This window comes from Ochotona princeps, chromosome 21 (assembly GCF_030435755.1).
Source record: "Ochotona princeps isolate mOchPri1 chromosome 21, mOchPri1.hap1, whole genome shotgun sequence".
Lineage (NCBI taxonomy): Eukaryota > Metazoa > Chordata > Mammalia > Lagomorpha > Ochotonidae > Ochotona > Ochotona princeps.
In genome coordinates this window covers 16743182-17769577 of record NC_080852.1, presented here as the reverse complement: position 1 = coordinate 17769577, position 1026396 = coordinate 16743182, and the positions used below count along the sequence as shown (strand labels likewise).

Genomic DNA, 1026396 nt, shown 5'->3' with positions numbered 1-1026396 from the left:
CAATCGGAAACCAGAGTGGCCGGGCCCTGGTTTAGGGGCGGTAAAGACTGAGCCGCTAAGCTGAGGTGATAAGGCTTTCTCTTTTCCTGCCGAAACACGCTTGTGTTGCTTCCTCACGACTTCGTGGTGTTTGGAATTGATTTGGTTTCCTTCCCGGTTCAGAGTCTTTTCTGATTATTTAAACTTTCCTTTATGTTCCTCACAGAAAACGAGCTTGCATTCCCTGACTTGAAACAGTGGACGACTGCACTCGGCTCTGCTTAGCACCACAACCTCCCCTTTCCCAGTCCTTTCTTGTGTTTCTGTACTGGTTTTCCCTATACACTATATTGCCAAGCAAGATGCAAAGTTTACTTATTTGTCCACTAGAATGCAAGATCCATACTGGTGGGGCTTTCGCATTTGGCCGCTGCAATTTTTCTGGCATCTAGGAAAGTGGCACATTTAAAAAAAAAAAATTTTTTTTTTTTTACATAATTGAACGAAGTTCAAAGTAACCTTCTCCATCAACATTTTCCCTTTCTCTGGTGCAATCAGTTAAACCCATCTCTAACTACCACGTATCCTTTCTGCTTGCTTCCTTTTTAAATTCAAAATCAGTGCCTCAGTGTATTCTGCACCAGATGACACGTGGGTGCTGAAGAAATCGTTGATTCAGACCCAATTCCTAATCTCAAGATGCTCTGAGTCTAGTGAAGTACAAGAAGTGAACAGAATTTTGCAGTAAATGCAGTGTTAAAATGCAGAATAGCTAAGTGGTTTTTATAAGCCTATGCACCACCTAAAAAGGGTCAATCCAGACGTTTTGACTTGTCAATGCACCATGCTGCTTTTTCTCTCTAAGATGCCCCTATTATTTTATTTCCTTTCAACCCTAGGTCCATTAAGGAGAGCAAGTTTTTCCCTTTTACATTTTAAAAGGGAAAAATGAGGAGCATTTACCCTTACACAAATACTGAGACAGTTCCATGCTTTTTTAAGTATCATTTTCTTCTCTCTCTGCCCGCCCCCCTCTGGCCCCGCGCATCTTTCTTTGGCTGATTCAGTTGGTTACACCAAAGCTTAGATTTTCATCTTTTCTGATGTTTGAATCCCATAGAGAAGCAAGGTTCCTACAAAGTGTTCTGGTGTGAAATACTAGTGTCCTTGGAAGCTTGGCACTAAGAGCATATCACAGTGGATTTTAAGTTATCATAGAAACATCGTGGCCACATAAAGTAGTAGAGAATTGTGAATAACAAGATAAAATTGAAAACAATCACAGTTAAAGCAGCAGGAATGTGATCGATGTGTGTGCAGACTAATTTTGTACATGGGGATTAAAACCCCTGCTCGGGGTTCCTCGCCTAATCTTCTGTCAGTTTGGGATTGTTTCCTATAATATACCAGTTCTTTCTAGCTTTTACAAGCAGACTTAGTCCAGCAGTCCCAGCTTTTCTCGAGCTGATCAGCATGAGAGATTTCAACATGTTTCAGCAGCCAGATGAAATGTGAAAGAAAATTACTAAGCCCTATGAAACCATATAACTCAACAACCACATTCTCCTTCTGAGAAAGTACCCCTCTATGATCTATATCTTCCACTTAACAATCACAAGATAAAGGTCATAAGCATGTTCAGGATCTAAACAATGATTTCTAATCATTATTATACCATTGTTGAACAGCCTAAAATGAGCTTATATTTATTACTCCAGCTGTGAATAATTGCTGGGCAACTGTTGCTGGGCATTCACAATCAAGCATTTAAAACATGGCACTTGCCTTGGCCAGAGGGCTTCCAAGTACCAAGTCCATCAGTGGGAAGATCATTCTCTGACCCGCAAGTTGCCTGACTAAATAATCACTTTACTTTGGATTCTCAGAAGCATGTCCTGGACAGATATTCAAATGCAAGTGAGTTATTTATGAAGTAATTATGGAAAACACCAATGACACAGTAAAAATGAAATAAGAAGGAAAGTCACACAAAAATAGCTGCCCTAAGGAGCAGTTGCTACTGCAGGCAACTGGAACTTAATCTTTCTGAGTAAACAATGTGGAATACATGGCTAAAATGTAGTTATCCCACCATGAAGACAAGAAAACTGGACTATTTAAACACCATGTGCATCAGTCAATGACTAGGCACTGTTTTCAGGGGGTATCATATCCCTGACTTGTCTGACATACTGCATGAATGTGGAAAGATGTTTCAATCACCAGGGAAAGCACAAGACACAGATAACTGCCTTTGGAAGTCAAGCAGGTACACACAGACATAAAAGAGAATAGAGGGTGCCAGCAGATGTGAAAAGTATCTATTTCAGTTGGCTTTGCTTTTCAATGATCTCAGGCCACTGAAATTGACAGAGAATATTATAAAATTAAGTAGGTAAATATTAACTACAAAAAAAATCCCACCAGCCTACTGTCTGGTGTGTATTAGTTCAAAAATTTAGGCTGTACTTTCTGAATCCTCTCCAGGACACAAAATCAATATAATAACAAAACCTTCATTTGTCCTGGAAATAGGAACTCTTTGGGGAATTGAGAGAGTTCCATGGGATTGGGATGGAATAAAGCAAGGAGGAAAATTTTTTTAAGGGGGGGAGGGAGACAAAGAGAACTTAAGAGCTATTGCTGAAGATGGTGTTTTCTCTTTATAGCCTTGAGGCAATACAAGAAAAAGGCTTGTAATTTTCTGAGATAAGAACTTAAATATCTAGGTGATCTTTAGACCTCAAAAAATTTTGCAAAACAAAATTTGGTGGGTTATGCTGTTGACAGTACTTCTCGTAACAAACCTTTACTTAAAATTACAGTTACCACTTGTCCCATTTATCACTTGTTTCCACACAATAAAATTTATGCTTCAGAAAGGCAAAAATGCTGTCTTTGTCTTACTCAGTAGGAGCCCTACATCAATATGGGACAAGTATGGCCATGAATGACTGTGTTATGACCAACAGAAAACCAAACAGGGTAAGTCCTCCAAGAGTCTGATATTTGTACCACTTGTAACAGTCAGCCAAGACATAAAATAAAGAGGCATAGGTAACCTCACAGCAACCCCTTGCTATCACAAAGCTTGTGGCCACCTTCCGTGTAGAAAGCCTCTTGGCCATATCTTGTATTACTATTCTTAAAGAGTACCAACAGCATCCTCATACTGAAGAGGACATGCGAGGGAATCTTTACCATGGAAACAGAATTTAAAAACTAGACCTTAGAGGTCAAAGAGTTCAATACTCTGCATAATTCACAGCAGTTGTATGTGACAGGTCATAATCCAGACTTTCAGACAAAAATCATGGGGGGAATTTACTTTTTAAAAATATTATCTAATATGAAGAAGCAAAAACAGTGCAGGAATTGTGTAACACAAAGTAGAGAAAGGTTGGGAAACTGAATTGTATCCAAATGCTCCCTTCTCCTTCAATAATTTCTTTATAGATAACTAACAAGGTTTTTGGCTGCTATTGGATAATTCTGGTTGTTGATAAGAACATAGGATGATATACTCAAATTCCTCTAAATTACACTTTAGATTATTTCTCAACAATTATTTCTCAATCATCTTGTTAATCCCTTTGGTTTGTGGTGCATGTATTTCTTGGATAGATTTGCTCATCAGATATCTAGCAATTGGTCTATTCCCTATAGTTAGTGCACATATGCATGCTGTCTCCTTTTAACTATGCCTCATAAATAATCACACTTAATCCTTCTTACTGGCATCTTTTGAAATCATCTTACAGTTACCTAGAACATAAGGTGCATAAAACTAGGCTTTGTGTCCAAGCTGTGATCTCACCAGGGTGACTCGGAGATAAGCAGTAATTTTGCATCACTCTCTTTCAAGAAATTATGTCTCTAAACACATTGCCCCGGTTTCACAGCATCTATAAAGGATTTCATATTTCTAGAAGATAACACTCATTCAAAACAATGTCTGACCATTTTTCAAGTATTCCATTAGTACAGCATGGTATGCAATATCAATTCCATTCAGCTTTTAATATACAGATGATTAATCTAGACTGTCCATGGTGCTAGGAGCTGGACTTCACCACAACATAGGACAGTTTCCAACAGCTGAATTGTAGTGAATACCATAAGCAGGTAAACAGATAAATTAATTAATTTGGTAAACAAATTAATATGAGGCTAGAATGAGCCAATTCTGCCATGCATAGTGGAATGGAAAGGGGTTCCAAGAAGCGTCAGCAGAACATGACATGCAGAGCTTAGCCTTCACCGTGTCTTCTGTATATTTTTCACCATTTTATCTTTCAAATATATGTATGGGCTAGAGTCAGTCATAGCATAAAAATGATACTGTATAGAGTGGAAAATCATTTTTAAATTCAGTATAATATGTATTTTTAAAACTTATAGTAAACTGTATCTTCTAATAGTTGAAAAGATTTCTTCTGTGTCATTTCAGAATATGTTCCATTCTCATGACTGGTGATATTTCTGGGGTTTTTTTGTTTGTTTGTTTGTTTGTTTGTTTTGTTTTGTTTTGTTTTTAAAGCAAATCTGTGGAATTTTTTTCTATTTTGAAAACAGAATGTCAGGCTTGTGATAAATACTTGCATGAGTGATATTTATAATGTATGCAGCCCCTAAAATATTTAGACATTTGAAGCTGAATTTCCAACTTCCCGATTTCTGACCACCCTCCCCCCCCAACAAAACTCAGAGAGATGTCTTGAACAGATACCATGCTTCATGGTGACTGTTACTAGTTGCCTGGCTGAAAACTGTAATTAGCCCTACCTCACTGATTCATTCCTGAGCCGTTTTGAGTTTTAATATTCCATCAGAATGTTAATGAACAGGAGTACAAAATACTCTGAGAAATTTTCTTTTTGTCTTGCTAAAGTATATATGGTAAGGGGCAGGGGAAGCGCACTTAAAGTAAATAATAAAAGCTTACCTCCATAGATGTATCCAATTATTCCCTTGGTTTTCTGAATAGTAAAAATAAGACTGTATAATTTATTGGTGCATCTTCTCTATAAAACAATGTAGTGATTTCATAAGCCTTCGTTTATAAAGCTTCATGACCCCTGCCTGGTAAATGTTAGTGAAACCCAGCAGTCGTAACTTCTTAGACCTATGCTCCAGTTGCCAGGTAAGAAACCAGCTGAGTAAGATGCACCCACTTTTTGGGAAACAAATTGTCATGAAACCAACATGTAGAGTTCAGATGTCAATGATGAGTAGCGTATTCTTATGAACCCAGTTGAAAATAAAAGTAATTTAGGGAAAACAGTATTTCAGCGCTGCCTTAACCTAGCAGGGATTTTCTTCATGAGAAAATTAAACCAAACACAAACTGGAAGTATGACTTAACTGTACCTGCTTCTACAACAAGGGTCAACAAAGCATACTGTAAATGAAAATCAGATTGCTTTAAAATCCAAGAACAAACTCTACTTTTGACCTTTAGAAAGCTCATGATGTATGTGCTCACAAAATAAACAAAATAATTTCAAAGTGCATTCGTTGAGCACACCTGACCTTTGAAGCAGAGCAGATGATGTTAATCAGATTTGTACAACGTTAATCTAGCTCAGCCTCCAGATCTCTGTGTGTTTTTAAAATATCATAAAGGAGAGTCTCACAATGAAATCTTTCTAATCAGAATAGATTTAGAAATGGAGCAGAATTATGAGCTGGCTTCAAACAATTAAGTATAACTCAAACATGTAAGCAATTAAGCATGATGACTATAAACCAATACACTAGGCTCATGATGACAAATGCCATTTTAAAAATATTAACTGAAGCCCTTTATAAGCAGCTTCACAATAAAATGTAATTTAGATCCTAACACTATAAGGTACCATTAGGGCAATTTTGATTAGAAAATTGCCTGCGTAGTATAAAAAGGGATTCTGTCTGATCATTCTGTGTGATCAATAGGATTTTTCTCCATCAAGATTACTTCTATCTTTTGGGCTTTGAATGCTTGAACCATGGCCTTTCCAGGGTACTACCTTCATAGTTAAACACTTGTTTTTCATTGTTACATGGGATGACTAAGCCTGTCTCTGTTCCATAGTCATCTTTCAGAGAAACGCTATCCAAAATACTCCATTCTACCTGGCAATAGAGATTGTTTAAATGAGAACACAACCCAAGCTGAGCCAACTTCCTCAAACGTTGCTAGAGCACAAAATCCCTCTTCAACTGTGATCAGAGTTGTAATGATGACACAAGTATAGGACTTCTGGCTATATAGCCCACCCAGGAATTAGGTTAAACAAGAGCAAGCACAATACAGAGAGGAACAGAGCCTAGCCGTGGCATTACCCAGTTTTGCCTGAAGCCACCCTTTGATTTTCCAGTTACATGAGCCCTTTCTTGTTCAACAGGATTGAGTTGGGATTTTGTTGTTTATAGTCAAAAGAATCATGATGAATCCACAAGTTCAGCAGACAGATAAACTCTTAAACTACCCAGAATAGATATGTGAGATGAATGGGATAATATTCTCCCATTGTGTTGTAATTTGAGAATTCTCCGGACCTGGATCCACACCAATCTCTGCTCTACCAATGACAGAACTGCACTTGAGACACCCTACTGACTTCTATGGGTCTGAAACAGTGATAAGAAAAAAGACCTGCACTCTTTGGGCTCAAACATGTGAAGAACTACTCTCTCTCTCTCTCTCTCTCTCTCTCTCTCTCTCTTTCAATTTCTTAAAAAGTTTATTTATTATTTAAAAGTTACAGTTCTAGAGAGGTGGAGGGGTGGAGAAAGAGAGAGTAGTTCCATCTGCTAGTCCACCACCCAGATTGCTACAGTGTGGTGCCATGCTGAAGCCCAGAGCATCATCCACGTTTCTCACATGGGTCACAGGGACCAAACACTTGGGCCATCTTTTGCTGTTTTCCTAGGCCATAAGAAGTAACTGGATCAGAAGCAGAGCAATGGGACATGAACTTGCATTCATAATGGATGCTGGCATTGCAGGAAACTGGTTTAGTCACTCTGCCACAACACCAACCCCCGAACATATATTTCTTAACAAAAGTGCTGAATTTATTCTGTGGAGTAAAACTCAGACCAACAAGTGCTTGATGCTGCAGGAATTTTTCTGTGCAAAGCAAGGGATTATTTTTCTAACAAAGAAAGTCATCATCATTGACATAATGGGCCTCCACGACCTCTTCCTCTTCTGAGAAGCTGCACAGAATGACATCTGAGATCCTGTTCAACTCAATGATTCCTTGATTCCGTCAGTGTTTGGTCATGGGAGTCTTGCTTGTAATTTGTCATAGAGTCACCTCGACCTTTCATCAACTTACCAATAAATACAAGTTGGTCATTGCAAAGGACACACAACAGAAAGAAAGTGTCAGAAAAGATTTCCTTGTGGGAATGATACTGGAACAATTATAAATAGAGATTTTCTTTGTTTTAAACAGCCTGTATTAAGCAGTGCTCCAATCTGCACTATTTCAGAAGTTGTTTGTTTTTATAATAACTCCTTTAGAAGTATGTGAACAGGGGCCCGGCGGCATGGCCTAGCGGCTAAAGTCCTCACCTTCAACGCCCCGGGATCCCATGTGGACACCAGTTCTAGTCCCGGCAGCTCCACTTCCCATCCAGCTCCCTGTTTGTGGCCTGGGAAAGCAGCCGAGGACAGCCCAATGCATTGGGACCCTGCACCCGCGTGGGAGACCTGGAAGAGGTTCCTGGTTCCCAGCTTCGGATTGGCGCAGCACCAACCGTTGCGGCTCACTTGGGAAGTGAATCATCGGATGGAAGATCTTCCTCTCTGTCTCTCCTCCTCTGTGTATATCTGACTGTAATAAAATAAATAAATATTTTTTAAAAATTTAAAAAAAGAAGTATGTGAACACATAAGTAATGATCTATTAGACTACAAATACATTTTCCATATCTTATTTTGTAGACATATAACTAGTAAGCATTAACACAGCAGTGTATACCAGAAGCTCTTTGCAAATGAATATGAGTCCTCAGTTATAATACATTTCTACTCAACCCAGAGCTGAGACTGTTTCATAATACATGTTTTTTGCTGATCTTTCCACCATTATTTTGCATACTGCCAATTTACTTTGTGTCCTCAAAAGCACTTTTGGCATGTATTGCTTTAAAAAGGTATGCAAGTGTTATCTGCATGTTAAATATGCCAGAAAAAAGTGACAGCACCATGCTAGACATTGCTTTTTAGCAAATTTTACAGATGCAGGATGCCTTCAGGAAATGTTTGAGAAGACAAAATTAGGGAAATGAGGAATTCAAATATATATTTTGGGATTATAAGAGGTAGCATAAACACCACTAAAGCTAGAAGGATAAAAAAAAACTGGAATACAGTCTACCTAGAAGACATTATAATCAGAAGATGATTCAGGAAGTTTTAACGAGAATCTAAGTGTGATTGGCACGTGAAAATCTGGAAGATATTTCCATTGAGACAACAGGAAGACAGAATAATGGTGATCACATCAGCACTTCCATTGTCAGGAATGGAGTACTCCAGGCATTCCATGTCCAAAAGAATAGTAACAATAGTCAGGAAATGAGTGAAATATGTCACTATCATTTACGTGTTTCCCAAAATATTCAATGGCATGCAAAATTGCATCCAGGATTCAAATTAAATGAAAAGCAAACTGAAAATTAAACATACTGGAGTAAACCCGGTCTTCTAAAAGGTATGTGTTTTAAAAAATTAAGAAATACAACAAAATGCAATCACTGTTTCTTTCAAGATGGTAGGATTGTGGGAAAATTTAATTTTCATCTTTGTTGTATTTTTTGTTAATTATCATAAACATGTACTAATTGTAGACAGTCTTAGGTAGAACCATTCAAAATTGTCTGATATGGATCAAGCTGTATCCCCAAAAATGCAATTATAAAGTCCTAATCTCCAATGTATTTGGAGGCAGAGTTTTTAGGAAATAATTGGTTTTAAAAAGGTCATAAAGGTCAGGGTATCATGATGGAATTAGAAAAGGAACAGATGCCAAGTTTCACTCTCTCTTTGAATACACACAAATAACAGAGCCTGTGGGAACACAGCACACTGGTGGCCATCTGTAAGCCAGAAAGAAGGTTCTCACCGGAACCTGGCCATGCTGCCATCTTAATCAGGGACTCTTACCTTCAAGAGCTATGAGATAACACATATCTCTTAGTTAAGCTATCCAGCCTTTTGTGTTGTATTCTATCAGCCCATACTGATTAATACTCTGTCAAAATTATCTCTAAGAAAAATGATAGTTCCATGTGATTCAATTTACAGAAAACGAGAAATAAAGGAAATAAGAGAAAGTGATTTAAAAAATACCTTTTCAGTGGATACCTAAAGGTCAGAACCAAAGAAATAGCATACAGAAAATAAAAACAGAAGATACAACAGTCAGTGAAAATGAGCCAAAATTTACACACTTTTTAAAAAACTGGATGATGGTAGTGTAACTTTACAACACAGGAAATATTCAGCAAAAGTCAGCTCTCATGTTGTTGGGGGGAACAGACAGTTATGGAGAGGCCTGTATGCTAAAGAATTAAAGTTAATAGACAAAATGAAATTGACAACAACCTTAAGAGAGAGGTCTTTCAGCCCTAGGTGAGTCTTTCAGTCCCAGTTGGGGCTTCTAACCCCAACTGAGACTTCATATGCGCACAGCCCTATTTAACATCTTGACCATAACCTAATGAGAAGCCTTGGGCTGCTCCATAAAACCAAACTGTGTCCAGGTTCCTGTTGCACAAAAACCATGAGAGGAAATAGTGGAGTTGGAGGGGGCAGGAGGAATTGTTATGCAGCAATAGATAATGAATATAACCAAATTTTTAATTAAACTACTAAAGAGCTGAATATGTCTTAAAGAAAGGCGTCCTGTCTTAACGCTGAAGTCCTATTGCTGCAGTGGTACCTGGTCTACATTCAATAAATATATATTGCTAACTGGAACCATAAGAAGGAGACTAGAGAAGGTTGCAAAGAAGTTTGGACACTTCTTTGGGGATCCACTAAAAGTTCATGAGACGTGACTACTCAAGATAAAGATTTGTTTGCAAAAGAATGCAGTAAATGACTTTTGTGCTTGATACTACTACTTTAGACTTGTATTGCTTTTCAGTGTACTTTAATCATCTTACATGCTTCAGAAGCCCACAAATCCCCAACTACTCTAAACTGTAGTGTTCTAAACATACAACTTCTTATCTTGTTGAGACACAAAGTTTGAAAGAAAAATTATCTAAAACTGTTCATGGAAAAAACATTAAAAATGTACGTTTTCACATCCATGTTAGTATCTCAGATAACTGGTAATTCTCTACCAGCTTTCTTTTGCCTTGGAATGTAACTGACCTTGAATGTTACTACAAACATAGCATTGGTGAAATTCGAATTTTTACAGGACATTTTTTTAAATCAATAATGTGATATAATAGTCAATCCAAGAAAATCTTATCTTCTGAGCTTCATTTATAACTATTCTATGTTGTGCTATCACCAACTGAATGGCCCCTGAAATACTTGAGCACATGTTAGAATTCAGGAGAAGGCAAGCATGAAATAAAGAAAGTCAGTCCATTTAAACACCAGGGTACTAATGCTGATGACTGGTCTCTCTGAAGTTCATTGTCTTTTTCTGAAATAATCTCATGAATACATATACACATGAACACACACGCACCACAGATTTGACAAAACTGAACTCATACTTTCTTCCTCACAATGGGCTAAATGAAAAATAGCACAAGTATATTTGTTGAAAATGAAGTCAGAGAAATTTGGGTGCTTTTAAAGTCCTTATTAACAAGTAATAAGGAAAAAAACCCTAGCTTTTTAGCAAAATGTAAGTACAGTTCATGTGACATATTTGGGTCTCTGGATGGAACCACAAAAGCAGAGAAAAAAGGGGCAAGAAGGCTAAGGAGTTAATACATCTGTCATCCCAGGAGATTCTACATCTTGGAACTCTATTCAGTTATTAAAGAGCCTACTTTCCTCTGATGTTCTCCCAGCCAAGCAAGTCTCATACTTGTGCATCAGAGACTTGCTTTTTTTTTTTTTCTTTTTAGATTTATTTTTTCGGAAAGGTAGATCTACAGAGAAAAGGAGAAACCGAGAGAAAGATCTTCCATCCACTGGTTCACTCCCCAAGTGAATTTTGCAAGGGTCAGAGCACAGTTGACCTGAGGCTAGGAGCCAGGAGCTTTCTCCAGGTCTCCCGGGAGGATACAGGGTCCCAAGGATTTGGGCCACCCTCTACCATTTTCCCAGGCCACAAGCAAGGAGCTGGATAGGAAGTGCAGCAGCCAGGATAGAAACCAGCACACTGGCAATGATAGGAAATCCCAGCACAGGCAGGTTGAGAATTTAGGTTATGGTACTGGGCCTGCATCAGAGACTTCTAATTAAGTACAGCAAATAAGAGTTTCACTCCCAGCAGATGATCACTTTTTCTGCTTTTCAATATAATTTCATAATTCAATTTGATACTCCTGTACTATTTCTGTATCATTTGCAACTTTTAAGCATTAGGAGATAGTCTTGCCGTGTAGGACTAAATCATAGTATTTACCTCCATTATTAACATTGCATTTTAATTATTTAACTTATCATTTCCAGTGTGAGAAGGTACAATAAACAAAATATGAATTGATGACAAATTCGTTCATACCAAAAAGCAAGTAACTAGGTATTGCTCTTCCTTCTGTAAAGTACAAAGAGAAGGATTCCTTGCTGTGTGACCTTTAGAAAACATTTCATCTTTCTGTGCTTTGGTTTGCTAATCCATCATTGGATAATAGCTGCTACCATGAGGATTAACTGGGGTTAATTTAGGATTATCAGAGATTATGTGACTGCTCATCACAACATAGATAGTATTACATGTAACATTCTCCAGAATCCTCCGGACTTCTTTTTTTCAAGATAATTTTATATGTGCTATTTAATTGGTGCCTATCACTTAAACACCACAAAAAGACAAATATGAAGTTTTAAAATTTGTTACTTTAATTGTAAGTGTCTTCTGAGTGGCAGTATCTTTAGATCCATGAAAGACAATGTACAGGCACACACATGTAGATTTATAAATAATCTCGACCTAGGTGGGAAACACCAATGATAGTGTATAGTAGAGAAAGGCAGAGAAACTTAACATCGAAGCGTTATTTATTTATCTATTTTCTTGATTTGGTATGAAGAAGACACTGTTATTCCTATGAATAATAAAGCTAAGAAAAGCATACTTCCTCTCAGCACCTATGGGCTCCCTGCTCTGCTGCAAAAAACAGTTATCAGTGACACGGAGCCTGTCAAGGTTGCTGCCTTGGCTTCCTACCCATATTATCTCTAAGTTCTAAGAGAGCCACCTGGAGAGAATCAGTTAAAGGCTTTACTATCATTGTACCACATAGCCTCAGCAGTCAAATCAAATCACCTCTGCTGCTCACAGTCCTACCTGCCTACAAGAGAAAGGTCATAACTACATCTCTTAATGAGCAGAATGCCAAAATCATCACATGAAAAGAATAAGAGGGATGGAAAATTATAGGGATAAGTTGGAGTAAATGCAAGCAGAAAATATTGTGCCGTTTATATCTTTAGAAGCAGTAATGTGTCCATTCATACTTTCAACAACTTTTGTGAGTGTGATGATATATTAAATATCAGGACCTAGGTTCTTGGGATATATTGATGAAAATCCTCATCATGATTGAATTTTCTTTTTAAAAGAATTATTTATTTTTATTGCAAAGTCATATATATATATATATATGTATATATATATAGACAGAGAGAGAGAGAGAGAGAGGAGGAGAGAAAGAGAGGAAGATCTTCCATCCAATGATTCACTCTCCAAGTGACCACAACTGCCAGTGCTGCGCCAATCCGAAACCAGGAGCCAGGAGCTCATCTTGCTCTCCCACGCAAATGCAGGGTCCCAAGGCTTTGGACTGTCCTGCACTGTTTTCCCAGGCCACAAGCAGGCAGCTGGATGGGAAGCGGGGCTATCAGGATTAGAACTGGCATCCATATGGGATCCCGGTGCATTCAAGGCAAGGACTTTGACCTCTAGGCTATGGCGCCAGGCCCCATAATGATTGAACTCTAATGGGGAGCTGGGTAACAGACAGTAGATAATACACCACTGGATAATGATTAATGTGCTGAAGAAATTTTTTAAAAACAAGAGTACAGAAAATAACAGAGTGTTAAAGTAGACATGCAAATTAGTGGCTCAGGCACCCAGGTCTGGGTGTTTCAAGGTCTGATTCCTGACTCCAGCATCCTGCTTAAGCAGAATCAGGGAGGCAGCACTGAGGGTCAAGTAATTTAGTTCCTGTCAATCACATGGGAAATCTGGTTTGAATTTCTAACGCCCAGCTTGAGCCATTGCTCAACTCCAGCTATTGTTAGCATTTTAGGAGCAAACCAGTAGATGGGAGCTGTGTATGCATGTGTATGTGCATATTTGAATATACGCATATCTCCAAAATAAAGAAGAATTTTTTGTAAGATTTATTTTCATTAGAAAGACAAATTCACAGAAAGCAAGAGAGACAGAGAAAGTTCTTCCATCTGCTGGTTTACTCTCAAAGTGGCCATAATGGCTGGAGCTGGTCTTGTCTAAAGACAGGAGATTCCCCAGGTCTCTCATGTGGATCCAGGGTGCAAAGGAGCTGAGCCATCGTCTGCGGCTTTACTGGGCCATAACAGAGAGCTGGACTGGAAGTGGAGCAGCCAGGGCACAAATCATCATATGGGAAAGTGGTGGATTAGTGCTTGAAAGTGGTGGATTAGCCTGTTGAGCCACAGTGCTGGCCCCGAGTTATGTCTCTTTAAGCTGAAATCCTAAATTAAGAAAATAAATTTTAAATTGCAAGGAAAATGACAATGGAGATGTTAGCTTGGATAGTGTTTTAAAAAGACTGCTCTAGGGCCCGGCGGCATGGCCTAGCGACTAAAGTCCTCGCCTTCAACGCCCCGGGATCCCATATGGGTGCCGGTTCTAATCCTGGCAGCTCCACTTCCCATCCAGTTCCCTGCTTGTGGCCTGGGAAAGCAGTTGAGGACAGCGTAATGCATTGGGACCCTGCACCCGCGTGGGAGACCCGGAGGAGGTTTCAAGTTCCCGGCCTCGGATCGGCGCGCATCGGCCCGTTGCAGCTCACTTGGAAAGTGAATCATCGGATGGAAGATCTTCCTCTCTGTCTCTCCTCCTCTGTGTATATCTGGCTGTAATAAAATGAATAAATCTTTAAAAAAAATAAAAAGTCTGCGCTAAGCAAACAAAGGCCTCAGTGGATGGATGGGCTGAACATGCAGGAGCTGCAAGAGCATCATAGGCAGCAGGAAGCATCCAAGAAAAGATGTGGCACTTGGCTTAGTCATAGTATGACAATGTACACACACAGCTAAAGCATGAAGATCTTGCAAGCAGGAGTAAGACCCTACTCACAGTAACTTCGGGTGAAAACAAACAGTGTGCTTTTCATTCAAGAGATTTTGAACACCACTCAGCCTTAATAATAATAATAATAAATTAAACCCTGTGTTTTGCAGCAAGATGGATGCAACTGGAAACCATTATGCTCAGTGAAATAAGGCAGTCCCAAAAATACAATGATCATATGTTTTTCCTGATATATGGCTATTAATAAAGAACACAGGAAAAGGTATAGGAATGAGCAAAACAATTGTGCTACTTCTGCTCTAGGACCTTATTCATACTCCTATATAACTGTGATATTCCTGCTTTTTACTTGTCAGTTATTATGGTTAATAGTAAATTAAGACTGTGATTATAGAGGGGATTAAAATTATGTGTTTGTAAAAAAATTTTTTAAAGGGTGGGAGGGAGAAGGAAGGAGAATTGAAGGAGGGAGGCCAGAGGAAAAGAAGTATGGTTTTGTATCAGAACTATACCTATGCAATACATGAAACATGTTTTCTTTATATTAATAAAACAATTAAAACGCAAAGAAAGCAGAGTGGTGAAACATACACGCCCCCCCCACACACATACACCACATAAGTTACAGTCTGGTCACTGTGAGAATACATGTTGTCAGAGTAGTACTTGTTCCAGTTGTCCAAATAAAATGTGGCAACGACTGTGAACAGTGGACTCCGACAGTAGTCAGATTTGAAATCTGAAAGATCAACAGGACCTACTGGTAGATTGGCTACAGGAAGTGACAGAAGAGGGATCTGAAGATAAGTATAAGAATCTAGTATGCATTGGAAATTTCTTATGAAGCATCCTGAAACTAGAGACAGTACTTCATGTCCCTCAACAGAAATTCAGGGTCATAGCATAAAGACTGAGCCAACCTTTCAATGACCTTGAATACAAACCAAGGGTAGAGCAAACGCTACATTGAAATTTGGTTAGCAGGGGAGAATTAAGCTTCTCAAGATAAAAACAGAAGAAGGCAGTTAGGGGGTGGGGAAGGAGTGCTGAGGGCTATTTTTGCAACAGCATTGGCACAAAGAAATCAAACACTCCCTGAGCAAATCACAATGAAACCCTGAGGAAATCAGGCCTACTAATTCCCTCAGAGCTATGGCCTTTGCTTCATTTATGCCAGGCACCCAGTGGGACTCCTTAAACAGCATTGACCACAAAAATGATGTTGTTGACTGGGCAGCACTGCTTCTCAATTGACCTACTATTTATGATCGTTCAGCTGATTTCCTACTCTTGCGATAGTCTTCAATTTTACTGCAAACACAATTAGTGCATGCCAACATAAAAGCTTTACCATAACAAAAATAGACTTTACCTCCCACTGGATGCCTTTATGCACTAAATTTGTGGCTAACCGAACAACTAACAAAGTCCCAGGCAGGGTTTCCTCTGGCTGCAGACCAGGACAGTTATAGAAAAAGTCAATAGATTGAAATCATCTCTACCAATGTAGGATGGACTCAATGTTTCACTCTTAGCAACTTTGATCCATCTGCTTCTTCCTTGGAACCTCCTATTATACATTCATTTCAAAAAGTGAATCTAAGTCAATCTAGAAGGGCAGTCTTCATAATATTTTTGTACTCTTATCATTTCATAGACAAGTCACACTGAGAAAAAGTATTTTGGATTATTTTGGATTGGACACGAACCAGCATCAGTATGAGATGTTGGCACCACAAATAGCAACTTTACTAAGACGTATCTTGTTAAAAGCCATACAACCGAACTTTTATTTTTTAAAGGATTTTTTTAAATTTAGAAAATCCGATATACAGAGAGGAGGAGAGACAGAAAGGAAGATATTCAAACCTTTATTTTTAGGCATGTATACAGCTTATCCCTTAGTAAGTACTTTCTTCATTATGGTTGTGGAATATTTTAATATCACAGGAATGTACAACTTAGACCCTATATATGCCATTACGTTGTCCACCAGACCCAAGTGAAGAAATACATGTTGACACCTACTGCAAATGCAAAGTGAGCATTAAAGACAAGCTGATTTTCCTTTATGTTGTGCTGTGTCCCTACACATCTCTTCCCCAAACCTGTCAACAAACACAATGCCAGGGAAAGTAATCTCCTGATATTTATTCTAAAACATATTTAAAGCCAGAAAATAACTGCAAAATCTTTAAATTAGAATATCAGGGCCAAATGTTAAAACATTTTGGACAACCCAAATATTGTTGATAAGTAAAGCTAATTTACATTTAATTTCTATTTCTTTGAGACTTATTAAACTATAGAATTTCTTCCTTGACTTTAAGACCTCTGAAGTACAACTTTGTTAAACAAACAACAACCCATATACAACAGACCATCCCAATTCCTTTTCTGAATGTGATGATCTAAGCCATTTCTCTCAGGCCTCATTACTAATCATTTAACTGTTTCTGTTTTTAGTTTTAGGTCATTGAAGAAGAAATACCTCATCTTGTTAACATTGGCTTCAAGTACCTGTGAGTGAGTTAGTAAGGTACTGATGTAACCAAATGTAACCAAATTTTGTAACAAAATTAACTATGTGGGATTCTATTCTCACTTTTTCTTCCTGATGCATAAAAAGTAATTTGTCGTCGTTTGAGGTACAGAGAGACAGTGTGTGCTCATAATGCTGACTCACTCCCAAATGCTAGCAACAGCCAGTCTCCATAATCCTCGTCTCCAACGTATGTGACTAGAAACCAAATGTTTGAGCCATAACCTCTGCCTCCTATCGGGTCTACATTAGCAGGAAGCTGGAGCCAGAGCCAGGAATGAAATCCAGGCATCCCATTCTGGGAGACAGCCCTCCAAACCAGCACCTTTACCACTAGACCAAATGCACACCATCATCTCAGCGAGTAACCTTTATCATCCCAACCAAACTCTCATTCCCTGTAAACCTGAAATCTCACTGTATTTAGGAGTTGTATATAAACAGTATTACCCTGAAAGAAAACATAGATCAGCAAGTCAGATTTTCCATAGACAAGAGTCATGATGTTAAACCACATCTGCAACATCTTTACATCCTTATTTTGAAAGTAGGGCGACTTAGAGACTCAGTTCTAACAGACAAAATATACAGAGGCGCCAATGTGTAACCTTCAAAATCAAATCATAAAATTCATTTCAGCTTCCACATGGCTCTCTCTTGGAACACTTCCCTTAGGCTGTGGAAGTGTGGCTCCTCAAAAAATGAAGGATTGTGACAGTGAAAACATTTAAAATCATGCAGAAACGGGATCATTTTCTACCATTTCTCCATTTGCCTGAAAGCAAGACAAAGTCTTCCAAAGGCAAAAGACCTCTGTCTGCACTCTACTCTGCCATCGAGAAGAAAATTCAACCAGAAAGGATAGCTTTTGACCCTTCTCAACCCTGCATACAGAAGAATTTTTATTAACAAACTTTTCACATACCAGAGAGGGAAGGTGTGATACCTATGCTAACCCATCAAAAGGATCATGATCAACACTCCTAAAACAAGACATGTCAACAAGAGAAAGCATATTAAATTTATTATATGATAATTTGATATGGCATAGTAACCTTCACAGTGAAAGAACCAGGGAAAACTGCCTATTTATTCATTTATGTTTGATAAAGAAAAGACAGCTGTGTAGAAATGTAAATTGCACAAAAGGGTGTGATCCAATTCTAAGAGACTGGATTAAACAATAACAACAACAACAACAACCACCCCAGGATGGTCTGCCTGTTGAGATTCACCTTGTCCTCCTGCATGGCATTCCTGCCACTCCAGTATGGGGGCAGGATCCCACTGGAATGAGGCTCCAAGAGAAAAGGGAGAAGTGGAAGAATGAGCTTTCTAAGTTCACAAGGCACTTTATCTGGTGGTATTATGTTCTGAACCCTGATTTAAACATTGGAATTCTGACTCCCCCAACCCCAACCTGCCCAAGCTAAGGTTATAACAGAATCAAGATCTTTAGTTTTGGTCCTTTCACTACTCTAAAGTGCACTGTTCTTTGTAGATAGTATGCAGGCATAAACTGAAATTGAAAGTAACCACTTGGCCAAGTGCTCATTCTGTAGAAGTCTTTCATGTCTGTCTGAAACACAGAAGTTAAAAGCATGTGTTTCTTTTTCTGGTGTTAATCTGTCAGTTTAACAGACTTTCCTTCCAATTGTGCCTCCCTGGGATATATTATTTCCTTTACAGGTTTAACCACTCACCATCACATAGACACTCGAACAGTCCTTTGGAAAAGCCCACATGATGAAGCACTAAGGCCTTTTACTAACAACCATGTAAACAAACCACCTTGGAAGTGAGCCTTCTAGTCCCAGTAAAGATTTTAAAATACAATGCTAACCAATGTCTTCTTGTCTGAGGGACAGAGACAGAGAAGGACATAGAGCCAGAAGGGGAAAGGTCTCCTTCATTGGTTCATTCTCCAAACGCCTGCAGCAGCCAGAACCAGACTGATTTGAAGTCAAGAATTGGAAATTCAGAATAGGTGTCCCTTACATGTGGGAGGAACCCATCTATTTTGGTCATCTGTGTACCTCCTAGGTATGTATTAGCAGGAAGCTGGAATTTGAGCCTGAGTCAGGTATCAAATCCAGGTATGCCTGAAAGAATGATCTAATAAATATGTGAACTTTGAATTAAAATACATATCTTATTATGCAAGACATCCCACCATTTTATCATAACAGTAATCAAGAGCCTAGAAATTATTGCATTATTGTCTTCACCCATCCAGGATGTTTTTACAGCTTTGCTAAAATAATGGAATATTTTTGATGTGGAAACTTAATCTCAGCTGCACCCGAAATGTTCCTCCTGTGGTGAACTTATTTTACATTATAATGAACTTACTAGTACCATAACTTATCAATTTCATTCTCTGTTACTCTCATACAAGCTATAAAAGTCTTAGTAAGTTGTTGTGGAAAATTATTTCAAATGTCTTTGTCATTAAGGTAAAGGAATGATTTTATAAAATCTATATAAATTTCTGAAATAATCTATGTGGAATTATACCCAATCCAAAAAATAATGTGACAAAATGTGAGCTAATTGTAAAATTTTTTTTTCTCAAAATACAAGTTTTCACATCAACAGTAACAATCAGAAATAGTTTCTTACATTAACAGGTGAATGATGAACTTCAATAAAAGTTAGTAACCCTAAGTGAATTATTTCCAGAAAGATATTATTGTGTTTGTTTCTGTAATTTCTTACTTTTTTAGTTCAATGGCTAAAAGGATTTTTTAATTTTCTCAACAATGGAGCTTACTGTCTCAATTTTTTTACGGGTATGATTCTTCATAGTAGCAGATTTTTTTCCTTCACATTTTAATTTGACACTACAGATTGTTCAATTTGCTGAAATACAGAAGGCTTAAGAAACACATTAATCTGTTTTTCCAAAACTGTGGAGCTTCTATAGTCTCTTCTTAAAATTTGCATAATAAAAAGTGCATTTGTAGTATTCCTGAGGCATAAAAAAATTTCCTGATTTAGCTATTAGGAAATTTCTTCTATACTTTTATGACAAAAGAACTTACTGAGAAATAAGGCCAAGAAAAGACAGGTACCATAAAGTCAGTTCCTCTACTCCCTCACTGAATTGCTATGGAATTATTTGTACACATGGCTTATTTTCTTCCATGCTAGATAAAAATAACTATATAAGCAGACCTATACTTTTACATGTTTAAAATTTCTTTAAGTCCCAACTGAATCTCTCAAATTAAATATCTCTCAAAATAAAACAAGTTTTTCACAGACTTTTAGCCATATAGGGCATGAGAGACTATATTAACAAAGTGAGTGATATGTGAAAACCTTAAAGCTTTTCATTTACTCATCCATTCATCGAAAGCATCTATGATTAGATTTTTGGTAAGTTTTCAGTCTTCTGTGATAGAATTATACATGAAATTTCACAAGTCTTTCTCGTAAGAAAACACACTTCTCTGCCTTGCTGATATCCAACTTGGTCAATGATATGGAAAACTCAAATGTGCTTGCATAATTTGCCTCGTCTCTTGCACTCCTGTTGTTCCCATGAGTTTCTCATGTGGGTATCTGCTATCTCAAATGGGGATATGAGAAATGTGGAATAAATTTGAACCCAATATGTTGGTTTGATTCAAGCTCAACTGGCTTTAGATAAGCACAACAAAACCACAGCCAAATGCAGATATGTGAGCAAAACAAGATGAAATGCTTTCTTTTGTCAGGAACTGTTATTGTTACCACAGCATTACGGTAACAATGAATGTTGTCCACATGACTTGTATATCCTACCCCATTAATTCTCATATCTTTGTTAAAAATATTAAGTGAGTTGTACCTTGCAAACATTCAATACGTGTTGGTTGTTATTCTGCCTAACCTGCCTTATGGATATAAGCTATAAGTTGTGAGATTCAAGATCCCAACTGCTCAGAAATATGCCTATTCCTCTGTTATAAAATGCCATTCACTTGTACTTACAATAGAGTATATAGTACATGGCACAGATGATTTCAGAGACAAATAAACTTCATTATAGGAAAATTGGGATGCAAGAAAAAAATCTAAGCCCCACTTCAAATGTTGAGAAATATATTTCATGGAATCACAGGCAAGTATATTTTTAGGGGAAACAGGAGAGTTAAAATAGATGATAACTATGCCTCTATTTATTAATTCCATTTCAAAAATCTACCTATAAAATCTTAAGAATGAATGTCTATTCTACCTGGACATTAAAAAAATATAGTTATCTCAGCATTGCTTTAGAAACTGACTGAAACAACAAAAATATGCACAGGGGATTCATAAAGAAATTATGAAATGGACATACAATAGGATAATGGGAAACTATGTAACTTTCCAGGTGTAGAAAACATAATGAAACATGGAACGGTGTCCCTTGTATGAGTTACAAACTGATAATTCCAAATTAATCTCTCTTTTTTTTGTTTTGCTTTAGAAAACACATGCTTAATAAGATACAAAGAAACCCAACTTGACAAACTTAAGGAAAATACAAATAAAAACTATATCAATGAGGTCAGTCTCTAGCCTAGATGTGAAAACACTCATCAAGATACCTGCATCCTAAACAAAGTGCCTAAGTTCTAATCCTAGCTTTGGACTCCAGTTTCCTATTAATACAGACCCTGTGAGGCAAGGTGCTGGTTTAAGTAACTGGGTTCTTCCTACTCCGGTAGGGTACCTGGATTCCATTCCTGCTCCCAGCTTTGACTTCAGCCTCTCTCTCTCTTTCTTCTCCCACCCCCCTCTCTTTCTCTCTCTCAAATGAAAAATAAAATAAGCTATTGTGGAATGCAGAGTCCCCAGCTAGATTTATTTCAGGTTTTGCCTCCATGTGAGGTTACCCTACAGAGACACTGATAAAGTGCAAGAACAGGAGCAGATTTAGAGAGGGGGGGGGTAAATGTGGGTAGCCCCATGAGGAGAGATGCTAGTAATGAGTTGAGAAGTACAGCCCACCTCATTATACGTTATGGTGTCTTCTCCCTGGAGGTTAAGATACGTCATGAGAAAGTGGGTGGACCGAACTGGCGTGGAAGACAGTGGAGTTAGGAGTACAGGGCTGCTAGGAATAAACTGCTAGAGACCTCTCTAAATTGAGGGCCCATATTTCTGCTTTTATCAGTTCATTAACAAACCAACAAATTTCTCTGTATAACGAATAACACTACAGGACTGTCAGAGCTAAGACAACAGCGATACTATTGTGCATGGAGCACAACATTTCTGATAGCCATGCTCTGAGATAAACCAAAAGGAAAGCTCTGAATACTGTGAATTTTCATGTTGATCTTGGGAAGATTTTCTTTTTCTGTAGAATAATCTAGGTCAGCAATAGACCTTCACAGATTTGCTCATATTAAAAGTCTACAGAAAGAAATTGCTTACATATAAAAGGCTGCACAATTTTATTCCCTTGATTTTACAGAGCAGACAACATATCATTCATAGCCTTGTATTTATCTTTAATATGTGGCCATTCAAAAGTGAAGTAGTTCAAATGGATTTTTCATTTGCTGAGTTAAAAATAGAATCTTGTCAAACTCAGTAGAGAATTTACAGAACACTGGATTGGTTTTACATTACAGGTGGATTTAACAACCTAATTTTTTGAGTCATAGCCAAACAATTCTCAGTTCTTATTCTTCTCACCTTGTAGCAATTGGGATAAAATTCTTGGCTTTCCTCCAGAAAAGACATATTTTAAGCTAAGCCTAAGTGAGGAGCACTGAAGTGAAATCATGTATCCGTAATGCTGTCCATCATGAAGAATGCTGAACCATCTGAATGGTAGATTCCCCTCAAGAAATTACCTTGGACGAGAAGAGGAAGTTACTTCCAAGTTCCTGCAGAAGACCTTTCATGAGGATTTTAAAAACCTGTCTACAACTTCTTTAACATTGATCTTAAGAGAGGTGATGTGTATGTCCCTTCCCTTTGAACCTGGACTGCTATTAACAGTTGGTGTGTAACCAGAAGGTACATGCACTAGAAGTAATACTGTGCAGTTTTGAGACTAGCTTAGATAAGGTTATGAAGCTGCTGCTGATTCCATTGACATATTCACACTGGGAAAAGCCAAGCGCCATGCAAGAATTCTGGTTACTCTGACATCACTACTTATGTAGACAGCCTCACTGAGCTCCCAGCCAAACTCCAGCATCAGCTCAACCATACAGATGAGTCATCTCAGATACCCTGCTCAGGCAGGTCTCCAGATGACTAACCCCTAAGAGTTCCCAATGGAGAACTGCCCCACCAAGCTCTTCTCCAATCTGTAACCTACAGAGAAATGAGAAAAGTAAAGCTGTTTAATTGTGAGTTTGTGTGTTAGATAACAATAACAATCACAGCACGCCTCCACACAAACCGTGGGATAAAAATATAAGATTTAAACCTTTTAATGTCTCTAAAATATCCAATCAGCAACCGACCTTTGGCCCTTACAAAGTATCAGATATCTTTCCAATCTGCTCTGATACTTCAGGGCTCTCAATACTCCATTGACACTCAAATCTGGAGCTTAAACTAGGTTTAAAAAGATTGGGCAGACATGCCAATAGTTTCAAGAACAATTGTTGGTCTCATTTACCAGCCAATACAATAGATTTTTCGTAAAAGCTGAGCAAATGCTACTTTAGCAGATCAGCACCAAGGAACCCATTGTTCAACACATGCTTAAGGGTCTAAGAATATTGACTATTTTAAACAAAGAAAAGAAAAACATCACTTGAAGGGACAGAATTGTGGTGCAGTGTGTTAAGCTTACTTTTACAATGCCAGCATTGCATATAAGCACTGATTCAAGTCCCACATGTTCTACTTTCAATACAACTCTCTGCTAATATATTTTGGAAGGAAGAAGATGATCCAACTCTCAGAACCCTTATCAACATGTGAAAGACTCCAGATGGATTTTCAAGCTTCTAGCTTCAGTCTCGCCTTGCCCAAGTCATTGCATAAATTTGAACAAGTGGATGGAAGACCTCTCTCTGTTTCTGTCTTTGCCTACACCTCTCTCTCTCTCTCTCTCTCTCTCTCTCCTTCCCTCTAAACTGTGTCTTCTAAATAAATAAAAAAATTTTAAACAAGCATCACTTACACACAAGCATGATCTTCATGTCTTCTCTTGTTCCTAAACACTTTTTTTTTTTTTGCTCGCTTTCTATATTAGTCAGTCAGACTAAAGTTTTGGTTTGGTTTGGTTTGTATTGGCATCATAACACAGACAGCCATTCTATTTTTTAAAGATTTATTTATTTTTATTACAAAGTCAGACATATATAGAGGAGGAGAGACAGAGAGGAAGATCTTCCTTCCAATGTTTCACTTCCCAAGTGAGCACAACGGCTGGAGCTGAGCCAATCCGAAGCCAGAAGCCAGGAACCTCCTCCAGGTCTCCCATGCAGGTGCAGGATCCCAAAGCATTTGGCCATTCTCCACTGCTTTCCCAGGCCACAAGGAGGGAGCCGGATGGGAAGTGGAGCTGCCAGGATTAGAACCGACGACCATATGGGATCCCGGTGAGTTCAAGGCGAGGACCTTAGCCACTAGGCCACGCCGCCAGGCCCCAGACAACCATTCTTTTTTTTTTTTTCTTCCCCCCACCCCCACCCCAGACAACCATTCTTAAGGTTCATAACATAGGGTACATCTAAAAATGGTAGAGTTTACGACAAAACTTAGCATGTGGTCCACAGTTCATCCACACAAACTGATAGTCACAGGACATTTTAAGCCCCTAAACTAAAATTATGCTACCTAAAGCTGGGATTATTAGACCTATTCAACAAGGTTTAGTTCTCACCTGATTTGCCAGTGAAGCTAAGAACTTCCTGAGATGGGTGAGCATTTGTAAATGATAAATGGCAATGCACCCTGACCACATGCATTTCAATAACCTTGATGTGGTGTTAGGATGAACTCAGGCAAAACAGACTGACTGAATTTTACAGCTCTGGGTCCAGTTCACTCCTGACACTTGTCTCATCATACTGATAAATTCTCAAGCAGATAAGCAGGGAACTCATACCTATATCTCAGCTGAGAAGTGATTTTAAGAATCTTTCCTGAGTTACAATATTCTATGTGAATAATGTGCTGCTTCAAAGTGTTCTATTGCAAAGAAAATTCAAATTCCTTCCTTACAGACATTTTAATGATTTTCAATCACCTAACTTCTTCCTAGATCACTTTCTCTATAAATCAAGTGAAATTCAAGTTACTGGATAGAAGAGGTCATTGAAAACTATTCAAAAGCAGAGGTTAATCAAAATTACAAATTGGTTTTGGTAATCGGAGACTCTCAAAAAAAGAGTCCTATATGCTCACAGTTATGCATATCATACCCTCTGAATGGTTGATACAAGACAGACATCTGCTACATTTTCCTGAACAGCATTTACTTCCCCTTATTATGGTTAAAAAAATCCTTAATTTCCTTGGGAATAAATATTCCTTCCTCATCTTTGGACACTGTATTTTATGCAGGCTAGATCCTATTCCTATCTCTAGTTTCATTTGTGGGACTGTGATACAGGTCTTTGTAAATCACAACTTTGTGGTAATAGTATCAGGGAACCATAGACAATGGTGACTGCACAGTGAGCTCTTTGGGCAGTGGAATTCAGGAGACAGAGTGAGGGATCGAACCCTAGGATGTCTGGACTTTGTTCTGGTGCCATCTAACAAGAGGTAAGGCAGGGAAGATACAAGATCTTTTTTGTGCATTGTGGTGAATGTGTGTCAGGGCTCAAGAAGGAATCAAGAATGCCAATTGGAAACTACTGTAGAAATCCCAGTACAAGATGTTTATGTCCTGAATTAAGGATGTGGTTAATGAGGATGAAGAAAGACAAAAAAATGCTAGGGAGGCATAAACTGACTGTTAGTTGAGGAGATGGGAAGACAGACTCTGGCTGCATATTAACAAATACTATTACATCAGCATTGTCTTGTGGTATAATCCATTTCTGATATACGTCAGTAGCATTTAAGGAGGTCTTGTTTGTGGGGCAGGTGTTTGGAACAGCATTACATATGCTCCTTGTGAAGTACATATCCTTTTTGGAGTGTCTGTGTTTGACATTCAGCTCTGGATCCCGAATTCAGCTTCCTGTTAATGCACACACTGGGTGGCAGGGGCTATGGGACAGCTTCCTGTTAATGCACACACTGGGTGGCAGGGGCTATGGGACAGCTTCCTGTTAATGCACACATTGGGTGGCAGGGGCTATGGGGCAAGAAGTGGGCGGGGGGGTCTCTATCACTCATGTGGGAGACCTGGATGGAGTTCCCAGTTCCTGTAAGCAGCCTGTTCCAGTCTGGTTTATTATAGGCATTTGGAAAGTGAAACAGTTGTTAAAAAGACCTCTGCTTCTCTCTGTCTTTGTCTCTCTCTGCTTTTCAAATACATGAAATAAATAACATCTACAAAACAAAGAAGTCTTACTTAAACCCAATGTAGGGTGATTGCCTGGTTTTGAGTCATACCTTTACCACTCATTTGCTGTGTAATTTGTACAACTTAACAGTAACCTTTGTGCCTCAAGTCCATAAAATGCAAGAAGGAAATAATCATACACATCTCACAAAATTGTTGTAAATATTAACTGAGCTATTCTATATATGACACCTAGGAGAATTGTGGAACGCAACATGAGCAAAGTCAGTGTTAGTTATCATTATTAATATCATATTTTTAGAATAAATATTATAATAATGAGCCGACATTGCCCCCCCCAAGTAAAAACATTCCGGAGGAAAATGAAAAGACACTCTGTCACATAATTTATCTTGGTTACCTGCTCCTTAGTGCTGAAATGAAGAGGGCTACAAGCTACTTCCTGTTCAAAAAATATTACAACAATATTTTAACAAGACCAAAACCAAATACCCTGACAGAATAAAAAATCACTATTAACAGGCCAGCGTCAAATTGGGAAAAGCAGGGTGCCAGCAGGCAAAAACAGAAGCACATGCTATTTAATATCTTTATTAATGATCTGAAGCACAAATAAATTGTGCATTATTCTTATTTGCAGAAGAATCATATACAGTGAAAAACAGTTCAACAGTATGGAATAAACCAAAGACCTTGGAGAGGCACACCAGTTTAAGTGTGATGAGTTCAATTTACAAGAACATAAAACAATACACTTTGGGAAAAATACCATGAAGCCCAGATATAAACTGAGAGTTCCTCTAAAGAGTAAAAATGCTTAACAGGAATTGAGGGTGATAGTCAACTACAAATTCACAAGAGCTTACAATGTTATACCAATAGAAAAAAAATAGGCAGAGGAGGTAAATATTCTAAAAGAGGAGTAACATGAAATTACTGGTATTGAGAATGAGGAATAATACATGTAGTAATCTAAGGTATTCTGAGGCACCCCATGGTTTCCCAGTTTCTGACTTGGAAAAGTACATAGTAACATACCCCTCACTATAAAAAAAAACAACTTTATATTTCAAAAATAGCAAAGAATCATAAGAAATAAACCAGAGAAAAGAAAAGCAAAAATAGTTCTTTTCACAGTAGAAATAGGGTTTCTAAATAAAAACAGTCCTTTAAAGAATTTGAATAAACAACAATACAACAGAGTTGTAAGCTAATTGGTTATGAAAGAGGTGATCTTTGTTCTAGACATTGAGTTTAGCGGTAGTTATCTGTAATGAGAAATCCAAGGAAAAGCAAGTATGCATACATCCATTTACTTACTCAGTAAATGTTACAGAGCAGCATTATAATAATAATGAAACCAGGTATTGTGCAATGCCTAGAGTCAGGGACGTAATAAGATAAAATTCACTTGCAACCGACAGTCCCTTTAGTTTTTTATTGTAATACAGTGTGGCAAACCCAGTGGTGGACACAGACTTAAGCACCCAGGCAAAGTGACTTCTGATCCCAAGTGACCAGAAAACAGGGCAAAGCTAAGGTGGAAGATACTTCAGGCCCTTTGTAAGACTGCAGCATTATTTTCGGGCTGAGTGACTTGAAAATAAACACCAAAAAAAAATCAGATGTTTAAAGGGTCACCGGAGTGCAAATAAAGGCAGGTGAAGAGGGAAGCATTTGGGGATTTTTACGAGGATAACGCTCGCAGCTAATGTAGAGTTGAGGTTGATTGAACAACTGAAAAGAACAATGGTGGCTTGGAGGCCAGAGACCAGGTGTGGGTTGCTGTCAGTGACAGCACCTCCTCCACAGGTGATCCCTTCCCTTTGGGACTGCATCTTCAGTTTCCTTAAAGAGTTTTCTCCACTGGTTACAGGCTTAAGGGGAAGACAGAGGCAGGAATTTTAAGCTATGCTAATCCCACTCAATTCAATTCAATATTCCATTCAAGCTACACTATTCATTTTTCTCTTTTCACTCAAATTTAGATCATCAGCCAAAGCACAAATGGATTAAAAAAGATTGGAGGCATTTCTCCATAACATGATCTCTGTTATCTGCACCCTTTAAATTTCTTTCTTGTGCTTCCACATGCCTTCTTGCTCCTGAAGCTTCAGCGTCTTTTCTGAATTCTGAGACCTTTTTCTTTTTCTTAAGTGTGCCAAATTTCCATTCTGTGTCTTGCAACCCAAAAAGGCAAATAATAAAGATCTAAGAATTATGAGCTAAAAGAAGCAGTGCATAATTGCTGTACATCAAAGTACTTTTTGATTAAGAAATATGATGAGGACTATAATCATAAAAAAACACCAAACTGCAAATATTAAAAAGTCCTAAAACTAGCACCAAAAAATCTTAGCAAGCACTTACAAGTTCTTCAAATGAATCACTGAAAAAATTTGTGTAATTTCCATTTTTAAGACAGAAATCAATTTAACTTTAAAAAACATTGGGTTTCCCCAATTAACATCCAAAAATATTTAAAGCTCTACTCCAAATCTGTTAAAATCATGTTGAAGAGGCACATAGAATCAAGTCATGACATCAGGAGAACTATTGAACAATGAGCTCCCCAAGCAGTTTCCCTTAGGGGAAATGGGTAGAGTACTTAAGATGATTTTTCCCATTAGGTATGTCAATGAATCAACTTGAAATTATTGAGTAGTCGACATTGTAACACGGAGAAATAATGTGCTGGAAGTCTCACTCAAATAACTGACATCAGATATTTGAAAATGAATGACTATGAAATCTGCCCACAGGTAAGATACCATGTATGCAATTATTCTTTCAATTTCAACTAGTGAGACATGCTTTTAAGCTTAAAATGAAAGTTTTTTTTAATTATACTGCCCATTGTACGTATAATTGTACAATGATGGACACTCTATTTCTCTTATAATGGAGTATATTAAAATGAGGACCACTTTCATCCAGGAGTCAGGCACCAGGTAAATACAGAAACTCTAGCCACACACCTTTTTGAAAATCTTATTCTTTAAAAAGAGAGAGGGATGGTGGGGAGGGCTGAAGAGGCGGGCAGCAGTGGAAGAATAGAGAATGTTTTTGATCTGCTGGTTCACTTACCAAATGCCTACAACAGTCAGAACTGGGCTAGAAGTAAGCCAGGAGCAAGGAACTCCATCCAGAGAGCCCACGTGGGTAAAAGGGACCCAAACACTTTGGCCAACTTCTGGTGATTCCCAGGAACATCAGCAGAAAGCTAGGTCTGAAGTAGATCAGCTGAAACTGCAACGAGCACTCTGGTATGGGGTGCAGGTACCTCAAGCAGTGGCTTAACCCTCTGTGTCATGCTTCTCACCTTCCTGCTCCCAAATTGAGAATTCTTCATTTTCTAAGGACAAGTCTGCACAGTTGATGCACAGCTTTCAAAGATACCCATCACCAGTCATCAGGGTACAGCATCCTTCAAATTCCAAGCTGAAGAACTCGCCAAAGCATTCATGGCCGTAATCTACTCTGGCCTTGCATTCCTTTCTTGTGTACATTCCCCCCCATTGCCATGATCTGTCTTCCTATCTATCCAAATCCAGTGAGCACTCAAAGTTCACCTCAAAGTGTATCACTTCTACCACGATCACTGCAGCCACCAAGTCCACCTTAGCTTCTTCCTCTTCCAACCCTCCTCCGAAACTTACATCATACCCTTCATTGGTGTTGATGGAACATCATCTTCTGTCTTTCTCCTGTTACCTGTTTACCCACCAGTGCTCTGGCTAGAACATACATTCACTCACAAACTAATTCCAAAATCACTACTATTAGTTGACATGATCCTCTGTACAGAGAAGTGAACGATAAGTAAATAGGACATAGGTGTGGACTAGTAAGAGGACTGATGCTTTTATTATTCAGACAATGTTACAGCTGAGAATAGAATTAAAGAGTCCATTAAGATAGCTCCGCTTGCAGTAATAAAAAATCTGCACTTCACATTGACAAAAACAATATGACTATGTGCCACCTCCCCTGGGAAATCCAGCAGCAGGTGGCTGTACTTGCTGGCAAGCGTGCCCTCCACTCTCTGTGGACTGCATTCTGAGGCTGGTTTCAAGATAACTGCAGCTGCTCTAAGCAGCTCACCATGGTCAGCAAAGACCAAAAAGATGAAGTTTCCTTCTCAATCCTCTTCTTAACATTAAGAAATACCATTGCCACAGTCACATAGTATACATCTTTTTTTTTTTTTTGGTCCCATTGGCCCAAATTGGATTATATACCAACCTTTTTACCTACAATATTTATTATGAATAATAAAATTCCCCTTCCCCAGGTCACATAAGAAGTAGTAGAAGAGGCTAGCATTGCTGTATAGCACGTTAACCTGCCGTTTGCAACATCAGCATCCCATATTGGAGAGCCGATGCAAGTACTGGCTATTATACTTGTGATTTAGCTTTCTACAAATCTGCCCATGGGACAGCAGCAGCTGTTCTATGTGCTTGGGACCTTGTCACTGATGTGGCAGACGCAGATGGAGTTTATGCCTTCTGGCTTCTGTCTGACTCAACTATGGCTGTTGTGATCATTTGGAAAGTAAATCAGGGCATGGATGGATGGAAGATACTTGTCTCTCTCGCTCTCTCACTCACTCTCTCCTATGATGCTCTCTGCCTTTCAAGTAAGAACAAATAAATCTTTCTAAAAAATGGCGAATACCTGGGGCCCGGCGGAGTGGCCTAGTGGCTAAAGTCCTCGCCTTGAACGCCCCGGGATCCCATATGGGCGCCGGTTCTAATCCCGGCAGCTCCACTTCCCATCCAGCTCCCTGCTTGTGGCCTGGGAAAGCAGTCGAGGACGGCCCAAAGCTTTGGGACCCTGCACCCGTGTGGGAGACCTGGAAGAGGTTCCTGGTCCTGGCATCGGATTGGCGCGTACCGGCCTGTTGTGGCTCACTTGGGGAGTGAAACATCGGATGGAAGATCTTCCTCTCTGTCTCTCCTCCTCTCTGTATATCCGGCTTTCCAAAAATAATAAAATCTTTAAAAAAAATGGCGAATACCTGTTAAAAAAAGTTTGTGACTAAAGAAGAGAGGTGATGATGAAGGATAAGTAGTCATCACCTGGGCCTGAAGCAGTTATCTATTAAGTATTGATTAGATCTGACAAAAGGAAGAAACGTGACTCCTTGAGAGGCAAGCAGGGGAAAACAGGACCTGGGATGCAGTACAATGAAGGAGGTGGTCACATGGGTAAGATATTCAAGAGGTAACATTGCCAGGTCTTGACAATGAATTGCATAGCACAGCTAGGAATTTGGCAATAGCAGAAATTAGCTCCAGAGCCCAGCATGGTAGCCTAGTGGCTGAAGTCCTCACCTTGCACATGCCGCCAGGATACCTGATGAGCACCTGTTCTTATCCCGGTAGCTCTACTTCCCATCCAGCTGCCTACTTGTGGCCTGGGAAAGCAGCCAAGGATGACCCAAATCTTGGGACCCTGCACCTGCGTGGAAGACCTGGAAGAGGTTCCGTGCTCTTGGCTTCAGATTGGCACAGCTCCGGCTGTTGCGGCTGCTTGGGGAGTGATTCAACAGAAAAAAGATCTTCCTCTCCGTGTATCTGACTTTCCAATAAAGATAAAATAAATCTTTAAAAAAAGGAAAAGAAATTAGCTCCAGCTTTCTGATTGGTATTTGCCTTATGTGTATTAGATGGATGCTGGGGCATTTCCTGAGATAGGAAATTCTGGAAGAAGACTACATAAGAAAATTGAGTCATAATTCCAATTCTATGCAAGTGCTATTTTTTTAATCCTTTGAGACATCTAAGAAGCAATGTCAGCAAGGTAGTTGGGTATATGATCTGGTCCTAGGAGAGTAATCTGAGATGAAAATATACATTTTGGGGGCCCGGCGGCGTGGCCTAGCGGCTAAAGTCCTCGCCTTGAACACGCCGGGATCCCATATGGGAGCCGGTTCTAATCCCGGCAGCTCCACTTCCCATCCAGCTCCCTGCTTGTGGCCTGGGAAAGCAGTTGAGGACAGCCCAATGCATTGGGACCCTGCACCCGCGTGGGAGACCTGGAGGAGGTTCCAGGTTCCCTGCTTCGGATCGGTGCACATCGGCCCGTTGCGGCTCACTTGGGGAGTGAATCATCGGATGGAAGATCTTCCTCTCTGTCTCTCCTCCTCTCTGTATATCTGACTTTGTAATAAAATAAGTAAATCTTTTTTTAAAAAAAGAAAATATACATTTTGGGGGCTAGAACTGCGGCATTTCAGACTAATCCTCCACCTGCAACGCCAGCATCCCATACGTGTGTCAGTTAATGTCCCAGATGCTCCTCTTCCGATTTAGCTCCCTGATGATGGCCTGGCAATGTAACAGAAGATGGCTCAATCCTTGGACCTCTGTATCCATGTGGAAGATCTAGAAGAAACTCCTGGCTCCTGGCTTCAGACAGACTGTTGTGGCCATTTGGGGGAGTGAACCAATAGACAGAAGAAGACCTGTGTGTGTGTGTGTGTTTGTGTGTGTGTGTGTGTCTCCTCTCCCTGAAAAATCTATCAACTAAAAATACATAATTCTTTAAAAAATATGTATGGTTTTGAAACATCTGCTTATTCAAACCACAGAGATAAATAAGATTTTTTTTCCAAGTAGAGATGGGAAAGAAGAGAGCTCTGGACTGAGACTTCAGGATCTCCAATATTTAATGACCCAAGAGAGAAGACAGCTGAAAAGAGGATGGAAAAGAGTTTCCTAAAGGTAGTAGGGTAGCAAACATGGACAAATACCTTTTCATGCTCAACTGTTGCTCCCACAATACCCAGCACATGCCTGACTCATCACAACCACTTCACTAATGCTTTGGTTTGGTTACAGTTACTCATCCATGTTAACTTCACTAATTAATGATCCCCAGAGTTCACACCTTTAAAACAAGGTGGCTGTTCTCCAGTTCTCACCAGTATACAAGTTAGCACTGCAGTCTACCCATACTTGCTGAAATTGTGAAAACCTGCACTTTCCCGGCAGTCAGTTGATCTCCTTTAGCATTGGCCAGCAGCGTAGCCTCCTTCTCTAGATCACGGCACCTTGTCCTGCCGACAGCAGCAGTCCTTCAGCGGATAGTTCTGGAGTTTACTTAAGTGGATTCTCTCACTTCCCACACATGTATAACATCCTTAATTCCAATGGAGAAGTCCTATTGTTCTTGTCCTGAGTTTGGAGCCAGGCCTACCTTACATTGTAGTAAAGCAAACTAAGATGAGAAACCCAACAATCCATTTCTGCGGTCGAAATTATAAAAAGATTTTTTTTAAAAACTATGCCTTTGCCATTTAATCTGCAGCTTCTCATTATTTTTTAACAGAATGGTTAATAATTTACCAAATAAAAAAAAATGAGGATTGTGACTTAGAAGAAACATGTCCCCCTCCCCTTTTTTAACTAGCTAATTGCTAATATCATTAGACTACTGTCAATCAATCGACACCATTCTAATTTTGTGCTCCTAAATGCATTAAGGTTCATTTATTCTCCATCCATTTAATGGTCAAGATTTGAAATTAATTTTGGAAGTTCAACAGAAAGAAACTTTGGGCTGCCCCACTAAGATTTATTTTACTGAAAGGCACAGTTATAGAGAGGGAAATAGGGAGAGAGGGGAGAAAAGAGAGAGGGAGGGAACGATGGAGAGAGAATCTTTCATCAGCTGGCTCACTCCCGAAATGGCTGTAACGCCTGGAGATGGGATGAGTCCAGGTCAAGAGCCAGGAGCTTCTCCCAGGATTCCCATGTGCGCTCAGGCACCCAAGAATCGAGCATGCTACTGCTGCTTTCTCAGGCACACTAACAGGAAGCTAGATGGGAAATAAAGCAGCTGAGACTCAAACCAGGGCCCATATGGGCTGCTGGCTTTGCAAATGCTGCTTTTACCTGTTATGGCAGCATGTCAGTCCCAGCTTCCCCACTTTTAAGAATTTGGGACATGTGGGCCCAGTGCGGTAGCCTAGTGGCTAAAGTCCTCACTTTGCAAGTGCCAGGATCCCATATGGGCACCGGTTCTAATTCCGGCAGCCCCGCTTCACATCCAGCTCCCTGTCTTTGGCCTGCAAAAGCAGTTGAGGACACCTCAAAACCGTGGAACCCTGCACCTGCGTGGAAGACTTGCAAGAAGCTCCTGGCTCCTGGCTTCGGATTGACGCAGCTCCGGCTATTGTGGCAACTTGGAGAGTGAACCAGAAGATGAAAGTTCTTCCTCTCTATCTCTCCTCCTCTCTGAATATCTGACTTTCCAATAAAATAAATAAATCTTTCAAAAAAAAAAAAAAAACAAGACTGTGATCCCCTAAAGAATATCACTCTTTCTTGCACTCTCCAAGAGAGACTTGACATTGGCAGTTGGTGTGTGAACCCACAAAACTGTTTTAAATAAAGAAGTAAACGAAACCTATGCGAACAGGAAACCTATGCAAACCTATGCAAAAGAAAATACTGCTATGTGATTATGATGAGGAAAATGTTCTGACATTTGTAGTCAGAAAGACAGGGCATAACCACTAACGCACAAGAGAACTGATCACTACCAATAACACGTTTTGCAAAAACAAAAACAAAAACAACAACAAAAAAACCAAAAACAGAAAGGAATTCCAGAAGAGTTCTTTCCAAGTCTCTGCTGGAACTACAGAGAAACATTAGTAAAAAACCTTGCGCCTCACTTTCACTGTTTGTGGGCTAAATGGGAAAGAGCTAGGTGTGTTAAATGAACTGCACACCAAACTGCACAATTTACCTGTTTTGTATCCTAAAATTTTGTGCCTAGTAGGCTGTCGGGCTGTCAGTCAATCAACCCATATTGAGAGCCTTCTGCAAGGCCATGTGGAGAGGAGGCGAGGATGGGTAGCAAGCTTCCCAATCTGGTGCCTTTGTCTTTGTGTCTCTATATTAAGATAAATCATTTCATGTCCAGTCTCTCCTTTAAAGAGTGACAGAACTCAACCACGCAATATTCATGAATTCCTTTTGGCAACTCCACTTCGTTCATGGAAAATTAGGTAAGTTCATGAGCAATTATTAGACAAATTATAAATGTCCAACTTTTCTTTTCACAGCATACACGCACACTCCTTGGTATGACTCCGCAGTTACAGAAAAAAAATAGTCAGTCGATTATCACATAAGAGTCAGTTTTCTGGTTGCAGCTGCTATACGTGGTGTGATAAACAACTGGGTGCTAGAACTTCTTTGTCATATTTCTTCTGATGTTTCTTCCCTGCAAAGCTGTATACATAGTCCTCATGTATACTTACCCAAAGTACTGGGGAGCTTTGGAGGAGGGAAACTATGTTTCACTTTTACATGACCACAGTTAATTTTAGATGTCAGCTTGACTGGATTATCGGATACCCAGATAGCTGGTAAAGCACTGTACCCAGATATGTCAGGTGAAGTAGTTTCTAGAAGAGACTTGGCATTCAGACCACTGGGTTCGGTAAAGAACCTGGGTCTTCATCTACTCTGGGTGAGCCCCATTCAATAGCTGAGGGCCCAGACAAAACAAAAGGGTGAAGGGAAGTTGAATTCGCTGTTCCCTTTGTCTATGAAGATGGACATTCTTCTGCCTTTGTATATCAGAAAAAGTTTTTGTTGGAGGGGGAGGGTTAGAATCTGATCCTGGCACCAACGATCCCCCCAGAACCTCAAACTCGTAGCATCAGAGAGTAACACCCATAGCCCTCCCTGGTTCCCAGACCTTCAGAGTCTGAGCCCTGTTTCTGACTTCTCAGGTTCTTTTGCTTGTAGATAACCTATCGTGAAACTTTTCCGCCTCTACTTACAAAAGCCAATTCTCCGTCTAAATGCCTTAAGCATCTGTCTAATCATCTATTCATCTGTCTGACAACTAACTACTTACCTATCTTCCTAGCTCATGTTTGTTCTGTTCTGTTTTGTTTGTTTTATTTCAGAATCATCCCCAATCCATATATTTTTCTGACCAGCAATTAAGAGAGAACTCTGCAGTGGTGATTGTGAGTGCAGGAGCAAAAATGATGAGCGCTCCAAGAACCCAATAGTCAAGTTAAACAATATTTTCATGCAACATTTTTTGAATGCCAATTGGTGTCCTACAACAACCTGTGATTTATAAAGTCTGGTTGGAACCAAAGCCAGCATTAGAGCGAAATGACTGAGTTTGTATCACACACATGCAGTCAGACTGGTGTTTTTATTTAAAACATTGATATTCTGTTCAGTATAAACTTGTCCAAATTCATTTTGAGTCCTCAAAGTATTGTAATGAAAAAAAAAAGTTATCCCTATCACTGAGTTGTATGATGTCCTCTCACTACCTTTGTCCTATTCTTGACATCGGTAGCCACCTGTGGTATTTGAGGTGAGATACTGTACCCACACTAGGCCTGTCCCTTGAAACTCTTCGCTCTGCTTCCTTTCATACTCATGCCTGCTTCACCCACTTTATTCCTCTGTGGTTACAGATTATCATCTCAAGTACCGAGGGCCTCTTTTTCTTCTCCCACAGAAAGAAGTGAGCTTGTACAACAAAAGGGTATGGTATTCTGAAATGCCAGGAATTTAATGCTTCTAGCAGGAACCCTCAACCACAGAAGCAGTAGTTTATTTTAAAAAAATGCCCACAGTCTATACATGGATATTTCTTCTCAAAGGTTGCTGACAAACAAGGAAATTGCAGGACTTGGATGAAGAAAACAGCAAGGCACTTGCCCCTGGAGCAAAATTTAAAGGGACAGAGGTACTCAAAATTCAGCATGGGAATGTATTGTATTTTAATGCAATTTCTAAGACACCAGGCACTGTAAAGCTTAAGGATCCTGTAGTGATCCACTGAGAACCCTCGGGTTGTTATGAAAAGTATTTTTCTGTGGAAATATTTGGGATTCAACAAATGTAGACAGAAAGCTTCTCACAGCTTCCCTTGTCTGAATGAAAGCAGAAACTCCTAGGAAATGAGACTGCCATGAATTCCCTCTTTGAGGCAGCTTCTACTGCTAGGAAAGACCACAAGGGTACACCTGCCATAAATCCCTACTCCAGGAGACTTTCATGGCAACGAAGGAGGAAAAAAGACCACTTGCCCCAGCATGGCCAAGCAATTTCACAAGCTTTATTAAATCATTTATTTTTCTGGAATTTCATCAGTCTGTCTTAAAGAACAGCATTTGATCCCTCTTTTCTCCCAACCACATTTTTGGTAAACTTCTGTATGCATATAAACAAATGAATTTTTCTCATGTTATGCTTTCTTTTATCAGTTAAATTCACAAGCCCTCAGGTAATAGACTTGATAGGACAGAAGAAAAGTTTTTCTCCCTCTTCTTCCACATTCAAATAAACATTGGGGGTCATCTTGTATGGGCACCAGTTCATATGCTGGATGTTCCGCTTCCCATCCAGCTCCCTGCTATTGGCATGGGAAGGCAGTGGAGGATGACTCAAGTCCTTGGAGCCTGGCACAAAAGTGGGAGCCCGGAAAGAAGCTCTTGGCTCCTGGCTCCTGGTTCCTGGCTTAGGACTAGCCACGCTCCAACAGTCGCAACCTTTGTTGCAATTTGGGGAGTGAGCCAGAGGATGGAAGGTCTCTTTGCTCTTCTCTATCTGGAACTCTGTCTTTCCAATAAAAATAAACATTTTTTAAAGAAAAGAAACATTTGGTTTAAAGAGATGAAAGTCTTAAGCTCTACATCAAAGCACTTCAATCTCAAAGTAGGGCTGGAAGCTTGAGTTTCGGAATGTAATAGAAGAGAAAGATAGGGAGTAAGAGTGAAGAAAGAAGTCTTGTTTAACATGAGATGAACAAAAAGATTCAACTTGCCAGAACTCTTTATATTTCCATTCCCAATATCATAACACTTTTTCCTAGCAGCAGATTACTTACTTTATATGAAAATGATGACCACAATAGCTTTGAAAAGCAGACAATGAGGTATAACCAAACACATTTGGCCCAAATTACATTTTTTTTCCCTGTTAGGCAAAAACATTTTTTTACTTCCTTGTTAAGAGAGGAAAATAAATCCAAATATGAAAAGCAAGGAAAGTACTTCTATGTATTTTAGTTAACTTGCTGCTCCTATTCAACCTCATTCTTAAAAGAAAGCCAAACAAAATCGTAAAGAGCATGGTGGAATGCCTACTTTCGTGTCTGTTGGAAGAACTCACTTTTCTTGTTTATCCTCCAAGTGTTACAACGTAGCAAATGGAAACGTAAGATTTTCTCTCCATAATCTTTCACAGCTACACAAGATTTTAATATCTCCCTTGTCCTTGCCAGTTTTACCTCACTTCTTCATTGAGCCAACTGCTTAGGAAATGTGTGGCAGTGCCAAGGGGGATTGGAGAGAGGCTTTCTGGAACAGAGATGCATGGGAACTGTAGTTTGCTTTGTATTTTGCTCCAAAGCTTCCATAAAAAAAACACTTTATCCTAAGGCAAACAACATACCAGGCTTGGAAATATAAAGCATCTGTCTTTGCCCTGTCAGAAGTACTGCATCTTCTCTTACTTTCAATCTCCGTGCTATTTTCTCAGAGAACGTTTATCCGCTTATGTTAGCATCTCACCAAACTGCTTCTGTTCCACCTGGGATATAATCTTCCACCCCCTTCTCATATCTGCATCTCACCAGTACTGCCTCTGTGATTATAACATGCACTAGCTAGCATTTTTTTTTAACTGTACTGATACCTACCAGTCAAACAGACATTAGGCTTCATTCTATTTGCTTCTTAAATCTAGAGGCACATTCTCAGGAAAGCCCATGCAGAAAATACTAATGAAAGTCAATAATAAGTACAAATAGTCTGGGTGGTCCACTAAAGTCAGCAATCCTCAGATAGCCTTCCTGGAAATAAAAATACGCAGTAAGGGGATGTTTTTCCTCTGAGTAAAATTCCAATACATTTTATTGAACTCCATGAGCAACTCAACAAGAAATTAAAAGATGAGCAAGATTTCTTATTTTTTCCCCTCAGCAAATATCATATCCCATTAAGCTACATTAACTGACTATAAAACAAATCCCATTTTAATATAAGTTAGATATCAAAGAGCAATAACGTTTTTAAGGATCAAGAAGTACGTTATTCAAAGTGCTAACCATATTGTGTGAAGACCAAGGAGTGGGTGTTGGATTGTTAAAAAGCATAAAAGTTCAAAGAGCTTACTCAAGCATAAATGTCGCCGCTGAAGAAAATATTGAAAAATTTTACACACCTTGAAATGTAAGTCATTCCAAAGTAATTTAAACCCTTGGTGGAAAACACCTGTTGGAAAATTAATCCCAAAAACAAGTAATGAACTAGTGCTATTAAAGTGAAATATTCATTATAAGAAATTGATCCATTTTTAGAAGATTGTATAAAAGGGTCATAGTGGAAAAGCTGTGTTTGTTACTTAACCAGTGTGCTTGCAAACGTAGAATTCCCTTTTAACATTTCAAAGTCCCTCATAAACATGTTTAAAAAGCAAATCCAAGGAAGGACTTACCACATTGCTCCAGGAATGACACATTCTGGTCAATTTAATTATCTAGAAATCTCTTTGCTCCAACCTTAATGTTGAGATCCTTACTAGATTTCTTTTTCAAAAAGAGTGTGATGTACTTCATCTAGAATTAAAAATCTGTCATATTGCCTACATTTAGAACTCTACTATCAATACCCACTGGCATGGATGTGGGAAGAAAGGTACCCTCCTTCACTGTTGGTGGGAGTGTAGACTAATACAATCACTAGGGAAGTCACTATGGTGAGTGCTAAGAGAACTGAAAATTGATCTGCAGTGTGACCTAGCTATCTCACTTCTGGGATATACCAGAAGGAAATGAAATTTGCATATGAGAAAGGGATCTGTAATCCTATATTCATAGCAGCACAATCTACAAGCAAAGACATGGAAACAACCCAGATGCCTATTCAAAGAGAAGTGGATAGAGAAACTGTGGTACATCTACTCCATGAAATACTATTCTGCCATTAAAAAGAATTAACTTTTACCATGTGCAACCATATGGTCCCAACTTGAGACTATAATGCTCAGTGAAATAAGTCAATCCCCAAAGGACAAATATCATATATCCTTTCTGATACAAAGCAATCTTCATGAGAAATACAAGATCATTAGCCCTTTCAATAATGTTTTTGCTATATCTCAGGGGATTTGATATTTTTGTTTTCATTAATTCATTCATTCAATAACTTTTTTAAAATTAATTTCCTCACTGACTCACAGGTCATACACTAGCATCATTTGCTTCAAGAAGATACTTGATTTTCTTCTTCATTTCTTCAGTGACACATTGGTCATTCAGCAGCATGTTATTTAATTTTGTGTTGTTGTTAATTTCCTATTTTTTCTTCCTGTTGTTGATTTTGTTTTGTGGGTTTTCATTTGAAGAGATGTGTAGTAACTCTGTAATAGAGACTATCACGTTCACATGTGAAAATATAGTGCAGTATTCATCTCTACTTTCAAATCAAAGATGGGCTCCCAATTAAGCTGATAAATATATCTCAACAATAAGATGCCGAACTCTCTGCCATTGTCCATACCTACAATGCCAAAACACACTTAAATAGCAAAATGACTGACTTATGACTGCATAATGAAGGATTATACTATTGTAATGATTTAGGGGAAATCAGTGGGGGGATACAGGTTTGGGGAGGAGGGTGAAGGAATTCCCAAAGCCTATGGAACTGTCTTATAAAATAATTAATTAATTAATTAATTAATTAATTAATTAAAAATAATCTGTCATGTTGAAGACCCAGCATGATAGCCTAGTGGCTAAATTCTCACCTTGCATGTGCCGGGATCCCATATGGGCAGAGGTTTTTATCCTGGCCATGCTACTTCCCATCCAATTTCCTGCTTGTGGCCTGGGAAAGCAGTCAAGGATGGCCCAAAGCCTTGGGACCCTCAGGATCAGCTTAGTTCCAGCCATTGTAACCACTTGGGGAGTGCATCAATGGATAGAAGTTTTTTCTCTCTTTCATTCTCTCTGCAAATCTGCCTTTCCAATAAAGGTAAATAAATCTTTGAAATAAAAATTTGGGGGGCTTTTCCTGCCAGCAGACCCCTACGACCAATGAGTAGGTGAGGTGATGATGTTCTTCAGCCACAAGAACAACTGGGGACAGTCTGATGGAGCAAGTCCATTTATTGTAAAGTGAGCACAACTCATATACACTAGAAAAGGGGATGGCAGAAGGGTGTTCCCCAGTGATCCTCCCACTTAACGGCACTGTCACTGGCTAGAAAGCGTGCCCATCTCTCTGGAACCTCCAGCCAAGTCACAGGTCATTTTCTGCAAGCACGGCTGGGAGCTGTGCCTCAGGTCACATTTATCACGTGTGGCTGGTGAGCAGGCTTTGGGTTGCATTTGATTTCTTACAGTTACTTACCAAAGAAGCTTCAGCACAGCTTGTCCAAGGACAGAGAAGAGAGACTGGGGTGCAGCTCATCACTCTCAATGTATGCCCAGTGAACATGCCAGGTTGACGTCTTGGTTAGCCAAAACCATTGTCAGGGGGTTTCCCCGGAGACAGTGTGCCATGTGCCTACGGCTTCCCACATGGACTAAGCAGGCAGAGATCCAGAGGTGATCTCCCACAAAAAAAAAATCTGTCATGTTGAATGCCTGAGTATTACACACAACTCTGAAATAAGCAAAGTATCAGTTGTATTACTACAGATACACTCAATTTAGTGGTATGGAGGAACATTATTAGGCCATACTTAGGCCCCTTCTTCTCCTTTGGTCCTATTGAAATATACAAACCTGCATAGCACAAAACAGGAGACAGTAGTGGGTGTTCAGTGCAGAGTTTAAGTCACCACATGAGATATTTGCATGCCACATCAAAGTCATGGGCTCCATGCTGGGCTCTGTAACTGACTCGAACATCAGACTGATGTGCATCTTGGAGGCCAGCAGGTGATGGTTCAACTTGGGTCCCCTCACATGACAGGTGAAACTAAATCCCTAACCCTTGCCTTAGTGCAGCCCTGACTGTTGCAGACTCTTAGGGAGTGAACTAATGGAGGCAAATCATTCTCTCTCTCTCTCTCTCTTCTCTCAGAAAAACACTCACATACATTTTTTAAAGGAATTGGATTTATTTTAAGGAATCGGCTCTGTTAACTGTGGAGCCTAGTAAGACTATAATTTGCAGGGTAGGCTAGCAGACTAAGCCTGAGGAAAGAGTTGCTATGGCAGGGTCCAACATCAATCTGTTTATTTCCCTCTTAAGACCTTCAATGGATTGGGTAAGAACAACCAAATATTAGGAAAATCATCTCCATTACTGGATAGCTACCAATGTAAAAGTCAATCTTTGAAAAAAAGAAAAAGGAAGAAAAGAAAACCTTCACAGCAACACTTACATTACTGTTTGATCAATATTTGGCTACTGGGAACTGTCTACATTGGCAAATGAAATTAATCACCATTAAGTCAGATATTCTTGAAAACATCACAATATCTTCATCAGGTGGAAAAAATACATAGAAGAGAAAGAGGGCAACTTCATTAGTTTTATCCAAATAGCAAGATAAGGGTAAATAAGACAGAAAGGTTGGTTTTATGCAAACTAGCCAATTTCTTTTCTTATTACTTGCCAGCTGGCTTAAGTATCCACTTAAATGCTGAAAGTATCAGTCCACATCAGCTACTCTTTGCTCCAGAGTGCTGCTCTGTAAATCCTGTAAAATGTATGACGTGTGATAACATGATCCCCAAAAGGGCAAAAGTTGCAAAAACTATTAAATGTTAGACTCTTTCCATGCATTACTTTATTTCACCCTGATAAGCACACATTGAAGTGATTATTAATGTATGTATCATAGTTTCAAAAATAAATAAATGGAGAACCAGAGGTATGAAATGACTGGATTAGGATTGCTTAGCAAGGGAAAGGCAGAATAGTAATTGACAGGCCCATGCAATTCCCAGATCCGTTTTCCCACATGCTATGTCACATGGCGTGTCTGGGTGTTTTGCTTTTTGTTCTTTGTTAATCCTGAAGCACATCTCAACTGTGTACTACAGATAAATTTATGTTATTCTGGCTGCAGACAAACAGGAAATGACAAGATGAGATTGTTGCTTGTCAGCTGCTTATCTGTTTCTTCAGTTTTCCTACTGAAGAAATCCAGCCAAGCAGTAGGTGTTGTGGGCCAGCTGGTTAAGGCATCACTTGGGATGCTCACATCCAATATTGGAGTACCTGATTTGAGTCCCTGGCTACTCAATTTTTAATCCAGCCTCCTGCTAATGTGCTTGGGAGATAGAAGAGGATGGCTAACTAGGTTGGTCCTTGCCATTCATGTGGGATACGGGAGTGGAGCTCCCAGCTCCTGGATTCTGCCTGGCCCAACTCTGGCTTCTACTGGTATTTGGGGAGTGAGCCAGCAAAGGGAAAAACCTCTTTCCCTCTCTCTTTTTCTTTTGTTCTGCCCTTCAAGTAGATTAAAAGACAATGTTAAAAAGAAAAAAACAGAAACAAAAACAAAAACCTCTACCAAACCATAATGCATGCCAACAGTGTTAGTCACTTGCATATATATTTCCATTACTGGTTACTGAGCAGTACAATGAAATCATCCCTTAGGCACGGAAAGGCAGTTCAGTTATACACTGCCAAAATGGCCCAGTGAACAGTATAATGTGAGGTACTATGGAACAGTATAAAAAATTTGCCATCACCCAAACTCTACATTGCAGATACATTCAAATAATTTCATTCCTTCATTCTCCACATAACAGTGAACTTAGCAAAGACACTCAGTTGTACTTTGAAGTACACACTTGCTGGAGAAACAACACTCACACACTTGTAGGAGAAATAAAACTCCAAAGACAAAAGAACTATTCCAATGAAATGAAGCACCAGAAGTAAATGTTTCAAAGGCTCTGAGGAGTAAGACAAGAAGATGTAGGTTAATAATTGCTCTTAATAATGTAGCTCCTCCAAGAAAACTCTGAGAAAAGCAGGATGCCAGCCAAAAGGTCGTGGAAAACACAGTCAACAATACCATTCCAAAGGGGAAAGCTCAGCCAGGGGCTTCATTATTGATGAAGTTCTGATGACAATTCATCAGAAAACAATTTGTCATGACTTCCTGAATAGCTCATCTGTACAAACTGTCTCCACAAGCATCATCTAAGGAAATACATCGTCATGAGTTTTGTCAACAGTAAGTGATACCATGGCCAGGTAGACAGTGGCTGCTGGCTCAGCTACGTAGCACCTGTGGATTTACACACAGTCCAGGGAACCCTGCCTATGTGTTCTTTCTTTTACTTAATGGCTTATTAAAAATTATGTATAGATAGATCAATTTTGATATATTTGAAAAGCAGAATGACAAAGAGGTCTCCCACATAGGTGATAGAGGAACAACTCTTTGTACCAGTTGCTTCCTGAAGTACACATTAGCAGGATGCCAGAATGGGAGCAGAGCCAGGTACGAAATCCACACTTTTTAGTGTGAGATATACATGTGTTAAGCAACATCCTAACTGCTGTGCCAAACACTTGTCCATGTGTGTTTCTGCCTTCTTGATGGCAGGCTTTGTATCTGCTTCTGCGTCTCTAGTGTCTCAAGTACTGCATGGCATACAGTAAGCACTTATTTAAAAATGAAGCCATTAATCAGATGAAAAATGAAAGTTATGGGAGGATGGTATTCACTGCTGTACATTCTCCCTTTGTCTTTGCAGTCATTTTGAAACAAAGTCAGACTTAATGTTACATTGTTTTAAAGGAAAATCTGAAGTTAGTGGCCATTTCTGTCTTAGATGAAAACCTGAAATCATCTCAGCAGTTTTCATGGTTTTCTGGAGATGATGGGGAAGACAGAAAGTGCCTAGAATGGCTGTACGAATGAAGAAGTTGTTATTTTTTGGGAAGATGGAGAAGCTGACAAAGAATCTTACAGAACCTGGATTTGAGGTCTATCTGGGGAGCTCTATGCTGGACACCAAGGGGTTTTTTAATTAATATTTTTAAATTTTATTTTTATTGGAAAGGCAGATAAATACAGACAGGAGGAGAGAGAGGAAGATTTTCCATCTGATGGCTCACTCCCCAAGCAGCTGCAACAGCTGGAGCTGAGCCAATTCAAAGCCAGGAGCCAGGAGCTCTCCTGGGTCTTCCATGTGGGTGCTGGGTCCCAAAGCTTTGGGTAGTCCTCAACTGCTTTCCCAGGCCACAAGCACAGAGCTGGATGGGAAGCAGGGCTGCCGGGATTAGAACTGGTGCCCATATGGGATCCCGGTGCATTCAAGGCAAGGGCTTTAATTGCCACGCTATGGCTTCGAGCCCAACACCAAGGTTTTACCTCAACTTCGATGTAAGCACTCCAAGTCCAAGAAGGTGATGCAGCCCAACAGAAATGGTGTCTGTCCAACATGTTCAAGCTCTTCGTGGGACCATGTGATATTAGGGAAACCTTGGTACAAAACCCAGGGTGGGGAAACATGGGGAAGAAAAGTGTCCCAGGGTCCCGGCAGCTGCCCAGCGGCTAAAGTCCTGGCCTTGAACGCCCCGGGATCCCATATGGGAGCCGGTTCTAATCCCGGCAGCTCCACTTCCTATCCAGCTCCCTGCTTGTGGCCTGGGAAAGCAGTCGAGGATGGCCCAAGGCATTGGGACCCTGCACCCGTGTGGGAGACCCGGAAGAGGTTTCAGGTTCCCGGCTTCGGATCGGCGCGCTCCGGCCCGTTGCGGCTCACTTGGGGAGTGAATCATCGGATGGAAGATCTTCCTCTCTGTCTCTCCTCCTCTCTGTATATCTGACTTTGTAATAAAAATAAATCTTTTTAAAAAAAGTGTCCCAGTAATGCCAAGAATGAAACTAGACTCACCCTGGCAGGATGAGAAGACCTGAGAAAAGATTTAAGGAAATTAAAATGGCAATCGTTCTTCCACCTATGAGGCCACAGATGCAGAGTCATACCTGCTACAGAAATTTGGTTTACAAATTGCAAACAGAAGTATAAAGCACTGAACTGGCATTTTTATCATCGGATGAAGCCCAGTGAGTTAGTAAACCATTTATCAAGAAATACATCCATGTAGAGCCATGCGAGGGTGTGTGGATGCTAACATCAAACCTACTGTGGAAAGGCCTTATGACCCTAGAGCTCTAATTGGGAACATTGGGGCAGGGAAGATCCATTCACAGTACATTCAGCATTTTCATCAGTCTCTTACCCTTGTGTGACTATTCAAATTAATGTCAGCTCCCAGGACTTATAAATTGTTTCACTGCTAAGGTTTTTGGTTCATCTTTTTAGGCGTACCATGGCCTACTGATTGGCACCAAACTTGTGCTACTCATAACAATGAAATCAACAAAAATCATGATGAAAATAACAGAAACAAAAACAGTGATATTATTCCATGCCATTCCAGAGTTTTCACAATCTTCCAGAAAATATTCAATCTCTTGACACACACACCATTGAGCTGAAAACAAAGGCTTCCTAAGTTGTCATTGTACACAGAAGATTCTTCTATGCCTGTTTTATAGTTGAGGAAACAACTTGTCCAGGAGATGGCAAATGCCAGATTACAATTTAGGAGATACGACTCCAGAGTCCAAGATCTTTTTTTGTGTGTTAGTTTTGTTGTAAGCACAGTTAACATGACATCTATCCCCTGAACCACCTTTTAAATGCACAATATAATGTTGTGTAGAGTTACAGCAGCTCTCTAGAATGCATTCATCTTGCAAAGCTAAACTTCGTACCTGTTCATTAGCAACTTCCCATTTCTAACTCCCACCAGCACCTGGCAACAATTCTATTCTCTGCTCCCATAAATTTAACTATTTTAAATACCTGATGTAAATAGAATTATATAGTATTGTCCCATGAGTAGTTTGTTTCACGTAGCATAATATCCTCCAGCCTCCCTCAAGTGGTTGTACATGATACGAGATCCCACTTTTGATTAAGAGTGAATTTTCTATTATGCATGTGGTATTTTTCTAAATTTGCTCATTGTCTGACAAACATTAAAAATGTTTTGATATGTTGTTTACTGTGAATAGTACTACAATAAACATGGGACTGCTAGTACTCTTCATGATCCTAGTATCAACAACCACAAGTGGGTTAGGTCTATGTCACTTTCATATTTAATTTTTAAATAACCTTTGTAGTGTTTTCCATAGCAGTTGTACCATTTTGCATTCTTACTCACAAACGCACAAGTGTTCATGTTTTTTTATATCTTCATCAGTACTTGGTATCCCTTGTTGTTGCTGCTACTTGGTCATTCTAACAGGTATGAGATACTAACTTGCGCTACATTTTCCTGATGACTGATGATATCAAGCACTTTTTATTGTATTGGTTGCTTATCTTTATGTCTTCTTTCGAGAAATGTTTATTCAAGTTCTTTGCTCATTTTGTAATTTGACCTTTTTTTTTTTTTTTTGCTGTTGACTTAAACAGAGTGTATATTGTAACTACTAAAAATACTGCCTTACGATTTATTAGCAAACCAATTCTAGGTACTAAAAGAAGGTTCCAGCTTTGATGTAACAAACTCTCCAGCTACGAAGAACCAGGGCACCAATTTTGATATAGTCCCTGTGGTCCCAGATTCCTGATGCTGGGGAGACAACAATCATAACCAACCTGTCTCCTTGCTTTCAGGTCAACTCCCCTAGAGTACTCCCTGCCCAGGCTCCTGGTACTGCATACTCAGAAAAGTTGGATTTTACTTGCTAGATCTAAAGTACTCTACCTTAGTGGTTCTCAAAAGGATTTAGGGCAGCTGGCCTGAGAAGAGACATTCTATCTGTAGGACTTGTAATTTAAATATTAAATATGGGCAGGCAGGGTGGCATACAGGCTAATCCTTCACAAGCAGCCAGCATCCTAAATGAGCACCAATTTGTCGTGGCTGTTCCACTTCTGATTAACCTCCCTATTTAAGGCCTAGAAAAGAAGCGGAGTATGGCTCAAGTGCTTGGACCCCTGTACTCATATGGGAGACCCAGTGGAAGTTCCTGGCTCTTGGTTCTGGATTGGCTCAGGTCTGGCTGTTGCAGCCATTTGAGGAGTGAATCAGTGGATAAAACTACATATTGTTTTCCTGTCCTCTTACATAAACCTATTGAAATACACTAACATTATCCTAGGCGATAGGAAGGTCTGCAAGATTGGTGATTTTCTTTTTTCTTTTTTTTTTTAATAGCCTCATTTGTTTATTTTGGCTTTGACTACCTGTGTAGATTGGTGATTTTCAAAAGATGTGGGGATAGCTTTGCTCAACAGAGTCAATATCCTTTATTGCCAGACCTTTTCTTTGAAGTGATCCTTGTCTCATTTTGGCTTTCCAAAATGAGAATAGTAAGAGTTACAAAGGGTTTCCAACGATCTCAGAAAGTGGCATAGAGAAAGAAAGGGAAGGAAGTCATACCAGCCAAGTCTTACTTCAGGAGACTATTTTGTCCCTTGCAGGAAAACTGGAGGTTGTGTGGATAAGGGGAGCAACATAGGCATCACCTGGGGATTTGCTAGAAGGGAAAATTCTCAAGCCCTATCAGTGACCTGCTGAGAAACTCTGCTTTCAGAGCGACTCTTCCTACAAAAACATGGGCATGAGTGGAAAGGACAGAGACACTCTCCTGCCATTCGTTGCTCAGGGCCCTTGCTCTCTCTCTGAATTTTCACATAATAATTCAATCATTCAGATTAAAATATCAATTACACATATTTGCACAGCAGTCACCTTATTAATCAACAAAGTTGTTTCCCTTGTTTAAAGAGCATCATATCATTAACCTAACAAGTCAGTAAAGCATAAGAATTTCTTAGAATTTTATGGAGACAATCATCCCAAATAGAAAATCAAAAATGGAAAAGCTGGCCTTCTAGTACAATCTGTACTGGTATCTATTTATATATTCATGAAAGGAAGCATAGGAAATGAAGATTATATAAATTTATTTTGTGAGTAATCCAATACAACTGCTTGGGAAGAATCATGATTGATGGATTTCTAAATAATAGCCTTTCTTTGTACCAATGTAGAAACACTTGCAAAACTTGGAGAAGAGCTACTTCATAAATGTGATTATTTAGTGCAACTCATTTACAAGCTGCCATATGTATGTAATGTAGCTTTTCTCAATTTTTGGTTTCATAGTTCCCCCAGAGTCCAAAGACTTTATGCTGCAATTTATGAGTTGCACAAATTCTTTATATTGCCACTTAAATTGCCATCGAAAACTGGTTTTTACCAGATATAGAAAACTCAACTTTTGTACTCACAATATTTTCCTCCAAATACTAGTTTGTAATTGAAAGCTTAATAGAATTAGATCCTAGATGGTCACTATGCATCTGCAGTTAAAATCATCATGTATATTTCAGAAGGTTCACCAGTTTTTCTTGAACAGAGTCCTTATAATCCACAAATATATTTAACACTATGTAGTAGAGATCAACCCTTGCTACTCATAATCCCTTGATCAGTAGCACTGGCAGCACTTTGGGGACTATTAGAAATGCACAATCTTGGACTCTATACGCCTCTTCTCCCATTCAAGTATAAATCAGGCCAAACTCTTAGTTTCCAAGATCAGGAGATATTAGGTACATTCAGAGTGGTATGGTCATTGACTCCATCCATACCTTCTGAGTTAGAATCTGCACAGTCCATCCCAGACAGATCTTGGGATAGACTCTAACGCCAACGCTTAATCACATGTGTTATTTAATCTACCCAAACTTCAGGATTCTCTTCTGTAAATGAAAATGGTCGTTTAAATCCCCACTTTAAAATTTTAAGACAGGGATTAAAAAAGGGAATGACACAAAAAGATGTGAATCAGACAGAACTCAGAGCACCCAATAAATATTAAAGAGTACATAGAAAAATCTCATTATTCAAGGTGGTTTTACATTTTAGCCAATAGAAGACACATGTTCAAAAATGCTCTCGGCTAGTAGTGCCTTTGATGTCTGGAGAATACACTTGATTTCCTACTAATTTGTTAATGGATAATAGACCCAATATTGATTTGCTTAATGGCAATGCGTAGCCTGAGAGTTTATCAAATTCTCTGTGCAGTGTAAGTAGAGTTCCAGAAACAGAACTTGAACTCTGCTTGACAGAAAAGTGCTTTCTGATTGCTGGTGAAACGAAGAGAATAAATTGGAAAGTCTCCAACCAACAAAATTACACTCAAAAGACAACATGATCCCTACAATTTATGTCTTCTCTTTAAAAAAAAACCCTAAAACATTTGGCTTATAGTGTAAAATGTGACATTGAGTCCATTTTAATGTGACTGAAATTAAGTCTCATGGATGGACTCATCACATCATTATGGCAAGTTCTCATATAACTGTCCTTTAGTCATTGAAAAATTTGATGATTTTCTTGCTTTCCAAGGAAGCTCCAGTTGAGGTTCTGAGAAGTCTCGCTCTTGTATCAACGAATCTGTGGGACAGACACTGTGGCACTTGAAGTTAAGCAAAGTGCCCCTTTCTATCATCAAAGTGCCTATAACAGAGTCCCAATCACACTCCCAAGTCTAGATTTCTTTTATGATTCTTGGGAGGAAGGGGGTGATGGCTCAGGCACATTCTTACCACCCATATGGAAGATGCAAATGAAATTCTTGTTTTCTGACTGTGACCTGTTCTCTGTCTGGCTGTTAGTTGGGCATTTGGGAACTGAACTAGCAGGAGAAAGAAATAAATAGACAAATAAACCCATACATACACAAATAAATATGTACATACATAAAATTCACAAAAGAAGGGAAACTGTTTAGGATGGAGATGAAAGTACTCAGGATAGTGATTGTTAGTCTCACTTTGCAACTCCTGTTCTGCCTCAGCATAATGATGTGCTTTCCAGGTTTCTGATGGGTTCACACACTTTACTGGTACTACTCGGAACTTTGCTTTCCTTCTAAAACTTGGATGACACAAAACTTCAAAATCTTTTATCAAAGAGACATATTTTCAAATGGAAACTCTCTCTTCTCTGCATCCTTTGAGAATTTGGTTAGCATGTCTATTAGATGAATGACAAAGAATCATTGAAATTCTGAAACATTTTATTCTACTCTTTTCCAGGGTGGACAAAAATTATTTTGATGTTTTACTTTTTAAGAACTAAAACAGAATAATTCACAAAACAAATCAAGCACAGCTGACTGCTATAGCAGGAACCACGCCTGGAACTTGGGAGGTTCCATAAAGATGTATGAAACAAAGAACTTTCTTCACTACACACTAGAAAGTCTAAGGATTCATTCCAGACTCAGAGATGTAATAAGTAAATACATCATGGGATTCCCAATTGAATCTGGATTGGAAGAAAAAGCAGTTATAAAACATATTATTGAGATAATTGGAAAAATTTAATATAAGCAATAAATTAGATAGGGATCTTAAAGTTAAATGCCCGCACACAACCATTGTATTGTAGTTATTTAAGAGGATTTCCTTGTTCTTAGAAGATGATCGTTGGAGTATTTGCTCAATAAGTCTCCAATGGCTCTCAAAAGTTTTACATATATATACATATATATATATAAACATATATATACACATTTATACTTGTGTATATAAAAAATAAATTAATTAAATGTGGGGGTGAGTGGCATAACACAGTGGGTTAATCCACAACCTATGATGCCAGCATCCCATATTGGAGTACGACTCCAAGGCCTGCCTGCTTTGCCTCACATCCAGTTCCCTGCTAATGTGTATGGGATTTCAATAGCCACAGCTCAGTTTTGCCTACTCTGGAACATCACATACATTTACTAGCCCAGAGTATACTCTTTTATTTATTGCTATTTAGCATGTGGTATACACTATGTTTTCCTTTGAAAGCACGCTAAGACTTCCAGTAGATTTTTGATTAGGTAGATTCCTAATCTCTTCCTGGAGTCTTTTCACTAGTACTTTTGTTACTGGAAATCCCTTGTCTTGTTTGTTATTCACTTTTTTGTTTCAGATCAATTTTCTGGATATGCTATGAAGCTAATGGGCTGTTTCTAACCATCTTTTAGGAACCAAGTGATTACTACTGTGTTGTTCTACTGAAAGAAAAAGCATGGGTGTGGGCATTTAAGTACATCCTCTAGAAAAAGAACACACAAGAGGCTGCTCGGCGTACTTATACAACCATCAAGCATTATTTTGCTATTCAAGGTTTAAAGTACAAATGTTTCCTTTTGGTGGAAACAAAGCCAAAAATCCAATTTTATAGAGTTTGGGGAAAAAGAATACTCAGTATGAAGAAAATATGGCTCCAAGAGATAGAGGTTGAAAGGGCAGAATTAGAAGAAGAAAAGAGGTAAGAAATTACGGTGAAGCTTTCTAAAGCCACAGTAAGACATTGTGCCCAGGAAAACTAAGACTACTCTTGCAAAACCAGGCTGAGAGTAGATAATGAAAGATGCCAGGGAGAGTGAATATGAAGTTACTATTATGTTTCAGTCTTTAGCACAGAGAAAGAAGGAAGCAGAAGCTGAGTGAGATAAATATTAATGAGTCTCTGGGAATATCAAGAAACAGAATTAATGAGAGGCAGGTAAAAGAATACTTACACAATTTAAATATTCATAAATCAGCAGAGCTGGATGAGATTCGTTTGAACATTTCCAGTGAACCGGCTAAGGCAGGATGCACCTCCAATACTAGTGTGTGAGGTAGAGACCTATGTACCAGGGACATTTTAAGCATGCTGATTTAATGTTCAAGATAAAGCGGCCAAAAGCAGGTCCGGGAAAAGGTAGGCTAGTTAGCGTATCCAAACTACCAGTCAAAACCCTAAATGAAATCATAAATCAGCCCAGGAGTACCTTGAGGAAAATAACATACTAACTAAGTAACAGCCAGAGAGGTTCATAAAAAATAGAGCCTGTCAAAGCAACTTCATCCATTTTTGTATATGCTAAGAAATCTGGGGAAGGTAAAGGATGTTATCAACACAGTTTAGGGAGGTCAGCTGAGGCCACTAGACAAGTCACATGGACCATTTCATTGATACAAAGACAGATGCTCTCATCATTTCCAGCATAGAAGGGCAATTTCATTCGCACATGTATTATGTAACGGCAAGCCTCTCTATTCATGCCCCATGACACTCCAAGGGGAAATTTAGCTAGTGAATAAAAAAGTCAACGCCCCAAAGTAAAATTGCTACAGCACAGTGAGAGATGTTGATATTTTTGGAGTAAACTGGACTGACAGCTTTTGCGAAAAAAGTATATATATTTTTTTCTTGTTTGAATTGTTCATGTAATTATGAAAATGAAATGCATGTGAAAACAAAGACCCTTTTGCAGAATATGAAGACCTGGTCATTTCACCAAGCTCTGCTGAGGCTGTCCAATAACTTCCCATTATACTTGGCCCAGCTTCTTTGCCTGCCCCGGTAACCTGCACCCATGTTTTGTTTCTCATAGTTCCCCTCACTCTGGGCAAGACAGATAGCTATTCTCGCTTTCTTTCAGTTTTCCAAGACTTCCTGTTGTTCATGCCATTGTGCCTTTCCACAGGCTGCCCTGTATGTCACCAGAAGAAACTCATTCTTCAGCTTTCTACTCAAATCTCTCTTTGGATTTGTTGGGAAGGAGACCTTCCTGACCTTCTCAGACTATCAGATTTTCATTGCATCTTGATAAAACCACATTTAATTTTCAAAAGTCTTTATTTTGCAATATAACTTTACACTCACTTTACACCATCCTCTGCCATTAGACTTGCAACACTACAAGAGTAGGGAATGAGAATTGTTTGATTAAGGATTGAATTCCCAAAGGGACCAGAACTGTGGCACAGCACGTCAAGTGGCTGCTTTCAACACAAGCATCACACAATGGTTTCCAGGTTTGAGTCCCTGAAGCTCAGCTTCTAAGCCAGCCACCCACCTGCTAAAGAACCTGGGAAATCAACAAATGATGGCACAAATATCTGGACCCTCGTTGCTTACATGAAAAACTGGATGGATTCCTGGCTTCTTGATTTGGCTTGGTTCATTTCTGGCTGTTGCAGGCATTTGGGGGGTAAATCAACAAATGGACGATAGCTCTCATTCTCTTTATTTCCATCTCTCTCTCACTCTCTCTCTCACTCTCACTCTCTCTCTTGTTCTCTCTCTCTGCCAGTCTGCCTTCAAATAAATAAGCAAATCCTTAAAATAAAAAAAAAGATTGCATTGGGCCCAGCACGGTAGCCTAGCAGCTCAAATCCTTACCTTGTGCGCACCAGGATCCCATATGGATCCCATTTGTGTCCTGGCTGCCCAACTTCCCATCTAGCTCCCTGCTTGTGGCCTTGGAAAGCAGTCAAGGATACCCCAAAGCCTTGGTACCCTGCACCTATATGGGAGACCCAGAACAAGCACGTGGCTCCTGGCTTTGGATTGGCACAGCTCTGGCCATTGTGGCTGCTTGGGGAGTGAATCAGCAGACGAAAGATCTTCCTATCTCTCTCTCCTCCTCTCTGTATATCTGACTTTCCAATTAAAAAAAAAAAAAAAAGAAGATTGCATTGGGTCTGGAGCGACAGCTCAATTGGTTAATCCTCCCAGGATTCCATATGGGTACCAGTTCATGCCCCGGCTGCTCTACTTCTAAACCAGCTCCCTGCTTGTGGTCTGGGAAGACAGTGGAGGATGGACCAAAGCCTTGGGATCCGGCACCCATGCAGGGATTGGAAGAAGCTTCTGGTTCCTGGTTTCAGATTCACTCAGTTCTACCTATTGTGGATATTTGAGGAGTGAAGACTTTTGTTTCTTTCACTCTTCTCTTTGTAAATCTGCTTTTCCAATAAATATAAATAAATCTTAAAAAAAAAAAGGATTGTATCCTCAGGACCTAGCACAACATCAAGTGCAATAAATAGCTATAATCAGACCAAAAATAAATCAATAAATAAATAAACTGATAAAGAACATAACTACTTCTATCTATGGGTAATGCACATTTCGATATCTCTATCTTTTTATCTATTTCTGTCTGGGCCCCCTTCGTAAAAGTTTAGCCAGAGGGCTCGGCACAGTAGCCTAGTGGCTAATGTCCTCACATTGAATACACTGGGATCCCATATGGGTACTAGTTCATGTCCCAGTTGTCCCACTTCCCATCCAGCTCCTGCTTGTGGCCTAGGAAAGCAGTTGAGGACGGCCCAAAGTCTTGGGCCCCTGCACCCATGTGGGAGACCCAGGAGAAGCTCCTGACTCTGGATCAGCTCAGCTTCAGTCATTGTGGCCACTTGGGGAGTGAACCAGTAGACGAGTTTTTCTCTGCCTCTCCTTCTCTGTATATCTGACCTTCCAATAAAAATAAATAAATTTTTTTTAAAAAGTTTAACCAGAAAGCACACTTTTGTATTCTGAACACATCATAATTGTTCAGTTTTCCTTTCAAGTAAAATAATAGGGAAAAGTTTTTAATGAGGTTCTTGTTGACAGAGGTGTAAACACACAAGGCAGGTAAAACTTGAATTGGTGAATTCTACATTTGCACATTATCTTTATCTCTGATGTATTCCAAAATTTCATTTCATGGTGATAATGAATGTGTGGTAAATTAGCATTCTATCATACAGGAGAGAGTTAGTGAAGATTTTTCTAGGCTAAGTATTGTGTAGAAAACAAAACATTTTCCACATGTGCAACTTTGTAATACAACCTTATTACCTTAACAATGTTCCTCTTCACACTTCATGTAAAAGTACACCTGGGATTGGATTCCAAGGTCAGTCACTGTCAGGGAATCCTTTCCTTGTACCATAATGCTTGGATGGTTATATTTTTACAATAGGAGTTTGTAAGTGAACAAAGTAACCAGTCCTCTGTAAGCCTAGTTTTGCTGTTTCTAACGTCATATAGACCAAGGTGCACTTAGCAAGGACTAGAACCTAGATGACCAGTTTCGGTTCATTTTTGTTTCCTTCATGCACACAGTAAATGGGACACTGGTTCCCAGGAATGACACTGTGCTGATCACAACAGAAACAAAGATGGAGAAACTGCCTTTGTCCATGTGGGATTCATTATTCACGGAGAGAGATCAAGCAAGAAGAATGATAATGCAGCTGTGGTGAACGTTGTTTGTATGGCCACTCCTAGTGCCCTGGGCTGCCTGCCCTCAGCTCTCGCTCAGTTTCAGTCACAGCTCTGGGTAACAGTGCCTGTGCCTGCAGACAGCTTCCTCCTGCACAGAGATTCCCTCTAGAGACGCTTGCTCACTTTATCCCAGGCAACTTAGACCAAGTGAGTGATTGTCCCTGAGAATACTCCTCTCACAGAGAGGGATGAGAACAGGTGGATCATGGCCCATACTTCTCCTCTCCCATCCTTCAGGAAGATAACACAGATGGTCATTACACATTTCCTGAAAGGGTTCTCCTCTACAATGACCTTCTCATCAGTGGATCTTTACTACCTTTTCCTCACTTCTGCTTGCTACTATCATCCTCCAGTCAAATTTCCTGCACTAAAGCCCTTGTTAAGTGCTATGATTTTAGGAGAACTAATGCCAATATGTAGCATTAGTGAATGAGTGTATGCGGAAGTCTCCTTACATTCATGATTACAAACTTCAGCATTCTAGTTATTTGAAAGATAGGTTTACAGTGAGAGAGGGAGGAGACAGAAAGAGAGGTGCTCTGAATGGCTGCAATGGCTTTCCCCAAGTTGGGTAACTGGGACCCAAACACTTGAGTCATCTTTCTCTGTCTTCCTCATGCAGTTAGCAGGGAGCTAGGTTCAAAGGTGAGCAGTCAGGACTGAAACTGGCACTCAAATGAAATGCAGGCACTGCAAACAGCAGTTTAATTTGCTGCATAACAGTGTCAATCCCATGGAGTTTTGTTTTGTTGTTGCTGCTGCTTTTATTGTTGTCTTATCTACTCGAAAATCACACTAAGTATTGAAAGTAGGGACTCAACATTTGAGATTCCAGGTTGGTGCTGAAGTGTTTCTTGACAAAAGCAAAGCAACTTAAGTGTAGAAAGAAACATCCAGATTTAGGAAGATTAGGCTGCTGCACAGATAGTCTAGGCAGAAGAAGCATATTGAAAGAGCAATGGGAGGCAGAAGAGACGGTGGGAAGGGTTGCATCTGGAGAATTGCTTTTGGTAAAGGGGATGTTTGGATGGTGCAGCAGAAAATCCCCTGAGCTTTTGCCATTAGACACTATGTGCCTCCCATGCTCTGAGGATCACGCACTCAGGAACATGACTTCAGAGTCGATCCACTCCTGGGAAATGCTGCCACTCACCAAGACTGTCATCAACAAAGGACAAGGATTGAGAAATCAAACAGCAAAGTGGAACAAAAAAGCCAAGCAGGGCTTGTATTGCTCAGACTAATTGTTTTTTTCTAGTTGTTTTAAAATTTACTTTGTTATTATTGACTTGAAAGAGAGAGAGCAAGAAAGAGATTTATCTTCCACCTGATACTTCATCCCCTGAATGGCTATAACAGATGTGGATAGGCCCAGTGGAAGTAGGAAGAGTGACATTCAGTCCAGGTCTCCCTTGTGGAGGGCAGGTACATCACTGCTATATCCTTGATGCACATTAACAGAAAGCTGGAAAAAGAGGCAGAGTAAAGACTTGAAGCCAGGTACTGGGATATTTGGATATGGGATGTGCACATTCCAAGAACTGCATCAAACACCAACTCTATTAAGCTTTTCCATAAAAATTATTACTTATTTATAAGTTGTGTTTTACAAACCAGAATTGAGATTTGGAATGAGAAGAATATGCCCAATCAAAATGAATCACATCCAGTTTCTTCCAGTGATGCTTCCCACTGCAATAGGATGTTATCGATGTTAGAACCCTAGCACCCAGCAAAGTATGTGGCACACTGAGTTTTCAATACAGACTTATGAAAGAAAATTGGGAAGAGGGCCCGGCAGCGTCGCCTGGCAGCTAAAACTCCTCACCTTGAACACCCTGGGATCCCATATGGGCGCTGGTTCTAATCCCGGCAGCTCTACTTCCCATCCAGCTCCCTGCTTGTGGCCTGGGAAAGCAGTCGAGGATGGCCCAAAGCTTTAGGACCCTGCACCCGTGTGGGAGACCCGGAAGAGGTTCCGGGTTCCCGGCTTCGGATCGGCGCGCACCGGCCTTTGCGTCTCACTTGGGGAGTGAATCATCGGACGGAAGATCTTCCTCTCTGTCTCTCCTCCTCTCTGTATATCTGACTTTGTGATAAAATAAATAAATCTTTTTAAAAAATTGGGAAGATACTCTGTTGGCTGTCTTCAGATCAGAGAGGGTATACCTAAGGAGCCGTTGAACTTGACTTGACAATAAGATGCTGGACTATATGTTTGGTATATGCTTGCAATGAGGGAATCTCAACTGAACTTGAACTGTGGTTATGCAACAAGGTGGAGGAATCCACCATGGTGGGAGGGTTTGGGGAGGGGTGGGGAGAATCCAAGTACCTATGAAACTGTGTCACATAATACAATGTAATTAATGAATAAAAAAAATTGGGAAGAAAAAGAAGGAAGGAATCATATAATTAGATGTTCAATCAGTAAGTCATCAACCAAAAGGTTCTAACAGCCGTGCAAACTCAAGATGAAGGACAGAACCCAGGCAATTAAATCAGCATGAGGATAAAGGGAATAATGCAATCCAGGATCACTCCGTATCCTTTTGGTTAGAAATGGTTATGGACTTTGAGAAGGGGCTGAAAAGGAAGGAGATTACATTCCCCCTAAGGAAGTGGGGAAGTTTTTTCTTCCTTTGGAAAACATAAGTAGGTAAAATGATGTGGTCTTTCAGGTAATGAGTTATGGGCTTCCTTCCAGAAAGTGACAGATTCTTCCAGCAAATCCTGGGACTTTTGATGTGAGCACTGCTAAGAAAATATCTACAGCAGAGCAAGCTCAGAAGAGAAAGTTGAAGAATATATTTCATGTTCTTCTGTACTGTGACTTTGATAAGCACAAAGGATTGAGTCCCTGAAGATGAACACTTTCCCCTGAGAAAAGCTTTGTTCTATATTCCCTATTGAGCCACAGTCCTGGTGAAGAGGTGATAGATAATTATAGAGTATTCTCGTTGTCCAGATATTCATTACCCAAATTCCCACAGGCAATAGGTTTTCAAGAAAAACAAAAGTCACATAACCCAAAAATGTTGACCAATGAACATACCATTCAGAATGCTGATACTGAGTTTAAAATTTCTTGTTAAGGACATATGTCTACATTGTACCACAAATTCCAAGTAAATCAATTACTAAGACAAACTGCAACTCTTATCAATGATACAGTTTCATGAAGTCAACTTCTGTGGTCATCTGAGGAGTGAGCCACCGATGAAACACCTCTCTCCTCTCTCCGCCTCTCTTGGTGCACACGTGTGTGTGTGTGTGTGTGTGTGTGTGTGTGTGTCCCTATCTCCATGTAGCTTTGACTTTCAAATAAACAAATACATCTTTTAAAAATTTGCGTTGAAAAATCATGCAACTCTGATTCAAAAAATTTTTAATGTATACAGTATATTCACTTGAAAGGCAGAGAGAAAGGTGGAGAGAGAGACACACACAGAGAAAGAGAAATAATCTTCCATTAGGTGACTCACTCCCTTGAATGTCTGTAACAGCAAGGCTGGGCCAGGCCAAAGCCAGGAGTTCATATGGCAGGAACCCACGTATCCAGGCTGTCACCTGCTGACTCGAAGGCACATCAGCTGGAAGCTATACTAGAAGCAGAGACAGAGCTCAATTCCAGACACTCCAGATACAGAATATGGGCATCTTAAGCATCAGCTTAACTTCTTAACTTCTGAAGCCTGCCTGACTCTTAAGTCATAGTTGGTGACTACAACCTAAATGCTTACTGATGTCATTAAAAACAGGAGTTTAAAAACTAAGTTTAGTCTTTTCCCCAATATTTTACTTGGAAAAGTGGCCCCTTTATTAAATGATTTCATTCTGAGTGGTTTCTTCAGATATACACTGTACTAGCATTAAAAAAAATACCTTTTCTCTACTCCTGCATGCATGGACATTTCTCGTTGGATTATCACTGTGGCCTCCTGTCACTCCCTGCTTCCCAGTTATCTTATCTCCTTCATCCCCAGTGTAACAATATGCCATGTTCTCACATGCAATTGGTGCAAGATCACTACCCTATCTGTAACTCTTTCATGAGACTCATTTGCCCTTATATGCACACTTCTTGGCATATTTTGCAAGATCCTTTACAAACGGGCTCCTTTCAATGGTCAAGTCTATTCTCTCCCCAGCATCTCAGCAACTGTTCTGTTCACTCCAGCTATTCCTCTTTCTTGAATTAACTACTGTCCTATAGCTCAGGCAGTTCTACCCAATTAATGCCTCCCCAGCTTTCAGTTCTGACGTTAGCGGCCACTTCTAGGGAGACTTTCTGGAGAATCTGCATTGTGTGTCCTTTTTTTACAACTCTGCAGCACTGTGTGCCAACTGATTATGATGAAGCTCTTATGATGCGGTATCATACTGTCAGAGGAGAGAACGCTTGACACTTCTAGTGTCTTGCTCATACAGGACCAGAGCAGACATCTAGTAAATGCTTAAGAAAGGAATGAATCAATGAATGAATGATGCACCAAGCAAACCCAAGAAAAATGAGTGAAACCATATTATGAAAAGAGTGAAACCACATAATTAATCTGAGACAGACTCAAGTCTCAAGGATAAGGAATCTGAAAATTAAGACATCAAAACTGTTCCTTGTGCTAACTTCTAAAGAGCCTAGTTTGGGAACTATGAGAAGGGAATTTCATCTTTGTACTTAAAATACTGAAAGCTTGTTTAACATTTTCACAAGTATCCATGTCATGATAATGAAAACATTTAAAGACAAGCATCTCTGATTCATTCCTCCAAAATGGCCCCAATATTGAGGACTGAGTCATGCTAAAGCCAGGAGCCAGGAGCCAGGAGCTTCACTGGGTATTCCAGGAGGGTGGCAGGGACTCAAGTGCTGGACTCATCATGTTCTGCCTCCTGAGGACATCAGCAGGGAGCTGTATCAGAAGTGCAGCTGCTGGAATTCAGCATGGGACTCCAACGTGTCTGGTGGTTTAATCTGCTGTACCACAGCATCTGCCCCTGCCATTAACTTAAAATCACAGGGGATGAGCCTCTGGTAACCTTCCACTTCTCAATTTGAACACTTGTTTTTGTTTTTCTCAAAAATATGAAAACTTAGAAAGAATACAAACTATCTTGGGACAACATTTGGCATAGCAGTTATAAAATCACTAAGGAAGCCTGAATCCATGTCTTAGCTCCACTTTCAATTCCAGCTTCCTGCCAATTCACACTCAGGGAAACAACAGATGATGATAGCTTAAGGACTCGGGTCCCTGGCATTCAAAGTTAGACAAAAGATTGTACTCCCAGCTTCTGGTTTTGGCCTGACCAAGCCCTAACTACTGCAAGCCATCTGGTACATACACTAACAGGTGGAAGATTTCTCTCCTTGTATTTCTCTCTCTTTGCCCTTGAATCTCTCTGCCTTTCAAAGAAATGAAAATTAAATCAAATTTTACGATACATATTGAAAAATTGTCAAAGAAACGAAATATTCTAGAAGTTTTAGCTTACTTACTTGTATGATATTTATGACAGCTCAAGAATCATTGCATGATTTGAAACTTGGGATGGTTCTAGAAATAATATGTCCCCAAAATTCAATGTTATTTCTTTAAGGGAGTGAGATCGAAAGAGACTTCAGCTTTTTACTCTGTATTTTTCTATACTTATCAAAATTTTTACAAGAAGCCCATATTATTTTTACAGTAAAACAAAAGATATTTAAAAATGCAAAAGAAAATATTGACGGGCCCGGAGCCATGGCCTGGCGGCTAAAGTCCTCGCCTTGAACGCCCTTGGGATCTCATATGGGCGCTGGTTCTAATCCCGGCAGCTCCACTTCCTATCCAGCTCCCTGCTTGTGGCCTGGGAAAGCAGTCGAGGACGGCCCAATGCATTGGGACCCTGCACCTGCATGTGAGACCAGGAAGAGGTTCCTGGTTCCCGGCTTCGGATCGGCGCGCACCGGCCGTTGCAGTCACTTGGGGAGTGAATCATTGGACGGAAGATCTTCCTCTCTGTCTCTCCTCCTCTCTGTATATCTGACTTTGTAATGAAAATAAATATATATAAAAAAGAAAATATTGGCAAGAATCTTTTAAGGCTTTTAAAATGCATTAAGGGGCCCGGTGTGGTAGCCTAGTGAATGAAGTTCTCGCCTTGCATGTGCTGGGCTCTCATATGGGTGCCGGTGCTAATCCTGTTGGCCCTGCTTCCCATCCAGCTCCCTGTTTGTGGCCTGGGAAAGCAGTCGAGGACAGTCCAAAGACCCAGAGGAGGCTCCTGGCTTCAGATTGGCTCAGCTTCAGCCATTGCGACCACTTGGGGAGTGAACTAGTGGATGGAAGATCTTTCTCTTTGTCTCTCCTCCTCTCTGTATATCCAGTTTTCCAATAATAAAAAAAGTAAATCTTAAAATAAAAATAAAACTGCATTAAGATTCTTGGTACCTCTAGGTGGATACTATCTTCAATTTAAAAATGAAGACAGCAGGATTCTGAGAGAATTTCTGCAACTTGTCCAAGGTCATAAAGTTAATAAGTGGCAGATTGAGGACTCAAACACAAATCTGACTTTAAACCAAGATATAGCTCTTTTAAAAATATAATACATAATCTTTTTCTTTGTTTTATTAAACAAGGAGATAGTGGTTTGCTTGGAGGATAAATGCGTTACTTTAAGGATGGAGAGAGATTTATTTTTCTTCGTTTATGGCAGAATAAAGCTTAGAGCTACAAAATAAATGCTTTCCTGGACTGTAGGACCAAAAGAGGAATCATATTAGGTGCCAAATTGACAACAAATTTCCTGCTAACACTAATAGTAGTATCTTAAGTATTATCATATTTCCTAAATATTATCTGCCAGCTCTGCCCACAAAACCTTAACCATACAGCCTTGCATCTAGGAAGTAATCAATGCTTATTTAAAATGTGTTTAAAGGTATGTGTGTATGAATATTTACATCCATATTCATACACGTGCAGATTTTCCTACGAATGCGTATTTGGTTTATTATGGAAAATAATACAATTACTTTTCATTGTTAATGTCATTGAATGATAAGCACACATTTAACTTCTCTGAAATGCCTTACATATTCTATATTGTCTACAAGGGATATTTCTTTCTTTTGTAAAAATAAAAATGGTAGAGCAGCTGTTCAAGCTAGTGGTTGGATCATCTGTGTCCCATGTACAACCCGCGTATGGAGAACACGGGTTCACTTCCTGACTCTTATTCTAGATACCCAACAATGCAGACTGTGAGAGGCAGCAGTTATCACTCCAAGAGCTGCCACCCAGGTGGAAGACCTGGACTGAGACCTTGCTGCTAGCCTCAAGCTGGCCCAACTGCAGTAACTGCAGGCATTTGCTAAATGAGCCAACAGACAGGAGCTTTGTGTCTCCTTCTCCCTTTTTGCCTCTCAAAATAAATGTTTTTTTTTTCTTTTAAAAAATGATCAAAGTAGGAATTTTTCTAAAAGATAGGAAGGACTACTATAAAACCATATTAATTTTGCCTGACATAGTAGCCTAGTGGCTAAATCCTCACCTTGCATTCCCAGGATCCCATACAGGTGCCAGTTTGTGTCCTGGCTGCTCCACTTCCCTTCCAGCTCTCTACTTTTGGCCTGTAGTAGAGGATGGCCCCACACCCTGGGACCATGCACCCCTGTGGGAGAACAGGAAGAAGCTCCTGGCTCCAGGTCTGATCAGCTCATCTCTGGCCATTGTGGCCAGTTTGGAAATGAACAAGTGGACGGAAGTTCTTTCTCTATCTCCATCCCTATGTATATTTGACTCTCCAATAAAAACAAATAATTTTTTAAATTAATAATTTGGTGCCTTAATTGAATAATAGACAAATTAAATAATGGAACAAATTAGAGTCTAGAAATAGGTATGACAATTGAATATATTACAATGGTGATGGTAGTGTGTGTTTAGTGGTGGGGGAGATCCAAGTGGAAAATTCAAAACACTTAACTGGAATAAAAGATCTGTTTTCCATAACAGAAAATACAATTTTGATTCACGACCTCAAATCATACTCAAAAGACAAACATATGCCTATTAAGAATTTGTATTAACAATAAGAATTAAGAATTAAAGAAAAGCTTTAAACTAGAAAACAGGAAAGCTGTAGAAAGACTTACTAATAATTAAAGAAAAGACTGCTAAATTCAACTCTATCAGAACAGTGAACCCACTGTAAGAATACCCTAAGGAAGGTGAGGGAAAAACCACAAGCAGGGTTTTGCAAGAGACACTTGCAATGACAAAACGAACTCCTATACATCAATACGAGAGGCAAGGAATTCATTAGAAAAAATGGGCAAACAGCATGAATAAAGATTTCACAGAAAAGGAGACACATATGGCCAATTCATACAAAGAAGGGACAACTTCTTTCAAATAAGACAACTACAGATCAATCAAAGCTAAAATGCATTTTTATGTAACCTATCTTAAGAAAAATAAGAATACCAAATGTAAGAGACAACATATTTCAATGCAAAGCTATATACAGTCTGGAAGGAGGATAAATTACTACAGCCACATCAGAAAACAATTTCATGTTACTTCTTAAAGCTAAATATTCATATGCCACCAACCTAGCAGTTCTACTCCAGGTGTCCATCCAAGAGACAAAGATCTGGTTCATGTCCCCATGAGGATGTTTAAGAACACACATGGTAGCACACTTAAAGTAAGAACAAAAATGGAAACAATCTAAATGTCTATTGACAAGAAAATAAATCAATATGCCTACAACAGTGCTTGGAATGTAGTAAACACTCATTGAACAGTAGCCATCATTATTAGGTCTGATCATATTTGTTTATGGATAATTTGGCAACAATAAAACTCATTCTACAACAATATACAAAGAATTAAAAAAAGGAACATATGTAAGCTGTTGGCACATGGAATGCATGTGGTAAATGTTATGATTTTCTTACAAATTTGAGACAGGGAGGGTGCCATCACGTTTGGATGGATGCAAGGCAATTTTACTACAAATCTAGGCCTACCATGTATTACACTTTCAGTGCTACCTGTTTGAGTCAACTGTTCAATGTTTACTGTAAAGTGGAAATCAGTTTCTGAGAAGTACTACTCCTCTTTGCATTTTAAAGAGCTGGGCCATTTTATACACTTGCAAACAGTGTTTGAGAACTGAGCTGACTTTATCCTGGTGTACCACTTCAGAAGGAGTACATCCAGACTTGAATTCATACTGTTTGGCCCATGAATCACTCGCAAAATCAGCATTCTCTACTTTCTTTATGCCAGGAGAGCTCAGTGCCATCGAGGGTACCTGTTAACCACTGTAGAAAGCCAAGAAAAAACTCAACTGACAGAATTCTTCTAATACTCAAAATCCCAGCCATGGGGTGTGTGAAGGTGTGTGGTGTGTGTGTTGGGGGTGAAGAGGTCTACCCAGATAGGCAAATTCAGTCCCCTCAGTCTTGACAACCAATGGGATAAACTGGACAAAACTTCAGGAGCAGAAGCTGCAAATAGTTAAAGGCGTTATTCCCTGAAGGGCATCAGAAAGGCAAGTAAGCAATTCTTGACCTTTCAGAAGCTATTATGAAGAAAACATAAAGAAACAATTTTGCAGGCTTAATGAAGGAATGCTGAGAAAAGTGTAATGGGCTATTTGTGCACATCTCAAAAGCATCGTATAATTTGGCACAACTGGTAGCCTATTCTTTAGCATGCCCAAGCAGGGTGTTGCTACTCAGACCAAAGTGCTTTGGCCAATTCAGGTCCCCACCTCCATCTTTTCTCTTACACCTAGGGTTTCTATGACTTAATTTCCAAGCTTTACACATCAGGTGCCAAAATGTGACATGGTACAAACACACCATGTTTCAAAATACGAGGCTTATTTTGGTTTGTTTTGGTTTTGTTCCTATATAAATATAGTTTTTTCTTAATTAAATTTTCAGGGGACTGGTTCACTAAATTGACTCAACTCTTCATTATTTTTGGCAGGGGCTGGTAGAAAAGGAAGGTAGTAAAATATGTCATTATTTTTCAAACTGGCCTTTGGCCATGTTTGGTTTCCATAGTTAATCCCAAGTTTCATAATAACACTTAGTATGCAAAGTCTGGGTATAAGATCATCAGTGGCTACATTATTAGCACAATGACACTACTGGAGTCATACTAGTCTACCATGGAAATAGTCCATGAACTGTACAAGTTTATAAGGCTAAAAATATGTACAAATATATTTTAACACTTTTCAGTAGAAAATGTATTCCTCATTAGGCTTCCTCCCCTTTTTCTCTGCTCCTGAACACACATGCAAAAATAACAAAAAAAAGCCAAGAAACAACACTCCCAAGTATGTTTAAAGCTAGGAGAAGGTTGGGGCAATAGTTCCACCAAAGCAATGATTCTCAGTTAGCCCTGGGGCTTAGTCTAAGTTTGGCTTCCATACGGTTTCTGTTGCACAGTCCCCATAGCCTTCTCATTCCCAATGCTTGAATATGGAACATGTGCACAGAAAAAGGAAATAACATTGCACTTTATAAACACTGTATCTAAGTGACAAATGCAATGTCTTAAATAAACCTATATTTTAAATTGGCAAAAAAAAAGGAAATAAAGGAATAGCATATGGCTCTGGGGGTCAAGGGTTTTCTGGCTTCTGGAGGGCTGTGTTATGACTTCAACATAGTGTTACTATCTTTGTGCTATGTGTGTGCCTATTTCAAGTTTTGGAACATATTGAAATTGAGTGGTAAAAGCAGGATGAAAAACCAGCACATGCATTTGCAAAATGCCGACCTTTGACAATCAGCTTCATTAAAGCATGGAAAACCTGACCTTGGATGGACAGAGATCACAAGGTGGAGAGCAAACTTCAATGCCTTCAGTGCCCCCCCCCCATGATAGACAAAAACAGCAGTGGAGTAAATTTAAATTACAACAGCAACATGCCCTGGACATCTGTCATTGCTTGATTTAGATCATTCCTTCCTAGCAGGACAGTCTTGCTCTTCACTTTTGGCACCAGAAGATAGACTGTGTTCTTAGAAACAGAATATTCAAGCTAATGGTATTTTTCAGACATCCAGAGAAAGGCATGTTCTAGGAGGAGAGCACCAGCCATCAGGATTTATCATCTGTCCCTGTCAAGACCCAAGAAGTGATGGTAGAAATCCATAACCAAGACAAGCCCAGAACACGGAGGGGGGCATCAGTGAATAAGATATCTCAGCACATTTCTCACAGATGGAGGGTGAAAGCTGATTCGTGTACGAAAACTAAAGAAAGGCAGAATTGCAGTGCATGTAGGAGTGACTGTAGAGAAAAGAAATAATTGCCCAGGGGAAGAGTGAGGATGGTCAGAGTCAGCACAGGATAGCAATGAGGAAAGGGGAAAATGGAAATGATCTTAAGAAGGATGACTTCATTCGCATTCACTCTCTTAAGGATTTATTTATTTGGAAGTCAGAGTTACAGAGAGAAGAATAGACACACAGAGAGGTCTTCCATCCATTTGTTCACAACCCCAAATGGCAACAGTGGCAGGGCCTAGGCCAGAATGAAGTCAGTGGCCAGGAGCTTCTTCCAAGTCTCCTATGTGGGTGCAGGAGATCAAAAACATGGACTATCTTCTATTACCATCCCAGATACATCAACAGGGAGCAGGATCAGAGGTGGAGCATCATGGACTCAAACTGGTGCCCATGCGGGATACATCATAAGTAGCAATCCAACCCACTATGTCCCTATTAGCTCCCTCTCCACCTTTCCTATTCCAAGCAATGCAACACTTGTATGACCAGCAACAGTGGCTCCCGTAGGCTTTCCAACCCCCAGCTGCAAACAAGCAGTTAGATTTCACTCTACTGCTACCACCTTGCATTTGGAGCATTAACTGCCAGGCTGTGAAACCACATGACTCTGTTTAAGGAGTTAATGTAACTGCCTGGCGAAGACAGAATGGTAGTGTGTATGCAGGCTCTCCAACAGCACATATTCCCTCGTTTCTAGTATTTGAGAACCTTTAGTCTAGAGGCCAGCTCCCCGCCAGGTCACTTTGAGATGAAGCCAGCTGAGCAATAATCCTTGCACACTTCCTCAGAGTTCCCAGGGAGCCTGTCTATTTATAGAATGATGATTCTGACACTTACATGGGCCATAGTTGGTCTTCACTGGAAATACAATTTAGCCTAGCAGTTAAGATATCCCCTCCCACAGTGGAGATCTGGCTCTGGATCCTGACTCTAATTTTTTGTTAATGCAGACCTTGGGGAGCATTAAGTCTTGTTAATTAAGACCCTGGATGGCTCAAGTCATTGGGTTCCTGCCATCCACACTGGACACCTGAATTGGGTTCCCAATCCTAGCTTCAGCCTTAACACATTCCTGGCCTTTTCTGGCATTTGCTAGGTAAACCAGTAGATGAGAGCTCTCTTGCTCTCTCTTGCTTTCTCGAACTTTTCCTCACTCCCTCTCTCCTCCCTCTTTCAAACACAGAAACATGTTTTAAAAATTCAGGTCATCCCTAAAGATGTTGGGGGCTATATCATAATTTTCCACCAATTTTGTAAATTAGCTGTTCTCTCCTGATAAAAAGCAATCCTGCTTCCCCTAATTCCTCCCAGCCAAGACAACACATTCCAGAGGAAGCTGAAAACTTTGGCACAGGTTCAGTTTAAAGAATTCTAGCCATGGTGTCTGTCCTTTTTCTCCATCTCCAGGTTCATCAGCAGATATGAAAGCCTACCTAGTTCTGGGTAGCAGTTTAGTGCAAATGATCACAAGCAAGGACCAGCATTTTTAATGCTCCATCTCACAAGAAACTGGGTTTTTAAAGTTTTTTTTAATAGTGTGAAGATTTGTTCAGAAGGTACATCTCACTCTCCATGTAAATCACTGTCTTTAAAACATGTGTACGCAGTGATGAAGAAAAGGGTATCCCAAGTTACGTGATTCCAACATTCCTAGAATTCTGTGTGGCAGACTTCGTTAAGGAGTTGGATTTATTTCCTCCAAAGGAGCTTGAATTTTGGGCCATCCTCACAGAAATGCAATATTTAACATTAACCTTATTACAGGAGGAATTCCTGGAATAAACATAATAGAATCTTAGAATTAGTGTAGTCAAGCTGGAGGTCACTCTAATTAAGAAAGTAAAGAGTAAATGGAATGCAAACAATTCTATTTCACACTAAACGGCTCAACGAGGGAAATCATTTCAACATAATGACTTAAGGCAGATTACATTCTCAGATGCACAGGCACAACCCCACTGACACTGGTGCGTGTCTAGAAACAGTTCTGGGCCTGGAGTCTGTTGAAATAAATTGTGGGAATCAGTTCAAAATACTTCCAGATGTGGGTTTTTTTTTTTTTTTTTTACTCTAAAGATGAAAAGACACTTGATGAGTATGGAGAAAAACCCGCAGTCCACTTGGCCAAAGAATAGCAGATGAAGTTTTATATATTGGGTTCCATCGACTTCCTTTCATATCTGACTATCTTTATGCAGAGTCTCCCCCACAATCTACAACCAGTTTCACTTTCCTTGGTTTGTTACACACAGCCAACTGTGATCAAAAGGCATTAGCATGGAAAATTCCAGAAAACAATGCACTCTTTTAAGTGGTATGCCATTTTTGAGTGGTGTGATGAAATCTCACGCCTTCCTGCCCATGTGGCATGAATCATCACTTTCCTCCACTGAATTTACATTATATATGCTATCCATGAGCTATTCACTTGATAACCTCCTTGGTTATTAAATCAATTCCTTCAGTATTGCAGAGTTTGTGTTCAAGTAACCTTTATTCTACTGAATAATATTGCCAAAGTATAAAAAACAAACAAAAACACCTCGTAAGCCAATGAGAAACCATAAACTGAACCATAAAGTGAAAAAATTAAAGTATATTATTACGAATGGATAAAAGCCTAACATATATAAGGTTTACTACTACCCATTGTTCCAGACACCCATTGGAGTTCTTAGAATATACCCCTTGCAGAAAAGGGTGAATGATGTCTGTCTGTCTGTCTTTTCTTTCTTTCATTTCTCTTCTTTTTCTTTCTTTCTGCATCCAAGAGCTGACATAATGACATAACAGTCTAATCCTCCACCTGCATTGCTGATACCCCATCTGGGCAACGGTTCCTGTCCTGGCCACTCCACCTCCTGATCCAGTTTCCTGCTTAGCCTGGGAAAGCAGCATAGGATGGTTCAAGTTCCTGGGCCTCAGCACACACATGGAATACTCAGAAGAAGCTCCTGGCTCTTAACTTCAGATCAGCTCAGTTCTTACCATTGTGGTCATCTGGGGAGTGAACCAGTAGATAAAAGATCTCTCTGTTCATCTCTTTCTGTGTGTAAGCCTGATTTCTAAGTTACATAAATGAATCTTGGAAAAACATCCAAAACATTCTTTCAACCGAAAGAATTTTAGAAGAACCCCTAATATTACAGAACTTTGAAAAAGCCAAAGATAAGTTAACATAAATTTAGATGTTAAGAACCTCTAATTTTGATTTAAAAAAGAAACTAGTTTCATATTGTCAGGATTAAATCAGGGCAGACATAAAGAAATAATCACAGAGGTTAAAAAAAAAAGTTGCCTCCAGGGATTTTATGAAAGCATTATTGTAGTGAGAAACTGCATTAGATATGGAATAGTTAAGTATTTTTTAACTACCTATTAGTGATGATAGAATAGTTTGCATCATTAAAAAGGATGTTGCAGGAACTATTTAAGAACTTGGAAAACTTGGAAAATTATTAGGTGAAACAGCACATAAATAAATATCATCTACAGTATTATTCCACTTTGGAAAGAAAAGAAAAATATCTTTACATTACTTTGTTTGCAAAAGGAAAAGAAAAATATTTATCAAAATATTAGTAATGTGTATTTCTCAGTGGTATAATTATGAATGTTTGTTTTTCTCTATTTTTTTCTGGCTAAACTATACTTTTCAGAATAAACATTCATTATTTTTAATAAAAAAAAAAGAAGTAAGTAGAAACAGTTTGGGTTTAAAAAAAAGATTTATTTCTTTAAAAGTCACAGTTACTGAAAAGGAATGACCTCCCACCTGCTAGTTCACTCCCCAAGAGAATGCTGCAGCAACAGCTGAGCCAGTCCAAATTCAGGAGCCAGGAGCTTCTTCTGGGTCTCCCACATGAGTGGGTCAACATGGCCGAAACACCTGGGCTATCTTTGGCTACATTTCCCAGACTATTAGAGGGAGTTGAATCAGAAGTGGTGCAATCAAACTAGCATGTACAGGGGATGCAGGCAGTGCAGATAGTTAAAAGGTATTTTAACTATCTTTAAAATACTTTACCTGCCATGCAACAATGCCAGCCCTGAACACTGAGCTCTAAGAAGGTATGGATAGAACAGAAAATATTAGAAAAGGGATAGAATGTATATTGAGACAGAAAAAAAATCAAAGAGTTGGGGGAAATTACCTTGGAGCTGGAAAGTGCAGAAAAAAATGAAAGCTAAGAACCTATCATGGATTTGTCACCAAAGTTCTGACCATGCCCTTTGTGGAATCTTATTCTAAAAGAACCATAGTCCCCTTCTGCACCCACATGCTCTGCTTCAGTGGATTATACCAACCACAGAGCAAAATAATTCAGAAAAAAATCCAGCCAGTACTAAACATGGATATATCGTTTCCTCGCTGTTATTCCTACATAAGATATATGAATTACTTAGACAGCATTTGCAGTTTACTAGCTGTTGTAAGAAATCTAGAGATGAGCTATATCAGCATTATGCAAAGTCATTTCTGGGATTTGAGCATTCTTGTATGTTTCTATCCTTGGCAGGTTAGAACCAAGACACTCACAGGATACCAAGGACTCAGTGCCTGCAAGGCTTCTGTGATGCATGATTTTGAAGAGCAACACCCATGCATAAATCACCCTCCACAGTGGTGCAACCTACAGGCTTGCAGGCAGTGTTCTCATTCTTCCTTAAACCTAACGAAAGAAAAAAGAGGCAGCCTGGCATGGTAGCCTAGTGGCTAAAAGTTTTCACATTGCTTGCGCCAGAATCCCATATGGGCACCGGTTCATGTCCCGGTTGCTCCACTTCTGTTCTACCTCCCTGCTTGTGGCCAGGAAAAGCAGTAGAGAATGGCCCAAATCTTTGGGACCCTGCATCCCCTTAGGAGACCTGGAAGAAGCTCCTGGCTTTGGATCAGCTCATCTCCGGTCACTTGGGAAGTGAACCAGCAGATGGAAGATCTTTCTCTCTGTCTCTGCTTCTCTCTGTAAATCTGCTTTTCCAGTAAAAATTTCCAATAAATCCTTTTAAAAAGAAGAAGAAAAGAAAAAAGAGGGTGTAAGGAGAGGGAGAGAGAGAAAAGGAAAGAAAGAGGGAAGGGCAGAGAAAAGACGGAAGGGAAGGAGACGGAATGGAAGGAATGGGAAAGACAAGGCAAGGCAAGGAAAGGAAAGGAAAAGAAAGACAAACCAGGGGAAACCTGACCAATACATTGCTCTAGATCAGTAGAATTCTACCAAGCTGCCTCAAGGGCATGTGATCAAGGTAGGTTTCTGAGATGGAATTTGAACTGCTCTGTCTCTCCCACCCACTCCACGCCCAGGAGTCACAGTCAGCTACACATTTTACAGGGTTAAAGGAAACTGTGAGCCCTCTCCTGCAAACTCTGGATATGAATGTGGTGGCAAGGGCAGGGGGTGGAGGTGTGTGCAAAATGTATGAAGGTATCCGGACTGTGCTACTGTGGCATAACAATTAGTTTGTGTTGTAGGCTGTGAAAATCAACAGGTGTCAGTTGAGCTATTGTTTCCTGCCTAAAAAGCAGAGATTCCTAACAGAAATCAACTCCCTGCAAGAATAGCCTTTTGTATCAGAGAATTAGTGGCTCATGTCACCAGGGATCAGATGTCTATGTCTGATAAGAAATCAGCTAAACAGACCTTACTAAAGCTAACTTCACCTTCCAATTAAATGCCCCACATTGGTTTTCCCTCCATCATTTCCTACCTTCTCTGGTCCCTTGAAACAGTACTCAATCTCATTAAGATGTTGTGTGAGCTTCAAATTCTACACACTTCTGTGAATCACATTTTTCTTTGAGCTCCCACGTACTAATATGAGTAAAAACCTGCCCTTTTTCTTCCTAATGTGTCTTTTAGCAGTTTAATTCCCAGGCTCCCAATTAATGAACTTAAGAGAATAGAAGGAAAGCTTCCCACCATGACAATTTTAAAATAATAATAATAAAAAAAAAGCTGTGGACAGGCATTTGTCATAGTAGCTAAGATGTGGCTTGAGATGCTTGTATCCCATACCAGAGTGCCTGAGTCCCAGTGTCCACTGTGCTTGTAAGCCAGCATTCTGCTGATGTAAACCCAGGGTGTAGCAAATGATAGATCGAGTGCTTGGGATCCTGTCATCCACGTGAAATGCCCAGAATGAGTTCCAGATCCCAGGCTTCGGCCTGATTCAGTCCTGACTGTTGTGGGCATTTAGGGGCATGAACCTGTCTCTGTCTTTCATTCAAATAAACAATACTGAATTAAAAAAAAAAAAGATTTATTTATTTTTATTCGAAAGGCAGATATACAGAGAGGAGGAGAGATAGAGAGGAAGATCTTCCATCTTCACTCCCCAAGTGGCCACAATGGCCGGAGCTCAACTGATCTGAAGCCAGGAGCCAGGAGTTTCTTCCATGCCTCCCATGTGGGTGCAGTATCCCAAGGCTTTGGGCCATCTTCCACTGCTTTACCAGGACACAAGCAGGGAGCTGGATGGGAAGCCAGGTTACCAAGATCAGAACCAGTGTCCATATGGGATCCCTGTGTGTCAAGGCAAGGACTTTAACTGCTAGGCTACCGTGCTGGGCCCACAATATTGAACGTTTATGGGCTTTCCCTATTGATTTGCTATCATGTTTATTTGTTTTCCTTTTAGTGCTATTCTAAGTAAAGAAAAATTAGGAGTTTAAATTATTAGCGTTAACAGTAAAGTTCATCTGTGTAATGTGCAAAGTAGTTTTAAATGTAAATGTAAGAGCATTTCATTCTTACACAAAATCAGCGAAATTATACAATTTGTAATTTGCAGCTTGTTCATGCATTATGTATTTAGTTCCTACAAGAACATCCATTTCTGTCAAAACACTGCACAAAACTGTCTCAACCATTTTTAAATTTTACTGCTTGATGTACATATATTCTACCAATATTCCTAACCAAGGACTTACAGATAATCAGGAAGAATTGCAGAAATGAAAACTACTGGTTGCTTTATCTTTCTCTTTCCCTTTTTTCATCATTTGCAGTGCAAGTGGAGGCTGACACAGAACAGCAACATGAAAAAGAAAGAGTATGATCAGGTTCCTTTGTTGTGTTGCTTAGAATCTCATTGTCTTCTGAGTTAGAAGCAAGTTTTGGTTCAAATACAAGGTGTAACTTTTAAGCCTCTATGATCTCAGCTTCAGAAGCAACATGCTTACTTTCTCATGGCTTTGAGCCTTGCTGAAATTCCACACATAGAGAATTCCACACTCTTTGGGCAGCAGCCAACCTTGCATGCATAGGGGGCAGCTATATGCAAATCGAAGAGCAAGAGATGGGCTTCTAGCATACCATACCCATGTGCTCCTGTGTGTTATTCCATTGTCCCCTTGGCTTTCACTTACAAGATGTAAATTTAAAACAGAACCATTAAAAACCTTGGGGTAGTGACAGCAGCCTTTTAAGCTATGCAGAGAACCCAATGAATGAGGGACCCCGTGCAATTGCACGCTAGATACACCCATTAAGCTGGCCCTGTCCACCTCCACCGCAAAGCTCCACATTGGGTTGTGCTTAAAATTTCAGCTGAAAAGTCAGATTTAAATAGTTTTTAAAATGGTAATCTAACTTAACTGACAAATTCAAATACCTATGGGATTGGGAAGGAAACACAAAGAGCCAAGTCATTTTATTCAGTCTCTCTGTGTATTGAGAAATGGGGAACATTTACTTTCCTTTCTTTTTAACTGTATCCTAACAAAAACAGAAACTCTAATGTTCCGACAAGCAGCAGCTAGCCCTCAGCTTCAGCGTCCTGGGACACTGGGGATTGTTGACGGACAAAGAGACCACAGTGGGCACTTGTTCTTCCAATCATTGCTCAGGTCAAGCTGTTGAATGTCATGGGAGAAGCAAGCCTGTGTTGTTAAAGCATCCAATTTTTCAAACAAGACTGGAACTCCAAACTCTCATGGAAAATATCCCAATTTTCCAATGTTATCAATTAATTAAATGTACTCTTCTATGGTAAACCTTAGCAAACAACAACCTGGCACCAGGAGCACGGTGCAATTCAGTGGGGGGAAAATGATCTGCTTAATAGATGTTGCTGGAAAAATTAGCTCATCTTGAGGAGAAAAAAAAATAGAATTGAACCCAGAGAAAAATAAAATTCAGCCTTGATGGGACTCTATACGTGAAAAATGGGACAGTGAACACAGAAAAAGTAATAGGAAAAAAGAAAAAGAAAAATATCATGGGTAAAGACCTCTTTAACAAAATTTCTAAAACATCCCTCATAGAAAAAATTGTAATTAATGAATATGATTACAACAAAAGCTACTAAGAACAAACATTGAAAGATTTATAACATATTAAGAGATAATTGGAATGGATAAAGCAACAAGAGTTTCATTTACAAAGCAACTCTGTCCAATGGAAGTATTATGTATAAGATACACATGCAATTTTACTGCTTAATATAGCTGCACTAGAAGGGTAACTAAAAATGCACATAAATTATTTTAAATATTTAGATCACTTCAGCATATAACTCCTACGATTTTTGAGATATTTTATCTTTTCTAAATACCATATTTAGAAAATGAAGTGTATTTTACACTTAAAGTATATCTCAAGTCAAACTAACCATGTGTGAATTATTAAAGGTTACATTTGGCTAACAGTTACCATAGTGGACAACACAGCTCTAGAACACATAAACATTCTTTTAACTAAATGATGAACCTTCATGTTAATTCCCATCAAAAAATGGGCAAAGTATATACACCGGACATTTAAAATACAGGAACTACTACAACGATGTAAAGAGCTATTCAAACTCACTACCAATTTTTTAAAAATACCAAATTATATCTCTATACACCTGGAAAAAATCACAAAGTTGGATAATGCTAATACTGGGTGGGCATGGAGTTGTAAAGTGTCCCCATCTATACTAGGAAGGTAGATGAATAAAGACTTTATGAATGGGTTTTCATCAAGACAAACAGATGGCAGCACTTCACCCTGCTACTAGGCACTGATCCTAAAGAAATTCTTGTCTTCTGCACTGGGCTATAAGTTCTGCAATAGCAGAGTGGTCTTCTATGTCCAATGTTGGGCTAGAGTTGAGACATAGTAGGTGCCTCTTAAAGATTCATAGAATGACTGGATTATGTCACAATCATTGAAGAAATTCAGCCAGGTATGTATTTCATAACAGAGGACTTGATGAAAATGGAAAGGACCCTTGACCAAAAGGCTAACATGTAGGCTTGGGGTATCCACATCACTATCCCAGTGACTAGGAATGAAGTTCCAAACCTCATTTCAGTGGGAATAACATGGAGCTTGAAGGACAATGGTTTTGGAGTCAGCACGAAGTTAGAATCTTAGTTTTCCCTTCCAGCACTGGGACATTGTGTGGGTTGTATAAGCATTCCAATCCTTAAGGTCCACAGCAATCAAATGAGGAGCCCAAGTGCCAAGGGGGAAACGTATTTGGTACAGAAGTCAAGCCTTCACTTGGGATGCTTACATCCAATCTCAGAGTGCTTGGGTTCAAATCTTGCTTCCCCTCCAGATTTGCTGATAATGCAGACCCTAGGAGGAAGCAAGTGATGGCTCATGTGCTCGGATCCCTGTCATTCATGTGTGACCTGGACCAAGTACCTAGTTTCTGGCTTTGACCTAGCCCAGACTCAGCTAATGCAGATGGGCTCTTTCTCCTCCTCTTTCTCTCTTCCCCTTTCTCTTCCTCTCCATCCCCGTGCCCCATCTGTTTCTGTGCCTCTCAAAGAAACAAATTTTAAAAATCTGAAGTACATGGAAAGTATAATTAAAAGATTATTTGAGTACAAACAAATTTCAAATTCATGCATAATTTGTTCATAATACACATTCCTTAAGAGTTTAGTTGAAAGTCCCTCATAGTCGAGGACATTAATACTCCAACATTGCATGTGTGGTCACCAGTTGAGATGGGATTGACGCATGGTCCAACAGCCAGGCTGACTCCTAGGCATTATCCATTCACTCTTTCAACTTTCCTCTTTGGGCATCTCAAAAAGAAAATCAATCTCCATTTTGAAAAGAGAAACCACATTATCACATTTGCAGGATTGAAGCTAGAATATGACTACATACAGACAAAAGCTATTTGACTAGGATTCTCTCTAAATTTCTTTAGATATTCTTGATCATGCCTTTATGGCAAACTTTCATTTTAAAGGAGGGGGAGGAGCATGAAAAGGAAGAGGAAAAAGAAAAGCGGAAGATGAAAAAACAGAGTGGGGAGGCAGGTAGGAAGGAAGGAAGGAAAGAAGGGAAGACTTCGGAACTGCAATACACATACAGCTTTTGTTCTACACAGATTTATACGTTTAATAACAAAACAGGCAATATGCAATAAAAGTAAGTCACAGCTTCATTTAATGGTTTTTTGTTGTTGTTGTTGTTGTAAAGGCTTAACATTTACCCACCTGCTTGCACACTTGTTGGGTTGCTTTCCTGTTCTCTTCTAGCTTTGATGAGTTGTCTTCAGAAGATTATTTGAGTACTTGCCTCATTTTCTCAGTTCTTTTGGGCCCCCCATTCCTTGGCAGGTTTCACCCTATTTGGGTATAAGTACCCATTCTGTATCTCTTCTACATTTGCTATTTCATGAATAAGTGCTAACTAACTTTGTAGCAAAACAAATCCATCTGGAAATTGGCATTTCCGTGAAGTGTTTTTAAAACTGCTGTTCATCATTCCCAGCATGTACGCATGTGTGAAAAATTCAGAATACATTTAAGCAAGAAGCTCTGGAAGGGCCTGGTGCACATTTAGAAGCCAGAATGCCTGACACAAAAGCAGGCCGTGCTCTCAACACTCTGAGAGTTGACAGCTGCTTGTGACAGGCATGCTAATATTTGACCATTTTGACCAAATGCTATTAGTCTGAAATATTCCACCTCCTCTATCAAAATATTATCAAAGTATTATTTCAAAGTATTATCAAAGTATTATTTCCCAACTGCAAAAGGACTACAGTCATAAAGACAAAATACACCCATCTTTTTGTTCATTAGTTAGCTTACAGATACACAACTCTTCTAGTTGCAAAAAGGGTTTGATATACCTTGTAAGCAATTTCATGGAGTGGATTACCATGGGGAAAAACTGCTTTCCTGTGTGAATTCGTATTTCCAAGTGAATGAAAGCAGTAAAACTAAGAACAAAGTAACGATTCGGAATCACTAACATGCTTTGAGTGTCTAGCAATGCCGAGGCTTTCCATACATCTTCTCTTTTAACCCTCACAATCTTTTGATGAAACACAATGTGGATCCCACTTCATAAACAACAAAAATCAAGTTTATACAAGTCCAAAACAATGTGACTTCTCAAGGAAGAAGTTGAGATTGGAAGCCAAGCCTTTTTCAGTAAGTCTCCACCTCAGCAACCCTTGGCTACTTTTTTGTTGGAAGTTTTCCTAACTACTAAAAAAGTTCCTAGTCACATGAGTCAAGTGACCCTTCAGTGACAAATTACAGGAGATACAAGACCAGGACTGAAAGTACTGAGACAAAACACACAATTATCGGGCCCAGCACAGTAGCCTACTGGCTAAAATTCTCACCTTACGTCCAATGGGATTCCATTTGGGCGCCAGTTCATGTCCTGGCAGCCCCGCTTCCCATCCAGCTCCCTGCTTGTGGCCTGGAAAAATGGTTGAGGACGACACTATGCCATGGGACCCTGCACCCACATGGGAAACTCAGAGGAGGCTCCGGGCTCCGGGCTCTGGGCTTCGGATCAGCGCATCTCTGGCTGCAACGGCTACTTGGGGAGTGGATCAATGGACTGGGAATCTTTCTCTCAGTCTCTCCTCCTCTCTGGTGTTTGACTTCCCAATAAAAATAAAACAAAATTTTAAGTACACACACATACACACACACACAATTACCTGAAGCTGGCTGTTCATATCCCATAGTGGGGAGCAAAATATAAGTAGCACCTATGTGCTCTTGTTACCCAAGCCTTTCCTAGGACCTTATGCTTATGATCAACCTATTTTATTGCCATATAGACCCAATCCATTGCACACACTTGGTATCCAGTAAGTGCCTATTAATCTACTATTAAGTCTTCCAACTCAGAAAAGAAACCTTTTTAAGAATATTTAAAGAGCATGTCTGGAGAGATACTACCTTCGGAAACTAAAGCCTGGAGCAGGCGGCTTAAAAAATTCATCTTTGATTGGCCAACTTGTAGATGGCAGCCTGTGATCCCACCTCTGGATAATCACTTGTTATTTTACCTCTTCTTCTTGATGATAAGCCAGACTTACTGATTTAGTTCTAATAAATAGAATACAGCACACATGATAGAATGTCATTTCCAATATTAAATTTTAATAAGACTGTAGCTTCTGACTTGCACTAGTTCCCCCTCATCCATGAGGAATAAGTTCCATCCACCCCCAGTGGATGCCTTGAATCGTAGACAGCACTGAACTCTTTCAGAAATGTGACAGCAATTTCCTCATCACTATATGCAGCCTATTCGGTCATTTTTATATTTTCAGTCCAAACTATTCCTGAATTTGTATACCATCCCCTACAACAAATGGTCTCATGTAACTCATTTCAGGAAATTCCTTGCTAAAGTCCTCCTACAGGCTCAATGTTTCAACACATTGCTCTCAGTCAGGCACATTTTCTGTTCATGTCTCCCACTCATAAATGTGTGTCTTTCCATCCTAACCAAGCATGGATCGCACACTGCGGCCATGACAATTTAAATCTGAGATGTGATAGTAAAGCCAGCATGAAATTCTGCTTCTTTGTTCACAATTTTATGGCTAGAAGATCCATTCTAAGTGGTGATGGTACTTCTTAAATTGAGAGCTTTTCCTTTTCAAGTAAAAAAACATGAGGCAGCCTCTCTGGCATAGCCAATTTGCCAGCATCACACATCTTGCATTTAGGGATCATTATTAAATAAAACAGGGATTACTCAAACACAAAAGCTATGATATCGGGATGTAGACTTGCCAACTAATATGTTAGCCAAACAGCCAATACGCAGATAGTATATGAAGTGTGACAACACTGGACAAAGGGGGTTATTCGCGTCCTAGAGGGCAGCAAGCAGGACAACATACGATCTCATCACACTACTCAAAATGGATTATACTTTAAAATTTAGGGCTTGTTTTGGTAAACATTTCCTCACATAATGTTCAGACCCCAGTTGATGAAGATAACTAAAACTTGTAACGCAAGTTCAAAATTGTTGAAAACCATGAATTGCTGCAATCTCTTTCTGTTTCTTTCTTTCTCTACTTTCCCCTCTATCTCAGCCTACCAGTGTCACATTATGTGGACATCCAGATAGCCAAATGGAAGAAGTCTGCAAACAAAACAAATAAAAAAAAAAACACATAAAAAACACTAAAGCCTGCAATGTTAGCCAGCAACCAGATAAGGAAACTGAGCAGTAGATCCTAGCAGACCTGTCAGGGACAGCAAGCATACACTTGGAAGTGGATATTCCAGCCCCCATAGGTGCCTTGCAATGACTACAATCTAAGCCGTAGACACGCTGTCTACAACCTCCCAAGACACTGAAACCAGATGCAATCAGACAGCATGGATTCTTATTCCTGACCCACAATAACTGTGAGACAATATGTGCTTATTCTTTTCAAGCTGGTACGTTTTGGAGGAATCTGTTATGCACCCATAAACGACAATTATTTTCTGATAACTTCCAAGGAAGTGAATCAAAGAATATCTGTGAAAAACTACAGCTATGAAATGGATTAGGAAGACTTAATAAATTTTGTTTGCTTCTTTCTGGTTGGTTTCCCCATGCTGATTAGCTATAAACACACAGGAGGAATCATGTGCGAGGGAGCAAAGAAGTGGGGGAAGGCTGAGAATGTTTGGTCTCATTCCACAAGATGGGCCTAAAAAGAAAGGATATTCACAAAAATGAAGGTGTATTCAGTTGTGGAAAGGCAGACTGGAAAACACAGAGAACATGCCCAGAATTTAGTTAGTCCTGTGAAAAACTCACCTTGTTTTCCCAAATCTTCTAACACCAAAGTTGGGTGATCTATCAATTAAGATTGGTTCCAGTTATGTGGTCAATAAGACCCTGAACAATAATGAAAAAGGAGTGTAAGGGAAGTCATGTGAGAATTGTTTCTCTCTCTCTCTTTCTCTCTCTCTCTCTCTCAAATCCTGTGACTAGTTATTGGCATTCTTCTTCCACATCCAACTTGCCTATTTGGTTCTTGCACTTAACCCTCATTAATCAGTAGATGTGGAAATAGGCAAAGAATAGCACATCCATTCTTCGAAATGGACCCAGTGCGGCTGCCTAGTGGCTAAACTCCTCGCCTTGCACATGTCAGGATCCCATATGGTTCTAATCCTGGGGGCCCCACTTCCCATCCAGTTCCCTGCTTGTGACCTGGGAAAGCAGTCGAGGATGGCACAAAGCCTTGGAACCCTGCACCCACATGGGAGACCCAGGGGAGGCTCCTGGCTCCTGGCTACAGATTGATGCAGTTCCGGACATTGTGGCAGCTTGGGGAGTGAATCAATGGATGGAAGATCTTCCTCTCTGTCTCTCCTCTTCTCTGTATATCTGACTTTACAATAAAAATGAAATAAATCTTTTTAAAAATAGACTGCTTGATGTCCTACATGATTTGTTCCTATCTCACTACCCATAATTTACTCAAATGATATACTTCATTGCAAAGGAAGCTGAGAAATCATACTAACTGAAATCTAAGTTTCCATTACCAAAATGAAGACAGACAATAGCAATCGGTTCCAATTTTTGATGGAATTATACACTAATGAGCCCATCATTGTGGGCTGAAAATAATATAATTTAGGGGTTGACATCGAAAAATGGATGGAGCCACCTCTTGGGGTACCCACATCCTATATTGGAGTGTCCAATTTGAGTTCTTCTTGCTCTGTGCTTCCAATGTACGCTCCTGCTTCAACTGCCTGGGAGTTGTGTCATGGGAGGTAAAGATGGTCCAAGATTTGGATTCCTATCCCACATGTGGGAGATCTGGATAGAGTTCCCAGGTCCTGTGTCTTCAGCCTAACCTAACCCTGCATGTTGTATCCATTTGGAGAGTGAACCAACATGTGGAAAATTAATTGCTTTCTGCTTCTGTGTCATTTTGCCTTGCAAATAAATACATCTTTAAAAGGAGAAAGTAGGGCCTAGTGCAGTAGCCTAATGGCTAAAGTCCTCACCTTACATATGCCTGGATCCCGCATGGGTGCCAGTTCAAGTCCCGACTGCTCCACTTCCCTTCCAGCTCCCTGCTTGTGGCTTAGAAAAGCAATAGAGTACGGCCCAAAGACTTGAGACCCTGCACCTGCTTGACAGACCTGGAAGAGGCTCCTGACTGCTGGCTTCAGATAGGCTCAGCTCTGGCCACTGCAGCCTCTTTGGGAGTGAACCAGAAGATGGAAGATCTTTCTCTCTGTCTCTCCTTCTCTCTGTAAATTTGACTTAGCAATAAAAATAAATAAATATTTTAAAAAGGAGAAAACACAGTAAAAATGTATTTAATTCATAATGGCTAAGCAACATAGTGCATGTAGTATGGCGATTTATTCCTGGGACTCCGGAGCCGCCTGGGAGCTGAGGCTCAGTGTTCCTGCCCAGCATCAGGAATGACTATTTACCACTGATCACTAGTCTGGGAAAAGAGCAAAAGGCATAATTTAAAGGATGACTCTACTGAGTGAAGATGGTGCAAAAGCATCATCTTGAAGTTACAAAATGTTCATTTGAACCACTGTCATTTGGGGCTACAGTAAGCTCTACTTCAGTTCACAAGAATAAGAATACCAAAAGGCTTGTCACTGAGCTCACCATAATTTGACCATCTCGTGTCTTCAAGTAGTCCTCTGCTTTTCAACTTCATCACACAGGATTCGACACCATTCTCCAAGCACCCCTAAGTTCACACCTTTGCTCTGGGGCTCCTGTCACCTACATGTACCCAGCTCTTTTTTTCTTCACCTCGTTCCTCTGGAAACACACTGCATGATTTGCACTTTTATCTAATTTAATATGTAACATTTAGTTTTCAATGACGCAAGAACGCAAATGCGAGTAAGATAAAGACCCAATCTTCAAAAACCCCACAAAAGTCGATCAATGTTTGTTGAATAATGGGTGGTTAATCAGCTTTACAGTGTTGTAGCAAGTTTTATAAAGGTGTTGATAACCCCACGCATCACAGCAAGCAGACTGTGTACCTTGCACATCCATTTCAATAATTCTGAGATACTTGACATAATATTTCACATTTGATCATCCTGTCCCTCATTCACACATTTATTTAGTATACACTATGTGCCAGATGTGGTACACAGCTCTGAGCATAAAAACAAAGGCTTGCTCCCTTCCCTTGAGAACTTGGAGAGGGACTAATAATAATAGCAACAACAAAATAGAGCATCACAATGCAGTAACAACAAAACCAAGTCAGTGAGACATAGTGATTAAAATACCCTATTTTAGAAAAAGTCATGAAAATTTCCAGGAAACAATAACACTTAAGAATGAAAGAGAAACATGATTTGATCAAGCTTAGAAGAATTAGAACTGCATCCCAGGGCAGAGGGAATATCATCTATAAAGACACAAAAGGTAGAAAACAAAATAGAACACAGAGATTTTTATAATGCAGAAAGTAATTTAAGCAGCCAGAATTCAGCACATCAGGTAGGGAAGAAAGAGGACAATATTGAAGACAGAAAGGTGTGCCAAAATCAATAAGGACCTACACTAAATTGGACTGGACTAACAGATTTCCCATGAGAGTGCTTTAAATGAGCAAGTTTTTGCTACAACAAAGACTTCAGAGTAAGCAGTCCACAGTTTTGCATGTAGTCACAGTGCCATGAAGGACTTAAGGTCTTCCCATTGCTCTGCTCATCATGAGCTTAGTATGTTCTGGATTCTTGTGGTTACAAGAATGTGCGGGGGGAGGAAGTAGGGAATAAAGCAAAAGATATATGCCAGCTGAATCTTCTTACCCATCATAGAATTCTGATCTTACTACTTATTTTCTATTGGCCAAAAGAATGCCAGTTGTCCGCAGCAAGAGCAGCAACTACTGCCAATGCATTTTTAGCTGGGCTGTTGCCCATAATTACCAGGGCCCTTCCAGAAGAAGGAGAGAAGGGATGATGGGGAGAAAAACATTCCTGTGTTCTCTAGCTGCTCAAGGAGAGCCTTGGAGGTCCAGAGGGTGGGATCCAAGAAGTAACTGACAAGATTTGCATTCTGTACAGGTCTTGAACATTAAGTAAACGGCAGATTGGAAGTCAGAATAACAAAAAGAGTCAAAGATGATCATCAGGAAGCTGTTGTACGAGTTGGCGTCATGGCACAATGGGTCATGATAAATTCCATATCACACTACCAGTTTGAGTCCCCATGCTCTATTTAAAATCCAGCTCCCTGATAAAATGCCTGGGAAAGCAGAAGATGATCCAAGTGCTTGGGTCCTGTCACCCATAAAGGAGACCCTATTAGAGTTTCAAGCTACTGGCCTCAGGCTGGCCCAATTCTGGGCATCACAACCATTTGAAGAACGAAACAGAAGAAGGAAGATTTTCTTTACTCTCTCTTTATCACTCTGCTTTTTAAATAAAATAAATAAATCACAGAGAAGAAGGTGACATTGAAGATAGAAGTGAAGGCAAAGAGGGTCAAGGACACAAGCAGTTTTACCTTAGATCTACCAGAAGGAACCAATGATTTCCAGACTCTGGAAATCACTCCTGTCATTAGAGCCACTGAATTTGGGACACTTGGTTATAGATGCTCTAAATAATGATACAAGTTTTAAGAAAAATATTAAGATGCAGCATGAACAGGACAGAATGGGTGCCAGAAGAGACTGGTTTCTGATCTGATCAACTGGATGAATAGTGTTGGTACTTTCAATGAGAAAAGGAGCACAGGGAAAAAGACAGCACTGGGAGAGAAAAATAGATACTGCTGCAAGCGAGTTGCTTAGGAGGTGCCTAAGGGACACACAAGGACAGATCTGCAAGGGGAATAAGTTTCAGCTATGCTTGAAATTATGAAAGTGGATTTTGTCTCAGGTTCCGAATATTTTTCCAGTGATATGAGACTTACAAATTGAACACAATTCACAAACTTGTAAGAGATGTGTTAAATTGCCAAAATACCAGCTATGACTATTTCTACATATTAGAGGAAATTAATGGAAGGTGGATAAATGACCCACACCCTACACTAATGAGCAAGGTTGTTTCAATTTTATTATTAATTTGCACAAATCTGCAAGAACTTCTGATCATAGAGGCTGCTCCAACCGAAATTCTTTCATCACAGGTGCAGATGCTTGCAAGATGTTAGAATCAAAAAGGTTATGTCCTGCCCAGCCTCCATCCTTTTCATAGAGAACAGAGAGACTTAAAGGGAAAAGTACTTGCCCAATGTCAGTAAGAAGGCCAAGTAAGATCGCAGCTTAACCTCCACGTGGAAACTGACATGATAAAAAACAGGGAAAACATCACCTGAAAGACATTGAGGTGTGGTGTGATCTACAAAAATGAAATGATGCAGAAAATGAACAAAAAAAGCAGTTGTCAGTCTATGGATGCCAAAAGACTTGGTGCTAAATTCAATGTCACATAGGTATATTAGTAAGGATGCTTATGGCTTTAAAAAGCATCAAAAAGAGAAAATTATTGCTTGTAATAATTGAAAAAGCCCAGTGGCAGGGAATGCTCTGAATGTGGTTTGAGAAGGCATCCAATTTTGTGGTTTGAGAAAGATTGTTTCCTAGGCTCTGTTCTTCTCTTTGTAGCTTTATTTTCCCATAGCAGCCTTACATAGCTCCCTCTAAAAACTTCATTGTATTTGAAGGGCAGAGAGAGAGGGAAAGAGAGTGAGCCAATTGATGACTCACTCTTCAAATGACTGCGAAGTCCAGGACTGGGCCAAGGACTGGGCCAGGCCCAAGCCAGTAGCTTCTTGTAGGTCTTCCACAGCAGTCTAAGTACTTGGGCCATCCTTCTTTCCTTGGCACCTTAAGAGGAAGCTATTAGAGGTGGAGCAGTCAGGACTTGAACACCATATGTGGTATCCTTGTCAGAGACAGTGGCTTTACTCACTACACCATAGTGCCAACCCATAGCTCTCTCTTATCACCCAGAACACAGAACATCGATACAGTAGTGACCCAGGAGCAAGGAATTGAGAGATGTGCCTCCTCAGCACAGACAATAAGGAGGTGCATCATCTGAAGAGAATTTTAAAACAATAAAATGAACCGATGTCTGTCAACAATGATCATTGGCATGCACCAAATCAGAAACAAAATGTCCCTCCCAGTAAGACCAAAAGCTGCCATACTCATCATTTAGCACACCATTGGCCTATACGCCAGAACTTCCAAGCAAACTCATACTGATTAGATTAGATTAAGTCACATGCCTGCTCTTAGACCAATCATAGCAAGCAGCCTGGAATGTGCTGATTGGCCTAGCTTGACTCCTGAGCTAATCCCAAAAGTAAGGTAAACTTTTCCAAACTCTTAAGATCCTGAGTCCTGGGACTGATAGTGTTAGGAAAGACAACTAGGTATTGGTACAGCCACCACACACAACCAGGAACAAGTTGTTAGATTCAAATCTGATATGTTCCAGGCATTCTTCTAAACATACCGCAGAGTTAGAACCTCATTTAATCCATACACTGGTGATAGGATATAGCTACTCTGATTATTGTAGCTACTCTGATTATCCTTACATGTCAACTGAAAGTCTACTAGATAACAAACAGCACACTCAAGGCAAAAAAAACTTTGACAAGAGGTTGGAATTGTTGCACAGCAAGTAAGGCAGCTGTCTGTGAGGCTGGTATGCCATATGAGCACTGGTTTCTGTCCTGGCTGCTCCAGTTCAAATCCAGCTCTCTGTTCACAGCTTGGGAAAGCAGCAAAGGATAGCTCAAGTGCTTGTGTCCCTACCACTTACATGGCATATGTAGATGAAGTTCCTGCTTCTTGGCTTTGGCCTAGCCCAGCCCTGGCTATTGTGATCATTTGAGATCACTGATGCAATAGCCAATGGCTAAATCCTCATCCTGAAAGGACCAGGTTCCCATATGGGCATGGTTCATGTTCTGGTTGCTCCAGTTCACATCCAGCTCTCTGCTTGTGGTCTGGGAAAGCAGTCAAGAATGGCCCAAAATCCTTGGAACCCTGCATCTGCATGAGAGACCCAGAAGAAGCTCCTGGATCCTGGCTTTGGATCGGCTCTTATCTGGCCATTGAAGCTATTTGAGGAGTGCACCAGCAGATGCAAGATCTTTCTCTCTCATCTCCATCTCTGTAGATCTGCCTTTCCAATAAAAATAAATCTTTTTTTAAAAAAATCACTTTTACAAGGGCTTGTTTGTAAACAGGCTAGGTATAAAGGTGCTGCTTGGATATATGGAATTGCAAACAAGTGTGCAGGAACTTGAAGCAAGGTTCAACGGAGCAGTGACTTTCCTTAAGCCTGAAGGTACAAGAGATGAGTCGTAAAAACACAGTTGTAGGTTTGGCCAAGGGCACAGGCAACCTGATACAGGGGGACTAAGTAGTGAGAAATGTAGCTGAAAGCTTTTCCCCCTTATTTTTGTGTAGCACTGCATTCTAATTCCAACTCTAACCCCTTGCCTGTAAGTCCAGTATAACCAACTTCCCTTGATGTGCCAGTGTCTCACTCAGGACATGGCAGGAGTAAACACTATCATCCCGCATGGAAATTAAACTCCATGTGGAGGTGGCATGAAATTTCCAGAAGCCTCAGTTATCCTATATTGCACCCTATTTGTACATTCAATTAGCCATCACCCTTACCCGTTAAAGGGGATATGTGGAAATGATCTTTCGGCTCTGGATCTTGTAAATGAGTCTCTCCCTTCCTCCCATGTTCTTTCCTATGCAACTTCTGGCCCCCTGAAGTTGAGTATTTTTCCACGTGAGGTTGCCCATGCTTTTGCACATATGTATATTCACTCTTCACTTTTAAATAGATCCTGCTGTCAGTTGTGCACTGTTTTTATGCTTTGAATTCTTATTTCTATGAGGGCAAAGACTTAAATAAAAATTGATATACTTATGCCCATAACAAACTCACTATAATATTAAGGAATGTGAGAACCCCAGAAATAAACATTGCATTCTCCTGACAACCCCTTGGCTATAGAAGGCATTCCACACTGGTGCACCAGAACAGGAAGCACGGGGTACAGTCATCTGCTGGTGACTTCCATAGGATGGAGCAGAAACTTGAGGCAGAAAGGGTGGAGAGCCAATTTGGAGGAGGCAGAGAGAAGACATCCAGAATATTCCATTTGGCAGACGAAGAAACTCAGATCTGAGAATGTCAAATCAATCCTCTGGTACATATGTCCTTAATCACTATACTATGCAACCTCTCAAAGCAAGCAAATGCTAGGCAGAGTTCCTGATATAACATATACGCTTCACAGATGTTCTTTTCCACTTCATTTTAGCTTCCTCTGGCAAAGAGAAACCATTGATAAAAACCAATGCCCAGACCTTCACCAGGCAGGGTGCTCCCCCCAGCGAAGACACTAAGGCTTCTCTTTCCAGCCCTGGGGAGTTAATTCACATCTCTAAGTCTGCAGGGCTCCACAGCACCTGAGCCAGCACACTAGAAATGTAAAAGACATGCTGCTCTTCCTCTCTGTGCTTCTAAGCTAACTTGAACTGCAGACTGAGCCATGAAAATAAATCAAAAAGTAAGAGTCTGTGAACAGTTCCCATTCAAGATTCAATTGATTTGTTACACAAAGCACACATGGTAGCCAGAGCCCCACACAGCCTCAGTAAACAGAGTGACTGACAATATGCACATATTCCTGCAAGCAGAGCCTGCATCTCCGCTCTCTCCAAGAAAATCAAAAAGTTCGACTTGCTTCTTCCGAATCCAATTCATGCTAACTGCACTCTTGTCAAGGAAGGTGGGTGGTAGATATTATTTATCATGCTAGTGTCACTGGTGGGCTCAGAAGAGTGACATGATTTACCTATTGTCAAACAAGTTTTCCTTACAACCTAACTCTGCTTGACACGTTCCTTTTAGCAAACAAAATATGCTGTCGATCCATACCTTGAATGTGTCAAAAGAATTCACAAGTGACACCCACATCCCTGTCCCATTTGATAGAGTAGGGCTAGTCACTTGGGAGAATTGATGCAAAGGTTATTCAGAGAAGAAGAATACTGAAAAATTGGAGCTACAGGGGTTTCCTCTTTCATGGCTGAAGCTGATAATTATAATCCTGCTACATATATAGTGCTAACAACGGATATAGAACAGCTACAAAGCCCTGTGCTTCTGTGAGCTTCTTAAAAGCTCACAAGTATCCCAGGAAGAAGAAGTCCCACCTTTATTAGGTTCCAGGAAGGAAAGTGAATCTAAAGAGATTAAATAACTTGCCTGAAGGAAGGACCCTGTGACCTTGGAATGGACCTGCTAAAATTTTCAATAACTTTTTCACAAGGGGACCAATATTTCCCAATGCACTATGCACATAACATAGCTGGTCCTACCTGGAGGTACATCTTCACAAACACCCACATAGAACATCTTGGGCACTGTACTAAACAGAGGGGATCAAAAGTGAGTAGACATTCAAGCTTTCAATTTCATGGAGCTGCCTTTGCACTAACAGGGAAAGAACTACAAAAGGAGCGAAAAGGTGATGATGGATTTTGAGGGATGCTGTGAAGAAACTTAAGTGGAGATAACGAGGAAAAGTAAGCGGGCATAGAGCTGTGCAGCCATGGGAAAATCTCAGGAGAAGAAGGGTCAATTAAACAAGAGGAACACTCAGAGGAGCCAACCTGGCAGGAATGTTGAGTATGGGCAAAGGACGCATTGGATGAAAGGCCAGAGAGGAACCTCAGGTAAAAGTGTTACCTGTCCGATAGGAACTAACGCACAAATACTTAGGCATGTGTTGTATAGATGGAAGAAAATCAGCCCATAGCTGGCACGCATTCTGGACAAAAGTTTATAGAGCTAGTAAGTGGCAGTGTCAGGAGAAACTCTGCAATCATCCAGCTAAAGATCTTTGGTGTAAGTCAAACTTGGCAAAGTGGGTTGGTCTACTGTGGCCATGGGCCACATCCATTCCTTTGTTGATTTTTGTAAATTGAATTGTATTGGAATGTAGGCATGTATTTTCACTTTTTTCTTTGAGAGACACTGTGGGAGTGAGGCAAATGATTGACAGTGAGAATTCTCATCTATCTGCTAGTTCATTCCCCCAACTGCCTATTACATTGAGGACAGATATGCGAAAACCTGGGTCTGAGTGAAGCCAAAGACCAATCATTCAATCCAGGTCTCCCAACGGGTGACAGAAACCAAGCTACTTTAAACATCACTTTTATACCCTAATGTTTGCATTAAATTGGGAGCTGAAGCCAGGCACTGAGCCCAGGTATTATGAAGTGGAATACAACCATTTTAACTCGTGCCTTAACTACCAGACTAAACATCGAACTACTCCTGTCCATTCATACTGTCCGCACTTCTTGCTATACCAGCACAATTGAATAATTAGGGATGGCAGTCACCAAAGGACCAAGAAACTCTAAAATATTTACTACCTTGTCCATTATCGAAAGTTTGCTGACCTCTATTCTAAACTATCATTCTACAAAGCATAAATATGATATGCAGCTATTGATTTAGGCACTAGGGTTATGGTAGCAAACAGCACTAAATGAGGATCCTGCTTTCACAGTGCCAATCATTAAAGAAAGGATTTGTGTGTGCACAGTGAAAAAAAAAAAACAACCATTCAAATATAGATAGTCCCTGACACCTTACTCTCTTCTTTCTAATAAAAATTCAGTGGCAGCATATCCTTAGGTGTCTTAAAATGACTTTGGTGGGGAAACTGGTAAGATTTCAGGGACTTCTGCTTATAGGTAAGAAACAAAGAACGTGGCTGTAATTCAGCAGGATAATTTTTGCATACAAAAATATACATGCCTATTAAAAGTGTAAATTTGGCTCATGCTTAGCAAGTATGATAATGATAGAATAAATAATAGAAAAATTACTATAATTGGTAAATCTTTATAATAACCCAAACTGAGCTTACAACTAGAAAGAAGACCTGGGTAATATTGCAGCAGTTAAATGGTTCTGCGTCAACTCGAATCTGCAATGATTACTTTGCCCCCTCATCCTCAGCAGATTCTGTTAAGAATATATGATTGTCAAATTACCATGGCAACCTGTTTGAGAAGGGCTGCAAAAATATCCCGATAGCTGTCATTCACCAATACTGCTTATCTTTGACTAAATGGATAAAGTATATAACCTCTTGATGCAAGCTAGACCAAAACATTTGATTTGTGGGTTTTGTTTTATGGTCACTTGTTTTTGGCAAAATATCAGATAATTAAAAAATTCATTGCATTCCTAACATGAGCCGAATCCTCTAAGATGTCACATTTGTAATCAAAACATGTTGAAAATCCATCAATAGGCAATAGTTTGCTGATCATATTATCTCAATTATTGACTGAGTGATAGATGACATTATCAGTCTAAACACACATTTTCTTCTCTTTTTAAAAATTCACTCTGGAGCCCGGCGGCATGGCCTAGTGGCTAAAGTCCTCACCTTGAAAGCCCCGGGATCCCATATGGGCGCTGGTTCTAGTCCCGGCAGCTCCACTTCCCATCCAGCTCCCTGCTTGTGGCCTGGGAAAGCAGTCGAGGACGGCCCAATTCCTTGGGGCCCTGCACCCGCGTGGGAGACCTGGAAGAGGTTCCAGGTTACCGGCTTCGGATTGGCGCAGCTCCAGCTGTTGCGGCTCACTTGGGGAGTGAATCATCGGATGGAAGATCTTCCTCTCTGTCTCTCCTCCTCTCTATATATCCGGCTTGCCAATAAAAATGAATAAATCTTTAAAAAAAAAACTCACTCTGAATTCTAACTTGTGGCCTTCCTTCTTGAGTTTTGAGATCATTAATTTGGATTTGTGATTCAAATTAAATCAAAATGTATTGAGTACCTACAAGGTGCTACCACAGGTATCTTTCCTTTAATTCTCTTAGCTATGCAAACATTTTGAGAAGGAGGTCTCATCATAAGTAAATCTGAGCTCAGAGGACTTCAGTAACTTACACATGATTACTCAGCAAGGAAAAACCTGAACAAAGGTGAACACATCTCTATTACTGACATCTCCAAGCCCAGATGATATCTACCAATGGTTAGCAGCATTTTCTTCAAAGATTTCAGATCTAGAATGGAGGGTATTTTAGCTATGAAAATAAGTGAACCAATTATTTTTGAAATATAACTTCTCTACTCATACCCCTAAAACATTTGTGTTTATGAATAAGCCTGATTCAGTAAACTAATTCAAAAAATTTTCCAGGCGGTATTTGACATACTGTTTAAGTTATTTGATAACTTTGAAAGAAACTGCTAAGTATCTTTCAAAAGTACTATCCCCCTTTACAGCTGTATTCTGTGCTCTGGGAGGACTTTCTGGCCCAACAAGGCTTTCTTGTCCTCTGGCTTCCTAATAGGTTCAGTCAATGGGCTGCACCTTTGGAGGTCAAAAGGTAGAAAGTTACTCAGGATGGCTACTAAGTTTCTGGCTTCTGTCCTGTGCATTGGCAGTGGTTAACATTTCTCTAAAAATAACAAGGTTCTGTCACTCCATTTCATTCTAAAGTTAGAGTTCTTACAGGGTTCCTTAAAAGATCTCTTCCCTTGTGCCCTGAGGCCTAAAAGTTGCTGCATTTTCTACTGATGCTGAACTTGAATGCTTCACAATCCCTTGCTGGTTTCCTTTAAGACTGCTCATCGAGTTCTCTTCATTCAAGACATAGGTTATTGATGTGTGACTTCCCTCTTTCCTAATACAACATTAAAGCTATAGATTTTCCTCTCAGCACTGCTTTTGCTGCACCCCGCATATGTTGATACGCTGTGTTTCATCAGTTCATTTTTTCTTACAATTTCCCTTGAGATATTCTCCTTGACCTGTGTATTATGAAGAGGTGTATTGTTTAGTTTCAAGAGATGCTTTTGTTTTCTTTGTTATTTATTTCAGTATGAGTTCATTGTAGTTTCATAACACATTCTATAATGTTTATTTCTTTTAAACTTTTTGAAATGTGTTTTATAGCTCACTGTATGATTTATTTTAGTATATGAGTATACATTGTGAGTACATTAAAAGAATATGTATTCCACTATTGCTGGACAGAATGTTCTATAAATGTCTAATAGGTGCTGTTGGTTGATGGTATTGTTGAATTATTCTGTAGTCTTGCTGATGTTTTGTTGAGCTATTCTATGAACTGTTAAGAGAGGGATGTTGAGGTTTTTCACCTTCAATTCTGAATTTGTCTATTTGCCTTCTACTTCTATCCTTTTACTTTAAGCATGGTTAGTAGCTATGTTGATTGGCACTGTAATGGCAGACTGTAATGGATCCTGAGTTCCCACTAATTTTTGGCTAGTGGGGGAGTTATGTGTATGAGACAATACATTTTTTCTGTGTTAGTTTCAAATTATATGAAGCAGTTTATGTACAAGACAAGTAAGTATTATCTATTCTCTTAAGGGAGTGACTTCTTTGAATGACAGATTTTTTTCTAATTAACATAGCAAACTGTATCTGACCCTACTAGTATTGGAAGCCCAGTACATGAAATTATGCTTCAATTGTCATTAAAAACAAAATTCAAGAAGGAACTAAACTTCAAGTAGAGGGGAAGAAATACAGCACCCGTAGCTTATTAATAATGTACAAGGATGGCCAACACAGCACTTGGATGAGATGGAGGTGACTAAAGTCAATTAAAATCTTGCACCAGCTTTTGAGATACGGCATATTAATTAGAGAAAGCAACTGCAGAAGACTGGCATAACCAGACACACATTTGAAATCTTGTTTGTAGCTCAAGAAGCCATTTTTTTTTTAAAGAGCATTTGAGAGACTGAAAAGATGCAACTAGAAAGAAGCAATTAAAATAATTCAGAACTGAAAGATGTTAGGTCAACTTGGCCTGTGTAATTCCAAAGGATACGCTGGTCAGCAGGGCACTCCAGGAAAATGACTAGGACAGCTACTTTCACTTCCATCGGATTCTTTAGTACTTTTGTGGTTTTTGTTGTGTGGGTTTTTTTTTTTTCTGGTAAAGACCACTTGGAAAACACAACCATGCAAAAGGCAGTTACAAGCATATAGTGTCACAAACTATTATGAATTGCCTCTTTCAAGCAGAATTGAATGAAAGGCCATTTCTGCTCTGGTTAAGCAAATCATATTTGTCTTCAATAGGATTAGAGATGTCACAGACTTGGGTATTTCTGTGACAGGATGTCTGCTGTGTGAAAATAAAAATAACATCTTTTAAGAGCCTGCTTGTGTATTAGGCACTGCAAAATGCTTTCTAAATAGTTATTTCTTCCAGAAAGTATGCTACGTGAAAGCAGGGTATTTTGCTTGTTGGGAAAAATACTGTATCCCTCATATCTGTCACACAGTAGGCACTCAGTAAATACTTTCACCAGTGAATGGTGTGTGCCTCATGTTTTAATTGTCTAGGTCTGTAATACTTTCAGAGTTGAAAAAAAAATAAATGATGGCTGACCACTTCTTAGAGGTTGTGTCCTTGTGAAAGCTCTTGTCCTGGAGGTAGGCAAGACCCACTGGTCCAATGAAAACAATACTGAAAATTAATGGGATGTCACTTCAGAGATTCAGTGACAAAACGACTCTGATTTTTATCTTGCCCTCTCCTCCTTTTCCACCTGCTCATTCAGATGGAAGTCAGCTACCACGTTTCAAACTACTGAGTAGAGGCCCATGTGCCAGCAAACGCAAGGAGGGCCCTGGTCAACCACCACTGAGGTACTGAAGTCACTAGGAACTGGATCCTACCAGCAATCCCATGGGGGAGCACGGGAAATTCTTCAGCCCATGATGAGCTATGAAGTGACTGTGGCCCTGGTCCTGTAACCTAGTGAGAAACTCAGAGCCAGGATTTCCTACCCAACCCATGTCTTTATTCCTGGCAAACAAACTATGAGATAATAAATACAGGTTTGTTATAAGCTGCAAATTATATGGGATTCACTTCTTACATAGCCATAGATACTTAACATATAAATCTACAGAATAGTGTTTTTCTTTTTTTGATTTGATGTTTTTTTTTTTCTAATGGCATTACAAATAGACTTTCTGAGGTAGCAGAGTATCATCCCGATCAATTAATTAAAAGCTCCAACTTGACTGGACAATAAGATGCTGGACTCTATGTTTGGTATACGCTTGCAATGGGGGAATCTCAACTGAACTTGAACTGTGGTTATGCAACAAGGTGGAGGAATCCACCATGGTGGGAGGGTTTGGGGAGGGGTGGGGAGAATCCAAGCACCTATGAAACTGTGTCACATAATGCAATGTAATTAATGAATTAATAATAATAAATAAATTTTAAAAACAAAAAAAACCCAAATAGACTTTCTGTTCTTCATGGAAAGTATAATTGTTTCTCAGGAATTGACCCTGATTTGGTAATGTGATAATAGCTGCTTCTTCCATGACTAAGGAAAAAACATTTTGACTGAAAAAAGGTTTTCCCATTCTAATACGACAGCCAAGCATACTGATAACAGAGCCTTGAATGATTCCAAGAAAATTTTAAATGAGTTGAAGCGGAAAAAAACAACACTTTTTTTTTTTTAAAGATTTTATTATTATTGGAAAGCCGGATATACAGAGGAGGAGGAGAGACAGAGAGGAAGATCTTCCATCCGATGTTTCACTCCCCAAGTGAGCCGCAACGGGCCGGTACGCGCCAATCCGATGCCGGGACCTGGAACCTCTTCCAGGTCTCCCACGCGGGTGCAGGGTCCCAAAGCTTTGGGCCGTCCTCTCCTGCTTTCCCAGGCCACAAGCAGGGAGCTGGATGGGAAGTGGAGCTGCCGGGATTAGAACCGGCGCCCATATGGCGCCCATATGGGATCCCGGTGCGTTCAAGGTGAGGACTTTAGCCGCTGCGCCACGCCGCCGGACCCAAAAACAACCCTTTTAAATCCATTAGGTTTATTCAACACAGCATTGTGCATTCATAATGATCCTAAGTCCTAAAATTCATTTCAAAGTATCTTCCTATTGAATTTGAATGGATGGATCTCCATCTAATTGTGTCTATGGCATTCTCTCTCTCTCTCTCTCTCTCTGTCCAATAGTCAGACAACAACTATGTGAATGAGTTCTGTAGATTTATATCAATTCACCACTCCAGTTTAAAAATAGTTAATTTGGGCCTGGCATGGTAGCCTAGTGGCTAAAGTCCTCGCCTTGCATGTGCCAGGATCCCATTGGGCAACGGTTCTAATCCTGGTGGCCCCACTTCCCAACCATTTATGGCCAGGAAAAGCAGTCGAGGACAGCCCAAAGTCTTGGGATCCTGCATCCATGTGGGAGACCTGGAAGAAGCTCCTCACCCCTAGCTTTGGATGGGCTCAGCACTGGCTGTTGTGGCCAACTGAGGAGTGAATCAGCAGACAGAAGATCTGCCCCTCTCTCCTCCTCCTCTCTGCATATCTGATTTTCCAATAAAAACAAAATCAACCTTTAAAAAAATAGTTTATTCATTTTTTGTCCCTCAAATTCCAAAGACTTCCGGCCATTATAGCTAACACAAAATTCTATTGGATATATATCATGCAATATTAAAAACAAGATAATGTATTCTCTTAGCTCTTAGGAGCTACGATTATGTATAGCATGTATACACCTAACCAGTTAACATAGACCGCTTACTTAACTTTACATTGGCCCTTTCACTCATCTTCCTTCAGAGTGTAGGTCTTCTGTGTTATCACTGAAGAGCACCTGGCTTAGAGGAGACACTCAAAAGTATAAGCCTAATGAGCCAGCGTCAGAATTCTGCTCTCATTTGTTCATTCAACAATACTCCAGTGTGGTCTAGCATTAGTAGACAGAGGAGCAAATTCACAAATATTCATGATAGTAATTACTCTGGAAAATATTCAAAATTATATATTGGAGATTTATTTAAAGATATGCAGATTCTCGAGCTGTGGTCCCTGGATGAGAGATTTCATTTAATACTAAATGTTTAAACTTAGCATAGTTTATGAGCCATGGCATAGATCAGAGGTTGGCAAAGTTTTTCCAGAGAGGCCTAGATACCAAATGTTTGGGGCTGTGTAGGTCACATAATCTTCACGGCAGCAACTCAATTCTGCCATTATATTACAAAAAGCTACTACAGACTCTAGATGAATGAATGGACATGGCACCCTTCCAATAGAACTTCACAAATGGTCATTGAAATCTGAATTCATTATACTCTGCCAGCTCTACCTTCAGACCAGAGTTGGTCTTCCCAAGAAACCGTTGAATTTATCTGGACAATAAGATGCTGAACTCTATGCATGGTACATGCTTGCAATGAAAGAATCTCAACTGAATTTGAACTATAACACTGCAACAAGGTGGAGGAATCCATCATGGGGGGAGGGTTTGGGGAGGGGTGGGGGAAATCCCAGAGCCTATGAAACTGTCACATAATGCAACGTAATTAATTTAAAAAATGAAATTTGAATTCATTAATTCCATATAATTTTAACACATTATGAAATATCCTTTTTAATTTCTGACAAACTTTTAAAGATGTAATAATCATTCTTGACTTTTGAGCTGTAAAAAAATGACAGCTTGCCATGATGTTTGGACCACTGACCATAATATGTTGACTTCTGGCATAGATGAAAGATCTCGGACTCGGGGATCTTCCAGACCAAAGCTCATGTTCCCAGCACCGTCCTTCAGTAGTCGGTGACTTGAGTGAGCTACTTATGCCAACTGAGCTTGTTTATTCTTCATCTGAAATGTGAGGAACTCCAATAATAAGCACTTTATCCTTGAGATGTCAAGAAGTTGAAGTTAGAAAACCAAAAAACAGACACAAAGAGAAAGAGGCTGGAAAGCATACGTGCTGAAACAACAGCTAAGCTGCTTAAACTATCATAGTCAACATGTTTTCTTTTTACATGCCAATCAGGGAACTAATTTGGACATGGGATTTAATTAAATGCAGTTGGCTGCATCACTAATATACTCCTCTCTCTTCATCATATTCTATTATATAGTAGTCACTTCATTTTGGCATTTGTTAGTGCAATGTGATGAGACCTCAACACAACGTGTCATGGAGTGCGCAGGAAGCATCTTTTATTCTTATATGACTAGGTTTTAATGGGATTTCACAATTTAGTTCTAGGATGTCTAGCCTGCAAAATCAGTCAGCAAATGCCAAGGAAGTTGTCTTAACTAGCACACAGCAAGAAAACGGTTCAATTTAATACATCATAAAAATAATAAAAAGAGGGAAATACAACGGACAGAGGAAAAACTATTTTGGAAGAAAGCCTGGCTTTCTCCTAAATTAAGATTTTAGGAAATAAATTTTTTTCCTTTTACTTATGACAGGCATTACAGCTATTGCACTGCTAGTTTCTCTCTACCATCACTCCCCTCTTCCCAAAAAAAGACACATTCAGAGTTTAATCACATTTCTTTTAGAATAGGCCTAACAGGTGGTCAATCACCCAACTGTATTTCAACAACTTTTCCCTGAGAAAAGAGAGTCATGAAAGAATTATGCCTTAAATGGAAAGAATGACTACCTCAGCAACAGACTAGAGGCAAAGTGGGCGATGCTGGGCATAGTGAAGCAGTAGAATGGTCGCTAAAAAACAAGCCCACTGCTGTTATTTGCTCTCCTGGGCAAGAGAGCAAACAGCAACCACAGAATATGCTGAGAGAGAAAGTAGGAATCAATCCAAGTCCCACCCTAGACTCTGTAGTCAATATATGAGTTGTCCAGCTTGAAAGCTTGAAGCCTGCTGGACCCTATGCTAGCACAGATACGCTTTACAGAAAAGGATGCTAGATCTAGGCTCAGAACCAGGACATCCAGGTAATGTCTGCAGTAAAAAACTATCAGAACTCATAATCACATCCAGCAAGATTTCAGGAAATAAGACCAAATACAAATATCAACTACTTTTTTTTTACAGCAGCAATGAACACTGAAAACCAAAACAAACAAACAAATGAGTATCATTATTGTTTCTCAGCATTTTGAAGAAGATAAATTGCAAAAATGAGTGTCGAAAAGAGTAAAATACTTAGTGCAAGTTTCCACTGCCTGTGGTGGTATCATATATGTGTTTGTTTGAATCCCAGCTGGACTCTGAATCCAGCTGCTTGCTGATTTATTCAGGGAAGCGGCAAATTCTGGGACTGCTGACACTTCCAGAAGCAGGTTGACCTGCTGCACCACAAAATCAAACCCCATATTCATTCTTCAGTCATAAAATTATAAAACTCTTTTAAGAAAACACGGTAATAAATCTTAAAGACCTTGGCTTAAGCCAAGTATTTTTAGATGCAGTATCAAAAACACAAATAGCTAGGTAAACCAGACTTAATCATAATTAAGACTTATGTGCTTCAAAAGGTACCATCAGGGACAAATAACAACCTACAGGATGGGAGAGAATATTAACAACTGAAGGTTGGCAGAATTTACCTCTTCAACTTATGCTACTCTGGGATAAGGATTATTTAGACCTGAAGGCAATTGAGAAGAAGCAGATAACAGAAAAGCTCTCTTTCTTCCCCCTGTTCCCTAAACGCAAGACATTTATACAGAAGTCAATCATTCACAGCCATAGAGCCTTATCAGCTAAAAGATGCAACCAGAGGGCTCCATGTGGCAAACTTCGGGGACTAGCCCTTACCCTACATTAATTCCCATATACTTACCTTCACACATTTGCTATGGTAAACAGATAAGGCCCTTCTTCTTTGTAAGTTCTTTGACAATTCATTGTCGTTTGTTCTTATAGTTAAGATGCTGTGTAATCCCACATTCTAGGTACCTATTCCAGTCACTTAGACTTCTTCTTCGTGTCTATGAAACTTATATGCGAATATTCTGTTTACATTACTCATGTTAATGTCTTTTGCCACACAGTCCCAACCTAGAAACCAAAGGTATAAAACTGGTAAAAAATCTTTCTCTCCACCTCCTATACAATTATATATCTGATAAGTGATATGTGTCCAGAATATATTAAGATTTCTTACAACTCAAAAAGACATTGTTTTGAATATTTTTAACACAAAAGATATTTTAAGTGGGCAAAGATTTGGCTAAACATTCCTGCAAAGAAAGTTTAGAAATGACCAACAAGTTATTTACTAGGGAAATGAAGATTCAAGTCACAATGGTATACCAATTCACATTCATTAGGAAGGTTATAATCACAAAAACAGCAAACAAGTATTGACAAAGATGTGAGAAAATTGGAAGCCTCATACATTTCTGAGTAAAAATGTACAAAGATGCAGCCACTTTGCAAAAACATTGCGGCAGTTCTTACATATCCCAGGAACATGGAAAAAACATACCCACATATACTGAACTTCAATGTTCATAGTAGTGTTATTTATAACAGGCAAAAAGAGAAGACAACACTGATGTTCACTAATTGATGGGTGGACAACGGAATATTATTTGCTAATGAAAATGGATGAAGAATTAACCCAGGCTGTAACGTAAATGGACCTTCAAAAAACCTGAAAGAATTTATTTTCAAGTAAGTAAAAGAAGCCAGTCACAGGTGCTAGCTTTGTAATGGCCGTGATGCCGATAACCAACATGGGTGCTAGTTTGCATCCCAGCTGCTCCACTTCTCATCTAGCTTTCTGCTACTGGCCTGAGGCAAAAAGAGGATGGCCCAAGAGTCTTTTCCCCTGACGTTCATATGGAGAAGGGGACAAAGCTCATAACTTTGGCCTGGCCCAGCACTTGTAGCCATCTGGATAGTGAACCAGTGGGTGGAAGATATTCTCTCTTTCTCTCTATTTCTGACAATAATGAAAAATAAATAAATATTTTAAAAGAAGCTAATCACAGATACCAGTGTTATGGTACACAGGTATAAGCCACCACCTGCAAAGCTGGCCTGTCTGCTAACATGCCAGGGAAAGCATTAAAAGAGGACCAAATGCTTGGCGCTGGCCACTCACTTGGGATACATGGATAGAATTCTCAGCTTCTGACACTGACCAATAAAGCTAAATGTGTAATGACCCAGCACTTGGAAGATCCCTCTTTCAATCTCTACCTCTCTCTCTCTATCCAGAACCCTTTCAAGTAAATAAATAAATATTTTTATTTAAAGCCAACCACAAAATACCACATACCATATGATCCTATTTATGTAAAACATCCAAAATAGGTAAATCTGTAGAGATGAAAATTAAATTTGTGACTGCTTAGAACTGAGGAAAATGGGGAGGGATAACGAATGATTGTTAAGACGTGCAGGTTTCCAGGTTTCTTTCTCTTTGGGGTGATAACATGTTCTAAAACTGAGATGATGGTTGCAGAAGTAAAAATCCACTAGAAATCATCAGACTTAAATGGGTAAATATTTCATGCTACATAAAAATATCTCAATAAATTTGTTTTTAAAGAATTGTACCAGAACTGGCATTGTGGTACATTGGGTAAAGCTACCATCTGTGATACCAGCACCCATATATGAGCACCAGTTGATCTACCTGCCATCCAACTCCCTGATACTGTGCCTAGGAAAGCAGCAGAAGATGACCCAAGTCCACAGGCCTCTGCATCCACATGGGAGACCCAGAAAAAGCACTTGGCTCTTGGCTTTGGACATACCCATGTCTTGCTTCACAGTCATTTGAGGAGTGAACCAGTGGATGGAAGATATCTCTCCACAACCAGTTCTGCCACATCTCTCCCTCTTTCTCTCTGTAATGCTGCCTTTGAAACAAATAAATCTTTAAAAAAAAAGAATTATATAATCACCCAGTTATCTGAGGAGTCCTCTACAAAGACAGCTGCTTAGAGCAACTCAGGAAACAACTTGAAACAAAAGCCATCATGGCTTTCAGCCACAGTGATGTAGTGAGCCAACGAGTTGCCCTGACTCTCACACTCCTCACCCATGCACATGGCTGAAGATCAGGTATTTTTTATTTTAATGTATTTAACTTATACTCTATGTCAACCTAAAGCGTCTAGGACATCAATCGCCAAACATCTTAAGAAGAAAAAGACAGTAAGTATTTTAGACTTATAAACCATACATAGATTTATATAGTCTCTGACTAGGAAACAGTTTGTCAACTCTTGGTCTAGTGAACTAACTAACTAAAAAACTATAAGACATAGACAGTTCTGGGAATAAGAATTTCAACCTGGAACTCTAATTACACAACCTTTGACCTTCACTAATGTGGGTGGCAGACTATGCTAGAACTGTCCATGCCACTGATAGAGGCTCTCAAAAATTGAAGGGAAGGAAAGTAGATCCTTTAAAAAGTTAGACATCCCCAAAATCAGAGAAATTGAAAGACTCAGTGAAGACAATGACCCATGTCCCATTCCCACACAGAAGCTGATGGGTTCACAAGCGATTGGATAGAATGTGTGAGTCTCTGAGAACTAAACACACAGATTAACACTAGTAAAAGATGGCATGAGGTCCCAGCAGCCAAGTCCTACAAGGAAAAGGAGGAAGTGGGGTCCTCAGAGCTACCCTTACTTCCAGGGATCCAGTTAGGGAGAAATAGAACAATCACCACTAACTGGTTTTACTTGTCCTCACTGAGTTCCTAAGACCATTGTTCAACCCCTGAAAAAGTGCTGAAGTATGAGTGGGATGTGGTTTCATTTGAAAAAAAAAAGGAGTTTTCTTGTAACCAAAGAAGAGCAAAGAGAAACTGTAGTGATAAATCCCAAATAAGAAATATTAAATAAGAAATATAAATTTCTTATTTAAGGCAGAGAGGACCATTGAAAAGATTGATTTTGAGGGGTACATGGTAGAGAACAATTGAATTTTATGATAAATCTTTCTACACAAATAGCTTTATTAAAAACCATGTGTGCATGCTTACTAATCTGAAAACTAAATAAAGTTTCATAATATGTATTAGTTATTAATGTAGTGATTACTAGGCCATTTTCCCCAACCAAAGAAGCTAGCACTTGTCTTTAAGGATTTAGCGCTAAAATTAATATAATAATGAATTAACAAACATCACAAGCTGTGTCTTCCATTTGTGTTGCATTCACATCAAAGTCACAGGTTAACAGGAAGACTGTACAGGCACAGAGATGAGACCAAAGAATAAATAGTATTTCCAGGGTCTATGCATCCTTCATCTGTCATTCAGGGATTTCCTGGTTAATGATTGTCTATGAAGTAAGCTAAATGAATTTAGGATTGGACCCCAATTCTACCCTCCCAACCCTGCCTGCTTCCACCACACACTTTCCTAGCCAATTCTTACACTTATTTCTCCTTCAAAAAGGAAATAACATAGGAGAAGTAATTCTTCTTGTACCATAGACCTTTTCCTGGGTCCCAATTACTTTTCATATTTAAGCTTTAGAGAGGAAATTCCCTTTTCAGATTGGAAACCACCACACTTTCTGTTTAGCTGCATCTTGAATTTACATATGAAGCGCTTTGCTTTGAGGGTTCAGAAAATACCCTGGATTGATAGGCCAAGCAGTTTCTATCTAACCTATCCTCAATAATACAGGAGAAGTTGTGATGCTGCTGTTTCTCACATATTATATCTAGGTGGTATGAGAATTTTGGTCCTCTATTTCCAGGAGGAAAGCAGAAGAAACCTTTGGAGCAGCACAAATCCAGGCAATAATAATGAACTTGTTTAAGGCAATGTATACCTGGCACTGCAGGAGCTTTTAAAATCACACATTTGGAAATGCTCAAATAGCTTCTTGTTATTTTTATTTCATCACTTCATGAGATCATGAAACTTGTAATATTATATGCCATCTTTAGTTTCTATAAAAGGAAGTTTTCCTTAAACATAAATAGTAGACATCATAAATACAACTGGGAAAGCAATTCAAGGGAGTTTGTGGAAAATAAAATTTAAACATAAGTATATTTTGGTGCAAAAACCATCTGAAATCCATGCACTAGCAAGAATTTTCAAAAAGTTCATGATACATGCAAATTATGAAATACACATGCACAGATTTCAATTTTTGTACCAATTATGTTTTAATTCCATTTTCCACAAACTTTCTAAGCTATTATTAAAAACCATAATGATTACAGTGATTGCTAATAATCTTGCCATGTTCACTATGTTCTACAATTGTGTTATCCATTATCCGGGCATTATTTTACTTAATTCTGAATTCATCATTACTTCGAGAGACAAAAAAACTGAAGAACTCACTCAAGACCAGAATGCTGGGTAGAAGAGGTGACCATAGGCTTATACCTAGCTGTGTCTCAGACCTGTGATAACTAAACCTCTTAGTTACTGATTGTTTTCTCTTTGTCACCAATACAAAATCAAGAGAAATATTCAAATTTTTTTCCCAAAAACTAGCAAGGGAAAAAATGCAAAGTTTTGGGACTTGCATGGTGGCTCAATTGGCTATTCCTCCTCTGGAAAACATCTGTATCCTGTATGGACACCAGTTCATGTCCTAGCTGCTCCATTTCTTATCCAGATCCATGCTAGATGGAAAAGCAGTAGAGGATGGCCGCAAAGCTTCGGAACCCTGCACCCACAAGGGAGATTCAGGCAGCTCCTGGCTCTTGGCTTCGGATTGACTCGGCTGCAGCAGTTGTGGATCATTTGGGGAGTGAACCACCAGAGGAAAGATCTTTCTCTCTGTCTCTCCTTCTCTCTGTAAATCTGCCTTCCCAATAAAAAATATAAATCTTTCTTTTTTTTTAAGATTTTATTATTATTGGAAAGCCGGATATACAGAGAGAAGGAGAGACAGAGAGGAAGATCTTCCATCCGATGATTCACTCCCCAAGTGAGCCGCAACGGGCCGGTGCACGCTGATCTGAAGCTGGGAACCAGAAACCTCTTCCAGGTCTCCCACGCGGGTGCAGGGTCCCAAAGCCTTGGGCTGTCCTTGACTGCTTTCCCAGGCCACAAGTAGGGAGCTGGATGGGAAGTGGAGCTGCCGGGATTAGAACCGGCGCCCATATGGGATCCCGGGGCTTTCAAGGCGAGGACTTTAGCCGCTAGGCCACGCCGCCGGGCCCAAAAATATAAATCTTTTACAAAATACAAAGTTTAAACTTTAAGAACTTCTAATAACCTTTTGTCTCCATTTTCTTAAGAACAGAAATGTGACAGCTTAAGAAAGTGGGCTTGGGAGAAGCAAACACCCTGAGATAACTTATTCAAGGCTGGAAAAGCTGTTACATATCACTTAATCCTGTCCCCTCACTTCTTCTTATTCACCTGATACTGAAAAAACACCTGCCACACCACCTTTGTTATCTCTTTATCAGTCTCAGGAGGTTCCACCAAGAAAATTATGTAGGCAGAATCATAATATTTCTGAATTTATATTTCTGAATATTTCATGAATTTACTTCTTTAACTTAGTACTCAGAATGTAGTAGAAAGAGTCAATAGGCATATATTCTTGGGAGTCAAAATTATTTAAACAAACTCAATATTTCCCTTGTGTATATATGCAACCCATCAACATCTTGAAATTGGCTGGAAAAAGATCTATACCCTGAACATCTCAGGTAAAATAACAGGTCATGGGAGATAAACTACGTCAAACCATGACAATTAGCGCACACTCAAGAAGCATTATTCTCTTCTATTATTTGATATTGGGCAAACTTGGCACTTCATTTATTTAGATAAGCTTTCACATTTCTGTTCAAACTCATTACAGCAAAAGAGACCTTGAGGTCCCTCAAGAAAATTGAGCATCACAGACTCTAAATTCAGAGGCTCTGTGTATTCTGAGACCATGGAAGTGCCTACTGGACAAGCTTTCTCCAAGATTTGGACACAGAAGACACAGGACCCATACTTTGAGAAATACTGTTGTGAACCACAGTGAGTATGAGCTCTAGGATGGTCCCTATCTTGTTGTGAATGATCGTCTTCACTCAAGGACAGGGTGTTCTTCGTCAAGCAATATATCTCTTGGTCTCAATTTTTATACCTAAATGGGGAGGATAACAACAGGTGTCTTTAGAATTGCAGAAAGAATTTTTTTAAATTATGTATTATGGAAATACAATTTATTAGTTCAAAGGACAGATCCTCAAATCTCTATGGGCAATTTGCTGGCTTGTTTCCTTTATAAATTCTCCTGCCTCTCCTCTCAAAGAACGCTTGTTTGTCTTTGGATTTTCTCATAGTTAAATATTCCATGCGTTCATCTTAGCTTGCTTTGGATAGGATGTCCCCACTTTCGTAAAAGCCTTATTAGGTATTCAAACAGTTGTCTACTTTTCAAAATGTTATAAATCAAGAGAGCTTATTGCCTAATTTGGGTTTAGTTGGTACAATAATTGTAACTCCTCTCACCAGATCTGCTCATGCAGTGAATAAAATAAATCCCAAACCACAGAAGACCAATTAAATTGATGCAAAAGTATTGTGCAGATGTTTTCTAATAAAAATATTCTACATAGCTATTTGGTTGAAAAGACACACACACACACACACAGACTGACACTAAACTCTCTTATCTTTTAGTACTCTGTTAGTTGGATTTTCAGTTTCTAAAATGTACAACAGTATTTGCAAAAATCATTATGCAATAGTTTTGTAATGGGTGAAAACATTTTAATAGCAAAATTTAGATTTTCAGGGGATTTGCCTTTTTTACTTTTTCATTGGAATACTTGTGCAGCAGTCACACAGTTAACATCACAAACCTTAAAGGCACTGCTGAAAGAGCTGCTACAAAACGAGCACACTCCTGTAAACCTTACAGAGATTCAGAGCTCGAACACTACCCACAGCAAAGACGTCTGCTCCTTGTCCTTCTCCATCATCACCTTCCATACAGCTTAGTATTACTCAGGCTTTTACCGCCAATGAAAAATTCCAATTATTTGTAAACTTTGGACAAATAGAGTTACAAAGTATGTACTCTTTTCTGTCTGCACTTCGCCATCAATGTTATGTCTGTGACTTTCATCCACGTTAGCTCATTGTGTCATCAATAGAAAATGTTCTATTGTGTGTCTGATCACAGTTTATGGCCACAGAGGTTGTTTAAATTTGGAGTTAGGATGAATAAACTGATAAGGAAAAACTAAGTTTTTGGTGCACATGTGTAGCTAGACTAACCAGTACAGTACCTATATTTAGTTTTAGTTGGCAGTGCCCTCTTCCCAAATTTAAATACAATTATTTTGTCATTTCCCAACCAATAAGAGTACACTCCTATAACATCTTCACATCTTGGCATTTTCTGTTTCCCTTGAAACCACAGTCAAAAATGTATAATGAAAACACATTAAGATTGTAACTTCAATTTTCCCATGGTTAATAAAGTTAATGTCTTTTCTTGTCTGTACTGAGCATTTTGATGTGTGTTTTTTGTTTGTTTGGTTGATTGATTGGTTGGTTGGTTTTTATGTTCCTCTCAAAGTTTTGCTCTGTTTTCTTGTGAGTTACCTAACTTTTTCTTTCTGAACAGCTTGGGGAGGATAATGTTAGATTTACAGAAAACTGATCATAAAGACAGAACAAGGCTTTTCTGTATACCTACTTTCATCAAATGCTAACATTATACATTACCACAGTACATTTTTCAAAATTTCAAAATCCATGTTTGTGTTGGATGTGCCTTTCTCCGCTTTTCTTTCTGACTGTAATATCCTTCTTCTCCCATAATCTAATCCAACATATCACATCACACTGAATCATTGTATCTTCTTGGTTTCCTCTAGTCTTTAGTAATTTATTAGTTTTTTTCTTATTTCTCATGTCCTTGACGGATTTGGGAATTACCAGTCAGGTGTCTTTTACAATGTTCCACAATTTAAACTTGTCTGATTTGTGTTCATATTAAGATTTTGGAAGAAATATCACACAGATATTTATCTATGTTTGATAAATATATTTCATGTATTTTATATATCATATAAGTGAACTTTTTAATAACATCCCTGTTAGTGTTATATAATATCAATATGACACCACAGGGATATTAGCTTTGAACTTAACACAGTGTTTACTATAATTATGCTTCTCTGCAAAGTTACATTTTCCTTCTTACACTCTGTACCTTCAAAGGGAGTCATTAAACATAGCCAACTCTGAAAACCTTTTCCTTGAGTTGTAATTTTTAACTTCTAAATATGAATCCTGTAATATTTGATGCATACATGTTACTTATCCATATTATGCACAATGAGAAAGTAAATATATTATTTCAATTCTTTGACATTTGTCAGTACTTTCTTTATGACTATATGTGATTTATTTTAAGAAATGTTCTATGTACACCTAAAACAGATATATGTGCATTTTTCAATTGTTGGGTAAAGAGTTACATCACACACACACATTTATTAATAAGGTAATAGTCTCTACTTATCTGTGAAGGGTACACTGCAAGACCTTAAATGGGTGCATGAACCATAGATAATACTGAATTCTATATATATTATGTTTCTTCCTACATGCATCTTACGTTTGTCATATAGTACCACAGTTCATCTCTCTTTCCATGTTTTATGCTCTGGGGCCTCATTTCCATCAATATTCTTGCAGTCTGAGACCATTATTAGGTAAAATAAACATTAATGAAACAGTAACACTGTAACATTATAATAGTAGATCGATAACCAAAGTAACACTAAGTGATGAATGGGTAGTGTACACAACATGAGCATGATGGACAAAGGGATTGTTCATATCTCAGGGGAGCTGCAGTGACACATCATTCAGAATGGTGTACAATTTGAAACTGAAGAGTTACTTCTGCAATTTACCATTTGATAGTTTCAGACTACAATTGACTGAAAGCAATTGAAACTGTGGAGACTGGAACCTCCATGGATGAGGAGGACTGTTGCTTTGTTCAATTATTCTCTATCCATACTTTTTGCCTGGGGGATGTGCTGAAAGCTGTCATGAAGACTGCCATATCTTCTGATAATCACTATGAAATAATCCTCTTAATAATAATTTTTGTCTCAAAATTTACTTTGTCTACTTTGGCTATAGATAAACCACCTTTGGTTTAATGAGTATTTTTATATTCCATATAATTTTCCAACCTTTGAATTTCATCTTTTGTAAGTGCTTATGTTTTAGGTATGTCTCTTATAAACCTATATACCTGATACCTTATAGCCATTTTAAGGTATACAGCAGCCGGTCCTGTATATAAACTAAAATTGAAATGTCAATGAGCTGATCATAGGTTGTGGTTAGGACTTGCTTTTTTAAAAAAAAAAAAAATAAATAAACCTATATATCTGGATTTAAAAAATTCAGTCTGACAATCTTTCCTTCAGATAAAAATTTCTTGTTCATTTACATTTAATATAACTACTATTTTCTGCATTTAAATCTGACATTCTTACTATTTTTTGAGTTCCTTTTTTCTGATTTCTTGCATTCTTAATAATGAATCAAGTGGTCATTTCATTTTCTTCCTTCTGTTAGATTGCCAGGAGGATTTTTTGGTCCATTTCATAGGCAGCCTGAATATTGTTATATCTACCTTGGATTTATGAATCTACCTTGAATTCATAATTATATTACTTCCCAGTTATTTTTTTATTAATTACATTGCATTATATGACACAATTTTATAGGACTTCCCAGTTATTGTAAGAATGTCCTGGTACTCTAATTCCAATTACTGCTCTTCTACCATTTGTGCTATTTTAATTCCTCATGTAGTTTAAACATGCTACACCTAACTATTGTTGTTGTAAAGAATCAACATTTGTTTAAATCTACTTATATATTCACCTTTTCTACTGTTCTTTATTCCGTATCATATTTCCAGGCTTCCATCTAAGATCAGACCCTTCCTACTAAACAACATTCCCTCTCCTTTTCCTAATGTGGGTGTGCCAGCAATAATTCCTCTCCTCTTGTTTAAATAAAAATGAATTTATTTCGTCTTCATTTTGGAAGGACAGTCTCACTAAAGATTCACAAACATTTGGTCATTTGCTTAAGCTCTTGAAGATCTAATTCCTGCAAAACTTCCTATTTTAAAATCTCTTTTACCTATTAATTATATCTAATTTAACATTATATTTCTGTTGACCTCGATACATACTTACGAGTCAACTACTATTGCTGTATTATTTACTTTCTTGGCTTTTGTCATCTGATTCGATTTCCCAGCAGAGCTGGTATTTTGACAAGGAATCCTGACGTCATGCCTGAGTGACTGGAGGGACCCTGGAGGGTGTTATAACCTCCAGAGGGATGTGCTTGTCTTCTCCCTGAGAATCAGGAGATGCGGATCCAATCACAGACTGAAATCATTGGAGGCTGTTTTTAAGACCTTGTGGAGGCTGATCTATTACTGATTTATCCCTCTCATCAACCATAACACCTAGAGGTCTGATTTTAAAGCCTGGGGAATTTGTTGGAATCTTTGGCAGGTTCTAAATTATCATTTTTGTTTCTCCCAGCACTGTGAGACTGCCAAAAGTTCTGATGAGCCTTTAACCTTTTAACAACTTTTTTTTCCTGAGTTTCTTAGCTTCTCACTCCGTTCGTTCCCAGTTCAGGAATCAGTTAATTTCTCCAAGGGAAATTGGAGAGCAAAACCTTGGGATTCCTCACCAGCAGGATGCTGATTACCTCCAGTCTGAAGCTCTGGTTTGATTGCTTCATCCTGATGAAGTTCCTGCAGACTCTAGGTCTCTACTTTCTCTTCAATCACTCTGTCCTGAAATGCAAATGAACAATTGTTTCAAGGACACAAATGTTAGTACACTTAGGACTCACCTTGTGTTTGTCCTTTTTCTGTGAGAGCTTGACCTCCCAAGTCCTGGCTAACTTTTTTATTGCCTGACGGCTTCAAACAGCTGTGATGTTGTATTTTGTTGAGATTTTATGATTCTTCTCCGTGGGAAGCTTACTCTAATCCTAGGGAGCTGAGTTTGAGTTGCACAGTTCAACCACTAAGGAAGTGGAAATCAAGCTTTTCAAAGGGTGATTTAATATCACAGATGTTTGGGATGGGTCCGGTACTTGCTTTTTACCTAAGAGTATTTTTTACTAACATCCTCTCTCACTTTCCAAAGTGTCCAGGATGTGCAATAAATTTCATAATTCCTTAACGCTAAGTGTGAATTCTCCTCCTTCCTGTATCAATTAAAATAGCTATTACTTACTTTTCAGGAATAACAAAGCCACATGTGTAAATCATATAAAAAAGAGAGATTTCATTATTACGTGTGCATGTCCTAGAATTAGCCTAAGTGTTGTACTATTGTGAATCCAACCAAATTCACTGCTAAAGATCAAAGAAATATTCAAATCTTCAATTAGATAACCATTTCCAATGTCTAAAAGCTCACAATTTCAAGCACTCAAATAAATATAGCAATTAATACAATCTATACCTATTCACAAAGGTTAACTGTTTTTGTGCCTGTATAATTTTTCAAAGGCTTTAGATTCAAAGAACCATCTCTGTCCCTTTGCACAGAAACATTTAACTCCCCCTAATTAGTTTATGAAGACATAATGTATACATCCAACATCAAAGACAGATCCTAAAAATCATTTGTTCCCAGTATGACGCAATTTCCTTATTAAATATTGCCCCGCTAGTTTTTTCCCTATAAGCAAATTCTTCCTACTCCTACAACAATAAATATTCCCTGCTTCCATTTCCCCTATACAAGGACAAAAAGATTTGTAAACCCTTTCATAGCAATATATAGAAGACAAGATATCTACTTCCTTCAAATTGTCTCAAGTAGCCATCTATATTTTTACTCATATTTTTTCTGAAATATCTGTTGGATAGCCCCCAAGGACTCAGAGATGCAGATGGTTCATTAGGATTCTTTGTTTATCTCAACTGGAAGAATTTACAGAACATGTGATTTATTAGGTAGCTGCAGTAGACACATCTGGTGCCCTGAGTCACATTTGCCTAGTCTTACATCTGGTTGGAACAGATAATTCAAGACAACCCTAGACGTGTTTATCTGATAGCATCTCACCTCTAGCCCACAGGGAACATCTTTAGTTTCTGTGCCACATCTGTCCTAGATTTTAATAGCAGGGATTTTAAAAAAAAAAAAAAAAATTTGTTGTTGTTTTTTGTTTAGCCCATACACATGCACAGAGAAATATCAGGGAGAAATCTTTACTGAAGGACAAGAACTAATGAGAAAACTTCCTGTCTGTAAGCCATTGTGTGTATGCTTGTAGGGGATGTTGCATATGCTTGTTTGAATGTTCTAGTAATATCCAGCCCTAATACCCTAAGCAACATTCTTAAAACATCAGCCTCATGTTTCTCCTTTGCTTTCTTTCCAATCACTTTCTAGCTGTTCCCTTATTCCTATGCCCAGTATCACCTTTTGGGGATAACCCAAACCACATAAAATCCAAATATTAACTTCTAAAACTCTCAAGTCTTCTATCTTCAGTGAAAGCATCTCCTGGGCTCCTGTTTCTATGGCATGTCTTCCTAGACAGCAAAGGATAATAACTACAATAAATGTGTTCTATTATAGTGCCATCTAGTGGCAAGGATGAATCAAAGTTCATGGCATCTAAGTGAACATGGTGTAAATATTCAACACTGATAATTTCACATTAAACAAGATGGATAGGTGCACTCAAGAGCAGAAGATCTTACTACAATTCTACTGAAGGTCAAAAAGATAAATGTTTGTGGCATAATGTTAAAAGGTGGGGATAATTTTATGATATGTAGGCAGTATAAGCTAAGATGATAAAAAGATAAAGACTCATGCATGAAACACCCAAAGTTAATCACAGACAAGGTCAGGTAGAGCTTTACCTCTGTGCTTTGGATCAGCTGAGCAGAAAACCACGTTAAACACTCAAACATGGTTCTCACAGTACAGAACTCTGTCCAAGCAAGCAGTACTAATGAAACATCAGGACAGAAAGCATTATGAAGCCTTATGAAGCAATAACAGCAGCTACCATTTAATGAATGATTATTTCGTTCCAGACTCTATGCTAACCATTTTATCCATGTGATCTCATTTAATTTATATTACACAGCTACCCTAAAAGGTAGACATAATGATAACCTTATTTTACAGATCAAGGAAAAGGGAAAAAGAAGCTTAAAAAACATAATAAAAAACTTAACACTTCCCAAACCACACATTCAGTAAAAGGCAGAAAGGGGTTCAAATGTGATCTATTTGATTATAAAGTTTATCCACTTAACTAATTCATATTTCATTCTGCATCACAAATCATAATTAATTCCATCCGAAGTACAAGTGTATTGTTAGTGATCAGTGTTATCTATAATTAGGACTTCTCCATTTAGTAGATGGAATACTGAAGTTGCTACAGTTATATGTTGCCTTAGGTCAGTTGAAAAGCAGAGGTCTACTTGAATTATGAGTTTTTGCTCACTGGACCCTCATCAAAATAGATACACTTTCTCTTGACTGACTTCTGCCAGCAATTAATTTATATCCTCAAGCAAAAGCTCTGATTGCCTTATCTTAGATTGTATAACTGAAAATGCTATAAATAGATAAGATTTTCTCCAAAACTATGGGAAAAGTCTATTCCAGAGATTTCAATTCTTTTACCACTATTTGACAGTGAGTTCACAGGTCTGCCAGCATACAGGCTCCTAACAGCTCACCCTAATACTAGAATCAGAGAAGGGTTGGATTTACCATCACAGCACATATGAGCCTGATCACGATATGAAATATAATCTCCCCAGTTACAAACTTATCTTTGTTTTAAAGAAAGATGAGAAAAGTTTTGGGATTCAGTTGAGTAACCATTGGTGCAACTTTAGATGGGATATTCAAACTTTCTGAGATTTGATTTTTAACATCTGAATATGAAAAATAAACTTCACAGAGAGGTATTGGGGATTTATCTACATAAATAACCAAGAACAACATAATGTATAAAGTAAAACTAAGACATTCCTTTTCTTCTCAACTCCATAAAGAATTTGAACTTCCATCAGTCTAGAAATTAAGATATTGCTAGGTTGGGATATTCATGGCGCATATCACAGGCTTCATTGGCTCCATTCTCAATTCCAGTTTCCCATTAACGTGGATGCTGGGAGGTAACAAGTGATGATTTAAGTGGACCCATTCCTGCCACTCGTATGCAGGATCAGGACTGGACAGCTGAATGCCAACTGCCACGTGACCCTGCCTTGGGCATAGCAGATGCAAGCAGAATAAACTAAGAGATGTCTGCTCTTTTTCTCTCTCCAATTAAATAAAATGTATATGTTACTCCTCCCTTCCTCTGATTCAGTGAAGAAAAGTTCTTAAAGCAAGTTGAACAAGCCTACAGGACTTCATTAAGAAAAAAAATATAAATAGCATGTTACCAACACTTATAAATGGAAAACAATTGAACAATATTTGACAGATTGGAAATGCTAAGACTTTTTATTTTTATATCTTTTATTATTTTCCATGATATGATTTTGTGTAGGTATAGGGAGTCCCCACCAATTTTTCTTCTTCTCTTCCTTCAAAAATAGTCACAAGCCCAACTTTCTACTATTCAAGTGTAACATGGCATTGTAGGTGTAGACAAGAGCAGAAAATCCAGTATCACATTGTTAAAATATATTTAACAGTTTCATTGGGAGTTCTCCTTTTATTGGTAGTAAAGATGCATACTGCAATTTATCTTCACTTCCCAGTATACTAGTCTTCATTACACAGTTCATCTATGAGAATATGTATATACATATTTACCTAAATACTTTTTGGTTTGCATTTTGCATGAATGTTGCCTTATGTCAGAGGGAACATATAATATCTGTCCTTTTGGGATTGGCTTATTTCATTGAACATAATGGACTCTAGTTGGGGCCAACTTGCTGCAAATGGTAGTATTTCATTCTTTTTAACGGCTGAGTGCTATTCCACGGAGTAGATGTACCACAGTTTCTTTATTCATTCCTCTTTCACCAGGCATCTGAGTTGTTTCCATGTCTTTGCTACTGTGGATTGTACTGGTATAAATATAGGGTTGTGGGTCACTTTTCATATGCAGATTTCATTCCTTTAGATATATTCCCAGGAGCAGGATATCTGGGTCATGCAGTAGACCAATTTTCATTTGTCTTAGCACTGTTCATACTAACTTCCATACTTGCTGCACTAGCCTATGCTCCCACCAACAGTGGAATATAGTACTGCTAAAGCCTTTTGATCTAGTAATTCTATGTGTGGTAATTATCCTAGATATCACTGATTTTTGTACAAGGTTATTCATGACAATACCACTTTTAAGAGGAAATTGTGTGTGTGTCTGTGTGTGTTTATCCCCATATGTTTAACATTGCATTAGGTAACAATGTCAACAAATGGCAAGTACCAAATAATAATAACAAAGAACTGAAGAAAATAAGCAAACAAAAAATCAACTACTATAATTTCAAAAGGAATTTTTTGTTAAATCTGAGAACAGAGTTCCAGTTACACAAATTTGGTACAATATGACTTTATAAAGGGAATACCATGCAGCACCAAGAAATGCCAGGATATATTTTTAAGTGATGAAGGCAGAGAATGGTAGCAGCACAGTACGCCACATTATACAAAACAAGATGCTTGTTCACACTCGCACAAAGAAACACTAGAAAGATTTATGAAAAACGTGTGGCTTCTGGTGTGCAGCAAATGGGAATCAGGAGTGAAACAGCTAGAGAGAAGATTGCCACTCTATTTCACCATTTCTCAAAAACCAATAGCAAAAATTATTCAAAGTAGTAGAACTTTTAAAATATATTTAACTTGGCTTTAAGTTGCAAAACCTATGAAAACTTTGAAATACATGTTATCTCACGGAGCTGCTGATAGACAAGTGGCCATTCTGAGCCATTAGCTACTAGATTTTCCACATAAATCATCACATCCCCACCACAAAGAGCTACCCATGTCTAAGACAAATCCCATTTTTTCCATTTTCATCACAATTGTATTTTCTGATGTTCTTCCAGAAAGAGAATTATCTCATTGCCATTCTTACGAAGAACACAGTTTCACCACTAACTTTCAGCATAACTGACAACACATGCCACACACCAATTAGCTCCTCGTTAGTCCAATTTAACACAATGAAACTGTGAATCACATTACTAATCTATGAATACTGCAGAATCTTGCACTTGCTGTGAAACAAAGCTCAGAGAATTCCATGGCAGGCCATCTTGGGATGGTATGTTGTAAGACTTCCTCCTTTTCCCTTCATGTGATTTCAACATGAACAGTATCTCCACTTGGAGATTCTGGAGACAGTCGTTTCTCAACGTTAGTAATCACATACATCCATCTCCCTCAAAATGCACACAACTCTTTTCTTGACTTCTTACACTCCATTTGTTGCTACTTAAAAATTCCCTGTGGCTATACAGCACTACCATTCACACAGTCATTCAGGGGAAAAATCTTGGAGTTTACCTTAATTACATGCTTTCCCTCATGCCCTTTATTTAATCTACTAGCAAAACTTGCCAACTCAATAATAGAATATAAAAACCATAAATTTGGAAATTAAACAATATACTTCTAAATACTCTATAGATCAAGGGAGAAACTTTTCATATTTCAAATCAAAACAAAGAAAATTTGTGGGATCCAATCATAGTGCTAAGAGGAGAATTTATAGCTTGACAATGACACTAAAAAAATTTTTTTTAACCCAATGATTTAAATTTTCATCTTAGGACTCTAGAAATCAAGCAATTTAAGTCCAAAATAAAAACACAGAAGAAAGCAACAGCAAAAACAAATTAATGAAATAGAATACTGAAAAATTATTAAAATTAAAAGTTCTATGAAAAAACTAATCAGATAAATAAGGTTTTTGCAGGATGGATGAAATAAGAAAAAATTCAGAAGTCATTGAAATCATGAAAAGTTTTCACAAAAGTCCTAGAAACATTAAAATAGTGAGATTATCACTAGCTATTTAATGTCCATACTTTTGGCAAGATACATAAACTAAAATTTTTTATTTAAAAAATTTAGCAAATGATAGAGAAAAAATAAAATTCTGAACACCTCAATATCTAGTACAGAAACTAAAATTAAATCTATAAAAAAAAATCTTTTCATAAAGAGAACACTAGTTCCAGATGGTTTAGCATTCAAGCGTTTAAAAAAAAATCTTAAATGAAATTTTAAAAGTAGGAGAGGGAACACTTTGCAACTCATTTTAAAAGGCCAATATTACTTGGATATTAAACCCTGGCAAAAACACCACAAGAAAGAAAAGCACAGGCCAGTATCTCTTATTAGTACAGATGTCAAAAATCTTCAACCAAATACATATGGCCCCTGACTTAGTATTAGACATATTTTTTGAACTCTTGGATACTGTGAGAATCATGAACACTCAGTGAAACTGATACGTCACATTTTAAATGCTGACTTCTTCTGAGGGTTGTGACAGGCAGTAGGCTACGTGTTCATGCCACTGGTTGGCAACAGCAAGCAGTATCTTCCAGTCATTAATGCCTTCACCAATGTGTACTTGTGTTGCTAAGTCTTGATATTCTGTGGGTTAGGTATACTAAATTCATTTTTTATTTAATAACTGCAAACTGAGTACCATCTGTATTTGTAAATTAAGCCTAGAGGTACCCAGAAAGAATTTCATAATATGACCAACCACATGAAGTTCATCTCAGGAACTTCAATATTGGAATATTCAAATACTGGAAAAGCAAGCAAAAAAAAATCCTACAATTCTACAAATTGAGTATTGCAGACAATTCTGTAGAGGGGTCAGCAGACAAGGAATCTAGGAAACCTGAACTTTAACTTCCTGGAGCATAATTAAATAAACAGGACAAAAACACCAAAAAATGAAATGTAAACAATATAGGCCATGCTTGCGAGATCTCAGTAGGAAACCTTTATAGAAATTGAAGCAAAGGCTTCCTTTCTCATCCCACTGAAAAGAGCTTGACTATTTGATTCATGTCCTATGGTTATCCAGAAGGAATTATGTAGGTACTTTTGACCACTTTCAAAGCAACTGAGAGCAAAAGCAAACAGGGCGAGGAAAATGAAAAAACTCACAGCCTCGCAAGGCAAACAGCAAACAAGGAGAAAAAACAACCCTATAGATCTCAGATGGGTCTACGGCCATAACACCCTGAACGCGCCCGATCTCGTCTGATCTCGGAAGCCAAGCAGGGTCGGGCCTGGTTAGTACTTGGATGGGAGATCTCAGACAGGCCAGTGACAGCCATTGTCTAAGGCAGAAAGTGAGAGGCCAGCATCCTCTCCACAAGTGCAGCAGTGAAATCACACGGGCAGGCCAGAGAAATCAGGGACGAGCTACATCTAAGGGAGGAGGTTGTGACTGAGGAACAGGGTCAGATCTAACAACCACAGAGGGAGTTGGGACGACCCAAGTGGGAAGAAGCTGCGGGCACTAGAGCAGCTTACTAACCCTGGTCTTCCAGGGGTTGGCCCACTATGATCATTTCACAGCTTTCCAGGGCCTCACAGGTTGGACAAGACACACCTCTGTTCCCACGCTGAACCACTGGAATAGAACTTACTGCATTCAACAGGTAGAGGACAATGAGCTATGGAAGAGGCAACAGAAAACAGTATGAAAAAGCAATTAAAAACACATTCAAGTCCTGCAGGCCTTCCTGGCTTCGGGACCTTTGCACTTTCTATCCTTTCAGCTTGGGGTGCTCTGCCCACTGCAATATTACTCTCAGTGTCTTGCTTTTGGTCCTTCCAGACTTCCTTTCTCCATAACGGCCACACCACCATGTGGTGGTGTGTATTTGATGCTCTGTGCTCTGCCTCCCATGCTAGGCTGGTTTACCTGTGCCTACTCGGCTTCCAAATCGGGCCCTGCAGTGTAGGTAATCAGGGAACACCATCCAGGTAGAAGAATGCTCAAGACTATCAACATGTCTCAGATGGAGGTAAGAGCTGGGTTTTCATTTGTCTTGTGTAGTTTTTGCTGTGAACTGAGTCTCTGGTATATGCCTGACACAGCAGGGAGGGAGCCCAGAGAGACAGAGTGAGGTGACACCATGGAGGGGACATACAGTGAAGCTAACACACCGTGACAGAATTGCTGAGGGCCATGAAGACCAAGTCAAGCTCAGGGGACAGGCATGCAAGGCTGTGCTGAAGTGGGCTGAGATTGGGCTGAGATGGGGCTGCAGTGGGATAGGAGATAGCAAGGTCAAGGACTCTGTGGCTACTGTGAGGACTCTGGGTCATGAGGGGGAGCTCAGCAGGTGCTGGGCAGAGGGAGCACAGGACCTGAATGCCATGAAGAGAATGAAGTGAGTAATCGGGAGGGACAGCTAAGGTGAGGAAGTTTATTGCTGTAGATCAGATAGGTAGGGAAGGTTTCTCTGAGGAGGGAGCGTTTGGCGAGAGTCCTTGGATTGACCATGTTTCTTGCTTCTCTAGGCATGAAGTTTAAACATCTGTCCTAGTTGCAAATCATAGACTCCACTGTGGACAAACCAGTGGTCGACATGGGTCTCCCTGGCTCCCTCATCACCCTCTGAGGCCCCCACCTGCAGTGAGCCCACTGCCTGCAGGTGTACTGCTCAAACACAAGCCAGTCAAGTGTCCCTCCAAGCCCTTCCTCCATTATGCTACCCTGGTGGGGCCACTCTCCCTTGGCCTTGTCATCATAGTGCAGGAACAGACCACTAGGATAACTTTTGTCTGGAAACATTTGCTCAGCCTGGACCCTCCTATGCCTGCTCATGTCACCAGCCCTGTACCTTTCCAGGGAAGCACAATAAATGTTCCTGTCCTCCGTCCCCTCTCCCTTCTGTCTGCTGCAGCCAAGTAGTTATACAAATAAAGAATATCTATATCTATACGATCTATGTTATATATCTATCTATACTACTTGACCTTTTGGCTAAGATCAAGTGAAGGATATATAAGCACTAAATCATGATTTCAAACCTGTTTTAATGTATGTGTCAGTTTTGTTAAATCTTTACAGAGTTGAAAACTTGTGACTTTACTCATTACAAAATTTTTTAAAGGGCACCCATTTTTCATAATTGAAAATAGACTAAGCAGAGCTGGCTCATGAATCCACTGGTGTGCACAAGATCTGGCACTGGGAGAAGTTCTGATGGAAGAACTTGACAACTCCTCTGTCAGGACACAGATCCTGCAGGTGAGTGCAAGAACCAAGGCTGGGAGCAACCTGGACCAGGCCAGGGAACAGTACCCATTAGGATACATTTGGCACAGGTCGGGAGTGAAACAGGCAGGGCCAGTTCATATCCCCCACTGGCGAATCTGAGTTCAACACAAGCCAGTTCACATGAGGGCCAGGATGGGGGCCAGCTGGGCTGGGCTAGGCTGTAGCCCCTACCAGTATGAGTTAAAATTGGGGGTGGACCAGGCCCAGCCAGGCTACAGCACCCACTGGCAATTGTCAAGGAGAGGCAGGTCATGCCAGACTGGGCCGCAGCACCCAACCAGCAGGGGAGGAGGCAAAGCCAGTAGGGGGGATGTTGAGGCTCCCCTGCTGGACAACAAGTCCCACTGGAGAACATGAGTTGGGATAGGGGAAGAACAGGCCGGGAAGGGCTATTCCTGTAGGCCTCATGTGGGCTGGATCAGGGGAAAGTCAGGCTGAGTTGACTATTCCTGCTAGTGCATGCATGAGTAAGAGTGAGTGTGGGTTGGTTGGACTTTGCCACAGCATCAGCTGGCAGATGCTTGCATGGGGAGCAAGCTGTGGGGGGCAGGTTCAAACTCTGTCAAGTTAAACTACAGACCACCTGGACAGTACAAGATCCAGGAGTGGGAGTGGGTCCAGTAGGGAAACAGTGGGCACCTCTCTCTTGGATTGCCACTCCAACTGGTGAACATGAGAACCAGGACTGGTGGTGGACATGGCTAGACTTGGCAAGGAACCTGCCGGTAGGTGTGTGGACTGCATAGTGGCGCTGGTTGGACTGAACTAGGTTTCAATGCCCATTGACATGTATGAGAGCTAAATGGAATGTGGGATAGACTGGACCAGTCTGTTGTACATATAGGCAAATACAGGAACCAGAACAGTGGGCAGGCCTGGTAGGGGTTATTGTGAGTTGCTCCGACTAGACTGTAACTCTCACTAGTGTCTGTGAAGGCTGAGTGTGTGGTGGACAGAACTGGGCTGGGCTGCAATACTCATTGGTTTGTGTAAAAGGGCTGGAGACAGAACTGACCCAGCAATTCCAACTACCAGCATTTGCATAAGCTGATTGGGGCGATGGACTGTGCTAGACCCTATAAAGCACACAGGGATTACCTCAGATAGAGTTTCTATAGGGATCCCCCCAACTTAATTGCTGGCCTCAGAACCCCAACCATGAAGAGAATTGCAGGTTCCATGACCTCACCGTGGAGTGCATGTCAGAGCTGGACCTCCTTAGTGGCTTAGATGGAGCAGTGCACAGCATATCCAGGAGCACATGGAGGATATGGCAGTACACTGGAGTCTGCAGAGGACACCTGGTAGCACAACAGAGAACATATGGCAGAACAAATCGATCAACGACTCCAGCCAAGTATTGGCAGTGAATAACTGGGCAGAGACTCTAAGGTGGACTATGTCAACCAGTGAGTTCTGTAGAGATTTCATCATGCTTGGAGTGGCGATATCAGCAGTAATTTGGAACTGTTGATCTATCAAAATCTCATGAGCAGGACCCTCAGAGCATGCCCCACATCAGGGACCCTGGGGTGGTGCTGGGTGGCAGTCCTCCATCCAGGGTGCAGAGGCATTTGGGAGGCTGGGTGTGGTTTCTCTCCTTGTCTCCCCTCTCCCCCCAGATGCAGGAAGGAAAAGAGAATGTGGAAATGGTGATCTCACCCACCTTCCTGTAGCCCTTGACCCTAATCATCCTAATCAACTATGTAAAAATCATCAAGAATAAAAATAATTCATAATTTTTTTAAAAAGAATGAACAAGCCAACGGAAGATCTCTGCCCTTCTCTGTGCATGTATGTGTGTGCTGTACACATGTTTGTCTGCCTTCTAAGTTAAAAACAAAAACATATTTTCCTAATATCAGAAAACATTTCAAAAATAAATAAAATTGGAGCTTGCATTGCAATATGGTGACTAAAGCTATACCTGGCATGCTAGCATCCATACAGGTACTGATTCGTATTCTGACTGTTCCATTTCCAATTTAGCTCCTTACTAACAATCTGGGAAAAAACAAGCAAGCAAGCAAGATAGTTAGATAGATAGATAGACAGACAGACTGCAGTTAAAATGCACGTGACATAAAATTTACCCTTCTGTTTTAAGTCGCACAATCCAATGACGCCTCCAGGTCACATAAAGGGATGGTTCCAAACACTGTCAATGCAGCTCATTCTCTCTAGCTTGTCTGCTCTTGTTCTTTGAACGCGTACTTTTGCTTTAAATACATTTTGCTTCTCTACTCTCCTTTGTCTATGTTTCCTGAATTATGTCTTGCATGTAACAAGAACTGAGTTCAAGCCTAGCCAGGGGTCACCCCAAAACAGTACATGAAAAATATTCCTCATACATTTTTGAAGGAAATTAAGTTTGAAATGTTCAATCATGTACTTAACAAAGATGCCACTTGCATGTCTGCTCCGATTGTCTTCTGATGGTTATCTGCAGCATTATGTTAAGACGGATTCTGAAGCCACATAGACGCCTAGCATGAAGGAGCATTAGAACTAACTCACAGTATAAGTGTGTTGTGGAAAGATCTATTTCTAGCATGGGTGCTAATTACTGTAGCTCTAACATTCCATACAGAAAAATGTCAGTAATTTTTGCCTTCAAACTGCATCCTTAATATTTTAGTCTAAACCTCTTATCTCTTCTTTATTAGTAAGTTAAATGTAACTATGTTGCAGAATTCACTGGATAAACATACACACAAATATTCCCTCTTTAGTCTACATTCATAGTCCTAGAGCTTACCAAGATCAAAAGTTCCTTGCAGAATTCTTCATGGCTTTTACAAATCAACGTAATTTTATGATAATATAAGGCTGTTAGATTTGAAATGAATCACACTGCTTTCATCTGGGGATGCATTTTTATCCAAGTAGCATTCAGAGACAAATATATACAGCCCACATTTTCATTTTATTTCTAGTTTTATGTCTTTGGTTTTATTTATAAAAACCTATGCATTGTTCAAAAATGAAAACCACTTGAATATGTGCTATTAGATTATTTTTCCTTTTTAAGCGGACAGTTACTTACTAAGGAATTACTGGCTATACTAAAAAAAATTAATGATGTCTCAGGAGGAAGACTAACAGGACACTTTTGATGGGAAATCTACAGTTGTTATAGCATCCGCTCCAGAGAAAAAGACCAGATAACTATAAATTAAATGTGGGTATGTTATTATCCAGGTGGGTGACATAATCTGTTGGTTTGTCACAGTATTAATTTACCAACAGACTGAACAAAATGTGCTGAAATCGGACTGGCAGTGTTGCTCCCAGAGAGACACTTTCATTCGTGCTGTGCACATTTCTGCAAGGATGACAAGAGCTAGCCTCTTCCTTAAACTCACCCCAGAAAGGAGTAGAAACAACAAATGAGGAATTGAAAATCTAAGTTATACCGCCTTCATAAAGGAAGAGAAACAATTACAGTTTCTTGAGGCTAGGGAAAGAATACTACTATAAACGCATTTGTCACATGCATATATGTGGAGAGCAGCAGATAAACAATGAATAGGACAGAAAATAATTTTGCAACCAAGACACACAAAAAAATATTTTTCCCTGAACTTTATAGCACTTCTTTTTTTTTTTCTTTTTTAAAACACGCTCACATCCATTATTTCATTTTATCCTCCCAAGAAACCTGTGAAGCAGGTAAGTCAGTTTTCATTATCGCCAAGATTTATCTAACACTCTCACCACCATGACTTTATTATAGGGTTCATGGATCCAGGGAGAAGTATTACTTGTATTATGGCTGTATCTGGTGACTCACAAGAACTGGAGAAATGAATTAGCTAGAATACATTACAAGGACCAAGGACACTCTTTCTGACTCTGCATTCAGATTTCCTTCACAAACATTGTATCAGAGCAATTGGTGCTAAACGTATTTGTTCTACTGTATTGAAATGAGGATTTCCAGACAAATTTCTTTTGATTTTCCATAACGGGAGACACTAAGATGTGATCTCAATGATTTGTAAATATACTGGCCCATAACTCTCTACATTTTTCTTAACAGTGCCTCATTTTTAACTCTTTCTTTGGTCTCTAAAAGCTTAAAAAGCAAAAGGTAAGAATAGAAACTTTTTGGGTGAAACGATACCCAGTGTCGAATAGAACTCGTATTTCCATTAAAATTAAGTATGTGTTGAAAGGCACTGTGGCCTAGCAGGTGAAGCTACCACCTGCAATATCACCACTCTATATATGTGCCTATTTATGTCTTGTCTACACAGCTCCCGCTCCAGCGCTTTGCTAATGGCCTGTGGAAAACAGCAGAAGGTGGCCCAAGTGTTTGGGCACCTGCATCCAATAGGGCAGACTCAGAAGGAGCTTCTGGCTCATGGCTTTGGCCTGGCCCCATCTTATTCAGTGTGGCCAGCTGGGTAGTGACGTAGTAGATGAAAATTTTTTCTCCTTTTACCGCTGTCTATGAAACTCTTTCAAAGAAATAATTTTTAAATTAAAAAATCAAATATGCCTATTATTTTCCATAAGCCTTTTTAGAAAAAAAAAAAAAAAAGAGAAGTGAAAGACGCCAGCACAGTAGCAGAGCCTGTGACACCAGCATTTTATACAGGACTGGTTCGAGTTTCAAATGTTCCTTACTGGATCCAATTCTCTGCTAATGTGCTTGGAAAACCAGCAAAAGATGGTTCCAAGATGGTCCTCACCCCTGGTTCATTCTGGTCATTGTGGTCATCTGAGCAGTGTCCCAGTGATTGGAAAACCTCTCTCTCTCTCTCTCTCTCTCTCTCTCTCTCTCTCTCTCTCTCTGTGTGTGTGTTATGTATCTCCTTTTCTCAGCTTGCATGGGGGGGGGGGGGGTGAGGGGTGGTTGTTGCTCCAGGGTCAATTAGGTTCTGAATTCCTAACAGAGTGCCATAGCCATGAGGATGTCATCTGTCCTGGATCTGAATATCAAACTCAGCTCTTTGGCACTAAGACTGGGTATCATATTACATAATACTACTCAAGTGTAAATCTGGCAACATTACAGGATTCCTCCACTGACTACTGCTGTGCCATAACTCAGCAGTAGCTCTGGCTCCCACATTCTTTTATACGTATGGCTTAAGGAAGAGCTTGTTTAATTATATTCTGAAAATGTGTAAAGAGTCCAGGATTGTACTTCAAGGACGACAATGTCAAGGAAAGTGAGCAATGATCAAATAGTCTTTGGGTCGTTCACCTGCCACTGACTCCAGAGAAGTTTTACTTTTATCTGTTGTATATACTGACATCCATATGTGAATTGCTTTGATAAAGAGTTCTGTCAGAAAGAAAAAAAAAAATCAGGGCTTATAGTGTCAAGGCATCCAAGGCCTCATTATGTCATCTGGGAAGGCATCATGATTGTTTTGCTTGAAGGAGAAATATCGTAAGAAGGATGGCACTGGCTCTCCTATATCAAAAGGCGGTCACCCTATGGGTCCAGAGAATCAACAGAACGCAGATTTCAATGTGAGAGACAGATGGAGACGTGTTGCTAGGATTCCAGCTCTGCCTCCAGCCATTTTTACTGGGTGCACTGCAACCCTGATGTTTCTAGAAACTTCCTAGCAAAGGTTTTAGGCAGTGAGGGTAAATGCAAAGTGATTGTCTCTCAAGGATAGCATGGTGAGTTCTGGTGGCCAAAATGACATCAAAATTTTAAAATTCTGTAATTCTGAACAGCACAGCAACACTAATGTACTATGCCGTGGTGAGCTTCTTAGTGAAATTTTATGCCTGTGTTTGATTCCAAGAGTGTGGCTTTAAAAGAATGTGCCATGCGGGAAATGGGCAGACATTTCACAAAAGAACAAACCCAAATGGCAAACAAGCATATGAAAAAATGCTCAAGTTTCCTGGCAATAAGGGAAATCCAAATGAAGACAACAATGAGGTACCACCTAACTCCAGTAAGGATGGCGCACATACATAATACCACCAACACTTGCTGGCGAGGATGTGGGGAAAAGGGAACCCTTCTCCACTGCTGGTGGGACTGCAGACTTGCACAACCTCTATGGGAATCAGTATGGTGAATACTCAAACAACTGAAAATCAACATTCCATATGATCCAGCAATAGCACTACTAGGGATATATCCAAAACATCTCCTACTCAAGAAACCAACATGCACACCTATGTTCATAGCAGCACAATCTACAATCGCAAAAACATGGAAGCAACCAAAATGCCCATCAATAGAAGACTGGATAAGAAAGCTATGGTTCATCTACTCTATGGAATATTACTCAGCTATTAAAAAAAACGAAATGCAGTTCTTTGTGGACAAATGGGCCCGACTGGAATCCATCATGCTAAGAGAAATGAACCAATCCCAAAAGGTTAAATACCACATGTTTGCCTTAATCTGAGATGATAAGATGACAACTTGGAAGATAGTACCTGTATATTGTAATAATAGTGCAATCTATAACAACCTGTATCCAATGTAATAAGCTAATGCAATGTAAACTATAAACCAACAATTAATGTCAAAATACTTAAGATCTACATTGAAAATCGGTAACACCTACTTTACCCTCAATACGCTATGTTAATCCGTGATGGGGGAAATGCAGGGAAGTCTTTCAGGACCACAAAAAGAGTGAGGAAAAAGTACAATATAGCCTATCAAGATCAAATCTGGTAATTCATAGACAACAGACTCAAAGTGGCACTAAACAACAATAAAACTACTATAACAATGCATGAGGGGGGAATCGGGTGCGATCCTGACAACCTCTTAACAGGAGGTCATGTGCGTGGAGCAGGGGGGCACTCCAGAGTGGAGCAGGTGGTAAGGAGGAAGCTTGGATCCCAACCATGAAGACTCCCAGACCTTCACCACAAACTATTAATACGAGCAACAAGGACTATATCCCAACTGCCAAGGAGGCCACAGGGAATTGGATGCCCTCGGAGGCCGAGTACTCTGAGGTCACCCACCCTCAACCGGAGCTTCCACAGGGGATGGAAGAAGTCCAAACACTACCGTGCGGAGGCCAACATCATCGGAAAGACAACCAGAAGCCCTGAGCGGTTCGCAGAAACAGAAGAACGATAAACATCCTTTGGGACCAGGGAGGAGAGCTTTCTCTGGTCTGAACCTGGCTCCACCTCTGGACCCCCACCCTCTCTCGCGAATGACCATCGGGATCGCTCCGAAAACCCCTCATAGCAAACAAACAATTATACAAACTAAAAAAATCTAAAATAAATAGACAAACAACAAAAAGTAGAGCCTGGAATCTGACACGAAAGAGCTGGCGTGGATTGGCTCATGCCTCGCTGGGTGGGACACAAAGATTAGTCACTCCTCACCATGGTGTTGGGGATTTCCCTGCACACCCCCCCCCAAAAACAAACAAACAAACAAAAAAATGTTCAGCACCTTAATTGTCGACAAATGTCTTGTTAGAGTTACAAGTCAGTCTAGATTACCCTAAAATCTGCCAAGATCAGCAAAATTATACTTCAACACAACAAATGGCTAAATACTAAAAAGAAATAGACACGAGACAGCTGAATGGTACCTTATAGCCATTTTAAGGTATATAGCAGTCGGTTCTGTATATAAAACTAAAACTGAAACGTCAATGGGCTAATCATAGGTTGTGGTTAAGAACTTGCTTTCTTTTTTTTTATTTATTTATTTTTTTTTTTTGGTAACACACTGGTTACTCACAACCATGTCAATTCCATAATGTTGCAAATTGCTGTTGATGTTATGTCGGGACTCTTGGTTGAATGGGATGATATTCTGCCAGCTCTAACAACGGACCAGAAATGGTCTCCCCAAGAGACTGTTCAACCCATCTGGACAATAAGTAGCTGGACTTTATACTTGATATATGTTTAGAAGGAAAGAATCTTGATTGAATTTGAACTGTAATACTGCATCAAGGTGGAGGAAGCCACCAGGGGGGAGGGGCGTGTGGGGGATTCCCAGAGCCTATGAAACTGTAACATAATGCAAAATAATTAATAAAAAAAAAGAATGTGCCATGGGCAGCTTCATTTTGAGTTAATTTGATGTTTAGGACAAAGTTTTGAAAACATTATGAAACTTTTTCAATATTCCTCCTGTAGCTTTTCTGATTGCTAGCATCTTGCTCCACTACGCCACAGCACAGGCCCCTGGAGAATCTACTTTCACTACTAAAATTCCATTAAAATGCTGAAGTCTGGACAACAGCACCAAAGTCATCAACAAATGAGTTCTCACAAGGATATATGTTAATAAATTGTAAGGGAACCAACACTGCAGCACAGCAGTTAAGCAGCTGCCTCTGATGCCTGCATCAAACTTCTCTGGCTCTGGTAACTGTTGTACTTTCAGACACATAATCCTAAGGATGATAAAGACTCCTTGTGTTGAAATACCTGGGAGACTACAACATGTGAATTTCCCTAATCTATGTTGATCACCTGGAAAATAATCCAACTCTTTCTGAAGTATCATGATTCCAGGCACCATCTAACACTCTGACAGACACAAATTCAGGAGGACAGCAGCTGTAGTTTTACTGTATGACCCATAATTTATACATTAACTCAAATTTTCACATTTACTTTGTGACATAAGCATTGTAACTTCCTGTATGACAGATGAGAGAATGGACACTCAGATGTAACTTGAACAACATTCCACTGCTGTTAGTAACCTAACTGACATGAGAAGCAAGATTTTACTGGTCATGGTGGTTGTCCAAGATACCTTATTCCTGTCCTGGACTAAAACTTCTACTCTTGACATCTAATAGTTATGCTTTACAAAGCAGCTGAAATGTTTGGTCTATAGATCTAGTAAAACTGTTATGAGAAGCCAATGAAATAATAAGCTAAAAAAAAAAAAAACAGAGAAGAAAGTTTGAGTAGAAAGTCTTGCAAGGAGCTGGTATAATTGGTTAAGTGAGCCTGAAGAGACCCCTTTTGGCTTTCCTTCATTTCCCTGCCTCCTTGATAAACTCAGCAATCTCAACACGAGGCGAGACATGCAGACCATCATCTCTCCTCTGTTCATGTCACAGACAGGAGCGAGTTTTAGAAACATGGGGAGTGACTATACAGAAGCAGATGCAAAGTGTTTGATTTAATGCATTGTAGGTAAAAGGTAACAATATGAGAGAAAGATCATTTGGCTGGGGGTGAGACCCCAGAAGAATTCAATCCACTTCTCCAGCTCTTTTTTCAGTTTGTCCACCTGCCCCCGGCTTTTAGTCTATTATTTAACTGGAAATTTCAATAGACAATTGTGATTTTCCCTGTCTACCTGCATTCTCTTTTCTTCAAACTACAAGACTTGCTTTCCATTTAGGGGTGTGTTCCTCCCATACTTCTCATCTGTATGTTTCATGTGGGAATCTATCCTCCAGGGAAAAGCAGGTGACCCACACTAAAGCCATATATTCTGACCATTATAGTTGCCCTATAATAGGGCACTTGGTCAATTAAAAATGAGACACATTTGTGAGGCTCAGGGGCAAAGAGGTCACTAAGTTAGTAAGATGGCGACTAACAGTACAGGTCACTAGCGGGCAAGATGGCAGCCAAGGACTGAGCCCTGGGCATGAACCAGGGCAGAAGTAATGTCGTTTCAAAGAAATAGCGACTGGCCAGGGCCATTTCACTCACCTACCCTGGCCTATGGGAGATGGTTTCTGCAGTCATGCTCCTAGTAATTGGCTCCTAGTTTCTCCGCTCCTAGAATTCCTGAAATTCCTGGTCTGAGGCTATCCCTTACCCTATATAAGAATCTGAATTTCCCCAATAAATCGGAACTGCTTAGGCAGAACCCCCGTCCATCTGTTTGTCTCTCGCGGGCCGGGAGGCTGGGTGGCAGGCAGCAGGCTCATCCCCTCCAGCAACGGGGTGCTAGAGAAATCTGTGGGGGAGACCCTGCACACAGTGTATTTTTTGCTTAAAAGAATCAGAGAAAGAAACAGTAGGAACTACTGCTTCCATATTACCATTGGAAGAGAGAAACTTGAGCCTGAAAATGAAACTAAGCTACCAGAATACAATTTGGAAAGCCTTGGATTTAGCTGTGCCTGAAGATGGCACTGGGATTGTACTCTGTATTTATTAAGCCAAAAAATTTTGCATTTTGTCATATCACAAAGAATCCCAATATGAATAATGAGTCCACACATTTTTCCATAGACAAAAGTCTGAATTTAAAAATAAATAATAGGCATTTTTGCAGTTACTAAAAGCTGTTCCAGAGCTAAATTGATCTATCCTGTACCCCTTGAAGGAACAATGTTAGTGATAGTCTGGTATAACAAAAAGGCAATTCACGTGATAATCACCTCTAAATGGAATGATAGGGTGGTTGAGGTTTGTGTTTTTAAACACAGTCTTGTACAATTACTTCCCTATGAAGTTTGTATAGCAACCTGAGATTGGGAATTAAGACTAATCTCATATAACGTCTAAATGACTGAGTAGAAAATTAACATTACAAGTGAATTGACAATGTAACAAAATTCCAATATAACTAATTTCCAGTGGTTGATTCTTTCATTATTTCTTTAAAAGCCATTATTTGAAAATGTTGGAACTGTTAGTCACTCATTGATTAGCTGTTATTTAAATCATTCTTTAAAAAATATTTATTATTTATTCATATATTTATTTCAATGGCAGAGCCAGAGAAAAAGAGAGAAGTTCATCTGCTTGTTCACTCCCTAAAAGGCCATGATTCTGATGTCTGAGCCAGGATGGAGCTAGGATCCAGGAACTCCACCTAGTGCTGTCTTTCCAGGTGCATCAGCAGAAAGCTAGATTGGAACTGGAGTGGCTAGGACTCTAACTAGCTCTCCAGTATTGGATCCTAGAGAGCCAAGTTGAGGCTTAACTTGCTGTGTCACAGTGCTAGCACCTAAATGCTTTCTGTTCAATATGATTCCTAAATTTTGACTGTTTGAATTTTAGAATACAAATGCTGTCGGGCCCAGCGCGGTGGCCTAGCGACTTAAGTCCTCGCCTTGAAAGCTCTGGGATTCCATATGTGTGCCAGTTCTGATCCCGGCGGCCCTGCTTTCCATCCAGCTCCCTGCTTGTGGCCTGGAGAAGCGGTCGAGGACTGTTCAAAGCTTTGGAACCCTGCATCTGTGTGGGAGACCTGGAAGAGGTTCCTGTATCCTGGCTTCGGATCAGCACAGTACTGGACATTGCAGTCAATTGGAGAGTGAATCATAAGACAGACGATCTTCCTCTCTGTGTCTCCTCTCTGTATATCTGACTTCACTATAAAAATAAACCTTTAAAAAAAAGACTACAAATGCTGTAAAATAAGCCAGCACTTGTTTTTACTTGGAAGATTTACAACAATTTTTTTCTTGAAGCATAGTAAGACAAATTGTTCTGTGTTTTTCACACAAGTTCACTGAGGTATAACTACAAGGTGTCCAACATATGGCCTTGGATTATTAATAAACCTACACAACCATCACCACTGTCTAATTTTAGTACATTTTCATCTTTTCCCAAAGAAACCTCATATCTATGAGTGCTCACTCCCTATTCTCCTCACTTTGGATCCTGGCAATTCCCTATCTAATTTATATGTCCATGGATCTGCCTGTTTGAACACTGCATAAGGATGAAATCACACAATAGACGGTCTTTTGTAATTGACATCTTTCTCTTAGCGTAGTGTTTTCAAGATTGATATATGATGTGGCCATCATTCAGATGAGACTTAGTGCACTGCTGCTAGTAGCTTGGTCTCCAGTGTGGTAATATGCAGAGGCTTGTGCGGTAGTTCAACAAGCCAATCCTCCACTGGCAGCACCACTATGGCATATGGATGCTATTTCTAGTCTCAGCTACTCCACTTCTGATCCAGCTCTCTGCTTATGATCTAAGAAAGTGATAGAGGATGGCTCCAGTCCTTAGACCTCTACACCCACATGCAAGACCCAGAAGAACCTCCTGGTTTCAGATGGGCCCAGCTCTGGGCATTGCAAACATTTGGAAAAATGAACCAACAGATGGAGGATCTCTTTCTCTATCCTTTCCCTCTGTGAATTTGTCTTTCAAATAAAAAGAATTTTTTTTCCAAAAAAAATAAGAAGTGGAGCAGCCAGGACTCAAGCCAGGGCACCATTATATGGGATAATGTTGTCTCAGGTGACAGTGTAAGCTATTGGGACACAAGACTGGTCATTAGACTGGTTTCCTAAACAGGGGATGAATAGATGGAGCTTCAGTCTGCCTTCAGCTTAGCTCATCACACCAGTCTACCCATCAGCCCTGACAGGTGCCCTCTTCTCTTCACTCAGTTCCCAGTCATACTCCTTCCAGTCAAATGTATCTCTCCATTCCATCCCCTCCAGCCGCAGCTGTTCTTCTGTCTCTTTTGGCTAATTCCTTCAGATTTCAACTCAAGTGTCACCTCCTCAAGTCTAGGTCGTGCTCCTTAATTACTTTTCTACCTAGCATTTATTCAGTCTGTACTTATGCCCTCAGTGCTGTGACTATTTCATTAAATTTTATATCCCCCAAGTAGATCATAAAGTTCCAGGTTGTAGAGATGATGTCTGCATGGCTCTTTTTTTTTTCTTTTCAAATCACCACTTTTAGCACATGGAAGTGCTCCCTTTGGCTGAAACTAAAATATTTTAGCTTTGTTTTTATGACTTTTGAGTTTATTACTGGAAAAAATGCCTTGAATTCTGAAAACTGTCAACTAGCATATTGGTTTAACTTTTTTTCTGACCAGGTTGTGTAACAGAATTTACCATTCTTAGTTTAATGTTAACCATGCTGACCAGTAATGGTTACTTAGAATCTTGCTGAGAGCTAAGAAAATGTGTTAACAAGAAAAGCCCCTCAAGTTTTGGGTTAAACATCTCCATGTCTTCTCTCTCTCTCTACCTCCTCTTCTCCACTCCCACCTTCTCCCCTAGCCAGAGAACAGCTTCCAGATTAATTTTTAGACCTCTTTCATTTGCAAATGAGAATCACCACATGCATATGTTTTTTAGAAAACAACCCTACATTTTTATAGAACAATAAATGACATGATCTCATCTTTTTACAAGGTAATTATATTAGAAAAACACTTAAAAGTTTTATGTACAGGCTATTTAAATGCCTTTACAAACATTATGAACTATGGCATATTTTTCCTACAAGGGCTAATTAGTATCCCGAGGGACCAAAAGATATGTTATGGGAATTTCTGCCATTACAGATATTACACAATTCAACACTGACACTGAATATCATTTTATACCACTAGACAATCCCACCTTCCTCATCCCCGTCTCTAAGAAACTTAGGGAAATGTTGGGGATCCTTTTTTGTCACAAATAGTAGGTACAGGGAGGTTCTGTCATCAGTTTGGTAGAGGCCAATGACACCTCTAAATACCCCACAATTTTCAAGACAGCTTCCCCAACAAAGAATTGTCAATACAGCCAAAATCAAGACACTGTGGTCTGTATCTAGTGAGTATTTTGAGCAGCTGTTAAGTGGTGATTTATTGAGCAGGCATTTGGCACCGTGGTTGAGATGGCACTTGGAATGCTAACATCCTGTTATCAGAGTGCCTGGATTTGAATGCTGCTTCCATTTCACTTTCAGAGTACTGTTATTGTATACCCTGCAAAACCGCAGGTGTTGGCTCAAGTGCTTGAATGCTTGTCACCCACAGAAGAGGAGACAGGTGGAGTTCTGAGCACCTGGCTTCTGCCTGTCCTAGATCCGATTGTGACAGGCATTTATGCAGCGAATCAGAGGATGGTAATATCTCTGTGTCTGTCTCTCTGCCTGTCAAATAAAAGTGAAAATAAATAAATAAAACACTTAAAAAGTGGTCATTAATTCCTTTGCTAAGGACCACTTTATGGAAATTCTAGAGTAACAAAATAAGCTTTTGTTTAGTCCAGCAGCATTTTTAAAAACAACTTACTTATTTATCATCTTACTGAAAGCTAAAGAAATGGGGTATTAAAAATAAAAACCCCTCAATTTTTGGGTTAAATACCGTGTCTTCTCTGTCTACCTTTCTCTCCTCCACTCATGCCATAAGCTTAGTTAAACACTACAAACAATTTAAAATACATGAAATTTACAACTCAGCTACTTCTAGTTAATAAGACAGAAGAACTTGGGTTTTGATATGCAAGGGTGATTAAGAACGCAGCATAGTTGGGATATTTTCCTTACACTTAAAAAGAGCTTCATCACCTGAGCTTCAAAAAAGTTTCTTGGAGGACATGATACACACAGAGCACTTCCTGAAGGTGGATAACATTTAGACAAGGGAAGAAAGGGCCTGTCTGGCCAAGAGACGACCAATTGAGGGGGGGTGGAAGTCAGTAGCAGAATCAACGGTGCAATGTGTTTGTGCTAACAACATAGCATTAAAAGTAAAGAGAGGCAAGAAATAAAGCTGAGAAGATGTTTAAGGTAGGTCATAGACAGTCTTGGATGGAAGTTGAGAAAATGCAGAGAAGCAGAAGTGAGATACAGGTTTTAAGCAGAGGATCAACATCCAAATAGGCATTTTATGTCAATATCTCTAGCAACCTTGGAAGGGATGTATGTAGCAGAGTGAGGTTGGATGCAGGGAGACCGATGAACAGCCATTACCTTGGCCACGAAAAGATGACCAGTGCTCAGACTTGAACAATGGCAATGTGATGGAGGAGAAATCCTGGGTTGAGTGATATTAACAAGGCAGGATCTGAGGGCTGAGGAAGACCACCATCTCTGGGAGGGCTCCCAGGTTGCCGGTGTGAGTGAGGTTCTCAGTGTGCGTTTGGGATAAAACAGGGAAAGCTAGTGACAATTCTGTTGACTACAAATGATGCATCCTTCTGGTATCATATGAGAAGGCGTTGAAGGGTCAGAACTAGAGCTGTTGATCTGGGAGTCTTCAGTGTAGACTCAAGAGATAAACTCAAGAAAATATGAATCTGCATAGACATGTCTGTGTCTCCTGGGGCTGCAGAGCCAAAGAGCACATGCTGGGGCTTAAACTCAAGTCATGTGTTTTCCCACAGTTTTAGAGGCTGGAAGATCAACATATCTGTTAGCATGGTTTCTCCTGAGCCCTCACTCCCAAGCCTGCAGATGGCCACTTCACTGTGTCCGCTTCTGGTCTTTCCCTTATTTACTGTAATCCTTTGTGCTTCCTCTTCTTAGAAGGACACAATTATATGAGTTTAAGGCACCTACCTTTATGACTTTGTTTCCCAACCCAAAGAACCTATCTCCAAAAGCAAACACTGCAGTGGACCAAATATTTCTGTTCCTCTGGGATTCATGTGTTGAAACCCTCATCTGCCATGTGATGGCATAAGGAAGGGTGATCTTCGGTAGGATATCAAGTCATAAAGGTGAAGATCTCACGAGTGGGATTGGTCCCCAAATAAAAGAGACTCCCGGGCTCTTTTCCTGTCTCCTTCATGCAAGTAAAAACATCAGATGTGGGCAATCTGGTGCCTGGAGAAGCACCCTCACCAACCATGTCAATGCCCTCTTCTGGGGTTTTCAGTTGGCAGAACTATGACAAGTAAATCTTTGCAACTTAAGCCACCTCACCCCCGGTGTTGGTAGTTTGAGCTAAAATAGTTACTGGGGAGGTTAGGGTTTCAATGTATGAATTGGGGCACAATTCAACTTATAACATGGCACAAATAGAGAGGGCATTGGCATATGCCGTATTGCTTACAATGCCTCTTGAAAGTTCCACATTCTATATCAAAGGGCTTGGGTTTGAGTCCTGACTCTGCATCTTATTCCAGCTTCCTGTTAATACGGATCAACAGAGGCAGAAGGGATGGCTTAAATCTTGGGATTCCTGCCACTCATATGGGAGATCTTAATACTGAGTTCTCATCTCCTGGCTTGAATCAGGGCCAATCCTGGCATTTGGGTTGTGGGCATTTGGGGAGCAAATCAACAGACAAAGTCTCTGCTTCTCTTCCTTTCTTTTTCTTTCTGGCTTTTTAATAATATAAATAAATAAGTAAATAAATTTTAGAAAAGAAGACGAATAATAATTTAAAGATAGAGACCCTAGGGACTGGTTCTGTGGCTCAATGGGTTAATCCTCCACCTTCAAGTGCTAGCTTCCCATATCGATGCCAATTCATGTCCTGGCTGCTCCACTTCCCATCCAACTCCCTGCTTGTGGCCTGGGAAAGCAGTGGAGGATGGCCCAAAGTGTTGGAACCCTGCACCCTTGTGGGAGACCTCAAGAAGCTCCTGGCTCCTGGCTTTGAATCAGCTCAGCTTCGGCCATGGCGGCCACATGAGGAGTGAACCAGCAGATGGAGCTATTTTTCTCTGTCTCTTCTCCGTAAATTTGCCTTACCAATAAAAATTTTAAAACTAAAAGAAAAAAGGAATAACCTTAACTTATGCATACATACCCACCCATGAGAGCCTTTTAAAATTATTCTCTGTGATTCCAAAATCATCTATTTTCCTCTTCTTGGGAAACTTACATGGAGGGACTGTGGAGACTCAGGCCACTCACCACATATCCTCACCTGGTCACTAGTCACTGGCCACTCTACAGCCCAGGGGTCATCTGCAGAGGCCTTTACATGGCACCCATTTCAAACAGTTGGTCCCTCCAGTAAACACTTTGCATACAAGGACATTTCAAAAGGTTTGGGGGAAAACAGAAATGAAATTTCAAATCCATGTACACTCTTTCCATTACTGGAATTTTTGAGGGGAATTATGTGAAAGCCAGAATTAATTTAGGGAGAAATGACATCCTGATAACATTAAGTCTTGCAACCCATAAGTGTTTCATTTACTTTTAATTTAGCAAGATTTTATAATTTTTAGTGAAAGGTTTTAAATTTCTTTTGTTAAATTACACCTAAGCATTCAGGTTTTTAATGTTGCTGTAAACAGTCTTGTTGTAATTTTAATTTCCATTTGTTTATTCCTAGTAGATTCTCTTTTTCATTCTTTGTTTCATTTCTATTTAAGAATATACTCGAGGGGAGGGGAGAATCCCAGTACCTATGAAACTATGTCACATAATACAATGTAATTAATAAAAAAAAAAGATCTCTCTCCCTCCCTCTAGCTCTTTCTCTCCCTTCCTGTCTGTAACACTGCCTCTCAAATAAAATAAATCTTTTTTTAGAAATCAAAAAAACAAAAATAAAAAAAAAGAGTATACTTGAAAAAGCCCAATTATCTCTTAAAGTGCTAGACTAAGCCCGTAAGAAATGAGTCTATCATGTGGTCGATCCTGGAGAAGGTGCCATGCACTGCTGAAAAAAATGTATAATCTGTGGCCTTAGGGTAAAAAATTCTATAAATGTCAACCAAGTCCAGTTGTTCTATTGTTTGTATGAGCTCTGTTGTTTCTTTGTTGAGTTTTTGTTTTGTTGATCTGTCTATTGTTGTTAGTGGGGTGTTAAGATCACCCACTGGATAAGAAAGCTATGGTTCATCTACTCCATGGAATACTACTCAGCTATTAAAAAAAACAAAATGCAGTTCTTTGTGGCCAAATGGGCCAAACTGGAAACCATAATGCTAAGGGAAATGAGCAAATCACAAAAGGTTAAATACCACATGTTTGCCTTAATTTAAGATGATATGATGTTATGTATAACATGTTATGTTTTGAATGTTATATGTTGTGTATAAACTAAAATTGAAGTATAGGTGAGGTGGTCACAGAAGGTGGCTGGGAACTCGTATTTACTTTCAACATGTTGGTTACTCATTACTATGTCAATTAATTCCATAATGATGTAAATTTTTGCTGATGGTATGATGGAGCTTTCAATTGACTGGGATAATACTCTGCTAGCTCTGTCTTCAGACCAGAGAGGGTATACCTAAGAAGACGTTGAACTTGACTGGACAATAAGATGCTGGACTCTATGTTTGGTGTATGCTTGCAATGGGGGAATCTCAACTGAACTTGAGCTGTGGTTATGCAACAAGGTGGAGGAATCCACCATGGTGGGAGGGTTTGGGGAGGGGTGGGGAGAACCCAAGTATCTATGTAACTGTGTCACATAATACAATGTAATTACTGAAGTTAAATAATAAAAAAAAAAAAAAAAAAAAAAAGAAATGAGTCTAGTCCAGTGAGTTGTAGTTTGGTCCAGAGTCATACACTACAGATCTTGATTCTCTCCTGCTTCCAAAGTCTGCCTAGGATCACTAACCGTCAAGAGGGACAGTCCTTAACTAACTCACTCCATACATGGGGTAACATCATCACTAACAACTCCATAAGAATATTTAAACAAAGTGTTAATGTTGTGTTTTCAGGTACTACAGCAGGAGATCTCTCTGTGGCTGTGGGGCGGGGGGGACCAATTAAAAAAAATCTCACACTAAAAGTTAAGTATTTATTTCTCTTGGTGTCTCTAAATACGACCATATGGTTCTACAGGCCAGAGTGTTACAAATTCCACCTACTACAGGAAAGACTCAGTTCCTAGGAGACCATATGTCTAATGATGTCTCTCAGCCCTTTAATTTACACTGTGGTCTGTCAACAACTTTGCTTTCAACTGGTCTGCTGAACATGGAAGACAGTACAGTTCAAGCGGTGCACAGTGTAAACAAGAGGGATCTGTGCTGAGCATGTATCATAGAGAAAAACTGGAATTTTGTGAACAGGCCACTATCTACAGAAAAGTACATCTGGGCTGTATGGTCGTGTTAAAGACAGGCATTTAAAACTCTAATCAACTTGGCTAATAAGGATGTGTTTCACATAGTTTTTGTCCCTTGATTTTGTCTTTTATTTTCTTTTGTTCATTCAACAAATATTCATGAGGAAATTCATCGAGTCTCAACGCAAAAGAGTCAGCCTAGAAAAGAAAATGCAAAACGTACGATGCAGAATTCTCATTTTTAAGTAGAAGACGCACATAGGCACACCAATATAATATGGATAAAGATACAAAGTGAAATATTTGACATAAAATTTTGTAAGATATAAGGCACAATCCTATGTCTGTTATTTGCAGCTTGAAAGAGGAGAAAACCTTCAGGACAGTAAGGAAGGTGTCACAGCAGTTGGGAAGGCACTGGACCTGGTTCTGCTGGTGAACGGCATTCCTTTACCATGTGAGAGGACATAGGAAGGCCTGTTTTGTTGGTCCACTACTCCAAAGAGTTTAGTGCATTATAGTTAATAGAAAATGGAAAGGAAAGTCTGACTGTGAGGTCTGCCCAAGAAACCGTTGAACTTATCTGGACAATAAGATGCTGGACATTATGCGAAGAATATGCTTGCAATGAAAGAATGAGGATTGAACTTGAACTGTAATACTGCAACTAGGTGGAGAAATCCACCATGGGGGGAGGATACAGGGAGGGGTTGGGGAAATCCCAGAGCCTATAAAACTGTGTTATATAATCAAATGTAATTAAAAAATAGTAAAAAAAAAAAAAAAAAATGCCTGAAAGCATTTTTGAAAGACACAATAGTATGCAGACATGTAAGCAACATTGAAAAATGATCATATCACAATATTTGCAATAGCTACAGCCATAGCTAAAAGGGAAACAATCAAAATTTAATAAAGCAACAGATAAACTATTACAGAATACTATGCAGTTTGCTTTTCTCAAATGTTGGGTAAAATGAAACATTCCCAAGACTTATTTTAGCTTATAAAAACATCTTAAAAGCAGTTGTTAGATATTTGTGCTTTTAAACAAGTCTGTAACAATTAAAATATTATCAGGTCTTCAAGAAATATGACTGATTATAAATTTTATAGGTAATCTTCAGCGAGGATCTAATATGTGTGAGGCATCATTTCTGTTTTTAAGTCCTCTTGTAATATATATTTGAGAAACAAAGCATTTGGTTAACAATTATCAAATAAGCTTGAAGTTGAATATTTTCTTTTGAATATTTATTTGTTTACTTTCATTTCATCTGAAAGGAAAAGATGCCAAGACAGGCAGACACAGGGAGGCGTTTTGTCTGTTTGCTCATTTCCCAAATGCCTATAACAGGCCAGGGTAAACCAAGCAAAAGCCTAGAAGGAATCTGGAACTCCAACTAGGTCTTGTACTTGTGTGACTGGGACTTAGTCACCTCAATCATCACTCACTGGTTCTCAGGATACACCTCAACAGGAAGCTAAATTACAAGTAGAAGAGCTAGCTTCCAAATCCAGGCACTTCAACATAGAATGTAGGTGTCTGAAAAAGTGTTTCAAATCTGTGCCTGATGACCACTCCTATAAAGGGAATTGATAATGATACTTTCTGCTGTGAAAAAAGTTCAACTTGAGGTGGGTGCAGTGGTTAAGACACTTCTTGAGATAACTACATGCCCTCTTGGAGTTTTTGGGTTTGAGTACCCGCTCTGCTTCCCATTCCAACTTCCTGCTAGTGCACATTCTGGTAGACAGCCGTAATGACTCAAGTACATGTGTCCCTGTCTCTGACTTGGGAGATAGGCTGAGTTCCCAAATCCTGTTAAAGAGCCAACCTAGGTCAGCCCTGGCTGTTGCAGGCTTCTGAGGCATAAACGTGTAGATGAAGGATCTTTTTGTCTCTCTCTTTCTCTGACACTATGCATTTCAAATAATTGTTTTTACTGTAAATATGTTACAATATCCATTTTCTCTCCCTACTTCTTGGATGCATTTGCTTCAGCTCATCATAATTTGCTATGAATTAGTTTAAGTCTGTCCTAGACATAAAAAAAAAAACTTACCATCAACAATGAGGACAAAATGAGAGTAGAAAAATTAGTGATAAGCTCCTCCTGGAGAGAGTTTCCATCTCATGCTGTTTCTTGGTTGTATCTGGCCTCCCTGAAGACCCTCAGCTCTCAAGCAGGATTAACACTACACACACATTTGCCACTTGAAATGGGGACAGCGCCAAGCAAGGCGTTATTTCCCTCCCGCACCTCCTCCTTTTCTCTGACAGCCCAGGGACTTAGGACTGATTTGAAATGTGGACGGTGGGAGAGTGGGAGGTGTTAACCAAAATCCACCCTATCGCTCCCCCTCCATTTCTGCACTGTGCCACTGCATACATTATGCCCCCCGCCGCTGTGCACCATCCAAGGCGAGAGCATATGGAAACTCCCAGCGTGTTTTATTCAGTTCTCCCTTCTTTCTCACGCTCAGGAGGAAACCAGTAAGGTTAGATAAAATGGCTACTTAATAAGGGGTTACTGCATGTGTAATTGCTCCCAGAGTGTTTTTAGGCTGATGGTCCATTTATAGCAGTCAAGCTTACTATAAAGAATCTCGCTAAACTGTCCAAAGACTGTGACTCTGTTCGTTGGCAGTTATGTAAGTAACACATCAAAGACTAAAGAGCATCATAAACTAAAAGCCTTTCCCTCCCACCTCATCTCAAAAAGGTCAACTAATTCAGAAATTCAAGGTCTCCTTCCTTGGATTCGGGAATGATTGGGACTGAAGTTAGTGCCAAGATTTCTTCAGAACCGCAAGAAAATGTAATAAGCAAGTAGATAGGATATTTGTATTAATCTCATGTAAATTTTTAGAGCTTAAGTGAGCTTCAGAATCAAAACCATGTTCACAAACTAGATCATCCAGTTGAGTGCAAAGTTCTGCCCAGTACTGACCTGCTGCTCTTACTACGTTCTCCCAGGTTGGGGTGTGGCCACATCTGACCTGTGACACAGGAGTCGAGGAGGGATGGGCACAGTGTGACTCAGCAAATAGCTCTGTCAAGTTCACACTTGGCATTACTATTTCTCTTTAAAGACTTACTTGCTTGATAGAGTTACAGACAGAAGAGACAGAAAGAGAAATAATTCTTTCATTGCTGGTTTATTCCCCAGATGCCTGCAACAGCCAAGATTGGGCCAGGCTGAAGCCAGGAACCAGGCGCTTCTTCTAAGGCTACCATGTGGACCATCTTCTGATGCTTCTCCAGGCCATTAGCAGGAATCTGAATCAGAAATGCAGCAGCCTGGACTCAAACAGGCACACAAATGGGGTGTTGGCACACAGAAGTTTTACGTGCTGTGTCACTATACTAGGTTCCATTGTTTCTCTTCATGAAAATGTTGCCAGTTTCCCATTTTCCTAGTACTAATAGGATGTTTTCCCCTGCTTCCCCCATCTTTCATTATTTTTTTTTAATTTATGTATTCTTATTTGTGATGAAGAGTAACTGAGAGAACAGAGAGGAGAAATCTTTCATTCACTAGTTCAACCCTCAGACACCCATAAAAGGCAAGGGTGTGCCAGATCAAAGCCAGAAGCTAAGAATTTCATCCTGCTGTTCCATGTAAGCGGCATTGATTCCCAAGTAGCCCAAGTGATGGCTTAACCCATTGTACCACAAAGTCTACTCTCTATCTCCCTCACATAGTTGTCCTCAAGGTTTTCCATTCAATACAAAAATCTAAGGCTATCAGAAGGAGATGGGCTAGGTCTTTGTATTTTCTCATGAACATTCATGGAGGTCATGTGAATCCCTCAGTGGTGCATGCTTCCCTGTGTGATTCAATCACCTGAATCCACATCACACCGTCCACCAGTACAGAGCTGCCTAGTACAGAAATGAGTGCACTCGTATTTCCTGGAGTTTTTTCACAATGGATCATGGAATTCCTACTTCCTCAGGAAAGGCAACCTAGTCAGTCATGCTCACTTCACCTTCTTTCCCAGGACCACACTCAACATGCTTTGATCAGGACAGCAATAAAAATAAGGAATCTCTTGGAATGCTGGGTTCTCCATATTCGATTGGTGATATGTGTTAGGATTTTGTGAACTCTACGGTCAATGTTTGAAGTATTGGAAAGATAAAAGCCAGCCTCAAACCCAGCACCATCCTTCCTCTCACTTGAACCTTGGAATGTGTTTTTCCTATTGATATTTCTTCCCCTGGTGCTACTATTCTGGGAGTGTATTATCTATGAATGAAAATTCTCACAAAATGACAGGCAGCATTAGAAAAGAATAACCATCCACCCTGTGATGTCAGCATCCCACACAGGGACCAGTCCATGGATACTCCACTTCTGATTCAGCTCTTTGCTTATAACCTGGGAAAGCAGAAGAAGATGACCCAAGTCCTTGGGACCCTGCACCTACATGAGAAACTCAGAACAAGCTCCCAGTTCCCAGGTTCAGATCAGCTTAGCTCCAGCCTTTGCGACCATTTGGGGAGTGAACCACTAGATGGAAGGCCTTCTCTATCTTTCCTTCTCTCTGTAAAATCTGCCTTTCAGATAAAAATTGTAAAAATCTTTTAAAAAATAAAAGCAATCTACTCAAAGGAACTCAAATGAAAATAGGCTGTGGGGGTGTCTTGGGATGCTCCTGTATTTTTGTAAGAAGAGGCAACAAAGGAGACTTGGACATGGTACACACAAGGGAATTGAGAGCAGAATAATCACTGCTTCTCTGTGTTGCTCTCCTCCATTCTGTATCTCAGAGTCAACATATTCCTCTTCCTTTCACTTGGCTTCTGCTTACTCATATGGTCCAGGTGTGATGTGCTAAGGCCTCAGGCAATAAAACTTGTCTGCTCTATTTCCCATCTTCAGTGATAACTGGTTTGACCAAGTCTCTGAGCAAACTCACCTATTCTGGGCTAGTGTCTCAGAAGCCACAGGTTGTTGCCCAACTAATGAAATACAAACTTTTCAGTCCAGTGTTCATCTCCAAGCCTATCTACAGTGGTCAAGGGCAAGGGGAGTAGTAGACATATCACCTAGAAAGCTTCAAGGAAAACAGTGAAACACATCTAGTACTTTTACACCTCACATAGTCTACAAACTCGACGTTACAGACACAATTTGTTCCTCTTTGCATACCTGACAACTAATACAGGGGCTGGTGCATGGTAGATATTCAGCAGTTCTCTGGCGAACAGCTAAATAATATAAAGATTATATGGATGCCCACTAAAATTGTAGAAGAGAGCATGGCACACATACAAAATAGCTGTCATCAAAAAGACAGAAAAACTGAGCCCCCACGCACTGATAGCAAGAAGAAAAATGCTACAGCCTTTTTGAAAAAAACTGTAAGTTTCTTTAAATGTTAAATATAAATTTACCATATGACACAGCAAAAATCATTCCAAGGTGTCTAACCAAGAGAATCGAAAGCATATGTCCACATAGTAGCTCACATACAAATGTTCATTATAGCATTATTCACAAGAGCCACAAAATAGAAACAACTCAAATATCTATCAACTGAGGAACGGAAAAACAAGATATACTAAATTCACAAGGAAACACTATAAAAATGAACTATTGATGAATGCTACAATGCAGATGAACCCTAAAAATGTTACACTCAGTGCAAGAAGCCAAATCCAATGGCCACTTACTGTATGATTTCATTTATATAAAATTTTCATAAGAAGGAAATCTACAGAAACAAAAATCAGATTCTTCATGGCTGCCTGAGGATGAATACGGAACAGAGTACAGTAACAAACGGGCATTTCTTTTGAGAATATATCTGGCAAAAATGTTGGAAAATTAGATTGTTGTATAGTGACCCAATCATAAATTTACTGAAAATCATAGGATAATATACTTAAAATGAGTGAATTTTATGGTCTGGAAATTTTACCTCAATAAAATTCCTATCAAAAACTCTATGGGATTGGGCCCAGCACAGTAACCTAGTGACTAAAGTCCTTGCCCTGCATGTGCAGGGATCCCATATGGATACTTGTTCACATACTGGCTGCTCTACCCCCTTCAGCTCCCAGGTGTGACCTGGGAAAGCAGTAGAGGATGGCCCAAACCCTTGGGATCTTGCACCCATGTGGGAGACTCAAAAGAAACTCCTGGCTCCTGGCTTCAGATTGGCTTGGCTCTGCCCATTGCGGTTACTGCGGAGTGAATCAGTGAGTGGAAGATCTTTCTATCTCTCCTCCTTCTCTTTGTACATCTGACTTTCCAATAAAATTATATAAATCTTTGAAAAAAAAATCTATGGGACTAAAAATGACCTTACAGGCTATCTGAGATAACCAGAACATTTGGCTGAGCCTTTATTTTATTTTACTCTGCGTGGGGAACAGATTTACTCAGTTCACTTTTCATTTTACATTCTGTGTGCAATCTAGCTTGTGCAAAAGTGATACTGACAAAGTAAGAGTGGACAGACCACTCATTTGGGGCTGTAAAGGGCAACTGAATTGTGTCCAGATCATATCACCAACTGCAGCTGAGATAGTATTGTTTGCAGTAGCCTGTTATTCATCTTCATGGCCTGGATGCACAGTGAAACCATTCCCCACAATACAGACATCTTCCTTATTTGGGAAGGTATTATACACTGATACAATATGGGCCATTACAGCCATTTTTATATAGGGCCAGCTGGCCATTTGAGGCATCCATAAAGACTATACTGTAATTGCTCAATGAAGAACAGAATATTACCGTATAGAGAATTCTTAATAGTACACTTTTTTTTACCAATACATATCGTCCTATATCCTCTTTAACAAAATTTCCATATGGAAGCTGTTAAACGATAACATGAAAAATATAGCAATAATCAAATCCTTTTATAGTCAACAGCACTATTCTTTTTTCTGAGTGTTAAAGGAGGGTAATACTCAGTAAATGACATTTTTGAAAGATTTATTTTCATTCTTTGAAAGGCAGAGCTCCAGAGAGAGGGGGGAAAAACAGAGGGGCACAACAGTGGAAGAGAGAGAGAGAGAGAGAGAGAGAGAGAGAGAGAGAGAGAGAGAGAGACCACACTTCCATCTGCTAGTTCATTCCCCTAATGGCTGCAACAGTTAGGCCTGGTCTGGACTTACACCAAAGGCTTCCTCCGTGCCTCCCACACGAGTCATCTTCCACTGTTTCTCAAGCTCATTAGCAGAGAGCTAGATCAGAAGTGGATCAGTCAGGTCTCAAATCAGAACCCCTATGAGACGCTGGCATCACAGGCAAAGGCTTATCCTCTGTGCCATAATGTTGATCCCAGAAATAGCAGTCATTTAACATAATAGCAACATGGAGCTGGCATTGCCCAGGTTAAAAAAGCTAAACCATCTATTAACAATCCTGGCATCCCATATCAGTGTGCTGGTTTGAGACCGGCTGCTCTGCTTTTGATTCAGCTCCCTGGAAGGGTAGTAGAAACTGGCTCAAGTACTTGGGGCCCCTACCACCTGTGCTGGAGAGCCACTTGGAGTTCCTCAAACTTGACTTCAGCCTGGCTCAGATCTGCCTACACATTTTTAAAAAAATAACAATAGCATCATTAGAACTTCATATATTTCTTAGCTTTCAGACTTTAAAAAAAAATGTACACATATGCCTTCAAGAGATCACAATTTCATCCTTGTCATTCACATGGAGCATGTATGCAGGACTCTAAGTGAGGAATCATCAGACAGCTCGACCTTTTCTACTGGTCTCCAAAGAGGATTTTGCTGAAACACCTTTTTAAAGCTTTTGTCCAATTTCTTGGCTACAACACAAATTATATAAGATACAATGTGAATTAAACTGACTTCCTTATTTAAAAAAAATATTGGGCCCGGCGGCGTGGCCTAGCGGCTAAAGTCCTCACCTTCATTGCGCCGGGATCCCATATGGGCGCCGGTTCTAATCCCGGCAGCTCCACTTCCCATCCACCTCCCTGCTTGTGGCCTGGGAAGGCAGTCGAGGACGGCCCAATTCCTTGGGACCCTGCACCCGCATGGGAGACCCGGAAGAGGTTCCTGGTTCCCGGCTTCGGATCGGCATGCACTGGCCCGTTGCAGTTCACTTGGGGAGTGAATCATCGGACGGAAGATCTTCCTCTCTGTCTCTCCTCTTCTCTGTATATCCGACTTTGTAATAAAAATAAATCTTAAAAAAAATATTGATTCTGTAGACAAAATGACTAATTTATTTCAGAACATTTTTTTAGGAATTTTTCCCCCAAATTGGAAAGTCAGATATAGAAAGCAAGAGAGATAGAAAGATCTTCCATCTGCTGATTCACTCCCAAGTGACCACAGCAGCTAAAACTGAGCCAACCTGAAACCAGGAGCCAGGAGCTTCTTCTGGGTCTCCCACAGGGATACAGGGTCCTCCTGTATATATAGGCTATCCCCACTGCTTTCCCAGGCTACAATCAGAGAGCTGGATGGGAAGCGGGGCCGCCAGGACACAAACCAGCACCTATATGGGATCCAGGCATATGCAAGGTGAGGACTTCAGCCACTAGGCTACTATGCTGGTCCCAAGGAAGTTTCAGTTATTTATTATTTGAACGACAGAGAGAGAGAGAACTTTCATTTCCTGTGAGTTTTCATTTACAATTCCCACAAAAATTGTGAATTTTCATTCACAGTTCCCACAACAGTTAGAGCTGGGCTAGACTGAGACCAGAAGTCCAGAACCCAGAGCTTAAGCTGGGCCCACCATGCGCATGGCAAGCATTACTCAAGTTGTTGCTGCTTCGCAGGATACATGATGGCAGGAAGTTAGAATTGGGGCTCAAACTCAGGCATTGTAATACAGACTGCAGGAGCCCTATGCAATGTGTTAACTATTGTGTCAAAACACTTACCCCTAAAAAGCTTTCATTGATATGAATATATATATAAAGGTTTGTACCGTTTTCACACAACTCTAGATGATGTAATATCACTGTCTGTTCTTTGATAAGCCAATTGAGCCACTTAATGCTTGTCCATTACCAATAGGAAAGTCACGGGCACACTATAAAATAAAGTCATAGACAGAAAAGATAGTGATAGAACATCCTATTTAAGCAGATGACCTTAAGTCAGCAGGATGCAGCCAGGTACCAAGCAGAAAACAAAGTAGCACCAATAGAAAGTGAAAACCTAAAAGCTTCTGGCCAGCAAAGAGTTAAGGATTCTTAAATGGAAATAACATGATAAAATGTTTCCTGATTAACCAGAGCACTTTATAGGAATTGATTCTAACTTAGGAAAATAATAAACACATTCATCATAAATCAAGGCAGAACATAATTCTTAAGGCATGATGAATGGACAAAAATGAGCTGTATTTCTTAAAAGTTCAATGCAAAAATAAAGAGATTTCAATAATAAATGATTTATACTTCCTGTTTATCATGTGATTTCTTAAATGACATAGCTCTTGAAGTGCATTTTTCAGAAGTGGAGATACTAATCTTACAAAACTAATAGAAAAAAAAGAAAAGACGGAAGAAAAAGGAAGGGAGGGAGGAAGGAAGGGAAAGAAGGAAGGAAGGAAGAAAAAAGGGAAGAATCACTCAAAATATTTCATGACTCAATATCTTAAGGAGATAATGAGAGCATAAATAATGAGATTTTGATTCCAATTTTTATTTTTGCTTTAAATAGAAAAAAGACTGAAATTGAGGTGTCTGCCTTTAAGAGTTTACGTGCAGGATGGTTGTCTTTATCATGGTCCTTTTAAAAATATCTTCGCTCAAAATAAACAGCTAAAAACGATCGCACGTTTGAAAACCTAAACTAAGAGAACAACGTTTTAGTCATGTGAAATAAAAAAGTAAATATTCAAGTAATATTCAAGTAATATTCAATATTAATTTGAATTAATCAGAATGAGACCAGTCTAAATTAGTAAAATATTAAACAGACAAAATACTTAAAAGGGAAACAAATGTGTCTTTCCACTACAATCCTTTAAAAATGAAAACAAACCAAAAAAAGTAACAATGCGCTTGACCTGATAGTATGGTTGCTTTTAATTGATGAAATTTGTGACTATTCATTAACCTGGTTTATGTGGCTGAATCAATCAACTCTTTCTGAACTCTCTCTCTTCTGTTAACTGTCTGGGAGGTGAAAGTAAAGGACTTTGTACAACTGGCTGCTTTTTTAGGGAATCATTGAAGTTACTGAGTGACTCCTCAATTGGTGGAGTAAGTACTTCAAAAAAGTCAGAAACTCCCTCCCCTCCCGGCTCACATTGCAAAAGCAACACATTTCTCAGAGACATTGTTAGGGGCATTTGTTCCCTGCCCTCTCCTCCCATGATACTCGCAGCAACTCTGAAGGAAGGCAGGATCTTTCACGCACGTCCAGCCGGTCTCCTCCAGCATCTTCAATGGTTGCTGTTCTGCTTCTGTCACCACCTTGACCCCTTCTCTCGGAGCCTCCACACTACAATGGCTGAACCATATTGTCATTTTAACCTTTCCTGAAGTCATAATTGTAACAATATGCATTCCTATATGCCAGCCTCTGGGTTAACCTGCTGTAGTAGCCACACATCTGTTTTTTGCCTGAGGGCTCCGTTTTCCCTTACCCTTACCCTGCCTACGGACAATCTTTCCCTTGACACAGATGCATACTTACAGCTCACATGATTTAAGTCACTGGATATGTGACTCAGGCTGGATTTCTCAAAATAGTTCATCTCCCAGACATAGTTATTATTCTGATATGATGCAGAATGATTCAATGGGAACTGGATTCAGTTTCACTGAAACTATTGACAATTAGAATGTAACAGATTGTAACTAGATTGTAACTATTGACAACTAGATGCCTAGGGAAGAATTAAGTCACTAGGTAGCACTTGTCTCCCATTTGGAGAACCTAGGTCCCATACCCACCTCTAATGTCTAATTCCAGTTCCCTGGATTCAGCTATTCCTAAAATACACTCCTAGAACTTCCAAGCATATGAACCATTACAGTCTACTCTCTTTTTTGATTATGTCATTTTAGGTTCTGTTTCTGACCCCTGCAACTAGGAATATCTATCTAATAGACAATTGATCTCATTTCATTCGCGTAGCAATCCTCCAGAGAAAGATACTAGAATCACCCATACCAGAAATCAAAGGCTTGAACTTTTCCCAGTGACAAAGCCACTAAGTGACAAAGTCACTACTCAAATCTAAGTGCACCTAACATCAAAGTCCATGATCTTAATCCCTGAAGTCATCTTCCATGATGCATCATTTCTCTCAGTGACCTCAGGGTTGAACTCGGGCTATGACATACCCCAGGGCCCCATTTATATTTTAGGCTTAGTTGACATCACAAGAGAGATGAAGAGGCTTTCCTGACTAATGAACAAAAGCATATAATGAAATAGCTAAAAGAAAATAAATTGGAACATGGCATAAGAGATGGAGGAGAGAAATAAGGGAAAATTTAACCATCAATCAGATTTAGGAGAAATCCTGGAAAGCAGCTCAGCTAAACTCATTAATTTTTTTTTATTCTCAAAAGCGGGTTAAACATATACTTATCGCATATTATTTAGCTGATGCATTTACTAAAGCCTGCTTCAAAGAAAATACAAAAACAAACTTCAGAATGGTGAAATTTATCTAAGTTTTTAATTAATATGGCAGATCAACATATTTTCCACAATATTTAAGACAAACCTTTCCATCATGCTAAAAAAATTCAAAAATGACATGATTTCTTTTTTTATTAATGACATTGCATTATGTGGTAATGCAACAAGGTGCAGGAATCCACCATGGGAGGAGGGTTTGAGAAGGGGTGGAGGGAATCCCAGTACCTATAAAACTGTGTCACATAATGACATGATTTCTTTTTTAACTCACACTAGTTAGTGTTCCCAAAAGAACCAAGTTTCTGTTCATGTTCTAAGACGTGTGATGCTTATCTGAGAACAAACTTCTTGCAGAGTTCAAACGGAACTACCCCCACATATGCTCTGTGGAATTATGTAGCAAGACAAGAAACAGCTTCTTAAACAGGAATTCAGACACATGTGTCCTAATTAAATAATATCCCACGTAGTCTCTAGCTTCATGGTACCACAAGATGCAGCCCCAAACACCACTGGCCCCAAAATATACACAGACACATGAGGGCCAGGACTGCAGAGCAAGGCAAAATCGTGCTGTATGAAAAAGGCTGCCAAAAATATATCTATATCATGGATCTCTGCCAAGAATGACTGACAAGCCTCACTTGTCTGTTTCATTCGTGCTTTGCAGGTCTGAGTCTATTAGGCAGATGATGGGGGAGTGAGGCTAAAGCAAACTGAAGCCATTAAAACTCTACATGTCCATGAAAATGGATGATTGCACCAAGACTCCATCCCAAGTGATAACCCAGGAAGCAAAGAACTCACTGAGAAACCCTATACGTCGCCTTTATTATTTAACATATGGAAATCTCATGAAAAATCCCATGAAATCACCAGACAGGGTTGTTAAATTGGCATCATGCCATTTCCAAAGTAAGAGTTAAGTAACCTGTACAAGGTCACACACCTTGTAAGTGACAGGATGGGGTTCAATTTCATGCCTAGCTGTCTCGGGAATGAGAACATTTAACCCACTGTGTTATACCATCAGCACTAAAACTCCACACACTAAGATGTTCTCTAAAAATGTGATTTCATTCAATTGCACTTCTTTTGATCTTTTTATCATCATAAAAAATACATGATATAAAGTTTCCAATTATAGCCATTTTTAGGCATACAGTTAAAGAGCATTAAATACATTCACACTGTGGTGCAGCCATTACCGCCTTCCATCTCCAGAATCATTCATCACCCCATGCTGAAATTGCACACATTTCACAAGGACTCCCCATTTCTCCCTCTGCACAGCTCTCCCCCCATATTCATATTCAATTCCATTCTCTACCTCTATGAACTTGACTCCTCCAGGTCTCTCACGTAAGTGAAAACATAAAAGACATGCTCTTTTGCTTCTGGACTTTTTAACTTAGCATGAAGACTTCAAAGTTTGTTCACGTTTTAGCATGCATTGGGATTTCATTCCCTTTTAAGGTTGTATAGAACTCCACTGTGGATAGTGCACATTTTGTTTGTTCTTTTCATCTGTCGATGGAAATTTGGATTTCTTTTGACTACTGTGAATTGCACTGCCATAAATATCAACATACAAATTAAAATCTGAGTCCTTGCTTTTACTTATCTTGGGTATATACCCAGAGAGGGAATTTCTGGATCATACGGCAATTTCGTTTAACTTTTTGAGGAAACTCTGAACTGCTCTGTAGTGGCTACACCAGTTTAATTCCCACTATCACAGACAAAGTGTTACACTGTACCCACATCCTTGGCAATATTTGCTGTCTTCTGAGGGTTCTGTTTGGGGGGGTGGTGATGTTGAAGTGATTGATATCTCATTGTGATTTTTATTTATATTGTCTCCCTAATGCATTACCATGTTGAACATCATTTTGGATACTTATTTGTCACTGACATATCTTTGAAGAAATGTCTCTTCAGGTCTTTTATTTTTGTTACTATGGTTGAATTGTAAAAGTGCTTTATGTATCTTGGATATCCATATTAGTGAATTTTTTGCTTCTGCAACAAATACATGATACAGACTTTTATGAAGCAAAGATTTTGGCGCATGATTTTAGATGCTCCTGATTTAAGATCAAGCAACTCCTTTGGTCTGGCATTCGATGAGGATGGTAGATGTGGAATGCATTCAGAGGAAGAATTACATGCCAGACAAGAATAAAAAGACAGAGAGTACATTGATCCATGTCTAAATGGTCTCTCTCTATAAAGCCACCATGATTCTATCAAGGGGACTCCAGCTCAATAACCCAATGCATTACCACTCCTTTCCAAAAGCCTCACCTTTGGGGACCTTGATTAGATTAAGTTGCCACACTCAATCCATTAACATTCATCTATGAGCCATTAACATAGGACTTTGGGGACAGCGTCTTTAGCACCTGAGCCTTTAGAGGACACTCAAACAGATCGCTTACTATAAATATGATTGGCATTTTTTTCCTCCCATTCTGTGGGTTGCTACTACCTTAGATATAAAAGAGTTGTCCAATTGCACTTTAATGAAGACATGTTCATCACATACAAACACAGCACTGTGATCAGGAAGAGATGGTAAGGTGGGTGACAGAAATCCTGCCCTTTAAACAATCAACTACCTAAGCATAAAAAATACTGTTAAGGCCAAGTGGAAACATAAAAGGTGTTTGGAACAGGAGGAAGAGAGTGGCGGCTCATACCAACACTATTATTCTGAAACGCCTTCCAACAGTCATCTCAGGGAGGAATTGCTGTGAAGAAGAGAGTATAGGCAAGGCAGACAGTTGATGGCTATACAGGCTTTAGCAGGAATGTGGTGAAGGAAAAATTGGAAGAATCTGTTGAGAACTGTACAGTACTGCTGTGTACTCTGGTTGATGTTTGTGGGGGGTGAGGGGAAGTCTAGACTTAGCATGAAAAGACCAGCAATGAAGTCCAAGTTCTACCGGGAACCAAGTGTGAGGTCTAGACCAGTCATATAACATTTCCAATTCTAGTCTTCTCTTCTCAAAATTGGGGCAGGAGAACCTATTCCATCTACATTTGGGTTAGGTGAGGTCATACAGTCATAAATCACAACACAGCATGCTTATAGAACTGTCAAAGGCAAGAAAAAAGAAACCACGTAGGACAGGTTCAACTGTTTAATACTTGACACAGAGTCTAAGAATGGAAGACAGAGATGTGATCATCTAGAAGTGCTCAGAGTCCAGGCAAGCTTCACCAATGGCAGAGCAGTAGAAAGCAGACACCCTAGGTGGAAGAGCTCCTAGGAGCAAAAGAACTGAAGTCCACTGAAGTGGAGAAAGTTTTCAAGCTATTTGCTGATGGTAATTTGGGAAAGAAGGAAGATGGTGGGAGAGTTACTTTCCCCAGCAATCCCATAATGGATAGATCCTTGCAAATCCAATCCCATAATTTGAATGATATAAAGTTATCCTCACAAGAATCTTTTTTTTAAAAAAAAATCTTTATTAAGATAATGTACACAGCATAAACATCATTCACTTCTACCTGCTTGGTTTTAAGGTTAGAAAAACTTCAGAGGAAAAATAACACTGGCTTGGTTATACAATGAATCACAAATAGGATTCTGTTATGCCACACAAACTAGCTTCCTGGGAAGGCATGTGGCTAGCCACATAGGAACTAGACATCTTAGGGCTCTGCATTTTGGTTTAGTGTCCTGGTATCACAAATTCTGATAATCTTAATCAGTTCTAAATAGACACTATCATTTTCATTTTCCATAGCATCTTGAAAATGGTATCACTGATACTGGTACCACTCAGCCTCCCCAACTCTACACATTACCCTGTTCTGATCACAACGTATTTCAAGAGTGTAATTTTCAATCACCTTAGCACACTCATATTATAGAAGCTGACATTAGAGCAGCCTCCATGTTTGAATTCCAATATCCTTTAGAGTCAAAGGCATACACTTTTTGTACTGTTCTAGCACAACTAAATTTCTCCAAGGTTTAACTAAAATAGCTATAATTTTGTTTTTCCTGTGATTTAATCATTCTCAGCCCAACTGTTGTATTTGTTTCAGATTTCACATTTCTCCAGGACTGGTAAAACATAGGAAAACGATTCAGTAATTCTGAAGTTTATAAATTAGGGACAGGTTCTTTAAAGTGGTGTCTATTTTTAAAACATCTTTCTGTGGTGATAATTGAAATGAAAGCATCATAACAGAACCAGGCTTGAGGCAAGTCATTTTTAGCAAAATGCTGACCACAGATTAAGTTGCTTCCTCCAACCTAAAACTCTGTCCAAAATAATTAAATCCACAAAACTGAATTTAGGATGGTCTGGTTTTGTGGCATAGCATATGGGTACCAGTTGGTGTCCTGGTTGTTCCCTTCCATTGGAGCTTCCTACTAATGCATGTGGGAAAACCACAGAAGACAACTTAAGTAACTTGGACCCCTACCAGTCATTTGGGTGACCCAGCAAAAGCTCCTCGTTTCAGGTTTCACCCTGACCCAGCCATGGGTGTTGCAACCATTTAGGGAGTGAACCAGTAAATAGAAGATCTCTCTTGGTATCTCTCTCTTCTTTTCTCACTCTCTCTTTCCCTATAACTCTACCTTTTAAATAAAATAAGTAAAACTCCAAAAGGCTTTTGAACTTAATATATACAAAAAGAAGACAAATTTAATCACAGGTGTCAGTACTGCCTCCCGTTAACACATTCAGATCATGTTTGATTTTTATGTGGCCTAGGATCTTAAACTGTCCTAAAGCATTTTAAGTAGCTTTTTCTTTCTTTCTCATTTGCTTTCTTTCTTTCCATCCCTCTCTCCCTCAATCCCTCTATCTTTCCTTCATTCCTTTCTTCCTTCCTTCCTTTTCCTTCTCTCTTCTTCCTTCTTCCCTTCTACCCTCTCCCCTGATTCCTTCCATCCTCTTCCTCCTTCTTTCCTTTTATTCTATACCTCTCTCCTTCTCTCCCTTTTCTGCTTTGGAACTTTTGCCATTTTTGTGAATGACCACAGTAAATGCTTACTACAGGATATTTCTGAAGCAAAGGTAAAGGAAAATAAAAACATAAAACAACCTATCATTTACCACTCACTGGGAACCATGGTTAACATCCATTTTCATCATTACTAACATTTCAAATATGTCTTTTCTAGTCATTTTGCTCTGCATACATAAAACTTTTAAAAACAGAATCTTATTATGTACTGTTAAAAATTTGTTTGTGAATATATTCCCTTGTCCTTATTGCTCTGCTACATTGCCATTTTAATCACTATAGTCCACATCCTTTATTTAACCAATTACCTCTTGTTACGCTTTGGTATTATTTTTAACTTTCAGCCATTCAAAAAAACACTGCAATGATCATTGTCAGGCATATTGATGTATACACCTGCGGTTTTTTTATTTCATTTTACATTAAAGGCTGAGAGAAATCGTTTTTGATGTCTGTGATTACACAACATCTCATTTCCATAACACTATTGACAAGGGAGCTTGGATAAAAATATACTCTCATATATAATTTCAAACAGTTGCCTAGCGTGGTACCTACATATAGTACTTGCTCAACAAGTGATTACATGAACAGTATCAAGAGACCATAGCCTCACTGGCATCGAATTCAAAGGGAATTATTCTTGTATGCCATTTATAAACCTCAATAGAGCCCTTTTTAAAGAGAACTTAAACAGTTTTTTTATCACCTCTTAGAAATGCAGGTTCCATTATTTTAACACTTGTGTGAAAAAATAGAAAATTGTTTTATTCCACTTTTATTTTAACATCCTTATCATCCTTAGATCTCAAGATTGAATAAATCTGTCTTCAGTATCAGAAAGATTTACAAACATTTCAATATTTATAAGCAAATCAGGACATGTTCATCTATAGAGTTCCTTTGCTATTATTCTCTACTATTATTATTACCCTGAAAGGCAGAGAGATAGAAATTTCCCAACCACTAGTTTATTCCTCAATTGGCTGATATGGTTGGGAATGGGTCAGACCAAAACCAGGAGCCAGGAACCCAATAGAGGTCTCCCACTTTGGTTGGGGGGTACCCAGCTCCTTGAGCATTCATCACTGACTCCTCATTGTGAAACCAAACAAGAAAATGGAATCTGGAGGGCATCTGGGACTTGAACCCAATCACTCCAAAATTACCCAAAGACATCCCGGGTGGTATTTTTGTAAAGGAATTTATTAATATACTAGATTCTCAGGGTTAAGCAAATGCTTGACAATTATTACAACATAATACTCATCAGTTCACATGCTAATGTGATAGTATTACAAAGAGGACAAACTCAGTAGTTTGTAGACACAATTTTTTTTTTAAGATTTATTTATTTTTAGTAGAAACTCAGATATACAGAAAGAAGGAGAGACAGAAGGGAAGATCTTCAGTCTGCTGTTGCATTCCCCAAATGGTTGCAACAAATGCAGCTGAATCAATCCAAAGCCAGGAACCAGGAGCTTCCTCCAGGTCTCTCACACAGGTGCAGGGTCCCAAGGCTTTGGGTCATCTTCAACTACCCTCCCAGTTCACAAGAATGGAGCTGGTTGGGAAGTGCAGCATCAGGGACACAAACTGGTGCCCACAGGGGATCCTAGCATGTGCAAGGCAAGGACCTCAGCCACTAGGCCACTGCGTCACGCCCCACCTAGACATAATTCTAAGGTTATAATATCTCCCTCTCTTCCTCCTCTCTCTTCCATCTTTCTCCCTTCATTCCTTCCTTTCTTCTTTCCTGCCTAAGCGCTGCCTGAACCACTGTACCAAACACCTGTCTCGCTATTCTTTTTGAAAAATTGTGAAACTTGCAGAAGCAAAGATCTAATCCCAACTTAATTAGGATTAATAAGTGGAAAGGATTTTCCATTTTTATGTTAAATACATCTAAGATACGTTATTACAGCTGGCAGGTAATTTTAATTTCAAGAAGATAGATAAAGTTCTAATAAGAAGAATACTACATTTCCTCCCTGCTTGTTCCAATATTCTACAACAGACTTGAGTCTTTTAGCCTTTCCAGCAACCAATCTTCAAACATGGCAAGTTTTCATGTAAGTGACAGCAGAAGCGTCCTGTGTAACAAAGGTTTTCTAAACGTGTCTAAAATAATCATCTAATACACATTAAAGATTACCTTGTCTCATGTTGTAGTTTAGCACACGATTTAAAGCTGAATATATTGATTACAATTTAAAAAGTACTAACAAGGGCCCGGCGGCGTGGTCTAGCAGCTAAAGTCCTCGCCTTGAAAGCCCCGGGATCCCATATGGGCGCCGGTTCTAATCCCGGCCGCTCCACTTCCCATCCAGCTCCCTGCTTGTGGCCTGGGAAAGCAGTTGAGGACGGCCCAATGCTTTGGGACACTGCACCCGCGTGGGAGACCCGGAAGAGGTTCCAGGTTCCCGGCATCGGATCGGCGCGCACTGGCCCGTTGCAGCTCACTTGGGGAGTGAATCATCGGACGGAAGATCTTCCTCTCTGTCTCTCCTCCTCTGTGTATATCTGGCTGTAATAAAATGAATAAATCTTTAAAAAAAAAAAAAGTACTAACAAAGAAGTGAATAAATCAAGGTCAGCAGGTATCGCTTTTGCTGTTGATAACTGGGATAACTTTATTGGTTTACTTAGAATCAACACTAATTCGTAACATTTCTTGAGTCTTCATCTATAAAATGGAAATAGGGTCTCAGAGAATTCTTGTTCAGTAATTTACTATATATACAGTATCTGCCACCAAGCATGGCATTTAAAAAGCCCTTAGCAAACAACGAGCAGATCCTGTAAGTAGTAGCATAATCATCATCATTGCCCCATCATCATCTTGCTCCCATCATCACTCTCACCATCCTCATCATCATCTGTGGATGTGAATTCCATCTTTCCTGGTCCATTTTTAAGTTAGGAATAAGCTTTAGTTTCTCCTTGACAAAAAAAAAATTAGTCTACTAGAATTGAGTTTTCAATACATTCCTTTCCTGAGGGTACGATGTAAGAGGAAACAGATCATGAGAGCAGAGGGAGAGAAGAAGCCTGTTCATTTGGGAAAAGCAAGATGTTCCAGAAAACCTTGGCCTAGTGTATGAGAAAAAAAAAGGACTTAGCAATTCTAGTTGATATGAAACTTCTGTTTTAGGAAGCCAGAGGCTGGAACCATACAATAAAACAATTCCAAAATATCAAAAGACCACATTGGGTAGCTTGCCAATGGATTATAGATATGACTTTTATATTGAGAGGGACTGTCTGGCACTCAATCAGAGGAATTATATGATTTGAACAGCGGGGTTTCAGCAGCTAGTTTGGTTTTAAATTTAAAAAAAAAATCAAAAGTAGCAAATCAGTATAGCATAAGAAAAACCTAAGAGATTTGTTTTGTAAGGTGTAAAGGAAGAGCAGGTCCTATCAACATCAAACTCTGCAGGAGAATTGCTGGGGGTTTTCTTTCTGTCACTTCTCCCAGTGCAATGAAATTTCTCATGGAAAAAACTGATTTCTAGGAAGACATTTAACATTGCAGTCGGGATGGGAACATTCTTTGAGGTAATTTAAAAGCAAATTCATCATAAAAGCTCATTTTCTAATTATCAAGGGGAAAGTAAAAAAAATTGCAGGTTGGAATGAGATGTGTCAGTGTCCAGGGGAGGGAGAGGAGAAACTCCAATTTCCTAACAGGAAAACAGGAGAGTAATGTAGACATGTCCTTTGAAAACTATACCTCCAAAAGCTAATGAAAAGCTAATACATCTACACAGATGTCTACTAAATAACTAGTCTTAGATGTTTATTGGTTCAAAATGGAAACAAAAGGATGTACACACTCTAGCCCTAAGCTGCTGAGTCCAGTGCTGCTTCCAGAACTCAGTTGCTTGCTGCCCCACTCTTGAAACAGATTACCGAGCCGTGTCCAGTTCAAGTTCTAAATTCTTTTTTGCAGCAACCACAGCCATTTTTCATTCACAAGAATGCAACATGTACAAAATGTACAAGCAGCAAAATGGAATTCTGTTTTAGGATGTTGAAGAGCCAAGCCTTCTGTTAAAGCAGGTAAATTATGAAATACAAGAGGAAATCAGCACTCAAACTCAACACAAACAATCCATCATTTCTCCCTGGGAGCTTTCAAAATGATTCTGTCAATGAGTTACTTGAGGCTAACAAAGAGCACACTTCTGATCACTGTAGAGGGTGTTGCTGCATGTGCAGAAGGCTTCTTCAGGAATGGATCGTTAGGTTACGAACACTTTCACTGTTTAGGATTGGAGTTTGATCTACCTGTGGGGGTTAAACATATAAGACAAGGGACACTCTTTTGTGCTACCATATCTTGCAAACAGAACCTGTCTGACTGGAGATGCTTCTTCTCCTGACCTTTCAATTATTCTAGAGAGAATGTGTGAGTGACTCCTTGATTGTGGCTAATGATCTCATCTCCTGCCATATATTTATACACTTTTCTCACTCAGCTGAGACTAAGCTTTCCATCACCAATCTCACTTCATCCTGTTAGTCCTACACAAGCAATAGATGTGTTCTAAGTCATATTTAATCCCAAAATCTCAGGATCATTTTTTTAATCAATGACAAACCTCTTACTGAATCTAAAATCTTGATAACCACTTTTAAGAATGTAGATGTTGGGCATTTTGTAAACACTCCATTAATTTTTGTAACAACTGTAATACTTTTAAATTGTTAAACCAACATTTTTAAATTTCTCTTAAAGCACCTATACTGTGGCTCTTCAGTGACTGAGCAAGCAATATTAGTTTTTCCTGAGTACAGCAAATACATGCTGGAATAACTGTTTTCAACCAGATATAATTAATCCTTCAGGGGACATTTGGCAGTGTCCGGAGATACATTTCATGGTCACCCCAGGAAGGATTAACCTTCATCAAGAGAGGGCATCTAAGCATGCTGCCAGATATCCCACTGAGGCAAAGGACAGACAAAAACAAATCAGAACCCATAAGAAAATGGGGCAGAGTTAAGAAAATCTGGGGGGCGGGGAATAAAGAAGATATTTTGCAACTATGACCATGAAGCCCAGGTTTAGAGACTCATACTACAGATCAGAAGCCAGAGATTGATGGAGTGGTGCTTCTTGGAATTGCCCTTGACTTCATTTAGGATTACACCAAATACTAAAGGAGGAAACAGAACACCATGCTGCCAAGGAGGCACACCTGGAGAAGTTGACTCTTCAGACAGCTTTTAGGCAGAAGAAGGGGTAAAAAAGGAAGGGGTCAGAAAGAGTTCACCAAAAAATTCAGAGTGAATGACATTGTAGTACACTGTGCTAAATTCTCATGTGAGGCGCTAACATTCCATATGAGAAGTAGTTTACACCCCAGCTGCTCCACTTGTGATCCAGCTTCCTGCTAATGCACCTGGGAAAGCAGGAGGAGTTGTTCCAAGTGCTTGGGCCCCTGCCATCCATGTGCCAAACCTCTATAGAGTTTCAGGCTCCTGGCTTTGACCTGGCCAAACTATTGATGCTACACCCATTTGGGAATAACCAGCAAATGGAAAATCTCTCCGCATCTCTATCCCACCTTTCAAATAAATAAGAATTACAAAAATAAACAGCAAATTTTCCCACCTAGCAGACTTCTCAGCACAGGAAGCCTAATCCTGTACTGACCAACCCCATGAAGATAAGGAGGTCCTGAGAAGCCACTCTCTGTAAGCTTATACTGACAAATTCTTCTGCCATTTCATATTCTAACACCCTCCAACTTCACCTCTTGGTATAGTCATTCATTACCACATCTTCAGCACAAAGACACACTTGGGAGCCAGGCTGAGTTAACGTGGGAAAAGGATTGCTATAATCACCCTTTTATATATGTCAAAAGTCAAACCCTAAGATCTGAATGAGCTTTCCTTTTCTTTTTTAACCTTTGGAGATGGGCTATGACATAAGCTAATTTCACAAGTGTCCAGACAGGAAGTATAGTGTGTCTGCACGGTACAGAATTTGGCAAGAATGTGGAGGAAAAGGAAATGTCAGGCACAATGGTACTGACTTCCCTACAGGGTCAAAAGTCCAAGTGGGGAAACTGAAACACAGCAAAAATATCACAGAGCATGAAGGAGAGGGAGGAGCCTCAGTGATTTGGGACCAATTTCCCAGTTACACTTCCTGAAAGAGGTAACTTTTCAGAGTACCTCTACAAATTTGCAACAGTGAAGGAAAAGGAAATGTAACATGTCCTGGGCAGGGAGATGGCCTAGACGGATCCAGAGATTTCTACAGGTACCCAACAAGAGATCAAAAACAGCTCAAGGAGATGTGATTTTACAATAGAGGCTAGGTGGACAGACTTTGGATTCAGAGGCAGGCAGCAGCTGAGACACAAGAGATCCACATCAGAAGGGCTCACATCCACATGAGAAGCGAGAAAAACAAAGAAAACTACCCAGGAAAATAAGACAGGTGTTTTACTACCTCTAAAATTCCATGGCGAGGGTCAAGCACATCCTCAGGAGGCCAGCAAAGACTTGAAAGAACCAGCCTCATGGACAAGGAGTCCAGCCCCAGTCTATGAGAAGGCAAGCAAGACAATCACAACCTTAGCCTAAGAGGAGGAAAAGGAAGGGCAGATCTGATACATGCAGGTCTCTTCCAATGTCTGAGCAGCAATAAGGGGATGGACTGGCATGAAGTTTAAATAGGTGATAAGAAATAGAAATACTGTAATACTAAATTGTATCTAAATTGTATTGACTTTCTTTCCACCAGGAAGCTTGAGCCAACAGAGTGCAATTATGAGGAAACTGAAGTCCAAAAACATAATTGAACTCGCCCAGGGTCACAGAGCCAATAGAAGAGCAGCCCTGGCTCCAAAGACTTAATCTGCCTCTCCTTATCACAACATCCAGCTCACCAGGAACAGTCTGGCCCCACCCTACATGACTGACCATAGCCACCATTTTCTCCCTTGGCTTTACTCACAGATTATTTCTCAAACATGCCATATTTCTCTCCTGCATGATTTAAAACAAGTTTTATTTGTTATGTGTTGCTTTGTTGTTGCTGCTTCCACTAACATCAGAATTACTCTCTTCCCTCCCACAGTGTATTTTCCTTTCTAACCATCTTAACACTTTTGGATAGGCAAGAACTTTGTTGGTGGCAAAAGATGGGAAACACTGAAGACAAAAGTTCAATGTTATCCCACGTGATACAGGTTTCCTCTGGATACATGTGCTGCCAGCTTTAGCAAGCAAAGCAGCGTGGACTAACAATTACACACTTGACATTTACTGGCTGCAACCATATAAGCATTCAGATCATCATTTCCCCAGCTCCGAAGATCACTTCAACTCTTCTGTATGAAAGACAGACATCTCCATGACTTTTAAATCCTGTTCCTCTTCTACACACCTTCCCAATTTCTCCCAAACTTTCAACCATGCTGAAACTAGCCAGGACACCCACAGTTCCTGTGTATCTTATTTGCATATGGATTTTCTTGCGTCACATCCTTAACATGAAATGAAAATCTCTCCAATAGACTTAATGAGAAGTGCCTCAGTTGGATTGATACTGTGACACAGTGAGCTAAGCTCCTGCCTGTCTCCCATACGGGAGTGCTGGTTCAAGCCCCACACTGCTTTGCTTCCAGTCCAGCTCCTAGCTAATGTGCCTGAGAAGACAAGACATGGACCCCAAACAACTGGGTCCCTGATATCCACATGAGCGACTGGAATGGAGCTCTAGGATTCCAGTTTCAGCATAAACCAGATCCACCACTGTAAGCATTTGGAGAGTGAACTAGCAGATGGAAGCTCTCTCTCTCAATCTCCCTACACCCCCACCCCGCTCTCTCTCTTTTTCCAATAAATCTTCTGTGATGATAGACTGACTACTCTATGTCTATGCTATTCAATGAAGGACACAGGTGGCTGAGTCCTTAACAGTGTTAATAGGGATTAAAAGTTAAGTTTTATTTAATTTTAATTAATTTGAATGCAAATATCTAAATGTGCTTGGAGGCTATAATACTAGACAAGCACAGGAGTATAAGTATATGTCTAACAATGCAACACATAGACTATTTCCAAACATACACATCCACCATATACATTTGTATGCCTACTAACCAGTCCATCTAATATACTTTGTACTTAGTATGGTTTCCATCCGCCAATACAGATTTCCCTTTTGTTAAATATTTATCAGCTATTATTGCCAAGCCAAAACTTATTCCTTCAAGAAACCTTTCTCATTATAGAAGTAGTTATCACTCCTTTTCCAAGACTTACCCAGCATTTATTTTTGTATCATAGAACCCATAACATTGTATCAATTCAATATTTATGCTATTTTAATTACTTACTTTGTGATTGATTTGAGATGCAGAGACACAAAGAGAGATCTGCGATCTCGATTCACTCCCCAAATGCCCACAATAGTAAAGTTTGAGCCTTAGGCTAGAAATTCAATGTAGGTCTCCCACATGAGTGGCATAAAGAAAACCACATGAGCAGCATCAACAAAACCACATGAGCCATCACTGTTGCCTCCTAGGCTCTGCATTAACAGGAAGCCACAGTCAGGAACCAGGACCAGATATCAAACCCAAGTAATTGATTAAATGCTCAGCCTGTTATTTGTATTTTCCTCTGATTCTGTTGAATTATGCTCTCTGTGAAGGAGAGGAGACTCTCTTTGCCTTTATGATTTGTTACCATATAGGGCAACCATGGACATATATTTTATACAACTAATGGATAAATAAATGAATAAAATAGCAATAGATTTGTAGAAAATCTACAACTATTTAAGTAGGCATTGGAAGAGTAAGAATAAGCTAGGACAGAAAACAAATATTTTATCATTTTTGCACTTTTTTCTTTCCACATTTCTTGTTATGGAAGTCACTATAATCTATTTGGTGGGTGATGCAGAGTTCTAATCGCTAATGATGCCTCTGAAGAGGCCAGCATTAGACACAGTATTTAGTTATCAGTTATCAAATGTTGGTAGCATATGTGAGACAACATGCCTGGTGGAACAGTTCTCACCACAGTTGTCATCTGTGCACACATCAACCCAGAACATGTTTCTGCCGGCTTCTGAGTCACAGTTACTCTGCTGAGTGTTGCCGTCACTCCGGGGCCCCTCCAAATCCTTCTCCAACCACTACTTCATTTTGAATTTAAATGCAAATGCTGCTGAGCCATGTTCATGACAAAATCCACTTTGGTCCAAACTCTTTACCATGAGCTACAGGAGGCTGAGTAATAAGACAGCCCACCCAACCCTTGGCATCATCTCAGTTCACGCTCTCTGTTTCAGCCGCATTGGCCTTTCCTGGAGACCTCATGGTCACCATGAAGGTCCTTCACTATCAGAGCATATACACTTTGAGCTCACATTCCCTGAAATGTCTCTTCATTCTCTCTTTGCTTAGTTAATGCCAGCTCATCCATCAGCTCTCATCTCAGACATCAATTAGCAGGCGACAAATTTCCTGATATCTGAGCAAGACCATATCCTCCTCTTATAAACAACACTTACTTCTTCATAACATGTATCACAAATGAATTCATGTGTATGCATGTATATATTCTGTAAATTCTGTAAATATACATAATATGTATAATATATTATAAATACATATAAGTATAGTCTGTAAATATATGAACACACACACACACACATATATATATATATACACATGAATATTTAACACATTTCAAGCTCCACTGCAAATGATTATTTCCATGTGGACCTGAGCTATGTTAACTTATATGTACCATGTGACTCCCTGGTCTTTAGCCCCATCCTCAGCACATAATGGACACACAATAAATATATAGAGCATGAATGGAACAATAAATTAATTCATCATTAATATAAATATGTTCCCTTAGCAGTATAGTCTCAACATATAAATATTGCTAAAGATCACAATGCAGAGTACCATAAAGAATAAACAAAGCAATCATGGCATGATTATTAATGCAAAGCAACAACAGTATCAATCCCTCTCCATAGAATAATAATAAGGTATAAGGTCCCTTAAGAGAGTCTAATTCACTAGAAGTGAGTCAGACTGCAGAGATAATAGACCACAATCTGCAATGACAAGTCCAATCCTCCTCAGGTACATGAGAAGCATCAATGTTAAAATACCCAGAGATTATCACAGTGGATTTTACTTAAGTGGTTAAGAGTATGCACTTGTTTCGCTTAAATGTTTCTTAATTGTTGAGACAAACCCAGGAAAATGGAAAGTTTCACTTTTTAATTTGTTTTTTTCTTCTTGTGAATATATTACGTACTCTCTTTTTAATTTTAACAAAATCAATCTATCTATCCATGATATTCTTCAAACTATGTCTCTTAAGTTAAAGTTCATATCTGTTACTTCCAACTCAGGAAAATTGTCATTGAAAAGATGACAAAACAAGTTGAGAAACAATGTCAGAGCAGCTAAAAGACAGCAATTAGGACACAACCCAATTCTAGAGCCCTCTTCTCTTCTTGGAAAATGATGCACCCCATAGTGCTGTGGTTCACAGGGTAAATTCCAGTGGTTTTGTGCTCTCTCAAAACTTTACTAATGTGCCAACATCGCTTGAAAAGCATCCACTCTTCCTGCTCTTTATCAATGGACTCGAAGGGCTTCCTAGATTACAGCATGGGAGTGTCTACAAGGAATGGGTAGCAAGAGATTTGTGAGTCGAATCAGTCAGAACCTCTCAAGCATCTATAACTATCAGTTCAAACTGATATAAAAGTAGATGAATGGTCACTGGCAGTTTCATAGGGTACTACTACCTAGAAATGACCTGGGAACCAAATCAGCTTCCAGCCTGAATGCTGCCCCTAGATTTTTCTCTCCTGTTTCCTAGCCAGAGGTTTGTCTAGTTTGGAAACTAGACAAACATGCATCTATACCTTTGTACCAAAAGCCTCTTGCACAAAGTCTTGAAGTTTTCGTGGTCAATTCCAAAATGAATGACAACCCTGGAGGAAGATAATGGCCTCCACAGAATAAGTGAGAAAGAACAGAAAGAGGGACATCACTCAGTGAAGGTCTTACTGTGTCTCATGACCTTACCCTAAAGACACACAGTGAAACTTGTGCCTTATAAACCCATAAGCATCTGAACTGTGTATGGAAATATACTACTGAGTTCGGTGAAGAATCCAAGAGCATTTCTTCGACTGTGTTGGTTATGAATTTCTCACACATACAATAACAAGTTTCTAGCTCCTCTGGCACATATGTTTGAGCAATGTGTTGCTGTATCTATGACAGTTGGTGACATTTCCTTGCAGTCAGCAGGATTCTACAGAGGATGTGTGTCCAATGAAGAAATTAACATCCTGAGTCCTTCAGTTTTCTATTTGTCATCATTGATGTCTTTATCCAAAAAAAAAAAAAAAACCCACTAAATACTTACTGTTTGCTCAGCCTCACCAAAGGTGAATCTGAAGTAGTCATTGCTCCCTCAAAGAAACAGGACATACTCTTAAATAACAGTTCAGCTCAGTGATAGTATTAATACACACAACAGTAATTAGCATTTATTTGAGGCCTTACTCTGTGCCAGCAATTTTACTGTTTTGCATGGGATATGTCTTATCTCTCATCCCTGTGGCAATTGTGTTATCATATCCATATAAAGATCAACAGAATTGAGAAGTTATGTATTCCCAATATCACATTAGTACAACAAGAACAGGAAAGATGTTGGTCTGAGGAGGTTTGCTGTGAAGGTAGTGTGTGCGTGTGAACATGTCTGCAATTACATTGTATTGTGAGCTAGTGTTAAGAAAATGTGAGTGAATTTCTTCACTCAAAAATCATTGTGAAAAAGAAAAGAAAACAAAGAAAGGGAAAGGAGAGAAGTGGAGGAGGAGAGGGAAGGGGAGGGATCCTGAGGAAAAGAGAGGAAAGGAAAGCAAAGGCATTAATGTGAATCTACCTCTGTCATCTCAGGATTGCTTATGAACCTGCAGGTAGTGATAATAAAGAGGTTACAATTATACTGATCTCTTTTCAGTGCTCAAGAATGTGCATTATGTTGGTCTGCTGTGTTTGAGTTCTGGCAATTCTGTAAATTGATTAAACCAAATGAAAATTCTGCCAGAGAAAAGGTTAATAAAAAAAAATCTGGGGCCCGGCGGCGTGGTCTAGCGGCTAAAAGTCCTCGCCTTGAAAGCCCCGGGATCCCATGTGGGCGCCGGTTCTAATCCCGGCAGCTCCACTTCCCATCCAGCTCCCTGCTTGTGGTCTGGGAAAGCAGTTGAGGACGGCCCAATGCTTTGGGACACTGCACCCACGTGGGAGACCTGGAAGAGGTTCCAGGTTCCTGGCATCGGATCGGCGCGCATCGGCCCGTTGCGGCTCACTTGGGGAGTGAATCATCGGACGGAAGATCTTCCTCTCTGTCTCTCCTCCTCTCTGTATATCTGGCTGTAATAAAATGAATAAATCTTAAAAAAAAAAAAAAATCTGATACTTAATTTACCTTTTGGCCAAAACATTATTTTCAACTGGGTAAGACTTTAGATACAAGCTGATCTACCACTTTCAACTTCAAAATAAAACAATAAAGGTACCTAAAGGTAGAAAGGCTTGTCCAAGTACACAGACTTCAGATAGAAGCCCAAACTGACCCTCTTCCCTCTAATTCCAACCCAATGTCGCTTCTTAAATAGAAATGAAGCTATTTTCTATTTAAGAAAAAGACTTTATTCAGTGTAACAGATACATGAAGTCATGATTGACGTATACACATTGATTCATTTTGAAAATATGTGTTTACCTGTGAAATCATGACCACAATAAAGATAATTATTTCCATTCTGCTTAAAAACATTTTGTCTTTGTATCCTTCCTTCCACCTCTATTTCTAGGCAATTACTGATCTCTTTTCTGCTACTCTAAATTTGCATTTTCATCAAATTTATATATATTAAATTATACAATATGTACTCTTGCTGATTGGCTTCTTTTGTTCCTATAACTGCTCTGAGGCCCATCCATGCTGATACAACATCTTGATTCTTTCTAGCTGAAGAATATCATAGGGCTAGGACACAGCTGTATACTCACTCATCTGTTAATGAATGCTTGAGTGATCTGCAGTTTCCAAGTATCATGAATGAAAATTTGACAAACATCATTGTACAAGTGTTTATATAGATACAGTTTCATTTCTTTTAGATTAATATCTGGGAATAGACCGATTGGCTCAAAAGTGTATAACTTTTAACTACCAAATTATTATCCAGAGTTATCCCATTTCACATTCCCACTAGAGTATATATGAACTCTTGTTGCCCCATACCCTCTCCGGTATTTAGAACCAATTTTTGTTTCATTGTTACTTTCATAGGCTAGGAACAATTCCCTTGATAACTAGCTAGAAAAGTCCAATACTGCATTAAAAAAATAGTGAGGTCTGGCATGATTTACTTACACCTCCACACTTTCCTTGGCTCTACTCAACAGTTTTTAGGGGGATAGTTCTTGGTAAATTATAATTTTAAAAGAGCAGATGTTTCTACACATGATGTCATTATGCTTAACAGAAGTGAATATGAAGAAACAGAACTGTAACATTATCACCAAACCGGCATTGCAAGCAGCACTCAGAATCTCCAGCACTTGGTGTCAAGATCCCAGAGCATGCAAGCAAGGGACTCAAAAAGGAGGCTCTGGGGCCCAGTGCTATGATCTAGCGACTAAAGTCCTCGCCTTGAACACACCGGGATCCCATATGAGTGCCAGTTCTAATCCCGGCAGCTCCACTTTCCATGCAGCTCCCTGCTTGTGGCCTAGGAAAGCAGTCGAGGACAGCTCAAAGCTTTGGGACCCTGCACCTGTGTGGGAGACCTGGAGGAAGTTCCTGGCTCCTGGCTTCAAATTGGCGCAGCACTGGCCATTGCAGCCACTTGAGGAATGAATCATCAGACAGAAGATCTTCCTCTCTGTCTCTCCTCCTCTCTGTATATCTGACTTTGCAATAAAAATAAGTAAATATTGAATAGTAGTGGAGAAAGTGGACATCCCTGTTTTGTTCCAGATCTCAGTGGGAAGGGTTCCAGCTTTTCTCCATTCAGTATGATGCTGGCGTTGGGTTTTTCATATATGGCTTTAATTATGTTGTGGATTTTTCCATCTATGCCTACCTTGATTAGGGTTTTTAGTAGGAAGTGATGTTGGATTTTGTCGAAAGCTTTTTCTGCATCTATTGATACTATCATGTGATTCTTGTTTTTCAGTTTTTGGATGTGGTGTATCACATTTATAGATGCATTCCAGGGATGAATCCTACTTGATCTGGATGAATGATCTGTCTGATGTGTTTTTGAATTCTGTTGGCTAGGATTTTGTTGAGAATCTTAGCATCAATGTTCATCAAAGAGATAGGTCTGTAGTTTTCCTTCTCTGTTAGTTCTCTGTCTGGTTTTGGGATTAAGGTAATGTTGGCTTCATAGAATGAGTTTGGAAGGGTTGCCTCTTTTTCTATTGTTTTGAAGAGTTTGTAGAGGATTGGGGTCAGTTCTGTTTGGAATGTTTTGTAGAATTCTGGAGTGAAGCCGTCTGGGCCTGGGCTTTTCTTTGTTGCCCATCAACAGAGGATTGGATAAGAAAGCTATGGTTCATCTACTCCATGGAATACTACTCAGCTATTAAAAAAAACAAAATGCAGTTCTTTGTGGCCAAATGGGCCAAACTGGAAACCATAATGCTAAGGGAAATGAGCCAAACCCAAAAGGTTAAATACCACATGTTTGCCTTGATTTAAGATGATATGATGTTATGTATAACATGTTATGTTTTGAATGTTATATGTTGTGTATAAACTAAAATTGAAGTATAGGTGAGGTGGTCACAGAAGGTGGCTGGGAACCCGCATTTACTTTTAACATATTGGTTACTCATTACTATGTCAATTAATTCCATAATGATGTAAATTTTTGCTGATGGTATGTTGGAGCTTTCAATTGACTGGGATGATACTCTGCTGGCTCTGTCTTCAGACCAGAGAGGGTATACCTAAGAAGCCGTTGAACTTGACGGGACAATAAGATACTGGACTCTATGTTTGGTATACGCTTGCAATGGGGAAATCTCAACTGAACTTGAGCTGTGGTTATGCAACAAGGTGGAGGAATCCACCATGGTGGGAGGGTTTGGGGAGGGGTGGGGAGAACCCAAGTATCTATGTAACTGTGTCACATAATACAATGTAATTACTGAAGTTAAATAATAAATAATTTAAAAAAATAAATAAATAAATAAAAATAAGTAAATATTAAAAAAAAAAAAAAGAGGAGGCTCTGGTTGGCCCATTCCAGGTGCTCTTCACCAAGCACACAGTGACTTTCTTTCCCCAGATCTTGAGAGTAAACATCTTGTCTTGGCCATGCACATTAGCAATCCATAAATACATGGGATTAGTTATTTAATCATCATAATCATTGATTAACTAACAGGATCATGGGTCACAAATTGGGCTATGAATTTCACATCCATTGTCACATTTTAATGTTCAGAATGTTCATTTGAGATTGAGATGACAAATTCTGTTTTACACAGAGGAGAATGAGTCATAGAGTCACAGGGTATGATCCCCAGAGTAACCAACCAAGCTCAATTTGAATCCAGCATACAGAGGGAAAATTAAGAGAGAAAAATTGAGAGAGAGAGAGAGAGAGAAAATCTTCCATCTGATAGCTCACTTCCCAGATAGCCACAACAGCCAGGGCTCGGCCAGGTCAAAGCCAGAAGCCCAAATCTTTTCCCAGGTTTACCATATGGGTACAGAGGCCCAAGTAGAGAGCTAGATAGTAAACAAAACAACCATGTCTCAAAATAGCTCCCATGTAAGATGTCAGCATCACTGGGAGAGACTTACTACACACAATGCCTACCCAAAACTGATGGTTTTAACCTCTGAATTCACCTATTTTTATATGATTGAGTATAACATGAAAGTTGCAATACAAGTAAATAGCAAATGAGAATGAAATGCATTCTAAAGCTAACTTTCTCTAAGTCTATTCTGTACTATCATTGATTGATGGCAGTCCTTGATTATCAATCATTCAAAGAATTTTTGCAGTCTTTCAATGGCCACCAAGAGCAGGTCTGTTTTCCATGTTCCTTCTGGAGAGAAGAGGAATCGATGTTTAGAACCTTGATAACAGATCACAGCAGTCTTGTCAACTCCAATGGCTGACAGGAATCCAAGTACTTAAGCTGTCACGGCCACTTTTCAATGTAAGTATTGGCAAGAAACTGGAGTCAGGAGCTGAAGCTAGGAGTTGTACCCACACATTCTGATTTGGGACACATGTATTTCTAACATGAGGCTAAATACTCATTTCCTGCTCATCAGTTTAATGCTCATAACAGTATCATTACCCCAGTATATCTCAGACAATTTTGAAACAAATGAATCCGCACAGGTCAGCCACTGAGAAACACTGCTCTTACTTTCCAGGGTTTTCTTACTTGATCATGTTGGGAAAGGATACGCTACTACTACTAGCACTATCCAGTCATCAATTCTATGTAAGTGAACTTGTCAAAAATTTTCAAAAATTTTTGTAACATCTTATTCTTCCTCTTTCACATGTGTGTACTCATTGCATTTATTGTGGATTTTTTTTTCCACATTCACTATTAAGTTCGAGCTCCAAAATACTGCTCTTGGACTGGCTAACTCAAAGTTATACTTGCTAGTTTTTCTATAATTTGTGTATCTCAAGAACCTCTGCTAGCCTAAATGTAGAAGAGTTGGGAGAACCAAGGAGACATGTGACAAGCCACTAATTAGCTTCCTAGTAATGTGTTATTGTGGACCATGACCTCAGTGGACTGATTATACTGCAGAGATGCACAGGAAAGCTTGGAAAACCAAAAGAGCACCATTATTAGCAGCTTTGTATGAAATGATGACATTCCAATGATAGCAATAGATGCTAATTGTCCCCACAAAGGAAGTTTCTATGGTAATAAACCACGGTCACGGATTTCTAGATAAAGAGTTAGTCATTGCCGAATAAATTATAGCAGAAAGAATAAAAGCTGTGGCCATTTTTTCCCCAGCTAAGACCAATGGACATCATTTGATGTCATCTAATGTCGCTAACAAGCAAGTTCTAGATGCAGCAGTAATGCTGATCTTCAGATAAAGGGACATCTGGTAGGAAGCAGACTTTTGAGGCCTGTGTCTAATAATTCTGAGAGTGGCATTTCAGTATAGGTCTGGAACAGTTCCATTCCAAGATCACAGTCCATATAGTTTCAATGGGATTAAAATCATCTCCTTAGCTCCAGGGGTGGACACACATCCAGACCTCCTGAGTTAGGACATCAATTTCCCTGGCCACACTGATGCAGCCAAGATGGACAAATGACACATATCAGACAAGGGAGGCTTAGAACTGCGTTTTTACTGAAGCCATTGGAGAAGGTGTTTTCTTCTGAAATTGTTTAGCTAGTCAGATCATTAGGAGACAGTCCACTTAAGAATTAATGGCCAGAAGACTGTAAGGCCAAGAGACTGAACAACACATATCCCTGATGTCAGTATCTGAGCCCTTGAATCCAACCATGAGTGAAATAGCACTGCTCACTGGGATTTTCAAATGCACTAGTTGATAGCTATTTTGGGATTTCCCTTAAATTGTTTTTGAATTGAATTTCTGTCACACACAACCACAAAAATCCTAACACAGATAGGAAGCAATTGAATGACCTTCACATGGGATTTTTGATGAGGAAGTTAGCCTATTTATCTGGAACCTTCTGGATGATTCTTTCAGATCTAGGAGGAAAAGTAATAAAGGCATGAGAAAAGGACAGGAAGCTTATATAATGCCACCTTCTTGATGCAAACACTCTCCGACACATTTCATAAGCTATGCAGCAAAATTCTGTTTCCTTGCCTTCCTTACACACAATGTTTTCAAATTCAGAACATATGCTGAAACATTCTAAATGAACTTGACTTCTTCTGTTTCCTTTTTGGGAAGCCATTTTATTTTTTGTGGATTGAGCAGATTCTCCGAGCACTATGATGCCTTCCTTCCAGTAGTGATTTCTTCAAGAAATCCTAGCAGGACAAGCTCAGGTCAAGCACTGCCATTCCACACCTGAAACAAGTCCTCCATCAGAATGAATCAGAGAGAAGACAGGTCAGGGTTGCCTACATGGACTCATTCTGTTGTACATACTCTGCTCCTAAATAAATTCACACCCCAGAGAGGGACTCTAGCATATTCATATTTAATGGCCTTTATGATATGGTGTGATAGAACTCTCAGCATCCCAACATACCTCACTAGTGTGAAGTTATAAAGTCAATTTGCAGCTTATCACCACCCTTGACTTCTCACAAGTGATTTATTGCCAAAACCCTGTGATCTCTTTCTTCAAGGCATTTAAAATGAAACTCAAGTGAGTTAAAGAAAATTCACAGAGATTTTTAACACCAGTGGTTCAGGGTGTAAATGACCCCAAGATCATCTGCTTTAGATAGGATTTTATAAAAACACTAAAAACTGTGTGGACAATGGCTAGAGTCAAAGGAGAAAATTGCGGAAATGTAAATGAAAAATGGGGAGATTATTACATTTGTGACTTCAAAGGAAAATGCCAGGAGAGAATCATGTTGGAGTTTCCTGCTTGCTTAGGAAATTAGACATGAAGTGAAAGAGAGCCATGAATAATATCTGCCAAATTTTTTAAGTATCACTTTGGTTCACTACAAATATAATAGTGGTTCATTGTAAAAACTAAACTCATGCTACCCATGGATGAACATAATTTCATTAATAAATTTCTTTTATGCTTAGACAGACACCTGAGTTTATATGATTTGTTACAATCTGTTTGTTTAAGCATAATTTTTCCAGCATTCTTGCACATCATTAATAATTCTACACATGACTTAAAGTTTCCTCTTCTACTTAGTCAACATTTCAGACATACTAAGACAAATAAGGAATGAACGTTCAACTTGAGAAAGGGATCACTGTACACACAATTGAAGTTTTACATGCCTTCCTGTCATGTGGATTTCTATTCTACAACGGTAACCACTTGATCGTAGCAATGATTTCTTCTGTTTTCACAATATTCCATCAAAAAATGCACCATAATCTATTTAGCCTATTTCTTATGGTTGGGCATTTGTCTTCATTATTAGTAACACTGCAATGAAGTCATCATGTACACATTTTTTGCACACCAATCTATTTTTACTTCCTTAAGGCAAAATCAGAGAAGTAAAATTCTTGTTGGCTGGAGGTAGTACCATTTTGTAGCCTCAATTACCATTGATGTGCCCTCCAGGAAAGTTCTAAACAAGCACATGCCCAGCATAATCTCCACTTTATGAATCAGCTTATAAATTGCTGCATCTGGAACATGGGACAAGCCTCATAAACTGTGTTTGTAATTCACATGTTCCATGAGCAAATAGTGTCCATTCTGTGCCAGGCTGTGTGTATACAAAGGCAGGTGAATCCATCAAACTAGTGGAAAAGAACAATATTGGAGCAGGTAGCCTCATACAGTCTTTCAGGGTAATAACTACACACCTGCAGCTTGGACAAATTATTTAATTCCCCTCTGCCCTAATTTCTTTATCTGTACAATAGGAGTCATCAAACTTGTTCAGCATAATACTTAAATCTAAAATCCAAAAGGCACAATGCACAGTGTAGTTCACTTAGGACATACTATTAACTCAATTATATGCAAAATCTCTTAGCAATAGCAAAGGATAGCAAGAGAAGGCTGAGAAACTCATCCAAGTCTAAAAACAAGCAGGAGAGCAAAAAGGTCTGTGTTCATGGCACAAAACACAATTACCATCCCAAGCAAGAAGTCCCAGGAAATGTCCTATGCCAGGTTTCCTGTGTTCCTGTTGGTATGTGGACTCCAAAATGGATTAGCAAAATGCTTCCTGACTGTGATCCATTCAGCCTGCCTGAGGCTGCATCTGAGAAATATAGAAGTCAAGTCGCTGAAGAAGCCTGGCCTACTGCACAGAAGTGTGTGTTTGCTGTTGCCAAGAAAGAAGGAAAAATGCTTTCTCTCATCACACATCCAGCATAATCTATGTGTACTGATGTATCCCACATTTCATCACAGAGAGAATAGCACATTGCAGACATCACACTGCAACCACTTATCTATACAAGGAAGTTTCAAAAAATGCATGGAAACATGAAGTACATACTAAGCTTATTTTGCTGCAAAAATATTGAAACTCAAGCATAGTTTTTCAATAATATCCATTTTCCATAACTTTATGCAGATTCCTCACACATATAAAAACAATAATTCATATATTTATATGCTGACTCATAAAAAATATTAATCATGTAGCAAGGGCAATGCTAAATCCTGGAGCATATAATGGGAACAAGAGGATACTTCAAAACTTTCAGGGAAAGGAGAATTCTAAAATGAGTTTATTTTGAAGCAAAATAAATTTGAAATTAAGGAATACAAGGGATTTTCAGAACATTGATGAGGAACACACTTTACAAAAAACAGACAAGGATATCAAAACTTTCTTGCAGCTAAATGGGCTGATCTTCCAAACATATCCCCAAAACACCTAGTTTCCTTGTAGAGTTCTTGCCCTCAGTAACTTTCCATTCTAGCAACAAAAATGGACAATAGGTATTTCTAGATTGCAATAGTGTTTGATATTTTTTCTGATAATGATTAGGTATTGTTAATGTAATAAAAATGTTGTAGATTTGAAATGATTAGTGCTCTGCAGTAGGTACAAGACAGAGGCAGACAAAAGATGAAAATGCAATAAAGTATTATCACATCAAACAACAATGACGTAAAAAGGGAAAAACAGGGTGGAGAGTTTGATCCAGTGGTTAAGATGCTTGGGAATATACCTGTATCCCACATCACACCCACAGCCCAGTGCCTAGACTCCACAGCCAGCTCCAGGCTCCCTGACAACCATGTAGAAGACACGCACTGATTTCCTGGCTTCAGCCTATGCCCCAATCCAGATATTATTGGCATTTTTGGCTTGAACCATAAGATGGGATATCCATCTCTCCGTCCCTTTTCCCTAAACAAACAAATAAATAACTTTTTCAAAGTACAGAAACATCAGGAAGGACAGTGAGTTAAAATGAATTTAAGGGCCTAGCGCAATGACTCGGTGACTGGATCCTTGCCTTACAAGTGCCAGCTCCACTTTCCAGCTGCTCCACTTCGCATCTAGCTCCCTGCTTGTGGTCTGGGAAAACAGTAGAGGATGGTCCAAAGCCTTGGGACCCTGAACCCACATGGGAGACCCAGAAAAACCTCCTGGCTCCTGGTTTCTGATCAGCACAGCACTGGCTGTTGCTGCCACTCAATGTGTGAACCAGCGGATGGAAGATCTTTCTCTCTGTCTCTCCTCTCTGTAAATCTTCTTTTCCAACAGAAAAAAATTTTGATACCCTTGCTTGTTTTTTTGTAACACATCCTCCTCATCAATGTTCTGAAAAAAATAATAAATCTTCAGGAAAGAATAGTTTCATTTAATAATCTGTTCTACAACAGGAATCAGTAAACTTTTTCTGTAAAGGGCTCAATAGCAAATATTTCAGGAGTATGCAGTTCATTGGATGTAACTCACATAAAATCAACCAGACAACCTGCTAACAAACAGGCAAAAGATAGGAAATTCATATAATTTTCATGTGTCGCAATTATTATTGTTTCATTTCATTTCTTCTTTTAGTGATTTAAAACTATAAAAATCCAGGGAGTCACAGACAACCAACCCCTAACTGAAGGTGCAATATAATAGTCCATTCTGTAGCTTTTCCAAAATATTTATTCACTCCTTGGTGACATTTTGACCATTTCTAGCTTCTACCTATTGCACAATGCAGTGACAGATACCCTTATGTGTGTATTTTTGCACTCTTGAGTGTATAAATGCTTATCTTCTTCCTGGCTCAGAATCCACACCCATGTCCCCCATCTCAATCCATTTGGAAGGATTACTTGGGAGGGGATCTTGGGATGAAGGTCCCACTGAACTGGAAATATAGAGGCTCCTTAATGGCTCTTTTATTCACCAACCTAATAATTCTGTTTTTAAAGGGCTGTCACATTGCCCGACATGAGTTATTCCTCATTAACCTGCTGCTTGTTTTCGGTGATTCATCGTCCTCGATGTTTATGAAATGTTCTGGGATGCACCAGAAGAAGCTCAGCAGGCACTGCTGGAAACACTCCTCAGCCATGAGTAACGCTGGCTCGCAGAGGAGGCCTTCTCCCAGGCTCCCCACCCTACCCTCCTAGTAACTACTCAGTGTGCTGTAAGGTTTCCTTCCTGCTGGCCCTGGGACGCAAATACTTGAATTGGCATTTGGGACATTAGTAGAGTTTTCCCCCCAAGAATCCTGAATTTCTATTTATACACATAGCTATCTCTGTCCTGTTTACAAGTCTCTAGTATCTTTTTTCCTTTGTCCAAATTACTTGATTTTTTTTATTTTTTTATTTTTAATTCATTAATTACATTGTATTATGTGACACAGTTTCATAGGTACTTGGGTTCTCCCCACCCCTCCCCAAACCCTCCCACCATGGTGGATTCCTCCACCTTGTTGCATAACCACAGTTCAAGTTCAGTTGAGATTCCCCCATTGCAAGCATATACCAAACATAGATTACTTCTGATTTTTAAACAGGTTCCTTTTAAAAGCATTTTGGTAAAAATATAGCCTTTTTGAAAACAAACAAGAAACAGATAGAAGCCCATTAACACCACGAAACAGACTGAAAGACCTCCCCACCTATAGCCCTACTCCACACAGACTGCAAAAACTGCTTATCGGTGTGAACTTGGCCAAGTCACTTCAGTTCTCTGAGACTCAAGTTCTTGATCCAACACGGGAATAATTCTTACTAAAAAACTCAGATGGAAATCCTGCCTACAAGCATTCGGCATTTAGTTCAAATGTATGCGTGTACTAAAATACTCAAAAAACAACAGCCAGGTTAATAAAGCCATTAAGAGTTTCATATTAACCTTCTTGTGTACAAGTGCTGTCATAATATTTAGCATAATGTAGAATAACAAATGACATCATTCTATGCATGTTTCACTTTTTTATTTCTTTTGGTCACTTCTCTCTTTCTTTTTTTTTTTTTTTAAGTCTGGAATGCCTGGCTTGTTTCTAATCATGACTATAGAGTTCAAATGCATTGATTCTTCCTGACTTGTTTCTTCATTTCACTAAGTTTTCAGTTCATATTTTCAATCCTGAAGAAAAAGTTCCTGAAAATACAAGTCTGGGGGCCCAGCGGCGTGACCTAGCAGCTCAAGTCCCCGCCTTGAAAGCCCCGGGATCCCATATGGGCGCCTGTTCTAATCCCGGCAGCTCCACTTCCCATCCAGCTCCCTGCTTGTGGCCTGGGAAAGCAGTCGAGGACTTCCCAAAGCTTTGCGATCCTGCACCCTTGTGGGAGACCCGGAAGAGATTCCAGGTTCCTGGCTTCGGGTTGGCACAGCACTGGCCATTGCGCTCACTTGGGAAGTGAATCATCGGACGGAAGATCTTCCTCTCTGTCTCTCCTCTCTGTACATTTGACTTTGTAATAAAAATAAATAAATCTTAAAAAAAAAAATACAAGTCTGGGACTTTATAGGGGTATTTTCTTAGGATGAATTGCCCAAAATAGAACCGCTATATTAATGTATATAGATATATCTTTTTAGTAGTTATGGCAAAAGATTTGCTCATGTTTCAGAATGTTGCTAGATTTCTGCTTCCCTGAGCTTTAGAGGGCTATCCTTCCTGGCCTCTTGCTTACAGAAAGGTCTTGTGACCTAGCCAGTAATTGCGAGCACAGGGAACATACATCATCACCATTTTCTTGCCAAATTGAAACCTTCCAGAACTGCCTCTATCAGTTGCCACAATGTTCAGCAATGCTCCAACTAGCAACTGTTCCACCTGTCTGAGTTCTATAGTGAGGGTCTCATGGGACAGCGCCTCAATTGACCTGCCCAGGCATATGGAACAAGCAAAAAATAAAAGCACATTACGACACCCTCATTTGGGGGATGTTGCATTCACCGTGACATAGTCTGAGTGTTGCTCCATTAAAAGCTCCTCCCCCAAAACTGTATCACTCAATCCCCATCCCCACTCCAAGCCTGCTTGCTGACATTTTTCCTTTTAGTTATTTATTTATTTTTGCAATTTTTCTTCATTTTGCAAATTTTTCCATTCCATTAGTCTTATTGGGGAGGATTAGGAATGAAGGTGTGAAATACCTCAGTCACTTACTGAGGACCCATTAATTTCACGCCAATTCTTATTTATTATCAAATTCCATTTTCTCAAAAAATATCTCTCCATGCTCATATGCAGCTAAAAGCCCTTCTCATGCTCTTAATTGCTTTTTTTCTCTCAAGATTAGCTAAGTTCTCTTTATTTTTTTTGCTGTGCTCAATCAACAGCTTAACAAGTGTACTGTCACCCTGCCCCATATCTCTGCTCCCTAGCTTAATTTTCTACCCACACATAAAAGAGCAGGAGTGGTACTTTATATATGACTATGTTGAAGAGTCCTGTTGAAAAACTCATGTTAGGGTCCAGTGCAGTAGCCTACTGGCTGAAGTTCTTGCCTTGCCTGCGCCAGGATCCCACATGAGTACCAGTTCATATCCCTTCGGCCCTGTCTCCCATCCAGCTCTCTGCTTGTGGCCTGGAAAAGCAGTCGAGGACGGCCCAAGATCTTGGGACCCTGCACTTGCAAGGGAGACCCGGAAGAGGCTCCTGGCTTCAGATTGACTCAGCTCAGCAATAGGCCAGTGTGGCTAATTGTGGAGTGAGCTAATGAATGGGGAATCTTCCTATCTGTATCTCCCTCTCTATATATATCTGCCTTTCCAATAAAAATAAACAAATCATTTTTAAAATGAAAGAACGAAAAACTCATGTTAAATCCTCCATGTCTCTAGTTTCATAGCAAGGGAAAATAGGTATAGATGTCTATGTTAATGATTCGTTAGGGACTAGCTCCAATGCTATCTACTTCATGAAGTTGTCCCCCACCATCCTCAGCTTAAGGCAACAACTTCTTCCTTGAAATCTTTATGTGCTTTTCTCCTGTTGGCATCACTCACTGTTTTGACTCACAGTTAGAAGGGTCTGTCCTAGGTCCCTGTTACAATCACATCATCTATTTACAAGGAACAAATTTCACTAGCATTGCATCACAAAGCTCTATCACTGCATAGCAGCTCCTGCTGGGCGCTAGGCAAACATCAGAATGCCAGTGTAAAAGCAAGATCTTCCAAAAGATCTGGAAAATTTTTAAAGCCTTAATATATGGATGCTCAAATTCTCAAACCCCAACTGCATTCTTCATTTTTTTTCCCCTACAAACTAAATGATTCCTCCATCAATGAAATCCATCATGAAGGGAAACAGAGGACATAGTTTACAATCAACTTTGGTGTGTAAACAAACTCTCTCCTTTGGCATATATCTGTATCCGGCTCAGAAGTACCTGGCAAGACACCAAGGATTGCCTGATTCGGGTCACTTTTCCTGAGGACAACTACTAGGGGTTCTCTTTTTTAAGGATTCTTTAGTTATTTGTTTCAAGGGCAAACTGACAGAGACAGCATGAAAGACTGTGAGAGATTTTCCACGGGCTTATTCACTCCCAAAATTCTAGTAGCAGTCAGAGGTGGGCCAATTAGAAACCAGGAGCCAGGAACTCCAGTCAGGTCTCCCACATCAGTAGCAGGAATCCAGGTACTTGGGCCATCTTCTGCTACCTCTTCCCCAGGGTATACATTACTAGAAAGCTGGTTCAGGAGGGAGGTGGAACTCAGTCCCACTCCAAGCATCGTAGGAAATATTTTCTCCACTAGAAGCCCTTATATAGAATGTTATTACATAAAATGCAAATTCTTATATATAAAATGTACATTCCCAGAAGGCATACAGTAGTTGTTTTGTAATTGTTTAATATATAATTTAGTAGACTACCTTCATTGCAAACTTCATTGCAATAAAAATGAGCCTAGTACCAATCTGTCACATATTCATTACATAAGCATACATCAGATAACAGAAATTAAAAGTCACGTGGCCTTGTTCAACAAATTCTCAGCTGTCTGCCCTTCCATGTAGCCAGAGCACTTTTTGCACAACACATTCTTGAGACAGACACAACCACATTCATAAGGCAGAGTTTGGCAAACCACATAGGCAGCATCAAGTAACCAGAAGTCCCTCAAACTAATGGAAGGAATCAGGAGCATATTAGAATCAAGCTGGAATAACCATTCCAAAAGCTGGAGGGTAAAAAGCTGTCTAGAGTTTTGTGTCCTGTTCATGAAAGATTGGGAAGTGTCTCTAGAACATTTTTTGCACGTCTAAATATTTTTAATGCCAGTCATTTAACCAATGAAGACTCACTCCTAATATTTATTAAGCTAATTAACAAGGCTAAGAAGAGTGAATCACCTGTGCTCAATTCAACTGCAGAGTGAACTGAAGAGTAAATGCAAACTGGCCACCTTTGGAGTATATTATCAAACTGGGAGACAGTCTGCCTCTCGGGTATAGATTAAAACTAACCAACCATGTATTAGATCACACACTCTCCACTGGCATAATTTTCAATCAATTCCAGAGATCAAAACAGACGAGGTCACTCAAGTAAGATTCTCTTTGATTGCTTTTTTAAAAGAAGCCTCTGTTTGCTTTTGGGCATGAGCTCTGGCAAGTCATAATCTCTTTTTCCCCTAAGATTGATTGATTTACATGGAAGTGTGACAGAAAAGAGAAATCTTTCATCTGCTGATTCACTTCCCAAATGGCCATAAAAGACAGATCTGAGCCAGGCCAGAGCCAGGAGCCAGGAACCCAATCCTGCTCTTCCATGTAGATGGCAGAAGCATCAGTACTAGGGCTGTGCCTTCCCAGGTGCATCAGTAGGCAGTAGGATCAGAAGCGGTGTAGCCAGGACTCGAAGTGAGACTCCATACAGGATGCCAGCATCATAAGCAGTGGCTAACCACACTGCACCACAATATCAGCCCCTCACATAAGATTTTAAAGCACAACAATTAGGATAGGATTGAATCCAGCCCTCATTTATCCTGTGGTGACCAGTAAGAGGCTCTTTAGTTACCTCCCTGTGCATCACTGGCCATATTCACTTCTGTGACCATGCAATTAAAAGAAGTTCATTCTATCTGTATATATAGTGGGGGCCCCTGCCAGGTGAGCAACAAGACCCCATCTCTGGCAGGGAGACTCCACCTTATCCCCAACACTGTTTCACAAACATAGGAGCAGTAAAATGCACCAAACTTAGACTGAACATGAAAAGCAGTAGACAATGTATTCCTTTTTTTTTAAGATGTTATTTTTTAGAGCTATTTTAGTTATTTTTTTTACAGTATCACAGGGAGTCATTTTATCACCCTAAATTTCTCTGTGCTTTGTCAATTCACACCAGTGATCTTGTTAGCTTCTTCCCTTTTACATTTTCAAAAATGTCATACAGTTAGAATCAGTCAAAACAGAGAGCTTTCAAAAAGTTTGTGGAAAATAGAATTGAGGATAATGCTAATTTTTGATAAACATTTTGAAGCCTGCCCATATGTATTCTCTCCAGACTAGCTCCTCTAGTTCCTTTGTAAGGGATATCAAAAGGGGAAGAGCTCTTGGGCCCTCATTACATTCTTCATTCTCATCCCAAATCTGCATCTCACTTTCTCAATACCACATGCAGTTGACACAGATGTGGAGTTGAAAGAGGGGGTTCTGAACAATCCTCACTGTCCTCTCAACCCTCCTCCTCCCCATCACAGCTTTTCTCACTAAAGAATGTCGTTCTGTGGCCATGACATTTCATGCAACATCTCTCTGTATCTCCTTAATTCCTCCATTAAGGCAAGTGTAGACATTTGAAGGTACAAATGATGGCTCATGGCCTTTTATTATTTCTGTAGTATTTACATAATGCCTGTTAAGTGTTTTCAAAATGTGCTTTAGGTCAGTGTTAATGGATTTAAAAAAGTGTTGAATAATGGCTCTCAATAGGTATCTCAGTTTTTCACAATAATTCTTATGGAAATCATTTTCCATTATAAATTCTTGTATTTTTCAAGGGACGTAACCTGAACATGTGATTCAGAGCTACTCCTCTCCCTTTCCCCCGCATACACACATTTACAGGCCTAACTTATCTCTCCATTAGAAATGGGATCTGTAGCTCTCTCAAGTCTGTATGTTCAACATCTGGCTCAATGTAATGGAGCATGACAAACCTTGAATAGTTATTTCTTAAGCAGGCAGATGGGTGCTTGGGTGATCACGAGCAACCGTTGTCTGTATGTGCTTAGTTTGGCTGCGCTTCTGGCCATCTTTAGATTTACCATTGTCCTGAAATTAAGTTAGCATTCTAGTGTATTTAATGATATCCTAAGGACACATCAAAGACAAGTGGAGCGTAGCATATTTTTTTCTCATACTACTTTTTCAATTTTACAAAAGGGTGGGTGGTGGGCATTATGCCAACCTTACAGAATTTTTGCCTAAAATTAAATCAGTTGTTGCCATTTTTTAAAGGACTCTGAATCACAGGAATTGGTAGCTAAGCAGCTTTAGAACCAGAAAAAGGCCTCAGATAAGGGTAAGACTGGCTTTATATTTTGTATACTTAGTATGTGCCAGGTTTTGTGCCAAGTGTCCCCAAGCATGATCTCATTTTATCCTTTTATCTTTTGGTCTCAGGCACCAACATGACTTGGCAGAGATCTGTTATTGAACCTTCCTTTATCAAAACTATTGATATATCATACATCACACATTTGTTGTATTAACATAATTTTTAAAAATACAGTACAAAAGCACTATACATTTAGCCTAGAAGTTAGGACAACCGCATACTACATTTGAGTCCCTGGATTCAATTCCTTGTTCTGGCCCTAACTCCATCATCTCACAAGCACAGACCTTGGAGGTGGAAACGATAGCTCAAATAACTGGGTCCCTAATGCTACAAAGGAGACCTGAACTGAGTTTACAACTCCCAGCTTTAGTTTGGCCTAATCCAGGCCATCACAGATACTTGAAGAGTGAACCAGAAATACAGCACTCTCTCTATCTTTCTGTGTCGTGTGTGTGTGTGTGCGTGCATTGACCTCTCAAATTTCTGAAACTCTCAGAAATTTTAAAATGTATATTATTTATTTTGATTGCTGCTTTCTTGCCCTTCACCTAAAGCATATATCCTGGAAATGGATTTAGACGGCTGACACTACAGACAGGGAATTTGTTCCAAGATTTCATACCTCAGATACCAACATCCCTAGATACTCAAGTCCCTTACATAACATCATGTGATCAGGGCTGTTACTGTGGCATAGGGAGTAAAGCCTGTCTTCCAAATAAATAAATACATTTTTTTTAAAGTTCATTTGGGAGGGCCAGCATTGTGGTGAAACAAGTTAAGCCAGGCTTGCGACATTCGTATCCCATTTCAGTACTGAAGTTCAATACCCAACAGCATCACAACTGTTCGAGCTCCTGGCTAACGCACCTGAGAAGACACCAGAATCTGGTGCAGGTTCTTGCTCCACACCCTGCTACAGGGGAGACCAGCATGGAAGTTCTTGCTTCTGGCTTCACCCTGATCTGGACTTGATTGTGGCCATTTGAGGAATGAACTAACAGAGAATCTCTCTGTGTATGTCCCTCTCTATTGCTCTGCCTTTCAAAGGACTGGGTATTTTTAATTTGTTTTTTTTAAGATTTAGTTATTTATTTGAAAAAGCAAAGTTACAGAGAGAGGGCAGAGGTGAGGGGAGGGACAAAGAAATTTTCTCTTCACTGGATTACTCCCCAGATGCCTGCAACAGCAGTGCGGGGCTGGTCTGAAGCCAGGAGCTAGGAGTTTCATCTAGGCATCCCACCTGGGTGCAGGGGTCCAAGCACTTGGGTCATCTTCCACTTCTTTCCCAGGTGCACTAGCAGGAAACTGATTCAGAAGTGAAGCAGCTGGGACACAAACTAGCACCCTTACAGAATATCCCCATGCAGGCAGCAGCTTTACGTGCAATGCCACAGCACCAGCCCAAATAAGTCTTTTTTTTTTTAAAAAAAAAAGTTCACACTTAAACTTTTTTTCTTACCATATTTTTTCCCCTCAACGCCCCCTCATGTTTAATTATCTATCTTGTGCCTGCATGAGCAGAGACTATAAAAGAAAGATGGAGTGGTGCATTATGATTTGGCAGGTTGAAGTGCCACTTGGGACATCAGCATTCCATATTGGAGTTCCTGGTTAAAGTCCCAGCTGCTCTGATTCTGATTGAACTTATTCTTAATGCTTCCTGGGAGGCAGCTGATGGCGGTCCAAGTGCCCCGGCACCCATGCTAGAGACCCAGGGAAAGTCCCTAGCTCCTGGCTCCTGGATTCCGTCTTGGCCAGCCCTAGTGCGAGACTGTAGAACTAAAGTAAGAGCTTAGTAGTCCTAAAGTATGCTGAGCGATAGCTGAATCAAGAGAACAGTGTGTTAAGTAGTAGTAAAGAGTACTAGAATGATAATAATAATAAGAAATAGTATTAGGGAGTAGTATGAAGAAATAGTTCAATAATAAATGAATATCTAGCAATAAAGAAAATAAAGTTAATGGCAAAAACATGTAAATGTTAAAACATTCGGTAATTATAGAGATTAAGGTTAAAGATAGCAACTAGTAAAGAGTTGGATGAGTAATGGTAATTAAAATATAGAATAAATGATATTAAAATGATGCTGATCAATTAATTGCTAAGCTAACAGCTAAGTTTGGCCTCTGTAATAAGTGCTTCGTTTGCTACAAAGGGAAACCAAGATAAAGCCATGACAGGCCTCAGGCAGGCGTTAGACAGGCTAGGCCTAAGTTTCAGTCCCTAGGATTGAGGCATCCGCTTCCCTGAAGTGGGCCGCCACACACCCTGGTCAGAGGCGACCAATCAGACGAGACTTGACAGGTGCCTAGTCATCAGGTGGTTATGGCAATACAGGATGACCACTGGGATGGGCAGGGATAAGAGAAACAGACCACCAGAGTGGTCACGGTGATAAAAACTGACCAATTATAATCTTGCCAATACCTTGTTCGTAGAATCAGTGGCCCATTGCTGGAGTTGCAGCCAAAATCCTGTATAAACTATGTGAAATGTGTGGTGGGGGTCCTCGTCAAGACTCCACTATGTTGGATGAGGCTTGGACCCTAGCGCGCTAGCAATAATGTTCCTTTGCTTTTGCGTTATGTCGTGTGGAACTCCTCCGTTCAAAGCAGTGGGATAAATTCCGGACCCAACACTGGTTGCTGCTGGTATTTGAGCAGTAAACCAGCACGTGGAAAGTCGCAGTCTTCCCCTCTCTCTTTCAACGAGACAAAATAACTAAACACTTAAAAAGAAGGAGAAGGAGGAGGTAGGGTAAGTACTTCTAACTTACAAGTATGTCTTAGAATTTAAGTAAGGAAATAAACGATACCCTGCCAATATGAGGTCTTAAGAGCTTGTTTTTCAACTTCCGGGCTGCTTTACTGGAGTCTTATTTTGCGCCTCCGCGGGCTCTTGGCGTGACCATTCCTCCCTGTGGGAGCTACAGGGATGACCCGAGGAGACCCGGGGGCCTGGCAGGGTGAGTTGTCCTCATGGGGTATTCAGATAAGGGCTTGTGAAGAGGGTGAAGTCGGCGGGGCGGGGACGTGGCTTACCTCAAGTCAGTCCCGGCATTCAGCTACCTCAGGTCAGCGCCCCCCCAACCCAGAACTCACCTACCTCAGGTCAGCGCCCCCTCCCCACCACCCCAGCGCTCGCCTACCTCAAGTCAGCTCTGGCATTTAGCTAACTCAGGTCAGTGCCCCCGACCCCCGCACCCCGAAGCTCACCTACCTCAGGTGAGTGACCCCCCAACCCGGAGCTCACCTACCTCAGGTGAGTGACCCCGCAACCCCGGAGCTCACCTACCTCAGGTCAGCACCACCACCACCCGCGCTTACCTACCTCAGGCATGGGCAGTAGCTGGGAGCTCCGGGTGTGTGAGTTCAACCTGTCCCGGGCACTCTCTGAGCAGCCCCGGCCCTCAGGTGCGTCTCTTGCAGGGATTGTTGGTGAGGGAGGCCGGGCGCCGTCGCGGGGGAAGCTGGTCGGTGGGGTGAGGGGAAGCAGGGGCCCCGCCCTGGCACGCTCTCCACTCGGCCTGGCTGCGCTCCTCGAGTCTGAGTGAGTTTTCTGGTGCTGAGAAGCAACACCTCTGGCCAGTGAGTCACCTGGACAGCCCTGTACCTTGGCTGAGAGTTCTGGGCGAGGCTGAGGCGTTGTCAGGGATTCCCGAGGAGAGCAGGGCAGCCTCAGTATTCTGTTGTTTGCTCCATGAATCAATAGTCTTCTTCACAAAAGGTTGTTCTCCGTTTGTGAACATTTTAAGGGAAAGAAAAGCAGAAAACTACTGAAGATCTGATATAAAACGAGAGATTTTTGCACCCTCATTTTTACCTTGTTTACGTTGGAACTTTTTGTCAGAATGTGTTTGGATTGAGGTCCCCCCCTTTTTTTAACATTTAAAACTATTTTATTTTGTTTTATGATGTAGTTCTATAGGCTCTGGGGTTGCCCGTGCCCCTCCCCAAGGTCGCTCACCCCCACCTCATTGATTCCCCTCTAGTTTTACAATAGGTGTCTTTCATGAACAGTCACAAACCCATCATGCTGTCACTGACGTGTTCCCCAACAATGTAGGCATACACATTATCAGAGAGTCCATCTTCTTACTGTTAGGATGTATTCAATTCTTTCACTGGGCGTCCATCTTCATGAGGGGGCCAGCGCTTCCCTCAAAAATGCACAAAAGGTCACTTCAATCCTAGAGTTGCAGGATAAAGATAATGAGGATCTCCCAGATAGAGAACACACACACACAAAAAAAAAGGTCATGAAACTTCAGAGACAATGAAAAGCGTTGGGTTCCCCTTTCTTATCTGACAACTGGTGTGTCCTTGTCTTATTCCTTATGGTTTCCTTGTCCTAAGCTCAGATTTGTGTTGCCGACAGCTGCATTTGTGATGGGTAGTGGATGCCAGCATGTTGTGTACTCACTCAGAGTGAGTGAGACATGAGGCTGGGCAGTTCAATCAGGCAGCCAGAAGTCCTGAGCCTGAGTGGACTCTCCTGATACTCCCCTAATCTAACGACCTAACTCCTGGAACAGTGGTCTGGTCTAGTCCCACTCATTGGATCTAATTTGGGAGTGAAACATTAGATGATAAGTGGATGTGTGTGTAATTGCATCCCAAATAAATCTGAAAGTAATAATAATCATAAAGACCTAATGGCTTAGAACGTTAGTCTTTTCTTCTGGCAAAAAAAAAAAAAAAAAAAAAAGGAATTTGCTATTCAGTCTTTTGCTAGTTTAATCTGGAATAATAAAGCCCCAGTCCTAAAAAGTTAAATGTAGGTATATATAAGGGCAATTCAACAAGTCCATAGAAAATGGAATTAAAAGGTAAATTTTAGGTTAAGTTTTTTTAATAGGTACTAAGTTGTAAAAGTAAGAAAGTCTGATGTTATATTGGACAGTAAGATAACTATAGATGAAAATAAGACACTATAGATTTTAAATTTTCAGAATAAAATATTTTGAATGTTCTTACTATAAAATGTTTAGTTTTATACATATATATGTGTCAACTGACAGACCATGATATAATGCATTCATGTATAAAACACCAAGATATCACACAAATATATGTAATTTTCACATATTGTTTGTAATATTTAAATTTACTTTTTAAAGAAGATAAGTTCGTTTGAGTGGAAAAATTTTGTGGAATCTATGTATATTTTTTTCATAATATGCATTTTCTTGAACTTTTGATCCCTCATATTCATAGGCTTCCAATTCTTTTGCACCAAAATAAAATCTTTTAAGAGCCGGTGCTATAGGCAGGTAAAGCCCACATAGAGTACCAGTTCCTGCTGGTCCATTTCTGATATAGCTCCCTGCTAGTGGCCTGGGAAAAGCAGCAGAAGATGGCCCAAACACATGGGGCTGCCACCCACATGAGACACCTGGAAGAAGCTCCTGGCTTTGGCCTGGTTCAGTGTTGGATGTTGGGCCATCTGGGGAGTGAGCCAGTGGACAGAAGATCTTCTCTCTCTGTAACTCTGAACTCCAAAATAAATATTTTTAAATTAACTTTCAATTCCATGTTACATAAACTTTCTAAAACACCCTCATATATGTTCTGGCTCCGACGCTTGGATAAATTACTGAAGTCTTCAAATGCATAAACACACCATTGCTTCATCTGAAAATCAGAAATGTCCATAACATCCAGGCTAGCAAGTTGTCCTGTTGATTAAACCCAATGATAAAAGCCATGGTAAATGTCCATAGGTGTACCATCAAGGTAGAGCTTGCTGTAGAGCTGTGGGGATTCAGAAGCAGACAACCCAGAGGTCAGTCCTCTGGTTTAGCCTCAGCTATAGGGAGCCCCGACACAAGGTCAGGCTCTTCCCTGTGTAGCCCAAACCTTGTGATTTGTTCAAGATGGAGCAAAGTATTAGTATAAAGGGGTGGCTGTCTCAATATAACACAGACCATCTGAGCGTCAGCATTCAACTCAGAACTCCTTAGCAGGGCAAAAGTTTTCAAGCTCCAATCAAGTTCAGCTTCCTCCTCTACCTTTCCCAACTTCCTCCTCTACCTTTCATGGTGTTAAATACTTTGTGCTCCAAACTCCACCTCAGTCTCTGCCTCCAAAGAGCCCCAGCAGAGACATGTAAAGTGCCCAGCACAGCACATAACACCTGGGTCTTAAATATTCAACAGAGACTTACTCAGGGGCCTACACGTTAACTCATCACCTGTGACACCACCATCCAGTTTGGTTGCCAGTTTGAAACCAAGCTGTTCCACTTACAATCCGGCTCCCTGCTAATGCGCCTAGGAATGCAGCAGAAGATGGTCCAAGTGTTTGGGCTCCTGAATTCACATGGGAGACCCAGAAGAAGCACCAGGCTCCTGGCTTCAACCTGGCATGGCCTTGGCTGCAGTCATTTGGGGAATAAACCAGTGGATGGTAGAATTCTTTTGCTTTTTTTCCCCCTCTGTCTTTCTGTAGCTCTGCCTTTAAAAAAAATGAATCTTAAGAAGTTATTCTGTATAATTACCATCCTCAGTATCATCATACCTAATGGAGAGAGTAAAATTTTTGCTTGTTCTCAATAGGATTTTCTTCAGTGTCCTGAGATGATGGTTTTTTATTGTTGTGTCAAGGATGTTTGAACCTAATCCTCTTTCTGTAGAACTGTGGATTGACTCATTCATTCATTTAAAGTATGACTGACTACTGTGAACCATGCTCTGAGATAAATGCTAGAAAGAAGATACAACTAGTTTTCCAAATGCATTTTAATCCAAATCAACTGATCACAAAGGCGAGGACGACACTTAGTGCTCTACCCACGTAGCCTTGTGCATGTTTAGCTGCTTATCCCTGAAACGAGAGTCTTCAAAGAAAATGAAGAGAAAAGATAGTGTAGGTGAACCACAGAACATGGCAACAGCACATTTTTGCACTTCTACTGGCAGAAAGGGAAAAGCTGTAAACAGCACAAGCAGGTGCGTCTTTTACTGTTTCCAGCACTTTACTCTAGTACTTATACACAGAGGTGGAGAAAGCACACAGCTCAGAGAGTGAATGAGAATTTTGGTTTCAGCAATGACTCACATTGTAAAAGAATAAATGTGGCTATGGCCCAAAATATATAAGACCCATTGTAGAGACAGGATCACTTCTGAAGTAACCAGCTATTTCATTCAGTCATTTCCTGAGCGTATTCAAGGCAAAACCCAGTTATGACACTGGAAGTTAGAGACACAAAATAAATGAGAGGATCAGACTTTAGTCTCCAGAGGCCAACAATCTCCAAGTAGAAAGACCTATGCAGACTATGTACACAAAACATAGAGCATCCTAATGAATGTTTGAGAAAGAACACCAAATATGCATAAACATAGAGATTTTAATTTCCTTTCAAAAATTTATATGCCAAAAAAAGAAATGAGCCTTAAACCTGTGTTCTTATCAAATCTCTCCTTTTTTCCTAACTAGTAGGGTTTTTTTTTTTAGATTTATTTTTTGTTGGAAAGGCAGATAAACAAAGAGAAGGAGAGACAGAGAGAAAGAACTGGTTCACTCCCCACATGGTCCACTGGTTCACTCCCCACATGGCCACAAACACTGGGCTCAGTCAATCTGAAGCCAGGAGACAGGAGCCTCTTCAGGTCTGCCACACGGGTGCAGGGTCCAAGGCTTTGGCCCATTCTCTACTGCCCTCCCAGGCCACAAGCAAGGAGATGGATGGGAGGTGGAGAAGCCAGGACACAAATGGGCATCCATATGGAATCCTGGCACATGCAAGGTGAAGACTTAGCCACGAGGCTATCGCACCAGGCCCCTGCATTCAAATTCTCAACTTGGCAAATGAATCACTAAGCAAAATATGAACTTCAACATGCTGCTTCAGAATGACTATGGGGGCTGGAAGGATGTGATCATCTGATTTTTTAAAATTTTTATTTAAATAATACACTAAACATAGTTTTTTGTTGGTGATTTTTTTTTAAGATTTCTTTTTATTTGAAAAGCAGAACAGATTACAGGGAGAAGAGACAGAAAGATTTTCTATCTTCTGATTCACTCCCCAAGTGGCTGCTAACTGGCCAAAGCTGAGCTGATCCAAAGCCAGAAACCTGGAACCCCCTTCAGGTCTCCCACACAGGTGCAGGGTCCCAAGGCTTTGGGCCGTCCTCTACTGCTTTCCCAAGCCATAGTCAGGGAGCTGAATGGGAAGTGGAGCATCCAGGACAGAAACCAGCACCCATATGCAATCCCGGAACTTGCAAGATGAAGATTTAGCTATTGAGCCATCAATCCAAGCCCATGACTTTTTTTTTAAATAACTAAGATTTAAGTCAGATTTTAAAACCTTGCCTCGATATACAACCTCATAGATCCAAGAGCCAGATTATCAACAAATCTTTGCAAGGCCAATTTATAAAACACTTCAGGACCTGCATGACAGCAGGGCAGATACAAGATACACAGCAATGCTGAACTAAATAAGAAAAAAAAAACTGAATTACAGACATAAAATGTCTGTTTAAGCATTTTGCTGGGCAAAGAAGGAGTGATTCTCAGGATGCCGAGACCAGAAAAAGGAGGTTCCCAGGAAGCACTCTGCTTTATTTTTTTAAATTTATTTATTTATTAATTTCATTGCATTATGTGATTCATTTTCTTTTATGCCCTGGAATTCCCCCCGCCCCTCCCCAAACCCTCCCCCCACCCACTGCGGATTGCTCCACCTTGTTGCATTTCCATAGTTCAAATTCAGTTGAGATTCTTTCATTGGAGGTTTTGACCAATCATAAAGTCCAGCATCTTATTGTCCTGGTAAGTTCCATGGCTTCTTGGTGAGACCATCTCTGGTCTGAAGGTAGAGCCGGCAGAGTATCATCCCAATCAAGTAAAAAACCCAACATAATATTTACAACCATTTACAACATTATGGCATTAATTGACGTGGTATTGATTAACCAATATGTTACTAGGGAGATGCAGGTTCTCAACCGAAACCTGTGACTTCCTCATAGACATTTCAGAGGAAACACTCGTCTAAGAAGAATGACCTTGAACTTTGGCACAAGAAGTTGCTAATACTGAGCACCTGAGGAGCTAGGGTAGAGTGAGATGCTAATTTGTTATTCCCACAAGAAGTTGACACCATTCAGTACAAGCAGCAAGGGAGAATACACCTACTTCATTGGTGGGAACCAGAAGAACAGAGTCCTGGATAAGGCAGGTAAAAACAATTACCCTGAGAAATTGTAAGTGTTCAGCCTTCACTTGCCTTCTGTGTTCTATCATAATGATCCTCAAATATTTCTGGAATAAAATATAATAGAACACAGGATGGGGTAATTTAAGGTTATATCTTTTTCAAACATAATACTACAATAATTTTCAAAAATATTAATGTCTTTGTTACACATGCATACTAATCAATTATAAAAGAAATACACAGGGCCCGGCGGCGTGGCCTAGCGGCTAAACTCCTCACCTTGAACGCCCCGGGATCCCATATGGGCGCCGGTTCTAATCCCAGCAGCTCCACTTCCCATCCAGCTCCCTACTTGTGGCCTGGGAAAGCACTCGAGGACGGCCCAATGCATTGGGACCCTGCACCTGCGTGGGAGACCCGCAGGAGGTTCCAGGTTCCCGGCTTTGGATTGGCGTGCACCGGCCGTTGCGGCTCACTTAAGGAGTGAATCATTGGACGGAAGATCTTCCTCTCTGTCTCTCCTCCTCTCTGAATATCTGACTTCGTAATAAAGTAAATAAATCTTTAAAAAAATAAAAGAAATACACAAAAGAAAAATGATACTAAAATGTTCAACAAACTCTAAATATCCATCTGAATCAACAAGAAACCATAAGGGCTGGCATTGTGGTTCAACAAGGAAGGGTTAAGCTATCACCTGCTTATACTGGCATGCCTTAGCAGAGTGCCATTTCAAGTCCTGGCTACTCTGTTTCCTAGCCAATTCCCTGCTAGCATTCCTAAGAAGGCAGCAGATGATGGTCCAAATAATTTGGCCTTTGTCACTCAAATGGTAGACCAGGATAGGTTCAGGGCTCCTGGTGTTGGCTTTAACTAGCTCTGACACTTGTAAAAATTTGGGAAATGAACCATCAAAAGCGAATCTCTTTGTCTCTTCTTCTATCTCTGTCACTTTGTCTTTCAAATAGATAATTATTTTTTTAAAAAAGGAAGTAGAAACCATAGAGTTTTAAAAACAATGTTAGCAAAATGCTTTAAGGTGGAAACATGTTTAAAAAAAAAAAACAACCTGTTATAATTAATTTGCTCAGCTTTTGCGCTTCTATTTTTATTTCATACGGCAAAAAAGGAAATGTTTGGGAATATGTTGGAACAAACTGACATGATGTTGCTGGTTAGTTAACTAAATTAATGAAAAGAGATAATTCTCTTAAATGCTATCAAGAGGCAAGCTCCGCAAGAATGACATAGGACTACCCCTGGATGCCATGGGACTGAACCAAGCACTTGACATTGAGAAAATGTCAAAAGCCTCTACAAGATAATGGGCAGAAGAGATTCTAACCTGGTAAATACTGAAATCACTCAGGAAAACAGAAAGAAGACAGTTCCATGAACACAGTCATGCGTTTCTCTAATCATCAACCCCCAGTCTTCCAGATATTCAGATTTGCTTTCATTGTGCAAAGTAAGCTAGCAAGGTCCATAAAGCACATCGCTTAAGTAATCAGGCTACAAATTTCATCCAAGATGGGTTTTTTAACTCTCTTCCACTTTCACCTCCCTATCAACATTTTTGTGCACAAATTCCTCCTATAAAGACTATCAAATAATTTAAGCATTGCCGTAAGTTTAGCTGTTGACAGTGAGAAGAGACAAATGGTTATTACCAATGCCTAAATAATCAGAAACTCTATTAGGGGACTGGTATTCAGCTTGAACTGATTTTAACTTCCACGTCAAAATGCCTTAATATGGTTCCCTTCAAGTCATGATAATAGGTCTGCCTAGTGTATCATTAAACATCATGACACTTGTTTGATAAATCAAAACTAATCACCTTTCTTTCTGAAGGATGTCTTTAATAGAAAAAGTTGGAGCCCACCCTCTTAATTTATTTTCAGGCAATCCATAATAAGTGGGAGGATGACTGTTCTCTAACTAAAGTCATATTTCTAGACACACTCACCAAAAGCTGGCAGAAAGATTACACCACACTGAAATTTGAAAAACATTAAAAAGAATTGTACCTGGAAATACAAAGCAGTATTTTGCAGAGAAACATTTCTTGGTATCCTCTTCTGCATATGTTCTAATCTTCTTTAACATGACCTCATATTTCTCAAACATGAGTTTTGCTTAAAAGGGAACTTTCCCAGGAATCTAAAGGTAGGCTTTCACTTGCTTGTGTCAATCAGTGTACCCTTTTCTCAGAGTGACTTTAGGGATGAATCCTGAGAAAAATGTGCCCTGGCTTTCTGGTGAAAACTACCAAGAGAATACATTCTCCATCTCTGATACAGCAGAAAACTATTCCCCTTATCCTAATAAGGTAGCCTAATAAGGTAGCCTTTTATGACTGTGAAGGATGTCAGTCTTTAAACAAAATTAATAATGAAGATGGAGATGAATAATTATAAAAGGAAATACGGTCTCTAGTGATAGAATTGAGCCGATAATTCAAGCTTGACCTACCACTGCACTAAATTCCTCTTTATTTTTTACATGTGTGTCTGTGTTGAGTGGTTTGCTACTTGCAACCAAATCATTCTCATTCATTACTAATGGAGGTTGGGCTTAGGTTAGACAACAGCCGTCATTTGGAAGGGTAGGGGGAGCATTGAGATGCAATGAATTAACCTGCCGCTTGAGACACCCATATCCCTTACTGGAGTTCCTGAGATCAAGTTTAACCTTTGCTTCCAGTCTGGCTTTCTACTAATTTACATGGGGAGCAGCAGATGATGGTCCAAGTTCTTGGGTCCTGGCCACCCATGTGGGACACCATTATGGAATTACTGGATCTTAGATTTGGTCTGACTCATTCCCAGCTTTGTAGGTACAACTTTGTGTCACTATGAAAACTATATATATCTTTTTAAAACAATTAATTTAAAAAGATAGGCATCCTTTTAAAAGATGCTTTTTTAAATTATTTTCCATTATACAGTTTTGTTGTTATAGGTCCTCCCCTCTTTCCCCCTTTACCATTCCCCCCCTTTCCATTTTATTATTGCAATAATATAATCCTTCAGCTGCATAAAAGATAGAGTTTAACAAGATTATATATTTTAAATATTCATAACTTGGATGGTAAATAACTGTAGCATGGTGCTTAGTAAAGCTGAATCTATTACAAAAATTTTCAATCTGAAATTTAGAAAAGTCTATTATTGTTGGCAGAGTGACAGATTTTGTTAAAATGCTTCAGCATGGAAAAAGAGCTGAGGCTAATACCTCAGTCCATTTGTATGCAAAGGCTTCAAAAGAAGGAAAAGAAAGACCAAGATCATCTCCAAAACAATTTACACATTCTCCATCATGACATGTTATTCAACAACACTGTTTGTTAGTTTTTGTTTTAAGAAGAAAGATATCAATGCACAAAAATATTTTCACACAGTCAAGATGCAGCAATTTTGTTCCCTTTTCCCTTTCCTATAGAATGGTGCCAATAAAGTGGCTCCTTCTGAGATTTTCTTGATATACTATATACATCTCAGTGAGTCTAGCTATACATCTGTCTCCCTTTCTTCCATCCACGGCAGACCAACATTGTTCTCCTGGCAGCTCTGATTAGTTAACAAGTCGCTGTCCAATGGCTTCAGGTTATTGGATCAGGCATAGTTACCTGTTCCATTAAGACATACAATCTCTTTCCCAGAAGTTAGAATTTCAAATAAAATGGTATGAAGTTCTTGCCCTAGACTCCAGAAGCTAAAGTTAAAAAAAAAAAAAAAAAACAAGCAGGAAGTCAGTAGGATTGAGTGGTCATTTTTAAACTGTGTGGATTGGCAAGTTAATAAATGAGAATTCCAGTGATGTGCTGTAATAGTAAAAGTCCAAGAACAAGCAGTTACTAAGTGCTTACTAACTGGCGGGCACTACAATAAAAACCTTTAATGTATAAACTACTTAATGCTCCCAGCTACCTATGAAAAAGCTGCTAATATCACATCCATTTTTATCACATCCACGTGATTAAGTAAAACCTCCAAAGATCAGAGGTCTAGGGTCAGAACAAACGTTCAAACTCCCCCCATGTGCTTTCAGACCACCAAGTTCCATTCTTGATGTCATCTTGTACTTAAGGTTTAGATGTGCCGCTCTGAATTCTGTAAAATCACTCATTATTTCTACACTAATGTTTCCTTTTAGCTTAGTTTAAATTGGCTTCTGTTTCTTGGAAGCAAGAATGTCCTAAGAAGTACATTACTGACAATCAAGAACAAATATTCACAGTTCCCAAGAACTCAGCTAACAGTGGGCAAGTGGAAAAATGAACACCACAGAGTCCCCTCTGCGGTGAACTGCTCAGCGTCGCCATTCACGCCAACTTCAGACTCAGCCACTGAGCAATGCCTGTTGTTTGTGCCCTGCACACAGCAGATGCTCCATCTTGGGCCTTTTGGGTGTAGGTGGATGATTTCCTGGAACTGGAAACATGTTCTGAGATGAAGCACAGACAATGCCTTCCCCTACAGTCCTGGCATTTTGAAGGACAGATGTAAGACTCTGTCAGTACTTAGTATACACAGGAAAACTACATGGAGGTTGAATTTTTGAAAAATAGAGCCATACTACTTATGGCAACATTAGTGCAAGGCTGAGAATATGGCTTCAAAGTCAAACAAATCTGAATTGGGAGCCCAAGGCAGCTCCAAACCAAACAGTTTTGTGGCAGTGTACATCTTACTCCGTGTTTCTGAGTCCTACAATTTTTTGGAATAATACTTTGGGAATTGAAAAATTACCCAAAGGATGTATAAAAATGGAATCATTTCTCCCAGTATGGTCATTATGTCTTAGTATTTTTACCTTCAATTTCTTAGCACTTCTCATTAGGCTAGTTAGCTGAGAGATGAAAAATCATATAATAATACTAATAAAATGATACACATTCATTATGAAGAATCCAAATAATGCAGAAAAGTAAGAGGAACACTTACATTAATCACCCAAATTCTGTCATCTATGAATGACTGTTATCCATATTAGGTAAGCACTATTACAGAAATTTTTGTGTGTACAGCTAGAGGTTTGACCAAATAAATAAACTGGTAAATAGATTACGCAGATGGGTAGAAACATTCTTCACTAAAGAGCTACTTAAGTTTTTTATTTTCCTTTTAAAAGTTTATTTACTTGAATGAGAGGGAGAGAGTCGTAGAGAGAGAATGAGATCTTCTAGTTATTGGTTCGCTCCCCAAATGCTGCCAATAGCAAGGGCTACGCCAACCTGAGGGTAGAAGCCAGAAACATCATCCAGATGAGTACAGGGTTCCAACAAGTTGAGCCATCCTCTGCTGCTTTCACAGGCCATGAGAAGGGAGCTGGATCAGAAATGGAACTAGGAATTTTCCTGGTTTTCCACATGGGTGGTAGGAACCCAAGTACTTGGGTCATCATATGCTGTGTCCCAGGCACATTAAACCGGAAACTGGATCAAAAGCATAGATCAAATAAGGCACCCCAATATGCAATGCCAGGATGCCAAGAAGCAGTTTATCCCACTGTGCCACCATGCCTATCCCTCCATGGTTTTTAAATGAAACATTAACTTCAATTTTTTTTATTTCAATTGTTTTTGAAAAATAAGCTGAAGAACAATAGCATGTTATTGCTGAACAACGTAGTTTCAACTTCCTTTATTTGAAGTCCTAACTGGGGTTAATGCAGTGGCCTAGCACACCTATCCTCTGCCTGTGGTTCAAGCATCCATTAGGGACACCAGTTCATATCACAACTGCTCCACTTTTGATTCAGCTCCCTACTAATGACCTACAGAAATGGCAGAGGATGGACCAAAGGCTTGGGCCCTAGCACCCATGTGGGAGATCTGGAAGAAGCTCCTGACTCCTAGCTTCAAATCAGTACACTCGGGTCTTACAGCCATTTGGGGAATGAACCCACAGATGGAAAATCCCTGTATCTCCTTCTCTCTATATAGAACTATACCTTTACAATAAAAATAATTATTTTTTAGATAGGGTCATACAGTACTGTCACTTTCTGTGTTGAGTTTTTTTCATTTAGCACTTTTTTCAAGGCTCATTCATTCATGTGATGGTATCTACTTCACACTTAATGAGTGAATAATATTTCATTGCATGAACATCCTATATTTTGTTTATCCATAAATACTATCAGTTGATGGGCTTTTAGTTTATTTCTATCTTTGGGCTATTGGTAATGAAGCAGCTATGAATATCCACATATCAAATTTTTTCCTAAGATTTTATTTATTATTTATTGGACAGACAGATTTACAGCAAAAAGGAGAGACAGAAAAAAAGATCTTCTACCTGCTGATTTCACCTCCCAAGTAGTGGCAACAACCGCCAAGGAACAATTCCAAAGCCAGGAGTCAGGAGCTTTCCCAGGCCACAAACAGGGAGCTGGATGGGAAGTGGGACAGCCAGGACATGAAACATGAATTGGTACTAATATGGGCTCCCAGTGCATGCAAAGCAAGGATTTATCCACTAGGCTATGGCTCCGGGCCCCATATATCAACTTTCGCTATTTTCAGTTCACTGGGGATATATACCAAGGAGTGAAGTTTCTGAATCATATGTTTAACATACTAGAAAAACAAAAAACTTTTTTCAGTAGCAATTTCTCTATTTTACATTCCATGGTCTCTTTTTTCATCATTCCTTCCACACCTTCAAGGACTTTCTTTTAGAATAAATTTAAAAAAAAACCCTAAGGCCAGCTCCAGTCCCAATATCAGTTCTAACCATATTTTGTATGTCACATGACTGTTGTCACAGTCTTTTAAGCAAATCTTACCCAAATGTGTGTCCCTTTTCTATCTAATTGGCCTGCCTGAGGCATACACTGCCAATTGCTTGGCCCCTTCTCTAATCTTAGAGCAGCTTCAGAATTCCCAATCTTGTACCCCTAACTGTCAGTGAGGAACCTTATAATTTAAATGTTTTGTTCACCTTGCCTTAAGCCTCCTGTTATCCTGTGATGGTGAAGTCTTACTGCTCACTTGGAAAATTCAACCTGCATCCTTGAACTCTGACGGCCTCATGTTAAGACTCCAATTAGACCCTCACCATTTTCTTAAGCACTCCAGGACCCCTAGTATGGACTCCCAGAACTCCATTTGCCTGTACTCCATAGTCAGTGCCCATTCTGTACCTCTTAATGTTGACGACTATAGGTACACACGCTCCACAACTCTTATGCTCCATGGGTTCAGAGAGCGGAAGACAGTCAAGCAAAGTGAGTAGAAACTGAATCAGATGAGTCAGGTAGCACATGTCTTGAACTGCACACAGTCAGCCACAAGACAAATCCACTATTTCACCTCCAAGAGCCGTGTCCACTTCATCTCGTTGACATGGAGAAGAAGCTGCCATTTTAGATTATCCTCCACTGCCTGCCCACCAGACTGCATTTCTAGAATGATGTAGAAGCATGCAGAATTTTACCTCATCAAGTCCAACACAAAACTGTATATGAAGAAGAGGCATCAATGAAACTGTCTTTAGCATAATATTTTTTTTAAAAAAATACCTATTTCTATTTATTTGAAAAGCAGAGTGACAGATACACATTGAGAGAGAGAAAAGAAGAGAGACTGATTTCCACCCACTGCTTCACCAGTCAAGTGACCACAACTACCAGGGCAGGGCAAATGATGAACCCTGAACTCCATCAGGATGTACTGCATGAAAGGCAGAGGACCAGGGATTGGGCCAGCATCTGCTTACTTCCCAGGCAGATTAGCAGAGAGCTTGATCTGAAACAGCAGCGGGACCCAAGTCAGCATTCAGATATGAGATGTTGGTTTCACAAGCAGGAACTTAACCCCCTGCACCACGAAACAGGCCCCCAACATAATCTAGGGAAGAGAAGTGAAAATGAAATGCCGTAAATGCTCACATACCGCCCTATTTAAAGAGTTTCACCAGAATTTCGGTAGTGCTGATGAAACTGTGTTAGTCCAATGATCAAGTTTTCACTTCCTCTTCTCATGAACGTTGATAAAACCCAATGCAATTGTACAGTCTTTGAATCAGTTAACTGATACTTATAGAACACAATTCTGTGTGAAGTGCTATGTTTGGCAAAGTATCCTTGAAATCTGTTAGAAGAGGGTTTATGCATAGATTTCACTAAGAGATGTATCAAGTGTTTCTCAAAATCATAAAACTTGCTTCAAACATTATCATGTTCTTCTAAATAGAACTGGTAATTAGGTACTAGGAATGACGTTAAAGAGAGACAAGTTTTTATTAAAATTATAACACTTTCATCAATATTATTATAATTTGACTAATATTTATCACTCTTCCCTTGTGAAAATTAAATGTCTTCACCATCAGGAGTTCACATATATTTTTTTAATCAGATCAAGATGGAATAACTCAAACATGTTGTTAGAATAAGAACATATGGGGGCCCGGCGGCGTGGCCTAGAGGCTAAAGTCCTCACCTTGGGCGCCCCGGGATCCCATGTGGGCGCCGGTTCTGATCCCGGCGGCTCCACTTCCCATCCAGCTCCCTGCTTGTGGCCTGGGAAAGCAGTCGAGGACGGCCCAAAGCTTTGGGACCCTGCACCCGCGTAGGAGACCCGGAAGAGGTTCCAGGTTCCCGGCATCGGATTGGCGCGTACCGGCCCATTGCGGCTCACTTGGGGAGTGAAACATCGGATGGAAGATCTTCCTCTCTGTCTCTCCTCCTCTCTGTATATCCGGCTTTCCAATAATAATAAAATCTTTAAAAAAAAAAAAAAAAAAAAAAGAACATATTGGCCCAGCACAGTAGCCTAGCGGCTAAAATCCTCACCTTGAATGTGCCAGAATCCCATATGGACACCTGTTCTAATCCCGGCAGCTCCATTTCCCATCCAGCTCCCTGCTTGTGGCCTGGGAAAGCAGTAAAGGACAGCCCAAAGCCTTGGGACTCTGCACCCACGAGGGAGACCCAGAAGAGGCTCCTGGCTCCTGGCTTCGAATCGGTGCAGCTCTGGCCGTTGTGGCCATTTGGGGAGTGAATTAATGGACAGAAGATCTTCTCTGTCTCTTCTCTCTGTATATCTTACTTTCCAGTAAAAGAAAAAAAGGTGAAGCCATACATACTGCATGTTCTTACATTCTTGCAGTAATGGACAAAATAACAGCCCTCTAAAGTGTCCACATCTTCACCTTGGAACCTGGGAACAATTGTTCTCAGGGACTTTGCAGGTGTTAGAGTATCATGAGATGGAAGATGATCCTGGCTCAGCTGAGTGGACCCACATGATTGTGCCCTGATTAAGTAGCAAGCAAATGTGATGACAAAGCAGAGGCTGGAGTGAAGCAGGACCTCACTGACACTGGTTCCCAAAACAAAGAACTGTGTGCAAAAATTATATAAAAGGCACTGAAGATAGAGACCTGCCTGGTCTCTCCATTGGTAATATTCTTTCTATAACAAAGGTGTCTGCCTGACCAAAGAAACAATAAAATTCATTCTGTCTCTGAGAAGTGAGGATAGGGGACATGCTTATGATCAGCAGGATGGTTCAAACCATGGTGTGCAAAAAAAAAAAAAAAATGAAATATCTAATTTATGTGTAAGTCAGTGTTCCTAACTTACATACAGTGTCCCACAGTATATTTCAATACTGTGGCCTCCCATACCATAGTTGCCTTGACTTTTTCAATATGTAAATTATAAGAATCATTTACCTGCTCTAAAGGTACATTGCCCAAGAGGAATATATTTTACAAGTATGAATATTCAGAAAAACAGCACAGAAGAAATTTACTAAAACCTTGTGTTCAAGTGCTGAATAGTGTAAGTTCCAATTAATATGCTTCAATATTCAAAATTTTTTATTAGGTAACTTTCAACATGTAAGACAGAAAATGATCTGTTTTCAAAAATGCCTCATTTTTATTTTGATAACGATGAGGCTCTTTGCATTTGGTTGCAAATACAGAATTTCAATGTGTTTTAATTGTGATGCAAATAAAATGCATCATTATTAAGTGTACAGTGCAGCAGAATTATCATCAGATTATTGTGCAGTGGTTGCCACCAAACTCCACAACTTTTTTTAATTTGCAAATTTGAAAACTCTGTCCCATTAAAGAAGCATTCTCCATTCACACTCCTCTCAGTAGCCAGTAAACACACTCTTGTTTTTGTCCTTTTGTTCCTTGATTACAGTTCTTAGTGTGATGTCTTCACGATTCACCCATGTTGTATCATGCATCAAAATTTCCTTTTGAAAGTCAGTATCCCAATGTAGGGACATGGCACATTTTGCTTCCTCATTCTTTGGACACTTATGTCAAACTTACCTTTCAGCTATTGTGAACAACAGCTGATGAATGTAGATATAGCAGATATGTTTTTTACATGTTCAAGTCATGGTCACTGAAGGACTCACTCATAGTTCCTTGAATTCTGTGCATATTTAACATGGAGTCCAAAGCCATTATGAATATTCTTCATGGGCTGAATATCATCACAAATTAACCAAATTTGGTAGTTACAATCATTGGAAGTAATCAACATAGACCAATTTGCAACTTCTGTTAAGACAAAGTAGATAGCTTTCCGTATTTATCAAAGCTATTTATAAAAGTCCACAGGGATGTGGATTAAGAATCAAATATTAGAGAATTGGCAAAATGTAGCAATCATGGGCTGGAATCCAGAAATGAGGAGTTTAACTCAAATGTTGACAGGGGCCCCTATGTCACAACTGAATGACACATATTAAGAGAAAAGAAACTACTTACAGTTAAAGATCAGAGTCAATACAAGCAAAAATGTCAACTGGCAAGCAGTATTTGCCATGAATAATTAAACCTAGGATTGGCTGAAGCAAGATTGTAAGCAATCCCTTGATGTAAAACCAAACTCACTGAATAACCTCAAGGGAAGATCTGCATGTGTTAAGTGCAAACTTGCGTTCTAAGATCTGGACCATGCTCTTGGACACAGAAAAAGCTGGTTACATCTCTGATAGTATCACCAGAAAGTCTCGATCACCTGCTCAGAAGCTGAAATGCCCAATCTTTCTGTTTTCTCAAATTAAAGACATATAAGGAACCAGCATTGCAGACAATGAATTAAGTCTGGATAACTCTTTGGTTTCTAATCCAGTTTCCTGATAGAGGATCTTGGAGGAAATAGACTATAATCCAAATACCAGGGTTCCTGACATCCGTGTGGAAGACCCAAATGAAGTTCTTGGCTTCAGCCTGGCCCATTACTGACTTTTGAACATTTAGGGAATAAATCAATGGCTGGAATATTCTGTTTCTCACTATGCGTTATGGATAGATAGGGAGATAGGTAAGTAGATAGATAAATAGGTAGATAGTTATCTTTTTAAATATATATATATATATGTACACATTTAAGGATATCAAAATCTACCATTGTAGTTAGGTTAGGTTAGGTTAGGTTAGGTTAGGTTAGGTTAGGTTAGGTTAGGTAGTTGCTTACAATGACAGCATCCCATCTAAGAGTATAAGTTCAAGTCTCAGCTGCTCCACTTCCTATCCAACACCCTGCTAACACACATAGAAAGGCAAGAGATAATGACCCAAATGCTTTGACAGCTGCCACCAATGTAAAACACCAGGATGGGGTTCTTGGCCCCTGTCTTCAACTTGGCCAGCTCCAGCTGTTGTGGCCATTTGGGGAATGAACCAATGAATGGGTAGATGATCTCTCTCCCTCCCTTGTCTCTTTCGCTCCCTTAATCTGTACCTCTGCTTTTCAAGTAAGTAATTAATAAATAAATAAATATTTTAAACTAATCATGTAAGTTTAAAACAGTAATTTACTTTTAACCAGCTCAACACATTGTACTGAGAGTATTCGTATTTGTGTTAAGGGATAATGTAGACAATTATGATAGAATTCTTTTCATCACAGAGCACACAATATAGAGAAACTTCAAAACATAAGAGGGGAAAAGGGAATTACAAGACACATCTTAGTGAAAGAAAAGTTTTGAACATTCCCTCATACTAAAAATAATTACAAGGGCAGGTGTTTGACATGGCTGTTGAAATGTCACTTGGGTGATCCATGTATTACTGGAGTGCTTGGATCTGACTCTTGTCTCCTTCATTTCAGATCCTTCTTTCTGTCCATGCACACCCTGAGAGGTAGCAGGTAATGGTTAGAGATTCAGATCTCTGCCTCTCGTGAGGGAGACCTAGACGGAGTTACCAGCTTCCAGCTTCACTCTGGCCTAGCCTTAAAGGTTGTGGGCATTTGGTGTGAGCAGCATCTTGAACTTTTGGGAAATGAACCGGTGGAAATGGGATTTCCATCTGTCTTTCAACTATGTAACTTTTAAAATATATACATATTCATTTAGGGGGCTGCATAGTGGCATAACAAGCTGATCGTCCGCCTGCAGTGTCAGCATCCCATATGGGCTCCGGTTCGTGTCCCATTTGCTTCACTTTAGACCCAGCTCTCTACTTATGGCCTAGGAGAGCAATCTGGAATGGCTCAAGTTCTTGAGCCCCTGTATTCATATGGGAGATCCAGAAAGAGGCTCCAAGCATCTGGCTTCAGATCTGCTCAGATTTGCTCTGTAAATCTACCTTCCAAATAAAACTAAATAAAAATTTAGAACAATATTTACTTTTTTGAAAGAGTTACAGAAGAAGGAAGAGAGGAGAAAGGAAAGGGTGGGGAAGAAAGAAAAAGAGAGAGAGAGAGAGAAAGGGGGCTTCCATCTACTGATTCACCACCCAGATGGCCACAATGGCCAGGTTAGACCAGACTAAAATCAGGAGCCAGGAGCTTCTTCAAGGTCTCCCATGTGGGTAGCAGAGCCCAAACACTTAGACCATCCTCTACCCCTATTCTACCCACATTAGGCTTGAGATGAATCAGAAGTGGAGTACCTAGGACTCAAATTGGCATCCATACTGGATGCTGGCAGCTGTACCATAATGCCAGTCTGCAAATAAATAAAATTTGAAAAATATTCAAACATAAAAGGAATTACATTAAAATATAATAAATATGAAACAATGCATTTTCTTACCCCATAATAGCAAGAATTTTCTTTAATTATGTAGACTATCCTGAGTCATTTGAGCCTACATTTTTAATTTTTATCTTACCTGAAAGGCAGAAATACAGAGAAAAACAGAGATGGAAAAAAAGACCTTCCATCTACTCGGTTATTCCCACAAAGCCCACAGGAACCAGGACCGCGCCAGGCTGATGATACAAGGTGTCCAGAACTGCATCTGTGTCGCCTGTGTGGGTGGCAGTGACTCAAGTACTTGAGCTGTCATGTGCTGCCTCCCAGGATGTCCACTAAAACACAGCTGAGCCAAAAACAGGGTACTCTGTTAGGAGATAAGAACATCCCAAGAAGTGACTCTAGTTCCTATACAAAACACTCACACACCCACACTTAAATCTCCTTTTTTTTTTTTTAAAGATTTATTATTATTGGAAAGCCGGATATACAGAGAGGAGGAGAGACAGAGAGGAAGATCTTCCATCCGATGTTTCACTCCCCAAGTGAGCCACAACGGGCCGGTGCGCGCCAATCCGAAGCCGGGAACCTGGAACCTCCTCCGGGTCTCCCACGCGGGTGCAGGGTCCCAAAGCTTTGGGCCGTCCTCAACTGCTTTCTCAGGCCACAAGCAGGGAGCTGGATGGGAAGTGGAGCTGCCGGGACTAGAACCGGCGCCCATATGGGATCCCGGGGCTTTCAAGGAGAGGACTTTAGCCGCTAGGCCACGCCGCCGGGCCCCATCTCCTTTTTTTTTTAAGATTTATTTATTTTTATTGCAAAGTCAGATATACAGAAAGGAGGAGAGACAGAGAGGAAGATCTTCTGTCCGATGATTCACTCCCCAACTGACCGCAATGGCCGGTGCTGCGCCAATCCGAAGCCAGGAGCCTGGAACTTCTTCCAGGTCTCCCACACGGGTGCAGGAACCTAAGGCTTTGGGCCGTCCTCGACTTCTTTCCCAGGCCACAAGCAGGGAACTGGATGGGAAGTAGAGCTGCTGGGATTAGAACTGGTGCCCATATGGGTTCCTGGTGCGTTCAAGGTGAGGACTTCAGCTACTAGGCCACCGCGCCAGGCCCTAAATCTCCTTTGTGAATATAAAAGCTATGACTAAAAGATAGGCTGAGGTTGTATGAATGTATAAGTAAGTTGGAGTAGATTATCACTTAATAATTTTTCGTTTTAGAACTCATGTGTAAGCGCTGTGGCATAATAAGTTAAGCCTCTGCCTGTGATGCCAAAATTCCCATAAGGGAGCTGGTTCATATCCTAGCTCCGTGACTTTCAGTCCAGCTCCCAGCTGATGTGCTAGAGAAAGCAGGGAGAGTCCTTGGGCCCCTACACCCATGTAGGAAACCTGAAAGAAGGTCCAGGCTCCGGGTCTTGCACTGCCGCATCTCCAGCTATTGCCACCATTTTGGGAGTGAATCACCAGATGAACAATCTCTCTCTCTCTGTAAATGTGCATTTCAAATAAAAACAAATAAATCTATTTTTTAAAATCATGAATATTGTGTGTGCATGTGTTCATTTATTTGTATCTTCTTTTTAAAAAAAATGCTTTATTTGCATTTATTTTAAAGGCAGAAAGAAAAAAGTTTCATCCACTGGTTCACTCCCCAACTATTGAGGTTGGCCCAGACTGATGCCAGGAATCAGAAACACCAAGTTTCCCATGGGGGTACCGCAGACCCAAGCATTTGAGATATCACCTGCTCTCTTCCAGGATATTCTTTAGCAGAAAGTTGGATTGCAGAACAAAGCTGGGACTCTGACATGGGAAACAGGCTTCCCAAGCGACAACCCAAGCACTATGTCAAAGCCTCCCATAATATGCATATAACATATGTGTGCATATAAATCACAAAAGCATATATTAGTTTTTTTACTTTATATGTGATAAGCTACACTGATTTTTTTAAATTTTATTTTTGATGTTTACATGGTTGATCAGGGTGGGAAGGGCCAAGGATCATGGGAAAGTGGGCGAGACCAGTATTTACACATTTTCTTTTCCTTCTTCCTGTATCTGGTGGAGGAGAGGGTACAATGGGAGAAACCATACCCAGCCTCCCCAATACCCAATGTCATCACAGGGTCCCCATTGTGGAGCATATTCTGAGGGTTACCCTTAAGTGATTTCAATAGTTCTGAGGTGTTGTTGATATGGCCACTCCAAGGATAAGGAAATCCTTCCAAGGTCAATTGGCTGACATAGGCCACCTTGAAGTCTCCATTGGCCCACAAGTATGCTGTCAAATTTCATTTGGGTAGTTGATCAGTTTGTTCTGCCCTCCTTCTTCTGCAAACCAATGGGTGCTGCAGCCCAACCCAATCCTGCCACTACACGCTCAGCCCTCATGTACACCAGGGGAAGCTGCAGCACAGTCACAATGACCCCCAGTAACCCTCACTGGACAAGTCCACTGAATGATTTTTTTAATGTTGAATCAGTTTTGCAATCCTGTAATAAATCTCACTGAACGTGATGTAAAAAAAATTATATAGCTGCATTTGCTATGTTAATATCTTCTTGAGGATTTTTTTTCTCTAAGCCTGTGAGGGATTCAATTTTATTTCTAGGGTGTTTTGTTTTTGTTTTTTGTTTTGTTTTGTTTGGATTTACTTGGTTTGGTATCAGGGTAATACTAGCCTCAAAAATGAATTGGAAAATCTCCTTGTCTGTTTTCTAGAAAAGTTTATAAATATTTGAATTTAACCCTGCTTCAGATTGTAATATCCACCAATGAAGCTATTTGGGCCTGAAGATTTTTCAGAAATCTCTTCATTATAAATTTAATTTCTGTAATAGGTGTAAGCTACTAAATTTTCAGTTTCATACTAGCTGAACTTAGTTTGTGATTTCTAGGGAATTGGCCCATTTCTCCAAAGTTGTCCAATTTATGATAATAAATTCACTGATATGATTATCTTATTTTCTTTTTAACAAGTTTAGGATCTGTAGTGATAGCTTTTTAATCCATAGTACTGGTTATTTTTTTCTTATTCTTGTCATTTGCACCAGAGGTTTATGTACCTTATTAATTTTTTAAAAGACTGAGAGGAATTTTGTCCCTGTTGGTTTTCTGTATTATCTTCCTAGTTTTAATCTTCATTCATGTCTTCTTCAAGTTTGGGTATGAAGTGGTTTCATTAGAAAGACAGATTTACAGAGAAAAGGAGAGAGAGAAAGATCTTCCATCCGCTGGTTCACTCCCCAAATGGCCACAACGACCAGAGCTAAACCAATCCAAAGCCATGAGCCAGGAGCCTCTAACAGGTCTCCCATGCCAGCGCAGGGTCCCAAGGCTTTGGCCCATCCTCTATTGCTTTCCCAGACCACAAGCAGGGAGCTGGATGGAAAGTGGAGCAGCCAGGACATAAACCGGTTCCCAGCATGTGCAAGGTGAGAACTTTTACTGCGCCAGGTCCTGGGGTTTAAGTTTATGTTGGAGTCATAAAATTACTAGGAGAGTATTATCTTTTGTCTTTTCTGACAGAATATAATATTGGCTTCATATCTTCCTTAATTGTTTGATAGAAAGCAGCCAAAAGGACCAACAAAGCACAGCAAGTTAAGCCATTGCCTGCAAGGCTGACATTCGATTCAGGTATGATTCAAATCATGGCTGCTGCACAACCATTTTAGCTCTTTGCTGATGTGCCGAGGAAGGCAACAAAGGAAAGGCCAAGCGCTGTGTCCCTGCTTCCATGTGGGAGACCAGGGTGGAGTCCTGTGCTGCTGGCTTCAGCCTGACCCGGTCAGTCCCAGTTTCTGTTGCCATAGAGTTAGGAGTAAACCAGAGGATAGAAGATTGCCCTCTCTTTCCTCCTCCTTTTGCCCATCCCCTCTGTGTGTAAACTTGCTTTTGAAATAAATAGATGCTTCTTTTTTAAAAAATAGAAAATGAAATCACCAGTGAGAGCATCTGAGTCTGGAGGATGATTAATCTACGGAAATATTTTTAATAATCCATTCAATTTTTCTAATAACTGTGGGGCTATTAATATTTTCTATTTCTATTTTATGTCAGTTTAAGTAGTTTATATTTTTAAGGAAACACACCGATTTTATGTAGCTTATTATATTTGTTACCACAGTATTGTTGTAATGCTGTATTATCTTTCTTATACCTATAAGATCTGCAACAATAACATTTAGTTCTTGACATCAGTAATTTTATCGGATCTTTCTAGATGGGGTTTTCAATTTTGCTGATCATTTCAAAGAACCAAAAAATGGTCTATTTGCTTATTTCAGAGGCACAGATACAGTCTGACAGATTAACTTTTTGAATAGATGTGTGGAGCCAAGAATACAATCCAGGTCTTCCATAGGGGTGGCAGGAACTCAGCCACCAGACATGCCACCATGGCCTTCCAGGGTCTGCATTAGCAGGAAACAGGATCCAGGTGACCAAGCTACGCATCAAACTCAGCATCTTCACCATGACACGTGAATATCTTAACTGGTCTTTTAAACACAGGCTAAAACACTGAATCCAGATTCAACTTTTCAATTTCCTTATTTCATTTGGGTTCTAAAAATTGATCTGCTCTTCTTATTTTCTTCTATTTATTTTGGTCTACTTTGCTCCACTAACACTGTAAATGAACAGCCTTTGGTCATAAGATTATTTAAAAAACATCTATTTACACAGGGAACTAGATGGGAACTGGAGCTGCCAGGATCCGAACCAACACTCATGCAGGATGTCAGCACGCGATAGTGGAAGATTAATTGGTTGAATCATGGCACTGGCCGCACTGGTATAAGAATTTAAGATGATATCTTTTTTTCCCAAAAAAATGTATTTATTTTTATTGGAAAGGCAGATCAGATTTATGAAGAGAAGTAGAGACAGAAATATTCCCCATCTGCTGGTTCACTCCCCAAGTGGCCGCCAGAGCCAGAGCCAGAGCTGAGCCGATCCGAAGTTAGGTACCAGGAGCCTCCTTTGGGTCTCAAGTGTGGGTGCAGGGTCCCAAGGCCTTGGACCATCCTCCACTACCTTTCTAGACCATTAGCAGGGAACTATACGGGAAATGTAGGAACCAGGACACAAACCAGCACCCCTATGGGATCCCGGCACATGCAAGGCAAGAATTCAGCCACTGAGCCATCGTGCTGGTCCCTTAAAGTGATATCTTTACATATGCCTTCCAAATACTGTTTTAGCTTCATTCCACAAATTTTGACATGCTATATGTTCTTTGTCATACAAATTCAAAATATTTTCTAGTTCTCCCTGGGATTTCTTCTTGGAATCCTAAGTTATTTATAAATATTTCATTCAATTTATAAATAAATGTTCAAAGTTTCCCTCTGTATTGTGACTTACATTTAATTTCATTCCACTACAGTCAGAACACATAGTTTATAAGAGTTAATGCCTTTAAAGGTGTTGAGACATTCATGGTCTTATTTATGGTCTGTTTCTGCATTCACATACCAAGTCCTTGGAAAATTAAAAAGATGTACTTCACAGCTTCTGATATAGTAATCTGTAAACATCAGTTGGACCACTGTTGTTGATAGAGTTATACGAATTTTTCCCATCTGTACTTCTTTTGTCTATTTCTTCCATTAGTTGTCACAATGGATCATTAAAGTCCTGTACTTTAGCTGAGGAGTCATCTTTCTCCTTTTAATTCTGTCAGTTTTTCTTTGTGTGCTTTGAAGCTTAGAAGTAGAAAACAGCAGGATGTAGTCAGGAAATCTACATTCAGAACTGAGTAAGGCTAGGCCTGGAGCAATGCTGGAGTTATTAATTTTCATCTTTATTAAATAATGACTGTGTGGGTAGTAATAACAACAATATCAAGCTGTTCCTGACTAATGCTGTAAGACATTATTACAATAAAAATGGTGTTATCAGAAGAATCTCCAGGCACTTCCAGAACAAAATAATATTTAGATGGAGTTTAAGTGAGATTCTTTATAGAAAATTGGCTTAAAATGCATACACACAAGTAGGAGGCATAATAATCATCACCATTAAAAAAATCAGAGACTGAGCTAGTTCTACCCAATTTCATGCTGCAGAAAGTTATGTTCCATCAAGATTTTAGGATTAATAAAGTTTATTAGAGCTGTCTTAAAACTCTGTGAAGATTCACTATAATGTTAGTAAAAGGAAGATCTTCCATGAAAATAAAAGGAAAAGTGTGGGAGATAAAAAATATTCTAAGACTTACAAAAGGTGTCTTTTATAGAATGTAATATCATAATAAATGATTAAACAAATCTGTGCATTAGTATATGCAGAGTTGACCAGGATACATTGTTCAATGAAAAAGAAAACCTACAGAACAGTATGGAAGGACGCTCAAAAGATTCATAAAAAACTTTAGTGCAGAAACAAGTTAATATCAATGAATAGTTTTTTTAAGTTAATTATTTTATTCATTTGAAATGCATATCTACAGAAAGAGGAAGAAGAGAGAGAGAGAGTTTCCATCTGCTGGATTACTCACCAAATGATTACATTCACCAAGGCTTGCCCAGACCAAAGCAAGGAGCCAAGCGCTTTCTCTGATACAAGAACTTTGGACATCTTCTGTTGCTTTCTTAGGCACATGGCAGGAAACTGGGTCAAAAGCGAAGCAGCCAGGACTTGAACGGGTGCCCATACAGGATGCCAGTGTTGCAAGCATTAAGTCTTATCTACTGTGCTATAATACTGACCCCAAAGGTTTTATATTTTTTTAATTAACTTTTTTGAAGACGTTCATTTGCTTGAACTTCAAAAATTTTGCACCAAAGTAAATTTATCTTTAATTTTATTTCCAAGATATTGTTTAGTTAGTTGTGTGTGTATTCATTTGAAATGCAGAGTGACAGAGTAGGGGAGAAAGAAAGACAGATTGTCCATCGAATGGTCCATTATTACATGCCCACAATAGGCCAGGCCAAAGCCAGGAGCCAAGAAATTCTTTGGACCCACCACATGCCTGCAGAAACTCAAGTACTTGAACCATCATCTACTGCCTCCCAGCCCTTTAGAACAAGAAATAGAGAAGCTAAGATTGGAGCTAGCGCCATGTAGGAAATAGATGTCTCCAGCAATGGCCTAATCCACTGTGCTAAATGTCCACCTGCCAAGACATTTTTAAGAGACTCATATAATGTAGATCCTCAAAAACGCACAACTCTGGGCCCAGTATGACAGCCAGCGGCTGAAGTCCTTGCCTTGCACATGCGGGGATACCATATGGGCACTGATTCATGTCTTGGCAGCCTCACTTTTTCCCGTCCAGCTCCCTGCTTGTGGCCTGGGAAGGCAGTTCAGGATGGTCCAAAGCTTTGGGACGCTGCACCAGTACAGGAGACCCAGAAGAGGCTCCGGGCTCCTGGCTTCGGATCAGCTCAGCTCTGGCCTCCATGGTCACTTGGGGAGTGAATCAGCAGACAGAAGATCTTCCTCTGTGTCTCCTCGTCTCTGTGTGTTTGATTTTCCAATAAAAAATAAATACAACTTTATAGGTACATATAGTATAACTAGATTTATTTGCTCCAGCCTAGTTCAGCCATAAAGTTGTTAATGGTGATAACTCCAGGGAAGAGTACATCAGAAGGGGGAATTTGCTGATAAGGAGAATGAGGACAGGAAGTGAAAGGGGTCAGGAGAGATAAAGAAGGGGACACTTTCATTTCTCACTTTCTACACTTTATACTCTTTGTGTCTCCTTTTGTAACCAACAAAAACTATCAAACAATAACCACTGTCTTTTAAAATTTGACCAAAAACGGTAGAAAGTGCATATCCACAAAGGGTTAAACATCCTAGCACTAGGGCAGAACACATTTTTACATGAATGTGCCTGTCGAGAGCAGGACTGGATAAAATCAGCGAGCTTTGTTTTTGAGGTTTTTCTTTTTCATAAACCCACGAAAATAACCTGCACTAAGATTAATGATAATGACATACTATACCCTGTTTGTTTTATTGGATTTTTAATCAAACTTTTAAAAAAATAAGCAAATACAAAGCTATCCCCTGAGCATGGCAGAACAAAGACAGCCTTCTCTTGTGCTGTCCTTTATTAGATTAATTAAATTAAATTGGTTCTTAGGGGATCAGAAATTGCATAGAAACCTAAAGGGAGAAGATACAGCGCCTCTCCAGCTGCTGAAATATTGAATAGGGATTGATTTTGATCGGGTGGTGAGTGAGAAATGAAAGAATGGCACGGGCCCGGCGGCGTGGCCTAGCGGCTAAAGTCCTCGCCTTGAACATGCCCCGGGATCCTATATGGGCGCCGGTTCTAATCCCGGCAGTTCCACTTCCCATCCAACTCCCTGCTTGTGGCCTGGGAAAGCAGTTGAAGACGGCCCAATGCATCAGGACACTGCACCCGCGTGGGAGACCGGAAGAGGTTCCAGGTTCCCGGCTTCGGATCGGAATCATCGGACGGAAGATCTTCCTCTCTGTCTCTCCTCCTCTGTGTATATCTGGTTATAATAAAATGATTAAATCTTTAAAAAAAAAAAAGAAAGAATGGCACACAAACACTAGCATATCTGTCGCAAGATATGCTAGTAAGGGGCAGGTATGTAGCCTAGCCATAAAGGCATGGGTTAAGATGTTCATGTCCCAGCACCACCTGCTGACTCCAGCTTTCTACTAATGAGGATGCATGCTACCCACATGGGAGACCCACATGGGAGACCCCTGTGAATTCCCAGCTGCTTCCTCTGGCCTTGCCTGGCACTGTCCTAGCTGTGCAAGACACTTGAGAAACAAACTCTCAAACCCTGTCACTCTCAGTCTCCTATTCACACACACACACACAGCCAGCTCTGTAACACGGCATGTAAAGCCACCCTCTGCTGTGCTGGCATTGCTTATGGGTGCCAGTTTGAGTCCCGGCTGCTCCAATTCTGATCCAGCTCCCTGCTGAGCACCTGGGAAAACAACAAAATATGGCCCTGGTCCTTGGGCCCCTTCACCATGTGAGAAAATTAGAAGCTCCTGGTACCTGGCTCCTGGCTCCTGGATTTGGATTAGCCCAGTTCTAGCCATTGTTGTCACAAGGGGAGTGAACCACAGAATAGAGGATCTCTCTTTCTGTCTGTAACTCTGCCTTTCAAATAAATGGAAGAATATCTTTTTTTAAAGATGCACATTAATCCTTTATTAGTTGTGTAATTTGCAAATATTTTCCCTCATTCTGTCAACTACATCTTCATTTTATTGAGGGTTTTCATTGCAGTGCAGAAATTTCTTAGCTTGATGTAATCCCATTTGTCTTTGCTCTAGTTGCCTGTGCGTCTGGAGTCTTTTCCAAGCAGACTTCACCTATGCTTGTGTATTGCAGAGTTTCTCCAATGATTTCCTCTAGTAATTGGATGGTATCAGGCAGTAGATTTAGATTCCTGATCCATTTAGAGTTGATTTTTATGTAAGTTGCAAGGAAACTTATTTCATACTTCTGCACACACAGACTAAATCTTCCCAGCACCATGTATTGAAGAGACTGTTCTTTTACCAGGCATTGATTTCAGCTCAAAGATTAGTTAGTTGTACATGCATGGATTAATTTCTGGGGTTTCTCTTTTGTTCGTTAGTCTACATGTCTACCTCTGTGGCAGTCCCAAGTTGTTTTGATTGTAACTACCCTGTAATAGGTCTTAAAGTCTAGTATTGTGATGCCTCAAACTTTGTTTTTGTTTAAGATGATTGCCTTAGCTATTTGGTGTTCCTTGTTTTGCCATATGAATTTTAGCATCCTTTTTTCTAGATCTGAGAAGAATGTCATTGGGATTTTGATCGGGTAGTGTAGGCATTTCCTTGGTAGCAATTTTAACAAACGAGGATCATGAAAGATTTTTCCTTATTTTTCTGTCTTCTTCTATCCCTTGCTTTAATGTTTTAAAATTTTCATACTTTTACCTCCTCGGTTAAGTTTATTTCAAGAAATTCACATTTTTTGTAGCTATTGTGAATGCGACCGATCTTGCAAGCTCCTTCTCAGCCATAGCATTGTCTGTATATAAAAATACTATTGATTTTTTGTGTGGTTTTTTTATACTACAACTTTATCAAACTCTCTTTTGAGTTTCAATAAATGCTAGCGATACGGTGGGGGGGGAAGGTACCATAATCCACTGTTGGTAGAAATGTAAACTAGAGTAACCATTGTGGAAGGCAGAGATTTAAAAACAGATCTAGCACATGATGCAGTCATCCCACCCCCAGGAATTTACCCAAACAAAATGAAGCGTCTGAAAGAGTTCTTTGTATCCCCATGATTGCTGCCACTGAATTCACAATAGCTGAGATATGGAATCAACTGAGATGTCCATCAGGTAATGACTGGAAAAGAAAATGTGATATAAATAAGGACAAAATACTATTCAGTCATAAAAAAATGAAATCTTAGGTTTTGCAACAAAATAAATTCATCTGGAAATCATGAAGTTTAGTGAAATAAGTCATATGTTCTCTGATATATGGTAGCTAATATCAAATACAAAAATTGTACAGGAATGAAATGGTCAGTTTGGGATATGATTATCTATCTTAGCCCATGTTTATACTCCAGTAGGACTGTGGTATTCCGGCTTTTTTTTTTTAAGATTTATTCATTTTTATTGGAAAGGCAGATTCATAGAGACACAGAGAAACAGAAAGATAATTCATCCACTGGTTCACAAGTGGCCACAATGCCCAGAGCTGCACCTATTCGAAGCCAGGAGCCAATGGCTTCTTCCGGGTCTCCCATGCAGGTGCAGTGTCCCAAGGCTTTGGACCATCCTTGACTACTTTCCCAGGCCACAAGGAGAGAGCTGGTTGGGAAACGGGCCTGCCAGAATTAGAACCAGTGCCCATATGGGATTCTGGCCCATGCAAGGCAAAGATCTTAGCCACTAGGATACCGTGCCTGGCCCTGATATTCCTGCTTTTTAATTATTGAATATTATGATTAGTAGTGAATTATGCCTGGGAGTAAAGAGTAGATTAAAATTGTGTCTTTGCAAAAAACAATGAAGAGAAGAGAAAGAGGAGGACAGGTATTGAGGGGAAATAGGGCAGAGGGGGAAAGTATGGCCATCTTCTTAGATCTCTATCCATACAATGTATAAAATATGTCCTCTTGAAAATACATGCATGTGTGTCATAGGCAGCAGTATATTCACATACTTTTGGATGCAGCCATTTTTTTTTTTAAAGATTTTTTTTTTTACTACAAAGTCAGATATACAGAGAAGAAGAGAGACAGAGAGGAAGATCTTCCGTCCGATGTTTCACTCCCCAAGTGAGCCGCAACGGTCGGTGCTGCGCCGATCCGAAGCCAGGAACCTGGAACCTCTTCCAGGTCTCCCACACGGGTGCAGGGTCCCATGCATTGGGCCGTCCTCAACTGCTTTTCCAGGCCACAAGCAGGGAGCTGGATGGGAAGTGGAGCTGCTGGGATTAGAACCGGCACCCATATGGGATCCCGGGGCTTTCAAGGCAAGGACTTTAGCCACTAGGCCACGCCGCCGGGCCCTGGATGCAGCCATTTGTAAAGTAAAATGATTGAATAGTGAAGAATGCTATCAGTCTTTGTGGTAAACACTTCAGTTATCAATCAATCAATTTTGTAACTTTATCAAGAGAGCTCTCCCCATCATCGCACTCTGCGTTGCCACTGAACCTACCTGAAGCAGCACATAGCCCTTGCAACCTAGGCAAGGTGAATAGGATCAACCAGGACATATCCTGGGATAGAGAGAAGCTAATGGGAGAAATACAACTGTCTGTGCTTGCCTGTTCATGGACATCATTGCTTTGTGTTACTGTAGCTATCACATTGTGACTACTAAAAAAAATTGTCATTTATGCTCTGAGAAAAAGTTGGGCTCACCAAGCAGGTGAAAACCTCAGCTTAGAATCACCTACCTCTGTACTTTTGCAAGGGCTCTTCAAAACATCCATAGAATTTTTTTTTTTTTGCTGTAAAATATTGTGAATGTAAAAAAAATTTGATTTAGTTTTTCAAGACATGCATTCAGTATACCAAATAAGATAACACTTGGGCTGTCCACATGTCACATCGGTTCCAGCTTCCTGTGAATACACACTCCGAGAGGCAACGGTAATGGCATCCAGCTGTTAAGTACCTGCTGCCCATGTGAGAGACCCAAACTGAGTTTCTGGTTCCTGGCTTTGGCCTCACCAGCCCCAGATTTGCAGGCATTTGAGTAGTAAATCCATGGATGAGAAATATCTCTTTGTTTCTGTATGTCAGACTATCTGTCTTTCAAATAAAATAATGTAAGAGTAACAAAATCTAAATCCTTTAAAAATAGTAATCCCCCCTCAAACAGTTTGAGGACCCCTCATGTTTGTCCTGTATGAAAACAAGTGTCTATGATTTCCTCAGGAACTGAGTCAAGATCACGAGCAAAGAGGAGGACTTAAACTTGACCCTGTCTGTTTGCAGAGTGAAGAGAATGGCCATCACATTAGAGCCCCAATCTCAGGAATGCAAGCAGAGTCTCAGGCTGTGCAAGTTCCTGAACTCTGAGCAGCTATAAATGCAGAATGAAGTCCCTCTTGCGAGGCCTGTTTTCTAGAGACAGCCAATTTTTAAAGGGAATCTGCAGCTTCCAGACCAATCAAGAGTGAGAAAAAGGAGATGTCCCATCCATCCAGGACACATTCTGTGTAAATAATTCTTTGTGCACAATTTTTCATTGCTAACATTAAGATCACATATCCTCTGCAGCTCCTTCAAGTAACTTACTTCAAAGACATCAGCACCTCAGGCCCTATAGACTTCTGCACCTGTTAATAGCTGTTATAACTCAAAGTAATAATAATAATAGTAAATTAGGGGCTGGCACTATGGTATAGTGGACAAAGCTGCCATCTACAGGGCTGGCATCATATATGAACATCAATTTGACTTCAAGCTGCTCCACTTCTGATCAAGTTCCCTGCTGTGCTTGGGTCCACTGTGTCCACATGGGAGATCTGGAAGAAGTTTCTGGCTCCTGGTTTTGGCCCTGGCCATTGTGGTCATTTGGGGAGTGAGTCAAAAGATAAAAGCTCTAATTCTGCCTTTAAAATAAACAAATCCTTTGGGCCCAGCATGATAGCCTAGTGGCTAAAGTCCTCACCTTGAACGCGCCGAGATCCAATATGGGTGCCAGTTCATGTTCCTGTGTCCCCGCTTACCATGTAGCTCCCTGCTTGTGGCCTGGGAAAGCAGTAAATAAAGTCCCAAAGCTTCAGGACCATGTACCTGCATCAGAGACCCAAAGAAGTTCCTGGCTCCTGGCTTCAGATTGGCTCAGCTCCAGCCATTGTGGTCACTAGGGGAGTGAATCATTGGACAGAAGATCTTCCTCTCTGTTATTCCTCCCCTCTGTATATTTGCCTTTAAATAAAAATTAATAAGTCTCAAGGATTCAACACCCACCACACAGGCAGGCCAAAGGACCCAAGCCAGGCAACCTGTGCCCCACTGGAACCCCACCTCCAAGGTTCATGGACCTGATACCCACCACACAGATGGGCCCTAGGATCTGGGCCATGTGACCCAGGCCCCCCACACCCCCAACTCCTGGGGCTCACGGATCATCCACCCACTACACAGGTGGGCCCAGCACCTGGGTCAGGTGACCCAGATGATGTCAGACCCCAAATCCCTGGGGCTCATGGATCTAGTAATGACCTCAGAGGTGGGCTGAAAGTCCTGGGCTAGATGAAATTAAAGAAGAAAGAAAAGAAAAGAAAAGAAAAGAAAAGAAAAGAAAAGAAAAGAAAAGAAAAGAAAGGAAAGGAAAGGAAAGGAAAGGAAAGGAAAGGAAAGGAAAGGAAAGGAAAGGAAAGGAAAGGAAAGGAAAGGAAAGGAAAGGAAAGGAAAGGAAAGGAAAGGAAAAGAAAAGAAAAGAAAAGAAAAGAAAAGAAAAGAAAAGAAAAGAAAAAGAAAGAAAGAAAAAAGATTCTTAAGAGAATTTTCCAAAAGGTAAAATCGTAATCTTACATAAATATGATATGAACTGTCTACCTTGATCAATTCATCAATAAAGAAGCCAGCAACACATCAAAGCTAGTTCAAGAAGTATTTGAAAAGCTAAATATTTATCGACAGTGTTAATATGAGGTTGTTATATTAGATACAAAACTGGCTAATTTCATTCAACAAAGCAACCTACAGATTCAAATCCCCGTTAAAATCCCAAATGACTCTTTTGAAGAAACAGAAAAAACCTATCCTAAAACTCAAATGGAATTTTAAAAATCAAACTAATCTGTAAATGACAGAACAAAGATGAAGGACCTAACACTTTCTGATTCCAAGTCTTATTTATTGCTACAAAATTGTGGCAATCAGAAAAGTTTGAGACTGATATACGGATATACTAATGAAACTGAATATAGATTCCAGAAACCTGTATGTCTACCAGGCAGTCTCTTCAAAATTTGTAGATAGCTTTGTGCCTCCAGAAAGATTGCCAGGTGAAAATAAAACACCTACTCTTTGAACCAACTGGAAAAAGCAAGCTAAATCTGTCAAAAAGCTCTAATCCAGCTAGTCCAGCTAATCCAGCCATAGACAATGTCCTAATCTATAGCTTCCAAATTCTTGAAAAGATTCCCAAAGTATATGAGATTACTCCCTTTGGTTTCAGGATTCCCAAAATGAGAAAATCAAATTGGACAGTGGGAAGAAAACATCAAAGAGGAGAGTTTCTTCATAGAATTTCTTTTTTAGAGTTTCATTATTTTTAACTGATTAGCCAACTATTCATTTGGAAAAAAAAAGTATTTTGGTTTTTCTCTGCCACATTTATTTGCTTAGTGTCTTCCTTATGTATACAGATTTCTGGCTAATGAAAAGCTTTATCCAGCACGCATTTCAGTTTTAGGCTAAAACCTCAATGAAGTCTGTCCATTAACCATTAACTGTAATTAATCATCATCACTTTTTTCTCAATGTGAATACTTTTTATGTGTCTTTCTGCCCCTCCTACTCACAACTATATTATTTTCATTGGCTAATTAATTTTTTAACTAAATATTTCTGCATACTATGGCAAAAACTTTCAATTGTTCTTGATAAACCTTGGACTACTTAAAAAAATTTTCAGAATGGCATTTTTTGAAGGGGTCTAAATCTAAAAATAAAATTGACTTGGCATGCATCATTAAAGGGAATAAATTTCCCAGCTTCAGTTAAGAACATAATAGCATCAAATGTCATGGAAATTCCTTTTCTATGCCACTTTTGTCATTATAAAGTTTAAAGCACAATTTAAGGTATGTTTTAAATGTCATGGAGTTGATGAACAACATTTCTGGAAAGATGAAGAAAGAGCTGTAAAACAGAGCTGGGGTGATCACTTACCATGCACCAATACCCAGTGTGAGTTTAAAACATCAAAGCTCTGTCCTTTCTTTCTGACCCAGTGTCTACTATGGTTGTTCAGATATTCAGTTCTGATTGGCTGGAAGTCTGCGGTGATCAATTGCTCTGGCCTGAATATAATTTGTACCCACTGAAACTCATGTTGAGCCTGAATGCTCAGTGTATTAGTACTGAAATAGTGAGGACTTCAACAGGAATTTATAGATCTGCCCTTCTGAATGGATTAAAGCTCTTCTTGAGAGCCTGGGGTAGTTTTCTAAGACTGAGGCAAGTCTTACAGCACTGGATTGATTAGGAAAGCCAGATGTGGAGGGGGCATGTATGTCAGCACCTTCTCCTGCCTGAACCCACAATGCCCAGGCTGGGTCCAGGGTGCCAAGGGCTCGAGCACTGGCCACCCCACCAGAAAAATGAGTGGTGGATTGACCCCAAGCAAAAGCACAGTGTATGTCTCCAACTTGCCTTTTTCCCTAACAATCATTTGTGCCAGATATTTTCCAAGTATGGAAAAGTTGTAAGAGTGACTACAACGAAAGATAAAGATACGAGGAAGAGTGAGGGGGTTGCACTCATTTTGGTTTTAGATGAAGAGTATGCAGAACTGCAAGAGGACAATACACAACAAGCAGTTACTTAATAGAGTGATTTAAACAAGCACCGCTATCGACAATGGAAGGGCAGCTGAATTCATCCAAAAGCAAAACTACTTTGATAAATCCAAGTGCTACGAATGTGGGGAAAGTGGACACTTAAATTATGCATGTCCAAAAAATATGCTTGGATAACTTGAACTGGTGTCTATATAGGATGCTGACCTTGCAACCCAACCCACTATACCATAACATGGACACTTATAAATCTTTAGCTGGTTGGAAAGTGTTCTGTTACATAGTTCTCATCAGTCCTGCCTCCTATTCACATAGTTCAACACGTGTCAAAAATGGGATCTTAAAAAGGCTCTCTCCAGGGGCCAGTGTTGTAGCACAGTGACCTAAGCTGCCTTCTGCAACAATGATAGCAACCCATATGGATGTTGGTTCATGTTCTAGCTATCACACATTCTATCCAGATCCTTGCTAAATATGCTGGGAAAGCAGTGCAAGATGGTCTGAGTACTTAGGCCCCTACCAAAATGTGGGAAACCGGGGAAAAGCTTCTGGTTCCTGGCTTTGGCCTGGCCTAGCCCCAGCCATTGTGCCTTTTGGGGACTGAACCAGCAGATAAAAGATTTCTCTGTGTGTGTGTGTGTGTGTGTGTGTGTGTGTGTGTGTGTGTGTGTGTCTTTCTCCCACTGTAACCTTTTGAACAAATAAATGCGTAGAAAAAAAAGAAAAGGAAAAGATTCTCACTTTGGGGCTGTCAGTCTCTTGAACAAGTTTAAGAAACGGGTGTCTCTCCCTCTGCTTTCGAGAGGCACCCCACCTCCTGGCTTTCTCTTGGGAGGTGCTTTCCCCTTCCCTCTCCCTTTCCTGCTCACCTGGTCCCTTTGCAAATAAAAACTTTTCTGTCTGCAATAGGAAAAAAAAACAAGTTTAAGAAACACCACCATCAGTCATGTAGTCTGTCTGTATATCAGGCAGGCTTCAGATCACCACAAACATGTTCCTGTTGCTGTACCAGTAACTAGGAACTTCTGTCCTACAGGAAATGTCTTGTTCTTCTGCACAGCAACTATTTTTCTTTTAAGATGTATTTTTTATTTGATATGCAGAATTACAGAAAAAAGGGGAAGGAGAGAGAGAGAGATTTTTTCCATCTGCTGTTTCACTCTGCAAATGGCTGCAACAGTCAGAGCTGAGCTTATCTGAAGCCAGGAGCCAGGAACTTCTACCAGGTCTCTCACATGAATGCAGGGGCTCAAGGACTTGAGTTATTCGTAATTAGGGAGTTGGATCAGAAGTGGAGCAGCTAAAACTCAAGCCAGCACCCATATGGAATGCCAGCACTGCAGGCAGAAGCTTAGCATACTGTGCCATGGTGTTGGCCCCACAGCAACTTCTAATCAAGTAAAGGGAATTTCCAAATGATGTAAGATAGAACTTTCCTGAACTGGCACTCTCTCAGTGTCATTTGGAGAACTGAAATGAAAAAAGTAATTAGGTTACCAACATTGACTTACCAGCTCAGAACAAGGGAAGAGTGATAAAGGAATTTTTCATTTGTAAGACATTTTTGGAGAAGTGAGATAGACCGATAGAGCTCCCATCCACTGACTGGTTTCCCAAAATCCCTGAGGGGGGCTGGTAGAAGCTAGGAGTCAAGAGTGCAATGAAGGTCTCTCACACAGGGGCGGGGCATCACCAGCTGCCCCCCAGGATTTGCAGCAATGGGAAGCTAGAATCTGAGTATAGCAGGGGAATTGAAACCAGGTACTCTGGGACTCAGGCATCTTCACTGGCTGTGTCTCAACTGTAGGCTAAAAACCTATTGCTGACATTTTTGTTTGTTTTTAAAGTTATCTCTGGGTTACAATGATCAGATTTGTTAGGCTCCGCCTACTCATCCAGAACGGGACTGACTCCTCCATCAATCTTGTATAATCACAGAACACTTTTCAAATGAGCCTGATTGCACTGAGGTAATTGGAAGGTTTCTGCAGACGGGTTGGGAGACTAACTACCCAGCAATTTGCTAGCAGAGGAAATGACCAGTGCAAAGTAACCCAAGAATGATGATAGATCATTTACCCTCACTGGTGCCCTTTACGTGGCAGATGGATTTCAGGGAAAAAAACGGGGAGGGGGCGGGAGGAGTAAATAAAAACTTCAGAAAATGTTTACATGTACAAGGAGACCCAGAGATCTAAATGTATCGTATGAGGCATTTTCTTTTTTTTTTTTTTTTTTAAAGATTTATTCATTTTATTACAGCCAGATATATACAGAGGAGAGACAGAGAGGAAGATCTTCCGTCCGATGATTCACTCCCCAAGTGAGCCGCAACGGGCCGATGCGCGCCGATCCGAAGCCGGGAACCTGGAACCTCTTCCGGGTCTCCCATGTGGGTGCAGTGTCCCAATGCATTGGGCCGTCCTCAACTGCTTTCCCAGGCCACAAGCAGGGAGCTGGATGGGAAGTGGAGCTGCCGGGACTAGAACCGGTGCCCATATGGGATCCCGGGGCTTTCAAGGCGAGGACTTTAGCCGCTAGGCCACGCCGCCGGGCCCGTATGAGGCATTTTCAAACCAATATTACACTTTCAAGGTAGCAAATGCTCAAGGTAAAAAATGCATATAGGAGAGAGGGAAATAAGAGCTAACAACAACTTCTTCCCCTTTCTGGTTTCACAGACATTGTCAGTGCATACTCCATTATGTCTTGATAAAATTTCTTCACGTCTTTTCCCTATCTACCCATACATGAGATGGCAATCGCTCTTTTAGGAGGAAGAGAACCCCATTACTCTAACAATGACTGAATGGTTGCATCACAATATGGATGAGATACGGAACCTATTTCAGAATCTGAGTGATTTTCTCTCTCTTCTCGTCTCTCTCACACACATACTCGTGCTCCAATGAACATGATAAGTACATCCTTGTAAATGAATATTTATAATATACAAATATAATATACATACACACACATACAGGACAATTTCCCAGAAGTGGAAGACTACGCAGACAAACTTGGTAGACAGTGTCAAAGAGTATTCTCAAAAAAGACACACCAACTTCCACCCCCAGCAATGAAGTATGACAGTCCCTCAGTTCCAGCCTCCTGACATCTTCTCCCAGTTACCAATGTGCTTTATCCTGAACTGATTAATAAGTGACAGCAGCATCTCATTCTTACTTGAACTAGCATTTTAGTGAGTGAAGAAACTCAGGGTCCCAGCCTGTTGTTTACTTGCACTTGGGTTCTACTGACAATGTTTTCACACAGCGGGAAGACATTCTTAAATGGGATCCTTCAGCTGCCATGAAAGATCCAATTCTAAAGTTTGAGTTGTCAGTAGTAATAGGCCAGAACAAGTCATCTTCAGGGGATAATCATACATGGGTCACCCTTATTTTGAAATAGCCATTATCGTCTACGGCCATACCACCCGGAATGCGCCTGATCTCGTCTGAAATAGCCATTATCTGCGCCGGTTCTATCCCCATTTCTCACTAAGGCTTTGCTGACAAGAGGCTGATGCTCATTGCACCCCACCCTCTTAGACCTCCCTTGCTTGCCCAAGTTCTAGCATCCAGCCCCACCACTCTATTGAATGTGTATGCTGGAAAATCACCAAGGTTTCCTGACTACTAAATTCCTAAACTTGTGCTGTGCAATTCTCCTCTGTTTGTAGGAGGCACTTGGGGGCCCCACCATTCTTTAGTCCCTGTAATTCAGATACCTCCAGAGGTACTAATAAGAATACCACTCTATTTTAGGTTTTGTAGAAATTTTAAACGAGAAATAGTAACATGCTTTCAATGTTAGAAAACCCTACATAACTACAAACAGTTATTATGGTGCACAAGGGACCCTGCTGTTTCCAGCACAAGTTTAAGCTTAGAGGAAATCATTGTTATTAATATCCAAAAAAAAAAGCCTCTCAGTTCTCTCTCTCTCTCTCTCCCTCTCTCTCTCTCTCTACTTATATTATATACCTAGCAACCTACTGAGTACTGGGGAAACAGCAGTCACCACTAACAGGAAATTTTCCTGAACTGTTTACAGTGTCTGTGCCACAGTCGCACTTCCCAGAGCATGGGATAACGAAGCCTGGTCAGTGGGACAATTCTCAGAGGCAAATATCATTTTTATCCCTATCTAAAACATAAATATATGAGAACTAGGGAGGTTAGTAATGTATCCATTGTTACTAGGTTAATAGTGGGCAAGTTGATTTGAACCCAAGCCTTTATAACTCTACTATAGATTACTATTATACAGCAACCCATGTGTCGTTTGTATGTATTTTGAGTCACGTGAAACAATGTAGATTCCCAATGGGATGATGTAGATGCGTAGGTGCTAATAAAAGGCACACTCTCCCTAGCTCCAGGATCAAGAATGTCAACACGGATCTCTCTGGGAAGAGCAGGTTCTAGACAGGATTGACAAGAGCCAGTGCACAAGCCTGGGGGCACTTTGATTTTCCAAAAGAGCACAAATGATGATGAGTCTACGCCACAGCCAATTACCTGCTTCCTCTTTCTGCCACAGGGGTCCACAGCCACACAGGTTTCATGGCCTCTCACTTGAGGGAATAACAAGGAATCTGGTGTCACATTATAGACCTGAACCTGGAGAAAGGCTTTCAAATCAGGTCCCTACAGGCAGAGAAAACAATCGGCCTCCATGGGAGAGGAACTTAAGCGTATATTGTGTGAATGGCACCAAGAATTAGAGATTCTTGAATTAGAGATTCTAGAATTAGAGATAAATCATCTTGCAGATTTATCGGATAAGTCAAGGAGAAAAACTCATCACCAAACCATCATTCAAAAAAAAAAATGGAAAAGTTACCCATCAGAGTAGTTCCATCAGAGTCCACTTGACTCAAGTACTGTGATGCCAATTACCACTGCCATTTCCCATACAAAGACAACATGGGTTACACAACTTGACACTACTACCGAACAGCTAAGGGAGAAAGTCTGCTAGTTAAGCTGCAACACACATCCCATTCTAAGATGCACCCTGATTTTGGAAAAGGGTAAGAACATGAAATATATGGTTCAAAATTAGCAAAACTGGTACTAGTAAGAATTGGAATGTTTTCCCCATGTTGCAGGATTCCAGGTGATTCACTTACCTCATTTTATTTGATGTTCATGACCCTGGGAAGAAGATATTACTCTCCTTCTTTCACAGGTAAGGGCAAGGAAAACTGGAAATCACAAAAAACAGCCACATCCCACATTCAGCACTGGATTGTATCACCATATCTCCATTTCCAAGTGTACTGTGGTCACCTGTCCTGGTTGGTTTAGAAAAAGATAGCATGTTATTGAGACTGTCCAGCTCACAACACATAATCACTAAGATCAAGTTGGAGAGTGAATGTCGGTGGGAATGTTTCCTGGAGTAGCCACCTGCCAAATCAGACTGGGATGTGCTACAGAAGATATACTTGGCTTCCTCAGTTTCGCCAAGGTCATCCGATATCTGAGCACACAAGAAAGGCCCAAGGCAAGCACTAGAATATAGTTTTGGAACAAGCTATTGCTAATCTACAGCAGTGATCTGACAGTAACAGTGATAGCCAGTGAAGGAGGAGGGACTCCCTCACACATCTTCACTTTGTCCAATGTGGCTTACATCTGGAATGCTAGGAGCACCTGCAGCTTAAGCTGCTGGCCACTGCAGAAATAGATAAGCTCCTTTTGGGCCCAGCACGGTGGCCTAGTGGCTAAAATCCTCGCCTTCAACGCACCGGGGATCCCATATGGATTAGATCCCAGATCTAATCCCAGCAACTCCACTTCCCATCCAACTTCCTGCTTGTGGCCTGGGAAGGCAGTGGAGGATGGCGCAAAGCCTTGGGTCCCTGCACCCGCATGGGAAACCCGGAGGAAGTTTCTGGCTCCTAGCTTCAGATCAGCATAGCTATGGCTGTTGCAGTCACTTGGGGAGTGAATCATCAGATGAAGATATTCCTCTCTGTATGTCTGACTTTGCAAAAAATAAATAAATAAATCTTTTTAAAAAAAAAAAGAAAAGAAAAAAGAAGGAAAGAGAAAAGATCCCTTTGAGCATAATCCCTGAGAAACCTCCAAAGAGTGCCCAAAAACATTTCTTGGGAATAAACTCATCTGCATATCCCACCACTACCCACCTACTTTCAGCTGCTCAGCCCCCCATCCCCCACATGAGGCTGTCCTACTCTTGTGTTCATTGGTGGAGAAGTAGACCAGAAGAAAGTCACGCATATGGGGATCACAGTCAAATAACAAAGCCTCTACCCAATCCCATTCAAACCAGTTTGTCATCCTAGAAGGCAGCAGGATGCTTGGACCAGGGAAATTATTCTTGTGATCAATAAGGGACAGCAACATCCTCAGGCAATACTCTGAGCACACAAGACTTAGAATTCACCTGGGGCATCTCATTAAGAACACTGAGCCCTAAGTCCTCTTCCTGCAGACATACTACATCAAATCATTCAAGAGTAGATTCAGGAAAAAAAAAAAAAGAGTAGATTCAGAACCTGTACTTTTAAAAGCTTAAAGCGTACTAGGTTGAGTCTCCTGAGCAGGCAAGTTGGAAAACTCACCCTGCAGGGGGTTCTTGCTTCAGTGACTCCAGTCACCCAAACAGGTTTGGTCGGAGGAAGCCAAGTTGCTAGACCATTGATTGACTTCTTGAGACAAAGGAAGCATTGAAAGATTCCTATTTCTCACCTATTTTCTCTTTAAAAAAAAAAATGCTTCCTTCAGCTCATTTCCCAGAATTGCGTAACGAGGTCCTGGCATTGCCCCCTCAGAGGGTGCAGGAAAAACAGGAAACTCAAGAACTTTGCATTAGACACAGTCACTTCAGTGGCTACTGTGAGGGGATCCAAGAGCAAGAGCAGGTGTGTTTTGGTATTCCCATTTTATAAATGAGGATTGCAACAATCATAGAAGGTAGTAACTTTCTAAAGGGTCAAATGAGATGAAGTTGATGGCAACTGATGAGATAGGAGGGTGTCTCAGCTTGAAATAGCCAATTATGCAAATATAATTTCAAGCTGTAAATGTTACTTTAGGCCTTTAAAAAATCATTAAGGGAGCCAGTATTTGGTTTATGAGTTAAGATGTCAGTCATTGAGGGCCTGGCACAATGGCTTAATTGGCTACCTTCCCCCTGTAAGCGCGAGGATCCCATATGGGCATGGTTTGTGTCCCAGATACTCCACTTCTCCCTGTTTGTGGCCTGGGAGGGCAGCAAAGGATGGCACAAGGCCTTGGGACCCTACACCCACGTGGGATACCTGGGAAAAGCTCCTCGCTTCTGAGTTTGGATCAGCTCCAGCTATTGCAGCCACTTGGGAAGTGAACCAGCACATAGAAGATCTTTCTGTTGGTCTCTCCTCTCTGGCAATCTGTCTTTCAATAAAAATAAATGCATGTAAAAGAAAGAAAGAGGAAGGAAGGAAGGAAGGAAGGAAGGAAGGAAGGAAGGAAGGAAGGAAGGAAGGAAGGAAGGAAGGAAGATAGATGCCCGTTCTCATGTAGGGATCCCAGGCAAGGTATTCCTGGATTTGAGTCTCGGAGATCCAACTTTCTGCTAACGCTGACCCTGAAAAGCAGCAGAAACAGTTCAAGTGATTGAGTCCTTGCCATACGCATCAGAGTCTAGGACTGAGTTACCAGCAACTGACTTCAGCCCCAGTGGGGAGTGAACCAATGGAAAAGAGCTCTCTGCCTCTCTAATAAGCAAAGAAATCATTAAGCTTTGAGATAAAAAGAAGTGAACTCTACTCAAAAGGAAGTTAGATTCTAATTCTGCCCTTTAAACTCAAACAAAAAAGATACCAACTCCAAACATCACAGGTGTCATGTCGTGTATTTGTTTAAAATTCATGCTTATTTGGCTCGGCAGCGTGGCCTAGTGGCTAAGGTCCTCTCCTTGATCCCATATGGCTGCTGGTTCTAATCCCGGCAGCTCCACTTCCTCTCTGTCTCTCCTCCTCTCAGTATATCTGCTTTGTAATAAAAATAAAATAAATCTTTAAAAGAAAAATTCATGCTTATTTCCAAGTATGGAAAACCAGACATTGCATTTCAGCTACACTCATTGGCAGTGCTAATTGTCAAGGATCAAAAGCATAAGCAAAGACTTTATTGTCTTAAAAAAAAAAACAAAAAAAACCTGCTCTGTGCTTGGGAGTGTTATTAAAATAGTTCTTTACCTCTGCTAATCAGACCTCAGGCTGCAGAAGAAACTCTCTCACAGCTTTTTTAAAATTAAAAATTAGATTCCTGGGGCCCGGCGGCGTGGCCTAGCGGCTGAGGTCCTCTCCTTGAACGCACCAGGATCCCATATGGGCACCGGTTGTAATCCCAGCTGCTCCACTTCCCATCCAGCTCCCTGCTTGTGGCCTGGGAAAGCAGTCGAGGACGGCCCAAAGCTTTGGGACCCTGCACCGTGTGGGAGACCTGGAGGAGGTTCCTGGCTCCTGACCCTGGATTGGCATAGCACCAGCCGTTGTGGTCACTTGAGGAGTGAATCATCAGACAGATCTCTGTTTCTCCTCCTCTCTGGATATCTGACTTTGTAATAAAAATAAATAAATCTTTTTTTTAAATTAGATTCTTGGACCTAGGATCTTAACTTAATTGATAAGATCTGAGGTGAGGCTCAGAAAAGTAGATTTTTTTTTTTTTAAATAGCCCAGTTGAGTCAAATAATGGAAACCCATTTATGAGATTCTGCTTTAGTAAAGCTCATTTGCAAAGGCTTTGCTCTCCTCTTATCTCACTTTTACTCTGAGGAAGCCTATTTTTTTGTATTGCATGCAAGATTGTGACAAGAGGCTGAAAGAGCTCCAACTTTCAAGAAAAACAGGTGAATTACCAGCAGAGATTTATAAAGTGAAATAACTTACTCATCTAGGCCAATCAGCTCCCCCTTGTGGAATGTCTTCGATGGCAGGTATGGGCCTCGTGCTTGAACCACAAGTCTTGGTACTGAGTTGATTGATTCAATTCCTGTGCTATTGGAGCTGGAATTCTGTGAAAGTCCTTGAGTTTCCTGTTTTCTATTTTGCTTTATTTCTTGCGTCTGATCTGATGCTTGGAGTTCCTGTCTTACGGATGGCATTATAGAAATTAATTGAATTAGTCTGTCTCCAATTTTCATTTGCACAAACTAGCTTAGCATTTAATGCTGCTATTTCTGCTTTCCTCAAAGTCCTCTCTTTCTAGAGGTAAAATCCCTAGATAAACAAACCACCAACAAAATGATTTTCCCCTTGGCTAAACTAATTTTGTGAAGCAGGTTCTCTCGTCATTTCTAAAATAAATATTTTTTTCAAAATCTTTTAATTCTATGATAATCTCTTCTAATGTGTGTTTACTGTTTTATTAAGATTACTCAATTCTGCAATGGGAAGTAAGAGAAGCAAATAAGAAGAGATGAAATTAAGCATACAAACAAGCTGCTTATAAGACACATTCGAAATTAATAATGAAAGTGAACAATATGTAGGCTAAACATAGATAAGAGATAGAAAGATCAAAAGGCATAAAATGTTTCTGCTGCACAAGTTAGTTTAAAAGAGGATGTTCCATAGAAAATTGCATTATTGGGATGGTTGCTTCCAAAGATACATAGCATTGCATCATCAATATATAGCTCTTGGAGTTTCCTATTGGTGACACCCAACCCCACCCCGAATATCTGCCCAGAATATACCCACAATTGCTTATCAAGATTTTGTCCAAGCTGCAGATGTTGGCCAGGGAGTATTTACAAATGTACCTCCAACTGAGCAAGTATATGCTGTGGTTCCATACATCTGTTGAGTGGACCTCACTGAAACCAAACCTATGGTCTTTGTAAAGACACTCTCAGTGGAAAGATTGATGTAGCAGAGAAGGATGGGGGAAAGGTTTATCAAAATTCAGTGATTTCAGGTGGTGTAAGCCTCTCACCCCGGTTCTAGAGAATGAATATGTCCACCTACCACATCCCTCCTCCCATTCGTGATGCTGTGTGTATTAATTTGCCTTGTTGAACAACAGAACTTAAATATCTTGAGTTGTGACACTTGAAGATAAACGATCTCTTAGCTTGCCTGATAGTATATTTGGGAGCTCTCCTTGCATCCAGATAACTTCCCATATGACATCTTCCACTTTCGTCTTAGCTGTAATTTGTTTTAAAGCGTCACAGAGACAACATGTGTGTGTAAGTTAACCTTCCTCTCGCATCCTAGTTTGGTGAGTTAACAGGCAGTGTGCCCTGCTGTAAAGAATCCATGCTCAGTCAGCCCTTGGAACACCCTAATCAGTAATAAGCACACCCAAGAGCTTCAAATAGCCCCCTCTGAATCAGCACCAAAAGTTTTATTAATTAGCACAAGAAAGGTTAAAAATAAGTTTCCATGTGCGAAATGACATGACGTTGGCAGGAAACTTCAAGCATCCTCACCCTGGCATGAAGGAGTGATAATTGGTGGTGAGCCTAAAAGCTCAGTATCTCTTAAAGTGGCACCAAATATCTATACCTAGTTCAGCTCTGTCATTTCAACTAACTTGTAAAGGATTTTTTTTTTCCACCTGATTTGACTGGAAGGTTCTTGGGTCTTGCTACCAACTACAGTTAAATTGGTCTCAGAATATGCCTTTCATACCAAATGTTAACAAATGGCCTAAAGTGACAGGAAACATGGACTTTGCTGAGTTCATACAACTCTGTGTGGTCATGTTGTGTCTGCTCATTTGGCTGGCAGAATTGGATCAGAGACTTTCTGTCACTGTGTTCACTTAGTAGTGTGGCCCGGAAATCAAGCTAGCACCCTTTCCTACCCTACCACAGCAGGAAAAGTAATATAAAAAAGAAGATATACATTATGGCAACTAACTTTGCACAGGTTAATTTGAGGCATAAGTTAGTTACCTATGATTTTGTCACTAATTATTCCAAGACATAATGGCTTGAAACAATGACCATTTACCTTCTCCTGGTTCTGGGAGTCCAGGAATGTCATCACTGAGTGATTTCCACTCAGGCTCTTCATGATGTTTCAAATGAGATGTCAGTCAAGGCCTCAGTCACCTGAAGGCTTGAACAGGCTGCAGTCATCTTCATATGCCTGGCAAGATGACACTGGCGGGAGACAGAAGTCCTTAATTCCCTTCTGTGCAAGGCTGGATTTAGAATAAGGGATCCCAAGAAACAAGGTGAAAGTGTCCATGTCTTTTGATAATGTAGTCTCAAGCATCACATTCACTGTCCCTGCAGGGAATAATTCAGTCCACACTTGCAAGAAGTCTCTACAGTTCACAAAAGTGCCACATACTTTGTGGTTCTGTTTCATAACTTACACGAGGCACTTACTTGTTCCTCAGCTCTGCAAGTTCAGTGGAATTTGTCCCAACCCCTCCATATTCTCGCAAATGATTTTTGAACACTTTCTACATCCCAGAGTGGGCTACCAGTGTCAGAAAAACAGCTGTAAGCAAAGCAGATGATGTTGGGGTGGGCAGGACGGAGGTAAAAGCTTGCCACCAACAAAGGCAAGCACAACTGATGCGGCTGTGCAGTGTGAAGGTATAGAACTGTGTAGACAAAATCACATGTAATTGAAAAAGGCATTCTCTATCATGTCTGGATGCAAACATTTCTAGATCTTCTGAGTTTTCAAGAAAAGGTAGAAATAAGTACACATATGGGATATTTCTTGAATTAAGAACACATGTTTAGGGGCTCGGCAGCGTGGCCTGGTGGCTAGGGTCCTCGTCTTGATCCCATATGGCCGCTGGTTCTAGTCCCGGCAGCTCCACTTCCTCTCTGTCTCTCCTCCTCTCAGTATATCTGACTTTGTAGTAAAAATAAAATAAATCTTTACAAAAAAAAAAGAACACATGTTTATTTCAGTGAGAGAGATTGAAAAAAGTTCCCATCCACTGGTTTGCTCCAAAAATACCCACAACTACCAGCACCAAGGCAGGGTCAGAGCCAGGAGCTGGAAATTCAGTTCAGGTCTCCCACATGGGTATGCCTCATAGCATCTGCATTAGAAAAAAACTGGAGTCAGGGATTAGAACTTGCACTCGAACCCAGGCACTCTAAAGCGGGAACTGAACAACTTAACTCCTAAACCCAATTTACATTTCCAGAAATTGATCATCAGTAACATACCCAAAATACTATGAGCAAAAGAAAGTCAATGGGTTAACTTGAACCAAAGTTTGCCATTTTACACTGTCTGAACTTCAACACATTACCTGAGCCCATTTTCATTTGCTATAATTGAATTCCACCAAGTAGTTATTTTATATAAAAAAAGAAATAAAAAAAGAAATATAAACCCTATTACTCTGAAAACCAAAGAGCATGATATTAATATGCACTAGGTTTCTGGTAGGGCCCTTCTGCTAGAACCATGACCTTGGGCAGAGCATCACCTGGGCAAAGTACAAGCCTGCAAGCTCAGACTCCTCCTTACAACATGACTAACATCGTAGGAGCCCTACTCTCATGGAAACACCTAATACTTTTTTTTAAAGATTTATTTGTGGGGCCAGGGGGAACAGTGTAGTAGCCAAGTGGCTAAAGTCCTCGCCTTGCATGTACTGGTGAGATTTATATCAGATGTAAATCTGACCCGCCTTTCCAATAAAAAAGTAAGTAAATAAAGATTTATTTATGGTTATTGGAAAGAGTTATAGAGAGAAGAAGAAACAGAAAAATATCTTCCATCTGCTGGTTCACTCCCCAAGTGACCACAACATCTGGAGTTGAGCCAATCTAAAGCCAGGGACCAGGAGCCTCCTCTAGGTCTCCCATGTAGGTGCAGGGTCCCAAGACTTTGGGCCGTCCTCAACTGTTTTCCCCGGCCATAAGCAAAGACTGGAAAAGGAAGTGGAGCAGTCAGGACACAAACCAGTGTCCATATGCAAGGCACTGGTGCAGGCAAGGCGAGGACTTCAGCCATTGAACCATCGTGCTGGGCCTGAAACATCTAATCCTAACCATCGCTCAAAGAAAGGCCACACCTCCCAATCGCCAAGATTAGGGTTCCACCCTTCTCATAGTTCTCAAAAGCAATTAAAGTTCAACATTTAACTGTCCGTAGCACAATGGAAAAAGAAAAAAACAATCTCAGAGTGATGCATGCAAAAGTAACAGACTGGTTTGCCATTCCAAATAAGAAAGGAACATGTTAGCTAAGAATTCAAAGATGAGAGCTCCATCTAAAAGTATCAGTAGACAAAAGTGTTCATATAAAATAATAAAGTCTTACACAAAGGTTCAGATAAAAGCTCTGTTGTTACCTTTATACTGCTGGTAAGCTGGAATACTGATAGATTTTTATGCTTCAAAATAATGCCAGTTTTTTTTTTAAGCTTCAAAACAAAAATCTCTGGGAAATAGAGTAGAAAAATGCTGAAGTAGTAGAAATTCAGTCTGCATTCAAATAAAATAAATTTTCTAAAGATTTATTTTTATTGGAAAGGCAGGTCGGATTTATGGAGAGAAGGAAAGACAGAAAGATCTTCCAGCCGCTGGTCCACACCACCTCCCTCCCACTCCCAAATGGCTTGAGCTGGAGCTGAGCTGATCCAAAGACAGTATCCAGGAGCTCCTTCTGGGTCTCCCACATGAATACAGGATCCCAAGGCTCTAGGCCATCCTCCACTCTTTTCCCAGGCCATAAGCAGGGAGCTAGATGGGAAGTAGAGCAGCCAGGATGGGAAACAGAGCCCATAAGGGATCCCAGTGCCTGCAAGGTGCGGATTTAGCCAATTGAGCCATCACACCAGACCCCATAAAATGAATTTATAATCAACTATGGATAAAATATCCTGACAACTTTTTGTCTTTTCCCTTGATAGTAAATAAAAGAGTGTTTATTAAAGTAGATAGGGGCAGGCACTGGGTGCAGGAGTTGTCAGAGGAAGTGCACATGCAACATGGGAGTGCCCCATTCAAGTCATATATACTCCACTTGCACACCAGCTTCCTGCTAATGAGTACCTTGGCAGGAAACACAATGGCTCAAGCACCTGGGTCTCTGCCACCCACGTGAGAAGTCCCAGTTGAGTTCTGGGCTGCTGGCTTCAGCCTACCTGAGCCCTAGCTATTGCAGGGTATTGGAGGAGTGAAGCAGCAAATGGAAGATATTGATATTTATCTATCTCCCTCCTTCCTTCCTTGTATCGTTAAAATGAAAATAAATTTTTAAAAGATCAATATAAAGACCCAGCGCGGTGGCCTAGCAGCTAAAGACCTTTCCTTACACATCTAGGATCCCATATGGGCACCAGTTCTAATCCCGGCAGCTCCACTTCCCTGCTGTGGCCTGGGAAGGCAGTCAAGAAAGGCGTAAAGCCTTGGGACCCTGCACCAGCGTGGGAGACCCGGAAGAGCTCCAGGCTCCTGGTTTCGGATTGGCTCAGCACCGGCCATTGTGGGTCACTTGGGGAGTGAATCATCAGAGGGAAGATCTTCCTCTCTGTCTCTCCTCCTCTCTGTATATCTGACTTTGCAATAAAAATAAAATAAATCTTTTTTAAAAGATTAATGTAAGGAGAATGATCAAAATTCTTACTTCATCATTCAATTTTCCCCAAAATTATTTTGTTCTGTTCTAAGTTTGAAGTGTACAAATGAGAAAATTGAGAGAAATAGCACATCTTGCTTTAATAATGTAACCTTAAAGTCAAAAAGATTTAAAGTGTCAGTTTATAAATTCATTTTATGACTGCTTTATTTAGTTGAAAGAGAGAGAGAGATCTCTCGCCTCCTGGTTCATTCCACAAATTGCCACAATAGTCAGAACCAGGCCAGGCTGAAGTCAGGAAGCAGGAATTCCACCAGAATCTCCTGCATGGGTGGCAGGGGCCCATGTACTTGTGTCATCATCCACTGCCTTCCCAGGCACACCTATAGGATGCTGGATCAGAAAAAGAAGCATCTGGGACTACAGTTTCAGATCCTTAGTTCAAATTGTAACCTTGGACCTTCAACAAACCATTACATCTTCAAAGCCTTTTATTGTTTAGTTTGTAAGATGAAGATAATTAGAAAACATACCTCAAAGTATTGAGATAGTAAAATTATGCTGATCTTATACAAATTGTAGATACTCAATAAATGTTGGCTATAGTCAGCAAAGGGTCACATGCCTTCCATTTGGCCACCCTCTCTAACGGAGAAGGTCACTCACCTTATCAGTGTCTTTCTTTTTATTATTATTATTATTTTACAATTTTGTATAGACTGGGATTCCCCCCCCCAAACTGCCATCCCCATCAGATTTTTCCCAATTTGTTACAATAGTGTAGTCCTTCATAAGGAATCATAATTCTATCAGTATCTTATTTAAGTGTCTTTCTTGTGCTTAGGATCCACTGGATTCCTTGTAGTGCACAATGTTGGCCCACAGTTCCTTTCTTCAAAGGTAATTTAACATCATCAGGTAGTTATTTGTTAAGTCCCTGAAAAAAGTGCCTTAATGGTCTCTGTACAGGTTCAAATCTCGGAGTTCTTTCTGTGACCTCCTCTCCTGGAAAGGTTAAAATCCTTAAACTCTAGCTTGTTTGCCTGAAGAAAAGCATGAAAGGCACTTTCCCAACTGTGATACTAATTAGTAGAAGTAAAGTGTTCTAGAAATGCAGAATATGGTTACTTTTGAAAGGGTAAACTATAAATGTGAAGTTCTTTGGGGGTTTTATCATACAGTAGAGGGAGCCTAGCTGTCTTAATGCTTCTTTGCAGGCACACATTAGATGGTGGTGATAATGCTGAGCTTTCACAGAACTAGGTCTCTTTGAAGCTGAATTATGTAGAAGCTGGGGAGATGAGCCATCTTTAAAAAAAAAATCACAATTAAGACAGAAACCAAGGAATTTTTTTATAATTGCTTTCCTCATGAGATTTCTCCGCAAAAAGTAAAGTTTGTTTACGGCTTCCAAAGATTTCCATTATTGAATATCTGTATTCTTTACTATGGGCATAACAGCACTCAAATTTCCTCTTTGTCAGTAGGGGCCTTTCTGTTGAGGATTAAATTGCTCATTTCACTTGTGGAAGCGAGGGTCCCTGAGTCACCAAATCAATGTAATGAATTTTATGAGCTGGGTTATATCAGTGAGGTGCTCTAGAATAACGACTTGCATATGGAACTGTTTGGCTTTGCGAAATGGAAGCATTATCCTTCTGATCAATAAAATTCACAGAAATTTCCGAGGTAGAAAAAATTATTATGGCCTGCATGGAAATAAAAATTGAAAGTGAACAAAGATATTGGCTTATTTTTATTTTTTAAAGAATGCTAATTTGAGAAGGTGAGGTTAGTATAGCAGTTCAGTTATGTTGCTGCTTAAGATACACATATTCTGTGTCAGTGGATGGTCCCAGTACCAGCTCCTCCACTTTGCAATCCAGCATCCCTCTGTCCTGCCAGTGCAATCCCTGAGAGGCAGCAGATTTGGGCTAAAATCCTTGAGTTCCTGCCACCTATGTGGTAGACCTGGGTAGAGTTTTGGGTGCCCGACTTCAAGCCTGACTCAGTCCTAGCTGTTGTAAGGCCTTTGGGAACTGAATCAGCAGAAAGAAGAGTTTTCTCTGAATCTCTCTGTATCTCTATTTGTCAAATAAGTTGAAAATAGATAGACAAATAGATAGTGTTTAGAGTACACATTCAGCCTTGAAGTTAGGATGCCTACATCCTGTACTTGCGTGATTGTTGAATTCCCAATTTTGACTCTTGACACTAGCTTTATGCTAACACGGACCACAGAAGGCAGTCGTGACAGCTCAGTAACCCGGTTCCTGCTGCCCTTGTTAGAGACTTGGGTTGAGTTTCCAGCTTCAGCTCCTGCCTGTCCACACCATAGCAGGTAGTTGAAGAGTGAACCAAAAGAAGAGACCCTGCCTGGCCCCATCATCGCAGGTATTTAGAGAGTGAACCAAAAGAAGCGAGAGCTCTCAACTTCATACTCACTCTATGCTCCTGTCTCTCACTCTGCCCAAGTAATCTTTTAAGAAGCTTATTGATTTTTATCACAACCTTTACAATTCCCCAGAGCAGTATAGTAGAGAGCCATTATGTCCACCATATGCAGGAAATTGGGGCAGTTGGGTTTGGTGGTTGACTTTTCCTGGGTTTGTGATGGAAGACAAAATTAGAATCCTTGAGTTCCTGCCCACTCTCCCTGCTCTGCTGAATCCAGCTCATTCCAGGCAAATGTACTTCACTTTACCATTTCCTGTTTGGTCTCCGAGGAGCCCAACCCCTCCCTATTCCTTTTTCTTTTGTCTGACCTTCCAAAGACAGGGATATTTATCAATGTCCTCTCTCCAAAGGATCTGCCCAGCAGCAGCCGTTCTGAGATTTTACAAAAAAGAACAGATTGGTGACACCCCAGTGCTTTAGTGAATTTGTCTCTCCGAAAAGGGACAGACGATGATTTGGAGGACTGGGAAATGAGTCCTACGTGACAAGGTTGGAATTAGCTGAGAAAAGGGAAGCAAAACCTTAAGAAGGCCTAAAAAAGGGCTGAGTTCTGCAAGGACTAAGAACAGGAGCTGGAAATTGAAGACTCCATGGCAGGAAAGAGGCTAAAACAGGAGGAAAAGGTGTGTTTCCTGGTTCTGAGTCCTGGGTAGGCAGCCTGATGATGCTGATCTACTTGGAGAAATTGAATGCCATATTGCCTGGGGCAAGGGACCTGACTAGATGAGCCTGATAGGCCTCTGAGAGTGTCAGGGTTTAAGACTAACTGAAGACCTGAGTGGCCCACAGAAGTACAGGGATCTTGATCAGAGAAGACAATCTGCGTTTCTAACAAAATCCCAGAGCATATTGTCCTTCCAGGTCAGTGCACCGCGGTGTAAATAGCTCTAGAATGACGCTGTTCATAGACGTGTAATGTGGGCTGGATACAGAATTAAAATGTTCTTATGGCTATCATACAAAACTGAAATAGAAAAAAAAAGATGTATTTTATGTAATACAATATTGTGAAATGTTATATTCTTATCATGTAACTAATGTAAAAAGTATTGATTTTTTTCATACCAAGTCATTGAAATCTGGGGTGTATTTTATAATCACAGAACATGTGTTTGGCCAGCCACATTCCACTAACTACACATGATTGGTTGGTGGCTTCTGAAATTGGTATGCAAATCTAGACAATTGCAGCAAAATTTTAAGATTGTCAAGATGTTGTTGGCAGTCTGTGAAAATTGTGCTTTTGTTATTGAGAGTTTTACTTATTCTCATTTTATTTAAAAGGCAGAGAGCCAGAGATCTTGCAACTGCTGGTTCCCTTCCCTAAAGTGCTCACCACAGCCCGGGCTGCGCCAGCCTGAAACTAGGAATCTAGGATTACATCCAGGTATCCCACATGGGTGGCAAGGACCCAAAGTGCTTAAACCATTGTGTGCTGCCTCCTGGAGTGTATGTTAGTAGGAAGCTGGATCTAAAGTTACAGGAGCTGATCCTTGAATCGGGCACTACAATTTGGGATACAAGTGTCTTCAGCAGCGTCTTAATTAACTACTGCACCAAATGTCCACCTCACTACTGCACTTTAAGCACTGGAACCCAGTTGCACCGAATCCAAGCAAACTCGGGGATATAATGAATTCATTGTTCTAAATTTAATCATTTACCAGGATGCCTGAGGACAAGGTTAAATTGCAAGTTTCTGGACTCCACCACTGGAAATTAAAAGAGGAAAGAAAAAAAAAACCTTTATAAATATATATATTATCTTAAGAAGTGAGCACATATACAATTGAACCTCTTCTCTTTCTTCAGTGGCTCTGCTAGAGAACCTGGGGCATCTGTCCTTCATTCTCAACTTGGTTGACTCCTTCCCAATAGAGTAGTTTCACTTGTTGGTATAGTCCCTCTATTCCCACCAAAACAGGCTATTATTGCTGAATGCTGATGAATTTAGAAGTCCCAGCGATTGTGATTAGAACACAGGTTTTCAGCCCCAGTGCAGTAGCCTAGTGGCTAAAGTCCTTACCTTACAAGCGTCTGGATCCCATGTGGGCACCTGTTCTAATAGCGGTGGCCCCACCATCCAGCTCCCTGCTTGTGTCCTGGGAAGGCAGTTGAGGACAGCCCAAAGGCTTGGGACCCTGCACCCACGTGGGAGACCCAGAAGAAACTCCCTGGCTCCTGGCTTCAGATCAGCACAGCTCTGGTTGTTGCGGCTGTTTGGAGATTGGATCAAAGGACAGAAGCTCTTCCTCTCTGTCTCTTCTCCTCTCTGTATGTCTGACTTTGCAATAGAAATAGAATAAATTAAAAAAAAAAAAAGAGGGTTTCAATCCTGGTTCTACCTGGGAAACTCTTGGGAGCTTTAAAAAGTACTGAAGCCTGCTCCCTCCCCCAGAGTTTGTAATTGAACTGGTATGGGATATGGCCTACACACCAAGACTTTTTAAAGCTTCTGGGTGGTTCTGCTGTGCAGCTGGATGATATACTATTAGATTATTACTAATTCTGGTTTGAAACAAGACAAGGCCTCATAAAGGGCTCTAAGCAACTTCTCTGTCTCCTACCCTGTTGTTCTCTTCTGGCTGCTGCTTCAAACAGGAGGCGATACCACTGAAATGCTCCCAGAGCAAACCCTACAACAAGCTTATAGGTCTTAAATTCACATTTTTTTAACATTTTTTTTCTTTTTTTGGAAGACAAAGTTACAGAGAAATAGAAAGACCTATCACCCACTGGCTCACTCCCTGATGGCTGCAGCTACCAAGGCCAGGTCAGGCCAAAGCCAGGAGTCTGGAACTCCTTCCTGGTCTCCCATGCAGTGGCAGGGGTCCAAGTACTTGGACCATATTCTGCTGCCTTTCCAGGCACATTAGCAAGGAGTTGCATTGGGAGTAGAGCAGCTGGGACTCAAACTGGCATTCCCATAGGGAACGCCAGTATCATGGGCAGTGGCTTAACCCTTTACAACATGTTATTGGCCTCAGTGCTTAAAATCTGAGTCACCTGCAGAGTGGAAAAAATGCCAGCATATACACTTCATCCTCATATCATCTGATAAAATTCCTCAGGCTGGGCTCTAATATCTTTGCTTCTAACACGAAACGTAGAGGATTAGACATCTAGTCTGCTGGTTAAAATACCCATGTGCCTCATTAAAGTACCTGGGTACTGTTCCCAGCTTTAGCACTGATTCTTGACTGTAGCTTCCAACCAACACAGGCCCTGGGAGATGGCTGTGATAAGTAACTGGGTTCCTGACCTGGATGGAGGTCGAGTTCCTGGTCCCAGGCCCAGGTATGGTTTTTGCAGGCATTTGCAAAGTAGATAAGAGCTCTCTGTGTCTCCTCATCATAAATTAAAAAAATAAATAAATAAAAATTAAAGTCTCCCCCTCATAATCCTAATGTATCAAGGATTAATATCTGGGGCATTTCCTCTCTCTCTTCTTTTTTATTTATTTATTTATTTTTTTTTTTTTGAGAGGCAGACAGAGAGAGAAAATATACCCATCTAGTTATTTACTTCCCAAATACTCAGGAACTGGGAGGGAAAACTGGAAGTAACTCAGATCTCACAAGTGGGTGACAGGGATGCAACTATTGAACCATCTTTGCTGACTCCTAGGGTGTATATTTATTAGGACTCAAACCCCAGTACTCAGGGAAGGGAGGTAGGCACTTTAATCCATAGACCAAATGCCAACTCCAGTTCTTCTCAAACATTAAGGAACATCTGAGCCTTCTGGGAATCTCATTAACATGCAGATCTGGGCTCTGCAGATCTGTACTAAGCCCCAGGTTCTTCATTCTTGTTCCTGGGTTCTTCATTGGTCAGGATGCTGATGCTACTTGCTGCAAATTAAGTGGCAAGAGTGCAGGAGGTCATAACACATCAGAACCTGAGAAAGGATCACCTCCATTTTCAGTTTTTGTAAATTACTAGGTTATGTGACTCAAAGCAAGTCACTTCATCTCCGAGCCTTTGTCCTCCCCAGGAAGATGGTGATGATACTGTCTACCAGTAGCACAAACCTTGATGGGTGTTCAGTGGAAAGTGGCTTAGGACAGCCTGGCATGAACAGCTCAGGATTGTGGCTGTTGAGTCTCTGAAATCTTTTCCTACCAATGCAGCATCATTTTCAGGAAGCTTAGATCCTTTGTTCAAAGCATCAAATCGGGGCGTTTAAATATTCTGAGGCAGCATCTGTATTCTGTTTGGAGCCAGACTTGGTGCTTGACAAAGCAGAATTGGAAGTTATCCATGACCAGCGATGTCTCTTCCCTTCTCATGCTCATTACCTCTGATCAGATTCTCACCCACTTTGCTTCCCGCAGGGCTCTGGATTAATTGTCTTTAGGGTGTCATAAATCACAGCCAGCACCACGTGCTTGTGTGACTTTGTAGAAATAAAATCCCTCTTTTCTCACCATCTGCCTGACTTTCCCACATGTCTGAGTCTCAGTGGGCTCTCAGTGCCCTAACTTTCAGCACCCAGAACACACGCCAGGAGGAGCACATCTTTCTGGAGCTTGAGAAGAGAAACTCTCCTGTTAACTTCTGAACGACAAGTTCAGATCCTCTATTTTTAGCCATTAAGAGCATTTTGGAAGCCTACACATCACATGACTGTGTAAATGATTTTGTGTGTGTGTGTGCATTTTGTAAAAAGCTGGTGTTTACTCCGTTTTCCAAAGTTGGCAGATCAAGAACAGCATAGAAAATGCTTTGTTCTGGCTTCCTGGATTCACACATATGCCATACAAGAGCTTGTCAGTCTTGTTCTGAGTGCTAACAACTTGCAGAACTTGATCATCACCATTACTGGTTTTCCACTCTAACAGTTGGCGCTCTGCTTTTTCTTTGAATATTTGCCTGTTCTCAATGTCAAGCTCCCATAGTATTTTTTACTTTGTGGGAGCAAATAAATTAAGACTTTGTTTGTTGCCTTGTAAAGATGTCCTTACGCTGAGTTAAATGACTGAAATGTGTTTTCTGTTCAAGTTAGAGGAAGGGGGAAGGAAATATCAGCATTTTTAAAGCCAACTGTGTATTAGCTGATTCAATAAGCAATTACTGTGTGTTTTGCTGTGTTAAAAACACCATGCTGGGTACTGGGGAAGGAACCTACAGAGATGAAAATACATAATCTCTGTTCGACAGGAGCTGAAAACTAGAGAGAGAAATAGAGGGAGGAGAGAGGAATCTACAAATAGGCCCACCTACAATATGAGCCTAGTGGAAAGACGTTTCTCAGTGCCTTCTCAGGTCCCCTGGAATAACTCTTGCAGGGTCCATTCACATGCTAATAGCACTGAGTGTGTCACCATCAGCTATCTGTTTCTAGGGAGTGGCATACAGATTGTAAGAAACCTTATCCCAATATCACTGTAATCAAAATGCGGTTTGGTACACAAAGAGTGTTTGATGCGGGGCTAGCATTGTGGCAAAGTGTGTTAAATCACTGCTTCCTGTATCAGACCTTCAGTTCAAGTTCTGGCTGCACTTCTTTGCTGATGCACCTGTCAAAGCAACAGCCAATGGCCCAAGTGGATGTGATAACTTTCTTCTGGTTTTGGCCTGAGCTAGGCCTGGTCGCTGTGGCCATATCCCTAACTGGAATACCTGATTTGAGTGCCAGAAACTGCTTCCGAACCATCACTTTCTCCCTCATGTACATTTTAAGAGGCACCAGGATATGACTCAAGTACTGAGGTCCCTGCTACTCACGTGTTGAAAGTGATGAAGCTCCCAGCAACTAGGCTCAGCCTGGCTTAGCTCTGGCTGTGGAGGGCATTTGGAGAGCGAGCCAGTGGATAGAAGACCTCTGATTGTTTCTATATTTCTGTCCTTCAAAGAAAATGAAAACACATAAATGAAAATTTCTTTCTTAAAAAGGTTTTGTTTATTTATTTACTTAATATTTATTTGTTTTGTTGTTAGGCAGTCAGTCAGATCTGTAGAGAGAGAAGAGACAAAAAGAAAGATCCTCCATCCACTGGCTCACTCCCCAGGTGGCCACAACGACCAGAGCTGTGCTGATCCAAAGCCAGGAGCTTCCTCCAGGTCTCTTGTGTGGGTGCAGGAACCCAAGACCTTCAGCCGTTTTCAACTGCCCTTGCAGGCCACAAGCATGGAGCTTGGTGGAAAGTGGAGCAGCTGGGATATGAACCAGTGCCCACAGGGGATCCCAGTGCATGCAAGGTGAGGACCTCAGGCTAATGCACTGGGCCCAGATGAAAATTTCTTAAGAGAAAAGAAGAGAATGGCTAGTTGGGCAGGGTGGTGAGGGATGAAAATGGATTGACCAATCACCTTGAGCTAAAACAATGCTCTCCACCAGGGATGTTTTGCCTTCCAATGAGACATTAGGCAAAGAATGGAGGCGTTTTTGGTTGTCGTATCTTCAGGAAGTGGGTTTGCTATTGGCATACAGTGAGTAGAGGCCAGAGCTGCTGCTGAACATTCTACCACACACAGCACCAGCCCCACAGCAAAGAATTATCAGGTCTACAAAGTCAGCAGTGGCTAGAGTAGTAAATCCTGAGCCAATGTGATAGATCCTGGCATGAGACTTAACTAGTAAGTCAAGGAATGAGAGACAAGGTTGATGAGCCTGCAGCATTGTGAGGTATCAACAGATGTGGAGGTTTTTAGAGAGACAGAGAGGTGGGGGAGACATCATGTGGGACCTTCTTGGCTAGGGCAACAAACATACCCGCACTGTGGTGACTGAGCACAACAGACATGCCCCTCCCCACATGCTACACTCCGATTTTAGGTGAAGAAAGTATTTTCTTTAATAACATAATTAAGGTGTTGTTTATTATTGCTATCCCCAGCTCTCTTTCATCCCAACAACAGAGCAAAAATAAAACAAAAGCAAATATGATTTCAGGAGCATTTTCTTCTAAGAACTCCCAGAAAATTGGCCCCTTCTTTCTTCAGATCAACGAAATTTCTGCAGCAAAGAGGGACCCCAGAAACTTATTTAACCTTGTTTAATCCAATGCTCCAGTCTCCTGTCATCTATCTTTATGGCTCTTTTGCCCACCCAAAGTGCTAATGTGGAAAGAAAGACACCTTCATTACTGAGAACTCAGAGGTGATGGATGATGATGTAATGATTGATTTGCTGTTGTTGGAAAACACAGCTGTACATGTTAAAACCTCAGTAGGGAGATTCAAGATTGAACGTGAACATGGCTATTAATAGGATTGCAGAGAAATATGAAATAATGTGTCTTTAGTGGCTTTTGATGTACACCAAGGGGTAAGTGCTTAGTTATCACTCACCTGCATGCAAATGACTATTAGTGAGCGCCTAGAAAATGCATGTGGTGCTAAACTCTGGGAAAAAAAAAGAGTCCTTGGTTTCAAAGATTTTGTGGTTTGCAGGTAAGATGTCACATAGTCCACAGAATTGAGGAAATGCCAGAGGGAGTCAGGGGTATCTATAGGTTCTGCTTTGTTTTACAGCAACTTGATTTTTTTTTTTTTTTTGAGAACTGCTGCTCCAGAAGTCTCAGTGCACATGGCTCAGTTTGACACTCACCTTCTTTTTTATTTTTTTTTAAGATTTATTTATTTTTATTGGAAAGTCAGATATACAGAGAGGAAGAGAGACAGAGAGGAAGATCTTCCATCTGATGATTCACTCCCCAAGCAGCCACAACAACTGGAGCTGAGCCAATCCGAAGCCAGGAGCCAGGAGCTCTTCTGGGTCTCCCATGCGGGTACAGGGTCCCAAAGCTTTGGGCCGTCCTCCACTGCTTTCCCAGGCCACAAACAGGGAGCCAGATGGGAAGTGGGACTGCCAGAATTAGAACTGGCGCCCATATGGGATCCTGGTGCGTTCAAGGCGAGAACTTTAAGCACTATGCTATTGTGCCGGGCCCAAGATTTATTTTTAAATGTTTATTTATTTATTTATATTTATTGGAAAGGCAGAAACAGAAAGGATGATCTTCCATCTGGTGGTTCATTCTCCAAATGGCCCCAACATGCAAAGCTGAGCTGATCCAAAGCCAGGAACTAAGGCCTTCTTCTGGGTCTCCTACACTCCACCCATGGTCCCAAGGAGTTGGCCATCCTCCACTGTCTTCCCAGGCCTTAAGCAGGGAGCGGCATGGGTCGTGGAGCAGCCAGGGCACAAACGTGACCATTTCAGATCCTAGCACTTGCAAGATGAAGATTTAGCCAACGTATCCAATGTATCCAGTCCGCTGAAAGCATTTGTTAACAAGTCAGTCTGGACTACACTTTATCACAGCTTATTATTAGCTAATGTCATTGCTGTGATATCATTGGTATGTTTCTCTTTATTATGTATTTGCTTTGAATATTCATAATAAGATCTAGAAGCTTGATCAGAGTCACAGTTAACTTTTTGGGAGCTTCTAGGTGGTGGTGTAGCCTTTCCTCAGGGGTAGACATCTGCTAACCCCTTTAAAAGTAAGATTTCTCCAAATTCTCTGCCTATCAGTCTTCCAACTTCTATCTGGTGCCTAGAACTTAATCATGTGAATCTCCCTAGTTGTGAAGGTAGATGGAAAAGCAGCTACAAAATGACCAGACCTGGGGTTAGGAGCTTCAGTACTCTTCACCAAAGCATATTATCTTAGCCTGGACAGAGGAGCAAAGAAGGATGGTATGGCTAGTGAATATGCCTGATGATAACCTGTCATAGTATTCCTTGTATTTGTTGATGCTTCAAATAAATCCACCTGTATTTGGTGACATGTGGGAAGTACACTCAAAATGGCAGCTTTCACTTCATTTGCTTAAAGACAATTTGTTCTTCTAAAATGACCCCTAAGCTTCTTAGCATTCACTGGTTTGATATGCTGAAAGGGATGTGTCTTAGCTTTTTGAGAATGCCCTAATGAGTACTAGTCAAGCAATAAAACTCCTGTTTTCACACAAAAATAAGTGGGTTTACTGTAAATTTAAAAGAACTACAGTTTGACTTTCTAATTTTTCTCTGTTCACATTAATTTCATGGCGTGTTATTGAGATAACACTTTTGAAGCATTTTAAAATATATATGGTTTTGCTCCTTTGTGGCTAACATGGAGCACTGGATGGCATGCCCAGATGCACATGGAGGATATGGCAGTCCACTGGGGGCTGCAGAGGACATCTGGTACCATAGCAGAGAAAGAAGGGCATAACAAATTGATCAACTATGCAAGCCAAGCTTTGACAGCGAATATCTGAACGAATGCTTACTCCTAGGTGGACTGTGTCAGCCGATGGACCGTAGAAGGATTTCCTCATTCTTGGAGTAGTGAGATTGACAGCATTTCAGAACTATCAAAACAATTTGAGCAGAACCCTCAGAGCATGCTCTACATTGCGGACCCTGGGATGATATCAAGTGGCTGTTCCCCATCCCTGGGTACTGGGGTGGTTGGGAGGTTGGGTATGACTTCTCCCCTACCCTCCCCAGCCCAATTCCTTTCCCTTAGATATATTAGGAAAATAGAGAAAATTTGGGGGCCCAGTGTGTTGGCCTAGCAGCTAAAGTCCTTGCCTTGTATGCACTGGTATCCCATATGGCAGCCAGTTCTAATCCTGGCAACCCTGCTTCCCATCCAGTTCCCTGCTTGTGGTCTGGGGAAGCAGTCAAGGACAGCCCAAAGCGTTGGTACCCTGCACCCATGTAGGAGACCTGAAGAAGCTCCTAGTTGTTGCCACTTGGGGAGTGAATCATTGGATGAAAATCTTCCTCTCGTCTGTCCTCCTATCTGTATTTCTGCCTTTCCAATAAAAGCAAATAAAATCTTTTTTTTTAGGATTATATATATTGTTTTGCTTTGAAAATTTCATTTTAGAAAAGCTTGGAAGGACAAGAAATAGGAGTAGACATCTAGTCAAGCAATAAAGACATTCATGTCCCAGCTTGGCCCCAGCTGCCTCCAGCTGCTTGCAAATGCAGGCCCTGGAGGAGCAGTGACAGCTGAAAGAACTGATTTCATGCCATCCATGTGGGAATTCTGGATTGCATTCCCATCTTCCAGCTCTGGACCCAGCCCAGCCTTAGCCATTTGGGGCAGTTGGGAAGTTAGCTAGCGCTTGAGAACTCTTTCTGTCCTTGAAATCAATAAATTAAAGCTATGAAATCATGAAAATAAATGAAGAAAACCCAAATCCCTGACAATTTACCATCCTGGGATGATCATTCTAATATTATGGTGTATGTCCTTCTAGTCATTTAAATATGTATGTGGATTTTTTTAACAATAAAGTTAAGAGAATACGTTTAAATTTATGTATTGGCTTTACCCTTTAAACTAAAATGAGTATTTTTCTCCATTTTTATAAATAATATTTTAATGTCTATAAAGCAACTTACTATGCTGGTAGTAGCTTTTCCAACATATTTGGTATATATTTATAATTTGCCATCATGAGAGCTATTTCAAGAAAAAGCTTTGCAAATTTTTTTGGGAGGTTTCCAGTTTTTATTGTTTGTTTAAAACCTATTTATCAGAAGGCAGATTGCAGAGAGCGAGGAGACACAGGGAGAGATCTTCCATCAGCTCATTCATTTTCCACATGGTCATAGTAGCTGGACTTGGGCTTGTCTGAAGTCAGAAGCCAATAGCTTCTTCGGATCTCCCCACGTGGTTGCAGGCACCCAAGGATTTGGACCATCTTCTGCTGCTTTCCCAGGCCATTAGTAAGGAGCTGGATGGGAAGTGGAGCAATTGGAACTTGAACTAGCACCCACATGGGATGCCAACCCTGCAGCTGGAGGCTGCGCCAGCCCAGATTAATTGTTCTAAGAACCAGAAGTTTTAATTTTTGGATCAAAAGATACAGTGTTTGGACTCATCTTGCTTTTAAGACATTTATACCAATTCATATATTACGTATAGCCAATGAATTCCCATTTCACTGCATGTTTCCCAGTTTTCCCTACTAGTAGTGAATGTTTTACATGTGAACTTGTTTCCTTTTTGGGGGGGTGGGGGAGATGAGTGTTTTTTTCTAAGGGGTTGTGTTGCAGAAACTTTCTTGTGGAAAACCAGCCATTTCAAGAAAATTTAGCAGACTGTTTTCCCTTTAACAACACAGAAAACCTTAAGCAGAAAATCCATGCAGTTTACATTCTTGTTTTTGAGGTCCACTTCATTTCTGCAATAGTGGAAATTATTATTATACTAATATGAAAACTGTTTCAGGTTTTAGCAATTTAAAAATCATCATGAATGGCAGTATAATATCTCACTAAATGGCTATATAATTTTATAATTGACCCCAGATCAATGCTTCTTTTCTTCTATTTGAAAACCAGGTACACACACATGTGTACACATATATACACACATAGAGAGCACAAAGAGTGCTCCCATCAGTTGCTGGGACTAGGGGCAATCCAGTCCTCCTTATGTGTGATGGGGACTCAACCACTTGAACTACCTCCCAGGGTGCGTGCAACTGGAGTTTAGAGTGGAACAGAGATGCGAACAGGCACTCTGATAGAGGATGCTGGTGTGCAAGCTGTATCTTGAGTTCTATACCAAATGCTTACCGTAGGCTTCACAGTAAAGTAGAGGCAGTGCTGTGGTTTGGGTGTGGTTTGAGTGCCTAGCAAGGGCCTATTCTAACTGAAGGTTTTGTCTGCAAGGTGGCCCTGTCGGTGTTTGGTGGAACCTCTGAGAGCTCCTTGGTCACTGACAGTGCTTTAGAAGGTAGTTCTTATGTAATGCCTTAAGTACTTGAGAGAAAGTAGTCCTAAAAAGAGCAAGCCTGGCTGTACCTGCACTTCTGCTTCCCAGTCCCATTGGCTTGCTCCTACATCAGTTCCGCAAGCCTGCCATTACCGGAGGTCCTTCCCAGATCTGAGCTGATGCCAGTGCCATGCCTTTGGATCTCTGAAATTGTGAGTTAAACACACCTCTCTTTCCCAGGGAACCAGTGGCAGGCATTTCATTTCAGCATTGAATAGCTGATCAATCTAGACAGTAATAGTTCCCACTTTAAAGCACTGTGGCTGAAGAGTAAACAGTATTGCAGCTTCTTCCCCTTGCCTGTTGCTACATATTCCAATGTCCCTCCAGCATGTTGATAGGAATGAATGCTGTCTTTACCACCAGCTTGGCAAAGTCTAGGACCCCAGACCAGACATGTACGATGCCGGTCAAAAGACATGTTTGGGAAGCATTATGAACAATGGGAAAGAACAGTAGTCTCTGGGAAACGGGAGGGGAAGGAGGGGAAGCCAAAGCCAAGGAAAGCAGAGCCGTGGGAGAGTCAGAAGGAATCTGGAGTCAGTGTTGGAGCTGCTGAATCCAGTCTTACCTGGAGCCTTCTACTTCCTGCCGGGATTATGAATCAGTAACTTCCTCTCTTTGTTCTAGTGGGTTCATTTTGGGCTTTTGTTTTTTGTTACTGGTAACCCAAAGAGCCTTATCAGTCATAATTGCCATGAGTACTTAATTGTTCTTTTTAAGTAGTCTGTTAACTAGTACAACATGTATTTATTCTTTGCAGCTACTAAACGGTGGACTTGATGTCACAATAGTATTATCAGGGGATTTTGAGATGAGGGTTTTTTTCTTCGTTACTTTTTTTTTTTTTTTTTAGATTCTGCTTGCTTTGTTAGGGCTATATTCCACTCAAATAAATATTATTCTCAAATGTAACTTCAGGATGCTTAAAATGGGTTTGTTGTTGGTGTGGTTTTGTAAGCCATTCACTAACAGGATGAGAACCATCTATGGGGAAAAACTAATAGGTTTTGTATTAGCTTCCTAGTGCCACTCTAACAATGCAGCATACGCACTGCGTGGCTTCAGAAAGCAAACACAAAGCTCCACACACACTGGGTAGCTTCAAAAAGCAAACATTGACTTGTCTCACAAGATGGAGGCTGAGGTGTCCAAAAATCAAAATGTCAGCAGAGTGGTGCTCCCTCCAAACCCTGCAGGGAGATTTCTTGCTCGTTCCTAGCTTCAAAAATCTGCCAGCAGGCTTCAGTATTCCTTGGCTGTAGCTTCATTACTCCAGACAGGGAACGGGGTATTTGCTGTGTCTTCTCCTCCTCTTCTCAGTGTGTTTTTTGTTTCTGTGTCCAAATGTTCCCTATTTATAATGATAACCATCATATTAGTTGAGAACCTACTGGGATGACCTTATTTCAACTTGATTAACTCTGCTAAAGCCCTATTTCCGAGTAAGTTCATGTTTCTTATCTACTGAGGGTTAAGACTTTAACCTATTTCAACAATTCAACTCCCCAAAGGAGGCATTAAGTTTTTTTTTTAAGATTTATTTTATTTTTTATTTTTTAAAAGGTTTATTCATTTTATTACAAAGTCAGATATACAGAGAGGAGAAGAGACAGAGAGGAAGATCTTCCATCCGATGATTCACTCCCCAAGTGAGCTGCAACGGTCGGTGCGCGCCGATCCGAAGCCAGGAACCAGGAACCTCCTCCGGGTCTCCCACGCGGGTACAGGGTCCCAAAGCTTTGGGCCGTCCTCGACTGCTTTCCCAGGCCACAAGCAGGGAGCTGGATGGGAAGTGGAGCCGCCGGGATTAGAACCGGCGGCCATATGGGATCCCGGGGCGTTCAAGGCGAGGACTTTAGCCGCTAGGCCACGCCGCCGGGCCCGATTTATTTTATTTTTATTGCAAATTCAGATATACAGAGAGGAGGAGAGACAGAGAGGAAGATCTTCCGTCCAATGATTCACTCCCCAAGTGATTGCAACGCCCAGTGCTGTGCCAATTCGAAGCTGGGATCCAGGAGCTCTTCTGGGTCTCCCACATGGATGGAGGGTCCCAAGACTTTGTGAAGTCCTCAACTGCTTTCCCAAGCTACAAGCAGGGAGCTGGATGGGAGCAGCTGGAAGTGGAGCAGCCGGGATTAGAACCGGCGGCCATATGGGATCCCGGTGCTTTCAAGGTGAGGACTTGAGCTGCTAGGCCATCACTCCAGGCCCGCCATTATGTTTTTAAAAATTACTTTATAAATTGTAAAATATTTATTTATTTGCGATACTGCTTTCCTAATTTGTTGGTTCACTTCCCAACTGCCCCAGTGGCCAGGACAGAGCTGAGTTGAAACTGGGAGCTGGGAACTCAATCCGGATTTCCCATGTGGTTGTCAGGAATATAAAATGAAGCCATCTCCACTGTCTCCTGAAATCTTCCTTCGCAGGGATCTGGAGCCAGGAGGTAGAACAAGGTACTGTGTACACCAACAAGAGCCATGAGCATCTTAACTGCTAAGTTAAACACCTGCCCTACAGTTTTAACAGTTGATATAAAGGATTGTTTGCAAAGAAGGCCACAGTTCCTCTCATCCTTAAACACAATTGCTTTTGCTGTGTTCCTCAGCTGTATCAAAATTTGGAGCATTTCTACCTCCTCTTGAATCTGATCTGAGGTTATGACTTGAGTTGACCAAATTAAGTGTGGTGAAGTCATGGATCTGCTGTATTGAGGTCTCAAGAAACCTTCCTGGTACTACTGTCATTGTCGCTCTGTCCTGACATCTTTTTTGTGATTAAGCCTAAAACGGCCTGCTGCAGGCTTCAGTGAATGAGGACAGAGGTGCCCAAGTCAACAGCCAGCGCCAGTTTGCCAAGCATGTGTCTGAGGCCCTGTGAGGCCATACAGACCCAGAGGTCAGTAGAACTGCCCAGCTGAGCACAACCCCAGGGAATGGCAAACGAAATGGTGGTTCAAACTACAAACTACAAAATTTGGAGCAACTTGCTATACAACCGTAAACTGTAGTTAAACAAACCTCTCCTTCCTAGGGAACCTGTGGCAGGCATTTCATTTCAGCATTGAATAGCTGATCAATCTAGACAGTAATAGTTCCCACTTCATAGCACTATGGTTGCTACATGCTATCTGGGGTCTGAATCTTGCGTATTTGTTGTTTAACCTAGAACTTCTCAATTAGATCAGTCACCTTGCAAGGTCACTTTAATTCTAATAGCTCCTGTTTTTCTCTTTTCTTTATATGATGTGGATAATTTACTTACTCATCAGCATCTATTCCAGGTTTTCTAAGTTTCAAGTTTCAAATAATAAAACTTATCTCAAAGGGCATAAGGAGGAAGAGGAATTTCTCGGTTAAAGTAACTGAAAGTCCAAGGTTTGAACTGGCTTCAGGCATGACAATAACCCAAGAATTCAAATGAAGACACCATAGGTTTGGTAGCTCCCATCTCTCCATTCTGCTTTCCATTATATTTCAGGTTCAATCCAAACTGGGCTCTTCCTGTAGTTCAAGGCTTAAGTTCATCCAGCTTGGCAAATGCAAGAGGACTTTTGCTTCTCACTGGGTCAGGACTTTTGCTTCTCACTGAGTCGGCACAAGATAGTCCTAAGTTAGGCAAACTTTGGCTTCTCACTGGGTCAGGACTTTTGCTTCTCACTGGGTCAGCACAAGATAGTCCTAAATTAGGCAAACTAGGGCTATGAAATGTTCCTGATAATCAAGGTCTGGGTGGATGCTCTGTGCTGAGCCTGGGAGGTGGAGAGATACAGAGGCCAGACGGGTGGGGGGGTGTGGAGAAAGGGTTAAACTCATCAAGATTCTCTGGGGAGATTAATGTGAAGGAACCTGGGGCTCTACTGCTCAAAGAAATGGAGGCTGAGCAGGTAGCAAATAACAGATGTTCACTCCCTATCACATAGCTGGGTGCACAGATAACAGTAATAGCTTACATTTGTTAAGTGCTTATTAGGTGCCTGGCACTGCTTGAAGTACTTTATGTATATTAATTCCTTTTAATCCTCTCATTTAGGAAGAGGTACAGTTATTATCCCCACTTTACAAACAAGGAAGCCAAGGCACAAAATGGTTAAATGGCCTGCAGTCACATATGTTGAGGTAACATCAGAACCCATCAGAATGGCTTATGGGTTACTGTGTGTAGCCCCCAGTCAACACAGATGGTACTGGATTTAGGGTTAGTTTTCTTGATTTTACTATGGTGCCAAAGTTTATGCCCTCTGTAGAAATGGTACTTCAGATTCTGAATCTGCAACGTTTTGCTGTCTGGTAATATGTTGTCAGATACTCTCTTGCAAAACTGGGCAGCAACAGTAAGGCAGCTTTTAGTCAACCCTTTGATCACAGGGGAAAATCATCCACACCTTACAATGTGTCACATTGCTATTCTCTAATGTTTCATAGGTTAGGGATATGAAACGCATGTTTCACTTGTGATATTGGGCCACAACCTATTGTCAAGCCAGGTAAGAGCTATACTCAAAATAGGTCACCAGCATTTTTGCAGGCAGAATTCTAGTTTGCTCTCCAAGATTCCCTCTGTGTCCTGTGGGTATATGATCCCCCCTTTCTTTCTTTTTTTTTTTAAAGATTTATTTTTTATTACAAAGTCTAATATACAGAGAGGAAGATCTTCCGTCTGATGATTCACTCCCCAAGTAAGTGCAATAGCCAGTGCTGTGCCAATCCAAAGCCAGGAGCCAGGAACTTCCTCCAGGTCTCCCACACGGGTGCAGGATCCCAAGATTTTGGGCCGTCCTCAACTGCTTTCCCAGGATACCAGCTTGGAGCTGGATGGGAAGTGGAGCAGCTGGGATTAGAACTGGCGCCCATATGGGATCCTGGCGAGTTCAAGGCGAGGACTTTAGCCGCTAGGCCATGCCGCCGGGCCCAATCCCCCCTTTCTTAAAAAGCAAAGCAAAACAAAACAAAAACCCAAACACCAAAACCAAATTTTAATTGTTTTTAATAGAAAGGAAGATTTTAGAGAGAGAGGTCTTCAATGTGTTGATTCATTCTCTAAATGAATAGATTCTCCATTCTCCAACTGAATTCATTCTCCACTCACTGTTGTGATTCTAACAAAACCAGGAAGCACCGAATTCCAGCACAAACAAACTCACAATGGTCAAAGCTGAGCTGATATGAAGCCGGGAGCCAGGAGGCTCCTCTGGTCTCCCACATGAGTACAGGTCCCAAGTACTCGGGTCATCCTCTGCTGCTTTCCCAGGCCACAAGCAGAGAATTGGATCAGAAGTAGAGCAGCTTGGATGGAACTAGATAGAGCCTATGGGATGTCAGCACCAGAGGGTGAAGGATTAGCCTGCTGCCTGGGAAAGTCAGGGAATTGCTACTGCCTTGAGAGATCAAATTGTATGGCCACAGTGATACTCAGTCTGTGGAATTCTTCACAGTCACCTGTGTAGGGTTTTCTTGCTGGCCTTTTGTGAGAGGACCACGTGGCTGGCACTCCTGAGAACAACGATTGCCAACAGTCAATGAGAAAAAAAGGATGGCAGGAGTATGACCCCAAGGAACTAACTTCTGGCCATCACTTGAAAAAAAGAATGGCATATAGCTTGAAGTCTAACCTGATGTCAGTGTGATGATGCCTTGAGCAGAGGATTCAGAGAGCTGGGAGACACTAGGCATGTTGTTCTGAGGGCTCTGTGTTGTTTTATCTTCTCTCAGCAGTATGGCCAGACCCTCCCAGCTTGGGCACTGTCAACACCTTCCTACCTCCACTGCTGGCAGTGTGGTGCAGGCCTCACATCACCTGCAGGGAAGAGTTGTAATCACAGGCAGGGGCTTGGCAGGGCACTGTCAGGTGACTTTTGGGCTGCCAGCCCTTGAAACAACATCTGGTGGTTTGCTCTGTAATTGCCTGTAGAATCAATGATAACAATCTGTGAGATATGCCTGTATAATTTTATAAGAACTGGTGGGGTGCTTCCAAGAGAATTTTGGGGATGCATTTCATATTGGGAGTCCCTGCAACATTCATCTACTGAGACCTATTTTTATTTGAAAGTCAGAGTTAGATAAAGAGGGAGGCAGAGAGAGAGGGAGGGAGAGAGAGAGAAAGAGAGAGATCTTCCATCAGCTGATTCACTCCCCGAATGAGTGCAATGGTCTGTGCAGGACCGGTCAAAAGCTGGGAGCCAGGAGCTTCCTCTGGGTCTCCCATGGGATTGTAGGGAGCCCAAGGTCTTCAGCCATCTTCTGCTGCTTTCCCAGGTCGTAGCAGGGAGCTGGGTCAAGAGTAGCTAGGATTCAGAACAGCAGCCATATCGGATGCTGGAGCGCCAGGTATGTGAAACGTACCTGTACCCTACCCATGTTAAATAGCTCTCAAGCTCTTTCATTTGTTTTCAAGCTATCTGCCCTTCTCCCCCTTGTTTTCACAGGAGAGGAAACAAACACACCGGTCGGTTCAGAATCTCAGCTTGGCTACTCACAAATTGGGCAGTCCTCATTTTACTGCCCTGAGCATGTTTGCTAGTCTAATGGGGAAAATACCACTGGCAGGATTATGGGGACTGCAGGAGAGGACTACAGAATGTACACATGGTTGAGGAGGTGAGTTTCCCCCAAAGAACCCTGGGGTCTTGCTGCTTTTGTTCATGGCTGTGATCCCAGTATCCTCCAGCACACACAGCAGGTGCCCAACACATCATGGGTTGAACAGACTTTCGGTTTCCGTAGGGTCTGCTACATCGTGAGCCATGCACAAAGGGCAGCTTTTCCTACCTCCATTTCACCGAGGACGAAGCTCACCTGGGGATGGTGGCCCACACTTTCGGCTAGTTATGCGCATTTTTGCCATTTTATTACTCAATGTCTAAGAAGATAGTCAGGCACTCTGATGTCATTTTAATCTGCTTCGAAGCTCTTTAGGGCGAAAAAGAACGGTTCGTGATTCCGACACTTTCAAGAAAACCGGTACTCGCCGACATTTAGGAGTGAGCCGCAGCGATTCTAACAAAACCAGGAAGCACCGAATTCCAAAGCAAACAAAACTCGCCTGGCTCCTCACCCTGGGGGCGGGTGTTCACCCCCATCCCGCTAAAGATAGAGCCTGGGCCCTTACCGGGAACTTCCTGTCTTTTATTAGTTTCTAACTTTTCAAAGGTTTTTCTCTTGAAAGTGTGGGTGTGAAATTGCTTCCCTAATCACATCTCCGAACATCTGTATGATATTTGAAACCTAGCATTCGGGTGGGATGTGCGGGTGGGTGTGGAACCCTGCTGGGGTGGGACACCCCCCCACACACACACACTAAACCAAGCAAAAAACCAGGTTAAGATCACGTTTAAATCGAGATAGAAAAATTAGACAAAAATTACAAATGGCTAATTACCTTGGCTCCATTACATTTTTCATTAAAAAGGCCGCCTCCTCGTCTTTTTGCACCCCGGTACAAGGGAAAACGGGGTGCTCAGAAGCCTTGAGTGGTAAAGATCGCTCACACCGTCCGGGGACAAGGCTCATTTCAGATAAAGTCCGGTCCCTTCCATTTCCCTGGACGCCTCTCCCAGCCCGCTAAAGCAGCAGCGGCTCCCTGGGTAGCGGCCAGTTCAGCTTTGCCCCGCGGCGCAGCTCTCGCCGGGCTCTGGGCCAGAAGCGCACTTCCTGCAGCCTGAGCGGGGCTCAGGGACCTTCTCCCAAGGAGTTGCGAGTTGGAAAAAACTCAGCCACCGATCCGCCTTGCGGGGCTCCAAAGGGCTGGATTGCAAGCCCGGGATCGATCCCAATCCCCTCCCCCTTCTCCCCTGCCGCGGACTCAGCCAATGGAAGCCAGAAAAGGGTTGGGGGTGGGGGGATGTTAGGGGGGGGGGGGAAGGGAATCAAATCCCAACGTAACCCGAGTGCAAAGGCCGCTCGCTCGGCTTTGTTTCCAGGCGGGAGAATTCGCTGGGCTGTGGGCGCGAGCAGGGGGGCTCGAGCGGTGCGCCCCGCCGCGGCATTGCCAAGGCGGTGAAGCTGAACACGAACCACTCTGGCAATAAAAAGGCGGCTAGCTGGCTCCCTTCTTTCCCCAGGACCGGGCTAGTTTCCTCCACCGCGCTCTCACCGCCCTCCAAGTCCCAGATCTGTGAGCTGCGTGGTCGCGGGAATTAGCCAAACCCGCTCGGCGAGCGGGGTCTTTGAGATCTTGCACAAGGAAAATCTGACCAAGACGCTCAAGGTTTCTCTAGAAGGCAGTTTCCCACTCCTCTCTGCAAAATCCAGCCGGAGTTGTGCCTAGTCCCCTAACTGCCCCTGCGGAGCTTGCATCCCCAGGGGCCCGCTGGCCGCCGGGGAGCAGCTGGACCCTTGGAAGGCGGGAGTCGAGCGTGGCTGCTTTAAGAGCGCGGGGCGCGCGCCCGCCGCCAGCAGCTCAGTTCTGTGCGCCGGCGCCGCCGCGCGTCCCCGACGCCAGCGCCGTCGCGCGCCCCGCGCTCGCTCTCTCGCTTGCTCGCTCGCTCGCCGGCTTTAAAGTCTCAGCCAGGATCCATGCTCACATGTTACTTCCTGTATGGAGGCATGGCCAGTTTCCAGCCCCGCGCTCTCCGTTCCTCCCCAGCCTGCGCCGGAGCCACAACTTTCAGGAGCATGGACTGAAGGCGCCCTCGTCCCAGCGCCCCTCTGAGAGCCTTCGTGGTTTCCTCCGTTTCCTCCGGCCGTTTCTATTTTGGGGGGCTGCTCGCTCCTCCCGCCGCTCTCCTCCCCTTCCCTGCTCGCAAACATGCCTCCTTCCTTCCCGGGGCCCTGGAAGGAGCTGCCTGCCTGAAGCCAGGAGACACCGCGCCGCGCTCAGCCCCGCCGCCGCCCGCCGGCTCTCGGGCTGCGCGGCGACTCAACTTGGGGATCCTTGGCCGCTCGCTGCCGCCGCCGCCTGCGGTCCCTGGCTGCCCCGCGCCCGGGGCTTCGCGGCCGCCTACCGCCTCTTCGTCCTGCTCGCGGCTCGCTCCTTTTTGAACGGAACGCAACCTTTCTCCGCCGAGAGGATCATCCCCAGCGTGACTCCGCGTTCCCGGTCACTTTTTTGAGAGAGAGAAAAAAAATTATTTTCCGGAGTCGCTGGGTTGCTTCCCGGATTCCAGGGAGACTCGGGTCGCCGAACGAAGGGGCCCTTGGAGCAGGAGAACCGGAGAAGCGCCCAGGCTTAGGGGAGGCTTGTACGGAAGCAAGAACTTATTCAACAAGTTTACCCCCCCTGCTTTCCTCTTTTCGATGTGCGTTTTCGGACATGCGGAGGTTACTGGAACCGTGTTGGTGGATTTTGTTCCTGAAAATCACCAGTTCTGTGCTCCATTATGTCGTGTGCTTCCCGGGTGAGTGCTGGCCTCTGAGGGGACGTGACTCCAGCAGGCGCGCGCGGGAGATGCAGAGTTGTTGCCGGGGCGCGGAGCTCGGCGGGCGTCGGTTCTGGGGACGCTGGCGAGGGTGGAGGGGGATCGGGAACCCCCCCGCACCAGGAGGGATCTGTTCCGCCAGCCTTGGAGATGCTTAGGGAGTCTGGTAGTTGGGGAGGGTGGAGACTGGGACTGGACTGGGAGGAGAAGTACGGACCCGGGGGTCTCTTGCTCCTGCTTCCGTTTGTGGGGCATTGAGGGAGAAAAGGCGACTTGGCTTTACTGGCCAGTGGCCGTTCGAGAGGACTACAGTTGTGGAGTGGTTGGGGAGACTGGGGCCATAGGGGGATGTTTCTGTAGGTTTGGGGGGGCTGGGGTGCGCCCCTCACCCTGGTAGGGATGGAAAGAGCTCAGAAAGGGTGGTCGTTTTGCTAGTCCATGACCCTTGGGGAGGGCTGAAATTTGGGATGGAAGTCGGAGGCTGGCTGCGGAGGATCGAGGATGTGCGGAAAATGCAGGGAGTAGCTTGCATTTTGGTGTTGGAGGCGAGTCCCTTTCTAGCCCCCAACTCGGGGCCAGGGGCATGGGCTGTTTTTGGCTGCTGGCGCCAGCCAGACTCCCTGAGCACAGGGGGAAGATGGGGAGCAAGCGGTTTATGGGGATGCAGTCTCATCTTAAACCTCCGCTCCAGGCCTTGGCTCCTCCGCTCTGCTCCCTGGGGCCGTGGGGGTCTGGTCGGGGTGGGGAGGATGGGGGCGGGCCGGCCCGGTGGCTGTTCCGTGCTGGGGTGAATTTTCTCTTTCTTACGCGCGCGTTTCCTACCTTCATGTTTGCCTTTTGCAGGCTGTTCACGGCTGGCAGACCCAGACCCGCTGTTTTCTGGCCAGGTTAAGACAGGAACAAAATTGGCCATTGATGACAATAATAAGTCATTGCACGTAGCCGTGTGCAGCTCGGCGACCCCTCCACTTCCAGCTCTGAACCAGCAGACCGAACCTTCCCCTCCAGGAGGGCAGTGGCCATCCGTCCTGCCCTCCTCCCCTTCTTGTGGGGACCCCGGACTACATCCCTGATCTGCCATGAAGCTGTCCAGCCTGCTGTTTGGGGCTGGAGGCCACATCTCCTGTCCTGGTCTGAGGAAGGGTACATTTCCATTTTCACCCCTTGTTCCTCTAAGGATGAACAATCCCCCCCAAGCCCCCATCTCCCTTTGCACGTTTTTCAGTTGTCTCGTCTACCAGCTCTGGGATGCATCTAGGCGTGGGTTACCTAAAGCCAAGAGAATCCTATGCTTTCTGCTTTGCCCAGTTCCAGCTGCCTGTCCGCAGGCGGTCCAAGTGCCCGACTTTGGTGCAGCAGATTGCTTGGCCCCATGCGTGCTCTCTGGAGCGGTGCACGGGCATGCTCACTGTCCCCACGAACCTGCAACGGGGACACTGGCAGCAAGTGCCCACTTTGCAGGCCCCGGAGTAGCCTCGGGGAGTAGAGAGCCAAGGAAAGCCTCATCTTTTCTTGGGCGCCCCCCCCCCCCCCCCGTTTCTCTTGGCGCAGCATCCCTCTTTCCCCGGAGCCTCACCAAGCTCCTGCCATGGTCCAGAAATCCCCAGCCGGAGACTGAACAGGGACTTGGACGTGTGTCCACACTTGCTTGGAGGCCTGGGTGTGCCCAGCTTGGGGTTGGCACGCAAGGGAGTGAGGTCGTCGGAGCTCTCCCCTGAGAACAGCTACCTGCCCTGTCCCAGGAACACGGCTCAGTGTTGGTATTAACCGTATCCCCCGCTACACGTGTAGTGTGTCCCCCATGTACCCTCCTGGTTGTGGACCTGGCCGCTGAGTGGACTCAGGTGTACACGGGGACAAGTTTAGCAATGGGCACGCGGTATTGGGGTCATGGGAGGTAGCGGAGGACAGCGTTGCGAAATGGGAGGCTTCGCCGCTGCCGCTTCTGGCTTCCTTACATTCGGGAATGAAAGCCAGTGGGCCCACCACGATGTTCATTTTCTTGGTGGCTGAGGAAGCTGGAAGTTCAAAGTGCGACCACCAGAGATGCTGCTTTCACGGAGCTTGGACCTTTTCATCTTCCTCATTCTCTTTTCGTGCCCACGCTGTGAGGTAAACAGCCCGATATTTCCTCCAGCTGCTCCGTCGTGTTGCAGACGAAAGGGGCAGAGGTGGGAGGTGCAGGGTGGGGGAGAGGGCGGTTGGAAAAAGTGCCACCCGAGAGGGTACTGCCGCCTTTGGAGCCAGGCAAAGTAATAATGCCACAGTCCTGGGAGAAGCCGGCTTTCCGGTAATCTTTCCCCTCCTTATTACCGAGGTGTCACGACGCCGTTGGACCTCAGGGGGCGCCTCAGAGCCACTGGTCGGCTACTGGTACCTCCAGTGGTCAGCCTTGGCTGCCTCTGCGCCACAGGAATGGGGTACGCGCGCGCGCCCGGGTTTCAAGGCCGGCGGGGTGGGGTGGCGGGGCTGCCAACACGTCTTGGTGAGAGGAGGTGGCCTTGGCTCTGCCTGTTCCTTACCGCCTTGAAACCGGGGTGGGGAACTGCACTTAGTGCTGGAACCCCCACGTTCGGCCTGCCAGAGCTTGGAAAGCGTTTTATCTGTTTGACACCAAGGAGAAAAATGTTTGTGATTTTGTACTAGTGCTTGTGGGCTGTGGATCCAAATCCCTTGTTACTTACTTAGATCCTGACCAACTTTTCCCTTGCATGGGAGTCCTCCGGCCAGAGTACAGGGTGGCAGTAGTTTAGGGGAGTGTTTTGGAACCGCAGCCCTGGCTTGGGTCTTTTCCAGCGGATGGGAAACAGTAGTGGCCTTTAATCTTTCAACAGCACTACTGCAGGTGTAAAATCAGGGTCACGATTAGTGCTTCCAACACTGCTTTCCAAGTGTGAAACTGAAGTGTCATCAGACATACTAGGCGGATCGCTGTCTCTTGCATCTTTTAGAACATAAAATCAGAAATACATCATGGACCCCACTCCCGATTCTTCTTTTATCTGTACCCCAGCCTCCCTAGTACCTTGCTATTTTATTATTTTACAGCATCTTCTAGCTAGAGCTCTTTTTACATATTTGAAATGTAAAGAGTATACTTTCAGGGATCATATTTGAAATGTATCTTCATTTATTGTGAATGTAATGGCTCCTGACAGGTATAAAATGTTGCTTGGGAGGGTTAACCTTTTATCTGTTTCCTCATTCAGCACAATCTTATTATTAATTTTTTTTCTTTTTCAGTCTCTAGAGTAAAACTGTTCTCTTTGTCTCTGATACATTTTGAGTCATAAAGCAGTCACGGCTCAGATGCTGCTCCGGAAAGCCTACGTTTGGATCAGGCCAGCTGTGTACCTGGGCTATGTCCACTTTGGGCAGATCCATGATTGATGTCTGGTGAATCACGTGTCTCCTGCTAAGCCTTGTTCCTTCTCTGTATGCGTGTTTCGCCCTCCTGGGCTTTTGTAGTAAAAGACAAGAGTGATATCTAGAAGTCAGCCATGTGACTCTTGGGAACAGGGTGAACGATCACACACTCCCTCCCCCCCTTTAAAAGACTTGTTTGAAAAGAAGGAATCTTATCCAGTCTCTGAACTGGGTCTCTCTGACACATTTAGTGGATAGAATTTATAACGTTTCCTTGCAGTGAATACATGACTGGGTTGGTGAAGTTAGTAAGCTGTCTGGGACCCTTTGGAACTAAGGCATTGCACTTGTTGCAAGTGCAAAGGCCACAGAGGCTGGCCCAAGCTGTGAGAAAAAGGACTATGTCTTGGGGAGGCTAAGACCTAAATTGTGGACTTGTTTTTCACTGCATAAGAGGCGGTGTTGTTTATCTGGAGTGATCCGAGGAATGCTGATGATTTAGGTGATACACTGGCAGAAAATGAACTCCCTTTAGGATTTACCTTTCCACTTTTCCGGAAAACTCCAGGTTTAACAGCATGATCACCTATATCCATGCACCAGCAGATGGGAACTGTCTTGCCCTTGGCAACACATCTCCTTAAAATGTTCCAGAGCACTTCTGGAGGAATCCCTTTTGTTCCCTTTGCTAGGGAATGTCTGTAAGGAGATGGTTTAGGCACTTAATAATACCTTTACGGAGGTGAAAAAAGCAGAAGCAGCCTAGCTAGAGGGTGTTGGAATACTTCTTTCCCTTTAAAGTGGAAAGTGGGTTGTTTTACTGTTTGTGATTTTCTTTGAAATGGAGAGAGAACGAAGGAAGTCCTCTTTTACCTGTCAGTTGATTTCTCAAATGCCCGCAACAGCCAGACCCCGGCCAGGCCAAAGGCAGGATGAGGAATTTGATCTGCTCTCCCGCATGAATGGCAGGGACTTAAATACTTGAGACATTACCTGTCTCCCTGCAGGATGAGCGTTAGCAGGAGCCTGGAACAGCAGGGGAGATAGGATTTCAATTCACACACTCCAATATGGGATGCCAGCATCCCAAGGGGCAGCGTAACTTGGTACACTACAACTCCAACCACAGATCCTCTCCCCACCCAGTTTTTTGTTATTGTTGTTGATTTGTTTGTTTTTTAATCATATGACTTAGGCTAAACGTAAGTGTGTCAGTGTCAGGTCATTTCAAAGCAGGATAAGGATTATAATATGAACATTCGTTCTGCACTGATAGATTGCAGGAATTTGGATGAAAGCTTTCATCTCGGGGGACACATCTTTCATGGAATCCTGTTTTATAACCCAGAGAGCTACACGGGACGCCTTCAGGGTATGATAACTTCCCTTAAAAGCAGTTGAGGCCCTCAAACCACCCTGGGTATGCTTTGCTGATGGTTTGATCTCTCTCAGACAATGGATGGGTGGTCACCCTGATGTGGCATTTTGTGCTCTGTCTGGAAGAACGGGCCTGCGTACTCATAGCTAATGACGGAACAGAAGCCAGGGAGGAGTGCTGTTGAGGTTCTTCATCCTCAGTCTGGACTTTAGGAAAGGCCAGCCGCCAGCTCTGAGCTCGAGAGAAAAGCTTGGAAAGTTTGAAGGAACTTCCAACAGGCAGTGAGCTTCTTGGGGGAATGTAGCAGCAGTGACTATCCCCAGACAAGCTTGCCCTCATGGTTGCTTTAGGCATGTAGTAAATATTTGCAAGTGAATCAAAGGCCAAATACCTGTGTCTCCCTGCCTGGGAAATAGAACAACCATGTTGCTTAAAAACAGTGCATACAGGACTATGGCGGTAATGTGTGCCCATTGAGAAATCAACTGTACAAATGGAACAAAGTGCCTTGTTGTTGACTTTTCTTTGGCTTGTTTGTATATTTCATTGACAAGGAGTTGCAACCAAAGTAATCACTCCAAACAAAAAAGCTAAATGCGTCTGGAAAATTAATCTTTACTCTCCTTTTTTTTCCCTCCAGTTTTTCTGTGCGATGTTTCCCAATGTAGGTGGAATTCACTTTTGGAAAAGTCTATGATGCGTGCAGTGTTCTGCATATAAATCCATGGTGTACGCCTGTTATGAAAAGGATTGTTAGACTTGAAGCTGATGACTGTGCTGGATTGCTTGAAGTAGCTAGAGGGCTCTGTGAGCAATTGTCCGCTCCTGTAGGGACACCTGCGCTTGGAAGAGCTGTTTCTCTTGTCATCATTTATAGTAAAATGGTTGGTGTTTTGACAGAAAACTTATCTAAATGGGGCAACTTGCCAGGACTGTGCAGGCTCAAGGTTTTATGATTGCATGATTTGATGATGTGTCTTAACATTTTTAAATGATGTATTTATTTATTTGAAAGGCAGAAAGCATGAGCAAAAGAGCTTTCATCTATGGATTTTCTGCCTAAATTACTGTAACTGCTAGGCCTGGACCAAGCCCAAGCTCAAGCCACAAGTGTGGAGTTCCATCCTGGTCTCCGACATGGGTGGCAGGGACCCACATATTTGGGTCACCTTCTGTTGTTTTTTTCAGGCACATTTGCAGGGCGCTGCACCGAAAGTGAGGCGACCAGGATTTGAACCGAGATTGTTGGGGGATGGGGCATCAGAGGAGGCTGCTTACCCTGCTGCTCTGCACCACTGGTCACTGAGCTTTTATTTGTTTATCTGTGAAATGCTCCTGTGTGTGTTCTTGGTTTTCCTTTTGGAAATTCCCTGAGTAAATACAATGGTGTTAGTATTTTGCTTGGGGCGAGTGGGATTGGGAGGCAATTTACACCTTGAATTAGAACTTTGGCATCTGTCTGCCTGTTTATGGGTGTCTGTTTTGTCAGCACCTAGCAAGGAGAAATCTTCTAGGAGCCTTGAACTTGTCAATGTTTTAATTGTTTTCTAAGCCAGGTGACTACTGAGAGTTGGGCAAAATGTAGTGAAGGGGATAAGAGCATGGCCTCTGGTGCCAGCCTGCCTCTCATTACTAAGCTGTGCTTCCTCTGAAATGGGGTAGTAACTCCTAAGTCTTGAATGTTTGCAAGGAGACCAAGAAATTGAATGGACTCCAAGAATGAGCTGTTTTTTTTTTTTTTTAATGCATGTTGAAGAGATGTGGTTAGGCGGTGGTATGATTGCATAGCAAGCTAATCCTCTGCCTGTTGCTGTGGCATCCCACATGGGCACAGGTTTGAGCCCTGGCTACTCCATTTCGGATCCAGCTCCCAGCTTATGGCCTGGGAAAGCAGCAGAGGATGGCTCAAATCCTTGGACCCCTGTACCAGGTTGAAGTACCAGAAGAAGCTCTTGCTTGTCTTTTTGTTTTTAGACCATTTGGGGGAGTGATCCTGCAGATGCAAGATCGATCTTTCTCTGTCTCTCCCTCTCTTTCTCTCTGTAACTCATGTTTTTTTACCTTTTTATTCCAAGTAAAAATAAATAAATCTGAAAATAGGAGCAAGATGTGATAGGATTAGATGGCAAGAGGAAAACAGAATAAAAAACGGCACCTGTGGACCAGGTGTGATTGCTCAGCGGCTAAATCCTCGCTTTGCATGCGCTGGGATCCCATGTGGGTGCCCGTTGGTGTCCTGGCTACTCTACTTGCCTTCCAGTTCCCTACTTGTGATCTGGGAAAGCAGTGGAGGATGGCACAAAGTTGTGGGACCTTGCACTCGTGTGAAAGACCTGGGATAAGCTCTTGGCTCCTGGTTTCGAATTGACTTCACTCTGGCTGTTGTGGCCACTTGGGGAATGAACCAGCGGATAGAAGATCTTTCTCTGTAGATCTGCCTTTTCAATAAAAATAATAAAATCTTTAAAAAAATGGCACCTGTATGTACACAAATTTTTTAATACATACAAGAATGTATGTTGGGGTTTTGTTCCTGGGTTGACTGTTTTGGAGGGGACCGGGGAAGGACTGGCATGAAGGACTTGGATGTGTAATCATAATGGTTACATTGTGAGGCCTGAGGAAATGTGACTCCGCATTGGGGTCTGATAGCTGCTTGGCTGCACTGCAGGACAAGGCTCAACTCTCGCAGGCGTCCAGTGTTCTACGTAGCTCTCTGATGGCTGCACAGAAGGGTGTCCTGGGCCCGCTCTTTGCTGCTGTCATAATGGGGTTCACATTCAGTTCCTCTGACCCCTGTGCATGTTCTGTCCTTACCTGGAATGTGACTGACTACACTTGTGTTCATGTCTCTGTGCTTTAGTTTCGGTTCTGAAGATTGCATGACAGGGAACCATGTACCCCACTACAGCTCCTGTTCTCTGATCGGTTTGTTTGTTTTTTTCAGACTGAAATCAGCGTGATGATTTTCTGGTTGAACAAGATGTGGCTTTTAAGCCACTCACTTTAGCTATTTTGGGGGAATAGCAAAGTGACACAGTTGGCTGCTAAGATCTGGTGACGAAAAAAGGAAGGCAGGAAGGCAGAGTTCATGGAATATGTAACACTTCTATGTAAAGAAAATAGGACAACTGGTCTTATTTTTGGGTTGTGTTACTATTTTGCTAATGAGTAGTGTGAAGCAGGTTGTTATGTAATGCAGTGGGTCTACTTTTGAGGAATTCCTTATCAGTCACTGTATGAATCTAAGAGATTGTTGCTGTCACTGCCGCCTGGTAAATCTGCAATGTGTTAAATCACATGAAGTCATTACTTTGGAATAATTTGTAGAAAGAGACAGAGCATGAGCCATTTATGGATTGGTGAGGGATTGTCATTGACTTCAAACAAACTTTTGTCTGTTTTTACTTATTCATTCGGAAGGCTGAGATGAGAGAGAGAGAGGGAGAGAAAGATCGTCCATGTTTTTGGTTCATTCCCTGAGTGCCTGTATCATCTAGGGTGAGGCTGCATTGAAGCCAGGAGCTTGTAACTTAATGTGGGTCTCCCACTGGCAGGGACTCAGCTTCTCTGGCCATTCCAGGCAGCTGGATCACAAGCCAGGTAGCCAGGACTCACAGTACTCTAATATGGCATGCAAGGGTCTTAACTGTTGCACTGAATGTCCATGCTTCGTTGATTTTAAGGTTGTCTTTAAGACTTCTTGTCAAAAGGATTTATTTACAAAGCAGTGGTTATTAACAAAGGAATTCTACCTAGTTAAAGTGTGACTGTTACTGAAGTGGATTTGGAGGTCAAGAGCTGCTTTCTGGAGTCTTTGCTCTGTCACTGGGTAGCTGGATCTTCTGAGGGAGTTACCTATTGTTTTGTGCAGGTTGTGGTGAGGCAGTGCTTGGGTCTGGGGGTCTGTATATATTGACCCCTTATTCAGAAACCACAACAACACCCTGGAAATCAAGGTTGAAATTCTTGGTCCATTGCAGCGGTTATCTTGGGCACATGGGCCTCATCTTTTAATCTCTAGAAACCATCTTTATTCCCACTTTAACATTTTGCTTTTAATGTTTATTTGTGCATTTTCATTTTATTTGAAAGAAGATGGAAAGACAGATGGAGAGATCTTCTATTTGCCGGTTCCATTCCACAAATGGCTGTAAGTAGGCGGAGGTGGCCAGACTGAAGCCAGAAGCCAAGAACTCAGTCTGGGCCTTCCGTGCGATTCACAGGTAACTAGGTACTTGAAGCATTGCTTGCTGCTTTCCAGAGTATGCGTCAAAAGGAAGTAGGAGTGTCCTGGACACAAAACAGGCATTCTGATGTGGGACACAGGCATCCTAAGCTGGGACTTCCATCGCTGCACCAAATCTGGCTCCTTAGGTCCCTTTAAATTGAGAATACTGGTGAGCTGGCATTGTGGTCTACTGGCTTAAGCTGCCACCTGTGATGCCAGCAGTCCATAGGGGCATCAGTTTGGGTCTTCACTGTTCCACTTCCAATTCAGCTACCTGCTAATAGGCCTGGAAAACCACAGAGGATGGCCCAGATACTTGGGACCCTGCCACCCAAGGTGGGAAACCGTGGCTTTTGGCTTCCGCCTTGCCCAGCCTTGGCTGTTTCTGCCCATGTGGGGAGTGAACCAGCAGATGGAAGAACTCTGTCTCTCTGTAACTCTGATTTCCAAATTAATTAATTAATTAAAAGGAACACCGAATCTCAGGGAGATTTGCTCTTCTCTAAAGTTACGTGGGTGACACCAGTGGCTATAATGTTTCTTTAATCATTTCCTAGGATTATTTGAAATTTCAGACCAGTTTTTAAAGGCAATTTGAAAGCTGTTTTTCCTAATAGCACAGGATGGCCTATTGAAAGACAGACTCAGCATTTACTGTTATTTTGTTCAAGTGAGTACCATTGAAACTGAAATAAAGGTGTCTTTCTGTGTTTGCTACAATTAAATAAGGAAGTAATACAATTAGCATTGGATTTGATTTGGTTACTTTGAAGAGAAGACCTTTCAGCAAATTACTTTTGCTTCTGAATAAGCTGATAATAACTGTGGATAGAGTGTGAGTTTGTGGGTGAGGTTGTCTTTTGGACTCTCCTCCTCTTCAAAATAACTTAATCAATTTGGCTTATAGCTCTAGAAGTTTTGTTGGGGCCTTGAATATAGTCATCATGTGATAATGTGGTATTTCACTATTCTGTGGACCATCTGAGTTGGGCTGCAGGCTCTGAATCACCACTTCAGGAATGGTCTGAGGGGGTTGTGTTTGGCAATGGGTTGGCTTCTGGATTTTTTTTCCTCCAGAGTTTAGAATTAGTTTTGTTGGCCCACTAGGCCAGCTGTGGGATCTTGGGGTAAGATCCTCAACTTGGGGGGTCTGGTACGGTAGCTTAGTGGCTAAAATTCTTGTCTTGAACATGCTGGGATCCTATTAGGGTGCCGATTCTGTTTTTCTTCGTAAGATCCCATATGGGCACTGATTCTAATCCTGGCGGCCCTACTTCCCATCCAGTTCCCTGCTTGTGGCCTGGGAAAGCAGCTGAGGATGGCCCAAAGCCTCGGGACCCTGTACCTGCTTGGGAGACCTGAAAGAGGCTCCTGGCTTCGGATTGGCTCAGCTCCAGCCATTGCAGCCCCTTGGGGAGTGACTCAACAGACAGATCTTCCTTTCTGTCTCTTCTCTCTGTATATCTGACTTTCCAATAAAAATAAAATAAATCTTAAAAAAAAAAAAAGATCTTTGGGGTTGTTTTCCTAACTCTTACCTAAACAACTTCCAAAATTTTTTGGAAATTTCAGAAATTACTGATGCCAAGCTGGAATGTTGAAGTTTTTGGAGTATGCAGGTCAAATGCCCTGTGTACCTTGTGAATTGTGAAGTGCATGTCTTATTGATTTTTTTTTCTTGTTGCTTCCTATCGTGCTAAGAATCCTTGGACTATCTTGTTATTCTTGCTACAGTTTCACATGGGAGAAACAAGGAAGGCTGGAAGTAGATTGGGGTTATTGACATACCTATAAACCACTTACATTTTTTTTTTTTATTTTTAAGATTTGTTTATTTTTGTTGGGAAGTCAGATTTACAGAGAAGTAGGGACAGATCTTCTGCTGGTTCACTCTCCAAGCGGCCACAATGGCTGAAACTGAGCTGATCTGAAGCCAGGAGCCAGGAGCTTCTTCCAGGTCTCCCACGCAGGTGCAAGGTCCCAAGGCTTTGGGCCGTCCTCAGCTGCTTTCCCAGGCCACAAGCAGGGAGCTGGAAGGGAAGTGGAGCAGCTGGGACATGAACCAGCGCCCGTATAGGATCCCTGCACATGCAAGGTGAGGACTTTAACCACTAGGCTACTGCGCCATGCCCAACTACTTAAAATCTTTTTAAAATTATTTAACTCATGAGTCAGGTGTTGTGGCACAGATTGTTGAGATACCACTTGAATGCCCACGTCCTGTATCATGGTGCCTTATTGTTGTGCTGGCTACTTGCCTTCTGACCAAGTTCCCTTATGATAGGCCTGGGATACAGAAGGTGGTGGCTCAAAGAGTTGGGTCTCTGCCTCTCACACACAAAACCCACATGGAGTTTCCGGGTCTCAGCTTCTGTACCTTGGAAGGTGAACCAGCAGATGGAAAATGAGGATCTTGTGTGTCTCTCTGCCACTCTGCCTTTCAAATAAATAAATCTATTCATTTGAGAAGGGGGAAAGAGAAAGAGAGAGAGGGAGAGGGAAAGAGAGAGAGAGTGCTCTCGTCTGCTGGCTCACTCCCAAATGCCTGTAACACCTGGAGTTCAACCAGGCCAATTCCAGGAGCGGGGAATTCAGTCCAACTTGCCCAGGTAGCTGGTAGGGACCCAACTATTTGAGCCATCCCATTCTGCCTGGTAGGGTACATGTTGGCAGAAAGCTAGATCAGAAACAGAACCTTGAACCTGGTTCAAGGTGTGGAATGTGGTTGTCTCAAAGGGCAGCTTAACCATCATACCTAGTGCCTTCTCTGAATTGTTGTATCTTATTGTAAGCATCATTTCTTGTAGAGCTCATTTGAAGAAATCGAGCCCTGGTCATATTGCATCAGACTTGAGAATGGCTTTTCAGACTGTTCTGTGATTGCATTGGAGTGGTGAAGACTGGAGTTTCTGCCTAGGAGAAGATCACAAAGCTAGTTTTGAATCTTGTGTTCTGCTTTGAAAAAGGGAAATGGAGAAAGACAGACGTTTGTGTTGTCACTAGGGCATCCGGCCAGAAGAGGTATTTGCTGAAGACCTGCTGTGTGCCAAGCGCTGGGGTGGCAGTGGTGATAGAAACACCTGCAAGCACCTGAGTTCATGATGACTTCCTGCAAAGCTCAGGGTCGCCCTTGAACACTCTGGAGGCGCCGCAGTGTAGAGCCCATACTCTTGCTTGGCAACAGCAATAACCCAGAGTTAGTGCCTGCCCCTTGGGATGGGGTGCACACCTGCCTGCAGTGGTTATTTACAATTCCCAGCTCTTCCCTGGAGGTGTTGCCAGCCACACTAAACTGCTTTCTCCTCCTGAGAGACGGACATTTTAAGTATTTCTTGTTATTGTTGCTTGTTGTGGGGCTTTGTATTTCTTGTCTTGGTTGTGTACAGATATGTGTGTAGATGCCTGTATGTGGTGGGTGGATTACATGGTGTCGTTCCTAATAGTGTGCCCATGAAGCTGACACTAAGTTATGGTGGTTATGTCCTTTCCATAGAACTTGTTTTTTTTTTGCTTATTGGAAATGCAGTGCGACAGACATTTTCTGTTCACTGGTTGGTTCTCCTAGTGCCCACAACAGCCAGGGCTGAACCAGATCAGAGAGGGAGAGCATTGACCTTTTCACTTGCATGACAAGTCTTGGCTGACCACCTTGTCTCATTACCCTCAGTTAGACACATGTTGACTGTTGCATCAAGGTGATTCCAGATGTGTTAGAGCAGAAGCAGAGTATTCTGGAACACGTTGCTAGTCAATACCTGCTCTGTTTTATCCCTCTTTCAGCAAGTCATTTTACAAGACTTGTCATTCTGTCTTTCTTATGTGTGTCTGTGTAAAGGCCGTGAGTAGAAGGTGTGGAAGATCTCTCCGACAGCCTTTCATTTTCTCAATTGGTTCATTTGGGCAGAAGCTGCTCAGATTGTTCAATGTAATAAAGAAGGTTGGCATGAGGGTTCTTTCAGGACGTTTTTTAGGTTGTGCATTTTGGAAGAAAAAAATCATTTGCTTTTGAACTATCTTACCTGCTATGATGATGCTGCTGTTTTTTTTTTTTTTTTTTATTTTCCCTTTGTTTGTGATATTAAATGGAGGAGAAATTGATTCCTAGGAAAAAAATGTAAGTAATTTAACCACGTTAACAGGAGAGTTTGAGGAAATGACTTTTCTATGCCCTGGGACTGTTCCATTGAGTCTTTGAAAAGGGATGAAATTTGAAAATGGGTGGATTCTGACGAAAGAAGTTGTCTAACATTGATGCAAGAATGAATCCCAGCTTTTTCATTTACAGATTTAGGCTATTCACCTTGTTTTTCTCATCTGTCATAAGGGTATGATAAGTATTGCAGTCTCCTAGGTCTTTGTGAAGATGAAATAATTGGCAGTGGGAAAAATTATAAAAGCATTAGGTGTACAATGTGAGAAGCACCACCTCAAGACTAATTTTTTTTAAAAAAAGTTGACATAAACATGTTCTAATTTAATGCAACACAACTTGAGAAGAGATGGAAAGCTGAAGGGGTGTGGAGATCTCAATATTAATGAGGTGGTAGGACCAGAATCACAACTGACTTCCCAGGTGCCAGATAAACTTCAGGTGTTTGGAAAAGCTAGCTATTTATTTATTTGTTTATGTTTATGTATGTGTATATAAATTGAGAGTGAATAGAGATAGACTCCCCTACTGGTCATCCCATGCCTGGAGCCAGAGCAGCCCGGAATAGGGAACTCAGTCCAGGTCTCCATGGATGGCAGGCACAAACCCGAGCACCTGAGCTGTCATCACGGCCTCATCTGCCCCAGGACTTTTTTTTTTATTATTATTATTATTTATTATTTTTAATTCATTAATTACATTGTATTATGTGACACAGTTTCATAGGTACTTGGGTTCTCCCCACCCCTCCCCAAACCCTCCCACCATGGTGGATTCCTCCACCTTGTTGCATAACCACAGTTCAAGTTCAGTTGAGATTCCCCCATTGCAAGCGTATACCAAACATAGAGGACTTTTTTTTATCAACAGAAATGTAGCACAGATGACTATCAGGGTTTAAATGATCCTGTAGACTCCCAGCTTGAAGGAAAAGATATAGAAGCTAACCTTAGTCTTCTCATCGCTGATATTGCCCATGTCTTGCTGTGTTTCTTTCTTAGTTTAATATTTATTTTAAAAAATTGGAAACACACAGAGAAAAGGAGAGACAGAGGCAAAGATCTTCCATCTGCTGGTTCGCTCCCTAAGTGGCTACGATGGCTAGCACTTGCGCCAGTGTGAAACCGGAGCTTTTTCTGGATCTCCCATGAGGGTGCAGGGTCTCAAAGCTTTGGGTAGTCCTCCACTGCTTTCCCAGGCCACAAGTAGGGAGCTGGGTCAGAGTGGAATAGCCAGGACTTGAATTGGCATCCATATGGGTTGCCAACGCTTGTAGGTGGAGGATTAGCTTGTTGAGCCATTGTGCTGGCCCTTCTGTTTCTCTCTGTTTTTGCAGGCTCTGTCACATCCCCTGGGTGGCTGTGAGTGGAAACATTCAATGAAAGAGATCGGTAGGCATGTTCTTGCTCTGTGGTGCTTGTTTTCTTTGTAGTTTTTCTATAGAAAGATTCAGAATTGACATTTGAGCTGATGATCCTCTTTCCTGTATCTGTGGCAGATATTGCCAGTCACATTTTTTTTTTTGCTTTTTTTTTTGCTGGTAAAGGAAGAGTTGGCCTCAGATAGGCCTTTATGCCACTTGGATGCTCTCCTAAGACAGAATGGCCAATAATAATAAGTGTATCTAGGAGGCTTATATCCTTGTAGATAGATATGCTTCTCAACTGGCAATTTTGTTTTTCAGCTGGCAATTTTTAAGGCTTCTTAGCATATGAAAGTGGTTTAGGCTTATATTTAACTTTTATTTATTTATTCAGGAAAAAAAAAGAATCTACCCTCCTGATAGTGGTTACATCATATTCTAATTGGCGAGATTCACTAATGGAGGTTTACGGAATCTACAATTACTTGCTCATTTTCCCTTTCCTCAGAACCCAGAGGTTTTAACATCAGAGTATGACATTTATGGGACTGTTTGTTTTCCAAAGTGACACCTTTCTGAATTCTTAGCTATTTAAGTAAGTGTTAAGTATGGGCTTGGTGACAGCAGTTGTGAAAACTGTGACTGACTGAGTGGATCTGTTACCCCTGCTGTTTATACCTGGTGAAGTGTCTTTGTTTACTGAATACAGTGACTCTTAACCTTTAGAGTCATGTGTTTCGATATTGGAGAGGTCCTCCCAGCACTGCTGTTTTTGATAAGGAAACTGGACAAGAGAGATGACAGGGGAAAGGGACTCCGTTGTGAAACTGACAGCAGCTACATTTTTGATGTTGGGTAACCTGGCAAAGTACTAGGATGACATCGAGGGGTCTCAGAGCTGCTTCCTGGATGTGACTGTTTCCCTGAAGGTCCCTTCCACTGGTGAGCCTGAGATGATTTTCTGTGAAGTATCTATAGTGCTGCCATGTGCAGCCTTCCTGCTTTCAAATCACATGTGGCTGTTGAGCATTTGAAGTATGGCTGTCCCAGTTGAGATGTGTTTGAGGTGTAAAACACAGTGGTTTTCAAAGATATGCAGCATTTTTGCATTGATCACCTATGAAATGATAAGGATATCTCATCTATTTGTTCATGCCCCCAGCGTCTGTAACAGTTGAGGCTGGGTAATACCCATAGCCAGGAGTTCTGTCCGGGTCTCCCATGTGGGTGCCGTGGATCTAAGTACTTGAATCATCATCTGTTGCTTTCCAGGGATCATATTAACAGAAAGCTGAAGTGGTAGTGGAGCTGGGATTCGAACCCAGGCACTCTAGTAGTATGAGACATTAGTGTCCTCAGTCATGTTTTTAACTCCTGCTCCAAATGCTTGCCCTTGGAATGCTAGTGTTTTAGATATATTGAGTAGAAAGTATTCAGGTCTATTTTGCTGTTTCATGTGACAACCATAAAATTTACAATGATATCTTTTTATTATAATTTTAAGTGAAATCGTACTTGTGGATTGCACTGTATTTTTTTTTTTTTTTTTGACAGTTCTTCTCTGGGGTACTCCTCCAGACCTTATCCCAGTTCTCAGCTGTGGGCCTCTGTGTGCATTAATGACCTCTTTTTCCTCCCCTACCTCTAACAGAGGACCAAGAGAAACTGGGTTCATTGTCAGAGAGGCCGCTTCCTGGAAAATTCTGTTGCTAGCAAGCAGGGCATTCTGAGTCCCATGATAATAAGTTGGGATCATTGGATTTTGTGGGTTTGTTTGTCTGTGAAATAGGATCCCTGTCCCAGTCCCGCGGTATGATTGATGGAGTGAATGAGGTGAACCATGGCAGACATTTGGCACAGGCTGGGCATATAGGTATGCATTTGAAATAATAGCCGCTCTTGTAACTTACTTGTTACTGGGCTTGAAGGAGAGTTGCTGGAATTGATTTCTTTTTGTGACTGCTGTGGTTGATGCATTGTGGGGCCTGTGGAAGGTTGCAGACTGGCCTATGGTGCCGAGGAAATCCAGGGATAGCGGGGACACCTTGAGCTTTCTGTTGGAGCTCATGCACAGAGGGGAACTTGGAGGTTTTCAGGGGTTCCCCTTAACTCACAGAGTTCCTTAACAAGGGGATCATTCGTCATAGTGCTTCATTTCCTCCTGCCAATTATTTTTCGGTAAGATTTACTAATTGAACAGTGGTGTGCCAGAGAGAAAGGCAGACAGATTATCTGTCATCCACTGGTTCACTCCTCAAGTGGCTCCAAAAGCCAGGAGCCTTGAACTCCATCATGGCTTCCCACACAGGTCGCACAGGCCCATAGACTCAGGCTGGATCGGAAATAGTAACGTTGGTGATCTGATCTGTATTACATGACTGGCCTTGTAGGTGCTGTAGGTTTTTTTCCTCATACAGCATCTTCGACCCTTGGTTTCTGTAGTGAACTCCAAGTTTCTAGTTTTAGTTAATAGGTTCATATGAGATCCAGGTCATGGCCTCTGGATTATTACCTGTGGTCCAGGCTTGAGGAGAGCATGAATCTCTTTGGTCACATGGCCCAGGGTGTGGTCTCTACATCCACACCATATGGAGACTGCTAGCAACTCGCCTGTTAGGCTTTTTTTTTTTAAAGATTTATTTATTTTTTATTGAAAAGTCAGATATACAGAGAGGAAGATCTTCCATCCGATGATTCACTCCCCAAGTGAGCCGCAACGGCTGGTGCTGTGCCAATCTGAAGCCAGGAACCTGGAACCTCTTCTTGGTCTCCCACGTGGGTGCAGGGTCCCAAAGCTTTGGGCCGTCCTCGACTGCTTTCCCAGGCCACAAGCAGGGAGCTGGATGGGAAGTGGAGCTGCCGGGATTAGAACCGGTTCCCATATGGGATCCCGGGGCGTTCAAGGTGAGGACTTTAGCCGCTAGGCCATGCTGCTGGGCCCTGTTAGGCTTTTAAGCTCTTCCTCAGAATGTAAATCAATGTTTTTTTTTTCCCCCAAGTGGAATTGGTACTTGGTACTCCGCTCTGGCCATTTAATGTGGAGTGAGGAAATAGGAGGATGTGAAAGACCCATCCTGTGCTCTTAGGAGAAAGCACCATTAGGGCTGCCAAGGGCTCCTTTTGTGTTGCTCAGTGGGTGTGTCTGGCGGGAAGGGGCTGTCTAGAATGCAGGCAGAGATGCTGGTGCCAGTGAGGGAAGTGGATGGAAAGCTGGGAAAACCCAGCCCTGCCTGTGAATTGTTTTTCAGGTTCCCCTTGGGAATGCTTCCCTCCCAGAGAAAGCCAGGCAGTGTGGACTTCAGCCTGCTGTTTGCTACAGGTTGTAGGAATATGGCTTCTAGTCTTAAGTTCTCTTTTTTCAGGAGAGATTAGCAAGGGTATTGACTTCTGTGAGGGAGGCTGAGGAAGGGGCAGGTGCTCCAGGGTGTTCACACAGCATGTGGGCAAACCCATGGGAGAGTTTCCAAGGGCAGCTGTACATGCCCACAGGGGAAGAGCAGAGCAGGTGCGCTGCCAGGATTCTGACTCTGCAGTGAAGCCAGAGTGGCTGTTAAAGGAGACTGAGTCCCCAGACGTTTCAGTCTGCACATGGCTTTGGCAGTTTCCCTTGTCATCTTGTGAGGCAAACTTCCCTTTAAGGGAGTTTTGTTATCAACTGTATCTGCTGCTGGTGATGCCTCCCACCCTTTTTGACCTTGTTCTCTAAGCACAGAGCCGTGGAAGTTGGGGGAAGGGAAACACATCCCTCCCCAGCTGATTTTGGGGCATGAGAGAGGGTATCTCAAATCCTCCTGTCATTTTTTCTGCAGGTGGTTACAGTGTGGCTAACCACAAACCCCAGTTACTGAGAACCCACTGTGAGCATGAGCCATTGAAATAAAATAATAGACTGGTTTTTGGGACTGAATACAACCTAGTCTGTCATTTATCCTTGCTTTTCCCAGGGATGCAAATAGGACATTTGCTAAGTGAAGGAGCTTGCCCAATATGGGGTCATCAGGAAAGTGGTAGACCCAGCCTTCAGACATTGAAGCCTGTAAGAACACCCATTCTGTTTGTTCATAGGTAACCCATGTGCATCTTGTGAATTCATGGAACACTGGCCACCTTAGGATTTCATCACCGAATTTCGCAAAAGGGAAATGGCTAGGTTGAGAAAGAGCCAAAGATGTACTTAGACCATTGTCTGAGTTCTTTGGCACCTGGCCCCAGTGTGGATGCCTGAATGGGATCAAGTTTTGTGTACCTTCCATTGGACTACCTTTGGAGTGTCCTGAAAGATATATGTGTTAATAAAAGTGTCCCGAAAGCTCTTACTGAGTATTTGTATTTCTGTGGCTGAGAATAAAATGAAAGGACTTAAAGATGATTATTTTGTTTGGGCTGGAGGACCCTTTTGGGTGCTTTTCATAAGTTACTTTGGGTAATAGGATGTAATCACAGCCTCATCTACAGAAGGCGTATCAGAAGGCGACTGTCCAAGTTGTACTTGTTTCCGGAGCTTTCCAGGTAGTTACAGAGAAATAACATCTTTTGACAGAGGAAATATTTGTGTTTCCCTCACTGCTGTCTTAGTGCTGGAGCATAGCCCTCTGGCTTCTTGCAAATTTCCGGACTTGGGCCTTTCAGGTGTTAACTGGTCAGTGGTGTTGGTGACCTGTGTCTGTTATTGAGGAAAGCAAGCAAGTAACCCTGGATGAATTATTTAGTTTTAGACCCCCTACCCTCGCAGCCATGCATGTTTTTCAAGGCTGCAGAGGTGGCTGCTGTTTGAATAATGAATCCCATCTCCTCGTGTTCTCAGTGCCTATCCTAGAGGGGCTGTTGTAAATCCAGAGTCAACAGTTCCCTGAGAGATAGTTGCCAGGTTCCCTTCTTTCTTGCCATACCTGTTAATTAGTTCCCAGCACTGGCTAATAGTCAGACTGCGAGTGTGAAAGCTCAGGGAGTGAGAAGCCAGGTCAGATCAGGTGTCTTCACACAGCAGCTAAAGCTGCTGTTGTAGTAGAAAGGTTTCTCGATGTTTCTTTCTGCCCTTGGTTCGCTGGTTCTGTGTGTGATTCTTTTCTGACTGCAGGCTCTGCACAGCCACAGGGCTTTCCACTCCTGTTTGTTAGGTTTGTGCTTCCCAGTTTGAGCTCTTGTGGCCGTGGGAATGTGAGTGGGGCATGGTGGAGGCCAGGAGGTGCAGAGTCAACATGAGAACCCAAAGTGACTTTCTTCTTTAACTTGGCAGCGGCAATGCCCTTGTTAACTTTTGGCTGTGAGTACTGAATACATAATAATGTAGATATATCATAAATGCAGAGGTTTAGTGTCTTATCTGAAGTGATTGAGACCAGAAGTGACTTGGATTCTGAATTTTTTTCCACATTTGTGAATATCTGCATATTTGAAGGCATTTAAAAAAGTTCATGAAAGTGGGGTCAGTATCATGCTATAGTAAGCTAAGCCTCTGTCCATCGTGCTGGCATCCCATATGTCCACCAGTTTGGATCCTTGCTGCTCCGCTTCCAGTTCTATGCCAAGTGAATGAAAGGTCTTTGTCTTCTCTGTAACTCTGCCTCTCAAATAAATAAATAAATAAACAAAGTTCATGGCAGGATGAGTGTTTCGTGTAGCAGTTAAGATGTGACTTAAAACGCCTCTTGGAGACACCTGTGTCCCACACTGGATTATCTGGGTTTGATATTTGACTGTGGCTGCTGACTCAATCTTCCTATGTATATCTTCAGAGACAGTTTTGATGGATCAAGTAGCTAGGTTCTTGTGGCCCCCAAGTGAAACATGCAGTGAATTCTTAGCATTTATCTTTGTCTTAGCCTGGTCCTGGCCTGGCCGTTGTGGACATCCAGAAGATGGGAACTTTCTTCTCTCTATTTATCTCTTTATTGCTGGCTCTCAAAAAAAAAAAGTAAAGTTGCCTAGAAGAGATTGCATACCTTGAATAGTTGGATATCATAGAATGCTGGAACATGGATTCAAAACACATATATTCAGGAACGATAGAGAAATGAGGTAAGATGCCTTCCTGGGACTAGGTACTTAGCAGAGCTTTGTAATCACAGCTGGCATTTTATGTGTTCTATGAAGTAGGAGAACTAAGGTGCAGAGGTGATAATGAGCTTGTTAAGGCAGTTGTTAATCAGTAGGTAAATGGACCTCTGACTAGGGCAGACTGAAGCATATCTGGGCCGTGGACAGTATGGCTTGTATCTTAGCTGCATGCTCCTAACAGAAAGCCCTTAGTGACTGCCGACTTGCCATGGTTTCAGAGACACAGGTGCCAATGTATTGTCTGGTCCCTGAACTCCAGGCAAAGGAGCTTGAACTTCATTCTGTCATCCATAGAAGATCACAGGAAAAAATTTAGTGATTATTTTGTGGTGGTCATGTACTCGGAGACTGTACAAAGCACTGTTTCTCCGTGCTTTGTGATGGATGAATTAGTTCTGTGTTCTTAGTTTCTGATTTCCTCATTTACAAGATGTGAGAAGGGTTCCTATCAGAGTTGCTGAAAGAGTTAAATGATGGGGCTGGTGTCATGGCACAGTCGGTTGTACCATCACCTATCATGTTGGTGTTCCATATAACTGGTAGTTCAAAACCCAAATGCTCTACTCCCAATCATGTGAGAGACCCTGATGGAATTCCATGTTCCTGGCCTTGCCCTAACCATTGTGAACTTACGGGGAGTGAACCACATTTCTTTCCCTCACTCCTAACCTTTCTCCACTTTCTGCTTTTGCCTCTACTTCTTTCTCTAGAACTCTGCCTTTGAAATAAATTAAGTAAATACATATGTATTTTTAAAAAGGGTGACATGAAAATGTATGTGAAATGCTGGTTATTAACAAGCATTGGACTGTTGCATTGCTGTTACTCTGTGTGCTTAGCATGCTTTGCCATGTTTTCATAAAGTGCTTTTGTTATTCTTGAGATTTTAAGATCTTCCTTGGTCTTGAGGGGACCATCTGTTGGTCCAGGCTCTGTCCTTTGCTATTTGAGAGTAGAAGAAAGCCCATGCTAGGATGGTCACTGTTTTTGTGCCAGACTTGATAGCAACGTCGTTGTTTGCTCTATTGGTTCTCAAGAGCCACGCTGGTTCTTGGCCTTGCGTGAAGCTGGACTGTTCGGCTGTTGATTGGATTTTTTGACATGGCCATGATCCTTTTAAAATGTTCTTTTTTAATCTCATTAACCCAGGGATGATTTTTTTTAGTCATTTTATACCAAAGAACACCAGTATCAGCTGGAAGCCCTTCACAGGAGAATAACTCAGTATGTTGAGGACAGCATCCTTTTCCCCTAGATGCCCATCCTAGTGGTTTTATTTCTCCTCTTGGCTTTTTAGGTTCCAAGGACTTTTATTTTGGATCTAGAGACAGGCTCTCTTAGCCTTAACTGCTTCTCTTTGATTTTATTTGTAAATTAGGATCCTAAGGATCTGTAAGGAAATGAGTAAAACTTAATTGAAGCGCATTTAGAGCCTGGATTTACAAAAATAATAAAAGAGATCTAATGTAAGAGGCCCTGGAGGAGGCGCTGAAATGCAAAGCTGTGAGTCGCACCCAGTCCTCAGGGCCACGTTTTAACTTCTTTGGAGAGGGGAGGTCAGCCGAAGGTCTCATTGCTTCCAGAGTTCCTCACGCTTATCGCCTCTCTCGTCCCTGTGCATGGTTTCTGTTTACTGGCATTATTGGACAGCAAGTGTTCTAGCCTAAATTAAAATCAATAAGAAGCAATTTCATTTGTGTTTAACTACGAAGACAAGTGCTTCCAGCAGAGCACTGTACTTTCAAGGAAAGCTCAATTCTGTTGTTTTCATCTTGGTTTGGTTTTATTTTACTCTTTCAAGCAGGTGGCCCAGGTACGTTCATTTTTCAGCATAAGACTGTGCTGAGGTTGCTCTGCTTTGCTGCAAGACCTTGCTGCCACAATCATTTCTTTAGAAATGGGATTGTTATGGTAGCTGTCTGGCCTGGTGGTTAAGAAGCTCGTGTCTGGTCTGCTTAGTGCCTGGGTTTGATTCTCATCACTGGGTTTTATTCCTGCTTCTGGCTGCTGACTCTGGCTGCTTGCTGCTGAGTGCCCTGAGAGGCTCAAGGGGATGCCTCTCTGCCATCCCCTTTGGAGGCCTGAATTGAACTCCTGGTTCCTAGCTGTGGCAGACTTTGGGGAATGAACCAGTGGATGATGGGAGCTCTCTTTCTGTCAGTGTGTCTCTCTAATAAATAATAATTTTGGAAATTGAAAAAAAAACCCTGGGATTGTTGGTATCTGACTTATTTTTGTGTTTTACAGATCCTTAGCAATCAGAGCACACTGGGATTGCTAGCTCTGGAGAGCGAGGTTGTCACAAATGCAGGCTGTTTGCCCTGCCCTGCCCTGCCCTGCCCAGTGGAATCATCATTTGCATTTCAACAAGATCCCCAGGTGATCTGGGGCCTCTTGGAGTCTGAAGGCTGCTCTCTCTGTGTTTGAGTGGGAATGCTATTTTAATCTCTTTGTTTTTCATAAATTTTTTCACTGATTATTGGAGTGTAACAAATGTTCATTATGACAAACAGGAATTTACAAAGGGACATGGAATGAGATAGAAGTCACTTATAACCTAAACATAATGCCTTAATGTTTGGTTTAATCACCTTGGGTGGACTGTTAACACATTCTAATAACAGTATTCGAGTTCTATTGTGAATGTAAGACATCGTTCACTTGGCTTGGAGCTTAATTTTTAGTAAAGGATGAAGATTGAGGTTCTCCTTTGGTCTGTGACAGAATTTTTTTTTTTCTAAAAATAATGATTGCTTATTTTAAAAAGTTTACTAGAGAAGTAGAGAGCTAGAGAGAAGGTCCCATCTGTTGCATCTCTTCTCAGATGCTTGCAACTGCACCTGCCCCACTGGAGCTAAATAGTCCACGTCTCCCACCTGGGTGGCAGGGACCCTGTTATGTCAGCTGTCACCTCTGCTGTGCAGGATCACAAGATCTGCATCAGTGGGAAGCTGGACTCAGGAACCAGAGTTGGAATTGCATCCCGGCTCTTACAAGCGGGTGATGGGCGTCCGAACTGCCAGGTGGTCCGAAGTAGAGCCTTCTGTTCTGCCAGACTCACATCATTGGTTGGAGACCTACTGTGTGCCAGCTAGTCTTGCGTGCCTATGGAGCCATCTGGTCTATAATCACAGAGGAACATGGAAGCAAAGGCACCGATTAAGCACTTGAATCCTAACATGAACAAAAACAAAGTTTATTAGAGGGTGATGACAGAGAGAGAGAGAGAGAGAAAAAATCTTTTTCCACTTGTTCACTCCGCAAAAGCCTGTAATACAGCTGGGGCTGGGGCAGGTTGAAACCAGGAACCACAAATTTTGTTTGTATCACCCATATGAATGACAAGCGCCTAAGTACTACGGCTGTCATCTACTGCATCCCAGTGTGTATGTTAGCAGGAAGATGGATTAGAAGTAGAGGTGGGACTTGATCCCAGGTACTTAATATGAGATGTAGATGTCCTCAGTGGACAGTTAACGTGCTGTGCCACAATGATGCTCCCTTGATGAAGCGACCAGACAGTTGAGGCACAATGAAATTATGAGTATGATTTGCTTGTCTTTGCCCATCCTACTTTTTTTTCTTTTTGTTTTGCCACTATGTAATTTTTAATTAATTGCTTCCATTAGGTGATAGGGTCCTTTGGTTGATGAGACAATTTCTATCCCCTGGTGTTCAGGGTTTGAAACTTGAGGTCAATCAGGAAGGACAAGATCTTGAAGGGAGGAGCCATGGCTGTGTTGCTAGAAGAAACTTACTGATTGCACTGCCAGTTTGTAGTATCTGGGTGGTGGAGGCACTGGGGACCCAATTAGCAGATCATTTTCATGAACGAGTTTTGGGATTCAACTCTGGTGTATGCCAATGATATCATATGGCAACCAGCACACAATTTCTCAGTGCAGGCGATTTAAAGATGATTTAGATCTTTTGCCATGGTCACCATAGGTCATGGGTAGGAAACTAAAGCTTGACTTCATCTGAGTCGGAACTGGCATCTGAACCAGCAATTTTTTTTTCCTTTTAGATAGTTTTAATTACTGTCACTTTATCTGAAAGGCAGAAACAAGGAAGGAAGGCTTTTCCTTTGCTTAGTTCACTCCCCAGTTCCCATAACCGGCAAGGCTGCACTTTGTGAAGCTGGGAGCTAGAAGCTCCATCTTGGTCTCCCACATGGGTGGACAGGAGCTCAATACTTGGGGGTCTTCTGCTGACTGATAGGTGCTCTGGTGGCAGCTGGATCGGAAGTGGAGGTGTTGAGGCTCATGGAGTGCTGCCTCTCCAAGCTCTGGCTTGTCCCACTATGCCACAGAGAGTGTTCCAATTGTTGTTGTTATTGTTTAAATGTCTTCCTGGCTTAGCATCCAAACTCATGATCTTTTTTTTTTTTTTTTTTTTAAAGATTTATTTTATTTTTATTACAAAGTCAGATATACTGAGAGGAGGAGAGATAGAGAGGAAGTGGAGCTGCCAGGAAGTGGAGCGGCCATTTGGGATCAAGGCAAGGACCTTAGCCACTAGGCCACGCTGCCGAGCCGAAACTCATGATCTTTCATGGCTTTGGGGTGCCCCATTATTGTTCTCAAGTCCCTGTTTGGTCTTCCTGACCTTGTCCTTTGAAGAGACTAGACCAGATATTTGTGGAGGCTCCTTCCTTCGGAGGGCTGGGATATTGCCTTGGGCTAATGTTCAGGTTGTTTGTTCTTCTCCCTAGTCACGCTGCTTGTTTCTGAAGCAAGGCATGTAGAACTTACCCCCTCCTCTTTCTGATTGGGTACTTTTATTGTAAGAGAAAGTTTTGGATATATGCCCTTAATGTGGCTGTTTTTTTCTAAATTGCAGTTGTACTATTATCAAAGTCTTACATATTGAGCAATCTCTTGCTATCCATTGCTAAATGATTCCAGGACTCTTGCACCCCTTCTAGATAAATAAAATCTGGAGATTCTGAAAATTGTGTTGTTTTAGCATTGACAGTACATGTACTCCTGTGCAGCATATATCATCTCTAGATTACTTGTCATGCTACAATATAAATGCTATGTAAATGGTTTTTATGCTGCGTTGTTTAGAGAATGATAACAGTGGGAAAAAAGTTTGTATATTTTTTGTGAAGATACAACCTAAGTACAGAGTATGACACCAGCCAGTGGAGGATCCACAGATCTGGAGAGCTGACTGTGCCTCATAAAACATTCCAAGTATCAAATGTAAGGGAGAATAATTAATTAATTAATTAATCAATCAATCAATGTATCTGCATGCATAGTCTCAGATACATATATATACCCACATGATGGATCTTAAAAGTTCACAGAGGGTGCCATTTGTCTTTCAAATAGATGATTGTGGGTACATAAATGTCCTGGTTTTTTTTTTTTTTTTCCATTTTTTTGGGGGTGGGTAGCCCATTTCTAGGAACTTGTACTATCAACGACAATGCAGTCAACTATCTACAGGGAGTAAGCAGTCATAGCACTGGGGCTGGCTTTTCTTGTTTTGTAAGTTGTAGTATTGCCTTTAGCACAAGGGTTGGCTGGTTGTTATCTGTGACTGCATCTGGCCCACCCACTGTTAGCATTTACTCAAGAGGTAGTGAGAGAGAGAAACCTTCTGCTGGTTCACTCCCCAGATGCTTACAATGACCAGAGCCAGACTGAGACCAAAGCCAAGAGCTGGGAATTCATTCCAGTTGTCTTGCTAGGGAAGTAGGGACCCAAGTACTTGAGCCATTGTTGTTGTTTAGGTATGTGTGTGATATTTATTTCCTAGATTCTTGCCTTTTACTTAAAAATGTAAGGCACTGACACCGTTTAGGCAAGTGGTAAGAGAATCAGTTTTTGCCTGCAAGTTCCATCAAGAACCCTGTGGCTGACTCTTCCTGGACTCAGCGGGGGCATGACTCCATCCTTGTTCTAAAGGATTGAAGGCCAGGGGGTGATGCTGAAGGGCTTTCAAAGGGAGGATGGGTGCTCCCAAAACAACATAGGATCTCTGTGAGCTGAGACAGTTCTGATGTTTCTCCAGTGTCGGAGGTGGAAGCGTTAGCTGGGAGCTTAGGAGACACGCACCATCTTAGACTCTCAGCTTTCCTTTCAGGTCTCTTGGATCAGAATCAGTGTTTAATCAGATTGTCCAAGGGCACAGTGAAATTTGAAACACACAGGGCTGGGACAAGTCAGGGCAGCTTTGCTCACAAGCATGCATTCCTTCTTTGCAGTGCATCCTGTTAACTCCTCAGGTGTCTCCTTAACCCTCAGGACAAACACCTTTTAAATCCCAAAACTGGATATGTGTGTGTCAAGAGAGCCCTGCTAGAGTGAACTGCTTTTGGGTGGCCCTGTAGTTTCATTTCATTCTGAGCATTTCCTTTGTTAACTGGATAAAAATAATGAGATTTACAAAAAAAAATTCTAAGTTTTCCTCAGCAAAATAACTGTGGTTACATGGTTAAGAATTGCTGCTTAAAGGCTTAATGTCGATTCCTTAAAAATAAACTGTGTATACAGTTCTCCTTTTCTTAGTGCAACATTTGAAATGGATTTCCAAAATTGTACAGGAGCGAGGTTTTTATAATAATCACTTGCATTTGCTCATCAGCTTTTGGGCCTGTTCTCTCCATTTGCTTTCAGATCAAGGCATTTTAATGAGGAGAGGATTGGGGAGAAAAGAGGGTCAGGGAAACAAAAAGACAGAAAGAAAAATTTCTGTTGAGCTCTGTTGCTATTCTCAGTTCCTTAAAGTGCCTGAAAAGTAATATTTTGTTGCTACTAAATCTAATTAATAGCTAGCTGGTGCTCATCAAGACCTCCTTTCTTTCAACCTTGAAGGCAATTGGAAAGATATGCAGTTCTGTGTATTATCACAACCAATGAATTCTCTTTTTCCCTTAATCACTTAGAGCTTTATCAGCCATGTGGACAGCAGACGGACAGCTGTGTTTAAAAAATAAAATGCATCTCATGGTGCTCACTGCGGCATGTAATGAATGTGTATTGATTGTTACAATCACTTTCTTCAAAAATATGATTTTGAAAACAGAGCCTAAACTTTGTATGTACCAGGACTTTTTTTTTTTTAACTGATTATCCAGTTTGTTCCTGAGTCATCTGAACTGAAGGAAGCAGTATTTGAGCTTGCTTGCCTCTGTGTGGCGTGGAGGCACATGGACCACAGTGGCATGGACCACAATGGATTTGAATACGAAAAGAGGGTGAAGAAAATTGTTCATGGCCGGGGTGCTGGTTGGACTTCACAGTGAAGCCCTTCCTATGTGCCTGTTGTAGGGGGCACCTGTGGATGATTTGTTATCTGGGCATTGCTTGCATTTGTTGATGGAGGGTCAGGCCTTCATTGTTGCTGGCACATGCAGACAGTCCTAGCAAAGAGGAGGCTGTGTTTGCAGAGGCTGTTTACTGAGAGGACAAGAGCAACTTGAGAGCGATGGGCAAGTATCTGCTTGTCCAGATCAGTTGTTTCCACTCTAGCGCACCAAAGACTGATACAATTTTTTTTTAAAGAATTGCTTATTTGAAATGCAGAATAGCGCGGTGGGAGGGGAGGAGGCAGTGAGAGAGAGAGAGAGAAACACAGAAAGGTCTATTTTCCACTGGTTCACTCACCAAATGGCTGTATAAGTCAAGACTGAGTTAGACTCCATCCTGGTCTTCCATTTGGGGGCAGGGGTCCTATCACTTGGGCCATCTGCTGCTGCCTTCCAGGTGCTTTAGCTGGGAGGTGGATTGGAAACTAAGTAGCTAGGATTCTAATTGGCACTCTGCTATGACATGCCAGCATTGTAAGTAATGTCCGTCGGCTGGGCTGTAGCTCTGACCTGAGGATTGATAATGTTTTCTGTTTGTTGGGAAGCGTTCTTCTCAGTCTGCCAGCTGCTTTTTATGTAGCTATTTTGTGCCAGGTCCTTGGTTTGGATTGCCAACGTGCTATTTGGTTTTAACAGTGGCACCCACATCCATCAGCAGGTCCCTACAGGACACCATGCTAATCATCTGGAAGCCCAGCTTTCAGGCTGGCTGTTACCAATAAAACAATACAGAAATCTGTATGATGAGTCTGGGGAAATTGTGTTCAGGAAGCAATGCAGTGTTGCAGGAAGATCAGTCTGATTTAAACCATAGTCAAGATTTGAAATACACAAGGGATTATTACAGTTAGTACACTCTCTTACTCCACCCCAAACCACTTTGAATGAGTGTCTTTGGAAAAATGAATATGTTCTTCATCTGAATGAGAAAAGTGAGAAAACTGATGTGTATGTTTACAGATGTTTGTCATTGCATCAAAAACACCCAGATGACAGTAGCTTGATTTCCATCTGGACTTGTTGCACAAGTCTACATGCAAAGAGCAACAGTCTCCTCCCACCTCCCTGCACTAATCAAGTCAGATAGGCTTGCTTCCTCTCTGACCTGAGTGTGGAGGCTTTGCCGCCAGTCTTTGCCGATGATATTCATTTCCCTGCTAGGTGGGTGGTAGGATTAGCAGTCACATTAACATGGAAAGGAATCTGTTCATTGTACTTTGGCAGGAGAAATATCTGGACTGTATTATATCAACTCATCAAAGAACTGAAGAGAGGGCCCAGCGGCATGGCCTAGCGGCTGAAGTCCTCGCCTTGAACACGCCCCGGGATCCCATATGGGCGCCGGTTCTAATCCCGGCAGCTCCACTTCCCATCCAGCTCCCTGCTTGTGGCCTGGGAAAGCAGTTGAGGACGGCCCAATACATTGGGACAATGCACCCTCGTGGGAGACCTGGAAGAGGTTCCAGGTTCCCGGCTTCGGATCGGCACACATCGGCCCGTTGCGGCTCACTTGGGGAGTGAATCATTGGACGGAAGATCTTCCTCTCTGTCTCTCCTCCTCTGTGTATATCTGGCTGTAATAAAAAAAAAAAAAAAAAATCTTTAAAAAAAAAAAGAACTGAAGAGAAGTAAAACATTAGGAACATCAAGGTGACTTTCGTTTTTTTAGAGACTTGTTTATTTAATTGGAAGGCAGAGAGAAAGCGGGAGAGACAGAGATCTTTCATCTGCTAGTTCACTCCCCAAATGGCTGCAACAGCTGGAGCAGAACAGGTTTGAAGCCAGTAGCCAGGGATTTGTTACGGGTCTTCCATGTTGCTTGGGCCATCCACTGCTTTCACAGATAAATTAGAAGGGAGCTGGGTTAAAGTAGAGGAACGGGGACTTGAACCAGTGCCCATATGGGATGCCAGTGCCACAGGCAGCAACTTTATCTGCTGCATCAAAGTGCCAGCCTGAAGATGTCTTATCTTATAGTTGGGAATTTGTTCTCAAAGTCAGCGTGCACCCGCGAGTGCCAATAATGTTACAGCTCCAAGAAAGAAGTTTGATGTCAGAATTTGGGTAACACAGGCATTCCCAAAGGCTGCATGAGGGAAGGAGATAGAAAATCTCAGTTGTAGCTTAATAGTTTGGCCCTAGGCCTTGACCCTTTTACCGAGTAAAGTAACATCATGCTCATAAGCTGGTGGATTGGGCACTGTCTCCTTACACAACAGCCGTCACATCATGTGGGGGACTGTGTTGACACTCACACATACAGCTGGATAGGGTCTTTTGAGTGTTTATCAGTTTAATAGATTTGGGTAACTGGTTTATATAATAGCATGAACCCAAAGTAAAATTCTAGTCTAGTAAATGTTCATTCCAGGGGAAGAGATTAGATAATTTATGTGCTGTCTTTCTTCTATCTATTTTCTCACAGCAGAAGTCTGAGGCTGTTGTACCCTGAAGTGATAGCAGCACTGTATTCTTGAGCAAGACTTGCAAAAGCAGAAGATATTTTTGAAAAAAAAAAACACCCCCTCCCCTGAGCCCATCATTGAGGCTTAAAAATCCATTTAAGCAGAAGGACAATTCGTTTTGAAAACATTTGAATCGTCTTGGTTTTAGAAATGGAAAAATGTATTCTTTTTGGATCAGAACGATGCTTGAGGACCGAAAATATTCTTCATAAGTTGCTTATTGGGATGATCAATATTTTGGCCTTTGAAGAAATTGCTGCTTGGAGATGCTTGCGTTCAGGACCCAGCTCTGTTCCAGACCCCAGCTCTGTTCCAGACCCCAGCTTCCTGCTAATATGCATTCTGGGAGGTGTCTGGTTGAATACTCTAGTACTTGGGTCCTAAAGTAAGTTCCCAAGTCCCACCTTTTTCTGACTTGCCCTAACTATTGCTTCCTTTTTAGGGGCATGAAACAGTAGATAGGAGCTTTGTGTGTCTTGCAGATAAATTCAAACAAAGCAAAAAACAAAAAAATTGAAGAAGCTCTGTATCCTTGAAATACTTCGATAGAAGTAAAAAATGGATACGTGGTCACCTCCTGGGCCTTGGAGCCCTTACGGTCATTATACTTTGTGTTAACACCCTGGATATTCACATTTAGCTTAATGTTTAGTAGAATTTTACTTTAGGTTCATGCTGCTTTTATTAAATATAGGTAAGATACTTACTCATGTATGCAGGCAGAATTTTTTTTTGGTCAAATAAGTTAAATGAAAACAAGACCAGATGTTACTAGTAGTTTTTAGACTTTTTTTTGCTTTCTGAAACAATCCTTTCTTCGTTTGATTTCTTTTTTTACCTTTTTTTTTTTTTTTTTTTTTTTTTTGATGAAGCATGGTATAGACAGCAGGTCGCAGGCCGTCTTTATTTAACAAATGGTTGGGTGGGTCAAGGTGGCTGGTATCTTCGACTTTTAAAGATGTTGGTTGTCCCACGGCAGTACTTCTCTCATTCCTGGTGAGAAAGCTGGGCTCCAGGAAATCTGAGACCATTCAGATTCACTGTGCTTTGCTACTGGAAAATGGGATTGAAACCCTGATGAGAACTGCTTCTTTGTGATAGATGAACAACAGTGATCATTGCATGTTTAATCCTAGGTACGTTTTGAAAGGAAATAGCTTTCTTAATAATTTTACACAGTGTAACTTTTAGGAGGTTGCGTGCAATAGAAATCAGGTGTATCTAATACAATGTTAAGTTTCACTTTCTGTTGTGTATTACTCGAGAATCTTGCCACCTGCCCAAATTGTCTAATACAGTCAAGTTCATTCATGAAAGATCTGATTCAGTACTATCAGAATTTGGTTTTAGGTTGTTGTCTTATACTTAATCAATCTGACTATCTGTTGTTTGCTTATGTCATGTTTAATTCAACATATAAAAATAAGCAAACTTACAAGAACCTTGAAGACCCCGTGTGTCTTTGAAAATATCTTTGTGAGCAATTCACTTTAATTTTTTTGCTATATATTTATTAATGTGAAGACAGATCAACAGGGTGGTTTATGTTAGCTATAATTAGGGTCATTTTGTTAATAGGAAGTTTATTGCCCTAAAGCACTTGGAATTGTTATCACGGAGTATAAAACAAAACAAAACATCATTCTAGCTTGAAAAATCCAGTGAAAGGGCATAGTTGTTGCCACGGTTTGTTTTTCCTTCCCTACCAAGATACAACTTTAAAACTAAGGGACACTGGCCTTGGGAAGGAGGTATTGGCACCGAATGAATAGACATTATGCACATGCTGGTTTTGAAACTTGGCTATTTCTGTTCAGGGTTGACTAGTCTCAGTGGTAACAAGCTTAGAATAAAATAGTGCCTTTTTGCCAACACCATCTTGATTCTTCTTGTATGGACTTCTTGTGCCAATGTAACACATAATGTAGAGCAAAACAAGGAATCGATAAAGCCATTAAGCAGCTCACTGTCTGGCTGGGAATGTTGATGAATGGGTCCACGTTTCCCCCTGGGTGTTTTTATTCACAGTGGGGAGGAAAAAAAGTCAACAAATTGGAGAAATGGAGACCGGCCTTTCTCGCCTGGGTGAGGCAGGATAGCCAGTGTCGTCGTCTTCTGCTTTGGAGAATCCTTCTTTTGTCTATGAACTAGGTTATGAGGTTGTGCCATCTTGTACAGTCTCTCTCCTGTCCCTCACTTTCTGGCCTTACTACCTGAGAGAATGAGGAGATGGGAGACACACTCTTGAGTTCAGCCATCAGTTAGGATGCAGTCCCGTTGAGAATCCCGAGAACCTGACTGTGATGGCTGTTTAGTGGGGCCACAGGAGAAAGTATCAGCTTGTATGGTATTTATGGGGCACCAGCTAACAAAGCACAGCAATTTTGTGGCTTATAAAATAGAAACTCAACTACTTCACAGCCAAGATTTTGAGTTGTAAGATGTGACTCTTGCTTTACTCTGAGGGCTGTGAGACCAACTTGGGGACAGTGAAGGACCAAGGCAGGGAGTACTGTTACCTGCTCCTTCACTCCCCAGATAGGTCAGGCTGAAGCTGCGAGCTAGACGCTCAATCTGGATCTCACCCATGAATCAGGCTTGGAACCAATTCCTTGAACCATCTCTTACTGTCTCCTCATGTCTCTACTGAGAGAAGATTTGAGTTAGGACTGAGGCACTCTGGATTACAGGTGTCTTTTTTTTTTAATTCATTTATTTTCAAAGTATTTATGTATCTATTTCAAATGCACAAGTGTAGTTAGATAGATACATGATAGATGGAAGCCTTTTCTGCTGGTTCACTCCCCATATGACTGCAACAGCCAGGGCTGGTTCAGTCCCAAGCTAGGACCATGGAACTTCATCTGGGTCTCCTATGGGGGTGACAGTGGCCCAAACGCTTGAGCTATTATTTGCTGCTTTCCTAGGCATATTAGCAGTCAGTTGGACTGGAAGTGGAATAGCTGTGACTCAAGTTAACATCTCTGTAGGCTGCCAGCACTATAGGTGGTATCTTAATCACTGTGCCAGAGCAAGTCTTTCTTAACAGATGTCTTAACTGCTCTCCTAAGCACCTGCTGCCGGAGTCTTCATGGCTTATGTCTGCAACGACCCTGTCTCCCAGGTAGGTTAAATTTTGGGGTGTTGGGGGTTAGGTGCTGGGGACACAATTCAAAACATAGTATGATAGCTAGTTTTATGTCCCCAGCATCTCAGTTCTGAATGACTCCAGTCAAACAGCCAAAAGATTCCAGATGAGTAACATCTGTTCCATGCCAGCTGCATTTTTTTCCTGGGTGCTTTCACGTATCCTGCCTTCCTTACAACAGCAAACAAATGTATTTCTTGTCTCTGAGGTTGCAGAGGCTTTATATCAGAATCAAAGAGAATGAGCCCCGCAGAAGAGCAGGCACACTTTAGAATCTTTGGCTTTTCTGTTCTCTTTTAGGTGCTGAAAGGCATAGTAATGCTAATCCTCAGTCACCTGCTTGAAGACTTTGATTTTAATCAAGCTCAGTGAGTGGCAAATAGTGGCATTACACAAAACATGGGCTCTATGGTGATATAAAGCCAGAATTGTGTTTGTCCCTTTGGGGTGAATGAAGGAATAGTTTGTTTAAATTCTGTAAATTTGTTTTTTTTATTTGAAAGATGGACATGCATGCATGGAGAGAGAGAGAGAGAGATCTTCCACTCACTAATGGATGTACATTAATGAATGTAAAGGCCAGGAACCTGGAAGAGGATGAAGCCAGGAGTTGGGAGCTTCATCTGGGTCTTCTGCTTAGGTTCCAGGGGTCCAAGGAATTGGGCCATTTCTCCTGTTTTCTCCAAACACATTGGATTTCAGGTGGAAGATCTGGGTCTTGAAGTAGCACTCCTATGGGATAACTGGCATTGCAGGTGGTGGCTTAACCTACTGTGAAGGGATCTTTTAAATGTAATGCTTCCCCATGAAGGGGTGTTTCAAACGTAATTCTGACTGGAACCTTGTGCACTCTCTTTTTAAACATGCTTTTAATGCTAAGTTATCCTTGAAAGATCTTTCCGATCTCTCCTATACCGATGCACTTTGCAAATGTCTGCAACAACTGAGTCTGTACTGGATAGAAGGAGTTCCATCCTGGTCTCCCTTATGGGTGGTAGGAGCCCAGAGTGCCTGAACTGTGTCTTTGACCTCCTTTGCAGACACGTTAGTAGAGCTGGACTGTGAGCAAGCAGTTGGAGCTTGAACCGGTGCTCCAGTATGGAATGTCATAGAAAAAGTTTGTTGTGCCTCAGTGCCAGCACCTGTGCACTGACTTTTAAACTTCCTTCTCAAGTTTGGTGATGATATTTTTTTGTTTTTATTTATCTCACGTTGTAGGGAGTATAGGCCATGATAGAGGACTCTGTTGCATCACCTCTCATGTGGTAGTACATGTGAGAATGTGCTTTAGTTGGAGGCTGAAGGCGGGAGCCCAGCCAGTCCAGTTCTCCTGTGTGGTTTGCTAGAACCTGCTGTCGGAGGCATCACTGCTGCCTCCCAGAATTTACATTACCAGAAGCCGGAATCCAGAACTGAGTCAGAACTTGAATCTAGACATTCGGAAGTGGATTGCTAGAGTCCCAGCCAGCAACTTCACTGCTAGGCCAAACGTTCATCACCTAGGTGTTGTGTTTGCATTTTAGGATTTATTTATTTTTATTGGAAAAGCAGATTTACAGAGAGAAGAGACAGAGAGAAAGATCTTCCATCTGTTGGTCCACTGCCCAAATGTTTGCAGTGGCTGGAGCTAAGCCAATCCAAAGCCAAGAGCTTCTTCCAAGTCTCCTACACAGATACAAGGTCCCAAGGCTTTAGGCCATCCTCCTCTGCTTTGCTAGGCCATAGACAGGGAGCTGGAAGGGAAGTGGAGCAACAGGGACACAAATCAGTGCTCATTTGAGATCCCGGGACATGCAACGTGAGGATTTAGCAACTGAGCCATTGCGTCTGGCACACTCAGTTTTAAGATATGTTAATTTTGGGTGTATTCAAGCCTGCTTTTAGCAGGACAACCTGTTTCGCAAATAAAAATCTTACTAAAACTCAAAATGTATTGAATAGATTCACAAAGAGGAGTTTTGTGATTGAATCATGGTAGAGGATTCTGGTCAACCTTGTTCCTGGTAGAACTCACTCGGTCAGAATGCAATTGGAGCAGACATTGAGAAACCAGAATATGAAATGTGTGTATCTGCTGCGTGAGGAGTTTTATCACCTAGAAGTTGTAATACATAACGGTATTACATCCTTTGTGTAATGTCAGGTTATTTATGGCCTCAAATCAGCATTCATGGTGTATGCCTTTGTTCATTTATTGAGTGTGATTCCTGTAAGCTGCTGAAAATTCCATTATCAGTGAGGTACAATGTTTTCCGTTAGAGGTTTTTGTATCCATTCATTTGTGCCTTGCTTACATTTAATGAAGGAATGCCCCATATGCCAAGTCCAGTTTGAAGCACTTGGAAAAGTTAGAAAACTAAGAAAGTGGCCTTTGTTTAGGGAGACCAATGTGTATTAGAATATGATGAGTCTCAGGAAAGAGGAAAGTGAATAATAGGGGAAATGGGAGTTTTTGGAGGTGGGGAATGGATAGTTTCCAATTATTTTAATATTTTTGAAAGATTTATATATTTGAAATACAAAGTTATACATATATATTGAGAGGTGTTGGCTTAACCTAATATGCCACAGCACTGGTCCCTGTTGGGGTTGGAGATGGAGATAGGTGGGTAAGTACTCCCCAAATGCTTGTAACAGCCACGGCTCTCTGAGTTAAAAACTAGGAGGTACTTAGACCTGCAGCTTGGTCTTTACATGGTTAGCAGGGACCCACGTGTGAAGACCATCATCCACTGCTTTCACAGTACATTAGCAGGAAGTGTAGTTGGAAGCAAAGCACGTGAGACTCAAATTGTTACTCTGCTGCGGGAGGTTGGTGTTGCAGGAGGTGGCCTAACCTGTCGTGCCCTTCTATTTTCAGTAGGACCTCTTTGGAAAACGATAGCATTTGGGCAAACCGTGATGGAGGAAAGTTAAGCATGGAGTATATGTGAGTGGAGGGGACAAGGCCATTTCTAGACAAGCCCATCCCATGCAGGATCTCATCTGGGCCCTTCAAAGGCAGGTACCAATGTGGTCAGCATTAAACCAAGGCTAGAATTGTCTGCTGGACAGTGGTTGGGAAGTCCCCACCTGTGAATAGTGTCTGTGTGAAATGCAGCTGGCTGAGGAGCCCGGACTCTGTGCATGTGTGGGTGCGTGCACATGCCTGTGCCATTGGGACCTTCCAAGGCTTCTGTGGCAGGTACTGTCTGGCTTTTGCCAGCATGGTGGTGCCAGAAGGACCAAGGCTTTGACTCTCTTGCTCCCGGGGGTCTCAGAGTGCTTAGCTCATAGCTGTTGAGTGGGTAAGAAGGATGAGATGTGGCTCCTGCCTTGTGTGTCAGAGAGCAGTTGAAACAGTGAAGGCGGGGGGCGGTAACCCACTGCAGAGAGTGGGTTCAGTCAACCATGCAGCTCTGCTCAGCCCCAGGGGTCCAGGTGGCTACCTCACAGATGCAGGATTCCCATTTTCTCTGTGGGTCACACTAAATAGTCCATTGTTCATCAAGGAGGACGGAAATTGATTTCAAATTACTCCAGTATTGGTTAAAAACCCAACTGCCACAAATGCTTTATGGGTTCAGGAAGAAGATAGGCCCAGGGTTTTAGCTGCAATAAAACCTGCTTAATTAAGCGTACGCTGTTGCCACCTGACAGTGAGTGTGACCCCTCCCCTATTACTGCAGAGGGACTTGGTTGCCAAGGCCGGGTTCCCAGGGCCTGATGTAGTTCAGGTCTGGGAGGATGGGATGTTTATGCTTCCAGCACTTCTTTTCTGCTGTTTGTCTTAGTCCTGAGTCACAACTTGTATTGGCTCGGGGAACCTGATTGTTGTATTTCCAGGATTTTTGAGCTGGTTATTAAACAGAAGCTTTTACACAGTTGGGTGAACTTAGTATTAATTAAGGTATCTTTAAGAAGTAGTAAATAAGCCATATCTCTTCCTAATTACTTCACCACAAGTTACTAATAGTTATGCTCTGGGGGGTTAAATGTCTATGTGTGATAGAAATGCTAATAGGTGCTGTCACGATTTTTACGTTGCATTGGTCATTTGAAATTGAGAATGACATACTGGCAAGCAAGGGAACCAGGGCAGAGGGCGGGCCTGGTCAGGGTTCTTGGGAGTCTCCCCAGCTAGGCTGCAGCTCCCACTGGTTTACATGACCAAGTGTGCAGTGGGCAGGTTTGAGATGGGCTCCAACACCAATTGGTTTGTGTAGAAGATGGGCCAGAGGCAGAACTGATCCAGCAGTTGCAACCACCAGCGTATGCATAGGCTAATTGGGGTGACGGTCTGTACCGGACCCTGTACTGGCAAGCACACATAAGAATTTGGTCTGAGATCACTTCAGACAAAGTTTTTTTGGGGTTCCCCCCAGTCCAACTGCCAGACTCAAAACCCCAATCATTAAGAGAATTGCAGGTTCTATGGTCAGACTGTGGAGTGCATGTGTCAAAGCTGGGCCTCCTCAGTGGCTCTGACGGAGCAGTGGACAGCATATCCAGGTGCACACGGAGGATATGGTAGTCCATTGGAGCCTGCATAGGATACCTGGTACCACAACAGAGGACAGAACAAATTGATCAACTAGCCTAGCCAAGTGTTGGCAGTGAAAATCTGGGCAAGTGGAGACACTAAGGTGGACTATGTCAGCTGGTGGATTCTGGAGAGATTTTATCATCTTGGAATGGCGAGATTGGCAGCAATTCAGCACAGTTGAACTATTGAAACCACTTGAGCAGTGCCCTTGGAGCATACCCCACATTGGGGACCTGGGGTGGTTGGGATGGTGGGTGTGGCTTCTCCCTTTGTCTCTCCCCTTCCCCTAGATACAGGAAGGAAAAAAGAGAATGTGGAAACAATGGTCTTACCCACTTTCCTGAAGCCCTTTGAGCTCTAATCAATTATGTAAAGATCATCAAAATGAAAAAAAAATTGAGAATGAATTTTTCAAAGTTTGTTTTTATTTAATTGGAAGAGAAATAAAAGGAGATAGAGACCAAAAAGAGATACCCTATTTGCTGTTTCACTCACTAAATGGCTACAACAGCTGGAACTGCAGTTGGGCCAAATCAAACCCAGGAGCCAGGATCTCTGTCTCCCATGAAGGTAGCAGGGACCCAAATACTTGGGCCATCATCTACTGCCATTTGGGATGGACATGTGCAGGAAACTGCATCAGAAGTAAGGGAGGGAATTGAGCCCAGGCACTCTGAAATGGATGCAAGTGTCCCAGTGACCAACTTAACCCCTGAGCTAAATGCCACCCCAGTGTTGGGAATAGTTACACTGTAAATCACTCCTAATCAGCTGCCCTCCCAGAGCTGGATGGTAAATATTTACCAAAATACCACTGACTGGCCTTTCCTTTCTCTCCCCCCTCCCCCCTCAGGGCTGCTAGCAAAATGTGCCAAACTGGGGACCTAGGATGACAGAAAAGTATTGCCTGATAGTTCTGCGGAGCAAAATCCAAGTCTTGGCAGAGTTGGTTCCTTTTTGAAGGAAATTGGGTTCGTTGCATCTTCCGGGCTCTTTGTCCTAGCCAAAGCCCTTGGCATATTTTGTGGGGTAGCTGTGTCCCTCCAAGTCTCTGCCTCTGTTGGTGCATGGCTTTCTTTTTCTGCCTTATTGGGGGCCAGCTTCCTTCTCTGTCTCTCTCCCCTTATTATAAGAGCAGCCAATGCAGTGGATAAAGTACTCGTCCTACTCTAATGTGGCCACATCTCATTATGTCATTATGTCTATTATGATCCTCTTTACAAATCACATCATATTTGAAGGTACTTGGGTTCCAAATTTAACATGCCTTACTGAGGGGTGACGAATTCAGCTTTGTGGGGTGGGAACACAGTGTAACCCTCGTGCTGTCTGCCTTTGCCTGCTGTGTGGCTGTCTCCACCTAGGAACATTTGCTTCTTCAAGGCCAATGGGAGTGGGATGGGTGGTGTTTTTACTCTGTTAGTTCTAAAAGCTCACCTAATCAGGCTCATGCTGGGTACATCTCCTTTCCATTCAATTGAAGCCAGATGAATAGGGACGTTAATTTCTTTTGTATATCCCTTCATCTTTGCCATTAAAGGTGTCAACGTTTCCATCCTCAGTCCAAAGGAAGAGCAAGAGGTACTACAAGGGGTGATGGACCAAGGGTTTTATGGTAAGTGAAATAGAAAGATAAGTCCTGCTTGTTCTCTTTCAGGCGTGGAAAGTAGAAATGTCGAACTTACACACATTGCCTGGAACTCTTTCCCAAGGGGCTGGGCTGGGTCACAGAGGGAAATGGAGAGATGCTGGTAGAGTGTGTACAATTTAGAAGATGGCTAAGATCTGGGGATTTATTGTACAACAGGGTATCTATCGTTGACAATATTGTGTTGTAGACTTAACCCTGGAGTGTCCCACACATACACAAAAGGTGTAACCCTGGAGTGTTCCACACATACACAAAAGGTGTTTGAAGTGGTAGATGTGGCAGCTGTCTTAATGATGATAACCATCTGACAGTTTATTCATATGCCAAGTGTTGTGTATACTTTACATTTGTACAGCTTCATTGGTTAGTTATATCAGTGAAGCTGGAGAAAAATGCCAGGCGCCATGCTGGAATCCTGTGGGTAATCTGGAACACCCTTCTGCTCTTCAACCATTTTGTGTGTGAATCCATGTTTCCCACTTAGTTCCTCCCCTTCCTTAGCCAGATTGGCCACAGGGCTCCTATTCAAGTCCCATCTTGAGGACGCTGGGTACTTAGACCTTGGCAGGCTTGTTGGGAAACACCTCTGCTGTACTTTGCACTTACTATCAAGTTTACATAGCTTCTGTGCATAGGGTATTTGTTCTCCGAATACAGTCTCTTGAAGTGGTTCTGCTTACAATCATTTAAATATTCAGAATTTCACAAAATGAAGGGATATGTGCATTGATTTCTCAGTTGAAAGAGAAGTCATCACCAAATAGCTCAAGCACATAGAAAAATTTTAAAAAAGAGAAATACATTTATTTTTATTGGAAGGCAGATATTCAGAGAGGATGAGAGACAGAGAAACACTGCTGTGCGCTGGGTCACTCCCCAAGTGATTGCAATGGCTGGAGCTGAGCCAATTCAAAACCAGGAGCCAGGAGCTTCTTCCGGGTTTCCCATGTGAGTGCAAGATCCCAAAGCCTTTGGATCATTCTCTACTGCTTTCCCAGGCCACAAGCAGAAAGCTAGAAGGGAAGTGGAGCAGCCATGGCAAGAACCGATACCATATGGCATCCCTGCGTGTGCACGGTGAGGATTTAGCCACTAGGTTGTTGTGCCAGGCCCACATAGAAGAACTTGTTAGTGCCTTAATGCAAGGAAGTGGATTCAGGTGTGGTTGTGCCCAAGTCTTCAAACCCTGAATCAGGGCTGTGTTTTGTTCGGACTCCTAACAGTTCTTGTGATACGGTAGAAGATGACCAACCTCGCACTCTTAATACCTGCAGACGTGACTCCTTAATCTGTGGAGAGAAATCTCCTAGATTTTATTGTCAGTTATGGCTCTGCACCTGTGGGAATCCCTTTGACTTGCCTCAGCCTCACAAAATTATTTTTTCTTAGGAAAGAGGAGTTTCTTCTAAGTAACACAAAACAGAACAAAACAAAACAAAGCAGTTGGAACTTAGAGGTACTGATGCATTCTGTGCAGATCACCTTGATGTAATTTCAGGGTTCTAGAATTGAGTTTCTGTGACCCTCCTCGCTAGACTCCATAGCTCCTAACACAGGAAGTGCCATGGACAGACCCCTGTGCAGTAAAAGCCGTGGGTTAGGTACCAGTCCCTGCTAGATTTTCATTTTGGTGTCAATCCTGCATCTTCTTGATGTGGGCATTCTTTAAATACTTTTGAATATTATCCTGAGGAGATGCTCACAACTTTGGAAGTCAGATCAAAGCACCTTCTTTGGGATTTGTTAAACGGAAATGCCTGGAGCCAAATGCTAGCCAGCTGCATCCAGTGCTGTGTAGCTGATTGGAGCCTTGTCACTCTGCAGCTCTGATTTCATAGAATTCTTTCTTTGCCACGAAAAGACGTTTCCATAAACTCTGTTAACTGCACAGTGCTTGCTTGGTTGCTTCCTTCCTCAGGGAAGACACCTGAATGTGGCAAAGACACCAGAATGTGGCTAGAAGTCTGAATACTAATTTGACTGTCCCCTCCTGATTCTTCTTGGAAATGAATTCTGTGGGAGCAGGCCTGGTGATGGAAGTTCTGGCTAGTGAGTTTGATGCATTTGTGGGCCCACTTCTTTAGGGGTGGGAAGTGTCTGTGAGGGGGGGTTGTAAATGCAAATAAATGTTGTCAGGCCCAGGGAGCCAAAGTCCAGGAGTGAGGTAGGAGAGCGACAGGGAGTGGCTTGCCTTGAGTGACTGGACACAACTTCTGCCTTCTCAGTGTCCAGCCCACAAGGAGTAGAGATGATTACTGTGCTGTGAGAGTTTGAGCCAGAGCTGTTGTTAGAGTGTTCTCAAGAGAAACTGGAGATCTAGAATTTCACCTAATTACTCTTTGTTTTTAGATTTTGATTCTGAATTCAGTGTTAATTACTACAGTATTTGTCTTTTAGCTTGGCTCATCCCCTGGGGCCCAGTTCTGACCTCTGGTCTGTCTCTTGCCTAGATTGGAAGTTGTTCTGTGCCTTGGCAGTATTTGGCTGTTTGGCTGCCTTCTTGATGGGCCCCTGGTTTTGCATAGGTATCTACCTGCTCCATGAAGCCTTGTAATTGAACAAAAGCTAAATTCTAGCACCCAGGTTGGGTTTATTTGGTTTGTGTCCCTTATTGTTGGTTGATTCAGGAATGACCTTGTGATCTGTCCACACCCAGTGGAATGCAATGAGGTGAGTGCTGGCTCCTGCCACAAAAAGCCAGCTTTCGTTGAAACCTGCAAGGTGTGTTCTTTCTGCTTGCTCTGGGTACTGTCAGGATGTGCCACTCACAGCTGCTACATCTGTCTGCTGCCAGCCTGAGGATGACCTTCACATTGAGAAGAAAATACTGGGTTCTGCATGTTGGCATCCTTGACCTAGTGAGTCAGCTGGCTCTAAAACCTGCCCTGCTTCTGGGTTTGATATGTGTGAAATGATGAATTCCCTGTTGTCTTTCCTTACTAAGGCAGCCTGAGACGGCCTAGAAGCAGGATCCCATCCATTTTTAGACCCCAAGAGCTACAGGTGATAGTGCACTCCCTGTGGCTGGACTGGGCTGTCATTGACTCAGTGAAGAATGATGTCTGTGCAGCTAGCTGCCCCTTGCTCATGGCCCATCATGGATGACTTTTCAAGACAATACTTTATCCTTCTGTGGAGAGGGAGGCCTTCCTGCTGGGCATGGTGGGAAAAGGGAGTAAGATTGGTTACATCTGCAGCAGGGGCTTCAGGGTGAGGAGTGTTTGTCATACAGGCTTGGGTTAGTCTGAACTTGATAGTGAGTCTTAGTACTGGCTGAACTGTGGCCTTTTCCATGTATGAAAATCATTCTTCAGGATGCAAAACCTTCATGGAAAGAGCCTCACCATCAAGGAAGAACTGAATTGCATTCAGTATAATCCGGAAAATTTCAGGCTCTTTTGGTAGCTTGATTTCCGGTTTTCTGTGAAGGACAATCACTTGGCAGCATCTCACATTCCTATCTAGACAGGTTTCCCCTTCTCATTCTTTGTAAAACTAGTAAATACCATTGCATTTTAAGAAGACATTTTTTTCCCATGTATGTAGTTTGTTTCTCCCAATCTTTTTGGAATTGGTTTAAAACTTAAGATGATCTTTGTATGAGTAACACAGATGAGTTTTGAGCTATAGTTGATTTCCACCCTTATGCATTGTTATTTGTATTTGATGCGAAGTCACAGTGTGAATAGAAGCAAACTCCAGAGTGACTTTTTCCTGCATTTTCTTGCCTGTGGGACCTTGTATATAGCTCAGTTCTTTTGTGACTCAGTTTCCTCATTGGCAAAATGAGGGTGGTATTAGGTAACGCTTTGTTACCTTAGGACATTTTAAGTACTAGGAGCAGTGCATCACACATTGTAATGATGTGTTTGCTGCTAGGTGTGTGTTTGCTGCTGGGTGTGGTGACAGTAATGGTAATGAAATCTGCAAAACCACTTTTGGCTGTGTCATCTGTCTTCATTAAGAGATTTTGGAAGACCCAAATCGTTTGATAGATGCAGTGTCATTGTCTCTGGGGTTTTAAGTGATTTATTGCTGGATAGAAACAGTTGCCCTGGAATGTAAGTTTGGGAGTGGGGGGAGGAATTTTTCTGGGGCAAGGAGGGAGAGTGTGGCCAGCAGTCTTCATAGCAGATGTGTGGAGATTCTATAAATCAGCTTGCCTTGGTGGGTTTGATGCATCCAGGATGACAGTCAGTACTGGGACTGAATGTTATTGAAGCACTCAACACGAAAGCCGGTAGCAGTGACCGAGACAAACATTTCTCTGTTAAATGGTCGCTGCTTTTATAGGTAGGTAGCTCCTTCATTTCAATACTGTTTATTTTTTTCATGCTCTGTTTTTCCTCGTGGCCAGAGCTAAACGAGTTTTTGAGCAGAAGTCATAGTGTTAAGAGTTGAAAAGGATAAAGTTTAAGGTGGCTGAAAACTGGGCCTAAGCTCTGAAGAGGTTATGTATTGCTGGGAACTTGTGAATGCATGATTCGAATTCCTTTGGTCTCAGTCTTCTAATCTATAAAATGAGGATAGCCACCCCTCCTATCCTTGCTGTGAAGACCAAATGGATCATATATGCAGAGTGACCAGCAGGGTGCCTTCCTCAACATCTTTTATTTCCATTTTTTTCCTGCTCTATTTGTAACCAGCATCTTGGCTACCAAGACAGAAAACTCAGAATCTTTTTTGAGGGACTTTATGTAGGCTGTGCTGTTTTTGATTATTTTTGCTGGTGGAATTTTCTGAGAGAAGCCTGTTTGGAAGGAAAAGAACCTTATTTTTTTTCTTCTTGCAGTAGTCATTATATTCTCCAGTAGGACTTTATTTGGAGCTAGTCTCCTGCAACCTGAAGCTGAATGAAGACAAGCATTGGTATTTCTGAGAAGGGGCAGTTAATGGACATTTGGGGATGATGTCTTTGAATTATATTTACTCTCTACATTGTAGTGCAAAAGTCACCACTGGCAGCACATTGACAAAAATGGCTGTGCTCCAATGCATCTTTTAAAATGGACATTGAAATTGGAATTTCATATGCGTTGCATGTGTCCCAAAATGTAAGAATTGGAGACTATAGAAAAGAGGGCAGTCAGTTGGGGTTTATTGAACCCCGCATGAGGGTTTTGATGAACTGCATCATAATCTGTGCAGAGAGGAAGACACATCTAGAGAGCCTGTCTGGGGGCTTATGTTGTGGCACAGTAAGTTAAGTCACTGCTTGTAATGCCACTATGCCACTTGAGCTTTGGCTCAAGCACTGGTGGTTTTACTTCCGTCCAGATTCCTGCTAATGCACCTGGAGAGGCAGTGGATGGTTGTCCAAGGACTTCAGCCCTTCCTGTATGTGCGACCCAGATGGAGGAGTTCCTGGCTGCCCGATTCAGCCCCAGCTATTGCAGCTTTTTGGAGAGTGAACCAGTAGATGGAAACTCTCTGTTTTCTCTTTGTCACTTTTGCCTTTCACATTAAAAAAAGAGAAAGAGAGAGAGAGAGAGAGAGAGAGATCATGTCTGGCTGGCAAGTAAAGAGTCTTGGAAAGCAGAGCATTTTTCTGGAGCATTTACACACACTGGGCACTTTGCTTGAATTGAGAAACTGTTTCCACAGATGGCCTTTGCCCAAAGCCAGCTATGCACACACGCTTCCGGTTTGGTTCCAGGTAGTTTGGGCAGTGCAGCATGTGCCTGGTTTCCAGGTAGAAGTGTTAATGCTGTGAGCCTGGGTAACTGCTGTGCATGAATTGCCTGATTGTCTCCCTGAGAAGCCGTTAACATCTCACTGCTTTTGAAAGGAACTTCGGCTTTATGCCTTCTCCTGTCTCTTTTTGTTCCTTTGGCTCCTTGCCCCCTCCCTTCTCTACATTAAAGGTGCATTAATGTATTCTCAACGCAACACTTGGAATGGGCCGAGAGCAGTTATATCCCATAATGGCAGGATAATCAATGGAAAGAGATGGATTGCCAGGTTGTAAATCTTTTGAGAGGGTCTGATGGTATCAGCTTCAGGGGAATGGGATCCTGTTACTCCTTCCGAATTCTCTGGTTCCTGGAATTAATTTTTTCTTTTGGCGGGGGGAGGAGGGAGATTGGAGAATGGAGCACTTGCAGTCATTTGGTGGGACAGCCTTTGCCATGAAGAGGAGGGTGATAAAGAAAAGCGCAGCAGTGTCCCGCACTTTCTGCTCCTTCTGGGGAAGTCCTGACTCCACCTTTGCTGAGAGCTATTTTCTCTGTAGCTGCAGGCAGCTCTGCAGAATGGCTCATGCTTGGACTGTGTGAATCAGAACATTTATTCTAACATATTCAGAAGTGAAGAAAATCACACCCTGTAGTCTAGGGCACTCAAAAAACCTAGCAGCTCCCCAGTAAATGCAGTTGCTGGCAGTCGCAATGGACTTTCTGTATTTTTAGGAGACATCAACTGTGCCTTTTACTTTCTGACTTAAAGCAGAAGGAGAAAATTTTGCTAAAGACATGTTTTTGTAAAGGCGTAGGCCAGAGAGTGTTTTAGGACCTTTTCATCTTGTAAAACCAGCTTCCTTTGAAGCGAACTACCCAGATTGCTTCAATATTTAGGTATTAATATTCCCTTGCGGCTCAATCAGCTCTTTGCAAATGAATTTCTCAGCACTGCTGTCACAATTAAAGACAGACATGCTGAGGTGAACTGGAGTTTGTGTGTTTCTGAGATTGGAAGGCTGTGTTGATTCAAATGAACACTCTCTCAAGGTTAAATTATCTATTTAAATCCCTCCCAATTACAATGCCAGGTACAATCTTTGATGAGATTCAGGGAGGAAAAAAATGACTTAAACTGTGGGAGAGAGACATTTTCTTTGTGTGAAGGAAAGAGATGAAACCAGACTGAACTGGACATTGTTTATTATTGGGGGAAAATGGTTACATAAATTGAACACGATGTAGTCTCAATAAAGCATGAGCCATTATTGGGTTAGTGAGAGTTCCTAATGGGACATAGGAAAAGGACAGGGCTCATTTTCTTACTGATTGCATATATGTGTTTTGAAAATGACCATGAGGTCCCCAGAATCGACACCCACTGGCAGCAGACACTGTGACCTCTCAGTGTGGAATCTCACCCAGAGCATTTGGGTGGTGGCTACGGTGTTATTTAGTAGGTGACCTCATGGCTTGATTTGCAGAATAATCACTCAGGTCCTGTTGGCTGTAGCTCCGGAAGAAGTTTTGAATCTTTCTGGCCAATGATCTTCATCTCTACTACGGCCGACTTGGCAGGCCATGATCCTACCTGAGTTAAGGCATGGTGGCAGCTGTCTGTACTAAGAAACGTCTTCCTGTTACTGGCTCTAACCCATGGGCTAAACTCCACCCTTTGCCTCTTGTAGTGTTCTTCATTCATTCACAAGCTTCACTCTTCATGACTTGGGTGGTCCAAGGAGCCTAACTGCAAACTGCCTCAACATTTTTTACAGTTGAATTGCTTGAGGCAGGCTTGATGATACAGTTAAAGGACTGCGAAGCCAGATTATAGGTTCAAATCCAAACTGTACTGCTAACCAAGCCTGTGACCTTTGGTGAATTTCTGAAACCTTTATTTTCTCATTTTTTATTTTACTTGTTTTGTGTATAAGAGAAAGAATATGAATGAGCATGTCCACCCACTGGCTCACTCCCACAATGCCTTTGGCTGAACGAGAATATGGTCCAGTTCTATCTTATGTATGCCAGGAACCCAATTGCTTGAAATATCCCCTGTCCCTTCCAGGGTCTGCATTAGCAGAAGCTGGATACTCCCATGTAGATTAGAAGCAATCCTAACCACTAAGTAACACTGCCTGCATTCAGAAACATCTTTCTTTTGCAGACTCTTCTTCCAGGAACTAGTTTATACCCTCACGTGTCTCGTACTGTTCATCATCTGCTCACTGGCTTTGCTCTTTGTGTCTTGGGTACTCCAAGGGACTTGGATTCAATCTGTCTCAACACACTTTTTGCAGTTCATTTGCTTGGGGTAACCTTGATGTTATGCATTCCTCATCTTTAGTTTGGGTGTCATTGTAATTCTACCATAACAGTACTTAGTAGTTTTACTTAGGCTTGTGTTGAGACATAAATAAGTCAAACTATGGAAAGAACTCAGACTACTGATTTATATTCAAGAAGCACTTTACAGACGGTATTTTGTTATAAAATCAGTATTGTAATCTGTGTCTCTTGGATGTTTTATATGGCAGCTTCTTCTCTTAGGCGTTTCTGCTCAAGTGTCCTTGTTCTGAATGATTACCCTCCATACACGTTGTGAAGAGACTCACCACTTCCAAAATCACCTCCCAGCCTACCCACAACAGATCAGATAAAGAGCAACAACATTTTGCAAGAACTTGAAAAAACTTTCTTTTTTTGTAAAGCTTAGATTCATTCCCAACTTGGTCCCCTGTCACGTTTGAAGATTTTAGTGCGTATTTCAGACAAGCAGGGGCATTCTCATTCTGTATCACAAAATATCCATCAACACTGGGACATGTGATAGCATGCTATTGCCCAGTCCTCAGGTGGCATTCTGATTTGCCGTGATATCCCAGGACAAAAGGAACTGTTGAGCTTTATGCCCACCGTTACTCTCCATCAGATGTGGAACAGTGTCTTGGACTTTCCATAACTTTGATGACCTTGATACTCAGATGATAACAAACCAGTAATTGTGTAGGCTGTTCCTCAGGTTTTGTTTTTCTGAGGCTTCTTCACAATTATATCCAGCTTATATACCATGATAGAAATGTCAGAGATGTGTTCTTTTCCTTTTGGATCATCTTTTTTTTTTTTAAGATTTATTCATTTTATTACAAAGTCAGATATACAGAGAAGAGAGACAGAGAGGAAGATCTTCCATCCGATGATTCACTCCCCAAGTGAGCCGCAACGCCGGTGCTGCGCCGATCCGATGCCGGGAACCTGGAACCTCTTCCAGGTCTCCCACGCGGGTACAGGGTCCAAGTGCTCTGGGCCGTCCCCAACTGCTTTCCCAGGCCACAAGCAGGGAGCTGGATGGGAAATGGAGCTGCCGGGATTAGAACCGACGCCCATATGGGATCCCGGGGCGTTCAAGGTGAGGACTTTAGCCGCTAGGCCACGCCACCAGGCCCCTCCTTTTGGACCATCTTAAGAGGCACATTATTTTTGTTTCTTCAATTCTGATGACATTAATTTTGATGACTTGATCTAGGCAGTGTTTGTTAGACTCCTCTTTTTTAAAGTTGTTCGTCCTCCCACACTGTTTGTAATAAGTCATTTGTAGACAACTACACTTGAAAATTTCAACTTATTTATTAATTTCAACTGGTTATTGAAAGTTGAACCCATGGACTTTTATTGTGATATGTTGCTACCATTGTTTTGATGATCAAGTTTCCTTACATTTATTTAGAAAGTAGAAGATCCTTTCTGCTGTTTGCTTTGTGCTTTCAAATGCCTCCTATGTTGTTGGAGTAGCTCCGCACTTTCTGGAACAAGGAGTTCTGAGTACGTCTTGTACCTTGCTGGCCCTAGCTGTAGAACTGGCCAGGGAACTGATTGTCTTTCGAGAAGGAGATTATTTAAAAGCCAAGACTTGAACATTAAGTGTGTCCCTTGCTTTACTCTGGGGCTGAACCAGAATACAGAGAACAGAACTAGGTATTAAATAGGTCTGATCGTGTTTTATCAAGTTTGTAGAGAAATGCAATTATAAGATGCTATTTTGATGTAAAACATTATCTGTGCATAGGTTTTTATAATAACATTTTCCACAAATGTTTTGAAGACTCTTTATGTATGGGCTGAAGTTTTTATATGAAAATAATCTCATCTTTTAGTTCTGTATTCTATTAATTTTTTGAAGTGTCATCAATCCAAATCTCTGTATACGCATTTACATTTTGGTTTCTTTATGCGTTGTTATGAGTTGAAAGTCATTAACTCATACTTAAATCTCCAGTTCACTTCCATAATCCATGATTTATTTTTAATTTTATTTTGCTTTTTTTTGATATTGGTATTTTGATATGGGACACAGACATCCCAACTGTTGGAACCTGGTGTCTGAATGGCTAGGCTAGACACCTGCTAGTTCCATCTTTCCATGCCCCTGTGTTTCCCTATTCCGTACATCCCATTACATGTAGGCTTACTCTGCCATGTAAAAATCTTTCTCAGTTCGCCTAGACATAGATTTTCCACACCCAGTGCTCCCCCCACTGGCTACAGATGACCTCAGATTTCTCTGGGGTATCTCCAAAGCACTAGGTGCCTTTGTGCAAAATAAATAAATAAATAAATAAAATAAGGCATGCCTTTCTCCTGGTTTGAGCTCAGCCTCCTGTTGAGGTGTTTATCGTGCCAAGTGGGATATGTGGGTGGAATTGACTACAGCTAATTGGTTGAGGGTTGACTCCTCACTGATCTTGGGAATGAATTGCAACTGCCGTGGATTTGCTGTTGTGCGTTGAACCAAAGTTTGAGAAGGAGTCTTGTTGATAGTTGACTTTCTGACATTGATTCTAGAGGATGGAGAAAGCTTGATTCTATAGGGTAGAAACACAGAGCAGAGAAGTGTTGGTAAAAAGTGGGGATTTCATGGAAGGGACTGAGTGCCCAATGCTGGTTTGTGTTTGAAGTTACTGTATCCATCCCTGACCTTGATGCATGAGGGACAGTCCCATATTCTCATTTTAGCTCCCAGAGCAGCTGCAGATTATCTGACGATCATCCAAGTCGAGGGACAAGGAAGTTCACTGTGGGAGGAACTGCAAAGTTCATTGACACAATAGCTGAATACAGGGGCCAGTTACTCAGCCTGCTACTGAGAGGTCAAGTTGTTTGTCAGATGCTTTTTTTGCTCATTTTTAAAGCTTTATTTGATAGAGAAATAGAACTGCTCAATCCACTGGTTCCCTCCACAAATGCCTGTAAGCCAGGAGTGTAATCCAGGACTCTGACATAGGTGATAGGAACTCAGTTCCTTGAGATAACACTGTTGCCTTCCAGGGTCTGCTTTGGCAGAAAGCAAAAGTCAGGAATCAGTGCCAAAAATCAAACCTAGGCTCCAGTATGGAACCTGGGAATTAAAAAGAAAAAAAGTTTGCTTGTATTTATTTTCCTTTACTGCTTCACGCTCGATGCCCACACCAGCCAGGGCTTGGCCAGGCTGAAGCCAAGAGCATAGAATCTCATTTAGGTCTCCCACGTGGGTGGCGGGGGCCCAAGTACTTGAGTCATCATCTGTCGCCTCCCAAGATTGATTAGCAGGAATCCGGTAGCTGGGAGCTAGAATCAATACTCTCATATGTGATGTAGGTGACCCACATGGTGACTTAACCTACTGAGTTTCAGTGCCAACCCTAACATGCACATATTGACCAGAGTTAACTGTTAAGCTAAGCGCCATGACCACCTTCCTGTTAAATGGTAGAGTTAGGAATCGGGAGGCCATCTGCTGAACTAAGCGGTCTGCATTTGATTGGTCTTCAGTTGCTTCAGGAGAAAACAGTTGGGGACTTAACCTTCATGTGGGTTTACCAGGATACAGGGGCAGTTTAAAAGGGATTTCCACTCTTGTCTTCTCCTGGCATTTTGTATGTCGGAAGTTTACTCAGAAGAAGGCAGTGTTAATCAGATACAGAATTTCCACGAACCAGATGGCCTTCATTTCTTCTTTCTGATTAGCTATATAAAGCTAATTGTCCAACTGAGAAAGGCTTAATTTTACAGGCTTGCAGGGGAGGCAAGCTTTTTGTTTACAGCTTTCTGCCCCCCTCATGCCTTGCTTGCCACAAGCTTTGCTCCAGCAGGGAAACCAGACTCTAACACTCAAGGATTGTTTGCAAGAATGTGGATTTAAAAAAAAAAAAAAAACCGTGAATTGACTTGTAAGGGATAGGTAGAAACGTTTCTGTTCTCAAAGTTAAAAGTGTGCTTGTCTGGTTCTTATAGCTTTCATGCTTTCTTCTTTGTCATGTTTTAAATGACTTTGCCCAACAACAGGAGTGTGTATAGTGTTTCTCTGATAATGCCTCCAGTAATCTCCTATAGGCAAAAGCATGGTAGTGCTCAAGGCCATATTAAGGAATAGTAACATAAAAATTACATTGAATTATAAATGTGCAAGGAAACATCGTCATAAGTAATTATTATGCTTAGAAAAAAGGCCAAGTGGTACTCGGTGGAATTCATTATTTAGTTGGTATAAAACCTACTTTTACATCTATGAAAATATTAACCAAAGTCTGTGCCTTTTATGAAGAGCAAAGATAATAGTGGCTGGAATACAGGATTAGCCATGTGCTGTGTGGAAAGTGATAGGCTTAAAAAATTCATTTGTATTTCTGGCAAATTATTTTAATATAATCCACATGCCTTTCTAATTTAAAATCTAAAAGTTAAATGAAGTTTATACTGAAGTTATTTCCATTAAGAAACTGGTAAAATAGTATGTCTTTCAAGCTTAGACTAAAGCATGAGATGTTTGTGTGTCTGTGTGTGTGTCCTGCTAACATTTGAATTGTGAATTCAGATTGCACTCCCTCGCAAGGATATGCCATTTTTAATTAAGACTAAAACATGGTGGGTATTCTAAATTAGGCCTGATTATAATTGCAGATGGCAATTGAGCTTTTGGAAGCTGGTTTCTCTAACTGTTAAATAAAAATTGTCTTTTTTTTTTTTTTTTTTTTTTGCCAGTATTGGTTTGCTGAAGTTCAGCAGTAGTAGTTTAAAGGAAAAATAATCTCTTAGCTCGTTATTTCCTTTAAACTAAATAGGCAGCTTCTAATAAATGGATTTGGCTGTGTAGTAATATTTAGGATTTTACTAACAGTTGAGCAAATAAAAATTATTGTTACATAAAGCTGAACTTTGTGGATCCTTGAATAAATATAAAAAGGTTAGAATAGACATTTTCCAGGCATTCTTTAGATGGTCAGTGAGTTCATGCAGTGATAAAATGGATATTCTTTTTTTTAATTATAAAAAGTACACTTGACCATCATGAAACTTTGAGAATACAGAATCAGTACCTTAGCTTGGCCACACTTTGTTTTGTTGGTGGGCCAACTTGACTTTATTCTGTGCTTGGGAAAGGTTTACCAACATGGTAGACTATTGCATAGGCATGTGATGGATTTTTGTATGGAGTTTGTAGAGAAATCCTGTTCGTACAATATCTGTCTGCTGTTGTTTGTGTGGACCCACTTGACTGACCATTGATTCTCAACTGGGGCTTCACAGCTTTGACTTCCATCAGGGGAAGTATGTTTGGGAACATACTTAATTGTCAAGATCCGGGTGATCTTGCTACCTGGGTTGGGTGGGTCAACTGTAGGAATGCTGCCGAATTTCTTGTATTGTATTTAACAGCCTCCACAGGAAAGACTTAATGGATGTTAGGAATGTGGCTGTTGAGAATCCAGTACCAGACTGTGGACCTGAAATGACTTTCATTGTTCCACCATTACAAAAATGGGCATGGGTTCATCAAGAACCCACTGTCTTATATCCCCTCAGTAAGGTACTGGTGGGTGGTGTCTTAAATTTTGAGCTAGGGCCTGGTGGCGTGACCTAGTGGCTAAAATCCTCGCCTTGAATGTGCTGAGATCCCATCTGGGCGCCGGTTCTAATCCCAGCAGCTCCACTTCCCATCCAGCTCCCTGCTTGTTTCCTGGGAAAGCAGCTGAGGACGGGCCAAAGTCTTGGTACCCTGCACTGTGTGGGAGACCCGGAAGAGGTTCCCGGCTCCTGACTCAGGATTGGCGCAGCACCGGCCGTTGCAGTCACTTGGGGAGTGAATCATCGGACGGAAGATCTTCCTCTCTGTCTCTCCTCCTCTCTGTATATCTGACTTTGTAATGAAAATAAATAAATCTCAAAAAAAAAGTTTTGAGCTGAAAATAAATAATATTTCTTGGAGATATTAACAAGGAAATCAAAAGTTAATGAGCAATTAGTGATGGATCAGGCAAGTGGTACCATGGACAGAGCCAGAATTTTGCTGTAGGTCATGTGATGGATTTGTTTATGGACTTTTGGCATGTAGACTGCTCGAAGCTTTAGACAGTCAACATTTGTTGGAGGGATGTCACCTTTTAAATGTCAGTTCTTAAAAGTTTGGGGCTGGCACAGTGGTATGGCATGCTAATCCTCTGCCCTATGGTGCTGGTGTCCCATATGGGTGATGGTTTCTGTTCCAGCTGCTTCACGTCCCATTCAGTTCTCTGCTTGCTGCCTGGGAAAACAGCAGAGAATGGCCCAAGTCCTTGAGACTTGCACCCTTGAGGGATACCAGGAGAAAGCTCCTGACTTCTAAACAGTTTAGACCTGGCCATTGCAGTCTTTTGGGGTGGGAACCAGCAGATGAAGGCTTGTATATTTCTGTGAAAATCTGCCTTTGCAATAAAAAATAAATAAATCTTTTAAAAAAAGTGAGGTGTCAGCACTGTGCCTCAGCAGGTTAATCCTCTACCCTATGGCAAAGCATCCCGTATGAGTGCCAGTTTGTGTCCCATCTGCTCCAGTTCCACTCCAGTACTCTGCTTATGGCCTGGGAAGGCAGCAGAGGATGGCCCACGTACTTGGGACCCTGTTCCCATGAGAGAGATCCGGAAGAAGTTTTGGGCTCCCAGCTTCAGATCATATCCCCTCTTCCTGTTGCAGCCATTTGGGGAGTAGAGCAGCAGATGGAAGACTCTTCTTCTTCTCTCTGTGTGTCCTTGTCAATATATTTGATTTTAGCATAAGGCCGTGAAGCGTTGTGTCCTTCTCTATAAAGCTGCCTTTCACAAACCAACCAACCAACCAACCTTTACAAAACTAGTGATGGGTTCTTTAAAAGGTGCCCCCAAATGCATTTTAATAAATAACATCACACAGTTGTGTTAGTCATTCTGTTTAATGAAGATTGACTGTGTATAACCACTGCTGCTTAATTTTGTTGCATTTTGTATACACAGCACAGAAAATTAAGAGACCAGTGAACTAGTATTGAGAGGAATAATAAAAGGACTCTTCTTTAATGTGGCACTGTTGATTTTTTTTCCCCCTGCCTTACACGACTGGAAGAGTAAGGGAGAAGTATGTCACGGGGGCCTCTAAACAGCTGATAACAACAGACTTCATTTATACTTTGTAACTTGTGTATCCAACCCCCCTTCAAGCACATGCGTGGGGAATTGAAATTGCAGTTTGCCTATTATGTGTTGGCAGTCATCTTTCAGAAAAAATTTTATGTTTCAAAATCAGGCAGCCAACAGCAGTCGCCAGTGATATATTGGGCTATTGATGTGAATTGAATTTGCAGAGGGAAAATGGGATTTGGTTGCAGTATGAACTCGTAATGAGGTGGCCCCACAGATTTGTAATGGTCAGCCATTGTTTGTGCCCAGAATCAGCTAGGAATCAAATGCCTTTGGAGGACAAACTGAGAGGAATTTTTTGTTTCCTACAATGAAAACAGCAGTCTCAGTGTGGGGTCGATTTATTTTGCTTTGAGGGATGATCGAAGTAAGCAAAGTTACGCTTTTAGTAACTGTAATGTGGATTAGTGGTCTCTATTCATCCCGTTGTCTTTATCAGTAAAAAAAAATGAGGCTCTTTGCTTCCCATGTATGTATATTTCTTTTTTATCAGTTATCCAAATGTGTTCTTATACTATGGATCTTACGTAAGTTCTCAAGCATATGAAATGAACAACTTTAACTTATATGGAGAAAATAGATACTTGTGTATTTTTTCTTACCTCCTCAGTGTCTTTTGTACCTCTGCATTATCAGTGCTGGAAATGGTGCTCACCGACAACACTGCTGGTGAAAGTGTGACATAAAGGGTCTGCCCTTCCTTCCACAACACAGGCATCTCACTAAACTAAATGACCTTGATTTCGAACCTTTATTGTCATTATTGGTGTGAGTGGCAGGTGGAGTTGAATTAGTACTGAAGACTCAGTATCATTCCTCTCCCTGGATGGAAAGTATGGACTACTAGAAAGAGACCCAGTGCACTGAAACGCCCCTTCCTGCTCTCTGGATGCCGTGCCAGAACAAGTTTACCTCCTGATGGATTATAGTGATTTTCTCTTTTCCTCTCCCTCCACCATTCCCTCTTTCTCCTTCACTACTGCACTGCCTTATTGCCTTCTTTTTTTTGCTCCAAGGGGAATTGTGACACAATATCGATCCCAAGTGGATTTCTTCCCCGATGTCAGAATTTGTGTGATGTAAGTGTGGGGTTTATAGTTGGAATAATTATAGTAGTTGAGTAAGTGAATGAATGACTCAGTCTATTTATGTTTTAGTGTAATCTGTACTGGTTAGTTGTTCTTGAAGATCAAGCTGGTAAATTTTTGATTTTCTACTTTCTTATCTGTGAAGTGAAGAGGAGTGTTAATGGCTGCAGTGTTCTCTAGGGTCTGGGTAGATACCTGTGAACGAGCTAGGCTGGGCTCGGCCAGGGTGAAAGTGCTCAGTTAATTTTATTCTCATTGTTCTCTCAACAGTGTCCCTCTCCTCCTTAGAGGTCTTCAAAGTGTTTCTGGAAAGTCTTCTCCCAAGTTTAGAGCATCACGCAAAAGAAAATGGCACAGGGCTGCGGGACGAAGACCGGTGGCATGGCTGTTGTTTTACTTCTCTTCTCAGGTGCTAAGTTTCTGGAGAGTAGAAACCAATCCTTTGTGGTTGATGTTCTTCCTTCCTTCCCAATATTGCACTGGGTCATCAGAGAACTAACCAATGCAGATTAAACTAAAGAACACTATGTGTCAGGTCCAAAGAGATTTTTGTGGTTAAGTGTTTAGCTTTTGGTTGAATCTGAAGATCTGCTTTGAAATTGTGCAAGATGGATGAGGAAGGATAAGCCGGCAAGATTTCAGGCAGGGGAATTTATTAATTGTAATTAATGTCAGCCAGAAGTTGGCATATTTATGTAGTTTTTCCATCATCAGTCACTTTGGGTGATTTTTTTTTTTGGTTATTTATTTATTTTTTTGAACTTTTATTGTAAAGCCAAATATGCAGAGAGAAGGAGATATAGAGAGATCTTTACTACCCAAGTTGCCTCAATGGCCAGAGCTGAGCCCATCTGAAGCCAGGAGCCTGGAACTTCTTTTGTGTCTCCTATGTGGGTTTAGGATCCCAAGGCCCTGGGCTGTCCTCAGCTGTTTTCCCAGACCACAAGCAGGGAGCTGGAAGGGAAGTGGAGTTGCCAGGATATCAAACTGGTGCCCATTTGGGATCTTGGACATGCAAGATAGAACTTAGCCACTAGGCTACTGCACTGGGCCCTTTGTTATTATTTTTAGGCAACACATTACACTGCATATTTCAAGACCTACCACCCATTTGGATTTGGAAGATTAGGTTGTCACAATTTTAGATACTGAAAGTAAAGACTTAATTTTTCTAATAGGAATATAGGAATGTTGAATGTTGTTTTCCTCTTTTGGCTCAAAGTGATTTTCTCTGGTTTATTGTACAAGTGATTGCACATCTTATCGCAAAGTAAACCTTTTTGTGTCTGAAGAATCTGTTTTCTAGTGGGTTATCAGGAAAACATGAAGGTTATTATTTTTTTTTTTTTGTAAATTTCAGTTAGCAAGTGCCTCTTAATGAATCAGATTTAGTGCCTCTGTCATTTCTTTCCAAGTCATCTAATACAGTTAAAGGGAGGCTATTATTTTCCTGCAGTAATGTACTTATTTTCCTGATCTAGAGTTTCAGGCATCATCCCTTGCAACTGAAGGAGATACAGATTTCACATTATGTATTTTTAAAAATTGTTTAAAACTCTGGGGGCATAGGGCAGGAAGGAAGGACATGCGCAAATGAGGGGGGTGACAGAGGGAGACCAAGTTCTCTCTCATCTGCTTCATTCTCTAACTGCTCACAATGGCTCGGAGTATTCCAGCTGGAAGCTGGGACTTGGAAGCGGGAAACTCAATCCAGGCCTTCCATGGGGGTGGCAGGAACCCGATTACTTAAGCCTTCGCTGCTGCCTCCCTGGTCTGCGTTATCATGTAGCTGGCGTCAGGGCCCAGAAGGCAGAGCTGAGTCCAGGTGACTGTTGGGGCATGCGTTTTCCTAACTGGTGAACCAAACGGTGGCTGTCCACCCCCTCACTCCCTCTGTGTATCTTAATATCTGGGAAATATCTCACATGCATGTTTAGCAGATGCAACAGGTTTCTTGGCTGCAAGCAAAGATGTGGATTGTGAGTGACATAAGCCCGGGGTTGGCTTTGGAAGGGCACCGGGGGTTTGTCCTCTGTGGAAAGGAACAGTGAAATCATCAGATCTTGGAAAGGGAAGGATCCAGGACCATGGGAATACGTGGCCAGCTGGTATTATTACAGTGAGTTGCTCTTTCACGTGTGCTGTTTGGAAGGCTGGCTCTCAAGGCTCACATGCCTCCCTGTGAGAGGTTCTGATCATCTTGTGAGAAGGACATGGCCTCTGCATGGCTAACAGAGGAATACAGGGGCACCAGAACATAGAGAAATAGAGGAAAGTACCCTGAGATTGGCGGTAGCTGTGACCTACTTTCTATAATTTTTTCCAGTACAGGGGTTTTTATCACAGAACAGAGTATTAAATGTTGGTGCAGAAAGGAGTGTATACTCCCTCAGAAAAGCTCTGAAGGAGTGACTTGGGTCAGCTGGTATAGACAGGCACCACTGTACCTAGTTCTTTTTACCTTGGTGCTAGGCTGTAGAACTTGGTTCCCGAGTGATGCTAAGTTAACATCGGTAAAGAAAATCTGTTTCAAGTAGCAGAGAACAAGTACCTTGTGGCAGAGTGGATACCTGTAAATATAGACCTTCTATAATTGGAAAGGAACAATTAAAAAGAACACAAAGAAAACCTCCAGTTGTGTTTGTGGAAGCCAAATAGAGGGCTACCCAGGAAAGGCTTCCTGGCTTGTGTGTTATGAATAGCATTCCAAGAAACAAGACACCTGGAAGGTCAGCAGCCGGCAGGCTGAATCTGTTCCCAAGCTTTAATGCCAAGCACTTAATATGGCCTTTGTGTTTGTTTAGGGAATACTGTTTGGGGACACATCAGACGCTCTGCTGGCATGTGTGCTTGCTTGAAGTCATGTCTTTAAAGGGCCTCAGTCTACCTTGACATCCCAAAAGAGATCTGCTGATCAGCTGAGTAACAACTCTGGGGGAGGCCAAGTCTCTCTCCAGCCTTTGCTCACTCAAGACCACCCCTTAAAAAACAACTTCTGTTTTTTTTCTGGGGGCTTAGGTTAGCGTGGTTTCAAGTATGGGTTTAGGGTTAAGGAGTTGTATTGGAGTTATATTCGTTATATTTTCTCTCTCTCTCTCTCTCTCTCTCTTGCTCTCTCTCTTGTTCTCTCTCTCTCTCTCTCTTTCTCTCTCTCTCTCTCACACACACACACACACACACACACTACTTTTTATGATACAGTTCCAGTTTCCCCTCTCACCCGCCCCATTCTACCTCCCTCCCACTGATTTCCCCTATATTATTACAATAGTATAGGGTTGGAATTCTTAATCTCCCACTTTAAATGTTGTGAATTTGGGCAAGTGGGTCTCTGTGGAGTTGCCTCATCAAAATTTATTTCCTCTTTTCGTTTTAAGTGAATCCTCATGTTGTTGGGGGTGGTAATGAACCCGTCTTAAAAAAAGAAAACCCATGCACATCCCAGCTTTCTATGCCAGTAGGGCTGTTGATGAGTTACATGTGGAAGTTGTTGTTTGAGACTTCCAGGAAAGCTGTTCTCCAGGGGTTCATTCATGTGGGAAGTATGCACATTTTGATTTTTTTTCTTCACATTTTGTGCTTCACATGTGGAATACAGATGTGATGGCTTGGGGCTGCAGCATTGATTTTGTGCCTGTGAGAGAAAGGTCAAGGTTGTTGCAGAGGCTTGACCATCTGGGAGCTCGTGTATCTACCTGTAGGTGCTCATTTCTACACTGCTCTCTCTGTTCAAAGAAAATGAGACTCCGTGTTTTTGAAGCCCTAGGAATGGGGCTCTTGTAGCAGCTGCAGAACTAGGGTGCCTGATACCACACATCTCATAAAAAGGTGAGGGTAGCAGCTCACCTGTTGCATCAGTCTAAGGCTCTGGTGGCAGCAGGGGCAAAGGTGCTTTCCATGACTTACTTCTTTGTTTAAATCCTTGTTATCATTTTCACGTAGTTCATAGCACTTCACGTGTTGGTTTGTAGACGTGCACGTGTTAGCGACTCTATTCGGAGTTCTAGAGACTCAACGTTCCGTCTGAGTGTGTTGGCAGGACTGGTTCGTTTTCAAGGCTGAAGGGTCTGTTTCAGTTCTCTGTCCTTGACTTGTTGACAGCCATTGTGCCCTTGTCCCTTCACATCTTCCTCTGTGCTTGTTGCTGAATCTGAATTGCCTCTTTTTACACAAACGCCAGTGGTAGTGGTGTAGGGTCCCGTCTACAGGACCTGTTCGTAAGGTGGGACTTGCCTAAATTGTGATTCCACATATTGAAACCTCAAATTGCTGACATTTTTATGTTTTTAGAGAATTTCTTGAACTCAATTGAAATCTGGAATTCAGTGTTCCAGGATTGCTGTCTGTTTTCCTTTGCAGATACTTCAGGCATTGAGACCAGCAGCTTCTGAGTGAAGCAGAGTAGTCTACGTATTAAATAAACAAATTTCCTGTCCCAACAGGACTTTTTTTTTTTTCCAGCTCACTTTTAGGAGGCATTATATGTATGTAGGGTCTTGTCTGGAAATAAAAGACATAATTGTAACACAGCTGAATAGAATTCAAGAGTGTGATTTGAGTGTAAGGAAAAATTAATGACTTCCTTTACTACTTTATAGACGAATTGCTTTATGGTGGCCTATTTCCTGATAAAGCTTTTTTTAAAAAACTAAAAATGCATTTTTCTGTATACTAATCATCCATACTGACAGCAGCAGAAAAGAAGCTCCCCACCCCCGCCTTTTTGCCTTGCCTTAACAGTGGTAGTAGAAAGTGCTTATTGCTTGAAAATCTATATTTGCCTGCTGGTGTGCCATTAAAAAGGGATTTGGTAACCTGAATTCCATTTTTTACTTAACAGAGGACATTAGAGGCTGTGTTTCTCATATTGGCAGACTGGTATGGGTGGGTGATTTGAATGTGATCCTTTTCACACGGAGTATTAGTATTCACAATCAGTTATGCCAGGCAACTGGGGACATTTAAAGATGAACTGGCAAGATGACATTGGGATTGTTCTGTCGGCAGTCACCACAGCAGTAACCTGCTCACAGTCATGAGCCCAGCTAGGGAAGGAAGTAAATTCACAGCTGGTGACTGTTGTTGTATGAATCCTACAGCTGTCTACTGGGGGCATCCTGTTGGAAACTGCCATCCATGTCAAGGGTGAAGGCTGGGGGCTGTGTATGTGTGTGTGTGTGAAGCTGGGCAGCGGGAAGCTCATTGGCAGATCGTCATTTCAGCAGTTCCTATCTAGTTCTTCTGATCTGTGTGACCTCCTACCATATGTTCTTAGAAGGATTAGTCACTTGAATCAGGCAGCTTGATCAAATGTTTAGATCAGGCATACTGTACATGGATACACCTGAAATACAGTCATGAAAACCCATATTGAAGGACATTCTGAATTGTGGGTGACCCTTTGGGTCTACAGGTGCCTTCTCAGCTTAAAAAGGCAGAGAAATACAACTGGAATAAGAGATTAAGATACTTAAAACAGGGCCCAGCGCAATAGTGTAGTGGTTCAAGTCCTCGCATTGCACGCGCCCAGGATCCCATATGGGTGCCGATTCTAATCCCAGTGGCCCTGCTTCCCATCCAGCTCCCTTCCTGTGGCCTGGGAAAGCAGTTGAGGACGGCCCAAAGCCTTGGGAACCTGCACCCGTGTGGGAGACCAGGAAGAGCTCCTGGCTTCGGATTGGCTTAGCTACAGCTGTTGCGGCTCACTTGGGGAGTGAACCATCGGACAGAAGATCTTCCTCTTTGTCTCTCTTCCTCTTTGTATATCTGACTTTCCAATAAAATAAATAAATCTTAAAAAAAAAAGATACTTAAAACAGATACACTGTGTAGACGTTGAATTCTGATTTGAATAATGTTCGACTTTCATACAGAGGAATTTTGGGTAGTGAATGCTAGCTTGTTGGTTGCATTTTCCCACTTGTGAGGTGTAGGCAGGAAGATGGTGTTAGGATGATAGTATACAAGGCGAATTTACCTTTCAGAGATGGATGCTGAATTAGCTACAGGAGCAAGTGAGGACATCTGTGGTTCACTTCAAGAGAACTTAGTTGTAGTAGGGAATGGGTTGGAATGAAAAGAAATAACATTGATCCTGTGTGATCATTGTGGAAGGTAGAGAATGGGTTTGGGGGGGATGCATCTGTCTTTGAATATAGGAAATTTTCATAATAGAGAAAAAGTAACAATGACTTACCTGCATTCTGATATTCATCATGATTGCTGAATCACATGACCTACATCTTAAGTGTTTGTGGGGTAACACATATTTTTATATATATATGTATATATATATATATGTATATATAATTTTTGTTGTTTTTTGATACAATTTTGTTGGTGGTGGGCTCTTCCCTCCCCTCTGTTCTCTCTAGAATCTTAATGTGGGGTAACATACATTTTATTATATAGCCTTTTGCCTCCCAGTAATCTAGGTCTGACTGTGGTCACCAACTGCAGGAAGCAATTTTTGCAGAATTGACAGGTTTTATTTAATGACCCTTTCCCCTTTATTTGAACTCAGCCCTATGGAGAAACTTGGATGTTTTATTCATTAGCTTCTTCATCTTTTTACATTTTTAGAATGCCTTTGTAGGAATTAGCAGGTGTTTAATTATCAATAGGAGGATTCTGAATTTGCTGAATCTAGTAGAAAATCATTAGAAGTAGCTGAAAATATGAAAGAATCAAGTTGGAGGACTTGGGGGGAAAAGGAATAAATCTGTTCTCCCGTGTCCTGAGTTTATTAGGGTCAAGTGAGGTGCGGTTTAATGTTTTACAGCTTCATTGTAAGCCAAGCCAAGGCAAAACTCACTACCCTCTGGCCACACATTCCTGAATAAAGAGAACACCAGCTGAAAAGGAACAGTGCCAAGCTTTCTGGGTTATACCTTAGAGCTTAAGCTTAGGTAGTTGAGATAAGCCAGGATTGATGGACAGACTGATCCCATCTCAGGGTTGAGCCATTAGTTCCCATTTTGCCTTTCCTTGCATGTGATGACTGTATTTTGTAGTACCTGTGGGACGTTCAATTCTGTGCCTGGCACTGGGGGATAAGACAAACAAAACTTATAGGGGAGGTCTTCAGAAAGCAATACATTAGTTTTGATTTGCTTTCGTCTTAAAAAAGCTTATAGTTTAATTCTGTTTTCCAAGGACTTTTTGAATTTACCTGATACAGATTTTGCTCCTATAAATTGTCACTGTCTTCTCTCCTTTTTAACCCTTCTCCCTTTTATTGCTCTATCTGCTTCTAATAATTGAATTTCCATGATGATGGCCAATAGTTTGAGTTTGGGAAAAAGATATAGTTCAGTTGGGAGAGCATGGTGGGGAGGTGAGTAGCTTTTATTGATTCAGCTCTGTCCCTATGGCTTATTCTGCACAAATAGATGTCTACTTTATTCTATTCCCCAATCCTCCAAGATAAGATTGAGTCTCTTTTTACAAGGAAGGAGAAAGAATAACTAATTTGATCATTTGATCAAGGTTTTAGGAATAAGTGTGTTGGATAGTAAATATCCAAGTCTTCATGAAGTTATGCTTGTAACCTGCATCCTGTGTGTGGTCTCCATGGTGGTAGGAAGTATGAATAGTTGTCAGTGAAACATGCCCAGCTCTTTTTACGGTGGTGTTGCTTGTTACTGATGCTGCTTGGGAGGGGTAGGAGCAGCTAGGGGGAATGCTGAGAAAAAGGGACATCCGTACGTACCTTCAAGCAGCTTACTTAGGAATGCTGCATGGACTTTAAAATACTTTAAATTAAATCTGCGGGGCCCCGCGGCGTGGCCTAGCAGCTGAAGTCCTCTCCTTGAACGCACCAGGATCCCATATGGGCACTGATTCTAATCCTGGCAGCTCCACTTCCCATCTAGCTCCCTCACTGCTTGTGGCCTGGGAAGGCAGTCGAGGACGGCCCAATGCATTGGGACCCTGCACCCGCATGGGAGCCAGGAAGTTCCTGGCTCCTGGCTTTGGATTGGCACAGCACCGACTGCTGCGGCTCACTTGGGGAGTGAATCATCGGACGGAAGATCTTCCTCTCTGTTTCTACTCCTCTCTGTATATCTGGCTTTTGTAATAAAAATAAATAAATAAATCTTTATTAAAAAAAATTATATCTGTGATTCCAGTACGTGTTGAGTACAGGAAAACCTGAAAGGACAGACTCTGTGGGGTGGTGGTGGGGAGTTGGTGAAAGGACTTCTATCTCATTTTCAATATTGTTGCTTAATTTTTATCCTCCAAGTTGAGGAAGACTGCATAATGTAATAGAACAAAGCTTTCTGCAAGCCTGGGCAATGCCAGGAAATCACTATCTTCCGAATGCTTGTAATTGAGATTGTTTTGTGGTTTCAGGTAAGAGATAAAAAGGATGAAGGCTTTCTGTAGGTTCTGTTGAGGGCTGTGGTGTTTATGAAGTAATGATACAAGGCAGAGTGCAGCTGAACTCCGGAAGACTCGCCATGTTCACCGGCATTTCGGTGAGCTTGTCTCAGCTTTGCCGCCCACTGCCATCCAGGACCCTTCTGTCCAGTGAATGCAACACACAGCGGGGAATAGAGTCTGATGTCAAAGCCAAGTGTTTGTGAAAAAGAAGGTGGATGAGGAGCAACATTTTCAAGTAGTGGGCAGTTCATCAGAGACTTGGAGCTCTGACTTGGACTGAGAAGTTGTACCCAAAGACACTGAGTACAGCCACTGGCAGAGATGGGCATTTGAGTGGTGTTTCATGGTTTTAGTATGGTAGCCGTGGATTGGCTGGGCCTTTTGTTTTTTGCCTTTGAGTTTCAAGCTTTCAATTCTTATGTTGTCTATTTCATTTGAAAGTCAGAAAAAGGGAGAGATCTTGGGTTCATTATACAAATGCCTGCAACAGTCAGGGCTGGGTCAGGCTGAAGCTGGAAGGCAGGATGCAATCTGATTGTCCTGTGTGGATGGCAGGGACCCACCTGTTTCGGAAGTCACCTGCTGCCTCACACTATGTGTTTCACCAGGAATGGGAAGAGGCAGCAGAGCCAGAACTTTCCCGAAGGCACACTGACATGGAGTGTGAGCATCGCAAGCAGTATGAGAAACACAGTGCCCCAGCACCTATGTCTGCATGTGCGTTTTCAGTGGATACCATTATTGGTAGAAAGTAAGATGATGAGGGAGAAAACAGTAGACTTGCTTTCTGGACCTCATTCCAGTTGTTTTAAATGGAATTCTTAACCCGGAACAGATTTTGCAATAAGCAGTCAGCTATTTGAAGGGATTGTCGTGAAATTCATTGTCTGAGAAACGACTTGAGCTAACTCGCTTACTGTGAACAAATTCCATTGTTCTCACTTTCCTCTTCCTTTCTGAAATTGAAAGCCATGTAAAATAAACCATTTAAGTTTTCTTCAGTGTTTTTAAGTACTAAACTACATAATATCTGGTTCACACTTTAATATTTTTTGTTTTCCTATTAAGAGTAACCTTTTTTTTTTTTTTCAGGGCAAAGATGTGTTGTCATCTTCCCAAAGTTAGAAAAAAACAAATAATTACTGTCTTTCTTTGGAGAATTCTTTAGCTGATGTTGTTTAAAGATTGACTGAGTCAAAGGAATGCTTTAGGTCAGCTGACATTCTTTGCCATGTGTATGTGGTTTGGCCTGGTTAAAAATATATTCACCATCTTAAATTTCTTTGGTAGTAAAGGTTACAGAGAAATCGTATGCCTTCCTGAAAATGCTATAATAATTGTCAACTTCTTAAAAACTCTACTTTTAAAATTCAAACCTTCAGTCTTTTGGGGAGCAGGGACCGTTACTAAGAGTGAAGAAGCAAAGCTAACCACTGCTTGTTTTGCTACTTTGAAATTTTGCAATAATAGTAATAAAAAAGTATCAGCAGAACTTTGCTGATGTAATGATCTTCTAAGTTTATCAAATGAGCATTAAATTTAAAATTAAGATTTTAAATTTGAAGTGTAAAGGACAGAGAATAGTTTTCTATTCACTGGTTCACTTCCCAAATACATACAACACCCGGTGATGGGCCATGCAGAAGCCAGAAGTCTTGAATTCAGTTTGCCATCTCTGATGTGGATAGTCGGGACCCAAGTACTTGGCCTATCACCTGTTGTCTCCCAGTGTGTGCATCACCAGGAAGCTGGAATGGGAACTGGACTGGAACTTAATGCAAGGCACTCCAGTAAGGGGACATGGCCATCTGAAGTAGACAATGACTGCTGTGCCTAATGCCCACCCGCAGCTGACCACGTGATTTTGTAAGAATTGTTTGCTACATACAAATCTAATTTTTTAGAGTGCTTAAGTGCTTAAGCCCTTTGTTTTATTTTTAAAAATTTTTCTAAAAATAGTTGTAGTACTATTAAGGTGCTTATATGAGCCGAGAACTTAACTTGTTCATTGGAGAAAAGGGAAATTGCATACATTTGAGAAACTTCCCTTGGATGGTTCTGTATAGGCAGTGTAGGCACGGGAACTACACACACAGATAAGATGTAGAGCTTCCCTGCAAGGACTTCAGAATTTAGGGAGAAAGAGATTAGCAACTCATCCCTGGGGAACAGCAAGGTAGCTGCTCTCCTTGACTGGCTTTTGAGCCAGTAAGCAGTTCTGCAAAGGTGAGATCTGGGCAAAAATATGCTGTTAACCAGAAGTGATAATTACTAGATAATGCATATATTATTATTAGCTTTTAAAAAAAGATTTATATTTATTTTTATTGGAAAGGTAGATATACAGAGAGGAGGATAGACAGAGAGGAAGATCTTCTGTCTGTTGATTCACTCCCCAAGCGACCGCAATGGCTGGAGCTAAGCCAATCTGAAGCCAGGAGCCAGGAGCTTCTTCCTGGTCTCCCATGCAGATGCAGGGTCCCAAGACTTTGGGCCATCCTCAACTGCTTTCCCAGGCCACAGGAAGGGAGCTGGAAGGGATTAGAACTGGTGCCCTTATGGGATCCCGGCGCTTTCAAGGCAAGGACTTCAGCCGCTAGGCTATTGTGCTGGACCCTATTATTAGGTTATAAAAAGTTTTTTTACATTTTATATGAGAGACAGAATTATGAAGAGAGATTGAGGGAGGGAGAGAAAAGAGGAGAAAGAGAGAGAGAGAAAGAGAAAGAGAGAGAAAGAGAAAGAAAGATGGATGAGACTTCTGTGGGTTCAGTCCCTAAATGGCTGCAATGGCCAGGGATGGGCTAGACTGAAGCCAGGGGTCTGGCGCGTCATCCAGGTCTTCCATGTGGGTGCAGGAGCCAAGCACTTGGGCCATCTTCCACTGCCTTCCCAGGGAACTTAATCTGCTGGTCACAGTGATGGCCTGAAACACAGGTTGAGAAGTGATACTAAATAGGTCAGCAGACAAAGAATATTTCGTTTCTTGTCTCTGGATGTGTGCACAGGAGCTTGATTCTAGGACTTTATGTGAATGCCCGAATCCGTGGATGATTGAATCGCTTGTACAGTAGTGCAATGGTTTTATATAAACTATGCACGTTTTCCTGTGGGCTTGAAATCACCTTGAGATATTTTAATGCCTAATAAAATGTAAATGCTGTCTAAATAGTTATTGGTTGTTGTTTAGGAAAAAATGACAAGAAAAAAGACCTAAGTACAATGGAGTCTATTCCCACATAGTTTCCATGTGTGGTTATGAAACCTGCGGGTAGAGCTGATTCTACTTGTGTTTCAGTAGGTCTGTGCAGACCTCAATGAAGGTGATGATGATTTTGCTTTATCTTCAGCAGCTATTTTCAGTTCGCAAAGAGCTTTCAAATTAGTCATTCGCCCGTCCTATGGAAAACGTGGGGCTCAAATGAGCTAAATGATAAAACAGCTCTGAAAGGTGGAGCAAACATCCCCTGGGACACACGTTTAGTGGCTATGTGGGTGTAGTTTGAGTTGAGCATTTCTGATCCTTCATTCCAGGAAGGACCAAAGTCATGACATCACGACTTTCCTTCATCTCCTTTTTCAGACTCCTCACTTTGACCTGGCCCAACCCTAGCTGATATGATCATTTGGGGAGATAACCAATGGAAGCCTTTTAAACAAATAAGTAAACAAACCAACCAAACAACCTTTAAAAAAAGTCTCCTACTTTGTGATTTGGCTCCCTGTCAGAATATTTCCTGTCTAGGGAGATTTCTCAGACTTTCCAAACATTCTCAATCTTCAAAGAATCTGTTTCATCTCATTCTATTTGGTTATAGCAGTTCTTACTATGAGAAGTTACGATTACTTGTCCATCTGTTTATTGTCTAGTATTGATAAATAGAATACAAGCTTCGTGACGTACAGTGCAGGGATTCTTTTTTGGCTTAACTGTTATGTTTCCATATGCCTGACTATGAGAAACATGTGATTAGCTTTTATTAAGCCAATAAGTGAGGTTTTTGTGGCTTAAGAGATGATCCAGCTTGTTTCACAAGAGTGAAATACGAAAATTATTGCTGATGACGGGGCACACCATTGTTGTGCCATAGTGGGTTAAACCACTGCCTATGATGCCGGTATTCCATGTGGTCAGTGATTTGAGTCCCAGCTTCCCGTCCAGCTCCCTACCAATGTTCCTGGGAGGGCAGTGGCAGATGGACCAAGTGCTCCTCATGTTCCTGTACCTGTGTGGGAGACCTGAAAGAAGTCCCTAGCCCTTGGCTCCTGGCTTTGGTGTACCCAGCCCTTTGGAAAATTACTTGTTATAGCCATTTGGGAAACTAACTAGCAAATGGAAGATTCTCTCTTTCTCTTTCTCTCTCTCTGGTGTCTCTCTCTCTCTCTCTTCTCTTTTTCTCTCACCCCACCTTTCAAATAAAATAATGAATCCTTAAAAAAAGAAAAATATCTAGTTGACTTCATAATTTCTGTTACAAATTAAAAGTTTGGAATTTGGGATAGGACGGAGTGATTTGAAACATAAACTTTTAGTTTCGTTTTTCAGATTGACCTCTGCTGATGTATAGAAATACACGTATTTTGTACATTTATCTTATATTTTGTAACCTTGGGAAACTCTTATACATGATTTGGTCATCAGCAAATACATGTGGCTTTGCTTCTAGTCTGGATGTTGTGTATTTTTTCTTGCCTTATTATAGGGGACAGATCCTCTAGTGGATAATAAAAGTGGTCAGAGACAGATGCACTGACCTTAGTGACAAGAACACATAGCCTGGTAGCGTTGGGAACAATGCTAGTTATAGGTTTTTCCTACGTGTCCTTTATTAGGTTGAGGAGTTCTTTTATTTTTAGTGGGATGAATGCTTCTTTGATCATACATGGTGTTAGATTTTGTCTTGCTTTTTCTGTGAAGCCATGACTTTCATACTAAAACTGTGTTAAAGCACAGATTATAGGACAAAACTTTTCTCCTGACTGCCATTCAGCTGAGCTTTGAGAGCTTTCTCTTCTCAGAAACTGCCTGTGTGAGGCCACATTTGTTGCAGGGCTAACTGTCCAATCAGGGTACCCAGTGTTTGCTCTCTGGAAAAACTTCAGTGATAAGATGTTTCTCTGTCAACCTCAGAAACAAACTGTTAGACTGTGTTGCCACATCTGCTGCGCTCACCTTTGGTGTGTTTGCTTTGCAGGTGTGACATTGTTATGCTACGGTTGAGAGGGCTGCTGATAGAGCTGAGACTGACAGTTGTCTGATCTTGAAGCTTCAGTGTTTGATTGCATTTGTTTGCCCTGCAAATAGTTCATGGTGTTAGTGATCTCAGAGTGAGAATATATCTACAGCCTGCATGTGTGACAGACAAGGTTCCCAAGAACTGCATACACATCTCCCACTTGGGTGGTTAAGTCCCAACTCCTTGGGTTGTCACTTGTTCCTTCTCAGGATGCATTGGGAGGGAACTCAGAAGCAAAGCAGTCTGGCACTCTCCTATGAAGGCAGGCATCCCAAACAGCAGCTTCACCCCCTGTGCCAATCATGTCTACCCTGAGAACTGTTAGTGTTCATGTAGAAATAGCATCAAGTAAAGTAAATCACTGAAATAACAAGCTGTCAAGCCTGAGAATGAAGGAAACACGGGATATAATTTTTAAAAAGTGTTGTGTTGGGCCCGGTGGCGTGGCCTAGCGGCTAAAGTCCTCGCCTTGAATGCCCCGGGATCCCATATGGGCGCCGGTTCTAATCCCGGCAGCTCCACTTCCCATCCAGCTCCCTGCTTGTGGCCTGGGAAAGCAGTTGAGGACGGCCCAATGCATTGGGACACTGCACCCGCGTGGGAGACCTGGAAGAGGTTCCTGGTTCCCAGCATCGGATTGGCGCGCACCAGACCGTTGCGGCTCACTTGGGGAGTGAAACATCAGATGGAAGATCTTCCCCTCTGTCTCTCCTCCTTTCTGTATATCCGGCTTTCCAATAATAATAAAAATCTTTAAAAAAAAAAAGTGTTGTCAGTGATTTCATTCATTGGAAGTGTGTTAGTTTTTTTTTTTTTTAATTGGAGGAATTCCGTCCCATACATACACACAATACCTGTATGCCTTGTAACTTTTGGATATTTACTGGGAAAAATGCAATGCCCTGTTATTTGGATCTATGTTTAGTATGGGATTCTGCCGCTTTTAGTCAGTGAATGGTGTTAGATGCAGTTTTTGTATTAATAAAACATTATATATAGATCACAGTGGAGTTACTGAAAGTGGTATTCCAGTGAAGTGCTGTGAGAAGAATCTTTGTTGTTTAGTTTTTACTCATTATCCTGTAAAGTATTAATTTAGCTTATTACTACTGAGCTTATTTTACAAAACATACAAGTCTTAGGCTGATGGCTTTCCTAAGGCTAAGGCATATTCTGAATTTAATTCCATGTTTCTCAAATATATCCTAATTCAGTGACTAATTCTGTACTGACATGTTATAGCTCTACTGAGAGATGTCGTAGGATTCTAGCAAAATGAAATGTTTCCTTTGTAATATTCTTGACCCAGAGTTAGGTAGCCCTTGCTTGAAGGCTTCCAGACTGTTCTTCCTTATCTCGGTCCATGCATAAAGTCAGGTTTGCTTTCCTAGCAGTTATAGCATTTTGCCATCTCTAGGCAGACAGTAAAATACACTAGATACTTATTTTTTGGTAGTGGCTTGGTTGAAAAGCATGCAGTCATACAACCATTTGAAACTGTTTTCACGTTCATGGTTGGACTCTTATACCACTAATCATCAAAATGGCCTTGGACAAGACACTTGAAGCTTGGCTAATTTTCTCATCTGGAAAGTGATCATAAGACCTTACTCATAAGGTTCTTGAGAACACTACATGAACTGTCTTTATGTAACCCTTGTTGTGTGCTGAATCCATTGGGTGTGCTGTGTTTCAGGAAAGAAAATGGAAACCAGAGAATTTTATTTTGTGCCCAAGGTGGAGCTAACACCCACTAAGCCAGATACTCACTGTGCCTTCTTGAGCTTGAACCCTTCAGATTTCAGTCTCTGTAGGCAGTGAAGCTGGAACACACTTGTGGACTTCAGACTTGTTAGGAACTAACTGACCAGGGTTGCTTTGGTCCTGCTTCCTCAACAGTGTTGTCAACAGAGGATTTGGCTGTGAAGTTTTATAGTTTCGTTTTCATTGTATTTTTAAGGCAGATACTCAGAGAGGGGTCTCCTGTGTGGGAGACAGTGATCCAAGTAGCTGAGCTAACTCCTGCGCTTTCCCAAGGTGCGTATCATCAGGATGCTGATTTGGAAACAGAAAAGCCAGGACTCAAACCAGACACTCTAATATGGGATGCATTGTTCCCAAGTGATGATTTAACCACTGTGCCAAAGTCCGGCTTGATCCTGTACCATAGGCAAAGACGGGTCACATCTGAAACTCTTGATTTTACCCAGTAGTAAAACTCCTCCCATCAAGCCCAGACATACGTTTAGTGACATGGATAAATTAAGATGGTCATCTTATGATTCAAGTCTGTGAATTATTATGTATTCACACTGTAACAATCTCATTAAGAAACCTGTGTGTAACCTCTGCACTGTAATCAGATTTCAGTAATCACTTGGAGCTGTGCTATCTTGAGGATTTTACTGTGATGTAATTTAAGAAAATTCTTTTTACAAAGGAGTTTATTGTTCTGAGACTTACTGAATCTTCAGGTACTGTTTTCAAAATTGTACAAAGTTCTTACAGGTTGACTATCCTTAATCTGAAATGCTGTGTTAGATCTTGGGATATTTTCTGGATTTGGGGTAGTTCTGAAAATTGCAAAGGTGCCATATCTCACCTCACGTTTCTGCTCCAATAGTTTGAGATTTTGGAGCATTTCAGAAGCAAGAAAGGCCCCTTTTTGCTCATTCTCTTCACATACTGTTATGAAAGTGACATTGACATGTTCTGTATTCAATCTGCATCCAGTAACATGATATTTAGATTAATACTTGTGTGTCATTGTTTTCCTGTTTTGTTTATCAAAATGTCAAAACTGTACTCTAGAGCAATATTCCTCAAATTTAATTAATGTGTAGATCCCTCCTCAAAGGAAAGAATATCTTAACAAGAATCCTCGAACTTCATCTAAGCTTCATAAACATAAGATATTCCAGATTCATTTTTAATGCAAATGTCATTTGCTTGCCAGTTATCAAGGTTCCTGACTGACTTGGTATTGATAAATGGGAATATTCTCATTTTAGATGATCACAGAAATGAACTTTTGGACATGGAGAATACCTTGGTGGTCTTCCAACTCTACCGTGAAATACTCTGTTCTGATGAGGAGCACCAAGTCAGACGAGGGGCTGGAGAACCCCAGGAAGACAATGCACATTGGCCATTCACTGAGCTCTGTGGTTCAGCTACAAGACATGATCTGTGCTTCTGGGATTTTATCACACAGAGGTTACAAAGTTTATGCAGAAATAAGATGACAGTTGAATATATATACTTGTCTGTAATTCAAATATGCATTTTATTTATCAGCTTCAAAAAGGTTCTTATCCACCGCTGAAATCATGACTCCTTAAACTCCTCATAACCGTGCTTTCCATCCTGCTGTTCTGTTCTTGCCCCTGTTACTCTGGACTTTCCAGTGGTTGGTCATTTTCTGACAACGCCTGGTCCCTGCTGGTTCAGTTGCTGGCTCGTGCAGCATGTCAGAAAATAGAAATTGACTTACCTGAGTGTATGCTTGGTGCGTGAGGTGGGCTAACTTGTATTACTTTCTGGCACTGAAGAGCAGATTATCTTGAACTCAGTGACTTCAAACTTGAAATTCACTGTCTTGATGGTTCTGGAGGCCTGGAACCAGCAGCCAAGGTGGTGGCAGGACTGCGCACTGCCAGAGACTCTGGAGGAGAATCTGAGGCTTGGTTCTTCTGGTTTCAGCTGGCTTTGGCAACTCCTGGACTGATCCCTCCCCTTTCCCCTGTCACTACTCCCTTGTTTGCAAGGATCTGGGTCCTTGTCATTGAATTTAGTGGCTGTTAGGATCACCGTGGATAAATGCTTCCTCAAATCCTTTATCACACCTTTTGCCCCATGATGGGTGGTACTTACTCTTCCGCTGTATTAGAGCACATTCCCAGGTTCCAGGCAGTAGGACTTGGACTTCTCTTTGAGGAGGTGGGTGGCACTACTTTGAACACTACACTGGCCTAAACCCCTGGTTTGCTTGCTTTTATTTGTCCAAAGAACAGGAGAATGTGACTCACTCTCTGTTGCTGCCACTTGCTCTTCAAGGGAAGTAGGCCATGTGCTGATTCTGCCCCCCGCCTTTTTAGATTTATTTATTTATTTATTGGAAAGGCAGACATACAGAGAGGAGGAGAGACAGAGAAGAAGATCTGCTGTCCGATGGTTTACTCCCCAAGTGACCGCAATGGCTGGAGCTGAGCCAGTCCGAAGCCAGAAAAGCCAGGAGCTCTTCGGGGTCTCCCACAAGGTGCAGGGTCCCAAGACTTTGGGCCGTCCTCAACTGCTTTCCCAGGCACAGGCAGGGAGCTGGGTGGGAAGCAGGACCGCTGGGATTAGAACCGGTGATCATATGGGATCCTGGGCGCATGCAAGGCGAGGACTTGAACCACAACGCTATTGTGCTGGGCCCTGATTCTGCTTTGAATCATTCAGTTCTTCAGTCAGTCAGATCTCAGTGTGTGTTCACTAATGCTGTGTGTCTCTTTAATTTGGTTTGCATTCCAGTAGAGACTGTGTTTAGTGCCTAACCTTTTATTTTGAATCTCAGCCGCTTGCTGGATATTTCCCTTGCTCATTTTGCCCTCCTACAGTCCTGCCCAGGATGCAGATTGACAACCTGGTTTCCCAGTTGCAAACTTTATGTGAACATGAAAATTCATAAAAGCCTTCGGGAAGAAATGAAGCTACTGCAATTGATAGCCAAGGGACAGCTAGCACTCTCTTGTCTTTTCCCTTAACCAAAGCTGCCCTCTGGGGAAATCCAAATAGGACAAAGCAATATGCAGCCTGGCCCCTTGTGTCACTGAAATGGACTTTGCCCCTAGGGTGTGGTTTCTCATCATCTCCCTTACCACCTCTTTTTCCACGTCAGAATATAAACCAAAAATTAGACTCTGCTCCAAGTGCTCTTGGCATATCACTGTGTTTAATTTTCACACTGTTACCTCCTGTGGAACATATGAGGAAAGCAATATTTTGGAGAAGTCACCAGCTCACCAGCTGTGTGGTGGGCACGTGTCTTAGCTATCATGTCTGGGGTCTGATATTACCGTAAAACAGTCCTGCAGTTATCTGCCAAGTGGTGTTTCAGATCTTAAGAAAACAAAGTGTGGGCCCAGCGTGGTGGTCTAGCGGCTAAAGTCCTTGCCTTGAATGTGCCGGGATCCCATGTGGGTGCCGGTTCTAATCCTGGCAGCCCCACTTCCCATCCAGCTCCCTGCTTGTGGCCTGGGGAAGCAGTCAAGGATGGCCCAAAGCCTTGGGACCCTGCTCCCACATGGGAGAGCTGGAAGAGGTTCCTGGCTCCTGGCTTTGGATCAGTGCAGCACCAGCCATTGCAGTCACTTGGGGAGTGAATCGTCGGACAGAAGATCCTGTTCTCTGTATATCTGACTTTGCAATAAAAAATAAATAAATCTTAAAAAAAAGAAAAGAAAACAAAGTCTTTGGCCTGACACAATGGTTTAATTAGTTAATCACATCCCTTTAAGCATTGAGATCCCATATGGGCTGTGATTTTTGTCCTGGCTGCTCCACTTCCCATCCAACTCCTTGCTTGTGGCCTGGGAAAAAAGCAGAGGATGGCACAAGTCCTTGGGATGCTGCACCCATGTGGGAAACTGGAAAGGAGCTCCTGGCTCCTGGCTTCAGATTGGCTCAGATCCGGCAAGTGTGGCCACTTGGAGAGAGAACCAGCAGATCAAAGATTTTAATCTTTGTCTCTCCTTCTTTCTGTATATCTGACTTTCCAATAAAAATAAATAAATCTTAAAAAAAAAAGTCTGCAGTTACTTTAAAGGCAGTGCACTGCTTGATTCAAAACCCAGTCACTTCTGGATGTTTAGTGTCTTCACTTCTGGCTTTTTTCCTGGGTCAATTTCAGGTGATACAATGGGTGTTAGGGACACAGAGCTCCAGTCTGTGTGGTTTGTTTTCTCTCCCTTTAGGACCTTCCATGAGCAGGTGTTTGCAAATCAGTAGAGAAGTAGGTGGACCGCATGGTGCCTTTTTCTGTTAGTGGGACTCTGGGGAACTTGCTGTGAATGTGGGAGGAGATCAACGACAAACTCTTCCAGCCTGGGTTAGGGGATGTACAGGAAGATTATTTCCTGATGATGTAAAACTAGAGTCATTTTTTAATGGAAGAATTTGGAGCTTGGCTTTTTTTGATCATCTCCTTTTGGTGTCCTGTGAACTTTGAAGTACTCTTGGTTCTGAAATGAATCGAATTCCTACTGCCTCTTCCTTCTTCCTTCCTCCCACTTTCCCCTCCTTGAGATTCCTATATAATAGTGCCTGTAAGTTCTTGTTCTTGTACTAAGAGTATCACAGTGAGTAGAGAGGGGAAACCCTTGCCACTGGGGGTACTGTCCGAAAATCTCTGAACATTTCTCCTAACTTTCATTATATGCCACCGTCTCCATTGATGTCTTTGTTTAAAATTTAGTTAATTAATTTGAGACACATTGACAGATAGAAGTCTCTAATTTGCCTTTTTATTTCTTACATGCCCATGACAGTCAGAGTTGGCCAGACTAAAACCAGGAGTCCAGAATTCAATCAAGTTTCCCTTGTCACAGGAACCCGACCTCTTTGAGCCTTCACCTGCTGTTTGTAGGAAGCATTATAGCAGGAAGTTAGATTCAGCAATGGAGCCAGATGCAAATCCGGGCGCTATAGCATGGACTATAGGCCATCTAAGTGTTGTCTTCACCATTATGCCAAGCACCTGTGCCCTTATTGCTTCCCTGCTGAAAGAAAATCTCACGTTTAGGTCTTGGTCTTTTAGGTAGATGGTTCCTTTTCACTGGAGGCTTTTTGGCTTCTGTGATTTGTCACACTACAGATGGGCTTATGTTTCTGTTTAGAAGATAGGCCATCAGTACTTACACAGAAACAGTCCAGGTGTAGGAGTGTCAATAGATGTCCTCATGAAATCTGACAGCATTGAAAAAAAAGCCCCACATTTTGTTTGTTTAGTTTGGGAAGGGTGACACCAAATCTGGAAACACAGCTAGGAGTTTTAATTTATCGTGTTTCTACCTTCCAGAAAGATGAGAAGTAGGGAGTCAACACTGCCTGCTGCAGAGATTTGAGCTGTAGAATGGATGGGCCTCATTTTGTCTGGTGTTCTATTTAATGGCCCCAGGGCCCTTTGCTGGGAGTTGGTGCACTTAGCTGCTGAACACCCTCTGGGAGAATGGTCCTCGGTAAGGAGGGCATGCCCAGCCTCCCTATCTGGAAACCCCAGGGAAATTCAGTGAGGCCATTGCAAGCCTTACCTGTGGAGTTGTTTTTCTGCTCCCTGCCAGCCTGGATTGTTAGTTTATAAAATTTAAGGGGGAAAAAAAAAAGGACCAAGGCAGAAGCCCAATGTCGACTGTGAGTTATTAAATTGGTTCCCCCGGCCATTTTTCTCAGCCATGGAGCGGTGCACTAGCCAGAGGCCCTGATCCCATGCAGTGGCATGTGCTGTTCTTTGCCTGAGGACCCTCAGACTTCCAATTTGTACAGCTATTGCTCACTGAACTGCAGAACAAGGATGCCATTTTCTTGTGCGGATAACAGTGTGTTCTGCTTTGCTGCCCTTGTGCAAGGATGTTTCTTGCCCAGCCTTGCTCTGTTTTCTGTTCAAGTCATAGATGTAGCTCAGGGTGGCCCATCAGAGCCTGCAGTCTTCAGGCGAGGTCTATGTTGAGCTTCAGGTGCAGCAGAATTAAAAGACGGTGGGAGTTCTCTGCAACTCCATGTGTTCTTTCTCCAGAGAGTGAAGATTGAAGAGGTCTGGTTGTGTCCATCTTGACTCTTGAGGAAACGCTTTGAATCCCAGATTGACCTTGAAATACTGAGACTTTTGGGTATGACTCTGGTCATGCTATCTGCAGTGGAAACTTGAATGTGGAATATCTACGCATTTAAATGCTTACTTGTTTTTGTTCGTTTGCAATCCCTTCAACAGGTGGGGCTGAGGCAGGCCAAAGCCAGGAAGCAGGAATTCTGTCCACATACCCCATGTGGGTGGTAGGGATCCAAGTACCTGAACCATCACGTACTCACTCCCAAGATGCTTGTTACCAGGAAGCTGAAACAGAAGTGGAGGCAGGACTGGACTCTGGGCATTCATACTGGATGGGAGCAACCCAAGGGACAAATTAACAAACTTCGTGTCTACTTTCATCCATATTCTAAAAATTAAGAGTAATTTTTATGATTGGGTGATCAACTGCAGGTTGAAGGGAGATTTTTGTTTTGTCACATTATTCTAGGTACAAATGAGGACACATTGATGGAAACAGAGGATCAGAATTCTGTAGCCCATTAGTGAACTGATAGATGCAGGCATGGAACGTCCATATCAGTTACATCCCCAGAGAAACAAACAGCTGCTATCTGCCTCTGGTGGTACAAAATTAAACATTACAGAGGGCAGAGAAACATGGTGAACAGCCTCATGGGCAAACAACTGTCCAATTCCTGACTACAAGAGACTTGGTTTCCTTAACAAATATATTGCAAGAGATGAAGAACTATAGAATAGAGCATTTAAGATACAGTCTGTAGGGGACTTGTGTGGATACTCATTCAAATGAATTTAGTAGTAAAAATTGGGTGTTTGGCAATTGGATCCCTAACTAGAAATGGGACAATATAAAATGTTGCTTAATTTTTGGTTTTGTGCTTTTGTTTTTAAAAGCTCCTATCTTCTCAGTGCATACATGTGAAATGTTGTAGCTTATATCTGTTTCAAGTAGTAGGGAAGGAAGAAAGCGGGTGATGTTTGTGCAAGGATTGGCCATGGACTTGTCATTATGCAAAGCTGGCAGTGGGGATGGAGATGGGGACTTGTTTAGATTAGTACTAAGTTTTGGAAATTCTAACTCTAATTTAGAGTTAGAATGACATAGTGAAGTGTCACCAGAAAAGCTTTTATTTTCCTAAAACAAAAGCCACATGTGTTTATTGTAATGCATATAGTCAGACTAATCTATTTTAATAAGTTATTTTGAATACCTTGGTATACTTGTGTGTGCATACATATCTCAGCTTTTCCTTTAAAGAAGATGATTATTCTGGTATGATGTTGCAACCTGGCCTTTCCAGTGAACCTTTTGAGGCCATTAAGCACTCTTTAGAAATCTTTAGAATTAACTGTGGAGAGATGTTTGATTTAATGACTATATTCTGATTTTGTTTAACCATTCTCTTATTGTTAAGTAAACAATATTTTCAATTTTGGATGTATTAATAACTGCTGTGAAAAAATTAAATGTCAGGCTTCCCCCCTCCCTTTTTTTAAGTAAGTTTCTTGGAAATGCTAAGGCATTATTGGTCCATTCTGAGAGAAGTTCTTTTCATTTGGAGTCTCTTTTCCTTCCAGAATTGGATGCTTCTTGAAATTGAGTCCCCTCTTTTCCGCACCCTTGGGGTTCCATCAACTGTGCTCCCCTTAATCTTCTTTCTTGCTCTAGGTCAGCAACTCTTTGTTGCTTAGGTGTGGTTATGCAGCAACTGTAAGAGAAAAGAATATTAAGCATTTCTTGAAATCAAACTAAACCTGATCAAACTAGAACTAAAACTAGTGTTGGAGCACCGATTCTACCTGGAATCTGACATGGGTTAGTCTGGAAGTAAAATTTCCCTTGTTACCTAGGATGTAAGTCTGGACTATTCCTATTCCCTGCATGCTTGGAAAAAGAACTTTTCATTAAATACCTTCATTCTTTTTAAAATTCTTTTGCTTAGGTGGCTTAAGGTATGATCAGAGTGAGTGGTGGGGTGTGTCTTTTTCCCCTACCTCTAATTTTTGTTTTTCCTTTTTCTATGCTGCCTGTGTGGCATAGAATTAGTTTAGGTTGCCAGATTTTACCTGATTTTTCATCTCTCTAAAGAAAGTTTAGTATAAGGTTGAACATCTCCAACTCCCAAATCTGAAAACTCCAAAGTCTGAGATTTTTTTCAGTTCTGACAGGATGCCACAACTGGAAAATTTCATGTTTGATATCCTATGACAGGTCATAGTCAGAACTTATTTGCACAGATGCATTCTGTGCAGTGACCTGCAGGCTGTCTATACAGTGTGCACGAAACATTGATGAGTCTTCGGTTTAGATTTGAGGTTCCATCCTCAAGATACCTTGTTACCTGGGCCTGGTGTGGTTAACTAGTGGCTAAAGTCCTTGCCTTTCACGTGCTAGGATCCCATATGGGTGCTGGTGTGTATCCCACCTGCTCCACTTCCCTTCCAACTCTCTGCTTGTGGTCTGGAAAACCAGTCAAAGATGGCCCAAAGCCTTGGGACCCTGCAACTATGTGAGAGACCCTGGATTCTGGCTTCAGATTGACTCAGCTCTGGCCATTGTGGTCCCTTGGGGAGTGAACCAGCGGATGGAAGATCTTTTTCCCTGTCCTTTTTCTCTGCAAGTCTGACTTTCCAATAAAAATAAAATTCATCTTTTAAAAAAAAGTTAGCTTGTTACTTATAACCGAATCTTCCTATGGACTGTCTGAACGCTGAGATATTTCTCTTCCCAATCATTTTGGCTGAGGAGCACTGTACGTGTAATGGTACAGTGAGATGCTTGCTTTGGAGAATGAGTCCATGGCGAGTTGTCATTTGTAGAAAATGGAAATACGAGTTTTGTTTTAACAATGAAAGCTAGCGGCAGGTGCTGTGAGGCAGTGGGCTAAGCCAGCATCCAGTGTCTGAGTGCTTATGATTGAGTTTTGCCTTTGCTTCCAATCTTCTTGCTAATGTGACTCAGTGGTAGAAAATGATGACCCTTGGGCTCTTGTCACTCACATGGGAGACCAGGATGAAGTTCCTAGCACCTGGCTTCAACCTGTCCCAGCTCCAGCTGTTAAAAGCAGTTGGTGGGCCCAGGGCAATAGCCTAGTGGCTAAATCTTCACCTTGCATCCACCAGGATCCCATAGGAGCACTGGTTTGAATCCAGGCTGCTCCACTTCCCAACCTGCTCCCTGCATGAGACCTGGGAAAGCAGTAGAGGATGGTGCAGGGCCTTGGAACACTGCACCCACGTGGGAAACTCAGAAATGGCTTCTGGCTCCTGGCTTCAGATCAGCTCAACTCTGGCTATTGCAGCCACTTGGGAAATGAACCAGTGAATGGAAGATCTTTCTCTCCATCTCTCAGTGAATCTGACTTCCCAATAAATAAATAAATAAATCTAAAAAAAAAAAAGCGGTTGGTGAGTGAATAAATGATAGAAGAAATCTGTCTCTCCTTCCCTCTCTGTCATGCAGCCTTTCAAATAAGTAAATACATCCTCTTAAAATAATGAGAAAAAATATGGTCTAGAGATGAAGTCATTCAACTCAAACAACTCAATGAAAAAGTGAAACTCCCTATCCCTCGCCCAGTCTTATGTGAAGGCAGCCGAGTGGGCTGCAGTGCTTAGGGGAGAGCTACTTCGCCTTGCAGGAACTGTCCTGTGTGGGGTGTGGCACAAGGCTGTAGAGAAAAGAGGCTGACTCTAGCTTAGGATTTAAAAGAAAATGCTACTAAGTAAGATTATTAAAAAATAATTTAAAAATGCTGTTGAGCAGCACTTAGCCTAGCAGGTAATATGCTCCAGTTCCTGACTCCAGGACCTCCTTCCAGCAGACACTGGGAAGCAGTGGTTGGATGGCTTGCAATCCTGTGGGAGACCTAGACTGTGTTCCCAGCTCCTGGCTTTGACCTTGGCCCCGCTGTCGCAGTAGAGGCATTTGGGGGATGAATCAGCAGATGGCAGGTGTCTGTGTCTCCAATAAGTGATAATAATAAGTGAACACTAGAGTATAGACAGCACTGAGTTTGAATCTTAGCAGCATCTCTAAGTTCTGTCATCTTAAAAAAATGATGACAGTCTTGTCTCATTTTCTCCATTTGTAAATGGTAGATCTGAATAGATCTACCTCAGAATGTGGCTGTGAAGGATATATGAAGTAATAAATGAAGTAATACCATATCTTTGTCGCCGCCCTGCAACAACACTAAAATGACGAGGAATCTTGAGGGCCTGGAAAAAACAGGAACCGCCACCGCGACTGGCACACACACACACACACACACACACACACACACACACACACGAACAAACACACACACAAACAAACGAAAAGGAGACAAAGGAAAAAGCCTAAGGAAAAGAAAGGTTTGTTGCCAAAAGCGGGCTGCTTATATAGTGTTCTCCACCAATCACTTCTTCCCGTGGGTCCATGGGGCACTATCTGATAGGCCAGCAATCGCGGGGGGCGGGGCACGCATTAGCCTATCTCTGCGACTTCCTGCTTGCCTACTGGCGGGACAAATCCCGCCTCCTGGCCCTCGGCCAGCCGCCATCTTGCGGCCCCTCATACGTGGGGTCAGCTCCTCCCCACATATCTTCGAAATGATTAGGAAAACTGATTATTTACAAATACTCATCGATATACTGGCTTTTTAAGAGGCATGTTGAGACAGCTTGTTTACACAGTGATTGTACAGCACAAGAGGTCAGTAAATACTTGATACATACCTGGACACGTTGGTGTTTAGTGCAGTGGTTAAGCTGCTACACTGATTCGCCACAGGAGAGCATTGTTCAGTTTCTGCACTGCCCTGTGTTCCAGCTTCCTGTTAGTGTACACCCTAGGAGACTGCTTAGATTCGGCCCCCCAGCACGGGGGACCCCGCTTTGGCTGAGCTGTTGCAGGCATCTGGGTAGGTAACTACAGAGTGGGAGATCTTTCTCTCTCTCTTCCTATTTATCAAGTAATGATAACAGTTCAACCTGCTTATATACTGTATCTGTATATATTACATTTCTATAAGATGTGTCTGTAGTTGGAAGAGGAACTGCGATACCTTCTTTTTTTCCTAGGTTGACCATTTACACCCCGCAATAATAAATGGATTAGGTTTTCATTCCCTCCCCCTTGGAACCAAATCCATTATGTGTACAGCATCTACCCTAACAGAGACAGTGATGATCACATTTAAATTACGCTGTTCACCTACTGAATTTCAGCAGATGTGTGAATATTCAGTTATTAATATCTAATTGGGTGCTAATTATGTGCCCTAGAGTTCTCAGAGTTGATAAAGAGGTGTCACCTACTGTGTCAGGCCTCTGTCTTGTCAGCTCTGGAAAATCATTTTTGGCAGATGTACTGAAGTTAACTTCTGAGCATTCAGTTTTGAATATCACCTCCCACAAGTTTTTTTTGCTGTATTTTTATGTGACATGTGAAACCTTCCTGTGAAGCTGATTCAATTTCTCCTCAGGAGAACTTTCATGGACCATTCTTATTTTCAAGGGAGACCAGTATGTGGCCATAGTGTCTCATTTCTAGGGGAGATAAAAGAACTAGGTTTATTAAGAGTAGTCCCAGAGAGGAACTTAGTGTTGCCAACAGGAACTGAGATGTGATTCAAAGTTCAGTGGGATTTTGTGCTGTTTTTAGAGATCCCTTTTTTTCGTCTTTATTTATTTGAAACGCAGAGTTTGAGAGAGAGAGAGAGGGAAAATGAATGAACACTGTATTTTCTGGTTGACTCCCCAGATGGCTGCAGTGGCCAGGGCTGGTCCAGTTTGAAATCAGGAGCCTCTTTCTGGGTCTCCCATGTGGGTGCTTTCCCAGGTGCATTAGCAGGGAGCTGGATCAAAAGTGACTTGATCTGATGCCCCTATGGGATGCTTTCATTGCAAACAGAGGCTTAACTTGCTATGCCACTTCACCATCCCTGAAATATCTGTATTCTTCAAGGGCTGTGAACTTGAATCTTGGAAAACTTAGCTGCAGCACCAAGGATATATGTGTTAGATTTATGCCCTCTCCGTAGTGAACTGTGTTCTCTGTTTCAGTTGGAAATGGCTTGATGTTGGTTGACTGAAAGAAATCCTGGAGTAAAAATTCCTAAACGCAAGCTGGGTACTAGTAATAGACTGTGATGTCTCTGTTAGGACATGTGTACCATTTGTAAGAGACATTTTGAATGATATTGTCCTTGAAGACACCACCTGTATCGATCTGATTTCTTTTTCCAAAGTGTCAGAGAGGAACATCTCAGAAAGGGACAGAAGCTTTGTTTTCATTTTCAGTTAGGCCATCATAGTCCAAGCTGGGGTGACTGTAATGGTCTGGCTGCTGATAGAGGTTATTGGTGTTGAGGGATGTGTAGAGGGATGAAGCAAAGGAAGAAGCTGGACTTAATGTAGCTTATGTAATCACTTCTTACCCAAGCATTGCCTTCTGAAAGCATGGCCTGATGACCTTAAGACCTTCCACTAAGTCCGTTTCCCAGATACCATAACTGGCTTATGTTGACATCTTTACTGTACCAACCTTAATCTGTTAGCCATTGATATGAGACTTTAAATGTGTGCGTTGGATGTTGGGAGTCAGATTCCGCCCGTACCATCACACTACTCTCTTCCCCTGCTTTAGTTCTAGCTTTGAAAGCTTTGAGTTGCAAGGACTTTTTGCCTCTTGCTGTGAACAGACAAGATGCTCCTTTGTCTTTAAGTCTGTTTAAAGAGGAGAGAAGGTGTGGCTTCATGGTTGACAGAACCTGTTTGCTGCTAGGGGGTGGTTAGAACCTTAGGGCTGCCTGGCTTGCTTTGTCTTTTAAAATTAGCTTCAAAAACACAATTGGAGAGACTCTTGAACTACCAAATGAGGAGCATTACAAGATAAATTTAAGCCTTTTCAACCCAGGGGTAAAAATGTAGCATGAGAGGGAATGTGGAAACAATGGTCTTGCCCACTTTCCTGTAGCCCTTGATCTTTTGTGGCCTAATCAACTATGTAAAGATTATCAAAATAAAATAATAATTTAAAAAAATGTAGCATGAGAGGCATCAGGGAAAACTGAAGTAGAAAATAAACAAATAGAAGCCCAGGCTTAGTAAACATTGCCCATGATTAACAGCTCCTGCTGGTCACATTGGCAGAAAACTGGGTGTTTGGTTTGAGACACAGAAAGTAAAAGCTGTCTCATTTGCATTATGGCTAATAGTTTTGTTCACATTCAGCATACCTTTTATTCTGTTTTTTTTTTTTTTCTTCCTTCCCCCTTTCTAAAACTGCTTTTTAGAATCTGGCCTTGTCAACTTCAATACTGAGTCTTAGTGGGACACAGAATCTGCTTGGTGTTGAGGTTTTCAGCCTCCCTTGCAGTTAGTGTAGAGCCATGTGACCTGGACTTAACCAACACAAGCATGTACCCCTAATTTTGGATGTTTTGGTATTTTTTCAGATATTAGGACAGAGGAAAAACCGTTTTCACAATAGCCACAGTAGTGGAGCTTCATTGTCTCAGCTCGTCACATTTCTGAGCTTAGCCAACTAGCTCAGACTCAGACCTTCACCTGTGTGTGTGTGTGTGTGTGTGTGTGTGTGTATGTATGTGTGTGTGTCATTATAGGTTTACTTGGTGGGAAATTTCCAGATTGCATGCATTGTTTTTTCATAAAAGTATATTTTTCAGGTGAACTCTTTGAAAAACTCTTTATATGCTTGGACTTCAAATATTTTTGTGTTTACAATAGCCTTACCTTTTAATTGAGTTTTAAATAGAACTTTTAAGTTAAATTTCGTGTATTTGAAAGACACACAGAAACAGAAACAGATATCCCATCTATTAGTTCATTCTCCCAGTTTTTCCAAGAGCTGGGGCTGGATCAGGCCAAAGGCAGGAGCTAGGGTTTGAACCTGAATCTTCCACATGGGTGTCGGGGATCCAGTTATGTGAGGTATCACCTGCTCTCTGCCAAAGTACACATTAGTAGGAAATTAGAATTAAGAGTGGAATTATGTGTAGGATGTGAGTGTTTCGGGTGGCATATTAACAATTATACCACGTGCCTCCCTTGCTGCTTTCCTGAACTTTTGAAGGACCCTCATGCAGTTACTGCTGTAACCATTTAGCTGTATGGTAGTAAAAGCTGCCATGGACGACATGTGATTGAATGGCTCCTGGCTTCAGCCTCCTCCTTAGGATTTTTGGGAAGTGAACCGGTAGGTAGGAGCTCACTGTCTCTGTTTGTCACTCTGTTTCTGGCTTCTGAGGAGTGAGCTGGCAGGTGAGTATTCCTCTTCTGTTGCTTAGACAAATAAATAGGTCATAAATAAATAAGAAGCAACATATACAAGAAAAAGAACGTTGTTGTAGAGCTGTTACCCATGCCATCCTTGTCTGTGCACAGTTGTCATCATTGGATATCAGCTGAATTCCCTGTCATCATTATTAATTCATCTTTTTCTCCCTTGCATACCTTCCTGTGTTCTAGTCACACTGCTAGGCTCCACAGATCCAGAATATGACACTCATTCTGCCCCTTGACATACAGTACATGGAGGAATAACTGGTCAGCAAGAGAAAGAATTTGTTGTGGAATTGCACCTCTTGAAATATCTTAGTTCCCTCAAACAGAGGGAAAGCTTTCCCATTTTGTGCTGGCAGCGAAATGCAGGGTGTTTTGGGGGTGAATCAGGCTAATGTTACCCAGGAAATAGCAGCTCTTCCTCAGCTTTATGCTGAAGTACAGGAAACGCACACTTCTGACACATTCATTTAAAAAAAATTTATAGTGTATTTGAAAGGTGCGGAAACAGAGAGAAATTCTCCATCCATGATTGAGTTTCCAAATGCCTGTAATAGCTGGTCTGAGCCAGACCAAATCCAAGAGCCCAGAACTGAGTCCCCATCTGCCATATGCAAGGCAGTGACCTGAGTACTTGAATCATTTGCTACTGCCTCCTTGAGTGCATGGTAACAGGAAGCCTGAGTTTTAATGGGAGTCAGGCATCAACCCCAAGCACTCCCAGATGGGATGCAGGCTTCCCTAAGCAACATCTTAGCTAGCTGATGCACCCAACCTCCACATGTTTGTTTGGCTGCCATCTGGGATACTCTCAAGGAGAAAGGGTGGCCGTTTTGAGTTTTTTGCTGCCAAGTGCTGGAAGACTAATGGCACATTGCTTCAGTGCATTCTAAGATGTTTTTGTGTGCTTCATGTTTATTTCAAATTTAAAATCAAAAGAATAACAAGGGTGATGATAGTGGTGTTTGTGAGTGTGAATATCCTGTTTCATGATATTCTGATCTTTGTTGGGTAATTATTTATGTGACTAAATAAAGAATGCCTTTTCCTTGAACTCTTTCAACAAGACTTCCATTGTAGAAATGCATGCAAGTTGAATGTGTGTTTATTACCGAGGTTAAAAACATCCAGGTGATAACATTAGGTTTATCCTAGTGCATTTGTGTTGTTTCAACACAAGTTGAAAGTCCAAGTTTCAGAAAATTATTTCTCTCTGTTCTGGAGGATGAGATGTCCCCGAACAAGTTGCTGGCAGGTTCTGTGTGTGCTGAGGGGAAACCTCATTGCTGCGTCCTCTGCAGGAAATCAATGTTCTGTGGCCACAAGGGCCAGGAAGCCAAGCCTATGGGAAGCCTGTCTTAGAAGGGCCTCAATATCATTTGCGAGGGAGGGCCCTCAAGTTCTAACCATTTCCTTTTCGTTCTTTAATTTTTTTATATAAAGGGAGCAAATTTCGTGTGTTTATTGTGTAGAGTTTTTAGAGGATAATGATTCCTCCCACCCTATTTGGCCTCCCTCCCTTGTTTCTACTCTTTCTCCTCCTTCCTTTTATTTTTTTCTTCTAATTTTTACAATGACATGCATGCAGATATAATCACGGGCTTAACCCACCGCGAACGAAAGAATTCAGTTGGCAGTAAGTAGACAAACCGCTGTCCCTCAAAGAATACAGACAAGGGATATGAACAATAATCACATCCCAGAATGTCAGTGTTGCTCGTATACATTATGATTTGCTTCCTTAGTCACCTCTTAAATGGCCTACCTATCCCAATGCTGACATCTGAATTTTGCATGAGAAATATTCAAACAGAACAGGACTCTATCTGAATAATGTAAAGTAGGTTTCATTGTGTTGTGTATCATGTAAGTTAATTTGCTTGGATCTTCTTAGACGGGAGTTTTATTTGTTTATTTATTTATTACTCATAATGTGACAGTTTCATAGGCTAGTTTTATTTTATAGAGCAAACTGATACTTCAGAAAGCTTTAGTTTGTTGTCCTAGACTACATGACTGGTAAAAGAAATTGTAATTGGTAGAGCCTGTGTTTCAGGCTCAAATTCTGTTATTCTCTCCCTAAGTCCATTGTTTCAGCCAATGTGCTTGCTATGCTGTGGCTTAGCGAAGTCAGCCAATAAAGAACACCCTTTACAAAGAGCAAACTCTTAAATAAGAGACTGATGGAATTATGATTTCTTATGAAGAACTACGCCATTGTAGTAAAATGGGGAAAATCTATGGGGTTTGGGAGTTTCGCGGGGGATCCCAGTTTATATGAAATTGTACCACATAATTCAAAAATTAAAAAAAAAAAAAGGTAGACTCAGTGCCCTCTTAAGCATGTGTATTAGGCCACTGTTCATTATGTTAAGTGAAACACCCAAGAGGAGATTGTTGGGAAAGAAGAGGTTCATTGCAGTTCATGGCTTGTAGGTTATAGCCGTTATAGCCCAGGGTTGTGTGGATCCATCTCCTGGCATCTGTAGAGGCTGATTGTGGTGGGAGTGGAGCCATCATCGTGGTGAGAGCCAGGGAGAGGGAGGGAAGTTAGACACAGAACCTCAACTCAACCTGTAATCAACCCTGTTGTGGGAACCACCCTCACAGCATGTCCCTTCCCCCAAACCTGCCGACCCGGCTTCCTCACCACCACAATTAGATCAAGTCTCTATGCTTAACGCATCAACCAGCAGCATTACGGTGTCAGAATTGAAACACCTTGCATGAGGTTTGGCGAAACAAGGCCTGCTGGACCCAAACAGCATAGTACTGGCTTTTAGGATTAACCTTATTGGTTCCTCTTTCTCCTTAATTCTCCCCTCACTTTTCCTAAAAGGGACAAGTAAACCTATGGCATCAGGGATTAAAATGGGGTAATTGTTTTTCCCTGTATGCATGGAATACTACATAGTGAAAACATGAAAACCAGAGCTGTGCATGCTGTCAAGAAATTACCTTCCAATGCACTAGGCATCTTTTTTTAAATAAAGATTGATTTATTTTTAATTTTTATTGGAAAGTCAGATATATAGAGAGAAGGAGAGACAGAGAGGAAGATCTTCCATCTGATGATTCACACCCCAAGTGACCACAATGGCCGGAGCTGAGCCTATCTGAAGCCAGGAGCCTAGAGCCTCTTTCGGGTTTCCCACACGGTGCAGGGTCCCAAGTCCTTCGACTGTATTCAAGTGACTTCGCAGGCCACAAGCAGGGAGCAGGATGGGAAGCACAGCCCCTGGGATTAGAACCAGCATCCACATGGGGTCCAGGTGTGTGCCAGGTGAAGACCTTAGTTGCAAGGCTACTGTGCTGGGCATTGCACTAGGCTTTTAAAACCAAGTCAAGGAAGCCAAGGGAGCGGGATTCCGTGTACAATAACCTCAAAGATGTCAAATGCTAATAAAGTATTTTGGAATTGGCTTTGGCTGCTCTCTGGGAACATTCAGGGGAATGTGTACAAGGTTTCTGTGGACTGAGACTTGTATCCAAAGCATTGTGGAGTATACTGCACAAAACTGCTGAGATACAGCCAGAAAAAGAGCTCATGAATGATTGAGCTCTGGCCAGGAGAGGGAAATCTGGTACCTGCTTGATTAGGAGGCAGTAGTTACCCAGTACTTGGATATCTGTAGTTTTCTGGGGAAGTATGTAGGACTTTGAGCGATGACTTGGATGAGGAAGAAGTTTTGGGTTTCAGTTGAGATGTTCCTAACCAGCCGTCTGCTTTTCTGTAGAATAAATGCTTCCCAACACCAGTGTGAACATTTCATCAAATAAATATTTCATCATCAGATGCAGAGTCAAGTTTTATTTCAAAATTTATTCATCTGGGCCTTTTCAGATGCTGTGTGTTTTCAGTCTTGATTTGCTAAATGAGCTGCTCTGTGGTATTTGTGTGGCTGCAAGGGTCTTTTCACCACTGTTTGCCTTTATAGCTGCTGCTCTAGTTTCCTTTATGTTGTAAACTAATTTTAACCAGCAATAGAAGTTTTAGGAATCCTATTTACATCTAAACAATGATTCAGCAATTTGAACCTCTGGTTTCTTTCTTTCTTTTTTTGCTGTGGACTTGTCTAGTAAAGAGTTTATAAGACTGTGGTGGCTCTTAATGGCTCAGATAAATTACATATTTATCTGTGTGTATGTTTATATTTCTTTGCTCACTGCCTACACTTTTAGAACCCTATTCATCAACTCGGTTACACGGGTGTGTTTGGATACTCTCTTCCCCCTCTTTTTTTTTTTTCTTAAAGGAAAAAAACATGATTTCTATATGCTACCAGATGGGATTGTTGGCTGCAAGATAAAAATCCCAAAATACTTAACTGGCCATCTGGTATCTTTGTAAGGTTTATTTGATTAAGTTCTTGTGTATTGATTTTTCAGTCTTATCAGAGGTAATCTTATCCCACTCTGGGTTCCAAATTTTAAAAAAATGTTGTTAGTGGTTTTCTTTTTTTAAAAAAACTTTCATCCCCACCTCTCTTAAACCTAAAACAAAGCAGACCAAAATACACACACACACACCCCAAACAAACAAAAAACACTGGTGGTAGATGACAGCGGCCAAAAATTAATTAATTGGAAGCTAGAGTTATACAGAAGAAGCAAGACTCAGAGATCTTCAACCCACTGGTTTATTCCCCCAAAATGACTACAACAAGAGTTAGGAGCTTGATTTGTGTCTCCCATGTGGATCTAGGGGCCCAAGCACCATAGCCTTCTTTCACTGCTTTTCCAGGTGCATTAGCAGGAAACCGGATTGCCAGTGGAGCAGCTGGGATAGGGAGTAGGGTCCATTTAGGGTCCATGCGTGGCTCACCAGGCTCAGCCAAGACTCCAGCCATTTATCTGTAAGCTGATGCAGTCATCTGTTGAGTCGTGGTAGGCTGACCTGAACAGGCTCGATGAGGCTAATGACGATGCTTGATTCATGGGCCAGCATTCTGTAGATGATAATGGATCCCTATGGAAATGAAACTTCCTTGGATTTGCTGGCTTTGAGCTTGAAGTTGCACTAAACCTAGCTTCCATACTCTGGCTTGTTGCAAGTTTTGTGGTATATTCATTGGGCTTAGTGGGCCACCTCCTAATGCTGCACTATCTTGGGCCATGTTAGAAGCTTTGTTTGTATTGACACATCTAAGTCATGCAGGAATGAAATAGCTAGGACTGTTGTTGGCACAGTGTGTCAGACATGGTCAGAGCTAATTTTCAAGACCTGATGTAGGCTGCCTGAGGCTGGAGTTGGCATTTCCGCTGTGATACAGCTGTATGCTCCCACGTGGACAGGATTCCTGCTTACCCCTGCAATGAGCCAAAAACTGTGTTAGGAGTTAGTTGTTCTTCGAGAAATAAATGTTCTCCTTCTCTGGGCTTCTGAACCCTTGTTCTTCTATTAATAATGTAAATAGTGTTAAAAATACGGTTTCTGGGTACACTGTAGTGCCTGATGTAGTACTGTAGCTTGCTAATCTTCTGACTGCATTGCTGGCATCCCATCTGGGCACCTGCTTGAGTCCTGGCTGCCCAGGACTTATGATCTGGCTCGCTGCTTATGATCTGGGAAAGCATTGAAGGGTGGGTGATTCCAGTTGTTGAGACCTTCCTGCTACCTGCTCCTCCTCCTCCTCCTTCCTCTCCCCTCCCACTACCTCCTCCTCCTCCTCCTTCTAAAGATTCCTTTCATTTATTGTAAAGGCAGAGTTACAGAACGAGAGGAGGAGAGTTTTTCCACCCATTGTTTCTCTCCCTAAGTGCTGCAATGTCCTGGACTAGGCCAGGCCCAAGCTAGGAACTAGGAGTTTCCTCTGAGTCTCCCATTTTGGTTCAGAGACACAAGGACTTGAGTTGCTTTCCCAGGCCGTATCAGAGCTGTATCAGAAATGGAGAAGCTGGGACTTGAACTGGCTACAGAGTGACCCTGTGAAAGCATAGTGAAGGGATGCTGTACAACACAATCCCTCAGTATTGTGCATATAGAAATGTCAATCTTGGGCCTGGCGCTATAGCGTAGTGGTTAAGGTTCTAGCCTTGCATGGGCCAGGATCCCATATGGTCGCCGGTTCTAACCCTGGCAGTCCTGCTTCCCATCCAGCTCTCTGCTTGTGGCCTGAGAAAGCAGTTGAGGACGGCCCAAAGCCTTGGGACCCTGCACCCATGTGGGAGACCCGGAAGAGCTCCTGGCTCCTGGCTTCAGATTGGCTGAGCTCCAGCCATTGCAGCCGCTTGGGGGTGAATCATCGGATGAAAGATCTTTCTGTCTCTCTTCCTCTCTGTATATCTGACTTTCCAATAAAAAAAATTCTTAAAAAAGAAAAAATTAATGTCAACCTACAGATTGGTATTCCCTGTAGAATATAAGTACGTTAAGAAACTCAAATTCAGTTTAAACAAATGCTTATAAGCAAACAGGAGGAATATTACGAAATTATCTTGTAATCTAGAGGTAAGTGTGGTTTGGCATTTTGTTCTCTATCCTTGTTATTTATATTTCTGTACACAACTCATATGGAAAGAGATGCTATGAATACAGGAGTGGTCGAGGCATTGTGTTTACGATAGTTTTCAACCCACTTTCTACCTTGTGAACATGTTTCCATTTCTTTCCATGCCTTTTTCCATGACTGATAATGTTTACTACTTACTCTCTTACCCTTCTCTCTCTCTCTTTTAAAGATTTTATTTTTATTGCAAAGTCAGATATATACATAGAGGAGGAGAAACAGAGAGGAAGATCTTCTGTCCGATAATTACTTCCCAAGTGACAACAACTGTGTCGATCCAAAGCCAGGAGCCAAGAAATCTTCCAGGTCTCCTTTGTGGGTGCAGGTTTCCAAGGCCTTGAGCTGTTCTTGACTGCTTTCCCAGGCCACAAGTAGGGAGCTGGATGGGAAGTGGGGCTGCCGAGATTAGAATCGGTGCCCTTTAGCGATCCTGTTGTGTGCAAGGCGAGGACTTTAGCTGCTAGCGTACTGCTCTGGGCCCACTCTCTCTCTCTCTCTCTCTCTCTCTCTCTCTTTTTGCTTCTTTTTTATATGTGTATGTAACTTTAGAGGTTGAGAAAATTTCCACTCACCAGTTCACACCCCAAAGCTGAGAATGACCTTGTTCAGAGACTGAAGCCTGGAGTTGGTCATTCAATGCAGGAATATCACATGGGTGGCAGGGACCAAGATACTTTGAGGTGTGACCTGTTTCTTCCCAGGGGCACGTGAAGATAGAACTGTGACCTCAAGTGGAGCCAGGGCTTGACTGCAGGCCTTCTGATATGGCATGTGGGCATCTCATGGACTCTCTCATCCATTGGTCCAAATGCTCAAACCCTTCTCTTTCATCATTGCAATATTGGTAATTTCATGTGCCAGTACTGTTCAGAATGATGCTTTGATTTACTTCCCAAATATTCACCCATGTGCTGTTATGTGACAAAAATTTCTGCTTTAGGGATCCAGGGTAGGACAATGAATAAGACAGATTTCTGGCCTTGTGGATTGTGGTCTTGTTGTATGCTTGTAGCCAAGTCCTTGTTTGTATTTTTGCCTTGTTTGCTTGGGACTCATTATCTTTTGAGGGGGGGGGGCTGGTGGGAGGTATTTGCTCACCTCTAACCTGCTAGCCCTCTTTGCTCATCAGGCTAACTCCTTCTTCTATAAGGGCCCACCTCAATAGAAAGCTCTACAATCTGCTTAGGAGATTAACATTAACCTTGACTTCAATTGCTCTCAGTTTTGAAGTGAAATAAGCCAGTCTTTCACAAGCAGGCTCTGTGTACATTGATAACTGTGGAAGAACTGTAATGCAACATGGAAGGCTAAATGATAATGATAAAAGAACAAAATTTGCTCAATGGAGAATTGACTGAACTGTGTCTTTGTAGTGGACATCCTCATGAGAAATCTAGTGCAGCCTGGGAAGGATATGTCTGGGCAGGTGGTTATGTTTTCTCTCCTGGGTGCTTTTTCTTAAAGGTTTGTTTCTTTCAACATTGGTTTGCTCCCCAGATGGCCACAGGGGCCAGGGATGGGCCATACCAATGCCAGGAAGCTGGAGCTCTGTGTAGATCATGCACATGGGTGACAGAGGCCCAAGCACTTGAGCCATTCTCTGCTATTTTCTCAGGTACATTAGTATGGAACTGAATTCAAAGTGCTGGACCTCAAACTAACACTCATGTGGGATGCTAGTTGGCATTGCAGGTTGCAGATTAATCCACTTCAACACAGTGCCCACCCTCTGCTTGATTCTTTCTTGGGGCAAAGTGCTTCATCTCTGGACCTTAGCCTGCCATTGTGTCTCAAAGCATGGTCGTGAGAACAAAAGTAGACTGGGGAGTGATATTTGCAATTGGAAGTCGGAGTTGCCCTAATGGCACCATTACACAATCTGGGAATGGCTCTGGTGGTGCCTGCTGTGTGCTGGGTACTTGATGCGATGAGTTTTCTTTGTGCATTTAAAAAGAGGTAGCAGGAATTCTGTTAGCTTTAGCTTCAGATATCTTGAGGCACCTTGGTTAGATAAATATACATGTATCCCTTTTCTGATCCCCCAATAATTCTCCCTGGAGTCTTGCCTTTGGCTCAGGGTTTCATTGTTTGAACTTCTGTTGGTGACAAAAGATTCATCTGTCAGTTTTGTTGCTGTTTTTGTTTTATTAGTTTATTTATGTATGGATGGGTGTAGAGAAACAGAAAAATAAAGCTCTTGTCTGTTGTTTTTCTTGTCAAATGCCTGAAACTGCCAGCTGAGGCTGGGGCAGGCTGAAGCTGGAAAGGTGGGAATGTGGTCCAGGTCTCCCATGTGGGTAAAGGGAACTTAGCTACTGAGTCAGTGCATGTAGTAACAGGAGCGAGAGCTTTTGTGAGACACGGACATCTTAACAGCCAGGCTAAACACCCAGTCTTGCCTGTATTTTTTGATGAGTCTGTTGAACTGTGGTATAGAAGCTTGTGCTGGGAGCTTCGTGTGAATGATCTTGCAGGTAGAAATGTTGGTTCTGAGTTCCATGACAGATCCATCTGAAGATGTGCATGGGAAGCAGCCCTTCTTAGCGACAGGAAACAGACCTTATTTCCTCCGCCTGTGTCTCCTTACTTCTTCCCTGATTTCTGGGCATGGAGACATATTTGAAAGGCACCGTTTTTATTTATTTGTTAACCTGTTCATGATATGCTTTGCCCTCAGATTAAGGTCAGATCTGCAGGAACTGTATCAGTGTTATTCATTGTCTTGTCTTACCTTCCTAATGCAGTGTGTGACACATTGCAGATACTTGGAAAGCTGAATTTGAGTGAATATTATGGTTGGAAGATCTCAGATGTTTATTATATAAATCTTGTACTGTTATGTTCGATCATTTATCAAAGATGTATACAAATTATTGGTGCTGCAGGTGGTTGCACATTTTGACTGTTTCACTTTTAAAATTTGATAGCATTTGTTTCATGAAGGCTTTTTAAAAAAAGTGCTTTCTATTTTTGCTTTGAGTTTGTATTTCTAGGTCAATACTATTATTTTAAAATAGCAACTTTATTTTTAAGTGATTTTAAAAAAATTATTTACTTTTATTGGAAAATCAGATGTTCGGAGAGGAGGGAAGACAGAAAGGAAGATCTTCCATCCAATGATTTACTTCCCAAGCGGCTGCAATGGCTGGAGCTAAGCTGATCTGAAGCCAGGAGCCTGGAGCCTTCTCTGGATCTCCCATGTGGGTGCAGGGTCCCAAGGCTTTGGTGCCGTCCTCCACTGCCTTCCCAGGCCACAAGCAGGGAGCTGAATGGGAAGCAGGGCTGCTTGGATTAGAACCGGCACTCATGTGGGATCCCGGCGTGTGCAAGGCTAGAACTTAAGGCTCTAGGCTACCATGCTGGGTCCTCAAGTGATTTTTAATTAAAAATGAGTCCCACAAGTAAGGGAGAACATGTGGTGCTTGAACATCCTCATGCAGGAGGTGAGATGTCGCAGAGAGTGGCCTCAAGTCCCCTGTCCCCATCTACATGTGGAATAGACAAGAGCTGGTTATCGTAGAAAACAGGAAATCGCTAGAAGTAAGTTTGGGAATAATCCTAAAGTGAGTGAGTTTTCAAACAAACTCTAATAACAAGACTTGGAGTTAAATAATCTTCATACACTGTTACTCTAAGTTCAGGCATTCTCTGTCTCCTCTGTAGTTTGGTTGGCTTCAAGACTCAGAAGCTGCCAAAGCAGCCAAAATAGGAGTGTTCTGCGTTCGCTCAGATGTATCTGGGCTCCTGTGTATTTGTAGATGGTCATGCTGAAACTGCATGCTGAGCATGGATGTGCATGTGTTAGGTCCCAGGATCAGGTGCAAGGCCAGAGGAGGCGATGCACAGTCACAACCAAGAGTTTGGGTTGCCCTGCATTCCAGTAGCTATAGACTCACATACCAGCTTTGGCCATTGATTGATCTGTGTGCGTAGCAGAGTTAGTAACAACTTAAGCTTGTCTCCATCTTTAAAAGGGCATCTAATGTTTAACTTAGCTTCCTGGTTTCTTTTTTGTCTAGCTTACCTGCATTACAGTTTTCTTTATTTTTCTTTTCGTCACATATCCCTGAGACAGTAGTTTCTTCTATTCTTTATTTCCCGCAGCTAAATACATATTCTTTGATTCATCTTGTTTCCTGCGTATTCCCCACATCTAGCAAGGCATAATACTTACAGAGTGAAAAGATGAATTTTCTAGAGGCTTGTGGCCATGACCTTGTGCTTTCTGGCCCATATTTCTTGGCCACATGCAAGAAAAGATCATCCTCAAGGAAGAATACACTATGTGCCTGTAAAAGTTGTCGACGTCATGGTCTTCTTCTCACTCTGCCCTTTGTGCTTGACTTCTGAGTCAGTGTTCTGAGCAAGAGTGTCGCTGGACTGTTTCTCATGACTTGCTTGGAAAGATGCTTTGTGGGAGTTGTTGCTGGCAGCCACTCTACTCAGGAGCGTGATCTTTGCTGGAGTTCTCCCCACACTGCCTTTCCCGTTCGCTGTGCCTCTTTCTCAGACAGTCCCCAAGGCCTGAGTGGGACACCCCATGACTGTAGTAGCCTGAGAGCCCTGGCAATCCCTGCCTTTTTCATGTGCCAAGTCTTGGCCACAGCCTAATAAACATCAAAGACAGGATGCTGATTGTTTTTATTCTTGCAGCTCCAAAGGTGTCAGCCTGATTAGACGTTCGGAGGACTTTGTACAGGCATATAAATGTATATTTTCTTTCCTCAGCAAAGGCTGTGATTGTACAAGTCCAAACAGTGCCACTCAGTTGAATATTTTCTAGCTCAATTTTGGGGAATACTGACTGTACTCTGCTTCACTGTAGAGGAAGATGGTTTGATGCTGCTGCACTCAGTTCTTGAAGTGAAAAAAGCCTTTGCATTGTCCAGATACTAGGGTGTAGCAGGAAAAAATTAGAGGGTAGGTATCTAGGTCCTGATTTTAAAATTTGACCCAACTCCAACACTTAAGGCTGCTTGAATATCAACTTCCTCTTTTTGTCCAGGGAATTTTATTAGATGCAGTGGTATAGCTAGTAGATTTCATTATGTGTATCACTAATGATTAATCGATAGAGACTGCTCAGAACACTGTGTGGAGATGGATTCTGAAGTCACGTCTGGCACCAGTGGGAAAGTGTTAAGATAGACTTACTGGTTTAGGTAATTGCATAATCTATACCAAGTGATACTAGTTGTTTGTATTTATTTTATTGGAAAGTCAGATATAAGGAGAGGAGGAGAGGCAGGAAGATCTTCTGTCCGTTGATTCACTCCCTTAGTGGCTGCAATGGCTGGAGCTGAGCCAATCCGAAGCCAGAAGCCAGGAGTTTCTTTCCAAGAAGGTGCAGGGTTCCAAGGATTTGGGCCATACTCTGCTGCTTTCCCAGGACACAAGCAGGGAGCTGGATGGGAATGGGGGCCACCTGGATTAGAGCAGGTGCCCATATAGGATCCCGGTGCGTACAAGGCAAGGACTTTGGCTGCTAGGCTACTGTGCTAGGCCCAAATGATACTAATTTTAACCCTCTTTAATGATGAAATTTCCTTCAAAGATAAATTAATCTGATTGAATGGAGTGTGTCAATTTCAAAAATAAGGAGTAAGTTAAAATATAGAGAACAAGTGGGAATGTTAGAAATTGTAAATGTGATCTCAGAAGGCATGACATTCTGGAAACACCATGGAGATGACTTAACCTGCCTCACTGAATTGATTTGGAGATTTTCATGGAATAGCAGGTAGTTGTGGTTTCTGAGGGCAGGATTCAGGTATTGCTATTGAACCTATAGTGAGATCAGAAGGAAAGCAAGGGTGAAGCCACAGCCTACCCATACACCCTTGGAGGCTTTGTGTGTATGGCTGAGCCACTGTGTAGAAGGGTGTTCTCAGCCAAGATAGTAAGCCAGGTTGCCTGGGTTGGAGCACCCGCTTGACAATGCTCATGTAATTTGTGGGTGGTAGGTGATTTAACTTCCTTGAACCTCAGTTTGGTGTTTATAAAAGGATTAAAGGGGCTATGTCTGAACAATCTTATAATGCAGGACCTGGTCCAATGTAATGGAGTGTCTGCAAGGTGATAATGATAGTGATTATTACACATAGGAAACCTTGTTAAATAGTTTTGAATATTTCATACCCCTCCCTTATTTTTGAATATTTGTTCATGCAGCAGGGAGACAGAGAGTCCCTATCTACTCCCAAATGTTCAGAATCACATGATTGGGCTGGGCTAACGCTGGGAGCCAACAATGAAACCTAGGCACTCTACTGTGGGATGATGGTATCTTGCACAGTAGACCCATCCTCCTTTCTACCCTGTTTTTTTTTTATTGCATTTTATTTTTTTTAATTAATTACATTGCATTATGTGATACATTTTTTATGCACTGGGATTCCCCCCCACCTCTCCCCACACCCTCCCCCCACAGCGGATTGCTCCACCTTGTTGCATTTCCATAGTTGAAATTCAGTTGACATTCTTTCATTAGAGGTATTTACCAAGCATAGAGTCCAGCATCTTATTGTCCTGGTAAGTTCAATGGTTTCTTGGTGAGACCATCTCTGGTCTGAACCTACCCTGTTTTTGAAGAGGGATGATTGGACTTACTGACGGCTAAGGTTGTTCTGGTCTTACACTTTTAGAAAATTATAATTTGAAACATTCTATTTGAAAGACTGAGATAAACACATTCATACAGAGATCTCTCTTCCATCTATTGCAAGATTACTTCTCAAATGGCATCAGTGGCCATGGCTGGACCAGGACTGGGCCAGGCTGAAGCCGGGATCCAAGAATTCCATCTGGGTGGTGGATGTCCAGTCATTCAGGCATCATTTGCTGTTTTCCTCAGCATATTACCAGGGAGCTGAATTGCAATTACAGGGGCTGCCTGTACTTGAACGTGTACTCTAAAATGAATGAAGGCATCAGAAGTGGCAGCTTAACTTGATGTGGCACAATGTTGGCCCCTAAAGGTTTTTTCCCCCCCTAAAGTGATTTCTGAGTGGAGGAATAGCAGAACTAGACTTTGCTGTGTATTCTGTTTTTGTATGCTGTTTCTTGTGCTGGATGTATCATTAATCTGGCTGCCTGAGGCAGTTTAGAATGTGTAAGAACTTATGTGCCTGAGTATTTCTTAGAATTATAGCATCTTTAGTGATTAACTCCTTCTAGGCTAATATTTTGTCATTCTATAAATACTGGCAGTACTAATAATTAAATAAGAACTTTGTTTTTTAATGCTGTTTCTTTTATTTGATGTTAGAGACTGGGCTTAGTTTGTTGGTTAGTCACTCCTTTCATCTTGCTGTAGAGAAAAAAAAAAACCCTGCTTTGTGCCTAAATATGACCATTCTTATATAAAGAACACAGCCCTGCGTGTAGAAAAACCCAGCATGTGTGAGCTACTTTTGGAACAGCATTAGGGAAAGGAGAATAATGGTTTTTGGCTTAGGAATATTGGCCTGTCTCAAACCCAATCCTGTAGAGCTTCTCTTTATTAAAAAAAAAATCTATTTATTTATTTACTTTTTGCTTATTAGAAAGAGAACAAGACTGAAACTGAGAAATCTGTGATATTCAGGGTGCAATCAGATTTGTGTCGAGAGCCTGGAGTCCAGTCTGGCTCTTCCACAGGGGTGGCAGGCACCACAGTGCTTGGGGCATTCCTTGCAACCTCCCAGGATCTCCCTGAGCAGGAAACCAGAATTGGAAGCAGAGAAGATTCAAACCCGGGCTCTTTGGTATGGGATGTGAGTTTCTTAAGTGATATATATATATATATTTTAATTAAAATGACTTATCTTTGTTAGAAAGGCAGAATTATAGAGAGAAGGAGAGAGTTCTTACATCTGCTGGTTCACTCCACAAATGGCTGCAGTTGCCAGAGCTGGGCTGAAAAGCCAGGAGCCTCCTCTGTGTCTCCACAGGGTACAGATGCCTAAGGACCTGGGCCGTTCTCCACTGCTTCCTCAGATCATGCTGACATTGAAGGTCTAGACTGGTGTGGGTTCGCTTAAGGGGCATCCTAACTGCTGCATCAAATGCTCACCTGTAGTTTCTCTTTCTCAGATAAACAAGTCTGTAAGTTTTAGTTTGTATACTGGGGATTAATGACTGCCATCTTACAAGGTTATTATAAGGTCTTGAGCTAGTAAGTTTAAAATACTTTGTAGAATGTCAAACCTTTCGTCACCTAGTATAGATTTCTCTAAATCCTCAGAATTAATTCTGCTTGTGATGGCCATAGAATGAATGTGGGATTAGATCATGTTGTAATTTCTGTTTCTGCATAAGTTGGCCTGGGTAGTTCAGTTCCTTAAGTTGTTAGTGATGAGTTAAGAAAATGAGCCGTTGGATTTGGCTCCACTGTTGGATCTTATTAAGTGGGTGATCACGAAGCTCTCGCTCTTCATGCTCCTTGTAGTCAAACTGATGTCACACCCACTCTCATTTCCAAGAAGATAACATTACAATTGTGAGTCACAGTTATTTAGCAGAAAGGTCCATTTATTGTGCTAAGCTTTCCTTATACATTTGAGAAGCAGGGACTCACACATACACACAGCACCTCTCTCTGCTAGTTCACTCCACAACTGCCCTCAACTACTGTGACTTGGCCGCACTGAAGCCGAAAGCCAGGACTCAATCCAGGTTTCCTGCATAGATGTCAGAGACCCAATCTCTTGCATGATCTTCTGTTTTCCAGAACCTGAACTCAGGAACCAGAGATGGATATTGACCCCAGGTACTCTCCTTTGGAATGTGGGCATCTGAACCACTGAGGCCAGCTCCTATCCCAGATTCAGCCTTTACTCAGCAGGACCAACACTCCTTGGATATTCACCAAAAATGGTTCAGTTCTGTCTTTATGCTGTGAATCACATTTATGAATGAGAACATTGTTGTTGAATAGAGCGTAATGGGAAAACGATGAGCAGGAAGCTTTTATCTGAAAGACTGTGTGGAGCTGAACAAGTCATATATCCCTTGTTTTTGATTTAGATGATTTTGTTGTTAGTGCTGGCTAGTGAAGCTTTTGGATATGTCATCGCAGATCAATCACTATCACTTCTGTTTTGATGGAAATTTGCACAGGGGGTTTCATTTTTACTGTTATATTGTGTGTGTGTGTGTCTGTGTGTGTGTGTGTTGCCTGATTGTGGTGACAGTAGGATTCTGGATAAAGGAAATCTCATGTTGTCACTAGTGAATAATTTTTTTAAGGTGAAATATTTATGTATTAATGGAAGATGATAGAGGAGAGAGGGAGAGATAAAAAAAAAAAGATTTGCCGGGCCTGGCGGCGTGGCCTAGCGGCTAATGTCCTCGCCTTGAACGCCCCGGGATCCCATATGGGCGCCGGTTCTAATCCCAGCAGCTCCACTTCCCATCCATCTCCCTGCTTGTGGCCTGGGAAAGCAGTCGAGGACGGCCCAATGCATTGGGACCCTGTACCTGCTTGGGAGACCCGGAAGAGGTTCCTGGTTCCTGGCTTCGGATCGGCGCACACCGGCCCATTGCGGCTCACTTGGGGAGTGAACCGTCGGACGGAGGATCTTCCTCCCTGTCTCTCCTCCTCTCTCTGTATGTCTGACTTTGCAATAAAAATAAATAAATAAATCTTTAAAAAAAAGATTTGCCACCTGTTGGTTCACTCCCCATACATCGAATTATTTTTGAAAGCCTTTTTCAGCTTGTGGCTTATGAGTCCCTATCAGAGACACTGAGTTTTATGGGGATGATGCCATGAAATAGTAAGCTAATCCTCTGCTCTGTGGTGCTGGTATCCTATCTAGGCACTGATTTGCACCCCAGCTGCTCCGCTTCTAATCTAGCTCTCTGTTTTTGGCCTTGGGAAGCAGCAGAAGGTGGCCCAAGTCCTTGGGCCCCTGCACCCAAGTGGGAGACCCAGAAGAAGCTTCTGGCTTCTGGCTTCTTATCAGCTTGGCTCTGGCTAGTTCAGCCATTTGGGGAGTGAACTGGCACAAGGAAGAGTTTTTCTATCCCTCCTGTCTCTGCAAAATACTGCTTTTCAAATAAAAATTAATCTCTTCTCTTTACAAAATGATTGAGTTTTAATAAATAAATCAATGTCTGGAAGATTATGTCTGTCTGGGAAGCAAACGTTCAGATGAAGCTCTTTAAGTGAGAATCTGGTGTAATGCGCTTTTGACAAGTCTGGAAAATGAAGGAAATTAGGCTATACATTAAAAAGTTTTTTTTTTTCTTTGCTAAAGAAGATGGTTAATTATTCTGGGAACCAAAAAACAGTGGCTTCTTATCATACTCGGTGAATCAAGAACGATGTTAACCTCTGTGGAATGCTCCTGGCTGTTGAGTTTGGGCTGCAAAATCCTATAAGGGAGAAAGAGCTGCAGAATGTAATAAACTCCCAGGTGCTCAATAAAAGCCCTATTCGTCTTAGGCTGGCTGGTCAAGATCAAGGGCTCTGCTGCAGAGCTGCTGAAGGCTCCTTACCAGCGTGGAGGTGATGAGATTTCTCTTCTGCCATCTGTCGGAATTACTTCTGAGTGTGACAGGGGTGGGGACTCTGTTTCATAGCAGCTCTGAGACTTTGATTATCTTATTTCCTTTAAGCTTGAGCTACTCGTCTTCATTTGCCCAGTAATTTCTGCTTCTGGGGAGCATGTGTAGGAGATAATGAGGTTCTGTCCAGTCCTCTACTGTCAATGTGAGGTTGTGGGGCCTGGAGCTGGCAGTCTCTGTGCCATCTCGTGTGGCATCTCTCAGTGAATCAAAGGAAGACCAGCTGGGTAGGGTTGTTAGGATCAAGGTGATTAACCCAGAGGAGGTGTCCAGCAGTGAAACGAGGTGATAAACCCAGAGGAAGTAACCAGTGGTTATCCTGCTGCTGTTTTTGTTTGCATGGGAGGCACGGTTGCTTCAGCTGACCACTATTCACAGGTTGGGCCAGATAATTCTTTGCTGTGGGTCCGTCCTGTGCATGGTAGATGACTCAGCAACACCCCTGATGCCAACTGCCTACCTTTCCAATTTGTGATACCAAAGATGTCCCCAGACGAATATGTCCCTGATCCCTGGTAGAAATGTACTCAAGAAAGACTGATGTCAGGTCTTCCTTTGTTTAAAAATGTTGTAGAACAGTCCTTGTAATGAATGGGTGACTTCAATTTAGTAATTGCTCTTACATTTAATAAAGAAATTGTGTAATGGTAGCAGGTCCCTCTTCCACCCTCTCCATTCATTGAAGTGATGATTTAAAAGGTGCTTTTAAAACTTCGGCTCGGCCATCTGCTTTTTCCTGTTGCCTTCAACTGGCTTTAATCACTTTAGGATGACTTGGTAAACAAATGCAGAAATGGTTACCCATGACCCCAAATCATAATAGAGGACCTAAATCCTAAAAACACCACACACAGCTTATGGATAAGCTCAAATTTTTAATGCGTTCCAAGCAATTTAAATGTTGATTGCATAGCTGATATATTTGATTTTTCATTTGAATGTCCATAAGCTCTTTAACATGTTTCTGCTTTTAGGGTGCCTAGCCATTCACATAGTGATGTGGAAAAACTTTTTTCCTGAGTTCTCCTCTGGAATCACTTGTCTTGACACAACCATAATAGAAACAACAAAGGTACAGTTGTTAGGTCTAAGGCCATGGAGTAAGTTGCATTGAAAACAAGGCTTATAGGGCCCGGCAGCGTGGCCTAGCAGCTTAAGTCCTCGCCTTGAATGTGCCGGGATCCCATATGGGCGCCGGTTCTAATCCCAGCAGCTCCACTTCCCATCCAGCTCCCTGTTTGTTTCCTGGGAAAGCAGTCGAGGATGACTCAAAGCCTTGGGACCCTGCTCCCGCGTGGGAGACCTGGAGGAAGGTCCAGGCTCCTGGCTTCGGATCAGTGCAGCTCCGGCTGTTGCAGTCACTTGGGGAGTGAATCATCAGATGGAAGTTCTTCCTCTCTGTCTCTCCTCCTCTCTGTACATCTGACTTTGTAATAAAAAATAAAATAAATCCTTAAAACAAAGCAATGCTTGTAGTAGATAATAAACATTACTTATGCTGTTAGTCTAAGTACTTTCTCAGTTTTAATTTTTCTGTTCCTACCAACAATCTATGAGAAGATCCTAATATGCCTTTTCCTTTGTATTTTATAAACATTCTGAAACAGTTTAATAACTTGTCAGTTATTGCCCATCTAATGAATGTCATTCTGGCCATGTGTCTCATTGAATGTCATTTTGGTGATTTTAAGACTGAATTTACAAAACCAGGTTTGGCAAATTGAGAGAGAGAGAGATGGAGAGATGGAGAGATGGAGAGAGAGATATAGAGAGAAGAAGCAGCAGCAGCAACTCCCCCTTCTGTTGGTTCATTCTTTAAATGTGTGCAGAGACTGGAGCTAGTGTGGGCTGGGCTGACCCTGTGGAATGGAGGCTCAGTCTCCCCCATAGGAGACAGGGACCCAGACAGTTGAATCATCATCACTGCCCTTGCAGGGTCTGCATGAGTTAGAAGCTAGATTTGGGAATTGAAGGCAGGACTCAAACCCAGGTAATCTGATGTGAGACATGGGTGTGTTAGTTGCAAGGCCAATACCCACTCATTAGGTGCAGTTTTTCTGGCAGTCTGACTCAACCATTCACTGCCTGAGGGGCCATGGCTGCTTTCTGGCTACAGTGGTATAGCTCACTCACACTGCAGAAAGCACAAGACTTAACAAAGGTTTTGTTATCTTTTCATCGCTATACATGTCCATTCTCACCCATATGTATGGACCAAAAAAAAAAAAAGGCAGGAAAATTAAGACAAAACCAAACTATAATACCTCAGACCTCCAGATTCAATTTTATTAAAGTTCCTGATGGTCTTAGTGTTTTGCTGCCATTCTGTGTTAAGATGGTTGTTAAAATTTTCATAGGACACCTTGCTTCCTCAGGACATTCCCACCTATTCTACCAGGAAGAGAAAGAAGGACCATAAAGTTAAACCTAGGGAAAGTGGGAGAGACGACGCCAAGACAGTGATGGACACTGGTCCGCAAGCGTGTGACTAAGGTGTTTTTGACATCGAAAATGAATGTGGACAGTGTTACTCCAGAGAGGAGGGCTTTGCTTCTTCATGGAATTTGGAAAAGCATCTTTTCTTCTACAGTTAAAAAATTTCAAATAATATGGAAAGGTACAAAGAATTGCTGAATGAACACACACTGACAGAGCAGCTGTTACATTTGGTCATGATTGCTTCGTAAATACATGTTGGTTCGTTGTATGTAGCATGGGGGGTCTCCAGTTTCAACCATTTTGTTGCAAATGTCTTGGTTTCCTAGTTTCTGGTACTGACTCATAGTACTCCATTGCATTTAGGAGCAGCATGGTTTCTGTATCTATTTATTTGTGGATGGCCATCAGAGTTGAAATCAGCAGGCATGGCAGTTTTTGGAGCAGGCATTTGCTACAATGGTTAAGACAGTATTTGGGACACCCTTATCTGAATATCTAGGTTCAAGTGCGAGCACTGCTTCTGGTTTTAGCTTCCTGCCTGTGTGCATCCTGGGAGGCAACTATACTGGCCCACATAGTCTTGGCATCCTACCACGCCTGTGGGAGACCTTGGTTCCCGGCTGTGGCCCTGAGCCCTCTTGCCTGTTGTAGGCATTAGATGAACCAATCGATGGGAGACATCTCTGTCTTCCTCTTGCTGTCTCTTCCTTTCAAATGGATGAAAATGAATGAATGTACAAGAAAAAAATTCCAATTCTTTCTGTTCTTCTGCAACAGCTTCATAAGCCAGTTGGCCTGTTGTTATAAGGAATACATAGCAATATACAGGCTTACTCTTTGAAATACAGCAGCTCAAGGTGTGGTGGGAGGAGGTCAAGAAGTGAGTTTCTTTTGTCCCATGGGGAATTATGTGCATTTTTATAAGAAGTCATAAAGAAAATGTTTAAAGCTCTAATTGGTTTTATGGTTCTGTCCCTTTCTTTTTTCAAAGATTGTTTTGTGAACATTATCCTCTGCTGAATATTGTCAACAGTTCCTGAAGTCTAATGAGATCTTGGGGCAGACTCACAATAAATGTGGTTCTCCCGTATTTTCTTGAGAGGGAATCTTGGGCTGAGGATGTGCTGCGCTGAGGCTCTCCTGTATTCCGAGGCTTCTGCTCCACCGTGTAGGCTTCTTTTCATCTAAAATTACTGGGAGCTGCCACAGAAAGCCTTTTGCTCAAACTAGATTCACAGAATACTTATTTAGCATATTCTAAATCAATGGTGGCCTAGTTTTTTAGACTCATTTATTATGCTGAACTTTAGTTAATATAGCAATGCTTTATAATTACAGTTTTGTCCCCTGGTAAAAGTGATACTATGCATTGCATTTTTATTATTGACATTTACTTCCGGGCCCTGGTGAGTGAAGGATGTTGGGCTGCTCTCCAGGACAGATTAGTTTAAATTTTGACTTTTGCTGAAGAGTTGACTGAGCTCATGTAGATGAAAATGAAAGCACTATTGTTTGGGGCAGATATTTTTTTCAGTGCTTTGTTTGCTACTGAGCTGATGGATGATTTTTGTTGTTGTTGTTGTTGTTGTTGTTGTTGGGGTGCAGGGTGGGGGCTGCAGCTTAGAGCTGGAGATGTGAATACGTAGTTTGGTGATACCCTGGATTAGGAGTCTGGGTCTGGGTGGACATTGAATATGGGATAATAGTGCACTCATGTCGGCAACCTTCCTGGAGTTTACAGTGTCCCTAGGATTGGCCATGCCTGTTTCTCCTCCCCCTTCCTACTTTTCTTCATAGATTTGACCCTATTAATTACTGTTAATACAGTTCTATGTCCATTCCGACAGAGTGTGCTTGCCCAAGTTTGCTATCCGACAGCAGTGTCTGTACAGTGTATTGTTGAAGGAACGAAGCCTTTGATTTTTCTCCCCTTTGATGCAAGCAGTTTCCTGCTGGGACTCACGTTGTGCAGCCTCTTAACATTCTGTGCTACCTTCAAGGCTTTTGTGGTGCGTGTCCATCATTGCTGCCAAAACCGGTAGCACAGAACAGGAAGGGATCCTGGCCTAGCCGGTTGGACGCTCACCTGCTGACAGGTCTCTCAGAGGAGAACAAGGCTGTATGTGCATGCAGGCAGAGGCCAGTGAGCGTAGGAAATAAGCCATTTGATAGAGTGCTACAGACCAGTAGATGGATTATTAGTTCCAAATTCTGTCTCACTGGCTCTTTGACCTTGGACTACCTGGTTCAACCACTCTGAAACTTAGTTGCCTTTCCTACGGCCACCTTCCCCATCTCCCCTTTCATTTATTTGAGGTAGAACTGAGTACCATCTGCTGGTTCACTCCCGAAGTGTTCACAACAGCCAGGGCTGGGCCAGTCTGAAGCTGGAAGGTGAGAATTCAGTCTCTTATCTCCCTCGTGGGTAGTAGGGACCATGCTACATCAAATAACTCCTGCTATACCCTCTGGTGAACATTAACAGGAAGCTGGAATCCAGAAGAAAGGTTGGCCCTAAACCTAGCCTTTGGGTATGGGATGCCAGTATTCCAACTAGTGGCTTAGCCACATGGCCAAATGGTTGTACCTTCTTTCCTTTTTGATGGGGGTAAATATCTTGTTCCTTCACAGTCTCTTGGGCCTGGTACGCAGTATATGCTTGGTGTCAGCTTTTGTTGAGTCTAATGTTAAATGACTGAATTACATTGGGACTCAGTCTATGTGGGAAGACCCATGAAGCAATTGACTTATTCCTCAAATCAGATTCTTTTTGAAGTTTTGGCAATGCTTTCAGGCTAGCAAGGTGTCATCTAAGAATGCCAGAGAATTAAATAGTTCCCAGGAGTCTTAAAACATCACTGTGGCCTCCAACATGCTTGAATTATTCTTCAGAGCACCTTGCCTGGTAGGAATGCATTTTGTACCATTTGTTTAAAATTATGTTACAACGCATTGCAGACTTGTAATCTGTTTTCAAAATGGTATAATCTGTCCCCGTATTGATCAGTGTCACATCTTTTACTTTCTTATCTCTGCTTCCCATATGGTCATACTCCAAAGCTAGACATAGAAGAGACCCTCTAATTCATTAGCCTCTCTGACACAAAATATAAACCTTCCAGAAGGGAACTCGCTGTGGGAAGCCAAGTGTTTCAAATCTCTTTAAGCCCTACTGCACTTCCCTGAGTCTTGGTTATAGACCATAGGCATGGTGTGTTTTCATGGGGGAATTTGTCACAGTTGAGCTAATGCTGTCATTTGAAAATTATTGCATAGTTCCTTGAGAAATAATTAAGGGGTCTTGGCAAAAAGAACCCTTCATTGGCAATTTTTATTGTATTAGGGCTACTGAAATCCCAACCTGCTATACTATTGATTTTGGGTAGATGTGAAGTAGAAATTCTGTAAAACAGAAGCAATCATGCTATGAAAACATCATGTTTAATTTGGCTTCAGTTGAGAACATAATACAGCTTGAAAATATATTGATACCTGGGCCTGGTGCGATAGCACTGTGGTAAAAGTCCTTGTCTTGCATGCGCCAGGATCCCATATGGGTCACTGGTTTTAATCCTGGCACCTCCACTTCCCATCCAGCTCCCTGCTTGTGGCCTGGGGAAGCAGTTGAGGATGGCCCAAAGCCTTGGGACCCTGCTTCCGTGTGGGAGACCTGGAAGAGCTCTTGGCTCCTGGCTTCGGATTGGCTCAGCTCCAGCCGTTGCGGTCACTTGGGGGGTGAATCATCAGATGGAAGATCTTCCTCTCTGTCTCTCTTCTTCTCTGCATATCTGCCTTTCCAATAAAAATAAATAAATTTTAAGAAAAAATTAAAAAGAAAACATATTGGTGCCCATCTCAGGTCTGTCACGTGGTGTGGGAGAGAAAGATGGGGGAAAATCATATGGGTCCAGCCTTGAGGAGCAACGGTAGCTTTGAATGCTGGCATTCCATTTTGAAGTTATGGTTCAAATCCAGATACTTCCTCTTCTAATCCAGGTTTTTGCTATTGTACCTGGGAGGCAATGGGAGAGGGCTCAGGTGCTTTGGTCACCCATGGGAGAGACCTGGATGGAGTTCCAGCCTGTTGGCTTCAGCATGGTCCTACCATGGTTCCACATGGTATGGTCATGTGGGAGTGACCCAGCAATGGAAATTGAACCACCCACTACCATGTTCTTCATTTAAAATAAATAAAATTTTCACAAGATTAACTTTTTTTTTTTTTATTTGAAAGGGAGAGTTAGAGAAAGAGAGAGAGAGAGGTATCTTCTATCCACTGGCTCACTTCCCGAATGGCTACAGTGGCCAGAGCTGAGCTCAGTTGAAGCCAGGAACCAATAGTTATCTTCCAGGTCTCCCAGTATTGTGCAGGGACGCAAGGACTCTAGCCATCCTTTATTGTTTTTCCCAGGTCATAAGTAGGGAACTGGATCAGAAGTGGAGCAGCTAGGACCTGAACCAGTATCTAGTTTGGATGCTGGCACCACAGGTAGAGGCTTAACCTATCTGCCACAGTACCGTTCCCTGAATAAATAATTTTTTTTTACATGTGATAGAAGAAACGATGTAATTCGTGTGTCTCAGTCGTTTTTGTTGTTGTTGTTCCTTTAACAAGATACCTGGAGATGGATAATTGATAAAGAAAAGAGCTTTAATATATTACATTCTTAAGAGAAAAAAGATTTACTTGGCTCACAGTTTTGGAGCTTCAAAGTCCAAGTTTGGGCCATTGCCCTCAGTTTGGCTTCTGGAGACTCGCCCCACCCCTTAATCTGTTCCATCACAGGGATAATATCATGGCAATAGTGCGTGAAGTGGGAGAGATCACGTGGAACAGCAGAGGGTCTGAGAGATCTGTGCATCCAGCCAGCTCTTCTCTAGTAACTCCTTCTTATGGCAAGAATGGCCTTACTCCCTTCCCAGGACAGTGTACAAGTAAGTGAGCCAGACACCTCCCACCCTTTTCAAGGTTCCATGACCTCAGCACTGCTGATGGATCCTGGGACACCTGAGCCCCCAGACACAGACAGCATCCATGGCCACTGTACCGTGGGTATGTTGGGTGGAAAGATTGGAGCACTGTTCCCGGTGTGTCCTACCTCATTTTGGGGTTTTGCTCTTACCTAAGGCAAACTCTTTAAGTCCCCTCACTTAAGATAGAAGACAGGTGATAAGAGGAAACAATCCCCTCATCCCTTGTTCTCCAAGAATGTAGATTGATGTGCTGTTGAGTACTGTTCTGTTGTTTTAGGTGGTTGTGAAATGACCGTATGTGCGATTGTTTGGACCTAAATTAAAACTAGTTTTTTTCTTGCCTTTTTGGCTACTTTTACATCACCCTATGAGGTGGCTGGAAAAAACTTGGAATGTCTTTCTGACTCTGGGTGGCAAATACTGTTTAGAAGTTGTCAGCCAGTGTCACTAGGTGATAATAACCCCTCTGTACAGTCTGCTTCCCCCCCCCCTTTTTTTGCATTTAAAAGAACAATTATATTCAAGAAATTTCCTAGTGCATTTAAAAACAGCTGGGTGAAAGTCATTTTAAATCCCCAAATCCAACACATTAGTTCTTTTATGCATTTAATTAAGCAGAAGTTAAAATAAATTGGAACAGAAGAGATTCAGTGCTGATTGTTGAATCAACAAAGCAAGAAACAGCCTAGTATTACCCTACCACAGATGTCTGTCACTCACTGCTGTTGCCTTATAAATTTGCATCAACTCTTAACTTTTTTTGAATAATGATTTCTAGTAAAATCTGGCTCATGATGTATAGCAGAGCAGTGTTCTTTACTCAGACTGTATCCTTGGGTCTGCGTTCGTATATATGTATATATAAATTTTTCTCTTGTTCATGGTATTTTTACATTGCTTAGCTTGGGTAAAATTTTTTAAGAGTACCAGAGAGCAGGGTGTGGGGGCAGAGGGATGGATGAGTTAGGCCAAAATGGTTAAGTTTACGAAAATGTAGAAAAATAAGATTAGTTGATAAATTTGAATATTATCAGAGGGAATTACTGTTGATGTAGTTGTACTTCTAGTACTGCTATTGTTAGGGGACCACATTAGACCCTAGGCTAATGGACACAGATAGGAGCCCACATGAGCAGTTTGTCTATGGCCACCTGGTGGAAGGCTATGCTCTTGTCCCAATTCACAGGCTAACAGGATGATTTCTCTCTCTCTCTCTCTCTCTCTCTCTCTCTCTCTCTCTCTCTCTCTCTCGCTTTGTTCTAAGGTTATTGCTTTTCATTGGAAGCACAGATTTACAGAGGAGAGACAGAAAGATCTTTATCCGCTGACCACTTCCCACAGGGCCGCAAAAGCTGGAGCTGAGAACTTGAACTATGGTTATGCAACAAAGTGGAGGAACCCACCATGGGGGAGGGTGGGGGAGAATCCCAGATTCTATGTAATTACAACACAATGTAATTAATGAATAAATTTAATAATAAAAAAAAAAGCTGGAGCTGAGCTGAGCTGAGCTGAATCTGATCCAAAGCCAGGAGTCAGGAGCGTCTTCTAGCTCTGTGCCTGCTTGGACAAGGTCCCAAAGTTTTGAGCTGTCCTCTACTGCTTTCCCCAGCCACAGGCAGGGGGTTGGATAGGAAGTGGAACAGCAGGACATGAACTGGCCCCCATGTGGGATCCTGGTGTGTGCAAGGTGAGCATTTAGCCGCTAAGATAACATGTTCGGCCAAAAATAAATAAATCTTAAAAATAAATATTAGTCCCAGGATCTCAAGACCAGTAGTTAGTTTTGTTTGCTAAAATGTGAGGAGGGGGCCTGGCATGGTAGCCTAGCAGTTAAAGTCCTCACCATGAATGCACTGAGATCCCATATGGGCTCAGAATCTAATCCTGGTGACCCTGCTTCTCATATAGCTCCCTGCTTGTGGCCTGGGGAGGCAGTTGAGGATGGCCCAAAGGCTTGGGACCCTGCACCTGTGTGGGAGACCCGGAAGAGCTCCTGGCTTCGGATTGGCACAGCTTCAGCCACTGTGGTCACTTGGGGAGTGAATCATTGGAGGGAAGATCTTCCTCTCTGTCTCTCCTTCTCTCTGTATATCTGACTTTGCAATAAAAATAAATAAATCTTTTTTTAAAATGTGAGAAGGAGGAAAGGGTTGATGCTATATACTATACCCTTCTGAAGGGCAGAGTGAGATTAGCTTATCTTGCGATAAGATGTGGTTCACGTATCAGCCAGGAACTGACCCTCTACCCTTAGTGCTCCTGAGTGTCATTGTTAGCATTGTGTGTAGAGACTTCTTCCTGGTGTGTGTGCATTTAGTTACTTCTTTATTAAATAGGATTATGCTTTGTTGGCAGTCTTCCTGCTTTCTCCCTATTTCACAGAATATCTTGATTGATACAGTATTGTCTGTTAAAAATCAGGAGGCAGGTGCAAAGGTATGACTAGTAGTCCAAGGACAACAAAGTCAGCTAGGGTTTGGGAAAACTTTTGTAATTGGGTTATGTACACATAAGGTTTCACTATACTCTGACACATTCTACATTTTTAGTTTTTCTTAAAAATTTTTTGTGTCAATCACTCCTCAGTATCTACTCAGGCTTCTGCATTTATATTGATATTATCATTATTAGGAGATGTATATCCTTCCATTGTGGCTTGGACCCTAATTTAACCATCACTGTTATTGTTAGTTACCTCTTTTGTCAGTGTTTCACATAATCACCCTGGCTGAGTATCATTTTCCTTTTGAGTTTCTGGATGAAATTTCTACTTTTTTCATTGTCTAAAAAAGAATCCAGAATTATGATAACCGAAGAGATTGTTCAAATTTTGTCTTGCAGCTAAAACAAATCCAGAAGTCTTTATTTACAAAAGTTATTAATGTCTGTGACATTATAAGTTTTCTGAATATTTAGTTGTAATTCAGTTTAATCTTGTAGCTTCCCATACAGCACATGTACACACACACACACACACACTTGAACATATTAAATAGATTTTTTTTTTTGGTCAGATGTTTGGGTGACTAACATATTTTCACATGTAATGCAGGTGCGTATGACTCTTCCGGAAATGGAGCATGAGTAGTTCATGTAGGGTCTGTCCTCTTTCTGTTGTTTATTTTCCACCAGCTGTTAATTTGCATTTCTCCACATGGAGTTGGTCTGGACCTTCCCTTTGTCAGTGCAGTGTAGCCAGCTGGAATTGAGACTGGGTAGCTGTTCCAATGTGGGCCACATGTGTCTTTCCATTTTATTTCTAAGTTGTTAAAACTGCTACTTTTTCTTTTTTTAAATCAATTTATGAATTCAGTACAAGATATTAAACACAAATAATGGTGAGCCTGGAACCAAGAAATTTCAATGCTTTTTTTCTTGTCTGCTTCTCTGGGTGGTAGCTTGAGAATTCTGAGTGAGGGATACACGATCTGTTCTGTTGTGTAAGTCTCTATTATTTTCAGTAAGACTGTTGTATGGAAACTCCCTACCTCAGGGCAGGTAGTTTAGGTGCTGGTTAAGGTATACTCAGTCCACATCGCAGTGACTGGCTCCCGACTCCAGTTTCCTGGTGGCTTGTAATGAGGGCTGGAGTGATTGAGTTCCATTCTTCGAAGTGAGAGACTAGGATTGAGTCCCCTGTGTCTGCTGTTGACTCCAGCGCTTGGCTAGCCATTATAGGCAGTTGGGAAGTAAACTAACATGCGTAAGATTCCTCTTTTTTACTCTGTCTCTCAAATAAACAAAATCACTCCCTTATGTGTGCTTAACATGGGAGAAATGATGTGTGCAGCCTGGCACTTGCTTATCCAGCTGAGCCTTGAGAACAACCATCAGAGGCCATCCTTGTTAGTCTCCTCATTTTATAGGTGAGAAAGGGAAGCATATAAAGATAAATTAACTTTTTCAGCTAAGGGCCCACAACCAGAGGAAGGTGGTTTTTTTGTTTGTTTGTTTTCTTTTGTTGTTGTTGTTGTGAACCTGTCCAGCAGCTGGGATACACATCCCAGTGAATCAGTAATAAATTTGTTTTGTAAAGGTGTATTTACTTAATATTATGATGTAGGCAAAGGAAAGTCCTCAACAGGGATGAAAATCTGCCCATATGTAGCTTATAGCTAAAAGCTCATTTCCTCTTGCATCAGTAGCAATAATTTGCCAACTTTCCATTTTCTTTCTCTTCTTAATTTGATCTGGAGCACACAAAGTCTTGAATGCAAGCAAAGTCCCAGAATGGTGGAATGGTGTGCTGATTTGATAAATTTCTTTGGTTAGCAAGTTCTGGAAGTTGGCAACACCTGTTGATGTGGAACACCAAGACCATATGCCAATTATAAGGAGTTTTTAAATGACTGGTGGGCTGCAGAATGTGAGTGTCAGGGAAGTGACCCATTGAATTTTGGAAGTGGTTTGCATATCGTCCATCCTAGCAACTCAAAATTTATGAAAGCTGTTTGGGAAATTCAGTACTGAGAGGTACAGATGCCGCGTGTAGAAACACAGCATGGTTTGTGCAGAATCTGAGCAGAGAGTCTTGATGTTGGATAGATTAGGATACTTTATCATCATTAGACAAAGAGTTCTAAGCCAACCGGGAAGGAAGGGGACCATGGCTGAGAAGAGCAGCTTCCAGCTGCAGCCTTGTATATAAGCCAAAGGCACGCATGTGGCTGGCTTCCCCCAGGACTAAAGAAGATGGATGATGACTGTTATTTCCAAAGACTTAAAAACCATCAGCTAAGGGGACAATTTCAAATGCCTAATGTGGTAACCTGATGGGTTTCAAAAACTAAAAGAAGAAATATGTGTTAGGGAAGAATGAGCCAACATGTGTTTTAAAATATCTACTAAAGGGCCATTATTGTGTCACAGTGCGTAAAACCATCGTTTGTAGTGCCGTCATCCCATTTGAGCACCAGTTCAAGTCTCAGCTGCTCCACTTTTAATGCAGCTCCCTAATAATGGGGAAAAAAAGTCAAACCAAGCTGCTGGGACTCAGCTAGGAGACCTGGATGAAACTTGTGGCTCCTGGTGGCCACCTGGGGAGTGAACCAGAGGATGCAAGGTTGTCTCTCTCATTTTCTGTAACTGTTTAAAATGAACAAATAAATATTCTTTAAAAATGTCTTGGTAACAATCTAGTCTTTGTGCAAATTTACACCTGGGTGGAGTTAGGTGGGATTGAAATCAGCAGGTGCAGTCAGCTGGTGTTTCCCCTCAACCCCTTCTTGTTTAGGAAAAAGTGCAGTCTGTGGGAGCTTTCCCCTCTGTCTTTGCATCTGTTCTCTCTCCAGTTTGGAGCATCCATCCCCAGACAGGAGGACCATCTTCCTGATCAAAGATTCAGTGTCTGAAAGCCCAAAGTGAGCTGCTTATTATGGCTTCAAGGTTTCTCTGCTTGGCATCCTTCATGTCTTTAAAAAGATGATCTGAGCAATTTAACAGTCATGTTACAACCATGTCCCATTTTTGATATTTAAAAATAACTCCAGGCTCACCCATTTTTCGGTTGGCTGTTTGAAACTTTATTTTTGTTCTCCAGCAGTGAATACCCATGGTAATTCTCAGTTTGCTCTTTCAGAATTGTTTCCCATACCTCACTTTTGGGGTGCCTCTGAAAATCTGTCGCTACATTAGAGACCTCTGTGTGAGATGAGTTTTTACCGCTTTCCTTTTCCTTTCTCTAAAAAGCTTTTCTGGAATGCTTTTTTTCCCCAAAAGGGAAAGATAATCATCCTTACGTTTATGAAGTGAAGGCATTTTGGAGGAAGGCATTTTCATGGAGGGCACCCGTCTCCTGGAACTGGAAAGACTGACAGACACACCACAAGGTTGCTCTGCCATGAACTTGGATTTTCTGGAAAGCTCACTGCCTCAGAGTTGGATGTCTGTCTAAGCTCCCCAACAATACATTAATTGATTTTGATAATGTGACTCCAAAGCTGGAGCATCTCAAGCTGTTTTCAAACTAATGGCCCCCACAGTTGGCACGGAGCCCAACTGTGCACTAGGTTCATTATAAAAGGAGATCTTGACAGCTTGTCAGGAGATTGGGATTCATGTTAGGTGTCTGAGTATTTGCCCAGTTTCCAGGGACTTTCTGTTGTTTTTCCTTAAGAGGTACAGGAAAATGAGCATCCCCACCAGGAAGCAGGTCTGTAAACCACAGCATGGCCCTGATGGGCACGCATGGGGCCAGAACCATGTGATCTGAAGGTCTGCTTATAGATTCTAGCTAATCAAACGTCTGCTGATCAGACCTTCCCAGTGCTTAATGGAATTCAATGAGATTTCATGAAAGATTCCCCAGGAGAGGTTGAGCCCGTGACACCTTGCCTCCTACTTGTCCCACTTTTTCAGAACTGGCCCGAGGACTGCAGTGTTCTTGCTGTCTCCATTTTGATCATCCCCTTAAGCAATTTACTAATTAGACATTAAAGCTTCCTATCCTCTCAGTCCCCATGCAAAACTGATGAGTGCAGCAAATGAAACTGTCCAGCTAGAAAAGAACAAAGATGTATGTGTCTAATATGGACCATCAAATACAGAGTCAGAATTGGAACCCCAGTGGAACTCCCCAGGAAGGGCAGGTTGCCCTGGTGGTGGTGTTTTCAGTCTGAGTTTAGATCTTGTTTAGATACTTCATCAGGAAGTCCCTCTAGGAAAAGGTGGTGGTGAGGTGAGCAGAGGGTTTGTCTTGGGACAGCTTCCACCACAGTGCTGGGTGAATGCAAAGTCACTATCACCCCACTGACATTTTAGTGGATTCTGGGGAGTCATACTTTTCAAAGTGTTGGCAGATATCCAGCTTTATGCAAAACTACAGGGGACTCTCAAAATAGGCTACAAATCCATTGGTTGCTTTTGAATGACTTCCTTCATTCTTTCCTTCAAAACAAACAAACAAATAGACAAGCAAATAAACAGTGACCAAGGGTTGGAGAGAGAGTTCATATTAGTGTGCTTTTTCTCACTACAGCTAAAAAGGGAGCTACTTACAAAGGGAAGTTTATGCTCATGGCTTTGGGAGGGTCACAGTCCAAGGTCAGGTGGCCTGTGCTCAGTCTGCTAGGTTACAGAATGAGTGTGGAGATAGAACCACATTGTAAGTCAGAAAGCGGAGAGAGAGAGAGAGAGAGAGAGAGAAGGGAGGAAAGCAGCATACCTTTTCTCTTTTTCTGTGGTATAAATCACCATAATTTACACCAGTCTACATACCAAAGGCCTGGTACTCTCCACCCCAACCTCAGCAGAAGGCATGGAGACACCAGCACCTGCATGGGATGTGGTGAGAGAACAGTGAGCACACTACTTTTGTAGCTCCTTCTGATTGTAAGGGGTCTTGGGGTGGGGGCTGTGAGTGAAGTGTATACAAGAATAATTGTTGAATCTAGTTGGTGTTTGGTGCTTCCAGGTGTCACTCGCAAGATGGTACAAATCAGTACTTGATGTATGTTGTGTCCATGGAGGAATGTGCTTAATATGTTGGAAACAGAAGTGACATAGGAGCCATGTGGTCATGGCTTTTATGTGAATCTCTTTTCCCTTCTGCAGCAAGTTTAGATAAGAGACTGGTTTTGAATCAGGTTGGATTCACCTCGTATCTTTATGCTCTTTTAAAAACATGTGATAATGCCCATTCTACCCTGAAGCCCATCTGCCCCTATGAAACAGGCGATTTAGGGCCCATTCTGTTCTAAAAGCTTTTAGCTTGTGAAAAGCTGCTTTTCTTGCTTTTAAGGCCTTCAGTCTGTGTTTAGAATAAATGACATTCCCTGGATCAGTTAAATAGGCAGTTAACAGCCCCAGAAACTACCCACTGCACACCCAAGCATGAACACCTTGCACGGGGGTTGGGGGGAGTCATATTGGGGTGTTGTGTGATGATCAGCTGCTGAAATGTTACAGTCAGCCGTGACCCTGCAATCTGCATTCTTAATCACTGTCTGCATTTACAGTGGGGCATTGATCTGCACTGAGCTTGCCCTGCAGGTTCACTGGGTTTCCGTAATCTGTTCATGTCAGGCTGCCTGTGAGGACGAGTTTGAAGTCAGCTCTTAAGGGCGAGCATTGTCATGGGGATCAGACTCGGCTGTTTCACCTCGATGCATTTTCCAATATCTGCTTCATTCTCTGGCTTGGCTTTCCTTCCTCTTGTATTAAACGCGGGTTAGAAGGACTCAATACCCCATGACATTTTTGGGAGGTTTTAAGTGGGTTAGGTTAATTCAAGCCAGATGCTTCATGGGGGCATATTCTTAGGCATCTAAGAATAATAACTTGGAATTTCTCTTGTTGTTTTGCATTAGTGACATAGCTGATCAGGGAGACAGTTATACAGAGCTGTTGGTTTCTTTTTTTTTTTTTTCAAGATTTATTTATCTTCATTACAAAGTCAGATATACAGAGAGGAGGAGAGACAGAGAGGAAGATCCTCCGTCTGATGATCCCCGGCCCAAGTGGCCACAACGGTTGGAGCTGAGCTGATCCGAAGCCAGGAGCCCAGAGCTTTATCGAAGTCTCCCATGCTGATGCAGGATCCCAAGCTTTGGGCCATCCTCAGCTGCTTTCCCAGGCCACAAGCAGGGAGCTGGATGAGAAACAGGGTCGCAATGATTAGAACCGCCGCTGTTATGGAATAACAGTGCTCAAGATGAGGACTTTAGCCACTAGACCACCATGCCAGACCCAGTTGGTTTCATTATTCAGGTGGCTGAAAAGCACATGGGTCATGAAAACAAATGATGTCAAAGAGACTGGGGGGCAGTAATTCATAAAATGCGAATAGTGTATTAAATATTAGGTCTTTTATTTTTTAACAGTGTTAAAGTTCTGATAGCTGTGGTATGATTAGGTGAGGAATGTTATTGTAAGAAATGCACTCAAGAATCTGCATTTGTGGTACAGTTAACTGCCTCCTATAATGCTGCCATCTCCTGTCACAACAGTAGAATATTGGCTACTCCACTTCTGATGCAGCTCCCTGCTAATATCCTTGGGAAAGCAATGGAAGATGGCTCATCCATTTAGGCTCCTGATACTCATGTGGGGAACCTGGATGGAGCTCCTGGCTCCGGACTTCAGCCTGGCCACATGCTGACCATTGCAGCCATTTGAAGAGTGAACCAGTGGACAGAAGATCTGTCTGAGCAGATGGAAGATCTCACTCCATTTCTCTGACACTTTGTCGTTCAAATATATAAATAAGTCTTTAGAAGCAAAATCCTCCAGAAGTTTTAAGTAAAAAGAAATTTATTCAGATATTTGGGATTGAAGATACTCTGAAATATTTTATATTTATGTATTTGTATATAAGCGTCTTGGCTTAGTGGGAAGACTATCCCGTACCTAGGCTGGTTTGAGTTTCAACTGCTTTGCTTCCAATCAAGTTCCCTGCTAATGTCCGGGAAAGCAATGAAAAATGACTCAAGTACTTGCGCCCTGACACCCACCTAGGCAACCTGGAAGAAGCTCCCGTCTCTTGATTTCAGACCAGCCTATCTCTGTTGTGGCCATATGGGAAGTGAACCAATGGATGAAAGATTTCTCATTCTCCATCTCTCCTTTATTTCTCTTTCTGTAACTCTGCCTTTAAAATAAATAAACAAATCCTTATTTTAAAAAAAGAGATAGGTTGGAAGCAGGCACTGCCGCATGTTGGCAGTCATGGCTGTAGGTGAAGGGCAGGTAGGCGAGTGTTCAGCATAAAAAGCTTTTAGATGAAGATAAGTGTAGCTGATGAAAAGTTCTGTTTCTTCACCAGGTGAGCTGCTGATGGTTCTCATAGAAAGTGCCTTCCACAGCTGGATTTATCTCAGTTTCTTCATCTTTTTATTCCCACTGTGTTCCTATTTGTGAATCCTGGGGAGGGTTATTGGGAAGGAGGAAGCCCCTGCACCACGGTGAGTGTCCCTGCTGTTTTGTTTCCAATTCCCAGCCCTAATTCTTTGTTCACGACATTATAATCATCACCACTAGTGGCTAATTGTGATGTCACAAACGGAGGATTATGACTCAAATGAGGAATAAACAGCAGGGTTGGATTAATTCCTAAGCAACGAAAGAAGATTCTGTTTGGTGTCAATGCACTAGGGTAATAAAATTTAAAACCACAAAAAGGCAAGGGAAAGACAAAGCTGAGCATATGTGACCTATTAGCCAAATTGTCTGACTGGAAAGCCTGTCCCCTGCTCATTATTTATCTTCCTCGTGGTGTGAACAGTTCTTCCATGGTCACTGAATAATAACTTTGCTGTTTAGGTCTAAGGAAGTTCAAGGTGTCTTGCTGCCTAATTACAGGGATGTCCCCCTTGGGCAGTAAAATGGGTCATGATGGAGCCATTGAGGCATTTTTGTTTTCCATAAAGTTGAATTGTTTTGCAGGCAGCTTTGCCAAAACCAGGCTCTGAGGATCATGAGGGCAGAAGACAGCTGCGTGGAGAACTGACAGCTCACAACCTGGAAGGCCTGGATGAGCTAGGATGCCATGCCTCGCCCAGGAGATGAAGCAGTGGGAAACAGCTGTTGGCTATGGATTGGCCTTGAATTAGCAGTCAATTCTCAGTGGAACTGTAATTTCCAATTCCATGTCCAGGGTCTATTTTTTTCCCCTTTTAGGAAATACGAGGTTCCCGTGCTGTCTGGTTAACCTAGCATCCACATTCTCCTCCACAGATGACCTAACAGTTACTTTAGCCTTGGATTTGTTTGCCTGTCTTGGAAGTACTTTTGAGTTTGTGGTCTCCTCTGAAATCATGGCTTTAGTGGCCAAACTAAATGGGAAATTCCGTTGAATTGTTTTCCTCTTCGTAGGACATAACGTTCTCTTTTCCTGCCCATAATATTTAGTTCTTTTTCGTGCTCTCTTGACTTATAACTTAACCTTCAGTTCAGTATCGGAAACTGTTTTGAAAAACATCATTGAGCGACTCTAGACCGCAGTTTGGTGTTTGTGGTAGAGCAAATAAACCCACATCTAAAACACATGGTATATTTAGTTGGAAAGGAGACTTCCCATTTGAGTCTAGGCTTTTAATAATAGCTTCCATGCACAACGTAGAAATTATACGATTATTATCTTGGGCTGTGCTGAGTCTGTTGTATTGGCGATGCAGAGAAATGTGTAGCTTCAGTCCTGGCAGGCACAGCATCAACATGCTCTTGCAGTAGCACAGAAGCTTGCGGCTCCCTATAGACCAGGATGCTCTGAGAAAGTCTTTCTTTTGTCTCTTGGGACATTCTCCTTTGTGTTCCAAAGTGGTCAGAGAGATTTCCTGGTTTTTAAAAGCTGCTCAGACATTTTATCTTTTCATTTGTCCACCAGTGGTCACAGCCTGTCCCCTTTCCCAGCTGGTGATGCATGTTTGGTGGTTGGAATGGTTTTGTGCCATGTCCATGTTCATATCTGTCAATCAGGGTCTTGTCCATGATGCCTTCGTTAACACACCTGTAAACCCAGATGTGTGTCCACTGAGTGAGTGGCTGACTTTTCTTCCAGAGTGAGTGAGCACTGAGTGGTTTGAATGTCTCATGGGCAAGCCTTTATAGCAACTCACAGACATGTAGTTACTAGATTGCCTGTTCTGAGACAGTGTTTGCCACGCTCCAGTGATCCTGGGACATGTCCAGTCCTAAGGGTTAGTCTCTGCATGTGACACAGATGCTCCCAGGCCTGAGGTCATGGTTGTTGGAATTGCATTAGCCGGACTGTGGGAAACGCAAAAATCACAGAAGCAGTGACCTCTGATCCTGGGGGCATTTACAGCTCAGTTGGGAGCCAAAACCTGGCCTTGTGAAACAGCTTAGTATGATTTCTACAACAGAAATTAGCACTCGTGGATTAATATGAATTAAAATTTGCCTGTAAGGTTCCAAGGGATTTAAGCATTGGAGTTGTACAGTTTACAAAGGGAGACTTGTTTCAGTCACTCAGTGTGGGAACCAGACTTTTAATAGATCCAACACAGTGTGGTGAAGGTGACCATGATTTTCACCACCAGAGGCATTTGGAATGACTCCCTTCCCAGCCATCGACTGGCTTCACAAACGAATCATCTTAGATTGCTAGTGGGGATCTTTAGTTGGTTCTGCTTCTCTGAAGGTGACAAGGTTGTATGCAACACTGTCGCATACACACATACCTGCTTTGATCTGGCAGTGCTGCTCCCAGGTGCTTACCCTGCCATTGTACTTGTCCACAGGTGCAAAATGACTTATGTCAAGGTTATTCATTGCAATTGTGTCTGGATTTGGAAAGAGTTGGAAATAACCTGACAGCACATTAATAGGGGCTGCTTTTAATAAATTAGGCTATGCAGAATGATGGCACATGTGCAGCTGTTACAATCAATGGCTTGTCTCCTTCTAAACAGGTACATATGGTTGTCAGTATAGCTATCCTTTCGTAATATCTTGCTGAGTGAAAGAGGAAAGGCAAGGAGTACCCCAGAGTCTTTCAATTAGGCTACTTTTTATTTTTAATTATTTATTTTTAAAGGTCTTATTCAATTGTTGGAAATGCAGAGAGATGGAGAGGAGAAGAAAGGGGGGGATGATGTTTTTCCATTGACTGGCTCATGCCTCAGATACCTTGCAGTAGTTGCATAGTGCTAGGTAAAAAGCCAGGAGTCCAGAACACTTTCTGCAGCCGGATTCGATCCAGCCACCTCCACGTTGCAGTGCTGCCGCTCTGCTCCATAAGCTACTGCCGTCTCTTGGGAACACTGTCTAGTTCTCCCATGTGGGGCAAGGACCCAAATAGTTGCTTCTTCCCATGTGTATTAGGCAAAAGCTGAAACATGAGTCATTCCTAACGTGGGTTTTGGGCATTATAAGCAGGGGCCGTCAGGGTTAGAACCAGCACTTATATAGGATCCTGGTGCATTCAAGGCGAGGACTTGAGCCGCTAGGCTACTGCGCAGGACCCAGCTACTTTGTAAATGGGACGCATTTTTTAAGTGGACCATTAACATTCTGTGGTAGAAGTTGCTATTAGTGGTGTGGGGACAGAATAGCAAAGATGTAACTGTATCATCCAACATTTTATACTTTTGACTTGGATTTTTATATTATGTTCCTGTGTTATAAATACCCATAAATAGCTAACTAGAAATGAGTTAAGCACTGGCTGTTGGGAACAGGAAGATCAGGTGAAACTTCCTATTAGACAATAACTTCTGTGAAGTTAAAGGAAGTATTATTAATAGGTGAAAGAAAAACACCTTGGAAATCTTTAGGAAAATTGAAATTCAAATTATTCGGAAGAATGAGAGAAAAAGTACTCTCACCTTGTAGCATCTGTCAGAATGTCTCTCTTTGTAAGGATTTGTTTATTTTTATTCAAAAGGCAGCTTTAGAAAGAGAAAGATCTTCTGTCTGCTGGTTCACTGCCCAAATGGCTGCCCTGGCTGGAGCTGGGCCTATTAAGCTGTAAGACAGGAGCTTCTAGGTCTGCCATGTGGGTATAGGGTCTCAAGGCTTTGTGCCATCCTCCACTGTTTCTCCAGGCCACAAGCAGGGAGCTAAATGGAGCAACTGGGACATAAACCTTTGCCCAGATGGGATAATGACCTTTGCAGGTTGAAAATTAGCTTGTTATGCCATTGCACTGTCCTTCCCACCCCCCACACTAATTTTTTTTATTTTTTAGAGTTAGATTTTTTTTTTTTAATTTGAAAAGCAGAAATCCAGAGAAAAGGAAAGAGTTGGAGAAGATATTCCACTTGTTTGTTCACTCACCAAATGGCCACAATGGCCAGAGCTAAGCTGGTCCGAAGCTAAGAGCCAGAAGCTTCTTCCATGTCTCCCACGTGGATGCAGTTACCCAGGTACTTAGGCCATCCTTCGCTGCTTTCCCAAGCAAGCTACCAGGGAGCTGTATCAGAAGTGATGCCCTGGCACCGGCCCTCACTCATCTTCACATCTTCTGGTTCACTGTCCAAATGTGCACAACAGCTAGGGATAAGCCAGGCCAAAGCCTGTAGCCAGAAACTCGATTTAGTCTTCCACACAGGGATTTGTGAGGGGAGTGGTTACACACACAGCAGTTTAATACTGTCCCCCTTTCAGGTGGTAGGTGAGAGTCATAGGTGGGCAGGAGGGAGCACCTAGGTGGCGGGGGACTGGCTTCCAAGCTCTGACCCTGAACTAGCTGCCTACCTCACCACAGGGTGTTTGCAAGAGAGGCTTGGAAGCAAACACTTCTGTACATTTAGGACATGTTTGTCAAATCTGCAGGGAATGCTGTGCATGGTATCACTGGAAAATCATTATCTTAGGATGAAATTTGCTTTAGGGGGCCTTCTTTGTCACCCCACTTGGATCTTTAGCCATTTGCCAAGATACCCACAGACTAGAGTTGCAGTGGAGAGCAATGGCCATGTTAACTCTTCGGGACAACAGAAAGGTTTATTCAGAGAACCTTGACAAATGATTCTTCTGGGCAGCTTCTTCCAGGTACTGTTTGTTAAGGCTTTAAATGGACTGTGAGGGCAGGCTGGGGAGATACCAGCTTGACCCACTCAGCATGGCTTGGGGGAGGTCTGAGAGTTGCCACTGACACTTGGGTTCCCCCAAACCAAGGGATTACAACAAGAAGCAGCAAAGCTATTCATGTTCATTATGGGAATGTTCAGAGTGAGGAGTTAGGAAAAGCTTCAATTATTTTTAAAGCAGGACTTTGTAGGTTCATTGGTCATGGAAATTTTTTTATTAACACATTAAACAAATTCTTTAGAGGCCAATTTGCATTCACTTTGAGAAACATTTGTGGGGGTGGAATATGAATGTGGAGCAATACCCACTCTTTTTGTAGCAAATCAGTGGGTTGAATAGCTCTCAGAATATGACAGCTCTATGGTTGGATTATGACTTTTTTTGTTTGCCTGTCTGCTAAAGGACTAACAGAATAAGACAGTTTAATCACATGCCATTATGTTGATAGGGGTATAGGAGCTCAGACTTGCTTCTAAAAGAGGAATTGGGACCTGACTTTTGTATGCTTTTTTCCTTAGCAGAAGAATGACAGGCTTGGGAGAGCTTCTCACCCAACCCCTTCTCCTAAGGGTGTGGCCTTCTGAGCTGGAGCTGACGTCACCTTTTGTACCTCAGGTCTATTCAGGTTGTCAGGGGAGGTGTGTTACCAGGTGAGGAGGCTGTCTCCAGGGAGACAGAGGGAGAGAGATTACCCAAGGGGAAATCCCCGTTTTCGGCCACATTTGTATTACTTATGGGGGCGTCAGCTGGGACCAGGATTTAGAAGAGGCATAGATATCCCTGAAACTTTGTTTTCAGACCTCTGGTCAAAAGGAGCTTCCTGTTGACCACCCTACCAAGCAGCCTGCACTGTGTGTGCAGGCATTTGTCACCTCAGCAGGGGTTCTTCAGCCCTGCTGGACCCTGACACTGCCTCTTCCTAGAGGCTCTGAGGCCACCTGCAGAGGCAGCAGGGCTCAGCTTTGTTGGTGATTAGCTGCACAGAGTGGAAGGCTCTTCACACTCCTCTCTGTTGTGGAGCTCCTTGGTGGATTGGCTCAGTCTAATCTGGCTCCTTACTGAGCAGCATGCAGGCAATTCAGTCAAAAAAAGGACCCCATATCTCCTGTGTTTTCTATAGCAAAGGAATTACTGCCTGTGTTTGCAAAATCCCATTGCCAATGCTCTTGGCAGCTACAGCTTCAAATTCTGTGTCCTTTGCCTACTTGGGGCTCATTTCCTCTTAGCAGTAAACACTTCATAAACCCGGGTTTCTCTGGTTTGTCTCCTGTGGACCCTGTCAATGCCACAGGATTATGAAGGGTAACCTGACCTTGACTGACTTACCATATTCACATGTGCCTGTTCACCTTCTCACTGCACTGATGCAAAAGCAAGATGTGTAGCATGACATTCACCATGAAAGGGCGTGTAGAGGTTAAAGAATTTCAGCCTTCTACATCACACATAGCCTGGCCCAGATTTCTTGGTTTTTGTTTGAGGGCTGTTTCCACTGCCACAGTTCATTATTCTGAGATTTGTATTATAGATTTCAAAATTGTACTTACTAGTAGTGTAACAAATAATTTGAAATTCCTGTTTGGGCCTACTGTCGTGAATTCTGTTGCTAGCCAGCAGCGATCTGATGATTGGAATGAATGATTTGGGGCGAATTATTTATATAACTGCTCCATGATCATCTTTTGTAATAATTGCTTAAACTCCTTATGCATGTGTGCATTCACACATGGCTACAAAAATACATCCAGAATTTGTTACTGGGTCTTACAAAAAAATTTCAGACAGATTTTCAATAAAAGTTAATGTGTATTTGCAGTAGGGAAAAATTTTTTTGACTTTAAATATAAACCATGTGCCTGGTGTGAGATCCTCTTTTTAGGAGATTTTAGAGAGCACTGTAAATTAAAACAAAATTAAGATTTATTTGATTTTATTGGAAAGTCAGATATACAAAGAGGAGGTGAGAGACTGAGTGGAAGATCTTTTGTCCACTGATTCATTCCTCAAGTGTCCACAATGGCCGGAGTTGCACTGATCTAAAACTAGGAGCCCGGAGCCTCTTCTGCGTCTTCTACTCTTGGTACAGAGTTCTAAGGCTTTGGGCTGTCCTCAGTGGCTTTCCCAAGCCACAAGCAGGGAGCTGGATGGGAAGCAGGGCCGCTGGAATCCTGTCACGTTCAGGCTGAGGACTTTAGCCACTAGGGTACTGCATCGGGCCCAGTCAATAAAACAATTCAAATAAATAATAGGTAGATGTTGTCTTTCAAAGAAATTGAAAGTGAACTACAGTGATTGACTGATGGGGCTTCTTCCTCCTCTAGAAGAGTCAGTTTCTACTTTAGGAGCCAGAGAACTATGGTATTTTTGGAAATTTAAGCATCAAAAATGAAATTCGCAGGGTGGGGTTGAGTTGTGGGCATTGATGTGAACTGGAGTAGCATCTCAGCCAGGAGCCTCTTCTGGGTCTCCCATGCGGGTGCAGGGTCCCAAGGCTTTGGGCCATCCTCAACTGCTTCCCCAGGCCACAAGCAGAGAGCTGGATGGGAAGCGGGGCTGGCAGGATTAGAACTGGCGTCCACATGGGATCTGGGTGCATTCAAGGCGAGCACTGTAGCCACTAGGCTACCGTGCCAGGCCCAGTATTAATATCATTACTGTCTTTCCCAAGCAGTGAACACAGGGTGAGGAAAACAGACATACAGGGGCCATGCTCAGGGGCGATCTTTCCTGGAGTCTGTCTGCAGGAAGCCAGAGAGCAGGCAGGTCCTGGGGAAGCTAAGAGTCAGAGTGCCAGAGCGATGGAAGATGGGACCCAGAAAGAGCCCCTCCCTATCATGGGCCTTTATGGTGGCTTGCAGAGGTCAGTAGTTACTCAACAATGCAATGTCGCCCCCTCTCTGGTTCTAGATGATGATAAGTGAGCATCATAGATGGGCAGGAGGAACCACATAGGTTGTGGGGGCAGTGGTTCCAAGCTTGTGACCCTGATCCTAGCTGCCTACCCCAGAACAAAACAAAAGTGGACCCAGTCATGAGAACATCCATGTAGAATATGGGCATCGCAAATGTTGGTGTTACAGGAAACTTGACAAAAAGGATGGAGACAACCTCGGTTCTTGTCTCACCTCAAAGAATTTTCAGTGAGCACAGTGAGATTTATTAAAGATAGAAACCTCTTGTGGCAGCATCAGGAGCGGGGAGCAGAAAGAGGAAAGGCCTTGAGAAAGTAGAGAAAGTGGTGTCTTTTAAGCACAGTTCAGTTGAGTAAAGCAACCGTTAGTAGTCAGAAGGTGGGGACAGAAAACTCAAAATGTTGTAGAGAATTCAATGTGAAAAGAGAACAACCAACCATGTTTCTTGTATCACATGAAAGAAGGATTTTCTTGCGGAAAAACTTTAGTGTAGAAAGCAAGATTTATTTAAGAGTATAAAAGGGAAGTCTTGCCACAGCAACAGGAGGGGCCTCCAAGGAAGGAAAGACCCCAGGGAATGGTGGAAGTGGTGTATTCAGGGAGCGGGACAAAGGGTGGAGAGGGAAAAACTCATTCACAATGGGGTTGTAGTGCCTTGTCCAGAACCAAAGGACTTCAGAAGGGTTGGACTGGTGCATTCCTCCTCCCATTCTGATGATAAGCTGAAAATTCAGGCCCCATCTCTTTAATTCCACAGGTGGAATTAGAATGGGCCATTTCTCCTTGCTTTTGTCATGACAACTCTTAAGACATGGGAAGTGATATGTTGATTCTGTTCTCCCTCAAGGGGCAAGCAGTGCTCTTGAAAGGGTAAGAAACTGGAAGAAGCATGATTTTATGTCTTAGAAGGTAACGTCACAGGGACCAGAGACCCTAACTGCCTGTTATCCCATCTGACTCCTTACAAAATGGTGGAATTGTAACCCTGTCTGGCTTGCTCAGAAACAGAAAGGTATCAGAGGAGTATGGTTGGTTAACTGTTTTCTGTTCTGATAAGCTCCACTGTTACTGACAAACACAGAACAGAAAAATCTTTAAAATTTTATTTTTAATATTATTTACATATTTGGGATGACTGTGCGTCCATAAGGAAGGTGAGTGGATGGGTGGGAAAAATGTTTGTTTGTTTTTTTCCCTCTTGTATCTACAGGGCAAGAGGAGTTAGGGAACTAGTTCTTATTGTCAAACTACATCAGAATCTGGCCAGACCTTCAACCCCTTCCTGACTCTCACTGGTGCGGATGTGCCGTGGACTGACCCTGCCCAGTCCGCACCACGGACCAGGCTTACATACATGACAATGGGTGTTGTGGCCTGTCCTGCAGCCTATAGAGGAATACCCCAAATTTTCCAACCAAAAGCTGCTCGCAGCCCTAAATCTCATGTGTGTCAGTGGGTGCTGCTACTCAGACTGACATGGTATTAGCCAGCAGGTTCCGTGGTCTACTCTGAGTGGTCTGCACCCATTCTGACTCTCACTGACAGATAATACAGCCTAGCCCAGCCTGGCCCACCCCCCTGATCTGGCTCTCATGTAACTTGGTAGGTACACTGACCTAGCCCAGCCTGTCCCATACCTATTCTAGCTCTCACAAGTGCCATTGGGTGCTGGAGCCTAGTCCAATCTGACCTGCCCCCAGACCCAGCCCACAAGTGGATGGGTGCTGCAACCTTGCCTAGTTTGGTCTACCCATAGCCCTGTTGCGGACTGAGAGCAGGATCACACCAGATGTTATTTATTTGTTTGTTTTCATTGCAAAATCAGATATACAGAGAGGAGGAGAAACACAGAGGAAGATCTGCTGTCCATTGATTCACTCCCCAAGTGACTGCAATGACTGGAGCTGCGCCAGTCCAAAGTCAGGAGACAGGAGCTTCTTCTGGGTCTCCCACACAGCTGCAGGGTCCCAAGTCCTTGGGGCATCCTCGACTGCTTTCCCAGGCTGCAGACAGGGAGCTGGATGGGAAACAAGGCTGTTGAGATTAGAATCAGCGCCCGTATGTGATCCGGGTGCATTCAAGGCAAGGATTTTAGCCTCTAGGTTACCATGCTGGGCCCCAAAGTGGGATTTTAGGTCATCCTGAAGAGGGTTTTAGCCAGCTTGAACTATTTACTTCTGCAAGCATTTTTAAAATCTCAGTTTATTTGTTCTAAAAACGTTACAGCTAGTCAGCATTATCAGGGTTAGAATAGAATAGTTTCTCTACTGTTCTGGTAGGAACGCATTTCATTGGAACACCATTAGCCTTGGAGCCCAAGGCTAGAGAATCTCGTTTTTGTTCCCATGCTATTGTTCCTCTTCCCTTCCTTTCTTGCTGTGAACTGCCTTATTCCCTGACTAGGTTAGGTGAGCAGGAGGAGCTTTGACAGGCATTGGCCCCAGCCATGCAGTGGCTTTGATGCCTTTGTGAGTATTCCCAGCTCAGTTGTTTGCAGTGAATAGCCTGCAGTGCAAATGCAGTAATTCTAAGACTTTCTACTGAAGTGCAGAAGCTTCTCTGGTTCTTCAGTGAGAAAGGTGAGAATGTGAGATTGCAGATACTTCCAAGAGGAATCCCCAGATTACTCCTGGTTGCTGCCAGGTGATTGATTCATTTGCCTCTCTCTGTAGTACTAAAGCCAATGCTGCATACAGCCATCTCCTGGACATCCTATCCATGCAAAGTGGAGGCAGCGTGGGGAAAGGTAGGAAATAAATTGGACAAACAACAGATAAAATAGGAAAGGTTGTATCTTTTAAACACTATTTTAATCAGGGCCCAGCGCGGTAGCCTAGTGGCTAAAGTCCTCACCTTACATGCACTGGGATCCCATATGTGCACCAGTTCATATCCTGATGGCCCCACTTCCTATACACCTCCCTACTTTTGGCCTGGGAAAGCAGGTCGAGAACAGCCTAAAGCCTTTGGACTCTGCACCATGTGGGAGACCCGGAAGAGGCTCCTGGCTTCTGGGTTCGGTTGAGGCCGTTTGGGGAGTTAATCAGCAGATGGAAGATCTTCCTCTCTGTGTATCTGACTTTGTAATAAAAATAAAATAAGTCTTAGCATAACACTGTTTTAACCTGAAGTCACTGCTGGAGTAAATTTCCTCCCTCTCATTGTGCTTTTTATGTATTCCATATCCTGAAAGAAAAGCATTCACTCCCATGGTTTCTGCTGGTTGACGCCTGCTCTCATTGAAACGTCTTTGTAAGTATTTGGCCAGAAACAGACCTTTTTGGGTAGCAGCAAACCTCTCTTGGCTTCTAAGCTTGTGTCAGGCTTTTGCTACGGAGTGATTTTTGTACTTCAAGGAAATTAATAGCCAAGACACTCCTTGCCAGACAGTTTTAGATTTCAGAGCTGTCTTCCTCGACAGGCACATTATTGTTTCTTTACATCTCTCAGATGAAACTGCTCACGGAATGATTGATTTTTGGAAAGAATTGCTGTGTTTTCACACGGACAAGGTAAAACTGCTCAAGCTTTCCAGGGAGTCGCTAAAGATGGCGTTCCTAAAAGGAGGAAGGTTAGGTACCCTCAAAATGTGTATGCTAACATGGGAGAATATTTAATTTGTTGAGTGATTAAAAACAAGTTGCAAAACATTAGGCAAAATGATTCTGTTTGTGCTATATAAATGAATGTCAGGACCAGCCTAAATATGTGTGTTTGTCTCTGAATGTGCATGTAATTACTTAGAAAGACAATATGAACAAAACTGTATTCCTTTAGGAACATGGGGTAGCGTTGGATAATAGAGTACAAAAGGTGAGCATTGTGCTTTATGGAAATCCATGTGCTGTCTTAATCTCATACAAAGAGAATATATTGATGCATCATAGATATGGAAATTCTGAAAAATATCCCAGCAGGGTTAGTAATGCAGACCCTAGCTTTTCTGAGTCTACCTATTCTCTCCGAGGACAGAGGGTCACGTTCCATAAGATTTTAATTCCATAGAAAGCTTTCCTGAGTGAGATCTGATTGGTACCATAGAGTCACATAGAGGACTTGGGTTTGAACCCTTGATTCATAACGACTTATTGATGGGAAGGCACAGAAGGGTTGTTTATGTTTTCATAGGTTGAAGGCAAATGCATTTTAGGTTGTATAAAGTACATAAGGTAAGTAGAATAAAGAATGAGTATTCCGCTCTGCACACAGTGTGTGTGTGTGTGTGTGTGTGTGTGTGTGTGTGTGTGTGTGTGTGTATACGATTCTTTACATTATGGTGCTAAGCAGTGAGTTATACATACTAAATAATGATTTTTTTTCTGAACCTAAGTAGTACCTCCTCCCTAAGGATTCAACTGCCCTTCGATGGGTGTGATGCGTTAATGCTTTCATGGAGAGTTTTATGTTGCACAAAAGTTGAAGAAAACACTTATTCTATTTGCATACCCAATGGGATTGGATAAACTGGCATTCAAGTCTCCATTGCATAATGTAGTAGCAGCACATATTCATATTATATATAATAGTTATAGAATCTGAATAATAAGATTGCCTAACTTGTAAAGTTGATGTATTAAATGTAATAGTGCAAAAAAAAAAATCAAAGGATCTTTGTGGCACATGTGTTGTTTCAAGATTTTTTTTTTTTTAATTGTAAAGTCAGATTTACAGAGAGAAGTAGAGACACAGAAAAATGTCTTCCGTCTGCTGGTTCACTTGCCAAGAGACCACAACGGTCAGTTGAGCTGATCTGAACCCAGGATCCAGGAATTTCTTCTGGGTCTCTGTGTGGGTTTAGGGTCTCAAGACTTTGGACTGTCCTGTACTGCTTTCTCTGTCCACAAGCAGAGAACTGGAAGGGAAGTGGAGCAGGTGGGATACGAACCAGTGCCCATATGGGATCCAGGTGCATGCAAGGCAAGAACTTTGGCCACTATGCTGCTGTGCCGGGTCTGGCACATATGTTTGAATAGATACTGGCCGCTGCTACTCTGGGTTATGCTCTGAAAACGAATTAAAAGGTATGTGGCAAAACACACGAGAGCACTTCAGAGACTGTGGATGGGTTGAGAGGTAGTGGTGTTTGGAATAGCAGTTAAGATACCTTTAAGACACAAGAGTCCTATGGTAGAGAACTTGTGTTTGTTCTGGCTCCCAATTCTAGGGCTGCTTCTAATCCTGGTAGCCCCGCTTCCCATCCAGCTCCCTGCCTGTGGGCTGGGAAAGGAATCGAGGATAGCCCAACACCTTGGAACCCTACACCTGCATGGGAGACCTGGAGGAAGTTCCTGACTTTTGGCTTTGGATCAGCGCCGTACCAGCTGTGGTGGTCACTTGGGGAGTGAATCATTGGATGGAAGATCTTCCTCTCTGTCTCTTCTCCTCTCTGTATGTCTGACTTTGCAATAAAAATAAATAAATCTTTTTAAAAAATGTTTCTTTGGGTGAAAAACAATTTTGAAATCCAAGCATATAAGGGGTCTTCAAAAAGATAATGAAAAATGAGTATCAGTACAAATTTATCCTTGGATTTTAGTTGTTTTAACCCATAATTATATTCTGTTTTAATTCAGTTTCCCATGAATCTTTCAGTTTCTTCAAATTGAACTTTTTGTGTGTGTTGCAAACATGCTTTTCCAATACATATTAACTGTTTTAGTCACCGTTGTTTTTATAGGAATTGGATGTGATAAAAGACTTCAGATTTTTATTAATTAGTTGCTCTTCTTTGGAATAAGAAATGAAAAAAAGATTAACAATGGAAGAATATTAAAAATGCAGTTTTCCCTTTCATTACATCAGATGGTTCAGTTTTATGGAGAGGAAGGAATCCCATTAAAGTTCACCTATTTCATAAGATGTATAATTGATTAATATATGAGCAATTGTGAATTTAATACCTGTCCCCAACTTGTAAAATAAATGATTTTTATGTTTCCATTAGGTTTTGTGATGGGAAATAATATATTTCATGTAAGAGAAGATTCAGATATTTCTACTTACTACCCAAGAAGTGTCCTTAAACTTGGCACTGCATTCTTTTTCTTTTTCTAATGTAGTCTGAACTCTTAGAGTTACATTTGTAGATAATGAGTTGTAATTGAATATATGTCCATATTGGTAGTGCCTGTTCACTGGTGTACAGTAGATTCTGCAGATAATCTGTGGCTGGTCTTAGCATCAATGTAGCATAAAGAGAGAGTTGGGTTCTTGCTCTGGGAAGGTAAGTTCCAAACTTCTAAAGTTCACATGAGCACTAACTGGAAGCTAGAGATGGAGCCAGGAATTAAACCCAGGCAATCTGAAATGGAATATGTATGTCGCATCTGATATCGTAATTAGTAGCTCAACAGCTTCCTTTAAACTTACGTTTTAAATCAATTTTTCTGTGAACTGTTTGGATTACCCTTGTATGGGTTGTGATATCTTTTTAAGATGTGTCTATCTGTCTGTCTATTTTTGGTTGGGGTGGTGTCAGATATACAGGGAGGAGGAGAGACAGAGAGCAAGATTTTCCGTCCACTGATTCAGTCCCCAAGTGGCCACAACTGCTGGAGCTGAGCTGATCCGGAGCCGGCAGCCAGGAGATTTCTGGGTCTCCCACATGGGTGTGGGGTCCGAATGCTTTGGGCAGTTCTTGACTGCTTTCCCAGGGCAGAAGCAGGGAGCGGGATGGCAAGTGGGGCCACAGGGACATGAACTGGTGCCCATATGAGATCCCGGTACATGCAAGGCAAGGGCTTTGGCCACTAGGCTACCTTGCTGAGCCTGGGTTATGATATCTTTAAACTAAGACCTAGAGGGAGGTATGAGAACAACCCTATCATTTAGTTTTCCATATACTCTGGTTTTTCTGGTTATTCCTGATGCTTATGTGATCTTGCTGTTTTGGTATTGTTAGAATGGGTCTCTAAGGATATAAAAGTGTTTTTCCATTAAAACAATTTCTAACCACATGCTCATTTCTAATTTGAGCCCATGCTTAGATTTATAAGGCTTTCTCCCCCATGGGCTTTGTCTTAGTGTCCACACTGGTTGAGCGCATTAGTGAATGGATGCGGGGAAGAGCTGGCCTTCACAAACAACATTTCTCTATGGTGTAATGATGGTGTTTTATACTGCCTGCAGTCCTCTGCTATCTTTCTTGGGTAAATTTCTCCTCTGGTTTCTGCAAGAAGGTTGTGTTTTACTTGTGTTTTGAAGAATGTTCATTTTCTTCTACTTGAAAGGAAGACTCAAGAGAGTTATGTGGAGTGAGGAATCTTCCTTATGTTGGTTTTCCTGCTGTGGCACCTAAAATAGACACACCTGAGTAGTTCCAAAGCTAGCAGCCTGGAACTCTATCCAGTTCTCCCATTTGGGTGTCAAGGGCCCAAGTGCTTCAGCCATCATCTACCTACCAGGTTGAATTAGCATGAAATTGCATGAGTAGTGCAAGTGCCGGAATTTGAACTTGGTCTCAGACATGGGATATGATCATCCCATGTGGCAGCTTAATCTGATCTGCTGTAAATGGTTTTTGAAAATTTAGTGTATTTTTTGAAAGATTTATTTATTTTTTATTACAAAGTCAGATATAAAGAGAGGAGGAGAGACAGAGAGGAAGATCTTCCATCTGATGATTCACTCCCCAAGTGGCCTCAATGGCCGGTGCTACGCCGATCCGATGCCGGGAACTAGGAACCTCTTCCTGGTCTCCCACACGAGTGCAGGGTCCCAAGGCTTTGGGCCGTCCTTGACTGCTTTCCCAGGCCACAAGCAGGGAACCGGATGGGAAGTGGAGCTGCTGGAATTAGAACCGGTGCCCGTATGGGATCCGGGTGCATTCAAGGCGAGGACTTTAGCCGCTAGGCCACAGTGCCGGGCCCAAAAATGTAGCATATTTAATGTTCATGCTTTTTGATTTTGATGTCAGGTTGGGGTTTCAATTCTGCCCTCTAAAGTGATACACTCTCATTGCCCCAAAGCCCCTTAAACTTTCTGAGCTTTAAGTTTTTTCCTTGTGCAGTGGGATGATGAGAGATCTTTTTCATGGAGTTATTTAGAAACATTAATTTTGATGGGGATGAGGAGGTGCTACTCTCACATGTGGTATCTTGGCCTTGGCCCAATTTTTGCAGTAGGAAAGTCATGTTCTCTTTTGTCCCTCCTCTTCCCGTTCTCCCCAGAAGTGGTCAGAGTCACTTGTGTGAGAAGTGTCCTGCTTTCCCCCAGATGAAAGGAGAATCCCTGACACTGAAAACGCGGACACAAACCTGGACAAGTCTGTGCAAGCAAGCCTTGCCAGTTCACTTCTTGTTACCATTGCCTCATGTCCTTTTGCATGCCAATGATATTTCTCCATACACCAGACCTGAAAATACAGAGCGTTACCTATTAGTGTTATTGTTTCCTTGTGAAGTTCCCTTGGTCATTTCTTATTAGGGTCATCTTGTCACTTAATGTTTTTTGTTGTTGTTTTTGTTATTAGTTTGTTGTTTTAGAAACCTCTATCATGATTCTAAAATCAGAAGAAAAGATACTTGTTTTGTCATACATTTAAAAATGTTTTTTTCCCATTTAAAAAAAGATTCATTTATTTGGCAGTCAGAGAGAGAAAGCAAGAGCAAGCAAGCTAGCAAGAAAGAGAGGGCTTCATCAGGGAATCAAACTTCTGGGCCATGCTCTGCTGCTTTTTTTGTGTACCTTAGCTGGTGCTATATTGGAAGCTGAGCAACTGGGGCTCTGTAAGTGTTCCCCAATGGGATGTTGGCATTGCAAGTGGCAGTTTACCCTGCTACTTGACAATACTGGCCCTTTCTGTACAATTTGATCCATAGTTTAATGTGACGCATGGAAATTGATCAGTTAATTGATCACCACTTGCAAACTGCTATCATATTTTTTTAAGAGCCAGATAGATTTTCTTTTCGGCTTTGAGTGGCACTAGGGTGTCTATTAGAACTTCTCAACTCTGCTCTTGTAATTTGAAAAACAGACAGTATGTAAATGATTGGGTGTGGATATGATCCAGTGAAACTTTATTTACATAAACAGGCAGTCTTGATTTGGCTTGTAGATAGTGATGGCTATCCAGGTCATCATCTAACACATAGAATAAATTCAAATGTAGTTGTGTGGTAGTACCTTCTTATTTATGAAAACCGTGGGGTTTGGACATCGGAATATAGTTGGCAGATTCCTACACATAAATGGTTCTTGAACATTTTAATCTCACATTAACCAACTCTTGGAGAGTTTTGTTTATGTGAGTCTTACCCATCGATACTGACCATTTGAAGGGAAAATGTGGCAAGGTGACCAAATCTCTCCCAGAAGCGAGTTGGAGGCAGAGTCTTAGAAGGCCCAGAGTCTGTTCACTGGCTGGAGCCGACTGGTGGTCTATCTCAGTCCACCACACGTGGAAGAGGGGAGCTGCTCCGATCAGCCGTTTTCAGGGGTTCTTAAGCAGATGTATAGTTCTAGTCACATGATGTGAATCATTCAATCAACCAAGCCCACATCAGTGTGTAATGTAAATGATTCAATCTACTTTAGTGGCATGGAACAGACGCTCTGTTTAAGCATCCAATCAATAAGAGTCACATCCCATCTAATAGTGAACCAGGCAAACAGTTTGGGTCAGTAAGCTTATTGCTTACTGTCTGACCTGTAAAAGAAAAGATCTCCTTCTGGAATGAGATAAACACTCTCACTTCTCTTTCTGGACTTTCTACAAACCCAAGGTTATGGCAAAGGTCAGGTTATGTAGACAAGTCCCAGAAGTGTTTCAGAAGACCTAACCTTACTATCACCATTTTATATTGTCTGGGCTTTCACAAAAAGTTTGGAAGACTATTAATTTGCTGCATATTAACATAATGCATTCTTTTTTATTTTTTTAAGATTTATTTTATTTTTATTACAAAGTCAGATATACTGAGAGGAGGAGAGATAGAGAGGAAGTGGAGCTGCCAGGATTAGAACCAGCGGCCATATGGGATCAAGGCGAGGACCTTAGCCACCAGGCCACGCTGCCGAGCCCAACATAATGCATTCTTACAAAACTAGAAATTCTAGTGGGTATAATGGTCTTGCTTTACATTTTTACAAATCTCTTTAGAGTCTAACTCAACAGAAGACAGCTGGATTTTCCTGTATTCAATCTGGTGCCTGCCATATTACCAGTCATGTCACATCTGGAAAGCTCTCTTGTACCTCCTGAAAGTGTTTGGGGGATGTCTTTTCATTAAGTCGAATTAAACTGGGTAGTACCTTGTAAGCACCAGCTAATTTTAACACCCATTTCAAAGTCCGTTTGTCATCTCTTTGAGCTACAAGTGCCACTGCTGTGTCTTCCCTCCCCGCCTGCTGCAGCAGGCTTTTTTCGTCCTATGGTAGGAGTGGAGGGGTTCAGGTTTGCTTTAATTTCTGAAAGGATTGTCACCTTAACTTAATTTTCCAGGTGCTGCATCGCAATCCCATTTTACTGTTGCAGAGAAACAAAAGCCAGGAGATGGTCTGAATTCACTGGAGTAAAAGGGAACAAAAGAAGCAGCTTCAGAACAGGAAAATGCCTGTGATGACAAAGGCATCCTTAAAAGGATGATTTGCATAAACCAAAACACTTGAAAAGCTCCTGGAAAATAATGTTAAATGTAACAGGGGACTCAACCTGAGAGTGGTTGCTCTTGAAAGAACTTTTTCAGAATTTGTCAAGAACAAATGATCTGACTTCCTTTTCGAGAGCCCTTGAACTCTAGGGCAAAGATACTTGAACTCCAGATTCTTTGGGGGTAGGATGGTGATAGGGAGCACTTGTCTCTGGTTGTCTAGGGGCTTGATCATTGTTTGATGAAGAGTTGGCTCAGAAAATCTTGTCTCTGGTTGTCAAACTGTTGACTCCTCACCCTCAGCCCCGCCCCCGCCCCCCGCCCTCAGCCACTCACCAAGGGTTTCCACTTGCCCCTAGGCTGGTAAAATTTGACTTTCCAACTAACAAGTAGGTGACTCCTTCCCTCATTTCGGGGGTGAAGAACCTTTTTCCTGCCAATGGCTATTTGGATATTTACACCATCATTCATGGACCAAACAAAATTATCAGTTTAAAAACAGTCTGCTATGGATTTATTGAATTTTGAGTCCCACTTGTGGTTACCTTGGCAAGGCTGGACCAAATGATTTTGCAGGCCATTGCTGAGTATCCCCAGCCTTGTGAGAGCCTCCTATTGACCTATATAAATAAGATTTTTTTCTTACAAAAAAGAGATAGCGTTATGTTTTTCAAATCCCTTTTCTTCTTAGTTAACTATGAGTAAATAAATGAATTGGAGAATAAAGCCGCACCACAGGCTAAAGATATTCAATATAGGATTTCTCTTTGCCCTGACTAGATAGAAATGAATATTAAAGTCATTTAGCACAGTGTTAAAAGCTGGTACCTAATTGCCTTTTCTTTATATTTAGCTTAACTTTAAAGGAAATTTATAACTAAATTGGGCTCAATGAATTCCCTGGTCGCCTACTTTTATTACCCATTATAACATATTTCTGTTTAATTTAGCTCTTATAGCCATGATATTTCAGCAGGGATGTGACGTTATATTGGAAGATGGCAAAGTGAACTTGACTGTCTTTGGAGGTTGATTTCTGCTGCTTATCAAAAAGTAAAATAAAATAAAAAGGGCAAGGAAATAATCAGTTCCTTCAGATTGTTCACACTTTGCAGTTTCTCTTCTAAATAGAGAAAGAATCTCCCCCACCCCCTCCAATTTTCCCTCCAGGTTAGCTGTGTTGTGTTCATTGTGTTCATTCTGTATCCTATTTTATGGTGTCTGTTACTTATAGATTGTGCTGGATGTACCTATAATACAAGCTGCCAATTTTCATACAGTCACCTGTGCATCCCTAGCATAAAACCTACAGCTGTAAGCTCTGATTCCCATGTGGTCACATGGCCCAACCGTAGAAAGAACCCAAGCAACTAGCAAAGAAGTGGTACTAGGGGGAGAGACTGCTGATTTTCTGGGAACAACTGTAGTGGGAACATGCAGCGGCTGTGACGCACTGTCCTTCCAGCTTGTCCCTGTGTTCTGCTTACTGCTGGCTCTGTGTTTCTTCCTGTGTGTTCTCCAGTCACTCCACTCTGGTGATTAATCAGGTAGCGCACTGGGCTTTCTCATTCCTCGGGGACTGTGTTTCCTCCTGGTCTTGTCAGAACATGCGCAAGAGCCGTGTGATACTTCTCTCATTTGCACCCACTGCTAACAAGGTACCTGACAACTCTTCAAAATCACGTTGGATGCAACACCCGGAGAGGCTACTGCCCGAGTGCTGTTTAATTTTCAGATTTCTGGTCCGTCTGCATTGAGGAGGCCCAGGTCATATTTTCATATTTCTCTTGCAGCTCCATTTTTATGTGATTATGATAGTAATGTTTATTTAAAAAAAATTTTTTTTTGGCTGAAGGAAGGAACAAAGCCTACACCCAGTGGCTAATTCGGTAATTCTGTTTTGATATATATAAAATTTTATTTGAAAGGAGGGGAGAGAGAGACAGGGACAGACAAAGAGAATGAAACAGAAGGATTGACAGTCTGTTCTTTCAGTTGTTGTCCCATTCTCCCAAATACTGCAAGGTCTGGGCAGGGTGAAACTGAGAGCCAGAACTCATTGTAGACCCAACACTTGAGCCGTTATCCTCTGGTTCCCTTGGTGCACAGTATCAGGGAGCTGAAATGGGGGCAGAGCTGAGACCTCAAGCCTGTTATCAGGCAGCTGAAATTGGTAACAAAACCAGGACTTGAACCCCAACAATCTAAGATGAGATACGGAAGGTCCAAACAGCATCTTTAACTGCTGTACCAAATGTCCATCCCAGTGGCTATTTCTTAACCTTCATAGTAAAGTAATGAAAAAGGTGCAGAAATATCTTTAAAAACTGTTAGCATAGTAATAATGATGATAGGCATATTATAGCCTGTACTATTAATTTTGTGCTGTCAAGCGACAAAATTACAGTAGATCTAATTGACTTCTTTTCTCAACTTGTGATTTGGAACAGCCTCAGTTCTGCAAGATGGAATATTTGATATAAAATGAGGTAGTACTGGGCAAAGGGAGAACAGTATACTCTGTGAGGTTAGGATATTGGGGGGGGGGCTGTTTGTTTAATGTCAGACTACTTCCTGACTTTAAGGGTTAAAGTAAAAGTCCTTATTATTATTAAACTGTCTCAGGTTGACTGGAAACTTATGTTTTCAGGAAACACTGGTCAGTTTTGGAAGCTTTTTGCTTCTGTGAAGCTTTGATTTGATGGTGTGGCTGTTAGCTTGAATGATTCTGTTCTGTGCTGTCCATGAGCTCACTTTAAAAGCCTTTCTCAGTTTTTCTTTAGAAGTTATTTGAGGCATCATGCCAGGAATTCAGTTGTTCAGAAAAAGTAGTATTGTTTAGTGTATGCCATGGCTTGATGAGAATAGAGATTGTTATTTTTTAAAAATCATTTTTACTTTGTTTTAAAGATTTATTTATTTGAAAGGCAGAGTTATGGAGGGGTAGGAGGAGGGACAGAGAAAAAGAGAGGTGTGTTCCATTTGCTCCTTCACCCCCAACTGAATACAATGGACCAGGCCAGGGAAGTTTTTCAGGTCTCCCTTGAGGGTGCAGGTGCGCCTGGGCTTTCCCTGTCCATTAACAGAGAGCCATGTTGGAAATGGAGTAGCCAGAACTTGAACCAGTGCTCTGATAAAATGCCAGCCTCATACCTGGAGACTTAGCCCATGGCTGTTTAAACTTAACAATGCCAACTCCTTATTTTCTTTATAGAGAAAGTCAAGTCCCAGCAAGTGAAATATCTGTCTTATGTGCCTTAACTGATAGTAGCAGAGTTGCATTTTTACTTTTCACTCTTTAAGCGTTTCATTTTTTAAAATATTTATTTATTTTTTATTGGAAAGACATACCGAGAGGAGGAGAGACACAGGAAAATCTTCCATCTGCTGATTCACCACTCTCCAAGTGGCTGCAATGGCCACAGCTGAGCTGATCTGAAAGCCAGGAGCCAAGAGACTCTTCCGAGTCTTTGACGCGGGTGCATGGTCCCAAGGCCATCCTCAGCTGCCTTCCCAGACCATAAGCAGGGAGCTGGGTGGCAAGTGGAGCAACCAGGATTAGAATCTGTGTCTGTATGGGATCCTAGTGAATGCAAGGCGAGGATTTTAGCCAAGAGGCTACCATACCGGGACCAACATTTTCTTTCTTTCTTTCTTTCTTTCTTTCTTTCTTTCTTTCTTTCTTTCTTTCTTTCTTTCTTTCTTTCTTTCTTTCTTTCTTTCTCTCTCTCTCTCTCTCTCTCTCTCTCTCTCTCTCTCTCTTTCTCTCTTTCTTATTTAACTGTGTTAAAATACACACATGTAGAGTTTACATAAGGGGCTTCAGGAAGTTCTTGAAAAATATAAATCAAAAGTAAGTATATTTCAGTAGGAAAATATTTGAAATGAATGTATATTTTCGTCCTTCCTACTCCCAGTCTCTCTTTTTCTTTGGAGAGATTAATTTTACTTATTTAGAAAGCAGAGTGACAGAGTGAGAAAGATGTTTTCTATCTGTTGTTTTACCTTTCAAATGTGTGAAAGGAGTCAGGAGCTCTCTGTGGGTGTCCTATAACCTTGATGGTGGTGGTCAATCACTGGTCTGTTCTCTAAATGTCTGCAATAGCTGGGACATGGACCAGACTGAAGCCAGGAGCTGGGAACTCCATCTAGGAGTTGTGGGGACTCAGGTGTCCAGGCCGTTATCTGCTGCTTCCCAGTCACAGTAGCAAAAGGCTGTATCAAAATCACAGTGTGACTGCGACTTGACACAGGCATTTTGATATGGAATCTGGGCATCCCAAGATGTGGCTTAGCTCACTGTGCTGCAACACTTTCCCAGTCTGACTTCCTTTCCTCTGCCTAGTGCCCACGAGATTCCTACTTGACATTGTGGAAGGAGCTCATTGCAATTTTCATTGATTGCAAGTTTACTTGTTGAAGACCTTTGTTTTAGGAATGAGGAGCCTTTGAGTGCCTGTTGGTGTGCATTTCTGCACAGTTTGCTGGGTGTACCAGGGAATCATACAGGGATGGTGAAGAAATCACGCTTGAACCTTGATTCCTATCCTCAAGAGCCATGGCACTTGACCACGCCTTCTGCTGCTGCTGCTTATGATTTAAAAATCCGTCTCTCCTCAGGTGATGGAGTTGTAGACTTTTAAATGAAAGTTCAGCAGACCATCAGTTTGAGAGGTTTCTTAGCAACTTGTGTTTGCCCCACTTACATAGGCACCAGGCAATTCAACTGCCTGTCATTGTCAGATTGATAGCTTTCTGTAAAACTGCTAAAAGACACTGGAAGAATGCATCTGATTATTTAAGTGTTGCTTGTACTGAAATGGTGGTGAGCAAGTTTCAATTACGAGACTGTCAGATTTCATGAGATTGGTTGGGAGACAGGAACTGTGTTTATAGGCTGACAGGTTTTGGGTTTGGCTTTATTTTATCTAATGGTCTTGGTCCTATTGGTTGAGTAATCCAAGATCAGAAACCAGAAATAGGATTTCTGAGATATTTTATCAGGTTGGGGGAATTGAGGACATCTTTTCCTTCTATTCCTGTTTTTACTCATTGGTTGTGTGGCCTTAACAAAGCCAAATTGTTTCATTTCAGTGGCAGCAGATCTCTCTCTCTCTCTCTCTCTCTCTCTCACACACACACACACACACACACACACTCATAGTGGAGGTGTAGGTAGTTTGGCATCCACCAGTTCACTCCCCAGTGGGTCATAACTGCACAGCAACTGGGACTAGGCTAAGCTGTTATGAGTTTTCCACATTGATGATGGGGACTTCATTATTTAACTTATCACCTTCTACCTCTAGGGTACACATTAGCAGGAAGCTGGAGGCGGAAGCCAGAGGTGGGGTATCCATTCTGGGCTCTTCAATGTGGGACAAAAGTGTCCTTAACTGCTAGGCTGAATACCTGCCTTCAATTTGTGTCAGATTTTATGTGGGCATTTTCATACATTTTAACCCTGGGGTTCTTAATTGTAAGAATTTCCGATTTTAATATTAAGTGAAAGTTCACCTCTCTGTCTTTGGAAGAGCAGTCCTTTAATGCATTGGGGTTGCTGTTTAGTGACCCAACAAATACTGTATGGCTCAAAGCAAGATGGTACTCCCTGACACTCTATCTAAAAATCAAAGTGAGGGGGATGCATCCTTGGTTATGTGTTGCCTTGAGCTGGGAGAATGGGCAGGTGAGTCTTACTCCGGCTCCTCCCTCAGGTGAGATAAGCTGGCGGATAGCTGTGTAAAGGAGATGCCACCGTGGGTTGTCCTTGAGACTAGGGAGTGAAAAATACAAAGTGCAGCTTCTGGAGAGAACAGGCTGGGCTCGAATCTCTCATCTTCACAGCCTGTTGTTTAAAACTCTCTGCCTCAGTTTGTCCATCTATCAAAAGGGCGTAATGAAACTCTACCCACTCTGTAGGATTGTTGGAGTCTCACTAAAGCCAGTGTAGGTTGTCTCAGCCTGACACTGTTGGATACTTTGGGTTGGATGATTGTTGAGGGGGTGTTGGGGTGTGCATTGTAGGATGTGTGAAGGCATTCTTGGTCTCTACTCAGTAAACATCTTCAACGTGGCAACCAGAAATGTCTCCAGTCATTGCCATTAATCATCATGGAGGGGGCAAAATCACATCTGAGGAACCATGACTTACAAATGCTGTGGCAAAAATTCTTGGTGACTTTATGAAACCCTCCTCTTAAAGAGCCACAGTTCCCTACCTGGTGCCATGTGGATGGATGCAAGAAACAAACACTAGAGAAATTTAGACCAGAGTCTGTTTCTGTTCACTTGCTTACTGAATTATGAGTTTGTTTTCTGCCATAAATTGCTCTAGCAGGAGGAATGCTCACTATCTTGCCTTTCCTTGTTGTTCATAATCTAGTTATTTGAACAGCATGGATATTCTCCCCCCCCCCCCCAACTCTTTCTCCATTTGCTGCTTCACTCCCCAAATGACCACAATGGCCCAGGCTAGTCTATTTTGAGACCAGGAGCCTGGAACTCTGTCTTAGTCTCCCCAGTGAGTGACAGAGCCACAACCACTTAGGCCATGTTTTGCTGCTCTCACAGGCTCATTAGCTATAGTGGACACAGAGGATCTGCGAATCAAATGGGCACCAGATGTTGACATTGTCAGCGGTGTCTTAATTCTCTGTTCCACAGTACTGGCATCTTCTCACCATCTTATCGGAGAAGGGCAGTTTCTGCCCATCCCTGCCCTGTGTCCCCTGCTGATTTGACACCTCTGCCACTTGCCCATTTGCAGCCCAAGCTTCCCTGGTTTCCAGCAAGCAGTCCTATTTTCACGATGCTTTTGTGAGGCTGACCTGTAAAATCATATTAAAGACAGGTAGCTCTGCTGGGCTCCAGTTTGCAGGGAGGTGTGGAGACAGGTGCCAGGCAGTGGGTGGGGCTTAACTAAGGGTGTTAAGAGGGTTTTGGGTGTCTCATTTCCAGGTGTCAGCCATTAATGAGCACACACCCTACAAGTATCCTCTAAGACCTGGTGTTTGGCTCCCGAGGCTTGAAATTAAGTGAGTAAAGATGCCTGTGATGGGTGGGAATAGGTGGAAATAGTCATGCCAAGAGAGTACCTGACAAATGGGGCGCCAAGTAGCAATCTGTTATGAGCTTGGGGGAAGGGACAGGATGAGTTGATTCTGATCCTTTATCCTCAGGTTCTTTGTCATTGTTTCAGGCTGGGATGTTTGTGGACTTGTTTTTTTTTTTTTTTAAAGATTTTATTGTTATTGGAAAGCCGGATATACAGAGAGGAGGAGAGACAGAGCGGAAGATCTTCTATCTGATGTTTCACTCCCCAAGTGAGCCGCAACGGGCCGGTGCACGCAGATCCGATGCCGGGAACCAGGAACCTCCTCCAGGTCTCCCACGCGGGTGCAGGGTCCCAAAGCTTTGGGCCGTCCTGGACTGCTTTCCCAGGCCACAAGCAGGGAGCTGGATGGGAAGTGGAGCTTCCGGGATTAGAACCGGCGCCCATATGGGATCCCGGCACGTTCAAGGCGAGGACTTTAGCCGCCAGGCCCTGTGGACTAGTTTAAAAGGAAGCAGGACGACTGCAGTAGAGTTACTGATCTTACTATTTGTCCAGTGAGGATATGTAAAGGGAAAAAAAAAATAGATCCCATTACAGTCCCCATCAATGTCCAGTTGAAGGCATGTTTGGTGTCTAAAATATAAAGGGAATTTAAGCATACTTAAGCTCTGTGAAAAAAAAGTAGAATTTTAATGTCAGTTTATTTTGGTGCAAAAATTTTTGTATTTTTGCTCAGTTTTTCCCCAAGTATACATTTTCCATGAACTTTTGGAAGACTCCTTGTATGCATGGATCTCAGCATTTTTTGTTGCAACAAAATAAATCTATCCACTACATTTTTGAAGAATTGTCCACTAAATGTTTGAATAATACGTTAAAATTATTTAATAAAGGTCTTTGTGTTTTGTTATTTCACCAGGCCAGGTAAAAATGTCATCTTAGGTGGTTGCATTTGTATCATTGCACATTGTGTGGACTCGTGCATTCTGTTAAATGGCCTTTGCATGAACCAGTGACTGGATCCCACACTCTTGTTGGTCTTGGTGAGGACTGATGCTTGAGCAGAGGCATGGTAGTGCCCTTGAAAATGCGTTTGTTGTCCTTTTGCCTTTGGGCTTTGCAAGACAATAGCTGTACCGCAGCATAGGGTATCATAAGGTTCATTGCCGAACCTCACTTTTGGCTTCTTTTTTTTCCTGTTGTTTATGTGTAATTGGACAATTATGGCATAAAAAGATGGGCCTCTGTGTCTTCCCCACTTCATGTCTGCAGAGGAATTTCTGATTGAAAATAGGCAGCATGGTTCTTGCGAAAGCAGGCAGGATGCAGTGCTTGCAATTTGTTGGCATGCTGAAATGATATGACAGTAAGACTTACACCAAACTTTGAAATGGGCTACTTATAATTTAGAAACAATAACAACAACAAAACAAACTAACACCTTGCAGAAAAGTCCCTGAGAGATTTCATGGCATGCGGCTGGGAGCTTTGCCGTTCAGTAAGTGCCCAGGATGAGGTGCGCTTTCCACTGCAGTCAAGACTCTAGGCTGTTTCCTCATGTAAGTAACTGTAAAATGTCTGGTAACCTACTATTGTGATGCTGTTGGACAAGAAGGGCGGTAGTTTCTTTTTCAGAAAAATGACTATAGAAATGATTTGAACACAGTTTTCTTCCTTTGATTTTCATCTTACTGTGCCAATATATTAATATTTCTGTTTGATTTTTGGTGTTAAGGCACCAATATATGGATGCATTGCCGTTTGAAAAATTTTAGAAATATAGAAACACACTTGACCAACACTGTCCAAATTAACCCCCCTCTTTTGGAGATAACTGATGTGAAATTTGTACACTTCCTCTGTCTGCCGTGGAGAGATACCTAATTTGTAGTCCATGAATAATTTATTTCTATGGCTATCCTACATTTTTTCCCTTGACTTTGTATTTTTTGCAGATTTGTGAAGCTCATTCCAGAGTGTCCTCCTTATTATCATTGGTTGCCTAATATTCCATATTACATACTTTCCATTATTGATATGGCATGTAGCTAGTCATAGACGGTGTCATGAATAATGGTTTAGTGAAAACATTCAGATCTGGGACAGACATCTCCATGCATGTCTGCCTGTTGTCCAGCTACTCAGTTATACAGACATTGAACTGGGGACACAGTTAGTGCTATGGTGGACATTGGGAGAGCAAACCAGCAGATGGAAACTCTGTCTTGTGCTCTTTCACTCTTTGTCTCTTAGCACATAAAGTAAACCAAAATTAAAAACAAAACAAAACAATGTATGCTCAAATCTTCAGTCTGCAGTAAAAATAAGGAAAGAATTTGAGCTTTTTCTACATCAATGTTTTCGTCACCAATGTGGTTGGATAATTATTTGAACCTCTCCCTTAAGTGATGATAATTGATGTCAATTACAATTATTTACCATCTTCTGGCTCTGGGCTCTTCTCTCCCTTATTAGTTTCGTGGCTGATATTCATTAATCCCAAGAAGTTAATTAATAGTATTCTTATTATTTAAAAATTGTGTTGACTTATTTTTATTTGGAAGGTAGAGAGACAGGAAAAGATCTTCTATCTTCTGGTTCATCCCCCTTGTATTTCTTACAACAGCTGAGGCAGGGCCATTTTGAAGCCAGGTGCATGGAGCTCAATCCAGGTGGCCTACGTGGGTGGCAGGGACCCATGTACTTCAATTGTCAACTTCTTGGGGTGTGCCTTAGTGGAGAGCTGGATCAGAAATAGAGTGGAGCACTCAAACCAAAGTGGTACCTTGACCACTGTGCCAAATATCTTTCATCACATCTTTGCTAAAAGTAACTAAACAAAGGCTTAGAGAGGAATGTTGAAAGAACTCTTGCCAAAACCACTTGGTTAGTAGTAGGTAGCTCCAGACCATTTGAAACAATTGTTTAGAAGTCATGTTAAATGAATCTTACCTGTCTCTGTGACGTTGGAACAGTTTTACTATGGGATCAAATGACCCATTAGGTACAATATTAATGATGCTTTTATTTTCTTAGGAAATTTGTGTAGTCCTTGTTTAGCTATCATAGCTATCAATTATTCTTAAAATGTTTAATTATGCAGAATTTTGCATAGAGAAATATGCCATGCATATTTAACAGATGTTAATATTTCATCATAGTTGCTCACATGATTTTTTGAAGAGAATTTTAAGTCTCCACTTCCAAACCCTAACAGTAGTATGATGCTTTGTTTATGCTTACTTATACATATAACAAAGTAAACAAATGCATGTGTGGAAAAATCATGGGAAGAAGCATTAGCATATGACAGGACCATCATTGTTGTGTTGAGGGTTTATTGCACAAGTCCTCCCTGGGAAGTGGCAAGGTGAGAGAGTGAACTTTCTTGTTGTTCCTCAAGGTGTTTTTTTTTTTTTTTTTTTTTTTTTTAAGATTTATTTTTATTGGAAAGTCAAATACACAGAGTGGAGAGGAGGAGAGACAGAGAGGAAGATCCTCCGTCCGATGATTCACTCCCCAAGTGAGCGCAATGGCTGGTGCTGTGCTGATCCGAAGCTGGGAACCAAGAACCTCCTCCAGGTCTCCCACACGTGGGTGCAGGGTCCCAAAGCTCTGGGCCGTCCCTGACTGCTTTCCTAGGCCACAAGCAGGGAGCTGGATGGGAAGTGGAGCAGCCGGGAGTAGAACTGGTGCCCATACGGGATCCCGGCACGTTCAAGGCAAGGATTTTAGCTGCTAGGCCATCACGCTGGACCCTTGTTCCTCAAGGTTTGTAGGCAGCACTGGAGGGAAGTTCATAGACAATGAACATTGGGAAAAAGCTGCATGGATGTCAGAGTGTGTTGGCATCATGTTCCGCTACCTTCCCAAGCACATTTAAAGGGAGCTGGTTATAAAGTGGTATAGTCTGGACTTGAACTGGTGCCGCCGTTTGGGATGTCTGTGTCACATGAAACTGAATGTGCTGTGCCACACTACAGTCCCCATATTTTTCTTTTTCAGTTGTTTGCTATCATTTGCCTTTCTGGTGTCTTAAATTCCTAGAATTCATGTCTTTGTATTTAGAGCCATAATTTCCTATCAGAGTTTTGATGGACTCTTCGAGGCAACAATTGTTGTTAAACTGCATGTACCATGCAATTTGCTAGGCAAGGGATATACAGTTAAAAAAAGAGACATCTAAATAAATAACCTTTATCCCCAGAGCTTATATTCAGGTTATTCTGTTTTTTTTTTTTTTTTCTTTTCTCCTCAAAATGTAGTGTAATACAATTCTCTAAAAGCTGGTAATTCGAGTAGTTGCAAAAGATTCGGGCTTTCAGTGCAGGCCCCAGCGTTTGGTTATGGCCACCATATTTCCTGTGCACAGCGCTAAAAGTGTGTCCCACTTTTGGTTTGTAGAAAGTGGTCACCTTATCTATTATGTGGCAATGAGGCATCCACACTCTCATTAAGTGGACTGCAAAAGTTATGTGCCTATTTCCATTTGTTATTAGACATTGTGCTAATTGCATGGGTGATTTAAATGTTAAAAAGGCATTAAAGCAGTTGTTGTAATAATTAACAAAAGGACTGGTAGGTTACAAATGAATGATAACGCCATATTTTTAAAATATAGCATTACATATCTCTGCAAAGTAGTAGAGTTATGAGGCATTAATATCCAAATGAGAGATTTGAACCGAATGATCTCTAGGACCTCCTATAGTAAGTCCTTTCTAGCTGTCTAATGTATGAGTCCTGCAGCTATTAATAAGGATGGATTTTGTGAGATGTCACGTGGGCCGAACTTCTGAAACTTCAAGGAGAGGCTACAATCTACTTTTTGTTATACTCTGGTGTATTAACTCAACTCTAGAGAATGAAGTGCAAGCTACTGATTGTGTTTTCTTTCTCAAGAATAGAAGCCACACTGTTCACCCTCCCTCCCTCTCTCCCTTCCTTCCTATATTTTTATAGGAAAGTCAGATAAACAGAGAGGAGGAGGGACAAAGATCTTCCATCCACTAATTCACTCCCCAAGTAGTCGCAATGGCCACAGTTGAGCCGATCCAAAGCCAGGAACTTCTTCCAGGTCTCTCACGTGGGTGTAGGATCCCAAGGCTTTGGGCCATCCACTACTACTTTCCTAGGCCACAGGCAGGGAGCTGGCTGAGAAGTGGGGCAACTGGGATACAAATGGGTACCCACACAGGATCCTGGTGCATGCAAGGTGAGGACTTTTCAGCCACTAGGCTACTGCTCAGGGTCCCAAAGCCCCACTTTTCAAGGTGAGCAAAATATTGCCTGGAATAATGACCAGGTCTTCAGGCCCAGCATTGTAATACAGTAGGTTAGGCTGTATTTGTTACATTAGTTCAAGTTCTGGCTGCTCCGCTTCTAATACTGTTTTTCTGCAGTGGAAGGCAATGGGTGATGGTCCAAACGCTTGGGTCTTTGCCACCCTTGTGAGAACCTTGGCTGAAGTTCCTGGGCTCCTACCTTTTCGCCTGACCCAGACTTGACTTTGGCAGCCATTTGTAGAGTGAACCACCCCCATGAAAGACCTCTTTTCTGTAGGTGTTCCTTCTTTCTGCATTTCAATTGAATAAGTAATTTTTGAAGACCAATTTTCAGCCTCTGTTGTTGTTGGTTGTGATGTAAGTACTGATTGGTAGGATGTGAACTGAAATGGTGTGCAACTTTTGGGAAATTTTCTTACAAGGAGAGGCCCAGGATCTTTGCCTCTTTGTTTTTTGTTTGTTTGTTTGCTTTTTGTTGTTATTTGTTTTGGCTGGCTGGATCTTCGTCCCAAAAGCAGCCATTTGGGACCATGATACTGGTGCTGTGTGCTGAAGACAGTAGAATCACAAGGTAGAGGTGGTGTGGATTCCAGTGTGTATTTTGTTGTGTAGGTTACTTTCTTATACAAAGGCTCCCAGCTAAGGGGGTGAGTAGTTAAAATTCAACCCAGGTTCTGTTTCCCATGTTGCATATGTGGAAAAGGTTAAGCTTTTTACTTTTCATGGATGCATGATGTGATTGATCAGCTGTATTCCTGGAGGGTTCTTTTCAGGTGCATGGTTTTCATTCTCTAAGTTTTTCAGAAGCCCTCTCTGACTTCTGGTAAGGCGGGGCACCCCAACGTCCCAGATATCTCTGCTTCTGAACTCTGTTGATGCGGGACAGACAGAAGTAACACAATCCTCTAGTCATGTGCTGCCTAGTGCTGTTTTGATTGACAATGGACTGTCGTGGTATCATGAGATTATCATGGAGCTGAAAAATCTTTGTCATCAGGGCAGGCATTCTGATGCCGTTGGTTAAGGCTCTGGGAGTGATATGCACATCTCATTTCCAATTACCGTTTGAGTCCTGGCTGCTTGGATCCAGTTTCCTGCCAATGAAACCTGGGAAGCAGCACGTGATGGCTCAAGTGCTTGGGCCCTTGCCAAATGGGAGACTTGGCTGGCTCCTCTTGGGCACATTTGGGGAGTAAATGAACAAGTGGAAGATCTCTGTTTGTCTCTGTTGCTGTCACTCCACCTTCCTAGTGATGAAAATAATATTAAAAAGTGAAAATTTGTATTGCCTAGTGACACTCTACCTTTCATGGTGTTGTAGCACAGTGTGTTACTCTCATGCTTGTGGTAGTGCTTGTTCAAAGAAACTCATTGCACTGCCAGTCACAGTATGGCACATATGATTACTTACAGTGCAAAGTACTTGATAATGATAGTAAACAGTGATGTCACTGATTTGTCTATTCATTATAATTTTATCATTAGTTGATGTCTCCTCCTGTGTATGAGAAAAAAAAAAATTACTGTGAGACAGACTGCTGCACGATGCCGGCAGCAGCATTCTGCAACTTATGTTCCCATCAGTAAGCTGTGGGGGCTGTATGCTAAGGACAAAATTAATAAGTTGTAAAGTAGTGTCTTATGTTAGACATGATGTTTTGGCATGTGGTATCTGGTACTAATTCTGACTGATAAATCTTTGCAAAAGTTGCTTTCATTGTGTTTGTTTGCAGTAGAAACTAAGTTTGGGTCAGTTACGCCAGCTAAAGGTTTTTAGAGTTCACAGCGTGAAGGGAGTCGGAAGAGTCCTGGGCAGGAATGGAGGGAATTGCAGAGGCTGTGAAGTGAGTGCTAGAGACTGAGCTGGCACCCAGTGGTCACAGGCAAAGGCACTTGCCACAGGTGCTTGAGTTGCCAATTTTGTCTCTTCCCTCAAGGGGGTGGTTCTGATTCAGCAGTGTCACGATGGCCAGGCCCACATCAAGTGTCTTGTCCCCACCTCTGCTGTGGTAGGTGGAGGAAGACCCTGACCCATAGTAGGATCATGTGTATCTGAGTGGGTGTCTATTCACCTACATTGGAAGGAGCACCTTTTTCTAGAAAAGAAATCTGCTGGTAGGATGGGGATGGATACTGCGTGGGCACAAAGGAGAAAAAGGGAAAGAAAATGTCCCTCCTGAAATTAGAAATGGAATATAACAGGTTTCCCGTTTGAAAGCTTTCTTTTCTCCAGGCAAAGGGTGTGATGCTTCATTCACTGCAACCCCAACGTGAGTGCTAAGTTTGTATTAATTTGTTCATGGGTCAATCAACAGATTCTTATTGGTCCTCTGCTCTGTGCAGGATCTTCTGCTGGGTCCAAGGAGGGCAAAACGGCCTAGTGGGTGCAGAGGGTCCTCCTGTGACAAGGGTGCTGGCAGTGCTGTGATATGTGTGTGCAGTCATATCCAGAACCCCAGGGGAACTGAACTGAACTCAGCCGTGGGTCTGAACTGGAGGCTGCTCGGCTTTGTAACTCTTTAGGGAATGGTGTATTGGCTTTTCCCCCTGAACTGGGGGTTGTGTGTGCATTCCGAGGTTCTCACATCACCTTGAACCCTGCAGAAGTGTGTTTGTGCCTTCCAAGTGCTATCATGTGGTTATCTTATGGTTTTTCTTTATGAATAATTTACCTGTAGAGTCTGAGTTTCTTTGTAAGACAGTGAATGTGGGTGTTTATCAAGGATGTATCTCAGATAGAAAAGAGAAATTGATTTCTTATTGCTAGGCATAGCTAAACAAAGGATCATCTACCAACCAGGAAAAGCCAGCTTTATAATACCATCAGTCTGTTATTATTTGGATTGTTATTGCCTGCATTGCAAACAAAAATGATCCTCAAGAAGAAAGTGGTGTCTCTATTACTGTTCTCAGTTTTTTTAAAGAGATTTGTTTTATTTTTATTGTAAAATTAGATATACAGAGAGGAAGATTTTCCATTGGATGATTCACTTCCCAAGTGGCTGCAACGGCTGGAGCTGAGCCGATCTGAAGCCAGGTGCCAGGAGCTTTTTGTGGGTGTCTCATGTGGGTGTCTCATGTGGGTGCAAGGCCCCAAGGCTTTGGGCCATCCTTGACTGCTTTCCCAGGCCACATGCTGGGAGCTGGATGGAAAGAGGGGCTGCCAGGTTTAGAACTAGCACCCATATGGGATCCTGATTCATGCATGGCAAGGACCTTAGTCACTAGGCTACTGCGCTGGGCCCTCAATTTTTTTTTGTTTCTTTGCTTTTTAAGATTTATTTATTTGTATTGGAAGCAGAACAGATTTACACAGAGAAGAAGAGACAGACAGAAAGATCTTCCTTCTGCTGGTTCACTCCCCAGGTGGCTCAAGCTGGAGCTGAGATGATCTGAAGCCAAGAGCCAGGAGCTTCTTCTGGATCCCCCACGTGGGTGCAGGGTCTTAAGGCTTTGGGCCGTCCTCCCCTGCTTTCACAGTGCATAAGCAGGGAATTGAACCTGACATGAAACAGCATCCATATGGGATGCTGGTGCCACATGGTGGAGGTTTAGCCTGTGGAGCCTTGGCACTGACCCCTGCTTTTAGTTTTATCCTCATTCTGTGTTCTGGTTGGTTGGTGATGAAGTACCCTATCTTCACAGTATTTCAGAGACAAAAGGAAAATCTGTATTTAATTAAAACACCTTTTTAAAATTGCTTGCCTATTTTTTCCCCCCATAACTCCAAATTCTTGGTGATTTGTTCTTTATCATAAACTCTGCTAACACTTATCATGAAAGATCTGTTGAGGCTGTTGTCTAATTTCCCCGTGAATGCTTCTTGAATAGTTTCATGTGCCTCCTAAGTGAAGCAATCCATGTTTGCTGTATGTGTGTGTTTCTCTCTTTTTTTCTTTTTTCTTTTTTTTTGTGCTTCATCTCTGAATGGCCAAAATGAAGGAGGAATCATAGAAATAATAGAAGAATTTATGAATTCCTTTTTATATTCAGTGTATAATCTGGTTATAACCTTAAATGGTGCACATGGTCATTTTCCCCTGTTACAAATGAGAAAACTGTGCATGAGATTCCCAGGACCAGAGGTAGTAGACTCTGAACTTGAGAAATCTTTGTCTCCAAACGAATTTTAGGGAACTCTAAAATCTAAAATCACTTTAGCCGCTAGGCCATGCCGCCGGGCCGGAAACACGTATTTTGAAACAGGAAATTTTAGTATCTGATTTAGAAATTCCAACTTCATTCCTCTATTGCTTGTAAGAATTTATCAGATCAAAATAGTGATATTGGGCCCGGCGGCGGCGGCGTGGCCTAGCAGCTAAAGTCTTTGCCTTGAACGCGCCGGGATCCCATATGGGCGCTGGTTCTGGTCACGGCAGCTCCACTTTCCATCAGCTCCCTGCTTGTGGCCTAGGAAAGCAGCCGAGGACGGCCCAATGCTTTGGGACCCTGCACCTGCATGGGAGACCCGGAGGAGGTTCCTGGTTCCTGGCTTCAGATCAGCATAGAACCGGCCTTTGTGTCTCACTTGGGGAGTGGATCATCAGAAGGAGGATCTTCCTGTCTGTCTCTCCTCCTCTGTATATTTCTGACTTTGTAATAAAAATAAATAGATCTTCAAAATAGTGATATTGCTCACTTTATTATTTTGTTCTAATCGAACAATTATTTGATGACCTACATTGTGATGCATCAGGTAAGCTGCTGCATGCAGGGTCAGTCTTCTGTAGTGGAAGGCCAGTTTGAGTTCACCTGCCCTGTTTCCCATCCAGAGTCTGACTATTGCACCTGAGAAGATGTTGATGATGACTCAAGTGTTTGAGCTCCGGCCAAACAAGTGGGAGAGCAGGAAGTACTTTTGCCTGATCCAGCCCTGAATTTTAGAATCAACTGTTTAATGAGCCAATGCATGAAAATTATTTCTCTCTGTCTGTTTTTGTCAGTTTGCCTTTGGGTTGAGGTCAAACTGGAAGCTGGGGACTCAGTCAAGTCTACAAAGTAGATAGCAGAAATCCCATCACTCATCCATCCCTTGTCTCCCAGCATCTGAATTGTCAGGAAGGTAAAATTATGAACTGTAGCGAAGTATTCTTCAATCAGGGTATTCTTTTTCCTCCCCTTCAAAGATTTGTTTATTTATTTTAAATGTGGAATTTTAGCAAAAGCGATTGGGAGACAGATCTTTGATCCGCTGATTCACTCCCCAAATGGTTCCAAATGGCTGGAGCTGGGCCCATGCAAAGCCAGGAGCTTAATCTGGTAGGTGTTAGGGCCCGGGTATCTTGGCTGAAATAGCAGAGTATGGAGGTTTTGCTCCATGCCTGTTGCTCTGACATGAACTCAGGAGTTCTTATGTGTTGAAGAGGAGTTTGTGTTTCCACTCAGTGCTGCTGGGACTTGGTGGTTTTCTTTGGCAAGGAGATACCAGGACCTTTGAAAAGCAGAGGGCAGGGAAATCAATAATCCAGAGGCCCCTAGGACAGATGGATGTGCTTGCTGGTTGGAACTGAACTTTGTGCTAAGGCTTTGATAACCCTTTTGATCTAATGCCCTGCTCTCCTCTGGTTCTTTCCCATTGGTAATAGAAGCAAGGAACTCAGTGCTATTAACCTGCAGTAGTCATTAAATGGTGATGCGCATAAAGAATTCTAATTTTGTTATTTTAAAAAGGAATCATCAACATTGGATTCTGTCCGCAATGACCCATTGTGAATGGTATGAATAATGGCCACCATTTGGCTTCCAGAAAGTCTTAGAAATCCTCCAGCCTTCTTTAGGCAAGGATTTCTGTTCTTGCTTTTGCAAAAGCTTTCATAAATAGCAAGGGTTACGTAGAAGTAAAGTGATCATAACATTGTTCTGTGAAAGAGCAGATCAGCTAAATTTTGGGGGATAGAATTTGTTGGCTTTGTGTACTCATGAAGAAATAATCAAGGACAAACATAGGCCCAATTCCCTCTATTAAAAGGACTGCAGATATTCTCAAGTATCTGTGGATTGCCCTTGGGCTGGATGGGGTATTGTGGGGTGACTGTGGTGTGAAATCTTTCTCTCTTCAGTGTTTAGAGATAGCCCCTGTTCTCTGTCCTTTGTATTCACTCATGGCTTTCCTGACTCTTTCGACTTAGTCCTACTCTCTGGCACAGTCTGATAGGATCTGTGGTGACAGGTGTGCAGTGGCAGAGAAGGGAATAGGGTGCCAGTGGGATGGACTTGTGCATTGACCTGCCCTCTGCAACTTTTCATTCTTCTTCCCTTTCTTTCCCCTGCCTTTAAAAAAAGAGGTTTTATTTATTTATGTATTTATTTTTGAGTGTTAGAGTTATAAAGTAAGAGGGAGAGACAAAGAGGGAAAGATCTACCATCCACTGATTTACTCCACTTACAGCCATCATGACCAGTGTTAGGTCAAGACAGCTTCTGCCAAGTCTCCCATGTGGATGGCAGGACCTTTCTCTGTATTTTTCCCAGGCCAGTGGATTGGAAGTGAAGCAGCCAGGACTTATCAGCATCCATATGGGATGCCGGTGCTGCAAGTTGCAGGGTTAGCCTGTTGAGCTACACTGTGCCAGCTCCCGGATGGTGGTGACTTTTATTTTCTTTCTCCATTGTGTCCATAGCATGCGCTAGGCAAAAAATAGACATTGTATGAATCAAAATAATATTGGCAGATAATCCTAAACATTTGATTTTGCAGGTAATTTTATTTCTAAATTTCAGAACTTGTTTGAGACACACACACACACACACACACACACACACACACACTCTTTCATCTAATAAGTTTATTCCCAAACTGGCTTCTAAAACTAGTTTTGGGCCAGTCTGAAGTCAGGAGCTAGAGCTTCACCCAAGTCTTCCACATGGGTGGTATAAGACCAGACAGCTAGGCTACCTTCTCAGGTACATTAGGAAGATGCTGAATTGGACATGGAACAGGTGGGACTCAAATGGATACTCAGATACAGGATAGTGGCCCAACCCACTGACCCACAACACCAGGCCCTCAAACTTCTAAAGATGGTCTCTGCTGAAGGATTAATTTCAGTCCTTGAAAAATGCATTTAGAGGCTTAAGTAGTCTTACTCAATTGCAGAAAACTGGCCGTTATAACTTAAGCAATTAGATTTTTAAAGAAAGATTTATTTATTTTTTATTGGAAAGTCATATATAGAGATGAGAGACAGAGAGGAGAAACAGAGAGGAGTGATAAAGACCTTCCATCCGCTGATTCACTCCCCAAATGGCTGCAGTGGCTGGAGCTGAGCCAGTCTGAAGCCAGGAGCCAGGATCTTCTTCCAGGTCTCCCACATGGATGCTGGGTCCCAAGGCTTTGGGCCGTCCTCCACTGCTTTCCTAGGCCACAAGCAGGAAGCTGGAAGGGGAGCAGGGCCTCCAGCATTAGAACTGGCAATCCACATGCGATCTCGACAGGTTCAAGTCGAGGACTTTAACACTAGACTACTATGCTATGCCCAGGCAATTAAATTTGTCACTTTTTTTCTGCCGTATTGGCCTTGATTATTTAAGCATTTTACCTGTGATTTCTTTAAGTCTTCTCTTTTTGCTAGTAGTTTTAATTTATTATCTTTTCTGTTTGCTAGACACTTAATCAGACATCTCTCTGGTGGTTGTCTTACAGGACTATTTAACTTCTTCTTGCCTTTCAACTACATTGTAAATTTAACCAAGCATAATAAATTTGCACCAAATGTTACTCTTCAGGCTGGATTCTTTCCTAGCTGGAACTATTGTACATTTCTGTTTCTGGTCACTGGCTGCTCTCTGGCTCTTTATGAGAGTTGCTTACTGTTCCAGATGGGTGCCTTCATTAGAATTGCAACATGAATTGTTTCAGTGCTTTAAGTAATAGAGTCAGATCTGATTATATTGCTAACCATTTGGGGTTTGATGTTGAGTTCAAGGATGCAGTGGCTTCCGAGAAGTTCAGATTAGGGCTGTCTGCGGTTGTAGAGATGTCCACAGACTCAAGGATGTTCTGTTCTCTGCGGAATCTGTGTGTATTTTCATCCAAGAAAACGGTTAGAGAATATTCAGAGGACGGGAAACCTCTTCTTATTTACATAAAGTCCTTGTACAGGCTGACCTCAGTGCCTGTCTCTGTGTGGTGGAATATTATGCTCCTTCTAAAAATCAAGGAAAAGGAACATTATAGTCCAGAAGAGTTATGTGTCTCCTGTTTGTTGTTAATATCATACTTGTATGTTTTGCTATGATAAGAAATGCCTGGAGGTTTTGTTTGCCTTAAGACTCCAGGAACCATACACCTTGACGAGCTACTAGGTGAGCAAGACCCTTAGGATGGTCTCAGCCACACATAAGGGAAGAGTGCACAGAAAGCAATGAGAAAAAGCAGATCATCGTGCATACTGCATTTGCAGAGTTAGTGATCAGCTTCACTGGCCACGGGGGAGTTCCTCTCTGCCTGTTCTGTAACTTGTGTGCCAGATTCATAGGGTGGTTCTCCTTGAGGTGGCAAAATTGAACAATAGGCAGTGTCACATGTAGACTAGCAGAAAGTGTTGGTGTCCAGTTCACAACATCCATTATGTGCTGTGAATTCTTGCAGTAACACTTGAGGTTCTTCTAAGTCTGTTTTATTCTGCTACAATGGAATATGTGAGACTAGGTGATTTATTATGAGCAGAAATGTACTGGCCCATGTTTCTGGAGGCCACAATCCAGAATCCACCGATTGGCTTCTAGCAGAGACGTTCCTGCTGGGTCATCTTACAGCAGAATGACAAGGCGGGGAGGAAGAGGTCAAGTTCCTTGTTTTTAAGGAGTATTCCTGTGATAAATGAGCCTACTGTGATGGTAACTGCATCCATCCGTTCACGATGATGGTGTCCCTGTTAAACACCTCCCGGAACAAGGGCTCACTTTCTCATTAATACTGTGTTAGCAGTCATGTTCCCAACTTGTGAACCTTGGGGAATACGGTGAAGCAATAGTAAGCTCCCAGCTGACTAGTGGTACGGACTTCCAGGACTGATTTGATTTGGATCTGAAGGTGGCAGGTTAGATGCAGTTGGGAAATAGGTCCAGGATGGGCATCTAGCCCACTTGCCGGAATTAGAAGTGGGCTTTTGAAACCCTGCAAGATTCATGTCCTGCAGACTGTTATGGTGTCATGGGTTAAGCTGCTGCTGGTGGAACCAGTGTCCCATATCAGAGTTCCACTTCCAACCCGGCCCGCTGCTCATGCATGTGGGAGAACAGCACAAGGCAGCACCAGTGCTAGGGGAATGCTGCCCACTTGGGTAACCTGGAAGGTGTCCTTGCCTTCTGGCATTGACTGGTGTAGCCCCAGCTGTTTGGGGAAATTTGGGGATCCAGTAGATGGAGGACCTCTGTCTGTTACTCTGTTTTTCAACTAAAAAAAGTATAGATTTTGGAGCCAGTGTCATGGTTCCGGGGGCTAATCCTCCACCAGTATCAGTGCCAGTATCCCATATGAGTGCCGATGCATGTCCCAGATGCTCTGCTTCCTTATCCAGCTCCCTTCTTGTGGTCTGGGAAAGCAGTAGAAGGTGGCCCCAAGTCCTGGAGACCCTGCACCCACGTGGGAGAACTGGAAGAGATTCCTGACTTTGTATCAGCTCAGCTCTGCCTGTTGTGGTCATTTGGGGAATGAATCAAGGCATGAAAGAACTACCAATTTATCTTTCCTTCTCTCTGTAAATCTGACTTTCAAATGATAATAAATAAATCTGTTTAAGTTATATAGATTTATTTTAAAAGAAAGACACTCTATACTGTTTGAAATGAGAAAGTTGATGTCAAGTTTCTAATGCTGTTTTACTTGAATTACAATACAAGTTAAACTTCAAAGTGAAATTTTAATTTTGGCTAGGGAATTGATCATGGTAAATTTCATGTTAATTTTGGTTAAAATTTAAAACAGACTGCTTTTAACATTTCTGTTCAGACTTAATACAGTCTTTCTCAGTATTCATAGAGGATTCATTCCAGGACCCTAGCACTACCAAAATCTATGAATGGCAGTGGCCCCTATTTGAGTATAAAATGCAGTATTTATATATAACCTGTACCTATCCTGTAGTGTGGATTTAGTATCATTTGAGGACACAAAGGGAGGAGTTGCTGTAAATGGAATGCCTATTTGGCTGGGGCCTAGCTGCTACGCCCTGGGCTGGGCTGGGCAGAAGCTGAGAGCTGGGTACTCAGACCAGCTCTCCCATGTCAGTGGCAGGGACCTAAACTACTTGAACCAACACTACTGTTTCCCAGGATCTGCATCAACAGGAAGCTGCAGTGAGCTGATAGAGGCAGCCATTGAATTCAGGCATCTTAACTGGCGTCTCAGCCACTGGCTAGCCCCATCGCTCTAAGCTTTTAATCATCTCTGTATTATTTATGGCTCCTAATAAAATGTAAGTGCTGAGTTCCTAGTTGTTAGACTATGCTATTTAGGAAATAATGACAAGGAAAACATATCCGTACTTGTTCAATTTAGATGCAATTTTCCCCCAAATATTTTGGATCAGAGATTGGGTTAATCCACAAACATGGAACTCGCAGATATGAGGTCTGACTGTATATTGTCTGGCACATAGATGCTTAAGACACACTTATTTAATCATAGAAATTTATTTTCTGTTTTTAAGAACTGTGTAATGGTGCCAGCCTCTATCTTGGGATTAGAAAAGTAATGTTTTAATTTGAATGAATTCTAAGAGCCAAATGAAACTGAAAGGATTATTTGAGGAGTGGGTTTTGGGGAGTGGGCGTATGTAGATGATTCAAAGAGTTGCTTTTGGAACCTGTGCCTGAGTTAGAATAATTCAGTGTTTAGTCCAGATCAAATATTTATGAATCTTATTATTTCCTCTTGCCGCTCTTTTCAGGAAATGTCTTTGTGGTAGAAATTATATAATCCGTCCCTGATGGTATGTCATTCAAAAACCTGATATCATGTGGTAACACACCTCTGTTTTCTTTCCTAGGATTGTATCAGACAATCACCAGGAAATTACAAATTTAAAGTCAGGTGGCTTTCTGCTTTGTTTCTCCTAATGTGGTATCCGTGGATTTTGTTGTTGTTGTTTGTTTGTTTGATCTGATCATCTATGAGGATATTTTTCTAAGATTTGCTGAGCTTCATCTGCTCTTATCCTGTTTCCTCCCTCATGTTGTTTCTACTGTTGTCAAAAGGATGTGTAGGTGAGTTTTTGATGTAATAAGAACAGAGATACCCCCTATGGTCTCAGTCTCTTTAAACATGTTTTTCCGTGCTTACTTGTGGAGATGTCGGTATGAGTTGAATAGAAAGCAAGGTTGTGGAAGGTCTATGTACTTGGTTTGCAGCCACTCCCTTAGTAGGCCTGGATGAATGTCTTAGTTTCTGGTTTTGCTCTGGTCTCACCCTGGCTGTTGTAGCCATTTGAGGAAGCAACAAATGCAAGATCTCTCTGTTTTTCTCTTTGCCTTTCAATTATTTAACTAATTAAAACTTACTAAGCAAATCTTTCTTTTTAAAGATATATTTATTTTCATTGGAAAGTCAGATATATTAAGTGTGCACTTAAATAACTTACCCACTTCCTGTCTGTCTGTGTGTGTTTAAGAGATTGAGCTCCTATCTGCTGGTTCACTCCCTACATGCCTGCAGCAACTGGGGTTGGGACAAGGCAGACTGGGGCTGTGAGCCAGGAACTCATTCCAGGTCTCATGTGGATGACAGGAATCCAGCTATCTGAGCCATCACTGCTCTCTCCCGGGGTCTGTGTCTGCTTGAAGCTGGAAGGAGGAGCTGAGCTGGGCACTGAACCCAGACACTCTGATACGGGACACTGATGTCTCAACTGGCAGCTTAACTCCTGGGCCAAATGCCCAGGTCTGTATGATCTTTGAGGTTGGCTTTTCCCACTGAGCATAATGCCCTTGATTGCCACTCAAATTGTGTGAACCAGCACGTGCCTCAGCTTTGTTGGAAAGTAGTATTTCATGAAGTGAATGTGTTGTGTTTTGTCTAATTCTAATCTGTTTTGGGGAATTTTAAGTGTTTCCTCTTCTTGGCTGCAACAAACAATTCAGTTAGCATCATGTGTTGAATTTTGGGCAGGTTAAGATTTACCTTCTCTAGGTTAAGTGCTCAAGAATGAAACTGCTGGGTTGTATGCTCTGTATGAGATTGGATTTTTCTTTTTTTGGAGAGAACTGCTAGGATCTTTTCCAGAGTGCATTCACCATTCCCCCATTTTACTCAACAATCCATCAGAGTTCCGGTTTGCCTGTAGCTCATCCTTATCCCCCACACTTTACAGTCTTGCTATCGTGTTTCAATTTCATTCTCTCCAGACACGTGTCCAGTTGTGTCTCACCGTGGTCCCAAGTGTCATTTCCATAATGGCTCAGGATGCTTGATAGCATCTCATCTGCTTAGTTGCCGTTCTGTCTTTGTGTTCCCTGCTTACTTTGTTATTGATTGTCTCTTATCATTGTTGAGTTTTGTGAGTTCTCTGTTTGCTCCCATACTAGACTCCTGTCGCATGCATGGTTTGTAAACTCCATTCTTGGCTTAGAGCCAGTCTCTTCATCCTCTCGCCACAACACTTTCCTGACGCTTCTGATGAAATTTGATGTGTTTCATCCCTTCTTCTGGATCAAGCTTGTGCTACATTTGCTTGTGTGTATGCTGTTTTCCAGAAATGCAATATTTAACATTTAAGTCTACAGTCCATTTTGAATTAATTTTTGTGTAAGGTATGATGAGATAATGTTGATGTTGAGGTTTGTTTTTCTCCCAGTCCCTCCCACCATGCTATGCTATCCACCTCTCCCCTTTCTTCCCCCCCCCCTTTTTTTTTTGGTCTTTTGGCTGCCCAGTTACTTTGACACTAAAAGCTAATGACAAAAATCTGTCATTCCTTAGTGAAGTGCTTTTGTGCTTTTGTTTAAAACAGTTACCTACAAGAAGAAATAGCAAATTTGGAAGCAATGAGTTCACCCAATTTTCCCTAAATCTCAGTCCTTCCCACCCTGATCAACCTTCTAATCATTGTTAAAACATAGAATTTAAAAAAACAGTTGCCTATACCATATGAGTTTCAGGTTATCTGTGTTGTCTGTCTTTCTGCCAGTACTATGCAGTGTCAATTGCTTGAGCTGTGTAAGAGGTCCTACGGTTGGATGCAGGTTCTAACCACTCTTTCCTTTCCTTTTGTCTTTGAAGACTCTGTTCCGTAAGCTCCACCTGCTACTCTTTTGTTTTCATTTGCAATGATCTCTCTGTACAAATTACTTGCACCTTGAGAAGTCCTCGATTCCATGTAGAATATTTATCCTGAGGGCCAGTCCCAGTGGATGGGCACTGTGTAACAGCTATTTTATTTCATTCTTTTTTATACTTAAAATTCAATTTTGAGTTGGGTGGGATGGAGAGGACTAGGCCTGGCTTGGCAGGAGAGTGTTAGAGCCTGGAATCCTGTCTGCCTCGTGTCTACAGAAGACTTGGTGTTATCAGCATGTTGGTTCTTTGCCCTACTGATACCAAGTTAAGACACTGTTGAATGCAAGCTGGAGAAGAGCTAGAGGTTACCACTGGCTGGGATGGGTCAGTGAGAACAAGCCTTCCCTCACGTCCAGTGTCACCTGTTCAGGTTGAATATTTCCAGTGATTCATTTTGCTCTGTGACCTGCCAGGAATTGCCATTTTATCTTCAGATTTCAGTCACTTTTTCTGACTCTGGGTTATGTGTAGTGGCTTTGTCTTATTTTTTATCATCTCTTTCAAGTGCAAAGATCTTTTCATTCTTGTGTTGGTGGGGGCCTTTTTCTTTTTTATCGTGAATACTGGATGTGTGTGATTTATGTAGAATTTGATGTTGAAAGTATATCTCAAGAAACTGATGAATCATTTTGGGGAGTGTAATATAATTGCATGTATGTTGTGTTTTTTTTTATTATGGAGATACACTATCAGCAAATGGATTGAAAAATCACTAAACATACCCTCACACCTAGGACATTTAAGAAATCCACAAGGTCACTTTATACTTCATTAGATACTACTGATATAGTTATTTTTTTAAAAAGATTTTATTTATTTATTACAAAGTCAGATATACAGAGAGGAGGAGAGACAGAGAGGAAGATCTTCCATCCGATGATTCACTCCCCAAGTGAGCCGCAATGGGCCGGTGTGCGCCGATCCGAAGCCGGGAACCTGGAACCTCTTCCGGGTCTCCCACGCGGGTGCAGGGTCCCAAGCCTTTGGGCCATCCTCGACTGCCTTCCCAGGCCACAAGCAGGGAGCTGGATGGGAAGTGAAGGTGCCAGGATTAGAACTGGCGCCCATATGGGATTCTATATGGGCGCGTTCAAGGCGAAGACTTTAGCTGCTAGGCCACGCTGCCGGGCCCTACTGATACAGTTATTATCTTCTTCAGTGCTTGCCTTTAAATTACCTGTTTTGGTACCTAAAGACCCACCCTTAAGGGTTATTTTTTATTTTTGCATCTTTAGGATTTATATTTTCTCTGAGTTTGTGATACATAAAGCTGTTTCTGCTTATGGAGATTGAACTGTTGAATTAATGTGTGATGATGATGATGATGATTGTTAGTAGCATTTCTCTGAGTTCAGTAATGAAGGATTGGAGAGGGACAAGGCTGATAGCCCAACCTTGAGAAAGTGGTTTAAGTCCATGCCACTGAAAAAGATTAATTTCCAAAAAGTTAATACATGACTCTTACATAAACATGGTGTATAAATGTCAACTTGTAATCTTGAAGAAGTTAATCAAAATATGGTAAAACTGATCGAAAGAGCACTTTAAGAAAATGGCTATTCCTAGGCTACAAAGCAGTGCTGGAATATAATTGCCAGGTTAGATTTAGCACTCGTTAATGTCTTACAGGATAATAAGCCTGTAATCTGTTTATCTTTCCTCAAATTGTAGGTAAACCTGAGGTTAATATGTAACTTCATCAGAACCTGACTTTGGTCATAGTGCGTAGCAAGTCAGGCGATTATGTAACTTGGGGGTGAGCTCATTAAATTCAGTACCATAAGGCGGTGAATAGGCATGCTGCCTTCCCTTGACCTTATGTCCATGGTGTGGGTATTTTTGCTCACCCGCAGTTTTTGAAGCTTCCTGGTTTTGTCTACTGCACAGCTTTGCTCTTGGCTGGTGCCAGAGGCTGATGTATCCATGAGCAAGGTGAAGTTCTTTACAAGTCTTCAGTGGCACTTTTCTTGTTCTCTATTGACTTTTGAAACTCCTTGTCCTATCCACATCCTCCCATTCTTTCTGCGTGCATGTAAGCTTGTTAAATTTGCTTAGCATGCTGGCAGAGAACAGGCTGTTAGAGCAGGCTGAAATACAGACTTGTGCACCGTTTATTTTCTTTGCTGTCTTGAACTTGGAGTTATCAGACATGTCTTGGTCACATACTGTTGATAGGACCTGGAACAGGACACCTTAGCTATCTAAACTTTCATTTGAGGCATTTAAGTGGGCTGAACAGTGGTGCTTACCTTGTGTATGTGCTACTGAAGCAAACACACTGGAGCTTATGTTGTAGGGAGATTATGAGGATGAAACCAGTTGGTGCCTGGCACTTAATAAGTTTTCATGTAAGATTGTCTTTAAGAGTTGTATATTAGGATTCCTTTTTGGTATCTTTATGATTTCATCATGATGGGGCTTTCTAAAGGATTCAGAAATCAAAAGAGCTCATGGAACACATTGGCCATAGTTGAAGGGACTTCATCTTAGGAGATGGACGACTGGCGCCTGACACTTGCTGTCCCAGCTTATGATATGGGTGATAGCCAAGGGGAGAACATTTACAGAGGTGCCCCCACACTGTAGCTCTGAGTATCTAAGCCAGTTGTTCCCATATGGTTCAGTATACTTGGGTTTTCCAAAATTTTTGCAAGAAGGCTCAAGTCTGGATGGCCATGAACTTGTTCTCCTTTGTAAACACTGATAACTGAGAGTCCTCTGGGCTGCATAGAATGCTTCACCCATTCTGCATATTTGCTCCAGCTGACTTAGTCAGTCAGTGAGAAAGGTACCCTGTTTGCCCACCCCGACCACACCTTTAGTGACCACAGTAGCCATTTGCACTGTTCCTTGTGTATGTAAGCAAAGTGCTTGGGTTTTTGCACAGTCTTTTGGCCTGGAGGTGGTGGTATGTTTATTTTTCGTGGAAGTGCGCTTTACTTTTTATGTATTCTTCCATGGATTTAAGACACAGACTCGTTTTGGAACTTTCACCATTCATTTAGAAATAAACTTATTGATTATTGGAACAGAGGCGGAAAATTCAGCAAAATTTGAGCAGTGGTGATGGTTTATTTTCATTTTCTTGTTTGTACTGTTTATGTACTCTCCTGTCTACTTAATGTACTCTGCTCGTTAATGTACTTTGCTTAATGTGCTTCTTTCACAAATATTTATTGCTTTTATAATCAGAAAAAGCAATAAATGCCATTAAAAAAAGAATTTATCCTGGGATTACTTAGATGCGTGATAATATGTTTATTGATGAGCCTCACGGTCCCAAGACTGTTGCCAGCAGTCTGGGTTTCATTTTCTCCAGTTAAAAATGATGACTTCTGGGCCCGGTGCGGTGGCCTATTGGCTAAAGTCCTCTTCTTGAATGCATCAGGATCCCTTACGGGCACTGGTTCATATCCCGACAGCCCAGCTTCCCATCAAGCTCCCTGCCTGTGGCTTGGACAGCCCAACACCTTGGAACCCTACACCTGCATGGGAGACCTGGAGGAAGTTCCTGATTCCTGGCTTTGGATCAGCGCCATACCAGCTGTGGTGGTCACTTGGGGAGTGAATCATTGGATGGAAGATCTTCCTCTCTGTATATCTGACTTTGCAATAAAAAATAAATAAATCTTTTTAAAAAATGATGGCTCCTCTTCTTTTGCTACGTAGATGGATTTTCTGTGGGTCTTCAGTGACTCCTTTGATGGAATGGTTTTGCCACCACCATGGGGCATGTGAGTTTTTCCTAGGCAGCTTGCCTGCAAGCTCCACAGTCTGTTCTGGCCCGTCCTACTGGGATGGAGCCCGCCGACTGTGGCAGCTCCAGTGCCTCAGCTGTTGTGCTTTTACACGAACTGTGATGAGCAGTGCAGATCTGGATGGTTCATTGCAGGCCACATCTGCTGTGAGGGCCCGTGACCTTCCAAACCCGGACCAGAAAGAAATGCAGCAGGCAGTGCTGTGTCTCCAAGTTCCCTGCTGAGTCATCATTTTAGAATATTGACTTTTAAGATGTTTGTCTAAAAATTTATAAATGATTTTCCCCTGGCCTTCCATTATCAGTGAAAATATGTTGTTGTGAATTGGAACAAATTAGTGTTGCTCAGAATGTAGGTTTTTTTTTTTTTTTTGAAGATTTTTATTATTATTGGAAAGCCGGATATACAGAGAGCAGGAGAAGAGACAGAGAGGAAGATCTTCCATCCGGTGTTTCACTCCCCAAGTGAGCCGCAACGGGCCAGTGTGCGCCAATCCGAAGCCGGGAACCTGGAACCTCTTCCAGGTCTCCCACGTGGGTGCAGGGTCCCAAGCTTTTGGGCCGTCCTCGACTGCTCTCCTAGGCCACAAGCAGGGAGCTGGATGGGAAGTGAAGCTGCCGGGATTAGAACCGGTGCGCATATGGGATCCCGGGGCGTTCAAGGTGAGGACTTAAGCCGTTAGGCCACGCCGCCGGGCCCCTGGGTGTTTTTTTTTTTTTTTTTTTAGGATTAATTTATTTTTATTGGAAAGGCAGATATGCAGAGGCAAGGAAATATAGAAAGAAAGGTCTTCTGTCCACAGGTTCACTCCCCATTTGGCCACAATGGCTGGAGCTAACCCTATCCAAAGCTAAGAGCTAGGAGCTTCTTCCAGGTCTCTCACCCAGGCCATAGGCAGAGGGTTGGATGGGAAGTGTAGCAGCAGGAATTAGAACTAGCACCCATATGCGATCCCGGAGAGTGTAAGGTCAGGAGTTAGCCACTAGGCTACTGTGCTGAGCCCCAGAATGTAGTTTTGGGAGGCTGATGTTGTAGTGCAGTGAGTTAAGCTGCTATTTGCAATGCTGGCATCCCCTATTGGAGCAATGGTTCATGTCCTGGCTACTTGCTTAGCTCCCTGTCCAGCTTCCCTGCGCAGGTGCCAGGCCATAGGGAGTGGAGGATGGTCCAAGTACTTAGGCAGCTGTCACCCATGTGGAAGTTCACCAGGTACTTGCTGGGTCCTGGCATTGGCTTCGTCCAGACCTGGATGTTGGCAGGCTTTTTTGAGTGGTGAACTAATGAATGCGGGTCAGTGTCTGTTTCTTCTTCTCCCTCCCAACGCTGACTTTTCCTCTCTCTGATGCTCTTCTTTCTAAAGAAATAAAGGGATAAATTTGCAGTCGCAACAAAAAGGAATGAGGTATGCTGATCACTTGTCTGATCCTGAAATGATTTGATTGAAAACTTGCATAGCAACAGGATCACAATCGATCTGAAGGGAGTATTTCTCAAGCAGTGTTTTCAACCTGTATTTTGGGCGTTTGGGCATTAGGGCAAAAGGATATTCTCTTTTCCAAAGTTAAACTTGAAATTAGGAAGCTGATGTTCAGTTGAGTGGTCATGTGTTAAATTGAATACTCTGAGAAATGTGCAAATTTCCTGAACAGTTTACTTTTATTTACTTATCATATTATAGAGAATATGGGCATAAAATTTATAGAAAGGTCTGAAAGTCACATTACCTACAAAATATTCATGGACATTGCAAAAGGAAAACTGTATTGATCCATTGGCTGTGCTTTTTAGAAATAGGAATGTGGAAAATGAAATTCTTCTCTTGTCTCTATATGCTATTTGTCCCCTCCACTGAGTTTACTCTGAAAAACTGCTGAAAGCTGTGCTGTTGTAGGGGGATTCTTCAATGCCCAGCCAAGGTCTTAGGCCCCTTGATGGATTTATGAGCCTCCCATTGCCAATACTAAAGCCATGAATAGACCAGGGAACCATTTGGCTTTGTAAAAATATTCTTCCAGCTTCTGCCACTGAGTTAGCAGTGCTTTGAATAGGAAGAGAGGAAAAATAGAAATTGAGTTCCCCTAGTTTGTGGGAATCGAGTAAGCAGAGAAAAAGAAGAGGGAAGTGAAGTTGTTTAATGGGAGGCAGATGCATTAGAGGGAAGGATGCCAAGAGAAGGGCATGGGAGGTGATTTTCACAGCGTTGCACAAGGCTTTGAAGCAACATGTTTCAGGCAGTTTGAATGCAACAACATTTTTTCTCCCAATTATTTTTCTACCTTTTTCCCCTGTTACTTTCTATGTTTTGGTAGAAATATGAATGAGAGTGGTTCACAAAGTTCATTGAAAAGTGAATTACAAGATAAAGTTTATTTTGGTCCCAAAATTTTAAGGCCTGTATGTAACAAGGTGTCTTAAATGCATATCTTATGGGCCTGGCATGATAGCGTTGTGGTTAAAGCCCTCTCCTTGCATGCTCCAGGATCCCATATGGCCGCCGGTTCTAATCCCAGCAACCCTGCCTCCCATTCAGCTCCCTGCTTGTGGCCTGAGACAGCAGTCGAGGATGGCCCAAAGCCTTGGGAACCTGCACCTGCATGGGAGACCCGGAAGAGCTCCTGATTCCTGGCTTCCGTTTGGCTCAGCTCCAGCCGTTGTGTTCACTTGGGGAGTGAAACACCGGATGGAAGATCTTCCTCTCTGTCTCTCCTCCTCTCTATATATCTGCCTTTCCAGTAATGAATAAATAAATCTTTTTAAAAATGCGTATCTTATGAAAAACCTCAATGCATATATTATGAAAAATCTCTGTGTGGATTACAGAAGTTTTTAGTGGTAAAATGCCTTTTCATGGTATTACCTTTCCCTTTTCTAAAAGCCACCATTCAAAAGCAAACAAAAGTTAACCTTCATAATTTATTTTTGAACTGGTGCTGGGAGTTAGTGGGTAAAACTGCTGCCTGTAGCTCCAGTATCCCACATGAGTGCTTGTATGAGTTCTTGCTGTCCCACTTCTAATCCAGCAACCTGCTGATGGCCTGGGAAAGCAGCAAATGATGGATGAAGTCCTTGGCTCCTGCACTTGTGAGGGGGAGATCCAGAAGAAGTTCCAGGCTCCTGTCTTTCTACTGTCTTCCTGTCTTTTCTCCTTTCTTTCTGACTTTCTGCCAGTTTAGTCTGTTGCAGCTATTTCAATATCCACCGAAGGAAGATTTTTTTTCTTTTGTTTCTCCATCTCTTTCTGTATCTTTGTCTTTCAAATAAATAAATGTTTGAAATAATTCATTTGATAAACTCTAACATATTTTAAAAGTCGTTTGAAAATGTGATCAGTGGGCCAGCATTGTGACAGTAAAGTCTCCACTTGCAGTGCTGGCCTCCCATGGTGGAGTTGTGCTGGGAATACTGCTGGGACCCTGCTTCTCATCCTGTTCCCTGCTCCGTGCCTCAGTTGGCAGCAGACTGCCGTCTAAATGCTTGGGCCCCTTCCACTCCCTTCCATGACCGCGGTGGACTTTCTGTCTCCCGGCTTTGGCGTGACCCACCCTTGTCTCTGGTGGCCATTTGCAGAGTGAGCGAATGTGGAAGATCGCTCTCTCTGTTTTTCCCAGTGTCACAATCCCTCTTTCAAATAAATGAATTGAAAAAAACTTTAAAGTAATCAAAGCATACAAAGCTAATGGATTTTTTCACCTTCTTTTTTGCTTTTGAGCATTTAAAATCTTGTTTGTGCACTACCCTTTAAGAGCAGCTGGCAAGAGGTTCCTGTATCAGACGGTGCAGTTCTAAATGCCTGTTCTGGAGAGTTCCTACTTCTCAGTTAATATTTGAACATATGCCTGCATGAACAGTCCATTTTTTTGTTTTAAGCAAAGTGAATTGTTTTTTCAGCAGTGAGTTGGTGTTAACATAATGCCTTCCTGTGTATGCTGTAGTGTTAGAATTCTCTTTGCAATCCTTCTAATAATATTCAGGAGTGATCACTTTTATTATATCATTTAAAAATTTTTATTTTTGATGATGATTACAGAGTTGAGAAAGGTACATGCCCATGTCGGTCACTGATTAGGATGGAAAGGGTCAAGGAATAGGGGAAAGTGGATGAGACCATTGTTTCCATTTTTTTTCCTTCCAATATTTGGGATAAGGGAAGAGAAAAGAGGGAAAAGCTGCACCCAGCATCCTAACTGTGTCAGTACTCAAGGATGGGGGACGGCTACCTGATATCATCCCAGGGTCCCTGATGTGGGACATGATCTAAGGATTCAGCTGGAGTGGTTTTGATAGTTCTGAAATGCTGTTGATTTTGTTGCTTCAACAATGAGAAAATCCTTCCAAGGTCTGTTGGCTGACACAGTCCACTTTAGAGTTTCCATTTGCTCAGATATGTGCTGTCAAAGCGTGGCTGGGAGAGTTGTCCAATTTGTTCTGCACTCCATCCTCTGCCATGGTATCTGATATCTGTGGCAGGTCCCAGTGGACTGCCACATCCCCCATGTGCATCTCGGCTTGCTGTCCATTGCTCCATCTTCAGCATCTGCGATGGCCTAGTTCTGACATATACACTTCATAGTCAGACCACAGATCTTGCAATTTTCTCCATTGTGGGAGTTCTGAGTCTAGTGGTCCAGCTGTAGGAAGTCCCCAAAGAAACTTCATCTGAGGTGATCCCAGACTTGAATCTTACGTGTGCTTGCCAGTACGAGGTCTGGCTCAGTCTGTCACCCACATCAACCTACACACACTGGTAATTGCAGTTGCTGGGTCAGTTCGTTCGTTTGTTCTTTCTTTCTCTCCTTCCTTTCTTTCTTTCTTTCTTTCTTTCTTTCTTTCTTTCTTTCTTTCTTTCTTTCTTTCTTTCTTTCTTTCTCTCTCTCTCTCTCTCTCTCTCTCTCTCTCTCTCTCTCCCTTCCTTCCTTCCTTCTTTCCTTCCTTCCTTCCTTCCTTCCTTCCTTCCTTCCTTCCTTCCTTCCTTCCTTCCTTCCTTCCTTCCTTCCTTCCATAGCTTGCCTTACTTTGGCATTTGCTGGTATGTGCTGCACAGGGTGCTGCAGTCCTGCCTGGCCCAACCTGCCCCCACTTCCAGCTCATACTGGTGGTTGCTACAGCCTAGTCCAGTCTGGTTGGACCATGACATTTTTAAATATATATTTGACTGCAGAATTTAGACAGTGTGAAATCTCTTAAAAGGACAATCAAGAATACACTTCGAAATCAAAGATGAACTCCCAATGAAACTGTTACATATGTCTTGACAATAGGATGCTGGACTTTCTGGCATTGTCCGTACGTAACAATGTCAGGATACACTTAAGTGCCAGAATGATGGACTTAAGATGGTTTTTGAAAGCGTAAGGTATTGTAATAATAGACAAAATGGGTGGTTAGATGGGATTTGGAGCAGGGGGAGGAAGTTCCAGAACCTGTGATAATGTATTATAAAATATATAAAGAAAAAAAAAAGAATGCTGTTTGGGGCAGAGGGTTAGTGATCTGTATAATGAGGCAGATTTTGTAAAATTAGACTTGTCCAGGAGATTGCTGGTTCACAGGTCACCTGATGTCCGTCCAACAGTGTTCTGTGTTGGTGTTTTATGGTTCATTGCTGCTGTCTGTTTATTTTAAAGGTGCCTGGATAAGCGTCATTCATTTCTAATGTTACACTCCCCCAGACATGATAGAGGAATCTTAGTGCAACTTCCTCTCCTTTCCTTTATCTGCTTAGGATGTCTAGGTGTGAATTCCTTTCTTTGGCTCACAGGGTGATTCTGGCGTAATACATTAAGGGCTTTGGTTGCCTGGATTTTAAAATGGAAATGATGAGATTTATGTATTAATGTCCTGGCAGAGGATTAGATGAGACAATCCAGTAGCAACGCTCAGCAGGAGGTCCCCCTGGTTCACAGGAATTGCTACAATATACTAGTTGTCAGCAGAACATTTATTAATTTCCTTTGTTAATTTGAGCAACTATACATATACATGCAAGAGGAAGTTTAGGAGTGGATTTATTTCTTGGGACATTGAGATGGAGCGTAAAAAAAGAATCTTTCCTTTTTCCAACCCGGGTTTACACAACATAGCAGAAATCTTTGTTTCCTTCCCAGTATCTTGAGGCCCATTTGCTTCACTCCTCTCCTGTTTTATCCTGGGTTTGAACCTCTTCTCTTGGAGTGCATCATGTTCATCAAAAAGCTGGTTAGAGCTGTAGAGACAGAAACCCCAAGTGCATTTCCCAGAGTGCTGCTCCTTATGTTTAGTACCTCAAAGCTGGGTTTTTGTCTGTGATTTCTTGAAATCTACAGACTTTGCTTCCCTCAGTTGTTGGTTTCATTGTATTAAATATCAAAGAATTCATTAACCCCAGCGTGATGGCTTAGAAGAAGAACCTGAGTTTCCTATAGGCGTGTACTATCCTCCACTCTTTCTACTCTTTCATCTTTTCAAATACTCACACCCTGACTATGCAGAGGTGATAGCTGAGAGAAAATCTGTTTGATAAACCTTTGTAAGTAATAGGTAAAGGAATGTTTGTTTTATTAATATTTTGCTTAGGAGCTCTGTCATGTACAGTCTTGTGGTTTTGCACACGTGCTACACCAATTTGTTCCAGAGTATATCACTGCCTGCGCCGCATCTGTCTCATTTACTGTCCAAAAAATCAAGGAAGTAATTTGTTTCCTTTCATTTTGCCTAATAGGGAAATCCTCAAAGAGATGACATTTCCTTTCACTGTCCGTGTATTTAGGAAAAAAAAAATAAAAAGGAAGCTGTCTGTTTATTCTCCCTCCCACCCCAAGATTGATCGAGTGTACTGCAGAGCCATAAAAGGATTTAAATTCATAGTTGCAAAGTCTCCTTGAAATCGATTTTTCTCCATATCTTGTGTACAAATGGGTATTGAAAAGGATTAAAAAAACACACAGATATTGGGCTGGAATTTTCAATTTTCAATTTCGCTTTTAAAGTCATAAACATGTTTTTGCACTTGGCTCTTACAGGATAGCTGCTCTGACCCAGAAGTTGTAGAAAAACCACAGGCATGTGAAGAAGTGGAAGAAGTCTTTGATGGTTTCCATCAAAATGAAATGATACATGTTTTAGGTGATGCCAATGCTAAGTGCTTTCATCTGATCATTAAATGTTGTCCACATGCATTGAATTGTCACACAGGAGCCCATAAATATGTTCAATTATTGTCTGTACACTGAAGAAAAAGCAGAAAAAAGTACAAGCAGAAAGGAAGCTATTCCTGCATGTTTAATCATTACAGTTTTTTTAAATCAGGAAAGGGCTTTTGGTTAAATAGGTGTTTTTTCAAAAAACAAATGAAATTTTTTTTCCATATAATTAATTAAGAAATTGCTTTTAGAGCTATTTAAGCAGACTTCGAGATAAGTATTTTAGCCATCTTGAAGTGATCTGGTGAACATTTTTATGTGGTTAGAATTTTTTAATTAAATCATTTTAGTTAAGATTGTAATAGTCCTTTTAAATCACTTTCCTTGTGACTTGTATTGTATGATTTGAAGTTAATAATGCCTCTTCAAGGAAAGCAAAATGCAAGAAATTTCTCCTGATCATTTCTTTTTTGCAATTGAAGAGAACAAAGCCTGCCTCACTGTTGCTGGAGAGGAAGCAAATCTAATACCTAATAAAAATGGAGACAGCAAAAATGAACTTGTCTTTCTGGGATATTCTGATTAGTAACATTAAAGTGGTTTCCCTGCCAATACTAACCCAATTCCTTGGGTCATGTTTTTTCTTTTAAATGAAAAAAGGGACAGGTGGATATTCATGAATCCCAGCAAGCCAATGAGCGGCTCGCTTCTTGGTGTTTAAGGAGGGAGAAATGGTCCTGCAGAAAGTGGAGCCTGGCAGAGGGCAGAGTGTTCGTTATTTATCTCCCTTCCAGCTCCTGAACGTATGTTTGTCATTCCAGTCAATACGGAGCAGTTGCTCAGGACAAAACCTTGCTTAATTTGCAGAGACAAATGATGTTAAATGGACTATTTTGGTGGATCTTTGCTCAGGTTGCTTCATTCTGTTCCCTTTGCACACATCTGTTTGTGGTAGGCTTTTTTTTTTGTAAGAGTTGATTTGAGAGTTAAGGCCTTGGTCACACATCCCTATTTAAGCAGTGATAAAATTGCTGGGACAATGTGATGGCTCAACTGGCTAATCCTCTACCTGCAAGTGCCAGCATTCTATCTGGGTGCTGGTTTGTGTCCTGGCTGTTCTACTTCTCATCAAGCTCCCTGTTTATGAAACTTGGAAAACATTGGTGCATGGCCCAAACATTTGGTACCGCGGACCCATGGGGGAGACTTAAGAGGCTCCTGACTCTGGATTGGCTCAGCTCCAGCTGTTGAGGTCATTTGGGAAGTGAACCACAGTGGATGGAAGACATTACTCTGTCTTTCCTTCTCTATGTTCTGCGTTGCTAATAAAATGAATAAAACTTTGAAAAAGGAGAAGTGAATAAAATTGTGTGAAATACAATCACCTACCCAGGCTTCTTGGGGAATTAATAATCAAAGTTTCTGTACCTGTACCAATACTGTCCGATAATCAGTCAGGTTTGTTGTTGTTGTTTTCTCCTGTGATGTTTAGGACATTGTTCTCTGTACTGGATAGACAAGAAGCCACTTGTGTGGAACTCTATCTGTATCTTCCGTGTAGGTGATGGGCCCCAAGCACTTGGACCCTCCTCTGCTGCCTTCCCAGGCACGTTAGCGGAGAGCTGGATCAGAAGTGTGTCAGCCCAGGACTCTATCTATACTCATATGGTTTGCTGGCTTAACCCTTTATGCCTCAACGCTCACCCGCACTATGTCCCTTCTAGCTGCTTCCCCACTCCTAATACCAGTCTTGGTACTTGTACTATTACAGTCAACCTTACATATCTGTGGATTCTACATCCACAATTCATCCAGCTGTAGAATGAAAATTATTTGGCAAGAATCGTATCTGTTGTGAATATTTATATATATATATCCACACACACACACATTGTTTTGCTTATTCCCTAAATAATGTAAGAGTACTTCAAAAAATAATCATAGGAAAATGGATTTGAGATAAGTGTATTTGGGTACCAACAATTTTTGAAATGGAGGCTTTTATGTGATAAAATACATTTTCCAAGAAATGTTTGAAATTTTGACTTCAGATTTAGCAACTATTTGCATAACAATGTATTAGGTATAAATGAGGGTAACATCAGGTGTATAGGAGGGTATGCCTAACACATCCTTGGATTTTGGTGTCTTTGGGTTGGGGCTGATGGGGACAGGTGGGGTTCAGGAACCAGTCCTCCATTCTTAGCAGAGGATGACCGTGCACCCAGAGTGGATGATTTGTCTTGGCCTGCTGTGGAACCTAATGATGAACCACTGCTTTCTGCTCTTGCCTGCCTGCTGGTCCCCAGTCTATCCCCTGGATATTACAGCCATCTATTAAAAGCATGCATTGGTTTAAAAAACAGTTCTAAAATTAGATTATAACAATGCATACACAACTCTATAATTAACACTAAAAACCATTATATCTCCATATAGCTGTTTTAAAGGAAAGCATCCATTTATCAGACCATACTAACTACTGGATTCGAGCTCCTTCATTGCTTTCCCAAGCTTCCTTAAAGGCCTGTAGGATCCTGTTCTATTGTAGTCTCAGTCTCTTCTTGCCAAGCTTCAGCCTAGCTGGCCTCCTTCTCCAGGCTTTTCCTGCCTCAGCAGCCTTCTGCGTGCTGATTTTTCACCTTGAACTCTTGCTTCCCTCCGTAACAATCCCATCCACTAAACTGATACCTCTTTTCCCACTCTCTCTTAAGGATATTATCTCCTTTTTTGATTCCCTTTGTCTCTATCATGTTTTGCTGTGTTGCATTCCCATGTTTAGCGTCTCCTGCATGTAGCTTTTAATGTGTTTTTAGTGATTGAGCCATTGGGGCATTGCAAGTTTGTTCAAGAGGACGGGTGTGGTATGGCATATATGAAGTTAAATGCCATGGTGTGATGGCATCCTACTATGGAGAGACCATGAAACTTTCTGACTCCTTCCAAACTCCCCAGGTATTCTCTTTTCATCCATGTATAGTTAAGGACCATTGCAGATGGTCCGTGTGGTGGTGGAGTTAGGTATTTTGCCAACCAGATACACAAGTGTTGAGAAGTAGACTGCTGCAGGTGATTTAGTGGGTGACCAGCAAGGACTTAAGTAATATCTTCATCCTAGCCTTGGAAGTCACAGGTCTCTGGATTTTCTAGGATGGAGGCTTGGAATCAGTTATATTCCTTTTGTGATAAGTGAAGGGATGTCATGATTGGAATGTCAGACTGATTTACCTCCAAATGGAGGGCTTCAAACTGCATTGTGGTTTGTACTGTCTTCCATTGTTGCAGATTGTCTTTGTGAATGTTTTTCTTGCTGTGTCACTCACTGGGATGCTCGTTTTTCTGTACCTATCACTGAATACCACACTTATTTGCCGCTTCATAGTCTAGTGGAGGCCATCATATGGCAAGACAGTACAAGTGTGCCAGAGACAGCTTGCTTTTATAACAAGTATACTTCCTTGCTAACTCATTAATGTTTTAATCCTTTATCTAACTCGATGTTCGTGACTCTTCCCCCAAAAGCTGGTCTGCGTTCCTTTAGCCTATTGTCCTTCAGGAACAGATCTCCTGTAAAAATTAAAAATACCAATGCTGAGTTTCTATTCCGGGTGTTTTCATGCTGGCAACTAATTAGACACACAACAAGAGGGTGGCCAACAATATGTACTCTCTTGGCTGCATTGCTGATCTGTCCATCATTAAGGATTCAAAGAGGTGCCACAGGTGTAAAATTGGAGTACAGATCTGTGGCATTTGACATTATATAGCACTATTCATGACTAATCCTCATTTTACTGGTGACATTACAGAATGAAGAGAATTGATTCTTTGAGAAGCAAACAGCATTACAATGAGCTGGAAAGTTCCCCCTTCCATTCTGTTTAATCTTATAAAATATTTGAAGCTAGTGTCATCCTGCTTTCATTTTTTACGAGGGTGCTTCTTTAGGGGAATCGCAGAACTTTTCAGATTTTGACTGCACATGTACAATAATTGGCCTCTTAGAATTCTGTTTCTTGAGTGACCCTTTTCCCAGAGTTGTTGGTAAATATGTATTTTCTTCCTTTTTTTTTTTTTTAAGATTTATTTATTTTGGGCCCGGCACAATGGCCTAGCCACTAAAGTCCTACTTTGCACACACTAGGATGCCATATGGGCACCAGTTCTGATCTCGGCAGCTCTACTTTCCATCCAACTCCCTGCCTGTGGCCTGAGAAAGCAGTCAAGGACGGCCCAAAGTCTTGGACCCTGTACCACTTGGGATATCTAGAAGAAGCTCCTGGCTCCTGGCTTTGAATTGGCTCAGCTCCAGCCGTTGCGGCTGCTTAGGGGTGAACCATCGGATGGACGATCTTCCTCTCTGTCTCTCCTCCTCTCTATATATCTGTCTTTCAAATAAAAATAAATAAATCTTTGTCTTCCACACGGGTGCAGGATCCCGAGACTTTGGGCTGTCCTTAACTGCTTTCCCAGACAACAGGCAAGGAACTGGATGGGAAGTGGGACTGCTGGGATTAGAACTGGCGCCAAATGAGATCCCGGTACATGCAAGGCAAGAACTTTAGCCACTAGGCCACCCTGCTGAGCCCAAATAGGTATTGTCTATCTCTGAAATTTCACAACAGAGAGGGATGGCTTTTTTTTTTGTCCCTTATAGCTTAATTTTTTTTTTCAAAAGCTTCTGTCTTATGGGATTTGTATTCAAGTAAAATGGTGAGGCGAAGTTCAGTTTTTCATTTCGCTACCTGATTTAAGTCATTTTTACAAGACTGTTTTGTGTTCTGTTTTCCCCCTAGGATACAACTTGGTTGTGTGATTTCTCTTCTTTCCAGTTGTTCCTGAGTTTTAGTAATTTGTTTTATTTAAAAAAACAAAAACTGGCTCTATATTGGGTCTCTTTATCATTGTAGATAATGAAAAAAATTTTTTGTAGTTGGGACAATAGTACATTTGAATATGACAAAATAGGTAATCTACTGTAATATAATTTATTGTATTTGAGGTTAGCTCAGCATCACTAACAACCAGAGGGACTATGTGTAATACAGTGGTTACAAAGGAACACACTTCTTGATTCTACTGTTTGGGATACTCACCAAGTACATTTCATTATAATTAGTTGAAATACAGTCACAATGAAAATGAGAAGTTCATCAGAATATTTAATTACTTTTAACTATAATTTGATGCTCTTGCCCATTGTTGGCATAAAAAAGATAAAAATTTATTCATTTTAGGCTATTGTGTGGGATTTAATGTTCTTAAATGAGTGTTAAAATGTGGAGAAAATTGTGCTTGATGGAGATTTTGTAATCCTTGAGGGATCTTTAATTTGTTTGTTGTATGAGCAGTTATAATAGATAAAAACAGCCTAGTTAACTGCTTGTCTGCCATTCTCTGAACCTGCCTTCTGAATTTTAAAATGGTAGTACCTATTGCTTATTTTTAATGGGCTTATTTTTGGCAGTCTGGTCAAAGAACTAGGACTCCTCGTATGACAGCCATCCATCCATCATCCTAAGTAATTTTCATTTTGGCACTGGGGAACCAGAACTTCTTTGTTCTGAGGTTTTCAATTTGGGATGGATGCTGACCTGTTCTTCCAGGTTTCCCAGTCCTTTGAAATGACCTACAATTGGACATAGAGTGAAGTGGCAATACCCTCACCATGTTTCCTGTATGATTTTGCTTTTGCTTTTAGAAATGTGACCATACTGCTGGTGGATCTCAGCTTTATCCTCGTTCTAAACTTGCTCTGGTTTCACCTCTGCACGGCCATTGCCATATACCTTCCCTTCCAGCGACCCCTGTGGATGTTACTAGTTCACTATGACAAGAAGAATATGTTGATTTTTTCCCCCTATGGGCCATTTCTTTTCCTTTCTTGATGGCAATTTAAGTCTTGTATTCACATTCAGAACTATAAATACCAATGCGAATGAGCCACTTTTATCCAAAACCCTGTAATATTAGTTGTGCTCTGTAATTTTGATTCATGCATTTACAATTTTGGGAGAAAAATATTCTCTGTCAGTATATTCTTCCCACATGCAGATTCAGTGAGAATTTCTTCTTTTGATCAGTAAAATACAAGAGAAGACATGTCTATCCAAAAAGTTGTTTAGTGTAGTGCTCAAAAGAGCTGGTTGCTTTTTATGAAAACCATTCAGCCTGCAATTAACATAGAAGAGTTAATATAGCTGGAAAATCTCCCCCCCCAAAGTAAAAAATTTTGTAAGATACCTAGAGTTACAATTCCACCTGATCTGCCTGAAGGTACATTAAAGCAGATGGGATAAACATCTGCTTTATATTCCCAGAATAAAAAAAAATTATTCCTATAAACTGTGTCCAGTAGCTCTGGGAAATTAAATCACACATATAGGAAGCTGTTTCGTTGATACATTCAGTAGTAGGTAACTCTTAAGATATTTTTATAGGAAAGGATTGGGCCTTTGGGTCTGGAAACATTTTTATCTCTTTCGCTTCAGGCTGGAAATGAGGCAGGCTCTGTAGAAGTTCTGAGACAAGATAGAGTTTATGAAAACTCCCTGATGAAAATGCCTGTCACTCATTTAACTCTCTGCCTAGCAACTGACTTGACTTGAGATTCCTCCTGCTGAGTGAGATGTAAGCTTCATCAGTTAGTTAACACTCTTGCCATGGAAATCTTCCCTTTCATCTTGTCAGAATTGGGAGATTCAGATTCTCTGGTGTGTTGGGAGGAGTGATTTGGTTCATCCCTGGGTCTGTTTTATTATGACCATACGCAGATCACTGAAGACTGTTTAAATTGGCAGCCCTCACACCTGGGTTTAGCAGCCCATTGGTGTACTTGGTTAAAATGGCACGTTTGATGACCTCTGAGGGGAGTGTACAGCAATGCACAGTATAGACGATTGGGCTTCCAGTGTCTGACCTAGCTGCTGCTCCAATTACTTACAGTTTTATAACATGACTAAAAGCTCTCCTGAGTTTCCTGCTGACACATGACTTCAGCTCCATAAAGCATAGTGGGTTTGGTGCTGTAGAATTTGATAGAATATATGCTGTGATGACATAGTCTCCTTTCCCCAGTTATTCACATGGTAACCACAGGTTGATTTACACTCACTGTCTGTTCTGAGGAGTGAAACTACCTGTTTTCAGAAGCATGCTCCGTTTTTAATTGTGTAATTAAGTTGCTGACATAAGCAGGTATGCAATTTCACATTAAGGTAAGGATCTGTAAGGCATGCATTTGCATAATTTAATTTTCTGCACAGAAGATATTGAAAATCAATAACATGATTCATAGCCATACCGTATCATGGCCATGTTACTGTTGGTTGGCTGTTAGAGCTTAGAGCAGTACAAAGAATATTAAAATGGATTGGATTTGGTATGCTGACTATGGATCTGTACTTAGGAATCACACACAGTTACTATTTGCAGATCTCTGATCTGTGCCAATGAAATATTAAGTTACTTAATATACTCTGTATCATTTTTGACTGCTGTAATAATAATTTTTCAAAAATTGTTTTGTAAAAGATCATCTCATAATTGATTCAAATACATTTGAGAAAGAGATTTAAACTTTTATTTTCTTTTAAATTATGCAGGTGCCTGTGACATGTGAATATATGCTTATTTGGGGGAGAAGAAATCACACATTGTCGACATAGATGATATAAAAGTGAAAACTAAATATAGTCACCTTTAATAAATAGTTTATATGTTAAAAACAAATGTGGTGCCAGGGTGATGGAATTCTTTGCTCCCCTATTCGTGTGTGAGTTGCATAGATAAAAAGAACCCGTATGCATTTCATGTTGTTCTCTGTTTCAAACCTCCACTGCAAGTCTTTGCCACATGTCTTCTGTTGGTAGATGGAAACACTGGCTTTATGAACACATGGCATTCATTGAGTCCTGTGGTGGGTGGTATGGTGGCAGTCAGGCACATACATGTGCTTCTTATATCCAGGGAGCTTAGAGCCCTTGTTTTGCCAGGCAGCATGCCATTCAGAAACAGCCTCCTCCCCCAACATTGTACCCCAATAATTTAGAGTCATTTTCCATGGTATGACCCTATCAATTTGATTACTTCTCGCTGATTGATGAATAGACAGCAATGTCATATATTTTTTAAAGGTTTAGTTATTTTTATTGGAAAGGTAGATGGATATACACAGAAAAGGAGAGACAGAAAGATCTGTCTGCTGGTTTATTCCCCAAGTGACTTCTATGGCTGGAGTTGAGCAGATCTGAAGCCAGGAGCCTCTGCTGGGTTTCCCATGTGGGTCTCCCATAAAGGAATAGGGTCCCAACACTTTCGGCCATCCTCTGCTACTTTCCCAGGCCACAAGCAGGGAGCTGGGATGAGAAGTGGAGCATCTAGGACAAAAACCGTGGCCCATACGGAATCCTCGCGCATGTGAAGAGGAGTTTAGCCACTAGGCTATCAGGCCAGGCCCAGTATCACACTTCTTAACTTTGTCCCTAGCGAACTGCCTTTAGATGTGCTTGCTGCTTGGTTCAGAGCCTTATGCCGCTGTGTGATGCACCTGCATAGCTGGGGAAGTGTCTGGCCTTTGGGGTATGGATGTAATTCCATTGTAGTGTCTTGGAGAACCTTCTGATGTTAACCTTTCTTGTTTCTTGAGTAATATGTGTAGGTTTGAACATATCCATTTTCATCAGGTAGTGAATGGGACTGGGGAAGGTAACAGGAGTAGGGTTGGAACTGGTGACTTGTATCAAGTCTAGTTAAACATTCTTTGAATTAAGGCCTTTTTGTAGAACCTGGGATGTTCTTGCTATATGTAATGAGCCTCTGGATTATTTCTTTGTTATGGTGTACCGAAGCTACCAGGTCTGAAGTTGCTCCCATAAGACGTGGCTCTGAGCGCCCGGCATGATAGTGTAACAGTTAAGGTCCTCGCCTTGAACACGCTGGGATCTCATTCATATGGGTGCCTGTTCTAATCCCAGCGGCTGTGCTTCTCATCCAGCTCCCTGCCTGTTGTCTGGGAAAGCAGTTGAGGATGACCCAAGACTTTGGGACCCTGCACCCATGTGGGAGACCCGGAGGAGGCTCCTGGTTTCGGATTGGCTCAGCTCCAGCCGTTGCCGCCACTTGGGGAGTGAATCATCAGACGGAAGATCTTCCTCCCTGTCTTTCCTCCTCTCTGTATATCTGCCTTTCCAATAAAAAAAATAATAAATAAATCTTAAAAAAAAAAGAAGTGGCTCTGAGAGTTTGTTTCCACAAATGATCTGGGTAAACAAACAAAAAAAAATCATTTCTTTTTCGGGGGAAAATAAAGGTGAACTGAAGTAGATATTTTAATTATAGATTTCATGTATTGTAAAGTGCATTGGAATCAATTACCTTGAAGATGATGCTGTTCTTTACTTTTCTATCTGGTCTATTAGCTTTCCTGTTAAGAGCTCTGTTGTGCCTCAGTTCAGATCTGTTTGTGCAAATTCGGAAGCTGACATTGCATCATTGTCATGTCCACTGCAGATTGTAGCTTTCTGCTCAGCCAGCCCTTGAGAGGTATGGACTTGGGTTGTCAAATAACAGGCAGTGAAGCTGAGAGTGGAGATGTTCAGGGTTCAGTGGAATCTTAGGTCCAACTCAGTATATGTTCGGTTCTCCTGTCAGTCTCTCAAATATTACCCAAAGAACAAGCACTGGTATTTTCATTCCATCGCAGACTAATTAAATCTTTACTTCAGGGATGGCGGTCCCAGTTATAGGGAATGTGAGTGTATCTGTGTGTTTCAACATCCAGGTTCGGGTCTGTGCTGTAGTGTAACAGTGGCTCTTTATGGATGGAGAACTTGATGATAAGGAATTGAAGTGACTTTAGAATGAAAGACACCATGGATATCATCTGTGGGTAGATAAAGTAAAAGGAACTGAAAAAATGAGATTTAACTAGTAATGGATTAATGTAACCAAAAAGCCTTTGGCAAGGCTATATTCAAATTGGTTTTGTCCAGAGCTTGTCTTTTGCCAACAGAAATTGGCCTAAGTTTTTTGTATCTTTTTGCTTGCTTCCATTTTTGAACTTCTCTGTTGGTTGGTTACTTGATCCTTAGCTATCTTCAGGAGTAAAAAGGAGCCTTTCTAGCTGGATGACTAGATATCTTTATTGCCTGTGTACCCCACTCTGCCATAGTGATAGTATATGCAGATCCACTGGCTGAAGCCAAAGAGGGCCAGCCCTTAGAACTGGGAAAGTAGTAAGATGGAGTTAGTTGGCCATGACACATGACCAGTTGCAGAGGGTTATGATGATGGCAAGAATGGAGGTTCTGCCACAAATTGTTCAATGTTGTCAGGCGTATTACCCTGTAGTGGATTTAGTATTCTGCTCAGAGTAATTTGTGTTTTCCTCATAAGCATTCTTTGGGGATATTTTTGGCTCTACAGACAAGCAAAATGAGGCTCACTCACATGTCTAATTGAGGCCACATTTATTACACACATGGCCAAGACACTATTGTACTTATTGTCTTTCCAGAAAGAGCAAGGATTTATTTGGGAGCAATTATTTGCAGCACAGTAAACAGATACATAATAGGTTCTCCTACATGCACAGAAAATAAACAAGCTTTACAAAATTAGTTACTTAATGTGCTTTAAAGGAGGTAAAATAGATTAAGATCCTAGGAGATGGGAAATTTTACTTGATATCCCTGAAAGTCAAATACCTGAAGTTCTGAATGGCTCATCTGGAAAACTGTAGAATGGATTGGCTGATTAATACTCAAACTTTCATTGCACTTTAAAGTTTGATGGTAACTTAGAGTTTAACTTTGTCATTCAGGTTGTAAAAAGCAGACCGAAGTGCTACTAGGTTTAATTTTTAGATATGTATTTGGTATTTACAAGTTTCCCATTTCCTTATAGGGCAAATCTGTTTAGAGAATATCTTTGTTCAAGCATTACCTATCTTAAATCTAGTCTTAGCAACTGAAGTATAAGCCCAAGTACTTGACATGGTTCCTAGATGTTCTGCATAACTATCACATTGTCAACAAAGCTAATGTGATGTGCAATTATTATTATTATCTCATTGTCTGGAGTAGGGAAGTTAGTATACTTTCCTTTTTCCATTTTGATTGCCATCAATTGTGTATACAGCTCTTTTTATGATTTTCATTGCTTTTTGGAAGCACAGTTGATCATGTTTTGGTGCATTTAAATATTAACATATTTAGCTAGGGTCATTGTTTGAGTATGATTCCATCTTTAGATTCTGGGTACGCATGATATTTGTCTTATGCATTGGCATATTCAGGTTATGAGCACATATAAAAAATTTGTGTTTACAGAGAGGATGGAAGGAGAGGACTTTTTACATTCTAGCAGGCGGATGGAACCTCTTTGTAATGGGAGAGTAATTTTACTTTCACTTGCACTGGTTTCATTTTCAGTTCAGGAGTTTATCATTAAGCTGTTTACTAAGCATCATTGGTTTTGGATGAGCTCTCATTTCATATGTGGACTGTTTGCCACCTGGGGCTTTGTGGAATCCTCGGTCTCACTTGGGGAAATGTCCAAGGCCTCAGACTGTGTTACATTGTGTGGAAGACGCCCTCGCTTGAATGTGGAGGTTCTGTGGTTGTGTTTCTGATCTTCTGAATGTTTTCCTGTGTGCCTTGGAACCAGTTAGTGAGTCTGAAAGGACAAAGAATGACCTACACTCTGAGGCCAAAGGCCTGTACACCTAGAACAGATACTTATCCAAGTAGCTGGAATCCAAGCCCCTGATTGTGACACTTGTCTGACCTTGGTTACATTAAAATTAAATTCATTTCTTGAAGCTTCAGAGTTTATTACTAGGGGTATTGTATCTAGGGCCTGTTGGTGTGTTGCAGATCAATTAAAATAATTCCTATGAGATATTTAATGTATAGCTTTTATGGCTCAAAGTCAAGTCTTACTGTAAGTTGTTACTGAGATCAGTAGTAGCCATGACCATTTCTGGAGTATCCTGTAGTCCTTGAAATGAGGTTCTGTTCAGTCACCCTCCAGCTTTGTGCTTTGTGCTTCTACAAAGCTGCTCTTTCTGTGTGCAGTGGGGTAATGACTTTGACTCATCTCTGGTGTTTCTGTCTTCCAGCATTGACTGAAGGCTACGTTGGGACCCTGCATGAGAACAGACAGGGCAGCTCTGTGCAAATCCGCAGACGCAAGGCTTCCGGAGACCCATACTGGGCCTACTCTGGTAAGTGGGGCTGCTCTGGTTGGGATTGCACAGCGTCTGATTAAAAGTAACCTGTAAGCACTTTCCTTGCCTGAGTTCTATTTGTTCATACCTTTTGTAGTTAAATTAAAGGTTGAAATATTCAAGGCTGTTTTCCTCAGGGTAAAAATGCCTTCATTTATCTTTCCCCACTATTTTCTGGACATGTTTTTTTTCCCCTCATCAAATTGTGTTTGTTTCTAAACTTTCCTTGTTGATGCGTTATCATAACAAACTTGTAACTTTTTTGAAAGATGTAGCCTTTTCCTTTCTGTTTATTTCATGGCAAAGATTCCATAGAACTGACATAGGACTGGTGTTGAGCTGCTGAAGTATCTACTAAGTATTATACAGCATTAGATATCAAAATGCTGCTTTATGTTGTAAGCTGAGAAATACAACTTTCTCTCCAAATCAGGTCTTGTTTGGAAAATTTTCTTAGCCTTCTGCTCCTCTATATTCTTCACTTCTTTCATTTTTGTTTTTACTTTCAGCCTTTGAGCTGAGGTAGTTGGGGAGAATATTATTGCAACTGTGTTGACTTAATTACATTGAAAATGATTATATATATATATATTATATATATATATATATATATATATATATATATATATATATAGGGGAAAACAATGAAAATGTGCAACAATGCACAGACCTTTCTGTATTACACTTCCTTACCCTCAAATATGTTAGAGATTTTGAGGTGTAGGAATATTTGGACAATGTATCACAGCTAATTAAGGAGGAATGCTTGAGGAAGATAGCTACTTAAGAAATTGTGTTGCCACTGAATCATTCCAATTCTCTGTTTTGAAAGGGCTTGGAGGCACAGTATATTTGTCTTGGTAATAAATCTATGCATTAGGTAATGTTGTTGCATATAAACCTGAAGGTATCCTTTTCATAATAATGGCCTGGTTTAAATTCTGAATTTCCACCTGCAAATCCTGTTAAATTTATGTCAGTGTAAAATTTATAGGTCTGATCTTTAATTACACCTTATCTATTGGCTTTTTGCATCCTTTTGTCTATTGATAAATCTCCTGCCCCTACTGGGAGAATTGCCTATCTGTTTTGTTTTGTTGTGAACAGATAGTTACACTGAAGTCTTCAATCACCTCCAGTTCCTTGTGATTAGAATTATCTAATTAGAGCCTTTTTGTCACTGTTTCTGATAAATGTAGGAAATTGGGAGATGAAAGTCAGAATTACATATATATAGCTTCTTGCCAAGAAACTCAAAGAAAAATTTATCATTTTGTACTCTGTGGTTCTGAGATCAGTCAGGAAGAGGCATAAAGTGGCTTGCTATTTACAGTTCGTCAATTTAGAATAATAATGCTGATAGTCAGGAAATGGGAAGGTACAACCCATCAGTATATCTCCAGTTGCAAATGGCCATGAAAACTTGAGAGGCCAAAACTTTTTTCTTTGTCAGGAAAGGACCTAAGTGATACCAACTTTGGGATGGGGCCATTGTGAAGGAACTTTGATGGGCTTAAGGAGTTCTTCCTTTTTTGTTTCTGCAATGCACAATGCCTGGATTGGGGAGTTTCCTCTGTCACTTGAAAGGCTAAAGGCTTCAGAGTTGATATACTTTTCTTGTCCAGATCTAGATAGTGAACTTCTGATGATTATTAGACCCTATGGTCTTTACTGTATGAACACATTTCCACCATCTTTGCTTAAAAGCAGCTATAGGTTATCCCAGATACACTGGTCATGTCATTGGAGGCTTTTTTATGGACTCTGGAATTTGTATAAATTATAAATCATGTAATTATCATGTACCGGGAAATGCCCTTCTTTTTTTCTAGCCATATCATTCGTACTTTGCAGGTGTGCAACAGCCAAAGCAGCAATTGGAGAGCGTCCATAGGCTACAGTCTGTTATTGCTTTTTTTGATTCATTTTTCTCTGGAACTTGGGTGGGACATTCAAGTTAGGAATCCTTAAGAAGGCTGTATGACTGGCTTGGAAAAGCCGATGAAGTCACTTGGTAGTTGTGAAGAAGGAAATAAGGAAGAAAGAGGCAGATGTAGTTGATGGCACAGGCTGATTTTGACTTAGTCTTTCCCTTCAGATGGATTTCCTCAGTAAGTCTTCTAGGTTGCAGTAAATAGTTTCTGTGACTTTGCTTTTGGAAAGGACTTGAGTGGAAGATGAGTGAAGTGGGGTGGAGGGGTGTGTGGCAAGCAATAGATTTGGGAGTTGGGCTGTTGTTGAGTGTTCTGGGTTTTCTTGTCCTGGTTCTGAGGTTGCTTTTGTATGTGTAGAGTTTGGTAAATGATGCTGATCCTGTTATTTTTTGGGGGAAACTTAAAATTTATTTTGTTGGGGGTCTTTTCTATCTCAGAATCCCCTCCTGTCACTAGGGCGGGAGTCTCCTTTCTTAGCTTTTCTAATAAATCTTACTTTAAAACTAAAAAAAAAATTTATTTTGTTGCTTAAGAGGAAGAAACACACACATACACATACACACACGAGGTTGACAGGGAGAGAGTGATCATATCTGCTGGCTCATGGTCTGTATGGTCATGGCTGGGCCAAGCTGAGGCTGGAAACTCTACGTCTGTGTGAGTGGCAGTGACCCAACCATTTGAGCCATCACTGTTGCCTCCCAGAGTCTACTGTTTTTTTTTTTTATTATTATTATCAGGGAGCTAGAATTGGGAGTGGGGCTTTGACCCAGGAACTCTAGTATGTGAGGTCCTCATCTTAACTACTGTGGCGAATGCTTGCCTCCTGCTGTTGGTTACTGTTTATGGTGCTGTATTCTAATCACTGTGCACAGTTTTGTGTTTGAGCTGTTGTGAGCGTGTTTATAAGATGCTGTTATGACAGTAGTTGTGAACTTAAGGGGCTTTTCACTTTTTACTTTACATCACCGTGAATCATGCAGACGTTCTGTATTTGAAATATTTAAGAATTCTACTTTTGTATGCTCATCAGACAGTGCTGTTGGGACCCCTGCAACATTAGCATAGAGGACTGTTTATCCAGGAACCTGATAGACTTCCATCGTGGTCACCTGAAGATGGGTTATCTGCCTAGGTCTTCATTTAGTGTACTGTAAAAAGGGAACCATGGTATTTATGGATAGAAAAAGTATCCCACAGAACATATTGTAAGATTAGTAATAACTATTAATAATATGAAACGCTTTGAACATCTACTATAGATTTTTTTTCCCTTATGCTAACATATTACAGAAAAGAAAGGAATGACCTTTTATGTATTTGATGCAGAATTACTCTGGGAAAAAATGCGGCAGCCTCAGAGTATGTCACTGGAAACATTAAAACAATTTCTTTTCTGTTAGTTTTATTCAACAAAGATGTAGATATTTTTCTGCATTTCTTGAGGTGATGACAGCTCATGAATTTTTGAGCTTTCCCAGAACTTCAGTAATTATTACACAAAGAAATCACACTTGCTAGGTAGGGCATCCATGCCGGAAAGGGAAATGAGAAACAAATCTGGAGCAAGTTCAAGTGGAAATTTCAAGCATTTTTTTTCTAAAGTGTGGTCTGTTTTCTCTTCTCTGCCTCAAGTACTTGGAGAAAAACAGGCTGTGGTCTGCTACTTCCTCAAACCCCATGCCCTCACCCCCTGTCCCACCAACTCCTCAGTCCTCCACCTACTTTTAAATTGTTTGGTTTTCTGCATTTTAAATAATCTCCAATTTATGCTCCTTCTATATAGAAAGAGTTTCTATAAATCAGTTTAAGGGCTGAGGGGAAACATTTCTCATTGGTTGAGAAGTCCAAAATTGAAACATGCAGTGATCAAAATTGCCTGCAAAAAGTGTCTGGCATTGAACTCAGTGAAGGTCAAAGAAAATTATTCTAAGAGGCATTCCTGCATTGGCCAGGGGATACTCGAAGTCTTGTCTAATTGTCCTGGGGCTTGATGATTTACTCAGCTGTAAAACAGAGATTAGGAGAATACCTGTAAGGATGGATTGAGGGTAAGAGGTAACATATTTAAGCACATGGTTTAAGTTTTGGTTTCAACCTTGGAAGACAATAGGTGTTACCCATTTGGTTTTTAATTATATGCTACCCCACTACATTGTTCATACAAACACCTTGTTTTGTAACATCAATGTCTGTAGGTGTGTGTCTCATTTCCCCAGCTAAATGTAGACTCCTGAAGGCAAGGATTATATCTCATAATTCACCATTTCTCCTGCTGTGTGCCAGAGCATCTCATTTTGTGCATATTCAGTGCATATTTTTCAAGTGGGCAAATGGATGGGTGGATAAATGAATGCATGCCAGAATCTGTTCTCAGGAGTTTGCTGAGGGGGGATCCTGCCATGAAATTCAGATAAATTAGTGGGTTTCACCGTTGGATCCCATTAAGTAACAAGCTCCCCTGGTGAACTTAAGATACAATTAAATTTCTAAAATTATATTTTCATGCCTATTTTAAGAATGTCTTCACAGAGCCGATCAAAATACACATGCCTGCAAAGTCTGCTTTTTGTCATTGCAAGAATGGAAGGCACGTGGAACCTCAAGGTTTTGTCTTCATGTTGTTCTATTATTTGCCTCTCCTGGGAAGTTTCCCATGGGGTCTCATAAGGAAATTTTTTCTGTAGAGGTGTTTCTTTCACAGCCACAACCTTTTGTCTGTTGAAGCCACACCAGTGAGCAGGAGTCGGTCTTGGGACTCATCCTCCAAGTGTACATACTTATAAACATTTATGAAATCACCTCCAGAGAGAAGATGCCAAAAAACTTTAAATCAAAGGGAAGGATCAAGGTAGTTTTTTTTTTTTTTCAATGAGAAGAGGAAATTAAAATATCCTAAAACTGAGAGAACAATTTCCTTTCAACAGTAGGATTTAAAAAAAAAAAAAAGACAATCTCAGCCAAGCATTGAAACATCCTCCAAGTGTCTTCAACATATGGCCAACAAATTTTCTCTTTTATACATAATGTCCTGATTAGTGCATGACCATATGTGTTTTTTCTCACCCTATCTATCCTTGTAACCACAGATCAAACATAAAATAAAAAGAGTACCTATAAGAAGCAACAGTTTGATCTTCACTTGTTCCCAGCCTCAAGGTACTGGTTGACCAAAACATTTAGGTAGGAACAAGGAAATCCAAGAATAACTGCAGATAAGGGTTCCACTCAAGTAGCATAAAAATCTAAAGGGTGTATTAATTATGGTCAGAGATGGGCGTGTGGTCTAGCAGTTAGCAGCCCATGTACTTAGAATAAGTAACTGGATTCTGTCTAGTTCAGACAGTTTTGTTTGTGACCATTTTGAGGGGAAAAGAAAGAAAGAAAGAAAAAAGAACCCCCCAAAGCCTCAAAGGAATCCAGAAAGGAAAACCCTTTTGTCTCCATAATTGGCTGTATCTACATTTTTTTAGGTGAAACATTTTCACTAGCATTTCAAATTTTATAAAACGCTGATATGCGCCATGCAGAGACTAATGAACTGATATTGATTTAGTCTGAAAATGAACATGAAGATTTATTGAGCCAAGCAGTAAATATTGACCCAGGTGGAGATAAGGTCAATATTTACTTTGACATCACATAAATCCTAATATTCATTAATCTATACATTTTGAGGGGCCACATAAGGCCTAGAGAGAGTTATCTGTAAGTATATATTTTTCATATCTGTGATAGATCAAAGTCAAACTTTTTTTTCTGGTCATAAATTTGAAGGCATGATGTTACCTCCTTTGAAGCTAGCTTCTTGGAGGTAACATCATGCTTTTATAAAATTTTATAAAGATGAGGGGAGTGTGGGTAGGTGGAGGGACATGAGTAATTTAAAGGTTCTACAGAAAAATAACACCCAATAAAAGTGCATGCCTAATAATCAGAGTGATAAGTTGCATGTGCTCTGTGATTTATTTAAATTCTACAAGTCTCTTCCGTTCTAACCTTACAAAATGTATTCATTTGTTATAACTTATTTGGTTCATAGAACACAGCTTGTGATGATAGCAAATGGGAATATCTCATCTTTCCCTCTGGATATTGTTAAACTGTGTTGTGCGGGATCTTCTTCTACAATCAGAATACGTGTGGAAGCACACTTCATTGGCCTTTCTGTTGTTACAGTTACTATTTGTATGAATTTTTGTCCCTTGGCTTGTCTTTTCCACTTCTCTGGTGTGTTGGTTTTGTTAGCCACATTAACGTAAGGAAAGAAAAATGCTAGAACTCCATCTACCCTTGTGGGAGACCAGATGAGACTTCTGGATTCTGTATTCTTCTGCCTAGTTCAGCCCTAACCGTTGTGGCCCTTTTGGAGTCAGTGGACAAAAGATCTCTCTTTCTTTTTTTGCAACTACTTCTCTCTCTAACTCAAATAAATAAATCTTTAATTTTTTTTCTTAACGGAAGATGCATTTAGCCTTGTGGGTAGAATGCCAGTGTCCCACTGCAGAGTACCTGGGTTTAGTTCCTGCCAATGAAGCCTATTTCACCTTCTGGCAAGTGTGGACTTAGAGGGACCTGTGTGGCTCAGGTGACCTTGTCACCCATGTGAGAGACTCGAGTTGAGTTTCTAGCTCCCCACTCTGGCCTCAGTCGCACTCCAGATGATGAATGTGAAGCAGTGGCTGGCGCTGTTCCTTGCTACCTCTCTCTATCTCTCAGTGCCTCTGTCTGCAGATAAATTAGCAAGGAAGAACACCGCTTTCCTGGATTGTGGATGTTTAGGACTTCCATTATATAGCTCAGAGAAGTGCAGAATCTATGCCTTCAAATCGAACTTTCTGCTGTTATTTACTCACAGATCACACAGTTACCAGTAGTCTTGCTCTTTGAGCAAAAGTCTTGATCTTACCTGATGTTGTTGTGTCCAGCATTGTTTAACTGTGAAGTAGCCATGTTAATCTTTAGAGATTTGTTGGCTGGTCCAGAAATGATTCTCACTAAGGAAAGAGAGGGCACGACAGAGAGTGAGAGGGATCTTCTATCTTCTGGTTCACTTTCTAGATGGCCACAATGGCCAACACTGGACCATACTGAAGCCAGGAGTTAAGAGCTTCTTCTGGGTCTCCAGCTTGGGTGGCAAAGACCCAAACACATGGAGCATCTTCCACTGCCATTAACAGGGAGCTGGGGGGCCCGGTGGCGTGGCCTAGCGGCTAAAGTCCTCGCCTTGAAAGCCCCGGGATCCCATATGGGCGCCGGTTCTAATCCCGGCAGCTCCACTTCCCATCCAGCTCCCTGCTTGTGGCCTGGGAAAAGCAGGAGAGGACGGCCCAAAGCTTTGGGACCCTGCACCCGCGTGGGAGACCCGGAAGAGGCTCCTGGTCCCGGCATCGGATCGGCGCAGTACCGGCCCGTTGCAGCTCACTTGGGGAGTGAAACATCGGATGAAAGATCTTCCTCTCTGTCTCTCCTCTCTGTATATCCGGCTTTCCAATAACAATAAAATATTAAAAAAAAAAAAAACCAAAAAAACAGGGAGCTGGACTGAAAGTGGAGCAACTGGGATCTGAGCTGACACCCATATGGGGTACCAGGGTTGCAGGAATTGGTTTTCCCCACTGTGCTATAATGCTAGTCCTCGTGTCATAATATTTTTAAAAAAATAATCCTTTGGAAATCAGCTGTGTTAAGGTGAATGTCTCTTTGTGTTGATCTTTTGTATGACTAGAGCTTGCCTGTATTAGTTTTAATTTACTTTAGCCCCATTTTTATTGTGTAAATAAGGCCAGCCCTAAGTGTGTTAAAAACCTATCACTGTATGTACATAGTTTAAAAGTTTGCCTTCTTGAGAAATGTTTTGTAGTAACTTGAGGAATCCTTATTTTTAATTGTATCGCCATATCAATGATTTCCCTGAGTGTTAAGATGGAGTGTGATTTTGTTCTGTGTTTAAAATGACTGTACTATACTGCAAGGGTTTGATTTTTTACATAATAAAGTCATTTCTTCTTGGGGTCTTTTTTAATCAGGAAAGATTCCCATTTTGGTACAAGTAGGTCTTTTAATGCCTCCCTGTCACTTGCCAGTCTCTGTTTTCAATAAGGAGATAGCACTTGCCCCCAGAGTCTTCAGCTAGGATTGTATCGTATTATCTGATCCTGTGGCTTTCATTATTTTTTTGGTACCCTTCATGTCTGGAATGCCATCCTAGTTTTCTATCTCAGTGTGTTAAATTTACTATTAAATTACTTGTTAGGGACAGGCATTGTGGCACAGTGGGGGTCAGATGCTGCTGGCATTCCATATCAGATTGCTGGTTCCAGTCCCTGTGGTTGTGCCTTGGTTCCTGCTTGCTGATAATGTGCCTGTGAAAACAGCAGCGGATGACCCAGTTTGGCTGCCGCTGGGTTTGAGGCTTCTGTCTTTGGTCTTGTCCAGCCCCATCTACTGTGGGTATTTGGGGAATAAGGCAGGAGAACAAAGATCCTTCTGTCTCCCCATTTCCATATCCCTCTATCCCTTTGCCTTTTAAATAAGCAAAATAAATCTTTAAGGCAGTATTTAATAGTTTATAAAAGTTGGTCAATGTAAAAGTTGGTATGTATGTATGTATGCCCTCTCCAAGGCAAAGTTACAGAGAGAGAGAGAGAGAGAGAGAGAGGGAGGGAGGGAGGGAGAGAGAGAGCGCAAGTGAGAGAGCAAGAGATAGATCTTACATTTGTTGCTTCTGTTCCCAGTGGTTACAAGGGCCAGGTCTGGCTGGTCTGGACCAGGAGCCAAGCACTTTTTCCACAGTTCCTATACAAATACACGGGGCTTGAGCCGTTAGGCCATCCTCCACAGCCTGTCTAAGCACATTAAAAGGGAGCTGGATAGCAGCTGGAGAAGCTGGAACATGTGCCCAAATGGGATGCCAGCATTGCAGGTAGGAGCTTTACCAGGTATGCCACAGCTCCTGGCTCTGAAGTTGACTAATTGAAAGAATGATTCTAACCAATAATATAGTTAGCATTTCAATATGGCAAAGTAAGTCATCTTTGGTAGGAGAAATTATTGTCTTTAAAATCCTTGCATTGTAGATCATAAAATTAAAGTTTGTGATATGAAAAATTGGAAAGGACATAGCATTCATGAATTGGTTGAGAAAATTAAAGAATGTATTTAGTGTGTAGGTTCATTGTGAGTGCTGATTGTGATATAGTGAACTAGATTTTCAGATACCCTAAAATACACTGATCCAAGCTCCCAGAATTCTGCCTTTGGCATAAGGCAGGTCCCCATAACCCTCTTCCTTGATTTTGAGATCTCCTGACGATCCTAGAATAAACTGTGCACCCAGTTGTCACCATCTATTATGATTGGTTATGAGCTCTGATTTCTTTGATTTGTCACATATTTTAAATATCATCTCTGCTTATCTCAGAGAGAATTGCAGAATTTGATGATATGACTTGGTGGTGTCTTAGGATATAATACTCTCTGTGCTCGCTATGGCAGCACATATACTAAAATTGGAAGGATATAATAGTCTGCCACCACTTAATGTTTTCTGTTGATCCTGAGATTTTTCTTGGATTTGGGAAGCTACTTGATCCAGATTTCCTGTTTATGTTATCCCTCGTCTTCCAGTTTGAAGAATATCCCCCCGGAGGAAGACAGGTTTTTCTGAAAGATACATGAAGTCTTTCTGCTCCCGCAGTCATCATTTAGTAGTTCTGCCTCAAATATTATTGGCATCTTTCCCTCCTAGAATCCATTTGTGTCTGGTTTCCCCTTCTCTCTGGTACCAAATATTAGGAAAGTGTTTGTCCTTAAGCAGGGTGTGTATATCATTAGTACAGTTGTACTTGACTGGCTGTTGAGAATTTTAGCAGGAAAAATGAAATTGGAACCTTTGCTAGGCTGTGTGACTTGTACGCCCTGAGATGAGCCAACTAAAGCCATTTTTAGCTTGTTTGTGCTTCTAGGGCTTACTGTGATAATGGGGAGTATTTTCTTCTCACCTTTGTTAAGTGCATAGTCCATGCTCTCCTCTTAGGGAGTGATTTTGACACTTTTTGAAGGTCCTGTGGCTTTTACATTCTGACACCACCTCCTAATGAGCCTTCTTTTAACATCCTTTTTGGGTTCAGATTGCCCTTTCTGTCACCATCCACTAGGGTGTGAAAAGCAAGTATCCACACTCATGGCCCATTGGGCTGCCTACCTGCTGTGCCAGAAAGAAATGGTCAGATTTGTCTTACTATGTTGTCCGAGTACATTGTGGCTATCCATAGTATCAGGATTCCATATCCGCCCCACCAATTTCCATGGAGCCAATTTCCAGTAGTGTGTTTGGATATGACAAAGATTTTTGAAAAAAAATCCGTTGCAGTTTTTCATAAATACCTCTTGACTAGAAGGCTTAATAATAAGGGTGGTTTATTGTTTATATCACAGAATACCTCTGGGTTTGTTTTTGTGCCCTGCCATCTTTAAGATTTGTTTTCCATGTTTATCTTTGCCTGATTAATGGGTAAGTTCAGTACTCAGTTTCCATGTGGTATAATATGGCTTCAGAAATTCCAAAAGTCAAATGCTGAGTATAAAATCAAGAGAGAAGGTGATGTGGTAGGGAAATGAACTGTTGTGTGCCTCTGTTCAGAAGCAAGTGAGATTTCGGTCAAAGCATCCTACCCCCTGTTCAATCTTTATATTTCTTTGGTCAGACTTAAATCACATGCTAAAGATTAGAACAATCTATGAAAAAAAAAAGTAGAGTTAGCATGTCTGACATACACCAATCGGGATTTAGCTGGTTGTTGGATACATAATGCATAGTGGCTGCTGCTCTTGTCAACATTTCCAAATTTTTTTTTTAAGATTTATTTATCTTTTTTATTGGAAAGGCGGATATACTGAGAGGAGAGAGAGAGAGAGAAGATCTTCCGTTTGATGGTACACTCCCCAAGCGGCCGCAATGGCTAGAGCTGAGCCAATCCGAAGCCAGGATCCAGGAGCTCTTCCAGGTCTCCCAAGCGGGTGCAGGGTCCTAAGGCTTTGGGCCGTCCTTGACTGCTTTCCCAGGCCACAAGCATGGAGCTGGATGAGAAGCAGGGCCGCTGGGGTTAGAACCGGCGCCCATATGGTATCCTGGCGTGTGCAAGGCAAGGACTTTAACTACTATGCTATCACTCCAGGCCCAATATTTCCATATCTTAAACGTTAAGCCACACCATGGCACTTAACAGTGGAAGAAATTATAGGACAGAAGTTTGTTTGGATTTTCAAGAGCATTTATTTCAGAAGCCTGATACTGTTGGGAAGAATAGAATAAATTTCCTTGAGTTTAGAGTCCTTTAAAGTATTAATAGCAGTGTTGTTTATTTCTGCAGCCACTAATCAAATGAGGCTATTTAATTAAAAGAAATTAAATCAAATTTAAAAATCAGTTTCTCAGTCTCACTTGTGCCATGGTTTAAGTTTGCAGTCACTGTGAGTGGCTGTGGCTTTGCTTTTGTACTGTTCAGGTACAGAATATTTCCATTCCTGCAGGAAGTTCAGTGGGACTGTGTTGAATGTAGACGTTGAGAGGAATCAGCAAGTTGTATGTAGTGAGCTTTAACTCTGTCCCAGGCCCAGGGCTATTTGAGCTCTGTCTCTGACTGATGCTCACACCAACCCCTGAGATAGGTCCTCTTTGCCAAAGGGGAGAAGTTGGGAGAGGCAACCTAGTGGAGTCCTTTCTTGGGTACTGCCATGTGTCTGCTGGCCCTGCCCTCCCAGTCACTGATGCTGTGACATGGGACAGATCTGCTGCTTGAAAATGTTCTTCTAAACGGGAGGTATTTGGTGCAGCTGTTGATTTAAAAAGCTTTCCAAAAACCTTGCCTTGTGCCTGCCTAATTCAGGAGGGCCCACAGAAACAGAGAGATGGAAAGGGCCTGGCTACACTCTCTTTTCCGTCTTCACTCATTGAGTCTTTTGCTGAAAGAATATCAAATATGGGCTAGGTAGGGAACTGACTTCCAAACATAGGACTGCAGTAAAGGATAAAACATTTGAGAAGCTTACAAAACGTTATTGGAAAATAAAGGGGAAAAAGTGTACGGATTTCAAAATTTTTTTGCGTTAAAATAACCTTTTAGTTCTATTTTATGATACATTATGATATGTGTAAGGAGTGATTCAAACATCCCATCTTGGACCCAGCGCCATTTCCTCCTCCTCACAGCTCACGAAATTACACACCTGTCCATCCATCCACCAATTAGATGCAGCCCAGCATTTCACCTGAGAATCCTAACCCCAGTCTCTCCTGGCCCCTCCCCCAACCCAGCCCACTTACCAATCATCCTTAGGCAATCATGTGTGACAGTCTGACGCACCAATCCCCTGGCGTCTGCCCTCAACCCTGCCCAATCCCCGCCCCAACACCTTGTGGATTCACCTGAACCACATAAAGGGCCCCCCAGGCGCCTGCCCTCCTTGTCTCTCACCACCTCCGTCCAGTTCCTGCCTCGCTGGAATAAATCTCCTGAAGTACGTCTTTGTGTCTAATGTCTTCGGCTCACCATAAAAGAACTTGATTTCGGGAATTAGCTGCGCATAACAACGAAAGAACGGTAAGAGCTTTATGTGCTTTTAAATAACTAACAATATGCTCTTGTATGCAGTTCCCTCCACAGGTGGACAATGAAGCAAACTCAAAATAATGCGTAGTTTCAGCATACCATTGCCAAAGATGTTGATGGTGTGGGAAATGTTCTTTTAGTTTTGAAAGACACCTCTGATAAGGTTTTACTTGAGCAAATATAATGAGAGGCTGAAAATACGTGTTTGTGGAGTAAGCGTTGTAGGCAGAGAGAAGAGGAGAGACAGCTGAACCAAGCAAGTGAAATGATGGATCCAAAGTCACCCTATTAGTTTCCTTTTGGCAACTTCTGGCACAGTATTCTTGCTAGAGATACATTTTCCTTTCTGGTAATGAAGTCCTTGTCAACTGTGGACTGATTGGCCCCAGGAGAGGGTTTTTGACAAAGTCTGAGGGTGTTCGTTGGTTGTCACAGGTGGTGCTAATTGTGTAAGCAAACTTCATGTAGGGGGATGAGGTCCAGGATGTGCCTCAGCGTCTTCCATGGCACAGAACAGCCCCGTCACTGTGATGCTGTGCAGTTACTGATCCTGCTCCTTAGCTGCGTGACTGTTTCATTGTGCAAGGTGTTATTTGCAGGATGCCGAAGGTATCAGAGAATCCAATTTGTACCATGGTGTTTAACGCTCTTTGGGGACTGAAGAGTAGAAGTAGACAATTTGGCAAGCTCCATCATCATATGCCTACAGTCCTAACGAAATGGGGCTGGACATTTGGTACAGCATTTAAGACTCTACTTGGGTGCCAGCGGGTACAGTGACTCAACTGGCAAATCATTTGCCTGGAATGCTGGGATTCCATATGGGCCCTGGCTCATGTTTCAGCGGCTTATCTTCTTGATACAGCACCTTGCTTATGGCCTGGGAAAGCTGTGGAGGAAGGCCCAAGGCTTTGCGATCCTGCACCCACCTGGGAGACCTGAAAGAGGCTCCTGGCTTCTGGCTTTGGATTGACTCAGTTCTGGCTTTTGTGCAATTTGCGGCGTGAACCAGTGGATAGAGAATCATTCTGTCTCTCCATTTTGTGTAAATCTACCTTTCCAATAAAAGTAAATCTTTTTTTTTTTAAGACTCCAGTTGGGGTGCCCATATGCCGTGTTGGAATTGGGCTATGCTTATAATTACACTTCCTGATAACGTGTACCCTGGGAAACAGCAGGTCATGACTCAAGTACCTAGTGTCCTGTGACCAAGATGGAGAACCTGGCTTAAGTTCTCTGCTCCTGGCTTTGGCCTGCCATCTCTGGCTGTGGAGGGCAATTAAAACACCAAAATGTCTGTCTGTCTCTGTGTCTTTTCTTGTAAAATAATAACAGAGGAAATGGCCTGCACTTAAATTCATTCTATTTTTTTTTTTTTGACTCTGGTTGTGGCACCTACCTCTTTTGATAAGTATGTACGAATGATGACTATGCTACATTAAAGACGTTGTGAGATTACTCTTTCTTTAGTACATTTTAATGTTTAAATAATTAACAATTTTTTTTAAATGTGTCTTATTTGTAAGGCATGGAGAGAGGGAGAGAGACAGCGACCTGCAGATGTGAGCAGAGACATTGATAGGGAAAGCGCTGTGATTTAGTGATCCACTCCTTAAATGCCTGTCATAATCAAGGCTGGTCAAAGCTGAAGCCAGAGCTAGGGACTCCATCCAAGCCTCCCATGTGGGCGACAGAGACCCAAGGAATTTGAACCATTCCCTCCTGTCTTCCAGGGCTCTGGAATTTTGGAATAGAGCCAATCCTTGAACCCTGGAACTCCAAGATGGGATGAAAGGATGAAAGAATTAGAAGCTGCCCTTAATGTTTGCCCCTTACTTTTCTCTTTCTTTTTGTGGTCCCCTGTGGGTCTTCCATGTGTCAGCTGTTTAATGTAAAAAACTCTTGTGAAATAATGTCCTCCTCAGTATTGCTAACCACCAGAGATATCTTGAAAAATGAACTTCAAGGCTGTGAGAAAATTTTCAGTTTTCCGGTTTGTAAGCTTTGACAAGTCACTTAAGAGCTGGGCCCTTAAACAGTTAAGTGATTTTCTTTTTTTAATAAAGACATTGGTAGGGAAAAATCTAGCTGTGGATGGTGATTGACAGGCCCTTGCAGTGCAGGTGTTTCACGTTGTCAACACCTTTACATGGAGTGAGGTCATGTGAGTGCTGCAGTGACGCCCATCGGCTCCTGCTAGAATAGATTCTCTGATACGCTGAGGTTAAACAGGTACCTTGTGGTGGGGTGTAAATGCATGTGTGTTTGTTTCCATGTGTTCTGATGCCCTCACCGTTCCACAAAGCAGGTCATCCCTGTGTGCTTGATCTGCCCCATGCCCTCTTGTTCCTGTGTCGGTATAAAGATGGTGTGTTCAGTTCTCTGCCCTCAGTTAGCTCAAAGTCTTTGAAAATAGGATGTTATTCTTCCTCCCTCTCTCCTCCTCTCTGTATATCTGACTTTGCAATAAAAATAAATGAATCTTAAAAAAAAAAAGAAAATAGGATGTTATTGTCAATGACAGCCCCTGACTTTATGGGTTAAGCATGCCATACTCTACTGTGGTTGTTTTCATATTTTTCTTATATGTCTACAAAAAGCTTAAAATATACAGGATCATTCCTTTTCTAGGTTCTTCCAGAAATACTCCAATAAACTGGAATGACACCTTATAGATGCTTTTTTTTTAAAAAAGATTTATTTATTTTTATTAGAAAGGTGGATATACAGAGGAGAGACAGAGAGGAAGATCTTCCATCCAATGATTCACTCCCCAAGTGACTGCAACGGCTGGAGCTGTGCCAGTCCGAATCCAGGAGCTTCCTCCAGGACTCTCACGAGGGTGTAGGTTCCCAAAGCTTTGGGCCGTCCTCGACTGCCTTCCCAGGCCACAAGCAGGGAGCTGGATGGGAAGCAGGGCAGCTGGGATTAGAACTGGTGCCCATATGGGATCCTGGGTGCATTGAAGGCGAGGACTTCAGCCGCTAGGCTATCGCGTTGGGCCTGTTTCGGGTGCTTTGCTTACATTGTGCGCACGTGTTTATCACTACTACTCCCTCTACTCCTGCCACTGAGAGCTCCGCTCCTGAAGCTTGTTGATAGTGAAGCAAAGCACATCTGTGTTCAAACAAGTGCTGGGGTTGTTTTAGCACCCTTTCCAGCCCTGGATTTCTTCTGAGTCCTGCAGACATTTCCAGATTTTGCCCATCACTGCTGTGGACAGGAAACTTTTTGTAGTCATAATTGTTCTTTGAAGTTTCTTCCTTTAGATTTCCAGTCTAACACTTCTAATTTATCCCACATTTTGCAGATCTCCATGTAACTATAAAAGGAGTAGAATTGGGATTTCAAAATTCTGTGGTGAAAATGAAAAATGCATTATAATAAGAATGAAAATGTGTGGCTGTCACAAATGTATCAACATCATTCTTGTATTAAAATGTTTTTAATTTAAATCGTATGTTACGAAATAACCATGGATGATTGAGCCAGATTGCCTTGGAAATGGAAGAATTGGTAGAGTGCATTTGTTTTAGTAAATAACTTTTAGTGGCAAGGAAGCTGCTTCATGTACCCACACCCCATTTGCTTTTGGCTCATGATTTTCCTGTAGTAGATAAATTCTCCTAATTTTCTGCATGTAGACAACCAAAAATGCATAATTCTCATTTAAATAATATATCTCAGGGTAGTTCCAATGGAGATTTACATTTTACAAAATTTGTTTCACTTTGTATGCAGAGCAAAGTATTCGTTGATACTAATTGCTTGAAATTTAGTTATTTTTTTTTAAAGATTTATTTTTATTACAGTCAGATATACACAGAGGAGAAGAGACAGAGAGGAAGATCTTCCTTCCGATGATTCACTCCCCAAGTGAGCCGCAACGGGCCGGTGCGCGCCGATCCGATGCCGGGAACCTGGAACCTCCTCCAGGTCTCCCATGCGGGTGCAGGGTCCCAATGCATTGGGCCGTCCTCAACTGCTTTCCCAGGCCACAAGCAGGGAGCTGGATGGGAAGTGGAGGTGCCGGGATTAGAACCGGCGCCCATATGGGATCCCGGGGGTTCAAGGCGAGGACTTTAGCTGCTAGGCCACGCCGCCGGGCCCAGTTATTTTGTTTTAGTAAGCTAAATACAGCTATAGTCTAAAACGTGGAAAACACAAATTTCCAGTGAACAAAGATGTGTCTGTCCATGGACTAGAGAATGCTTAAAATGCAAGTTCAGAGCCGTATTTGATGTTTTCTTGAGTTCTTAGAACTGAATAGATTTATGCTCTCAGAGGCCAGGAAATGTAATAATTAGAAATGTATTAATTGGTTTTAGATTTTTGTCTGTAGAATGCGAGTCATAAATACTGTGAAGAATTCATGTTTATGGTCCTGGAATTTGATCGAGACAGAGCGTTATTCATCAAGAAAACCTTCAGTGCTCTCATTTATCACAACTAATCATGAATTTATCTCTCTGTAACTCACAGGTGTGATGTATGTCTTTTTGTGGTAGGGACATTTACAACAGGAATTAATTTCAGACTTTGGGAGACTTTTACGGCCAGTTTAACTGTTCACCTAGAGATTTACATAATTTTACTGATTTCCTGGCACTAGCCTCTGGGAGTAGAAACGTTCTGCACAGGAAGAAGTCATCAGTATGGAAATGCTGTGGCCCTGTCTGGCTGCTCCTGTTCTGAGTCTTGGCATGGCAATGCCCAGGCAGGCGTAGTGGCCGAGAGCTTGTATTCCCCCAAGTCTGTGATGCAGTGGGACTTGAGCAGGCTGTTAATGGGCTTTGTGTGTAAGGAGTGTGGTCACAGAAGGCAGAGATCAAGATATTAATGAAATGCACTTCGCTGCAGGACTTCTCAGAGCCTTTAATGAAGAATGGGAAACTCATTTTCATTGTGAACTTGAACATTAAGAAGGGTTGTAAACAGAAAGGAGGAAAATGGGTATGTGGGGAGAGTGCGTTTCCAGGAAGATTGAGAGGAGACAGTGGATTGAACACCACATGTTGGCTGTGTGTCTGTCCTGGTAAGGATTTCCCAATACCTGTGAGTGACTGTTCTGGTGCCGTTGGATGTGATGCAGATGGGGGAAAGTCACTCTTTTTTTTTTTAATTTATTTATTATTTTTAATTCATTAATTACATTGTATTATGTGACACAGTTTCATAGGTACTTGGCTTCTCCCCAAACCCTCCCACCATGGTGAATTCCTCCACCTTGTTGCATAACCACAGTTCGGGAAAGTCACTCTTAATGGCTGAATTGCATGTCACTCACACACCCACGATGAAGCAGTGAGAGGAAAAGTGATGTCATTGTATATCAGAAATATTTACCTCTTATCACAGGGAGGGGTGCATTTTGTATGAAGGAATCCCTTGGGGGGATTAGAAACCATTTAGTTTACAGTGCTGGAATTATGCATCCTAGTCACTGTCAATGAAAATCTTGTAGAAATGACTAAGAGCCTCCTGAAAATGATGGTGTAAGAAACTGTGTAATGTTTTTATTTCATGTTGTATTTGGACTAGAGTTTGAGAGTATGGGAAGAGGAAATAAAATATGGTGATATGAATCTGTCGTTGTCTTTTCCTTCTGATCATAAAAAGTAGCACTCCGCTCAGTTGGGATAATTAAATGTGTTTCTACCTGTTGCCTCATGGCCCCTGGAGAGGTAGATGGGGCAAGTTGCCATTTCCTGGAAATCACTGGTACAGAGCACGTAAGAAATGATAGTAATGGGTAGTAATAGCATGGAATAGTGCAGAGTGATGCAGCTGACAAATTTGTTCATGATTTGGGATTTGAAAACTTTAAATTATTTATGTGTTTTTTAAAAATATTTATGTATTTTTTATGATTTATTTATTTATGTGGGGTTTTGTTAAGATTTATTTTTTTTATTGCAAAGTCAGATTTATAGAGAGAAGGAGTTATAGAAAGAAAGGTCTTCTGTCTACTGGTTCATTGCTGAAGTGGCTACGATGGCTGGTGCCAAACCAATCTGAAGCCAGGAGCCAGGAGCTTTTTCTATGTCTCCTATATGGGTGTAGAGTCCCTAGGCTCTGAGTTGTCCTCCACTGCTTTCCCAGCCCATAAGCAGGGAGTTAAATGGGAATTGAGACAGCCAGGACACAGACTGGCACCCATATGGGATCCTGGCGCATGCAAGGTGAGGAATAGCCACTGAGCCATAGTGCCAGTGCTTGTCCTGTCAAAGCCAGGAGCTTCTTCTGAGTCTCCCATATAAGTGCAATAGCCTAAGGACTGGGACCATCTTCTCTGCCTTTCCAGGCTATAAGCAAGGAGCTGGATCTGAATTAGAGCAGCTGAGACACAAACTTGTGCCAAATGAGACCCTGGCAATACAGGTAGAAGCTTAGTCTACTATGCCATGGTGCTGACTTGCCCTCTGGCTCTTGTTCTCATCTTTAGGCTACTTCATGTCAGCATTAGAGACATGCTGCTTTTTTCCACTTCTGCTAGTCTTTCTCATGGGATAGGTAGGGTGGAATGATAGATTGGTAGGAGATGAGGGTGTTGAAAAGAAATTGTACTGTTACTGTTTTAGCACTGAACTATGCTTTGTTGTGTTGTTGTTGTTGTTAGATAACAGATACATGATAAGGAAGGTCTGACACTTTTAGAGGTAAAGCTTTTGGTTCCCATAATGGTGAGTGAAGTTTATAGAATCTGCTAAACTTCTTCATCTCTCTGTTGAAGCTCTGGTACCTCTAAGGAGGAATACCAGGGGTTCCAAGTCTTAAGAGTCACTTTTCTTCTTTCTTTTTTTTTTCCTTTAAAAGCAAGCAAAGCCAAAAAACTAAAGCTTCCTCTCTAGGTCACAAGGTCTAGAAATCTATGTTCTTATGGTCCTGGAGTTGCATTCAGACTACGAGCTGAGCGTTGCACATGGTTTCTGTCTTTTTGTTCACTCGTAGTTAGAGATCTTAGACATGTTTGGGTTTTTGGTTCAAATCCATTGTTATCCCTCCTAATTCATTTTATACTTCAATTCCACAGAAGAGAAATCTGAAATGTGATACCAAAAATCATTCTTGTGCTTATGCGTGTCGTGTTTTCTACTGTGACTGTTTTCCTATTCCAGTGGACAATGGGAACGGTTGGGGACAAGTTGGGACATTTGGGAAGTTTGAAGATGGCGTTTCCTCACTCCCCTGTTCTTTCCTGAGCCGTATAATAGGGTTGGGGTAGTTCGAGCAGCTGTGGAACCGTGATGACCTCTGGACTGTCCTTTTCTCTCTTGATCAATTCCAAGTGGGACCAACTGGAGAGAAAACCAGGGTTCTCTGGAGGTGACAAGGCTGCTGGCTGGTGGAAGGAGGTAAACCAAGGGCTGTGCTGTGTGCCCTCTCCCTGTCAGACTTGGGGAAGCTCTGGATTAGCATTCAGTGGGGATTCCTACACACACCAGCCTCTGTTGCTATGATTATCACAGCATGGAACAGTTCTCTTCCTTCTGATTTAATTCTTGTGCGGTTGATATATTTTTCCTCATTTTTAAAGAAAGGCTTCTTCTATCTACTGGTTCACTCCCAAATGGCCAGGAGGAACCTGGAACTCTATGTGGGTCTCCCCTGTGGGTCGCGCTGGCCCAGACCTTTGCGCCACCTGCTGCTGTTTCCCAGGTGTGTTAGCCAGGAGCTAGATTGGATATGGCATAGCTTGAGTTTAGATTAGTTCTCTGATATGTGATACTGGTGCTGTAAGAGATGTCATAACTTGCAATGTCACAGCAGCAAGTTATGGCGACAGTGTCTGTTAACAATGCATGGTAGATATCTTCATGGGTCATCCATAAGAGTACAAGTCTTTCTATAATCCCAAATACCATGCATCACTGAAATATGTCCATATTGATGGGCATTTGCACTATCCACTTGCTGGGCATAGTCGGTGTTACTATATTCCCTCTTCATATGCTGGTGCTTTTACGTTTTAATAAAATGGTCAGAAATTGGATTGCTAAATCAGACTACAGTGTCACTTTCCCCCATGCCCTTTGGTACATGGCTTTTCAGATTTTATTATTTCTCCATCATAAAGAAAATGAGAAAAGAATGGAATAGCTTCATAACAGTCTGAAAATAAGTTGACTGATCAACCATGAATGAGTTGCTTTCACAGGCAAAAACAGCATTTGAAGCATCAGATGTTAGTTTACTGAGCTTAAAAGCAAAACACACAAGCAGGTACATGTCATAGCCCATATAACTGTTAAGTTTCTGCTTAAGAGGATTGAATACAATCTGTAAGATATTTGAAAGGATATCTGACAAATGTAATCCTGTGGAAATTAGCTGGCAAAAAGGAAGTAAGACATTTTCTGTGATGATTATTAGAGGAGATAAAATATTTGAGAAATGAAAATGGTCTATTGGTTTACTTGTTTTCTTAGACGTTACCCACAGATTTAAAAACTTTTTCTTTCCCCCTGAAATGGAAGAGGGACCAGGTGACTGCAGATTAGTGATAGCAAAGTGAAAAAAAAAAACCACTATAATTTGATGGAGAAACACGTTACAAAGTTCCAGGGTACCATGCATTTGAATGGATGATTCTTGGGCAGACTTTGATACTTCGGGGGAGTGATGGTATTAACTGGATAAACAGTTAATTCATGGGTACTTTATTCTGTGCATAAGAGTAGTAGGTCATTTTTCCTGCCAATCCCCAAAAAAGGGTTTGATTTTTGCTGTTGTGGTGTAGGTGGGAAAGTACAGATTTAGAGAGCTAAGTAACTGACCCTGAGTTCACTTTTGAACGCATTACGAAACAGCCTAAGCTAAAACCCACACTCCAATACTGAAAAACATTTTTTGCATGAACAAAGGTCTTATCCACATATCTCACATTTAGGAAATATCTAACAGATTGAAATCCTTACCCTAAGCATGATACTAAAGGAGGATTTTTATTAAAAAAAAAAATTGATTCCAAAAGACAAAGGGTAACTGAGTTTTGTGCCTGAAGAGTCACCCAAGTGTGAAATATTCATGCTCAATCTGACCATCCCATGGGGAAGTTTTGTGTGGCTGTGTTAATTCATTTATGGATTTTGTGAGTGATTCTAAGCACACTTTCATGCCCCATTTGGATTTGCTCTGCTGGCGTTTGAAAATCTGGCTTTCTTGTAAGTAATGTGAATGCCAGTAATGACGCTGTTGCCCGGATAATTCACTGAGGCGGTCAGATCCATTTCAGCCTAAGGAGAATGGCAATGGAAATGGTCAGGGCCGGGTGGATCCTGGCAGCTTCTGTTGGATGCAAATCTAGTATGCTTTCAGTGTACAAGGCTGAATGTGTCTTGACTACTGTCTTGGGAATTTCCGAAGCTCAAATCATTACTGTATAATTAGGTGATGTTAAGATCATTGGCAATTATACCGTCATCAACACAGGGAGGACATGGCATGGATTTGTACAAGTAGGCAGAAGAAAATAAAGGATGCTTGCTTGCCTGCTCATGTCAGCTCTACCTGCTATCCACATGTGACTATTTGAGCTGCTGCTGAAGAATACAGTCTTTTAAAGGTAATTGGTTAAAAGAAGGTTGCACTGGATACCTAAGTGTCCCTGGATTGCACTGTGTCTGGTCCATCCTCTTGAATGCAGAGTAAAACTTTTGATTCTTTCCTCTCCATTTCCATTCTTAGTGGGAACTCTGTTTTGCCACAATACCAAATTAATGTTTAAAAATGTATGTATTTATTTGAAAGGCAGAGGGAGGGAAGGAGGGAGGAATTGAGAGGGAGAGAGAGAGAGAAAGAGAGAGAGGGAGAGAGAGAGAGAGAGGTGGGAAGGCACATAGATTATCTGTTATTATCCACTGTTCACTCCCAAAATGCCTGCAGCGGTCAGGCATGGGTTCTGCCTGTGTGAGGAGCTGAAAATCCAAATCAGGTATCCCATGCGGGTGGCAGGAGCCCAGACACTGAAGCTGTCACCTGGCTCTCGGGATCTGTGAGCTAGAAGCAGAGGCGTGCAGTGTTGGACATGGGCATCCTAACTAGCACTTTAACAGCTGGGCCAAATGCTCACCCTAAAGATTGGTATTTTCCACCAGTTTGTGATCGTGTGGCACATTGTGTACTTTGTAAACTTTCACTATTTTTACACTGGCAAGATGACAGCAGTAAATTGGTTTAACTCCGTATCTTCATTCTTTCATTCAAAATTTCGTTATGGGGAGTGATTTGGAACCTGAAGGATACTGTTGCTGGGGGAATGGAAATGCTGACCAATGCCAAAATACCCTATTATGTGTTTGGGTGGCAGCTTTGGGATTTAAGTTCCTTGAGAGTTCAGTAGCTATGTGACCTAAGTTAATATTATTATTGGAATTTGCAGTTTATTATTTCTTTTTAAATTTGAAATGCAGAGAAACACAGAGATGAACAGAGAGAAAGAATGTATGCCAGCTGCCATATGCTGGTTCAATCCTCATATGCTCCCACCGTGAGCTGTGGTCAGGGGCGGAGAGCTCAATCCAGAGTCTACCCTGTGAGTAACTTGAGCCATTCTGATAACTGCCTTAGCTGGAGGCTGAAATTTAGATCCAGAGCTTGATATTGAACTTGGGCTCTCCAATGTGGAATACAAGCCTTCTTGCTGACCTTTTCACTGCGAGGCTTAACAACTGCCTTTCTATTTATTTTACTGAGGAGATTGGTGTTTACATTAGTGTTTTTCGCATCTATGCCAAATGTGATAAGAAATACCAAGGTATCACTTGATGATTATGGAAAGAAATAGTTTATGTCTGATGTAGCTTACTTTCTGTTGCTGAGATGAGATCCTCAGTGTTGAAAACCTAAAAGGAGACGCTGTCGACAGAGCGCAAGGAAGGTGTCTTCTACCCTAAGATCTACAGAAGAAATTCCATCAGTGCTTTCAGTCTCAAGGTACTTTGATAGTCTCTGGTTAAAGTGATCTGTGACCTTGTATTTGCCTTTTGCTCTCTTGTACCTTTATCATTGAGAACATTTGTCATTCTTGAACATTCTTCAGTTTTTCCTGATTCGCATACATTTTGAATCTAGAATGACTTGTCTGTTGTCTGTTAAAATCCTATCTGTGCTGGGCCTGGCATGATAGCGTAGTAGTTTAACTCCTGGCCTTGCACGCCCCGGGATCCCATATGGGCACTAGTTCTAATCCTGGCAGCTCTACTTCCCATCCAGCTCCCTGCTTGTGGCCTGGGAAAGTGGTTGAGGATGGCCCAAAGCTTTGGGACCCTGCACCCGCGTGGGAGACCTGGAAGAAGTTCCTGGCTCCTGGTTTCAGATGGGCACAGCTCTAGCCATTGTAGTCACTTGGGGAGTGACTCATCGGATGGAAGATCTTCCTCTCTGTCTCTCCTCTCTGTATATCTGACTTTCCAATAAAAATAAATAAATCTTAAAAAAAAAATCCTATCTGTCCTAAGGGAGTGTCTCAGAAATCACTTTTAACTTAAATATTCCCAGGGTGTTTATTTTGCACCATCCCCCAAGTTGAATTAATGACTATGTACCTGTGTAAATTTCCTTACTTATGTGAGTGTGTGCGCCGAAGTTTTTGCTATGTACTGACTGGTGCTTTGTATACTGATTTCCAGAAATTCTTGAGGGTCAAGATTCAAGACTTACTTTTCTTTGATTTTCTGCTAGGTTTAACTTGGAGAGGTTAGACCCGCATTGAAAAGTTCCCAAATAAATATTTGAAACATTTTATTGAATTAAGTGTTTCTTTGGAATGTCAAAAATAACAGCTCTCCTAGCCATAAATAATGAAATGCTTACTTGGTAGCTTTAGTTTATAAAGATCTTAGAAGCACTGTCCTGGAGAATTCTCTTCAATAATGGAAATGTTCTTTTCTGTGTTCAGTAACATGCTAACCACCAACAAGTGGCCATGGACCACTTGAAATAGGGCCAGTGGAAGAATGAAATTACGTTGAAATCACCATCTGTGGCCAGTGACTGTGAAAGTGAAGGTAAAGTCAGTTCAGTCTTGATCTTTCCTCTTTGATTTGGCCATATTTGTTAAGCAGCTGTTACAGAGAATGCGTTTTCTAGGCTCTGGAGAACTGGAGAATACCAAGAAATGTGTGTTAATTCTAGGACAGTGTAGGTCTCACAGTGCTGTGTTGAGGTTGACAAAGTCCTATCACTAATATAGAGCAGGAAAGTTAGTGTTGTCAGGGTAACAAGGGAAATGTGTTTACCTAGAAAAGAGTGATTTTTAGCCAAGAATTGTTTTAGCTTGTTTTACTCTAGTTTTCATCAATGTAAACACCTAGGACAGCTACCTATGGGGAGGGGGAAGTTTATTTTGGCTCATGATTTTATAGATTCAAAATTCAGGATTATGTGGTCACATTGATGCTGTGTGATAGATGGCAGAACACTTGTGGTGGGGATCACATGATACGCCAGGAAGCAGAGAAGGGAGCTTGCTCAGTTGTCCGTGTCTGTTCTATATAGTCTCTTCCTATTAACCACTATTGTTCCATAATGAAAGCTCTACCAAACTATTTGATGCAGTTGAATCCTGTTCCAAGATCCGACTTTCAGATGCCATTTTCGTATCTTGCCAGCTTTAATTCATCTTCTTTTAATTCCAAGCCTTGGAACCTCTTTAGGGACAGGTTTGAGAGGTTGTGGAAAGTATAACACAAGAAGTTCAATAGCATGAACTTACTTTGTGGGTTATTCATGACAGATCTGTTTCTGCATAATATGAGACATGGTAACTGCTTATGGAGTCTAACCTGATGACCATATCTTCATTCTGATAGAAGTCTTCTATGATGTTCAGAGTTCTAAATTCATGTGGTTTCATCCATTCTGTATCTGTGAGTCCTGACACTGTCATTGCTAGATTTCTGGTACTAGATGTAAGTAACTTATAGTTTGTTTCCACTTCTTGCCATGCCTGCCAAGTGAAAGATAGACGAGAATCTTTGATTTCATTCATTCGTTCATTGATGCAGCAAATGTTTGTCGGGTGCTCCCATGAGACTATTTGCTGCTGTCAAAATACCACTTTTTTTTTTCCTTTTAAAGTTCTGCTTATTTGAAAGAGAGAGACTGACTGACTGACTATGAAATCTTTGATCTGCTAGTTCAGTCCGCACATGGCGCACATAGCTGCAACAGCTAGTGCTGGTCAGGTCCAGGATCCTGGATCTGGGTTTGGGTCTCCCACCTCGGCTGCAGAGGCCCAAGCTCTTAGAAGCCACCTTCCTCTACCTTCTCGGGCACATTAGTGGTGAGCTGGATTGGAAACGAAGCAGCTAGATTTTATCCTCTAATCTCAGAGTGTGGCTTAACTCATTGAATCACAATGTTAAACCTATGAGATTCCTCTTAGTGACCAACAACAACAACAAAACTCGTCTATGTATCAAAAGATAAAATGGATTGCTTGTGGCCTTGAAGTAAAAGGATGGGCTTTCCCTGGGTCTCAACGGTAGAGATCTAATTTAGGTGAAAAAGGTACGAAGGTCTCCGGGTATGTCATGAGTCTCTGGAAAGGAGTTCCAGTCAGAGGCAGCAGCAGGTGCCCAAAGCTTTTGTGGGTGAAAGCACATGGCTTGCTCTAGCATTTTAAGACTCCAAAGGGTGAGCAAGGTGAGGGAGAGGAGACCTCTAGATGCAGACTAGAGGTCAGAAGGAAGGAAGGAGCTGGATCTTGAGAAGTACTGGCAGATACAGTCAAGAAAGTAACATCCCCAAAATGGTTATTAATCCCGAGTGGTGACTGACAGTATATTCATTACAGAAATGGGGACACACACACACGCCCCTCTGAAGGGAAGAAAGCTTGTAAAGTTTGGTCCCTCTTAGAAGTTGGAATACTTCTCAGGGTCAGGTTGCTATTTTGAGATACCATCGTTTTGACCATAGATTAAAGCCCATTAAGAAGTTGTATAGAGTTCTACATTCTCCGGGGTGTAGTTGAGGCCAAGTAAACTAGGGGGACATCTGATGAATCCTTGGAGAGCCAAAAGTAGAGTAGATAATGCTTCACAAGTAGGTTTCAACTCCAGGTCTAATTTTAAGAGCGTACCTCCCTGTGAGAGACTGTAATTGGCCAGAAGACTGTGATTGCTCCTAATTGCCTTCCTAATTGCACATGCCGGTGTTGGGGACTGAAGGCCTGATGCTTGGCACTGTACATCACAACTGCCTTGTCCCTGGAGAGATGAGACTAAAATATCTTCCAAGAATTAGTTTTTTAACACAGACTTCCTGCCAGTGAAGATGCAGATAGAAGCTGAGGGATGCAGGTTATGTGAATGGTCTGTGCTAGGTAGACACGATCCACTTCCACAGTAAGCAGCCCACCAAAGCTTCTAGATTTTGCAAGGTTGCCTTCTTAATAACTCTTCTTGCTTTAGCCCTTGCTCAATATCCAGTGAAAGGTGGATATAGGTAGATGCTGTGAGGACCCTTCTGATTTCACATTGCTAAGCACTAAACATTTGTTTTTCTGGCACATTGCCTGTTGGCTGTCATGGTTAAGGGCTCACTGACCTTCCAAAACCTCCACTTGATTTTGAAGGCTGGTGTGTGTGTGTGTGGGAATTTATGCCCTCTCTCTGGGAACTTTGAGTCAATTATGAATCTGACTTGGATAATAGCTACTGTTTTATTTCCTGATAACCCATTGTTTCCTGAGCCCATTCCTGAAGAAAGACTGCAATGTTGTCTATGACTCAGGATCTATTCTGAGAACCCTCAGACCATGACATCTTCCTTAAGAATACTCGACACAGGGACTTTATGATTCAAACTTGATTGGCACACATGAAATCTACATAGCCTAAGTGTGCTTCTCCAAACTAGACAGGATTAGATTACTCTCCGAAGTATAATCAAGTGATGCCAAGTTACTTGATATTAGTCATTTGATCTAGAGTGCAGGATAATGAATATCAGACTTTGTTTCATGAGAGGGATCATTTTATGAAGTTGACATTTTATGAAGATTTTTGAATCTTGAGTGGGTAACAGGCAGACACTTTGACCCTCAGTAAAAATTTCGACAATGCGTAGTGGAACTGCTGTGAGTTTAGACATGAGACTGAGTCACAGGCAAGCTACATTTCTGATTGGGCTGCATTTGCTCTACAGATAGCTTGTTTTTCTACCCAGTGTTTTTAATATCCTTGAATTAGTTTCCAACATTTAAACATGGGCAATTTTAATTTAAAAGACCAATATTAATATCTTTCTTAAATTAAAATCACAGCAAACACATTGTTAAATGAAACAGTAAAATCAAAATCAGAGAGCCTGCATTCCTGCTTGACAATGTTGTCTCAGTTAGTGTGTCCCTAAGGCTCAGTAATAGCTCATCTGCTTGGCCCCCTGAAACTTTTGAGTTTGTATCCATGACCTAAGAATTTGTTTTCAGTTCATTAGCTTCTTGGAGAAATGTATTTCTTAGTCGCTCTTGCCAATTAGCTTTAAATAAAAAGATAGAAGATCTGTGAAATTAAAATGTGAGCCCGTGTCCATCCTCTTTGTTTTGGAGGGTGATCCACTTGATGGTGTGATACAAGAAATTAATGGGATTTTGCTCACAAAAACATTTATTAACTCAGGGCTCTTGCAGAACTCTGTCTCCAGAGAGAGTGGTGAGGAATTGTTGTATATCTGTCACTCTTGGAGTATCTGACTGGGTTCTTTTTTGTTGTGTAAACTAATTTCAGATGACTTCAGAGTGTCTGCCAAAAGTTGAGCAAATGCCATGCTGTATGGATTTGGGTAGCAAAGACCCAATACTGACCCTCTGTAGGAGGAAGCAGCATTTGATAATGGCTCTTTTTTTTACTGCTCCCTCCATTTGTAGCATTCTTAAATCTGAGTAGCAGAGGTGGCATTTGCAGTGTTTCATACGAAACAGTTCAAGTTGTATGTACTTTTCACAATAAACATAGAATGAGTATATGAGCATTTAGTCTTTGTGTTTTCAGAAATAGGTAATAGTCTAACTTCAGCTTCACGATTGTTCTTTGACTATTTCCAGTCTATTTTGATTTTTGAAACTAAAGAAAAATACTCTGTTGTGTATATTAGGCGATTTGGGACAGATGTTATTTCTTCTCAATCTAACACTGTGAAGCTCTGAATGTAGGCCAGTAGTTGATTTTCAGTGGAATTGTTATTGGGATATTGATTTTAAATCAGTATAATTTACTATATAATTAGTGGTTCTTCTCCCCTCCCCTCTCTTTTCCCATCTTCTCTCCTTCCTTCCTTCTTTCTTTCCTTTTGTAAAGCACTGAGAGAGAGAATGAAAGAGAGGGAGGGAAGTAAGAAGGAAACAGAGAAGGAGAGAGAGAAGGAAAGATCTTTTATGCTCTGATTCGCTCCGCAAATGGCTGCAACGGCCATGCCTTAATGATTGGAATCAGGCAAAACCCAACAGAACTTAATCATGCTCTTCCACAGGGTTGCAAAGATACAAGTATTTGAGCCATCAGTGGCTTTTTTCTGGGTGTGTGTTAGTAGGGAACTGAAATGTAGAGTGCAGCCAGCTCTTAAATCCAGGCACTCTGATTTTGGATGCAGGTGCCTCAAGCAGGTGATTAGCTGCTGTATCAAATCCCTACTTGCCTGTTTTTCTTAGCACACACCATTTACAACTGTCCGCGTTCTGTTCTTCCTGAGGTGATCAGTGCTACCTCATCAAAAGGATATATGTGGTGCTAAACAAAGAAAGATTTTGTGCAGCCTGTGTCACAGTAGGAAGCATCATTGTGAAGTTTTCCTGTGGCCTTAAGAGCTCTGACAATGAAGGGTAAGGTGCTTCTAGTTTCCATTTTCCTTGCTCTTTCATGAGAATCAGTTGTAAAGATAAACTCACTTAAATGTATCTACCTGATCTACCATCTCCTCAGTGTCAGATAGTGTTTATTTTCCAAGATATCATTTAGCTAATTTGACAAACCCATCAATGCTAATTTAATAATAGATGAACACAATGGTTTATTCATCAGTTTAGTCATGAGTTAAATCAGTCAGAAAATTAACTGTGAACCATCAGCCAGGCTGATGAACCCTGCCTTCCCAAAATTTAGTTGATAGCAAAGACAGACATTAGACAAACCATTTCATCAGTTGTTGATTGAAAAGCAGGATGTGTGCTAAGAAGTTTGATGTGCAGCTAAACAAGAGAGTAGAATGAGCCGGAAACAGATTTTCAGGAGAGAGGTAATTGATGTTAATTGAGGCAGAGTGATCAAATGAGACAAGAGTGGCAAGAGAATATTGAAGAGGGATATGCCATGTAGTTGTATCTTTCCTTGCTGGTGTGATGTTTAAAGCTGAGAGCGCTGTGATCTGTTCTTCCAAGGTTATAACTGCATGAGTATGATTGTGTATTTCATTTGTAACACACTCTTTAAAACATTACTGATCATTTTGTGTTGGGCACTCTTGAGAGTGCTCAAGTAATTGTAGATAATGTGTGAGAGAGACTGGTGACCAATCACACAGTGCCATTCTGTGATAATTGCAACAGGATGAGGTGCATAGCTTGTTACAAGAGCCAGTTCTACTCTGTCCCGGGTGTCGCTTGGTGTGTAGGAAGATTAGTGTGTATAGGCTAGTACTGTACTTTGGGTGATGGTATGTGTTGATGTTTGAGGCTGACTTTGTACTAGTGAGAGTGGGGTTGGTGGCAGCATGTTTGGTGCAGTAGCTAAAGCAGAAGCATGATGGGAAGTCCCTGAAAGCAGACATTGAAGTTGAAAGGATTGGGACTGCTAGGCCAGGGTCTCATTGTGAGCCTCAGTGTCATGGGCTTGATTCAAGAGCCATGAATTAAGAGAGCTGGGTCATTGGAGGCGTTCGCTGGATGTGCTGATGGAGAAGTCTAGCCACTCATTGGCTATGTGAAAATAAAGTTTGGATGGTGAAAGATCTGGCGTTAGCTGAGATGATTAAAAGAGAATTTGTGGAACTACTCCCCTTAGAAGCATCCATGTTCAGGGGCTACTGGGAAGAGAAGAACCCAGAGAGGGAAGCCTGGAAGTGGTGAAAGTGCACAATGCAGAGGGTAGCACGATCCAGGGATAACTTGGCAGGTTTTATGGTGGCAACAAGTGATGGTGTCAGGGAAGCAGTACTCCCAGGAGCTGCTGATCTGACTTGAAGTGCTACATGCAAAGTGCTGGAGTTAGACGCTGTTGGGTTGGGCAGAAAGCAGCTGTTGCTGACCAATACTTTTCTTCCTTTTTACCTTCATTTCTTCTTTGATTTTTGTAAAAATTTGTTTTATTTATTTGAAAAACAGAGTGACAAAGGGAGTAAAGGAGAAAGGGAGTGAGAAGGAGTGGCAGTGAGCAAGCAATTCCATTCACTGCTCGCTTCTCAGCTGGCCACAAACTTGGCAGGAGCTTGGAACCTCTTCTAGCTCTTCCAGGAGGGAAGAGAGGTCGAAACACCTGAGCCATCCTCACCAGGCATGGTAGCTGGGAGTTGCATCCGAAGTGGAGCATTAGGGCTGGGAACCAGGGACCATGTTCCCTGTAGGATGCTGGCACTGCAAGTAGTGGCTTAACATGCTACACCAACAGCACCAGACTCCTCTGATTTAATTTCTTAACGTCTACCATAATATGCAAATATTTTTGAAGTTATGGAGACATATTTTAAACCTCAGAAGAGTGTGTAATGTATAATCAGGTATTCTCATTGGGGAAATTGAGGCTACCTTAGCATCCAACAACTGAATCTGGGTTTCTGGGTAGGGTGTGTGTGTGTATGTATGTATGTGTGTTATTGTGAAATTAAGGAGTTGGCAATATCATTGTTTGATCATGATGTGTTTCTTCTACCTTTCCATTTTTACATGAAGAAGCAAATATCATTAATAACCACAATGATTCTGTTGCTCTCATTACAAGACACAATTATTTTAAAAAATTTAGTATGCATGTCCTTGACCTTTTTTGGAATTAAAAATTATCTTGAAAATTTACCTCTACATCTGTAATTTCAGCGATGTGCTCAAGAACAACTTAATAGTCTGAAAACGGATGAATTTAAAATTAGAGAGATGAAGGTCGTAACCTAGCAGTGATAACTCAGCTAATGAAATATTCATTTCCGACTACGAAGTGGCACTGTATATCAATATGTTGTCACTGTCTGTCTGTGTTACGTAGCACGCAGGTATATTTATGCATTTATAAATAGCAAAGAGGAAAAAAAGAAGCTAATTACCATGCTGGAGTGCTGCAGAAATTTTCATGGCTGTGCTTCTCACAGGCAATAGCTAACCGTTTTTTCGAAGCCACGTTTTTGAATTAAGTATAGGTTCTGCACATTAACCTCTGCTGTATTTGGTTTTTAGAACGATGCAGTTAAGGGGAGGATGATTTGGAATATATAGGTGTCTTTTAAGGCCATGTCCACACCAGGGGTTTGTTTATATAAATGTAAAATGAAGTGCACAATTTAATGCTTTGCCTAGAAAAATTAAGCAGAGCCTTTTTGGTTTGAAAAATCTGGAACATTGTTGATGAGATATATATTTATATAATTAGCCTTCCCAATTAAGACGGAATTTACTTTAGCAAAAAATCAATGTAATTATCCAGATAATTCAGGCTCATTAAAGTCCTTCCCAAATCCTCAGACTTTCATTAGCCGTATGGTTCTGTTAAAAACAGATTTTTTTGGTGTTAAATTAGCTTTGTGCTTTGTATCCTTCTTGCTCTATTTTGCCGGTATAGACCTGGTTTCAGCTGATAAACAGTTGTTCTTCAGGGAGGGAAAAAAATGGAAATGCAGAATACAGCACATGAAATCCAAGCAATATGGTATTCATCTTATGGGCTTACCTTTTAGCACATGTGGTCTGCGTAGAAAACAATGGAAAATTCGCAATAAATCATGTAAGCAGAGTTTAACTCACCTGTAGGATTATGCTTACAAGAACTGTAGCATCTAACCTCATACACACATACACAACTGTGTAACTCTGTTCTCTCTCAGCAGGGCCACTTTCACAGTGCCCTTTCCCATATTTCATTCGCTTGGCCTGGAGGTAACCACCTTTTCATTGCAGTTCCCTATGACTGCTTCTTGTGTAGCTTCTTCCCTAAAAAGGAAGCAGCAGTTACTCATTTGGTTTATATGTAAATGCCACCATCCATGAGTGACATGTGTAGGCTCCCTGTATCCTAGGTGCCTCTGGCTCTTTTCTAGCAAAGCAGGCTAGCCTGCTGTTTGTGATGCCAGTATCCCAAATGAACATCTCTTTAAGCTTTGGCTGCTTTGCTTCTGATCTAGCTCCCTGCTAATGCGCTTGTGCTCTTGTTACATGTATTGGAGATCTCAATGTGTTTCCTGTCTCCTGCTTCTGGCCGTTGAGATCATTTGGGAAACAAAAAATTGGAAGATAATGTTTTTGCCCCCTCCGTCTCTGCTTTTCTGATCTATAAATAAATCTCTTAAATGATAAACTAAATAAAAACAGATCTTGTGGAATTCAACTTTTAAATCCATCTATTCTGTTTTCCAGTACCCTCCAAGTAAGATAAATATGGATAAAGAAGGGAAGACTAGTTCCCAGCTTTGGAAGATTGTTTGTATTTTCTGTTGAAGTTCAGGAACATTACTTTGGAAAGAAACCCCGTAGTAAGAGATATTTTAGCTCATGCTCTTCTACCCTCATCTGCCCTTTCCCAGAGTGAATCTAAAGCAACTTTGGGTGAGTTATACTGTCTCTGAAAACCTTCGCTGTGCTTCGTTTTTGTGGATGGGCCGTTGACATTTGCCATGGTGAGGGTTCCTAGTGGTGTCTTTACAGTGTTGCTTTTCAATGATCTGTGAAGGCACGAGTCCCCTGGAAAAGTGTGACAGTACAGATAGGAGCTGAATCATTGTGAACTTCCTTCCTGGGGAACTTGTAAGTGCCTGATTATTGGCCCCAGGGGCCACAAATTCCCCACCCAACTCCCATCGGCTCTGAATTCTAATGTCCTTTTTTTTTTTTTTTTAATTTTTAATTTGATTTTGATGGACCCAGTTAGATCACAGTAGTTCCACTGGGGTCATTAAAGTGAATTTTTTTTCCTTAGAAATTTCTTTAAAGGACAATTTATTCGCTTGATGGGCTGTAAAGCTTTTTCTGTTTATTACAGGAATCACCTTCTTAGCTATGCGTTCATGGCCACCATGACTTCCCTGGTAGTCTTTGTCACCCAGTGGAGCTAAATGGTAGATTCAACCCATTCATTACCAAAGGATCTTTTCCACCACTGGTGTCCATTTGTTGAAGATGGCATCTGATGTGGAGAGATCTACCAACTGTCGGAAAATGCATTGTGTGTGAAGACAGTTGCTCCCAGTTTGAGAGGCTCCTGCTAAGTGGCTTCTCTCACTGCTGTCCCTGGAAACTGGCTGTGTTGGAAAACCTTTTTCTCATTTTCATTTTAATAGAAATGGGTTTACATGGTTCCCGCTGTTGTTTTTCACACAATCTGAGTGGCTCTAGGTCCTCTGATTATCAAGGCAAAGACTTGCCATTCATTGCTGGATTTTAAGAAGTTCAAGTGTTTAGGACTATTATTAGGCTTACGGCTTTTTTGTTTTTTGAGAGTAATGAAAATTATTTAAAGGGAAGGAGCGATGACAGTGAAAGAGAGGGGGCAATTTCCCATCAAATGGAGGACTCTCTAAACTGGCTGAGCCAAGCCAAAGCTGGAACTGCAACCTTACTCAGAGTCTCCTGTGTGCTTGCCATGAACAGAAGTACTGGAGCTGTCATCTGCTATCTCACAGGGCGAGCATTAGTGGGGAGCTAGCAGACAGCAGACGTCAGACTGAAATCCCTGGATTCCAACATGCAATGCACATGTCCCAAGCAGCAACCTAACCACTGTGCCCAATGCTGAGCATTCGAAGAAATACTTCTAAGTCTGTCAATCAGAGTATACTGGATTAAAGAGGGGAGTAATCATATTGGAATGGTTATCAAAATATTACCATTTATGATTGGCAATCCATGAACATTTTATTACTACATTATAAGATCGAGTACTCAGGTCATGAGTGCATGTGACATTTTGTGATACCTGAAGCAACTGTAATTTTGAGTGATTTTCTGATGATGACAAATTCTCAAGTACTGCTGGTAGAGCTGTGTTTTTCTATATTCATAAATTGAAGGATATGCTGAATTTAACAGCCAGGTTGTGATTGTTGAAAATAAATTTCTTTTTCTCTGCATGTTCACAGATCACTGGAATTCTTGCTCTGGTTTGTTGTAGACCAGAGATCATAAGCATTGTCTGGGAAGAGCCACATGGTAAACGTTTTTGGCTTTCCGAGCCCTGCAATCTTTGTTGCAGCTGCTCAGCTGTTCTCCGTGGATGCACCCATAGATAATATTCAACTGATTGTTCCGAGCTGTATCCTAATAAAACTTTCTTTAGAAAAGTGGACAGTGGGCAAGATGGAGCCCTGGGCAAAGCTTATTGACATATTTGTAGATGAAGGTGCTTGCCAAGACTTATTCTCCAACATGACTGATACATTCTCAACCTCGGAACTTAATCATCATTGCTGTTCCTTGTAATCCCATATATGTCTCTTTTTATACTTGGATGTTGTGTCCTTTATTTTTTCTTTTCCTTAGGAATCATTTATTTGCTTTAAAAGAAGAATGGATTGTAGACTGAGAGGAAGTAGCTGACTTACTCCCTGGATGGCTGCAATAGCCAGGGAAGAGCCAGCCTGAAGTCAGGATTTTGATCATCTTCCACTGCTTTCTCAAGCCTATTAACGGAAAGGGAGCTTCTGAGACTAAAACCAGCACCCGTGTTAGATGCTGGCACTGCTTATGGTGACTTGATCCATTGTGCCACAGTTCCAGCCCCAAGGATGCTATGTGCTGTACAGTTTCATGTCACATTCAATTTAGTGGTCATTATTTTTTGAGCACTGCTAGGCCTGATTGCTCATAATACATACTTTCCAACCTCCCAGAACTTCATATTAGCTGATAGACCAATACAACTGGTTAAGTTTAAGTAAAATATTGTAATTGCTACAGTAGCTGAATAGAAGATGTTATTGAAGTAATGAGGAAGACAAATTTAGGGCATTATCAACATTCTTGAAACCATTGGTGCTTTGTATGCAGTAGTTATGCATATTTTTTCTGTCTATTACCTTATATATCTGAAGCTCACTGTGCCTATGTTTAAGTAGTAATATTTGAAAAGGGCAAAGAGTTCAAAAGTTACTAGTATTCATAATATGGTATTAGCAGTATATTCATAACTAATAATAGCAATACTTTGGGTCACTTTATTTCAAATGAGTTGGTGGCCATTTTAGGCTAATGTTGTAAATGAGGTGAGATAAACATAATGCTTAGAAGCCATTTCTTTACTTTGGGAGAATAAATTTTGTCCACACAGTGTTTCTGTTTTTTTTGTGAGTTTTTTTTCCCCTGTTGATACCCTGCTTCAGTTGTGATACTGTGTCTTTACTTTGTTTAGGATATCGTTTCTAGTGGCTTGCCAGTGGCACATTCAGATTAGTGTGGCTGATTGAGTTTCATTTGCTGGGCTGATAACATTAGGTAGTGGGGCCAGCACCGTAGCTCAGTTAGCTAATCCTCCACCTGCAAGTACTGCCATTCCATTTGGTCACCTGTTCATGTCCCTGTTGCTGTGCTTCCTATCCAGCTCCCTGCTTGTGGCCTGGGAAAACAGTGGAGAATGGTCCAAATCTTTGGGACCCTGAACCTGTGTGGGAGACCTGGAATATGTCCCTGGCTCATTGCTCCTGGCTCTGAATTTGGTCATTGCAGTCATTTGGAGAGTAAAGTAGCAAATGGAAGATCTTTCTCTCTATTTTTTTTTCTTTCTATAATTCTTCCTTTCCAATGAAAGTAAGTGTTTTTAAAAATAGGTAGCATCTATCAGAACTGAGAAGAACCTACAAGGTATATATGAGTTCGGATGGGATTGGCTAGTATAATCACTCAGCCTTAGCTATTTTGGAGAATAGAATACCAGTGGGTGGCTGCCCTTTCCCCATCTCTTCCCTATGCTGAGCAAACCCTGGGAATTGGTTGCTCTCCCTCTAAGGTGGAAAATGCGTGGTGCTCTAATGATACTGGACCTATTGCTAGATGGGCCAATAGGATCTTACCTTCTCCCTTTACCCTTTGTTTCCCTCCTGGTGTGCAGGGTGTATATGAGATCCATTTTGTCTCTGTTGCCACCTTGGACACATGTTCAGTATAATCTTGCTCTTGTATAGGAAGTGTTTTAGTTCAGCAGTTTGGGTTCAAATCAGACTTGGTAATAAAACTCGAACAATCTTAACTTCCACTCTAAATATCAATACCAAGTATTTTTGAGCTTTCAGGCAGTAGAATCGGAGCTGCGGTAGAGAAGAGAGTTGTTGCTGTTTTACTGCCATTCTTGATAAAATTCTTTTCCTTTCTTTTAAAATTTAAGTGTAAGGCTCTAAATGTGTGCTTCCCGTGTGTATGCACGTGATGAAGTACTTGGGCATATGCCCATGATGAAATATTAGAGTAGAACTTATATAATGATTCATTTTATCCTCAGTTTATATAAATAGTTTTAGAGAATAACTGTCTAGTGTCAAAATCCCTTTCATTTCTAACATTCTGTGGCTTGTTTGATCAGGGGTTTTGCTGTAATTCTTGTGGAATTCAATTAATTGTATCATGATTTAATTATTTTATCATGGAATGTGTGTTTGAACATGACATTCATCTCTACTGCAGATAGGCTCAATGATGGATTTGCTGATAAATTTTTGAATATCAGTAATATGCAATGTATATAAAAGTAGATTTTTTAAATATATTGAGTATTAGCAAAAAATATCTTGGTTAAAATTAATTATAGGTCAACACCTTTCTTCTGCCTTTGGTGTTAAAATGTTGATCATCAGTTGAAAACAACAGCAGTTCAATCAATGCCTGTCATGTTGCTAAGTTATTAATGAAAAAGTGAAGAAGTATAATGTAATTTTTATTGTTTATCTTTCCATGAATGCTCATATATAATTGATTCTGAGCTGTTAATCTCAAGCTTTGAGGATAGTTTTGGGATGCCAGAAATCATAATTTCTCGGTGGACAGGTAAAACACAATCAGCATTTACCTTGTACACTGAGAATTTGTTATGTTTCAGATTGGCTGTTCTGGCTTATTCCCACATAGACTGGGAAATGATTTCTTGTTGCAGAGATGAGTTCTTTGAGATGTTATTTCCGCATTAGTAAGTGAATTTAGAAATGAAAATGATCCTAGTATCACATAGCTCATTTGAGGCCAAGGTCAAGCAGTCAATTTTAACAGTTTTGTATGCCCACGACTGCTATATTTGCAGTAAGTTTATTTATAATACTTACTTAATGGCTATTCTTTGTATAAGCCAAAAGTCTGTATGAGTTCATATATTATTTTAGGTACCCTCTTGTTTCCAGAGAAACTCTTTACTAATGCATTTCTTTTTTCTGTATGAACATTTATTATTTATTTGGAAAGCAGAGAGAGAGAGACAATGATCTGTTGTCTGATTCACTTCCCATATGTCCGCACAGCTGATTGGCACAGGGAGGCAGGTTGAAATCAGAGCCTGGAAATCGGTATTGCTCTTGTACACAAAGTGCTTTAGTCTAGTGGTTTGGATTCAAATCAAACTTAGTGAAAAACTCAAGCAATCTGCTCTTCCACTGAAAACATCAATACCAAGTATTTTTGAGCGTTTAGAGGTAGAATAGGATCTGTAGTAGAGAAGAGGGTTTTTGCTATTTTACTGCCATTCATGGTAAAAAAAAAAAAAAAAAAACTTTCTTTTAAGGTTTATGTGTAAGGCTCTAAATGTGTGCTTCCTCTGTGTATGCACATGATGAAGTATTGGGGCATATGCCCATGATGAAATATTAGAGTAGAACTTTTATAATGATTCATTTTGCCAGTCTCCCGGAGAGGAGGTATGGACCCAAGGACTGGAGCTATCTCCTGCTACCTGCCAGGATAAGCATTAGTAGGAAGTTGACACTGAAAGCTTGTCCAAGATTTGAATCAAGTCACTCTGATGTGGAATATAGGTATCCCAAGCAGCACTTAAATCTTGTCAGTTGTCCACGCCTAATGATGTGTTTTCATTTCATCCTGTTTCGTTTGTTTTGTCAATGATCTGTCCAAATGTAAGATATTAGGAAGACAGAAAACAGAATATTTATTGTACCTTCATGAAGAATAGGTCGGATTCTGAATTTTAGAATCTGAATTCCTCAGGTTGTTGAGGCTTTGAAGAACAGAGCTCTTTTCGGGAGGGGGTGGAAGTGGGTTCTGTGGTTTTCATTGGATGCAGTGTCACTCGGGGGGTTTCTTCAGACACACATATGCAGAGCTTCGCTTTCCCTGATGTACAAGATCTTATGGCTTTGCTTAACTTCACCCTTCAGTCTACCCTTTGTCAATTCACGTTGGTTCCTGCCACATCCCTCTTAGTTCTTAACCCTTTCCACTCACGAATATAGGAATTTGAGTTGGTAAAATGCAGTAGTTCTTTATTGCATTTTCCTTACATCTTCCCCTCCCCCGCCCCATGAAAGTTTTGTTTTAAACTTTTTTTTTTTTTTTTAAATTTAATTTGTTAAATAGAAAACTAAGAGAAAAGGCTTTGAGGATGGCACATCAATTGGTTGGAAGATCTCCGAGGTTGGATAGTTTGGAGAACTGGAAGCGTTTCAGGATTTGTTTTTGTATTGGTCCTGCCCATGCCTCTCCCAGATTGCCTGGGATCTCCACTGTGCACAGGTGAGGTTGGGCTGTCATCACAATGTAATATTCTGGCTGCCTGCCCAGCTTGGTCTTCTCAATGCAGTGCCCATGTTTCTTGGGGTACCTGGCCACAGCTGTGGTTTGAGGACTTGTAATGTGTCTCCAGCAAGGCCAATGAGTAGCTTTTTTGAATTGATGGTCCCTTCAGAGGCAAGACTTTATTTTCTTTTGGATGTATTTCTCAGCCAAAAGAGAGTGTGCTGCAGTTTGTTTTGGGAAGGCAAATTCTTGGCCTGGAAGGTAGGAAGAGATGTGGAACTGTGATGGTGCCCTTTCCATAATTGGGACCACCTGTATTATAAACTTGATTGTTTAACCCAATCAATTCCGTTTTTCTCTTCTTTATTATTTTACTTTGATTTATGTCCCTTTCAAGCAAGACATACTCACTTGTATTACTGCGCAATGGAGAGGGACACTAAATCACTGAATTAACAATAGCAGCAACACACTAATGTTACCTTTGCAAGACTTAAAACTGTAATGGGCAGAGGTACAGGCACAAATTTCTGGATGCTTTCTATTTTGCATTTTATTTATTAGTTTATTTTTTGAATTTTTTCTTTATTTTGCATTGCTGTAAAAGGCATACTGATTCCACTCTGTGCCTTTCCTGAGGTCCTGGCCCACATACCTTCCTAGTTTCTTTTGAGTTGAAAGGATTTGAGAGTAAATTATGAGTTTGGCTGGATTCTGTGCAAAAAGCTCTGAGAATCACCTGATCTGTGCGTTTCCCTGCCATACAAAACGAATGTCTTTTTGGTTCTTCAATTAGAACTAACCTCATGTTTTTTCACAGCATGTGGACATTGTTTCCACCCAATATCTTACTGTAACCAACTGGCATCTCCGGAAATGCATGACACAGATGTGGTGTATCTGCCTGATGCCGGAGCCCACTTCTGTGTTGAGTTTGCCCAACTGCCTTATTTTTTTAGAGCATAGAAGATTATTTTGCATTAGTACTTCATCTCAATCCTATCTTTTCTGCTACCCCACTCCCATTTTACTTCTTAAAAACCAGAATAAAATTTATAATGGTTTGCCATAATGTATTTGTGTTTGGCTACTTTTTTTGTTTGTTTATTTCGCAACTGTGCTAACATTACTATTATTTTTGAAATTATCCTTCTCTCTCTTTTTTTTTTTTTGCATTGCCATCTGTTCATTTAAATATTCTAAGATTGTTTACAGTTTTGGTTTTTTCTCCATACATTTTTCTGGTATTTGCCTCTCCTTTCCTGACACTATAGGTCAGGCTTTGAAAAATCTGGCCTTTATTTTATTTGACTTTTCCCATAGTCAACATACTGCCTGTGCCATCAGAAGTCTTTCCTCTCTTAGGTCTTGGAGCAGATGTTAACTGTTCCAATATTTTGTTGTTTTGGTTTAAAGAAAATGGAAAAAAATACGTTAGTGATAGCGTGCTTTGCTTGTACCACAGCAGATTGCAACTTGCAAGTTGAATATGCAAATGCCTTTAAAACATGGAATGGTCCCTTATGCATTTTAACCATGTTCTACAGGTTGTGTACTCTGAAATATGAGTAAATTCAGGTTATAATAAAGATGTTTGTTGAGTCTACAGCATATTTAAAAACTGGTGTTTTCCATCTCTGAATTGTGTGGTTTTCAATAATACAAAATTTGGGTTCCAGTTAAGTTCAGGTTTCCACATGTTAAGGAAAGAGACATCAAGTGTCTTTTATCTTCTGTAATTTCTGGTTCATTTTTTGTAAATGATGGTATTCACATTCATCTGATTACAAGTAAGTGAACAGTGAGTTAGTGGTAGGGAAAGCCAACTTGGAATATGACAGTGTCGTCAGTAGGTGCACCAGCTTATATCACTGCCATCTTGGTGGTGACCAAAATGTGACATTTTGAGTGTATTCCTGACACTTTGCCAAGCTGCTTATTTAAATAAGTCCTGTGACATTCCAAGGAGTTGATCCCTGTCATTATCCCATCTTACGGAAGAGGGAAGTGAGGTTTCAAATAGTGAAAAATAGCTTTCTCAGAGTCATATGAATATTGTGACCAGGCTGGAATTTTACCTTTCATGGGCTGAGTTGCTTGGTCATAGGGGTGGTCTCTGTGGTGCATCTGTTTATTGTGCTTTAAGGCTAGAAAATAGAGAAAGTCAAGAAGATGTAACATCACAGAATCTTTCAACCCAACAAAGCAAATGGGGACAGTATCTGCCTTCAAGATGTTGAGATGTGAGGTGACAGTGTACAGATGCCTACTCAGCAAGTGCTCAGTAAATAGAAAGTGTTATCATTCCTTTGGAGGTTATTGATTACGGTTAAACTGCAGAGCTTTGTATGTATGCTGCCTCTCATTCCTGTTAGGAAGGGATCTCTGGGTAGTAAAAATTCATTGTGGCTTCTTGAGTTATTATATCTTTTGGTGGACACTGCATCACACCCTCTGTCCTACGTGATATATTAAATAATGGAGCTGCAACCTATATCCCTTAAACTTTATTCAGATTTTGTCCTTGGCCTGTTCCCCATCAGCCAGAATGAGGAGAAATTTGTAGCTCAGCTCCTCAAGTTGAAAGTAGGCATTAATATTAGCAAATTCTCTTTAGTAATCATCACATTAAATTTGATGACCAGAGGGGATGTCCTGGTAGCTTATAATGGAAAATAATGTCTGTGAGAGACAAGGGAACGTTTCCCAAATGTTAACTATTGAGCAAGATTAAAGAGATAGATGACCCAGGAGACTGATGGTCGGTGTTTTTAATCTGATAGTTTAGACTCAGATAACTCGTGTTTCTTTTCCGGAACATCCGTGGCTCTTCCATCTTGGTTGCAGATGTAGAAAAGAAGGTTGTAGAAAACTATCCTGGAGCAAAAATTATTAATATTATTTCCTCTTGCTTGACTCAAAATTAGAGAACTGTCATCAATCAAGGCTTTGATCCATGGAGTTAGTGAAGAAAAGCCCTTAAACCCAACTGCTAGTCCTCACGCCAGAACAGGCAGAATTTACTTCTTCCAGGGAATGGAAATTTTCAGGAGAAGACATAACCTGACTGGCATTGTGTGTGTGTGAGTTGAATGTCTTAGCAAAAGACAGTGGAGGGCCCTTGCTCTTGGGAACTTGTGTGCTGTACCTGTTGACCCTCTCTGCATGGTTCTCTCTGCTTTCTTTTTCTTCTTCTGTTTTTTTCCCCCCGGAGAAACCCTTGTCTGCCTCTTGAGATCATGCATTGCAAGTTGATTCTTTTATTTTTTTAGAGCTTTTTTTTTTTATAATACAGTTTCATAGGCTCAGCGATGTAACCTACCTCTCCTCTACTCCCCCACTCACTGAATTCCCCCTTATTATTACAATAGTATAGTCCTTTAAAAACAGTCACAAGTCCATCATTCTGCTATTTAAGTGCATTCCAACATTGTAGACAGTGGGAGAGAGTTCAGCAAGCTACATTCAACAATATATTTAACAGTTTCATGAGAGTATAATCAATGCATCTTCAATTCTTGGTATGATAGTTTTTTGTATAGTTCCTCTAGATAACTATATGTACATGCATGTTTACCTATATAGCCATTGATCTTATGTTTTGCATGAATTTTGCCTTGTATCAGAGAAAACTATGATATTTGCTCCTTTTGGACTGGCTTATTTCCCTGAACATAAGGGTCTCTAGTTGGGACCATTTTGTTGAAAATGGTAGAATTCCATTCTTTTTAATGACTGACTAGTATTCCATGGAGTAGATCTACCACAGTTGCTTTATCCATCACTCTTTCAACAGGCCTCTGGCTTGATTCTGTAGTGTGCCATTTACATTGGAGTTTTACTTTAGTATATTAAAGTACATCAAAAAGTAATTAGAAACATGGAAATAATGGGTGAGTATTTTGGTACACACTAATTTTGAAATTTATGGATCTTTTTTCATAAGATGTGTTTTCTTGATATTTTTGAAGATCCTTCTTATATATACATCAAAACAATCCTATTTAGTTCTGCTTTTTCTTTTTAAAAATATCCTGGTAGATCACATTTTTCTGTTACTAATATCAGTGGGGGGGTGGTGAAGCTGTATATGAGACATGGACTCAGCAGTTTTTTTTTTATTTTTGAAATTTATTGTTCAATTTTGTATAGTCTGTGATTCACCCCCCTCCATTTCTTACCCCTGATTGTTTTTCCCATAATGTCACAACTCTTCATAAGGAGTTACAATTCCATCAGTCAACACAGCAATTTTATTTCTGTCTTCACTATTGTTAATACCTTAATCCAGAGCCTGGTAGCACATGCTAAGTAACCCAGTATCCACTGAGAATGATTATCAGTTATTGCCTTTCTCTGTATTTTTTTTTAAGATTTATTTATTTTATTATGAAGTCAGATATACAGAGGGGAGGAGAGACAGAGAGGAAGATCTTCCATCCGATGATTCACTCCCCAAGTGAGCGCAACGGCCAGAGCTGAGCCAATCCGAAGCTGGGAACCTGGAACCTCTTCCAGGTCTCCCACATGGGTGCAGGGTCCCAAGGCTTTGGGCCGTCCTCAACTGCTTTCCCAGGCCACAAGCAGGGAGCCGGACGGGAAGTGGAGCTGCCGGGATTAGAACCAGCGCCCATATGGGATCCCGGGGCATTCAAGACGAGGACTTTAGCCGCTAGGCTACGCCGCCGGGCCCGGAAATGGTATACTTTCAAAGCTAGCAGTGTGGACACTGAAGCCAAACAAGTCTAGATATAGATTCCAACCCTGTAACTTCCCAGCTGTGTACCCTGGGAGAGTTATGACAAACTTTGTAAGTCAATTTCTTCATCTATGGTAATGGCTATAATAATAGAAATATATTGAGGATTGAATGAACAATCTGTGGTATCATTCCATATCCTATATTTGGCACATTCTCTTTGTGTAATAAAACTGTGATTGTGTAAAGGAGCTAATCAAAGTCAGGGTTGATAGATATAATGTTGGCTTGAAATGAGTTGAGTGTGCTTTTCCACAAAATGAAGATGATCTCGTTCTAGAGGTGTGTTGAAGATGGGCGGCATTCTACTGCAGCATGCACTGGGGACTGTGTGTCAAACATACCCTGATACTGGTAGAACTTGAGTATACTGAAGGGAAGAGTCATGATAGGGACTTGGGAGTGGGGTGCTCTTGTGACCTTTGCTGGTATAGGGTTCATCCTTGTTTTTGATAATGTCCAAGTTACTCCAGATTCTAGGAGTTCCATGCAGGGTTGGCATTGTTGTTAACTCTCGGCATTAGTATTTTAAACTCTGTGTACAGAGTCAAGTTGCCCAGAGGTGGGAAGGATTGAGAAAGAAGGGTGAGCTGCAGTGTTAGGGAGGAGAAAGATGGGAGGCAATGGGTTCCTGAATGCTTTGTTTGCAGTGTTCCTGAGGCAAGACTTGGTCCTGCCTGCTTCAGTTTCCCTCTGGGAAATGATTTCCTCGTGAGGTAAAATGTGTGTGTAACCAGCTGCTTTTGCAAAACAGATGCATCGGTGGCTCACAGGAGTGCTTGTGAGGTGGGAAATGGCCTCTGGCTGCTTAATTTCGCTTCAAAATCTCGCATGTTTTCATGATCACTCCTTAGTGGTCTGTATTTTCACACAGTCACATAAATATTCTCATATACTCTAAAGGTACAGACCTGGGAGGAGGGTGGATCATATATATGTGTACCAAGATTATCTTTAAAACCACACATATGTACAGAAAGAGAGGAGAGATATGGAGGAGGGATGAAAAGGGCAGGCGAGATGGGGAAAAGAAGGTGAAGGTGGTTATTAAATGAATAGCTTGTGTCAAGTACCAACTCTTGTGTTCTGCAGTGCAGCATGCTGCCTATAGTTTAGAATAAGTCAAAGTTTTGTGAAGAACTAGGAAGAGAGGATTTCAGTGACTCCAAACACAAAGAAATGAGAAATGTAGATGCAGGTTGAAATACTCATTACTCTGATTTAGTCATTACACTTTGGATGCATGTATTGAATGAACACACTTTACCCCATAAATCTGCCCCAGCCAGTCCTTAAGTGTTGGTTGAAAATGGAAACAACTGCGGTTGGTGTCTAGCACAACGGGCAGTAATGAAGTTGGTGTTGGCATCATAGTTGGTTGGGTACAGCATCCACAGCATCCACAGAGTGTCAGGAACTCTGGATTCTGCCATCCATACTATGAACATACATCTGTCTGGGTGATAGGGTGCAGATTGCTGTTCCCAGCAAGAGTCCTATGGAAGGATCTTTCTCATGGCCTGAGGCCCAGTGTTTTGGGTGCACGGCTGACAGTCTAGGCTCCAGTATTTGTGCAGTTGTGACTCTACAGTTTGGCAAAATCTTCGAATTGTCTTTTAACTATAGAAATAATGGGCAATGTACTAAGGGAGGAGGAGAGTGAGCCTTCAGGTTCTCATTAGCTAGCTTTGGCGGAGTCATCTTTTTTTTTTTTTTTTTGTCATCAGTTCATGCAGTGGGTGGGAAAAGGTGTGATCCAGGCTAAACCAACATTGTAGACAGAGATGTGAAGTGGAGGTTGGGCAATGCTCATTGCACAGTATGACGAGAATCCAGCTATGGTAGATTTGTCAGAGGAAGGGTTTGTTTAATATCAACACAGGGTGCTATAGACAAAGTGTCATCAACAGCTTCCCTAATTATTTATGTCTGCATCTTGGGGAATGTCAACCAGTATTGTTTATTTCAGGCTGTTTTTCCTTTATCGGTAGGATGTCTGTACATATCCTGGTTGAAACTTGTTATCTAGACATAATAACTAATTATATCTCTCCTTTCATCCTCAAAATTGATTTGATTTGGATAATAAATGCTGTGGTCACCTTACTCTTCAGTGCTTGGCAGAAATGCACACATCTGGTTCCCTGTCTCCCAGGATTGCCTCTGTGTGACTACAGCCCTACAGCCCTACAACCCTACAGCTCTTGTGTGAAGAATACCTGTTAGAGCTGGGAAGTGATGGAGACTAGGCAGACCTGCATTATCCCTACCAAGTTCAAATTTATCTAAAACCCATGCCGGCTACAAGAACACATTGCTAAACTCAGATCACTGGCACAGCTGTGTTCATCTTTGCTGTAAACTGCTAATGTTTTAGATTTCATGTAGATATCTAAGTTAAGCACAGGGGCCAGATTCAGATGCCAACCAGTTTAATGCACAAACTGTTAATGAAACATAGTCATACTTTTTGGTTTATGTTATATCCATGGGTGTTGGATTCTTTTTACAGATGAAGCAGATACTTACAAAAGTTTGCTCTTCTAGAACTCTGTCCCAACAGAAATATCATGTAAGTTGCCAATTCAAGTCACACACACAAGTTAAAATTTTTTAGTGGTCATATTAAAAAGATAAAAAGAAACAGGTGAAGTTAAATTTCATAGTATGTTTTATTTCATCTTTTATCTCCAAGTTATTGTTCCAACATGCCATCAATAAAAAATTATTAGGGACCTATTTTTTATTTTCTTTTTCCTGCTAAGTCTTTGAAATCCAGTGTGTATTATACACTTGGATGCACATCTCAGTTCTGGGTAAGTTGCATTTCAAGTATTTAATTGACCATATCTGGCTTGTAGCCTGTGTATAGCTGACTTCCTTCACTGATGGTATGTTTGAAGCATTTCTTTCAGTCCCTTTTGCACTTGAGTGTGTTCATTGCCTCCCAAATGATGCTCTTTTCTAACCAACTGTGTTGAAATGTAAATGTCCAGTGGTCAGATAGTTGCTCTTACTGGGTGATATACCACCATGCACTAGCTTTTTGGGGCTGACAAGTCATTTCTTCCTCTGAATATTTTAAAATACCTATTTGTCATGGATCCTCTGGGTCTGCTAGAACGATCATTTAGAAAGTAAAAAGTTGCAATGTTAGGCTCTTTTGTGCTTCCTCTAGAACATAGCTGTCAGGTATGAAAAATCTACCACAGGAACATCCATTTGTTGTATTAATCTCTGCCTTTATCTTATAGTTTACTTGCAGTTCATTGAGAAATCCTAGAATGCTTAGTGCCAACAAGATCGTGTTCATTCATGGAGAATAGGTGGAATGTAGCTGTAAGTGAAGAAAAGTACCATTTCCAAGGCCACTGCCAAAAGAAATTTGGTCATTTATGTTATCATGGGCTTTAGTTTTTCTTTTTTCTTCCCACTTCTTATTTGAAAACACACACAGAGAGAAAGAGAGAGAGAGATCTTCCATCTGCTAACTCCTTCCCCAAATCCCTGCACAAACTGGGGTGTTGTCAGACCACAGCTAGGAGCTAGGGACCATTTGAGCCGTCACTTGCTGCCTTTGCAGAAAGTTGGAATCTGAGAGAGGTGCAGGTGTGTTTAATTGGGAATTTTATCTCTGACTCCTGCCTGGACTTTATGTGCATAAACTTCCATCTTCTCTTTTCTGTGTGGATCTTACTGCATCTTACACACAGATGAAGGAGGTCAGGGCTAATTGTCCAGGACTGATTCACTATTAAAAGTATTTTGGGGTTGCCTTCATGTCTCCATGGCTGTTTGATACTGATAGGCAAAGATGCCCTGCCCACAACTCCCTTTCTTCTCTCTCGGAAAGATGGTAACTTCCAGGGACTAACAGTTAATGGTTTGAAGTAGTTTGTATTCTTGATGTAGGATGCTAGTTGCTGTTACCTGCATTATCCAATTTCCTAGTCAAGGGAGTCATCTGAGATTTAGGCTTTCAGGCTGCCAGACTTGTTTGCTTTTATATCCCCCAAATGAAACTGGAATCTTCTTTGTCCCGGTGGTACTTAGCAATAGGCTGTATTCGCCAAACTCTTATGCCAAGGGGTTAAAATAAATCTCTCATCAGTGTCTTTTTTGTTTAAGGAAAGCTTCAAAGTGCTGATCATTGCCTTTCTTGTTCAGATTTTCATCTTCTATTTTTACTAAGATTTACTGGCTTTTTCATTCTCTTAAGAAAAAAGAGTCTCCTTCATCATATGCAAAAAGGATGAAAAGATATTATAAACATAATTTTGGCTTTCCTGTTTTGTGTTTTGCCCACTATCCCCTTTTAGAAATAGGTCTCATAGCATCACAAATTTGCCAAAACAGCATTTTAAAGCATAGGATTTTTCCCTTCACCATGTGCAAGGGATAACTCTCCTTTGCTCCTTTGTAGGTAATATTAGAATATTAGGAGGTACTTGATAGGACCTTTAAGCTGAAGAACTGCTACAAGATCTGTTTGCTAGTGGCTTGATTGGTGATGGGGACACAGGGGCTGCAAATAGAAAGGCAGGGTGGGTTTGCAGCCCGTTTCCAGCATTGTAGGGCTCACGTTAGTCTTTTCATAGTGCAGTTCCCTTTTGCTCTTAACACAGTGTGGTTCATACATGGAACCATTTTACCTCTTAGAGGGCATTTAGCAAGAACTGAAGGTAATTTTGATTGTATCATGGGACTAGAACCTGCAGCATCTAGGGGGTGGAGATCAAGGATGGAGCTAATGTAATGTACAGATGCATTCCATCATCGAGAAGTGGTCCAAAATGTGAATAGTATCAAGTTGAAGAAACCTTTCCATAAGAGATGCTTTTGAGGATCAAGTAGTTTTTGCCTTGTTCTGTTTGCTTTTTTAAAATGCTAGTAAGTCAGATGTTAGGACGTTGTTCAGATGCCCACCTCCTATATTTGGGTGCTTGTGTTTGATATTCCACCTGTGTGTCCGACTCCACTTTGTTTCTGACACAGACCCTGGAAGATGGCAGTGGTGACTCAGGTCGATCAGCACTTGCTGCCCATGTTGGAGACCTGGATTGAGTTCTTGGCTCTTGGCAAGAAATTCTTCTCTTTAGTGGTAGAGCCCACGGGAGAGTGAACCAACAGTTCAGAGGGCTTTCTCTAGCTGACTCTCTTCCTCTCAAATAAGTAAATTATTTTTTTAAAGCTTATGAAAGAACTATCAAAAGTGCTGATAATAAATCATCTCTTAAGAAAAACTCCAGATCTATTTTTCCAAAAATGAAAAACACACAAAACCATAGTGATATCATGGTACTTATTGATGACATTTTCCTCTGACGCCTGTTTTCTGTGTCTGGGAACCCAACCTGAAAGATCAGAGTTAAGAGATGTTAGTGATTCAAATTGCCAGTATGCTACTCTGCTGCGATGAATGACAATGGCCATTAAATCTCATGTTGTATTTTGGAAGGAAAGAAAGAGTTGTGCTCGTTCATCATTCTGACCCAGAGTGAAACCTAATTGTACTAATGTGATTTTTTTTTTGTGAAGGACAGATCTCATATATTGAAAAGACGAGGAGATGAGTTTACAGATCTTGTGGTGTACCACGTATGACATGACCTTTTGTTTTTCTAAATGTGAACTGTGTTTTCTGTTACGCTGTTGGTCATATTCTCTTTTTGTCATTTATGCAAAAGAAATTGCTGACTACTCCGTGGATTTTAGTACGTGGTAACCACGTTGGGTGGGAAGATTGCTAAAATTCTGTGACAGGTTTTTGGAGCCAATTCCTTTTTTAATTGACAGGTGTCAAGTGCACTAAGTGTGATTTTGTATACCTAGGTCTCTACTAGAACTTGCTTACCATTTTTAGCCTAAGTTTAGGAGATGGGAAAAACTGAAATGGTATTTCAGTATTAACATTTTGTTTTCTCAGAGTGGAGGGAGAGTGGGAGAATGCAATGTTCCAAGTATACCAGGCAGACTTGATTGATCTTAAAATGAACTTTGTGGGGAATAATGGTATTGGAAAGAAACAAAGCTGAGTTTCTAAAGTTACTGAGCTTGTATGTCTGTCAGTAAAGGCTCATCTGGGCAAATATCCTCAGAATAACTCAATGGGTTTTTGTAATTCGTGGCTTAAAGATTCGTTTTTGTCAACTTCCTTGTCTAAGTTCTAAACACATATGCTCTGCCTACTCTGTGGCTCATTTTAGATACAGTGAATGGAAAATTGAATTTAATGATTAAGTCTCTTTGATTTCTAAATCGTGTATGTTCTTGGGATTTTTGTGAGTCTGGGTTTCAGCTGCATCTTAATGCCATTTTTTTTCTTTCAGCGTCTCAAAAATGTGATAGAATAGTTAGTGGATTTTTGATGGTTATGTCTGTGGGAAAACGAGGTGACAAAAATAGGCTCCGATAGATCGGTCTTTGTACTAGAAACCCCATAAAACCAGCGGCCACCATCTATCTGATTTTGCTGTTGATGTAATTTTATGAAATCAAATGAGCCGAGATAGAAATTAGGTTTCGTACTCTATGGCTCGTGTACCCCTCTCTGTTCTATTAGATTTAATAGGAGTTTGGCAGGTGGAAACCACAGCAGGACCGCAGGCTTTCATCACTTCAGAAAAGAGCCCCTTCATCAACAGAAGATGGAATCGTACCTTTGATCTTGGCATTTGAAAAGTCTGCGTTTTCTGCACCTAAGTTATTTATCACCTGCACGGAAAGGACAATTCAGGATATTGTATTTTGAAAAAGGGGAAGGAGAAGCACTTGAAATGCCTGTTCGAATGAACTGCACAAGCTTTGCCTTGCTTTGCAGTTTCTGAGATGACTTGGAAATCATAGAGAAGAAAGAGCATCAGCTGTTGGTTTCGGGGAAATTAAGGGAAACTTATTAGTTTGTCCAAGATTAGTTAGAGCAGGTTGTTGGTCTTGAAGACCCTCCCTTGATGCGCAAGTGTGGTTTGAATCACACGAACTTGTTAGCAGATAGTTTAATGAAAGTTATGCATGTTTGCCGAGGTTTGCTTCTGCTCTGTTTCTAGGGCATATTGAGTGATGGGGAAGCCACTGATATTGTCAAAACTTAGATTGGACCTTGTGAGCTATGCAGAAGCTTTCTTTTTAGTCTTTCCTTGTTCCTGTGTCATGTTATTTTGTGCATTTTGAAAAATCTGAGTTGATTCAAGTAACTGAAGTAATTTAAGATTGTCAGGAAAAATCTGTATATATTGTATATATGTGTGTATTTACTGTGTGCAAGCCCTGTAAACTCAAATGTATACAAATACTATCTCGATAATAGAATGATGCACATGTGTATCATACGTGTATGTATATTCATGCATATGTGCATGGGTGTACAGTTATCTTTAGATATGTCTCTGAAGGCTCTTTAGAAATTCATGGAAATTTTGTATTAGGAAAAATCTATACATGGATTTCAAAACTTTTGCACTGAAGTAAACTTACCTTCCGATATGTTAGTTCATGAACTTTTAAAGGTAGCCACGTATGCATGTATTCCTGAATCTTATCAGATGTTTTGCCCTTTCTGAGGCTGCACTGTGCTTTGAGACTGTTTATACCACTTATACAAGCAAAGCCCTTTATTTCCCTCCTTTGCCTGCCAAGAAACTGCAAGAGTGACTTTATCTGGGAGACCGCCTTTCTGATCTTGTGTAGCAATAGGAGCACTCTGACATACGGTGCAGCAAAGGCTTGAGAGCTCAGGCATCCAGTACTCTTGGCACGTCTGCTTATCAGATTATTGAAGGGCAGGCTGCTTGTTACAGAATGTGCCTCCTACTCCCCAAGTTTCTGTAATCCTATCCAGGCATGGACCGGATATCACTCAACAAACACAACTCTCAGCAAACACTACTGAAATTCATAGAATGCATCTCTAGGGTCAGGCTCTTGGTGTGAATATAGCCATGAGCTTTTCCAAATGGCAATTGTTGGAAAATTAAGCCGTGAATTATGAAGAAATTCTTTTTTTTTCTTGTTTCGTTGGTTATTTTTAAATGAATAAGTAACAGAGGCGTGGAATCGTCTGGGATGCAATAGTTGCCAAATCTTGTGGCTCACCAGAAACCACAGCCAGCACTCTTAAGGGGACCCCACCCCTATTCTGTAACTATGTCAACCGGTGTATTTTTCTTTCATGCACTCGAAAGAATTTGACCTTTTTAAATGATATGTGTTATGGAAGCTGGAAAGGAGAGCTAGAACTTAAACCTAGGCATTCCTTTGTGGGATGCAGGCATCCCAAACTGCATGTTAGCTGCTACACTAAATGTTTTCCTGCCCCACCAGCATTATTTTTTTAAAGACTTTTTTTTTTTTCTGAAAGGCAGATTTACAGAGACAAGGGGGAAAGAAAGATATATTTTCTCTGCTGGTTCTTACTCTGAATGGCTGCAACTCCCACAGCTGAACCAATCTGAAGCCAAGAACCAGAAGCATGCTTGGGGTCTCCCACTTGACTGGAGAGGTCCACATCCCTGGGTCATCCTTAGCTGCTTTTCCAGACCATGAGTAGGGAACTGGATCAGATGTGGATCAGCTGGGATTGGAACTTGGTGCCCATGTAGAATGCTGGTGCTGCAGGCTGTGGATTAGCTTGCTAAGCCATCACCCCCCTCCCTCCTGGCTTTCATTTCGGTGATTCCTTGGTTTTATTTGAGAACTTCTAAAATAGGTTATCAAGCTTATTATAACCCTCTAGGCAAGAATCGGTTTCTTTCCGCATAAGCTGTTTAAGTTCCATAATGTGATATTGTTTCTAAAACAGATTTATTTATGTAGGACAAAGCATCCATTTCACAAAATCAGAGAAAGGCTTCAAGTTAGGCTGAAAAAAATTGAAACGTATAGTGCATTTGTTTTTTTTTTTCTTTTTTTGTAAAGTGCATTTGTGAGGAATCCCATGGCCTAGAAAATACTGAATTAAACTCCTCCCCTTCCAGTCCTCCTGCATAGAATTGGCAAGGGCACCCTAGTGAAGGTTATTCTTTAACCAAGCCTGTTGTTCAAATCTGGCTATGAAATATCCTTTCAAACTTGGGTTCACTCTTAACAGAGCCTTTTGATCCAAATGTTTTAAAGTTTAGATCTTGTATAACTCAGATGATGAAAACAGACTTGTTACATCATGTTAGGCTGGAAAACAACCTAGCATTATTTAGTTATTTCTGGAAAAAAAATGTATTTCAGCATGATTTTGTCATCTCTTAGGTGTGTGCTGATGAACGCATGACTTAGGTTTTTCAAACTTTGCCTGTTTAGCTGTGGATTGTTGGCTATGGCGTCCAGAGATCTGTCATAGGAATAAAGAAGAGTATGTTGTAAATTGTCAGCTCGCTGTCTTCCACATGGGAAAGGCTCAGAAACTGTTGTCTCTTAATAGCAGCTGTGAGAATAGGTACCATTACAAAGTGAATCTACTCAGACCTTCCCTTAGTTAAGAGGTGGTGACCGCAAAATTGAAACAAGGTGCGATTATGTCACTGTGGTACAAGTCACAAGGGTTTGGGAGTCTGTAAAGTAAGAACAGAAAAGCCATGAGTGCTGATGGCATTTTGGTGCATTGTGAGTAGAGGCATGTGGCGTGAAATGATTCTCAGCTGATCCCAGATGCTTATTGGTTGGGGATTCAGCACTTTCCCGGAAGCCCCTTTGCACACTGCCTCTCATATGTCTGCACAGGATTGTATTCCATGCCCATCCTGTAGCTGCAAGGGAGGCTCTGAAAGTGTGTTTTCACTGTTGGACTTCTGTAGTGTGGATTAGTTTCTGTGTACATGCCATGGATTGTTCTTTGCTTCTAGCCTGGTGCCCACTGATACCTGTATCTGGATGTACAGTGGCACATTAGAATATAGTGTTTACTCTGCAAAGCTTGCAGGGGAAAACAGGAATATACTGCTGATAGAGAGATTTGGAAGACTAGAGGTTTAAAGATGTAACTGTTAAGTTCAGTTACAGACTCAAAGTGAGTTCAAGGTACAGGCATAGTATCCTAGAAGAGGAATTCATGGGCAGAGGTAATTTAGGATTGGAGTACAGGTGTGGGAATATTCATTTTTGGACTGCTAGAGTCCCATGTAAGGAAGGATTGGAGAAGATTAGCGAAACAACTAACTAGCCTCAGTATATTACATCTGTTCATGGTCTCTTCATGGGCATTGGCAGTGCCTGCTGGTGCTTTAATTTAATCATTTTCTAAACCTCTGTGTCTTCCATATAGGCCCTGGACCTCAGTGAGAAGATGTCATGTGGTTGTTATGCAAACCTCACTGAAGGTGGGGTTCCTTATCTGTCTGCTTGTCACACACCTTTTTCCATTTCTGGACAAAAATGTCTTGGCAGTTTTCTCTGCCTAGAAGTTTAGTAATACTCAACTATTCCCTTTGAGGAGGTAGCTACAGAAGCCCACTGTGCTAATTAGAATGGACAAGAATGTGGGAGATCCTGTGGTCTTTAAGAAGGCTTATAATAAAGAGGGTGCTTTTGTAAGCCTTTGCTTCATTGTTTGACCCTCAGGGTGACAGCACAGAGAGAATGGAAATTGACATACCACTTGGTATCCAACGAGTGATATTTCCTACTTCTGAATCTCTCTTTAGCCCACCTGAGGGGAGAAATATGAAGCTGTTGGCAGGAGGGCAGGTGAGGGTTAAATGGACACGTTGGTATGGTTTACCTGGTAGCTGCTTTATTGTGTCTCCACTGAGTCTTCCAGTTGGGCCAATTGCAAATATTTCACTGCACTGTTGACATTGGCTTGGACTCTATGATTCTCTTTCATCAATGGAATGCAGTGGAAGGTATTTGAATAGAAACATGAAAGTGTATGTATAATTTGCTTTGATTTTTCTGCTTCTGCCGCCTGCCATGGGAAGAGCATGTCCTGGGATCACAGGTAGCTGCTGATGTCAGAACCCAGCACAGTCCATAAATGGTTATTGTCTTTGTTTATCTCCTTTGCCCCACAGTGTTATTACTGTGGAAATCTAACCTATATTGCAGGTAAGTTGACATGTGTATCTGTTCCTTAGCCAGAAATCAAGAATAGTCACTAATGTGCAAAATGAAACTGTCCTGTCTGGGGTCACATAACCTGCCCTCCACTTGACCAAATCAGAATTTCAATTATACCTGCATTCATCCTTCTTAGGTGATGTGCTTTCGTCTAAGGCACAACATTAGCTGTAATATTCTGATTTTAAAAGGCAATATACATGATTAGACTTAATTTAAAGGTGTAATCAGCTGTGTCACTCAGATATGGGGAGGAGGGGGAGGAATAGAATGGTGGATCTTTTCCAAATTCCCACAGGCTTAAAATATAAGAACTTGCTCCATAGTGCTGACAGCACACCTTGCCTGCGAGGGCAGCTTGAGTTCTGTTTTGTTCCTGTGCCAGTACCAGAATATCATTAGGTTACAAATCAGATCTAACAGTTTATATTATTGTTCATTGTGAGTTCTGCGCATTCTCTACATTAGTTGTGGCATAACAGAAATAATTTAATTTATTAGTATGCCCATGTTCAAAAAATAGCCTTTTTCCCCCCCTAAATGTGCTGGAGAACATCGGGGAAAGAAGTGGAGTATATCCTCATTGTCTTCTGAGTTAAAATTACTGGGATATTACATGTTTTAAAACACATGTGGTTTTGGGGCCCGGTGGTGTGGCCTAGTGGCTAAGGTCCTCGCCGGGTTCCCATGTGGTCCCTGGTTCTAATCCTGGCAGCTCTACTTCCTCTCTATCTCTCCTCCTCTCTGTGTATCTGACTTTGTAATAAAAATAAATCTTTAAAAAAAAAAACACATGTGGCTTTGAAGGGTAGAAATATTGTAGTACCCTGATGTAGTGCATCCTTGCTCCAAAAAAAAAGAGAGAGAGAGAGAAACCACTAGTTTTCTTTGGTAAATTATTTCTTTTAGCTCAATTTTTTTTCCTTAGCATGTCACACTACGATGTTAAATTCACTGTCTTGGGGATAATTGAGCAATGGTTCTGACATTCATTCATTTATTTGTTTATCAGTCTGCCTGTCAGCCACTCAACAAATATTTATTCTTTTCAGGGCATGATCAATTTTTCTGCTGTACATCATAATCTTTCATACAGCTTGAAGATGATTCAAAGTGGAAATAAACGTTTCTATAGTACCATGAAAACTCACCAAGTGAAACTCAGATTCATTATGCAATGCTCTTTTCCACATAATGCCTCAATTAATTTCTTTTCCACAGTAGAGGTTGCAAATTATTCTTTAAAATGTTTAAAACTGATGGAAAACTTTCCTTGTTTGAAAGATAGAGTATTGGAGGTGGACAGAGATGGTTTAGCTGCTGGTTCATTGCCCGACTACCCAGAAGACCCAGGGCTGAGCCAGACCAAAACAGACAGCACGTAATTTAATCTGGATCTCTCGCGTGGCTGGCAAGAATCAAGCAGCACTGTGGCCACTGCCTCCTCCTAGGGTGCATGTTAGTAGGAAGTTAGAATTGGAGGCAGACCTGGAGCCTGAACCCAGGCACCCTGATAAGGAATGTTGGCATCCCAGGTAGTCTCCTACTGTAGAAAGTGCTCACTTTTGAGAATTAGGTTAAGCAGATGCATACACTTTTGCTTGGCACCTTAAATGCACATTATAAGGTCTCTGGAGACATTGTCCATCAGCTGCTTTCTGTGGTAATGTTTAAGGGCGAAACCTCGGGGAAATGGCTCCGGTTCTCTGAAATTCGATCGTCTTTGGGGATTCTCTGATGCCCACCTGCAGGACTCCCGTCCAGTTTCATCCACCTCTGAGTTCACTTGGGTGATGTGCGTGGAAGAGTGGGAAGTACTTGAGGAATGGAGGCCGATAAAAATGCTGTGAAAACTTACTTTGCTGGTTTGATGAATATTTAATGTACACCTACCTGTTTCGGATGCTGGATTCATCTCAATGTGCATAATTGCCTGTAGGCTCTTAAATGCGGGCTGGCTTTATGGAGATATTGAAATTTTATGCCCTGTAAGCATTGTTATTACATGCAGTGAATAATTGCTTAGATTATTTAAAACAGTCCCATCAGTTACTGTTTAGCAGGGATCATTGTCTTGGGATTCTGGGTCAGGTGACTAAGGTGGAACACAGTGAAACTTCTCTGCCACAAGGGATTACGTATGTCCCAAGCTAATGGTGTGGATAGCAACTAAAACCTGCAGGGATGAGGAATGTCCAGCACCTAGCCTATAAAAGGCAAAGTAATTTGGTCTAGCCCTACCAAAACAACCACTGGCAGAACTCAAAATTCAGTGAATCTATATAGCATGCCAGTTTTTTTTTTTTTAATGACACAGTTTAATAAGCACTGAGTCTCCCTTCCCCCTCTCCAAGCTTCCTGCCCTCCCCTTCAGGCCAGTTTTTAAGTTGATAATTTTCTGTGGTCCACAATTATGTTATAAATGTCTGAAATGGCCCTTGGCAGACAGAGGTTAGTTACCCTGCTAAAAAGAGTAAGGAATTAATGAATGAAAATCTTGTTTTATTTATTTTAAGGCACCTGTCCAAAGTCAAACCCCTTGTCAATGGTGTAGCAGGAACTGAATGAACGGGGCCTTCTTGGGCTCCACTCTCCTGCTAAGAGCTTATGCTCAATAACCAATGCATTCTTATACCTCGTGTATAAAAACAGGAGTCAAAGATAGGTTTTGCTTGCTTTTAACAAAGAAAACAAATCTGAAATCCACCCAGGAGAACTGCAGCGGTTGCTAACCTGCTTTAATAGTATTTGGCTCAATGTCATTCAGTTTCCCTCTGTAATAGCCCCATAGGTTTTCTGCTTGCTTGTTTGTTTGTTTATACAAGATCTGCTCTTAAGGATTCTTCAGACCTCAGGGAACTCAGAGTTACACAGAAGACTGCTTAAAATTCTATAATGTTAGGGTTAGCTACCTGGGTGCCTCATCTTTATTTCATATGTAAGCAAAAGGAGAAAAAACATAGACACAGAACAGAACTTGGGTGTCCTAACAGGGTATCTCTCTTACGTTGTATCTTCTCCTTTTTCTTTCTTTTAGTTCATTTAGGGTGACTGGGATGGGCTCAGGCAAATAAATTCCATTATGAGATGGCTTTGTACGAAAGCTGAGTTCTTTGTGGCCCTGATCTCATTCACCTTGTGCAGCAGCTCTGTCAGAACGAACAGCTTTTATTCCCATTTCTTTATAAATAAAGATGCTGAAGTTTTGGGTGGCAAGTGGCAAAAAGAGGATTTAAGCTTGCATCTGCCTACCTGTGAATCTAGTACATTTTCTTCTCTGTGGGGCTGCCTCAGACTAATGTTCTGTGTGTCCTGTTTGCTAGTTAGATCGTTAGTGGCTGCTGCTCTCCCAGATTTACTTTTGTTTATTATTAAAAAGAAATCCCATTGTTTCATTTTACTGTCTCATTTGGCTGTAAATTTGTTTCCAGTGCAGTCTTAGAAATGGAATACATTACAGTGGGGAAAACCATTTCCCGTTGTCATCTCTCATTTGCACTAATCAGAGAATATGAGCTTTTGTATTGGCAAGATTGTCGGGGATCCGGGGATAGTAGGGCTTCATTGTTTCACTGAGCTAAAGTACTTTATCTGTTCTTTATTGTGAATGCTCGTTGAGAACCGTATTGCTCTGTGGTCTCAGTCATTACCAAGCAAGATGAAGGACACAGTGGTGGTTTATTAAGTTAGGGAGACCCATTGCCTCCTTCCAATCAATATTTATAAAACCCCTGTTACATGGTGCACAGTGTTACAGTCACTGAGGGAGTATAGGAGTGAACAAAGCATCATTACACCTAGAAGCCCATTTACTGAGTGCAAATTCTAGAATGGGCCTTTATGATATTTTGTTATTTTTAATTGCATTGCAGGCTATTTTACTCCCTAAAATCACTGACCCTAGTTGTCTTTAACCCTTGGACATAGTAATACAAGTGAAGGTCTTTTGATAGCAGAAGTGGTGCTTTCAATTTGATGTGTGTTGTTTGCTTGCTATTGAGTAGGGTTTTCATGTTATGAGATCTGTATGATGCATTTGGTAGTCAAGCTTCTGCCTTTATCAGGTGTTGAAACTGAGACCTACAGAGAGAACTTTCATGTAGTGACACATCTGGGTTCAGAGTGGGCATGTTGGCTTGCTGCCACTGTGTGTGAACAGAATATAAAAAACAAAATGAAACAAAAAATCACACAGAAAAGAATGATGAGCTGTTAGCTGTATTCTACCCATTTCTAGATGGCTATAGCCCCACTGGTTTTTAACATTTAAGTTTATCTTCTTTCACAGAAAATGCTCATAGTATGTATTTATCTACTTTTGCATTGTTTATCTGTCTTCACACATTTTGGGGGAGTGGTTTGAAGGCTGTTTTCGAAGTGATCCTGGCTGGTTTAGTTGAGGGGGCTAATGAGGCATGGAGTTGGTCAGATTTTAAAGATCTTCCATCTGCTGATTCACTCCTCAAATGACCGCAATGGCTGGAGCTGAGTCCATCTGAAACCAGAAGCAAGGAGCCTCTTCTGGGTCTCCCTTGTGGGTGCAAAGTCTCAAGGCTTTGGGCCATCCTGAGCTATTTTCCCAGGTCATAAGCAAAGAGCTAGAAGGGCAGTGGAGCATCCAGGCCACAAACCCGTGCCCATATGAGATATTGGTACTTGCAAAGTGAGATTTATCCATTGTGCCATCAAGAAGTATATTCATCCAGGTCAAGTAGTCTTGCAAACAGAATCTGGAACTTTCTTCTCATCAACCTTACAGATCTGTCAGCTGATAGTAACTCAGTAAACTTGAGTGACACTTTAGGTGTCACGCAGAACTAGCCAAATCTGATGATTGGAAAGGTTACCAGATAGGGATAAAATTTACTTAGTGTTTGTGCGTGCGCAGACACACATACATACACACACACAGAGAGAATTAAAGGAGATAAAGGTAGAACCGATAGCTTCAAAGAGAATTAGGAATATGTTGGTTTATCTTGATTGTATGGACTATATTTGAATCATAATTAAAACAAATTGTGAGAGTCATTGTAGGGGGTAAGTGACTATTGGAGTTTTAGGAATTGCTAGTTCATGCATTTAAAAATATGTCATGATATTTTGGCTTTTTACTAATGACATAAAAGAATAGATTGAATGAAAAAGGTCTAGTGTACAATTAAAGAATCTGTAAAACAGATTGATTCAGCTGATTGATTCAGATTGTGTTAGAGTTCTGCAGAGAAATAGAATCAGGAGGAAACAGATGCATTTTAGTTTCTTTTTTCCTTTTTTAATTTAGCTTCTCTTTTGTTTTCCTGTTCCACTTCTGGATACTGCTAATCTAAATTGAGAAAAGCCATCTTTTTTCCTGATGTTGACAGTTTCCAGTAGTAATCCAGAAACAGCCAGATGCGTGTTTCCAAACCTGAATCCTTCTTCCATACCTTCGTGACTAAACAAGTTGGGACACAGAGTTGCCCATCTTGGTAGAAATATCCCTGTTAGAAAAGTTTCTCAATCCTGTATTCTTTTTATCTTTGTAGCTGTATGTAATCAAAAGGTCGTTAACATGTTGCCTCAGTGTGTTCATCAAAATGGACAAAACAGAATTTCCTATTCCGTAGATCAACAATCTCAGTAGTGGTGGTTGGATCGTTCAAGTAAACAGCGGTGATCTTGATCTTCAACGATTGCTGCTTTGTGCTTGCTGTATTACTGTGGTGGGAGATTGTATGAGTGAGAATTCCTTGTGTTCACTGGCCACTCTGGAGAGCATGAATTGCTTGTTAGCTTGAATGCCTTTGCTCATTGTGGCATCTTTTGATTAAGTGAGCACTTGTAGATTTTCTCTTGCCTGTCCACCAAGCATTTGGAGAATTACTTTGTTTAATTAGAATTTCAAAATGCTAGCATTTCTTAAGGACTTTTTTTTTATTTTTTTGGAATAGTACCTTAAGTTTGAATTTACCATAGCTAGTGATAGCTACTGCTTTAACATTGAGAGGTTTTTTTTTTTTTCCCCTTAAAAATTAGTTTTTGAGTGACAGTGAGAGAGAGCTTCTTTTTATTGGTTCATACCCCCAAATGCCTCCAAGGCCAGGGGCATACCTAAGCTGAAATGGGGTCCCCAGAATTCTAGCTGGTCTATCTTAGGCATTTCAGGGCCCCATTACCTAATACATCAGTATTTTTTTTAACCCAGGAAGCTAGAATTGAGAACAAACCCTAGTGCATGGATATGGATGCTCTTGTCTCAAGGACTGTCATAATGGTTTGTCTAAGATACCTGTTTTCTTCATTAGTAATAAGAATACAATAAAATGATCCTTGTGATTAGTTCTCATTTGTTAGCTTTTCTCATGTTGATAGAAGCATAATTGTACCTTTTAAAAAACGTTATTTAATATTTATAAATATTTGTATTTCATTTATTTCTCCATGCCAGAGAACTGAGGCTTAAATGGTAAATGACTTGCTATGAATTCCAAAGATATGATGACCTTAAGGATACAACAAGGCATGAAAAAAGGGAGGAGATATTAGGGTTCAAAGGTGTGAAGAGTAGGGAGTCAGGATTCATGTTTAGACGTCTCAGTGGCAGGATGAGTGATGGTAACGCAAACGCACCAGGAGACATGCTGAGAGTGTCTGCAGTGTGTCATTCCTGAATTCATGGCACCTTTAAGAGTTAGCCACAACAATTTCTTCCATGTTGCTGATGAATAAACAGAGCTGCTAAGATGTTATGTAACTTGCACTGGACAGGCAGTGCTGACTCAGAGCAGGGCCATGACTCCGAGTGATCCAGCAAGGTACCTGCCTCTCCAATACTTCACCAGAACCTATCTTTGCTCCATCTCCAGAGGAGTCCGTTCCTCTGCACAAGAGAGTTCAAGTAACTGGCCTGAGCACTGCCTGTTCAGTCAGTGTTAGAGGATCTTTGTTCTCTGACAGGAAGCATTATGACTTTGCCTCACTTGTCTTTCTGGAACATTCTTGTCTCGTCTGTTCTGTTTCTTGGACTTCCCTGCCTGATTGTTTTTGTTCATCTCTTTTTCATTCATCCATATTTCCCAATGCGAAGCAACATTTAGGTTTCACGTTTTAATTGGAAAAGGTAAAAACCAGCTTGGTTATAGTTCTAGCCTGTTGGGAATATCAGTTTGGTGCTTGGAGAATTTTGTGAAATGTCACCAAATTTTTAGAGTTAACGTTTTCCCCAATGAGGGACTGACACGATAATGTTGTCCCTGCGCTTGATTCACAATAATTCACCAATGGAAGCATTGACAGCCAGCTCTGGTAATGAATGTGGAACAGTGACCTGCTGTTGAAAAAGAAAGAAAAAAAAAAACTTTGCTTTCCTCACAAGGGATGATTCCTGTTTGGAACAACCAAATGGACAAGAAAAATAAATCAGGCACTTGAAGGAGGGAAGCTGCATCCTCAAGAGCTTGTTTTGTTTATGAAAATTCTCATATTCCTGAGATTTCCCTTCGCAATTTAAACACAGAAGAAGTTTGCAATTCAAAACTATTTTTACATGCCCCCTAAGAGGAAAGTTTTAGTGTTGAAATAGTTACTGGTCCTTGGTAGAGCAGCTTTTATTCTTTCAGTGAAATGTTTTACTCTTCTAGCTACTACACACAGTAGGGAAATTTCTGTTGGAAATAACAGTGTCCCAATGTCTTCCCGGGATAAGGAGAGCCAGGAAAGGTAGCAGTCATTTCAGAATTGGTGTTTAGCACACCTTAGTGTGCTTGTAAATATCTAACCTCTCTGCTTGCTTGTCTCTCCCTCCCTCCCTCCCTCCCTCCATCCCTTCCTTCCGATTTATATATTTATTTGATTATTTGAAAGGCAGAGTGATGAAGAAAGAGGCAGAGAAGTCTTCCATTTGTTGATCCACTCCCCAAATAGATGCAGTGGTAAAGATTTGTCTAAACTGAAGCCAGAAGCCATGGTCTCCATCCAGGTCTTATAGGGGCCTAAGTTCTTGGGCTGTCTTTGCTTTCCCAGATGCGTTAGCAGGAAGCTGCTCAGAAGTGGATCAGCCAGGACTTGATGCTGACATTACACGCAGTACTTTTCTGGCTGCACCAAAATGCCAGCTTCATGTCGTTCCTTTTCAAGTGAAAGGAGAGAGCAAGTACGTGTCCATTCTCAGCATCCCTTTTTTGCTTTAAGGAAAAATTAATTTTTTTATAATACAGTTCCATAGGCTCCGTAATTTCTCTTCCCCCTCTCCCCAAATTCCCGCACATCCCCTCCCCCCTAATTTCCCTCCTGTCATAACAGTAACATAGCCTGTAGTCCTACACAATCAGTCCTAACTCCACCATGCTGCTGACATTATGTATCCTGACATTGTAGGCATAAACAATGGCAGAGAGTCCAGCATCCCTTCTTTATTGTGCTGTATTCCCCAACTTGGAATTCAGTTGTTACATTTCATCACCCTGGGCTAAATGTTTTCTATTGTCCACCCCATTCTGCTGTTTGTACCTTTCACCCTAAAGTTTATTTGATTAGGGGGTTGATGGAGCTGAGATTAATGAACCAGCTATATAAAGGTTATTAATTACTGAAATTATATCTCTCAGGGGTCAAGGAGGAAGCAGAACTTAAATGTAGTATGCCTTTTTTTTGGTGTAAGCAATCTGGGTATTTAAAATGGAATGAGTTTTAGCCTAGCAGTTATTATGGCCATCCTGTAAGACAGTGGTCATCATTTACTATTTTTATTGTGTATCAGCTACTAAGGTGAAAAAAAAAAAAAAACAACCAGAGCCTCTTTGTTTCATGGAGGTAAAATTTACGTGAACTTACAATGCACACAGAAGTTGATACAGTAGAATGATGGGGAAAAGTCTACTTCTTAGATATGTCTGCCTAGCAGTTTTACTGATGATAAGTATCAATGGTATCGTGATTTCAAAAACATGACTTGGTTGTTGGGACCTTCGAGGCAGAGATTTTGACCAGTTTTATAAATCTGACTGAACTATTTCTGTTCAGTTCATATTAAGTATTTTGTAGGCTTTTCTGCCCCCCCCCCCAAAAAAACCCACAAAACCCTGTGTTATTTATAGATGAATGAGTTAATTTTGCCTTGGAAGCCAAATTGAATGTTAATCATTTGTTTCCTTGGCTATTGTGATTCTGTTTCTTAAAATCCTAAAAAACCTTCACACGGTCCCCATACAGCTGCCTTATGTCGGATTACTCAGAGAGAATCATTTGGAAAAAAGCAAACAAGTAAGCAAACACAAAGTCTACACTTGAGATGGCTCCTTTACGTCAGGGAAATCCAGTGGGACAAGTTGATTCTATTGTGGACATTTCCCGTATGTCACTGCAATTCGTAAGTGAAATTTTGACTTAACCCCATTCTAGAAAAAAAATGGTGCCAGTGGAGGCTAAGTGTTCAGGCTACCTGTTATAATGCAAACCAAATGTGTGCATCCCATCTGAGAGTTCCTGGTTTTGCATTTCTAGTCTGCTTCCAGCATCTTGTTCATATAGAACCTGAGCGGCAATAGCTGTATCTTAAAAAAATCCCATTCCAATTCCCCTCACCATGACATGATTTGGACTGAGTTCCCAGCTTCTGCCTCTGTCCTGGCTAAATATGGACGTTAGGGGAATTTCTTGAGGGAACCACAGGTTGAGAGCACTCTGTGTTCACCTGCCTCTGGGTATATGTGTGCTTCTACATACAAAACAGAAAATTGTGCATGAGCTATGCTGGAATCCTTTAAGTGTTCTTCTTGTCATGTTGATAAGCCATAGAAGGTCAAACCTCCTTAGATTTAAGAACCTATTAAAGGGCCCGGCGGCGTGGCCTAGCGGCTTAAGTCCTCGCCTTAAAAGCCCCGGGATCCCATATGGGCGCCGGTTCTAATTCCGGCAGCTCCACTTCCCATCCAGCTCCCTGCTTGTGGCCTGGGAAGGCAGGAGAGGACGGCCCAAAGATTTGGGACCCTGCACCCGTGTGGGAGACCCGGAAGAGGTTCCAGGTTCCCAGCTTCGGATTGGCTCAGCCCCGACCCTTTGCGGCTCACTTGGGGAGTGAATCATCGGACGGAAGATCTTCCTCTCTGTCTCTCCTCCTCTCTGTATATCTGGCTGTAATAAAATGAATAAATCTTTAAAAAAATAAAAAAGAAAACAATGCCTTCTCTGAGTTCTGAAATGCTACCATTCTGCCAGGCTTCGGAGCCATTCCTGGTTAAACCAAGTGAATGTTAGGAAAAAGTGCATCACACCACCGCATGGCATTATCTTTAATAGGTTCTTTTTTTTTAAAGATTTATTTTTATTGCAAAGTCAGATATACAGAGAGGAGGAGAGACAGAGGGGAAGATCTTTCGTCCGATGATTCACTCCCCAAGTGAGCCGCAACGGGCCGATCCGAAGCCGGGAACCTGGAACCTCTTCCGGGTCTCCCACTTGTGGGTGCAGGGTCCCAAAGCATTGGGCTGTCCTCAACTGCTTTCCCAGGCCACAAGCAGGGAGCTGGATGGGAAGTGGAGCTGCCGGGATTAGAACCGGCGCCCATATGGGATCCCGGGGCTTTCAAGGCGAGGACTTTAGCCGCTAGGCCACGCCGCCGGGCCCAAGGCATTGTTTTCTAACCCCAATTCCTTGGCCACTCTGAGAGGAGGTGGAAGTGCTGAGGCTGTACCAGTCAGTGTACTCCCGAGGTTTACAAGGCTGCAGAAACTTTCGGGATCATTGATTATGTGAGCTCAACACTGCACATCCCTGTGGTTTCTGATGCCTTTAGACATCACCAGTGAAGAGAAAGCCCATCAACCTTTCTAGCTTCCCAAGTTTCATTATGTAGTCAATTTTGTAGATGATTTAAGTATGAGACTGGTGATAAGGAACACAAATTCAATAGAGAAATTACAGGAAAAACAGTCTAAGAAGGAGCTGTGGCCACATCAGTCTGTACGAAAGACAAGCATGGAAATGTTCCATCTAGTTGTGTTGGTGATTTTACAGTGTGTATGCTAGTTTTAAAACAATTTAAAAGTTGAAGTTGGAGTTCGTTACTAGAATCTTAGGTATGAAATAAGAAACATAATCCCATGATAGTTAAATACATTTCACAAACTGTAATACCAAGGTGTAATCCAGAGTTGTACCACTTGTTGATTCCATGATGTTATTATTAGTCTGATGGTAATATTTACACTTATGTAAGGTTCATAGAAATAATGAATATAAAAACTTATCAGTATGCCTGGCACAGAAAAACTTCTCAAAAATCCTTATGCACCATTGTCAGTAATAATTGTTTGCATCATTCCATAAGGATACAACAAATGTCTGCTATTAAAAAAAGATTTTTGTGTGTAAAAAGATGGAGGATGTGGTGTTTATCTAGTATGAACAGAGGAAGCCTTTCCCTTAATTCCTCTGTGTTAAAGGACCACCCCCCCACCACGTGATGTTTTGAGTGGTGAGAATATCAGTGCGAAATTGGAGGACTAACCTGCAGTGATGCTAAGTGTTTGTGACATGATAATGACATAGAGGTTGTTGAAAATTAATCCACGGCACTGGAGAATCATTGAGAAATGCATTTGTCCTTTCATCTTACCCTCTTGCTCCCATAAAACTAGATGACAGTGATCATGGCTCTACTGCATTTCTTCACATCTTTAAGAACTTTAAAATGTAATGTCTGTATTATTTCCTCTCCTCTCTTTTGATGACTGCTTATTTAGGAAACACGTAAGAGTCCTAGAGGTGCTGTGCATGTATTATTGGCAGTCTGGAGTTCAGAATGCGATTACTTTATCATGAGGCCAAATGCTTGTTCTTTCCCTATTGATTTCTTAAAATACTTGTCACACTCTGCTTCTTACCCCACGCTGTGTAATTTGTGTGTGTGTGTGAGCAAATTTACATGACTCCTCTGTTTCTGCTGTGTTAAGTGCTGTAGGTCTACAGTCCGCGAAACAGCATGCCACAATATAAAATGTTCTGACCGTGGAACAGATTTTCTTAATTGTTTATATAACGTTAGCAATGCCTAACCTGCCTGAAGTCATTTGGTGATTGATGGAGTAATGGCTCTGCTTCAAGAAAAGCCTTCAGCTCTCTACAGTCTGCAGGCATGTGGTTTGCCCTCTTCCAAGTTGGATGTGTCTCTCAAACTTTATCTGACAGCTGGAATGTGAGTGAGTGTGAAGAGTATTTGGTAGGGAGGCTTATCAGTGAGGGCACACTTTCCTACACACTTCTTTTCTATCTCCTGTAGTCAGGAAAGTATGAAGGTGGAGCTTCCCTGGCTTGGGTAAATACCTGAGTTCTGGAGTAGCTGAGCCTAGTCTCCTAAATGGTGCATTTACAGTATGAGTGGCGAAGCACCTTGTAAGTTAAGTTTTTGTTTTGGAAAATGGTTTGCACAGCATTACCAAAGTGACATTGAGAAATAGGGCATAAGAATAATTAACTTCTTGACATCCTATGATGACCCTGATGTGGGTTCCAGTTCGTGGAAATGTTCCTGGCTATAGTCATAACATTTTTTTCTGTCTCCATCCAACCATCTAACCATACATCCATCTACCTACTGCTAAATCTAATTCTCTCTCCAATCATTTGGATTTACTGTTTTTTAAACTAATATGAAAATTACATAACAATACCAAGTATGCAAAAATAGAAAGGTTTTCAATACTGATCTATAGATTGTCACTGAAGGCCCTGTCCTTACCTAGCTTATTTGGAGATCTAAGGACATAAGATATTATCTACTTACTAAAATCCTATCAAGAATAGGGTACCTACTTTATTCGTTATATATTAGTTTTTAAAGAAGTAGTAGTAAAATGTGAGATATTAACTCATATGTGTCACTTAAAGAGAGATAGTAATACTTTATTTGGAAATTTGAAGTATTTTTCATAAGATTAAAAATATTTTCTGTAATTCTGTAAATAAATCAGTTAATGAGTCTTGGATCAAGTCAATTCAGCAATCATTGACTTAGCTTTAATGTTTAGGTAATTTCTTCTTTATTTTGCTCTCAGAATGGAGCCATTGCTACCCTATGCAGTATTCCTGTGATTTTACCATTATATATATATATATATATATATATATATATCCTTTCTTAGTATATCAAGGTTTGTCATATGGGTTCTGTATTCTAACCATTTCTGTGAAAGGGAATTCCTGTTGCTCTAATTTTTAAAATTTAAAATCCTAGCTTAAGAAAAAGATAAATTACTGTCTTATGTTAAGGTAAGCCTGGGTAACACAGCACAGAATATATTCAGTGACTGTACACCTTTTTATCCTCTAGTAAGAAGTGCATTGTACAGGTATAATGTACCAGGTATAGTCAGTATTCTAGGAGTGTACAAATATAGATGTCTGAAGTCTTAGCCATGTTGTGTGAGAATGTCGCTAGATCCTCTGCAAGGAGTAAATGATCTGTTTTGTATATGGCTTGATCCCTCTGTTAGTCCTATATCCAGCTCACAGTTAATACCAAATGATGAGGGAGAGCAGGTGTGGACTTAAAATGACAGTCATTGTTAATGCACCACCAACTTCTTCTCCCTGTATGAGGCACTGTGTGAACTCAGAGGGAGACAGTGACAGAACATTGTTGGGGGGTGGCTTTCATTGGAAAGGATTTGAGCCCATGGGACTTGGCTTGATGAAGACCTCTAGGGGCTGGGGTTACAGGTATTCCCTGCTGTGGCAGCTGTTTGTGTGAAGGCATCATGGCAAGGATTATGTGCAGAAAGGAATTTAATGCATTTTTCCATTTCCTGAGGGATCTGTTTATTTGAGCCAATATCTAGGCAGAGACAGGGAGGGAGGGAGAGAAACAAAGAGAGGTATTAATATACTGACTCACCTCTCAAATACTTCATCAGCATCTACCTGCCAGGTTTTGCATTAGCAGGAAGCTGGAATTGGAAGTAGAGTCAGGACTTGATCTCATGTAGTGCAATATGAGATTCGGAGGTCCCAATCAGTGTCTTAACCACTGTGCCAAATGCCTGCCTCAGGCTAATAGCTTTGATATTTCTTTTGCTTCTCTGACAGGAGTGCAGGATAATTAGATTGATTGATTACTCAGAAGAACTCAAAGCCCAGACATGGATGTTCTCTCCCATACTTCGAGTGTGCGTTTTTGTGTCTGGTTGCATTGCACACTGACGTAGCTTTAGCACATGGCATGTATGTGCATAGTGTGTCGAGCACAAGAGGGACATAGGCCCAACCAGCTTGTGATGTGAGAGAAAGAATTCAGTGTTCGTTCAGATTCCTGCATCCCAGCCAAAGAAGGAAATGTCTCTGTGGTGTCCCACATAAAACACGATGCACTAAATAACATTGAGAGCACCTCGCTGAGCCCTCCACGAATAGTACATTAATGTCAAGGAAGTGTTGAGGAATTCCCAGAGAGCATTGTAGTCCAATAATGACCGTTATTTATCACAAACGCGTACGCTGTTTGTTCACATTGGGTAAATGAATGACCTTTCTGTTTCTGTGGCCGAGGCCAAATGGGCCTCTGTCGACATGGGTACAGGCTGTCAGCCATTTATCATGCCTCACTTAGCCCTATCACTACCTCATAGGATGCCACCAGGGAAATACCAGAGCTTAAAGGATCAGACCCCCAAAAAACCTTATGGGTTAACTGCTCCCAAAGCAAATATTCTCTGACCCTTCCTGCTGTGTCTTTCTCTCGCAGACTTTTAGTAAAGTGTTTAGATCAAAGCATTTAGCAGTATTGTCAGAGAGAAAGAAAAGTGTATTTCCAACATTGATGATGGTGTTTACAGGGTTTTGCCATTGTTCTAGCTTTGGATGACCCCCTTTTTTTTTCCCCGTTCAAAATTTCCATCGTTTTTCGAGAATTGAATGATTCACAAATCACTTGGTGATTGTATTGGTTTGTTGTATCCTGATTTTGAACTTGCAGTAGTAGAGAACAACTGTGTATTTTACTGGTTGCTTGTTGTCTTCCTTGTCATCCGTTTGTGGCTGTGGGTTTAGCATGGAACTGCAGATGACTTGTAGGTTTAATAATGAAGTCATACGGTGCTTATCTCACAGAAAAGCAGAAAGGGGAAAAAGAAACCTTTTGCATGAGGTGATTTAAATACTGCAGTGTGGTGATAGCCTTTTTTCTAAAACACAGTAGCTGTCCTTAAAAAGTTAGATTTACATTGAATGCTGGTCAAATTTATTCACTTAAAAATGCATTTAAAAGCCAACTCTGAGAAATGCTGTGATGTCATCTGGCATAACCCTGGGAACACTGCCAGTTCTGAAAACCTGTGTAGCAAATCAAAATTGCCACAATTTTGGAAACTTTACTGCATTATTTTTGAGACTGTTTCATTTTGGAATTGTGCAAGCTGTTTCACTCCTTTGTAATAAAGAACACTATTAGCGTTTGGGTTGGAAATGTTTAATTTAGTTGATGGATTGTATTTCAACCATATAACCCCAAAGAGAAACCTTATCTGTGTCTTTACCTGTCTATCATTGCTCTATGTTTGAGAAATGTTTTTAATTTACTTTTTTACTTTTGAATAGCAGAGGGAAATAGCGACATCTTTCATCCACTGGTTCTCTCCTCAAATGTCTGTAATAGCCAGAATTGGGCCAGGTTGAAGCCAGGAGCCCAGAACTCCTCTGAGGTGTCCACGTGGGTGACAGGGGTCCATTCATGTGAGTGTGAACAGGAAGGTGGGTAGGGAGTGGAGTGGGTAAAACTCCAGCCAGTATTCCAGTATGGGATGTGGTTCCTGAGTCAGTGGTTTAACTCACTGTGCGTGTCTCTGTTCCCAGTGTATGTTTCAGATTGAAAACAAACTTTAGGGTTTGTCTAGGCTCTCGGCGTTTTGAAAAATCATTGTCTTGCATTTAAAACTGGTGATCATCTTAATCAGGAGCGTTCAGTCCATCATCAGATGTTGAACCAAAGTGAATGTTGGGCTGTGTTTTTGCTTTTGTTGTTGCTTGTGTTTTAAACAAAGATCTAAATAGAATTTGTAAATAGGAGATATTCTGGCCTAAAGTTGAAGCCTCATTGCCCAGAGTGCTAATGTGATCAAACGTTTGAAGAGTGTCAGTAGAGTACTGGACATAAACTCTGAAATATAGTTGTAATTCATATACCTCATCTCTCTCTGCTGTGGCTCTGCATTATCCATCCTGTATAAATGGAGGGGTCCTATTTAGGTCTTGCATAGGATACTCATATTTTTTGCAGACTTTTCCATTGAAACATACTAACAATACATGTAAACACCTGTGTCACAACTTGTGTGAGAGTTTGTGATATCCAACTGTGAATAAACTATCAAGAAATCTAGCAGTTATGTGGAGAGTTTTAAGCCATATTAACCGTATACAGTCCCTGCAGTAGTTTTTTTGCCTATTATTAACATTATCACATAGAAAAGAACCTTCATTCCGTTTTTATTTCAGGCAGCCTTCTGTTTTTTACCTCATGTCACTTTCCCTTACTCAGCTTGAGTGAATATGAATTTAGATTCCAGGCTACATTCCTTCTTCTGTTGTCAATGACTTCCTTCTGTCATCTTTTTACTGCCTTAGTCCAAGTAGAGTTGAATTTCCACATTAGTGATGGGAATTTTAGGAATGGATGAGTTGGAAAAATACTAGTAACCATTGAAATAGAGATAAAATTTGTGATTTTTGCATTTTTTTTACTTTACTGTTTTATTGAAAATTATGTTTTTGAGACTTTACCTACTTGACAAAAGGAAATAAATTTAATGGAATTGTTGGTCCAAATTGTGCACTCACACATTCCCATATACAAAATAAATACAAATAGAATAGGTATTGATGGGGAAAAAGTTTTTTATTTCTTTAGATTAAAAGGACAAATTTTACTTCCTGAAATTATAAAAGAGAGGAGAAATTTATAAATTGTAGCTGTGCTAGTTGGTATTTTTAAATTTAATATTTAATGAATGTTTCTGGATGAAGGGTTACATTTATACATTGATTTATGCATTTATATTTTATAAGTATCCCAAAAAGTCAATCAGGAAATTATATCTGCCAAAATAAGTGTAATCATGTTGTTGAGCCTCACAAGGAGAAGGAAGTGGTTTGCATGCACAATTCCATGCAAATGAATTTCCATTTCCATTTAGCTGTTATGGCCATAGTTCCCCCACAGCTGTGCTTTTGCTTTTGACATGGTGATAGAAGCTCCAGTTTCCAAGTTACTGAATTTTGAAGTAGTTTGGAATACTCAATTTGCTTTCTAAAACAACAGCTCTTTAAAAACTAAAATTTAAACCATTATTACTTGCCAGGCATTGTTCTGAACCCTTTGGTTGAACCAGTTTGATAGTCTTAGAACTCTAGGAGCTGGATACTATCACAGGCTGTGAAAAGGTATCTTGAGGCATAAAGATGTTTACTGTTCAGATAAGCAAACATTTGGTTCAGGATTTGCACGGCTGGTTAAGACCCTGCCCTGTACCTGAACCCAGCCTTTGTGACTCTGCATCTGGCACTGTTAATTATTGTTGGTATCAGATGCTTATATGACATGACCTCATCCATTTTCCCCAGCGATCCTGTACTGTAGTGTACTGTCTCCACTTACCAGGTTAGAAAATTTAGTCTCAGAATAATTCTAGTGAGACAAAAAATAGTTGAAACTGTTACCATCTGTGTTTTCCTGCCTTTTGCTTGGAAAGGTGCAGTCAAATTGGTCTGAGCTTCAGGTAAGGTATGTTGATTGAAATTTTAAAAATATGGAATGTACATATGATTTAAGCACATATTTTAATGTTTATAATCACACAGAGAAATTTCCCGTATCTGTCAAAAGTAATTGTTTATGTTAAAAATTTTATTTTTATTTGAAAAATAGAGAAAAGAGAGAATGTTCTTATTGGTTTGTTCATTCCCCAGAAGCCCTCAGTTACCAGTACTGGGCTGGACTAAAGCTCGGAGATGGAACTCAATCAGGATTGTCACATAGGTGGCAGGGATCTAATTACCTGGAGTAGTACCATTGTTTTGCAGGGTCCACACCGACTGGAATCTAAAGTCAGGAGCTGGATCTGGGAATTGAAACCATGTAGTTTGATATGGGTTGTGGGTATCTTAACCCTTGACTAAATGCCTGCTGTCAAGTGTGCATATTTTGATATTGTAAATCTGCATAAAACCTCACAGAAAAAAACCTCAAGAGCTTTTACTGGCTTAATCTTGCTTATTTCAGAAACTTGGATTTCATGGTTGGGATAGTATTGTGGCAGTTCTAGGTTAATGAGAGAGTCCTTGCGAAGATGAACTGAACATGTGTGCTCATGCCCCGGTGGAGCCTTTGTCCCTGGGTGCCTCTTTTGCACTCCTCTGCACTTTATTCCTGTAGTGCTGTAGTGTTTTTCATAGAAATTCTTCTTTTGAAGGATTGCTCTGTGCCAATGTTAGCTGTCCTTAGCCCAGGGGTATGAGGTTTCTTTATTTCTCATCTATATTACTGCTTCAATTAAACACAGCACAATATCTCAATATGATTAATAGAGGTCAAGTTTAGGATTGCAGAAGGTAATTTTTTTTTGTGAAGCAAGCATTATGGACAGCTTATTCTTATATTCTTTCTTTCAGGTTATTTGTCAAAAAAGACATTTGCCTTAAAAGGGGGTTATTTGTTAAAGTATCTTCTTTTGACATCTTGCCTCTCATTAATCATTTCTTCACACACACACACACACACACACACACACACACACACACCCTCCTGCAGTTAGAATTGTTAGATTGAGCTTTGTTGAAAATGGATCTCTAAGTCATCTTGAATGTTTATATTGTCAGGTTTGTTCAGAAAGGTTTTTTCTGGCCTAAGATTCTATCCATCTCAAAAAGATCCTCCTAGCAGGGAGGCAATTCACAGTACATCCCTCTGTTTACTGTTGAGTTCAGTTTAATTAAAAATCAGGTTCTGGTATGAAATGCTGATTTTGGTAACTCTTTCTGAAAGTTCTTTTAAGTGAACCGATCAGGAATCCATCTGGTTTTTATGTCAGCAACATTGTCATTCCAAGCCAATGCAGCTCTGCTTTTCCAGGCTTATTATTACTAGGTTTTCAGATTTGTTTTATATTTACAATTCATTTGTGCTTCCCATTTTTAATCCTGCTAAATATAAGAATCGTAACTGAGTATACCTACACTCTAGCACCATAGATGTCAAGACTGTTTAAAACTTGCTTTTATGTGTATTCAGAATTATGTCAAGCTTGATGGTTTATTCGCATCTCTCCTGCTGGCTTAGGGACAGGCTCCCTTGCCTTTGGTTATTACTATGATTGTGCCTTAACATTCTCCAGAGAAAGAGGACTTAGGGCTGTTTTATTTGCATCCAGTTACCTGGTGTGCCTCTAGGGCTATTCTACCCTATTGCAGGCCCCTGTAAAATGGAAGTTGGTTTTCTTATTCATTTGAATCATTGTCATTGTAACTATCCAGGTCTTTGCTTTGTGCCAGCCTGCAGATTGCATCAGTTGCTTTCAAGCCTGCCTTTAGTCGGGATTGCTTTGAGTGTGAGTTCAAAATATATGTACTTGGGCCCCATTACAAGTTGATGGTTCTTGGGATGTTCTGAGGCTTTGAGCTTATTCTTTGAGCTGTGTGGGAGAAACACTGGTGGATCTTTACCTTACCAGTCTCTTCTTTCCAAACCATTGTTCTTTGTTGATGCTTTTCTTTTTTAAAAAAATATTTATTTTTTTTATTGCCAAGTCAGAGATATATAGAGAGAAGGAGAGACAGAGAGGAAGATCTTCCGTCTGATAATTCACTCCCCAAGTGAGCTCAGCAGCCGGTGCTGCGCCCATCCAAAGCCAGGAGCCTCTTCCAGGGGTGAGCCAGATCTCCCATGCGGGTGCAGGAACCCAAGGCTTTGGGTCATCCTTGACTGCTTTCCCAGGCCACAAACAGGAAGCTGGATGGGAAGCAGGGCTTCCAGGGTTAGAACCTGCATCCATATGGGATCCTGGTGCATTCAAGGCGAGGACTTCAGCTGCTAGGCCACGGGCCACGGCGCCTGGCCCTGTTGATGCATTTCTATAGCATGTACCCCCAACCCTTTTTAAGAAAAGATTTATTTATTTTTATTGGAAAGCCAGATTTACAGAGAAGAGAGACAGAGAAAGATATTCCATGCACAGGTTCACTCCCCAGGTGGCCACATGGCCGCCCAGAGCTGAGGCAATCCAAAACCAGGAACCAGGAGCCTCTTCCAGGGGTGCAGGGTCTAAAGGCTTTGGGCCATCCTCTGTTGCTGTCCCATGTCACAGGCAGGGAGCTGGAAGGGAAGTGGGGCACCTGGGACATGAATCAGCATCAATATAGGATCATAGTGCTTTAAGGGAGTATTTAGCCAACTGAACTATTAGGCTGGGCCAAACATGCACCTCTTGTCTGTCCCAGCAACTTCCCTTCTACCTCTCTGATAGATACCATACACTTCCCTATATATTTTCCAAGTGTGCAGCACATAGGCAGTTCTTATATTTAGTTGTGGACGTCGTTTGAGGTTGTAACATTCGGGGGCCTGGAGTGAGTGTACAAGACTAATAGCCTCATTCCCAAACAAGCCACTAGTTCAGGAAATTGAAATACGAGTTTTCTTAACTTGCTCAAGATAGCACAGTCAGTACACAAGGGAAGTACAGCTTGAATTTAGGTCTCTGTGATTTTAGGGTTTGAGTTTTCAGCAATTAGCTGAAGTACTTCCTGAAATGTGTGAGCATGTAAAACTGGAGTCAGTTGTGGCAGCACTGGTATTCTAAATGCTGGGAAACAAGGGGTACTTATTGGTTTGATGGATCATCCAAAATAGGTAAAAACAGTGGTGCCCAAGTATGTTAATTTCCTAGGGCAAAAAGTATCAAAATACTACAAACAGGGTGATTTAATAACAGAAAGTTATTGTTACTCAATTTGAGAAGGTGGAAGTGCAAAGTCAAGATGTTGACAGGTATCTCACCTTGCTTTGCAATACTAGCTAGCTTCTCACGTTGTCCTCACACAGACTTGCTTTTACTTCTTTCTAAAGTGTGTCTGTTTACTTGAGGGGAATGGGATGAGAGAGTGATCTTCCTTCTACTGGCTTAGTCCCTGAATTGCCACAAAAGCAGGGACTGGGCTAGATTGCAGCCAGGATCCAGGAACTCTATCAAGTCTCCCATTTGGTGACACACAGACACGTGTGTGACATTATCTGTTTTTTTCCCAGGTGCTTTAGCAGGGAGCTGAAGCAAAAGATTGGTAGCTTTCTGATATGGAATGTGGGTCTTCCAAGTAGTAGCTTAACCCACTGAGCCACAATTTTCACCCCCAAGTTTACCTGTTTCTAGAAATTACTGGCATTAAGCGAATAGGCCAAGTACCCCAGATGTGGTTTTCTGGCCTAACAGGCCAGAAAAATAAAATTTTTCTATAAAATTCCACATAGCAGTTTATGATTACAAATCCCTTTTGTAAAATGACTGTACATAAGTGATGTTTTAAATTTGTTTATATGGGTTGAATCTTTTATAGCCACTGCCAAGGTAGAAGGACTTGGCCGAGTATTAATTCTATGACACCATAATATTCCATATCAAATGACTGGTTAAAAAATGAGAAACCGGATGTTCTTACCAATCTAAGTTTTCTTCTTCAATTGCTTTTCCTGCTAAAACTGTCATTTGGAATTAGTTCTTGTCTCATGTTTCTGTAAATAAAATTGATAGCATGTTATTAGTGTCTTTGTTTCCAGAATTCTGAGAGTTTGCATTTAAAAAGGAGCTATATAAAATCTAAGCTTTTCATACATAATGCGCTGGTCTTAAAGTGAACAATAGCTTTGAGCTAGCACGTATTAATTAAAATGTCTGCAAAACCTGAGCTTTATGAATTTAGTAATGTTTCTGACATACATATCAATACCAGAGAATGCTTTTTTTTTTTAAGAAAAAAAAAACTGTTTCTTTTAAATTGAGAGACATTTTTCTACCCATGGATTTGTTCCCCAAAAAGGATGCAGTTGCAGGAATAAACCAGGGGTCAAAGCCAGGACCTGGAAACCCAATCAGGGCTTGCCAGAAGAATGGCAAGAATCCAGTTACTTGAGTGTTATCACTGCCTTCTAGTGTGCATTGAATCAAGAGCCACATCCAGAATTGAACCAGATTGTTCTGATGTAGTTTGCCAGCAATCTAACCAATATCTTAACTGCCAGGCCAAATGCCCACCCCTTGTAGAATTTTTGGTTGAAAACAAATATGAAACTAGCAAGGTTTGTTTAAGGGGAAACTAATCAATGGTCTTCCACCACAAGATCCTGGCTCTGCTTCCAGTGCATGTTTTACAGACTGCACGAGGCAGCAGGTGATGCTGAAGGACTTGTGCTCTTATCACCCATATGGGAGATCTGATTGGACTTCACCCTCTGGCTTCAGCATGGTCCAGCCCCAGACTATTTCCAACGTCTCTCTTTATAAATGAATCTTTCTTTGGTAGGCTTTAAAAAAATCACTGAGAAAAGGCTTGTCACAGGAAATTACTGACATCAAGAAAAGCTTGGTTTATGTATTTTTAAGTATATTTAAACAGCTTTCCTGTGGATTATCCTGGAAAAATGTTTACTGTTAGATGTGGGTTTGTCCCCTGTGGAATGTGTGCTATTTTCGATGGAAAGAAATCAGCGGACACAAGATAATGTGCTATGATGTTGTCCTGTTTCTTTAAAAATGTGTTCAGATGCTTCTAGAAACCCCAGATCAGCAAGGAAGACAAACACAGAAAGAAACTAGAGTGAAGTGGGAAGCATACTCCAGCTGCCAAAAGTCTGAAATTTCTAGCAAGGATCTGTGCCAAGACTCACAGAATGAGGCATTTTCAACTGAAATTGACAGACTTGGGGCTTGACTTGAAAGATAGGAATTTATCTGCTAATTCCATGCAACCCTGTATAACCAACATGACTTCCTTGTTTGAAAAAAATACCTTAAAATATTTTGGCTGCTGTTTAGCTTAAGGCTGCAGAATATCATATAATATGGAGAAGTTAGAAAATAAAGATGTAATGAAATGTGAATAAGTTAATTGCATTATTTGAGAAAGTATAGTGTTTGGCATTTTACATGTCTTCTTTCTGTTCTGTTCTTTTACCCCCCATCCTCAAAATCCCCTCCTCTACCCTGCTACCCTGATGTGCAGAACATTTTCTTAATGATCACATCCACACCCCATACCATACACCAGTAGATTTTGTAATCCTAACGCATGTTGGAGTTCTGTGTGTTTTATGTGGCACTATTTCTTTTTCCTCCAAAGAAGTTGTTATTAAAATGACTGTGTATTTCAGAATTCATTGAATCTTAAAATTTAGGGAATATAGCATACATATATTTATGTATACACTTAGAGTTTATAGACACATATATATTTAGATGTGTGCCTGCATTTTCTGCTCGATATTATATTATAAACATTTCCTTCTAGTATTAAGGTTTGGCCGCTTACCGTGGATGGATCACGTTACTTTTATGTGATTGATTTGATTTTGCTGGAGTTAGTCATTCAGACTGCTTTTAGTTTTTGACTAACTGTTGTGAATCTTTTTTTTAAAAAAAAGTGTTAATTCTTTATATCTAGGACTCATTTTGTTGTATATTCATATAATCTAAAAAGTATATAGCTCATACATTGAATAATGATAGAGGCAGATGTCTGTTACCGTTCTAATGTAAATAAAAATAAATTTTCATCTCTTAAACTGATTTCAAAAGCAGTTAATGTTTGAATACTGAGAATGATGACACATGATCTCATAGTATGTGTTGTGTGGCAATTCTTTGTTTTGTTCAAGCCGATTTGGGCCATAGGAACAAATATGTTTTAAATTTTTTAAGTCTCCTTAAAGAAATGTTACTTCTACTCAGTGAATTCTTGAGTGGCTGGTTCCTCTCTGGAAGGAAGTACCTGGAACTAAGGTGCTTTTAATTTGGGTAGTTTATATTGGGATGTGGGAGGTATGCCATGAAGACAGTATTCAGGTCCACAAGTTGCAGGGTCAAGATCATTTCCAGGAGTTATCAGAGCTGTACCGTCCTTCACTTTCACTGAGTGTTTTTATCAAGCTTAACATATAGCACCAATATTGTGACTGTTACAGAAATCCAAGCAAAAAAAAGTTTCAGAGGTCTCTTCCATGTAATTGCTACAGTCATATTCTACTGATCCAAGTAAAATTGTTTATGTGGTCTTCTGAGTCAGGTTGCTGTTGAATAGAATTAAAGCAAGGACTTCCAGTCTACTCCCTGGGGAGAGAAATTAAGTGCCAGTTGTTTTCTTTACAGTGATTTCAGTTTTGTGAGGGAAAAAAATTACAAAAAACAACTTTGTCCATAGGTAAAAAGCCATTACATGTGCTAATGGGGCATGAACTATTTGAAGGTACAGGGTGGCCTCTTTTCTACTGTCATGTAGATTAACTTAGCCCATCATTGATTCCCTGTCCCCTTTATCCTCCTCTTCCCAAGAAATGTTTTGATGGTTACGAAATGGAACTGTAGAAGAACAGCCAAAATTTTCCATCCACTGCCGATTTACTAAGCAATAATAAGAGACAAAATACAATGGAGTAGTAAAGCTACTTGGGCACACAAAAACATGTAACAAAGGGGGCTAATTAGATGTTCAAGTTTGAGGCCTGGGTTCCTCACCACTGTCCACATGGTGTAGGAAGCTCAGTGTGCTATGCAAGTCCTGGTCATTGACCTGGGACATGTGCTCCCTTTTGGGAGGTACACTGGGGAAGCCAGAGCGAAAGAGAGATCCTTCAGGTCATGTGAGCTGTGAGTTGAATAAAAGCTGGTATCTTTGTAGCAGAAGAGGTGTAGGAGTCCTGTTCCAGACCTGGTCTGCAGGTGGGAACTGTAAGAAAAGGTTGCAGCTGGGCCCGGTGCAATAATGTAGTGGTTAAGGTCCTTGCCTTACGCACCCGGGATCCCATATGGGTGCCAATTCTAATCCCGGTGGCCCTGCTTCCTATCTACCTCCCTGCTTATGACCTGGGAAAGCAGTCAAGGACAGCCCAAAGCCTTGGGACCCTGCAGCCGTGTGGGAAGCCCGGAAGAGTTCCTGGCTCCTGGCTCCTGGCTTCTGGCTTCTGGCTCCAGATTGGCTCAGCTCTGGCTGTTGCGGTTGCTTGGGGAGTGAATCTTTGGATGGAAGATCTTCCTCTCTGTCTCTCCTCCTCTCTGTCTGATTTTCCAATTAAAAAAAAAATCTTTCAAAAAAAGGTTGCAGCCTTGTGGAATGTTCTAAGTTTTACACACTATGCTAGCTGGCGACCTTGGTGCCCTGATTGAAAGTACAATGTAGGGGTGGTTGAAGGCATGATTTGGCAAACAATATACAGTGAGATTCCATGTGCTGCAAGTTTTCAGATGTAGAGTTTGTGATTTTGTGTAGATTTTAGGCTATCCCAATGAACAAAAGTTAAACCCTATTATGTAGAAGTTGGCAACCTGATGCTAAAATGCATCAGAAATGTAAAAGATGTAGATGAGCCCAAAGAAATGTGAGAAATAACAGAATTGTAGTGATCAAGCTGTCTTTTGCCAAGACTTTTAAGTTGCAGGAATCAAAACCATGAGATACAGAAACTTGGATGTAAGTTCATAAGAAGGAAAACCTGGAAGCAACTCAGATATCTAGTAACTTGTACATCCATATAGTTCTTCAACAGAAAGGGTGTTACTGTAAAAATATCCAACAACATGGAATGGAATCCACATGGATACATACAGCAACATGAAATTATCTTACAACATTATGTTAAATGAAAGAAGTCATGCATGAAAAATTATTTGTCCTGTAATGGTACTGTGGAATTCAAAGATTTAAGTTTATTTTGGTGCAAAACACTTTGTAAAAAAATATTTCTGTTAGAAGGGCAGATGTACAGAGAGAAAAAGAGACAGAAAAAAAAAAGGTCTTCTGTATGCTGGTTTACTCCCCAAATGGTTGAATGGCCAGAGCTGAGCTGATCCAAAGCCAGGAGCCTCCTCTGGGTCTCATACATGGGTGTAGGGTCTGAAGGCTTTGGCCCATCCTCTACTGCTTTCCCAGGCCACAAGCAGGGAACTGGATGGGAAGTGGAACAGCTAGGACATGAACTAATGCCCATCTGGGATCCCGGTGTGTGCAAGTCAAGAATTTAGCCACCAAGCCATTGCTTTTTGCCCACAAAACATTTTTGAAATCTGTGTGTAGTTTTCACAACAAAAATCTAATGGTATTTTCCAGGAAGTTTTTGAAGACTCCACTTATGATTGTACTAATACTAACATTTTAGAATGTATAATACTGTGATGACAAAAATCAGATTGGTAGTTTTGAGTGTTAGGAATATGTCAAGAAAGAACTTTATTTGGCACAAGGTGGGGAGGAATGATAGAAATATATATTGATGTTCAATTTTATTTTATCTTATAATCAAGTAGGTCCCTTAGAATAAATACATACATATCTTTATAAAAGTTTTTACTTTATTTTTATTTGAAGATTTAGAGAGAGAGAATGTGAGGCACAGAGAGAGATGTTGCATCTGGTGGCACATTGCCCAAATGACCCCATCCTCCAACGGCTGTCTCCATCTAAGCCAATAGGTTTTCTAGAATCTCCCTTTTTAGTTCGTGGCCCAAAGACTGGGCCCTCTTCTGCTGCTTTTCTAGGTACACTAGCTGGAACTGGATTGGAAATGGAGCAGTTGGGATGCAAACCACTACCCAAATAGCACCTCAGACGAAGGCTCAATCTAATACGTCATGGCACCAGCTGCAAAAGATTATTTATTAAAAAGTTGATTTTTGTTGGTGGGAGAGAGGAAGGGTTAGGAAGGAGTGGAATCTTCTACCCATTGATTCATTCCCCAAATCACAGAAAAGGTAGAGTGCCAGGTGTAGTGTGGGTGCCAATGCACTTGGCCATTCTCCACTGCTTTCTTAGGCACATGAAATGGGAACTGGTGGCTTTATTTGCCATGCCACAGCACAGGCCTCTCCATTGTATCTTAATTCAGTTGTTTTGAAAGCAAAATGAGAGGTTGTTATAACTTTCTGGTTTATATTTTGAAATTGGGCTTCAACTCTAGAAATTGAACTCGATATTGTGATGATACTTGAGTATCTCAACTACTGAGATAAAAACCTAGTTTATGATTTTTTGTTCCATTTTTTTTTCTTCTGGTGATTGTTGCTCCAGGTGAAATGTTAACTTAACCTGTTCCATTTCCAAATATTGACACCCATGTGGCTTTTGAAAGCTTATACAGAGGAATACTGGATTTTCCTTGTAAAGTGAATCAATAAAGAAACAGCGAAGAGACCTTTTCTTTTAAGTGGGATGTATTATAAATCAAGCCAGAATGACAGAGGTGTAAGACAAATGCCAGGCATTTCGTGAAATATAATTTGGATTTCCATTTGATTTGCCTTGGCTTTGGGATGTATTAATGATGCTTTCACATTTTAGTATTTCTACAGAAGAAATAAAAATTTTTAACTCTTGCACAGTCAAAGAGGTGGAGCAAGAGATTAATAACCAACTACAAGTTGTCATTCAAAAACCCAAGCTCCTTCTGTCTTGTGGCTCAGCTGTTGCCATCTAGCTTGGGAACATTTTACGCATGAGGTCTGGAAGCAGCACTCCTTACTTCTGCCTATAAAGTGCTGTCTTTTTCCCACACTTACCTTGTGTCACTGCTGTGGCAAGTAAACAAGTTTTGATGTAGCAGTCAGTTTCATCTACATCACTTAAATAACTCTCCTGCACATACTAAATATAAATTGGGCTGATTTAATGTTAGCCTTGACAATTTTTTTTCCTTTGTAGTCTTGATACATAGTTGAAGGATAGTGTCAAAGTAGAATGGAAAGGTTTTGCCTTGGGAGACATGTCTTTACTCACCAAGGCTCTCACATGCCTATGTGTGTAGTTGTGTGTGGACATGTTGTAGTGAATCCACCTCTTTCCTCTAGAAATAGAGATTCTGCTGCTGTTGAGTGATGATTGCACAGAACTTTGATAGATGCTTGGGGGAGTGGGCAGATTACTAACTGTCACTTTTACAGATTAAATGTGGTATAAGGGGTGACAGCGTACTCAAGGACAGGCTTAGTTATCTCTTGCCTTGTATAGCCAACGCAGCACCAATTCCTGAAACTGTATTTATCAAGCACAACCAGAAATCACAGTCCCATAAAGAAAGCTGTAGCCAAACCTTCCATCAATGTGGTCACTCATGAACGTTTGTGTGTTACATAGTGCTGGGGGACACTGTTCATAACAACAGGCATGGGATTGTGTGGTGGTCCATGTTCTCTAGTCTCAAGCTTAAACAAGAGGTTTGTACGTATTAATTTGTCTGACGTCATTAGCTTTTTCAAAAAAAACATTTATTTATTTATTTGATAGGGTTACAGAAAAAAGAGAGCAGCACAAGATTGATTTCACAAGCATGTGGTTGATACCAGATAGGGTCTCCGTGAATTCACCGTTAATCTGTTAAGAATTTGGAGTAGGTGCTACAAAAAGTGAGGTCTTATCTGAAAGAGCAGCTGGTGGCTCCCCTGTTGAAATTTAACAGAGGGAAATTTAAGCTGCAGATGAGGGGAAAAAATCCTATAGTGAGGATGAGTGCATTCCATGGGGGCCTCTGGAGGCCAGTGCCAGAGACCATAGCTCTAGGTGAATGTCTCCATTGGGAAGATGTCTGTTGATGTTATTGTCCTGGGATTTGAAATCACATTTCAATTTTCTTCTTGAAAACCCATGATGTTGTGTTTAAGATTGTCTGCTGCATCCTTAAACAATACTGTGACTCTAGCTAAATCTCTCTTACCAGACTTATCTAAAGGAACACACTCAGTGTATAGGTACAGATTATGGGGGATAGGAACAAAGAAAACCGTTTTAATTTTCTGTGTAACTAGAGTGGAACCTTTGTCAGATGAATCCCTTTGGAGATTGAAATGCTAGAATGTAGTATTTTCCATAGTTTTTCTTGATATTTAAGCATATGTAGTAATAAGGTGCATAAAGTCAAGTGGTAGAGGAGTATGACAGAGGAGTTTTGGAATCTCAGTCTATGTGAATTTGGGTCCTAAATGGACCATTCATTTGTTCTGTGACTGGGAGCAAGTTGCTTAATCTCTGATAGTCTCCTTTTGCTTATCTATTGAATAGCGACAATACTAGTCATTGCTGTGAGGCTTGAAGTAGATCTGGAGAAAGCACTCATTTCTATGTCTGGCCTGTGATAAATGCTCTAAAATTGTGAATTGCTGTATTTTATTATTTATACGGATAATGTTTAAGAGATAATTGCTGTTACCTTGTTAAGACTGAAAGCTACAATAGCAAGTAATTAATCTGTACAATAGCAATTAATATCTGAGTGATGAATTGTCTTTTTGTAAGAAGGAGCTAGGAATGCAGTCATGCATGTGACTGTCACATGTCCCAGGACACTTTCAGAGTTAATGTTTACAGGAAGCAGCTATTGGAGCTGCTCAAGGCATAGAACACCTGTCTGGATTCATATCGTGCTCTGACTCAGTGATCCGTGAGGCTTATTGACCTTGAGCCAAGTACAGGGTGCTTGCTCTGAGCGTAGGCTATGTCCCCCCGAGTCACTGGGGATAACTGTACCTCGTTCCATGGAACTTGCCTCCATCCCTGGGCCATGGCAGGCTCTAGGTGAAGCAGCACAGGGATGGGGGAACTTGCTATGGGGCTGTACTGTGGCAGCAAGGTCGTCACAAAGTCACTAGGTGACTGTTCAAATTCCCGTGAGTATGATCTAAAGTTGAAATTGAAAGCTTCAGAGTCGTGAGTTGCTTTCTGCTCTGCTGATTTCTCAGATTGCTATGTGTAAGTCTTAACTCCCAGTACCCTCAAAAGGGTACTCTAATCTCAAAAGGGACCTGATTTGTAATTAGGTTCATCATGTAAGTTTTTAGATGGGGGTTTACTGGAGTAGCATGGAGGAGTGGTATTTTACAAAGGGGAAATTTGGGGGACAAATACACACTTTGGGAACTTCATGAGAACTTGAAGACAAGGCTCAAGCTAGAACATCTGCCTGTCAAGATACACCAATGACTGCCATCGGACTACCAGAAGCAGGCCCATGGCCTGCATGCAGATTTTTCACACATACCTCAGAAGACCTACAAAATTTGTTCTGAGATACAAAGAGAAACAGTCTGTCATCCATCTGCTGGCTCACTCCCCAGTTTGTCCTAATGGCTAGACCTAGGCTAGGGTGAATGCTAGAAGCAAGGAACCTAACTGCTTCAGCTATTGTTGCTGCCCCATGGGGTCTGTATTAGCAAAAAGCTGGAGCAAGGAACCAGAGCTGATTTTTTTAACATTTATTTTGTTTTTATTGGAAAGGCAGGTATACAGAGAGGAGGAGAGACAGAAAGATCTTCCATCCGATGATTCACTCCCCAAGCGGCTGCAAAGGCTGGTGCTATGCCAATCTGAAGCCAGGATCCAGGAACTTCTTCCAGGTCTCCCACATGGGTGCAGGGTCTCAAGGCTTTGGGCTGTCCTCGACTGCTTTCCCAGGCCACAAGCAGGGAGCTGGATGGGAAGTGGAGCTGCTGGGATTAGAACCGGAGTCCATATAAGATCCTGGGTGAATTCAAGGCAAGGACTTTAACCAGTAGGCCACGGCGTTGGGCCCTAGAGCTGATTTTTAATCCCAGGTCCTCTGAGGTGAAACACACATATCTTAACCTGCTTCACTGAGCACCTACCCTACATTTCTATGGCTTTAAGTCATGTAGTGTACTAGTGAGACTTGGTTATGCAACCTTTGCACACAAATGCGTTTATCTCTGTAGCTAATTTTGAAATACTAGGCATCCTCATTTGATAGCATCTTGAATAACAAAGGTACTAAATGGCCTGCCCTGGCAGAAAATTCTAATGAATATCATGCTTTTAGGGGATCCCTGGCTAATCCTGGCTCCAAAACTCAAGCAAAAAAAAAAAAAAAAAGGAAAGGCTTGAAAGAGTGATATTTTATATATGTTGTTTTTGTTGGGGGGGATCATGAAATACAGAACAAAGCATACAAATGACTTAAATAGCAAGGAAGCAAGCAAACAAAAAACTCTGTGCATTAAAAACTGGTCTGGTAGTGTGGTCAAATATTCATAGGAACTTCCTGTCGTGGAGGAGGCCAACACACTAGCCAAATGGCCTGGCTTTTTCTCCTGTGCAGGGGAAATTTCTTAATTTGACTTCTGTGGTTAAGCACTTGCAAAATTGTGTTCTATATATAGATCTTCTTATTGTATCTGCCTTTGTTCTTCTCCTCATGTTCACACCTTTGTAATAATGTCTGCAAAGCCTCCTGAGCCTTCTGTTGTGAGCTGTAGATGGTGGAACTGCTACACTGTGTTTCTGGGGTGTGGAGTCTGTTCTGCTGAGAACCTGCTGTGAAATCCTTGAGTTCCTTTGACCTTGGGTGGAGTGGGGATGCTGAAGGAACTTATCAGCCAACTGGCCCAAGACACAGACCTTGCAGGGGCACATGTACTCCCGGAAGACCATTGGAGACCCCTTTATGGAGCTCTGCCTCTGCCAGTGGTGGCTGTGGCCTTGGATGGGGCTGAAGTCACTAGCCATCTTGTAACTTTGTCCAGGGTCACTAGAAGGTCTCCTTGTGATCTCTGGCTTCCCTGAGACCGCTTGGCCCTAAAATGTGTCATGCAACTGCGTCCTGAGTGAATTAAAAACAAATGAAAATGTTGAAAGAAGATTCACATTTTTTTTTTACCGTTCAAGTTAGAAATGTCATTTTTCCTTTTTTAATAATAAATTTCATTTTATTGTTGATGATGTTTACATAGTTGAGAGGGATACGTGGTCTTGTGGACCACTTATTGGGGTGGGGAGGGTCAAGCAATGGGGGAAAGTGGATGGACAACTAACTCCAATCTCCCTTTTTTTGTCCTGTATCTGGGGAAAGTGGGGAGAAGAAGGGAGGGGCCTGTTCCCAGCAGCCCAACCACATCAGCACCCAAGAATGGAGGAAGGCCACCTGATGATGTCATCCCAGCGACCCTGATATGGAGAATGTTCTGAGGATACTGCTTAAGTGGTTTTGGTAATTTTTAAATGATGTTGATTTTGTGGCTCCAAGGTTGAGGAAATCCGTTCAAGGTCCACTGGCTGACATAAGTCCACTCACTGTAGAGTCTCTGTTCACCCAGATACTCGCTGTCAAAGCTTGACCAGGAGAGCTGTCCAGTTTGTTCTGTATTCATGGTCCTAAACATCATATTCAGGCCTCATGTACCCCATGCGCATCTGGGCATGCCGTGCACTGTACAGGCCTCAGCAACCATGGAGACCCAGTTCTGACATATGCACTCTGTGGGCAGGCTACAGAGTGTCCTTTTACAAAATACATATGTTAATACACCTTTCATCGTGGCTCAAAGGATCTTTAAAATATATCTTTCTCTTTGCATGTCAGAAGTTATTTCAAACTATTTTTATTTATGAAGTCTTTTATTGAACTCAAGTTGTTCCTACAATAAACATAGAACATAAATGTTATTCTTCCCTAAAAAGCTCAGTATAGTGTGTGTCTTGAGTTGTTTTATAGCCAAATTAATTTTCAGAAAAAATCCACATGTGCACACACATACATATGTGTAAAATACATTTTTGTGCCTCTGCTGTATGCCAGGCACCCTGCTCAGCACTGTGCATCCACTTTAATCCTTACAAAGGTTTCACCTCTCGGACTCCACACTCCCCATTTACAGGTTGAGGCAACTGAGGTTTTGAGACGCTTGATAACAAGTCTCAGATCTGGGGAACTGAAGGGGACCCATGTGACATCACAACGGCCCCTCCAGGAGTGCTTGTCGAATAGTGATCTCATTAAACATTGTGGAGGTCAGAATTGTGTTTCTTTTTGCAGTCCCTGGAGCATAGTGAGTCTTTTGCATTTGGGACAAACCCATTTCCTTCCTCAGTGGGAAACACTCCAAGTTTTCCTCTTGAAACAAAATGCTGGGGAGTATTTTTGCAGACTTCTGTGGAGTCATTTTTTTGGACAATACCCTGGAACAGGAAGCCGCAGTTTCTCCTAAATTTGTACAGGATGGAAATAGATAACATTCCCCATGTGTGCAGGGCCACAATTAGTGCTTTCAAATCAGCGTGATGCTGCATGGTCGGCTTTGCACGTATCTTACCTGAATCGATCATTGGAGGCAGCAGCGTGGGAATTTCTGTGCATCACTTTATAGGATTTTAGTTTATAAACTGGAAATGCAATTAAAATATATGTGCAGTGCAGGAGAAAGACTTCTGCATGACTCAAACTATTTGAAAGCTTTTCTTGGAAAGTGGATTTGAAATAAAGCAGGTTATGAGAATGTAATTTACAGTGGCTACCTGAAACCCAGATTCTGCTCAGTGCTGTCAAAGAGTATGTGATGAACTTAATGAAACAGAAGACATTGTGTAAGGGAATTTTACACCATAATCAGAAAACTAGTGCATTTAGAAACGTGGCATTTCTGTTTGTTTTGCTGCAATAGTGTAGCCAAAACCACAAGCAATGGAATTTCCAGGTATACCTAGATACTATAGCCTGCTTAACTGGGGTTTGTGCCTAGAGTCATCTTTCCTCAACAGCTGGAATTTTTTTGTTGTTGTTATAGGTCAGTTTCTGCAAAGCTGAATTGGAAGTTTTAGGGCTGGGCTATTGTATCTGCAGGATTAACAATTTAAAAATATTTTTGTTTATTTCAAATGGAGAAATCTGACAAGGAGGGAGGGAGAAAGTGAAAGAAAGGAGAAGGGGTGAGAGAGAGAGAGAGATGTATTAGTAGGGGCCTGGATTGGAAGTAGAGCAGTTAGGACCTGAACCTGTGCCCATATAGAGTGGTGATATTGCAAGATGTGGTTTTACACACTAAACCATAACATCAGCCCCTCCTTACTAAGCAACACACTATTGTATTCTAATAAGTGGAAATGTTTTGCAGAAACCTCATTCCTCTCTTATGCTGAACTTTTCCTTCTGTCTCTGAAAATGAAAGTTGTCACTAGCTTCCTGTGTGTGCTGCTGATTTGCTTTTAAGGTGAATGTGAATGTATTTGTATTTCCTTGGGATATGTTTTTATGCCTAGAAACTAAATGTTTCTCTGTGCACATAGATGCATATCAATAACTCACTTTTAAAATATATTTGTTTACTTTGAGAGAGAGAGGGAAAGAGAAAAAAAAAAGAGAAAGAGAGATCTCGTATTTACATCTTTCACACTCCCCACTTACATCCTTCACTCCCTAGTTGCTCACACCAGCTTTGGGATTGACACACAGGACCCCAGTAGTTAAATACAGTACAAGTTTTCAGTGGGGTGGTTCAAGCCATCGCCTGCTAACTCTGTCTGTATTAGGAGAATTGTGGATGATGAGCAAAGTGGGGCTTGAATTCAGGCATTCTGATACATCTTAACTAGAGACATTCCCACTGCTGTACTAAATGTCTGCCCCTAATAATATACTTAGTGACTTTGCCCTTTTGTGCCTCGTATGCATCTACATTTGTGCATATTTGTGTATGTTTTCCAATGTGTGTGTGTGTGTGTGTGTGTGTGTATGTGTAGTCGTGTTTCTCTTCGATTTAATTGCTGTGAAATATTTTCATCTTGTGGCCATTCCCTGCTTTTTTATTTGCTTTTCCATCACCGGATGTTTAGATTTTTTTTTATTTTATTAACTTTGAGAAATGCTTTACCAAACATCTGTTTCCATGTCTCCGTGTGCACATATGCCACTGTTTATGGTAGGTGCATTTAAAATTTTAATAGACACTGCAAAAATTTAAAGCACCATCTTTCAGCAAATGTTAGAGAAGCTTTTTGCAAATCAAACCATGGCATTTGTATGAAATAAGATACATGTAAAAGAAGACCTGAATTTCATTTCCTTGTGATATGTGTGGCGAGAGGAAGCCTATATGGGCACCTGCAAGGTATAGCACCAAGACAGATGGTGGGTTAGGTGGAATTATCAGAAGCTTCAAAACAACTCCCCCTCTTTTCATGTGCTCACTGATAGCAGAGTGCCCTGGCTGGTAAACAGCTCTTGTTGGGTGCTGAGACTGGCTCCACAGATAATACACAATTACACTCTGTCTGATGTCGATGGGGGCAATGGAAGATTGCTATGTCTAAGCTTAAGTGAAGGTGGACTCTGTGAGAGAAAGGTAGGAGACCTGGCAGAATCCCAGGTCAGCAAGGGACTTCATGGAAAAGTATAGTCTAGGATCTAACTTAAAGTATCTGTCAGGGCAATGGGCCTCCTCTAGAAAGAATGAATACCTTGTTTGGTGTCTGAATTAAGGGTCACACTCTATTAATGTTGAAGAAAATCCAGCTGCTTATAGCAGAGGGAGGGATGCAGATGTCATGTGGCCAGGAAATACACAAAAGGCGCAATCTTCAGAAAGTTCCTGCAAAGTTTATATTATTTTAAAAAGGCTTACATTATCTAAAACTTTTTATTTATTTATTTATTTAATTACAAAGTCAGATATACACAGAGGAGGAGAGACAGAGGAAGATCTTCCGTCTGATGATTCACTCCCCAAGTGAGTGCAACAGCCAGAGCTGAGCCAATCCGAAGCCGGGAACCAGGAACCTCTTCCGGGTCTCCCACGCGGGTGCAGGGTCCCAAAGCTTTGGGCTGTCCTCTACTGCTTTCCCAGGCCACAAACAGGGAGCTGGATGGGAAGTGGAGCTGCCGGAATTAGAACCGGTGCCCATATGGGATCCTGGGTGAGTTCAAGGCAAGGACTTTAGCTGCTAAGCCACTGCTGCCGGGCCCTCTAAAACTTTTTGTATGAAATTAATTTATTAATATAATTTTTCCATTAACTTCTTCATGCACCCTTGTATTATTTACCAACTAACAAACTTGCTAATGTATCTCATATATCTCATAACTCATTAATTTGAACTTAAAAAGCAGAGTGACACAGAGAGGCTTTCCAAATGTTGGCTCACTCCTCCAAATGCCTGCCACTGCTAGATCTGGGTCAGCCTGAAGCCTGGAGCCCAGAGCTCATTCTGTGGGGTCAGAGCTACTTGAACCATCATCTGCCTCTAGAGTGGATCAGCAGCAGAGATGCTGGACCTTCAACCACTTTGAGAGTGGATTGCCAGTGTCCTATCAGTGACTTAACAGGAGCACTACAAACCCACCCATTGATAGAGATCAATTCTGACTGCATATGGCTATGGTTAGCACAACCGTTTTCCTTTTACCTGAAGTTGCATAATTGCCACTGAAAATTAGTAGCTGAGAAATGGTGTTGTGATTAGTCATTTTACATTTGAACCAAATGATTTTCTGATATTGTAGATTTGTAGTTATCTGTATTTCCTGATTCTTGGACAGTGTGATGTAATTAGTGTCAGTAGTTTTAAGCCACTGGATTTTTGGCACATCATTGTACAACAGTATGCAAGCGATATCGCATCCACACAGTTACAGCTGTATTCTTACTTGATAGCAAATAGTTCCTAGTATTTTAACAAAACCATCTATGTTAATAGTCTTCTTTCTAAAATTTATGATGACATTCTTCGTCTTTTGTTTTTCTTTCTGTTTCTACCCTTTGCTAAACATTAAAATTTGAATGAAGACAGTTTGGCTTGTTGTTCATTATGCTGTTCCAAGAGGGACTAGTTCAATGTTCTCTTCTATGATCAGTTATAATGTTATAATGAGGATTATTTTGACCTTTTCGGCAATCTGTCATTGAGAGGATATTTCAAGCATATGGTGCAATGATTATAAGGTGGACTTAGTACTTAGGATAGCAGTTTGAAAATGGTATTTGACATCAAGATGCTTGTCTCTGTTTAGCCATTTCTACCTGCAAAATTTTAATGTGTTATCTGAACAGTGTTGTAAAAATTTGGTCCTGCACTGTTAACCTGTAGCTTCAGGGCTGGCATAAGTGGGACTAGGTCTGTGTTATGTATATGTGGCTGCTTGTGGGCTTCAGAACTGATTCACCCACACATGAAGTGGTGAACTTCCCATTTAGAAAGAGAAGACTGGAATTGAGAACTGCATTTCCAGGCCACCTACTGCCCTTTGCATAATGTGACTTTAATGAAGTTCAAGTTGGCAAAGAGGACTGTCAGCTTTAATTACCAGATGTGTCAATACTATATAACCATGTGCTTTATAAAAATTGCCTAATTCCTGCTTGTTTGAAGGGGTCTGATGTTTTTTTTTTCTTTCCAGAAAGCATGGTGTTATACATGCATAGACTTGCAAACATCTTGAAACCCTGGCTTTTCAAAACCCTTAGCATCATGAATGCAAGACATCATTTACGACTGTGTGTCTACATCTGTTTCCCATATTTTCATTTCTTTATCTTCCTTTTATTGAGAAACTTCTTTGAGCCAGTCTCTGTTAGATGCCAGGGAGAGAAGAGTGAACATATCATCCCGATCTCCTGTCCTTGTGGAGCTTACATCCGCCTGTAGGAGAGAGGCGGTTGAACAAGGCAAATGAATAAAACATGATAAGCAGGGATAAGTTCTAAGGGGAAAAAGTAAAAGCAATAGGGCACTAAAAAAGGATGAGAAAAACACAGTGGTAAAGAAAGGATGTGCTGGCTCAGAATAGCCCCCAGTGATTCTCACTTCCTTTGTATGACACCCTTTTTCTAGTCTTTTCCCATAAAGAGGCAGAGCTGGTGTGTGTGTGTGTGTGTGTGTGTGTGTGTGTGATTCTATAGCAATAGAGAAAGTGTATGACTTTTATGACAGGGCCATAAAACTTCCTTGTTCCTCCCTGAATTTCGTGGCTATTTCCTTTGGAACGAAGTGGACTGTTCGATCTTAAGGACATGGGGGAAGAACCTAGCCTGTGGTGGCAATCAACACCATTTTCCTCTTTGCATGAGGCCTCTTTGGAAATGCATTCTGCCATCCCAAGTCATCCTTACATGGCTGTAGACCTCATGGCCTTGGCTGCAATGTCAGAAGGAACCTTGAAGCAGACTGAACAGCTAAATCCTTGTGATAGTTAAGGAGTGTTTATTGATGTGTTGAGGACTTTGTTATGTAAGTTTGAACAGTGAGTGCAGGTCACTAACAAAGTGCTTACAACATACATGCCTTAGAGGAAGTAACTGTGCCCCTGAATTGTGATCTCTGCATTGCTGTGTTCTTGAGCGAACTCTTTTCCCACTCAGGTCACTAGGAATGGGTGTGGGACTCAGGTTTGATTATAGGTGGTGTTAAGTTAGTTTTTTTTTTAATAGAAAAAAGATTTTATTAGAAAGGCAGAGCTACAGAGAAATAAGAAGTGAGAAATAAATAGGCACAGAGTAATAGCCTAGAGGCTTAAGTCCTTGCTTTGCATGTGCCTGCATCCCGTATGAGCACCAGTCCCTATCCAGCTGCTCCACTCGCCTTCCAGCTCCCTTCTTGTGGCCTGGGAAAGCAGTGGAGGATGGCCCAAAGCCTTGGGACTTTGCACCCACGTAGGAGACCCAGAAGAAGCTCCTGGCTCCTGGCTTTGGATTGGCTCAGCTGTGGCCATTGTGGCCACTTCAGGAATGAACCAGCACATGGAAGATCTTTCTCTCTGTCTCTTTTTCTCTCTGTACATCTGACTTTCCAATAAAAATAAATCTTAAAAAGAAAAAAATGATAAAGAGAAATCTTCCATCCACTGCTTTACTCCACTACTGGCCACAAACAGCCAGGGCTGGGCTGGTCTGAAGCCAGGAGCTATAAGCTTCATCCAGGTCCCCCACATGTGTGCCTCTACTGCTTTTCCAGGCCATAAGCCGAGAGTGGATTGGAAGCAGAGCTGCCAACAACTATATGGGATATGAATGCTGCGGGTAGAGCTTAACCTACTATGCTGTGGTGTTGTCCTGAACTTTTTTGTTTTACAATATTTATTTATTTAGAAAGTGTTAGAGAGAGATGTGCAGATTGCTGTTCTATCCGCTGATTCATGCTCCAGATGGGTGGCCACTAGCAAGGGTAGAAGTGGAGCAGCCGGATATGAACTGGCACCCATCCAGGGTGTCAGAGTCCCAGGAAGCAACCTCAGCCACTAAGGCACACTGCTGACCTCAGTATAGCTTTGGTAAGATCAAAGATGGCTACATGACTCCAAGCCGTTCTTTGCTTTTCTACAAACCTCTGTGTTAAAAATCATCATTTGTTTGTTGTGCTTTTTGTACTGACGGAAACATGAGCCAGGAACTGTCTGTCAAGCTCAGGAGGCCTGTGTGAGGGTGACGTTAGCACTGGAGGGCAGGCTGGATTAACAGCAGAAAGTGTGTTGCTGAAAACACCCAAGTCCTTCTTTTAGCAGTATGTGCACATGTCCATGAGGAGTACCCCTGAATATTTCATTTGTATGAGAATGGGCACACCCTGTCTTGCCTTTTTTTATGTTGTTTGTACACGTTTGGAATTTGTTTTGTTTTTGTTTTCTGCTTTCAGCCCAGATCCTAAGTTTTTAAAATAACAATTACACAAACATCAAGACTTGATTTTTTTCATCTGTAAATTGGGCTTGATTTCATGAACTTGTGATGTACTCATGCTGAGAAGTTAAGAGAGGTTATGTGAAATACCTAGCAGAAAATCGAGATTGCTTTGTCTCTTTACTCTGCTTTTTCCTCCTTCAAGCCATCTATTTTAAATCACAGTGTTTGCTTTTCACTTCAAGACTGTGCTTCCTGAAAGTATGTATGCGTGTGTATGTGTGTGTGTGTGTATATATATATATGCGCATATTCACACATACACATAATTTTTAAAAACTTCTCCATTAGGAAAACTGCACTTGTACCCTATAATATATATGACATTGGCTGTTGGCAGGCTTTTTAAGTGCTATAGTAGTGGACCAGACATAGATATGAAGCCAAAAAATGTCATTTCCTGTAATACCAGTAGTCTCAGTGGGCAACATGTACCTGTTGCTGAAACCAGGTGTCAGGTGTAACATGAATATATTTTAACAATTTATCACATAGAATCCATGGAGCAAGTTTGATGCCACAATCAAGAGGGATCGTGTGTACCTGTGGTTTATCCATAAGGCTGTAGGTAAATCTGCATGCCACACTTCTGAATTTAAGATTCAAAGTCCCATGTCTTCCAAGGTTATTATTTAATTTTCTGAGCTGCAGTTTTGCGTGAATTGTTTTCAAAGAAAGCTGGAGAGATCCTGGTTTGAGGTGGTATGAAATCTTAGAGAAAATGAATAGTTTTTGAGTAATTCTTGGGTTTGACAATAAGTCTGCCCTGGCCCATTTGGCACTTAGCCCCATGCTCAGGTACCTGACATTGTCACTTAGCTCTGTTGGGTTGCAGTCGCTGACCTCAAGACATGAGCACGTAGAGGTGGGAATATTAGGATGTCACGTTTTCACTGCCGAAATCGTATCCTAGCTCCTCTTGCCTTTTCTTGTAGAAGTTCACGTTTTCTAAGCTCTCCTTTCAGAATTGTTGGTTTTATAGTGATGGCACTGCAACATAAACCTTCAGTCTCGTAATTAATCACCTCTGGGCTTTCATGGTTTAGACCCCTTCTAAAAAAATAAGATAGTCATTTTTCCAAAGGTGTTCTATCAGTGGGCATGTAGCCTACCAGTCAACAGGCGTGTGTGCAACAGCAGAGTGCCTGGATTTGAGTCCTGGCTCCTGCCAGTGACTCAAACTTATTAATGCAGTCTCTGGGAAACAACAGTAAGGGTTCAAGTACTGTGTTCCTGCTACCTGCTTGGGAGACCTGTAAAGAGTTTTCAGCTCTGGGCTTTGGCTTGCTATAGTCTTGGCTATTGTGAGCAGTTGGGAAGTAAACCAGTATGTGGGGGCCTTCTGTCACTCTCTCATTTTTTAAGTAGGTTACAAAATTCAGTGATTCCAGAATATTTTGAGGATATATGCTGACATTCCATTTTCCTCATTGTTTGCCTACCTGTATATCCCTATATATTTGATATATTTTCTGGCTGTTTTTGAATGTGGAATCATAGTATATAGATCCTATTACAATTGTTTATACAAAGGTAGAGAAATAATGAAAGTTGTAGAGAGATACGTGGAGATCTTCCATCTGCTATTTCACTCTCCTGATTTTTGTCATAGTCAGGGCTGGGCCATGTTGAAGCCAGGATCCAAGAAATCCATCTGGTTCCCCCATGTGGGTTGTTCCCAGGGACCTGAACCATCACTTGCTGCTTTGCAGGAGTTACCTTACCAGAAACCTGATTCAGAAGTGGAGACAGGATTAGTTCCCGGATATGGGATGTGGGTGTCCCAAGTAGTGACTTAGCCAGCTGCATGCCAGTGAGTGCCTCTACAGCTGGTTTATTGTGAGCATGTTTTATGAACATTTCTCCAGGTCATTACAAACAGCTCTTGCTCATTCATTCTGTAGCTTTTAAGCATTTTTGTAGTGTCAGGAGTCCATAAATTATTCAGTCATGTTGTTTTTGAAGTCCTTTGAGGATTTGATAATTAATTTAAAGAAAGTCCTGTTGGGAAGACTGGACATTTTGAATTAGTCCTTTTGTGTGTTCAGGCCCTGCGCCTCAGAAAGTGACTCATTCACCTCACATTTGCAGAAACAGCACAGCTCTGTGATGCTGTCATTCAAACTGACATCTTCTAGTTCCAGTCTTGTAATTTTCTCTACAAGTTGTTCATTTATTTTTAAACATAGTATGGCAGTTCTTTCATTCTGATCAATTCCCATCCTGTTCTGCCATTCTTGTCTGTGTCTAGTCTTCCTTCCACATAGCTTTATCCCTTTAGTATTTGGTAGTTTTGCACTTGTACAAATACTTCATAAGTCCTGATATCTCCTACTGAATCATCTTGTGTAGAGTGAGGATTAAAAAGTCCTTTTAAGATCTTTTTGTATATAAAAAAAGACAAACTCAAAGACCCTGTAGTATATGTTGTTTAACTGGAGAAAGTAAACCTGTAGCGTTTAAATGACTTGCTCAAGGTCAAACAGTCTTCCAGTGGTCTAGACAGGACTTGAATTCCCTTCTCCTGGTTTCATAGCCCATCATGGAGTCTCTCCTGTGATGACTCCATCTAGTGGTAGTGAATGACTAGAGCACCAGATGAGAATCGGGCAGAGACTGATGACTAATGTCCGCCAGGACAGGATAGAAAAGAGCAAGGGAAGGCGTGGGAGAGATGACCAAGTGTTGGGACAAGCCCTGTGGATTGGCTTTTCTCCATCACTGCGTATCAGCAGTGATTCTTGAGTGTGCATACAGAATTACTTTATTTCAAAGACCATAGGGTTCAGCTTGGTTACTAGTCATGACATTGAGACCAGTTGGCCAGCATTTGCTTGCTCACTCTCTCTTCTAGTGGGTGATTTATAGATTGTTAGTTGCTGCTGTAGGTATTGCTTCATGTGACTCTGGGGAAAACTGATATGCTTCTTGAGGTTTTTGCAGACATGAATATGTTGTTGTCAGTGTTGAATTTGTGAAATCTATCCGTGTCCTCTCATGTGGGTGGTGGATGGAGTACTTGGGCTGCTATCCACTGCCTTTGCAAGTACGTTAGCATGTCACTGAATCAGAGGAGAAGTAACTTGTACTCAAACCATTGGTCTGATATGGCATACCACTGTCACTTTGCAAGCTGTTCTTATTGACACTATTTTAAGCCACTATCCTACAACACAAACCCTATACTCCCCATTCTTAACCATTGTAATTTCTCCAAACAGTGCCAGATATTCCTGCGGGAAAAATCACCCTGTGTGAGAATCACTAGGTTAAGGATGCATGTTTTCAGTGACTTGTAGTACATTTTAAAAAGGTTATTATGTCTGTGTTGCATTTATATTTCAGGTGTTGGGGTAGTGACAGGAGGGCAGATAAACACTCATTATTTTTAGAAGGACAGTGGCTAGCTTTGCTTCCTGGCAATACTTAATTGAAAAATCTCAAATACAGAAGTTCATTTTGCAACAATAGGTGGCACACTCCTACCAGAAGCCTAGTTCCAAAAAGTAGATGAAACAGACAGTTCTGTCAATGATTGCATTACAAGTGATTTTTATTGACAGTATTCCCAACTCCATTTTATCTTCGTTTGAAAACATTCCACTTTAACAATACTTGTAAAGCCAATTTTCCTCTTTAGAATGAGCATTACTTGCTTTTTAGTTTTAAAAAAACAAACCTGCAAATAGTATACTAGTGTGTATGATAAAATGGCAGTAATCATGAGATTAAACCATTAATTATGATGCATCAATTATTTTTGCAGTACAGACTTCTTTTAGCCTTTCCTAGAGGATTAAGTGTCCTGTGTTTATGTTTAGAACAAGTAAATGTAAGTTTACTCTCTATTAGTACTTTAGCTCAGCAGTACACTTGAATGATATATGGCTTCTATCAAAATTAGGTTATGAGATGCCAGTTGAAAAGGGATGAAATTAAGGCAGCTCAGTACCTACTGTGCCAGTAAAATCTCCTGAACATTTAATTGATACCTTGTGTGTACTTGGGGAAGGCTCTAACTGGAAATGTAAAAATTCTTGCCATGGTACTTTTTTTTTTTTAAAGATTTATTTATTTTTATTACAAAGTCAGATATACAGAGAGGAGGAGAGACAGAGAGGAAGATCTTTCATCCGATGATTCACTCCCCAAGTGAGCCGCAATGGGCTGAAGCGCGCCGATCCGAAGCCAGGAACCTGGAACCTCTTTTGGGTCTCCCACGCGGGTACAGTGTCCCAATGCATTGGGCCATCCTCGACTGCTTTCCCAGGCCACAAGCAGGGAGCTGGATGGGAAGTGGAGCTGCCGGGATTAGAACCGGCGCCCATATGGGATCCCGGGGCTTTCAAGGCGAGGACTTTAGCCGCTAGGCCACGCCGCCGGGCCCACCATGGTACTTTTTTCTATCAAGTGTGAAGTACCAATTCATTACAAGCTCCTTTGTAAGTAAACTATTTACCAATACATTTTCTGTCTCTTTCTTCTTCCTTTTTCAAACATTGCTTTTAATGTTTTCAGTCTGTAATGAATGATGAAAGAATTAAAATCAGAGATAAAGTACTTTCTGAAGGACTGCTTTTGGTTTTATGATGTATTATGTGTCTTGTTTGGGGCTATTCATAAATAAGGATAGTATTCTTTCTAAAGAAATTACTGTAGTTGACGTAATATTAATATCTTTTTTTTAAGATTCATTTATTTTATTACAAAGTCAGATATACACAGAGGAGGAGAGACAGAGAGGAAGCTCTTCCTTCCGATGATTCACTCCCAAAGTGAGCCGCAATGGCCGGTGCGCGCCAATCCAAAGCCAGGAACCTGGAACCTCTTCCGGGTCTCCCACACGGGTGCAGGGTCCCAAATCTTTGGGCCATCCTCGACTGCTTTCCCAGGCCACAAGCAGGGAGCTGGATGGGAACTGGAGCTGCTGGGATCGGCGTCCATATGGGATCCCAGGGCGTTCAAGGCGGGGACTTTAGCCGCTAGGCCACGCCGCTGGGCCCCGTAATATTAATATCTTAAAGTATTTAAATATGTTTCAGCCCTTTATTTATTACATGCTTTATTGTATGCCAGGCAGATATTGTTAAAAAACATTTTCTTACTCTAACTCTGGGGATTATTTTGTAGGAGTGAGAACATTATACAACAACGAGGATTGTCAGGTATTTTAAGCCACATGATAACTATCCTACTAAGCCAGTGTAGAGCCTGCATTCACACTTGGGTCAGATATTGGAAAAACTTCATGCACAGTCTTAGGATGTCAAGGAAACATCAGAGCCTTCATGAAATGTTAATTACTTTCATGTATTTGTCTTCTTTAATGCATTCCTTCACCTGTGGAAAGCCTTGTAAGCAAAAGGAAACCCAACATAACAGTAGACACAAGGCGAGTTTCTTATTTGAGACCCTGGTTGGTTGTTCATATTTATGACTGCTGTGTTTGAGATTTGCCAACCCACTGAATGGCCCAGACTCTAGTTACTTCTTTTTGAAGAAGTGAGGAATTTGAATTGTGAAAAGGCTAGTGGATGATCACTCTTTCACCAATTAGCAAACTAATGACCTGACCCTACATCTGTTAAGAGATTACCAGTATTGGGGCTCGGCAGCATGGCCTAGTGGCTAAGGTCCTCGCCTTGATCCCATATGGCTGCTGGTTCTTATCCCGGCAGCTCCACTTCCTCTCTATCTCTCATCCTCTCAGTATATCTGACTTTGTAATAAAAAAAATAAAATAAATCTTTAAAAAAAAAAAAAAGATTACCAGTATTACAGTTCACTTGGACTATGTTTTAAAAATAAGCATGGTTCAAAAAGTTGAAGGAAGCAGTCACATTGAAAGGTAGGTTTATTTTGCTGCAACATTTTCTGAAGTCCAAACATAGTTTCATAAACAACTTTTCTAAGAACTTTTGAAGAACCTATGCACTGCTGTTTTTAGGATTTAAGTTTCATGGACAATCTTTCTTTCCTTCTCTCTCTCTCTCTCTCTCTCTCTCTCTCTTTTTGTTGTTTTCCTGCAATATAACCTACAGTTTTGACCACTGTGTATTTCTAACATGTAATATAGTTTGTGATATGCAGTAAGTAGTAAGTAGATGATGGTGTAAATATTGATATTTTAATATTTTTTCACAAGCAGCTGCTCTTGTGTGACACTGCTTTTGCATTGGGGTTACGTTCATTTATTACCTTCCTTGTCCTTTGTAATTTTGTGAGCTCTGGAAGACAGTGGCTTAGTCATGTTTCTAGAGATGTTACCATATGTGGGAAGAAACATTCTGTGTACCTTTTAGAGCAAAAAGTTATGCTTAAAGGTACCTGTGAAACTGAAATGATTGATAAAATCCTGGCCTAAGAAGGAAAGCCTGGCACTAAATTTTAGTACATTCCTTCATCATGCTATTCCATGTTGTTAGCTGTTACTTTCATCGTTTCATTGTCCTGGGTTTTTACAGGAATTGTTCCTCACCTAGAAAACCATAGCATGATCAAAAGAAATAAGAGGAAATAGTTTTTTTCCTGTTGTGACAAACAAGTATAGTTGATTTTTTTTCAAAAATAGAAACTTTTTATACAACTGTCATAGACAGTTGTATAAAACAATATAGAAATGTACCTTCTTGGATGCATGTATTAAGTTCTGTATAATTTTATCACCTGCATTGTCCAGTGTGTCTGTGCCACCGTTAAGATTCTGGTCCATCAGCGTAAGAAGGGTCATCCTTTATAACCACTCCCACCTTCCCCTGTCCCACTACATCTGTCTAAACCCTGTCCACCATGAATCTGTCCTTCATTTTCAAATTGTTGTCTTCTCACAGTGCTTTGCAAATGGAATCAGACAATAAAAAACTAGGCATTGGATTATTTCAGTTAGTCCATTTATCTGAAGAATCATCTGAATTCTGACTCCTTTTATTTCCAAATTTTGTCATATGAAATGATATTTTAAGATCCTTTCGTTGCAGAGAATTTCACATGAAAAGCCAAAGGTAACCTCATTCTTGTCACATGGAAAAAGAATTTTCCTGTGGACAATTTCAATAAGCAAAATTTATTAAAGATATTAAAAATGGAAACCTCCTGCCACAGCAGGAAGAGGGTTTTCAATAAAGAAAGACCCATGAAAATCATGGAACTGGTGTGTTTTAAGCACAGTTTCCAGAGAGACAAAAATTAGAACAGCAATGAACAATCACAGATCAAAATTCTAATCTTGTCTACCTGGCTCAGAACAAAAGGACATTTGAAGGGTGTGGCTGAGAGCATCCTTCCAGTTCTCATGATAAGCTGAAATCTCAGGTACCGTCTTCCTGCTTTCTTAGTATAAAATACAAAGTAATGGGGATTGACACTTTGATTTGGTGGAAGATAGTTTGGGGGAGTTCCAAAGAACTTCTAGACTCAATTAAAATTCAGGGAGGTGGCATTCATATTCCAGTAAGGGCTCCACCACCTAAGTCCAAGTTATCATGCTTATTGTAAGACAAGGGGACAAGGGGGACATACCTTTCCAAAGGGGTGAAATGAAGGAGAAACAAGATTTTATATTTTCAAAGAAAAACTTCACCAAGGCCAGAGAGCCTTAACACTACCCTTACAACTTTAAATTGTTTGTGACTTCAAGTGTAAAGCCAAATTGTTTGCTTTGATAATTGTTCCCTAGAGTTTGCACTGAGCGGTTTCTCTCTCTGTATCTTTTTCTTGTAGTTAAAAACATAAATAAATAAAATTAACAAAAGCATTGCTCCTCACAGCTTTTGTCAAACTGAGGACCAAAACCGAAATCCCATGAAGATATAGATCAAAGATATCCTTGTGGAAGCCAGTCCCGGAGCGCAGGAGGTGCTGTCTCCTTGTACTGTGTGGTATTGTTGACTGTTAGTAGAGTCCTGGCCTTTGTCTTCAAGGCTTTGATGCTCCACATAAAAGAAAACCAAGCAAGGGCCACTGAAGAAACTGGTCTTTGTTGCTGCATATGTGAAAAATATCGTTCCGTGCAATTGGCAAAGTAATTTTCAGCTCCAGGTGAACCCAGATCAGTCACAGTGGTTTTCACAGGCCTGCTAGGAAGGCCTGAGTGGTGTTCATTTATCAGAGGTGGGAAATGGAGGACTTAGATTGGCACACATAATCAGCGAGGAGTTCTTTCATGTGGTGTGGGGCATTCCTGAACTGGAATTGAGATGGTAGTGCAGTCAAGTGTGTGCTGCTGCTCCTGCGTCTTACTGCAGTATTTCCGTTTTCTGCCCGATGGGAGGAGAGCACTGTTATGTTTGAGATGTATCAAGAGTTGTTTAATTAGATGGAAAGAACCCAATGGGACAGAATGGGAATAGAACACGAGCAGGGGTGGAAGGGGCAAATGTTCTTACACTGTGAAGTTAAGTCATCATGCAATAAATCTGTTGAAGCTCTTTGATATTGTCACATAGAATAATGGTCTCTCTCTTGGACTTTGCCCAAGAAACTACGAAAAGAGAATTCTTGCTAATATGAGTGTTTACCAGCCTTATGGGTAGCAGAATACATTATTTTTGTTTTTTTGTTTCCCTTTGTTTTTTTTTTTTTTTTTTTTTTCACTTACCTGGTTAGTTTTTTAGACCTACTTGTAAAACTCTGTTTCAGGGATTTCTTTCCTGTCTTTTTAAGTTCTTTCTAATGTTGACCAATTTTTTTTGTGACTCAGTTGGACTCACTGTAGTTTATTTGAAAGATCCAAGTCCTCTCCTATTATGTGATCCTAAGTGTGACATAGAATATTTGAGTCTTTATTTTGTCAAGTGTAAAGCAGAAGATTGCATTTCATCACGTGTCCCCTAAGCTCTGGTCTTAATAATCAAAGTCTGTGAGTACAATATGGAAGCCTTGGCGGTGCATTTTCCTCAAGGGAAATTGGTTCTTCAGTACTGATTTTGTCTAATCAAAGGTGCTCTTTAGGTTAGGATGTATGTTCCAAAACTTCCACCAAGTGTCTGAAACCATGGGCAGTGCAAAACCGTGTACATGATTTATATGACTGCTTGTCTATGAGAAAATTGTTTATAAACTAGGTTCAGTAAGGTATTAGCATCTAATTAAATTAAACTGTGATAGACTTGACAGCAGCACTACAGTTATTCTTTGGACTATTATTGTTTTTCAAGAGGACATTATTGGTATTATCTTAGGACCGCTATTTTTACTGTGATTTTTAGACAGACATTGAGAGTACCCATTAATTGCTTCATTCCTCAAATACCCACAATAGGTAGAGCTTGGCTGTGCACGAACTGTGGGCTGTGAATTCAGTCCACCTCTCCCAGGTAGGTGGCATGGATTGATGCCATCACTTGCTGCCTTGCAAAGATAAGCATTAAAAGTAGGAGTTAGGGCAAGTTGGGGCTCAAACCCAGATACTCCAGTATGGGACATGAGTGTCTTATCTGCTAGACCAAATATCTTTGAGGCTATTATTATGTGAAAGAAGATTTACTTGAATACAAACACCGTATTACTTTTACAATCATCTGTTACTAACATACATGACATGTTAGACAAGGGATGATTTATATTAGTAGTGTGAGCTTATATCATTCATCTCAGAATGGCTTGCAATTTTAAATTGATGTATTAGTTCTTCTATGGGATTATTATTAAATGTAAGGTGCATTTAAGTTGAGGTAAACAGCAAACAACAGAAATCAAAGTGAAGTTATGGGTAAGAGTGGATGTGCGCATCTCATTGAACTGTCTGTACCTAAGGCCCAACGGCCGGGGGGTGGTCTTCTGTTTGAGAAATGGGTTGATATCCAACTGGTATTGTGGACTGTCCTTCTTTACACTTCTACCTGAGCCACATCTGTTCTCACCTACCTTACCTGTAGCAAAACATTTAGGTGTTTGGACATAGAGGTATTCCCCATAAAATCCTTTCATCTTTGTGGTATGTTTGACTGTTTTGTAACAGTAGGAAAGATATAGTGGGAAATCAATCATTTAAACTGAAGGGAACAACTCAGATCAAGCAGTTCACAGTATATTAATCCTTTAATTCCTGGCCTTCATAGGCTACCATTTCTCTGGAGCATGTAGTATGGGTAGTGTGGGGAGGTGTAGTCTGAAGAGGACATCACCTTTTCCCTTTGCATTCTCTGCTCATTTATTGTGCAAAGCACAGATTTTCACTGGTGAGGGCTCAGGGGTCCTCTTACACTAAGCAGTATGACTTTGGGTTGCTAAGACAGAGCTCTGCTCCTTTCTGCTCTTTGCTTTTCTGTGTAAGCCTTGGGTAAGTTAAATTTCTTATTGTAGATTTTTATAGAAGTGTGTGAAATATAACTAAGCTAGGTGAAAGGAATGACCAGTTTAGTGTGCACTATTCTACCTTTTTAAAAGGGATGTATGTGTTTATTTGGAAGGTAGAGTTATGAAATGGATGGAGATGACGGGGGGGGGGGGACTGAGAGAGAGAGAGAGAGAGAGAGAGAGAGAGAGAGAGAGAGAGAGATCATTCTTTACTCCCCAAGTCATCTCAGTAGCTAGTACTGGGCCAGTCTGAAACTGAGAGCTTGGAATTCCATTATTGTGGTCTCCCCACATAGGTGGTAGGAACTCAGGCTCTTGGACCATCTTTGTCTGATTTCCTCAGGCACATTAGGAGGGAACTAGATTGGAAGTGAATGAACAGGGACTTGAATTGGTGGTGCTCACATGAGAGGCTAGCATTGCAGAAAGCAGTTTCACCCCCTGAAGCACACCACCAGTCCTCAACCTTTTCTACTTTTATCTAGAGTCAGCATTAATATGGCCTTATGCATTTAGCATGGCTCAAGTATCAATATCCGTATTGAACAAGTTACCCAAAGTTCATTAGGTTAACGTGGGTGGAGGAATAAAGCCAAGGTATAGATAGCTCTGAATTCTGATCCTGAATCTGACCCTGACCTCAGTTGTGCGACTGGGTACTCACTTAACTTCTGAATTCTCAGACCTTGGCGGTTGTGAAATGAGTGCAGTTAAATTCCCTACCTTGTGGGTGATTATGCACTCAAAATCAAACAATTGATACGAGGTCCTCCATTTAGCCTGTTGTTGATAATTCATGGCAAATAATTCTGTATGATAGACTTCTTCCGAATGATTTGAACCTGTTCTACCCTTTAGTTCTTTTTCTGTTGACTCCTTAAGGATTTTTTTTTTAATTTTTGATGTTCCTAGAGACAAAGGTTCCCCAGTATACCCCTCTACACAGAAGTGTAAAGGATTTGTCTTATGATGTTGGTCCCTAAAGAAGTGCTCCTTTGTCTGCCAGAGAGGGAAGGAGACAGGGCTGTTCTGTCCCCTGATACAAGCAGCAGGGCTTCCCAGCCTTCTAATTCTGTCCAGTTGCAAGCAAAGAAACCAAATTGAGCATCTGAAGGATTCTGGGAGAATTAATGCAAATCCCAGAGGGATTAGGAAATTGGAATCATTTGCTTGTCGCTTGATCTTTCTCTAATAAACTCTCAAGTTCAGCTTTGCATGGTGAACTAAATTTGTTTCAGCTCTTAATTTTTCACCTTGCAGCTGTAATTCTCTGCCTGCTATTACTGCCTTTAAATCTGCTCTGCCAGCCATCCAGAGCATTCAGTAAGTCAGGCGTTTTAAGGTTCTCTCTGCAACGTCTGTGCTTTGGAAATGGAGAGCAGATTGAAATGTAGGAATACGTTGGCAAGGAGGCAGGATAGTCCGAGGGATCCATTGCCTTGTGGTGGATACTATTTTTTTGTTGTTTGGAGGTTGTTCTGTAGTGTTCTTCTGCGTGTGTCTCTTACACAGGTTTACTAGAAGCTCTATAATGCTATATCAATGTCATAGAAAAGCCCTCCTTGCCAGCATGCCACTGTCACAGTTGCTCTATCAGTCAGGGCTTTGCTTACCTGCTGTAAGACTGTCTTAAGTTTTGCAGTCTGCGTTGTTCAAGCATTTGGCTCTGTCTGGAGCCTTGGGGTCATCTTGACTGATTGGCACAGGTGACAGTGCTTTTTTCCTGAGCCAAATGGGGAGTTGTGCTGTGGCCAGCATAGAAATAGGTTCCATACTTGTGAGTTGAATATCAGACAAGTTAAATGCTGGAAGTTAGCACCTCAGTTCCATCCTTGTGTGTCCAGTCAACACAACAATATGGTGGTAAGAATAATAATAGCATTCAGCAGATAAAGAACTCCTTAAGGAAGACTGATATATCTCATTTAGCTCTCCATAGTTCTCTGAAGAATGGTGTTTTTCCCATTTTTCTAGCTGAGAAAGACAGCTATGAGAGGTCTCAGTCCAAAGCATAGGTTTGGTAAATGGTGATGCTACCATTTGAAGCAGGGCCATCTCAACTTCATATGCCTGTTAGTCCTGACTGTGCATCAGTCCCTACTATTATCCTGGGCTCTGGAGTAGATGAAATTAGGGACTGTGTCCTGATATGACTGGCCTCAAACCTGGTCATAATAAAATCATCCCATTTTGGATTTGGCCTCCTCCCATGCTGACAGGGCAGGTGGCTGCAAGCTGCTTCCACCCCATGAGCATGGCAGAGCCCATTTGCCTTCAAAATGACTAAGTCCTCCTTGTTTTGTGAATGTGTGTCTTGTGCCATGAAGTCAGATTTCTCAGTCCACTGCTCTTGGAGAAGTGTGTCTCTTTTGATGGCCGAGTCACCACTGAAGGCCTGGGGCAGCATCCTGCTCTTCATTTTCTGCTGGCTCTTCCAGAAAATGCCAAGATGCAGCAGTTGTTCCAAAGGCAGACATCTAATTATCATCCTCTGGGTTCTTGCTGTTACGCGTCTGTGTGGTGAAGTCCGTGCTCAGATAGGCTTCCCTTGCCAGCCGTAGAGGCTCTTGTTTATAGATGTAATCTTGAACTCCTTTGGCTGCCCAGCCTGAGGGCACATGGAAGGCCGAATGGGACAGCTGTGCCATTGAACTAGAGCATACTTCTGTACCTGCTCCTCTGTGGCAGAGATGACTCACAAAGTGCCATGAACCTGCTAACTTTCCTGTCTCCACTCTTTAGGGATGCTGTCTCCTACTGCTTCTGCTCACTATTGTTTTACTGTTCTGCGGTATCTGTCAGACACCTGGACTTCCCCTTTCCCCCATGTTGATCTAGAAGAAATGAGAAAGAAATTTTCATTTTGTTCAGGGTAACACACACTTATGTTGGTGCAGGTTCATGATCATTTTCTTTGACATTAGCTTCACAGAAGAGCAGACAGTGGTGGGCAGGATCTGGAAAACTGCCCCACTGAGTGTGCTGGCATGCATGGAGTCAATTCAAGATGGGAAAGGAGGAACATTCCCACTTGTAGAACTTCTGGGGAGGAGTTCAGGGAAGGATGTATACATAGCTTCTTTAAACAGAAATTCCCCCTTCTTTAGAACAAGTGTCCTAGTAGACTTGTGTTTGCGGGGGTGGAGGGAGACCACGGGGGTGCCAGGTGGGATCTGACATCTGGGAGGGGTTTGACAGGAGTTTCCAGCTTCTTTTTGGCTAGGCAGGGTGTCATCCTTGCAGCCAAGACTGGTTTCTTGTTGGATTGCCTGAGATTGGAAAGGGGTGGTTTACCAGATGGCCTTCTGGTCCCAGAAGTGCCTTTTGGAGCTGAGCAGGGTTTGCTTGTCATTGTGATTCAGTGACAGCAGGCATTGATGGCAGCCCCATCAGGTGCCTGGCATGGCCTTGTGCCCCCTGCCTTGCAAACCTACAGATTTCCTCCATGGCCATGGAGCAACTGCCTGCAGAGACGTACCAGCAGCCCCCGTTGAGCTGACTTGGTTGCCTGAAGGGAGAATGGTTAGATGGATAATTGATGGTAGCAAAAAGCCAAGGGAAGCAGGTGCCTGCTGGGTAACTGGTTGGCTTAAGAGCCTGTGTGTATATAGCTGAGCCATTCCAAGGTAAGTCTTTTCTCATCTCCTTTGTTCTCTTTTCATTGCATAGTAATAACAACTTTAATAATTCATTGCTTCTTATGGGCCATGGCTAATCTCTTTACAGCTGTAATTCACTCCAACCCTCCGGTAGACTCTTCATATTTAAAATCGAGGGGTCGGCATGGTTTGGGGTATCCAAATCCCATATTGGAGTGCCTGGGTTGAGCCTTGGTTCTGCTGCTGATGTGCACCTTGAGAGAGAGAGAGCAGGTGATGTCACAAGTACGTGAGACCCTGTCATTCATGGAGGATTCACCCAGATTGAATTCCTGCCTTCCAACTTTGGCCAGGCCCAGTACAAGAAGTTTGTAGGCATTTATTTGGGCAGTGAATTGGCAGATGGAAGTTCTCTGTCTCTTGGTCTCCCTGCATTTTAAATAAACAAATAATTCTACTATTTTTAAAATAAGTAGGGGAATTGGGGCGCAGAAGGGTTAAATGAAGTGTCCAAGATCATACACTTTGATTAAGTGGCAGAAATGGGGTCCTGCATAGGTTTGAGATTTTCATCGTTTGGCATTCTGAACTTCAGTATCTCTTCTCTTTCTGCATCTTCCTCTTGAGCTCTTTTTTTTTTTAAAGGGATTTTCTGAACCCTAGTCCTCTGTCAAGTTAGTAATAGCATTCTAGTGTTAGAGGTTGTAGGGCTTCCTGTAAAGGACTCTTGTTCTGTAGCTGCAAGGCTGGTAATTTCCTTTTTCTCTTGGTGAGGCACCTGAACCTGGAACCTGCAGCCTGCAGATGGCTGGAGCACAGTGATGTTTCTCTCATGCGAGCCTGGTTCCTAGGGGTGTGCTGCGCTCAGGACACTCAGAACAGAAGATTTCCACATGGCTCCCTTCCCCTGTGGCTGTGCTGTTGATGTGGTTTCATGAGCTTCATTAATTAGGTGGCACACCTATGCATTCATGTTTCACATAAACCGACCTCTTAACTCAGTGAAGAACTGCACAGAAATGAGGAGAACTGTCAGGAAGCCTGGTTTCAAGCCAGCCTCTGGACTGAGCAGTTCCACTATTTAATTTTTTTATACAGGGAGTCTTGAAAAACTTAATGAAAAATCATGCATTATTCAAAAGCTTTGCATGTACTTCACAGTGTTTGTACGGTATATTGTAAATTGTACTTTCTGTGAGTTTTTGAAGTCCCCTTATATCAATGTCTTAAGAGCTGTATGGAGTAGATCCTGTTAACATCACGTGGTGGGAAAATCCCCAAGATATAAGAATTGGAGGCATCTTTATATCCCTTCTTGTCTGAGAACCCGATTATAATTTCTTGCCTTTCTCAGTTGACTCCAAAGATGCTAAGTGCCAGGAGACGCGTTACCTCATCCAGTTGGTGGTTGCTTCATTGTCTTTGATCTGCTCTCTCCCTCTCGCTTGGTCTCTCTGAAATTTTCTATAAGCTATTTAGTTCTCACCCTGGGCCTTTCATCCTGGGCTCTCCTCTTGCTCCTTCTGCCCTTTCCTGTTCATGTCCCTACTAGTGTCTTTCCCTTGTGCTCAGTTGTCATTGAATGAGTTTGAGAAATTTTGTTGGGCAAAGTGAATGCATTTGGCTTATGGAACTACCCTGAGGCTAATTTGTAACAGAAAATTGTTTGGTAAGAGATTCTGTTGTTGCTGTTTGAGTAAGCAGGAGTAAGTCAAGCGATTCAGGATTGAGGTCAAATACCATTGCCTTCTGCATTTCCTGGTTTTTTAAGGCCAGGCTCTTCTGTTCTTGTTTTGACCTCCTTTGGGATTTGATCTTTGTCACCAAAATAGCCTCTCATTTAATTCAGTGTAGCAGTTTATACTGATAAGCAATTTGATGGCTTGCTTAGAATTTACTGCTAGTGCTTTATTTTTAAATCAATTGTATTTTTCTTGAATTTTTAAAAATATTTTTTAGGGTTCATTCTAAGATTTTTTTGTGTGTGTGACAAAGAGAAAGAGTAGTATTTCCGTTCATCGGTTTACTCCCCAAATGGTCATATCAGCTAGAGATGGGCAAGACCAAAGCCAGAAACCTGCTGAAAGTCCATTTGGGTATCTGCTGTGGTGGCAGAGTCTCTTGCAGTGCCTACTGTTGCTTTTCTAGGCACATCAGCAGGAAATTCGATTGGAAGCAGAACAACTGGGTTGGCTTCTCTTTGTGAAGTTTCGAGTTGAGCACAATCATTGGATCTTCTGGCCCTGGGAGACCACTTCTGTCTAAGGGTGTTTTTGATAAAGCCAATCTGATCTTGGCTGTAGCTGCCCTGCTTTGCAGATCATTACCAGGATGGAATGGCACTTACCAGTCACTGTGGCCTTTCCTGCTGCTCATTCCTTTAGAGCTGTGAGGGATCTGTTACTGGTCCACTGCTTGCAGCTTGTACTGTGAGTGGCACCGCCCAACCCTGGTGCTGCCTGCTGGGACCTGGCTTCTGAAGAAGAGTAGCTCCTGGGAGTCAGTAGAGAGATGCTCCACTTCTCAGAAGCATCTGCATGTGATTTGAACTTACTTCAAGCTTCTTTAGCCAAATGCCCGGGTGTGGCTGTCTTGTGCAAGAAGCACAGAATGTCTTGTGGTCAGTCTCTTGGCTGATCTTCCTGAGAAATACAAGCATGTTCCCGGATGCTGGCTGCATGACTGAGAAAATAGTTCATACCCATTTGGGTATTTGTTTTCCACTCAGGTGGATTGCAACATGTGTCAGGTGACCCCAATGGCTTCTCGAATGTGTCTGCCAAGAAGAACAGTCCAGTATCAGCATTGCTGGGCCGTAAAGTCCTGATTATCATTCTGGATGAAGTTGCCTACAGAATTTGTGCAATTCTGTCCTGCTCTGTCCTCAGTGCCACCCTGATATGCCTGCCCATCACCTTCCTGTTTTTCTTCCCATGCTTTGCCATTATCACAGCTTACTGAGCTGTGAGCTAGCACTGGTCTTACGAATGGCCCCTACCTCTCATGTCCTTACATTGAGTGTTAAACTTCAGCATCAGTGTAGTGGAGAGAAACAAACATGTGTTGCATAGAGATACAAAAGGCCCAGCATGGTAATTTTTATAATCTGAGGCCACAAATGCACATGTATGTTAATTTTAAAAATATTTTCTTTTCTTGATTTATATTGTGAATGTAGACATGAATAAGAGTTTTCATGTTGAACATACTTTGCTTATGCTCTGTCTTTCATTATTCAGTAGGAGAAATCATTGGTGCCTCCCAGTTTTGAGCATCACATCATTATAAAAAATCTGTGAAAATGGTGTCTGTGTAAACCGTGAAGTTCTATTGAAATGTTGGTGAAAATAGAGAGGATCATAGCAATAACCGAGCGGTGCTAGCTTCTGTTTATGAAACAAATTAGATCATTTACTGAAAGCTTAATTAATGAAATTGGGAATTTTTTCTTAATCACTGTTTAGAAATCAGCAGTGGGATATAATTCCTTACAGTTGAAGATTCAAACTGGAGGGATTTTAGGGGGTACAAAACTGAGAATAACTTCTTAAAATTTTGTCTTACTTGGGCCCGGCACAGTGGCCTAGCAGCTAAAGTCCTCGCCTTGAACTCACCCGGGATCCCATATGGGCGCTAGTTCTAATCCCGCCACCTCCACTTCCCATCCAGCTCCCTGCTTGTGGCCTGGGAAAGCAGTTGAGGACAGCCCAAAGCCTTGGGACCCTGCACCCGTGTGGGAGACCTGGAAGAGGTTCCTGGATCCTGGATCAGTGCAGCACTGGCTGTTGCGGTCACTTGGGGTTGAATCATCGGACTGAAGATCTTCCTCTCTGTCTCTCCTTCTCTCTGTATACCTGACTTTGCAATAAAAATAAAATAAAAATCTAAAAAAAAAAAGAGAACTCAAAGAAAGCAGCATATAGAACGAGATACCATCGTCATCGTCTCTTTACGAAGCTGACACACAGTAAGACAAAATTTTTTTTTAAAAGATATATTTATTTTTATTGGAAAGTCAGATATACAGAGAGGAAGAGAGACAGAAAGATCTTCCGTCCGATGTTTCACTCCCCTAGTGAGCGCAACGGCCGGTGCTATGCCCATCCGAAGCCAGGAACCTCCTCCAGGTCTCCTACATGGGTGCAGGGTCCCAAGGCTTTGGGCTGTCCTCAACTGCTTTCCCAGGCCAAAGCAGAGAGCTGGATGGGAAGTGGAGCTGCCGGGATTAGAACCGGCACCCATATGGGACCCGGACGCGTTCAAGGTGAGGACTTTAGCCACTAAGCCACTGCACCGGGCCCAGAGTTCTCTTTTCATTATTATTAAAAAAAAAAAAAAACCCAAAAACCAAAAACCACGCTGTCTCTTCATCATGTGTTTGATTCTCATAGGAAAAAAGTTATGCCCAATTGGATACTGGTTGGTGTTAGTTGGTAGTTGTTTTGGTAGTCGGTGGTAAGGTATTTTTCTTACTGGCCTTGTATTTTAGAATTTGCATTGTGCTGATGATTCCAGGGCCAGTGGCTTTGCTAGTCAGGGCAGCAAGGCCTGGAAATCACCAAGGCCTTTGGGAATCACAGCTCCCACACAGCATCGCCTGCTTGCCTTCTCTTTTGAAGGAGATAAATTGCACTCTCTCTTTCTGTGTCTTTCTCAATAAGCCTAAAAAAAACCTTTAATAGTCATAGGCATTTAGGATCCAGGGACCTGTGTTTTAGAGCTGAGTGTTCCTGGCCAACCTTTCGGAAGCCCAGCTCCGAGCCAAAGCTTTCAAAGCCAAGGTTCTGGACAGTTGAAATACCCTGTTGCTCTATTTAGCCAGTGAGTGATATCTGTGGCTAGAAGAACGAGGCTTTTCTCATATATTCCATTGCCGGTTGAAACTTCAGTAATGGGAACACTTTTCAGAATTTCTGGTTATAGAAACGACTGGGCCAAATACATTTTCTGTGGAAAGGGGTATGTGTATTTGCACAAAAGGGCACTCTTCCGTACAGCTTATTTTGGAAATGCAGTGAGAATGACTCGTTTTGGAGTTAGGACGAATTAATTTCCAGTGTTTGGTCTTGCAACTCACTAATTTTGTGATCTTAGAAAGTTACCTATTCTATCTGTGCCCTGACTTCTACATCTATACAGTGGGACCCACACTTAGTTCTGGGCAGGGTTGGGTGATGCAGCAAGATGATGTGGGCAGTGCCTGAGCGGCCTGACCCTTGGCTAAGCACTCACACAGCAGCAGTCATGGGGTTTGGTTTTGTGATTAATCCTGGAAAGCTTTATAATTCACCTGGCTCGGAGACCTGCAATCCGGTGTTGTTTTCAGGAGAACTGTTTTGTGGCCTGTTTGGATGTGAGCCTTTTGAATGTGTGGTTACTGTGTTCCCAGAATAATCCGGAAGTTGGGGCAGAATTACTAGCCTGGTAAAAACCACTATGTTCAAATAGGAAGATGCTTTGAAATCCAATTTCAGTAGACTTGAGACAATTTACAATGCCAGCCTGTCCGTCTGTGGAATAAGGAAGACCCAAGGAGGGAATTAGATTATGTTGGAGTCAGTTGCCCCAGATTTTTTGAGGTGATTACAGGGCAGGCGATTGGCACATTCATTGGTGTACTGCTTGGAGTGCCTACATCCCATGTTGTATGTCTGGCTACGAAATATTGACACTAATGTATACCCTGTGAGACAGTGGTGATGGGTTAAGTACTTGGGTTCCTGCTGTCCACCTGTGAGAACAGGATTGGATCACGGGCTCCTGAGTTCACCGTGGCTCAATTGTGGGCATTAAGGGGAAGGTACAAGATCCTTGCTGGTCTCCATGTTTTTTAAAAAAAAAATTGTTGATAACTGCAGCTTTTGACAGGAAAAACTGGCAGCCCCCTGACTGACTGTGATCAGACCAAGGTATACAAGTACTGTTTTTGTTTGTTGTTCTTTTATATGCTGGGAAAGCATGCAATGCTACAAGGATAGATGGCTCCAAGAGATGAACGTGTGTATGATTTCAGCTTTATGTATCGGATTCCAATCTTATATATAAAAGCAGATCTGAAGCAAAAATTAGGAGAACATGAATCTCATTAACTATTTGTGATGACTCTAACTTTTGCTAATATTCTGTCTAAAAATTTGAAACACTTTTTAATTTCAGATACCTGGCTGAAAAAATGCTGTAGGATTGACTCAGGTTCTATTTGGTGTTGAATGTTGTGTTTTAAAATACTTATTTTTCTTGAGAAAAATAAATTGGCAATGTATTTGCCTCATGAAGTGTTTTGTGTCTATATGGCTATGTTGGGGGTTAAGCAATGACTTTGTACTACATTCTTTGTTTATCATTTTTCTCATTGATTGACTATTATGTTAAAAAAAAAAGAGTGACATATTTAAAGGATATGCTCAATGAGTAGCCAAGTAATCAGCATGAAGAGTTTGTCTTTCTGGTTCACGTGCCAGCTCCCATTCTTAGTGCCTCAAAGCGATGAGGCAAGAGCCTCAACTTCCTTCTGCCTGACTGCTTTCCCTGTAAAGCTGTGCAGAAGCGTACGGGAAATTGAACTGGACTGTTTCAGTTCATGTAAGTATTGCCCAGCACATGACATGGAACCAACGTTAGCTGCTCTATGTTGTTCTAGTTTGATATAGGCAAAGAAACTCTACCGTTGCAGTGCCCCAGTGACGGGAGCTGTAATCAGATGCTGTCATTTTCACAAAGATCTCAAGTCTATCCAGTCTGTGTCACTGACCCCAAGCCCTCGCTGTTCACTCTTTCTTTGTAGCTCCAGCCCTCCTTGTGACGTGCATAACGACAGGTGCCGTCCTTTACTCTCTGTACCACACTCTGAGCCTTGGAGGTGGCTGACGGAGGTGTTCTCCTTTGGCCACACGTGGCAGTTGCAGCCGTGACATGCCAAAGTAGAAGGAAGCTGTTAGCGTCTAGCAGATGGAGGCGAGAAATGCAGTCTCATCTCCTGCAGTGAACAGGACAGCCTGCTACTACAACAAAAATGATCCAGTTGAAAATGTTAGTAGTAGCGAGGTTGATATTCATGGCCTATGATCTAGCATCCAAGAGCATCTCTTACGCAGAGCTGAAAAACCAAGCAGGTCAGCAGAGATACAAACATGCAAGAATGGAAAATAGTTAGCCTTAAACAAGTCTCCCTGCTCTTTTCTCTGTGCCTTGGACCCTTGTTTAAACAAGGGAGATTCTAACTGGATAATCTCCTGAAATCTTCTGCTCTGAGTTTTGATTCATCTTCTCATTCTCCTCTTCACAGCATGCAGAAATCATGTCAAACGACCAAGCTGCTTAGACGATATCCAGAATGCTAATTGAGGCGGAAGCTTCCTCTTCTGTGCTTTCTGCTTTGGCACCTGACACTTGAGGAGGTAGTGTCTATTGCTGCCATTCAGGGAGAAGCCTCACAAAGGCCCTGGTCCTGCCTGAGGATGGTGTCGGGAGCACTTGACTCCATCTGTGAGGCCAAGTGCTTTGAAAGAGAGAGGATGCTTTCTAAAGCAGTGCGATGCTTTTGGTTTGGGGGTACTCGGTTAATCACTAAAGAACCCTCTTTAGACAAATGACAAACTGGGAAGTGTTTCAAAATCGAGATTGCCTTGTGTCTTGTAGGAGGTGTTTGGGCTGTATTTGGATTGGGACTTGCGGAGCTTAGTGATTGAGACATTTGTCAGAAGGAGGGCTGTCTGCCTGCCAGGATCCAAGCCTCAAGCTGCACATACATGTGTGTATGCGCGCGCTCTCTTGCTCGCTCTCTCTCTGTCTCTCTTTCTCCTCAGATACTGTCTTCACATATTTGCAAAAGTCTTTCTATTGGTGATTTTAAAATTACTCTTTCTTTTAAAATGTGTTTTCACTGGAAAGGCAGATTTACAGAGAGAAGTGGAGGCAGAGAGAAAGATCCTCCATCCTCTGTCTGCTGGTTCACTCCCCAAGTGGCCACAATGGTTGTGAGCCCATCTGTAGCCAGGAGCTAGGAGCTTCTTGCAGTTCTCCCACGCAGGTGCAGGGTCCGAAGGCTTTGGGCCATCCTTTAGTGCTTTCCCAGGCCACAGACGGGGAACTGAATGGGAGGTAGAGCAGCTGGGATAGGAACTAGTGCCATATGGAATTATCAGTGCAGGCTACTACGCTGGATCCAGTAATCTCATTTCTTAAATATAAATGAAGAACAAGCTAACATAGTAGCTAGGCTTTTCTTCTTTATTTTGTGTTATTTTGCTCTGCTTTATTTTATCTGTGCTTCTACTATGTGCCTGGAATTAAGATGTGGTAAAAGCCACATTCAAATATTTTTGTCCATTTTGTTAAGATCCCAAGGTTAAGAATGAAGGCTAGACGCAAGATTTCCCAGGTTAGGAAAACTATTTATAGGTTATATGAAACCCACTCCCTGCATTTGAAGGTGTTATTCTTTGTTAAAAACAAAATTTGACAGGTAGAATGATAGACAAAAATTGTTCATTTGCTAGTTCACTTCCCAATTAGCTGCCACAGGTAGGACTGGGCTAAGACTAGGATAAGCCAAAGCCAAGAGCATGGATCTCCATCTGGGTCTCCCACAAGGGTAGCAAAGGCCCAAGTGCACTGGCCTTCTTGCACTGCTTTCCCAGGCACAACAGCAGGGAACAGATTGGAAGTGGAGCTGCTGGGACTGGAGCCAGTGCTCACTTGGAATGCTGGGATTGCAAACAGTGGTTTAACGACATCATTGTGTTACAACCCCAGTCTTATTTTTGTGATGTTCTCCACAAAAATGCATAGCTTCATGCAGGTCTCAGAATGACATCAGATATTCCCCAGATGTTTATGGTATCTAATGAGACTCTTGACAGCATCATGAAAGATCAAGAAATCTAGCGACTTTTGGTTTGGAGAAGGCTGAAGAGCAACTAAGTACAGTGTGGGATACTGTATGGGATGCTGGAATTCGAAAAGGCAATTAGGGAAAAACTGGTGCAATTCAAAATAAGTCAATCATTCCACTTCTAGTTTTGTACCATGTTAATTTGCAGGTTTTGATCATTGTACTGTGATGAGCTTAGATATCCATGTTTGGAAAAGCTTGCCAGGTTATACAGAAACTGTTATTTTTTAAACTTTTTTTATAAATGTGACTTTTTAAATATGTATTTGATTTTTAAAGTAATAATTAATAGGCCTGACCAAATTGAGTTCAAGTTTCTGTTGTTTTCCCATGAGACAAAATTTCAAATAGTATTTCATATAAATAATCATGTTTTCACAAATGTGTTAGTTTTGCAAATTAACGAGCCATGAAAATGTTGTTTCCATCCATTTATTAAATGATAAATTAATATTCAAAGTTGAGAAAATACACTTGTAAACTTCCTTGAGGTTATTACCTTGTTAAAAATTATCTGGGGCCCGGCGACATGGCCTAGTGGCTAAAGTCTTCGCCTTGAACGTGACAGGATCCCTTATGGGCATGGGTTCTAATCCCGGCAGCTCCACTTCCCATCCAGCTCCCTGATTGTGGCCTGGGAAAGCAGTTGAGGCCAGCCCAAGAATTTGGGACCCTGCACCCATGTAGGAGACCCGGAAGAGGTTCCTGGTTCCCGGCATCGGATTGGCAGAACCGGCCGTTGCACTCACTTGCATATACTTGATATACCTGCATTAAAAAGAATTACATTGTGTACATATATCTGTGTCTTCCTTCTTCCGCCCCCGTCTTAACAATAATTTGTGACTTTTTCAGTACTTGTGTGTCTACCTTTCACAAGTTATGTGCTGTAAAATACTAATTTCTTAGTTTCTCCTAATGCGTTTATTCAGTTTCAGTAGTACTTAGTAGCTCATTGATCAGGTGTGAACATCCTTGTTCTTTCTATCCCCCTAATCATTTCTCCCCCTTGTTTTTGGACATTATGAAGTACAAGTTATCAGAAGGAGAGTCTAAGGTCTTCACTGTTCAGTCTCTGCTTTTCTTTCATTCGTTTTTGAAAACTTTTATCTAGATATATTTGTAATCCTCCCTCCCCCCCCTCCCCCGTCACACATGCTGTTTTTGTGGGACAGCAGAGAGAGAATGACAGAAAAAAGAGTTCTTCTATTCATTAGTTCTCTCTTACAATGCCTGCAGCAGCCAGATCTGGAGCTGGGCAAAGCTTGGAGCATTGGGACTCCATCGTGGTCTCCCAGGACAGTGGTAGGGACCCAAGCACTTGAGCTATCAACTCTGGTTCCCCAGGTACTCATCAGCAGGAAGTTGGCATCACAAGTGGAGTCCAAATTCCAACCAGGCACTCTGATGTGGAAAGCAGGCAGCTCCAGCCAAGCCAAAACGGATGCTCGCACTAAACATTTTTACTTATTTTGTTTATAAAAATAGAAAACCCTAGACTATTGGGCTCTGATTACAAGGGCATTGTATATTTTAGTCTGCAAAGGAGAAAGAAAACCACAGGTAACATCTTCAGTTCCCTGTTTTGTTTATTTTTTCGACCACACTTCTTGTGTGGTGCGTGCAGATGTGGCCCTTCGCCTTTGATCATTCCCGAGGTGTGGAGAACACGTTTGTTCCTCAGCAGTGCAGGGGTGTGTGAGAAGTTAATTTTGTGTTTTTCAACTGTGATACAAATGCTTAGGCTCCAGGCAGGGGGTTAATAAGGAAGCCAGAAGAGAAGCCAAAAAAGGTGCGTACCTGTGGTTGTTTTGTAGTTTATCATTAAACCAGAAAGGGAGAACATTTTATAACACAGTAACAGAAAGTTATTGTGTTTGAATGCCTAATAAAAATATGCTAAGCAAAGTATCTCAGCATTGTTTGTGTACATCTTGGTGGAAAGAGTCGTGATAGGACATCAAAAACCCGCTCACGGGGACACTACCGTCTTTACAGACTGCAACTGACAAGGAAGTGGGACTGAACTGAGGAAAGTGATGATAATAAAAGGGAGAAAGCAAACAAATGGATGGTAGTTGATGAGAGAAAATATGTCTTCGGTTCCAAAATATTTAAACTCTAAGCAGGCTGTGTTGTGGATTTCTTTGGGTTAGTGACAACAGCTTTGAAATTTAGGAAGAACAAGTTGTATTCTTGATTATAGAAGGCTAGCATAATTACTGAAAGTACAGTAAATGTCCCTATCGTTCTTTGGGTTTAATCTTAACATAATTAGCTCCTTGCACAATAGAGAGTTTAATTTGAAAAGCTGCCAAGGCTCATTAAGTAAGAGTAGTGCTTCCTGAGATCTCTGTTGTTAAATTTGGAACTTTTTGTAAGAGATGAATTTCACTGAAAGTGTCAGGGTACCAGAATTGTTGCTCATATTCTAGCATTTATCACCCAAACTCACTGAAACACTTAACATTTTCAATGTTATTGATGGAGCCTTTTATGAATATTGGGAACTTTGCTGCGTCATGTAGAAAGAAATTAATGTGGGGAGACTTGACAAGCCTTCTGGGTGATAGATCCATTTGCCCTTCAGAGCTTCTTGATCCAATCACAGTCATAAATGTGAGTCAGTGAAATTTCATTGTTGTACCATTTGTTGGTGTTTCTGTTTGATTGCTGATTTTTGCATGAAATTAAGCAACATAATATGTAAATGCTAGTAATAATATGCAAGTGCTGGTTTTCTTTCATTTGTGTTTCTGTCTTTATTGTGGCCTGACATTTCCTCAGATTTATGGGATATACTGAAATCCTACAGAAACTCTCAGGCCCTAGCACTGCATTCCTGAGTATGCTTTGGCAGTTTGTAAGTACATCAGGTGATGGGGTTTAATTAGTACTGGCTCTTATGCAATAGGACAACTAGCCTGTGCCACACTGGAACACTCTGGTCTGCTCACCCATTTACAGGTAGTAACACGAAGGACATCAAATCAAGGGTTTGGAAAAATGAACAGTAGTCATCGATAGGAACTGATATAGATTGCCCAGGAAGAACTCCTGTTTAGTTTAACCCCATTTCTTCTGGGTGTAGTGTGAACCAGAGTTCTGAAATCTTCCTGCAAAAGCCATGGAAAAGGTGTGAGTTCTACAGCCTCACACCGTTGTCTTCTCATGGGTCCAGTCGGCCTGAGTGTTGATAGATCAGGCAGTGAAGACCCTAGAGAGGCTGTTTTCTTTACCTGATTTTACCATTTTCACCATGATCAGCTCAAACTGGACTGTTGAAGCAACTTCGAGTCTTCTGATAGATGAAAATGGTCTATCTTTCCTTTACATTTGTTTAGTTCTTTTACTTTCTTCCCTTTTTAAATAATTTTCCATGTGCAATTTTTTTGTGTTCCTTTTGTTGCATTTATTTCTAATCATTCTATGTTTTGATGTTCTGTGGAAGTAGAATTATTTTCCTAATTTGACTTCTGATTTCCTCATTGGTAGATACAGAAATAATGAGTTATTTTATGTTGGTCCCGTATCCTGTAAACTTGGTGGGTTTTATTGTTAGCTCTAGCAGTTGTTCTTGTGGATTCTGTAGAATTTCCTGCGCAAAAGACCATGTTATGTATAAAGGAAGGGAGCTTTACTTCTTCCTTTCCAATCTGAATGGGTTTCATTTTTCTTAGCTAAACCCCTGTCTAGAACCTCCAGTATGATGTTGGATACAAATAGTGAAACTAGAAGTCCTTATTTTCCACATGAAAAAATCGCCTTCAATAAACACGTGGTAATGGATCCGTTTGTGTTTGCTGTGCATCTCTGTGGCGTTGCAACGTGAGACAGAGCTCAGCAGCCTCCGTAAAATCCGGCCAGCGATTAAGGACATTCTAATTCATTTATTCATCACATATTTATTGAGTGCTTCCTAAACACCAGGCATAATTGATGTTCTTGGGAAATCATAGTTAATAAGAAACTCAAGAGTCTGGTTGCCAGAGGCAGACCGATTAACATTTGAATCGACAAATATGAAGTTTCTTTAGAATATTTATCTCTTCACTATCCTCTATCCTAGAATTCATATTTCAAAATGCATTCAGAAATGGTCCTGTGTCTTCTTAAGGATGGCTGAAGCCTGAAAGGAATCGTGAGGAAGAAAAAGAATGAGTGACTGATTGTGTGCTGTTTAGCCAAGAATCTTGAAATACAGGAGGGAAAGGAAGTTACATAATGGTGACTGTAATTATTTGTCGTCTGGACATGATAATATTTTCACTACCCTGGTGGCTAGTAACAGGAGTTTCTTTGTGCTAGATTTTTTGTGCTGAGCCCATTCTACTGAACTCTTTAGCCACAGCATGCTATTTTTTTTTTTGCACAGTTTGTGTCACTCCACATTAACTTCCATTTCACTCATTTCAAACCTTTGTATCATCCTTATGATTTTTAAAGTCCAGTCCTGCCATTTTGCAAGATGGTCCTAGCCTTTTGGGTTCTTGTGAGCAGTTAGTAGTGGTGAAGCACCAAAAGTGATAACAACAACTATAGAGTTGGCTAAGTTTATTTTCAGGTATGGAATACTTCACTAAATGAGCTTCAACAGCACCTCCCAGTTCCTCTCCTTCTAGTTTGTAAATGGAAGTGAACCAAGATCTTTGTTCATGATGCTATCCTTCTGCCATCCTTTTCTTAGTCTTCTTTATCCCCAGAAGCCTCTTTTAGACCCTGGGATATCATGGGTTCTGGTCATTTTTGTAGCTCTGTCTTCTACTCTGATATTGTTTCTCAGTCTCAGTGGTATGAACAGCCTTTGTTATGGAAAGCAGTCATGCACACTGTACAACATTGTAGGACTTTACCCACTAGGAGCCAGTATCCACTGTGAAAATCAAAGACATTTCTCCAATGTTTCCAAATATCTTGGGGCAAGGAAATGTAACTATTGGTCTTGTTTGAGAACCATAAGGAGTTTGGTTATTCCTTTCAGTCTAAGGTACCCATCTAAGAATATTGTGTTTTGGATGGTGAAACATCAGCTTTTTTGAAGGCTGATATGGTTTGCTTCTTTTTGACTTATTTGTAAAATGAATTGTTTTCATAGGGCTAATGAAAATTAAAAATTTCTCTCTTTCTGCTATTCAAATAAATTTTTTTAAAGAAAGTGGATACAGGTGAAGTCCATGGCAGTGTAGAACCAGAAGGTGAAATACAAGCACTAGAGTGGATGGCTAGGATGTCTGATATTGTTTTATTTCTGAAAAAAAAAATATGTAAGAGTTGTTTGTTTGTTTAAAGGTACAGTGTCAGAATGAGAGAGACAAAAAGAGAACCACCTGCTGGGTCACTCCTCAAATGGCCTCAATAACCAGAACTGGTTCCACAGGTGTGGCAGGGGCCCAAACACTTCTCCTTTCCCTTGTTCGTTAGTGGGAAATTAGTTGGAAAACAGAACAGACAGCTGGGTCTTGAATGGGTGCTTTGATAATGGATGCAGGCATTGCAAGTAGCAGTTTAACCTACTACACCACTCTTCAGACTCCTGACCATGTTTTGTGTAGGCTGTTTCTACACATACCCTTTGCTCCTTAAAAGCACTCTGTGTTTTTTTCAGAGTTTAATCCTCTTTCATGGTACCCACACCTAATGCCACCTTCAGGCACTACACATATAACAGGATTGCTGCTTCACCTCTGGGGTCTCAGGTGCAGACAAGAAGGGCTCCTGGGAAGGGAATGACACATTAGATTAAGTTCCAGGTCCATGGCATTAGTCCTGCCTGTGGTCCCCCCTTCTCAAGAAAAGCATGCCAAATCTTTCATTTCCTGAGAACATAAGCTGGGAGCAATTTCCCAAATGGAAAAATCATTTGGCATTTTGAAACATCATTAAAGAGCATCTGGGTAACTCATAAATTGTGGGTCATTCAACTGCAATGTGTTGCTCCCAGAGTGCCAGTGACTCGCTGGAAAACTGTGTTCTCGCAACTGAATGGCCTGGGTTTGCTTTCCAAAAGTTGAGGCTTGGGAAATAGGTTTTGTGCCTTATGTTGAGAAGCCAGAATGTCCTGGACACAGTACTGTTCTGATAAGGTAGATTTTGAAATGACATGGATGATCTTGCTCCGTAGAATTGTGTTAGAAGATGGGACTTTGATCTAAAATGTGACAATTTGCCTTGGGTCAATCTTGGTGATGCAGTTAGAATGTATTACTAAGGGCCTTTAAGCCACGTGCTGTTTTAATCTGTACTTTTTTTTTTCCTAGAAAAATCCTGCACACTCCCATGAAAATCCAAAGTGCTAAGTGTTGCTAAGTTGTATGACCTTGTATCTAAATACCATACACATCCTGCTGTTTGATATCTTTAATTCTAGAAATGTTCTCCAAAATCAGGGCCCTATTATTATTATTATTATTATCGGAAAGTCAGCTCCATAGAGAGAAAGAAAGACAGAGTGATCTCCCATCTGCTGATTCACTCTCCAAGTGGCTACAACTGCTGGAGCTCAGTCTATCCAAAGCCAGGAGCTAGGAACTGCTTCTGGGTCTCCCATGCTGGCACAGGGTCCCAAGGGTTTGGGCCTCCCTTCACTGCTTTCCCAGGCCACAAGCAGAGAGCTGGATGAAAGTGGGGCTGCCAGAATTAGAATCAGCACACATATAGGTTCCCTGTGTATGCAAGATGAGTATTTAGCCACTAGGCTACTGCGCCGGACCCACAGGGCCCTCTTTATATCCCTCTAGAGCATACTCACTCCTTGCTTTTCTTCCCCTCCTACACCATGGAGTCTAGACAGGTCTTTGTGGACTGTTTCTACATCATGCATGTTTCGGTCAAGCTAGATACACAGGATATGTTTGCGGAATCATTGAGTGGTCCCATCTCCTGTATCCTTCCTCCAAACCTGCTCTCAATGCTTGGCCTTCGTTTTCTCTTTCCTTTGCAGCTATGTCGGGCTTCACATGTCTTGGCTGAGAGATGCTCACAGTTGGTCTTTGGCGACCTCCTTGGTGGCCTTTGTCTTAGCAGACAACACTCACTTTGTCACTTTCCAAAGTTCCAGCATCCAGAACTTTGTGAGATAGCTGCTAATGTCCACAGACCATTACCAGCAATTGAGGACTCATCCTGCAGGTCGTGTATCCCTCTTAGGGACTTTTTTTTTTTTTTTTTTTTGTAATTTGCAGTGGTTAACTTGAATTTACCTTAGGGAGCTTTAATTTAGTTTAAGGAGAAAATTGTATGCTGAACTGAACACTTTATGACCAGACCACTCAACTTTTTTCTCTTTGAATAAATGAGCCCTTTGCTGCACGCACATGAGTGAGGCTGCCCATGTTGCCTGTATCAATATCCCTGTATTTCTCCACCTGCTTAATTCCCACCCATTCCAGATGGCAACCCGTGCTAAACTCTGATCCTTAATGTAAGAATTTTAGAATAACATGTTTGGGTACCTGTATCCCAGTTGGGAGTGCTGATTTAAGTCACAGCTGCTCTGCTTCTTATCCAGATTCCTGTTAATGTGCAAAGATGGCCAAAATACTTGGGTTTCAGCCACCCATGTGGAAGACCTTGACGGACTATCAGGCTCCTAGCTGTAGCTTGACTAAGTCCTGGCTATTGAGGGCATGTGCGGCATGAAACAGTGCATGGAAGATTCTAGGGATTTGTGTCAACAAGAATTCTATGGGAAGCAAAAAAACCCATTATCTGGCTATAACATAGGACTAACCATGAGATTAGTAATAAAATGCATGTGATAAATATTGAAATAAGCTTACATGTTGAAACATGTATCTGGTTTTCTTACTTACATGCGTGTCGTGTTTCGCCAAGATAATTTGATACCCGAAATGGCTAATGACAATTCTGTGACATTTTAGAGAAGTTTATAGTGTTCACACTTTTCTCTTCCTGCTGTCTCCTTTTTGTAAACTATCCTTGTGATCACCAAATTACTCTTTATGTATTCACAATTCAATGCTTTAGGCGACAGAATGTAGATTTAACGTTTGTGTTTGAGTCACATAGTTTGAAGGTACTTGTATATCAGATAACTGAAGTGAGTGTTAGGTTATCATAGCCAATATTGAGTCTCCCTTTGGGAACTTAAGTCCTGTTAGCTGCACAAAGTAAGTGAAAAAATAAAATATGTGGAAGAGTTAGGAATTGTATGATTTGTCAAGTAAGGCAAGTTCTGAGACAGAAGGAAGGGTCTGAAAGGTTGCTTATGTTGAAAGTGCAAAGATCCAAGGATTTTTTGTTTTGCAGACTGTTGTTCCTGGTCAAGGGAGTAGCGCACCCCAAAGCTTTATGACTGACAAGAATCAAATGTATTGAAGAACTGAGAAATGTCCACTTAATAATTTAATACGTCTCTTTTTCCTGCAAGAGTTGAAATTCTCTTTAGAGGCATGAGGTTCATCTATGAAAAATCCTCTTTATTTTATGGGCAAAAGCAGGTGTTCATCCATAGCTTCATCGTGCTTTGAATTTTCCACCTGCCACGTTCACTAAAACCTAAGGGAATGATCTTCCAATCTGAGTCCTGGCAGATTTAAAATGCCCCTAGCAAAAGAAAACCCTAGAGGAAAAACATGGTTAGAGCTTGGAAAAGTGGGATGCTTCAGGTTTAATCAGGATGCCTGCTTTCATACATCCAGAGCCACTTACAGACCTGTCCTACCCATGCAGTCAGTAAATAATCTTGACATGTGGTGTTTGCTCTCATTGTTGGCTGGAGCACTGTGTCATTTATTTCACTTTGCCAATTTGAAAACCATGCTCTTTTATGAAAATACAAGTAGATGAGCTGTAGAGGTGGGATTTTTTTTTTTTCGGGCTTTCAATTTGTACATTTCATAGATAATCTAACAGGGTAAACTGTGACATTTTTGCTTGAAATCTGACATTGGACAAAATGTGATCTGAGTTTTACTTGCAAATCTCCGTTCTGCTGTTTCTTTAAAATCAAAAAGAACACCTGTGTGGATTTTCTTTTTATTAATACTGCAGAATGTTTGAGAAATATAGTAGCAGTCACATCACGTGTCATGTTTTTTCTGTGGCTTTTTACCGGGTTGGGTATTTTTGTTTACATTGTCCGGTATTTTGGTTTGATACCACAGAGACATTCTTGGAAAGGTTAGTGAGTAAGAGTCACATTTCATCAGACTGATTGGTCTGCTTCATGTCTGACATACCTGAATGAAACATACTCGCCCTCTTGCTTGTTGTTAGCATGTGTGGAAGACAAGGACATTAATGTAGGAAGATTGCATCGGGTCTGTGGGAAGTTCAGGGCAAGGCTTATTTGACGTTAGACATGTTGCTGAAGGTACACTCCCTAGTTAGTCATGGCCCGCGACCATTTTGAACTACATTAACTAGCCCTTCCATTTTCTGTTTCTTTTCAGACTGGTGTTTTATAGATAATCTTCTTCCAAATAGAAGGGTTTTATTTTCTGCTTAATTGAGTGTAAACAATTGATTACATGTTTGCTTCACCAACTCTGAGTGTTGTGGCATTTTTCTTCTGTTGGAGAATTGATCGGAAGAGGACTGCACTTTTTTTATTTTTTTTTTTCCAAGTGGAATTTTGATTGGCGATGAAGTCAAACAGAGCACAGTGTTCATGGGCGATCAGGCAGACCAATGAAGCCTCCTGTGTGCTCTGCTAATAAGGGTGAAAAAAACTCTGGCTGCAGTTTTCTGATTGTTTTGCATTGAAACATTATCTGGAGATACTGTTTCTAAAGTATAAATAACCATTTCGTTTTCTTTTTAAGTGCCACCGTTAAATGCTCATTTTATCCTAGTCAAACAAATTCAGCTCATGGTGAGAAGCAGAAGGAAAGTTGACGGGAAAAATATATGGGATGAGACTCCACTGTGATCCCTAAACCCCTTGTAATCGTCTCTGTGTGTTAACCAAGAGCCATTACACCAATTTTAATAAGACCTCTAGACACAGTGAAAAACACATGCTAAGAATAAAGAATGCAGAAAAACTTGGATGACTTTTCTCACTTAGAGATTTCCCAATGCACTATTTAGAAACATGTTCCCAGTCTCAAAGTGTATTCAGATTTCTTAAGGCTAGGGAAACAAAAAACCCACAGCAAAGTAAGTGCCCGCCCCAGAAGGGAAGTTTCTTTACCAATTAATGACATTCTTGAGACTTTTGATGTAAAGTGCTATTTAACCTCTTGTTTGCTATGAGGTGATTTTGATGAGTAATTACATTATTTGGTTTTGCTACTATTGTTTTGTAGATTTGTGGCCATATATTAGCAGAACTTAATTCTCAAGGATAAATTAGAAAAGAAAAAAACACCTTTTCCCTTCTAGTAAAATCCAAGAGATGTAAAGGAATGATGGGGCTAGAAAACTACCATTTAGAAAAGAAAAAAACAAAGGTGGTGGTTAAATGATCATTTATTATGGGCAGAAAGAGGTCCTGAGAGCATCTTTGCATAAGTTATTTACTCTTAAACAAAAATTAATACACCACTTAGCTAAATATTGCTGAGGGCACATTCCTGGAACATTACTCAAAATCCAGGTTTTCATAGGAGCAAGCAGCATTTTAGATGGAGTCAGAGAATTCTGGAGAAAACCAAAACTGGTTAAGGTACGATCAAATAAGAGCAATAAGTTACAAGAGGTGGATGATTGGGGTAAAGTCTCACGCACGCACACACACACACACACACACACACATTCAAGCAGGTGCTGAGGTTGGTTTATTGATCTTTACCATTAAAAGGTGTTGAAGTACCTTCAAATTTTTATATAGTTTTAAAACTTCAAGAAAAAGACTGTTGTGAAAACCATTGCATTCTCTCGAATCCACATTTCCAAGTTTTAAACCATTTTTCAATGTATCAATTTATTTTATACAGCCTTAGGAATCATGCTCATTTACTTATAGGTATCTACGTCCCAGGAAAAATGAAAAATGGTATTTTTGTACATAGCAACAGTACAGTTATCTGATACAGAAAATTCAGTGTTGGTGTGATACTGTCAAGTATATTTATTATTTTATATTCACTTTATGGCTTGTTTTTCTTATATCTTTTATAGTAGATTTCTATCCATTCCGAGATCAATTCCAGGACCAGAGGTTGCATTTATTTGCCATACCCTTTTTGTCTCATCTAATTTGCAACAGTTGCTGAGCCTGTCTTTGAATTCTATGAAATTGACATTTTGAAGAATAGAGGATGGTGGTTTTACAGCAAGTCTCTCAAATTGGCTTTCCCTGATATTGCCTTATAATTTGATTTAGGTCATGTAGAAATAATTGTAGGTGATACTTTGTTTTCCTCAGTGGATTGTATCAGGAGACACTGAATATCAGTTTGTAAATTATTGGTGATGTTAACTTTCGAAGAAGATGTCACCTAGGTTTCTCAACCTTAAAGGTATTATTTTCAGAGAGATTTTTGAGTCTGTGTAACTCTCCTATTTTTGTCAAATTTTGTAAAGATTTATTTATTTTTATTGGAAAGGCAGATATACGGAGAGAAAGAAAGATAAGAGATAGAGAACTTCTGTCTGCTGTTTTCCTCCCAAAATGGTTGCAATGGTTGGAGTTGAGCTGATCCAAAGCCAGGAGCACTGTTTGAGTCTCCCACATGGGTTCAGGGCCCCAAGGCTTTGGATCATGCTCCACTGCTTTCCCAGGTTGTAAGCAGAGAGCTGGATGGGAAATGGAGCAGCCAGGACATGAACCAGTGCACATATGGGATGCACACGTATAGGCAGAGGATTAGCTAGTTGAGCCATTATGCTGTCCCCTATTTGTCAAGTATTTATCCAGTAGTTTTAACATCAGTAAATAATTGTCGCTGTTACTCTGATTGGTGTCAAATGGTAGTTTTCTAGCCCCATCATTCCTTTACATCTCTTGGATTTTACTAGAAGGGAAAAGGTGTTTTTTTCTCCAATTGCTCATTGACCCAGTCATTGACTTAGATTACTAGGACATGACCTGCTTTTTTCAGTGGGTTATAACCTACCACTGTGGTTATCTTGGTGTTTAAATAGATGTGTCCAAGATTTGGGTAGTAAGATTCCTTTACCTTGATTGCTTTGTCACTTGTACATGTCCCGTCTATGATGCCCAACTTTATTAGGAGAGTTGAATTTTAATACAGTGGTAGGATTCTCTTATATGACAATGTGGAATCTGAACTGCTAAAATGTTGATCTGTTTCTATCAGGTTTTTCCTTTTTTTTACATTGCTTGTGTGAGAAGCTGCTATTTTTTGTTTGCATGCTTGAGTTGTTTGCTGGTTTGGACTCTATAGTGTGCTAAAAGTTAATTAATATCATCTTAAAATGGAATCTCAGTAAGTGGCTTGTTCTTGGGGGACAGCAATGCACTCTGTCCTCGAAATTAATCCTGTGCTGCTGAAGTCTTTCTATAATTAACTGCAGATGTTATTTGGTGTGTGCTTTCTTCTTGTTTTTTTGTTTTTTTGGTTTTTTTAGTATTTATTTCCCTCGTCACTGCTGCGGCAGGACAATATTCATAATCTAGATTTAATTGAAAGCAGGGATATAATACAGGAGCTTACCTGCAAACAAGGAAAGAATGTCAGAGGATGTGAGGAAGGAGCGGTTTTCCCAAAAAGTATTGAGTCATTTTTGCAAGTTTTCTGTTAAGGAGCCACCAAATTGTGAAATTTTGCACATAAGTATTCTTGTATTTTTGTAGAAAGATATTTTAAGTTTTTCCCGCTGAAGTTTTTCCCAGGGTTTCTGAGGACAGCTGTTGCATTCTTTTTAGTAGCAGAATGTGATTCATTTTGCCATCTGAAGGTCATATTTGAAACTCAGTTATTATCCTTAAGGTATTTATTGGATGGAAAATAATCCATATCTTGATATTTAAGGTTAACTGTTCTGCTGGATTTAATGACAGGAACAATTTAGGAATGAGTGTTGTTGTTTCTCTGCTCTTTTCTGATTTCTCTTCGTCTTCCTTAGTCTGACATTTTAGCGTGCATGGTGAAAGGTGATAGAACTACTTGTGATTGTTTTGTTTTTTGGTGTTGTTGTGGTCAGGTTTTGTCCATTGACTTTTTCTGGGTACTAATTTTACACCTCTGTCTTGGAGCAAAAATGCCTGGAAGTTTTGGCAACAACAACATTAAAGACAATCCTTGAAATAGCAATATTTAAAATTTTTTTAGGTTTATTTTTATTTCAAAGAAGAGTTTCAGAGAGACAGAGACATCTTCCATCTGTCTGCTGGTTCATTGCCCAAATGACTGTACCAGCTGCAGCTGGGCTGATTCGAACCCGGAATCCAGAGTTTACTCTGGGTCCCCATGTGGGTGCAGGAGCTCAAGAACTTGAACCATCCTCCACTACTTTCCCAGGCTATAAGCAGGGAGCTGAATTGGAAGTGGAGCAACCCAGAAGCAAACTGGTTCTCATACGGAGTGCGAGCACCACAGGTAGAGGCTCGCATTATTATACCACACCACTGGCCCCCAAATAGCAACTTTACTGCCTTCCATCTCTTTTTGTTCTAAACATAATTACTGTTATGTAGTATTATTATAAACACAGGTATGACCCAGTCTGTTTCTCAAACTCCTGCATTTGAGAAAAGGATTATGATATATAAAGTTAACGTATGTATATATTTATATTTCCTTTTTTGAAAAAGAAAGACTGATTTTCCAAACACCTGTAAAAGCCTGGGATAGATGCAGTTGAAGCTGAGAGCCTACCATTCAAGCTGGTGTCACACATGGATAGACAAGTTCTGAACTGCCATCATGCATTCAGGATCTGCATTCTTAGGAAGCTGAAGCAGGGAGTGGAGGGGAGCTGGAACCTCGGCCCTCCCATCTGGGCTGTGGGCGTCCCAGGTGGCATCCTGACCACTACACCAAATGCCCACCCCTAAAAAGGAAATTTTAAATACTATATAAACCCAGCCTGAGCCCCACTTCAGCATTCTGTTTTGGAATCCACCTCCATTTTCCTTTTTCAAAAGCATTCCCACCTGCCCTTGAGTTTTCAACTGAAGTCATTGCTTGTAGAAGTGTGAGAGAGAATGAACAGTTCTTCTGCTAAACGGCGTTTGAAATGTTGCTTACACCAGTATAGGAAGATAACTTTGTTTTATAATTAGTACGTACTTTTGCACACTTTCCTGATTTTAATATTATATTTGGTTGTTGAATTTTCTTGTTTTCAGAATAGGAACTCTTGGTGTCAGATGACTGTTCTATTTAAAAAAATGTAGACTCTCATCTCGGAATCTGGTCTCATCCTTCATGCTACCCTGCATTTGTTCTTAGCTAGCTGTGTTCTACCCCATGGAAGACCATGTTTTCTGAATCTTCAGAAACATACAAGCCAACATGGAGATTTTCTTAGTGTAAACCATTTCAGTTTTCTCTTGTGCAGAGAAGCTCTACAGACTTTGAAATCTTTCAGTCATAGGCATTTTGGGGGTGAGTCAGCCTGCAATTGCCTCTTGTTGGTCAGAGAAACCTGAATCAAAAAATGAGGCTCAAGGTTGAGTAATGATCTTTTTTAGAAGTGTACTGGCAATGGGGAGGATGGGAGGCAGCCATTTGTTGATTTTAAACTAGAATAGCCATACTCATCTGGATGTGTTTTTATATTGTCTATATGTTTTTATATTGTCTATATTCAGTTTATATGTCAGTCCTGGAGGTTTACATTTCTCAAAGGATATTTGCATGATTTCACTAAACGTTTAATAGAACTGTTAAGTTTTAATTTAGATAAGGTTACCTGATCTCTAAAATAATACTGTAGCCATTACTATGAAAATAGTTAAGTTTTACTGAGTGCTCATAATATGCTTTAAAAAGACTTATTTGAAAACAGTGTTGCAGAGAGAAAGTGAGGGACACGCACATACATTCTCTCTCTCCAACCCCCTCTCTCTCTCAGTCTTCCACACAGAATCTTGCATCTGCTAGATGCTGGTTTGTTTTCCAAATGACCATATGGCCAAGCACTCTAGCTGGGTCTCCCATATGGGAGATAGGGACCCATACCTTTTGGTTATCTCAGTAGGGAGCTTGGTTGGAAGTGGAGCAGCCAGGATATGAACTGACATATGAGAAGCTGGTATCACAGGCTGTGATTTTACCCACTGTGTCACAGTATCAGCCCTGCTGTGTGATCAATATTTTTAAGATTTCCAGCGAGTCTTCTGAACAGTGCTATGAAAGATTTTTGTCTATATTTTATAGATGAGAAAGGGTGTATCAGAGAACTTAGAGATATTATACACAGTAAGCATCAAATTTGATGCATTCAAAACCTCCATTCTTTGTTTCTAACACTGGGATATAACAGATGTTTCCACATTTGAACTGTTGCTTTGATACGTGGCACAGTGTTATTGGCCACATCTGATGAAGTGCAGATGAATGCTCCTGGGAGCCATATGTGATAGGGGAGGAAATTCTAATTGGAGTGCTTATAAGAGTGGAAAATTGGAGAACTCATGAAAGTTTTCCTCCTAAGCATGCTTTGGGAAAGTGAGTGGGTATGCAAGCTGCTGAAAGATGTCCTGGCTGGCTCATTGAAGAATCAAAGATTACAGCATGCAAAGGCTGGAAAATTCCAGTTCCTTTGCTAATATAAAGATAATAATAGCGACTATGAATTGAGCAGCAGACACTGTTCAACTGCATTGCATAGAATGACTAGTTTAATCCTCGTAAGAAATCCACTAATAGGCACTACTAATTTATTTGTATAAATACTTCTTTGCTTAAGATTTTGAGCAAATACAACCTACTATGATTGTATCAGAGCAAATGGACCACCCATGATCTGACTGGTGTGCATTTTATTATCTGCTCTTAGTGCAGCCATCTCTGCAGATTTGCCAGCTCAGGTGAAGGTCCATTTAAAGACAGACACTTCCTTCATTAGAGTATTCTTCATGGAATTGTTGCAGTGGTAGATTTCAATGCTTTTGGTATGAACATTTTCCTCTAAACCATGAGTTACGTGGAGGTGGGAGCCATGCCTATATTTCCCTGTAGTATCCAGTCCAGATTTTCAGTGACATTCATTCAATTAATATTGGTTGGCTGGGTTTGTATTCATGAGCGGGGGCATTTCATTAGGATAATTAGGATTGAAAAAGAAAGGTTTATACAAACAACTGTTTATACAAACAACTGTTTGTCAGTCAGCTGGATCACTTTCTGTAAAGTACAAAAAGTGGCTTCTTTATTGTTCAGGGTTATCCTTTATTTGGAAATGTTAGTTGGCCAAGTTAAGTGTCTGTTAGGAGTGTCTTTGGGGTCATTCATGGACCAACTAACTGGCCAAAGCTTATAGGCTAATAAATCACCAGCCCTTATCTGGTGGTTGATTGGAACCAGTTAAAAGAGTGACCAAAGTTACTCTTGAAAGGGTGGTAGTTCAGGAAAAGATTTATCCTATTGGCAGCTGAAAAATAAGCGAGAATGGGAGAGAGTTCATTAATAATAAGAAAGCGTATTTATTGTTTGGGATTTATGCTACATTTTCTGACAGCCATATGTTATTTATTTTCATTGCTAACAACTCTTCAGGGATAGAGCAGTTATTAATCGCTGTTACAGATAATAAATGGAGACTTGCCAGAGGTAAATGCCTAGTTTAATGTCACCCAGATCTTAAGGTTGAAAACTAGGATTCTTCTTGGGCTTTATGTATCCAGACTTGGTGCTCTTATAAGCAAATTAACTACAATGAACATCATCTTTCTTGGGGTGAATCCAACTGATTTAAAGATCAAGGGGGTAACAGGTATAGTTGCTCTTGGAAGACAGCTCCACTCAGTAGCTCCAAGTTCTAAGTTTCATAACACTCTTATTAGTATGTGTTAATTTTGCTCTTGTTAAACCCAATCAAGTGTCCTTCTGTATGAAGAAGGTTCAGACTTGAGTATTCTCCACATACATTTGATGACATCATCTTTGTTCAATAGGAGGCTGTGCTTTGTAGTGTAGATTTTCAGCAGTATCTCTTTCCACCTCCACTCCCACACTACTTAGCACTTTGGGAATGTCTGTAGGAAGATCATGCAAAGTAACCTATGGGGCAGAATTAATCCTGTTGAGAATTGTACTCTGCAATAAGAAGATACCAATAAACAAGTAAATATTTTAATAGGAATTCTAGATTTTCCATGTGTGTAAAAGCCCCCTTTTGAGCATTACTTTGATATAGGATGTCTGTGAACCAAGGAATCAATGATGGATACAAGTTCGTGGACCACAAAAGGTTGAACTTTCCATCCTTGCATGCAAACCAGTCTGTAAGCTTCCTACTTATCAACAGAGTGTAGTCAGTTTATGGACAGTAAATGCTTCTCTCCTTTCTCTTTTAGTCTTCCTTAGATCTTCCCACCTATCTGGCTAGTGATTTAAGTTTACAGTTCAGCTAATGATTTCCTCCAGGTTTTCCAAGCATAGAAACTTGCATGCTGTGCGTACAAATGTATAATATTTTTGATCTTATAAACTAAGGAGCCATTACCCACTTGTCTTGAGACAGAGGAGCCATCTTTTTGAGTTTGAAAATATCTCCAGGAGGGCATTTTATTTTTGAACATCAAGTTTTGTGTTTCTAAGTGTCTGTTTATTTGGCTTCCTTGTATCAGTTGAAGACAATTTTCTTGTGAATAGGGGTTGAATCAACTGGTGCAAGTGAAGATTGGAATTTAGTGATGTGATCTGGCTTTTCTGTTGCACTTGTTTCCTGTCAGTGCAGATAAGCAGGGGTTGGTTGACTGGGTTGAATTTTGCCAGGATTCAGGGTGGCCTGTCAGGAAGGCATTGGATTAAGTGGTACCCCTCCCCCTTTGGTTTTATGATGCTACTTAGGGTTGGATTTTGACAAATCAGAGAGTAGTGCCATTTACATTTCCGGGAACCCACTGTTTAACATTTCTATGAGTTGCTTTCATATTTGTTTTTAATTTAAATTTTCTTGACATTATAGATTTATATGCAGTTATAGAAAATAACCTGTAAACATTGCCTGTATAGTTGTCCACTCTGCCATGGGTCATTTTCTGTGAAACTAATATGATACATCACAAGTTCTTGACATCAGTACAATCCACTGGTGAGATTCATATTTCCTGGATTCAGTTTATACTCTTGTGTGTGTACATGTCTGTGTACGTGTGACTGTTAATTCTACACAGTGTTACCACTATGTAAAGCAAAGATCCACCATCATAACTTGGATCTTCAGCACTTCCAATGCCTTGAGAGTTCACTGTGTTTGTTACCACACTGCTGTGCTTCATTCCCAATGCTTGGAAACTCTTAACTTTTCTCCGTTTCTAAATCTTCTGTTGCATGAGCCTGATATATAGGATACTAACATCAGGGCACCTAGGCTTGATTCTTGGTGTTGCTGCTAACTCCAGCTTTGTCTTTGGGAAACTTGCATAACCCATTATATATCAGAGTCCTGCAGAAAGTTGTGTGGAGGCTATTAAAAGATAAATTTGTTTTTGTACCAAGCAGTTCAGAAATCTATGCAAAGTTTTTTTTGTTCATAATATTCATTCTCTTTGTTTTATAAAGTACTGTCATGGATCTATTTTTTTAAAGGTGATTTTCATCTACTTAAAAGGGAGGGGGGAGAGAAAGAAAAAAGAGAGAGAGAGAGAGAGAGAGACATCTGTAATTCATTGGATTACTTCCCGAATACATATAACAGTCTAAGCTCAGCCAGACTGAGGCCTGGTACCCAGTGGAGAGCAAAGACTCAAGAACTTAAGCCGGCATCTATTGCCATCCCGGGATGCCTTGTCAGGGAGCTGGATTGCAAATGAGGTCCGGGGACTCTGAACTAGCTCTGCAATACGGGATATGGACATCTTCAGCGGTAAGGCAGTGCCATGCTTGCCTTGTAAATTGTTTGACCTTGAAACAGAGCCAGTTCCTCTTGGGGTGGAATCAGTGGATTGGCCAGGACTGTGTGTACTGTCCCTGAGTAGCAGCTGCTACTGGCCATGGTATGTTCCGTGCATGTGGGCTGGCTAAGGCATTCTCATGAGGAAAGAAGGAAAAGTAGAACGTGTTGGCAGAAGGCTGAGAGAGTTGTTAATATTTTTAGGTGAAGGGAACCTAAGGCAAATCTTTTGAGGAAAATAAAAGCCAGAATGCCTGAAACCATATGTTAGATGGTTAGGCAAATGCTTCCAATTGTGAATTCGAAGTGGTTCCTACTGGTTTCCTTCTGCATTTTTTTCTTTTTTAAAAGCCGCCTCCATGAGTGACAGTCATCCATTTCTCTTTTAGTGAAATCTCCACCTTGCTTAGAACATTGCTGTGTGTTCAGTCCTGCCTGTCATGGGAGGGCTGTTCTGCCGGACCAGCTAGCAACAGGCCCCTAGTCAGACTTCCATGTAAGTTCAGCTAGGAGACATTGCCACTGGATTTTCAGAACCTGTGGGTTCTAATCTGATAGTTTGTAGGTGGTAGGGTAGGGATCTGTGTATATTCTTCAGACCAAAAACAAACTCCCCATCACCCCCTGACAAACACACATACACAACCCAAATTTAGATTATTCTAAAATGAGGAATCAAAGTGAATAGGAATTATTGGGATAATGTCAGCATTTGGGATTAAGTAATTGTGGTAGCAGTGCAAAGTCTGGAAAAATGTTTGTGTACAACCCTAGGAAAACCACTTAACCTTTTTGTACCTTCCTTGACTCAGCTTTTTGAAGGAAGAGGCACGAGGGATAATAACTCTGGCCTACTTTACATGGTGATTGTTAAGAATTACTTTTAAAAACGACTGCAAAGCACTTCGCAATAGAAAATTGCTCTATAAATGCCTTTTAAAAACCGTTATTTTCTAACTGTTTTAAACACAAACAGCTTTGTTGAGTGCATCAGCTCACATTACAAGTATCAAATGACATGGTACAATGGCTACAACTTGTGTGTGTTTGAATATCCAAAGTTGGAGGCAATCTGGCAATCGCCAGGTTGTAATGCCTTCTTTATATGTTGCATCATTAAAACATAATGCTGACGCTAACCTCTAAGATTCACATTTCCCTGTTTGTTTCGTTTTGTATTTTTTATAGGCTACTCCCACCAATTTGAGAATTTAATTAGAAAAATAAATGACTTCTACTATTGCTGCTGTGCTGAAAATTCTCCTCCCCTCCCCAGTCACAGTCTCTCAATTAAAACCTTGCCCTTCCAGCCACAGACACATCTGTGGATCTGTTATAAATCTGTAAATGCGAACACACCTGCTGAGTTGGCGAAGACACTGTTAGGCACTGTCCTCTGAGGCAAGGTGTGCTCTCCTGTCATTCATCCAGCCCTGCAAAGGCGTCTGAAATCATCCTCTTCTGATCAGCCACAGTGGAGCTCCCAGAACACTCTAAGAATGCAACGACCGGATGCCTGCTACAGGGTCTGTGGGTGGGATCTACAGATTGTGAGCTCCTGTGGTGGTGGTCGAAGAGGGGGGAATCCATGGGAATTCAGAAGACGTTCGTTTAGGGTACTTGTCACTCAGTATAGGTGACATAGGTTGTGTGTGTGTCTGTGTGTGTGTTAAGGATCATCTATTTGAAGGGCAAAGTGACAGAAAGAGAGAGAGAGATATCATTGATTTACTCCCAAATGGCCCCAGAAGTCGGGTCATAAGCCTGGAACGTGGAAGCTTCACTTGGGTCTCCCCTGTGCGTAGCAGATGCCCAAGCTTTTGGACCATCTTTCTCTGTTTCCTTAGGCGTATCAGCTGGGAGCTGAATCAGAAGCAGAGTAGCCAGGACTCAGATCAGTGCCTTGAAGTGGGATGCCAATGTTCCATGCCATGGCTTAACTCATAGTACCACAGTTCTGGCCTGTGTTGTGATTTAATAATTAATAATAATTAATAATAATAATAATAATTCAGTTGTAACATTGAGTAGTGGGTTTCATACACATGTCTCAGTTCTGCTGTAGCTTAAGATAAGGCCTCAGAAAGTCTCCATGACTTCATCCTTAATCTAGGGATGCTTACGGTGATATTTGGACACATGCACAGTGGAAGTCAATGGACATTAGCCTTGACAGTTCTTAGTTTGGTCCACATTAAGCGCATAACCAAGTTGAGCAATTATACCTGCTCACAGATGGTTGGCACTCTGGTAGGCATAGAAACTAGGTGATGAGTATGTTGTCAACATTTGCATTTTTGAAGAATTCATGTTTGCCAATAAGCTTACCTACGTGTGTGTTGCATTTTGCTGGCTTTTCACTTAAATTCTATGTTACTAGCATGCCCTTGTGCCTTTGCACTTTTCTATGCTGATATTACCACGGAGTGCTGCCCGCGTCCTTTTTAACCGTGTGTTTTTACAAACTGTGTGAAAGTTGATCCTCAAAGAGCTGCCTCCCCTTTTGAATTGTTATGCATAAAGGTATAAGATGGCTTTCTGCTTGTAATTAATTTCTCTATTGACTGCTGGTGCTAAAAAAATGTTATCATTCCCTTTTACTGGGGGATACAGATGGAGTTCAGGTAGAATTACAAGTAAGATGAGAAAAACCTTGGGTGTAGTGTTTCAACTCCCTGGAAATGAGAAAAGTGGAAGGTGAATTTCCAAGATACATACAAGATACAGATGCTTTTCAGTTCGGTTTGGAGATCTCTCAACCCATTCAGCAACATTTTGCTTTAGTGCTGTTGATTCAGGCTGAGTTAAGTGTTAATAACATCCTAGGCACTTCAACCAGGGAGCTGAAAGGCTTTTCACACTGCTTCCTAGATAAGTCAATTTGCCAACTGCTCTAAAAGTGTGACCACCTGCTCCTGGGGTCTGAACCGTCCTATTTTAAATAACCAAAAGTAAAAGCAAAAGCATATGGATCTCAAGGTTTTCTTTTGTTAACATTGACATCACTGCCATGTATCTTTGCTTTAAATAAAAACCAGGGAGAGTCTGTTTATTGAAAAACAACACTTTAAGTGATATCCCCTGGTACTAATGATGAGCTGTTCTTAAGCAGTTTTCTTTCATGATTTTTTTTAAAGGATAGGCAAAGAGTGAAGGGTGATTAGCTGTTTTTTAAAAAGATATATTCATTTTTATTGGAAAGGCCGATTTTACAGAGAGGAGAGACAAAGAGAAAGATCTGCCATCTCATGGCTTACTCCCCAAGTGCCTGCCATGGCTGGAGCTAAGCTGATCTGAAGTCAGGATCCTCTTCTGGGTCTCCTACATGTGTGCAGGGTCCTAAGGCTCTGGGCATCCTCCACTGCTGTCTCAGGTCATAAACAGAGAGCTGGATGGGAAGTGGAGCAGCCAGAACATGAACCAGTGCCAATATGGTATGTATGGAATGCAGGTGCTTACAGGTGAAGGGTTAGCCAGTTGACCTATTATGCCAGCTGTGATGAATTCTTTTTAAAGATTTACTTGAAAGACAGAGAGAAAGAGAGAAGTCTTTCTTTTGCTTGTCCATTCCTCAAATTACTACAACAGCCAGAGCTGGGCTGGTCCCAAAGCCAGAGGCAGGAGCTCTGCCAAATGATTGTGGGAATGCAAAGGCTTAGGACATCCTCTGCAGCCTCCTTGGGCCATCAACAGGGAGCTGGTTCAGCAGAGGAGCAGCTGGGACAGGTGCCTATGCCCATATGGAATGCTGGTGTTGCAGGTAAAGGATTAGCTTGGCTAATAGTGAACCTTGATGGTAGAGAGCAGACTGGAAGGATAGATCCTGACTTGTCCTACCTGCTTGGAAAGGAGAACATGAAAAAGTTAAATATCTCCTACACGATTCGTTTTTTGTAACTTGGTTGAATTTTTGCCATACCTCTCTCCATTGAGGGGTACTACAGGCAAACCTGTAAGCATGTTTTGAGGCCGAAAGCAGCGTCCCTTTCGTCTGTCTCCAGCCCGATTAAAATTGGCGAGTCAGTTTTTTTGTCTGCTTGAGAATAAAATATAATATGGTAAATTTGGAGTTGCTGTTATGTCTCAGGGTTGAGAAGGCATTGGCTACTGGAGCAGGTGGTTGGGAGCAGGTGCATCTAGGCCCAAAGAAATAGATTTCATTCATGGAACTTTCATTTTCATCATTTGTACTTTGAGAGTAACAATCACAAGTGGGAGATACTATTCTTTCTACTACTAAGGAAGGAAAATCACTACTAATTAAACTATGCTATCTTGCTAAAATATCACCACTCAAAGGACTTCTTTTGCTTTCTGAGAGATAAATTAAAAAAACAAAAGCCTGTAAAATGTAGGACTGTGTGATGGCTCGGTGGATAAATCCTTTCCTTGATCATGCTGGGATCCCCAATGGACACTGATTTGTGTCCTTTCTGTTTCACTTTTAATCTGGCTCCCTGCTTGTGACCTGGGAAAACAGTACAGGATGGCCTAAAGCCTTTGCACCCTGCACCTGTGTAAGAGACCCTGAAGAGGCTCCTAGTTCCTGGCTTTGGATTGGCTCAGCACCAGCTTGTGCAGGTACTTTGGGAGTGAATCAGCAGATGGAAGATCTTTCTCTCTTTCTCTCTCCTTCTTTCTGTAAATCTGCCTTTCCAATAAAAAAATAAATCTTAAAAGAATCCCTGTAAAGCATGAAAGCAGTTGTGTCCTACATTTTTTTTTTTATTAATTACATTGCACTATGTGACACAGTTTTATAGGTACTGGGATTCCCCCCACCCCTCCCCAAGCCCTCCCCCCATGGTGGGTTCCTCCACCTTGCTGCATTGCCACCGTTCAAGCTCATTTGAGATTCTTTCATTGCAAGCATATACCAGTGTTGTACATTTCTAACCACTTCATTAGTTAATATCTGGAAAATGTCATCGGTGTCCAAACACAGTCAGCACTTAGTAATCATTTATTCTCTTCCCACAACCCTCTCTGCCAGTTGTGTTTTCTACTTGATTGGTAAATCGTTCTGCGCTCGTAATATGTCTCTGGCTCTGGTCTATGTGTCTGGGTTCTGTCTGTGACGAATGACATAAATGTGCCACATTACTACCAGTGTTTGCCTGTGTTCAGCTTCCCTGTCCAGCAGGAGGCGCTGCTGTGGCTGGCATGGCGTCAGGGTTCTGTCTGCTGGTCTGTAGCTGTTCCCCGTGGAAGGGCAGCCCTGTTGCCCTGCTGTGTTTTTAGTGAGCGGGACTGTATCTAAGCAGATGGTAGCCATTGCCTTTTACAAACCATGCCTGCCCCATCTCACCACCTTTTTATGTGCTGTACTGTTCTCTTCCTTGGGCATTTTGGATCCTTGGTTTCCATCTATCCCTGAAATTATTTTACTGCTGATCAAAGCCTTCCACTTACCTGCCTCCCTTAGGTCCTTGCCATGGTACTGCTTTGCATTCATTTTTCAGATGCTGCTCACTAATGTAGTGTTAACAGTCTTATTTGCAAGTCCAGACACCAAGAACTACAGGCTTACGATCCCTGTTTTCATTAACACCCTGAAGTATATAAATATATCCAGTAGTCCTTCCATACACATGGGAGAATATGTTCCAAAATCCTGGTGGATGCCTGAAACTTTAAATAGTACTGATCCCTATGTGCTATGTTTTCCCATATGTCCATACATATCAAAAAGTGTAATTTACAAATTAGGCCAGGAAGACATGAATAGTAATACCTGACAATAGAACATTTGAAATAATGGATTGTGATTAAAGATATGTGAAGGTGATCCCTCTCTCAAAAGTTTATGTTCTGTTTCTGCACTGTACAGGTAGTGTCTGCAGCACTGGATGTGTGGATAAAGGTCTATTGTCCCCCAAGTGGGTCAGGGCAGCATGGTGTGTGCTTGGATCACACTTCTCACAGCAGTGTACAGCTTCCCACTTCTGTATTTCTGGAATTGTCCATGGAACAGTTTTGAAGCATGATGGCTGGTTGGACATTGAAACCACAGAAAGAAAACCGCACAAAACAGAATACTACTGCCTTTGTTATTTTAAACAGGTTGACTCCGGGGCCTCACTGTCAGGTCATAGGGCAGTTTGCACTCACTCAGTTATTTTTAGGTTTTATTAATAGGAAGTGTGAAATCGAATACTCACACTCTTCTCCTTTTTTTTTTTTTTTTTTTTGTTTACATGTAGCTGCTCTGTCTTCTCCCATGTCTAGATCAGCTGAAGCTTGTATTGCAGAAAGCTGGATGTCATTCAGACCCTGGCAGGAAGCGCTTCTATAAATAGTGTCTTTGGTATCTGGGGATTCAGTTTTCTCTTGCTGGGGTTGAAGGAATCGTATGAGCTCTGGCTTTTTGTTTTGTTTTTCCGTACTCAGGTCAGTGCAGCCTGTGCTGCTCCAGACCTTGGCCGTGGCATTAACCTCCCCATGTCCTTCTTCAGCTTAAACGCCCAAGTTCAGCTACAGGACTCTCTTCTGCTTCAGTCTTGCCAGTATCTGCCACTTGAAAGTTGAACCCTGCTGTGATTCTAAGCCTCCATGCAGAAACAGCTGGCTTTTTTTTTTCTCCCCCTCAGGACTCAAGAGACTGTGAAAGTCTCATGAAAAGGAAAAATGTTGTGCCAAGAGACAGCAGTGCAAACACCCTGTGTTTTCTGCCTCTCCAGCAGGGCCAGTGGTTTCCACGGCAGTGTTTTTATGTCATCTGCCAGCCATCTCCCCATAGACTCAGGCAGATGCGGGCTGCGCTGATCAACGCCCCCCAGGACTCTTTGAGAGTTGGTGTGCTGTAGCATTTGACTGTTTGAAGTGTGACTGCAGACCACTTTAAAAAAATAGGATTTAAAACCTTCCTATTGATGCCCAGAGGCCTATGGTAGTTCCAATCTCCCTAGTTGGCTGGTCAGTTTTCTACCTCTTACATAATCCCTAAGCATACAGCTGGGTTTTTCACTGCCTTTAAATTGTGATTCCAAGTTTAATGTAGTCTTTCTATAAAGCTGTCCCCTAGGTGGTTTAAAAAAAGGTGTAAATTCAGTCTATAAAAATCCATGAACACCGTATAGATGAGTACAGTTGGTATTTCAAACATCACATGTATGTCTCTTCCCAGTTGACAGAAATCAGCGTAGTAATTTTATCCCCGGGTTTCTTCCCAGTAAATTGTTAAATATTACCAAAGGATTAAGTGGCTCTTTAAAACTTTTAATATGATTTTCTTTTTGGATGCTCAAGAGCAAAATTGTACATGGGTAGAAAATTGTACGTTTGGTTAATGTCGTCTGTCTTTTCCTTTTCATGAAAGAAATACTTCTTAAAAGATTTGTTTATTTGAAAGTGCTACAGAACGAGAGACAGAGGTGTTCTATCCACTGGTTCACTTCCCAAGTGGCCTCCATGGATGAAGCCGAGCTGATCCAAAGCCAGGAGTCAGGAGCCTCTTCGAGGTCTCCCACGTGGGTGTAGGGACACAATCACCTAGGCTGTCTTCCACTGCTTTCCCAGGAACACGAGCAGGGAGCTGGGCCAGAAGTGGATTAGCTGCAACTGGAACCAGTACCCACATGGGCAGCTGATACTGGAGGCCATCCTTTTTCCCCTTAAGCTGCAGCTCCAGCCGTAAGCAAGTGCTTTTTCATGCAGCCCAGGGAGGAACAGGCTTCCCCTTGCCCAAAAGACTGCCCCACTCAGAGAAGTGAAAATGAAGGACAAATCCGAAAGTTTGTCCTATAAGCTTTTGTGGTTCATGCAATTAATTGTATCCTCAGTTTGCTGTCACAGAAGAGCTATTCAGGATGTATATACTTCAGTGGGTTTAGGATGAGGATGACACAGAGAGGGAGAATCGAGTGTACCTAAGACTCATTTCTTCTCTCTCAAAAATGGTCTTGTGATCTGTCTTGTGGCACAGGTGATGTCACCTCTGCACTGATATTCCATGTGGGCGCCACTTGTGTCCTTATTGCTTTCCTTAGGATCTAGCTCCCTGCTAATGGCCTGAGAAAAGAAGTAGAAAATGACCATGTGTTTGAGCCTTTGCCACCCATGTGGGAGACTCAGAAGAAGCTCCTGGCCCCTGGCTTCATCCTGGCCAAACTCTGGCCAGTGCATCCATCTGGAATGTGAGCCAGCAGGAGCAAGATCGCTCGCTCGCTCGCTCGCTCTCTCTCTCTCTCTCTCTCTGTTCTCACATTCTCTGCCTCTCTCTCTCTCTCTCTTTCTCTCTCTCTCTCTCTCTCTCTGTCACTCTGATGTTCAAATAAATAAATGCATATTAAAATAAAAGGGCCCTGTGAAGCACTTTCTAATTGTCACGATAGAATCTGCCCTGAGTCCTCCTCTGGCTGGGAAATTCTTTCTGGTTTTGACCTTGTTTATCTGACACACTTCTTGTCTGCCTTCCACATTTCAGGTTTTATACCTTTCATCTTCTCAGATGAAGGATGATCTTTTGTTGTTTGGGTCTTTTGCTGGTTTGTCCATTTCTGTTATATACATCACATTAATTCCAAAGATCAGGAGTATTTAGAGTGTATCCCCTGAGCATCCTGTTTTTTTTTTTTTTGCATATATTTGAATGGACTATCTATCTATAAATTTAATACTGAGCTTCTAGAATTTCTGAAACCAGACAGGTTAAGATGTTTGCCCTTCTGTGTTCACCTTTTTGCTCTTGCTCTCTTGTTCTGGTGGGGCCAACAGTTACATGTGAGAGGGACTACTGGAAAACTTTAAACTGAGTAAGTAAAAGTTCATTGAAGAATCATTATGCTTTATCTGGGCTCATTTCACTTTCTGGTTTTGTTTTTTTAAAAGATTTATTTCATCTTTATTGAAAAGGCAGAATTACAGAGAGAGGAGGATGGACAGGAGATCTTACATCCATTGGTCTGCACCCCAAATGGCTGTGACAGGCATGGCTGAGCCGGCCCTGAAGCCAGGAGCTTCATATAGGTTTCCCATGTGGATACAGGTACCTGCACTTGGGCCATTTTCTGCTGCTTTCTCAGGTACCTTAGCAGGGAGCTGGATCAGAAATGAAGCAGCTGGGAATAGAACCAGTGACCGTATGGGATGCTGGCACAGCATGTGGAGATTTAATGTACTATGCCACGGTGCTGGGCTTGTATTTGACTTTGTAATAAATAAAAGGATACTTCATGACGTTCATGGAAAAACAGAATTAAAGATAGGTTTACTTTGGTCCAAAATTTTGGAATCATTAACAAAGGGTCTTTGGAAAGTTTGTGAAAAATGTATATTATAAAAATGTATACATTTCACTTTTCATACTAAACTTGTTTTTAGTAATATTTTTCTACTAATTTTTTAAACTTTTATATTTCTCCTCTGGGTGAAGCAGAACATATTTAATATGTTACAAGTAACTTCTAATAGGTATTATGTCTCTACCAGGAATGTTCCTTGTACTGTGAAGAAAATATTTTTTATGAGAGAAGAACTTATGGAAAGATCAATGCATTTAATTTCATTGTTCAGGTTTTACTTCAGCTGCAAAATTGAAATAAGATCGTGAGAGTTGAAGGAGCTCTGTTTTGCCCCTGAGGAACTGGGGTCATATCTGAAGAAACCATCTCAAGACCTGAAAAAATGTTGGAATTTTATTTGTATTGTGGAGATCTGAAGCTCTGTCTGATGCCTGTTGCTCCTGGTAAACTCAGGAAAACCATTGCAGGTCTCATTTTGAAAAGAGCTTTATTTTTCTTCCTTCTTAGAAAAGAGAATTATTTGAACTAGTAAACCGAGTTCATACTTTTAGAGTTGTGATGTTTAGACCACACAGTATTTGAATTTTTTTTAAGGTTTGGTTTTTTTTTTTTTTTTTATCTAAAAGATGGGAGTATAAGTAGAGGACTGGAGAAACGGAGTGTGAGATTTTCTGTCTGCTGGTTCTCTTTCCAAATGGCCACAGTGTCTGAAGCCAGGACTCAGAGCTGCCTTGTGTGTGCCTTAAGTCGGTACTTGGGCTATCTTCTGCAGAGAGCTGGATTGGAACTCAGTTAGCTGAGGCTTGAACCTGTGCCCATTGGGGATGCTGGTGCAGCGGGTTTTATCAGCTACCTCACTGTGCTTGGGCCCCAAAGTTTGAAATTCTAAAGCATTTTTTTTTTCAAGCAGAGGTCATCTATGGAAATGTTTTCTGTCATTATGCACTAATGGTTCTTCCCTCTTGTTTTTTTAACACAATGACTTCCTAAGAAGAATGTTATAGTCCCAGCCTGGTATCATTGCGTGCTGAGTTTGTGTTCTTGGTAAGGAAAATAAGAAAGTGACTTAAATCTTCGAGTAATACTGAAACACTTAGCAAAAGCAGGTGTCTGATCTGCCTCCACTGTGTCCCTTATCGTAGAAAACATCGCACATTGGTCAGGCAGCCTTCCTGGCAGAGCCCAGTTGTGCCCTCTGTTTGTTCTCTGCATCTTAGTACAAATTGGTATCAATCTGCATCATGTCAAATTGGTACTTAGGTTGATTTTTATTGAGGTTTCTATTATGAAGAGGTCCCTTTCTAGGCAAAATCCTGAGCTGAAGAGAAGTACAGAATATCCTTTCTTCTAGAAATGTGTATTTCTAGTCTTGAGTAGTTCAACACGAAGTATTATCATAAGCAAGGTGCAAACAGAAGCTCAGATGATTCGGAGAACAGGGAAGATGAACCTAGGAGCACCCTCACTTGCTCTGGTTTGATCTCCAGTGAGGTTGTCAGTGAGCCATTCTCAGTTGTGTTGAAGCTGAACAAATGTGTTTCCTGGGTGACTGCCAAGCACAGACTCAGGCATAAGTTTGATTCAGAGTTTAGATCTGGGAATCTGCTTGTGAAGCACATGTCGGGAAGTTGTGGGCTGCATTTGGCCTTAGTGGTACATGTGAGCTTCAGAAGACATGGTTAGAGTTGAGTAATTTAAGATCAGCAGCTCGAGGCTGCATAGCATAGTGACAGCTCAGCAAGGAACCTGGGAATCTCCCACTTGGTGATTCCTTCTCTTTAGGAATTAAGGGTTCATAGAAAGCCAAGATGCATTAATCTGATTTTATGTGCTTGTGCAGGCATGAGAATCTGTTGGTGAGGTGTAAGTTACTGCATACACATTAGGATCTCAAAGTTCTTGGATTCAATGGATGTTCATGGAAGCCTCAGTTAGGTGGAGTGGGTCTACACTATTGGCCTTCTTTTTCCAAGTTAGATTTCCTGTTTTTTCTTCCTTTCCTTTCTTTTCCTTTTCCTTTTCCTTTTTTTGCAAAATTGCCCTTTCTCTAACTAATGCCATACTTTCCATCTGAAACTGGCTTTTGTGTTTTCAGAGAGTACAAAGGAAATGAGCTTTTGGTCACCACATACTTCTAATGGTAAGGCTATTGTTGCCTTTTCTCTGATGCCAGTTTTGATACTTCTTGGCTCCTGCATTCTAAGTGGTAATTCTGCAGTAGACAAACTCTGAGATTAGTTATCTGGAATTCTTGGTTGCCTGTTTTAAGAGGCCAAGAAATGATACCGATTTTCTAAGTTCTTTTGGAGCAATGAAGGAGCTGTTCTTTAAGTGTAGCTATAGTCAGTTAATAGGAATCCCTGTTGACTTAGGACTGTGTGGCCTACATATGAAGGGCAACAATTTGAGCCCCTGTCAAGATGCTGATGCTCCAGTGAGTTGTGATTGCTCCACTTCCAGTCCAGCTCCCTGCTATGCATGTGGGGAAGCGGCGGAAAGTGGCCCAAGTGCTTGGGTCCCAGTCACCTCTGTGAGCTTCCCTGGTTTCAGCCTGACCCGGTCCCAGATGTTGGACAATGAACTAATAGAGGGAGTATCTGTTCCTCATGGTTATTGTGCTTCTTCCTTTCTGTAAACCTGCTTTTTCAAATAAGTAAAGTTAAATTTTAAATGAACAGATAAATACACATAAAGGATAGCAAAATATTCATAGGAAAGAGTGGTACATTTTGTGAAGAAAAATAAAATTGCCAATAGTGTTGCCATGATACTTGGGTATAATAAAATATCGAATACGATTTTCATCTCTGAGAAAGATTAAACTGTATTTCTAAATGATTTAAAATATTTAGGTTCAAAATTTGGAGGTCAGGGATGCATTGTCTGATCCAGCAAGTTGTGTCACAGCTTGTGATACTTCCCATGTTAGAGTACTGAACTGAGTTGTAGGCTGCCCTGCTTAGGATCCTGAGTCTTGCTAATACTTCCTGGAAGGTAGCAGGTTGTGGCTCAGTGGTTGGAGATCCCGCCACCCATGTGGAAGACCCAAATGGAGTTCCTGGAGCTGGGCTTCAGCCCTGGCTGTTATAGTCATTTGGGGGATGAGCCAGTAGATTGATTTCTCTCTCTCTCTCTCTCCCCCCCCCCCCCCATACACACACCACACAGTTACTGTGACTTTAAAATAATTACAAACACAGAGAGAGGGCGTGATTATCATAGTCTTCGTGGTATGTTACCATCTTTGCTTTCATGATTACTTTCTGTTACTTGACTTTTCTTACCACTCTAATTCTATTCTTTTTGTCCCCAAAGACAATGACTGGTAGTAATCTTTTTTTTTTAAAAAAAAGATTTATTTATTTGATTAAAAGTCAGATATACAGAGAGGAGGAGAGACAGAGAGGAAGATCTTCCGTCCGATGATTCACTCCCCAAGCGAGCCGCAACGGCTGGTGCTGCGCCAACCCGAAGCCAGGAACCTGGAACCTCCTCCAGGTCTCCCACGTGGGTGCAGGGTCCCAAAGCTTTGAGCCGTCCTCGACTGCTTTCCCAGGCCACAAGCAGGGAGCTGGATGGGAAGTGGAGCTGCCGGGACCAGAACTGGCACCCATATGGGATCCCGGGGTGTTCAAGGCGAAGACCTCAGCCGCCAGGCCACGCCACCAGGCCGCAGACTAGTAGTAATCTTAATACACCTCATATTTTTTGTTCTAGGTCTCAGTATGTTTTGCATTTTAATCACTCCCATCTATGAGAACTGTCTGCATTGCTTTAGGTGTGTGCTGATTGTTGCTTCTGATGGCTGTCTAGTATCCAGGCATACATGATCCGGTTCTGCTGACTCATTCTTACAAGCAAGGCTGCCTAGGTTCTCTATAATTTGTTGCTTCTATACGTATGAGCACTTTGATGCCTATTACATGATAGGTCTTTACGCATACGTACTCCCTACTACCACTAGGAAAAGCTCATGAAAAATGTATGTAAGGGAAAAAAAACTATGCATGAATTCAAAAAGGAAATCCCATCCAAATATTTTAATTGCATTTTTCTTGATCTTTCTTCATCTTTTTGAAGTGCCTTTATATTTTATATAATTTATACATGTAGTACATAACCTACTTATGTGTGCGTGTTTGTGTGTATGACATCATATGTATGTTATAATTTAGGTTCAAATTTGTATGTCTGTGACTGTATTTGTATATCTACCTGTGCATCCATTCAAAATCCAAAATTGGATTTCTTCACTTACTGATGAATTAATGAGTTTTATCATCCATTGAATTTGGCTATTACTGAATTTCATGGAAATTCAGTCTCTGTCAAAGTGATAGAATGTCAGAATGCATTGTCCCCGTACGGGCCGCCAGAATGTTCAGAAAATTCCCCATACCGGCCACCAGAATGTCCAGAAAATTCCGCATCCGGGCCACCAGAATGTCGCCGCCCTGCAGCGGCACTAAAATGACCTGGAATTTCCAGGGCCTGGTAAAAACAGGAACCTGCACCGCAACCGGCACACACACACTGAATGAACAAACACACAAACGAACGAAAAAAGGGAAGGCGACGAAAAGGTGCGAGACGAACCAAAAAGGTTTATTGCCGAAAGCAGTTTGTTTATATATACAGTTCTCCACCAATCACTTCTCCCCGTGGTCCACGGGGCATTATCTGATAGGCCAGCAGTCGCAGGAGAGGGGGAGCATTAGCCTATCCTTGTGACTTCCTGCCTGCCTACTGCCGAGACAAATCCCGCCCCCTGGCACCCGGCCAGCCGCCATCTTGACGCCCCTCATCCGTGTGTGCTCGGCTGCTCCCCACAATGCGGTGTCATTCTAAACCTTGATGATTTAAATATGAAACATTACAATGAACTTACCAGTCATTCACACTGCCTTCTAACCCTGGAGTACAAAATGGTAACTATTTTCTTTTGCAGTTCTCTTGTCGCCTGTGAGGGTAAGCACAATTGTATGTATTACAGCCATGAGATTTTTGCCTTGTTTGCCTTTTTTTAAAATTGCGCTTTTTTTTTCTTATCATGACTGTGTTTGGCTGTGCTACAGTTCAATTTATGATGGAGACAACCCTGTAGTCCTTGGCTCCGACTTTCTGACTCTGTGACTGTGTGCTGTAGTGTGAGCTCGCTTCTGTAGTTCCTTCTTCACAGTTCCCAGTTCCACTTATCCCTGTGCAGTTGTTTCTCAGCTGTCTTTCCCCAGAGAAACCACTGCCTCCCTGCCAAGCGGCCAGTGAGGAAATGGGATCAAACCTTGGAGAATCACTCCTTTCCAAAAGCTGTCAGTGGCTTCCCTCTCTGCACTCGGGAAGCGGTTCGGAATCTCTGCCGTACTCGAGGCTCCTGCAGCATGAGTTCACCTTACATGCCTCCAGACCAGCCACAGGACATTCTGGATTTTCCAGTGTTTTCTCTGGCCCCAGCACATCCTGTTCCGCTGTCATTGTTCCCACCCTCTTTCTCGTGGGTCATGTCTACGTTTCCAGCTTCTCTGAGTGTCTTCAGCATAGTCCCGGGAGTCCTTCATGTTGTGTCAAGTCTCTCTGTGTCTGCTGTGACGAGCAGAAACTCTTTCCATTCTTACACTGGGTAAAGTAGTATTTAACACATGCTGTGATGACACCATAGAGGGAGAGCAGGGACTGTCCTTTGTCAGCTCCCTGGGGACACTGTTTGTGCTTCTGTTTCTCCCTGTCTCTAGGCATCTAGCCAGGTGCTTGAGACCTGGAAGCACAGTTGATGTGTGTTAATGGGGACTAAGAAAACGTAGTCCCGTGAAACGCTAATTCCATGCCTTTGGCTTCCTGTCTCCTTTTTGTAAGCAAACGTGCTTATTTGTAATGAGGATCTACTTTTGATTCTGATTTTTACATTTACTCTGTAAATATATTTAATTGCCTTTTGCTTGTTGATTAAATAAATATACTTCTTTCCTTCTTTCTTTCTGTTAACATTGTCTCCAAGTTTATTTTCGGTAGGGAGGTGTCGCTCACGTCAGATATCATTATATACTGGGCTTCTTTGTCATGGCTTATATAATTGTTTTCCTATTTCGAAGCGTTAAGTTGTTTTCAATTTCATTATTTTTATAATGAAATGTAATATTTCTTGGTATAAATTAATTTCTTTTCCCTCTGAGTTATTTCTTTGGAATTACTGCTTTGGAACAGGTCTTATTAAAGGCTGCTAGATCATTTAGGAAGATTGAAGTGGGTTTCATTCCTAGCAATGTATACCTGTTTATGTACGCGTTCCACCAAAATTGAGTTTTATAATTTCATTGTATTTTAATAGCTCTGAAGTGTAACTTTAAGGTTGTTTCAATTTGGGTTTCTTTCATTGCTGGTAAATGTGAGCATTTTTCACTAGGATGATTTACACCCTCAATTTTCTCTATTTAAATATCAGTGTGCATTCTTTGATGTCCTCCTAAAGCAATCACATCTTTTCTGTTTTGTGAGTGGCGTAAGGAACCAAGAAGTCAGGATCTTATCTTGCCACACGTTATTTTTTTTTTTAAATATTTCTTAGAGTCCTCCAAGATTGCTTCTGAGAAAATTGTTGCTACTTTTAAAAATATGTAACAGTAGAGAGTCAGCTTTAAAAATATTTCTTCTTTGTAATAAATATTTCCCATTTAAATGTAGTGATGGTCCTTTACTGCTAAGATCACACCAGGGGATAAAACAAGCGGACTTCTCTTCAGCTGGGGAAAAGGAACCCACTGAAAACTTAGTCATTTGTGTTGCCACGGATGTGTACTTTCCTGGTTTTTCTTTAAATCTAAAAGTTATTTATGGGTTTGCATTCCATAGTGTCTCGGCATCAGTTAGAATTAGCTCTGCTTACTAAGCTCAAATTGCAGGGCTTCATTTAAGCATGACATAGTTACCCTTTAATGTAATAAAATAGAAAAGCAAGAAAGAAAAAAGGAAAAAAATCCATCGGAATTTGTCATTATGATTGATTCTTGTGCATGGCAATCTTTTCCAAAACTTTCATGTCTATTTTTTTGATCTTTTGCCTTTTTGTTAGATACCCTTGAATCATCTGCATAGTTTTGATATTTAATTCCCCTTATTCTTGTCAATTGGGAATTGGGTTAGGGGAGTTGGCATTTCTTTATTCTCCATGTAGTCCGGGTTTTCTTTTAAAACATGTAAATTATGCAGAGCTTAGAATCATTTCAAGAGTGGTTTAGTTTGTAGATTTTGGCTAACTGAGAGGAAGGATGGACAGTATGGATTTGATTCTAGTTATAATTTGACACTCAGCTTTTATATTAGTTTTCCCTTCATTTAAAGATGTATGTGTTTTCCATTTTTCACTTTGCTATTTTTATTTATTTATCAATCATACTCAAGCATGAACCTTTACATGTGAAGGGTTGCAGTGTACAGTGTGCAACCCGCTGACAGTTCACTGTACAGCCAGCCAGCCAAAAAGGAGCTGGTGGTGCTTCCAGAGCCAGGGTACCTTTTTCTAGTTCACAGTATGTACTTTGAGCTTATTATCATCCTCTGGGTATCTGGCTTCAGTAATTGAGCTTGGATTTCTATGTTAGTTTCTTTTCCTTCATCTTTTTTTTTTATTTTATTTTTATTGGAAAGTCAGATATATAGAGAGGAGAAACAGAGAGGAAGATCTTCCACCCATTGATTCATTCCCCAAGTGGTTGCAAAGACCAGAGCTGCGCTGAGCATCTGAGCATCTTCCGGGTCTACCACACAGGTGCAGGGACCCAAGACTTTGAGCCATCCTCTGCTGCTTTCCCAGGCCACAAACAGGGAGCTGCATGTGAAGCGGGGCTTCCGGGATTAGAACTGGCACCCATATGGGATCCTGGGATGTGCAAGGTGAGGACTTCAGCTGCTAGGCTACTGCACTGGGCCCTCCTTCATCTTATAATCTTGTCTTTATGGCCTTCAGAAAGAGGTATCCAGGGGTCTGTTCCTTTTTTCTCCACTTATGGTGCATCTCTTTCTCAGTTGAAAAAATTTGTTGGATCAGTGTTTCTTGGTCCTCTTACCTCAAGTTAGTGTACTCAATGATACGATTAATCTTGAAGGGAAGACTCAGCTTTTTGCTCTGTGTGCAGCGTTCTTCTCACCAGTGGGGATGTCTGACTTCACAGAGTTCTGTAAACTGAGGGGCATGGTCTCAAGTTTGCTGAAGAGTCCTGTATTGTGCCTATGTAAAATTAATGGCAACCATCACCCCTTTTTCAGGGTAATTCAGGATATTTCATGGTGTGGGATTATGAAAGCTTAGATTTATTTCTCATCTGAATGGAAATATTGGACCAAGAAGTTGTGTTGTTTTGTTGTTTTAACCCCACATTCTTCAGTAGTTGCTGCCATGAACCAGAACAGAACTCATGGTAAATAGTCCTGAAACTGAATCAGAAAAAGCTGGAGATAAAGATTCTACTATTCTTTGGCCTTTTGAATTTCTGCATTCACATTTTTTTGTTGTTGTTTTTGAAAAGAATCAATTTTACTTGACCTAATATTTCTGTTGGCCATAGGGGTAAGATTAATAGTTCATCAGTGTTCTAAGAGTTAAATCCTGTACATTAAGACCTGGTTCACATAAATTTCTGCCCCTGCCACCTTTTTAAAAACTTATGTTGTGGACTCTCAGCCATATCTGGTTGCTCCTTACCACTTGGTAATTATTATTGCCTCTTTCAGGACATGAATATGACGCAGTGTGGGAGGCAAGCACTTGCCCATCTCCACGTGTAGGCGTCTGAGAGTATTCATCGTAAATGTGTTCAGATTATCTGAGTTTTTCTGAATACAGATACTGGTCTGACATGGTACTGGTTTTCCCTCTTTAGAGTCAAATCTACCCACTTTCGTTTGGACCATTTTCTTGCTAGTTTGAGACCTGTGTTGTAAAATGTTGACCCTAAAGAGAAGGTAGCATGACCTCAGTGTAGACATTTCACCGTAACAAGGGAACTGCATGCGTGGGCTCATGTGGAAGATTGGTTCTGCTCTGAGGAGGATAATATAGACGGGGAAGATTGTGTGGACTGTATTTAGAATGCCTTTTTTGTTTGTTTCTCTCGATTATCATCCTGTTTAACTTTTTAAAAATGTGAATCTCATTTACAGAATAAAAGATTTTGAATATAATTTTTAGATGGATTTTCCTGTCAAGTCTTCTTCCTTGCCTTCCTTTACGAGTTCTCGAACAGGACACACTTTCTCACTTAACTTCCCCTCTGCTGGGCTTTCTGAGTATTTTAGGACATCGCTTCTCCTCTGTTGGCTTGAGTGCGGCAGTGGCAGGGGAGTTGAGTGGAATCCTGATTAATGTGGAAGTGTTCGTGTGTCTTTCCCATTTTTAGCAAGCGATGGCTTTAAATTGGGGAAGGCGTTGTTGTTCTGCAATTAGAGCTGCAAAAGATATCATATTTGTCATCATCTTATTATTCCTTGGCCTGTTTCTGGAGATCGGCACAGTAAAGTTTCTGAATCCTTTTTAGAATTCATCGTTTGAGCCTTGAATCGGTGAGAACTTATAGGAATTATTTTGATTTTGTTTTTCTTGACTTTTTTTGAGGAGAGAATTTCGGGGTGCATTACTTTTTAAATACTTTAAATGTGCATTAATTTACCAATAGGGGCATGGCATCTTAGCAGCTAACACTAGTGTTTGCGATGCATCCTGTTTATTCTTGATTTACAAACATATTGGTGGGGTGAGCATTTTCTAAATGCTACATGAGACATCCTCAACTCAGACCAGAGTGTCTGGCTTCCAGTCCTAACTCTCTTCCCCATCGAGGCTCCTGCTAATCCACTCCCTGAGTGCTCATGTGGTGGAACCCCTGCCACACATGTGTGAGACTAGTATTGAGTTCTTAGTACCTGACAAGGCCTGGTTGTTTGTCGGCATTTGTGGCACGATCCAGTGGAGAGAAGAGTGCACTCTCTCATTCAAATAAATAAATAAATGCAAAATTTTTAAAAAGAAGTACTTAAATCTGAATAATACAGGAAATTCCATATAATGACACTCATTTTGAGACAACCTGGGTTGCATTTATGACCACCACTAGAACGCAAAAATAATTCCTGAATTGATGTTTCTGGCCTCTATGACTTTGCACATAGAAAGCAGAAATAGGTAAACTCTTCAGCTATTATTAATTCTTATGAATAGAAAATGCCTGCTAACTCAGATGTGACAATTATAGCACTTGAATCTTTGTGCCCTAATGGCATCAGCTGCATTTGCCACTGGAAAAACTTTACTCTGTAATCAACGTATTGAGGAAACGGTCACCCCTTGAGACATTACATGTTGACCATATGTTTTTCTTTATTGGCATTTTTAAACTGAGTTTTTCATGAGCTTCTTGGCTTATTTTTGGCTGTGTGCATAGAGCCACAATATTTAGTGAAAGCATCGTTTGATTAAGATGTAAGGCAGCGTTACTAAAGATTATTTTAGTAATCACACTTATCATAGTTTTAGATTATTTTGAAAGTCCTGGGGTAGACATTTGGCCTACTTAAGACTCCCAGAGAACAATTGAGTCCCTCATTGGGCCTGCTGCAGTCACAGTCCTGAATCCGTCTCCTGGTTCTGGCTTCATGCTAATGTAAAGTATGTGTAAGACTCTGGGAGGCAGAATTGTGGTGGCTCAAGTGGTTGCTCCCTGCCACCCATCTGGAGCTGGATGCATTCCCAACTCTGAGCTTGGGTCCAGACTTAGATGTTGTGAGCATCTGGGAAATGAACCAGTGGATGGGAGCTCTTTCCATTTCTGTCTGGCTCTCTGTAATAGGTGGAAGGTAGGTAGGTAAGTTGGTCCTAACTTTTGTGCTGGGTTGCAACAAATAGACCATATGTGTACTGCCACCCATCATACCCTGTATTTTTATAAATGATTTTCAAAAAATGTTTGTTTATTTTTGTTTGAAGGGCAGATTTACAAAAAGGGAGAGGGAGATAGGGAAAGAGAGAGGGAGAATCTTCTATCTACTGATCACTTCCCTAAGTGGCCGTAGCAGCAAAGATCTAAGTACTTGCATCATCTGCTTTTCTTCCAGGCTCATTAGCAGAGATCTGCAAAGCAGCCAAGACTGGAACCCACAATCTGATATGTGGTGCAGGTGGACAGCTGGTGTCTTAATCTGGTGGTATGACAGCTGGTGTCTTAATCTAGTGTACCACCGCATTGGCCCCATGCTGATGATGTATTTTAATTGTTAACTTGTATTGGGTTCTGGACATGTTCAAAATTCTTATAGAATTGTCTTTCTGGCCCCCTCTGAAAAATGAGGAATATGTCCCAAGACTCCAGGTGGATGTGTGAAATTGTAGATTGTACTCACCTCTATCTAAGCTATGATTTTTCCTTTATATCCATACATATAAAGTTTCATTTACAAATCAGATACAGCCAGAAATTAACAGAAACATATAGTAGTACAAACTAGGACCAGTATAATGGTATTCTGTAACAAATTTGTTAGCACCATTAATCATGTGATTTCAAGCAATTATTCTATAAAACAAGGGTTGTTGAAATACAAACCGGAGATATAGCCGCACTAGTAAGAATGCTTAGGTGAGGAATGTATAAGACGTGGTACGATGCACACAGTAATAAGTCACTTTGTGTTCAGGATAGAGCCGGACAGTGAAACATCTTATCATGTTATTCAGAACCATTTGGAACTTATAGGGTGTTTATTGCTAGAATTTCACTTGATATTTTCAGATTACAAGACTGTGGGTGACTGAAAGCATGGAAGCTGAAACCATGAATGAAGGGCACCATGTGTGATGCTATCTACCTAATCCTCATGGTAGCCCTGTGGTATATAGCTACTATTACCATGTCTCTTCTGAAAGTGAAGGACTGGGACTGGCGCTAAGGCATAGCCTGCTAAGCTGCTACCTGCAATGCTGGCATTCTGTTTGAGTGTCAGCTTGAGTCCCAGGTAGTAGACTTCTGATCCTGTTCTCTTGCTAATGCATCTGAGGAAGCAGTGAAAGATGGCCCAAGTGCTGGCTCTCTGATACTGCAGTGGGAAACCTTGGTGATTCCTGGGTTTGGCTTAACCTAGATCCGGCCGTTGTTGCCATTTGGGGAACAAACCAGCATGTGGAAGATTGAACGCTCTATCTGGCCCCTCCCCATCATTCTGCTTTTCAAATAAATTAATATCTGTTTTTAGAAAATGGAGGATCTGAAATGTTGGAATATGAAGTAATTGGCATGGATGTGCAGCAGACTGGTCCCTATTCCAGTTCTCCAACTTTTATGTAGTAATTGTTTTTCCAAGCCCTAGCCAGCTCCTCTGTAAGTTTAACCACTGTGTTCTGACTACGTCACAATATGGAGAATTAAAAAGGTAACGAATGGCGCCCCTTTTGGTGGAGGGCTTTGTCCCTTGTGTTCGGAATGATTCTTTTAGGATGGTTCTGACCTATCTTCGTCCCAGCAATGGTGGTATAGGGGCTGCAATGCCATGGAATCAGCATAACTAGCTGCTGGCAGATGCATCTCGGGTCAAGGTGGCAGCCAGTGCGTTCTGGGTCCCCTGCAGCTGTTGAGACAATATGAATCTGTGTGATGGAAATCTGCCAAGTTAGACTCACAGCTCCTCATTATGCTTCGGAACTCGCACTTTCCACAAACCTCCTGCCCTGCAGTGGCTCACATCAGAACATTGCTATGTCAGGCTGAATAATTCGCAGCATTTAGCACTTAAATTGGCTCATTGCAGACAATCCAATTAGAATAAAGTCTATTATCGTTTTGGTACCTTGGAATGAAATGGAGTGTTTAAGCGATGAACATGCCACGTTGCCTGGCAGTTGCTTGGTGTCTAACTCATCTTTGTCTTGCAGATTCTTTGCCTCTTGCTAAAATGATGGCTAGCCTTGGTGTGAGCCGTGTGTGAAGTGTGGCCACACATGCTTCTTGTGCGATATTTCTTTGATTCCCTTGTACTTGGGGACTCCCAAGAGTCAGGCTTTTTTTTTTTTTTAAATTCTTGGTTACATGATCTGTTAACAAGGGACATTTAATTAAGGTTACATTTCAGATTAAAGTCAAGAATCCAAGCAGGTTTTGATAAAAGATGAGGCAGCATTTGCCACTAATAGATCTTGCAGCTTTGAGACCAGTGTAATGGAAATCTCAAGTAAGAAGTTTACAGAATTCTTTTATTTTTACCCCTGTAACTTAACGGGTAATAAATGAAACAATTGACAGGAATGGGGCAGACATGGCATAATAGAGAGATGGGACCTGGATAGGATGATGGAAATTGTATTTTGGCATTCTTGCAAGATTAACTCAGAAAGAAAAGAGAATTAAATGTGGTTGTTCCTAGTGTTTGTATGTGTTTTACTATAAATTTTACTATAAATATATTTTATTATAAATTATATATTTCCTTATCATGTGTTGTCAGACTCTAAAAAATACCACTGAGTGAAAAAAAAAAATACCACTGGGTGAAAAAAAAATACCACTGGGTGCTGAAAAGCATAGCATTGGCTTTGGCATTCATCTCCATCCTTTGTCTAGTTGGGTGACCTTGACACACACCAATTAACCTTTCTGAGCATCCTGTAAAAATGAATGTAGTAGTCTCCTACACTGAGTTATGAGGGTAGGAAATAATACACAAACATTCATTGTAGTTAGTAAAAATCTATAAATGTGTGTGTTTCATAAACTGTTAGTTTGGAAAGCATATGAACAAAGGAGGTACCTGGAATAATTCCCTTTACTTGTACCTTTAAGATTTCAAAAGGCTGTTTTTGAATGAGTCACCATGAATGGATTTGGGAGGGAGGCAAGAATGCCCTTTCTGTCCACTAAGTATGGCAGTGATTTAAACTTCTTCTCTCTACCTCTCCTTCCTTTTTGTCTGAGGTGTGTTTTATATTGCTCACCAGCTGATCCTCATTGATTTATTTTACACTGTGGATGAAAAAGGCTACCTCATTTCCTGGGGAACACATGGTTCTGTAAATACCCTTTTATCCCCCTGTAAATGCTCTTAATGGCTTCTGGAGGTGAATTCAGAGGCTGTGAGAAAAGGACTGAGAAATCTCTGCATTCCTCTGCCACAGTTTAGTCAATGAATTAGTTTTTAGCTTGGTTCCCTTTACCCGAGGTATTCCCAAAGGTCAGGGCAGTGGTGTTTGTCATTCTTTTTGTAATCCGTGCATTCATTACCAGCGACCTGTTGTCCTCACACGCCACTGTGCTGTCCCTGGCAAGCCAGCCTTCAGGCTGCAAAGTCAGTGCCGTTTTCACCTGGATGCCATGTGGTGGATGGGAGATACAAATCACTTTTGGTTCAGTGGAAGAACGCTTGGGACTTCTCCTAAATAAAGAAGCAGCAGAAATAACCATGTATTCAGAGAATGGTGAAACGCTTGCTCCATTTTTTTTTTTTCCTGCAACGAACAGAAAGCCAAGAAGCAGGTCATCTGCAGTGTGTGTATCTCCCTATTGTGGGACTACGGGTGGAATTCTTGGGGCTAAATGGTTCCTCCCCTGCCTGCTCCAAGCTAGTATCTGTCTCTTCTTGGAGGGCAAGGTGAACCCATGAGAATTTTACTCACAGCACCTATAAGGCCGTAGAATAACTACTCCATCCAGGTGGGGGGATGTTGGCCAATGAGAATGGTTCTGAGCTGTGCTGTTCTTGTCTTCATGGTGTCAGCCAGTCATGGAAAGAGTTTTCTTTGTTTCCTGTGCCTCTTTGAAAGAACATGTTTTCTCTGATTCTTTTTTTTAAAAGATTTTTAAATTTTTATTGCGAAGTCAGATATATAGAGAGGAGGAGAGTCAGAGTGGAAGATCTTCCCTCTGTTGATTCACTCCCCAAATGGCCACGATGGCCGGAGCTGAGCTGATCTGAAGCCATGAGACTGGAGCTTTTTCCAAGTTTCCCATGCAGATGCAGATGCAGGGTCCCAAGGCTATGGGCCATTCTCAACTGTCTTTCTAGGCAACCAGCAGGGAGCAGGGTGTGAAGCTAGACTGCTTGGGATTAGAACCAGTGCCCATATGGGATCCCAGCACGAGCAAGGTGAGGACTTCAGCAGTTAGGCTACTGTGCTGGGCCCTCTGAGATTCATTTACCCATGGACCCAGTTAGGCATTAATCGACCTACCCACAGTAGTAAACATATAGGCTTCAAGACTTTGATGAAAGGTTGATGTATGCGCTTCCTTTCCCTCTTCTTCAGCTGTATACGTAACTTGTCCATAATGGGGAGTCCCATTGGTCTTTCCAGGGCTTATGGGGGCAGCGGCTAGTGATTGCTGTTTTTAAGCCTATTAGTTACCTGTTAGAAGAGAAATGATAATGTGTTTGGACTAGGATCCTTAGTCATCTCCCGAAGCTGGGCTGTCAGCTGGGTTATCAACCGACTTGCAGATGACAGTCAATTGGACTCACACTTGGCCCACATCTCAGTTCTAGAACACTGCTTCTATCCCATACATTTGGCAATGTGCTTTTCGGAGCATTTACAACTCCATGTCTTTGAGAGCCTGTATCCAAATGCCATAGCTTATACCTGGATGAGCTTTTGTTGAGTGTTTTGATATAGATGCTTTTAAGTCTTATAAAATCTTGTAGGACATTTAATAAAGGTCAGCTCTGAAGGAGTGGTGCCCTAGAATTGTTGAAATGATTTTTTTTTAACCTGTCCTGTTTGGTTTTGAGCCTTCCCAAAGAAAAAAGGTTCCTCCCTGCCCTGCCCCACTGGACATGGCAGATCTTGGCTTATATAAGCACTTTATGTTATAGTAAGTTGATGGTCTTGGTATAATAAAATCCATAACAGTCCCTTTATTTCTCTTCTCCCCCCCCCCCCCCCCTTCCTGCTTCCTTCCTCCTTCCCTGTCCTATTGAGCTTAGGGAAAACAGATCAGAGGGATGACTCATCCGACTTCAAGAAAGTTTCATTTGGCTTGATTTTAATTTAATTTTTGGGCTATTGGTAAAGATAAATCTTGATGAAAAGCTAATTGATGAAACACAGTAATGAATAAGTCGGATTATACATGAAGCGTTTTTTAGATGATGATAGGAAGTCAAAATACAAAAGAGCATGCCAAAATGGAATGAATAATGAGATGGGTTGTAAGCCCTCATTGAGTGTGCCGTCCTGGATTCTGTGCTTACATGCTAGGAAGTTTGTTCATTTCTCATAAAATCTTCAAATAAAGCAAGAATCGGTGCATATAGGGCTTGTAAACTGTATTATATCATTTGTCTGGGTCACTTTCCTTGGGATTTTATAGCTGATGTGGGCTTAATATGTTATTTTCAGCACCCAGAACTGTTCTTTGTTGCCTCAAGTGTGGGCCTAGACTCAAAACTTTGTTATCTGAAATGTAAATTCTGTTCAGTCACCCTTGTTGCCCTTTGTAGAACTTTTTTCTGCATGGATAACAGAATCTTCAAATGCAGTAGACATGAAGTTGGCAGCAGTCTACTGGGCTGCTTTGGGAGCCAAAGAAGCCTCGAACTGTATACACCTGGATATGTGTATGTTGCACATGCATTGATTGGTCCTTCCGTCTCCTTAGGTTGCGGTTCTAACCTCATCTTCTGTGAGTTGTCAGCTGAAGGGACCTCTCCACCCACTGTTTCTCTCTTTCTCTGTTCCTTTCTTCAGTTTTCCTTCCCTCTGTTGAAATTATCCCCACCAGAGGTTGTAGATGTGTTGTCTCACCCCTCCCATTAGGATTTACCTCTTTATGCCCTTTTATTTTCCTACCATCCAAACACATTAGGTAATGATTAAAGTCAACTACATTAATTAATGCTGATATGTCAGCCCTCTATTTCCTGTAATGTGAGGCCTTTAAGTATTTGCATCTGTTTTCCCTAAGATTATCTCTTTTTTTTACAGGTGTATAGCTGGAGGTCCTGAGTTTTGTGATGACGTGATGAATACTAGCATGAGTAGACTTTAAAGATGCATGCTATTGGTTTTTCCTATGGATTTCTTTATTGAGTGAGGAGTAAAATCATGAGGGATTTTCCCTCAGAGATCTTCCACTGAGGCTGCAACTTTTGTATTTCTTTTTCCTTAAGGAGGATGAACCAGAGATAGACTGCAATTGATTGGTAATCGATCAGCTTGTGTTTTTCCTAGTTATATGCTTGCAGAGATAGATAAATAATATACAGAAGGTAGAAAAGGAGGAGAAGGAAATTCAGGGAAAGATAAAAGCAGGAGAGAACTTGGAGAGGGAACAGGGAAGTGTGGGAAGAGAGATGTTTCATTTTGGAAAGCACAGTAATATCTTTCCATCATTAGTGAATATTCATCTCACAAATATGCAAGGTCAGGGAACCTGTTGTGGTGCAGCAGGAAGCCAAGCTGCTCTACTTTTGATCGAGCTCCCTGCTAATGGAAGCAGTGCATCATAGCCCAAATGCTTGAACCCCTGCCACCTGCAGTGGAGGCCAGTGTGGAGTTCCTTGCTCCTGATTTGGTACTGGGCAGCCTGCTTTCTCTCTCTCTCCTTTCTCTGTGCCTTTCTTCTCTCTTCATCTCAAATTAATTAATCTTAAAAAAACAGATAAGAGAAGTAGTATTATTACTATGATGCCTTTTTTTCTCCTGGTATGAATAACCGAGTCTTTGCAAGTCCACATGATTGACTCAGCAATCTGAGTCAATCTGTGCAGCAGTAGTCTTGTTCTGACATTGGAGCATGTGTTTTTGTTTTTATCTCAGCACTATTTTGCTATAAAATAGTAAACTATTTGTTTTTGACAGTAAATAAGAAGCATCCATTTACATCACACTATTTTGCTACTAAGCAATTTAATACATTATTATAGTTCTCTTTAAGGTACACTGAATTAGTTCTTATGCTATAGATAGTCAGTGATTTTACCATCTTTGGCCCTCATTCTAGTTTTCAAGATTTATGTTTCCTCTTGACATCATAAAGGGCTGGCTCCCCTGGTATCCTCTCTGTACTGTGACTCAAGTTGGCTGGACATCGGACTCTCATCCCACCGTTTGCCAAAAGGATCTGGTGGCTTACAGATTCTGACCTGCACTGCTGGATTGCTGGGTCAACTGTTTCTTGTTGTGGCAAGATCAGATTTGTTGTCTGGATTCCCTTTTGCCCAGAAGTAGCCATGTGGGAAGGAAATGGAGTTGGTAGATGATAAAAAGCAGGTTGTTGTTATTAATGGTAGGTTATATTAAGAACTGTCATTTTTAGCAGATCCTAAATCGGTGTATTTGGAAAGGGTCATAGAAATTCTGAAACATCTTGGTAAAAAAGTGAGTTTCATTACAATTTGTACAACTTGTTTAGTGTCTTGGATGTGCCTGACACCAGGCTAAGTACTGTTGTATCGTCAAGTGAACAAGTCAGCTGTGGAAATTATGATCCAACAAGGAAGGCAGATATGGAAGAAATAATTCCTAGTCCTGGGAGTTATAAAGGTGAAATAGAATGAGAGATGAGATTTGGGGCAGGTGAATTAAAGCTTGAAACCAGGGATCAGTATAACTTTTCTCTGGAAAAGCATAGAGAGTAAATAGTTTAGACTTTGCAAGACTTATGTTCTGTGGTATAATAACCTGTACTTACCATTGCAGTATGAAAGCATCTTTTGTAGATTGCATGTTTCTGTCACCCACATATTAATACCCTGAAGCTGTAATGCCTCATGTGAAATTGTTTTGAGGTGTGGGACCCTTGGGAGGAGTTTTGGTCATCAGAATGGAGCTCCTAACTCCGTGTCCTTATGCATCAGAAACATGGTCTCTCTTACACAGGTCACAGCAAGGAGGTGGCTCTCTTAAGTCCAGAAGAGAGGCCTCATCAGGTCCCTCCAACCATGCTGGCACCATGCAGACTTCCCACGCCTGTTGTCTCAGGCACCCAATCTCTAGTGTTTTGTTAGCGCAGCACTTGCTTATGGAGGGAACAATTGTAAACCATTTTAACAAACTGAAATAATCTCCCATAAAACCTTATTTACAAGGGTGAGCATTGTGCCGAGTGGTCAAGGTAACCATCACAGTTCCAGAGTTGAGTATGTGGCTTCGGCCCCTGACTGTTGCTTTCTACTGATGCCGACTCCGGGAGGCAACAATGATGGCTCAAGTAATTGGGATCCTGCCACTGATTTAGAGGTCTAGATTTCATCATTCCCCACTCCTGGCTTTGGCGAAACTCAGGCTGATGTAGGCATTTGGGGAGACAACAGAGGACAGGAACTGTCTTGCTATTTGTTAAAATAAAACAAAACAAAATAGCCTATCTTAACCAAAACAAATACATTGGTCGGTGAGCCATCATTTCTTAAACTTTATCCATGGCTGTTTTTTGTTTTGTTTTTTTAACTTCCCTTTCTGTGACCTTTTTTTTTTTTTTTTTTTTTGCTATTCTATTCTGCTTTGATTCTTGCTACTCATGGACCCTGTGTAGCTGAGCTTCCTATTGCAGGGTCCAATGTAGTAGCCAGAGGAGCAAACAAAAACACTTTTTCATCACAGATACCCCGGCTGACTTCCCCTTCAATTGCCCACTTGTGCACCAATTTCTGCAAGCGGTGACTGGGATGTGCAGAGCTGATGATCTGACTTTTGGGTTGCACACATTCCTGTGCTAACAAAATGAAGATTTCTTCTTCAGCAAGTCGAAACTGAGCTGTTGTTCAGAAGGTAACCAGTAGTGTTCCATGGCAACAGAGCTCCTGCTTACTCTGAGCCTTGTCCTCTGACCATCAGCCTCCACATCCAGAACTACAGCACTTCGGAAACTGCCCCAAATCCTCTGGATCAGAATCAAGCCTGCATTTTAACAATATCCCCAGGTCTGCAGATCACCGTGGAATTTAAGCAGTTAAGAGACCTGCTAAAGGAACCCATGATTAAACTGAGTCTTGGACCCAGCAGCTCCTCACACTACTCATGGTATTAGCAGGTTTCCACAGGGCAGGGGTGGGGATAGGGGAAGGATCCACCACTAAATATCCAAGAATAAGAAAAACAATTCCATTAATTACCTGTTGTAGCAACATATTGGTGCATTAAGAGTCACATGGCATTTCTTGTCTTTATTTGAAAAATAATTGGCTATCATTCATTATGTGCAAGCTGTCTGTGTGGGCCTTAGACTGTCAAATGTCTGGGTTCCACTTTTAACTACAGGACACTGCACAGTTAGGCAACCAAATTTCATTGTAGAGTGACGATTCTACTTCGTGCACACTCATTTGATTTTTCCTGTTGGTAACCACATCAACATCCAACACTGAAGATTTTCCTTCTCCCCCAGATACATGCTCTTGTCTAAACACTGAGGACTCCTTTGGAAATAAATGCCCAGCAAAGTGGAAATATGTTGGTCTCCTGCTACATCTTCAGTGCTGTGCCCCCAGTCTGTCTGCAGGGCATCAGAAAGATGAGCTCCCAACTGTCTTCTGGGATTTCAGTGGCTGTGCTGTTGGGGACTAAATATGGGTGAGGGCTATTCACGATTGCCCCTGCCAGCTGGACAGGTCTCTTGGCTGTTGGGAGGATGGTTGTACACTGTGCTGTTGAAACAGGATGAACTTGGCCACGGGTGTCGGCCAGAAGTCCTCTATCCTATTTATGAAGCCTTGCTGGCTTGAATAGAAGAAGTGCACGATTTCATTTGGGAACTTGCTGTGGTTTGCTGCTAACCATCTGACTGTGTAAATTGATACCTTTTGAGCATGACCAGGACAAAATAACCCTGGGGCTTTTTGTTTGGTGTGGTTTGTCTGTGAGGTTTTAAAAGCTCGCTATAGGATTTTCTTGCTCTATAAGATTGAGGCCTTCTTGGAAGTTATGTCATTTTTATGGTTCACAAATCAGGTTATCTTCTACTTTGTAAGGCCAGTCGTTCAATGTTTAATAGAAACAGAAGATAAAATTCTCTGTTAGGATTTCGTAATTGTTTGTTGATCAAGTTGGCTGCTTCCTCCTTAAGTGAAGTATGCTTGTTCTCAAAGAGATCTAAAGACTGGGTGAGAATGGCGTGGGAGAGGGTTGCCAGTGATCCAGAAGCTGTCCATATGGATTACAGGTGCTTTTCCTGAATCTGAAGAACCATTGTCCATGAAATTGTGTGAGGAGACACATTAGCCAGGTGGGGGTTTACACACCAGCCTTCTTTAGCCGGAAGGAACTATGAGAGGTAAGGGACTTCAACTGTCAGTGGGAGGATACAGCAAATAATCCAGTGTCTTTCAAGCTCCCCTCTTGTTGCCCCACACAAACATTCCCATTGTGCCTCTGGGTTTTTTTCCCCCTTCTGTTGGCCTGAGAACATGGCCAGCAAACCTGCGAAGTGTGAAGCACATTATGCCTGTGTCGCCTACGGGGACATACATGTAGCCTCCCCATGAAAGATCACAAAATGCTGAGTCAACTTCGCTGTGCTTGTTAACCACTCAGACTTGCAGTGTGGCAGTTTCCCATCTCAAGTGAATGTAAAATGAAACCCAATCACATTTTCCAAATCAAACTTGTTATTTTGTTGTTGAGTCCATTTTGTTATCCCTTACTTTATATTTGAAAGATCCAATTATATGAATTTATTGAAAGAGAAATCATAGCAATTGTGAGGTTGTAAGAGGAGGGGATTTATTCAGCTTTCATGGAAGGGGCCAGTGTTTTTCAGAACAAATTCTGAAGTTTATGAGCTTTTAAATTATAGGATGCTGTTTGGGAGTCTCCATTAAATGAAAGCTTTTATTTTTATTATTTATTTTTATTACTATGATAAAATAACCCCTTGAAGATAAAGATATACTGATGGCTTAGTTTTGTTGTTTTCATTTTAGTATTTACTTGTAGTTTAAAAGTTAAAAATTTGATTTCCAACATTGTTGGCAAGCAAAGGGTTAGAAATGTCTTATTTCCATTCGACCTTGATACGTTTACATAAAGGCATTGAATGTATCATAATGGTCTGTAAGTTGAATAAAATGTCATTTCATTCTTCAACAATTGATCAGAGTAGTTGGAGGTGTGATTTCTCTCTGCCTGAACTCTTGATGGTATTTGGCACTGTCAGAGTGCATGACAGGTAGGTGCTGGCTAAGCCCCTCATAACACATCAGGCACTCCTTAGCCACGATGTTTTTGGCCCCAAATGAGAAAAATTGCAATGATATGACTCAAGTCATCGGTTCTGTCCTGCACTTTTTACTGTATTAAACAGTGGACAACTGTCATGTTTTTGGTGATTTATGGTACGACTATATATACAAAGTACAAAAAATTTAATGTATATGAGTGAAATTGACATTTTGAGATTTGACTGTTCATTTCAGCTTTTGCCTATACTCATCATGGACAGTGTTGTGTGTGTGTGTGGTTTGAAACATTAGATGTTGAATTCTTTACCTAGTGGATGGTTAAGCTTGTAATTATAAAATAAACTGGAAATGTATCATTTTCAAATTGAAAGAAAAAGGAGAAGAGAGTAAGGTAGATAGTATTATGTTCTTATGTCTGTTTCTATTAAATACACGAAATTTGTTTTCCTTATATAAATAATTTTTCTGAAAGATTACTACCATATGTGGCCCAGTACCATGGCTCAATTGACTCATCCTCACCTTACAATTGCTGGGATCCCATATGAGTGCTGGTATCCCGGCTGCTCATTGCCCAGACCCAAAGCCTTGGAACCCTGCATCCACATGGGACATCTGAAAGAATCCTCTGACTCCTGGTTTCACATATGCCCACCTCTGGCTGTTGGCGGCCACCTGGGAGTGGACCAGTAGATGGAAGATCTTTCCAACTCTCCTCTCTCTGGCAATCTGCTTTCAGATAAAAATTAATAAATCTTTCAAAAATTACTAGCATATGCCAAAAATGTATCAGCCATTTATCACATAGTTGGAATATTGTTCTTTATTTCATATCTCGACAGGGAATGAAGGAGAGTGGAAGGAGGGAGTGAGGGAGGGAGAGAGAGAGAGAGAGAGAGAAAGAGCGAGCGCTGTTTCCCAGCTACCTGAGCCATCATCTGCTACCTCCTAGTGTCCGCAGTATGAGGGAACTGAAGTGGGAGCAAAGCTGGGATTTGAACCCAGGCACTCCAGTGTGAGATGGCAGCTTTCTACCAGGTTGTACAGTAGTTCTTATAGTAGTACTCTGCGTATGGAGGCTAAAGTGCGGTTTCACATAATCAAGTTCTGGTTTACTGAAGAATTATATCTATATTTTCAACATTGAGGATTTTTTTTTTTCAGTGGAATTCTCTTTTAATCCTGTACTTTTCAAATTACCCTTCATGTAGTCCTGCGAACCCAGTGTTTAACTGTAAAATGAAAAGCTCTTTTTGGGTCCATATGCTTTTCTTCATGTGCTTCCTTGGAGAAAAACCCATTAATTGAGCCAAATTGTTCTTTGGATGTTAGTTTTTCGTTGTGGATCGCTGCCCAAAAGGTGATGAATTACGTTGTTGAAATCATTTTAAGTGTGACCTGAGATGAACAAAAATATATTTGAAAATTGAAGCCCAGATTGCTCAAGAGACATTGTGTGCTTTCACATTCCAGGGTTAATGCAAGACTTATACTAGCTGCTTTAACCCTGTGGACTGTAGCAACTAATGGCAAGTGCTAGCAGTTGGTTCTTTGCGGCATGCCATGCATTTGCTCTGGAATGGCATCACAATTTTCATGTATCTTCTTCTAGGTTCTTGATTTGTATTTCCAAAATGTTTTTCATGGCATATGGATGCATAGTGATGCATAATTGTTTAGATTAAATAAAAGACATGGCATCACTAGTTAAAAAATATCAAATTTTGATTAATGTTATTTTACTAATGCCCTTTCCTACCCTATTGATATATTTAATGATGGAATCTGGCTTGTATCTTTTTTCCTCTTACAGATTGATTTTAAATGCTTTATGATATAGTTGACAATTGCCAGTGTCAGTATTTCTAGAGAATGATAAAGATGTAGCTACCTGCACTATGTCTGTAAATACTGCCATACAGAGAACGTTTGATGGTGACAGACATCCTGCCTAGATCACATGTGCTTTTTTTAAGATTGATTTATTCTTACTGAAAAAGCAGATATAAAGAGAGGAGGAGAGACAGAGAGAAAGATCTTCCATCCTATGGTTCACTCCCCAAGTGACCGCAGTGGCTGGAGCTGTGCCAATCCGAAGCCAGGAGCCAGGAGCTCTTATGGGTCTCCCACGCGGGTGCAGGGTCCCAAGGGTCCCTCAACTGCCCTCCCAGGCCACAAGCAGGAAGGTGGATGTGAAGCAGGCACCCATATGGGATCCTGGCGCATGCAAGGCGAGGACCCTAACCACTACGCTATCGCTCCAGGACCAGATGCGCATGTTTTGAGGAAGGTTTGAATGCAACAGATTCCGATTTATAGAAGTGATTTCTATGGGTATTGTGTGTGGATTCTGACCTGTAAGACTGCCTTTGACCAGGGACATCAGAGTTCCATCTGGATGAATGTGAGTGCTGTTCCAGATGTCAGAACTGTGATTATGTCTGTCATCAGGAGAAGGAGGATCAGAGCTTAAAGAACAGCGATGTGGGACTGAATCTTATACATGACATCTTTGTTGTTATTTTTTTAAGTAAACAAGTATTCTTCAGGTGGTAGGAAGCACATTACAAACAACAAAAGATGGAGACTACTGAAAAGAATGTGAAAAGCAGAAGACCTCAAAGCTGAGCATATGGGAGCCTGTCAAGTGTCATGGATATTATCTTGAAGTGTTTCAGTATTAAACTTGTAGTTAGAGAAGTATGCTGGTAATAGAGATATTGATTCATAACAAGAGTTCAGACAGAACAAGGCCCACAGGGCCCAAAGCCTTTATGGACCCAAAGGCTATGTGATTGAGCTTCTGTTGGCCCTTTTCATCTTGTGTTCTTCTGTCCTGTCTCTTGCTCATTTGCCTATAGCAGCACTTACTGCTGCTGTGTCTGGAAGGCTCTGGAAGGTTCCTGTCTTGTTGTGTTTGCTACTTTAAGTTAATTCCAGGTTACTTGTGCTGAATTATTAGAATGATATTGTGTTTTTCTTTCCCAGCGTTCTAAGTTCTTAGGGGAGAAAACTTACCTGCCATCAATCTATTCTACCCTCATCAATCTATTCTACCCTCAACACCCCTGTGTCTTACCTCCATCCACATGGGGATCACTCAATAAACATTTGCAGAATGGATCAAATTTTTCATACATTATTCAAATAATTACAATTTTAGAATTTAACGCATAGGCATTCATTTTGCTGGAATTCCATTTGAGGGTATTTGATAAAGAGAATGTTGTTCGATACAAAATGCATTTCTGTGTCACTTTATGAGAAGTTGGCATGTTCGTGGGCTTCAGCTAACTGATCATATGACCCTCCCTGCTATTTGTGGAATTAAGTCCACTGGATCTTATGGGAAAGTGTTGTGTGTGCCAGGGCCCAAGTAGGCTGTTACTGCTTCATAAATCAAGCTCTCCCTGGTACCCTCCTTCCTTCCCGCCCTCCACTGCTGCTGCTGAGGTCTCATTTATCATAGAGAGTGTGATATTGAAGTTCGTGGCCCACCCTGATTGTATTTTGGATGACTCAAGTTAACAGTGGAGTTAATGCTGCTTACTTTTTGGTGTCTTAGAATGAAGAATGTTTGCCTCTTAAAAGAAAAAGAGAAAAGTTAAGGAAAGAAAGGAGGGAGGATGGGTGAGAGAAAGGAAGGAAAGGAGGGAAGGGGGCATTATGGAGAAGAAGGGAATAAAAAAGTTAGCTAGTAGATGGTTCAAGAACACTAATCATAATGTCAAATCTGCATAAAATCCATGAGTGGTATTAGATGTGGGAAACTCGTCTTCAGCACCAATATGCTGCTCCTATTCTTAGCTTTAAAGTGTGACCTTGAACTCTAAAGTTGAAACTCCTTCTTGGAATGTTGCCTTCCTTCCTCATTAACCTTTTTTTTTTCTTTTTTGCAGCTGTAAATAGGAAAATTATTCACTACTTGTATTTTTCTCTTCTTTTGCTATTTAAAGCATGTCATTTTTTAAAAATTTGAAAAATATTTTTCCCTGTCAAAATCTGTCTGCTTTATGAAAATGAAATAGGATTAGATTTTCTCTGCAGTTCCGCTAAGTATCTGCTGCTAAGTGTATGTGATGAGGTCTGTAGACATGAGACTGACTGGCTTCTTTCTTATGCTGACAGTTTGGTTAAGCTTTGCCAGCCTGAGAGCTGCATCTTGGAATTGGATATTGCATAGACTATTGTTACACAGCACTGCATGGCATTATCCCACTGTGGGCATCAGTGTTGAACACAACAGACCATAAAATTCCATTTCATTTCTGTTGCATAAACATAGGAGCATAGTGTGATTATTTCTGGCAGCCTTGGGCATCTTAGCTAAGAGGGAGATGTAGGAGAATGTGAATGCTTAAGTATATTATAAGCTTCCCCACATGAGCTGACCCAAGTGCCTTTGGCACTAGCTTTTAAAAGGGTCAAATACAAAAACAGCTAATACTGTTGTTTGCCGAGTTCCTACCATTTGTGAGATACTATTTTCTTGATTTAATGTACCATATCACAGCTAGGCTTCCAATCAACAGTGTTATATTTTTTTCTTACCTTACAGCTTTAGAAATGAAATCCAAGGAGGTTAAGAGCTTTGGAAAAATTTACTGTATGGGAAAGGGCTGGGTTTTGAACCTATATCTTTTGACTCCAAAATATATGACCACGGCAATCTAGGTCACTGTGTTAGTTTTTATCACTACAGTGAAAGACCTGAAGCAAATCCCTTTATGAAGACAGCAGGTTTGTTTTGCTTATGAATTTGGAATGTAAAGTCCAAGGTGAGACAGCTACATGGGTTAGGAGAACGTGAGTGGCAGTGACCGAGCGTGTGTGGAGGAGATCACAGGTAACCTGAGATGCAGGGAGGAGCGGAGCCAACTGGGACTTCGTAATCATTCTCTTGCTGAGAATTACCTTCTAAGGGCTTACAACCTAATTACCGAAAGACTTCCATGAGAGCCATCTCTTGAAGACCATCATTAGATGAAATTTCTATCCACTTACTCTTACTTTGGGAATTAAACATGTATTTACAAGAATCCACCAATAGCAGTCATGTAGTCAGAGAAATAATTCAGTTCTGTCATCATTTCTTTGGTCTTGATTGGTCTTCCCTAATTGAATTTTCTGTTGTAATATACTCATGTTCTCCTTGTCTTCAGGATCTCTTAGGAGGAATTTGGGCAATGCCTCACAGCCGTAAGAAAGGCTACTCTGGACCTAGAATAGAGCCATAAGAAATCATTGAAACCTCCTCCCTCATTGCTTTACTTGTGACTAAGGAAGTCCAGAATGCTGATGTTGACCTTTTGGAAAGAGGCTGCCAATTAGGAAACCCATATGGCTACATAATTATTGGCAGACAAGAACTACCTTCTGCTGTGACCCTGTAATTGGGGCTCCTGAACATTATAACTATATAAAACACAGGAGATATAACGCAGGCAGAAATTATGGTGCCTTAGTCTACACTCTCCAACTTCAGCTTCAATAAGTAATGATAGCAGAATCCAGAGAATTTGGTGACCAAGTGTAATTTTGCTGAGATGTAAGTTTTTGTCTTCTACAGTTCGAACATGGGTTTTCCAATGCAGAGACTTGGTCTTTCTGGTCTCAGTTATTGTATATGTTACCTGCTTAGTGAATGAAGGAATAAGTTTCAGTTAAGCCTCAGGTTTTCTATAAAAAGCCATAAATACTGTTCAAGCTCCAGGGACAACATAGCATAGTAAAAAAAAAAAAAAAAAGGCTTTACTTGTAGTGCCAAACAAGTGTGATAGGAAAAATACTGGCTATTAATAGTATTTCTACTGATGAATTTATTGGTTATTTTCCTTTACTTGGAAGGTTATTGACAATTGTACTTTATTTGAAAGTGTTAAGCTTTGGAAAAGATCATTTAAGATCATCAATATAGTTTTTTTGTTAAGATTATTTTATTTTTACTTGAAAGACCTGCAGAGTAAGATCTTCTGTCCAAATTGCCTCCAAGGCTAGAGCTGAGCTGACCTGAAGCCAGGATCCAGGAACCTCGTCTGAATCTCCCATATGGTTACAGGGGTCCGTGGATGTGAGCCGTCCTACACTATTCTCCCAGGCTATAAGCAGTGAACTGGGTTGAAAGTTGAGCAGCCAGGACACAAACCAGTGCCCCTATATGATGCTGGCACTGCAGTCAGAAGCTTAGCCCATTATGCCATGGTGCTGGCCCTTCCTGGACTGTTTCTATATTCAGTGTCTCACCAGTAGCTGTGGGCAATGATGTGATGATGTAGTAGGATTCTAACTTGTCTCCTCCATGATAGCGGTCTTTCCTGTCTTTGACATTTATATCAAACATATAATCACTAGATCAGCTAGTTTGAAAATAATCTCCAATGCAGACATTCACCCCATTAGAGATTTGTCTTAACAAGCCGAGGGAAGCAAATTTCCTCTCTGCAAGGGAGCCACATGTGGGTCAGGCAGAGCCCAGTCTTTCACTCCTGCACCTGTGTTTCTGAAAGCCTGCACATTTGATGTGCTTATAGATGTAGTTATAATTAACTCATTCTGTGAACAAATTTAACTGGTTCTCCTGGAACTTTAAATTCTCAGTGGAAGGGAAGAACTGTATCATTCATATTGTAGCTAGAATGAGTAGAAAGGTGTCAGTCTTATTACAGCTTTACCATAGTAAGTTCAGTATATGCATATGAGTATGTGGAAAATGAAATAAAAATGTAACTTTATAAATATTTTAAAATTTGCGCTTTTTTTCGTAATAGACATTTTGCATTTATTTTTAAAGTCCCTTATTATGTATTATCTGTCTAGCTGTATGAAATAAAATTAGAATCACTGACACTGCATTTTACAATGAATGTCACAGTATTCCTGGTGATGGATGCTTAAGGAGTCTACAGAGTGGATACTATTCTTGCCTTTTTTTCTTAAAAAAAAAAAAAAAGAATTTTCTAATATTAACTCTGCCATTCATAAGACCAAATTATCTTTTTTAGGAATGTGCATTGTGAGTGTTGTTCACCCACTATAACCATCACAGGCAACAATGGTTTCCACCATATTGTACATTTGTTCAAGTGCAGTAAAATTCCATTCAGATCTAGTGACTGGATGTGATACCACACTTTTATTATGTCACTCTGCTTTTGGTAGCATTTTTCGTGGTCTCAGATTGGAGTCCCATAGCTCCCCATCACATCTGCATTCAGCCACCTGAAATCTCTTTCCATTTAAGAACATGTGCTGATGGCAGGTGTGTGACTCAGTGGTTCAGATACCTATTCCGGTATCCCATTTCCTATTGCCTGTATTTGATGCCTCACTCTGGTACCTGACTCCAGCTTTCTGCCAGTGCATAGCCTGAGAAAAAGTAAGTGACACCTCAAGTTTTTGGATTCTGGCCACCTACTTAGGAAAAAGATTAAATTTCAGACTTCTGGCTTATGCCCTATTCTGTGCCTTTAAGGAGTCAACCAACAAATGGCATCTCTGTCTTTGTTTTTGCCTATTAAGAAAATAAAAATAGAGCATACTCTGTTCTTCTTTGCTGTTGGTCAAAAGTCACTCATTGGCATATTCCTTTCTGCAAAGGAAGCTGGACACTGTGGTCTTAAACTTGAGTGGTCATTAAATTAGGTGAAAATTATGGATTTAGTACTCATATTTTTCAAATAAGAAGATATTCTATATTTTTAAAATTTTTGTAGAGATTTACTTATTTTTATTAGGCAGATACACAGAGAGAAACATCTTCCATCTACTGGTTCCCTCCCCAAGTGCCTGCAGTGAACAGAGCTGAGCCGATCCAAAGCCAGGAGCCAGGAGCCAGGAGGTTCTTCCGGGTCTCCCACATGGATGCAGGGGTCCCAAGGCTCTGGGCCGTCCTGTACTGGTTTCCTAGGCCACAGTCAGGGAGCTGGATGGGAAGTGAACCAGCCAGGACACAAACTGATACCCATATAAGATCCTGGCACTTGTAAGGTGAGGATTTAGGCACTGAGCCATCATGCCATGCCCAAGATGTACTCTATAATTTTCCCTCCACAAGCAACCGCTTTATCCCGTTCAATGTAATGGCCCTGGTGTTCAAAGTATTGGCTGACAAGTCATTTGTGCAGGAGGTGTGTTTGCTGAAACAAACTATGAGGTGAAGCCCAGCTCTTCTTTGAAATTTACTGTGTGTGGAGTTCCAAACATACTTCTTAGTTCCATTTTGTTGTGTTTTTTTTTTTTTTTTCAGTCCAGGACTAAGCAGAATGTTCCTCCCCACCTTCTCACGTGTGGCCTTTCCTTGGTTGGAAGATGATGGCCATATGCAACTTTCCTCACTCGCATTCCCACCCCCACCATCTCCAGCCCTGACACCCCGTAACCTGTAACTGTTCCTGCGTTTTTGTAAGCTGAGGTCCTTTCCCCATACTGTCGGTCACTTCCTGTCCAGTTTGCTCATTTATTGTTTGAAAGTGTGATCTACAGCATGGAGCGCAGCTTCTCAGTTTGGCAAGTAACAGATGGACAGAAGGCAGTGTGTTCCCTGTGCTCCTGATGGACACCCAGTCATCTTCCTCCTCTTGATAGCAGCTTCTTCCTGTGTGGCAAAGACGTGTGCATGAATATATATATATATATACACACACTGGCCCACAAGACACACATTATTAGATAAACTGCACTACAAGTGGAAGGATTGTAGTTTCCTATTCCTTCTTTAGGAGGTAGAGGAAATAGCACCCAGGGAGTGCAGAGAGCATGGCTGGGAGCTGGTCTGCCCTGTACCATGGACCACTCTGAGCCTGCTGCAATCTATGCATGGTTTCATTTGCTTCTAATGCCGTTCTCCCCCCACCACCCCATATTCCCATTCTTAGATGGTCTTTTAAAACATTGTTTTTAAACTTTGAGGGGTGCAGATACATACACACAGAGAGAAAAAGCTTTTATACTATAATTTACCCCTTATATTCCTGCAGTGGTCAGGTTAGAGCCAGGTTACAGCTGGCAGCCAGGAACTCAATCCAGGTTTCTCACGTGGGTCACATGGACCCAACTGCTTGGGCGATCACTGTTGCCTCTTCAGTCTATCTCACCTCAAAACTGAAGTGGAGAAGAAAGCCAGGACTCCAACTCAGGAGCTATGGTGTGGGATAGAGGTATCCCAATCAGTGACTTAAGCAGTTTGCCTGTCCCCTTCTTTTTGTTTAAGTATATATTTAGTCTATAGTAGGTATGTTTATCTTAGAATTATACAATTCACTGACCTTGTCCTGGATTTCTCCTGGGCATTGTTCTTAGCATTTGTTCTTAGGTGCTTAATTTAATAGCTCTTTGTGGGCCCGGCGGCATGGCCTAGCAGCTAGGGTCCTCGCCTTGAACGTCCCGGGATCCCATATGGGCGCCGGTTCTGGTCCCGGCAGCTCCACTTCCCATCCAGCTCCCTGCTCCTGGCCTGGGAAAGCAGTTGAGGACGGCCCAATGCATTGGGACACTGCACCCACGTGGGAGACCCGAAAGAGGTTCCTGGTTCCCGGCTTCGGATCGGCACAGCACTGCCCGTTGCGGCTCACTTGGGGAGTGAATCATCAGATGGAAGATCTTCCTCTCTGTCTCTCCTCCTCTGTGTATATCTGGCTGTAATAAAATGAATAAATCTTAAAAAAAAAATCGCTCTTTGTGTAGGTACACTTTTTATTCTCTGTAAGAGAATGAAGATACATAAACACAGCGAACTTGCCCAAGATTCTTTTTCAGGGATAAGATTCAATACCAGGTGTCCTGATTCCCAAACTTGTGTTCTTGAGCAATGTTTGTTTCCTGTACATTAACTAAAGCAAATCCAGGAAATAGTAACTAAAGCTATCCACATCCCTTGCAGAGGACACATATACGCACCAACATATGTATGCATATCCAGGTATTAACATCTCCTGCAGATACAGGGAAGGGACAAAGGGAGAACTGTGTGTGTGTGTGTGTGTGTGTTGAGAAGGGATGCTTTGTACTCCAGTCCCACCTTTGGCTTTTCCTTAATGTATCTCTAGTGAAATGGGGATAACTGATTGCTCCTTCCTGCCATTGTGAGGGCTCTAGATCACACCTCAGGGCCTCAGCTTCTAGACGTGGGGATTGTGTGATTGGTAGCTGACACATGAACAAAATTATCAGGACTAGTAAACGGGAAGGATTATTTCTGTGGTTTTTTTTTATCAAAACAACCACTGTGATAACAAACCTCTTTATCAAAGCCACATGGAGGAGCAAGGTGTTTGGCTTAGAAGAAAATGTGATCCTCAAAGAAGTTCAGTAAAGTGATGTCCAGTGAAGACAGGCTTTTAATCCTTCCAGGTATCTTGCACATCCAGTGAGTGGTCAGATGAGGCTTCCTCCTGAGGCATCCCTCAAGTGTGTGAGCTAAAATGGGAATCATTTTCTCTAAATATATTTGCCCTGCCGCTAAAGTGAGATGGAGAATCCAAGGAAATCTCTGGGGAGATTTCAGTTGCTAACGCCTTTTCCTGCTTGAAAGATGCACACCTTGATAGAGGCTTAACAGAGTCGGGGGCTGATTTCTGGGCAGTCTATCTCAGCACACGGTGGGATTGAATGTGTCCACAAGATGGCGCATTCCTGACACTTCCTGAGGGCAACTGCAGACCATTGGGTTCTTAACCCTGGTCTCCAAGGTCCTTCCTGTGGGGGTTGTGCTTTTGCTTCATATTCTGGAAGTGATCAGCTGCAGTCATCTTATAAGCGGAACCCAGATTCGGGACCAGGCATTCTCTGGCCATTTTTTAGGAGATCCAGAGTGTAGGGGCCACTTCAAAATGTGAAACCAACTTGTCTTTGATGAAAGCAGCTGAAGCAATCCACACGTTCCTGGTTCTCTGTTCTGTTGTTTAGAGCTTGTTCACAGCTTCTTGCTTATTTTAGAGGCAAGAAGCATGCAGTCAGAGTGCTAACGTTTTTAGATTTATAGCAGGTGATAGTGCAAGGAGAACACTCTGCTCATCGCGCTGCTAGTGCCACTTCCAACTCTTAGCTCTGGTATATTTATTAACATCTTTGTGGGTAAAGTCTTAAAATTATCTATTAAGCACAATTTTTCACCCTTTCTGACAGATTACTGGTCCTGCCAAGAAGCTTTTAAGCTGTAAATGAAAAGGAAAAACAATCCGGCATTTGATCTTGAAGGGTTTTTTTTTTTTCTCCCCTTAAGTGAATTATCTTAGAATAGAATTTTGCTTGGAGTGGTTTTTTTTTTTTTTTTTTTTTGGAATTTAAAACCATAATACCACATTTTCCTTCTGGACTTAGACTTTCCTCTGCTCCAAAACTTCATTGGAAGTTATCTGCCTGTCTTGGTAAATGCTTTTGAAAATACTATCCTTTTTCCTTTACATTCCTTCGCTCAGGAGTTAACCAAATTCAAATGACACAATTCATTAAAGCTTTAAAATCCGCCCCTCCCCCCACACACCAGCTTTTCACTTCTTGCTCCTATTCCTATCTTTTTTCTTTCAGTTTTTACTTGAAATTTTGTTTTCCAGATCTGGTTGGGTAACTACTTGTGTAGGGTTTTTGTTATGACCTTAAGCTTCGAAAATGGGTTTTAAGAAAGCATTTGGATATGAGAAATTTTGTGAAATATATGAATTATGTTCTCTTTATGTTAATAAAATTTTTTTAAAAGGTTAGAAAAAAGGAAGAGAAACTTTTCTGAGTTGGAAAAGAACTTTGAGTCTGCTTCCTATAATTCCCTAGAGTTTTATGTAAATTAGAATTTATTACGAATCAAATTCTGTTTTAGGTGGTCTTGAGGAATCTTCAATTGCCAATAGAGAAAGGAAACTGATTTAGCATTTCGTCACATTCTGTGATGTGCATTGTCCTGTTTGAAATGTAGAAGTATCTGACTGACACTAGTTGTTTTTCCTATTGATCTTTCAGAGTTTGCTAGTGAAAACAGTGCCCAGTTTTTGCTTTTGTTTCTTTCTGAAATGGGGTCACTTGAAATACCTGCTGTTGCTCTTGGTATTACCCAAAGCTGAGTCTGAAATGGAAAGTGAGCATTGGTGTGGTAGTGTTCTATGTTACTAGAAAAACTGGGTGACTAGATATTTTTGGAATGAGGAGCATTCGTATTGCTTAACATTTTCATTGTTCAATATCCAGGTGTAATTGGTTTCTAGAATTTTGCTTTGGGCTGATACTCTTAGTAAGTGGCTATTAATTTCTAGCATAAATAATGTAAAAACTGCTTTTTATACCTGAACAGAAAGATGGATTTAGACATCTGCTGCAGATGACCTGCTGCAGTGCAATGTAAACGTGTTGTTTTTTGTAGTGTGTTTGTAGTTTGTAGTGTGTGTATGCAACAATTAGTGAAGCAGCTGCAGAAGCCAGTACTTGATAACGCTGCCACATCTATAGTCAGTGTGTGAGCAATTGTGTGACTACTGTGCAGATGAAGCCAAACACATAGTCACACTTGGAATATATTCTAGAGCAGTTTTTGCAAAAAAATTAAGGAACTTTCTTAACGATAAAAACACTATTCTGATATGTAGCAGTTCTATATTTCTTCTCATGAAGGTTGCAGAGCCCAGGGAAATAACTTGACATCATGTGCCGCCTGCCAAGGACCATTTGGATATTTATAGCAGCATTTGCTGGCCACAAACAATTATCAGCTTACAAATTAGCCTGCTATAGGTTTAGTGAATGTTGATCCCCCACCTGCAGTTGCCTTAGCAGAGCCAGACCAAGTGATTTCCTGGACTGCATGTTCCCAATCCCTGCAGACCTCAAATGAGCCCCTTATTAAGCCCCTTAGTTCCTTTAAGTTTACAAAAATAATGCTGATGTTACAAAATAAGGTAAATAGATCAAGGACTCACAAATCTTAACTGATGAACCATAAAGAAAAAGCTGATGGTTAATGAAATCTCAATGTGAAAATGCATTGCTGAAGTTTGTCATGATAGGATAATGATAGGCAAATGCAGAGCCATTGCCCGAGATTTTATAATTTTTTTTGACATTTAGACAAGTGAATGAAATAAGGTGCTATACATTGGAGAAGATGGACTGTTAGTGCTTAGGTATCGAGGATAAAATGGCCTAAGAAAATGGTTCAACTTTGTCCTGCTTTTTTCTGAAGGTTCTGACTAGCAGGTTGAATTTGTCATTTTGCTGCTGTTGCTTTAATTTGAGAGACAGGTAGATGGAGTAAGGGCTTATTTGTTGAATGGCCCCAAATGCCTGGAAAGGCCTGGACTGGGTGGAGCTGGAGGCCTGGTGCAGGTGTCTCATGTGGGCAGGCTCCCAGTGACTTATGTCCTCACTGCTGCTTTCTCTGGGCTGAGTTGACAGGAAGCTGGAATCAGGAGCCTGAGGTGGGAATTGAACTCTGGCACTTGAGAAGTGATATGCAGATATCTTAATGGGCATCTTTACTACCAAACCAAAGCCCTCCCCAGGCTGAAATGCATTACTTAAGAAATAATAATTACAGTTTTTTAAAAGATAAATGCAAAATTCTGTCTTATTCGTTAATGAAGAGAGGATGTTTCTCCTCTTGGACTCTGTGCAGTTCCGTTTGCACATAATGCATTTAACAGGTATGTTCAATCTTATCAGATGGAGGCATAAAATGAAAGAACTTTCTTGAGATGTTAGGACCCGATGGCAAGAAGTCTAGATTGGATTAAGTCTTGGCTTCATGTTTTAGATGACGCCAAGCACAGTGATCCAAGGTGTATCAATGAAATATGAGAATTGCTGGAATTCTAAGCCATCATCTCCTTACTGTGACAGTTCTCTGGAGCAAGTCCCAGCATTTTTTTTTTTCCCATTTCACCAGTTGGTCAATGCTACTCTAATTGTTTCTGAGTTGCTGTGTACCCTTTGTGTCGTGTGGTTCCATGCTATCTAAAGGTTGCTGGATCCTATTGAGCAGGCTGACAGTTCTACCCCTTATTCTTCAAGGAATCAGTGGGAAGGGAAAGTTCAAACTCTCACAGACAGTGCAGGAACTTTTCTCTTGCAATCACCAAACATGCTTCATTCATGGAAAGAGCTTAGGCCTGGGTCCTGGAATACGTTGACTCTTACTAGGATTCTCTACAACTGGTTCCATCAAGGGCTTCATGAACAGTTAAGGGGCCAGTAATTCCGTATGTATAAAATATGACTTGGTCCTGAATTGCCCACATAAGTTTGGACAACTTTCATGCTTTGGAAAAAATAACAAATTGTTAGAAGAATCTTTAAATAGGGTGTCTTAGCAAAGCTGATTCTTTAAGTTTGGCTCATTTGATAGGCTTATACCTTGTTTTTAAGGAAATGGTTGTAGTAACCCACATGTGAAATTATGTTTTCCCCCCTTAAACCATGAGAAAACTTTTCAGCGTGGCTGAAATTAGTTAAAGCCAGGTGAAAGCTGTTCTAGCTACCTGGATGTGTGTTCTCCCCTGAGCCGTGGTACCCACCTAGCCATGGAATCCACCCAGCTTACCAGCTTTGCTGATACCACCATATATTTGCTGTTGTTTTCCCAGTAGCAGAGCTAAGGGGAAGTGACATGTGTGTTTTCTTTATATCCTATTAAATGACAGAAAACCAATGTTAGACCAAGAGAGAAGCTCCTATAAAATAATTTTTGGGGGTCTTTTTGACTTCATAACTGTATAATGCTCAGGCCTTACAAATATTTATTAACAAGTTTATGCTAAGGATTGTGTGAATTTGAATAGCTTATTTAGTTCTCATAAACCACTGTTTGGGATGGATAATGGTGATGATGACTGATGTTTAAGAGAAGAAAAATGTGGATCAGAGGTTTATAAAATAACTTCGAACTATGGAACTGTCCATCAGAAGGGCTAGGCCTCATGTCCAGGTCTGCAATATAGAAACTCTGCCCTAAATCCTGAAACAAAAATATTTTTCTATAAATATTTTTTAAAAAGAAGAACTATTTCTGAGAAACAGGAATAGACAAATTTTAATGAAATATTTAGAGCAAATATCCTTTCCAGATATAACTGATAGTAGAAACTAAGCAGTAACTCTCCTTCGAGGTGACATTAGAGGTATTCAGAGCTTTGCTTTCCAGTAAGAGGAAGGTTAGTATTTGTCAGTGGAGAGACTTGTGTGTTATATTCTTCTCTCAACTTATGGTGTGCAGGTCCCAAAAGGTACCAAATGTGATTTTGCCCAGCTGCATTGAATAGGCTAGCTGTGCCACTGTCCATTCTAAAGTTGAAATGCAATTTTGTGTGTCTTTATATTATCATTGTACCATTTTTCCTGATGTTTTGACAGTAGATACATGAAAGCCTGTGTGTGTATGTGTGTGTGTATAAAACCCAAATATATTAAATATGATTATCTGTAGTATGAAAAGAGTTTACATTGGGACTTGGTTGGACTTGTCCTAACCCTATCCTAGTTAGAGATTTGGAACATATCACTTTATTCTTATAAGCCTATTTTCTAATAATGCAAATATATAAATGCTAGTAAATGTAGTTCTTAGGACAGATATTGTGGCATGCCCATGTTGAGACACCTGCATCCCTTCTCAGGGTGCCAGACATGGAGTCCCATCTCTGCTTCTCATCTGGAAGACAGGACATAATAGCTCAAGTGCTTGGGTCCTTGCCACCCTTAAAGGAGACCTGGATAGAGTTCCTGGATTCTAACTTTGCTCTGACCTTTGTGCACATTTCAGAGTGAACTGGCAGATAAAATGAATCTCTCTCTCTCTCTCTCTCTCTCTCTCTCTCTCTCTCTCTCTCCCTCCCTCCCTCCCTCCCTCCCTTCCTGCCTCCCCACTCCTTGCTTTCAAACAAACATGTATAAAAGGTACTTCTTCCCTGTCGTGCAGTATAGAAGAGCACATAGCAATGCAAAAGATGTCAACTTGGGGCAACTTTCATTGTGTCATTGATTTGCTGTCATCATGTCATGATATGTTGCCATTCTCTTGATAGGATACTTCTACTTTTGTGTGTGTGTTCCAGTCACATATGAATGAAGCATGAATTTCACACGGGTGGCAGTGACTCAAGTACTTGGACCATCATCTGCTGCCTCCCAGGTGCAATAGTAGCAGGGAACTGGTTTGGAGAAGTTTGGAAGTACATTCTTTTATGGAATTCAGCATAACCTGATGTGCCACAACTCCCACCTGTGAGGTTATTGTTTGACAATGTCCTTGGTCCACTCACACTAGAGTGGATTCATCTTTTTATGTTGAATTGTGCTGCAGTTAGATGTCTGGACTGCAGCAACAGATTTCCATCTAATTACATCAGGGTTCTTCAACCTCACTGTTATTGACATTTGGGGCTGGGAAATCTTGTGGAATTTTGGGTGTTTTGTTGTGCCATGCAGGACATTTAGCAGTGTTTTTACCTTCTGTTCATTAAAACCCAGGAGTATCACCTCCCAGTTGTAAGAACGGAATAATTCCAGACGTTGTCTAAATGGTGACTAGGCAGCATAATTAACTCCAGTTGAAGAGTCAAGGGTTGCGTCATGCACAGTTTGTATGTGTTAGTGCCCCTGTCATTGGGATGCCTCTTAGAGCCGAAGCCTTCCTGTCACCAGGGCTACTCACAGTGTCTCTTTATGGCATGTAGCATCATGCAGTGAAGTAGCTGAACACAGTGCTTTAGCTGTCAGACATTTTCTTCAGTTTTCTTATCAGAGCTCACACTCACCCAGCTGCAACGGAAGACTTGGGACCGGGGTGGGCAGCTCAATTTGAGCAGCTCTGTGACATCCTCATGTTATGTGTTGATCAAACTATCTGTGAGTCCACTGGATTTGTTAGTGAATCATCTAGATTATTGTCAGCCTCTGCCTTGCCGAAATATGACTTGGGAAAATTTGGGGTTTCTTTAGTTACCGTCTATTATTACCATTCCCTCTAGAATGTAGTATCATTGGCAATAAACGATTTTTAATTTGGGGGGAAAACGCTTATTTATGGGATAGCCAGAGTGATGGAGATGGAGAGAAAGATCTGCTGATTCACATCCCAGATGTGTGGTAGCTGGGGCTGAGCCAGGATGAAGTAAGGAGCCAAGAGCTCCATCTGGGTCTCCACAACATCTGACCAGCTGATACCAAAAATTCTTAAAAGGAAAACTTAAATCTAGATGCAACTAGAAGATGGAGTGAACTCTGCTGAGAGCCAGGAATTTTTTTTTTCTGAAAGACAGTGACAGCACACTAACAGAAGCTTATCTCTATTCAAGTAATTTTTGCTAAATTGATAAGATCAGCAAGCGCAGTATCATTTACTGCGAACTTAATTTGTACCTAGGCATTATCCTGAGAACTCGGAGTATAGAATTAAAACTGACACTGACTCTGAAGACAGGCTTAGCACTCGGCCCGATTGCTCTTTGTCTTGCCTAAATAACAGTGTTGAAACACTGAGAAATGCCAGTCAGTATTTTTATGACACATCAGTGTTGAAATTAGTTCTCTTTTACCCAAAGTTCTTGACTATCAATTCATTCATTCTTCCATTCATTCTTTTCCAAAATATTGTCTCTGTAACTTGCATCAAATTATAAAGTATTGCAGAGAATATGGAACGAATTGGTTTAGTTTCTAAAGATTCAGACAGTACAAAATTGAAAATTTTACTGAAGGTTATTGACATACAACTGGGGATTGATATTTTTTTGTCTCCCTCATACAATCCTGAACTTGGTTCTCCTCTCCCTAATAGATATTCTATTTTATCTTATCTTACATTATTTAATTTTATTTAGCTCACACTGGATAATTTTCCATTTTTCTATCAAATATCTGATCAAGGCTGTGCTCTAGAAATACCTCCAACAATTGGCAGAAACTGAGAGAAAGAATACATTTTTTTTTAGCTGATAAGTAAAAATGTTAATTCTTGCTATGCCTGAGAGGTTTGGAGCGGGCATAGGAGAAGGATTTATTTTGGAAATGATTTCATGAAGAACTTAGGTTTTAATGAAGGATTTTGAAGAAGGCGCCTCAGGACTCAGAAGCCCACCTTGTTTGTGGGGCTGTATGATAGTGTGTCTCCTCCCACCTTCAGATGTGTCCTCTGTCCTACAAGCATTGCATTACGCATGCCTAAATCTAGGTGCGCTGTATATCCACAGTTAAGGCAAACACAGGTAAGATATTCCATTGCAATAGATTTTGTTGCCTTAATTTTGTAATTGAGAAGCCCAAAATACCTGTGCTCAGTAATTAGCATCTTTTATTGCACCATCGTGCTATTTTGGCACTGCTTTCTTCTGTTGCAGGAACATGAAGGCATCTGTTTACTTTCAGCTCTGTGAGACCTTCTCAGGCATGCTAAATTGGTAGGACGTGAGCTCGTTCTTGCATTAGCGTTCTTTGTAGTATCTTCTCTCCTCTAGAACATTTTTACCAAATTGTTCAAAATTTGTGCAAACATTTGAACAAATTTAGACATGGTATGATGAGAAATGACAGCTCCTAATAAAGAAACTTGTATTCTGCTAAAAAATCTCTTCTTGGAGGATGTTATACTTGAGGTTAAGTAAGGAAAACTTTTAGAGGATTTTTTTTTTAACCAGAGATTTATTCCTTTCTAAAAAGACCTAGGTTCCTTTTAAAAATCACCAAAGTGGACCAACCAGGGTGACAGTGCTTTTATTAGCAAAGATAATTAGTGCAGTTTAATCACGCCTGCATTTGGGCTTTTGATCCCATGCTAATTTGTGGGCCTGCAGCAGGAGATAAACTCAGGTGGGCTAAAAGGTCAGTTATGTGGTTGGCTTATAAAATGAGCATCTGTGCAAAATATAGAAAATAATTGTTTAAAAATTCACAGAACTTCCTTGTGGTACAGGGGACAGTACCTGATTTATATCCAAGGAAGGGATGGAGTAAAATCCCTAATGTTGGGAAGAATTCATTTCAGCACTCGTGATTCTGAACAATGGCTTGGCAACCTGGGAACAACAGATGGCAATAAAATGCAAAGAGGTACTCGGTAAAGGGGGTAGTGATGTGTGTTGCACAAACGCAGGGAATGACTAGTCAGCATGCCTCTGCTGGAGTTGGTGTCCTCCAGCCTTTCCTCTTGGTGGTGTGGCCATCCTTAGTCTTACCTCCTCCTTGAACTTGCATTGCCTATTGAATCAGAGCTTCTTTCCTAGGATTTTGTTCAAACGTCGTCTCGGTCCAGTTGGATACATATGTTTAATTGCTAAGTTTGCACTTCCGCTTGCTTCATTTTTCGGAGGTGCTCCTAGCATCTTGCTTACCTTTCTGAAAGACTGAATATGGATGGAAGGAATTGATGTCTAAGTTGCCAGCAGGAGAAGCAGTGATGCTGGCCACACAAGGACAACATCTGTCCCATAATAGAAGGAAGCTGTTGTCTGTTCGTTTATTTACTCAGCCTTTCCACAAGGAATTACCATGCACTTCTTGTAACCAGCATGTTCAAGATGCTAAGAGTTCAACAGTGTACGAAACAATTCCAAATCTGTTTTTTTTTTTTAAGGGAGCTTGTCATATTACCATGCTATTGTTGATGGTTCAGGAGTTAGGGTACTTTGTCTAGATATGGAGTGATTGGTTGCTATAGTTACCATAAAAGGGCATTGAGGTGACTGACTCTGGAAAGGGAAAGTAATCAACGGAATAGAGTATATTAGAGTAAGGAGGGAGAGGTGTGTGAATGACTCTTAAGTGAAGGCTGATCATGGATGCTTGGAGTATTTTATCAAGCACACAGAGGTTCTACATAGGTGTGCAAAGAAGGTTTTTATTAATTGGAAGTCGGAATGTATGTATTTACCTTTGAGGAAGCCATCTTGATACCGTGTCATTTGAGATGCTTCACCTGTCCTGGAAGATAACTGGAGTTGGCGATCTAATAGCTTGTTACCACTGTGAATGTCTATGATTATCTTTGGCACAGTGGGAATATAGCTGTCAGGGTTGGAGAAAAGGATTTCTCTCTCACTTTAAGCAACAGAGCTTAACTTGCTGACACTCTAGCAAAGAGGCAGATGCACTTAGCATGGAAAAAATGATGTGAACAAGAAATTCTGTGGTACTTTATTGTGTGTTGATTTTTAATGGAAATGCTCAAATGGTCTTGGTAATGGCCTAAACTTTTGACCACCAGGGGTCTTAGTTCTTTAGAACTAACACTAGTCAAAAATACCACAGCAAATCAGTTAAACAAGCCCAGGTGTAAAACAGGTCTATCTAAAACCATGAGGGAAAAAAAAGTATACTTACATATGAACAGATGGAAAAATAAAAATAACAGTTTTTCTTGTTGATAGCAGATTCTGTAATTTATTTTGAGAGATATGGGGGTATTTCACACAAAATTCATGGAAAAGTTAATTAAAAACATGAGTTTATTTTTTCGCAAATTTTTATGTCCTGTGCATGGTTTTTGCAAATAGGTATTTTCTTCATATCGTGCAAAAATAATTTTTCTTCCAAAATAAACTCAATGATTCTAATTGGATTTGTCCAAAATTTTTTGACATTTCTGAACACGTGTGACAGGAAGGAACTGATAGATGCTGTGTGAGTAAGGAAAACATCCTCAGAAATTAAGTAGTGAGGCAGCCATTTGGTGCAGTAGTCAGGACACCACTTGGGATACCTCCATCCCGTATGGCAGTATCTGGGTTCAAGTTTCAGTTCCATCTGTCATTGCATCGTCCTGCTCATCTGCACTCCTGGAGGCAGGTGATGGCTGGAGTGCCTGTGTCCCTGCAACTCATGGAGGAGATCTTGGCTGAGTTTGGCTTCCTGCTTTGCTTGGCCAAGCTTTCACAGCTCTGGACATCCTAGGAGTGAATCAACAGGTGGAACAGATCTGTGTATCTCTGCATGTCTTTTTCTTTGCCTTCCATTCTTAGACATTAACCAAACTGAGGCTTTGTTAACTTTGCGAGCCACGCTCAGTCCTTTTGTATAACTCAAGCTGCCTAGAAACAATATTGTCCCAGTTTCCCATATGAGGAATTTGTTAATTAACTCAGCGTTTAGGCAATGAAACTGAGGACATTTCTCCATTTTCCTAAGCCTTTGGATATTTTGTTTTCTTTTGTGTTTTGCCTTTGTTTTTTTAAGCCATGGACTTTAGTACATTGGTTCATCTGTGTCTATAATGGACTAGTTCTCAAAACCTCCCTCACATTGCTGTGGACACCAAATTCAAGAGACTTCAATTCCTTATATAAAACGATGTGTTAATATTGTTATGCTCTCACATGTTAATATTTTTAAAAATCTTGTTCATTTATTTGAGAGGCAGAAAGACGAAGAGATAGAGCTCTCATTATCCCATTCATTTCCCAAATGCCCACAGTGACCTTACTTGGACTGAGGCCAAAGCCTGGAGCTAGAAACACAAGCTAGGTCTCCCACTTGGGTGGCAGGAACCCAGTTTGATGAGCCATCATCACTGCTTTGTGTGGTGTACACTAGCAGAAAGTTGGAATCTGGAGCCAGTGTTTGACAGTTGAAGCCAGATACTCCATGTGGCATGTCTTAACAGCTGTGGCTGTACACCTGCTGTTACTGTTGATAGACTGGAATATTTATACTATCTAATACCATATAAACCTGTTGGAAATAATTGTTTCACTATATTGTTTACCATATTGTTTATTATTTGGACAATGTTGCATTCTTCACAAGGATAAGAGTCTACAGTATACACAAGTCCAACCCAAATGTACTGTTTTCCAAATTCCTCTGACCTTTGGTTGGTTGAATTCACAGATGAAGAACCTGCACATATTCAGGGAGGACTGTACTTCATGTTTTCTGGTAAACAATATATGGTCAGGACCCTTTTTCCGGAGATGTGCTAGTAAGACTACAGAGTCCTTTTGAGGTGTTTGGCCTGCTCTGAAGTCTTCTGCCTAGGACAGACATTCCTCTTGCCCTCAGCTCTCTTCCCATCTGTAACTTGCCACTGTCTTTATTGTTTCCTGCTGTGTCCATACAACTATGTTTCTCTCCTGACAGTGATGCCTTCAAATTGCAGTTTTCTGAATGTTTGTCACTGGGAGCTTCCATGAGTTCCTGTGTTGTTTATCTTTTTTATTTTTTTACTTCCATGGTTTTACTATTTATTAGACGTTCAATGAAATGAATGTTGAATGGAGTGATTAAATGGAAGGTTGGATAGTTTTGGTACATCTTGATATTTCCTTCTAGAGAAGTTGTCTTAAGGATAGAACACATTTGCTGTCTCATTCCTGTAGTAATTGGATGAAAACACTTTTGTTCACTTGGAAAAATTTAATTTCTACCCAAACTGGAGTACTCAATCTCCTTAATGCTCTCATATTTGTGCCTGCCGCAGGAAATATGAATATGGTTGTTTTCAGGCTCATCATTGTACATTATTAATATATGATGACTGAAAGAGCTCTCATCCTTTTTTGGGCATTATCTTTATGCATGTTCATGTATTGACAAGTGGAGTTGTGAGATACATTGGAGGTTCTGCAGTGTTCCTTAGACCTACAGCATGGACAGATATTTTCTGTAAGTATGAAACCAGGCATCTGGATTTCTTCTCAGCAGCAATTGACTAATCTTTTACAGAACAGAAAGGTTGTTGCTCATAGAGTTGTTTATTTGGTTCTGTGAAATATTTTCTGTCTCACTGGTGTTAACAAATAACTGGAACCCAAATTATAAAGAATCCCATTGGTCCTCAGATTTCAAATATGGTAGGAGTACATTTATAGCAGGCGTAGAATGTTCTGCAGACCTGGAGTCCCAGGAGGCCACCGATAAACTTTTAAAAGACCATCTTTACACCTGGCATATAAGCTCTATGGTGAAGATTATTTGGGCAATTTTGCATTTATCTATGAAGGAGACTTGTTTGCAGATTTGCACCCAAGCTATCATTTATTTCACATCAAGGCTTTGAAATACAGAAGGGTTGAATCACTAGCATTCATTACGTTCATTAAGTTTAAAATTCCTCTTGGAATCAAGAGAAGCCCCTTCTCTTCTGCAGTTTTCCAGTCGATAGCAAAGTGACTAAGATGTATCTCAAGAACACTTTCAAATTTGCATTATGGTTCCTCTTTAACCTTCACGGTTCTTGGGGCGCCTTAAAACCCTGCTCAGTGTCTGTTCCCTGTCCCCCTCTTCTTCTGTACCTTTAGTCATCTTTTTCAGTCTATCCCATCCCTGTGAAATGCACAACTGTATGTCCACATGCATTGGCCTCACCCTGGGCTTCCTCTTCCTCTCACCTCCATCAGCATTTACCATTAGTCAACTCCTGGCAGATCACCCCCTCTGTCTCTTCTGCTACTCACTGCCAGCACTCAGTCATAATCTTCTGGTTACAGAACTGTAGAAACCTCTGAATCTCTCTCCCCAGTGGGAATCCCACTGTTTGCAGGATCTTTTAAACATAGAAATACAATTTTGTCACTCCTATGCTGATAACCTTCAAAAACCAAAACCAAAAGCAACTTTTTGGTGGCTTCCCATCAATTTCAGGATGCTTCCCTCGTCCCGGTATTGGTTTGACCATTTCGTCTCACCCTGCCCACCTCTCCTGCTGCTCGTGGAGCTCATGGTGTTCCCTGCTTTCCCTCTTCCCATAGCTCTGTACGCTCAGAAACTCTTCTGTCCTTCAACTTTCACTGGCATCAGAGCTCAGGCTCTATTGCTTCCTTCAGGTTGCATCTCTTGCCACAACTAAGTCAGTCCTGTTTTTCCCTCACCTTCTCTGCAGTACCTTGCCTTGCAGCTGACCGTTCAACATTAGTTAAAAGGGGCAGAAATAGAAATGAGGAGGAACTGGCACAGGCATTCAAGGGGAAGGGAAGCTTAAAAAGTGACTGAAGGTAAGCTTTGCTATTGTTGACTTGGTATTTAAAACGCAGGACAGAACCCCTGGTGCCCTGCTCTCCCTAGGAATAGGAGTACCTTGGAGCACCTTGGACACCAAACAGGATTACCTAAGGGCCCCTGTAGATTACTGTTAGATATTGTAATGGTAATTAAGCCACAATAATAATAATAATGATGATGATTATGATAATAGTAATTGTGGTTGTTTTCTGGGGTAGGGGAGTCTTTCCAGAGGCTGGTGCCCTGCTGCTTGTCTAATTAACATAATTTCTAGCCCTGGGGCTCATGGCTGCAATTTTCTCATCTAATGCCAAAGGCTTGTGGAGATACACCGTATGTTCTTTCAGTGCACTGTAGTTAGTTGTACTCAGGCGGGCAGGAGGAAGGGATCACAATGTTTTCTGTGGATTTGATTCACTCAGTTTTATGCTCCAGTCTAGCGCATAATGTGGGACTTCAGAAAGTTCATGGAAAATGAAATTAAAATACGCTTATTTTGGTGCAAAATATGTGAAATTCATGCCGTGTTTTTTATTCTAAATGGACTTTTTGAAGACCCCCTGCTCTAGGTTTCCCCTGTTGCTTCCTCAGATACTGTAGCTGGCACATTCAGCACTTGCTCAGGTGAGTTTAAATCAAAGGGCAGATCTGTTGCCAACCAGCTCCTGTGTAAGAACACTGCCCTGCACGGAGTGTGGAATTGGAATACTGGGTAGGGGACAGATACATTGGTTTTCCAATTTGTGTGTCTAAAGGATTGGAGAGGTCATTTTGAAGACACTGTGCTTGGTTTCACATGCCATGCTCACTTTACTCCCCAAATCACATCCATGCCCAAGTGTACTGTTCCATTGCTGAGGTGCACATGTATGCAATATTCCCTCTTAATAGCTTCACTCTTGTAATGCATCAACCTTGGTGATGAGGTGCAGGGAGATTTTGTTAGTGATAAATGTGCACATGTTTATTTTCAGCTAATTGCGATGTTGAGAAAGGCTGGATAGCAAGAATCCTAGACTCCAAGGGTTGAAAAAACAACAAAAAACCCTGTACATAACATGTGCTCCCATCTTCCTGATGATCTGTGTACAGCAAAATGAAAGATAAAGACAGGGCTGGCTTGTAGTGCCTTTCTATTTAATAAAGAATGTGAAAGGGACCTGCAGAGATTCTGGGGAGGCATTTACTGCAGCCCCAGAGAACAACAGGGAACATTGGAGGAAGAAGATTGGACACGAGAGAAAACAGCAAAGAATCTAAAACGAAGGTTTTTCAGATACTGATACTCAGAGAATAACTTTCCTTTATATCTTTACAGAATTCTAAGCTACAAGTGTTAGGCTTTCTTGCAGTTGGTTGTTAGCATTAGTCTACTGGAAAACATTTTATGGAGAAGTAATGGGAATCCAGGAGCAGAAAGTAGAAAGATCAAAATGTATAGGCGAGCACATCTTAGTGAGATGTGGAGTGGAGCACTTAACAAATCTGATGGGAAAGGAGAGGCTTGAAGGGAAATCGATGTAGGTAAAAGGGCTTTCCATGCATCAGAGTTTGATTGAACTACACCAACATCTGGGTGTTGAAGAGCAGAGGCTTGCTTAGTGATCTTCTGATGCAATCAACTTGTAATAAATCATTGTCATCATAACATTATTTCAATTTAATGACCATACATAATGGCATTTCACAGTAGTTATTCCATCATTAACTCCCAACTTGGATGTAAGCTATGGCTTAGGTGAAAACATGATAGGTAGAAGTTACTTTGTTCTTGGACCCAAATGCAACCAATCATATCATACTTGAATATTTTTATTTTGGTGGGGGGGGTCAGTCTTTTCTGAATTTTTATTTGCCAGACCAATTCTTTATTATTTATGTCCCATTAGGATATAAGGTGTATTTAACTTGGCTTTTTTCATCTTCTGAGATGTGAATGTTATGTAAATGAAACTCCAAGGCTTTCATTGTCTCAGAGCACAATTTTTAAGAGTTAGGTGACTTTTGGATTTTTTTCAATTTTTAAATAAGACTGATAACAATTTGGGATGTAGTCAAAACCTGTGAACATCTGCATAAATATACTTGATCTAGGCACCAGGAATTAGATGATAAGAAAGTACAGCTGTGGCTTTAATCCATTTATATATGATTGGCCTAAAGCAATATAGGTATCTGGCTGGAAACCATCCTCTCGATTATGAATGTCAAATTCCCCTACAGTTACCCATGATTAAAGTTATCCTTGTTTTAAATTTACTTTTGCAGAGGAAAGTGTATGATGATTATCAGAGTTTGTTACTCTGGATAGTCAGGGATGTACATTACATTTCAGTTCCTCTAAAATAATAGCATTCCCAGGTACACACGTATCTATATGAACATATATATAATTGTACTTGGGAAACTTCTCTTTGAATAATAACTGATTTTAATGTTGTCTGAAATGTTTTGTTTCACATCACTGTGGAGTGTCACAGAATTCTTTAGTATTTTCATTACTCCTAAAATAGGTAACACAACATAATATGTTATGCTAATTAAAAAGCAGAATTTCCATTTCTGAGATAGAATTGCAAAGTTCATTATTTCTGGGGGAAGAAACAAATACCAGCCCATTTAGTTAAGCCTCAAAATGAAATTGCATATGGAGAAGCATAACATTTTTATGCATATATATAAGTATATATATTTAAAACTACCGGGTTTCTTTGAGTCGTTTTGTCTATCTCTATTTCCAACAGATATGTGAATCCCTTCCTCCAAACTGAGCCATGAGGAATGAGTCTTAATTTTCATTCTCTTGCTTATTTTTACTGTGTATATCACCCTAATACTCAGTTCCCATGCTCACTATACATGCTCCCTGCACTCACATTTTTTTCCCTAGAGAGAAGAATACAGAGGGGCAGAATGATTCAGAACCTTATTACCACAATATTAGTCTAGTTACTATTGCCCCTTAATCTCGCTGTTCATTGAAAGGTATTTATAGAACCTGAGCAGCTAGTAGGTCACAGTCTGATCTGGGAAGACTGTTCATTTGTTTACTAGTCCTTATTCCAGAAGTCAGCTCACTGTTTAGCTTGGTGGATATACCACATCTGCGTCATGACTGTGGAGAAATGGAAAGAAAATAAGGAAAGCGAAGCAGGTCCAAAAATATTGTTGGTGATGTGCTAACTTGACATAACACTCAAAGACTCCTGTTATCCATGTGTGAGATTTTCTTCTTTCTCAGCAGTGGGAGAGTTTACCTGGATGTCCTTTCAGAGTCAGGTCAGGACATATAAATGTTTGGATTGGGTAGGTTTTGTGAGCATCCAGGGTGCTGTTGGTTATTGGCCTTTTTGGTATTGTTTTCAATCAGAAATAGCCCTACAGTGGGTCTCTTACTCTCAAAATCTTTGTTAATTGCTTTGAATCACACATACAGTTTTGACTCATCTCTGTGCTATTGTTGACTTATTCAGTGTGCCTGTAAATGTGGCTGGCACACATGTTGATGTTCCAATTTGATATGAACAGAAAGTTTCTCACTGTGTCTCTCAAATACTGCAAATAAAAAACTGATACTCTGATGCATGTTGCATATGTATAAATACCACCTGAGAAGGAGCGCAAATAAAACCGTGTAGGTTTAACTGGGAACAGTTGAGAGTTAATGTTAAATTAAAATATTGCCACATAGATTACCAGAGGCATCCACACAGTCAGTCTCTGATGCCTTTCTCTTTACTGTGAACGCTGAATAATAATTATTTTATGAAGGTAGTGCGTTGTAAATATTTATAAACAGTAATGTAAAACAGTGAGACCCCAGTGAATAAATTATTTTGAAATATTCTAAAATCCAGTTTTTATATGCTTTTTAGTAAAAATTATTCATGATGATCAATATTTCTTTCTCACTTGCCATCTGCTCTGCTTCGTGGGCTGTGCAGTGTTAGGTGAATGATGCCCTGTTCCGTATGATGTACTGCACAGATTCATGGACCTGATGGATAGCGTGCAAACATGTCATCACCAAGCAGAGGTCTTCGGTGTGTGTAATTGCCAGCTCTTTCCCATCTAGTGAAACAATTAGGTGATCATTAGGCTTCCAGTGTGATGTCCCTGTTTCGTCTCTGGGAGCTGTGTAAGTCAGTTAATTCTCTATTGGAAGGTAATTCTCCATCAGGAGGTGGAAGAAATCCATTCCGCCTAGCCCTACAGTGACCGGCTGAAAGTATTTCATTATGCATCTTGTAAGAAGCTGTGCTTACTTGTGGAAAGTGCCTGTTTTCAACCAGCTCTGTTTTAATTGACTTGCAGCATCCTGTTTTGCACTATTGAGCTGGCCCCCTGAAAGCCTCCGATGGGGTCTTTGGGCTGGAGCAACGGCACTTCTGTGGTTTGACCACCCCCTTTCTTAATCTGAAAACAGATGCCTGTAGCCAGTTAATAATCTGTGACTCTTGTAGTTTCTTTTCATTTTATGTGGTTTGGAGGATTTGCCTAAATGAGGTTTATCTGTTTTGCTGGTTTGGTGAATACCCTTTGCATCCCTCCAAGAAAACTATTGTAGATATTCTTTTTATTGCTGCCCACAGTGGGTTGGTTTCAAATGTTCAAGGAATTTTCTTAAGCTGACTAAAATAATGACAACCTACATGTTTCTGAGGACAGGTGAAGGTTAAAAGTTCTTCAGGTTGCCTCTTCTATGAAGGCATTCCTGGTGTTCTTAGTTTAAATGAATTTCCCCTTCTTTTGGGGGAGGGATGCTTTCCGAGTATTGAGTTTTCCCATTTCTTGTTCTCCCTTATGAGTCAGCTTTACCCAAGTCACCTTTACAACCGTCTTCCCTGCTGGATGGGAAAATCCTTGGAGACAGGGATTGAATCTTAGTTTTGCTTCCTTCTGTAGAGCCACTATTTAGCATAGGCACTCGATAATTACTTGTTAAATTAAAGACAGTTGAATTTTTTCTAGCCTAAATACCTCCTCAACCCTTGTTTTTAATCAGTCAAGAATCATTTGGTGGCAAGAATGCAATTTTACACAAACTTTCTTTAAGCATAGGCTAAAGTTTATTTGGAGACACAAACGCCTTGTTGGGCTTAGTGTTCCGGGGAATGTGAACAGTTATGGGCAAGTCCTAGGTGCCTCGCTCCACCGCCCTGCAGGTCAGCCTGTCTCTTAGACTGTTGTTACTGCCACTCCATTGTCTTAGCATGTGGCAAATGAACTTTGCATATTGAACTTTCTTTTTCTTTCTTTTGTAGCCACCAGCAGCAATGCTCCTGTGTTTCCCTTAGTCCCCAGAAGTTCAAAGTTTTGTTATAATTTATTGATGCAAATTCCCTCTAGAGAGACTGTCTTGGCCTTCCTTGGGTCTAGTTCATCTGGGTGAAATCAGCCAAAATTCTGGGGAAAGGAAGCTGTCAGAGCCAGGGTGCCCTGCTTTGGAGAAGCACTGCCACCGGGCAGGCAGACATGCTGTCCAGGGAATGTGAAATGATATGCAGAGAGTGAGTGGTTGGGGCAAGTGGGTTCTGTCTGCTTTGAAATTCTGCCACCGAAGATGGTGCTGTGTGGCCATATTTGGCTGTAATAAAATAGCAACTACAGTGATGTTGTTTTTGCTCACCCAAGTTCTTGCCTTGTTGAGGCATTTAGAATGTTTTTCTTTCAAGTATACGGTCCTAGAAAGAGCTTTCTCTTCTGCGTGCTTCTTTTCATTTCACATTTGCTGCTGTTCAACTATGCACTGTGTGTCCAATTCCTGTACCTCGACTGCCCCTCATCTTCATCTGTCCAGACAGGCTCAGCTTAGGTCACTTCCTCCCGAGAGCCAATGTGCTGTGGAATCTCCCTCATGACTTTGTTTTTGCATATTAGATTCATTCATTTTATTTTTTTTACAAGTTGCAGTTATGCAAACTTGAGTTAGCTTACTTGAGTGATGCTTCTTTTTAAAAAAAAAGTATTTTTATTTGAAAGAGAAAGGAAGAGAGAGAGAGAAAGAGATATTTTCACACACTAGCCACAAAGGCCAGAGCCTGTTTGCTTTAAGTCTGGAGGCTAGGGGCTTCCACTGGACCTCCCACATGGTTGCAAGGATCCCAACATTTGCGCCATCTTCTGCTGCTTTCCCTAGGCATTAGTAAATATGTTATGGAGCAGGTAGAACTTGAACAGGTACACATATTGGATTCCAGAAGCAGCAGGAAGTAGCTTTACCCACTACACCACAACACCAGACCCAGTAATGCTTTCTCTCCCACAGTAGAGCACAGGCCTCCCACTGTATGTCCTTTGTGGACTTGTTCACCCTGCATTTCAATGCTGAGGGTATGGTAGGAACCCTGCAAGTGTCTCCATAATACACTATTGTCTAGCTGTCATTCATCTTCTGCAGTGTGACACTACCACTTCTTGAGCAACCTTAATCGAATCCTTTGTTAGGCCATCTGTCTCAGGGTGATAAATTCCGTTTGTGTAGTCAGCTACCCTCTATGAACATGGAACTATAATGTGCATAATGTAGTCATTTAGCTTTTGGGGGTGTTTGCATCATTTGATCAAGTCATAAACCTAAGTTATGAACTCTACTCTGGAGACTTAGTCTAAGTAAAGCATGTCAATGGGGTCTGTCTCGGGAATGAGCAATTTAATATCCTCTACTTGACAACAACTGACTAGCATCATTGTTTTTTTGCTTCCCAAATGCAGGACTAATCGTTCAGATCTGACAAGGTTGGGCCCTTTAGGTTAACATCTTATTCAGTGTTGTTCTCCTGTTTCTGGGCCAGAGAACAAGATGGTTTTGGATTTTTTTCTTCTTCTTTTTCTGGAAGTAAGAAATTAGAGCTTGCAAAGAGGACTTGAGTGGTATCACCATCCCTGTGTTCTGATCAGTGTATTCGGGTACCCCAAATTCTGAGATTCCTACCGTTCAGGACAACTAATGGTGACTTCTCAGACCCTAGAAATGGCACTCATGGGCCCCGGCGCAATGGCCTAGTAGTTAAATTCTTGCATTGTAAAGGCCAGGATCCTATATGGGCCCTGATTTTTGTCCTGGCTGCTCCACTTCCCATCCAGCTCCCTGCATGTGGCCTGGGAAAAGCAGTAGAGGATGGCCCAATGCCTTGGGATCCTGAACCTGTGTCCGAGACCTGGATGAAGCTCCTAGATCCTGGCTTCAGATCAGCTCAGGGCCATTGTAGGAGATCAGTGGATGGAGGATCTTTCTCTCTGTATCTCTCTTTCTCTGTATATCTGCTGCTCCAATTTGAAAGAAAGAAAAAAACTACAAAAAGGAAATGACACTCACATTCCAATCCCTGCACTAAGCAACTGTTAACTTGGACTGGCTCCTGGAAATGTATGCAAAATGAATAAAAAGTGTATTCTTCATTGTAAAATACAGATGACAATAGTATTTCCTCAAAAGGGGTCCAGGAAGGATTGTTCCATAAGAGAAGTGTTCCCAACATGGAGTCAAATGTACAGTGACATATTTCAAAAACTTTTCTATCATCAGGATCATATTGTGGTCATCATCACCATCATCTTACTAGGAGACCCTCCAAAAGTGGTACTTGATGTTGTTGGGAAGAATGCCAGGAAAGCAGAAAAAGGTGGCAACAATACTCATAAACACAAGCATGGGCAGGATAGGATTTTATGTATCTGGACTTATTTATTCTTATTCATTGTGTCAAACTTTGCCTTTGCTTACTGTTTTTGAACGATTCCTGATAGGGACTCCACATTTGTGACAGGTTTTTTCTTGATGTAAGTGTGACTTCATGCTTTTCTTAAACTCCTAAATAAGATTTTAGCCGCCTTGGTTCTGAGGGTTGTATCTGTCTTGTGTTATTCCTTTTGATCTGCCTATAATTTTAAGATAGAAATGAACTGGGAATTACATCCTATTTTGAAATACCTGAAGATTTCTCTGGAGCTCCATTTGTCAATTCATTAGTTGACTAGAACTGAATATTAGCTTTGTTTAACCCAGTTGTTCTCAAAGTGTGATCTCTAGACCAGCAGACATCAGCATCAAACGAAGACTTGTAGGAAGCACTTTGTTCATTCCACCAAAAAGCTTTTCAATGAGATATGTGCAACAAGTTTGTGTACTGTGAGCAAGCCCTCAGTGACCATGTGGCTAGCATTTGAGATGCTCTATTTTAGACAGGATTTGTGCTTTCAAGTTCTCTACTTCACCTCCTTTCCTATGAGCCTCCACCTAACTCACATTGCTGAGATAAACAAGCTTCCTAATGCTCAGAGGCATTTTTGTCTGGGGGCTGTTGAGGATTTTAGGGTTGGGCTGTGTATGTGTTGATACAAGTTCTGCCTCAGTAGATCTGACACCTTAAGCTAGGTTAAGTCTCTTAAGCTCCTCTAAGCCTGAGAAGAAATACAAGGTGAGAGGGATGTGTCTTGAAGAGTGTGTTTAACATTGTGGAAGACGGTGGACAGCTGAGCTGGCTCTGCACACAGGATCAGGATAAAGCACTTTTTAAAAAGAATGTGTTCGTTTTATCTCTTAGGTGTAAGGAAATCAACCTTTCTTAGATAAACTAGAAAACTGGGATTTAGAATCAGATGTACTTGGCTGTGACTCACACTTTACTCTTTAAATTGAGTGGGCATCATTAACTTCTCTTGGGGATACAACTTCCCGTATCTTTGAAAAGGATGTTGTGCCACCTATCTCAAAGAGATCAGGGAGAATTAAGTGATGCATTTATATGAAACTTCTTGCATTGAAGGTTGCTTTTTTGTTGTTGTTATTGATAGCCATAAATCAAAATGTTTTGAACTTTTCTCAAAAACATACATGTGGAAATATAAGGGTTTTTTTCAAAAGGTATGTGAAAAACACAATTGTGAAAGACTATGTAAATTTCAAACATGTCTTGAACCGAAATAAGCGTTGTTATTGAATTGAATTTCCCATGAACATTTTGAAGTAACTGCATGATCAGTATCTGGAAACTCATGTATTGATTAATAAATAGATCATTTATATATATATATATTAACTTATATATATATATGTTACCTTTAATTCTATGTTCATTGTTGTTTAAAGCACCTAATATGCATCAGACATGATCTGGAAGGTTATCAAAGAACTACTGAGACAAAATCATGCCTTTGTGATACTCATATTCCATTTTATAGGTGGGAAAAAACTGAACAAGTATATAAATAAAGTGATTATACATAATTCCTTCACATAACTTTGAAATGTACTTTAACAGCACTTGCTTCTTCTTAATGCATCCAGGAAGCATGGAACTAACTGGAAAACAAACTTTATTATTTTAATACAATTGGCAAGTATCAGATGACATTTGCTTTAGAAGGTGTAGATCATATTTGTTGAGATGTTATGTTTTCAGAAATGTAGAAATAAGTTGATGGCCCAGAGAGAACAATGTTTTCCTATGGATATTGAAATGATTTGGAGATTTTCCCAAAGATATTGGCAGGGTGACTTCATAACATAAACCATGGTTTAGAGCAGATTATGTTGATCAGCAATCTTCAGTGAAGTATAGAGGGGTGAATGAGATCAGGTGCAGCCTGGATCGGGTGTGCCTTACTCGGACACCGGGAGAGTTTCTCTGTCAGCTCCGTCTGTGGTGTGTACTCCTGGATTGCACCGTCCTGTGAGTTTGTATGTCATGAGGTGATGATGTAATGATGTACCTCCACCACTGACACCAGAGCAAACTGTTTATTTTGTAAATATTTGTATATATTAAATTTGGTTGAGTCCCAAATTGTTGCTACCCTTGGCCAGGAAGAGAAGTGATGCAACTTTATTGCATTTTTTTTTTTCTGAACTTTTCAAGCCAGTAATTCTCCATTCTTGGGACTCTTCTTGTTCTCACTGTCTTAGCCTCTTTTCTCCACTCTTTCATGGCTCCTTTGTCCATCCTGGGTGCGCTGCCTTACACACAGGGCCTTGCCTCAGCTTGAGGCTTTGTTCTCTCTGCTTCTGTAATGCCTTGTTTGATGAATCATTGGATCATTCCAAGTTGCATTGTTGTCATTCAGTCACATATTTTCTCATTTAACCGAAATGGTATAAGGAAATGCAGTGGAGAGTAGCATCTCTGAATTTTTCAGTCTTGAAAGAAAGAAAGAGGGAGGTGGGAAAGAATAGAAATGCAACTAAAATGAAAGAGATATACAGATAGTAAAAAACCCAGGATGGCAGCAGTGTTATGTTAGGGTCTTTATCCTCTGGTCTGTTCCCTAAATGTCCACAAAAGCTAAGGCTGAACCAGTCAAATTCAGCAGCCTGGAATCCATCCTGGTCTCCCTGCTGGCTTTCAGACATTTGTACACTTCATCCATCATCTGCTTTCTCCCAGGTGCCTTAGCAGAAAGTTGGAACTGCAGTGTATTGTTAATCCATGCCTGTATCTGAGTAGTAGTTTAACCGGCTGGACTATAGTTTCTGTCCTTTAAGTGGGTTCTGCTAATGTCTTTGCACAATTAGAGTTCAGACATTCTTCTACAACTGTGACCTTGGTTTTACTTTGTGTTCAACATTGGTTAATAATACCAAAGAGTAGGAGCTTGCATTCAGTGCACTGATTCAGTTGCTGCCTTGCACACTCATACCTCATGTTGGGATGCTTGGGTTGAACTTCAGTGTCTCCTTCAAATTCCAGTTTCCTGCTGATATGCATCCTGGAAAGAAGCAAGACAATTCAGGATGGGACTTCTGGCTCTTGGCTTCAACCTGACTAGCCATGGTGGTTGCTGACATTTGGGGAGTGAAACAGCAGATGAAAGAACTCTATCTTCCTGCCTTTCAATTAAAATGAAAATAAAATCTTGTTAAATTCTAGTGGGATTGGTTGGATTGAACCAATGCCAATTGATGTGTACAAGAGCTGAATGGGATGTGGGACAGACTGGACCAGTCTGCTGTGCATACTGGCATGCACATGAACCAGGGCTGGGAGGTGGTGTTGGCAACGCCCGCGTTGCCACGTACCCCGAGCCGAGCGGAGGGACTAGGGTTACAAAAAAGACAACGCAGAGAGACAACACAAGATAACACGCAGTACACCGAATGCCGATCGATGATAGATTGATGATTATTGAAACTCCAGGCTTTCTTTTATACTCGGCCTAGCTCCTCCCAGTGTTTATCCAGTCCTCAAGTGGCCACCCTAAATCCTTCGAGTTCCTCCCAGTAGTGGCCACCCTAAATCCCTTGAGTTCCTCCCAGTGTTAATCCAATCCCTTGGCAGATAACTTGACAAATAGGAAGCAGGAACTTGCGGTTAAGCCAGTGGCTAGATGTATCAGGCCAAAATTGCTCATCCTGTTACCCTCTGAGAAACAAGCTAAGCTGTGGAGTTAATCCTTCAGAGACCAGGGCCTGCAAGGTGGGAGGGCTTGGTGAGGGTTAATGGGGGTCACTCCAACTAGGCTGCAGTTCCCGCTGGTATATGTGAGGGCTGAGTATGCAGTGTGCTGGGTTGGTAGGGACCACAGCATCCATAGGTTTGCATAAGAGTTTGGAGTGTAGACAGAATTAGACAGAACTGACCCAGCAATTGCAATACCAGTGTGTGTTTAGGCTGATGTAGGTGATGGACTGAGCCAGACCCCATACTGACAAGTACACACAAGAGTCAGTTCTGAGATCGCCTCAGACAAGGTTTCTTTGCAAATCCCTCAATTAAAATGCTAGACTTAGAACTCTAAGCATGGGGAGGATTGCAGGTTCCATGGTCTGACCATGGAGTGCAAGTGTCAGAGCTGGGCCTTCTCAGTGTGTTAGACGGAATAGTGGGCAGCATAACCAGTGCACATGGAGGATACCACAGTCAATTGGGACCTGCGGAGGACATCTGGTATCATAACAGAGGAAGGAGGGCAGAACAGATTGGACAGCTACCCCAGCCAAGCATTGGCAGCATATATTTGTTGGGCGAATGGAGATTTTATTGTCGACTATGTCAGCTAATGGACCTTGGAAGGATTTCCTTATCCTTGGATCAGCAAGATTGGAAGCATTTCAGAACTATCAAAACCACTTAAACAGAATCCTTGGAGCATGCTCCACATTGGGGATCCTGGGATGATATTGGTTAACTGTTTCCCATTCCTGTGTAGTGAGGCAGTTGGATGTGGCTTCTCCCCCTAAGTCCCCCTTTTTTCCAGATATAGGAGGAAGAAAAAAAATTTGGAAACCATGGTCTCACCCACTTTCACCTAACCCTCGATGTGTCCCACTTGATCAACTATGCAAACATCATTTTTTAAAAAAATGATTACTAATACCTCATATACAGTATGTGTTTGAGACAGCATTTAAAGCACACCTCAGTGCAAGCAGGGCTGCTTTACAAACAAGGAAAGTGAGTTGCAAAGCATGAAAGTAACTTGTTAAGGATTCCTGTTGTACTAAATAACAAAGGTGGAATTCAATGGCAATGATTTCAGAATTCGTAATATTTTTTACTCCACTGTGCTCAACTTTTTTTCTTAACTTGAACTTAACTAGTTGAACCTAGTCTATGAGGTTTTATTTTGAAGACCTTCATAACATATCTTCTTTCCATAGCAAATAACGAAGTCTGTATTCTAACTGCCTTTACATTACCGAAAGTTCCAAGTTAATGGATTTTGAAGGATAGAGATTTAGCCATACTCACCATGCCTCTACCCTTTACCGGGCCTTCATGTTAGAAAGGTTTTCCATATTGATTGACATTAATTTGATTTTTGGTGATCACTTAATCTTGGAAAGTACCTTGTATGTGTAATTCGCTGCATGTGCACTTTTGATGGCATGGAATATGTCCAGCCAGTGGAACATTGTATATTATTTGTGTGCACAACAGGTAGTGCTGGAAACAAAGGAACAGTAGGGAATAAAGTGGCTCCAGAAGTACCCTACACCCCTGGGAAAGACCTTAAAACACAAAATTGGGCTGAGATGTGGAGGATGAAAATGGGCAGGCCAGGCAAAGAATGAAAGAGCATTTGAGGCAGAGGCCACATCAGGAACAAAGGCCTTGAGGGGTGGGGTTGAGGCACTTAGACGCTCTGAAGCATGATAGTGCTATATCTGGAGTCTCTGGTGGCCATGTCCTGCAGACCTAACAGGGAAGAGGAAGCAGAACAAGCTTGAGTTTCCCTCCAGTATGAGAGGTGATCGTTTTTCAAAAGCTACTCCTCTTGCCGAGTGAATGAGGAGGGAGGGAGAAGAAAAGAGAGAAACTCATGGTGGATCAGGAGATGTGATCAGAGCCTTGGGACTAGGATGGCAACAGAGACAGCCCACACAACCACACTAAGATGTGGAGGAACCCAAGGTCCAGATGAGAAAGATAAGGGAAGAGAAGGGCACAGAGGCCTGTTCCAGTTAGGTCCATGTTGAGATCGGAGTGAGTCACATCCACTGAGAGAAGACCTCATCAACTGACAATACAGATCGTTGACCAGCATGGTCTGAGCTGTGGATGTGACATCTTCTCAAGAGGCAGGTCGGGAATCAGTGCGTGAACACGGAGGGAACAGGAGAGCACTAAGCTGTTACTTAACGATGTCTGTAGCCCTGTGGGTTTAGTGCGGGCCAGAAGCACAGCTCCAGGGAACAACTCCAACACACGTCTTACAGGCATACACACAGATTCATATAAGATTCCATACAGTTCAATATAAGATTCAGCCACTTCAATGTGGGTGGGGGTTGGAGCTAGTGAGCTTTTTGTTTTGAGGCAATGTATTGTAGCAAGCAGTTTGCTTTTATGTAGCTTGTTTGTTTATTGGTGACCTTAAAGAGCTCCATGGTCAAAGTTGTCTCTTAGTTGTCTCTTGGGACCACCAGGCAGTCTGTAGTGGGGCCAATATGAGGAATAAGTTGTCCCAAATAAAATGGGCTCGAATTCTTTACCATGAAATAGGGAAACCAATGTTAGTTATCACCAAGGAGAGCAAGGTGATTTTCTTTGTTTTCAAAATCTCTTTGCAGTTTTATTACTTGAATCAGCAGCGAGGTCTCATCCACTTTAACTAGATTTTTAAAGTGGTGATAGGTATGTAGGTAACCAAAGTATAGAGCTTGCTTGATGATTCTTCATGCTCATTACATTTTCTGTACAATACCCAGTGGTTATTGTATGGGAGTTTTTCCTTATTTTTGGCCTAGACAACTTGGATGGCCTGATGTCAACTCCTGCATCTAGAGCCCTAGCTCTGTATGGCAAACTTCCAGACACTTTGAGTACCCGAGGAGCACACTTCTGGAAGCCTATTCTTCGGATGTTCCATGAATTTTGATGATGCACCCTTGAGTCACCACTGCACTGATGGCAGACCAGGGCAATCCTTCCTTTCGGAAAGCCAACCTGTGGGACCCACATTTCAGCATGGCCTTTCAAACACTATAAACTCAACCGGAGTGAGATCCATGGAGGACTTCCCAGAAGTGACACTTTTGCTTCAGATTAGATGTGGGACGCAAAGCCTATCCTTGACCCGGGCCACTGTGAGACTAAATACAGGGCTGCATACAGATATCCCAGGGCTGACTATGTCCTTGAAAGGTTGATGAATATATATATGACGGCTTCTGATGGTCTGTGATCCGATTTCTCGCATTGAACTATAAAGGATTTTCAACAGAGTAGGCAGGATAGAATGTTAAAACTCTACACTAGAAGGGAATTTTATTGTTCATTTTATCAGCAGGACCTTTAGTTCATCTCAGCCATTTCAACTCCCTAATCTCTATTCTTCTTGTCAGAAGTAATAAAAAAATATTAATCCCCCATAGGAATGCTCTCAACTCTGGTTTCAAATGCTAGTAATGCATTATAACCCTAAGTCTTGTGTAGCTGGACATTCTAGATGGCCAGATTCATTCCCTTCCTTGGGATGAAAGGTATGAAAAAAAGCAAAAAAGTTAATGACATAATAACTTAGAAGCATGGCCCTCTAGTCAGAAATAAGTGACAGTATTGCAGATTTAGTGCATGTGGTGGCTACTGAACATTGATTATGAATTTCAGTAATTTGAATAGGTATTTCCTTGTTAGTTAAGATGGCTATTAGCATCTGGCTGTGGTGGGAAAACATTATTTAAAATGAAACTCTTGAGCCAAAATGAATACACATTTTTAACATGGATAATTGGATATATATAGAAGCAAAATATTCCATTTGTTTTAGTGAATATGTACATACTTCTATATATATGACTTTCTCTAATAAGCATACAAAACTAGTATTGTAAGTAATTATAAAAATGATACATGACTAACTTTAGATATAAGCTCTTGATCTTTCATGGGGTGGTAAAGCTAAAGAACATTAAATTGTATCAAGCATGACTTACTGGAAGGGAGCCAGAGAAAGAAGAAATTCCTTATACTGACATGTTATTCTTGCATGAAATAATTGCTTCTGACATTAAGCTAAATGGTTGATGCTCTTTTGATCAGAAACAAGTACTATATTTGGCCAGTGAAATGTCGTGTACCCTTACAGGTGGGGAATTTTATGTTACATCAAACATGTGTGACTTGGTGATTTTTATGCCCATAGCTATGTGATTTCATATTCAGTCTTTCTGCATTGCGTTGTCATGTCCGCTGCTGAATGGTTCTCACCTACATTTCAGAGCAATGTTGTATTTCATCTAGTGAGGGTGCCCTCTCATTGGAACAGGCAGTTTATCCTTTGCTTCTTGGCATTAATGGTAAAGATGGCCTTAATATCTGTGCGTATTTCTGAATTACATTTTCTTAGATGCTTGCATTCTAACATCTGTAGGCATTTAAATATGAAACTGGCTAAATCTTTGATAACTATACTAAAACCTCTCCCCCAGGTACGGAGGCTGAGCTATGGAGCTTTGGCATTGAGAGGATACTTCTGTTTGGCACAGGTCTTAAACATGATATAATCAAAATGAGAACCATTTTTGTGTTGTCATGTCAGCCTTATTTTTCTCATCTGTTAATAAATGTAAGGTGTGAGAGGGAACAGTAAGTGAAGATGGTCGTGGAGATGGATAGCAATGATAATGCAGGAATTATGAAGAGAAATTGTAAGCTGACACAAGTAGCTGGTGTTGGAGAACATTTTTGGCTTGTTCTCATTGCTTACTTTCATTGAAGCTCTGAAGTCCTTTGCGATGTAGTGATTACACCATGCATATTTTACTGAACAGATGATGTTTGGAGTGTTTGTGGCCAAGGGCACAAACCCGAGTCTCTGATTACTAGAATTTCTGCGTAACTCCTTTGTGCATCCATTTGCATCCTATGCTATGAGGGATGCACAGCTAACTTGACACTGAATGGGAGGAGGAGTACAAGGTAACAATACAGATTAACTCCTGAGTTGGTGAATTTGGTCATTCACGAGAGCTAACACTAGCCACAGCCACTGCAACAGAGAGCTTTCTCCTTCAGCTGTGTGAATCCAGGGTGCACTGGATACAGAGCTCAAGAAACACAAAGCTGAAGAAAAGAACTTGTATCAGAGTTAGATAGAAGCAATAAAAAATAATTTCTGAATGAATGGAATTTTAATGACAGTCATGACATAATAGTAATTGGGCACATGATGATACTGAATTCTGTTACAATTTTTTTTTCTCAGAAAAATTAATTCCCAGAGGAAGATGTCATTTGGAGGGGCATGCTGAGACAAGGTGGTCAATGGTGGAAAATCAAGGTGTCAGGAGTTACTGAGATGGATCTGGTCTGGACTAGCTTCACCTTTAGGAAGGCTTTTTCCCATAATGTACTGTGCACATGATTACTTTCCCCCATTCCCCCAGCTTCCACCTCATCTTGCATATGCTTGGCAGTCTTGATGAGCACCTCTGACCATTGAATGAAACCATTTGGCATCTGCCAGTTGCTTGTGACCAACCTGGGCAACAAATTGCCTGGCCTGGGAAGCCTTGAGCCTGGGGTGACTGTAGAGGTGGCGAGGGATGATAGATTTCACCTTGGAGAGCTGCCCTCCATGATGGGGCATATCCTTGGGCTCCATTGTATCAGCAACAGAACATATTTGTTTCTATAGCAATGTGAGGTGGTTTCGAGATGAATACATTTTCAAAGTAAGGTTCAAAAAATTTTTAGCTAAATCCTTAGGCATTCTGTGTTCCATCATGGATTCCTGTCACTCCTTTTTAGCACAGATAATTATTCATTTGATTTCAATCTCAAATATTCTTAACAGAGACAACAAAATGCTGCTTTGAGGCACACTGTGGAATGTATTTTCTTACTATTTGAATGTGTGTTTTACAGGGCTTGTTTATTTATTTGAAAGGCAGAGAAATAGAAAGATAGCCAGGGCTCTTCTATATTCTGGTTCACTTGCCAAATCGTCATGGCAGCTAGCCTAAAGCCTAGAACTCTCTCTGGGTCTCCCACATGGATTCCAGGGACCCATCCTTTTAGGCCATTCTCAAATTGCCTTCCCAGGCACATTGGCAGGGAGTTGGATCAGAAACCTGCAACCAGGACTCAAGCTGGAGCTCATATATAGGATGTTGGCATCACAAGCAACTGCCTAGCCCACTCTCCATTTTTGTGACGTACAATGCCAATCTGACCCACTGGCATCAGGTACTGACAAGTATGGCTTTCTGGATGGTGCTAAGAAACTCCCTTTCTGGTAAGGGAAAAGAATGAATGATGTTAACGCCTCTGTCGCTTTCTGAGTTTTAGTGTAGAGAGGAAGAGCACTCTTACAGAGTTCAACCTTTTTTTCCTTGTTTTGAAAATTTACCATCAAAGAATTGTGGAAAACAGAAGGAAATAATGAAACCCAAAGAAAAACCAATCATCTTTTTGTCTATTTCAGGAAGCTAATTAATAACTATCTGCAAATCACAAGTAATACTTGAAAGAACCAGTGCTCTGTGTGTGCTTTGCTTTGAAATTATCATTAACATGCAACAAATTGCCCTGAAATACACGAAGAGAAAAAAAACTTTGAGGACTGGAAAATCATTTGGCATAATTAATAGCCAAGGTACATTGGAAATGATTTCTTGTGACTTCTTTAAAAAGAAGCCTAGCGGCTAAAGTCCTCGCTTTGAAAGCCCCGGATCCCATATGGGCGCGGGTTCTACTCCCAGCAGCTCCACTTCCCATCCAGCTCCCTGCTTGTGGCCTGGGAAAGCAGTCGAGTACGGCCCAAAGCTTTGGGACCCTGCACCCACGTGGGAGACCTGGAAGAGGTTCCTGGTCCCAGCATCGGATTGGCGCGTACTGGCCCATTGCGGCTCACTTAGGGAGTGAAACACCGGATGGAAGATCTTCCTCTCTGTCTCTCCTCCTCTCTGTATATCTGGCTTTCCAATAATAATAAAAATCTTTAAAATAATTTTTTTTGATTTGTTTATTGGAGAGGCAGAGAGACAGACAGAACTCCCATTGTTAATTCACCACCTCCCCAAATACCCGAAGTGGCCAGGGCTGAGCAGTGATGAAGCCAGAAGCCTGGAATTCAGTTCAATTCAATAAACACATAGATGGGAGGAATCAAATTATTTAAGCCATTGTTGTTGCTTCCAAGGGAGTATATTATCAGGAAATAAGAGAACAGCTTGAGCTGGAGTAGAACTGCACTCTGGGATGCAGTTCTAACAATGAGCCTAAATGCCTACTTCCTTAACTGTGATTTTTTAAGTGGTTTCTTCATGATGTATTTGAACTCGAAAAAAAGCTCTAGGAGCTGGATCTGCATTTTAAAGTTGTATTTGTTGACCTTTTTGTCCTTGAGGTCTTCAGTGGTGCTTTAAGAAGCACACAGTAAAGGAATTTGGCCAAGTGAGCTCATATGGAGGGTTATGCCTGCCATTGTTTTCCTGCAGCCTTCTATGACCCTGAGTTTGGAGTGTGCATATGTGTCTGGCACAGCAGTTAAGGCATTGTTTTGGACAGACATGTTCCATTTTGGAGTGATGGTGTTGTCCAGGCTCTGAACCCTATTCCAGTTTTCTGTTAATTTACATCCTAAGAGGCAGCAGGTAATGGCTTAAATACTTGGACCTCTGACTTCCTTGTGGGAGACCTAGCTGTTGTAGGCATTTGGGGCATGAACCAGTGGGAAGAGCATCTCTTTCTCATCTATCTCTCATCTACTTGCTCTGCCTTTCAAATACCTAATAATACAAATAACTTGGTTTTAAATCCTGAGTTTGATAGCACGGGACTTGTTCACTTGTTGCCTATACTGCCATTTCTTCATTAATGCTACAGTGTGGTTTGACCATCAGTGAGTTTCAAGGAGCACAGGCTTCTCTCCCTCAGTGAATGGATAGATGTAGAGTTACCGTGGTGACAGAGCAGCCCTGAAGCTATCTGAAGACAGACCTTTGAGGAACCTGCTTGCACTGAAACTATAGCAAGCTACTTAGGAGAGAAAACATTTTCTTCATTTGATCAAGACAATGCTATGGAGTCAATATTTGTATAGATAATTTGTATTTTGGGGAAAAGAGCAGATCACCTCTTTTAAAAGATTTATTCATTTTTTGAAAGGCTAATTTACAGAGAAGAGAGACAGAAAAAAGATCTTCCCTCTACTGCTTCACTCCTCAGATGGCTACATGGCTGGAGCTGAGCTGATCTAAAAATCCAGGAGTCAGGAGTCTTTCCAGGACCTCCTGTGTGTGTGCAGGGAGCTGGAACAGAAGTAGAGCAGCCATTCTGAGATGCTTGGTAAACCACGACAGAGATACGGCAAGGGGAGGTTGATTCCATTGAGGGAGTTTTGATCAGGTGTCCTCGGAGGGCCCCTAGTTTCTTCAACAGCTTGTCCTTGGTAGTCAGAACCTACATCTTTTCAGGACAGTGGTGTTCCAGGCTTGCAAAGAAGAGTGCTGGTAAAGGTTTCCTGTGACTGCGTGATTCACTTCTTCTCTCAGAGGGTATGTGCATGCATAGGGAAGATCTGGGCTTTTTATACAAATGTGGCCAAGAACATCATGGGGGTATAAATTCCACTCAGTATTCGTCTTTGCCAGAAAAGACACAATCAGTGAAGTTTCTGCTTTGTTTGTTTATCTTGGTATTCTGTAAGATCTTGTTGGGAAAGAACACATCAATCCTAGTTTAGTCTGTCATATAAGAAATTTGCAGTGAAACATTAAATACAGTACTGTAAGTGATAACTTTGAACCACTGTAGTTTGGAGGTCTCTTCATGTGACTTAGTTCAACAAAATCTGGTTAAGAGTCTACTGCTTAAACAAAAGTGTGTAGAAACCCAGATTGTTTTGTTTTGTTGGTTTTTGTTTTTGTCTTCTTCATTTTCTGAGTTAAGTGTTTCGGGAAACATTAGGGAAAAAATGTAATGCCAAGAAATGAAGCACCTTACTGCTACCTAATGACTCCGAATGGTCTCAGTATCCCCTTGAAAGAACTCTTCGTTATCTCCAGGTCAGCATGCTTCCTTTCCTTTGTCCAATATGTCCTGCAAATGGTTTTGTTACAGTGAGATTTTCTGTGCATTAGCAGTTTTGTCTACAAGGAAAGGACGTCTAATAAGTTAATTAGAGCACTTACTTTTCATAACCAGTATCCAGCTGTTTGGGAAACCACCAAGCATTGTCTCTGGGATGTTAAACTCCTAAGCTAAAGATTTCCAGCTAAGCACATCAATAGAGTGGACAGGAATTGACATATGCTGGCTTCATTCAGTGTTTATTGGCAAAATCTAGAAGGACAAATGCTGTCTCCTGCTTAGTCACAAAGTATGGTTGTGTTAAACCCATTTTTGTTAGTGTTGTTCTTGGTCCTGAAAGCTTTTGTTTTTTCTTCTCCAAGAATTCATACGTAATGTTCTAGGTCTGTAAGATTTAATTTTTATCTTCATTTTCTGGTTCATCCTGGTTAATTTGAAATAAACATGATTTTTTATTGTTTATTTAATTTACTTTATGACACAGTTTAATAGGCACTGGGGTCTTCCTTCTCTACAAGCTCCCCTCTCCTTCCCCACCCTGTCCCCCCTCCAATCTTACAATGGGTATCTTTGGTGAATTTTTACAAGCCCATCAAGCTGTCACTGAGGTGTCTCCCAACAGTGAAACATGATTTCTTAATTCTCTCTGCTCTTAAGATTTTTGTACATTCTACCATGTACACTATTCATGAAGTATTTCTTAATATTTCACATACCCTTGGAAAAATATAGAAATTACCACTGCTTTCATAAATTTAAAAAAAAAACCACAAAGTCTTGATTTTATTATTTGCTGAAGTACCTTTTCCATCCATTTTTCATTCTGTCTTAATCTTGGTATTTATGGCATTGGCTTTCTCAAGTTCCTGTGCTAATTATAGGCTGTCGCATATTTCTGTTAACTGGCTATCTTTAGGACCCCCCCCCCCCCAAAAAAAAACATTAGTTGCTTTTTCACTTTATTTGCTTTTATCCACTGACTTAGCGTTATTTGCACATATTTTTATTGTAATGTTAGTGTTTTTGCTGATATTTTGGTAATAACGTTTTCTTTCCTAATTATGAGGAGCCAAAACCAAAGGTAACCATTGGCTGATGTTGATAATCTGTAACACTGCTTGAAAGAGCCAGTGCTTGTGAAGTGCTTGAACACAGAATCTGCCCTCACCATGCAGTCTGAATTGAAATGGATGTCTAGATTTGACTAATACCAAAATTGCCCAGAAGTACCCACACAATAAATCTCATAATCAAGGAGCAAGCATCATGAAGTTGCTCCCTAGCATTCCTGCATCTCTTATCTGCGTACTTTGAACTCTGCTTACCATCTAACTTCCTGCTACTGTATCCTATGAGACTGGATGATGGCTTAAGTGCTTGGGCCCTTGCCACCCAAGTGGGAGACCCAGATGGAGTTCCAGGCTCCTGGCTTTGACCTGGCCCAGTCTTGGCTCTTGTGGACATTTGAGGGTGAATCCTGAAATGAAAGAATTCTTTCTTTCTCTCTGTGTCACTCTGCTTTTAAGTCAATGATAAGAAGTAAGCATTTAAGATACAATATAGCATATTTTGATGGGAAATTCTGAAGTCTCTGGGCTAGGATCTTGCCTATACTAATTACTTAAATGGTATTATCTGAATACCAAAACAAATGATCATTTTAGGCTACAAATTTTTTCATTTATGAAGTAGCGATAGTAATGTCAGGGGCTAATAAGATACTCTGTTGACTGTGATACATTGTTACTGCCCTATAAATGTCACCTGTTAATGAAGAAGGGTATGAAGTGGAGGAATGATGGTGCTAAAAGTTGTTTATTGTGATAGAGATCGTGGGCAGGATGCTTAACCCTTTTATCTTAAATGCCTCATCTGCAAAACAGAATTAGTGGTGAAGTAATTTATGGCTATCGTTGACTTGTGATTTATATATAAGGACTTTGCAAAAATTTTTAGTAACAGCTGGTACTGAATGTCAGCTTTCAGTTCTTAGTCATGCTCATCATTCTCAGAATACCATTACTTTGGGAATGGTGTAGCAGAGTGCTGGTTTGATTATTGGCTGCTGCATTTTCCATCTGATTGAATCTGGGAAGGTAGCAAAATATCTGAATACTTGGGTTTCTCCCAGCCATGTGGGGGATACAGATACAGTTCAGGCTTTGACCTGTCTAGACCCTAACATTGTGGCCATTTGATGAGTAAAGCTCAAGAGTGATGAGCAAGTTTCTCTGTGTCAGTCTCTTTCAAATAAAAACACATCTTACAATGGCCAATACAACCCACACAATTACCTTGACTTACTACTCTTCCAAGTTGATGATACGGATGCTCAGGAATGTGTATTTTGTTTTAAATAGTTTCCTAGACCCTAAACTCAGCACTTCCTAGTGTTTGTTTTAGCACTGGCCCTGTTTGATAAGTTGCCATGTGTCTCTTTTAAATCTTGAAATGCAAGTGGTTTTCACTTGCAAATAAAATTCCAGGCATCTCCCTGCTGGATGCCTTTTTTATGCTATCCATGTTGACAGTATGAATATATCTCTTCTCTACCTCTCTGCAATTGAATTTGCTTCATTCCATCATGGATCATTTTTAGGTCCTAAAAGTATAGCAGTTATTACAAGATTATATATGGAGGTTCTCATCAAATATTTCATGTTGATCACAGAATTTAGATACAATGAAGGATAACAAATTTGTGTACTGGGAAAACTTTTTTATGAGGGGGAGAGAGGAAGAGTGAAGGTGAGATAGAGCTTTACACTGCTGGTTTGCTTCCCAAATGTCTGTAGTAGCCAGGACTAGATTTCAGTAAGCTCCAGGTATCAGGAGCTCAAAGCTCTGCATTTGGGGGACAGGAATCCCAGTACTTGGACTTTCATCCACTCCCTCCCAGGAACTGTACCAGGAAGCTACATGGAGGCACAAAGTAGCTGAGACTCAACCAAGTATGAGCTACCAAGAAATGGAGATTCAGGTGTGTCCTAGCCCTGAAGGACTATGTTCTGATACTGCACAAAGGAATGGCTTCTCGTATAACCGTGCATTCAAACAAAAACATCGCTAGGTTTACAAATGCAGTCTGTTTGGGTGTCTGGATTTCAGCAACTGATAGAATAAATCCTGATAGTCTGAAAGCTGAGATGGAGGCATAAGGATTTATAATAGATGGAAAAATTCTTGCCAGGAAATTGAGCAGAATGCCCCACTGTAATGATTGAGTTCTATCTTTGGCCCTGGCCTTTTGGGCATTTTGACAGAGGAGATGGATTTATGACATTTGTGAATGGTCTCTTCCTGGGAGGGATAGGGCAGCTACTAAGAGGGGTATGACAGGAAAAACTAAATTTAAGGCAGTGGAGTAGCAACAGGTAGCACTACAGGATGGAAGAGTTATACAGAATTAGTTGAAAACAGACATGTTTCTACATCTAATACATGAGTTGTCTGTTTATGATCATTTGTATGTTATTGACTAATACAGTTTTCATTTGGGGTTAAAATATGAAATGTCAACAAGGAATGTAGTGAGTTCTCAGAAAAATGGGTTGTTCATATAGTTATGTCATTATTAGGTTATAATAGAATTATCTGTTTAGAAGTCACATGAAAGATTGTAGCTTCTTTTTATCCCATATACTTCCACAAGGCAGTGTTGCACCGCCTTGATTTGCAATATTGGTCATTCCCTCCACAAGCCTTTTAACATATGGTTTACCTAATTGCTGTATAGCCCATGAATTTTAGTACCATAGGTTATAGATCTGGTTATGTATTCTATGTCTGTGTTTTATAAATGAAAAGAGTAGAATATTTTTGCCACCTAAGAACAAATTTCTGTTTAGTAGGAACAATACTAATCCCTGGACAGTATATATAATGAAGTAATCTGACCCTCAGGAGTTTCAGATTCATTGATGAAGGTTCTGAGTTCAAGGTCACAAGATTGTCTATGTTTTTAAAAATTATGCAAGTACTAATATGTTTTGTTAAATATAAATTGGATTATCAAAGAGAAATATTCCTAGATCAACTTTTACTTTAATGATAGAGATAACCGTCAACAATTATTTAACAAGCTTGTTCTTATTGTGTGTTCCATTACTAGTTTTCATTTGTCGTTACATGTTTGCAATAGTTGTTCTACAACTATATGTTTTTCACTGAATAATATCAGATAATACTACTTTCCTTCTAAATCGATCCACTTGAAAGTCTGTAATTTTAAATTCTTATATGGTTTAATGTTCTAAGTAGGGAAAAATGGTCCTTCTTCATTTTTCCTTTCTCTGCTATTATTCTCATGCCTTTTGTGTGTATATATATATGGTCATTTATTTCCACAGTTTCAAAGAAGGAAATAGCAGTATATTTTAACACTGATGTGTTTTTCACTTAATGGAACTTAAAGGCCTTTCAGTAATTTTAGATTTCTGTATGAATCTAGTACCCTGCTCTCAACAATAACATTTATTTAATAACTTGATATTGCATTATTGTATCTTTTTTGCACTTGCATCGGCTTTTGAAACATTACATTAAATATGATTTATTTTGATCACGGAGTTATGGCAGTTGGCTTGTTTGCCTCACCATGGTCTTAACCCTTATGATAGACTTGAAAATGGCTAAATCTCTAACAAAATGGAACTGATTCTCTAGTTTATCCAGCCAGGTCAGAGTCAGACTTTCTCTTTTTCTACTAACTTTGTCTAATTTTCTTTCTGGGTCCCATGTGTTGGAAATTGAGTCCTACAGATGTATTGGAAGAGAGTAAGGACTGAGTCAGAGTCCACTCTTCAGCATGATGGCAAGGCCCTGGATTCACTGTTGCTTGGCCTTGCCTCATCAGTGTGGCGCTGTATGACTGACTGCTGCCCCAGAGAGCTTTGATTAGTTCATATATTTTGGATCGTACATTCCTCCTTTGATTGTTGGCACAGGAAGTGTGTTAATCACACTGCCTGACCCTCTGAAGTGTTTCCTAGTCACACTGCTTAGCCACACCAAGCCCCTCAGCTGCTGTGTGAACGCCTCACAAAGCTGTTTTTAATTTCTTGTTCCCTTCGTCTCAGTCCTTATGTCAGTGGCTTGGTATACAGGCTATCCACCCTCCCAAGCACCAGACTACATAGCTGAATCTTTGAGATTATTTTTTTCTCTTATCTATGTTTGTAGTTTCTCGTATTCAAAGGAATATTATGGAAGGAAATACTGATGATTGAGTAATGGAGTGAAATAGCCCTTTCGTACAAACACAGGGAATCCCAGAAGGTGGGTTCCAGACCTTAACTGTTGGCCTTGTTTGGCTGTTTGGAATGCAGCTATGACCATTTAGAATAATTCACTGTCCCCTCAGCGAGCCTGGGCCGCTGATAACTTGAACCACACTGTGTCTCTTTGTAATCACATAGGTGAGAGGCAACTATTCTCATTAAACCTCTCACGGATTCTTATCCCATGACCCCGGTGTTAGCAAAGTAAAAATTTACAGCAAAGGACTTTAGAGCTTGTTTCTTCTCCTTTTGTCTAAATTAGATCTTTAAACCCTTACCCAAGTTTATCTTTCTTTTATAAGGGAAGAAGATAGAAAGACTCAAGAAGGAAGGGAGAATCAGATGTTACCTTATATATTCCATCCAGAATGCGCTCTTGATTTTTATCTTTATAATTTGACATTTCCATCTTAGTGATGAATGTAGAAAGCATTGAATAATTTAACTGTCGGGGTTTTTTTTATAACCAACATCCTGATTATCTCCTGCACTGTTAGTTGCAAATAGCAGAAAGCACATACAAGCGGTTCTAAATACAATTAGTACAATGGAAAAATCTAAAGGCAAAATTTTAAATCTCCTGTGTGGTTTCCTCACATACCTGCCCCTGTTTCTTTTTTCTCTCTCATTTTGCTGTCTTTTTTGCTTGTCAGCCTGGCTTCCAGCTGATTTCCTGCTTCTGGAGGTCACTTTGTTCCCTTCTTCCTCCTTCATTCTCATTCAAGGGAGGAAAGCTTGTTCTTCTTCCAGGCTTTGAGCAAAAACCTGGGCCTTGCCTCCAGCCAGGGAAATCCTGTGTGCTGATTGGTTTAGGTGCTGACTCAATCTTTTGTCAATAGGAGTGGACTTCACTGATTGCAGAACATTGATCGGTTGCTATCCCTGGTTCTTGGAAAGGGTCAGGTCATCCAGATCTTGGATCTGGGATGTGGTCCTCTGAAGAAACTTTGGACATTCATGTTTATTGAGCACCTACTGTGAGCCACATACTCTTGGATAATAATTTGTTTAATCCTCAACATGTCCTTGTTGGAATGCAGCTGATAGGACTTGGAGATTAGCTGAATGGTCAACAAACATCTACTTCTTAAAAATATGTCTTTATTAGTGAGAGAGAGAGAGAGAGAGAGAGAGAGAGAGAGAGAGAGAGAGAGAGATCTTCCATCTGCATGTTCACTCCGAATTACCACACAATCAGGACTGGGCCAGGAACAAGGAATTCTTGTCTCGGTCTCTCACATAAGCTGCAGGGACCTCAATGCTTGGGACACTGACTGTTACTTTCTCAGTAGTATAAGTAGGAAGCCGGGTCAGAAGTGGAACAGACAGGACTTGAATCAGCACCCAGATAGGAGATGTCTGCATTGCAAGTTGCTGCTTAACCCAGTGGATCGTGATGCTGGTCCTAACAAATGTCTACTTGATTCGTTCATATATTACAGAGAATTCTTTATGGAATTTCAAAATTTAGAACTCTTAGGAATTTTAAGATGTTCTGTTGTGGCTCTGTAATTTACATGTTAGAGAACCGAATCTTTATCAAATGACTACCATTACGTTCAACTGTTTTTCACGGTGGAAACTGGAGTACAAGGAGCAAATATGTAGTGTTGCTATAACTGCTTGTGCTTGTGACATCCTTGACAGATATTGCTAATTGATCTTCTCTTCATTGATGATCATGAAATCTGTCAGTCGCTAGACTGATTTACAACTGATATGCTATTCCTTGAAGTCAAACTCATCCTGTTCATGTCTTTGACCATGGCTGTTTCCACTGTGTCTTGTGGCCTGTTAGCCCTTGGGTAATTATTTCTGCCATGTGTTGTGTAGACAGAATTCCCAAAGGACAGCTCTTTCTCAGATAAAGTGTATTGATCACTTGAAGATGGACCTGAGTGGTGATTGAACCTTCAGATCAGAATCATCCTGTCTGCATTTCATAACCATACAAAATGGGTTGGATAATAAGAATTATAATCTTTGCTTAATAGCTGTAATGTTCATTGTAATCAATTCCATGTTGTATCCACAAGAACTAAAATTAAAGGTGACCCAGCCTGAATCCAGAGTAGTTAGATTTTCAATCAACGATCATCTCAATTAGTGATAGATGTTTTTGTTGAATGCAAGGGTGTGGGAGAGATTCAGCTTAAAAGATACAAACACCCAAACACATGGATGGCTAGAGACTTGATGTATATATGAGAGAACTTCAAAATCCTCCAGTGTGTGGAGTACATGCATGCTCATGCTGCCTGCTCTACAACTGTCATTTACTCACACATGCAGACACTGCTGTCAGTTCTCAACCTCAGGGTGTACAGCTCAGAGTTCATTGCTGTCCGCACTTTCTGCGGTACTGTCATCTTCACTTAAAAAAATGATTTTTGAAATGTTATTTCAGAAGCAGAGAGATAGATATCTCTGATCACTAGATTCAATCCTGGACTGAACCAAGCTAAAACCAGAGTTACATCTGACTCTCCCGGGTGAGGAGCAGGCATGGGCTTGTCACTTACTGCCTCTCTCTTGGCCTGCGCATTTGCATAAGCAGGAATCAGGAGCAGAACTGTGACTTGGGATGTGAACATCAAAAGTTTGCCTCAGGAATGCTATCCTTCTTTCAGAAAACTGGAGGAGGCTTCAGAGAGACCCTTTGCATTAGGACTAAACTCTAGAACACTGAGTTTACAGATTAGAACCATGTCAAATTTTATCTGAAGCCAGCTTTGACGTCTAGTCCTACAAGAGACACCCTAGGAAATTAAACAAGTGATACTTGGAATTAAAAATAAAATTAATTCTTCTTATTTTCTGGGGTCATGCCTAACATTATGGTTAGGTGTTGTTAATTTCTTGAAAGTACACCATCAGTGTGAGATGCAAAAAGGAAGTTTTACATTTGAAATGTTAAAAGCAAAAACCTTATAAGCAATTTTATTTTTTGAGAGGAAATTGTACATTGCCTAAATTGACTTCAAAATTAGATCATTCTTAACCCAGTTGAACAACTTTGTGATTATAGCAGAATAAAGTAAAAATAGTGAGAGCTGCCATCTGAATGCTTTTTTACCATTTTCATTTTTCACTTTTGTGGTAGTAAGTGCATGAAAGGTAACTAAACTAGCAGTACTGCAGTGTGCAAAAAAACCATATAGCAAATCCCAAAATGAATTTTAATTAAAAAATTAAATAATTTAAAGATATGTGTTTCACTTGGGAGACAAAGCATTGATTATAATACTTTACCAAAAAAAGTAGAAGTTCATATTTTGGGATTGTTACTGTTGATTAAAGTAGACAATAGGATGCAGAGCAGTAAGCCAAGATTCAGGTACTTTTAATGTAAATTTATTGAGGGATACATTAATATGCATATTTGACTGGAAACAGCACATAACATGTATATTAGTTTTGTTTTTAATTAGATTTAGACAGAATTCATTATTTTTAATGGCTTTTCATTAGTGAATAGAAACCATTATTTGGATCTATTGTGGTGAAATAAATTCAAGGTACATGCTTATTTTCAGTCAAGTACCTCTTATGTATTTAAGGAAGCCATTGTTTGGAATGTGAATCATGGATTAGTATTTAAAATGCCCTGCTTTGAGATGAAAATATGGTTTATATGCTGTAAAATAAAAATTGTATCTTCCTTCCTGAGGCCGTTTGTTGATCCAGTAATGTATTGAAATGCAGCAGCTAGCTGCATCGTGGATAAGTCTTACTTGCTGACCAGTTGTGTTCTCCCTAAGGTGTTTCCAGTGTGCTTGGTGTGAGTGGGGCAAAATTAAATTTTCATTTGAACAGAATTCTCTGCATTGGTTTAAAATGCATACACATGGGAGCCAGCATTTGTTGTAACTGATAAGATGCCACTTGAAACTCCTGCATCCAATGTACAATCACCTGGATTCAAGTCCTAGCACTGCTTGTGAGTCTAGATTCTTGATGCTGTAAACCCTACAAGGCACCAGTGATGGTTCCAAGAGTGGGGTGCTTCCCCTGCACATAGGAGAATTGGACTCCATTCCTGGGTCCTGATGGCAACTTGCCTGACCTAGCAGTTGAACATTTGGAGAATGAGTTAGCTGTTGAGATTTCTCTCTCTTTCTGCTTTTCAAAGAAATATGCAAAATGTATGTACTTCAGCCAACTTCTTTGGGATAAATCTACTCGAAAAGAAAAATACTAAGCATCAAATGGGGTCTCAGGAGCTCAGATTCACAATATTTACCATTAATGTGACGTAGGGAGTGCTGTCTGCCTCAAACAGGCCAGTTGGAATTAATCTCCAGATGTGTGATTTATTTTCCCTCCTATAGAAATATGTCTTTGTGATGCGAGTGTGTGTAATTCTGGAATCTCAAAATGAGGACAATATACTGATTTGTTAATGACACACTAAGGAAACAAGTGGTTTTTTTTTTAATATACAAGTAAGGCATAAATGATATTAATTATGTTTCATGGCTACCACTTTTAAAGTTTATTCAACTTTTAAATTATAAGATGTATAAAAATAATCATGCTTCTTCAAAAGACAATGCAAACAAATGTTATACTATACCCTTTCTTTATCCAACCGTAATTGGTCTTGGCAGGGTTCTAAAATTTGCATTCAAATGCTTTTGTGCACGTCACTTGGGCAGATCCTTGTACCCTTTTCAGTTTAATTTAATGTGTTAGCAAATCAAGGGAGCATTCTGAAATGAGCCTTCTCACTCAAGGGAGTAAGGCCATTGTAGCAAGAAGTCAGCAGATAGCTGTGTAAATTAAATGCAAAGTATCATCGGAAGGTAAAACAGCACTTTTTGATCTCTAATACCGATTCACTTATTCAAACCCTAAAATTGATGTTGAGCTTCTATCACTTGCAAGACCATGTGCTAGGGATTGGCATAAAAGTACATAGGATATAGGAAGAACTAGTGGGAAAGAGTGACTTATGATAGTCAGCTATAAACTATGGTAGTGATAGTGAAGCCCAGAGGAAACCAAGAAACTGGTGCCAGGATAGCACAGAAACCCTGCCATCTCTGACAGAGGCACACTGAATCTGAGGTCTTGCTCTTGGCTGGGGTTTCAGATGCATTTATTGAATTCTTAAAGAAAAGAAAATATTTGTCATCAGGTTGAATGAGAAATGCCATTATATTCCCTTGTTACAGCTTGACAGGGTGTCTCCATTAAGATCTCATTCCTACAACACTTTTAACAGGTGAATGGGAAATTGCTTTTGGCACCCTGGTCAGCCCTGTGGCTTCCACTCTCAGTAACCTCATGCATAAAGTTGTAAAATACGAGTTTGTAAGCAGCTCGGAGTCGATATGACTGCTCAGATGCAAACATCCTGCTCATGCTAAGAGTTTGTAGAGGAAACCAAAGTGCAAATGATTTTCTTATTTTCAGTGGGTATTACCATATCTGAGAGAAGGCTTCTTGTTGATTATGTTTTTCTCTCCAAGCTGGTTATACCATTAAGCACAATCTTAGTGTCATGTTTTTTTACTTAGAAGCATTTATTCAGAACTCTGAAAAACAAAGCATTCGGTATGCTGAGATGTGTGCAACTGCAGATGATTAATGATGTAATTCTCAGTCCTTTATAAAGTGTCTTAGCACCAAGGAGATATACACAGACTAGAATGGCAGTGCAGCTCCAATGTGAGAATAGGTAATCAATACCAGCAAGCTTGGAGGAAAGTGTTCTGTTTCCTCTGGTGATGACATAGGGGTTTTTGCAAGGCAGTGGTGTCTGGAGCATGTAGAACTCCAAAGAAGAATTAATTTAAAATCTGAAGTGGAAGATCAGTTTCAATTAAAATTGCACTTGAATGTATATTGGGTGGAAGTGTGAAAGCAAGCATGTAGTCAAGCTTAAGTCTTCAGATTGTTACTAGTGAATTAATGGATCATACTACTAGGAGCTCTGATTGTATTTTTATTGAGTGCTAAATTATGTTTCACCTGTGTTTAGAAGATTAGGCGAAATTAGGTGAATCATGGGTACTTTTCTTATGATGTGGATTTAAAAAAATTACTGCTATTATTAAGATAATTATATAACAAAACATCTGTGTTTATAAATGAAGAAGGCTTGCATGTGTTATTCCTTTAGAGTTATACATGTTTTAATTTATTTTATCCTGTCTCACAGCATTATTTTACATGGAGCACAATTTAATTGCACCTAGTAAGTTTCTGGAAAGCATTATATATGTGTGTGTGTGTATATTGTGTGTGTATATATATATATACACACACACACACACATATGCAATATTAAAACAACATTTTCCATAATTTGGGTGTATAGACCCAATTGTAGCCAACAAAAATTCACATTTTGGTACCCCCTAAAAATAGAACAATCACTTCGTTTAGTTTCTGCATAAATTGTTTTGGTGTCTGGTCAAAGCTTGAACGGTGTACAAGAGAATTGGAGTAATTTACTAGGTTAGATTTTCCTCCCCTCATTCTCTTCAAATAACATGAATGCAATATGAAATGAAGTTTGGCTGAAAATCATGCAAATGCACTCTGTTCCTTTATGAATCATCATACTCTTAGTGAATTTGACCAAGAGTTAAAGCATGAGAAGCCCTTGACATTTCTTAATTCAGTTAGAGTCCTACAGTAGAGAAAATTGTGATATTATCTTTGTCTAGAAAGTGTTATGGTGCTTGTCTGTGACTTTTAAAGCATCCCCCAAGTAAATAAATTAAAATAAAGTGTTCTAAGCTTGCCAAACCTTGAAAACCCATGGTCAAGTTCTCTCTGATAGTCTGTGTTTATCTTATTGTTTGCAATGAGGGTTAGAGGAAATGACCCAGATGACAAAATTCTGAGTCAAAGATCTGATTCCCACAATATTTTATTTTCAAGTTGAGCAGAGAAAATTAGGTGCGTGTTCTATACGTGTATATCTGGTATAGCCGTTAGATTTATATTCTAATTACACTCTTTCCCTTTATTTCTCTATCCTTGTTTATTCACATAAACTGAGTTTAGCATGGAGGTAGCTTTCTCCATCTCCAGAAAGAGAGCGGAAATCCAGAGGAGAGATGAGTTTCTTAACTTTCAGGAGTGCCGATTGGGCAAATTGAAAATCTTTTGCAGTTAGCCAGTGGAAAAATCCACCTTGCTACTACTCCATCATTTGTAATAACTCTTGTCCAGGTGTGTGCTGTTCTTTTTTCTTGTTCTTATTTATACATTTGTATGAGTTAAGAAGAAAGTATATTCAGTGCACACTAGCAAAAAGAAGGGATGAAAGTACTTTCTTGTGAATAAGTGCTCTGTTTATTTTAGAGAAACTTAAACGCTTTCAAAACTGCAAATAATTCCAACAACTCTTGTATAGTTGCTTGAATCATTGTTAAATGTAAGTTGTTAGCAAATATTTAATTTTTGCAAAGCTATTTTAAGTGACATATTTTTCTGAAATCATGCTCTGTCAAGCAAATGGCTTTGCTTCATGGTATTCAGTATCTTGGTGACCTATTTCAAATGGGAACATGTTGGGAAATGTACTTCGGGAAATATAATGCTTGACTTTTGTTTTTGTCTATCTTATATTGCTGTAACAAAATACCTAAGACTGGGTACTTTGCAAGGCAAAGAGTTCTTTTGCTTATAGTTCTGTAGGCCCAATAGCATGGCAGAACCCCTGGCTTCTGTTGAAGGCTAATGACAGATAACATAATATGCATTCACATGAGCATACAAGCATATATACCCCAGAGGTATCACACGGCAAGGGTCCATGGAGGGGGCAGCCTCATTCTTCCTAACAGTGCTGTTTTGTAAGAATTTACTTCTGCAAGACTACCATTAATCTTTTCGTGGGGTGATCATGATTCAATCACCTCTGACTAGACCCCCATTTCATAAAAATCCATCTGCTTCTCAGTACAATTACATTTGAACTAGGCTTCCAATGCATCAACCTGTGGTGATAGTTGTATTCAACGATAGTGTCTTCCTATATTTTGCCTGTTTCTTTCATGCCCCTTGAACCATGAAGACTGAAGTGTTATTTTCTCTCACTAGGTGCCTATGGTCCCGAGCACTGGGTCACCTCTAGTGTCAGCTGCAGAGGCCATCACCAGTCTCCTATCGACATCTCAGACCAGCATGCACGTGTCGGGGAAGAATACCAGGAGCTGCAGCTTGATGGCTTTGACAATGAGTCCTCTAACAAAACCTGGATGAAAAACACAGGGAAAACAGGTAGACTATGTCTTCTTTACCTTTGCACATGTTAAAATCAGTGTTTTTGGATGTCTTTTTTACTTACCTTAACCACAAATCCTTAGTCTAAATCATTCTTTCATTTGAGAACCAGCTATAGGCTTTGGGCACATAACTAAACCATTCTGTACCTTGATTTAAATTTTTATATCTATCTTTGTGTGTATATATACATAAAATATGTAATTGTATATGTGATACAAATATACATATATACACAATGTGAATAATGAACCTCGTGGATTGTAATGATTAAATAAGGTAATAGATTTAGCAAGATTTAAAGTTCAGCTCTTCATGTGTAGCTGGCTCTCTGCTTTATTCTGTAATGCTAGCTACCACACTGGGCAGGCAGTACAGAGTGACAGTATTATACCATTGTGCAGTGTTCTGGCAGATGCCCAGTATGCAGACAGAGATAGAAAATTCTTACCTTAGGTGACATTTTGCTTGGTTGATATTTCTTATTGTAACAGAGTGTCGATAAACTGGCTCAGCCCTTTTTGTATGTAACGGGTAGTTTGATGTTCCCTCTTCCTTTGATTCAGTCAGTTGTCATTTAGAGATTGATGACTGTGTAGCATCACCTGTTTTTAAACATGGCTACTGCAAAGTACTACTATTTCCCACCTACCCCGACCCCCTGCTAATTACTGTTCTGTAACTGTTGGTTTATAGATTGTTCATGTAAGTAGCAGAGGATGCCTTGCTGTGCCCAATATCCAATTTAAAAAATAAATGCTAGGTTGTTATATTGCATCTTTGCTCCATTCTGCCGTCCTTGACTCATGTCTTGAGTAGCTGCTCAGGATAAACTTGTGTACCTCCCTCTTCCTCCAGCTTTGACTCTGTGCTTGTCATTACAATTCAGTTTCTCTGTCTGTATTCTGGCTTTATATTTTAAATGCAAATGTTCTTCTGAGGCCCGTGGTGGGAATTTTGCTGTTCAGACTATCTTAATGCAGTAGATGAGAACTTTGCCATCCTGGGTGTAATCAGAGATTGGAGTTGAGTGCCACCTCGGCACCACATTCCTGAAAGCTGCCAAAGGCAATGTGCTGGACCCTCTGATCCAGTTTTCTACTTGACTTGCAACGCTTGACAGCCTTCTGCACAGATAACATACTTCCGTGACAGCTTTCAGCCCGGTATCACCAGTGACAGGTTTTAGATGCGTGTAGGGTTCACTTGATGCAAGTTGATTCATGACCTTGGTCTTCCAGAAGCTGATTATCAATCTCTGTCACTCTACTGACTTCTGGAGTGATCGGCTACTTGTGGCATATTTGAGTGCTTGTGCCTGAATTTAGAGCCTCCCTCTCCAGCTACAAACACATCCAACTCAGAGATTTCAGAAGCACGGCATTCTTTTTTTTTTTTAAGATTTATTTATTTTTGTTGCAAAGTCAGATATGTAGAGAGAGGAGTAGAGACAGAGGAAGATCTTATGTCTGAGGACTCACTCCCCAAGAGACCACAACGACTGAAACTGTGCCCATCCAAAGCCAGGAGCCAGGAGCTTCAGGTCTCCCAGGCGCGTGCAGGGTCTCACGTGGGCTGTCCTCGACTGCTTTTCCAGACCACAAGCAGGGAGCTGAATGGGAAGTAGGTCTGCTGGTGTTAGAACTGATGCCCATATGGGATCCCAGTGCGTTCAAGGAGAGGATTTTAGCTGCTAGGCCACCGTGCTGGGCCCAGAAGCACAGCATTCTAAGAAGCACAAATAAATTTCATTTCTTCCCAAGCTCTCTTCAGCATGGTAAACCTCATGATATAGCCCTAGGTAGCACAGTATTGCTGAAGTGAGATGACTGTGTAAGAAAGGTGCTTAAACTGTGACAACTATTTGTATGCGATTTCAGAAAGTGGTTTTTGGTGATCTTTTGAAAGTAGCTAGCGTAGGATAGTTTAGAAACTTAGATGTAGAAATCAACCTTTTTATTTTTAAAATTTTTAATTTTTGAATTTCTTTGTACAATTTTGTATGGTCTGGAATTCCCCTACCCCCAATTTCCACTCCCTGATTATAAATCAACCATTTTTTCTCTTTGTCTTTTTAGCACAACAGTCTAAAACTAATCCTGATATGCCAAATTGGTTCATATAAATATTTTGTAGAAATTAAGATTTAATTGAATTAAGTTAAACAGAACACATTAATAGTTTCCACAATGAATAGTATTGTTTGGCAACTTGTATAGTTGCAGTTTTTGTAAATCACCATCACTGTGTTATGCTTTTAAAAATGTAAGATTGGAGGAAATGGAATTGGGGGGACATTCTGTCTCTGTGCTACTTCTTAATGAATCTAGAATCATCAGGAAAAAGTAGACTTTCCAAAATCCATATATTATAAAGCACATGATCTTTTTTGTATTCATTCGTTCATTTTATATCTGTCTTGGACACTTTGAACAAAAAGCCATTGTTAGATCATTAATTTTGAAGCAACTCGGTTTTTTTCTTCTTTAAAAAGTTCTAGGAAATTATTTTAGGAGGAATTATTTTTTTTTCCTGGTGGAAGTTTACAGGTCGCTTATCTGTATAATCGACGGTCCTTTAGATATTAAAATATGAATATAGAAAGTTAATATTTAAAGCATCCCATTACATACAGACAGTAACTTTCCATGAAACAGTTTTAGTGCTCAGCTCTGTCTAACCTCTAAGAGTGCTGTATAATCAATACCGTGGCTTAGTTGGACTTCTCCCACTTCTCAGAAGTTAGCTAAATATCTTTCCCAGACAGGTAGCATCTCTCTATTTCTTCTTCAGGAGCCATAACTGTCTATTGTGCCAGTTCCTGTTTGATCTCATCTGAAGTTATTTCCCTTTCTTTCATTTTTAGTGGAATTGAAGATAATGCATTCATCAAGAGCATTTCCAAGATAATCTTGCTGTCCCTAGCATTAGCTTCTAGATAAATGGTCAGAATTTAAGATTTAAGCTATGGCCTCTCATGAATTTTAAGCATTTGATAGGTTTTTTTTAAATCTCCAACCCCTCCCAACACCACTCCCCCACCACTGCAACCCTTCCCTTCTCACACATTGTTTTCTTATATCCTACAGTAAGGATAAATAGAAAATGTATTTGCCATAATTCATACTACTTGCATTTACTCCTTTTATATTGGTTGACTTTCCTTGTTCATTGCCTACATCCTTCCTTATTTATTCATATTTACCCTAGTGTCTGGCAGAGATGTAGTCACGCTAGATGCTAAATTACTAAGAAAGGATTGATGGAGAATAATTGAGGTATAGATAAATAGGTCATGAGCCAATTCCTAGGGTTCTGCTGAGCCCATAAAATTAAGTCAAAGATTAGGAGACTGTAACATCCACTTTATTTTGCTTGGCTCTTGCAACTCTTATAGTGGAGCGGCACCGTAAGAACACACTCTTGAGATAAGAAATGAGCAAACTAATAGTAAGCTTGTACAGAGAGCAACATAAAATCTTAATCTCGGTCATTTCTCTGTGCTGTTGCCCTGTGTGAACCCTGATAAGTGTCGCAGGAAGATATCACTTTTCCACTCTGCTCACACACAGGGATAAGGTTTCTTCATGATCAGGAGAATGACAGCGTGGAACAATACCCTGCATTTTGTTGTGCATTGTTCATGACTCAAGCTAACTGGTGCTTCTTTGTAGCTTGGCAGAATCATTCATCTCCTCTGAGATTAACAGATATAAATCTAACTGGGAGTGAGCAATGAACAACTACTCCAGGCTATCTTCATGGTGCTTAATCCCTCCAAAATATGTGAACTTTAATTCTTAGCCCCAGTGTGAGATGTAATTTCATAATCCTAGCATTGTTGCCCAAAAATACATGCAGAAGCTTTGCACAATCTTGAGATTGGTAAGAAAATGTGAGAGTGTCTTTGATTGACCTTATATTGTTCTGACCTTTATATTCGGTTTCTATTCTTTCTGTTCAGTTGTTACTCTAGGTGTGGTTTTCTCTGTGTGTTTCTCCATGAGCTTTGACTTAAAAAAATAAAACATGTAGTTATCAGAAAGGCAGTGACAGCAGGAGGAGAGATAGAAAAGAGAGAGAGCTTCTATCTACTGATTCACTCCCTGTATGATCACAGCAGCCAGGGATAAGCCAGTTCAAAACCAGTAGGCCTCGAACTTCACCTTGGTTTTTCACTTGGGTTGTAGGGAGCCTGAGCATTTGGGCCGTCTTCTGCTGCTTTACTGCTTCAACAGAAGCTGCAACAGCTGAAGCTGGGCCGGAGTGAAGCCAGGAGTCAGAAATTCCATCTGGGTCTTCCCCATGGGTGGCAGGGGCACAAACACTGGGAACATATTCCATTGCTTTACGAGGAACATTGACAGGAGCTGGATTGGAAGTGAATGGGATGCTACGTTTCAGGTGGTGTCTTTATCTAATGTGTCCCAAGCTTTGACTGTTTTGTGGTTTCCTCTCATCCTACCTTTTGTTTTTACCTCTTTCTTGATGTAGTCCTTCCTGGGACATGTTTGCCCTATCACCTGTTTGTGCCTGCTAGCATTAGCCTTCATATTTCCTTTCTTCCTGCTTTCCTTCTGCATAGTAGGCCACAGAAAAGAACTGAAAATTTTTTCTTAAAAAATATTTTTAATAACTAACTATGGTGTGCAGTTTTGGTGTTGTCAGTAATAATCTAAGCATTTTCTCCTTTGAATAAACCGTCTTTTGTCTGTGATAATGTTGAATGAGAAAGGGTCTGGACAAATGATGTCATCGATTTGAAGTGCATTTCTTGAGATTTCCAAACTCACTGACACCATTTTTGTTACTGAGACCAGTGTGGAGCCATCATTCCTAAATCAGTTTATTTTTGACTGAGGTTTGGTTTTGTCCATACCAAGTTGGGTTATTTTACTTACTAAAGGACTGCCACATATTTGGTTTGAAAATAGAATGTCAGTCAAGTAGGCAGATGGCTTGGAAACATTTGAGTGTTAAACATTTTTTAAGTTGGGTTTTTTTTGCCCAACCCTATACTTGTAAATGTCTTAGGGGCCTCCCTGATTAGCTCAAGGCAGCCCCAGAAAGAAAACTGAATTTTAATTTTTAAAAATTAATTCTTTGGGAGAATGCTAGATGACCCTGTGTTAAGGTGGCAGGATTAGCAGAAGCTTCACTAACCAGTTAGCCTTTTAGGGCAGTTTTTTAATCATCCTTTGTTTTTAGGAGTAGAGTCCTCTGCTAGGCTGTCATCTGCCATATCTTAATTTGGCTCAAGGATTGACTAATGCACCTTGTTTCTGCTGCTGTGACAGGTAGTTACCTAAGTTCTTAGATAACCCTGTGGCTTATCATGTCCTTGTTATCAGACGTTGGTCCTACTCAGTATGTCCACTGCAGACACCTAACTTCTATTTTTGTCACCATCTGGTATTACTTTCCTCCTGGGCCTTCTCATAGTAGCCAGTGTAACCTGCCAAGTTCCCTAATCTATTCCTGTCTATTTCTCTTTTTCTTCTTATTTCCCCTTTCCCCCAAACCTATTTGGGATCTCTTGCTTTCTCTTGGTACCTGCTCATTGTCCCTAGCCTCAATGTATGTCTCATTCACTGGTTGGCATCACTCCGGATTTCTCTTCCTCCCTCCCACTACCCCCTGTGCCTTTGCACAGACATGACACCTTTGTTTGCTCCTCCCATCAGCACTTCCCCAAGGTGGCTGCTGTCACGCTCAACTCTGGTAATCCCATCAGGTCCTGATGCGCCCAAACCCCTTCTACCTACAGTTGAATTCTCCTTTTCTACTGTTTGTCCACTTGTAAATTTGTTTGCTGTGAGGGCCACTCTTTCTAACATGAATGTTGCTCTTTTACCCAGAAGCCAGAGACATCTCCCTGATAGAATTGGAATTCTGTTTGCTGGGATCCCACAGTTATTATCCAGTGAGTGCTAGGTCTTCCCTCACAGCCTTGAACATCAGGGACGGGGGATGACAGTAAGCAGCTCTTGTTTTCTTCCCTTGCATTTTTCTTTACCTTTTAGCACCTGCTGCTGTTTACTCAGATTTTGGTGTGAACATTTGCTTTAGCCCTGCGTTGTATACACACAGTGAATTTAATCTATAAACAGTTGGTGGATGAATTGTAAAGGAGCGGTGAATGCCAGATACTCTCCATTCAAGCTCAGGAGAAAGCTCTTTTTTTTTTCTTTATGCAAGTTACAAGCCAACTCTAACTGCACTGCTGTCCCTATGGAAGTAGTCCCAGACACAGGGGGATCTGGTGATACGTGTGACTCCTTTGCCTACGATAATGGCCTGTGCAAGCAACATTTCTGCAATGCCAGCTGTGTGCCATCATATCACACATAAGCTCTTCTTCTGGTCATTCTTCACCTGTCAACCTTGGTGATCCTCCTAACAAACCAGTGTGGTAGCTGCCATCTTCTCCCAAGTTTATAGACTGGAAACTGAGGGACCAACAAATGCAATCATTTTTTTAAAAAAAGATTTATTTTATTTTTATTACAAAGTCAGATATACTGAGAGGAGGAGAGATAGAGAGGAAGTGGCCATATGGGATCAAGGCGAGGACCTTAGCCACTAGGCCACGCTGCCGAGCCCGCAATCATTTTTTTTGTAGGCAGACAATGGCAGATCTTGTACTCTAAGTCACATTTACTGGTTCCAGAATCCACCTCATCCATTCCCCCATATCTAGCCTGCTCAGAAACTCACTTCTTTGTCAGCAGAGCACAGAACTAGTGTCTTTAGGTGGCTACTATTATGGCCTATTGGACACTAATCTTAAGAAATCCTGAGTTTGAAGCCCCCAGCTCATTCTGCTCTTTCCATGATTCTGTTTTGAGTGTAACACAATCCATGTTAGCAGCTGATTCTGTCTTGGTATGACATGCTGTTTTACCAGAATACTCTAAACCCGATGGCTTCAACCACAAGCATTTCTTGCAGTTTTCGAGGTTGGAATTTCAAGATCAAAGCATCGGCAGGTTCAGCATCTGAAAATGGTGCCATCTTGTCCTCCCCCAAGAAGATAGGGAAAGAGCTCTCACGGGCCTCCTTTATAAGGCTGTCCATCACATTCATGAAGTTTCCACCTTCACAACGTGATCACTTCCCCATGATCTCCTAACACTATCACACTAATCACTATTGGCTACGCGAACTCATTCAGTTTAAAACACCATCGTTGTCCCATCTTTAGCAACTTGTTTGCTACCTTCCTCATTTTTACCTTATCTAAATTCAACCCTTTTTGCTATAATCTTAGTAAATTAAGATTTTCATTTTTGTTACTCCTGTAGCATTAATTTGCTGTTTGTCTCTCATTTTGCTTGTTTTACTTCAACTAAATGAAGCAAAGCTTAAAACTTTTTAAAATAAGAACCACAGAGGGAAAAACCAATTGTTTAATACAGACTTAGCACTACATATGTGTCTATATCCTATGAAAATAAATCACAGTTTCCTGTGTTGTTAGCTTTAAATTGAATATCTGCTCTTGGATAAAAAGGAGAAATGAATGAGAGTCAGGGAAATATGGCCAATTATACTAGCACCACATTGAAATTCTCTTTGATGGAATTTAAAGTATAGAAATAGCCCAATAAACTCAAGTGTCTTTTTCACTCTGTGTTTTAGTCAAGAAAATGAATTTAATCTCAAGCTGCAGGCATGCCTTTGCTGTTTCTCCCCTGTCTAATGACAGTTTGTATTTTGTGGAAAGGATGGTATTGTATTAAAATGGGGCAGTAACTTCCAATGGAATTATCGTACCTGTGTTGTGGCTGAGAATGGAGTTAACACGTGTGTGCTGCCCTTCTGTGCGGCACAAGGCTCTGCTTCAGTCCTGGATAGGCATTTGGTAGTAACTGTCATTGGTAGTGCACTTGCTGAGCCCATGCCATCGTGTTAAGTGGTTTTCAGAATGTGATTTTATTCAGGTTTTGAAATAGCCTGGCGAAGCAGGAACATCTATTGTCTTTTGAGCCTCTGTGGAAACTGAGGCATGGAGCAGGCAAATAATCTGCCTAGGCCTGTTAAGGGAAGCAGAAGAGAACTCCAGCATCACTTGACTTTCTGCTTGTCAGAAGTTCTGTGACCTGTGGTAGCCAGTTGGGAGCATTTGGCTTTAGTACACCGTTCATTACCTGTAGTCACCAGAAAATGGTGAACAGTGGAGCTGGTACAGTTCCTACTTGCAGAGTTTCGTATGTAAACAAAAATATAAGCTGTTTTGGTAGAAGTATATATGCCTGTAGCATGCTGTGTGCTCTGTTGAAAACTGCTATGAAATGAAAAATGAGATTAATGTTTCAGATTGTACAGTTCCCTAATTATGCTTTTAATTATTCATATAAAACAAGTAAAATGACCCCTGACAGAGACATAAATGATTTAGGTGAAATCAAATATTTATAAGAGGATGCAGAGTCCCTAGTATATTGCAACAGATGCTTTGCCTTCGTCCTGAATGCAATATGTTCGACAGAGAACTTGCAACAGGCTGAGAATCATCACCGGTAGTTAAGACCCCACTGAGCTGGTGCCTCTGTGTTTTGACATTGGATTTAAAGGCGTATGCTGATATAATCTGAGAGCATGTAAAAACTTGATATAGAAATTGTATTTTATAAATATTTACCAGTTTAGATAATATTTTAACTTCTAAGATATATTTTGGGGATCTCAAAATGATAGCCTCCCTTCCTGTTTGCTTATTTTAAAATAGTTGGAAGAAACTGAAAGGAAAGTAATATTCTATTGCATGTGAAGATATTATCCATTTCAAATTTCATTGGGGTTACATATAATTTGATTGAGACAAAACCCCACTCATCATTTGCATATTGTCTTTGGCCATTCCTTCAACATAAAGACAAGATCAGCCGGTTGCTCCAAGAGATCTACCAAGCTTGAAATATTTGCTGGCTAGCCCACAGCATAGGGTTAGCTTGCCAGCGTGTATTCAGCAACACAGAGTAAAGGTAGGATATCACCATAGCGTGTTTAATTGGTACAAGAAACACTTGCTTTTACTTCCTTTTATCCTTTAATTCACTGTCCCGCTAATTGAACATTTTACTGTATATTTTTCAGAAGTTGGAGAAAAACTGCATTTTGAATGCAATAAAAAGGGATTTATATGAGCAGGGTTTCTTCATTTGCCTTTAATGCTGCTTTTATATAGAGAAGTACTGAAACTAATTGCACTGTTTTAGAAATGGGTCATTAGTTTAGTCCCTGTCTTTTATGGAGACCTAATTTTCATGCAGGATTTCTCTCTAAAGCTCTAACTAGGATTTCTTTAAGAAGAGGATACAATGACGACACAGGAGCTTTCCCATGCCTTGCAAAAGCTGAGCTTTTGATCAAAAAGCATTCAGCATATTAGTTGTCACCTTAGAGTATTTAGCAGCCTGTAAGTATTTGTTGGAAATATAAATGAATCCATTTAAGAAAGCAAAAGAGAGAACTCTATCACTTGTAGAATAGAGACCATTGTTTTTTTTTTTTTTTTGACACCAAGGTAATTACATCCTTTTGGAATTTTTTTTTTTTCTGCTAACTAAACCCTATTTTTTCATGGTTTCTCCTTCCCATATTTCCAAGCAAGAGAGGTGTATTTTTGAGGTTTAGGGTCTGAATTGGTTGATATTCCATATGTATGAATTTTTGTATGTTATTCTTTTGGTTGGCCTAACAGATTTTTTGATGGTTAGAATTTAAAACAATGAAGGTTATCCAGTATTTGACAAACTTAATGAAGAAGTTTTGTACTGCAGTTGCTTACACATGATCAGTTACGGTATCTACAATCCCAAGAACCTACTGTCTTCTCAGTATTGTTGCCCTTAAAACCGAAAGAAGCCACGTGTTTTGTTTAATGATACTGAAATGTTCTCATCAAAGAAGCATGGCTGTTGCATTTGACACCTATTTCCCACCTCATTCCACACCTTGAATTCTGGGGTAGCCTCAAAGTCAGTCCTTGAAGAGAGGAAAGTCTCACTAAACTTAATTTTGATGATCCAACAGACTGGACAAACACTAATTCATCCAGACTTACTCAGTCACTATTTTATTAATTTATTTTCTAGTCTGCTAAATAGTTAAATGGAATTCTGAGATCATTGTGTGAGTACTATCACAATGTAGAGCCAACTAAAGATTCGAAAACGTTTAGCAGCTGAACTGTTGCTTACACAGAATAATGTTATTAGCCACATATATGAGGAACTAGTTCACATCACTGCCATTGTGGACTCTTTTGGAAGCCACAGAGGAAATCCTTGGTTTTGAGACTCACTTTGTTTTTTCCACTTCCCTTCTGTGTTGCAGTTGCCATTCTTCTGAAAGATGACTATTTTGTCAGTGGTGCAGGCCTGCCTGGCAGATTCAAAGCTGAGAAGGTGGAATTCCACTGGGGTCACAGCAATGGCTCAGCTGGCTCCGAACACAGTATCAACGGCCGGAGGTTTCCCGTTGAGGTGAGAGAAATACAAGATCTCAGTGTGTAATTGTGCTTTGGGCCCTGACATTAATAGAAGGCTCTATCCTTTCCATAAGTATTTTGCAGATCAAACTTAGACACTGCAAATCTGTTCTTCAGAGCACAGTAGGTGGGTGTCCATCCTCAAGTCACCCTTGTGCAGTGGGAGAAACAAGGAGAAGTCACAGACGTTGTGGTTTGAATGTACTCACCTCTGGTCAATGATGTTCCTCATTTGTTTCCTATGACACAGCTTCTTTTCACTGTTTTCTGAAACCTAGCGTTCTGAAGGTGGTGACATTTTGTCTGAAACTTGGGTCACTTCATTGACACGCTTTACCAAACAGAAAAGTTGCTGATCTATCAAGAGGAGTCTCAGATCCTTCTTTCTTTTGTGATATTACTTGAAACTGTTTTGTTCTGCTTCATGTTGAGAGAGAGGCTGTGCCCAATGATGGTATGCATTTGTTGACTGCCCCGGATTAAAGGTGACATTTGGCTTCCATCTTAAGACCATTTGGTGTTAGTATTCTCACAGCCTGTACTGACTGTTTTGAGCTATGTCACATGGTTGTGCCTATCTGCTCTAAGGGGGTCAGAAAGAGAGTGTATCTCCATCTCTCTCGTTAATGGTTCTACTGCTAACGTTTTTTTTCTTTCATGCATGATTAGTGTGTGAATACTATTTTATTGTAACAAACCTATTTGTTCTTCTTTGGTTTTTCTTACACGGATAAACATCATTCCAAGTTTGTGGAAGAACTAACTGGGTTGAAACCAGCAGCATGTTTTGATCAACAAACTGAGTGGCCAAGACACATTTTCCTCTCTTAGTGTTTTGTAACTTCTTTTAAGTCATATCCTGTTTGGATTATCAGATTAATACCTAAGACTCGGTTTACAAAGAAAACAGATGTGTAGACATAAAGTATCATATGCTGGTTAGGGTGTGCTTAGGCCTATTTGGGAACTCTCAGGATCCATTTTTTTGGCGGGGGAGGGTAAAAAAATACATGCAAGATGAGAAATTAATAGCATGTTTATAGATCTCATATTGAGATATTAATTTGTTTCTTAGCTACTGTCCCTGTAGAAACCAGAAATCCTTGGGAAAAAATTCTTCATTTTTGTTTCTTGCTTAGCTGATCATTTCTTGGTACCAGAAATCTCCCTGCAGTGGGCCACTTCTATCTGTGAAACTTTCCAGCCCACTCATAGTAATTGTGTGTCTCAGGGGTAGGGCTTCTGGGCTCCCTTCTACCCAGTAAATAGAATGAATCATTTCTTAGAAGTCTCAGCTTTATTTGTGCTTATGAAGCCTGATTTCTAGAAACAATTCAATGTGATGTTTCTCCATGTGGGATTTCCCCTCTGGTCTTGCTGACGGTAGTATGAGTCAAAGGGCATACTTATAGCTTTGCTCTGACACCTCTTTGTCTTAGAATTGGGCTGACATTTGTTCAGTTAATGTAGTTTTGGACAGAAGGCCTGTGCATTACACTTGAAAACTTACCCTGGTAGCGACCTTGGCAAAGAAGGACGCTGGAGTTAGCAAGTGGGAGCGTCAGCTTCGTTGATAATCACGTTCCCCTAATGCCAAGGCAGGCTGCCCCTGACTCCTACTTGATTATGGAAAAATGGATAAAGCGGATGTATTTTATTTGGAAATCTTCTTTCAATGAAATGTGTCAGTTTTCTTTTACTTAAAGGGAGCTATTGAATTTGGAAGCTAATTTCAAGTGGCAGCTATGATGCCCAAATTTGTTGTTTGACCAAATTGCTGGGCTGTTTTTCAAGTCATATCAGATGGTAAATCTGTCTATATTAATTGGATTCCTCATTGGAGTCCATCTGGTTCATTCATAGCTTGCTTTCTTAAAATGTGACAGAGTTGTTAAATTACTCAGTGATATATTCGGAAGAAGTTGAATATAAAGGTAACTAACTAGATCAAATTTAACTTTAAAGCATGCACAGGAAAGTTGTTCACTTTTGTGCCAAACGTGTCTAATATTATATTCTAAATCACTTTGCTTGAGCTCTTACATTTAACATTGGGTCTCCCTGAGATAATTATACTATTTGACCATCCCAAGTTTGATCTTTCTTTTCATATAACTACACCGTTTTTTTTTTTTTTCCTGAAGCTATAATGAAAGTAACAAAAGTTGAATTGTCAGCAGTGGAAACATCATGTATTTGTCTTGCATGCCCTGTGCTTCAGGGCTACAGAAGGTGTTTGGTGAAAATGGTGCTGAGGTTGGGAGGATGCAGCTAGCCTTCACCGTTGAGACAGCGTTTCCCCCTTGGACCACAGGCAGCATTTGGAGACATTCTGGTTGCATTGTTAGCAGTAGCATGCTGCTGGTTTTTAGTGGACAGCTCTCAGGGAGGCTACTAAGCATCATGATGCATAGGATAGTTCCCCCAATGAAAGGATGCATTTTCTAGCACGAATATGTCACTGTTATAAGTACATGGAGTAGAGAAAGCACTGTATTTAGTGCAGTGAACCCATCCTAAGCTGATATGGTATCATTTAAAATGTGCTTGAATAATGAAGATTTGTTTTTTGAGAAGTTACTTCATCTACCTGTATTTACAGAGGAGGTGTACCTTGCCTCATGCGTAACGGCATGGCTCTCACTGGCTCATTTAGACTGTTCTGGAGATATAGTCATGACCCTTGGGAATTTAAACAACCCCTTCACTACTCAGCTATGTGGGCTGAATATGAATCATATACCCCCACAAGAAGCTGGATCTGCTCTCCAAGGGCAAATTTAAAGAAACCCAACTTAATATGTTTCGCTGCTCCCCAGGAATTCTTTGAGGTCCCCTACAGGTTTGTAGCCATCCCAAAATTAGACCTGTACAATTCCCTGGCTGAAATCCATAATTTAGCTTCGTAGTTCCTATACCAAAAAACATCACGACAAAAAGTCATTGATAAAGCTAAGGAAAACAAAAGCACTTCAATATCCAGTGTTCTTCACAGCTCAGTTACAGCAGGAAAAAAAGCACTGGAGGCAGATTACAGTGACTTGATCAGCAGATGAGAACCTATTTCAGATCTCATGCCCTCATCCCTATTATTTTGCTTGATTTCTAGCTGTCACTCATCTTCTGTTGTACTGGGACATGAAAACCAGAAAGACATGATCCCTGCTCTCAGGGTATTTGCATTTTAGTGGGACACAGAAATTATACAGGTAGTCGCATAAGTAGCCGTGTCATTTTCATTGTGATACAGTCTCTGAAACAGAGAGGACATTTAGCCAGGAGACAGCAATATTTATTAAGATGAAGGAACTGACTTGGAGCATACCAGATCATGATGCATACACAAAGGCCCTGAGGCGGGTGATACTTGCCGAGTTGAAGTACTATGGAGAGATCAGCCGGGGGTAGGGGGAGGGAGAGATCGCTGGACAAGATGTTGTTCTCCTTCCCCTCACAGTGCTCCAGTCACTAATCCCTAGAACCTATGAACATATCATTTCACGTGGCAAAAGGACTTCTTTGCAAATGCCTTTGGGTATCCTTGGAGGTTAAAAGTTCTAAAAGCACTAAGATTGAAGCTGTGGCGTCACAGTGCCGTGGTTTCTAGGCTTTCTGCCGCCTGTTCCATCATTTATAGTTAGTAAGTAATAATGACTCCTACTTGATCTGAAATTCCCTCCCCTTTTCATACTGTTTCTGTGTTCTCGCAGTTAGTAACTTAAAGGTTCATATAACTAACAGGAATGGAATCCTGCCATCTTTCCACTAATAGCTAATGTTGGAGTTAATTCCAGCGAAACCTCCAGATGAATCAGCCTCTCAGAGTGCTATTCAAGTAGAGGTTCATTGCATGCCTATTGTCTGTGGTAATTAAAATCGTATTTATTACAATGAGAGATCACAGGAGTTGTTGATTCAGACTTATTGGTGCTTTATGAGTTGAAGTCTTCAATAAGCATAAATGATCCAAATTGATTGTGTGTGCCCTTTCCAGTGAAACTCACAGCTGGCTCATTTCAGCTCTGTTTAGAACACCTTAGCAAATGAATAGAAGCGAAGACATTTTTCCTAATACATAGCCGTGTACACATTACCATATGGTGCGGGTCTATAATCCCTTATCTGAGAGCATTGAGGACAGATGTTTTCAAATTCAGAATCTTTTTTGGAAAGATATTATAGCATGTGTGCTGTATCTTTTATAGAAAAAAAAACACCATCAATGCATTAATATCTCCATAGCAGGTGGGTGAATAGTCACACTGAGTAAAAATGGTGCTCTAAGCACTAAGATTTTTTGCTGTCAGATTCATTCTTTTCTCAATGTAAAAAGAAAGTAACATTTGGTTTCAAAAAGGTATCCCAGCTGTTTGCATGTGTCCTGGTTTCATTTCATGGCTTTGAAGGTTGATATCCCAGAGAATACCAGATACATACAGCCATGACACAAGCGTGTAATTTGTCTAACTGGAGAGCTCCTGCACATGTTGTAGTGAGAAGCTAGTCATGGTTTGCTCTGCCATGACTTCCCCCCCGATAGCAAAGGAATTTGTTGAAATGTAGTTAATGCCTTTATTTAAATAAAGATTCCCTTCTAGAACACAGTGTTTAATCCTTTGCTAGTGAAATATTTATTTTCATCTGGCTAAACTTTTATGTGGTTTCCTGGAGGAACATGTGAGGAGGCTGCTACTTTGAATTTGGAGAAATGTGGAGAAATGAAGACTTGGTTGTACAAAATCAGAGAGCAAGATTTGGGAGATGAGAGTAGCTCTGTCCCTAGAGTGTAAATTTCTTTGATATCTGACAGTCATCCTAACTGTCATCCCCTTCAGAAATGAACTTGACTCTGGGCTGTTTGATGACATGTCGTTGACATGTGGCATGCTGATGGCCAATTGAAATGAACTGGGGACATGTCACACTGTGATAATGTAACCTGGTTACATTGGAGATGGAAGAGAAGGCTGGGGCTGGGGATCGGAGGTGTTGCTGGTACAATGTGAATTTTTTTTAAGATTTATTTATTTTTTTATTACAAAGTTAGATATACAGAGAGGAGGAGAAACAGAGAGGAAGATCTTCCATCCATGATTCACTCCCCAAGTGAGCCGCAGCGGTCGGTGCTGTGCCGATCCGGAGCCAGGAACCAGGAACCTCTTCAGGGTCTGCCATGCAGGTGCAGGGTCCCAAAGCTTTGGGCCGTCCTCGACTGCTTTCCCAGGCCACAAGCAGGGAGCTGGATGGGAAGTGGAGTTGCCAGGATTAGAACCGGCGCCCATATGGGATCCCGTGGCGTTCAAGGCAAGGACTTTAGCCGCTAGGCCATGCTGCCAGGCCCAATATGAATTTTTTTTTTAAAGTTTAGTAAATAGTCAATGTCAGATACTTTGCACATGTTTCCTCCCTTGATTTTTCCATCCTACTTACAAGACAGGTGCTATTACTGAACAATCTCAAAATGTGGTAATGGAGCTTATGCCATGCTTACTTAACTGGCTTGACCCAGGTTAGCGGTTAGTGCACTGGCATCTGGACTCCAGTGTTTCAATGGTCTTCACCAAGGTGTTTCTACTTGATAAGCAATTTCACTCCTACTTGTCATTGCTGTGGGCTTTATTATTATTATTTTAAAATTTATTCATCTTAATGACTTGGAAAACAGAAGTTTTCCAGTTCATGTTTCACTTCCCAGATTCCCTCAACAGCCAAGGCTGGACCAGGACAAAGCTGGACGCCAGAAATTCAATATGGGTCTCCCAACCAGGTGACATGGTCCAAAGTACTTGGGCCATCTTCATTTTCTGCCTCTGAGGAAGTACAGATTAAAAAGAAAAAAAACTATGCAATAGAAGCAGTCTTATTAGAATCTTAGCTGCCATTACCGAAAATGAGTGAAATGAAAGGACTTCAAATATTTTAAGATGTTTGGGCCTGTGTAAGAGATGTGAGGGCTCTTCAAAAAGTTCTTGTAGGCAGATGTTTGGTGTGGCAGCCAAAATGCTGCTTGGGATGCCCACTTTCCTTATCAGGGTACCTGGATTCTGTTCCTAGCCTTGGCTCTGAATTAGGTCCCTGCTAATGTGTAGGTAACAGGTGACAGCTGGTTCAATTATTCAAATACTTGGAGTCCTGCCATCCTCAAAGAAGACCCCAGTTGAGTTCCCAACTCCTGGCTTTGGCCCTGTCCGCCCCCAACCATTGTGAGCATATGAAGGATGAACCAACAAATGAGGGTATTGATCCTCTTTTTCTCTCTCTCTTTAAATGAATGAATAGAAAGATAAATGGTTTAGAAAGTTTATGTGGAATTCCTATTAACAGGAAGCTAAGTGCAGATTTAAAATTTTATTGGGTACCAATATTCTTTTGCATAAAATTTATGTTCCCTCGAATACAGAGAGAATATACAAAAGAAGGAATATATGTCTACTTTTTCTTTAGAAATATCCCTGAAAAATATTGCCCTTTTGTTGGACTTCCCATGTCAGGCTATATTGAATCACACAGAGCAGCTCTGTGTAATAGAACATAAAATGTCAGTTGTCCGTTATAATTTAATGTTTTGGAAGCTACACTGAAAGAGGTAAAATGAAGCTGGCAATTTTAACAACTCATTTTATTCGTGGCAATCTATAGTATGTAGTAAGTATAATTATATCATAAATGAGCATTATAAAAGCAATTAAAATTTAATCGTTTTTAATAATCTATTATGTTTACCCTAATATATTGTGAATGTTGTCATCCCAGCATGAAATCAATACCAAACTTTGGTTTATGGTTTTGTTACAAAGTCTTGGAAATCCAGTTTGCACTTACAGCTCCAGCTGGTCTGTAAGTGGAGTGATCACAGGCATGGTCCATATATTCCACAGCCACATGCAGGTGGCAGCTACGGCATTAAACATACAGGTTTAGGGAGCATGCAGTCCTTGGCATTGGAAACTCGGTAATAAACTGGCCAAGAAACTACCTGAAATTCTTCAGGAGTTATTTTTTGCTTTTGTTCATCTTGGCTTCTTTTCGTCTATAAATATGAGGTCCCTGAAATGGAAAATAGCAGGGAAGTGGGTTGGACAAATCTGATGATCCAGTGTATACAATATATGGACTATAGTTAATAACAGTATGCTATATTCAGGATTTTTGCTAAATCAACAGATTATAGCTTCCCTTGTCATGGTGGGGTGGGGTGGGGTGCGGTGGGGAGATGAGTGACGATGGGAGATGATGGATATGTTAATGTATTTTATTCTAGTAGCCATGTTACCATACATGTGTGTCTTAATACAACCTGTTAATATGTACATGCAATCAAATCTAGCAGTCAAGTTTATCAAGAAGTATATCAAAGTCTGACTTATTTTTTTTAGAAGACTTTGCTTAGATACAGTGTAGGAATTTTTTTTTTCTTTATAAACTTGGAAGTTTCCCCTTTTGCACAACATTTGTTCCTGGAGCTTTGAACACCATTCTTCTCAGAATCCATTTCCGAGCTCAGGAGCTCAGATAAAGCTGGCTGGAGAGACCTTTGTGTGCTGAAGGTAAAGACCTCGGGTGGCGCGATCAGATGTATTGTAAGTTCAAGTTGAGAGGATTTATGGGCCTGTGGCTCAGCCACACCACCTCCCCCTGTTTTTTGTCCTGTCAAAATCTGAGCAGGAAGATTTCAAGCCATCTTAAATCTAAAGCCTTTAGCAAGTTCTTTCGTGCCACCGTCACTCAGAAGGGACAGTCGAAAAGATTTATAAAGAATGGAAAGAAGCCACATTTGAAAGAAAGTCTATTTTCTCCTTCCCCTTTAAATCCCTGGCATAGAATTTCACAGCAGCTCCCTGTAATGGAATGGGAAGGAGAATGTTAAACCTTGCCGGGCCGGACTGTGAGGCCTGGTGTGGTGCTGAGCTCAGATATTACCCGGGATCCATGGACTGTGGTGTATGAAGAGAAACTGAACAAATTCACCAAAACACTATGTTATGTACAAATATAAATCTCTACTCTTGAGTGTTGAATAACATCATAAAAGCCACGGGGTTTATAACTCCTGTTAATACATGTGTGAATTTTGGGTTCCTACCATGCAGATTTAGCTTTGATTTCTGACTCTCCCTGTGAACACCTTGACTGCACTGATGGAATTTTCCAGGGACTTTTCTTAAGGTATTTCTCACTGTGGGTGCTTCCCTGATCCCCGAGGGCACGGAGTGAGGGAAGGTTCATCCTGAGAGGGGCTTGCCGTTTCTCACTCTGGCACTGTGTGTGCTTCTGCCTTTCAACTGGTCGCCATCTCACACTCTGTCTCTACTTCTTTGTCCATCACTCTTTGTCTCAACTATTAGCTGGACAAGCGTGAGCTGCTGGAATGTCATAACCATCTACATGTGACGGCCTTAGCATATAGGCCCTAGAATATTTCACGAATACTTGTTAGTCTAAATGCTCTGTATAAGATGGATCTGTCGTCAGGTATGTTTAGGAAATGCTGCGTGGTAGATCTTCATTTTCTAGCTTATTTATTCATGGGTGAACATAGAAAGAGTCTTGACATAAGGCAGTCTTGACATAAGGCAGTAGAGAAACCCGCTTGACTGTCACTTAACTGGTAGTTTCCCAAACTTGATTGACCTTCGAACTCTTTTTTTTTTTAATCTGTGTATGTTCTGGGAGCTGAAAGGGGAGAATACCTCAGTACTCGCTATCTCAAGTAATTCAGTAGAGAGCTCTTTCCATGCCCTGCTCATAGAATGTTCATTTCTTTCAACATACTTCTCCCCAGATGCTAAATGGTCCATAGCATTTGAACTTTCCATAGTGAGCCTCTTCTTTTTTAAAAAATAATTTTAAAAATAAATTTTATGTTTTTTTTTTTTTTTAATAATGATTACATGGCTGATCACGGTGGGAAGGATTGAGATTTAGGGAAAACTGGGTGAATTCATTGCTTCCAACTTTGCTATTTCTTCTTGTTCCTGGGGGAGGAGGGAAGGAGAGAGGCAAAGAGGAAAACCACTTATGACTGTCCACATGTCCCAGTACCCAGGGATGAGAAACCCCCACCTCATATCAACCCAGAATCGTAATGTGTACATAAATAGATGAGCCTTTTATGCAGGGGATACAGAGTGTCCTGTCCACACAATGCTCCACCAAACAGCTGCCAAGGCCCAGAGGCAGGAGTTCACTTGAATTGAAGCATGGTAGGATGCTAGACTGCTGTAGAAGAGAGAGGGGAAAGCAGTGTGACAGGAGATACAGCAGGTGACGTAGGGGAGGTTTCCTGCTAATGTGAGACCCTGCATCCCAGGACAGGCTCTGTGGCTTGTACCCCAGGTGAGGTGGGAGCAGGTGGAATGTTCTCAGCAGAGAGCAACTTTGTCTAATCCACCCTTGCATGTTGCAGTGTTCCTCTGGCTACAGTTCAAAGTGGGGAACACCTTGCATGCTTTGGTCAGGGAAGAGAGTTCAGGAGATGTAGGTGATGATGCCATGGGCCAGGGATGGGTGTGTTGAGAAGAGATAAGATTCCCTCTTGTGTCCAAGGAAGAAGGTTCTCACCCTGAGGGATGTGAAAGTGTTGTTAACTCAGCAGATAGTCTGTGTTTCTACTTAACAAAGGAACAATTTCAGGAGAAAAGAATAGGTAACTGACTTGCTTATAATAAATTATAGCTTTTCACTTGGATTATTTCAAAAATGAAAAAATGTAACTGTATAATATGTGCTATATGCCATACTCATTCTGTAATACATTTTGGATACTAAAAAACAACAAAGAAGTGATTATTAAGCATAATGTGAATGAAAGAACCCCCATTCCCTTCATCCAACCTTTTATTATTCTTAAAATTTTCATCTTATTGGAAAGGCTGACACGGAAAGATCTTGCATCTGCTGGTTCACTCCCCCAAATGCCTGTAACAGCCAAGGCTGGACCAGGCTGAAGTCAAGAGTCCAGAACTCCATCCATCTGCCATGTGGTTGACATGGACCCTCATACATGACCCGTCATCTGCTGCTTGCCAGAGTGCACCTGAACAAGTGCACCTGAACAGGCAGCTGGAATCAGAAGCAGAACCAGGACTCAAGTCCGGGCGCTTCCAAATGGGATGTGGATGTTTCAAATGAAATCATAACTGCTTTTCCAAATACCTGCCCCCAGTGTTAAATGCTCTTAAAAGATTCTCTTACAATCTACTACTCATCTTTCAAGGAAAGCTTTCATATAAACATTTCAACTGCTTAGAATTTTCCAGTGGTTTCCCACCATATTTTGGATAAATCTGAAGACTTGGGTCCTCCAAGGAACAGCTCCCGGTGGCTTCTATTGCTCCTTCTCCTCTCATCAAACTTCCCCCATGACTGTTTTCTTTGTCCCAAAATATTCTCTTCCTGATTAGCCCTTCTCATGGTTCATTCCTTCCTTAATCCTACCCATTTTAACACTACATGCTCCCTCCTCTCCCAATTCAGCCACTTTCTTCCCTATTACCCACTTTCATTTTCCTCATAGCGTCCATCACTCTTTGAAATTGTGTATTGATTTGTTTACGTGTTTATTCACTCTCCTCCTCGGCCCAGTCTCACAATCCTGCCTGTAAGCTCTCAGAGAAGTGTTTGTGCGTCGTTAAATCTCTGCTGCTAATGAATACAGTCCCTCAATACTATATCCAGTTAAGAAAAGCAGGCATTCTGTTGTATTCTCAACAGCGTGGTGGGCACACTGGATTAAAGTCACATTTCCAAGAACTTTTAGTTCATTCATAAAAAGAAGTCTGTTTAAAGAAATAAGTCCTTCCCTTAAACTGCAAATAAATTAGTTACTCCCAAATAAACACATTCATCCTCTTGCCTCATGCTGCGAGAGTGAGGGTTGGTTGTGCAGCTCAGAAAATGATCTCTCCTGTTAAAGAGCTCTGTTCTTCCAGAGTGTAGCTCTTATATTAACAGCCATTACATCCACATATCAAGACAGATTGTTCCAATTAGTCGATGAGGTCCAGGTTTTTGAGAGCTGTTAATATGTACATGAACAATTACTGTAGCAGAGTTAAAAGGCATACCTTTGGGAGTTGTAGATTGAGATGATCTGTTTCATTCATGAGCTAAAGCAGTAGCCATCAGAGGTGGACGTGGCATTTCTTTGCAGGTTCATTCACTGGATGTCTCCACCCACACAGAAAAGATAACACAGCTGCCAGAATTCTCTCCTCCACTCGCAGACCCCAGCATTCTCTGTGTTCCCTGAGAACCAGCCTTTGTGCTAGGCATTTGAGAATGTCATACTTGCCAAGAAAAACTGGTTTCTTTCAGTGGAGTGAATCCTAACTAGGATTTACATAAAATCACGTGAGAGTATTTTATTTTCCAAAAGCAAAATTGAAGGCATTTTTGTCCATTCCTCAACTGTGGTAAATAATAACAAAACCACTTAACTTAGCAATCTGTTTTCCCATGTTCCAGTAAAATGCTCTGTCTTTTCTGTGAAAACCATACATCCCTGTTGTTCTCATACTTTGGCAATTTTCTTCCCAAAGTTTACTAGCGTCTCACAAAGTATTAGGAGACATCTCAAAACATTTTCTATTAACTTTGAAGACTCCCCTCATGAATTTCAAAAGTTTTTATGCCAAATAAATTTTATTTTAATTATATTTCAGTGAGTTATTTGAAGATCCAATCCATTAAAAGTTCATCTTTAAATATTGGGGACTGGGACCAGCCAAAAGCAAGAGCTGGAATTCAGTCTAGTCACCTATGTGAATGATTGGCTCTTGCCCAACCACGTGAGCCATCATTGCTGCACGCTTGGATACATTCACAGGAAGCTAGAGTCAGGAATTGGGACTGAAATTCAAACCCGGTTAAGGTTCCTCCAGCAAGACGGGTAGATATCTTTACCAGCATCTTAATCAACAGGGTGACCTAACCACCTACCACGAAATACAGTATTATTTTACTTAGCTGTAGTCTATATTTTTTTTTCAAGTAACGCATTTTACTTGAAGATCAAGGAAAAAAATAACAGAATAATGAGTCTAATTTAATGTCATTTCCAAAACCTTACTTTTCTTAGCAAATGCAAGTGTAAAGTCAGCATGTAACAGCACAAAAATAATCTTTTCTCAAAATGCAAATCGTTTTCAGTCTTGACTATGAAAGTAATATGTATTCATTATAAAATAAAATCAATATATGAGCTTAAAAAAGGAAATATGTGTTTGTCTTTCTAATACGTAGGTTTCGTTAGAAATGGCAATATACTGAGCATAGTTTTATGAACTCATTTGCACTCAGTGGATGGTAGGGTTCTGCCTTTGTCAGGAAGAGGCTGTCTGTGTAAGCTGCTCAGGGCATGGCACCCAGGCCAGTAGCAGGTGCTCAGCAGGGGTTCATCTCTGTGCTTTTTTATGCTGGTAGCTGTAATTCTGGAACCAAACAACTGGCGTTCAGTAGGGTCACTATCACTTTGTGACCGTAGAAATCTGTTTGATTCACTCCATCATTAGTAATTTTTTTTTAAAGATTTATTCATTTTATTACAGCCAGATATACACAGAGGAGGAGAGACAGAGAGGAAGATCTTCCATCCGATGATTCACTCCCCAAGTGAGCCTCAACGGGCCGGTGCGCGCCGATCCGAAGCCGGGAACCAGGAACCTCTTCCAGGTCTCCCACGCGGGTGCAGGGTCCCAAAACATTGGGCCGTCCTCAACTGCTTTCCCAGGCCACAAGCAGGGAGCTGGATGGGAAGTGGAGCTGCTGGGATTAGAACCAGCGCCCATATGGGATCCCGGGGCTTTCAAGGCGAGGACTTTAGCCGCTAGGCTACGCCACCGCGCCCCATCATTAGTATTAAACTGGTATTTAATACTAATCTATCTGAGGAGATTGTTTTTGTGGGGATTAAAATTAAAGGGTTCATAAAGTGCCTAGTTTAGTGTCATGCAGTAGATGATTGACAAATTTTTTGCTTCTCTCCATGATGTGGGCGCAAAGTGATATATTTTAGCAAGGCAATGCTGATGGACATGTTGACTCTTCCCATTAGCCCCTGTTGTTAGCAACAGACTAATGGCTCAGGGGCCCTAGGATCCAGGTATTGGATGAGAAGGAAAAAGGTAGGAATTGGCTAAAATACTAGTAGACTTGTGGGTATTTGGGAATCCAAGCCAGCATTAATGTGCACTCTGACTTTTCCAAAATGAGCCAGGAATCTTTTTTGAGAAGTCCCAAGGTGTGTATTTATATGTACACAATGTATCTTTTATATTTAAATGCACTTTTTTTTTGCAAGAGTATCGTTTTGATATTGTTTTCTGAAACCCCTTCTTTTTTCCTCCCCCAAAAGTAAAGGGGAGAATACAGAATAGTCTCTTTTTTCCTATAGGGCTAATTAATATGTCTTTTAACTTTACAACTGAATATAGAAAATGTACAGAATATAGAAAATGTACATAAATTTTATTCATACCCTCATTATTATTCTAATGAGTTTTCGAGAGTTCACAACTTACAATGAAGGCTACTATGAGTGACTGTTTTACGAGCATCCTGTGGGCAGGGACCATTACTGTCTCACTAATTTCTGTAACCTCAGTGTCATAGTACCCAGATACATTGCCAATGACTTATTTTGATTTCCTGTTGAATAAGAAAGAAATGAATCTATTACTCTTCCTGTTAGTTAATTTTGATATAGGGGAAGTTTCCCAGCTCAGATTTAGCTGTCCTAGATTAGAGAATGTGTGTAACTTTTAGTCAACTGTGATTCCAGTGCAGACACTGCACACACCAGGGCCAGCAGTGACAAGTGTGTTGTTCTGACATAACTGGTGGAAAGAGTGCCTCTGTGTCATCTTCTGTAGACTCAGGCAAAGGTGGAGAGTCCAGCAGGTCTTGTCCCACAGGTATTGTTCCACTTAAGGAGATGATGGTGTGAAGCATGGAGTTGGAGATCAGAACTGGCAGGGAATTGGGATTTGAATCGGACCTTGAGTTTATTTGACATGTCTAATGTTCTTATGAGCAGGGACGGAACCCTTGTTTTGGGTGATAGGTAGAAAGATTGGCTCCAGGATTGATAGTCTTGGCTGGATTAGTAAATCGATTTGTTAAGAGCTGGAATGATATACCTTTTGGGTCTGAAATTCACCTGGCAACAGCTTAAGATAATACACCTAAGGGCACTTGCATTTCAGAGGCATTTTGTACATAAGCTGTAAGTGGCTTTTCTCTCCAACTCGTTTTCTATAGAAATAAAAACCGTGATTTTACTTATAAAGAAAGTATAATTGATTTCTTGGTGATTTTTCATTTATCTCCAGCCTTTGTTTTTCTTAGTTGCCTTTAAAAACAAGAAATGTGTTCTTTAACCTTGTATATCTTCAATCTTCAATGCTTGTGTCTCAAATAATACATATATTAAAAACAAACTCTTACTTAAGAAAGCACTAACAACTTCAAGTTAACCTCAAAAGACTACAGCTTACCTTTTCTGCTTTATTTGTTATGATTAAAATGCTTTTTCTAAATAAAGTAAACCAGAAAAAAAGGCAATCATATTGCATATTATCTTGTCAGTTAATTGTTCTGGGATCGACTTCTGATGTTTTATATATATATGTGTATATATATATATATACACACACTCATATATATATAACATATACATATATGCTAATGAGCGAATTCTATAGTTCTTAATTAGGATCTTGCCTATGGTCCTGCAGGACTATGTCTTTTGTACTTTTTATTTGTTGAACTCTCACTTTGTAGAACCGTTACCCGCTTGACTGAAGTGGAAATTTAAAATGTTATCTCCCAACCAAGCTTTAAATGTCTTATAAAAATAGCAATAGTGTTTCAAAATATTGCACAATAATCCTTAATACCAGTGTTATTAACCATTGTTGATGTTGAGAAATGGTTGATTCCTCCATGAAAATCTTGTTGTAAGACATATTCTAGTTATTTTCACAGCCAATGAAGGTTTCAGAGGATACTGGCGTCTGGTCATTTTTACAAACACAAATGAAATAAAGATGTTCCTAAAGAGTCTGGTAGTTTTTAGCTCTTTTCTTAAGTTATTTTAAAAAGTGTGTGTGTTTTTTTAATGTGACAAAACTTGTATATGGCCTGTTACGTGATGTTCTGCTATTTGTGGTGGAATGTCTAGGTTAAGCTAATTAGCATGGGTTGTCTACTCGTGATGCACAATTTCTACTTTTTGTGAGTCCTTCTTGCCATGATATAGTACTTTGGGTTTAACCACTTAATGATAATGAAAAAGCGAGTTTCCTTTTTGGGAGAAGTGTTGCTGGAGAATGCCTGTTTCTGCACTTTTCACGATGTAACTGATTTTGGCAGCAGCAGTCCTGAACGTCTACCGCTTCACCTCCGTGGAGTTTTGTTAGAAAAAGTTAGGGAACGCGTGATTTTTCATGCCAGGAAACTTCAAAAGATTATTTTAGAGAGCAGGTATTTAGTCTATCGGTGAGAACACTCACGTGGGAGTGCCTATTTTCCTCATTCTAGCTTCTGCCTCCAGCTTCCTGCAAATACAGTCCCTGGAAGGTCGTAATGATGGTTCATTCAGTTGTATCCCTGCCATCCACTTGTAAAACCAGTATTCATTTCCTGACTCCTAACTTTGGCTCAGCTCTGTTCCAGCCATTGTAATCGTCTGGGGAATGAACCAGTGGTTGGAATCCCTCTTTGTCTTTCCATGTCTCAAGTAAATAAAATGTTTGGAAAGGATATTTGACACTAGTTATCGCTGTCATTAGCAGATTTTGAGTTTTTATTCCATCAGTGTATTCCATAGGTTGTTTGGATCTAAATTTAAGCAGAAATGGATCAGAAAATTTAATCTAGTTGGATTTCTTTAGCTGTGCATGGATTTTCCAGTTTATCTATGTCTTTGTGGAATGTTTTGATTGTTTCAACATTCATCAATCACCCTTTTAACCCAGTAGGATTTTAAATAGATAAATGTGGGGGAGGTGCAAGTTCTCCTTTTCTAACTCCTAACATCTTGTCTAATAGAAAAGTGTTGATCAATTAATGAAGATGTTTAAGCTGACTAGCTATGAATATTTTATAATTATAGTATGGGATTTAGCATAATAAATAGGGCTCTGTCTTGTGGGGTTTTACAAGAGTTACCCCAGTTTGTCAGATGGGAATTTATTCACTATATATTTGGTGATAGTTTGTCATTAAAAACAGGTTGTTCCTTTGTTTTGTTTTACCCAATCTTAGTACTTTCTTACTGTATATTGGCCTAAGAGTTGTCTTTCTGGATTTTGAAAGTCATGCATCTGACCCCAGTCAAATGAAAAATGTTTATGTAACAGGCTTGGAGTTGGGCCAGATGGTTTTCATGTGTGGGCAGTGAAGTCAGAGTTAGATACTGTAACAGGGAGTGGGATGAAGCACTAAAAACTTTGCTGTGTGATGTCTTAGCTGTCACTGCCACCTGTGTGCTGAAGAGATGAGCTTATTGTTGAAAAAAATTATACATCCGGATGCACAGACATAGCAACATTTTCCTTCTTGATACAGATGTGTTAATGTCATTGTGGAGAACTTTGCTTTTACAATTTCCTCTGAAAGCTCAGAATTTCATTTTATGTCCTACGCCAAAGGAATGGGAAGGACTCAAATAGTTAAGTCAATTTTTGTAAGAATTTTTCAGTTGAATATCATGCAAAAAAATTTCTCCAGTTCTGTTGAGGTCAACTTTTCCTATTTTATGGCAACCAGATTGCTGTGTACTATTCAATAGAGGCATGAGAGCCTCATCAGGATTTAAAAGATTTTGTTTGGTTGACATCTGTAAAATGTTGACATAATGAAATCATCTTTTTCCCTTTACATTATTATCATGAGCCCTTAGTATCCTGATTTTTTTCCCCTTATTTATCTACCTGTCCTTGAAAATCACCAAGTCGCAGAAAAATTATTTTGTCAGCTAATGTGGATTTATTACTGTTGTAACAGACAGGCTCAATGGAAAACAGTCTGGGGAAAAAAAATGTTGGAATCGGATATGCCTGCTGTAGACCTCAAGTATGACCTAATTTTTACTTGAGCTAGAAGAGAAAGCCCCTTGTAGAGACTTCCTCAGGTATCGGCTTTTTGGAAGCAAAATTATTTCTATGCTTTCTCGTATTTTACTGATACATTTCTAATCACAAGTTTTTCAAAAGGTTAATGGAAATTGCATGCTTTATTGTCATGATGCTTTAGTGATTTCTTTTTCAATAAAGGGTATGTTATTAAAGAGAAAAATGACTTTGCAACCCCTGCATTAAAGTATGCAACACTATCTGTCTTAAGTCTGAGTAATCAATGGTATAAGTGAGACCCGTTTATTTCTCATAGATTTACTAGCATCGCTGTATAAATAGCCATAATGGAATTGATTTCTTCAACTGAAGCAGCTTTTATCACATACACGGGTTTATGATGACTGTATTAAATACTGGCTTTTGATTAGTCTTAGTGTTTCTTGGATACAAAGGTTTCAGAAACTGTATGCTTAAAAATGGAAAATGCAGTATATTTTAACTTCACACATATTTTAATTGAAGAAGAACCTTTTCAGTTAGCAATGTTTGCATATTGCTTTAGGTAGATCTACTTTTCCTTCTATTGAAAGGCAAAGAGATGAGGAGAAGGAGACAACGAGTGAGTGCTGGGCCATGTCAAAAATCCTGAATCCTGAAACTCAGTTCATATCTCCACTGTCATGGCCAAGTACTCAAGTGCTTGGTTTATCATCTGGAGCCTCCCAGTGTTTTTTACATTGTTTGTCTTGTCCTTTTTCTTTTTTTTTTTTTTAACTTCATCTGCAAGTTCTTCTGTCCCATGTATCTTAATTTTTCTGTATCACAGGAAGTTTGATAGTTAACGTGGACACCTCCTTTGTGCTCTCCTGAGCACACAAAATAATGTTGTGTGTTGGAGCCTAACCTCTGGACTCAAGCATGTGTGAGTGAATGTTGGCCCCTTCACTACTACCTGCAATTTTACTTCTGTAAACCCCCCGGTTTCTTATCTTAAAAATTAATATTCTAAATCCTAGAGGATTATTTTACAAAACAAATAAAAATGTGTTATGACTCAACAAGGTGCACGAGATGGGACAAATAATAGCAATTATCACTGTTTTTGTTACTACTATTGCAGCAAAAAATCACTCATGCAGTCACTAAAAGCACGGGTGTTGTTTGAGTTTACATTCATGCCCCCCTCCTTTGATGGGAGTCCCTTCCTCACCTATTGGCTAATTAGCTGGACAATTTAAGGCTGAAGCTCACAGATTATCGACCTGCTAGGCAGATCCAGCTCCAGAGAACAGTGTAAGGAAAGGGTGTTCTCTATCTAGGGCCCCAGCTGCTTCCAGAACTGTTCCCTTCCTCTTACACTGACCATCACACACACTTTGTTCTGGTTGCAGTCACAGCAGGTACCTGGCAGCCTCGTTTCTACTTTAGCGTCTCCACATTCCTCCTGCTCACTTTCTCCGCCTCACGCAAATGCAGCTTTCTACGTCTGGAGCAGTCAGCCCCTTGCATACCCCATTCTGCAGCCAGAGTTTCAGACATTCAGAGTCCTGGCGAAAAGCAAATGCCTGCTTAAAATAATTTGTCACTTACCTGAAAAAACTGCTATGCCATGCTAAATCTAATTTTTCCACATATTTTCAAGTGCCGACTCGTGTTTTTAAGGAAGCAGTTGACAAAAATTTACCTGCCGGGATGCTTAATCAGATTTTACTCTGGTCAGAAATCTAGCCAAAGAAATAAGCTTCCTTTGTGAGCACAGATTTCCAAATCTGTCCCAAATGTACCCTAGAGCTAATGTGAATTTGTGTTTTAGAAGGATTTACTGAATGATCAACCGAGTTAATATGTGTATTTATTTATAGGGCAAAGCCAGAGGTTAGGAAGAAAGACATTTTTTTTCTGTGTGTGTGTGGCTTTCAGTAAGTCATTTTTCCTTGTTATTATAAAAAATCACATCACTTCTTGGAAGCCTGGTTGGTGCCCAAATGCTCCGGGCAAGTGTTTGTAACTCGTCATTATTTATTCTCCAGATCCTTTTAGATGTGCTATGTGTGAATCAGCCCAGCCTGCATTTAAGGCTTGAAAAATGTTCTTTAAGATTCCTTGGTATCAAAGCATCCATTAATTACTGAAAGGACAAGTCAGTGTTTTAACTGTAAGTCGGGATCTTCGTGTTCCTTGTTCTGAAGGGGAGAAAAACGAGTCCAGGTAGCAAGGAGAGCTCCTTTTAAACATACCTGTCAAAATCCTGTTGAGAGATAAGCCCGTCTGGTTTTCAAAATCAATGTCATTTCAAAATGATCTTTCTGTGGAGCCATCCACGTTACGCTGGAAAAGCTATCTTGTGTTTTAGCAATGATACGCTAATTCCTGCCTATCCATTTTTAATATTCTGGGAGAGGAGTGATTCTGATTCCAAACAAACCTGAAATGCATGACCAAACGCATTATGAAATGTGTGGTTTCATTAAATCCTGTTAATTCCATCAGAAGAAAATTGTTTAGTTCAGATGAGGAACAGGACTTTGGAGGTGTTATGATTGGATTTCTGCTTATGCACGTACTATGCCATTCCTGTCTTGTTACCGTATCTGCTAGTCATGTTGAAGGAGGTCAGGTTTTATTCTGAAAGCCAAGTACTGTTGTATATTGTGACTTTGATTGTTTTGTTGGGTAGTTTGTAAAAGAAACCCTTATCTATCAGTTTATACAAAGAGGGTTGGCTCATCATAAACATTTAGGAGGATCTCATGGAACCTACAGGTACAGATGTGAGTAAAAGGGGTACATAATTTCTTCCCTCTTATCTTTGCTATAAATAAGTTTTTCTCCATTGATGTCATGCAGTCAATTTGTGGGTTGATGTAGTTCTTTGACGCTAATGTCAAAGGTCCTGGAAGAACCACCTGATCCATCCATCTTGCTCAGGTGCTGCACACCTCTCCCAGGTGACCATGGCCAAGCATGCTGAAAGTGGGTCTATTCTTGTGATCATGTGTATGGATGTCTATAGAGCTGAGGTACCTGGGAAGAGTTGCTAAAACTTCCAGGCTGTTAAGATGTCTTAGAACTTTTTTATGCTGACATCTGAAAGGCCACATCTGCCTAGAATCTCAAGAGTGGTGATCATGTGACATCTCTGTGTATACCACCTGGACACTTGTTAGTGCCTGAAGCAAACAACCTGCACATGTCTGAGTTGGATTCCATCCAGATAGGCTGCTTAATCCCTTTTCACAAGTGCATCTCTCACTTGCCCAAGCTTCCATTTGGTTCCCCGGAACAGAAGGGGAAGGTGTCCATTATTTAACAATAGACTCATTACCAAAAGGTGACCAGAAGTTGTCCTCCTACAATTCATTCTTTGCACACTCTTAAAAACTGCAAAAATACTTGATATTATTTATGAACAAGTCAAAATAACAGCATGTCCTCTGAAGGGGATGCTTGGCTTATTTATTAATTTATCTGTCTCCGCTGGAAAACTTACCATCTGGATGCTGTCCACATGTAAAAAACACATAAATTAAAACTGAAGGCAAATTGACTACAATATGGTTGACCTTCAGTCCTCCTCTTATTCTAGCCAACTATTTTCCCATTCTCAATGAGCTAAGAGAAGGAAAGGAAAAGGTGAAATATACACACATATTGATTTGGCTTCTCCTGTCTTTTTAAAATGTTGCATTTACTTTAAACTTTATAAGGGATGATAACATGAGAATTCTGAATACCATGCAAGAATAACATTCTTAAAATAAGGCGTTGCATCTCATATTGCTTGGCTGCTTTCCACCTGTCACAAGGCATTGTCCAATCTGATTTCCCACCTTGCATTTTCTGGCTCTGGTTGAATGACTTCATAAATTGCTTTCATGATTATCCGTACATTCTTCTAAAGGATATGGATTTGATGAATAAATATGTTGTTTACAATTTCCCTCTATCATTTGTATATCCCGAGTTACTCAAGTTTTAAATTGCATGAGGCTTTTAGTGAAGCCATGTATATCCAAACATAGGTTTAACTTTATGCAAGTATGTATCACACATATACACAGAGTTCTAAAATGTTAGAAAATGTTTCCCTATGTGCTTAAGTTACAGTTTGCATTTTTGATATACTAACACAAAAAAGTTTAGTTTTCCAAAGCTCATTAATATATATTTGTTTTTCTAGAGTCAACACATCAGATTTCTTCAAAATTAGTTGCTTATAAAAGCAGTACTCGAAATATTGCTTCAAGGAATTTTTGGAGGTAGAGTGGAAGATGAAATATACATAAGATTAATTAGTATTTTTTTGATTTATTTGAAAGTTAACAGAGAAGAGGGAGAGACAGATATTAGAGTGATTTTTCACTCACTGGTTTACTCAATTGGTTGCAACATCCTTCTCTGGGCCAGGCTGAAGCCAGGTGCCAGGGACTTTTTCCAGGTCTCCATGTGTGTGGTAATGCCCCAAGCACTTGGACCATTTTCTGCTGCTTTTCACAGATCATTAGCAGGAAGCTGTATCAGACATGGAGCAATGAGGACACAAACTGGTGCCTGTGTGGACTGCCCATGTCACAGGTGACAGCTTTATCTATTAGGCCAAATGCAAACCCATGGTAGCATTTTTTTTGTGGTGGTAGATCTCTATAAAGTAAAACTTCAGAATTGGGGCTTACTATAAAATTGTGATTAAGTGGGTACCAGTCATCTTCAACATGCTGTATAATTATGGAGTAAGTGACTCCAGCTTTTACTGGAAAAGGCATCCATGATCAGTCAGTTGACCAGCCAGTGAATATTGAGGAAGTATAGATCTTGGAGTGATAGGGGTTCATAGAATCCAGTTTGGGGGTTGAGATGAACTCATGAACAGATAATGACCAACAAATAGCATAGAATGAAGAATACTATGTTGTAGACACATGTGAGGATAATTCAAGAGTCTCTGTAATGGAGTTGATTGTGCAAAGAACAACTAGACAAATGGTTATTGGATATGTATAGGATGTGTGTGTGTGTATATATATATATATGATATAGATTGATTCATTTATGAAATGGATCAAGAGCTAAGGTAAATGTTTACATAATACTTGGTTAACAGATAGAAGCCGAGCACTGTGTCCCAAGGCATGCGCTAGATGAATGAGGTAAATGAGTACCCTGAATACAGTTGTCATGCAATAGGTGACCTGCAGGAAGAAAATGAACTTACCTAGACTAACAGCTCATGGATTCTTTCCTGAGAAATGCTGGCTATCTTCTGAAACCTAAAGATCATAGGAGATCTGTATAAGTAAAGACCATGGAAAGATAATAAGCAAGTAGCCTAGAAAGGTAAAGTGAGGATGTGACAGTAACAAACTTGGATTTTGTCCAATGAGAAATGAAGATACTTACAAATTTTTCAAGAAGGCAATAGCTTGATCAGGTATTTGATGAGAAGATGATTAAGAAGGCAGCTTGGGCAGTGGGATGTGTTGAGCAGGGCCTGCAGTTTCTTAATGTGATCCAAAAACTGAAGACAGTTACTTAGATCTGACAGGAGGCAGGGACCACAGAAATAAATGGACCAACTGACGGGATATTTAGCAACAGTGGTAGATAAATGTTGGTGCTGGTTATGAAGTGATCAAAAGAGGTGATGTCAAGGCTTTTGTGCAACAGTGCTCCTTTGGGGCAGTGAGCCCTGAGGAGTGGCAGGCTTAGGAGAAGAAGAGGAATTTTGTTTTAGATGTCCATATGTGTGTTCAACTGCACGTGTCTAGGAAACCAGCTGGTTAATGGTTCTGCCACTTAGTAGGTAAATCATAACTGGAAATAAAGACTTTGGAGGCATTAATGTACACACAGAAATTAATGCCTTAGGCTGATGAGAGTCACTCGGGACAGCTGCAGTGCGTTTGTGCTGCTGACACAGAGCCCTGATTTAAACCAGCCTTTAGGAAAGGCTCAGAGAAAGATTGTGGAGAACACCAAGATACAGATGGCTAGAGAAGTAAAAGGGTAAGCTTAGGCTCACCAAGTCAGTCGATACATTTGCTTTGAGAAGTGCAGGAGTCGTCAGCAATGCCATAAATCACACGGAGAGGACTGTGATGTAACTCAACTGTGAGAAAGCTTATGGGGGCCTTCCACCCAAGCAGTTGTTTTAGAGTTAGTCAGTATGGATTTGAATAAAAAATATCCAGCATGACATTTGGGGAACAAACCTGAAAATCAAAGACATTACTCTAGGTGGTTCTGAAGTTTTCAGTGAGTGAACTGGCTACCCCATTAGAACCTTTGTGATGTGAAAGGAAGAAAATAATGGGATGTTGTTGAGGAGCATTCCAGTGTTACACAAGTATTGAAAGAAGGAGGGAAGCAACAAATCTGATTTAGTGAAGACATTTTCCTTGACAGCAAGATTTACTCCTGGGTTATAAATTTGCCATGATCAAGACTAAAATGCAGTGAGAGTTAAATTTTACCTATATCTCATTCAACTCCTAACGTGATTTAAATGACAAGATTTCAGAAGTGACGTGTAGCCTTGGCTCTAAATATATTTTTATGGTTGGAAATTTTAATTTCAGATCAGTGAAAAATCATGACGCCTCTTCATGTATAAGAGACGTAAAGACTGGAGTGTTGGGGCTGGTGCAGATGGTTTTGTCAGGCAGAACTATTAATGCTAAGGGGAATCAAGTGGCAGAATTTGCACGGGCTTATCTATAAATTCGCTCCTACTAGATAATACTGAAATGGTGGAATGACCGACCTTGTTCTAAGCTAGAGACACGATGAGTTCATCTTATTTTAATCTCACATTGAATGTTCAATTTGCCTGTGACATGCAGGTGTTGAGGCCTTATAAAAGTATTATATGTGCATGACCCGGTGGCTCCTGCCTCCCACCACAACTGCATCTGAAAAATACACTCTCCTGTTTTTCTCTCTGCTCCAATTCAAATGTCCAGAGTTTCAGTTCACACATCTCTTTTGGAGGAGGCCTTTTCTTTCTCATTGCTCAATTTGGGCTTTCCTGTTATTGACTATTAGGGGCTGTTAGATTTCACTGCATGTGTGCAAGTCAGAGAGGGAAACAATGCAGGACCAGTCACTCTCTGACTACTCTTTTGTGGTTTCTTGCTACCTGATGACTCCCTTAGAAAAACTAATGCAACAGATTCATGTTTATTGAGAGCTCTGTGCTAAAGAATTCTCACAGAAAAGCTATGAAGTCCATTTCACTTTCGTGTGGATTGCAGGTGCTGATATGATGAAAGCAGGAGTCCCTGCACACCCAGCTCTGTAGTAGGGTGACTTGATGCATTTCAGACCCTCTGCAAGGTCTGCTTGTGAGGGCTTCTTGAAAAGGCCACTGCTCGAAGCCTTATGTTGAGTCTGTTGGCAGGCTGTGTCTCAAATCCTTGTCTTCCTACGTTGTCAGTTACACTTTCCTGGAGATGGGTGTTCTTTAACATTCTTACCAGCCTGTATACTTTTCTCTGTTCTGATGCTTGAGTGCTCTAGGATAGTCAAGCAATTGAGGGAAAGCAATTACAGCAGGACAAAGTCAGCAGGTCCCCACCCGAAAGAAAGTTTAAAAGTGCTCATGCTAGCAGAAGAAAATGATGAATGATTGAAACATAAATAAAATCAAAGCCATAGCTTTGATGGGTTTTCTGCGTGTTTCTCCATTAGTAGACTTGGACACCTTAACAGCCGGCTGCTGGAGGGGCCGGTTCAATAAATGTGGTGGGAGTAATCTCACTCTATTACTTTTAAATTAACTTAGTGCACGTGGCTGTCCTCACCACGGCTGCTGCTTAGGGAGCAACCCTGGCCCATATCGATTCAGCTGATGGGTAAGAATGTTAAACATTCTGGGGTCGGACAGGAGCCCCACACTGAGGCAGACCCCCAAATCTGTTGAGTCAGGGTGGGGTTCCTAGATCAGGAAAGGACAAAATCCTCAAGTAAAGATGAAAATGTGAACGTCCGGATTCTGTCCGAGGCCCAATTTCCAGTCTCTGCCTCTGAAGGGTGCTGTCTTGCCTGTCAGAGCCAGAAGAGACTGACATGAATTTGTGGTCATTGTGCCTGGCTGCTATTTCAGAAGTCTGAACATCACCTGGAGACGGAGACAAGTTCCCTCAAACCTACAAGTTATGCCAAAAGGTTGTCATTGAGCTTTCGTACTCTGAGGAATGGATGAGGTGGGAGGGGGCGGTGAGAATGTGTGCAGAGGCTCTCACGATGCTGCAGAGGGAGGGCAACAAGAATGCATGAAGATGCCCCAGGCTGAAAAGATTAATTGAATTTTGCTTCTTTATTTCCCCCATTTATTTGCTTTTGGTCCCATTTTCAAGATCCTCTCTTTAAAAATACAAGTAGTTCTGTTTTTCCCAGTCCTCAGCATTCTCTCACAAGTTCATTATTATTTCAAAGTGACATGTGAAACCTTGCCACTGACATTCATAGACTTATAATCTCACTCCTTCCATTTCTTTGTTAATGCTTTGGCATATAAACCAGCACATTAAAAGCCATCGAAACATTCTGATTGTGACAATGGCATTTGTCATTCTCTAACGGAGGAACTGTAGCTTCTTGGTGGAATGTTGGTAGGTATATCCAGTGCGAAACTCCTTATTTGAAATAGAGTTCGTGTTCAGCTCAACTTTTCTCCCAATTGTTGGAAAATTCTGGAGTATCACATAGGTGTGCACCTATGTCCAGCAATTGGTGGGATTCATTGTTTATTGTTAACCATAGCATTTATGGGTGAAGAATTCATGGCATATCAATTCGGTGACATATTTAGCATATAACCAAGTGCTTTCTCTATGCCAGACACTGCTCTGTGTACTTGAAAGATAACATTGAACAGAAAAATACTCTTCTTTTAAAAAAAAACCAATGATCTATTGTCTATTCCTTTTAAAATTTTATTTTCATTTTCTTTGAAAGGCAGAGACTAAGGGAAATGCAGAATTATCTTCATTTATTATTTCACTTGCCATAAGCCCACAACAGCCAGGACTGGCCCTGGTTAAGGCAGAGGTTAGAACTGTTTTAGTCTCCTATTTAGATAGCTGGGACCCAAGTGCTGAAGCCATCTTCTACTGCATCCTATAGTGCGCTTTAACAGGAAACTGGACTAGAAGCTGAGTAGTTGGACTTGAGCCAGGCACTCAGATATGGAAATAGGGATATCTCAAGCACTAATTTAACCATCTCCTGCCCAAGAAAAATGTTCTTGCCACCATGGAACTTCTCATCTATCAGGGGTCAGACAGACTAAGAACATTGTAAATAGCTTTGTATGTTAGAGGCCGCAAAGTACTCTGAGTAAAAAAAAATTAGCGAACATGTAAGTGAAGGGGAGTCAGATGTGCCTGGAAGTTGTTGGAGTTTGATTTTCATTTAAAGCTCTCATTTAGAAAGTCACATTTAAGCCAGCCCTTGAAGGAGGTGACTGATTAGGACTGTCTCAGAACCTCATGGGGAATTCTAGATTAGGTCATAAAAAAGTAATAGTGCATACGGGAGAATATTCAGTCCTAGGCATTGTACACTAAATGAGTTTCCCATCTTGCTTCCCAGCTTTGGAATTCTCAATCCTTCTCTCTGAGCCGTGACATTATCCAGGAACAGTGACCAGCCCTCTTGCTGTTCCTCACTTTCATGGGAATTAGACAAGATCAGAATTCAGAATGTGACATTTATGTTTGACCCTTTAAGTGTATTGTCATATCCATTCAGGAGTTAAGTAAGTGGAGGGTGCTGTCTTCAGGCAGGCTTTCGCTTCACTTTTATTGGCATTCAGCGTGATTCACTGGCCCGAATCAGAGTTAAAGGTTCACTTATATATGCAACTTCTTGCGAAGGAAAAAGATAAAAATGTCCCTGGAGCAATGTTACTGAGATTGTGGTGCACAAGGAAACGGTGTAAATAAACAGCAAGAAAAGCAGTAGCTAAAGCAATGTGTTGTGGAACAAGCCGGAAGACAAATGCTGCATAATTTTTACTGTCCTCTGATTAAATGGCCATGAGCAAATCATTGGGGCCTCTAGGGCACACTCCATTCCTCTTTTTTGTGACTATGGGATGACACATGCCTGTGCATAGCTCTGTACTTGCATTACTCAGGTCCCATTGTAAGCACTTCTCTGCACCAGCTCCGTGCACGTGGTTTCCCCTAGTATGCAGCAGTCAGTAGTGGTAATTATTTAATGATAACAAGCTTTGATTGCTGTGGAAGCCTGCTTTTCATTACTACAACAAAATCATTGAGACTACTTACGAAAGATAAAAGAGGTTTCTGTAGCTCATACATTTGGAGGTTCAAGCTCAAGACTGAAAGACCTCCTGCCCTTGGAATCTGATGATGGGAGTACAGAGATGACTGTGATGGAGTGCATGCCGAGGAAGTATCCTATGGTAAGCCAGAAAATACAGGCCTGTCTCCCAGGCACCATGAGTGGATTAGGCTTCTAGTCTCCTTGTTCCATTAACCAATAACTTACGGTTTAAAGTCCTCCATGAGTTCAGGAGACAAATCATGTTCAAAGTATTACCACTACATTGTCTGATCTCACCAATTTTCACCTGAGAAGTGTTATATTGGGGCCACCATTGTGGCTCAGTGGGTTGTATTACTGCTTATGACACCAGCTTCTGAGATTGTTTTGAGTTCTAGCTGTTCTGTTTCCATTCCAGCTGCCTAACACTATGCTTGGGGAGGCAGCAGAGGATGACCTCCCCCGAGCCCTCACCTCCCATGTTGGAGATTTGGATGTCATTTCTGGCTCCTTCCTCTGACCTAGTCTGGCCCTGGCCCTCTGCATTGCTCTCTATTGCTTTGCCTTTCAAATAAAGACCTAAATAAATCTTAAAAAAAAAAAAAAAAGGTGGGGAGAGCAGAAGTAGAAGTGTTTATTTTAAACCCAGTTCATACAGGTGGGACTTGAAGCCGTGGTGATTAATTAGCAATGCCTGATACATCCTGCCAGTTAAATGATGGGGTTAGAGTGGGACCCCCAGGGATCATATAAGAACACATCCCGCATATGCAGTTAAGTCACTTAAAAAACCAAACACATTATTTTATCTGAAAGGCAGAATAACAGAGACAGGTCCGTAATCCACTTGCTCACCCCCTACTTAACAGCTGGGGCTGTTCCTGACCCAACCCAGGACGACAGACTCAATCCAGGCCTTTTTCTGAATGACAGTGACTGCTACTGAGCCAGCACCAAGCCTGTCACCTCTCAAAGTGCTTTTTAGCAGGAAGCTGGAATTGGAAGTGAAGTCAGGGATTGAACTCAGGACCTGCTGTGCCAATCATCTCCCCAAGTGCAGAGATAAATCAGTTTTATTGACACGATGCTGGAATACAGACTTGATGGAGTTTGTCTGTTGAGGCTCTGCTTCCGGATTGCCTCCTGGTGACATCTTCACTCCTCACCAGTTATGATTAATACTCTTTTCCGGGTTCACTTGTCATGCATGAGAAGAATGTTTTTACATCATTCCTGGTCTTAATCTTCAGTAGTAGGGGCCTGCTCCAAGTTAGGACAATCCATGTTGCCCTGGCAATGCCGTATCTCCTGGGGACCACATCTCCCCCAGAACTTCTAGTTTAGGTGCTCAGTTGTGGAGATAAGCTTGCATTCTGTTGCTAAAACTAAACTCTTCGTGTCTAGTCTGATTTCTAATCCATCTAAGAATGGTTTAATTGTAACCAAATCAGTGGGACTGCAGATGACACCAACAAATGCCACAGATAAGTAGGCATAAATAACAGGCATTTATTTCTCATGCTGCTTACTGGAAAGCCCAAGGTCAAGATTTAGGCAAGGTGGATTTCACTTAAGTCCTCTTTCCTGGTTTTGTGCATCCACAGTTACAGAGTAAGCATTCTTGTATCCTTTCTCATAAAGACACTAATTCTATACCTGCACATTGGCTCAATTGGCTAATCTTCTTCCTCCAAGCGCCAGCATCCCATCTGGATTCCGATTTGTGCCTTGGCTGCTCCACTTCAGATCCTGTCCCCATTAATGGCCTGGAAAAGCAGTGGAGGATGGACCAAAGCCTTGGGATCCTGCACGCATGTGGGAGTCTCAGGAGAGGCTCCTGGCTTCTGGATTCGGATCTGCTCTCCTAGCTGTTGTGGCCATTTGGGAGTGAACCAGCAGATGGAAGATTTTTCTGTCTTTCCTTCTCTCTGTGAATCTTCCTTTACAATAAAAATAATAAAAAGAAAGGACACTAATTTAATGAGAAGGACCCTTCCCTGTTGACCTCACTAACTCTATCTCCTAAAGGTTCCTTCCAGTAACTCCGTGTTGGGTTAGGGATTCAACATATGTATTTGGAGGGGAGCACAAGCATTCTGTGTACAATGATAAGTTTTGATGTATGTGCTGCAGAAAGAGCAGAAAGTCAGACCAGAGTTTGTTCATGTCCAGCACTATTCCAGTGTTTGGGCAAACTGTTTTACCTTTGTTAGTCTATTTCCTGACATGCTAAATGGGCATATAACTGTTTGCCTCAGGGGTTGCTAGTACAGGTTAAACAAAATGACTCATCCCAAGGTGTTTTACAAGAAAAAGTATTTGTCATTCTTTTCTCTCCAGAATTTGTCATTGTTTTCACACCCTGAATGTTGCAGGCTTACTTTCAAAGTTAGGGAACACTAAATACATACATACATATATAATATTTTTTTGCACTTAGAGATCCTATTGCAGTGCATTAGATTAAATGTATTGTAATGTATCAAATGAATGCTGTGCTTTATTTCTTTTTTTTTTTAAGATTTATTTGTTTTATTACAAAGTCAGATATACAGAGAGGAGGAGAGACAGAGAGGAAGATCTTCGTCCGATGATTCACTCCCCAAGTGAGCCTCAACGGGCCGGTACGCGCCGATCCGAAGCTGGGAACCATGAACCTCTTCCAGGTCTCCCCCACGGGTACAGGGTCCAAGGCATTGGGCCATCCTCGACTGCTTTCCCAGGCCACAAGCAGGGAGCTGGATGGGAAGTGGAGCTGCCGGGATTAGAACCGGCACCCATCTGGGATCCCGGGGTTTTCAAGGCGAGGACTTTAGCCGCTAGGCCACGCCGCCGGTCCTGTGCTTTATTTCTGAGCAGAAATGTCACAATCCAAATGAGACACTAAGGTTGAATGAAAATTTCTATCTACCAAGAATTTTTTTCATAAAAGAGTACAAGTGTTTATATGCACAACTTAAGTTGTTTTTTCTTTTTCTTTTTAACTGAAGTTACTGAGAAACTTCTGTTAAGTTCTTTACCATCTCTCGCAAGAATTAAGTGCTTCCACGTGATAGGGGAAAAATCCTTTTTCTCTAATAAATTGTGGGAACAAGATGAGTCACAGCAATGCAAAAGCATGGGGTGTTTGCCAAACTTCATCATCTGTGTTTGTCCCTCGTTTTCCAGGCCCTTAAGGCCAATTGCGGTCTTGTTCACAAGACTGAACTCAGATCCTGCATTTTGGTAGTACTGAACAGTGTGTGTGTATGTATGGAACTCTTACGGGTCATCCCGAAGCTGTTAATGTCCTAGAGGATCCGTGAAACAAATGTGCTATGTGTTAAATTTACTTTGTAAATACACTTGGGGTGATGGGTTGTAGAAGAACTTGCACAGCTGGTGAGCCTTAAATCTGCATCAGAAGGGTTCGGTCTGCTGCCAGCACAGCTGTAAGCACTTGATGTCTTTGCAGTGTAGCAGTTATAATGCTTCTTCCCATACCCTGCACCCCCCCAAGCATTAGAGCATTGCTAATAATTATGTTTAATAAAAAAAATCTGCACAGTCTGAGTGACTGTGTTAAATATTTTAAGACGTTATTCTACTCAGTGAGAGGCTGTTGATGTTAAATAGAATTAATACTAAATTGTTGGTTTCTGATGGTTTTCAATGTTAAGTATTCTTCATAGGTAGTTACTTTTCTAGCCAACAACCAGCTCCAAGTGTTTAATATTTTAAAAGTTGCTTTTTTTAGCTGTGTGGTGGGTGCATCTGAGTACAAAGCATAGCGTGAGGAATGTTGTGAATTTTGAAAGACTCTTTCTCTAATGAACGTAAGGAGAAAGTGTTTTCATTTTCTGTGCATGTTTATATTTCACACACCGAAGTACATTCCTAGTTTCAGAAATGGAAACCCTACCCCCAACTTCCCGATACCGATGTTCGTGTCTTGTGCAATGCCCGATAACAAAGTGCATTTAAAGAAAGGTGAGAATCCAACATTGAGCATCTGTGTGGAATGTGCTTCAGATAATGATTAAGGTGAATGATGTGGTATTTGTCAGAGCTGGCAGGTGGCTTGAGTTAGGGTTGTAAACACACCTTGGTTCTCATTTTGGGAGATCTGCTGAAATTAGAAGTAGAAGCTACTTCTACTCCCAAGCGCTCTTGAAAAGTGTTAGTAAAATATGTTTCTCTTGGTGTCAAAGCATTTTGAAACCTCGACATGAAGAATTCTTGAAATTTTCTAGAAAATATTTATTATTTTTAAAAGGATGGAGTTCAACTTTTTTGCACCCGTAGTGCATTTTTCATCAACATTTTGAAGAGGTTTCCTTCTGAAATTAAGTCGAAGTATGTCTTCCCACCTGAAGCAGGTGAGTTAGTAAGACTGAGCACTGGAGTGGTTGGGGCTGCTGTAGGGGCTAGCTGTGGAAACGAGGTGTGATCAGGAAGTTGAATAGACCAAATTTTGAATCCTGGCCCTGCTCACTTTTCTTAGTGAATCTTCATCTAAACGTTTTACCTCTCCAGTGTCTCAGCCCTTTCATCCATAAAATCTGAATTCTTGGCATGTTTGTAAGAATTAAACGCACTGATGCATATTGAAGTTTCTGCTTCCAGCACCCACCATATATTAAGTGTTCATTAAATATTTAATACTGTTTTTCTATGTAATTGAAGAGCAGAGTTAATCCTATTGGCAAATCAGAGGACTGGCGTGGAGGTTTGAAAGTTCTCCTAATGGCAGATTTGGTAATCAGAGGACAGACGATTGTGGCTCTTGGAGTACTTTAAGATTGTCTGTGGAGATTGATGTCAAAATTTGTAATGATACCATCTGTATATTGTAGACATTTGCAGGACAGGACTTTAAATCAAATTATCAAGGAATTGTCCTTGAATGTCTCCTTCTTTGTCACAGAAATATATGTTGAAAACCTGTTAATTCAGATACAGGTTCTGACCCTTAATGCTAAATATTCAGACTTCTCTTGTTATTGCTTAGAAGTCATCGTTTGGCTTCTCTGCACCTTCCAATCTGACATTCTGGGAGATGATCCAGAATTAGTGTGGTGACTTACAGGAACTCTTCATTTTTCCATGTAAATCTTCCATTAGAACTTCTATACCCAGATGTGGTGCTAATGATAGCTGTGCTGAGGATGGTCATGATGTGGATGACGGTTTAGATTTTGATGGTGGTGGTGGTGGTGTTGATAATGATGGTTGTGGTGAGGATGATGGTGGGAACTTCCTAATGTCGACTATTAAATCTGACTAGCATAGTGATGAAGCCTTCTTTGCATTATCTCATTTAAACCTTTTTGCATCATTTTGCATCAGCTCCCTCTCTTCAGTAGACAGGTTTTTGTTGACCCAAGGAAATGGAGAGCTGAAACTAGGATCTATATCTCCTTTAATTCTTTACTGCTTTTCATGCTGCCTCTCATAGTATCCCAAATAACCTATGCAGCGCGTGTGCCAGTTCCTTCCAGGGTTCCTAGAACTTGGGGCAACCTGGAGCATTAACACCTATTGTGGGGTTCAAGGTGAGAAAGATGTTTCCAGTTGGCCCTGTGCTCTCCTAAAGCCATGTTCCGAAACTACATGCTTTCAAATCTCGGTGGAATGTAGCCCAGTGATTACATTTTAAAGCCCCATGATTTCTACAGTGCGTCTTCATCATTACTAAAACCTTTTGTGAATTGCCCCTTCAAATCTTTTGACTGTTATTCCAGGTTTTTCATATTACGGATTTTATATTACACATCTTACCTGTTGTTACTTGGCCTGAAACTTTCTTGCTTCGGCTCCTCCACACTCAGTGCCCCTCCGTTTTGATGATGCATTTTGCTTTGGATCTCAGCTTTACCACGTCGTTCTGAAAGTTTTTAGGTGTTCTCTGTTTTCTTCCCTCAATTCCTCAACTAGGTGGTTGAAACCTCTTCTTTGATAACCTCTGCTGCTGTGCTGCGGGTGCCTTTTTTTTTTAAAGATTAATTTATTTTATTACAAAGTCAGATATACAGAGAGGAGGAGAGACAGAGAGGAAGATCTTCCATCTGATGTTTCACTCCCCAAGTGAGCCGCAACGGCCGGTGTGCGCCAATCCAAGCTGGGAACCTGGAACCTCTTCCGGGTCTCCCACGTGGGTGCAGAGTCCCAAAGCATTGGGCCATCCTCGACTGCTTTCCCAGGCCACAGCAGGGAGCTGGATGGGAAGTGGAGCTACTGGGATTAGAACCGGCACCCATATGGGATCCCGGGGCTTTCAAGGCTAGGACTTTAGCCACTCGGCCACTGAGTCGGGCCCACCTTTTTTTTTTTTTAAGTGGGAGTATGAACTTGATGATACTCTTTTAGTCCTATTCAGTGCCGTGTGCTCAGCGATTTTCATATGCCTTGGCCCAAAACCAATGTTCAGTAAAGATTTGTTATTCACTTGGATTAATTCATGTATATGAAGATACCTCAGAAGTCTCATGGAAAATTGAATTGAAAGTTAAGCTTAATTTTAGATAAGGAATTTAAATCTGTAAATCATTTCCATAAAATATATTTTCCATGAACTTTATAAAGACCCTTTATGCTTGGGTTTCTGAACTTCATGACATAAAAATAGTTATTTTTTTTTTTAATTTAATTCTTTTTTTTTTTTTTTAAGATCTATTTTATTTTTATTACAAAGTCAGATATACTGAGAGGAAGAGAGAGAGAGAGGAAGTGGAGCTGCCGGGATTAGAACCAGCGGCCATATGGGATCAAGGCGAGGACCTTAGCCACCAGGCCACACTGCCAAGCCCAAAATAGTTATTTTTTTAAAATTCACTTTTCATGAACTTCTGATGGGTCTTGATGTTTATACCTCAGAAAGACATCACAATCATAGATTAGAAATGATTGTGCTTCTTTTTGCTGACTCTCATCTTGAAAGGATGAGATGCTTTACTTATATTCAATTAACCATGCATGATTAAAACAGACTGTAGCCAGAACATCCTCCAGGTATAAACTCTCTGGTTGAGTACCTGAAGTCACAGTTAGTGTACTAGGTCGTGAGAAGTTCATCTGCTTGAAGTTTTTTTTAACATAGTCCTAAGAAAAGGCAAAACACAATTTCCTACTCTGTAATTTGGTCATATAAAATTATCTCAGCAAATGTAAGGAGGCTCAATATGATTTTCCATCAGGTTTCTTTGTTTATTTTGTAGAATCAACTCGATGGATACACCTCTGGTGTTTTGTTCTCCAAAATGCAGTATTGTTTATTTTCATATCCTTTTTTCTCTCTCCAGCAGCACACATCAAGACTTTTAAAATCAACATTCAATTATCAGCAAATGACTTTCCTGCCTTTTTCAGAATAATTTTAATGTGGTTGTGTTTATTTGATTAATGAGTTTTTTATATCCGCTTTTAGATAATGCAATTAGAATTGTTTTCCCCCCTTATGCAATCATTGTATAAGAAATTAGTGAATGGCAATGCAGGAGCAAACTTTTGAAAGAACAGATACAGTATTGTTCTGAGGCCAGTATTGTGGCACAGTGGGATAAGCTGCTTGGAGTGTCTGCATCCCATAGCAGAGTGCAGGTTTAAGTCCTGGCTACTCTGCATCTGTTCCCTGTGAATAAGCCAGGGAAGGCAGTAGATCATGGACCAAGTACTTGGGCCCCTGCCACCCATGTGGAAGACACAGATGGAGCTTCTGGCTCATGCCTCTGTTCTGACCCAAGCCTGTCTATTTTGGCCATTTGAGGTATAAACCAACAGAGGGAAGATATGTCTTTGAGTCAGTTCCTTTTCCCTATCCTCCACATTTTGCTTTTCAAATTAATAAAATAAATGATGTTTGGAAAATAATTATTCTACATTTTAAAAGGTTTTTTTGTTTTGGCCTTCTATTGCATTTGATATATTTCAAGGAAATATATCAGCGCTTTGAAAGTTAGGAAAGCTTGATTTAGATATAAAAGAATAGTTTTCCTCATGGAGCAGACTTTTTTTTCTTCAGGTCTTCTGGATTTATGACCTGGGAGAAGGAGATGGAGTCTCTTGGGTTATAAGCAGGTGAAGAACATAACCCCTGTCCAAGGAATGGTATACCTTCATTATTCAACAAATACTCAAAAATGAAGCAAAGTTCTCTGTGAAAGTTAAGTTTCATCAGAAAACAGAGCACTTGTAGAAGAGTGGCCTAGTGCAGATGGTTGTGATAAGTGATATGAGCAAAACGCTAGGGGCAGCATGCTAAAAGGTGGAGATATAGTTTTGTAAAGAGTAATTTTTGGCTAATTGCTGGTGGAGCCAGTGAACTCTTTCCAGCCTTGTGCCACTCTGTGTTCTCATCCTTTCTTCACATGCCTTTTTCCAGAGGTGCTCGAAGACTCCAGATGTAGAGTAATGAGAAGGAAAAGGAAACATTTTTCTCATTTCTCCATATATATCAAACACATTTGTCAAATATGTCATGCTGTACCACGTAGATGTGTGCAGTTTTTTTAGTATTCATCACAGAAATGTTTTTAAATACTTAAGGAGATGGAAATGCTAGCTAAGCAAGTCTGATCATCCCCCATGGACCATGTGTGGAATTAATGCACTGTACCCCATTAAGTCCAGATGGTTAAAAAACATAAATGAATAATTTTTAAAGAACTGTTCTTTCCTGCTGCATTTCAGTTGATTGCTGTGTTCAGATAGGAGTATAAGTGTCTGACTTTGTCTGCTGATTGCCTCTTGCTAGCTGTGCACTGTTGAGCAAGACACTTTCTGCTAAGGGTGTCTGCCTTTAATCTGTATTACTCGTGATGCTTAGAACACACCAGATACTCCTGAAATCTTAGCTGCGACCACGGATAGAAAGATAATCAACATCAGATGTTATGAAACCATATTTTCATTATTATGAATATTCTTCTAATTTCTTATAGGCAGATACATCATTGCTCAGCCCAAATACCAGCTCTTCATTAAGCTTTCCTTCATCACGCACTGGAATTGATTACCCTTCTGTATCCTTATTTACTTTTTCCTGTATGTTTATTAAAGCCCATAATACTTAATGGACTTCATAATGTATGTCCTGGAAGCCCAGGACCATTTCTTATCTGTTCTTTTAATCAAGCCTGAATGTAGTAATTATTTTAAATTAAACAGCACCTTGGTAAAGGGAAGGATGAAAGAGTGTGACCTAGGTCAGTGTTTGCATTTGACTTCACCACAGGAAATGGGGAGTGGAGTTGGGGTAAGAGCTGTCACCTCACAAAACTCATCCCAGGTCCAACCTGGACTGAATTCATCAGTTTCAATTTCACTTGCTGCTTTTCAGATGGCCTGTCTTCGGTAGAATAGTTGTTATCCAACTCAGGAAGACACGTTTCCTCAGATGGAAAGCCTTGAATTATTTATGCAGTGTTTATCTCTGAGTTTACTTCCTATCATAACCAATTAAAGACTATTTGGTTTCATTAAAAATAGCATTTTCTCATTTGGAACAACATTTATCTGAGGGAAATTTAAACTTCCTGTCTTGGAGTCCTCAAAGTTGCTGTCAGGTTTGCAATACTATCCCTAGATGAGGAACAGAAAAGAAAATCAAGGGGATTTTTTTCCTCACTGTATGGTTTTTTCCTGTTTAATTCTTCAAAGGACATGCATTAGTAATCGGGCTTCATTTTGTCTAGCATTTAGGTTTAAATCTTTGGGAATCAGTGAAGTATAAACAACTTTCCAAAGTAGATTGAGTTGTTCTGAAGGCTGGTGTTTTTGTTTGTTTGTTTTTTGTCACAGACCCTTGGTAACTTGCTACAGTACCTTACTACAAAGGCCAACATTGTGACACATCAGGTCATACTGCCTACTGCAGTGCTGGCATCCCCAATGGCGGATAGTTCGAGTTCTGGCTACTCTACTTCTGGCCCAACTCTCTGCTTGGGAGAAACAGAAGATGGCCCAATTGTCAGGGCCCTGGACACCCACCTGGGAAACCCATATGGAGTCTTTGGCCTGGGCCAGTCTCTGCTCTTACCTCAATTTGCAGAATGAACCAGCATATGAAAGATCTCTCAGTTCCTCTCTCTCTCTCTGTTTCTGTTTCTCTCATTTTCTGTCCCCCTCTCTTTGTAATTCTGCCTTTTAGATAAATAAACAGAGAAGTCAATAGCTTAGCTCATGGGCAATAATAGCCATCGCCCACCAGTAGATATCACCTTGCATAAAATGTTAAGTCTTCTCTTAACAGATCATGGCCTCCAAAACAGGTTTCTGAGCTTTTCCTGCCTCTGAGACAAGATGGTATTCTACTGAAAAGTATGCTCTGACACTTCACCTTTTCTGATGCAAGCTTTGCATGGAATTCATATGTGAAAATTTTAAAATAAGACCGAATGGTGAGGTTTTTTTAAATAAGAGCAATGGTAAGGTTAAGGGGCAGAACCAAGCAACACTGAGTGACCATTTAGTCAAGTCTCAAGGACAGGATTTTAGATGAGCCACTACTACCTAGAGTTCATCAATGGTTGACTTCTCCAAGATATGCCCTTCCCCCTGTCCTCTCCCTGCCATCTTGGCTGTTTGGGGAAGGCCAGGATTCCACAATTCAGGGTGCTGTATTTACTCCACCAGGGTGCCATTTACCATAGTAGACCTTCACAGAAGGCTGATTGTAACTTGTGAGGCAAAATCAGAATTGGAGCAAGACTTAAAATGGATACTGTGGTTGACTGATAATATACGAAGGGTTTCCTTTGCAGCATCTCATCCACTGTGCCTTATCTGTGCTTTGCTGATACCTGTTGGGGTGAACCCTAGAGAAATGACTCTGTTTCTCTTCCTTCTGAGTGACTGTCCCACTTTCATTTGCCTTTTCTTTAAAGAGGTTAACAGAAGTGTATAATAGAAGAACAATAAATACCATAGGTATATGCTGCCTGCACCTGCACTAGACTACCATTTGTAGAATCCCTTCTCCCTAAATCCAATAGGGTTTCCTAATTCTACATGAAGGTTGAAGCCAAGCAGCCACCACCAATTAGTTGGCATCACTTGCTAGATTAAACCTGTTTGCTACCTTCAATTTAAGTTAAAGTCTTTCTTCGTTGCACTCAGCTTGGGAGACCTCCTGTCTGTTACCATTTGTGCTGATGTATTTTTTAAAATTCAAACTTTCAGATTTTATGTATCACCTACACTCTGTGTTAGTCACATTTTCCCATGCAGAAAACTTTGTATGATCTTATTCACAGCTGGGGTGTTGAAAAAGCCTTTTGAAAGCTGTCCTTAAATGTATCAGATTGGTTTGGTCCTTCCTTAAGTGACAGAAGTCTTCGGCCTGCAATATGCATGGGAGAAATATGCTCATGGCAACCATTGCCTTTATTGCATGCTTAGAGTAAGATTGTCTGGTAAGCTAATTACAAACATTATGCTGTGTATTTCTCACCAATATGTTAAGTAGGTGATAGTACCAAGCCATATTATGTAAGTGGAGCTTTGGAGAAGGTAATTTGCTCATTTGTGTCATTGCCAGAGCTATAAGTGGAACCCAGAATTAGCATCCATCTTTGCCATACTTAGAGGCTTTATTTCACATTTAAATCATCCTCTCTGGTAAAAAACATGCTGTGCTAGGTAACACCATTTACTTCCATGTAATCATCCAGTGCTGCATTTGACAGTAGCTTCTAGAATACAGGGATGATTTGGATTCCGTGGATCATTTGCCCAGCTTTCTCTCTAGAGGTCTTGTTCATGGTTCTAGATTTGTACCAAATTCCTGTTTTCTTAAGACTTCTTTAGACCATTCAGCTGCCACTTTAACTTCCAGACATTTTCCCCTCTCATTGCTGGACATCAACGTTGAATTCCTCAGAAATGGTACATGCCTCCCTTTTTCCTTAAAAAAGTCATTCCAGCAGAGGTTTTTGAATTCATAAATGCAATAAACTTTTCCTTTCTCTACCATTCCATGTCCCACAGCTCTTTTCAAAACACTCCAGTTTAGGCTTACATTCATGCAAAAAAAAAAAAAGTAAAAATTAAATAAAAAAGCCAGCACAGTTATTTCGATTCTGTCTGTGGTTGGAACAGTGGGATGCATAGCTAATTTCACTTATACTTTTTAAAATGTGCATTAGTAACCTGACACTCCATTAATTACTATATTTCATGTTGGGAAGCTAAACTTGCTTTTCTTAGAAACCTGCTGAAAGTGAGACAATTACCTCTGCAAGCTACCTCTGAGCATTGCGTATTTAATACAACATGTTAACATAATAATACTGTTTTAAGGAGAAAAGAGGGTGAATTATATGCTGATGATAAAAAAGCCTACCACATAACAATAAAGAAAGAAAACAAGGAGACAATGGCTGGTATTTTTCTAGGAATTGAGACAATACAGCTTCCTGAGGCAGTGTCTACACAAGCTGGCAAATTCCAGTCAGGATGATGTGAATAACTGTAACTGTGGAATAACTTGGTTGTGAGTCTTTTGATGTAAAGAAAACTCACAGCACTCTAGAATACCCTTTTTCTTCTAAATTACTTGTAACCTCTAAGTGTATACAGGAAATATGGAAATGTGTATGCACGGTAAAGCTCTAATATCTCTTGGAAGTAGTTTTACTTAAAGTTGGGATGTTGGATGACAGTAGTGTTATCAACAGGAAGAACAATACTCTTTGTGTATATAAGTCTCTGTATTCTTGCCTCCCAGTCTTTTTCAACCAGTATAGACTGAAGTGGAAGTAAACCTTGATACTAATTAGTAGGGCTGTCTTGAGAAATGTCTGTGGTTCTTTATTGCACACCTGCAGTCATCTGAGTTACATGCATTACATAATTGCAGTGTCATCACATTTTATTTGATCTATAAAGGTGAATGTGTTCTTTTTGCCCTTCTATAAGGAATAAAGCTGGAGAATATATATAATTCAAAAATGGGTCTAGCGAAAGCACATGACTTTCATTTAATTAAAGGCACCAAGAAAAGGAAGTTTGAGATAAGATTGAACAAGAGCAGCTGCCTGTTTCTCTCTCCAGCCTTTTCAAAAAGGACACAATATATAACCGACTATTTTGTGAACTGAATGAGGAAATATTTGGCTAGAAAAAGGAGAAATAACTTGGACACAAATTCAAAAGCGATAACCTTGAAACAGTGAGAAGGTGAAGATCCTAAAAAGTTTCAAAACCAAAGCTGGGGATTGGAGGGAGTCTCTTGTTGCCCTTCCTCTAGGGCCCTTTGCTGTCTGATACTCCAGTCTTTATTCCATGAGCATTTATAGTCTCACTCCTGAGAGGGGCATCTTTCTGGTTGGAGAGTGGCACTGCTAACTCTGCATGCTTTTTTTTTGCGGGAAATATGTTTGTGTTTGTAGTGTTCTGCATTAATTAGATGCTTAGCTGTTTGGTATACTGGGTACAGAAAGGTTTATTCAGTAGTGATTTTGAAAGGCTTAGTCTGGTTAAAAAAAGTCTTTTCTATTTACAGTATTTAAATGGCATTCTTGTTTCAATGAAAGTTGGCTCTGAGTGGTGCTTGCTGTTTCATGTCATCAAAATGTACCTTTACTCAGTAGTTTCCCAAGTAATGTGTAGAATTTTTGTTGTCTTGCACCCATTAAAAACATAGACTCGAGTGGAACGGGCCAGATATAACACAAAAGATTCTGGAAGTTAATTTGGTTTTGAACTTGGATGAATTCAGATTCCTGGAACATGTTGATGAAAACATTTCTGGAGAAACTTATACATAGAACATTTTATGTGTTCTGCAATATCCAGCCAGTATGGTAGGTCAAAAGAAATTCAAAGCAGGGCACGAAGTTATTACCGAACTGTTCAGATGAATAGTCAGGAGTGCTAAAACTGCTTGGTTGAAATTCAGGGTTGTTAGGAAGTGATTTTTGAGTGCCTATGTATGGAATGTCTTATACTCTGTTGTTTCTCATAGACCTTGAAAACCAACCCAAACTGGTGTTGCATTGGTCAGTTTTAGAAATAGTGAATGAGTGGTTTAAATGACACCAAGGAAGATTTTTTAAGCTGCCAGCAGCTTGGAAAAATTAAGCCTGTTGTATTTTGGTGGATCTCAACTCTTTCCATAAAATGTCAGTATTACTAGAGAAATTGTTAAAAGAGGTTCAATCGATTAAATAACAAATCAGTTATATGAAGAAAATATCAGCAAAACCCCTTGAATTATGTTGTTATAATAGAAATAGTAACAGGAAAAGGAACTGGGAGAGACCCCAGTGACATGTTATTTAGATAAAGAAGTCGAGAAACAATGATATTGAATATCCTACCTAGTTGTTTTTAGCTTCAGTTGGGAAGTAGAGAATCTATCCCAGTCTGGCTGAAAAAGCATGTTGAAAATGCAATGGGTCAACATTGGTTGGTAGTTAGGAAAATAGCTTTTCAGGGATCTGTATTGATTGCTTGCCTCTACTTTTCACTGAATCTCCCTTGAGCAGGCTGTCATCTTTAGCTTCCCTGCAGCAACTCTAAGTTACACTCATCTAGAATCAATTTTTTTTTTTAGATTTATTATTATTGGAAAGCTGGATATACAGAGAGGAGGAGAGACAGAGAGGAAGGTCTTTCATCCGATGTTTCACTCCCCAAGTGAGCCGCAACGGGCCGGTGCGTGCTGATCCGATGCCGGGAACCTGGAACCTCTTCCAGGTCTCCCACGCGGGTGCAGGGTCCCAAAGCTTTGGGCCGTCCTCTCCTGCTTTCCCAGGCCACAAGCAGGGAGCTGGATGGGAAGTGGAGCTGCCGGGATTAGAACCGGCACTCATATGGGATCCCGGGACGTTCAAGGCGAGGACTTTAGCCGCTAGGCCACGCTGCCGGGCCCCATCTAGAATCAAATTTGGTGGAACACAGACACCTGTACCTTTCTGAACCTTTCTGGAATGTTCTCATAGAACTCCTCCTCTGTGTAATGGATCCCATTTCTCTCCTTGGAACAGCGCAAGGATCCAGCAAAAGCTGCTGCTGCTGCTGCTTCTTTCTTCTTCTTTCTTCTTCTTCTAGCTTTTCTTCCAAGAGTGGGGAAGCAGTTGTTCCAAAGAAGTCGTGATTTTTTTTTTTCTGGAAATGCAGATCAGATGCACAGATGAGCTTTGGACTTCAGATGTACCTCCAGATTTCTTGATTCTGCCTCATCAGACTGCCATCCAGTCTAGTGGGACTGTTAGTCCAACTGTTTACTGTGTCTTTTCCATGAACAAAATGCAGACAGTACTAGGAGTTTCACTGTCAAGTTGATTACAGTGTGAATTAGAGAGGCACTGAATACCAAAGTCCAAAACCATGTATTCTGGGACTCATTTGGCATGGCTTCCCAGAATCTGCCTCTTATGTTTTCAAACTTGAAAAGCAAAATTGAAGAGAATGCCCATCTACTGTTTTACTCTCCATACATCTGCAGAAGCCAGGGATGGGTTGCCACTGAAGCTAGGATTCAATGATTCAATCCAAGTTTCTTCTAAGGATTGCAGGAACCCATTTACTTGAGCTGTTACCACGGTCTCCCAGGGTCTGCACTGATAAAAGTTGGAATCAAGAGCCAAGGCCATCTTCATTTTAACCACTAAGCAGAAAAGTCCACTCCTAGAAAAATGCCCTTTCAACAAGCCTGCTGGTGAGTCTGTTGTGCAATCAGGTTGAGGGATTGCTATGAAAAGTAGAAATGCTGTAAATAAAAATAAATATCCTTATAAACACCACTTACAGTATTTCTATCATTCTTGCAAACCAAAAGGGAGTTTCTTAAAGCTAAGGGTATTACATACCTGATCTGGAAATGTGTTGAATTCTATCCTTTCTCTCTACTCTAAACCTAATCAAATTTCTCAGCATGTATTTGATGCTACCCATGTGAATTAACTCTAAAACATTGTAAAATCATTTTGCAAAATGGGAAACACAACAGTGAATTATTGAGGCCTGGATGAAGGTTCTGGTTAAAACGTTTTTTGTGGGACCATCACAGTGGCTTGGTGGCTAAAATCCTTACCTTGCAGGTGCTAGGATTCCGTATGGGCACCAGTTTATGTCCTGACTACTCCACTTCAGATCCATATCTCTGGCAGTGGCCTGGGAAAACAGTAGAGGATGGCCCAATGCATTGGGACCTACACTTGTTTTGGAGACCTGGAAAAAGCTCCTCCTGGCTCCTTACTTTAAATCGACTTGGCTCTAGCTGTTGTGTCCACCTGGGGAGTGAACCAGAAGATGGAAGATCTTTGTCTCTGTCTCTCCTTCTCTCTGTAAATCTGCCTTTCCAAAAAATATAAATAAATCTTTTTTTAAAGAATGCTTTTTGTGGGCCCGGCGGCGTGGCCTAGTGGCTAAAGTCCTCGCCTTGAACACCCCGGGATCCCATATGGGCGCTGGTTCTAGTCCCGGCAGCCCCACTTCCCATCCAGCTCCCTGCTTGTGGCCTGGGAAAGCAGGAGAGGACGGCCCAAAGCTTTGGGACACTGCACCCACGTGGGAGACCCAGAAGAGGTTCCTGGTTCCCAGCTTCGGATCGGCGCGCATCGGCCCATTGCGGCTCACTTGGGGAGTGAAACATCGGATGGAAGATCTTCCTCTCTGTCTCTCCTCCTCTCTGTATATCCAGCTTTCCAATAATAATAAAAAAATCTTTTAAAAAAAAAGAATGCTTTTTGTTATTTTATATTTTATCAATTAAAGGAAAGCTTTATTAATATTTGATGCCTATGTTCTAGCTGGCACTCTTGTAGTTATAAGCTAGGTGATCACATGTTTTATTTGGCAGGTATTTGACGAAAAGAATGGGCATACCATACTGTGTGTGTGTGTGTTTGTGTGAGTAGTCACATGTTTTCAGCATATTGCCATTAACTGCACTTTATGTGTGCCTAGTATAAGTGATTCTGAGTGTTTAATATTAGAGTTGTTACTGAACCATCATTTCTGAAACAGATGAATGGTTTAATCAAAATACTTCCTGTCAGACAATTTCTCCGTTAAACAATGGGGATCTTAAAAGATCTGATGTGAAGGTTGCATGAAGCTTTTAAATTATCAAGATAATTTAATGTTTCTATGCACTTATCCTTGACTAGTAAAATCATCTGAAGTATGTTTTGTGAGTTATTGCAAAATGGTAATATAAACATTAGACAATGAAAAAACAAGGTTTCCTCCACTTTCACTGCATCTATTTTGTTTAGCTTCTGTTATGTGTGATTTAGAATGAGTATATGTGTCATTACAGTAATAGAAATATCTGATTGTATCATTAAACAGGAATGAGCAGTTGACCGCATGGTTAAGCCACAGTCAGGGATGCCTATATTCCCTGCTGGAGTACCTGGATTTGAGTCTGCACCTTATTCTATCTACCTGCCCAAGCACACCCTGTGGGCTACGGGTGCAAACACCTTGAACCTGTCACCCACGTGAGAGGCCGGGAATGAATTCTGGTCTCATGGCTTCTATTGGTTGCATCCCAAGCTGTTGTTACAGGCATTTAGGAAATGACCTAGCACATGGGAGATTTCTCTCTATAAAAATGAATAAGTGGGGCCCGGCATAGTAGCCTTGAACTTGCTGGGATCCCATTTGGGCACCCGTTCTAATCCCGACAACCCTGCTTCCCTGCCTGTGGCCTGGGAAAGCAGTCCTGGATGGCTCAAAGCCTTGGGATCCTGCACCCTTGTGGGAGACCCGGAAGAAGCTCCTGGCTCCTGGCTCCTGGCTTCAGATTGGCTCAGCTCCAGCCGTTGTAGCTGCTTAGGGAGTGAACCATCAGACAGAAGATCTTCCTCTCTGTCTTTCCTCTCTGTATATCTGCCTTTACAATAAAAAATAAATCTTTGTATGTATGTTATATATTTTATATAATATATTAAGAACATTTGTGCTTATATTCTGGAACATTTGGCTAGCCTTCCATTTTCCTTGTCATTGACTAAAAAGAAAAAAGTGAGTAACATAAAATAAACTACTATATAGTGTTAGATTCAAGCCCCAAGGAAAATACTTCATTTTTATTTACATGTTAATAAATTGCCTTCTTTCCAATTGTCAGTTTCATTTGCATATTACTTGGCTGCTAGAAGAGGGGGTGGAATGCTTAGAGTAGCCAGGAAACTCAGTTCAGCCACACATTAATTTTTAAACCATTTTTTTTCCCACTAGGTCTCTTAAATCCCTTTGCTTTTTCAGTTTCAATACCATCTAACAAAAAGAATGTGTTAGTGTGTATTCCTCTGGCTTTACAAAAAAAAGTTCCCTAAGGGTACAACAAACTCTTGACAGATATTTGAGTGTCATTTTTCATGGTTTAATATAGACTGTATTCATATTTGTAAATGTAATTGCTCTCCAAAGGAAATCAGTAATTTGAAAGTGATTATCTGAGTTTCGAACTTCACTGCCTCGCTATTAATACATTTGAAACTTCTCTAACCGATGCTTAGTATTCTGGAGACGTGAAGGTGTTTGCTGTAGGAAAGATGAGCATGGCAGCTGCGTCACACCAGTGGGACTGAGAATCTGGAATATGGGCTCCCTGAGGATGTAAGCTCTCATCAAAATGTAAACTATAGTGCAGACTCTTCCTACTCACAGTGGCTAGTAAAGGTCCTAAGACTGGAATGGAGGTCAGATCATTTGACTTGCAAACCTCTGTGGAGAGTTAATTGCTTTGTTATTGTTGTTGTTGAGAGATTTACTTGAAAAGTAGAGAGGAAGGCTGAGATGCAGAGAGAGAGGGAGAGAGAATGATGCTCTTTCCACTGATTCACTCCCCAAATACCCACGACAGCCAGGGTCAGGCTAGGTCAAAGCCAGGAGACAAGAATCTCATCTAGATCCCTCAAGTGTGTGGCAGGGATGTAATGCTTGAACCACCATCTGCTATCACTCAGGCACATTAGCAGGAAACTGGATCACAAAGTTGGAGTAGCTGAGACATGAGCCAGGCACTGCCTTCTGGGATGTAAGTATCACAAAAGATAGTCTAACGTGCTTCACCACAATGCCCACACCAAGTTCGATGCTCTTAAACTTTCTGTTGAAGTTTATCCTGCACGTGCAGCCTGTTCAGAGAGTTCATGGAAAGTGGGAATTAATCGCTAGTTTTATTTTGGTGCCACATATTTTGAAATCCAAGTACAGTGTTCTCAGAATACCCACTTCCCATGAGCTTTCTAAAGACTCCACACACGTGTAGATTTCCAAATTCTCTTTGCACTCAAATCATTTATTTACATCTTCTGTAATGTTTTTGGAATATCTTCACACAAAGAAGTCCTCAAACACTGTATCTGCAGCTTGATGAATTTAATTGTGTGTTTACCCCGGGAACCACCATCTGGATGAAGTTATCAAATATGCCTGTCACCATGAGAACTTTCTAGTATCCCTTCCCAGTCCACCCCTGAAAAGAGCTACTATGCAGATTTAAGTCCCCCCATTTCCCTTTTTTCCATTGATGAGTGCTGCTATTAATGTGGAGCTACTCGTGTTAGAATATTATTCTGGGGATATCTATAGCAGATTTTTTAAAAAATTTCTATAGCTGTGATCTAAAGAAAATTATGGCTTGCTTTAGACTTTTGCTTCTGCTAAAAGTTCAGTAGTATTCAAAGTGTCTATTACTAGTTAAATACTCTTCTGAATCATGGTTTTTTCCTCTATCTGGTCTGCTCTTTCCTGTTAGTCTATAATGTGCGTATCATCTTATGGGAATACCTTCTCAAGGCATTGTTCTTCATAAGCTCATTTGAAAGGACCAGTTGATCTGATTAGCTACATGTTTTCTGATAGTGTATCCCCGAGGGAAGGAGAGAACTTTGCCAGGTAATTTAGTGAAGAGAAATAATCAGGAAAGTCACTGGTTCTTTCAAGGTCGCCTGACTTCACTTAGTTGCCAGGGAAGGTTAGAAAGAAGAGGTGAACAGAACATGGAGCAGCTTCCCACTTACATGTCTCTTACAGGATGGTTGAATTCTTCCAGGGATACAGAACTGGAAGCAAAACTGGGACACCCTATTACGGTTGTATCTGTTTTGAATCACATTCCACAGTCTTAATGAACCTGCTTTGTTCCTTCATTTATCAAACACTGACTGTGTGAGACAGAGTATTCAGAGTTGTCGTTTTAGACATGCAGTGCTTATGTAGACGAGATATGTATGTTACCAATAGGTTTACAGAGGAGGTGCAAAGATTGGATTACAGATTATCTAGGGAGCCGAAAGTAGTCACTGCTTCTGTACTAGTGTGGAGAGGTGGGTCATGAAAATGACTGCTTATTGGACTGGAAGTACTTCATGTAACAGACAGCATTTAATTTCAGCCTTGAAAAAATGATGAGTAGGAATTTTCCAGGTAAATTTTATCTTTAGCTTTTCTGTTTCTGGTTGTTCTGAATTGATATACTCACATCACAAATTGCTATTGTGGTTAATATTGTAATTAAGGTCCAATTATGTTTCAAGTATTAGCAAAATTGAGTCCACACTTTCACTGCATTTCAAAATTTAAAGCAGTAATTATTATAGGACTGTTATTATGGCATTATATTCATTTTAAAGATGACACCATGCTTTTTTATATTTTGGATTAGAATTGCAAAGCATGTTAGGAAAAAAAGAGAAGGCGCTGTAGAAGCAGAGCTGAAACGTCTGAAATCATCGAAGCCGTACTTGCTGATGAAAGGTCGGATCCTGTGTGTTGAACATCTCACACAGCCTTTTCAATCTGCTTCACTTCCACAATTGATTTCCGCAACAACCTGAAGGACTAGCCAGGTCCTATTTGTTTATTCTTGCTTTTTTTCAGACACAGAAAACTAAGATGCTTGTGAGGTTCTCTATTGCTTTCCTCTAGCTGTCTGAGTAAAGTATCACAGAGCAGCTGAGATTTACTGTATCACGGTTTCAGAGGCGACAAATCCAGGGTCAAGATCAAGGTGCAGGGAGGGATCACTTCTTTTTGCATAGTTCCTTCATTTTCTCTCAGTTTTACATGGTTTGTTGGTTATCTTTGACATTTCTGGCTTATAGACATATCACCTACCTTCATCTTCATGTGATATTTTTCCTGTATCTGATTTTTTATTAAAATCGTCCCTTGGTGTAAGGACAAAGTTGTATTAATTTAGGAACCAGCCTCATGGCCTCAGCTTGATCAACTGAAACCCCCTATTTCCAATCAAGATGGGCTTCATGGGTAAAAAGTGTGAGGACTTAAGTGTATTTGGGAGTGGAGGAACAGTTCAAATTATAATATGGGCTTGGCCCATTTAGACATTAAAACACAGAGATAGAATTCAACTGGAATTCAAACCCAAGTCCATGGGATTCCATCTCCCAAGGCTCTAGCAGGTATGCCATTTGTACATGTGGGGAATGCATCACTGTCTAAGGCTACTGTGCATTATTTAGCAATGAATAGGCAAACATCATGAATAAACATTTCTGTTCATCGGATTGACTTGGCAATATGCTGGGGTAATAGGAATTAGTCCAGTAGTCACGGAGTTGCGGGATTTTTATGTCCTCTGAAGCATGTTACTTGCTGTCTGTGCAAAGAACAGAGTGATCAATTTAGGTTTTGCAGAAAACAGGTTTTCTCAACCCCAACACTGACACTTTGGTGCTGGCCAATTGTGTCGCGAGTTGCATGTTGTGGGATATTTAACAACATCCTTAGTAGACCCCAGTTGCACCTCTACAACCAGAAGTGTTCATTAGCATTCACAAGTATCCCTTTATGGCACAGTCACCCCTTGGGGAGACTCACTGACTTAGAAGAAAGGCATTGGGATCGTCTGTGCTGGCCTGGCATTTGATGCCATCTGCCCAGATCTGGTGTTTCTTTAGTGTGCAGGTAGGATGTGAGGAGATACCTCTGTGAAGTTTTTTTGTGGCATGCGTGGGAGCGAGAAGGACAAAAAGGAGCATTGCAAACCAAAAGCACATTATCATGCATGCTGAGTGAGCAACTTGATGTTTTGAAAGTAAGATAGTATTATTTTGGAATAAATCAGAGATCAAAGTCAGGATCTTTCATCTGAACAATAAGGGATTAGCCATGTTTGTGGTAAGGCGGGGTGGGAGGGAAAGTGAGCGAGTTGTGATGGCAGACTGGAAGTTTGTTTTTTACTTAATATTTGGGGAAAACAGAGCTGAAGCCAAGGTTTGAATGGGCCTTGTATATGAAGGTAACAGCAGTAATTAACTGCTTGTTGTTTCTGTTTTTACAATGTACTGATTTATTTTGAAAGTTTCAGAAAGATATATATAGGTGAGAGAGAGACACATACAGAGACACAGAGAATCAAAAGGAGAGTCCATCCACTGATGTACTCCTCAGATGGCCACAATGGCCAGCACTGGGCCAGACCAGGATTTGGGATTTTCATCCAGGTCTCCTGGGTGAGTGGCAGGGGCCCAGACACTTGGAAGATCTGCTGCTTTTTCCATGCCATTAGCAGGGAGATGAATCCCAAGTATTGCTCCTGGGGACATGAACTGGTGCCATACTGAGATACTGGCACCACAGACCGCAGTTTAACCCAACCATTGCAGAACTGGGTCCTGTTTCTTCCTCCTCCTCTTCTTTCTTCTTTCTTCTTCTTCTTCTTCTTCTCCTCCTTCTCCTTCTCCTTCTTCTTCTGTTTCACTTAGAAAGGTAGTGTGACAGAAAAAGAGGAAGAGAGACAATTTCAACTCCAAAATTGACCACAGCCATTTGGGATTGCGCTGGGATGAAGCCAAAAGCTAGGAACTCGTTTGGGTCTCTCATGTGGGTGTCAGGGACTTGAACACTTGAGCCACCATTTCCTGTTTCCCCTGGCATATTAATTCGTCGGAAGTGGAGTAGCCGGGACAGAACCGGGCACTCTGACATAGGCATCACTAGCACTGTCAAAACCTGCCATGCCCCTGTGCCAGCCCTGGTTTGGAGGCATTTCTCAGGCAACCATTGGAGAATTGTCAGGCTATCAGGACTTCAGGTTCCCCTGTAAACGTCATCATTCACTTCTAGCTGTTTGTGACTACTCACAAAACAAAACAGAAGTGGGGAAGAAAATTCCTCTTTTCAGAAAAAAAGAAAATTCTTTTCTGCATCTCCCAAAGGACTTGGCATTTCATGAGAGGCCTCCAGGGGTCTGCACCTTAGTCAGAGGTGTTATTGTGTCCCCACATTAGTCAGTGTATTTTTCTTCAACTTTAGCCTTTAGTAGGATTGTATACACTGGTCACAGAGCAAGAGGAAAAATACACTCAATTGCTTCTCTGCAGAGAATGCAGCTATCAAAAATGACTGCCAAAGCAGTGTGTGGACAGATGAGTCACAGTAGTGATGGTGTAGAAACTCAGGAGATGGGAAGAGAGAGAGGTAGGAAGGGAGGGAGGGAGGAAAGAAAATAATAAAGGAAAAGGGGAAGAAATGGGTTCACTGAATAGTGAGCATTTGAACAAAGTAATGTCCAGTGACTGCAGGTGAGTCCTATGTGCTGTTTAGAATTCACAAAACTCTGAGAGCTCCAAGTTCTACATCACTGTGTGCTCCCAGACTGGGAACAAAAAAAAAAAAAAATTAGGTAACTTAATGAAATACAAATATACAATCATGTGGGAAAATCTGTGGGTAGGAATTATTGAGCCAGTGTGTTAAAAATACGGGGATGTAGGTGTTTGAAGAAATAATAAGGTCCAATACTCTAACTCTTAGGGTGTGATACGGGGCTTTATTAGGATGGTATATAATGTCTTGAATAAAAATACAACCCCTACCAGAGACCCCTCTGATAAGACAGCAATGCATATATAGATGTGCTTCCTTTAGCATGCACATCCCAGGCCTCCCCCTTCCTTACTGCCTCTTTCATCAAGGCTGTTTTCTGAGGATGGAAAGTTAAATTTGCCTAGCTATAGCTCTTCATGTATGCTTTTGTGTCTTTGTGGTATAGTGTCTGGTACAATCCCATTCCCAGTTTCATCGAATGGTTTTAGGAGGGAGTGTAAAAACATTGTATAGGTTGTTGATGCCATTTAGATAGTTACTTGTGGTCTCCTCTTCCCCCATTCTTCATGTCCCAGGAATATCTTGTAAGGACTAGACAGACTTCTCTTCTGCCCTGTTGATGGATATGGGAGGTGATATGCTAAGTATGTGTGTGTGGGGGGTCTTCTTTTGGGACACAAAGCCCTGGAGCAGTTGTTAGTATGGCCCCAGCAGAAAACATGGAGTTCCAGCTGGATTCAATCAGTAAATAGCAGCCAGCAGGCAGGGTAGAACTTCATTCAGATCCATGTACCAGTTGAGACATGCTGGTTCTTTGCCCCTTGAATGGTGAAAACAGAGCCCCTGACATCAGAACACTCTGAGATGTTCCATACTGTCTGCTGGCTGTATTCTAAGAGGGACCATCACACCAGAAAGAGCTAGACTCCCAACAGAACTCTGTTCTTGGTGGATGGAAGCAAATGTGGCCAGGTACAGCTCCATCTCCACATGTTCCATCTGTTGGGAAAGAACACAGATAGCAGAAAATTTCACATTGTTCACCAGCTGTGTTCCTGAAATAGTTTCTCCACCTGTCTAAACCTCTTTTTCCCAGTCTTCAAAATGCTGGCTAGAGGGAGAGGACATTTGGCCCAGTGATTGAACAGCCATTTGGGGGTGCCTCTGTCTTGTGTCAGAGCACCAGAGTCCCATATTCAGCTCTGGCTGTTGACTCCCACTTATTGTTAATACGCACCACGGAGGCAGAAATGCTGTCTCGGACACTTAGATCCTTGCCACCTCTATGGGATCCTTAAGAGAATTCTCACCTTCTGACTTTAGCTTGGCCAGCCTGGGTTGTTGCAGACATTTGTTGAGTGAACTAGTGGACGGGACCCATCTTTCTCTGTTACGATCTCTCCCTACCTGGCTTCTTGAATAAATAACTAGCTAAGAAAAAGAACTAAATGGGCATTTAAAAAAGAAAAACTGAAACATACAAAGAAGTGCACCGAGTGTAGTATTTCCTAACGACTATAAAGTACGTGTCTCTGGGAATCTCGTAAATGGAGCTCACAAAATGATAGCTTAGGAGTTTTAGCTTTAGTCTCTCCCATTGTGGTTCTTTGGAACCCCTCTCCATCCACCCACTAGAGTGGCAACTTGAAAATGTCACCTGTTAAGGCTCTGATGCCATTGTCCCTGTGTCCTCATTTTGCTTAAAAACAGCAACAACAGCAAAATGTAAAAAGCAGAGATCAAGAACTCAATTTCTGATCTTGGGTCTGTCAACCCGGTAAGAAATGTGGAGTAAGGGCTGATGTGAAAGGATTTGTCTTAAGGCATTGTGAAACCTCAACCCGACCGGGGATTGGCAATCTTATCCTGAGAGTCAGGGCATGACTACCCTGGGGTGAAGATAGTGACCCACCATGAGTGCCCAGGGTTTTGGGGTGTGGGGCACAAGCAGTGTCCCGTTCCTCACCTGGGTGCCGATTATACAGATGTGCCTACTCTGCAGCGTCATCAAGGTTGCTGACAATGGCTTTTACAACTCCTCCTCATGTGGTATATGTGTCAGTATTTAGTAAAGTTTGAAAGCAGATCTTACCCATGTGCTATTTGATTCCTGCTTTAATCTTTTTTTGTGGTTATTTTCTTGAACTAATTATTTGAAATATTTCTTTAATAAATGATCATTGAAAACCCCATATAAATAGGATTAAACGATGTGTAGAGTAGGAATTAAAGTCATGTGTGCATCCTTTTCCACTGCATTTTCAGTTCTTAAAAGTACTGCAGTTCCATTTCTTGTACGTGTTCCTGCTCCCCACTCCCCGTGCATGTCTCTAGATTTTTCTCATTGATTGAAAAATGAGATAATTTTATACACAGTATTCTGTCATGTGTCTTTTGAACTCAGCGATATGTTGTGGGATTTCTTACCTGTAAGAGCCACAGTCAACATCATTCTTTTCAGTCACTGCATGATACTCTACAGTAGAAAAGTCCCCTAATTTATCCACTCTGTTAGTGACTAGCACTGAGCCTGCCTGTTGTCTTTCCGTTGTAAATAGTTCTGCTTGAACTTCTTGTAACTCTAACAGTAATGACACTGCCTGCATCCCAACAATGGCAGTCACCTTTACACATTGGTTGAATTAGATCATGAACACCTTCTTTACTAGGATTTGGACTGGAGATTTTCCAGTCTGTGACTCTTTGTAGAGATGCAATTTCAGATTTGGAGATAATGAATGAAGCATCCGGGGAAGGCTTCTTGGTGTATATGCTGTTACAATTTGCATTTTAGGCCCAAGACAAGTAAAAAACAAAACCAAACCAAACAAAACCTAAATGTTTGAGTGCAATTATAGTATCAAATAGTCTCTTGGGATGTTTTCTGTATTAGCAAATCTGGATGGGTCCTGAATAGAACCAGTCAGCAGCATAATGATTGACTCTGTCTCCTGAAGGCTCTTGGCTTCATAAAGCCATGGCTTTGAAATTTTATTTGTAATCCCCTCCCTTAGTTGAGATTATTAAAAGTTCCCTGGTGAGATTTATCTATCAGCATTCCAAGATGTTCTCATTAATTGAGTTATTAACCCCCTTGCAAACCAGCAGGGCATCTGAGCCCAAAGCCTGAAAAACATCTCTTGTCTTCTCTTGTTGCTGAGGTGACCAGTTTGACACTGGCTTCACATGGGAGAGTACTAGTCTTTTTTTTTCTTTTTGCTTAGAATTTAGCACATGCTTGAATACATAGAGAAATACACTGTTGTTTGATAAAGCAAGTGTATTAAAAGGGTAGTGGTAGAATCTAGTTGATGCATGTACAGGCACTTAGAGGAAAATTCAGCTTTGCTTTTCTTCTTTAATTTTTTTGGTAAGTATTTATAGGAAATGTAAACAGAATGGAAATAATGGATAGTCAACACAGGCCCATCAAAAGTCACGTAAATAATGAATCCACTATCAACTAACACGTTCAACAGAAACATCTATTTTTGAAGAATAAGTCTGATGGAATAATACTTACAGTATACCAATGATGAGGAAGAATGTCACCATCACCCATCCCAAAGTCTTTATGGCATCCTTATTTTCTCTTTCATGTTCACCCCCAAACCCAAACTTGTCTAAGATTGTACTCAGACTTCAAACCTGTGTTTAAGCCATTAGCATCTGAGCTAAACTAGTGACACTGTCTCAGTATTCCATGCTGAGAAATAGCGACCCAGAATAATGAAGCAGTTGTCCCTGATCTTAGCACCACAGCTTAAACATGAACTTAACTTTCCTCCTTGTGTCTTTTCTATACCATATATGTTTTTTCTCATATGATGAAATGCCAAAGCCCAAAGTCATTCTCTGGGTAATTTACACAAAGGAAGATCAGTCAGCCAAGAATATTCCCATTTGTATTAAAGGGATACTGGGGGCCTTCTAACTTCCACACCACCAAAATCTCGCATCACTTCCTGAAGCGGAGCTCTGAGTGGCTCCTTTCAGAGACAGGTATTAGACCTAGCAGTTACCATGCTCTGTTCCCCTATTGGAGTTTCTAGGCTGAATTTCAGGCTCACACTTGCAACTTTCTGATCATGTAGATTCCCAGAGGAAGTGCATAATAGCTCCCATGTGGGGAGACCTGGACTGAATTCAGGCCTGAAGCAGCAGCCTGCCACAATACTAGCTGTTGTGCTAATTTAGAAAGTGAACCAGCCAATCTGAGATTTCTTTGTTTTTTTTTTTTTTTAAAGGAGGTTTATTGATTTCATCTACTTCAAAGGCAGAGAGAGAGAGAGATTGGAGATCTTTTCATCTATTGATTCACTCCCCAATTGGGTGCAGCACTCCCACAGGGTGGCAGTGGCCTAGCTGTGAAGTTGTCATCACTGCCCCCCAGATTGCATTATTAGAAAACTACATTGCAAGGAATAGATGGGACTTAAACTGGCACCATGATAAGCTTCAACTGAAGCTGCTGCATTCGTAATACCCGTTCCCTCTCTTGTCTGTCTGTCTCTCTGAATACACATACATATGTACACACACACCCCTACTTCTCAAATACACGTAAAATAAATAAATCATCACTGTTAGGTTTGCTCTTCTAATCCTTTGGTGTTTTTCTGAAGAAAATATGATCTGGGAGAATTAGTACTTGTGTTTACATAAAGTCAAGTAAAATTACAATAGCATTGATTTTATAGCTAGCAAGGTAGGAAACCATTAGTTTAAATAAACATACTCTCCCCTGGATGACTGTGTTAATGCAGAGATCAGAAACAGAGACACAGTCTTAACTTCTGCCCGCTGTCACATGTTCATGAACTTGAGTCACTGCCTTGCGTCACTGTCAGGAAGAAATGAAGATTGAATTGTGTGGAAGTGAGAACCGGGAACAGGCAGATCACACTGAGTGTGACGTGGAGTGGTCTGTCCCTGGGGGCAGACGGATTCACGCCCTAGGAGCACTGTGCAGAGGTGGCAGGCTTCTCAGCTGAACTCCAGACCAGTCACCTGTACCCTCCCTTCTCTGGAGCAGTGCTGGGAGTATGTTTTTGTTATTTTTCTTTTTTTTTTTCCTATTCTTTTTGTCCTCATTTCAAAGGGATTTTTGTCTGTCAATAAGCTATTATTTAGAGCCGTTAAGTATTTTAAATTGTGAGACAACAAACACTTTTGTTAGCCACATGGTAATCTGAGTCCCTCCCCAGAGAAAATAGTGTGCCTTGTATTGTTTTTTATTGTTCAAGTCTTTCCCTGCCTGCCCTAGTTCTGTTGTATTTGTGCAACAGCTCTTTAACTATTGTGTTTTATGCCATTTTAAAAATCAAATGTGGTCACCCTGCATTTATTTTGTATTTTGACTTTCTCTATTATTGATACATCTTTCAGAACTTAAGGAAAACTTATTTATTAGAAAGAAAGAGAGGTGAGATGGACATCTTCTGCTGGGTTTGTGCCAACTGCCCGTCATAGGGGCTGGGCCAGGCTGAAGCCAGCAGCTAGAAATTCCCCATGGATCTTCCCTGTCAGTGGAGGGGATCCTAACACTGGAGCCCTCACACGTTGCCTCCCAGGGTGTACCTTAGCAGGGAGCTGAATGGACAGTAGAGGCAGGACTGGGTCCAGGTCAGAGGGTGACATGCTGTCTCATACCACAATGTCCCCATGTACTTGATAAGTTTATTTCAATAGTTCTCCTCTTTATTATGCACATCAAGGTTTTCCTCTCTCTACCAACAGTGATGCGGCATAGGTAATTGTGTATTTCAATTTTGCATTTGTACCAAGTGCAGCATATTTTGTGAATGAAGAGTCTCCTCCTAAATAAGAAAAAAGAAATTAAATCATTAGGGGAAACACTGAGTTGAAGTCCTCGTTCTTATTGGTTGTTAGGAAAACTTAAAATGAAAAAGGAGGCAGAGTGGAATAGTTGGTTAAGCCACCATGGGGTGGCGGTAGCTTCCCCTATTAGAGAATTGGTTGGAGTTCCACGTGCTCCTGCTTTTGATACCACTTCCTGCTTATCTGTCCAAAATGGAGTTCCAGGCTCCTGGCTTCAGCTGGCCCAGCCATACCTGGAGTTACCATTTGGGGGAAGGGAATCAGCAGATGCAGGAACTCTTTCCTTCTCTTTCTGATGTTCCGCCCTGCAAAAAACAAATACAAAAATCTTAAGAAAAAATAAAAGGAGAACATAGTATCTATCCAATAGCTAGAAGATGACTAGCCCATGGATCCAGACTTAGCTACGACATAGGGAAATCTATGTTCTCTCACACTGCTCATTGGAGATCCCAAGATGTGTGATATTTTTAGGTAATGATTTGAAGTACTTGTAGGTACTACCCTAGCAAAGATATTTTGTGCTCATTGAATCATGTTCAGAGATTTTTTGGGTTTTTTTTTGTTTGTTTAAGTAACCAGGATCTTCCCTGGCTGGCAAAGCCTTCGAATATGCTTATAAAGGCTGGAGACCAAACCGAAAGCATCTCAAAAAGCCATCAGCACGTGATCAAGGGCAAAACCATGACAGTTTGTCTAATGGAAGTGGTGGATCCCATCTAGTGCACAGAAGTACAGCCTTGGGCTGAATTTGAGGGGATATGCAGCCTGTTGGAAATTAAATTCATAGCTTTTATAATTTTTTCCCCTCAGGCAACTTCCTATTAAATGGTAGAGGATAACCTGGGGAACAGATACATTTTTTAGAGAGCAGATGTTCAGGGTGAGTGTACATTGCGATGGTTAACCTACCACTTGGGACACCAACTCCTGTATCAGAATGTCTCAGTTTCTGTCCCAGCTCTTCTTTCACGTCTCTCATGCATGCCCTGGGAGAGAACAGACAATGGCTAAAGTGCTTCCGTGGAAGATCCACTTGGGAGTTCTTGGTTCCTGGCTTAGACTTGGCCCCATCCCAGTTGCAGGCATTTGGGTGATGAACCATCTGAAGGAAGATGGCTATCTCTTTCTGTCCTGCCTTTCAGATAAATAAAATAAACAAGAAAATAAATAATAATGAAAAAAGAATGGATGTTCTAGAACAATTGATCCCTCATCTTAAAAGGGCCTCCTTATGGAGACTGTCCTGACAGATGGTATGGATTGAATGTCTGAGACTCAAAAGCATCTGGGGGTGCACCCAGGGTGTCTTGTATCTGTTCTCAGAAGAGTTTTGAATCAACTGTTATTTTCTGGATGTAATGATCTTCAGCTGCACAGGGCAAAATACAGTTTTATGGGTAATAGGTATTATGGTGCACATGTTCTAGAGACTTCATTCTAGAATATGGGGTGGGGGGTAGTGCAACCAATTGTATACCTGTGTTAATTTTATTTAGCTTAGTTGCAAATGTATACAATCATCATTTCCTTCTAAAACCTATAATGGAATAGACAATGCAATTTCAAAAGTGAGGAAAAAACTGTAATGGGAACTTTGGGTAAGTAAGTAACAAATAAACTCTATTTCAGGTTTCTTGTATTTCAAAACGGGAGACATATTGCTGATTCCTAGTTGGTTTTGAATGATTTATAACCCTTTATTTGTGGTTGAGTGTTGCAGTCTATGTTGTCATGGAAATTCTATTGAATTTATAGGTCCATTTATCCAAAATGATTTTCCAGACTTCATTTCATGGTGAATCATGTGGCTGTTACTCCCAAGTACAAAGCAATTTCTAAAAAGTTTCATATTACAAAGGGCACAAACACTGCAGCGGTTACTTTCCTGTTTTTGAAATACAAATGAGTTCCAGATGCACCTAGGGCCCCTTCCTCCTCTACAGTATCCAAGGAATAAAGCTCCACTGCAATTCAGAACTAACCTTACATATAAAATAGCTACCCATGGAAGGAAACATTGTTTTAGTAGGAACAAACATGATCGTTACAGTAACCTCAGGAACAGGTAAAAGCCATCTGGAAGTCACTAGCTTTGTGGATAGCCACCAAATTGGCATTCTTCACACCTCAGGGGAACAAGCTGCTTCTTCCCAACTCTGAGTTCAATAGCAATGGCAAAAGGGAAGACGAAAAGAGGGGAAGACGAAAAGAGCTTCGCCATGTCCACTGACAGGGCCTCGTTTACATCAGAATTTCTGCCACACAACTGACAGTCCAGGCAGGGTAATTTCTCTGTTGAATTGGGCTGCCTTGTGTATTGTAAAATGTTTAGCGGCATCTTAGGCCCCTGCCAACTCAGTGCCAGTAGCATGCCTTCCAAGAATGACAAGCAAAAAGGACTCAAGACATGGCCAAGTTTCCAATGCATTGCAAAACTAACCCCAGGGTGAGAACGAGTGCCCTGGAAACTACTGGCTAGGATCCTAGAGAGAAATAAATAGATTTCATTGCTAGTGGGAATTCTGGTCGGGAAGTTGTGTAATAGAGGAACTTCAGTGTGGCTTTTGCCATAGAATGCTCATGTTTAAATCCCAGCTGTATTTACTTGTTAGACAAGATCTAGTGTCTGCAGCCAGTGTTGTGGCCTGCTGGATTAAGCTGATGCTTGCAATGTAAACAGCCCACATAGGAGCACCAGTTCATACCCAGGCTGTTTGTGCTTCTGATCCAGTTTCCTGCTAATGCACCCTGGAAAGAAGTGGGAATTGGTCCAGATGCTTGAGCTCCTGACACCCACCCATGGGTGGGACCTGTGTGAAGTTGAGAGTATTGGTCTGTATCAATCCATTGTGGTTATTTGATAAGTGAACCAGCATATGGAATATCTCCTTTTATCATCCTCTCTCTTGCTCCCTGTCTCTCGCCTTTCAAGTAAGCAAAATATGTTTTTGTGTGGTTTTTAAAAAAATATTTGTTTTGTTTCTATTAGAAAGCAGATTTACAGAGAGAAGAAGAGACAAAGATCTTGCCTCTTTTGGTTTGCTCCCCAAGTGGCCGCAAAGGCTGGAATTGAGCCAGTTCAAAACCAGGAGCCAGGAGCTTCTTCTGGGTCTCCTATGCGGCTGCAGGGTCCAAAAGCTTTGGGCCATTCTCCACTGCCTTCCTAGGTCACAGTCAGGGAGCTGGATGGGAAATGGAGTAGCCGGGATAGGAACCAGTACCCATATGGGATCTCAGTGCATGCATGGTGAGGATTTAGCCACTGGGCCATGCCCACAAAATGTTTTATGAGGAAATCTAATATGTGAACCTTAAGCTCTTTTTTTATGAAATAGGAAAAAAAAATAACAACTCCTCTCTGCTCACCATCAGAAAGTGATGGTAAAGAAGGAAGAAATTAATTGATAGAAAATATTGTTAAGAATTTAGATTCATCAAACCAGCCCTCCCAGAGTGCTTCATAGTTGAGGCTGCTTAGCTGTCGGAGGACATTGTGACCCTAAAAGGTCAGTGAGCACGGGATTACAGTTGGTTGGATAATATTTGGAGGAGAATAACCAAATGGCTACCTTTTGTATACCTTATTGGATATCATCTGCATATGTATATGAGAACACCTGGTGGAATATACAAGACAAAAGGAGTTCCAAACAAGCATTAATGGTTTTGTTGATAAGCTCAGCACTTCCTCCCTTATCCTATATGACCCTCAGAGTATAAAGTCTGATGCTACTAATAAACCTCGGCTTTTGACCATCAGTCAGGGTCCACGTGTGTTATTATCGGCTCCGTGCACCAAGTCCATCGCTGCGGGACAGCGACACTTAGCTGTGTTTGCAGTGTCTGCCCTGGAAAAGGGATGAGCAGAGGAGTGCTTGGTTCAGGTCATTTTTATGGGTGCTAAGCTGGAATGATTCTACACGACTATATGTCACAGTAGCTTGCTCTGTCAAGTGGGAATTCCTGTCTTGTTTTAGCCCCAGGTTTTTGTTGGAATAGCCAGTGTCAAGTTGAATGCATGCAGAAGAGTGACACATGCTTGGCCCTGTTATTTTGTTACATGAGAAGACCATACTTCTGATCATTCTCATTTCAAAAAATAGTTATGCTTGTAATGTTTAAACTCACTATTGACGTATCACATACAAAGAAGAAAATTGACAGATGGCTGCATGGCTAAGGCTTGTGTTGGATACACCAGGTCAGAGGCCGCTTGTGTGTCTGAGTCCCTGCTGCATTCTCTGTAGCTTACTGCTGATGTGCACCAAGGGAGGCAGCAGGGGCTGGCTCAAGTAAATAGCTGCCTACCTCCTACAGGAAACATCTAGAATGTGTTCCTGGCACCTGCCTTTGGCCTGGCCTAACCCCGGCAACTAGGGATTGAACCAGTTTATGTGAAATCTCCATCTTTCTGTCTCAGTCTGTCTGAGATAGGAATTACAAAATAATTTTTATATAAATTAATTTTCAAAAGTATGTATTTATTTATTGATTTGAAAGACAGTATTAAAGAGAGTGAGTTATTTCATCTGATTCACTCCCCAAATGGATGCAACAGCTAGGCTGGGCCGGCCTGAAGCAGGAACCTGCAAATCCAACCAGGTTTCCCTTGTGAGTGTGAGAGCTAAAGCTCTTGGGGCATCATCCACTACCTTCTAAGGCACATTAGTAGGGAACTGGACCATAAGTAGAGCATCTGGGCCTTGATAATGCCCATGTGGGATGCTGGCATTACAACCACTGTCCCACAGTGTACCACAGTGCCTCACAATACTAGCCCAATTAATCTTTTTTATAAAGAAAAGGGTATACCCCAAGAAATATTCACACATTTGTGACCAGCTAGTGCCCAGATTAAAAATGTGATTTGTTTGCATGCCCAGTGATCCTTCTCTAACTACTGCCCACTGGGGTAACTGTGGGTCTAAGGCATAATTGCATGATTTTTCTTGTTTTCTACTTTATTCCAATGGGATCATACAATACATTCTTTTCCTTTTGTAGTATGTCTGGCTTATATGGTTCAGATTTGTTTGTGAGATTTGTCTATGGTATCAGTTGTGGCTATGGTGCATTGTTACGAATCCTATTAAATGTCTGTCACCATTTGTCTTTCCATTCCAATATTAGCATTTGAGAAGGCTCCAATTTGGAGGTATTGCATGTCTAGTCTTTTGCTCATTAATTTGTATTCTCCCCTCATTTCTTCCATTTTCTCCTCCTTTACCTGAATGTATTTATAACTTGCAGTGTGCCAGAGATAGTAGTAAGTGTTTTGAGTTACTGCATTTAATCCTCATGAAAACCTGGCTACATGTTTTTTTAGTTGGTTTACACAGTGGAACATAAAGGTTCAGACTATGCCCAACTCTCACCTGGTCACACAGCTATTCAGTGGGAGAGCTACAGCTTGTTGCTTTCTATGCTGACTGAACAAATAGCCAGATAGTAAACCAACACCCTTTCCGTCCAAACCAAAGCTGAACTACAAGAAATAGCTCTTGAATCTTGTATGGAAGATCCCTGAGAATCTGACCTTTTTGTCATTACCAGGAGCTTGAACTCTGGGATGAGAAGCACGATCAAATAGTTTTTGATTAGTCAAATGTATAGTCAGTGAATGAATAGTCCTATAATAAATTGCTCCAGAGTGCAATAAATAAATTATCCACATTGTCCCAGTACCTGTTTGTGGGAAACATGAATTTTGCTCCAAAAAACAAAATCGTTGTGAACAGTAGTTGATGATAATTCTACATTCCAGAGAAAGTGAAAAAACAAACAAATAATTAAAGATTAGTACTTTCTGTGATTAATGATATACTACAAAGCAAAACAAATTGTTTATTAAATGCTACATTGTGTAAGAGATGCTGAATATTTTCTAAAAATAGCTTTCAGTGTAAGCTTTTAGTTTGCATGTAATATAAAATAGCTTTTAGTTTGAATGTAAGTTTCTTGGCTACACCTTGTGGCATGGCTCAGTGGGAGGCTGGCTGGCCCAGGGAAACTCTTTTCACCTTAATTTACATATTCATTCTAGTCTTAAAGAAACTAATACATAATAACAGATACATAACGATAAAACATGGTTTTCCATGATCAGTGCTGTGCTAGGAACAGAGCCTTCAAGTCTGGCCACAGACTTACTTCCTGTTTCTATATAATGTAACTGTCCAAAATCCAGAATTACGACCTAGTCTGTTGAGAGTAATTAAAGTACAAAATAATTTCAAAATTTGGTTTATTAAGGATTTATGATACAAAACACTCAATTCCTATATCATCCTACACAAATGATCCAAATAAGTAGAACCAGTTGATCAGTGATTAGGTCTAGATTTTTCTCCTTCATCTCTATCTCATATATAATAGAGATAAACTATTAACCGTCCACTACAGCATCCCCAGATGTTGCCTTTCTACAGGTTACCACCAAGCATGGTTATTAGAAGAGCACTCCACGTCATCTTTTCTGTGATCTTCTGCCTCCTCAGTGATTTTTGATTCTGCAGTCGCCTTTTTAGTCACTCTCCTTTTCTCATCCTGTTGATGTCTCATCCCCATCTGTTCTTTTCTCTAGCTTTTGCCTGTGTGTTCTTCCCCTCTGTTCAAAATTCCCAACAGTATCTTGGAAATGTCTTCTGAATCATGCAGCAGGTTGCCTTTCCACTGAGTTATCTGTGCGCTGTTTCCTTACTTAATTCATCATGATTTTTTCTTGGGCTGTGTGTGGGGGACGTGTGGGAGAAATATTAATTTCGTTTTAGAAACAGATGAGCTTTCTAAATCTGCTGAGATGTCACTTGGATTTTCCATTCTAGCCCTGGAAAGAGTTGACTCTTTGCCTCCCTTATTACAATGACCTTAGAACTACGTTTGGCGTAACTGTAATATTAGAGAAAGCTGTTCTTGCAGAAATTTCTTTCACCCATTGTCTATTAATTTAGTATTCATTTGATGTATACCTTATTTGACCGTGAGCCATTTGTTGCCTTTTGCTTTTTTGTGATATTTTAAGTAAACTTTGGTATTCAAAGGAAGAGTTATGCTTAACTAGTGATTATTTAGTTTTCTTATGTGTAGATTGTGTTTTCATCCTTAATATGCCTTACTCACAATGGGAACTAAACCGATATTCTTGCCAACTTGAAAAGAAGCACGGTGATTAATAATGCCTTGATCCCTGCAGTTCTGGATGATTTTTTCTTAAAATTAAAAATGAAAGGATTTATTTGAAAGGCAGAGATCTTCCACATGCTTCACTGACCAAATGCTGACCCAAACAGGGCTGTGCCACATGGAGTCAAGAGCCTAGAACCCCATCCAGATCTCCAACATGGGCAACAGGTACCCAAGTACTGGGGTCATCACCACCTTTTGCCTCCCAAGATGTGTAATAGTAGGAAGTGGATACTTAAGTACAGTTGGAACCTGACTTCTGGCATTCTACTACATAATCTAGGGGCTCCCAACATCATCTTCACAACTGTACTACCAAGTACCTGTCCCAGAAAGAATGTTTTTCTATCCCAACTCCACTTTCTTTGCTTCAGAACATTTTAAGTTCTGGAAATTATATATTTTGGAAATCCTTGCTTTTGTTGCCTATAAAATGAAGTTTGTGGTGGTACCTACCACATGACATTTTAATCCTATCACCTGGCTTCAGATAGACAGTCACTAAATAGAGAAAAAGTTTTTTGATTTGTTGCTTTCCATTCATTCAACTTAACATGAACATTGATATAGATTGGAAAATAGACATATACATATTTTATAATCAAATTGTAATAAGAGTTATTTAAAATATACAAGCCAGGTTTAAAGAGAAGAAAATGGAATTTTGTTGTGACTCTATATACGACATGCTAGTACCGTGACAACAAACCACTAACTGTACTCGCAGAGCTCATTTATTCTGTGACTTAATAGCATTGCCATTTGCTAACACCTTCATCTGCGTGCTTGCCAGTTAGTCTTGAAGCTTTGTGTGTGTTTTATTTTTTCCATGTAAAATGCTGTCTTCCTAATATCAATTTACCAATAATATCAACATGAAGTAATCTGTCATTGAGTCTAGCCAGGCCTGCAGGTGGGGGTGAATGGGCCATCCAGCTCAGAGCCTTGAAAACTTGGGCAGAACTGGTCCATGGTTATACCCTGATGCACACTGGCTATGAGTGAGTTTAGCAGAGTTTCAAAGTAGTTGAATTCTGCAGTTGGAGAGCCAATCACATATCATGGAACTCTGCTAAGGAGATATCTGCTTATACAAAATGGGTCTAGTTTTCCTTCTCTTGCAAAGAAGGCCTTAGCTAGAGCAGGTTCACTGACTTTTAAGCTGTATTAGTTTCCTGAAGAGTCAAAATATTCTACTCTATGCATTTTTTTTTTAAAATACTGAATTAAAATTCTTGGGTCTTTACATAACATTTCTCACTAAAAGGAAGCAGGCCTTACTCAATAAATGACCATTTCTATGCCTGTGGTTAAAAAAAAAAAAAAAAAGATGAGCTCCAAGTCATCTGTGCCTAATAGCTAGGCAATGTTAAAACACAGCATAATACAAATATGGAAAAATATCAGAGGAATTCTTTGGAAAGGTCTCCTATTGACCATTCAGGAACTATTTGAACATCAAAATAGTATTGTGTTGTATAATAATAGATCCAAAAAATAAAAGCACATACATGAGTTCATATTCATATAAATAAATAAGTAAATAAATGAATAAACCATGGAAAAGGGCAAACTTTTCTTAGAAATAGCCAGAAACTCACCAATGGATTCTTTTGCAGATAATATTTAAATGATGAGTAGGATGTTTATATAATCTTTAAAGTACTTTTTCATTACAAAAGAAAAATCAATAACTATACAGTAAAGAAACCTGACAGGCACTACTTCAACAAAGTGAAGTAATCACGACCTACCCCACTCCTGGCCACCCTGCCCTGGGAAGCTGCTATTCAGTCAGCCCTGCAGATAAGACGCCCACGTTCCACATCCAGGAATGGGAGTTCATTTCCCAGCTCTGGCTTTGACTCCAGCATGACTGGGAGGCTGTGATGATAGTTCCAGTGGTTGGGTTTATGTCTCCCATGTAGGAATACCTAAGGTGATTTCCTGACTCCTAGCTTCAGCCTTAGCCCAGTCCCAACTATTGCAGATGTTTGAAGAAGGAACCAACAGATGGAAGCTTGGTCTCTGTTTCTCTGTGTGCTTCTGTGCCTCTGAAAAAAAGAAAAGATTAATACAAAATAAACACCCTTCATGTTGCACAAACTCACATTATGTGGTTTCTGATGCACAGAGCAGACACAATGGTTCTACTGTGGTAACCTGTTCCAAATTAACATAATCCTTACAAACCTTTAGGAAGACCTTACTTCTGTGAAATAGCTGGCCCCACACTTCAAATAGTCAGAGTTAAAGAAAGCCATAGATGAGTAGGTGTTCAAGGTGAAAGCTGGTGAGAGACAGATAAAGAGACAGGAGGACAAAATGTGATGTTTGATCCTTGATTCAATCTTGGACTGAGAACTAAAAATTGACTTTATTTGGGAGCCTGCCAACATTTGAAAATGGACTGTGAATTAGATAATAGTGTTGTGTCAATGTGGAATCCACTCATTTCAATAATTACAGTGTGATTATATAAGATAATGTCCCTATTCTTTGGAAATAATACATTTGAGTATTCAATATTTAAGTATTCAATATTTAAGTATTCATTCTATTATCTCCTACTTAATCCCAAATGATTGAGGAAAAAAAAAATAGGCGGAGTAAAATGTAAATGATCAGTTGTCCTGATCGCTGGATTTCTCAGTTCTTTCTGCCTTTTTGCAACATGGTTCTTCATCAGAGAGCTTGCAGTCAAGTAAGCATCACTTGAATTAGCGTTAAGGGAAAGACTATACTTTTTTTTTTAATAGGTTTCCAATTTTCACTCAAATTTGTCTCATCAATAACAATAAAAATATGTTAAGACCAGTTTATTGATCAAAACCTTGTCACCTTATTTACTCTCAAGTTTTAGGTAGCTTCCTATGTTAACATAATTCACTAGACTATAACTTGAGAAAAGTAGCCAGGAAAAAAAAATTATGTTTCCAAGCCATGCTTCTGTTCTCTTTATGAGACATTTGATTATCGAAACGAGGGGGAGCCATGACTTAAATACATTTTCTGAAAATGCATTTCATTACCAACCCATAAATGAAAATGTCCTTGAAGAGATCTTCCAGGATTTTGTTTCATATGGCATTCAGGTGATGCATTAAATAATGCTGCCTCTGCCTATGAGCCAAAGCAGAAGAAAGTCTTCTGTGAAACTACTTAATTTGAGACCCTGACTTTTAAAAGGAAAGTGAAGTGTAATTTTCTGAATGTACTTCTGGAGTTTCTTTGGTTTGTAGAAATATACTGAAAGCAATTTACGCAGTATTAGGCAGTTTTAATCTGCACCTCAGTGAATGGATTGTCTAGAGCTGTCCAAACCTAAAGGCAACACATTTGTAAGAAACTGCCAGAATCTGTGGGCATCCCAAGTCTGAATGAAAAGGAGTTGCTCAAAGAAAGAAACTACTCTCAAAGAATATATGCATTCTATTCACATCCACTTGGGTACCTTACATTTTACTGAAAAGTGTTTTGATGCTTTAGAAAATTTTTTATTGTGGGTGTGTGTGTAAGAAAGGGGGGTGGAGAGAGAGATATTGAGAGATTGAGAGATTGAGAGAGAATCACAACAGCTGGGACCTAATCAGATGAAAGCTATATCTGAGAACTCAGTTCAGGTCTCCCAGCTTTACTCAAACCTGTGGCCTCCCTAGATACCCATTAGCAGGGCTAGAATTGGGGCTGGAGTTGGGAGTTGAACACAGACACTCTGATAATGTAAATGTCCCAAGCTGTGTCTTAATTACAGTGCCAAACACTTGTTCCAGAAAGTGTCCTGATTTAAGTGTTTGAGCTACCTGATCTCATCCTGCAAGAAAGAAATATTGCCATGTTCCACGCATCTTAGTCAAAGCTATCATCAATATCATTTTGCTTTGACCTATGCTTCAGCTAACTGACTGACTGAGCTTTTTCTGCTGCGAGCTTTTTGTTCAATGTCAAGTCTACAGATTCTGTTTTGAGATGTGGTTGCTCAACCCTTTACATCTTGTCATTTGGAAAAGTTATAAAATGGGAGATCTGATTTTTCTGTAAGAGTCAATGGAGTTACATTTTTCTAGAAATGTTTTATAATCTGTTTTAAAGATGTATGTATTCTAAAACTAAGGAATCAGAGAGAGACATACGCACACATGCAGGGAGAGAGGGAGAGAGATTTTCTGGACACTCGTTCTCCCCTCAAATGCCAGCAACTGTTTGGGTTAGACCAGAATGAAGCTAGGAACTTCATCTGGGACTCCCAAGGGGGTGGCAGGAAGCCCAGTCCTTGGTCCATTATCTGCTGCCTCCAAGACTCGTCAGCAGAAAGCTAGTTTGGAAGCAGAGTAACCAGGACTCTAGCCGTCTTTCCCATCAGTGACAACCTGGCACACCACAGTGCTTGCCCCTTTCTGGAATTTTTACGCTGTCTTCTAAATGTTACGCTTGACATGGGATGGTGATGATAGCAGTGTATTGGGTGTCAAGGAGGTCTAGGGATGGTGTTAGATGCTCCTCACTCCGCGGACCTGCTTGATCCTTAGCATCACTTTCCCAAGTAGAAATGCTTGACCTTGTTCATGAGAAAGCTGCTGCTCAGAAAGCAGCTGCTCTGAAGATTCATGGGCAAGTCAGTAATGAACAACAAGAGAAACTCAAACCTATCCTTGTTATTACATGGATAGGTCCTATTTTTTGTGGTTGATTTCTGTTCTCTGATCTTTTTAAATATCAGGGCATTTTCAAGCATTAAAACTGTACAATGATTTCAAGTTGATTTGGCTCAACTCTGCTCTTTGGATGGCAGAGTCTAGACAATTGCAAGAGGAGGTATTAAAAATGCCTGGGTTGGGCCTGGCAGCATGGCCTAGCGGCTAAAGTCCTCGCCTTGAACTTGCTGGGATCCCATATGGGTGCTGGTTCTAATCCCGGCAGCCCTGCTTCCCTGCCTGTGGCCTGGGAAAGCAGTCGAGGATGGCCCAATGCATTGGGACCCTGCACCCGTGTGGGAGACCTGGAAGAAGTTCCTGGTTCCTGGCTTCAGATTGGCACAGCACCAGCCATTGCGGTCACTTGGAGAGTGAATCATCAGACAGAAGATCTTCCTCTCTGTCTCTCCTCTCTGTATATATCTGACTTTGTAATAAAATAAATAAATAAATAAAAAATAAATAAATAAATCTAAAAAAAAAAAAAAAGAAGAAAGTGCCTGGGTTTGTAGACTCTGTGGTATTGAGTTTTGTTCAAGTTAATCACAGCTTTCTAGAGCACAATGTCTTCTGAACTGAGTCCATGGTTAAAAGGATTAAATGAAATCATGTATGGGATAACTTTCTACAGATTGTAAAACATCTTATCAACAACATTACATTTTTGTGTGAATCTGCTGAATTTGAGCCATTTGGGCTTTTTTTCAAACCTGCTACAATTTCTCTTCATATTCTTATATTTAATATGCAAGTTATCTATCAAAATGAGCTCACTTAACTACTTATAATTACAACATGTTCACAGAATCTCGACATGTTCACGGAAACTCATACTCTACTACTGTAAGTAAGTAGGCCTTCGTATTATTTCTTTTAGGTAGCACAAATGTGTGGTAGTTATGTGAGAAGGTGTAACATTCTAACACATGTGCAGGTGAAATGATAAGCTGTTGGAGGTGTGCTTTCCAATACTTAAGCAAAGGAAAAATAGGGGGAGATATAATTTTGAGCAAATCTTGATGAATGGAGAATTTGACCCCATTATACCGCTCACTACTTTGGTGGAGGGCAGGAAATTTTGCTCATGCATGTTTAAATTTTTCTTTTACAGATGCAGATTTTCTTTTACAATCCAGACGACTTTGACGCCTTTCAAACTGCCATTTCAGAGAATAGAATAATTGGAGCCATGGCCATATTTTTTCAAGTAAGTTAACAGTGGCTGAAGTGCTTTAGCCAGTGAGTTCTCTGGATATATTTATATATTTTTGTCAATTCACCAAATTGTTCCATGTTTAATGAATGCATCTGTTTTTTAGTTCACACCTGTCTCAGTGAAAGATATTTCATATTGTCTAATGTGTGATTTAAAATGTAAATAAGTATGTTTAGAAACATAATGAAAATTTTTGCATGAATTATTCTGATTTTATTGCTACTTGACTGGTGCACAGATTGAAGAACACATTTATCATCGAAGTTACTTCACTGCTGAAGCGATTTGAGCAGGTTCCTTCAGCATATTAAGAAGCTGATGTTTTTTTAAAAAAGTGATTTTATTTGAACCAACTTTAAAATTTGACATTGCTTGCAACTAGATTAATAAATAGCACCAGTCACTTCTCTGAAGAGACCCCCTTTTCTTTCAATTCCAGAAGTCCCCATGGTAACTGAAGTTGTTGGTAAAACTATTTTCAAGTTACTATGTCTGTGAACTCCCAGCCTTGATTTTCTCTCCCTCAATGTGCCTATGCTGAGGAGTGTTTTTATAGCTCAGTTGTTGATTTTGCCCAAAGAAGCAAATCTTGCATTCTTCATTAGTTATACTTTTCATGTTTTTAGTAAGTCAGACTAATTTAAACTGTTGGTTGGCAAGGGTCTTGATTAACTTGCCTATAGGGGACATGGTAGTGTGTTGTGTAGAAGGTAACCTGACTAGTTAATAGGCATGTGATTTCTGTTTCAACCTTAAAGTTTACTTTAAAGACTGTATACAGATGTTTGTTTTACCCGTCAGTCATTGTCAGAAAATAGTATCTTCCTGACAGCTCAAAGGAACATGAGTGACATCAGAACCAAACTCAGCACTTAATACATTGCTTGAGTCACTGCTTGGAATGCAAGAGTGCCTGGGTTCAAGTACCTGCTCTACTCTGGAATCCAGCTTCCTGTTAATGTGCATGCATCCTGGAAGGTTTAAGTACATAGATCCCTGCCACATTTGTGTCAGACTCAACTTATATTCCTGTTTCCTAGCATTAGCTTGATCTGTTCTTTCCTGCTGTAAGCATTTGAGGATAGGATGAGCAGAGGGACGATCTCTCCCTCCCCCCCCAACATAGATTTTAAACATCAAGCTGTATTAGCCGACTTCTTTGTCCTTGAGACAGTTCTGTTCTTTTTGGAGTATGTTAATTTCAGTGCCCTTTCTAACTGGTGACATATGATTGACAATTCTCTTCATTGCTTATCTCATCCTCTTAACCGCCCTTCTTCCCTTTTCTTTGCTGGGATAAAGGCTCAATTGGATGATTATATGTGGGAATTTGAAAAGCCTAATATTCTACCTAATGTCAGAAATCACAAGAAGAGTGGTCGTCAGGGCTCATTGTGCATTGGTTTTCAAGTGGTGAGTTCTGACCTACTATTTGGCTGTAAGGTCATTTCAGTAAGGCCTGAACAGCATTTTAAAAATAATGAAATAAAAGAATAGTAAATGACAGTGAAGGAAAGGCATATTAAATTGTATCACATGCAATAAGGATAAATACTTTTGTAGAACACTTTTCATTGTTCATACACAGTAATGCACACTGGGGTGTGTACTGGGTGTGATGTAGGCTGTAGTATCTGTAGGTAATGCTAAGACGTTCTGGAAACTGTTTATAGTGTATTGGGCTGATCTCCCATTGTTTTTCAGTACATATCCTTTTGCTGATTACATTCATGAACCACAGTACAAGATAAGATTTTAAGAGCTTATTCACTGGAATAAAAAATATTTGCTCTTGAATCCCCTTCTTAGCTTAACAACTGCATAATGATGAGTTGCTAAACTTTCCATCCTTAGTTTCCATTCTTTTTTATGAAATGAAGATCACCACCAGTATACCAGGACTACAGGAATGATTGATTACCAAGTAGATACTTGGTAAATGCCACATCATATTTATCTGCGCTCATCCACCTGCTTCTGTGGGTTGGAGACCCCCTGTTGTGCATGTTTTCTATGGACAGAAGTGGTTTCCAGTATTTCTGGGAAACTGCTTGTTTTCTGCCTGGAGGTCTTGTGTTTCTAAGCTATGGCTGATTTGTCTCTGGCAACAGTAGGATCCTATGAAAGAGTGGTTGGCAATTCCCATTCACTTGGATAACCCCATTTTTCCTCTGAGTCCTATACACATCCTGCCTCTCATGGGGCTAGACCTTGCCTCTGTTGTACCCATGTGTGTAGATCAACCATACCCTGCTTTGCAGAGCACCTTTCCTATTGGAAAGTAAATGTTAAAAGTTTTTTTATGAAAGGACTAGTTCACAGCATGCTGTATCTGAATACTATCTGTTGTTGTGGCTCTATAAACTCGGTTTAAATGTAAGAGCAATGAATCTTAAACAAGGCAGGCATGTTGGTATGCAAACCACCAAAAACACCTCCCTGGAAAGTCTGGGTTTTGAGTTTTTAAAGTATTTCTGGGACACGGGTCCTACTCACATACAAGGAAATTTGATGTGCAATTCATGTGTTAGATCCCTTTCTAAATTTTGGCTTCCTATCCTGTAGACATAAAGCTCAGATAGTAAAAAATAGAATGGCATTTTATTTAGCTAGCAGCTGTGTTGAGCTGCTTCCTTTGTTTTCTTTACAATTCCACATGTGTGTTTATACTTTGGAGTTCACAATGTGTCATGTAACGGAAAGAAAAAAGTGTTATTGTTATTTTAATTTGGCAGTCTCCTTAGATCCTTTATTTTGAGATCTTTGTCTTTTGAATTTTTCTATGGGAATGATTAATTCAAGAGTTTGGACTGTATCTCCCCAAATAATCAGATAAATCTTATTACATATTCCAAATTCAGACCTAGCCTTTCACATTTCCGTATTGAAGAATTATTTATATCTATTGAATACAAGTTACAGGGCCGAGAGTGTTTGCTACATTAAGTATAATAAACACAGTCCTTCCCCTGTCCTGAACACTGTCACTGTTGCAATCCCAATGACAATGCCTAAACAGAGATGAACAGAAAAGCTTCTGTTTTGGTAGGGAGACTGTCTCACCCAGTGCTCATAAACCACATACTCACCTTCCAGAATAGCACGATGCAAGTGACCCACAAGTGCATGCCGAGGGAAAGTTAAGTTGCACCCAGATATTGTTACTCTTGATGCTGGCTCACTCCACACTCCAGAAAAGTGTTCCTACTCCTTCAGCTTTTCATTGCCTCTACCTCTTCTTCTGGGTAACCTTGACTGTTTGCCTTTGCAGTTGTTAGACCCTATGAAGTTTTTACAGTGTTGCTGAAACAAATACAAATGTAGCAGACACACATTTGACAAAAAAAGAAACATGTGTTGGCCTTCCCTGGTCCACTGTGGCACACTGCCATGATTTGTGGAAACTGCATGGTGTTTCCAGTTCTTTAGTTTGTTATGGAAGGTTTGACATAGAAAGTAGTAGTGGTTGTCTCTACTTTGGAAGGCGTATGCGTTGCCATTGTAATGGCCTCCAACCTAGCTTATTTATTTGTTTGTGTCAATGTGATCTTAGCTTCACTATTTTCTGGTGTAAATCTGATGTGAATTCCTGGAAAATAGTAGAAGTAAGTACCATACTGTTTTTTCTTTTTTTAAAGATTTATTTTTATTACAAAGTCAGATATACAGAGAGGAGGAGAGACAGAGAGGAAGATCTTCCGTCCGATGATTCACTCCCCAAGTGAGCCGCAACGGGCCGGTGCGCGCCGATCCGAAGCCGGGAACCTGGAACCTCTTCCAGGTCTCCCACGCGGGTGCAGTGTCCCAATGCATTGGGCCGTCCTCAACTGCTTTCCCAGGCCACAAGCAGGGAGCTGGATGGGAAGTGGAGCTGCCGGGATCAGAACCAGCGCCCATATGGGATCCCGGGGCATTCAAGGTGAGGACCTTAGCCGTTAGGCCACGCTGCCGGGCCCTATCATACTGTTTTAAGATAGTCTTTTGTTCTGATTTCATCCTATAGGGATTATGTGGTTAAACCTGTAACAGGTAACAAAATTTAGGTTTGCATTAGATCAAATCTGTGGAATGATTAGGCAACTTGTGGAAGGATACTTTGTTGCTATAATAATCTACAATCACAGTTAATTTTCTTAAATTTGAGTTTACAAAATACCCAGCACTCAGAATGACCTTTCCTTTAGTTAGAAGTGTATTTTAACAATTTTTTTCAATGTAAGAAAAAATTTTCACAGACACATACAAATTGTACAGATTGATGGGGCACTATGTGCTATTTCAGTAGGTGTGTATATTGTATAATATGCCATCGGGGACACATTGCTTTCTTCAAACACCCAGCATTTCTTTCGGCTGGCTGAAAACGCTGAACATCCTATCTTCCACTTGTTTTTCAGCAGAGAAATATATGATGCAGTGTCCATTGTCACCCTGCCGAGCAACGAAACTGCAGAGTTTCTTACTCCTACCTATCTTAGTGCCTATTTATCAACCTTTCCCCATGCCTTATTGCTCACCTTCTTCCGCAGCTTCTCCTAACACTGTTGTAGTTGTGACTTCAAACTTCATTGTTACACTCCATGCTTGAAAAACACCCTGTGACAGTTATCCCTCTGTGTTTGGTTTAATTCACTTAACATAGCGACCTTCAGTTACACCCTTGTTGCATCTGACAAGTTGTCAATCTCCCTATGGCTGAGTAAGAGCTGAATCAGAGGTGGAGCAGCCAGGACTCTAACATCCATATGAAATGCCAGCACCGAGGTCCGAGGTGTACTCTGGTATGCCACAGCACAGGCTGCAGGTACAAGGTTCTCTGACAACATCTGTATGTGGAAACTTCTGTAACGTTCTGACCAGCTTCCTTTTAGGATGAAACATCTGAATCTTCTCACCAGTCCCAAAGATACACTTATGAACCTGTGTTTATCCTCAGACCCAGTCAATAGGTGTATTTTTTATACAGTTAGATTATGAGGACATCTAGCATACACACGTATATGCTAAAAGTTGTCTTTCTTAAAGGTGTTTCTTTTTGCGTCTTCTACAAATCAGTTGAGATTTCCTCTTTTAATGTGAGCAGTTCTTCCACTGGGACAGTTGTACGAGTATTCTTTTTTCCCGTTGTCTCTGAAATTCTGCTCGGAGTGTCACTGTAGTCATTTTGTTTTCCCTGAGGTGTACACAGGCAGTTGCCTCCTTTCATTTCTGCCCTTATTTCATGGTTGCAAGGAAACTTCAGAACTCAAATGTTGCACAAGTTGCTAACCCATTCTTCATATCATGTCGGTGCTACAGACGGCTTAATTATTTTTCTCCATCTGGAGAGGCTTAGTAATTAAATGAAATGGCAGCACCTGAGATTATTTATAGACATTAAGAAGTCAGGAGGAGTTCTTGATGACTCATCCATCCATGGCCAGCAAGGAAGCCTGTTTCCCCACTCCCCCAGAATTGCACCTCACCACCCTCCCTCCCCTAAGCAGAGGTAGAGGATTTGTCCTTCCTTTGACCCCTGGTGACTGAGTATTTTATCTCGTATGAAAGCTGTTGCTTTACTTGCTTCCGTCTGCCTTTGCACACTGAGGGTTGAGAATTTTATTCATTCACCCTCTTGCATGTGGCTCACACTGTGGCTTGATGGCGTAAATATTGAATGGAATTTAGACTCTGTAATCGCGATTGGAAAGGAGCAAACAGACAGCCTTTTTCATTGCCTCTGCCTGTATTTTCTTCCCAGGGTCTCTCCACGGTAGATAATGGGTTTGCTTCTTTTTGTTTTGGTACACCTGTATGTGTGTTTCTTTGCTTTTTCTTACTCTACTGGTTCTTTGCATGCCTATGTTTTTTTTTCCCCCTCTTTCCCCTGTTTTCTCCTTCATGTTCTCTAACTGAACAAAATGGTGAGATTTCTCACTTATTTATTCATTGATGTACTCATTTGCTAACTCATTTATTCATTCTTCATTATTTATTAAGCACCTTCACTGTACCGTGCTACATGAAAATTGCAAATATCCTTAGAATTTTGTCCTGCCTTCACAGTAATTGGGAAGCTTAAGGTTTGAAAAGGGCTGGCTGTTGAATTCTTTTCATACGTGGTACTATTTCCTCATTCGGAGGTAGGGAAGAAGAGATCCAGAGATGAGATCAGGCAGCTGCTCTACCAAGAGTGAAACTTAGAAAACTGTGTTAGGTAAAATCTCAAAATGATGTGTAGCTCACTTTAGAATACAGTGTGCGTAGTTCGAAATTGTGGAGTTGGCTTCCCCTCCCTCTTTTTCTTCTTCCCTCTACTCTTCTACCAAACCAGCCACTAATCAGGTTTAAATCATTGCTTTTATTCATGATGACTTCAACCTTGTTTTTTTTAACCATTCCCAATGAGTTTTTTTCCTTTTTTAAATAAAATTTCTATCATTTATAGGTATTTCAAATTTTTTACTTCGTCACTGGTTCTGGTGGCAATATAGAACAAGGGCGCTTACGAGAGAGAACACATTAGTAGTTTTTCCATGTACCAACTCCCCCATCCCCAAAAACTCTGAAACCATGTCAATTTCTATGAGAGTGGTTGTAGCTTGTTTAAGGTTTCCTTTTTAGAGCACTTTTCAGGATAATTGTAATAAACTAGCAAATTTCTTAGTAAATCCCTGTCCAGTTGCTTCTGTTTAAATACCATCCTTCTCACATTTTCCACATCCTTGGTCTTAGCCAGTTATAAGTTCAATCCTTTCACTACATTACCTACAAGTACGATTTCAGAATGTTTTGGGTTGATTAAGATGACTTTTAATACACACACAAAAATTAAAATACATATGTTCCAATTAAGCTATTTTAACAGCTAATTGATTTCCTAGGACTTATCATTAAATGAAGGCCAGAGTCACTCTTAATGTTCAGATGCAATTTTGGAATAGATTTGTGGATGTACAGCATTGAATTTATAGCCTATCAGGTGTTTCCACTGCAGCTCCTGTCTGCAAATGGCCTGTAATTCAAATTTCCTCTTAGTGGGCATTACAGAGGACTATTTAATTATTGGTGAAGCATTACATAATTAACAGACTTAGTTCTTTGAATGTGTCCATGTGAAAATCTATTTTAATTAAATCACTACACTTCAAGGTCAGTATCAAGTACTGTGTTTCTGTGTATCGTTGAATGAGAATGTAGAATTATTTTGGGCATTAGTTCTATTGAATTATAGAATCTAATTGTCATTGCCCTCAGAGAAGATCTTAGACACTCTGGAATGACCTATAGCAGGTGTGGCTTTCTCTGAATGGCTACATGATTGACCACAGAACCGTAAGTCCTTGCAATTTAGCAAGGCAAGAATCGGGGTTTTGCAACCCCCAACTCATTGTTTTGTTTTTCCCAAATATGATCTCCCTGGAGTGTGATCCAGTCACATACGTGCCTTAGCTGATTGGGTTCCTTGGGAGAACTCTGTCTATAAAATATGTAACACTCAGAGTTTCAGAGTGAATGGCAATTCTTCTTACTCTACCTCTCCTGTCCCAGATAAACACGCAGAAAAGAAGTTTCTAAAAGCAATACAAATAGTACAAATAAAATAACCATTTATTCAGGACCTAATCCATGCAAACGGTGAGTAATAAATGTTTACTGTGTATTATCTTACTTACTCCTCATCAGGACCTAAGTATTATTGTCTGTATTTTATAAATGTAGAAGCTGAAATGTGGAGATGTCTCCTATATACATTACTCACAATTACCCAGATCAGTAAATGCTGGAGACTGCATTTCAACAGTAACTATATCGCCTAGATAGGAAAATTGAATTTTCTCTTGAAGAAGGAAATTGGAAAACTACATGTCATTCATTCTAGTTAGTGTCCTGTTTCTGTAAGTGTTTTAGGCACTCCCTTAATTTTGCTGGGTTTTGAAGAGTTCATTTCTTCTAGCTGAATATTTTTAATTTTTTTACCCATAGTTAAAACCTTTGATCGTAAGCTCTCTGCAGTTCTGTGCCTGTAATTAGTTTATGGATTTGATGACAGCTTTTGTCTTTCGCTTCCTCCCTTTTATGTAAAAGCTATAAAAAGTATTGAATGAGTGGCATGGCTAGATAAGGATACTGTCAAGGAATGGAGCAAAGATTTAAGTGGTCATTTATTAACTTTTATGGCTGGTTCTCATGGGTGGTAGGAAAGACAGTTGGCTCCCCATAGGATAGGTGACCATCTCTGGAGACACTTTGTTGTGACAACTGGGGCAAAGGTTCTACTGGCATCTAGTAGATAAAGACCTTCCATGTTGTCAAACATGGTACACTACACAGGAGACTTCTATCACAAAATTAACAAGCCCCAAATCTCAGTGAAAACTTGAGGTTGAGAAACTCTGCTTTAAGATTTACAAAGTGGTTAAGGGCATGGTAATATTTTAATTGCAGTAGAATGGGTTGATACTGGTTGCTTGGATTATACCACAAACTAATGGTCATAGCAATTATTAAAAATCTCAGGTCCTAGATATCCTGTAGTCCCTGACTGAACACCGTGATTCCAGCAACAAGTAGAGATTTCATTTGCCATGGGATTTAATTTTGACATATTTAAGGGTGTCCGTGGTTCGCCTCTGTGCATGTGAATTGAAGAGCACACCTAGGCATTTGTTCTAGACAGTGCAATGATTTTGTAATCAAACACCAATTTAACAGAATATTCACATGAATACTGACAAGTAAACAATGGTAACAGCACGAACAAATGCCTTTGGACTTAAAGCAGGGAGCCCTACTTGGAGAAACTTAAAAATGAATGAGGCTCCCTTATGCTGGTTGTAGAACAGGCTGCCTGTGCAAATCACAGCCCTAACTGTTCCCAGTTGGAGTAGGATTTGTCCTTCTACAGTTTTCTACCTGTTCCTCCTGCCTAATTTTGAAGTCTCTTATTGTCCCCTCTGAAATCTTTTTACTATCTGGCCATCTTATGCATTGAAAGTGAGAGCTACTTACCATTGTTGATTCATATGATTTCCAGTATTGTCCACCTGAGAGCCTACTGCATAAAATTGTCTATTTCCAAATAAGCTTATAATTCTCTTTTGATTTTGTATGTAGCATTTATATAGTAACCACTTTTCATTTTCTCCATCTACGATATTTCAGTATATATATATGGCTATGTCTGAATTTATCCAAAACCTAGAACTTTCTGTTTCTTAGTCTGATATGGGTAATGCCTATTTATCTCTGAGTTCCCTTAAAATAAAAACCAGAAGATTTATTTGAAATTCAGTGAGGGACAGGGAGAAGGAGATGCAGAAAGGAAAAAGATCTCCTGTTGCTGGTTCATTCCCGATGGCCAGGACTGGGCCTGGCTAATTATGGAACCCTGGAATTTCATCCAGAACTCCCCCAAGGATGTCAGTAACCCACATACTTAGGCCATCTTCCACTGCCTTTCCAGGTGAAACAGCAGTCAGCTGGATTGGAAGTAGAACAGCCTAAACTCTAACCAGCAATCTAGTACTGACACTGCAGGTAGCAACTTAACCCACTGGGCCATAAGACCCCATTCATGCCCCCAGAATATCCTTATGACCATACTCATGCAGCAGAGACCAGTTTGCACAGATACTTCCAAATTGTTGGAGATCCATTTAATTCATTTTATATGATTTGATAGGAAATTTGGAAGAAGGTTAATTTTGTTTATCCTTGTGTGCTAGTTAACTGAATAGAATACCTGACACTGGATGATTTATGAAGAAAGTAATTTTACTTGGCTCATTCTGGTGTATGCAAGTCTAGATATCATAGAATATATATCTGATGAGGCCTGCTGGCCACATCACAACATAATGGATGCCATCACATGGTTAGAGAAGATGTGAGAAAGTGGGGGAAATCTAGGCTCATTGTTTCATAACAGTTATTTTCCTGTGAACAAATTCACTCCTCTAAGACCCATGTTAGTCCCTTCATGAGGGCAGTCATGACCTACTTACCACCTACAAGGCTCCACCGGCTCTAAGTCCCAACACCTTTCAGTGCAGGGAGATTGGGGGCCAGGCTTTTGGTGCAGGAACCTTTGGAGACATGCGAAAGCCAGATAATAGCAACCTGTGGTTTGCTTTGATTTCCTCCATATTCCTCTTTTGCTTTTAGCACCTTTGTCTTTTTTTAAAAGATTTATTTATTTGTTTTTATTGGAAAGTTAGATATACAGAGCAAATGAGAGACAGAGAGGAAGATCTTCCATCTGATGATTCACTCCCCAAATGGCTGCAATGGCCAGAACTGAGCTGATCCAAAGCCAAGAGCCTGGAGCCTCTTCTGGGTCTCCCACACAGGTGCAGGGTCACAAGACTTTGGGCCATCTTTGACTGCTTTCCCAGGCCACAAGCAGGGTGCTGGATGGAAAGTGGGGCCCCTAGGATTAGAGCCAGTGACCATATGGGATCCCATCACGTCCAAGGCAAGGAACATAACCTCTGTGCTATTGCACTGGGTCCAACACCTTCGTCTTAAAGACAATTTTTCCCAACTAAAGTATTTTTCAAGAAAGGAGCGCCTATATTTTGTGAGGGATTAGATGGTTCAGTTGATTAGGGGAACTTCCATATTAGAAATATTTTATTCTAAAAACCTTTCAGTGTATCACACATAAGCAACCAATTGTGGCGTAGTAGAAGGTGCAGTAGTAGCCCTCATCATTTGATAACCTGCATAGGTGTCTTTTGGGAAAATTGTTAGTATCAAATCCCTATTTTAGATTTCATGGAAACTGTAAAAAATATCCAGGCATGGACTAACCCAGACCCATTTATGTAGCAGATTCTGCTTTTCTTAACTCCTTGACTTCTTTGTGTGTAATGAGTTTGTTTTAAGTGAACATGAACTGAGTGTATCAGCATTATAAATAAAATGGAAGAAATTGTTTGAACTTTGTAGGCGTTGTCAACCCTGTTTCTTTGATGATCATTTTAAATCTGATTATATAACCTGATTATATAATAGCTCTCTTATTTATCTAAATGAATTTTGTGAGGGATGGCTCAGTCAAATTAAAGACAATGATTTATCTCTTCAGTTGGGGAAATCTGAGGCTTCATTTTTGGGGCTTGTTGATCCATGTTACTTAGCATTTGCAATTGTCCGTGGTAGGTCGGCATCCTTACAGGTTGTTCTAATGTGGTTTCAGTGAATAATTGTTATTTTTAGGCACTCTCCAAAGGTAGCTTCCAGGCACTAGTTCTATTTTCTGGAAAAAAAAAAAAGGAAAGAAAAACTGAGCTGATTATAGGTTTTAGTGCCAGATGCATTGGAAATGCAAGCAGCTAACTGATAGAAAGCTATTGCTAAGTCTTCTAGGACAGGCCAGAGATGTTTAAGGGTCATGTCAGAATGAGAAGCCCAGCTGCCTTCCATTTTTCTCTTTTCATGGCAATCAGCCAAAATGTTTATGAGTCCACCATCCATATTTTGAATTTTGCCAGTAAAAGGTGTCCTCATCCCTCTAAAACAGATCAGCAGATAGGGGACCAAGTTTGATGAAGAGAAGCTTACAATGTCAAATTCTCCCTTAATATAAACAGTAATAAAAATCACAATAGGTGGTATTTATGCACTCTGCCCCAAGGATACATCCTTTTCCAGTTCTTTGAAGTAGTCTCCATGTATTACCATTTTTAATGTGCCTAACAACTCTCTGAGAAGGAGTTTCCAGTTCCCAAAAAATTCCCTAGGTACAGTGTCCCTTTGATGATGAGATCAATGTCCTAGGTTTTAGAGGGAGGCATTGTGCTAAAAATCTAATATGCCACTTGGTGACTTATTCCTTTGAACAAATCTGTGTAGTCCCCCTCCACCATAATTCCTCTGCCCATAAAATCTGATTGATTTGTTGTAAACTTCAAATGAGATAATGTGTATGAAGGTATTATGGAGAACTCTTTGCTGCACTCTATAAAAATCATTAAAATACTAATTTTGATGAGGACAATTAGCAATGACTTCAGTTGAAATAAAAGGGAATGGTTTGAGTCATTACTTTCCCCTTCCTGAGGCTTGGCCCAGAACGTGCACACTGAAGTACTCATAAAGCTTCCATACGTCAAACATGCCATGCATCTGCCTGCCCACTTGTGTTCTTGGTGGAAGATACTGCAGATCTCTGATTGCCTTGGCTCTGAGACAAGGTCTTAAGTGGTTGTTATCGGTGCTATAACTTGCTAATTCAGTAACCAAATTCCCCTTTCCTCAAGGAGCATCTACAGGTCTGAGTGCTGTAAAGAAGAACTTGGAATAATTAGTCATAGCACCTTGAGCAGTGAAATATTTAATTGAAGGAGAGGAAGTAACTCACGGATGTGGAGCCAGGCTGTTGGCAGGTGGAGCTGAAGCCGTTTGGAAGACATAGTTTGCAGTAAGATTTTCCCCTGGACTCTGAGGAACTGTTCTATTCTTACTAGACAATTCCTCTCCAGGGGCAAGGTTGTAAACCAGGAATCCTTTATGTGGCTTTGTCTGTTTTGGAAATGCACTCTCTACTATGGGAGTCTCTATTAGTGTTTATTGGTTAGAAGCAATGCAGTCTTCGTCAGGATGTAATCACTGGAGACTTAAAAGTACTATGGCATGTCAATGTTTCCTCAACCTGGCAACTAATTTCATTAATCCTGGTGTTTGATTTGGACAGAAGGTGGGAGTGGAATGTGGCACTTAATGTTCCTTTGTGCATTGTACCACTTTGGGGTCTGGGTCCCCCCTAGCCTAAAGGTACAGGATTACCCCTTACACACACCTTTGCTTCACCTTTCTGGCCTTTTTCTTGCCTTTGTTTGCTTTGCAAAGTTGTGGAGCCACAATGATGTCTGCTAGTCAGTGGGCCTGCTGCATACACAGAGTTCATGTCATTGAATGAATCATAGATCTTGACTTCATGGAATTTCCTCCTGCACCCCCCCCCCCAATCTATTTGTCTCCACATCTCTAAGCTCTCAAGACAGGAGCTGTTTCTTGTTGGGTTTTTGTGTTCTCAGTGTCTACCCCAAATATATGCAGTGAAAATAGGAATTACTTTTTAACACCAACCTGATGAAGAAAATGGACTCTGGATCCAGATAGCTTAATTCAAATACAGTTCTGCCCTGTAAACCTCAGTTAATTTCACTCCATCTTTCTTCACCTTGGTTTCTTCATCTGGAAAATGGGTTAATCAAACCTGCCTGAAACTGTTGATATAAGGTTTGTATTCATGAATACCGGTGAAACAAACATGTATCTTCCACATGTCAACCCCGCTCAAATGTTAGACTCATTGTTTTTAGCATTAGTATCTTATGTCATATAGCCAGCAATAAAAATTAATGATCAGGTGCAATAGTTGTGCACAGGATAGATTAAGCTGACTTGTGAGTGACAAACGGGATTTGTGGTATATTTCCCAGGAGTGGCTTTTCTTTCTTTTATAAACACAGTGATCTAAGAAGGTAGAGAGTAATTGTCCTCTGTTGAGGCCATACACTGGACTCAGTGAGCAAGTTTTAAGTAATAGGGATGTGAGTCCCCTGCTGGGGTTCAGATCTAATTGTTTTAGGAGGTTACAAACTCTGAGCAGCACTGGTGACATGGCACATCAGGGATGTGTTGTCCATTAGTTTCCCTCCAACCCTGATCCTACCCAGGCAGCTCTCTGCTTAGGCTGTGGACAAGGATTCATTCAGGTTTTACTCTGGAGCATCTAATTTTCTTAAAAAACAATGTTCTCAATTCCTAAGACTCACGATCCTCTCTCCTGCCCCTTCCAGAGGAAGAATACTTAGATTCTCTTTTCATTTTGTGGTGAATGGTTCAAGATGCTCTATAGTAAGATGTGTGCTATTCTCTTGATGTCCTCCCTTGTTTTGTTATCCGAAACACTCATAGTTTTGCTGAGATTCTTGAATAGTAGTTGAGACGTTGTTTGGGATGCCTGCTTCCCCTGTTGGAGTGCCTTTGTTTGAGTCCTGACAATGCTTCCAGTACAACTTTCTACTAATATACACCCTGGGAGGCAATAGCTGATAGCTCAAGTTCTTGGGTCCAACTATTGGGAGAGCTGGTTGGAGTTCCATGCTCCTGGCTTTGGCCTCGCCCAGCAATGGTTGTTGGAGTCATTTGGAGAGTGAATCAGTAGATGAGAAATCTCCCTGTGTCTCTGTGTGTCTCTTAACCTTTCAAATAAATAAAACGAAAGTTTTTGTTTTTTAAATACAATTCAACATGAGTTTAAAAATAATCCTAGTGATAGTCTCCTGATCACTTGTCCCTCTGTGTGGTGGATGCTGCTCCAATATGAGTTAGTCTTCCTGCCTCCTGCCTTGGGGTGACGGGCAAGCAGGGCAGGGCTCACCTCTAGCTGTGTATCTGTGTCTGATGCTGGAGAAGGAATTGAGTCTAACCCCGACTTGGATGTGATCCGATCACTGGCAAGAAAACAGTGGAAGGTGCTGAGCTTGCTTTTCCTTTGAGTGCGCCAGGATTAAGGTGGCCTCAAGCCCTGTTGAGAACATTAATGGTAGGAGGACTGAGGCAGCAAAGTGCACATCACCTGCAGTGTTGTTATCTTCTGCTATTTCTGGTGAGCCCAGGAGGGAGTATGGGAAAAAGCCAAGGTTGAACCTCCTCCCTTTCTCCTCTCACCCCTATAAATAACATTAATGGGGAAAGGTTTCTTCTTCTGTGTGCCAGTTCATAGCCATTATCTCCTCTGATGCCTCAAATCTGTGAATATGAACTTCTCTGAATAATTGACAAATGAAGAAACACAGAAATATTAGTATTCCATGAAGAAACCAAGGCATATAGGCATTTCATGACTTGCCCAAAACCACACAACCAGAAAATGGTCAGTTTGAACTTACACCTTTCTTCCTCTGAGGCCATTCCTCCTTTCTCAGCCTCTACACTATGCTGCCTGATGATGTACCTGGCACCCTGGGCAGTTAGGGCTTCGAGGAAAAGTATTTTTTTTTTGTACTTTAATAAAGCACTTTTTCCAGGCATCAGCGCTTCCTAAAGACTAGATGGTGCTGAGGTTTAGTGAATTTGTGTTTGCCTCTAGCCTGGCTTTCCAAAACCCATGATTTTCATTGGTTACCTATGGGACCACATCACAAGTTCATGAAAGTTGGGTTTTGATCGTGGCTGTCAGGCAGCTTTCCCTAGTTCCTTTACTTTTGAGTTGGAGTCTCTCCTGGGCTGTTCTAGACGTTGGCAGCACCTGCTAAAGAGTCCAGTTCCCAGAGTCAGTAAAGAGCCAGGCGTCTCCCAGCCCAGTGTCTGCTCTGAGGCCTTCCAAGGGCCAAGATAAGGATTCCTTTCTGCATTGGGCCCAGAGAGAAGTTTGTCTTGAGAGACTGGGGAGGCACAAAGGTGTTCTTAGGGGTGGATGAACCTTAAAAGCACACTTTCTGGAAACCCAGAAGCAGTTGCACTTGTTTCTGGTTCTCTTCTGCCAAGAGGCATTTGTGGGTGTCCCCAGAACAGAACGGCTGTGACCTGCTGCAGAGAGAAGCACTTCTGTCCACAGGCCAACTGTGCTGGGCAGGGTGATCTCTCCTCTCGCCTAGATCTTCCAGAGCCGAACATAGTCACCTGTCCAGCTGTACAAATGAGAAAATATTGCAGTGATTCTCTGTGGAGCAAACACATACTGTCAGCCCTGATCCCCAGCAGAGTACTGTGTATTTAATCCCTGCCTTGTGATAAATGCTTCATTTAAAAATGCTTGGGCTATAAAGCAAAGCAAGACCCCTGTAGACCATCACTGGTTTTTAAGCAGACAATCTTGGTGTCAGAAGGATCTTTGGTATGGAGTGTTGCTGTAGTTACTGAGAATGTCAAGTCTTCCTGCCCTATGTGGCCTTCTGTGAGGCCAAAGAAGGATGTGGGGAAAAGGAAGGTTTTGTTCCAGTCCATATGGATGTGACCTGAGGACTTGAAAAACCTCTATGAGCTGCAAATGGTAGTGTTTGGATACCAATACGGGAAACCCTGTAATTGTCTCTCATTCTCTGTGAAAGAAGAGTATTGGTGAGTGCATCTGTCCAGCTCATCTACAAGGTCTGTCCCCTTTCACTATCCGTTCAGCAAATAGTCCTCTTGCCAGGTGTGAGACAGTTGCTCTGCTAGGCCTGAAACTGCCCTGGTAAGGATGTAACCCATATGTTCTTGGTCTTTGTGGACATCATAGTCTAATGGGGGGATGGGCAATAGCCATCTGAAGTGCCAGCGCAAAGACATTCAGTGCTTGGAGAATGTGTGATAGGGCTTAGGTCCAGTGTGGGATCAGGAGGAATTACCCAGACATAATTTGACAGAGCTGAGGTTAAGCAGGAAAGGAAGGAGGTTCTGAGGGGCACCAGTTATCAGCTCCAAAGGAAAGGCATGGCTGATAAGCTAAAGGCACAGGAAAGAAAGTCGTGATGATTGGAGTACTGGCCTTCGTGCAGCCTTGGCAGCTTTGAAGGACACTGACTCTGGACTTTTCTTGGGAAAACTACTACAAAGCTGGTGGGATGGGGGGGTGCTTTCTGGTTAGCATTTCAAACAGGTTGAAAACACTGACAGAGAGGGAGAACACATTGGCATCCATGTGCTATTAGATGGCATTGGTAGCTGGGACCTGGGGGAAAGAAATGATCTCTTTCTATTACCAGGACTGTAAGAATTTTATGTTCTAATGTAGGAGGAAGAAAATTAGTTCCAGGTTCTGGGAGTGTACATTTGAAGCAAGTTGGTGACTACTGAAAATATCACTTGAGGGGGTAGGAAAGCAGGTCGGAGGGGTTTATGAATGCTGCTCACAGCCAGGTTTGCAGGAGCTTCTAAACTGCTGTTTGGATACTGGCACGTTTTCTGAGCTCAATTTTCTCTACATTTCTCATCTCAACGTTTTGTCCTGTTGTGTTTCTTTACTGATTTTTTTAAAGCATCGTGTGTGAGTGTGCTGAATGGGACCTCTTTTCTTCTCTTGGTTCTTTCTTAATTTTGGAGAGCTAGACCAGGGCTGTGATGATGATTTCTGGTGGCTGTTTACTTTTTGCCGTATGTCATCTCTACAAATACAACTGACCACTCTCCCCTGTAAAACTTAATGTTGTAGCCATAATATAAAGCCACAGACTGAGCTTCTTGGGGAGTTTTATTAGTGTGCTCCAGATAAAGCCCGCAGATGTCCTATATACAATGGGCAGTCGTCATTCACTCCTCCCACAGTGTCTTAAGACATGTTGATGACCAGGCTGAAGTCTGCATGTAATTATCTGAATAAAGGAACAAATTAGGTGGCTGGAGCCCAGCTGCAGTGGCCGTTACGATCGCTCCCATTTTATTCTCTGTCAGAATTTACACTGCAAAAACCTTCCATTTAGGGTTTGTTTGTAGCATGGAAGGATTGTTTGTAAGTGTGTGTAGTTTACCAGCTCATGCCACAAACACAGAGACAGCTATTTTAAAAGTAAAATGGTGAGGCCAAGCTGATATAACACAATGTCGTTAGGAACCCACTGTTAGAAACACAAAGCAGCCCCCAGCCAGCCACTACCATGATCACGTATTTAAGCAAAGGGCAAACTCAGTCTCTGCACTGATTGTCTTATTCCACTTAGTACCCTAGAGGAGATAGTGGTTATAAAACCGGACTGTATGAAATGGGCTTGATAAAGCATGGCCTTCGTCCTTCCTCTAATTGTTGCTCATGTAATCTTCCAGCTGAGAAGTGAGATTGTGAAATGCAGTCCGGGATGTTCTGCCAAAGGCAGTGTTACTCCAGAGCTATGTCGGTTCTAGCAAAGCAGCACTTCTGGTCCACGCGTTTCTGTATCAATAAATGAACCCTCAGCATTCATGGGAAAAGTTGATGAGCTCCTGTGGCTGGTATATAAATGTGAAATGGGGAGCATGTCTCTTTTAGGGGACAAAATAAGACCCTTTCCCATCTCCCCGAGATTAGCAAACACCATCATGGCATTCCAGGATCTATTCAGAAGCTAAATTTCTAATATCCCTTGTATGAAAACTTACTGCATTCTATACTGTCTGTATCTAGTGTGTTCAGGAAATAGAACGTCCCAGAGCCTCATTAAATTCACTGTGTTCTACGTATTAAATAATAATGAAAATAATATTAAATTGTATATTTAATAAATAATAAATATGAACTAATACAGTGAGAAAGTACCTAAAACCAAAAATTCATTTCCCCCATGGACATCTTCAGCATTTCCAATCTACAGTCTTTCTACTTTGAAACTTGGGCGAAATTAAATTATGCATTTTTAATAGCAAGAAATGATGTTGATTTTCCTCTTCAATCTTTTCCATTTTCTATTATTTCATAAGGTACACACAGTATATTATTTATGTTTTTAGGAATATTTTAGTGGGATGACATGCATGGCCAAACATTAACTCACAAAATCCTTTTTAGAAAGAAGAGGCATCGAGCTTCTCAAAAATGTTTTCAGTGAGATATTTCTAAATGTATAGAATAGTGCCAGGAAATTTTCTTAGGTATTAAAGTAAGTGCTAAAATTCTCAGATTACTAACTTCTGCCCTGAACCTGCCTGGGCTTGAATGCTTCCTCTCTCAGAGAATCACTAATCCTAATTAGTGATTATCTTCATTGTTTGTTATTAAGCTTTGGAGAGATTACATGACTAATTGGTAAAAGATCTAGAAAATGTTTCAGTATCTTTTTTGTGTTTTATCAGGTGCTCTTCTATTATTTGTTCATTGAGAGTAGTATACCAGTAAGGTATTGCAACTTTCACCCCAGCATCCACTTGGGCCATTTTTCCAAGTAAACACAGTTTAAAAGCTGATCAGAGGCTAAGTGACTTGCCCAAGGTCACAGAGCTAGAACTGGCACATAGCCGCACATAGCCCTCTAGCTTTTATTCCCAAGTTTGTTACTGACTTCTGGGAACCCTGAGTTTTCAGTGACTGTTGGCTTTTGTTAGGTTTCCTGGGTGGACAGGTTTTTCTGTTTACCTTCAAGAAGATAGATAAGTTAGGTGGCTTCTAACCTGCCATGCTTGTAACTCAGCATTAACAAATGGTAGAAACGAATTGGATTCCTGAACTTGAAGTGTTGTAACCCCAGAATGTACTCTGATTTTACAGAATGGGAGTGTGAAATGTAGGCTTAGAGACCAAATTGCATGTTGTGGTGTCATTGGAGAAACGATGAGTTGGTTACCTTCTATCCCAACTTACAATGTAGAATGGTTTGAGACAGGAATTCCTTCCTTGTGCATGTTAGCTGTGCATACTGATTTGCTGTTTAAATTCCTACGATTAGAAATTCTCATTATTGGGCCTGGGATTTCACCATATGAGAACTGTAAGGATTTTTCTGTGCTTATTTTTCAGTAGAAAGCACTGGAATCTCAGCCTGGCTTAGTTTAGAATTCTCACAATCATCTATTGCCACATAAATTCCGGCTTAGGAAAGCTCACTGTGAACTCTTGTCTTAGGATTCCTTATCACCTGTCACCATTTACTAATTTTTCAAAATGGTGTTTTAGTTCTCAAAATCAATTCTAGGCAAATAATTTAGATGCCAGGCACAAAAGTATTCTACTCCTATGGGAGTGAAAGTGATAGGTGGGGCTCGGCAGTGTGGCCTGGTGGCTAAGGTCCTCGCCTTGACCCCATATGGCCGCTGGTTCTAGTCCCAGCAGCTCCACTTCCTCTCTGTCTCTCCTCCTCTCAGTATATCTGACTTTGTAATGAAAATAAAATAAATAAATCTTTAAAAAAAAAAAAAAAAAGAAAGAAAGTGATAGGCAACGCAGACGTTTGGTAATGATTAAATAAATTAGGCCTATCCCTGAAACTGACATATTGTGTAGATATTAGAAATTATGTTTTATGGAAACTTAATTGTATGTTACATTATGAGTATTACTACTTATAAAATATGCATACTGCAAATATACATAGCAATTAAGAACAGCAAATATGCATATAGTCATTACCAGTTGAATTTAACATATAGTAAGTTTCTTAGAAGTCATGGTACTTAGGAGAATACTCAGTAGCTTCATTTTTCCATAAGAATACTCAGCAAGCAAAAAAAAATCAGGATTGAGATCTTTGAACTCTGTCATTGCTATTGTTTTGCCCAGTGTAAGGTGCAAAAGACATGGGTGAATCCATGATGTAGTATGTGTTTGTGTATGACAAAAGTTGGAGGACATAAGGCCCATTTCCCAGATGTGGAAATCAGCATGGCTTATTCATGTTCAGACTTTTCTGTCCCTTATAAAGAGTACATAATTTGCTTGTGTTTATACAGAGTATAGTGAAATCTAAATAACTTCATACAGGCTTGCTTGATACCTCCTAGACTTCCCTGGTCACAGAGTGAACACCCACCTTTACACCCACTCCTGTGTTTCTCACATCTTTGATTTCTGTGAAAAAAAAAAAAACCACAGGGACCAGATTTCTGTACCACTCCTTTGGCATTGCATCAATTCAAGAGTGGTATGGGTGCCTTACCAGATTTGACTGGATGAATTTTGACTTTCCAATCATCAGTGAAGAAAAGCAGGAGACACATAGGGAGTTGGTTAAGTAAATTCTGGATTCCTCACTTCCTATATCATAGTATTCTAGTTGGTTTGGCTCAGGGCTTGGGTGTTTTTGCCATGGAATAAATACTAGCAAAGACTTTATGAACTAAACGATGGGAAGCATTGTCAGATGGTGCACCGTTTCCGTTGAGCTGTGTACAGATGGGTTGTTGATACACTGTTTCAAACAGCATGTGGCATCCTTTGTTGTTTTTTTTGCTAATCCTGTGTAGAATCAGGGTTCAGTTATTTTTTTCCCTCTCTGCTAAAACTTCCACCATATTTAAATATGTGCCTCTCCGCAGCACCCACTAATGTGGGTAAAGACAGAGTCTGTGGTGGGCTGGGCTAGGCTGCAGCACCTGTCAGTATGGGAGAGAGAGACAGAGCTGGGGCAGAACTGACTAGGGCATTAACTGTTATGTATGTGGCTTAGTGTGTGGTTTTGACAGACCAAACTTCCAGCTGGCACACCCAAGAGTCAAGTCTGGGGTCACCTCAGGTAAGGTTTCATGGGAGACTTCCCAACCTGATTGCTGGACTCAAACCCAAGCTACAGGGAAAACCACAATTTATGTAGTCCAACTTTGCAATACATGTATCGGGACTGGGCTTGCTCAGTTTCTGATGCCTTAGCAATGATCAGCATGCCCAGCTGCACAGGGGCATGCTCGTCTAGACCAGCAGAGGATGTTGACTGCCTCATCAAGTTCTGGCTCTGTGGATGCACTAAGGTGGACTTGGACAGCCAGTAGACCTTGGGAAGATGTTCTCAACCCTGATGCAGTGAAGCCAATGACATCTCAACTATCAAAACCACTGAAGTTTAGCACCCTCAGAACCCTCTTTCCCACATTGGTTCTTTAAGGCCTGGTCAGATAATTGTGCCACACCCCTGAGTACTGATGTCATTTGACAGCGAAGAGCAGTCCCCTCCCTTTCCCCATTCCACTAAACACAGGGAAAAAAAAGAAAGAAAGAAAGAAAGAAAGAAAGAAACAAACAAACAAACATTTGTCCCACCAACCTTCATCCATACCTTAACTTCCCCCACCCTAATTGGAGACCCACATGAGCATGCATCCCTCTCAACTATGTAAACAATATTAAAAAGAAAATTTTAAAGTAAAAAAACAAGTGTGACACTAGGCATTGTAATTTGCTATGGTAAATTGATCTGTATATACTGTATATGGGAATCTCTTAAAAGACGTTTGAAAATCTCTTCTTGAAATGTATTTGATAATATTTGCTAATAAAAATGATTGAAGATTAGTTTCCACATAATTAGAGAAGTATGAAGATCGAGACAAAAGATTTGTTATGAAGCAGAGCCAAGGATACACAGGAGTTTATGAGATTTATTGTTCCTACTTTTGTTTATGTTGAAAATTTATCATCATAAAATATTAAGCTGTCACTTAACTGCTGTCATAGGAATTCCATGACATCATGCGATGCAACAAATTAAGTATGAAAGAATAATTTTCAGAGAAGTTGCATTTGAAGGTACTTCATCAAGTTTGTGGGAAAATAGAATTAAGAGACAGGTTAGTTGTTTTGTTTTGTTTTGTTTTGTTTTGTTTTGTTTTGTTTTGTTTTGACCACACAAATAAAAGAGTACCAATTTGTTGACCAGAAAGGAATGTCTTACTTTGAGAATCACTGAGCACCCCTTGCTGGGGTCTGTACTTTGAGTCCTTTTGAATTATTTGGAACATAATATGTGATTTCCATGAACTTTTGAAGTGTCATTCTTGAGCCTCTGTCTAGAAAAGGCCAAAAGCAATTAAGATATGAGAAAATTTCAGTAATCTTAGAACACTGTCTACGTATAAGATCTATACCATATCAAAGAATAATTTGGCTGTTTTTCAGCTGAACTAATGTTACAATAATAAAATTATGCATTAGGATACATTGAATTATGACTTTGAGCCTGTACGCTTATAAGCTATAACTGCCTTACCTCAGGCTATTGTGAAACTATATGAACAATTCACATTGGTTGGGGACTCTCTGGCCACCCTTACATCTTCTCTTTGCTAGTAGTTGTCTTCTTACATTGTAATCCTTTCTGGAATTTCACAGTGGCCTGTCACCTTTGAGTTACATCCAGGTGTTTTAGTCTTATCCAAACCTAACCCCGTAGATTGATTGCTCATACTGTAAGCAGTTTCTAGGAACGCATGATCCCAAGAGAATCAACTGTTTAAAAACCCTTGACCCTTTGTTTCAAATACCCTTCTAAGACGGTGTTTGCAAATGTACCTTCCCACTAAAGGTGCAAGGAAGCCCATCTTACCATCCCCATGGAAACTGCATTATTGTTCATACTCCCTGCTGATAGGAGGAATGTTGGAGATGAGAGTACCTTTCCATGTTTTCCTTTTTTTTCTCTATTTAACATACATTTTTAAATATCTTCCCCTATGCTACTACTGTTATATTCTCTACAAATATTTTTGTAGTCAAATTGAAGCTTATCCTTTATCCTTAACTAGGAATGTCCTCAGGACATGTAATTTTACACCTATTGCATCCCAAGTTCCCGGACTGCTGCCTATTTACTCAGGCATGGTTACCTGAACACATATTTTAACAACTTTCTTTTTAAAAATGAGAAGAGTGATGCCCGTTTGGGGTAGAAATTTCTATAATTTACTTGTTGCTAGGAAATCTGTCCCCCTCCCCCGCAGAATAAATCATCATCATTCTTGATAGGTGACCCCCAGAGAGGTCTAGGGAGGGCAGAGACTAAATCACAGGACTAATTGTTCCTCTGATTTGTAAGCTTCCGTCTCCCTGCCAAGAGCCCGAGGTAGAAAAGGTTGTGTATTATGCTGAGATTTGAAAAGTTGCTCACATTACATTTCACCTACGAGTAATTTCTTTTGCATTCCTGCCATCGTCTAAATTGAAGGTGCTTAGTATGATTAGCAAGTTCCAAAATAACTTTTTTTAGCTTGTTGTTCTAGATTGCTTCATTAGCACTTTTTTCCCCATCTGAATATGAAAAGGCAATTGTTGATCCTATTAGCCTATCTCTACTTTCATTCATCCATAAGTTTTGGTCCTGTAAGATCTCTTTTTAAAATACTTTTCTCTTGAATCTTATTCTTTTGCCATTGCACGTCAAGGGTTGTGGGGTTTTTTGTTTGTTTTTGCGTCACCAGTTATGGAATGTTTACCATGAAGACTTCAGTAGTCCTGAAGCATGTTTGGATCCTTGTAGGGTGAGCCAGCCCATCCAGGGATCCTGTGTGCTGTTGTGGGTGCATTTCATGAAGTTTTCATGAAATGTTGTAGCATTTGTCTCTCACCCACTTTCCACCAGTTATAGCGCAAAGCCCAGCTTTGGCTTCTCTTCCCCCACATTTACCATGAATTCTGCCTCATAGTCAAAGAAGAGCAAAAATAAGAGTCTTTGAGATTCCAGTCCATGTGTGTGTGTGTTTAAACCTCTTTCCTGGTTTATAAATTATTATTTTTATTCCTATTTATTAATTTGAAACTCTTAACAGAAACTTAAGCAGACACAAATATACATACACACAAAGAGACAGACTCACGTGTACACACAGATCTGTTTTGCATCTGACAGTTCATTCCCCAAATGGCTACAATAACTGGGACTGGGTCAGGCTGAAAGCAGGAGCCAAAAACTCCATCCAGGTCTCCTTCGTGCATGGCAGGCACTTAAGCCAGCATCCATTACTTCCCAGACACATTAGCAGGAAGCTTGATTGGGAGCAGAGTGGCCAGACTCAGATGGGCACTCTGGTATTGCGCGCACTCATCTGAAGTGGCAGTTTGACTTGTTGTGTCCCCAGTGGCTTTATGTTCTAAGACTGGCCCTTCTAGGCACACTTCAGATTGCAAAATAATCACAATAGCAACGTACATAATCAGTGATCTATTCGTTCTGTTTCCTTGGTTCTCGGGAAGATACTTCAAACCAAGGATGCCCTCTCCTGCAGCTTCTCTCTCTCTGCTGTTGTCATTCTGTGACAGCTGGTATATAAAGGCATCCAGCCTAGGCCAGGTGGCAGAGTGTCTGCTTGCATTTTGATGGCACCTGTCACTGGAGAAGGTAGGCACACACAGTCTGAGGTGGCAGGTGAGGTAGAGGCAGTGGACAGCTTGGAAGCTTCAGTTGAGGGATTATATTCTGTGGTCTCAACAATTTACTGAGTTGTGGATGTAATTCTGCAGAGAGCCCCAGTGTTTAAACAAACTTCATTTTGCAAAGAGTTGCTCATTGTCTGAATCATATTTTCTCTCACTTGCCATCCGCATCATCGGGCACAGGGTCCCGTTGCAATAAAACTATAAATTTAATAAAAGTGCAGTCAGCATTATGTCAGCCTTCTGGATAAAACACCATTAGAGTTTAGGTTCTAGAGTAGCAGGTGTGTTTTTGGTGCTTAATTGATTTTCCAGCATAACTCAAAATTATGCTCTTGTAAAAAAAGGAAGTTAGAACTTTTTTTTCCCTCCAGGTATGCCTGTTACCAAGTCTGCATTGCCATTTTGCAAATCTGACTTATATCGATCTGCTGGTCGAGTTATTCCTGACTTCTGATCAAGGTGACACTCTAGAAGGGTGTACAAGAATAATGGAACAGATGATTGGGCCGCTTAATGGCACAGGCTTTAGTGATGCAGAGCAGGATAGAGTGGGCTTCCATTCCCAGCTGTTCCTTTCGGTTGTTCCTTGACAGTTTCCTGTGGCTGTCTCTGTTTTTCTCAATGTCTCTGTCTGTCACTTTCTTGTTCTCTCTGTTCCTGTGTCTCTCTCTCTCCTTATTTATCATTTACCTATATCAAGCCAGGCACTAGAGTGTTCAAAAATCGACAGAATGTGTTATGAAAATTATGTATGCAATTCGAAAAGTGTTGTCTCTTTGGCAGCAAAGTAAACGTTTGATTTAATTTTTCTGTGTACTCTGATGTATGTTTGTGTTTAAAAGGAAGAGTATGTGTACATCTGTTTATCTTGAGTTTTAGGTACTGAAAGTCTCTTGAAAGTTATCAGTAGTCTATCCTAAAGCTTCTGAAAGACAGTATCGATCGCACGGCGCCGTTAGTAATGGCGGCGGTAATCTGCCAACATCCGTAATGCCATCCTCGGCTGTGCAGCTCTGTGGTTTATGCATCTCCCTGCAGTGATCATGTGTCTTCTGCTTCAGGGCACATACCAGGCCTATCCCAAAATTTCTGTTCTGTGGGAAGGAACCCTACTTTTAGCTCACTTCCTGCCAAAATAGAAAATGCACGTTAGGGTAACACAGGTGTGGAACTTTGCAGGAAGGTTTTGATTGTAAGTGGCAGTAGGACGTTGTTCCAGTACTGTATTACACTCGCGAGCGAGAGTGTCATGTTCACCTTCTGTCCTCGGCTGCCTTCCATGCTTTGCTGTTATTGTCTTCTTCAGCTTTGTTTCATCAGCCAAAGGTGAGGTGAAATCTTACAGCTTTAGAAACTCCAGAATAGTTTTCTTCTTTTAAGTTTTTTTCATTCTATTTGAAAGGCAAAGAGATGGAGAAATCTTTTCTCTGCAGGTTCACTCCCCAGATGCCCTCAGTAGCTGGAGCGGGGCTAAGCTGAAGCTGGAGCCCGAAACGCAATAGAAGTTTTCCACATGGGTGACGTGGCCCAAGCACTTCAGCCATCACTTGCTGCCTTCTAGGGTGCCCATTAGCAGGGTGCTAGGTTGGCAGCACAGCAGCTGGGACTCGAATTAGGTACCCTGTCATGGGTTACAGGTCAGCCACTGCAGCAAAAGCCTATTCTTGGAATGCTTTTCTAATAACACATAACTAATATGCAGTTTCAATACTAAAATGTACAACCTAAAGTGCTTTGAATCCAGTGCATTGTTATCTGGAAATTGTCTTGCTCTTGCTAATTAACTAGGCTTTATTATTTCATTCAATCATTCATTCAGTAAATTATAATTACATCTACCTAGTATGTGCCATGCACTGTTAAGCTATTTCATTGCAATTTCAGTGTCCGCTGGAGAAATGCAAATTGGTGATTGTGGTTACAGTGTCAAGATCCACTTATAGTGAACATGAGCTCCATTCTCTGCTTGTCCATTAGACTTGGTTTCATTTAAACATTTTGTTGGAGAAAGGCTTTCCCACATGCGAGCAGTTCATGAAAAAAAAAAAGGCACAAGAAGAGGAGTTCATCTTTGTGCCCGACAGTTGACATTCAAGCATCATTTTTTTTTTAATGACACATTTACCGTAAACTTTTTTAAGAGCACCCCACGCTTTATACCACTGGCAAATAAAGAAAGCTAGAACTGTTTGCAAGGCCAGGTGTTACCATGTATCAGATGTTTGGGGACTTTGTTGATTTCATTATTTGATGATTACTGCATTGAAAAAAAGTTAGAACAGTATCAACCAAAATACTCTTAATTTTTTGATTTTTTAAGTTTGCCTATGAATATTTTCTAATTCATGCAGTTAACAATTCTTAGAAGAAATGAACATTATGTAAGCAATATTATTGGAGGAAAAAAACACTTCCATTACATATGTCCAGCTCTGTTGGAATTGAGAGTAGTTGTATTTTTTTTACTAATGGATTTGAGAACTTCTTGCTGTGACTTGATGTGAGGGGATGAAACAATTGTCCGTGGATATTTATGGCTAGGGCTACTCTAAGACAAATAACATATTTTACTCATTGTCATTGGGAAAATTCATTGTGTTTCCAGAGCAGTTAGATTAGTAACAGTGGCCAAGTAGTGATATTAATGTTCTGGTGTGTGATCTAGGTTAATTATTGTCATAATTTTATTAGGCTTTGACATAATTTCTTCTCAGCAAATAAAACTCAAGAAAATTCAAGATTGGTATTCACTATGTTCCTGCAAATGAATTTCTAATACAGACAACTAAAATTAACAACTGTAAAACCACAATGTCAATAGGAAAAGGCAGATTTTCTCATGTAAGCATAGCAGAGAAAGGACTCTTCTGTTATATATCTGTGATACATGTTAACTTACTTGCTTAAAGGGGTAATTTGAAGCTAGAAATTTCCCTGAAGACTTTCTGGAGAACAGGCTGATGAAATTGCCTTTGAGTGGGTAAGAATCTAGTTTAAGGCAGAATACAAATATAGTAGAGTTCCTGTGTGGATGGATTTGGCATTTCCAATGCTGGCAGTTAAAGATGTGCAAGCCACAGGTTCATCAAGTCCTAGAGATAATACAGAACTGTTGAGATGGGATGTGAGAGTCAGGGGCTAGTCAGTTACCTAGTGATCCAATGGACACCATGTCCTAAGCAGGTCAGAATTAGCGCCCTGACTCATGCCGGGAAGTGAGAGGGTAGAGGAGAGAACGGCCCCGTATTGCCTTTCCTTCTGAAACATCAGCATGGAGTCTGGGATCTCAGTGCTTGCAAGAGAAGGATTAGCCAACTGAGCCATCACACCACCACTACCACCTCCCACCCCACCTACCCACAAACTCTTTTTTTTTTTTTAAGATTTATTCATTTTTATTACAGCCAGATATACACAGAGGAGGAGAGACAGAGAGGAAGATCTTCCATCCGATGATTCACTCCCCAAGTGAGCCGCAACGGGGCGATGCACGCCAATCCAAAGCCGGGAACCTGGAACCTCTTCCGGGTCTCCCACGCGGGTGCAGGGTCCCAATGCATTGGGCCGTCCTCAACTGCTTTCCCAGGCCACAAGCAGGGAGCTGGATGGGAAGTGGAACTGCCGGGACTAGAACCGGCGCCCATATGGGATCCCGGGGTGTTCAAGGCGAGGACTTTAGCCGCTAGGCCACGCTGCTGGGCCCCCCACAAACTCTTCAAGACCTCCTGAGATCTTTAAGAAAAATAGTGGTTTTCATAAGGAACAGAAGAGCCCCTGATATGTTTCATGTAGCGTAACTCCATCCCATGTAGCAGTTTCACAGCTAGAATCCTTTCGTCTGTTTTTGTAGCACTGAATATCTTAGGAATGTAACTTACCACCAGTCTTCATTCTAAAGGACTGCGTGGTTTCCATAGGCAGAATATAATCATTTATATTCATAGAGAATCTTACCAAAAGGAATATGGTAGCTGTCTTCTTGATTGCCTTCACTGGAAAGTCAGTGTGATTGCCATTCCCAGCATGAGGAACTTGATTTCCTGGGTTGAACCAGAATCTCTCTCACCTGTTCAAGAGGTGTTCAAAGTGTTCCAGTGAAGACTGAGAGTGGGAGAAATGTGAAACAGTTGTTGAAATAGAAATTAGAGACATATGGTTGGTTATATCTCACTTTCACAGTTGGCATCCTTATGATGGATTATGTCTCAATCAAAATTTTGTCGATAGAATCAGATTCTGGGATGCATCGTGGGAGCCAACTGTTCCAAAGATATGTATCATAAATCAGCCATACAATGACGCATACGTCTATGGAATGATTAATCACCTCCTAATTTAACCTGAACTTTTTTAGAATGCCTCTTTTTAAAATATTAAATTTATTTATTTTAATTATTCTGAAAGAGAATGTGAGAGAGAATCTTTGATCGTCTAGTTCACTTCCCAGATGAAGGCATAGCTATGGCTGGGCTATCCTCAAGCCAGGAACCTCTCAACTCTATTCAGGTCTTGCACTCGAGGAGCAGGGACCCAAGTACTTAAGCCATCTGCCACCTGCCAGGATGTGTATTAATGGGAAATTGGATCAGAAGCAGAGATGGGACTCAATCCCAGGCATTCAAATATAGGGTGGGCCCAAATGGTGCCTCAACCCACTGTGCCAAATGCCTACGCTTAGCTTGAAACTTTTGTGAGCCCAAGTAATAAACTTCCGATCTATAACATAGAAAAATGTATGTAAAATACTGTTATAACCAATAACCTGGGATGAACGTAGATTTCTAAAACTCAGTCAAAATGTTGCAGTGTCCCAGACAGTAAACTATTAATCCAAGAAACACTTTTTTTTTTCCTGCTGTAAATGCCATCATGTAAAATAGATGAAGATCTCATTGGGCTTTTTTCCTTATGAATTGAATTTTAACTAATATGCATAACATAGTGGAAGCTTGATTTAACTGATCTTGTAACAGAGAATTTGCAAAATGCACATCTGCTGTCTACGTAATGATATCCCTTTTAGTTTCGTGATATACGATAAAACACTAAAGACGTTTACTTATTAATTGGTAATATTCAACACTTAATATTTTCTCATTATCCTGTTACAGAGAGGGAAAGAAACCTCTGATAAATGCCTTAGAGAGTCTTAATGTCTGGTTATGATAAACCAAGCGGAATCCTTTGCCCTCTCATTTAAACTCTAATGAAAAGTGAGCCAAACCCTATAAACATTTCTTCGAAGATATCTGGTGCAGTGGCAGCCTGAGACTATAGAGGGCGGTGGAGAGCACTGCTTCCTTCCCCAAGCAGTTGACCAGCAACAACTCCAGGCCACATGGACAACAAATTTCCTCCCTGTGTAGTGAGCTGTTCCTTCAGTCTCAACCACCCATTTCCTTAACAGTTCCTCTTGATCCACTCAGGCAGATCCACAGCCCAGCAAACCACTTTTCTGGAAATGTTCTGACCAACTCTTGGTCCAGCAAATTTTCGCACGGCCCAGTGGGCCATTCTGTGGATGCTCACTAGCAGTCCCTGTGATTTCCTTGCCATGGATCCCGTGGTCCTGTGACACCAAGCCTTATTCGAAGGCCCAAATTATGTGCCTCATGGGAGGGTCCCTTTTGGATCCCTTAGTTTCTTCCCTATCCTGTGTGTTCTAGAAATAGCTGCCACTTTCTGCATTAGGTTTTTTTGGTACTCTATTTTTTTTCCCTTTTCTGTACTTAATTACCTATTACTTGCTTGCAATTCTTTATGTTACATTTTCCATGTTCAAATTACTGGTATGGCTTCTTTCCCCTCAAGAGACCCTAATGAAAGGGAAGGGGTAAGCAAAACACCGCCATGGGACAGAATTAATCACTACTAAACTACCAACTTGTGACCCACGCTCTACTTTCTTTAACATGCTCAATAACTGATTTTATTTTCGTATAGATTACATCAGACATTCCATAATCAGGTGCTGAATATTCTCACCAGCATGACTGCATTGAGTACAAAATAAGTAAATACCCTTTTATGCCTCCGTAATATGCAGGCATTTATCCACTCAGCAGAGATTTATTCAGCAGCGTCTGCATGCTTGGCACTGGAGTAGATGCTAAAAAAAGGAATGATAGTCAAGCCCTGCCTTGCAAGTTTGTCAGGGAGACAAGACCTGTGTGTGTGTATGTGTGTGTGAAAAGTTAACCAACAGTGTGCTAGTTTGCAAGGCAGCATACAGTCTCATTAGCATTTGTATTGCTTCATATTTCCAGACTAAGTAATGTTGCAGAACACCCGTATTCTGTTCTGGAGACCCCGTTCACATTCCTATGTGCATGGGCATTCATTCGTCTTTTCAATTGTTTTCTCATTTTCTGCACATATTCGACACTTGGCTAGTAGGGACTGCCATGACTGTGAATTGGTAAGTCCTCTGTAATCAATGAAAATAAATACTTGATGACACTAGATCTTTGCAAGCATTTCTGAATATGGGTATTTTGGGGCTTGAGGAATCATCTCTTTGTACAAATTATTAGGAACCAGCTACACAGGATGGAACAAGAGTGCTCTGTGGTTTGCAGAGTGTGGGGTTCTATTTGGCCTGATTCTAGTTTGGGAACTTTTTCACAGGCAGGATTCTGAGAGCCACATACAGAAAGTCTGGTGGCTCTTCCTACACGTATTCTGTACAGAGTAATATTGAAGACGTTATTATCCTGGAATTGCTCTCGTGAGTCCCTCAAGTGAAACCGTGTTTCCCTCTCTGCACAGTTCGGGTGGAGAAGTTAAATCTCCTTGACAGGCACTGCCATTGGAGCTCGGAACCATTGCCCAAGGTGTTATTCTGGAATTCACTAGAACAACCTTTCCCCAAATGTCCTTTGGGAGGTGCTGCTCCTGGAAGACACTTGGCCTTCTTCACATCCTGGGAAATGCTGCCTAGTATAGTTATTCTTTTTCTTTGAGACTGACATGTGGTTTAGCATAATAAAGCCTCTCTGATAAGTCCTGAAGGAAAAAGGACCTGTCATTTTCCTCATATAGTATTCTTGAAATATTCAACTTGGCTCATTTTTTTCCCCCTTAAAAACCCATTGTCTTGTAGAAATGTGACTTGACTTATACTGAAAGGCATCTGATTGTTGCTTTTGCATGAGTGTCCTCCAAGCCCTTTCTTGTCTGTGTAAGTGTTATGATCTGCTTGTGTGTGTGTGTGTTGTGTGTGTGTGCATGTGTGTCATGTATGTACATGAGTTTTGGTGACATTTTAAGAACGTTTGGATAGCCCCTTGTGTGCTTGGGGTTGAAAGCATATGGAAGGTTACGGAAGGGAATCTGACATAGGCATTGAGATGAGGAAGACAACAGTTGAGTTTGTAAGACCATTGCCTTGGTTTAATCCTATCATTTGGCAGACCTCTAGCACTTTTAAAGACTTCATTTCCTGAACTGTCATTTGAAAATGATGGCATGTTCTTTTCCCCATGGGACTATTGAGGGTAAAGTGAACTAATGAACACTTGGGAGCTGCAGGGCCCCCTATCAGCACCCAATACATACTGGTTGTTAATGATTTGAAAATGAATGGAGCATTGCCAGATTTGGGCTAATCTTACCTGGATGTTACAGAGTGAAATCGAGTGAGCCAGATTTACAGAGGTCTTGCTGGTGAAATAATGGCTTTGTGATTGATACTGGGTTAAACTGGAAAGGTTACATTGCTCAGTTGTGTGTATGTGTGTGCGCCCTGATATATACGAGTAGGGGGTCTCAAGTAGAAAGAAAGAAACAGAGCCAGACACCTCAAGGATTGCTCCTCCAAATTAGTATCGGATATCCTTGCTTGACCACTTGGCTGCTGAGGTTCCCTTGGGGCAAGTTCCTCAGGGCTTCTGTGTGTTTTGCAGCACACCACACTACCTGAAATTCTGCTGTAAATAGGCTATCACATACATCACAGATCATGAGGAAGAAAGTTATGATTCTGTTCTGAGAGCTGATTTCGCTCTGGGCCCCTCTTGGTGAAAATAACCTCTCAGGCTTAGGGAAACATTTCCTTGTCTTTCCTACCCAGGCCAAGTTGAAGGCTCTTTAAAAACTAAGATACTAAGATGCTCAGGGTTGGCATCTTCCTTCTCCATGTGGGAGGAAAGGCAGTTGTGCAGTAATGCAGAGATACCCGTGTGGCTTTGGTTTTGCAACAACCAGTGGTGTCAGAAACAGGCTCTAGTTATGGACCAAGGCCGCATAGTTCAGAACCCTGGGCTGGTCTTGTTCCGACACTTGTTGTTTATTTACACCTGGTAGCATGTGTGTGTGTTTTTTAAAAAGATTTATTTATTTATATTTATTACAAAGTTAGATATACAGAGAGGAGGAGAGACAGAGAGGAAGATCTTCCATCCGATGATTCACTCCCCAAGTGACTGCAATGGCCGGTGCTGTGCCGATCCGAAGCCGGGGACCTCTTCCAGGCCTCCCACGTGGGTGCAGGGTCCCAAAGCTTTGGGCCGTCCTTGACTGCCTTCCCAGGCCACAAACAGGGAGCTGGATGGGAAGCAGGGCTGTTAGGATCAGAACAGGTGCCTAGATGGGATCCTGGCACTTCAAGGTGAGGACTTTAGCTGCTAGGCCACTGCGCCAGGCCCAGCATGTGTGTGTTTTATGTAACTGGGCCAAAGTATATACACGTCAGGATCACAAAATGTGATACTTATACAAATATACCATCATTGAACTACGAGACTACTACCAAAGCTTGTGGGAGATAGAATTCAAAGATAAGTTTGACTTGATGGAATAAAATTTTGAAATCTGTGTAACTTTTTCATAGTATGCTTTCCTTGAACCTTTTGAAATACCCTTGTATAAAGTATATCAGTGTTTGAGTACAATGTTGTTTCATAATGCAAATAACTTTTTTTCTGCTTCTAAAAAGAATCACATGTATACAGAGTTTAAGTAATAGGGAGAGTATTAAAGAAAAGAAGGATGTGGGATGTCCTTTATCCCATCCACTGGAGGATGCCTGATACATGTTTTTTTAATGTCAGAAGTATTAAAAGCATTTATAAACACATGCTACGTAAGTAGGATGATGATCTGCTATCCACTGGTTTTGACCCTAATATCCCATGGCTATGTGTCTTCTTGTTCTAGACCTAGATTTTTCGTTTCTTTTTTAAACCACTTTGTAGTGTTAAAAACTGAAAAGTGATACTGCAATTCATTTAATTATCTCTCTATTAATGGACATTTTGAGCGGCTTCAAATTTTTTTCTCCTGTGATGAATAACTCTAAAGTAACCACTAACGTACATTAAAACCTTTTAAAATTTATTTAAAGGCAAAAAGAGAAACAGCTTTGCTCATTCACTCCTCAAATACCCACCATCTGGGAGCCAGGAACTCCATTAGGAGCTCCTAGGGAGGTGGGAAGAACCCAGTTCCTTGAAACATCTACTGCCTCCCAAGATCTGCAAAGTCAGCAGCCTGGAGTTGGGAGCCAGAGAGGCCGATACAGAGCCCAGGCATTCCCAAGGCGGGATGCATTTGTCTCACTTCTTCTGCTCCCACTGACTCCATTTTTTTTCTTTACATAATTTATTCCAGGTAAATTGCCTGGTTCCAAGAATATATTCAAGTTTAGTTTTGAAAGACTATCATGCGTTATACCACCCAACTAAGTAGGCCAACACCCAAGCCATCGTGTTCTTCTTAGCATTGGGTATTTTGGACTTCTGGGTCACTATTTTAGGTTCTAGTATTAATTATTAAATCTCAATCTTTACCTTTTCTAGTTGTAGTAGCCAAAATAACTTCACACTGTTATGTAAAAAGGTCAGTAAAAAACAAAATGAAGAATGTTGACCTCTAAACATACAAAGTCAGTTGTTCATGTAACTAATTCTTTAAATATAAAATAAATATGAGGTGAGTATTAGTGGACACAGTCTTGCTAAATTGGGATTCCACTGAAAGCTCCAGTTGTCCAGAGACATGCTTGTCCAAGACACAATCTAAACTTACAGATTTCCAGAGCAGTAGGAAAGGATAGGTTTTTAACTCTGCTCTTATTATCCTACCTGCTGATTATGCTATTCCCTAGTGGCCTGACTCCCAATCCTGTCAGAATTTTCATTTCCTTAAGGATTCATGAGAGGTGATACACAGAGTGCCTAAACCTCACCACTAACCTTTCTGTTGTTTATCTTCTCAAGAACAATACAGATGACTGAGAATTCTTCAGAGGAAAATCATGCTTATCTTTGGTATAGAGTCACAGCTGGAATTTGGTTCTGTAGCATATAGAACAAACGTTCAAGGCTGTGGCAGTGTAAGCAGGTGAATCACCACTCTGTGATAAGGAGGAAAAACCATGAACTCAATGTTTGCTCTACTGACAGCCTAAACCCAAAGAGGAGAATTGATACATCATTTCTGTATCTGCTCCAAGTCAGAATTATTAATTTCTGTTTATTATCTAACATTTCCAAAGAAAATTATAGAATGAGAGTGTATAAGACATGATATTGATGGATGCAAGACACATTCTAAAAGTGGCAGAGAATGTAAGAGGTCTGTGCAGCACTGTTTACTATGATATTTTTAATTAGCCGATCAAGCTCTCCATATATTGAAACCAGGTTTTCCAGGTATACCTGTAACTAGTAGTTTGGGGTCCTCATGCAATAAATGGCTTTTGATATCAATTCTCAAAATAGCTGTTATAGGCTGTTGTTGAGGCTGTCTTAATTTCAGCCTTGATGGAATAAAGTGGCAAGGAGATTAAGTGCTTTGTTGAAGTTCGCTATCTAACAAGGGCTCAGAACTGAAACTGAACTGAACTCATAAAAGTCCTGGTATATGGCCATGATGCTCTGCTCACTTCCGTGGTCATAAGACAGACTGAGAATGTATCCTGGTCCTGGACAGGCCTATGATACACTTCTGAGTGGAGTTCCAGTTCAGTATCATTGCTGTGTTGCCTTCTGCCCTGGAGCGGTGCACCTCCCTGTGATGTGCTTTGCCATAAACTGCAGTAAGTTAGTGATGGTGCACACAACATGAAGAGAAATGGTTTTACATGAAGGTAGCAAATGACTGGATAGCTCAGTCATGGCATTTTCATATGGTACAGTTCTTCAAAGCGGTAACAAATGAACTGCTATGTGGAACAGTAGGTAAATCTTGAAGAAACATTGTCGCCGCCCTGCAGCTAGGGCCTTTAAAAAACAGGAACCTCAACCAGCGACCGGCACACACACACGAACAAACACACACAAACAGGGGAGAACGAAAAGGGAAGGCAAACGGAAAAAGGGAGGCAAGGGAATGAGCCGAAGGACAAGATAAAAGCGGGGCTGCTTATATACAGTTCTCCACCAATCACTTCTCCCCGTGGGTCCACTGGGCACTATCTGATAGGCCAGCAATCGCAGCAAGGGGGCATTAGCCTATCTCTGCGACTTCCTGCTTGTTTACTGGCGGGACAAATCCCGCCTCCTGGCCCTCGTCCAGCTGCCATCTTGCAGCCGCCTAACATACATGTGGGGTCAGCCGCTCCCCACAAAACATGAACTGGTAAAGCAGCTGAAACAAGAGAGTGACATGAGTCCATGAAGGTCTATAAAGAGGCTGCCTGGGGCATTGGTTGTAAGGGAGTTTGAGGGATATGGTGGATGATTACCATCACCTGGCTGCTGTATAGATGTGTACATACATGAAAATGTATCCAGTTGTGAATTTATCATCTGTGTACTTTTCTTTAGTTATTTACCTGTTAAAACTTAGAACGCAAAACAAACCAGAATACACATTTTGTCTGCAGCCTCAATGTCTAGGTAACTAAACTAGAGACTTCTTTGTCTTAGAATTGTTAGGTTTTGTTGTGTTTTTAAAAATGGAGTTTATTCTGAGAGAGAGGGGGCGGGAAAAAATCACCCACAGTCTCAACCACTTAGTCACTCCGCAGTGAGGTGTGGTTAGGCTGAAGTCAGAAACTCAGCCACATTTCTCACATGGGTGGCAAGGACTCAGGTACTTGGGCCATCAGCACTGTCTCCAAAAGTCTGCATAAGCAGGACACTGGAGACAGGAGATGGTGCCAGGGATCAAACTTAGACACTCAGGTGGAATGCTTACTGCCCTTTGAGCTTTTCAATATGTTTCTTTTTAAGATTGATTATTTTTCATTTGAAAGGCAGAATTTTACGGGGACACAGGGAGAGACAGAGGGAGGGGGTCTTCCATCCACTGGTCCACTCCCCAAATGTGTGCAATAGCCAGAGCTGATCCAGTCCAAAACCAGGAGCCAGGTATCCCACATGGGTGCAGGTGTCCAAGGACCTGGATCATCTTCCACTGCCCTCCCAGGTCATAAACAGAGTCGGAAGTGGAGCAGCTGGGACACCACCAACTGCCACATGGGATGCTGGTGCTGCCGATGGAGGATTAGCCCATTTTGCCACCACACCAGCCCCAAGTGCTACCTTTCATTGTTACTTACATGACAACCAGTTACCTAATGAGCTTAAGAAAACAGCCAACAATTTTAAAGCAATTTCAAAGATGCAGAGAAAGCAGTGCACACAGTACTGTGTCCAAGTGCTGAAGCGCACACACTATACCCACTGAAACACTCTCCTGAGGAGTCAGCCTGTCCCTTCCTTCTGTAATGCTCAGCATCAGAGCTTACCCTTGGAGACTTTTGCTTTATTACAATCTGGCCACCCAATTATTATTCTCAAGGGCCTTCTTAATCATTTGCAGAGGTTTAAATTATATTCAAGAAGGCAATGGAGCATGCAGTGTGCTTTATAAATAAAGGTTTTATCTGGAATTAGAAAAATAAAGTTTGGGAACTTAATAGGCCTTCTCAAGTTAGCTGACAAGCTGCCTTTGGGCAGGTCCGTCTGTGTACTGTTGCAGCCTAAGAATTCTTGCACAATGCTTTAGGGTTCAGGGTTGTGCTTGGCAGCATTAGCATTCTCATACCCCTCTCACATATCCATGTGCATTACCAATGTTTTTAAATCCCATTTGCAGTGATACCAAGGTCTGAATGAATACCATGCCTACGATGAGTTGTTTCTGGGTTTTGGAGATTTTTGTATGATGCTTACATATAGACATAAAAAATCATCTCACAAAACTGATGCCATTTCTGTGTTATTGTTGGGAGCCTGCTTGGTTATGTAACCAACCAAGTGATGATCATCAGTCATTCCCCTAAAGATTTTTGAATGCAATTGCTCGGCAGGCTCTAGGCTCCCTGTTTTAGTACATCTTCAAAGTGCAACTCATACTTGTACTGACATAGCACTCTTGCGTGTCTGCTGATACTGTTACAAAACACATAGACTATGAGACCTTATGGACAAAAAAGTTCCATTTTCTGTTTTTGTTTTTCTTCACCTAACTGCTGTATTGGTTGTTCAATATATCTGAATGGAATTGTTGGTACTTATTAGTTGCTTAGATGACATTAGTTGAATGGATGAGTTCTTGAATGAGTTAATGAATTGATGCAAGGATGAGTAATGGTTTAACATTAAGCAGTTTAGCAATGATAATAATAACTCATTTTTATAAAGAATCTTTTAAAAATGAATTGATGATTCATGAGTTTTTATTTTCATATTATTTGAAATGCAGAGAGTGAGTCAGAGAGACACAGAGAGGGAGCTTCCATCTATCTGTTGGTTCATTCTTCACATACCTGCAACAGCTGGGCCAAACCAAAGCCAGGAACCAGGAACTGAAGCCAGGGCTTTCTACATGGGCAGCAAGGATGCAAGAGCTTAAGCCATCACCTGCTGCCTTTCCAGGGTGCATATTAGCAGGAATCTGGATTTGGAAACAGAGCTGTGATTCAAACTTCCATTCTCTGTTATGGGATGTGATATGCTATGCGGTGTCTTGAGAACTGTACCAAAGCCTTGCCCGAAGGTTGAATGTTATTGAAGTCTTTCTGTATTCCTAACCCTATGCTTCTTTCCATGAATTGTCTCAGTTGACTAGGTCAACAGCCCTATGAGTGAATCAGTGTTAGGGAGTCTGTTTTCCAGATTGAGGAACCTTAGTTTTAGGGTTAGGGTTATGTAACATACTTGCTGAAAACTGGGATTGACAACAGTTTTCTGCAAAGGACCAGACTCATTGCAGGCTGTGAGGTCTCAGACCCAAGTGCACAGTCCTGATGTTGAGCAGAGAAGCCATTACACATGATCTGTAATGAATGAACTTGACTGTGACCCAGGAAAACTTTATTTTCAACAGCAAAAAGGTGTTTGGGATTTGTTCCTAGGTCCTAAGTATGCTGATCTTTGTTACACCTTAGCAGTGATGGGACTGTGATGGGGTTTTTTCTAAGCTTTTATTTTTAGAGATTTGAAGAGAGTGCTCTTCCATCCATTGGTTTATTCCACACATGGCTGCAACAGCCTGGGGCATGCTGGAGCCAAGAGATAGGAGCTTCTTCTGGGTCTCCTGTGTGGGTACACACTGTCCCAGGTACATGGACTTTCTTCAGTGACTTTCCCAGGAACATTTGGAGGAAGCTAGAAGGGAAGTGGAGCAGCCAAGACTCATACCATTGTCCATATAGGATGCTGCTGCTGCATGTGGCAGCTTTACATACTATGCTACAATGGTGCCATGGTGCTGTGATTTGAGCTGTGACAACATGCCTTTGAAGATCAAGGAGAAGCAAATTCTGATCCAGAAAAGACTGGAGGCTTAATTATTTGGCTTTCAAAATGTTGTTATGATTTTGCCTTTCCTTACAAAAATCATCCTACTTTTTAATCATTTTAGAAAGCAAAACCAAAGCCCACCTTTATGGTTTGCTTGGAAGCTGACATTGAGACAGCTCATTACACTCACGTGGAGTTGAGTGCTCTGAGGAAAGAAGTGTCATTTGAACGGAAGAGAACTGGATAGGGGTAATGGGAGGGATGTAAGGATCCACAACCCACGTAAGCTCCAAGGCCCCTGCGTCCTGGCTTTCCTTCCCTGCACCCACCGACCAGGCTGCACCTTGAGCTTCAGGAATTGACAGACTGAAGCAGTGCTTGGAAGGATCGAAGAGTGCTGGGGAAGTCGTATGAGTTGAACTGAGCAGCCATCTGCAGAGAGCCAAGAGACAAGCATTGTGGTCAGCAGGAATGGCACAGGCCAAGGCCTGACTACAGTGAAATGCTCAGATTGAGGCACTTCAGAAAGTTAAAGAAGGAGCCAGCTCAGCACGGGGTTTAAAATACCCACACCCCACAGAGGAGTGCCTGGCTTAAATCCCAACCCTAATCCTCACTCCAGCCTCCTGTTAGTGCAGATTTGGGGAGGCAGTGGTGATGGCCCAAGAAATTGTGCTGCTGCCACCCAGCTGGGAACCCTGCATTGAACCTGACATTCTCACTGCCATTTCTGCTTTGGGCCAACCTGGGCCATTACGTGCTTTTGTGAGTGAATCAGTGAATGGGAGTATGCTCGCTCGCTCGCGCTCTCTCTCTCTCTCCCTCCCTCCCTCCCTCCCTCCCTCCCTCCCTCCCTCCCTCTCTCTCTCTCTCCCTTCCTCCCTCCCTCCTTCCCTCCCTCCCTTTCTCCCTCCCTCCCTCCCTCTCTCCCTCCCTCCCTCTCTCCCTCCCTCCCTCTCCCCCTCCCTCCCTCCCTCCACCTACTTCTCAAATAACTAAATTATTATTTTTTAATGTTTAAATATTGTAAGTAACTTTGCATGCCTGCGTAGCTGTTAAGTACAATAGTAGAGTTTTGCACTTGGGTCTGCTAATCTCGTTTCAAATATCTTGCATTTGGCCAATGTTCTTACTTGAGGATACATTTAACAGTTAAGGGAAAATATAATTAAATTTATTTGGGTGCAAGACATATTTGAAATTCGGCACAATTTTTTCAGAATACACATTTTCCATGAACTTTTTGAGGACTCTTCATATTCAAAAGTTTTTGCACCAAAATAAACATCCTTTTATAAACTTTTTATAAAGATTTGTTTATCTGAAAGACAAAGTTACTCAGAAAAAGGGAGAGACAGAAATCTTCCATCTGCTAATTCAGTCTCCAAGTAATGGGGCAGGACCAGACTGAAGCTAAGAAACTTCATACAGATCTCCCCCTATGGGAACTCAAGTACTTGGGTCATCTTCTGCTGCTCTTCCACACATAGTAGCAGGGAGTTGGAACAGAAGTTAAGTAGGTGGGAGTCATTGTCCATGTGAGATGCCAGTATCACGAGTGTGGCTGAATCGATACCACATAAGTTTGGCTTGTTCTGTAAACTTCAAAGTACCCTCATAGCATGTGAGAGTGATCTGGCTGTAATATGTGCCATCCCATTGGTTGCCAGGGTTGAATCAGCTGATCTGGCTGGCTATGTGGGTGTTGCCTTCCTCCCTCACCACTCCATGTGTGCCCCTCCCGAAACTGCACGCTCAGTCGAAGAGGACAACCATCCCCACTAGAGAAGGACCAGTCTTTTGTCAAGGTTATGCGAGTAGCTGTGCTCTCCTGCTAGAACCTCCAAAAAAGCTTTCAAGGTTCAATCCCCTCATATACACAGGTAGCCATGTCAAATGATCTGATTACATTGAACTACAGAAGATTATCTACATTATTTTCTAAAGATCCGTTTGGTCCCAGGTTATTTGTCAACATCAGTTTATGTAAAATAAGCCTCTTGCTGCCTAAATATTACATATTACCTCCACCTTCTCACCAGTTATTTCAACCGAACTGTCAGTAGAATTGAGAGCATATGAGCACTGTTGCTTAAAGAAATTGACTGCATGCTCTGTAGAGAAATCATATTATTTTCCCAAAGGAGAGCAAGTTGGCCCAGTGACACCATGATTGCTGGGAACAAACTTCTTGTTTTCCGTGAGGTTCTGCAATGAATGGCACGTTCTGTCAATCAAGACATGCTGCGAAAGTTTCTTTTCCCATTGCCATTTAATGTTATCCTTTGTTGAGTTCAAGTACATTTTAAACATAAAGCTGGACTCTTTGGTTAGCGTTATTCTGTGTTCTTTCAGATACAGGCATGGGTTTTGTGTAGACTCCTCCTTAATTGCAAGGAGCCCTTCTCATTCATGGATTTAAAGATGTTTGTTTGTTTAATCTATTTGTACTCTCAAAACATTGCTTAACTAAGAGCCTGCAGCAGGTGCTCTTGCAGTGTTCATGGAAGCTCCCTAAAAGCAGTTCATACTGCCTTGAGCCTGGATCAAGTGCAATGTTCTGAGATGTTAACTGGTTTATCTCAAAGGATAGTGTTGGGGAGCTTAAATGACGTTTACAGCATCAGGCAGCAAACCTTACAGGCATACATGGTTGGAATAGGGACTAATCTGTGAGGTATTGCTTCGAAGAGGGAGTTGATACTTAATCAATCTTTAGAGTCCATGTTATGGTGGCAGTCATTCAGTGCTCCAAAAGAAGTCAAGTAAAAATATTCCCTGTTGAAAAGCATTGCCTGTGTAGTTCATTTGCACCGAACTTGGTCACCGTGAATCTGAAGCAACAGTCTCAGGCCACTCTGTTATGCCCTGTACCTTGCCTGGGGACTTCTTCCATTATGAAGGCCTCTTGCACTCAGCACTGCAGTGTATTTTTCTGTATTGGTTTCAGTTGCAGAACTGCTGGGATTCTGTCCTGGAACTGATCATTGATGTTTCTTTGCTCCACTTGGGGTCCATTCATTATTTTTTAGCAAGTTGACCTGGAAAGGATTTTATATTCTAAGCATATCCCTTCCTTTCAAACTCTAAAGACTGTCTTGGAACGTAACAGCTGTGCTCCATCAAGGATGAGAGCTGCTTCAGAGGGATGGAAATGGCTGGTGCAGAGGCATAAGGAAATTAGAATTAGTGCAAACTCTTTCCCAAACCTGACTGTGTGGGATAGAAGTAAACCATCAGGGTCTGGCACTATGGTTCAGTGGCTAAATCCTTGCCTTGCATGTGCTGAAATCCCTTATGGGCACCTGTTCATGTCCAAGCTGCTGTACTTGCTTTCCATCCAGCTTCCTGCTTGTGGCCTGTGAAAGCAGTTAAGGTGGTCTAAAACCTTGGGATCTTGCACCCACTTGGGAGACCCAGAGGAGGCTCCTGGATCCAAGCTTTGGATCACCTCAACTCCGGCCACTGTGGCACTTGAGGAGTGAACCAGCAGACACAAGATCTTTTTCTCTGTAAACCTGCCTTTCTGTTACAAACAAATAAAGGAAGTAGACCATCAGCTCTGTGAGGAGTGAGCACTGTGCTCTGACCAATAGCTTTTCCTGTTCTGTAATCTGGTTTTTGGCATGTGATCCATCATCTGTTGCTTACTACAAACTTAGCATTAAGCAGCACACAAAGCATACTGGTTATCCCAGTGTCTGTGGGCCCTCTGATCCTTTGCTTTTCATAAGGATGGGAAGGGTTGCAATCTCATCTGAAAGATCAGCAAGGGAGCCATCTGCTTCCAAACTCACTCAGAAACCAGTTCCTCGAGGGCTTTAACTAAGTTCAGAGGCCACCTTGAGTCCCTTGTTATGTGGACTTCTCGAACCCGAGCATTAACTTCACCAAAGCATGCCAGCCCAGTGGGCAGTAGTGACATCTACTAGGAAGATGGAGGTTAGAATCTTTTGTAACGAAAACATCCCTCTGCTTTTGCCTCGTGTTACTGGATGAAAGAAACCTACTTCATCCAGCCCATGCTCAAGTGCAAGAGATGACACAAGGGCCGGAATAGGAGTGTATGAGTTTAAAGAGAAAGGTGCTTATGATTTGGATTAAGGGCATCCAGCCACGATGTACAGATGCATCAGGTCATCTCAACCGTTTATAGATGACACCTATGGAGTATTTACCTAAATCTTCCTCATCCCTCATAATACAAGCTGATGTCCTTAGCCGCTCCTAAGGAGGTTTCTTTACAGCAGACCATCAGTCCGGCAGCCCCTTTGATCCAATAAGCCTTGTCTCCTCTCTTGCTCCTGCCTCGTGCATGGAGCGGATTTGAAGCAGTCCCCACACAGCACTTTCTGGATCCTCAGTCTTTTGTGTATGGGGTGCGCTGAGCGGCTTTTTGCTAGGAGGGAATGAAAAAGCATGGGTGAGAGTTCACATCTAATGTGTTCTGGTTGAAGTCCCTTGCTCTGTGTGGACACAGTGGGCTCTGCTTTCTCCCCTAAGCCTTTGATATTCCTGGGGCTTTTCAGAGCATGGACAGGTTATTAACAAAGCAAAGTTGGAGCTGCCCCAGACTGCAGAGCGACTCCTGAGATATCTGCAGGCACATCTATGAGCTGCCTATAAGCGCCTCTTGCCTGAGGTTCCCCCAGATCTCACACTTTTTCACTTTGCTTTTAAAAAAAAATTCAAAGGTCATGACAATACCTGGATGAAGTGATTCACATTGCAGTTTAGGACTGCACAGCATGTTTTGCTAAGTCAGAATTTTCTTTTAACTTCTTTCCAGTTTGGGAAGAACTTGACAATGCATTAAAAAGACACAGGACATAATTCACCTTGTAACCCCCGGGGCAGGGCTATTTGCCAGGTGCTCCAGGCTGTCTCCATCCTCTTTTTCTGCTATGTTCCCTTAGAAATGGGCTGCTGGGTGAGTATGAACCCAGAGGAAATGGACCTGAACACCATGCACAGGACAGTTTGGTCCCCGTGGGGATGAGTAATCACCTCTATGGCCAACAAGCAAGCCTGCTGCTGGTGAGATCTTCAGCTGTGCCGATTTCCTGCTGGCCTCAATGCAGTTGCCCAGAGCAGTTGGTTTTTTCAGAAACGGCCTTCTCCAAGCCAAGTAGGAGTATTTGAAGGCAGATACTCTGTTGGGCTGGAGAGATGAAGCCAGGGCTCAGAGAAGAGTCAGCTGAAGCCGACTCAAGGCACAACGTTCATCTCCTCAGTTGGCTTTCTCTGGCCACGAATCTCAAATCCCTGGAGATAAATAACTTGGGAATTGACTAGTTCCCACTAATAGTATGAATTAACAGTAAGTAAACCATGGCCATGCTGAAGTTTCATTTAGAGTGAATCCTATTAGCGCTTGTAATTGTGTTTCCTTTCCATAATAATCCCTTCCTGTGACAGGAATTAGGAGGGTTGTCCTCTGCCCAGGGAAGCTAATCCCAGGAGTCTGCCCCTGTCGGGTGCTGGCAAGTGAATGATGATCTGGGCCATGCACTTCCCTCTGATGGGGACTCTGAGAAGCCTCTTGGGTGTTTTGCATATATATTATTTTAGGCCTAATGTGTGATGCTGGAATTGAATAAGTTGAATGTAAAGCCCTCCTGTGGACCAAAGATTCCACACTGGATTACTTGATGATAGTTAACTCTGGTGACGTTAAAATCCCTGCATTTCACAAAAGTCCTCCAGTGTTGCAGAATTCTTTTGTTGTTGTTGTTGCCATGCCTCATTCTGAACAGTGTGTCTGTTTTGCTCTCTGACTCCAGGCCCTGACAGCTTGGGATACCCCTGATTCTGCTTTCTATGATGGCAAACAGGGGAGAAAAGAAAATGATGTACTGTCAGAAGGGAAAAGAGAATTTTCAACATCAGAGACTAGATTTATAGGCTTTGTAAGAAGACAGGTGCTATTTGTGGGCATTACAAAGAAGGGTCTGGAAAGAAAGAATGCTTGACATATGGCATAGCAGTGAGTGGGTTCATCACAGAATGGTTGCCTTGGACATAGGCATACTCCTTAAATGATTGACAAGTGTGTAATTTATTAATAGAGGAAGCTTGTGAGTGCTCTGTCTCCAGGTAAGGGTGAACTGAAATGCAAGGGTGTGAAAACAGCCAGCTTCAGAATGGTTTATGCCAGGAACTTTTAGCAGCAACTGGAACCAAACGCTGGTGAATGGTAACCAAAGATGCTGATGTTGGGATGAAGGAAGTCCCAGCAATCTTTCTACAGCAGGAGAGAGACAGATGTCACAGGAAAGGGCTTGCCCTCATCCCGAGATCCTGAACCCCAGTCACTGGCTAAACCACGAGGGTGACAGATGATCAGCTCAGCCATTAGGAAGCCTGTGCAGAGACTGTGGTCCTGCTGTTTGTCACTTTCTGCCACAGCCATGGTTAACAGAAAAACCACTCACCATCTACAGCCATAAATCCCTTTTCCCAGCAGAAGATACTGGCTGTGTATGACATTCATGGAACTAAAGGAGCAGCTGGCAATGTCGGATTCAAGGCAAGTAGGTTATCTTGGCCATCCTATTTAGCAGATGGCCAGGACATGATATATTGAAAATTATTAGGATCTAAGACAAGGGCCAAATGGCACAGGGGGCAGGAAAGGCCTTGGCAGCCACATGCAGGCTGATGGGGCCTCTCTGCCTCTGTGTCATTTTGCTTGGAACAGAAATAAAGGAGGTTGCTGGCGAGCCTGGATCACAAACGCATCTCTGGAGATGACTGCCAACATGATACTGACTTGACAGTTAGTTGCTTGAATCTCTACGGTGAGCCCCTATTTCAGAAGAGAAAGTTGGAAAGGGTAGATTTCATCTGCATTCATATGAACTTGGCCTTCAGTGTAAAACTAGGAGTTAGGATTTCCTGTATTGCCAGTCTCTGTGTACTTTGCTTATATCTAAAACAACTGAAAAGCTTTCATTCAGAGGCCTGTGTCACGTCTGTGTGCCCTCTTTTTGAAGATGACTAATGCCATGAAAAGTTGCCCTGAAATGAAAGTGCCAGGAGCAAAGTTTTGCCATGAGAGCACCAACTCTGCAGGAAGAAGGGTGTCTGTTTCTTCTAGTCCATTTTAAGCTCATTTGTACGATTGTTGCTGTCTCCATATTACTGCAGAATTCCTTTGATCTCAAAGTGGAAGGAAGCAAATTTCAAGCGCCAGGAAAACTCTTCATGTGGCTTTAAAAAGAGAAATATATTACAAAATTGAACAGATATCAAATAAAACATACATCTGGAATTTTTGAAATTTAAACTCAGACAGAGGTGTTACTTTGAGTACCATGCACGTTGAGAGGCCTATGGTTAAAAGGGCTGTTGAACATTGATTTAAATTTTAGCATTTTGTGGGCCTGGCTCAATAGACTGGTGACTGAAGTTCTCACCTTGCACATGCCGGGATCCCATATGGGTGCCGGTTCTAATCCCAGCAGCCCTGCTTCCCATCCAGCTCCCTGCCTGTGGCCTGAGAAAGCAGTTGAAGATGGCCCAAAGCCTTGGGACCCTGCACCCGTGTGAGAGACCTGGAAGAAGCTTCTGGCTCCTGGCTTCAGATCGGCTCAGCTCCAGCCGTTGTGGCCACTTGGGGAGTTTCTCCTCCTCTATGTATCTGACTTTACAATAAAATTAAATAAATCTTTTAAAAAAAACTTTAGCATTTCAGTTTGGGTTGACTTGTTACCCAATATTATCTACCCCTTAGCCAGTTCTCAGTAGTCAGCGTTATATTCTAGCTTTCATACCTGTCATCTTCATCATAACACTGTAAGATTGTATCCCTGTTTCTTGGAGGAGGAAATCAAGCCCTCAAAGGGTTAAGCATTTTGGTTTTCCTCATCTCTAGACTTACTCTAACCTGGAAAATGAACGGAACAAGAATGGGTCGGTAAAGCTTCCTTTGCTGTTGTCATGTTTGAAAAGTTGCACAAATTGCTTAGCTTATATTCAAGGATATTTTTAAGTGGCAAATCAGTTGAAACAGTGAGTGGAAGGAATTAGTTCAGTTTGTGTTGTGCTTTGCTGGAACAAATTCACTTATTAGCATGCTAGTTTGAATCCCCACCCCGAGCTTTGGAACTAAGGCATGAACTGGAACATGATCTCAGTATTATTAATGAGTTACTCAGGCCAGCCAATCATCACTGTTTTTCTCTGCATTTCCCAGCATCCATATTCTCAATCCCAACCGTATCAACCAGCAGAGTGAGGCTGGTGCGAATAGTGGTGAATAATGTGATGAATAATGTGATGAGATTGCTTAGAGTCTGGGGACTGACTTTTGGACTTGGGTGAGGCCTGGTTTGAGTATCAGACCCGGAGAAGGTGTGATCACAATGATCAGAGATTGCACCTGCCTTGGTTGCCTACTGACTTTCTTCTTGGATAGATTACAAATATTGCTGGTGAGTGTCAGTTGTGGAGGAATTGGGAGCCTTCACATCATCAGATAAAACTGAATGTATTAAAGCTTTCTCCTAACTGAAAGCACATCCCCTCTCCTTTGGGTGCAAGTTCAGAGGACAAGTGTGTCCCCCCCCCCCGCCTTATCCATAGAGGATACATTTTAGTGCTCCCAGTGGGTACCCAATACTTGAGATAACACTGACCCCAAATGCAGGCTGCTTCAGAAAATTATGCTTTTTTAAAAAAGCGTACAGGACTTTTGATCCAGAAAAGTTTTTAATCATGCATGTATAGCATCTACCAAAATTTCATGAGAAAATGGTTATGAAAAAACTAGGCATGGATTTCAAAATTGAAAGTACTAAAAGAAGCAACTCTTTAACTACTGAGGCCAGTGCTGCAGCATTGTGGGTAAATCTGTCAACTGCAGTGTCAGCATTTCACCTGGGCACCAGCTGTAGTCCTGGCTGCTCTACTTTCAATCTTACTCTTTGCTAATGTGCCTCGGAAAGCAACAGAGAATGGGTTAAGTGCTTGGACCCTTGCATATATGTAGGAGACCCTGGAAAAGCTCCTGGCTCCTTTCTTGGACTGGCCCAGCTCCAACCCTTGTGGCCCTTTGGAAAGTAAACTAGAATCTGATCTCTTTCTAGCTGCATCTCTCTCTCTCTATAACTCTCTTAGTAGCTCTGCCTTTCAAATAAATCATTTTTAAGAATTAGTGACTTAGGGCCCGGCGGCGTGGCCTAGCGGCTAAAGTCCTCGCCTTGAAAGCCCCGGGATCCCATATGGGCACCGGTTCTAATCCCGGCAGCTCCACTTCCCAGCCAGCTCCCTGCTTGTGGCCTGGGAAAGCAGTTGAGGACGGCCCAATGCATTGGGACACTGCACCCGCGTGGGAGACCCGGAAGAGGTTCCAGGTTCCCGGCTTCGGATCGGCGCGCACCGGCCCGTTGCGGCTCACTTGGGGAGTGAATCATCGGACGGAAGATCTTCCTCTGTCTCTCCTCCTCTCTGTATATCTGGCTGTAATAAAATGAATAAATCTTTTTAAAAAAATTAGTGACTTACTTTGTTTGAAAACCAGAATTACAGAGCTCCCATTCTCAAACTCACTCTTCAAGCAGCCACAGTGGCCAGGGCTAGGCCAGCCTGAACCCAAGTGCCTGAACTCTGTCCAGGTCTCCTATTGGGTGGCAAGGGCCCAGGCACTTTGGCCATTCTTCACTGCTTTTCCAAACATTATTTTAGCGGGGAGCTGAATGGAAAATGGAGCAAGCAGAACTCAAATGGAATAGGAGTGGTGCAAGCCGTATTCTGCTGTGCTATGGAGCCAGCCTCAGAAACTTATCTTTTAATTCCATGTTTCATGAACTTTGTGAACTATCCTCATATATTGTGGGTTTTTTTTTAATGTATGATAAAATTGAGCTTATCAGTTCATCACAAAAATAAATCAGCAATAAAAAGGAAGTAGAACAATGCAAGCCCTGTGATGTGGCAGTTGATCTGAAGAAAGATGGCTGGTCACTGTCTAATCAGCAAGTGACATATACATTGTAGAAACTCTCAACAAAGCATTGGTTCACTTTCCAGGCAGAACAGGGTGGGACAGCCCAAGATTTCATCATATTATTCAGACTGGCATGCAATTTAAAACTTAGGAATGATGTATTCCTAAATTTTCCATTTAATATTGTCAAACTCTGGTTGACCATGAGTAACCAAAACCTCAGAAAGCCAAACTGTGGATCGGGGGCTACTGTGGCTGAGGAATGATGTCATTGGAGGAGTCAAATGAGCCAATCAGGAGGCAGCAAATGTGCTGAGTCTTGTGGTGTGGAAGCCCATTTAGAAACCTTTAAGACAAACAGTAAGCAAAGTATGTTAGTGAAGAAAAGTATTGCTGTTGTAGCCCGTCCTCCATCTTCTACCTCTGTGTACGCTAAATAACTACTAAATTGTTCTCAAATGGGGTCTGTTTGTTAAAACCAGAAGCAACCAGTTGTAATTTTAATTCTATAGGTTGGTCAGTTCTGGTTGTGGGCAGCTTAGATGGTCCCTGTGCAGAGCCAGTGTTCACCTGGGACCTCCTGGTCTCAGACTTAGCTGTCCAGTAGCTGGCAGGATCTGGAAGGACCTCCATTGCTTCTGCCTATGCCTGCTGCATTGTGGTCTCTCATCTTCTAGAAGACCACCTTGAGATACGGAGTATTTCTTTGGGCTCTTACTTTATTATACTCTGGGATTTTGAAATTCAGACACATGCCAGTTAGGTTTTCTTATCTTTCATTTTTATACTATGATTCTGTTTTTGGCCATGGTGCAAGTAAGATTTTGATTATTTGCTGTGGGTGTTTGTCTTCAAAAATGTTTCATGCAGAAGTGTGTGTCAGGCTCCTGGCTTGAGTGTCCTCTAAAGCAATTTGGAGGTATATTCATGCCAGCTCCCAGAATTCCACCCTTGTGATCTAGTAAAACTTGAGTCTGTTCAGTGGTCCTTTCTCCATACTTTACAGCGTTCATAATATAGTACAAAAATCTATGTCATTTCACTAGTCTATAAACATGACATTGTGCATGATGGCACCTTTGTTCTGCATTTAGGTCTAACTTGTAAATAGCAACATGTAATCACTAGTAGCACTTAGAACGCCTAAATAGTCTTTCTCAATTCCAGGCTCTGCACCATTAATATTGGTGGCTCTTTTTAGAATTTTAAGGTGCTCAGCAGCTACCCTGACTCTACTCCTTTTCTAGTAGCCCTTCATCCTTTTCTTAAACAGATAACCCACAGCTATGATGGGCAAAAATGTCACCAGACACAGTCAACCATCCTCCAGAGAAAGCACAGCCAGCTTCATCTGAGAACCCCTACTCCCACCTGGAGATGCTGGTGCAGAGAGGGATGTGTAAAGTGTGGGTTTCTGTTAGAATAAACCAGTAACGCACACTACAGGGAATATTTGTACAAGGGGACGTGGATGACAGTCCAACTGCATAAACTCCCTCTAAAGGTGGCTCCGGATCCTTCTGCATCAGGTTGGGTCTTGCTGCACAGTGAAAGGTTCGTCAATATGTCAACTTCATTATGTTAAAAGTGGATTAAATATAAATACCATTCCTGAGAAAGAAGAAGGGCAGAGCTTGCTGATCACAGATAATGGATTTTGGAAAAACTCTTCATTTTGGAAAGTTTTTAATGTACACAGAAGTAAAAGAGAATGGAAGCATGTCCTGTCTTTGTACTTCCCACTCAAGGTCAACATAATTGCTTCAAGGTCACTCTTTGTGCATCTGTGCTCCACTCACTCCCCCTGCTGTCCACTTTTGGACTCTTGCAGCAAGTTCTAGACACCATTTCCTTTCATTTGTAAATATTTCAATGGATTTCAAAAGAAAGACTCTTCAAGCCGTAACTGTAGTGTGCACATGGGATTTTAATCTTAAAAAGGTAGGAGTGGAATTTCTGCTCAGTAGTGTCAAGAAATTGACAGTGGAAGAGATCAAACCAAGGAGACTTGACTTTGGCAGGGGATTAAAAAGTCCAGAAAGGAGTCCGGTGGATTAGCCTAGTGGGTAAATCCTCTCCTGGCATCCACCATGATCCCACATCACTGCCGGTTTGTGTGCCAGCTGCTCCACTTCCCATCCAGCACCCTGCTTGCTGCCTGGGACCCTACACCTGTACTGGAGACCACAACGAGACTCCTGATTTCTGGCTTTGGATCAGCTCAGCTCAGCCTGTTGTGGCCACTTGGGGAGTGAACCGGCGGATGGACAATCCTTCTCTCTGTTTCTCCTCTTCTGTGTAAATCTTCCTTTCTGAAAAATATAAATGAATCTTTCAAAAGTCCAGAAAGAAATGAGGGTAGGAGACACTGTCTTTCTAAGATGCTTTCCCATTTACCTTTTGCTTTGAGTAATTCTGAAAGGGCCACTTAAAGTGTGTGATTTTTCATAGGGAATTGGGAACCTTATGAATGTAATAGGCTGGCAGGGAACTGATACATTTTCCAAGACAAAATCCCAGTTGCCAGAAGGTACTGGCTGACTTGGTTAATGATGCTTTGCCTTTTGATGACTCTCCATGACTTTTTAGCCCATCAGGACATTCTCTTAATAAAACAAGGCAAGCAAAAGGTCTAAGATTTTGCTGGTCCTGTGGTGTTTTTCTGCCATTATAATGTATGTTGAGAAGTTTCTTTTGATTTAGACTTCCTCACTTGATTCCGTTGTATCATAAATCTCTTGCATTTGGGGAAAGCTATGCTATAAGTGAGACCTAAGCAGCTTGCTAGATAACGTCTATTTTTTGCCCCATCTCTTTAGAAGATTAAACTGAAGCTGTGTGTCTGATGCCAGAATAGATTTAACCAATCATGTTTCCTTTACATGTAGGTCAGTCCGAGGGACAATTCTGCGCTGGATCCTATTATCCACGGGTTGAAGGGTGTCGTACATCATGGTAAGTAAGCCACATGTATTTCCTTGCGCTGGGATGTGAAGGGCTCAGATCTCCACCTCAAGGAATCAGGTTATCTGGCAGGGTACAGAGGGTGACACCCATTTCTCATCGACTGATGTTGAAGGGCATTGGAGCCATTATTTGATGGGTAAAGAGCACACCCATTTATTTCTGGGAAATGTGTCTGGGTTAACAGTAAGCAATTTGTTTCTCTTTGGATACCTCTTTGAATGTATAGGTTATCAATCAGAACGTCCTGAGAGGTACTGTTCCTAGCTGTTGAACCTGCTATTTATCTCATTGTCTCCTAAATATATGCTTCTTTCCAGTCACTTTTCATTATTAAAACTTCTGATTTGCTTCCATGATTTAGGGGGAAAATATAAATAGGTAGGACAAGTCATTAAACTTTGGAGCTTGTGGGCCTGGCACGGTGGCCAGATGGCTGAAGTCCTCGCTTTGGACATGCCAGGATCCCATGTGGGCACCGGTTTGTGTCCCTGTGGCCCTGCTTCCCATCCAGCTCCCTGCTTGTAGCCTGGGAGGGCAGTCGAGGATGGCCCCAAAATCTTGGGACCCTGCACCTGTGTGGAAGTCCCAGAAGAAACTCCTGGCTCCTGGCTTTGGATCAGCTCAGCTCTGGCCATTGTGGCCACTTGGGGTGTGAATCAGCAGATGGAAGATCTTCCTCTCTGTTTCTCCTCTTCTCTGTATATCTGACTTTCCAATAAAAATAAAATAAATCTTTATTTTAAAAAATTTTTGTGGAGCTTGTGAGGAAGCCTTATGCAGCTACTAGAATGGAAAAGCATTAGGCCAACCTTCTGTACAACAGACTTCTTAAACTCAGAAGGAAAACTGGGAAAGAAAGTAAGATAAATTACCTCTGTCTTTTCGAACTGGTTTTTATTGGAGGAATTTCTCTGCAAGTTCATTATCGGCAATGCATCATTACCTGTGACATGAAGATCCTCTCATTTCAAAACTATCCTTATTGCAGTGAGGTGTGGAGCACATGTGTAATGTCATGATTTGCAAAAGGTTTGATCATCTAATTAGAATTCCAAAGACATTGATGTAAATTGCATTAGTAACCATCATAAATCTCTCCTTGATCCCTGCAGCTGTGATAAAATGCCTTCCCCCTTTTGGGGAAGATTGTCCCTGCACCAGAGTGAACTCTGTAGAGCATAACACACATCTTCCCTTCTCCTTCAGGGAAACTCATGCTGGTTGTCAGGGTCACGTGGAAGCCAGTAGAATTTGGGATTGATGATTCTGTTCAGTTATACAGCGAATAATAGTAATAAACCTCATGAAAGTAGAAAAACAAGGTAAAGCCAAATGCCCTATAGAGGATTAACTTGGGAAATATCTATTTGTTTCTTCCCAATTCCTGATTTGGCAGAGGAGAAATGCGTGCCCCACCCTCAAGACTTAGTTATTTTCAAAGGCCTCAGCTGAGGTGCTAGGAGTTCCATAAACAAATCTGGGTGGGGGCCCAAGTACTCTGGATGTGGGAATGCATCCACTGGGTTCAGGAGGCTTACCGAGATGCCTGGGATGTGAACTCAACTCTATGCCTTGATTTGGGAAGTCATTGAAGATCTCCTAAAATGAGCTACCTAGGCAGCAAGTTCACTTACATATTCCACAAAACTGTACTGCTTGCTTATTTGACAACCCCAGAATAGCGCACTGATTCAGCCAGACACAGGCAGCCTTTGGGGGCTTAGAAGGGAAGTGAAGTACTGCTCTGCGAGCCTTTGTCATTTCCTCTACTGCAAGAGCTTCTTCTTTGCTTGTAGCAAAGGTATCTCTTAAATGTCACATGTCTGCTCAGATCTTGCCTCCTTTTAAAACTCCTGTTCATTCCCAAATCCCCTCACTCCTGTCACTGTCACCTCATCCCAGGGTTCATTCTTCAAAGCACCAAATGTGTCTGGAATGACCTTGTGTGTGTATCTACTCATCTACTGACCACTAGAGCGTCATAAGGGCCAGAGAGTTTGTGTGTTTGGCACATTGTACCTTGAAAGTGTCCGCTTGGTAGATATCAGCTGGGTTTTCAGATGAACTGCAAATACATAAGTGAGTGCAAAATATAAAACTGGAGGAAGGGGAACCTACTAACGTCCGCTTGGATTTTGCTTTGATTGGGAAAAGGAACAATTTGTTCTATCATCCTTCCGAAAGGAAATAGACATTTGAAATAGTTAAAAAGAAAAACTTGTGCTGGAATTAAAGGCATTCTCAGAGGAAGGTCCTGAGAGGGATTTGTGTGATCTGTTAATGTGAAAGGACGTGAATAATCATGCCCTTCACAGTGTCTTGAGTTGGGAAATGGTGATGGAGATGTGCAAAGGGAAAAAAATATGGATTTCTGTTGCAGGTCAGAAATGACTTTTATTTCTCTAGCCCTGGGAGTCATATCTCACAATGTTAATTTCTCATGAAAAGAATTCTTTTATTAGGAAGAATTTTACCTACGATGATGTTTCAGAAAACTCCTGAGGGCCGATGTTTGTTCTAGAGGGTAACTCTTCAGTTAGGATACCCACATTTCATATCAGGGTGCCTGGGCTCACTGTCCTACTCTGCTCGAATTTCCGGCTTTCTGTTAATGTGGACCTTTGGAAGTAGTAGGTGATAACGAATTTGGGTCTCTGCCACCTGTGTAGGACACCCGAATTGAGTTCCTGGCTTCCAGCTTCTCCGTGGCCTCTTCCTCACCCTCCCAGTCTCTCTATCTCTCTTTAAAAGATGTCCACGGAAAATAGAATTTAAAGATGATTTTTTGTTGGTGGAAAATTTTTTTTTTGAAGTTCTTGCATGTAAGGAGTCTTGGTTCACGGAATATGTGTTTAATGAAAAATCATGCACTGGCTTCTACTTTTTGCACTTAGTAGAGCTAATCTGTGAACACTATTTTCCACTCTTTGAAGTTCCTTTGGGTGTTTTTTCAGCTGAAATGACTCGTAGGACCACAGTGTGAGTCTGACACCTCCACAAAGGAACATGGAACTTCCAAGGATGGGTTGTAGGCCACTTTGAGAAAGGTTCTGCTAGACCATCAGAAGACCCAGAAGGAAGTCTGCATTATGCAGGATTGGCCTGCCTCTCATTCCATCACTATGTGAATCCAAGAAAGCGCGATCCCAGGGTGCACACTAGTCAGAGTCCCCAGCGTGTACTTTGTCACTGAAATGAAGACCTCAGGGGTACACTCCCATGGCTACCCAAGACCTTGTCACTTTCCTTTGAAAGACACCTTCCTAATCACACTCGGAAAGGTTGTTCTTGATCTCTCCTTTTCACAGTATTTAGAGGCTCTTAGAAACAGCACTGGTTTACTTTGTCCTCTGTTATTAAGGACCTAATAGAAGTGTACCACAAGGGTGGGTATAAAGTACATGTAAACACCCTCATGAAGTTTTCAACTCTTGGGAAAGATGAGTTTCACAGCATTAAAAAATGGGAAGCAGCAAACTTAACTCAGACATGGGATTAGGCAAGTGGACATTAAGATTGTCCAGGCACAATAAGATGCTGGACTCTATGCTTGGTATATGTTTGCAAAGAAAAAATCTTGATTCAGTTTGAACTGTAATGCTGCAACAAGGTGGAAGAATCCACCATGGGGGAAGGTCATGGGAAGGGGTTGGGGGAACCCAGAGCCTATGAAACTGTCACATAATGCAATGTAATTAATTTTAAAAAATAATAATAATTAAAAAAAGAAATATATATATAAAAAAAAGATTGTCCAGGCAGAGAAGGAAGCTTAGAATTCAGTCAAGACTGGTAGAGGTGGAGGTTTCTATAGGAGAAGATCTGGCGTGCTCTAGGCTGTGATCCCTGTAATATTGTCTCTGGCACTGGGGAGAGACATCCTAGAAACCCATGGGTCCCATGAAGTCCAATTTCTGGTATGTTTGTTGTTCTGTGTATATTGTGTTCTTCATAGGCTCGAGAGCCATGTAGAAAAACAAATGGAAAACTGTGAGACAATTTGCCATTGATTGTGGTTCTTTGTGTGTATCCATTCAGCAATAATTGGGCAATAATTTGAAGCAATTAATCATTCTATTTGTCCTTCCACCAATATCTACTGTGGGCTACATTGATTTCATTATAAACAAAGTTTTTTGTTTGTGATGAGCAGTACTTGTGAACAGTCACACCTAACCTAAATATTGTAACCCAGTTCTTAAACACATGCACACAACTATATGGAATTTGCTGTAGAAATACAGAAATAGAGCTTCCCCTTGTAACTTTCGTACCTACTTGGTCAATGATACCAAAACCATGTTACGTTCTTTGTTGACTAAAAAGTATGGTTTTTTCTTTCCTGTTTTGGGCCTACCATGTTATGGTATCCACCCAAAGAAAGCACTGGGGGCTATTTCGTATGTATATTCGTACTAGCAAGCAGGTATTGAAACATGCCCATACTAAATCAGTTTTTTTTTTTTAAAAAGCCACTTTTCTGGTTTTGGGTTTGGGGTTGTTTTTTTCAGAGTCACTGGGAGACAAATAGAGAACACGCTCTTCCATTTGCCTGTTTGTGCCCCAAATGCTTGCCGTGGCCTGCCTGAATGAGAACCCAGTCCAGGACCCCCATCTGGGTGCAAGTACCTATGTCCTTGGGCCATCGCCACTGCCTCCAAGGGTCAAAGCCCATCCCCACTTTCCTGTGTCTGAAAGGAGATGTCCCAGTGCTGGCTGTTCAGTAGTTGGGTGTCATCTCTTTGCTCCTCTTTGCCAAGGTCACTGTCCTCTTGCCCTGACTGTGACACGGGAAGGCTTTTCCTCCTTTAGAGGATGCTTGAGGGCAGGGGTTAGAAACTACCCTCAGACACCAGGAAATCTGGTCAGAATGAGACAGCTGTTCTCCTTATCTTCCCTCTCCAGGCTCTTCCAAGAAAGCAATCAATCAAAGGACAAAAATAAATTATCACCTATTAATGTCACAGAATGAGGCTCTTGCAAGCCTTCCTACTCAAAAATCCAGCCATGGAAGTGGCGGGTAGGACACAATCACAGCTCTCCTTGCAGAGCAGCGTCTTTAAGTGACTAGTTTGCTCCTGAATTCACCCTTAGGGGTTTCTTCTCTTAGCCCCTTCATCTTTGACTTCATCCTTTCTGTACCGAATCTAGCGTCATTCCAGGTCTTAGCGGAAAGGGAGGAGAGCCAGGACTGTCCAGGGAGGTGCGGACCACCTGCATGAGTGTTTCCAAGAGGTACTAAAGCCGAACCTCTACCCCCCCACCCCCGCCGATCTTGTTTGTTCTAGCCTACCTTCTGGGACCAGGGTTCCTGTGGCAAAGATAAATGTGGAGACACCTCCCAACCTTGTCACTTCTGATGTCCTTCATCGTGCACAGTTTTGTCATGTCACTGGTCAGGATGTATAATGGCAGTTATAAACAAAGAATGGTGTTTAGGTTAGCAGTAAAGATGCCTGCATCCCACACTCAAAAGAAAAACAAACCGACTCCAAGCTGGAATTCGCTGCATGTTGGGAAATGCAGATGGTACAGCTTGTTTGGAAGCTGTAGTGCTGTTTCTGCCATCCCCACGCCTCAGAGCCAGCATTTATTGTTTAGTGTGGGAGTCATGCTGGTTCATAACAGTCTCAAGATGGAAATAACTCATACGTGTCAGTGGGAGTACATGTGTTGTGATGTTTCTGTAATGGAATAGTATGCAGTGAGTTAAAATGATTGATGAATCGCTTCTCGGCCTTTTGGCTAAGATCGAGTGTAGTATCTGTTCTTATCAGTTTAAAATGATGAATGATAGACACCAAAAAACAAGAGCACATACGTAAGTGGCTTCTTTTCGGTGAAGTTCAGGAAGAGATCCGTTAACCAGCTAATCCATGCTGGTAAGAGGCATAGTAGGGCTGGGAACTGGGAAGGGATATGAAGAGATTTTCTTACGTAATAATATTATGTGTCTCTTTGCAGAGGATAATTGCATAGGTATGATAGAAAAACTCAGCACATAATTGTGTTAAGGTTCAACCGTGGGGAACATCTGATGATTTATTCAGTCTGGCCCTACAAGGGCAATGGCAGTCAGGACTCAAAATTTACTAAATCTATAGCAGGCTAATTATTAAGTTGATTATTTGGCCCACAAATGGTATTATATACTTAAAAATGACTGTTGGCAGAAAAAAAATTTCCCCATTACTGTTTTAAGTTTATCCATTTGACAGTTTGTGTTAAAAATAGCTTATATATATATTTTGCATTAGTCTCTCAAAAATCTTTGCAGCCACAAAGCTTTAAAAAAAATCTTGCAGCCTATACCAGCCTGTGCTAAGTTCTGTTAGTGGCAAGGGTTGGCAAGGATGTGAAAGGCAGGAATTCTGCGAAGTTTCTGGAGAGAAGCTTTTGACTCTTTGCACACAATCTAGCTCTACATAAGTTGGTCTTGGAGTCCCACTCCTCTGGCTATCCCTTATAGAAACTCAGATACAAATGTACAAAGAATATTTGTGGCACTGATTTTCCTAGTTACCCATACCTAGCAATGCCTTAGAGACCCGGCATTAGCAATCCTGGATAAATATAGCAAGGAGTAGTCACAGAAAAAGAGCATCTCACCTTGTTGAAAAAATGCATCACTCAACAACACGGGTACTTCCAAAAACCATGACATGGAACACAAGAAACTGGATGCAGAATACTTTCTGAATCCTTCAACTGAAAGTTCCCAAAATTGTGAAATGTAACTTATATCATGTGGGAGTATGTGTGTGGGTGCTAAAACTAAAATGGAAGTGAAGTGATGGTTATTTCCGATGATTTGGCAATGATTTTGCTCACCTTTCTGCCTGTGTTTGATTTTGCCATCAAAGGAGACAATTAGCATTAGAAAGGAAGAGATTCAGACAGTGCTTTCCTCTGGGACAAGGGATGTTATAACAAAGAGGGGAGTGGCAGCACTTCCTTAAATACTTTTTGCCGTAACTGTCCCCAGCAGGCCGCTTGTTCTCTCTACAATTTGATTGTGGACCAGTGAAGGTCCTATGGCAGTGTCAGGATTGTACTCATAAGGGATGACTTGGAAAGCCAATACCCCCTGGTAATGTTTAGAAAAATACAAATCAACAAAGAGGGAGTAACTTCTGACATTTCTAGAGACACATGGTGCCTCACTGCAGCTGTGCTGTTACTGACTTTGCCTCAGGAATGGGTTTGTTAGGCCAACGACATCTCTGAATCCTGTAAAAAACCCCCTGAGGTACAACCACTTTAGTCTCCTTTCCACTGACAGGCAGGCAAAACAGGTAGTGCACCAGGCTCGTGGTTGAAGAAGTGACCGAGGCCAAAGTTGCTAGCAAGGTCTTCATGATATGCAGCTGGCGCTTACTGCTTCCAGACTGTCTTGTGTTCTGCTCTCTGCTTGGCTTCTCACATGCTTGTTCCAGTCCTGAGGAAAGCTCATCACATACTTCCCATAGGAAGAGCAACTGAAGAGACATTTATTAGGACCACGGTCTGGCATCATCACCCAGGATCCTCATGCCCGTCTCTGGACTCCCAGATCTCAACATACTCTCTGGCTGATGCTAAAGCAAAGTTTCTTGCATGGACTTTGGAAGAAAAGGACCGATCTCAGAACTGGGGGCTTTGGGGAAACATAAATCTATGAGCTGTGATGCTCATCTGCATCATTACAAACCAGCAGCAAGGTTGGCCTGGTTAGAAGGAATCTTGTCTATTTGGAGTAATACAAACTCTAAGTTCTTTTGATCCAGAGCTTGTCCACTACTTGCCCATATGTACTAGTCAAGGTGCTAAGGCAAAGTAAGACTTTTCCTGCCATTCAGGAAATCTTAGTCTCATGGAGAATATATCTATAGATATATATATCTATAGATATATATATATATATATATATAGGACTCAAACTATATATATATATATAGTTTGTTTTCTATCTCTGCCATTCTTGGTGCTGCAAAAACTACAGTTATTTGCCTGCATAGTGATTGCCTGTGCTCATACACATGTGTCATTGGACCTTGGAAATCAGCTTTACAGATAAGTCTGCATTGTGGAAACTTTTAATAAAAGAGGTGTTTGCCAATTTTTACTTGCAAGACTTGACTGTTATATTTTTCTAAAGCCGTGCATTCAGTGTTCAGGTTCGTCCTGCGTGAGTGCTGGAGCTCTAACTTGAGGACAGTGAGATCCTGCACAAATTGCTGAGTCTTCCTGTCCCTGAGTTTCTGCCTTGTAGAATGAGGATAATGAAAGTGGGTACCTTGTGAGTGATGCCACTGAGAGCACTGAAACAGGGAAAATCTAAAGAAACAAGGGTACCAAGAATGTGCCAACTGCCCTGTTGATCAGGGTCAGCAAATTGTTATCTATGGCCCAGTCCAGGCCACTACTTGCTTTGGCAAAGAAGTTTCATTGGAACACAGCCAAGCTCGTCTGTGTACATACTGCCTATAGAGCTTTTGTACTGGCAGGCAGAGTTGAGCAGTGACATGATAGAGGTTGCTCAGCACCACACGTTTATTCTCTCCTTTTGTGTAGAAAACGTTGGCCAGACCTGCCTCATCTATTGTGTGGCTATTGTGACAGATCTGCCAGCAGCATTCCCTTCACCTAGTAGTTTGTTTGAACTGGGATAATGTAAATACTCAGGTCTTTACTTACCATTTAATAGACTTCACAGAGATGGGCTTCAGTTTTGATCTTGCCCAGATCAGCACGTAATCCAAGTGTGTTTCAACTGAACTAATGAGGGTTCTGTTTAAATGGTGACCTCAAAGAAAGAAATCATTGCAATTAGTTCCTTCATTTTGAATAGGAAAACCATTGCTGTCTTATCTACAGCTCACTGATATTTTGGACGTCTTATCATGCGACAGAATTTCCCGTTTGAAGTGTATGTTTCCAGCATCTAATTACATGGAACTTTCCTGAAGTGTGCTATAAATATACAGCACTGTAGTCTTGGCTAATTGGCTCATGTCTTATATGCATTCGGGAAGTGCTGATGCTTATCTGAACACCTTTGATCTCAAAATCTTCTAGAAACAGGCACACGTAAGCCATTTCCACAGTTTCCTGGATATGGGAGCATCCCATCCACCACCATAAATGCGAGCTATTTCCACTTCTTTTGTTAGCTGAAGCCAGGAAATGGCATAGGGCGAAGCTTCTGCTTTATCACTAATAGTGTTGTTAACAATGATGTGAACACATAAAAGGACTTCCAATATGATGCTTTTGTGGTTGGATTTGAATTTGAGTCACACATTCATCTGGCCATCCTTCTTTCTGAGTATTTCATCATCTTTTACTTGATGATGGAGTCCAGGGAAATGTCCTTTTCTGGATTGTTTCAATGGGCTGTGAAGAGCAAAGACAACATTTCTGTTGTCTACTGCAAACATGCTTACTAATAGGCTTAGAGCTTCCTCGTGTGACTTTCTTTTTAAGATTTATTTTTATTGGAAAGGCAGATATATAGAGAGGAGGAGAGACAGAGAGGAAGAAGATCTTCTGTCCGATGGTTCACCCCTAAAGTGGCCACAACGGCTGGAGCTGAGCCAATCCAAAGCCAGGAGCCTCTTCCAGGTCTCCCATGCTGGTGCAGGATCACAAAGCTTTGGGCTGTTCCTCAACTGCTTTGCCAGGACACAGGCAGGGAGCTGGATGGGGAAGTGAAGCTGACGGAATTAGACCTGATGCCCATATGGGATCCTGGCGCGTTCAAGGCGAGGACTTTAACTGCTATGCTTATTAAGCCGGGCCATTTCGTGTGACTTTCTTTCTCTGCCCCTTGTTGCATGCCGTGTGTGTGGTACCTTGGTCTAGGAGAGGGACTGTTGTGTGAGAGCTCCAGCTGTGTTGTAGAATACCAGTCCTGCTCAATGAGTTGTACCCTCTGGACAGTGTGTGGCTGAGTTTGCTCAGCTCTCAGTGAGATCTGGGTAGTACCAGTCTTGTGGGTTTCTCCTGAGTGTTCTGTGCCTTAACATATGTCACTGTGCCTAGTACAGGGTAAGCATCCAGTGTTGGCTGTCATCTTTGCCTCCCTGTCCCCACTGTGGTCATCCTTATTGTTGTTACTTGTTGAATGGAGGCCATTTGAGAACAGGGAGTGATTGTAAAGCTCTTGAGTTCTGCCTCCATTGCCACCTGGCTGTTTGCAATTAAATCTGTGTTGCATGATGTAGTTGAGCTCCAAAAAATGAAATGATGAAGACGAGAATGACAACGATGATTTGGGGTCATTAGGCCTTTGGGGATCAGGAGGAAGGGTAATGAGGTGAACAAGCATCAGCCTGTCCTCTGCTCATCCCACACTGTGTACCCAGCCTTGGCTGGACAGTCCCTACTGTCTCATTTAGTCCCGGCAGCAACACAGTGAGATCTTCCTCCCATTTCACAGATGAGTAAAATGGGATCTAGAAACTGGGGATAATGTATCTTCTACTCATGCACAAGAACAAGGATTTGAGCCTCATTTGCATTAGGCTCTGAAATGCATTCTTTTTCTCCTGTGTCAGCCCAGGGTCTAAATCCCAGTGTCAACTAATTTACTATTGCCAAACTCACTTAATTCCTGTGTCTTCCAGTTCCTCCATTAGGTCACTGACTGAGAGTTTTAAAAAATGGCCATCTCATATCCATTATAGCTACAACAGCCCTACCAAGGAGAGAGGAGAGCAGTGCCTTGGTTCATTGGCAGTCCTGGACCTGTCCTTATCAGCCTGAAAATTTTGAATATTCCATGATTTCTTAATTATTGACAAAAAACATGATCTTATAGTTTGTCTTTAACTATTGAAATCAAAATGCTGCTGTGTTTGGTTCACTGAAATCATTAGCAACAGTCAGTGGGGCTGTAAGGTTTTGGAACCATGGTGGGCTGGCTTTTTCATGAATGTTCTCTCTCCAGGTGCTTGAAGATGGGAGTCTGATTAAGCAGGTGGGCTCTCTCCCTCCTTCCTATGCTTAAACTTCCTAACAACACTAGAGATTTGGGGGGGGGGGGTTGTTGTTGTTTTTGTTTTTGTTTTTGTTTTTGTTTGTCATCATGGGCCTCTGGGGTTTCCTCGAGAGTATGCCTGCAGGGAACATGAGGAGGTGTGCCTTTAATCCTCTGCCCACAGGTAGAAAGTGTTTCGGAGGCGAAAATAAGCCCCATGCTTCCGGCCTCCCCATGTAGTTTGCCCTATTGAAGCTTGCATGACATTGCTTGTCTCTATGGCTCTTAAATGCTCTGCCCTTCTGTTAGGAGCAGGGGCCAGCCAACTTTCTTTAAAGGAGACTGAAAGCAAATATTTGAGGCTTTGCCAGCCATGTACTCTGTTGCAGCCACAGAGCACAGGAAGCTATGGACATGAATGTATGCCAATATAACATCCGATTTTATGGATTTGGCCAGATTTGGTTTGTGGGCCATAGTTTGCTTAATTTTGCATTAAAGTTATACAAGAAGTTAGTTTGATATATTTCTTTCAGGCATGCATAAAAGATCTACTAAATGAAGCCCTGTGTTGGGTGCTGGACATATAGCTGGGTGACACAGTATGGTTGTAATGGAACCTTCCAGCCAGCTCAAGAGGTCAATATGAACTAGTGCCACAGGCTGTAAGTGAGGCACAGATTTGTCAGGTTTGTTGAGCCCATGACCTTGGGTAGATTCTCAGCCACAGCAGGATGCTGATAGCTGCTTCTTGGGATTATGAGGCCTCATATAAAGAAAGGCCACATCAGAGCCTGGGTGAATTTCTGCACCCTGCCCTGCTGTGTGGAATGGAGTCAGTGAAGAGCAGACTGAGGCTGTTACTATATGCCGATGTGTGACAATGTTGCCACCTGCTCTGTGGGCATCCCTGTCTATGGTTCACACAGAACCACTCCAATGCCAGCTGGTGTAAGCCTCGAAAAACTAAGAGGTCCTTTGGTGGTGAATCCTGTTGAATTATAGAAATATGCTAGCTCATCAAGACACTTATTTCTTCATATTTTAGCAACTCTAAAATCAGAATGCTTTGAATTTATACATTGTCATTGTTCCATTAGTAAAACATTGCCTTTATTGGTGGGGAGGAAGTCATGATGCATTTCTGATTGATGCTGACATCGTTGTAAGGAAATGTAATGTCTAGGATTTATGGAATATTTAAAATACACCCACTGCCACTAGGCTTGTCTGATCCCCTTTCTCATGTTAGACACCTGTTTTGTCCTGAGGTTTTAGTACTGGATATATGTCTCCAGGCAAGATGGCTGCTCTTGTGTCAGCTGCTGATTAAGACAGGAAATAAGTGAGCAAGTGCTGGGAAGGAAATGAACTAAGTGTGGCATATGAGAGGTAATGGCAGAGGAGTCTTCAACATTTTCATGGAAAGTAGAATTAAAAGATGTTGATTTTAAAGCAGAAACGTCTTGAAAGCTATGCATACTTATACTAAATGAGTTTTCAGGCAGGCAATCAATGACTTTTGTAGAAAAAAAAACTTTTTATTTGAAAGACAAAGTGACAAGGAAAGAGGCAGAGACAGGGAAAGGTTTACTATCCGATGGTTCACCCCCAATATGCCTGCAAAAGCCAGGTGTGGTCCAGGCTGAAGCTAGGAGCCAGGACCTGCTTCAGGGTCTCCTACATGGGTGATGGAGTGAAGCACTTGAGCTGTATACTGTTACCTTCTCCAATGATTTACAGGAAACTGGATGAGAAACAGAGGCGGGACTTGATCCCAGGCACTGCTGTGTGACCTGTGAGCATCCCAACTCTTGGCTTAACCCACTGTGCCACACCACACCCACTGTGCCACATCACCCACCTAGAGACAGTGACTTTTGAACAGGTCCTTGGAGGGTGAAAAGAACAGAGCCATGTGGAGAGAGTGGGCAAAGGAGCATCCTAGAAAGAAGAAACTAGGAAGGTGAGGAGGCAGCCGGGTGGACAGCAAGGAGGGAAGGCCTGAAAAAGACTGTAGAGGAATCCAGGTCGTGTGGGGCCTCAGGGCCATGTGGATGCTTAATAAGAAACCAAAAAGTGTTTTTCAGTCTACAGTGGGATTTCCTTGCAGGATCTTGTTTGTATCACAGGGAAGGACGAATGGACCCAGTACCTGGCATCTGGGACCAAGATTTCCTCTCCATGGTCCTGGGCAAATTCAGTCCTTGCCTTTTCCTCTCTGAGACTTGTTTTCCTCCTTGGCCAATCTAGGATATTGTTTAAACCCAGCTATTCTCTGGGGTTTGGTTCATGGACAACTTTCTTTGTTTATTTGCAAAGAAAGGTGACAGAGAAACGAAGAGAAATTTCTCTATCTTTGAAAAGCAAGGTCACAGAGAGAAAGGGAGAGACTTAGGGAGAAATTGCTTTAACCTACATGTTTACTCCTCAAATGGTTGCGCCAGCCTTGCTGGGCCAGGCTGAAGCCTGGTTGCTGGAACCCCAGTGAGAGCCCCCACATTGAGTGGCAAGTGGCCAAGCCCTCTTCCACTGCCTTCCCAGGCTCGTTCACAAGGAGCTGGATTGGAAGCAGGCTATCTCGAATTTGTACATGTTAATATGGGATACAAGCGTTTAACCCTATGTACCACAATGCCAGCCCCTCCTCACTGGTTTTAGCCAAACTGTAGATTGTACTTATCTGGCAGGTGATTCCCATCTCCTTCCTTGATCTTGCTAAACTCGGGGTTAATGAACTTTTCCTTCTACTTTCACTTCACTTCACTCCTACCTCATTCCAAGCAGTGCCTTTATGCTGGCTTTTGTAACTGCCTGAAAAGTTTGTTACGTCCAACACTTAATCTCCTTACTGCTTTCAGGTCTGAAGTCGAACTATTCCTTCTCAAAGAGCATTTGTTTAAAATTGTAATGTTCAAAACAGTTATTAGGGCTGTTGTTACGGCAACAAGTTAAGTCACTGTCTGCATCTCCAACATGCCTTGTGAACTGGTTTGAGACTCAGCTGCTCCACTTATGATCCAGCTCCCTGTTAATGCTCCCTGGGAAGCCAGCAAATGATGACGTGCTTGGTCCCCTTTCACCCATGTGTGAAACCCAAATGAGCCTCAAAGCCTCTGTCTTCAGCCTGCCTCAGCCTTGGCCATTGTGGCCATCTGGGGAGTGATCCAGAAGGTGGATGATTTTTCTCTCACTCTCTTGTTCCCTCTCCCCCTCCTTCTTTTTATCTCTTCTGCCTCTCTATAGCTCTGTCTTTCAAATAAATAAATTTGTTTAATGTGTCAGGGTAGACCTCAGAGAGAAAAAGTGCAAAGGCCCTGTGATATAGTATAGCAAAAAGGCCAGTATGGTTGTATCTAAGAATCAGAGGTTGTACATGGATGAGGCCACAGAGGGTCAGAGCCCATCAATGCAGTCTACGTAGGCAGTGGCCACTGGCGTGTGTTCACAAACCAGCAGCATCACATTATTCAAAAGACTGTGTTTTACCCAGAGTGACTCAGTCAAAATCTGCATTTTCTTTTTTTTTTAAAAGATTTATTTTATTTTTTATTACAAAGTCAGATATATAGAGAGGAGGAGAGACAGGAAGATGTTCCGTCCGATGATTCACTCCCCAAGTGAGCCGCAACAGCCAGTGCTGTGCCGATCCAAAGCCAGGAACCAGGAACTTCCTCCAGGTCTCCCACACAGATTCAGGGTCCCAAAGCCTTGGGCCGTCCTCGACTGCTTTCACAGGCCACAAGCAGGGAGCTGGCTGGGAAGTGGAGCTGCCGGGATTAGAACCGGCTCCCATATGGGATCCCGACGTGTTCAAGGCGAGGACTTTAGCCGCGAGGTCACGCCGCTGGGCCCCAAATCTGCATTTTCAGGAGTGTCCCAGGTGATCCACATACACACTACAGTTTCAGTACTGCTCTTATAAATCTCGCCCTATTTATGGAAAGACTTCATGCCCCAGTCTTTACTCTGTTACTCTTTCCGTTCTCCCCAACATGAAAAAAAAGTCTGGTCCTGCCCAGATTCTTAAGCTTTAGGAAAAAAAAAATTCATTACTTTTCCTTAAAAAAAAAAGTTTCAGACAATCATAAGGAAACAAAACAGTTGCTAGGCTAAAACAAGAAGATTGGACTCAAGCATTTCCCTAAATTTTTTATTGCGTTGTTTAAGAGTGCTACAAGATTTTTTCAAATTATGATTTATTTATTTGCTTGAGAGCAGAGTGATGTGGGGGGGGGGGGTGGAGGAAGAGAGAGAGAGAGAGAGAGAGAGACAAAGACACACAAAGAGAGAATGACTTTTTCATCTACTGGTTCATTCTCCAAATGGCCCCAGTGGCCAGGGCATCAGACCAAAGTCAGGAGCATGGCACTCCCTCAGGGTCTGTGACATTGGCACACTCACACAGGGGTCGAAACACTTGGGCAATCTTCCACTGCTTTTACCAGGCCCTTAACATTAGTTTGGAAGTGGAGCAGCTGTGACTTGAACCAGCGCTCCTATGCAACGTTGGCATCACAGACTGCAGCTTAGCCAGCTGCTCCACAGTGCCAACCCCAATACAGACATTCTGCCCCAAGAAACAACCATATTCTGTCCATTCTTCCAGTGAAATAGCGTGTTGCCTGTGCGTGTGCATATTCTTTAACCTGTAATTCTTGATTATTGCTCAGATTTCTCCTGGGTATATTGATGGCTCAGCATATTTTATAAAGAGCTTCCTTTTTTCCTATATAACCAAGCATTGAAAATGTTAGGTCATTAACACACGAAAAATGCAATCAATCAAATGATTATCATCTAATGTTTTAATGATCACATTTTTAATCCTATTATGCATGTTTGAATCTTTCAAATTTTCTTTAATTAAAAATTGCCTCCTGGCACTGCTATCAGAAATAAGAAATTGAACAGAATCAGCCAGATATAATTTAGTGTTGAAAAGGAACTTCAAGTGTAACTGGGCTATGCTCGGTTTAATGGTTGACCATGACTTTAAAGGCCTCATACAGAATTTCCTAATTGATAAGAAAAAATTGATCATCTTCAGATAGACTGTGTTTGCATTCAAATAGGATATTTCCTTTTGTAAATAAACCTCCCCAGCTGATTATTCATATTGTCATTCAAAATGCTCAAAAATGAAAGACAGGGCTGGGTGAAATATAGACTACTTAATACAGTGTGTGTTTAATATAAAAGTCATACATTATTCATTCTGGCAATTTGAATAACTTTGAATTTAGCTTCCCTGTTCCTCATCATTTTCTTTGATGAACAATTAATTATTAAAATATAATATTGTCTGCATACAGCACCCAGAATCCTTGAAAGGAGAATATGAGACTCATTCCTTTGCAGTTCTTTTATCTAGTAATGCACAGTGCCTGCTGATTATGGTATAATAGAATGAGTAGTGGTATAAGTAGTGTTTGAAATATTTGTCTCATCCAGTAAGTGGCTGGGATAGGAATGTTTTGAATTCAAATGACTAATTAGAATTAAGTTTAGAGACAGAATGCTCTGACCAGGATGGATCTGGAACTACACTCTTCTTTTATACTGATACTCATTTAACAAGTGCTCACGTACTTTTTGTCTATCCCTGGCACTCTCCTAAACCCTCATCTAACATTAACTCATTTTAAACTCAGAGCCTTATACCGTCAATTCCATTACTATCCCATTTTACCAATGAAGAAACAACTGCAGAATAGCTAAATAACTTGCCTCAGTTCAGATCTTTTAGACTGGTTAGAATTCAAAACCAGAGGGCCTAACTAGCGCACTTCCCCCCATTTTATTCTCAATTAATTGATCTGACGGACAGAGAGACAGAAATGGTTCAGTACACAAATATCTGGCCCCCAGGGAACTCCATGCAAGTTTCTCATGTGGGTGGTATGGACCTGGTGTTTCCTGGGGAGGGGAGCTTAAAGTCAAACCCAGCATGTTAATGCCACACCAAAAGCCTAGACCGCCCTGCTTTACAGTGTCTACCTGTATTAAGATTGTCTTAATGAAGGACTTTACGTTTTCAAGTAACAAGTGCATTCTTCATCTTCGTCAGGAACTCCCAGCCTTGGGGGAAGCCAGTTGAGCACCTGTAGCTTATGTCAGCTTCCTGGCCAGTACCAGAAACACTACCATGCATATCATTTCTAAAATTGTTCCTAATTTGTGATGAAGCCTTTTGAGCACCCCATTTATCTGCTGAGCACTGCCCATGGATGAAGGCAAGAAATGAACTCCTCAAGAAGATCAGTGTATCATGATGTTCAGTTTGAACTCAGAAAACCTTGCTGGTGGGAAGACTGTCTACAGTTTATTTTGCAAGGTGTTGTTCACAAGGATCTTTGAATGATAAGGCACTTAAACACATAGCTTGCATCCCCAACCATCGCCATCGCGAGTCTGGCTGTAGCATTAAGGTGACTTTCTAAGATTTGAGGATCACCTCTTACATATACTTTTGAGTTAGAACCAGGTGGGTAAAATATTGCCCAAGAACTAAATCCCTTCCTCTGCCCAATTTTATATGACCTTGGAACTCAGAATGTTTTTTTATGTGTAATCCCTAATGGAATGAAATGCTATTTGACTCCAGAAAAGCTAGATGTATTTGAAAAGTGTGCTCTGTTATTATTAACGTTTTGAATATCACTAATAAAGGTAGTGAAAGTGTGTTTCTTATAAAAGTTGCCTACTCAACAGCTTTCATTTTTTCATTTTGGCGTGCAAAATCTGTTATTGACTATTTCGTGCTTTAGAGAAAATGTTTGCTAATCCCTGACTTAAAACAGAGTGAGCCAGTTTGGGCCCCTGAAAGGCCAGTGTTGGCCACCTGCTTGTCTTGGTTACCAAGGCTCACCAGGGACAAACATTGTCCTTCTCGTCTTGTAGCTTTCTGAACTGTCACAGCAACTTTGAAGGGTATATATTTTCATTATTCCCATTTTACAGATGGCAGAAATAGCTAAGAGACATGAAGGTCTTAACTTTAGGTCAAGTTAACTGTTCATGTCAGCTGGGGAGCAGTTGCTTGCCCCAGGGTCTAGGAGCCGTGTGTGCATATGAAAGTGCCTGGTTTTGATACACAGTTTCACTTTCAATTCCAGCTTGCTGCTACCACAGGTCCTGAGTGGCATCCAGTATTGTGTTGCTGCCACCCAGCTGAGACGCCTGGATTGCTTTCCCAAAGCCAAGCTTTGGCCTCATCCAGTCCCCAGCTATTATAGGCATGTGACTAGTAAATTATGAATGGGAGCTTATTCTCTCTCTGTGTCTAGCTATCTCTATCTCTCCAGTCTCTCTTAAATAAGTTATAAAAAAAACCATTTTGTTATGTCAGTTTATTGCAAAACCTATGCTAGTGCTATGGTGGGGAAATCCCAAGCCTGTACTGCTCAGGCTGATGGAATGACAGAAGATGTGGTGTTTTTAAGGCATAAGCAATAATGATAATTAGCATAAGCATCATATCTATTATTATGAGATGTTTGTTATAGACTCTTTCTGAGCCCTGAGTTTATAGTGACTTAATAATCACAGCAGCCTGTGAAGGTGTGGCAGGTGAGGCTGAGATTAGAACCCCAGGCATGCCAAGCATCTGTTCTTCTCACCAGCTTCCAGGGAATTGGAAAAGTGGGTTGTGTTGAGGATTTGAGAAAGGAGCAGAGATCAGAAAAAAGAGACAGAGAAGTCACCATCTGCTGATTCACTCCCCCACTGGTAGTGAGAGCCAAGGCCAGGCCTGGCTGAAGTCAGGAACTTAGAACTCCATCTGGGACTTGGATGGCAGGGTCCCAGGTGCTTGAGCCGTCTTCTGTTTTATCTGCGTGCATTAGGAGGAATCTGGAGTGAAAGAGTAGCCGGGTCTCAGTCACAGACACTCCAATAGGAATTGTGGACATCCCAAGCAGTGGCGTAACGCACTGCGCCACAGCCTCCATGAAGCTGCCTGGAGAACTTCTTGGCATAGGTGGCACAGGCCACGCTGGCCATTCCCACAGGTCCTCGCCAAGCCTATGGTCCTAATCCTGCTGGAGAAATGCTTCCTTTTGAACTTCAGCCTCCCTCTGTTGTTGGGGCAGGCATTTGTACTTAATCTCCTTATGCACCTGGCAGGTGACACCGAGTACTGTGACTTTGGAGTCCTTGGCTTCATTTCCCAGCTCCAGCTTCTGATTCCAGCTTCTGGCTAATGTGTGCCCTGGGAGGCATGGCAGTGACTCACATAGTCGGGTTCCTGCCGCTCACAAGGAAGACCGAGACTGCGCCTCTGGCTCTCAGCTTTGGCCTGCCCAAATCCTGGCTGTTGGAGGCTTTTTTTTTTTTTTTTTTTACAGTAAATCAGCAAATAGATGCTTTCTGTCTCTCTATCTCTGATTAAAAAATAGACCAACATTCCCTAGATGGGGGCTTAGCTGCCACAGGTTCATAGCGTCCTGTTGGCATACAGCATGCCCCCACTGCAACCTCAATAGTGGATCAGACCCCTGGGGGAAAAGCCTGTTGGTTTTTCTGCTCAGTCAGCCTAAAGCCCTTGATTCTGGGACAGGTTCTTGTGCTGCCCTGTGATGCCAAGCTCACCTACAACAGGAGGGGGGCATGAAAGTAATGGTTTGCCGTTGGTGATGCCAAGGCCTGCACACACCCTCTGTTTTTCCAGATTTTGCAGAGATTGCAAGCAGAGGCCAAGATGTTTCCTCCTCTGGGCCAAGCCAGTCCTGCCAACTCGTTTGCTTGAAAAGATTCCCCCTATTATTAAGCTGCTGGTAACCAGGTTTAAATTAAAGCCCAAGCTTGCCAGTGGATGGAAGGGCAGCCCCATTATCCCCAGCCTTTTGTCCAGGAGAAAACACTTTACAATTTTGATTATGGAATCCTGTGATTTGAAGACTTTGCTTTTATTAGTTAGTACTTAAGCTTTCCTGTGGAAAAATGTACAAAGTGATGTGAATTATGAAATCTGGATTGGAACTCAACTATCTTTAAATAAGACCAAGGTCATGGACGTATCTTGAGTATTAAGTGAATTAATCTTTACAAAGCTCTCAGAACAAGATCTGCCACATATAGTAGTGCTGTCTAAATTTCTGGGATGTGTAAATACTCAGCAGAGTACCTGGCTTATAGTAAAAACTAAATAAATGTCAAGTCATGTTCATCAAGTCTTCTTTCAAAAGGGGAATGGCAATTTTAATTTAATGGAGTTCATTTCTGTTGGAGTTTTTTTACATTATCCATCAGTTAGCTAGACCTCTTGATTCTAGGAATATGTTAGTCTAATTGCCTTCCCTGGTTGATCTGCATGAAAGAAGGAATGAAATGAATTTGGGAAGATTATGCCTATAAGCTTGGGTGTGTCCAGGAAGTAACCTGGGGACCCAGGGAGTCCCAGAAATATCCTGGGAAGCATTGTAGAAACCAAGAGTTCAAGTGGACCTCAGCTAGAAGCCTGCGGATTTTTGTGGAGACCACAGCTTTCTGTGCCCCATCAATGAAGCTGGATACTAATCTTTATTGGACTATGCCTCTCTGCCTCAGGACATTTGAATCTGTTTTTTTCTACTGCTAAAATGCTCTTCTTTAATTCTGCTACTCCCATTCTTAAATTTTCATCTCCAATTTCTTTCTTAGCTTTTGGTTGGAATTATGCAGACATTACTGTCATGATGCCTGGAGTCACATCCCAACTTTGCTTGTTTGGAGCTGAGTGACATAGAGCAGACACTCACCCAGTGCATGGCTTATTTCCCCTTAGAGGTTAGATTTAGGTAGCACATTTGGATGCCAGGTTAAATAGCATTCCTCTGTGGGGGGTGGGGGGAGAAGATACCTCTACGATATACTAGAAAAAAGGAAACCTAGTTTTACTTGTTGAGGAGTCACTTTGATTTGCATAGATCTTGGGTGTAATCACAACGGAAGGTAGCCAACTGGAACTTATGGTTTACATTTTCATTTGATAGTTGTTCTTTCCTTCTAGCCCAAGTATGTTTCACTCGTTTTTAGTTCACAGACATTAGACAGAAATGAGGACTGTGGTAGAACTAGATATGGGATAATATAAATCAAACTCATTTCTTTACTGTGGGACTTCTTAAAGACTTGATGGGTGTAAAGTGTGTTGTCTGCTTCTGTTTATTGTGCGACCTGTGTGTGCTGAACTAGCGCATGGTGCCCGTGTCCTTGAGACACAACCTGGGATATGTTGCCATGTTGGAGACTCACACATCACCAAATGCTAGTGCTTCCCTGCATATAAACAAACAGAAGGCTTGTGAGGTGGCGCAAACATGTCAGCTGTGTCAACTGTGTCTGCAGCATGGAACAGCTCACCATTGTGCTTTTTCTTTGTTTTTTTTTTTTTTTTCTCCAAACAGAGAAAGAGACCTTCCTGGATCCCTTTGTCCTCCGGGACCTCCTGCCTTCATCCCTGGGCAGCTATTACCGATACACAGGTTCTTTGACCACACCCCCGTGTAGTGAAATCGTGGAATGGATCGTCTTCCGGAAGCCCGTCCCCATCTCCTACCATCAGGTAGCTATTCTGCCCTGAATGGAGTTTCTGAGTTTTTTGTTTGGTCTCAACTACCCAAGGATACTGTCATATGCCATCAGGATGTTTGTTGGATGCTCTGCTCTTTATTTATTTATTCTACGCCTTCCCCCACCAAAAAAAAAAAATGTTTTTGAACCCAAGCAACTATAAAAGAATAAAATTTGATTTATCCAGTCACATTAACTACCTAGCTGAGATTACGTGAAAGCGTGAACTTAGAATTATTGAAGGAGTCAGTCTTGAGAAGGTAACAGTAGTATTTCTCCTCCCAGCTCTTTATTTGTGCTCCATGTGCAGCATTCTACAGGAGACCAAGAGACACAGAGGACAGGTAGCCAGCATAAGATCTCACTGATGATAGCTGAGCCATTTTATCTGATCCCTAAGATCAGACACTCTGGCCACGAAGCCAACCACAGTTCAGATAAGAAATTTGTATACACAAAGCAGTGAAATCAGATATGCCCTTGACTGAGCTCTTTCTGTGTCCCAACTCTTTCACTAAGCACTTCACAAGTGTCAACTTAATCATTGGCAAAACAACATTGAGAAATGGGTGTTACACTAACAAGGTGTGTTTGAGACATCATGACATGGAGAAATGAAGTAACATGCCCAGTGATCACTACACTGTATTGTTGCCTTCTAAAGATGAACTGAACACATTTTATAGGAAGGCAGAATTTCAGCCAAGGAATTAATTGTGAGTGGGAATTGGTGAAATGGGAATATGGTTGGGATAATGTCAAAGAAAGGAACCACCATATAAGTGAGGGCCCTTAAATCATCTTGTGAGGATTCATGGATGTAAGGGGGCAATTGGTGTAAGGATATGTTATTTGTCACACAGTATGCACTGAGAGAGGGAAAGAGTAACATCTCTTCTGCATAATTCCATCAAATGGAGCCAGAAGTGAAATGTGGGATTTTTATCTTGGTAGATTCAAGCTGTTAACCAGAACTACCCAAACAATGCAGTGTGTTTTATCAGGGCCTTCCATAGATGTGACTTTTCTTCTGCTCGCTTGACATCGCAGTCTAGGGATGTTCTACAGAGAAAAATGAAAGTTTGAAACACTATGGTCATATCAGTAATGTTATTTACCATCCAGACAGCAAGAATCTGACCCTAGCTGATGTGGGGTGATAATCCAGAGACCTCCCTAACTGGAACGGAGCTGCAAAACAGGGGTTTGGGGATAGGGTTGGATGGTGCACTGGTCAGGTTCCTGTTGAGTGAAAGGAACAGAAAGGTACTTGAAGTCACTCAAATAGGGAATATATGTTAGAAAAAAAGAGAAAGAGAGAGAAATAGAAAAAGAGAAAGAAAAGAAAAATGGAGAGAGAGAGAGAGGAGGGAAAGAAAGAATGAGGAAGGAAGGAAGGAATAGAGAAAAGAAAGATTCCTTTATTTTATGTTGAAGTCAGAGTTAGAGAGAGAGAAATATCTTCCATCTGCCATTTCACTCCCGAAATGGCTTCCATGGTTGGAGCTGAGCCGGCCTGAAGCCAAGACCCAAGAGCTTCTTCTAAGTCTCCCACATGGGTTCAGGGACCTCACGACTTGAGCCATCTCTGTTGCTTTCCCAAGCTATAAGCAGGGAGCTGGATTGGAGCTGGAGCAGCTTAGGTATGAACAGGTGCCCATATAGGATGTCGATGGGCTCTGGTGCCACAGGCAGGGGATTAGCTTGAAATGCCACCACACTGGCCCCCCAAGGATGTATCTTAAAGAAATGATAGGGCATTCTGAGATGAAGCTGGTTTTGTTTCTTCATGGCTCGGACCATCCCTAGAAAGTGAAACACATGCTTTTTCTTAACCAGGTGACCTCTTACCCTTTGGAGCTTCTGACTCAGGTTTGTGATTGATTCTGTACTTAGCAAAGTACAGAAGACCCAGAGAGGCAGGAGTGATGGTTCAAGTGACTGGGTCCCTGTCTTCTCATAGGAGACTTGGATTGACTTCCCTGCTGTGGGCATTGACCTGGCCCCTCCCCAGCCATTGCAGGCATCTGGGGAGTGAATTAGCAGAGAGCTCTCCCTTCTTGCTCTCATTAGATGAATCTGAATAGATACAGAGCAGCACATGCTTGGCTGCTTATCCTTGAGTGAGTCTTCAGAGGTGTTGGATGCTGCCCTTCTGAGGGTAAAAGGACTGGTGATTTAATTTCTGAACAGAAAGCACTGACCTTTAAAAGATCATGGAAAAAGGGGAGAAATGAGTTTTCTTCCTCATGGTGAGATCAACATTGTATTTTAAATCTGAAATAAAATCGTAGCCCAAATATTTCTATCTGCAGGTTTGGCAGAAGAAAATTTGTGGTTATTTTAAGGGGGTCTTTTTTATCACTTATGAAAAAATGCTCCCTGAGCTTTGAGTTAGTAAAGTTAAGAAATACAGGCTAGCCCACTCTTAGAATATCAAGTGGAGCTAGAGACACAGGGTTGTAGTTGGTTTCCTAGGGAGAACTCTGGACCATTAGCACGTAACATGTTTTATTGTACCTCCAGAGTTTTAGTGGCTTCAAACAGAATACAGAGTTTGAGGCTTGGATGTGTTATCAAGTCTTCATCAATTGGAAGCATTTTGACATTTGGTTACTAAACCACTTTGAGAATTGTTGGTTAATAACCTCCTTTCTTCTTCCCATCTCTGCCACTACTCCACTCAAACAGAAAAAAATATCAAAAGAATTTTCCTGGCCTCCTGATATATTATCTCTCTGTAGATAATTGTGTTGCAAAGAAATAGAGAAGAAAGAAATTAATCATATTTATTTTCCAGGTTCTTTGCAATAATCCACCTTCAGATAATATGGCTTTTAGCGGGCACTGCCTCAAACCGCCCTTTCTCTCTCCCTCTCCCAAGAGAGGAAGACAGCTCATAATCCTGTGGCCAAACTGGATCCTGGCTGACTGGCTTCGCAGAGGTCACAGCTGTGTCAGCCCTTGGAAGGGAAAGCATCAGCTCTCCAAGTATTATCACTCCAGACCTTCCCACCCTGACCCTGCCAACATTCTTTGTGAAGCCAGCACAGAACGTTCATTTCAGAGAGGCGAGCCATTTGGAAACGCCAAGTAGTCAGGAATTCCATGGCTGCTCCTATCAGAAAGAAAACAATCCCAAGCTTTCAGTCTTCCACTGCTCTAAAATCTTTGTCTCTCTTTTCCTTCCCATCTACTGTGCGTGCCTGTAAGCAATAGATGTGAGAACGGCATAAATTATAGGAATTAACACAAACTGTCAACTTGTATGATGTGGATTTCTCTGAAGCCTTACAGAGTACAATATGAGTAACCATGTGTTTTTTCTCTTGTGAATTTAGTTGGTCATTCTTACCAGCCTTGTAACTAGGCAGTTCTATCTCTACTGGCTCATGTGATGATGTAATCAAGTTAGCCCTTGCCAATTGATCAGTAGTTAGGATAATGTCATTGCACATTTCTTGCAAATACCAGGCAAAAAAATTTGCCTCAAACACAATGGTGGCAATCCCAGTCTTGCTGTGGGAGGTCACAGGAGTAGCACTTGGTACTGCTGCCTGTGATACGTGCACAATTGGTTGGGAAAGATCATTATGAATGAGACCAGTGTATGAAGGGTTCCTTTTATTGTTTTATTCTCAAATGATGATTCTTTGCCCATTGGCAGCCACACTAATGCTTCCTTCAGTTAAAATAGGGCATTGCCTGTACTTTACCCAGCACAGAATTCTGAGTGCTCATTGAGTTGTTATGAAAATGGTAATAAATAAATCTAGTGTGCTTACCTTTGGATATTTTTTTCTCATGCTAAACTGGAATGGATAGAGAAGATATATTTGCATGACCCTTTTAAAAAAGTATTCACGTTATTATTCCATGATACAGTTCCATAGGCTCCAGGATGTCCCTTCTGACCCCTTCACAAGTCCATGCCCATCCCCTACTACTAATCTCTCCTATATCATTACAATGGTATAGTTCTTCACTCAGTCATAAGTCCATCATTCTTGCATGAGCCTTTTTAAACTCAGGTTATCTCTGTCATGCAGAGCAGAGCCTCTCTGTGGAGCCAAGTCCAAGACCTTTGCAAGTGGACTGCATGAGCTCCATTCCTGGCTCCATACACTCATCAAATCACTCAACTTCTGTACTGCTTAGTTTCTTGGTTGTGTTGAGCATAAAATTATGGTAACAATTTGTGCCTCATGGGATCATTATGAAGATTAAGTGATGGAATGTGGGCTTAGTCCTAGAAGAGTGCCTGGCACCAGAAAGTGCTGAAGAGATCATCAGTCTTGGTGTTTGTGTTTTTGCTGCTGCTGTTGCTGTTACTAAATAGTCACCAAACCATTACAGAAATACTGCTCAGTAGATATAAAACTTGCCATGTAATTCATTTTTAATTTTCCAGTAGTTACCTTTTATGTACTTACTTGAAACACAGAATGACAGAAAGAGAAGGAAGAAGGATCCTCTCTCTGCTGGTTCACTCCCCATGTGGCTGCAAAAGCCAAGTCAGGCCAGGCAGAAGGCTACAAGCAGAAATTCCATCATGGTCTCCCTACAAGGGACCCAAGTGCCTAGGCCATTAACAGCTGGAACAGTACCAGGAGTTCAGGTATGGAATGAAGCAGCTAGGACTCAGACTAGCACTCTGCCAGCTAGTCGCAAGCTGCACAACACCAGCTCCAGCAGTCAGATTTTTAGAAGTGTAAAGAGGAACAGGTGAAATTAACTGTAAGAATTTTGTTTATGACTGTTTCTTTGTTGAAGCTAGCCCATTGCTGATAAAGTAGCTACATGAGGTTACTGGCTGTCACAGCTCTAAAACTTGATTTCAAGACCACAACAACTAGTGACTCTTAATACAGAATTTCTGTTCCAATACTATATGTTGTGCATTGTGTGTGAGTAAGGAAAGCTTCCACATGCTTATGTTAATCAGCTTTTCATTGCTATAAGAAATATTCAAAGCAACTAATGCTACAAAGAGGAAGGTTTATTTTACTCACCATTGTGGGAGTTCAAGTCCAATATGAGGAGACTCCATCAGTTTGACCTCTGTTAAAGGCATTGGATGGCACTGGTAAATGGTGGGGAAAAGACAGTGGAAGCGTAAAATAATGAACCAAGATTCAGAGAAACATGGGCTCAAGTGCAGGCCTTTTGGGCACATTCAGCATCCCATCTATTACCCCATCTGTAGCAATGGTGGGGTGAAGGCAACCTCATTCATCCAAAGAGATCACTTCCTTTTATTCGTTATGTTTAGGATCATTCCTTCCTATAGGAGACCTTTCTCTCAGCACTTTCCTATCAGACTGTAGCTACAGCAGGGACATTGCCTGGTGTTGAGCTAGTAGATTAGTTCACTCACCAGAATACCTGAGGGGAGTTTCTTCAGAAAGAACAGATTCATTTCAGCTTATAATTTGGAGATTGCAGTTCAGGGACAGGTGGCCCTGTTTTCCAGTGTCCGTGGATGCTGTTTACAATGGGTGCACAGGCACAATCATGTGGTGAGGCAGGAAGCAAAAAGAGAGAACTAGATGCAAGTAAAACAATCCTTTTTCAAGAACCACCCTCCAGGGGCACCCTTCCCCATCCATGACCCGGTGACTTCCAATAGACCTCTCAGACACCGTCACAAACGGAGTCATGACCTTTAAAATCCATCAGCCCTTAGCGTTAAGAAGTCAGAGTTTTTGCTTGAGTTTTTGAAAATAAGTCATACTCAACCCTAATGGCTGCTTATTCTTGGTTTTTATTTTTGCAGCAGTGGCTCGGTTAGTAATGCTTACGATGCTCCCAGCTATTGGGAATTTAATATTCTGTCATGCTTGTCTCATTTAATAATGAGGCAACAAAACAGGGCCTGCTCTGTCATCCCTCAAATGTATGGTGAAGCTTAAGTGTCTTTGTGACCTTAGGTGAGGCCTTGCAGTCCCTAATGCTTATCCTTGGGTTTCTTACTGAGCTGGTAATGGGCTATAGTTTTGTTTAATTGCGATTTTATGCCCATCCCTTCAAATAGTGTGCCTATCAAAACTTTAATGGTTCATAATTATATTACTTGTGTTTTTTTTTCTCAATTCTCCTTTTTTGCCACAAGAGTCCCCTTGCCACATCTTGTGGATGAGGACTCTTGCCACAGATGAATGACATAAATAGATGTCAACTTTCCTTTGATTTGAAATGACAGATTAAAAACTAATTATTCTCTGTAATATTTTTATAATAAAAACTAAGTTGAAATGATTTATATGTACTTCCAGCCAACACATTTGCAATTCAAGGTTAAAATTGTTAAAACAGCACCAGTTAAAATGTAGTTATAACTCCCCAAGCAAGGATAAAAGAAAGAAATGTTTTACACCTTCCCTTCAAAAGTTAAAAAGTCAGTTTAATATTCTAGAAATAAAACCTTTCATCTATTTTTACTAAATAATAAAGACTCTATTAATTGTATTAAAGGGAAGAGTAATCTGAGTGTGTCCAGTACCGGGCTCTGGAAGCACATGAGTGCCACCCAATACCTGGAAGGCTCTGGGTGGTGGTTCCTCATGAGCCCGCCATCTTTTCACACTTTCCGGTTCTTCCTGTACTGGGCCGCCCGCAGCTGTAGTTTCTTTTCAAAGTACAAACAGATTTACGTTGCATGTGTAGCGTACCCTGTGTGGAATGGCCCAGGGTCAGCTAACAGGAATGGTTTGGAGTCTTCTGTGACCATATTCAGTATCTACACTGCAGTGTTAATCTTACACTGAACAATTCTGAAGGCCTGCTGTGTATATGGGATAAAATCGTTGAAGACATGGAAAATAGTCACACTGAACTGGGTTTCTTTTCTTTTTTTTTAGTTATTTATTTTTATTGCAAAATCAGATATACAGAGCAAATGAGAGACAGAGAGGAAGATCTTCTGTCCGTTCATTCACTCCCCAAGCTGCCACAATGGCTGGAGCTGAGCCAATCCAAAGCCAGGAGCCAGGAGCTTCTTCCAGGTCTCCCACACAGGTGCAGGGTCCCAAGGCTTTGGGCCGTCCTCCACTGCTTTCCCAGGCCACAAGCAGGGAGCTGGATGGGAAGTGGAGCTGCCGGAATTAGAACCGGTGCCCATATGCGATCCTGGCACATGCAAGGCTAGGACTTTAGCCACTAGGCTATTGCACAGGACCCAAACTGGGTTTCTTTTAAATATACGTAGTTAATTGTATTTAATAGAAAGGTAGAATGATAGAGATATGAGGGAGAGACAGACAAAGAGGTCTTCCTTCTGCTGGTCCCGCCCTAAATGGCTATGGAGTGAACATCCAGGACTGGACCAGGTAGAAATAAGGAGCCTGGAACTCCATCTAGATCTCCCCAGTGAATGACAGGGGTCCAAGCCCTTGGGCTGTCACCTGCTGCTTCCCCAGTTACTTTAGCAGGGAACTGGATTGGAAACAGAGTAGTCTGGACTCAAACCATCTCTCTGATATGAATGGCAGCATTGCAAGCATGGCTTTGCCATGATGGGTCAGTATATTTGCAGCCCAACTCACTGTGCCGCATCACCACTCCTAAACTGGATTTCTAATCCTCAGCTTCACCCCTTAGTTCTAACAGACCTTGGGCAAATTACTTAATGACTCTTAAGTTCAGTTTTCTTATTAGTCAACAATACTATACTTATGCTTATTATTATTATTATTATTTTATTAATGTCATTGACCTTGTGGAATTTCCATAAGCATTAAGTAAGGGAAAGCACACACCAATTACTCTTCATTAAATACCTGCTCCTTATAAGCACTCAGTAAGTATTAGCTGCTAATGTTCATGATAGAATAATAATGTTGTTAGCAGTATTACTTTAATGGTACTATTTTAAGTTGGAAGGAAGTTAGAAACCAATATTATAGCTGTAAAGTGTTTAGCAAAGTATATGCACATAGTAGGTTGATAAAAGTAGATACAGTATTTCTTGATTGTGATCAGCACAAAGTAAGTTACTGCATTCTTCATAAAATAATGACAGCAGTGGCAGTAACTACTGTGTCCCAGGAATTATTCAAAACACTCTACTTAGAGCAACTCAATGAGTAGTTCCAATCACTACACAACATAGATAATGCTGTCAGGAAGGACACAAAAATATTGAGTAGGTTGACCAAAATCATACATTTAGCAAGTAGTATTTTAAAATGGGATTTTGAACCCAGGTAGCCATCATAAGTTTTCAAGCTGGACACGTAGGCACAGCACATTTGAGCCCCACAGTTAAATCAGGGAGGACTTTGAAAGGTGTTGCATGCACATGGCAGAATTTCATTTACATTAAAAAAGCTTTTTTCTTTTTTTTTGAGAGAGAGAGGTAAATGGAAGAATTGAAAGAGGTGAATGCAGCTCCCATCTACTGGCTCACTTTCCAAAGTGCCCACAAAGGTCCTGACTAGGCTAAGGTCAAAACCAGGAACCAGGACTCAGTCCTGGTCTTCCACTTGGCTGTAAGAGAGCCAACTACTGGAGCCATCATCTGCTACTTCACAAGGTGTGCGTTAGCTAGAACGCTGAAAACAGAAATGAGACCAAAACTTGAACCAGGTCTCTCCAATAGGAGATATGAATGTCATAACTGCTAAGCCAAAGTCCATTGCTTGTATACATTTTACAATGATTTACATGTAGTTGCCAACCAGCTCTAGAAGGATTGGACAGAAAACACACTTAACATGTATACTAGTGAGAGGCCTTCACAACTGTGCTGTATAGATTGTTTTATGGCCCCAGCATTGCCCAAGGCTGCCATGGCACATAACTCTAGGGAATATTTTCTCATTGTGTTTTATAGCATCCTTAGAATAAAGCAAAGTGGAGGTAGGTGTAAGGTAAGAATAAGGATCCAGGGATGATGTGAAGTGCTTTGCCATGGTGTATTATATCTGCAGGCCAAAATTACCACTGCTTACCTGCCAGTGTCAACAGCCTATACTTCCCAGCAAGCCAGGAATTGTGGCCACGCATGCCAGTTACCAGCAAGGCAGGCCAGAGGCAGTTCTCATTCAGCCTAGAGGAGTGACAGGGTTTTAGTGAATGCTGCCAACCTACTGAAGGACATTTGATGGATCTGCTCAGCTTGTCCTCCTCCTTAAGCTCTTTTGTAGGACTGTCAAGTGAAATTGCGATCCAGCTGACAATATAATATCATTCGGGTCATGGTCTCACTCTCAGAACCGTCACATCCTTTTTTGCAGAATCTTTGGACAAGTTGAATTAATGACAAGGAAGCAGCCTCAGCATTTAAGCCATAGCACATAGTTAAGCTGTAAGAGCAATTTAAGCGAAAACATTTTGAGTTAGATTCAGAACCTGCCTGTTTTTTACAGTTCTATGACTAATTCTTTTCTGAAGCTTCAAAAATAAACTTTCTCAGGAGAAGATCTGGCTGTGAAAGGAACAAGCATTCTGGAGAATGAATAAGCCATGATACTGCGATGATCAGCTCCTAGACCATGCTTCTCTGGCTCCTCTGGGAAGAAGCTCTTCTAGGACAGGTTGCTATCTCTTCCAGAAAATATCCTGTTGAACTTGTTGTGTTGAGCAAACCAATCCATTTTTAAAAATCACCCTGAAAGCAAAGGAATCCCTTCCTCTATTCAATTTGTGTCTCTAAAGCTTTAGTTTAAACTTATGTCCTTTCCATTGGCCCCCTTGGATGCGAAGATGAGCTGGTCAGCATCTTTCACATCCAGGAGCCTCTCCTGTAACTGTCTCAAGGGATTTGTTCTTCAACCTTTTTATCATTCAAGTTAGCATTTCTTAGATTGCCTCCAGAGAGACTGTTAATTCCTATTGAGAGCTAGAGAATTGACTCTAGAGGATCTTGAACTGTTGGTTCACTACCCCAAAGCCTGCAACAGCCAGGACTGGGCTGGGCCAAATACAAGAGCCAGGAACTCCATCTCTGACTTCCTCCAGCTATCCAAAGCAGGTGACAGAGGCACAAATAGTTGACCCATCAGCTACTGCTTCAACAGGAAACTGGATTGGATAAGGAAGTAGCTGTAATCGAAGCCAACCACTCTAATATGGGATGCAGGAATCCCAGGTAGCAATTTAAACCTCCATACCATCCTCTCTAAGAAAATCAGAAACCTGCTATTAATGTATCCAGTGATGATGTTGGTAATACCCTCAAATGAACCCTCAGTTGAAGTGATTGCTCATTTCTTTACTTGCCTTTGTTTGAGTGAGTTGCTTATGGACAATGTAGCAGTCAATTTTATGAAGTTTTCTGTCACTTATCCTTTCTCTATTGTAAATGAAGAAGAAACAGCAGAAGCAAGAAAGAAAAGGAAAGCAAATGCTGGATAGGAGATGGTGCATTGGTGGGAGGAGGAATGTGACTCATGGGGAATTGAATCACACAGGTTTAAGGGACCAGTTTTAATTTTGTGCTGGTTGAGAAGCCATCTTGTATGCATTACTGTGGTGAAAAAGTGAAAACATCTCCAGAACTTCTTAACATTTGACATGGGCAGTAAAATTAGAAAAGAGGTTGAACATAGATCAATCCATACACTGAAATGATTTTTCTTGGACAGATGAAAATTCATCACATTGTTATACGAAGGAAGTGGGTTTCACAGTGTTGGGAAGCAGTTCATTTTCTCTGTGGAAAACAAATAGGGTTAGTTCTAGGCTTCAAGATGACCACTCAGAACTTACACAAATCCAGTCTGCGTTCAATGTTACACGTGAGTGACAGCTACCTTCTGGCTTGTGTGAACCTGTGGAAGCCATTCAGTACCTGCTTAGCATCTTCTTAACACCATCTCACCTGTCATCACTTCCTCCAGAAAGCATCCTGACTTGGCCCTGAGGGAGCCACCTGACTAGAAAACTTCTGTACTTCTGTTTTTGTTTTTCTCTTTGTTTCATTTTATCTCCCTACTTATCACATACAGGGAAAGACAGAGTGTGTGTGTGTGTGTGTGTGTGTGTGTGTGAGAGAGAGAGAGAGAGAGAGAGAGAGAGAGCGCTTTCAACCACTGGTTCACTCCCAAATGGCTACAATAGCTAGGACTTGGCCAAGCCAGGAGGCTGAAACTCTGTCCTGGTCTCCCACGTGGGTGGCAGGGTTCCAGGCACTTGAGCCATCTTTTGCTGCTTCCCCAGACACATTAGCAGAAAATGAAGTAGAGAAGCCAAGACCTGCATCAGCACCAATTTGGGATATTGCATGTAGCAGCTTAATTCACCATGCCACAGCACCAATCCCCTGGTCAGTGATTCCTGTGGAAGATATTTCTTGATATCACTAATACTAGTGGTAGCTGTTAATCTTTACTGAGAATTTCCTGTTTGTTATGTGATTTATCTAAATTTTAATCCTTTCAGCAAGCTTATAAGAGACACTCACACTGGTTTTACAGATAAAGAAAGTTGAATTATAGAAAACTGGTGTTGTTGTACTTGGATAGTTTTAATTGCCCATGCATTTAGTATTTAGCAACTTGGTGTATTTGCTGAACTCGATCTCTGAAGGTATCTGTTAGATAAAAATTTAGTGAGTATAAGTTATTTGGGGCTAGGAACTGTTTTTAGCATTGTATATGGGTTGGCTATTTTGCCAACAGTTAGTAGTCAAAATCCCTATTAGGTGTGTCATGTTGTTGATTATGACATTTTATCAAAGAGAGTCTCTGAGAAGCTACGCAGCTGGCCAAGGGTCCCAGAAGCTGGAAAGTGATGGAGCTGGAGTTCATCCTGAGGCAAGACCTCCGATATTAAGATCTCTGCATCTCCTTTTGTGGGGCAGGCAGTATTCTTGGTGACCTCCATGTGAGGGGAGGACTCCATTGCAACTGCATGCTGATTAAATACTGCAAGATCCTGTCTGGGAGTGAGGTGAGGGTCAGGGATGTTGCCAAAAAAAGGAGTGGCTGCCATCTGAGACCCAGAGCTCTGTGCACGTGAAGTGTTTTCCTGGTTAGTTGGCAGGATAGAAAGCACACTGCATTGGCAGTGATCACAACGGGCACCATTATGTCCTGCTGCTCATGTCAGCCGTGGCATCGGGTACTTCCTCCTGGTTTTGTATCCTTATCACATACCTCCACCTGATTCAGACCGTGCTTAGCTTTTCTGACGGCTGTGTTTTCTCCCCCGCCCCCGGTTCTCTATTCAGCTCGAGGCATTCTATTCCATCTTTACCACGGAGCAGCAAGATCACGTCAAGTCAGTGGAGTACCTGAGGAATAACTTCCGACCACAGCAGGCTCTCAATGACCGGGTGGTGTCCAAGTCAGCAGTCCGTGATGCCTGGAACCATGACATGGCAGACTTCCTGGACAACCCTTTGGGGACAGAAGCTTCTAAAGGTATGTTTGGATTAAAAACTCTGACCCCAAGCAAGATTCCTTATCACAAATCACTTACAGGTAAAAGGAGTTCATAGCCAGCCATCAGGAATCAGAATGTGGGGCGAAGAGCCAGTGTGTCTCTGCTGAATGAGATTTGTCTGGATTACAAATAGAGGCAGTTGTGGATCAGCATTCGTGAAATAGAGATGTTCCAAATTATCTTTTTCCCTAGCACCAGATCCGTCATGCTCTCTGTAGCTTCAGAACTAAGTGGTAACATCTAAGAGGAGCTCAGAGAAGTGATTTCTTCATAACTCTTTGCCTACTGAGAGCAGTAGGTTTACTCTGAAGTCAAACGTGTTGACTTCTGAGCTGCTCTGTACACCCCAGTAGTGGGCATTCTGAGGGGGTTTGGGGAGCTCCCACTCCAGACTCACCACAACTGGAAATCACTCACTTTTTGCAACTATTATTGAACAGGTTAGTTCCCATCTCTAATAAACATGAATTAACTGCTTTCCAGTCATCTTGATATTTTACTATCTTTGTATACTAAAGAAAGGTGATACCTTTCCAGCAATCTAGAAAGTCTCCTGATGTTAAGACGATGTGCTAAAATTGTTATAATTGTGGCTTAGAAAATACTCAGGAATGAGGTTGACCAGGACCCTAGCACTGGAAATAGAGAATGGAGGAATAAGGAGCTTTGTTACTGTAGCAAGAGACAATTATTTTTAAACATAGATGCTCCTTCTTCAAAACTGATCTTAGGGAAAATGACAGGAGATTGTCTCATTCATCTGTACTGGAAGTAGACTGTGCTGTTTTTGTGTTCAAAGTTCTGTGCGGAGGTTTTGTTTCCACAGGGCCTCTGTTCAGCCCCACCAAAAGGGGCTTTTTTTTCTTCTAAGAATGTTTTGGGGAAATGAGGAATGAGATTATATGCCATCAATCAACCACATTGGCATGCTCTTTAATGATAAGAATAAGCCCATTTTCCGGACTGTAGGATCCAGAAAGGAGCTGAAGGAAGAGGAAAGGGAGTTGGGGAATGTGATCATTTCCTTCCTGTCTGTGATTTTGTTTGAGAACACTGAGTAGAAGCTCATCTGGCCAAGGTTGCTGTAGAAATACTTGAGATCCAAGTTATTTGGGGCTGACACCTTTTCCAGGGCAATGTTCCCAGGGAAATAGTGGGAGAATTAACAAGTTCACAGACCTGTTAAGATACCTTGGGTTGGATTGGCACAGGAAACCTCACCTGGGCTATTTTTTTTAAACCTAGCTAAAAATAAATAACCAAATGCAGAGGCTTTTTCCCAAGAGAACTTGCTTGGGGAAGAAACAGGCGCACAGGGGTTGACTGTTTTATGAGAGGTGAATGTAAAGGGCATGTGCGAATGAGGAATTTATATAATGAGTAAGCATAAGATCTGGTAGCTCTGAATTGCTGAGACTGTGGTAGTTGCATGCTCTTCCCTAAAATATGGGCTGAATATGTGATATATCAGCTGTGTAGAGGAAATGCATGGCCTTTATTACCTAAGAAAGTTGGAACCGATAATGGTTTTTGTTGCATTAAATTGTTGAAGTGGGCAAAATCTTACACTGAAACAGCTCTCTGGCTTTGACCAGACTCTGAAATCTATCCTTAAATATGAGCAGTCAGTTCTTCACATGAGATTTGTCCCAATTATCATAGTGTCTAGGACTGACTGCTAGGATGCAGGGACATTAGGAATTTTTATGATGTTTCTAGAAGTAGCCTTTTTTTTTTATAAAAAAAAGTTATATGTGAGAGAGAGTTCCTGTTTGCTGATTTATTAAAAAAATTCCCGTGATGGAAACGAAAACAAAATCCAGGTCTCAATTTCTTGAGCCATGGCTGCTGCTTCCACGGGTTCACATTAGCAAGAAGGTAGAGTCTGGAGTCAGAACCAAGAACCCAATCCAATGCAGGATACGCACTAGTTAACACCTGCTCTCCATGTGTGTCGTTGGAAAACAAAGTGACAGAAAGAGAAGGAGGGACAGAGAGAGAAAGATCTTTAATTCACTGGTTCACTCTCCATATGGCCATAGCAACAGGGATTGGGCCAGGCCAAAACCAAGAGCCTGCACCTCGATATGGGTCTCCAAGGTGGGTATGGGGGGCCCAAGCAATTGGGCCATCTTCTGCATCTGTCTCAGGCCCATTATCAGGAAGCTGGGTCTGAAGTGGGACAGCCGTCACTCAAGCCAGTGGTGGATATGGCATCACATATCCGATCAGTGGTTTAATGCAAAGCTGCTTCACCACAAACTGACTCCCACTTGTGTTTTTAACATTGCAGAAAAATAAAAACTTTCTCTCATTTTAGTTATTGATTCATTGGTTTATTGATTGAAAAACAGAGTTAGAGAGAGAGAGAAGTCTTCCATCTGCTGGTTTATTCCCCAAATGACTACAATGGCTGGAACTGGATCTGTTCAAAGCCAGGAGCCAGGAGCTTCTTCTAGGTCTCCAAGATGGATGCAGGAGGTCCAAGCACTTGGCTAATCTTCAGCTGCTTTCCCTGGCACGTTAGCAAAGAGTTGGATCATAAGTGTAACAGCTGTGATGTGAACCAGCACCTATTTGGGATAACAGCATTGATGGCAGCTTTGCTCACTAAGCCCCAGCCCCAGCCCCAATGCATCCGCCCCACTCTTTTTTTTTCCAGAATGAAAACTTTTCAAGTCACCGTATGAGGGTCAGATAATTGATTCAGTAGAAGAAACTAATAGAAGTCAGAGTAACAGAGGGCACACTGTTTATTATGTGCACAAAAGTGTCAAGATAGAAAAGAACATTTAATACCTAGAGAGATCTAGAAGCTCCTATGCTCTCTTGTTAGTGAAGCAGCATGGAGGATATGCAATGTAGAAGTAAAGGATTCTAGGGAAAGAGGATTGGCCCTCAGAAGAATAGATAATAGGACATCCCCAGGTCACTCTGGGGTCATGTAAGCATCCATTCTTATCTCCTGTGATCCAAATTAATCTTCCTGGTTGATGAGATTCCCAGAGCGGGGATCTATGAGAGTCGAGTTCCTGTTACAGGTAAGAGGAGCCCCAAGACAGCCCTCCGCAGGATTAGTTATTTGGCCTAGGGGTGAAGGTGGCTCTCCTCTCTAGCAGAGAGCCTAGCCTAAGTCCCCAGCTCCGTTTCTCACCCTGGGTTCTTGCCCAGTCAATGGCAGGCAGTGGTGGTATCTCAAGTAGTTGGATGGATGATAGACATCTAGTGGGTAGATAAATGACAGATAGATATCCACATAGGTGGAGCCCCGATGGCAGTGGGTTTAAAACAGCCCCAAAGAGTCTGTGATGACAGGGCATTTCCTGAATTCTTGGACGTACTGTTAGAGAGTTACACACACACGGTGACATAGACATGAGGCATGTGCCTGATGCACACGCTGTGTTAACAGGAAGCCAGAGAAGGGGGTTGCACACAGGCATCCAACCAGGACACTCCAGTGTCAGATGGGGATGTCTTAACTAGTATGTGTAAAAACAAAAACAAAAGCAGATTTACTTATTTTTATTTGGAAGGCTGATTGATAGGAGGAGAAACTGAGGAAGGTCTTCCATGTGCCAGTTCACTTCCTAAATGGCTACAATGGCTGTAACTGAGCCAATCTGAAGCCAAGGGCCAGGAGCTTCTTTTCAACCTCCATGTGGGTACAGGGGCCCAAGGACTTGGGCCATCCTCTACTACTTTCCCAGGCCACAAGCAAGGAGCTAGATTGAAAGTAGAACAGGGCCCGGCGGCGTGGCCTAGCGGCTAAAGTCCTCGCCTTGAACACGCCGGGATCCCATATGGGCGCCGGTTCTAATCCCGGCAGCTCCACTTCCCATCCAGCTCCCTGCTTGTGGTCTGGGAAAGCAGTTGAGGACGGCCCAATGCATTGGAACCCTGCACCCGCGTGGGAGACCCAGAAGAGGTTCCTGGTTCCCGGCTTCGGATCGGCGAGTACCGGCCCGTTGTGGCTCACTTGGGGAGTGAATCATCGGATGGAAGATCTTCCTCTCTGTCTCTCCTCCTCTGTATATCTGACTTTGTAATAAAAATAAATCTTTAAAAAAAAAAAAAGAAAGTGGAACAGCCAGGACACAAACTGGCACCCATATGGAATGTCGGAGCTTAAGATGGAGGATTAGCCTGTTGAACCATCATGCTGACCCCTTAACTAGTGTCTTAACTGTTAGGCTAAATGCCTATCCCAGCTTAACTACTTGACCCTCATCCTTTCAGGCTTCCTTAGAGTATCAAGCAGGTTCCCAGAGTGACTGTACATAAATTGGTAACATTTCAGTGCAGGAGAGTTTACTGTTTTCATAGCTTTATTCTGGAAGGCATACTTGACATAACATGAAATTCAGCTATTGTGCGTGTACAGTTGAATAATCTTTGTTAAATTCATGATGGTGCAACCATTACTGTAATCCAGGGTTGGAATATTTTCATCACCACAGAAATGGCCACTGACTGTCAACTGTCTTCTGCGTTTAACTTCAGCTTCTCATCTGCTTTGTCTTTCCCTTGCTGTTAGAATTTTGGGGTTTGCCCATGCATGGGATGTATCAGTAAGTCATTTCTTTTTGTTGCCGAATAGTATTCCTATGTGTTTTTTCTTTAATAACAGCTTTATTGAGGTGTAATTCTCTTACCATGAGGTTTACTCTGCTTAAGCATCCACTTCAGTGGCTTCTAGTACATTCACAAAGTTGTGCCACTGTCACCACATGTACTCTTAACACTCATCACCCTAGCAAGGAACTTCATGCCCATTAGCACTCACTGCCAGTTCTTGGTCCCTTCCTCTCTAACCATGGGCAATCATGAATGGAGTTTCTGTACATTGGTCTGTTGTGAGCATTTCAGACAAACGGATCCTGTCATTGGTGGCTTTTTGTCTCTGAATTCTCTCACTTGGCGCAATATTTTCAATATTCATCTGTACTGATACATATATCTAAAGTTAATGACCGAATAGAGCACCTTATGGTGATTCCACATTTTCTTTGTTTATTAATGTTTAGACATTTGTTTTTCCTCCACTTTTTGGTTGGCGTGAGTGATGCAGTTCTGAGCATTCATGTTTATGTTTTCGTATGGATGTATGTTTTCTGTTCTGAAATAAGCCTAACGATGGACTTGAATCGTCTGGCTCCTCTGTGATTTGATATGGAGGAACTGTCACACTGTATTCGAAGGCCGCAGCACCAGTTCACATTCCCGTCCAATGTGTGAAGGTCCAGCGTCTTCACATCCTTGCTGACACTGGGATTATGTATCTTGTTTTATTTTAGCCATCCTAGTAAATACAAAGCCATTTCTGTTTGCAATATCAATTCAGTTTCACTAGTAACAAAGCATGTCCTTCTTTGCTTATAAATATATCCTCCTTCACCCTGAAGAAAATTCAGGTTCTTCAGTAGCACTCTAGGCAAAAAGGCAGTCACAGATGCTAACAATTCTGAAAGGCTTCGATTACTAACCTTGGGGTTGTAGACGGCAGTGACCCAAGGCTGTGGAGGAGTCCTTTCCTGTCTCCAGTCTTTGGCAGGGTTAGAGGGAGGGAAGTTTTTAAAGAAAAGGTTGTATTCCACAATTTGCAAGTAATTAAAAAATAACAAAGTGTGATTGATTAGCTTTCTCTATCTGATCATCATTAAATGATTTTGATGCTCAGAAGAGCTGTTGATGTTTTGTGCGTCTATTGGTCTGTTGTCATCAAAGAAAGGAATAAATTAATTATGTAATACAAGAGTCATTAGACTTTCCTGGGGAAAGGCCAAACAGTCGATCTTCTTGGCTTGGCAGGCCAGGTGATTTCTGTAATACCTACTCTTCTCTACCGTTGTACCATGCAGACAGCCATAGTCAATGTGAAATCAAATGAATTTACAAAATGTTTTCCAGCAAAAGTTTATCTTTTAGAAATAGGTAGCAGCTCAAGTTTGGCCTGGAAACCATGGTTTGTCGATCCCTGCTTTAGGGCATGGCTCAAGCCAGGATGGAGAAATCATAGGCTTGTTTCAACGTAACTATTTCCTGAGTTAGAAGGGTTGGTGGCCCTGACTGTGAATGGATTGGCACCAGTATTCCATTCCACTCCAAGACCAGGGACCAGCCTGAGATCTGTTGACTTGCTAATCAACCATCTGGTCACCACTTGCAACAAAGGCATAACCAGAGCCTCACTAGATTCAGGGCTGTGATGATGAGCTACAGCACTGCTCTAGTGGGTGCCTGAGCCCGGGCATTCTAGCCTGCCCTTCTGGCAGGGTGATTGGATGTACTGGAAGGAAGAAAGGGAATCCAGCCTTAGCGTGCCAAGTACCAGAGCGTGGAGATATAAAACACTCAAGGAAAGAGGAGGAAAGTCATCTTGATACTGTATTGTTGCTGAAGAAAGACTTATAAGGGGTGTCATCCATAAAAAACAGAAAGCTTTAGTTCCAGTAAATGGAAACAATATTTAGGCTTGGTGGATCATTCGAGGGACATCCAGTTCACCACTCTGCCCTTTGTCGGTAAATTACTTGGACAGACTTTAGGATTTAATGGGCTGTCATTTCAGTTATTCTGCAACACATGCCGGGCACAAGGAAGATCACTCCATGATTAAGTGCTGAATACTATCTATTGTGAAGACTCTTGGAACAGGGAGCGGAGAAAAATAGCTTTCCTTCCAACAACATGAAACATATGGTTTATTAATTTAGCAAAACCTGTTCAAACCACAGTGGAATCAAAACCATTTGATCTGATCATTTGATTTGATGGCTTAATTCAAGTGACACTGTATAAAGTCATAAAAGCAAAGGACACAGGCTGTGTACCCCTCAAGTCCTTTAAGCCTGTGACCTGCTTTTTGGAGAGCAGCTTCTGCCAATCGGTGGGGTCTGCTTCTCGCCTGCGTTTTCCATGCTAAAGTGTGCTTCCTGCTTCACTTGTAGGCAGTTCTAAAGGACATACTGGTACCACCGTGTGAGCATCTGTAAAGGACTAGCATATTGTAAATCAGATTGAGAAAGAACATCACATTTTCTACCTAAATTAGCAAAGAAGTGAATCTATGATTGCCTTTAAAAAGAGCTTGACATTGAAAACTTGGTGTTCTGTTATTTTTGGAAGATAAGAATGTTGTGCTATTTTCAGTTGAATCATTTCCACTCACTAAATTAATGAGCTTGAATCACTTTATCTTATTAAAAGAAGATCTGATGTGAGCCCCTAATTCCTTGGTAGTCCATTGCTCTCCCAGATACTCTTTAAAAAGTTATCTTGTAACCTGCAGGAAGTTACATCAAAGGAAAGTGCCAAGAGGAAGTTTTAAGGAGGCCTTTTTGGAGCATTGATTGGCGATAGAATGTTGGTGTTTTGCAGGCATTTAGTAGAGTATCATCTTAGTTCATCTTCTGTTGCTCTAACACAGTACCCAAGGTTGGGCATAAAGAAAATAGACGTGTTTCCTCTGGTAGTCTAGAAGGCCTTCACATCTCTTGGCTTCTGGTGCGGGCCTCAAGCTGCTTCTCATACAACAGGAAAACAAGCAAGTGTGGTTGGAAGAGAGGGACAAAGGAGCTGAGTTGCTTTATGAAACAACTTGTGGAACTCCATAATCCCTTCATAAGAGTGAAAGTACCCATGACCCAGTGACGTCTTAAACGTCCCACATTCAGACCGTGGTGAGCATTCAAGACTTTGCTTCGTATTTTGTAGCCAGCACATTACTTTTCATGCGTCCGATGTCTTCACTTGCCAACGAAAAACTCCAGGAGCTGTGTTCCAAGCACACATACTTTAAAAAAAAAAAAAGCTACCAGAAGCTTTTGGGTGCAGATGCTATGCTAGTTTCTGCCATTCATCTATTTTTTATTTAAGCTTCAAAACAGCTTCTGCCAGGATTCACACTTCATTCATCAAATTATTGTTGATCCAGTTCTAAGTGTTGGAAGTAAAGGTGAAAGGCTAGATGCATCTGCTATTCAGTTTATATTCTAGAGAGGAAATTTAAAACACACAGATTAACCAAAGTTAAGGCTTCAGTGTTGAAGGAAATGAAGTCAGGTAGTAATCTAAGAGGACTGGAGAGAGAGGTCATCCTTGGATGGGCAGGTGGTAAGAAGTGCCCACTTTGCAAAGACCTGGGGAGGATGCCCTGAGGCATGGGAACCCGCTCGGAGGAAGATAAAAGGAAAGCCAGAGACTAGAGAAGTGAACCTTAGGGAAATCTGGCTGAGAATTGTCGAGAAAAGTAGAAGGGTTGAGGTTGTGCTTTGACAACAATATCCACCTTTGGGAGGTTTGCTGCATGGCTGTGCAGTGACCTGAACAGGTGTGAAAATCCATCATGGGCTGTTGTGTGGAGAATGTTTGCAGAGGGCCTGTGGTGGAGTCTGCAGGAACGGCAGGTCACTGTCGAGAATATTCTGGATTAGATGAGGGTGACCTAGGTGGAGTGTAGCAGTGAGGAGTGAGGAATGGCATGCAGAGGAGAGCTTCAGGACTTACCAGCGTTTTGATGGCAGATGGGTGCCAGTGAGCAAAGAAAGAAATACAGTATTACTACTTTTCTTTAGCTAGTGAGGAGGGGTCCAAGAAGCAAAGCAAGGAATTCCTCCAGCACCTCTAGCCAGGAGGTGCCAGAACTGAAATCCCAACTAAGCTCCTCCATGTCCTCATTCAGTTCTTTACATTGTCCAAAGAACTGAGGGACATCTACAAGCGGGTTCCTTTCTGGTTTTTAAACATGTGCTTATTTAATGATTATTAAAATTTATTTGAAAGGCAGTACAACAGATAGTGAGAATGGACTTCTATCTATTTTCTGATTCACTCCCCCAAATGCCCACAGCCTCTAGTGCTGGGCTAGGCTGAAGCCAGGAGCCAGGATTCTTGCTGCCTCTCTCATGTAGGTGGTAGGATCCTAAGTATCTGAGTCATTGTATGCTGCCTCCCATGATGCACTTGAGCAGGAAGTTGGGAAAAAAGCAAAGGCAGGCCTTCCTCTCAGGCACTCCAGTGTGGTATACTAGCATCCCACGGGGTAGTGCCTGTACCACCTTGTTACAGTTGTGGTCAGTAGGCTTGTACAACACAGTCTACTACTGCTTCCCTGAATGAAAGCACATTGAAATTAAACAAGCTTGTGTGTATCAGGTACTTTTACCTTCCTAAAAGGAATCACTTGTCTCTGCCTTTATTGGCTTGGCCAGATTTTTTTGACTGCTAAAAGCGTAGACTGCTACAGCCCAGACAGTGGCATCAACCCCTGGGAGGAATGATGTATCCACTTGATCTGTACCCCTCGGCTTTCTCAGCAGAGGATGTTTGTGTATCCTTGAATCAGCAAGGCTTGCAATACTACCCAACACGTAATAGGCACAGTTATACAACCAATGAGACAAGGCAATATTCGAATTTAGACTTGGACTCCTGGCTTCAAGCATTGGACTGGTCCAGCTCTAGTCGTTGGAGCTTTTGGGGGAATGAACCAGTAGATGGAGAATCAATCTCTCTTTCTCTGTAGTTCTCACTTCCAAATAAAATAAATCTTTAAAAATAATAATATAAACTTGGAGGTCAAGCAAAGCTGGACTGAATTCTTAGGCTACCTATATGCTCCATTTATGACTTTGCTCAATTTAACATCTAATCCGCCTTCCATTGTCTCTAAAATAGAACAATTACATGCAAACCTTCATGGTCTTTGGCCTTTTAAGTGAAACAAGCTGTGGAACAAAAAGTATGTGGTGAGAGATATGATACATACTCTGAAAGCAACTGTACTTTCCAGTCCAGCAATGGCTTTGTTATAGTCTCAGGACAACCTGTTGTATGTGACATCATCATTGGAGTTCACATGACAGAATAAAGGGGCTATGCTTCTTGGTAGAAGTAAGAAACCTTTTCATTGAAATGCACTTGGCGTGACAGGGTCCACAGTCTAACTCCTGTCTGCCTCACCACCTGTTTTGCCTGTCTCTTCCCTTGGCATCTTCCACTTCAGTCCTCCAGTCCCAGCAGGCTGGTCCCTCTCCTGAGAACAGGACTTCCCTGACTGCCTCGGCTTAGTCACTTGTGTCAGAGCACCAGCACCTTTCCTGCACAACACTTATATCCATGGGGATTAGACTGTGTGGGGAGAGGACTCTATGGGCACTCCCGACTCCTCAGTAGATATTAGACCGAATGAGAGGATGGATGCAGGGAAAGATAGGTGAGTGGATGGACAGATGCATGGATGGGCCACAATTTAGAAGGATGGGTGGATGGAAGGAAGGAAAGAGAGAAAGAATGAAGGAAGGGAGGGAGGGAGGCATTAAGCTAACTCACACCTACTAGGAGACCAGAGATACAATATCCTTGGCACCAGAGCTAGCAATGCTGAGACACAGTGTAACCCGGGCTGGGTGCTCTGTGCGGGGGCCTAGTAAGGCAGGTACAGTTCATTCCACACAACTTGTAGTACCAGAAGTTACAGAGGCTCCTGGGGTTTGTGAAGCCATCTTCCGCTTTGACCAAAAGCCACCTTCAGTGGAAACATTACTTTTCAGAGCACCCATTGACAGAGGGCTTTCCTCTTAATCTCAAGGAAAAGTCCAAAGGCAGCGAGTAGTGGTATTTCAAGGAGGAACGTGCAGGGGGCGTGGTGTACTGAGGCAGCACTGCCGTTGTGGATTAGCAGTGCCTGAGCTGACACTGGCAATGGGCACCAAGGGCTGCCCATCGTGTTCACACTCCATCAATGTAACCTAATTACTTCATCTCCTCTGTCTCCAGGCAGGTCGGCAGAGTTTGACCTTCAGGGCCACCTTAGCAACCCTGCTACACCTTCTGCTTTTCTTTGCTCAGTAGCGACATCTTCTCTGTAATTGGGTTTATTTGTGTGGGCACCGTGGTGCCTGTGAACGCAGCCTGGAAATGAAGAAAGACCAATGCATCCTCCTGAAGTGGCCCATTCCTGCTTTCTCCCTAGCTAACATTCCCACCCATTGAAACCTGGACCACTGGGATATCTGCATGAAACCCCGAGAGCCCCAGGAGGAACCACTTTGCCTCCCCCTCTTCCAGACAATTTTCGCTAGAAAAACATAGGTTGGTTTCTACCAGTGTCTGTCCAGGAATTTGCACTGAACCCTTGCTTTCTCATACCATGAGAAACAGTCTCACTTCCCTTGTCCCAGAGACCTGAACGCCGAAAGCAGCTGAGCAGTCAGACATGGGAGAACACGTTCTGTTCACTGCAGCTGTCCTTCTCAGCCCAGCCTGTCCTCGGCATGGCTGCTGTCTTCCCTCCTGAGCAGGTTGTCTTCTAGTTTTGTGATTTCCAAACTCGGGGTTGGACTGAAATGAGTGTCTGGTCTGGCACATTTCAAATCCTGCGTTGAGATGGCACTGCCTGTATGTCTGACGCGAAGCACTGTCAGGCATCAGCAAGCGCACAGAGCCTTACGGTTTCCAGGCACCCAGGCTAGCTCCAAGAAGGGCTTCCCAGAAGAAGCAGCCTGCTTAGTGAGGAGTGTAGTGACCGCTCCCAGCCTTTGATTTCCACCTCTGGTTGCAAAGCCTGCTGCCAGTGAGTGGAACAACATGCCTCAGTCTCTTCAGGTACTAAGCAGGTAATTTCTAACAGAGACCACTAGGTGGCGCTGTCCATAGCCTGTTTTTTTCCAGGCTAGGTCACTCAATTTCCTTCTTGAGCCTCTTTGACCAGGCCATGTAGGGGGCTGCCTGAGGGGCATTTACCCGAGTGTGGGAGACCCCGAAAGGCTCATCCTTACCAAATGGCAGTTGGTTCCCATGCCCCATTGGGAGCTGAAATTGAGTTGAGAAATCCAAGCAGTGGAGCATATCATACCATCTACCCCACTTACTCAGAACTAGAACAGGTGAGAGCAGCAGGTAGCAGGGAGGAAGCAGATTCAAAGCTGTTCAGAATGTCGGGCAGGAACTGGAGCATCACTTTGAAGAAGAGTGGGTAGCAAGCTTTGGACATACCTATTTCAAAGAGGTGGGTTATTTTAGGGATCAAATGGGAAACAGATCAGGGCACCTTAACTACTTGAATCCTAATCATCTAGATTTATAAAAAGCCTGGCTAAACCCTGGGTGTGTGTGTGTGTGTGTGTGTGTGTGAGAGAGAGAGAGAGAGAGAGAGTGTGACTAGCTGATTTCTTGACATAACTGTTAGAATCACTTTTGGAGGCGAGTCATAAGATCTAAGACCACTGATGGTGGTTAAATATCCATCAGTCCCATATTGCAAATGGCTCTGCTCTAAGTCACCCAGTTGTTCCTTTAAGAGCCTAAAATACCATTTCAGCAGGACCAACTAGGAAACTATGCAACCGTACAAGGGGGGCAGGAGTTTGGCTTTCCAGAATCTGCAGCCTGGCTTTGGACCCAGACTCTGATTGGAGCCCATAGCAAGAGCTGAGCAGTGGAAGATTTGGAGGGGAGGTGGAGAGGTACCACACTTAGTCCATCCTGAGCTCAGAATGCACTGTGTCCAGGTTACTCTCCTGGTAGAGCAGTGCAGCATCTTCAGACCAAAAGGATAGGAAGGATCCTAGGGCACATGGAATCCAGTCTTCTCCCCACACCCCACCCCAAGTGTCCAAGTCACAGATGTTACCACGTGAGGCTGGGAAGACACATCATTGGAAACTAGGTCACCTCCCTTAGCACTGAGCTGAACAATGCACTTTCCTGCACAGGACATGGACACCTCCCACGGCCTTCAGCCCTCAGGGGAAGAGGGAAGTCACGTAGAAGAAAAGACTTTGTAGAGGCAGGAGAGGTCAGGAATGAAGTAATGTGGGAACACCAAGACCACAGGCTTGGAGGTGTAGAGGATAGAGTCTCTGCCCCTGCCACCCCAGAGGCTGTGTATCCCGGAGAGTGCCACTCCGCTATGTGCACTGGTGCACACCTAAGGAAGAATTTTCAGACCTGCTGCCTTCCCTGGTAATCGCAGCATAGCACATCTGATGCTTGAGGAACTGGGCGTGCAGGAGATTGCCAAATGGTGTGGGAAAAGAAAAAAAAAAACCCACTGCACGTCCCATTGTTTGAGATCCCCAATTTCATGCTTGAAAGTAGTTGTGCTGCTACTTAGCTGAGCTTGGGGGTGACTCCAGCAAGGGTCACCCCCATCAGAAGCAGCAGCAGCCCTTCAACAGACTCAAATTCCCGTATTCCACTTCAGAATACCTGGGTTTGGTACCCAGGGCTGTCCCTAACTCCAGCTTCCTGCTGACACAGACCCTGGGATGCCAGGGTGTTGGTACAAGTTGTTGGATGCCTGCAACTCACTTAGGAAACCCAAGTTACTTCCCAACTCCTGGCTTCAGCCTGAGCCAGCTCTGACCATCAAGGATATTTGACAAGTTGAACAAGCAGATGAGAGCTTGCTCTCTATCTGCTACACACACACACACACAAAATCATATTTCAGATTTTCAAATTAGGAATGCTCAGCCTAGACTAATTTATCTGCTTCTTGATGAAGGCATTAAATTACGAAGATCTAGCAGCAGACCTAATAACCATTGTAATGTTGAAATAATGATGAACAAGGAAGAAATACGGGATTATTGGCAACTGCTGCAATTTAATAGGAATATATCTGTGATTTCTATTGATGATGTCACACAGGTGCTGCCAACACTACTACAGTTGGTTGCCAAGATCCATGATGGGAGGAAATGCCACATTGTAGCTAGATATTAGCAAAAATCAAAATAGGTGCCTTTTTGCCATCTTAGTGCAGAGGCCTCTTTGAGTTCTCCTCGGATCCTCCAAGAAGCTCCAAGATAAGAACTCAGATTTAGGAGTTAAGTGGCTGATGTCTGTTCTCTGCGGGGCTGTTATCTTCAAGAGGTCAGGGACCTTGTCGGCCTGGGTTCAGAACTATCCCTTGGCAAGGGCCAGGCAGTAGATGCTCACTAAATACTTAACAATAGCTCTTCTTATAGCATATGTCTAGTGTGACAGTCTGTGTGCATTTTATGTATGTATGCTGAAAACTGGTACTCAGAGCTCACACAGGACTACATGGATTGCACAGACCTGAAGCAGTCTGAATGAGTGACCCTCATAGGTCCCATTCTCTAAACCAATGGTAGGATGGAGCTGGCAGTTTAGTGTGTGAATGCACTAACTCCGCCCAGAGACAGGTTTATCAGGTGGGATGACCGAAATGCACGTACAGAGTCAAGGTCTTGGGTGGGCCACCCTGCATCACTACGTGGTTCCCCAGCATTCTCCTATGGCATGAGAGATCATGAATTCCACATGCATTTCTGATGGTGGCATGGTGCCCACCGGACTGCATTCAGCTTCAGAGGCCTTGAAGGTGCCGGTGGCTGCCCCGCAGTTGGGAGGAGACCATGCATGCTGTTGTGCCATTGAGAGAAAAAAAAAGGGAGGGATAAGAGATGGGGAGTGGGAAGGATGCTTGTTGTACAAACCTTGGTTAGCTGGCTGCAGAGACCGCCCTCCTGTGGCAACCGCAGTGAAGTGTTGTGCCTGCATGGGGCACTTTTCTTCGCTGGGACGCTTTGAGTTGCCCTTCTCATGTCTAGCAGATGGAAAAACTCGTGGACCGAGTGTGGATGAGAACATTCGTGACTGCCCCACTATAGGCCACCCCCTTGGTTTCAGCCTCAGGCAGACCAGAGCTAGTTGGACCCAACTCCTCCCCCAGCCTCTCTGAACTCCCTTGTCCTCCTCTCTGAACAGGCAGCGTGACTGTATCCAATTCTTGGATGCAGTCATTGTGTCGGGGTAAGCTGAGATGCCTGCCTGGAGCCAGGCCCCAATGTGCACTTGACAGCAGGCAGCAGTCCTTAAGAAAGGCAACTGCTTCCTTGAGGCCATTTCTTGGGAAGTTTTCCCTAAAGGACTCCCTAATTAGCAGTCTTATACCAAACAAGAGTCCTAAAAAAGTGACTGGCATGTAGGCCATTGAGGCAGAGCCCAGGGTTGTCATTCCCATGGACTTCAAGGAAAGACAGCTTCCTGCTCTCTCTCCCCCTGCTGGGGCCGGACAGGCCCTCGGTCTGAGCTGGTGTCCTGACAGCATCCAGTGGACGAGGTGAAATCACAACCCCACCCAAGGGCAGCAGCATCACGTCCCTAGACCAATACTGTGAAGCAGTGCACCTGCCTCAACACTCAGTTTGAACAGAGCCCTTCCCGGTGTCCTGACCAATAGTTGTCTTGTTGCCTCGGGTGTGAGATTCAGATGGGGCAGGCGCTGGGAGGAGGCTGAACAGCAAAGGCACTTGGAGGTGACGCTGACCTGCAGATAGAACGCATCACCTCTGTCTAAAGCTCAGAGTGCAAAGGATCTGGGGGGAGGGGCAACCTCCCATCCGCCCATCCCTTTGTGGAACCACTGAGCAGATAGCCTTGACATTGGTTTAGTATCAGAGGACCTTGGACTTGCTCTGCTAGAAGCTTCTTCATTATTTAATGAAGTCTGGGGTCCTAGTGAAAGTAGTTCAGTGTAGGAGGTGGAAATTCTTGGAGAAGGCAGTGTGCATGGTGCTAGGAAGCCATCAGCCCTGGGAGGGGTGGGGAGAGGAGAGGTAGACGGCATGGGGGAGGAGGTGGCATGCTGGGGGCATAAACAGGCCCCTGAGCCAGGCACACCTCACAGGGGATGCTTATCTAGGATGTTGGGTAGGGGCACCTCCAGCATGTTTAAAAGGTTTTGATTTTGTGCAAGAGACTACGTCGAGACTCCCCACACAAGTGCAGCTTGCAGGGAGCCATTGTCAGGGGAAGGAAATATGAAACAGTGGGTGTCTGTGGCTGCCAACAGCGGTGCTCCCAGTGCTTGTTTGAGTCCAGCGGGACACTCCTTGACCTTGAAATGTCTTCCATGTGCTGCAAAGGGAAAGGGGCTGGCTGGAGGCCGGGGTGGGGCGGGAGGAGTCAGGAGAGGGAGACTGAGCAGGCCAGCCAAGTGCACAGCCCCAGTCCAATGGAGACCGTGGCTGTGCTGCTCGCACTGGTCACTGCAGTGTCAGATGCAGACCCTATTTAGAAACGTTGTGAGTGAGATACGGCAACTGTGTACAGACACCAGGAGATCCTGGCCATGTGCTGTGTATGCTGGTGGATCCAAGGTCCCTGTCATCTGTTTTATCCACAGTGTTCCCTGAAATCCTTACGCTAGGTCCCTAGTCACCCATTTTCCAGATGGGAACACAACAATTTCAATGTACCTTGTGCCCAAGCCCATTCATTTTCAGACCACCTTTTTCCTAACATCTGTAAACCTCCCTTCATGCTGCTTTTGTCTGATTTACATTTGGATTTTAGGGGAGATTTGATTTGAAAGGGGAATCTATTTTGGAAAGCAAGCAGAACCTTTGAAACACAAATCATAGTACATAGCATCCTGCCTGCTTGTTTGCACAGACTTGTTCAAGGGGGCATAAACTTGAAAGACAGAGAGGGAGAAATCTTCCATTCATGGCTTGTTCTCCAGAGGACCACATTTGGCTGGGGTTTGCCTGGCCAGAACCAGGAGCTCCAGCTAGGTCTCCCATATGGGTGGCAAGATGCTGAGGATTTAACGACTCTTCCGCTGGCTTCTAGGTGTGTTAGCAGGGAGCTGGATCAGAAACAGAGCAGCCAGGACCCGAAGCAGCACGGATATAGGATGCGGGCATTGCAGACAGCTGGTAGCTCAGTGTGCCAGTCCAAACCACTATTTGCACAAATCCTTTGACAAGTTAACAAGCACCCGAACACTTTCCCCTTCCTCCAGCTGCACACTCTGCTAGGATTTTTGTTTTCCTCCCTTGACCCGAGCGGTTTTCCTGGTGAAGAAAGGTGTGAGTTAAAAGCTGGGGACTTCAAAGTGACCCCACAGCGGACTCCTGGGGCACTGACTGCGTAAATGGGGGCATCCTTAGTAGCTAATCTAAGAGCAGAGTTCCTTCTTTCATCCCATCAGCAGAATCTGATCGTTGCCGAGGTTCTTCAAGGCCAAGAGCTTGTCCCTGGTCTGCATAGCCAGAGCCAGGATACAGAGGTAGACATTTGGGGAGGTCACGATATGATTGACAGCCCAAAGAGGGAAGGAAGCAGGTGATCCCTGAGGGGGAGTGTGATGGTGAGGCTGGGTCTTCCAGAAGGCCAGGCTGAGGGTGGCCAAAGATGAGTAAGTGTGGAGTCAAACACGACAGCCATGAGGTTGGCCGCGTGCGTGGAGAGGCCTCAGGCCACGTCGGTCCCATGCAGCAGTGGATAGACTAAGGATGTTGCTGTGTGTGCAACCAACGGGCTGCTCCCTCAGCACGTATTTGCCAAGAACCCACTGGGAACTGGCCACTGTGTCCAACCACAGGAGAACGTATCAGACAAGACAGAGCAGGTGACACCCATGAGGAGCTTAGCTTGGCAGGGGGAGGGAGATTATGGCAGATCCTCAGTGTGCACAGTGAGTGAGGTACAGCCTGAGCTCACTGGGGAGTGGGCCTGGCCAGGCGTGCTGAGGGACAGGATCTCACATGGAGAGTCCGAATGCAGCTGATAAACATATTTCAAATAAAGCCTTGGCCTCACTTGATCTTCTGAGTCTAGAATCAGCAAACCACTGATCCGGAAGCCAAAACTCAGCTGCTGACAGTTGGTATAGCCAAGAGCTAAGAATGGTTCTGTTTGAATAGCTGAAATAAAAATCAAAAGCATATCTGTTTGATTTCAAATGCATTTATAGTATTTAGTTGAGGGACAGAAAGAGAGGGGAGTGAGGTTTTTCCATCTGGTTCCCTCCCCAAGTGCCCACAACACCTGAAGCTGGACTGGGGGATGGGGGACTGTACCAGGCCGAAGCAAGGAGCTGGGAATGCTGTCCAGTTCTCCCACATGGTTGGCAGGAGACAGGGTATGCAGTAGCAGGAAGCTGGAGTTCAGAGCCAAGTTTCCAACCCAGACACTCCAATGTGGGATGTAGGCATCTCCACAGCAAGGCCAAATGCCCGCCATAGAAGGAAATCTTACAACGGGGGAAAATCATCAGAGATTGAAATGTACTGTCCACAGGCAGGCTTCTGGGGGAGGGAGGGAGCCCACTCACTCTCACACTGGTCCATGCTCCCGTGTGTTGCACAGGCGGTGTCCTTGTTTGTAGCAGTGGCCATGTGGCTTACGGAGCCAACTCTATTTGGGAAATGCTGGCCATCTCCTGTCCCACTTCGCGCTACTCCTGGGTAGAGGCCACGTCTGGATCAGACCTACCATGCCCAGAAACCCCCTCACCACCCAAGGAGGCCGGGCAATGCACAACACAGAATGAATCTTTAGAACGGACAAACTGCCTCTCCTAGCCACGGCAGCAAAACCGTGGCTGTGGGCCCCTCCCATGGGGAGTGTGGGACAGACAGCAGTCCTTGGCGGCCCCTCACTTCCTGACGGGGAACGCCTCAGAGACCCGCCTGACTCCTCTGAGCCTCACTCAGTATTCTCTAGTACTCTGAAGCAGCGCCTTGATTCGGGATCATGACCCCATGCTGTTCTCGTTGGTGGGGAGATGCATGCATGGCTCCTGGAGTCGAATGCAGCAGCATCCGTGACAGCCATTCATGCCCTGCCCCATCACCCCGGGCTTGTGGCTCTGACATGGAATGGAGAATCCTTGGGCATCCTAGAGCGTCCTTCCAGTGTTTTCATGATGGGTATTGGGAGTTGAAGGGGTGATTTTTTTTCCTTTTGGTGTAACTTGCTTGTTGAACTAACATGAATTCTCATCTTCTGCACAGCAGAACTCAGCTTTATAAACAGATTATGGTTTGATTGAAAAGCACAGTGACAGAGAGAATGAGAAACAGAGGCATAGAGAGACACGAGAGAGAGAAACTCTGCTGGTTCCTTCCCCAGTGGCCCCAGTGGCCCCAGTGGCTAGGACTGGGCCACCATGTGCTGTCGGGAGCTGGATGGGAAACAGAGCGACTGGGATGCTGGCTTTGCAGGCTGCTGCTTTCCTCGCCACACCACAAGATTGACTCCGAACCCTACTATTTTTATTTTTTAAATGAATAGATAAGAATAATGGTTGTGGTGCTGGTGTGATGGCTCAGTTGGCTAATCCTCCACCTGCAAGCATCAGCATCCCATGTGCACACCAGTTTACACTGCAGCTGTTCCACTTCCCATCCAGCTCCCCGCTTGTGGCCTGGGAAAGCAGCAGAGGACGGCCCAAAGCCTTGGGACCCTGCACCTGCATGGCTGACCTGGAGGAGGCTCCTGGCTCCTGGCTTCTTATCAGCTCAGTTTGAGCCGTTGCAGCCATTTGGGGGGGAATGAACCAACGGATGGAAAATCTTGCTCTCCCTCTTTCTCTGTAAATCTGCCTTTCTAATGCAAGCGAATAAGTAGCGGAAGAATGGTTCTGTCTGCAGGTGTGTAATGGGATTGTTGGTGTGTCTGGGATGTGGCACTTAGAAATACATCCCACTTACCACTCACCTCCAAAGTGCCAATGTGGTAGGAGGGCGGGAAGACATGTGAAACTTTAGGAAATCAGAGATGATCGTCATGAAGAGGAATAAAGAATTCCCAGTAAGTACATCTCCATGGTCAGTTGTTGGTATTTGCAAAGATGCAGTGTAAACTTTTTCCAGCTTTTCTCCCCTCTCCTGCCTTGGGAAACGGGAAGCTTCATCCATGTGGGGACGTTAAAAACAGTAGGATGGCGCCACCTAGTGCCCATGCTCTGTCCCTGCACCTGAGGGAAGCCTCCAGCCCTAAGCTCTGTTTGATGTCCCTGTGTAGGGGGCGCTTGCCTGGCAGACCAACAGCGCAGTGCCTCCCCAGAGGATCCGTGGGGCTGAGGGAATGCCTCATTAATTTATCCCTGTTTTCTGTCTCTGTCGCCCGAAGCGCGTGTCTCCGACTGTGCTGAGAGCTGGTAGTTGAACAGCAAAAGGATGCATCCTTAAAATCCCTGGCCTTCATCCCCACCCCTGCTGCCCTGGCTGCACAGCTGGCCTGTTACCTGCTCTGGGGCTATTGGGTAGGAAGTAGGACTGATAGGCTGCTTGACCTGGGGCTGGACTATGGGGGACAGCCAGCCATGGACCCACTGCGTGTCCTGCAGCCTGTTCAACTCCTTCTTGCCCAAAGCCACCTGATTCATGTCAGTGCTCCCCTCCAGGCTCCCTGCTGTACTCCCCCCAGGACCCTTTTCTGCTCAGCTGAGCTCCAGGGATCTTTGCCAAGCACCAGCCTGATCGTGTTAGCCTCAGCTTCAGATTTCTCCAGCAGCTTGCCAGGGCTTGGGGACAAAGATGAGAATTGTAATCTGGTCCCTGAAATGCTCAGTGCAGCTGCCCCTGGCACCCTCACCTGCCCTCTTTCTCCATGCCTCGCTGTCCTGCTGGTCTTCCTCAGTCCCAGAGCCTTCCCTCCTACAAACCCTTTCCCTGCCTGGACACCCAATTCCAGTCCATCTTCTCTCCACAGACAGAGGCGCCCTCCCCCGCAGGTGCAGTTCTGCCCGTCTGCATTCCTCTTTGGGTCTACAGCTTCTCGCACCCAGGAGACTGGCCCCGTGGGAGACCTGTGTTAACATTGGGGGACTGTTTTGCAGTGACCGGAGTCTGGGTGCAGCTTGCTGCTGGAGTAGCATCAGGGGATTGGAGGCCAGAAGTGGTGCTGCCCAGTGCACAGGAATGCTCTGGCTCCTGGGAGCCACAGGCCAGCTCTGAGGCTGTGACCTCCCTAGACTCTAAGTTCCTGAAGGCAGGGATTGTGGGCACGGAGAGCACAGGAAGTGTTCTGCACGTTACCAGGTCTCTCTGTGAAAGGTATTCAGAAAGTTCGTGGAAAACTTCACATGTTATAGAAAAAAACTAAGGGTAAATTCCAAATTTTGGAGCCACATGAACTTATCTTTTTTTTTAAGATTATTTTTATTTGAAAGGCAAATTTGACTTTGAGAGGAGAGCGATCTTCCATCCACTGATTTGCACCGCAGATGGTGGCAATGGACAGAGCTGAGTTGTATTTATTTAGAGTCCAGTCTGTTTACAGTAAAATTATCATCTACAGTAAAATTTAATTACCTGGGACACAGCATAAGTCGGATGGCCTGGCTTCTTCAAAAATGAATCCACCATTAATCAAAAGGCCCAATGATTATGCTATATTAAAAAAAGGCGAAGGGACTGGCATTGCAACCTGCAGGTTCAGCTGCCACTCAGGCCACTGGCATCCTGTAGGAGGGCCACTTCCAATCCAGCTCCCTGCCACTGTGCCTGGAAAAGTAGTAGAAGATGGCTCGAATGCTTGGTTCTGTACCACCCCTGTGGAAGACCCAGTTGGAGCTTCAGACCGCTGCCTTTCACCTAATCCAGCCGCAGCTGTTGGAGCCATTTAGGGAGTGAGCCAGCAATAGGACACATTTCTTTCTCTATATCTCTAGAACTCTGCCTTTCAAACACATAAATAGTAAAAGTAAAATGACAAGCTAAATTGAGAGGCAGCCACTATCAATGATTTTTTTTTTTTAAACATTTGGAGGATTTTGAACATGCAGCTGAGTTTGGTGTATTTGGCATGAAAATGGTTCTTAGTGGGGCAGATTAGGCGAGGTGGGCATGAGGTGTCCAATAGTCTGCCGTTCTCACTGGCGTGGCTGAGAAGCTGTCGTGGATGTGCAGAGATGGGACAGTGTTAGAGGTCGGGGGCCTCAGGTGGAAGGGCATGTGGGTGACGCGGTGCTGGGGTCTCTGGGGGCACACGCAGTTCAGCCGCCTGCTGTGTCTGCCACGCCCTGAGCCCCGCCACCTGTATGTTCAGTCTGCAGCTCCCCGCCCGTGCACATGAAGGTGCAGCCACTGAACCAGACGGCGCTGCAGGTGTCCTGGAGCCAGCCGGAGACCGTCTACCACCCTCCCATCATGAACTACGTCATCTCCTACAGCTGGACCAAGAATGAGGACGAGAAGGAGAAGACGTTTACCAAGGACAGTGACAAAGACTTGGTGAGGCCCTCTTGGGCCCCTGGTGGTGCTGACGGAGGAGGGAGAAGGGGTGCTGGGCTTCCACAGCAGCTCCACAGCCTGCAAGCTGCAGGTCTCCTTGTGTTCTCACTGCCTGATGAGCGTGAGGACTGCCATGGCCATGCTGTCCTGCAATGGCCGCTGGGTGGACAGGGCACCGGACCTGCCTCAGTTGCAGCCTGACCTTGCACTTGCCAGCGGTGAGAGCAGGAAGAGCTGACCAGCATCCTGGTACTGACCCTTTATAGCTGACAGCTTCTCTTCCCTTATTAAAACAGAAATCTAGGAGTCCTGTCCCACGTCTGTCCCCAGCACCACCCACCTGTCCCCAGCCCTCACTCTTCCCTTTTGCCTCATGTGTCCTGCCTTGCATATCACTGTTACCCACTGGGCCCCGTGGCCCCGATCTTTCCTTACATCTGCTCTGTGGCTGTCAGATCCTCAAACACATGTCCTCACTGGGAACTGCACACACCCAGTGCAACTCTTGTTCATATTCACATGTATGTTTTTCCAGCACCCAGGAAGGCCCTTCGGAACAGGTGCTTAAGGAAATCATCATTTTCCCCTGCGACCAGCAAGCTCTGCCACAAGCTCTCCAAGTGACATATTTGCGTCTGAAAACCTCACTTGCCTTTATTGTTAATCCAAGGAGGGCTTTGGGATAATGAAAGCTGTCAAGGCATCCATGTAGGAAGAAAGGCAACAGCACTGAGTGGGATTCTTAATAACTGTAACCATTTTCTCTTTGTCCCAATCCAAAGTCCTCGGGGCCCATTCAATCAGGTTTAGAATAATACTTTTCACATTCCTTTAGATGAAGATACTTTGAGTTCATTTCCATTTATATTTTCAATTTCGCCACTAGACATTGTTATCTGGGTCACGTTGGGGAATGAGGAGCTTTCTGAAATCCGAGAGGCATCTATTGAAAGGCACCCAAGGTTAGGATGTGTTTTAACCTTTCTGCTGTCACCACCGGAGAGTCCATCAGGAAGGGATCTTTCTCTTTGTGAAGGAAAGAGGGCTCCCATTCATCCGTGGCGACTGTCTCAGCGCTTGGGCAGTTTCTTGCTTTAAGTGGAAAATAATTAAACATGCAAAGATGAATAGATACTGACTCAGAGTGAAATCGAATGAGTGCCGGCGTCGCTGGAATATGGAGAGTTTGTGACGAGCAGACAACGGGGTCAGAGGTTTAGAGAACGAGACATAAATTAGTTTCAGAGAGAGAGAGAGAGAGAAAGAGAGAGAGGCCGGTGGAGGGACCACGTACTGTGTGACAGCAAGCTTTCTGGGGAGAATTTTAAGGGGTGATTCTTTGCGGGCCCACAAAATTAATTTTCCAAAGTCCTCAGCAAGCCACGTGTGCTGCGACCCAACAGACACGCTGCCCAGAATCCTAAAGGCAGTGCTTCATCTCCACGCTGCCTCTTCTGCTTCCCTCCCTCTCCCACGGCCTCATCCTTGGAGCGGATGTCACTACCCACCTCTTACGCAGGAGATGGATGAGGCCCCAAATTCCACGCCATCACGCTCACCTACTGCGTTCACCCCAAAGCCTTCTTCCTGGCAGCAGCAGCAGATGTGACCACAGCCACGTTTTCACACCCATGCAAAGGTTTTGCCCTCACTGCTTTAGAAAGCCCACCCCTGTGCAGGGTTCAAGTGCCACCTGCTTTTTAGGTATTTCCCGTTTACTCATGTTTGAAGGCTGCTGGAATGAAACCGTCATCAAAATTCTATTTCCTGAGAGTTTCAACGCACAAAACAAGTTGTGAGCTGCTCATACAGAATTGCCTTGCGTTCCTCACCCCATTTCTCCTATTAACCTCATCTGTGCATATCTGTCACAACCGATGAACCATCCCAGCTTGCCCTATTATTTTTTTTAATTTGAAAACCTTTTCCCCTCCCATTCTTCCCTCTGTGTCTGGTTTAACTCACTCAACATCATGTCCCATAGTTCCATCCGTTTTGCTGCAGCTGACCAAATTTCATTTTTTAATATCTAAAGAGTATCTCATTGTTTATAAATACCCCATGGTCTCGCTCCATTCATCAGTCACTCTGGTTGATCCCATATGTTGGCCATTGTCAACACTAATGCTGTAAACGTGGTGGAGTAGGTGTTTCTGTTAGAGTGAGCTGGTCAGTTTTGAAACTCTGAGGCTCTGAAGAGTGGGTGGTACTGGACAGCGTTTGGCGGACTGCATAGTCAGTGCCTGGGCTTTGTAGGTCTTCCTTCCAGAAGGAGCCTTCGGTCCGTGGGGAAGCACTGTCTGCCATCCACACCCTGATGCCGTTCTCACATTTAGCTTCAGCTGTAAATGGCTGTTGTGGTTGCCCCTTCTCCTCCGCTGCTCCCTTCCTGCATACACACCAACCAGTTTACAAAACAAGCAAAATGGGCGCTGGCCTTCCAGATCAACTCATTGCCTTGTGTCTCCTCCCCCGCAGAAAGCCACCATCAGCCACGTCTCACCTGATAGCCTCTACCTGTTCCGGGTCCAGGCTGTGTGCCGGAATGACATGCGCAGTGACTTCAGCCAGACCATGCTCTTTCAAGGTGAGCTCTGGTGCCCCCCTCTCCAGCTTGGGATCACCCATGCGCCCGGGAACCTGGTTGGCCAAAAGAACACACCTGCCGTGAATGTCAGTGTAGGGTTTTAAACCTTGCCCGGGAAGCCCTGGGAAGGCATATCTGCAGATCTTTCAGATTTAGGGGATTCAAAACTCGCAATAAATTGCCAACTACACTCATGCTGCTGTGCTGTAGAACTGAACTAATTCATCCTCCCCTAGTGCATTGTGACACCTGGCTTCCAGCCTCCCACCACCCACCTGTCTCTGCCATTCTGCCCCAGGAGTGACCTCCATTGTACTCTCTGCTTGAGTGGCACCAAGTGTCTTGGTTTGTCTTTCCATACCTGGTTTATTTCACTTAATAGGACATCCTCTAGAGATCTCCAGTAGCTTCAACACTTAGTGTTTACATTTTCTGTGCTAATGTTCACGGTGACCTCAGCCATCTGTTGGAATGAAATGTGCATAATTGCATTTTTCTCTCAAAGAAATGACCCCCACTGTGCCCACGGGTACCCAGAATATAGAGCTAACTAGCCGTATGTGGAATTGGGGCACAGGCCAAGGCCATGTCAGTACCCCCAAGGAGAGAGATCGCAGGAGGACAGCCTGGAAAGCGTGCTGAAGCAGGCCCTAGTGTTACTAGCACAAAAATCAGGATGAAGCATGCCGTGTGCTCAATGACAGCCTGGAAGATGTTAAAACGTGTGGTGCATAGGGCCCTGAGTTCACCGGTGTCTGCATGGACCTTGAAAAGTTTAATGTTTGTAATGTAACTCCTAACCCATCACTTGTGGCTTCTCAGTGCAAGTGGTTCCAGTATCTGACCTCAGTGCCCCGATGAGGATGGCCAGGCCTTCTTTGTCCACAGACACTGTGCTGGGTGCTGGACCCGAATTTACTCATGGTATGCATTGGGATTGATCTTTCTTGCTGGTAAAGCAAGGGACAAGATCCTTAATTTACACCTGCCCATGATGGCTTTGGTATCTTTCCTGTACCTACAAAGCAAGCAGCAGCAAAATCTCAATCAAGGTGAGCTAGCTTCTTTTCCAGTGAATCAGATAGGAAGAGTGTGTAAGCCACGGAGGCCAACGTACAAAGCAGATCAACCCCTAGGATTCTTGTTTTGAAAGGCAGAGAGCATAAGAGTGAGAGGGAAGCCTTGCACCCTCCAGTTTATGCCCCCAGATCACAGCAGGCATTGCCTGACCATGCCAGACCTAGGAGGCATGGACTCCATCTGTTTGAGCCATTGGCTCTCACTCCCAGGATGCACAGAGCCAGGAGTGAAGCTGGAATATTCCAGAATGCGATGCGGGTTTCTCCAGTGGTGCCATAGCTCACTGCACCAAACACGGACCCCAGAATTTAAGCTTTAAAAGATGTTCATCCCCTCTCAGAGTATCTGGGTTCGAGACTGGGCTTTGCTTGCTGTTCCAGCATCCTGCTGCTGCAAGCCCTGGGAGGCAGTAGTAGTTGATTGCAGTCATTGAGTGCCTCCCATTTGCACGGGATTATCAGTCTGTGTTCGCATCTCCCGTCTTAAGCCTGGCCCAGCCAGCAGCTCTTACAGGCCTTTGGGGAGTGACCCAGCAAGTGGGAGCTCATTCTCTCTGTCTTGTCTCTCTTTTCTCTGCCTGTCTCTTCTCGGATTAAGAATAACTATTCCAATAAATAAAAGAGAAAGAATAAAGCTTAGCCAATTCGATAGAAGCCTTATTCAGAATAAATGAAATTCACTGTAATGAATTTATATCTGGTTTTGAAGCATGAGGAAGCTGAATATTTACCTTATTATGGTAAATACAACAATATTTATGGTTTATAGAACATGACAATAAATATGTTATATTGGCCTTCCTGTGGCAAAAAAATAATAACAATAATAATAGCAAGCAAAATTTGTGACATGACTCACAGCTACGGAGCATTTTCCCATAAATTGTCTCATCGGCACCTCACTTGGTGGCAGCTTGTAATGTAAGTGTTAGTTTACAAATGGGAAAATGATGTTCTCCAGGAACAGGAGAAAAATCGCTCAGCTACCCAAGCAGAGTTGGGTTTCCTGCTGTCGATTGCAATCATATATACACGGTAACGGGCAACCCCAAGGAGTCGATGTTACCCAGTATCCCAAGCCTTCAGCCACAGGATGAAAAAAACAGATGCCCAAGCTTTCAAAAAGCGTTTCTGCCATCAACAGCCATGCAAAACATAGCCTACACAACCCCCTGGAGTCCCCCCTCAGAGTGGTTTTAAATAAATACACAAAAAAGGAACCAATTATATCCTCATGCCTTTGTCAAAATGTTTGGAACACATTCACAGTACGGATTACATATGCCCTTTTTAAAATAAGTGTTGGATAGCAAGTGGTTGGTCTGTTAGCTGCTGTGGTTCGGGGTAGTGATGGACATGAGTAGTCCTCCTGGCATAGTCTGCAGGGCGGTGGGAAGCCAGCAAGCAGTGCTGAGGTCAGCTCCCTGCACCGACCACCGAGGCTCAAGAGCAGGCCCTGCGAGAGCAGAGTGACAACACCGCTGGGCTTTCCGTCCCTGTGCTGTCACTAACCCTGGTGTGGGAATGAAAGGCTGCGTGCTGACGGAGTGGCTGCTTCAGCGCCGGCCTTAATTCAGTCAGTGCAAAGAGCATGCAGAGGAGGTCTCTGGGAGCTGTGTTCACCTGTCTGAGCCAGGCAGGGATGGGCCCATGAGCAACACTGCAGTCCTGGAGTGCTGTGTTTAGTCTTGTCTGAGACCCTTACGGTGGCTTCCTGGACTGGCTTCTTTGACCTGGCATCTAAAGGGGCACTGAATTCTGGTTCCCTCTGTTCTCCGCATGTTCTCTCCTTACCCACTTTTCTGTCAACTATGCTAAACAAATGCACAATCCATCAAGGGTTACAAAGGCAGGTGCCCGTGGGGCCAGGGATGGTGTACATACGAGAAAAGGGTAGACCAGGGGCACTTGGAGGTCACGTGTTCACAGAAAGGGGAGTCCAACAGCATAGCAGAATGCCACCCCCCTGCACTGGGGCAAAGTCTTGCTAGATGACGTGGTTTTGTGTAGAAGCCAGAAATTGGTGTGTTGGTGGCAAATTCACTTTGTAAAAAGAAGCTTGCGATCCAGACACGTACGTGCGGGCCACTTGCCATCTCTGGTGAAGTACACACCACAGCAGGTGTGAGTGTGAATCATTTTGGGAATTAAGGTCTCTGCTCAGTGTTCAGTGTCATGCATGTTTAGGAGAGTGCTTTTTTAAAGTTCCTGGAAATACTGAGTTGAAAGATAGGTTTCTTTTGGTGCCAAACACTTTTAATTCACCGCATAGTTTTCATATTCTGCATATCACGAATTGTCGAAGATCCTCTCTTTATGCCTGGTTTGAAAGTATTTTCTTTTTGTCCTGGATAAACCAGTCCCATGTTTTGATTTGAGCTTTTTCAGTATACTCTTCACTCAGAAGTAGATTTATGTACTTGAGACACTGCTACTCATCTTTGAAATAACCAGAGGCACTGCTGAGCAGAGTGGTTCTCTTTTCGAAATGTCATTGTTTACATTATTTGCAGTAGTCAAAAGGCATACACCACCCACCTGTGCACCAAGGCGTAAAGCAAAGGCCACATCGGTGCTGTGCAGTCGGTGTGAAGAGGGCCGTTCCGACATGCCACAGGATGAGTGGGTGCCTCTTGACATCCTGCCTCTTGAAGGATGCCAGTCACAAAGGGACAGCAGCGTGTGACTCCACGTACAGGGAGTATCCAGATGAGTCAGGTCCACAGAAACAAAGGGGGATGGTGGTTACCAGGGCTAAGGGGAAGCAGGCGACGGGGTGTTAACTTCAGTTCTTGAAGATAAAGATCTGGAGATGGATATTGGATAGAGAAGTAGTGTATGTCACAAACTGTCTTTAAGATGATAAATGTATGTGCATTTTACTGCATCAAAATACATTTTTTTTAAAATCAGTGTTAAATAATTCATGGGGAAGGGGCCTGCGTTGTTGCACAGCAGCATAAGCTGCCACCTGCAAGGCTGCCCACCCATGTCAGAGTGCCGGTTCAAGTCCTGGCTGTTCTGCTTCCAAGGCAGCTTCCTGCTCATGTACCCGGGAAGGCAGTGCTTGGGTCCCTGCTCCCTCATGAGAGATCTGGATGGGGTTATGCCTCCTGGCTTCAGCCTGCCTCAGCCCCTAGCCAGTGAGACCATGGAAGGCGTCAACCAGCAGATGGAAAATCTCACCTCTCTCTCACTTTCACTCTGTCACTTCTATGTCTCTGAAATTGTCTGTCAAATAAACCTTACAAAAAAAAAAAGATTGTCCATTTAAAAATAATAAAATTAATTGGAGATCAGGACTATAGGAAGTAATGAATGCCAGAAATTGTCTGGTTAATAGAAATCCTTCAGACCGCTAAAGCAACAACAGTGTCATACAGGGTTCTAATGTATATGAAGAATAAAACACAGTGTACAAAGGCTGGAGTGAACGGACTTCAACATTTACACCATTCTGACGTGTTTAAATGGTAAAAGCACTACATTAAGATAAGCGGTAGTTTGTTTAATCTGCGTATTAGAGTCACAGAGTATAATCCTTTAAGAAATGAGTGCCAAAGGTATGATCCTATGTAAATGAAGTTCAAAAACAGGTGACGCTGTGAGAGGCCCTCACAGTGGTTACCACTGGGGGCTGGCTGGACTGTGAGTGAGTAAGGCTTCAGGCAAGCTTCCAGTCTACAAAACCCTGGAGAATGTCTGCATCTTAATAGGGCTGGTGTCACTGGGTGTAACATCTGTGATTTGAGACTTACGGTTCAGGTACTTTACTCTTAGTTGAACCTCAGTAAAGCAAAAAAAAACAGTAACAAAAATGAAAGCAGTGCTTAAGACGGAGGGCAGCAAACTACTGTCCGTGCCCAAAGTAAGCCAGCTAAGAAGTGTTTTATGGTTTTAAATGGTTACAGCTATCCAAAGAGCATAGTAATTTGTGACATGGGGAGATTGCAAATAATTTAGATTTGTGCCCATAAGTAGTTTTGTTGAAACAACAAAAGGCTGTGTTGATTACAGTGTAATTTCTTTGTTTCTCAGCTAATACCACTCGAATATTCCAAGGGACCAGAATTGTGAAAACAGGAGTGGTAAGTAAGGAATGATAATTGATATGAGCATCTATTTGTTAATGTGCAGTGCAGAGTGTGACCACAGGGTGGCAGTGTAATGTCGGTAAACTGCTCAATGGGAAGCCATGAAAAATCAGGACAAAATAACAGGACTCATTCTGTGTCATTCAGTGCATGACAGAAACGAATCAATTAGCATCCCTAAATGGCCATTTTATATACTTTTGTCGAGGTAAAAATCCTCTATACTTATAATTATGTTAGAATTGGTTGATATAAGAGGGTCAAGAGTTGTATCTGTTGCAAGCCTGTCATCTGACATATGGCAAAATCCATAGGTTGTCACTTGTCCAAAGTTATCTAATATATGTTTCCCCATTCCTGATACAGCTAATACTGCCTATACAGGAATAATAAAAACGGTCCAGAATTCTCTAGGTACTTTCTGGGTTTCAGGCACATACAGTTTTGTTGCTTAGTCCTTCAGGCAACCCCAAGGTCATTGTCACTGTTATTCCCATTGTACAGATGAGGAAACCAAGACCCAATGAGTTAAAGTCCTGTGCATCCCTGAGAGCAAGGGAAGGGTCCCCACGTCAAGCCAGGCTGCCTCCCGTCTCTGCAGCCAGGGCCCTCTCCTTGCTGGCATTTGGTATTCTTTCCCCAGTTTGAGTACTTTACTCACTCGGATCTTCTCTAAGTAGCCCAGTTGTCCCACTACAACCAGCTGACAAAGTTACAAATTCCTAAGTTCTCATTCTTGTTCTCGGCTGAATGCATGATAGATTGGAACGGTGGATTCCGGATACCAGCTCCTAAGAACCCACATGAAGTCAATGTGTCAGAGCCCGTGTGAATCAAACCTCACAGCCAAGTCTGAGTGTAGTGCACTAGGGCAAATGAGCTGAGGTGGTAGGCAGCCCTGCACCTGCACCTGCAGCTGCCTGGCCTGCCTCTAGGATCGGCTTCAGTTGAAATCCAAGCATAGTTTTGTCATGGTGCACATCTTCAACACCCCTCTGTTGGGGGCGTAGGTTTTGCCACGGACAAACCCAGAGATTCTAGAACATGCAGGGCTGTACCACTGCCTGTGTGGAGGCGTGCAGCGTAAGAGTGTTTCCAAAGTGGCTGATGCACCTGCAGACCTGGGCAGACCCTTTCCTTCTTGGCGCACACACACACACACACACACACACACACACACACACACACTGTAAGGGTGTGTCCGGAGATGCCCAAGATCCTTGCAGATCCAAGATCCAGGAGCTGTGCCCAGGGAGGGAGCACCTGCCTCACTGCTACCCCAGGACATGTGACCTTCACGCTCTTCCTGTTGGCTTCTTCCTGTTCCTTCTGACGGCGCCTTGAGTAGCCCTCACTGTTTTGCTACTTGCCCTCCTGCTGAGTGGCATCAGTGGAAATTTGAGCTTGATAATCCAGGTAAATGTGTGAGGTGCACAGTCGTGGTCCCTCACTCCCAGTGTTGACCCCTAATGGTTTTGGATGCCGGGTAGAATAGAGGTATGACAAGCTAGCACCTTACGCCCAATGCACCCAACTGACACACTCCTGCTTTATCTTCCTGCCTTTCCTCTACCCTCCCTGGGGCCTCTCTCCAGCCCACAGCCTCACCTGCCTCTTCCGCGGACATGGCACCCATCAGCTCGGGCTCCTCCACCTGGACCTCCTCTGGCATCCCCTTCTCCTTTGTTTCCATGGCAACTGGGATGGGCCCTTCCTCCAGCGGCAGCCAGGCCACCGTGGCATCGGTGGTCACCAGCACACTCCTGGCCGGCCTGGGCTTCGGCGGTGGTGGCATCTCTTCATTCCCCAGCACCGTGTGGCCCACACGCCTCCCAACAGCTGCAGCCGCCACTGCAGGGGCCAGCAAGCAGGCTGGCAGACCTGTCCTGGCCACGACGGAGGCCTTGGCTTCCCCAGGCCCTGATGGCGACTCAGCACCAACCAAGGACGGCGAGGGTACAGAGGAGGGGGAGAAGGATGACAAGAGTGAGGGGGAAGAGGGAGAACACGAGGAGGAAGGTGAGAAGGACTCGGAGAAGAAAGAGAAGAATGCGGTGACCCACGCGTCTCAGGAACAGAATGAGACGGAGGCCAGCCCCACTCACGTGGCTCCGGGAAGGACTGGGGAGCAGGGCGGCCGTCAGACTATACCTGGGCACGGACAGGAGCACACTGCCATCGCCACGGAGCAGCCGGGCACCGCGCAGGACGTAGCCCCAGACCTGGAATCAGACGTGGTCACCTCCACCCAGGAGTCCCCCACAGCCACAGAGGAACAACCCTGGAGTGGCCCAGAGATGCCATCTAAGAAGCCCGTGTCCCGAGGGGACCGTTTTTCTGAGGACAGCAGATTTATAACCGTCAACCCAGGTGAGTGGCGCCTGCCCAGCCAGGCTGTGGTTGTGGGCTGTTGAGGGCCGGGGTGGCGAGGGGGAAAGTGGTTCATGCTTCTTGCAGCTGTTCAAGGGCATTTGGGGAAAGTTGGTGGAAAGTGGAATGCAGGTTTGCTGGGGTGTAAAAGAACTTGCACTCACACATAACTCCAAGTGTGACCAAAGTATATGGTCTGCAAAAGCTACTCATGGGTTTCGTTGTGTTTTGCATGAACATAGGCTTTGCTCTTTTTCTAAATGTATGTATTTGAAAGGCAGAGAGAGGAGGAGGGTGGGAAGGAATCCATCTTCCTCCTGCAGGTTCATTTCCAAGACAACCCCAACAAGTCAGGCCTGGCTTAAGCCAAGTCCAGGCTTCCCGGGGAGGTGATGGATCATAAGCACTTAAGCCAACTTCCACTGCTTCCCGGGTGCTCTAGCAGAGAGCTGGTCCAGAGAGAGGCAGCTGGGATGGGATGTTAGCATTGCAGTCAACAGCTCACCTTGCTGTGCTGCAGTGCCAGCCCCTAGACTTAGCTTCCAGTTCGTTTTCTTCCACCATGCTTTTCCGGTTCCCGATTGACAAATAAATGCATGTGCATGCTTGCATGCGCCTTCCTGTTTTGTTGTGACAAGAACCTGTTCTGTTGTCTTTGCTGGAATCAGTCTTTCCTCAATGTTAATTTTCCTTGTCTCAAGAAGACTCCTAAGGACTCGGTTACAGCAGGGCAGAGGGCCTTCTCAGCATGCTTCCTGTAAAAGGATTCCCTCCTCAGTTATTCTGCAACTCTGTGGAGGCAGGGCCAGTTTGGTGCTGGGCCCAGGACTGCATGCTGTCCTGTGCAAGCTCCATTCCTACCTCTCGCTCACCCACAGCATCACCTGGAAGACAGCGGCCAGCCACACTGCATGCTGGAAGGTTAGGTGACAGGACCCTCAGGAGGCAAGGAACCCAGCAAGTGAACTAAGGTTTTTCACTTGTGGAGTGGTAGCAGAGAATAGGATGCTGTCAGAGATTGACAGGGACACCAAGGACCTGCTTTAACAGCAATAATAATAATAAAGCCACTCGTAGAAGTGGCTTTAACTCCCTAACGACTGAAATGTGAGGGCTGGTGCAATGGCTCAGCTCACTAACCCTCCACCTTCAAACTCCAGGATGCCTTATGGGCACTGGTTCATGTCCCGGTTGCTTCACTTCCCATCCAGCTCCCTGCTTGTGGCCTGGGAAAGCAGTGGAGCACAGCCCAAAGCTTTCGGACCCTGCACCCACGTGGGAGACCCAGGAGAAGCTCCTGGCTTCTGGTTTCAGATCAGCTCAGCTTCGGCTGTTACAGCCACTTGGCAATGAACCAGCCGATGGAAGATCCTTCTCTCTGTCTCTCTTTCTTTCTGTAGATCTGCCTTTTCAATTAAAATGAATAAATCAAACAAAAAGAAAGAGGAAGGTGACAGAAAAGGAGATCTGCCTTGAGCGTGTGATCCTATACCTGTCCGGAGCTAATACTGGCTGTGTGCACAAGTGGGTTTATAGCCGGGAAGGCCAGGGCTTTGCTCGTGTGGCCCCACATATGGGGTGCTCAAAGCTTAATGAACACCTTCAGTAGTGTCTGCAAGGTAGCTGCAAGTGTGAGGGCTTGCTATTGTTGTGAGGGATTTTCTTAGTAAAAAAATTCTTCATTTTGCCAGGCTACAAGATGTTTAGCAACATTTTTTTTTTACATCTAAGCTGTTGTGGAGTTATAAGCGTGCAAAAAAAAAAGCAACTGGTAAATATTTATTTGCTTTTGCACTTGTAAACATTAAAATTCATCTAAAGCTGAGATCTCGTATGTTAAGATACAACTTAGAATAAATTTTCATGCTTTGAATTTTCTTTCCTGTTAAAGCTTGTATGGACTATCTTTTTTTAAGTTGGGGGTCTCCTCTGTGTATGGCATCAGCGGGTGGTGAGTGGCCATCTTTGGAATGGGGTAAAGGCAGTCTGAGGTCACTCATGAAGCTATTCCTGGATGAACGTGACCTTCTCTCTAGGGACTGCAGTGAAAAAAGAAAATGAACTTTTGCATTTAGAGTTAGCAAAGAAATATCATTTAATGAAATGCTCACTGTTTGTTAGTTGCTGAGCACACATTGGGCATAGAAAATAGAACAAGACAGAGTTTCTCTCTTTGGAGTTATGCATGCTGGTGGGGAACCTGCAGGATGGTCCAGTAAACAGAGGGCTTGAAAGGGCATTCGTTGCTGCAGCTGGGGAGGGGCACGGCGTGACGCTGAGTAACAAAGGATGCAGACCCCAGTGGTGAGAAGAATCCAGTCTCGCAAAGAAGCAAGGGGCAGAACCAAGACTGCAACAGCAGCGAGTCCAGAGGCCCATTCAGTGGGGGACGGAGCAGGGCCAGTGGAGCAGCTCTGCAAAGGCTGGTGTGCTGGGACCACAGGGGGCAAGCAGCAGTGAGGGACAGCAGGCGGGGGAAGCACAAGGGGCTTGTCGCCCATGCTGCTAGAAACAGGAAACAAGGGGTGGCTTTGGGCAGGGCAATGACTAACCTGGTGAACTTGGGTGGAAAAACCACCCAGAGGAGGCAAGAGGATTCAGGATATCCTGTTAGGAGCCGGGCCTCCACACGGTCTTAGACCCATGTGTCTTCTCCAAAGATGAGTGGTCAACTTGGATTTGGTTGTTGAACCCTCTGGAATGAGGGCTCCGGCAAAAACCATATTCTCACCTGTTCCTCTTTACTGTTTCTTGGACCGCACTCTTAGGAAATGGGAGTGTTCGGAGCTTAGGTCAAGAGCATTCACACCTTGAGTGACTAGATAGGGTTGTTGTCTGGAACTGCTACAGCTAAGTGCGATTGAGTTACTGTCAACATCTAGACTCCAGAGAAGGGGGGGAGGGGGAAAGATGGTGCCCTTGGAGACTTCCAGCTTCAGATATGGGTCTCCACATTCAAACTCTAAGATATCCGAATAGGTCTCCATCTTGGCAGAAGAGGCTTTTAGATTCCGATCAACCCAGTAGGCTCTGCTCATTATTCAGGCAGGTTCCATGGGCAGATCTCAGCTCAATGTCATCATCTGTAAAGTGGGACAGTGATGCACCTCAGTGCAGAAGGTGTTTGTGACAAGGACAGGGGAGCTCGCCGTAGTCCCAGGACCACACAGGAGTGAAGGTCACTGCAGAGGGCCCCTAATGGGTCTCCTTACAGTCATTCATCATAGATGTTACAGAGCATGGCAGTAACGGTCCCCAGGTAGTTATCAGTAAAAGTGACCTCTATGGCGTGGGTAGTTTGGGCAATGGGTTTGATTCCCAGCTCTGCCTCCTGATTCTGCAGATGGGCACGCTGGGAAGCAGCAGGTGCCAGTTTTAGTAGTATATACCTTTTACCTGGTATGGTAGACCTGGTTTGAGTTCCTAACTCCGGCTGTTAACCTAGCCCAGTCTTAGCCACTTTGGGGTGAAGGCAGTAAGCTCTACCATCAGTCTAGGACCCTCCCATGTCCCGCAGTGTCTCTCAGTTCCATCCATCCCATCCTCCACCTCCCCTTCTCTGCTCCCTCCAGCCCAGTTTTATCTTTCAGGAGATCACCATCACTTCAATATTAGTAGTGATTTGTTTTAAAGAGTGTAGATATACTTTTGCTTTCATCTGTTTTACTTGTAGTTTTTCTTCATGTCAAAGCCAAAGCACTCATATTAATCAATATTTATTCCCTTTAAAAAGAGCGATGTTTAAAGTACAGACGATGCTACATTTCTGCAAGTATTTCCCAAAGAGTTGTTAAGCGTCCTTTAAGGTTGGATAAAGTCCTTTTCAGTACCATAAAGCTAGTAGCTGTGGCATCCTCTCCCCGGGGAGCAGAGAGGGACTCCTTCTGTGAAGTCAGCCACCTGCAGGAACTGGACTGCTACTAGCAGTGCAGGGTAGGAGCTAATATGGTATGTTAGGGGGTGGTGAGAACCCCAGCAAATAGACCATGTCATTTCCTCTTTCCTCTAAGGACTCTGTTCCAACTCAATGAGAATACCTAGCAAAGCAGAAATACAGGGCAGGGTACACATTCCGCCATTTATAAGTTAAGTTCTGACATTAAAAGTATTAGCAGGGGCCAGTGTGGTGACATTGGTGGCAAAACCACCACCTGCGATCCGGTTGTTGTTCCTGTCCTGGCTGCTCCATTTCTTATCCAGCTCCCTGCTAATAGCGCAAGAAAAGCAGCAGCAGATGTTCCAAGGGCTCGGGTCCCTTCCACCCAGGTGGGATGCCCAGATGAGTCTCTGGTTTCTTCCTGGCCCAGCCCTAACTGCTGCAGACATTTGAAGAGTGAACCAGCAGATGGGAGATATGTCTGTTCTTCCATCTTTGTGTAGCTCTGACTTATAGATAAATATATCTTTTCTTAATGCATTTTTTGCACAGTCCAAATTAAACACATCTCAGGATAGTTAGGAACCACGGATGTCTGATCTGTACTCTAGTGTCAATGGATGTGTTTGCCACTGCCCTGGAAAGTTCTTTGAAGGATTGGAGGTGTGTAAATAGGCACTTGCTCTCAGCATTGCCCTTCTCCAGCATCTGTTTAGTACAGAGCCCTCTGCTGGCCGGGTGCTGTATGGAAATCCAGTCTAGGGTCCCTCACTCACACACAAATCCCAGCCTAAGCATGGAGGTGGATCCAGAAGCCAGATGATGCAAAGAAGTATCCTTGGGGCAGCGTGCCCACACATAAGCATATATGAGCACACACAGCATTGCTTCCTTGTATCAAGGAAGCTCTCTCCAGCAGACACATGCTTCTCAGAACCCCAGTGTATAAATACAGACCCTCTGAAGGGTTGATGGCTGCCTTTTCCAGGTTGAACACAAGCCAGGTCCTACAGGGATGGGACCAAGGTTCAAGGGCTAGAAATCCACAGGCTACAGGCCAGATCCTACCCAAGGGCTGCTTTTTAAAGTCCCAGGAGCTAAAAATGGACAGGGTTGGGCAGATACAAGTTTCTGTTCTGCATTGAGCCAGCATGGAAGGTGCTGAGCTCCAAAACACCCCATATCTTGGGGCAAACCCCAAGCTGCCTGTTTAGAGCCCTTGAGTTCCAGTGAATCCAACATGGGAGCCTGTGGTTACAGAAATAGCATCCTCCATTGACATTTATTCCAGGCAAGTTTGGCCTATGCCGTAGCTGTGTCACATACTCTGAGACATCGCTGTCATCCCAGGCCTCTGGAGGTTAAGAAACATGCACGTGACAAGATAGGGCTCAAGCCTGATTCTGAGTCCCCAGTTCAGGGGAGTCCAGCCACACGATGCTGTCACTTGTTTGGCTTGGGAACTAGCTCCCAGAATGAGCAAGGCAACATGATTTCAAATGAATGTTATCTATGTGGTAACTAGTTTGATGTGTGCTTCTAGAAGACTATCCGTTTCCCATTGGCAGAACAGAAGTAATGTGGTCTCCAACCTGAGGCTTAAGGTAGTATCTAGGAACATTTGAATTGTCACAAATGGGCTAGGGGATGTTAGTGGCATCTGAGAGTGGCCGAAGGTACAACTGACTTGTAACTTCTCAGGACTGTCCCAGTTGAGGCTGTCAGTGTATGATGGTGGAGAACCCATGGTTTGTAGTGTTGATCTCAAAGCTCATTATTTAAAGTTCAAGTTATTTGCTTATTTGATTTAAAAGGCAGAGAGAAACACACAGAGAGAGAAATCTTTCACCTGCTGGTTTCACTGTCCTGATGCTCTTAACAGCCAGGGCTGGGCCAGGCTAGCATGAGGAGCCAGGGACACAGTCTGTGACATGGGTAGCAAGGACTGCACCCCCGGAGCCATCACCACTGCCTTGAGGGTGTGCAGTGATGGTAAAGATGAGATGGGAATGGGGAGCTCGAAGTTCAACCCAGGCATCCTCAGATGGGAAGCTGGTGTCCCAAGCTACATCTTAACCTGCTATGCAGAACACCCACCTCTCAGGTTTCCTTTTTGAAGTTTACTTGAAGAGGGGAGGTAGAAAAAAGTCGTTGATTTACAAATAATAATGAGTAGTCGTTCAGATTCTGAAAGATAGGGTGGAAGTCATGAATGCAATGGCCAGTTAGCTGCCTAGGCAGTTGGCAACATCCACAGTGAGCTTTATTTAAAATCAGTGATCTGCAGTGCTGGTGTGGGCCACCAGAAGTGAAACCTAAGGCAGGTTGGGTTGACCAGTTGCCTTTCGCTGAAGAAGGCACCTGCTCTGGTGTGTGGTTCATCCCTGCCCTGGAGCACCAGCTTCCCTACCAGGACAGTGAGTACTAGCTCAGAGGAGCCCGGCAGGCTCTGCAGCTGCCCACAGAGTTTAGTTTTGTCCTCAAAGATGTCTGAGTCATTGCCCCATAAATCATCTGTGAATTGTAACAGATGGTGTACCTGTTGCAGCAGGAAGGCCTTTGCCTTTCTCTCCGCCCACTTCCCCTAGGACACTCCCTTTCAAATGCATACATATATACAAACATACTTAAGTCATCAATGTGAGAATAGAGTTAGTGTCCTCTTGTCCTACAAGAACCTGGAGGGTACAAGCTAATGCAGCAAACCAGCCAAATGTCGTTTGACTTCGCTTATGTATGGGGTCAAAACTGGGCCGACTCAGGTAGGAGGGTAGTTTCCAGGGGCTTGGGGAAGGACTGGAACATTGCAGTTTCATGGGTACAGAATTTCATATCTGTACAATTAGTAAGTTAGAGGAATCAGTTGCACAAAAAATGTATATTTGCCCAACTAAACTGGTTGAGAAACACTCAGGATAGTAAGTTACATGCTTTTTTCTTTTTTGGTCCCTGTAATCTTTTTTATTGCATCTTAAAATTTTATTTTATGATACAGTTCTATAGACTCTAGGACTTCCCCCTTCCACCTCTCTTCCAAATCCCCCCTCCCCACTGTTTTTCCCTATGTTATTACAATAGTGTAGTCCTTCAGAAACAGTCACAAGTCTGTCATTCTGCTATTGAAGTGTAGCTTGACATTGTAAGTATGGAAAATGGCAGAAAGTCCAACATCCTATTGTCAAGATACATTCAACAGATTTTTTTATTTGAAAGAGAGAAGCTTCTGTCTACCGATTCATGCACTTCCCAAATGTGACAACAGTCAGGGCCGGGCCAGGGCAAACCCAGGAGGCCTGGAACTTGACCAAGCATTTGGGTCATCACCTGCCACTTTTCCAGGTGCATTTGCAGGAGAATGGGCCAGAAGTGGAGCAGCTGGGGCTGGAATTGCAACTTCTGATAGGAGATGCCAGTGGTACTGGTAGCAGCACACCTGCTGGCGTACAATGCCAGCTCCGCCGGTTTATTTTTTAAAAAGCAGCCCCCTTAATTCCCAGACATAGGTCTTTTTTTTTTTTTTAAGAGTAGTAGTATTCAGAACAAGTGCAGTGAAATTGCCTGTGTTGGGAACATACTGTATATTTATGAGTCTAATTCATCCTTTTCTTCATCTTTCTGGAAACATGAAAGATTCCTGCTTTTTCCCTGCTCATCCGAGTGGTCTTTCTGCCCTCAGCTTGTTTCGGTTCTGAATGCGTGCAGGCTTCCGTGCTGTGGCACACGTGGAGCCCTTACTGCGGGATAGGAAGCGGCACCGTGGCGTCCATCTGATCCATCGCCGCCTGCAGCATTTTATAGTACATTGTACTCCGTTTTTATCTGCTTCTACTGGGATGAGAGCCAAGCCAGTAAAAGGCAAACAGCATTAATTCAGTGATGACATATGCCACTGAAAACTGTTTTTCTTTTCTTTTTTTTTTTTAATTTTTTTTTTTTAAAGCAGAATGGAGACACTTGACTCATTCTATCTGGTGCTGAAGTTACAACAGGGAGCAGGAAAGGCTGTGGGGACACCACTGCACCTGCCCCTCTGCAGAAGCTGAGCAAACGCAACATTTTGCTCCAGGTTGCATTTGGAAGATATTTCCAGAGCAGGCCAGGGCTCTGCATCCAGGCCAGGCTTCTTCCCCTCCCAGCAGCTGTTCATCACGTAGCACATTCGGTGCTGGGGGAGTGTCATGAAGACCACCTGATACCCTTTGTCCAATTTTTTATTCTTCACATCAGCAAGAGGCAGTGCTGAGAAAATAGAGCAAAGAGGCAAGGTTCATAATAGACTGTTGTCGTTAGTTTTGAGTTAGTTGAAAGATAATACTTTCCGTTGTGTTGAGCCAGGTTAGAGAACTGTTAGCATCAGGATTTTTGCTTTTGGTCGTAAAGCCTTTTAATGTATTTTAATTTTTTTAGAAGTTTATTTGCAATACAGGGAAAGAGATATTCATAGAAAGGGAAAGAGGAGAGAAGGAGAGAGAGAGCACTCCACTGATTGGTTTATCCCCCTGTAACAGCCAGTGCTGGACCAGGCTGAAGCCAGCAGCAAGAAACCCAATCGCTATGTCTCTCACATGGGTGGCAAGGCGAGGGCCACCTCCACTGCTGCTAGGATTTGTGGGTGTTACAAGTGGTATATAAGTCACTCTCTCAAACGCCCACCCCATGAATCTTTGGTTGTGTTAAGACCTAAGTTTGTGTTGTTTGCTGATTTATTGGATAACAGTGCCACCCTGCAGGCTGTGATGAGACTGGTTAGTCCTCAGGCCATTGGTCTGCTGCTTTCTGTGGCTCATTAGCAGGAAGCAGGACTATAAGTGGGGCAGATGGGACTAGAACGAGTACTCCTCCAGCAGAGGATGCTGGCATTGCGAGCGGCAGCACAACTGCACCACAATGCCAGTCCCACTTTGCTAACATTTGAACTGTGAGCCCATGATGTTACTTGGCCTCTGGCCGTATACATTCTGTAGACATGATTTGTGCAATTTATGAAATTATAGATTATTATGATATTATAGATGATCTCATTTAATCCTTAGGACTATGCTGGAAAGGTACTGTCATCTGTCTGCCTCTGACAGATGACAAAATAGGGACAGAGATGGCCAGCCATTTACCTAGAGACACACAGCTAGGAGGGTCGGAGCCAGAATTCTTCCTCAAGTTGGCCTGTGACACATAGATCATAGCACTTAACACATTGGCTCAGGTTGCCAAGGGGCACACAGTGTGAGTTCCTGTCTTCACAGGCCACAGCATGGGGCAGGTTGAGAAAGTGGGCTGGCGGGCTGAAGCCACAGGATGAGGCAGATGTGCGCAGCAGGTACAGCATGCCGAGTTTTCCTGCCATTGTTTTATTAGTCAGACCTGCGGGGGAAGTTTGCGAGGGCGAGATGTGTGATGCGGCCTTGTCTCAGGGCAGAATTGAAGGTTCCAGCTTCTGACCAGCAGGCTCATCACACGCAGGCCGCTGTTAATGCCTGGCCTGCCCAAAGTCTGTGTGAGTGCCCCTGCCCGACCTCCATGTTTTCATCTGTCCCAGGCATGACTCAGATCCAGCGGACACACAGGGAGTGCTCGCTGCCTGTTGCTGTGCTAGGACACAGGTAAAGGTGGTGCTGATGATGGGGATGGGAAGAGCAGAACCTCTACCACTGATGCTGATGATCACAGACATCAGGTGCTCAGAGGTACCAGGCAGCAAGAGTGTGTGTTATTTCTTGAAGCTCAAAGCACCACAATACAGTCAGGAATAAAATCATCCTCATTTGCAGAAGAGGCAGTGGAGGCCCAGGGACGTTAGTTAGCTTGTCCCAGAGTTGCACAGCTAGTAGGAAAAAGCAGGTGTGCTGTACTTGTATACACATCCCCACCTTTGGGGCCCGACAGAATGAGAGAACCGTTGCACTTGAGTGTGATGCTTGCAGTAGGAGCCATGGAAGATGAGGATAATGATGCCAGACATGCTTTCAGAACCAAGATGGGCCAGCAGGGACAAAGGCAGAGATGAGACCTCAGCCCAGCCTGGCCCATGTAGGGTGAGTGTGGCCGGACCACTGCAGGATACGGGAAGGGCACTGTCGTCCCTCCTGTTCAGAGACTCGGCCTTACCAGAAGGGCAGAGAGGAGTTAGTTCTTCAGGGGAGGGGCTGGAGCAGGTCACCTAGGGAAGAAATTCAGTTCAGGCTCTGGGAATCAGGAAGACCAGGCCCGGCCGTGAATTTGAAAAAGCGAAGTGAACTTCACCAGGGCCCTGTGGAAATCCACCAGCGCCATTCCTCTATGCCCGGCCTTTCTGTATGTCCAACACTGGAGCAGGTTCAGCTGCCTGCCTTAAGTCAGGCCCCAATGATCCTGTTAGTGGATTAATGTTCTTAGGTCTCCCACTCACTTGCCAGGGACTTGCCAGGGACTGCCTGTTTGGAGGCTGCTCAGAGTGGGAATTCAGAGAGTGTGCAGCTGCCCTCCAGCCTTCCCCAGCAAAATGAGGACAGCACACCTGAAGCCTGCCATGGAGCCCAGCCCCGAGACAGGCGAGCGCTGACTGCAACACCCCACCTTCTCTGGCACATTGCTGTCTCGTCATAGGAGGAGCTTGTCTTGGTGGACACAGTCTTCTGGGCTCTGTGAGCTTCAGATGAGAACTGGGAACACTCAGCTGTGGAGAAGGAAGGAAGAACAGATGTCTTGACTGACAGAGCTTCCCATGTGATTTCAGGGACCCTGGGAGGGGCCACGGTCAGCATGGCATTCCTAAACCCACTCGGTGGACCCAGAAGTGGTCAGTGTTTTCTTGACCAGGGACCTGGGTTTGCATACAGGTCCCCTCTAGCCCCGTATGCTGCTGGTGCCAACATTTCCCCTGCGTGCTAATGACCGGGTTATATATCCTGCTATAGCCCTTTAAAATAGTCCTTGCCCCAGGGTACAGGGTGATGGTGCCATGCCTAGAAGGATCTAGGGGCCCGTTTCTTCTGGTCTTTATCAACAGCCAAGTGTTCCTCTGTGCTTCAGCTGCCTGGCTTTGTCTTACCTGTGAGTTGGGGATCAGCCTGGCTCCACCTGAAACCAAGGAAGCAATTAAGGGCAAGTGCGTTACAACATGGTGAATGGTGCCTTCACGTGTGTTTTTGTGACTCTGGAGTCTTAGCTCTTTAAATCTCTGATCTCAAGGCCAATTATGATTTTTTTTCCCTGCTCAGCCCACCTTTTCTCCCCAGGAAATGCAGCTGATTAGCCCTGCAGAGGGACAGTCTGGGCTGGCTGAATGCTGGCCTCATTTTTGACACAGAGCAGGAGGAATCCTTGCTGAGCCCAAGTCAAAACCAGCAGCCAGGCTAGTCAAGGACTTTGTCCCTTATGGCTGCTGTCAACCCCAGCTCTCCGCCCACCAGCCTCCCGTGACTGCCTCTGTGCACCTGTGCCTCTCAACCCCTCCCCTCGTGGGAGCTTCATTTGAGCCACCTGGCGGTTTGCAGGCATCCATAGACCTCACTGCCGGGTTCAAGGGGGTAATAGGAGCCCTCGCTGAGACTCTTGGGAACTTCTAAAGATCCTCGGTCCAGCGACGTGGAGGAAGGCGGTGTCTGGGTAAGAGGTTGCCCAGGGAGAATCCTGGCTGATTTTGAACCCCTAGATGGTGGCTTCTGCTGTTCAAGGGGGCAGCTGTGTGCCTGGCAGCTGGCCAAGACCTGGCTTCCTGATTTGGAGTTTTTTTTTTTTTTAAGGAAGGATAAAGTGGGTAAATGATGGGATGGGTAGAAAAGCTGGGAAACTGGGTTGGAAGGAAACCAGGACCTCAGGGGATATGGGTAGGGGGAAGAGAAGTGTAGAAGACCCGGGGTGCTCCCTCGGGCTGTGCTGAGTCGCTAGTTCGGCTCCAGGGCGTGAGGACCACTGCTCTAGTCTGAGTCCCCACCATCACGGTTGGCCAGGAGGATAAGGGCTTTTTTTCCACCGTGTCTGTCAGATGTTACAGGGGGAGGGATAGTGGGTGCTAAGTTGACAAAGAGGCAGCTGTTAACAGAAGCCTTGTTAAATCCACTGTGCTCTTTCTCCTGCCTTTGGGGGATGGGGGGCTTGCAGATTTGTCTCTTCCCAAGGACTCGGACAGTTTCCTCCATGCTTCCAAAAGCCCCTCTGGATTGCAGTGCTCTTGGCGTTGCGGCCGACTGTCCGTCCGCGTCTTGTGCACTACTCTCCGTAAAAGCCAGCTGCGTTCCGTCTGCAGCTCCATGCCACTGGTGGCTACAAAAAGCAGCCTACAGGAGATGACCTGTGTGGGCTGGCACCAGGTTGGGAATGGAGAGAGCTGCAGAGTTGCCGCTTCTTGCCCGGGGGCAGCCCCTAAGCCAGCAGGCCAGTTCTCCAGACACACCACGCCCGCTGGAATGGGACTCCACGTCCCTGCCTGGCTCCCCAGCTCTGCTCTAACTGAGCCGGTTTCTCTCTTTAGCAGAAAAGAACAGCTCTGGAATGATAAGCCGCCCTTCTCCGGGGAGGATGGAGTGGATCATCCCTTTGATCGTGGTATCAGCCTTGACCTTCGTGTGCCTCATCCTTCTCATTGCTGTGCTAGTTTACTGGAGGTGAGTAAGCCGGCGGGCATCCACAGGGTGGACATAAGGGGGTCAGCTGGGAAAGGGGCAGCCCAGGATGTCTTCCTTTAGATAGGTGAGGCAGCCTGAGCTCAGGCACCTGGGAGACCCTTTTGTCTCCACCAGAGGGCAGCCCTGAGCGCCTTTTTGAGGTCCTGGCCCTTCTGGAAGCATCTGGGATTTATTGATTGTGGGTGAAGGATTGGGGAGATCCAAGTTCAAATCCCATTTCCACAACAGATTGAGTTTATGAACCTACAAAAACTAGTCAGAGTCATTGCACTTCCTGTTTTCTGAAGCCACAATTTAGTTACGATTGTTTTTTGGGAGGAGCCGTTTGCTGAAAATAAGACCATGATGTGATGTTGAATACATGCAAGAGGCAAGTGGCAGACTAGATAAACAATGTGGCTATTACCGTTACTCTTGAACTTGTTCTCTACTACTCGGAGGAGAGAACTGGCAGCCTCGATTTTTAAAGCCCTGAGTGTTTTTGCTGTCTTATCTTATGCAGTTTGGCTGAGTGATCAGACTGGCCTGCTCGGTTGGTCTGGCTGCGTTCATCTCTCTGAGCAGTGCAGAAGCCTCTGCCCTTTGCCTAATAAATTTCACCAGTGAGAGACAGGGAGCGTATCTTTCTCTCTTCTCCCCAGCTTCTTCTCATTCAGTCAGCTTTGAGCCCCTGCTGTAGGCCACACGGTATTATAGGCACTGGTTATAGAGAAGTAAATAAGACTTGATTTTAGTAGATGAGACAGGTAAGCCAACAACCCAAGCATCTAATTCTCCAGATGTCAGGTATATCATGAAGAAAACAGAATCTGAAAAGAGATTGGGCTTGCCAGACCTGAAGGATCGTAGTTCGGAATGCATGCCAAAGGCCTAACTGGGAAATGAAGTTTGGTGAAATACTTTTGAGGAGGGAACCAAGTGGACTCCATCTGCGATCAGTTCAGCAGCCTGTTCTAAAGCCCCGAGGCACAGGCACGCCCACGGCAGAACAGCAAGAGTGGCAGAAGGCTGTCAGGAAGAAACAGGGTAGGGATGTTGGGTTGTGCCCAGCCATTCTTAAGGCATAACCTTTCACCCTGATGGGCAGATTAGTTCAGAAGTATATTGTTACCTGACTTGAGGATCTCTTGGGCTGCTATGTTGAACATAATCCAAAGAGGAACTAGAGCAGAGATTTAGCTTAGAAAGTACAGAAATAGCTAAGAAAGAAGTGCTTGTGGTTTGGTGTGCAGGCACTGAGAATAGATTACGTGTGTGTGGAGGTGAAATCCGATCAGGGATTGGCTATGTGGCTTTGAGGATATTCTCAGCTGGCCAGGACAGGGGCATTAAAAGAGTGTGGAATCATCTCAAGCTTCCACAGGCAGCTAATCATAACTGGAACAGACAAGCTACAAGGTGAAGGTCAGTGTGTCGGGGAGGTGCCCAGGAGCACTTGACTGATGTCCTGTTTTTCTGGCAGAAGGAGGTTTGTGTAGTAGCATTTATGGAGCCCATTGGGAAACTGGAGGCTGCCTCAAGTGAGATTAATGAAGGGTACAAAATTGCACGGAGCTGCAGGCCCACCTCTGGGCTCTGTCCAGTGCTGGGTGGCACTAGAGTCCTTGTGTCTCCAGGTGGAAGCAAACAGCCTCAGTGAAGCACTGCTAACCAAAAGCTCGGGAGCCCAAGATTGTTTCTAATTGGCCCAGCATTGAGCTCAGGAGACCCTTCCCTGGATCATTGCCACAAAGTAGACCAAGGACCATGTCTCCAAGAAGGCATAGGGACCAGGCCAGCCAGATCACAAGTGCTCACTGCCCGCTTCTTACAGAAGTGAGCTGTTTGCTGTGTTCAAGACAGCTTTTGAAGCCTTCCATTCAGAGTGTATTTTCCATTTGAAAAATTACAAGTGCTTTTACTTCCGAGAGATTAGTGAGTCCAAGTGGGATGTATGGATTGAATCATACAGTAAGAGTTCATACCTAAAATGTTACAGTATTATAATGTTCACACACATACACACAGGGTGTTGAGTTTATGAAAAATGCATAGCTTAGGCATGAATTTCAAAATAGTTTTTTTGCCCTAAAATTAAATTTATCTTAGAGTTTATTTTCTCCAGACTTTCTGAAGTATCCATGTGAGTGAGTGTGCACGTGTGTGTGTGTGTGTGTGTGTGTGTGTGTTTCCCAGAGCTTGGTTTACAGGAACCAGAGCCCTAGCCTTCATTCAGTGGCATCTGGATTTGAGCCTTTACCAAGCTCCTAATGCCAGTAGTACAAGAATGAGTATGAAAGGGAAAATTCTAACAGAGCAAGGGAAATAAAAATTGAATTAGTGTTAGGGTGGATGAGTTGGCTAAGCATGAGAACAGCCTGGAAGGGACAGGGACCTTTTTTCCATCCAACTTTTTTTTTTTTTAATTCATGTGAAAGAGGGACACGTTGGGGAGCTCAAATAGCAAATGGGCGAATACAGAGGAGACATGTATTTCCCTTTGGCAATGCAGTCCTGAAGCAAGAACAACAGTCTTGTCTTCTGCCTGCTGAGGCGCAATAACACCAGATGATGGGCAAAGAGACTTGACATAAGTAGAGCATTGAAACAGCACAGAACTTTCTGGATGGTTTCTTGGGTGGCAGGTCTGGCATCCAGAGGCCCAGAGTAGCTCACTGTAGCAGCAGTTTCTCCTGCAAGCCAGGACTCAGTCCTGGCAGTCAGTGCCTGTTTCTGGGATAGTCGCTTGGAGTTGTTGACACTATGATTTCATGGATTCTTGTGAGAGTAGAAGATGAAGCCACACCTCTGGCTCGTGTGCTGCACCACATACCCCTGCTGTACACTCCTATCTGTATTTGCTGATGTTTGGCAAAGCCTTCTTGGGTACCAGGCTCTGTGCCAAGCACTCGAGTGGTATCATCTCAAGTGTTTCTAACGGAATTGTAGAGTAGTTTGCTGTGGCTGTCCTCATCCTTTGACCTGCTTTCTTTGACAAGGGAGAGAGAAAAGGGAGTAATGTGTTGAACAGCTCCTGTGAGACTGTCACTGTAGACTGTCACCCGCTGTGTTGTTCAGAACCCATTTCAAACTGCCGTATATGCAAGGAGTGTGTGTGGGAGGAGGTGGAGTTTGTTGAATCTTGAATTAAAACAGTAGGAAATAGCAGGTCTGGCTTGTTTTGGAAGATGGACCAAGGATATCCGGATTGGCTGGTGTGGCTTCTCTTGACCCTTGGGGCAATCCTCTATACTTTGTTGGGTGAACTCTGACTGTTTCTACCCAGCAACCTTGGGCCCTGTCATTCTTACATCTTTCCGTCCCAGTGGAAGGGATTCTCCCTTCTCTAACAATTATGACTTAAGTTGTACATGCTCACAGTCTTGCAGGGGCTGGAGAGATGAAATAATTTGGCAGAGCCCAGGACTCAGAAATGGTATCAATATCAGTGTCATCCAAACAGTGCACTGAAGCTGGATCAGGGCAGGTTTCCCGCAGGACCAGTGAGCCCCAGAAGGACAATCTGCTCAGAATTTTTAACCAAGTGTCCTGTTACTTCAGAAACTAAACTATTCTGCTATTGCATGAGCACTGGACCCATTTACAGCTGCCTGCTACCGATGCAATTTACAGAGATTATGGCACACATGATGTTCAACCAGGTGAGTCAGAGATGAGGTCTCCTGGCCCTCAGCATGCATTGAAAGAGATAGAGGAACAACTAGTAGAAATCTTGGAGAGTGTTGAGGGAAGGATTAGTCCAAGCTGCTCTGACAGCTCATGGGCAGGACTGTGGTTCAGCCTTAGAAGGCGATTTGTGCGTGGTCACACTTGATCTAGTGTCCAAGCTGAGAATGAGTGTCCACAGGGGAAGACGGTATGCAGAAATGAGACTAGAGGAGGCCTGACCTGTTACAAGCAGATCCACAGGATCCAGCGATGCATGAGTATTGTATGGGAGCAGTGAGTGGGGACAGCAAGGTCCTGGAGGATGCTGTCTGAAAGGATTGTTGTCTTACCCTGGAGATGACTGAATGACATTGAAAGAGCAAGAGCTGCTATAGAGCAAGGTCAGTGGGAATCACATAGACTTGGTTTGGAACATAGCTGGAGAACATTCACTACCTGTTTGGGCAGAGAGCATATGTTCTTAACAGGGGAGATCGTATTCGCAAAGGATTGAGAATTGGTGGACGTACTGTTGTGGTTTGACTAGAGTAGGATCCAGAACCTACGTTGTAGATATTTAAACTTGAAGCATGAGAGTCTTGTGGGTGATGTCTGAAAGATAGACACTTGATCCAGTTGTGGTGTTGTGTTGAGGAGGGAGCCTACTGGCAGGTGCTTAGCTCACCGCCCATGAAGTGCAGTTGCCAGGAGAGGATGGATTATAAAAGCCAACTTGTGCCCTGAGGTGGTTTCTGCACACATACACAGATTATTCAACCATCCCTCTGCTCCATCTTCACCACACAGCCAAACCAAATGGGCCCACCCAGTCTGTGAACCTCCAAAGCCATAATCCCAAATCAACCCCATTCCTTCTTCATAAGTATCTTGTCTGGGGTGTTCTGTTACAGTCACCAAAAGCTGGCTAACACATGCACAATACCTACAAGTATACTGTGGATTACTGACATTAAAATTGTATCGGGAGGGAGGGGCTGTTTTTGAAAAAAAAAAGTCTATAAGGCCCCCACGGGAGGGGGGAGGTGGCAGTATAAAACAGATTGAGAAATACTGCTTTAGAAGAAAGCATACTTCTCCACTGCCTTTGTTTGCTGATCTCCAAAATATAGTGAAGTACCTCAGGGCTCACGTGAGCGATCCCAGTAAGCTATGTGAAACGTCTGCCCTGGTGCCTGATACATGGTATTTAGACAAGCATTTAGCGCACTCTGACCCCAAATCCAGCTCCTAGGTAAAAGAGGAATTTAGTTATTGGCCCTGGTTGCCTAAACGAAAGTTGATTCCTTTTGCTAAGAATTTTTTTTAAAGAAATCAGATATAGAATGTACATGACTGTTACCCCTCACACGTAATCACGTTGTGTAGCTGTTCATAATTTCCAAAATTATGTTCCTTGCCTGAAACACTTCCTTGAAAAGAACGTTGGGAAATTCTTCCCAAACTTCATTCTTTCAGACGATTTCAGTTGTGCAAAATGCTCTAGAAATAGCTACAAGTCACCTGTCACAAGCTAAATATAGTGGAAATGTAGGTTAACCAATGAGGCAGAACCACTTTGGGCTAAAAAAAGAAAGAGGAGAACTATGAAGATAATGACTGTGGTTTGGGGGATGCTCCTGTGGACCTGAAGGGAGCTCCAGAGGAGGATCCCCCTAAGTAACTGGGTTAAAGAGATGACTCCAGCTGCCCACCCCCTTTACCCGACCAGGGACCAAGTGGGCAGTCAAGTGGCAAGCTCATTAAATCAGGGCTTGCTGTCCTTAGTAAGCCTCACTTACTGCTGCAGCAAACATAGAGTAGCACCCCAGTGGTTCAGACTCATGAAGGGTCAGTTGTCCCTTGCTTGAAGTCTGACAAGTGGAAAGCCCTCCTGCATGGTGGCTCCTGCAAGCCTCTGCAGCAGAAGTGGAGAGAGGGAGCGTGCCCTCGGCTCTCAGCTGCTTGGCCCATCATTGGAACCCTGCACTCCCACAGGCAGTCACACGGCATCAAAGACATAAAGTAGGAGAGTATACGAGAGTCTGAGGCAGTGACACAGGCATCCTTAGATGCATAGATGTGTTAGTATCATTGGGTAAGTCAGAGCCAGTCATTAGCCCGATTACTTTAAACGTTAGTGAACTAAAGATGCTGAGACCTTAGTTATCTCTCCATCCAGGAGGGGTGGGTGGGGGAAATTTGCAGGCAGCCACGTGGCTATGTTGGGAGAAATGTGTTTCAAGTACTGTTAAAACTTAGGCATAGAACACTGCGTGTCTGCCTTCAGTGACCCTTGCAGTGATCTGCCTTGAAGAGACGTAGAGACGAAGAATCTGTGACCATGCACAAGTCACTGGGAGAGTGATGTGGGACAAGGGACAGGTTTGTGGGGCCATGAATACAAATAAACTCTGAGTCTCAGCTTGCCTCCTTGCATAAATGGTGGCCTGTTGTGTGCCTTCTAAGTGTCGCACTATCTGTCATGCAATAGTTAAGAGCTACTGTGAAAGTGAGTAAGAAACATCAAATCTGGGGATGCCGCACAATGACCAGTGGCTAAATCCTCCTCTTGAATGCTCCAAGAGCCCACATGGGTGCCAGTTTCTGTCCTAGCTGCTCCATTTCCTATCCAGCTCCATGCTTGTGGCCTGGGAAAGTAGTTGAGGATGGCCCAAAGCCTTGGAACCTTGTAGCTGAGTTGGAGGACTAATTGGAAGAAGCCTCCTGGCTTGGGATTGGCTCAGTTCCAGCTGTTGTGACCACTTGAAGAGTAAACCAGCAGATAGGAAATCTTTCTCTCTGCCTTCTGTGAATCTGCCTTTCCAGTAAAAATAAATAAATCTTCAGAAATTTAAAAATGGCTCAGAGCAAATGAAAAAGGAAAAAAAGATCCAGTGATATCTGAATTGGGGAGAAGAAATCCATTTGGTAGTTTTTGAAGTGTGCCATTTTGGCCTCGCTGCTCAAGATGGTAACCAAATACACCTTGTGAATGACTGCAGTCAGAAAGTGCATTCCAAGAGCCTCAGCTCTTCTGCTCCTGGCAGACTGTGAATATGGCACTAATGTGCTGCCACTCCTGCAAAGACAGTGAGCAGCGCAGCTGCTGCCGCTCAGGCAGCCAAGGAAGGTTGCTCCTGGATTTGCATAACTTGCAGTTGCTGCTGAGAAAGGAGCCACATGCCACGTGGCAGCTTACTGTCCTGGGGCATGCAGGTTGTTTATCTGCTGTGCTGGGAAATAGCTTAACCACTGTGAGAAAACAAAAGTGTCAGCTAAGAACTGTGGTGGGGCAAAGACATGAAGGTTTGTTTTTTCTCTTTCCCTTGTAATTGCAAAGAATGTTGCTTTCTAGGATCTGTTTTCCTTCTGAGAGCAAAATCTTACCTCTGATATGGATACCTAAAACCTGGATACATTGAGAACCTTGCATTGAATATCTGCCATGCTAGGCATGTGCACAGCATATATATTATATGCCCACCTAGGCATAGATTAATTAATATCATTGTGTCTGTTTAGCAGATCAGCAAACTGAGACTTGGGAAGATCAGGTGGTATGGCCAAGTCACATCATGAGTTTTTGGTGCATCCTTCTTTTTTTAAAAAAAAAAATTATTTATTTTTATTATAAAGTCAGGTATACAGAGAGGAGGAGAGACAGGAAGATCTTCCATCCGATGATTCACTCCCCAAGGGAGCACAACGGCCGGTGCTGCACTGGTCCAAAGCCAGGAACCTGGAACCTCTTCTGGGTCTCCCATGTGGGTACAGGGTCCCAAAGCTTTGGGCCGTCCTCAACTGTTTTCCCAGGCCACAAGCAGGGAGCTGGATGGGAAGTGGAGCTGCTGGGATTAGAACCAGCACCCATATGGGATCCCGGTGCGTTCAAGGCGAGGACTTTAGCTGCTAGGCCACACCGCCGGGCCCAGCATCCTTCCTTAAAAGCAGCTAATCCGACTTGAGAACCCACTCTCTGAATCATCACACTGACCTCAGTGAGAACTAGTATACCCAGAGGAACTTCCTTCCTTGTGTATCAAAAAAATGGTCTATTTTGTTGCAAAACACAGGATCCCATTCATATTCATAGCTGTTTTTCATGCAGTTGGAGACCATTAATCTTAGTGAAATGAACTGATCTCAAATAAGAATATATCGTAAGTTTCCCCTGACGTGGAGTAACTAATATGCAGACTACCCCCCTAAAAATGCAATAAAAGCAGAATCCTCATTTTGGGGTCTTTTATGGTTTACAGCCCTTGCCTACACTCTTGAGGAGCAAGTAGTGTTTCTGCTGAATTGTTTTTTTTTTGTGGAGGGTTGAGCTTGTGACATAAAGGAAATTGAATGTGTGTCATTATAAAAATTACAAGAAAAATAAGAAAGGGAGGACAGGAAGACCAGATCTAAAAGAATCCTTGAGGGATCACCTAAGCTGACATGTGTCCTGGAAGTAGAGTAGGAGGTGTCCTCTCCTCAATAGTACCTTTAACTGGAAGAAAGTTTGATGCTGGCTTGTGGAATGTATGTCATCTGGTGGCTTAGGTGACTACTGCTAGCTTTTCTGATGACAAATCGAGTGTCGACAGTTCTAGCTCAGGCAAGGACTTTACATTGATGTTGACAGTCCTCTGTGATTCAACTACAGAAAACTGGAAACTGTCCGTGGGAGTGGTAGCACGTGGCCTAGGCTGGCCTCGTTTGATGTTAGAAGTATGTCATCCTTCTGTCTAACTGTTTTCAGGGCCATGACCAAACCATCTGTAAATTACTATTAAATCAGGCAGTGCCAATGTAGCCACATGGGACTAATGTCTCTCTTTCGTAGACTGTCAGAAATTTTCAGTGGTTCCCCATTAGCAATGCTGTTCCTGAAAACAAGTGAGTCTGTTGACATTACAAATTTTTTTGTCCTTTCCTGAATATTCCATAGGAGACAGTGTGCAATAAACATGAAAGGCTGCAGAGTACACTAATGTGTGCTGTGTTTGTGTTGGCATCTTCAAGGCTGTGGGCATGCAGTAGCATCCTGCATTGTTCGGATGACTGACCACATGTGTCTGGCTGGGCCATGGACCCTGCCTATCTTCCACCAGTAGCAACCAGGCACACATGCTATGCCCATCTGTCCAACACACCACACTTTCAACCTTGCATGTTAATGGCTGGATTGGGCTGAGATGTTTGTCTACCCTCCCCTGACCCAACCTCCACCATGCAAAGTCACAAAGGAGGCAGCCGCGAGAAGTCATTGTCCGCACACAAGTGCATGTGGGAAGGAGCATGGCCGCAGGTTTACCTCCAGCAGCTGTGCATAGTAGGCATGTCAGTAGGAAAGGCAGCACCCTTGTCCAGAGAGAGCGGAGTTTCCAGAGAGAGAATTGGCTTGCACAGGGTCATACACTTGGCTGGTGTATTTTGGAGTTTCTTGCATTTCTGCTTTTGTATTGTGTATTGACTGTTAACATTTCTTATCACTGGTCCATTTATTCTTTGTTCATTTACTCAACAGTTCCTAAGCACCTTGCTTGTGCCCGGAGCAGAAAATTGGCCAAACAGATATTTTTTTCCAGAGGCTCCTAGCCTTAATGAAGACAATAAGTAGATAAGCAAATATTATGGCAAATAAAAGAAACACTGACCATTTTCATTTAACTCATGCAAGTATTTTTATAATTTTGAACCATTTGGGAAATAGGAAGAAATGACTTCAAACCTTTGTAGAGGTGGGTGTTGGATCTACTAGCTGTACTAGCTAAGTTGACAGTCAGGCTGCCCATATCCAGTATTGGAGTGTGTGGGTTCAAGCTCTGGCTTCACTCCTCATTGCAGCTTCCTGCTAATGCGCACACTGGGAGGCAGCAGATGATGGCTCAGGGAGTTCAGTTCATGGCTCCCCGCTTTAGCTTGGCCCACTCCTGGTGTTTGTGGGAATTTTAGGAAAAAAACCAGCCAATTGGAACCCTGTCTCATTGTGTCTCTTCCTCTGTGAGTGTCTCATGTGAAAAATTGAATAGAATTTTAAAAATTAGAAGGATCAAAAACCCAGCTGCCCAAGTTGTCCTCACAGGTTGGGAAATGCAGCAATACAATTTTCATAATTCCTTATGTAGCAATATTGTTCTCATATTTCCTTGTGGCACTCATTGGGCTGGACAGAGAGCCAGCCGTGCAAGTTCCTGGTCAGGGAATACTCACTGGCCCATTTGCTGGTCCCTGCGCTCCCCACAGGTCACTGCTGCCCAGTGTGCGTCCCAGGGAGAAACTGTGCTCTGAGAGTGACTCTGACCATGACCAGGATAGAATGGGAATGACAGGAACACTGGCAGTGCTCCTGGGCTTTAGTTTGTCCACAGGAGCAGGACAAGTGTGCCAGGCAAGGGTACTGTGAGAACAGCCCCAGAAGGCCTGGATCGTGACATCCTCAGTATTGCAGACTGCCCTTCCACTGCAAAGAAAAGACCACTGTGATGGCTGGAGTCAGGCTCTGTTCTCAGGGATGGGGTTCAGCATGCACAAAGGCACGGGGACAGACCGAATTTGATCAATATTGCATTGCACTGATAAAGGAAAAGAATGAGTATTGAAAAGATCTGTGTGCATATAACATATCTGAAGTCTAGCAGAGTCTGGTCATTTGTTCTGGCTTTGGGCAATCCTGTCTGTCTGGGCTGAAGATAGACTAGTCTCAGGATTGCACTTGTCCTGTTTTTTGTTTTTCCTGTGCCACTTACCTCTTTGTAGAACCTATACCTTTGGCCAGATTTAAGTATTTTTTTCTTAATCATTAGGAATGATTTTTACAGTTTGATTCTTCAAAGACCGACAAGGTGTCAAGCCACAGAGGGAGATACAGCACACTTTGTGCTGCCCAAAGATGGCCTGCCCTGTAGGATTTGAGTGTATGACTCTATGATTGACACCACAGTGTGAAACTGTCTCCATTGAGATGCTGAAGGGGACAGGGGAAGAGGCGTTTGGAGATCCCCAGCTGCTCCTTGAAGTGGGCACTGCCTGTGTGTGATTGCCTGGACAGCTGTGCCCAGGGAGCCCAGGATCACGTCGCAGCTAAGGCAGTCGATCCCAGACAAGTTTTTTTTTGCTCAGTAACTGTTTCCCAAATGGCTACTCGGGAAGGCGTTTCAGAATTCACCAGAGCTGACAGTTGTTATAGTAACTGGACCCCTGCTGTCAAGTTGGCCCTGAGATGCCAGCCAGAGAGCTCTTGGAACAGGCTAACACACAGGCATTAGACAAAAGTGGGAAGAGAGTCACGGCCAAAGGTTGCTATTGAAGCCTGCTCCTGGATACTGCACAGACTGGCCTGATCGCGTAAGGAAGGGTAGACGGATGCATACTAAACCAGGCTCACTTTCCAGGAAGGGGAAGCTGCTTAATCATTAAGTCTACCCTAGGTACACACAACCCCTGTGGGAATTTCTCCAAATTCAGCACCTTCTCTCACAAGCTTGAATGTGTCTGTCCCATCGGTAGGCTCAGATAGATCTGTGAGTGATTTGTGGTATTAGTTATTGATTGTGTGGCATTTGCTTCTCAGCAGAGTGTTGTCAGCTCTCGGGTGGGAGTCTGAAGCGCCTGTGATTGTGTGTGAGGAAAAACTGCAGAGATAGCCGGCTCCGCTCCAAAACTCCCGCAAGAGTGAATCTGGCAGAATTCAGAGTAAGGCTAAGGGTTGAGAAAAAAGTCTAAATATTTTAGAAAGCTGCAAATTTCAAGTTTTTCTGAAAACTTGTAACAACATTGTAACACGCTGGTGATGTCTGCAGATGCACGTTGGTAGCCACACCAAGCATCTTCCCTTGGAGGGAGACCATGAGGTTTTGGTCACCATGACCCCCTCTTTCTATCATGTTCCCAAGTTCTGGCTTCTCCAAATTGTGTTTACTGCACTCAGCACCTCGACTCAGGTTGGAACCCAATGATGACTGAACATGTGTAGTTAGGAAGAAGGGCTTAGAAGATGTTGATTCCTGGAAGTTAATAGCTGTGAAAGCCAGGGAGTGACTCAGAGGTTAACACAGAATGCTGATTGCTTGAGCATGAGAGCGCTCACGGGGGAGTTCTGTCAGCTGTCTGTACGGAAGGGTCCTTCAGGAAGTTCACAGAGGTGGGGCTAGCATTTAGAGTGGTTGTTAAGACACAGGTTGGGCTGCTCACATCCTGGGTTGGAGGGCCTGGGTCCAAGTCCATCCTCTAACCCCCCTCTCCCAGCACCAAGGACCATTTCTGGCTAAGCCACACTCTGGGAGGCAGTGGGCAAAGGCCCAAGTGATTGGGTCCCTACCACCACGGTGGGAGACCTGGATCGAGTTCATTGATGAATAAACTAGTGGATTGGTGATCCATGTCTCTAACATAAATAAGAAATAGCTAAAAAAAATTTTTTTAACTCAAAAGTTTTTTTTGAGTTCATGGAAAATTATCTTCACAGGTAATTTTGGTGCATAAACATTTACAATCCATGCCTGAGGAAATACACTTTCTGAAAAAAAACTATACATGAATTTCGAAATATTTTTCTATCAAAATGAACTTCTGTTAATCCCACTTTTATACAAGCTTTTTTTTTTTTTAAATCCTCATATCTGAGATTGTCTTTGCTGTCCTATCAACAGAGTTTGGACAGAATAGCAATCTTTTTAGTGCGAAATCCTATGGCCCAAACGGTTTACTAGATTAAATATAAGAATAGTAAATAAAGTTTCCAAGTATTGTTGTGTGACTAAAGTAAGGCTTTTCAAATGCTGTAACCTAGTCTCTGGTGGCTGTGGTTATTTAAGGGAAAGCTAAATATAGGACTACAATAGCAATGTAGTAATAACGTGCCAACCGCTGTGCCTATCTCCATGAGATGTCTCTACTATTCAATCTGCACTGTGAAATAGGAGAGCATTTGTCCAGACCAAAGAGGGATGCCTGAGGAAAAGAGAAAGCCACAGATTTGTTCACCATGTTGAAGGAAATGCCTTAGAAAGTAGCCACGAAGGTTTCCCAGTAGATTCTCACCAAGTCCTGGTGGGTTCCCGTGACTTCAAGTCATCCTATTTTCTCGGAGGGCAGCATGGCAAAGGTGAAAGAGTAGGCATGTAAATGAGCAAGTTCATGGTTCTTTGAGACCCTTCTCTTCCCTTTAACACCTGGGTTGACACAGTAGACAGCTCTGAAGAGCAAAATTCCCATTTCCTATTTCTTGCTGCCTTGGTGTGGAAGCCTCCTGTCTTGATACTGTCCCAGAGAAGCACTGGGGCCGAGGTAATGTTGGTGTTTGAAGGGAGGGTGGGTGTTGATGTGCAACTCTTGGTGGCTAATTGAAAATGCTGTCTCCTATACCTGTTCTCTTTTGTTTTTTGTTTTTTGTTTTGTTTTTTTGTTTTTGTCCATTCAGAGGGTGTAACAAAGTAAAGTCCAAGGGCTTTCCCAGACGTTTCCGTGAAGTGCCTTCTTGGGAGAGAGGAGAGAAGGGGAGCAGGTGAGGGGCGGTCAAGTTAATGGGGGGTCTCAGTGGCCGGGATTGGCTTGCCGAATTTTTTGTTTGGTTGCTATTGGAAGTAAAGGCTTGTAGACAACAAATACTGAAACTCACTTGGTCTGCTTCAGTTCTTAAAACTAAGACTTGAAAATGCCAGTTCAGCTTGTGTGGATACTGATGCCAAGTGCAATCTGTCCTGTGTGTGCTTGCTGTCTGCTTTATTTCTCCGTTTGGGGGTTAATTTTTGTTTCTAGTTCAGTACATAAAGGGGTGCTCCTGCCTGTGTCTGTGTATCTGTTGCATCCTTTTGCTTTTTCAGATTTCAGATGTTTGCATGTTTTAGAGATTGCATGTTTTAACCTTGTAAGTGAAAACTGCCTTACAGAAACAAATCTATAGATAAATTAGGATGAAGCGTAAGAAGTAGGGGAGAGGACTGAGCAAATGTGGAACTAAGTGTTTTTCTATAGGAAAGATGAGACTTTAAAAAATTAGAAGTATGTGAATTCTAGATAATTTGAAAACTTGCAAAAATGATTGCCCTGAGAATATTTGTAATAAACGTTAAGAAGTCATGATTCTATAACCTTGATCACCACAATTGAGCTTCTTGCTAATATTTCTGTAAAGCTTGTGTTAGGCAAACTGTGTTTAATATGAATGTGATCATCTTTTAACATTAAATTGCTGATTAGGCTAATTCACTCACCCATAGTATGCCAGGAGAGGTCCCTTTTTGCTTCCAATGCACCAATATCTAAAATTGTCGTATGCCAGGATGTGCCTCCCTTGGCTGTGAACAAATCAGATTATGAAAATGAAACGTGAGGTAACCATCCATTCTAATCGGCCCCTCCTATGGTAGCTGAGGGGGTGCGGTGCAGGCACCGTGACAGGTGAATGGCAAGGTGTAAGATCCACTCTGAAGCACTGCAGTGCAGTTTGGGCCTTGTGGATAAGGCAGTATCGCCTGACACTGGTGATGTTATTCAGTAAATCATCCTATGATCTCCTGGTACTTACTGAAATCTTGAATTTCTAATAAATTTTCAAAAGTCTGTGTATTAAAAACAAATTGAAACCCTCGTGTATAACTTTGGATTCAAAGATCTAAAGAGAAAGAAACCTCACACATCACTTCAATGTACAATTCTCATACCCAGTCTGTTCTAAATACTGCAAGTTTTTGTCTGCAGCAAAAGAGCCAACATGCCCTCCTGGAGAGCGGAAATACGAGCACAGACCCATTTGAAGAGTCTTCCCCAGAAATGAGGTTGCAGCCTGCTGGACAAGCTCACTTAGTCCTTTGGCCCTCAGAATGGCAATAAGTTCATTACATACATTGTCTTTTTTTTTTTTTAATTCTTACTGATGGAGTCTTATTCGAAATACAAGGATTGAGATCTTACACCTGCCATTTGAATCTTCAAGTGCCTATACCACCCAGGACTGAGCTAAAACAAAGCCCAGGGCCTAAAACTCAGCCTGGGTCTCCCGTGTGAGTGACTGAAAGCCAGGTACTTGAGGCATCGCTGGATAGCTGGAGAAAGAAGCAGAACCAGGACTCGAACCCAAGTACCCTAGTGTATACACAGACACTCCAAGAAGTCTTTTCACTACTGTGTCAAATTCCCTGCCCGTTACAGACTTCCAATCATAAAGTGCCCAGTCCCTCTGGTGTCTGCTCACCTCTGAATGAGGGAGACTCAGGGAGGGAGAAGCAGTTTCTTCTGCCAAGGAGTTGAAAAATGACAGGTGTTTATGGCTGCACACCTGTTTGTGACTCATAGAATTTACTTAGACTTCTCAGTTTCCAGTTGCAGCTCTTCCATTTTTTCGCTCTGAAGACCCTCAACTTCCTCAGTAGAAAAGTGGGTCAGATGATAGCTTCTTTTCATTGGGTTGCTGCAAAGATCAAAGGAGGTGTCCTTTGCAAAATGTTTAGTGTGTGGATGGCATCAGCCCTTGAGCAGATGAGACCACTGAGGCTCAGAGGAGGTAAGTCACAAAGCAAAGCCAAGGTACCTAAGTGGCTGAGGTGGGGCCTCCGGCCCCTCCCCTGTGTGCCATGCTCACAGCTCAAGAAGGATGACATGGATGCGTGCAGATCCTTCCGCAGAAGGCCACCACTTAGCCTGCCATGGCACTGCTCCCCCAACACTTGCGCTTTATCACCCTGAAGATCTCTGTGCGCTCAAGACCAGCAGTCCACATCCCCCTCTGTCCTCTGACATTTTTGTTGCTGCCGCCTGACTCAATGCTACCCTGCCACTGTGCTGTAAGACGCTTTGCAGATAGCGTTTGCTCCGTGCCTCTGCCCAGCTTCTGTGGGAGGCTGGCCTCAGGCAGGGGATGCTCATGGACCAGCCTCCCTGCCTCCCGCCGTTGCCTCTCACTGTGCACTTGTCTTTCCTCCCTCCTTGCATCTCCATCTGAAACACAGCCAAAAATCAGGTAGGAAAGGCCTGCAAGAACACCTTCATGGCCACCTTGCTAACAGTTGCTGGAGCTGTTAGAAAGTTTGTGTACCTGAACTTGATGTGGTGCTGGTCGCTTCCTTGCTTGTCTCACTGTGCCTGCCTTAGGACAGCCATGAAAGAGGCCAAGAGAAAGAATTGCTAAGACTTGATAACTGCTGATTTCCCCTGCAAAAAGGAGAGAGAAAAGGAGTAAAAATCAAAACAGCTGATAAATTTTGAATAGGCATTATTTGAAGTGATTTAAAATCAAAAAGTTGATGTGAGTGCCAAGCTGTTTGAGCTCTGATCTAGCTCCCTGCTAATGAGCCAAGGAAAGCAACAGAGGATGTTCAAAGTGATTATGTCCCCGTACCCATTGTTGGGAATCCAGAATAAACTCTTGGCTGCTGGCTTTAGCCTGGCCCAACTCCATTCATAAAAGTCCTTTGGAAAGGAATACCTCTCTCCCTGTCTGTTTATATAACTGTATTTACACACACACACACACACACATACATGTGTGTATATATAAGCATTTGTATATGCTTCAAAAATTTCATGGAAGATGCATGTTATATAAAAATTACTTGAAAATTTTAAACAATTTTTGCGCCAAAGTAAGTCTCATTAGTTCCATTTCTCATGAATTCTGTAATGTCCATTCACAGTTACCTCATTCTGTCTCTATGGAGGATGGCATCCATTCGTACAGATGTGTCAAGCTTTATTTAACCCATCCTCTGGGCTATCATACAAGTTGTTCCATTGTAGACAGTACTGTGAATACCTTTTGGGTGTTTTTGTTTGTTTTCTTTTTCATGATATGGTTCCACAGGCTCAGGGATGTCTGCTTTCTCCCTTCCCATTTACCGCCTCCCCCCGCTGTGACTGTCTCTTGTAAATGTGGGCTCTTTGCAAATGGATAAATACAAATGCAGGTTCAAGAAAAGGCTGTATCCCAGGGTACATGTATCTGTAATCTGTATGGATTGTGCCAAATCAGCAATACAGGGTTCCACAGAGCATCCCCAGTATAGACTGTTTGATCAGACTTTGGGCTTTTTACCAACCTCCTAAATGAGAAAAAGTGGTGCCTTGAGCTAGTTTTCATGTATTTCCTTCCATTTGTAAGTGAGGGTGGACAAGTGTTTTTTTTTCTGTGAACTTTTTATAGAAAATTGTTTGGTTCACTTTTTCTTTGGGTTGTTGATGTCGGCGAGACAGGTTGCTCGCTTTCCTCCAGGCTGTGTTTGCCCTTCAGCCGTGTTGGTCTTGCTGCGTTGACTTCTATATCATGAAATGTATCCATATTTCCATTTTGTCATCTACCTATGGGGTTATTGTTCATCTGTCCATCCTGAGTTGACTTTCGTGAAGCACTCTTATGGTTTCAGAGTGTCATTGTGAATCGTTTGGAATGTCACCGGGGTGCTAGTGCAGTATCGAAATCAGCATTGTTTCCCAGGTGGTCTAAAGTTCTTAAAAAACACTGCAGTCTGGGGCTGCTTAGTGAAGAGTAACCTCGTGCCTTCCTGGAGCCTTAAAATACCGCTCTTCCGAGCAGAGCACACTCCATCTGTATGTTAATGAGATGAGTAGTTGGCAGAGGCTTTTACAAGACCATTTTAGATGATAAATACTGAGTAATATGTGCAGTAAATAAAATGTGAATTTCATTTCCTACCTCCTACTCAAAGCTGCAGACCAGCATTGTCGCATGGCATGCTCCCAAGTCAGCGGGGGTGAGTCGGTGCCTTCAACAGTGGTAAATGAAATGGAACTTCCCTTAACTCCAGACATCCAGAACATTCCAGACAGAGGTCTCAAGGATGAGGGAAGTGCCATAAAGCCCATGACATTAAACCTTTTAATCCAAAGCCAGGAGCCTTGTGAAGTTCCTTACAGCTTCTTTCTCAGAGGCAGCCATGTTGTTAAAAATTGCTGCTTTAGAGTTTGTTGCACTTGGCAGTTATGAAGTGACCTCTGCTCTCCTATCTGCTTCAGAGCACTTGAGTGATGACTAAGTATTTGCGCTTAATCTTAGCTGGAAGGCTGAAAAACATTGTGGCTAGGATCTAGAAGGGTGTCAGCAAATGGGATGTTTCGGGAGACAGAGTATTGTCTTGAGGTCACCTTTGTGTTTGTCCTCCACCTGTGTTTTCCCATCTTCTTACAGAGGGGAAGTTGTATGCAGCTTAACTCATCAGATATAAATCTCACCCTAGGAATGAGGTTTTTGTCACTTTCAGCTTTATCAAGTTGAGTGGGACATCTCGCATCCCCATGTGAAATCTGAAAGGTGTTGAGGCATTTTTTGTCCTCCCCCTTTTTTGAGTAGGTTTAGTGCACTCCTCCTCTGCCTTCCATGCGATACTGTTCTCCTTTTTCTCACCTGCTTCCGGTCCTCCCTGGGCAGCCCTTACTCATGCCAAGCCTGACAACCATATGCCCCGGGATTTCTGGAACAGCCCCGATGTAAAAATTGCCATGTGATGATCCCCAAGTGCCCATTGCCATTTGTCAGCTAGCGTGTCTCCTCTTCAGCGTAGGAAATACATCCAACAGCAGTGTGTCTTGGTTTCTGAATTTTTCTCTGTAAAAAATTCCTTGCTGAAAAGATACCATGATCGTAAACTGACTTTTGCAAACTGAATCAATTCATAGCCAGCTAAGAAAACTTCACAGCAAGTGAATTGTATATGGGAAAAAAAAAATCTCCACTTAGAAATTTCAGCTTGGCTCCTTTCCGGATGGAGCCCCAGAGCTTTTTCGGAGACTCTCTGCGAAAGAGCCCAACACGACCCGCAGTCTTTTCTTTCCGTTGTTGTTTTTGTCACTTTGTTTTCTGGAAACAGCCCTAGTAAACCAGTTCATGTCTTTCACACAGCTTTCAAAAATCATCCTCCTGGGAGCCATGTGAGCATTCTATCTTCCTATTTAGAAGTAGCTCTTACTCATTGAGGGTCTACTACACAGTTCCAATTACAAAAGTAAATATTAATGTGATTTCTGTTCTCAACAGCATGTGAATGAATGGGATTGTTAGCGGGTAGGCTCCGGTCAATTTAAATGAAGGCAATCTATAAATCAGTTCAGATTGCTTAATTAATATGCAGTAGCAGCCCAGCCAACTGCCCCCACTAGTCTGCAATTAGAATTTTGAGCTGCTCACTGCTAACAAATTCCTGCCTACCCTGATGTGATTAGAGAACCACTGAGCTAAATTTGAGGACAGAGACTTGGTTTCTAATCCTTATATTTCAACATTTAGTTAATTGGTTATTTGGTGATTTTCATGTTGGGATTCTCCTGCCTGCGAATGCCCCAGCCGTCTGCATGCTGTTGAAGGTGGTGCTGTGTGGTCAGCCATGGCCCCTGGAGGAAGAATGGTGTGGCATCCCAGGCTCGTCAAGCCAGATGACCATTTCGAGCTGGGTGTTTGCAGGCTTCAGAGTCCTTCCACTGATGTAGAATCTGATGGCTGCCTTTGAAGGAGGCTTCCTGGCAACGGTGATGGGTGAAATTCAGATCACACCAGTGTTTGTTTTCCTGGCCTCAAGAGCTGCTCTCTGCTCCCTGCTGAGTATTGGTTATGTACACTATCTTGTCAGCAGGTCAGTAAAAACTAGAAGAAAACTGTGAGCCCATATGAGAAGCCATCCAAACGGGTACTTGGGAAAAGTAGGAGCAGGAAAAGACGGGTGTTCATAGTGAGGTCCGGTTGTTCTGCATGTTCTGCCTTAAGAATGTGTCAGATTCGTGGAAGGCGATGGTAGAGTCAGAAGTGGAGAGGTTTTCTGCTCATCACTATAGCTTGCTCTGGTTTGTTTGAATAGCAGGCCTCTGTAACCTGAATGTTGATGAGTGCTTCTAAAAGCACTGTCAGGGGAGCTGGGCTCGTGTGTGCGTGCGTGCATGCCCATGCCATTAGTCAAGAGGGCCAATTAAACACCCCGGAACCTGCCATGCACTACAGCATGTGTGTTTCAGCTGGGAGCTCAGGGACAGCTAACACTGATGGATGTGTTCTGCATTTTTTTTTAATGTTGTGATACAATTCCATAGGGTCTGGGATTCCCTCCCCCACAAATTGCCACCCCCCCCAACTGATTTTCCCCATATTGTAACAATAGTATAGTCCTTCCTAAGGAGTCATGATTCCATCAGTCTTATTTAAGTGTGCCCTGACATTGCTGGTACAGACAATGTCAGACAGTCCAGCATCCCATTGTCTAGGTATGTCCAACAGTTTCATTGGGAGTCCATCTTTGATTTGGAAACAGGGATGCATATTGCATCGTATCTTCACATCTGGATATGCTAGTCTCTACTACGCCATTCCCTTAAGTGAGAAGCCACGAAACAAAGTCAACAGGGTGTATTGCATCATGCCGAGATACCTGCCTTTCCAATATAACAAACAAACAACAAACTCTCTGAACACCCTGAGGCTGTGGTCACAAAAATGTGTTCTTGGATTAAAAATTTGAAGATAAGTCTTCCATTCTTTCACATGAAAGGGAATATGAGGATAGAGATCTTTTCAAAAATCACGAACTCCGCTCTTGAGAAAGCAGAACACATGGGCCCAGGTGGCAAGTGAAAACGGTTAGACTGAAATGTGTGGTGGGGTCTGAGGCCGTGCATTTTATAGTTAAACTTGGAAACGTACTTTCATTGTTTCAAGCATGGTCTGCTTAATCTTTTGCTCTTTCGGTGGCACTTGAGTTAACAAAGACTCATTTATGAAGAAATTTCAATTTTAGACGAGAGCTGTTCATGACCCTAGAAATGTGTTTCACTAAAGGTAGGGTAGTTGAAGCAACTGGGCCCAGATAAAGATCAAGTCCCCTGTTCGAGACACTTTTTGGACAGTTACAGATGTTTCATCTCCCTTCCCCTGAGTTTGAACTCAGAGCAGTGCCACCTCTTGGATCATTTCAGAAGTTGAAAGGCATTAAAATTTGCAGGCTTTTTTTTATTCACATTTCTTCAAAAATCCCTACTTTTGTTATTATTTACAGATTTATCTATTTTTATTGAAAAGTCAGATTTACAGAAAGGAGAGACAAAGATCTGTGCGCTGATTCACTCTCCAAGTGGCTACAACAGCCAGAGCCGAGCTGATCTGAAGCTAGGAGCCAGGAGCTTCTCCAGGTCTCCTACAAGGGTGCAGGATCCCAAGGCTTTGGGCCGTCCTCAACTGCTTTTGTAGGCCATAAGTTGGGAGCTGGATGGAAAGTAGAGCTGCTGGGATACAAAACAGCGCCCATGTGGAATCCAGACGATGCAAGGCGAGGACTTTAGCCACTAGGCTACCGTGGCGGGCCCTATTGTGATTTTTATTCCTGGTCACTGCTAAAGGTCAAAATGTTTTTCTTGAAATGAACCAGCTTCGGTTCAGTGTCATGTGATTGCCACTTTCCTCAGATCTTAACCCCATAAGTTGTACAGGGATGATGTTAGTGATAAGGGTGGTACATCTGACAGAAACCTAGCACCTGTCCCAGCCCCTGGTACTTGATTGGACTCCAATCAAATACAGCAATGTAGTAGCTACACAGAGAAGGAGACGAGCATCAGTAATGAGGCCATAGGATTGTATTTGTAATCTGGCATAACATTTATGCTGTGAGTTCATTTTTTTTTATTTTTATGTTTTGAAAAATCTGTTTACTTCTCTTTTTTGAGTGGTTGAGTGACAAGGAAAAAGGGAGAAGCAGAGAGACAGAGATCTTCCGTCCCCAGTGACTGCAACAGCCAGCACTAGGAAATTCATGCTGGTCCCACACGTGGGTGGCAGAGTCCCAAGCACTGGAGGAATCTTGTACTGCAGTCCCCTGCAAACTTGCAGGAAGCTGGATATGAAGCTGAGCCATTGGGACTCCATGCCAACAGCAACAGCGATAGTTTAACATGCTGTGCCACAAGGCAGGCCTTGCATTTTGTTTTTTAAAAACTTAACAGAAAGAAATGGAAACTCTTGCCTCTGTTTTGGTAGCATTGTGACAGCAGCCCCCTGCTGCCTGATTTTGCTTGAAACAGTCTTGGCGCTGAATAACCCGTTACTCTCAGAGCCACCCAAATCGGCTTTGTGAAATAGACCAGATGAAAGCCCTCTAATGATTTCCTTAGCTTGTAGGCACCAGTTCTCTGTGGCCTCTTGGGAGATTCTGGCTGTTGCACACCTCTCTGAACTCCTCCGCAACCTTTCCCTTCTCTTTCCCACAACTTCATTTCTGTTTCTTAAACTGGCCTCCTTGGTTGTGTTCTTGTGGTGTTTAACCATTTCATCCACTTAAAATAGTCATCCCCTATGGCTTCCCAGAGAGGAACTTCCCTAATCAGGTCTCAGATCAAATGCCAGCCACCACCTCAGTCCCTTCCTGCACCCCTCTTTCTGTTATTGAGTCATTCTCATCTGCTTTCTTCATGACTCTTGACTATTTGACACTATTGATTACTCATATATTGTTGACTTTCCACCATGAAAATGCAAACATCACCAGGGCAGGGATCTTTTTTATTCTTCTGCTCCTAGCCCTTCAATGCACATGAACAAGAATTAGTTAATAAAGAGTAAGGGAAAATGCAAAAGGGCAAATCCCAAAATAGGAATAGTGATTTTCGCCAGGAGGAGGGTTTTGGGTGATTTTAATAGATGGCTGTTACCATTCATTTGTATTTCCTTTATTTTCTGCCACGATCACTTTCTAATTAGATCGCTCTGGATGTTCTAAATCCACCTAAGGCAGGCTTAAGGAAGTAACCCTATGGGTTGTAGGTGGTTGCCGAGAATGGGCTGTCTGTGAAACCCAGTGCTGTGCAATGGATGCTTAACCCACTTTGGCTGATTCCACTGACATTTGTATTCTAAGGGGAGCCCCCTAAAAGGTTCAGTAGCAGGTTGCCCACCCACATCTTAGGGGAGGAAGGCATCTGACTGGCAGCATGGCGCAGACGCACAGGGCTTTGTCCTCAGGTTTCTGACCCTGCCCATCACAGAAAGCCCATTCTAAACAACAGCACACGGGGCACTAAGGCGCAGTTTGCTTCAGTACACACTGCTTTCTCCAGAGAGAATGTGGAGCCTTGGGTTCCCTGTGTTAAGTGAGGAACTGGCTGAGCTATGTCTGCCTGCTTTCCTCTAGGAAAAAAAAAATCCACAAGACAGTGTTTCCTTTCCAAGTTGCTTGACGGTGACAGTCATTTGGCTGCTAATGATTCTACTGAGGAGGGGTTTTTCTATTTTTGGAAGTGGAGAGCCATGCTTACTATTGCTTATCAAGCTGGAAGAGTTACTTCTGTTGGTTTGTTTTTTGCACCTGTTAAAGGCTCGCCGGGTGAAGGATGTGCCCATCTTTTCAGTGAGGTAGAACACGTTGTGGCTCTGCCGAATAACATCAGGAAAGCAGGTCAATTCTAGCTGTGATGCTGGGCAGCTAACATCCTAGCTCATTTATGAAGTCCCACAAATCGTGCCTGAACACTGAAGCTCCATTCCAGGAATCTTGGCAAATGAATGAGGTAGAAGAGGGGAGGGAGGACTCAAAGAGTAGAAAATTTAACTGTTAATAGCTCTGAATCTTAGCAAAACTGACCTTCAACATCACAATCATAATTCTTGCATATGGATTTGGAACACTTTAATAGAATTAGCACCAGCGCCTAAATATTAAGTGCACTCGTATCTTAAATCTGACCGATGTATGTATGTGCTTCCCAAATGTAGGGAAAGGCAGTTCAGTGAAAAAGGAAGAAAACTTGGTGTGTATGTAACCAATGCCAGGTAATTCAGAGAGAGCCAGCACGCTTTCCCTACTGTCCTGCAAGCACCGTCCTGTATGACGCGTTTGTCCCTGACACTTCTGACAATTTCTGTTCAGAACCCCTGGTGGTCTGGAGTAGCAGTCCAGTTTAATCTATATAGGACTAGTAGTGCTGGTTTCCATGCACAAATAGGCAGTGTCTGAAGAAAAAGTGCTTCCCGTGTTGTGCAATCGGTGTGTCTTTGTAACACCCCCGCATGTAGCTGAGAAGGAAAGAGCTGTTTTTCTACAAGGTCTCATCCCTCCCCCCAAAATCTCTGGCTTGCAGAGTTGCTTGATTTTCTTTTTTGTTTGTTGTGCTTTGTTTTTTTTTTTTCCCAGCCCCTTAATTCACCACCTCTCACACTTCATAAAAACATGATCTGCCCAACAAAACCATCTCGGGCCGCTGTGGTTGAGACGAGCAAAGTCAGTTCTCAACACAAGTTCGCTTGCTCTGAGAGTTGGAACCTAGCCCCCAGAAGAAAAAGAAAATAAGGAAACAAAACAAACAAACAAAAAAAGCAGAGCAAGTGTTACTTGGTGGGAGATGCCAGAGGAGTGGGACGGGTCCCAGAGACACTGGGCAGCATAAGGATGCCGCCTGCTCAGCTGAAAGACCCAGCAGTAGGGCCAGCCATTGTCAAGCCCCTCCGCCAGATGAACAGGGACCCTTCTCTGGTCACAATAGCCATTCATGCTGAGCGGCCTCATTAAATATTCAGCCTGTGCTTCCGGCAGCTCATTAGGGCCGCAGTGAGCAGTGACGTGGAGGCTGGCGAGCCAGGCCCGGCCAGCATCAGGAGGCAGAGGCTGAGCGAGCTGCTGATGGCTTTTCTGTTCCCTGCCTGTCCTGTGATGTCCAGTGTGTGCTCCCTGTTTTGCCTCAAGTCAAGGTAAAAGGAAAACCAGACAACCCAGTAGATGACACCTCAGGTCCTTCCCTAGGGTTTGGATGGCCAGGGCTTCTGATTTTGTGTGCTCCTCCCTGCTCCCACCCTCTCTGGCAGCCCTCTGACCCCTTTTAAAGTTCTGTCTGAGGCTTGGGGTGGGCGGGCGCTTTGCTAAGCACAGACAATATAGTGCTATTGTGCGCTTGGATTGTTGAATGACTACATTTGGAATGGTTCGAGGTGTGATTCTGAGCTTGGTCCTAGGGGGTTAGAAGAGCAAAGTGTTCCTCTATGAAACAACAAGTTTGGAAATATTGTGGAGGAGCCGGGGAACTTGGTGTGTGCAGCAGGTTCGCTGTGTGTCTGCCTGAGCTCCCCCACACCCGGGCAGCCCCACAGCCTTCCCCGCCTGCCTTGCAGGTGGGATGTGCTCTGGCTTCCTCCAATTAGGCGGAACGCCGGGCTGCTCCCTCGTTACCTTCCTGGGAGTTTGCCCTCAGCGCTGTGTGGTGTGCAAAGCTGGGAAACGCTGCAAAAGCAGCCCTGGAAAATGAAGAACTCAGACAAGTGTATTTCTCTGGCCTCACTTCTTGACATGTTTTTCTCTTTCCCACACAGAAAATGTTTTCAGACAGCTCATTTCTACGTGGAAGATAGCAGCTCTCCACGGGTAGTCCCCAATGAGAGTATCCCAATCATTGCCATTCCAGGTAAGTCGCACACACTGCTCTTGTTGTGGGCTGCTTGCGCTGGCTCTTTTTGTGGGAGAGCCACAACACTGCGTTGCAATCTTTCAGAGCTTGCCCAATGTAGACAGTCATTCACAACGTGTAACTGAAGGAAACCTTTGCTCCTTAAAGATCCTCAAAGTAATACAGTGCTCCTAAAGAGACAGACATCCATGAGTCACACTAGTACAGATGCTCATGTGGGAACATAGGAGAAAAAGGAGGGAAGAACAGAAAAAATAAATATTTCTGATCGACTTGGATTAAATTTCAACTGAATAGGCAATTGTTCTTACGTTTTAAAAATCTCAGTTGTTACACTTTTTTTGAAAGAAGAGTTTTCTAAAATTTCCTACTCTAAAAGTTGGAATGTTGAAATTCTGGTTTGTGGGGAGCTGATGTGAAAGTGCAAAGATCCCTTATTGGTCTGGTGTTTTTCATTTGTTCTGTGGTGAGAAGACAGAAAGCTGGCTTCGTGTTCCAGGCTGGGAATGGTGGAGTGAGCTGTAGTGAAGCGTAGCCCACTGCATACTCATTTACAAGTTGAGCGGTGGGTTGCTTGGAATGGGACATGGGAGCTGAAGGTTCACCCACCATTTTTATCTGACATTCCTTGCCTTTTGCTAGATTTGAACATTCTGAAACCTCTGATTTTCATTATGTTTTTCTTAATAAACATCTTCACACGTGTCTTCTGTCTCTCTCCTTGTTCATGTTACTTTGTAAATGTCTGCACCCACACACATGACACCCCCCACCTCCTTGCTAATGTGCATTCTTCTCCAGAGCACTTTTCATCAGCTCGTACACAGCTTCTACATTTTACTTGTTGGCAGTCTCACCCGACTCAGATGAGAGCTGTGTAAGGTCAATGGCTGTGTCCTCAGTGCTAATACTTAGCATGGGATGTACTTATTAACTAACTGTTGAATGAATGGATGGAGTCAATGAGTGTTCCCCAAAACATCGTTAAAGCTCGGAGCTGGGACAAACAGTCATTTCCCTTGGAAACAAGAAGGCATGCTTCTGTTGTTTGTAGACTGTCACTAGGTGTGGTTATGGCTGAGGGCTTAATTGGCTCTTTTTATGTTTAAAAATAGATGTCAAGCCCTTAGAAATTATCAAGTTTGTCCCCATTCTATTTGTTCTGCTCAGCTTCCCTCCCTAAATCCTATCACAGGCAAACCAGAAGGATAACAGAGAAGTCTCCACTGAAGTTCCTACTGGCTCACTTTTTGGCTGTTAAAATGTTTCCCATAGAGCTGTTACATTAGGCTTGTATGGATGGGGGTGGAAATTGTACCCTAGACGAGGAGCAGTTTACCAGCATGAGTGTTCTGGGTCATGCATGGAATGAATGGTTTGATTGAATTTCCTGGATTCCTATACCTGAACTGTGTTTCCTCCTGCAAAGCAGCTAGGGTTCCCTTTTGCCTTTGACCAACACCGTGTTGGATAGTAGTGCAATTAAAACCCATTTTTAAAAGGTTGAGTGCTCAAAGTGGCATACTTGGTTAGGATTCTCCAAGTTTTCATTTTCTCTGGCCACTGGATTAGAGATAAAAATCCTGGGTTTTCACGGTGTGCCTGCCATTCTTGCCACTTAGGCAGCTATAAAGCTCACAGGAGATGCTTTGTGTGAGAGCACTGTGGAAACCCTAAGTTAGGGCAGAAGTCTAGGATGTTCTAACTTGCTCTTCCAAATCCTGGTGGTGGTAATCCCAGCAGCCGGAGCCAGCAAGCGTTTTCATGCTTCTGATGTTAAATCATCCCTAACTCAGAACTGTAACCGCTGGGGAGGGACTCGCCTCTGCACTGTTCTTTGAAGTGACCATAACCGCTTCCAGTTCACTGGAGTCCACTGCCTTGCCACTGAGTAGGAGTCTTAAACTAGCAGTAGTTCTCCATGTCCCAGCTACCTATGCACTTATCAAGTGAGACACTCCTAACCCACAAAGAATTTTTTACATGTGTCTTTTCCTCCTTTTTAACTTTGGGATCCTCCTAATTCACACTGACTGGGAATGTAAGTGTATGGAGGAAAAAATGTTTTCAGTGACATCTAAGATACATTCTTGATGAGTTGTGACACGCTGAGTTACTCAAAATGATGTAAGCCAGTGAGCTATAAAAGGTCTTACCCAGGGAAGCCAGTCTGAGTCTTGGTTCTTCCTTAGCTTTTCCTACTAGTAGCACCCCCAGAAAGATGAGCTTAGCACACCCTAAACTAGGAAGGAGTCACCCTCAGTGACCTTGCCTTTAAGGACTTTCACCGTGAACACAGTTTTTGTTTTGTGTTTCTTAAACCTCACAATCATTGTTAGCAGTTGTAACTGTCAAATATTTTCCTTAATGATTCATTTTCAGCAATGCATTACTCTGTTTACTCTCACAGTTTCTTGTACATAGCAGTGCAATCATGTCTTACATGATGAAATTCAATGTGAGGGAAATAATTTTTAAAATATTAAGTTTGTTGTTTGATAGAGTTAAATGAACTCTATTAAAGCTTTCACTTGAACTTTTCTTGAGTCACCCCCATAGGATCGTGTTATTTCCAGATTGATCTAATTGTCCTTAGTCCTAAATAAAGAGATTTAGAGATCTCCTACCAGGTAATTTCCCACTCAATCTCAAGTTATTTTTTAATCCTTGCTCAAAAACCTAATAACAAGAATACTGGGTCCTGGAGTTATGAGCCTACTTTACAAATCACTTTAGCTCTTCGTTTTAAACAGTTGGCATTTTTGGAAAGACATTCCCAGGAGCAGATGCTTAGCCTGGTGGTTAAGGCTTTTCCATTCGCATCAGGGCCCTTGTTCAATTCCTGGCTCCTGCTCTGGCTCAGTTGTTGCAGGTGTTTGGAAAGTAAGTTACTACATGAGATCTGCACATTCTTTCTCTCACTATGCCTTTCCAATTAAAAGGTAGACAGTGGGGGGAAAAACCCTATATTTGTTAAAAATGTATGGAATGAAATGAGATTGAAAAGTATGGTACCAAACTTGTAAAAACAGCAACAGGATCATGATTTGGGAATACCTAATACACTCCGTTCCCACAAGTTATTTTACCCTTAACCTTTCTTTTAGTATTGAGTGTATTACTACCATCCTATAGACATTCATAGTTGATATCCCTATTTTATTGGTGAGGAAACCGAGGCTCAGGAACATTATTTAATTTACCCAAGGCTCTGTAGCTAATATTGGGACATTCTCTCTGACTTGAAAGCACAGGTGGTTAGAAATGGCTCTCACCTCCTGGCGTGGTACTCTGACAGTTTTGGTCCCCAGACTTCACGTTTTGTTTTTGAGCTCTCAATCTTTACCTTTTTCTTTCACCAGCAATGGCCATTTGTTTCTCCGTCACATCTTCCTAGAGGGATTTCCCTGGCTCCAGTTTCTGCCCTATTAAAAAAAAAAAAGTTACCTCTCAGTTCTGTTATGGCCAGTTATTTTTGTTCTCTTCCTTCTTGAGAGGCAAAGCTCACTCAGCAATACTTCCAGTTCCTCTTGTGAAAAAGCTCTGGGTGCATGGCATGCCCTAGTAGGCAGTTCACAGGCTAAATAAGACACAGATACAAATGAATGTGCAGTCAGCACCTTTTAGATGATTCATCTGTGGTTAAAATTCTTAAGGACACAATCCTGGTCTTTAAATCCCAGAGCATACATGAGATCAGTCGACTGGTGAGAAGGCTTATACAAGAGTCAAATGAGTACAGAGAGCTTTGCTGACAGTTTGATGTTCATCCCTTGGAGAGAGCAGTTTCTAGGACTAGCTTGAAGGATTTCAAGTGTGTGGGTTTACTGATCCTAACTGGAATCTGGGGACTTGGGCTCCAGAACGTGTGTCCTTTGGCCAAAGAAAGCAGAAGCAGTTCACACATGTGTAGAATGTATATAGAGACCGTGTGTGCCATGGCCAGGGTCACTTAGTCACATCTGGAAGAAAAAAAAAAACTCAACATTCAAGACTGTTTATCTGGCATAAAAGAAGTGTCTTTGAGATTACTTTTCAATCACTGGCATCAATTCTTTCACTAGGAAACTTTTGAATTATAGTAGTTAGATCATCACTTGATATCCAGGAAAGGCAATTGACCAGGGTAGAGGTGGGGCCATCACTAAAACTTGTGTCCTCTGCAGGAAAATGAAAGGATCTTTGATTCTTAGTACTTTCCACTAATGATTTTTCAAAATCATATTCCATGTTACTGGTTCCCCTCTATGAGGAATAAGCATAACCAAATTCAGTAACAATGTCGTGACCTCTGGTTTGTTTTTTTCAGCGATAATTAATCCAGCAGGGTTTAAAGGGGGCAGGTCATCCATCAGGACCATGGGCAGCTCTCTGGATGGGTGAAAGAGACAGGGTGTCCAGTCATTTAGACTAGCGTCAAGCCTGGTTACAAAGTTTAAGGAGGAGAGTGTACCTGACAGGCCAGGTAAAGAGATGTGAGCCCTGACAGCACACTCCACAGTCAGGAAACAGAGCTTGAGTCCTTCATCTCCCTGTGGCTTCTCTTCAGGGGAGGATGTCCCATAGGAAGATAGAAACCAGCCCATGTATGTGGAAGGAGCCTAACAAAAACAAAGCATCAGTCAGTGGTAGCAGCCTCGGAAGCATTGCTTGGATTTTCATTTGAAATAACAAACTTGGTAGGGCTGATATTGTGGTGCAGCTAGTAAAACTTCTGTCTTGGTGTTGGCATCCCAGGTGGGCACCGGTCTGTGTCCTGGCTATTCCACTTCTAATCCAGCTCCCTGTTACTGGCCTGGGAAAAGCAGCTGAAGATAGTTCAAGTGCATGGGCCCCTGCCACTCCAGTGGAGCTCTTGGCTCCTGGCTTCTGCCTGCTTCCATCAACACCGGATGTTGCAGCATCTGAGAGTAAACCAGTGGATGGAATACACTTCTCCTTCCTTCCCTCTTTCTCTCCTTCTTCTCTTCCTCAGTAACTCCAGTTTTCAAAATAAATAAGCAAATCTTTGTTTAAATAGGAAATTTGAATATTTTCATTGCAGTTCCTAATAAAGCATTGCCAATACAGCCCATCCAGAAATTAAACTTTCAGCATTGTATTATCTTGTCATTCAGATTTTCATTATAGAGAAACTGAAAAATCAGACCTCAGCTCAAGAAATGACCCTGTTGATAGAACATATGGCAAGAGCTTCCCAAAATGTGCAAATGTCCCTACAAATGCTTTCTTCTCTGGAAATTGGAAAATCTTGCTAATAAGAGCATTCTAAAACAAAATGTTGCTGCTAACTAGTACCTTAGAAATCCAGAAATGATTCATGCCTTTCCAGCAGTTAAAATTCATCTTAATAATTTGAAGGTCACTGGCTTCAGCAGGGTGCCAGCACATAAAGGGGTTTTAAACACGCAGTTGAAACCCATTGGGAATAACCCGACCTTGTTGGCATATTTTATTTATACAGTGATTACCTCCAAAGGCAATCCATTGGTCTTTTGACAATAATGAAACCCCTACTTTACTGACTTCATTGTGGCCCAAATGAAGAGAGTTCTTTTTATGTTAGGAAATAAAATGTTCCCATCGCCATACCACTCCCTAAACGCTAAGAGTACGATTTAGATAAAAAATCTATTTGCTGAGCCCTCCCTCAGGAACTACTGTCTTGATACTGTTCTATTTCCTGATTGCTGTGCCTTCCAGAATTGACCCAGAATCAACTCCAGGTGGCTTGTGGGAACCTGAGAGAGCAGACTGTAGACAGGCTGAGTTCCTCAAATGGAGCTCTGTGCACTGGGCCTTCACAAGGCCTGCTAACGGCTCTGTTGAGATGACCGGGATTAGGGAGACAGGCTGAGTGGGTGACTAAGCACTGAGCAGCACTAACTTAAGCAGGGACTGGGATGGTAGGGCTTGGCACCTGCTCCCTGCCCTCCATCAGATTCAGTTGGAATTGGAGATAGGCTTCAGAAACCAGCCAAGAGCTACGTGAATGTCGCAGAGATTCATGAGTTAACTGGAATGCATGACTTAACTGGAATTTTTAGTGTACAACTCTCAGAGCAAGCACAGAGCAATCTTTTCTTAAAATAGACCATAAGCTGGGCAATTCCAGTGCCTACACATCTTGGCGAGGAGGTATTCAAACACAGTGTTTACCTGGCATCACCAAGGTGATGGTCTACCAGTTCCGCTTTTCTAGTTAACTGAGGTTTAAGGTCGAAGATAAAGCACATAATGTAGCCTCCAAAAGCTTTAAGTATTAGTGATCTCCCTATAATAATTCTGAGGACTCAAGACAACCTGAGGCCCACCCATAGATGTGGGGAATACTTTTTCTTTGTGCTCAACCACGCTGGTGTTTGGTTTTGGTAGTGCTGCAGTACTGTACCTGGTTGGGCACTTTGCTTGTAGAAGCTGCTGTCATCAGTATATCCGCTTGTAAGAATCTGCACTGGGTACTGACAAACAAAAGACTAATTTCTAGCTTCAACGCAGCACCAAGGCAGCAGATGAATCTAAATAAAAGGCCTCATTTGCAAAGGTGAATTGTAAACTAATACAAGTTAAAATGGGGCACAGGGAGGTATTTGATGTGGTGGTGAAGTCATCCAGTGGTACGTCTACAGTCTGTGATGGAGTCAGTGCCGGGGCTCAAGGCATGGCTGTGTTCTCAGTTGCAGCCTTGTGCTATGCTTACCCTGGGAGGTGCCAGATGACGCCTCATGTTCTTGACTTCCACGTAGGGGACCCCAATTGAGTTCCTGGCCTGACTTAAGCCTTGCTGTTGGAGGTGTGTAGGGAGAGGGCTAGCGGAGAAGCCGTCATTTGTTCATGCTGTGTTCTCATTCTCTCTCCTTCTGCACTGCCCTCTTCCTCCCTCCTTCCCTCTCAGATAAAACACGTGAAAAACTAGAATGTTGGAACTAAGCATAGATAATCATTCAATAGCAATTAGCCCACCTTTTATGTACTGTTTTAATTAGATCAAATATTTCATAATAGTTGGACTTAGGGAGAACAGTAGTGGTCTGTTTTTTTGCCTAATTTAAAGCTTTGGCATGTGAAAATTCCCCAAACAAAAATATTGGCACAACATTTTTAAAAGATTTATTTTTATTAGAAAGGCAGATACACAAAGAGGAGGAGAGACAGGAAGGAAGATCTTCTGTCCGATGATTTACTCCCCAAGTGACCGCAACGGCCAGAGCTGAGCCAGTCCAAAGCCAGGAGCCACTTCTGGATCTGCTGCACAGGTGCAGGTCCCAAGGCTTTGGGCCATCCTCGACTGCTTTCCCAGGCCACAAGCAGGGAGCTGGATGGGAAGCGGGGCCGCCGGGATTAGAACTGGTACCCATATGGGATCCTGGTGCGTTCAAGGCGAAGACCTTGGTCGTTAGGCCACCATGCTGGGCCCAATACAGCATGTTAAAGTAATATTTTATCATGTTAACCAGGGTAAATTTTTGGTTACTTCCTGTGTTTATCAAAACCATGGTGTTTTGAGTATGAAGACAAGCAATATGGCAGAGAACATCATGGTATAGACTTTGGGTTCAGTAAACCCAGGTTCAAATCTCAGCTCATCACCTTGAAATAGGTGCCTGTTTCCTAATGGGTGTTGTAAGACTAATTAAGCTCCTTTCACTTAATTCAAATAAGATAAATGTATGAAACACAGCACAGTCTCTGGCAAATGTCAGGACTTAACAAATAGAGGTCTTGTTTGACTAGACCAACTGGCATGATACTATTAGTACTTTGATGCTGGCATACTTCTCCCATTACCTCCACCACACAAATGATATATATGCTCACCAAAATCACCATATCCATCCTATTGTAGCATTTTTAATCATTTTCAGAAAAACATTTACTATTTACATAAAAGGCAAGTTGATGGGGGTTGGGTCAGGAGAGAGAGAGAGAGAGAGAAAGAGATCTTCCATCTGTGATTTCGTTTCCATTAGCACAAAAACCTGGGCTGTTTGCAGCTCAGTTCACAGTAGTGAAGATGTGAGACCACCAAGATAGCCATCAATTGATAAATACATAAAGTGTGGAATGTATACATATATGTTATGAAATACTACTCATCTGTGAAAAAATAAATAAATAAAATAAAATCCTGTCTTTTGCACTAGAATGGATGCAACAAGAAACCATTATTTGTGAAATAAGCCAGTTCCAAAAGGACAACTATCATGTTTTTTTTCTGGCCTATGGTGATAAATATGGAATACAGCAAAGGTGTAACAAGGAAATGGACACCTTCTGGTTTGATTATTCTTTTTAGCCCCCGCTCTACTCCTGAGGAACAGTGCTGTTTCTGCTTCTTGGGCTTTATGGCTAGTGGCGTATTAAGTCTGTGGCTATACTGTAAATTGAAAGACTGGTTTTGTAAAAATTAAAGATTTTTTTCTTTATAAAAGAAAGAGACTCGAAGGTAAGTTAAAGGGAGGGATGGAAGTACAGGTACTTCTTAGAATCATAACTATAAAATACCTATAATATGAAATCTGTTGTCTTTATACTAACACACTTTAATAAAGACAGATTGGGTTAGGCCCCAAGCCATGAACTTAATCTGTGTCTCCCACATGGGTGGCAGGGACTGAAGTGGCAGCCATCAGTGCTGCCTTCCCAGGCACATTAGCAGAAGACTGACTCAGAAGCAGAGTAGCCGGCCCTTGAACTGACACCTTGCAGTCGTGAAGAAAAGTATTTTAACTCCCTATGCCACAACAGCTGCCCCAAACGTTTGTACTCTGCAGGATGTTGTTACTAGATCCCTCTCTTGCCATCACTTCTTTACACTCCTCTCTTCCAAAGAATGAATACCTCTCAGAAGATGTAGTCTCCCTAAGACCTCACTGCATCCTAGGTGGTTTTCCATTCTCTCTCAGAGCTCCCTCGGGCAAGCAGCATCCCCTGAGGTACAGTAGACTTGGGTGAAACCAAACTTGTTTGCTCCATAGTGAGAGAAGTGTGACGACAGAAACTCTTTCAATAACAAGTTAATACATGTAATGTCCTTGGAATATTCTGTGCAATCTTTAATGAAACTCAGGTTCAGATGGGAATTGATAATAATGTCTTGTACTAGATAGTATTTTTCTGGACCAAACCTGAGCAGGTCATATCTAGGATACTCTCCTAATTGCCTCACCTTCTGCCAGTGTCATTAATTTTACAATCCTTTGGCTCATGTTAGGAGAATTTTATGCAAATTGGAGAGACTAGTGAGTCATTCATTTCCTTGATTATCATACTGAGATCTGTGAAATTTTTGCAGCTCCAGCAATGGGGGGTGGCAGGTGGTCTGAATGCTGAGTGTGTGTGACATTAGCTTGGGGACTTGGCAAGAAAAGAACAATAAATTGTTAACCTGAAAGCACTTATTTTAGTGATCTAAGGTGGGCTGTGGCCTTTAAAGTGCCATGATTTTTTACCTTAGAATCAGGTGATCTGGAAAAATGTGTGACGCAGTAGAACAGCCCTGCGGCTGATATGTTTACTCACTCTGAGTTACCACCCACATCCTTTGTCATGACACCATTTTTGGGGAAGCTAAGAATTCTTAAGTGTCGTGGAATAAATGTCGTGCTCACTCCATTCTACTATTAACGATATCACTGTGCTTTTGAAAGCAGTGTTAACCTTTTCCTGGGTAAATAAGAGAACTGCTATTTTGTGTATACACGGCTGCTGGTGGGGTTATTTCCCATGACACTACTTGTCTTTTCCTCTTCACCAAAGATGAGTTTATCCTTGCACTTCTCTCACAAAGACACTCAACTGTGTGTGTGTGTGTGTGTGTATGCACATACATTAATAATATATATAGACTCTTTGTTCAACATACCTCAAAATCATTTCACTGCCATCGGGGCGTTATTACGGAATTTGCTTACTTCTGAACATTTTAAGTGAATTGATCAGAAAATTTTGGAAATTTTCCTTGAACCGTGCATTCTGCTAAATATTCTGGGGAAACATTTTGGCTCCGCTTACTTTGTTAATGCTGGTTACATCGTGGGAGCTATAGATTTCTTGGGCATACAAAATGATTGCATATTCATGAACATCTTCGATCCTGCAATATTTGTAAATAACTTGGCAATTTTTTTTCTTAAGGTTGCCTGTTAAAATGATTAGGGTTTTACTTGTTCACACAGAGAAAAAATTAGTGCTTACAGGGTACCACCTACTTGATAAGCAACATTTCTATGCTAATCATTTTGGGTTATGAACATATAAGTCACCTTCCTTAAAGTATAAGAGATGCTATTTTCCGCTTAAGAATGATTCAAGTTTGAAAATGTCAATAGATGCAAAAAGCCACCCTGGAGCTTTGCTCTCTCGAAAGCAAGTAGAGAAGGAATGACATAGTCAATGTTAACTGTCACCAGATGAAGAGAAATCAGATTGTCAGGCCTGGATCTATAAAATTCTTGCCAAAGTAGGACCTCATTTACACATACAGATCTTCATACCCTTTGCTAAGAAAAGCATCTGTGGCAGTTTAGATGTTTGTGCGTTTGCCAAAGATCTTTCACTCTGAATAAAGTAAATGTCATGTCTGTTGTTTATCTCAAATTCAGCAGAGTATTTTTAAAAGGAAATATTTGCGGGGGAGGGTCGAGGGAGGAAGGAGGAAGGAGGTTGGGGAGCCCCAGTTGGTTGGATGTTGCTGTTGAATAGCACAACTCAAGTATCGGACTATACCTGCATCAATATAGTTACAACACACTGTCTTGCTCTTGAACTGGAAATATCCTTTGGAAGTGACAGTACAATAAATTGGAATGTGGAGTCTTCCTGAATCTATACCTCGTCTGTAAACATCAAAAACAGTCCAGTAATTCAGTCTGATTATTTGGTGTACAGCTGTCAAACTAAAATTCTGAACCATTGAAGGGACTTGCCATTGAACATGTTGTCTATAATTAAGATTTCTCAGTAGGTTGGAAGTGAATTTAGTTGGTCCAAGTCTATGTTTGATCCCATTGAAAACGACAGATAGAAAATGGAAACAGAAACCCAGACTGTGAGAAGCTTTATTAGCGGATATGTATCCTTGGTGCATTGACCTTTCCAGGACAGCAAAACATGATGCAGTTGTTTTATTATGTTAATGACCTTGAGCATAAAAATGTGAAAGGATTTGTGTTTGTACCTTTACGTAAAAATAAGGAGGTCTTTGAAAGGCAGAGTAGCAGGGGCAGCAAAAGACAGATACCTTCCTGCTGCTGGTCACAGCCGCCCTGATTTGCTGCTGCAGCCAGGGGAAAGCCCAGAGTCTGGAACTCTAGCTGAGTCACAGGGTAGCAGCAGTTCAGGGACCTGGGTCATTATCCACTGCTCTCTGAGGTGAGTAGAATCTGAACCACGGCAGCTGCTGCTCCAATAAGGGAAGCTGGCATCACAAGCAACAGCTCTATGCAGGTGCCACGACACTGCGCTTCCCACCCCCTTGACCACCGTCATGCACCTTCTTTGGTAACCACTAACCTGGCAGGTAGGCAGGCATCTCAAGTTCTCAGGAGAGCCTAATGTGAAACAAATCTGGAGGCTCTAATTCAAGGACATGTATTTTAGGTGGTCCAGTTCTGGAATTGTCTCCAATGTGTGTTCCACTGTATCAGTGTCATGTATTGTATGGAAGCATTCCTTGTGACTTTGAATACCATTTTATTCCCCCAGATGACATGGAAGCCATTCCTGTCAAACAGTTTGTGAAACACGTTGGTGAGCTCTATTCTAATAACCAGCATGGGTTCTCCGAGGATTTTGAGGTATGTTTGAAAACCAGAAGGTCTACATCACCGGCTCTTATGCACCTTTTTCTGTTCTAAGCCAAACAAACAGTATATCTGAAAAGTGGAGACTTTTGTTCTTTCCAGTGATAGCCTTTGCAGACATTCTTTTTTCTGTAAAATTAGGCGGAGGGGAGTTGAGTGCCCTTGCCCTGAGCACCAGCTGGGAGCAAGCTCTAGTTGGGCCTGCGTTTCAGGTTCATGCTACCTCTTCATTCTAACTGGGAACATCAGTCATAACAGAGATCACTGATTCTGCATGGTTTCTACAACACACATCATGTCCTGGAAGCAGCGGACTTGGCACCCAAGGATGCTGGCTCCAGGAGAGAACTTTGGAATCCTTGGGCCAATTACCTCCTCTCTGATGCCCGCTTCCCCCACTTTGCCAAAGGGTGCGAATATCACCGCATCCTAAAGTTACTGGAAAACAAGAAATATTCAGCATGTATGAAAGTGCTGAGTTAATGATTAAAAGTGGTGCTATCCATGGTTGTTGCTGTTTCCATGATTATTAATCACTCAGGGAAAAGACGTGGGTTAAGACAGGCTTCTGATTTTAAGAACTGGTGTGTCGGAAACAAGGTGGAGAGCAGCAGGCACCACCCTGCCAGCTCTGGGTTCTGTGCCAGTTCAGCAGTGACAGGGCGTCAATGAGGAGCTATTAAACAGACTGCCCTTTTCCTCACCGAGGCGCATCTCTGGCAGCCAGCACTGTGCTGCCGAGGCCAAGTTTTCATGGCAGCTCAGCTGTCTTCTAGCTCTGTGGGTAAGTCAGCTGCTTCCTCTGTCTCATTTCTACTTCAAAAATGGAAAGGAGGATGGTGATGATGGCTGACCTACTCACCTCTTGCCATTGCATTGGTTGTGGGGCTCAGGTGGAATGCCAGGCAGTGAGCACGCGGGAACCACCCAGGGGCCCTGCAGCTCATCTTGTGTATGAAAGGAGAAATCCAGAGAGGACATAAAGGCCTGCCTCTGTGCTGATGTGGGGTCCCCAAAGACTATCAGAATGCAACCCTATATAGACAACCCATTTTAAATTAGGTTGCCCACTAGGTTATTTTCTGTTAGTTATTATTTTGTTTTTGTTTTTGTTTTTTTACGAAGATGGTGGAGAGAAAGAACCCTTCACTTGGACTCTGCCAAGTTGTATGCTTTACACAACAAAAGCCAGTCAAGTATCTAATGCTTCTGTTAGATGCACACCCCCAAAAGGTAGCTAGCCAGTGACAGAGAACATGGTTGAAGTCAAACATTTTGTATTCATGAGGACAACAAATGTGCATGGTGTTAAAGTGATTTAGTTCAATTGACTGTTGGCCGGATGGCTGAGCAAGAATATTGAGGCATTTAACAATGTTGATGGTATGCAGGACAAACATTTATCCTCCAGAGAACAGAATTTGATCAGGATGATCAAATGCAACTCGGGTTTCTCAATTATGTATGATTTGAGACCCCAGTGCTATTCATCACAGCTGGTTTTGACACCATTTAATTATTCAAAATAATCAGTTACACCTCTGTAAACTTGATCTGACTTAAAATGGACTTTTCTGCCTCGAAATCACGTCTGTTAACAAATCCCGAGCATCTGTACACTGTTGTTAAAACTGTGGCTGAAATCTTCAATCCCCTACGTTGGGCTGTATGGGGAGAGTACTGCTAGCTGCCAGTGACAGAAGTAGAATGAGGAGGGTGGGCAGGGAATGGCCTTTATTCTGTTGTCATCTCACAGTCTTTCCTGACTCGCAAGATTTACAAATCAAAGCTATTCAGATTAGGAAGAATATTCTTTCCTAAAAAGAACAGTGAAGTGGCAACAGAAAGGGGGAGAGTTACACAGTCCCAGTGCTCACCAGTAGACTGTCACTTTCTAATTTAGCAAAAATTCGAAGTATTTTTAAACAGTTGTACTACTCCTTTTTGGTAACTGCTAAAAGGCGGCACTGGTAACAGGCTACATAAGAAAGTAGTTCAGCTGTTTTATAAACACACAGTAACAGCCTATATAAGGAAGGATAGAAAAAAATTTTTCTGCAATTTAAAACAACTTGCATTATGGTTAAGAGAGGAATTATCTCAGTGCCCGATTTCCAGATGCATTTGTGTGAATCCTCGTGGCCGGCATCTAGTTAGCACTGCTTCCTCAGAACCACTGCAAGAGACAGGTGCTGTTCTGTTGTCCCCATTTACAGGTAAGGGCAGCGAAGCATTAGTTGGCTGCGTTTTGAAATGGCAACAGCGCAGTGCAATCCCAGGGCTGTCGATTCCCCTCACTTGATGAATCACGGTGCTACCCAGACTCTCAGTCGTGCCCTGACATGAGCTGAGCTGATGTCACCAAGAGAAATAAGCTAGATTTCCAGGGATGGTCTGAGAGTGATCCAGAAACAGTGACTTGGCATAACAGGGTGGGGAAAAATGGGAAGGAGGGTGGGATCCACCCACTAGTGAGCAGTAGTTGGCCATGGCATGGTCATTGATGTCCCAGGGCCTCTCTGAAGGCCAAGAATTAGACATGGAACTGTCTTATCCAGTAGCAAAGATCAGATTGCATGGAATTATATTGGATAACCGCTATTTGGCTATCAAGCAGTTCATATGACAGTGCCATTCCCTACATATGATAAGGCACAAAAATGGACTTGACACAGTCCTAGATCTCAATGAACACAGTCGGTGAGGAGACTAGAGTGTCCACAGCTACGTTAGAAAATAGGCAGAATGAAAGCAATGCCCTACTCTGGTATCAAGTTCAGAAGCTAGAGCAAGTTCAAGTCTAGAGCAGCAAGATGGCTGTGCATTTTGGTTGGGCATCTCAAAGTTCCGTTTGCTTCGTCTTACTTAAAAATCTTGGGCGTGAAAAATGTTCTGGTGACTGTCATCATTTCAGAACCCTGCTGCTTGGGTCGAATGATATAAATAATCGATTGGTTATTTGGAGGCTCTGTCTGGAGGTAAGGTTGAAAGATAGCTTTTTTGTCCTTGACAGATACGTGGCAGTAACTGTAAGAAGCTGGTGACATCAGACCCTAGCAGATGTTGCAGTCATGCAAAGTAACATCCGTCCTTGACTCGGGCTAATGTTTGTTGTCCCCGTCTCCCTGCCTCCCTGAGCTGTCCTTCCCAGGGTGTGACCTCCCAGAAGAGTGGTGACGGATTAACAGCCTGTCCCCCAGCCATCACAGTCACAGTGCACAAAACTGGCCAAGATGCAGCGGGGCGCATGCTCTTGGTAAAGGTGGAGAGATCCAGAACTGTGGGTCAGCGGAATGAACAGCCAGGGCTTAGGAGAATGTGATTTCTAAAGGCTGAATGCCCAGATGAGGCCAGAGGTCCACAGGCACTTCACGAGAGCCTTTGGGGGATAGCCCTATTATAGTTAACCAGCTGAGTAAAATTTGGGCTGGTTGTTCATCTGAAATCAAGAGAACAGAGCTTCATCCAGCTGAGCCCATGCTCTTGAGGGACCAGTGGCCACAAGCACTTGATGTAATTAATGGAGACTTGCAGGGTTGCAAATGACATAAAATGCAGGCTTCTTTGCAGTGAACTTCAAGGCTCCACAAATACCAGTGCGTGCAAGAGGGTAGGACAGGGCCCTGTGGGGCTTCCTGCGACTCAGTCCTAAGATATGAGCTTATATCTTTTACCATATAGAAAAGTAAAATCCTTAGGCAGAAAGCTAGTCATTTAAATTAAGATTTTGATGAAGAGTGAGAAAAAGGAGAGAGCTAAAATGCAAAACGGTCATACAAAGTAATTTCTACATTCTAAGCCAGTTGCAGAATGACAGGTGCTGGGTTGTGTTTTCCAAGATGGGTGTCTCTCCTGGAGGGAAGAAGGACTCAGGGAAAGGGAGACGCAGACAGAAACAGGCCTTCCTGGCAAGGCTAATGACAAAAGCCAAGAGCGGGAGACCGTGTGGTATTACCAAAGAGCACAGAATCCAGTCCTGCTGGAGACTGGGGAAGAAGCTTGCAGAAGGTGGGAAGGGCACCTGGAATGTCTGTCTAGGGAAGCTGGAAATTACACAGAAACTTTTGTGAAAGGAAATAACAAAATGAACCCGACACTTGGAAAAGTCAGTGCACAGTCCTTTCTGGCCTCAGTAGAAGCAAGATGATGCAGGGAAACTCATAGGGAACCAGCCAGTGTGTCTGACCCTGTACCAGTGCCAGGCTGCCGTCATGACCCAAGCCAGTTCGTCCTTGGTTAGAACAGCCCTCTTTGCTCAAGACACAGGCTTCCCGAACACTGACAGTAAAAGTGACATGCAAAAAACTCATTTTGCCACTTGGCTACTGGTTCTAAAACACCTTCATCGTCTCTTGCTTTGTGAAAGATTTCTGAGTCATCTGAAAGATTTCTGCATAGTCTTTGTTGTTGATGATGGTGATTTTTTTTTTTTAACTGAGCTGAGCCCTGGGACAGAACAGTGCTTCAGCTGCTATTCATGCTGCTCCCAGCAAGGACCGCATGCAGCCTGTCTAATCTCCGTAGAGTTTTGCAGGTCAGCATGTGCTATTATTTCTGTTTATTCACTTAAAAAAAATTTATTATTATTTGAAAGGCAAATTTACAGAGATACAGAGTGCTCTTACATTAGCTGCTTCATTCTCCAAGTGGTCACAACAGAGCTGAGCTGCTCCAAAGCTGGGAGCCTGGAGCATCTTCTTGGTCTCCCACGTGGGTGCAGGGGTCCAAGGACTTAAATTGCTTTTCCCTGGCAAATTAGTGGCAGCTTGATCAGAAGTGAAATAGTCAGGACTCGGACCAGTGCCCGTATGGGATACTGCCACGGCAAACACAGGCTTAACTTGCTAAGCCACAACATCAGCCTCTTGTTTGTCCATCTTTTTGATCTGCACTTCATTTTAAACCTGCTTTCCACAGGCCCTATTCTGGAGTTAATTACTGGTTAATAGTCATAAACCTCAGATTCTCAAAAAGAATGTTCTAATACAGATAAGTTTGAGTCCTGAACTGTTAACCGGAGTACAGAATAAGTAAGTTGACTATACACATACCATCAGCCAGTGTCACGTTGGAGGGATTTGACACCTATTCAAGTCACAGTAAGTTTGAAATGCCAGTTCTGACGGAGGACTCCAGGATCAGATGTTATCAGCATCTCAGTGAGCCCACACAGCACTGCGAGGAGTTACAGATGACATTATTACCCACAAGACACGATCACAGGGCCCTTAGGCAAACCCCATGGATTCTCAGAAAATCAGACTTAATGTTATTTATGACATTTCTTTGTTCTCTGTCATTCCCATAATTGGAAAAGGGAAGTAGAGGCAATGGGTGAGACCAAGAGCTTCTGATAACAAAGGGTGTGATTGACCGTGTTGAACGCCTGCCTGCTTTAGCCAGTGCAGGCAGCTGCTCCCAGGCAGTCATGGTCTATAGCACTGTATGACAATAGAGCCACAGCCTCGGTGCGTAGCCCGCGGGATGCACTTCATACCACGGGGGCGGGAGGGGGGGGCAGTGACACACTAAGGAACTCCAGTGGAGGGTCTCTCAGGATAAGTTTGCCTGAATAACCCAGCCCTCTTCAAGCCCAGAAACAAAAGGGTGGGATTTGTAAACCGAGCACATGGATGGCATCCAGAACACCAATCTGTGTTCCAACGTCTGTGCCCCTTGAAACTGGTCGAGCAGTGTGCCCGGCAAGGGCCCGTATTCCAGGTCGGGCTCGCCCCCTTTCTGTCCCCCTAGATGTGGACGTGGCGTGCTGACTCTTCATGATCTCATTTTGGAGAAAAGGGCCAAAGAGAGCCTTCAGGCTGCTGAGACCAGTGTTTGCCGAGCAGATTATGAACTATTTGAGACCAGAAGAGAGCAGAGCCTGTTAGATCTGCTTAAGATACTGGGAAGAGCTGCCGCGTAAGGCATACTCTCCCCAAGACACAAGTAATGCTTGTGAGTGTAATTTTTTTTTATGGACAGCTGGGAGGGAGTACAATTACGAAAAATGTTAATATTTACCTTCCAAGAATGCAGACTCAGCAAATATGAATTCTTTGAACAAAAAGTAATTCTTTGTTTCTATACCTTAAGTTCTTTGATTACAATAAATTTCCCTTTGACAAGAAGGGGGCACTTCTCACTGGGAAGTACTCTGTGAATATGAAAGACAACTAGTTCCCTGTTTTTGTGAAGACTAATGTAAATGTTGTGGAAAACATCCATAATTGCTATGCAACTCTTTTGTGAGAACAAAGTCTTCAGGCTTCTAAACTGTTACATCTGTTATATGTAAAACATTTCTCCTGATAATTTTGTGCTACTTTGCGCCTGTTCTTTGTGGCAGCTGTGCCCTGCTAATGACTTCCCTTATTAGTTTTCTCCAGTAGTTTGTTGGGTTAGAAGCATAACAGTGCAGAAAATTTTGACTTTTCTTTTTTTTTTTTTTAAAGATTTATTCATTTGATTACAGCCAGATATACACAGAGGAGGAGAGAGAGAGAGGAGGATCTTCCGTCCGATGATTCACTCCCCAAGTGAGCCGTAACAGGCCGGTGCTGCGCCGATCCAAAGCCGGGAACCTGGAACCTCTTCCGGGTCTCCCACGCGGGCGCAGGGTCCCAATGCATTGGGCCGTCCTCGACTGCTTTCCCAGGCCACAAGCAGGGAGCTGGATGGGAAGTGGAGCTGCTGGGAGTAGAACCGGCGCCCATATGGGATCTCGCGGCTTTCAAGGCTAGGATTTTTGCCACTAGGCCACGCTGCCGGGCCCGAAAATTTTGACTTTTCAGCAAGCTTGTTCTGAGCTCATAGATGGCGTTTATATCCATCGCCAGGGTAGTGAAGACGGTCACTTGCTGTCACTACTGTTTTGCTGAAGGAGGATACTTCTGTTTTTCGGTTAGTTGTCAACAATTTTATTTGAAAGGCAGAGTTAGACAGAGGGAGAGACCGAGTAATCTGTCTACAGGTTCATTATCCAAATGACCCAGTCATTGTTGTACTGATTGAAGGCAAGGATCCCCAATGGGTGGCAGGTCCCTAACACCCATACCGTCTTGCTTTGCTTTCCCAGGCACAGTACCAGTGGGAAACACAGTAACAATGGGATGGATCTTAAGTAGAACAGCCGGGACTCAGACCAACACTCTGATATGGGATACCAATGTCTGAGTTGGCAGCTTCACCTGATATGCTACAACACCAGCCCCAGAGAAGCATACTTTTTAATAAAATTAGCATTCACAAATACTTTGTCAGAGCCATAATTGTCTGATCTACACACTGAAAATTTGAGCTATATGCAAGGGAGTTCAAAAAGTTTGTGGAAAAATGTGATTGAAAATGGGCTTTTTCCCCCTCTGTGGTTCTGTTTAAAACATTTTTCTTTTTAAAAAGTGGGTTTTTTAATGCAGAAAGTTATTGAAATCTGCATTTTTTAAGGATTTATTTTGGTTTTGTTGGAAAGCAGAGTTACTGAAAGAGAGAGAAGGTTCTCTTCCCCAGATGGCTGCAATGGCCAGAGCTGAGCCTATCCAAAGCCAGGAGCCAGGCACTCGGTCTCCCACATGGGTGCAGGGTTCCAAGGACCTGGGCCATCCTCTGCTGCCCTCCAAGGCCATAAGCAGAGGGCTGGCTTGGAAGGGAGCAGCCAGGATCCAAGCCACTGTGTTCATAAGACGCCGGTGCCCAGGTAGAGCTCTGCCCTAGCACGCCTGTGGTGCCGTCTCCAAAAGCTTCGCAGTTTTGTCATAATATACCGTATTCCACGAAGACGCTTCCTGTTGACATCGTAGCAAGATTGTATGACAGTGTCACTTCAGGACTCAGTCTTTATAGCCAGTCTGCAGGCTCACGGTTATAAAAGAATGCTATGCGTCTAAGTGTGTTATAAATCAGAAGTCATATTTCTTGGAATTTCTCACTATATTAAAACTCAAGCAAGAGCCCAGTGGTGTGGCCTAGTGGCTAAAGTCCTTGCCTTGAATGCCCCGGGATCCCATATGGGCACCGGTTCTAATCCCGGCAGCTCCACTTCCCATCCAGCTCCCTCCTTGTGGCCTGGGAAAGCAGTCGAGGACGGCCCAAAGCCTTGGGACCCTGCACCCACGTGGGAGACCTGGAAGAAGTTCCTGGTTCCCGGCTTCGGATCGGTGCAGCACCGGCCGTTTCGGCTCCCTTGGGGAGTGACTCATTGGACAGAAAATCTGTCTCTCCTCCTCTCTGTATATCTGACTTTGTAATAAAAATAAATAAATCTTTTAAAAAAAAACTCAAGCAAGCTATCTTCTGCTGTCTTGAGCTCCCCTGCCTCTGTCCTCATGCCCCCATCACTGGTTTTTTAAATCTCTTTTCTACTGATGACATTTGATAGATGTTACCTTCTTTTTTTCTTACCCATGGATGGTGACATTCAAAAAGAGGTCTCTCTTTGCATCCTAATGCTTACTTGAAAATCCTAAATGAAGCAGATGACATATTAGTAAACAATGAAATATATATTCCTTGTTCGCATTTTCATATGTTTATTAATATTTCAGAAATGATGTTGTTGGGTTTGGGAAGGAAATGATGACTTTGGGGGTGAGGAGAGACCGGGGACCGTGGATGTGCTCAGTGCCTCTGTGTCGGGTGTGTTTGAAATCTTGCTGTTTGTGTTCCTCTGCAGGAAGTGCAGCGCTGTACGGCCGACATGAACATCACTGCGGAACATTCCAACCATCCGGATAACAAGCACAAAAACCGCTACATCAACATTTTAGCATGTGAGTAATACATGTTAAACTGTCTTCAACTGTGAGGAAACTCCATTTTTATATTAGGTAGAAGGTAAAGGCCAAGAAATGAGTGCCAGGTGCCTGGAGAGGGAGGTGCACGGAAGCTAACCTTTCATTAGACCGTCTTCCATACTAACAAGAGAGGACATCGAGTGTCCCTTAGTCTCTCACTGGCTGTCAGTATCTGACAGTTCAAGAAAGTGACTGGGAGAAAATGTTCTGAGTGTCCCTGTTTTCACATAATGTCACATCAGATGTTGGGAGCCAGAGTTTGAATTTCACTTGGCTTTCTTGGCACTGTTCTTAACCAGCAAAATCCAAGTCTTTTTAATACAAATTGAAATATTGGAAATTGAATCAACTAAGCTGAATTCAGAGAACTAAGGCTGTGTCCATGGGTCTTACGTGATGAGCCTTCAGTCCTTTTTTGCCCTGTCGAGCTATGGGTCAGGAAAATCCAGGGACTATATTGGCATTCCTTGTGGAGCCCAGAAAGATACCCTGTGAGCCACGAGTCGTGGTATGGCTGGAAGGCCACTTCTAAGGCGGCACTTGAATCACTGGCAGATGATACAGATTGAGGATCTCTAATCTAGGAAAGCAAACACAATGCTCCAAAATGTCGGAACATTCCAGATGACATGCTGTCAGACTGTGGGCGCTCACCGCTAGTAAAGTCTATGCACATTGCCAAAATCTGAAAAACCCTGGAAGCTGAAATATTCCCGGTGCCCAGACTTGGAGATGAGTCTGTTAAGGACACAGATGTTCATGGTCAGTATACACATCAGTAAGATTTATGTCATGGTGCATTTGCTTTGCGCCACTTAAAATGGAAACAATACTATAATGGCATTATAAGATAGCTGTAATAACATGTATATACTGCATAAAATTCATGCTGAAGGAAAGGTACAATTCAGCAGGCATTAGAATATTTTCTAGTACATGGTACAGTTATTACCACATTCTAGTATTGGAACATTTTTTTGGCACCTGAACAAGAGATTTTATCCTATTCATGTCCCCTACAAAGCACCAATAGACATATGCTAAAAATTTCATCTCAATGAAATCATATACTACGTGGCTTTCATGGTTGACTCCTTCACTTAGCATAATGTTTTTAAGTGTCTTCTCTGTTGCACCATGTTCCTTTCCATGGCTGAATAAGTATTCCTTTACATACATAATATCCTGTTGTTGATTCATTCATAACTTGATAGACATCTGGTTTTGATTCTGAAGTTTTGTGTATTATAAACCGTGCTGCTTTGAATATCAGTGTCTAAGGCTTTGTATAGGCGTATTTGCAGTGTTTCCGGGTATACAATATAGGAATACAGTTGCTGGGCTACATGGTAACTTTCGCATTTTGAGGAACTATGAAACTGCCTCCTTAAGTGATTGTAACTTTGCAGCAGCAAAACAGGAACAGTCACCATCTACACTGTACCAATGTTAGGGTTTTTTTTTCTGTTTTTATTGTTTTTTTCTTTAACAACGTCCTAGTAAGTATGGTGACTGTAGTTTTGATTTGCCTTCCTCTGATGGCTAACGGTGCTGACTGTGCTCAGTGGCTATTTGCATATATTTTTGAGAGATGTTTATTTAGATACATTGCCCATTTTCTAAACTGGACCATTTCGATTGCTGGATTGTAAGTGGTCATTATTTATTCTGGATACACATCTCCTGTCAAATATTTAGTATATAGTTTGCAAATATTTTCTCCCATTCTGTATCTTTTTACTGTCTTAATACTATCCTTTAAAGTTCACATTTCAAAATTTTGGTTACACCTCATTTATCTATGTTTCCTCTTTTTGCCTGTGCTTATGGTGTCCTATTTTAGAAATATTTCACTGCCTATTCCAAATCACAAAGACTTACACCTCAGTTTTTAAATCTAGAGTTTTAGGATTTGGGCTTGCACATGGAGATGTTTGATGCATTTTAGTTAGTTTTTATAGATGGTGTGAGGTAAGAGATTGTCTTGATTCTTCTGGGTGTGGATGTGTAAGTATCTCAGGGCCATTGCTTGGAAAGGCGCTACTTTGTCCATGGAATGATGTAGGCAGCCTTACTCAAAGTTAGTTGACTAGAGCAGTTTATTTCTGAACTGTCAGTTCTGTTCTGTTGAGCTGCATGTCTACCCTAATGCCAGTACTACACTATTTATTACTGAGGCTTTGTGGCAAGTTTAGAAATTAGAATATCCAGTTCTCCAACCAGTTAAGAGGAAATAAAGATGATTTTTATGCGTTGGGTGTTACATCCTGTACTTTTGCTGAACCCATTTTTAATTTCTTTTTTTATAACCCACCTGAAAAGTGAATGAGGAGAACGATCTTCCATCCCCTGGCTCACTCCACAAATATGTGCAGTAGCCAAGCTGTGCCAGACCAAAAAGTTGGGGCCCTAACTCCGGCTCCATCTGGGCATTCCCTGTGGTGGCAAGGGCCTAAGCACTTGAGCCATCGTCTGTTGACAAGGATGCAGTAGCAAAATGCTGGATAAATGCTGGAATGTAGCCTGTGCCCTGATTCACATGTACGGGTGTGCTTGTGTGTACCCATTTTACATTTCTATATACAAGATCATGCCATTTATGAATAGAGATGGTTTTACTTCTAGGTAAAATTTTAAAAGATCTTTAAGTTACTTTGAGATAGGACAAAGAGGTTAAAATAAAAACGAACAGGAGGAATAAAGGATCCAGCTTTAGTTATCTCACCAGCCACTGAAGGGGTTTACTCTGGCTGTATGTTTTGGTAATTCTACTTCAGACTCATTGGGTTGGGATTGTATATACAAAATTAAAATGATTGTGAGGAGTTGTGTGATCCTACAGCTGACACAGGAATATGTAGACATCTATGCCTTACACACACCCATACTTAATGTTCTGACCAGCATACTTTTGCTCAAAGAAAATGACAGAGTACACGGAGAAATCACGGCAATTTTAGGGTCACGTGCCCAAGGTTCATACCTTTTTCTGGAAAACCATCATCTCTGGTTAAATGTGTTTATAGTTTCACTAGTTTGTTTTTGCTTTTACTTTGACAAGCTCAAATGAAATAGTTGTACTTCAACACGTTCAGTGGGTTGGGTTACAGCAGCCTGTTGGTGCTCAGACTTTGGGCATATCCCGTGTCACTCTCATCTATGCTAATATTAATGCCCTTGTGCAGCAAAGCATGATAAATGAATGCCGTAGAAACAAGCACAATCAGACCAAGTGTGTCAAAAACAGGATGCAGTGTGTCAAAGCCTTCGGACAGAGCCTTCACAATCGTCAGGGGTTATGTGAATGTCATCACCCCACTTCACCTCATTATTAACCGTTTACCTTGTGTTGAACATGAGCTTGCAACTTTCAATGATGTATTCTCATTTGTCAGTATAAAGCATAAAACTGATGGATACTAAGGCATTACAACCAATGGGTTACTTAGGCATGGTAGTTTGTGTGCAGATGCCTTAGAAGAAAATTTTCATTTGAGTCCAGTATGCATCAGACAACCTGCTTCACGTCTAATCTAGATTGAGAGTTTGTCAGAAACCAAGAGCTAGTCACAGTTCCAAGAACACAGAAGGCATTCTGCAATCAGGACTGTCTAGGCGGATCTACTCACTGTTTTTGAGCTAGTTTTTTATGATAATAGCAATTGGATGTATATATTGGCTCCTGAGCATTCTGTTGTTGCCAGCCAGGGAAAATAAATGCATGACCTGATTCCTTTGTCCCCCCCACCCACACACACACATACACAATGGGTTTAGTCTGTACAACTCCAGTTTTTGAAATTGGATCTTTAGTTTGTAATTCCTACAATGACATTCATAAGAACAGCAGTTCCCTCAATTACTTAGAGTCTTTCGAGGTAACGGGGAGTCCAGCTGCACTTGCTGATGGAATATCCTGAATACACATGTTCTGGACTTGATCTAACAGTTACTGTATCTGTAGGACGGGGAGGAGATAGAAGATGAGTAACGAAAGACGTTGTAGACATTCACAGGTCAGGATCTGAGAAAGAGATGGCCCTGTGCTTTTGACCTGGGTTCCAATAGTCTGTTTACTAGACCTGCCCAAAGTTTGTCTCAGGGCTGGGAGATCCTACCTTACCCAGTTGCCTTGTTCCATCCTTAGAAGGCTAGTGGCCTCTTAAAGGAAACACTCTGATTTTGTTTTGTTTTGTTTTGTTTTTCCCCTCTCTATAGACGATCACAGCAGAGTGAAGTTAAGACCTCTACCAGGAAAGGACTCGAAGCACAGTGACTACATCAACGCAAACTATGTCGATGTAAGTCAGAAGTATTTTTATTACCCTGTGAACCCAGAACACTGCAGCAGAGGCGCTACTGTGTATCTCATCGCTGCACTGAGCCTTCGCTGAAAACAGCCCATACCATTTGGTATGGAAGGCAGCTGAAGTACCAAGTGGGTTTCTTTGATAATGCTTTCCTGTGACTTTGTGCTGTGTCATCTTTGAAGGGTTACAACAAAGCGAAAGCCTACATTGCTACCCAGGGACCTTTAAAGTCTACATTTGAAGATTTCTGGAGGATGATTTGGGAGCAAAACACCGGAATCATCATCATGATTACAAACCTTGTGGAAAAAGGAAGAGTAAGAGCCTCTTGCTTTATTAAGTTGATCATGTGTTTTCCTTCACAATATGCTTCTGGGATACTTGGTACCAAGCAGGCACGTGTGGAGGCATGGGCTGTCCAGCTCAGATAGGCAGGAAATGTGTGCAACTTCCCCTCACCTTGCAGACTATTGTGAATTTCCCCTTTTCAAGCTATTGTGGACTGCCCCTATAAAAACCCTAAGAATGTTCTATCGTGGCCACACTCCCAGTAAGGGGTGTTGGTCCCGGCCGGCTGGCTGGTCAGTCAGCCAGCTGCCTACTTTCAACGAAGAACCCAGGCTCCGATGTGCTAAGCTTCAATAAGCCATCCTTGTGCACTTGGAAAAAAATAGGCATTTGGCCAGGTTTAAAGACTATTAGGCAGAAGAAGTTACTTCTACATGGCCTAGTGGGAAAGAAAGCCAAGACTTTACAACTGGGAATTAACTATGACAGTAGGGATTAACAGTATTATATGGGAGGCTGCCAAATAAGTGAAGACATCGTTCTTAAGTGAAGTTTGAGTGACAACAACGATGAGTCACATAGCTAAATAAGAGAAGGTAAGAACTCTAAGTAGAAAGAACAAAAAGTAGAAAACAAGCAATGGGAGTGGCATTGTAGTACAGTGAGTTAAGCTGCCAACTGCAATGCCAGCATCCCATGAAGGCACCTGTTCAAGTTCCAGTTGCTCCACTTCTGATCCAGCTCCCTGCTAATGTACCTGGGAATGCAGGTACATTAGTTCTCCTAAATCTAACTCAATCTTTCAAACGATACTTCAACTTCCTTTATAATATGTCCTGTGTCATTTAGAATACTAGTGGCCTTCTGAAGTACTCATTTAAGGCAGGATTATAGTATAGCTTTGTAATTTCAATTCTTACCTAAACTGTAGTTATAATGTACATTTTTTTTCTTACAGCGAAAATGTGATCAATACTGGCCAACGGAGAACAGTGAGGAGTATGGAAACATTATCGTCACACTGAAGAGCACAAAAGTACATGCCTGCTATACTGTTCGTCGTTTCTCCATCAGAAACACGAAAATGAAAAAGGTACTAAAGGAACTGGGTGGACTGCCAGAGCATCTCTTTTTATACTTCTGTGAAAATTACTGTACAATCAAGGCCAAATCTCATCAACTTGGTTTTTAAAAAGGTTTTTAAAAAGTATTTTTGAAACATTGCTTCACAACTCTTTTGATTGATACCAATGCATGGTGTGAAAGTTACTGGCAGGGCACAGAACAGAATCTAACTGGCCTGATTGAGTGCTTTCATCTCTGCATGAACAAAGACCCCATTTTAAAAACAAACCAAAAGAAATCATCCTCTTTGGTTTTGGTAATGCTCACCAAAGATGGCAGCTTCTGTTTGTGGAGTTAATTTTTTCATTCCAATCTGACAGCTTTTAGAGCATTGTTTCCCAAAGAGTGTTCCGAGGAATTCTAGTCCTACAAGATGCTTCTGAGAAGCAGGTTCTCCTGTGCAGTAAGAATGGAAACAATGCTACATAATAGATGCCCTCCCTTTCTGAAACAGAGAACGAGCAGACATGTACAGACTATTGGGCGTGAAGAAGCCTGAGCTGGTTGCCTTGTGTTACGTGATGTGACTTAGTAAAATACTTCTCTGTAGAACCAGTACTTTCCTGAAGATCCCGTAGGATGGATATGCTGCTTTCAAGTTGTATGCATACCTCTGGTTCGAAATCCAGTATCACAAGAATCCTGGATTGTCACAGTGGCAGACAAAGGCTAGTTAGGAGAGTGTAGTTACTGCACAGCAGCTTGGTATGCAGGTGCTTACAGTACAGGATGTTAATACTTGCTCCCCAGCTTTAGTCATCCTTGAGTGTGTGTCACATTGTGACTGCCTTACCTTGCAAAGGTTCACATTTCCCCACATTTTTAATGTGATTTTTGTGACTCCAAAACCAATCTGTCAGGATTAACTGTTCTTTCTACATGTAAATTTATCCAAAGTTGGCAGAAATACAGGAAACTCAGTAGCACTGTGTCTTACCAGATAGGCAGTCAAGTGGCATGAAAGTTGGCTACCAAGATGAAATAGCTTAGTCCCAGAACAGTAATGAGAAAGCGCGAGATCACAGGCCATGGTTCTTGATGTCGTTAAGCTGTTTTTTCTCCAGAAAGCTTACTTTTTAAAAAGAAAAATTTATTTATTTTATTACAAAGTCAGATATACACAGAGGAGGAGAGACATAGATGAAGATCTCCCATCCAATGATTTACTCCCCAAGAGAGCCGCAACAGCCGGCACGTGCCGATCCAAAGCCGGGAACCTGGAACCTCTTCCAGGTCTCCCACATGGGTGCAGGGTCCCAAGGCGGGAACCAGGAACCTCTTCCAGGTCTTCCACACGGGTGCAGGGTCCCAAGGCATTGGGCCATCCTCGACTGCTTTCCCAGGCCACAAGCACAGAGCACGGTGGGAAGTGGAGCTGCCAGTATTAGAACCGGCGCCCATATGGGATCCCGGGGCATTCAAGGCGAGGACCTTAGCCGCTAGGCCACGCTGCTGGGCCCAGAAAGCTTACGTTTTCTCCTTTCTCCTAGGGTCAGAAGGGAAATCCCAAGGGCCGTCAGAACGAGAGGGTCGTGATCCAGTATCACTACACTCAGTGGCCTGACATGGGGGTTCCTGAATATGCCCTTCCGGTCCTGACTTTCGTGAGGAGGTCCTCTGCAGCCCGGATGCCAGACATGGGGCCAGTGCTGGTACACTGCAGGTAGGACTGTCACCTTTCGCCTCCCGCCTGGGATTCAGCCTCACCTAGGCAGAGCTGTGCCTGGAAGGCCTTGCGAACATGAATCTCAGTTACCCTAGCGCTGCTTTGGTTGATGATGTGGGTACACCAGGGCACTGACCATACCAAGTCAGCCAGTGCTTTGACTTAGAAGCAGAGTCTCCCGTGGAAAAAGGGATGAATACAAACTGCTACATAATCCTAAAGTGACTACATTCACATCATATTCACAGATCTTTGCTTCTGCATTTTTTTTTTGAAAGGCATAGTTAGGGAGGGAAAGAGATTCCATTTCTTGATTTAATTCCCCAAATTGCCATAATGACTGGAGCTGGATAAATGGATCTGAAGGCAGGGGCTTCTTATGGGTCTTCCACCTGGTGTAGGGGCCCAAGTATCTGGGCATCTTCCACTGCTTTCCACTGTATTGGTAGGGAGCTGCATTGGTAGTGGGGCAGCTGGAACCTGATCTGGAACCCATATGGGTTGCAGTTTTTTAAACTCACTAAGCAACAGCAATACGCCTACTTACTCATTCTTCTAAAACATTTTCTCAAGCAGCTGTTTCTAGCCTTTATAAACTCATGTTTCTGATTACTAAAATACACATTTTTATAAGGAAACTGTGTAAGTTGATCCTAATAAGTAAAAAAGCTAACCTTTGCTAGAAGAGCTCTTCATACCAGACTTGGAGTTTTTGTAAATGGCTTTTCTGAAGGACGCCTACAGAGTGTATTTTTAGCATAGATAAAAGGATTGTCTCTTAAATTCTTTAAATGTTTACTTTATATGTACTGTATGCAAAAATCAAGAGTCTGGCTTGTAAAGCCTATTTTCTCAGCTAATTTAAGCATTTAGGGTTTTTAAAAATGCTTTCATTTTTAGAATGGAAGTGAAATGGTCTGAGGCTGGATGCTAGCTGCTCTCTGATGCAGGCAGCACAGCTGCATGGCAACTGGTAAGCATTTGCCATGATCCTGTTCTGCAAAAGCTTCTACAAAGGAAGCCCACTGCCAAAGCTCCTCTGCCTTTTTGCTACTTCATTTTGGACACAAAATGGAGATAAAAGCCCGAGTACGAACAAGTATGTACGAGATGGGAGTACTACTGGGGAATTCCGCTAAGAGGTGTTGCAGAATTCAGATTTTTCCTGTGTTTTCTTAAACATACATTTTCTATACCTAATTACATCCCTTCAAGCAAGCACTTGGTACTGCTGAAACAATTAGTCAGGGTCTAAGCTGTGAGCAACAGAAGCAGACTGGGGAGCAGTGCAAGTGCAAACAATGAGTTTATTAAAAAGGATAATGGCTGCTAACAGAACAGACTGAGAGATAGGGAGAACCAAATGCAGGAGCATCCAGAGATGTGGCTGTGCTGTGAGGACGCCAGCCACTGTGATGGAGGCCGGTACGTCCCTCTGCATCCAGGAGTTGGCTGCAGACTTTTCCTTGAGCTGTGTGGGGAGACTGAAGAAGCAAGCCCACAATGTTCTTCCAATCCTACATTAAGAGGGAATAAAAACCCATTTCCATTTCGAGACCTACAATATGAAAAATATCCCAGTAGTTTTACAATGCTACCCTCATAATACCCTCATATTTCGACTATACTGTGAGGTTATCTCAACAAGGTTATTTCTAACTGCATTATATGTTGTATACCTCATGACATGATAATATAAAAACGTTCCAGTTGAGTGCCCTCATGTCTTCCAGTGCCGGTGTTGGCAGGACAGGTACCTACATTGTAATAGACAGCATGCTGCAGCAGATCAAAGACAAAAGCACAGTCAACGTCCTGGGATTCCTGAAGCACATCAGGACACAGCGCAACTACCTCGTGCAGACGGAGGTAAGGGGTCCCGGCCGGCGCCCTGCTGAGACACCTGCACCTGCTGTAACTGAAAGGGGAGTGAACCGAGGACGCAGTCACTCTTGAGGGTTTGAACAGGTTTGTTAGAAGAGGACCACCTTCTCTTTGAACCTGTTTTCCATTTCTGATTGGACCTTAATATTTGGATTTCTCAGTAACTGCACAAGTACTTCAGAAAGTTACATTGAGGGCCTTGTGAGATACTTTTAAAGATGGTGACTGGCCTGAAACATGCTTGACAGGGAATGGTTCTAAAGTCCTTCATGGGACCTCCTGGGAGTTAGAGGCTGCACTTGACACCTTCTCTCCCCTAACAATGGAGACACCAAGGTGAGAAAGAATAACCTAGATGCTTGAAGGGCTTCTCTGGAAGGTACCTCGTAGGGGCAGAGTGAAGGGAGATGTAATGACTGGGTAGTCCTCCCCCTAACACCAATTGTACCTTTTAGGAGCAGTACATCTTCATCCATGATGCCTTGTTGGAAGCCATTCTGGGAAAGGAGACTGAAGTATCCTCCAGTCAGCTGCACAGCTATGTCAACAGCATCCTTATACCAGGAGTAGGAGGAAAAACAAGACTGGAGAAGCAATTTAAGGTGGTAACATTCTGAGCACATTCCTTTAATATGAAGCAGTGTTAAAAGGCGGCCTTGAGTTGAGGGGTCACTCTCAGGTAGACTGAAATGGATTATTGTGTTCCTTTAGTGTGAAGTATAGGAAAATGAAGTGTGACCCATCAGTGACAAGTTATGTATTCAGGTAGTTGTATTGTGCTATATTTTGTATAGAATGTACACCTTATACAAATATCAGCTTCTTCATTAAAACTGAGGAATTAGAGAAACATCACTAAGCAATAATGATAAGCAAAGAATTTTTTTGGCAGTTGAAAGGCAGGTAAGGTTTACATAAGCACCACTGCATAGTAATCAGGCTCAGAAAGCCACAGGAGTGATTGTAACCGTCACCTGCTCCCTGTTTCTGCAGCCTGTTTTGGAAATTCCTATTAGCTTAAAATTTTATTTTTTTGGCACACTGTTCTACGTGCAATTTCTCCTTTTGTGTTAAAGAGAGAAGAATAAGGTAAATCTGTGAAATTTTAGTGTCTGTGGTAAAGCAGTGCAGTGCATGGAATTTGAAGCCTTCACTGGCACCTCAGTGCAGGGACAGGTGAGGCCATCTTAGCAAGTGACGTGAAATCTACCACAGAGGATGCCACCACGTTCAGTCTGGAAACCCAGTGGAGCATTTTAAATGTTGAAAATGAGGTCTTAGGAAATAGTTACCAACATGTTTTAAATTCTGCCTTTTCCACCTGTGTAATAGAGGCTAGACCTCAATTCAAAATCCTAACACACTCTTAAAGTGTATATCACAAATGGAAATTTCTGTTACGAATTATTTATTTGAAAGAGTTGCAGAAAGAGGTGTCTTGCATCCCCTGGGTCACTCCCCGAGTGCTCACAATGGCCAGGAGCTTCCTCCAGGGCCTCTGTATTGCGGGCACATCCAGGGCTCCAACCGGTGCCAATAAAGGATGCTTACATTTCAAGTGAGAACCTAACTCACTGAGCCACTAAATCAGCCCCTTGTGCACAAAATTTTGTAAAGTTACCCAAAGTTATCACATGTGTAATATAAAAACAAAATCTCCTGATTATACTTGATCTCATCATCAAGGTGTCTATATGTACACAAAAATGTGGGAAGAATTTGAAACACCTTTAGATGAGAGATGCTCAACAGTGCTGAAAAAGAAAATTCATCAAAGAAATTAGTCATAACCATTAGAAACCAGGAGATTGGTGTTTTTATAGGAATAATCATTTTGGAACTCAAACCGTAGAAAACTGAAAAACTACAAAATGAGATTTCATCTAGGGACCCTAACAGCAGTACTAAAGCTTGGGAACAGACTGTTTACACATAGCATGTTAGGTTAGATGCCTGCACAAACACTAAGAATGATGTCATTATTGTGCTTAGTAATCATAGTGGCCTTTGAACAAGCTCAGTTCAACAGAAATATAGCCAGAGCCTGTTCATTTCTTTAAAAACATGATCAGGGCCTGCGGCATCAGCATATCCCAAAGAGGTGCCAATTCAAGTCCTGCTCCACTTCCAATCCAGCTTTGTACTAAGGTGACCACATGGCAGAAAATGGCTCAGGTACCTGGGCCTCTGCACCCCGGGTGAAGACCCATACGAAGCTCCTAGCTTCAGAATGCCCCAGCAAATAGAAGGTATCTCTCTGTAACTCTGCCTTTGTATAAAACCAAATCTTAAAAGTAATTCTTATAGTAGTAAACAGTCTTGTTCACCATTAGGGAAGTACTCAGTCAAAACAGCAGTAACATCATGGAACAGAAAACTCACCACCTATCTTCAGGACACATCGGGCTTGACAGCAAAGTGACAGCGGTACAGCCGGAATCACTTTGAAAAGCACTGATGACACAGAGCTGTCCTCTGGACTCTCCCAATTATTAGTGTCTAGCAGCAGTAATCGGATTACTGGTATCCTTTTACAAAAGTTGAAAAGCAAATGTCATCAATTATGCCATGGAGTGAAGACTGAAACTTTGCTTCTCTTGCAGCTCGTCACACAATGTAACGCCAAGTATGTGGAATGCTTTAGTGCCCAGAAAGAGTGTAACAAAGAAAAGAACAGGAACTCTTCAGTCGTGCCATGTGAGACCTTACGATCAATGTGACTTCTATGACCATGTAAAGAGCAGCCAGTACCGAAAAGGAAATTATGATGTTTAGGGCAGCTTAATGAAAGTGGGAGAGGAGGCACCAAGCTGCTTAATCTATTTAATAGGAAATAGAACTTCATTTCATCTGGAAATGAAAAAAATTTATCCTAAAAATAATCTGTGATCACTGTGGCATTAACACTCCTTAGAAGTGTAAGAGTGCCAGAAAGAATCTATATGACAAATGTCCATCATTAAGTCATTGTGGATATTGAAGTCGAGACATTATTGTTAGTGACCTTTATATAAATAACTCTGGGTGTAGCCGAGTAAACACAGGCCTGGCTGATTCTGGAGAGATGTAACTTCACTGGAAAAGGCCAAAGACCATCATTTGCTAAACCCTTCGAAGGCAAAGAGCTAGAGAGTGGGAGTTGGAAAAGAATCATGTATGTGGGTATAGTTGTAACAATATCAAATTAGGGTCAAAATGACCCGACACCCCCTCTGTACTACAGAGGCAGAGTGTTCTCTGACCGCTCCCACAGCACAGATGCCATGCTAAAATTCCTGTGTCGTCCTTTTACAGTCTGCCTTGCTCAGGTATGAGCAGCAACGCTGCAGAAAAGGGGGTAGCCAGTGGAAGAGGTTTTTCCCCAGTGAAGCGCAGAGTGGCTGGTTCTGTGTGGTACGGCTAATGTGGTGGTTTTGTTTCTCCTGTGACAGCTGAGCGTGCTCGAGTGGGTCTCGCGCCGGTGCCTGGAATGAAAGGAACAGATTATATTAATGCTTCTTACATCATGGTGAGAGTCAGCAGCTAATTATAAATACATTCAATTAAACTGAGAGGTGTTAAAGAGCAGATACCACCTAGTGAATGATTTTATTTTTGAAATAATTACTCAATGTGCCATATCACAAGCATCAAGATTTCTCTATCTTGAAACATGTAGCAAAAGCTTCCTGATCAGTGGGGGTACGAAAAAAGCAGCAAAATCAATCTTAGCGAATTGGTTTTATTCTTTACTTCAGCCATTTAGTTTCTGCATAGATGTTGAAATGGCTGTTAAGTAAAAACAGCAGGGGCAAATGGAAGCGAATTGCATGTAGAGAGCAAAACTGTCTGTGCAGTGGCAGCAGAAGCATATCTGAAAATTAGCCAAAAGTACTGAATGCTTTTCCCAATTACGGCACTGTGGTCACAACAATGCTTATTTCATGAATACATTTTACCACCACCAAATTTAGAATGAAACACTCGTAGTAACTGCTTCTTCGTCTTTCCAACTACAGGGCTATTATAGGAGCAATGAATTTATTATAACCCAGCATCCTTTGCCACATACTACGAAAGATTTCTGGCGAATGATCTGGGATCATAATGCACAGATCATTGTCATGCTGCCAGACAACCAGAGCTTGGTAAGTAGAGCACATCTGCTATATATTAATGAGCCCAGGAGGCTACAAGCATAAATTGCTTTGATACCTTGCCACAGGGCTGTAGTATGAGTCTGTTGCTGGAGAGGGAAATTCCTTGCAGAATGGCCCAATACTGCCCTTTTTGGTGCAGCACCTACATTCCTTAGTAAGTCAGTATCCCCCTCCAGTAGTACTGTAGGTGTCCTCCCGTGTGGTAGGAGGCTTCCAAAAGATGCACTTACCAACCTCATCAATATGACTTCAGACCAGCATCCTGCCCGCCAAGCGCCACTGAATCTCCGCAACAACTGGTCCTGTCAGCAGCGGAGATAACTGAACCAAGGGCATCTGCGATCAGAGCCAGGAATGGAACTGAGACACTGGTCTCCAAAACCTTTTTTTTCCATGACATTAGCCCATGTCCCATCTTAGATCACAAAAATGTTTTCGCACTGCCGCATCAGAAGTACAGTTAGTCTCCCTATTCTGTAGGGAAGTTGTTTCAGAGATGAGATACGGAAGTGCTACTTTGCTGCAACTTGAAGGCTTCTTTAAGACCTGGATGAACCCTAAATGCTTCTTTTTCCCTCTTTGTGTAAACAGTACAAGGATGACTGAGTTACCTGTGCTCAGATCTCACGCATACTGCAGCTGCAGAATTAGCTCAATTAGTACACAGGCTTGAGAGCCCACAAAGGTATAAAGTCAAAAGCCAGAGGCTCTGCCTTCCTGAACGTGGGACTCATGTGTTTCTTGCTCGAGAAAGCACAGCATGTGACTGAACCCTAGTCTTGATGACATGCCTTTGACTGTGTGCCCAGTCAGTGGGAACTTGACGTTGCTGCCGCATTCTGCTCCAGCTTCACAACACTGAGGCTGCTTCTGTATGACGGAATGGCAACCAAGTTGAGAATCTTAGGCTCAAAGCTGGAGTGTAATTTCCAAATTAGCTGGCAACTGGGGTCTATTCTGTTTGGCATGCGGAAATTGGAGGCATAGCAGGTTGTGAAAACGTTCAGTTGTTGGATGAGTCAGTATTTTGTTACTGCTGCTCCTCGAAGGACAGTGACCAGTGCCTGTGTACCCAGGGGCCAGCTGGTGCAGAGGTGCTGGGGAGCGCACGCTGTGCTGCAGACAGGAGCGACCCACAGCCCAGCGTGCTCGCCCCTCTCCTGCCGGTGACGAAAAGCTGGAGCTTGCAGTTTTTCTTTAAGATGATATATCTAGATTCTTTTACATGGTTACTTAAAACTACTATCACTTTACAAGACCACGATTCCCTGCGTAGTTCCTAACTCAGAAAGCCCTGTTACAGATGCCCAGACATCGGAGCTAAAAAATCTTTGTAAGCAAAACAACCATGAGACGAGCATGCCTGCTGAGTTAAGTAGTATGCATTTTGTTTAGTCTTTCAAGAGGAACACTTATTCCCTAGTTCAATATCTGTATTCAAAAGTTGGTTTTTTGGTCTTTATTGTCACTAAAATTCCTTTGGTAGCCTTTATGCTAGTTTACTATTAAATGCTTAATGATTCATCTTGCCTTAATACTATTCTGAGATAATCTGAAATTGTTCTTACCATTCCAGTATGGAAATTAAGACACAGATATAATTTATGCAGCTTCACAAGCCCATGCCTCAACTGCGCATGATAAGTTTAGATGCCCTCTCTGTCATTGCCTCATCTCTTCAATATCTGTTTGGAAGGTCAGACTTCTATTTCCTTGGGCAAACATTAAAACCCAAGACAGTTACAGACTTCTTTTGTATAGACTTAACCCAATTGCTAATCTGTTTCCCCTTATGTGGAGCTTTAAAAATAAAAATGTACTTGGCAATAAGTTATGTTGAAACTTGAAAGGGTGATTAATCTTACAGTGTTGCAGTAAGACTTAACAAAGCATTCTTTGTTTTGAACATTATTCAGAATTATTTTTTACTTCAATGAGACTGACTAGGCATTTTTCAGGAAAATGACCATAGAAATCTACATACTCCAGTTTGCCATTTTAGCTGGGGCGGGGCTGGGGAGCTGCAATTACATAATTTGCCGAGTTTGGGAGGAGCACTATTATTGTAACAAATAGCTTTTTCTGGAGTATCCAGAGTTTGCAGGATAAAATTTCAAGCCCCAAGGCTGAATATCTATTTTTAATCAAGTTGGATAAACATTTGAAGCTTGCTGGATTCAAGTGTGAAAGACTCTGTTATGAAATTTAACATTGACAGATTAACTTTGAAAAGAGTGGTTTATACTAACAGCCAACAAGCCTTACTGATGCCAACTTTTCCCAAAAAAGTTCTGTCCCTTACCATTTATTAGATGTATGATTTTAGACCATTTGCGAACCTCTTGGTGTCTTGATGTTCTCATCTGTAAAGATAGAAAAAAATCCCATTAACTATAAAAACCTCATTATCACTCCTGCTTTTTAAAAAATTACTCATTTTTCAAATAAGGTCACTAAAAAGTGCATGAAAACATAGCATCGTTTATCCTATGAAAGCAAGTGAAACCCACTGTGAGATACCTCCTCGCTCCTTGTAGAGTGACTGTTTCTAAAAATTCAAAGGAAAAGCAACATGCATGTCCAAAAATTCTGCTTTTCCTGCTGTGCCCTCACTAATGCTGGCTGTTCTTTAAAGCTTAATATATGATCCAGCAGCTGCTGTCATGCACCAAAAGAAGATGGGATTATCACCCTGTAAGGGAACCTGTACTCACCCATTCATTTCAGCATTTTTCACAGTAACCTGGAGAAATAATTTACATGTCTGTAGATGAAGAACCACATTATGAATATACTAACTCTAGAAAGATATTCTGCCATCTGTCATGATGGGGCACTGAAGGACATTATGCCAAGCAGTAATAGTGATGATCGCACAGACAGGTGGAATCAAACAATTTGAATTTACAAAGCTGGAGTCCAAAGCAGTGATGGTCAGTAGCGCGGGAAAGGGGGAAGGAGGCACATGGTGCCCGGTGGATGCAGAGCTGCAGGTGTGAGTAATGTGGAGTCTAGAGAGCTAGCATAGAATACGTAGAATATACTGAGATTGCTATCAAACTGAGTAATTATGTGTAATGACAGAAATATTAATTTGCCTCATAGTAACTTTAAAATCTAGGGGTATCCCAAAATATCACATATATATCTTAATACATACAACAAAATTAATTTTAAAGGCTATCCCCCTATCTTTCCTGGGATATTATAAAAATTAAGATGGACAATGTTTATGACAGTCCTTTGCAAAATATTACTCAACTCTGTAACTGTTACCATAACTGTATGAAATAACTCTTAGTGTTCCTTGGCTAGTTAAAGTAGTATCAGTGTCCCAAGATCCTGCTGCGAACCTGGCAGGCACTAAAAGGAATACTTCTCCATCCCGGTTTGACAGCCCCTGCACAGGGGGTATCTGGCAGTTACAGTAACAATTGGGAGATGCTGGAAAATCGTTATTAAAATATACTTTAAGACAGAACACAATTGCCATCAAATTCCCCATTGGCTAGGGATATAATTCTATCAGTTCAATGCAAAAGATGATTTGAGGGTCACAAAAATGGTAAATAGCAGAAATCATTCTAAAATGTAAAACGACTCTTCCAGGGCACTGCTGAGTTAATTTTTTTCTTCCGTGCTTCCCAAAGGCAGAAGATGAGTTTGTGTACTGGCCCAGTCGAGAGGAATCCATGAACTGCGAGGCCTTTACGGTCACCCTTATCAGCAAAGACAGACTGTGCCTCTCTAACGAAGAGCAAATCATCATCCATGACTTCATCCTTGAAGCTACACAGGTAACCCCAACTTCAGTGCCTTCCAAGTCACAAAGAAGTAATTTTCCATCCTCGAGATGGGCCAGGGCACTTGAGGGAAACTTAATTTTAAATACATACATTTTTCCATTATTTTCTTTCCTCAAATATTCTTCCAGCTAACTAGATGAAATGCAGTGGTTCCTCTATTTCAGCATGCATACAAATTGGTCTGCTGACCTAGTTATAAAAACAATATACTACAGCTCAGTATTTTCTTGCCATCAGAAGTGCAAGCCTTGCAATGTGCTGCAGAGATAATAGCACATTTTTCAGTGTTTTTTTTTTCCTTTTCCTAGTAAACATTTAGATGCATTATAGCTCCTCCCTGTGGAATGTATAAGAGGGAGGACCCTCTTGAATTAGTGCATCAAGATTCCTCTAACCCTTCCTTGCTTTGTTCTTTAGATAAGTCACACAGGTTATTGTCACTTGAGACACTTGCTTCAAACTATGATTTTTCTGTTTCACTACCGTGACCAGCAGTAGCATGGTCAGTCTAGCTTTTTCAGTCTTACTAGTTGCACTGTGGCTAACCTAACTTTGTTCAGAGTTATCTGTGATAGATAACACAACAAAACTTTGCTTCTGAGAAGTAATAGAGGACAGGCTGTGACTCTCAAGTTGTATTGTTTCCAGGATGACTACGTCCTAGAAGTTCGACACTTTCAGTGTCCCAAATGGCCAAATCCAGATGCCCCCATAAGCAGTACCTTTGAACTGATCAATGTTATCAAGGAAGAGGCCTTAACACGGGATGGCCCCACCATTGTTCATGACGAGTAGGTATCTCCTAATTTAAAAAATTCAGGTATTTGTTTCTGCTGAATTGCTATAGTGGAAGGGGAATCAAAGTGTTACAACTTACCCTCTCTCAGCTTGTGACAGTCCTCTGCTTTATGAAATTGTCCACATATTGAGGTTCTGTTTATACTGCAACATGCAAATTCTTTCAGAAGTCTTCAAGTTCACCTAGAATGTATATGCTAGAAAAAAAAGCCATAGCTTAATTTTCCAATGTAGACTTGTACGCCTTGAGCTTTCAATAGCTTATACTGGCATATCCAATTATATTTATCATCGTTGATTATAACTACTACTGAATTTATTAGTAATCCTTCACATTAATTAGTTAATTTTTTAAAAAGTATTTACCCTGAATTTTAGCAATTATGGGTTAGGGAAGGAGCTGTTTAATCATGATTGAGTTGCTGTATATGGTAAAGTTACTGTTTTTGATCTTAATATTTAGAGGTAATGATGTCTTTTAAGGCTTACCGTAGTTTTTGGGGTTCAAAGGTAAAGAACATGGACTTCAAAGGGAAAAGATAACTTGTGCATAGTCCCAGACTTCTAAATGTCAAAGTGACGTTAAAATACAGAAGGCTGGAGTTGAGTACAAAGGAACACACCCCTGGTGTATAGATGTTTGCAGTGGCACTTTGTGGCAGGAAGCCAACCTGTACATCAGTTGTGTAATCCTTTCACATTTAGAATCTCCCAAACATTAAGCTGGAATGAAACCTATTACACATTGTCACTTCTAGTTTAGTTCCACAGTAGCTCCCTTGATCGACAAATTGTCAACTAGTCCAGTAACAAGACATTTCTTGAAAGTACAGTTGTTTGTTACATATGGGGACTGAGCCTGTGTCAGCACCTTCAGCTCAAGTCAAAATTCCCTTCCACATTTGAGGTAGGCCATGCTATTGTTACTTACAAGAGTTTTGTGACCTTTCCCAGGGAACAGTTAACTATTCCAAAATCAAGGCCTGAATATAACTTAATTAGGATGGATGGATAGCTTAGTGATTATTATTGTTTTTTCCATCTTAACAAAACGTTTCTATTAAGAGGCCTCTCGAGAACCCATTTCTCATATTGGAATCCCTGGGTTCAATCCCAGCTTCATGTGTGATGCCACTCCTTGTTGGTATGTATCTTGGGGCCAGCAAAGCCCGTCACTCACAGAGAAGATCCAGCATGAGCTCTGGCTGCCGGGCCCAGGCCTGGCTGTTGCAGGCATTTGAGCAACTTTCGCTCTGTGCCTTTCAAACACAATGAAAATAAAACAACTGTTTAAACATTTTGTTTGAAATACAGATTAACAGAAAGAGTAAGAGACAGATTGTCTTTCTCTCCTCTGTTGCACTCCCAAAATGGCTGCAAAGGTCAGCATTGAACTGATCCAAACCCAGGAGTCTCTTCTGGATCTACTACGTGGGTAAAGGGGCCCAAGGACCTGAGCCATCCTCCACTGCCTTCCAAGGTCCTAAGCAGGAAGCTGAAATGAAAGTGGAGCAGAGGGCCCAGCAGCGTGGCCTAGCAGCTAAAGTCCTCACCTTGAACGTGCTGAGATCCCAGATGGGTGCCAGTTCGAATCCCGGAAGCTCCACTTCCCATCCAGCTCCCTGCTTGTGGCCTGGGAAAGCAGTTGAGGACAGCCCAAGAGTTTGGGACCCTGCACCCATGTGGGAGACCTGGAAGAGGTTCCAGGTTCCCAGCTTTGGATCGGCACAGCACCGGCCGTTGCGCTCACCTGGGGAGTGAATCATTGGATGAAGATCTTCCTCTCTGTATATCTGACTTTGTAATAAAAACAAATAAATCTTTAACAACAACAACAACAACAAAAAAAGTGGAGCAGCCAGGCTATAACAGTGCCCGTATGGACTGCTAGCCACCATGCCAGCATCACTTAAATGGCACTGTAAGATCAGTCCCTGAAAATGGCAATAGAAGAAACGCACAGCCTGTGACAGGGTGCTTGGTGTAACTCACTGTGGTATACCGGAGAGTAGTCAAGGGCTGCTCCTGGATATTGCCCCCACTCACTTGCATTAGCTTTGCATATACCTTCCAGATGTCACCAGTCTTTACTAATCCAGGCCCAAGTGTAAGGCTACTGTCCAGTTTGAGGATGGATGTTACTATTATGGTAACACTGTGAGGAACTGTCAGGTATCTAATCTTGTACTTCATGGTTAGGATAGAGGAAGAGAAAAAACACAATCACAACCACCATTGAACACTGCATGGAACTGTTAAGTGAACTTACCTGGATTCACCTTTGGTTACAGTTTTCTTACTTAGTGACTTTTGCTTTGTGTAAGTACTTACTATATATGCTACCTCTAGATTTAATCAAACGTAGCTTGTCCTTGGGCCTAGATTCAAAAATCATTTACAGAAATGTGTTAACTCACTTAGCATTCATAGGAAATATATTAATTGCATGGAAATTATATTTCCATATTATTCAAAAGCAACTTAAAATTTTTAAACAATTGCTCCTTGTGGACCACAGATTTTTCTGGCCTACAAGCACTTAGTTGTACAGCCAGAAACATATCACAGTCCCTTGGGAATCCGGCTCATCTCCTTCCCAATCTTTCGCAGTCCAGTCTAGGTATACTTTCTACCTCCCAAGTATACCTTCCTCTGCCTGGCCCCTGCAAATGCTGCTTCTTTCCTCAGAAAACTGCTTTCTTGGAGACCATGTTGAATTGATCCCACAGGTACTAATCAAAATCCTAAACAGATACCACATCCTTACCAATGCACACATCATTCCCATGTCTCATGTCCCAGAACTGTTTGTGTTTCTGTCACTTCCACATTGCTGAGTCCACCATCAGTGACTTACTCAGACTATGGCAGAGTGGGTGCTGCTACATGAATGCATTCTGTGCCGTAACTGATATACATACTCTTACAGGCACTGGCTCAAAGTCATTTGGCTTTTTAAGCTCATCTATGATCTGCATTATTACAGTCAACTTGTAAAACTAATATGCAAAGTGTTTGTAAACTCAAAAGTAGGACTGGACCCAGCGCAGTGGCCTAGCGGCTAAAGTCCTCATCTTGAACATGCTGGGATCCCAGTTGGGTGGCGGTTCTAATCCCAACAGCCCTCAGCTCCCTGCTTGTTGCCTGGGAAAGCAGTCAAGGACAGCCCTAAGCCTTGGGACCCTGCACCCACATGGAAGACCTGGAAGAGGTTCCTGGCTGCTGGCTTTGGATCAGCTCAGCTCCAGTCTTGGGGTCACTTGGGGAATGAATCATCAGATAGAAGATCTTCCTCTCTGTACATCTGCCTTTCCCATAAAAACGAATAAATTTTTAAAAAAAGGTAACACTTCCTTACGTCTGATGCAAGGACAAGTTTCTTCTTACCTAGTTGGTCTGCTCAGGTGTCTTTTTAGTACCTGTTCTCAGATGATTTATCTAGAAATAAAACTCACCAAAAAAGACCCTATTTCTATTTGAAGACAAACACCTTAATGATGAAGTGCATCATTGTCATCATGTGGTCGGAGATGGATCCGTACCATTACTGTCAGACTGTGAAAGTATTTTCTGTCCCTAGATAAGAAATCGAGACCACAGGAATGAGTTTTCCTTCCCGCTCCACTAATTTCTAAGACAAGCTTCACTTACTGCACCATGACAGGGTCCTAACTTTTAGTTGCATGATTATGATTTTATATACGGTTTTAAACCAAGCAATTTAACAAATTATTTAAAATATGCAGTTAAATGGCAATAGATGTTATATGTAGTACTATGTACGAACCTCAGTGTTATTTTGTTTTTTAATGAGTTATTTTTAAGTGCCAATTTACAGTGACTCACTCCCCAAATTGCGGCAAATGGCTGAGGCTGAGCCAGTCTGAGGCCAAGAGCTTCTTTTGGGTCTCCGTTGTGGGTGCAGGACCCAAGGACTTAAGCCATCCTACACTGATTTCCCAGGCAATAAGCACACAGCTAAACAGGCAGTGGAGCAGCCAGGACATGAATAGCCACCCCTACAGAATGCCAGCGCCACGGGTGGAGGATTAACTAGTTAAACCATGGCATCAGCTCTCCTCAGTGTTTTAAAATGGATATAAATGAATATACCCAGAGTATTTAAAGTAGTGGCCAATGATATTCTCTACAGTCTTGCTTGATCTCAGTTACGTTATCACTTCAGCATCACATCTATGAAGTGCAATAAGCACCCGCAGTCCTCCTGCAATCAGAGCTTCTGGAAGAGCCTTCTATTTCCAGCCCTTCTACTTTCATTGTAGTGCTATGTATATAACAGATATTAATAGGACTTGTGTATTTCATTGATTTACTTGAATTTCTAGTAGTTTTTTTTTTTAAAGATTTATTTTTATTACAAAGTCAGATACACAGAGAGGAGGAGAGACAGAGAGGAAGATCTTCCGTCCGATGATTCACTCCCCAAGTGAGACTGTCCGTTGGCTGCTGGGGAAAGGCTCTGAGGTTCTTTTCCTTTTCGGCTTTGGGGTTGCTTTGGCTCCCGGGGTGGGAGAGGGGAAGGACCCATGAGGAGAGGAGGTGCTTTTCCACCCTCTCCCGCCTGTCTTGCTCCTGGCTTTCCTCAGGCCTAGGCTCCCTCCCGTGGGATCCATCCAAGCCAGGGCCTGGAGCTGCTCCAGGACAGTCCTGGCCCCCTGGAGGCCCTGGCTCCCCGGCCTGGAAGGGAAGCGGCTTCCAGCCGAGGGGCTGGGGGCCAGGAAGGACGGCTTGGTTCTTCGGGCAGAGAACACGGAGTCTCGTGTGAGGATTTTTACATATTGTATCTATAATATAAACATATCAAAGTCAACAAAAAAAAAAAAGCCAGGAACCTGGAACCTCTTCCGGGTCTCCCACGCGGGTGCAGGGTCCTAATGCTTTGGGCCGTCCTCGACTGCTTTCCCAGGCCACAAGCAGGGAGCTGGATGGGAAGTGGAGCTGCCGGGATTAGAACCGGCTCCCATATGGGATCCCGGGGCTTTCAAGGCGAGGACTTTAGCCGCTAGGCCACGCCGCTGGGCCCTCTAGTATAGTTTTAAAGCCTCGTTGTTAGGTACTTCCTGTTAACAGTGGCTAATACAGGGAAGGTTACCCATAGATAAGCAACATTATTCCTCTTGGACAGCACACTCCATAACTGACTTTTCTGACCACAGATAGTTTTTAAAAAGAGCTGAGAGTAAGTTAAATGCTTGCCAGAACTCTGACAGGCCATTTACAAGCAAGTCACATTCTTTGATTACAGGAAACCAGAGGCAGCTGGCATAGCAGCACCAGTGCCAACCAGCTTCCCAACCTGCTACCCACCTTGGTGACTCGGAGTAAGTTCCTGTCTCTGGGCTGGACTAGTCATGGCCTTTGCAGTCACTTAGGGAGAGAACCCGCAAGTGAAGATTCTCTAACCCAGTCTCAAACAAATAATTAAATCTTTAAAAAAGGAACCAGATAAACCCCTTGCAAAATACGAAGCAGTAAATGGTAAAATCAGGGCCAGCACAGTGATGTAACAGGCCAATCCTTACCCTGTGGTGTCAGCATTCCATTTGGGCAGCAGTTTGTGTCCTGGTTGCTTTACTTCCCATTCAACTCGCTACTTATATCTGGGAGAGTGGCAGACAATAGTCCAGCGCCTTGGGGCCCTGCCCCCGTGTGGAGCCTTGGAAGAATCTCATGGCTTCCAGCTTCAGAGCAGCTCAGCTATGCCATTGCCACCCTTTGGAGAGTGAACCAGTGAATGGACCATCTCTCTCTCCTTTCTGTAACATCCGTGCTCAAAATGAAAAATAAATCTTGAAAATAAAAAAGGAAGGGCTGGGCCTGGCGCGATAGCGTATAAAGTCCTCACCTTGCACGCACCAGGATCCCATACGGTTGCCAGTTCTGATCTCGACATCCCTGCTTCTCATCCAGCTCCCTGCTTGTGGCCTGGGGAAGCAGTCGAGGATGGCCCAAAGCCTTGGGACCCTGCACCTGCGTGGGAGACCCAGAAGAGCTCCTGGCTCCAGATTGGCTCTGCTCCAGCCGTTGTGGTCACTTGGGGAGTGAACCATCAGACAGAAGATCTTCCTCTCTCTCTCTTCTCCTCTCTGTATTTCTGACTTTGTAATATTAATAAATAAATCTTTAAAAAGGAAGGGTAAAACCAAACTAATGAAGGGGCAGAGGTGGTATAATTTAAGGAGTCCTTATCTAGTATAAGATCTCTCTCTGAAAATACTAGAAGGAAAAGAAAATTACTTGATTCTTTGAACCCCAAGGAGAAAGAGTAGTTGCCATATTCTAGGGTTATTGTGAGGATGAACCTGCCCCACGTGAGATACTCAGACGAGATCTAGACACAGTATTCTACCACAAATTACTTGTTACTAAAAATTGAACAAAAAAACATTAGGGTCCACCAAATCCTGACCAATGCTGTATTTCAACAATGAGAATGGTTTAAGCCTCCTCTAAAACAGACAAGGGGTAGCATCAGAATGGTAAATATTTGTTAATCTTAGCTATTTTAATATGAATGCAAAACTAAGCAAAATATCAAGAAAACCCAGTGTATTAAAAATAAATGCTAATGAAGAGCTGGTTAAACATGACCAACAAACTGAGTTCAGGGCATTATTAAGATACCTATATTAAATATTCATACATACATACACATACTGGAAATAACACCAATCCATGTTGTTCCCCCTCCAAAGAATATAATTAGAGCAATGTAAAAATAGAAAGCATTCTATTTTGATAAATGTTATTTATCAGTGCCCAGTATTCAATATTCTTAACACTTAGAAATTTGACCATTAAAAGATACACATGGTACCTGCGGTCAGCTCAAAAATATAAAACTGTTTAGACTCTGACCTAACTACCCCCTGACAAAAAAAAAAGAGATTTATTAAGCATAGACACTGAAAAGAAGCAAAATTTATATTGGCAGCTAAAGATGTGGCCAACTAGGCCCAGCGAGGTGGCCTAGCAGCTAAATTCCTCACCTTGAACACGCCAGGATCCCAGATGGGCGCCGGTTCTAATCCCAGCAGCTCTGCTTGCCATCCAACTCCCTGCTTGTGGCCTGAGAAACCAGTTGAGGACAGCCCAAAGCCTTGGGTTCCTGCACCCGTGTGGGGGACCTGGAAGAGGTTCCTGGCTCCTTGGGTTCAGATCGGCACAGCACCAGCTGTTGCAGCCACTTGGGGAGTGAATCATCAGACAGAAGATCTTCCTCTGTCTCTCCTCCTCTCTGTATCTGCCATTCCAACAAAAATAAATTTTAAAAAAATGTGGCCAACTACCTAGAAAATCTTACAGCCTAAACACAGTTCTGCTCTGTGATTAAAGTTCACCATGTGAAAATCAGGAATTTTCCTATGCATCAAATAATATTAAACAGAAAATACCCCAGGAAAAGACCCTGTTAGGAATACCAGAAAATCTCAGGTACCTATTGCTTAACATAAAAACCAAATTGGCAAGCATTATAGAGAATAAAAGATAACCAAGAAGTAGAGAAAAAAAAAATCACAAACAGAAAACTCAAAATTGAACAGAATTATCTATGTGTGCAAGCTAACCAAAATCCCATCTAGTTTTGTGGTCCTTAACAATCTAGTTTCAAACTCAATGCAAAAGAAGATGGGAGTAGGTGAACACTTAAAAGCATTTACTTTACCTATACCTACAATGCCATGAAATGACTGTGCCACTGCAGTAACATGGGGAAAGGGGGAGGATATTCCTATACCTATGAAACTTTCATGGAAATAACAAAAAAAGGGGAGGGGTAAGCATTTTGAAATGAATGTGTAACTGAAACTGAGATGTGGTAATATATATGTACGTAACACTAAAATTATTTAGGATGAAATAATGTAGAGAAGCCCAGCACTATAATAATAGGAATGTACTTCCACAGATATCAAACCTATTAAAGAATCTATATTTAAGTATGGGGAGACACAAGCATCAGATTAATGAATGGGGAAAAAGTTTAGAAACAGACCATGTTTGAAATCTTAAGTCTATAATAAGAGGCCAGCTCAGGCCAGCTCTAAGGGGGCTGGGCGTTTGCCGCTGGTTAAGCCACTGCTTGGGACAGCAGCGCCTCCCATCAGAGTGCCTGGGCTTCAGTGCTGGCTGCGCCTCTTGTCCCAGCTGTCCACTAACATGCACAGCGGGCAGCAGGCGGCGACAGCTGAGTGGGACAGCTTGACACTCGTGTGGAAGATCCAGAGCAACTCCCAGGCCTGGGATTCTTCCAGGATCAGCCCCGTCTGTTGTAACTCGGGGGATAAAAGCACTCTGCCTTACAAATACATAATTTTTCTGAAAAGCCAAGACATTGGGTTATTCACTTGAAAAAAACTATCATTGGATCACCCCTTACATTAAACCAAGAATAAGATTCAGATAAATCATTAAAAGAAAATGTAGAAAAGTATCTTTCAAATACTGGGCTAGAGCATTCTCAAACAACCAAAACAGCCAAAAATCAAAATATTAACTTAATCATACATACTTTGATGTAGCAACTAAGACTGAAAGACTACAGACAGTGTTGAGAGACTTAAGACTGAAATGCAACATAGACTATAGGTAATTTTTCTTATAATCCCATTTACAAGAGATATACCTAAAAGTTATGCAGTGTAAATCTATTAAAGCAGTTTCTGAAGAGGAAAAGACATGATCACTATAGAGAAAAAAAAAATCAACCTTCCTTGTAGTCAAGGAAAGGAAAATTAAAACATTAAGTCAAAGATTTTCACCTAGTAGACTAACAAAGTGTTTAAAACAAACAACATGAACAATATTCTCATGCTAGCTGCAATGTGAATGGTAACAATGCTTGGGAAAACATATGGTAGCATCCTTAGAACTCAAAATAGACATACATATGACCCAACTTTTAAACTCATGATTTCTTTGCTAAAGTGCAGAAACTACAAACAAGCCAGAGGGAAAGGAATAAATACGCTGTGCTTTCCACGGCTGAAACACTGCACAATATTTAAATGTACCAATAAGCCAAAATATGGCATGCATACCACATTTTAGCTGTGAAGTTGATTTTGTAGATAAAATGGATCATGGACTTATTTGTACCCACATCAAACGTGTAAAGCCAGCACAGTATTTAATTAGACATGATTTCAGAAGTTCCTCTACTCAGTGGTTTCTAGAACAGTGGGACATGGCACCTGAACTGTAATGTCATCCCTACCAGTTAGCTGCAGTGCCACTCATCCTAGATGGAAGCTAGTGACATTACAGGTTCCCATAAAAACTGGAGTTAAGAATCTGGCCTTTGTATGTGTGACGCAAAAAGAACAACATTTATTTTTCCAAGAATTTTGTAGAAAGAATCCTCATTTGTATTGCACTTCAGTGCAACAATAGTTAATATGAAACTAACTTTGACAATTCTGTTACATGGTTTTGAACCACATATTTCCACTGGTGATTTTTCCTATTTTGTCAACTCAGTTTAGCTTTGGGCGATTATTAAAAAAAATTCCTCAGGGCCCAGCACGGTAGCCTAACGCTAAACAACTCGTCTCGCCTTCAAAGTGCCGGGATCCCATATGGGTGCTGGTTCTAATCCCAGCAGCCTCACTTCCCATCCAGCTCCCTGATTGTGTCCTGGGAAAGCAGTCATGGACATCCCAAAGCCTGTGGGAGACCCGGGGGAGACTCCTGGCTTCAGATGGGCGCAGTTCCAGCCGTTGTGGCTGATTGGGGAGTAAATCAGTGGATGGAAGATTTCCCTCTCTGTCTCTCCTCTTCTCCGTATATCTGACATTCCAAGGCTTATCATTTTTCTGTTGTACCACCCAATTCACCCCAACATTAAATCTTCTGTTCTCTCTAGTCTGCATTTTTTCAAAGGTAGAGAGAAAGAAGGATCTATACACTCTGGATACTCCCATTTCATATTAGGCATTGAGTAAACACATCTGACAACCAGTTTGGAAGATGTCATAGACAAGTATCATCTCCATGCTAGCTTCTAAATCTTTCCCCGTCCAGCATTTTTAGAGGTCAATGCATTCTTGGTTTCTGTTCAAAGCAAGGCCTGCTGGTGATTTCATTCCAGTAGATTCAGTCTCAGCAAATCTGACCTAGCATCCTTTCCCTCCCTCCCTCCAGGTATGGAGCGGTTTCAGCAGGAATGTTATGTGCCCTTACCACCCTATCCCAGCAACTGGAGAATGAAAATGCTGTGGATGTTTTCCAGGTTGCAAAAATGATCAATCTTATGAGGCCTGGTGTATTCACAGACATTGTAAGTAACTTATTTGTAAAACCTGGGCAACATCAGTTGAAACACAAAACTCACAATTTAGACCAGTGCTTCTCAACGGAGGGTGACGTTGCTCTTTGTGGGACGTTTGGCCACGTCAGGACACTTTTCTGATGGTCATGAATGCAGACGGTAGTCAGGTGTCTAGTGACCACAGTTTAGAAATATTGCCAGACATCCTAGAGTGCACAAGACATCCTGGGGCAACTCAATTCCTGGCCCAAATGCCAAATAATGCTGACGGTGAGAAACTCTGCTTCAGAGTGTCAGTCCATTGTTAATGACCTGTGTGAACAAGGAGAACTGGTTGGTCCCAAGCAGAGCAAAGGACATGAAGAAAGTAAGGAACTTAATTATCAAGTATTTCAGTTTAAAAGATCTTCAGTCTCTCTAGAGTATCTGTCATAATTGCTGCCTTAAGGGGAATCATCAACCTGTTCTTTGGCTCAAACTCTCTTCCTCTTGTTTTTCAGGAACAATACCAGTTTGTCTATAAGGCTATGCTCAGCTTGGTCAGCACGAAAGAAAATGGAAACGGTCCCATGACGGTGGACACAAATGGTGCTGTTCTAATCGCCGAGGAGTCAGACCCTGCGGAGAGCATGGAGTCTCTGGTGTGATTGGAATGCCGAGAGGGCACTGAATTTGTAAACTTCTTGGAGACTGACAACTTTTTTGAGGCCTTTTTTGCCAGACTCTAGGTTATACAATAACCCAGTTACTTTTTTACACTGATAAAAGTTTTGATATTTATTTTTTGCCATTTTATGTCTTAATGGTATCCTACTGAGCATTTGCACCTCTGTTCATTTCACACAGTGAAACAGTTTTACCTAGTTTGCACTATCTGATCAGTGTTACTGCCTATAATCTAATACTAAAGCAAACCCTGATGTGACATTCCATAACACATGCTACTTTTTTCGTTCAGTACAGTGCAGGTCTTTGTCCTGACAGTGAATCTTGCTTTCACTTTTTTTATTGCTCAAGCAGTTGCATTTTATTAGCAGGCAATGCTCGACTTGTCCTGAGTTGTCCTCTCCTGGTGTTATTTTCCCCTAGGCACTGCTCAATACTGTATGCCTTCTGTAATGTCAAGGAGTGGATGTGCATTTGCTTTGGCAGAACAGCATGCTGTTGAGTGCTACAAGGAAGGTTTAGTGAGGTCACGGCCTTGAATACGATTCCAAAATCAAAATCAGGAGGCTCAAGAGCTGCTTCAGAAGAACATTTCCTATTAGTTACAGAGTTATTCAAAGCTTAAAAAGTTGTGTCAAAATAAAGGCTCTCTCTGTATTACAGCTTTCACAGTAGCTATGTGGACAGTGTGTGTTATTTCCATTCTGATTCCGAGGTAGCTGCACCCCAAGTTCAGGGCTATCTAACAATAGAGAGATGGGACTATGTGACACAGGTGGAAGAGCCTTTACTCTTCACTAATGTTTCTTCACCTATCACACCATACGTCAAGACAGGTAGGATGAACATTTTGGTGTATAGTTTTTGAACTAGTCCTTTTAGAAGTTCCCTATTACACAGAAGTCTAATAAAAACTACCTATATAGTCACCATTCTTTTCTTTCCTTTTTGCCAAATGTTTGATAATAAATTTCCTGATTTTACACACCCTTACTATTTAATTGGATAAACACTGTATTATCAAAACTCTTGGGACTATCAAAAACTTCCACACATGGCAAATCTAATTTGGAGGGAGAAAACCAGAATTATGAAAAACAGGTGTTATCTACATGTTCAGGTAGTATCGAAGAGACACTTTGGTTTGGTTCTGTGTAATTCAGCCTCAACAACAGCTACACTTCAGGAAAAGCAGCCTGGGATCATTAGAAGCCAGAGCAGTTATCTGGATCACCTTCCAGAGAGATGTTCACACTGCGGTCCCGACTAGAAAAATTAGAAACCCTGGCAAGAAATATCAGCAGAGTCTGTTAGAAAAATAATCTACTTACCGTGACTCATTTCTTCCACTGTATGTCTGCTTTTGAGGGATGGATTCTGTCAGAACTGAAATGAGCCCCAGAACTGGGCCTGCAAAGAACAGATTTTCACTCGTTTTAAAATGCCTTTTATGGTTGTAACCTTCAACAAAGAGGCCACAGTAGCTGCTACACTACTACCAGGGTAGGCATGTAAGCATGAGTCGTCATGAGCATGGACACTCTATTATGCTGAGCTGGAGGACCCAGAGTCTACAGGCCAAGTCCAAGGGTTGATGTGCATAGACCAAGTCATCAGAGGTTTTAAGAACTGCCTAACAGACCAGGTTAAGCTCATCTGTTCACCACATAGGTTCAACAAAAGAGCCCTCATTTCAAAACAGACAAATGCTCGGTGTTTGGCGTTTGCTGTTAATGTGCTAGACGACAGGAATACCTTTTCAGCCTTCGGGTTTCAGCAGAGGTGCCACAGGAAGCTCCATCCCCCGCAGCCAAGCGTGAACCTCAGGGCTGCTACAAGGCTCATAGGTAGCAGGATGATGGCCAGAGTAAGTGAATTTAGCTGTACAGAGTATGGGTTTGAGCACTCTTCCCAGTAGAGGGCACAGTGGGATCGACATAGGGAAAGATAAAGTTGGAGATCCACTGGTCACTCTGGTTTTTCTTCACGAAAATATACAGTAGTTGGAAGACAAGTTTCAAGCACTCCCTTCTGGATTCAGTTCATAGAGGTGTATACCATCCAACACAATTCTGTGACTCTTAAGGGTATCAATCAGGATAGAGGAAACAGCCAGCCAGTAAAGTGGAAAACATGTTATTAATATGGTTAAGAAGTTCCCTGTGAGCTCTTTTCATGCTGACAGCAGGCTTGAACCAGTCTCCATATCCTGACCCACTAACCTGCAAGAGGTCGCTAAACTGCCCACCTTGCCAAAGGAATCCAAACACATTTCAATGAAGACAGTGAGTCAGCTGTACCTCTTCCTTTCACCAGTGTTTCCAATTATTAGTCATTTATTATTCACAAAAATGTATCTTTCCATAGGCAAAGCATTTCAAAGACAATACCGTCTTTGAGACATAAGCACACTGCTTAAGTAAATAACAAGGGTATTAGCGCTTGTACTTAGGGGGAAAGGAAATAGCTACTGCAAGTTAATGTGTACTATCTATAAGCTACAGTGTGTGTGTGTTTGTGTGTGTGTGTGTGTGTATAAATACAGCTCTAGACAAGCAAAATGCGCACATCATAAACCTGAATTGAAACTGGACAAAGTAGTCGTGCTGGACATCAGAGAAGAGGTACTTGTTGCCATCAAGGGAACTCATTCTTGCATCCGATAGCCACAGCCATGATACTTAAAATTGTCAACAAACAGATCTAAAGTAAGGGCAGTTTATTTGGTTTTCCTGATTTTTATGCTTTATAGTTTTAAAGCCCATTTAAAGTAAAAACAAAAAAAGTCTAACAAAGTTGAAGAAGGTGTTCAAGGTCAGGCTGTTGGGAGTTTTTAGCCCAGTCACATACTGAAATCAATAAATAACCTTAATTATTTTATAGGGACACAGCACAACTGCCTTGTTATGACTTTTTTAATGCATATATATTGTATTTAAAACTAAAATGCAGATACCAATTTACCAAAGATACATATTACTAATTCTAAGCAAAAAAAGAAAACCTTAAAAAAAAAAATCATCATAATTTCAGAAAAAGTAATCCAAACAGACTTCAGTGGTTGTTTCGGAAAATGCATTTTCAACTCCTATATTCTGAAAGTTATGTTCACATGGTGCCAGTGATTTTTTGATATGAAGGGATAATGCCTGCTCTTTTTTTTAACAGCTCTAATTTCACTTAACCCTTTGCACTTCCCCTTTGTTGTCATTTAACATACACAACATTGGCTTTTCTTATCTCTAGAAAAAAGGCATACTACAATTAATTAGAAAGGAATTGTAATAATGATATTTGGCCACTACTTTTGTCTTAGCTGTTAAACTGTTTTTAGTATTTTTGTTAAATATTTGCAAAGGGAAGCATTTTTCTACAGAGGATAATTAATTTCAAGAAAAAAAAATATCTTGAGTTTTAAGAAATAAACATCTCCAAAAAAGGAGACAGTCAATTTTGTAAAACGTCGCAACTCTCCAACATTTGGGGTAGTGACTCCTTTTCTGGTAAGGCATTTAAAACTAGCAAGCAGCCATCGTTTCTAAAGAACCCAGCCTTCGTGTTGACTCGTATTGCTTTGGCTTCATTGTAAAATTCCCAAAAATCATTAAAACTGTAAATATTTTGTTGCTTGGGTAAACATCTTCTGGGAACTTTGTATCTATGGTATAAAATCATAGAATTTTATATTTTCATATAAAGCTAATTTTTTTCTAGTTTCAACTCTGTCATAGTTTTTTTTTTTCCTTTTTGGTGGTGAATATGTGAGTTCAAATTTCTGTGTATTGAAGTAGCAAGAACCATCTTTGCATTCCAAAAAGAATCCAACATGTGTTATTTCTTTGAGGCAGTGATTGTGAAAGTTGGGTTTCCCATTGATTAAATTACCACTTGTGCAATAGGAATTACATAATTAGTCACTGAGTACATTTGTTGCATTGACCCCATATGGAAAAAGTGATTTTTTTTCATTTGTTTCAACAGTGGGAGGGGTTTTATAACCTGAATTTTTTCCCTTTTTTCTTCTGTTTAAAACTATATCAAATCATTCTATTATAGTGTTATTTAATATGTAAATTGTATTGGTATACATAAAATAAAGTATGGTTTTTGATGTATTCATTGTTTTGAGGCATTGTATGAAAATGTCTATATCCACCAAAATAAGTTACTAGTTTTCCTTACTACATCACAGTAATATCATCCATCCCTCTTAATTTTCAAAATAGGAAAATACGCATTAACAGTCATTTCCGCATAGGCAGCAAACTAAGAAGTGTCCTTGCTATGCTTATTAATTTGTTAAAGAAGTAAATAATGATAGTTTTTTTTTAAGATTTGATTTTATTTTTATTACAAAGTCAGATATACAGAGAGGAGGAGAGACAGAGAGGAAGATCTTCCATCCGATGATTCACTCCCCAAGTGAGCCGCAACGGCCAGTGCTGTGCCGATCTGAACCCAGGAGCCAGGAACCTCATCCCGGTCTCCCACGTGGGTGCAGGTTCCCAAGGCTTTGGACCGTCCTTGACTGCTTTCCCAGGACACAAGCAGGGAGCTGGATGGGAAGTGGAGCTTCTGGGATTCGAACCGGCGCCCATCTGGGATCCAGGAGCGTTCAAAGTGAGGACTTTAGCTGCTAGGCCACGCTGCCAGGTCCAATGATGATAGTTCTTAACCTATATATTTGAATCCAACTTCTCTTTGTTTTTCAAGATTCCCCTGCTAAGCTGTAAACAGCATTATTATTATTCTCCTACATGTCAATTATATTTATACCAACTTGTCCCTGTCAATATTCACTGTGTAGGATGAAGGATTCATGCTGGGTATCAGTCCATTTTCCATTACTATAGTGGCATACCTAAGTCTACGTACGTCATACAAAAAGAGGTTTGTTGGGCTCGGCAGCATCGCCTAGTGGCTAAGGTCCTCGCCTTGATCCCATATGGCCGCTGGTTCTAATCCCGGCAGCTCCACTTCCTCTCTATCTCTCCTCCTCTCAGTATATCTTTGTAATGAAAATAAAATAAATCTAAAAAAAAAAAAAAAAAAAAAAGAGGTTTGTTTCTTCAGCTCACAATTTGGAAGTTAAAAGTACAAACAGCATTGTGCTGGCTGGCTCTGGCAAGGGCCCACTGACATTATGCTGGGGTGCCAGCACATGATCAGAGCTCGCATGTTGACACAGAGTCAGCGCACTGTCTGCGGAGCCCAGACTTGCTCTTCTGTAACTGCTTGCTCTCTTGAGAAGAACTAAGGTTTCTGCAGAACCCTGCTAATCCCTTTCATGGAAGCCATCCCCTCAACATTGGCCTCAGCCACATCCTACTACACTCCCATCAAGATTCTACCTCCTACTAACATCACCACAGTGGGCAGACAGCTTGTGACACATGAATCTTTGAGGGATAAATCACACCCAAACCATAGCTTCTGGCTTTCCTATGAACACAGTCATTTCCAAATAGGTGCAGAAGTACTGGACCTAGCAGCTTTGTTCTGTTATTCTCTTAGGTTTTAGTGGTGTTTCCACTCAGTCAGCCCTCAGTAGGGGGCCCAGGCCACAGTTTCTCCATTCTGTGGAAGTGAAAAGTAGCCAGGAATTTAAGAAACAAAGTCAAATTTGAGTTTTTTTGAAAAACAATTACTGCACAAAAATAATAAGTCTCTATAATGACACAAACCTAGCATCCTTCAACTGTACTATGCGATTGCACAGGTCTCATCAATGGTCTGTAGATTGTGTTCAGTCCACAGATAGTCCTTCACGTTTACATTTTGCCATAGTTGTATTTTTTAAATGATGATTTTTATATTAGATACACATGCCAAGTTCTTTCCAAAAATTTGAGTAGTGTTACTATGGTATTCTTACAATCTCTCAGGGCAAAGATAAAATGGAAAGGACTATCAGTTACCCTTCTGTGGGGTGTGCATTCTCCACTTCACTCAGGTCCACATCTCTCTCCCTATCACCTTACATTTGATCATCATTAGTTATTTCATTAACCTGCCTGGATCTTAGCATCAGCTACTTCTGGGACAAGAAGAATTTTGAGACCATTTTCCATCTGAAACCGGCACATCAACTATGACGGACAGTGAAGTACTTAAATTGGGGCAGGTATCTGGAAAGCAGACCACTGCTTGAGAAGCCTTCATCCTATGTTGAGGTGCCTGGATTCAAGTTCCAGATCCACTTGTGGTTAGCTTCCAGCTGTCAACAGATGATGCTTTCCATGCACTTGGGAGACTGAAGACTAGTCCTTGGCTCCCAGCTTTGGCCTGGTACAGCCCTGGTAATTACAGCCATTTGGGGAGTGAACAAGTGGATGGAATATCTGACTCTTCCCCTCTCTCTCTTTCAAGTAAATAAAAGTAATCTTGAAAGAGAAGCAACCAGCAAAGGAATACTATATACTATCATACCATTGAAATTACATGCTGCTTTGCCTATAAAGTCCAAAAGTTCTCAGAAAATTACCCTCAGACTCTGTTTATACTAAACAAAACCAAAAAGGCAGGATTAAATCCAGTACTATGGAAAAGTTAGAATTTTTCACATACAAGTCAAACAAATTGATATGAAGATGATGTATTATAACTAAACATTGCTTACTTTCCTATCATCTTTTAAATACTTTTATCAGATTTTATTCCAAAATGAGAATTATTCTACAAACACCACTCTTACTCTGAGATGGTCTATACCCTACTTTCTAGAGGCAGATCGAGGTCAGTGTGATTAGATCTTAAGTGAGACTTTCAACTGAGAAATAAAAATCCCAGGGAAGGTAACATTTTAACATTTATTGCATAGTTATTATATGACCCTCTCTACATATGCTAAGCTCTGTAACTGGAAAAAACAAAATATGGCCCCTGGACACATGATATATGCTTAGACACCTGCACACAAGATAAAATATTCCAAATTGAATAACAAGGTATTACACTCATTAGATCTCCAAAAAGCTTCAAAAAGAATGGCATTAAGACCTAAAAAGATGGAGATACGTCATGACAAAATAAGAGAGGCCATCCTGTTCAGGTGAATAGTGGAGAAAAGCCTCCCATAAACAAATTTTTCACATAAAATAAAATCAAATAAAGAGTCGGCACCAGATCAAGTGATTAAGCCATCGCTCCAGACATACACATCCCCTGCCAGAGTATGGCTGGTGTCCCAGCACCTGACTTCCGATCCAGCTTCCTGCGAATGTTTGGCCCAAGAGGCCACAGATGGTAATCCAAGACTTTGGGTCCCTGCTACCCACTTGGGAGACCCACACAGAGTTCCTGGCTCCTGAGTTCTGCCTGTTCTTGTCCTGGATACTGCAAGAATTTGCGGAGTGAACCAGCAAATAGAAAACCCATATTTTTAATGATTATTTTTATTGGAAAGTTGGATTTTCAGAGAAGGAGAAACGAAGATCTTCCATCTGCTGGTTCACTCCCCAAGTGGCCGCAAAGGTGGGGGCCGAGCCAATCTGAAGCCAGGAGCCAGGAGCTCCTTCTGGGTCTCCCACGCAGGTGCAGGGTTCCAAGGCTTTGGGCTGTCCCCCAATGCTTTCCCAGGCCACAAGCAGGGAGCTGGAACAACCAGGATTTGAACCAGTACCCATCTGGTATTCTGGCGCATGCAAGGCAAGGACTTAAGCCACTAGGCTACCACTCCAGACCCCAGATACATCCATTTGTATCTCTAGTGCAGTCTATTTCTACCGCCTTTCTCCCTTCCTCCCTCCTATTCTCTCCCCCTCTTTGAAACACACACACACACACACACACACACACACACACACTGAGAAGAATAGAAAAAGCAAATTGACATCAACACAATGAAGAATTTAAATAGCAAAGTAAAGCCTAATGAGTTTGGAATCTACTCTGACTGCAGGAAGAGCTCTTAAAGGACAGATTTCTACACTTTCTTTAACCTAGAAAATATTTCTCTGCTCAAAGACAGATTCTCTTAACACGGCTTTAAATAAAGCTGACTCTACTTAACAGTACCAAAGAATGAATAAGAAAATTAAACACAAATAATACAGCTCCCTTTTTAAACACTAAGTCGAAAACAAAGGAAATCTGCTTCATGCAAGTACATCTGGGGATTAAATAGTATAATTCTGTGCTTTCAAAAAATACCTCAAAACCCGATAACTTCTTAATTCTACTCTCCAGGGAAACTTTGCTATGTAAGTTTTAGAAACCTCAGAAATTAATACACTATTTACGTTTTAGTGTGTTTCCAAAAATCTTTTAAGTTCCAGAATGAAAAGGGAGTACTTGGGAACAATATTTCCTAAAAGGCACATGGAAATCAGTACACAAAATCCAAAACAAACCATAAAGCTGAAGGCACCACTGTGAAGTTTGCTATCAAAAACGTACTTTCATTTGCTTATTTAGAAAATGTATGAACACCTTTATGCGCATGCTAAATGGGTTTTAGAACCTATCTGTCTTTTCGGCTCATGTTATTACAAAGATGAGAGAAAATGTTACCTCTGAAAAGAGAAGAACTAGAGATTTGTAGAATAGATCAGAACACACACCAGGTCTTACTATCAAGGAAAACTCAGGTTATGAGGTAGGTCCACATTCTAATCACACATCTGTAGTAAGACTGTAATACCCTTGGTACCATACTGTGGCACACTTCATTAAAACCGCCCTATTTTACCCTTGTGTTACTCTATAATAAATGTTTCACATGTGACAGTGCATTTCAATTCTGAAAGTACTTCACACACATTATCTCAGTCCTCAAAAACAGCCAGGAGAATAGTGAAAGGAGGTGGTACTTTTCCTTTCTTGCCAATGATGAAACCAGTTTAAGTAGTTAACACAGAGCTATAATCCACATATTTTGAGATATTGTCATTTCCACACATTTTTAGCTAAAATCGGAACAAAGTTCCAGTACATTTCAGTTGGAAAGGTCAAACTTCTCCGAGCTATTCACAGCATTAACTTGGTTATAATTTCTATTTGTCTGTGACAGGAAGATAACTTACTTTTACATTTCTCTGTACTTGCTTAACAGTAACCTACCTAGATTCAATCAAGGTAAAATTTTATATGGATATACAGTGTTTATCTGTGTAAAAGCCAGAAGTAAATTTACATTACTAAAATTTTCACAGACCCCACAATAAAGTGACACAGGTTATACTTATGTATAGCTTGTGTAAGATTATACTTAAAACTACCAATGGAAAAAGCATAATCTGAAAAGGAAGTTCAAACATTCAGAACTGTCAGAAATGCATTTGAACCATAAAATTATACAGCTTTGGGAAACATTTTTGACAAATTAACTGAATGAAATGTTTCACAGTCACACTTCTAAATCAGTTTTAGAAAATGTGCACTACACAGATTCTATGTGGAAAACACTGTCACAAAAACCATTCAAGACAATCTTTCCAAAATGCTGAAACTGTTTACGTAACTTACTCTCTGCCATGTCTACTGTAAACTTCTATCATGAATTTATACAAAGTATATACAGAGCAAACACAAAACCATGTAATCATTTAACTCTACTTCCAAATCCTTGGTTACCTATTACTAAATATACACCAGAATTTTATTTTTCAATTGCTAACATTATCCTATTGGTAAGGGTATCTTTCTGATTTTTTGTCTTATTATGATAGTTCACATGCAATATTCATACTTCATGAATTTAGTAGGTTAATTTATCTGAATGTAGTTCCACAAGCATATTTGATCTGTCACATTTTTTTTTAAGATTTGTTTTTATTTGAAGAGCAGATTTACAGAGAAAGAAGGAAACAAGAGAGACCGATCTTCCATCTGCTGGTAGACTCCCCACATGGCCTCAGTGGCTGGAGCGGGGCTGGTCAGAAGCCAGGAGCCTCCTCCAGGTTTGCCACTTGGGTGTGGGAGCCCAAGGGGTTGGTCTACCCTATGCAGCTTTCCCAGACCATTAGCAGGCAGCTGAAGTGGAAGTGGAGTGGCTAGGAATTGAACCAGTGCCTCTGGTGAAAGCTTAATCTACTACATCACAGCAACAGCCCATGACTTCACATTTTTCTTAAAGATTTATTTATTTTTTATTGGAAAGCCAGATATACAGACAAAAGAGACAGCTGGTTCACTCCCTAAGTGGCTGCAGAAGTGGAGCTAAGCCAATGCAACGTCAGGAACCAGCAGTTCCTTCTGGGTCTGCCAAAACAGGTACAGGGTCCCAAGACTAGGTTATCCTCTACTAAAGCAAACTGGAAAGTTACCCTGTTTGAAGATGACCTGATTCCCTTCACAGTAGAACCAAAACACTCTACTGAGACTACTGGAACTTTAAAAAGCCTGATAAAGTCGCAGAACATAAAAAAAAAAAAAAATAGCCCTTGTATACACAAACAACTCTATACTTGAGAAAGAATTTGTAAGATCAGTCACATTCACAACAGCTACAAAAAAAGAAAACAATTCAAATAACTTGGAATAAATTTAACGAAGGATGTGAAAGATCTCTATAATGAAAATTACATAACACTAAAGCATGAAAATTCTGCAGATTTCTGAAAATAGACCTACCATCTGACCCAGTCATCTCACTCCCGGGAATTTACCCAAACGAAATGAAGTAAGCACATGGGAGAGTCATCTGTACCCCCACAGTATTTGCATCTCAATTCACAATAGCTAAGAAACAGAATCAACTCAGAGGCCCACACGACTGGACAAAGAAAATGTGATATATACACACTGTAGAATTCTACTCAGGAATAAAAGAGTTACATCTTGTCTTTTGAAACTAAATGGATGCAACAATGAACCCTTAATTCATAGCTGCACACTCCACAATAGGGAAGACATGGAAACAACTCAGACAACCCTCAGAAAAGGAACTGATAAAGAAGCTGTGACAAATCTACTCCATGGGATACTACACAGTCATTGAAAGATCCCAACTGGAAACAATTATGCTCAATGAAATAAGCCAATCCCCAAATGACAAATATCATATGTTTATGCAACCAAAAAGATACATAGCGGAACAAGTATATGCATACATTCTTGTACATGAACTCTCCGAGACTAGCATGCCGAGCAGTGAAGTTGTAGTAGGTAACTCTACTCCCAAATAAAAGCAGGACTCCCAGTGAAACAACTGAATACACGTTGACAATACAATACGAGACTTTTCTACCGTTGTCTGTACCTACAATTCCATGATAGAACTAAACGGCACAACACTACTACTTCAATAAGATGGGGGAAATGCTGAGAGAGGCAAATGAGAGAAAATGGAGGGAAAGGGGAGTAAATCCTATACCTACAAAACTGTATCATGGAAAATAAAAATAAAAATAATTTCAAAAAAGAGAAATGAAATGGATGCAACTGGAAACCATTATGCTTAAAGAAACAAATCATTCCCAAAGACAAATATCGTGCTTTTCCCCACCTGATGGCTAACTAGGCACAACAAAGGTATCTGTTTGAGAGTGACAGTCTGGGATTCAACTGGTCTTTATAACCTTTGTTAATACTTTCAAGGAACAGATTTTTTTGTCTTTTTGGCATTTTTATTCATTGTTATTATTTTCTATTTTCATTATATTGATATAATTATCTAACACACTGTTACACCTAGGAGGAAAAACTAAAGAGGAAAAAAAAAAAACCTGGATCGCAATCATTAAATTATTTTAAGCCATCAATTTTATATCATATGTAATTTTTTGTAAATGAGCTACAAAAACAAGGATGACAAGGATGCTATATAATAAAGCAAACTGCCAACTGTTATGCTTTAATTTTTCTGCTCTATAGTTATCATTTTATCAATTATTTATTGGCTAATACTGAGATCTAACATGTTTCTGCATGAAAATCCAGTTTTGTGTCTTCACTAAAAAAACCACGCAAACAAACAGGAATGGCACTTTTTATTCTTGCAAGGCAGCAATCTGTTGGAGATAAGCAACAGCTCTATGTTTTGTTATAACATTCCAGTAGAAGTTTCACTAAAGTCAATTAACCCTTGTACTTAACTTTTGGGTAATACAGTACTGTTCTTACATTCCTTTTACCAGCAGATAGTCTTTGTCTCTAAATCCTGTGTAACTCTGCCATTCAAACCAATCTTCAAAAACACAAAAAAAGGCCTAGGGGGTGGGGAATCAATCTAATGAGTGAGTCAGTGTAAAGACACCAATGCTCCCCAGCAGCGCTCAGGCTCAACAGCTGGCTCCAGGCCCTGACCCCCACTTCCTGCCAGGACATCCTGTCAGGCAGCAGATGACAGTTCAAGTAACTGAGACTCCCACTACCAACTTGGGAGACCCACACTGAGTTCCCATCTCTTAGTTTTGCAGCCTTAATACTTATTAAGCTATTCAAAAAGAATATCAATGGAGGGAATCCTCCCAAACTCCTATGATGTAGAGAGCAGAAAAAAAAAATAAGAGTCTCTCAGACCATTAGCTCTCATGAACATGTTGAGGGTTTTTAAAATATTAACTAATCAAATACAACACATCATCAAAAAGATCATTCACCCAGACCGAGAATCATCCCATAGATGAAGTTATGGTTCAACATACTCAAATCAATAAGCATGATACAGTACATCAACAAATGAATAAAAACCATAGGATTATCTCAAGAGACGAGAGAGAAAGCATTTGATAAAACAACATTGCTCTGCCATGCTAAAAACAAAACAAACAAAACCTACTGCCCAGAGTTGCAGCTCAGTGGCTAAATCCTCACCTAGCAAGCCCCAGCTGCTCCACTTCCCATCCAGCCCCCTTCTTATGACTTAGGAAAGCAACAGAATGGTCGAAAGCCTTTGAACATTGCACCTGCTGGCAAGATCCAAAAGACAAGCTGGCTTCAAATCAGCTCAGCTTTGGCTGTTGTGGCCATTTGGGGAGTGAACCAGCAAAGGGAAGATCTTTGTCTCTCCTCTCTGTAAATCTGATCTGCCTTTCCAATAAAAACAAGTCAAAAACAGAAAAAATATTTTTAAAAACTTAAGCAACTGTGTGTATAGAAGGAATATACCTACACACATCAAAGCAGTAGCTGACAAACTCACAGAACCAGTCAAGGATGCCTACTCTCAAAAGTTCATTCTCAAAGTTTTAACCAGAGCAATTAGGCAAGAAAAAGAAATAAAAGGGATACAAAGCATAAAGCAGGAAGTCACATTATTGTGTATGCAGATGACGCAATACTATATAAAGGGGAATCAAGTCTCCACTAAGAGACAATTATAATTTATAAGACACTTTGCAGAATGTAAGTACACAAAAGTCAGCAGCATTTGTATACAAAAGTAATGCAAGAACTTTTAAGATCAGGACCATTCCAAATAGCTATGGAAAAATGTAAATACCTTAGAATAAATGTAACCAAGGCTGAGAAAAATGTCTACAAAGAAAACTACAAAACATGAAAGACAAAGACGACATCAAAAATGAAAAAAATATTCTATGTTCATGGATTAATGCTATCAAAATGTCTGCACTATACAAAGCGTAGTCATTGCCATCCTAATTGAAGAACCAAGGACACTCACTGTTCTCAGATTTAGAAAAAAAAGGACACTAAAATTCACATGAAAACCAAAGAGACCCTTAACAGCTGAAACAATCTTCACACAAAGCAAAGCTGGAGACATCATGAGATCAGATTTTAAGACATATTACAGGGAAGACAAAATCAAAACAGCCTGGAACTGGTACAAAAACAGATGTGTTGACCAACAGAGTGAAGACAGACCCCAGAGACTAAAGCATATAACTGCAACCAATCTTTATGAACTAAAATCACTCTCTAGAGCGATTCTTCAACAGATTGAACAAATGGTGCTGGGAAAATTTTATCAATGCATGCAGTATGAAACAAAACATACCTAGCTTACATTTTGTATACAAAAAAAAAAAAAAAGACTCAACATAATAGCCTAGTGGCTAAAGTCCTCGTCTTGCACACGCCGGGATCACATCTGGGTGCCAGTTCATATCCAGAAGCCCCACTTCCCATCCAGCTCCCTGCTTGTGAACTGGAAAAGCAGTGGAGGATGGCCAAAAAGCCTTAGGACCCTGCAACCAAATGGGAGACCCCAAAAAAGCTCCTGGCTTTGTTTGGCTCAGCTCCGGCCGCTGCGGCCACTTGGGGAGTAAAGCAGTGGACAGAATATCTTTTATCTCTCTGTAAATCTGACTTTCCATAAAAAGTAAATAAATCTTTTAAAAAATCAACTTACAAAAAAACCAGGATTGGGCCCGGCGGTGTGGCCTAGCGGCTAAAGTCCTCGCCTTGAACACCCCGGGATCCCAGATGGGCGCCGGTCCTAATCCCAGAAGCTCCACTTCCCATCCAACTCCCTGCTTGTGGCCTGGGAAAGCAGTCGAGGACGGCCCAATGCATTGGGACCCTGCACCCGTGTGGGAGACCTGGAAGGGGTTCCAGGTTCCCGGCTTCAGATCGGCACAGCACCGGCCGTTGCGCTCACTTGGGGAGTGAAACATCTGATGGAAGATCTTCCTCTCTGTCTCTCCTCCTCTCTGTATATCTGACTTTGTAATAAAATAAAATAAATCTTTAAAAAAAAAACACCAGGATCTATACCAAAGACTTGAAGCCATCATATTTCTAGAATAAAACACAGGAGAAACCCTGCAAGACCCTGGCATAAGTGAAGACTTCTTAGGAAAGGATCCCCAAAGCACAGGAAATAAAAGATGGGATTGCATGAAGCCAAGAAGCTTCAGCACTGCAAAGCAAACATCAACTAAAGGAATGGGAAAATGTTTGTAAACTACACACTGAATATCAATATCCAAACTATAAAAGGAGCTCAATAAACTCAACAACAACAAAGTAAACTGTCAAGAAATGGAAAAGGGCATGAACAGGCATTTCTCAAGTGGCCAAAGACACAAATGCTCAAGATCACCAGCCATCAGTGAAATGCAAGTTCATCTCACACCAGTGAGAACTGGATCTTCCACAACTCAAAAAATAATAAATTCGGGTAAGGAAGCAGAGAAAAGATTACCTTAATACCCTGCTGGTGGAAATGTAAGGAAACAGAACCAATATGAAAGGCAGTGTGGAGAACCCTCAAAAGTCATAAAACTAGTCTACTGTATGAACCAGCCATCCCACTCTTCCGAAGGTGCCCAAATGAACTGAAATCAGCATACTGAAGACTTAACTCTCCTGCTATGTTGACAGCAACGCAATTCACAATGACTAAGATTTGGAATCAACCGGATGTCCATCATGTGATGAAAATATGGTAAAATATGGTACTTGCACAAAATGGAATACGATTCAAATAGAAAAAATATATAATCCTGTCTTTTGCAATAAAATGGACATAACTGGGAACCACTATCTTTAGTGAAATAAGGCAGCTCAAAAAAGTCAAGTATGTTTTCTTTTATTTCTGATAGCTACTTCACAAAATACATATGAGTGAAACTGACATCTTGAGATCTCTCCCTGTTTTCAGCCCTTATGTATACTCCTGTGGAGCAGTGGTCTTGCCACTTCCTACTTAAATTATTTAGTATAGGCTTAAGCTTGGGACTAAAAAGTAAACTGAAAGTATATTATTACAATAATTAAAAGAAAGAAGGGAAGGAAGATAGGGACAGGGAGAAAAGGACAGAGGGAAATATGATTATGAGCTTAAAGCTGTACATATGAAATACATACAATTTGTCCTCTTCATATAAATAAAAATCTTTTAACAAACCCTGTTCTCCCTACATTATCAGGAACATACTGTGACCCAATACCTGCTATTAGAAGTTTAGCATATCCAGCACAGTGACTCTACAGCACAAGCACTCTACAACATACTCACACTCTACTCAACATTTATTCTCTAGCAAACCAAAATGCAAATGCCGACTCCCAGAACTGAGGTATTCAATGAAGTCCTAGATGTTTAACACACTAGCAGCACCTTCGTTCCTCTGTGCCTGAGAACAACACTTACAACTGCAGAAGCCCTACAAAAGCAAGAATAGCAAGGTTCTTGGCCGTGGACTCTGGCCACTACTTACGTGATCCTGCATTATTTAGAAAAACACTCAGGGCATACATTTCTAGCAATAGCACATGATCATCAAATCAATCCTCTTTAAAGAATTATTCTTTACCAAATCCACAATAAAAAAGTTAAACAAGTCCTTCCTTTTTCTTTTTAAAAACATTTATTATACTTGGAAATCAGTTACATACAGAAAGATACGGGGAGAGACAGATCTTCCATCTGCCGTTTCAGTCCTCCAATGGTCACAATGGCCAGAGCTGGGCCTGTCAGAAGCTTCCTCCTGGTCTGTCACCTGCACACAGGCGTCCAGGGAGTTGGGTCATCTTCCACTGATTTCCCAAGCCATTACAGGGCGCTGAGTTAGAGAAACCAGAAACCAGGGGCTTCTCTATGGGTGGGCTCAGCTCCAGTTGTTGAGGCCATTTGGAGAGTCAACCATTAGATAAAAGATCTTTGTTTCTCCATCTCTGTAAATCTGCCTTTCCAATTAACAAAGAAAAAAGAAATCTTATAAAAAAAAAAAGTGGAGCAGTAGGGACCAGAACCAGTGCGCATAAGGGATGCCACCTCGACAGGTGAGGGAGCAGCTGGCTACACCACTGTGTTCAGCCCATCCTTCCGCTTTCAAGCCATCTGACAAGTCAGATGAGATTCTTCAGGCCCACTTAACTTCTTTTTGCACTATTTGCTGGACACAGGGTCAAGTAGTCATAGTCGACACACAGTTGCACCCAACTGTCATTTGTCAGAGAAATGACGGTCCCCTCAAAGAGCTGAGACCACGATAGGAGCACAAAGTGTGAGAGGAGTAAAGCATGCTTCCCCATTCCTCCACGTACGCCACCACGGCTGCGTATCTCACAACACAACACGTTAACATTACCAATTAAAAACATATTTGTTAAAACATACATTTTTAATTGAATGCAAAGGAAAGGATCGCCAATGTATACACTTGACTATTTTTGGCAGGTGGCACAGTGAACTTTAATGGAACACATTTCTTTATGAAAATAAGCTTTGTTTCTATTGAAACATCTCAAATATTAAATATGTAATAGTTTTTTCCAATGGCATATGGCTTGCATTGGTAAATAATTATACAAAAAAATGAAAGTACACTGAACCAAATGCCAGTAAAAATGACAAAATATAAGCAATAAAAATCAGCACACAGGTGTATGCCAACGTACGTTAAAAAAAAACTGCAATTACAGGACTCAGCTATTTCTTCTACTTGTATGTAATTAGCTTTATGTATGTTGCTGTGTAATAGCAATCTGAGACATCATTTTATCATTAATTGGATGGTGGCGCAGCATGTATGTGTGAATGTGTTTTACTATTTTTGTGGTTCTACAGTTCAAAAAACTTAGTCTTTGTTAGTTGTGTTTAACTGCCATCTAGAGTTAAAATGATTCCATTTCTTTTCCCCTCTACTAATCCTCATCAAAATTCCAGGCATGTAAGTCAACGTGTATAACCTCTATTTTATACCAAATAGTCCTTGGTAACAAAATTGCAACAGAATTAATTCATCCAAATTTTCAGACTCCTCTATACAGTACCACCTGCTGCAAATATATGAGGCTAACTAAATTGAGATTTGCTTTGAGTCTAATTAAAACACGACTTCTGATCATGTAAGCAAGCAATGAGGAACCTCACATATATTTGAACATATATTTGGACTTGGAAAAATATGTTAAAAAGTTAGTTATCATAAGTTTCTATTTCTATACCTTGAAATTTTTATTTCTGTAGTCCATGAAGAGATCAAAATAAAAGATAAGTTCTACGGTTGAATATAAACCAAAAATGAAATGTCTATGAAGAAGTCATAGGTTGTGGTTGAGAACCTGCATTTTCCTATTAACATATTGGTTAATCAATACCATGTCAATTAACGCCATAATGTTGTAAATGGTTGGAAATATTATGTTGGGGCTTTTAATTGATTGGGATGATACTCTGCCGGCTCTACCTTCAGACCAGAGATGGTCTCACCAAGAAACCATTGAACTTACCAGGACAATAAGATGCTGGACTTTATGCTTGGTAAATACCTCCAATGAAAGAATGTCAACTGAATTTGAACTACGGAAATGCAACAAGGTGGAGCAATCCACCGTGGGGGGAGGGTGTGGGGAGGGGAGGGGGGGAATCCCAGTGCATAAAAAATGTATCACATAATGCAATGTAATTAATTAAAAAAAATGAAATACAAAAAAAAGATAAGTTCTATTACCTCTAAAAACTCTGGTTATGAAAATTAAATGTATACTTAATCTTTGTAATACCTTATTTTAAAAATTGCTAAGGAAGAAACATAGGAAGTGTTCAAAAAATTCAATAGAACATATTATTCTAGCCATTTTTCACATTAACAAAGGGTACAGGTCTTCTCTGTATATGTATGTGTGTAATCAATTCTTCAAACTGCATGAAACCACAACAGCTTTTTTGGACAACATACATCATTTGGTCTTGAAACAAAGGAAGCACAGTGCAGTAAAAACTCCTGTTTGTCAAAGAAAATCCTATGGGTTCTTCCAAGTGCAGGCATACAGCAAACCACCACGATGAAAAAATGGCTGGTATGACAAGCCCTGAATGCTTCCAATAAATGTAATTGCAGAACATTACAGGATGACCGAACGACAGAATACAATGATGGCCAAGTTACCAAGTACATGTTAAGATTCTCAATTGTTTGCTCAGAAATGGATTAATAGGGGCCCAGTGGTGTGGCCTAGCGGCTAAAGTCCTCGCCTTGAAAGCCCCGGGATCCCTTATGGGTGCCATATGGGAAGCTCCACTTCCCATCCAGCTCCCTGCTTGTGGCCTGGGAAAGCAGTTGAGGATGGCCTAATGCATTGGGACACTGCACCCGCGTGGGAGACCCGAACAGGTTCCAGGTTCCCGGCTTCGGATCAGCGTGCATCGGCCCGTTGCAGCTCACTTGGGGAGTGAAACATCAGATGGAAGATCTTCCTCTCTGTCTCTCCTCCTCTCTGTATATCTGGCTGTAATAAAAATGAATACATATTTAAAAAAAAAGAAATGGATTAATAGCAAAGGTGTTGCAGGATTGTAAGAGCAAAAGAAAAAACAGGCGAGAATACCATAGATTAAACAGAGTAAACAGTTAAGAGACTAGCGAGTGTACGGAGAACCACTGGGAAATCAAGGTTACAAGACAGGGGGAGGGGAACACACAACACAAACCTGCATAAACTACACACAGCTAGAAATGTGTTGCTATAAGACAAAAGGATTGTGTGAACTTTACATTATGGGAATTTGCAAGGTAGAAGCATATATATATTTACTATACACACAATATACAAACGATTTCCTTAAAATTAACATGTTCTCATTATTAGAACTCTGATGTTTAAGTGAATTTCAACATTAGAGAGGCTTTTAATTTACTCTCCCAAGGAAGAAACGGACATGTGCAAATTCTCATTGGAAATCTCTAAAGCTTTATCAACAAGACATGTTTTCTCAGCTAAGCATGTCTCTAATCTAGGCCCCAGCTGTGATAATGACTGCCCCATCGCAGCACATTATGTCAATGGATCTAGACTGACATCTGTTTCACTTCTCAAACGCTCCTAAAAACGTTATCTGGTTAAAATCTGCTCTGGTCAAAAATCCATCAAGGGCCAATGTAGGGCCCAGCAGCATGGCCTAGCAGCTGAAGTCCTCGCCTTGAAAGCCCCGGGATCCCAGATGGGCGCCGGTTCGAATCCCAGAAGCTCCACTTCCCATCCAACTCCCTGCTTGTGGCCTGGGAAAGTAGTTGAGGATGGCCCAATGCTTTGGGAACCTGCACCTGCGTGGGAGACCCTGAGGGGGTTCCTAGCTCCTGGGTTCGGATCGGCACAGCACCTGCCACTGCGGCTCACTTGGGGAGTGAATCATCGGATGGAAGATCTTCCTCTCTGTCTCTCCTCCTCTCTGTATATCTGACTTTGTAATAAACATAAATAAATCATAAAAAAAGGGCCAATGTAAAGCACTTCAGATTCACCGAGTGCAGACTAGTTCTCAATGCTAAAATGAACGGAGCACAAATATGCAACGAATACAATTTCCAAGCAGAAAAACAGGTCATCAGATCCACTCTGACCGATTCCTGAAGCAAAGCCCAACCCCATTTTAGTTCTGAGTCCTTAACTGTGTTAGTACTTTCCCACTTCGAGGAGGGTCGGAAAAGATGGCTTCTAAACGAACTGTTACAGCATTTATGGCCAGCAGCTCAGACCCTCAGTCAAGGGCTCTGCAATGCTTTTCACTGCTTCATACCTTTAAACCTTGTGCCTTCTCACACACAAATTTCCCTTTTTTGTCCTTATTTCTCCTCTACCCTTCAGTTTCACCTTCTCCAATTATTCCCTCCACTACTGTCAAATCTCCAATTCCAAATTCTCTAGCAACAGAAATTGTTTTTTCAAAATTTGGGAGAAATAAGAGAAAACATTTCCACCTTCCTTTCCACTGAGTTTCACCTCTCATGTGCACAGTTCTACGCACACAGCTGCTTCCACTTAGAACAGCCCGTCATCGCACACTCTCCCAGCACCTGAGAGCCCGTCACAATTAGCGCCAACTCCAAACCCCACTCATTTCCCGAAGTCCGTCTCAGTTCTCCAGAATGCTGTCTACTATTTCAGCGTACAGTGCTCTTCTAATACCCTCACAACTTGCAGGACATTTCTTCAATACTTTCTCTGAATCCACACAATCGCACTAACACCCGACAAGCTAGAGTTTGGCTCACTAGTAGTGTGATGTGAAGCCATTTTTCTCAATTCCCTCAGCTTTAAAATTAGGGCTAGTGGGCCCGGTGTAATGGTTCAATTACTTATTCTTCTCCCTTGCAAGTGCAGACATACCATTTGGGCACTGGTTCATGTCCCTGCTGCTCCATTTCCAGCTCCCTGCTTGTGGCCTGAGAAAGCAGTGGACAACAGCCCAAACCTTGGGACCCTGCGCCCACATGGGAGACCCAGAAAATGCTCCTGGCTTTGGATCGGCTCAACTCTGGACATTGCAGCCATTTGGGAAGTGAGCCAGCAGATGGAAGACCTTTCCCGCAGTAAATCTGCCCTTCCAAAAGAATAAATAAATCTTTTAAAAAGCAACGGGGATAGGCCCGGAGGTGTGGCCTAGCGGCTTAAGTCCTCGCCTTGAATGCCCCAGGATCACATATGGGCGCCGGTTCTAATCCCGACAGCTCCACTTCCCATCCAGCTCCCTGCTTGTGGCCTGGGAAAGCAGTCGAGGACGGCCCAAGGCTTTGGGACCCTGCACCCGTGTGGGAGACCGGGATGAGGTTCCTGGTTCCCGGCTTCGGATCGGCGCGCACCGGCCCGTTGCGGCTCACTTGGGGAGTGAATCATCGGACGGAAGATCTTCCTCTCTGCCTCTCCTCCTTTCTGTATATCTGACTTTGTAATACAATAAATAAATCTTTAAAAAAAAAAAATGGGAATAGTGAGAGTCCAGTGGCTTTGCTCATGTGGTTATGACAAATAATTTATGCAAAGCAACAAAATGAGGACACACCGGTATTAATCCATTTTATTCTATCTTAACAGCTCAGCCAAGTTTCAACATTGTGGCAGAGTAGGTTAAACGTCACTTACAATGCCCAACAGCCCATACCAGAGTGTCTGGTTGGACCCCAGCTTCGTGCTCCCAACACCTGGAAGGCACTGGATGACAGCCCAAGTTCACAGCTCTGGGCTGGCCTACCTCCAGCTGTTGCAGATACCAGAATAAACCAATGGATACAAGACTCCTCTCTCCCTGTGTCACTCTGCTTTTAAATCAATCTCTACAAATGAAAACAAAACAAAAAGTCATCCAGACTGTGCTCATAAGAAAACACTATATTCTTTTTAAGATTTATTTATCGGAAAAAAAATTTACTGGAAAGGCAGATTTACAGAAAGGAGGACAGAGAGATCTTCCATCTACTGGTTCACTCCAAGTGGCTGCAACAGCCAGAGCTGAGTCAATCCAAAATCAGCCAGGAGCTCCTTTCTGGGTCTCCCACATTGGTACAGGGTCCCAAGGCTTTTGACCATCCTGCTTTTCCAGGACACAAGCAGCAAATGGATGGGAAGTGGAGCAGCCGGAATAAGAACCAACATCCATATGGGATCCCAGCGCGTGCAAGGTGAGGACTTCAGCTACTACGCTAATGTGCTGGGACTAAGGCTACATGTTACAGAAGCTTAATAAACACATCTTTATAGAACCTATGACAATACTTCCTAAATTATGAGAATAAAGGAACAACTGCAGGTTTAAGAGACAATGAGTATGCTGGTGCAAGAAAAAGCCCATGAATTAGGAAACACTGACTTCACTAAACATTTGCAGACTATCCCATCCTGTGCCAGTGTTATTTAGTAGGTCGCAACAATCTGCTTGATCGGCCATGAGTGACTCACTCGAGAAAGTTTCCAAATTTACCTAAGAAAAGCAGAAGCTACAGTCGTAGTGACCTGTCACAGAATCCCTCATCATCCAGGTGCCTCGCGCAACAATCCCCCAAAAAATACTCCACAAAAAAGAGCTACCATAGCATAGCTCTACAGACAAGCATAGAAAAAACACCTCCACGATACTCTGAAGAGTGGTAAGTTCCTGCTTACTCTTCGCCTAAAAAATTTCAAGACAATTTCCAAAAGTAGTCCTTGGTCTTCTAAAGCAGACAATGACCTGAAAAGGCCAAAGCAGAAAAGCTGTTTTTTTTCTACTGCAGTACTATGCAAACTCCACAGAGCAGGACAGAAGCAAAGTTTATCTTAACATATAAGTGCTTTCAGGTGCAGCTTCTCAGATCTCTAGTTCATGCAACTCATTAACAACTTCAGAGAAACAAACAAGACTGCCTTGTAAACACACAAAAATTCTACTGTATTCCAAGAACATAAGACCGTTCAAGGGTCGTTTTTACTAAGCAGCGTGAGAAATACTCTATCAATTAAACAGGTCTCAGCAAGTGAAAACAGAGCTCACAGGTACAAAGGTAAAATTTCATTTGGGACAGTATCTCACTTTAGAAATATTTACTATACTCTGTGTCAGGCAACCCTGGGGCTGGGGATACTTAAAGAAATCAAGGAGAGGCCAACAGGGTCAGGGTTTTAACTAGCTATTGAGACGCCACCTGGGAAGCCTGCATTCCATGTAGGGGTGAATGCCACGGATTGAGTTTGCTGCGAATTCCAGCTGCCTGCTAACAAACACTCCAGAAGACAGTAGGCTCCAGGAACTGCGCCCCTGCCTGGCTAACCTAGGTCAAGTCCCTTGCTCCTGGCTTCAGCACAGCTCAACTCCCCGTGTTACTGGCATCAGGGGAGTGAACCAGTGGATAAGAGATCTGCCTTTCCACCTTGCAAAATAAATATTATTTATTTGGAAGGCAGAGAGAGAGAAAGACAGAGAGGTCTTTTCAATGCATAAATACAACAGACAGGGATGGACCAAACCAGGAGCCAGGAACTCTTTGTCTCCCACAAGGACAGAAGTCCAGGTTATACAGGCCATTTTCTGCTGCCTTCCCAGGCACATTAGCACCAAGCTGGATTGGAAACAAAGTAGCTGGGACTCAAACCAGCACTACACTATGGTATGGCAGCACGGCAAGCAGCTTAACCCACTTGGCCTTCAATAAATTCAGAGACAGAGATCTGGTGCAATGACCCAATCCTCCATTTCCAAGTTAGGCGCAAACTGGTTAATCCCCATCTCCAAGCAACAGGACCTCATACGGGCACAGGTTCACGTCCCAGCTGCTCTACTTCCCATCTTCCAATCTAGCTCCCTGCTTCCAGCCTGGGGAAGCAGTAGAAGATTCAGGTTAGCAGGACCCTGCACCCAGCAGGCAAAAAAAAAAAAAAAAAAAAAAGCTCCTGGCTTCAGGTCAGCTCAGCTCCAACCACTCTGGCCATTTGGGGAGTGAACCACGGATGGATGCTCTTTCTCTCGCCTCTCCCTTCTCTCTGTAAATCTCCCCTCCCAAGAAAAACAAATCAATCTTTTTAAAAGGAAATACCTGTTCACACAAAATACAAATTCTACCGGTTCGTGCACTGATAAACAAAACAACAAATGACGCATTCGACGCAAACACTACTGTGGGGTGGAGGGAAGCCAGCAGGGAGCCAGGTGGCAGGGATCTTTCAATTAGGGCCAAAAGGTCTCGCCACTTCACATTTCTAAGTGTGTGCCTACAGGGCTTTCAAAGTGAAGGAACACGCAGGACCACGGTCTCTAATACCCCAGCTTTCTGCAAACCAACCAGGAAGAGACAATGGAAAACCCCCTGGGAAGCTCTCTGTCCTTTGCCGACCGAATAACCTTTAGAAAGACAACAGTCTCTCCCGACACTCAGCTTCCTACTCCGTAGAACTGAAGGACCAATTAAGTACCACACGAGGGACTACCAGGCATGGAAAGGGTAACTGCCGACGCAGGTGCTTTTAAAACGCTGGGGGATTATTACCAAGTGTGTAGGGGAAGCTAAGGCCCCGTTGGCTTCCAGCAAACAGCTCCGTGAACCACCACAACTTCCCGCTTGCTCCGTAAACGGAGGAGGAGGAATTCCCTATCCCGCCGCCCCGCGAGTGGGGCGTCCACGGGAACGCACGTGTAGACACGGCGCCGGCGGACACCTGACGGAGGAAGCCGCTGCCTTAGCACCTGCTTGCCTCGTAACAGTCGCAGGTGCCACTGAAAACCGAGCAACCTACCACACGGCCCGTCTCCAGAACTCCAAAGCCGCTCCTGCGAGGCGCCGCAGCCCACTCGCCTTTCGCGCCAGGCGCCCGTCCTTTATAAGGAGCCCGTGACGTCATCGCGCGCCGCACGTGCGCACACGCCGCGACCCCGCCCCGGCCCTACGCGATGGTCCCGGCGCAGGCGCACTAGGCAGCCCCTTCCCGGAAGAGCCCCAAGGCGGGCTTGGGGGATGAAGTCCACGCGCGGTGGCCGCCCGGACTGTCGGACGGTGATCTCGCAGGTGTCCGCAAGGCTGCTGAGGAGGAGGCTGGGCGGGGCTGGAACTGGACAGACGGAGGGAGAAGGTTCATAAACCCTTCGGGTGTTAGCGGGAGTTGGGCGGCCGGTGAGCTGTGAGCTGTGCGGATCTTCGGGTTCTCAAGGCAAAATGGGCGGATTTTGTTGTTGTCTGAAGCGCTGGCGGCGGGTATGGCGGGAAAGTTGCTGAGGGCTGACTTTGCTGCGTTTCCAGCGGCCGCGTGGCGGAGCCGGGGAGGGTTGGCGTGCGCTGACGTCGTGGTGTCACGGGGCGCGCCTGGCGCGGGTTGCTGTCCGCGGTGCTGGAGGAGGTCAGGGCTGGACAGGGCTGGGCAAGGCAGGGCAGGGCAGGGCAGGCAGCCCTTCCCTGGGCAGGGCAAGGCTGGACAGGGTTGGGCAGGTCATGGCAGGGCAGGGCAGGACAGCGCTGTGCTGGGCAAGGCTGGACAAGGCTGGACAGGGCAGGGCAGGGAAGGGCTGGATAGGGCAGGGCTGGACAGGGCAGGGCTTAGACTGGGCAGGGCAAGTCAGGGCAAGGTAACTGCAGGGCTGGACAGGGCAGGGCAGGGTTGGGGAGGGAAGGACTGGACAGGTCTGCGCTGGGCTGGACAGGGCAAGGTTGGACAGGACAACTCAAGGCAGGGCTGGACAGGGCAGGGCTAGACTGGACAGGGTAAGTCAGGGCAAGGCTGGACAGGGCAGGGAAGGGCTGGACAGGGCAGGGCTAGACTGGGCAGGGCAAGGCTGGACAGGGCAGGGAAGGGCTGGACAGGGCAGGACTGGGCAGGATAGGGCAGGGCTGGACAGGGCGGGGTTGGACAGGGCAAGGCGGGCTGGGTGGGGCAGGACAGGGCAGCACAGCTGTCTCTCCGGCTCCGGCTGGGTGCTGAAGGACCAGCTCAAGACCCTCCAACGGTTTCCTACAGTTTTTTTTTTTTTAAGATTATTTTTATTACAAAGTCGGATATACAGAGAGGAGGAGAGACAGAGAGGAAGATCTTCCATCAGATGAATCACTCCCCAAGTGAGCCGCAGCGGCCGGTGCTGTGCCGATCTGAACCCAGGAGCCAGGAACCTCCTCCAGGTCTCCCACGCGGGTGCAGGGTCCCAAAGCATCGGACTGTCCTCGACTGCTTTCCCAGGCCACAAGCAGGGAGCTGGATGGGAAGTGGAGCTTCCGGGATTAGAACCGGCGCCCATCTGGGATCTCGGGGCGTTCAAGGCGAGGACTTTAGCTACAGTTCTCACCATCTAAGCCAGCCTGCTTCCACGAAGGGATTCTCAGGCTGGTCTGTAACTCCCCTCAGGGCAGGAACCTTCCAACTTTCTGCATCCAGGCCCCGGAAGGTGTGCCTTGTGTGGAGGTTTGACCCTCAAAGCATTTCAGTTACAGGGCTAGCTTAAAGCCCAGTGGCCAGGATAGGATCAAGATAGCTTGTTGTGCTTTTCCTCACAGTTATGCATTGGGGTGGGGGAAAGCACTTTTCTGTTTGGAAGAGAGCTGGTGAAACTGGGCAGTGTTCCAGTAAAGGGAAGACCATGAGTTTTCCAGTTGGTCCTCTTATTTGTTTGCTTTTCTCTCTGTATGTGCACGTGCATAAGTGAGGGTGTTGAATTTTACAGAGTGGATTTTCCCCCCTATCTGTTGATACAATAAAATGTTTACTAGTCTTAGTACCAGCTGCTTGTTTCGTTTTTATCCCGATGAAGGTTAGAGTCTGGGGAAAAAGGGGGAGAAATATGAAATATGTTGATTTGACATAACTCCTAGTGTTTGTGGATACATCTAGCATATGAACAATTATACATGAGAATAAAATGTGGTTACATGTATTTTTTTTACTTTCTCTACTGAGAAAAAACAATGTTTTGAGGTACTGAGAGGATCAAATGTTGTGAAACTGAACATGTGGTAGAAGTAACTTTACCTGTTTTTATTACATAGGACAGTCCTTAGTACACAGCTCTGGTTAAAGATGACTTCCTTATTCACTCAAGAAATTCACCTTTCTAAAAGACATGAAGAAATGTAAGTGTTTTGAACAAGGACAATCCAAATACACGAGTTGTTATGGCATTATTGGTGAAACACTGCATGCACAGGAAGTCAGAAAAATGTAAAAGCTTTTAATTCTGATTACCGAACATTGATGAGATTTTGCAGTTAGTGAGCTTCACGGTATCTTAGAAACCAAAATTATAGGATGTAATTATGTCATGTGTCTTTTTACATTTTGTTCTTTATACCTATAGCTTATATCCTTATCTCTTTTCTCTCACACTTTTTCAGTTCCATCTTGCTATTCAACGGCCTTTCCTAAGGCGCTTACCCAGGGCCAGCTTAATGCGCATGTCACCTTCCAAGGGCCCTGTGCTTGGCTGCGTGTTCCTCTTCAATGCCTTACGTCGTTAGGCTCCACCATTGCATAGCCAGTCCCGAGCTTGTATTGAGTATTAACCCTAGGTCTCTATGCTCGTAGATTTTCCTTTCTTTTAATTAGCATGCTCTTCTTGTTGGTCTTCTAGATGCCTTTCCTTATGAAAAAATGACTAATGAGACACCTGGGTTTTTAATTTGACCTTTAAGAAAGCCCTCTGAAATGCTGAATTTCTTGAGAAACCTCCACAAATATTTGGGAAACCAGCTATTCTATATACATCACTAATGTGCTTTTTATTGTCTGTTATTTTCCTGTTAATCACTTAAGAGGGTCAAATACTTGTAAAGTAAGCATTTGACCAGCAAGAAACTTGTGCAGTGTATCATACATAATTTAAAAATACTTTAAGAATTTACTTCTAACTTTCCCATCTTTCTTTGATTACTGTTTTACCTTGCAAGTATGCATACATATACATTGCCTCTCAGTCATATATCAAACCATCATCCTTCTCTTGGAAAAAGAGGGAAAAAATATTTTTATTGCTTCTTCAAACATATGGAAGTGTAGCACAATTCTAAATGTGTAACATGAGATTCAGGGGTACTGAAGTGTTAAGCAGAAGGTTTCATATAGCAAGTTCTATCAATGTATGTCTGTGGGGAGGTATATATAACCATGTGTACAAGGGGATATGTATTACAGTTTGCATTTTCACCAAAAATTAAAACATATCTTCAACACTCTAAAATAATTTCAAAAGACCAGAGAGGCTAAAAAACAGAAGTCTGTACGTATGGCACATATAAAGGATATGTTAATGCAAATAAAAATAATTTTACCCAGACTCACTTAACACTTGCTTAAACTATTTAAGTTTTTTCTCTTAGTAGACATGATAGTGGACTTTCAAGATAGGTCAGAGTTGCATGGAATGCAGTTTTAACATGCACTTTTATCGGTCAAGCAATGAAGTGCTTGAATTTATACTTTTTAACTTTATGTAATCTTCATGTTTTCCCCCTAGAGTATCACAAAGATTAATGCTACTTCAAAAAATGGAGAAAAAATTAGAAGACCAAAACACAGAAAGGGCATCTCAGCTGCAAGCCATGGAAACTGCTTTGAAAAGGAATCATAGTCTTTTAAAGGTAAGTTTCCATAACTTCAGTATAAATATTTCTTCTACCTTCCCAAAAATGTTTGAGGTGAATTACATAGGTTTGACTTATGTACTTCCTTTGTTTGTATTAACAAGTAGAAGGGAGTAGCATGATTTTTTTAAAACCCATGTTAGTTGGGTGAGTTGCATGTGGAGTCAGGTTTTTTTTAATGTAGAACATTGAAAGTTTGCTTAAGCTAAATGTTTAGTCAGCCAGGTATCTAATCAGTACAGAAGAAATATTAAGATCACCTTTGTGGAAGAAGTCAGAAGTCAAAGACACACTTTTTCATCTTCCATCTTCTGCTTTTGAACAGAGATCCTTCAAGTACCTGCAACATATTTCAATCCAGCTACAAGCCATTAGACATGATAAAAACAAGAACAGTTTGATTTGGCCCTAATGAAGCTCCAGTCAACACATAGAATTATATCTATGATGACAGATTTCCCAGAACTCTTTTGGTGGTTATGGAGGAGGTGGTCAAAGTGTGGAACTGCGTAGGGCCTCACCATTTGGCCAATGTGCCCATTTGGAGTAAAATCATATGTGTAACATTTTTGGCTGCTTGCTACACTTTGCTTCCAGAATTGTATGGCTTCATCCATAATTAAAACCCTCAAGTTTGCTTCCATTCAAGCTTCCAAGAGATCCTATGACTAAAACATTTGGTAGTAAGACTATATTATTTAAGTTATAAAGCAGTGTTTTCAGTTTTTTATTGTTAAATATTTTCATCGATAGGCACCATATAGTTATCTTCTGTCTTCCCTAAGGGATAAAGGGAGAAGAAAATTCAGTTATCTTCTCAGCTTCTGGCAGTTTGATCCACAGTAATTTAAGTCACAGCCATAGTGCTACCAAAGCATTCTATATTGCCATATGTCTTACTTGCCCAATGGTGTTAACAATATTTATTTTTAAATGGAAATATATAGGATAATCTGGAATTTGCTGTGAAAAGTTAGAAAAACTGAATTGGAAGGCCTGATTGCGATCTACCTGCAGCTCCGGCCGTGACATTTGGCTTTCACGTGGCTTCCTTTTCATGCAGATGTGGTTTACGAATTACTAGAGGTCCATGCTACTGCGCTAGTTCTGGGGAGAGACTGAAGACAACGAGGTGGTGTCAGTTGGAGTTCTTGACATCTAGGCGTTTGCAGACTTTTCTGTTGGTCATAGGAGGTTGTACGTTCATTGATGTGCAAAGCTCTAACATATCACATGATCAGACATTAAATTACATGGCATGGAGTTGGGAACCAAAGGAAATACAGCAGGTAAGATCCTTGAAAACTAGAATGCTCTAAAGAGATCTCAGGAAGCTAACTTTGAATTGTATTTAAATAGGCAAAAAGCAGAGCGTTCCCATGTATTCTTGCAAGAGTAAGCACCAGAAGAATGGATAGTCCTCTTGCAAATTCATAGGAATCAAGGTTGGATAAAACTCCATTTTTTCTCTTTTTGTGAGCCAAAAAATTAAGACTCATATGTAGAGGTACTGTCTCAGTAAAAACATGTAACAAGAGATTTATAGAGGAAATTTAAGATTCATTTGCTGTTTCCATGCAAGGTAAGAGTAAAAAGTCTAGATTGAGAAGGGTAGACAATAGCTTGTGATCCAGCAAGCCTACTGCAACACATGGACCCAAACAACATCCCACGGTCTGTTGAAGAGACATCTCCGCTCCCTGTGACCACAGAGCTGCTCCCAATAGCCAACGGGTGGGATCCGCCCGGCTGTCCAGCGGGTGCGAGGGAGACCATGGAGGCTTTTGAAAAGGTCGAAATCCTGCCATTTCTAACAACGTGAATGAACTTAGAGGAAATTCTGTCAGTTGAAAAATTCCAGGCACAGAAAGACACTTATGTTAGAATCAGATTCATATATGGAATAAAACAATAAAAAGAAAAAACAGTTGATCTGAGTTGAAAATGCAGTAGAAGGTGAGGAGAGGAGTGTATGTGTGCATGCTCAGGGGGTGTGTGTGGAGTTGGTCGGTGCGAACAGCGTTAGTTAAGCAGGAAGAGTGGGTTCTGGTGTTCTGCTGCACCACAGGGTGACTATACTTAACAGTAATGCACATTTCAAAAATACAGCTAGAGGAATTGTTTTAATATTCTCATCACAATGAGATGGTAAATTATTTGAGGTGATAGTTGTTCTAATTACGATCATTACACTATGTATACATGTATCAGAACATCATATTATACTCATTAAATATGTACACTTAGGTGGCAATCAAAAACAAAACAGTAGGAGGCGTGTGCTAGAGATGTTAATGTGCAGTGTGGCATGGCCACAACTCATCTCGGAGCACCTACTCTGACTCCAGCTCCTCTGGTTCCGATCCAACTGTGCACACCCCACGGAGCAGAATTTGAGGACTCGGGTACCTGGTCCCAGCCATCCCTACCAGAGACCGGACTTGAGTTCCTGGCTCCTGACCTTGGCCTGTCCAGTTCTGGTTGTTGCCAACAGCTGCAGAGTGAACCAGTGGCTGAAAGATCCTTCTCCATGGTTTCTTACCTCTCCGCCTTTCAAGTTAATGAAAAGACTTGTCTAAAGGGATTCCCTCTAAGTCCCCATTCTTACAAAAGAAATAAAATTCCTAGAAAATAAAAACAGGTAGCTAAAAAAACCATTACCATATACAACAATGAAAAGAAGATAATGAAGCTGTGTTCATAGTTGTTGTAAACATCGATTTGCTGTGATATTTACTCCTCGGTATCAGCCACATACTGTCATTGTAGAATAATGTGAAGGGGAAAGATGAGGTGCGTAACTGTTTCATCCTACCCAACTAGAAATGAGAACATTTGTATCTGTTTTGTGGCAGGCATTTAATAGATACTTACTGAACACATTTTACATTGCACACACAATGCTGGCTGCGAGAGATGTCCTCCCTATCTTTCGTTTTTTATATGTCTCGAATAATGAATTGTCTATGCCATTTTTTATCCTGTTTTCCCTCATTCTTTAAAATTGGGAAATAATATTTATGTCATTATTGAAAACAAGATAAATTGGACTTGGTTATAGAACTTTGAGGTGAAAAAGACTTTAAAAGGGCGTATGTATCAAATTCTCATGTAACAGTTTTCTTTTTTTGTTTTTAGCACTGAAACTTTTCCTCAAAAATGTAAAGTAGATAAAAGCCAGCCCCATGCGTTCCACCTCCCTTGCCTGCCTAGCTGTGGCTGTTAGTAACTATGAAAAACACTAGTCTGGGCTAATTCCTTCATTTAGAGATGAAGAAATTCATCGAGAAAAGCTCAGTCATATCTTGGATAAATACTTCAGAATTACAAAACCACACACTTTAAAAACGCTTCCATTAAAACTTGACAGCATTCCTATAGTGCTAAATATAAGACAATAATAACCTCTATTAACATGCATTATTAGGCCTTGGATGTTCTTTCCAGTAAACATTATAAGAAAATGAGCTTTAATTTTTGAAAAGGAAGATAGAACAGCATTTATAAATGATTTTATATGCCCTCAAAAGCCACATTTGTTTTCAAACTGCCACACTATGTGTTGAGTGACAATGGGGAGGGCTGGATATTTGGCACAAGATTTCAGACAACACCAGCATCTCATATCAGAGTACCTGGGTTTTAGTCCGAGCCTCCCTTCCTCTTCCACTCCTGCTAATGCTGTCAGGGACCACAGATGATACAACTAACTACATGAATCCCTACTCCCCATGGGCAAGTATTTGGGGAATGTGTCAGTGGATACAAGATTGCTCTGTCCTCTCTTTCTCTACCCATCAAGTAAAATAAAAGTTTTAAAATACATCTAAAGTGAAATGAGTGGGCCAGAGATGTGGCATGGTAGGCTAAGCCTCCACCTACAGTGTCAGCATTCCATAGGCACACCAGCTGTAGTCCTGGCTGCCTCACTTTCTATCCAGCATCCTATTTATGTCCTGAGAAAGCAGCAAAGGATGACTCAAGTCTTGGGTCCCTGTACCATGTGCAAGACCCAGAAGATGCTGCTGGCTTCTGGCTTCGGGTCAGCCCAGCTCAGGCAGTTGTGGCCATTTGATGAGTTAATCAGCAGATGGATGGTCTCTCAGTTTCTCCTCTCTGAACTCTGCCTTTCAAATAAAAATAAATCTTTTTTTAAAAGATGAAATGAATGAGTAAATAGTACAAAAATCAATAGGAGCGTAAATGTAGAGTTAGAAACATATAAAAGACTACATTCACATTAGCAATAAAATTCTACAATATTTGGCAGTTTTGTTATACAAAACCATGATAGGTGTAAAGACAACTATTACAATGAATAGGAGATTTAAACGAAAACTTAATAGGACACATATGCTTTAACCCTAAGTGGATAGACTATTGTTTTTCTAAAGTCAATTTTCAGTTATTTATAACTTTAGAAAGCTCAACAAAATTTAACTGACCTTAATAAAATTTAACTGTAAGTGCATTAGAAAATTAAACTACCAAGATAATCCAACATGAAGAATTTTTTTTTTTTAAGGAATAAGAGGGAGCCAGCCCCGTGCGGCCCCATTCCCTGCAGCGTCAACCTTCGATAGGGATGCCAGTTTGAATCCCAGCTGCTCCATTTCCAGTCCAGCTTCCTGCTGATGTACCTGGGAAAACAGCACAGAATGGCCCAAGTGTGTGGGCCCCTAGATCCACGTGGGAGATCTGGAAGAATTTTCTGGCTCCTAGCTTCAGACCACCCCACCTCTGGAGGTGGTGGCCATTTGTGGAGTGAACCAACAGCTGTGAGACCTCTGCCCTCCCTCTCTCTGCATTCCTCTCTCTCTGACACACACACGTATCCTATCAGATATTCAAACATTAGCAGTAACTAAGTGGATATGACAGTCGGTAGGAAAGAAAACTTAAGCTTTAATATGTAAATATAAAAAATAGCAGGTTCTGAAAACAAGCTAAATGATTTTTCTCTGTTGGTATCAGCAAAATGGAGTTTATCTGCTTTTAAAAATAATGTAATTGCTACAAATTTGAAAGTGAAAGGATTTATCTTGGTCTGTGATATAAACTGTCACCTCTGAAGCCCTTCTCAAAAAATGTTGTTTTGGGCCCGGCAGCGTAGCCTAGTGGCTAAAGTCAAAAAATGTTGTTTTGTCCAGAAAGGCAAATTTGGAAAAAAAAAAAAAAAAAAGCATCATGTCATGAAAAGAATACACTGAACAGGGAAAACAGTGAGAAAGAGCAAGCACAGCCGCTGATCCATGCCTGGGGAGTTCTGGGGCAGTGGCCAGCAGGGCCTTCACCACACTGCCACCAGGAGGACCAGTGTCTGGAAGGACCCCATGTCTCCTCTTCCCTACCCATGCCTCTCTCCAATTCACTGAAGATTAAGTTTAATGAATGCCTCATTGCTGTTTATACCAAGGTTTCCTATCTTTTTTTTTTTTTTCTGGCCCAGAAATTGGCCTTCCCACAGATGAAAAGATTAAAACCACCCTCTGGCCATAACTTGGTTCACTGTTTTTATTAGAATGAGATATATATTGCTGGTTTGGGAGAGAGAAGGGAAGAGAGAGCGCTTGGCATATGACTTCCCTTGCTCTTCTGTCACCTTCCCGAATCGTGAGTCAAATCATTTAATTAGTCTTTGGAATCCTGCCACAACTTAACATTCACATCTTTATCTACTATGGGAATTTGGTTTTGAATTGTTAAGAAATCTTCCAAGCTTACATAAAAGAGGAAATAGAAGAATATACTTTCAGTGTGATTATTACCAGATTCAATAGTTGTCAAAATGTAGCCAGTATTGTTTCATCTGTACACCTCTTCCATCACTTCCCAGCTCCTCAAATTATTTTGAGGGCACAGATCATATTGTTCCATCTGTAAATAGCTCAAGTACGTATTTCTATGTGTATCACTAAAAGAACCATGTTAAGTAAAATTGCATTACCATTATGAACCTAAGGAATTGGTAATAATTCTGCAAATACCTAATCAGAGTTGAAATTTCTCTCATTAGCTTATAGACTTAACAAAAATTTGACAATGGGTCCCATGGTGAGCTGGCAAATGTTTAACAATCGGCTGTGTTGTGGGGACTGGAGAAAGCCTTTATTTCCAGTATTTTCCTTTGTCTGTGTTTCAAACGCTCCCTCCCAGCGTGGACTTCTTTTTTAAGATGTGTTTATTTGAAAGGCAGTCACAGAGAGGGAAGGAGAGACAGAAAGGGAGATCTCCCATCCACTGATTTATTCCGCAGACGGCCACAGGACAGTGCCAGGCTGGAGCCAGGAGCCTCATTGGATCTCTTCCTTGGGTTTCAGAGGCCAAACACTTAGGCCTTCTTCTTCTGCCTTCCTAGTCATAAACAGGGAGCTGGACTGGAAGTGAAGCATCCCAGACTCAACCTAGCACCCATATGGGATGCCAGTGCCACAGGTGGAATCTTTTTTTTTTTTAATTTTTTTTATTAAATTTATTCATTAATTACATTGTGTTGTAATTACATAGAATCTGGGATTCTCCCCCCACCCTCCCCCCATGGTGGGTTCCTCCACCCGTGTTGCATAACCATAGTTCAACACAGGTGGAATCTTATTATGCCATGGCACTGACCCTTAAAATTTTATTTATTTTATTTGAAACAGAGATAGGGATGTTCCGGGGCAGATCGATAAACATCTCCATCCAGTGGTATATTTCCAAAATGCCCACCACAGCTGGGCCGGGCTAGGTGGAAGCAAGGAGCGAGGGGCTTAGTTTCTGAGACTCATTGTTGGGTGGTAGAGTCCCAACTATGAGAATTTTGCTTCTTTCTTTCAGATATGATGGTTTTTTTCAGGCCCTCTTTGTGCGTTTGCTTGTCTAAACACGCATTTGGCCATTGCTCTAAGGAGGCTTAATTCCTGTTGGCAGGCAATACATCTAGATCTCTCAGTTGAGCACTAAAAGTATCTATTGGAAATCATTTTTTTAGTTTTGTTTTTAACATAAAAATACATGAGGAGTTCATGTAATTTCAGTACAATTATAGGACAGCACAGTTCTTAAAGTGTTGCTCCCATGCCTCTTGCTTCTTTTTCTGGTAATTGTCAAAGAACTTTCCAACACTGATATAACCTGTTCCCCCTCTTTACTGATAGGAAATGTGTTAGAAGACCCCCAATGGATGCCTGAACCAGAAAATAATACAAAACCAAATTTTGCATTGCTTTGTCTTATACTCATGTACATGCTTTTGACAAAATTATATTTAAGTTAGGCACAGTAAGAAATTAGCAACAGTAACACATTAAAATTGAATCATTATGACAGTTTATTGAAATAAAAATTTTGTAAATATGGCCTACCTCTCAGCATAGCGTCTTTCTTGTAACAATATGAAATAACGCAGTGGCTGCATGATGAGTTGGATGACGTAGTAGGCGTACACAGTGATCCCAATTCCAAGCAATGCAGTCCTGCAACAGGTGATCCGACATGGCGGACAGCTACTGAGGAGGAGGGGGCGTGTGCAGCACACAGTTTGGGTTTATCAGACTCTTCACAAGGTCTTGCCATTTAGAATTTTTTTTTTTTAATTTCTGCAAGTTTCCGCTTAATAGTTTAGAACCACAGTTGTCTGCAAGTAAATGAAAGCCTGACTCATGAAAACACAGATAAGGGAAACTACGTCATTGACTTTATCCAATCATAAAGTATCGTGGCCGACACCAGGAGGATTACTGAGAACAGTTACTAGAAAGATACATTTGCAGTTAGTTTTTAGGGCATATCCAAGTATGAATGCTCAGTCAGTATTGTGCTCTGAGAATACTGAATGTGTGCTTATGCCACCAAATAGATAACAGACTGGTATCACTGGATTTCCAGCTCTTAGGAATTGCTTTGTTTGTTCTGGAATTATCTAAAATTTTAAATGGCTCAGTGGCAAACCTCTTAGATAAAAAATGACAAAATATGACATAGTCCCTTTCTTTTTGTCACCTTTTTTTCCTTTCCTCTTGTCCTGTCGTGGGTGTGGTGTTTTGTGTGTGTATGTGTGTGTGTGTGTGTGTGTGTGTGTTTTAAGTTTCCAGTTTATGTTCTGGAACTGACATAGTCCTGACCTACTCATTTAAGCACTGTTGAAGTACCCAGTACACACCCTGCACGTGTGTTAGATCCTAAGGTACGTACAGTTTCTATGTAATATAATCCTTGCCTTCTGGCAGTGTGTAGTCAAAAGGCATGTTCTTACATGGTAGTGGTGGGATGGAACCTTCTACAGAGGCTCAAATTGCAGAGATGTTTTTTCACTTGTGCTGAGGAATTCATGCTTAGTTTTACTGGGTTAAGAAATGTGAACTGGGGCCTGGCGCGATGGCGTAGTGGTTAAGGTCCTCACCTTGCATGCACCGGGATCCCATATGGGCGCCGGTTCTAATCCCGGAAGCTCCACTTCCCATCCAGCTCCCTGCTTGTGGCCTGGGAAAGCTGTCGAGGACGGCCCAATGCATTGGGACCCTGCACCCGCGTGGGAGACCCGGAAGAGGCCCCTGGCTTCGGATTGGCTCAGCTCCAGCCATTGTGGCCGCTTGGGGAGTGAAACATCGGATGGAAGATCTTCCTCTCTGTCTTTCCTCTCTGTATATCCGCCTTTCCAATAAAAAATAAATAAAATCAATCTTTAAAAAAAAAAAAGAAATGTGAACTAAGAAAAAGGGTTAGCCCTCCCTCCATAGTGATGGTTAGTTGAAGCCAGATAAGAGACCGTCTGGAAGGGAGATAAAGTAAAAATAAGAAGACAGATGTCACAAGTCTTAAAAAAATATAAGAAAGCCCACACTTGGGAGCAAGGAAAGAAAAATAAGCCGGTCTAGGAGAAGGAGACAGAGGAACAAGAGAGGTAAGCAAAACATCCACGAAAGGTGGCACAAAGAGTTGAGCCACTGCCTGAACACTGGCATCCTTCCTGGGTGTCAGTTCGATTCCCAGCTGCTACACTTCTGATTCAGCTCCCTGCAGATCTGCCTGAGAAAGCTAAATAAGAGGGCCCAGAGTTTCCAATAAAAATACATAAATCTTTTATTTAAAGAGTCCATAAAAGTACATTAGTACTTAAGCAAACAGTTTTTGAAAGGAGTGCTAGCAAACATCTTTTCTAACAGATATTCCGCATCCTTCATATAATAGTCTTCAAGAAAAGTTTATAGGTCCCAGCACAGTAGCCTCGTGCCTAAAGTCCTCATCTTGCATACACAGGGATCCCATATGAGCACCGGTTCATATCCCAGCTGCTCCATTTCCCTTCTAGATCCCTGACTGTGGCCTGGGAAAGCAGTTGAGGATTGTCCAAAACCTTGGCACCCTGCACCTATGTGAAACCTGGAAGAAGCTCCTGGCTTCAGATTGGCTCAGCTCTGGCCATTGAGGCCACTTGAGCAGTGAACCAGCGGATGGAAGTTCTTCCTCTCTCCTTCTCCTTCTCTCAGGAAATGCTGAGATTGCAGGTGGTGACTTAACCCACTGTACCACAACACCAAGCCCCCAAATAACTGGATTTAGCTTTTTTTTGTGGAGAGTATTTTTTTTTCAGTTTTTATTTGAGATGTAGAGTTACAGTATGAGTGAGAGACAGAGAAAGATTTTCCATATGGCTGCAATGGCCAGAGGTAGGCCATTCCAAGACAAGGACCATCTTCCAGGTCGCCCACATGGTGCAGGGGCCCAAGGACTTGGGCCTTATCCCAACGCTTCCCCCAGGCCATACGTAGGGAGGTGGATCGGAAGTTGAGCAGCCAGGACATGAGTTCCTGCTCAGAAGGGATTCTGGTGCCTCAGGCAGCAGTTTAGCCTACTACACCATGGTACCGGCCCCTTGAAGTACTTTTATTTACATTTTCCACAAGCTTTCTGAAGTACTCTTACTACTACTACTACTACTACTGAATTTGCCAGTAACATTATAACTTCTCACGGAATAATGGCTGCATGCGGGTGTGGTTATGGCTAACGTTTTGTTTACTGGGTAATAAGAGTACAATAGTTTTTCCAGAGCAGGCATGTCCTGACACTGCCAATTAGCATGCCTGTGTCCTAGGCTGGAGGCTGAGGTTCCAGGCCCAGCTCAACTCCTCACTCCAGCTTCCTGCCGATGCAGAACCCGAGAGGCAGTGCTGAAGGCCTAGGGGATTGGACTCCTGCCAGTCTTTGAGAGACCTGGAGTGAGTTCCTATCAGCTTCAACTGGTCCGAAGCCTTGCCACTGGGGACATTTGGGTAGGGAACTGGCCAGCAGGTGAGAGCGCTCTGACTCTTGTTCCTTGTACCCGTCTCCCTTCTGTGTCTCTCAAATAATACAACATTTTTAAAGTACTTATTCTTCCAGGACTTGATAAAAATCTCAATGTGATCCAAGAAGAGCTAGGCTTCTGTAGTGGTAGCATTGACAGCAAAGCTCTTTAGCATGTGTCTTAGCTGTAAACTTCTGCCATGGGATAGACATGCTAATGGCTCAGCTTTTTAATCCCTAAATTGATATTTTCCCCTTCAAATCACCTTCCTGTAGAGAGCAGGTGCATTAATGGTAGTGTAACTTTGGGGAGTCCCTTTAGGGAATTTCCTGTTTTTCCCTTTTATATTTCACACCCGTTCCCTGCTCCCGCCGCCACCATCTGCTATGTCTTTTCTCCTGTTCAGCACTGGCTTCTTCACACCCCACTCCCACGCCCTCTCCATCTCTCTCCGTCTGTCCAACAGCCCTCTAGTTAGATTGCTCCAGTGCTTGTACATGGATCTGAGAATTTTCTCCTTTCTGTTGACTCAGTAAGCTCCAAGGAGAGAGGATTTACATCCAAGGCCTCCATGAACTTGACAAACAAAGTAATTGGGCAAAAGACAACATAGGCACTGAATGGAGGAGTGATTATTAAACTGGGCTCAGATGTTTCCATGCAAACTTGCCGAGCTGTAACATTTCTGGCACGTGCCTCATGCATGTATCAAGGCAAAAATTATACAAGAAATTAAATATAGTTGCCCTGGTGTTTTTACAACCATCGGAAGGAAGACATCCATGTGCAAGTCAAACTAGAACATAATACTCAACTACCGTCGGCTGAATGGTATACTACCAAGCTTGTCATTGAATTTTAACACAGACTCCTCATATTTAAAGTCTGTATCATCGTGGAAAACTCCTCAGGTCCCTCAGTGACCTCATAGTGATGTGGAATGTTTGCAAAAGTATACAGTTTTACAGTAGCCACAAAATGCATGCGACCAACATCCCATAAATGTCATCTAGCACCACTCACACTCTTCTTTCTTAACATTAGTAGATTGAAGGTCTGAAGATATCAATACTTTCATATCTGAATATTTACTCATTTTATCGCTCTGGCTGTTTTTAGGTGGTTTTATAGCTAACTTGAGGCTCTGAGCAGTTTTAAAGGAAGCTTTGCACAAATTACTGGCTTTTACTAGCTAACGTGAAATGGTAGAACTTAGAAAGTAACACTCCACACTCCCCTATTCTTAAAGAAAAAAAAAAACCAACTATACTCTGATTTGCAACAGGTTAATCGAGCAGTGACAACTTCTCCTGGCTCACTGTCTTACCATCAGTTCAAACTCTACATCAGGGGTCCAACGCGATGGGTTAAGATGATCTGCAGTGTTATGTGGGCACTATTTCAAGTCCCAGCTACTCCATTTCCCATCTAGCCCCTGCTAATTTACGTAGAAAAACAGCAGAAGATGGCCCGAGTGCTTGGGCCCCTGCACTCATGTGGGAGACCCTGGTGACGCTCCTGACTTCAGCCTGGCCCAACCCTAGTTGTTGTGGCCATCTGGGGAGTGAACAAGCTGATGGAAGGTGTACATCTCTCTCTCTTCCTCTCTCTCTGTATGTGTGTGAGTATAACTCAACATTTCATATAATAAAATCTTTATTTTTTTAAAAAAGAACACTGCCTGCAGGAAAAAGGAGAGTTGCAGAATGTAAATACCACTAGTACAGATGTCCGTAGTAGCACACAGGTTTGGCTTTCAAATTGCTGCTGTCTGTTACAGGATGTAGAGGCGGCCGAGAAGTCCCTGCAGGCCAGGCTCCGCTCACCCCCGTGCCCTGAGCTGGTTTCTCTAGAGGTGAGTCTGACACAACAAACCAGGGAGACCCTATTCTACTCATAGGGCACTGTTAAGTTAAACAGTGAGTACGTGTGTGTATATTTCACAGATTTATTTTTTCCCCGAACAATATATATTTGATCCCTACAGATCCACAGTGCCACGGTTTATACAAAGAAGCCAACTGAGAACATCTCGATTTAAAAATACTTTTTACCAAGTAGAATTCTATGAAGATCTTCTGTCTCCTTCCCTTGTCCCTTAAAGGAAGCAACTGTATTGTTGAACTGTAACAGATAATGGATTTAAATGTTAAAATGACAGCATGATGGACCAAAGTGCTTTTCCACTGGAAGTGTTAGAAGTAGCAGTTCAGTCCCCTTCAACCAGACTTAGCCAAAGCTATTTAAATACATATTATCATACAATATAGCATGAGTCTGGTCTGTTTTGTTTTGCTTAGCTGAAGAACAGATTGGGAAGACGGCTGGCAAAAAAAAAAAATAAATAAATAAACCGTATTTAGTATATGAATGTATTTGTGATGAATGGGAATTTACTACCTATACAAGAGTTGTATTTTATAGTTTCAGTGACCTTTTTCAAACAGCATTTTACTTTCCATCCAGCTGGGATATGAATAGACTCCAAAGGAAAGGCTGAGAGTTTGACCCTCAAATTTTCTGTGTCATCAAGGATAGTAAGAAAAGGCAGTGATCAAGGACTGAAAAAATTCTGGTACAGAGTAGTGCCCTGGGCATGCCTTTTTCTTTGTTGAGTTCCCCAATACCTTCCCCTGGCATGTCCGGGGCCCACACAATAGGGGTTAATCCAGCCGTGAATGTCAGAGAAACTCCCCACCGCAGGCCTTGCCTGGGATTTCTCTTAGCCAGCCCTGCACAGCAGGATGAGCTCCATTTTAAGTACTTGAGGCTGTTTTTCAGACTACATGCATAGATAGAGAGGTACAGAGACTCTCACCATTGTTAACCTTCAGAACCATTGGACTTGCCGTAACACTCCGGTGACTAATTATTTGTTGCTATTGCTATCTAACTCGTTGGCCAAATTGCTCTAACTTGAGACTGATCTTGATGATAGACAGTGCCCCGCTGTAGCCGCAGAGCTAGGGCAGTATGGTTCTCTGTGGCCTGCTGAAGGCAGTCACTCCAGAAACCAGCAAAGCTCCTGGAGAGAGCATGGCTTCCGCAGCCTACAGACCACCACAGAGCAGTAATATGTCATTCTGAAATGCCATGCTGTTTATAAATTTTTTCAGGGGTTAGGTTTTATTGATTTTTATCATCAGGAAAATATTTCTGAGAAAAATGACAATCTGCCTTGGCAAGTATTCTAAAAAGATAGATACGCACTTCACATATAACATTATATACTACTTACATTTTAATTCCTGAGCTCATCCCAGGTCAGCTGTTTTGATGCTAATTCTGAAGAATTGATTCATGTTTGGTCACTGCCTTGTAAACTTTCAGAACAGGTAGTCATATGATCTGGAGTTTGGAACATCAAACAAAAACATTTAATGATTACATAGCCATAAATGGTAATACTGGCACTAATCCCAAGGTTGGCCACAAGAGGGCGTGTAAAATCACAATAAAATTTTTAAAGCTGTATTTCTGCCAGGCTCTGGTTTTACTGAGAAATTTGAAAATTAACACTAGTAAGTAGCCAGATTTTTTTTCTAAAATTAACATAAAATATTCTGTAGAGGAAATGCATTCTCTGTATGTGTGTGTATGCATGTACACACACACACACACACACACACACACACTTAAGTGAATAAACATTTAGACTATTATGGAGAGCCAAGTTCAATTGCTTGATATGCTTTTTTACTTTGGGTTTTTTTTTTTTCCAGACTCGTTACTGGGCATCAGTAGAAGAATATATTCCCAAATGGAAACAGTTTCTTTTAGGCAAAGAACCATATCCCACTGGTGTTGAAAGTCCAAAAGAAGCAGAAAAAACCTTTCAGAATGAAGCACAGTGATAACTTCTTCCTGTGTTGTTCCAGAGCACTTGCTTAATGAAGCTGAGTGTTAGGCGTGTGTAGGTAACCATGTTATATTGAGGAGGTGAATGTTTTTCTGACAGTGAAGATTCGGGAATCTTCAGGCAAATCTCAGGTTATCACTTATTTTCACAGTCATGAATTGTCTTGTATTAATACTGTGGAAGAAGAAAAACTGACAGAAATATCATTGCCCTACTCCTATTTTAAAATAATAACAAAAATCCTGTACTCTGTTCATTAAGTAAACTTCAAATGAGTGTTGTGTTTTTTTTTTAAAAAAATTAGAATTATTTTCATCTCAACAGTTGTATGATTGTCGTTTTAAGTTTTCTGGAATCTTGACTTTTCACTTGTTTTATTATGGAGACAAGATACCAAAGGAGTTACCTGCTTAATGACGTGGTCCCTCGTGGCAAGTGAAGACAGCGACCCTCTGTTGGCCTTAGTGTCACGTTCATCACAAGACACAGTCCTGAGATGAGTGCCTCTCACATGAAGAAACCTCCAAAACTCCTGGCGGCAGCTGGCGCTGAGCTGTAACACATCTGCCAAGCAGTCGGTCTCAGGAGGGCACAGACTTGGTGCTGGAATCGGAGACCAATGATTCGAAATAGGAACAGTTAGGGGATTTCAACATAGTTACTTGGGATTGGCAACCAAGCAAATGCAAACACACTCATTCTCATCCTTTCACCTTTAAACTTGCCCCTTTCCCTCTGTTCAATTTGCATAATTTCTGAAAACATCCTCGGGCTGAAAGCTCTGGGTCACCAGCCTCAAGGGCTCGGAGCTGCCTCAGCCTCCCACTACTTGAGCACTTGGGGAGGGAGAAACAAGTCTCATTTCTAGCTAGAGAGACAACTTCTGTTGCTACAGGGCGTCATGCTATATTCCAATCCAATGTCTGAAGCCATGTGGTTTGTGTTGTTCAGAGAAGACAATAGAACAAGCTAAACACAAGCACCAGAAAAGCCACATTGCAACGCTCACTTGGGCTTCAAGTTCCTCTAAACCACTCTCTTGGAAATACCCTGTGGAGTGGGTGCTGGTGTGTGGAACAATAATGTTGTTTTCATAATATGTGCTGGCAGAGTAGCACACTTCTCTGCAGTGTTAACAGTTGTAATTAAGGCATAAACAGCACAGGGTGTCAGTCCGATGACAATTTCATCTATAGTGTCACAATACAAAATGTCACAAAATATTAGAACTGTTATATAACCATAAAAAGTATCAGCCTAAAAGCTGGAAGCCTTTTAAAATGAGAAGACAGAGAAAGGAAAAAAGAAGAAAACTGGCATACCCACCAGGCAATTTTATACCTTCTCCGGCATACTCTGTCATGAAAATAAATTGATAATTTTTTTTTCCTGTTCCATTACAGTTTGGTTTCTAGCCATCCAGTTGATTTAGCAGGAGAATGCAGGCTTTCTTAGCAGCTTTGAATTGGTAAACAGAGTAGAAAGGAACATGAGGAAGTTGTTTTTTTTTTTTAACATCCAATCGTTCCCAGCATATGCACATAAAAAGGTGAATGAAGCAATGTGAAACTTATTTCTCTTTAGTGAAGTGAAAAAAAAAGGCCAGACATTTGTTAGATGGTAAAATATTGTGTCAAGCAAGTAGGCACATTCCAAAATTAAACAGTGGTTGATACGTTAACGTCCTCAAATATTTGAGCGTACACTTCCTTTGAGATCTGTAAATTAAATCACCAGTAGGTTAGATTAAAATACAAAATGAATGGCAATTTCACCATCTCGAGAAAGATTAGATTTCTCCTTTCCCTAAATTGACTAATGCTAAGTAGTTTTTTAGAAAGCAGCGTACGTTTAATACGTCCTGGGTTAAGATCTAGGGCAGAAGGGAATGTATTTCTAGCTTTCAGCTCTACCATTTTTTCCTATTTCCGATAATACCTCAAAAACTCCCAGAGATCACTATATTCCCGGCCCCTGCCGAGCTCCCCCCCTCGCAGGCTATAACAGATTGCACCACATGGTGTCTGTTTAAAAAAAAAAATTCCCACAGGGACCTGGATATCCCATTAAAAGGCTTTATATTTCTCATGGCAAATTAGTTTTACATAAGAATTTCTAAATAATGTCTTATGTGAGGAAGGAAGGAATAGTCTGTATACTTTTTGCTACAATTAGTGAGACCCACACAGGACAAAGTAACATCACCTACATCTTGGTCCCCAACTCAGTGTCTTTACGGGGACTCTGCCACGCTGCAGCTTCTCGACGCAGAGTGAATTCGTAGGGGGTGTGATGGTGAATTTGAATAGTTTTTAACAGTGGATTTTGAAAATTAAAAAAGAATTCGAAAGGCTTTCCCGAATTATTATTGCAAATGTCTGAATTTTGAATAAAGCTCGTTTCTATTGCAACACTTGGGATTTTGAAATTGTTAGACTGTAAAACGCTAAAGGGAAGATTAGAAGGAGCTAGTTTCCCTCCAAACTTGGAAAAAAGTAAAGACTCGTCAGGAGTAAGAAAAAGGCCTAATATTCCAGAAAGACATCTTGTCTTTCTCGTTTGCGAGGAGCAGTGTGAATGAATGTGCAAACAGACACTGGTTCTGTGCATTATACACAAGGTGTCTGAACATAACAGCTTCAAGGTCAGATGAAAACATTTCAACTTCTGAAGTGTTGCCTGCTACATATCACCCCCTATTTTCTATCCAAAAAATAATAATAATAATAGGTAGATGTGTGGCATCTTTTGAATCAAAATTAAATTCATAACATAGTCATTAAGACACCAGTGACCCATATCAAAGTGTCTAGGATCAATACCCGCCCCCCAGGAGCCGTGCAGTGGCATAGCAGATGAAGCTGCTGTGCCAATATCCCATATGGGCACCAGTTCAAGTCCCAGCTGCTCCACTTCCTATCCAACTACCTGCTAATATGCATGGAAAAGGAGCCTAAGTGCTTGGGTCCCTACACTCTCGCAGGAGACTCAGCAAAAGCTCCTGGCTCCTGGCCAGCCATTTGGGGAGTGGGCCAGAAGATGGAAGAGCTCTCAGTTGCTCCTCTCTAACTGCCTTTGAACTCCTCTCCCAACTGCAGTCACCTGCCAGTGCAGACCTTGGGAGGAAACCTACGAGACCCGGATGCCCTTGGGAGGGTTGAGGGAGGGAACTAGTGGATGAAAACGTATACTCTCCCTCGCCCTGCTGTTCCTCTCCCTTCCCTTTGTCCCGCTCCCTCTCGATTAAATATGTCAAAAAAATTCATGTGTATGTTATGTTGCCACTTCTGAGGTAATGGGAGACATGCATGTACATGCATGGGTGTCTATATAAACAGTTTGCAATCACCAAATTCAGAGGAAGATGCTCAGCTTTAAACTCACTGTGAGGGCTGCCATGAATTTGGCTTGACTACAAAATATGTTCTTTCCTTTTCCTTCCTTAGTCCATGAATTTTATCTTTTTATTCTAAATCGATTTACATCCTTTTACTTTATTTTTAAAACGCAAGTCTTATTTAAAGACAAATCTTTCAGGGCGGGCGTTTGGCACAACAGTTCAGCTGCCAGTTGGGACGCCCACATCCATGTCAGATGGGGGGGTGTCAATTCCTGGCCCTGCTTCCTGCTGAGGTGCACCCTGGGAGGCAGTGGATGAAGGCTTGAGTAGCTGGGTTCCTGCCGCCACCCACAGGGAAGACCCGTATGGAAATGCAGACCCCTGCCTATTGTGGGCATTTACGGGATATCTGTTTCCCTGTGTCTGGATTTTTAACAAATTAATTATTTTTTAAAAGAGAAAAAGGAAAATCCCTAGAATTTTAATCCCTAGGAATTCCCCTATCGTTTCAAGAACTATAATGACTGCAGGCAGGGTCTTTAAACGTCACTCTCTACTCCTAAACTCATCCAAGTTAATGATACAGGAATATCATTTATAAAGAGCTGCTGACCAAAATCAACTCCCCTGAAAAGGCAGTAACCAGGTGATTAATTCAAACAAGGAAAGAGGAGACAGATCACTTTGCAAAAGCTTCAAGCTGGGGTCGGCCCCTCCCCCACCCAGCCGTGCTTTTTGTTTTGTCTCTTATGACCTAGAAGGTAATGTGTGCTCATAGGAAATTCAATTCCCTTCTGCTGATAAAAAGAGTGTTTAGAATTTTTCCGAGACCATCACAGGGCCATGTCAAGCCTTGGCAGTTAAGGAGAGGATTGGTTTGTGGTTTTGACGCCAGGCATTGTGATTTGCGTTTCAAACAGGAACTGAGATTACACACTTACCAAAAATCCAAGAAAAGGAGAACCACTCCTACAAAGCCAGAGGAGAAAATGCTTCTGGGCCTCACCTTGCCTCACAGGGTCAAGTTTCCCCACTTGCAAGATAAAGGATCAGGTCCCCTTAGTTTCAAGTTCTTGCTATGGTAAAAACCTGTAAGCTCGTGCCTCAGATAGACACGGAGATTCTGCTAAAGAAATATTCAGAGTCGCTACCCTCAAAACCAGTAAGAAACGCTGATGCCGACTGTATCAAGATGGAACAAAGAAATGCGCTTATTTGAGAAGGTGATGAGTTTGCTCACTTCTTGCTATAACTGATTATTTAACCTCCATGTTAAAGCCAGGCAATTTTTATTTATTATTCCTCCAAGTGATTAGAATAGAAATTTTTCTAATGTTTCACAAAGTATCATTTTGGGAGTAATCAGTCAAATTAAAAGAAGCAAAATACCACTCATATTTTTGTCTGGTTTATCTCAATCTTATTTCATCTCCAATATCAGTTGTTTTCCACACCTTATTTCTAGACATTGGTAAGGGATGTATCATTTATAAACATTTCTTTTTATTAGAATGCTCTATCCCAAGTAAACAATGGTCAACAGAGATGAAATCTAGAGCCCCTTAAAAGGGTATCAAAGTGACGCTTGGTGCAATGGCTCAACTGGCTAATCCTCCCCTTGCAAACACCAGGATCCTTTATGGGTGCTAATTCATCCCCAGCTACTCCACTCCCATCCAGCTCGCTACTTATGGTCCAGGAAAGCAGTGCAGTACAGGATGGTCCAAAACCTTAGGACCCGGAGCCCACATGGGAGACCCTGAAAAAGCTCCTGGCTCCTGGCTTCAAATCAGCTTAGCTCTAGCTGTTACAGCTATTTGGGGAGTGAACCAGCAGATAGAAGATTTTTCTCTTTGCTGATCCTTCTTTCTGTAAACCAGCCTTTCCAATAAAATAAATCAATCCTTGCAAAGCAAAGCAAAGAGGTATCAAGTTGGAGTTAGCATTGTGGCATTGCCTGAAATACCAGCACCTCATCTGTTCACCGATTCAAGCCCTGGCTGCTCTGTTTCCAACCCAGCTCCCTATTTAACACTAGAGAAGGCAGGTATCTGAGCCTCTGCCACTCACGTGGAGGACTCCTAACTCCCAGGCTCCTGACTTCAGCCTAGTGCAGCCCCAGCTTCCCCAGCCACTGGGGCAGTGAACCAGTAGGTAGCTCTCTCACTGTAATGTGGCCTTTCAAATCAATACATAGGGGCTACAATCATGGCACAGCTGGTTAAGCCACTTCCTGTCCTGCCACCATCCCATATGGATGCCAGTTCAAATCCTGGCTGCTCCATTTTCCATCCTACTCCCTGATAAGGCACCTGGAAAAGCAGTGGAAGATGGGCTGTAACTACCTGCCTGGGAAAGCCAGATGAACCTGCTGGTGGCCTGGCCCAGCCCTGGCTGTGATGACCATCTGGGGAGTGGACCAATAGATAAAAGATTTTTCTGCATGTGTCTCCTCGCTCCCTAACTTTGATTTTCAAATAAATAAATAAATAGATACATAAATAAGTAAATCTTCAATGGTGCATATAAACTGAGGTGGATACTCTATTACTCATCCATGCAACATGGCCTACTGATTGTTTACTTTGTTGCAAGTACCATTCTAAACATCTAGACTACAGCTGTAAACTAAGCTGTTAAAAATATTTCATGTCTTCTTGGAATGTGTATCTTGGAAAAGGTAGCAGGAGAAAGGAGTTCAACTGAAAGCAGAAGTGAAAAGAGTAATACATGAACTTATAGGTGGTGAGTTGGACCAATAAATATGAGCATCTAGAACATTTCTCAACACAGCAAAGACTTTGTAGTTTCACAGATGACAGAATCAGACAAAAGTCTTTTCTCCTGTGCAGAGTTTTCCAGGTAAGCAACATTTCTACTGTTACTTACTTAGAAACTGTATAAGCTTAATTAACAGGTTTATAATAAGTTTTTTTAAATTCTCATTACTTCAACTTCATAGCAGGGCAAGTGTTGTGGGGTAGTAGGTAAATCCAACCCTAACATGCTGGCATTCCATATAGATGTCAATTCAGCGACCAGCTCTTCCACTTCAAATCCAATTGCCTACTAGTGTGTTGGGGGAAGCCTCAGAAGATGGCCCAAGGATTTGGCTCCTGCCTTGGGCCCATGCCACTCACATGGGAGACCCAGCTGAAGCTCCTGGTCCCCAAGAGTCAGCCTGACCCAGCTCCAGCCATGTGGCCACTTGGTGGTGAGCCAGCAAATAGAAGATACCTCTCTTTTCCTTTGCTGCTCACCATAACTCTGTGAAGTAAATAAATCTTTCAAAAAACAACTGTTCATAGTAACAGTATTCATAATAGTCAAAATATGGAAACAACCAAAATACCAACCAATGGATTAATGGATTAAGTGGTAAATATCTACAAAGATTCTTCAACAAGTTTACAGAAAAGTGGATCTACAAGGTCAATTTCCTTTGGTGTCTCAAACCTCTGAAATTCATGCTTTTTTTTTTTGGCATACACTGAGTTTTCAAAAATGTTTTAAAGGCCCCTACTGCACATAGATTTCAAGATGTTTTTGCACCAAAATAAACATGTTTTAATGCCAACTATCTGTGAACACCTTAAATTATCCTTATATAATGGGATATTATTCAGCTATGAAAAGAAATTCTGATACATGCTACAACTTGGATGAAACTCGAGGACAAATTTCTAAATGAAATAAGTCAAACACAAATGACAACTAACGTACAACTTGATTTAGAGAAAATCTATAGGTTATCAAATGGATACACACACAAAATACAATCCAGATTGCCAGATGCCAGGACAAGGCTAGGAGTTAGCATTTAATATGTAGAGTCTTAGTTTAGGAACATAAAAATATTTGGAAATGGATGATATTGATGAAATTATGTGACCATGCCTCTAAAAGTTAAATTTAAAATTATTTAAATGGCAATTTTTATAGTATGCATCCTTTACCATGATTTTTTTTAATTACGTAAAATATACATAATTGGAACACTTCCATAGTACAAACTATGTGATTTTAATCTTATTTTTGATGACCAAGCATATTTTATTATTAATTAAAAGGCAGACCTGAAGAGAAAGCAAGAGAGACAGAGACCATCAGCTCTTCCACGCACTGACCTACTCCTCAGATGGCCACAAAAGGCCAGGGGTGAGCCTGGCATAAACCAGGGGCATGAAGCTTCCTCTGTGTGTCTCCTGTGGGTACAGGGGCCCAAACACCTAGACTATCTTCTACTGCCCTTCCCAGGTATATCAGTAGGAAGCTGGTCAGAAAAGGAGCAACCAGGTCTTGAACCAGCACCCATATGAGATGCTGGTGTCGCAGGTGGAGACCTAACCTATGACACCACAGCACCAGCCCAGCAATCAAGCATGTTGAGCAATACTAATTCTTTCTAGAAAATTTCTCCATAAATAAATAATACATTATACTCCGTATTTACAAATTTATTTTGAGATATGTTTTTGAAATGTTCATGTTTCGGGGTGAATGTGTGTGTGTGTGAGTGTGTGCGTGCGCTAGTCAGTTGAATTAGAAAGAATTTCATTGTCCAACAGAGCGTTTTGCAATGGTGAAAAGCTTCTATATCTGCACCTTCCAGTATGGCAACCGCTACCATATGTGACAACTGAGCACTTGCAATGAAGCTAGTTGAACTGAGAAACTTACATTTTACTTAATTCTGATTGTTGGGAAAAAAAAATTTAAGTAGGCTAAGAACAACCTGAATGTGAGAATCTACTTTTCCAACTATAAATCTTATAAAATCTAAAGAGAATTACATTGACATTTCCAAAGACAATGGAGCATCCAGAGACATGTTATAAATATGAAGCACACATTGGCTGCAAAGCACAAAAGATTATAGCTTAAGGACTTTTTGTATTGATTATATATTAAAATGTTTCCAATATATTAGGTTAAAAAGTACATGATTAAAACTAATTTCACTTACTTCTTTTAATGTTTATAAAGTAATAGAAGATACATAAATACTAAAAAATCCACAGTTACATAAGTGATACACATTATATTTTACTGAAGAGTAATACACTGCGGGCCCGGCGGCGTGGCCTAGCAGCTAAAGTCCTCACCTTGAAAGCCCCGGGATCCCATATGGGCGCCGGTTCGAATCCCAGCAGCTCCACTTCCCATCCAGCTCCATGCTTGTGGCCTGGGAAAGCAGTCGAGGACGGCCCAATGCATTGGGACACTGCACCCGCGTGGGAGACCCGGAAGAGGTTCCTGGTTCCCAGCTTCGGATCGGCGAGCACCAGCCCGTTGCGGCTCACTTGGGGAGTGAATCATCGGACGGAAGATCTTCCTCTCTGTCTCTGCTCCTCTGTGTATATCTGGCTGTAATAAAATGAATAAATCTTTAAAAAAAAAAAGAGTAATACACTGCACAGTTCCTAAGAGCTCTCATTAGTCAGTCAGTGACTTTGGGAGTATTTGTAAGAGCTCACTCTAACACTGAACTCCAAACCTTTGGATCCATTGTTACATGGAAAATAAAATTGGCCTGGAAGAAGCTCTTTGCTCCTGGCTTCGGATCAGCTCAGCTCTGATCATTGGGGCCATTTGAGGAGTGAACCTGCAGATGGCAGATCTCTCTTCCTCTCTGTGTAAAATCTGTCTTTCAAATAAAAACAAATGAAACTTCAAAGATCCATGCCTATAAAAAAAGATTTATATATTTATTTATTTGAAAAGCATAGTGACACAAAGAAAGAGACATGCCATCCACTGATTCACTCTCCAAATGGCTGCAATGGCTGGGGTTGGCCAGGCCAAATGGATGGTACGAACCAAGACTTGGGCTGTCTTCCACTGCTATCCCAGAGCGGGCATCAGCAGGGAACTAGATTGGAAGCAGAGCATTTAGGAACTGAAATAACACTCTAATATGGGATGGTGGAGTTCAAACTAGCAACGTAATCTATTGGGCCAGAATACTAGTCTCCAGGATGTTAAGCACTACTTCACAGAAAAGGGAAACAGCCTCTTTTCTGCGGGTTGAAACACAATTAAGTACAGCCACTTTGGAGAACAGTAGTGCAACATCTCCAAAGTCCAAACAAGCACACACCTGTGATCCAACTTTTCCTTTATATACTAGAGAAACCATACAACTATCAGCAAGTCCCAGGGAGGGTGCTGTGCAATATCAGCCATTGACTCTGCAGCAGTGGCATCCAACATGGGCACCTGTTCAAGTCCTGGCTACTCTACTTCAATCCAGCTATCTACTGGCCAATGTCATTGGGCCCCTACACCCATGTGAGAGACGTGAAAGAAACTCTCGGCTCTTGGCTTTGGATCTACTCATCTCTGGCCATTATGACTGGTTGGGGAGTGAACCCAGCATATGAAAGATCTCTTCTCCGCATCTCCCTCTCTCTCTCTCTGTACCTCCACCTTCCAATAAAAATTAATACATATTTTTAAAAATAAAGAAAACAGAAATGAGCATTTACTGGGGTCAGCTTTGTGGCACAGTAAGTTAAACTATAGCCTACAATGCTGGCATCCCACAAGGGGGCAAGTTTATGTGCCAACAGCTCTACTTTTCATCCATCTTGCTGCTAATGGCCTGGGAAAAGCAGCAGCAGACGGGCTCAGGTTTTTAGCTCTCTACAACCCGCACAGATCTGCATGAATCTCCTGGCTCTTGGCCGTGGCTTGGCACATTCCTAGCCATTGTGGCTACATACCAAGGGAATCGGCAGATAGGCAATCTCTCCCTCTCCATTTTGCTCTCTCTCTCTCTGTCTTGCCATCTGTCTTTCTGTAGCTCTTTCTAGCAAGTAAATAAATCTTTTTTTTTTAAAGGTTTATTTACTTTTTATTACAAAGTCAGGCCACAAGCAGGGAGCTGGATGGGAAGTGGAGCTGCCGGGATCAGAACTGGCACCCATATGGGATCCCAGCGCGGACTTAAGCCGCTAGGTCATGCCGCCAGGCCCAAGTAAATAAAACTTTAAGATTACTTACTGAAGCTTGATGCCCACATCTCATAATCAATAAAAAAAAAAAAAACCTAAGTCAATATGGAATAAAAACATTAGGTACAACTTAGATATCATCAGTAAATGATTTAGGAATATAAACACATACATACTCTATTTACACAACAGAGTAGTTTACAGTAATTAAAGGGCATGTGTTAACATGGACATCTTTCCAAGACAAATACACTTTTATTTTTTTGGAAGGCAAAGAGACACACACAGACCTATCTTTTATCTTCTGGTTCACTCGTCAAATATCCACAATGGTCATAGCCAGCCCAGAATGAAGCAAGGAGCCTGGAAGGTAATCTGGTCTTCAGTATGAGTAGGAGGCACCTGTAATTTGAACCTTTGCAGTTGGAAAGGGAGCTGGGACCATTACCTAGGCAGCCTGACATGGGCTGTGGGCTTTTTACCTCACAAACTTCAGCCCTCAAGAAATACTTTTAAGTTCTGTCCCTCTTTCATCCAGCTCCCTGGTTGTGGCCTGGGAATGCAATAGAGGACGGCCCAAGGCCTTGGGACCCTGCACCCATGTGGGAGACCTGGAAGACACTCCTCACTCCTGACTTTGATCGGTTTGACTCTGGCCTTTGCAGCCACTTGGGGAGTCAACCAGTGGATGGAAGATCTTTCTTTCCTTCGCTCTTTTAATCTGCCTTTCCAATGACTAAATAAATCTTTAAATTAAAAAATTGTTAAGGGTTCAGTGCAATAGCATAGTGGCTAAAGTTCTCGCTTTGCACATACCAGGATCCCATATGGGCACCAGTTCTAATCCCAGCAGCCCTGCTCCCTATCCAACTCCCTGCTTGCAGCCTGGGAAAGCAGTTGAAGATGGTCTAAAGCTTTATCACCCTGCACCCACATGGGAGACTCAGAAAAGGCTCCTGATTCCTGGCTTCAGATTGGCTCAGCTCTGGCCATTGTGGCCACTTGGGGAATGAATTAACGGATGGAAGATCTTCTTCTCTGTCTCTCCTCCTCTCTGTATATCTGACTTTCCAATAAAAATAAAATCTTTTAAGAAAAAGTTTAAAAATGTAAAAGCACAATATTACCATATTTTTAAAATAAATATTTGTTTATTTCTTTCTTGGAAAGGCAGTTACACAGAACACAGGAGAGACGGAGGAGCCCATGCACTGGATCCCAATTCCACATGACCACAGTGAGTAGCGCTGGACCAGGCTGAAGCCAGGAGCTCCATCCTGAGCTCTCCCACAGCTGGCAGGGGCCCATACACTTGGGCCATCCTCTGTGACCACGAGCAGAGAGCTGTATCAGAAGTGGAGCAGCTGGGACACGAATCAACACTCCTGTGGGATGCCAACATTGCGGACTGTGACTTAACCTGCCACACACAACACTGAGCTCCTACTCAATGTCTTACAGGGAGATAATAGATATTTGTAAGATGGAGGACACAGAAGCAGGTAACTTTTCAAGGGAACACTATCTTTTTATTTAACATTTATCATTTTTTTTAAATTATTATTATTTTGAGAGGCAGAAACAGAGAAAAAGAGTGATCCCATGCATTGATTCACTCTCCAAACGCGTGCAACAACCAGGGCTGGCCAAAGCAAAGTGTCAGGAACTCAACCTGGTCCCTCACATGTGTGGCAGGAACCCAAACACTTGACCCTGACCTACAAGTTGCCCCAGGGTGCACACAAGCAGGAAGCTGGAGTCAGGGCCACAGGAAGAGGTGGAAATTGAACCATGCGGGACATGGGTATGATAACCTCACAATATGCACTTGCTCCTAAATGTATCTTTTCATCAGATTTTTTTTTTTCCATGAAGTCTTTGCCGTAAGTTTGTGTGTGTCTGAAGAATACCTCCCAACCAGAGTTTCATTTCCACATAGGGTTATTGAGTACTTTCAAACCACATTAGGGAAATTGAGAATTAGGGTAAGGATGGGAAGGATGCAGATCAATGCCAATGTCCTTGAGATGGAATACAGCAAAATCTCTGTGGCTAGAAAGATACAAGGCTGATGTGTCAACGGGAAAATAGTGACTGCAAAAATTATGTCTTGCTGTTCTTTTATTTATTGGCTCAGAGAAAGATGCACAGAGTATAAATTCATCGTGAGCCTAAACATTTAGCCTTACCATCTTCCCCTATCCTAACGCTTTTCATTGCAGACAAAGCTCTACATCCAGAATCTGTTTAGAAATGAAGCTCTTGACAGTCAAATCAATGGTCACTGAGAATGAATGGCTTGCATATTCTTGAAATAATGATTCTGCTACTGGGGAGGAAGAAAATAAGCATTTCTAGAGCATTATTTGGAAAAAAAAAAAAAAAACAAGCAGTTGATAGCTGAGATTTTGTTAATCTTTTTGTTATCTCCAGAAATTATTTACTAGAAGAAAAATTTGCTCCTGAGTCCCCAAAGAAAATGCAACAGTGTCTTTTAAGATGCTTTGGGACTGCAATCCACATGAAAAAATCTATTTCCCACTGTGGCTTACCACAGACATACAAACACTGTTTAAAAAAAAGCAGAATCTGTGTTTCGAACAAATATAAAACTATTTATTTATTTATTTTTAAAGATTTATTTATTTTTATTACAAAGTCAGATATACAGAGAGGAGGAGAGACAGAGAGGAAGATCTTCTGTCCAATGATTCACTCCCTAAGTATGCGCAACGGCCGGTACTGTGCCAATCCGAAGCCGGGCACCAGGAACCTCTTCCGGGTCTCCCACATGGGTACAGGGTCCCAAAGCTTTGGGCCGTCCTCGACTGCTTTCCCAGGCCACAAGCAGGGAGCTAGATGGGAAGTGGAGCTGCCAGGATTAGAACCAGCGGCCATATGGGATCCCGGGGCTTTCAAGGCGAAGACTTTAGCTGCTAGGCCACAGTGCCGGGCCCAAAATATTTATTTTTAAAAAGATTCAACTGGGGAAAATCTAGAATGTAGATTGCATGTTAACATATCAAAGATTCATGAATTTTATTAACAATAATAATCATGTTAGAATTGTTTAAACAAAAAGTCTATATATTCTGATGGTATAGAGTGAAATATACAGAGACAAACAAATGAATACCTGAGGCTTGCTTTAAAATACACGGCGAGCATTTGGCACAGCAGCTGAGATGCTGCTTGAAACACCTGCCATCCTACCTCAGGGGACCTGGATTCCAGCCCCAGCTCCACTTCCAATCCCAGCTTCCTGTGAGTAAGCACCCAGGGAGGTGGCAGATGCGGGGTCAAGTGTCTGGGTACCTGCCAGCCATGCTGGAGACACAGAGCGAGTTCCCAGCTCCTGAGCCCCTGGCCACTGCAGCTGGTTGTAGAGTGAACCAGCAGATGGAAGATCTCTCTCTCTCTGTCTCTGTCTCTTCCTTTCTCTCTTTCTGCCTTTGAACCAAATAAAAACAACAACAACAAAAAAATTAAATATATGCATCAGCAAAAAAAAAAGAAGAAGATATTTTAAAGTAGAAAGAATAAAATGAAGAAACCTAATCATAAAAAATTGTCAGACCTGGGTATAAAGGACTTCTTATATTATTCACTCTACTTTGTATCTATACTCATATTTCCACAATAATAAAAAAAATTAAGTTCAACTGAATGAGGCTACTCTTTTATTGGGTCTAATGCATTCTGAGATTTTTTTCTGGGTTTACCTTGTTGTTTATTTTGTTTTGAACTAAGGAGACTTTCAGTAGATTTTGTGATTCATTGAAGGCTTGGAATGCATGGTTAGAAAAGCTAGCTACCTCGGTCCCTCTGCCCATAAGAAATCCTTCTGACAAAAACAACACTTTCTGGTCACTTGAATGCAAATTCAAAACAGAGAGTCTAATTCTCAGTGTTTCCAACTTCCAATAATGTAACGCTTTTGACATTTTCAGAGTTGTCTATTTAAGTTCATTGTAAATAGCTGCTGCTACTTTGGGAGTGCCTGCTAATGTCTATCACAGAACAAGGATCTGTGTCTCTCTGGTGACATCTAAACGTTGATCTTGTAAATCCTGCAGCAACACATAATGCAGTACAAAGAGATGCCAAGGAGCATCAAAAGCTTTTTTTTTTCCCTCAAAATCTGGGTTTAATCTAGATGTCAAATCAAATGTAAAAGAAAACAAATCACAAAATGTGTTTAGATCATTTCAGCTAATTAAGTCACCCCATTGATCATGTTTTGAACTTAGGGCACAAGGGTTAGATGAATGACTTCTGTGGTTCCGTGGAGTTGCTAATTTACAGAGCAGTTAGATCTTCTAAGCTACCATTTTCTGGAAGATGATTCTATTTTTGAACTAAGTCCAAATGTCCAATGTTAAATAAATCTACATCCAGTATTGGTCTTCGTGCTGATGTGTGGATTTTTAAAATACACTGAGATGCAAACAATAGATACCTGGGTCACAATAGTCCTTTGGCTAACTCAGGGGAAACATCTGCGAGTTCTGAAAGGCCAGTTTGTTTTTGTGATTCCCTTCCTAAGGACTTTTCCCCAAAACCATTCATAGCAGAAACAGTCAGTCGGCTGGCTACCTAGCACTCTTCTGAACTGAAACTGTTTCATTTACACAATATCTTTTCAGAGAAACCAAGGACTTCATGGTGGCTGTCCTGGTCCTGCAGGCCATGGGGCAGAAGGACAAGTCATACCAGCGTGGGTTCTGGGGAGGGTTCTCCTGCTCCTAAAGAAACAGGCAGGCAGTTGATGTAACAGTTAAGATACTTCTGGAAAGGCTGCTGGAATCATGATGCTGCAGGTAAGCAGCCAGTTGCATCAAATGCATCCCACATTAAAGTGCTGCTTCCAGTGCCCCTTGCCCCATTTTGATCTTGCTTGATGCTAATGCACCCGGAAAAGCAGCAGAGAGTGGTCCATGGCACTCAGGTGGGGAGTCCAGGATAGAGTTTCTGGCTCCTGGCCTTTGGCCTGGCTCAACCTAAAGCTTTCTGGCCATTGAGGAGTGAACATTCAATGAACAAAAAGATCTCTGTCGTTGTCACCTTCTCTCTGTGTGCCATTCTGGTTTTAAGATGCTCCTTGGGAGTCCACATCCCACCTAGGGTCTGCCCTTGATTGTAGCTTTCTACTGGTGTTCAACCTAAGAGGCTGGAGGGGATGGTTCAAATAATTGGGTCTCTACCATCCACATAGGAAATCTACACTGATTTTCTAGCTTCTGGTTTCTATTTGACCCGGTCCCACGGTTGCAGGTATTATAAGAGCAAACCAAGGAATTACTCAATCTCTCTCTCTCTTCAAATGAATTCCTTTCAAATGAATAAAATGAATTTTAAAATCCTGTACAAGACAGCAGACTTTGTTGATCTGGACATTGTCAGAACTGCTCATGAGGCTGGAGCTTCTGGCATGTTGCTAACAGCCTCTCACAGGAGGCAGCCAATCTAAAAGAGTCACAAAGAGGCAGACTCAGACCCCTGGTTTAGGGCTTCTTGGGATACGAATCATCACTTTCCATATTCCTGAAGCCACTCACGTGCTCTTGGCATCAAAGGGCTCTGAATAATATATTCATTTCATAGAATTACAGGCAAAATTCCAGAACCATTACATGCAAAACAATTTGTAAGATTCAACTAAGAGTATATTTGTGCAACTCCACAAGAGCTGATCATTTCCGTTCAAACACAAGCCAAGAGAGCAAAAATGGAGACAGTATCATGGAATGACCCCAGTGGCACAAGTCTGCAAAGTTTAGGGGAGCACTAGTAAATGAAATTAAACAGAGGGAGCAAAAAGAGCAGACGAGAGAGGTGCCTGAACAACAACAAGGGACCGAAAGAACCCTCACGCTTCGGAATCTCACACATCATTCTCCCCAATTTATTTGGAGGCATGACTATAAGATATCAGCTGCTACCAAGAAAGATCTTAGCATTCTGGCTAATTATGTGACAAGCTGTCCTCTAAAAAGGATGTCCAAATGGCTAAAGTTTTGAATACATCCAGAAGATAGTGTGACCTATATATTTCATTATATGGTGCTGCTTAGTGCATGCAGGCAGGCAGCTTCTGAGCGTGAGGACCAGTAGAGCAAGAGATGGAGGCCAGAGAGACCACAGACTGGATTTTGGCAATAGTGTGTCTGGTTCCGAGGGGGGCATGAGGCCATCCTCATTTCACAAATGAGGAACCAGCACAGGGCAGGGAACGCTCGGCGGAGCTATGTCCCTTCCTAGCTGACTTCAGCCGAGCAGTGTGTGTGTGTGACCCCCTCTTTTCCAGGTCTGATGTTTTAGGAAGGCCTGGCTGGTGGAAAAAAAGACAGGTAGGACTTGGTGCCATTCGGGGGAGGGGAATGGCGAAACGTCAAGAAGAGAAATGCGTTTTGACTTTAAAAATATCTCAAGCTCCTTGAAAGAAAGGAACTGCACAATTTAAAATGGGAATCATTATATATTTTATGTAAAAGAGCTATATGCTTTTGATATTTAAAGCAAAATGATCATAGCATATGTTTGATGTATAGGATCTGGGAAGTGACACTCATTTTGAGAGCAGTGCCTGGCACACAGTAGGCACACAGATATTGGTGCAAGGAGAATTTGTGCACTAATCGCTAGGAATAGGCCAAAGAAGCCCTTTTTAGCAGCAGAAACTTCCAAATAAGTTTTTTTTTGCAAGATATAACTTTAGAATAAATTATTTCTATTATTACCTTTGAGATTTTTTTTAAAGCTGACAATTTTTTGAACCGGCAAATATATTTTTAAACAGTTTCTAAAACTAAACGTAGCTTGATAATTAGGTGTAAATTGAGATGTGAGTGGCAATTCTATTTAAACACTTTAAGAATCCTTTCTAAACTTGTCAGTATTCTTAATACAAGATTTGAATTTCAGAAGAATTTGAATGGGGATCATGTTTAGGCATTAACATGATCTCTGCACTAAGCAGGCTTCTGTGAATTTATTTCAAATATATTTTTGCTTTGCTGTCTTTAAAATCCCTTAAAATACATCTAATAGTGCAACAAGATTTAAATGAGTAGGGCCAAGACCTGATAAGCCACATGGAAAATTCTACAAAGTACATTTCATTTTCATCTGACCCATACATGTAATTACTTCTTAAAAGCTTATCAAATCTAGGCCTTTGAAAATGCATACAGTGAAACAGATTTCTTAAAAACATGATGGAAAATATATACCACCCAGCTAAACATGCTCTTGATTTAGAATCGAGGCCTATATGTTTCTATTTCCATAGTGACTATTGCTGTGGAATCGACATGTTTTAATTTAGATATGAGATTATAAACATCATTTGGAGGCAGAATTTATTTTCTTCTCCTACAATTTCTGAAAATTGATCAGTTGAAGAGCTGAACAGAAGAACATTCGGGAGCAAGATGTAGAACGTATCTGCCTAAGGGGGCAAGTGTCACTGCCCAACGGTGACTCTTCAAACTCCAAATTAAATCAAGACATGTAGGATTTCTTAATCCTAAGTCCTTTTAAAAAAGTTGAGAAATCTCACATTTGGTAAAGAAAGGGTTTATAACCAGGCCTCCTCAACAGCATTTGAATACTACTAATATTTTACTGCTGAAAAACAGAGGGGTTAGATAAGTACAGATTTTGTTACCATTTTGGTCAAAGATTCCTGAAATTTGAGAGGAAGACATATTCTGATTAAGATTCATTAGAGTGCCACAGCTATGCTTTAAAATTAATAATAAAAAAAAAAACTAGCCATGAACCCACGAACAAAAGGAAATCAGCAGTCCACGAAGTTACTCATCTCGGTGGACTTCATGAGCCCCTTTTATTCCTGTATCTAACAGGCTCTTAGGTGCGGCTCGGCAGAGTGAGGAACAGCCAACCACGCAGAACTAGTGTGCGGTGGAGACGCTGGCTACATGGAGGAGGAGGAGACAGAAGGGTAGCCAGGGAAGACACGGTTACCCTAACAGGACAGGTTTGGCCTTAAAACACACAAGCAAAGCCTCGGAGATTTTGATATAACAGCTTTTGAAAAGCTGTAGGCAAGTGAAGCTAAACTGCAACCTTTTGTTTGGGCAAGTAGGGTTGGGAAAGCCCTTCCTAATGTCAACCTCTCCAACTGCCTTTTGTGTTTCAATTTTAGACTTTTATGAAGTCTTTTTCTTTTAAAAAGAAATAGTCCTAAAAAAATAAAAAATAAAAATAAAAATAAATTAAATTAAAAAAAAAAGAAATAGTTCTCATTTTCGTCTATTTGAAAGGTTGAGCAAAAACAAAAGGGAGTAGCTTAAGGGGAAAGAGAATCTGCCATTCACTGTTGCACTCTGCGAATGCCTGAGAAGCCCTCGACTCCATCTGGGTTTCCTGCATAGGTGACTTGGACCCAACCACGTGGGCTTTCTTTCGTTGCCTCCCAAGGGCTTTAGCAGCAAGCTGTATCAGAAGCAGAACAGGTAGGACTTGAACTAGCACTTCAGCAGGGCATGCACTTAGAACAAGCAACAGTTTAACCAGCCGAGTCATAAACCCCCAACTCTTTCTAACCGCTTTTTGCTTTCTTTCCTCAGAACCAAGGCAAAAGCAATACAACCCAAAATGACTAGAGTTGGTCCACTTTTGGAAGCCAGCTCATCAACTCAGATGTTATTTGCAATGGGAAGAAATTGAGCCTACAGAGAGGAAGCCGCAAGACATGACAGCCGTGAAAGAAGAACGAAAGATGACATTATTTTGTTTAATTGATCATTTGCCAGACTCATAAATGACAGCGGAAAGCACACCTCAAAGGCAAAGGTGGGGAACCTTTTTTCAGCCAAGGGTCACTCTGACAGGAGGAGCATTATTTGTGGGACATGCAGAATGTGCTACCTACAAATTAGCCTGTTGTGGAGTTCTTGAATTTTGAGTTCTGCCTGTGACTGCGTTGGCAGGGCCAGACTGGTTGGTTTCTCGGGCCTTCTCTGGTCCATGGGCCAGATGTTCTATGACCTCACAGTCTTATTTCAAGCTTGGATTTTCGCTGAAGGTCCTGCAGAGGTTTGCTGACGTCCTCAAGCAGCTGACCAGCACTGGAGTCAGTGCCGTAGGACCGTAGTTAGTTTCTTGTGTCAGGTTCATTTGTTCCTCAAAGTGAAAGTCAGTGAAGGTAAACACACAGAGGCCAGCAAGAGCAGCTGGGCACATGGAAAGGGACTAGACAATCGTGCCCTCAGTGTGTTCAGGACACCTACTGCTTACTGCGTCCTGTTCTGGGATCTGATGAATACAACAGAAAAGACAACACGGTGGGCTCCCTACCCTAAATGGAACTTACAAAATGGGCGAGGAGGATAAGCAATATTATGTTAGGGGAGGATGGATGAAGGAAGGCAAAATGAGAATGAATTCAAGTAGAGGAAAGCTACTGGTTTTAAACAGGAAGTGGAAGACCTACCAGGGTCTCTGATGATAAGATTAGAACAGAGATCTGAAGGAACAGCAGGAAGACCCAAGGCTGAAAGAAATGTAGAGCATATGCGAAGGTCCTGAGGCAGGAACTTACAGACTTTGTGGAAGCCAGAGCAGTTGAGGTAGAGTAACGGAGACCAACTGGGAAAGATCAGTTGGAGGGGTTGGGACTGGGCTTCTGTCAGTGACAAGTGATGACGCATTACAGAATCTTCAGCATGTACTAAGCCTCTACTGTGGGTCAACCACTGTGCTGGATTATATTCCCTTTTGTAAAGATTTATTTATGTAGAAAGCAGAGCTACAGAGAGAGGGAGAGACAGAGGGAGAGCTCTTCCATGCACTGGTTCACTCCTTAAATGGCTGTCATGGGCAGAGCTGGGATGTTCTCCAGCCACAAGACCCTTCTGAGTCGCCCCCAAGGGTGGGCAAGGGCCCAAGTACTTGAGCAATCTTCTGCTGCTCTCTTAGGTGTATGAGCATCAGGTGATCGGGAGTGAAGTAGCCAGAACTTGAATCAGTGTCCATGTAAGATGCTGGTGCTGCAGGTGGCAGCTTAACCTGTTGCCTGGCAACCGCAGCTGCAAGACTTTATCATTGGTACTAGGGAAATACTAATGGACAAGAAAGTCACCATCCTTGAACTCGTAGATCTTATATCTCCACATGCAAGAATAAAAAACAAACATGACAGCTCACCAAATAACATCTAGTTGCAAAAAAAGAAGAAAAAATCCAAGCCCTTTGCATCACAAAACATGAGAGCAGGGGAGCCCATGAGGCACCTGTCTTGTGTCAGGCGTCAAGGAGTCTAGCAGGTGACTTTTGAGGTGAGTCTTAAGGATGCAGTGCTCCTCACTAAACAGAAGGTTGGAGGAAATGGTACATTGGGAGGCATAGGAATACTTGCTCCCAAATCTTGCTTTCTGCTAGTGCAGATTTGGGGAGGTACAAGGTCATGGCTCATGACTTACATTCCTACCATCCACCTGGGAGAACTGCAGTGACTGTCAGGCCTTGACTCTGAACTCCAGGCTGAGGCTGCTTGAGGCATGTGGGAGTGGAACAGCAGACAGGCGCTCTCACTATGGATCTGTCTCCCTCCTTCTGAAATAAATGAAATAAAACCAGTTCATTGAAGAGAGGGAACTGTGTGTTTATAATGATCTTAACAAACAAAAGGATGTGACTTGTTGGGAAAGGAAGACACTTGTTCAGCTTGTTTTCAGAGCATGAGGAAGAGAGGAAGATGGGGTGAGGCTGTAGCTATGGCCCAGAGCCAGAATGGGCCAGGAAAGGGACCTAAATGTGAAACTGGTGACTCAGGACAGAAAAAAAATGTCAGACATCATAACAGAGGTATATAAAAAGCTTTGTGTTTTGAAGAAAAACAACTCACAGGGGCATTTGGAAGGAAGCAGTGGCCACACTGCACTTTGCGGATGCACAGAATCTGGCAATGTCCAGAAGGGTAGAAGGCAGCACCGGGAGGTGTGAAAGGCACAGATGGGGACTTGGAACCAACTTCAAATGCTGCTGGGCCAACCTGGAGCCTTTGGGAGCTGTTGTTTTTCCCCAAATGGAATCATGACATGTGCTTGCAGGTAAAATGAAAAGTAGGAGGACTCCATGTTGTGGTGCGGTGGATGGGGCCACTGCTTGGGACACCCACATCCCATTCCAGAATCCAGTCTCCTGGTAATGTATGCTGGGGCAGGAGGTGAGGGCTTGGGTCCCTACCTTCCACACAGGAGATGTGGATGGAGTTCCTGGCTTAGAGTGCCAGCCTGGCCCATGCCTGGCTTTTGCAGGCATTGGGGGAATGCACCAACAGATGGGAAATGTCTGCTTTTGTTTCTCTGTGTTTCTCTGAGTTTCTCTGTGTTTCTTTCTCTCACTGTGTGTGTTTCTCTCTCTCCTCCTCCTCTCCTTCTCTCTCTTCTCCCTCCATTTTTCTCCTGTCAAGTAACATGAAAACAAACATAAAAATGAACAGAGGTGGACACTATGGCAAGGCGCGTTAAGCTGTCACTTGGAAAGATTGCATTCCAGGTCAGAGCACCAATTTGAATCCCAATGCTTCTGCTTCCAATCTAGCCTCATACTGGTGTGTTTGGGGAGGTAGTAGCGATAGCTTTAGGGCTTCGATTCCTGCCTCCTACAGTAAGCCTGGATGGAGCTCATGGCTTTTACCTGGCCAAACTCTGGCTAGTGTATGCATTTGGGGAGTGAACCAGTAGATGATCTCTCTACTCTCTTTTAAACAGATAAAAATAGATTAAAAAAAAAATTAACAGCAGGGCCGGGCATGATGGCTTAGTGGCTAAATCCTCACCTTGCATGGACCAGGATCCCATATGGGCACCAGCTCATGTCTCAGCTGCTCTGCTTCCCATCCAGCTCCCTCCTTGTGTCCTGGGAAAGCCGTCAAGGATGGCCCAAAGCCTTGGGACCCTGCACCCACATGGCAGACCTGGAAAAAACTCTTGGCTCCTGGCTTTGGATCAGCTTAGCTCCAGCAGTTGTGGCCACTTTGGGAGTAAACCAGTGGATGGAAGATCTTTCTCTGTCTCTCGTCTCTGTACATCTGCCTTTCGAACAAAAACAAGTAATTCTTAAAAAAAATTAATAGCCATAAGTCCTCTGTGAATAAATTTGAATGATTGATAATAGATAATTATTATAATGGAATATAAATTCTATTGATTTGAATTTCTACCCCCCCCCCATCTTGAGGGGAAGCATGGAATCAGTATAGGTATAATATGATCCTGGCATATCATGTTCTGTTTAACTCATGACTAGCCCAAGGAGAATTTCACAGCCTCACTTATATTCAGCCTCAATTTGCTGAACGCCTACACTAGGCCATACATGCAGTTCAGCACCTTCCAGCACCAACACACAGGACAAGGAACTACAAGGGAACTTCACAAAGTCTGTGGAGAAATGGAATTGATCCATTTATTTTGCTACCAAAAAAAAAGTTTAAATGTGCATAGTGCTTTATAATATACATTTTTCCATGAATTTTGGAAAACCCTTCATATGTAGCTTATGACAAGTGCTGTGGAGGAAAAGAACTGAAGAAATATGGAATGACTGATGGAAAAAAAACAGAAGGAATCTATGATGAAAGGAAAGAAGGGAGATTAAAAAGTTCTTTCTAAACAAGTATTGCTATGCACGCAGTGTATTTCATGCCTTCCTTTCTAGAAAATGCTTTGCTGAGGTGTGTTACCTTTCGAAGCAGGAAGAAGGACCCAAATTCCTTGAAGAAGCAAAGGAACAGCTTTGTTCCGAACATCAGGGGCGGGAAAGCTTAGGAAGCCAGCCAGCCTTCAAGCGTTCTTGGGACCACTGTAACATCCCAGGCACCTTCCCTCCAGTAAACACTTTAGCACTTCTTTTCCCAGAAGATGGAAGGTGTAACACTGACTATTGATTTCCCACCATCTAACCCGGAGCGATGTGCAGAGTACTTTAAGCTTAGAGCAGCCACTCGTGAGTTCTACAAAGCCGCCCTCGAGGGAGGCAATTACAAACACCAGCACATTCTTTTTTCCAACACAATATTCCATTGCGGTAGGTCAACAGAACCCTATGTCAATTTTATAGATTTGAGAGAAAACCGTAGAGACTCTGTACATCTTCAAATTAATCCTACACCTACAGTTTAATCCCATGTTTACCTTGGCTCAACTCACAACATCCGACACTTCCTGCCTGCGTCCCCAGAGAAACCCTGCAAATTTTATTATAGATGTATAAGCTATGAGAAATTGACATGAGAGAAAAAAAACAGCCAAGAGGACAATTTTGCTAACGAGCCGTGCATTTTCACGAAATCAGCCACGAAGACCACAGAGCTTAGGCATCCTGTGCTGCTGCTTCTATCCGCTCGATTCCAT

The 1026396-nt window shown here is 41.7% G+C and overlaps 2 protein-coding genes, 1 long non-coding RNA gene and 1 pseudogene across 7 annotated transcripts; 3 read left to right on the top strand and 1 right to left on the bottom strand.

The window, feature by feature from the left end:
- The first annotated feature begins 261325 nt into the window (after positions 1-261325).
- On the top strand, positions 261326-960042 carry PTPRG (protein tyrosine phosphatase receptor type G). 3 transcript variants are annotated; one of them, XM_058678460.1, is made up of 30 exons: positions 261360-261459; positions 448175-448279; positions 673990-674169; positions 684514-684662; positions 754381-754476; positions 806755-806821; positions 828182-828339; positions 840520-840712; positions 862554-862738; positions 865217-865325; positions 870443-870492; positions 872094-872868; positions 885195-885327; positions 898406-898489; positions 910268-910359; positions 922069-922160; positions 930835-930931; positions 935174-935256; positions 935448-935582; positions 936512-936646; positions 938169-938341; positions 940078-940213; positions 940684-940830; positions 942832-942925; positions 943660-943736; positions 944227-944355; positions 948018-948164; positions 948822-948964; positions 959136-959271; positions 959763-960042. In XM_058678460.1, the coding sequence occupies exons 1-30, from the start codon at positions 261375-261377 to the stop codon at positions 959907-959909; spliced, it is 4332 nt and encodes a 1443-aa protein (XP_058534443.1). In that variant the 5' UTR covers positions 261360-261374; the 3' UTR covers positions 959910-960042. The 3 variants fall into 3 exon arrangements, with proteins under 3 accessions (XP_058534442.1, XP_058534440.1, XP_058534443.1); XM_058678459.1 differs by lacking the exon at positions 898406-898489 and having other exon boundaries at positions 261326-261459; positions 885198-885327; XM_058678457.1 differs by lacking the exon at positions 898406-898489 and having other exon boundaries at positions 261326-261459.
- On the top strand, positions 812559-812652 carry LOC118760321 (U2 spliceosomal RNA; annotated as a pseudogene).
- On the bottom strand, positions 946560-961791 carry LOC131482821 (uncharacterized). Its single transcript, XR_009247319.1, has 5 exons — positions 961260-961791; positions 959326-959574; positions 954515-954735; positions 949051-949168; positions 946560-946730 (listed from the first exon to the last, which is right to left on the bottom strand). It is a non-coding gene; the product is annotated as an uncharacterized LOC131482821 (long non-coding RNA).
- Positions 961792-984915: 23124 nt separating this feature from the next.
- On the top strand, positions 984916-1002725 carry CEP15 (centrosomal protein 15). 3 transcript variants are annotated; one of them, XM_058678593.1, is made up of 5 exons: positions 984916-985034; positions 986997-987080; positions 988460-988583; positions 1000637-1000711; positions 1002579-1002725. In XM_058678593.1, exons 2-5 carry the CDS (start codon positions 987028-987030, stop codon positions 1002708-1002710), a joined length of 384 nt encoding a protein of 127 aa, XP_058534576.1. In that variant the 5' UTR covers positions 984916-985034; positions 986997-987027; the 3' UTR covers positions 1002711-1002725. The 3 variants fall into 3 exon arrangements, with proteins under 3 accessions (XP_058534576.1, XP_058534577.1, XP_058534575.1); XM_058678594.1 differs by lacking the exon at positions 984916-985034 and adding an exon at positions 985054-985139; XM_058678592.1 differs by lacking the exon at positions 984916-985034 and adding an exon at positions 985215-985362.
- The last annotated feature ends 23671 nt before the right edge of the window (positions 1002726-1026396 follow it).

What these genes read in the sequence shown, in the direction of transcription:
- PTPRG (XM_058678460.1), top strand. Translation starts at nt 261,375, where the DNA reads ATGCGGAGGTTACTGGAACCGTGTTGGTGGATTTTGTTCCTGAAAATC. An exon ending in GACTGGAGAAGCAATTTAAG is followed by an intron (nt 940,831 to 942,831) that starts GTGGTAACATTC and finishes CTTCTCTTGCAG; the next exon opens with CTCGTCACACAATGTAACGC. An exon ending in CTGGTGTATTCACAGACATT is followed by an intron (nt 959,272 to 959,762) that starts GTAAGTAACTTA and finishes CTTGTTTTTCAG; the next exon opens with GAACAATACCAGTTTGTCTA.
- CEP15 (XM_058678592.1), top strand. Translation starts at nt 985,223, where the DNA reads ATGGCGGGAAAGTTGCTGAGGGCTGACTTTGCTGCGTTTCCAGCGGCC. An exon ending in GGAATCATAGTCTTTTAAAG is followed by an intron (nt 988,584 to 1,000,636) that starts GTAAGTTTCCAT and finishes TGTCTGTTACAG; the next exon opens with GATGTAGAGGCGGCCGAGAA. An exon ending in CTGAGCTGGTTTCTCTAGAG is followed by an intron (nt 1,000,712 to 1,002,578) that starts GTGAGTCTGACA and finishes TTTTTTTTCCAG; the next exon opens with ACTCGTTACTGGGCATCAGT.